Raw genomic sequence first — 1,153,433 nt, forward strand, 5'->3', positions numbered from 1 at the left:
CTCCAGCCTTTGGACTAGTAAAATTCATGCCAAACTCCTGAGCTATGGAATCTCTCCCTCAGATTCCCTAAAACTAGATCAAATCACTGCTCAAAGACTGATCCGTCAAAGACTGGATGACATCGACTTACAGCGAAATTATACGCTGGGGGGAGGTGTTTGTTCGCCCCAGAACATTGGTATCACTTTAACTTACTGCGTTCCATCATACCTCTCCTCCCTTTCGACTGTTGCCCATAGACTGGCCTTCACCAAAGCGAGGTTCAACGTTTTCCCCTCCAATGTCCTGAGACATAGATTCTCAAAGGGCCAAGTCCCCGCCACGTGCGAATGTGATAAGGTGACGCCGGAGTCGCTCCAGCACATTATGTTCACTTGCCCCCTGTTCAATGTGCCACGGGCAAATTTGTTGGGATCAATCATACAGAAACTAGAGGGTACCCCACCAAAATTCCACCTTGCCCAAATCTTGCAGGATAAGGATTCCCACACGACCCTGAAAGTGGCTAGGTTCCTGGTCGCTGTCCTCTCCCAAAAGCGACGCCAAGGAGCGCTACAAGCTAATTAAGGCGTAGCATGCCTTTCCATCTTATAGTATTTATTGTTATAGTGGTGTTTTAGCGACTGTTTTTTCTTTTCCCCACGGCACAAGCTGTCACTTATGTGTTGTTTTTACCTGTATGGGCCTATGGCCGTAATAAATATTATCTTATCTTATCTTATCTATCGGGGGGAGGGGGAGCCAGGTGGATGCCATGTGAACTCAGCGATGTGTCAAGTGATGGATACATACTACCTCCAGGTTCAGAGGCGGCATATTTCTGCATATCCGTTCCTGAGAATCACGAGGGCTGTTGTGGTCACCTCCACAAATTTGCTTTAGGTACAGTAAGGGGGGTGATTTTAGTAACAATTTTAACATACTGTGGAGGAGTCATATGTAGTGGCTGCATTGAAATGAGCACTATTGTGCTCATGCCCAACTTGTGGGCTTCCCATAGGCATCTAGGTGGCCGTTGTTGAAACAGAATGCTGAACCAGATCGGTCTCTAGTCTGATCAGGCAGGGATCTTTTCTTATGTTTTGTAAATCATCATATTATTGCTGTCAAAATGTAACCAACAAGGCGCAACCCTGTTATGGAGAAGCATCATTTGAACTCTTTGGGCATCTTTTCTTCATGAGAATAGGGAAACTGTTGTTGGAACTCACTCTAAAGTGTGCATTATGTCAGTGTAAAGCAGCCTAACTGGCTTCAGTGCCAGCCCATTGCTTTACTTTGAGCCATGTCTTACCAACAATCTCTTTCCAGGAATTGTGCTTGTCCCCATAAAGTCAAAGAATTCAAGAGAAGCAAAGAAGGGGGTGCTGGATACTGCCGCTTCTGTTGGAAAAGGGGTGTGGTTTAAACAGCCTGGTCACCACGCCCCTTCCCATTGTGCCCTGCCCCTTTCCCTGCAAGGGTTCAGGTGAGTGCAAAACGCCTTGGGGTGCAGGAAGCTTTGGGGAGGGGCTGGGAGGAGGATGCAATGCTAGGGATGCAATTCCTAGGGAAAGAAAGTGGTCACGTGTTCAGTTATGGAAAACTTAATAAATATTTCATACAAAAATAAATAAATAAAATAAATACTCAATGACCTGCCTTTCAAGTAAGTGGAAATGAAGCAGCTGGTTGCCATGGTGAAATTATGATGACACTATTACTCTGTAGTGGCAGTGCTGAAGTCCTAAGTCAGATTCAAGGGGGGATTTCCCCCCCAAGGCCAGGCCTACCAGCTAACAGTGACCTTAAGTTTTCCAGTAAAACATGAAATGGTGCACACGCCACATCTTGTTTGTGCGCTTATCAGGCATGTCCAAAGTCCGTTTTGGGGGCCTAATCCAGCCCACCGGTCAGTTTAATTTCCTGTGGCAGTTTATTTCCTGGGGTAAAATCCTAAAAAAACAAACCCTCCACAAATCCAACCCTAAAAAAAGGTTAACAACTTGGGTTGGCTGTTTCGGCGGCCCTCACGGCCCTTCACTTCATCTTTTTTTTTTTATAAATAATTTTTATTGCTTTACATCAAAGAAAAAGCAAACAAACAAACAAACAAAAACATATTAGTTTCACATCACATAACTTAATCGCTTTTCAGACTTCCTCCAGCTTGTCCGTAAATCATTCGTAGTAGTTATTAAGATTACGCATTTGTTAATTTTATATTGACCTTATTTATATCTTTCTTTCTGACCCCTTTAGACAATATCTCTTAGTCTTTTACAGTGCTCCTTTAAATCCCATTAGTGTTATCTGTCCCTCACTTATATGTTCCAGGTAATCCACAAATTGCCCCCAGTCCTTAGTAAACTTTTGGTCTCTTAAATATCTAATCTTTCCTGTTAATTTGTCCAGCTCCGCATAATCTAATAGTTTCATTCTCCACTCCTCTACAGATTAGGGGTAGGATTAGGGGTAGGGGTGGGGGTAGGGTTCCCTTCTAGTAGCTCTAGTTAAGGGTTAAGGGTTAGAGTTAGGGTTAGGGTTAGCGTCAGGGGCAGGGGTAGGGTTGGGGTTCCCTTGTTAGGGAACTCTGGGAATTGTAGCTCTAGTTAGGGGACAGGGTTAGGGTTAGGGTTCCCTTTTTGCCAGGGAACTCTGGGAATTGTAGCTCTAGTTAGGGGGTAGGGTTAGGGTTAGGGTTCCCTTTTTGCCAGGGAACTCTGGGAATTGTAGCTCTAGTTAGGGGGTAGGGTTAGGGTTAGGGTTCCCTTTTTGCCAGGGAACTCTGGGAATTGTAGCTGTAGTTAGGGAGCAGGGTTAGGGTTAGGGTTCCCTTTTTGCCAGGGAACTCTGGGAATTGTAGCTGTAGTTAGGGGGCAGGGTTAGGGTTAGGGTTCCCTTTTTGCCAGGGAACTCTGGAAATTGTAGCTCTAGTTAGGGGGTAGGGTTAGGGTTAGGGTTCCCTTTTTGCCAGGGAACTCTGGGAATTGTAGCTCTAGTTAGGGGGTAGGGTTAGGGTTAGGGTTCCCTTTTTGCCAGGGAACTCTGGGAATTGTAGCTGTAGTTAGGGGGCAGGGTTAGGGTTAGGGTTCCCTTTTTGCCAGGGAACTCTGGGAATTGTAGCTGTAGTTAGGGGGCAGGGTTAGGGTTAGGGTTCCCTTTTTGCCAGGGAACTCTGGGAATTGTAGCTCTAGTTAGGGGGCAGGGTTAGGGTTAGGGTTCCCTTTTTGCCAGGGAACTCTGGGAATTGTAGCTGTAGTTAAGGGGCAGGGTTAGGGTTAGGGTTCCCTTTTTGCCAGGGAACTCTGGGAATTGTAGCTCTAGTTAGGGAGCAGGGTTAGGGTTAGGGTCCCCTTTTTGCCAGGGAACTCTGGGAATTGTAGCTCTAGTTAGGGGGCAGGGTTAGGGTTCCCTTCTTGCCAGGGAACTCTGGGAATTGTAGCTCTAGTTAAGGCTCAAGGGTTAGCGTTAGGGTTAGAGTTAGGGTTAGCGTCAGGGGTGGGGGTAGGGGTAGGGGTAGAGGTAGGGTTCCCTTCTTGGCAGGGAACGGGGTCCCCTAACAACTCTTGGCACCCTTTTCCAACTATAGCTCCCAGAGTCTTTGGGGGTGTTTAAGCCATGAGTGTTTAAAGCGGCTTCATAGCGCGTTAAATGGTGTGAATGTGGCCGTGGCCTCCCTGACCCCACTGCCTCTTATTCATGAAGAATCAAAAGGATTTCCCAATTCAAATCTCTCGGAAACAGGAAAGAGAAAGAAGAAAGACTTTGTATCTCAAGCCATTTTGGAAGGTCTTAACTTGAAATGCCAATAAAGGTATTTTTATTGTATTGTGTTGTATAGTGTTGTGATTAACATGGGAAGTAGGGTGGTATAGTAGGCATTTTGCACTCACCTGAACCCTTGCAGGGAAAGGGGCAAGGCACAATGGGAAAGGGTGGGGCAACCGGGCTGCTTAAACCACACCCCTTTTCCAACGGAAGCACCATGGGGGGTGGGCCGTCTGAGAGAGAACAACAGAACAGAACATAGAAGAAAGAAGACGGAAGTGGCGCACAGTTCCTTCTGTTCCCTCGCTTCCAAAGAATGGAATGTCAACACACAGAGCATGTGGTCCAGTAGTCACACACACTCTGCAGCATGGGGGAGAATGAAACTCCTTAGGGGCCCCACTCCCGGGCCAGGACAAATAGGGAGCCCCCCCCCCCCCCGCCGTTAGTCTCCACTATTAAAACCATCTCAAAGGATACACGCTCTGATTTTACCATCGACTTAATTAATCAGGAAACCAAAGACACTGTTTTACCTGGTGAAATCGTGCTCATGCCTTCCCAATTGAAAGCTCTGAAACCATTGCATACATCTAACCCTGTGTGCTGAAAATCCACCTCAATCTGTGGGGACGAGATTTATTGCAACAATTACAAGCTACCATTCAATTTAATGAGTAAGCTTGCACTTCCCCTCAACTGGAAATCTTCTGGTCGTGTCCTGGCTATACGTTTAATTACATTCCAGCATACATCAGCCATGGCACACCTTGCTGTTTAAGCCGTTTGTCCATCATTTTACCCAAGAAGCATCATTTATCCCGCCCTCGATATCGCCGCTCTGGAAAATTGACTAGCGATTGTGATGCTTTTGTTTCTTTTCTCAGTAGGTCTGAATATATCTTTTTAGCTGTTTCTCTCTTAGGAGTCTCTTAGAAGTCCCTGGATTGGCTGTACGGAATCGTATGAACATTAATTCTTTAGCTCATTCTGCAGAAAAAGCCCTGAATTTTACTTCACAAGTTCTTCACCTTTTGAATAAAGAACAGAGTGGACTATATAATGGACTTTTAAAAAATCGTGCTATCAATTATTTGTTCATGTTTCATCACTACGGCTGTGAACAAGTGGACAACGTGTGTTGTTTTAATATCACAGATAATTCTAAAGCCATTCAAAGCAGATCTCTCATTTGCAAAATCTTACACATCACATTAAACAGGACGTTGGTTTTCCTGGCCTCTGGGGTTCTTTCACCCAGTGGCTTACTGCTTGGCTACCTAATCTTACTTGGCTTCGTAATCTCTTTCAATATGCCCTTGTCATTATATGCATCTTAATTTTGTTATGTTGCTTCCTCCAATGCGTTCCTGGCCTCATAAGTCTTTTCTCCCGGCTTCTCTCTCCCCCTCAACCACCTAATAAACTCCTTGCTGCCTACTTTGCGAAATGGCAACACCAACAGTAAACCTAAGGTGAGATGTGGATGGACTTATTTTGGGCATGCGCTGGCAAACCACGTATCCTGAAATATTTCTGTCCCATCGACCCTGGCGAACTTATTTTGGGCATTTGTTGGCACACCACTAATCCTGAAATATTTTTGCCTTATTTACCCAGAATGCCTCGCAAACAAGAAAAGAAAGGGGGAGATAAAGGGAAGTCCTCTTTCTGCATATAACTGCTAGTTCTCCTTCTGCACAAAACTGCACAAAACTGCTGCATTTTGGGGAAGCCTTGCACCTTTTCTCTTGCATTCTGGGAAGTCTTGCTTATAATCTTTTCCCTGCTTTTGCACACACTGTACAGATCTGTTCTAAACACCAGGACATTCTTTTCCTTGTTCAGTCATCCTAAGCTCATGGAAAACAACATGACCCGCTCTTCATGCCTAGCTGACCACATCTACAGAACTTGATTGTTATATTGTTTCATGCCATGATCCATCATTACAATTTAATTAGGAGGTTTCATGCCTGTCTAGTTCTACCTTCGATTCCCAGCCGATTCCCAGCCTTTAATCCACCGATAATAAATGATCATACGTAACCCCCATTTCTCACATGTAATTCCCGCCTTATGCTTATGTTAACCAATCAGCAACAAGTTTCTTTGTGTATGTATGTATCAACCAATCAGCGACAAGCACACCTGTGGCAATGCTTGTAATATTCAATAAAACAGGCTCCCAGGGTCCGCCCTGGCCAGACGCCTCATGTTGCACCTGCCTCTCTCGTCTCCTGTGATCTTTCATTCCTACAGTTTGCCACATTTTAAACAATACATTTTGTTTAACAAATGTATACCCCACAGTTCTCACTTTTTCCTCAAAGCAGCTTACAAAGAAAAAATAAAGAGTACAGTGTAAAAGATTTGAAACATAGATTAAAACATCATAAAATAAATCTCCTATGAAACTTCTTTGGAACTCCTGGTGCCTGATAAAAGCATTTTTGTTTAGGAAAGTCTATCCAGATGTGTAGAATACCGACATATGTTTTAATCTGATTTTTGGTTTATTGCTGATTTTAATTAATTTTTGAATGGTTTAAATTGTTATTTTTTAACTTTTTATGGATTCTATTGTTCTGTTGTTTTTGTAAAACACTTTGAGGCTTTTTAAAATTATCAGGCAGTATATGAATCTTCTGAAATAAATAAATATTTATAAAAAGAAAGAGGTATTTATATTTTCAGAGAGCGAGAGTGAGATACCATCAGGAATGCAAAAGGTTTATACAGTGTAAATGAAGGGAAAGCTGTATAAGTATGCAGTAAAAATAGAGGAGATGAATCTATATGCAGTTCTGCTAAAGAAAGAGGAAAGAATAGCAAGTGACAGAGGGGGGAAAACATGCCCCTTCCCTTCACCAGGCACTAAAAACAGGTCAAAGAAGAGTGACATAGACATTTGGGCAAATAAATCAACTGAGGAGAAAATGGAAGATTGGAAATAGGAAAGTAGAAGAAAAAGTCAACTGTATTGGCATACAAACAATCAAGATAAATAACCATGTAGAAACTTTTTGCTCAGGATAAACTGAGGCCCTGTTTGCACAATGCATTGAAAGCAGTATCATTCCACTTTAAACAGCCATAAAAAGGTAAAAGGTAAAGGTACCCCTGCCCGTACGGGCCAGTCTTGACAGACTCTGGGGTTGTGCGCCCATCTCACTCAAGAGGCCGGGAGCCAGCGCTGTCCGGAGACACTTCCGGGTCACGTGGCCAGCGTGACAAGCTGCATCTGGCGAGCCAGCGCAGCACACGGAAACGCCGTTTACCTTCCCGCCAGTACGTGGTCCCTATTTATCTACTTGCACCTGGGGGTGCTTTCGAACTGCTAGGTTGGCAGGCACTGGGACCGAGCAGCGGGAGCGCACCCCGCTGCGGGGATTCGAACCACCAACCTTTCGATCGGCAGCCCTAGGCGCTGAGGCTTTTACCCACAGCGCCACCCGCATCCCAAACAGCCATAGCTGTTCCCAAAGAATTCTGGGAACTGTGCAAAGCTGTAGAATGGTTTAACAATCAATTCCTCTTCCCTGGGCTCGCTGGGAAATGTAGTTCTTAGAGGGGGATAGGGGATTTCCTAACAACTCTCAGCACCCTTAACAAACCACATTGGGAAGCCATAATTATTTGAAGTGGCATGGTGCTGCTTTCAATGTGTAGTGCAGATGGGGCCTGGAAGAATTAAGATGGCTTTGATCCAGGAAGCTGAGCAGGAAGATACCAAATGTCCCAAGTACGTATGTGGGCTGGCACACCTGAATGAACAAGGCAGAATAGAGGAAGTCTTTGTGAAAGAAATAAAAGATTTTGGAGAACCAATTTTTAAAAATATAAAGGGGGGGGGGGAGCTGACGTGTTCCATTGAGCAGAATGTAAGAAACAACAAAATAGAAAATAGCAGTGTGACAGAGGTCGTTGAGAGTGCTGTCAGAATGTGCCTCTCAGTGTTAACATGAATAATGAGAAGAAACGAAGTTCTTCAGAGAGCAAAGCACACCATCCACTTTGATAGAGGAAATTTGATGTATTTCTCTCATTCTTACTCAGTGAAACACTTCAAGAACTAGAAAAGAGTGGTGACCTTTACACAACTCATTTGAATGCAAAACCTCTGAACTGGTGAACATTTTCTTTAGCAGCATTTTTTAGATCAGGGCAGAAGTGTGGGGACCCATTCCAGGCCAAGGGCCACATTTCCTTTGGGTACACCCATCAACATCAGCAAAATGCAGGTGAAGCAACAGGTATGATATTTTACCTGTGTACAGTAGAATCATAGAACCATAGAACTGTCAAGCTGGAAGATACCCACAAGAAGAATCTAGTCCAACCCCCTGCAGTGCAAGAATATCAACTAAAGGATCCAATCTTTGCTTAAAAACCTGAATGGAATATGGCAATATGAGATGGGAGGAGAGTTACAGAAACCTTTTGCATAGTTGGAATGTAACCTGCATTCGATAGGGACAAGCAGTGCCAGATTTATGTATAAGCTAAACAAGCTAGAGCTTAGGGCCCCGCTCACTTGGGCCCCCCCAAAAAAAATTAAAGGAAAAAAAACAACTGGATGTACATTTCCACAATATAAGATAAAAAACAAATAAAATAAAACCTACATACAGCAACAGTGTTTTGTGTTGTGTAGGCTCTTATGATGTAAGTAATGAGCCGTACCTGCTAGCCTGCTCCCTAAAATATCACTGGTTTGTTCATTTCTATATATATTGTGCCTATATTCTGCATGACCTGTTTGCATGGCAACATGTGCAAATGGCTTTAAATACCTATTAGGTCCATAAATTACCATATAGCATATATTCAACACAAAAACCAGCAGCAATTTGTTGTTCACAAAGGACAGCTGGACATATAATGGGCCCCATTACCTTCAGTAGCTTAGGGCTCATCAAACCTAAATCCGGCCCTGGGTACAAATGTAAGGTTCTGCACTTAGGAAGAACCAAATGCACAAATATAGGATGGGGTATGCCTGGCTTGGCAGTAGTACACGTGAAAAGGTTCTAGGGGTCTTAGTGGACGACAAATTTAATGTGAGTCAGCAGTGTGATGGAGCAGCAAAAAAGCTAGGTCTAACTTAGGCTGCATCAACAGACATATGGTGTCCAGATCAAGGGAAGTAATAGTACCACTCTATTCTGCCTTAGTCGGACCCCACCTGGAGTTCTGTGTCAAGTTCTGGGTGCCACAATTTAAGAAGGATATTGAAAAGCTGGATTGTGTGCAGAGGAGGGCAACCAAGATTATCATGAGTCTGGAAACCAAGCCTGATGAGGAACGGTTGAAGGAGCTGGGTATGTTTGGCCTGGAAAAGAGGAGACTTAGAGGAGATATGATAGCCATCTTCAAATATCTGAAAGGCTGTCACATGGAAGATGGAGCAGGTTTGTTTTCTCCTGCTCCGGAGGGTAGGACTTGAACCAATGGCTTCAAGTTACCACAAGAAAGGATACAACCTGAAGTGACAAAGTATGTTTACCAATGGGTCACGACCAAACCCATTGATGGGGAATACTTAGCTTGAACTACTGTAGCTTTCTTGGTTTCCTCTTCCAGTGGTGCCACACCTTTGTTCAGATCAAAGCCAAAATAAACACATATTTTTAGGGCATGTGCAGAGTTCTAGCAGAACTGAGCTTCTTCGTAATGACTCCTCATCCCAATATTTCCACATTTACTCTGACTCATTCAGTAAAGAAATTAATGAACATGACTAATTTACACCCATTAATTTCAGTGGGTTGCTTGCATTCAACTAAGTTCTACTTCTAATAAACCCATTGAAGTTAATGGATCCAAGCCAGCCATGTCTATTAATTTCCATAAGTCTATTCGGAATAGAACTAACATTGGATACAATCCATTGGGTCTACTCTGAGAAAATTGTAGCTGTATGCAACCCTTCATCTTGAAATGAAGCAAAGGTGAGGACTTAATACAGAGGGTTTTTATTTTTTTAAAAAAAGAATAATCCATTTTTGGTAGTGAGTCTCTCATTTCATGCATAATGTAGCTGTCTCTTACGGCAAAGTATAATCACAGAGGTATTTCTGATTTATTAGAAAAAGCTTAAAGTTTGCCTAATGATAGTGCTTTATCAGGTCATTTAAAATTAAAATATAAATCAAAGGTATCATTAAGTATAATTTCACTTTGCTGTATATTTTTGAACTTCCAGGGGATGTTCTATGCTGGTACCTCTAATAGCTTAATTCAGCTAAAAAGTGGCTTTTCGCAAGCGACTTGATACATAATTTAAAGCAAGTCACTTCAATGCCATAATCGTGCAAGGAGAAATGAACGCCCAGCTCCAGTGTCAAATATTATACATGGTTACTAAAACTGCCAGTATTCTGGTATAGAAAGAGAGAGAGAGAGAGAGAAAACTGATCATATGAAGATAGCCACCTCACAAGGCCTTTCTAATTAGTTGAAAGATTTATACAGATACTAAACATTGGCTGTTTTATTGATTTTCTTCTGACTCACTCTGGTTCTACAATATTTTTTGCTCATTTGTTGTATACAGGAGAATCTTTCTGTGATCACCAATGTGACACTCCTGGAATTGCTAAAGTGCTCTTTTAAAAAAAGATCTATATTTTTCATGTTCTTCAACTTGTCCGAATTTAAAAGGCTCCCTGTTACATGGAGGACTGGACTCACACATTGCGGCTCGTATCCCAACTAAGAGCAGACCCATTGAAATTCAGGATTAATGTCGGTACATTAATTTCAGCTTGGGTAAAAATAGACCTGCTTTTATTTTTCTATTTGTTTCTATTTAGAATAGTCACATATTCACAGGAGAAGAGGGCAACAGTTAATTAACAGATCTCAGTTCTAAAGTTTCTACCAGAGTTTCATCTGCACTTCTATCTTTTTTCCATTGTTTTGGCTCAGGGAGAATTTATGAAACACAAGACTCAGTTACATTAGTAACAGCGTTTTGAATGTGTTATAAATATGCAACACTAGATGGCGCAAGAGAACACAAAAAAATTCTAAAAGATTTTTCCATAGTGCCTCCCCCCTTTATTATAACGATTTAATTTCTGGCTTATTTATAGAAACCCCCCCCCCTGTAGATCCACCCACAGACTTCAGGGACTCTTGATTCGTGAGTGGTCTCTTTTACTGGATCGAATGCATGTTTACTTGGGAATACATACCACCAGCAGATCCTTACTTTCAAATATGTATGCATAAGGACTACTTTGTAATGCTGCAGTGTAATTGTGCCCTGGATTCAGCTGAGGTCAGAGTGCTGTACCAAAGATCTGAGGGGATTTAGTCATTGGTCGAGCTGGGTTCAGTCACCCCTGGATTGCTGCAGGCTGGTTGGATGGGACAGAGGGATCTGGGGGTGATGGGTGGTGGTGGTGGTGGGGAAGGAGATAAAGACATCAGATACTTTGGATCCCAGTAAGTTTCCGAGCACAATTCAAAGTGTTGGTGCTGACCTTTCAAGCCCTAAACGGCTTCGGCCTAGTATACCTGAAGGAGTGTCTCCACCCCTGTTGTTCAGCCCACTGAGATCCAGCGTCGAGGGCCTTCTGGCGGTTCCCTCCCTGCGAGAAGTGAGGTTACAGGGAACCAGACACAGGGCCTTCTTGGTAGTAGTGCCTACCCTGTGGAACACCCTCCCTTCAGATGTCAAGGAAATAAGCAGCTGTCTGACTTTCAGAAGACATCTGAAGGCAGCCCTGTTTAGGGAAGCTTTTAATATTTGATGAATTATTGTATTTTAATATTTTGCTGGAAGCCGCCCAGAGTGGCTAGGAAACCCAGTCAGATGGGCGGGGTATAAATAATAAATTATTATTATTATTATTATTATTATTATTATTATTATTATTATAAATGTGAACAGACTGAAAGGGATCTACCTGAGTGGCTGTGATTTCCTGGGACAAGGTAGAAGTTCCCACCTGCCTGCTTTCTGCTGGACCTCTCATTCCTGCCTGATGCCCCAAGCCCCGAAGCTGCGCCATGCAGAGTGGAATGCTTGGCTTTCCACAAGGGGCTTCCTTGCAGGGAACTGTTGAATGAGTAGCATCCTGCAGAATTAAACCCTACAGCTCTCATCGCAAGGGGTACAAGTGCCAGGCTATTTTGCACCCTAGGCTACTTGTACCCCAGGCCCCAAATGACTAGCTTCGATTTTCAAACATAGATATATTGGTGTGTGTGTGTGTGTGTGTGTGAAAAGCACAAAACTTGAAACTGCAAAATTTATTTTAAATAGCAATAATAAGTAATAGAACAATCTTTGGTTCTCCCCCCCCAATACAAAATAAAAAACTGAAAAAGAAATATTCAAATCATTTTGAATAGTCTTGTGAACTGTGATATTTAAAATCAAATCTCTTAAAAATTTCAGTTTCAGGCACATCATGCCTCTTCCTATGCAAATTCTTGTCACACCTGCAGCCTGCAAGGTAATTCTTGGTCACTTGTAGATGAATTTAAATCAGCTTCCTTAGTCTGTGGTAGCTTGCTTGCAAGACTGACTTAAAAAAGATGTTGTTTAATATGACTAACAGTGCCCAGTCCAGAATAATTTAGTTGTATTTGGCTGAGTTTGCATGTGCTAAAAATGTCTATAGCAGAATCTGTGTAAATTCATTTGGCTAGAAACTGTATAAGCTCATTTTTGGATATCTTTTCCTAGGTAGTGAACCAGTGTTCCTTGATCTTTAAATTTGTGCAAATGTTCAGTGTAGTATAGTGGTTAAGAGCGGTGGACTCATAATCTGGTGAACCGAGTTCGCGTCTCCGCTCCTCCACCTGCAGCTGCTGGGTGACCTTGGGCCAGTCCCACTTCTTTGAAGTCCCTCATCCCCACTCACCTCACAGAGTGTTTGTTGTGGGGGAGGAAGGGAAAGGAGAATGTTGGCTGCTTTGAGACTCCTTCAGGTAGCGATAAAGCGGGATATCAAATCCAAACTCTTCTCTTCTTCTTCTTCTGCATTCATGACAGGATAAAAAGGGGCTATAATATTCTACAAACTTTTTAAAAAAAGTTCCATTGCTAGCACTGTACGATTTTTCAGTTGTACCTGGAATGCCAAGCTTTGCATGCCAAGAACTCTGACCAAAGCAAACAAGTCTTCCAAGATTTGTCATCGGCATTGTTCCTTAGATAAGCACAATTCAAGTTCTTTCCAGGTCTGATAGTTTTCTAAATGATCAGCATTCCTCTCATTTGAATACAGAATTGTTCCAATGTTCTTCCAGACTTTTGAACCTGTTTCTTGTAGGGATCATGCATTATTATTATTTTTTAGTGAACATCTTGCCACACAAAGAAAACATCTTTTGAAGTTTAATATATCAACCACTGACAGCACACTTCTTCACCATTTGCTAGTCTCCTCTTGTAATGTACAGGAGAATTTATTTATTTATTTAGTCTTTGGGGAAGCCATGCGATACATCCTGCTGTGGTCCATGTTGCATTACAAGCTATTGCAGTCATTGCAATAGTTCGGCTAGCTAGCAGAGTCACTGTAATTCAAGTCAGGCACAATGCCATCTTCTTTTGCAAGACTTTGCGGTGCTCTCAGTTTTCTTGACATCCTCTTTTTTCCTCTCTGTGTTTTCTAGAAACGTCTCCGGTTTGTGAAACTTCTGTCTTTGAGTTTATATCATTTGTAGTAGGAGCACCATGTTCAGCTCCCTCATTGCTAGTTTCAGCAAGAGTGTAGCCCTAGTCTTGTTCTTCAGTTGTTTTCTGTGTACAAAGGTATTTCAGGAAGAACCCCTCTGGCTTTGCTTGCTCCTTAGTTTTTTTTCTGCCTTTCGTTTGCGGTACTGAGCTCCAGATGGTCATTTTTTTAATCAGCCATAGCTCACTAGTAAAATGAATACCATTTTCTAAATAAGAGTAAGATGTGATCATAAGATTTAAAATTAGGTGCATTTTCACTATGTGTGTGTGTGTGTGGCATGGTTAAGGAAAATTAAACGTGGCATGGTTAAGGAAAATCTAGAGAAGCCAAGAAGCCTGCATCCAATTGGCCTTAGTGCCTGAGGTTCCTGGCCCTTGTACTCTAGTCTTAACAAAGCTTTACCAACTGAATGTGGTGATGATATAAGCTGGAGCTTGGCCACAGCTCTGTAGGGGGAAATAAGTAAAAACATTATGGTCCCAGGTGGTGTTCCAGCAAATGGAAACTTTAAAAAATGCCTCTTTAGAACACTGGGCTCTCCAAGGGCTGGAAATCAACTAAAGAAGAAGTAAAGCAGCAGGAGGAGGAGGAGTAGGAGTAGGAAGAAATACCACTTCACCTTAACTTTCACCCACCTGAACAATACAAAGGGGTGCAGCAGTATCCATTGCATGTTTAAAGGTCAAGGGACCCCTGACTATTAGTTCCAGTTGTGGCTGACTCTGGGGTTGCGGCGCTCACCTCACTTTACTGGCCGAGGGAGCCGGCGTACAGCTTCCGGGTCATGTGGCCAGCATGACTAAGCCGCTTCTGGTGAACCAGAGCAGCGCATGGAAACATTGTTTACCTTCCTGCCTATTTATCTACTTGCACTTTGACGTGCTTTCGAACTGCTAGGTTGGCAGGAGCAGGGACTGAGCAACGGGAGCTCACCCCGTTGGCAAGTCCTAGGCTCTGTGGTTTAACCCACAGCACCACCTGCGTCCCTTGCATGTTTACTTGGAAGTAAAAAGATAAAGGACCCCTGGACAATTGAGTCCAGTCAAAGGCAACTATGGGGTGCAGTGCTCGTCTTGCTTTTCAGGCTGAGGGAGCCGGTGTTTGTCCACAGACAGATTTTCCAGGTCATGTGGCCAGCATGACTAAACCAGAGGACCGGGCCAAGTGCCAGACTGCATGGAATAGCCACAGTGGTACCTATTTATCCACTTGCACTGGCATGCTTCCGAACTGCTAGGTTGGCAGGAGCTGGGACAGAGCAACAGGACCTCATCCCATTGCGGGGATTCGAACCGCTGACCTTCTGATTGGCAAGCCCAAGAGGCTCAGTGGTTTAGACCACAGCACCACCCATGTCCCTAGACTTGTAAGTACATGCCAATGAACTCAGTGGATCCTTACTTCCAAGTATGTATGCTTAGGATTGGTCTGCAAAGCTGCATACCCAGACATGTTTACTTGGGAGTGCAGCAAATTTCATTCAAAGGACCTAACTTCTGTTTAAATCAGCATAGGGGTTGGGGTGGCTACAGGGGTGGCCATAGCTGGTTCTCCACTATGCCAGGAAGGGTAGAAAGGAAGGAAAGTCATCAGTAGATGGAGCCAAAGCCAGAGACAGGCAGGCCCAATGAATTCTAGTTTTGATCTCTTCCTCCTCTCTGATGGGTCCTACAACGGTCAACACTAAGGAGGTGGAAGCTGACAGGCAATGCTTGGTCTGTATGTAAGGGAGAAGGCAGGCAGGTGGGGGCTGGCTGGGGGGCAGTGGCCCATTTGCTTTAACGGACCTGTCTTCACCAGCCAACTGTGTATCAAAAGCAGAACTTACAGAACCAAAATACTTGGACATATGCAAAGGTGGACAGGGCTTTTGCGTTTTTAATAGGTGTGTGGAAGAGGAAAGTTCAACAGGCATGACAAACTACACCTGCCAAAACGTCCCTCTTCTACACATCTATTAAAAGTGCAAAAGCATACCTGGTTGCCCCACTTTGACATTCAACCTAAATGTTACTGTCTGATAGTCGCTCTTACCAAAAAAAAGGGGGGGGGAGGAGAGAAAAGGGTGGTTGCATTGGGGAAGAGAGTAGGGGAATTTCCCTTTTTGATTGCTATCCAAGCTCTGGATTTGCACAAGCTACAGTACTAAGGCAACGTGGGCGCAAAACGCTTAGGTGTACGAAATCTTGGAAGCGGAATATCTCTACTCTGCCCACCAGGCGGCGGTGCAGCGACGCAGCTCTTTTGCTGATCCCTCCGAAAGGTAAGTAAGCGAAATGACATTTTGCCTTGTGAATGGAGGGGGCGGGTGGAGAGCGGGTTTTCTTTAAAAACAAACAAACAAAATAAAAAAAGCCAGAACCTCTAGGAGGGACGATTTCCTCCCCCACCCCTCGGTCTCTCTAATGAAAAGGGGACAGACTTGCTCGCAGCTATTTCGTTTCTCCATCTCCCCTACAATACCCTTGTCTGGGGAGAGGTAGTTCAAGAGTTTGCGGGAGCAGTTGGATAGGATTTTTGGGAGCACTTCTGAATAGGAATCTGATATGCCCAGTAGCACTTGGGACAGAGAGAGAGAGAGAGAGAGAGAGAGAGAGAGAGAGAGAGAGAACGCGAACTGAACTCTTTATTATATTCTGCGCCTACTAATAGGATTTTTCTAAAGCTCCCTTCTTTCTTGGGGGCAACTTTCCCCCTCTAGGTGTCTTCGTCGTTTGCCAAAAAAATAAAACACAAAAAGCAAACAAGCAAAAGCAAAAACCCAAATAAACCTGAGGACCTAAACGTGTAGACAGCAAACCTTCCTATTTCGATTCTGCGAAGCGCGGCGGGGGGCGGCGGCGGGGGCAGGGGAGGGGGTTGGAGAGAAGAGACGGATCCAGGGCTCCTGAGTCCTGCTAGATTGACAGATACCCAGGGAAGGTGAAGCAAGTTTCCTTCCACCCGTGGATGTGTCGTCAAGCCAATCGCGTGACCAGAGCCTGTTCAGGTGAAGGGAGAAGACAAGGCAAAGAAGGGAGGACTCCGCGTGGTTTCAGAGGCACTTCTGGGGTTTGCTGAGTCCGGAGGTGTCTCCTTTCCTTTCCCCGGCTAGCTCGAGCCACTGAAGAAGGGGGAACAACAACAACACGCTGCTTCAACCCAGCCTCCAGAGAGGACTCCTCTCTTTCTCTCTCTCTCTCCTGGCATGCTAGGGATGTGAGCCTGTGTTTCCTTAGGGAGCGGGGACATCCGGATACTACTTCTAGTGGATTGTTGCAAAGAGTACGGGGATGGAGCGCCACTACCTGTGAGGTCCCCGCTGTGTGGGTTGTAGGTAAGATGCGTTGCATGGCTTTCGTCTCCCTCTCCCTCTCTCTCTCTGTGTGTTTTATGGGCTTTTCTGCATGTGGCTCATTCTCTCTGGGCTTCCCAAACTCTTCTTCAGACACAAGGCGCAAAGGTGGAACTAAGCCCTCTGGGAACTGTGAGCTTTGCCTCCCTTCCCGGCCCCCCTTTTCCACCCTAGGGCTCAGCCTGTGTGGAAAAAAATCACAAACCTCAGCACCCCTGAGGATGCGCAGAGTGCTTTCCTTTTACTCCGGAGTCCTCCAGACGTGCCTCTTAAACCTGACAGCAAGAGTATATGTGGTTACAAAGCAGGCTAGATACTGCCTGTCACATTCTCTCTCTCTCTCTTTTTGTAGGGAGGTTATTAACTGCACCCTCATCTGTTGTTGGGAAGTCGATTGAATCACTGCACGACCAAATGCCGTATACTTTTGCTCTTGCCTCCGTTGGTCAGTTGTAGCGTTAAGTGGCCCAAACGTGCTTTGGTTTCCGGCTGCCTGGCAGCAGGGGTTGGTGGTGGTGGTCCTGTGCTTTGGACAGCTGTGTCGCAAGCAGATGGTTAATTATTGGAGCTTGTTCCAGGACCATACCGGAATGCTGTGGAGAGCTTCACCTGCTGAATTTCTGCTTGATACACAGGTGTTGAAAAGGAGCAGGAACCCTGTTGCAGGGCCGGGGGGGGGGGGAGACTTGGCAGTCCTAGTGGCCGTGAATGATCACCTGGAAAGCCCCCTGATGTTCACCACCATATATTTAAGTAGTTCACTTTTGGAGTGTGACCCTCTGTCTCGCTTAGCAATTTCCTTCCACTGCGCTCTTCTGTGTTGCATGGACTAAATGCAGGGTGAATTTTTTTAAAGCATGCCACATGTGTTTTGTGCAGCCTCAGCTCACCCTTAATATTACTGGAAGTCTGTTGAATGTTTCCTAGATTCCAAAGTGCATATATATATTCCTCTCTATTCCCCGCCCCCCCCCACTTGAAATTTTGAACTTGCTAAGGCAGATTTTCTGTACACGCTCAAGCTCCCCTGGGGATGTATTTTATGGGTTTATCCTACTGCTTAAGGGAATGGAGAGTGGTGAGAGTGACCTCTGTGGACATATAGTTCACTCCTTTTGACCAGACTTAGCCTGTATCGTCTTGGACAACATTCTCCCAGCTGATTTCATAGATCCTACCAGTCCCCCCCCCCCCGCCCCACGGAGATACATAGATGCTGCACATGAAATAATAATCTAATTCTACACACACACACACCCTCAACATTTATCCAAACATGGCTTCCAGGATACTGTAAATAATAATTCCAGACATTAATGCAATATTAAAATAATAATGATCAAAATGAGATCAATACCAGATCTGTCCAGCCTACTAAAACATTGCAGGGAATCTGAAAACCTGGGCATTTTAGACCTATTGAGCCCTAAAATGCTTATGTTTCTGGTTTGTTTTTGTTTTTTTTGCAGGGCAGGGTGGGTGGGGGAATAAATGGCTTTTATATTGATCTGTGATTCTTTGGCTCCAGTAGGATGGTTGCAGACAAACTGTATTGTAGTGGGGTAGTAGTCTGGGTCCATTCCGATAGACCCAGAAACTCCCTCCCTGTAAAAAAGAAGAAGGAGAGTTTGTCAACAGAGAAGTTAAGTAAACCAGCAACTGGCACTGTCAATGAGTCTCTTGCCCAGGGGATGGCAGGCTGGTGCGAGAACATTGATTTCTGCCTTGCGATAACTTCTTTGATTAGGAGCCTGCCTGGCTGCAGACTCTGGTGTTTGAAAACACCAGTTCTAACTTTTGCTGCTGGCTGATCCACCTGAGAGGTAAGTGGAGGTAGGAAGCAAAACTTGGGAGAGAATCTGTAGAGAGTGTGAATCTCCTGGCAGAAGAGGAGGGGAAGGACTTGTCGATTTCTGATCCGTATCAAAGCCAGGTGAAGGAATTGGAAGTGTACGTAGTTGTGAGGGTGGCATAGTTGTGAAGAGAGCAGGGCTGGGGAACCTGTGGCCTGTCACTGGGGCTCCCAACTCTCACTAGCCTGTCAGCTGATTGCTCGTGGTCCATCTGGGGTGCGGGGAGTTGAACTACAACATATGGATGGTCAAAGGTTCCCCATCCATGAGTGTCAAGGTTTGGACTGGGAAGACTTCAGCAGCATTCAGACCCCCATTTTCTGTGCCCTCACCATGTTCCCAATGCTGGATTTTTAACCCATGTTAATCCAGCACTTTTTTTTTAAATAAAGTGCTACTGTTTGATGTGTTGTTGCTCAAACTAGCTTAGATTCAGTTGGAATCCTTAAGCCATTCTTAATTCACATCTAGCCAAGTTGCAGACACACTTTGCACAGGGTAAAGACATCCCCAATGTGTCAACGCCCCTGGTGTGTCTGCAAGCAGAAAAGGACTCTGACTCCAATGAAGCTGTGCTGATGTGAACAGCTTTATGTGTGTGTGTGTGGGAAGAGTTGCGAAATGTACTGGGGAAAGAAACCTACAGCTTCACTGCCCTCTAAGGTGGTGATGTGAACACACCCTTTGCTTCAAAATTCCTGAAGCTGATGAGAGCCTTGTCCTACCTTGCAGGCTTGGTTATGAATAAATTGGGTGGCGGGGAGAGGTGCATATGCCACATTGAGTAAGGATGGGATAAAATGAAGTGTGCTGTGATGTGTTGAAAGGCAGGTTTGTGTGAAAAGTGAAACTAAAGATTGCAATGCAATTAGCCCAAAAGAACTGGTTAGTTTAGTGGTAAGAGAGAAAACCGCTAGTTCAAGATTACACCTCCTCATTCATGAGGTGACTTCAAGCAATCCTTTCTTACTGGGTTGTGGTGCATTACTGTAATATCATTGCTGTAATAAATGATGTGAAGTGCTTGGAAACAGTATATGGGCTTCTGCTATATAAATACAAGTGTGCCTATATAGCACAAATGCTTGCAAAAGTACTCGTTACAGTTTTAGTCCTTTCCACTGTCTATAAGATTTGCAGAAGATCTTCACACTTCAATATGGAGATATCATTATGATTTCTGTAAACTGCTAAGCATAACCAATGCCTGACCACTTCAGCCGGATCTGTCTAATGGTTTGGAAGCTGAATTACGGTATTCTTACGGCATGAACTAAAATAAGGTTACCAGATTTTTTTCAATGTATCCAGGGGCACTTTTCAACTTCAATTGATTTTGTATGTGGACTGATTTGTAAATCTGGGGACTGTCCCCGGGAAACGGGGATGACTGGTAACCTTAAACTAAAAATGGCTGGAGGGATATAATCCTCCTCCTTTGTTTCCCCTTCTAACTGAAGCTGCTTCCCAAGTCAGGGGTGGCACCTTCCAGATGTTGTTGATGACAACTCTGATCATACTTGACCATTGGCCATACTGACTAGGGCTGATGGGAGTCCACAATATTTGGAGAAAACCACACTGACTACCTCTCTCTTTCATAGATATCCTTTCAAATCCCATCAGCTCTTTGAATTGTACAGTGCAACTCTATACATGTCCAATCAGATGTAAGTCCTACTGAGTTCAATGAGATGTACTCCCAGGTAACTGCAGATGGGATTGCAGCTGTAATCTTTTAAATCCAAAGCTATAAATGGAATGAAGCTTAATTTCATGGAACCATAGAATATAAATATTTCTTTTGCCTGCAGTACTCTGCAAAGTGCTAGGAGCAGTGCTAGGTCTGTGTAGAGGACATTGTATTTGTGTCTCCTTTTGAATTCTATATTATTGCATCCCTTTCAATCACTGACACCCCATTTTGAAGCTGAAAGTGTATCAATCTTTCCACCTTGGACTACTACTTAGAGCCACAGAGGGTCATGGTGAAGGGGCATTTTGCTAAAACGGTCTCTCTTCCTTCAGTCGAAGGCTTTCCTTTAGAAGGAAAATATTAAAAATCCTATGTGCAAAACATGTCACTAGCTCAGTGCTTGGCGGGGGGTGGGGGGGTGGGTTAGTATGAAAATGGCATTAATCATATATAGGGTTCCCCCCCCCCTTCAGTGGAATATATTTGGGCTTTGAGTAACGTCCCTGAAGTTTTTATGTTTTAAAATGTCATGGGATGCTAAATCTTTAACGTTTGCTAAACTCCCTTTTAAAAGCAGTAATGGAAAGCCATGCCTGGTACCCTTAGCGGGGTGTGGGTGTGGGTAGGCAGATCTGTAGTGACACAGGGATTCCTTTTTTCTCTTCCACATTAGTTTGCATTCTTTCCTTGGGGGGCGGGGGGAGATCAGTATGAAAACTCACCATCAATTTCTCCTAACAGACATGCTTGTCTGTAATTTTGTTTAATATTCACATTTTGGACCAGCTGCTTAATGTAATGCATTCCCCCCCCCCCATGTTTTCAGTAATATGTGTACCTCTGTACACACTTTGTCCTAGGCTGTATTTTTTTGTACATGTTTTGTATATGCTGCTTGGCTGGAGAATAGCGTCACAGAAGGATGGCCGTGTTTCAGTTTTCGGAGCATTTTGGAAAGTGTGAATTGTTTTCACCTATTCAATTTCTATACTTCATTTGAGGATCACAGAGAGGTTTACAATATAAAAACACATAAAACTATAAAACATAGGAACAATCAAAATGACACCTGTCAGCTGGGGGGGGGGGAGAGGGCGGCTGTGGTGTGGCGTAGGCTGCGGTGGTGGGTACCCATCCAGCTTTGGCCTGTCTGGGGGAGAAGAAGAAGAAGAAGAAGGGTTTGGATTTGATATCCTGCTTTATCACTACCCTAAGGAGCCTCAAAGCGGCTAATATTCTCCTTTCCCTTCCTCCCCCACCACAAACACTCTGTGAGGTGAGTGAGGCTGAGAGACTTCAGAGAAGCATGACTAGCCCAAGGTCACCCAGCAGCTGCATGTGGAGGAGCGGGGAAGCGAACCCGATTCACCAGATTACGAGTCCACTTCTCTTAACCACTACACCACTGTGGCTCCATCTGGGGTTCTTGCCTACCTCGAAGCAACCATCACAACTTGGTGGTGATGGGGTGGATCCTTATAGTTTAGTTGGATGGTGGAATTGGAATCTCCACCAGTCCAATGAATTAGAGTATCCTCTTAAAGGGATCCAAGCTGCAGGTGCTTCTGTCCACCAAGCTGATCTCAGGCATGGTTGCCCTGCTTTAGTGTGTGTCACAGGGTGATCTGCAACCTTGGTTAACCCCGCCAAGATAGTGAACCAGCAGACGGCTTGGTTGATTGAGGATACACACGCAGTATCCTGTGCCAAGACTTGCTGACATCTGTAATCAATAAAGTTGTGGCCTGTTTAAATCCCAACTGGTTGTTCTGTGTTTATTGCAGTATTTGACACTGTTTCACTGAAAAATGGTGTCACAAGACCAGCCATGTGGTGCTTTCTTGGATACTGTCTTCCCCCATTCACCCCTGCAGGTCAACTTTGACCTGTAGGCAGACCCACCCACCTGCCAGTCACCTGATGTCATGGTGTGGTGTGTGGGGAGATATAAAGATCTGAACCACTGGGCCAAAAATATCCCCTGCACCTTGATCTGGAAAGCTGTTCATTTCTCCACCCCTTGATCTAGGCTATCTTATATTGATTGGCACCAGCATTCCAAGGTATTTGCGAACCTTAAAACAAAGCTGAGGATAACTTGGGACTGTTCTTTCTGTGTGTGCATGTGCAAAGCATGTGCTATTTTTCTGAGCTACAATCCTGTGATATTGCTTGCAGCTATCTCAATTTTCTGTGAGCAGCTGAGGTGTCTGTTCGATGAGGTGGCTGAGAATACAAGGACGACAGCTTGCTTCTTTTTCTATTTTTTTTTTTTTTTTGTTAATAGTGGAACAGACTAGTCTCTTATGTTTTCCTGTAATAAATCTGTGTGTGTGTTTTCAAGAAGAAGCCAGACAGCTGGTGTGTTGGGATTCACACTGACAAGGCTTGCTTGAGGAGGGTGGGGGGAGGTGCTGGGTGACGAAAGCCACGTGGTCCCGGGAAAGATCACAGATCAACACTCTTGAGGCTGAACCATATTTTTGTTGACGTACATGAGCAAAAGGCAAGAAGCCTGCATCTCCAATTGTACATTCCTCCGTGAATTCATATATCACTCTTTCTTTCTTTCTTTCTTTCTTTCTTTCTTTCTTTCTTTCTTTCTTTCTTTCTTATTTGATGGGGGAAAGTACGTATGTAATAAGCAAGTGGGTTCTCTCTTGCTCTCTGCATCGCACTGAGATTAACAGGCTAGACACATAGCAACTGTGGGGGCCAGGTGAAAACTTGTCCTCTGAATAGGACTATTGTGCAGGAATAATCTTACAATTAACAAAAATAAATGTTCACACACAGATGGAAGATTGTAGCTTTTGACCTGATCTTGTAAGGTTCTGAGAGTATTTTCTTCTAATTTAAAGAACCACTGTTTATTAACACTCTAACAACATAAGAACAAAATGACAGTGGATTTGAGCACTACATGATGAGGTTAACCATTGATGTATACCGTGGATAGGACGTCTTTCCCCCACACATAAGGGCCTTGTTCTAGGTCTCAGAGCTGCTGCCTCTCTTACTCTCCCTCTGGCCCACCCCATTTAAAAAACCTTTATTGCAAGGCTGCCGGCTATGTTACTAAGTGCATTATTGGTGAGACCCTAGCGACACACCATCTTAATTTGCTTAAAGGCCTACACATAAATTAGCATGTGCACATTTACATAATTTTATTTATTTAGACAATTTATACACCACTTAATTTTTCAAAGAAAATCTCTAAGCAGTTTTACAACCTCCTAAAAATACCGCAATAATAATAAAAACTGCAGTCAACATTCCACATTTTCGAGAATTGCGGGCAGCCATTAGCCAAGAGAGCCTCTTAAACATCAGATATAAACCGCAATAGCTAACATAATACCCACAAGCCGATCCAAAATATGTATAGCAGAGACCAACCAAACATGCAAATATACAAGCATGCATGTAACAGCAGCTCTCTCACATCTGCAGCTATCAGGAACCTGAGCTCTTGAGATAATGCTTGAGTGTCCAGCAATGCCATTGGCCAGGGCAGGAAAACAGTGTCCTGCAGTTGCCCCATGTGGCGAACTGTTGGAACTGAAGCTTGGAACTTGAAACTTTTCCAGCTCTGTCTCCTTTTCTTTTGCTCCCAGCTCACCTCCTGTCATCTGTTTGCCGTCAAGCCTTGGAGCTGGGTTTCCTTTCCCAGGGGTTTTCCAGGCTGCAGCTCCAATTCCACACAAGTGAATGGAGAAATGGGAAGAGGGGCTGCAATGAAGGCAACCATGGGCTTTTACTAGGGCTTTAACGATTGATCTTATTTTTTAAAATAATAATCTGTATATGAATGAAACATTCTAAAGAACCATAGAGTTGGAAGGGAACCAAAGGGTCCTCTAGTCTAACCCTCTGCAATGCATGAATCTCAACTAAAGCATCCATGACAGATGGCCACCCAGCCTCTGCTTACAAACCTCCAAGGAAGGAGAGTCCACCACCTCTTGTGGGAGTCTGTTCCACTGCCAAACAGCTCTGACTGTCAGAAAATTTTTCCTTTTCTTTTTTAGTGATGCACGAGTTGAAGCTGGCACCAGCTGTTGGGAACTGCTGGCCACAACCTCATGTGGCAAGCAGTGTTACTACAGATTCTCAGGCAAGAATTTTATGGACTGGGTCCACCCAGGCTGCCCAGTGGCTCCTCTTGGGCAGGAAGGAGTATAAGAAGACTTCGTGTCCCAGGGGTACTTTGCTCTAGTTCCCCTTTGCATGTTCAGGCCCAGAGACCTCCCTCCTAAATAAATTCACATTTGACTCAAATTTTAGTTTTGGTTTTTGGCAGAATTTAGGCCACAACTTTATCGTTTACAGAAAAGTGAGTAGTTGCATAGGCTCTGGTTTGATTAGCTCCCTGCACTCTTGCAGATAGCGCTGACCCAGAGCTCTATCATAGGTCAGCCAAGGGTGAACACCTGAGGCAGGTGAAAAGCCTGGGAACAGACTCTGTTCACTCCCCAGATGCTTCCCTGGACTCAGGCATGGGCACTAAACCAAGCTGAGTCCCTGGATTCCTTTAACGGAATACCCTTCACATAGGGATGGCAAAACCGTTCTCCCATCCCAGTGCCTATCTGCAACCTGCAATGTGGCAGGCGAAACCCAAATGGCAACAGCCAATCAGCCAAGCGGGGAAAATTCCTGCTGTACCCCTGTCCCAACGACAGACGACACACGATGGCATAGCAAGGACAATCGCAAAATGCCCTAAAAGTAGGGAGAGGTGGGCAGTTGTTCCGAATGCACACGCCGAAAGAGGAAGCTCTAGGTTATGTGCATGGGCATAAATAGGTCCCTCGAACTGTTTGGACTACGTCCCATTGGCCAGATTGCACCCAGCTACGAGGGACCTACCAATCTGGTGTTGTGGTTATCCAATAGACCCACCCACAACCAGGAGGCCAGTCTCCAGGTCTCACCATAACACATGCCCTCTTTTAGGGAGGACACAATTTGCTTGCTTTCCCTCTGATCCTAGTTTTTCTTCAGTACTGACTTTTCTTATGCCTCTTAGCTCCCAGCTCCTGACTCACCTTCGACCTCTGCCCATGGCCCAACTCTACCACCAACCTGGAAGAAGCATGCCTTCCTGTGGCAGGAGGGAAAAGTGCTTTTTCTAAGACTGCCTTTGCCACTTGTGGTTTTTGGCAGTTCATTTTCAGTCAAAAGGGTTTTCATTGGTTAATTTTTTTAAATAAATCGCTTGGACACCTTCTGTTGAGTAAGCAGCATATAAATCATTAACTTAAAATTTAAAATGGATTATTCTGTTGGAACTGCATTCATGCATAAGAGCTGCATTGTTAATTAAGAGCATGGACTGTTCTAAATAAATATATACAGAATTGTGCGGTAAATATGGCAGTTTGTGGGAGGAAAACAACCCTATTTCATCAGAGCTTATGGGTCATTGGGGTTTAGGGATGGGGGCAGAAATTTGATTCAGTTAGCACTTAAAGTGAGAGCTGCCTAATCCACACTTTCAGAAACAATATGTGAACCAAAGTACAGCCATTCTTCAAAATTTGCCCTCCACAGAATTCTACAGTGCAGTTCTCTAGCCAAATAATGTATACAAAAATGCATATACTAGAGTAAAGCATGCATAAAAATGGATTTGTTGGTGAAAATAGCAATGCTTAGGAAAATTGCTTCATGAAAATGTGCATGTTGGGTGAAACTGAATACAAAAATGCATATATTTGACTAAATCAACATTAAAATTCTGCTGATTTTCCCAGACTTAAAATCACAAACTGGTGTGAGGTTGTGCTAAGGTTGAAAAAATGAGATCCCAAATGGGAGACCAAATGTTTGGTCTCTGCTACATTTATTGAACTATGAGCAGCAGAAATAATTAGGGATTGTTGTATTATGGTTATGTTATAACAGAGTGAAGATAGGATGCAGCAATGAGATAGAATTTAAACAAAACACTGCAGAAAACGAGATGGGAAGTCGATAAAACAAAATAAAAATTTATTATGCATTGGAATTTTATGTGAAAATTGTGGAAATTTAATAAAATAGATTTATTTTTTTAAGAAAATAAGGTTGGAAAAATGAGAAACTGGGAGAAACTGAAATTGACACAACCACCCATTCCTAATGAAGTCAGAGACGGAGAAGGTGGGGGCTACCAAAGGGAATAAATGAGTGGGGGGAGAGAAGAGGGTGGGCAGTGACTTTGCTGAAAATGTTTGTCTAATTACCTTGGTGACCCAAAGTCGCACAGCGAATTAATCCAAAATAAATTCTTACTTGCCAATGTGCAAAGAAAGTGCCATGTCTCTTGGAGGAAGCCAAGCTCGATGCTCTGCTGGTGAAAGGCACAGACGTTCTTTTCCTTTGATCTTTTGGGTTGCTTTTTATGCTGTCAAGCTTCAGGTGTTTGTTAAACAGGGCCTGTGATCTGTAAGTCTGTAACGTGACATTTCAGAAGCGTGTGTGTGACACTAGAAACACAGCTGCCGGGGGGGGGGGGGGATGGCGTTGGGATTTATTTTTTAAAAATGGTGTCTTGGTGCACCTGAGATGTCTGTGGAGCAGAGGAGCTGATGAAAGGGAGATCCTCGTTAAATAGCAGAGTTAGTGTGCTAAGAATAAACAGAACAGAAATTGCTATCTATGGTATTTGCAAACTGTTGAAAGCATTTGGGGGAAAGACCCTCAATTTAGAAAAAAATAAATAAATAGCACTGTCTTCCCCCTAAGTTCAAGGAGGCAAGACCACCTCCCCCTGCCCCCAAGACTGGTTGTAAGTAAGATGGCAGGCAGGTGAGGGATGGCTGGCAGCATACAGGGGTTGGTGGAGCAGTGTCCCAGTGGATCAGCTGCCACTGGGTCTACTTTGAATATGACTTGGTCCAATGCAACCCATTAGAATTGCTTTGCTATAACAGAGCAAGGTATATGTTTGCCCAGCATCTTGCGTATCTGGATTAGAGTGTCTGTGGTCCAGCATTCTTCTTCAGAGGCCAACTGGAAACCTCTTGCAAGCAGGGTATGAAAGCCATGCCCATATTTTTAGTTTGCTATATCTGCTGTTTGCCCAGTAACTTAGGACTCCAGTTCTCTGGATGCTGTGTAACAAAAAATAGTCTAAAACAGAAGATTAATCTTATGCCATCAAAGACGCACTGAAATCCCATAAAACAAAGACAAGGAAGGAAAGCAATTCCGTGAGTTGAGAATGGAGAATTAAAGCAACCTTGTCAGACCAGACACGGGGCTGTAGCTAACACAACTGCTTTGCATGCAGATTCCCAGCGGCATCTCTAGGTAGGGCTGGGACTGACTCCTGGCTGAACCCCTAGGGATCCACAGCCAGTCAGGGTAGACAATACTACTGAGCTAGATGGACCAATTGCCTGACTCAGTAAAAGTCAGCTCCCTATCCTGACTGCCATAAAAGCAGTTATTAAAATGCTGGCTTCAGTATTTAAATATTGTTTGCTAAAAGGCGTAGGAGAACAAAGAATAGAATTTACCAGGCACTGGAAAAGCATTCATGTGGCTGTAAGCATTTGGAATAAAGGCTGTACAGAGGGCTATTCAGAGTAGACACATTGCAGCCCATGGACATGTAATGTAAGTTTCTTAATTTCAGTCAGGCTACTCTGAGTAGGACTTGGATGAATATTACCCACAACCTCTGGACATGGAGGCTCAATGTGACAATCATATCTAATAGACATTGATAGAACATCTGTTCCATGAACTTGTGGGAAATGTAAACCAGTGCTGTTGCTGCAGTGTGTGCACTTGTAGTGTAATGGCTAATGCCATTTTACAGCCTAAGGCATAAGTCCCACTGAGCCATTGGTAGTGTGGGAAGCAGGGTTGGCTCAAGCTGACTTGGAGCTGAGATTGTGGGTAAGGCTAGCATGGAGCGGAAGGGTGATAATCTGCTAGGTCCCGCCCCTGAGTCAGATTTCTCAGCTGTGACACTCTTTCGGGCGGCTCTGATGTTTCTGTGGGAAATTACAGTCAAGCATAACTAGCAAGCACAGGGATAGTTAATGCATGATAATGGACTCAGCTAGGTCACGCCCCTCACCTGAAAGAAAATGAGTTTCCTTCTTTTTGTTCTCTTTCACAATGTAAGCTCATGGAAATAGGACATGCAGTTTCACAGAAGCCTGCTACGGCCTTTCCCAGCCTGCTGCGTCCCATAGCTGTCAACATTTTCCCCTTTTTAAAAGGGAAATTCCCTTATTCCGAATAGGATTCCTTGCAAGAAAAGGGAAAAGTTGACAGCTTTGCTGGGTCCATGCCTGGGATTGTCAGCCAGCAACTCTTTCACCTCCTTCCACTCCTCATCCTAATCCAACCAAACTCTTCTAGGCATCTCCTCAGAGCTCATGACTTGGCTAAGTATTGTAAGACTTGGCTAAGTGTTTTGGGAGCTTCTTAAGCTGCACTTTGCAGAGCCAGGCCAGTGGCTAATCTTGTTCTCACAGTGGCCAACCAGAGGCCCATGGGAAAGTTGAGAGTAAGGTCCAAGCAAGAGTGCACTCTCCCTCCTGTGGTTTCCAGCCACTGGTGTTCAGAGGCATGACTGTGTTTGACTGTGGCTAATAGTCACTGATAGACTTTACTTCCATTACTTTGCCTAATTCTCCTTTAAAGCCACCTAAGCTGGTAGCCATCACTGCCTTCTGCGGGAGGGAGTTCCAACGTTGAACTATGTGCTTTCTTTTGTCTCTCCTGAGCTTCATTGGATGTCCCTGAGTTCTCTGTCCACTTCCTTCATGCCATGCATAAGCTTATAAGCTCCCATCACATTATCATTTGCCTTTTCCTTAAATTAAAATGTCCCAAATGTTGTAACCTTTCCTGATAGGGGGATTGCTCCTTCCCCTTGATCATTTGGGTTGCTCTTCTCTGAACTCTACAATTTCCAACTCTACAATATCCTGTTTAAGTTAATTGGCTGAAGAACTGTATTGCAAAATCTGGAGAATTATGAATTTCCTAGGATGGTTGTGTTTCAGTTGGCGTCTTCAAGAAATTGTGAATTAGGTAGGTTTGCCTATAAATGCAAATTGAATCAAATTTCCCCTCTGCCCCTACCCACTGATGTTCCATACAGTTGTATGGAAGGAAGGCTACTGTGCTTTACACATTTCTGTGGCTAATACCTTCACTAATTGGAGCAACTTTCTGACATCTCACACTTCCAGTCGGTATCGGGTTTATGAATGCATGAAGTTAAAATAATTGAAAACTGTGTAGGGGCTTGTACTGCTATTTTTTTAAAAAATATTAATATCATACAGCACTGTGACTTAAATGGTTTCTCTCTCCCCCTCTTCCAATTTGTAAATGCACTAAAAATGGGCCCATAACTGTTCTCTGTCCAACATTACATAGAAATATCTAGGATAAAACCAGACTTTGCATTTTTGCAATGATATTAAATGTGCTGTTAACATCAGGAACAAGACTGTCAAAAATAGCAATAATTTTAATGGGATTTTAAAAAATATTTTAAGGAACACTTGAAATATTCCCTAATAAGGCTTGAACAGGGCTTTACCCTGATAAAAGAAATTCTGTCGTACTGTTGTACTATAGCACTGTTCCATATATGTACCATTTTTTATATTGAGGTTTCACATTATTTTTTGAGGTGGAACTGTAATTGGATTTAGCAATGAAATACGGATCTCTTTGCCATTTCCAGGAGTGAAGAACCAACTCCCTTCATCCCTGACCATAGGAGCTAATTTCAAGGGGCCATAACATAATTGTGGGAGCTGGACACCCATAATGCCAATCAGCAAAGCCAGAGAGAGCCAGCCTCTGTAGCGCTGCCTCTGAGAAAGATGCAGTTCAGCTCCACCCTCTGTCTCTCTGCCTCCAAGTCTGAGCCCCTCCCCACAGAAAAGGGTGCCTTGCTGGCTGTGGAGAGGAGGAGGAAGAGGAGCTGGCGGCGCCAGCCACCGCACACAACACGGACGTGATACGTCACACACACAAACCTGCATGTAGTGTGTGTGACATCCCAAGCACAATATGCAACATCACATCACATTTTTGGGGGAGTCCCAAAACGTGATGTTGTGTGTTGTGCATGTGGTATGATACGCACAACGTCCAGGTGTGTGCATGTGATGTCGCACGTCTGCATTATGGAGGTGGGTACCCACAATCCTGAAGGCAGGATGATGCCCCTGCCCCTGACTATTGACTCTGCTTGTTGGGAGTGATGGGAGTGCAGGGGAATCTGGAAGACCACAGGATCAGGGAGTCAAATGTTCTTTTTTATAGTAATTTTTATTAAATTTTCTGTTTTACAATTTCAGATAAACATTTTACAAACTTTAAAATATCCAATAACTTCCCTTCTTCTCTTTCCACGGTTCATTTTACATATCCTACATCCCTGCATTTTCTACTATAACCATTCAAATCAATTTTCCACTTTTAAACCCAAAAATTATTTACTCTCTTGAATTTATCTTAACGCTGCCAGCATTTTCAACTGTACACAGTTATTTTCCACGTACTCAATAAATGTTTTCCAATCTTCTTTAAATGTATGTTCTTCTTGCTCTCTTATTCTATCAGTGGCAGAGCTTCATGCTCTGGCACTAGGGGGCGGAGAGCAGGCAGAGGTGTGGCTGGTGTGCATCCTGGGGGGCATGGCGCACTGCCTGTGGGGGCATGGCGCCCAGCATGGGTGGGGGCGCAGCAGCGATGACACCCCACCGGGATCATGCTGCTGGGGCCGGTGCGCTCCCCCTGCCCCCATCTTCCTCCACCACTGTATTCTATGTGTTAATTCTGCAAGTTGTGCATATTCTGTCAATTTAAGTTGCCAATCCTCTTTAGTTGGGACCTTGCTCGTGTTCCTTTTTGGGCTAACAAAAAACGGGCCACAGTTGTTGCATACATATATAAGCTTTTCTGACATCTGGGATAGCAGTCTTGGTGATCCCCAGTTAAAAGGGCTCTGTTTTTTGGGGAAAGTAATTTTGAACATTTGTTTCACTTCATTATAAATCATTTTCCAATATACTTTTACTTTTTTAAAGGTCCATCACATGTGAAAGAACATTCCCTCCACCTCTTTACATTTCCAACACTTATCTGATTCTGTCTTGTAAATCTTAGCCAACCTACTCGGTGTTAAGTACCATCTATGAATCATTTTCAAATAGTTTTCTTTCAAGACTGTAAGGATACACTGGGCACAAGACATAGTGTATAACATACCATTTGAATCATGGGAAAAACTGTGGAAAGAGAATTTAAAATTTATGGCATGCAGTTCACTAAAAGAAAATTATATGAAAATTATGTATAGATGGTATTTAATGCCGTTAAAACTTACTAGGATGTATAAAAATTCATCTAACCTATGTTGGAAAAGTAAAGATAAAGAAGGTACGTTTTTTCATATGTGGTGGACATGTAAAAAGGCGAGGAGTTTCTGGGAAATGATATACAATGAAATGAAAAAAATGTTTAAAAATACATTTGTTAAAAAACCAGAGGCCTTTTTACTAGGAACACTAGGAGATGTTTAAAGTGCCAAAGAAGCAAAATAGACTATTTATGTATGCAACCACAGCTGCCAGAATGCTATTTCCCCAGAAATGGAAAGAAGAGAATGTCCCAACGAAAGAAGAATGGAAGAATAAGATGATAGACTATGCAGAAATGGCTAAATTAACCATGAAGGTCAGGCACCAAGATGAAGGAAAACTTAATCAATAATGGATTTTTTAAAATAGATTACTTTAAAGAGCACTGTAAAAACGTGGAAACACTAGCAGGATTGTTGTAACATTTATGAACTGAAGGTAAAATTAGGATGTGAAAAAGAATTTGAAATTAAGTGAAGAAAAATAATTAGATGCAAAGAAAATAAAAGGGGGAAAGGGGAAATTGGGGGGTCAATCAATGTAAATTTGGAAATGATATGTTAAGAAAAATTGTTATTAGAAAAATCGAAAATAAAATATATATTTTTAAAAAATCAAATATTCTTTCAATGAATAACATGCTGTAAATTTCAAGTCACTTTTCCAAAGTTTCTCCCAGAGGTTAAGATCTATACTGTGTCCTATATCTATTGCCCAGTGTGTCATTGAAGCTTTAACAACCTCTCTTTGTTTCCCATTCTAATAATAATCGTTTCCCATTCCCATTCTAATTATACATTTTAGACAAAAGTTTTTCTTTGTTTTGCAATTGAATTGTGAGCTTTGGTTCAAAAAGCCATTCTGTCTATCTAATTTAAACATATCATGTATATGGTGATATTGCAACCAGTCCGTAACTTGGCTCCTTTGGTTTTCCATTGGTTTCAGTTTGGGACCCCCCCCCCCCAATGTAAAATCCAGCAGTTCCCTGTAAGTCGACCATTGTCTGTCCATATTAACGCTTTTAATTGTAATTGCTTCAATGGGAGATAGCCATAAAGGTGTTTTTCTTTCCAGCAGATTTTTATATTTCTCCGAAACTCCATGCAGACTCTTCCTAAGAATGGGGTTCATAAAACTCTTACATATTTTTTGCCTTCCCATACCAAAGGCATGTGTGCCAGCCGAATTTTAAATCATGACCCTCTAAATCAGCCTTTCTCAACCAGTGGGTCCCCATATGTTGTTGGACTGCAACTCCCATCACCCCTAGCTAGCAAGGCCAACTCCCATCACCCCTAGCTAGCAAGGCCTAGCTAGCAAGGCTCAGGGATGATGGGAGTTGTAGTCCAACAACATCTGGGGACCCACAGGTTGAGAACCGCTGCTCTAAATCTAGGATGTCTGCATCCATTGCAATCCATTCTGGGGAGTCGAATGTTCAGATTGAAATAGCTCTGCTTTCCCTTGTACAATCAACCCCATTTGTTGCTTTTTGTTTCTGGCCAGAAAGGGCCCAGGGATTACTCAATCTGCCTGATGTTAAAGTAGCTGGAAGCAGAAGAGGACATGACTCCTGTTAGGGCTGTGCACCAAGTTCTGCTGAAGTCCAATCTGAGCCAGGCCAAATCTGGGTGGTTTTGAGATCCACCCAACTTGTTTGGAGACAGTTTTGGATTAGGTCAGCTGAGGTCTGGGTGTCTTGGAGTGTGGCAAAGCCCTAACGGGCTGCCACATCTGATAGAGAAAGAAACAAGAGCACAGAATGGTGTGGGTGTGCACCCCCAGCACTTACCCTACCAGTATAGGGGAAAAGGCACCTACTTCAGTTACAGAGAGAAGCTCTTTGCACCTCTCCTTTGTTTAGAACAGAAAGGAAGTTGGATGTCCAATCCCGGCATTCAATGACATCCTGACATCACTGTGAACAATGTCATTTAGCGGCAACACACTGCCCCCTTTTTTTGTTTGCAGAGGTCATGTGTATTTATTCAGGTTGAGTGAATGAACTGCAATGGCTCTTTAAGTGATGCCCATGCATTAGGAGAAAGCCTGCCGCAGGTCTGTGCTAAGAGTCCTGTTGTAGACTTGCGTATAACCCTGTTCAGTTAATCTGCTGCATTATAAACACCTAGGTGCACCCTGAATCTGCCGTGAAGGTTCCCTGGATAGTGCATGTTAAAATGTGATCATATAATGTAATGTATATTCATAGCTATGCTTTCATGGCAGAGAGGAGGGGGATCCTGACACTGGGCTGACTTCCTCAGCAGCAGGCACATACTTGTCACCTCTAGTTCAGCTTTCGCTTTCTCACTTTCCCTTCTAAAGTCAGGGGCAAGGCTTTCATTGAGTGTAATGCAGCTGGATTGCACCCTAAAGCCACATAACACAAAGCCTTGAGATATACTCTGCTTAGCTGTGATTCTGTTGTCACGTGAATTTTATTTTTTTTTATTTTTTTTTGCAATTCCTTAACTGCAGGAAACCAACAGTGAAATCTGTTGCATCCAATAAATTAATCTCCATCACATTATAATGTGTAGCCTTAATTACAGGTACGTGTCAGTGTTGCTAAGCGTCAGCCCCCAGTATTTGTTAATGTTATTACAACATATATATGTAAATGTCAGGCTTGCTGGAGGCGAAAGAGGAACGTAGGTGTCAAACCATTCCAAAATCAAACTCTTTTTTACCCAGGGATAGCAGCATCATGGGATTCTTAGTGCATTTATTGACTGGCGGAGGGAGGGAATCATTCAAAATCACAGTGACATTTTGAGAACTGAAACCAGGCAGGGTTAAATTATTTTCATTTATTTCTGACAAGTACTTTTTTTAAAAAAATGACTAATTTGCAAGAAATTTTGCTAACCTCATTCTGAGATGTGTGCTTTAAAAGACTGTTTAGAAATTGTTTTTGCAGACTTCCTTGTAAAGTTTTTATTTCTGGTGTGTGTGAGAGACATTGCCCCAATTTTTTATTTCACTTCTGAAAAATGCACACCTCATTTTAAAGACAGAGGATCATTATTTTCCGAATTTGAGGTTCTGGAGTTTAACAGCACTGGGATAGTGTGGTGGACAGAGTGTTGGACAAAGACCTCACCAGCCATGATACTGAGATGTTGACTCTGGGCCACTCACTAACTCCCACTCTAACTGTCCTTACACAATAAAAGTTTTATTGCTTAGATTAAATTCTAACACTTGCTGGATCCAGGGATTGGAGGGTTCTGGCACCCACAAACTCATACCATTATACTGCAGACTTATTTCTACAAATAAGAATGTGTGTGTGTGCGTAGTGTGTCATAATGCTTATTCTAGAATCCACAAGAAGGAATACCTGGACAATGGCACTCTTCCTCTCTTTTGGCTGAACTACTACTAGGGTCTTGAAAGTGGCCACCTTTAGCTTTAAGAAACATTATCCTTGGGGCCCCAGTCCACATTCTGGATCAAGGCACCATACCAGTTTTCTGTTAAAAATTACTCCCACCCCAACTTCTTTGCACCAACTGAAGCCCTTTGGCTCCTTGTTGAATACACATTGTTTCTAAGCAAATGCTCATAGGATTTTATTTGTAGGCACACATTCCTATGAACGCTTGCTTTGGAGTATGAAAGCCATATGTTCCACTTAACAGAGAACAGCCCTCTATTTGAAGGACAGCTCAGTCCAAGTCTAGTTTAACATTAAAGAACCCTAAGAAGGGGGAACAGGAGGGGCTTTGAAGTTGCCCATCAACAGCGGCAACAACTCTGGGCAGCAGAGTAACCTGACACACAGGTCACCTGCTCACATTAAATGATACTACTCTGCCCAAAAGCTTAGCATATGCAAATCTCTTTTGGTGAAGTATAAGGGGCTGCCCTTTTGTTCCAGAATATAGGATCATCTTGCATCATGTGCCTGGCGAAAAGCGATTCTGTAACGATGCTTAATGGGTACTTGTATTTTGGTGGGTAGCTTGCCTTTCCTTCTACCTACAGTACCATTTGAAATGTCCCCACTGAGTGTGCCTTTCTAGTAGTAGAAGGTGGGATTCTGGGATGGCTACTGATATACCTTTCTAGCTAGGATGGGGATTACAGGAGCTTTGGGGTGGAGCTCCTTTTTAAACAAGCATGCTTTCTGCACATTTAGGTACTTGGTGGTGGGGCGACAGGAAGAGAAGACGAGGTCGCATTCCTAACCCATTTTCCTGCATTTCTAACCCCATTTAACAAATGTGGTAGCAATGACTTCTAAGTAGATCTAAGTACATGTCCAACATGGTGTAGACCCATTGATATTAATTGGCTTTTACTATTAATTGATTGATTGATTGATTATATTTTATCCGACTTTTTCTCTCTCCAAGGAGCTCCTCATTTAATCTGTACAACAACTCTATGATGTAGGTTAGGCTGAGAGGCAGCGACTGGCCTAAGGTCACAGGCTTTATGGCTGAGTGGGGATTGGAGTCCCAGTTTCCTATGTCCTAGTTTGACACTGTACACCACACTTACTCTCCAAGGACTAAATTTCAGTGGGTCTACTTAGAGTATGCTGGATACAACCCTAACTTAGTCCATTTGAACTCAATAGGACTCAATTCTGATCAGACATTTATATGATCGTGCTGTAATGCACCATGGAAGTTACCTGTCTCTATCTGAAGAGAGCAAAGCGGGGAAAGTAATTTGCAAAGCTACACTTGAAAATCATCCTAGCATAACATCATCATTACAATTATCTGTCATAAGATTTAGTTCAATTACTTTAAGAGAAAAAAACCCGCTCTCTTGTCAAGATGGCCCTTCTTGTACTGGGATTTGATACTCCGAGGAAAGGTTAAGAACTCCCCCCCCCCCCAGCATACTAATTCCTTCATTAACCATTGTCGGACAGCTTTCACATCTCATAATTTTCCCAGTTTCCTTTTGGTTCTCTAGTGCTCTAACCCCAGGGAACCAGAAAGCATTGAGTGCTCAAGGGAACAAAAACTTCAGGAATACGAAGCGCTGCATATTTATAGCCCATAATATGGAAGGGAAGAAAGAATCTTTAAAATGTACATGGTAATTTTGAAATAATTGAATAAGCAGAGTAATCGCTATCATGTAAGTGATTATACACAGCCTTTTACATTCGCTTTGCAGAGTGGTATGCTGGTACTAAGATGCTCAGGGTGGGGAAGAGGGGGGTGGAGTGGAAGTTGTCTTATAATAAAGCTTCCATTTGAAATGTTGATGGGGAGTGGGAAGAAAAATGCAGCAGACATCCCTCTTTTCTGGGAACACTGCATTCTTTCTAGGTGGTTACCCATGTTCTCATTCTTTGAGTCCAGTGGGATGCCCAGGGGGCAGAGGAATCAGCTTTAGACCAAGTCAGACCAATGGTCCATCCAGCTCAGTATTATCCACACCAGGCGTGGGAAATATATGGCCTTCCAGATCTTGACGAACAACAACTCCCCTCACCCTTGGCCATTGGCAATGCTCAGGGGTGTAGACTTGGGCCCCAGATCATGGGTGCCCAGTGTCGTCAACATAACGTAACATCACCCCCGGAAGTGATGTCAGAGGCCCTGTGAGGTCTAGGATGCCAATTTCAAGGCTCTTGGACATCGTGTCCAAGGCCCCCTGAGGCCCCAGACAGGACCTGGAAGTCACATCCAAAGCCCCACACAGCAGGTACTGAACACCCACCACAAAATTTTGTGGGTGCCCAGGCCCCCAGGGCTCCCTGGAGTTGGTGCCTGTGGCCATTCTCCGGTCAGCCTTTGCAAGCACAGCCAGTGGCCATAGGTGATTGATCTATTTTTTATTTATTGAATTTATATACCGCCCTATACCTGGAGGTCTCAGGGTGGTTGTAGTTCAGCAACATCTGGAGGACCAAAGTTTCTCACACATGGTCTGCACTGACTGGTAGTGGCTCTCCAGAATTTCAGTTAAGCCTTACCTGGAAATTTCGTCAAGCCTTACCTGGAGATACCTGGTATTCAACCTGGAACCTTCTGCATGCATAGCCAATTGTCCGCTACTGAACTACAGCCCTTCCCCTCTAGCCTTATATCAGGGAACAACCTGTGGTGTTCCAGATGTTGTTGGACTCCAAATCCCATCATCCCTGGGTCCATGTTGGCTGGGGGTGGCTTCTGGAGTCCAACAACATCTGGAGGGCTCACAGTCCTTGCTCAACAGCATGGGGAGGAGTCACATCTCTGGTCCCTTGGTCTAAAGATACACAGGACCTCCACCTTGCTTAAGCAGGTCTGGGCAGTGCCTGGAAAGGTGGCTGTCATGCTCAACCCAGCTGGTTACAGACATGGCATACTCAATGATGAGTCAGATACTCCACAGGTTGAAGACTGTGAAGAACTGAAGAGCCTCTGCAGCCTTCAGATGAGAAGCTGAAGCCATCCCACAGCCCCTGAGAATACTGGTGCACAAAGATTCCGGTCCTGACTAAAGAACATCAACATAGCATTATATCTAAGTATCCAAAGTCATGATGCTACTCAGGAGTAAAGGGTGTACTTGTGAATAATGGGTCCATTTATGACTAAGCAATCACTGGAACTCATTTACTCCCAACAACTGTGATCCAGGAGGCCTGATTATACAAGATTATACAAGATTATACAAGAGTCATCCACTTGCTGGGGAAAAAACCCCAGGTCTTTGGCTCCTTGCACCTGATTCCTAGTTTTGGTCCTTTGTTGTGTTGTAATCTGCCGAGTCCCCTATTGACTGTGGACTATTGCCTGGTTCTGTTGCATCACCAGTGCTGAAGTAGCATTGTGAGAGGCGTCTTCTTGTCATTCACTTCAAGCATCCAAATGCCTTGGGCAATTGGATGTTATGCAGAATCAGATGCCTGTGACTAGCTTCTGAGTCTGCACTGTCAGTTGCATGATGGCGACTTCTTCTGGACTATAGGAACTATTCATCTTGTTGAAAAGTGGGTATCCTCAAGTTGGGCCCAGGGGCGGAGGAAGGCGGGTGCAGTCCACCCCGGGTGTCACCACTGAGGTGGGTGACAAAATGCCGGGCAGCACTCACTGCGGGGCCTGCAGCATGCCCAAGCCACGTGTCTCTCTTGGGAGAGACGCAGTGGCTTGGGCACATGCAGGCTCCGCGCTGCCCAAACGGTCCATCCACTGCCTCCCCCCCATCTGTAGGGTGGCTGTAGGGAGGAGGCAGGCAGACTCCGGAGGCCCCAAGGTGTGCCCTGCCCCATGGGTGGCTCGCCCCATCCCTGGGTGCGCCGCCCCAGGTGCCCGAGCGGCTTCCTCCGCCGCTGGTTGGGCCAACCTGAAATTTCTGGAAACAAATCTTCCATTGTTTACTTGTCTCTCTCATTTCTTCCGTTTCTGCTGTGGAGAAGTTTAGGTTGTACACTCATGCATTGCAAAGTACCATGGGCGTCAATAGTGCAATATAAGTAATGATGCTTCCTGAAGCCAGTTCTATTTCTGTCCCTTGTTGTTCAGAAAACTATTTTTTCCCCTTTTTCTTTTTAAGAAGAGGTGTGTTTGGTGATTACCCCTACATCTGTGAAACTCCTTCTCAGTTGTCTCATCTAAGTGCAAAGCACCGTGTTTTGAGGTAGGATCTCATAGACATGATTAAGGAGGCGTTGGGATAATTTTAACTCTATAGACATGATGGGTATACAATTTATGCTGTTCATTTTTGTAGGCTGCAGTGTTGGTGTTGTTAACAAGCAGAGGCAGTTTAGAAGCCGAAATGAGCAAACCCAAGAGAGTGGCTAACTGCAGGCGTTAAAATCCTGAGTAAGATATTGAAGGTGTCCTGACCCAATCCAAATATGCCCTTTTCCAGAGGATTTGCAAAATAGGGGATCTAAAAGAAATACTGTATATTGATTGCATGCACAACTGGAAGGCAGGAAAGCACTGTGGTGAGTGAGCAGTGGTGAAGTGTGGGAAGACAGAGTTGCTATGTGCCAAAGGGATAGGGGAGAAATTTGGTCTAGTTCACATTTTAATGTGAAACCCTCTAATTTGCACTTCCTGGAACAATGTGTGAACTAAAAGGCAGCTACTCTTCTGAATTCACTCTTCTCTGAATTTTGCAGTGAGGTTCTCCAACCAAGCAATGTTTTTAGAAACGTATTTATTGTGGGAATGCATGCTTAAAAATGCATATATTCGTGAAAGTAACATAGAAAAATGCATTATATTGCAGAAAACTGCTTGCAAATTTGTGTTTATTAGGGAAAATTGCATACAATAATTTGTATAGTAGGAGAAATTTGCACTACTGTACCAATTTATTTTCATGAAGATTTTTTTCCATTGCACATTAATATGGAAATGTGGAGAACTGAATTTAAGTCCGGGGAAAAAAAAGAGAAACAGAGAGAATGGGCTGAGTCACTACCGAAGGGCTACTGATGTAAAAGCAAAGTGAGGGAGGGATCGCTCCATCTTTCACTTGAGCAGAGATTCAGACTTGTAACAGTGCGATCCTAACTATGCCTACTCAGAAGTAAGTCCTGCTGAATTCCTTGGGGTTTATCTCAAGTGAGTAGGGTTAGCGTGGCTGCTTAAATAACTAGTTTGAGCCATTGTACCAGAGAGGAAGCTTTAGTGGACATATTCAAATATTTTAATAGTTTTAGTTTCAATGTGATTTTTTGGGGGTACTTTACACCACTTAGAGATCTTTGAAATATTAATCATAGAATTGGAAGGGACCACAAACATCATCTAGTCCAATGCCCTGCAATGCAGGAATCAACCTGGGGCTCAAACCCATGTCTCTGAGATTAAGAGTCTCATGCTCTCCTGCTAAGTGGATTTAAGTAATAATAGAGAGGAATAAATGTATTGACTAGATGTGTGTGTGTGTGTGTGTGTGTGTGTGTGTGTGTGTGTGTGTCTTTGGGTGGTTACAAAAGAGAAAAATATAATCACTTGAAAGGAAACAAAGGCACCAATTTGCATATTCTAATAGCTATAGATGTCAATTTAAGAGTAACTATAATTTAAATGAAGGGACACGGGTGGCGCTGTGGGTTAAACCACAGAGCCTAGGACTTGCCGATCAGAAGATCACCGGTTTGAATCCCAGCGACGGGGTGAGCTCCCGTTGCTCAGTCCCTGCTCCTGCCAACCTAGCAGTTTGAAAGCACGTCAAAGTGCAAGTAGATAAATAGCTACCGCTCTGGTGGGAAGGTAAACGGCGTTTCCGTGCGCTGCTCTGGTTCACCAGATGCGGTTTAGTTATGCTGGCTACATGACCCAGAAGCTGTACGCCGGCTCCCTCAGCCAATAAAGCGAGATGAGCGTCGCAACCCCAGAGTCGGTCACGACTGGACCTAATGGTCAGGGGTCCCTTTACCTTTATAATTTAAATAAAAATGCATCCTGTTGTAGTGGGTAAGGCTTCGAGAAGATCTGTTGTCTCAAGTGGTCATCTAATTGCGAACTGCAGACAGGAAACTTCAAAGACTCAAGTCTGCTCTCTTTACTTAGTTTTTCGTTTTTTTAAATAATAAAAACATGGCAACCAGATTTGGACCCAAACAGCCCTTCAAGCATGAGGCTGCCCTCTGCAAAACTGATCACATGGACACTCAGTATGTGTGGTGCTTGGATAAGGACCTTATATATCATGTTTGTATTTCAGCTGCCAAAGGGACTCCAAGATGAAGCCGTCCATCTTCTTGTTCCTTGTGAGTTGCACTGTATTCAGCGCTGATGTGAAGCTGGTGTCGAAGAGAAATTCGGGTAAGTTCCAGAAAGGTGCTTTCAGTAACCTTGTTGAGCCATTCTGCTGTGCATTCTTTAGCTGTATAGTATGGGTTTGCTGAGGCTTGCCTATGCACATGAATGACAAAATTCAGCAAAGAGTGGTTCTTTAAAATATAGTCAGTGTTCTGCTATAAGTATTAGGTTTAAAAAGAAGGTGTTATTTTAAAAGTCTTAAATGGTGACAACTAATAGAGGCGCTGTTATTTCAGTGTCCTCAATACTAACAATAACTGAATGACTGATTCATTGAATTTTATATTCCTTTTGGAAGAAATGCTAAAGAGCTTTGTTAAGTGGGGCTCTTTGCAAAGTGCTTCTTTTTCTTCAAAAAGCACCTTCGTTTCTTTGCAAAAAGGTGTTTTGTAAAATAGCTCACATCTAAGCAGATGTAGTTCCACAGCAGCTGCTAAGAATGCACTTTTAGATATAGTGTATCAGTTGCAAATGTTAATGTCAGATATAGAATGCTTTGGACCAAGGGATTTTTGAGTGTTCGAAATAATCAGGGTTATTGTTTGTTTTATTTATAGAAAAATAATTGTATACTGCTATGTCATTTAGAAAAAAATTATTGAAGTGTTTTAAAGTAATGAAATATAAAACCACACAATAAAACTATTTAAAAGTTATTTTAAAAAGTCAAAGACAGACATAAGTGACAAGCCTGTGTCATTTGTTGATAAAATGAAAGAGCAGAATCTGCATCAAATCTGGCACAGAAACATTTCGTAACCCCAAATAACTATGCTATTATTTTAAAATACTTAAAGTACTATGGAAATTTTAATTCATTTTTGAACACCACTATTGCTGGGAAAATGTTCTTTCTAGAACAGGGGTCACCAATCCTTTTCAACTAGTGGGCACATTTTGAATCTTGAGTGAGTACTGGGGTTGCTAGTCACAAGATGGCTGCCACAGAGGGAGCATAGCATAACACAAAATGGCTGCAAAGGGGAATGTCGTATAACATGGAAAAAGAAGAAGAGAGAACCACCCCCCAATAAGCTTCTGCTTTTCATAGGAAGCCAGCTAGGTCCTGCTGGGCCTTATCATAGAGATCACACACATGAGCACTGATGCTATTGGTGTTGCTTTCTGTCAGGGACTGACGGGACGCTGATGAGCATGCTCTGGGGGATGGAGGGCTGGAGTCTGACTCAGGAGAGGGGGTCAGTGGTTTCTGGGGACCTGTACCAGCCAGGAGGCAAGAATCAGAGGCAGGGGAAGCTTCAGAGCTGAAGGGTGGAGCACAGGATGGGTCAGAAGAGGAAGAGGAAGAGGCAGGTCAGGCAAGTGAAAGGTCAGTGCTTCCTCACCCTCTCTTGCACCACTGCCTCCCAGAATCAAGAGGGGGTTGAAAAGGGAGTTTTTGCGCAGACACAGTCTCTGGCTGCATGCATGCAATCCGTTGGGGGAAGGTACATGAACTGGTGCAGGGGGAGTGGCCCCCTGCTGCTGCAACTGCTCCATAGAGCATGGATCTGTGAATTGCTGCCTATGATGCTAGGTTGGTGTGCGTAAATATCCAGAACTGTAGAAGCGACTGTATTATCTTTGTCAATAAATACTTACCTATCTGCATTCCTTTGGCTGGGAAGCGCCCTTGACACTATCATAGAATTGTAGAGTTGCAAGGGACCATGAGGGTCATCTAGTCCAACACCCTGCAATGCAGGAATCTTTTTGCCCAATGTGAGACTCAAACCCACAACCTGCTCTACCAACTGAGCTATATCTAACAACAAGAGGAAGCATTCCTCCATACTAGGAAAAATATTCCTCCATACCAGGAAAAGCACTACTCTCATTTTACATAAATTGCTTAGAAGGTACCGGCACATTTTGCTTCATAACTTTCTTTTGTTCGTTCTAGAAGGGCTAGGCACTTACTTTTTTTTTTTTTTTAAAAAAAATGCAAGTTCAGAGTCTAGGGCACTTGCCCAGGAGAAACCTTCATGGGCAACATGCTCTCCACAGGCACTGGGTTGGTGACCTCTGTTCTAGGAAGACACCTCGGCAACGGACCCCAATGTTTTCTGGAAGGCTTCTCCACATAAAGGCCTACACAGAGCCTTAGATCATCGGAGGCCCTTCTCTGTGTGCTTTCTCTGAGGGAGTGTTGGAGGATGAAGGGGGAAGGCCTTTTCAGTTGTGGCTTCCTGTTTGTGGAATGTCATCCCTAGCGAGGTCCATCTAGCACCTTTACTGACATTTTGTTTGGTGCCCGATTAGAACTTTTCTTTTCATGGACTATGATGGTGATTATGTCTGCTCTTAGTGTGCTGCTGAAGCTTTCTGCTGCTGCTATTGGGGTGGGTGTTACTTTCTGAATCTTTCATGAAATGGCATGTTTTATGTGAATGTGTTTTACTTGCGTCTATGTCTAAAATATGTTGCGAGTTATTTGAAGATCTTCTACGTAATTAACAAGTGACTAACAAGCTTAATCATAATAATATACTTTTTTGCCAATGTATTTTTCTATAACAATAGTTTGACGGCCAAGGAAATGCAACAACCATTTTTAAGCATCCCTTGTGAAATTTGCCCATGTGTAATATAATGGTTTGCTAGAATACAAGTGATTTCTTGTTTGGGATTCTTCTTTCTCCAGTATTAAAGGCTTGATCTTGCCAACCTCTATAGAAAATATTTGGTGCTAAGATAGTTGTGCTTTGTTTAACACAGGAGTAAGATAGTTACATATTGTACAATGCTAAAGTAAGCAAATTATGAAAGTAGTTCAAACCCTTTTCTTTAATGCTGCTTAGAAGTGTGTGGGGTGCTTCTTTTGTTGCAATTGTACAAGTGTAAGTGTGTGTGTGTGTGCTACTTGGTATTGAATTCATGTTGCCTATGAGTAGCAATATAGCAAGTAACATATGGCACAGTCAGAGCTCTGATGTCGGCCTTAATGATATGCAAGTACCCCAAAATCAGTTCCACCAAGCATTTCTGTGCAATGCTTGAAAATCTCAAGGATTTTTTTTTTGAGTGTATAACAGAAAAGCCCACTTGCTCTGAATCCCACTTTTGCTGCTAGTCCTTTCACTTTCCCCAATGGGAAAAAAGCCTTATCTTATTAGATGGTAGACGTTTACAAATGTGCAGTGTCCTTTCTTATAAGGATTATGGAACTGGTTGATTTCTACTTACAGAAGGGAGAGGACTAGCCAATGCAAGGTGTGTATCCCACCTTGAGACATACTCAGATCAAAAGGCGGATGGACCTAACTTTAAATAGGACAATACTTTTTGAGTGTGTGCATTTCAAGTTTCTTTCATTTTACAATCTTGCCCCATGCTTCATGGGCGTGTCCCGGAAGACTTGTCTCCCATCCTCTTGAAATGGAATTCCTCTCCTAACTTGATCCTTACTAAGGGTTCAGTTGTGTTGGCAAAACCTGAACTCTGTATGATGTGCAACTTGGCTAGAGTTGTATCTCTATATAAGTACTGACCTTAATTCAAGGTGCCTTACAGAAGAGTAAATAATGTCTTTTCTCCCTGGTGGTGCAGACTGAAAGGAACCCCCACCCCTTTATGTAACTCTAACACTGCATTTCACAAGCAAATACATGCTTTCGTTACTATCTCTGAGCCCAAGCTTTGCATATAGGAAAGTTTCATATGTGTAATAGGTGACATCTTGGATCTACTGATCAATGCAGACTTCCTAGCAACTTTTTTTTAAAGAGTTGCCACCTGAAGCAAAGCTATTGATGTTTCTTTCGATAATGTCATGTGCTAAATGGATTTTCTATGTTTCTCAGATTTTAAGGCTGCTCCTTGAAGCATAACTAGTGACTGTGTCCTTTTCAAAAGAAGGATGTCGCACATAGAGCCTTGTCTCCAAATTGCTCAGTGGCACGCACTGGGAGGATTTGCTTTAATTTGCCATGTTGAGGCTTGTATTGGGGAGAAACGAACACCTAGGAAAACTGTTCAGAGGATACAATTTTGCAACAAGCTAAGAGGATGGAATCAATCATCTTCCCCAGTAAAGGAATACACTTATCAAGCCACATTTGTGTTCTTCAGTCTGAAGCTTAAAGGGTGACATTCAACTAAATTTTACTGGGGGATAGAACCATCACAATTAATGAATATAACTATGTTAGATCCATTAATTTCAGTAGGCCTATTCTGAGTTAAGCTTAGCTGAATGCCACCTAATATATATTTACATGCAAATGTTTGTAAATATTTTTAACCTATAGTTAAAAGTTACAGGATTTCAGCAGGAAGCTATGGGACATGCACCAATGCACAGCCTGAAACTTTTGCAGGTGCAAACAGTATTGGATTGTGGAGACTTCCGGGGGAGGAAATGGCGGATTGGCTGTCTTTCTATCGGCTCTCCACTGACAGAAGATAATTACGTGGTGATCGATGGTAATCAGGCTGAAGTTCTGACTATCAAATCACTCTGTGATAAAGAGTGATCGAGTGAGTAACCTCAAATGCTCTGATCAAAGCCGTTTTCTGCTGTTGGCACCTGGGGGGGATTAGAGGGGGCCTAAAATGAGCTGGCGAGCCGAGGGACTGACATTGCATCCAAATGCCACATAAGATCCCTTTGATTTGCACCCTCTCCTCTTAAACACTTTTGAGACAAGATAACTCTGTGACGTAGAGAGAAATGAAATTTCACAATCAGAAATCTTACTGTTCTCTGCTGTCTGCACCTAGGGGCTTCAAAAGGGGTTGGAATGAGCTGGCAAGCAGAGGACCTGACATGGTGCCCAAGCACTATAAGAAAAAACTGTCTTAGAGAGATTTATCTGTCTGCTGGTGAAAATCTATAATTGGAAATCCTGCAAAAACTACCTTTTGTCGCTAAGAATAATAAAGGAAAATTGGTTGTTAAAGTGTCTAAGCAAGAGCAGAAAACTGGATTTAGGGTTGGCAATAAAGATTAAATAGGTGAGGTGACCCCTTGTGTGAAAAAAATATTTATTTCTTCTTATTCTTTTTGGGGGGGGGGAAATGGCGCTGATAAACTGAAAGGAAATTACTCTCTATTATGCCAATAAAGGCTGAATGAATGAATTACTTTCTGTTGGAAAAAAATATCTTACTTTGACCGTGACTATATTCTTCAAGCGGAACAATAGAAACTCTCAGTATGGCAAAGGTATTTTGAATCTTTCGGTGACTATTGGGATTGTTCAGCAGTTGAAGGCTGAACAATGAAAAGTGATCAGATCAACATTTGATAAATCAGAGAGAGATGAAATGGAAAATGGAGATGGAGACTATCTAGAGACTTCAGACCAAATTGATGAAAAACTGGCAGAATTGGATGGGGAACAGTAAAATGGGAGAAAGCAGACGGTGAAATGGAAGTGCCTTCCATTCAAGAATTTAGAAGAGAAGGAGAGGATGGAATCATAGATGCATAACAAGAAAGAATGATGGAAATGATAGGGGCGAAAACTTTGGAAAAACTTCAAATGCAGCAGTCTGCATATGATTTGGAGTGAATTCAGAGAACAATGCTATTAAATTCATGAAACTACCACTGGAAAAAGACTGGGGGGAAACAAAAGTGGGAGGTCCTAGAGGAGGAGATCAGGGTACTATCGTAAACACAACAGAAAATGAAAAAACAAAAGGAAGTGGATTTTGAGCATATAGAAGTGAGCTCATATAATGAGAAGAATGATCTCTCCCCCACTCAATATGTGATCACAGTGGAGAGATTTTAACATGAATGAAAGAATTTATTATTACCCAGTATGGATCAATGGCGGTGGGAATTAATGAAGGCAAAGTTAATTACCAATAATAATAACAATTTGGGAATCCCTCTTGGACTTTTTGTGGGGAAAGAGAAATTAATGATTCTGGGACACTGACTCAAAAGAAATGTTGTTTAACAGAAAGTGGAGAAGGTAGCTATTAACATGGACTGAATGTCTTAAATAATCTTTTTTTTTAATGTAACCGCAGATGGAAAACTGGAAGTCTTTTGTTATCTATCTCTAATGTTTCTTTTCCTCTTGTCTTTTTGCCTATCTTCTTCTTTTCTTTTTTTGTTCCCCCTCTCTCTCTCTCTCTTTCTCTCTTTTTTTTTTGTTTTTTGGAGCCCTGTGTTTGTTAAGGTCCATGGATTAAGGTCCATGGATTAAGTATTCATGAGAATGGTGGATGGAGGGCCCTGAGTGGGAGACAGGAAGTGTTGTCTCCTAGGGTGAGATGCTGGGAGGGGCTGCTACCCTCTGTATGTGGTGGGGGCTGAAAATTGCCTCCAGAAGAGGACTCTGTATTCTACTTGTTCTGCTTGTAGTTTTTGTAGCTGGTACCTTATTGTAGGGTGAAAATCTTTAATAATAATAAAAAGTTATTAAAACAAAAACAAACAAAAAATTCTGGAATTCTGTAGCTGTTTTTTAAATTTACATTATTTTTCTGTATCTTACTGTAATATTAAAAAACTTTAATAAAAATCTTAACATACAAAAGAAAGAAAGAAAGAAAGAAAGAAAGAAAGAAAGAAAGAAAGAAACTGGAATTGCGTCTATCACCCAATACTAGCATGAGCAGGGCTGCCCCAAGACATTTTGACACCTGAGGCAAACCACAAAATTGTGTTTCCCCCACCAGGGAAGAAAGGGTGAATGGAAATCTACATCAGGAACAAGGTGGGGAATAAAGATATACATGGTGAACAAGAGGGTAAATGAAAACCTACATTGGGAACGAGTGGGAGGAGTCAAATCAACCTTGCTCAATGGTTGAACTGGGGGATCAGAGGCTGTTTGGGGTGGGGGTGGGGCCCACTGTGAACCATGACAAGTGGGTGCAGACCCCAAGTGACCCCTCTGCCGGGGGTGGGGAGAGGAGGCTGGCAGCACGGCCTGTATGCTGAGAGGTCACTGAGATGGAGGCACTGGGATGGGGGCTGCAAGGAGGTGATAGATCCAGCCTCCAAGGAATGTGCCACAGCTGTTGCTGCTACTTGGACAATAGTAGTAGTGGGCATTGCATTCCTTGGAGACCAGATCTGCTGCCCTGAATATCCTGCCACCCGAGCTGGTTGCCTCACTCTGCCTCCTGAGTGGGCCAGCCTTGCTCATGAGTACAAATGAATGCACAATATAAAATATGTCTGGAAGGTCCCAGAATTGGCTAGCTTGCCCCAAGCGGTTGCCTGTACACTGTGGCCAGTTGTCACTCGGTAAAGGATCCTTAACATTTATCCAGTATCATGTAACCCACAGGTAACTAAAGAGGCGCCTTCAAGAGGCTGTTATATTACAGTTTCCTTAATCCGTGACCATGGATCATGCTGTTGGGGCTGATGGTAGTTGGAGTCAAACAGCATCTGGAGTTAAACACTGCCTACACTCTCTGTAACCCATGTGTTGACAAAAAATATCTGTAGAGTGGTTAGCAGCCGTGGTATTTCTGGCAGATTCAACAGCCTCTGGCTGGCTATGGAAAATAAATGGATGACTTCACCGGAACACAACAGGGTGCTTTCCTACTGCTTTGTCACGAGAAGGATGAACAGTGTAAAGGCGGTCTTTGTTGACCAATGACAAAATTGGGAAACAGGGCAGTCTTTATTGGGTGGCGATGTGTTAAGCAGGCCAGAATGGGTTTCTGTTTTCCCTCATGATGTATGGTGTGGCTGAGATTAATTAATTTGATGAACTCCTAAATACTTAGCGTCAGTTTATAAAATTGCCATGGGCATTGGTGCTTCCATTGCCAAAATTGCACCACCTGTGCACAGGAGAGCATATCATTAGAATGAGAGCAGGATGGACCCCCAAGGCTTGCAGGTGTACAAAAGCACTTTTTAATAATGACCAAAAAAAGAAAAAAAGAAAAAAGAGGAGCAGGGAATCCCCCCTCCCAAATAGCTCAGTGAGGGCTGAGTGTGCTCAATTGCCACTGAACGTTAACCGACTCCTTGGGAGCTGGGCGGGGAAAAGGGGAAGGGGGACGAAAAGAAGCAGCTGGAATTCAGGGCACTCTGTACTGCAACATTTTGTTGCTGCTCCCATTTGTTTCTATAACAATGCACATGAGTAAAACAGAATTCATAAGCCACCCTGTGGGTCTCTAAGTGGCCTAGGCATGGACAACTTTTCCCTCTTTTCTTTTGCTTCTTATGTTGCTTCTTATGAAGAAAAACAACACCCAGGAACATACTGTGAGGAACTGGTTTTCCAAGCTGGTGGCTTGGAAGTTTGAGTCTTATCACCACAGGGACCACCAACCTCTTGAGGCCTGCGGGCCCATTAGTACACCAAGAAAGCTGTCGTGGGCAATGCATGCACGCACAAGCACACACACCCAGCAGCTAAGCACACACTGCAACCTATTCTAGTGGCTACAATGGAATGTTTCTTACAAGCCTATTCTTGATGTATATGGAGGAAATTCTGTGGCTAGTAGGGAAGGCACCTGATGACCACACTGATGACCACTGTACTTCCAGGTCACAGCCTGACCTATGGCATGTGGTGCCTCCATACAAATACGTGGCAAACCCCCCCCCCCCACTAAATCAGCATGACAGTATCTATGCTTTGGAACTCTCTGCTTATTGACATCAAACTGTCCTGTTTTCAGTGCTGTCCTGGACTGGTTGGATGCAGGGGAATGGTGGGAGGAACCAGCTGGGGAACCCCCATGGGAAGAAGGCTCAGAGTCCAGGGAGTGGTGGTGGGGACAACGAACAGTGGTCACAGGGAGAAGAGGGAGAAGGTGAGGAAGAGGAGGTGTCGGTAATAGAGGTAAACAGTTTAGTGACAGAAGTGGGGGCTGGAGAGGGGTGGGGCCAGGAGACAGAGAGGCAGGCTGCTGAAGAATCCAGGGAGTCTTGCTCCTGCTGCGGCATTATCATGTGACTGAGGGAACAGCAATGTGTTTGGTTTGGAGAAGGCATGGTGGGGCAGGAGAGGCTGCAATGCAGCCCTCTGGGCAGTTGGCTTTTCTTAGGCTTTCACACACAAATACACCCCAAACCTACATTGATTTGTGTGTGTGTCCTGTTTAACTATGCACTTTATTTGGATGTGTAAGAGGATTCTTGAGTACAGATGAAGGGGACAAATGCACTGTTGCCATTTGCAGGTGCTTTTAAACTTCTGCTTCAAGAAATGAATGTCATATATGCAACGGTCACAGTTTGACAATATCTCAGTAATTATTCCTGCTTGGCATGTTAACTCTGAGTGTTTTTGAAATGATTGAGATCCTCCAATGAGTGGTTTGGCCTGTGAGCAATTTTCACCAGGAAAAGTAGAGTTCTGATTTATCTAGGGTAGGGAAAATTGGCCTTTCACACGCTAGCTTAATTTTTTTTTAAAATAAAAAAAGTATTTTACTGTGAATGCTTTATGCACCGGCCGTAATAATATTTAAAGCTAATCTGGGATTTAAGCAGTGGGAGACATGAAACCCTTTCTTTTTAAGATTTATGTAATTCTTCAAAGCCACTCTGGGTTCTTGAACAAATAATTAAATATGTTTATAGGAATGTTAACAATACCTCCCCAAGATCCTAGGCAGAAATCTCTGTAGTCAATAAAGTGGAACAACTCAGTTTAAGCTCTTGCTGATTAAATGTGGTGGTGGACCTTTATTTCTCTGCAGAAAGTAAACACTGCTTCCACTTTCCACTTGGCTCATTGCTAGCACAATTCTGTCTTGGTTGCATTTGAAGCCTCAGGGTACACTTGTACTACAAATAAAACACACATGCACTCAGTCCCTGAGATCCCATCTTTAGTGTGTAAACCCTTGCAAAGGTTTGACAAATGTCACCTGTCCTATTTAGGTTAGGGTTGAGTTTCCAGTCAGCACTGAACCAGTGATCTTTGGAGCTTAAAACACAAGGTCTCTCTCAAGAGGCATAAGGTCAGGTAGCTGCATCTTCATCAGGCTCTTGGGTCTACTGAGCAGCAAAGTGAACTCATTATTAAATCAGAAGGGTGTCATCTTAATGCGTCACCCCAAAAAGAAAATGCATTCGTTAAAAGAAGAACAGAAGAGGATGCAGATTTACATATGCTAATTTATAGATGCAAATTAAGAAATAATTTCTGTAATTTAAAGAGAAATAGGGCACCTCTCGCTGTCACTGTCAGACCCTCTAAGTGTCACTATTTGCCAGGGACAGTCCTGGATTTACAGAAGCCGTCCTGGTTTCTGATTTGATCCCAGAATGTCCCACTTTTCCTTAGGACACCCCTGTTTTCATTGGAGAAATGTTGGAGGGTGTGGAGATATTCAACCCCCCAAGCCATCTGAAGCCAGCCCTGTATAGGGAAGGTTTTTTGATGTTTAATGTTTTAGTATGTTTTTATAATATGTTGGAAGCTGCCCAGAGTGCCTGAAGCAACCCAGTCAGATGGGTGGGGTATAAATGTTGTAATAATAATAATAATAATAATAATAATAATAATAATAATAATAATAATAATAATGGAATAGGATGACTCTATTTTCATTGGAGAAATGCTGGAAGGTATGCACTGTTGATGAGCAGCTTCAGGGCCTCTCCTATTCTGCCTTCTTTGAGCTTTCCCCCTTTGAACTGGATTAGGACTGGACTGCAATAGAGGGCTGTCCACTTTAAAGCAGGAACACGTGGCTGCCCTGTAAGCCAGTCTTTCCTTACAATGCAGCCTCCAGAACATTCAATTGCCACATGATAGTCCAGTTTGCATTTCAATGTAACCTAACATGTTGTGCAATTAAGCTTCTTTCCCTGCAGATCTTCAGACCTTGGGAAATGCTTTGTCCTGATTTGATGGGCCAGAGAAGACTGAGACTGAGACTGAGACAATTCATGTTTGTTTTAAGGGATGCAGTGGGTTGGTCTGCAGATGTAACTGGACTACAAGCCCCAGCGAGTGTGCTCAGTGGGAGGGATGATAGGAGTTTTAGTCCAGCAAAATCTGGAGGGCCGAAGGTCTCCCACTCCTGCAAATTAGGAAGGTGTCTTATATTGTAGCTCTCTAGGGTTACAGACAGGGGTATTCTCAACTCTACCTTAGGATGCTGAGTATTGAACCATGGACCTTAATGGGATGAACATGGAAGAACAGTGCAGTTATTGGACTATAATATTTCTATTCAAAATGACATCTGTAATTTTTAGGCAAATCTGAGGCCTGCAGTGAAAAAATGTAACTTCTATGTAGGTCAACGCAACTCTTATTAACAGTGACTCAGCAACCCATTACTTACAGACTTTCGCTCTTCCTTTAGGAGTGATCAAATCTGCTCATTACTGCTCTGCTTTACTTTTTGTCGGGAAATGTTTTGGCCCAACATTAAACAGTTCTCTGCATTTGGCAAACCAGAGCACAGCCACCAGATTCACTAGAACCAGTGGATGGCTCAAGAAGACCTGGGATTAATTCATTTGTTTTCTTTAATAGAATTAGATTAGTTTGGGAGTGGGGAACCCGCGGCCATCCAAATGTTGCACTCCAACTCCTATCAGTCCAAACCATTGACCCTTTGGAGTTGGAGTCCAGCAACATCTGGAGGGCCACAGGTTCTCCATCCCAGAATTTTGTATCCCACTTTTGTTCCACCATGAAACTCAAATAAGGATTATCCACACTTACTTTTGCCCCACTCTTACCTGGCACTGGTCTTTGCTTTAAAGCTCCATGTCTATTCTCTTTTTTTGCCCCAGAGCTTCTCCCACAAAAACCCACTCTTTAAATCTGAAATGCAACAAATGGCAATAGGGGTTATCTGCAGATTTCTGTTTTTTCTGATTGAGCTTTAAAGAGCGGGTTTTTGTGGGGGAAGTGTGCTTGGACACACGTGGACACAGAGCTTTAAAGCATGCACTATGCCTTGAAAGTATGGAGGAGAGGTAAGTGTTGTTAAACCCTAAGTGTATTGGGGTTTCTCAGGTGGTCACCCATCCAGTCACTAACCACCCCTAGACCTGCTTAGGTCCAGCATAACCTGATTTCAGACCCTGGTGCAATCTTTGGGTTTGAGACACAAAGAAACCCACCACTACACATGACTGCAGTATAAGACTGCTCACCTTTCGTGGTTGCGGCTGGGCATCTGGGCTCTCACATTGATCCAGCTCAAGGGTGGGGGGTTGACGTCCCCCTCATGCCAACCACTGGCTGTGTCTGGCCCACCTGGCCAATCTATGCCGGCGTGGGGTGTGGCCGTGGGTGTTTTAAACCATGGCACAGCCGGGGGGCTACCCTCTCCCAACCCACCTGCCTTCTTTTTAAGCTTTGGTATGACACAACCTTGCTATGGACAAATGTTGGCCGCCTTATTGGGACTGGGTAGGAGTTTTTCCACTTGGTGAATTGGTTTTCACCTACCTTGTAGCAATTGTCACAACTTTGTAAGGTTAGGCATTGGGTAAGCTTTTGTTTAAGGGAGGGGAGGTTGTAGCCTCTGCCTGCCCCTCCTCGTTAAGGGTATCCTGTTAAAGGGATTGGGGTGTGTGGATCCTGCCTGGAGTCCAAACATGGGCTAGGGCCATGCCATGACCCCAATGGGGACGGCTTGGGGTGCCCCTATTTGATGTAAGTCTTAGGGCTTCCCCTAAGAGCCAGTGTGGTGTAGTGGTTAAGAGCGGTAGTCTCGTAATCTGGGGAACCGGGTTCGCATCTCCGCTCCTCCACATGCAGCTGCTGGGTGACCTTGGGCCAGTCACACTTCTCTGAAGTCTCTCAGCCCCACTCACCTCACAGAGTGTTTGTTGTGGGGGAGGAAGGGAAAGGAGAATGTTAGCCGCTTTGAGACGCCTGAAGGGGAGTGAAAGGTGGGATATCAAATCCAAACTCTTCTTCTTCTTCTTCTGGTGGTTTACCCTTAATTCGACTCCCTGCAGACAGGCGGGAGTCAAGATATAGGCTTGCTTCAACCAGTGCCTAAGCCAAACTGCTCACATCTGTAACCAATAAAGTTGTGGCCTATTTTAGCCCATTAATCTAAATACTTGCATTTCTGTGTTATTAATCAATAAGAAACTGCGGGGCCTTGGGCCTTGGCATGCAATATATAGTTTATGGCCCCTGCTTATAGCTGTGTCTTGGACCAGTTAAAGGGGGTATGTACATATTAGACCTGAAGAGAGCAGCTTATTTTGACATTGATTTTATTATTTAAGTTGGCATCCCTCAACCTAATTCCCTTCAGACACTGTTGCAACTTCAGCTTCCATCTGCCCTAGGCACCATGGCCAATGGTTATTGAAGAGGATGGGAATTGTAGTCCTAAAAGAACTGGATGGCATCAGGTTGGGGAATGACCGCTCCCCACATAAAATGGGGGGCGCCCTTTGCGTGGACGCGCGCAGCCCCTGGATCTGGAGTGGCTCCATCAGCATAGGCTTGGCTTCACCTTCCCTCAGGTGGGATACCTGGAGGTCACCGCCTACCTCAGTCAGCTGTCCAATCCCACCTGGGGAAAGTGTTGCCAAGGAGACCAGGCCAGGTAGGGAAGGGACTACCCGCCCACACAATAGAGGGAGGATCTTACTTGGGAATCCTCACTTGGCTCCAGAGCTTCTCCCACCCTACCCACCCTCAGTTAATGTCTTGTTTTGCAGGTTAACCTTTCTTCACAGGTATGCGGGCGCTGCTACGTCAAGGTCGCTGTTAAAGGGCTGGAAAGGAATTTCCCTGCATTGGCAGGTTTCGCCTTTCCCGTAGCAAAACGTCACAACTTTAGTGGTATCAGGCCTTGGGCGGAATCCTTTAGTCTATCTTCCTCTTTGCGGCGGCGATACCAGGGTTCCCTGTTAAAGGGGTTTCTGAAGGGAGGCTTTGACCGTACGCCAAAAGGTCGTCATTGCTCTCCCCTGCGGCGGCGGCGTAACGGGGGCGGCTATCTCTGCTTGAACATATGTTCTCCATAGCCGGCCCATCCCCCCCCCACACTAGATAACCCTGATGCTCCCTAGGTCCCCGGCTGGGGACTGGGGAGGGATGACGCCCAATGCCCGAGCCAAGGTCTACCCACATTTGAAATTTAATAAAGTTGTGGCCAATTTAATCCCATAGCACGTTGTCTTCAGTCGTTATTCCACATGACGGGGGGACCGCTCGGGATCTGGGGGACTCCGCCTGTCCACGCAATGGGGAACAAGGTCATGGCTGCTTTGCTAGAGGTGACCTTAAAACAAGGTGTGTACTTCAACTGTTCTTTTGCAGATTTTTTTTTTTTTAAAGCTAAGGAGTAAACTACACAAATCAAGAGTGGAGTCCCCAAGGCAATTGGATGGCGCCATGTACGTCTCCTTCCAGCAACTCCTGCGGCCAAGCTAGTGCCAAATGTATTGCTCTGCTTTCCTCTGGATCACATCCATGAGGCTGAGAGGGTGTCTTGTAGTCTGGGCAGCCCAGGACCTCCAGACACACTGCCCAGGCTTTTGCCCTGGGGGAGGTCACGTTGGTGCTGCTAACACAGCAGTTTGACCCCGGAGTTGCACTCCACTGTCTCTTAAAACAGATGGATGCCAACAGCATCTGAAGAACATGGATGCTCTAGAAATTTTGTAGCAATTTTTTAAGTTCATCCTCTTGTACTTGTTCCCTTTGTTTCATTCTTCTGCTGTGTGTCACAGCCCCCCAGTTCATAGGAAGACATCATTCCTTCCCTAGCAACTCTTTATTCCTCCATGGAGATGCCAATGTGACATTTTGAGAACAGTGAATCTATACACAACTTCTCCCCCTTCTCTCCTCCTCTCAACAAATATTTCCTCTTTTTTTTCAGATGGTTTCTTTGTGTAAAGTAGCCTTGTTCGTTCAGGGTTTGGCTTATACTGGGCAATGAATGTTCTTGCTTGAGATTCTGGTCACGAAATCTAATAACCCTCTAAATTAGTCACCATTAAACAGAATCATGGCTTAGTTTGCTTTCTTTTTGCATCATCCCATACCAGATTGATGATGTTTTTAAGAGCACATCCTTAAGGGGCTATTAGTTTATGCAAAAATAAAATTCCCTCTTCTAGATCTAAAAATATTTCCTAACAACCTAAACAAAATTTAAGGAGTTGAAAATTACCTTTTAGAGCTCCCTGTTGGAAGGCACAGCACGAGTACTAAATTATCCCCATAATTACACCAGTAATAATGCACAACCTTCATGCACACAATAAGACCCTTAAAGGAGATCTGACTTTTACAAGTATATTATACCTTAGTGTGCCTAATGCAAGACAACCCCAACAACTGGAATGAGATGCTCTTTCACTGCAAAACAGAAAAATATATTTAAGTAAATATCTTTCTGATTATATATATATATATATATATATGAATGAGAGACACCTGGTTCCTTCTGCTCCTTTTACCTGTAAACTATTTTAGACAGCAGCTAGGTTCCAATATTGTACGGAAGTGGCAGTTTTTGTGGGAGCAACATCTGGGTGTGTGTTTAGTTGGTTTGATCAAACGGCTGGCTTGTTGTGATTCTGTTGTGAATGCAACCTTGCATTCTGAAGAGGTGGTTGGATTTTCACAGTGCTGTGTCCTGACTGGGGTTCTAGGAGAGGCCTGTGCTTCAGAGGAAGTACTTCAGTAGCAAATAGGAATGATGGAGAAATTCAACTCATTTCATATTTAAAGGCAAACTTTAAATGGGAAGGTGAACTTACCCAAATCGTACAGACGTCCTTCAGAATTTGCATTCCTTTGAATTTTGCAATGCAGTTCCCAAGCTAGGTTGTTGGCATCCAACTGCCTCTAGAAGCAATGGAGTGTGCCTCCAGGGGTGAAGCCAAACTGCTGTGTTAGCAGCACCAAAGTGACCTCCCTGGGGCACAAGCCTGGGCAGATGTGCATGGGGGTCCTGAGCTGCCCAGATGACAAGACCCCCTCTCAGACTCACAGATGTGGACCAAATGAAAGCAGAGCAATACATTTGGCACCAGCATGGCTGCAGGAGTTGCTGGAAGGAGGCGTACAAGGTGCCATCCAACTGCCTTAGGGACTCCACTCTGGATTTTGTGTAGGGTTTACTCCTTAGACTTTTCTTCTCCTGAAGATGTCCCGCAAGGCAGAGGAGGTTTAGGATCAGAGTTTTTCTTCTCCTAGACGGGCTACCTACCCAGGTTGATGAGACCCATCTGCCCCAGCCAAGTAATGTGCAAACAAATGCATATTATCAATGCAAAGTGTGCATATAAATGCATATATTAGTGAAACTAACATCAGTAATGCACTAGGCTGGGGGAAATTACTTGCAAATAGTTTATATAAGCAGAACGACATACAGAAATGTGTTTATTGGGAGAAATTTGTTATAAAATGCTGATGAAAGAAGATCACAAATTGCTGCAGTAATGTGGAGAACTGAATTTAAGCCTGAACAAATGGGAAACACAGAGAAGTGAAACTGACAGATTTGTCCATCTCTAGTAGTAGCAAATGTAGGTTTAGCACAACCTGGGGTAAGGCTGCACTGGGTGGTGTTGGGCTGGTCTTCTGGGGCTAATGGGCACTGCTTCCCCAAGTTCAGCCTGCCTCCAGCCTGCCAGCCATCTTACTTATAAGCAGTCCAGGAGATGGACCTAGCTCTCCTCCTCTTCCATAGACTTAATGTTGCCTTTCTAGGACTCTGCAGGGGGAAGAATATGAACAAAACTAAAATTAGTTGGCTCTGTCTGTCATTAGCTCTGTCTCCACCTACCATTGACCTCAGTGTCTTCTGCCCTACCAACTCCAGTAGAAGAAGCTGCTCTATTAGCTTTCTGGCAGGTGGGTCACTGCTTACTGGGAGGAGAGGTGGCAGGGACTTTGGTGCAGTGCAAGCACATCAGCAGGAGTGCCAAATTGGTTCCACCAGAGCTGACCTCTGGGCCACCTTGTTCTTGCCCTCGGTTAAGCAACAGTGTCCCTCCTGTTGGGAGCCTAACATAACAGCTCCACCCCAACCAGCAAGTTGCTATTGCTTCCTGATATACATTGTGCTCTTGCCACCCACTTTGTAAAAAGCGAACTCCTGCCAACTTCTGTCTCAAATAGGTATGTGGGCTGAGAACACCGGAAAGTTTCTAGGTTTCAGTTAACGAAACATTGTTAAAACATGCAATTATAATTGGTGCTTAAGCATTTTATAATATGGCTTCTTAATACCACTTGCTAGCAAAGGCTGTATATAAACCAACGCAATCCATGGTTTAACATGCCTGAAGATTAACATCATTAAAAGCAGTGGCTAATTTGACATCAGAGAATTTCTTTAGTAATTATGGGCTTGCTTGTATTTTACTGAACTTGGCTACTGTTCAGTAAATTTGAATGTCCAAAACTACAGCTGATTCCAATTATTCAGCAGTTAATTGCTGTGTAACTCACACTGTCCTATGGCAGAGCTTAATTCCCTTCTTAATACTTTTTTGTAAGAGGTATTACTCTTTTCTAATTGTGGCTCCTTGCTTGGCTTCTCTGGTTTACCTTAGCCCCCCCCCCCCTCGTGAATTGATGCTGGAATTAAATTCCTTTTTATATAGGCACCCTCATTTGGTGGTAGCCATAGAAGGAACAGTAGTTTTGAGAAAGTAATAATGACTTAAGGGGTATTTGCAACCTGTGGATTAAAATGCTGCAGAAATGTGCCTGGTTAGAGAGTAAATTAATATATGGAATATCAAGCAAGGATATATAGGCTGCAAATATATCTGAACTGAGCTTACTTAAAAACAATTATTTGCTTAGCTTTCCGCTTTCCAAGTCTTGGCTGCTACAGAGAACAAAGTTAAATCCAAGATCGGAAAGTCCTCTCCCGTCTACATCCCAGTTTAATTGCTTTTTCCTGTAAGGAAATTACATCTTTGTGGAATCTTGTGACTTTTGTGTCTTTGAATATGAGGCAAGATTTCTGACTTTTTGTAGAGCAAGTTCATCTTGTGGTTCTGTTTTATGAAGTTGTGGAGGGTGTAACACAGTTTCCTCCAACCTGGAGGGTTTTCCAGCTTCCGATTAGCCCTAATCAGCATGGACAATATTTGTAGTGATGGGAATTGGTACAAAGGAAAAAAAAGGACACCAGGGCCACACCTGCACTATAGATTTAAAGCAATATCATATCACTTTAAACACTCATGGATTCACCCAAAGAATCCTGGGAGCTGTACTTTGCTAAGTGTGGCTGAGAACTGTTAGGAGACGCCCCCCCCCCCATTCTGCTCATAGAGCTACAATTCTCAAGTAGTTTAACAGACAATTTATCTTCACATGGAAGTCTGGGGCCCACACTCTGTGAGGGGAATAGGTGTCTCCTAACAACTGTCAGCTGTAACAAACTGCAGCTCCCAGGATTCTTGGGGAGGGGGTTGCCGGTGTAGAATCATGACTGTTAAAGCAGTGTATTGGCTGTTAAAATGTATGATATTGATGTAGCCCAGGTTGTGGCTTTTGACAGTTAAGATAGTCTCTTGAGTGGGGGGCTGGGGGGGGGACCCCACTTCTTTATCCTGCTCAGTTCCATTTGGAACAGGTTTTTATTGTAGCCCTCCCTATGACCTTATTGTGAAGGGCAGCAAGAAGTCTTTTAAATCAGTGAATAAAATAACGCTAAGAAGCTGAAGAAAGTGAAAATTCATGTTGGAGTCCATAGATGATTCTGATCTTTTAACTGTGGTCAGGAAACGTCACATCTGTATTGAAACATTGTTACTACTTAAAAAGACTGCCCACACACCCCTTTTGCTTCACCTGCCCACCTTTTCCCATTCAGAAATGGTTAACTACTTCAGCCAATTCATATCCAATTCAAAAAGGAAGGCTTTTAACTTGTACGGTGAAATTCCATTACAATTTTTCTCTGCCTCTAGCTATACTGGGGGTTGAGCAGCTTTCTAATTTCAGATTTCACAAGTGGCCTCCTAATGTTGTTTTATATATATATATATATATTACACACACCTTACATTTTTAGCTGTGAAGCAATGTTAAATAAAAGTCATTTATGGCAATTTCACCCAGGGCAAAAGTAAAACTCAGGAGTGCCCCCCCCCCATACAACTGTTCTGTAGTAATGCATGATAGTTAGTAATCTGTACAGTTAAATATTCATTCATAAGCTGTTACAGTAATTAAATCCTACTGCAAAGGGAAGTGTTAAAGAGTCTCTGGAGGGGATGTATCACACACCAAATGTAATCTTGCAAATTAACAAAGCTTTTCAGTTATTTAGTGGTGTTGCTGTGCTAATCTCCTCCCTGTGTTAATCTTAAGAGCACATTTCTCCTTTTAAGCTGTTGTGAGCTCTTTGAAGAGCAGATGGGAGAAATGAGATGATCCATACTTCTCAGCTGAATTTTAGGATGGCCATGAATATTGCCATCCAGCAAGAGGATGTCAGAGAGAGCAGAAAACACGGGCAGTTTCTCCAAATCCTCACTGGCTCAAAAGTGCAATTAAAAAAACATCCTTTCCTGTCCTTTGCTTTCCAACATAGGATGCTGACTTGTACTGAGCCAGATCAATGATTCACTGTACATACCATCAACATCTCTCCAGGATTTCAGACAAGGGACAATCCCAGCCCTATCTGGAGATACCAGGGATTGAATCTGGGACTTTCTGCATGCAAAGTGGATAACAACAACACAACAACAACAACAACTTATTATGCTTTACCACTGAGCTATGAGCCCTCCCCAACGTTAATCCTTGTGCAGCATTATATCTATGCTTACACTAACAATGGTTACCCTTTGAATCACTGTTCAAAACTGTCTTACAAACACAGTTGTTGTGAAGGGTCATTTGGCTTACTTTTATGCTCTAACTCAGGGGCGTTCAACTTCCAAACATTGTAAGAGTTGTTGAGGCTTTTTTAGGGAGCCAAAGTTGTTGAGGTTTTTTGTGAGTGTTTTGCTGGGGGTTCAAAGATCGCGATCGACCTGTTGGAAAGCCCTGCTCTAACTGGATTGTTGCAGGCTGTGTTTCTTGAATCCTGTTGCCGTTTAGATCTGACCTTCCTTTGCATCCCACCACTCTTTGCACTAGTGTTTGTGTGTGTAATCTGTCTATCAATTATCTATCTATCATCTATCATCTATCATCTATCATCTATCATCTATCATCTATCATCTACCATCTACCATCTATCATCTATCATCTATCTATATCTATCTATCTATCATCTATCTATCTATCTATCTATCTATCTATCTATCTAATCTATCTATCTATCTATCTATCTATCTATCTATCTATCCATCTATCTATCTAATCTATCTATCTATCTATCTATATCTATCATCTATCATCTATCATCTATCATCTATCATCTATCATCTATCATCTATCTATATCTATATCTATCTATCTATATCTATCATCTATCTATCTATCATCTATCATCTATCATCTATCATCTATCATCTATCTATCTATCTATCATCTATCTATCTATCTATCTATCATCTATCATCTATCTATCTATATCTATCTATCTATCTATCTATCTATCTATCTATCTATCTATCTATCATCTATCTATCTATCTGTCTATTATCTATCTATCTATCTATCTATCTATCTATCTATCTATCTATCTATCTATCATCATCTATCTATCATCTATCTATCTATCTATCTATCATCTATCTATCATCTATCATCATCTATCCAGTGCTATTTTTCTAGAAAAAGAGGTGCTGGAACTCACCATGAACCCTTGTTTTCTTAGAATGGCAATGGCGCACACCTGAGAGGTGCCGGAACTAAGTTCCAGTGAGTTCTGGCTGAAAAAAAGCTTTGTATCTATCTATCCATCTATCTGTCCATCCATCCATCCATCCATCCATCCACCTGTCAGTTGAGGACAACATTCTATGCATCTGATGAAATGACTCTAGTCCACAAAAACTGATACTAGAATAAAAACGCGTGGCTGTTGTCCCCCCCCCCTTTGCCTAACATAGAAAGAAATGCTGTAGTTGGCATTTGGCTATATGCCATGTGTCCTTTGAGGGTCTGCTTGGGGTTGGCAGGACAGTTGGTGGTCGTGGGTCTTTGTGAAGGCTTGGGCTATGAGCAGTTGCCTGATGGTGCTGACTCCATGGCACTGAGCCATGTTGCTTATCCCTGGGTAACCAACCCCTAGATATCATGCATGAGGAGAAGCTTCCATTCCAAAGAGTGGCTCAGGATTGCATATTGAGGTGGTGAACCTTCGGCTCTCCAGATTGTGCTGGACTACATTTCCCATCAACCTTAACTATTGGTTACGCTTCCTGGTGTTGATGGGAAATACAGTTAAGAAACATCCGGAGGGCCAAAGTTTCCGCATCCCTTATGAAATATACTCGGAGTTGAGAGTGGATTTCATGCTCCTTATTCAGCTCATAGTGGTGAGGAGGAATGGAAGTTCCCCCAGAATGTCTGCTTTATATACATTATTTACACAATGGGCCCCACGTGATTGGCTAATTCTGGGATTCTCCTGTAGGCCAATCAGGTTGTGGATTCACTTCCACCTGGAGCTGGATTGGGTGGCTCCTGTGGACCAATCAGACTGCTGCATTTTGGATCCTATTGTTCTAGGACCAATCAGACTGCTGCATTCTGAATCCTATTGTGCTAGGACCAATCAGACTGCTGCATTTTGGATCCTATTCAACTCAGTACATAAGACCTTAAATATAGTAAAGAGACCATACCAGAGGTACGCTGATAGCCACTTCCAGTTTTGTATTTTCCTTTTTCATCATCTTATTCCACCAAGAAGATGGTGTTTCAAGAAACAGAACTGTTTCAAGAAATGGAAAATCTGTCTATATTTTATCCAGGAGGCAAGTCATTGTTGTTTCTTTGGCCTGTCCCAAACTGAAGGCTGAATTAGAATTTAATGTGTAGGGGTGTGTGTTGTTTTTTATAATGTAAATCACATCAACTGTAGTGCATGTGTGTGAGAGAGAGAGGAGGATGGAGGGAGGAGGAAGGGAAGAGAAGGGAAGAAAAGGGAAAGGAAGGGAAGGGAGGAAGGGAAGGGAAGGGAAGGGAGGAAGGAAGGAAAAGAAAAATGTTGTACGCAGAAGGTCCTAGATTTAATCCCCAGTTAGGTTTTGGAGAGAACCCTCCCAGAAACCACGGAGAGCTACTGCCAGTCAGTGTAGTCAATTCTGAGCTAGATGGACTGATGGACTGACACAGCATAAGACAGCTACCTAGGTTCCTGTGGAAGGTTGCTTTAACTTTTCCCTCTCCTGGTGTTTTGAGGGAAAATCTTCCTTCAGAAACTGGTACTAGGAGGAAATCTTCTGTTGGTGTTAATAAGCCACACACACACACACCCGGCCACAAGCAGTGGTGATGGGTCCATGTTGGGACTGGCAGGGTGGGAGGCAGAGAGACTAACAGTAAGTGGAGCCAGAGCCAGTGATTTTAGGAGGCAACTACTCCTTGTTTCCTCCTCCTCCTCCTGAGTTCTGAGAGCAAAAGTTTGACTGAAGATAGTCTGGGTTGGTTGAAAGTGAAAAAAAGGCAGTCAGGCAGGTGTGGGCAGGGTGAGGTGGTAGGGCAGCACCCCATACATCTTAAAGGACCTGTGTGCACTGCACGCAAGGCAAATTCAAAAAGGGCATTTTCCTCAGGATTTTAGCACAAAAGGAAAGGGTGAAACCTCCCCCCCTCCCATGCTAGCTGTGATCTAAGTTTCTCACAGGTGATTATGGAAATTTTTATTTTGAAGCCTGCACTTCAAACGCACTTTAAATGCAAAGATGCATCTAACTAGATCCTCAATCAAAAATGGTTCCTTCCATATCTCCTGCGCTGGATAGCTGCATGGTCTGTCATGTAGCTAGAGGAGCCTTTGGATAGAACTTAGAAGCTGGAGGCAAAGGTATGTTCTGCCGTGGAAGGTGCTGTAAAACTTCTGAAATCCAGAGCATGGATAGAGAATTGCAGTCTCTGTGGCCCCCCCAATAGAAAAAACACTGCAATGCCAACCAGCCAGCCAGTGAGGGTAAACAGCTGAAGGCTTGCTAAAGCAGTAGAAAAAGCTGACGGTATGAAAGATCTGACCATGCAGGGAAGGCGCTCTTTGCACTGATGTGTAAAGTGCAAGGGTCATAGAAGCTCCAGAATCTCAGGCTCCCTCTTTCGTTGCAGTTGTCTTTTCAAGCTGTGTTTCATTGCTTGGGCATAGCAATGCTCCTGTAGAGAGCTTGGCCTGTGCTATTTACTGAATGTCTGGAAAAGAGGAGAACCAGAAAGGTGAAATTATATCTCTTTCTGAGTTAACAAAGATACTTAGGGTAGCTAGTAAGCATGCTGGAAGACTTGCTTATTAGCAGTCGTCTGAAGGTCTGATCCCTTATGCCAGTGATGGACAGAGTCAGCAGTAAAAAGAGTGCAGGGCAATGGATGCACCTTTGTACAGGATGCACAGGAGATTTCATTCAAGCCATGCAAAAGGCAGAGATCCATGCAGGACAGCAAGCAGGAAGCATTATCACAGTTCAGGGTGCTTGAAAGGGCTTGGAACAGAGCCTGTTCCATTCTAAGATAAGTTCCAAGCTAAGATTGTAGCTTAGGGAGAAGAGATGTGGCCTTGGAAAGAGGTGTGGGCTCAGAAGTGTGCCAAGGACCAAATTGAGAGGCCTGGGGGACCACGTTTGGCCTATAGGTCTGAGGTCTCCCACTCCCTGATTTAAAGCATCTTATAGATGACTTTCATCTATCAGGAGAAATAAACATCTTTGCCAAAAATCTGGGACAGACAGTTCAGACAGAATGCAAACTGGTCCATCTGCTATTGCTTGATTGGGGGGAAAATGTCATCAATGTGTTGCATATTCCCAGAGAGTGACATGCTGACTGGTCTTCTATCATTTTAAAATGGTTGTGAAAGGGAGCTGGCAGATATTGTGGAACCTGCCAGTCTTGACTGCTTGTAAATTCAATTAGTGTGCAAAACAAGCAGCTTTGGTGGATATACCTAAACTTAATTAGTCAGCAACCTGGGATTGTTAGCACACCCATTCAGATAATGCATTTTTTTAAAAGGAACTTGAAAACAGCATTTGCTAAATATGTGGTCTTAGTGCTGTATATAGTGCTGCACGCCATACCAATCTCTGAATGGTGCGGAATTTCAAGGATTCCCAGGCATAGGTTTCAATTTCCTTAGAATAAGGAACAGCAGAGACTGTGGTGTCTCAATGATCTGTGGTTTATTTAGACATGTATACAACCTGAGCCAACAATGTAGGGGCTCACAGCTTTGGCAATCACTCATAGTCGAGTAAGATTGTCTTCCATGAACATGATCTTAACAGTGAGTATGTAAGTGACTTTGGAGGCCAAATCTGGATCCACCCGCCCTTCCACAGTGGGGACATAGGTTTCTGGGTGGGAGTTGATCACGGTGTGGATTTGCCAAACGTGCCTTCCTCTTAGGTTGTTTCTCCCTTTCATCCCAAGTTCGAGCATCTTCAAAGTCCATGACACCTTTGGTAAAGGCTGTTCTCCAATTGGAGCCTTCGCAGGCTAATGTTTCCTGGTTGTTGGTGTTTATACTACATTTTTTTTAAAGATTTGCCTTGAGAGAGTCTTTAAACCTCTTTTGTTGACCACCAGCATTACATTTTCTATTTTTAAGTTCAAAATAGAGTAGTTGCTTTGGAAGGCGATAATCAGGCATCTGCACAACATGACCAGTCCAACGAAGTTGATGTTGAAGAATCATTGCTTTGACACTGGTGATCTTTGCTTCTCCCAATACACTGGAATTAGTTCGCCTGTCTTCTCAAGTGATGTGTAAAAATTTCCAGAAACACCATTGATGGAGGTTATCCTCTGAGTGTGCACACACTACATTGTCATCAGCATACTGAAGCTCTATGACAGAAGTTACGGTAAACTTACTCTTTGCTTTCAGCCTACTCAGATTAAAGAACTTTTCATCAGTTCAATATATTATTTCTACTCCAGTGGGGAGTTTCCCTTTGACAAAGTGTAGGATCATGGCAATGAAAATAATAAATAGAGTCAGGGCGATAACACAACTGTGTTTAACACCTGATCCCACCGTGAATGGTTCACTTTGAAAGCCATTGTTATCTGCGATTGCTGCTGTCATATCATCATGGAGGAGCCAAAGGATGTTCACAAATTTATCTGGGCAGCCAATTTTCAGAAGGACAGGCCACAGGGCGTTACGATTTACAATTTGGAAGGCCTTATTCAGATCAAAAACGCCATATACAGGGGTTGGTTTTGCTCTCTGCATTTTTCTTGAAGCTGTCGAGTGGTAAAAATCATGTCCTGTAGGTTTATTGTTGCTCAATCAATTGGCTACTCTTTCTTCCCTTTAGCTCTTGTGCTTCTGGATTCTATGCTTCTGCGATACCAGTCTTCAATTTGCCCCACAAAGCTATTCCTGGCCTTAGTTTTAGGCTTTAATTCCAGCTGGACTGACAGCTTTCCCTTCCCTCATACTTGATACCGAGAGCTTTGTTCTATAAGCACCCAGAATGTCTGAAAATTTTGTGCTACTTCAGCAACTCAGGCAATTGGTGTCAAAGGCCTCACTTCTTCTGCAAGCACAAGAAAATATTGATTGCCCACTTGGCATTCTCTTTCAAATGGGTGTGACGTTGGCCACTGTATTAACTGCGGGCAGAAACCTGATTAGAAGCAAGTGTTACCATATGCAAATTGAGATGAATAGCTTGGCAGGTTATTGCTATTCATTGCCTATTACATGAAAAGCAAAGGCAGGACAAGGATAAATGTAACTGTGATAAAGATATCTATGCTCAAATCATTTTAGCGAGCAGCAGCAATTGTAGCAATCCTGGCAAGCATTAAATTATTTTTCCAAGTTTATTTTCTTGCATTACTTGCAATGGTCCAGAGGTACACAATCTGGATGGTTATCATAGGATAGTGAATGCATGACCTTTTTATAAATCAATGCTTGGGAAAGGACTGGGAAGTTGTGGTCCTCTGGATATTGTCAGACTTCACCCCCATCAACCTCAGCAATCATGGCTAATGGTCGGGATGATTGAAGTTGTAGTCCAACTTTATCTGCAGGGCCTCTGCTTCCTTATTGCTATCAGGGCTTTGCTGCTGTCATTTTCCTTGCTTAGTCTGTTTATTTCCTTTTTGATAAGCTCCAAAGACTGAGCATTGCAGCATCTTATGGGCGAATTTGGCTTAGTGGTTGACAGTGGTGACATCACTGACTTGGTGGGAATTTGTGTCCAACAACATCTGGATGCACAACATTGGCTGCACCTGGTTTAGAAGAAGCCAGTGGCTGCAGAAGACGCATGGTCACTTTTGATTCACTAGATGCAGCACTTGGGGAGAGGGCTTTATTCTTACACTACATACATTAGACCACGGGTGTCAAACACAAGGCCCGCGGGCCGAATCCGGCCCGCGAGACCTCGTCATGTGGCCCGTGGCATCAAGGGCGAGGAAGCGAGCTTCTCGTCCTTTTTACTGGTCCCGACCCAAATTTTAGGGTCCGCACTCTGGCGGAGGCTCTCTGCCTTTCTAAAAAGTGACCCACGCGAACAGCCTTCCCTGCCTGCTTGCAGACAGGGCTCCAACCGATGCGCCCCGTCGGCGCTGCCTACCGGCCGGTCCCACAACTTTCGCCTGCCTCGCAGGCCGGGCAAAGAGGCTTTCTGCTTGCTCGGTCCAGTCCGGGGCTCGCTGCGGAGGAGGCGGTCCCGCGAAGCCGAGCTCAGAGCCGGCTGCCTCCGCCCCTCGGAGCCTCCCAGGCGCGGCTGCTCGAGGGGGCGGGTCGCGCGCGCGGCAACGCGTCTGAGAGAGCCGCGGAGGCTGGCAGCGAGGGCAGGGAGCGAGAGCCGCACTTGGGATGCCGCTCACTCACTCGCTCAGGCCGCAAGAAGAGGCCACTGCGGCGCTGCAGCTGGCAAGGAGATGGCTGGGGGCGCAGGCAGCGGGGCCAGGGGCTGGCTGGGGGTCACCCTGGTGGGTAGGTAGCGGGGCCGGCAGGCGGGTAAGGGAACGGCGGAGGCGAGTGGAGAGCGGGGACCCGGCGCAGGTCCTGCCGCAGGCGGCGCGCCCCGGCTGGGCTGGGAGAGGCGAAGCTGCTGCCGGTTCAGCTGCGCAGAGTGGGGTGGAGGGAGCCGGGCGGGCGGGCGTTGTGCCACACCACAAAGCAGGGGCGCCTCCCACCCCGAAGAGGACCACGCCGGCATCTGGGCGGCTGGAGCAAAGTGTGAGCCTGTCAGCAACTTGGCTGCGGGAGCCTGGCTACGAAACACCGCCCCCCTCCCCACGCCAACACATCGGCTTTCTCCGGGCCGGAGGACTTGGCGGATAGCCCCCTCCCCGGGAGCAACTGCAGCAGCTCGGGGCCCCAGCAGGACATCCTGGCCACCTGCGCCCGCAGTGCCGCTGGGGCTCCCTTGCAAGGAAGAAACTACTGCTGTCCAAACTGCAGCTCCGTATCCTCCGACTCCTGAGTGCGGCAGCAGGGTGGGGGGAGGCAACATTTGCTTCTGCTCTGCTCTGTTGGGACAGGCTCCTGTCTCCTCCCCGTTGGAGCTCCAGTCTGCCTGGAAGCCCATCTCGTCATCTTTTTAAAAAATCATTATTATTTCTTCTTCTATTCTTATTTAAAATCGTACTGGAATAGGTATATTAAATAGTGTATAGGTTCAAGACAACACACACCAGTGCCTAAGGAAAAATAACTTTGATAAAGTCCTACAGATACAACCGGCCCTTTGAGGGTGACCAAACTGCTGATGCGGCCCCCCGATGAATTTGAGTTTGACACCCCTGCATTAGACTATAAAGCTCTTTATGTTGCCCCAGGACAGTGCTGTGACAGCGCCTTAGCAGCAAGGCTGCTAACCATGGTCCTGAATCAGTGGCTTTGTCCAGGGTCCTGGTCTTGTCTAGATTTCCCTTCTAATTCAGAACCCTTGGGCCTACCAGTCTCCAACCGGCTTGGGTCACCATCTTCTCCTGTCTTTGGTGGACATCACTATTGTGGCTGTATGGTACAACTCAAATTGTTTTTCAGGATGCAGCAGAACAGTCATGCGTTTTAATTTTAGTTAATGTGCTCCTTTTGCTACCTGCTGCAAGAAAGAGGGAGAGAGAGTGCAGATTCCCTTTAAATCCTGCAAGTGATCTGAGGCAGCCCTTGTCATTTCTCTTGTCAGGGGAAGTTAATCAAACACACTGACCTCGTGCAATGTAAGCTGACTCCTGCCACATTTTGTTATTGGCATTACTGAAAGTCTTTGAGGGGCAGGCAGTTGGGAGTGCTCTGTAGCTTGAGCCCCAACCTCCCCACTAGAAGCAGATGGTGAATGTTCTGCTACAACCTCGTCACTCTCAGCTGTCTTGGTGGTTTGGTTGGTTTGGAGTTAACTGCTGCAGCTACTTGCAGGGAGTTAGGTATACGAGCAAGCAACTCCAGTTCCTCTAGCACAGCTTTTCCCAACTTGATGCCCTTCAGATATAGGTTTTACTAGAACTCGCACCAGTTCTGGCCAGCATGGCCAATGGTCAGGGATAAATTGAGTTGTAATCCAATGACAAATGGAAGTTACCAGGTTGAAAAAGTCTGCTCTAACATTTACAAAGCTGGTTCAGCCAAACACACATTTACATCCCTTGATTTCTCTGTGCTATGATTCCTTTAGCAGCTGATGACTGGCAGTTAAATGTGTAAATGGACTCTGTGGAATAGCATTGTGCTTTGAAGTGATAGGAAGCAATGTGAAAGGTGCAAGATTTGTGATGGCTCAGACCCAGTGTGGTGTGCTGGTTAGAGGTTTTAAGACAGCAAGACCCTGGATCCTCACCTAACTATGAAACTCACTGGCTGACCTTGGGCCACACACTTGCACACCTGTTAAAGGAATCAAAGCACTTGAGGGTAAAAGAGGTTGAGGGAAAGAGAAGAAGTACCAAATACTTTACCTTGTGTGCCTTGGAGGGTAGGTGAAACATAAATATAACAGAGATATTTAAAACCCACACGTTACTTGTATCATTTGATGTTGCAGACATCAAGGTATGATCATGTGCGCTTGAACCAATCTGTTTTCTATTGTTCTGAATGGTGCATCCTCTGATTTGTGGAGGTTCTCAAAACACTGCACTTATCCAGGCATTCTGCATGTGTAGCTTCTATGTACAGAGAAAAGGAGCAGCGGGATCATTCTGATGCTAATGTTGGGGTGTTTGGGGTATTTTGTTTTGGAGGGGGCTGTTGCTTCTTTTGAACCTTATTTTAGATCTTGTTGTGATTTATGTGGAAATTGTTGAGTTTGGCTATGTATTTATTTATGTATTATTTATTGTTTATGACAGCTTTTGCTGTGTTGTAGTTACATGTTTTTTCATGTTGAAAGCCCCCTTGGGCATGGTTTGAACTGTGGAAAGGTGGCATACAAATAAAATTATATATGTATGTATCTAATATTTTCACTGAACATGCCCCTTGGACTTTGCTTATTGGCACAGACACCTGCATTGGAAAGCCTGTACACATTATCTTCCACTTGTAAAAGTGAGCAAGCATGGAGTGCCAACATAATACTGAGAGGGTGCTCTGCGTCGTGATCAGTTATGATAAATTTTGCTTACTTGTGTGTATTCCTATCCCACCCTCCTTCACTCAAATAATCCTAGGGTGGATCACATTATGAAATCAGAGCGCACAATCCACAACAACCAAAACATTGATATGCAGCAATAAGCATCTAATAAGCAAAATTTTTAAGATTTGCGGCAAGAATACCAAACCCTACCCACAACAATGTACCACTACTGGCCTTCCCAGTGTTATGTCTACAACTGTTCTTCTCTTCAGGTTTATGGGCTGCCAAAGCAGTGAACAATAAAATTAAAATGAAACTCAATAAAAACGACAACAAAGTAACCATGGCATAAAACACATACAGATGGGTACAAGACAGTCTAAAGCTTACAAACCCAGAGATTTAAGAGCTTCATTTGTTTTATTACATATTTATATAATCTTTATTTGTAATACATACAACTGAAAATAAAATTAACAGGTAAGTATCCAAGGGGACAGGGACGTGGGTGGAGCTGTGGTCTAAACCACAGAGCCTAGGGCTTGGCGATCAGAAGGTCAGCGGTTCGAATCCCCGTAATGGAGTGAGCGCCCGTTGCTCGATCCCAGCTCCTGCCAACCTAGCACTTCGAAAGCACGTCAAAGTGCAAGTAGATAAATAGGTACCGCTCCGGTGGGAAGGTAAACGGCGTTTCCATGCGCTGCTCTGGTTCGCCAGAAGTGGCTTAGTCATTCTGGCTACATGACCCGGAAGCTGTACGCTGGCTCCCTCGGCCAGGAAAGTGAGATGAACACCGCAACCCCAGAGTCGTCAGTGACTGGACCTAACAGTCAGGGGTCCTTTTACCTTTTACCCAAGGGGGCAATGCAACAGATGGAATCTTAAACAGCAGCTCTGCAACCATTTGTTGCAGATCTCAGGCCTATCTTTTATGGAAATCAAATGTTTGGGTGTTATTTTGCGAGACCAAATCATCCCTTGCCACACACAAAAGCAACCTCTTCATTGCTGCCTGAAGTATTACAGACTGGGCAGGGGTAACAATAACTCATAATTAAGCTGTGATGGTCCATGGCCCTTGCAACTTTACAGCTTGTAGTCACAGTTTTATTAAGTAAACATGTGTCTCCCTCCTCTTTTGTATTCAGGGCACTATTTTTTAATTTGTGATGAATACCTAGAAATGTCACTCATCTTGTTCAGGTGTACTTCCAGGGCTGTGAGTTTTAAATGGTAATGGGATTTGTATCTACCCACTTATGAATGCTTTCCAATTTGTCTCTCTCCTCCTGTTTCACTTTCAAATAGAACTGGCATTATTTCCTATGAGTGCATTCCATTATTTATCATAAAGCTTGCTTGTGCTTTTTTAATTGGTTTTTGGTTTTCTTCAATCTCACTGTAATAATTTGATTTTTGTCTCCAATATTCAGTCAGGCTTACCATATGTTGAACATCGTTTACACTTTTTTCTTTTCTTTTAAAGCTACTTGCTGTGGTTGTGTTTTAAAAAAATAAAAAAATAAAGACAAACTTTCTGGATACTGTTAGAGCTTTCTCAGTAAGGGCTTCCTAACCATCTGCTGCCCTCTGAATCTTGTGCTAATGTAGACATCTGCAGTTCTGACCCCAGGGTTATTAAGCAGCCAGGTCCAGTTGAATGCCCTTGTGCGTGGCTCTCCAGCGTTCAGCATCTCGGACAAGGAATTGCTTTAGCTGCAACAAATGCCATTAGGTTGTACGTGGCCGGAGAATATATGGAAGCATACCGGTCATTCCAGGAATGCTGATTGGGTCATAGCAATCTGGGGGATATAACCCTCTCAATTAGCTGTAAATTCAGACGGACACCGAGTGAGATTGACAGCCTCATTGGCACTCCCTGGAATCCGCCTTGTGGAATGTATCCTCTGTACCAACAAATACTTGATATTTAACAAAATTGTTTGCAATGAACCAGGCTGTCCTTTGAAATTCCAAGGTCGCCCTCCATCTTGTTAGGTTGGCCTGAAGGGGATTGCGCCCAGAAGAATACTTCTGGTTTTCTCATCTTGCTGCAATTACATATAAGTTATATGCAGTAAGAGATGGCTTGCTGAACTTGGAAATCTACCAGGAGCTTGACGGACGGGTGGTGGTGGGGGATGGGACTTTAGTCTCCAGAGTGTAATTCTATGATTCTAACATCTGGAATGGATGCATCTCCATAAAACAGGCTTCCTGCCATCAAACAAATGACAGGACAAGCGCATATTAAGTTACGAGGTTCAGAGAGACATTTTCCAGGAATGCCGGTCTCTCTGTAGCAGGAGAGGCAGGCTGGCATTATGCTTTAAAAGGCATTTTTCAACTTGAAGACAACCCCTGTCTGAAAAGCAAAACACTCAGGGAATCTAGGTTGTTTAGTCATACAGTCTTGGTAACTCTGTCACCCTGACTATGGGCTTTCTTTTATTAAACATGCAGGTTCAATTTAGTCATTGATTGCAGCATCAAGTAGTGACCTGATGGTAGTTGAAATGCAGTGCTTTTGAATGGAGTAAGTTCAGACATTCAGTTTGAAGTAACCAGTTGTCAGGAAATGAAGGGATGTAAGAAGCTACCCTACAATTCTCTGTGGAATGGTGAACTCTACCCAAGATAGAGAAGAAACCTTTCTTTGCTTATATGATCACTTATGATGAATGATGAATGAGGGATAAGCCCAGGGCCCTTAAGTTTCCCATAGTTTGTTGACTTACAGTACATCACCTTCCAGTTCTGCTTTGCCTGTGGAAACAGATTTGAAGCAACTGAAGGGGGGTGGGTATCCGAAGTTAAATTTTAAACAAATCCAATGAGATCAAGCTAGGTGCAACAAGCAGGTCTACTGTGGGCCGTCTCAGTGCTTTGAGGCTTTGGAGCTGTAAGACCATGTTGGATCAGAATAATAGCCCATCTAGTTCAGTCTTCTCACAGTGGTGAACCAGATGCCAGCAGGACCTCAACACAACAGCACTCTCCACTCCTGTGGTTTTCAGTAACTGGTATTCAAAAGCATTGCTGACTGTGGAGCCAGTCAGATTGTGTCAATGTGGAGCTGCAGAAGAAGCATTGGGCTACACCAGAATGTGTACATTAGCCCATTCACTAACGACTGTCTATTACAGAAATCCGTCCTGGCTATCTGCTTTTGCTATGGATATCCTAATAATAGGGAATTGCCCTATTCTGCATCAGACCATTGGTCCATTTAACTCAGTATTGTCTACATTGACTGGCAGCATCTCATTAGGGTTCCAGGCAGGGGCCTCTACCAGTTCTACCTGGAGAAGGTGGGGATTGAACTTGGACCTTCTACATACAAATCTCTTCCACTTAGCTACAACTGTTCCCTATGACAATGTCCACTGAAGCTCAGTGCTTACTCTGTAAGAACTTAAGTACTGTCTGGTACAACAGACAGAGGCCATTCACTCTGGTTTTGCTCCTTTAAATAGGTATTTATAAACTGCCTGGTATTTGAAAAATATTGTGGCTGTGTACTAAGAATAAATGCCAATCAAATCCAAGGTTAAAACAGTAAGTTTTGTGTACTTATATGTCACCTTTCTACAGTGAACTGAACTTAAGTGGCTTACAACATATGCCCACTTAGCATCAAAGTATAAAACCTATTTACATAACATATCAATAAATAATATCCACAATCTTACCCTGAAAAAAGAGCCTGATTGAATAAAAAGGTAATTTAGGAGGTACCTAAAAGAATGAATTGTCAGTACCATCCTAATTTCCAGGGCGAATGTATTCCAAAGTTTGGAACTAGTACAAAACAGCAGCAGCAGCAGCAACAACAACAACAACAACATGCTTCTCATAGAGAGCAAGGAGCAAGATGGGAACTAGAAATATATATGGAAATACTCTCAAGGTCAAGATTTCCAGAAAATCCCAACATTCTTCCTCTCTTGATGATGGCTCTGAGTTTGAGATCAGCGCGTGAGAGATCTGCTTCATCAACCTGGTACACCTTAGTGATTGTTGGAGTACAACTTCCATTGTCCCTGACCAGTGGCTTTGCTGGCTGTGGCTGATGGCAGTCAGAGGGCAGTCAGAGTCCAGAAGATCAGGAGGACACCAAATTGGGGGACGCAGTTCAGGCAATACTTTGGCATGCTTCTTCAATGTTGGAGAGGAATTGGGAAACTGAGGTGCTGGCCTTTTCAGTCAAGGACAAGGTACATTATTCCTGCAGTTGTCCCCCCCCCCCCCAATCTGGACTTCACATGTGGGGTAACTGTAGAGAAAACCATGCAAAGAACAGTAGTTACAGGTAAGTGCATCAAGATACTCTCTACAATAGTCCATTGTCCATAAGGGCAAAAAAAAAAAAGGGGGGGGGGAGGTCTCACCATTGTGGATTTTCATCCTTAAAGTTCAACGCTGGAGATGGTTGTTTGTTGTCCCCCTGAGGTAGGAAAAGTCCCCTGAGTCCATTCTTGGTGCATCTCATGAACTCGGTTGCTCATTTTTCATTAAGCAGTTCCTTGATTAGATAAAAATAAAAGTTGCTTGAGCATTCATTTCTGCTGTGATGCATAACAAATTTATGCAGATTTGGGTAAGACTAATCTACATGTGAAATAGAACAGTGTGATTACTAACCGAAGTGCACCTGTATTGAAGATTCATCGGGCACAGATTAATGGGCAGAACAAAGTTTAACCAAGTGCAGAGCTCTGTGAAGTTTGACTGAATTAATGAGAAGGATCAGAATGAAATGCTTCTTGAAAGCAGTGGTGCAGCCTCCCCAGATGTTCTGACATATTGCATGAGCAAAACTTCCTCTCCTGTTGTTCATCATGATTTGTTACGAGTCTTTTATTTTCATGTTCCGGAAGTACTCCCAGCAAATAGGTTGGTCAGTTAGCCATGAAGCAGGCTATTTGTCCTGCCAAGTGTGCTCCCACACCCCCAAAATTAAAGTGCCAATAGTTTATATCCAATGCAGTGCTAGGTTAAAGTCACTTAGATTTAAAGAATTGTAGAGTTGGGTCATGTAGTCCAACCCTCTGCAATGCAGGAATCTTCTCCCCAACAGCCAGCCAACGTTCTGTGGCCACTGAGCATGCTCAGTCTTAATTGGGCAGTTTTTGTGGTTCCATTTATTTCCCCCCACCCGCACTTTAATGCTTGTACTTCTGCAAACCTTGGTGTGACTCAGCTGATATCTCCCACTTGAGCACACACGATGTGTGTGTTGGCAACAACAACAAAACTGATAGCTTGAGCAGCAGGCATACAGGGGGAAATTGGTATATACAATCTCCAGCCACCATTTTGTGTGCGCAGTAGCTGTCAGTTCCCTGCCACAATTCCCTGAAAAGGTCTTAGGCAATGTAGGGGATGTCAGATGGGGGGCCAGGCTGCTAACACAGTTGCAACTGCTGCCACTTGAAGTGCCAACATGGGAACAACACTTAGGGGAAAAGAAAGAAGCTGTGGTATTGAAGGAAATGAGTTTGGAATGGGCATTCAGGAAGTGTGAAGACTGTTGGATATAACTAAGTTTCGTTCTGCACAGCCTTCACTAACCTGGTGCCTTCCAGATATCTGTGCCAAAACAGAAAAAAAATACCCTCCTGCAAGTCCTCTTCCTTTTTTCATCTATAGATGTAAATTTTCTTTCCCCCCTTTCCCTTTTTTTAAAAAAACACACCAGTATAAATACAGCCCTACATTTCATGCTTAAAGAGCTGCAAAAATAGCAAGAGGTTGACAAGATCTATGAGAGTGGGAAGGGGCTGGGATCTTGCACTCAACACCCAACCTGGCAGCATCCATTTTGCAAATTGTAATGAGCAGGACATGTCAGCACCCTCATTTTGACATTCTTGGATGCTGTCACTTGGCGCCGTAGTGTTAAGTGGTTTTGATTATTTGATGTCAGCTTGTTTTAGGTAACAAGTGACTCTGGCATTTACATTTAGTTATTTAAATGTGCAGAGCCAGGCTCTGAACAATACCTATTAGCACATTTTTGCCATTGACCAGTTGCTGGTATGCCTCAGTAGCAATGGTACGATGGGCAAAATGGCATGAAATTGGAGGTCGGTCCCACTTCCCAAGAACTGGTGGGCACTGAAGAGAAAACTATCACTCCAATCATTCTCAGTTAGGGAGGAATGTCCATCACAAGTCTTAATTTGCAGGGTCTGCTATTCTGAATAATTCATAGATAACAATTTTATGTCATTTTGAGTGGAACCCAGTCCATTAGGGTGAGTGGGGCAAAGGCCCACCAAACTCAGTCTGTCCTCAGCAAGCCCCCACCTGTGGAAAGGGCCACAGCTTAGTGGAAGAGCATCTGCTTTGGACTCAGAAGGTCCCAAGTTCTACCCCTAGTACTTCAGATAGGTTGGGGATTATCCTCTACCCAAAACCCTGCAGAACCACTCCTAGTCAGAATAGACGATACTGAGCTGGTCCAACTTGATATAAGGCAGCTTCCTCCTACTTATTATCAGTATTGCCATTGTACAGCTCTGCAGAGAGGCAGGTGGGGTTGAAACTAGACAGCCCCTGTCTGTCATTGGCTCTGCCTCTATCCACTACTGAGCTCTCCGCCTTCTGCCTTACCATTCCTAAGAGGCACCCGCCACCGCCATTTTTTTCATATTGTTCTCAACATCGCTTAATATTTTTCATTAGACCATTATAAAAACCCTGCTCCCTTAAGGCACGACACCGTCTTTGTCTACATAGAAATTAATTCCTATTGAGTTCAGTGTACTTAGTCCCAATTGGGCACAGGATAATAATTCTATGCATACTGTACTCCCTAGGTGCTCCTCATGCAAGAAACTTCCTTTCCAAATATGTAAGCCCTTCTTCATTAAGTCCTTCAAACCTTACTTTTTCTATGCAGCCTAGCAGAGTGGCTAGGGAAACTCAGCCACATGGGTGGGGTATAAATAATAAAAATATTATTATTATTAATTATTATTATACCCCATAAAGCTCACCCTTGAAACTAAACGATCCATTCTGCATGACATAGGAATCAGGTCTTTAGTGTGGTGGCACCTGCTCACTGGATTGCCCTTCTAGTGCATATCAGACAGGGGTTGTCCATGTTGCTTTTTCAGTGCCTATCCTTCCCACCCCCTCTCCCCGCAAGCCTTTTAAGTGGAGATCTTTCTCCCAGTCCACATCTATATTGGATTTGGAATTAGTTTTCCATGCAACATGGCTTCTGTTCTTATATATAAATATTATTAATAACAACAACAACAACAGATCCCATTCTACCTAACATAAAGACAATATTTTAGTTTTCCATAGGTTCTAGATATGTGTTACAGTTGTTGACAGAGGGTGTTGCATTTCTGTATTATTAGCATGCCACACTGCACAGAAATTGCTTGCTTCTCCTACATCTCTCACCCGTCTAATTTCATGTGTTAGCTTTTTTACTATCACCATCTTCCAGACATTCATGGGCCATAAAGTCAAGTTCAGATTTTCCAGAGATTTCCGTGTTTGAGCTGTGGACAGTGTATCTGCCCTAATAAGAAAGGGTATTAAATCAAAGGTTTTAATAGTGAGATTAGAAGCTTTCAATAAGGACAATCATATCAGTCTAGATGTGGGCATTATCTGTCATTCAAAATCACAAGAACTTCCTTCTGTATTGTTTCCCAAAATTTTACAGCCATAGGTCTGGTACACCATAAATGAAAATAGGTTCTGCTTTGTCCACAGTTATGCCATCAAAATGAGAAGGTGCCCTGCCCAAAGTAGGTGTTGTTCAAATAAGTTATACTCAGGGCAGACCCATTACAATTCATGGACATTACACAATTAGGTCTATTAATTTCAACAGGTTTTCTTTGAGTAAGACTTAGCTGAATACCACCAAATACTTTAAAAAATCATTATATTTGCTTCTTGTTGTGAAATTCCTTTGAAATATTTTATGGGAAGTGAATGATAAATGTCATTAAATAAATATACTTTTTGTTTTCTTACATCCATCCTTTCCTATATTTGTCTCTCCACTCCTTTCCCTTCGACTTTGATCTTCCTCACTGCTATGTTGATTGTTCTACCGAGGCCAGTGTTCCAGCTTGCCAGACAGAATGGTCCCTCCTTTCTTCTGGGGTGTCTCCCAAGCATTTCGAACCAATTTGGGAGGGTGCCAAGGGCAGGAGAGTGGGGAAAGCCCTGTGGTATGAGCAGAAGTCCATGTTTGGGCTTCCACTGACTTGACTTATTAGTTGAATCCCACCTTAAGAGTGCAAGCTCCTTGTGTGCAGGGACTTGTCTTTTTTTGCACATAAGACTCTGCATAGTGCCATGCATGTTATGTCATTGTATAAATATTATATATTTCCAGTACTATTCCTCTACCATATGTGCTCCAGTAACTAATAAAGAAGGAAAACATTTATTCAATAATTCAACTGGAACATGTAGAGCTCTTTTCTCCCTATAAAGCCCATCTGCTTGCCAATTTTATCCATTTCAGCAATTTCTAGGGCTTCCTTCAAATAAATCTGAAGCAGCTGGCCTTTTTTCCCAGTGTTTGGCTAAGAAGGGTCCTCACCACCACCAATACATTCCTTGCTGCCATAGGATAGAAAACTTAGGCTGCAAGCCAATAGCTGTTTCAAACATTGCTTTATGTGTGCACTTGACTCTGCAAACCAAGCACACTGTCACATGAGTTACCAGAAGACTGGAGAGAACAGTTATATTGGTTAGCTGCAGCTGCTGATCTCTAAGGTCATGAACTGTGGATGTTCACTAAAGAAGTAATGCACTTGCCTGAGCATTATTCTTATGGGAAGAATAAGAAATCAGGATAACAAACTTTTTAATAAAGGAATGGAAATGGCATATTGAATATTTACAAATAATTTGCAAACAGATAAAACATTGGCAGGACCAGTGGTGGAGCTTCATGCTCCGGCACTGGGGGGGGGGGGGGCAGAGAGCAGGTGGGGCTGGGGCTGGCATGTGTCCTGGGGGCACGCTGCCTGCATGGTGCCCAGCACAGGTGGAGGCGCAGCCGCAATGGCACCCCACTTGGATCGCGCTGCTGGGGGTGGTGCACTCCCCCCGCACTCCTCTTCCTCCGCCACTGGGCAGAACTATTGTAATAACCTCCAGTTACTATAAAATATTGTAAACATTGGCATTGGCTGGACTATTGTAATAACCTCCAGGTCTATAAAATATAGATATATGAAAATAGATGAAGAAAAGAATGATTTAATATAAGTAGGATATGCAGAGAATGGTGATAAAAAATTTAATGAACTGCGGAAAGAGGGGGAAGGAAGTTGGATTTTGAAATGTTTGATTTACTGCTAAACTACCACTGAAATGTATATAAATGAAAATCATAAATAAAGTATATAAAAAAACCCATGTTGAAGCCATCTTGGTTCCATTTGCATCCACAGGACTATCATTCCATGCTAAGCTAGGGCTGCTTGAGGAATATAGGACTGGTGCACACCTCCCACATCATTCTTTGCCAGCCTGATGCCAAGTGGTATAACATGGGTTCCCAGCGCCCAGGACCATGTGGAGCGGGTGGGAGGGAAACAGATGGAGTGGGCATGCACTTTCAACTTTCTGATGGTGTCCACATCACCCAGGAGATAATATCCACAGAGATAAGAAAAGAAGAGTTCTTCTGCTGTCTGGAGAGGTCACTTCCTGTTTGGTATGGAGAAGCTGTTTTCAATGGAGCCCAGTGGTGGAAGTGTGCAGCTGTATTGAGGCAGCACTGGCTGTTGAAATTTTGTGCCTCTAACAATTTTACACCTGGGGCAACTGCCCCTCATGCTATACCCCTGCTGATGCCCTCCATATGCTTTGTACTCCAGCTACAGCCAGCACAGCATTGTTGGCTGGACGCTTGAGGAAATAATATAACCTACCGTTAAGTGACGGACTTCTGTCCATTTGGTGTCATGGATGTTATCGGTTTATGTTTGGCAGTCATACAGTTTTGTCCTACTGATCTTCGGTAAGCCAAAGACAAGGCAGCTATATCTTCCCAAGGTTCTTGAAGACAACACGAAGATTGATTTCTAAGCTGACGGGTCTTGCTGTTGTTGGAGGAAGACAAATGGCCTCCTTTTGTGTAGTACTGCATCGGATGCTGTGCCTTATAGGATCCAGCATATCCAGAATGTGCCTTCATTTGTTAATGAATAAAAAAAGAAATGAAATGAATGGCTCCTGTTGTTTCATTCATTATTCAATAAGAAATGGGTGACATTGAAGCAAATGAGTTTGGAATGGGCATCTATGAATTTCTTAAGTTTATTTTAATTTATCCTAGCAGCAGCCAGGTCAGTTGTGAGGTTATGGGGGGTGGGAGAGAGAGAGAGAGAGAGAGAGAGAGAGAGAGAGAGAGACATTAAAGTTACAGGCAGCAGAAGAGCCACCTAATTTTCCATTTAAAAATACAGTCATACCTCGGGTTACAGACGCTTCAGGTTGTGTTTTTTTCGGGTTGCGGACCGCCTAAATCTGGAAGTACTGGAACCGGTTACTTTCAGCAGTTTCAGCAGTCGCGCATGCACAGAAGCGCTAAATTGCACTTTGCGCATGCTCAGAAGTGCTGAGTCACAACCCACATGTGCGCAGATGTGCCGTTGTGGGTTGCAGACACTGCAGGTTGCGAACCTGCATCCCACATGGATTACATTTGCAAGCCGAGCGTCCACTGTAAATGGGAAATGAAAATGAAAGGGAATAATCAAAAATGGGTGAATGTTATTTGATGGTGTACTGTAGTGAATTGAGCCAGAACATGGACTGGGGAGCCCTGGGTTCAAACCCTTGTTTGCTGGTGACTCCCTCTAGACCTCACAGGATGCTTGTGTAGAAAAATAAGAAGGTGCATTATCATTTGGTCCATCTAGCTCAGGACTGTCTACACTGGCAGCAGCTCTCCAGGTTTTCAAATATGGGGTATTCCTAATGCTACCTGCAGATGCTGGGGATTGAAACTTGGAGCTTCTAAATGCAAAGCAGATTATTATTATTATTATTATTATTATTATTATTATTATTATTATAGTGTTATTAATTTTACTACTACTGCTACTACTGTTTATTGATTTTGTATACTGCCCTTCATCTGAAGATCACAGGGCAGTTCACAACATAAAAACTCAAGATGAGAACACAAAATACATGACCAACAAAGTAAAACAATAACCCCCTCCCACAAACTCATTTAAAAAGCTATAGAATGATAATCAGCCAAAAGCCTGCTTATAGAGAAATGTTTTCGCCTGGCACCTAAAGATCTACAGTAATACCTCCGCAAATGTCCGCCCCATCTAGCATCCATTCCAGCGAACGTGCACGGCAAAACTGGAAGTACCGGCATGGGTAATTTCCAGGTTTGCCGCTCGCACATGCGCAGAAGCGCTAAATTGTGCTTCACGCATGCGCAGAAGTGCAAACCACTCCACGTGCATGCACAGACATGACGCTTTGCCCTGCATCCTTTTCAGCTAGTGGCCGGGGCTCCGGATTGGATCCCGGTCGCAAAACAAGGTACGACTGTATAATGAAGTTGCCAGGTGAGCCTCACTGGGAGAGCATTCCACAAATGGGGACCCACCACAGAAAAGTCCTATCCTCGTGTTACCACCCTTTGTGCCTCTTGTGGAAGAAGAAGGGCCTCCAATGGTGATCACAGAGTTCAGGTCGGTTTATATGGGCAGAAGCGGTCCTTGTGGTATTGTGGTCCCATTTAAGGCTTTACAGATCAAAACCAGCACTTTGAATTGGGCCTGGAAACTTCGGCAGCCAGTGCAGTCGGGCCAAGACTGCCATTATATGCTCAAGCCATCTTGTCCCAGTGAGCAAACTACCTGCTGAATTCTGCACCAGCTGAAGTTTTTGAACCATCTGTAGAAGCAGCCCCATGTATAGCACCCAATGGCATTCTGGCTATTTAGCCACTTCCCCAGGTGCATTCTGTTGTGACATATAGGAAGAGTACTCAGACCAGCTAATACACAGATCAATCAAAACACAGCGTCATAACAGCTGAAGCTGATTTTCTTCCGCCGCAACGGATGCAGCTTCATGTCTTGCATTTAGATCCTGGCATGGCACGGCAATGAATTGTGTATTGGAAGATTGCTAAAGAACATGTCACAGTGAATTATGAAGACAAGCATTTGAAATGGAGTATTTGGGGAACAGATTTCCCAGCAGAAATGCAAATATCAATTTTGTGGGCTTGATATTTGATCCCTGAAATTGGTGTCTGACCTCTGAAATCTGATATCAAGGTGTTTAAAAAACAAAACAAAACAAAAAAGTCCCCATGGAGAAATACATTATTGGAAGACTCACCTATTACCCCCATGTATTTACTTTCCTTATTCAGATGGTTCTGTGGAGTTTCATCAATCCAAATGTTGCCTTTCTCCAAGTTTTTAAAGTTTTGCCTTGATAAATGGAGTTATATATATAAAAAAATGCATCCTATTTTATAACACCATAGCTGGCCTCTGAACTGGATGATCTGTGTTCTCCCCATCTTTCAACAAGTACAATAATATATATATGGGGATTTCCCAGAGGAAGGACTCTAGCTCAGTGGTAGAACCTGGTGGGACAACTTTGCTCTCGGAAGTAGCAGCAGCCAGAGACCATCAGTGGAGGAGGGGAGCTGTTCTTCGGCCCTCCTCCATAGCTGCTGGAGTCCATCCTCCTCTTTTTACACCTTTGTTTAGCAAGGGTAAGCCTGCCCAACCACACCCTGCTGACTGACTGAGAGTGCACCTGGGCTCAATCTACCAGGGGTTGTCTTCCATCTGTTTTGGGAGGCAGTGGAAGAGGGTGCATTTGGTCAAGCTGTTGGAAGGTTGCAGCAGCTTCCAACAGCTTGACCTCACGCCCAAAGGGATTAGGGGCTATTTCAATACCTGGGCTGATGAGGGTGCCATGGCCATCCCCATAACATAATTTATCTGGGGATGGCCTTGCCCTTATTGTTTAAAATGTTTTATAACTTTTTAACTTGTGTGTTTTTAAATTTGGGGTTTGTGTTGCTTTTTAAATTAAAGGACATAAGCGAGTAGCCAGGGATATCAGCGGGACCACAATCTCAGTGGTCCTGGGCAAGTATAGTTTGGAGGGTGGGGCAGGTGGCACATGCAATTAGTGATTGTGCCATGTTCCAGCTCTCCCAAGGAATTGTGGTTGTCCTATCAGCCAGTCCTTGGGTCTGTGGCTGTTGCTTCTGAATGCCAGGTCAATTTTGAGTAAGTCCATCTTCATCCATGATCTGATTGTGGGTGGGGAAGCTGATCTGATCTATATCACTTTGACTTTAGTGGTTGAGCGGGGCAGAGTTGGTCTCCTTTGGCAGGAAGAGCAGGATACAAATTTAATAATTAAATACATAAATAAGTGTCATTGGTATACTCACTGAAGCTGGTTTCCACTACCTGTTTTGTTTAGCTTAGGTACAGTATACCTATATTTTTCCTCCAAAAAAAAATCACCTTTTCAATTCATGGAATTAGTGAGAGTATTAGATGGGTGACCTGAGGCCCACCTTCTTGGACTTGGCACCAGGGTTAAGTGGAGGTACACTTTGAAAGCCTGCAGTGACTGTTGGACTATCCCAGATGCATGTCAATGGAGATGGCTGGCTTTGGTGTTTTCATTCAAAGTTGAAGTGTTGCTGGAAGTTCACCTCAAAAGGGAGGCACAACAAGGTGGTAAGACATTTGCTTTCACAAAAGGCAGCACAGGTAGTAATTTAACAGAGTAATTTAAAGCTAATTGCCAAGTGGCCTCTTGGCTGGATAATTGAAGGAGCAAAGAAATTTATACACAACCAATACTTTTGCCTCATTATGCATGCTAATTGTGACACCAGCATTGTGGCCCAAGTGATCGTAATAAGTGTATACAGGCCTTCAACATCCCAAGGTCTCAACTCTTTTTGAAGGTGGTTCTGCCAGCTTTCCTGCCCCCCCTCCCCCTGCAAATTGCTTTATTAGAATTTGAGTTTATCTCTTGAGCACTAGAAGTGCATTCAAAAAATAGAGGGTTGCAGAATATGTTCCTAGTCTTTCTTGATATCCTGACATGTCCTCATTTTTTAAAAATTTAAAATATATGCTGTATATCATTGGGCAAAGTATATTCAGAATTGGCTGTGTAAAACAGGCATCACCCCTGTGGTGCTTCTGGTCACCACACTCTCTGCCAGCCCCTGCAAAAGGTCTTAGTAAGTATCCTCTGAAAAAGCAACCACACAATGCACAAAAATCTGTTTCCATTGTCTGCTCTGTTCCAGTTTATGCTGGAGCAGCCTTTCCTGTATTGAACATGCCCCCTGAAACATGTCCATATTTCACTGAATGTCAGGACTGGAAAGAGGAAGGATGCCTCTGTGAGCCGCTGTGGAAGTGGCTGATGTAGATGTCTTTTCTCAGTTGGTGGCATAGCTGATGGGCAGGCAAACCCACACTATTTTGTGGTCTTGTTTCTTTTTCTACTCTGTTAGATGTGGCAGCCATTTTGTGTTACAGCATACACGCCCCATGGCAGCCATTTTGTGACTGGTGCCCACAGTAAAGGTAAAGGGACCCCTGACCATTAGGTCCAGTCGTGACCAACTCTGGGGTTGCAGCGCTCATCTCGCTTTATTGGCCGAGGGAGCCGGCGTTTGTCCACAGACGGGTCATGTGGCCAGCACAGTACTTTCTCCAAATTGCTTATGTGCCTACCACTCCCAAAGTGCTGGTAATCCCTGGTGTGAGGTATCTCAAAACCCACCTTTTTCATAAGACCTTTGGCTCAATTCCTAGTCTTCAATCACCAGTGCTTTATAATATGTGCCTTTTGTATGATGCCTGCTGGCTCACAGTCAGTAGCTCTGAGCACTTCTGCAGGTGATTTGTGCAGGGGTGGATGAGCACCCGGACTGGACTAAATATTACACAAGAAGAATCAGCCACAGAAGGACTATCATGTAACAGGAAAACAAGCCGCAGAGCAGATCTGGTTCTGTCTAGCCTTGTATACTCCAGAACTACATACCCTCCAACTGCCCCCAAAGTAACGGGATCTTCATGAAAACTCTTAAGCCATCACAGCTCCTCACGTTGTCATGCAGAGTCCTGAATTTCCAAGGCCTTCCCTTCAGTACCATGTTTCAAGGTGTTACTGGAAGTTCAGATCCATGTGTCCCGTTAGCACATTTCTTAGATCTATACCTCCCATTCCACCCCTTCAATATGGCACCACTTCCTGTTTTTATGGAGGCGGGGAAATGTCTGGGTCACTTGAATGCCCCTAAGGAAGTTTTCCATCATTTTCCTGCTCATCAGTTGGTTGGTCTGCCATAAAGAAAGTGGTGAGTGGGGGAACAAAGAGGGTAGGGCCTGCCCGTGAGGGGTGTCAAGGGGTCTTGGGTGCTAAAGAGTGACTGTTATGTTCGCTTGGCTCCATCTTGCTTTGTTCAGCCACTGCTTCTGAGTCCTTGCCCCCAGCCTCTGAGGAGGAGGAGGAGGCATGGGGCGGGCTGTAGAACATGCCCCTATTTTCATATGAGGAATGTGGGAGGGTACACAACAGATTTTTCCACTTGGAAGCATGTCTCTTTGATAGTGGGGATATGATAGGGGTGAAGGGGAAATTCATTTCGTTTGCATTTAAAGTGAACCAGCTTAATTCACCAGCCCTAGACCTGAATGCAGACCAGAATGCAGCTATCAATCGCATTGCACTTTACTCTAAGTTTTGTGGTGCACTTATGGTTCCAAAAGCAAAATGCATGCTTTAGGGGGAAATGCATTGAAAACCATACAAAATGCATAGTTAAGGGGAAAGCATATATGGTTTTAATACAAACCTTTCATTTCATTTTATTTTTTAAAATAATGGGCCTATGATTCATTGCACATATGAATACGTCATGGAATGAAAATAGGCCAAATATGTAGGCTCTTAGCACATGCTGTGGATTTTTGACATGGATCAGTGTGGGGACAAAACAAGATTTTGAACAAAAGCAGGGGCAATTAAAAAACAAATGAAAAAAAACATTCTTAGCATCTCAAGAAGTTTGTAGTGGAATGGTACAAGCATTGATTAAGAATGATGAGTTAAATGTGGAGAGAGGATATTTATGTAGTGAGAGAGAATGGGACATTTCCCCGTTGCCAGAAATGCTTAATGGTATGCTAATGAATTGAGTCGGCCGGAGGGTATGGAAAGGGCAAAATGGGAGATGATTGCTCGCATTATGAGGCAGCAGGTAGGTCAGTGGGCATTTGAAGTCACAGTCAGGATTTCCATTCAAATAGCTGAATAAATGAGGCACTTGTGGAAAAGGCAAATGAGGCACTCTCGGAAGGCAAATTGTTTCTGCGGTTCTAATGAAAATCTGAGGTGCAGAGGCCTTTTTTCAGGGAGAATCAGAGGCTTGCTCTTGAAGAATGCAAGGATTCAAATAAAGGCAAAGGGGGGTTGGAAATCTGGGAAGAAATTAGGCAGCTTGTTATGTTCCTGTTGGGTTCCTGATGGGGCACTTCACAGGGCCCTTGTTAAAAGTCCCTGGAAGAGTGCAAAGAAGATGTTGCATTGATAATCCCTGGGAGAAAGTTGTGCACTCACTGCTGCCTCCATCCAAGAAGAGATTGCCAGTTCAAGTGATTAAAAATAATGACTCGGGTCTTTGAAGAGAGAAAGAAAGGTGTGATTGACTTCACAAACCCGTGGTTGTTTTTTTTTTTAAGTTAGTTGTTTAAATGCATTTTCAGACTTCTGGATATGTTGAGTGATCTTTTGTTTTGCGGGGGGCTGTGAGGATGTAGGTTGTGATCTTTTGCTGGGTGCTGCGGGGTATAAATTGGGGGATGCTGCAGGTAAGGCATGGCTTACTGGCTCCTTATATCTTAAGGGGGTTAGGTTGGAGGAGAGATCTTCAGGAAGGATGAGCAGGGATAGCACGATAGTCCAGAATCCTTCTCATCTTGGTCACCATGTGACACCTGAGTCAATCTTGGGCCACTGCCCATGCCCAGATTTGCTGCCTTCATTCAGTGAGGGTAACTTGTTGGATAGTGAGGCCACTGCTCCAGTATTTTGCTACCAGAAATGAAAGAGTACAGTGGTACCTTGGGTTAAGTACTTAATACGTTCCAGAGGTCTGTTCTTAACCTGAAACTGTTCTTAGCCTGAGGTACCACTTTACCTAATGGGGCCTCCCGCTGCCGGCCCACCGCCAGAGCACAATTTCTGTTCTCATCCTGAAGCAAAGTTCTTAACCTGAGGTACTATTTCTGGGTTAGCGGAGTCTGTAACCTGAAGCGTATGCGACCTGAGGTACCAGTGTAGATTGAAGTTTCCCATCTCATGTATCAGGACTGCAAAAGCTTTTCCATCTGGTGTGACGCATCCTTAGGCCACTCAATGGATCCAAAGGCCATTTGGAGAGGTGGGTGTGGATCCAAAGGCTGCCTAACCTGTCAATCACCTGTCAATCACTGTGATGCCAGGTCACATGCTTACCTCTACACTTGCTATCTTAAATCATACTGTGTGAGCACAGGTATTGGGCTTTGCAGGTATTTACTATGCAAATATTATTCAGGCAAGGAGAAACATCTTATCTGCCCCATCTGTCCTGGCATGAGGTGTAGGGCAGATCAATGTGGCTTGGGGAAATTTCGTTGCGGGCCTAGTTAGGATCCCTGCTGGGCCTGATTGGGCTCATGGGATGGATTGATTAAACGTCAAGAGATATGGTGGGATATGACCAAAACTGAAACCTTGCTGTAGACCTACAGGCCTGGATGCTTTTTAAAATTGTTAACATATGTAAGATGCCAACACATAAACATACAGCAGAATGGAAGAAGGACTTGAATAGAGAGATTCCAAGAGTAGTTTGGCAGTTTTCACTTCACAAGAGTTCCAAGAGTGACCCCCCCCCCAGTACATGGTGATCCTGTAAAAAAAAAGGGGCAGATATTTTGGAAAATGGTAAAAGACATGTTAAAATCCAAGCAGTCTTTTATCTGCTGTTATCCTTACTGAATATGGGACGCGGGTGGCGCTGTGGGTAAAAGCCTCAGTGCCTAGGGCTTGCCGATTGAAAGGTCAGTGGTTCGAATCCCATTGCTCGGTCCCAGCGCCTGCCAACCTAGCAGTTCGAAAGCACCCCCGGGTGCAAGTAGATAAATAGGGACTGCTTTCTAGCGGGAAGGTAAACGGCGTTTCCGTGTGCGGCTCTGGCTCGCCAGAGCAGCGATGTCACGCTGGCCACATGACCCGGAAGTGTCTCCGGACAGCGCTGGCCTCCGGCCTATAGAGTGAGATGGGCGCACAACCCCAGAGTCTGGCAAGACTGGCCTGTACGGGCAGGGGTACCTTTACCTTTTATCCTTACTGAATAATGTATGAGGGCAATAGCTGAAGGAGGCTCCCTTGGACTGGTCCACTCCCTGAGCATAAAAGGGGAACTTCAAATGCTTTCTTACCTTAATTGTCAAGGGCTTCCCCATCCGCCCCTTTTTATACATATTCTTTTTTTTTTAATTCAGTTGGTTCTCTTGATGGAAAGGGAATTTTTAATGGTCATCAGTCAGCTGCTGGTTCTCAGGGGCAGAGAGAAACTTTTTACCTGCTGCCTGATTGGCCTTGGTTTTGTAGGCGCAGCGGGTTGTCATCGCAAACTGGATGTGTTCTAATTGTCTCCTTTCTCATTACAACTTGTGATGGTGGGAGAGGCATTGGGCTCAGTTCTTAAATGGGAGGGGTAAGGGAGGGGCAGCCTGCGTCATCGTAAGGAGAGATCCCCTTAAGGGATCTTGGAGGGCAGAGGCAGACAGGCCTGCCAGTGGGGCTCAGCAGCAGTGGTTTATGCCACCACAGACCCCAACATTAGGCAATTGCACTGTGGGCTGACAGTGCATTGACCAGCACTTAGGGCGCTCAATCAATAGATCCATACTCCATGCCTGTGCCAAACATTGTTTGTAATCAGTTGCCTTCTTTTACACTAACAACTTACGAGAATTTGCATATGATGGATGCAGAGGAATAAGTGTAAAATCTGCTGTTGCATTCTTCACAGGTGTAGGCAATTCTTCCATGAATTGTGTTATTCAGTTGAATGAGAGATCTATCTACACGGTGCAATTGTTAATGCATATTTGAACCACAGCCAACACATATCAAGGTCTTGCTTTCAATAAGAGGAGACACTTTGGTATTGGAATTTGACTATTTCCACTTGTTTTGTTCCCCTTCATTTCCTCCTCACACCAAAAGAGAATAGTGATTTATGATTTAACATCTAAATGTCTTGTGACTGTTCGTTCAATTATTGTGAAGACATTGAATGAGCTATGCGTTACGATATGAGCAAACAAGAATCATGCAGATGAACACTTATTTTAGTCTGCTTCCTTTGATCTTTATCAAACCCCTGGCGTATGCACTTTTTGCCACCGACCCTGGCCCTGGGAGTAACTTTATTGCTCATCCTACAATAATATCAAGAGCTTTAACTAGAGAAAGTTCTGTTCCACCTGGATCGATCCAGACGGACCACTAATTGCAATATACTATATACTGCTAATATTTTGTTACTGACATTGGCAAATATTTTTCATAGGTTTCCCAATGAAAAGAAAATCATAGTGAGCAGTATTTCTGTAACACGTCTGGTCATGTATGGTGAGTTGGTGTCACCTCTGTGGAGACCAGACCTGGAAAACACTTGCAATCAAGAAACAAGTTAATTCTTCTTTTATTATTTTGCAGCCATCAATGTGCCCCAAATGGATACCATTGGGACAAACTAGAAACCATGCAAGTGATCTGAAACTGGATATCACCTGTGTCTTTTATATTGCTTGGAACTAAACTGCAGTGGTGATTTTATGCTTTTAAAAACTGATTTAAATTGTTCTCTTGAGGTTGGTACATGTGGGCAGTGGGGGCATGTAAACGTCACTTTAGGCTACTAACTTTACCATGCAATTTTATACCCTTCCACCTGAGAGGAAGTTCTAACTGAGTAGGGTGGCACTGTAAGTAGACTTATTTGTGAGGTTGCCCCTCTAAGAGATTTAAAATCTTGGTGACATTGGGGCATTGTTATTAGCAACTCATGCCATTGCTATCTTCTTTATTAGAAAGAAGAGTGAAGTGTGGTTTAATGGGAAAGCTTTTCCATTGCAGAAACTTGATTGAAACCCCGAGTTAGTCACAGATTTGTAACTTTAGTATTCCTTCCCAATGTGATAGGTGAATGCTAAAGAGGCAGAGTGAATGAGTGAGGCTTCAAGTTAGTTTTCACAGCCAAAGTTCTATGCAAACGATGCTAAAAGTTGTGTGTAGGAAGGCTGTGTTAAAATTACCTTTGCACAAATGCTATTGAATAACAAATTGAGCTTATTTTCTTTAGAATGGATTGAAGGCATCTCTTAAGTAAAAGGATGGGGAGTGGATCTTGTAAAACCTTGCAGTGAATTTTGAAATATATTGATGCTCCCTCAGATATGGAATTACAGATAAAGTCACTTTCAGGAAGTTTAACAGCTGTGGATGCAGATTTCAGAAGGGGAAAGGTTTCAGAAAAGAGAAGGCAAGAATCTTAACAAAGGTTCACAGATATATTTATGATGTAAAGTGCAAGAAAGTTGTATTTTAAGAATCTCCTTTGTGGTTAATCACAATAATAGTAGCAGTAAATAAATACAGGGCAGTCACTCCCCTCTTTTAAGGAAATACATTTTGCTTTTAATATGCCCACTTAGCACACAGGTCATGTAACTGTTTAAAATAATAGTCACTCAGTCTGCAGTTCTAAACACAATTACTGTATGGTCCTAACCATGCCACTCAGAAGTAAGTCATAATGAATTCAATAGGGCTTACTCCCCAGTAAGGGAGGTTAGGACTGCATTTAATTTGCGTTAAGTTTTTCCATTTTATTTGACAAAACTACTAATATAAGCTGTTGGCTCTTCAGTTAATGATATTGTAGGCTTGATTCACACATGGATACATATCAATTGGTTGACAGCTGGTAACCAGCACCTGGCTGTGTAAATGGGCTTTGTTGGAAACAAGGGAAGAGTGTGGGGTTGGTATTGCCAGTCTCCTGTTGCTTTTGCTTATCTGCTGCCTACAAGGAGTAGGAGCAATTGGGGAGGAGGCTTGGCACCCTTGGTTCTCTTCCTCTGAGAAGTGAGGGGGGGTTGGCTTCAGAGGGACAGACAAGCAAATGGGCAATAGTGGTGAGGAAGAGGTAAGTGTAAAGAGGAAGGGGGGCACACTGAGGTTATCTGTCAGCTACTAGTCATGTTGGCTAATTTCTACCTCCAATGTTGGAGGCAGCATGCCTTTGAATGCCTGTTACTGGGCATTGCAAGTGGATATAACTCAGTAAGCAGAGCATGAGATTCTTAATCTCAGGGTTGTGAGTTTGAGCCCTTCATTGGGCAAAAAGATATTTGCATTGCAGGTGGGAGTTTGGACTAAATGACCATTGTGGTCCCTTCCAATTATACAGTTCTATGATTCTGTAAATCTATGATTTCATACATTGATTTTCATCACTGGGTGCATGAGTCACTAAGTGATTAACAATCTGTGATTAATCAGCCTTTAGTTATTGGCAGAAGCCATGCGATGTTGCTTAGATATCATTTTTAGCAGTCTTTATAATACGTTAAATATTGTTATAATACAATGAACACTGGTAACAACTAGACACACTCTCAGTGCTAATTAGCTAGATCAGTTGTGTATGTTACACAAATTAGCTAGCCTACAAATTAGTTGGTGTGCAGTAGCACTGAATTGCATTATTTCCATTTTGAAAGTAATAGTCACAATTTGCAATTTGAAAGAGTTGCAGCACAAGCGGTCTAGGTTGACAAAATGTTTGCATAATTTGAGTAATGAATAAATTAGAGAACAGTATGATCTGTGTGTAAACATTAGGCAAACAGAAAAATTAATCAACTCCATTTGTTAGGAGTTACTCACTCTATACCAGGGAAAGCAGGGAAGGAATCCTGTGAACTGTTGTGTTTTTCTGAGCCATTTTAAATAGTTGCCATGCTGAATTCATGACTGGTTGCCACCTTAAGATGTGTGGCAGAGTTTTAATCTGGTGTCCTCCAGAGCTTTTGGACTACAGTTCTCATCATCCAGGACCTTGGTCATCCCAACTGGAACTGCTGGGAAATGTAGTCCAAAATATCTGGAGGGCATATCCCTAAACAGCATGTCCTTCTGTTGTTCAGAAACCTGTGTCTTCTGCGGAGGGGAGTAATGAATAGATTAAGGGTGAGATTCATTTGGAGTTTGGAGCAATAGTCGTGATGTATTAGGTGCATTTTGGAAAAGATGGACTTGTGCAGAATTAGATGTTCTAATCATGAGATTAGATCAAATGTTGGATTTTGGGGACATTGCAAATGCCAGAGGATGAAACAAATCTGTGCTCTTATCCAGCTCCTTTGTCATTGCAATGGGGCTTCTGCTGATTCCAGTGAACTGTATGTTGTCTTGACCTTCAAAGCCCTTCATGGCTTGGACCCTCAGAACCTGAAAGATTGTCTTTTCACACAAATACCTACCTGTGCCTTTGAGATAATCATCGAAGGCTCTTTTCTGTGTACCTCTGCCACATGGGTTCTGTTGGGCAGCCACATGCGAAACAGTATTTCAATAGCCCCCTCCCAACTTTAATGCATTTCTAGCACAAAGCAAAGGGCTTAAAAAAACAAACAACTTACCTATATTTATGTATTTATTATGGTGGCTTAGTACTGTATTAGTTTTGTGATTATTTTTTTTTTATGCACGAGCACTGTGTGTGTGTGTGTGTGTGTGCGCGCGCGTGCTTTAAATTTGATTTACCATAATGCTGCAGAACTCGGTAACTGCTTTCTGTTTTTGAAGTCGTCTTTTTGGATTTAGAAATGTGTTTATTTGCTGCATTTTATTGTATTTTTATGGTAATTGGGATGGTTTTAACGTGGGTCTTATTTCTGCAAGCCACCCAGAAAACTTCTGTTATAGAGTAGCCTGTAAAAAAATATGTATAAATAAATAAAATAAAAATTGCGTTCTGCTAGTTTGCATGGGTGTGTTGTGATGCCATTTGGATACAAAATTGCTTTACACCAACTCTGCTTAGGATCAGAAGTTTCCTTGCAAAAGGGACAAAGATTTTTAAAAGTTTCCAAGCTTTGCTTTGTAGAAATGAGAGAGATGAGTTGAAATCCTCCTGAGGAATGTTGCTAATCTTATTGAAATTATTTAAACTTTTCTTTCAAACAAACAGGAACGTCCTCGCCCCTTGAGGTTTAGCTGGTACCATCAGTGTCAGACTTTTGATGCTGGTTCTTCTCCAAGACTTTTAGTCAGGAGTTGTGACCTTGATGCATCCGTTTTAAACTGGTTACGGTTACTGCTGTATTTTAATAATGGGTGTGTGTTGTGTTTGATAATTGTAACTGAGTATTTTAATTTAAGTTTTTTTGCGTGTATTACAAATGTCTTGCATTGTTGCCTCTTCTGGGATCTGATGAAAGGCAGGGTACAAAGTCAATTATTAAATGCCACCTGATAGCTGCAAACTCACTTTTTGGGCCTTGCACAAGCTCTTGGCCTCAGCACTCCCATCTGCATAGTCAGGATTTCAGAACTCAGGTGATGTGTATAAAGTAATTTACTGATTGCTTGCTATTCATACTCAGTTATATGAATTTGTCCTATACCTAGTCAGATCACTGGCATTGTTTCTTCTGTCTAGCAGTGGATCACCAAGACTCAGGCAGAGGTCATTCTCCCAGCTCTGCTACCTGGGATCCTTGACCTGGAGATGCTGGAGATTGAAACAGAGGCTTTTCTTCATGCAGAGCATGTGTTCTGCCATGCCCCCTCTATCTGCTTGCCACCAGGGATTGATCAGCTTTTTTTTAGCTGCAGAGGTTACTTAGCCAGCGATGTCAAAGTGTAATGACAGAAAGTCTTGAAATCAATGTTCTCTTATTTAGCAAATTGATCTCTGAACCACTACAAAAATATATTGAGGATTAATAGCCATAGGGTCATCTGCTGCTTATCTCTTAAAGATAAACTCTGTTTTATTGCCACCTTCACACTTTGGGGAAATGGCTGCTTAAGCCTTGTTTGGGCAATTCATCTAAGCCAGTGTTCCTCAAATGTCTGATAAGTGAGGGCCATTTTTTTTCTGAATTAAAGTTGGAAGTACACTTCTTTCTTAGATCCTGAAAGATTTACTTTAAGTTTTATGAAATAGCAAGAAGGCCTACTGTTCTGATTTGTCTGTAGCTTGTATTCACAATTCAGGGATGCAATGCAGGCATGGCAGAGAAGACCTGCAAAACAGACCATTGGATTCAGCACTATGGACAGCTCCCAGCAAGCCATTTGCACACCTTCCTTGACCAACTACATTCTTTCTGTGGCTCCCCTGTGGGGAAACATGCTTTGAGACTCAAAAGTCCAGTTATGTCACCCCTTGCCTGCAGAACTGGCAGCCTCTCACCCCTTCTCAAACACCTTCCCTTGTAGAGTATTCCCTCAGCCGCCTATCCTCTCTCCTCTCCCCTCTCCTTGGGAGTCCTCGGGGGCAGCTGCTGAAGTCACCCCTGGTCTCTGAACCACCACCCCAAAGAGAGGATGTGCCTCCTCACACTGCCCCACAGGTGCCTGGGGGGAGGATGCCCCCAGCCTTAGTGGCCTAACAGAGACTGACAAAAGGTGGACAAAATAGATGCCAGCACCTTCCTCACCTTGGGAGGCAGGAGTGGCAGCAGCGGGTGCCACCAGGCCTGCAAGGCAGAAAGGCTCCCCTTCAATGCTGGGCATTCAGTTCTCAAGCAGGCATTGCACACAGCAAGCACAAGAAAGACCAGTGCGGCGCCTGCTTCCCTGCCTGGCCTCCCACTTGTCCATCCATTTCCAACAGTGAGGGCTGGTGGACCACCTGGCTGGGCTCCCTCATCCACTTGTTTGCTTACTCTAAGGGCACCTCAGCTCCCGGCAGCCAGCATCTCCAGGCTAGCGCCAGAGGCACTATTTGCCACAAACAGCCAGGAAAGCTTTGGGAGACAGAGACATTTCAAAGCGGAACTGTGTTTCAGTCTGTGCATTAGTTCAGAAACTATGAATCTGGAATGTTCTTCTTAAAATGGTGACTAAAACAAACCCTCCCTTCACATCTCTAGTGCTCCCTGTGGTGTTCAGTGGTTGTAGTAATATAGGAAGTACTAAATTCCTCAAGCTCTTAGAAAAGTCCCCAAGGGTTATCTAGTTCTGCTGTCTTCCAGGGTTAGAGTGAGGAGCCTAGTCCAGTTTCCCAGTCAGTTACACAGCAGCCTTGGATTTGGCTGACTTATCTTCCTTCTTTGAGTTTGAAGTTTGGGCCATTACACCCACCTTCAACAGGGCTTGCCCTCCATACATCTGCCTGAGTTACCATTTTGAGCCCTGACCCACTTCTCTGCATACCCACTTCTCTGCAGGTAGCTAATTCTTCTGCATGACCTTGTACTTAGAGTTGTTGAATGATCTACTGCTGCATGATGTAGAGATGCTGCAGAATCATTTATGAGCAAGAACGCAAGGCCAGAACAGTGGGTGGGTGAATCACACAGAGAGGCAACAGATGACCTCCTCTGTTGCACAGGATTTACAAGGAGCCCTTAATTATATAATGACTGTATTCCTCATGGTGTGCAATTTGGGAATTAATTGTTTTAAGCTTTGCTGAAACCGTGCCTACAGTAGCTGTCAGTGATACAAAGTTATCCTCTCCTTTGATGCCTTTTGATAAAAGTGTCCTAATTATCCCCTGTGTACTTTTTTTTTGGAAACTCTGTATGATTTTTCTCTTTTGCTTTTCATAAAAACATTTGTTTTGTATTGATTTGATTTGTTTTTGTTTGCTAACTCCCCTGCTGTTTTGGTGGACATGTTGACTGCAGCTTCCCATTGTGTGAAACTAACCATGCAGCCAGTTGGCTGAGGCACCACTAGAAGCAAACCCACCTCCCCTGCAACTGGGTATCTGATTGCTGCAGTCCATCAAACGTGTGTGATAATTGGTTTCTTCTATAGTCTTTTGAGGATAGCAAAACTCAATTAACATGTTTGCATGTTTAGGGGTCTCACCTCTCAAATAGGCAGTTGAATCTGAAAATGACTTAAACACAAAGCAAGGGATTTAATGAAACAATGGGTGCACATTTTTGGCAAAGCATTTGTGTCTCATTATGATTAGAATAAATCCTTTCATGCCTACTGCAGTAATACATTTGGATGGGGTTTCCCCCCTAAAATACCAGATATAGTGATGACATTCTTGGCTGAAAACGGGTAACTTGCTTTTCTTCTTCTTCTTCTTAGAAAATGGAAGTTGAGATTCCTGAGTATTTTTATTCTCTGCCTTGTACCAAATTATATACCTGCAAGTCCAGCCCCATCATTAGGCAGGGTAAGGCAGCTGCCTCAGGCAGCACACGTTGGGTGTCATGAAACTCAGCAAATTGATAGTTATTTAATTTGACAAGATTAAATTCGATAAGATTAAACAGGCACTTGTGGGATTTGTAGCCTCAGGTTTTATGCACCTTGATTTGTTGTGGGGACAGGGTGAATTTTCCCCTCTGCTTCGCCTCAGGCAGCAAAATGCCTTGGACTGGCCCTGTCCACTTGATTGATACAGAATAATCCTGACCACCCAATCCAGGGATCTACCCACAATATACATATAAAACACACTTACACCACTTTAATCAGTTATAGCTCCCTCAAAAGGGAACTGTAGTTTGTTAAGAGTGATGAGAGTTCCTTGAGACTCTCATTTCCCCCACAGAGCTACAATTTCCAGGGTTCCCAAGGAAGAAGAATTTACTTTTACATTCTGGGAATTGTAGCTCTGTGAGAAGAATAGCTTTTCCCTTCAGCTGATCTACTGAGTCCAACCTTTCCTTTAAGATATTCATTGCCACCATCTACTACCACCACCCAGTTCTTCCTCCTGGGTCAACACTAGCATTCTGGGGTATTTATCTTGCCATATGAAATTGTCAAGCAGGTTCTGCCAACTTTTTAGTTTGTGAAGGGACATAAATGAGGAGAGAGCCTTTTGAACCTGGATTTTGAAGAACCATTTCAACCTGAGGACCTTCTTGGCAAACTTGCAGGGCCCTGTAGGAGTTCAAACACACTTTCCAGCTAGACAGAGACTCTCAGTGAATGAGTGGAGCTGGGGAGTGGGGGTGAGGTATGGGGAGAGCATCTTGACTAGGGGCCAGAGAGAGAAATACCTGGAGAACCATATCTTGCCCCTGGGGCTGGGTTCCTCTCCTCTGCTGTAACCCAGTTGTTGCTCTGGCAGCCTTAAAACACTTATGGAATTTTAAGTCTTAATTCAGTGGCGTTGTTCTGCATGTGACAGTTCTAAAAGCTTTGCCGGTTATTCAATTTCATATTCTTATTAGAAGACAAGAATAGGTTTTTTTTATTTAAAAATTGCATTTGAAGATACTAAGAATAAACCACTCTGTGGCTCTTTTCAAATCTGTTGTCCTGAAAGGGTTATTGCGAGTGAAGTTTCTTTTAGAATGAACTCAGGAGGCTTGCCTTCTGCCTGCTCTTTCCCTTTTATCTCCGCAGCTCGTATGTCTGTGGTACATAGCCATTAATTTACCAATTTTGAAAGGATTTTTATCTAATAAAAAGAGCAGCACCTAAGAGCCCACACTTCATTTCAGACACAAAGATGTAGTTATGACAACATAATCTCAAGCGCCTGTAATAGAGCTTAGAGGTTCACTCGAGAGGAACTGAAAGGAAGCCTCTCTGTAGAGATGGTGAAACCTGGAAGCTCTTTTGCGTATTCCTTGCTGCAATATATCACCAACCCGTTTGCTTCTTTGGAAGATGGAGAGGCATTTGAAAAGATTCTCCCCCCGCCCTCTCTCTCACACTCTTTCTGTCAGCTTCTGAGGGATTAATGTTGCAGACATTCTATATCTGTTCAGGGGAAAAGCAGAATCCTCCTGTCTTGCCTCACAATGCTGAATACAGGATGATGTAAACCAAGGGACAGAATCAGCGGTAGCTGGTGCACATGGGGACTGATAGGGCAGAAGGCTGGGAGGCCAACAGTAGGTGGAGCCAGAGCCAATAATATGTGGAGATGGAGCCAATGGCAGGTGGAACCAACTAATTGACATCCCCCTGCCTGCTGATTTCTACAAAATAGACTAAAGAGGAAGCTGAGAGTCAGGGCCACACCCTAGACTAGTAAACAGAAACGCAGGTGGGTGAGGGCTTGCTGGAGACTGATGGAGTTTGATGAGGCAGTGCTCCATTCACCCTAATGAACTAGCGTCCACCGGACAGAATACACATCCTGGGCAAGACAATATAACATAAGCAGAAACCCTTGACACTCTATTGCAAATCACCCAAATACCTTCCTTCTCTGCACCCCTGCAGTGGGGTTCTAAAAAAAGTCCCTGATGTAGAATATAAACAATTGGCCCATTTAGTCTGGCATTCTGTTCTTACAGTGGCCAGACAGATGTCTCATGGGAAGCTGGCAAGCAAGACCTTGAGCACAACAGCACTCTTACCACTTGTGATTCTCAGCAACCAAAATTCAGAGGCATACTGCCTCCAACTCTGGAAGTAGAACATGGTTAGTTGCCGCAGACGGCTAGAATAAATTAGCTTCCATTAAGGATTATCTGTTTTGGTTATGAATATTCTCTTTCTGTGTGTGTTCACACTAATGGTGTTGCGGGGGCTGGAGTCTTCCTCAAGTTCAGCCAAACAACAAGCAGTATAATCAGCTAAGTGGCATTATACAGAGATAACAACAAAATAATAGAAATTCTGGAGAAAGCTGTATTTCTCTCTGTGTGTTTATGTATGCACATCTTTTGAAATATGACAGGGTGGTAGCTGAATGTGTTTGACAGCTTACACTTGCTCATCTTTTGAAATTAGCTGAGTGTTCCGTTTCAAGCTAGATCTCTTTGCCCATTCATCAGGCCTAGTAGGGGTTGCCAATTAGCACCTCTGCTAATTCTGACACAATGACACCATGTGCCAGAAGTGCTGCAGGCAGGCTTGCCAATGCCTCAGCACTCATCTTTCTGTACTTCTCACAGGAGTTTGTCACTCTGATGTCTCTGCATGCCAGAGACAATACCCTGCAGACCGAGCTTGGTGAGCCATTAACAAACATTATGAGTGCTTCTGCTTGCAGCCTCAGGTTCTTCCACTGTATCATTTTGATTATATGTATGCCTTGCAGTTAAGCATATTCTGTTACTTATGCGTGTGGGTCTACCTCCCCCACCCACCGCTGGTTTGGTAGTGTGGGACTTTTGGTCCCCTGGAATAGAGTTATATAAAGAATGGTGCATTGGCTATTCAAGTTTCTGCTCAGCCGTGAACCTTCCATGGTAGCCTTTCTGGAAGTGCTCAGCAGGGCTAAAGGATAAGGCATGCCCCAAAGAGGCTGCTGGTTGGGTTCTGATTGAATCCATGAAGTGCTGTTCTCAGTCAGCGTAGATTGAAGTAGCCAACATGATACCTTCCAGATGTTAATGAACCCCAAATCCCTTCCATCCCAGCTAGTATGGTTAATGGTCAAGGAGGATGGGAGTCCTAGTCCAGTAACATTTTGAAGCCTCCATGTTGGCTAATTCTGCTATACACAATACTGAGGTCAACTGATCAATGCTCTACCTTAGTATGATATGGTATAATAGTCCATGACAGTCAGATGCCATCTCTGTTTTATTTTCAGGGGCTATCAAATAGCTTCCTTTTTAAAAAACGAAGCCTTCCAAGTGGATAGTTTTATTCTAGTCTGTACTTCTATTGATTTTGAAGGAGTTTAAAACAAATCAAACCAAATGAAGTTGTTTTGTATAGGTTCCTATCAGCTGCAATCCTAATATTCTTTACCTGGGAGCCTACCCCATTGAATTCAAGAGGATTTACTTCTAAGTGTAACATGCCTCAAATTCCATTGCTAGTATTTTAAAGCAGTTCTGAAGTACGTTGATCTCCCCCTCACCCCTTCTCCATACATTTGGACAACACAGCCATTGTGCAATAGAGAAATTGCAGTCCCCACTGACTAGATCTTTGGAGGCTGTGCATTGTACCAGTTTTCCCAGAATCTGCACTGACTTTCTTCTGTGGAAAGAAAGGGTTTCATCTAGAGTCTTGTCCTGCTGAAATAGTGTGGGTGGATCACCCCTGAGGTGCCAAATAGTAATCAAAAGACAGTCTCTCATAGAGCACATTGCAGTAGTCTAGCCTGGAGGTTCACAAAGGCCTTAGTGGTTAATTTTCTCTCTCCTGGATTTTCTCTTTGTACACCGAATCTAGCTGAGGGGAATGTTAGTGCTTTATATATCAGAGCTCTTTGCATCTTCAATAATTTATGATGTTCTATTATTTCTGGTCTTGTGTGTTCAGAAACGATCACTATCATTTCATATGTGTGTGTGTGTGTGTGTGTGTGTGTGTGTGTGTATTCATATGTAATATATAGAGTGAGAAGAGGAAGGATTGGGATGAGGCAATGGAAAAGGAGTTCAAACATAATACCGAGAAAGTTAAAATAAGATAAATTGTGCACTCCTGATGTCTTGTAGTCAAAGCTTGGCAGTAGTATTGTATCTTGTGTGTAGTCTTCAATGGTGGTTATATGCTCGGCAAGGGAATTGTGCTTGCTGTAGATATGCTATTAGGGAATTGTGTCTCCTGCAAGTGAGCACATTGGATGGTGAAGGAATCAATTTGAAATGGACTTTTACAAGGAATTTGCAGGTTCTGACCTGACTGAATTTTGCCCACATTGGACCACATTGCAAATACCCTCTTATGTGCAAATTCATAGCCATTACTTTTAAGAAACAAAGCAATAAAAAAATCACATGGGAGCAAAGGAAGCTGCCTTATATAGACTCTGATGTTTGGTCCATCTAACTCAGATTTGTATAAATTGATTGGCGGCTACGCTCCAGGATTTTTCAGATGCCATAGCTCAATGGTAGAACATTTCCTGTGAATGCAGAAAGCTCCAGGTTCAATCCCTAGCATCTCCAGATAGGGCTAAGAGCAGCGTTCGAAACTCCCATTGTTCTAGGCACATCTTGCGACAGAGAATTTCAGTAATGTGAGCAGTTTCTGAGCTCTGGGAGAAGTACTGCCCCTAAGATTTCAGATTAAAGCTGCCATTGCTGGAACAAAAGGAGGACCTTTTTCTGCCTCCCCACTTGCAGTCAATCTCTGAGGACTGCAGAAGGGACCCTCTTAGGAATATTAGGGGGGTGGACAGGGGAAGTATGGCTTTGTTTTTTTCAGTCTTCAGATGAGGGCTAGACCATGTGAAAAATGAACATAAGATTTTAGCTGCAGTTCATTCATTTTCAGCTTGTTATAAAAAAGCACACCTAGACATTCCGTTTCAGCGCCCAGAACCCAGGTTTAAGGTGCCATTTAGCTCCTGGCTTTCATACCTCAGTTTCTAACACTGGCTAAGAGCGTCCCCCTTTCTGAAACCTTGGAGAGCCACTGACCAATTGTTTGATTCAGTATAAGGCTATGTTCCTATGGCCCTCTGCCATAGGAAGATGACTGGCTTGGCAGTTGAATCTGATTTCAACACTGGAAACAGGGTAGCATCATCTAGTACACTTGACAGCAGCAGGTCACTTTAGGGTAGTTTGCATGGCACACAAACAGCTGTCTTCCAACAGAGGGAGATGGCGGGGGATACCCCTAATGGTGGAGTCAGCCCTGCCCAGCAGAAAAAAAGAGATGCTACCATTATCAGCATCTTCATTTTACAGAGTTAGGGGGAAAAGCAGACCAGTGGACCTCTTTCACTACTGAGGAAGCTACATCCACTGGCCAGCTAAACTGTCCTGAATTCAAGGTGAATGTTTTCCCCTTTGTGGATGAGGCAGCATGCAGCACTGAGCCCTTTCAAGCATTCAAGTATATTCCATGAGAAGTTTCAAAGGTCTGATTAATTTTCAAAACAGGCCTAAGGCTGCTGTTCTACCTTAGCCTATGGCAACAATGGGGAACCTCAGGCTCTCCAGGTGTTGCTGGCCTTCAACTCCCATCAGCTGCAGCCAGCATGGCCTGTGGTTGGGGATGATGGGAGCTCTTATCCAAAAACAGCTGGGGAGGCTCACCGCTTTCCTATCTCTGACCATGAGAAGTTGCGGGGGGGGGGGCAGTTGCAGATTCAAGACCAAAGATGCTTCCAGGAACAGAATGGTTTGTGACAAAGTGAGCCCTTTGTTACATTGGATGAAAATGAAATTTTAGGCCAGCAGTTTCTGAATGGCTGGTAATAATGTCTCCGGAAAGCTTTCTGCATGTGTGAAATTTTACAATGCCAACCACTTTCACCCCATCTTGCCTTTTTAATACCTCACGATCCCTATTCAGCATGGAACTTCTGGTTGCTCTTGTGTCACAGTCTAATCTGACTTTCTTTCCTTTTTTGTTGAAACCCAGCCTTTTCTTCTTCTTTTTATTCTCACTTTACCATGGCCAGATGATATATTATCGGGACTGGGATGGCAACTCTTCATTGTGCTGGGTATCTCCAATATGACAGCTCTGCATCTTCAATGTCAGCTTCACTGCTTCTGAGTTGTAGTAGATTTACAGATTCTATTATACCTCTATTGAACAGCTCTTAATCTGGTCAGAGGAAGGAGGAGGGGGAGGATCATGCTACAAGCAGCACATTTTATCCCTCACCTTTAATATTGGAATGGATTTTTGGCAAGGTTGTACAATTGCATTAGAAATATTTGAATACTGGGCATTTTCTTCTTTAAAAATATATATAAGAGTTTGGAGTGTCAACACTGCAAATTCTAGACAGGATTCGTTCTTTTCACACTTCATGTTTTGTTTTTGATGGTCAGGTGGAAAAAGAGCTCAGAGCTTGTCACCTTTAAGCATTGTGCAGAAGACAGAATTTCAGCAGGGGTAGCAGCTTCAAGGTGGAGGACTGTTCCCTGTAAAGTAGGCCACGAGGTCACCCTACTGGAGCTAATGAACATGCCCTTATTGGACTCCTAAGTTTTTGCATTCTTCTTCTTATTTTTAATAGCTTTGTACTTCTGCAAATATTGGGGTTCTCCTGAGAATGTCAATATCTCTCTCTTGTTTGTCAGCAGTCCCATTTTGGCTCCCTTTCTGCTGGCACTCACCCACCTGATTTTGCAAATGGAAAGGGTGGTGCTATTTGCTTGCCACACTTTCCTAAGTGCTTGAAATGTTATGCATACTATGTGTCTCAGTAATTCTTACAAGAGGCCTGCAAAGCGAGCTGGTGTCCAGTCCCCTGCTCTGATGTACCATATTTTTCGCTCTATAAGACACACTTTAAAAAGTAAGGGGAAATGTGTGTGTGTCTTATGGAGCGAATGCAGGTGGGAGGCTCTGCTCAGCGTTCCCTTTAAAGAGTCGCGTGGAGCGTGTGTACGGCTCTTGGGGGCTTTTCCTCGAGGAGGGAGAAGGGCTGCCCTTCTCCCTCCTCGGGGAAAAGCCCCCAAGAGCTGCACACGCACTCTGCATTCTTTTTAAAGGGAGCGCATCTCTTAGGGGAGCTTTAGGCTCCCCTTGCCCAGGAGAGGCTGCGTGCAGCTATCCCATAAGCCAGGACAATTGCTGCGCTGCAATCCCGCTGGCTGTCCTGGCTTCTGGGATTCAGAATATTTTTTTTCTTGTTTTCCCCTTCCAAAAACTAGGTGCGTCTTATGGTCTGGTGTGTCTTATAGAGCGAAAAATATGGTAATTTCAGCACCAGCCAAAAAACCTTTAAAAGATCCCCAGGCTATTTAAATGTGAACTTCAAAGGCCTGACAATTGGGAACTGCAACAGAATGTTGCAGAATGTTGCAGTGCGGAGTACTCCTCTTTATGTTTCTGGGCACTCCATTGTATAACTCCTCCCACCTCCAGTAGCTAGCCAGCATTATATTCTCACCAACACCAACCCCCTTTTCGCTGTTTTCACTGTGTTAGGACCAGCACTTGGAGAACTGAATTTGCTGTTAATATATATGACAATAGGTTTTTTATGCTGCTGTTTTTTACCAGCTGCTTTTAATTTTAATTTTATTGTGCTTTCACTGCATTATTGTGTTTTTATTGCTCCCTTTTTGCTAGTCACCCTGGTAAAGCATGCGTGTAAAAGGCAAGGTGTAAATGCTGAAAACGAGAATATAAATATGAATAAATAAATGAACACAGGAAGCAGCCTTATACTGAGTCAGGCCATTGGTTTGTCTAGCACAGTATTGGCTACACAAGTGTTTCTCAAACCTGGGTCCCCAGCTGCTGTTGGACTACAACTCCCATCATCCCTGACCACTGGTCCTGCTAGCTAGGGATGATGGGAGTGGTAGTCCAACAACAGTTGGTAACACTGGGCTACACAGCAAGAGCAGCTCTCAAGGGTTTCAGGGGATTGAACCTGGGCCCTTCTGCATGCAAAGCAGATGGTCTACTACTGGGCATCTTTGTTTTCTACCAGGGGATCCTATTGGACTCCACACCCCATCATCTCTAGCCAACAAGGTCAATTAGGAAGGATAAGGACTGTAGTCCAACAACATCTGGAGAGCCCCATCCAACCAAGTCAAACCATTGGTCCATCTACCCCACTATTAACTACTCTATTTGACAGCAAATATCCGAGTTCTGAGGCAGATCTTTCCCATCACCTATTACCATCGGATTCCCGGTCCCCCTAAATTTGAGGTGGTAGGGATTGAACCTGAGAACTTCTGCATGCAAAGCATGAGCTCCACTACTAAGCTATGGTTCTTCTCAAGTTATGGCTTGCTCAAGGCCACCTGGTAATTCAAGACTGGGATTAGATGTGAACTATAGGCTTCCTGGCTCACAGCTAGTTCTCTTAAAAGAGCAGCTTAATGATGCTCTCAACTCAATGAACTTTTCATTATCTCTTCATTATAAAGATGTATAATGTTCTTTTAATTTTCTCTTCCTTCTCCCTGTCTCAACGCTTCCTACCCTATTGCCTTGTCTAAATTAATTTGCGGGCCTGTGGGGGGTGGGGGGTGGAGAACGTCATCCTACCCTATATTTGAATAATTGCAGCAACCTACTCTGAGCCCTAGGGATAGCGTGGGCTATAAATCAACATAAATATTTTTTTGGCAACCTTCTACAATTCCGCACTAGTCTTTATCACTGTGTCCTTTTTTAAAACAACAACAAAAACATCCCCATTCACTTGTACAACGTAGGTTTCCTTTTTCTTTCTTTTTTTAAAGAAGCCAACTCGGACAATTAGTTTACAATATACAAAGGAAGTATACTTGATATATAGATTTGCATGTGTTTTATTTCCTAGTCAAGAATCCATGCTTTGTTGTTATATAACACGGTTGTGATTTTTGTGTTGGCATGCCAGGACTAGTTAGCATAGTGCAGAGGGTAGGTTTCTTGGCTGCGAGGAGGCGGAGGCATTATAGAGGGTAGCAAGAGGGCAGGCTAGAATCATAGCAACCTTTGCTGCATGGATGATGTGCTCTGAATGTGAAAGGGTTGGTTTTGTTCTGCTACTCCGATTCCTCTCCCCTCCCCACCTGCCATTCTGACCTTGTATCTCCCTCCAGATTCACACTTTTGACTACCTTCCTTTCTCTTCCCCCTCATCTCCTCAATTGATCCCCTGCTGTTAGTGCTTTGAATGCCATTGACTTTACATTGTGGCTCTTCCTACAGCTCAGCAATTCTAGCTAGAAGCTGTTTTGGCCCCCCTCCTGCCTCTTATCTGGTCTCCTGTAAATGTTTTGTAGATTTATTTGCTTGGATATTTTAAGGGTGCCTTTCAGGGCAAGGAAGCCTACTGGTGCATGTGTGTTGTATACATATTTCAAGAAAATCCCACAATTCAGAACAATAAGTAACGTAAACTCAACATCCAGCCAAGCAGTCCCTAAAACTAATCAAGCCAGTAAGAGCACAATTTGAAACCAGCTAGAAAACAAATGTACACCCATTATAATAATGCAAGACTGGCCCATGTGAACTAAATGAAAACATCTCGTCTGAAAGACCCTTTGGAAGCCAATAGGTCTTTGAACCCCATTTAAAAGCCAGAATGAATGGGGCTCGCTCTATATTTCCTGGGAGGCCATTTCACAAATGTGGGGCCACCACAGAAAAATACCCTGTCTCTTTTGCCTGCTAGTGTAACATAATTTATTGGTGGGTTGGAGAGCAGGACTTACGGTGATGATCTTAGGGCTTGGGCAAATTCAAATGGGTGCAGGTAATTTGTAAGAAAAATGCCAAGAAAACCCTAAAAGGCAAAACAGGTTCTGCGAGCCAATGGGGAGAAGTATTAGAAAATCAAGCTTGCTGCTGGGAAATCCAGGTAACAGGTGGGATGAACAGCAAAATGTTACAGGGTATTTTTGCTTCACAAGGAAGGGGTCATATTTAGAATTTCAACCAGTTATTCCCTCTAAGCAAACATCTCACACACACACACACACACACCATTTCCAGATTCCCCACTCACCAATACACTCAGTACTCTATGGCAGAGGTTTTCAACCTTTTTGTGTCCACGGCTCCCTTGACCAACTGCGTTCTTTCTGTGGCACTCGTGTGGACTAAATTCTAAACACTTTAAAACACTTAATTATAAAAGCAGCATAAAATACAGTATAAAAACATGAGTAACAATAAAATTCAATAATCAATTAGATAATCCCCAGGGCTAGCTGGCTGAACTGGTCCTACTTGGGCCAGAGGAGAATTAGCTGTGGGGTCTCAGAGCGGGTGATCTTCATAAAAGAGGAGGGGGAGGGAAGAGAAGGGAAATAAAAGATCAGGCTGAATTCAAATTAAAGGCCATGTAAAAAGAAAAGCATGTAAACTGGGAGAAACTTGCGTGAAAATGCTGATGAACTTTGATGAGGACCTGGAAAAAAACAAAAAGTTTGCAAACCAGTGTGGAAATGAGGAGAACTACATTTAAGAATGGTAAAATGAGAAACTGAGAGAAACTGAAATTGACAGATTCGTTCATCCTTACACTCCACCACTGCTTCTGGGTACATGCACACTGTTGGAGCACATTATCTTTTTTTTCCAGAAGAGAGAGAGGAGGGGGAATGGGACCAGAAGAGCGCAGATGCAGAATAAGAAACTATCCAAATTGGTTTTGTAATCTTTGGAAGGAAGGTGGTGGTGGAATGACAAAAATACGGTTGCTCTTCTTCATGTACAGATGTAGGTCATGAAATTCCTAATCAGCTTACATTTTGTATCCACACATTGCAGGAAAGTAATCCTACTTAGCTGCAGCCCTTTATGGGGTTTGGAGGCCTTTCAGAAAACAACAATCCCTCCTGACCTTTAAATACAACATGAGGATTGCTGATTTGTTTAATGTGTGTAGAAAGGACCCATATGTGTATATATTTATGTATACATTGACAGGCAAAGTAGCTTTCCTTAGCTCACAAAAGGGGCCTAAACTCTCACTTCAAAGCCTGTGAAACAGCTTTTCTAATTATGCACCATTTTCTCAGTGAGGCTATTTCTACACAATTTTAGGGTTCTTATTGCAGAAAGCCTATATATATGTAACCCTAGAATGTGCAGTTTTACCATTTTTAATATAGCTAATAGCTTCACCACTTGTGTGTGTCGAGAGGGATAAGAATTCAAAGTTAGAGTGAGAAAACAAGTTTCAGAGGTGTTTCCCCCGCCTTCAACAAATGTTGTATTTCATCCTGGATAAAGGGAACAAGTCTTCAACCCTATGCACAGTTTTCTAAAAGAAAGCCCCGCTGAATTCAATGAAGCCTCATTGAATTCAATGGGATTGCCTTTTGTATAAGATCATTTAAAATTTATCTACGACGTTGAGAAAGCCTCTCTGTTGGATACAGAGGACCCTTTAGGGGAGGAATATGTGGCCCTGTAGGGACGCGGGTGGCACTGTGGGTAAAAGCCTCAGTGCCTAGGGCTTGCCGATCGCATGGTCGGCGGTTCGAATCCCCACCGCGGGGTGCGCTCCCGTTGTTCGGTCCCAGCGCCTGCCAACCTAGCAGTTCGAAAGCACTCCCGGGTGCAAGTAGATAAATAGGGACCGCTTACTAGCGGGAAGGTAAACGGCGTTTCCATGTGCGGCTCTGGCTCGCCAGATGCAGCTTTGTCATGCTGGCCACGTGACCTGGAAGTGTCTCTGGACAGCGCTGGCCCCCGGCCTCTTGAGTGAGATGGGCGCACAACCCTAGAGTCTGTCAAGACTGGCCCGTACGGGCAGGGGTACCTTTACCTTTTTATGTGGCCCTGTAGAAGTTACTGGGCTCCAGTTCCCATCAGACCCAGCCAACATCACCAGTGGACAGGGACTATGGGAATTGTAGCCTGGGAACATCCAGAGGATCACTATTTCAGTGTCTAATAGCTATGATAGCTAAGTTCTACTTCTGAATGCTGCCTCTGAGAGTGGAGGTAAAATATGGCCATCATGGCCTTTGGATGTTCCTTGAGCCCATGTCCTATGTTTGCTGCATGTGCCTTCTGTGGTTCCTTTGCTGTGTTCAGTGCCCCCTATCTTACATATTATCTTCTGTGATTTAAATGTTGTAAGAGGATCCATGTAGCTTGAGGATGTAACTGCAAAGAATGAAGGCTGTTGGGTTGGCTTTCAAATGCTCCATGTGCTGAGGACTACTTCAAGTCTATTCTTTTAACACTGCAAGGGTTGCTCATCCATCCTTTTGTGATGTACAACTCTTCATCTAACCCTCCCTTTACCTTTCATCAGTCCAGTCCCCCATCCATCTAACCAGCTATGCGCTCCAAAGCACAATCATCTAGCTATCAATTCACTCTGCCATCCCCCTCCATCCACCCATTATCTCCAATGCATGCAAGTGTCTATGGTTTGCTCATTCATCTCTGCACAGCCCTCTGTCCATCTTCCCCTTCCCCTTCCTTTATGCATTAATCCTCCTATTCCTTTCACACAAAGTGAAAGATGACCGTTACTTTTGCCCTGGCACATTTTTCATGCTAAGTTATGAACTGTTGGCCTTTGTAGGCACCAGCTTTAGACAGCTTGGCCCTTTGAAAGAAACTTTGGGCCCTTGGTCAAGGAAGCAAATAGGGATTCTTCCTTCCATTAGTTCTTGCCTGCCATAATAGGATTCTTGGAACAAGATCTATCAGAGTTGTCTGACACCTGTTTTACTTCTTCATTTCCCTTTACAACTTGAATTTCTGCTTTTAAAAGCAAGGGCTGTTAGCTGATGAGCTGCTTGTGTGTGTATCTTCCAAAGGTAGAAGCAATGCTGAGGAAGGTGCCCATAGAATTTTGTCACCCACAAGACAAAATGTGCCTTTATGGCTGGATCACAGTTCATCTCTACAGCTGGGTGAGTCCTGCTCATGACAATACTTGGAGGTGGGAAATTCTGAGACTCTACCTCTCTTTCAAATCAGAACCAGTGAAGGCGGTGAAGGTCCTGTGTGAGTGTCTGGAGGTGGTTGGAGGATGGATGGCAGCTAACAGAGTGAGGTTGAATCCTGACAAGATAGAAGTATTGTTTTTGGGGGGGCAGTAGGCGGGCAGGTGTGGAGGACTCCCTGGTCCTGAATGGAGTAACTGTGCCTCTGAAGGACCAGGTGCGCAGCTTGGAAGTCATTTTGGACTTGCAGCTGTCCATGGAGGCACAGGTCAATTTTGTGTCCTGGGCAGCTGTTTACCAGCTCCATCTGGTATGCACGCTGAGACCCTATCTGCCCACAGACTGTCTTGCCAGAGTGGTGCATGCTCTGTTTATCTCCCGCTTGGACTACTGCAATGCGCTCTATGTGGGGCTACCTTTGAAGGTGACATGGAAACTAAAACTAATCCAGAATGTGGCAGGTGGACTGGTGACTGGGAGTGGCCGCCGAGACCACATAACAATGGTCTTGAAAGACGTACATTGGCACCCAGTATGTTTCCAAGCACAATTCAAAGTGTTGGTGCTGACCTTTAAAGCTGTAAACGGCCTCGGTCCTGTATACCTTAAGGAGCGTCTCCACCCCCATTGTTCAGACTGTACACTGAGGTCCAGCGCCGAGGGCCTTCTGGTGGTTCCCTCACTGCGAGAAGCAAAGTTACAGGGAACCAGGCAGAGGTTCTTCTCGGTAGTGGCGCCCGCCCTGTGGAACGCCCTCCCACCAGATGTCAAAGGAAAGAACAACTACCAGACTTTTAGAAGACATCTGAAGGCAGCCTTCTTTAGGGAAGCTTTTAATATCTGAAGGACTATTGTATTTTAATATTTTGTTGGTAGCCGCCTAGAGTGGCTAGAGAAACCCAGCCAGATGGGCGGAGTATAAATATAATGTTGTTGTTGTTGTTGTTGTTGTTGTTGTTGTTGTTGTTGTTGTTGTTATATAGTGACTGGCGCAAGGCTACGCAATGAAATTCATGGAACACAGTTCTTCTTCAGCTGTGGAAATTCTAAGCACTATGTACCTTGCAGCACTGCAAGAGGTTTTTCAGTCTTGGGCAACCATTGCGTATGGGTCAGCTCTGGCTTGTGGATATGATTGCAAGGTGAATCACAACCCACCTTCTAATTGTTTGATTTATTTTATTCTTCATTCATTGGCATTATAATAAATTCATTCATGCTTCAGTCGTAGTAAATTCATTTTTGCCACCCATCATTTCCTCCCTTTTGTTTTCATTTATATTATGAGCAACTCCGTTGGTCTTCCAGTGCCTGCAAGTTCAGTATTTCCTATCAACATAGGATATAATTTTCTAGCATTCCCAATACTTCAGGTGTGCCAGATGGCAAAGCGAGGAAGAGGAAAGGAGGGCAGTCTGTCCATTTATGCACAACCAAAGAAGGCTCTTTTGTTTATTCATATGACTAAAGGTGGATTTAGGGCAGCGTGACCAGTTCTACCACACTGGGCACTGAGTCTTGGGGGAACGTCAGGGTGTCCCAACTTTGACATAGTAAATTGAGCAGGACAGAAGGCCAGAGGTGGGTGGGGCGCTGAAATTTGGCTTCGCGCAGGGAGCTGCAGAAATTTGAAAGACCAAAGGTAAGGTGTAAGATGGTGCAAGATTCCTCTAACTCTAACACCCCCTTTGACACAATCATTACATGTGAAAGGAGGAAATCTGTGATGGACCTAATGTGGTGGCTGCCATTTTGTTTAAATATATTTACCCTTTTACAACAACCTTTTCTGGTGACAGACCAGTTCTGATGCCATTATTGGAGCCATTCAGGAATGTTTTTGCAGCAGTCTTTTGTTGAAATCAGTATTGTGTGCAATAAGAAGAGGCTTATCTCCACTTAAGAGTCCCACTTTCAAACACTGAGTGTTTGAGATTAGAGTAAGTTCCAGGAAATGGTACCATTATGAATACATATTTAAAAGTCATTTCCACAGACTTGGGGGAAAAAATCATTATTGCAATCACACTGCTTCTATTCTTAATAATAACTGGGGGAAATTGAATGACGAAAATGCCAACTGATATTTAAACCACCTCTTATTATTAAATCAGAGTTCCCTGAGATAAAAATCACTTAATTAAGCAGCTTTCTGTTTGCTAAGCCTCCAGATCAGTATTCAATAGAAGGGAGGTAAATAATAATGCTCTTGTGGATTCAAATACCAGCCATTGTATTCATCTTATGGAATATATTACAGTAACTATCACTTTTTAATATAGTGCTTCTTGGCGTCTGTAAATTGATCTATTTCACAATTGTAGGGTGGGCTGTTTGCCTAAGCAAAAGCTGTAAGTAACGGAGGGAAGGTGGAAAACCTGAAATGTATTCATTAGTAATTTTTTTAGTTTCCATGTTGTAGGGTTGCCATACGTCTGGAATTCCCCAGACATGTCCAGAATACCGCAGTCAGAAGTAGTGGCTGGGCAGTAATCGGTGGGGGGGGGGGGGTGCCTGGGGAAATCCAGACGTATGGCAGCCTATGTCAGCAGTGACGTTTTTGTTGAATTTCCATAAAAACAGCCCCAAAAGGGCATTTTTAAAATAGCTAAAGGTAAAGGTACCCCTGCCCGTACGGGCCAGTCTTGACAGACTCTGGGGTTGTGCGCCCATCTCACTCTATAGGCTGGGAGCCAGTGCTGTCCGGAGACACTTCCGGGTCACGTGGCCAGCGTGACAAAGCTGCATCTGGCGAGCCAGAGCCGCACACGGAAACGCCGTTTACCTTCCCGCCAGTAAGCGGTCCCTATTTATCTACTTGCACCTGGGAGTGCTTTCGAACTGCTAGGTTGGCAGGCGCTGGGACCGAGCAACGGGAGCACACCCCGCCGTGGGGATTCGAACCGCCGACCATGCGATCGGCAAGTCCTAGGCGCTGAGGTTTTACCCACAGCGCCACCCGCGTCCCTTAAAATAGCTATTTTGCCCAAAAAGTTCTGTCTGGATTTTCACTGTTTGAAATATGGCAACCCTGCTATGTTGTCTCTTTTAAGTTGTTTGATATAGGTATTTGAGAATTTAAAACAGGTGCGAGGAACCTGTGGGAGGGCTGGATCAGGCTGGATTCCAAACTGAATTAGACTTATTCAGACTGACCTGGGATTTGACTGGATTGGGGCAGTCCTGGATTGCCCCAGGGCAGTTTGGGTCTACCTGGATTGATCCAGGATGTTCAGAAATGGGGATAGTCTGAAAATAATAAGACTAAATGCACCATGGTAATTGAGAAACGGGTGCCACTGTGGCAGAGAGCCAATTATTTGTACCCAAGCTGTGAAATAAACTGAGCATTATTATTTATTTATTCCGGCTCACACCTGCATATTGCTTCCTCTGTATCTGACAAATACATGGACTGTGTCCCATGAAAAGAATCCTATTTTATGTATGGGGGTATAAAAGGGTTTCTGTTGTTGTGTGAATGGGCACCATCACAAAAAACAACCGTTGCTTGCAGTTGCAGGCATCAAATAACTAAACCAGCTCTATGCCCCCTCTTACCCAGGCTTTGGATAGGGCTGTAGGAGAGAATAGCTGCAACCACCCAGATGCATTATCACCTGGAAAGGACAGTGAGACTTTTTGTGGGGTCAGTTTTTAATCTACCACAAACAATAAGTGATTGTCAATTTCCAAATTAAACAATAAGCAAGGCAGGGGTTCAAAAACTTTTCTGTCTCACACTGCATTCATCCAGGAGTAATCTGTTACTAGTAGTGGGTGGCACCAAAGCCAGTGGTGTGGCATATTCAGGGCCAAAAAGGGATGTGTCACTTTTCTTTTCTTTTTTACTTAAGAATGTAAGAGGAGCTTGATTGGCAAAAGGCCATTGAAACTGGCATCCTTTTCCCAGAATGGCCAACCAGATGCTCATGGAAATCTTGCAAACCATTCTTGAGTGTAGGGGTGCCAGAAGGTTCTGATGAAATTGGAAACAGGAGCAGAAATTGCTGGTGTTTGCTTATTCATCTTGTGTCTGGAACAGAAACCAATCCAGCTGGAACAGAAACCAATCCAGCAAATATGATCAGTATTCACTGCTGTTATTGTTGCTTTCAGTCCGCAAATAATATATAATTGATTTCTTCCTCCCCGCCCCACTTCATTTGCATTGTGTTTCCTTCGCACTGAAATAAATAGGGTGGAATAATCTAATGACAACAAAATGACATGATTTCTTTATTTAATTAATTAGACGAAATACATGTTAAGCAATTTTGCCACAGCAGATAATGAGATGAATAGCATAGCTTTTGACAGAAGCTGAACTGCAGTGCAACAGAAACAATGCTGCATACAATGAAAAAACCTATGCCTTCTTACATATCAACTTGAGTGAAAAGGTGCTATCACCACTGTTGATTCTCAGCAGCACTTTGTCCCTTCCTTGCACCCCTTTCATTCATTTCTCTCATCATTCTCATGATATTAGGCCAGATGTCATGGTTGCCTCAATTCCATCAAGATTGCATGTGGTTTGGCAATCCCAGATGGAAAAGGAGGAAGGAGAAGAAGTGGAGAGGGCTTGAAGGCTAGCACCCAGACATGGAGGATGTGGGATGGAGAATGCAGGATGGAGGATCTCCTCTTGTGACTCTAGATTTTGCAGAGTCTCATTGGAGAGTGGGGGTGGGGAGTGTTGAACCAAAGGTGAGCTGTTCTGGAAGCTCTGCAAACATCATCTTGGTAGTCCAGATAACCCCACAATTAACTGGTAGTTGTAGCAATGAGCTCATATATTAGCTTGCTTTGATATAGGCTAATTGGCTTGCTTCAATGTTGCCCTTATTTGTGGGCTTGGGAGCTGGGCTCTGAGCCCAAAATGGGGAACTATTTGTAAGATTTGGGTATTGGCCACATATGCACTCATCTGGTCAGGTGAAGTGACATATGCTGCTTTGTGTTTAAAGAATGTACCGGTATGAATGTTTGTGTTGGCATGGACAAGCTACCTCCTTCCTGCAGTATCTACCTTTCTTTAATAAAGCACTAGAACTGATCTCTCTGGCATTTTTGAGATCCTTCTTTGGTATCCTTGCACCCAACCACTCTCATGAGTCCTCCTTTGGACCTGTGGTTCAGAACACATGGACATCAACCAGCTAGTGGGAAGGGAGGAGGAGGAGGAGCTAGTGGCAGAGATGGATCAGAAGGGCAGGACACAGTGTTGCCAGTCAGAACCAGTTGCTTCCTCTGGAGGTACAATCAGATGCACCAGCCCTGATGGAGTGGACATCTGAATAGTCTTGTGAGTGAGCTTGTCCTCCCTTGTCTTTGAAAGCATGGGAGGAAGGGTTTGGTGGCTGTTAAGGCATCTACGCGGGACGCGGGTGGCGCTCTGGGTAAAAGCCTCAGCGCCTAGGGCTTGCCGATCGAAAGGTTGGCGGTTCGAATCCCCGCGGCGGGGTGCACTCCCGTTGCTCGGTCCCAGCGCCTGCCAACCTAGCAGTTCGAAAGCACCCCTAAGTGCAAGTAGATAAATAGGGACCGCTTACTGGTGGGAAGGTAAATGGCGTTTCCGTGTGCTGCGCTGGCTCGCCAGATGCAGCTTTGTCACGCTGGCCACGTGATCCGGAAGTGTCTCCGGACAGCACTGGCCCCCGGCCTCTTGAGTGAGATGGGCGCACAACCCTAGAGTCTGTCAAGACTGGCCCATACGGGCAGGGGTACCTTTACCTTTTTAAGGCATCTTCACTGCTTCTGTCCAGTTCTGGGTATCCTGCCCTACTGCCTTGAAACCATGTCTTTTGGATCCTGTGCTGGCTGCTGACCCATTACTACCCAGAACAAAGAACTCTTCCTTATACTCCTGAGTAATTCCCACTATCATTGACTTGTGGGATGGAGGCCTGGCACCAAAGATCACACATGAGCTGGACTGTTGGCCACCAGTTGCCCACCTCTCAAGTCAGGGAACCTCCTCATTTGTGCTGGAAGTTTGGAAGGTGGCATGTAGAGACTTGGGCTCAGAGATTTTCTTATGAACTGAGATAGTTTAAGAGGGGATAACTTGACAGAAAAAAGAATGCATTCCTCCCACCTACTCTGCACAGCTGTTTCATGTGCCAAATAATAGCAATTAAGCAACTGAGAGGAAGCGAGGTATACATTCTCCTACAAGTGAATCGTCTTTGTTATGCTGCCCCCCCCAGCTCTTCTTTTCACGGTCAAGGCAACAAAGAAACGACTGATACTGGCAGAGCTGAACAAATACATCAAGAGGTGCCTATGCCAAGGGCACAGTGATGAGCTGTTTTTATTCCCATCTCTACGATGCCTTCCCTGTAATAGATAGTGTGTCAGAAGCTTCCTCAAACGCTGTACTGAATGAGAAATAAATTAGACGTAAGATCAGAAGGAAACATGTCTTCTGTTGCCTTTGCTAGTTCCAAGATCATGGCTCTTGTCTTTCTGTGTTCTTGCCTAGGCTGTATCACTGAGAGTGAAGAGGGCCAACTAATATATTCAGTAAAATTAATGTCCTAGCTCAGTGGTAGAAGAACTGCTTTACATGCAGAAGTACCCAGGTTGAAACCCCAGCATCTCCAGGTTGGGAATGCCCCCTGGGCAGCTGTGTGGACAATGAAGTAGGTTGACCAAAGGCCTGACTCAGTATAAAATAGCTTTCTATATTCCTGCTATACTATTTCATACCGGAGGCTGAATTGCATATTTTAATGTACACAAAGCAGAAACAAACACCCCTCCCTTGTGCATTAGAGAGAGGCCATAGCTCAGTGAGTAGAGCACATGCATTACATGCATAGGTTTCAGTCCCCATGAAAAGGATCTTGTGTAGCAGCTGATGTGAGAGGAGCCTTCCTACCTGACATCCTGGAAAGTCACTGACAGTCAGTATGCTAGGTAGACCAACAGTCTGACTTGGTGTATGGCAGCCTCCTGTGTTTCTGGAGGAATAGGCAGGATCTTTATTCCTTAAACCCTAGTTTTCCATAAGCAGGGAGGCTTAAAACAGGCTGTACTGAAGCCTCTGCCTTTAAACCCCTGACAATCTAATTCCTTTCTCTGGCTTATGAGATTTCACCAAGGCAGTGTTGGGAGAAGTGAGGAGGACATGAAGTTATTTCAAGCATATTTTCACAACCATAAGTGCCAGGAACTTGAAGCTAAATTCTGCACCGATTCTGCTGTTTTTCCTGTGCCTCTATGGAACAGTGGTGCATATGCACACTCCTGTTTTGGCACTCCAATCCATTGGCTTCATGTAGCAATTATTTAAGGAAGGCGACCAAAGCCCTTCAGATGTTATACATCTGCTTTGGGTGGATGGTAGCAGAAGAACTGGCAAAGCTCCTCTTTTCCCTCTGAATCATATCAAAAGTTATTTGGGAGGTTTTTTTTTCCTTTTTTCTTTTGTGCATGGTTGGCCACATAGCTTAAGATAATAAAATAGATATTTGGTGCTCATGTGATTGGAGTGGATGTTTGTGCATTATTTATTTTTTTCACAGACAATGTGCAACTTAATAGAAGGGTGGTGGATATTTGTGCATCCTTAAGGGACCATTTGCTTTCTGGAGATGAACACTGCTCATAGTGCACTTGTGATGTCAGATGATGCAGAGACAGTAGGGACACATAAAAGCTGCAGTTGTTGGCTTTATTGGATTACTGAACATTTTGCGTGTGTCCTTTTGTAGGCTTTTTTTTTTTTTTTGCAGGGAGTCAGATGTTCTGGTACTGCAAATCGCTTCTTTTGAAAACAACACCAGTCTTGCAGGTCTACATGAATACATTTGTACATTGTCCACTAAGACTCTGAACCAGTGGCGTGCATTCCATGGACCAGAGGGACTAGCCTAGCTTCCTCCAAGCTCCCTCCTCCCTCCGCCTTCTTTCTCCTCCTCCAGCCCTCCTTGAACCATACTTGCTTAGTGTCTTTCTTCCTTTAGCCACTCTACTCTACTTTCCCACTTTGCCTGCATCTTGAAAAACACAGCTCTTGTGGCCACATTCGGACCTTCTAGATTTTAAAGTCCTTCAGTTCCAATTGCGTTCGGAGGACAGAGTGATGCAGCTGGAACCTCTTCCCCACACAAAAGCAGGTTGAAGGAGGAGATATCCTTGCAACCGTTGCAAAGCACAGCAGATTGGAGTGGGCAGCTGAACTTGCAGCCCAATACTCTTTATGTTTACCCCTTGGGTTCAATAGCACTCCCCTCCCTCTAGGTTGCAGCCTGGATCAATGGGGAGCAGATCCTTGGCTTTATGGCTTCTGTTTATTTTATTTTATTTCCAAAGAAAATAACATGTAGGCATGTTTCTACTGCACAGTGAGTCATGTGTCCTCATGGTGGCTTAAACATTAAATCCTATACAATACAAATTCACAGTCATGAGCACGAGAAAGAAAAAAAGCAAACAAACCACTTGATCTGTATATAAAATTATATACAGAAAACATCCCAGCACACCCACCCATGGGGCTCTGCCAATGGAGTGAGGAAGCTGCTTGTTTTGGGAATATTTTCCCCGCACTGCCTTTTGTCCTAGTCTGCAAGGTGAGGTAGCCATGGCAGCTGGAAATGCAGTGCTGTAAAGACTGGTCTACTAGGGTGAACGCGGCATTGCCCCACAAATCTTGGCTGGCTCTCCAATAGCCCTGACCTGCCAGCCTTCTTTACTTGCACCCAGCCCAGCGGGTCACACTCTGGCTGCCAGTTTCCTCCTCCTTAGTCTCAGTGTTGCCTCTTGTAAAGAGGAGGATGGGGGCAAAGCTAGAATTATTGAGCTCTGACTGTCACTGGCTGTGGCTATGCCAACAGATGGACTCTCTGCCTTCTGCTCCACCAGTCCCAATGAGGACCAGCCACCAGTGACTGAAAGGATTGTGCCTTGTTCTCTCTGTGCCACAGCAACAACAAAAAAGAATACTGCATTTTAGCACAAAAATGTGGAGCTCAGAATGCAAGCAGCTGCCATCTGTTCACACCCATATCAGGTTACAATAAAAAGGGATCATTGCTCTGAACAGCTGTCATCTGCCTGGTCACAAATCTGCGTGTCTTCCTATCTGCTGCCCCCATCTTAGAGTTTTCCACAACGTTTACCTCCATTGCCCAGCACTGTCATGCTAACCTAGTTTCGTTGCACTTTTAGCAACAAATGCCGCCCCCCTCTTGCTGCCTTTTCACTGAGCTTTGTTCAAAATGAATGTTGCCCCCTCTGAATTGCAGCATCACCATGCCCCACCCCTGCCCCATTTTACAGAATGGTGACCTGTGTTCTGAGGCCCAACCAATTAATTGGGCAGGGGGAAGTTTAGCGCTTGGGAAGTTGTGCTGCCTCCTGCAATTACGGTTGGGGGGAGAAATTAAGTCAAATCAGATTTCAATGCAAATCTACCTCATTTGCATTTCTGGAAACTATATGCAGACTGAACCATGGTTATACTTCATAACGTGCAGTTCTCTGAATTTTGTGATGTAGTTATCCACCCCCCCTGGAAGAAATGCCCCAAACTGCATATATTAGGAGAAAGTGTACATTGAGAATACATATATTAGTGGAAAATATTCTTGAAAAAATGTGTTTATCGGGACAAATGTATGCCAAAGTGCCAACAATTTTCTTTTTTGAAAAATTGCAAACTGATGCAGAACTTAATTTCAGATTCCAAAAATGAGAAACTGAAAAGAAACCAAAAAGGACAGATTTGTCCCTCTCTCCTTGCCATATCCAGAGGTTGGGGCAGAGAGTACTGGTGCACTTTCCATAGCAATGGATTGGTCATGTGATTCCTTCCTCCTGTGAGCTATTATAAGAAGGGGAAGATGATATTTTGTAGACCCAAAGGTGGCTAACATGTGACCCTCCAGAGACCCTCTTAGGCTCTAGCTCCAGTTGGCCTTGAGTGCTGGTCACTCTAACTGGGGCTGATGGACGATGGATCCCAATGACACGTGGAGACTCACAGGTCAGCCACCCCTGCCATAGCCAAGCATTGACAAGCAGGATAGAACTGTCCTTCTGAACCATGGCTGAAGCCCAGCCCATAGATCATTGCCACTCATTCACAGCAATTGTTGAATAACACATGAATTAGCCTTTAATCGATCTGCAGCTTCTTTCTTCTGCTGCCCGTTCCTACTTACAGGAAGGGCTGTCAGCTATTGATAACCTTGTTTTGTCAATACTAGCAATTTAGCAACAGAGCGGCTGCCTTGTTTCTTCCCCATAAGCTGACGGCCCTTCCCTTGCCCTCAAGTACATCTCTTTATGCCGAGTTGAGCTTTCTAGTTACTATGTGTATACATAGAGGGCAAGTGAAGAGATAGCAAGAGCAAGGAGGAAGATGATGACATTGGCCAGAAGCTCCAGGCAGGAGACGCTTGCCTAGAGTGCAATGCCAGCTTTCTGGCAGCACGGTCTTTGCTGCTTACCAAGGGGAGGTTGGTACCAGCAAGAGCACCAGATTGGCTCAGCTGGCGCACCCACACTGCGCTGACCTGCCTGCTACCTAGCTCCTTCCCCTGTCTCTCCCAGTCAGCAGCAGCAACCCCAATACCAGGGAGCTGGCATTTTGGCTCCACCCTGCTGGGCAAGTTGCTTCTAGGTGTGTGTACATCCTCAAATGGGATGTAACCCTCAGCAGGTGCCTGATGCTGATGCACAGTTAGCTTCCTTGACATGCTGCATTTTTAGTGTTTTAGTGGAGAAGAGTTGAGCACATTTTCCATGACCCAGGTCTTGCTTCCCTATCCAACAGGTATACTTCATCCATAGGGTCATAGGAAGCTGCCTTATATTGAGCCAGAGCATTAATCCATCGAGCTCAGTATTGTCTATGCTGACTAGCAGTGGCTCTCTAGGATGTGAGGCAGGAGCCTCTCCCTGATCTACCTAGAGATGCTGAGGATTAACTTGGGGCTCTCTATGTGGGAAGCAGATGCTGTGGCCTAGCAGGATGGTAATATTTTCAGCGGCACAGGTTAGAACTGGAGTTAACAGGAGAAGCAGAGAAAGATTGGGGAAACCAAGAAAACGCGAGATGAAGTGGAAGATAAAAGGAATCATGGAAGTAGAGGAAGGGAAGTCCGCCAATAACTGTATTTTTAAAATGTAATATAATAAGTAATAAGTAATATGTAATATTCTTTTTCCTATTTCCTATTACATTCGGGGTGTGTGTGTGTGTGTGTGTTTTCTTGTGTCGAAATATATCAGAAATGTAATATATATATATATATATATATATATATATGGAAAGTCGATGATCTGCCACTGAGTTATGGCCCGTAGCAAAGATTAACCCTTGCAATGCATTAAATCTATTTATATTCTAACTACAGTTGGCTTCAAAATCAGGGTTCAAAGCTGTGTTGCAAACTATCACTTAAAGCTAACCACGGTTGCTGCAAAGAGTCACTGGGCATACATTTATGCTCAAATTGAACTGTCACAGGCTTTGTTCCTTGAATTCCGTTGCCATTTAGCTCTGACCTTTACATCCCACCCACCTTTGTACTGGTGTGTGTGTGTGTGTACACGTGTGTACACACACACACCCCAGTCAATTGAGTATTGCACTCCATGCATCTGATGAAATGGATTCTGGCAGAAGAAGGATTGAGTGCACAGATGAGTCAGGATTTCCCAGGAGGAAGAAGCAGAGGGCTGGGGATTGACAAGAGAACATTTTGACCAGAGTGGCAATTGAAGAGTGATGCCATTTCTGCGTTAGTCTTTGTTCTATCTCCTTTTTAGGTTTCAAGATGTTAAATTAGGGGTGTGAGCATTGCCTTAGATCCTGAGATAAAGCTCACTTAAATGGAAGTTCATGGAAGGAACTCGTGCTCTCCCCACACCCTGCTCCACAGCCATCTGTGCCCTTGAAAACCCACTGTAGAGGTTCTGGTGGCCAATTTAGTATGGGACACAGAGGTTTCCTGAGGAATGGGGAATTGCTCCAAATCATGTTTTGGTCCTAGTATAAGTTTACTTAAGGAAGATCTACGAAAGAAAAGTTTATCACTCCTTTGTCTTCTGTGTCCCATTCAGCATGTTTTGAGAGCCCAACTTACCTCCCAGAAAGGATTCTCAGGGGACTGTAGAAGGGAGGGGCCAACAACTTTACTTCTGTAAGCTAACCAATTGTAGGATTTATTTTTACAATGTTGTGCACTGTTGTACCTTTTATATATATAGATAAAAAAATGGTGAATTGACTTTTTGTAATTCTTTTTGTAATGATGATTTGTAATTCTTAGGGTTTTTTCCTGAATTGTTGTTGCTGTTCATTAGATATACTGTGAGCTGCTTTGGACACAAACCTTGTGGGAAAGCGCCAGGCAAATAAAAAAGAAATGAAATGAATGGACATATGAGTTTGTGTGGAATTTCGGAAAGAGGCCAAAAAAAAAAAAGGCTCAAGCACACTAGAGATGAGAAAATGACACACTGGAGATTCAGATTCCAGTTTTCCACTATCTTAACTCTTGACAGTGACCCAAAATTTAAATTCAGCCTGGCTAGCTGTGGCCAAGTTGTCCACTGCCTCATTGCTCTTTATCTGTTTGGTTTTTAAAAAATGAAAGCCGTGTTGCTGCTGCTGCTCTTTCCCTTCTTCCGGGCTGCAGATGCTCTAGGAATGTTTCTGTCACTGTGGCTTCTGTAGACCCGAAGGGGGAAAAGGCTCCAGCAGCTGTGACTGCATCTTCTCAGTCTGACTGGGTCTGCTTCTTTTTGGCTACTGCTAAATCTGAAACCAAGAGATTCCTTTCCTACAGCTGCCTCCCTGGACTGTCTCTATACCAAATTTCCTCTCCCCCCCCCCATCACAACTTACTTCCACAGTTCACACACCACTCAGTTTCCCCCCCTCCTTCACATGTTATTATTATTATTAAATTTACATGCCAGAATGGCTTTTACATGGTGTGCAAGTATTAAAAATCAATCATACAATATCAACACATAATTAAAATACACAATAAAGCAAGCCCGTTAAAAAGCGTAACAATCAAAAGAACAATTCAAACAATTCAATCATGAAGTTCTGGTGAATGATTGCCTGGCAAATAATACACTGTGTATTTCTCTCTCTCCATTAAATGCATTTTTATTCACACTTTACGCAAGTAAATTTTGGTAGAAAACAATAGTTAGCTAAAGAACTGCAATGTAAAAAGAAGTCTGACGGATGGCAGTAGTATGAATTTGGGGTGGTGTACCTGCGTGAAGTTGCTTCCTGCATTTTCATGATTGAATCATGAGGGGGGGGGAGACGAAAGCATGCATGTGCAGAAAGGGTAGGGGAGTAGAGACAGTCACTGTTGTGTCACACCACACCTACTGGTGTGAACGAAATATAGCACTGCATGCTGGTATATCAGTCAAAAAGCCATGGTTCCATAACACAGCAGGTACTGCAGTATGAAAGGGACGTTGAGATACTGGTACAGAAACACTAGCATAATATTCAGGAAAACAAATGCAATATCTACCACGTGTGAATGCACCCTAAGTCCTGCTCAGAGCAGACCTGCTGAAGTTCATGGACCAAAGATTCAGGAAGGTAGCCGTGTTGGTCTGACATGGTCGAAATAAATAAATAAAAATTAAGAAATTGTCCTTAGAGACCAACTAAGTTAGTTCTTGGTATAAGCTTTTGTGTCCATACCAAAGTTATTGGTATCTGAAGAAGTGTGCATGCACACGAAAAGTTAGGTCATGCCTGTTAAATGTTTTTATTGATAAATGGTTTGAGGATGCTTTATGGGAAGTGATTGATTGATTGATTGATTACCGAATTTGCTGCCATGAGATGTGGTAATATCCACTGCCACCTTAGGAAATTAATTAATTGATTGATTGATGCCATACGGTGCCAGTGGATATAATCACGTCTCATGGCTGCAAATTATATAAGTTACCTACTATATTTTGTCATTTCATCAGAGGCTGGATCTGGCCCGTAGGCCTCAAGTTAGCCATCCATGGTTTCTCTGGCTTTAGTTCTCCTCAGGACATATTTAGATTCTGTGAACTGCAGATTTTATTTTTTATTTTTTTCAAAGCTGAAAAATTACTTGGTAAGCATGTAAGCATTATCCTATTAGATTTCACACTTCAAGAAGAGGTTCCACCTTCTGAACTGTTTTCCCCTCTGGAGAATTGCTTTTGAACAGTGGCACTTTGATAAGAATTTTGCCTCTAAGGAATATGTGAGCAAAAATTCCCACCTCGACATTTGAGTAGGTGTTTTCAGTCCTATTAATCCTGCCCTGCCTCCCCCCTCCCCGCTTGGAATCTGTCAGTTTCCCTATGAAAGCACTTGTTGTTGTCAATTCTTTTTATTCTTTGAGGTTTCCTCCACTAAACGTGTCTCCTGAAATGATGGCATGGAGCTGGCTCTTTGAGAGAAGTTTAGTAGTTAAAAAGGCAAGCAACTTTTCTGGAAAAGAAAAGATTTTAATAAGGTCCCCAGATCCCCAATTAGCTCTCTTTTAAAAACACACTCATCAGTTCTGACCACCAATTGCATTAGGCCTTCTCTGAAAATAATTAATAGTACAACACCGAAGTCATTTTCCAAGGTAAATAGAAGTTTAAGGCTGGGCAGAATAATTACAAGGAAAGCTGCCACTAACTTCCTTGGTTAGTAAGAAATTAAATGTGGCTTGAAAGCTTGGCCAACTTTTTCAGGGCCATGATTGATGGGGAGCAATGCTGGCACCGCCACTGTGACCACATACGGCGATGATTCCCGGGAGAAAATCAGGAGGAGGACAGGTCAGGGGAGTCCCAAGGGAACAGTGGGGCAGTGAGGCCCATAGAGCAGGAGGGGCCAGCAGGAGAGGCAGAATCAGTAAATACGGAGAGGACCCGCGAGGCCGAAAGGACACCGGAACCAGAACCACGACTGAGCGAGCTGGTTGCGCCAGACCAAACAGCCCCATCACAGCCAGCATCCTTGGAACACGAGCCAGAACCTGAACCCCGGACCAGGGAACACCCCAGGCCACAACGCACACGTAGGCCGCCGGCGTACCTTGAGGACTATGAATGCGACCTCCCAGGCAGGACTGGAACTTAGAGGGGAGGGGTGTTATGTACTGGGTTGGATCCAAACTGCAGCAGTCTGATTGGTCCTAGAACAATAGGATCCAAAATGCAGCAGTCTGATTGGTCCTAGAACAATAGGATTCAGAATGCAGCAGTCTGATTGGTCCTAGAACAATGCAGCAGTATGATTGGTTGGCAGGAACCACCCAATCATGCTCCAGATAGAAGTGAATCCACAACCTGATTGGCTTACAGTAGAATTCCGGAATTAGCCAATCATGTGCAGCCCATTGTGTAAATAATGTATATAAAGCAGATACTTTGAGGGGACTTTCATTCATTCCTCCTCACCACTATGAGCTGAATAAAGAGCATGAAATCACTTTGCGACTCTGAGTATATTTCATGAATGCTGGGAAATTCATGTCAGACAAGAGGACAATCTTCTTTACATAAGACATAAACTATGGACAAGATATGCTGATGGCCACCAATGTGAACAGTGTTAAGGACATTAGACAAATTCATGGAGGATTGGGCCATAAGTGGCTACTAGACATGATGGATAATTATTAGCTCCCTGCTCAGAGGCAGTGTGGTGGGGATCATTACTGGAAGAATACTATTCCACTCATGTAGCATCTAGAGAACTATGCTGAAGAACAGGGTACTTGACGAGACGTTGGACTGCTTTGGACTGATCCAGCAGGGCTCTCCTTATGTGAATAGTAGTATTTGGCGTGCTCTGGTCCATGGGGTCACGAAGAGTCGGACACAACTAAACGACTAAACAACAACAGCAACAAAAGTATTTGGAGAATGTGCTCTTAAGATCCAAGAAGCTGTTGTTCTTTAGCCCTAAGATGTGCATGTAACTCCACAGCTCCTATTGCAGAGATCTCATGTTGAAAAAGACATTATGGGGCTGAACCCCATTGAACCTAGTAGGAAATGCATTACCAAGGGAATTCAGACAAATGCATGAAATTAAAATTCAGATAAGGATTAAGCAGTTTAGGCAGCAATAGTTGTTTCCTATTACAGCATTTATATTGGAGAAGTCTGCAAACCCTTAAGTCAAATTTGTTTTTTCAGAGTTCCTTTCCTGTCTCCAGGCATCAGAAAATCCATCTGCCTCTTTTGACTTTTGGCCGATACCATTTGTTGCAGCTCTTCCTTTGCTGTTGCCAACTAATGCTTACTCCTTTTATAGTCTCCTGGACATCTAGATATATCTGTGCTTTTATCACAGTCACATTGCCTTCTGGGTTTTTTAGTCTCAACGGTAATGTCCAATGTGGCAGAATAAGGTGATGCAGCATTGCTAACTTGGCTTCTCTATATGGAAATCACAATCAGTAACTGAGCTGGAGAAAGGAAAGGCAGTGAAGAGGTCAGCATGGTGTGGCAGCAGCAGCGGAGTTCACCCAAAGCTTCTGCTGCTGCACCCTCACCATGCTGCCCTCCCTGTCCCTGTTCCCTTTTAGATACTGGCAGTGACTTCCATATTGGGAGGCCAGGTGAGCTGTGCTGCCCTACCCTGATCCATCCCAGCTGTTGTTGAGTCTCAAAGCTGGATGAATGGAGGAGAAAGCAAACAGATATTTTAAATGCAAACAGACTTCAAGGCACATTTTAAATAGAGATGCTTATCGCATCATGACAACTACAAAATATGCCTCTTCAAGAAATGTGTATTTTTAGTACTGTGCCATACCTCTCCTTCAGGTTCTCAAATGATTCCTTACCCTGTGGAGAGAAACTTTTATATCTATTTATTTTTTGCCTCATTTTCAGGGCACTTTAGAAATGCTCATTAAAACATCTTATAAAACAATTACAATTAAAAACATACCTCCATCCAATGATCTCAAGGTTGCCAGAAACAGTATTCTTCAGCCACCAGATCCCTGAGTAAATAGGAATGTTTTCAAATACCCCCTGAAAGTTAATTTTCACATGCAATAATGGTTGGGTGAAAGGAAGAGGAAGGAGAATTTTTTGGCAGGCATACGACTAGTTATTTCTGAAAAGAGCTTCCTTCAGGCCAATGTTCTGGAGTTCCTTCTTTTGCACAGCATCCTTGACAGGCCATAACAATTTGAATATCCAGACATTTATAGATGGGTGTCACTCGCAAGAGAGAGGTTTGAATTCCCCAGAACCCTGGCAAAAACTAATGCTAATAATATGATTTGTTTTCAGTCCCCCCCACCCCCCGTTTCCCGCCAGGTCCAAACCATCAGTCTCATCAATCTGCTCTCCCACCCTTACAGGCAGATTTCTTTCACAAAGCCATATGAATAAATAACATGCGGGAGCGCTGTCAACTCTTGGTATACACAAACACTTCATTTTCACCTCTTATTGATTTTGGCCTTGCTGGTTTGTGTAGCTCCATGGACTTCACAACTTCAAATATGCATCTGTCCTGGCAGACTAGTCGTCAATCAAAGAAAGGTTAATTTGACTCCCTTGACATTTTTATCACTGGGACCTTTTTTTAAAAATGCGACTATACAACAATTTTCATTTGGGACTCAAATTTTCAAAGCCTCTGAGAATATCTGGAGGACTTATATATTTTTTTTGTAGTCAAAGGTGTGATGGCACTTAGAATGATGTACTCATTCAAGAGGCATGAAAGAGTTTTGGGGAATTTTGATCTTGCCCAAAGTAATTTATTAGCGCAAAAAATGCTTAGGCTCTCTTTCCCCTCCTCACATATCTGATAATCTATACCGCCTTTTTAAAAAAGTCACCAGAAAGTTCAAGCACAGCACAATCTTTAACACCTTCTGAAAAGGTGAAGGAAATCTCCTGACCTTTGCATTTCCAGTAAGAATTAAGTTACAGAAGAAGATTTACTACAGTTGTGAGTTTTTAAAGCTGCATTTCCACTGTATGATTTCTTCTGTATGTCCCAAACTCGGATTTCGTAGTTTTGCAGCTTCAGGGAGATGCAAATATCTTGAATCGTTTTTTTCAGCACTGTCCTGATTAAACCCATTCTTCCCTTTCTCTAGCTTAACATATGGAGTTAACACATGCACTGATGGCAGCGTCACATGATCTTTGGACATTTGCAGTCTTTTGTCATGTGGTCTCTCACCTGGTTTTTCACTTGTTAGGGGCAGGATCACTTGAAATCTTATTGTAGCTCTCCCCTGCCAAAAGTAAATCCTCCATGAGCACAAAGGGGAGGCCCAAACAGGATGTGACATTCAGTTGTGCATATTCTTCCTTTCCGTTTCTTTCCTGGTAAGCAGCCACACAGGACATTAACATTAAACCTAAACATTAGGAAGAACTTCCTGACAGTAAGAGCTGTTCGACAGTGGAATTTGCTGCCAAGGAGTGTGGTGGAGTCTCCTTCTTTGGAGGTCTTTAAGCAGAGGCTTGACAACCATATGTCAGGAGTGCTCTGATGGTGTTTCCTGCTTGGCAGGGGGTTGGACTCGATGGTCCTTGTGGTCTATTCCAACTCTATGATTCTATGATGTTTTCTTGAGTGGAGGACTGGTGTCTTCCACTCAAGACTGCAGCCTCTGCAACCAAAGCTGGTCTATTAAAGCCAACACAGCTCTGCCCCACCAACTTCCACCTGCCCCTACCTGCCAGCTTTCTTTCTTACAACCAGTACAGGGGCAGTACTGCCTGTCAGCTTCTTCCTCTCCAGCCTCAGTGTTGCCTTTGAAGAACTCAACAGGGAGGCGGATAGGGGAAAATATAGTGGTTCTGGCTGTCATCAACTGTGATGCTGCTTTTGTGAATAAAAAGTATATGGGGAAATATAGAGCAGCCCAGGCTTTTAAGATAAACCTTGGAATTCCTTGCTCACTCTGCCATCATTCTGCACGGTTTGGTGAATGGCCACAAAGATCTGCGCCTTCTCTGTGGTGGCACTGTGGTTCTGAAATATCCTTCAGGTCGAGATTTGGCAGGCTTCCTGTTAGATAGAAATTCAAAACAGTACTCTCTCTCTCTCTCTCTCTCTGTGTGTGTGTGTGTGTGTGCATACATATATATTGCTGCAGCTTGAAACTAGGTTTAAATTGATTTTAAACCTGATTTGCTGCTTTTAAGTTGCATTGTTCTTAATTTTGCATTTCATTACATTTTCTTTTTTGACGGAGGTCATGGTTGGTGCTCTTTGACAAAAGTGCAGGTAAAAGATGAACAAATCATGGTTTATACAACCGGTGAATTGCAAATAACCAACATTACCCAAGGTCAACTGAGATGTTATAATTCTATTTGCTCTATTGCAAATGAAGTACAGCTACAATGCTAGCAGTCCCAAGGAGTGCTAATTGTGGGTAAATAATGACATTTTAATGCTGATTGCTCTCTAATAGACCCTATTATCCCTCCCCCCCCCAAACAAATGCTAGTTTGTGCCAGATGTTCCCTTAGTAATGGAATCTCTTATTTATTTAACATGGCTGTGAGGCAGAACTGATCTTTTTTTTTTTAAGTCTTATCTGTTCTTGCTATTAATTTTAAGTGTTTAAAAATACTTTGCAAAGAGTATTGGAATTCAGTGGGGTGAGACATTTAGATACAGAAGACACCTGCATCTTACTTAGTGATTCTATTCATATGTCATACCAAATCGCATTTTGACATTTCATGAATGGGCCAAGAATGAGCTCCAAGCTTCAGTCTTGTGCTCACTTATCTGTAAGGAAGCCTCACTGAATGAAACTGACTTCCGAGCAGATATGCAGAGGATTGCACCAGCAAATAACGGCTTGTGTATGTCTGCAAACTAAAATCAGATCCTGATTTACCATCCTAGTTTTCAGGGCAACTGCAGGCTGCAGATTGCCTGTTCAGATGTAATGTCAAGCTATAGTTTCCTGCAAACCAGAACGTAACTAATTTATCAGAGAACATGAGGGGAAGGGTCGGGGAAGGAGCTTGCAAACTCAGGGATGATTCGTTCATGTAGTGTCAAGCCTGTAGGATAACCAGCCTCATATAACCAACATGCTTAATGCCATAGAGTAAGCATATAAAACATATAATGCACACAATTTTAAAAACGAATCAGGAAATAAGATTGCTAGAGCAGCATTCATATGTGGAGGGCTCCTGAAGTAGGACTGCTTTGACCTGATGTATGAATTTTTGCAGGGACAGTACCTTCCTTTCTACTGGGAGGGAATTTCCATATGACCGTTAAATCCAGAACCTACATCTGATTTAGCCACTGAGTCATTCATTTGAAAGACCTAAAAAATTGATGGTGTGTGGTATAAGGTGTCCTGAATACTAGTAAAGTCTGAAGGGGAGATAGCTATATGACTCTGCTTACATATTCAGGTTGGGGTGGTGGTGGGGTGGTCATGCATATCTCAAAATGATTAAGGTACTCCCAGACTACCCAGAAATATGGATTTTAATTCCCCACATAATTCCTCACCTGATTCTTAGAAAATTGGAACATGCAGCATTTTTATAGCTAGTTGAACTTTAGCCCATGGATAGGATTTCATTATAGGGGCCAGCACTACAGCACAATCTGAAGAATTGGTGAATTACAGGGATTAGGGACAGATTATGGAATCATAGAATTGTAGAGTTGGAAGGGACCACAAGGGTAATCTAGCCCAGCCTCCTGCAATGCAGGAATCTCTTGCCTGACATGGTGCATGCACCCATGACCCTGAGATTAAGCGTCTTATTCTCCACCGACCAAGATCTATCAATTCTGGATTCTCTCGGTTTCTCATCTTTACAATCTTAAATTTAGTTCTCCACATTCCTGCAGCAATTTGCATTCTTTTAAAGAAAACGTTCCCATAAACATTCTTTGGCACTTTACTGCAAATTTCACATAATATACTATTTTGGGCTATATCCAACATTAGTCTGACTTAGAGTAGATCAGCTGAAATTTGTGGTTGCTACTAATTTAGGCTAATTTCAGTGGGGCTACTTTGAGCAGGACTAGTTAAAATTCCTTGTATGCAGTTTTAACATTGCAAGAAACTTTCCCTAATAACATTACATTATATTATGTGTTGTGTGCATATGTATTTTATTGCACACTTTCCCTCAATATTTGCATTTTTGTACATCTTAATTGGTTGGAAAACTGCATCGGAAAATTCAGTTTGGAATTTCAACAGATAATTGTGTTCTGGTTTGAAAAGAGTGAATTAGATAGTATCTCATTAAATTGCAAACAATATTGAATTTCCTGCTTATCCCTGATGGGGATTCCATTTTTGCTTCATGCACACTTGACTCAGGCTCAGGGCTGGGAGGATGGGACACTCAAGGTGGCAAAATACAAGTTTCATCGATGTGTAAATCAATAAGCTTAGATCTCCGAAAGTTGCTGAGAGCAGTAAATGTTTCATGCTTTTTAAAAACACAAAACAAAACGAAAACCAATTTATACAGCACCCTACAGACAAAGGGCCACAATCCAGGGAGCTACATTAAACACAACCTTTAATGTTGTTGTCCCTTCCTCTCTCAATTTATTTCCCGTCCTGTCAAGCAGACATCTTTCCCAGAATGGCAACAAAATACATCGCTGCACCTTTCCAGAAAATGACTTGCAGTGCTAATCATGTTTACTCAGAAGCAAGGGCCTATTGAATTTCATGGAGTTTACTCTTTGCAAAGTGAAGTTAAGATTGCAGCCCTGCTGGATCTATTTCTGCGGTAGCTCAGAAATGAAAATTGGTCTCCTCTCCACCTCTTGACCTGATCTCATTTACCACTGCAATTGGTCTGATAAAGAAAGAATTTTGCATTCTTCTCAGATGTGTGATCTATTCAGCTTGTGACACTAGATGGTTTGGCTTCTCCTCCTCCTTGCCTTTTAGTCAATTTCATTACTCAGCAGAAAGAGGCTTTGAGCTTGGGAGGATTGTCATACTAATCGCAGTGCAAAAACACACATACATAACAGTGGAGATTCTGTCACAAAGCCCAAGGCTGCATTTGATGAAAGTGTTTGTGGTGCAATCCTGTACAGTCATACCTCTTGTTACATTCAGTTCAGGTTACATCTTTTCAGGTTGTGTCCCGCGCTGACCCGGAAGTACCAGAAAGGGTTACTTCCGGGTTTCGCTGCTCGCGCATGCACAGACACGCAAAATGACGTCACACACATGCGCAGAAGCAGCGAATCGTGACTTGCGCATGCACGGACATGGGTTGCGTTCCTTTCAGGTTGTGAACAGGGCTCCGGAACTCTTGATTCTGAATAGGGATTGGGTAGAAGTTCAATCCAGCTCACATTTAAAAGCAAATCCACCTAACTGGTACTTGCCCAAGCCATGTGCGAACTGAAGCACATACACCCATTGAAAGACACCACCCTTCTTTGGATTTTGCCGTGCAGTGAAGCATGCAAAGTTGCATACACTAGGTATGTGAATAAAAATGCATATGTGGGTGAAAGTAACACACAACAATGCATTATACAGTACTGGGATAAGCTGCCTTAGAAAAATGTGCACTGGGCAAAATTGCATACAGACATGCATGTATATTAAGAGAAATTTGCCCTGAAATGTTGACGAATCTTCTTTTTTTGGAGGGAGTAAGTGGTGATGTAGAAGTGGCTGTGGGGAGGGGGCAGAGAGACTGAGTTGTCTTTAGCGAGAGAGTGAATAGTTGATTTACTATGCCTGCATACATTGCAGTGGGGTGACCCAATTTGCACCAATAAGGGCTGAATGGAGCTGGCTTGGAAGCATCTGGGCTGCCCCAAATAGAATTGTGGCAGATTTGGATTAATTTTGGACTAGGCACATACTCTGGATGTTCTGGTGCCTGATCTACCATGATTTTCTAATCTGACTACAACTCTGGAATTTTAGGTGCTGGTCCTGCAGGGCTAGAAAGATGGTCAGATGGCAACCTTTCCCCAGCAAACCCAACTTTGCAGCAGTACATTGCCGACCTCGAAGGGGCGTATTAAACTTTTGTACATATGTGTTGGGGAGGGGGAAAGAGCTAGCATTTCAAAGAGCAAGAAGTATATTGATGGTGGTTTTTTCAGTGACCTTGTAAGGTCCTGCATTATTAAAGTGTCTCTCATGGAGCACAACCTACATTTCTGAGCTGTGCAATACTGACATGGTGCGAAAAAAAGAGAAACCACATGAACTGTATTCATACAACAATTTCAGGCCAGTTTTTTTAGTGTCATTTAAGGAGGATAGACTTTCCCCATCACTCCCCCAATGCATGAGCACCTTAGCAGATTTTACTGCCCTAATAAGAATAAGCGAGGGGTGTGTTTGTGTGTGTGAGCGGTGAATTCATAATGGAAATAGGTGGTTGCCAGGAGCCTTGTAGAATGTTCACAGATCCTTAAATAATTGAAATATAGTAGTATATGCCCTCCTGAGATTTACAAAGCAATCTAAGCAAAATAGAGTTATGTGTCTGGCTTTAAAATAAAGGTCATGACTAAAGACCAGTCTCCTATTACTTTTGTTACTACCACAGAAATGAATCTCATATGAGGCTGCCCTACAAATTGAGTCAGACCATTGTTCCCTCTAGTCTCCTGCTGTTTACTTTAAACTGGCAGCAGCTTTCCAAAGGCTCAGGTAAAATAAAATAAAATCTTTTCCAGTTCTCTTACCAAAAAATCCTTTGAATTGTCAGTGGCAGGGCTTGAACTTAGAATCACAGATTTGAAGTGGTGGTCCTTGTGGACCAGATTTGGGGAGATTGTGTGTCCATCTTGCAGTGCCAGATTTGGGGCACTATGGGTGGTTCCCCCTGTCAAGGGGGCACAAAACAACCACCACCTATACTTATATGGGTATCTACTGAGAAGATCCATAAAAGACATCTCTACCAAAAGGAATTATTGTGAAAATAATAAATATTGGTTTGGGGGAGGGCGTGCCACATTTTGTCCTTATCCAATCCCAGAATGTCTGTACTTCCCCTGCTAGTGCTGCTGCCGTTGAGCTCAGGAAGGAGGATGAGCTGTCACTTCTCCCAAGTGTTGCCTCTCCAGGGCTTCTCCATGGCTGCTGACTTCCTCCCTTGGGCAGCTCGTGGCAGCTGCTAGGGAGCAGGTGGGCAGCTGTAGAGGCCTGCTAGCTCTGAGGCGCAGGCAGAGGGCAGGGCCACTCTGGGAGGGAAGGAAGCGGGAGTGGAGTCGAGTGCAAGGAGACTTATTTAATTTTTTAAAGTAAAAAAGTATATGCTTTGTACGTCTGTGTCTAATTTTTCCCCTTTCTAAAATTTCCTTTATCAGTGTATGCTTTTCTGTTTTCAAATTTACCAAAGAATGAAATAAAATAAATTTGGGATTAAGGGGTTTTCCCAGGATGGTGGAGGGCTTTTGTGCTGTGTCCCACTGGTATAGTGGTGGCGGCACTCACCCTTCTTCTGATAGGAAATGCTCTAGTGGGGGTGGGGGACAAAAATGGGGAGACGAGGAGGCTCAGTTGGGCAGGGGGAGTGAGAACTGCCCCTGTTTTATCTGAGGAATGTTGGAGAATATGAATGTTGGAGCATATGTGCTGACCTTTAAAGCCCTAAATGGCCTTGGTCCAGTATACCTGAAGGAGCATCTCCACCCCCATCCTTCTGCCCAGACATGAGGTCCAGCTCTGAGGGCCATCTGTGGTTCCCTCACTGCGAGAAGCCAAGTTACAGGGAACCAGGCAGAGGGCCTTCTTGGTAGTGGCACCCACCCTGTGGAACACCCTCCCATCAGATGTCAAAGAGATGAACAACTACCAGACTTTTAGAAGACATCTGAAGGCAGCCCTGTTTAGGGAAGCTTTTAATGTTTAATAGATTATTGTATTTTAATATTCTGTTGGAAACCACCCAGAGTGGCTGGGGAAACCCAGCCAGATGGGCGGGGTATAAATAATAAATTATTATATTATTGTTGTCTAGTTAGGGGGCAAGCAGAAAGTGGGCATGGATCTCCTGGCAGCTGTCTGGGTGAAGACCAGTTTATGACTCCCTGAAGTCTAACAACAGCAATGACTAAATGGCATCCTGTGTTCCACCTGGTGTTTGCCGAATTACAGCCCCAGCAAGCATGGCCAATGACCAGCAATGATTGGAGCTGTAGTTTCGCAACACTTGGTAGTCTAAAGTCTGCCCACATCTGTGGCATTCCACAGATCATGGCAACCTGTCCATAATTATTAGCATATGCCTGCTCTCCTCAGCCACCTGTTTCTCACATACTAGTCCAACCTCCTGCTTGAACACAGAGCTATAGCATGGCACTTAAAGATCTTCAGCTAGGGAGAGCTCACCCTGGCCCACGCCAGCTAATGAGTTCTATTATTAAACTGTTGTTAGCATCAATAGATGTCTCCTAATGCTCAACTAAAATATATCAGAAGCATATTGCACCTCTTCTAGGTTTGTCATGTATATTTGCTCAAGAAGCTCAACAACTTTGTCCAAAAAAAAGCTGAACAATTTTTCTGTCTGGATTTTTGCTGTTTGAAATATGGCAACCCTGACCTATTCCCTCTGGCCTATTCTGTGTGATATTTGAAGAGGGCTATCACGCCCTCCTCACCCCACCCCTGATGTCCACCTGTTTCCTTCAACCTTTACTTAAACCACATTGTTTTTCGCAACCCTGGCGCCTTTTTTGTCGGGGGCCTCCTGTGTTTAAAGTTGGTGCTCTGCAACTGAGCTGCTTTTTCTTTGCTTTTGGAAGGGGGGGGGCATATAAGCATTCAGTCTCTTAAGAGACTGAAAACCTGCAGTCAGTGATGGGGAACCACATTTGGTTTCCTGAGGGCCACATTTCCTTCTTGACAACCTTCCATGGGCCACACTGCCAGTAGTAGGCGGGGACAGAGGCAGAAGTGGGTGGAGCAACAAACGTGGATTTGAGGCTGGTTTCTGCACACACATGTAAACCTCTCTATCCTCCATCCAGCCAAGGAAGAGGCAATATCAGAGTTCCAAGGCACATTCCAAACAGAACCACTCGCCACCTTCCTCATCCTCCTTGCGGGGAAGCTCAGGTAAAGGGAAAGGACACAGCTCCTTTAACCCTTCCAAGCAATGCTCCTTGCTGGAGAGGAGACATGCAAAGAGGGGCTGCATCTCCTGCTGCCTTCTTCCTTTCTCTTTCTCTTTCTCTTACCCCTCCCCCGAAAGTGAGGGAGACCACCACCAGCCATCCAACACTGGAGAGAGTGGCCATGGGGCATGCAGGAGGCTCTGCCAACATAAACAGCTTTGCAGAGCCCATGATCCTCCCTACGTCCTCCCACCGGCTCAGAGGGAGCTTGAGCCCCACGGTGCTCAGTCCCCATCCCTTTTGCGAAGATCTGCTTGGAGAAATGACGGAGCGTATGTTGCCAAACTACCAGTGGGGACAAAACAACCCAGACATTTTGGTAGGATTGCCAAGGTAAAAGGTTGTTGAGCTTTTCTTTTCTTTTTTTGAACACTTTGAACGGTTGCCATACATCCGGGTTTTATGGACATTTTAGCCTGGACACTATTTTCAATAGGTGGATCCCGGACATATGGCAGCCCTCCAGAAACACTTGAGGGGGGTGCAAAAGTGGAGCCATAAAGAGTGTCTGTGAGAGAGTGAAAAGCAGGCTATGTGGCCAGGAGAGAGTCTCAAGCCCATCACAACAACCCTGTGATGTGGGTTAGGCTAAGAGACAGTAACTGGCCTAAGATCAGCTTCATGGCTGAGTGGTGATTTAAACCCAGCCCTTCCAGGTCCTTATCCCAGCACTCTAACTGCTGCAGCACAATGGCTGTCTACTGGTACCATAACACCACACTGGCTCCCCAGATTGTGGGCTACTCCCCCGAGAGTCCCAGGCCTCTTTTTTGTGCCCTTTCGTGTGATTCTTTGTACCCACCTCTCTTAATTATTTTATTTTAGCCGATTTTGGCTTAAGTTCTCTAGATTTTTTACTTTGTTGTGTTAGCTCTCTGCTTTCTGCTTTGTTGTGTCTTGTACTTTGTGTCCTGTATCTTATTGTTACGTTTTAATTATTGCAAGCCACCCCTGGGGCCTGCTTTGGCTGAGAGGTGAGATAAACATCCTCACATAAACAACTACATTCCTGACATTCTTCAGGCAGGTGAGACGCTAGCATTTCTGCGGTTCACATCTGAAAGGCTTCTACTACAATTGTGTTGGCAGCTTTAAAAAAAGATGTCACTACAAAACTGCTGCTTGGAAACAAAACCGAATGACCCCAAGGAAAAGGCAGGAATGCGACAGCTTGAGAGGAAAGTTGTCTGGATTTTCACAAATACAAGACGGGGGGGTGAAAATGATATTGGCAATGGAGAGCGAAGCTATGGTGCAAGGAACCTTATCCTGTACTTGTCAGTAAGTTCCAGTGACTTCAAATTGCGGGAGTAAATGCAGCTCTGAAAAGCCAGGGATTTCCAGAACATGAGGCAGTAGTTTACACTAATCCCTTTTTTTTCAAAGGAAGCATCTTCCCTTTTATTTCTAAGAGATAGACCCATCCCCCCTTTGTCTCTCCCCCCCCCTCGCCCGCCACGAGTTTCTACCCAATCATACTTTTCTTGCAGTTTTCTTTGAAGTGATCTTCACTTTTCTGTGTCTAGCACAAAACATTAGCAAATGGCACACATGTATTTTGCTATGAAAGATACCAGGGGCACTTTCCCTCTTGACCTGAATCTCCTGTTGTAATTGCTGCTCTAACTGTCATGCTGCTTTATCAGGATTGCCTTATTGGGCATTTTAATTATGGTGGTTTATTTTTTTAATGCTTTTTGAGATGGGATTGTTTTATTGTGTACTTTTTTATTTATAAAAAAGTGTATTTTACCAACTGTTGTACAGCAGGCTTTTATGTTTTCTAAACCGCTTAGAAGCCATCTGAGCTGTATCAGTGATCCATGTGACGGTCACCTCCAGGCTTGACTACTGTCATTCGCTCTACGCGGGGCTGCCCTTGAAGCTGTCCCAGAAACTCCAGCGGGTACAGAATGCTGCAGCGAGGCTCCTCACGGGGTCTCTGCCATGGGAGCATATTCACCCAGTGCTTTTCCAGCTGCACTGGCTCCCGGTGGAGTACAGGGTCAGATTTAAGGTGCTGCTTTTGACCTTTACAGCCCTTCACGGCCTAGGACCCTCGTACCTACGGGACCGCCTCTCCCGGTATGCCCCACGGAGAGCCTCAAGGTCCATAAATAGCAACACCCTAGTGGTCCCGGGCCCTAAGGAAGTTAGATTGGCTTCAACCAGAGCCAGGGCCTTTTCAACTCTGGCCCCGGCCTGGTGGAATGCTCTGCCTCATGAGACCAGGGCCCTGCAGGATCTGATTTCTTTCCGCAGGGCCTGGAAGACAGAGTTGTTCCGCCTGGCCTTTGGCTTGGAGCCAATTTTATTCCCTCCCTCCCTCTCTTTCTTTTTTCTTTTCCTTCTCCTCCTGCAATGAGGCTACATTTTAATATTTTAATGTTCCATTATTTTAATGTTGTATTTTATTTTTGTTTTTAAGTTGTAATCATTCTTTTTGTTTTTATTATTGCTTGTAAGCCGCTCTGAGCCCGGCCTTGGCTGGGGAGGGCGGGGTATAAATAAATTATTATTATTATTATTATTATTATTATTATTATTATTATTATTTTAATTCATTAAATAATAATCAAATTTTATTAGGGAAATAATGCTGTGTTCTACATGTCTGCTGAATAAAGATGGCTGCTTGAGGAATCAGCCTGTCAGAGAGCAGATAAGTTTCAGCATCTCAATCTAAGTATCTCCAAATTACAACTCACTGCCTGAAAAACAGAACACTTTATAACGCTGCTAATTTATTGGGAATTACAGTACACTGCCTTAGGAGCACATAATCAATGTGTAAAGGTGGGTTAAGGTTTTATTTGAATAATTAAATAAAAGAGATCAATGCTGCCCTGGCTGGGCTCTGAGCTCTTGGGTAATTAAGTAACCTCTTAACAGGCTGGTTTAGTGACAGAAGCTGTGGAGTCATCCCAATGGAAGGCTGGGCTTGGGTGGAGCCAAGATAGGGCAGGCTTACCGCTGCCCCTTCCAAGTATTTTGGTACCTTGGGAAGTATAGAAATTTATGCTAAAGCGAATTTCCCTCTCTTGGGCATTCTGGGCCACCCAGAGTCAGAAAGAAGGAGAAATTTGATTCCGTTCTCATTTAAAGGTGAGCCTATCTAATCCACACTTTCCTGAACAATATGAAACGGAACATTGTTCAAAATGTGTTCTTCATTGAAACTTGCGATGCAAAATTCTCCAGCTGAGTAATATGTACAAAAATGCCCACACCAGAGTAAAACTGAACGTATTGGTGAAAATGACATACAACAATGCATTATATTAGGGGAAATTGCTTTGAAAAAATGTGTTTATTAGGCAAAATAGCATAGAAAAATGTGCCTGCTATGAGAAATTTGCACTAAAGTGCTGATGAGTTTTCACGAGGACTTTACAAAAATATACATGTCTGATGTGGACATGTGGAGAACTGAATTTAAGACTGGAAAAATGAGAAATGCAAAGAATGTGAAATTGACAGATTCACCCACCCCTTACAGCTAGTGGGGGGGAAATGCCAAAAGTGTTGGCCCAGCACTACCAGAAATATGCCAAATGCTTTGACAATCTCTGAAATGTAGAAGAAAAGTAAAATTTGCAAGAAAAACAAGTTGCAAACTTGTATGCAAAGTTGTTTTCCTTGGTGTGAAATTTTCCTTGGTGTTTTCTTTTTCTTCTTGGTGTTGCATTTTCTTTTTTCTCGCTCTCTCTTTGATATAAAATGACCTTTAGCCCCGAATACAGGATGTCTCTAAAGATTAACAGTTGGTTACTATTCACTGATGGAATTAATCACTTGCAATGTGTTTGCCTCGGTTGTCTGTTCAGTGCAGACAGACTCGGAGGAGGGGATAAAAATAGGATGTTTTTGCCTTCTCGCCATCTGGATTAGATTGCTGTGCTAGATCGTAACCTTTCTGCGAGTGTAAGATGAAGTAACTGCTGCTTATTTTACCCAGTTATATGTTGTGAACATGGCCAATGTGGGATATACACAGTGTTGCATAGACATGGTAGTAATGGTGAAATGACTGGTCTATTTCTGACCTGTGTCAATTTCACATATGTTCCTTTGGTCATATGGAAGGGCCATAGCTCAGTATTAGATATTCTGCTCTGCATGCAAAAGGTTCCAGGTTCAGTTCTTGGCATCTCCAGGTAGGACTGGGAATGTTCCCTGTCTGAAATGCTAAAGAGCCAGTGGTAGTCAGTATGGATTCAGTCAGTAGTCAGTATGGATTCAGTGGTACTTCTGGTTGCAAACGGGATCCGTTCCGGAGGCCTGTTCGCAACATGAAAAGAGCGCAACCCGCAGCGGTGCGTCTGCGCATGCGCGGGTTGTGCTTCGCCACTTCTGCATGTTCACGTGATGTCATTTTGTGCTTCTACGCATGCGCGAGCGGCAAAACCCAGAAGTAACCCTGTCTGGTACTTCCGGGTCACCACGGGACGTAACCTGAAAGAATGTAACATGAAGCGGACGTAACATGAGGTATGACTGTATCTAGATGGATTAAGGGTCTAATGGTCTAAGTTCAAGGCAGCTTCTTAGGTTTCCTTTATAAGTCCATTCCATCCATTACTCAATGGTCTCAAGATCTTACTGTCCTTTCTGCATTTGAATGCATATCTCAGAATTGTTTAACCTGGTTTGGATATCTGTTTGGATATATGGACTGCCTGCGTTAATACATATTATAAATTAGGATTGATGGCTCATGCTTAATGTGGGCTAGCATAGTTTCTTTCTCCCGCCATTGTTGTTGTTGTTGTTGTTATTATTATTATTATTATTATTATTATTATTATTATTTAATGGATCTCTTCAGAGCTCACCCAGGACTGAACAATGGGACCTGACTGAAGAGTCATTTCATAGGTCAGAATATACCTGGAGTGGTTTCTCCATAACATGATAATGATGAGAAAATAATTTTGTGACTAACTAGGAACTGACATGAGTAGATAAATTGAATTTCTGTATATCCCTCTGGTAGCAAATTCCTGTTCTGAAGACATGCTAATAGCTCTTAATGGACTGGCCAGCAGTGGTAGTGCTTTAAGGGTGGTGCAAAGTTTATTGCAAATGAGCTCTCAGAGGACTTCATTCTGGGTGTGTTCTTAGATGATTTGTTCTGAATTAGGCCAAAAGGGAAACATCTACATACCCAGGGTTCTCATGCAGTTATGTGAAGCTGGTGAGAGGTGATCCCGTTGAGGCTAACAGCTATGAGCTTAAGCTTTCTTACTGTGGCCTTTTCTTGCTTTGCCAGGTTTTTCTAGGCAAAGCGAGAACAGCTAGAATTTAAGCACTTAGAGTAGGAAGCTCAAAAGGCCAGCGAGACTGAGTAATTCAATAACAAAGAGGATATTTGAGTAAGTAGTCCATAATGGGCATTCTTGAACTTGGCACCTTAGTTGGTTGCCTGCCATTAAATTCAGCTATCTTCCTTTATTTATTACATTTTTATATCACCCTGAGTTCCCTGGTGGTTTACATACCATTAAAAATACAATTAAAATTTTAAGCTGTAATGAAATATTAAAACCATATATAAATAAATCAAAACAGCTAAAACCAGCAACGATGACAACTGCTGAAAACAATTTAAAACTAGTATAAAACTAGGGGGGGAATAAGTTAGTGCAAAGTTATGAAAACACTAGAGTAAATGAATCAATTGTAAAAAAAGAAAGAAAGAAAAAGGCCTGAGAGAATGGAATATCTGGTGCCTCAAAGACTATACAGCGGTACCTCAGGTTAAGTACTTACCGTAATTCGTTCCGGAAGTCTGTACTTAACCTGAAACTGTTTGTAACCTGAAGCACCACTTTAGCTAATGGGGCCTCCTGCTGCTGCCGCGCCGCCGGAGCACGATTTCTGTTCTCATCCTGAAGCAAAGTTCTTAACCTGAAGCACTATTTCTGGGTTAGCGGAGTATGTAACCTGAAGCGTATGTAACCTGAAGCATATGTAACCTGAGGTACCACTGTAGCATAGGTGTGAAGTGAACCTATCTGGAGAGGGCAATCCATAAGCAAGGTGCCACCACTAAAAAGACCCTTCCTTTGAGTGTTCCCTGCCTCATTTCACTGATAGAGATGAGGGAGAAATTTGAGCCTGACAATATCTTCTTTGGGCTCTGGGTTGGGTCTTCTGAGGGAAGTGCATTCTGGAATCGTGTTTTTTTTTGGGGGGGGGGATGGGATCCCGCAGCCTATGAAACTAGAAAAAAGAACCTTGATTGTCCTATATTTCTGCACATCTTCTTTTAGCTGTAGGTCTCAGCATATTTATTTCAAAAGACACACTAAGGACTTATCCACACATACCTTTCCTCTGTGCTTTCATGGTATAGTCTGCACTTTCAAGGTCCATGCCTAAGTGCCTTCCCCAACCACTCTGGAGCTTTCCCCCCAAAAAACCTGCTCTTTAAAGCGGTATTGGAGCAAAAGGCAAACCATAGAAAACCTGATGCAGCTTTAAAGAACAGATTTTTGTGGGGAAAGCTCCAGAGCAATAACAACAACAACAACAACAACAACAACAACAACAACAACAACAACAACAACAACAACCAAGCTTTAAAGTGCAGAGCTGTACCTGGAAAGAGAAGGGCAAAAGTTAAGTGTGGATAAGCCCTGAGTGCAACAGACAGTAAGAAAATATGTTAGGACTTGACCTCTTGGTTGCAAAATCAAGGCACCAATTTGTATTTAATCTTGATTTGCTTGTGGTGTCTTAGATAGGCACTGGACTGTAAGTAAATTTCAAATGTTTTTTTTTTTTTTAAAGAGACATCTAGTTCGAAAGTCAACATGATGAAGAGTCTGTTTAAGAGAGAATGCTCTCTTCCTATGTTCTGGATCAATAAATTAAACAAATTAATTAAGTCAAGTTATCAAGACTGTTGTGCACAAAAGCCAGCAGAGCCATCCATTTATCAGGGGGTGGAGACTCAATGGGAATATAAAAAAATCTCATAAGGTCTAAAAATGAGCAGGTATGCAGAATGCCTAAGCAATGCCCATCATCTGATCTCAAATGATATAAAGAGTGAGTAGGATAAATTGGTCAGCCCAAATAATTACTTGAGGTTGGAGACTGAGCTTTCTGTTGCAAAGAGTTACCCAATTTATTCCTAAATTCTTCCATTTCTTGGCATAAATTATATTCATATAAACAAACATATGCAGACACTCATGTACATAGTAGGACTGCATGGGTTTTAGTTGATTATAATTGCCTTTAGTTCTTAGATAACTGTAGGAACTGTTTGACAGTGGAGTGGACTGTCTTGGAAGGTTGTGTATTCTCCTTGATTGGCAGTATTTAAGTAGAAGCTGCAGAAATGGTCATCTGGATTACTCCCAAGGAGATAAGACTATAGGGGAAGAGCTGAATGTCTGTACAGTAACTGGAAAGGGAGCTAATTAATCTTTCCCACCCCAAGTCTATCACCAATGAACGGAACCTGTCTAGGTAATGCCATCCATATATGTGGGAACTCTGTGCATATGAAAAGTGCTTCTCCTTAAAATGAACACAAGATCCAGCCAGTGGAGGCTGTTGCATTAGGGTGAATAGGGGCACTGTTTAACCAACCTCAGTCTGCCCTCATCCAATCCACCTGCCTACTTCGCTACTTGCAACCAACCTAAGGAGTGGCACTTTCTGTCAACTCCTTCCACCTTAGTTGAGACGAAGGAGTTGAGACTTTGGGCTCTATCCAGCCTCATATAACCAACATCTTTAATTAATGCATGGAGGGGTTAATACCACAGAGCAGTGGCGTAGCGTGGGGGGGTGCAGGGGGGGCCGGCTGCACCGGGCGCAACATCTGGGGGTTAGGGTTAGGGGGCGCAAATCCACGGGTTAGGGGGCGCAAATTACTTGCCTTGCCCCGGGTGCTGACAACCCACACTACGCCACTGCCATAGAGTATGCTGTCCTGCTAAGCTTAGCTAGATCACACCACCTTACTGTTGGAGGAAGGGTTACCTAATCATGTAAACCCTGCCAGTAAGGATGTCTAAACTTAGATGCTCCAAGCTTAGATCACGTGGCTTTAGCAAGCCATCTTTGTGTTTCTATACAAATGATTCAGAAACACCATGGAACCTAAGTTATGCTGTCGTTCTTTTATTGCTGCTGTATGGAAAAGCACATAAATCTGATCTTTGAAGAGTGTGTAAGTAAACCATTTTTAACTTAGCAAAGGGGTGGTGGCTTTCTATGTTAAGAGAAGTGGGAAGCAACTTAGAAGGGGATATTTTGAAAGTTTGGCAGCCTATTTTCCCACATTTGCTGTATGTTTTGTGATTTTAAATCTCTGATGGAGCACCCTCACCAAAGAGTACTTGCCCAAAACTTGCCCATAGGCATCTATGGAATTCTCGCTCTTTATTATACCTAATATCTATTTTCCCATTTTAACCAAAATACAAAAACCAACAGAGACTAAGGTGTTGCCCTTGTCATACTCAGCAGGGAGGAGGATGGGAACTAAACTACCATCAGCTGGCTCTGCCTGTCATTGGCTTTGGCTCCACCTATTTATGGTTTCTCTGCCTTTCACCATACCAGTCCCAATGGACACCAGTCATCAACGGATCCAGCAATGGGGCACGGGGTATTTGCTTCCCATGCAGCCGCTGGGAGAGATCATCAGGGGGTTTGGGCTGGATGTTCATCAGTATGCAGATGATACCCAGCTCTACCTCTCTTTCAAATCAGAACCAGTGAAGGCGGTGAAGGGCCTGTGTGGGTGCCTGGAGGCAGTTGGAGGATAGATGGCGGCTAACAGATTGAGGCTGAATCCTGACAAGACAGAAGTACTGTTTTGGGGGGACAGGGGGTGGGCAGGTGTGGGGGATTCCCTGGTCCTGAATGGGGTAACTGTGCCCCTGAAGGACCAGGTGCGCAGCCTGGGAGTCATTTTGGACTCACAGCTGTCCATGGAGGCACAGGTTAAATCTGTGTCCAGGGCAGCTGTGTACCAGCTCCATCTGGTACGCAGGCTGAGACCCTATCTGCCTGCAGACTGCCTCGCCAGAGTGGTGCATGCTCTGGTTATCTCCCGCTTGGACTACTGCAATGCGCTCTGCAATGCCGAAGGTGACCCAGAAACTACAACTAATCCAGAACGCAGCAGCCGGACTGGTGACTGGGAGTGGCCGCCGAGACCATATAACACCGGTCTTGAAAGACCTACATTGGCTCCCAGTACGTTTCAGAGCACAATTCAAAGTGTTGGTGCTGAACTTTAAAGCCCTAAACGGCCTCAGTCCAGTATACCTGAAGGAGCATCTCCACCCCCATCGTTCTACCCGGACACTGAGGTCCAGCACCGAGGCCCTTCTGGCGGTTCCCTCACTGTGAGAAGCCAAGTTACAGGGAACCAGGCAGAGGGCCTTCTCGGTAGTGCCGCCCTCCCTGTGGAACGCCCTCCCACCAGATGTCAAAGAGAACAACAACTACCAGACTTTTAGAAGACATCTGAAGGCAGCCCTGTTTAGGGAAGCTTTTAATGTTTGATGTATCACAGTATTTTAATATTCTTTTGGAAGCCGCCCAGAGTGGCTGGGGAAGCCCAGCCAGATGGGCGGGGTATAAATAATACATTATTATTATTATTATTATTATTATTATTATTATTATTATTCTCTCTGATACCAGCTTCTTTCTTTGGCAGCAACCATACACATCCTGCTATATCTAGTTCTCGTCTTCCTTTAAGGCAAGAAAGGGGATGGCAGCGGTAGGGCAGCCACTCGTTAATTCCTGACTTGGAGGACATTTCTCTAAGGGAGATGGCATGTTTACTGCAAACAGCAAACGAAGTGAGAGGAAGGACTAGGTGACCTGCACCACCAAGAGGGGATGTTGCAGCACAGTGCCATGTAGCCACACATAAATATTATTTATCGGCCTTCTTAAGCAGCTACAATGTATTTGCAGCAGCAATAGAGAATTTCCATGCAGCCCTTCGCATACAGAAAAAGCATACTCACTATTAATCTCCATGTGAGGAGAGGTGTTTCTCAGAACGAAGCATCCAGCACAGAAGAAGCCTCCCGACCTTTTTTGGCAAGTGTATTTTGCAACATGTCATTGATGCCATTAATAGTGCATTACTGTTGGGTCTACATTATTCCACTTTATTAGGTGTTCTGTGATGCTTTGCCAATGCTACTGCATTATTGTCATCTGTAGGGGGACCCTACTGCTGTTGTGCAAGAAAAATAAATAAATCAGAACTACACACACACACACACACACACACACACACACATTACAGGATTTCTTATTCCTGCATTGCAGGGCGTTGGACTAGATGACTCCTATGATCCTTTCCAAATCTACAATTCTATTATTTCAATAGGGCATTATGGAACATCCACTGTTCATAAATGAAGCAGCATGTCCACCCCAAATCTTTTGCCTGTGCAGACTGTTTCAGTAGTGGGATAAGGTATAACCACCATCCTGATACCAGCATGAGCACAAATGATCATGAATGCACAATAGACAGGACATCTAGAGGAGCCCTCTGTCTAGGCAATTACAGGTGACCTTCTGTGGTTATGCAAACCACTTACAGTGGTACCTCTGGTTACGAACTTAATTCATTCCAGAGGTCCGTTCTTAAGCCGAAACCGTTCATAACCCAAGGCGTGCTTTCGCTAATGGTGCCTCCCACTGCTGCCACGCCGCTGGGGCATCCCGGAGCAAAGTTCGCAACAAGGGGCATCTACTTCTGGGTTAGCGGAGCTCGTAATTCACAGTGTTTGCAAGGAGGACGGTACATAACATGAGGTTCCACTGTACATTAATTTGGGGGTGGGGATGATGCAGTCTATAAAATTTTGTTGAGCAAATAAATAAAAAGACACATGGATAAATGAATCTGTCAGCTTCTGTTTCTCATTTTTAATGCACACTTTCTCCCCTAATGAATGCATTTTTGTAATAATTTGTTTGAGAGCTTGTATCAGAAAATTTGGAGAAGAGCGAATTAGGAAGGCTCATTGTATTTCTGTTTTCGTGTGTTCTTTGAAAAACTTCAAATTGGGCGGCTTCATATGAAAACATAGTGGTTCCTTCTCTTCCCTATGAGTTGGCAGACAGGCAGCTGTACTCCAGGTTCTCAGGCAGAAGTCTTTCCCACTCTCTGCTCCCTGATCCTTTTAAATAATAAATAAATGAAAAATAAATAAATAGGAGGTGCCAGGGATTCAACCCGGGAACTGCACCTTGCAAAGTTCTGCCACTGGACTGAGGTTGCTGATAGGGTCACCTCATTTTCAGTCCTTCTGCTCCTTTTGGTCTCTTTGTCTCTGGCTCCTGCAGGCCTTGTGGTTAGCATACAGCTGAACTGGAGATATAAGACATGAGTTTTATTTTAATGCAAGTTTCTCCTGGTGTCTCATCTGCATAGGACCAGCAATAAGATTTTGTGTCATCTCGTTCTCCATGCATGGTGGTGGATGGCTGTGCTACAGAGTCTGCAGGTTTTTTGTTTTACAAGGCAGGAGTGTGGTTTAGTTTTTGCCTTCCTGTTTAGCACAAAAGAGCCATCTTATTGCAGTTGGTTTGGTGCAGCTTCTACATTCTCACCGGAAGTGGCATGCCTGGTGGGGCACTGCCACTATACTCATTCCTGGCAGATAAGGTGGGCAGAGGTGCGATGGTGGAGAGGTTAGCACGGTGCAAACACACTGGTGGAGGCATGAAGCCAATCCCTTGCTCCTGCTAGTGTATTTGGACCATGCTACCTGTCATCCCTATGAGGGACGCGGGTGGCGCTGTGGGTAAAAGCCTCAGCGCCTAGGACTTGCCGATCGCATGGTCGGCGGTTCGAATCCCCGCAGCGGGGTGCGCTCCCGTTGCTCAGTCCCAGCGCCTGCCAACCTAGCAGTTCGAAAGCACCCTTGGGTGCAAGTAGATAAATAGGGACCGCTTACCAGCGGGAAGGTAAACGGCGTTTCCGTGTGCGGCTCTGGCTCACCAGAGCAGCTTCGTCACGCTGGCCACGTGACCCGGAAGTGTCTGCGGACAGCGCTGGCTCCCGGCCTATAGAGTGAGATGAGCGCACAACCCTAGAGTCTGTCAAGACTGGCCCGTATGGGCAGGGGTACCTTTACCTTTACCTTTACCTGTCATCCCTGCCTCCCCTCCCCTCCCTTCTCCTTCACAGTAAGCAACAGCAACCCAATTGTTGGAAAGTTATTGTGATTATGCTGCCCCATCTGGCGAGCTGTTTCTGCTTTTTAATTTCACACATGCACAGGGGGGGACAGTCACTTTTCTTCAGGAAAGAGAAGATGACAATTTATCTAGTATATTAGTTTATCTTTTCTTTTTGCAAAGTGTTTCAAAGTGATCTACAAAATATCCAGAACTGCTTATCAAACATTTTAAATCCACAGCATAGTATAAAACATGCTGTTAGCTAAGTCACTTAAATAATGCAGACCAAGTTCAGAGAGAAAAGACATCCTGATAACTCTTTACTGCGGAAACTGAGCAAAAAATGCTGTGTAATTTGAGGAGGAAGAGGTTAATCTCTTAATCTCAGGGTCATGGTTTTGAGCCCCACATTGGGCAAAAGATTCCTGCATTGCAGGAGGTTGGACTAGATGACCCTCGTGGACCCTTCCAACTCTACAATTCTATGATTCTACATCCGGCCTTGTAAATAGCAAGGAGACATTCAACCAAACACAAAAAGGAAAACTCCCTGAGACCTACACAACCAACAGAGCACATGCTCTGATGTCGTAGACATCATGCCACTCTACCTGGTTGCTAAGCAGTACCTCTACACCACCTCTTTGTTAGCTGAGTTGCCAATAACAGAATTAGCCCTTAAATTAGAAAATGAATCATCCCTGCTGTTGCACTTCCAGCAGGCCCAACTCAGGGAACAACTCCTTGATTGAAGAGGTACCACACTGTAGTCCCTAAACCTGTGCATGGCACCCTCACTCTGCCTTGTGGCCCCAATACCTGCAGCCCCAGATCAGATTCTCAGCCGTGGGTCAGACTAGGGACTCCCTGCCCCAACCTGGAACCACCCCCAAAGTAAATGGGGTGGGCAAAAGGTTTTTAAAATCATATTTTTAGCATATGATTGGGAGGGGAGCAGGGGAGGGAGGAGAGACTACATTTCCTTTCCCCTTTCCGGACCTGCAGGATGTTGCTCTTTGCATCTACAGAAGCTGATCTGGAAGCTGTAGCTTCACAGGATAGAATTCTCTGATTACCCACTGGATGTTTCTCTTTCTTGCCCACATGTCTGCCTCTCCTTCCAATGCCCCACCCCCTGACAACCCTAGATTGCACTGGGTTGCAGACCCCAACCTGTGGTGACCTGTGGCTATCTCAGCCTGATTCGAATGATACCTGGATTCCCCCAAACTCAGCCTGAATTCATCCAAGCTTTAGCTGAATTGAATGCACACACAGCCCTAGGATTGGCCACTGCTTGTTATGCTACATGCTCTTAGTCTTAACAAGGGAGAGGAAGGGTGCACTGGGGTCCACTGTGAAGTTAAGCCCATGCCCCACGGCTGTATCTGACGGCCATAAAAACTACTGTTTGTTACAAGTTACTTTGAGTGCCATTGTGTTTGTTGATAGGAACAGGTTGAACAATGAAGTCTTAGATGCCGAGTTTCTCCTAGCTAGCCCTGAGATGACAAGGATATAATAAAGAGTGTAATAGCGCTGTTTTTCAGGGTGCTGATGTAGACCACAGTTTGCATGCACTTCCATTTCTCAGAGGCAATATTTTTTATTTTTAGTTTCCAGTGGCATCATTTTCTACCTTTTTTTATTGCTAGCTAGCATTTCATTTCAGGAAAGGTTATTAACAATCTCTTAAGACTTATAGTGCATTTTCAAGTTTCTGATTCTACCTGACCTGTAATTAATATTGGGGGGTTTTCATTTTGTGATTAATATTTAGCTTTGGCGACAAATCGCAAACAAACTTTTGAAAAAGGGAGATTTATTCCTGCCTTTTGCCTTCTTTCCCTCCCCTTTTACTTCACAAATAAATGGAACGTTCCCTTAATCATTTGTCATTTGAGAATTTTTGCCAGTTTTAATTCAGTAAAAAGTAGCAGTCATTTCTCATATTTATCTGCAAATTGCATTGACTCTGCCTGCAGTCATATTAGGTGGTAATGATTTATAGGTCCTCTAATAATTTATCTGATTATGCAAGTTACGTTCCATTTTTTTAAAAGAGCTATTGAATTAATGCTCATGGGCATGGGGCAAAGAGAAATAAGTCCCAGGGACTCTGCTAGCTTTGTGGTTTAGCTTTGCCTATGCGATACATTAATTTAGTTGTATGTATGAATCAGACTGGCCATTTATTATGGGACTGGAATACAATCTGACTGTGGAAGAAATCAAAGAAACTGTGGATTGGTTCCATATCACCTAATGTTATGCTAAAATCTGTCCTCAAAATTCTTTTAAGGGTTCATCTCCCCCCACCCATTAAATAAGTTTCTGTTTTTCTTTCTCATTCATAGGGCACTTAAGAATTTTAGAATACCCTTATATTTCTGGCATGTGCAAGATTGACATTAGGTGTGAGGTGGCCAAGGGCGATGGTGGTGATTTGTGTTTACATTAAACATTTGTCTGATGGTCTGCAGCCTCCCTGGCTGCCTGTGTTTTCTGATCTGAAAAAGCCCCAGGGGAGGAGTTACCTCATGATATGCTCACCTGGGCTTTAATTGAGGTGCAGTAAGCCAGAGAGGTTGGTTGCTGAATATTTGCAATGGGTATGCTTGCGGATTTTGCTTTTAAGGGAAATCCTTCCTTTTATCTGTCAGGGGCATGGTAGGCAGTCTCCCCAGTTTCCTTCACTTAAGTCCAGTTGAGGATAACATGGGCTTTTCAGGAAGTGCAGGCACCCAGGAAGACTGGGAAGAATGCAAACGACTGGAGGGATTATTTGTAAAATGAAAGTAACAAAAGCACTTAGCCACCTGCGGACATTGAGTAAGCACAACAAACCTCTTTGCACTGATAATTTTTAAATGCAATTTCTAATAATCAATATTATTCATTATTATTTCATTATTATTATTTTTTTAAACCTGCTCTTCATTCTAATATCCCAGGTTGGGTTACAACAATTTAAAACTCAACCTTAAAAACAGTTCAAAATGACTTACAGTCACAAACAATTGGGTGGATCTTAAAAATATACACCTCAGGTGTCAAAGCTAGGGTGAAGAGGTGCATTTAGTGGAGACTGATGAAGAACGGACCCTAAAAATGCTTAACTTACATTGGCTTCTTGTGCATAGGATTGCTCCCTAAGAAACTTAGTTGTGTTCCAAACTGTGCATGCAATGATGCACACATAATAGATGGTGTGAATAATGGAGTTTTTCCATGGCATTGATTCAGCAAGAGCAAGTAATGCAGAATGCCAAAATTCACAGATAAATTTGCCTGGGGATGATTTCAGGAGCATCTCAGAGTATGGTAGTGGTACATGGTGTGGTTGAATTCATTCTTCAGAAATGTGGGACAAAAGGTGGTGCTTATTGAAGTATTGCCCTGCTGTGCTTACTAAGTTCACACTTGATGAAATTTGTTGTGGGCTCCCTATGTTTGGGCATGATCAAGTGCAAGATTCATTGGGTGTGAAATTAGTTTTAGGGGTGAGGGAAGCGTCTTAGTAGTTCTATAATGCCTTGCAGATCTAATGTGGTCTTATTGAATGGATCTGACTCCTGAAATATCACTGAACTAGATTCTCAGTGAATCCTAAGTAACTTTTCTATTTAAAGGTAAAGGGACCCCTGACCATTAGGTCCAGTAGTGGCCGACTCTGGAGTTGTGGCGCTCATCTCACGCTATAGGCCGAGGGAGCCGGCATTTGTTCGCAGACAGATTCCGGGTCATGTGGCCAGCATGACTAAGCCGCTTCTGGCGAACCAGAGCAGCGCATGGAAACGCCGTTTACCTTCCCACCAGAGCGGTACCTATTTATCTACTTGCACTGGCATGCTTTCAAACTGCTAGGTTGGCAGGAGCAGGGACTGAGCAACGGGAGCTCACCCCATAATGGGCATTCAAACCGCCGACCTTCTGATCGGCAAGTCCTAGGCTCTGTGGTTTAACCCACAGCGCCACCCGTGTCCCTAACTTTTCTATTTAACCCCTCCAAAAAAAAAATCAAATAATTTTACAGCTAAAATCGAGATTATAAGGTCTTCTCTTTCAATATTACTATCTCCACTTGTGCTGATGACCACAGAAATGTGGATTCTTTTGCTGCTGAGAGGTATTATTATTGTTTTAGGCAGTTTTAATGACTAGTAACACCTGTTCTTCACGCAGGATATGGGATCCATAAGGTACAATGGGATACATTAGATGCCGATGAAAATGGCCAGTTGTAGAATCAAACATCTGTCAGATTTAAGGACTTTGGGGTCCTGTTGTCCTCTTGTCCTGCTTTGGAGCTTCCCATGGGCATCTGTTTGGCCACTGTGAGAAGAGGATGCTGGGCTAGATGGAACATTTGCATAATCTAAGAGGGCTCTAATGTTCTTAAGGGTTGATGCTGGTGATACTGTTGAAGCAGAGTTAACTGATGTTTTCACTTTTGCAAAAGATGATGCTACCAGCAAATATCCTCATTACTCAGTAGGAATCAACACCTCTGGTTCAGAACCCACACTTGCTCTATGAAGTGGAGATGAGCCTCCCAATGAAGTTTTGAAATCCAGTTGTTGTTGCTTTAATAAAACAACAACTTTGTGCATCAGAGAAATGAAGCCTGTCCCTTTCTTGTTCTGCAGGGATGAAGTCATTCCTAAGTCACTTGAGACATCTTAAGAGCCCTCTTAGGATTGGGCTATAATTGGTAACTGGAGTTGTACCATTGGCACTTCTGTTAGGTCTCCAAGAATTGAAACTAACTAGGGGGCCTCAGATTAATATTGATTCCCAGATTTCATGTTCTTAGTTTCTGCTAATTGTTTAGCAGAGGCTGAGCCCAGCTCTGCTTTTCTTTCCTGCTCCATAGTTTCTATACCATTTCTATACTGAATTCTCAGCTACAATTCCCAGACTGATTCATGATATTGTCTTTTTCTCTTTGCCTCCACTGCATGCATACATGCAAGCAAGCAAGCACACACACATATACCGGTATATAACAGGAGGAATTCAACATAGTGATAAGCAGATCAATCCAGTCTCTGCCTGCCTGATGGAACAATTTGCCCTCTCCTCCCCCCTGCATGCTGTTCTGGGGGATTCTTCTGATACCCACATGAGCCAATTTTGGGGTGTAGTGGAGGGAAAGAGAGGGTGGAAAAAGTCCTGTTGCACTAGTGGAAGTCCTGGCATGTGGGACTAGTTAGTTAAATCCAGAATCTATTGGCAGTTCATTGCTCATCTGACTCTCCTACACTGCACTGTCTTCAGATAGGATGCCTTCAGTCCCAGCTAGTCATTGCAGTACTTGGGCCTGAAAGTGAGTCCTGCAATCTGCAGGTGGGCTTGGGAGGGGATGTTGCCTTTAGCTGAGAGGCATCTGTTTAAATGGAGTAGATCAGGGCTGGGAAACCCAAGGACTTCCTAATGTTTTTGGACTACAAGCTCCCATCACTTCTGACCATAGACCATGTTGGTTGGGGCTGATGAAATATTGAATCCAATAACATCTGGAGAGCTTGCAGGTTATTCACCCTTGTGTTTGTGGTTTGATGGGTTGTTTGTATAATTCAGCAGGGCTTGTACAGTATATCTGTGTTTTAGGGAGTGGGTAAGTGGGAGGTCAATGTGGTGCCACAAACTGAAAAATACATTACGAGGGGCTCAAACTCCTGAGGTCACAACTCTCACTTTCAGTCAGGGCTGGGAAACCTGTGACCTCCAGATGTTACCAGACTCTTGACTACTCTCAACCCCAGCTAGCGTGGCTGATGGTCAGGATGATGGGAGTTGTAGTCCACCAACATATGGAGGGTTACAGCTTCCTTGCCCCTGATTTAAATAATCTCTCCTCTTTCCCCATTCACTCATGGTGCTTGTTTCAGAAGACTCTCGCTTCTTTTGGAAAGATGCCGATGAGACCATTCCTCTGCTCTGTGGAATAATATTTCCCCTCCTTTACCTTTCTTGCAATAGGGATGCTTTTGCTTTTTGATAGATTTACATATTAAAGGCAGATGTGTACTCAGAAACATCTGTCAAAGCTGCTGAAGCACAAAGCCTCTTTTGCATCAATATTTAGTTTACAGTGACGTGATTCCACTTAATTTTTTTTTACATGATACCAGTTTGTGCTCTGGCCAGTGCTATGTAGCACTGCAGAGGCCACTAGCAAATACTGAATGCCCACCTTTCAGTTTTTGCTTTTAAAAAACACTTTATTAGTGTGCAAACTCTGGAATTCACTTCCACAAGATATAGTGATGGCTGCCAGCTATGATGGCTTTAAAAGATATTTTGTGGAGGGTAAGGCAAACAGTAGCTTCCTAGCCATGATGGCTATGTCCCTGGATGCAGGATGATTCTCATTGCCCATTGCTGGGAATCACAAGAAGAGAGAGAGCTGTTCTTTCAGGTCCTGCTTGTAGGTACCCCATCTGGGAAAGTCACCATGAGAAAAGAATGCTGGACTAGATAGGCCTTTGAGCTAATCCGGTAGGGCTATTCTTATGTCCCCATATTATTTTATGGGAACAGGTACACATTCATGTACCATCCAAGTGATTAGCTAAAGTAAGGATGGGGCAGCTTTTCTCTGTTGATTGCCCCATTCCTTCAGGAGCAATGTGTCTCAGATTAGAAATCCCAGTCCCCATCAGAGTAGCTGTAAACCCCACTGTCTGGGTCTGCCATATAAGTCTGCTCACCCCTTTTGGTATGGCTGCAGTGCAGGATGGCAGCGGCTCCACTGGGGCCTCAACGAGGGAGCCATGGCTTCAGTGCCCTTCCTGATAGACCTATCAGGAACCGGATCCTAGCCTGCACACTGCTTTGGCAAATGGGGATGCAGACTGGGGCTTGAGCTGTGCCAGGCAGTGGAGCCATGGAGCAGGAAGGCTTCCATTGGCTCCGCCTCTTGGCCATTTAAGCAGCCAGCACCTGAGGCACTACCTGTTTGTTCCTTTGTTGGGTTTCCCCGCCCATCCACCCTCGGTTTAAGATGATAGTCAATGACTTTGCTGTGGCTACGGTGGTCACCATTATTTAAGGGGCCAGTTAGGAATTTGCTCACTGGGCTAATTGACAGTGACCTAGCGGTTTTTCCTACCTCATAGCAATTGCTACAACTGGTTGGGCATTGGGGCAATCCTTTGTCTTAGATGGAGGGGAGGTTGCAGTCTCCAACTGCCCCTCTAAACGCTGTGGTATCCTGTTAAAGGGATCTGGGGGAAGTGGTCGTGTCCACGTACCCAGGTGGGGACAGGGCCTAAGGCACTCCCCCCAGTCAGTGGTCCCTGTGGGGGTCACCCTATTTGATGTAAGTCTTAGTAACCCCCCCTAAATGGATTGAGCATGCATCACTTCCAGCAGGTGGGCCGAAATTATTTTTTATTGCCCCATGCCCAAGCCAAAACTCTTTCATCTGTATTCAATAAAGTTGTGGCCTGATTTGACCCAAAATGGCCTTATTGGTCTCTTATTTATATGGGTTTGGGTATGGGGAGCACAATGCCTGGGCCTGTAAGAATGCAGAGCACAAAACGTCAACAGGCTTTAGTGTCCTATGCCAACAAGATCTGGCAGGAGGGAAGGATTGAACAGGAAAGAAGAAACTTTGGATTGGATGAAGGAATAAGGCAGCTTCAGAAGGCCACCTAAAAATAGGTCAGGGCTGCATGTTGCCCAGTTGTGAGCTAAAGGCTCCCGTTAACTCAGAGTTACTCACCTTCGACAAAAGCTACCCATTGTGTCTCTTTACAAGCCATGCTTCCTTCCCACCAGGCTCTTCTAAGGCTGGATGATTCAGCCCTTGCCTCTGTCTCAGGTAGGATCAGATCATTCCATTACTACTGATGCAGAGGCACAGCAGAATTACCCACCCTTGGGGGAAGTTTCCCATCATGGTTGTGGCCATGGTCTCCTTCTCATCAGGTGGCATGATCACACAGGCACTCAAGGGGAAAGGAAACTCATTCTCCTACACTTTATAAAATTAAACCTTTAGGGGTGCAGCAGTGGAAATGCACCTCCAGTTTTAATTCAGTAAAAAAAGGGGGGGCTTCTGCTGTTGGACATTTGGGAAATGGTAATCACAGGGTTGCTATGGAGTTGAGGATCTGGTCCTTCAATGATGACTGAGCTGGTTTGAAACATTAAAATAAAAATAAAAATCCCCTCCAATGCTTAAGCAGGTTTTTTCACACTTCTACATAAAATGTGTGCTTTGCCATGACAGCTGACTGAATCTCTGGTGTTTGCATGAACACACAGCAAATAAACATGGCTTTTTTGGTGACTGTAGGGTTGGAAGTAAGATTCGGTATTGGAGGTTTCCCCCCCCCCCATATCTAAATCAAAATGCTATATTCACTCCCTGAATGTGCTTTGGATGGGCTGTTGATTATTCTTGAAAAGTGTTTTTGTGCATCTGTATTTGCTGTTTAATTTGTTGCAACTCTTTTATTTCTCATTTTCTTTCAAATGAGAGAAAATTATTACAAAGGAGAAAATACTTGTTCCTCTCAAATATTTAGTTTCTTTTCTCCTCTGGGGATTCTAAAATAAACACCCAGCAATCTGAATTTAAATAGCAAGGTATCAGTCTGGCTGTTTCAGTTGGCTGTTGTTACTCATGAGGATACGGTTACAGTAGATTATATGGGGATACCCGAGTCTTCTGTTTTACATTTTCAATCAGCGTATTATAGATGAACTGTGAAAATTGGAGATAGCTTTTTATGATAATTGGAAGATGTTTTCCTTGAAGTATGGAAGGCCCTTGAGAGAACTCAAATTGCTTGTCTGTAATTTTGTTATAAGCTCCACTGGTATTTGTTTAACATAGAGCTTGAATAAATTTATTTTATTTATTTTGCATTTCTCCATCCAAAGCAATTTTTTAAAAATATACCTGACAATCAGAAGGTTTGTTTGTTTGCTTGTTTGTTTAAAATAAGGCTAGCTGAAGCCCTTTCATAGAATTGTAGAGCTGGAAGGGACCCTGGGAGCCATCTAGTCCAACCCCTTGCAATGCAGGAATCCTGCACACAGCCACCCTTGGTCTTGAACCACCAACCTTCTAGTTAATAGCCAGACCCACTGACCCACTGTGCCACAGCCGTGGGGTTATCCAACTGAAATGATAAGGGGCAGAGGAGAGAAGCAATGTGATGGCTCAGTCTTGAGATCAGCAAACAAGTTAAGATTGGGGCAAGGCTGTGGCTCAGAGACAGAGTATCTGCTTTTTATGCAGGACAACTTAGGTTCAGTCCCCCAGCACCTCCAGGTACAGTCCACTGTGTGAAACTCTGGAGAACCTCTGGCAGTCAGTGTCGACAGTGCTGACCAATAAGCTGGCTTGTTGTAAGGGAGCTTCCTGTGCTCCTAAGCGTTGCTCCTACTTCATCACTGCCCTTGAATCGTAGAATGGTAGAGATGGAAGGGACCCCAAGGATCTTCTTGTCCAACCCTCTGCAATGCAGGAATCTCAGCTAAACATCTATGACAGACGGCCGTCCAACCTCTGATGTGCAGTGTTTTACCTTTGTCATATAGAGGAATGAATAACAGTCATCATGTTCCTCTGTGAGAGTGCTGATGCAGGCATGTGGCCTCTGGATGGTTACCCTTGTGGGAATCATAGAACTGTAGAGTTGGAAGGGACCACGAGGGTCATCTAGTCCAACCCTCTGCGATGCAGGCAGGAATGTTTTGCCCAATGTGGGGCTCGAACCCACAACCCTGAAATTAAGAGTCTCATGCTCTGCCGCCTGAGCTATGTAGCCCGTGGGCTGCAATAGGTTCCTTATCCCTGCCAGAGCTTATTTCCTATTCCAGCCTCCTTTGCACAACAGTCAGAATCAGGAAGAATATCTCCAAACTTTCCTGTGTTATTTATAATATTTTGTAAAACAACAACAACAATCCTTCCTCCCTTCTCCCTTCCCACACAAGTCTCTGTGGATTTCAATTATTGCTGGTTTTAGTATATTTTCTGTGATAGGAATGTTATATAAACCTCCCTGGATATTAACAGCAGAAAAGTGGGAATTAAGGTTTTAAATAAATGAAGGAATGTTAGCCATGCATCTAACACCACCTGCATTATTTGGTGTGTGCTCTTCATTCCATGGATCCCACAGTGGGCATCGTACAGCATATGTAGCGTAAAGCAGCTCTGTAGATAGATGCACACTTCAGTGAATGTATTTGCTTGTGGGAAAGATGATAGTTGTGAGCAGGGAATGTTGGGTCTTCTTGAAGCCCTGAATTGTGTTTACTATGTAGGGCAGCAGGGAAGCGTGCATAGGGCACAATCTTGTTCTGTGATCCGTACTTTGCTGCTCTTAACCCATTTCCCCAGGCTTCTTCTTCTTCTTCCCCAGCTTGCTTCATCCTGACAGTGAGCCCTTCTCATCACACAGAGAAGTAAGATTCACATAGTGAGTCAGTGCCATACAGAGGAAGTCTGGATGTGAACTTTTGACTTCCTCTCCAGCCCCTTCATTCAAGTCATGCTGGTTTGGGAACAATGAAGGAAAACATTAAAAAAAAATACAACATGATTTCTTGGCCCAGGAAGAACTTTCTGGCCTCAGTTGATGGGGCAATAATTGGAAAAGTTCCCAATCCCTGCTTTTTCACACATTACCCCGGTTAACCTTCAGATTCTATCAAGCAAGACAATTTCTGATTTCTGAGCTTCTGACAGCACTTGTTGCTGGGTAAGTAATAATTTGGTGCATCTGACAGACTGGGTCAAAAGAGCTTTCTCTGCTGCAGAAGTTTTGTTTGGTGGGAAGGGGCCCAGACAACCATATTCTGTAGACTCTTAAGAGTGTTCTCATTGAAACCCTGTGAGGTGTCAGAAGATTAACAATACATTCCACAAACTGAAGATTAGAAATTGATGAAAACGTTTCTTGAGTGAAAGGCAACTAACTAGTTTGCTACCATCTTCCCTGTAACGATCTTCCCTGCAAGTCCAGCAGGTTGTCATAGTGGGGCAGATGGGAATCAGGGCCTGTTCCATCAGCTCTACTTTAAGACCAGCTCCAAAAGAATATAAGATGAGTCCTGCTGGATCAGGACAAAGGACCATCTCGTCCAGCATCCTGATCTCTCAGTGGCCAACCAGATGCCTGTGCAAAGTCCTCAAGCAGAACCTGAGTATCACAACACTCTCCCCATCTGCAGTCCCTAGCAACTGGCATTCAGAGTCACACTGTCTCTAATATTGGAGGTAAAAAAAGGTAAAGGTAACAGTTAAGTCCAGTCACGGATGACTCTGAGGTTGTGGTGCTCATCTCACTTTACTGGCCAAGGGAGCTGACGTTTGTCCACAGACAGTTTTTCCAGGTCATGTGGCCAGCATGACTAAGCCGATTCTGGCGAACCAGAGCAGCACATGGAAATGCTGTCTGCCTTTCTGCCAGAGCAGTACCTATTTATCTACTTGCACTTTGATGTGCTTTTGAACTGCTAGGTTGGCAGGAGCAGGGACCGAGCAACGGGAGCTCACCCCGTCGCAGGGATTCGAACCGCCGACCTTCCGATCGGCAAACCCTAGGCTCAGTGGTTTAGACCACAGCACCACCCGCGTCCCCCAACAGTGGAAGGAGAACATAGTTATTGTGGCTAGTCGCCATTGATGGCTGTATCCTCCATGTATTTGTGATTGTCACTAAATTGGGCAGCTTTGAAAAAGGATTGGATACATTGATGGAGGAAAGGACTATCAATGGCTACCAACCATGACAACCATGCTCTGTGTTCATGGTTGGAAGGAGTAAATTCTTCTGAATACCAGTTGCTGAAAACCATGGAACCAGGGGAGAGTGCTCCTGTGCTTGTAGGTTTCCCACAGGCATCTGGTTGACCACTGTGAAAACAGGATGCTCCACTAGATGGGTCAGTGACCTGATTCAGCAAGCTATGGAACCCCAGCCAGCAACCTAGATGCTAGGTTTTGTACTGGCTGAAGTTTCTAAATCAGCTTCAAAGGCAGCCCCACATAGAGTGCATTGCTGGTGTCCATTCTGGAGGTTACCAGAGCATAAAGTACAGCGACTAAGTAATGGTTACAGGACGGCCAAGGCTGTACATTAAATGCGGGGAACCATCTCGTCACTCAGGCAATAAATGTTGGGTTGACACAGCTTCCAAGTTAGTTTGTGGTTTTTTGCTTTACTTTCAAGGAACTAGTTCTCCACTATATTTTTCTCTAGCATATATTATCTTTTCAGTCTGTCCACTTCAAGCAGATCCCCCCCCCCCCCCGTTATGTGAAAACAAAGCAATGCGGGTGTACGCCCACATCACAACTCTCTGTGCAGATCCTATTGTTGCCAACAGAATCGCTCCCTTGAGTAGTAATTTCCCTTCGGCATCTTGTTCGTAGCAAGTTGATGAGAATGCCGGGAAATATTCTGCCTACTTAAAATTGTAAGAGCCTTCTTGAAAGGCCCTACAGTAAAGTAAAATAAAGCAGTAAAGTCAAGGGCTAAAGTGATGTTTAAAAATTAAACACAAAAATGGGCCTACAGTCTGCATTACCAAAGAGGTTTTAAAAATTAAACTATGTACTGCATTTAATGCTTATGATCAAAGTGGGGGGTGTGCATTGAGGGGAGTGCAATAAGTCTGCATTAAAGAAATCTCAGGTCCCTCTGTAATTAAGTACAGAAAAGCTGTGTGTGCGCTGTTTTTTTTTAAAAAAACAAACCCACCCAGTTTTTCCCTCCTAAGTCAGGGTTAATTAAATTGCTAAAAACACCATGGCACACACAATTTAAAGTTTCTTCTCAATGTGATTTATTTTATGTGCTGCTTAATGGTGTCCTATTAAAAAAACTTAAAACTTGATAAACTTACACAGAATACAATACAAAAAGCAAAACAGTAAGGCATCGTCAGTTATGCAAACACGTGGTTGCCTCACAAGGAAATCCCTGATTGTTACCCCCTTGGGCACTTATGGAGTTAACAGGTTGTTGGGTGTGCCTATGCGAAATTGCATGATTATTAGCAATGAACTAGAAATTTGATTTTGTTTTCATTTTAATGAGAGCTACCCTGTGGGTAAAAGCCTCAGCGCCTAGGGCTTGCCGATCGAAAGGTCGGCGGTTCGAATCCCCGCGGCGGGGTGCGCTCCCGTCGCTTGATCCCAGCGCCTGCCAACCTAGCAGTTCGAAAGCACCCCCGGGTGCAAGTAGATAAATAGGGACCGCTTACCAGCGGGAAGGTAAACGGCGTTTCCGTGTGCGGCTCTGGCTCGCCAGAGCAGCGATGTCACGCTGGCCACGTGACCCGGAAGTGTCTCTGGACAGCGCTGGCCCCCGGCCTCTAGAGTGAGATGGGCGCACAACCCCAGAGTCTGGCAAGACTGGCCCGTACGGGCAGGGGTACCTTTACCTTTACCTTTTACCCATTCCTTGAACCAATATGTGAACTGAAACACAGCTATCCTTTGAATTTTTGCATTGAAGTCTTATACTGAACAAAATGCATGTATCTGGGTAAAAAGTGAAAAAAAAACCAACAACCCCAGATAGCACATATTTTGGGAAATTGTTGGGGGGAAAATGCATATACTGTATTAGGGGAATTGCTTGCATAAATGTGTATATTAGTCAAAACTGCAAAATGTGTTTATTAAGATAAATTCACACTAAAATGCTACTGAATTGCCCGTTGCCGTGGAAATGTGGAGAACGAAATTTGAGATTGGAAAAATGTCCCATAATAATTATAGGACATTTGAGGCGGAAAGTGGATCTTTCTCTACTGAGAACATTTTTGTTTAGGAAGGCTTTCCCCGAGGCAAAACCCAGTCTTTTATGGAAGATCAATTATATATGTGATGAAATTGTTTCAGTTTTAAAAAAGGGTTTGTATGGGTGGAATTTAGAGTTTGTATTTCTGCGTTTTATTCTGTTTTCATAATGTACACAATTTTGATGGCTTTTTATGCTGTGAAGCACTCTAAAAATCTTAGTCGAAGAAGAAGAGCAACAACAACAATGACATTGGCCCATCCACCATCCACTGATTTAGCAGGAGCTGTCCATAGTTTCAAACAGGGGACTTTTCCAGCCACACCTTGAGAGGCCAGAGATTAAATCTGGGACCTTGCACGTACAAATCAATGCTCTCTTTCATTGAGTTGTGGTCCCATTTTAGTATAGGTAACTGAGGACCATACACACACACACACACACACACACACACACACACACACACCCTTCTGCCTAGCTGTGCTGACTTCTAGGCTTACTGGGTGGGCTGGGTGCTTAGAAAAATTACACTCAGCATAGGTCCTTAACCTGAGCAAATGGACAATCTCCTCACACCAGCTCTGACCTTCTTGGGTGCTTTGGGCAAGACTGACTGCTCTTTTGCCAGTCAGAGCCTCAGCAGATGCCCCTGATGCTGGTTCTGCTGAGACACTGGTCAGAAAATAGAGGCCAGAATAATCCAGGCTTTGGAGCACATTCCAAACAATGGAAAGTAAATGTGTGGACCTTTTGAGATCAGAAAAAAATGGTATGGGGTGGGATGGGGGTAGAGAGACATATATAATTAGGCATGACATTGAGAAAGTAAACAAAGAAATTTATATGCCACTTGGACCATACCTGCCCTGTACCATAGGTAGCCAGCTTGGAGCTGTTGGACTACATTTCCCATCAGCTCCAGCTAGCATTGCTAATGGTAAATCATTATACAAACTGTAGCACAACAACATTTGCTGTATCAAAACTTGAGGATAGCCATTTAAAGTTATGACATTAAATTCAGGCCAAACAAAAGAAAGTATTTGTATTTAGGTATTTGGTTGGCCACTTTCAGAGGAAGGATGCCAGATCTTCATTTTTATCCAGCAAGACTATTATTGGGTTTGGGACCTTCTGAGCTGCAGGCATCAAGTCTGTAGCACCTATAAGCAGGACTGGTGCTCATGGCAAATTTCCATCCTTTCTGGTGGAGTGTGGTCTCTGCTCTGCCAGTTTTGGTGCACAATTAAATAGGCTGCTGTGATCAGCTAAAACCCCAAGCATCTTAGCTTTGTCCTGGGCAATGTGGAGTTGCTTTTTCTCACAGCTTTCAAGGAGCTTGGGCGGACACCTAGAATTGGGTGGTTTCCTTGACTTCTTTGCTGAATCAGGTTTCTTTTGTACTGCTGAATATACAGATTTATAAGAGCATTGGAACTTGGTTAATAAAAAAAATATGATGGTGTTAAATGTAATGTCAAGGGCATTTCTAACTGAAATGTAGATCCCTCCCAGTTAGTTAAAAGGGAGGAAATAAGCAGCTTTAAAAGGTTGCAGCCTCTGACAATTCCACCTATAAGCTTCAATAGGGAATCCAATTGTTTGTTGGGTTTTAGTCAGATCTCTCTCTCTCTCTCTCTCTCTCTCTCTCTCTCTCTCTGTGTGTGTGTGTGAGAGAGAGAGAGAGAGAGAGAGAGAGAGAGAGAGAGAACATTACAGAGTTTGCTTGCATAATAGTGTTATTATCCACAGTCTAATTTCTGGTAGAAGAAGGGAAAAACATAATTTATACCTTCCTGTTTAAGGTCTTGCTCCCTTAACACAGTGATTTCAGGAAATAAAGAAAGAGGGAAACACTTTCATTTTAGGATTTCATTCTGCTGTTATAAATCACTGGATTACAGTTCCCATCATTTCTGACTGTTGGTCATGCTATCTGGGACTGACAGGAATTGGAGTCTCAATAAAATCTGGAGGACCACAGCTTCCGTATCCCAGCTTTAATTTTGTTCAAGTTAGAGGTGACATGGCCTCCATGACCCCTATTCTTAATGAAGCTGGGTCAGTAATAACATCTCAACTAGGAGACAGTCCATGTAATAGAACAATGTGTTTTGCATGATACAGTTCCCCCCTTCCCCCTCTCCTTCACCACCACTTGTACCTGTTCAGTTGGTATAGTGCCCATTGTATGTAGCATTATGTGCATTTCAGTTGTTGCTTATGGTTGCATTCAATATTCTCACAGTGTTGTGTGTGAAGTACTGAAACTTATTTTCCAAATTCCCACCAAACTCACCAGGTGACCTTGATCCACTGACACTCTCTCAGCCTAATCCACCACAGAGGATGGTTATGAGAATGGCAAGGTCAGGGGGGCAACCATGTATATTACCTTGAGCAACTTGGAGGAAGGGTGCCATCAAAATGTAGCAAAAAATTAAAAGGCACTCCTATATTGGGGGGGGGGGTATAATAAGTTACCCTGGGAAACTATGGTTGCATTTCTTTGAACATGTTTCTGACAGCAAAGGGTACAACATCTCCATAAGCATTTGAAATTGCACTAATATCCTGGCCACTTATGCCTTTCTTGACACAAATACGATCTGAAACCTTCTTGAATAGCTCATGACCGATTTATGTTGGACGTCATGATTGTGATCAGCGTTGTGGGGAATGGTATTGACGTTATAAAGCTCAGCAGAAATCACAGTATCCTTCTTGGTCGTTTAGTGTGGTTTTCTAGATTGTAAGCAATGATGCTGAAGGAAATGAATCCTTGGTTCCTCCTTAAAAACACAACAAATGCTTTTCGCCCAGCAATGTTCTACCGGCCATTGCTAGCTGTTCTAATGAAAGAAAAATCCTCTATCCTTGCAAACTGAAGCTCTGCCTCAGTTCATGGTCAAATGCTAATGAGCAAGAGCGAATGCATTGCCCTTAAATAGCCGGCTCTGAAATATCTGAGTGCTAAATTGTGCACAAAGTAGCTGCCCTTCTCTTACGGCACTGCAGAATGCATGAGCATGAATCAGTGGCTTGTTTCCCAAAGGAGAGGACGCCACAGAGCATCAACATTCCACAAGCATCAACACTCCACAAGTTCTGAGCCATATCTCACTCCAGATCCTCTGCTTTTGTGTCAATGTTGTGTAGATTGTGACTCTACAGCAGGAATGGAGAAATTGTAGCCACACAGATGTCCCAACTCCATCAACCCTGAATATTGGCTGTGCTGGCTGGGACTGATGGGAGTTGGAGTCTGACAACATCTGGACAGGGGGCAGTTTGGTTTTGTGTATATACAGCACCTAGCATGTATTGGGAGCTTTTGTAAGTAATGCATAATTATGGTGGTTCATAATTTACCCTAGGAATGGGCAGAAGGTAGATTAGGATCTACTGGGTGATTTGCAGTAGATCTGCAAGGATTTATGACTCTGAGCTATTCAACAGCAGCAGCAGCAGCAACAACAAAGCAGCCCGCTAAAATGAAATGAAGAAAGCTTGGAGGTGAAACTTTGGTCGCACCTGCACCAGAGGTGGATTTAGGAGAGCATGATTGGTTCGGTCACAACTTGAGGGTGCTGCAGGGGGCGTCACAACTATGATGTAGAATGGAAAGTGAGTGCTGGGGGGAATTTTAGCACCACACAGGGTGTTGTACCAGAAGGTCCTCCACTGCCTACACTACACATTTAAAGCAGTATCATGGCTCTTTAAAGTTCTCCCAAAGAATCCTGGAAACTGTGGTTTGCCACAAGTGCTGAGAGTTGTTAGGAGATCCCTCTTCCTCTCACAGAGCCACTATTCCCAGAGTACGATTGACTGTTAAGCCCCTCTGAAAACTGTACAAGGTATGTGTGTGGGGGTGGGTGGGTGGGTGGGTGTCTTCTAACAACTTACTCTTAGGTAAATGGGGTTAGAATTGCCATCCAAGTCAGGCCTTTACTTTCTTCCCTAGCTTTTATTTAGAGTATATCTTCATTCCTCCTTGTCAAGGCAATCCCAGAGTGGGCCACGTTAAAATCAATACAAAGCACATATTAATGCAACAGCCTAAAGTCAACAGGATGATCCGCAATTCAGCAGAGGCCTCCAAATGCCTGGGTAAAATAAATGAATCGTCAGTGCAACAGAGCCCAGTGCTGGCCATATCTGTGAGGGGAAGGAATCCCATGATTGGGGCATTGGTTCTGAGAAAGCCCTCTCTCACATTGCCACATACCAAATTTTGGTCAACTGTGGCATAGACAAGAGGGCTTCCCCATAGTCTTGATGCATAGGCTGGGATATATAAGAGGTGGCATTCCATCAGGTAGCTAAGTTCCCAAGCTATATATAGGGTTTTATAAATCGACTACTGGGGAGTGCCAGTAGAAACCCAGAACCCCTGGAATATCACACCACTCAGAGATTGGGACGTGGTATGCAGCAATAGCAACAACAACAAAATGGAATTGCTTTATGGACCAGCTTGATGCTGCCAGCTTTGGACATCCTTACAGTATGTAGTACAACTGAGAGAATATTACCTTCCCTTCCCTTAATCTGTATTTTGAAGGCTGTTCTGTATACTAAACGAAACAGATCCCGGTCTTGCATATTGTTTTCTGGAGGATTAATTACTGGAATAAACTTTCCTGCACATTCTGTTTCATTTTCTTTATGCAACGTTTTGGCAGGAGGCAGATCTTCAGGTGCAGCTTAAGAAGCATCTTCTGAGGACAGGCTTCTGCCATTATGTTTTGGAGCTGCTCCTTCCTTCATGCTCAGTTTGATGTTGCTGTTTCGAAAGAAACGGCTGATTTCAGCTCTTCCAACTCTGGGTGTCACTGCATGCTCTCAAATAGTGACATGAAGGCAGGTCACCAGGTTTTTATATGCACAGGATGAGGAGGAGGGGGGGGGGTGGAAATCAATTTTAATCCCCACAAGTGGGGACTGTCAATGCAGAAGGTCACTACCGATTAGCAATTGCTTTGTTGTGGTCGTGGAGTTTGGATGAGGGATCTAGTGGGGATATAAAAAGACATGAGCTTTGAACAAGACCTGTGCTGCCTCACCGCTTTGGTACATTGTTAAAGGACAGTAATCTATTCTCTCAAAAAAGCTGTGGTGCACAGGTTGATTATCTCTGTGGGTGGGATTTCTTTTGCATTTAAGCTTCTGTAAATACCAGCAGTATGAGGAGGAATAAATGCATGCATGTAGACTGGAAATATGTGCAGTACTGTATTGATTATTGTGTACATGCAAGTAGTGCATCATGTTCACAGTCCATCTTGTATGAGTGAAATCACAGTTGCCAGTTTGGTTGGGAATAAGCCTTAGATTGGTATACATAGTCCACATTCCAGGAGAGAAGGGAAGCTGGCTGAGATGGTTGTTTGGACTGTTACAGAGGAAGCACAGTAGTGTTCGAAGAAGGGTGCAGAATAGCAACACACTGAGTAAGATCTGAGAATATAAGTAGGCAAGGAATTGAAGAAAGGAGGGAATAATTATCAAATAAGGAAGAGCATAGCAAGAGGAGGCAGGAAACTGACCAGGACAGGATAGAGAGAAAGGCAGAGAAGCCAGCAACAAAAAAAGTATGGAAATGCAGAGGGTGGCTTGGCTAGTTGCTTCTCTTTACAACAATCTCAATGGACTAGGAGGGGAGCAGCAAATCTTGATGCCAGGTAGGAGTCAGTGGCATGAGATTTGGTTCCAGAATCTGGAAGATTCTTGAACTGCTGGATCTTTTTCACAGGCTCTTTTTCACTGGTGCAGGGAGTGCAGTGGATGCTGACCTTTTGGGGGCAATTTATTTATTTAAACTATCATGTACTGCATAATTACTAGTGTTTCTAAGTGGTGTGCAGAAAAAATAATTTTAAAAAAACCTCATGGTGGATATGATAATTTAAAAGTAGTAATAAACAGAAAAGGTCCTTGAAGAGATGGCTGAAACAGAAAGGTCTTCATCAAGCGCCTTAAGTTCTACATGGAAGGGACCTCTCTGATCTTAGTTTGGAGGGGGTTCCATGAAATCATTCCAAAATGGCAATAGCACAGCTCCTGGGGCATATGAGCCATTTATCTGAGTCATGTAGGACTATTAAAAGAGACCCCCCCCCCCAGATATTTCAGTGATCCGGCAGTGATATAAGGGATCAGGAGGCCCTTAAAATATCTTGGACCCACATTGTTAAGGGTTTTACAAATTACTACAGGAACCTTGTACTTTGCCCATTAACATATGCACAGGCTGTGCAAGCTTTTAAGCACTGGAGCTATGTGCTGGCGGTCATCTGCCCCCGCCAGCTGTCTAGCCACAGTATTTTCGGACCAGGTCCAAGGGTAGCCCCATGTAGAGCCCTGCATATAGATGCAAATTTAGGTTGACTTTCAGAGGAAGTCAGCTCTAAAAGCCAAAAAGATTTGTTGTGTGTGTGTTAATGTTTTTGAAAGAGGAAGGGGGAAGGAGCAAGAAATCCATGGCTAGGGTGGCAGGTCCCCTGGATCTGCTAGAGAGCAACACCCTTGGTTCTTGTTCTGTGGGTGCCTGAATAAGTGGCTGTGGGTTGAATCTGCTCCTGCAGATATATCACAGCCACTGCATAGCTTAATACATTTAAGTTCAAATGACTGGTGGGTAATTACGTCCCTTTGAGTTGACTGCAGCAAATGGCATCCACTTGCATTGGAACAATCTGTGTTTGGGGGAAATAGATTTGCTTTTTTTTGGTATTGAATCAGGGCTCTTTGCTTTGCTGCAATAGCTTGACCCCACTAATCAACAGTGCCCTTTTCAGCTCCCGCTTGTCTCCTCTATTTAATTTTTGCTTGGAAATCACCCTATTAGGGGGATACTTGCAGCCCTGGAGGAGGAGGGGATGCAGCTGGGGATGGAGGGAGGGAAGAATGATCTATCTAAATAAAACTGTGTGTTTGCCTGCAATATTGACGTTTATAAGATTAATAGTTGTGAAGGACATCTTCAAAAAAATAAATAAATAAATAAATTACCCTGCACTGTTGCTGGAAGTTATATTTTACTTGGGGAATGGACAGATGCTGAGCATTTATATATCAGCGGACATGGAACTGGTATCTGATGGAAGCAGCAGGTAGCAAACTAATTAGTCAGCTCTCATTAGTTAAACGGCTTGATAATTGCTTTTGGAAGTCCAGGGTTGTCTAAAGAGAAACTGAATGGAAGTCATACAAAGCCAAAAATGGCATGTACAAGAACAGTAAGAACTTTATGGTCCTGAGAGTATATTTATGTCCCTAAGAAAAGTTCTACTGGATCAGGGCTACAGGCTCACCTACAACAGGCTATTGCTTTCAACAGTGGGCAGCAAAATCAGGGTTGGTGCCAGGTCCTTGGCATAGCATTGCTGATGGACACAGACCACCCCCTGCCGTGATCTGTGAACTGCTCTCCCAGTAGACCTCTCCCAGTAGACCCAACATGACAGCTATTGCTTCAGATAGGTGGCAGCACTCGGTTGGCTGTCACTCAATCCCATACTTACCTGGCTTTGTGAAGGCAGCACAAAGACTGGGGGGCGGGGGCTGACAAATTTTGGCCTCGTACAGAGTGCTATAGTACCACAGGTCCGCCACTGCCTGGAGGCAGGTGACTCTGGGAAGATCATAAACCCTATGAAGGCAGGAACCCTCTATGGCTGTTTCTCCCCAGCATCTGAGACTCGAAGATATAATCCTTTTAAGATGGAGGTTTCACTGTGCTACCAAGGCTAATGGGTACCAGTAGGCTTAGCAGCCATGAATGGACCCAGATCCCTTCTTAAAAGCCATGTAAACTGGTGGCCATCAATGCAGTCCTGGAAGCAATATTTCATAAGCTAATTACATGCTGTGTGAAGACACACAGCTTATAACTTCCCTGGCGGTCAGTTCCATTGGGTGACCAAGACTCTCCCTTGGAAGCATGAAAGCACACAGCTAATCTGGAGTGGTTAAGTTGTGAAGGACCCCTTGCCTGAAACCCTGACAAGCCCTTCTAGTCAGTGCAGACAACACTGAATAGATGGGCTAATGATCTGACTCTGTTTAAGGCAGCTCTCTGTGCTCCTAAGCAGACAGAAGCATATTATGTCCCTGACAACAATTTGTCAAACCTCCCCGCCCCCAGTAATTCTGACATCTATGCCTCTCTTCAATGTCTTTTGCTGGTCCTGAGCACAGCAAAATGTATTGGGCCATTTTCTTCACACAACACCTATTTAATGTGGCACATTTTGTCTGAAAAAAATAGGGACATGGGATGTTGCCCCAAAAGAGACTGTGATATAAATGGCTCAAGGATGAAGGCGAAGGAGGCAAGGGTTTTTCCTCAAGGGACAAAAATTAAGAAGCCTGGTCTCAAAATACCATTTCCCCCCTCAGGAAGTACATGCTTAATTGGGTGTGTGGGGAGTTGGTGTGTGAACTAAGGATGTCACATCTTCCTCAAACTGATCGATCATTCCCTTAGGAGACTGGACCCTATATCAGCCAATGGATAGCCTAATGTAGATGGAACTCTTTTCATTAAAATGTTACAGCTTCATAATTTCTGAAGTACAGTACCTATTTTTAAAAGGTCAGGTCCTTGGTTGACTAAGACAATCACACACACCCCTACACCTCAGAATGTCCTGTTGAAACCAGTTAGGGTATTGTGGAGGGGATTACTTATGGATAGATGTGTCTAGTGTTGCACGGTTAGACAGTTTAAAGCAAAATAATTCAGAGAAGTTTGCCTGACTGTCCAAAATCAAACATGTTGTGCATACAGTTTAGAAACAGCTCTAGTGTATAGGCTCACATGTTGGTGCGAATCAAGGTGACAAAATCCACCCCAAGAGAACAATTCATTATTGCTTATAAGTTGATGGAAATGTGTTACCCTAGAGCCAAGTTTGATTAGAAAATATTCTTGCACCCAGTTAATCATCTTATCTTATAAATAGTATACTGCAGTTCAGGCCACTCACCTCTTCATTTTGATGGTGGAAGGTCAGTGAGTCATGTATTAAAAAGCTCTTTAAACCACCTGTACTTGAGAATTAAATTATTATTCTAGTTTAAACTCAGCATCGTGTGTGTGTGTGTGTGTGTGTGTGTCTGTCCCGACCCAGTGATTCTACAATAGCTCACAAAGATGATTAGGTTTTAAATGCCAGTTATTTCATGCTCATCCTGGAGGTCTTGGAGAAAACAAGATGGAATAAGCAGGCATGTAAATACACTATCATTTTGGAAATGTTCAAAATGGCTTGGAGATTTGTAGCTATTCAGCTGAGTGTGAGTCGCAATTCTGAGGCCAACATTGGAAATCTATGCATATTCTTGTAGAAGTAGAATTTCACAGCAGTTTTGTAAACTGCTTAGAGGTCTTTTGTTTAAAATTAGTTAAATAAATATCTTTAAAAAAATAAAAGTCCTCATGAAAATTCACCAGCATTTTAGTGTGAATTTTTCCTAATAAAGATATTTTTTGTATGCAGTGTGTGTGTGTGTGTATGATCAGTTTTCTCTAATATAATGCATGATCAGTTTTCTCTAATATAATGGATCCAGTGGACAGCAATATATTTTTCTCCTCTTATAATGCTAAAACATGGGTTTGGAAATTGCATGAATGGAAACTTCATGAAACAAGCTGTTGGAGGCAGTGTGCCTCTGGGGAATCACAAGAGGAAAGTGCTCTTGCACTCAGGGGTCCTGTTTTCGGGCTTCCTGCAGGAATCTGGTTGGTCGCTGTGAAAACAGGATGCCGAGTCTTTGGCTTGTTCCATGATCATCCATACCAAACTTAGGATACAGATAATTTCCCAGATTTGTATGGTACATATTTGAATACATTAGTGCCTCCAAGATCCCTGCTTTCAGTTACCGTATTTTTTGCTCTATAAGACTCACTTTCCCCCTCCTAAAAAGTAAGGGGGGGATGTGTGTGCGTCTTATGGAGCGAATGTAGGCTGCGCAGCTATCCCAGAAGCCAGAACAGGAAGAGGGATCGCTGCTTTCACTGCGCTGCGATCCCTCTTGCTGTTCTGGCTTCTGAGATTCAGAATATTTTTTTCTTGTTTTCCTCCTCCAAAAACTAGGTGCATCTTATGGTCTGGTGCGTCTTATAGAGCAAAAAATACGGCACTTGAAGTTTTCCAACTAATACTTTTGCATCCTGCTCCCTCACCATAAGCAAGAAGCATCTCATTGGAGTTAAATAGTTGACCAGACTATTAAAAGGCTGAAGATTAATCATTGAAAACTGCATTAATTTGGAGGAAGAAACAGTATGCATACAAATTAAAAAAACAACAAGTGTTTATTTTTCTCCATGTGCTTGGGAGTCTCTGCATTCTGGGCACAAAGCAGAGCACTATGGCTGTCTGTTGTAGGTAGTAATAAATGTTGTTTGTGTCCTCATATTGCTGATGAAAGAGCAGTAGTGTGGAAGCTACCATAGGTTCCCTTCCCCACCATTCTCGGATAATAAAGGAAGGTTAAAGGAGGTATTTATCCCTCTCCCTAACCCATGTCTCTTGTGCTTTCAGGGCAAACATTTCTCATTACGATTTTTATTGCTGTTGGTGTTTCACCTTTCTGGGTTCCTTTTTAAAAAAATCTGTCTTGACCACAGGTAAGGAGATATATATATTGCTGGCAGATTAACTGGCAGTTTCTTTGGGCAGCAATTTCCTCACTCATTCTAGTGTCCCTATCAAACATTTTCATCAATTGTCACTAAGACAGAATTGACAGGATCCCTTTTGTAAACGTTTGTAAGCTTGCTGTGCACCTTACTCCTCTGTGCAAATAAGACCACCTTCTAAGTTGCAATTCCCCTCTTTTCTCTCCACCCCAGCCCTTCAGAAGGATTACTGTTTTATTTACTTTTCTCACATGGGCAATTTTTTTGCTCAGTTAAAATAAATAACAGCATTCCTGTCAACTTAATACTTTCCCTCCATCCCATATTCTTTTGGATTGAACCAGAGCAGTGGTTTTCAAATAAAAAAGATGAAGACCCAAATATCTGCTTTAAGATTAGCCAGATTGCTAACAATCTTGTCTGGGTTAATGGAATGCAAAAAGGTCCCCACATCACTTCCATCCTGGACACCTTTGAGCCCAGTGATCACTTGCTATATTTTAAACATTTTAGCTGCTTTGGTAGCTCTTAAAATGAAACCATCTGAGTGTCTGAAGGGGTAGAGAGAGTAGGGGACCTCCCCACCACTTAGAACAGCAAGCAGTTGCTTTGAGAGTCTTAATGAGACTTTATTTTGCTGTAGGCATATAAAAAGCTATAAAGAGGCTCATACTTTCGAGGAACTGGCGTTTGCAAATGCGTTACTGCTTTATCATCATCGCTGCCAACATCTGAAGGGCACTATTACTGCAAAGCAAACTTTAACAGAGTGCCTACTTTTCCTTCCCTCTCTTAATTAGTAAAACATCACATCCTGAAATATTTGTTAATGCCAATTAAGACTTCCGAGTGTGGCAGCTCTCGTGTGCTTGCGCTCCTGAGGTATTGGTCTGTTAATCGCAATGGAATGGCATGGCAGCAGGGGAATGGTGTCTTGTCAGTCAGACCTGGCTTGGGAAACGACTGTAGCTCAGTGGCAGAACAGGTGCTTTGTTTTTCTTTAATTATTTGTAATTTTCAGTTATCTGCATTTCAGTAGTTTTACAGTCATTTTAACAAAACTTGACTCCCTTCCTTCTCTTTCTGTGGTTCCTTAAATTTATATTTATCATTTCCTGCATATTCTAAGTTAACTTAACTTATTCTTTTATTCATCTTCTTTAACTATTTACTCTTATGAAACTTCAGGTTGTTTCAATAATCCTGCCAATGTCCTTATCTGTTTACAATTTATTTGTAAATAAACAATAAACCATTTCCATTCTTTTATAAAAAGTTTGTTGTCTTGATTTCTTACTTTCCAGTAACTTTAGCCATTTCTGCACAGTCCATGAGTTTTTGTATCCAGTCTTCTTTCATTGGGACTCCTTCTTTCCATTTTTGGGCAAATAACATTCTTGCCACTGTAGTCGCATGCATCAATAAATTTCTATACTGTTTAGGTAGTTCTACCCCTATAATTCCCAGAAGGAACATTTTTTTTTACAAATGTTAACATCTTTTTCAATTCATTATATATCATTTCCCAGTAAGCTTTAACCTTACTGCAAGACTACCACATATGATAAAAAGTACCTTCTTTCTCTTTGCATTTCCAACACTTATTCAATTTTGATTTATATTTTTTTGCCAGTTTACTCAGTGTTAGATACCATCTATATAACATTTTCATATAGTTTTCTCTTAAACCATAGCTTGCTGTAAATTTTATATCCATAGTCCACAATCGTTATCATGCTTCCATATCTATATTATAACCAATATCTATTGCCCAATGCATCATTGATTTTACTTGCTCATCCTTTGTTTCCCAGTCCAATAATATCTTACACATTTTAGACAGAACTTTAATATTACATTCTAACAGATCTCTCTCCATTTGTTATATTTGTTCCCCAGACCCTCAGTTCTTATTTTTCTTAAATACTTCATTCAGTTAATGATATTGTATCCATGTTGTTAACTTTCCTGATAAATCCTTAAATTCTTTTAATTTAAACTCTCCTCCCACTGGAATTGATTGAAACAAAAATAACATTCTTGGTAATACATTCATTGTTATAGTAGTCAGCAGAGTAGGTTCGGTCCTTGGAGCCTCCATTCAAAAGGACCATAGAATTATAAAGTTGGAAGGGACCTCAAAAGGTAACCTATCAGGTAACACATCATGGGAAACATCATTACCTGTCACCCTGGAAAACCACTGTGAGCCAGAGCTTTAATTAGCTATTTGTTTAAAATAAATAAATATGCAGCCACAAGGCAGCTTCCATATGGCATTAAACAGAGATTCCAGTTTATCTTTTCTAAATTTCCAAATCTTAAATTCAGTTCTCCACATTTCTATATCAGTTTGCGAATCTGATTTTTAGTGTGAACTTCTCCTAATGTATCTTTGTATGCACATTTGTCTAATATATACACTTCTGTATGCAACTTGAATATTTTTACAAAGCCATTTCCCCCTAATGCAATGCAATTTTGCATGTTATTTTCACAATTATGTGCATTTTCCCTGTTCACTTTGCCCTAGAATGCACTTTTTGTTTTGTTTTGGAAGTAAATATTGTATGTCAAGGTGCTGTAACCCATCCTGGTACCTTGCCGAAGAGTGGGTAATTAATTCTAATAATAGCAACGATTTATGTACATATTACTTGACTAGAGAACTGTATTGCAAAATTCAGGGAACTGCAAGTGTAGAAGTATGGCTGTGTTTCAGCCCATATATTGTTTTGTAAAGTATTAATTAGATAGTTTTGCCTTTAAATGTGAACTGAATCAAATCCGCCCCCTCATTCCTTCTATTAAAACACACTCAGGACCACCCAACAGCGGACATCTTACAAAATTACCATACTATGCCACAGCATAAAAACCATAAAGCTTGCCAGAGTAATAAAAGACAGGACAATACCATTTTAAACCAAGTAAGCCTTAAAACCCTTACAGCCAATTGCAATCCAGTGGGCTACAGCTCCTTTCCTTTAACAAGAAATCCATCTGAAATAGATGAGCCTTCAATGTCCACAGTAAGGCAATTCTGGGGTCCAAAGACAAAGAGTATGACTTTGCAGTTTCCTATCATCTTATGACAATCCCAGTTATCTGGAACCTGCTCCCAGAACAGCAGCAATCCACACTGGACCATTCATTTTGCAACTCTGTGGGCATATTCAATCAATCAAACAATTTATTGCAACCAATGGACTAAAAAATTTAAAAGCACATAGCACATAAGACTAAGGGAAAACCAGATTGTAAGGTGCAAAAGAAGAACAATCATATAAAACAGGCATAGGCAACCTCGGCCCTCCAGATGTTTTGGGACTACAACTCCCATGATCCATAGCTAACAGTACCAGTGGTCAGGGATGATGGGAACTGGAGGGCCGAGGTTGCCTATGCCTGATATAAAACAACAATAATACTGAGTGATTCCCTGAAGCCTGTCCTTCCAGCTTCAGGTGTTGAACTGTTCTCTTGCCCTCACTGCTACCAGAATTAATTCAGCCACTGTGAGAGACACCTTTGCATTTTTACCTTCCATTGAATATAAAATTAAATCAACCTTCTTGGAAGTCTGGTAAGCAAAGGGCCAATCATATGGAGTCCAGCATAGAAATTACAGGAGAGAAAGACATGTTCTATAGACTCTACTTCCTATTATTACAAGTGCATAGCCTGAAGGGAAAAGGGATGGCAGCTTACCTGTCCCAAAGTACTTGGGATGGAAGAACATTAATTCTGGTCAGAATAAGAACTCTGCAGTATTTAACAACATGCAGATTCCTAAAATAGGCAGCTAGCTGGAATGGATCGTCATAAGAGATATCTAAGGAGCAAGGTGAACAGGTTGTACATGAACAAGCCAGAGTGTGCATACTGAAAATTAAGCAGCTGAAATAGTGTATGTGACAGAGTTTGTGATCAGTAATGCTACACCACATGTCAGGCTTCAAGGGGTAAACTACAGTTCCCATGATATATATATATATATTTTTGGGGGGGAGATCTTCTTTGAATTTGCTTTAAATGCATGGTATGTATGCACCCTTACATATGGAAACTGGAAGGAGGAACACCCACCATCAATTATACAATGGGCCAAGGACCTTACTGCCTTTGCTACTTTTGAATGGTCCCCCCCCCCCCGATAAACATCAATTTCATTTGTATATATATCAGAGCATCTGGATGGCAAATATTGACTTACATGTTTAAACCAAGGTGGATATACTAATGGTCATTGTATTATTAATGTGAACTGATGTTTCCCTTGGCTTTTTCTTTTCTTTTTTTTCTTGTCCTTCGTTTGTTTGTTAAACTTGCTATAAAATTGAATAAGAAAAGGTTAAATAGAAATATAACACCTCTTTAGAAGACCTTGTATTCTGTCCTGGTGACACCCCCCCCCCCCATTAATGCACTGTATTATTGTAAGGCCCATCCTACTGTCCCTGTGTTCATTTATATCTTTATTTGCTGTTAAACTAGGCAGACTTTCAAAGAGAGGGCTGTCCTCTGTACAGAAGGACACTGCACCACCCTTGCTATCAATATTAAAAAATGGCAAAGTAGGGATCAAACTGGGGGCAGCAGTGTCTGATGTGGTTTGGCATCAGGCAATGCAAAACATCTCCAGTACATGAGAACAGTTGGCGCGTTGGCAGTTTCTGATGGTATAAATCTAATTCTCTTGACCAACCTGCTTGGCAGATTGTATCTGTATTGCAGTTTGCTTATCTGCTTCCCCACCCCCTTTGATTCCTTGAGTTTCAGCCAGTCGGCTAATTAAGAGCAAATGTTGGTTTCAGTCAGGTAAATAAAGGGATGGCTTCTGAACTGATAATTAAATGGCTTTTTAGAGTGGGCCAAGGGTTTTAATGGGAGACCAGGGAGCTCTTAAGTTTCCTTTGTTTACTTCAGCCAACTGAATAGTATTTTAATGAAAGCAGAGGACAGAGGAGGCTGTTTGATAAAGCCAGGCCTTTTTTAAAAAGAAAAAGAAAAATGTGGTAATGCATGGGCTAAAATCATTTGCCTGTGTGCTGTTATATGTGGTCAAATTGGGTCCCTGACTGTCATTGGTGTAGCATTAGTCCACCACTGTGGCGCTGGCTGAAGCCACAGATCTGTGACATGCTGTCACAGGGCCTGGTTCCAGCATCTCCTGATGTCCAGTTCCTTCTGTCCTACAGAATGGGAATGATGCTGCCATTAGGGTGACTATTTCTTCATCACCAGGGGGAAAAGGACAAACGGAGGCACAGATGTGCATAATAGTTGTATGTCTGGCTGCATACCTTTATATTTTATAATTTAAATTAAAATACAAGCCGTCTCACAATATTGCAGATAATTTGATCCATGTGACTGCTAAATCTGATGTCCGGGTGCAAAATGTTGATTGGGAAATTCAAGGCCTCTTCCCTCCCTTCTTCTTCTGGGTCTTTATTTTTAAAACTGGACTCGGACTGGAATCTCTGCAAGCAAAGAACATTTTCATATAGAGGACTGTAAAGTTTGACACATGGCAACACTAGCTATAAGACTATAGGGTAGCATCATTCTTGGGGGCGTTGTTGAAAGAAAAAAAGTGGACTGGCCCCATTTATGTCAAAGGCCCATGTAATCCAGCATCCTGTTCTCACAGTGGCCCACCAGGTGCCCCGTGGTGCCACAGTGTGGTTTTAGAGCACATACCTTGCATGGAGGTGGTCCCAGATTCAATTCCGAGCATGTCCACTTAAAAAGATCAGGCCACATTATCCAGTTTAGAGAGCTACTGCCCATTAGAGCACTGCACTAGGTGGTATTATCTGGCCTTATGTAAGATGTCTGTTAAGAAAATTACTTGATTACTGGATTCACATTAGCCCTATTCAGGCATTATTCACCAACCTGAGTCCTCTAGATGTTTTTGACTACAACTCCCATTAGGCCCAGTCAGGCTGCAGTCCAAAGTTGTAGTCAAAAATATTTTGAGATCTGTAGGATGGTAATGGATGCAATATGCTACCTGCTTTAAAAGCAACTTGTGTTGGGGACATTGTGATGCATGCCCTCTTAATCCCTGGTGGTTTCAAGTTTGATCTTTGTGTGAAAACACAGGTGTCAGAAGCTGGCTTCTAAGGGTGCATTCAGACATGGGGAATATTGCATTAGTTTCCCTGATAGCAATGCTGGTGCTTCTGTCCTGTTTTCGATGTTCCTTTCATACTGCAGTATCTGCTGCTTTGTGGAATTGTGTGTGTGTGTGTGTGTTGTTGTTGTTTTTTAAAGCAATATACTGGCATGCCAGGCAAAATTTCATTCACAGCAGGGGGTGTGGTCATGTGACACAGCAACAAACATCATTCAACAACAGCACTACTCCCCCACCCCTTCTGCACATGCATGTTTCTGTTCCCCCATGAAAACGGAAAGAAAGAATTGTATGCCAGTATTCCATCCAAGTTTTGTTGCTTTATTCCTGCAATTTTCTGGGTTGTTTGGGTTGCAAACAGGTATTTTTTTTGAAGCGATTAACATGGTAATTAGTTCCGAACGTCAACTATATTCTGCTAGGTTTTGAGAAGTGGCTTTCACATCATGTGACGGATCATATATAAAGTGGAAATCAACAGTTAGATAAATGTCAGGGAAACAGAACAAACTGCCGTGTGAATGCAGCCTGAGTGTGTTCCATGCAGTTTGGAACCTTGATAACCCAAGGTTCCTGACTATGAGTAGGACTGTCAATGCATTCAGCTGGACACATTGAAGAAGCCCCTTTTGGACCATTGCAATTGAAAGCATCCCTGGCAGAGATAGGAACGTTGGGGGCTTGGGCAGGGGGTGGGACTTATAGTTTTAACATGATGCCTAAATAAGTGCTGCAAATCCTTTTTCTTGGCATGAGGTGACATTGTGCTGTTCCCTTGTGGGAGAAATATATCTGCAAACCCAGCATTCTGGATCAATCTGCACTCTGGATGCAAACTGAATTGGTGGAAGTTCAGCAGTCTTGACTTGCTGATTCAGAGTGCCTGGTCTGAATGTATGTGTGTTCACTGCGAGTCTGAGCTAAAACACTTTAACCTAAGCTAAAGGGAGGTGGCTCTGGCATGTTTTCTTTGCATGGAGATGCATAATGCATAGGATCCTGGCTGGTAACCCTTAATACTGTTGGGCCTTGACCTGGTTTTTCTCCAGATGGAACAGCAGCATGAATGTTTAATACAGTAGTGTATGATGGCAGCGGAACAAAGAAAAATGTGAAATGAACTATAGGAATCCAACCACAGCACACAGCTCTGGAATAACATCTGTGTGTGCGTGTGCATATGTGATGATATCTTGCCAGTGCCATGTTTGCATAAAGGGATTTGTGCATGATGTGGTCTATGCCTTAAGGTGGAGAAACAAAGTCTTGGTTGTGGCCGGAAGGATTGGTGACTTCTAAATTCTTATCAGAATTATCCTCCCGTTCTAGGTCTGAGGCACTGCTAATGTTTTCTGAGGCCCCTGAGAATGGAGCATTGAGCCTGACCTTAGTTCACTGCGTCTGGCTGTTAACCACAAGGTTGGTGGTTCGAGCCCACCCAGGGAAGGTTGTGGGCAGAATTCCTACATTGCAAAGGGTTGCATTAGATGGCCTAATGTAGTCGAACTAGATGTGCCTCCTTACAGGTACTGCAAGTGGAAATGAGCATTTGCTGCTTGATTCTCTGGATATTTGTGGCTCTTCAAAAGGTTGCACATTTCTTATTTTTCAATTAATTTGAAAACAATCCCCCCCAACATTATTTTTGTTATGCATTATTGCAGATGCATTGCCACTTATCATTGATCAGAGCCTGGAAAGGAAAATTGTAGAACAGGTCTGAGTGACATTGTTCCATGCCAAGAATTTCCACGATTCTTTCTGGATAATGGAAGGGTCGCCATCTCCCTCCCCCCCACCTCCCCCCCCCCCATAGCAACCCGACTAAACCATAGCAAAGGTGAGAGGAAGCAACTGAACAGTGCCATTGCTGTCCCCTTTTGCATAGGTGGTCTGCTTTGATCCTCTGAACTGTTCTTCTTTCATGTGGAAGGCATTTGTAAATGAAAGGAAAGAAAAGCAAGCCCTGCTTTTGAGCCATGGCTCTTTTTGCTAAAACGTCACCTTAGATCAGAGCTGTTTAGCTTTCCGAAACCTTTGTAGCCTGTGTTTGGAGGCATTGAGACTGCAGCAAAGCCAAGAGGATCTAGATTATTATTAAGCAAGATAAATGTTGTTATGGAGCATGTGTGGAGGAAGGGTCTGAATGTTCCACAGTTTTTGGGAGGGAAGGGGCTGCCATGTATCTCCCTGCATTGATACATTGCACATTTCTGATGAAGTCCTGGCTAGATGCTCTCTATGTTGCAACAGTTAACTGCAGGTCCACTTGTTATCTTGGGCTTATGCACTTTGTGTGCTACTTTATGGCAGGCATGGGTTGATTTCTACCCTGGAAACTCTGCTTATTATTTGCTGGATTCCTTGTGATTCACTGATGTGCGGTAAATTTACAGTTCATGACTGCAGGCTCAGGACTTGAGTTAAATGGTCCTGGGTATTCACTCTTGTTTAGGAACAACAGTGCAATGCCAAATGAAACCACAATTCTCACAATTTCTTTGTGAGAAATTCCAACATCGACTAGACCCATCACTACTGCTTGGCAGTAGGGGGAGCCCATCAGGAGGCTTCCCTGACAGACGGAGGAGGCCTACTTGAGAACACTTTGTCCCTGGAGTTGCCATTGTGGAGAAGAGCAGGTTTTTGAACTAGAACCTGTGACTCTCTAGACATTGCTGAACTACAGCTCTCACCACCCCTGACCACTGACCATGCTGGCTGGGGCTAATGAGAACAAGAGTCCACCAACATGTGGAGGGCCACAACTTCACCACACCTGAACTGGATGTCACTTGTCCCTTCCAGTGTTTACTCATCTCTTCCAGAATATACCATCCACTGGTTCTTATTCCTTCGATATCAGATATCTGCGTGATCAAGACTAGCCAGTGGTTGCACTCCCATGGGTAGCTCTGAGTGGCTTGCTCCAACAAAGATTCAAGATCAACTGAGGTCTTGTGAATCCCTTCTTCCCATCCACATTTCCCATGCCCAAGCTCTTTGGTTGAAAGGGGTCATTCCTGGTGCAAATGATGAGCACTTCGTTGTTTCTCTCTGCCTTCCCATTTGCTGCAACCTCCACCTTTGGGCAGGCATGATAGGGCAAGAGGCACTCCACTCCTCTGGTGCAGTGGCAGACCTTGGGCTCTCAAATTTCAGTGGCACCCTGTGTGGCGCCAAAATTCAGCACCTCTCACCTTCAATTTTACATTACAGTTGCAGCACCTCCAAGTCTCTGCGTCCAGTGTGACCAAACCAGTCACACTTTCCTAAATCCACCTCTGTCTGGTGAGCCAGGCTTCTTTAGAGGCAGCATCTGTGAAGGTCCTCTGCAGACTCCAGGCTACCATTTTTAAGTTCCAAGGGCTCTGAACCATCAGTCTCAGAGCATTCTGAGCTCTGTGAACTACATACTAGAATCAGGAGACTGGCTCAGTTCCCCAGCTGAACTCAGCTGATTTCTCTTCCTTCTCCAAGCTTGAGGCCCGTGCTATGACAGGAGGTCTTCTGCCTCTCAGTGATACTTGTGAAGCACTGATGAGCATTACACTGGGCAGATGTGGGTCCTGTTTTCAATGCAATGGATTTTCCCCCCTTTGAAAGGCTTTGAGGTGTCACTTGCAATCATGTGTAAGCTGGTGCCAGTAGCCTGTGAGTATTGCACCAAATGTAAAAGTACAAGCTATTCTGAATAATGTATTATTTATTGTGCATTAAGTTATTAATAGAGCTAGCTGTCTAACATTGCTGAGGACAAACTTCAGTTGGGGGGCTAACTATTACTATAAAGTGTAGGAGTTGCCAGATTAATGTTTGCTTTCTGTTTCAACCCATTCCTAACCCTCATGTTCTGATTCCCCCGCCCCCAAGATTCTTTTCTCAGTTCTTTTGGGAAATAAAGAGGGGGAAATCAACATTCACATGCTGTATTTGTTCCTGGCAAAGATTGCTTTTCTTTGGATGGGTTCTCCAGGTTGGTGCAATAACATTTATTTATTTATTAGTATTATTACTTTAAATAGAAATACAACCCCTTTCATCATAATGGTGAAAACTGTGACCTGTGAGCTTCCTCATTGCTATCTAGCTGCTAACTGTAGGTGGGCATCTTAAAGCTGCCCCACCCCACCCCACCCCACCCCACCCCACCCTGCTCTCCCTTCTTAGAATGTTTTTCTTAAGCTTTAAGTCAAACATGAACTGGACAGCCTTTCAGATAGAGGACTCACTTATCTGATGGCATGTCTCCCATCCACATCAGCAGGCTACATCAAGCAAACGTTTTCATTTGTGTGGAGAGAAAAAGATTTGATTGCAGAATAAAAAAAATATTGCTTTTTCTGATAAACTTATTTTGACTCGTGTGTGTGTGTGTGTGTGTGTGTGTGTGTTTAAAGCTGCTGCAGAAGAAATACTTTCTCTTGGGTCAGAAAATTGTTGGAATCCGCTGTATGTTTTCTTAGCTATCAATAAAATGTAAAAAGGAGAAGAGCAGAATCCGCTCTTGAGTGCTCAGGATGGGTGAGGTACAAATCTAAATTAAAGAGCAGAATGTTCATGACATTCTCCATTCAGTTGTGTGAATAGAGAAACAAGGCTGCCATTGCCAGTATCTGGAAGCGACCGTATTTTTTGCTCTATAAGACTCACTTTTTCCCTCCTAAAAAGTAAGGGGAAATATGTGTGCGTCTTATGGAGCGAATGCAGGCTGCGCAGCTATCCCAGAAGCCAGAACAGCAAGAGGGATTGCTGCTTTCACTGCGCAGCGATCCCTCTTGCTTTTCTGGCTTCTGAGATTCAGGATATTTTTTTTCTTGTTTTCCTCCTCCAAAAACTATGTGTGTCTTGTGGTCTGGTGTGTCTTATAGAGCGAAAAATACGGTAATTGCTTGTGGATGTGCCTGTGCATTCCTCACAAAACAGCACAGTTTAGTGAATAAAGATAAACAAGAATTGCCTTCCATGTATGCATGTAAATAATACAACCTCAAAAAAGGATATTACAGAGTTGGAAAAGGTTCAGTCAAGAGCAATCAAAATTATCCAGAAGATGGAGCAACTCCCCTATGTGGAAAGGTTGCACCATTTGGGACAGTGTTTAGTTTGCAGAAAAGTCAAGTAGGAGGTTTCATGACGGAAATGTATTGAGCTAAGCACAATATGTAGAAAGTGGGTAAAGTTTACTTCCTCTCTCATTGCTCTTGAACTGATGGGCATCTGATGAAACTCAATGTTGGATGATTTCCGACAGAAGAAAACCATTCTTCATGCAATTTGTTGTTGTTTAGTTGTTTAGTCGTGTCCGACTCTTCGTGACCTCATGGACTAGAGCATGCCAGGCACTCCTGTCTTCCACTGCCTCCTGCAGTTTGGTGATACGCATGTTTGTAGCTTCGAGAACACTGTCCAACCATCTCGTTCTCTGTCATCCCCTTCTCCTTGTGCCCTCAATCTTTCCCAACATCAGAATCTTCTCTTCTCATGAGGTGGCCAAAGTATTGGAGCCTCAGCTTCAGGATCTGTCCTTCCAGTGAGCACTCAGGGCTGATTTCCTTAAGAATGGATGTGTTTGATCTTCTTGCAGTCCATGGGACTCTCAAGAGTCTCCTCCAGCACCATAATTCAAAAGCATCAATTCTTCAGTGATCAGCCTTCTCTATGGTCCAGCTCTCACATCCATACATCACTACAGTGGTACCTCGGGTTACATACACTTCAGGTTACAGACGCTTCAGGTTACAGACTCCGCTAATCCAGAAATATTACCTCGGGTTAAGAACTTTGCTTCAGGATGAGAACAGAAATCACGCGGCAGCAGTGGGAGGCCCCATTAGCTAAAGTGGTGCTTCAGGTTAAGAACACTTTCAGGTTAAGAACGGACCTCCGGAACGAATTAAGTACTTAACCCGAGGTACCACTGTACTGGGAAAACCATAGCTTTAACTATACGGACCTTTGTCGGCAAGGTGATGTCTTTGCTAGCATTAGTTAAATTGTGGAACATACTTCCACAAGAGGCAGTGATTCCCACCAACCTTGCTGGCTTTAAAAGAGGATTGGATTTATGGAGGGCAAGGCTACTGGCCATGCTTGCTAGTTTCCATCTCCACTGCATATGTGCCGGCTCCAGGGGGCTGTGGCTCTTTGGACCCCCTCAATCTTTTATTTTGAGGGGGGTGGGCTCCCCTATGGTTGAGGTTGAATGCAGAGCCAGGCACGGAGTGACGTCAGGTTTTTGTGTTGCACCCCTCAATATTCTTTGGCAGATGACGCCTCTGTTCTACTGTCAGATGTAATATGCATGTGAATACTAGTGGCTGGGAATGGCAGGTAAGCTGAGTGCTTTTGCACTCGTGTCCAGTTTGTAGGCTTCCTACAGGCCTCTGGTTGGCCACTGTGAGAACAGGATGCTGGAGCAGATTGGCAACTGGCCTCATCTCGTGTTCTTAATTATGGTTTTAAATCCACTGCTTTGGCAAGATGTCCTACTCTGCTTTTCTGATTATTTGCTTGCACATCAACAGTACTGGCTTTCAGGTTATATTGATATCAATACAGTGTACACATAACCCTCCCCCCACAATTAATGTCTTACAAGGATTAGATGCTCTGTGAAATTCACAATTCTGTTGCAACAGGGCTTCCTTGTGATGGAGTCATTTCTGTGTTTTTCTGCCCTCTGGGATTCTGATCTTCCAGGCTGCCGTTTAGCTCATTCTAATTACCTTAATAAAGATTCCTCTTCTGTGCTGATTAGTAAGCTGTTTCCTTGTTAAGCAAAGTGATAGTACACAAATGCTATCTGGATGGCTAAGGCCACTCAGCTTGACTGATCATTTCAAGGCAGTGTATCATATTATGTGCTACATCTTTGTACATCAAGATGAAGATTGTAGAACATCTCTATATATGCTTTCTGAGTAGGAAGGTATGATTCATTCATAAGCAAGGCCAACAGTTTTAACAAATTAGTATTAGCTTGCTGTTTGGTGCCAATAGCCAGACCTTCTGCATATCGTAATCACTCAGAATTGGTAGCTTATTTGAGCTAACTGGGAATACTAATAGCAATAACCATAACAACAACAATAATCATAATAAATTTTCTATATAGCCCTCCATCCAAGGATAAGAGGGCAGTTTACAATATAAAATACAAAAGTACATAACATAGTACGTAATGAACAAAAATAATATCTCCCTCCCCCAACAGTTTAAAAGGCCATAGATTGTTCAGTTAGCCAAAGGACTAGAAGAAGAGGGATGCTTTTGTATGGAGCCTAAATATATGTAACAGAGGCTCCAGGTGAGCCTCCCTGGGGAAAGTATTCCTCAAGTGGGGAGCCACTGCAGAAAAAGGCTAGTTCTCACATTGCCCTTCTCTGGACTTCTCATGAAAGGGGTCCATGAAGCCTCAGAGGATGATTGCAGGGTCTGGGTCAATTCATATGTGGAGAGGTGGTCCTTGAGATATTATATGGAAGGGCATCAGTCAGAAGTGTTGACACCAGAGGAAAGAAACTAGTGAATAAGATGAAAAGAAGTTGCTCGTGATAGTGCAGCTGCTTGTTGTTCAGTGGATAGTGATATGGGAGGAAATCTATCAAAAAAGGAAACGAGCGGAAATTTCCACATTTGGCAAGTCAGGAACAGAAATCTTGTAAGTGAATCAGCCTGGTATCAGGTATCATTACTTGTTTTTAGCCCACAAATGTCACACACAAGCCATGTACTATCTGCACTATTTTAGACGTTTCCCTCCCATTGTAATGCATTGACATTTATTTGTTTTGGCCATGGCGGATAGTGAGATGAATAAAACAGATTTTAGCAGAAGCTGAACTATAGCAGAATGGAAACTGTCCTGATAGTGAGGAAGAAAGGACAAGATAGAAATGGCTGCCTCCTTACAGCCTTAGTAGTGGGACACTCAGCTTTACACATATTATGCCAGTGTAGAAAGATCTGCACTGGTTGCTTCATCCACCCACATGAAACATAGGAGCTGCCATTGGTCCATTAGGTGAGTACTGCCTACACTAACAGGCAACGGGTCTTCAGGATATACAGGGGAAACTCGGAAAATTAGAATGTCGTGGAAAAGTTCATTTATTTCAGTAATTCAACTTAAAAGGTGAAACTAATATTTGAGATATGATCATCACAATTATAATAAAGGTTTGACATATCTCGCTTTGCATGTTATGAGTCTATCTCATATATTAGTTTCACTAATATATTGATCATCACAATTATAATAAAGGTTTGACATATCTCGCTTTGCATGTTATGAGTCTATCTCATATATTAGTTTCACCTTTTAAGTTGAATTACTGAAATAAATGAACTTTTCCACGATATTCTAATTTTCCGAGTTTCACCTGTCATATAGTAGTTTTCCCCAGCTCTGCTGTCTGAGATACTTTCACTGGAGATGCCAGGGATTTTGATCCCCTGACCCTTCTGATTGCAAAACACATGCCCTAGCACCGAACTATTTGTCTGGTTCCATCCAAAGGCTCTGTAGTGCAATGAAACAGTTCATGGAGAAAGACCTCTGAATATTGTTTTCACCTTATGTGATGTTTCTATGTGCTGGTTTTTGCGGATGAAAATACAGCGCGTCTGAAATATTTATAAGTGCGATAAACAAATTTAAGGCAGGGAAGCATCCTCCTATTTATGCCCCCTCCCACGCGCTTGTATATCAGTTATGCTAATAAATAGCGCTTGTCTTCACAGAGGTTTTATTAGTTGCTATAAACAGTGCGGCTTGGGGTTTCTTTTTATTTAGTTTTTTGTGTGTTTTTGTTTCGAAGAAAGAGAGAGGCATCCTTGTTATCTTGTTATTGGTGACCTTCCTGCTGCAGCTGATGTGACTGATGACATAATAGGTAATGGGGAGAGATGGTGCATTAATATTTAATCAGGACAGAGAGGTTTATTATGGAAACATGTAAAACGCTCTCACAGCTGTCGTTTGTAATGACTGCTGGAGTCAAAAAGGTATGTGCCCACTTGTCTACGGGATTAAGTTTGGAACACTAGGGAGGATGACAAAAAGTTAAAGCAACTCAGTGGACCAATTTTGTTCTTCTTCTTCTTCTTTGGTGATCACTCATTGCTGAGTAAGATTGTCTTCCATAAACACGGTTTTAACAATGAGTCCGTAAGTGACAGTGGAGGCCAATTCTGGATCCACATGTCTTTCCACAGTGGGGACATTGGTTTCCGGGCGGGAGTTGATCATGGGGAGGGTTTGCCAAGCATGCCTTCCTCTTAGCACATTTCTCCCTTGCGTCCTGAGTTCCTCGCTCTAATATCCCAAATGTTCCACCCACTTAAGAAGAGTAGCCACATAGACCTGTTCATCCATAACTGCAACCAGGTCTGTCACCCACCTCTCACTCCTGGCCAGACAACAGTGTTAGTGGTCATATGGAGAAGGCGGAACAGCAACTCCCATTGCCTGCTTGACCAGTAAGCAGGTGATAGGAATTTTAAGGAAGATGAGTAGCAGAAGCTGGTGAGCTAGAATCATGGAAGGAGAGGAGGCCACGAAAGGCACCGGGGGCGGCGGAGAGGAGAATGCCATCTGCAAAAGTTCTCTTATATTAAGAATCTCCTTCCTATCAGGAAGAAAAGGTCTAGCTCCAAGTGGGACTAGATTTCTACTTTAAAAGACAATATTGCATATACTGGGCCAAGTTCAAGATGTTACCATTGATATATAAAATCCTTAAGAACTTGGGACCAATTTACTTGCAGCATTACTCCATATGTGCTCGCTCAGCCACTTAATGCAGACCCAGGTCACCAGTCCTGAGCTTCCACAGCTGCCGTCTGCCATGAAACACCATTGGAAGAACTCTCAGCAGCAGGAGCAGCAGAAGCAAATATGTTCTATGCTTATGATAATATTTTATTCCCTTGCTAATTATGCTGCTTTAAATATTTGTTTCACATTTTTCTTCCTTTAGTAGTGTTTTCTCTTGAAACATTTCAAGGTTTTGTTTTTTGTTTTTTAAACTTTGCTGTGTTAAATGCACATCCCATACCTGACCTTCTTTGTACCATAATGTTTTATTTCAAAATCTTAAAGATAATATTTTAGTTTCCTGTTGCTTTTGTTGCTTTTGAATGTATACTTTATACTTGACCTTTCTCTGTAATGCTTTATACTGGATTGTTTTATTTTATGTTTCAATGTAGGCTGTCAACCTCTTTTGAGATTTTCTTCTTTAAATTATGAAGTGGTATAGAAATGAATATATAATAGTACAGTGCCAGTGGAGCACCCACCTCCAGAGAGACAAGGTTACTCCCAGTGTCTGACCGCACCACGGCAGAGGGAAGTGTCAGAGAAAGGTTCCAACTGCTATGGGGAGGGAAGTGGGAATGGAGAGGGAGGTGGGGCTCAAGGCTTTCGTTTTGGAGATGGGTGAGGTGAGAGAGCAAGTTGAGGACCCCCACCCCACTATCAGGCTGCCCCGGTTCTAGCAGAATCCTCCACATCCCACTGGAGCCCTCTCTCAGCCCTCTATTCTGCATCATCTTGACTTGGCTATTACATACCCTTCCCCTGTGAGATTTCTGATTGTGATGATTGATCTGTCTACCTATAGATGACATTTCCTAACAGCAGTTCCTGATCTCTCAATAGTATGACCAAGGCTGCCTTCACGTCACAGTTTACTCCATTTCTCCCAACACTTCCCTAACTGTTAGTTTCCAAATCATTTCTGAGCCTTGACACAGTGCGAAAACCACTTTCGTAAAACTAATGAAATATAGTGTTTGTTAAGCACTCATTTCTGCTTTGTTTGATTTTTCTTTTTTTAATCTGTTTCCAGCCCCCTTAAGCTGGAAAATCATAGGAGTAAAGTGGTGAAATTTAGGGCGGTGTACCAGCTCAAGGTTCTTTCCTGCCACTTTCAGGGGGGGACAAAAGTAGGCATGTGCGGAGAGGGTGGTTGACTAGCAATGTTGTCCAGTGATGGTCATTGTGCCACACCACACCCACTGGTGTAAATGAAATGGAGCACAACATGATGGTATATCCATCAGAAAGCCACAGTTCCATAGCACAACTGCAGCATGAAAGAAGCATTAGAAAAATGGGACAGAAGCACTAGCTTAGTAATCCTTCTGGCGATTCCCTCGCTACAAGAAGCCAAGTTACAGGGAACCAGGTAGAGGGCCTTCTCGGTAGTGGCACCGCCCTGTGAAATGCCCTCCCACCAGATGTCAAAGAGAAAAATAACTACCAAACTTTTAGAAGACATCTGAAGGCAGCCCTGTTTAGGGAAGCTTTTAATGTTTAATAGACTATTATATTTTAATATTCTGTTGGAAGCCACCCAGAGTGGCTGGGGAAACCCAGCCAGATGGGCAGGGTATAAATAAAAAATTATTATTATTATTATTATCCGGCAAGCAATATTCCCCACATCTGAATATACCCCACAATATAGAACACAGGGCAGGGCTATGTAAATGAAGGGGTGGGACTATGCAGATTCGGTCTGTATTGGTTCTCACATAAGTTTTGTGAGAGGTGGCAAATTAGCAGGAGCGCCTGAAGTGTACAGGTCCTACGTCTACATTTACCCATCCATGGGTGCAGGATCCGGGGGCCCAAGGCACCATGGGTCCCACTAATTTTTTTATTTTTTTTTAAGGGGCCAGGCCTCCTCAATGTTCAGTGTGCATGGTGTCAGAACGTTGTGCGGCATTGCCCACGAGCTCCCTCAATCCTCCAGAGAAGGTGGCACCTCTGTGCCCATCATGCCAGCTACAAGCATTTTGCTGGTTTCACGCTATGCAGATATGTTAGGGGCAGAGGAGTGTGCTGTGCGCCAGGTTAGACTCTTTGTCCATCTAGTTCATCATTGTCTACTCTGACTGGCAACAGTTTTCTAGGATCTTAAATGGAAGGGATCTTTCCCATCAGCTGCTACCCGATCCTTTTAAGTAGAGAGGCCAGTGTAGTGGCGACTATGCCTATTGGGGCCGGTGGTGCAGAAAGCAGGGAGGCCAATGGCAGGTGGAGTCGGAGCCAATGACAAGCACAGCCAGAGCCAATGAGAAGCAGAACCAACTAATCCTAAATTTTGTCCTCATCCTCCTCTCTGCTGAGCTCTGCAAGGGCAATGCAAGAAGGAGGTAGCCGATACCTCCTAGACTGGATATACCTAGACTGGTATATACCCCCTACACTGGATATAGCCAGGTGGCTGAGGTTGGTGGGGCAGTGCCCCGTTTGCTCTGATTGACCAGCCTTTGCTGACCAGGGACTGAATACCGGATCTTCTGCATGCAAAGCAAATGCTTTTATTACTGAGCTATGGTTACATGTGGCGCAATGGGTCTGTGTCCAGCTGTTAACCAGAAGGTTGGTGGTTTGAGTCCACCCAGGGATGGCTGTGGGTAGGATTTCCCCAGTGCAGGGTCTTCAACTAGATGACCCTTGGGGTCCCTTGCAACTCTACAAGTCTATGAAATTTTCCATATAATAAATAAAACAGCTTTATTCTTCCAAGCTCTTTCCCTGCATCTCCAGGATGTGGTACAGAATGTGAAAAGGAAAAAGACAAAAAAACCTTTATGAAATCCCCCCCCCTCTATGTCCCCTATAGGAAAGGGTTTGTTTTGTGGAGGGGGTGTGGCTTACTCTGATTTGAGTACATGGCTTCTCCAGCTTCTCCTTCCACCATGCTTAGTCTCTCTTTCTCCTTTCACTCCCACCCCTTTGGTTTTTAAAAAGAGGCTTGATGACAAACTATGAGGGATGCTGTTGCGATGAGTTTCCTGCATCAGGGGCCAGACTATTTGATATTTGGACATACCTCTCAACTCCAGGCTATTCCAAGGATTGTCATTCTTTCTGGGCCAGTGGTCACACTTGGAGTTATGTGCAATCACAGTGAGCACCCGTCACTAAATATCTGCCATCCTGTTGTGGCATAACACAAAAGAGCTGCCACACCTAAACAAAGGGGCATGAAAAAGATAGGAACACAACATGGTGTAGCCATGCCCCTCCACATCAGTACCCACAATCCACAGAAAGCACAGGCACTTACATTACACCTATGCCATGTATCTTTGCACCTCTCCTCTGTTCAGACTAGATAGGCTATGCCTCCAGTGCTGACATTCAATGAAACGTGAGCATGCAGCAGGGCGTATGAGAAGCCAAGCCACCACAAACAGGAACTGAGCAGGAACAACAACCAATATCTTGTGCACTGTGAAGTTTTAAATGGATATTTACGGAGGCTTTTGAAGGGCTCGTTTTGGAGGGCATTTGATTGCCTGTGACCCCAGATTCATGACTCCTGATCTGTTCCCTGACCCCAGCTCTGTAGCCATCGTATCACTTTTCTAAAAGCTTGTTTCTTCCTTGCAGTTCGTGCTTACGGTCCCAATGTAGCCTCCCCTTATGTTGCCCCTGAAAGTTCACTCAGGGTTGACTCTGGGGACATGCCAGAAATCATGTCACTCTTGGTTGTGCCTCTGCTGGTTGCAGCTCTCCTTACTGAAGTCTAAGCTCCCAGGGGTGAGTGAATCCTCTTACGCTCCAGTAATGCTGAGTATACAAAATCATTTAGTTTACTACCATTTGCATTTTGCTCATCAAAAAGAAAGTAGCATCCCCCACACACTCCCACCAAAAATAATAATTAAAAAATGCATTATACAAAATAAGTTGGCAGAGATGAGGCAACAGTACATCTGATTCCAGAATGGTTCTTCTGCCCTCTGGAAACCTAGTCAGGTATATTTATGCATGCATGACAAGGGTTAATCAGTTTCCCACAGTTTGGTTATTAAAAAGGGTTCTCCCTGACCACTAGCCATCTGCTAGGGTGCAGAATTCTTTCCTTCAGGGAAGTGTGCCTTAACGAATTTTTGACATCACCGTCGCATCGGCTCAGCGTTTTCCTGTCATCTCTCGGTTCCGATTAACTTTTTCTGAATTGACAGCTGCCATCAAAATTGCTGAGGTGGCAATCTGGAGTGTGTGCTCAATGGAGCAAGGTTAAAGCTTTTCCCCCCTTGTTTGCCACATGGCAGAAAAGCAGGGGCAGAGAGAGAGTGGCAGGCTGAGCTTTTGCCAAACCATCTCCTGCTCCACAAGGAAAACTGATGTATACTCCTTTGGGTGTTAGTATTTACAAATTAAGTAGCATTTCCCTCCAATGTGTTCTTTTTAAAAATTACATGAAATGCTTCACTGCTTTCTAAAACTTAAGTCTTAGTTTATTGGCAGAAGCGGACAAAAACTGTACGTACGCTGTGCTAAAAAGTAATAATAATTGGTCAAAATTCTGCATCAGTGTTGGCCATCTTTTGTAAGTATGTAAATGTGCATGTTGTTTCCTGTCTTGTATAACCTATTATGTGTGTTTTTATTTAAAGGAAAACTGTTTTGCATAATTTATTTCACTTCTAGTAGTCATAGAGAGGTTCAAAGGTCTTCACTGCCTCCCCACAGTGATGTATAAACTCACTGAGGTGCTGAGATCTGAGATTTGTTTGGTATTGTTTGGTATTGCCCACTGCAATCATAAAGACTAGATTTATTAAAGGCTTAATTTTTTAGAAACGAAAGCAGCAGCAGCAAGCTGAGATATTTAGGAAACTGGTTTCTGCAACTAATACCACATTCTGCAGTGTTCCATGCTTCAGGAGGACCATATTGTACACACAGTCCTGGGTCCTGTCTGTGTAGAAAGGACTGAGAATGAAATTCCAGCCCCTTTAGAAATTCACTGAACTCAAGCTGAAGCACAATGGGCTAGCTCCTCCATTGCATTGTTGTAACCCACCCTGAGACCTGTTGGAGAATAATAGGTAATTAATTAATTAATTAATTAATTACTAACAAGAAATAAATTGTGGTTTTGCTTTGAATACAGTGTGGACATATCTGAACTTTCCTCGGGAGAAGAAACCAGTTTATAGCAAAACTGTAAAAGAACTACGGGTATCTGTCTTGCAGGGGATTGGACAAAATGACCCCCAGGGCTCCTTCCAGCTCTACAATTCTATGAAAGCTGGCACCTAGTCTGAAACTAGGATCTGTAGGGTTGGATGAATAGGAAAAAAAACATAGCAGGATGGCAGCAGGCAGGTATTTGGGCATGAACATATGAACTGGATGGGTGGAGAGATATAGGCAGTCACTACAGGAGACCTGCAGGAAGGCTGGCAAGCAGCCTTTGGCTCAAAGCCAAAGCCATGAGCTTTTCTGTGCTGTGGCAGAGCTCAAGTAGGGAAGGAAAGTGTTTTCTGCTCAAGGCAACCTTATGGGGGCACAGCATGCTAGTTGTGGACAGGGCAGGGGCAAAAGTGTGTTACGTAACAGATGTGGCAATTGCACTTACTTTAGTTCTGTAGGCTGAATTACAATTAAGCAAAAGCCATTGGGAAGCAGGAACCTGATTTGGACCATTGGTCCACCTTGCTCAGCATTGTCTACACTGACTTAAAGTGACTCTCCAGAGATTCAGCCCTGCCTGGAGATGCTGAGGACTGAACCTGGAGTCTTCTGCATGCTTGTGCATAAATTCCCCCCACCCACCCCTTGCATCTACAGCATATAGGTGCACACCCAACCTCCATTCAGGCAAGCAAGAGGAAGCATCACATATCAATGACGCGTTCCAGTCATGCAAAATCACTTGAGGAGGGTGTGGAGCAGGGATAATAAGGGGCGTGGCTTGGGGAAAGAGGGTGTGGCTTGTGAAGAGCCTTGAGGACTCGCTAGAGAGGGATGAGGGCTACATTCAACCCCTAGGTCTGATCTCCCTTAAGAGTTTCAATAGCAGGATGTGGATCCTGAGTGGTCCTCCACTGTCACTTCCAGGCTCAAGCTGAAGCTCTGCTTCTACAGATCCTAGTTTCAGACTAGGTGCCAGCTTTCATAGAACCATAGAATTGTAGAGTTGGAAGGAACCCCAAGGGTGAGTAGAACTCTTTAACTGGGCAGTAGTACTAGCAGTATGGTGAATGATATACCTGGCTGTCCAGGCTTAATGTATTTGAGATACTTTTCAGTCATTTCCATCATACTTGATTCATTCCTGTTGATTCTCTACCTCACCACCACACAAATGATTTATGGTACTGGCAATAGTAGGGGAATGGTTTGGCTTGAGTTTTCCCTCAGGCATCATGCTTTACAAGGGCTTTTCCCACATGAGGCACGAGGCTTGCCTAAACCTCAGTGTTAACAATACGGCAGAAGCAGAATGCAAAGGTGAAACAGTTTTCAAATTGGCATGCTTTCGCAATGGCATTTGTGACACATGGCCTCCATTATTAGAAGCCATTTTCCTCCTGCAGTTTGTGCATTTTTGGAAAGCACTTAGCCCAAAGGTGAAAAATGCTCCATTATGCAGTTTTGGGAAACTATCAAGGAATCCTAAAATGAAATAAAGCACATTGAAAAGTACCCCCCTCCCAGGTTCCTGACCTAGTTTGTTAGATACACTGTTTCCTACAAAATTTACTAGATAACAGCTGAATTCACATCATTATAGTTAAAAGCTGTATCAGCATATCCTTTATAAAGTATCCCTTTCTCTCAACCTTCCCCAGACAGGTCTCAAGTTATTTCCCCCTATAATGATCCTCTGACATTCCCTAAGCCTTTGTGAACAGTGACCTGTTTACTGCTGCTTAGAGACACTAAGACGACTTCTTTTTCTTTGGGACCAATTCTCAGTTCTGATCTGCTTCTTTTTATCACATATAGGGCAGAGCTTTCCAAACTGTGTGTCGTGACATGTTAGTGTGTCGGCTGCAGTGTGTAGGTGTGTCGCGCAAATGCTTCCTGCCTTCCTCCCGGGACTGAAAAGGGGTTAGTTTGACCTCCAGTTTGCTAGTAAAACTGAATTAATGTGTTGTGAAATGATGCATGCCAAAAAGTCTGTCACCAACATGAGAAGTTTGAAAAGCTCTAGCATAGGGAATGAAAAGCAGTCAAAAGTGTAATATTTCCATTTTTAGTGATTTTGTGAATGTTTGAGAAAAGGTGCTTGACAAAGCCAACCCTACTATTAGGCAAGGTGAGAAAGCTACATAAGGCAGCAGATATGGAGGGGTGCTAGACATAGCTGCATGTGCCAAATGGTTGCCTTGTGCCTTCTAAGCTAGCCCGCTTAGGACATAGTGTGATAGAATGGCAGCACTCGGCTGACCTCCCGACAGCTGAGTTGCTTCTGCTTCCTGAGAGGGAAATGGGGAGAGGCAAAGTGGTGGGGAGGTCAGCATGGTGCAAATCCAGTGCTCTTGCCACTGTGTTTGCAGTGCACCATCCTCCCCACTGCATTGCCTTCCCCTTCTCCTTCTTGGAAAGCAGCATGGACTCAACCATTAGGAAGTCAGGTGAGCCCCACCAGCCCAGCTTGCTGTCCACTAGAAGGTGAAATGGAGGATGCCGCCAATGCTGAAGTAAGGATTAAATGCCAATCTAGTTCGTGTTTGCACATGGGATGGAGGGGGAGGTTGTCAGAGTGAAAGATGCCTCTGTTGCAGGCATTGATGTCTTCGGCATTGTCCACTAAGTAGGTAGTCATGGCGATGTTGCTCATTATTTCGTGTGAATAATTATGGTTTGCTGTTGACTTTCCTAATAGCCCTGAGTAACGCATTGATTTATTTGATTGATTAAATCAATGGCTAAGAAAGCTTGGGTTATAGTATTTTGGACTCCTCTGTGTGCTTCTGAAATTAATTGAGCTGAAGCCTGTGGCTGGACTGCAGGAGGCAATTTACTGACCCACTCACTGTAGTGTTTGTGTGTGCCTCTGATTGTTCTTGCTTTTTCAGATATAGTCTTCTGTGAGCTTGTGGGAAATGCATTCTGTCCCTTTGCTCCAGTATAACTCTATTCCCATCACCAGGAGCACTGTCAGTGGGACATCCAGGAAGCTTGAGCCCCATAATGCCCCCCCCCCCCCCGATTCTGATTGGGCACCGTGAGAGCAGGAGGCTGGGCTAGATGGACCCTTGGCATAACCAAGCAAGGCTCTTTTTAGGTTCTTAACATTAGCTATCTGTTTACCTTCAGTATTCAAGATGTTTTCTTATTGTAGTCTGATTATTGTGCCTTGGCTGGTGGTGCTTGTTTCTTGCCAAGCCAGACAAAGTGTTCTCTTGCCAGCTTCTTTTTCTGTCCAATGTGTGCTTGCTATTGAATGTACAGATGTTTTTAAATCACATTTCAGCATGTTGTCTAATTTTTATGGCACGTCATTACAGTAACTATCCTGATGAAAATGAAAGAGGAAATTGGTTTGGCTTCAAAAATCAATGAGCCATTAAATAGGGGACAGTAGTTGGAATAGGAATTTAGGATATTTAATTAGCTCGGCAGTGCAGTTGCCTATTCCCTGTTTCCTTCAAAATATCAAGCATGTGTACTGATATTTTTGTGGGATTTGGACATGACACCTTCATTTTTATTTTTATAAGGGGTCATCCATCACTGGAGCATGGGAAGATATAAAGATGCCACGCTCTGAGGGCCTAGCCACACTTCCATTTCTCTCACATCTCCCCCCTCCCACTTGAAGATCAGTAGTGCCATAAGTTTTGTCCAGGATTCCTGTTCCTCATGCCACACTGCAATGTTTTAAGGAGGCATCCCTGAAAACATTTGATATTCCATCCACTGCTGTTCCACTGTTCCTCTTTCTCTGCCCCCTTGTGGCTCAGCTTAGCTGCACATGCCCTCCTTTTCTGTTGTTCTTTTCCGGGGGATTCTTGCAGTTCACTGTGTTCCTGCACACAAGCACTTAATATCATGTTGTCACTTCTCCGGAAACCCCAAGAGGGGAGTCCAACAAGGTAAAGGTAAAGGGACCCCTGACCGACTCACTTTATTGGCCGAGGGAGCTGGCATACAGATTCCGGGTCATGTGGCCAGCATGACTAAGCCGCTTCTGGCAAACCAGAGCAGTGCACGGAAACGCTGTTTACCTTCCCACCAGAGCGGTACCTATTTATCTACTTGCACTTTGACGTGCTTTCGAACTGCTAGGTTAGCAGGAGCTGGGACAGAGCAACAGGAGCTCACCCCATCCTGGGGATTCAAACAGCTGACCTTCCGATCGGCAAGTCCTAGGCTCTGTGGTTTAACCCACAACGCCACCCATGTCCCTTATAGCCAAGGGACGAGGGTGCAATTTGGACAGTGTACATTCATCCGAAGTCATTCCTAACTTTTGCATTGTGGTCGCACATCTGACACACACTGGGCACTGGAAAGGAAAAGTGCTTTCACTCACATGTATGTGGTTGATCACAATGCCTATATGACTGCTAAAGGGGGACACATTAAAAAATAGTGTGGGGCAGAGGACTGGGAGTGCACAGCAACGTGCTCTGGAGACAACTGGCAAATTTTACTCATGGCGTGGGCAGAAAGGAACAAATTTCTATTTGGGATTTAAGGGGTTTTTCATTTGTTCTGATACAGCGGTAAAAAGCGTGTGTGTGTGTGTGTGTTTTAAAAAAAATGTTTCTTTGTTGGGATATAAATGAAAAGCTTTCGGGCTAGTGTTGCTGATCCAGTGCAAGTTCTAAGAAAGCACAGTACAACCGAAAGTGTGTGTCAGACTACTGTTCCAGCTAGACTCACTGGCAATGCCTCTATAGGGTTTCAGACAAAGGATAGTCCCAGTTCTACCTGGAGATTGAACCCGGGAACCTCCGCATGCGGATCAGATGCTTTGCCACTGAGCTAAGACAAAGGGCATGGTCCCCTGCATTGTACTGGCTACTCAGTTTGTCTATAGACTGTAAGGTTCTTTGTTCTGCACATAACTTTTAATCATTTAAGTGACATATGAATTTTACTGAAAGTCAGTTGGGCTTGTCTACCATTGTTGCTCTTAAAAATCCCACCAACTGAGTTCAGTGCAATTATGCAATGGAAACACATTAGTATCTCCTGCTGCAATTATTAAGTGTGATTACCCTGGCTTGCCTTGGGTTGCTGTGTAGTTTACTTTTTATTTTTCACCCAGGGCATGTCTTTCTGAATCTAGGTGATTCTCTTTGTATGCTTTTTGCATGATGACAGCTGCATAATGGAGGCAGGAGAAGAGCAGGAGCCTGAATTGAAGGGTTATTTTCTAGTCTAGAAAAGAAAATTGCGATAGAAAATTGCATATGTTGTAGAACTACTCTGTATCCTTGCCAAATCAAGGCTTCTTGCTTTCCCTCATTTGTCATGGTGTATTTTTTTGGGTTTTCCCCCCAGCATGGATTCAGCTGGCCCAGACTCTGCTGGACTTCCCAGTAGGATGATGTAGGCATTTTCAGCCTGAAGCAATCCCATTGTCAGGACAGCTTTGGCTGATACTCATTGTGAAATTCTTTTCTGTTAATTTAATCAGGAGCACTGGAAAGAAATCAGTGCCTCAGGCATGATCTCACAGTGGCCTCTAATACCAATTTAAGTCATTTCCAACTGGTAGATGAAAGAGGCTACTGACATACAGCTTTTCCTCCCCCTTCCCATTTATTAAACTGTTCTCTTAAACTTCAAAGTGAGGTCAATTCTGCAGCTCTTGTGCATTTACACTGATGTGCCAGCTTCTGTGCAATTCAGATACCTGCCCACAGCCTACACATATATGGATATAACTAGAGGCTGTTGCCCCTGCTCATGTTGCTCATCAGCTTCATGCTGCTCTGAGACTTCATGCAAACCCAGGACTGTGATGCAGTAGTACATATCCTCCAATGGGAGCTGAGTGGAGACAGCCTTACATTTTTATGTATATTGGAAGACACAGTGCTTTTTTCTGGGGGTACACAGGGGTACGTACAGTGGTACCTCAGGTTAAGTACTTAATTCGTTCCAGAGGTCTGTACTTAACTGTACCTGAAACTGTTCTTAACCTGAAGCACCACTTTAGTTAATGGGGCCTCCTGCTGCTGCGCCGCCGCCGGAGCCCAATTTCTGTTCTCATCCTGAAGCAAAGTTCTTAACCTGAAGCACTATTTCTGGGTTAGCGGAGTCTGTAACCTGAAGCATATGTAACCTGAAGCGTATGTAACCTGAGGTACCACTGTATACACATTTTGTGAATCTTTGTACTTTTGTCCATTTACTGTATTTATTTTTCCTGATTTGAACTATAAAATGATGATTTCCTTGAGTCAAAATGAGAGGACCCCTAAACATATATATATATATATATATATATATATATATATATATATATGTGTGTGTGTGTGTGTATATCTGCATTGGCTCCCAGTACGTTTCCAAGCACAATTCAAAGTGTTGGTGCTGCCCTTTAAAGCCCTAAACGGCCTCGGTCCTGTATACCTGAAGGAGCGTCTCCACCCCCATCGTTCAGCCCGGACACTGAGATCCAGCGCCGAGGGCCTTCTGGTGGTTCCCTCATTGCGAGAAGTGAGGTTACAGGGGGCCAGACAGAGGGCCTTCTCGGTAGTGGCGCCTGCCCCGTGGAACGCCCTCCCAGTAGATGTCAAGGCAATAAACAACTATTTTACTTTTAAAAGACAACTGAAGGCAGCCCTCTTTAGGGAAGTTTTTAATGTCTGATGCTGTACTGTTTTTAATATTCAGTTGGAAGCCGCCCAGAGTGGCTGGGGAAACCCAGCCAGATGGGCGGGGTATAAATAATAAATTATTATTATGACGATATAGATAGATATAGATATAGATATAGATATAGATGATATAGATATAGATATAGATATAGATATAGATATAGATGATATAGATATAGATATAGATATAGATATAGATATAGATATAGATATAGATATAGATGATATAGATATAGATATAGATGATATAGATATAGATATAGATATAGATGATATAGATATAGATATATAGCACTGGGAAGACATAATAATTACTTTGCTGGATCAAACCAAGATGCATCTAGATCAAAATCATTTTGCCTTTATATACATATCTAATTCACACTTTTTGAAAGAAGATGCAAACTGAAATAAAGCCATCCTTGAAAATTCACTCTCCTTCAGATTTTGCAGTATAGTCATGTATAAAAAGTATAACATGTATAAAAAGGAATAGTGCAAAGTGTGCATATTCATATGTTATTGGAAATGCCGTACAAAATTGCATTATATTAGCAAAAATTGCTTTGTAGAAATGTGATGATTAGACAAAATTGCATACAAAAAATGTGTTATGTGTTAGGAGATGTAGCAGGAGAAATTCACACTAAAATGCTATTGAACTTTCATAAGGACTTTCTTTTTCTTTTTTGAATGCAAACTTATGTGAAAATGTGGAGAAGTGAAGGTAAGATTAGGAAAAGCAGAAACTGAGAGCAACCAACATTGACATTTTTGGCCATCCCTATTGTAGGCAAACTTTCCATTTCCAGCAGTGGCCCAGCCAGATGGAATTTTCTGCCACAAGAATCTGCCTTATAATGATTCAAATCATTGGTTTACCTAGCTCAGTACTGCTGACGCTGACTGGCAGCATCTCTCCAGCGTTTCAGACAGGGACTCTTCCAGCCTTACCTCTAGGTTGAAACTGCAACCTGCTGAATGCAAAGTAGTTGCTCTGCCACTGATCTAGGACTGTTATCTGAGGGGCCATAGCTCCATGGCAAAAAGTCTGATGTGCAGGCAGAAAATTGCTTGCATATTTTTATATATTATTTTCACTAATATATACATTTTATACACAGCTCTTTTACCCTAGTATATGCATTTTTCTTCACATTACTTGCCCAGAGAATTAAACTGCCCTGCATTGCTTGCACTGCAAAACGTGGGAAAATGTTAATTTTGAAGGATGGTCCATGTATTGTTCTGGAAAGTGTAGATTAGATTGGTTCACTTTTAAATGCAATCTGAATCTAACACCTCCCCCATCCCTATTGTTATGATCCAGCGGGGCTCTGTTTATTCCCTTGTGATTTCTCAGTGGGCTTTAGTGGTTGCCTAGATGGAATCTGATGCAGATTCTTTTTTGGGTTGGGGTGCCTCATGGACATGTTGGCTTTTGCAACTTTCGGGCAACCCATCTCACCTCCTGATGCTGCAGGAAGCCTCGTGTCTCGCTGTGAGTGGAGTGTGTGATTTAGCCAAGCATTCTTAACTTTGGAGACTGTGAAAGCAAAAAGAAAAGGATTTTGGTAGCTTTTAGTGTGCTTGAAATGTTTTCCTTTTTTGTACAGCGGTACCTCGGGTTACAGACGCTTTGGGTTACAAACTCCACTAACCAGGAAGTGGTTGCTCCAGGTTAAGGACTTTGCCCCAGGATAAGAACGGAAATCACGCGCCAGCGGTGCAGCAGCAGCGGGAGGCCCCATTAGCGAAAGCACGCCTCAGGTTAAGAACTGGAATGAATTAAGTTCTTAACCCGAGGTACCACTGTAAATGGAAATGATATTGCAATAAAGAAACACTGAGAAACTTTTTCTTATGGAACTGGAGAATCAGTCACTCTTTTTTGTTGTTGTTGTTTTTTACAAAGTGCTCAGTGTCTCTGTAGCCTCCTTTGATTTCAGCTGAATTTGTGAGTAAGCAGCACTTCCAAAAGATTAGGCCATTTGCCTGTTTCCATCAGCCTGTTAAAATGCATATTAGATCTCCCTTTAAATTATTTAAAGGAAAGGTGAATCAGAGGATGAATTCAACAAGTAGTACCCATTCCTCACTGTGCAAAGGAAGAACTATTTTTGGGCATTTTTGCCAAAGTTTCAGGAGGACGGAAAAGCAAAACATGTTCAAGTAGCAGAAACTAATGGCTGAATCACCCCAAGAATTTTGAGCGGAGAATTTATAAACTGTGTGCCTCAAAGAGAAAATAAATTCAGTGGACCATCCACCCACAGAAGAGGCTGCATGATTCCACGTAGCACCCACTCACTGGGTGGGGAATTCTACCTTGAGATACCACTGGAGTAGTCAGTCACTCCTAAAGTGGAGGCTAGTCCATCAGCATCAATGTCACCCCTTAACTGCCTGTTTTCTGAGTAATCCACAGGATGACAATGGTGGTCAGCCTCCTGTTCCTTGGTTTCGGTGTGGCGTTTTTAGGACTCAGCAGTGAGGAGGATAGGGACAAAACTAGAAATAGTTGGCTCTGCCTGGTATTGGTTCTAGCGCCATCGGCCGTTCATCTACTTCATTTGTAGGCCAACTCTAGTGGCCCCAGCCAGCATTGGTGATGATCTAACAGAATTGCCACTCCCAGAAGAGGGTGATCATTGAATCTCTTTAGGTTTGTGCACACGTTACAATGAACACAAGCACAAGCTTGTGCGCATGCCCCAAGTGTTTGTACAGAGGTGTGGATAATTGTACAGCATAATTGTTGTCAGCTATTGTGTGCGCACATTCAAGACTGCACGCTTGTTGGATGTTACATGTGGATAACTGCGAGTGTACAGCTTAGCTATTTGGGTGCACAGATGCACACTCATTTAAACACCCTTTTTGTGATTCTGGGTTCTAAAGCTGCCTCTTTCCAGTTGAGAGATGTGTCCACAGAAGAGTGACTCTTTCAGAATATAAGGAGTGGGCTCTACCCACAAAGGGTAATTCTTATTCTTAAGAAGCCTTTAAGCAAATTTCCAGGGAAGGGAGTGTATATATGGTGAGGAACCTAGGTTTTAGTTGCAAGGAGGTGGCAACTTTGCTCTGAAATGTTTGAGAAACATTGATTTTGGATTTACTGAAGGTTTATGGATGTATTTATTTAAAGCATTTTCAGCTTCCCTTTTATATAAACAGCTCTAGAGGGCTAACAACACTCATTCATAGCCCAAGGAAACCAAAGAACATTGCAGGTGAAGTTCTATGGCATGTCCTAATTGGTATTCTATGTGAAGGAATCCATCCATAAGCATACTTATTAAGATGAAAATAGAGTTAAGTACTGCTTTTTGGTATTTAACGAATCACAGCACTCCTAAGCAAGCCTTCTGCTTTGTTGTTGTGTGCAAATGGGAAACATACCTTTAGGGACTCTTCCTCAATTTGAACAAAGGGCCGGGAGTGACACAAACACTCAGGCTGCTACAAGTGCTGGCACAAAGTATTCCCATGAGGGCTGCCTTATGAGTCAGCACCCCATGGCAGGTGCCCAAGGCAGCACTTTTGCTGTAGCAGCAGATGGAAGTGTCTTCCCCCTCTTGCGAAAAATCTCAGTGTGTATGTGTGCCTCTATTGCTCAAAGATAGCAGAGCAGAGGGATGGAAGGACAGAAGTATTTGCTATAAGGAAGGATCAAGCAAGGGACAAGGGGTGGTAGAAGGAGAAGGAGAGATGTGTGGAATGTAACTAGAGGAAGGTGACCAAGATGATGAAGCTGGGCTCTGGAGACCAAGTCTTAGGAAGGAAGACTGAAGGAACTGGATATGTTTTTAGCTTTGGAAAAGAGGCACTAAATGGATATTGAGAAGCATCTTCAAATATTTCAATAATATTTAGCATCATTTATGTTGTATGTAATGTGCTTGTGTGTTAGACACACACAGTCTCACTCATTCACACACATTTATCTATTGTAAACTGCTTCCAGATCTCCAGTTAGTCTATAAATGGCAATAATGATGCTGCTGCTCTTTGGATGAAGGACGGTACACAAATTCAACTAACAACAACAACAACAATTCAAAAACCATTTAGTCCTATGCAGAGGCAATAAAGCACTGCATTTGCAGGCAGCATTGAAGTGGTGGAAATTCCAGAAATATATATATATTCAGCTCGCTGCTGTCCACTTGACGCTGTTAAGCTGGCCATCAACAATTAAAAATCATTTAATAACCACTTTGATACATGCTCTTTAGAGTGATTCATTTCACCTTCATTTCACTTTCACAATTCTTTTCCTCCCCACCTCTCCCTCTCCTCTCTTTTTAATAATCTCTAAATGGAATCGTAGGAAACTGATTGAAGATAAATGTCAGAAAAGATATAATGAGCTCCTAACAAGTGTGTGGCTCTATTTGCTGTGCACTCAAAAGTCTATTGGAGCAAAGTTTTCTTAAAAGCTTTGAGTCAAATTGAACTTGCTTCCATTTTTAGAACGCTCTTAACTTTTTCTTTAGGAGAGAGGGAGGTAGATGTTAATGGATAACAGGATTTTATTTTTATACAATAGTTTTCAGAGTGGGCTCGCTTATGGGCATTTGTGAGCATTGTCAAACTTTAATTATTTGACTTTTCTGGCCAGCAAGACCTTGTATTGGTGGTGCAAATAGATCCCTAGGGAACGGAGTGAAGAAAGGGATGGACCATGGAATGTAGTCCAGTTAGCGGCTTTCGCAGTTACTGGCTGGGATGCACCAAGTCAGAGTGGGTTCTTTCCACATGAAGAAGGATGTGAAGGACCACCCCACTACTCTCCGTGCATCCGTCCTCGGTGGGTATAGGATCAGCAACCCAGTTAGCAGGGCTTGCTGGTGGAGAATGATTGGGAGACAAGCCTGCAGCCAGACAAGACTTGCCAATTCTCCTCCCTGCAGTGTGGCCTGATAAAACAGATAAGGAACATCTGGCGAGAGATTCACTGGTTGACAGTGTGGCTTCAGAGTTCCTTATAACTGAGGAGGAAGGGAATGGATAGGGCAGAAAGGACCTACCAGAAGTTCTGATTGACCCAAAGCTCAGCATGAGAGAGGGCCTAGAAGGAATTTGAGGGACTGACAGGCCACAGGGGAAAGTGGCACCCCAACAATTTGCTGCTGAAGTATATGAGGTAGTGTGTGATGTAACATCCTGTCCCCAACAAAGAACTATAATCTGAACAACCCGGTAGTTATGGCTGTGCAGGAAGAGAGGCTCTGGGGACATGCACACAAACATGTTTTTTGTGTAAGTATTTCTTTACATATCTAAGTCTTGAAGCAGCAGTTACAGTAGCAAAATGAAGGCAGGTTTATAAAAGCAGTCTAAGTTACAAAAGCACAAAAATCTAATTTCAAAATGGTGTCTGAGCTGCAGAGCTCAGACACGCATATGTGGTCAGCTTGGAGGCATGATGAAGAAAGTGAGACCTAGATAGGAAGAAAGTACAGTAGTAACTCTGGATGCGAACGGGATCCGTTCCAGAGCCCCATTCGCATCCTGAAGCGAACGTAACACGCGTCTGCACGTGCGCGGGCCGCGTTTCGCTGCTTCCGCGCATGCGCGTGACATCATTTTGAGCATCTGCGCATGCGCAAGTGGCAAAACCCAGAAGTAATGTGCTCTGTTACTTCCAGGTCGCCACTGAGCACAACCCAAAAATGTTTAACCTGAAGTGTATTCATCCCAAGGTATGACTGTATGTACTATTACAGCTTTCTGCCAAGGCAGATAAAGGAAGTGATCTCACAGAGTTCTCTCTAGAGTCTAGCAAATTTTACAAGGAAAGCTCTTTGAGCCTCAGCCTCTTCATGTGCCTATCTAGCAAAACATGAATTGTTGGCTTTGACTGTAATAATGCCCCACACTGATGAGGGTGTGAGGCCTGGGCAGGTTCTCAAGGGCCTGATAGAGAGGTCTGGAGGGCCAGATTTGGTTCTCTAACTCTGGTGCTAACTGTTCATCTGTTTCACTGGCTGCTAGCCCACTATTGCCTCTTCCAGCTTCCAGACTCCTTGCTAGCCAAGTGCATCACCTTCTGGCTACCTGCAGCCTCTCTAGCTGCTGCAACCTTTCCCTGCCAGTGCTCAGCATATCTTTAAGTTTTATGGAAAGTCTTGCTGTTTCCATTGAACTTGGCTGGCCTTTTAGCATGGCCCCATCCTACTTTACACCAGCTGAGGATCGGCCACAGGAGCCCTTTTCCCCAAACAGTCGCTGTCATCGTTTTTGTCATTGTTCTGCCTTCGATGATGTTTTTCTGCAGTGACATTAAAAAACAACAAGAAGAAGATTTTGCCAATTTATTTACTCACTGTGTCTGGTGGGGATTATATAAGATACTTTCAGCCGGGATGTTGTCTTTTCCCTTACTATCTCCAAAACAGGATGGCTTTTGATCTTTCTTGATTGTTACTTGTGTTCAGTGAAGCAAATGGAACTGTCTGGTGGTTATGTGCCGAGCAGGGGAGTTAAATAGAAATATTTAGATGGGGGTAGGTAGAATTGAAAAACAGCTTGGAAGAAAAGTTGCGGGCTGTTTACAGTTGAAGAAGCAAAACATCTCATTGTTTGTATGTGTGCTTGATAGGTGGCATAACTTAAGGCCGCCTTGATAAGTGTCATATCACAGTATGTCTAATATGGCCATTGCAATATCATAACACCCACATTATTCAAAAAGCACACTCATAAATGCTGAGAGGTTGTGGCAGGAAATGAAATCCAGAAAAGTACGGTAGATTAAACACCATGTGAACTGCCCTGAAATTAAAAGATAAAGGGCAATATACTTATTTAATAAAATTTAATAACATTATTGTATATTCCCAAGAGTACTAAGTTTGCCTGTAATTGTTCTGATGGCCTGTGAGCCTTCAACATCTCTTACCTGGCAGCCACTGTGGAGCTTCTTTCTTTGTTTCACTCTCCCTTTTCCTTACTCCCTGACATGTGAAACTGTGCTATGATACCTTTCCAGGCACCAACACCCAGTGGTGGCTGGGACTGATGTTGTGTAAGGTAGGAGGCCAACAGTAGGTGGGGCTAGAGCCAATGTGCTCCATCCTCCTTCTAAGTTCTACAAAGACAACACAGGGACTGAGGAGGAGCATGTTGGCAGCCAGTGCCACCCCTTGGACTAGTAAGGAGGCAAGTGGGGGCTTCCTGAAAATAGACTAAGGTTGGTGGGCCAGCGGTTATGGCTGTGTTCTCTCCACACTGTTGGAGAGAGTATCAGCCCTAGAGTCAGAGCATTTTTTGTGTGGGGGAGGCACAAAGTGCCAACCAATTCTCCGTTCTCCAGAGGGAGAAGATGCAAAGGCCAACCCAAGGAAAGGCAAAGACAAGAGCCTGTCCCACCCCCATACAGAAAGTGTGTTAACTTGACATTTACTAGGACTGCCACACGTATGGAATTTCCCAAACATTACTGGGATTTCAAAGGTGGAATTGATGTCCAGGGAGAATTTCCGAAAGGCGGCGCTTTCTCTTGGATCTTAGGCAAGTCAATAGAAAAATCACGGGTTGGGGGAGCAATTTTGTAAAGGAAAAGCTCAACAACTTTGGGGTGTCCTGGTTTTTACTTATTGAAATATGGCAACCTTACGTTTACATTGCCCTTTATATAAGTTAACAGAAGAATAAGTATATATGTATGATAGGAATGAAATGACTGGCATTTTTTTGTTTCCTAAGAAAAGAATGTTAAGGATACAGCAAACAAGGCAATACCAAAACATGCAGCAAAAGTTTCTTTTTCATGCCACGTAAACATTACTGAAACATGAACCATGTTTGTGAAACCCTCTTGATTTTTCAAATGCCTTCTTCTAGTCTTTGAAACCTCTCGAAGTAAAGACATCTTATTTTTACATATTTGGCTGGAGATTTAGACAAGCATAGACAGAAACTGTATCAGCTGGTAGAGAATATTCTAACCATTCATAATTCTGAAACCATTCTTGTTGGAAATTACAACCCCACACTGTTTTCTGGGTATGAATGAAGTTAAATCTGTTGAATTGTCTCACCCCTTATGGGAGATCCTCAGGAATACCAGTCTCAAAAGTTTAACTTTGCCTTTAGCTCCAGTTCTCTTTCACCTGTGGTCTGTCCCTGCATTCTGATTCATCACGAACTGAATTACTTTGGTAATGACAGTGAGCTTCTGAGGTTGGCTTTGATGCTGGGTTAGTTACCTCAGGTTTAAATTCCACTTGAAAAACAAACTCGTCTATATTCCAAGTTTAGGGAAGGACATGTGGATAGCAACTGCAATTTTTTAAACTGGTTGCTGAGTCGATTTTTATGTCTAGAAACCCTAAAAAGGTCTCATGTTGAGCTGCAAAGATGCAAAGATTAGGAAAATAAAAAATAGGCCTTTGTTACAGCCTAGGTTTCTAGTCTGTCAGCTATCCATAGTGTGCACAGCAGTGTTTCTGTTCCCCTACAGCTGTTTTCATCTTTCCCCATCAAGTACTTAAGAAAGAGAAGAAAAATAGCCACTATAATTTGAATGTAGTGAGTGTTTCAAAAGAGTAACGGGTAAATAGTAGGGTTATTCCCCCCCCCCCCAGATCACTTTAACTCTTTATCTCACCTTTTAGCAGTAACCCCACAATGCTGCTCTGCTAATTGTAATAACTGCAGAATAAACAAACTCTTCTCGCTGCAGGCAAACAAGCAGGCATCTTGATTGCAGGCTGCATTGAGAGCAAAAACTGAAACTGAAAAGCAGAGCAAAGGAAGGTTGAATGGGTGGAGTCTTAACTCTAGCCCATAATACAAAGTTCTAACATTTAACTCTACAGGCTGTGTTTTTTGTTTTTCCCCCAGGATCACTAAATTATTAGAGGGTGATTGTGATCCCGAAAAATCCACCCTCTGTCAGGGAAAGTATTGAGTGAGCAGACTTTTGGAGGATCTCCCAGATGAAGTTTTGTAGGGCCCTATTCTAAAATTGTCCCCCCCCCCCATACATATTTGTTGTTGTTTAGTCATGTCCGATTCTTCGTGATCTTCCACTGCCTCCCGCAGCTTGGTCAAACTCATGTTGTTAGCTTCGAGAACACTGTCCCACCATCTCGTCCTCCGTCATCCCCTTCTCCTTGTGCCCTCCATCTTTCCCAACATCAGGGTCTTTTCCAGGGAGTCTTCTCTTCTCATGAGGTGGCCAAAGTATTGGAGCCTCAGCTTCACAATCTGTCCATATATATATATATATATATATATATATATATATATATATATTTGCTTTCGTAGATTTTCACGGGTACAGGAATGCAGGTTTTGGTGTCCTCGGGTGTCTTCCCGTGTAAAAGTTGGGGTGTCTAGGCGACGTTTCGACGAGGTCTCACTCGCCATCTTCAGGCTGGTGCTTTCGGCTTCTTGTTACTGGAACAGAGCAGGATCTCAGTGTTTGAGTTCCTATAAATACTGTTGAGGAGGTGTGGCCTCTAATGTTCTGGGCAGAGAGGAAGTTCCCAGGCTAGTGTGCCTTTTCTTCTTTTGTTTCTTAATTACTTGAGGGATATCTTGAGTGATTTCTTGAGTTGTATCCTGAGTACCACTTAGGTGGGTCATTAGGTGTGGATTAGTTGCTAAAGCCTTTGTGTCTTGACCTCTTGAACTTTGTGAAGAGTTTTTCTGAGAAGATGGTTGTACTGCATTTTGTTGTGCTCTGGCTTGGCTTCGTGTATAGGGGCGAGCTGTGGTTTTGTGGTCTGTGCCAGCCAGATCTGTGTAGGGATTGCAGGGGGGTGCAGCATCCGGAGGTGCCACCATGGTTTGGCTACTGGATGGTATCTGTAATTCATCTGTGGAGAGGGTCTGGGTTTGGGTCTGGTGTGGTTGATTGGTGATGGCGTTCTGTGTGCCTCTGGCTCTGGTGTCAGTTTTTGTGGGGAGGGCTAATTTCCAGATGTCTGGCAAGCGGGATGTGTCGTCACGCTTGTTCATGTTGTGAGGGTGTTTCTCTATCTCGATGGCTTCCATGATTATTCTCTTGTGGTGATGTTCCATGTTAAAGAGCAATTTGGAATCTGCAAAATTAATTTCGTGTCCTGTTTCTTTCATGTGTTGGAAAAGAGAGGAAGTTTTTTCTTCTTTTTTGACGGCATTCTTGTGTTCTGCGATACGTGCATTTATTCGTCTGTTAGTTTGTCCAATGTACGTGGCTGGGCAGACTTTGCAGGGTATTTCATAGACCCCTTGGTTTTCCAACTGGATTTTATCCTTGGGGTTTCTGAGGATATTGGCTATTTTTTGGTTGGTGCAAAAGGCTGTTTTGATATTGTGTTTATGGAGGATTTTGCTAATTTTATCTGTAGTGCCCTTGATATAAGGAAGGAGGGCCATGCCATTGTTTTCTTCTGTGTCTTGGTTTTTGGGGGGTGTTTCTTTTTGGATTACGAAGGGTTACGAAGCTAATCCAAAAAGAAACACATTAGAGGCCACACCTCCTCAACAGTATTTATAGGAACTCAAACACTGAGATCCTGCTCTGTTCCAGTAACAAGAAGCCGAAAGCACCAGCCTGAAGATGGCGAGTGAGACCTCGTCGAAACGTCGCCTAGACACCCCAACTTTTACACGGGAAGACACCCGAAGACACCAAAACCTGCATATATATAACAGGAACAATTTTAGAATGCACACACACACATATAGACACTGGGCAAAGTCTAGGAGCTTGCAGTATTCCTCTGAATACCAGCTGCTGGCAGTCCAAGGTGGGGGCAGAACTGTTGCACTGAGGTCCTCTTTGTGGACTTCCCATAGGCATCTGGTTGACCACTGCAAGAAGAGGATGCTGGTCTGGGGCCCCCTTTGGCCTAATCCAGCAGGGGTCTTCTTATGTTGTTGCTGTTTTTACAATTATTATTACACTTTTTCCCCTGACACGACTCAAGGCATCTTACCTATACAAATAAAGGTACCTCTGCCTGTACGGGCCAGTCTTGCCAGACTCTAGGGTTGTGCGCTCATCTCACTCTAGAGGCCGGGAGCCAGCGCTGTCCGCAGACACTTCCGGGTCACGTGGCCAGCGTGACGAAGCTGCTCTGGCGAACCGGCACCAGAGCAGCACACGGAACGCCGTTTACCTTCCCGCTATAAAGCGGTACCTATTTATCTACTTGCACTTAAGGGTGCTTTCGAACTGCTAGGTGGGCAGGAGCTGGGACCAAATGACGGGAGCTCACCCCGCCGCGGGGATTCGAACCGCTGACCATGCGATCAGCAAGTCCTAGGCACTGAGGTTTTACCCACAGCGCCACGCGCGTCCCACCTATACAAATAAGAACCGCTAAAAGCATAGAAAAAACAACCATTGAAAATCATTATGTTGTTATGAATGAGGAGCAAGATGCCATAAGTAAGTTGTTTAACAGACATGCAGTTCCAAAAGCAACATATGCGTATCTTCTTTTGCATCTAAGAATCCTGAATGTGCAATACCATGTGAGGGAACACATACAAATCAGATAGTTATACTCAGTGCTATTTTTCTAGAAAAAGAGGTGCCGGAACTCACCATGAACTCACCCTTGTTCTCTTAGAATGGTAATGGCGCCCACCTGAGGTGCTGGAACAGAGTTCCAGTGAGTTCCGACTGGGGAAAAAAGTATTGGCTATGCTGAGATATCTTTAGCACATTCCCAGATTGATTTTGCATTCTTGGGGAAGTATTATTTGGTACCCTTGTTTCACACACATGCGCTGCCACCAAACTGAAATTTCATTGCAATGACATTGAGATATAAATAAAATGGGGTCATAGGGACTGGAACGACCTTCCCAAGTGTAGCCTGTGGGCTTTTCTGCATGAGATCTTGAGTACTTAAAAGCATGACCTTTTGGCACTTGAACTCAAAGGACAAAGGGCTGGTTATCATCAAGGCTTCCTACATAATAATGAGCCCAGGCACAGAATGCTTCTGCTCTCATTGGCAGAAAGACCCTGAAGTAGGAGAGAATCATAGAATTGTAGAGCTAGAAGGCACCCTGAGGGTCATCTTGTCCAACCCCCCGCAATGCAGGAATTCTGCCCACAGCCCATCCTTGGGTGGGCTTGAACCGCCAACCTTCTGGCTAATAGCCAGGCACACTGACCCATTGTGCCACAGCTGTGAGTGTGCGAAGTGGAGCAAAAGGCCTTTGCAAATGTAAAACCAGAACAAGGTATTTGTGCAGATGTCTTTTTTCTGCTTTAGGATGGTTGGGCCTTCAGACGGTCATTTCCAAAATAAGATCTGGAGTAGGAGTTCTTGAGCCCCAAATCCACTGTAGTCACTGGCGGAGGAAGAGGAGTGTGGGGGGAGCGCACCACCCCCGGCAGCACGATCCCCAGGGTGCCATTGCAGCTGCCCTCCACCTGCGTTGGGTGCCCCACCCCCAGAACACGCACCCCACCACAGCCCTGCCCCACCTGTTCTCCGCCACCTGGTGCTGGAGCATGAAGCTCCGCCACTGACTGTAGTCTGTGGCTAGAACCATATCTGGGATCGGTAATGCTGTAAGCAGGAATCCCTGCTCTGCTAATTAGGCAAACACAGGAGGAGAAAGGCTACAGACGCAGGAGGAGAAAGGATGCATACCTGGCCTGACCAGCCCGAAGCCTTGTCCTGCTTGCTAAGCAAATGAGGACTGGCACCAGTACATGCCATCCTTGAGTAGTTGCAGGACCCCAATGCTGATGCCTGTCATGGACCCTTAATTCCCTGCATCACCGGCACTCTGCAGAGTGCCAATTGCCTAGGCCTAGTCATCATTTTAACTCACCACAATGCTCCAATCTAGTATAAATTTACAGCATGGCTAGACCCAGTACTACTCTGCCACCAGAACCGGGAACAGTCACCAGGCTACCAGAGTACACTTTGCCCAGAGCCACCTCAACATGGATAAGGCAAGAACATATGCAACTGCCTTGCACCAAGTTAGACCATCGATCCACTTAACTCACTATTATCTGAGGTGCCTGGCCGAGGCTCTCCATATTTCAGGCGGATGTCTCTCCCACATAGGGATGGAAGCTTGGTGCTTCTGCGTGCAAAGTAGATGCTCTGCTGACTGAGCTGTAGCCCTTTCCCGAGGTGCATGAAGAGGTTCTGAAGTCTAAGCACTGTCAGTCCTAAGCAGTAGGCTTAGTCCTTGAGATGCCTAGTTCAACATGGCAAATCCTGGTAACTTCCACAGAAGCCCCTTTCTCTGGGGAAGGTCCATAGCTTAGTGCCAGAGAATCTGCTTTACATGTAGACTATCCCACGTTCAATCCCTGCTGTCTCCCTGCTGGGACAGACCCCTGTCTGAAACCCCAAGGAGCTGTCTTATACCGAGTCAGACTATTGGTCTATCTAGCTCAGTATTTTCTACCTTATCTGTCAGTTGTTTTCCAGGGCTTCAGACAGGGGCTTATCCAGTCCTACCTAGAGATGTTGGAGGTGGCATCTGGGACCTTCTTCATGCAAAGCAGATATTCTGCCACTGAGCTGCACCCCTTCCTTGAAAGCAGTTTCTCAGCAGTGAAAGCAACCACATAGACATCTCCATGATGGCAATGCTAAGATGAAGTAGCAAAAGAAAAATAAACCACCCCTTTAATTGTAGATGAGTTATGCATGATCTAATAGAGCAGTGGTTCTCTTCTGGGTTGCAGACCACTTTGAGAATCTAATGAAAGCTATGGGGCCCCCTTCCTTGAAAAATATACACAAACATTTGTCTACAATTTTTTTTATTGCATTGGAAAAATCTTTTATATTTCCACCTGGTTCATGATCCTTCTGAGGCCCACAGGTTAAGAACCCCAGTAGTATTAGATATGTGGTTATGTAGGAGATGTTTTCTTCTGTACCAGTACAACTCAATCAATTTCTTGGAAAGTGAACTGGAAGTTACTCAACTTTTCTGTTTCATCACATCAACAACTTTCCACATCATATCCTATTAGAATCAGGTTGAATTAGTGTTAGTTGTCATCATTAAGGTATGAAAGACTGATCACATTAGAAAGTGTCAGACTGCATTAGTTGAAGCAAATGCTGAAACAATAAGATTGAGGGAGGGGGTGTATCACTCATTGCTGTGTTGAGCCTCATTAGTTCAAGACACCAGCATAATAAGATGGGAATAGTTGAGAGGGGAGATCACTCTTTTCACTGGAAGCAGAAGTCCTCCTTTTGAATGTAGGAATGAGATCTTCGGGTCTGGTCAAGATCAGGACAGTATGCCAGAGTATGAGAGAGGGAGAGCGAGAATTGATCTCCTGAACCTCAAGGATCTGGATCCCTCTCCCACTCACTGAAAAAGTGGGTCCAACAATCAAGAAGGTGGTTTCTGCACGTGCTGTAGAAGGAAGCGAGGGGCAGATGGGGCTTGTCAACCTGGGAAGGGAACCCATCTATGAGAAGGAAAACTCTGATCCTAAACCTGTGGTCTTTGTTGGAAGCCTCCCAGAGTGGCTGGGGAAACCCAGCCAAATGGGCGGGGTACAAATAATAAATTATTGTTATTATTATACTCATTCAGGAGAAAGGCTTTGGGATCAAACCCAGAGGAAAAATGCATACCCGCTGCTTTACAGAACATCTTCGGGAGCAGAAAGGACAAAGCAGTAAACCCTACACAAATCCAGAGTGGAGTCCCTAAAATGGTTGGATAGCATCTTATAAGCCTCCTGCAGCCCACTTGGTGTCAAATGTACACGGTATATTGCTCTGCTTTCTTTTCGACCACATTAGCGAGGCTGAGACTTGCTGTCTGGGCAACCCAGGGATCTCCTTACACACTGCCCAGGCTTGCGTCACAGAGAAGTCACTTCGGTGCTGCTAACGCAGCAAAAACAATACAGGAAGCAGCGGTTACAAGTTACTGGTCTCTGTAGATGCAACATGTGCTGTGATTCTCCAGTGGTTTGACTTCATCTCAAGAGGTGCACTCCATTTCTCTTGAGATAGAGAGATGACAACAATGCAGTACATTGGAAGCAGGAGTCCTTACTTCAAATTTTGGAAACTGTGCAGTTGGTGTTGGAACTGGAACTGTGTGGATCATTCAATTTGTAACTTTAACTTAAGGGTTAATTCTGTTGGTGTTACAGTCAGCCAGTTGTGTGTGTGGGTGTTGCTTAGGAACCAGGCAGAGGGGCATGATATTCAGTGAGGTAGCATGTGCTCTGGCTGTGTAGTTCTGAAGGAGTTCTTCCTCTGTATGCTTAGTTGAATGTCTCCCTGCTATGTACAAGGCCTGAACTAAGAAATACAAAACCTCTCTGTTCCTTTCTGCTCAGATTATACACTGTGTTTTGTTCAGCCTCCCAAGTAGAATGGCACAAATACTTTTCTCTCTGGACTCCATCCATAATCTTTAAGTGATTTTGCCAGCAGTAGAAACAAATTTTCAAGGAAGGCCTGGTCAATATCAGAAGAAAAGGCCAGAGCATGGGAGCATTGATCTCCTATGCTTCTAGGATCTGGGTTCCTCTTCCAATGATTGGAAGCAGGATTCCTGATTTCAAATTTAGGATGGGGATTTGGGCAGTAGAAATGAGATCTTGGGACCTTATCAAAACCGGGACAGTATGCCAGAATATGGAGTTGTTGATCTCTTGAACCTCAAGGATCTAGATCTTTCTCCCATTCCTCATTTATAAATCCAATTCTTTGGTAATCAGTAACAGTAGAGAGTTGGAAAGCAAAATGCCTGAAGACTGGTTCACATTTGTAGACATATCACTCACCGTTTCCATAGGTGAATGTTGCAACTGAAAAGTGAGATAATGTGAAAGTTCTGTTGACCTGTGTGGTGGCCTGTCCAAGTCACCATTAGATGCTGCATCCTCAACAGAGAAACTTGCATGTGTTACCTTGCCCAGAGGTAATCCTGGATTAGGTGGACAGCATACTTCACAGTTTTGAGGTTTTTGTCAGATGGGGTTAGAACAAGAATGGGGAAACTGTAGCATTCTATATATGCTGGATTCTGAATCCCATCGTCCTTGAATATTGGGCTATGCTGGCTGGGGCTGATGGGAGTATATATGGAGAACCCCCAGCTCCCCATCCCCAAGCACATTAACCATGGTTGGCTGGAATCTGAAACAGAGAAGAAAAGGCCACCTGTAAAAGGTGGGTAGGGGGGCGGGTTGTGCAAGCAGTACTAAACTGCATTAAAAAGGTAAAGGGGATTTCAAGGGGATTTCCTTCCATGGAAAAACTTCTTCCGAACTGAACATGGAGAGCTTTTGCATCTGGAGTCTAGCAACATCTGGAGGGCGCAGTTTCTCCATCCCTGGGTTAGAAAGAAGGAATCTGAAGCTGTGGTGGGAAAAGGAGACTAGCTTAGGAACCTTTGCTTCACAAAGGCTATGTAGTTTAGTGGGTGGATAGAAAATTGTCATTGGGAGATAGGGACAAGTGAACATTTTAAAAAATGTATGTGGTGTGTTACGGGAGCTGTCACGAACCCTACAATTATGTGTGATGATCTTGCCTTTCAGAAGATCAGGATGGAACAGTGACAATTGAATAGTTAATGGCTATTTAATAATGAAACCCTTTTGTTAATCTTCAGTAAATGCAGCACACACACGTAAGCAGATTATGTAAAAAAAATAATGCTTTTTTTAAACCACTAAATCCCACTTTAGGGAGGAAAAGCTTTTAATACGCTGGTTAAAGAGTCTAGTCATGCTAGATTAGCATTGTTATACATGAATAATAAAAATAGCCGGGCCTGATTAATGTCACTTAAAGTTTCTTAAAATGAGCGATATAACTCTTTGAATTAAGCAGCTTGAACTGCAGCTAAGGATTCCTGGGGAATGATTTGTATTAAAAAGTTAAGACCTTCACTTCTTTTTCTAAAGGGAAATCTATCATCCATGCAGGAATTGCATACCATTCACTTGAAAGCATGAAAGGGAAGGCACTTCACAGGCCATAAAGCGTAATAAAAGAAGATCTAAAATTGACTTTCATGTTAAACAGATTACTTACGTTTTTTTCCTTCCAGAAAGGGACAGGTATAGGGAAGCTTCCTTGACTCTTTATCACCATCCAGACCTATAGTTACCTCTTTCAACCGATAGCTTCATTTTCTACCAAGTGTTCATAAACCAATCACTGTGTCTCAGAATTCCCTATCTTATTGGTGGGCAAAGAAATGAGAAGACCATTTCATTATATTTCTTAAGAATCCCACCCCCTGCCATTTATCTTGAGTATGGGACTCACCATTGGCAGTGGCACAGCTTCTTACTGTTTCACACTACTCCCCAGGTTGTGTGTGTGTGTGTGTGTGTGTGTGTGTTGCAAGTAATTGCAGCAGCAACTGTGTCAGCAGCTTTCCCCCTTTCTTCATCTTCCACAATGTCCAGGACATGGCATCGTTCTGGGGTACCCATAACAAATATCTGAAAATATTTGGAGAAAACTATGCAAAGCAGTCGTCTTTTTCAAGATGCATGAGGCACAGGAAAATCTCTGTTGTTTTCTCAGAAAAATCTCCATGGAGAAATTTTGGTTCAGCTCTACTGCAAATGCAGCTCTGCTTGGTTGTAGGTAGATACCAGGTAGAAGAACCATACCATCAGCCAGGAAACAGGTCAAAGAGATCAAGCAAGGGAAAGTGCCATGAGTGGGAACAAGCTAGAGCTGGGAAAGACTATCATTGCCCAGGCAAAAGGCCCAGCTTAAACTGGTAGCCTTCACAGCCCTTCATGCTGAGGGATAACACAAGACACTTATGCATCTGGGAAACTGTCTGATTCCCACCCCTGCTGCTGTGTGGATGATATTCACTGTTTACTGACAAGTTCAGGGAGGTGTTCAATAAACCAAGGACTGCACGTTAGCACGGGAGCTGTTCCACCATGAAATCATTAAAAACTGAACTGGATGACATTAAAATACTGGAAATAATGAGGCAAGACACAAGGTATGGGGCAAAACTAGGACCACTTTATTAAATATAGCATCAGAACATAATGACATATGCAACTGCATGGGGGAAATGAAAACTGTGAGTAGAAAATATCCCCAATTGTTTATATTTTGTTGTTTAATCTTTTAGTCGTGTCCGACTCTTTGTGACCCCATGGACCAGAGCACGCCAGGCACTCCTGTCTTCCACTGCCTCCTGCAGCTTGGTCAAACTCATGTTCGTAGCTTCAAGAACACTGTCAAACCATCTCGTCCTCTGTCGTCCCCTTCTCCTTGTGCCCTCCATCTTTCCCAACATCAGGGTCTTTTCCAGGGAGTCTTCTCATGAGGTGGCCAAAGTATTGGAGCCTCAGCTTCAGGATCTGTCCTTCCAGTGAGCCCTCAGGGCTGATTTCCTTAAGAATGGGTAGGTTTGATCTTCTTGCAGTCCATGGGCCTCTCAAGAGTCTCCTCCAGCACCATAATTCAAAAGCATCAATTCTTCGGCAATCAGCCTTCTTTATGGTCCAGCTCTCACTTCCATACATCACTACTGGGAAAACCATAGCTTTAACTATACGGACCTTTGTCGGCAAGGTGATGTCTCTGCTTTTTAAGTTGATATTAATATCCCCTTAAGTTGAAGAGGGAGGTATTCCTGATTCACACCCTCTAGGGCGTGGGTAGGCAGACTAAGGCCCGGGGGCCAGATCCAGCCTAATCGCCTTCTAAATCCAGCCCGCAGACGGTCCAGGAATCAGAGTAGAATGTGTCCTTTTATATAAAATGCATCTCTGGGTTATTTGTGGGGCATAAGAATTCATTCATCCCCCCCCCAATATAGTCTGGTCCCCCACAAGGTCTGAGGGACAGTGGACCAGCCCTCTGCTGAAAAAGTTTGCTGACCCCTGCTCTAGGGGCTGCAAAATCCCAAGTCAGTGACACATGTTAACCTCAAAAGTGATCCATACCCTGCCCCATTGGTCACAAAGCCTAATGTGCAAGTTTCTGGCACCACTGTTGACCTCAAACATGCTGCAGGGTAGCCACCATCTGTTTGAACCTCTTTCCTTCCCTGCACACCTTCCAAGGGACCCAGGGGAATTAAACAAAGCTACCTAATTATCCAGCATCCACTCATAACTGCTCCTACTCCAGTGTGGAACAGGCAAAAGAATTCCCTTCTGTAGACCAGTAATAGAAAAATACAAAAATAAGCCTACTGTTACTTGGTCCAAACTGTGGCAACCAGTTAAACTCATACTGCATACTGACTGAGTGCTCAGAAAGAAGGAGGAGGTGGGTGACCTGGCCTTAAATACCCTCTCTCCACCTCTCTCCTATGCTGGAACTTGCCAGCTTCATAGACCAGAAGTGGCTTCATGCCAGTTTCCCAGGCCCCACACAAAGGCACTCTTACCTAAGCCCTTTTTGAAGCTGGACACAGGAGCAATATTGGCATCAGTGACTGCTAGTTATCAAAGACTTCTTCTGGTGTTTTCCTGAAAAAGCAAAAGTTAAACGTCTAAAGGTGCAACAAGCCCTTCCCCCATCTGTGTGAGCTTAAGATGAAGGGGGCTTCTTCATGCATTCTACTAAACATGTATCAAGGGTTCCTGAACACTTGGTGGCTTCTAAATCTCATCCAGTTCTTGACTTGTCACTGCTAGAGAACTTGCTAGCAGTGCTAGGAACCAACTCCCTACAATATGAGATTAAAGGCAAGGGTCAAGGGTCATCACTGAGATGGGGAACCTGTGGCCAACAACAGCTCCTGGGCAGCCATAGGTTTCCCATCTCTGGGATAAGGGTTAAACGTGTACCCTGCCTCTCACAACAAATTCAGTGTCTAGAGGTAGAAGCAAGTTTTGCCCATGACCCAGATCAGAGCATTTACTAAGCTAGTCTACCTAGATCTGCTTGGGGTGCAGAAAGAGTTTGTATCATGATCAATCTAGAGTGTGAAGGGACGTTGCAAGAGTGGGGCAGGATGTTGACAACTGTCTTCAGTCAATAATGATTATGGAACCATTATTTCCAACACAATTGTGTACAAGTATTTTTATTTTTTAGAATAGAGCCTTTAATCTACCCATTTACTTTCACTCCCACTACTGCACTGAATTAGCTTTATTCTCATGAGAATTCTGCAAGCAATCTATTGGGTTAAGCTTATATTGGGTGTTTGTGCTTTTGGCCAGGACTTAGAGCAGAAAATAGGAAAATGAGGTAATTCTTCACTGTATTTCCATGCTTGCCAAACCCATTAAGTATTTATAATCTCTTACACAGAATTCCTTCTTAGTCAATCTGCAGTTCTGGTTGTGGGCTGGGGAGACTTGGGGAGATTTAGGAACAAACTGAGGAAGAAGACGGAGCCAGTTTATACAATCAGCTTGCATAAACTGTCTCTTGGGCACATCAGATGCTGCCTCCTGCTGAACTGGACCACTGGTCCTTCTAACTCAGTATCGTCTACAGTGACTGGCACTAGCTCTCCATGAATTCAGACAGCCCTACCTGGAGTTGTTGGGGAGCAACCCTGTGACTTCCTTCATGCAAAAGCTCTACCACTGAATTTCGGCCTCTCTCATGGCTGCATCACTTTAGTATGTAGCTGGAGAGATCTCAAGATCATATGCTCCCACATATATGTCTGTGTTTTAATAAAGCTCCCTGCCAATGGGAAGCATAATGTGTTCAGGTCAGCCCAGAATGTTGTTTTTGTAGGTGAAGACTTATTTTCATGCTCCCCGATGGAATCCTCCAAGTGTTACATTTCACTTGAGTCTGGGGCATATTATGAACTGGCCCTCCACGAGCCATGCTTTGGAGCCCCTTCCTACAGACACAATCTGTCCTGTTGTGGTAGGTCAGCAGAAGACCCAGAACAACTCCCTCTCAAACTTCCATTATATGCATTACATAAAGCAATAGCTACTCCCATGGACAGTTAAGAGCAGGGAACTTCTGGCCCTCCAGATGCTGTAGGACTTGCTTGACAATTGGTCACAGTGGCTGGGACTGATGGGGGGGGGGCGCACAGGTTCCTAATCTCTGGTTTAGGGAGGAAAATCTCCACAGTGTGTTTCACTTACATTTTCAGGAAGTAGTGACATCTGAACAATCCTGAAAGCTCTCACAGCTGCACTTGAAAATATAGCTTGGGGCACTGGATAAGGCTTCCCGAGCTGGGAGTTAGCTACCTCTGCTTTCATATGAGTTGATGCTGTTGCTAATTCTGAATTCCTCTGCTGGTTATTTTATTTGTTGATGTGTTAAAAGCTTGCCTTTGCTTTTCTGAAAGGAAACAACCTCTGACAGTCACCCCCCCCCCCCAAATGTCTTGGAACATTTTTAAAAAAGGAAGTTAGTTGCAAATTGTCCAATCCCAGAAGTCTTACTGTCCAGCTCTGTTTTCCTGATATTATTGATTCTAAAGCTTTGGAAGCAAGAGAGAGAGTCTTGTCTGAAAGTCTTTGCTGACCAAATGCCTAACAGCTTGAAATAGTTTCCTATGGGGATCTTAAATTGGAAAGTCGGCTCAGACTTGGATGCAGTAGGTGGCCCTGGGCAAGTCACTGCCTTTCTGCTTCATTGTCCTTGCCCCTAAAATGGGTATAGTTGCCGTCTTTCTTGCCCAAGAAAGTTTAACATCTACATGAAGCAGCTAAGTGGGGTCATCTGGAATTTTGGAGTAAGTTGTCAGCAATATGCTGGTGACATGCTGGACTGATGTCTTGCCTCCATAAGATACTGGATAAGAGCCAACAAAATGAAGGATTTGATGGTAAAGAAATGTGGAAGCTTTCATTCTGTGTGCAACTCTAAATCCAACAAAGCTTTTAGAAGGCATTCAAACTTAAGGTGAAAAAGCACAGTTTTTTTTAGCACAGATGGCAACACAAATGGTTATAATCAATGGTAATAAGCTATGGCTTAGAATGCAGTTTCCCAGCTGCTGTAGTGTGGAGCTGGTGTGGTGTAATAGTGCAGAGACTGAGTTGTCAACTGGAAATCTTACCTTTGCCATTAGGTGACTTAAGAGAAGCCATCACGTCTCAGCCTCAGTCTCCTGCCTGCAATATCAGGATTAATAAACTGACTTAGGCCAATACATTCTATCTGAGAAATTGAACATGACTAGGAATTTATAGAGCAGGAAGTGGTATGTGATTGGTTCCCTGTATCCAACTGGCAGTGACACAGCACATCAGGGTTGGGAACTTGTATCCCTCCAGATGTTGCTTGAGTCCTTCAGCTCCCAACACCTCCAGCAGTCAGAATGGCTAGTGGTAAGGGATGATGGGAGTTGTAATCCAGCAACATTTGGGGAAGGGGCACAGGTTTCCCATTCCTGCCCTAGAACGTTGGCATTCCTAAAAAAAACCTGCTGCCCCATATGGGTCTTCATTACTTGGGCCAGCCTTTAAACCAAAGGATCCTAATAACCAGACAGTTCCATCACCTATCAGATGTCTAGGAACCAGCCTAGCTGATAAGATGCTTGCCTGAAACACTGTGTGTTGCCTGATGGTGGAATGTCTTATTTTAAAAGACAGGTACTTGTACCCTTGGTGACATGTCTGCATATGCCCCTCTTTCACATTTCCAAACACTCAGATGCATTTTGGCCTTCCAGCCCTTTCCCCATTCTCTCAGCACTTTTGTATGAAATGAGTGTGCTTCATATAGTGTCAGAGTGAATACAAGAAAATCAATAAGCAATTTGTGTGATAATTAATTAGGGTGCCAGAGTGAATTATGGCTCCTTCCCCTCCTGATTTGGGTCAGAGTCCCATTTGATTTAGGAAGTTGTCCATTTTTCAATTATAGTTTGCTGGGTACTTTTTTGGGGAGGGAAAGAAAATATGACCAGAGAAGAAGACTGGCAGGTGGAAAATCATGTTATACAAAATGCATGACATGGTAAGCTGACCATGTCAGCTACAACGTCCTGGATTAATTCTATGCCACAGGAAATTCACTGTATCAGTGCATATCAGAGATCAAAAGGCTAGGGCTGCCATCCAGCAAAGCTGTTGTGCGTGAATAAAACTGGATGTGTACATGGAAATCGTTATCTGCTGTGCCCTTGGTTGGCTTGATCCAGGGATTGGAAAATCTTGTGTTTCTGGGGGAGGAACTATGTTGCTGAAATGCTGACATTTTTCATGGTGACTGAGCTGAAATGCATCTAATTTTTTATTCTTTTTTTGAGGGGAGGAGAATATAAAAATGCTTCCCATTTTCTCTAGTCAGGTGCATTTTGGTTGTTTTGATGCCATTTCTGTGTTCCTCTTACTGTTCTAGGCACTATAGGAAGAAGCCTTATCTATTATCAGATCATTGGCCCCTCTAGCTCTGTATTATCTGCTCTCATGACAGCATCTTCCAGGGATGACAGACATCAATTTTTCCCAGCCCTGGAATTGAACCCAGCACCTTTTCCCATGGAAAATGATGGCCCTTCCTTGTCTTTGCACTAATTTGTCTTCATGATGTCTGTGTTCTGTCTCAGATACATTATGCCTCTGAGTATCAGTTACTGGGAATATCGGATGGGCTGATTGCATCTGGGCAGCTATTGTGAGACCTGGATGTTGGACTATACGAGCCATTGGTCTTAAAGACAGGCGCCAGGATGAGGCCAGTGAGATGCATAGTTTGCACAACAACATCCGCATCGGTATATAAGGAGATTTCTTGTCCTGGGCGTGAGAATGATAGAGGGTTGGTGGCCCAATCACTATTATTTGCATTGGAATCTGGGTGAATGCTGTTGCAACATTTCACATGTTGAGAAGCCTGCATGCCCATATTGGAATCAGAATTCATTCTGAATCTGAAAGGCAATAGTAACAACAAAGGAGAAATGGAACCTACTAGTTCTGGCCATAATGATATCACCATACCTCTTCGGTTAAGTATGGTGTGTATGTGGACTCAATAAATTGTCTCAACTGCTATGTGCCATACCCTAGCATGGCTTTTGCTCCTCCTTGCTTTCATTAGTCCTTAGGTGGTGCAGTGGGTTAGTGTGTCTTGTCATTAATCAGAAGGCTGGTGGTTCAAGCCTACCCAGGGTCCTTTCCAACTCTACAGTTCTATCATTCTATTATCTACCTATAGGCATAAACAGGTCTCCACAGGGAACAGGAGTAGAAGCGGCTCTGCTGTGAATATGGTGGATGATTGCCTGTGTTATTTTGGACGAAAACCAACATTGCTGAATTACATTTACACTCAGACCTGCCAGTTCTGCTGTTTTACACATGTACTACCTCCCTGCCATATATTGTTAACCATCCAGAGGACATCATTAATTTGGCAGTGTACGAATGATGTAAATTAATATAATGCCAAATTGCAATAAGGGAACCTGCTTTTAGCTTTTCCTCTTGCAAGCTTAGTTCCCAGGGATGGCTGGTACCCACTGGAACTGGCAGAGAATAAGTCAGGGAGACCAATTACAGTCAGAATCAAGGAAATCTAGATTTGCCGCCGTCTTCCTCTCATAAGAGTTCTGCAAGGGCCAAACTGCAAGGGCCAAACAGACTAAAGAGGAGGAAGCTGACAGCCCGTGCTGCTTGCTGTACTGTGAATAAGAAGGCAAGCAAGTGGAGGCAGACTGAAGTTGATGGAAGGCTAGGCCCCAGTGGCCTAGCCTCCACTATCAGTGCCTCATAAAAGAAACAACCATATTTTTTTTGTGGTCCTTTGCAATGTCTTTTTGTGGAGAAAAGTAATTAGCAAGAGATAAAAAGGGTGGAGCTTAAGAACCAATGCAGCTTGCTGTCGAAGGAAGCTAGAGTTGCTCTCACACTGTTACATGATATTTTGGCTGTGTGGTTCATGGAAACAGTGACTTGACCTTATACCAGTGCCTTGTCAAATGAGTACATAAATTGTTAGCTCAGTCTCTCTTGGGGGTAGACAGCTTGAGAAACTGTCTCTTTCCTTGCAATCTTTGAATCTGATTTGCTGCTATTAGTTCATGTATGTATTTGAGCAGTTTCCCGATAGTGCAAAATCTCATCACAATAACAGGATTTGCCATAGCCCAAGCAGACATGTAGTTTCTCTTCTAACCTTCTATACTCCCACAACATTAGAATTCCAGAATATTAGGCACTTAAAAAAAAAAAAAGGAAAGAAAGTGCTATCCCTGTGCAGGTGCTCATAACTCTGACATTTGCAGACCAGAGGAACACAAGGGTATGTAAGGTGTGTGAGAATAGTCACATAACTTCTCTCAGTTCTGGCACAACCTATCATGAGGTCAGAAAGGAAAACCTTGCACTCAGTCTTGGATAACAGCAGCGTGTGACCAAAGGTGCAGACAATCAGCAGCAAATTCACTCTTGAAAACATCAGATTGAAGTGGTAAGAGCAGAAAGGCCATAATTATTTTACATCCCATCTCTGCATTAATCTATGAATTCTTTTTTTTTTTTAAAAGAAAACCTGTATTTATACATATTTTTTCGCAGTGTAAGCATTTCAAAATGTATTTGGTTCTAAAATATGCACAGGATTCATAGGGTGAGACGGGCCCAGTGCTGTTTTCCTAAGAGAGATGGCACATCAAGAAAAACAAGGAGAGGTGATGTCTTAGTCAGAGCGGGCAGGAATTCCTGTAGGGATTCTTGTATGTATTCTTTGCCTCTACTTAAAAGCTTGGTGGGTAGGCAGGAAAACCCATGGGAACAAGTTTGCAGTGCCTAGGCATTCTTGGAACTCCTGTTACTAACCTCAGGCTTGTGAATCTCAGCCCTTGGTCCAGGACTAGATTTTTTGCTGCTACTCCTTTTTCTTGTAAGGGACCTGGATGAACTTGGGCCTTGAACCCAATAAGAGCCTACTGAATCACACCAGTGGCCCATCCAGTCCAATATCCTGTTCTCACAGTGGCCTGTTGGATCACATGTGCAGCGAAAGTGATGCCGGACCCAGTTCCATCTAAATCATCCATCAGAGATGGATTGATCCAACATGGCCAACCAGATTCCTGTGGGAAACCAGCAAGCAGGGTTCAAGTACAAGAGCATTCTCCCCTCCTGTTCTTTCCAGCAACTGGTATTCAGAAGAATTGCTGCCTCTAGTTGTGGTGGCAGAGCATTTATTTCCTTTCATCTAAGTGCACTTGTCATTGGTTTGGGGCAAGTGCCAGGACAGGAGAGCCACTGCCAGTCAGTGTAGAGAATAATGTAGACCATAATGGGCTAGATGAACCAGAAGCAGCTTCTTATGTTTGCTTGTGGCTCTTTATCGAGCATGGCGGCATGGACCAACTTATTGACTTTATTATGTACTCATTCTGTGCTGTACAGCTACTGTCCTATCACTATTAGTAATGGCAAGAATTAGCAGATTCTACTGGAGGTTCTTCAGCTCCTTCTCCAAGAAATGATACCAAGGTCTTCTGTCTGCATCAGCTATGAAAACATTGCCTTTCTGTGTCCCTCTGCAAAACTTGGTGGTGTTGCATCAAAGAGCTAAATACACCCTGCTAGTCTTCTAAAGATAACGGTCTGCCCTTTTAACCTGAGAGTAGGCAAGACAGAAGCACTGTAGTGTTAGCTACTTGTGTTTAATGAAGAATGCCGGTTGCGATACAAAAAAAATCTCTGTGTGTGTGTGTTCAGTGATGACCTGGGAATGTAAGAGCCCAGGGCACTGCAACAACGTGTTGCTATTTTTAAGGATGGCTGGGTGACAGGTAAAACCCATTAATTTGCACTCCTATAGGGGTTGATGGAAGATTAGATTATTTTTCGATGCTTTTTCCTCCCTAAAGGATTTTAGTAAGGCGAGGGAGAGAAACCAGGGTGGCTTTTTTATTATTGATTCAAAAATGCTTTAGCAGACTCTTTTTCAAACTGGAGAACTGTGGGGATCTTTTCAATGTGGAGGTTAAAGAGATGGTGTACAAAAAATATGTTTAAATGAGGGCTTATCTATGCCACCATGAACTTAGCTTGCTGTTGCACCAGTTTGACTGTTATGGCTTCTTCTAAAGAACCTTGGCAATTATAGTCTGGCTAGTATTCCTTGCTGATGATCCCCAAAACTACAAATGAAAATGCTTCCCAACCAAATAATTCAGGTTAAACCCATTTTAACTCTGTAGTGGTGATGCAGCCTAAGTAAACGCTACTATAGGTCTTGCAGCTCTGCTTGGGAAAGCATGCTATAAGGGACTTTGGGGGGAGCCTCTTGAGCAGGACCGGCCCACACAGGAAGCAAGGTGAGGGAACTGCCTTGGGTGGCAGGATCCACAGGGGCAGCAGATCCAGCCTCCAAGGAATGCATTGCCCATGGCTGCTGCTGCTGTCACAGTTGTTGTTTACTCATTTAGTCGTGTCCGACTCCTTGAGACCCCATGGACTAGAGTATGCCAGGCACTCCTGTCTTCCGCAGTGACAAATACATCATGCTCTTTGGTTCAGCAGCTCCCACCCACCCCCATACCACTTCTGCAGTGGCCTCTTGATGTCTAGGAGGCACTTCTGGTCTGCTCCCAATGCTAAGGAGGAAATGGCAGGGGCTCCCTTCTTGGATCTCCTGGGGTCTGCACCTTAAAGGCATGAGTCAGAGTGCCCCCCCCAAAAAAACCCCAGCCTTTGATTCCCACTTTAACCATTGAATAAGGTTGATTTGAATACACTTGTTCCCAGTGTATATCTTCACTCCCTGTTTCTTCCCTGGTATTGGAGAGCACCATGTTGTAGTTAGCCTCAGGTGCCAAATTTCTTGAGCTGGACCTGCTCTTGAGCAGCAGCCACACCTCACCCCCCACCCCCACCCCATGCTGCACGACAACCTGCTTGTGAAACAGAAGGTGGCCCAAACAGCTGTTAGTGATAAAGAAGGGCCTGGTATTGATAGAAAGAAAGAAAAATCCCTACAGCTATGACCAATCCCTTGGAAGCACACAATGAAGGAGTCTTTGGACCTTGGCCAAGTTATGTCCGAAAGAAGTCCTTCTGTTCTTCTGTATTTAGGATGGGGGATGAATTCTATTCAGTTTGCATTTGAAGGCAAATCTATCAAATTTACACTTTCCTAAACAATGTGGAACCAAAACACAGCCATCCTTTGAAATTTGTTCTTGTCTTGAATTTGTGATATAGTTCTCCAACCAAACAACATTTACAAAAATGCATGTTAGGGTAAATTGTGCATAAAAATAATTATATTCAAGGGGAGAAACATACAAAATACATTATGTTCAGGAAAACTTTGCAAAATAATAATAATACAGTAGTATTCAAAAAATTGTTTATTAGGATGAATTCACACCAAAGTGCTGATTAATTTTGATAAGGATTTTTTTAAAAAAAATAAAATAAAATACATAGTGCTGAAGAAATGTGGGGAGCTGAATTTAAGATTGGAAAAATGAGAAACCAAGATGTCTGAAATCATCAGATCTTTTCAGCCCTGATAGTTATATGGTGTCTCAATCCAGAGGTTCCTCTGTTCTTTTTGTCTTCCATGCTGTCCTTTTCCATTGGATAGCCATACTCCTCTTTTCCTCTAAGGCTCAGCTCCTCAAACAGTGGCTCATCTTGTAGTCATCCTTCCTGACTCCAGCCTTCATTAACAAAACCTCTTACAATTTCCATGTCTTATGGTCTTTGAAGGTAGCTTTGATGGTGCTGAGGTTGTGCTTTTGTAGTGCATTTTCTTCTGCAGCAGCCAGATGTTTAAAAATACAATGCAAACATGCTAGCCATTTTTAAAGAACCTTTCAAGACAAGCATCTCTTGCGATCCACATTAGACAGGTTCAGCAGGTTTTGTTTTCTGAAAGCAAATTGTGTTTGGCAGGAATTGGCTTGGAGCCACTAAGAATTTGAGTGACGCGGTAACCTGATTTTCAGAACCATTCGAGGAAAATGCTTCTGAGCCTCCAGTAAATAAATAAAAGTGAAGGATCTTCTTGTATAAGTCAAAAATTCTGTGGCTTTTGTGAAAACACAGCATTTCATCAGTTTAAGGCAGGAGTGGGAAGACTTCTTTTCCATCAAGGGACCTTATGACAGAGGTGGGTGAGGCTAGAGGAATAAATGGGCAGGGCAATTTAAAAAGAAGGCAGATTCCTCCTACTTTCTCTGCCGCACACTTTCTGCCCACTTCCCTCCAGTGCTTATAATGAACTTTTTTGGTTTAATGAGCTTCACTGAATTAGGGTTTTTAAAAAAAATAAAATCTCTGATCTGCACCCAAAAGTTGCTCCCAAAGTTACCTGGTAAACTGAATGTGAATGAAGTTCTTTTGGGGGTAGAACTTTGAATGATTTTCTTAAAGGAGTCTTTGAAATATAGGCTTTGCCCATAAAAATCCCAATCCAGATTTCATTTCTGCAAAGTTTCATGTGACCAGTTGTTGATGGGATTGTGCATGTGTGTGTTTATACCACTGAGAGATAGCCATGCTCATGTATCCAATCTGAATTGCATGCAGCCTGTGTTTCTCCTTCTCTGCCAAACCTCCATATTCAGTCATTGATTTCCCTCCTTTACAGAAAATAAATTGTATGGAATCAGACACAATGAAAGTTCAAAATAATTGCCCACACCAATGGAGCAGCAGTTTCTGCATCAGATTACAGTGGTATCTATTGTTTAAGGTCAGATAGAGTCAGCAGACAGACCATCCAAAGCTCCTCCATTATACATTTTCCTTCGCTCAGTTGCAACACAGTCAGTTCAAGTTAATGCAACATGAATTGTGCACTGCAACTATTTCAGCAAGAACATTTCAAATGTCAAAGGTACTCCTTTAAAGTTATCTTGAGTACACTGTGCTTCAGTGGCATATTTTGTGAAACATACATAGAACTTTAGCAAAATGCTTTAAAAATAACATTTAGAATAAATAAATTGGGGAAGTTCTTGCTGGGCTTTATCACATCAGGCTTCAAATGGTGGTAGAGGATTGCACCCCAAGTAGATTTTCTACATGTGGGGATATGCATGCATGTGAATGTGATCCTTGTTTTAGGGAAGTTGGATAATTCCATTGAAAGCAGAAGCAGGAATAGCTTTCACTTATTTGTCCCATGTCCAGTATGGAAAACCATCCAGTAAATATGATCAGTATTTATTCCTTTTGGTGTCGTTACTTTTTTCAGTTTGCAGTTGATTGGTATCTGATCACCCACCCACACAATTTGCATTGCATTTTCTTTTAATTGAAATAAATGGGGTAGAATAATGTAATGACAAGGTATCTGCACCACAGTGGACAGTGAGATAAATAATGTAGGCTTTTTGTCAGAAGTCAAACCACAGCAGAACAGAAAATGTGGCAAATACAGGGCAGAATAGAAAATTGCACCTTCTTCCATCCCTTTGGTGCAAATGGGTCAGTTCGTCTGGCTGTTAACCAGAAGGTGGGTGGTTCAAGCCCACCCAGGAACAACTGTGGGCAGGATTCCTGCATTCCAGGGAGTTGGACTAGTCTTCCAACTCTGCATGATTCTGTGATTCTACTCACCACCACCACATCCTGCAGACATGTTCTAAAGCAGAGATGAGGAACCTCAGAGATGAGGTCCAAAGGTTCCCACCAGGCTTCCCTATTCATCCTTCAGGACTTTCCACAGACCCTCCTCAGGCCATGCCTCTCACTGACGCTGGATTCCCCTGAGTACTTTTGCCTGGCTGGATTGTGTTTTTGAACTGGGATAATGCCTCTTGCTTGCCTGCATGGAGGATGCAGAGAGATGCACTTGTGTATAGAAACCTCTTTCATGGCTTACTGATGCCACTTCTGTTGCTCCACCCTCTCTTGCTTCTGGCCACACCCACTTTTGCCGCTGTTCCCCCCCACTCTTGGAAAGTTGACCAAGAGGGATTATGGCCCCTGGGCTGAAAAAGGTTTCACACACATGCCCCAAATATTCAATGGCTGTCAAGGAACCATCTTCTGGATTGCTTGATAATGATGGGGGCAAGATCTTTCTGCAACAACGAGCCTTCATGGTTGGTGTCTGGACCACACACCATGGCCTCGGTCCTGTATACCTGAAGGAGCGTCTCCACCCCCATCATTCAGCCCGGACACTGAGATCCAGCGCCGAGGGCCTTCTGGCGGTTCCCTCATTGCGAGAAGTGAGGCTACAGGGAACCAGACAGAGGGCCTTCTCGGTAGTGGCGCCCGCCCTGTGGAACGCCCTCCCATTAGATGTCAAAGAGATAAATAATTACCTGATATTCAGAAGACATCTTAAGGCAGCCCTGTTCAGGGAAGTTTTTAATATGTAACGCTGTACTGTTTTAACACTGATTGGGAGCCGCCCAGAGTGGCTGGGGAAACTCAGCCAGATGGGCGGGGTATAAATAATAAAATTATTATTATTATTATTATTATTATTATTATTATTATTATTATTATAAAACATGCCTCCATGAGGACTGAAGCAGCTGTTAAAGATAACCAGCAAGAAAGACGGGTGAAGAGGCTGCTTGTTTGGGGGAGGAACTGGTGCTGCTTTGCACCACTGGCCTTCAGCTGGAGGGTCAGGATCCACTATTGGGTCACAGCCGGATCTTAGGTGGGCTGCAACAGTAGCACTACCACTATACAAATACATGGTAAAAATTATGAAATGGGCCAGTAAATGCATGTTCAGGCTAAAGGTGGGCCTTTAACCCAAACAAGTCTGAAAAGGAAGGAGATTACCAATGTATACCATGTATATTTCTTACATAAGCCAAGTATTGCTTAGAAAGACCATAAACTAGTGGACATTTTCATCACTTGTTGGAAGTGACTAGGAATATGTCAATTTCGATTTTTCAATCCCCCGCGCCCCCCAGTCTTCAATTTGGTGGTTCAGGAACTGCAAATGACAGAGGTTCAAATTAAAATGCAAACTTAACCAATTTCCCCCACATCTCTAGAAGCATGTAGCAATATAATCTCTCTTGCCCTTTCCAAAGTCTATTTGAAATCAGACTATTCCCCCAATGATGGCAGCAGCAGCAGCTCCTTGTTGACAAATGCACTTTAAGGAAAACTGCCTTCAACCTCCTCCTTTTTGAGAGAGAGTAATTGCCAAGGAATTTCAGAAACTGTTCACTTTCAAGATTGCATTTGTCTCTGGAGAGTAATTGTGTACAGTTGTATATTCTTGAAGCAGTATTTACAATCCTTTTTAGAACTTGCTGTTCAGTGAAGGCTTACGTCTGTCACATTTCATTATTGTGCAGGCACGTGCTTAACACCTTTTTTCACATCAAAACATCACTATGCCGAAGCATCCGCTAGCACAGTGCTACTGCATGATGGAAACTTTGGCTGGATCTAGAAACATCAAAGAAGCGTTTCAGTTAAAAGCATTGTAAATTTAAACAGGGAAAACAAGTAGAGAAAAACAGGACTCCACGTAGCCATCTGGAGGCACAATATTATATTGCACATACAATGCATATAAATCACTATTTCTTTACCAGTCTAGCTCAGTCCTTTGTCTTTGTTTAATAAAAACACAACAAAAAACAGTTGATTCAAATCTAGTTACTTTCTTGAGTTTTGACATATCTATGTTGTGTCAAACAATTGATTTGAAGAATTGTTTAATACTGATAAAGTGACCAAGCAGCTCTTTTTTTTGTTAAGGACATAGCTTCCTAGTATGTCTAAACTAGCTGTTGCAACTGCCTTTTGGGGGGTCATTTAGGAACCCTTGGGTTGAAGGAGATCTGGACCTCATCTTAGTAGTCTAATCTTAGGCTCAAGTTGTGCTCAAACATTCCACATTTCTGAGTCATTCCTTGTTCTCCAGTATGGTGTGTACCAGATTTTGAGTAAAGTCAGGCAGCCCTTAGAGATTTTTATTTTATTTTATAGAAAATGGATTTAAGGTAAAAGTATTTTATTGTATTAAAAAAGAACACTTTGAAATTAGTTTAGAATACACGACTTTCTTATTGCTGCTGATCAAATGCACAATGACTTCTCTATATTTTTTTAACTTGAAAGAGGCATGGATTCCTTCAAAACTAGAGAGAACAAGCTTCCCCCTTTCCCCAGCCTTTCAAAACAGAGCATTGTTGTATCGCTAAACCAGCCTGCCTCTGTGCAATCATCTGTCTGCTCCTGGGACCTGACACAATTACTGCTGAGAACAAGGAAGCTGGAAGGACGCTGGTAGTTTTGTTGGTGAGGAGGGGATGGATGAAGTTTGTTCGAAAATATATTTCTAAAAACTTTCCTTGTGATGCGGTGCAACTTTTGAGTCTGAATTCAGAAGTGTGCTCCATGTATGGATGGGGGAGAAATCCATTTCAGGTCACACTTGAAAACAAACCTGTTAAGTTCACACTTTTTATAACAATATGTGAACCAAAGCACATCCACGGTTAAAAAATTACACTTATCTAAATTTTACAGTGCAGTTCTCTGACCTGGTAATGTGCACAAAAACACATACCAGGGTAACAGCTGCATAAAATAATAGTGTAAGTAATGTGCAAAACGGCATTACTTTTAGAAAAATTGCTTTGCAAAAAGGGATATATTAGCCAAAATTGCATACATAAAAGAGTTTGTGCTGGGAGGAATTCGCACTAAAGTGACAATGAATTTTCACGAGGACTTAAAAAGAAATCCACAAGCAGATGTGCAGATGTGGAGAATGCAAAAAATGAGAAACTGCAAGAATAAAAAAAAATGACAGATTTGCTTATACCTAGTATGCAACTTCCAGGAGATGCTGATGTACTATTGATAACAGAGTGGTTTTATTTTTTTAATTGCAACAGTCCCTAAAGGACTATAAAATGTCTTCCACCTAAGATGTGCTTGTACATCACTAAGGATCCAGCTATTTCACAGTCCATGGTGTTTTGTACTTTGCTGTTTTGCGTGGGTGCCAACTTGAATAAAATACTGGGGGGAGGGGTAAGCCCCACCCCACATAATTGATCAGAAGGCGCAGTACATGCACACCATTTGAATGCAATGCCCATCAACTTTGGAGGGGCCCAGCATCCTCAAATATTTTATTGGGGGAGGCGAAGGGACCTCAGCTGCTAGGAGCTGGTTCTTACACTGTTGTATTTTTTAATTTGGGGGTTTTCACTAATGAAAATATCACCAGGGATCAGTTCGACCCCAATTAAAGTAAATAGGAGTGAAACACTATGCTTCTGAGGTATTAGGGCTCTAACTGACCCCAACAAACTCAATATTTCATTTATTTTGATGCATAGAGATAAAGAGGGTTACCCACTCAGTATTCCCCCCACCTCGCTTAATTCATAAACTCAGCTGTTTAGAAAGTATGACAGCCTGCTTCTACTGAGCCAGGGTAGCTCAGTGCTGTTTTTAACTGACTGGCAGCAGGTCTTGTGGGTTGAAGGCAGGGATATTTCCAGACCTCCTCTTTATATGCAAGGGGATTTGCCTTTCACAAGCAAAGTGTGCTTTGCTTTGTGCTACAGCCCTGCTGCCTTTCAGTTAAATTGTGTGGGTAAAGGGATCTGGGGCCTCTGAGACTCTATGACAGCATTCCCTTAGTTGGCTCTCCAGATGTTGGTGGTCTCTAACTCCCATCAGCTCAATGCAGTGTTGTCAAAGGATGATGGGCTCTGTAGTCCAATAATATCTGGAGGGCATATGACTGGAGAAAGCTGCCTAGTAGGAAAGAACATAGTGGAGAACACTGGACACCATCGTTATATAGATGTAGCCCTGCACTGTAAACCATAATTCTTAACAGAATGTCATATATAATATTATTTTATTCATAAACCTATATATGTGGGTTGCATTTTAGGACACTGTCCTCACAAGGCAGCTTATAATTTGTCTTTCTCTCCCACCTCACCACCCCAAAAAAGCAGCCAACTTTTCATTACAGTAAAGACTACAGACAATATTCAATTACAACTTCATTTTCTCATTTCATATCACAAAATATTGAAGTGAGTGTCAGAGGTTCCCTTGTAGAGGTAAAATGGTAAGAAACGGTCACCACCTTTGAAGAAAATCACCAATGTAAGAGAAATCACTTGCCTCTCAAAATCTTGTTCATAAGTAAAATTTCCAAGAACTTGTTAAACTGTTCTTTAATGGGTGGTGAGGGGCGGGGAACTATTGCAGACTCAAGAGGAGCAACTCACCCTGTGATTCCTTTGCCCTCTGGATGCTGTTAGACTGCAGCTCCCTTCATCCCTGGCCTTGTTAACTAGGACTAATGGGAGGTGGAGTCCAACAGCATCTGGAGGGTATCGTGTTAGCTACCCCTGCATTGAAAGAGTCCCGGCCAACCTTAGTACATGTGCACCCTAAGTGGTAGTAAGTTCCTTTCTCCCCACATTGTTTGCAGCAATGTAAACTACTGATTTTCAGTATTTGATTAGTAAAGTGTTTTTTCTTTCTTTAGTAGGATTAGGGCAATTAAAAAGACTGAGTAGCAGTTAAATGAAGTGTCACAGTCAATACCTAGGATTCTAACATGAGTGAACAAAAGGAAGTTCATGAAAGGCAAGTTTCTCATTTTTCCTTCTCCACTGTACCATCTACGCAGTTTTCACCAGAGGGATCTTCCTGAATCATGTTGGATGGGGCATACATGGCCCCTGGGGAAGGAGGTATCTCCCAAATTGAGGTTGGAGGTACCTTTTCCTTTTTGATTGATTATACCCTTGCAACCCAGCCCTGAACACATGGAGAGGTATTTCAGAGTACTTAACAAGGGTAAGGGAATGGAAACTTTTCCTTCTTTCACTTCCTCAGGATCCGAACCCATGATCAAAATTGTGATGACGGCTGACATTCACATACAGATGCTGATTGGGATTATGATTGTCAGTCATATATCCCCACTTGTTGGGCAAATACCAGTGAATGATGACAGTCACACTTAGATGACTGTCAAAACCCATTGGTTTATTTCTACTTGTGGGGCATTCATACAGGGAAGATTGCAAAGATATGAATTCTGGCATTCACTAATTTGGGGATATTTGCCATAATGTAAATGTTCAAGAATGAGCAAGATTCCTGATGCTGGATTTATCCATAAACAAAGCTTCCTTTGATAAATCCTCTTGCACATTCCAAGTCCATATGCTGTCCTGGTAATGCTATAATTAAGCCAAAGAGTCATGTCAAAACGGCCTTTTCCATCTGTTGTGTGATCTGCTCAGGGACCAATTCAGAAAGAGTGACAACTGACCTGAAAAAAGAGAGAGACACTTCATTCATTTTACAAGAGTTGTTGTTTAGGCCCACCTCTTCTTTTTCAAATGAACAGGAGAAGCATTCCAAGTCAATAAAATAACTGTTGTCCCCCCATCTGACCGACACATTCTGAAATCTGCTGTGTTGTTCCTTGAAAATGTTGTGGCTTAGAGAGAAGGCACAAAGGTCCACTCATGCACAACATACAAACACATTATGAAATATTTTAATTTTCCCCTTACGTAAAGTACAAAAACCATGGGAAGAATCAGCAGCAGACTGTCTGTACTCCCCCCCAAAACCCCCCACTCTCTTTCATTACTAAGATCACATCCCAAATCTGCTTGCTGTTCTCTGCTAAGTCTGAGAATGTTTGGTCTAAAGAACTGACGTGCAGGACACCAAGAACTCGGCCTGTATTTATAATACTAATTGATTTCATTTATTTTCCCTCCCCGGAGCATTTTTCACTGTCAGCCTTGCCATTATCTTAATGTTGTTGTTTCCAATAAACACTCTGAAAAGTCGTTTTAAAGGCAGGGGGTCTTTGAGCACAGATGTGTCAGGTGTATCGGCCCGCTCTCCTCCGAGACGGTGAGATTGGCTAGAGGAAACCCCATGGAATGTTGCTTCTGAAAGAGCCATGGTTTAGCCATCTGTTTGAATCTCTGCTACCTGGAGGAAGTCTGTCTCATGCTTGGTCCCATGACGGCATGGAGTCATATAGCAACGGCGCTTACCGTTGGGTAATGTGAAACACGAGAGTGTTTGAAACCAGAGGCAATCTTTCGAAGGTCATTATCTTTTAACAGGGAGATAACAAGGTTTTTCTGTTGCTGTGTACATTGGAGGGGCTGAGTTTCTGCACCAAAATATTTGCAAGCAGATGGGGCTCCTATGGGCAGCAGGATAGTGCTGCTGTTGAGTTTCACCTAAAGGGCAATCAGATTTCAGGTGAGTTTAGAAGTGCCAGCATCATCTGATGGAGTTGAGGAGGTGATAAAAGTGGGTGGATAATTGTGTGATTCTAAGCACATTAACATGGAAGCATGTCCTAATGATTCCCTGGAGCTTAGTCCCAAGGAAATGCATATAGTATTGCAGCTGAAAATGAGCTGAATATACTGTGGAGTGGAGGAGAGCACATTTTGAATATTGCAGGGGTGATACTGGAATCCATTTGGACAAATAGGGTTGAAATTGGAGGTCACCGGCTGGTGAACTTCTAAGGAACGTTGGAGAAGTTCAATTTGGCTGTAATGACATATGTCAGACTTTAGGGAGGTTTACACAACCCCCCACCACACACACATTGATAGCATCTGTGTCAGAGGTTGCCAAGTTTGGCTTCCACGCCACAGTCACACACGGTGAAAACATTTTCCAGCAACCTTCACATTCAGTGTGGGAAAGAGTGCTCCATGCATATGTAGAACATGTTGGTTGTGGGGGGTGAGATATATAAAAGGAGAATTCTTGGATGCCAAGTTCCAGGTTTGGGGCAAGTACCAAAGATAACCCAGCAGAAATTCAAAATCACAAAATAAGCAGCAAAGTAAATATGCCCTTGTGAGTTCCTTCCAAAGTTCTTCTCCCAGCATAGAAAAAGACAAAACTCAAGAGTGGCTTGTAAGAGCCATGCAGTCTGAATTCGAAGCAACCAGCTCAGACCTCACACATTGAGCTTCCCTAGTGAACTGGGCAAAATATTTTTTCCTATTGGAGATTTTTGAGAACAATGTATTATTTTTGGCATTTTTCCTTGCCACCAACCAAGAGCATCTCTAGGTCGTCATTGAGCCATAGTCTCTCCCCCCCGCCCATACATCACTGTGCTCAAGAAGACCTTATCCGTGTGAACAGTGGAGAAGCATTCCTAATATATTTGGCTGCTGTATGGACTCTTTCAACATGAATGGGTGTGCATGTGTGAATTGCCAAACATGCATGTGTGAATTGCCAAATTAAGTTCTCAGCAAGACTTAGGCCCGACTCATACATAACTGGGAAATTGTTGTTTGTGCTCTGACTACAACTCTGGTTTGCAAACCAGGATGAAACCATAGTTTACCAGCTTTGTTTCTAGTCAGAGCTTGAATCACAGCTTCCTGGTAAGGGAACTTCAGTTTAACAAACCTTAGATGGATTGCATTAAGGGGTGAGACTGGTGGGAGGGCACTTTTTCTTGATCTTGGGTGTATTCACACCTGGGGTCTAATTAGTTTCACTGATTATAATGGTAGTACTTCTAATAGAGTAGTGTTCTGATAGAGTTGCTTGCTGTTCTGTCTGCAGAACTTATATAGGCAGAGTGGTCCAGTGCAAGAATGCCTTCGATTTTTGCTAGGGATTTTATTTGATCTAGTGCCAGAACTTTTTTTGTCCTCAAATCCTTTGAGGATATGTAACAATAGTAGTATAAATGGCTATCCCTTCTCCCTCTTCTGGTGGTAGGCTACTTGCATAATTATCTTCTGCCATGCAACCTTAGATTGTGACCTGCTGCTTCTCATTCTGTTATACATATGACTAGTTTCATGGAAAGCAGAATCCTTTGACATTTCCCCAGCAAATTTGTCATCATCTTTTGCTAGACACACGTTGAAATAAAGCAAGATAAACATGTTGTCTTGGAGCCAATTGTGGTTGGGATTGTACAATGCAACTCTGTTACTGAACCTCGAAATGTGATAAAGTCAGTGGTGATGATGGTTCTTTTTTTTCCATTTTGCTTCAACATGTTTGTGAAGTTGATATGAATCTCTACACCAATATTAAAATAAGTCATGCAGTAGGGTTGGCCATACTTTTAGCATGGGGTCAGTGGCTTAAGATATCCGACCCATAAATGTTGCTGGAGACTTAAGGCCACTACTTTAAAATACATATTCTTGTTGAGTTTTCTCTCAGGCTACAGTCTTATACTAGCCACATTGAACTCAATAGGACTTACTTCTGAGTAGACTTGTTATCTATCTATATCTATCTATCATCTATCTATCTATCATCTATCTATCTATCTATCTATCTATCTATCATCTATCATCTATCATCTATCATCTATCTATCATCTATCTATCTATCTATCATCTATCTATCTATCTATCTATCATCTATCTATCTATCTATCAATCATCTATCATCTATCTATCTATCTATCTATCTATCTATCTATCTATCTATCTATCTATATCTATCATCTATCTATCTATCTATCTATCTATCTATCTATCTATCTATCATCTATCTATCTATCTATCATCTATCTATCATCTATCTATCTATCATCATCTAATCTATCTATCATCTATCTATCTATCTATCATCTATAATCTAGCTATCTATCTATCATCTATCTATCTATCATCTATCTATCTATCATCTATCTATCTATCTATCTATCTATCTATCTATCATCTATCTATATCTATCTATCTATCTATATCTATCTATCTATCTATCTATCTATCATCTATCTATCTATCTATCTATCTATCTATCTATCTATCTATATCTATCTATCTATCTATCTATCTATCTATCTATCATCTATCATCTATCATCTATCATCTATCATCTATCATCTATCTATCATCTATCTATCATCTATCATCTAACTATCATCTATCTATATCTATCTATCATCTATCATCTATCATCTATCTATCTATCTATCTATCTATCTATCTATCATCTATCTATCTATCTCTATCTATCTATCTATCTATCATCTATCTATCATCTATCTATATCTATCTACATATCTATCTATCATCTATCATCTATCTATCTATCTATCTCTATCTTCTATCTATCTATCATCTATCTATCTATCATCTATCTATCTATCTATCTATCTATCTATCATCATCTATCTATCTATCTATCTATCTATCTCTATAATCTATCTATCATCTATCTATCTATCTATCTATCTATCTATCTATCTATATCTATCATCTATCTATCTATCATCTATCTATCATCTATCTATCTATCATCTATCTATCATCATCTATCTATCTATCTATCTATCTATCTATCTATCTATCATCTATCTATCTATCATCTATCTATATCTATCTATCATCACCTTCCAAATCAATGTACAAAACACAATAACAACAGCTGGAGTCAGTTACAAGCAGCACAGAAAAATAAAAGCAGAGTGGTTTTAAGAAACAATGCAAACTAGTCACCCATGGCAGAGACCTATTCATCCAACTAGGGAAAAAATGTCAGAACAAAAATGTCATGGTTTCCAGAAAGTGCAGCTTGTGGTTGCCTTTTGTATCTTGACAGGGACCGAGTCAGACCTACTATAAGCCTTGCTCCAAGGTACTGTGGAATGGGCTTCTGAGACCCTTGCAGGGTGGTGCTGTTAATTGTCAAGCAATACAGCACCATGTGATGCGGTTTAATCATAGCATACATTTCCCTCTTCCTGCCCTTGAAAGGCATTGGTGGAGAAATGCATATTGTGATGGTGTCACTGATCTGGCGGATTGAGTGGATGAGACCAATAGTGGGTCCAATGGTCAAGAAGGCAGTTTCTGCGCATTCTGTAAAGGGAAGTGAAGGTCAGATGGGGCTCGTTAGCTTGGGAAGGTAGCCCATCTATCTTATCCTAAACCTCCGTTGTCTTGTGGGATATCTACACAAATCCGGAGTGGAGTCCCTAAGGCAGTTGGATGGCACCTTGTATGATATTGTCCGGCAACTCCTGCAGCCAAGCTAGTGCCAAACATCTTGCTCTGCTTTCCTTTTGACTACATCAGCAAGGCCAAGAGGGGGGTCATTATCTGGGCTGCCAAGGATCTCCATACATGCTGCCCAAGCTTGCACTTTGGTACTGCTAATGCAGCAGTTTTACTTCACCCTAGGGGGCTCACTCCATTGTCTCTCGACTGAAGGATTCCATTTGTGCCAGCATCCTTCTGTATAGTTTCAGCCTTGGCCAAAGAGCTATTAAACTGTAGTAGATTGGGGTACTTTAGCCTCTTTATTTTAGGTTTTGGATATTATTGAAATAGCAGCCGATGCCACATAATCTACCTCCTTCAGCAATCTAGACTCCAGTGTGCAATCTCCTTTGTATTCATGACACCTGCCCTTTCATGGTGTCAGCATTTTCCCACTCTCTACAAAGACAGTCTTTCTTTAGGTCATTTAAAACCAAATTGAAAAGCCGCAACACCACCAGCTCTGACCCAGACTGTATCTGACCTCTTTTCTGCCCCCCTTCCCCTCCACCACATTCACAGAGAGCCATTTTTGCTGACTTGCTGCATAAGCTCTTTGCAATGATTTTCACCGTCCCTTAAATGTGCATTGCTTGGCTAGGTTTTTGTCCGTACAGCAATGCACAAGAAGAAAATTCAGACCATTCACAAGTGGCCCACCTTTGTCCACCCCAACTATTGTGTCATGCCATTATACAACTCAATCTTCTCCCTTCCTTTCTCTCTCAATTACAGATTCTCTCAGTTCTCATTTTCCCAATGTTAAGTTCCTGTTTTCTACATCAGTGTCCTTTAAAAAAAACCACCCACAACTTGTGAAAATTCATTAGCATCTTAGTGCGAATCTTCTCTAGTACACACATTTTTGTATACAATTTTGTCTAATGTACACATAGTTGCAGAACAGTTTTCCTGAATATAATTCACTGACACACAGGGACTTCAAGACTGCTTGGTCACCATTTCCCCACATGCCTGAAGGCAAGACCACCCACCTGTCAGTCACCCAGCAGCATGAAGCCATCAGATGGTTGACAGGTGGGTAATCCTACCTACTTGTCAAAGTTTGCTCCTGGAGTGAGCATGGAGATCTGGTCTGCTGGGGCAAAAAGGTTTCTCACCCATGCTGTAAATGCTTTAGAAATCCAAAGTGAATAACTGGGTCATTGTCTACTGACTCCTGCCCTTTGTGGAGTGAAGTGAAGTGCACAACTATAGCTTCTTATTGAGGGTCCTTCTTGGTTCTGGTGAAGCTTGGCTTTATCCATGAAGATGGAAATTTGATCCTTTTGGGCAGGAAGGGAGTATAAAAGGGCTTCTTGTCTCCATGGTGAGCAAACAAGTTCTACTTCAGCTGTGGCATGTCTAGTATTCTTGGTCTTGCACCCTAATCCTGACGGCTCCTTTAACCTTGATTATTGGCTCCTGGCTCCTGGCCTGCTCCAGTCTGTTGCCCAGCCCAGACACATGCCATGATATAAAACAGGGATAATGAACCTTTTTTCAGACTGAGGGCAACTGAGGGCAACATTTCCATTGGGCAGTCTTCTAGTCTGGGCAACCATGCCAGTGTCAGGCAAGGCCAGAGGCAAAGTGGGTGGAACAATGAATGTACATTTTCAATTTTGTACTAGTTTCTACACACCACCCCCATCCTCCATCCAGGCAACCAAGGGGCATAAGCAGTGTTTAAAGACACTTTTCAGCGAGGCAAAAAACCCAGGGAGGGTGTGAAGAAGGGTTTTTGAGTGGAGTGGCTGAGAAGGGGGGTGGCCTGGGGAAAGTCCTGAGCACCAGATTCAGAGGTCTGAGATTATCCTACCCCTAATCTAAATCAATAACTGATGTAACATTAAGGACTAGGCTTCTCTCACACACACTTCTGTAAATCCGTTTCTTTTTGACTGAAACCATGGACAAGTTTTCAATGAATGCCATGAAGATGATGTCAAACCTCCAGGGGGCAGCTAAAATTGGTTCAGGCCCTCATTTGCCTCAGGTTACTATCTCCCCACAGCCATCCCCCAATGGCTGTTATGCAAGAGACTTGTTTTTTGGACCTATCGCTAGCTTCTCTCTCGGCTCCATAACACTTCACTCAGGCCCTGTTACTTAAGCTCTGCCTACCTAGAGAAAGTGGTAGGCTGCTTCCCTCCCTTTCCACTCCACCAATATGGAAGACCTTTGCCAGGGGTAATACGGCAATGCCCCGCTACTTCAATGAAGTATTAAACAGAATTGTTTCCACATCATGACGACCTGCCAGAAAGCTTTAGTTCAACTTTCAGAGCAGGATTTTTGAATCCTGAGTCACTTGACCTTCAGGATGTTGTGGAAAGGATGCTTGTGCTTTTATTATCAAAGCAGTTTTGCCCAGCGGAATCAGGCAAGGATTAGTAGTAGGCAGGAAAGATACGTTCCTCCCTTAAAAAGAAACGGGTGTGTGTGTATGTCAGGGATAGCCAAAGTGGGGCCCAGTAAATGTTGCTGAACTTCCATCAGCCAACATCGCCAATGGTCAAGGATGATGGAAATCAAGCAACATCTGCAGGGCACCATGTCCATCGTCACCATCATGAGTTTATTTGTATGCCTCTTTTTCATGTTAGAGCCACGTAGACTACCCCTGTTGGATGTGGTGCAGAGGGAAGAGGCAGCTGGGTACACTTGCACTGGTCCTCAGAGGGCTAAGTTGGCTAGGGGGCCCTGCCAGGGACTGGCTGCTTTTCTGTTTGAGTTTATAACTTTATTCTAACAAAACTCCCATCCTGAGCCTCAGACAAGCTCTGCACAGGCCTGGTACAGACACACTATCAGGGACTGGGCAGAGGAGGAAGACACTGGAGACAGGGCTGGTCAGGAGAGGAGAAGTGGTGGAGACTGCCTCCCCATCTTGACCCTTCCAGGGAGGAGGAAGACAGTACAGTGGACGCTTGGGTTGCGAACGTGATCCGTGCAGGATGCACGTTTGCAACCCACAGCATTTGCAACCCGCAGCGGTGCATCTGCACATATGTGGGTTGCAATTTGGCGCTTCCGCGCATGCACAAAGCACAGTTTAGCGCTTCTGCGCATGCGTGACCACCAAAACCTGGAAGTAACCCGTTCCGGTACTTCCGGGTTTCGGCAGTCCGTAACCCGAAAAAACACAACCTGAAGCGTCTGTAACCCGAGGTATGTCTGTATAGATTTACAACAGTGGTTTGTGGGAAGTCACAGCTCAGAGGCAGATGAGGGGAAAAGTTGGGAAATAATGGGAGAGGAGGAGCAGGCAGAGCCGGAGCAGCAGCTGGCTGACACGTTGTCACTAGAAAGCATTCCAGACCCACCATCTCCCAGAACCTGGCAAGCCTTGAAAGTAGGAGAGAAAAGGGGTCAAAGACAGAGGACACTTTGAGGCACCCGTAGAGGAGGTGATGATGATGATGAATGAGGAAGTAGAGATAGGGGAGTGGAGATTCACTTGGGACAACGCCATTATCCAAGAGCCTGGGTTCTATATCCTCTCTCTGTAAAGTTTGAAATTTAAAAAGAACAGCAAGAAACTTTTTCTTGTCTTTATACTTTCCTGGGCAACCAGCAGGGAGGCGCTGACAGCATTCTGACACACACCTAATAAGAGTGTAGGAGTCAGGAAATGTAACAAACCTTGATATCCTGGAGCCTGGCCCCACTGGGTCCTGACAGGTTATCCCATTTGATCTTCAGAGAGGGAGACAAAAAGAGACTTGCCCAAGCCCCCTTCGTTGCGTGGGTGCTGACTTGGGCCCCACATTGTGGGTGCCCAGCACACGCACATTGCGCCGCAATGTGATGACATCACAACATGATGTGACGACATCATGTGACATTGTCTTGATGCCGTGGTGCGCAGTGCTCCAGTACTGCGGCAGCGATTGGACCGGGGCCTGAGCCTCCACCATGGGGCCTTGTTCTTTTCTTTATGCTTGACTGGTTGATAACCTCAGCATTGGTTCCCTCATGGCTTTAAATGGTAAAGGGACCCCTGACCGTTAGGTCCAGTCATGGACGACTCTGGGGTTGCGGCGCTCATCTCGCTTTATTGGCCGAGGGAGCCGGCGTACAGCTTCCAGGTCATGTGGCCAGCATGACTAAGCCGCTTCTGGCGAACCAGAGCAGCGCATGGAAACGCCGTTTACCTTCCCGCCAGAGAGGTACCTATTTATCTACTTGCACTTTGACGTGCTTTTGAACTGCTAGGTGGGCAGGAGCTGGGGCAGAGCAACGGGAGCTCACCCCGCCACGGGGATTCGAACCGCCAACCTTCCAATCGGCAAGAGCTAGGCTCTGTGGTTTAACCCACAGCACCACCCACGTCCTTTAGTGAGTGTTTATTTGTGTGTTTTGGATTGTATATTTGTGGGAGATGTAACCAAATTACAGAATCATAGAATTGTAGAGTCAGAAGTCACCACGAGGGTAATCTATTCCAACCCCCTGCAATGCAGGAATATTTTGCCCAATGCAGGGATTGAACACATGGCCCTGAGATTAAGAGTCTTGTACTCTACCAACGGTGCTACCCCAGAGTGCGTATAGGTGTAAATGCTCTTGATGTTGCTTTGTGTGATTTTCTTTGATATGGGAGGTCTTCATGAACTGTTTTTGGAAAGCAGTTTTTGTGCACTACAACTTTAGGACTGAGCTGAAATGGGAGGAGTGTATTTTCATGCCCCCATAAAAAAAGGCCCATTCATTTTGGTGAAATTTTGTGGAGTGAAACTAGCAGGGGTGGGGTGGGGTGGTAATCTTAGGAACAGGAGGAGTGCATTGTGCTTTGCATAGCTCTGGAGGTCACCATTCTTAAAGTGACTCCCACAGCCGCTTTAAGAATGGTAGACTGTTTGGTGGAGACCCTCTGTCATTCAGAACAGACAACACCGAGGTAGATAGGCCAATGTTCTGACCTGGTATAAGGTTGCTAACTGTGATCCGAAGCAGTGGGCATAGCTCCGAAGTGCAAGCCAGCAGCTTTCCTCGAATTAGCCAGTGATCAGGCTTTGGCTGAACTGCAGGGGTGAATCCTCTTTTGTGAAAGTTTAAGTGCTGCATGCTTAAATGGGAGCTGCTTCGAAAAATCTAGGAATAACAAATAAACCCGTTAGGGGCAAGTCCTTTCTATTGGCTTCCAGCAATGCTTAATGGCTATTGTGGGATTTAACGGAGCCGAGGCAAGCAGAAGTCAATTAAACTTTAATCAGTCACGACTGGTGTCTTATTTATTTTTTTCCTGTGCAATGACATTGAAACAGCCCTTTGGCAAGCAGCCTATGGCAATGGTTCTTTCAGTCTTTTCTCTCCATCTTGCAGAACATCAAGTTCGCCTTTTAAAAAAGAAAAGAAAAGAAAGAAAACTCCATTTCCTGCCCGTGCCCTTCAATATCACTTATCCTCTTCACAAATCTTCCCCTGTTCTCAAATCAAAGCATCCTGTTTATTCTTCCTGACCAAAGGAGGGCTGCCTACTCATTAGTAATTTTTTGTCTTTTCTGCTAGATAGTCCTAGAAATTCAGCGGGACAGTTTTCTTATTGTGCAAACCTCCTCTGAGGAAAATCAGTGGAGGAGTTTGCCCCTTCTTCCACATCACATCCTATGATGTAGCATTAGGAGGAAGGAAGCTTGACCAATTCTAACACTGAGTGGAAAACCCTCCCCAATTATTTCATGGGTCTATTAGAAGGAAGTGAAGAAGGGCATTTTTGGTGATTTCATAGTGGAATAGGATAGGTTTCCCTGACCTATAAAGTGTTGTGTCAAAGAGGTACAGCACCTGCTTTGCACAAGAAAGTTTTCTGGTTGGAGAACCCTAGAATGGAGAACCCCAGGAATGGAGAACCCCAGGAATGGAGAACCCTGCCTGGTATCCTGGAAAGTCACCGCCAGACCTTGCAGACAATGCTTAGCAAGATGGACCAATGACCTGAGTCAAAAGAAAGCAGTTTCCTATATTCCTACGTGTAGCTTTACATACAGCTGTTGGCAGGGCATGCATGTAAGGCTGTCATTTTCTTCCCACAGTGCTTTGGAAGATCGTTAGGTCCAGGGCATTATGTGGGGTTCAAAACTATTATTATTATTTCTTTAATTTGTATGCCACCCTTCATCTGAAGATCACAGAGCTGTTCGCAACAAGTGGCTGCCAGGCTGGGGGAAGGGAAAGGAAAGGAAAGGAAAGGAAAAGAAAGGAAAGGAACAGTGCTACAATCGGTGCCAATGGCAAGCACCACCCATGATAAGTTCTTGGATAATTTTTCCTCCCCCTGGAGATATTTGGTGGGTTCCTGATCCATTTCACCACCTAGCAATAGGGTGGATAATTTTAAGTGGTCCTTGGTGCCTGTCTCTAATCTAAACCCTTACTAATTTCATCAGCTAATGTTTAAGCAGAAGTTGAATCGTGCAGCTCAGAACTTGCTCTGCTGTTGCCAATATGACCAATTTTTTCTGTGGACATTATAAAGGTCAGCCAAAAGTGTTCAGCCACAGAAAAAGAACTCTCAATGAAACACTAACGGGAGGAATTTAGTTCCGCTTCTCTTCTATGAAGTTACCGTAGCTGACACAAATGACTGCAGGATGCGATTATAATAGGGCAGTAAAACCAATTTGATGAGGCTTATTAATTTCTTGTTACCAAGACACACACACACACAAACTTTTGATTTTTTTGTAAAATGGCATATACAGATTGGGCCTGGTATCCTCTGCATGGCTGTGAAAGGTGAGAAAATGTGGTAGATCGCTCAGGAAAAAAAGGATCAGATTGAATGTTGATTGGCATGCTGTACACTTTATATTCCATGAGATGTTTGTCCCATTGGGCAAGGGTATCAGAGTTAGAGTGCAAACACAGCAAATTCTACCTAGAGCAGCTGGCAATTATTTCTGTTGTCATTAAAATTTTACGTTACTTCTGCTCCTTTAGAGAAATGTGAAAGTTCAGATATAGATAGACAGACATAGTTTTTAAAATTGTTGGTTTTTTTAACAGAGCAAGACCTATAGCTCAGTCAGTGGCGGAGCAAGCTGATCAGGCACCTGGGGTGGCACGTGTGCCCTGTGCCCAGGGGAAGGGCAAGCTGCCTGCGGGGGCGGAGTCAGCTGCCCATGGGGCAGAGCCAGCCAGGGCAGGCGCTCGACGGGGTCTCCAAGGAGTCTGCCTGCCTCCTCCCACATAGCCGCCCTACAGCTAGCGGGGAGGCAGTGGGCACCCAAGCCACCGCGTCACTCCCAGGAGAGATGCGTGGCTCGGATGCGCTGCAGGCCCTGCAGTGAGTGCTGCCCGGCATTTTGTCACCCCCCTCAGTGGTGACACCCAGAGCAACCCACCCCATCACACCCCCTTCTTCTGCCCCTGAGCTCAGTGATAGAGCATTTGTTTTGTATGCAGAATATCTCCAGGCAGGGCAGAAAGAGACACATTCCTGAAATCCTGGTATGTCTGTGAAGCACAGTTAAATTTTGAATCTTTTAGAATTCAAATTCTAATGCAATAAAATGCAACATAAGAAATAAAAGAAGCAGTAAAAATACAATTAAAAACCATACAACAATACTAGATAGCTCTGTTGGTTAGAGCAGAGGTTTTCAACCTTTCTGAGTCCATGGCCCCCTTGACCAACAACATTACTTCTGCATCACCACTGTGGGGCTCAGGAACCCAGTTATGTCACCCCTTGCCTGCAGAGATAGAAGCCTCTCACTCTTTTTTGAAATCCTTCCTTGTGGAAGGTTCCCTCAGACTCCTCTCCTCTCCCCTCTTTGTGGGAGTCCTCCGGGCAGCTGCCGCTGCTGCCTCTGGTTCTTGAGCTACCCCACCCCCAGCCCCAAAGAGAGGTGCCTCCTCACACTGCCCCATAGGGGCCTGGGAAGAGGATGCTTGCAGTCTTAGCGGCCCAATGAAGACTGGTCAAAGGTCTTACTGACCAGCACCTTACCTTGGGAGGCAGCAGTGGCAGCAGTGGGCACTGCCAAGGCAGACTGGCTCCCCTTCGGCACCAGGCACTCGACTCCCAGGCAGGCCTTGCACACAGCAAGCACAAGAAAGGCCAGCACAGTGCCTGCCTGCCTGCCTGGTCTCCCACTTGTCTGTCTATTCCCAAAAGCAAGGGTTGGTGGACTAGCTGGCTGGGCTCTCTTACCCACTTGCTTGATTACTCTGAGGCTGCCTCAGGAAAAAAGGGACAGAGGCCAGTGTTGCCTGTGGCTCCCCTGAGTATCCTTCAAGGTGCCCCAGGGTACCATGGCACACTGGTTGAAATCCAGTGGGTTAGAGCATGGTGCTGATAATGCCAAGGTTGCAGGTTTGATCCCCATATGAGACAGCTCCATCTTCCTGCATTGTATGGGGTTGGAATAGATGATCCTCAGGGTCCCTTCCAACTCTATAATTCTATTATTACAGTTGCTACAACAGGTGGAAAAAAACCCCATGTTGTGTTTCTGCCAAACACTTTAGCAATTTTTAAGTGGTTCATGGGGGCAGGCAATTTGGGGACCACTGCTCTGGGCAGTTGTGTTAAATAATATGATTTATTTAATGGGAAAATAAAGCCCTGGGTTGCGGGTGGCGCTGTGGTCTAAACCACTGAGCCTCTTGGGTTTGCTGATTGGAAGGTTGGCGGTTCGAATCCCCGCAAAGGGGTGAGCTCCCATTGCTCGGTTCCAGCTCCTGCCAACCTAGCAGTTCGAAAGCATGTCAAAGTGCAAGTAGATAAATAGGTACCTCTCCAGCGGGAAGGTAAACAGTGTTTCCATGCGCTGCTCTGGTTTCACCAGAAGCGGCTTAGTTATACTGGCCACATGACCCGGAAAAACTGTCTGCGGACAACGCTGGCTCCCTTGGTCTGTAAAGCGAGATGAGCACCACAACCCCAGAGTCGTCTGCAACTGGACTTAACTGTCACGGGTCCTTTAACTTTACCTTTTTAAAGCCCTGGTGCCATATGCTGCTTGAGGAAGCCAACATTCTGTTACAAAGGGCATCACAACCTTCATGCAGCTGACTCCTGTCCAGATGACACTCTTTGTGTTGAACACCAAAGGCCAGGCATGTTCTCCGCTTGGTATGTTAAAAGACAGCAAAGGCAGCTGACAGTGACATTACACTAGTCAGAATAGTCCAATACTCAGGGCTTGTAGGGTACCTGTCACAGCACATTGTTTGGAGGATGGAGAAATGTCATATTAGCATAGCTGGTTCCCCTTCTTCCCCCCCCGCCCTTCCGGTGTGTCTGTGTTAACCAAGCTCAGTTGACAACACCTTCAGTGGATTGCTTTTATCTAACAAAAGGAAAGCACAGCTGAAATTGCACCCTTAACAGACGTGGAGTTTCATTAGCATGTTAATCTTGCTACCTACAAATAGCATATGTATTTCATCTCCCTTGAAGTAAGTGACATAATCTTTTCCACTTGGATGTTACAAATATCTTATTTAAAGGGAGAGAAAAAAAGAAATAGATCCAAGAAGAAGAGATTACTTGTTCATGTAGCGTGCTAACAATAAGTGGAGTTTCTGCTTTGAGCATTCAAAGAACAAAAGGGAATTGGGCTTGGCCATGAGCACATTATTTGACTGCTTACAGCAGAACGTGTATTCTGCTCAGGGCTGAGGGGGGTGTTGACAAAGTACAGTGTAGTGAGCCCTATTTCAGCAATGGTGGTCCTCCTGAGGTTTGTGGGAGGCCTATGTAGGATTGACTTGGTGGGGCTGGCAGCTCCAAGTAGCAACCATTTCTTCCTTCTGCAAAGCTTTGGGAGTTCTGGGACATTTTCAGAAACAAAGATAGTGGCTACTTGAAACTGACAGGAGTGGGAAGGAGGAGGAGGAGGAGGAGGAGGAGGAGGAGGAGGAGGAGGAGGAGGAGGTGGAGGACTCTACTAGGGTCCTTCTTCCTCAGCAGCTGCCCAAGGATGACACCTGCTGTTTCTGGGTCTGACCCTGTCTCTGTTGAATTCCATTGTCTTTGGGGCAAGGTGAAATGATAGAAATAACCTGTGATAGATCATGCACATATATAACACACTTGAGTCATAAGGTGGTGTAAGTGCATGTGTGAACAAGCCGATGGGGAATGAATCAAACAAGGTCACATCTACAACACACAACACATTTAAAACACATTTATACCACTTTAACCATCACGGTTTCCTCCAAAGAATACTGAGAACAGTAGTTTGCCCCTCACAGAGTTACAAACAGAAGTTCTTAGCAAACAGATGTTCTTAGGATTCTTTGGGGGAAACCAACTGCTTCAGGTGTGGATGTGACCTAAGTCAAACCAATCCAGTAGAAGATTTAATGCAGATGATTCTCCCTCCCTCCCCCCCCCTCTCTCTCTCTCTCTCTCTCTCTCCTCTCTCTCCCTTTTCCAACCGAGTGACCAAATATTTTGGACTATAGCCCCCAACAACCCCAGATAGTTTGACAGTTCCAGGCTCTGAGTCAGGCCCAGTGGTCATCATGAGTGGCTTGAGTTTGGATCTAGCATCTCTGCCTCTGGCCCTGACTGATCCAGCTGACTTCTTATTGTCCAGTTTAGGGTCAGAGTCCATCATGCTTCCTGGGCTTGGGGTCATGTCAACCCAAAACCTCCATGTCTTGTCTAGAAACAGCATAGATTCCCATTGACTCTGCCATGTTTGGCACCCATAATGAAGTGTGGTCATGACGCTCATTTCTGTTGCCCTGGGAAACAACAAGCTTGGATGAAGTGGAAATAATGGAATGAAAATTGCATTCTCAAGGAATGAATCTTAATTGTGATGTATAGATTGCATTTATGAGGCCAAGAACTGCAACTGGTGGAGTGCAGTAGAGATGGGAGGAAGAACAGTTGGAGGAAATATCACTTACCCATTGACATTTTCCTCTTAGTGCCAACTTATCAATTCAACTATTTTTTTTAGTGGCCATGGGTTCAAATTCTGGCTTTGGTCCCATGTAATCACATTTGCTGCAGGTTTTTGCTAGGCAGGGAATCATATCTGTGCTCAGTCAGGCTCTGGCATCTAATTTACTGTCTCTGCTTAATGCAACCAGGCAGATATTTATCAAACTAAGGAGTACGGTTTGGTTTCCCATGTTTATGAGTCCCAGGGCTGAGTGGAAAGTGAGCCATTAACTTCAAGAAAGAAGCTATATGTTGTACGGAGTGTTGCATTGCAGTAGCTTTTCTGGTCTTAGATTTCATTTGTGCCCAAAATCCAATTAAGAAAACGGTTCCTGGGTGATTAGGCACTTTAAGAACGTGCAGTTAAATGGTCCGAAATATGTAAATAACTTCTGCGTATTTTGTTGTGATGCATATCCTTATTTAAAATTAATCGCTAATACAGTTCATGCAAAATCTGGACGAATCTCATTCTTTTTCATTAAATTGCCCTTTTAAAATCGATAATGTTTTCTTTAAAGGAAAGCTTTGGCTGTTACCAATTTAAATCTCATTAACTTTTGGCTTTACAGTCCAGGGTTCAGTTTGAGTTGTGTTGTTTGTGGAGATCTGAAGCAGCACACCACACACAATTCTATTGAACAAGATGCAGGAATACTGCTGCTAAGTAAATATTAGTTTGCACTGCAATCCTCTGCCGGTCTACTCAAAGAGACTTACTCCCAGGCAAGGGAACTTGGCAAGGATTTCTTATGAGTGGACATGCATAAGATTGCACTGCTGGAGTGTTAGAAAGTAGGGTTTTGAAGGGCTTCCTTTTAACCTACGGTAGTTTGACATCTTAAGCTGGCTGAAAACTTAAGTCCAAACCATAAAATCCAGTTCAAAATCTTCATGGATGCTTAGAGAGGCACATCCAAGAAAGGAGAGTACTGGAGATAAGAGAATGGTTGGTTCTACCACTGCTGTCACATGCTGACAGCTTCTAGGAGCCACAGGTGAGAGCTGAGTGCCGGGTGAGGACCAAAGGTGGACAAACTACCCCAGAAGGAGCACAAGGTGTCCCCCACAAAAAGTACTACCTCCCCTAACACCCCATACACCCCAGTTTCCAATATTACAGGTTAATTATTTAGCAAAACACACATATCAATTAATGAAAAACAATATCTAAGCAGTTTACCAGGTGAAGGTAGCCAATGGGTCTCTAACCCTTGGTGAGTTAGGGACTTGTCTATCCTCTGCATACAAAAACAGGCTCTGGCAGATTGAGCGGATGAGACCAATAGTGGGTCCAAGGGTCAAGAGGGTGGTTTTTCCACATGCTGTAGAGGGAAGTGAGGGGCAGATGGGGCTCGTCAACCTGGGAAGGGAGCCCAGCTAGGAGAAGGAAAACAATGATCCTAAACCTCCAGTGCCTTTGTGGGATATCTTTGGGAACCTACACAAATCTGGAATGGAGTCTCTAAGACAGTCGGATGGCACATTGTGTGCCTCCTTCTGGCAACTTCTGCAGCTAAGCTGGTGCCAAACATATTGCTCTACTTTCCTTTGGACCACCTCAGTGAGGCCAAGAAGGGAGGAAGTGTCTCGTCATCTGCGCAGCCCAGGGCCTCCATACTCTAGGCTTACACTCTGGGAAGGTCACTGCTAATACAACAGTTTGACTTCACCTTCAGAGGCGCAATCCATTGTCTCTCAAGATAGACAGATGCCAACCGGTCCTACCATTAGTCAGAATGAGACAACTGTATCAGGCTTCAAGTTCTTGGGGGCGTACCTGTGGGGATGCAGCAGTGGCAGCTCCCATGGCCATTATTCCTAAGACCCACCCCCTCCATTTGCAGACTTTTTCACTGGTGTTTCAAATATACACAATTTCACTGGTGTGGTGCCCTGGAATGCAACCCCCATGTAAATTGAGAGTTGCCTGTATATCATGGATTGAACATGTGACCTTCCCATAGCTGTCAACTTTTCCCTTTTCTTGCAAGGAATCCTATTCGGAATAAGAGAATTTCCCTTAAAAAAAATGGGAAACGTTGACAGCTATGGACCTTCCGTATGCAGAGCAGATGTTTTTTCACTAAGCTAGGGCCCTGGGGGAATTTGGGTTTGAATGTATAAACGCCCCACCCCATCACATAAGGGGCAAGGAACAACCCCTTCTCTGAAGGGGTCTTGTAACAGAACCCAGTGTAAGTGGCTCACACAAGGGAGCCACAAAAACAATGTGGTTGGAGCCATGGACTCAAAAAAGGTTGAAAATCACTGACATAAGGGACAGGGTAATGTTTTAAATCTTTAAAATGTTGGCCTCCCCAATGAAAATTCTAGCAACTAGTCAAGAAGCATCACTATTGCTCCAGAATGAAAAATTGGCATCGTTAGCTGCTGATTGGCAATGCTAGGCCTATGAAACTAAACCCACATCTGCTACAAACTTTTCTTGGCCCCTTAGTCCCCCACAAGTTCTTTACAGTCTCTGAACTTTTTTTGTTTGTTTTGACAGGATAGCTGTCATGAAATTGGCATATTTACTTTTAACGGCACATGCACACATGCACAGATGTGTGTGTGAGAGTGAGTGTGTAAAAATTGCTATTTTAAGCTCTCATCTCTTTACAAATGAGCTTATATTTCCTGACATTGATTACTTTAGGCATACTGATCCATCTGAAAGAAAGAAAGAAAGAAAGAAAGAAAGAAAGAGGAAAGCTTCAGTTCTTATCACCTTTGATGACATTTTAAAAAAAGTTTTTGGCCTTAAAGTAGCAAAATATTACATTGTAATGGGCTACGGTGCCTTAGGCGGGCTGTCATGGAGACTGAAGATTTAGCAAGGCTTTTCAAAAAAGTTGGCTGGAGGGGGAGTTTTGCCACTCTATTATTTGCCTTGCATAAACATTAAGACACCACAACTGCTGGTTGCTTTCAATTACATGGACTCCTGTGCCTCTTAAAAGAGATTAAGATGAGATTTGGGGAAGCATCAGAGAATTCTTAAAACTGACAGCCCTGACACAGCTTGATTTCAGATTAGGCAGGATCTGACATAAGTACATTTGCAAAGGGAATTCTTTTCAAAGTCATCATGTTGGAGGCATTTTGCAATGAAGACATCATAATAATGGCTTTAATATGTAAATCGTAATAATTGCATTTATTACACTGTCAAGACCAAGCTGAAATATCCATTTCTTTCATAAGAGGCAGAGGAGAAATAAAGTGGTGCTGGCTTTCATGTCTCTCTTAATTTGGTTGAAAAATAATAATTTTGATAATACAGTGGTACCCCGGGTTAAGAACTTAATTCATTCCGGAGGTCCTTCCTTAACCTGAAACTGTTCTTAACCTGAGGTACCACTTTAGCTAATGGGGCCTCCCGCTGCAGCCGCCGCACGATTTCTGTTCTCATCCTGAAGCAAAGTTCCTAACCCGAGGTACTATTTCTGGGTTAGTGGAGTCTGTAACCTGAAGTGTCTGTAACCTGAAGCGTCTGTAACCCGAGGTACCACTGTATCGGGGTCAGCAGTGGGTTTTTAAAACTAGAACCATGAAGTTGTTTTGTGTCTCCTAGATCAGAATTACATTGACAGACCAATCCTCCATGATGGGGCAAACTGTCTCATGATGATAGCTTTGGGTCGGAGGTCGGGAACTTTTTTTCAGCCAAAGGACTATATTTGCATCTGGGCCATCTTTTGGGGGCCACATGCCATAGGATTTCTGGATCCAGATGCAAAATTGTGTGGAGCAATCCTTAATTTTGTAGAGTAAAATACACTAGTTTCATCACACACACACACTACCCCCACTCTATCACCCATCCAGACATGAAAGAGGGATGGTCACAGTTCAAAGACACATTGAGGACTGGAGGGTCGGGGCTGAGATTAAGAAGCATGACCTGGAGATTTTGGCTCGGGAGCAGGTGTGGCTTGGGAAGAGTTCAGAGGACCAAGCAGAGAGACATGGAGGGCCTTGCTTTAGGAATACCAAGAAGAAAGTGAAGTTGTTTCTGGGGAATAACAGGGTTGTTTCCCTTAAACCCTGCTCATGAGCTTTCTGCAGACCTCTGGATAGCCAGCCACTGTGGGAACAGAGTGCTACTGTATGTATTTACACTGGCCCACTGTCAACAGTGTTCCCAGAATCAAAGGATGCTATGCAGTTACCCTGTCACAAGTGGCTACCCTGCCACTTTTGGAATGAACCTGTCTGCAGCACAGGGAGGGAAGCAATTCAGTGACTCTCTGGACCAATTTTGTTTTTTGTTTTTATAATAATTTTTATTAAGTTTACATTATTTTTACCATAATCACAATCCGTTAACACCATAACATCACCTCTAGTCTTGCTCAAACTGAGCCTCGACTTCCCCCCTCCCATTACTTGGCTTTCATAAATATTCACTTACAACTTAGCATTTCTACATCAACCTATTTACCTTCTTTCATGCTTATAAAATTTACCTTATTAATTGTAAAGAGATTCCAAAAATTAGCATTACAAAATATTTAAACTCAAACCTGCAAGCATTTTCAAATGTTTATAATGTTCTCTCATATATTGTATAAATTTACTCCCCTCTCTGGACCAATTTTGGGGAGGACGGGGTGTCCTTGCTAGCTGGGGCAGGCGGAAGAAGAATTGCCCTAAATCACTCCTTTCCTTCTCATATATGCCTTGTGTCACTTCTCTCGCTATTATGGTGACTGCTACTGGTGCTACTGGCCAGCCAACCAGTCACTGCCCTGTCCTCTCCCCATCCAACATCTGTTCCCTGGAACTGTAGGAGTACCACCAGGGTATTGGAGGGGCAGCATTATTCCTAAAGAACTGTCTGGACTGCTTATCTGTGCCTTTGTCTGAAGAAGGGCCCTTCCTCAAAGGATCAAACTGTGGTTGATGTGGTCCTGAAGAGCCCCTTAGGCTGGTATTCACCAACCAGATGAATGGACTGCAGATGTTTTGGACTGCGGCTCTGATCAGCCCCCACCAGCACAGCCCCATGTTGGTTGGTTGTTGATGATAGTTGCAGTCCAACAGTATCCGGAGGGCACGCAGACTGGGGAAGGCTGTATTAAGGGTCTGGGGCAGCCTTTGCCAACCCAATGGCCTCAAGTTGTTGTAGATTACAGCTCCCATCAGCCCCAGCTAGCTAACTGGGATAACTGGGGCTGTAGTCTAAAACACCAGGAAGGTCCCAGATTGCCAAAGGCTGGCTTAGGCCTTTAAAAGTCAACAGCTACACTTTAAAATTGAGCCCAGACATGAACTGGTAAGAGATGTAGTTGATGTAGTATTAGTATAATCTGTTTTGGTATTCTTGCTCATGTCAGAATTCTGGGCAAATACATTTAGAACCAGAGAGCAGTTACAGAGTTTTCTGTAGGGTATTTTGGAACAATATTTCTTTTCCAATCCTTTCATTGCTATTTTCAAAATAGAATCAATGTGAATTAATATACCCATGACTGACGCTTGCTGATCAAACAATAATCATGCTTCCTTTTCTTTTCTTTTTAAACCAAACAAACACTGAAGTTCCTTTTTTATTTGAAAGTGTCTTTTCTGGTGTAATGAAATGCGTACTTATATGTTCTCATCACAGAAGCCATTTATATTCTCCAGTGTGCATGCAGCTAATGAATTGAAATGAGAGAAGAAATGACAAACCTTAGTCTCAAGAAAGGGTCAACACCTTTTCAAGCAAAGGTCCTCCAGTCATTTGAGTGGAAATGTTAATTGGCTCACTGCAGTTGAAATTAGCTCTACCAGATGTTGGGATGGGATGGCATAAAACAGAGAGGGAAAGAAACTGTTCAGTGAGTAATGGCTGGCAGTAAAGAAGAGGGACTGTGATCTTGTGTGCAACTGAGTTGCTTCAATCCCACTGATATCAATGGAGCTTTAGCAACATTGTACATGGCCTATCAACCTCTGTTTTGTGATAGATGAATATGTGGATTTTGATCTTTCTTCATATCTTATTTTCCCGATCTTAAATTTAGCTTGGCTAATTTCTGCATTGTTTTGGTTTTCTCCGTTATAAAGGCTGCATGGAAATCTGCATGTTCATGCACATTGCCCCTATTTTATACACACTTTTGTAAGTAGTAATTTCAATCAATACAATGTATTGGATGCACACTATTTTCACCAACATATACATTTTTATGCACTATTTCACTTAATATATGCATTTTGGTTGGAGAATTGAATCCCAAATTTTGGAGAAGTGCTAATTTTGAAGGCTAGCTGCATTATGGGTTGGGTATGTGTGTAATTGGATAGGTTTCATTAAAATATGAACCAGATGCATTTCCCCCTTCCATTTCTTCCTCTAAGAAATACTGTCAGTGGTCCTTGACTTAAGAATTGTGCTTGATGGGACCAAACAGCCACCTAGTAATTCAGCATCCTGTTTCCATGAATCTCCCATTTCAGGAGAGACCACTGGTCCATCTAGCTCAGTCTTGTCTACACTGACTGGCAGTGACTTCCTAGGGTTTCAGATGGGGAGTCTCTTCCAGCTCAATCTGCAGATTCCATGGATTGAACCTGGGACATTGTGCATGCAAAGCAGATGCTCTACTGCTGAACCATGGGTCTTTCCCTGTAAAATAATACATTTAACAGTTGCTCCATCACTGAACTATGTCTCTTCTCCTATCCTCCAAAGAAGCCCACAGTCAGGGCAATAGCTCTCTATAGTTGTAGTCCCCTAGGAACTGGTATTCCATGACATATTGTGTCTGAACAACATAGGCTCTGTTTTGCCACTATAGCTTTGGAATGATCTAGCAGAGCTCTAGTCTTCTTACAGTTTAGCCAACTGTAGTCCTGCAGTGGTGCAGGTCTGCAAGAATTGAGACTTCCCATATTCATCTGTTTCTTCTCTTTGCCCTGTGAAAATAGAACTTGTGCGTTGTAGTCTCATCTGTTCCTGAATGTCAGCTATCCTAGGCCACCCACCCATACACATTAATAATTGTGCTACCTGTACATCTTCCCTGATGTGTTGAGAGAAAGAAATAATATTTTCCTCGCTCAGAATGGCTGTAAGATACAGTATATATATATTTTTAAAGCCTATTGTTTTCTGCCAGAATAAATATTTGATTCTGAGGTTTGCAGTGTGTGCCAGGTGTGGAAAATACATTCCTTTCAGGTGGCAAACCTTGTGCTGAGAAGGTTCATTTGGGGGTAATAATAAATAATAATAATAATAAAAATTATTTATATCCTGCCCTCCCCAGCCGAAGCCGGACTCAGGGTGGCTAACAACAATAAAACAGTACAAAAGTACAGCATAAACAACATTCTAAAATCATTCATTATAGAATTAATTAATTCAAGCCACTGGCAACCATTGGGCCAGAACTCCGCGAAGATTGCCGAGGGAGGGAGTCAGGCTGTGCCCTGGCCAAAGGCCTGGTGGAACAGCTCTGTCTTGCAGGCCCTGCGGAAAGATGTCAAGTCCCGCAGGGCCCTGGTCTCTTGTGACAGAGTGTTCCACCAGATCGGAGCCACAGCTGAAAAAGCCCTGGCTCTAGTTGAGGCCAGCCTAACTTCTCTGTGGCCTGGGACCTTCAAGATGTTTTTATTTGAAGACCGTAAGTTTCTCTGTGGGGCATACCAGGAGAGGCGGTCCCGTAGGTATGAGGGTCCTAAGCCGTATAGGGCTTTAAAGGTTAAAACCAGCACCTTAAACCTGATCCTGTACTCCACTGGGAGCCAGTGCAGCTGGTATAGCACCGGGTGAATGTGATCTCGCTGTGAAGACCTTGTAAGGAGTCTCGCTGCAGCATTCTGCACCTGCTGGAGTTTTTGGGTCAGTCTCAAGGGCAGCCCCACGTAGAGCGAGTTACAATAATCCAGTCTGGAGGTGACCGCCGCGTGGATCACAGTGGCTAGGTCAGGGCGAGAGAGGTAAGGAGCCTGTATCTGGGAACATATTTTGGTTAGCACATGGAAAAGATGGCAGAAAGCACACTAGATGGTGCATTCTCATCTCGGGCAATCTTTAACCTGCCAGTTTTCATTTGCTTTTCTCTCCATCAGTTGAATCTTTTTGGACATCCCTCCCCACTCCCACCCCTGGTAAAAAGCTGTCATCGGAACTGTCAGGTTGCCTGGCAGACATGCTGGGTTCTACTTTTTGTTGGAGCCCTGTCTAGTAGAACTCAGTGAAGTCTCCTGCTGCAGCTTTTATTTCTGAACTGAAAGGTCTACATGTGTAGTGGCATAAAAATGTGGAATGCTCAACCCAGAGAGGCTTGCCTGGCGCCTTCATTACTTATCTTTAGGTGGCAGGCACAAACTTTCTTCTTCTCTCAGGCTTCTGACTAATTATACAATCTATGACCTTTTAAACTGGGGGTGGGGGGAGAAGGATTGGTTTTGTTCATTATTATGTTGTGTATTTTTGTGTTTTTATATTGTAAACCCACCCTGTTATCCTCAGATAAAGGATGGTATGGAAATTAAATTAAGGTAAACAGATAAATAAGAAGCCACATCGAAAATTCAGTTTCTCTCACTCTGAATTGTCTATGTCAACCTTCTCCAATGTGGTGCCCTCCCAGTGTTTTGGACCACACCTCCCATAATTTCTAGCCTACATAGCCAATGGTCAAGGTTGATAGGAATGCTGGCCAAAAAAAATCTGGAAAACACTAGGTTGGAGAAGGCTGGTCCACATTGACCACGTGTGGTTTTACAGGGGTTTTAAAAGAAGGCATTTCCTACCCAAGGATGCTGATGATTGAGCCTGGGACCATCTAAATGTGCAGTATGTGGTCTGCAGCTGAGATATGTCCTGTGCATCTTCAAGACCATTTAGCTCATCTGGTCAAAACCCATCAATCTTCCGTTGAAATTCTTCAAGTTATCATTGTCCTTATTAATTGACCTGCAATTCAGGGTTGCACATGCTGGGGCACGTGGCACAGAACTTCTCTCCATCTTGTGAAGACCACATGCCCAGAACTCTGGGAGAGCGCCCCCCCCCCCCCTCCGTGTGTGTGGTCAAGTCTCTCTCAACACAAATACAAATGGAATCAGAATTTGAGCTCAGTTTCTGAGCTAGGACTAAGCTCATCCATAGCTGAGGAGAGGTGCATGCTCACTAGGTTGCTGTTGTCTCCACCCCCTGATTTGCCCACTCTGCAGATTTGTTGCAGATTTCCTGTGTACAAAATTAATGCATTTATCATTTGTTGTTGTTTGGTTGTTTAGTCGTGTCCGACTCTTCGTGACCCCATAGACCCGAGCACACCAGGCACTCCTGTCTTCCACTGCCTCCCGCAGTTCGGTCAAACTCATGTTAGTAGCTTCGAGAACCCAACTATCTTGTCCTCTGTCGTCCCCTTCTCCTTGTGATCTTTCCCAACATCAGTGTCTTCCAGGGTCTTTTATCACAGAATCATTAAATTGTAGAGTTGAAGGGGCGATCTAGCCCAAACCCCTGCAATGCAGGAATCTTTTACCCAATGGGGGGCTTGAATCCACAACTCTGAGATTAAGAGTCCCATGCTCTAGTGACTGAGCTAGATTGGTTCAGTGCGATACATCTTGCCTGTTATTTCAGGTGTGGGCACAAATGTCCACAGTATTAATTTTTGTATTTACTATCTGTTCGAACTTGCTATTTTAGGGCTCTGTAGCCTTTGGAAAACCCAAAAGCAGTTTCCAGCTTTTATGTGAGAGATGTGCATGCATTGTGGTGCAAAAGTCATGGGTCATGATGGACACTTCCTCTATCAGAGGAGATTTGGAACTATTTTAGAAGTATTTGCAATACTCTTGCAAAGCATTTAGAAGGACTAGTCTTCCTTGGATCCATGCCACTGAAGAATATTGATTTCTTTCAGTGTTTCTTTGCTCAATAAGGACTAAAATTTACTGCAGTAGAAGCCGCTTGCTGTGGCCTGGTCCAGTCAATTTCACAGCACATGTATGAGAGTAGAAAAAGCAGCTGCAATTAGTAACTAGGTAACAGAGGGCGGGGAATCAAATGCACAAGCTTTTCTTTCAGATGTTACAAGCTCTCTTATCCTCTAATACCAAACTGCAGCTTGTCATGATAATCCTAAAAGGGACACATTAGGGATCAGTCTAGTTGAATGGGTTTTTTCAAAGTATGGCAAGCTTGCTTGACCACTTGCCTAGCAGCCTCTTCACAGAGCCCTTGATTTAAACAAAAGCACAATTCTCATCTGCTGCTGTGTCCTTCTAGACACACTGAGCACTACATCCTAACAGGGTATTTCTGGGTCCAGCTGGGTCACTGTCAAGTAGGCAGTGTGGGGTATATTTTCTGCTTTGTATGTGACCAAATAATGCACTTCTAAAGGTAAACGGTGTTTCCGTGCGCTGCTCTGGTTTGCCACATGACCCGGAAGCTGTACGCTGGCTCCCTTGGCCAATAAAATGAGATGAGCGCCGCAACCCCAGAGTCGGTCATGACTTGACCTAATGGTCAGGGGTCCCTTTACCTTTTAAATCACACCACTCCAACAACATGGGTTATTTGGGCAATATGGTGCTATAAAACCACTATGGTGTGCTTGCTTTACTTATCCTCTCACTCAAGACAAACTTTCTGACAGTTTACATGTGCTCTTTTCATCCAACTCTAATCACAAAAAAGTCATTTTGCTTGATAACAGCAGAGAGGCCAATGTGCTTCAGTCTTTTTCCTCAGAATTATTGTCTGCTTAATGCAATTTAAAATGAGAAGAGGGTCAGAATCATGGGCAGCTTTTAATTGATCAAAATATGAAATATTATCAAATGGTACCTTATTAAAACATGTCTAGTGGATGAGAGTCAGAAAGGAATATACATTTTCTGTTCTCCCCCCCCTCCCCCTTTCATCTGTTCCTTTTCACTGGCAAGATAGTTTGGCTATGTTAATGCTTCTCCAGATGGAATATGCCAGACTAATGTACAGAATTGCTGCTTAGGTGGCCTTTTAATATATATGTTCCTTTTCTCTGCTTTCCGCCATATCCTTGGAGGAGCAACATAACAATTGACTGCTCTCCCCTCATTTTCATTGATGACTATCTAACTACAGTAGAATCCAAAGTGTGGAGCTGTTTTTCATCATCACCCATCACAAAATGCACAGATTCCTCTGTACAGATGCACTTTTCACTCAGAAGAGCTGAGTGCTGGAACAAGAGTGCTCCACATAGAGTAACCTTTTTTCAGCCTGAGGGTCATGGACTGATTGATGGGAGGAACCAGTTGGGGAACCAACAAGGGAAGAAGCCCAGGGAGTGGTAGTCGGACAACAGTGAGTGGCCACAGGGAGTAGAGGGGAAAGACCGGGAAAAGGAGGTGTTGGAAGTTGAAGGGGTAACAGGGCTCAGTGAGCGGGAAGAGTCTGTGGTAGAGAGAAGTCCAGAATCAGAGGCAGAAGCTGAAGTGGGGGGTGGAGGGAGGCCAAGAGGCAGAGAGGAGTCGGGCTGGTGAAGAGTCATAGGTGTCTCCCCTTTCTGCTGAAACAAGCTCTCTCCCCTCCCCCTTGTCTCCCAAAACCAGAAGAGGCATGAAAAGGGCAGAAAAGAGATTGGCTGCATGTCTCTGATTGCTTAGGAAAAGCCCTGGAGAGAGAAGGTCTTAGACAACTGTGGGGAGGCAGGAGCTTTCAGTCTTGGGAACTGATACATGGGGCAAGACCTACCGGAGATGAACTGCTCTGCTCATTAGACCTGGCACTCCACCAAGTCTGTGGAGACAGTATTTTTTGCTAATAAAGAGTTAACTCCAACTTTGAAAGGTGTGATTTACTGCCAGCTCAGTGTTTGACACTGAGGGCCACAGTTGCTTCTGCAAAGCTTCCAGGGGCTATGAGCCAGAGGCAAAAGTGAGCAAGGTACTGGACGTAAAATTTACCTTTCTATAGTAGGGAGCATCCTTGAAGTCACTCACAAATAGCCAACACCTGTACTGAGCAGGCAGGCACACAGGTCACCTGGTCGCAGTCCTCCCCACCACAGTGAGCTGCATTATATTTCTATTTAAATTAAAATAACATATGCAGATGAATTAGCATATACAAATTGTATGCAGATCTGTGTCTTCTCTCTCTCTCTCTCTCTCTCTCTCTCTCTCTCTCTCTCTCTCTCTGATGCCATAAGTGACCCCCCCCCCCTAGTTTGTAAATCAGCATTGGTACCTAAAAGGAACAGGGTACATTGGGAGCCCTGCAAAATTTTGCTTTCAAGCTGGGTGCAAAAAATAAATAAAAAATTGCTTAAATTACAACTAAACCACTCTTTCTTTCTTCTACATGGTGCAGAACACTAATTTCTTCCCTACCTAGGCTGATTGTAGGTTTATCATAGGCCCCAACCTTAATAGGCTGCCAGTGAGCAATCAGCTAGAAAGTAGTGTTTGTTTCATAGCCTTTACAATATTGTGCGTTTGAAATCAGAACTGGGTGTTCTAAAGGTATTGCCCTTGATGCTTACTGAAATCTTGGGGTGAGCTTTTTTCCTTTGGTATAGTTAATTATATGCAACATATGCAATCATTTGCACTATACTTTGCAACAAAGGTTGGGACGCGGGTGGCACTGTGGGTTAAACCACAGAGCCTTGGGCTGGCCGATCAGAAGGTTGGCGGTTCAAATCCCCGTGACGGGGTGAGCTCCCGTTGCTCAGTCCCTGCTCCTGCCAACCTAGCAGTTCGAAAGCACGTCAAAAGTGCAATTACAGTGGTACCTCGGGTTACACACGCTTCAGGTTACATACGCTTCAGGTTACACACTCTGCTAACCCAGAAATAGCCCTTGGTAAGCAGCAGCAATGCAGGCAACCAGAGTTTTGGTGGGCAGTGGTGCCCCACCTCACTGTCTGTTACAGGCACTCAAATCACATTGTGGGCTTCCCATAGGCAAATTGTGGACTAGAGGGGCCTTTGATCAGAATTCAGTGGAGCTTTTCTTAGGATCTTGTGCTGTAGGATCCAAGCTGCTATTTCAGGTTTGGGCATACCAAACAACATTGTTTACATTTTGTCATTTGAACCACAGACTGCCCCACCTTCTCTGCAATTGCAGAAATTGTCATTGAAACTTTCTTTGGTTTCTAAAGAGGTTCTTCCTGTGGTGTGAAGGGCTGTTTTTTGAGAAACCTGAGCCCAAAGATTCCTTGGGTCTTTTGAATTAGTCCTGTAGTTTTGGGACATATGTGTGTAGGTGTATGAATACACTCATATGTGCCCGTGTATAATCCTTGTCCCCTTGATTATATTTATTAAATTTGTATCCCTCTTTCCTCTGAAAATCTCAAGGCAGTGTAGCCCACCTATCCTGGCTTTTCCTATCAACAACCCTGTGAGGTAGGTTAGATTGAGAGTTCACACAGTGAGCTTCGTGGCTGAGTGGCAATTTGAACCTGGATCTTCTCAGCTGGAGTGTAACAAGCTAACCACTATACCCCATACTGGCTCTCATCTTTTGTAATAGCTCAGTCAGTGGAGCATGAAACACTTAATCTCGGAGTCATGGTTTTGAGCCCCATGTTGGGCAAAGGATACATGCATTGCAAGGAGGTTGGACCACATGCCCCCACCCGGTCCCTTCCAACTCTGCAGTTCCATGTTTAAGTCTGTAGACTTGTACAGCAAAATTCCTACTCAGCTGGTGCCCATTTGGATGGGTGGGGTAGAAAGCAGAGAAGTCAATGATAGATGGGAGCTGAAGCCAATGTCAGGCACAGTGTCCAGCATGAGGTTGTGCTGTTGAGGCACTATTGGTCTCCTGGCTTCCCTACACAGCTGGTAGCTGGCACTTACAAAGAGTGTGAAGGGAGTGGTAACAAGCAGAGGGCTTGGCCCAGTGCAAAACATAGTGGTTAGAGTGTTGGATTGGTTCCACCACCGGATGCTGCACCAGATCAAGCTCCTTGCACCTCTGCCTTCTCCTCTTAGTAATCCACTGGGTTGGGAAGCCAGGAGAACCTTACCAGCTGTTCCTGGTTTTGTCTCCATTCTCCATTCTCCAAACTTCTCAGGGAGCAGGCTGAGGTTGGTGGAGCAGTGCCCCGTTTCCCCAATTGAACCAGATTCAACTGTTCCTACTGGAAACAAGGAACAGCATGAAGTGATTTGATGGGGCATGCTTGCAATATACTGGAGCATATGCAAGAGTAAAATAGCATGAGTTGTGTAACTTTTTTTCATTTTCATTTTTGCGTTGAGCTTAAAAATTCTGACACGTCTAACAGTCCCACAATTATGAATTGCTTCGGGTGACAGTTGCTTACAAAAAGTGTTACAGGCAGATTTGGAATGTAAAGATTATTCATATGACAGCAAGCAGAGAGACAAATTACTTAGTGATTGTGTACACGCTCTCTTATAATTGCTCATAAATTATTATGGTTCATGCTAAAATGCACCCAGAATCCCTAGACCACTGGATTTATTTAAAATATGAACCACAGCAAATCATTTGAAATGTGGCGTACTGCAGTACATGTTGTACAATTATTGCAGATAGAGAAATATATACTCTGGCTTGCCAGCAGTGAAGTTCATTGACAATCCATTGTCGGATTTCAAGATTTCCTTTTCATCTATTCCTGAAACTCGGAGCATGATTAGTTGCTTGATATAAGGGCTATATTCTGAGGGCTTCTGCACATTAACAGCAGGATCTGATGCATGTCTACTTCCAAGTTCCATTGAGTTCAATGGAATTTACTCTCAAGTAAGTGTGTATAAGAAGAATGTGTGATCCTAAGGGCCCTTTCAGAGAACTTCATTGTGTTCAGTGTGGCTGGCCAACGTTGCTGCACTGCTCCCATCTGCCTGTGCTGCTGCTGCTGCTGCTGACCACCTCTCTGCTCTCTCCCTCCTTCCCTTTCATGCCTGCCTGAAGGAGGCAATGTAGGAAGAGGAAGTGAGCAGTTGGAGGTGAGTAGCTGTGGAGGCAAGACAACTCCTGCCTACCCACCTCAGGCAATGCAATGCCTTGTGCCGGTCCTGATGCACACCAGATTGGAGGACCTGTGGCCCTCGAAAGCAAATGCCATTGACACAGGCTTTACATACAAGTATTGCCTACTTGGGTATGTGACCTCCTGCATACAAATCCTGTGCTATACCACCCTCTGAGTTTGGCAGCCAGTCACTACACCCTGTAACAGTGTGCTGCATTATTTACTTCCCTTTATTTATTTATTGCATTCTATGTTAGTCTTCTTCCTGGTACATGGGGTTCCCGAGGCAAGTCTCCCTTCACTGACCAGACCAAGGCTCCATATGCACTAACCTGTTTGTAGCAAAAAAAAAAATGTAGTTTTTCTCAATGCAGAATCATGCTCATCCTCAACATGCTGTTTTCAGTCTGGGTTGATTCTAGATCCTGAAACCAGAGTGGATTGTGGTTGCTTGGTATGCATTTAAAACGACTCCTTCTGATTGGTATCAAGGGGGCTTCCCAGCCAAAGGAATGCACATGGCAGATAGTTAAGTATTTATTGTCAAAGGTAACACTCACGGTCGCTTCTACAGCTCTGGATATCTACGCACACCAATCCAACTGCTAGGCAGCTTTCCGAGATCTGTGTTCTATGGGACAGTTGCAGCAATTGGGGACCATTCCCCTTCCAATGGTTTATGTATCTTCTCCCAACGGGCTGTGTACATGTAGCCAGAGACTGTTTCTGTGTGGAAAGTTCCTCTGCTCCTCCCTTTTCAATCCCCTCCTGGTTCTAGGAAGGTAGTGGTGCAGGAGAGGGTGGGGAAGCACCAGTCTCTTCACTTGCCTGACTTGACTCTTCGTCTTCTCCACCCTCCAGCTCTGAAACTTCCCCTGCTTCTGATTCTTGCCTCCTGGCTGGTACGGGTCCCCAGAAAGTACTACATGTCTCTCCTGAGTCGGACTCCAGCCCCGCTGCCCCCTGGGGCACACTCATCAGCATCCTGGCAGTTCCTGACAATTAGGTTATCTACACCTTTTCCTCCTTGCACATGCCCCAGGAGAATGAATAAGAAAGTAGCGGTTGTTATTGGGCAGGTGTGGATCAACTCCCATTGTTGGAACTGCCCTCATCTGTTTTCATATGTCCCCACTGCAAGGTAATGCAGAATTAATCTGCAAAGAGCTATTATTTTAACCAATGAAACCAATTTCTCAAGAAGCACTTTTTGGTGGCAAAAAGGCAGTAGATCTAGGCTGTGTGTGCACTACCTAGAAGAAACAATTTCCAATGATTCTGGAATAAAATGTCACGGGCACACATCCCAGGAGTTGGCTTGTATGGAAATAGGTTGGTATAGACATAATCTGAAACAAGCTGTATGTTGTAATTATTAATGTATCTAATAAGAACTAGGTTGACCCAAACTCAAATGGCTTTGGGACAGTCTCAACCCAACCTACTTCATAGGATTGTTGTGAGAAAAAAACAATGGGGGAAAGAAACAAGACAGACCATCCTTAAAGGAAGGCAGGATAAAATGATGGCAAGATTACCATTAACACATCTATGTCGCATAGCTATTGTGAGGATGAAATGCTGCATAGGAACATGGAAAGTTGCCTTACATTGGGCCATCTAGCTTAGTATTGTCTACACTGACTGACAGCAGCTCCCTAGAGTTTCAGACTTGGACTCTTTCCAAGCCTTACTTGGAGATGTCCAACATTGGACCTGGGACCTTCTAGATGAAAAGCAAATGGTGCCCCCCTGAGCTAAGGACTTTGGGATATACTACTCTTACCTCCTTGAAAGAAGGGCAGGAGAAAAATGATGGTAAGCTTGCTTTGATGCACCAACCTTACTGGGTTGTGAGAATAAAATTGTGGGGAGGGGAGATCCAGCTATACCACCCTTACCTCTTTGAAGGAAGGGTGAGATAGAATGATAGTAGCATATGAAACCCCATTTTTGTAGCCCCCATCATGTTTAAAACAATAGCATGGGGAATTTTCCAGATAAAGCTTGCGGTTTTTGTGCTCCAATGACTGGTAGTTCAGTTACTATCTTGGGTGGGAGGGAATCTTACTTTACAGCATAAGCTTTAGAGAGCTTGACCTAGATTTGAGCCCATGCACAGCTACGAAAAGAAGAAACATTCTTGATGTGGCTTTCAATGAGAGAAAATGACACGGGCGGGGGGGGGGGAGTCATCTTCTGTTTGATTAGCCTCTCTTCAATGATTATGATTTAGTCCAAGCTCATTTCAAGTCCCCCCACCCTTCCCCTAAATGTCATCAAATGTTACGTACCCTGTTATAAATAGTCTTCAGTCAGTTTCTCAGAACATGTTGCTCTTTGTAATTATCTCCTTGGAGCTCGTTGAAGACTTAGCCAGGCAACAAATGAAAGAGCTCCAAGCCAGGCAGAAACAATGAAGAATCATGGCTTACATACATCGCTCCCTTTCAGCAGAGGCATCCACATCCTTTCATTATTCCCATCATTAACTGCTGTGCTTGGTACAAAATTGTAATAATATTTGGACCCAGCTGAAGAAAAAGACAGACTTGTCAATGTGGAAATGTATTATGTCACTTTTTTTAAAAGAAAAAGAAAAAAAAGATCCCAATTTGCCCCAGCCCCAGGATGTCTCTGGAGTTGTTACATATTCAGTAACATGGTATAATTCTGGGTTAGCCAATGTGGCTCCCTCCAGATGTTGAGGTTATGTCACCTTCCACATATGTCTCTGGGCAATGTGCACAATATAATAAAAACAGTTTAAAACAGCACAGGAAATAACAGCAAATGAATGTAAAAATCAATGCAAAGTGGGCACCCATGGCAGAGAAATATCTATCCAACTGGGAAAGCTTATTGAAACAAAAATGCCTTCTCCTGTCATATCTAACCGGAACACTGCTCCACAGAGCAGGAGCAGCCACACTAAAAGACCTGCTCCAACTTATGGTACTTCAGATCTCTTTGGGACTGCTAGGAAAAAGACTCCTGCATACTGCAGTAATCTGCTGGGTATATAAGGGATAAGGCAGTTCTTCAAGTAATTCTTTGGACTATGACTCCCATTAGCCCCAACCAGCATTACCAGTGGCCAGGGATGAAGGGAATTGTAGTCCAAAACATCTGGAGGGCAACACAGTGGCTTACCTTGATGATGAAAATTCTCCAGTGTGAAGTACTTGTGGTACCTGTTTTTCTATCGTTGTGGTCTGGCAACTCCTGCAGCCCAGCGAGCACCAAACATATTGCTCTGCTTTCCTCTGGACCACATCAGTGAAGCCGAGAGGTGGGTCTTGTCGTCTGGGAAACCCAGAACCTCCATACACACTGTCCAGGCTTGCACCCCAGGGAGGTCACTTTGATGCTGCTAATGCAGCAAAAACAACATGGGAAGCAGCAGTTATGAGTTACCAGTCTCTGCAGCCACAGCAGGCGCTGTGATTCTCCAGCAGTTTAGATTCACCCCAGGATCCACACTCTATTGTCTCTTGAGTCAGACAGATGCCAAGAACAAATTGGTCCTGATGTAAAGCACACACACCTTGAAGCCATATTCATGTGCATATAAGCAGCTGCCTTATACTAGTTCGGACCATTGATCTACCTAGTGCATTATATCTACAATGACTGGCAGTAGATCTTCAATGATCTACATACAGGGGTCTTATGCAGCTATACCTGGGGATGCATAGGGATTGAACCCAAGACCTTCTACATATATGACATGGGCTCTACCTCTGAATTTTGGTCCTTCCTTACAATGCCAAATTCCATCCCAGGGGAAATAACAGCTTGAGGTAGCGAGAGAGATTTCCATTGGAGCCATAGCATGGCAGGGAATATATTAAACTTTCTTTATTGTACAGAATGCTCTTGGTCTTGATTGCCACTACGCTGCCCCCCACATGCCTGCTGTTTTCAAAAAATAAAACCCCAAACTCAGAAAATGCAATCTTCCGTTTTATGTATTGGCTAGTTGGCCCTGTCTGAAAGAGGCTCTTTAGATTCTCAAGCAGAGAGCATGCTTTTCTAGCTCTGCTCCCTAAGATACTAGCCAGTGTGGTATAGTGAATCGGGTGTTAGACCAAGATCTGGGAAACCAGGGTTCAAATCCCCACCAATAGCAGGGCCAGGGGGGCAGGGGGGCACTGTGTGGCACATGTGCTGCGAGGCCCTGGAGTCACTGCCCCTTCCAGGTCCTCAGCTTGTGCAGGGCTATCTCTGAAAAAAAGCTCAGCAATTGTGGGTGCCTTAGGGGGGGCTGGCGGGAGTTGCCGGTGGTCCCCACTCAGCTATGAAGCTCTCTGGGTGACCTTGTGCCAATCACTCACTCTCAGCCTAACCTACAGTGTTGTTGTGATGATAAAAAGGAGAGGAAGAGGACAATATTGAACTCCTTGAAGGAAAGGTGGGATAGAAATGTAAACTAGATTCTGGATCCCCCTCGTGCAGAGTATGTCTTTTACCATTGAGCTCTGCCATCTCCCTATTGGAGGGGTGAATCTTGGTATGTCATCTCTGTCCTTGCCCATTGCTGTGCACCTGGCATGGCTGGGAAGAGGTAGAAAGGGCATAGCTGCCCATTATGGCTATGTGAAGCCCCTCTTCATCTGCTCTTTTTGAGCAGATGGTTACAATCATGGCTTTTGTCCTATGCCTACCCAAGAGTCTAAGCTTGATGAGGATTGCGGAAGAAGTCCATTATCATGACAATCAAGCCTATGAATGGTGAAATAACATGAAAACGATGGATTGTTCTTGATCTCTCACTTTGAAAGCAACAACAAGGATGCTTTCAGTACAAGCACTGCCCTAAATGTCAAATCAAGCAGACTTTGTTTACACAAACCAAAGCCACGTGTACCATTCAACCAAGGACAGGGATGAATATAGACTGCCTGTTTTCTTGGTCTAAAGGGTTAGCTGTATTTGATTTCTTAGGGCAACCTTAAGATCCACTTTTAATAAGCTGTTCAAACAAGCAACCTCTAAGCAATGAAAGATAAATGTTCAGCCCTTGTTAAGGTCACTCTGAGGTCCTTTTTTTATTTAATCTAATTTGCTTCATATCTATGCTTATTCACCATCTTATGATGCCATGAAACAAGTTGTGATTGTTTAACCATCAGATGCATAATGCAGAGAATATTCAGAAAGGTTATTCCCTGAGGAAGCAGGGTTAAGCTCCATGCAAATTGTTCTGCTGATACAGTTTGCAGTTGTAACATAGGAATCTGCCCTACACAGAGTATTGGTCTATATTCAGTGTTTCCCAAACTTGAGGTCTCTAGCTGTTTTTGGACTACAGTTCCCTGACCAGCAGTCCTGCTAGCCAGGGATAATGGGAGTTGTAGTCCAAAAACAGCTGGAGATGCAAGTTTGGGAAGCACTGATCTGGTCTAATACTGACCACACAATGAATAGCGGCATGACTCCAGTATTTCAGACTGGAATCTTTCCCAATCCTAGCCTGATATGCCAGAGATTGACCTGTGAACTCTGGCCTTAGCTCCACTCATTCATATCCAGGAGCATCCATGTTTTTGTCTGTGCAATAGGACAGACACAGTGGCTAGGTTTTTCAGGCTCTTTTTCAGTTACATTTTCTGAAAAAGAGGATTTGGTGTGACATTAACACCAAGAACATTTTATTTTATTTATTTTACATATGACTCTTACGTTAGTTTTCAGATCATGCCTGCTGTCTCTTGAACTTAACCTGTCTTGAAACCTTACATGACAAAGGTTTACAAATGGAAATTTAGCTGAACCATGCAAAATGCATTTGAAATATGGTTCACTTGCTCAGTTCAAGTGACCACACTGTAATTAAATTTGAGATGCTGTGATTTGGAAATTAGTCTTCTAAGCCTGGATTTGAAGGGATTTGAGAGGAGCTTAAAGTAACTAAAGAAAAATAATTAAGAGCTAGAGAGAACTGTCAAAGAGGGCTGGGATTTTGGTAAGTGATGGATTTAGGAGAGATCTTTGTACGCCAACAGTGCGATCATAACCAGTGGTACTGGCCACCCCAATTTCTGCTGAGTGGGGCATGAGATTCCAAGGCGTCTCAGGGCTCAACCAGGGTCGATGTTCCTTTGGGGAAGATAAGGCACAGAGGAGTCTGCAGTGTCTTTGAGATATTATTTATTTAGACACATTTACAGCAAAATCTTCAGTGGAGAGAGATTTCTTCAAAGCAGCCCAGCACTGGATTCCAGACATCTCCATGTCTCTCTCCCAGCCTGCCTTCAGCCAGTCTGCCAAGAAGGCTTTGGCTTTCACAGCAGTTCATCAAGCCCATCTCTAAATTTGAAAGGGATACATTTTTACTTTGTGACATCACACCCGCTGTTACTTCCATCTCCCAACTCTGCTATTTACCCAGGGCTCAGGCAGTGCATCATTGACTGGCCACTATCCAGCAATTACACCTTGATGGCCTTTCTCCTTAGGCCAGGCATGTCCAACTCCCAAGAGACTGTGATCTACTCCCACTATCATCATCATCATCATTTATTATGGTCAAAGACCAGCTCGCAAAGCACAACTGGAACACCTTTCACAAGAATAAAATATACATTTAAAGCAGTGTACAACAACAGCTTAAAGATTAAAATCTAAGATAAACTGGCAATGATCTACCCATTGGATTGATCAAAGTTGTTGAGCTTTTTTGGGGGAGCCTGATGCAATTAGCTAGTTTTGACTACTCATCTTTTCCCATTACAATAATTTATAATAATAATTTATTATTTATACCCCACTCATCTGGCTGGGTCTCCCCAGCCACTCACCATTATGAGCTGGGGTTTTTTGGGGGGGGAGGTATGATAGAAAGACAGAGGGAGGAAGTCAGCCTGCTGGTGAGGGAAGCAAGGAGTTCTTGCCTTTTGCTCAGAAGAATCCAGAAGCTCATGATGCTTGGCATGCTCTTAGATGCAAGTGAGCTACTGCTACATTCATGAAGCCATAATTCACCCAAGGTGATTGTAGATCACACACTTGCATTGCAGGGATGAGGGAAACTGTGGGCTTCCAGAGGTGGTGGACTCCATCCTCTGATAGCCAAGCATGGCTAGTGGTCAGGGATGATGCAGCAGCTCAGCAGTATCAGAAGGGTCCCTGGTGCTTCATCCCTGGAGAAGGGTAGGAAACTTGGGCTGCAGTGACTTGGGCTGCAACTCTCTCTCTCTCTCTGCCTCAACTATTTTTTATCTCCGCTTTTAAAGAAGGGAACGAACGGGCTGTTAAATGTAGCAATATCGCTTGCACTGAGTAGTGCTGCAATGAAACATTCTACCCTAAAACACTACGGGGGGAGGGGATGTTGTAAGAAACCAGAATGGCTTTTGCCCAGTTGTTGGCACCTATCTACAATGGAGTATGCCTCAGGGGGGTGGGGGGCATGAAGTGAAACTGCTGGAAAAATCACAACACCTTTTGTGACTGTGGAGACTGGTAACTTGTAACTGCTGCCTCTCACATTGTTCCTGACCTCCCCAGGGCACAAGCCTGGGCAGTGTGTATGGACATCCTAGGCTGCCCAGATGACAAGACCCACTTCTTGGCCTCGCTGATGCAGTCCAAAGGAAAGCAGATGTTTGGCACCAGCTTAGTTGCAGGAGTTGCCAGATCACAATGGTAGAAAAATGGCTTCCACAAGTACTTCACACTGGAGAACTCTTATCATCAAAAACTATTCCAGGGTAAGCCAATGAGCTGCCCTCCAGATGTTTTGAACTAAAATTCCCATAATACCTGGCCACTGCTAATGCTGGTTGGAGCTGATGGGAATGACCTCACTCCCTTCATCCCCCCTTTCTATATGGGAGACCAACTGACTGAGGGAGCAGGGTTAAGTTCCATGCAAACTACAGTATACAGTTGTAACATAGGAATCTGCCCTACACAGAGTATTGATCTATCTTGGTGTTTTCCAATCTTGGATCTCCAGCTATTTTTGGACTATAGCTCCCAGGACCATGGTCAGGTGATGGGAACCATAGTCCAAAAACAGCTGGAGATCTAAGTTTGGGAAACACAGGTGACCCAGATCTTGTTTTCATAAAAACAGGAAGTGGCACCATATTGAGTAGAGGGAGGGAAGGGAGGGATAGATCTAAGAAATGTGTTAGAGAGCTACATGGATCTGAGCTTCCAGTAACACATTGAAACACTGTACTGAAGGGAAGGCCCTTTGGGAATTTGGGACTGTGTTGAAAAAGTGAGAAGCTTTGAGGGCTTAATGGTTTTTTGTGACGATCCTGGTGTTTTGGGGGGCAGTTGGAGGGTATGAAATGACCTTTCACTTTCACTGAGCTGTAGCCCTGCCCCAAGGAGTTCCTCCCACATTGCCTGGAATTTCCCGGGTGGGCCTGGGAAAGAGCCATATTGCAGTGGTACCCATGTCACCATGAAAGCATAAGAAGGGGCCTTGGGGTGGGAACGAAAACTAGCTAAATGACTAGGGTATTGCATGAAACACAAAAAGTTAGCCTCTTCCTCTTTTCTGTCAAAATTATAAATGTTTTCTGTGGAATCTCTCAAGTCCTTGTACACTCAAGTACATATCTTAATTGGTTTCTAATAAATGCCTTGCGGGGTGGCCTTCAAGTCAAAATTAAACATGGTGTGGATTTTGTCTCCACCACTAATCAGTATTTTACACAAAACATAGCTCACTAGAAAGAGGAAAAGGAAAGTGGAAGAGGTGGTTTTGAGAACAGATGCCATTCTAGGTGTGTGTTTTTTCTATTGGAAGAAAATTGCAATCACTAAACTGGTCAATTGGGTCAAGTGGTTGAGGTGAAAGCTCTAGAATTATTAATTAAGGATGGTGCATCTTGGCAGCAGGAATGAAAGAAACATAGAAAAGGGAATGGGGACATGTGAAGCCACCAATGCCCTCTAATAATTACCTAGAGTGTTTATGTCAAAATGGGTAATGTAAACCATCACTTTTTAATTAGTCTCATGTCTTATCATGGAGTGGTAAATAGCATTGTTTCAATTGTTATTTCTTTAGGGATGAGATTAATTTATATCAGTTTCCTAAGTTGTTTTGTGTTTCCATTTTCCATGTTTTACCGTAGGACTGCCAACAGGTAGGGAACAATGGTTTGGATCCAATGTTAGTCCTACTCAGAGCAGACCCACTGAAATTAATGGGCATATATCTAACTTAGATATATTAATTTCAATGGGTTCTGCCCTATTAGAGACTTTGAAACTTTCACACACTCACACTCACACTCACACACAAACTCACACACACTCACACACACACATACTGTATATATACTTATTCTTTTTGTTTGCAGTGGATGGTTGCATCGACTGGTTAGTGGATCTCAAGAAATACATGGCTTTGGCAGGTGAGCCCGTTCGAGTGAAATGCGCCCTTTTCTACAGCTACATCAGGACCAACTACAGCATGGCTCAAAGCACAGGCCTTCGTCTTATGTGGTACAAAAACAAAGGAGACTTGGAAGAACCCATTATCTTCTCTGAAGTCAGAATGAGCAAAGACGAAGACTCCATATGGTTTCATGCAGCAGAGGTTCAAGACAGTGGTTTCTACACCTGCGTGCTAAGGTGTGTATCATGCTAAACTATAATTGCAGGTTTAATGCATTTTGAAATGGTGCTTTGATTTAAGATTCAGAGCTGTGGGGAATTTGAACCACATTTTCTGAAGCACAGTGCAATAGCTTCACCAGTTTGGTTCCAGATGTTTCAAACTCCAACTTTCAAGCCCGAGCCTAATAATAATAATAATAATAATAATAATAATAATAATAATTCACTTATTAATCACCTTCCATGGAAGCATCTCTAGACAATGTACAATAGAAATAGATAAAACAGCAGAAATATTTAAAAAGCAAAGCAATGTAGACATTCATGGCAGAGACCCACTCTTCTAGCTGGGAAAGCGTGTAAGAACAGAAATTTCTTCAGTTGTTTCTGGAAAGTGCAGATAGCCAGGATCTCAACAATAGTGCAATTTCATAGAACAGGGGCAGTCATACTAAAAGTCCTGCTCTGAGTTGATGTCAAGTGGGTTTCTGTTGCCCATATAAAACTGCTTATGTATGCATCATAGAAACAGCTAATCTGTATTGCTTCTCATTTTCCTTTCTTTCTTCGGGAATCCTGATTAATTTTATATTTATGATAGCATTGTCAATGTAGCAAAAAAGAAGAAGGGGATAAAGGGTCTCTGCTGCAAGGATCTTACAATTACAATCTAAATTTTAATGGGTGGGAAGGAGGAGTTGGAGCCATGCAAAACAAATAGCAGAGAGCAGAGGAATGGGAGAGAACCATGAGGGATAGGTTTGAACAAGTGCTGTACATGGTGTATTTACAAATAATCACACCCGGTACTATTCATACCATTCATAATAATTACGCCCACTTCTGTTGGATACCTACTTTAGGTAGCACAACTGAGTAAAGCAAGCCCTACAAAATAGCAGATTCAACAAAACTAGCTCTCAGAGTAAACTTCTTTGCAGATTGATTGGCACCAGGATAAGGAATATGTTGCAGCTCCCAACATCCCTGACCATTGACCGTGATGGCTAGTGATGATGGGAACTGGAGTTGAACAACCTCTGGAGCACTGGAGGTTCCCCATCATTGAATTAGACATACAGTCCTTTCCTTTTCTGCTGTTCAGGCATGACCAACATTTCTTATGTAGCTAAAATAGCACCATTCTATGGCAACTACAGAGGAAACATAGAATTGGGAAACCCATTATATTAGCTGCAAGTGGGGGTGGGACAGGTGACAGTGGTAGACATTTCCCTGTCTTTCTGCAAAGCCAGGAGGTGAGGGGAATATCTCTGTGGCAGGAGGTGAATCTCAAGTGGTTACAGAGATGTCCCCTCACACCTCTGACAAAGCTTGCCTGAGCACCGGCCAAAAAAAAAGTCATTCTAGACTTGGTTTGTGTGTGTGTGGATACATTTTGAAATACATCATTGATGCAATGGTAATGTATTAGTGATGGTTGCGGGCCCAGGTGCGGTGAGGCTGCCAGCGGCGCCAGGGGTGTGGGGTAAACAAGACACAAAGGATGAAATAATCATGGGACAAACTTCTTTGGATTAAAGAGGCCAAGACTTTATTGGTTACAGATGTCCGTAGGCTTTGGCGTAGGCATTGGGTGTGTATCCTGAATCATCTAGCCCGACTGCTGGTTGATGGTTGATTGATCAGAAGGGTCAATCCTGGATTGAGGATCACCCTATCAAATCAGGCCATTTTGTGTGTGTGTGTGTGTGTGTGTGTGTGTGTGTGTGTGTGTGTGTGAAAGGGGGTTGCTATGGCCCTTCAGTCCCTGTCTGGGTGACTGGGCAGAAACATGGCCACCTGGACCCCTTTAATGGAGTATGCAGGTCCCCTGGAGTGGGAGTGGGGTGGGTTTCCCGATTCCCACCCTCCAACCCAATGCCTTAACCACCAACAAGCTGTGACAATTGCTATGAGGGATGTGCCAGCCAAAATACCCTCACAAGAAAAGCAAACAAATGGCATGCAGACCCAGGGTGGAAAGACTGTCAGCTGTCACAAAGGGGAGAAAAGCTGTGACATTCATACATGGGGACCATGCATATGGCTCTGAGGTGGGTGGGTGGGGATTTCAGAAGAGACATACTTCTGCATAACTCTGGATATTCTCTGTGACTGTCACAACACTATGAACACTTGCTGTTAGATTAAAGTTTGTTTTCTGACTCCAAGAGGGCTTTCTCTTCCTGTATGCACACTGCTGGTTGTTGTTTTTTCATAGTGTGTCTGGTCTACAAAATGTTGTGGCCTGTAAGGATATGTGTGCAGTGTGTTGCTAGGTACTACCACTGAAGATCTGTCCTACTGCACACATGCGCCAGCTATGCTCCTTGGGCCTGCCTTATGTTCTGTGCATGAAGAACAGCTTTCTTTTCCTCATTCTTGCTTGGGTGAAAAATGAAGTTTTGGAAGTACAGAATCAGGCAGGCTTTTGCACATACACAGTCTGTTGTAAAAGTCTCCTCCCCCATCCTTTCAAGTTGCTTCAAGGCAATGGTGACCAGCACTTATGGATGGGGGAAAATTGAATTCAGTTTGCATTTAACAGGAAACCTACTTAATCCACACTTTCTGAAACAAGGTGTGAATAGCCAGACAACCATCCTTTGAAATTTGCAGTACTCCAAAATTTGCAATACATTACTCCAAGTAATGTGTATCAAAAATGCATATGAAAGGGCAAATAGAGTGCATAAAACTGCATATATTAACATGCTAAACTGGGGTATAAAGGTAAAGGGACCCCTGACCATTAGGTCCAGTCGTGACCGACTCTGGGGTTGCGGCGCTCATCTCGCTTTATTGGCCGAGGGAGCCGGCGTACAGCTTCCGGGTCATGTGGCCAGCATGACTAAGCCGCTTCTGGCAAACCAGAGCAGTGCACAGAAACGCCGTTTACCTTCCCGCCAGAGTGGTACCTATTTATCTACTTGCACTTTGACGTGCTTTTGAACTGCTAGGTTGGCAGGAGCTGGGACCGAGCAACAGGAGCTCACCTCATCGCAGGGATTCGAACCGCCAACCTTCTGATCAACAAGTCCTAGACTCTGTGGTTTAACCCACAGTGCCACCCGCTGGGGTATAGTGCTTGGTAAAAATCTGTCTGTTTTGCATATAAAAATGTGTATATTTGAAGAAATTAGCACCAAAGTGCTGATTGGTTTTTTATGTAAGGCTTTTTTAAAACGGCAAACTGATGTGGAAATGTTGAGAACTGAGCTTAAGTTTGGAAAAATGAGAAATCAAGAGAAGGATAAACTGAGTCAGCTATCCCTACCTCTTGTGCATGCACTGCCACTGCCGGTCTCAAATCAGTCCAACATTGCTGTGTGACTTCAAGTCGATGGGTTTGATCTCACACTCAAAATGATGTATTTCAGAGCTTTGCTGAATAGGGGCCATTTAACAAGCAGAGGAGTACCTCTCCTAAACACACATTTACATTGGGGACCAAGGAGGTCATGCGATCTTCTTTTAAAATGAATGAGTTTGCCTTTAAGTTCACCCAGGAGAACTTTAAAATGCAAAGAGGTCTGAACGTGCTTCCAGCCCAAACTGCCTCTGCTCCAAGGGCAGAGAGACTGACAAGCAAACAAATGGAACAGTCTGGGTCATGACTCTGATATGCCATTGCGTGACCTGTGTCCATTACTGCATCTCCCATGGCCCCCTGATGGGATAGCATTTAATAGGATTGGCTATTGTATTAAAATGTTAAACTTGAAGTGCTATAAGCAGTGGATTTGATGCATAATTGAGTATTTCAGTGATTGTAAAATAGTTCCCTCCCATTACATTTGTGGAGCTTAGGTACCTCACTGCTTCCTGCACCAAAATGGCAGCTTGCTGCAAGTGGGTTACTTTATGTAACTGGCTTTATTTGACAGCCCTGCAGCATTGATGCTAAAGGATGGCTGGTGAGTGGTACTTCAGGTTCCCACCGAACCAGAATCAGGTGACATTAAAAGCCAATAGGGCAACTTTCCCTACCCTAGTGCCCACCAGATGTTTTGAACTACTACTCCTACCATCCCCAACCATTGGCCAAGTTGTCTAAGGCTCATGGGAGCTGTAGTTCAAAACTTTTGGAGGGCATCAACTACAAAGCTGATGACTTGTATGTCTTCTCAGGTTGGGGCAGTTTTTGGACACTTGCCTTTTGCAGGTGAATGGAGACTTGCAAACCACATGGCTGTATGCGACATTGAGTAAGAGAGCCATGTCATGAAATCTAGAGGGCTACAGTTGTCTCCCAGCATCTGAGGCCTTGAGCTCTGAGGAATCTGTGTTTCCCGCTAGGAATTTTTCTGATTATCCTGGAGTTCCTGCCACCTATACAAACTGTTTGAGCACAACAGTGACCTTACCTGAAAACTTCCATTATTCAGGATCTGTATGGATAACATCATCATTATCATCATCTTCATCATTACGTACAATTATATAATTGATCATTAATAATAATTTTGTTCAAGCCAGTACTTTTTATACAGGGAGGAATTTTTTATTCTTTCCCTTTTCCCATTTTTTAAAAAAAGAAATGTCTGAGTACTCCATTTCTTGGCATTATTTCTTGTAATTATACATAAGACCACATTTCTTGCTTCAATGCATTTATCTATCTCTTTTTTTGTCCCCTTTCCAGAATTTGGCAATGTGCTCTTATTTTCTTTGTTTATCAAATTGCAGGTGGCTTGAAATAGTGGAGGATTCAGTTAACAGTAATTCATTTTCATTTTGTTAAATGTGTGTGTTGGGGGGGTTAATAATGTAGTAGCCCCTGGATGCCCACGCCACTGATCTCGTAATTCCAGACAGATATAGATATGTAGATATATGCACACAACATACTTCTCTTCTGAGTAAGCAGATGTTTACATTTGTACTTAATAGACTGCTCTTGTCTGCAGGCTTTCTTCACAGCAGAGAGGGCTATATTGCCAGGTACCCAGGTCCAAATGCTGGTGAAATTAACCCCCTACAGCTAGAATATTTGGAGCAAATGGAGCCAGTTACAAAGAAGGGATGTAGCCCAGTATTACAGCACATGTGTGTGCCTGTCAGTAATCACACATTTCAGAGTTGGCATTAACTCTTTATTAGCAAAATCATGATCTCCACAGACTTGGTTGAGTGTCAGGCTTATTGAGCAGAGCAGCTCATTCCCAGTGGACTTACTCCATGAAAAGCAGTTGCCGAGAATGGAAGTCCCTGACTCCTCACAGCTGTCTAGGTCTCCTTGTCTCCAGGGTTTTTTCCACGCAATCAGGGTCTACGCCTACGTGAAGCCAACCTCTCCTCCACCTTTTTCATGCCTCTTCTGGTTCTTGGAGACAGGAGGAGGGGAGCTTGTTGCAGCAGGAGGGGGAGATACCAGTGACTCTTCACCAGCCAGAACTCTTCATCTCTGCCTCTTGGCCTCCTTCATCCCACTTTCCTGCTTCAGTTTCTACCTTGATTCTAGGCTTCTCTCTGCTACAGACTCCCATAGCTAACTAAGCCCTATTACATATTCAGGTTCTAACACCTCCTCTTCCCAGTTTTTCCCCTTCTCCCCCTGATCACTCATTTTTGTCCGACCACCAATCCCCAGGCTCAGAGCCTTCTTCCCATGATGGTTCCCCAGATGGTTCCTCCCACCATTCCTCTGTGCCCAACCAGTCCATGACATCATGTTTCGCATGCAAAAGGTCTCAGGACTAACACAGGACGCACAACCACTCTAACACAACCTAAAGATCCTCACTAGCCCAGGTTCCAGCCACCATAGCTGAAATCCTAATGACCCTGACAGTGATTCGTTTCTGTCATGATGCTAGAAGGAAGCGTGACGATTGTGATCTGAACATAATTCACCCTGGCTTCCAATTCATGTCTCCCAACCATCCGCGTGATGTTGTGTCGCCCAACACGAACCACAGTTAAGAGACACAGCTTGGGTACCTTGACATTTCTGAGCAGAGTATAGAAAGTAATGCATTCTGCAGCGTGTCGGTATGCCATTAATCTTCCTCTGCCTGCTGATGCTACCGTAGTTTAAGACTGTCAGCGTTTCCATTACAAGGCCTCATTTTTCAAGAACTTAACAAATCAGCTGCAAATATTCCGCTCTGGATTGAAACATTTCAGGCAAAAGCACCAGGAAATAAACTATCTGCCACCATAATTGGTTGAAATAAAACATAAATCCAAAATCCGTGATGGCTAAAACTCATCAGCACAAATTGTCTGTGGATGCATGTTCTGGCAACTTCATAGTAGCCCGGAGATTTCCAGGCACTTTTAGTATTATTAATAATAAATAATTTTGTAAAATTCTTTATATAAATTTTGCATATTAAACCAATTTTACACATATTGATCAGCTGATGAAGCCACATGATTTGCAAATTCAGCATTAGCAAACCACAGGCTGTTGTATTACCACACAACTCAACTGTAGGACTTCGGAATTCACTAGGGATGAAAGAATCTGCTAATTTCTGTTTCTTTCAGTTTCTCATTTTTATAATGTTAAATTCAGTTCTCCACATTAGGTTGTGATTTTTTTAAAAAAGAAATAAAGATTGCACCTTTGCCTAAAATACGGATTCTGCTATTTTTATTAGCAGATATAAAAGTTCAGTTTATGCTGGTCGGCGTTGATCACCATCCAGAGTCCTGAGTGAATCCGCTTAGGGGACAAAAACAAAGATGTAAAATTTGCTCTCCTGAAAGGAAGGAAAACCACAGCTTCAGCTAAGAACAAAGCTGATTTGCTGCTAACCTCAGCCCCAGAGGGAGTTGCTAGATAGTACTCCTTGCAGTTTGTAATAACATCACACTTCATTGCCATTGGGTGCAGACTGTGGGGAAAACAACCACCACCACCACTGATTCTTTTGCCATGCCTTGTGATTCTCACACCTGGTTTGCGTTTGCAGCAAAGGCTGCTGTGCACGGTGATTGCTTCCTGACACATTTGCAAATATGGCTGCCAATTTTTATGCTAGGTAAGACATTAGAAGTCAGGGACCCTCCCTCCGTTGCTGGGGGTGGGGGGAGAGAGAGGCCAAAAGAGAGCACCAATCTGCACAGAATTTTTGTATGCCAATTTATAGATGAGTTTGGAAATCATGACTTTAATTGGGATGGAGATCCAGAGGCCCTCTGGATGTTGTTGGGACCCCAACCCCTGTGAATCCCTGGCAACATGGACAGGGATGATGGGTACTGTAGATCAGCAATGTCTGGAGGACCACAGGTTTCCTATCCCTGGGCCATATTTAATAGGAACACAATAGTGTGGCCAGGCTGTCTGGGTGCCTGTTTATTATGTGGGGAAAGCAGGGACTCTCACAGACCCTCTTCCTTGCCCAACTGCTGTGCTACAGCCCTGCAGTGCTGCCAGTTGGCTCTTATTAATTTTGGAAATTAAACCAGTTACACACATATCGGTCAGCTGATGAATTCACATGATTTCCCCAGCAACTTAATTATATAGCTTTGGGCAGTGCGAGAGCCTCAAATGTTGCTGAGGGCTGCAAAAAAAAAAAAAAAGTGCATATATGTTGCGTCATACGCAAATTTGCACCCTCTTTCACTGGAGTGAACTAGCTGGAATTGACTAGCTGGATTTCTGCCATGCTTGCAGGTAGAAGAGCTCCGTTTTCCCCTCAATGGCAACCCCAAACAATACAAAGGTATTGAGTTTTATGAGTTGTTAACCAGTTTTATTACTGTGGATCTTTCACCAGTTGATTTTAGGCTGGTAATGCTACATTTGGTGCAACAGAAGGTATGGCAATTTATTGTGGAGGATGAGGGAAGGATTTAAGATTTGCAACAACCAAAATTCAGGTGTGCATACTTGGGTAAAGAGGTCATTAAATTGTTCAAAACTTTAAAAGTGTGAGCAGGTAGATGCACGGGGTCTGGAAACAATAGAGCAGTGCTCTTTCTGCCCCCCTCTCAGCATGAGCTGATGTGGTAGAGTGTCCTCCTTAACATTTTTTTATTCCCTTTAAACAACAAAGACAGGCTTAAAGCAGTAATTGAGTTCCAGCTGGCAGCCCTTTTGCTACCTTTGTACTCTAAATGCCTGAATGAGTGTGACTCTTGTGACGTGACACAGAATATTTCCCAGGAGCACTATCAGGTGTTTTTGTTTTGTTTTTAAGTGTGTTTTGGGGATGGGGGCAGGAAATGCCAGCCTCAGTCACCAGCCATGATTAGGGGTTGGCAAGAAATTCATTTCTTTTTTCTTTCTTTTTTTATTAACATATAAAACACATACATATACATTTACACAATACACGTACACAACACACTACCTAATTTTCATAACACAAAACATACCTACATTACTCTATATAATACCTACCTATACTATACATATCAACATACCTACACACCTACCCCATACGGACACCCACCAAGTGACTTGACTTCCAGCTGTTCTTGTTACGCTACTTTATTTTTCCAACTAGCTTAAACGCATTTCATTATTTATTTAATCTCTTCTTGTATCTTAAATTTACTCTCCTTTCACTCTAATCATTTTCTGGATTCACTCAGTATCTGTCAGAAATTCTACTTTTTCCACATAATTTTTGATGTACAGTAGTACCTCTGGATATGAACGGGATCCGTTCCGGAGCCCTGTTTGCATCCTGAAGTAAACATAAGACACGACTGTGCGGGTTGCATTTCGCCGCTTCCGTGCATGCGTTTGATGTCATTTTGAACGTCTGCGCATGTGCGAGCAGTGAAACCCAGAAATAACACGCTCTGTTACTTCTGGGTCGCCACAGAGCGCAACCTGAAAATATTCATCCTGAAGCTACTTCAACCCGAGGTATGACTGTATTCCTTAAAGCTAGCCCACTCCTTATTCACTTTTTGTACCATATCTCCTCTTATCCTCCCTGTTAGTTCGGCAATATGGAAGTATTCCATCACTTTAGATAACCAGTCTGTTTTAGTTGGGAGGCTGCTGCTTTTCCAATTTTGGGCAATCAATAACCTTGCCGCCATAGTTGCATACATAAATATTGGCAAGAAATTCATTTCAGTTCACATCTTCATATGAACTAACTTCATATGTGCTTTCTGAAGTAATACACAAACCAGAATGCAGTGATCAATTGAAATGCACACTTCTTCAAGTTTTGTGGTGCACTTCCCTGTCCAAACAAAATGTGTGCAAAAATGCATGTATTAGGGGACAGTGGGCACACTAAGATGCTGATAAATTTGCACAAGGCCTTTTCAAAAATGCAAACTGATGCATGAATGTGGCGAACTGAGCTTAAGATCGGAAAAAACAAGAAACTTGGGTGTTCTTCCCTATAGTGGATTTGTTAGGGTTCCTCCCACCATATTACTTACTTTGAGGCTCCCATGTACATACAGATGCCTCCTTTTTTGTGGAGTGGGTCTACATTAACTGCAAAGCTATCAAGCATATCTTGCCCAAGTTCAGTATTAGAGCAGATCCTCTGAGTCCCTATTTTCCAAGGACAGTCCTGGATTTACAGAAGCTGTCCTGGTTTCTGATTTGATCCCAGAATGGTCTACTGTTCCTTAAGTAAAGGTAAAGGAACCCCTGACCATTAGGTCCAGCCACGGACGACTCTGAGGTTGCGGTGCTTATCTCGCTTTGTTGGCTGAGGGAGCCGGCGTACAGCTTCCGGGTCATGTGGCCAGCATGACTAAGCCGCTTCTGGCGAACCAGCGCAGCGCATGGAAACGCCGTTTACCTTCCCGCCAGAGCGGTTCCTATTTATCTACTTGCACTTTGACATGCTTTTGAACTGCTAGGTTGGCAGGAGCAGGGACCGAGCAACGGGAGCTCACCCGTTGCGGGAATTCGAACCACCGACTTTCTGATCGGCAAGCCCTAGGCTCTGTGGTTTAGACCACAGCACCACCCACATCCCTCTTAGGCTGTCCCTATTTTCATCAGAGAAATATTGGAAGGCATGGAGTTATCTTACCCCCAAGCCATCTGAATGTAGCCCTGTATATGGAAGTTTTTTTATGTTTTATAATGTTTTTGTGTCAGACCCTCCAAGTGTCCCTATTTTCCAGAGACAGTCCCAGATTTACAGAAGCCGGTTTCTGATATGATCCCAGAATATCCTGCTTTTCCTTAGGATGTCCCTATTTTCATCAGAGAAATGTTGGAACATATGGGGCCATCTCTATTTTCATCAAAGAAATTTTGGAGGGTTTGTTAGAGGGAGGGCCTATTAACCTGTTCAGGCCCTCACAATATCAAGGGGATGTGAGAGCCCTGCTGGATCAGCCAAGGGTTCATTTCATCCAGTGTGTTGCTTCCCATAGCGATCAGCTCCAGGAATTCCACGCAGAAGGTTTGAAGGCTATAGCCCTCCTGTACCTGGTATTCAGAGGCAAATATTCTAATATCAGGATCCAAATTTATCTAGCATTTTATTAAAGCTTAGGCACTGCAGTGTATGTGTGTGAGTGTGCGTGTGTGTATTTTTATATAAAAATCCATTTCATCAAAGATAGAAAACCAACAAGGAATCCTCCCCTGTCCTTTCTGTTGCCTTGGTAAGAATTATATTCCTGATAACTGAACCATGGAAATGCCTCTGGGGGATCCGATGTCAGAACCAACATTCATGCTAAACTTTTATATTCGCCTGTAGTGACATTTCTCTGATTACATTTAACCTGATTGGTCAGTGGGAGATTTCCTTAGGATTCTAGAGCATGCACCCCAGTGATTGTGTTGGCAATTTGAGTCCCCCCCCCCGCCCCCGCCTCCATGATAAACTTGAATTCCAACAATGGGAGGCAGAGAGTCTAACAGAACCATATGTTGCGGTAAGTGAAGAGTGCACAAAACCCTGTCGAGAAAGAGGGACCAATGCCAAAGGATTAAGGTGGGTTGCAATAAAGGCATCAAAAATATATGTGCTATTTTGCTGTTCTATAAGACGGGGAATTTACATGCTGACTCATCTGGATTATTGGTGCAGGGGGAGGAATTGGAGGTGTTGCACAGAAGAACACTAGTGATTGCACTAAAACGTGGTAGCTCAATGAGCAGAATCATATCAGAAAGATAATAAGCAATGGCAGTTGTGGTGGCTACCCATTGCAACCGGTGAAGTGGAAGGCAGAGAGGCTAAGCATAAGTGGAGTTTAGCAACAATTCATGCTGAACTTGTATATTTGCAGTAGTGGCAGTTTTTGCAATAGGCAGCACCAACTAATTTGAGTTCAGTCCCCATCCTCCTTCCTGCTCAGACAATACAGAACGAAGGAGGAGGAATCTAACCGTCACTTAAGATAAACAGTGGTCATAGCTGTCAACCTTCCCCTTTTTTGCGGGAAATTCCCTTATTCCAGCACCATTTCCTGCTGCTTCCTGCTGCTATCCCGGATTGTTAGATATCCCGTAGACTGTCCCCAGGACAGGTGAGGCTGCTGATCCCTTATTTTCAAATCTGAAAGTTGACAGCTATGATCCCGGATTGTTAGCTATCCCGTAGACTGTCCCCAGGGCAGGTGAGGCTGCTGATCCCTTATTTTCAAGGCTGCTGATCCTTATTTTCAAATCTGAAAGTTGACAGCTATGACAGTGGTACCTCTGGTTAAGAACTTAATTCTTTCTGGAGGTCCGTTCTTAACCTGAAACTGTTCTTAACCTGAAGCACCCCTTTAGCTAATAGGGCCTCCTGCTGCTCCTGTGCCACCGGAGCACAATTTCTGTTCTCATCCTGAAGCAAAGTTCTTAACCCGAGGTACTATTTTTGGGTTAGCGGAGTCTGTAACCTGAAGCGTCTGTAACCCGAGGTACCACTGTATTGTGAACACAGGAATAATATAACACTTGAACAGAACTAGTCATGGATCAGAGACTTAGGCTGCATCTGCACTACGCATTTAAAGCATTATCATACCACTTTGAACAGATGTGGCTTCTCCCAAAGAATTATGGGTGCTGTAGTTTGCTAAGGGTGCAGAGAGTGGATAGGAGATCCCCCATTCCCACAACAGAGCTGCAGTTACCAGAGTTCCCTGGGAAGAAAGATTGTCTGTGAAACTACTCTGTAAATGGCAACTCTACGAGGGGCCTCTGAACAATTTTTAGCACCCTTAATAAACTACAGCTCCCAGAATTCTTTTGACTTTTTAAAAGTGGTATGATAGTGCTCTAAATGTATGGTGTGAATGTGGTAATGACCAGCCTTCAAAACCATATAAACTGATAGTGAGGTATATAAAGTTGTGGTTTTGATAGTTTATGAGCTCCTGCATTAATGCCTCCACCAAGGGGCTTAGGCAATAAGGAGCTGAAGATTATTTTCCAGATGCTAACATGTTATATACTTTTTGTTCAATATTAATCATGGTCATTATCACAGCATTACCACAATGCTGGGTTAGATGACCCCATGGGCTGGGCAAGTAAATTTATTCTGAAGTTCTAATTGCAATTTTTTGAAGATGATAAACTAAAAAATGAAAATGGATTGTGTTTGATCCTTCCACCCACAAACCAAAACTTTCAGAATTGCACACACATTTTCAGCTAATGCACATCCTTTTTGTGCAGACAAGTGTCAGCCTTTGGAAGGCAACACAATGGGAATCAGGATAGTTGGCAGAATGACACGTTGGAATAACCAAAAGCTCCTTTATAAGATCAACCTTCAAGTACTTTGTCTGATTTCTTAGCAGAGACTAGGATAGTCGTGCGCCTTCAAAATCTGATAGTCATGAACCTCATTCTTTCAAGCAGAATTGGGTGTTCTCTAATGTGTTTAGGTCTTCATTTATTTGAGCTGAAGTTCCCTACCTCCACTTTGGAACAACCTTCCAAAGTACAGTGGTGCCTCGCAAGACGAAATTAATTCGTTCCACGAGTTTTGTCGTCTTGCGATTTTTTTCGTCTTGCGAAGCACGGTGTCGGAAAAGTTTTGGAAAAGCTTCAAAAATCACCAAAGTCTTCAAAAACCTCAAAAAAGGCTACCACACCGTGTGCTATGAGTTGCTCCTCGAAGTCAAGTCGCAACTGTATTAACGGTGTTAAGAAAAAGGAAACAAACTTGCAAGACGTTTCCGTCTTGCAAAGCAAGCCCATAGGGGAAATCGTCTTGCGAAGCAGCTCAAAAAACAAAAAACCCTTTCGTCTTGCGAGTTTTCCATCTTGCGAGGCATTCGTCTTGCGAGGTACCACTGTATAGTGTCTGTTCTTACTGAGGTCATTTCTTCACACCTTCACCTTATAATAAAGGAGATTGGGGTCCTTTTTTTGTCAGCCACCCACATAAGTGAACACATTAGCCATGCAAGAACATCTTCTTCCCCCCTTTTTTTCTGTGAGTGCAAATCCTTGACCCCAGACCACTGCAAATAACACCCAGCAAAAGCTATGAGAGTCTAATGAAAACAAATATAAAGCAATGATTCCTTTCCCCAAGAGAACAAATAAAATAACCTTTTATTTAAGCAAAATGAGGAGAGAGGTTGTAATAATAAGGATAACAGCAGCCACCCAACACGTACTTTCAAGGAAATCCATTGGTTCCAAAACGAAAAGTAACTGGAGCAGGGGGAGAAAACCATGCCTTTTGAGAGGCATCATCTTATTTATTTATTTTTAGAAAAGCAGTGAGAGAACAATAATAAGACAAGGTTTAGAAGCACACAGTAGAATCCTAGGGTTGGGAGGGACCTCAGTGATCTTCTAGTCCAAACCCCTACTGATGTAGGAGGTTCACTACTGTAGCACTTGCTATAAACCATGTGGTGGTGTCCTGGAGGGATTGGTCAGATCAGGAAGAAAGATAGGAGGAGCTCAGGAAGTTAGAACTAGATGACCCAGGGGAGGGTCCCAGTAGGCTTGGGAAGGCAACACTGGAGCCTCAAGAAACATCAAAGCTGGAGTTACTAATGTGTTAAGCAGTCACCATTAGCCAGACCCCACCAACTGCATTTTTAGTTTCAGAGTTTGAGACAGAACCTCAGACAGGTTTTTCCCAGCCCTACCTAGAGATGCCCAGAATTTGACCTGGAACTTCTCCCTGCAAAGCAAGTTCTGTACCACTGAGCTATTGCCCTTTCCTGCTTAAAAAAAAAATCCAGGCGACCTGGATGTTAGGACTTAGGAGGGTCTGGTGGATTCCAATTGGCTTGTAGGAAGTTGCCTTGCACTGTCAGGCCATTGGTCCTTCGTCCTTCCCAATATCCGACCAACTGGTGGGCTACGTTGGTTATATTGATGCATCCGTTCCTCCACCCCCACCTGCCCTATTCATACTTTTGCATGTCAAAACTCATCCCAGCAATCCTCTGTCTTGAGCCAGAATGGGATGCCCTTGAGAATTGTACTCATGGGAATGCCCAAGCACATTCCCATTTGGTTACTTTGCTGATCATGGGTAATAGCACATATACTGGACACTTCCTATTTCTGAAGTGTGTGCCCTATTAATCCCCTCTTGTCACCCCCCTGGCCGTGTACACAGTGTTTTGCTAATCAGACAGTCAGTTTTCTCAACCTTGCCCACCCTTAATTGTAACTAATGAGGGGAGTTGTGCGTTTTTAGGTCCTTGTTCCACAGAGCACTTTAAATAGAAACTGCCATGGGCAGTGTTGAAAATATGAGCTAAATAATGCAAGATTGTTAGCAGAAAAATATGGCGCTATTAAATTAGACCAAATGCTCATTTTTTTTTAAAAAAACCAACCCTCTCATGAACTCCTTATTTACTCAGACTTCCAATCTGTTTGACCTTTCTTTTTGTAATCAGAAAGATCCATAATCATCCAGGTAAGTTAATTGTTATCAAATGCTCCAAGTCTGCTGATTATATAAATAATGAATTTGAATTATGACACATGGGCAGCTGGAAAACGTGGATTTTCCTCCGAAAGACTTCTGAAAGTATCTCTCTGGGGCATGTTCTGGGGAAAACTGACTTCTAGCCAAGTATGGCCAATAGCAGGATGCCTAGGAGACCTGAGATAGTTCTCAAGGATAGCAGGAGTTAATCCAACACAGGCTGAGACTCCACCTGCACTTCAGTTTTAAAGTAGGATCATACCCCTATAAAGTGTCATGGCTTTCCTGAAAGAAAATTGGGAAATGCAGCAGACCCTCCAAGTTCTCCAAATTTTCAAATTTTCCAGGGACAGTCCTGGTTTCTGACTTGATCCTGGGACATCCCACTTTTACTTAAAGGTAAAGGGACCCCTGACCATTAGGTCCAGTCGTGACCGACTCTGGGGTTGCGGTGCTCATCTCGCTTTATTGGCCGAGGGAGCCGGCGTACAGCTTCCGGGTCATGTGGCCAGCATGACTAAGGCGCTTCTGGTGAACCAGAGCAGCGCACGGAAAAGTGGTTTACCTTCCCGCCGGAGCGGTACCTATTTATCTACTTGCACGACTTGCTTTTGAACTGCTAGGTTGGCAGGAGCAGGGACCGAGCAACGGGAGCTCACCCTTTTGCGGGGATTCGAACCGGCGACCTTCTGATCGGCAAGTCCTAGGGTCTGTGGTTTAACCCACAGCGCCACCCGCGTCCCCACTTTTCCTTAGAACGTCCCTATTTCCATCAGAGAAATATTGGACAGTATGTTAGGACATCCCAGTTTTCATCAGATAAATGTATGGTGTAGTTTGTTAAGAGTGCTGAGAGTTGTTAGGGGGGCTCCATTTCCCTCACAGTGGCCCCTAGCAAGAGAGATTGTGTGTGGAAACCCCTCTGAGAACTGTTGTCATGAAAACAAAATTCAGCAGCATGAAAATAGCATAGAGTTGAGCCAGCAGAAAACACCAAATTAACTAACGGCCTGTTAAAAATTCCAAGTCTTTATCAACTGCCCAAAGCATTGTTGTGATGGGGCATGGCAGCCTTGCTCAGCAAGGAATTCCATAGGGGAGGTGTAATAATGGTAGGGGCTCCACCCCTTTTTATTAGCCTCTCCTCTTGTGGTTGAAGAATTTGGAGCAATGCCCCAGCTGTCAATCAGAACATGTGAGGAGGAGAATATAGGAAAAAGTGGTTCCTGAGATAACTGGGCCCCAAGACCTCAAGGGCTTTAAATCTTAAGACCTCCACTCTGGATTAGCCCAGAAACAAATCAGCAGCAAGGAGAATTGTTTTAGGCAGGAAGTTCTGAGTGGGAGGATGGGGGCACAGCATTTGTGCTGTGGTGTTGCTCCACCTGTACTATGGATAGAAGGATCTGGCAGTTTCAGTTTTCTCAACTTCTCATTTTTCTGACCATAAATTCAGTTCGCTGTACTTCTGAAGCAATTAGATTTTTTTAAAAAAAATCCTTATGAAAATGCTTTAGCATTTAGTGGGTATTTTTTCCCTGATAAGTACGGTTTTGTATGTGGTTTTGACTAATGTACAGTCTTTGCAAGCAGTTTCTTCTCATATAATTCACTTTTGTATGCTGTTTTTACTAACATGGTCACTTTTAGTTACACTTTCACCTAATAGATGCATGTTTGTAAACACTGGTTGGTTGGAAAACTGCATTGCAAAATTTGGAGAAATGCATATTTGGAAGGATGGCAGTTTTGGTCCTCAGGTTGCTTTGGAAAAGTATGAATTGCCTGGATTTGCCTTTAAATCCAGACTGAATTGAATTTTTCCTCCATCCCTAACCCCCTACTTAGACTCTGAAGTGATAGAATCCTATCTACCACCTCAGGATATCTTTGATTTCATTCTGCTGTGAGTGTAAGGCTGCACCAAACTCCTAATAAATTCAGTGAGACTTAGCAGTGAGACTTAGCAGTTCAATTACACATGCCTATGATTGAGTTTTTGGTGACCAGCCTTCTCTTCCAAAGATTCAGTGACAATTTTGCGTTCTTTTAGGGATGTATATTTATTCCTACGTCCTACAACATAGTAAAGAAAGTTGTTGTAAATAAGACACATTAAAGCTTGAAATTATAAATAGGCAGGCTAGTTGTGATCTACCAGCCCAGGAAAACCCCTCGCCTCCAGCTCAACTGCCGGATCCCGGGGGGGGGGGGGGGAGGGGGCGTTGTTGCCATCCTGCAACAGCGTTCAACCTGGAGGTAAGCATCATTTTTCAAAATTGCACCTGAGGCTCCTACTACTCCCCTGTGTCATCCCAGTGCCCCCCAGTGCCACTTTGGGAAATGCTGAGTGGAATTCACTCCAGCAAGTGATGGTCAAAAAAACTGGGTAGCTTTAAAAGAGGATTAGACAAATTCATGGGGTGGGGTGGGGTGGGGTGGGGTGTGTGTTAAAGCTATAAATGGCTACAGCTGTAATGGCGATGCTCCACTTCCACTGTCAGAAGCAGTGAATACCAGTTGCTGACAGTCCCAAGTAACAGCTGTTGCACTCAAGTCCTCTTTGTGGTCTTCCTTATAGACATTTAGTTGGCCACTGTGAGAGCAGGATGTTGGCCTTTTGGCGCAATCCAACAGGTCTCTTCTCCTGTTTTTATATTGTCTTTTATAAGCCCTCTTCCTTTGGCTATAGAAATAATTTTGAAACACTGATTCGTGTGTGTGTGTGTGAATATATAGTTGCAACATGGTGTACCGATCATCAGGATCTGGCATCTCCTATTGTGGCAAATTCCTCCCAAGGGTTTCTCTTTGATGGTTTGTAACCATCCAACATGTCAGTCTTATTCCAAACCCCTTTGGCTTTGGTGTAGCCAATTAAAGTGACAAAAAGAGGCATGATGGGGAAATACAGTCCTCATTAAGAGATCTGTCATCCTTTGTACTCTGCTCTTAAAGGGCTGTGTTTCCTATCATGCCTAATGAAACTCAGAATGTGACAGATTGGGTTGCAACATTCCTGTGCGGTCTGTAAATACTTGATGATAACACCATAATAAGTAGCAGTGTGAGCTGTTTTAACGGTGTTTGTCTAGCGCAGTGAAAGGTGAGCATTTTAAACCCACTTTCCCACCCTTAATATTTCATCTTACGATTTCAAACAGCGGTGGCTAGCTTGTGCCTCTTGAGATGCTGCTGGACACCAAATAAAATCAGGTCCAGCCAGCATAGCCAATGGCCAGGGATGATGGGAGTTGTAGTCCAACAACATCAGGGAGGGGGTTGTCATCTTGATGGGGTGGGTGTGAATAATTATGGAAGGCTAAAAAAGAAAACAGCTGGTTTTTATGGGCATGGGTTTCTGAGGAAGCAAAACAGCACCCAAGGCTTAGACTGTGTTATTTCATTTTTTTTGTTCTAGTCTATAATGACTGTATATAATATGGATAGCACAACATGGGTTGGATCTAAACTAAGGCTATGTATACATCATAGTGGTTTTTCAAGTCACATGTGTACACTTCTGTACACACCTGAGAGGGGGTGGGGATGTCTTCACCCAATGCCCATTTCCTGATTTTGTGCCCCACACTGAACTCTAGTTCACTGAAGCTGTCATCTGCGCATACGTAATGGCTGTGTGAAATGTACACGCCTCTGCTTAAGCATGCTTCCATTTTCATATTGGATGGCAGCTGGTTTGAAGGAATGTGCATCAAACAGGAGTATTTCTCAAGAAGCTACAGGATACCCATGGGTTGTGGCTGATGTCCTGTGCATTTGACTTCAGACACCAGCAGAGGGTGCATGCTGGGGCAGGAATATAATGGGTAATGTGTACACAGCCCAAGTTACTTGAACATGGGTTCCATTGAAATAAATGGTATAAATTAGTCATAACTTTATAGTTTCAATGAACATGAAGTTTGTTCAACCTGGTCTGTATCTACCGCACAATATTTCTTGGTAATAGTATTGCTGGATATCATATATCCTAGTAATTAGTCACTCCCCCTCAAGCATAGGTGATAACATCTGAATGCTAGAGAGTTTGTCCATTTACATCGGTATTGCCTTCCCCAGCTTGGAGCCATTCATATGTTTTTGGACAACAACTCCCATCAGCCCCAGCCATCATTACCAATGGTCAGAGAAGAAGGGAATTGTTGTCCAAAACATCTAGAGGGCACCAGGTTGAGGAAGCTTGTCTCCTTTGAGCGGCAGCAGTTCTCCAGGGTCTCAGGAATGGTCTTTCCGATCACCTACCTACTGGATCTTTGTAAATTTCTTCGGAGTAGAAATGTGTACGATTATATCAATGTGTTCCAAGATGTCATAAGCTCTGTAGATATATCCTAGAGGAGGTAGTCAGACCAAGAGGAAGTTGTAGGAAGAGCTCAGAGAGCCTTTCTCAACCTTGGGTCCCTAGATGTTGTTGGACTATAACTCCCATCATTCCTAGCCAGCATGGCCAATGGTCAGGAATGATGGGAGTTTTAGTTCAAGAACATATGGGGACCCAAAGTTGAGAAAGGCTAAGCTAGAGCCTGATGATCCCAGAGTGGTTCTTGTTATCCACTTGAAATGAATTATTTGTTCTGTTGTAATCCTTTGTTTTCTTCTGAACCCTCTAGCCTTTGGCATAATTTATACAACAGTTCATATCCCAATGAAATTATAGTGGAAGACCTGTCAAAGTGGTGGTGTTTTTATCTCCTCCTCACCTTGTTTCTCATATGTTTTAATTTCTGAATGCTGCTAGGATTTTTAAAGTATTTTTATCTGTGTTTTTAAAGAAGGTATATCACCTTTATATTGTAGTCAATTTTAACATCCTGATTTTCCTTCATTGCTTTGTGTGAATGAAGCAGCAAAGCATCTAAAAATTCTCTATTATTATTAAAATGATTATTATTATAGCATTACTAACGTTACCCTTTGTTGTTTCTCTGCAGAAATTCAACATATTGCATGAAGGTGTCGATGTCCTTGACAGTTGCAGAAAATGAATCTGGGCTTTGCTACAACAGCACAATTCGCTACTTAGAAAAATCAGAAATCACTAGAACAAAGATAATTTCCTGCCCAGATATTGAGGATTATAAAACAGGAAACCAAGAACCAGATGTAATATGGTACAAGGTAATACAGCAATAGGTTTTGTCTTTTTGTTAATGCACTCCAATTTACAGCGAATTTCTTCACCATGACCAGGCTGGAAAGACTTTTGTAGTGCAGAGGGAATAAAGAAATTCCATTAATGCTAGTTGGATCCATGCTGGGTTATGTCTAGTCCTTGTGGTCACTTTCTAAATGTGGCATTTTATGGGTTCAAGAGCATCTTTAGTAGCAAATAAGTTTACTTCCAGTCCTGGAAGCTTCACCATTCTCCTGCAACTGAGCTGCAAGGAAGAGGGAATTCTGGAGGTCAGTGTGCGAGAAGAAAAACCTAGCAATATTTATATATATATTTGAAGACTTCTATGTTGCTTTTCATTTGCAAATGGAAATAGCAAAGCCATTCACACAATAATATAATACAATGATTTCCAACAGAATCATCAGTAATATCATCACAATGACCACAGACATTGAGTATTAATAATAATTAAGGGTGAAGGAAAGCTTGGGTAGACATGAATGGCTTCAATTTATTTGATTAGTAGCGGTTTTTTTGGTCTATAACCTACCTTTCCTGGCAGTCAAAGGTGGCAAAGGGAAAGGAAAAAAAAACCTCATGCACATACAGAATGCATAAAACACCATGTGCTCAACATAAAATGCAAAGAGTTTTAAATATGAACGAGGCTTGTTAAAAGCAAAGGCAGAACATACTCACAGTAAAGGTGGTTGCAGAGTAAAAGCTAAAGGTAAATGACCCCTGGGTGGTTAAGTCCAGTCAAAGGCAACTATGGGGTTGCGGTGCTGATCTCGCTTTCAGGCCAAGGGAGCCCGCGTCTGTCCACAGACGCCTTTCCATGTGGCCAGTAGGACTAAACCGCTTCTGGCACAACGGGAAACCGTGACGGAAGCCAGAGCGCACAGATACATCGTTTACCTCCCCGCCACCTATTTATCTACTTGCACTGGCATGCTTTCGAACTGCTAGGTTGGCAGGAGCTGGGACAGAGCAACAGGAGCTCACTCCATCATGGGGATTCGAGCCGCCGACCTTCTGATCGGCAAGCCCAAGAGGCTCAGTGGTTTAGACCACAGCACCACCCACGACCCTTTAGTTGCAGAGTAAAAGCACAAGGAGACAGATGGTAAAAGTTAAAAGCCTTTCTTAAAAAGAATAAAAAGGGAGTTTGCCACACAGTGGACTACCAGTAAAGTGGGGGCAAGGTGGGTCCTGTTTAGGAGGGAGGCCCACAAAGCAGTGAAACTCCTGAAATTTGCGCTCTTAATTGGCAGACATTGGTGTGCTAACCACCTTATTAATGCTGTTGTCCTAACCCCATTTTCCCCACTGAAATCAATAGGATTTAGACCCTATCTGCCCTGTACTTTTAAAGCAGCATCATACCACTTTTAACAGTCACAGACTTCCTCAAAGAATCCTGGGAGCTGTAATTTTATTTTATTTTACTTTATTTATATATATACTGCCCTATACCTGCAGGTCTCACCGTGGTTCACAAGATAAAATTACAATATAAAAACAGAAAACAGATACAGTGGTACCTCGGGTTACATATGCTTCAGTTTACATACACTTCAGGTTACAGACTCCGCTAACCCAGAAATAGTGCTTCAGGTTAAGAACTTTGCTTCAGGATGAGAACAGAAATCGTGCTCCGGCGGCGCAACGGCAGCAGGAGGCCCCAGTAGCTAAAGTGGTGCTTCAGGTTAAGAACTGTTTCAGATTAAGACCGGTCCTCCAGAACAAATTAAGTACTTAACCCGAGGTACCACTGTAATCAAAATATAAACAAAAACAGCTGGATAACCTCCCACCCCAACACATAAAAAGTTCAAAACAATTAAAACAGTTTTAAAAAGTAAAATAAAAAACCACAATTAAAAAGCAGTTTAAAATAATGTAAACAGTACTCTCTGTTGGGCAGCAATAGCCCTTTTGTAGTCTGTCAGGCCCCACCCTAGGCCTGGCGGAGAGAGGCAGGAGTAGGACCCTCAGGATCTCTGCAGGTATACAGTGGTACCTCGGGTTACATACGCTTCAGGTTACATACGCTTCAGGTTACAGACTCCGCTAACCCAGAAATAGTGCTTCAGGTTAAGAACTTTGCTTCAGGATGAGAACAGAAATTGGGCTCTGGTGGCGCGGCGGCAGCAGGAGGCCCCATTAGCTAAAGTGGTGCTTCAGGTTAAGAACAGTTTCAGGTTAAGTACGGACCTCCGGAACGAATTAAGTACTTAACCTGAGGTACCACTGTAGTTTGTTGAGGGCACTGAGAATTGTTAGGAGATCCCTATTCCTCCCCACAGAGCTACAATTCTCAGAATTCCCTGGGAAGAGGGATTGATTGTTGAACCACTCTGGGAATTGTAGCACTGTGAGTGAGGGACATTGGGGTCCCCTAACAACAAAAAAGCACATTTTGGTATGCAAGCTTTGACAGCTCTACCCATTTTTGAAAGTAATTTCCCGTAATATAATACATTTTTATGCTGCTTTCACTAACATAATCATTTTTATGCACACTTTCTCATAGGATATTTTATTTTGTAAACATTAGTCAGTTGAAGAACTTCATCACAAAATTCGGGTAACCGCAAACTTCAAAGCATGACTGTATTTCAATTCTCATATTGTTTCAGATAATAAGATATTTACATCATTGTTATTTGTACTAGATAGGCACCTATACCTACTAGATTGGAATTTCATGATAAGCTTGAAGTACTGCAGCTTGTGAATTTCCTTTAGTCATGGGCTGATCCACCTCCTTTCTTCATTTTCCTTCTTTCTCATTAATTTCATCTAGCCTTCTTTCTTTCTTTCTTTCCTTCCTCCCTCCCTCCCTCCCTCCCTCCCTCCTGGTTAGGATTAGCCAGCAAAGTGCCCTTCAGAGACTGTTAGACTACAACTCCCATCAGCCCCAGTGATTTGTCAGAGATATGAGTATTGTAGTCAAACAATATCTGGAGGCCACCAAGCACTTTTCTAGTTCTTGGGGTGAGGGAGTTATTGCAAAAAATTAAAAGTAATACAAATCTGCATTTATATATATTTATAAAAATAATGGAATGCCACACAAGGCAAGAAATTTCTTTACTAGACATAAATTGGAATGTCAAGCAGGGAGTTTCCATCAGTCCAGCACCACTTTGTTTGAGTACAGCTGCCAATGTGAAATTGGGCAATTTGAGTTCCATCTCATCAGCCTCACTGTGTTCGGTTTGTGCACAAATAATTTATTTGGAACTGGGATGACATGCAGGGAGCCATGATATGTCAGAAGAGAGCAGGGAGCCCAGTGATGCTCTGTCAGTCTGTTTTTTCATTCACAAGATCCCTGCATATTTCAACGAAGGCTGACAAAAGCATGCACTGTGACATGGGGCAAGGATAAACGAGATCTTCTTCTTCTCTTGTATCTTGTCAGCTATTAAGGCAGCTTTGCCCCCAAACGTCTGGAGAAATTTATACAAGCTGGTCCAGTTAAAGAGGAAACTGTAAGACGGAGCAACCATCTCCCTGTGCATTAAAGGGGAAGAAGAGTTCCATCCATGGACTGTGGTGTAGTCAGTGGAGGCTGGGGTCTATTGGGGGTAGAAGGGCAGAAAGCAGGGAGAGCCAACCACTTCTGGTTTTGCTCCCAAACTCTTCCCTACTGAGTTTTATTTTAAAAAAATGCTGAGGCAAAGGAGGGAGATGAGTAGGAAAGTTGGGGGCTAGCTGAGGACAGGATGAGCTTGGTGGGAGCAATGCCTCATTCATCCTAATGAACCAGCCTCCACTGGTTGTGGCTATGTAGGGCTGTATTTAATTAAGTAACCCCACTGAAATTAATGGACCTAAGTTACAGGTGAAATTCGGAAAATTAGAATATCATGGAAAAGTTCATTTATTTCAGTAATTCAACTTAAAAGGTGAAACTAATATATGAGATATGATCATCACAATTAAAACAAATAAAGGCTTGACATATCTCGCTTTGCATGTCATGAGTCTACCTCATATATTAGTTTCACCTTTTAAGTTGAATTACTGGAAAAAATGAACTTTTCCACGATATTCTAATTTTCCGAGTTTCACCTGTAGTCATTTTCATTCATTCATTCCAATGAGGCTAACATTGGCTGCAGCTCATGATTTTAAAGGTTTTAGGAGAAGGTCCCCTTGTTAGACTTCTATTCATTACAGGGGTGAGGAACTTCAAGCTCACGGCCAAACATGTCCCCAGCTTCTCTATCTGGCCCTTGGGACCCTTCCCAGGTCAAGCTCCCCTGAATCCCTCCTTGTGTGTTTCTGTCTGGCTGCAATGTACGCTTGAACACTGATAATGCCTTTTATTTGCATTGATGAAAGGCAGAGAGGGGTGTGTGTAGAAACTAGTCTGCTGTACAAAGGTAAATTTGCAAATCATGGAATCTTAGAGTTGGAAGGGACCCCTAGAGTCATCTAGTCCAACCCCCTGCGATGTAGGAATTTGTTGCTCTTCCAACGTTTGTCTCCAGATCTACCCACTATTGCCAAGAAGGGAATGTGGTTCCCAGGCTGGAAAAGGTTCTGCATCCTTGGTGTATTACTTCACTTAAAAATTAGTTGTGTTTCTGTCTGCTGTGTGAGCCCCTGAGCTACTGCTCCAATGATGTGCCTTGACGGTGCCATTGTGGTTCATCATACCAAATGCCCAAGCCAGTCATAGACTACAGCTGAGTACATTTTGGAAATATAAGAGCAGTGGGGCTTTGAGTTGGATAAGGTCTTCAAAAACACTTGTATACCGCAATTTCATTTTAAAAAGTCAAAGTGATTTTTCAATCAATTCTTTACTCACCAACCCCAGCTATATGCAGGGTTGCCCTTAAGTGTAGTCTGTAAGCTCCAGCTGGTGCAGAATAGACCAGACAGACTGTTGGTGGGGGTATCTGGTCAACAACCTGTGATACCATTGTGCAAAGCATCGGTACTGACTGTCCACTTACTGCTGAGCCAGCTTCAAGGTCCTTGTGCTAATTTATAAAGCCATGAAAAGCGGAGGTCCAGAGTGCCTTAGGGACTATCCAAACACTTAAATTCCAGCTTGACCACCAAGATAATCTATAGGAGCATCACTAGTTGTCTCCTGAGTTGGTGAGGCTCATCTGACATTGATAGGAAATCAGGTCTCTAGTGTAATTGGTCCACTCCAATAGATTTTCAGCGCATGTCTTCTTGAAAAATTGCTGGAAATTGCTCTATGCTGCCTGCCTTACACAGTCAATTAATAATAATAAAAATCCTATAATAGTTAGCTGGTGATCTATGCTTTTAAAACTTCATGTGGTTTTAATTGTTGTAAACTACTTTTATGTTTTTTATGTTTGTTTGTTTTTTCAAAATTGCGATGTACAAGTATCTTTATACAAAAATACTAAGTAAATATTGTTAACCTACATAGTGCAGATGGGGAGACTGAAGCTAACAGAGAATGGCTTACCTGAAGCAGTGCCCTTTAACCTTGAATCCCCAGTTGCTGTCAGACTACAACTCCCATCAGACCCAACCAGCTGAGCCAATGGTCAGGAACAAGAAGTATTGTAGTCTGACAACATATGGTGACCCCAGGGTTAAGAACCACTGGCCTAAGGGAGTTCATGGCAGAGGCCAGATTCAAACCAGCAGCTTTCTTATTTGTAGGTTGGTCGCTTTGCCACTGCACTACACCAGCTCTCCGAACTCTTTCCTCTTTCATTATTAGTGTGCCCCACATAAGTTATACCACATCTGCCTGATGGGTGACAGCTAACTATTAAGCTGTCACATTGATTAAATTGAGCAGAATTGATATTGTACATCAAAAAGAGCAATGTGGCAACAAGACATTAAAAAAAGAGAAGGAGGGAGAAAACGATTGCTGTGTGGGGAAGGGAACACATCAGACTATCCCCTGGGTTCCTATATTTTATGCATGTTGAAATTGTGAATTTACCCCAGTGGGTCTCGCAGTGGCAGAACAAACCCTGCAGTTTGGGTTCTTTGACAGGGGCAAGCAAAACTCTTGAGGTTCACAGCAACACATGAAGTTATCTTGCACAGTGTTGAACCACTGGTCTCAGTACTGTCTACACCAGGAATTCACAGACATACTACCCCCAGGTCCCACTTGTGATAGGTGGGAAATACTGAGGCCTGCCAGTCACAAAATGGTGACACATGGAGGCAGAGTTTGGCATAATCGACTGGAAATTACTGGCATCACTAACAGTGTTTTCCTTGTTGTAAAGAGTTCCATAGCTCAGTTTTCCTCAGGCTAAGTGCAGACATTTGCTCTGGAGGTATCATGACTAAGCCTCCACATTTTAGACAAAAGGTGCTGATCCAATGGTTCGAAGTGGGGAAGGCCTTTCCTTTTATATTTTCCCCTTCCCACTCCTGCATTAATCTCAAAGTGTTTTTTATTTTACCCATCTCCTGTACAGTGGTACCTCGCAAGACGAATGCCTCGCAAGACGAAAGGGTTTTTGGTTTTTTGAGTTGCTTGAATTTCCCTATGGGCTTGCTTCGCAAGACGAAAACGTCTTGCAAGTTTGTTTCCTTTTTCTTAAAACCGTTAATACCCAGGGTGCATTGCTTGAAGAGGTGCAGTTGTGACTTGACTTCGAGGAGCAACTCATTACACGTGGTGTGGTAGCCTTTTTTGAGGTTTTTGAAGACTTTGGTGATTTTTGAAACCGTGCTTCGCAAGACGAAAAATTCGCAAGATGAAAAAACTCGCAGAACGAATTAATTTCGTCTTGCGAGGCACCACTGTAATATCTTCTGCCATTCTTCTTTCATACTCGGCTTGTACTTTATTTGCAGAAGTCCACACCAAATGACCAGTTTCTTTCATTCTTCTTTCCTGGTCCTTTTGCGTTCACCTTCTCCTTCTACAACAGCTTTCCTTTCTTATCTCTTTATTTATATCCCCAGATTATTTAACACTATAATAATTCTGCTGCTGATAAATATTTACTTTTTACCTCTCTGTCTAATTTCTTTCAACACATAACCCCTGGCCCTTTCTCTCAGAGAAAGGAGACCTTCTGAAATTGGATGACTATCTGCTATGGATGCTTTCATTGAGATTCCTGCATTGCAGGGGGATGGACTAGATTCCAACTCTACAATTCTCTGATTCTAAGATCTGTATGTTGAATCAATCCATCAACCTCTGATGGATGATTTAGTAGGATCAGGTCCAGCATCACTTTCTCTGTACTTGTGTGCCAGTATCCATACTCAGCAGAGTTACAACTCAATGCAGCTCCTTCTTTGGAAGCATCTTTGGGGTTGAAGGTACACACAGTAGGCGATAAACATTCATGGATGCCATAAAGATTCAGTAGAGGTTTACTTGACAGGCAGAAAAGCATATTGGTAGGAAATATATACAGGCATTCGTCACTGCCATGCTTAGAGACTGTCTCAAGGCAAATCTAAAAAAAATGTAGTATAAACACTGACAACTGGGAAACACTGGCCTGCGAGCGCTCCAGTTAGAGAACAGCCTTTACCAAAGGTGTCATGGGCTTTGAAGACACTTGAACTCAGGACGCAAGGGAGAAACATGCTAAGAGGAAGGCACGCTTGGCAAATCCACACCGTGATCAACTCCAGTGTCCCCACTGTGGAAGGACATGTGGATCCAGAATTGGCCTCCACAGTCACTTACGGACTTATTGTTAAAACCGTGTTTATGGAAGACAATCTTACTTGGCTACGAGTGATCACCAAAGAAGAAGAAGAAACTTAGAGTCCAACAAGAGTCCAAGACTCTCTCTCTGCTTCTCTCACTGCAAGATGCAAGCAAGAGACTCACAAGAAGCAACACAGAACCATTGTTATCAGTGCTTCCTGTTGCACTGTGCATTTCCAAAGAACAGTTCCCACAGAAAATGTCCTAACATAGGCAAAACCTTCTCAGCCTTCTGTTGCTTCTTGAAACTTCTCTGTTTCTGGAACAAATGATTCTCTCACACAAGAATATCTAACACTCTATCTCCAGACCACCTTTGCTCGGCATGCAAGGAGTTGCTAGTTCTGTTGTTGGTGGAGAAAGCAACTGAAGAGACACTAGGCATGGGCAGACCCACCTGAAAATAGCTCAAGACCCATTGGTGGTTCTTGTCCCAAACAGTGAAACACTGGTCTACACTGACTGGCAATGGCTCACTAGGCTTTCAGGGGTCATTTCCAGCCCTACCTAGAGATGAACAGGATTGAACTTGGAACCTTCTGCATTCAAAACAAATGCTTTGCCACTGAGCCATGGACTTTCCCCAATATCTGTATTCGTTTTATGCAGAGATGACTTCCTGCCATTTGAAGTATCAGTCTAGAAGGGGAAAAGCCCAGTCCACAGTACTTAACACATGATTGTGTTTATACATCCAAACATTTGCTCCAGGCGGAATACTTTCCATCAAAACCCTTATATTTAACCATAGTGTAAGTTTTCTTTATTATGGAAATGTTGCCCATGAAATGGCTCTCTTAAGGATTTGCACAATTATGTTCTTTGTTACTGTTTCCGTAGTGCCATTAGGCCTAAAGGATTGTTGTGACAACATGGATTGAGTGCAGGAGTCAAGATGTAATTGAATGAGCAAGGCTTAAACAGAAAAGCTGTTCTCCTCTGAGGGGTGGGGGGATGAGAGATGGGAAGTGGGGGTGGAATTTAGGCAGCAATATGTGATCTGTCTTTCGGCTCTTCTCTTATTATTGAAGATGGACAAGAAAATTTGAAAGAAAACCTATCAGACTGGCAGGTGAAGGGCAGGGAGTCATTAACGTGACTTTTGTGAGACAAGAATAGAAGAGGTATTAGCAATTCCAAGGCAGAGAAGGTGTAGCTACAATAACAAACATACCAATTATTCAAAAAGTTTGATGTTGGGTTTGCCAGCTGGTCCATAATTGATGGGCCCAAATGATAAAACTAAGTGCTTTGAAAGGTAACCAGATTGTGGGTCTGAAAAGCTGATAAACTACAGGCGACGACCATTTTAGGTGTTTCCAATTGACATCCGGCCACCAATGCGCGAGTCCATTTGGAGCCAGATGGAGGCAAAGCAGGGGAGGAACCAGGGGCGGGGTGTAATGGGGCATAGCAGGATGGGGCACACTTATAAGTGCTTTGCCAACACATGTGGGAGGCTGGGAATGGAACCCTATACAGATACAAAAAAGAAAAGAAAAGAAGTGCCCATAAGGCCTGCCAATGTCAGGGCAATTTAGGGGATGAACCTAAGAGCCTTCTGGATCAGGTCAATGACCCAACTAGTCCAGCATCCTCTTCTCACAGTGAACAACCAGGTGCTTCCAGAATCATAGAATTATATATATATATATATATATATATATATATATATATATATATATATATATATTTGCTTTCGTAATTATATATATATAATTTAATAATAGAATAATAGAATTGTGCAGTTAGAAGGGATCTCAAGGGTCATGTAGTCCAACCCCCTGCAATGCAGGAATCACAGCTAAGGAGTCCCTGACAGATGGCCATCTAACTTTGTTTAAAAACCTTCAGTGATGGAGAGTCCACTACCTTCTGCCTATTCCGTCCATTCTTACTGTCACAGAGTTCTTCCTAAGGTTAAGTTGGAATCTCCTTTCTTGTAACTTGAAGCCATTGGTTTCAGTCCTCCCCTCTAGAGCAGCAAAAAGCAAGCTGCCATGTGACAGCCCTTCAGATATTTTAATAGGATTTATCATATCTCCTCTCAGTCTCCTATTTTTCAGGCTAAACTTACCCAACTCCCCCAACTGTTCCTCATAAGGCTTGGTTTCCAGACCCTTGATCGTCTTGGTCATCATCCTCTGTACACATTCCAGGTTGTCGTTATCTTTATTAAACTATGGTGCCCAAAGCAGGGCATAGTACTCCAGGTGGGATCTGAGCAAGGCAGAATAGAGTGCTCACTATTACTTTCCTTGATCTGGACGCTCTATTTCATGCAACATTACTTTACCATGCCAAGAGTTAAGACTCTGTTTGTTTGTTTTTTGTTTTGTTTTTTGCAGGAGTGTAAGCAAAAAATGTGGAGAAATCTAGTAGTTCAGAAAGAGAACACTCTACTAATACAAGATGTTCAGGAAGAAGATGGTGGGAATTATACTTGTGAGCTAAAATTTGAAGGAAAGCTGATACGACGAACAACTGAGTTCAAAGTTACAGGTAAGAATCTTTTGGGGTGAAATTGAAGGGAAAGAGCATGAAATGTAGGAGGTCAGAAAAATTGATGCATAGAATGATGTTTTAGAACTTTTTTTTTTTTAATGCTGCCTTATCTTACAGGGACGCGGGTGGCGCTGTGGGTAAAAGCCTCAGCGCCTAGGACTTGCCGATCGAAAGGTCAGCGGTTCAAATCCCCGCGGCGGGGTGCGCTCCCGTCGTTCGGTCCCAGCGCCTGCCAACCTAGCAGTTCGAAACCACCCCCGGGTGCAAGTAGATAAATAGGGACCGCTTACTGGCGGGAAGGTAAACGGCGTTCTGTGTGCTGCGCTGGCTCGCCAGTTGCAGCTTGTCACGCTGGCCACGTGACCCGGAAGTGTCTCCGGACAGCGCTGGCCCCCGGCCTATAGAGTGAGATGGGCGCACAACCCTAGAGTCTGTCAAGACTGGCCCGTATGGGCAGGGGTACCTTTACCTTTTACCTTATCTTACATTCTAAAGTGGCACTACAGACATCAACAGAACATCAAACAAACAGACATCAACAGAACATCGTACAATATATTTGCAGCCCATCTGTGCAAATCACCTGTGCAAAAGTACAAGGTAACTCAAAAGTCAGCTAGTAGAAAATTTAGTTAGATAACCTCTCTGAAAGAGGTAGAGCTCACCAGGGCACCTTTCCCATAAAAATGCAGCCTGGGAATCCATGCTCCTACCATTTGCAAATATTTTATCAACATAAGAACATAGCAAGAGCCGTGCTGGATAAGGCCAAAGGACCACCTAGTCCATAAGAACTAGCACTGGTGCATGCCCATATTTCAAAGGTGCTGATGTTGAAATTAAAAGTTCTCACTACTCATAAGGATTCCTGTTCAGCAAAACCCCTTCACTGTTGCTGCCCAATACTGCATGTATCTGGGGTTTCTTTGTTTTTTGTTTGGCTCTCACAAGCAGTCTGATGTTGAATGTGGCTAATTACGGAGCTAACTCCAGATTTTGGTGGAGCTTCGAGCACCAAGATCCCATTGTGTTTTGGTGGGATCTCTGGCACTTGAATTCCCTATTCATTGATCCTTGTGTAAACAATCAGTGAGCCCTGAAAGACAGGAACGTGCAGGAAGCTGCCTTGTACCAAGTCTGAGGACTCCATTTCCAGAACTGCTGTTGCACCATTTTTTTGCAGTTGGAAGAGACTGTACAGCATTTTGAGCTTGTTAAAGCATGTGCATAAAGCTAATAAAACCATATGTGTTCATATGCAGTTTGGGGTGTCTCGTTGATGAGAAGTATTCAAATATTGCACTTGGCTCTTCATATCCAACCTACTGTGTTAGACTTAGGACCAATGAGAATGGTTCAAGTTTGCCTGAGCAGCTTCCCTCGGTAAACCACTGAGCAAGATCCTGTTTTTTCACCTGTCTTTTTGGGGGTGTGGGTTGTGTGGGTGATGCATGTGTGATCTGAAGGCATGTGACACACCCACCTTCCTATGTCTAGAGCAGGTGTTCCAATGATCCACCTTGGTTACATTATTGAAATGCATAGCTTGTTTTCCCATCTACCTTCAGAAAACTACAAATGGAATACTTGTTTTCATAAATTCTCACACTGAATTCTTATGACATTGCTGCTGGGCAGGAAGTGGTTCCCTTTGCCGAAGACAGTGGTTCCCACTTGCAGAAGACAGTGTCCCATCTCCATTGTTGGTCTTCTTTCAAATGCCAATTTAGACTGCCCGGTTACTTCTGAAATTTGTGTGTGCAACAATCAGTTGCTCTGGCCATGACAAATTATTCCACTCAATTACATCAATTGAATGCTTCTGCTTGAACTCCCTGTTCACTTAATCTCTCTTAAATCTCATTAATTCCCTAATTTTCAAATTGTGCCTGCTGTTATTGGGAGGGAATTTGCCGTGGTAGTTGTTCCGTATTGGATGCCCTTCTCAACTGGAGCAATCTGCCTGAATTTCATTTCAGCCAAAGACAAATGGTGTGGAAGTGCCACTTTCCAGTTTGGATGACAAACCAAAGCAAGCATATCTCCTTCAACCTCAGCATCTTTCTCATGCTGTAATATCAAAGTAAACTCCCCAGTCAGACTTAGATCAAAAGTAGGTACCTCCAGAATGGAGACCAGTGGACCCCATGAAGATTCTCATTAGCAGATAGCACCTAGACAAGGGGTCAGCAAACTTTTTCAGCAGGGGGCCGGTCCACCGTCCCTCAGACTATGTGGTGGTCAGGACTTTTTTTTTAATGAACGAATTCCTATGCCCCACAAATAACCCAGAGATGCATTTTAAATAAAAGGACACATTCTACTCATGTAAAAACATGCTGATTTCCAGACCATTCGTGGGCCAGATTGAGAAGGCAGTTGGGCCGCATCCGGCCCCTGGGCCTTAGGTTGCCTACCCCTGACCTAGACAGATGAGGCACACAGATCATCTAGTCAGACTCTTCCATACTGAGATGCAAGGTATTATAGGTAAAGGTACCCCTGCCCGTACGGGCCAGTCTTGACAGACTCTGGGGTTGTGCGCCCATCTCACTCAAGAGGCCGGGGGCCAGCGCTGTCCGCAGACACTTCCAGGTCACGTGGCCAGCGTGACAAGCTGCATCTGGCGAGCCAGCGCAGCACACGGAAATGCCATTTACCTTCCCGCTATAAAGCGGTCTCTATTTATCTACTTGCCCCCGGGGGTGCTTTCGAACTGCTAGGTTGGCAGGCTCTGGGACCGAACGACGGGAGCACACCCCGCCGCGGGGATTTGAACCGCCGACCATGCGATCGGCAAGTCCTAGGCACTGAGGTTTTACCCACAGCGCCACCCGCATCCCTGCAAGGTATTATATATCCATTTAAATTATACTTCTTCCTGAGGGAGCCTAGGTCAGCAAATACACCAGTAATAAAGAGCACATTTTAGAAAGCATTCTAAAAACAGTCACAAACATTCTAAAAACAGTTTTAAAACATTCTCTTGAGCAGTAATTTGAGGAAAACACCCATCAGGCGCCACCTCATGAACCTGACTCACCCCAGCTTTCACCCACAGGACGCTGGCAGCCCTATGAGTTGACAGGATGTAATTGCAAGCCTTTGCTCTACCATATTTCTTATAAAGGTGCAAAATGCTTACCATTTTGATTTTTCTGAAAGAAAGCTGCTTCCATTACCAACAGTGAAATAGGTCAAGTGATGACACAGATGGCAGAGAAACGACCATGGCATTGTTTGCAGCTGGGATTTGCACCATCCATATCTTATTCTCCCTACATTTCTCAAAAAAAAGGGGGACATAGAGATTGTGATTTAGGACTAGTGCCAGAAACTAGAGACTGGTCCTGGTAAATATGGAGAGTTGGGATACGTGGTTTTATAGAGGAGTGATCATGTGAAATATTCAGTGCTTTTTGCGTTTAGATATGTTGTGGCGTTTCTCAGGTAGATTTTTTTTAAAATATAGTGCTGCTATTGTATATTATGATCTTGCACAAGAACCAATGGGTTGGATCAAAATATTAAGGCTGCCTTCTCTGTGCCTGGGATTAAATGCCATTGAACTCGGTGGGATTCCAGTGTGTGAATGCCACAGGTGTCTAAGGCAGGGTCAATTGCCTATACAGTGGTACCTCGGGTTAAGAACTTAATTTGTTCCAGAGGTCCGTTTTTAACCTGAAACTGTTCTTAACCTGAAGCACCACTTTAGCTAATGGGGCCTCCCGCTGCTACTGTGCCGCCATTGTGCGATTTCTGTTATCAACCTGAAGCAAAGTTCTTAACCCAAGTACTATTACTGGGTTAGTGGAGTTTGTAACCTGAAGCATCTGTAACCTGAGGCGTCTTTAACCGTAGGTACCACTGTATTTTCCTCAAGTATGGGTAGTGCCTTCTGAACTGAAGTGCACATGTGCTGCAGCTGCATGCAATCACATCAAGTGGTTGTGAGTATGTGAAGAAGAGATGCCTGGTGAATTGTAGTCTTCTAAATATGTGAAGCAACTCCATTGAGAAACAATGTGAAATTGTGCAAGGCTATTTACAGTTCTCTTTCTGGTATCAGAACTGTGACAATATCACTTTTACTACCACTATTACTTCCTGCCTTTCCTGCAAGGAGCTCAAGGAGGCATCCATGCATCTCTCCCTCTCCATGATATCCTCCCAACAACATAGGTTAGATGGGAGATGGCAACTGATCCAAAATCTCCCAGTGAGCTTCAAGGCTGAATGGGGATTTGAAGCCTGGTCTCCCAGATCGTAGTTCAGCATTCTAGCCACTACACCACACCAACTTTGCTTGATCTCACAGTCACTGTTTGGCGCTGAGTATGCCTAGGAGATGCGGGTGGTGCTGTGGGTTAAACCACAGAGCCTAGGGCTTGCTGATCAGAAGGTCAGTGGTTCGAATCCCTGCAATGGGGTGAGCTCCCATTGCTCGGTCCCTGCTCCTGCCCACCTAGCAGTTCGAAAGCACGTCAAGGTGCAAGTAGATAAATAGGTACCGTTCCAGCGGGAAGGTAAACGGCGTTTCCGTGCGCTGCTCTGGTTCGCCAGAAGTGGCTTAGTCATGCTGGCCACATGACCCGGAAGCTGTACGCCGGCTCCCTCGGACTGGACCTAATGGTCAGGGGTCCCTTTACCTTATGCCCAGGTGAACCAGTCCCATAGAACTGGGATAGGGGAAACCTGTGGCTCTCTGGGTGCTGTTGAATCACATCTCCCATCATGCCTGATCATTGGCCATGCTGGTTGGGGCTGATGGGAGATGGAGTCCAACAACCTCTGGGGGTTCTCAGGTTCCCCATCCCTGCTGTAGCAGGAGAAATGGAACCACTCTGCCATTCCCTATGCAACAGGTAGGTAGGTAGGCAAAGTTACCCATCTTCATCAAGATAATATACTGCCTGCAAGATGGGCAGGTAAATTAGCAGGGTAAGCAGTTGTGTTCATTTGCAGGTAATGATGGACTTCAAAACGGAGAGAGAGAAATATACAACCTCAGCATATCAAAGTTATTGAGAAGAAAATGTGTCAGTGTTCTGGATGATTCAATAAAAGCTGCTCTTTAATTTTTGATACCCAAGTCAATAAAGATAAGAGATGTGCCTGTTGACTGAGTAGGAGCTGTTTGTATGCTCGTTGATGTGAAATGATTCCAAAAGACAAATGGAGGGGGGTATTATGCCAGATTTCCCTTAGAAGTACTGTAAAAGACGCAATGAGAAATGTAGCAATATGCTGCAGTCTATGAATTATATATCACCCAGCTACTCCGAGTGCTTTGCTTTACAGCTTCCCAAGCTGCCTGCCTGTATTGTGAACATGCAAAGTAATTAGAATGGCAAATAATGTTCTCTTTTATCATACTGTGATGGGTTCCTCCATCACTTTCTTTAGTCAACTTAATTCCCTTTCTCTCATGTCTTAAATCAGCAGATGATAGAGCTTTGCACAAATGGACTCTTGCACAAATTCTCCGCCCCGTTTGTGGGAAGGGTAAATTGGGGGGAGGTGTTCACTGAATTTCTCTAGGGCAAGGACAAAAGGTATAAATGATTCCTATGTTCTACCTCTAGTTGCTGGAAAAGTGAGGAGAATGATGTTGTGCTTGTGGGCTTCCTAGGGGAATTGGGTTGACTACTGTAAGTATAGGATGGATCCAGCAGCTTCTTCTTTTTTCCTCTGAGAAGTTCTTGGAGCTGAGGCTCACCATTACTGTTGCCAGTGGCACAGTATTATTTCTTTTGCCCTAATTTCTTCTTCAGTGGTGGCAGCCCAAGTGACATCTTTGTTAGAAAACCAGCCACCATTCTGCATCCTCCACAGCACCCCAGACCTACTATTGTTCTGGGTCAGTGTGGGTGGAAAATAGCAGTGCCCGCCCACGCCAATAATGGTGGAGAATAGTGGAACCAGTGGCGTAGCGTGGGGGGTGCAGGGGGGGCCGGCCGCACCGGGCGCAACATCTGGGGTTAGGGCAAATCCACAGGTTAGGGGGCGCAAATCCACGGGTTAGGGGGCGCAAATTACTTGCCTTGCCCCGGGTGCTGACAACCCACGCTACACCACTGAGTGGAACAAAATTCTGCAAAAGTTATTTTCCTACTAGGGTGGGGGAAAGAAAATTTCGGGGGGGGGGGGAATGGACTTCTGAAAAAATGCCATATCAGATGTAGTTTGTAACTTGGGTGGAATCTACACACATATAAAACGTTTTGAAAATACAGTGAGTTTTCCATAAGGCTCACCATCAAGTGTCGCATTGTATAGTGCACTTAAAAGACACTTAAAACATTTTATTTGCAGCTGTATAGCTGAGTCCTTGGTGACTTAGTCACACACACAGCTTCAGCAGCTACTGACAATGCAGCAGGTCAGACTTCCAGTTCAGCTCCTAAGACCTAATTTTCAGTGATATGATCAATCTCTAAGCAGAGCCTGAGCGGCATAGCAGCAATACCTCTGTGTAGTAGTGGGTGCCCTGCATGGACAGGACATTGGACTAGATGACCTTTGAGGTTCCTCCCAATTCTATGTTTCTAGGCTGCTCCACTGCAGACTACAGATAATTATGACTGAAAGTTGGATGCTCCTCAATATAAAGAAAAGCTCTGTACATAGCATGTCAGGAAAAATTGGCTGGATAGGAACTCTTCTCTATGGCTTGCTAGTTTTCGGTCTGCAGGGATGGCGATGATTTTGTATAAAGAGTATCCAGTCGTGATAACCTCCCCCTGCAGTCTGAAGTATTATAGCCCAGAGCCAGGTTTACCATTTCAGTGAGAAGTAGATCTCACTTAGCCTGAACCTGGAGTCTGGCATATGAGATGTGACAGGATCAGAGCACTAGTTGGTATCGCTGCAGGCAACTGTTGTTTCCCCATGATCCTCCCCAACATGCTGATGCTAATAAATTACAGATGCTGGCTTTGTCCTTTGCAATTTTAAAGATGAAAGGACAGGTGAAAAACACACAAGCACATTTAATCTCCTTGAGTTGCAGGCATTTCTCAGGTGCTTTGCAGATATGCTTGGTTGACATACGGATATGCTTTGTTTGTTCTGTATTTGCATGCTGGCGATGAATCCCATCTATGTTTCTTGGGACATAGGAATGTGCCTTGAACAGAGCCAGGGTTTTGGGTGCATCTAGTTTAGTACTGTCTACACTGCCTGGCAGAAGCTCTCTGGGACTGCAGGCAGGGAAATAGCATGGGATCAAAACTGGAACCTTGTGCATGCAAAGCAGTGCAGATGACCTTTTGCTATCTGACAGATGTGATCTGTAAGTTGCAGTTTGGTGCAAATTCTGCAGCACCGATGGGACCTGATGGGAGGCTAAGCCCCACCTGGAAGGGCTCAGATTCCCCAACCCTGGACTACGATATCCGCCACCCCATAGGTGATGTCTTAATTGTTATACCTACTAAACGAGAAGGGATGGAAGCTAAAGGGAGTTGCAGGATGGGTCCTGGGTATGAACCAGGTAGCCAAGGAACTAGGAGAAGCTCAAGTGGCAAAAAAATAATCACATTCGTCATTATCAACATCATCAGTGAATGTGAAATTGTGGATCATGAAGTGTTTTATAAGCATGAAGGAATTGGGTTGGCTCTCCCCTCGCCCCTCAGATTATGCTCTTCATCTCACAGATTCAATAATTCATGCCCCAGGCCATTAAGATGATTGATTCTATAAGCTGATAGTACTTTGTATTTCCGCTGGAAAAGAAGAATTTGATATAGGGTTGTGGGACTGCACAGGTACTTTAAAAAAGCTGGCAGGGCATGGAAGCTCCCCCATTCTACTGGCCAACCCTGTTCCCCCAACCCCCTTACTAAATTTCTTTAACCAAGGCTTGCCCAGTCAAAGGGTTCTGAATTAATAGTATCCTCCTTCCTATCTCTCATTTGTTCCAGTGGCTTAACCATTATGGCTGTTTTACCTCTATTGTTGGAGGTAGTAAATGCCTCTAAACACCAGTTGCTGTGAATCACAGGTGGGGAGAGTGCTCTTGCACTCAGCTCCTGCATCTGGATGGCCACTGTCAGAACAGGACTAGGTGGGCCTTTGCTCAGATCCAGCAGGGGTCTTCTTCGGTTCATTGCCCGTAAATGCATCTGGGTCTGGCTCAAGGAAACTTTGGAGACTCTGCAGATAAATCCATTTCAATTAAGCGAGGTCTAGAAATATTGTAAATTGTTTTGTTGTTGTTGTTTAGTCATTTAGTCATGTCCGACTCTTCGTGACCCCATGGACCAGAGCACACCAGGCACTCCTGTCTTCCACTGCCTCCCGCAGTTTGGTCAGACTCATGTTGGTAGCTTCGAGAACACTGTCCAACCATCTCGTCCTCAGTCGTCCCCTTCTCCTTGTGCCCTCCATCTTTCTCAACATCAGGGTCTTTTCCAGGGAGTCTTCTCCTCTCATGAGGTGGCCAAAGTATTGGAGCCTCAGCTTCAGGATCTGTCCTTCCAGTGAGCACTCAGGGCTGATTTCCTTCAGAATGGATAGGTTTGATCTTCTTGCAGTCCACGGGAGTCCAAGAGTCTCCTCCAGCACCATAATTCAAAAGCATCAGTTCTTTGGTGATCAGCCTTTATGGTCCAGCTCTCACTTCCATACATCACTACTGGGAAAACCATAACTTTAACTATACGGACCTTTGAAAATTTTGCTCCCCCCCCCCTCACGGAAATGGGTGGACATGTGATGAGGAAGAGAGGAAGGGAAATGAAAGAAAACATTTGATCTTCGACGCCCTCTGAAGTTTCTGACTGGCTGCCATTTTTTTTTATACCCCTATCAGCTCAGGATAGACTACTTAATATTTAAAACTATGCTACTTTCTCCAAACCTCTAAATAGCTTTATTTGCTTCCTTGCTCTGCCTGTGTTCTAGCTGCTACAGATGTTGCTGTCACATTTAATAAAGAGTTTGTAAGGCTTAAATATTATACTGCTGTAGTGCGCGAGGTCCCCCCCCCCCCCCGGCAGTATGTCTTTGGCATAGGAAAAAAGAAGGCTTTGCTTATTAGGATGAGGCGTCTCTACTGCTAGGGCCACTGACACTGGTGTTTCATCTCTAGATGACAAAGAAGCCACAATAATTCATCTCCTTACATCTCAAGGTCATCAGGAGGGGAACCTTCACATGCTCCAGTCTCTGCATAGTACAGTAATGAAGCATTGGCAGCTTGTCATCCTGTTCAAATATCCCAATGTGGTTGGTGAGAATCCTGAGATCCTAGACCAGTCTTTTCCCAACCTGGTCCAATGCCCAGACATTTTAGGACAATGGGGCCTATAAGCGCCAATCAATCTGGTGATTACATGCATGATGTTGTGGGTATTGAATAATAATTAATAGGAAAAGGATTCAAGTCCAACTTGATTTTTACTAACCAATATTTGCCTTTAGGTATTGTTCTTACATAGATATCTTGTCATGTTGTAAGCTGCCTTGAGCATTGTTTTAACTATGGAAAGGTGGCATATAAATAAAATGATGATGATGATGAGATGGGGGAGAAATTCCATTCAGTTTTCGTTTAAATGCAAACCTATCAAGCCTGCTGTCATAGGTGCAGCAAGGGCCAGAAAGACACAGAAATAAACACAGGAGATTGGTATTTTGAGTTGAAATAGGCCACAAATTTTATTGGTTACACATGCAAGTAGGGTTTGGCCAATGCAGTGGGTATGAACCTGGTATGAAGCAACCTGCCTGGGCCCCCATAAGGAAGGGTGAGCATGAGCTGGGCTGGGAACTGAGCAGCAGGCTCTGCTCCCTTGGAGCCCCAAGTGAGTGGGAACGTCCACTTTATAAAAACAATGCACAAGCTGAAACATATCCATCCATCAAAATCCACACTTCTCTGAATTTTGAATTTCAATTCTCCAGCTAAGTAATGTGTACAAATATTAGGGTAAAGTGTTCAGGAAAAAGGAATATATTGGCAGAAGTAATAAACATTGCATGATAGGGGATTGCTTTGCAAAAGAAGTGTCTATCTGGCAATATTGAATACAAAAAAATATGCATATTAGGAGAAATCTGCACTAAAATAAACTGATGTGGAAATGTGGAGAACAGAACTGAAGACTGGGAAAGTGTGAAACGAAGGGAAACTGAAATTGACAGGTTTGCCCATCCTTGTTGAGACTTGTGAGCATTGCTTCTTTTCTCTATGCTTGATTATTGTACAGTAATGACTGACAGCACAATGTGTTATGAACAAAACATAGGGGAAACACAGGCTTTTGGAATACGATTTACTTGTGAGTTTTCATTGGCTGCAATTGCCTCTGTGCTTTATGGTTTTGCTAGGGATGTATTTTAAAATTGTTGTTTAACTTAGAACCACAGTGGAATCCATCTTTTATGAAGGGTGGTATATAAATATTTTAAATGAATAAATGCAGCCAGGCCCATTGAAGAGTAGCCTTGCATTTGAGCCTGTGTGAGATCTTCTTCTTATCTCTGGTACCTTAAGCATCCAAATGAAAAGTGATGAAATATTATAAGGGAAAGGCTGGCTAAAGCATGTTTTGAGGGCATGGATCAATAAGACACCTTACTAGAAATAAAAAAGGTTGATTTAAACAAAGAAAGAGGTCACATTATGTATCACATTTATTTTCTGTTAACTGCAATGGGTTGTCCTTTTGCCCAAATCATATTCCGAGTTGCAGAGAGAAGAAAATGTAGCTACTTCCATTTTGACAAAATGACTGCATTTCAAGAATATTATCAATCTCACTTTCAGACACTTTGCAGAACATGACCATGTTTTAAATTGGTTCATTCCAGGCTTTTTTTTCTTGGAGGTCATGGCAATTACTGTTTCTTCATGTTCACCCTTTGATGGCAAGCTTGGCTAAGACCTGCCTGATAGATTGGTATTATGAGAGTAAAGGAAATGAATTCAGGATGTTATATAGAGTTCACAGATGCCGAGAATTAAAGCTTCTATCAAGGAACCGTTTGGGAAGTGTTTGCGTCAGTTTTCACCCTGAACATGAAGTCTTAGTCAGATCACATGGGAATGGGGTCTGTAAGGGGGCCGCTTCCCCTAGGCCCCCCACAGTTTCCCACTCAGGTTTTAAGGTCAAGTGGAAATGCACTGGTCCACGTTCCATCCACTTATGCTTCTTTGAATGTTGTTGAACTACAGCTTCCATCATCCCTGACCATTGACCATGCTGGGTGGTGCTGATGGGAGCTGTGAGTCCAACAAAATCTGGAGGGCCATAGATTCCACACCCTTGACAGATTCATCTATGAGATTATTCCTTAATAGCATGGAGCAGGGTCTTTTTAGTGTTGACACCACAATAATAGAATTCCTTCCCAAGAATTTCTAGCAGAACTCATGCCTTTATATTTTTAGGAATTAGGCAAAGACAAAGTTGTTTAAGTAGACAGGGGCAGGTAAACTGTTCTTGGACTCTTGATTCCCATCAGCCCCAGTCATCATGGCCCGTGGTCATGCATCATGGAGGATGTAGTCCATGCTTTTAAAATCATTAGAATCTTAATGCAATTAATGGATTGAAGCGGTAACTGGTAGATTTTGACCAGTGGTTCTCGTGTTCAGTCTTTCGTCCTAATGTGGCTATAATCCTTTTCTGAGCTTTTTGCCAAAGTGGAGAAGTTGCATGAGCATCATTATCATTTAATTTATGCACCGTTTATATGCCAAAATGACATCTAAGCAGTTTACAGTTATAAAATCAATTATAAAAACCATACATAATTAAATTGCACAATAAATCAATTCCACTCAAACATCCATAATTAAAATTCACCATAGAACAATATGGTTAGCATAATAAACGTAATATCACAATTCATTTCAACCTCATCTTCCATTTTATAGCATGCAAGATATGCTCAGTAAGGTCCTCCTTGGCCCCCAAGGCAGCCATTAATGCCCCACAGATCAGGAAAAGGGCAATAAATGCTTCAGCCACTTGGTATTCAGCCCAGAAAATGCTGGGCTACAGCTCTCATTGTCTCTGACTATTGGCCATACTGGCTGGGGCTGATGGGATTTTATACTCCAAAACATCTGGAGTGCAGCTGTTTGGGCAGTTTGGAGAAGGCTGAAATTTGTGGGCTACCAATGTGTGTTGGTGCTGCAGAATTTTTTCCCTGCCATGATTTCTTCCAAAGAATCCTGGAATTTCTTTGGAATGCTGAGGATTCTCTGTTCCAGTTTCCTAGCCCAGTTGATAGGCCATAAGGTTCCTTTGAAAGAGGTAACAGTGGTGTAGCACCTTGGGCTGAGACAAGAGGAAATCCTGCTTCATCCATGAAGCTCACTGGGTAACCCTGGGCTAGTCAATGGCTCAGTTCAGGCATATGCATGAACACACAAGCATGTGAGTACAGTACTTACAGTGGAAACTGAAACTCTTTCAGTCCTCCCCTAGCCATCTTCGTGTTGTGCTAACTGTAGCTAAGCCTTAGTGCTATGCCTTAAACTCGGCTGACAATTTGTCTTCCCCAGAAAAACCATGGGTGGCAAGCCAAGAACAAACATTGGCTGAAAGTGGGGCAAATCGTGTGTATGGGTTCTGGTGAAATGCTAAGACAAACCATGGCTTTGCTTTTGGATATTTCAGCAGCAGGATGACCAGCCACAAAGCAGTCACAATTTTATACTGCTGTGTACCCTTAGTGTTATGTGTGAATTGCATCCATCTCTCTCAACCTAACCTACCTCATAGGGTTGTTGTGGGGAGAGAACATGGTATGTATTGGGGCGTGGGGAGAACCAATGCACATTACCCTGAGATAAGTGTAATTAAGAAATACATTAAACCTGTAGTGTTTACAGGTTTAACATCACCTCGTTGAAGTAATATATGAAATAAGCTGCTTCTAATTTAGCTTTAACTTCCATTTTGCATGATTCTGCTGTCACTGTAGAATAAGAAAAGAAGAGCAAAAAAATCAGAGAACAAATACTTCTTGTCGTCTCCATGGACCTTTCTTGCTAATTATTAACAACATCAAATGCTGTTTTGTCAAAAAAAACCTGCTCAGTGCATAGGGCTTTGGAGAAGGGTTGTACTTAGCTGATGAATTATAGAAGGTAAATAGCCATCCTAAAAATATTTTGCTACATGTGGGGATTGGTGTTTCTCTTTCATTACACTAACAGAGCCGTTGTTGCCATTTTCAGGAGGCTCTGAGGTCACACAGGGTTTTTTTTTTTGCTGTCAGTGGCTCCAAAATAATCTAACAGAGAAGGGAGAACAATGGGTAACAGGGACATTTGTCAGAACCACATCACTAGAACGGCCAGTGAAATTGAGTCCCATGCCTTGAAACAGAATCAGTTTGCAAGCTGTTCCAGTTAGGGCCCCTCCAGACTGGTGGGTTTTTTTTGGGGGGGGGGGGAAGGGAGTGTATTCTGCACTATGTCACGATAATAAGGCATTAGTAGAAGAAGAAGAAGAGTTTGGATTTGATATCCCGCCTTTCACTCCCTTTAAGGAGTCTCAAAGCGCCTAACATTCTCCTTTCCCTTCCTCCCCCACAACAAACACTCTGTGAGGTGAGTGGGGCTGAGAGACTTCAGAGAAGTGTGACTGGCCCAAGGTCACCCAGCAGCTGCATGTGGAGGAGCGGAGACGCGAACCCGGTTCCCCAGATTAGGAGTCTACCGCTCTTAACCACTACACCACACTGGCTGGTGAATTTACACTGGTCTTCCACAAACCATTCCACTTTATTAGCTGTTCTGCAATGCTTATCCAAGAGCGCTATACCACGGCAAAAGTGGGACAATCCTCCCCAGCCCCAGAACATTTGAGGGATGAAAAGCTAAAGGACTGGAAACAAAGCAACATGATCTCCCTAAAACTCTAGCAGGCTCAAACAGTGTTGAAACTGGGATTGTTTATAACCGCCCCAGCCAATACCATCATGAGCACAAACCACAATGAATCTACGACTACAAATTTTTAGAAAGTTGTTGGTTTTTCTGTTTACTATGAATTTGGGCACCTCTTAAGATACCGCTTTTTAAAATATTGAAATTTTGAAATATCAATGAGATCGTCTAGGTTTGAAGACATTTGGACACCATTTTGAATCAAGATGGCAGACTGAACCTTTTGAAACTGCACTGATTTAAACTTTAAAGTTTTGCATGATAGTTGCTGAGACCAAGGAGAAGATTTCATCTGTGTTTGGATGCAAATGGATGCCCCACAGTTGGCTCCAGACAATCCATTGGAGCAATGTCCTTTGCTTGCTGCTCAAAGCTGCCTTGCATCCAGTCTCCACAGGGAGCTGGACAGGGTCCTGATCTCCTGTAGTGTCCCAGCTTTCTGGCAACTACAATAATTATGAAGGATACATCTGAGTGGTGGATGAGTCATAGCACTGGAGATCAGTCTGGAACTGCTGATATGTGTGTAGGACTGTCCCCTGTGGTGAACCACTGAACTTCAGGTGTTAGCATCCTTACTGAAGAACCTTCTAGAATCACTCTGGGAGGTTCTTCAGACTGAACATTGGATCTTTCTAGGCACGAAGGAGTAGATAAGAACTTCCTTTTGCAGGCGAGCCTTGCTTAAGTGGCGAAGCCTTCCTAACCTAGGGTGTTTTTCTGTATTCTGTATTCTGATTTGCTCTTTGGTAAGAACAACAGGTTGACCTCTATTCAATGTCCCTCTGTTTACAATCCTAAACATGGGTTGTATCAGCTAAGTTCTACTCAGAGTAGAGCAGATGTAAGTTAGTAAGTTAAATGGAAGTAAGTTAGTCACATCCAATAATAGTGCAATCGTGTTGGATTTATACTGGACCATCCACACATCATTCCGCTTTATTACTTAGTATACTCTGAGTAGGAGTGGCATTGGATTCAGTGTTTACAATCCTAACCATGTCAGTGCAATCCTAACCATGTCTACTCAGAATAAGGTCCTATCGAATTCCGTGGGGCTTACGGCTGCGTAAGTAGGGTTAGGACTGCACCCTAATTAGTTACAGTGTAGGACATTGCTTTTCCATGGTAGTCCTTACTCTCTGGAAAAGCCTGCCAAAAGGGATCTGCTAAGCAGCCTCTGTGTATAACTCAGTTTTTGCACATTGATCAAGCAACTAATTCTGTATATATGGAAAAGAAGCAAATACATGCTGAAAATAAACTTTAGAGTGCAAGTGAAAGCATTTGGAGGGGGGAGGGAGTACATTATAGCAAGTGTGTATACCAAGATGGCTGATTCTGTTGACATCTCAGTAAGTGTTTCCACGTACCACTGGCTTCCACATCTGACCCAGTGGACCAAATCATATTTAAAGTAGAACCAAGCAAATTGCCATCTTGTTAATCCTGGGGTTGCCACTGATATTTTGGTGGCTGATCTTCAGGCAAAACATCCGAGAAATTTGATTAAAGCAGGGGCATTTTTCAGCTTGAGGGCCACATCCCCTTCCGTGCAACCTTGGGGGGGGGGCACATGCCAGGGGCAGACATGGTTAGAGGCAAAAATTGATGGGGAAATGAGTTCAAATCGTACTTTTGTGCAGTAGATTAGCTTTTGCACACATTCTCTATCCTCCATCCAGGAATGCAAAAGGCATTATGGGAGTTTAAGGACACATTCCAGCCGGGCAAAAAAGTCTCAAGGAGGATGCAAAGTGGGGCCAGTCAGATGTGTGGCCTAGGAAGAAAGGGAGTGACTGCGTAGCCTAGGTCAAGTCCTTAGAGCGAGGTAGGAAGACCAGGAGAACCACATTTGACCTGAGTTTCCCCAACCAAGTTTAAAGGAAACTAGAAGTCTGGTACAAATGTTAAGTTGTCTGTGCAACCTGAAAAAGAACATGGGATATGTAGGGTTACCAGCACATTTTGGTGCTTAGAAGCACCTTGGGTAGTTGCTCTCATTTGGGGACATTCAGGAGTGCTTGCCACTAGTCCATAAATGGTCTAGTTTACTTGCATAACACTGTGCCAGTCCTCCCAAAATTGAGACAGCCTAGCCTGAATTTCCCCTTCCTGATTACAGATTTCAGTCGTCAGGAGTTACTAACTCTCCCTCTTCAAGGTCCGTGGCATAGTCTACCCAAGTGTGAAGTCTTAAAACAGATCTGCTTTAGAGCTAACCAAGCATTATAAAAAGTTCCTGAAAAATTGAAGAGATGAGGGGGGTGGGGAACAGCTCGCGTGTTGCTGGCTGGATTTTTTTTGTTTTTGTTTGCTAGTTTGTTTGGGTGTTGTTGTTAGATAAAGATTGTTAAAATACAACACAAAATCCCTCATATCCTTTCGTTCCGCAGGAAAGAAAGAGCTGTGCCTGCAATAAATGAAACATGGCAATAAGTCTAGTCAAAGTTCTGCAAAGCAATTGGTTTCTGGGGTCTCTGTGGGTGCTTGCACCTTGCTTGATGCTTGTGAGCTGACTTTGTCAAAAAGCATTGTTGCTAAGGTGAGATGTGAGCCGTGTTATTGACATGTGTGGCGAGGGGCTCATTTGCGCATGCAAGTAATGTATGCTAGATAGGATGGCCAGCCTAAGATGCCTACATAAAGTGGCCATTCTAAGAAACACACATCCTGTCAGCATCCTCCTCACCTGCACGTATTGGAGGTCTGCAGTGGGGGAAGCTTTTTATACTCATTTAGGCTCCTCATGCAATTTAGAAAACTAAGAGATAAGGATTCCATGCTGTGAGGGGAATCTACACGAGTCGCAAAAGGTGACTCACTTATTCTTTTAAGTTCATTGACTGATTTATAAACTGCTTCACAGCCTGAAGCCATAGAAGTGGTGTGCATCAAGAATTGAATGAGTTGAAGTCATCCCTCCCAACTCATGGAGAGTCCTTGTCTATTTCCCCACTTCAGGGACACTTTGCACTGGAGCTCAGCATTCTAAAGGAGCTGTTGCTTCAACAATAAGATAGCTCAGGCAGAGCGCTTACGTAGGAGCTGGAAGCCTCACCCTTACCTGGCATTCAAGTGCTCCCATGAAGTTCCCCCTACTTCCAAAAAGCCTCAAGTGCATCAGCTGGGGGTCTGCTTGACTCACCAACTCCTCTGCTGCTTGGTGGCTCTGGGGGTGTCTAGGTACAGAGTGGCTCCTTAGGCTCACTGGTGGTGGGGAACTTTCCTGGTGGGCCCTGCTTCTCCTCTGAAAAGGCCCAGGTTTGAGGACTGAACACTGCTGGAGATGGCTATGGGGGTGGAACTAGCACCCTCTACTCTGCATCCTCTATTAGGATGCCTAAACTGGGCTATCCTTAAAAGTATTCCTTGGTAACAGAATGGCACAGAGCCCAGTGGATTCCAATTAGCTAAGTACTGCAGACCCCCTCTTTTCCAAAAGCCAAGCCATGTACCCCCCTACTTTTGAAAAATTTGATATCTCTATGTTACTTTTTGTTATTTGAATTGTGCTGCGGACCCCCTGGGTGGGTTATGCAGAACCCCTGGGGTCCACAGACCACCAATTGGGAACCAAGGTCTAGAGAACTCATGATGCCTTGTTCCCAGATGTAGATTGGGAATGTGGCACTAGTACCATAAATATTATTTTTTTATTTTTCTTACGGATGTAGTATTGCTGGATGGAAGGGGGTTTAGAGGAATCACATAGAAGAGGAAAATAGGAAATGACAACAGTCCCTGATCTTTCAAATATAAACTGAAGAAGTAATCATAATGTGAGGGATATCCTATAAAAAGCTAGAAATAACCAAGACCGATCTGTATTCAAAACAGGCTTGTCTGGTTATATTTTGGTATTGTTTTGACGGTGCTCTGCAATTCCTTGTGTGGGTATTTTAAACCTGTGCTGAAGGGAGCAGTTTATGGGCAGGAAAGAAGACAACACTTTGGAATAAGAAGAATAGCAGCTGAGACCCAAACAGTAAAATGGTAGGGTGAGACTGTTCAAGTCTTCAGCTTTTATCTGTGTGCCTGGTTTCAGATGAAAAAACTTCAGACCTCTCATCTCAGTGAAAGTCAGATGTTGGATCTGCCAATTTGGGTGAGGTTGGGGAATGCACATGTCTCCAGGGATACAAATCAGGTGAAGTTGGGTATTGGTATAGTAAGGCAATGGTCTTCTCCAACCTAGTGACCTTTGGGTGTCTTTGACTACAAATCTGGTCATGCTGGCTGGGGCTGATGAGAGTGCTGTTTCTGATGGGAGTTGTAGTCCAAAACATCCAAAAGCTGGCTGGGGGTGGATTTCTGTGGCTGCCTTTGTGAACTGGCAGGAGGAAGAGCTGCTGAAGTGTCATGAACTCATTGTACCATCTGTGTTGTTTTATCCAAGATCAGGTTTGTATACATGGGCATAGGAATCATTGCTAGAAAATTTTAAAAGATGGTAAGATTGGGGTGTGAATGCTGGGTAGGGGAGGGTAAATGGAGCCAAAAGAATTTTGGAGGATTGCCTTAATGATTCTTGGAAGGTGAACAACTACGTTCTTTCTTAGGGAAACTACAGGTAAGTGACTCACAGTGACTAGGGAATAGTTGGAGACTACTCTGATAAGTGAATGCCATCCTCCCTCTTTCCCTCCCTCTCCCTCTCTCTGACATAAGAACATAAGAAGAGCCTTCTGGATCAGCCCAGTACCTCATCTAATCCAGTATCCTGTTCTCATGGTGGTCACCAGATACAGTGGTACCTCGCAAGACGAATGCCTCGCAAGACGAAAAACTTGCAAGACAAAAGGGTTTTTGGTTTTTTGATTTGCTTCACAAGACGATTTCCCCTATGGGCTTGCTTCGCAAGACGGAAACGTCTTGCAAGTTTGTTTCCTTTTTCTTAACACCGTTAATACAGTTGCGACTTGACTTCGAGGAGCAACTCATAGCACGCGGTGTGGTAGCCTTTTTTGAGGTTTTTGAAGACTTTGGTGATTTTTGAAGCTTTTCCAAAACTTTTCCGAAACCGTGCTTCGCAAGACGAAAAATTCACAAGACGAAAAAACTCGCGGAACGAATTAATTTTGTCTTGCGAGGCACCACTGTACCTATAAGCAGGACCTGAGTACAGGAGCCATCTCCCCTCCTGTGGCTTCCAGTGATTGGTATTCAGAAGCATCACTGCTTCCAGCCATGAGGCAGAGCACAGACATCATGGCTGGTAACATGCACACACAAACTTCAGCTAAAGATAGTGTAATCTACAAGTCTGTGAAGAAAGCAAAACACGGACCACAGAAGGAGACAAAGAGTGTTGAGTTTTGACTCTGTAACTGGCAATCTTTGGGAGCTAGCTGTCTCTGTCCTCTGGAGATCTGATATGGCAGCTGTGGGCCTTGGACTGTCAACTGGAGGGTGTAAGACAGTCTTGTTTTACCTGTTGGTCACCAAATTCTCATTGGGCTACAATCCCCATAATCCTTGTCCAAGTACCTTGGAAGGCACCAGACTTGGAAAAGCAGGTTTAAGGTGTTCATCCACCTATGTTCAACCTGTGTATCTGTAATTTCTTTATTTATTATGTTTAGATGGCTGACTGCATAACAAGGTCACAAAGCAAAACACAACATTCAAATGCAGTATAAAGCAGCAGAAACTATAGCTAGTCTCACATATAGCTAGAATCTGGTCTCATTACACTAGAACTTGTATGGACATCCAGTGAAGGTGATTTCTGGAAGATTCAAGATAGATAAAAGAAAGTATTTATTCACATAGTGCAAGGAAAAACTGTGAAAATTGCTGCCACAGGAGGCAGTGATGGCCATCAACTTAGAAGAGGCCTGGGTACCTTGAAAGGCCTTAATGACCAGTGATCATGTGGGCACCATTGTGGTAGCCCCCAGCTTAGATCAAAGTATGCATAATGGAGGTGGTACAGTCTAGCTCAAATTTCACATGGAAAAAGTTTGTGCAATGAGCTCTTGCATGGAAGCACAATCATGCCAAACCAGCACATATGTGTCACATGGTTATTATTATTATTACCAATGATTATGTATGTTTTATGTTGTAAACTACCCAATGATCTTTGCATGAAGGGTGGTATATAATAATTTGTTGCTTTGTTGGCATCGGTCTGTCTTATGCACCTCCAGGGGTAAAGCCAGACTGTTGCATTAGCAGCACTGAAGTGACCTCCCTGGGCCAACTTAGTCATGTTCATTAATTTAAATGGGGCTACTCCAAGGAGGAGGGACGCGGTTGGCACTGTGGGTTACACCACAGAGCCTAGGACTTGCCAATCAGAAGGTCAGCAGTTTGAATCCCCACGACGGAGTGAGCTCCCATTGCTCGGTCCCTGCTCCTGCCAACCTAGCAGTTCAAAAGCACATCAAAGTGCAAATAAATAAATAGGTACCCCTCCGGCGGGAAGGTAAACGGCCTTTCCGTGCGCTGCTCTGGTTCACCAGAAGTGGCTTAGTCATGCTGGCCACATGACCCAGAAGCTGTACACCAGCTCCCTTGGCCAATAAAGCGAGATGAGCGCCGCAACCCCAGAGTCGTCCGCAATTGGACCTAACAGTCAGGGGTCCCTTTACCTTTACCTTTAGTCCTACCCCTAGTATCCATTTTTTGAAATGTCATTAACCCTCCATGGACCTCCTTCCAAAGGGAGCCTTCCAGTGGTAGGTGATTCACCACTGGAACTTCTCACTGCTCAGAGAAGTGCAATGGTATTTACTTTTCCTGTGGATGTCTGCATATTTATTTATTTTTAAACTGCTTTGGTTTGCAAATTCGGGCACTGAACACAAACGAAGCAGTGTTTCCCATTTCCATAGCAAAATCATGCTCCCCCACACATCGTGCTGCCTCCCTAGAATCCCTGTCTTATTAACAATGTGGCTTCTCAGAGTAGGCTGTGCCGAAGGTGACATCTGCACAGTTCAACAACGTAAGGGATTTTGAGCAGAGAAAGAAAAGGTACTGGTGAGAGATAACACCAAGGTTACAAAAGGATGCATTAATGGTCTGACTATAAAGGAACTTCATCCTCATGCAGAGTAAAGCAAAAAAAAGGGGGGGTGGGGTGGAGAAAAGGTAGCTGCAGTTTATGCACCTGAACCTAAGGTGAGCAGTTTCCGAAATGACAATGGAATCCTCTGACAACCATCAGTGTTTTGTATCACTGGCCAAATGGCTTAGGCGTGGTTTTTTCAATGGGGCGTGGGGGGTTGTGAAACAGTGGCTTTTCATCTTTTGCTAGAAAAGAATCCAGGATCAGTACTAATGAACCTGACCTGGATTTCTGAGTTATTATTAGATGATCCCTGATCTTGAAGAAACCCAGTACCTTGATGAAGCTGTGCAGTCTGGAGGTGGAATAGGGCCCTGGATTTAAGTCCCCATGGGGCAGACTGGAGCGAAACCTGTTGGTTCAATCCTACCTGCCCCAGGGGCAGGGGCAGCACTCCAACTGGCCTGCCTTTGGCCAATTGCACAGACTGGTCCACTCCCTGAGCCCAGGTGAAGCTAAAGAGGATTCACCCAAGCCTGAAAAATACCCTCGCCTCAAGCACGGCAGCCGAATCCAGGGATGGCGTTGTCACTGTCCTGCAAATTATAACACACAATAATTAAATTTAACAATAAAAAACAATTTTTTTCATTGTTTACTTGCTTATTATATGTACATTGCCACCCATCTATAAATGCTCCTCAAACTGCTCACAAACAAGGCAATATTTAAAGAATCATACATAATGATGTACATAACCATACAATTATAGAAGTGTAGAGTAGTAAGGGACCCAAGGGTCATCTAGTCCAACCCCCTGCAATGCAGGAATCTCAGCATAGACAACTTGCCTTGCAACAGTGATAACCTAAATTGTTTACTGCTTGAGTTTAAAACACAATTAGAAAACTTTGGTGGGGGGGGGGACATAGAGAAGGTGCTAGGCAAGACTCTCTGGGGAGGCTATTCCATAGCAAGGGTGCCTTTACTGAAAAGGCCCTGTCTTTGGGTAGTCAGCTACCTTACTTCATTCACTTGGACAGAGTCCTAGAATCCAGGCCTCTGGAGAATATCTTAATGCTTGGGGAGGCAAATTCCCAATTCTTTTTTTGCCAGTAGTTGTGTGAATTCTTTTGCCAGCAGTTGTGTGAATCTGCTGACTTCACAAGGATTATTCCTGACATGGCAGGAGAAATGGAAGAAGGCAAATGTTTGCTTGTATCAATTGGAAAAATGGAAATGATTATGCAACAATACCTATCATTTTTGTCTGAAGAATTTATCTTAAATGGTATGCATGTTCCTTCTATAATTAACATACACACACAGCTTTTACTGAAGATGTAATTACTTTTCAGACTTACAAGTTTTATTTTCTTTCTTTTTTTAAAAAAAGTCATCTGCTGACTTTCTTTTAACACTAGACACATAATCATCTGTTCAAAACAATTATGCCAGATTCCAGTTGATCTGACAAATGTCTTCTAGCCTTTCAGCATATAATTAGCATGTACAACTTATCTGCCTTGCTTTTGTATGGGGGAAATAGACCTATTGTCTGCTGTGGCACTTTTCGCTTTTGTTAGGCCTTCATTACAAACAGCAGGAAAAGTTAAGATGGATTAATCTAATCTGGGCTGCAATACACTTGAGGGGGGAAAGTAGGCAGGGGGAGCCTGATGCAAAAGGACCCAGAAGGATAAGGGCCTACTTTAACATTGCTGTCCTATAGCAATGTAAAGGTAAAGCTAAAGGACCCCTGGATGGTTAAGTCCAGTCAAAGGCAACTATGGGGTTGCGGCGCTCATCTCGCTTTCAGGCCGAGGGAGCCAGTGTTTGTGCACAGACAGCTTTCTGGGTCATATGGCCAGCATGACTAAACCGCTTCTGGCGCAATGGAACACCATGATGGAAGCCAGAGCACACAGAAATGCGGTTTACCTTCCCGTCACAGTGGTACCTGTTTATCTACTTGCACTGGAGTGCTTTCGAACTGCTAGGTTAGCAAGAGCTGGGACAGAGCAACGGGAGCTCAATCCATCTCGGAGATTTGAACCGCCAACCTTCTGATCGGCAAGCCCAAGAGGCTCAGTTGTTTAGACACCAGCACCACCTGTGTCCCTTCCTATACCATGGGGAACCTGAGGTCTACATTCCCTTGTGGGCACCCTCCAGGGGTTGCATGTATGGAGGGAAGCCAGAGGCAAAAGTGAGTGGAGCAACAAATGTAAACCTTACATTTGTTCACCAGCTAGGCCATACCTTTCTCTGATGAAAACAGGGATGCCCTATTCTATTATTATTATTATTATTATTAATTATTATTATTATTATTATTATTATATATACCCCACCCATCAGACTGGGTTTCCCCAGCTACTCTGGGCAGCTTCTAACATATATAAAAACATAATAAAACATTAAAAATTAAAGAAAAGCACTTCCCTATACAGGGCTGCCTTCAGATGTCTTCTCAAGGTTGTATAGTTACTTACCTCCTTAGCTCAGGGGTTGCATAACTCCATACCCTCCAACAGTTCTCCAGTGAAAACAGGGACATCCTAAGGAAAAGTGGGACATTCCAGGGTCAAATCAGGCAGCTGGTTCACTGAGAACTAGATGGGCCACTGATTTAATTCAGCAAGACTCTTTATTTCCTTAACTGTGACTTTTGACCATGATAGAATACAAATTTAGCCCAGATTTATCCTTCAGGATGACCCAAAAGCCACAGTTGATGCTCACTTAGTCCACTAGACCAAGCTAGTCTAGCATTATTTCCCAACAGTATCAAGAGGTGATGTTCCTGCCCTGTTGTCTTCAGGGCCTGGTATCCAGAGTTGACAGGACTATTTTATATTTTTATTTTACAGAAAAAGAGGTGTTGAAACTCACAATGAACGCTTCCCTTATTGTCTTAGAATGGCAATGGTGCCATTGCCTGAGAGGTGCCAGAACTGAGTTCCAGAGAGTTCTGGCTAAAAAAATAAATCCCTGGCTGTTGCAGTATTTCTTAATCCACATAAGACTGTGATTTCAGCCCTCACAAAAGAGGGGGAAGAGAGAAATAGGGTGGTTGTTGCCACTAGGGATGTCAGAGAATTCTGATGAAAAAAGGAAATGTGAGTGGAAATTGCTGATGTTCACTTATTCATCTCACGCTTGGAATACAAATTAATACAGTGAATATGATCGGTATTTGCTGCTGTTCTTGCTTTCAGCCTGCAAACGATACATAATTGGTTGCTATGTTTCCTTTGCACTGAAATAAATGGGCTGGAATAATGTAATGGCAATGTAAGTTCTGTCATATTGACATGGTTTTGGGCAGAAGACAAACTGCAGTGGAATGGAAACAGTGTTGTATGTGACAAAAACAAAGTGCTATGGAAAGCAATGGCTTCTTGCATCTCTAGTTACCACTGATCTAAAGTGCAAGGAGAACCACTATATCCATCAACATTTCACAAACAAAAATAGGGGCATGCTTGCAGCATCCCCATTCTTGTACCAAGGATCTCAAGCTGAAAGCCCTGCTCTGTTTAATGTTCTATTCATTTAGGCAACAAAATCCGACAGCTTCAATTGAAAAAGCCTAGAGGATATTCGTTATTTTGGCTAAAAGGTTTGCTAGGGGAAAATAATGGTTGTCCTGCACCTTGTGAAATTGCAAGTTGTGGGGGCTTGGCATTCCTTAGTTTAAATAAAATATAATGTGCAGCACCAGAAGCAAAGTCCACATCTCTGGCAGGCTGTGTAGGTAAATAAATACAGTCAAGGAAAGTATTAGGGAGAAATCTCAAGCAAATGGGTAACATGGGTGAACTGTTAAGGAGAGTCATCATTCTCCTGATTTATAGCCCAGTGCTGTGCTTTTTACATTAGCTCTGGCAGAAAAGCACAGGTGCTTGTTTGGCTGAAATAGTGTTCTGTCCTTGGTGAAGAGGGCAGAATTAAACATCTGGTAGGCTTGGGCCCCAGAAATTGCCATGTTCAGACATTTTGCCTGTGACGTCAATTCTGGGTATGCGTGCATGGCTGAGGAGGAGAATCTGAATGGAGAACAGCATGCATGTAGACAGTAAGCGTAGGAAACCTTCCAAGGACCACATTCCCTTCTGGGCAAATTTCTAGGCACTACATGTGAGTGATGGGGACGCGGGTGGCGCTGTGGGTAAAAGCCTCAGCGCCTAGGGCTTGCCGATCGAAAGGTCGGCGGTTCGAATCCCTGCGGCGGGGTGCGCTCCCGTTGTTCGGTCCCAGCGCCTGCCAACCTAGCAGTTCGAAAGCACCCCCGGGTGCAAGTAGATAAATAGGGACCGCTTACTAGTGGGAAGGTAAACGGCGTTTCCCTGTGCTGTGCTGGCTCGCCGGAGCAGCGATGTCACGCTGGCCACGTGACCCGGAAGTGTCTCCGGACAGCGCTGGCCCCCGGCCTCTAGAGTGAGATGGGCGCACAACCCCAGAGTCTGGCAAGACTGGCCCGTACGGGCAGGGGTACCTTTACCTTTACCTTACATGTGAGTGATGAGTAGGACTAGAAGCAAAAATAAGAAAAGCACCAAAGGTGAAATGTACCTTTCTTTTACCTAGGCTACTTTCCTTACACTCAGACATTCTTATCTATCGTCTACCTGGACACCTCCTCAGGGAGGTGTGTCACCTGAGGAGAGTCCTGAGCACCAAAGGGCTAGGCCTGAAGAGCCACATTTGGCCCCGGTCCAAAAGTTCCCCGTCCCTAAGTCAGAGAGCCATAATTTGATACACTGTAAGATTTCCACTACACCAAATTGCTGCTTTTGAATCATGTTTTAAAATGTGTTGCTGAATTAATCAATATGCTTTTTAGTTCATTAAAAGGGTTATTTTAGGCTGGAATCCTGACTCCACTTACCTGGGAGTAAGCCCCACTGAATTCAATAGGACTTAGACATGGTTAGGACTGCACTCTTAAGAGATTTAACTGATCTGGCTTTGCAAGCAGACCTGCAAGCAAACTCTGGATCAGACCAGGATTGTTGTTGTTTAGTTGTTTAGTCGTGTCCAACTCTTCATGACCCCATGGACCAGAGCACACCAGGCACTCCTGTCTTCCACTGCCTCCTGAAGCTTGGTCAAACTCGAGTTCATAGCTTCGAGAACACTGTCCCACCATCTCGTCCTCTGTCGTCCCCTTCTCCTTGTGCCCTCCATCTTTCCCAACATCAGGGTCTTTTCCAGGGAGTCTTCTCTTCTCATGAGGTGGCCAAAGTATTGGAGCCTCAGCTTCAGGATCTGTCCTTCCAGTGAGCACTCAGGGCTGATTTCCTTCAGAATGGATAGGTTTGATCTTCTTGCAGTCTATGGGACTCTCAAAAGTCTCCTCCAGCACCATAATTCAAAAGCATCAGCCTTCTTTATGGTCCAGCTCTCACTTCCATACATCACTACTGGGAAAGAAACAGCCGTCTTTTAATTTCGTGACTGCTGTCACCGCCTGCAGTGATCATGGAACCCAAGAAAGTAAAATCTCTCACTGCCTCCATTTCTTCCCCTTCAGGACCGAGCACCAGGAGCTCACCCCATCGTGGGGATTCGAACCGCCCACCTTCTGATCGGCAAGTCCTAGGCTCTGTGGTTTAACCCACAGCGCCACCCGCGTCCCTTCTACTGTGATGTTAAAAGGTCTCCCTTGGATTCATATCGAGATCATTCTATCATTTTTGAGATTGCATCCCAGTACAGCTTTCGCCACTCTTTTGTTGACTATGAGGGCCACACAATTTCTTCTATGGGATTCTTGCCCACAGTACAGTGGTACCTCAGGTTAAGTACTTAATTTGTTCCGGAGGTCCGTTCTTAACCTGAAACTGTTCTTAACCTGAAGCACCACTTTAGCTAATGGGGCCTCCTTCTGCTGCCGCGCCGCCGTAGCACGATTTCTGTTCTCATCTTGAAGCAAAGTTCTTAACCCGAAGTACTATTTCTGGGTTAGCGGAGTCTGTAACCTGAAGTGTATGTAACCTGAAGCTTATGTAACCCAAGGTACCACTGTAGTAGATATGATGGTCATCCGAACTGAATTCGCCCATTCCCATCCATTTTAGTTCACTGATGCCCAGGATGTCAATATTTATTCTTGCCATCTCATTTTTGACTACACCCAGCTTACCAAGGTTCATGGTTCTTACATTCCAGGTTCCTATGCAATATTTTTCTTTACAGCATTGGACTTTCCTTTCGATTCCAGGCATGTCCGCAACTGAGCGACCTTTTGGCTTTGGCCCAGCCGCTTCATCAGCTCTGAATCTACTTGTACTTGTCCTCCGTTCTTCCTCAGTAGCATGTTGGACACCTTCCAACCTGAGGGGCTCATCTTCCAGCATCATAACTTTTATATGTTGTCTTTGTCTATGGAGTTTTCTTGGCAGGGATACTGGAGTGGCTTGCCGGTTCCTGCTCCAGGTAGATCATGTTTGGTCAAAACTCTCCAATATGACCTGTCCATCTTGGGTGGCCCTGCAGGGATTAGAACCTGGCAGTGCAGATAATGCTGCTTAGAAGACTGGATATCACCAACCTGTCCACTGGCTGGCCCCTCCCTACTGCAGTGCATTATCAAACCAATGCAATTACTCATGTGATCCAATTGAGAACTCCCTCTTAAAAGGAGCAGGAAGTTACAGGGCAGGCTAGAAACACCATCAACTCCTTTCTGAGCTCATAACACCCAAGCATTCAAGAAGTGAAAAGTAAATGGAGGCTCAAGGTAAGCATGCGTCAAGATCTAATAATGCTGCATGCTTAATATGCAGCTCAGTAACTACAGCAAATCTTCCAACACTTTTAATCTTGCTTGCTGTACTGGTTTGGAAGGATGATCCAGAATGTGAAGCAGCTCCTTAATTAGGGGGAACATTCAGTTTCCTTGTAGCAATGTGATGTGTGTTTGCAAGGAGGGGTGTGTGTTAAAAAATCATTTTGCTTACTGCAGCTTCCTCCCAGCCCTTCATTGCTATTTTGCTGTCTTTAATACCTCCTGATTGCATCTTGTTATCATCTTGTCCTGATTTGCTTTGTAGCTTGTTACATAAAACAGGCTCTAATCTTTCAGCAATTAGTTTCTTATTAAAGTCAATTGAGATTTCTACCAATTGAGAAAGGGAGCTTCTGTTTGTGATTAGAAATCAGTCACGGCAGAAGTGTGTGTGTGTGTGTCAAGATGACACTTTCATGGAGGATAGGACTATCAATGGCTACTCGTCTTGATTACCATGTTCCAACTCCACTGTCAGATCCAGTACGTCTCTGTATACCAGTTGCTGGCAATCACAATTGGGGAGAATGCTTCTGGGCTTCCTATAGTCTTCTAGTAGGCCACTGTGAGACCAGAATGCTGGACTGGATGGGCTTATTGTGTGTTCTTATGATAATTGAGGCTACTTTAGCATTTCTCCATACACTCAGCTTGGCCTCAGCTGCTTATGGAAGCTAACCACTATAGCAGGACGAAGACACATGGACAAAGAGATGTATAGCTGAGGAACATTTGCAGCATGGCAGAATATGGTGTTTGAGCTATAGCTCTGTGGCAGAGCCAGTTGTTTTGCGTGTAGAAGGTCCCAGGATCGATCTCCACTTAAAAAACCCCCAAAGAGCTAGCCTGGGAACTTTGAGGACTGCTACCAGTAGGGATTTCATTAGTTAGTGCATTCCTTAACCAGCTGATAAACTAATACATAGGCAATTAGTGATTTGTATTTCTTAAATCATAATCTAATCTCGAGGTAATTACGCTAAACAGTTTAAAACAAAATAGGATATAATAAAATAGATACAACACGCCAAAACAATGCATGAAATAAAGCAGCCAGAAAATCAGAATGAAGGGTGCAAGGAACCCCAACCACCATCATTTGAGAACATAGGAAGGGTCTGTTGGATCAGGCCTAAATCCAGCCTCACCCTGCAGCCTATTTGCATGGTGACTGACCAGATGCCCATTATGGGAAGCCCACAAGCTGGACCCAAGTGCAACAGCAGCTCTCCCCTCATGTGGTTTCCAGCAAGTGGTGTTCAGAAGCATGCAGTCTCTGACCATGGAGGCAGAGCATTGCTTCTGCCATGGATAGCAGCCACTGATACACAGAGGAATTCTGTCTTTATGGGTTATGATCGGAACAGTGTTTCTCCAAAGGATGCAGCACAGTTCTTGGCTAAAAAAAAATATGTCAAAATGTGTTCTTAAATCCTTATGATGATTATTAAATTTCTATCCTGCCCTTCCTTCCGGAGGAGTCCAGGGCGGCAAACACCAAAACGGTGAAGTGATGCAATTTAAAATAAGATAAAAACAATTAAAAATATTACAAGCACCTAAAATGTGTAAATCTCAAAAAAACTGCATATAAAAATGACATGTAAAAATGCATATTCTGAAAAAAATCACTTTTAGGAAATGATATGTTTTTAAAGAGAAAATATATTTTAAAATATGTATTATAATGTGGATTTTCAGGCCTAAAAAAAACAAAAATGCATGAGTGCATGGAAAAGTAAAACAGACTAGAAGTGGCCTGATTTGTCTATACCCAGCTGCCGGGCAAAGTGAACAATGCTGAACTAGATGGATCATTACCTAACTGTATGAGGCTGAAATTCACAACCCCACTTTTGTAGCAGGCAGCTCCATTGATATGAATGGGAGTTGCTCCTTTCTGAGCAGCCATGCAATTATCTTCGTATTTTCTTTCACGCTGTGGTTAAGGTATCCTTTTGTACATGGTCAGCTGCATTTACTCAGAGTAATGCCTATACTCACAACCTTAGGGGATGTAAGCACTTCCTTCAGATGTGATTTAGCAATTTTCCCAGTGAACAAAAGCAGTAGCAGAGGGGGCTGTACTTAGGAGAGCTATGGCATCACCATTATTGCAGCTGGAACACACTGGGTTTAAATCACAAGCCATTTGAGCAATCTAAAAAAAAATATGCTAGTCCATTTAGGCATATATGTGTAAGGCAATAGGCATTTATCGAAAGAAACTTTCAGCTTTAATCATGGGGATCAAATTATGTTCTCAAAGGCTACCCAGGGTAAAATATATAGCATTACATCCCACTTTATCTAGTTATCCATCCATCCATCCATCTCTTTAATCTGTGCATTGTATTGTAGGTCTAATGGTCTGGAACTGTGGCAGAGTCATTCAGCTTTTAAATCAAACTTCTTGTAAAGCATTAACCATTTCTTATCAGCAATATCAGTTGCCCAACAGCTGGCTAAAAACTGAAATGCATATGAATGGACACACACACACCTTTACCCATTTTGTTTGTGCTGTGATAGCTTGAATATGACAAAGCGAAAGCATGACAAAAGCTTCGAAGCATTTCATTACTTGGATTATCAAGGAAATGCTGTATCTGGATAATGCGTGAGATAATATGTATTATCACACATAATTTTTACATTGGAGCCTCAGAGTGATCTGTGATGCAGATGTAAAGAGACCAGGAGGTAGTTTAACAGTGAAATATTTTAAAAGGCATAAATTACATGTTAGTGCGTTATGAGTCTTATCCTCTATAGTTGAGATAATATATTTATTTCCATTAGCAAAACAGCATCCATAAATCAGCATTGGCAAGCCATGGTATTCTCAGACTCATAGATTTAATACTTGTAGTTACGCGCTGTGTGTGTGTGTGTGTGTTTGTTTCACAGCATTGTTGCTTGCCCTGAAAACTTTTGCTGCCAAGGAGTCTTGGAATTTACAAATATCTCAGTACCGTGAATGTGAGAACTTTGAAACATTTCTAAATATGGGGTGGGGGGAATTCACTTCTTCTAGGTACCAGCAATGCTCATGTGCACTCAGGGCCAGCCCTACCATTAAGCAAAGGGAGGCAGCTGCTTCAGGCACTGATTGGTCAATGCATGGGGAAAACAGAGCTTGCCATTCCCTGTGTTGGAGAATAGAGCTATTTGTGCTATGTTCACTGCTCTGTGACCTTAACGCTAGCTTGCTGTCCTCAGATGCTGTGGAAGACACTGTCTGCCCCATCACCAGTGTTGAATTCAGTCCAGTAAGCTTCTGTTTATGGAATGATTTTTGAACTTTTTGAATTTTGAATTGTGTGATTAGTTTTTTCCTGTTGTAAGCAGTCTTGAGCATGGTTTTAACTGTGGAAAGGTAGCATACAGATAAAATGATGTATGAATGGGAGGGGGCTCTGTTTTCCCCTTCACCTTGAGCTGACCTTGCATGCACTTCTTGTTTCTTGTGATGGGACACCAGCAAAAACTACTGCCTGACTCTAGACATCAGTACCAAAGGGTTTAGAAATACAGTGGAGTCTGTTAGGGTGATTTGCATGTGCTTGTAATAAGTTTGTAAATTGTGGAGGAGTCAGTCTTTTGCAGCCAACTGAATGGTGTATCCATCAGCTTTTTTTGTAAACTGCATAGAAGTCTTCTTGCGATCATGTGATATATAACTTTTGTTAAATAAATACCTAAATTTAAGTTTAACAAAATGTTTGTGACACATCACCAATGAGGTGGCCTCCAAGGGTTGCTGGACTCCAACTCCCCAGCCAGTGGCGGAGGAACCCTCTCCATCACCCAGGGTGGGATGGCGAGGAGTGGGGCGAACTGCCCGGTGATGCATGCATGACATCTGTACAGACTGCGCACATGCAGAAGCCTGTATGGTTGCCATTCAAGTGGCAGCCCATACAGACACCCATACGGATGCCGTGTGCAAGCGGCAGCCTGTACAGATGTCTGCACAGACGCTGTGCGCAAGCAGCAGCCCGTATGGGTGCTGTGTGGATGTAGTGCGAGCGGTGCCCACACTAACTGCGTGTGCACCCTCTGCTGCTCTACAGCTGGGGGGGAGGCAGCGGGCCATCTTGTCATCCCCCAGGGCGGTGACTGGGGTGGACCACCCCCTCCGCGCGCTCCTTCGTATGCCCCTGTTCCCAGCTAGCGGGGTCCATCATCAAACATGGTAGGGCTTGGATTCCAGCAGCAACTAGAGGGCAACACACTGGCTATCCCTGAACTATAGCTTCAGTGCCTTAATAACAGCAGCAGCAGCAGCAGCAGCAGCAGCAAACAAATCAAGGCTGTTTGCAGAAAGAATCCTGGCTAATCAGACAGAATGTAAGCAGCATATGATGATGTCACATTGACTGAATGAGAACTAGAACTGGCTTGTAACATCACAAAGACAAGTCGGTGAAAGAGCAGTTCATAACATCATGCTAGAAAACAAATGAATAATATTCTAATCAGAAGAGTTTTTCATTTTTCTCCTTCTAGTCCTGATGAGACTGCAAAAGATGTTTTTTAAAGCTATTTTCTAGAACAATTTTTTGGGAGGGGTGTTGCATTTATTGACAGCATTCCTATCGTAACAGCTGGTGTTTAATTATAATGTCTAAAAATAATTAACATCATTTCTGTAAGCAGAGGGTAGATGGTGACCCCCATACCATGTCTATTGGGTTTGATTATTATTATTTTTTGCAGAATTTATTCCAGAGCCTATATTTATCTACCATATTGTGCCCCCTATTAATGCCTTTGCAGTGTTGTATGCTCACAGATTAAATCAAGTCATGATGTGCTTATGTGAAATATATAGATTAATAAAGAATATGTGGTGTTTACTACTCCCCAGGAAATAAATGGTTTCAACAGCTTTCACATCTCACTTCAATTCTCCATAATTTAACGTATTTTGCAGACTCTGTGGGATAATATTTCTAGCGGAGTTTATTTATTTCCTTGTTATTTTTTCCCAACACAGAGATTTCTTTCAAATATAGAGGGCTTCCCTCAGGTTTTAAGTGGAGTTTCATGAATGAATGAAAATGCATCAAGAAATCTGTCTGTAAATAGCATGTGCCACACATTCACACTGAGATACGACTTCCCATCTTAGCATGAGTTGATACGTTAATATTAAGTGAAAATAAGGGGTAAAAAGAAAGGCATGTTTACTTCCTTTGAAATTCATAAGACTTTTGCCTAAGAATGCACATCACAAATTCCTTTTCACTCCCCCCCCCCCATGAAATTTCAGTGGCAACTTGATGGAACACTCTGCCATGCTGGAGTATTCTTCCATTAAAATTGGCCCTTCTCTCAAAATACTGTTCAGTTTAGGAGACGTTCATTAAACATGGCTTGTATCCCATGTTGGTCATACACTGAGTAGACACACCGGAATTAAAGGACATGTTTTTCAGTTGGTCTACTCTAAGAACATATGAAGAGCCTGCTGGATCAGGCCAATGGCCCATTTAGTGCAGTACCCCATCCTCACAGTGGCCAACCAGACACCTGCAGGAAACATGCAAGCAGGGCTGGAGCCCAGGAATCCTCTCCCCTCCTGTGGTTTCCAGCAACTGGTATTCAGACTGCTGTCTTCGACTGTGGAAGGCAGAGCATAGCTATTGTGACTCTCCAAATGTGGTCACTCCATAGATTTGTATATCAGCAGTTTTATTTTCAGTTCCATTCCTAATGATCCCGAGCATGGAATTCACCTTTTTTTCACAGCTGCCACTCACTGGGTCAACTCAAGCCTATCCACTACAAATCCAAGACCTTGGTCCTAGTCAGTTACTGCCAGTCTGAACCCCATGAGTGTCTAGGGGAAAGTAGTTTGGCAGTAATCCTGTGGTTATCTAGGACTTAACCACGAACTTCAACTTTAGCAAGTGCCTGGATGCTTTGACATAGTAGGCTGAAGTGCCATTTCAAAACTAGTTATGGTTAGTGAAAGTATCCTAGTTTCCTGGGAAGAGGGTTTGTCATGGCTTTCCCCTCTGTGAGAGGAAATAGGGGCATCCTAACAACTCTTAAGACACTTCCCATAATCCTTTAAGGAAAGCCATGACTGTTTAAAGTGGCACAATTATTTTAAAAGTATGGTGGATTAAAAAACATTGGCTTTGGTTGGCTTCTGTCCCCCTCCCAATAACTTGTTTACAAGCAGAATTATTCTAAAATATTAAGAAATTGCTATAATGTTTCCATTGTAAAAACAAAAACAAAAAGCAGGAATTATGGGGCATCCACGCTCTGTTTATTAAAGGGATTCGACAATATTATTATACTGGTCTCTCATGCAAGCAAATGACATTTTGAGATATTATGTTTTGAAATGTAGGACGCTTACCTCCTCGTTTCCCCTTCAATTCTGTTAAAATCAATAATATCTTTATGTTAATCATGTCTTATTCTGGGTTCAGTGAAACCTGTTTTATGAGGTTTGCGATGATACCCTACTCTTAGAGACAAGCTTGATTTATATAAAAGTACACAGAATCCGACAGTTTATGGAACGATTTGGGATGAGCACCGAAAGTAAGTGCGTCCCACTACAGATGGATGATCCATTAATCATCTTTTTTTTAGTATTGTTCAGTGATTATGCTTAGGGCAATCTCTGAGGACACGTTTTGCTTTCTCTAAGTGTCAATAATGGATTTATTTGTTCTGTTTGCACTGCAGTCCATGGGAACATGATTAAGGCATTCTGTTACTTGCTTTTAAATCTTACCTTGCTAAGTGAGGCTGGTTTCACACTGAAGTGGGGAACCTTTTGCCCTTCAGATGATGCTACCTACAACTCTCATCATCCCTGACCACCGGCCATGCTGGCTGGGACTTGTAGTCCAACAACATCTGAAGATGCAAGGGCTTGTCTTTGGGAGCTGAGTGGGGCCATGGGCCCTGTGGTGCTGGAGCAGGATTGGTAGGGTTTGTCAGAGAAGGAGCAGAAGGACCCTGAGATGGGAGATGGGGAAAGTTCAGGTAGTGACATGAACTGCAGCCTGGGCCACCTATTGCTAGACATCCTTACAAGGGAGGAGGATGTTTGCATTGATATTTGTGTGCTTATCCACATTCACTGTACAAATCCAGGGTTTGAGGCAAACTCAAACAACTGTCTAAAATGAAGGGGTGGTGGAAAATTTATGCCCTTCTGGGTCACTTGCTCCCCTAGTTTCTGGCCTTCATTATAATTACTCCCAACACCACCCATCACCACCTCTGGCAAGGTTACCAGCCCTCCGCCCCTTGCTGCTGAGGAGGTCATTCCTCAGAGACAAGCCATTATGTGGCCAGGAAAGTGTCCGTGCTGCTGCTACAGTTTTCCACAGTGGGTAGAAACGCTGTTTTACACAGTCATTGTACCTGTGGTGGCACTGCAGGCACTCCCCAGTCACCTCACAGAATGCCTTGCTCTGAGGAAGGACCTTCTCCCTTGGTCCTTCAGAGTGAGGCAGGGAGAAGGGGAAGGGAGAAAAAGTGGGTTGAAGGGGAATAGGAAGGTGGGAGGGGGCGATGAAGAGCAGGAGTGGGGTGGGGAAGTCAGAGCCACTCTTAAATCCAGCCTGTGTGACCCTATGGCAGGGGTGAATAACCAAAGTTCCCTGCAGATGGTCTATCCAAAATGTTCCAGGTTCCAAGTTCCATCAGCCCTAGCTAGCATGGCTAACAGGTAATGAATGATGGAAGCTGTAGTCCAACAACAGTTTCCCTTTCTCTATCTTAGGGTGTCAGCACCTGTCTTCTGCAAGTTTATAAGCATAACATTATTTTCTTCAATAATCATAAGCTATAGATACTCATCAGGAACAATGGTACCATCTGAATGGCCACAATTCCCCACCTATGTATTAAAGTGATGTTAGCAGGTTCACCATCCTCAAATTTTATTGCAGCTTTGAAGCAGCCATTGCAACAACCCTTCACTAGTTAAGTAGCAGAGAGCTTCTGAGCTTTTCTCACAAGTTTTGATGTTCAAGGGTTAAATGTAAATGCAGACTCACCTTTATGTTGGAAGTGCCTCTCTGTTTATAATTAAGCATAAAGCCCCCAGCCCCATCTGTCAACTAGAAGGCTTGTTTGCATATCATCTTAATGGGCAAGAAGGCCTGTTATGTAAATTGGTTGATATCTCAAAGGCACAAGGTTAAAATTCATAGAAGGAGTGTATTAACTACAGCTATGGATGGGGCTCTTGAATTAAAAAGAAATGATATAAATTGAAACAATCATTCACTTGAGCTGAACAAATCTTAATTCTGGCATATAGAGAGGATGTTGGAGTCTCTGTTCACCAAAACTGTGGTTCATGGTTCCTGATATGAGAGAGGAAGAAAATCCTCTATGTTCCTCTCCACTTTTTCCAAGTCCACAGTACAGTGGTACCTCGGGTTAAGAACTTAGTTCTGGAGGTCCGTTCTTAACCTGAAACTGTTCTTAACCTGAAGCACCACTTTAGCTAATGGCGCCTCCTGCTGCCGCTGCACCATTGGAGCCTGATTTCTGTTCTTATCCTGAAGCAAAGTTCTTAACCTGAAGCACTATTTCTGGGTTAGCAGAGTCTGTAACCTGAAGCATATGTAACCTGAAGTGTATGTAACCTGAGGTACCACTGTATTCAAATTATTGACCGTCACAGGGTCTGTGGACTTTGCAATGGACTTTGACCTGGAAAATTGGAGTTTGTTGATGGAGCATTGAAATTCTGGAATGTGCAAACATTTGAAATGGGCAATCAAGCTTCACACCAACTTTTTTATTTTTAAAAAGGCACGTTCATATACAGTACTGTAACTACTTAAAAGGCACCAGATTCCATCTTTGTGTGCCAGAAGCAGTTTCCGAAGAGCCATGCTAAGTGTGATAGTAGCAGGCAAAATGTGCCAACGATTCCTTACTGGGTAACAACTTTACAAATCTGATGTTACTGCAGATTCAGCTGCTTTGGAGCAGTAACATTTCCAACTGAAGGGGAAATGCTGGATCAGTAAATGAAATCTTTAAAAAGGAACAAAAGCATATGTTTCATGTTATCAGATTGGATTTTCCTCCTGCTGCCTGTTCATAACTAGTCTTTCACTTGCATCAGGATTAAATTCCTTTTGTTGCACTGGATGCCTGTCCAAGAGGATTTGGCCAAGGAGAAAATACTTGCAAGTAGATGTTTAATTCTGATAAATCATTTTGTTGGAGATGATACATCAGATCCCCCCAATCGGCTTTTCTTTGCATCACACAGAAGCAAAAGATGTTATCCTACTGAGAATGACAGCAAGAGAAGTTTTGCATTTCCTGAGCGGTCCCCCTCCCCCAATCATCTCTCATTTGATTTTTCTTTTCTTTTCCTGTGCCAGATGTTGCATTAAGGGCTGTTAAAGCCAAGAGTGTTGAAAGAATGTAGCACATTTAAAGAAATTGCGGTAATGTACTGACTGAAACGGGCTTTGTGCTTTTTCCGTTCTTCAGTTCCTGGTATCAGCGTATTTGGGGGAGATAATGTGGAACCTTCCTTGCATTAAAAGATTGGCATTCACAAGGCAACATGTAACTGTTAGATTATAAAAGATGAAGAAGGGAGAAAACTTGAGCAATTCAAAAGAACTTTCTTGCTTGGTCAGGCAAACGTCCATCTACACCCAAATTCCCTGAGATGTAAGCAAGGCACAAAGACCCTTCTCCTGTTGTCCAGAAGGAGAATGGGGGGGGTCATTCCCATAGGGATATAGCCCTAGACAAGGTGACATTGACATTCTCAGGTCTATTTTATTTTATTTATTTTATTTTATTATTAACAACATTTTGCATGCTGTCCTGTCACATGACGATCTCTGGGCAGCTTATTGGAAATTTAAGTATTGAACCAATTCAAAATACAGAGCAAGACATAAACCCAAGAAATGGATGTGTTGCTTAGCAACCAGGCAGAGTAACATGATCTTTCATGAGGCAGCATGTGCTCTGATTGGCTGTGTTGTTTAGAGGAAGTTTTCCTATGTATGTTTAGCTGAATATGTCCCTCCCTGCTATGCACAAAGCATGACTCAAGAAAGACAAAACCACTCTATTTCGCCTTCCTAAAATCCTACATAGTTTCTTTTCAGTTTTCTATTTTCACTCTGGATTCCAACTACATTATTTAAGCGATATTCCTAAAAATCTGGTCCCAAATTGTTTAGCACTTTAAAATTAGCACTTTACATTGGACCTAGAAACAGACTAAGAGCTAGTGCATGTATGCACTGTTCCTCTAATGATTTTGTTAAAATAAATAAATAATAAAAAAAATGGTGGCCTTCTGTAAAGTTCCATGTTGTTTGATCACATTTTTTTATTTTGGAGGGGAACAATATATGACGAAAACAAGACATTTCCAGCTGTCTACATTTTGGAGTTTTAGTTCATTTTATATTTTTTCCTTTCTACTATTTCTTCTCCTCCAGATTTACTATGGTGGCAAAAAGGTTAATTTCTTTTCTGTTCCTGGATCTGATGATGGATTGTTGCAAAGCACACTTGGAACCAGTTTCCATTCTAAATAATAGGCCCTGGTAGTTCTCAAAAATGGACAATGTACTTTTTGTTATCTCTCGTGAGGGACGTAAAATTAATGAAGAAGTCAACAGAGAGGTGCTGTTTTGCTCTGTTTCCACCAAACTGCACCAGAGCCTGTTAGAAATAATATAATCCATTTTCTGCATCTATATGGTGTTATTTTGACAATTAAATCTGCCTAAAATCTGAACCAAGTGCTTCTCTACAAACTTGCCTCAGCAAATTAAACAGAACTCAGATTACTGGTACGGTTTCAATTTTAGGATTAAAATATCAATTTTGATAGTTTGGAAATATTTTTACCAAAGCATTTTTGATACTGTGGATATTCATCTCCTGTATACATCTACATTGTTGTTTCTGTTGCTTGCTTTTGTGTGGTATACTGTATTTTTCGCCCCATAGGACGCACCGGCCCATAGGACGCATCAAGTTTTTTGGGGGGGAAATAAAGGGAAAAAAACTATTTCCCCCCCCAGGCGCTTGTGGGGCCGGCAGCAGGGAGAAGCGCTCTTCTCCCCGCAGCCCGCCTTCAGACCAGGTCCGGGGACAGCGGGAAGACGCGCTGCGCCTCCCAGCTGTCCCCGGAGCTTGCGGGGCAGGCAGTGGGAAGAAGCGCTCTTCTCCCCGCCGCCCGCCTTGAGATCAGGTCCGGGGACAGCGGGGAGACATGCTGCACCTCCCAGCTGTCCCCAGAGCTTGCGGGGCAGGCAGCGGGGAGAAGCGCTCTTTTCCCCGCCGCCCGCCTTCAGATCAGATCCGGGGACAGCAGGAAGACGCGCTGCGTCTCCCAGCTGTCCCCGGAGCTTGTGGGGCAGGCAGCGGGGAGAAGCGCTCTTTTCCCCACCGCCCGCCTTCAGATCAGATCCAGGGACAGTAGGAAGACGCGCTGCGTCTCCCCGCTGTCCCCGGAGCTTGTGGGGCAGGCAGCGGGGAGAAGCGCTCTTCTCCCTGCCGCCCGCCTTGAGATCAGGTCCGGGGACAGCAGGAAAACGCGCTGCCCCTCCCCACTGTCCCCGGAGCTTGCGGGGCTGGTGACGGGGTCTCCCCGCCGTCAGCCTCCAAACCACTTGGGAGACAGCGGGATGGCGGCGTTCCGCCTCCCTCTGTCCCCCGACCTTGTGGGGCTGGCGCTGGGGCTCTCCTGAAGCCTGGAGAGCGAGAGGGGTCGGTGCGCACTGACCCCTCTCACTCTCCAGGCTTCAGCGAAAGCCTGCATTCGCCCCATGGGACGCACACACATTTCCCCTTCATTTTTGGAGGGGGAAAAGTGCGTCCTATAGGGCGAAAAATACGGTAAATCTTTCTCCCATGTTTCCCCCATGTTTCCTGAACCAGTCATGTGGGTGATCCAACACAATCAGGGCTGAGAGTTGTTAGGAAACCCCGTTCCCTGACAGATATACAATTCCCCGAGTTCCCTGGGAAGAGGAATTGATTGTTAAACCACTTGGGGAGCTGAGGGGAATAGAGGTCTCCTTGCAACTTTCAGCCACGGTTGTTCAAAGTGCTATGATACTGCTTTAAATGTATTGTGCAGGTGGGGCCTTAGATGGCATATGCCAGCCAGCCAGCTAGCTTTCAGTCTGATTTCTCAGCTGATCCACCTTCAAATATTTCAGAGGTTAGCAAGTATGAATAAATTCACTGCATTAAAAGAGGGCAGATGTACAGTCTGGGAAGCTTTCCAAATCTGGGGTTATCATTATGCATTTAAAACAAAAGCAAAAACCTGAGGGAACTCTAGTGTAAGGGGCAGGTGGAAAGATGTGCATTTAAAAAGTGTATCCACCTACACGAAGGTAACCATACCACCAAGTTGTAAAAGTGTGATCGCACATCTTTTATGATGAAAGCACATTATATTCAGCTTCAAAAGTGGGGAAAGAACTCAAATCAACCCTTTGCCCTATGTCTTCCTTTCATGCATGACAGAGCAGCCTCTTTGATCTTTTCACCTTCGCTGGTGAACTTCCTCTTCTGTCGTTCCCACCTGCTCAGTTGTGCCCTAGCTGAGCTTCTCAGCTATTCTTTAGGAGGCCCGTGTTGACCTACCTGGGTTCTTCCACCCAACTTTGAGAACATAAGATCCCTGGTGGATGAGGCCAAATGTTCACCTAGTCCATCATCACCCTGTTCTCACAGTGGCCAACCAGATGCAAGCAGGACCTGAGTGAGACAACCTACCTCTGGTTCCCAGCAACTGACATTAGAGGCATCCTACTTAACCATCATAGTTGTAGCTACAGATAGCCTTATTCTTCATGACTGCCTGTTTCAGGCAGGAATCCCTTGGACGTGGTCTCATTATTTTTTTTAAAGCTTCATCCAGTGGAATACTCTAGCTCCCCATGGTGACCTATATGCCAGACACTCAGCATGACCTCTTTAAGTCCTTGGTTCTACTGTAGCAGCATCCACCTTTTCTCTAACAATACTCCATTTGGGCCACTCTATAGCAAATCAGGGAGTGCTGCCAGGCAGCTGATGGCAACTTCACTGCGCTTTGGTGCAATTGCACAGCTTTTGTTCTGTTGGGGAATCTGTGGCCCTCCAGTTGATGATGGACTCCAAGTCCAATCTTCCCCAGGTGGGATGGTGGGAGTTGAACCCTGGCAACATCTGGAGGGCCACTAGTTCCCTATCCCTATTATTTTGTATAATCAGCAAGCTTGGCCACCTCATTGCTTGCTCCTAACCCTAGGTTGTTTATGAACAAGCTAAAAAACAGAAGTCCCAGTATCCTTGAGGGACTCCATTTTTTTACATCCCTCCATCTGGAGAACTGTCCATTTATTCCTGCTCTCCACTTCCTGCAACTTAATCAGCTCCTGATCCACAAAACAACCTCTCCTCTGATTCCTTGACTGTTAAGCTTACTCAGTAGTCTTTGGTGAGTTACTTTGTCAATGCTTTTTGAAAGTCCAAGTATACTATGTTAACCAAACCACCTCTCCCTATATGCTTGTTGACACTCTGAAATAACTCTTAAGATTTGTGAGGCAGGACTTGTCCTTGCAGAAGCCATTCTGTAAGTTGTTCTTCTGTATGCTTATTTTACCTTACTCAAACTCACCAGTAACAATATCTAAGTTTAGAATAGTGTAAAGGCTAAAGGACTTCTGCCACTACCCTACTTGTCCACCCCCTTTCTCTTCCTATAATTTCAGTCCATTTCCCACTGTGGGCCTGCTGGCACAGTATTGCATATTTAAAATGGATTGTTTAGCATGTAGTGATTGTAGGCCCTTTATAAATAAACTAGAGGAAGATGGTGGTCTCACTATAGAGTTTCTCCCTCTCCCCCTTTCCCCACCCACCGTTTCTGGCACAGACTTTGGCCAAGATGCTGTTGGGATGAGAAAACATTGAGGGCAGTTTACGGCCTCAAGTGCCTCTTGGAAGGCGCAAGAGTTGAGAGAGCTCTTCCTCATCACTAGGCAAACAGGCCCTGTACTGTAGGGTACCTTGGGGGAATGAAAAGCATCTTAAAAATGTATAGACCAATGTACAGACAGGGATTGCAATCTGGGTTATAATTAATGACTTCAATGCCTATCCAAGCAAAGACAACCGTATTTCATGCTTCAAGGCTCAAGCTGGTTGCCTGTGAGATATTGGGGGCAGGGGATTTGGAAAGAAGACAACACACACACCCTTCCCATCTCTCCTTGCTGAGCCAGGTGCAGATGTGTTGTGTTAGAGAATCAGTTTTGCCATCCTGAGCACTTCAGAGATTGGCCAGTTTTGCTCAGAGGAGGGAATTCTTGGCTGCATGGATCACTGGTGCTGCACTTGGCAAATTCGGCATTACTTAACAAACACTTGGCTTTTCTGCTCTGTCCATGACTTTGCTAAATGAGGTCCTTTTAATCTAACCTCTGGGAGCAGACTAATTCTGCCTCCTTCACTTGAAGTTGAAGTAAACAGGAATACCCATGCCAAGTAATTTATCCGGATGCTGTAGGCATTGTTGTGTTACTGGAGCCTCGTTTCCAAGCTGGAGTGCTTAAGTTTTGGAATGTTGCTCCAACTTTGATTAAAATAAGCTTCAAACAAGGGAAAGGAGTAGACAGGAGAGGGGTGGCTTTCTTTCGATGGAAGACTATGTGCATGACTGATATTTAAAATAAACTTTAAAAGAGAGGAACCTATTGCTTGGCTAAAATGTATAGAGAAGAGTAGCTCAATGTCATGCAGGAAAAAGGGCACTGCAGCTAGGATGTGCCACATTAACGAATTTCATTGCAGGAAAGTCTGACAGTGTGTCTGGACACAGTTTACAAGTCTCTGAACAGATGAGTTATCAAATATGTAAGTTGGCCTTGCAGCTGAACTTTGCAGCTCAGGATGCTCCTACTCAAGGCTCCAGCCAGTCATGTTCCCTTTCAGCTCCATTTTGTTCCCATGGTTTTCCATTCCACACAAACGCTCCCATCAAGTGATCATCTTCAGTTTTCAAGAAGAAGAAGAAGAGTTTGGATTTGATATCCCGCTTTATCACTACCCGAAGGAGTCTCAAAGCGGCTAACATTCTCCTTTCCCTTCCTCCCCCACAACAAACACTCTGTGAGGTGAGTGGGGCTGAGAGACTTCAAAGAAGTGTGACTGGCCCAAGGTCACCCAGCAGCTGCATGTGGAGGAGCGGGGAATCGAACCCGGTTCACCAGATTACGAGTCTATCGCTCTTAACCACTACACCACACTGGCTCTCGGGCTGTTTTGGAATGTACCCTTTCTCATGTCTCCACTTTAAAGTCTGCCTGCTGATATCTCTTCTGCATGGGTGGCGCTGTTATGACCACATAAGTATCCACACTCCGGGAGGGTGGTTTTGCTATTGGCATACAGTGTAATGCATATTACATGTATTCACACTGTGGGAAATAAACAGAAATTGTCAGTTGCCATAGATGAAGATCAGGTTAAGTTTGCTTCGGTGTGTGTGGACCCAATGAATTCCTCATACACAGATCATGTAAACCCCCAAAATCAGCTGACCCCAGGCTGATGTCCTCAAGTGTTTCTTGATGACAACTTACATAAGCCCAGGGGCATAACATGGGGAGGGCCAGGGGGGCTGTGGCCTTGGGCACAGATTTTTGAAGGAGCACAAGGGTGCACAACCAGCTGCCCCCATAACAGGCTCCCTCACCAAGGCTGGAGATGCAAGCGGGCAAGCCAACACATGCCTGGCCTGGGCCAGACCTTCAGGGTGTCATCTCCTTCCCCAGCGAAGGGGTCTCAAAGGCACCCCATCCTTGGGCCACTCAAGAGGGGGGGGAGGGCACCACAGCAGCTGCCACTGCCCACCAAAGAGAGGCAAGAGGCTCTGTCAGCCTCCTCCTCCTTTACGAATGGGGCAGCACAGCCCTCAGATCTGCCCTTCTCATGGGGTGGCTTCAAGCCTCTTTCTCCCTCCCTTCATTTTGCCTCATTCTGCACATGCTTCCCGGTCTCCTTCATCTCCTGTCAGACAGCTACAACTCAGTGGTGAGGTCTTGATCTGGCACAGCCACCCTCCCTCTGGCACCCTGACCCTGGCAACCTGTGCTACTCCACTGCATTAGCCCCAGCCAGCATGGCCAATGGTCAGGGACAGTGGGAGTTGTGACCCAATAACATCTCGATGGTGCCATGTTAGGGAAGGCTGCTTTGGAAGGGTGCAATGCTGATTGGTTGGGTGTAGGAAGGAATCTGGTTATGAATCGTGCATATCACAGACCTTGAAAATCTTGAGTTGTTGCTCCGGTTGACAAATAGAGACATTTGATGCAATGACAGGTGATATAGTGTGCCATATTTCTCTTTCTATTGCTGCTTAAATTGTATATTTAGTGAATTATTTTTGATTGATGATAGCTTTGGAGGTACTCACCAGGGGGAGAAAAAAGATGGCATATTTTAACTATATTAATGGTTTGAGACCTAAGCCGAGCACCATATATTTTTGTAATCCGTCAGGAGCAAAGCTGCAATTTATACAAATGGATTCTGTCTATCTTTAGCCTCAGCAAGTCTGACAAAGAGATGTCACTGGGAGTAATGTTTCTCATCATTCATAGATGCAGAAGCCAGAGGCTACATTTCTTTGATATGAAATCGCTTTGGCGTTTCTTGATTCCTAGAATAATAAAAATAATGTTGATAATAACAATAACAACAATATCAGTATTTGTTGCCATCAGTTGCCTACGTTGTTTTTCAACAGCAAAGCAAAACCCCACCGCCTGTTTTTCAAAAGAGTAAGAAAATCCCCAACCACGTCAATTTGCAAACAGCAGGGGCTGTGCCAATTAAAGGCTGAAAAGCAGGGCAAGGCTTTTGCCTGCAAAGGTTCTGAACTCCTCAGCCTAAAACCTGCAACACTGAAATGACGGCCTGACAGTCCCGTCAAAGGGAGAGATACTTGTGGCACTTAGCCGTATGGTGTGTTAGTTCAGTTCCCTTTATGGTACTTTGGTAATGAGGTGTGAAAACTCTACAGAGAAGTGCTGAAGATGAGGCTTGGGTTTTGTTTTTGTTTTTACTTTGCAGAAATGATAAAATAAAATTCTTCTCATTTGCTTCAGTCTGAGAAGTGCTCAGCCCCAAGGATCACTGGAGTTTGCACCCGTCAGAAATTAGGGCACAACTGACCCAGCAGCAGAATACGTTTCACACTGCTGCATATAAGAGTCTATGTTTGTGCATGCCCAGCAACCAGATATCTTTCACTGCCAGCTTGGTAGGTGCCAGTTGCAGAAAGAAGGGACCCAGATTCTGCTTGTACATTATGCTTGCTGACAGATGTAATATGAATAGATCCTGTTTGTGTGTGTGTGTGTGTGTGTGTGTGTGTGTGTGTGTGTGTGACTTCATGGATAGTATGTTGTCTTGGCTATAAACAATAACATCTGCAGGGAGGGGGCATAGCTGAGGGGTAGGGCATACACTTTGCATACAGAACCACCCATATTTAAGGTTCCCAAAATTTACGTAGACAACTCCCCCACTTGTCCGCGGTCCAGTCACATGCAACCATTTATATGTGCAGCACCAGGAAATGGCAGTTGCAGGTGGTGGAGTGGCGCTGCAGTGCTAACCTGGCCCCCCAGCAGCAGAGTTGCTACTGCTTACCAGGAGGGAGAGTTGAAGGGGCAAGGCAGTCAGGAGACTGGCACCATGCAAATGCACCAGCAGAAGCCGTGACAATTAAACTGCCCTGAAACTGGTCAAAGTTTGTAGTGTACCTATTCAGTTCTTCAGTGTCTCTCCAGCATCCTCCCCCCCCCCCCCCCCGGCTTGGTTTTACAAGGGGCAGCACTCTTGAGATACTGGTTAGCTCAGTTGGTTAGAGTGTGGTACAGATATTGCCAAGGCCGTTGGTTCGATCCCCATTGAGGTCCCTTCCAACTCTACTATTCTATGATTTTATGAGACAAAAGAGAAGGAAAGTGATAGCCAGTTCCACCCACTGAATTGGCTGTAAGCAAGAAGGAAGGCTGGCTGAGGGGAAACTGAGGTTGCTGAGGCAGTGCCCTCATGGGCCACCCTCCACTATAAGCATGCATTGATTTCTAGAACATTATAGCAATGTGTTGTGGTGCTTTCTCTCCCCCCGCCCTCCGTCTTGTTATAAAATACCACATTCCTACTGGGGGAAATTTTTTGAGTCTTGTTTAAGAGAGTAGCATTGCCCCGATACCTGTTGAGATGCAGATTAGAGACAAGCTTACTCAGACATCGCACACTCTATCTGGAAGAAACCAACCAAGCCCGCAAGCAGCTTTCTTTGAACAGAAAGCCTTAGCTGGATGTTCTTTGATTAAAATAACTCTTGACACTGCGAGGAAGGCAGAAGACAGGGGTGAGCACACTCCTCCTCCAAGAGCACCAGCCCTGCCCTTAAGGAGAAGCCCAAGTGGCAGATCATGTATTCTGCTTGATCCCAGGAATCCTCAAGGATTTCATATGGTCTACATGTTTAAGTTACTTGATCTAATTTGCAGTTCCTGGGCTAAATACATAGACCAGAACAAGGTAATCCTTCTCTAAATTTTCGTGCTTCTTTTTTGTTGTTGTTGTTGTTGCAAAAAATAAATAAATCAGTTTTAGGTTAATATGCATGGGGGGTGAGGAAATAAATACATACTAGGGGACAAAATGCATGTGTGTGTGTTGTGTATGTGAACATACATACATACACACAATTTTTTGACAAAGTTGCAGATTGATGCAGACACTGCGTTGGGACAGACTTATGAATGAAGATATGTGAAAGGGAAAGGAACTTAAAATAGACCAGTCTTTCCATCACTGCTCGATATAGTAAGGTTTCTTGGGCCAACCCTCCCTCCCAAAAAAAAACCTCCTCATGGCGGGTATGCTATTTAAAATCTACCATTATCAGTGCACCCAAGCTGTATAGGAGTTTTTGTACATTTTTATTGGGTCATAAATAGGAGTCACAGTTGTCACCTATTCAGCCTTTTAAAGAAGCCCACAAAAGTTATAGTCACAGGTGGGGAGAGCAATGCTAGCCTACTGAAGACAAGAAGAGGTAGAGTGGAGTGCTCCATCTTTCAATCAGCAGCCCACTGAATTTTACATTGAACTTGCCTAAGGGTTTCTGTCCTCTGGTAGATTTTTGGCTCCTATGCTGGGCACACAGGTAGGTTAGATCTATCTATCCCTGCTCTGCCATTCCTTTCAGTCACCTTCATGGAATTCCTTGTTGCCAATGGCTGGGCAGCACTATGTTGCTTCATCTTCTATGTGCAAAGCTGGTAATCATCTACATCTACTCCAGTGTTTCACAGGTGGAAACAGAGACCTGCTTGTAACTAATGGTGAACAAATCTGTTAATTCCGGTTTCTCCTGGTTTCTCATTTTTAAAACTCTTGAATCCATTTCTCCTCATTCCACACCAATTTTCAGTTCAGCTAACATACACATTTCTGTAGGCAAATTTGCCTAATATTTCTGCAAACAATTTCCCTTGAGATAATGCATCTTTGTGTGTTTTCTCTAAGGTATGCATTCTTATGCACACTTCCAGCTAATATGTGCACATTATTTGGCTGGAGAACTGCATTGCAAAATTCAGAGAAGTGCAAATCTGAAAGGGTATCTGTGTTCCAGGAAGTGAGCATTAGGTAGATTTCCCCTCAAATGTGAACTGAACTGAATTTCTCCCCCATCCATAATTGCAACACCCATATTCTCATACGAAATAACACCATCTGATTCCCCAGCCCAGCCCTGACAAACATTAGTTACATCCATGTTTATGGGCTGCAGTGTGTTTATTTTATTATGCAGTCTGTTTATTTATTAAAAAGTTCATCCTAAAGAAAAAGGGTGGATTTTCTTGCTTTGCTGGAGGTCCCCCTCCCTGCAAAGTACCTTCATCTGGTTTGGCATGTACAAAGAATTGCTCTCTGAAGGCTTAAGCCCTAATGAGAAGTGCCTATGGGAGTGTTTAATCTGACTTAGAGAGTGAGCATCCTGCTGCTTTGGCAGAGCTGAGCTGAGCTTATCCAAAGAATGCAACATGGAGGTGATATAACTTATCAAGTGCCCAAGTCTCAACTTTCTGGTTTTTGTTGGCTCTAGCCTAAAACACACCTGCAGAGCGCAGAGAGCATGAATAACAGCAGCTGCAAATTTGGAATGGTATTCTAATCTAAATGTGCTTTCAGGAAGCCTTAGACCAGAATTATGGATAGATGGGAGTGTTGGTCATTGCAGAGTTGGTTTCAGAAGTTGACTTTCTGGGAACCTGCTGCAGCTCCAAAGGGGGGGCTCATTCTGTCTCTAGAGCACTGTCCTTCTGGCTGCTGTACAGAGGAAGGTGCCTTATACAGAGTGAGGTCATTGGTTCATTTAGCTCACCACTGTCTACTTTGCCTAGCAGTGGTTCTCCAGGGTTTCAGGTAGAGGGCATTTCCAACCCTACTTGGAGATGTCAGGGATTGAACCTGAGACCTTCTGCTTGAATAGCAGGTACCGTACTACTGAGCTACAGCTCATCGTTACAAAAGTCTGCTATACAGACAAGTGTGAGAGGGCTTTCTCCTGTGTCATTCCTATATTGTGGAATGCATTCCCTGTGGAGCTATAGTCCAGTTCCCACCCTCTTTTTCTCAGCTTTTAGAAGAGGTGTCATAACACACACACACACTTAAAGACCTTTAAAATAAGCATAGTGCTATTGCTGCTGGTGCTAATGTTTCTAACCATGCTTTATTGCCTTGATGTTTATAGGACACCCTTTTTTTAGTGTTGTGATGCATACTTTCTTGATTGGTTTGCAGAAAGTTGGTATCAAAGTTTCAATGCATGCATAAATGCATAATGTATGGGCAGGCGAAAAGCTCAGAAACAGGGGGTTGTGGAGAGAGGGAGGGGCTTAATCAGCCAGGGATCCATTGGCTCATGAGACAACTGCACTGCCATCACGTGATGGCATGGGGCGCAATTCAAGCTGGTGCAGTGATCAGCCTGCACTTCCCCACAAGTGCAGCTGTGCCCTCCCCCTGCTCTGTTAAGCCCCAGCAGGCAACAACTGGGGTTAAGATTGCACACTAAGACTTCAAAATCCACTCATAATTGTCATTTCTGTACGAGGTGTCTGTAAGGAGTGGTCTTATTGGTCATAGAGTGTTAATTGAATGCAGATTTTCCATGCTCTAGTTGTCAGGTTGGCGTGAATGATAGTCTTCATTTGCATGCAAAGTCTCCTGCTCTCCCTTCAAGATGGATGGTGGACCCTTGCTTCATCTGTCACCACTTTGCTTTGTTTCCCCCCTTTTTAGTAAGATGAAAAGAATTTGGGGAGGGGGGAATTAAGAATATATATCCTTGAAATGAAGGATAACATCAAAACAGGTTGCTCAACACAAAGTCCAAAGTGTTTAGAGTAGAGATGAAATGGTGCGTCTACTGTGTAAAACATCTTTTTAGTTCATTAACTGAAGTGAAATTTTGATTCTGACATCAATGAATCATTTTTACAGTGAAAAAGTAGAATGTACTCTCGTGTGTGTGTGTGTGTGTGTGTGTGTGTGTGTGTGTGTACAACAGTTTAGGAGAACTTAATCATGTCTAATGTAAGCTTCCTGTATGATTTTTTTTTTTTGCCAGATAAGATCAGAACCTAAGCTAATCTTTACAATTAAGCCCATGTTTAAATATTTTTAATTCCCTTTGGTTTCACTGCGAAAGAAGCTGCAATCCTTAAAACAATAATTACTTCATAGGAATGTACTGCATGCATCACGCCTCAAAAAAGAAAAGAAAAAAGAATCATAAAAAATATTGTTGATCGCTTCAGGATGCCTCATGGAAGCTGAACCAGGGAGGTGATTAAGGCCTCCTTGCTGGAGGAGGTGGTCCATGCCTGCTTGAAAGAGGCAGTGGTAAGGCCACTCCTTAAGAAACCTTCCCTGGACTCAGAATACCGAAGTAACTACCAGCCAGTTTCTAATCTCCCCTTCTAGGGCAAGGTTCTTGAGCTGGTGGTCATGGACCAGATCCAAGTGCTCTTGGAGGAAACAAATTTTCTAGATACATTTCAACTGGGGTTTAGGCCCAGTTTTGGCATGGAAACTGCTCTAGTCACCCTGTATGATGACTTCTTTCAGGAGAGAGACAGAGGAAATGCGTCCCTGTTAATTCTTCTTGATCTCTCATTGGCCTTTGATTCTTTCAACCATGGTATCCTTCTGCAGCAGTCTGAGTTAGGGGTTGGTGTTACCACTTTGTGGTGGTTCCAGTCCTCCTTGGATAGTCGTTTTCAGAGGATGATGGTTAGAGAGTCAGCCCTGTGGAGCCTTCAATGTGGGGTTCAGTTCTATCCCCCATGCTGTTTAGCATCTATATGAAACCATTAAGCGGGTCACCCAGAGTTTTGGAGTACATTGACAGCAATATGCTGATGACACACAGCTCTGCTTCCCCATGACAACTGCACATGTGTCACTAGAACTGCTGGACTGATCTGCTGGTCTTGCTTCAGTAATGGACTGAATAAGAGCCAGTAAACTTAAGCTCAATCCAGATAAGATTGGAGCACTGTTAGTGGGTGGTTCCCTAAACCGGATGGAAGTGAAGTTGCCTGCTTTTGATGGGGTTACATTCCTTCCGAAGAAGCTAGTGGGTACTTCTGGAGCCACTGCTGTTGCTTGAGGCTCAGGTGGCCTCGGTGGGAGTGCCTTCCATCAACTTTGGCTGGTGGCCCAAGCACACCCCTATCTGGACAGGGATAAGCTAATTTCTGTTGTCTGCACTCCAGCAACCTTCAGCATGTTGTGTGGAGGGCTGACTTTGAAGGTAGTTTGGAAACATCAGCTAGGGTGGAATTCAGCAGCCAGGTCCCTGGGGCAAGATGGTCCCTGGGGCAAGATGGTTTGAGCATATAACACTAATATTACACTGTCCCTGAAGAGGAGAGATGGGGGATGGGGGATAAAAAGGAAGAACATGAGTGAAAAGGATCCCAGAGCAGCTTTACCTCAATGGCAATACAGAGGGATTTTGAGGGGAAATTTAAGCTTGACTTCACCAATTACGTCAGGGGCAGGAAACCTTCCCCCCCTCCCCCAATCCAAGGGCTGCATTCTACTGTGTGCAACCTACTGGAGACCACATGCAAGTAATAGGCACAGCCAGAGACAGAGCGTTAGAGGCTGCATACCAGCCATGCAAAAGTAAGTGGTTTTTACACACATACACCCTTTCATCCATGCAGGCAAGAGGCATTATCATAATTTAAGAATACAATCTAGCCAGCCAGAAACACACTGAGACCACAAACAAGACTGGAGAGGGGTACAGGCTGGGGAGGTGGAACTTTGGAGGGCTGGTGGTGGAGAGTATGGCTTGGAGACAGTCCCAAGGGCCTTATAGTGGTCTGGAAGGGGGCATTTGAGCCTTTGGCCTGGGGCTCCCCTTCCTGACCTACATGCAAGCCACAGGAAAGGGTGAAAAATGTTTGTCCTCAAATGATTGCATTTCCCCCCCTGCATGAGTCAATAGAAATATGCAATTCTATGCAATTAAGCCAAGAGGAGCAGGCTGTTCACCCCTCCACCCCACATTGTTCTAAACCAAAGATGAGGAGTATTGCAAACCCAATGTAGCAGTGAAAGCTAAGAAAGATGCAAGTTTTGCTTCAAGTTACAACAATAAAATATAGTGGTTTCTGGAAAGCACATGAGAGGACAGTGCTGTTGTGCTCCTGTCTGGATTGCAGGCTTTTCATAGGTATCTAGAGGGCTACTTCTTACAATCTTATGTTCATAAGAAGCAGAATCAGTCTAGGAATCCCTTACTGACAAACTGATGCGTAGCTAATAACATAAGAAGAGCCTATTGTTCTCGGGGCATTAGTCCGTCTAGTTCAGCATCCTGTTCTTACAGTAGCCAACCAGATGCCTGATGTGTGTACCCATCCCCACAAAGGGAAGGGGAAAAACATAGCCAATCTAGGAGATCCCCTGCATTTATTTATTTGCCCAGCGACATAGCAGGAGATTTTCAGCCAAGCTGCCTCTCCAACACAAGGAGAAGAAACTGAAAGTTTAATGCAAAGTTAGCAAGACGTGCTGGAACAGGGAATCTAAAATCGAGAATCATTATGCTCTCCGGTTGTTGCCGACAAGTGATGGATTTCCTACTTGAATAAAAAAATTCAAATAGAACAGAACTATGTCACAGGATAATGATGTCTCCCTTGCTCCCAGCTGAATGCTGAGACATTTTATGGAAAATAAGTGTGAGATGTTTATTTTCAAAGCCGGAGACATTTATCCTCTGACAGCACTGTGTTATAGTGACTTTATTTCAGCTCTTTCAAATGACGGATGCAGGCGTAATCATTTTGTCAGGTTGATATTGCTGTGTTAGTAAAGGAAAGGCAGTTCAATCTCCTGAATGCCAAATTGCTACCAGATTAGTCAGAAATGCAACAATGGTGTCTTTTTGTTTTTTGTTTTTTTTGTGTGTGTTTCCCAAATGAACCACTTTGGATGACTCTTACCTTTTTCCATATTAATTTTCATGCATGAGTCTCAAATTTAAAAATAAATTTAAATGTCAAAGTTGTGTTGAGGTTCCAGGGGTTCAGGCGCATATCCTTTGAATGAGGTGACCGGGGCGGGGGGGGGGGAATTGTAGAGTTTGTGTGATATATGGTTTCACTGATGTCTATCATCTATCAGGGTCCAAAATTTGCAGGGGGCCAGGTGCATTTTGCGCCTAAAGATTCTCCATTTGCGAGCACCTTAAAAAGTCTGGGTGCCATTTTTTAATTTTATTTTTTGCACCTGGCTGACACTCAAGGACCACTGAAATGAATGTGCTTTGAAGCCTTGAAGTACATCATAAGGATAGCCAATATGTTAAGAAGTTTAACAATAAAGAGAAGAGTGTTTTGAAAACTGAAGCATGGTACCAATATTTTTATTGTAAACACCAAATTAAACATGTATGAATAATTTCTGCTTAAAATGTGATATTAATAACGTGTCATGTGAATTGCATATTAATTCATGCCTATCAAAATAATAAATTAAAAGTGTTACTGACCCCCCCCCAATTGGTGACTAGACATTCTGTTTTGGGGCCCATAACCCAGGTCCCAGGGGCCATTTGGCTCCTAATTTTTCTATCCCACCTTTCTAACTCTTCTATCATCTATCTATCATCTATCTATATCTATCTATCATCTATCATCTATCATTTATCTATCTATATCTATCATCTATCTCTATCATCTATCTCTATCATCTATCTATATCTATCATCTATCTATCATCTATATCTATCATCTATCTATCTATCTATCTATCTATCATCTATCTATCTATCTATATCATCTATCTATATCATCTATCTATATCATCTACCTATCTACCTATATCAATCTATCTATCTTTATCATCTATCTATATCTATCATCTATCTATTATCTATATCTATCATCTATATCTATCATCTATCTATCTATCATCTATCTATCTATCATCTATCTATCTATCTATCTATCTATCTATATCTATCTATCTATCATCTATCTGTCTATCTATCATCTATCTATCTATCTATCATCTATATCTATCATCTATATCTATCTATCATCTATCTATCTATCTATCTATCTATCTATCTATCTATCTATCTATCTATCTATCATCTATCTATCTATCTATCATCGATCTATCTATCATCTATCTATCTATCATCTATCTATCTATCTATCTATCTATCTATCATCTATCTATCTATCTATCATCTATCTATCTATCATCTATCTATCTATCATCTATCTATCTATCTATCTATCTATCATCTATCTATCTATCTATCTGTCTATCTGTCTATCTATCCATCTACCATCTATCTATCTATTATCTATCTATCATCTATCTATCTATCATCTATCTATCTATCTATCTATCTATCTATCTATCTATCTATCTATATCTATATCTATCTATCTCTATCTATCTATCTATCTATCTATCTATCTATCTATCATCTATCTATCTATCATCTATCTATCTATCATCTATCTATCTATCTATCTATCTATCTATCTATCTATCATCTAATCTAATCATCTATCATCTATCTGTCTACCTATCTACCTCTCTACCTATCTATCTAATCTAATCATCTATCTTCTATTGATTGAACACAGATGGAGACACAGCATAGTTCCAAATTAACTGCTCCTGGTCAGATTCATGTTGTACCACGGAGAGGGAGTGTTGTGTGTCTATATTTGTTGCTTTATGTATGATAACATCCCATCAACATGTAATTAATGCATTATTTTTTCTGCTAGTGCTAAACTCCACTTATGTTTACACCAGAGTCCAAGTTGCAAGTCCCGTTATGTTTTCCATTTTGCAGCCACCAGTATCCATGTCAAGAGTTCTTGAGAGTTGAACCTTTTCGGTTGATTATTCCATAGTAAGCAAATCTGTGAGAAAGTTGGAATAGGCTACTTGAGTATTTCTTGACAAACCACGGTCCAAAATTAAAATAAGGTAAAGGTAAAGGGTGCTGGGTAAAAGCCTCAGCGCCTAGGGCTTGCCGATTGAAAGGTCGGCGGTTCGAATCCCCGCGGCGGGGTGCGCTCCCGTTGCTCGGTCCCAGCGCCTGCCAACCTAGCAGTTCGAAAGCACCTCCGAGTGCAAGTAGATAAATAGGGACCGCTTACTAGCGGGAAGGTAAACGGCGTTTCCGTGTGCGGCTCTGGCTTGCCAGAGCAGCGATGTCACGCTGGCCACGTGACCCGGAAGTGTCTCCGGACAGCGCTGGCCCCTGGCCTCTTGAGTGAGATGGGCGCACAACCCTAGAGTCTGTCAAGACTGGCCCGTACGGGCAGGGGTACCTTTACCTTTAAAGGTAAAGGACCCCTGGATGGCTAAGTCCAGTCAAAGGCAACTATGGGGTTGTGGCACTCATCTCGCTTTCAGGCCGAGGGAGCCGCCATTTGTCCACAGACAGCTTTCCGGGTCATGTGGCCAGCAGGACTAAACCACTTTTGTGCAACGGAACACCATGACAGAAACCAGAGCACATGGAAAAACCATTTACCTTCCCGCCACAGCGGTACCTATTTATCACCAGGGCAAGGCAGTCTGAGCATATTACACCAATCCTGGCCCAGCTGTACTGGCTGCCAAGCAGTTTCCAGGCCCAATTCAAAAATAAGAAGAAGAAGAAGAAGAAGAAGAAGAAGAGTTTGGATTTGATATCCCGCTTTATCACTACCTGAAGGAGTCTCAAAGCGGCTAACATTCTCCTTTCCCTTCCTCCCCCACAACAAACACTCTGTGAGGTGAGTGAGGCTGACAGACTTCAGAGAAGTGTGACTGGCTCAAGGTCACCCAGCAGCTGCATGTGGAGGAGCGGAGACGCAAACCCGGTTCCCCAGATTACGAGACTACCGCTCTTAACCACTGCACCACACTGGCTCTCAACAAGTGGAATAAATCGTGCTTAACAATAACAAGGACACCACGCTAAAAATCAACTAACTTCAGCAAACCTGACAGGTTCTCCTACAATCAAGTGGTGTATAGAAGTTGTTGAATAACTCCGTAAAAATAAATAGAAGCCATTGGACCTCCCCTAAAAGAATCAGGGTGCAGATATGCTTCATACATCAACACTGATACATGCTCAGCTGTTGAGCAGAATCAATGTGTCAGTAGTATGTGCCCCCCTTGGATGAAGAAGGTTCCCCTCCCCTGCTCTTAACTGAGGATGCAAGAGGCTGAACTTAGGTCTTCCTACATGCAGTTCTATTCTGTCATTGTACTATATGATTTTTTTAACTGAAGAGTATTTTAACCAAGGCAAACTTTTGCTCTGCCACTGTAGCACAGTCTCTCTCTGAGTCTGATACAAGCTGTAGTATGGCTGGCTTTCCACTGTTTATATGGGAATGCCTCTTGGCAGTGGGGAGACCTACCTGGCTTTTCCCCAGAATAATTCCCCCGGATACAGTGCAGACTGCTCATTAGAGGGCATAGGCTTGTGCAAAAGTGCCCTGATTTGGAATTAGGCTGAGTCCTGTGCACACAATTTCAGATCTAAGAGTGACAATGAATGCTGCAAGTCTCTTTCTTGTCACACGAGGCTGGTGGGAGCATCTGGGGCAGACTCAGCCTAAGGCTGAATGCTACATATCTGTTCTTAATGCTTTACTTGCCCTGGGCAGTACACCTGCCTGGTGCAACTTGTCAGAGCTTATTTTATGCAAGCAGTAAAGAAGCCCTTGCCTGAGCATTAGGCACAGATAGTCTACCTTAGGTCATCTTTATCCTTGCAGAGTAGAAAGAAAGGGCATCACTTTTTCCAAGGCCTCATCTGCACTATACATTTAAAGCACTATAGTTCCCCTTTAGCCATAGCTTCACCCAAATCATAATGGGAACTGTAGTTTGTTTTGGGTACTGAGCTTGGTTATGAAACCTCCATTCCCCTCACCAAGCCAAAATTCCCAGAGTAGTTAACAGTCAATTACTCCACCCAAGGAATTCTGAAAATTGTATCTGTGAGGTGAACAGGGCCCCCCAAAAGGTTACATAAATAGTTGTGTTCTTTTCTGCATTGTTTTTGGCATTTCCCTTCCATTGCAATGCATTGAAATTGATTGTGTAGTTCATTACAGTGGTACCTCGGGTTCCATACACTTCAGGTTCCAAACGCTTCAGGTTATAGACTCTGCTAACCCAGAAATAGTACCTCGGGTTAAGAACTTTGCTTCAGGATGAGAACAGAAATCGTGCTCTGGCGGTGCGGCAGCAGCGGGAGGCCCCATTAGCTAAAGTGGTGCTTCAGGTTAAGAACAGTTTCAGGTTAAGAACGGACCTCCGGAATGAATTAAGTACTTAATCCGAGGTACCACTGTACTTAATTAATTATGTTCGCTTCAGCCATAACAAATAATGAGACAAGCAAAGTAGGTTTTAGCAGAAGCCGAACTGCAGCAGGACAGAAACAGGGCTGGTTGCACCTGCTTACCAGGCCCATGCAGAGCTTGTCTGAGGCCTGAGGTGGGAGTCTTGTTCTTGGCATGACTGTGTAAGTCCAGCAGGATCCTGACAGGGCTCTCCAGCTAGTTTGGCAATCCAAGGCCGGGGCCAGTGCACTTGGCTGCCCCTTCCATGCCTTCTCCTTACATCCCTATTCCCAAGCAATATCTGCTATGAAATTCCTGTGTATTGAAGAGGATTATGGGAAGTGCTCTAAGGTGCACACTCACTTCATGCAGAACATTATAGAGGTCTTTTAGGCCCCAATGCCACGTTATGCAAACTGAGGATGTGTCAGAGGAATACTTTCATGCAGTTGCAGTTTTCATGAAAGCTTGCAGATTGACGATGAAGTTGCCTTTCAGGGAAGTTTACCCGGCATGACTAATTGAAGTAAGCTTCTGGAAAACAAAAATGCTCCCAACATCACATTTTAAAACACTGCTCTAATTCAAGGAATCCAAAAGACATACTTAGATCTTGACTAGCCATCAGCACCACCACCACTTCCTCTACAGTAGCAAACTTAGTTCACTGAGTACTGATTCGGACAAGACTAGAGCAGAAATGGGGCCACCATTTTTCACATGTACTACTGGTAAACCAGGTGTCCCACATCTTATGTTTGTGCAGCCGGTTCTTCTTGCCTAAATGCAGGAAAACATTTGTCCCTATTGAAATTCATTCTGTTAGTTTGGGCCCAGTTCTCCAATCTACCAAGGTCACATTGAATCCCAATTCTGTCTTCGGCAGCATTAGTTTCCTTTCCCAGTGGATTATCTAATTCCCAAGGGCTTCCCCTCACCCCCAAACCAGTAACATGCATAAAATTATTACTCCCCCTCTGTGTTCTGTTCGGTTAGTTTGCTTCCCTTGTCAGTCACAAGAGTATCGTACTGCATAAGATTCGTACTGAAATGTTATCTGGGAGGTTGTGTATTTGAGCTGGACATGAACATAGAATTAACTTCAGAGATGAATTAATTTCTGCAAAAAAATCTTGGCATGCCATGATTTTGCCCCCAGCGGATGCTATTCAAATGTACAAGATCTGCTGTCAAGATGGATGCCAGCCTCCTGAATAACTAGTAGGAGAAGCCTTCTGCTGATTAATGGGGAGACAGTGCCAGAGTTTTTGGTTAGAGGAAGGAAGTTGGCATTTCTTTGTAAAGATGGAAGGAAATGAAACATTTTCTTCAGCTCACCCACCCACCCCATGCTGCTGCTGATCCTCATAATTTAGCAATCCTTCATTTTCAATGCTTGCCGTGAGGCCCAGCTCAATTTTCAACAGCAAAACGACAATCTATTTTTATTTATTCTATTTAACCAGATTTATATATCACTTAATAAAAATAAATCTCAAAGTGCTTTGCATAAAATAATATAAAATATTCATAAGAAAATACCAATAAAATCAAGAGACATTAAAAAGAAGTAGACATAGTAAAGTTATCAAAATATAGAAACTATCAGCAGTTTTTTTAAAAAACAACAACAGCAAATATCCAAAATAAATCTACTCGCAGTACCTACAGATATCAATTATTCATTACAGCTTGCGTTGCCAGTTGTTATCACAATAAGCAGAGTATTGGAAATTAAGTTTTACCTCTCCCTCAGAAAGAAATTAACTGTTTTGCCAAGGGTTCAAAGTTGTGCTAATTAGTGTGTATTTTGCCACACACTGAAAATACATGAGCCCAAGGACTGCAATTTGACTCAGCTGAACTCAGTGGGAGCCTTACGGCCTGATGCATAATGTGCAAATTATTCCATATTTCTCCTTCCTACAAAAAACTGCAGATCCCATTTTGTATTATGGATTACTTATGGGTGAGCTCTCCTTTGCTTACACAACAAGTACAGGCGTTCCCCTACTTATGCAGGGGTTGTGTTATCAGGCTTCACATCTATACATGAGATGATGTAAAGTAAGGAGGGCACTCTTGACAGAGGCTGGGAAGTGCCTTTTTCTCTGCGAATCCTGTCCGTTCCAGTCCCTTTCCCCAAGCAGCAAGGCACTTTGTGCATGCACATGCACCCTGCCTACCTCCAGTGACTGGAAAATTGAGCTGGGGGTGGTGGTCAGTGGGTCAGTGGCTGGGTAGCTCCCAGCGCCCAGTGCTGCTGCAAGACCTCTCAGTGCTCTCCCTGCTAGTCTTGGAAGTTGCTTGAGATGGTTTATTTTTATCCAGTTTCTCCCCCACCCACCAGAAATAATGCTGCTCCCTGCTTGTGGGGAGGCCGGTGGCAATTGGAGAGTAGAAGGACCCTAGGAACAAAATTGACAGGTAGGTGGGTGGAAGGATGGAGCAACCCCCCCCATGCAATGTTTCTGCTGGCCAGGAAGAAGAAACCCATGGAGGGTGATTGAATGGGGGTGGTGAGACACTTGGAGCAGCTGTACAAGCTGTTTTCCCCTGCTCTCCAGCTCTCTCCAGCTCCTTTGTGCCATTTGGTGCCATTTCTTGGTTCAAATCATTTATTTATTTCACAGTGATGCATGTAAATGCAGTCACATGTAAATGGGATACACATTAATTGAGGGGGGGATGCCTGTAGTAAATTTTCAACCTTTCTTGGAGATTTTTTTGCAGGAAAAACTTGAATCCTTTACAGTGGTACCTCTGGTTACAGATGCTTCAGGTTACAGATGCTTCAGGTTACAGACTCTGCTAACCCAGAAATAGTACCTTGGGTTAAGAACTTTGCTTCAGGATGAGAACAGAAATTGTGCGGCGGCAGTGCAGCAGCAGGAGGAGGCCCCATTAGCTAAAGTGGTACTTCAGGTTAAGAACAGTTTCAGGTTAAGAACAGATCTCCAGAATGAATTAAGTTCTTAACCCGAGGTACCACTGTATAATATTTCTTACCACCGCTTCAGCAGAAACACCTATGGAGAGTTAAGGTAAAGTTAAGGAGAGTTAAGGAACTGCTAGGTTGGCAGGAGCAGGGACCGAGCAACGGGAGCTCACCCCGTCGCGGGGATTTGAACCACCAATGTTCTGATCAGCAAGTCCTAGGCTCTGTGGTTTAACCCACAGCGCCACCCACGTCCCTTTATGTAGAGTTACCACAACAGAATATGCACAATTTTAACAAATAAAACCATTGGGTGGGTTCATCTAATGAGCCCCATTGATGGAAACCTTGTGAAAGGGTTTCCACTTGTGTAATGAAGCTTTCTCACACCCCCAATCCTCTCCTGCACATCCCCCAATGCTCCCAAAATTGGCTGGGGGGAGGGTGTTGGTAGAAACCCCAGAACATCATGCAAGGGGATGAGAGATGGGATTGTTCTGCCTGACAAGCTGCAATACATGCTCAGATGGAATGTTTGTCATAGTGCAATTCTACCCATTACAATTATTACAGAGCAAGTCATGGAATGCAGCACTGTAAATTCAGCAAGATGTGGGATCTTACAAAACAAAATACCTTAACTGTCATAGGGCAGGGGAATGAGGTGCCTCTTCAGCATATGGCAAAAGGTAGCTGCAGCTCTAGGAATAATTACTAGCCATGGTGTTTTGACTTAGGGTCCAACAACACCTTAAGTTCCACAGGTCCCCCCACACACACCTTTGTTTGAAGGACACCATAAGCATGCCCATTACCCCCCAGAGACAGCACATTGCAGAAGATCAATAACGGCTGCTAAATTGCCTTTTAGGGAATCTGATCCACCATTACCAATCAGCACAAAGATAAAGCCCCCTCATAAGCTGTTAGGACGAAACAGCTAACCTTTGTGTGCTATTTCCAACCTTGAAAATAGTCTCTGAATTCATTCAGCCATGGGTTACTTATTTCACGTATCTGTTTGGTTCAGTGACCACTTGCTCCCTGAAAGTGTTTTATGCCGTTCATGAAAGCAATGTTTAAAATGCCTAAAGAGATCAGTGTGAATTCCAGCAGGCCGTGTATAGCAAAGCGGTTTTCCGAGTCCCAAGCCTACAAATGCTATTCAACAGGACCATGCAACTCCTTCCTTGCCTAATATTTATATCTATTTTTCTGGCTCAATCATATCACTACCGGGCCAACTGAGAAAGCTTGACATTTTTTGGCAAACATCCACCACTAATTCATTTCCAGAGCCAGAAAATGCATTTGGGTCTCCTGATAGCCGTCTTTGGATTTTGCTGCCAGATAAACTCTGCTGTACAGTTTCCCCCAAGAAAATAGTTGAAAGCAAAATGAAAATGATGCTAAGTTTAAGAGACTGGGATTCATCTTGTGTGTGTGTTTTCCCTTCTAAAGTGAGATATCATGATCCATATTTCACTATACTCTATGTATTGTCTCCATACTAAGGAAGAGAGGGAATCAGGCATTTCCAGTCAAGCGCTATTGAAATAATATTTATCTATTTATAAAACTATCCGTACATCACCCAGAGTATAAAGGTAAAGGGGCCCCTGACCATTAAGTCCAGTTGTGACCAACTCTGGGGTTGCGGCGCTCATCTCGCTTTATTGGCCGAGGGAGCTGGCATACAGCTTCCGGGTCATGTGGCCAGCAGGACTAAGCCGCTTCTGGCGAACCAGAGCAGTGCATGGAAATGCCATTTACCTTCCCACCAGAGCGGTACCTATTTATCTACTTGCACTTGCTTTCGAACTGCTAGGTTGGCAAGAGCAGGGACCGAAGCAACAGGAGCTCACCCCGTCGTGGGGATTCGAACTGCCGACCTTCTGATCGGCAAGTCCTAGGCTTTGTGGTTTAAGCCACAGCACCACCCGCATCCCCATCACTCAGAGTATAAAACACAGCAAATACAAAACTGTTATTAAAATGTCTGGGCACTCCAAAAAAATTAAATAAATAAATTAAGCAGCTCCATATGAGCTGTTGGCATAATGAAGTATTTCACCTAAAGGTGAAAAGGAAGGGTATCTGCCCAATCTCTGTTCCACAGGTTGTGTCTAGCAGCAGCCCTCCGGGTGATGTGGTATCAACCTGGGATATAAGGGTTCAGGTGGGACTCCGAGTTGTTCAAGGCTCAGAGGAGGCCATTTTGGTGATTTTTGGGGGGCGAAGGGAAGTAAAATGGAAATAGTAACAGTGGATTAACAATCTTAAAATGAACACACACATCCTCTTTAATATTTGCCATGTTCTGCCTGGCAAAAGGCAGGTCTCTTTGCCTCTGCATGTTTTTTTGCATTTGGGAAATAGGTCTACAATTCTTTTAATAGTCCCAGCATTACTGCAATTGCTCTGAGCACACCTGAGGGGGTGGAGGTTGTCACCTGCTATTCATCTGAATTGCAGATAGAGAAATAATATTTCCACATCATTTTATAGTGATACCTAATGCATTTCCTCCTTTGGGTCCTCATGAGCACCAGGAGTAGTTGCTTGTTTAATGATGGGGCTTCTGTGTAGCCTGCTCATAATTGGCTTCTCTAAATTGCTTGTGGGGAATGATTTTATTTTTTTTAAGAACCAGGGGAAAAACAATATAATAACTTTTAGTTTATCAAAGCCTCGCCACATATTTTAACTGTACGGACTTTTAGTTGCCCCTGTCAATAGGTGCAGAAAAATGGGACCAGTTTATTCTATGAGGTTATGCAGAGAATTACAGAAACTGCTGTTGTGCATTCCTGCTAAATAATAGATGTTTCTTAAGGGAGCAGACAAATACCAGTTTAGGAGTTTTCCCCCTACTTCTTTTTTAAAAAAATAAAAACAGAAAACCTTTGAGGTTTTTTGCTCTGCCAGCAGAGTAGCAATAAGACATCCATAGGCCAAGCTTGAAGTGGACACAAAAGGATTCCTTCCAAAATTAAATGCCTGTGTCATTTTGGCAAATCAGTGTTGAAGTTAACCATTTGGTATAAAATAAGGAGTGTTAAAGGGATGTGGGTGGCACTGTGGGTTAAACCACTGAGCATAGTACTTGCTGATCAGAAGGTCAGTGGTTCGAATCCCCGTGATGAGGTGAGCTCCCGTTGCACGGTCCCAGCTCCTGCCCACCTAGCAGTTCAAAACCACGTCAAAGTGCACATCAAAGTGCAAGTAGATAAATAGGCACCACTCTGGTGGGAAGGTAAACGCCGTTTCCGTGCGCTGCTCTGGTTCACCAGAAGCGGCTTAGTCATGCTGGCCACATGACCCGGAAGCTGTACGCCAGCTACCTTGGCCAGTAAAGCAAGATGAGCGCCGCATCCCCAGAATTAGCCACGACTGGACCTAATGGTCAGGGGTCCCTTTACCTTTAAGGAGTGTTAAAAGGGTATAATTAATAACGCCTCTCCTGAGTCTGGGGGGAAGCTGTTTTGGGCTTACCCAGGATCCTAACCGGGCTCTCAGGTTTCAAATATGTTTTGAACAATGCTGTTCAGGATTTCAGACAGGGGACAGCCCTGCCCAGAGCTGTCAGCAATTGAACCTGGGATTTTCTGCCTGTTAAACTCTTCCCTTCCCCTCGTGCCACCGTATTAAAGTGTGGACCTCCATTTTGTCAAATTCTCTCACCTCACTGTACCCAGGCCTGAAGGTTGCACTGAAAAGAAAACACAACAATCACACTGCCCTGTGATACTACCTCATATCTAAGTCCAATTCAAAGATATCTAAGTCCAATTCAAAGATGAGGAACCCTAAGAAAGGGACCTTTATTTCCCCTTTCACCATTTCTCCAGTTTCACACCCCATTGCATGTCCTGTTGAGAAGGTGACGCAGAGAACCTGTGTTACATCTATTAGCAGATATTCTGCCTTAGATGTTGCATGCAATGTTCTGTCATCACATATGTGGGAAGGTGGCCCTTTGAGGAACTCAGATCCCAGATACACAGATCATGGCTGGTATGAGCAACAGGGTTTCACCTGCCTAAGATCTCATTCCCTCCTAGACCTTCAGACCTTGTCCATGTGTCCTGTAGCCAGTGGAGGCTGCTCCATTAGGGTGGATGGGCTACTGCCCTATCAACCTCAGTCTGCCCTCATCCAACCCCCCACCTATCTGCTTGCTTTCCTTACAACCAGTGAGAGGGTGGCCCTGTTTGCCATTGGCTCCGGCTAAATCCTGCTGTTGGTCTCCCTGCCTTCTACCCCACCAGTCCCAGTGAGCACAGCCACCACTGCCTTTGCCTAAAGAGAGTATCCCAAGTCTGAGGTTTATAACTCTTAAGGTTTCATTCACACAGGCATATATATACACAGCAGGTTCTGGAGCTACTTCATGTATGAGTTCAGTCTTTTAATGGAGCTACTTTTCTTCAGAATGGAGCATACTAGGATTCGAGACTTTCTAGCATAGGTCAGGACCTCGATATCAGAATGAGGGATAACGGCTCCTTCTGCCCATTGCAGAACGACAGCTCATTACATTCTTTAGGATGGATGTCAATGGTCCTTGTGTCTTCTGCTGTCCTTTCACAATAGCACCCTACTGTTTCACCATGTTGCAGATTGCCTCTTCTCCAAGAATTCCTGCCAAAGGAAAAAGCTGTACAAAAATTACAGGGGAGGGTGGGAAACACCGTGCAAACTTATCAGGAATTGGTTGCCTTTAGCAGTAAGCCGTACCCCAGCTTCAAGTGCTCAAGAAAGGAAAATAAGTAGACATAGAATCTTTGCAGTCAGCCAAAACCAAACAGCAAATGATTTCTCCCGAAGTGTTTGCATTAGATAAAATGGTTGCTATTAGGTTATACATAATTTTATGTACTTCTGTTTCAAAGGTACTTGACTTTTATGCCCCAGGTTTTCAGGAGAAGAATGATTGTGTAAGGGGAAGTGAAATTCAAGCAATATCAAATGAATGCACACACACACATATGCACACAAAGATATACACATGCACATATATATGTACATGCATGTTTTGCTTCTGCTTGTGTTGCTTACCACCTACAGCAAACCTCACCCCTTTATCAACCCACCGACTCCTAGACTTTGTGAAACCTTACACGCTAATCCAAAGTGAGGAACCTTTTTAGCTCCCACCCTGTGGTCCAGCTTCAACTGGTGGGCACAGCAACCCACAAATAAATTGCAAAAAAAAAAGTCAAAACTACATACAAAAATGCATTTATTAGGAGAAATTTGCCCCCCAAATGCTGATGAATTTTCCTGAGGATTTTTTTTAAAAAAAAGAATTGTAAATTATCCTGGAAAATTAGAGAATGGAATATAAGATGGGGGGGGGGAGCATAAGAAACTCTGAGAACCAAAATTGACCGATTTGTCCAGGTACTTCTATCTCCTAAGCTCCTTCATTTTATACTAGATTGAAGGATTCCCCCTTATTTCCACCCTAAACTTTAAATAATAAGTCAGGCCTTGAGCTCAGGCTTTCAGTCTAAAAGGCACAGCACAGAAGGAAAAAGGGTTAGGAGAGAGGAGTATGGAAAGAAAACTCTTGCTACCCATTGTTGCTCCCACTGTAGGTGGGACACAGAGCAGGGTCTCAGCATCAGATCTTAGGGAGCAGCCAAGTTGATATGGGAGTTGGCAGTGCTGGTCCTAAGCCATTCAGGGCTTTAAAACCATTTACCAGTATCTTGAATTGTGCCCTAGATTGAACTCTCCGGCCAGAGCCAATTTTAAGTCACACAAATTAGTCCTTAGTATCTATACTGAAGCAAATTAGGATTTGAGAATTGTGCTATGATCCATCCCACAGCTTTTGAAAATTCTCAGCAGAGATAGCACCATATATGATTAGGTAGCAATGACAGCTCTTCCTTCTTCCTCTAATAGCATTCAGAGGTCCTGAGTGCGTTAGCAAAAGAAATTGATTATTAGGTTCCTGCCATCAACTTTCTGCTCCTCAGCTATTCCAAAAGTAATTTAATTGTTTCAGTGGGCTGGATGTTTCCTAGGGGCCCACTGTCACTTTTGAGTTTGGAATGAGGTGCCTTGCGCCAATTCCATTCTTACAAATGGAATTTCCCATTTTGCTCTAATAAAATTGTACGTGTAAGCAACATAAGTCTTAGGAGATCCACCCATGATTATTCTGCCTGGGTAAACAGAACTTTTCATCCGAATGTATCCTGCTTATATGTAAGGAAGGAGATAACTGAAAATCTGCTCTGAAAGTCTGATATGAATACTGGAATGTTATTTTATTAGAAGTGGATTGGGGAAGGTAGAGCTTCTATAGGTCTGCACCTTAGCTTGGTGAGGTGATTATAATTCCAAGAGTCTAGATCTGCCACTTGAATTTTCTGGGTTCAGGTAGGGGCTGTGGGCAGAGATTGCACAGAATGTTTATCACTGGAATCTCCAGGTAGGACTGGCAAAGCACCCTCTTTGAAACCCTGTAAAGCCACTGTTATTCAGCAGGGGTTGATCTCTTACCTGTTTTTGGAAGCAGGTATCTATGCTAGCCATGGGACGCAGGTGGCGCTGTGGGTAAAAGCCTCAGCGCCTAGGGCTTGCCGATCGAAAGGTCGGCGGTTCGAATCCCCATGGTGGGGTGCGCTCCCGTTGCTCGGTCCCAGCGCCTGCCAACCTAGCAGTTCGAAAGCACCCCCCAGGTGCAAGTAGATAAATAGGGACCGCTTACTGGCGGGAAGGTAAACGGCGTTTCCGTGTGCTGTGCTGGCTCGCCAGATGCAGCTTCGTCACGCTGGCCACATGACCTGGAAGTGTCTGCTGACAGCGCTGGCTCCCGGCCTATAGAGTGAGATGAGCGCACAACCCCAGAGTCTGTCAAGACTGGCCCGTACGGGCAGGGGTACCTTTACCTTTACCTTTATCTATGCTAGCCAAATACCTTCCCTTTAATTTAGAGAAAAGGCAAGCAAGAGGAGGCATGATAGACATTTATGGAATTATACATGGCATGGAGAAAGTGGAAAGTTCTTCTCCCTCTCACATAACACTAGAACTCATGAACGTCCAATGAAGTTGAATGTTGGAAGATTTATGTCAGATAAAAGAAAGCATTTCTCCATGCAGCACATAGTTAAACTATGGAGCTAGTTTCCCCAGGAGGCAGTGATGGTCAACAACTTGGATGGCTTTAAAAGAAGATTAGACAAATACCTAAAGGAGAGGGCTATCAATAACCACTAGCCATGATGACTATGCTCTACCCCCACAGCTGGAAGCAAAAAAGCTTTTGAATACAGTGGTGCCCCGCAAGACGAATGCCTCGCAAGACGAAAAACCCGCAAGACGAAAGGGTTTTCCGTTTCAGAGGCGCTTCGCAAGACGAAGTTCCCTATGGGCTTGCTTCGCAAGACGAAAACGTCTTGCGAGTCGCCATTTCCCCCCACTTTCCCCCCCCTTTTTCAAAGCGGCTAAGCTGTTAATAGCCTTTTAACAGCTTAGCCGCTAAGCCGCTAATAGCACTAAATCGCTAATAGCGCTAATCCGCTTAGCCGCCAATGGGGTTGCTTCGCAAGACGAAAAAACCGCTAAAAGAAAAGAATCGCAGAACGGATTCTTTTCGTCTTGCGAGGCACCACTGTACCAGCTGCTGGAAACCACAGTAGGGGAGAGGGCTCCTGCAGTCATATGAGAGCCAGCATGTTGTAGTGGTTAAGAGCGGTGGACTTGTAATCTGGTGAACCAGGTTTGTTTCTCCGCTCCTCCACATGCAGCTGTTGGGTGACCTTGGGCCAGTCACACTTCTTTGAAGTCTCTCAGCCTCACTCACCTCACAGAGTGTTTGTTGCAAGGGAGAAAGGGAAAGGAGAATGTTAGCCGCTTTGAGACTCCTGAAGGGGAGTGATAAAGTGGGATATCAAATCTTCCTTTTCTCTTCTCCAGGAGGCTATCTTTATGTTCCCATTTCATCCCTTCAGGCTGATTGGCTCCTAGGGAGACAGAGAGCAAGGAAGTGGGGAGACCAGAAAAAATGGGGGAAGGAAAGGAGTTTTGAGAAGGTGTAATAATAGTAATAATAATACACCCATCTGGCCGGGTTGCCCCAGCTACTCTGGGCAGCTTGCTATGTGAAAACATAGTAAAACATCAAACATTAAAAACTTCCTGATACAGGGCTGCCTTCAGGTGTCTTCTAAAAGTTATGTAGTTCTTTATCTCCTTGACATCTGAAGGGAGGGCGTTCCACAGGGCGGGCGCCACTACCAAGAAGGCCCTCTGCCTGGTTCCCTGTAACTTTGCTTCTCGCAGTGAGGGAACCAGCAGAAGAACCTCAGAGGAGGACCTCAGTGTCCGGGCTGAGCAATGGGGATGGAGACACTTCTTCAGGTATACTGGGCCGAGGCCATTTAGAAATGATGGAAGCAGATGGAAGGAGATAGTAAGGGAAGAGGAGAACTTGGGCTGAAGGGTATACAAAATAGCAAAATGCTTTATTTGGGGAAATTGCTGGGGGGGGGTAGTATATGCCATTCTAAACTCTACAGAGGGTGGTGAATACAGCCCATGATATGGGCTGTCCCTTGAGTCCGCTAGATGACAACGCAAGGGATCGTTGCCTTAGGAGAGCGAGAAAAATTCTCAGGGATGACTCACACCCCGGCCATCACCTCTTTAATCTTCTACCCTCAGGCAGGAGTTATAGAAGTATAATCAGCCGTACCAACAGGCTAAAAAATAGCTTCTATCCGTGGGCTGTTAGGCTCTTGAATGGAAAATAACATAGTAAAATTGACTTGTGAGGTGGTGTGTTGTTTGATAAGAGATTGAGTGTTGGGGGGGGAGGGGGAGGCTTGTTTAATTTCATTGTACACAGGTTGTACAATGACAATAAAGGTGTTGTTGTTGTTATACAGAAATACAATTGGGGGGAAATTGTACTAAACTGCTGGCAAATTTTCATGAGGATTTTTTAAAAGCAAATTGTTGCACAAATGTGAAGAACTGGATTTAAGATAATAATAAAAAAAAGAAACTTGAAGAAGTTAAATTAACAGGTTTGTCCAATCTTAGCTGCCCACATGGGCTTATTTAGGGGGAAGGGCCATAGCTCAGTGGTTGGGCATCTACTTCCCATGCCAAAGGTCTCAGCTTCAATTGCCAGCATCTCTGGCCAAGGTTGGGAGAAGCTCCTATCTGAAATCCTGGGGAGCAATTGCCAGGCAGTGTCAGAAATACTAAGCTGGGTCTGACTCAGCATGAGGCAGATTTCTATGTCCCTATATTCCTACTGCAGTCTGACACTACCAAAACAATAAATATAATAAATGTTTGTTGCAGCAAGACTACAAAAATGCAGCCATTTGTGACAGCTGTTTTCCTTATTCTGCCATTTGTCTGAAGTTTCCTTCATCCCTCTTTTGTCTCATTTTTCTCTTCTAGCCTTAGTCACTAAGAGGCCTCCTCAGCCTATGTACCCTATGGAGAACCAGACGAGCATGATAGATGTCCAGCTGGGTAAGTTGCATTTTGGGGGGGATAACAGTCTGGAGAAAATGAATAAAGCCAGAAAAGTTTATTGCCAGCGTTACTACATGCAAGTCAATTTGCAGTGCTCTCGTTTATAAGGGTGGGATTTATTGCCACAACAGCTGCAGAAAATGGGTTTGCGTAGTGTCAAGGAACTCTGCTAACTGGCTATTTAAGACAACGGGCCTGTGGGTCCTTGGAGTAGATGATGGATGGTGCCACAGGTGTCTGAAATGGCACATGCAACAGCCAGCTCTTACTGTGCATGGAGCAAACATGCTTGTAAAATAATGTATTCTTAACTGTACTCAGGGTAGGGGCATGATAGACAATTATTCAGTTATGGAAAAAGTGGAAAGAGAGAAAGATGGGTTTTCCTTTCTCTCCCATATTACTAGTAAGTAAGTAAGTAAGTAAGTAAGTAAGTCATCTAATGAAAATATTTTGCAGGAGAACCAGGACAGACAAAAGAATGGGCTTCTTCATACAATGCACAGTGGAGTTAATGACAGGAGAAGGGAACTTTTCCCAACCCAACATTCCACGGGTCACATACTGGGGTTGGGTGAAGCCAGGGGCCAAAGTTGGTGGGTAACAGGGCAAAAGTGGGCAGCCCTTGAGGATGTGAAGCAATGTAGCCCAGGAGGAGGCTGAACCCCTAGTGCTCTGTTGCATAAAACTCCCTCAGAATGACACAACCAATCAGGGCACACCCTACATCAGCTAACATCATGTCACTCTGTCAGGTTGCTAAGCAACACCTCCACCCGTCTTCCTCTTGGTAGGCTTCAACACTAACAGAAGTAACTCTTGAGTTAGGAACAGAATGATCCCTGCTGCTGTACTTGGAACAAGGAACATACAAAATAAATGGAATCTAAGCAGGCTCTTCAGTAAGTCCAACTAGTTATGTGACCTAATTGCAGTCTCTAGGCTTCAGATAATACCTAAAGTTGGCTTTGTTCTTACTAAGAAGCATTTTCTTCCATTCCTTTATATGATGACAAAGATCAAAACAATCCTGTCAAACTGAGACAGAAACTGAAAGCTGGAGTTGCTTTCCACATATTTTCTCTCCCCAGCTCCCATTATACGGTGCTCGAAATTTAGAATAAGATTTCAAGAGAGCTACAAAATGAAGAAGATTCTCCAAATCATATTAATTTCCTTTTGACATGCTAAGGCAGACAATAAGTTAATCCCAAGAGGACAGCCAATCTCACATTCATAAGTTCTGTCTCACAGTTATTTTAGAAAGATCACATAGTCCTTTGACAAAAGACACATTACTGCAGACTCATTTTGCCTTGGTAAGACAGGAAAGAGTATTAGCAGATGTGTGGTTGTCAGGGTGCTCCATCCTACAGGATCTCAGTGGGTGTAACAATATGAAAAGTATTACTAGGCAGACTTCTCAACAGGTGGCAACTGTGGGCAGTTGTTGGGGCCAGTTGAGGCAGATTTATTAGAGTAAATGGGACATTGCCCCACCAATTTCAGTCTGCTTTCCACCTGTATTTATATTCAGTCCAGAGGGCGGCACTGGCTGTCAACTAACTCTTCAAGAATTCAGCAGGGAGGATGATGGAGACAAACTCGAATTGGCTCTGCCTGTCATTGGCTCTGGCTCCACTTACCACTGGATTCCTCTGTATGCCCAATCAGTCTCAAAGGACAAAATCTATCACTGGTTGGGGACCCAGCAAAGATGCACTCTTCCATTGACTCCTGAGACAGACGGATGCCAAGCAACCAGCCTTGGCGACACTCTGTGTACAAGCTAAACTACCCTTTCCTTTTCTTCTATGCTTGAGCTAACCTAAGACAATGAGTGGCTTTATACCATCAGGCCATTGGTCCATATAGCTCAGTGCTGAGCACAATGACTGCCCAGCAGCTCACCTGGGTTTCAGGCAGAGATGTCTCCCAGCCCTTCTTGAGGATGCTGGGGATTGAACCTGGAATCTTCCATGTGAAAAGCAGATGCTCTGCCACTGGAACAGCTTTTCTGTTCCTGGTGGCTTCTGCCCAACCATTTCACCTGTTCCTCTGCTTTTCATTACTGTAACTATATTTGTGGGTTTTTGTTTTTGTTTAGTCTTGTCTATGATTTTATTGCCACTGCCATCACTTTTGATGATAAATTTGATTGATTAAAAGAGTGTTCCTCTATGTACCATTTGAACTTATTTTACTTTGTAAAGCATCTTAGTCTTATCTGAAGTAAACACCCTTCTCTCCTGCATTTGTTAACACTTTCACATTCTTAGGATTGAGGTTTTTTAAAAATTCAGCCTTTGTTTCATTGACCAGCATTTGGTCTGACATAGTGAACAATTCCCAGAATTTTATTCACTCATTTGTTCCATTTATTAATGACTTCCTGCAAAACATATCAGAAAACTTAACGCTAAAAACATAAACTAATTTTTTAAAATAAAAGAATTTCCAATATAAGAACAATTCTGCAAACTTGCCCAAGCCATTTTCCTATAGATAAAATATTTAGATAGTCCATTATTCATTTGGAAAGTTCCTTAAAGTGTGCTTAAATCAAAGCATCAGCCTTGATTGCTTTGCTCAAAGCTTTCAGTCCTAAAGATCTGATTCCATTATGGACATGGCTGGGCTCTCCAACACTTTGATAAGGAGGTGAAAGATTTCCTTTGGAGCCTAGTTGGAGCCAGGGAAAATTCATTGCTGAGTGTAGCAGCATTGGGATCAATCCTGCTCTTACCAATTCATTAGTATTTGTTCCCACTAAAAATGTAAAAACAGCTCTGTTGGCTCAGATCAAAGGTAACCCGGAAGGAGGGTACCTTAAACTCCCCAGTATCTATTGTCGCACTTCAAAGAGGACTATGGGGTTTGCTAACAATTAAATATACCCAGTGCTTTTTTCTAAAAAAGAAAAAAATGTTTAGGGGTACTCTCATTTTCCTACTCATATTGAAATATGGCCCCTCAATGAGACCAAACATAGATTCACAAAATGTTTAGGGGTATGCATACCCCTGCAACACCCCAGAAAAAAAGCACTGAATATATTTATTTCAGTAACATTCAGGATCACTTATAGACCAGTTTCTTGGTCCCAACCTGTTCACAGAAAACTGTAACTTCACCACTACCTTCTTTCAGGGTACGGGGCTGTAGTCCAAGTTCTCTATTCCAAGAGAACTTGCGTGTGTAGTGGTTAGAACAGCCTTTCTCAACCTTGGGTCCCCAACATCCCTAGCTAGCAGGACCAGTGGTCAGGGATCATGGGAGCTGTAGTCCAACAACATCTGGGGACCCAAGGTTGAGAAAGGCTGGGTTAGAGTGTTGGACTATAGGGAAATGAGGGTTCAAATCCTCACTCAGCCCAAATATGACTTTGGGCCAGTCACTGCCCTTGAGTCTAACCTACCTCATATGGTTTTTGTGAGGATAATATGGAGAAAGGGAGAACCATGTATGTCACCTTAATCAAATGGGTAATGGTGATGATTATTGATGCTGGTGGTGATAGGTGGTTCTCCTCTGACTGGGGCACAGCCCCAGAGAATGATTCCTCAAGGTCTCTACTCCTGGTATTTCTCCAGAATATCCACCTATTGCTTCTCCCTCAACAGTTCCAGATTCATGTAGGCATGCTTCCCAGGTCAGGACAACTGACATTCATTAACTAGGTTTCTCCAGAAAGAAGGGCACCTTCTTCTGCCAGGGGAAAAACCTGGAACAAGCTCCCTTCCTGGCAAACAAGGGAGCTCTGCAGAAGTGAGAGAGGAAAATTGCTTCAGTTTGCATTTCAATGTGAACATACCTGTCTTCACACCTCCCAAAATAGTACATGAACTGATACACAAGCATCCTTCAAAAGTGCAGTGCAAGTCTCCAGTCAGAAAATGTGCATGTAGATACATATATTGAGGGGAAGTCTGCATGAAAATCCACATAATACTGCATGACGTTAGGAGACCCTGATTGCAAAAATGTGTATATCGATGAGACAAAACTTCAAAATCCAAAAGCAAGCAGCAGGCCAGGGGGAGGGGGAGGGCAGTTGCATGCACTTGTCTCAGGCCTTGGAGGACCAGGGGCCCCCATTAGGGACTGTCTGCTTTTTCTGTTTGTGTTTATAACTTTATTATAGCAAGACTCCCACCCTGGGCCTCGAACAAGCTCTGCATAGGCCTGGTAAACCCCCATTGTGGCAGTTGAGCTCTGCTGGGTCATCAGACTAAAGGCCCTTCTAATCCCACACTCAATCCAGGGTACATTGCTACTGAGAAATGCTTGTCTTTCCCCCACACAACTTTGAAGTAGAACCTGGAATGTGGTTATATCAGTATCACAGCCCCTATTGTATAGAACCAGTGGTGTCAATGATGGTGAGAAACATGTATCCTTTCTGCCTAAAGTCATTTAAAGGTTAGCACACACAGGTCCCTTGGAAGCTCCCAGAAAACTGGCAGACTTACCGGTAACTTGATTATGGGGGTGGAGGGGAGAGAAGTCTATTGGTGGAAAAGTTTTCCCATTGCCAACGCAATAGGTTTTCTGTTTTACATTAATGAATGCACTTGAACGATTTGCAATTCAACCTGTTTTCAGAAAACAACAAATAGAAAATGATATCGGCTGAAATGTATTTCTTGCTCATGGTTAGGCTTTGAGAACTTGCCAACATTCGTTTTTATGAGGTGTTATTTGAGGCATTGCTGCGGGTGGGGTGGAGGTTTGCATTTAGGTGCTAGAGGGAGGAACAGAAATTAAAACTGGGTTAAGTTTGCATCCCATTCTCACCCTTATTAGGAAAAAAAAGAAAAGAAAAGATCAAACTTTTGAAATGGATTCACACTGTGACTTTTATGGTCTTTTTGCTGGGCTTGTCATGAGAATGAGTTATTAGAATGTGAATGGCTCATATACTCTGTAAATTACAGGATAGTAACATTCTGCTGTGCTATTTTGACCTTTTCAACATTCTGCAATTTGCTAGGCTGTGCCATTCAGCATTTTCCCTTGTTTACAGCTTTGCTAAATGGACGAGAAGTGGCAGAACAGGCAGCCAATCAAAATATACAGTATTGGTAAAGGTCAAGATCGTGCATCATGCTACTTTCCCCACAGTTGGCTATCAAAGATTAGGGCATCTAGATTAGCTTAATGGGCTTCTTTTTATGAGAGTGGAAGGGAGGGGGGAAATGGGATTTCCTAATTGGTTTCAATAGGGCAACAATAGAGCATTAATAATGAGAAAGTGTTAATTAAATTCCCCTAGAGTATAACAATATGATGTTGGGTTCCTTAGGCAGAAAAGTCACATGGTTGGGTGCTGCCAGCAGGTGATCTAACTTGGGTAACTTGGTCATCTTTGCCACCCTGTCAGTTTTACCATACATCGAGGGCATCGATGCACTTAAATGGTAATCTACATTGGCACTTTGTGTAGCACAAGGATTGTGAACCAGAGTTGGCACATTTGGAATTCTGAGAAAGTGCCGTGGGTGCCCTATGGCCTAGCTTCAGTTTTAGTCAGCAGCAGTTGACACAAATCCACATGCCCTTCTCTATCCTCCATCCAGGCAAGTGAGCTTTATCAGAGTTCAAGGGCGCATTCCAGCCAAACAAAAACACTCAAGGAAGATGTCAAGGAAGTCAGGTGAGGGGTATGACTGAATAGGTGTGCAGCCTAAAGAGATTTTCTTGAGGGCCAGACAGAGAGGGCCTGGGCCTGAGGTCCACCACCTGCATCAGAGCAATGCAGCCAGAGCACTGTGAGAAATTACAGCTGGCAGCATTGCTTGAACATAGTGATGGGATGGAAACTTGATTCATTTTGCATTATTTATTTATTTAGAAACATTTACATACTGATAAATACTTCCAAAAAGCTCTGAGCAGGAAACCTACCCAAAGTCACACTTCCTGTAACAAATACACAAACGGAAACATAGCCACCTTTCGACATCTGCACTTCTCCAAATTTTGCACTGCAGTTTTTCCAGCCAAGTAATGTACAAAAAATGCATGTGCATAACTAGGGCAAAATGTTCATAAAAATGCATATGTTAGTGAAAATAACATGCAAAAAAATGGATTCTATTGGGGAACATTGCTTTGCAAAAAAAATGTGCACTTTAGGCAAAAGTGTGTGTATTAGGAGCAATCTGCACTAAATGTTGTTGAAATTTCGTGAGGACTTGCATACTTATCTAGAAATATAGAGAACGGAACATAAGACTGGAAAAATGAGAAACTGAAAGAAACCAGGATTGACAGATAGGAATGGTTATTCCTACCTGCTCAGTGCAAAACAGAGGGCTTGGGGGCAGTGCTGGAGCATTGTGTGCTAACAGCTTTGTGCTAATGTCATGTGCTGATGTTGGGCATGGACAGGAACTGTGGGCAGAGAGGTCACAATGCATCTCTATGTACAAAGTTCATAGATGTCCATTGTGGCTTTGGAGGGAATCCTTGTAAAGTACTGACCCTCATTTTGCTCCCCCCTCCAATAGAGATCTATTTGGCCAGCATGTAAATAAATATCAGTTTAATTTTAGCAGCGCTCCAGCCTAACAGTTTACTTCAAGGGACTCCAATTATGTGGCTCGCAAATGTTGCTGCATGCTTTACTGCTCAAGCTTCCTCCGATTCTCTGCTAACTCAAAGCATTTTCCATCCTTCACTGCCCAAGCTGAATAGTTTATGGGTACGGAATTTACATATATTACAGCCATCCATGATTAAGCTACAAATTATAGTTCACTGATCCGGAGACAATGACTAGAGCTGGGTGAATAATTAATTAACAACAGGTAATTTATTCAGTGGATTTCAGCCTTCTTCTCTGTTCGCGAATTGGACATGTAGAGACAGAACTGGGTTTTCTGCAGTGTATTCAAATGATTTTGGTAAATAAGTCTGCCTATCCAGCCCAGCCCTCGCCTGACTCCTGGCAAACATTCATTATATCTAATCCAGAAATTGGATGTTCTGATGGGAACTTTCAGCCTTCCTCTAAGGTCTGCTTCCCTTTCATGATTGATGGGTCTAGGCCCTTAAAAACAGAGACATGTTTTATATAAGGTGTTCTAATGAATTTGCTCATTCAGCTTTAGATTCTACAAATACAGGGGTGGGGCTACCCGCTTCTAGGCAGGACTTGTTGCTGTGTTTGCGTTTGGACAGGAACAGTAACATGATGATGCTATTGGTCCTTAGGCTCTATATCAGGGTAGGGAAGTTCAGACTTCTGGAGGATACCCAGGCCTATCCTTCTGGACCCCTGGAGTCATCCTAGGCCATACAGGATACAACTCCCATGTATTTTTTAATTCTTTTTTTCAGGCTGTTTGGATACTATGCAAAGCATACACTCAAACTTTTTTTACATCTTTTAAGTTTCATTCTGGTGGGTACCTTATGCCCAGGCTGGGCCAACCCACCCATGAAGCAAGGTGAGGCTGCTGCCTCGGGTGGCGAGAGGCACAGGGACAGCAGATCTGGCCTCCAGGCTTCAAGTTAGAAGAAAGGAGATTCTGGCTAAACACCAGGAAGAGCTTTCTGATGGTCAGAGCCATTTGACAGTGGAACAGACTCCCTCAGAAGGTGGTGGACTCTCCTTCCTTGGAGGGTTTTAAGCAGAGGTTGGGTAATCAACGATGCTTTAGCTGAGATTCCTTCATAGCAAGGGGTTGTACTAGATGACTCTTGGGGTCCCTTCCAGCTCTACAGTTCTACGATTCTATGAATGCATCACCTACTGTTGCTATTGCTGCCACAGTGGCAGCAACGGCTGTGGTGCACTCCCTGGAGGCTGGATCTGTCTCCTCTTTGGCACACACACCCAATCCCTCCTCCCAACTCCAGGGAAGAAATGGTGGGAGCTCCCCTTTAATTCCCACTTGATTTGATTCCCTCCTTGTTCCCGTAGATCTTTATTGCCTCCATTGTTCCAGATGTAGATATTCACTCACTCCCTTCTTCTCTGGTGGGGAAGCACCCATTTTGTGTTTCTCAGGTGCCAAAATGTATCATGTCCCAGGCTATTTTCTGCCTTTTGCCATCTCTTGTGGGGGCTGGTATTCTCATTGCCAAATGGTCTTGATTAGCAGTAGACAGTATGGAAACTGACAAGAGCATTCTCCCTGGGCATGCTATTTTTTCATTAGATGACTACATTTGCAAAGAGATGCTAGGATGACAGATGTGTTGATTTGTGCCCCGAATCCACATGCTTAATTTACATGATAACTGATACCTGGAGAGGGTGGTGGTAGTGGGGAAAGCAGGCACTTGACAAGAGATAGCCAATATGTGATTGGCTTATCATCACCTCCCAGCTTGACTCTTGTTGGTAGTTAATCGTTTGGCGTGATAAGAGGAAATGATCAGTGATTACTGATAGGCTATAATAGCAGCTTCTTTCTAAAAGATAAGGATGGAAAACTATGGCAACTGGAAATGGAAGTGGAATATTGTTATATTATATAAACACCGCAAAGAAATTCATGGGGGGGGGGGATTAGCCTGGAAGTTGTGAGGTTGGACTGGACCAATATTATGGCTGACACTTATTTATAATTAAAATTGGGGGATCTCTATTAGACTTCTTGGATGGGAAGGAAAATAATGAATCTGTGCTGCCTGGACTGAGCATTGGGAAAACATCAGCAGAGGGAGGAATAAATGGATATTAACCTGGATTGAATATCGGGCTGTTATGAGGAATGTTTGCTGGCACAACTGATGGATGGATAGTTAGAGAACACATCTTTTTCTGGATGGGGCAAAATTTAAAGACACATCTGTGAGAGAGGACCTTGTATTCTTCTATCTCTCTTCTCTTTATTATTCTTTGTGTAGATTAGCTTGTCTAATAGCAGGTTAGGCTATTAGGCAACCTTTAGGCTGTCAAATTAACCAGATGCTTGGAAGCTGTGGCTGGATGGTTTCGTGGGAGCCGATTGAAACTAAATCCTTCGAAGACAGGGGTCCTATGGGTGGGTTGGGATGGCATGGGGATGAGGGACCAACTCCCTTCTCTTGTGGGGTCCCAATTAGTGCCATTGCCTTCCGTTAAGAGTTTGGGTGTAATCCTTGACGCCTCCCTTTCCATGGAGGCGCAAGTTACAGCAACAGCCAAGGCGACATTTTTCCACCTTCGCCGCATCAAGCAGTTGGTCCCTTACCTTTCCCGCACCGACCTGGCCACAGTGATCCATGCGACGGTCATCTCCAGGCTTGACTACTGTAATTCGCTCTACGCGGGGCTGCCCTTGAAGCTGTCCCAGAAACTCCAGCGGGTGCAGAATGCTGCAGCGAGGCTCCTCACGGGGTCTCTGCCATGGGAGCATATTCACCCAGTGCTTTTCAAGCTGCACTGGCTCCCGGTGGAGTACAGGGTCAGATTTAAGGTGCTGCTTTTGACCTTTAAAGCCCTTCACGGCCTAGGACCCTCATACCTACGGGACCGCCTCTCCCGGTATGGCCCACGGAGAGCCTCAAGGTCCATAAATAGCAACACCCTAGTGGTCCTGAGCCCTAAGGAAGTTAGATTGGCTTCAACCAGAGCCAGGGCCTTTTCAACACTGGCTCCGGCCTGGTGGAACGCTCTGTCTCATGAGACCAGGGCCCTGCAGGATCTGATTTCTTTCCGCGGGGCCTGTAAGACAGAGTTGTTCTGCCTGGCCTTTGGCTTGGAGCCAATTTGATTCCCTCCCTCTCTTTCTTTTTTCTTTTCCTTCTCCTTCTGCGATGAGGCTGCATTTTAACATTTTAATGTTTCAATATTTTAATGTTGTATTTTTTAATTTTGTTTTTAAGTTGTAATCATTTAACTTGTTTTTATTATTGCTTGTAAGCCGCTCTGAGCCCGGCCTTGGCTGGGGAGGGCGGGGTATAAATAAAAATTATTATTATTATTATTATTATTATTATTATTATTATTAAATGATAAGTGCTTCTAGGTGTTCTGCTACTTCTGCTCTGTAAGCCTGCAGGTGGTTAACATCACACATCTCGTAGTAGCAATGCTGCTGAAAGTAGTGATATAAGAAACATTTCCCTTCCCTCCTGTTCCCCTCCCTCCAAAATAAACAGATCTTACTGTGGAACACCACATTTTTTAATGGGACATTGGTGAATGCCACTTATTTCTGAGCACTGTAAATGCAACAGGGTCTCCTTTTTTATGAAATTTTGATCCAGGAACCTTACACTCTGTTCATGGCACTGTTGACAACATATACTTTGTTGGGGGGGGGGTTGGGGTTGTTTTGTTTTTTTGGAAATCATAGATGATCTTTTTTAAAAAAAAAAGGAAAGAAAAGAAAATCAAAAGCATCTGACTTTTTAGAAGACAATAATGGGTGATTATGAGATTAAAAAAGGGAGAAATAGAACAGCTGGCTAAGTCTATCATTTTTATTTGTTTTACTTCTTTCCACTACATTCTTGATTGAAATCACCAGTTTTCAGCACTAACGCTGATTGTTTTGAACCTAATTTAGATCCTGATTCAAATCAGAATGAGACACAAGGGTAACTGTAGTGGATGCCCCCTGTAATTCGAACAGCTCAGCAGAAAACTATGTCTCTGGTCTCAGCGCACCTGTTTTGTACAGAAACGGGCAAATCTGGCCAACCCTTGGTTTGTGCCTAAGAATAGCTTGGGTCGCTGGACAGTTTTAACTTTTTGGCATCAGCTCCAGCGATTCCTCCCTAGTTTTAAAAATCTTAGCTTCACCAACAAAATGCCTCTTTGCATTTCCCCTCCCCAGTTTGTTCTGAAAGGAGACTAAAGTCTGGCTAACACATGTGTGTCCATTGCTGATTTACTCAACATCTGATGACTGTTGTCCATACAGTGGTACCTCAGGTTAAGAACTTAATTTGTTCCGGAGGTCCGTTCTTAACCTGAAACTGTTCTTAACCTGAAGCACCATTTAGTTAATGGGGCCTCCCGCTGCCGCCGCACTGCTGGCACGCGATTTCTGTTCTCATCCTGAAGCAAAGTTCTTAACCTGAGGTACTATTTCTGGGTTAGCGGAGTCTGTAACCTGAAGCGTCTGTAACCTGAAGCGTCTGTAACCCGAGGTACCACTGTATATGTAAAGTAAAGGTAAAGGTAAAGGTACCCCTGCCCGTACGGGCCAGTCTTGACAGACTCTAGGGTTGTGCGCCCATCTCACTCAAGAGGCCGGGGGCCAGCGCTGTCCGGAGACACTTCCGGGTCACGTGGCCAGCATGACATCGCTGCTCTGGCGAGCCAGAGCCGCACACGGAACGCCGTTTACCTTCCCGCTAGTAAGCGGTCCCTATTTATCTACTTGCACCCGGGGGTGCTTTCGAACTGCTAGGTTGGCAGGCGCTGGGACCGAACAACGGGAGCGCACCCCGCCGCGGGGATTCGAACCGCCGACCTTTCGATCAGCAAGCCCTAGGCACTGAGGCTTTTACCCACAGCGCCACCCGCGTCCCTTATATGTAAAGTATCTTTGTTCAAAATTATTATTTATGGGTTGACATATCTGTCTCTAGTGATGTCTATGTGTTGGCTTATCCAGACATTCAATTTTTTTGTGGATTGGCACAGAGTCCTGATTAAAAATGGTATGATACTTTGGAAGATTCAATTTCTGATCTGAAAATTAACCAGAAACCACCAATTCTATCTGGCTAGCTTTCCCCAAGGGCTTTCTTTTTTGGGGGGGGGGGGAGAAATGATAAAAAGCTAGAAATGTGATGCACCCCAGTGAAAGCAAGTGACAACACCTGTATTTAGATGTGTACTTTGACATGCATCCCAGAAGTAATGGATAGCAGCCATGCTTCAATCTGCATGTTGATGCACATCCCACGGAAAGTCAATGGAGAGACTCTCCATTGAAATATGTATCCTACTGAAAATAATCCCACATTAGGATGCACATCCAATTTCCAGGGATTTCTAAGATTTTCTATAACATGGATGTGGATATCCAAGACTATGGGGTAGAAAAGTGGGAACCTCTGTGGAAGTAAAGGGCCAGATTTCACACCTCGTATTTGTTTCTGATTGTACTCATTGCAGAAAAGACTGTCTTGTTGATCTGTTGTTTATGTAATGGTATGAAAACTCATAAACATCTCCTGGCTTACTTTTCAAGTGCTCTTAATCTTTTTCCAAAAGCAAACTGTAGCCTACAGTTTGATCCTTGTGCACATAATGCCTCTGTAGCTAGTAAGGTCACCAAAATAGGCAGAGAATAGCAAGGAAAGCACATTAATAAATGATGCAGAAGTATCAGAGGGGAAAACTACATTTAAATATTCCCTCTTTTTTCTTTTTTGAAAAGGTAGGGCTTGCTGGGGATTCGGGGGGATGTGTCTCGCACGAAGACACATATCAAGTGTCTAGATAATAAGTGACACAGCAGAGAAGGGATTTGGCGAGCGTCGCCTCTACTCTCTGTGCACTGAGCAAAGATTTTTCATTTCATCCATCATTCACAGCTCACTGCAGTGCTTCCAAAAGTCACTTAAACTTATCCTGCCTAGGAAACTATGGGATGGAGAGAAGCCAAGAAATCCGTACTGTGTTCCCTCTTATCACACTAAGTCTGTTACAAGCTGGCTTGGAGTCATGATTGTTAGCAGGATTGATACGTATTGACGAATGAATGCCGTGTTCCAAGTCTAGGCAACGTCTGCTGCGTTTTCCCTTATCCCTGAAATAAATGGTGTTGCATTTCCCCCTGAAAGTTCCAGCTGTAGCCTTTTATAAAAAGAGACTTTGTAAGCACTGACAACTTGATGCTAGACATTGAACAAAAGAAAACTGGACGGGTGTTTCTTTTTTTAAAAAAAGTGTCTTCCTGGACGCCTTCCTAAACTCTGAGGAAATGGAAAAGTTTATGTATGGGGGGGTTTAAATTAAAAACCCCCTCAAAGTTTCTGTCAATCAACTATATAGAAAGTAGGAGGCTGGACTGACACTTGCTGTCCTCCTTTCCCCACTGTTCCATGTATCCATTGGGTCAATACAACACCATGGACAGCTCCACACAAGCAACTTGCTTCTCTTCCTCCTCCTTGACAAGCTCCTCCCCCTTGGTCTGGATACCATGGTTCATAAAGGTCCAGCCATGGCCTGAAGATGAGCTTTTATTTACCTTTCTCTGGACTTCCACCTGGTGAGCTCCCTGCATAATTGGGCAGGCATAGCAATACATGATGCCCTCCATTCATCTCCTGAGTAAGGCTGGGAGGATGGCATCTGTCAGAGTCCTGGTTTGGGATCTTCATGTTCCAAAACACCAGGCTCAAGATCTCTCAGCTTTGAACCATCAGCATTAGGGACCTAGTTCACTTATGCAGCTGGTGGTTTAGCAGCCTTGTGCTCAGCTGGCTCTTCTTCCTCCTCATCTCAGCTCAAGGCCAGGACCATGAAGCCACCTTCCAGCTAGTTCATTATCTTCTCCAAATGGCAGTAGGTCACCAGAGTTTCAGATATGGGACTTTTCCAGCCTTACCTGGAGATGTTAGGATCGAAGCTTGGACCTTCTGTGTGCTCTAACATGAAGCTACCTGATTGTCAGGGCTTGTTCATTGTTGTTGTTTTATGGCGTGACAGATGCATAAGTATGTATTACTATGAATCCCTAGAGCCAGGAAGGAGCATAAGTCTGCTTTCATTGCCGGTGAAGACTAAGGTCACCCATCATAGATATGACAGCTGTTCATACTGATATGCAGTGGTCCAAGTGGTCGCAGTACTAGACCAGTGTTAGTCAATGGTCAGGGATGATGGGAGCTGTACTCCAGCAACATCGGGCAACTTGAGGTTGAAGAGCTCTGCACTAAACAGCATTCCCAATAGGCTGTGGGTTGGCATCTCTTTTCAGAAGCCCACCTCCAACCTCTGCATCTCCAAATGTATATCTCAATCATTTGGTCAGAGGATACAGAAGCTGGGTGCCTGGTGCCCATATTTATCACATTCTACACAACCTGAAATACTGCACCTCCCTCCCCATCCTCAAAAAAGCATTCTTGCAATGACAGGACCATCACTGTTGACCAGTGGTGAATGCAGAAAATCTTTGCATCCATGAAGCAATTACAAGCAGATTCTTTTTTCAAAACAAACAAGCAAGCAAAACAAAAAACAAAGCCATTTCAAGGCAAGATATTGTAAAGTAAGACAAGAACAAACAAGAGAAAAGTGCCATAGTGCGGGTGGGAAGGGAAGAACTCTATGCGATCCTTCCTTTGAAAATAAGGATGTTATATAACACCGCCTCTATTTTGTTTTGTAAAATATTGGTGGTTACATAATTTCATTCTCAGTTTCTATACTTTGTGAACAAATTCCTTTACAGACAGCTGAAGCAAACACGTGCAAATGCTTGGGGTGGGGTGGGAAATCCTGAAGTGGCAACACAGAAGCCCCCCCCCCCCAGCAGCCTTTGTTTCAGCAAGGCAGCAAGAGCAGCCAATATGGTGTGGCCAAGTTCAATGATTATATTTCATATAATTGCTGTTGCGCATCTGATGAATCCTGTTGCAGTGAAGAAAGTCAGTCCTTGGGGACCTATTATTCTTGGCATGGACCAGATGTCTGGAACTAATCCTCCTGTTTGCTGTTTCATTATCCTGTAACATAGATTGATCCTTACTGAATTACCTAAAGAGCGATAGAGTTGAAGGAGCAAAGTTCACAGCTAGAGCTATAATGGGAAATATGGACCATCCCAGTTTTCTCTTCTTATTTCTGTTTCGTATGCTTGCCTATGACTTTCAGATCCCTTAACACTCACAACTAGTCAAATATCTCCTGCTTCCTTAAGCAACTACATACCTCATTGTCCCTCATGCTTGGAACTCTCTCCCTGAGGAGTTTGGTGGTTCCACCTCATTCTTGTCCTTCAAGGCCCTCCTCAAAATTCAGGAAATGCATAATCCTTTAGTTTTCCATTTCCAACCAGAATGAAACTTGAATATTGATTATTTGTTTTTAATGTTATTTCCTTGAGTTTGTATCTCAGATTTCTTCAGTCATGGAACCTAAGATGGCATACAAGTAGTTTGAAGGCACATGTGATCACTCATCCAGGCACTGAGCAGGCTCAGACCTGCTTGGCTTTGGCAAGTTGGTGGCCTAGTGTGCCTTCAGACCATACCCTGAATGTGTTGACTTACATTCAAACATTGTTACATTTCATCTCTCCTTCCTTCCCTCCTTCCTTCCTCCCTCCCTCCCTCTCTCCCTCCCTCCCTTGCAAACATTTAGACTTTAGACATCAACCTACCATCTTTCTTTCTGTCTATGCTACTCTATAAAACTCATATTCTGTTCCCTTTTTCACATGATTGGAAATCATGTGGGCTGAACACTTGGAAGCTGTGGAGGTTGGTCCATTAGGGCAGTGTTCCCCAACCTTGGGCCTCCAGCTGTTTTTGGACTACAATTCCCATCATCCTTGACCACTGGTCTTGCTAGCGAGGGATGATGGGAGTTGTAGTCCAAAAACAGCTGGAGGCCCAAGGTTGGGGAACACTGCATTAGGGCATCCAAAGCACTGCTCCACCAGCATCCAGTTTTCTTCAACCAGCTCTGACCTACTTGCCTTCTTACTATCAGTCATGGGGTTGGTCCTAGCCATTTGCTGCCTTCTCTTCAATCTCAGGGCAGATACACACCATGCATTCAATGCACATTTAAAGCACATAACTTTTCCTAAAGAAATACTTAGAACTGCAGATTCCCATTCACAGATTCCTATGTCCCAGGTCCCTTAACAAACTACAGTTCCCAGGATTCTTTGAGGAGGCCATGTGCTTTAAATGTGTGTTGAATGTACTTGAAAAGTGTGGTGTGGGTGCGCCCACAGCTTTGGTTTTGTATAACTTAGCAGGAAGGAGCATGGGGAAAAACCTGGGGACAAATGGCTCTGCCTGCTTTAGCACCTCCTGCTATTGATCTCCCCATTTTCCTCTCAGCCAGTCCCAACTGGCACCAGCCACCACTGCACCGAAGGTCCAGGAGATTGCACGTTCTGTCCCTGCCCTCAGTGTCCACACATTCATCGTTTCTGTGTCATAGCCTACAGATGTGTGGTGATTAGATGTGGGAGCAGTGGGTGCAATTCCCCTACCCTCCAAGCTTTCAGCCTATGTGGTTGTTGACCATGTGAAAAGGGCTAGCAATGGTGAGAAATAAAACAATCAATAATCATACTATCAACTTTCTTTCTTTTTTATAACATTTTTATTAGGGTTTTTACATTGCAAAATAGAAAAAGAAAAAAGAAAAAATACAAAATAAAAATAAAAATAGTTAAAAACAATCAATCTTTTCATCACATTATTTCTCATTTACTTGTTTCCCAGACCGCCTCATACCTCCCTTTTTTGTATTCCAATTCAATTTATTAGCTCAGCAGTTTCTTTCCCTCTTTATTCTACCCTAATCTTTAATCTTAAATTATTATAACCTTGAATTTTTACTTATAAAAAACCCATTTTTTCATATTCTTTTATACCATTACAGCTAGAAACCATTTAATTTCAATCCAACATCATTCTAACATTCATTAATTTTGCAATATCTCTGTAGATAGTCTTTAAATTTCTTCCAATCTTCTTCCACCGACTCTTCTCCCTGGTCTCGGATTCTGCCAGTCATTTCCGCCAATTCCATGTAGTCCATCACCTTCATCTGCCATTCTTCCAGAGTGGGTATATCTTGTGTCTTCCAATACTTTGCAATCATACTATCAACTTTCATCATATCTTCCATGTTATGCAGCCCATGTGATTAGACCAATAATGCAGAAACCTATATACGCACACTCAGATGTAAGCCCTGTTGGGTACTGTGGGACTTATTTCAGTTAGGTGAGTGTGTGTACCAAAGATGGGGAACCTGTGACCTTCCCAATCATGTTGGCCTCCAACTCCCAATAGCCAACATGCCAATGGTCAGGGATAATGGGAGTTGAAGTCTAGCAACAACTAGAGGCACACAAGTTCCTTATCCTTGAGATTGGGTGGCATTTGATGCTAGCTCTGTTCATGCTAGTAGAACCAGTGAAGTTAATGGACATGAATAACTTAGGTTCATTAATTTCAATGGGTAGAACTACTCTGAGTAGAACTTAGTTTAATACAACCCATTATTTCCAAAATGCCCAAGGTGAAAACTGCTTAAGCTAGTTTCATGCTAACCAGAAAGCTGGAATTTGGTACACATGTAACTGAAGGTATCTTGAAACTTAGGGTTAGAGTGGACTTCCCCAAATGGCTATAGCTGCCCTTTGGGGTTGACTGCTACTCAAACAGCTTGGATTGCCTCTAAATGAAAGACCAGCATGGGGTTGGAATGTTGGGCCATGGGATAAATGTGTCCAGAAACATCTGGAAGGCCACAGTTCTGCATCCCTGGTGTATAGGATCTCAGGATAAATGTGCAAAACAGTGGCCAAATATATACCATGCATGAATCATTGCTGATGAGAGCATGGCCTTCCATTGTAGTGTAGCAATGTGAACTCTGGCCAGCTGCCTGTTATTTCTACAAACAGGACAAGCAAAGTTTTAGCATCTCACCCAACCTCAGTGGCACTTCCTCCGGCAGGACCCAAAGGAGTCTTAAACTGCGTATTAATCATTATCAGCCAGGCTCAGCATAACACTTACTCAGCATGAGCCTCAGGTATGGATTATTACATAAATATAAACACTTTTCACAGTTGGGAAGGGGAAGAAATGCTAGCAAGTGCATGAAACAGATAATTTTACCTAAAATGGAACCTAGCACGAGCACACACACACACACACACACACGGCTATACCATTAAACAGGGCTGGGGAACCTTTGGCTCTCCAAAGGTTGCTGGATTTCCAATTCCCATCTGCCCCAACCAGTGTGGCCAATGATCAGGGATGATGGGAGTTGTAGTCCAGAGTTGTAGTCCAGCCCAGCATTTTACAGAGTGTGTCCCCTGCTTCTGGCGGCAGGTGTTGGGAAAAGCTGCAGCAGCCCCCTGGCTATTTATTCTTCCTAAGCCCCTTGGCTCTATACTTCTGTTGGAGGGTCAGAGCTATGTGTGCCAGGTAAGTTGTCTTGCACCCCACAATTAGACTGTTGCCCCTGGATGCAGTGGAGAACATCCCATTAGCAATATTGAAATTATATTCAACTGCCCCTCCAGTCATAGAATCATAGAGATTGAATAGACCACAAGGGCCATCGAGTCCAACCCCCTGCCAAGCAGGAAACACCATCAGAGCACTCCTGACATATGGTTGTCAAGCCTCTGCTTAAAGAAATAGACTCCACCACACTCCTTGGCAGCAAATTCCACTGTCGAACAGCTCTTACTGTCAGGAAGTTCCTCCTAATGTTTAGGTGGAATCTTCTTTCTTGTAGTTTGGATCCATTGCTCCGTGTCCGCTTCTCTGGAGCAGCAGAAAACAACCTTTCTCCCTCCTCTATATGACATCCTTTTATATATTTGAACATGGCTATCATATCACCCCTTAACCTCCTCTTCTCCAGGCTAAACATGCCCAGCTCCCTTGACCGTTCCTCATAAGGCATCGTTTCCAGGTCTTTGACCATTTTGGTTGCCCTCCTCTGGGCACGTTCCAGTTTGTCAGTGTCCTTCTTGAACTGTGGTGCCCAGAACTGGACACAGTACTCCAGGTGAGGTCTGACCAGACCAGAATACAGTGGCACTATTACTTCCCTTGATCTAGATGCTATACTCCTATTGATGCAGCCCAGAATTGCATTGGCTTTTTTAGCTGCCGCGTCACACTGTTGGCTCATGTCAAGTTTGTGGTCAACCAAGACTCCTAGATCCTTTTCACATGTACTGCTCTCAAGCCAGGTGTCACCCATCTTGTATTTGTGCCTCTCATTTTTTTTTGCCCAAGTGCAATACTTTACATTTCTCCCTGTTAAAGTTCATCTTGTTTGTTTTGGCCCAGTTCTCTAATCTGTCAAGGTCGTTTTGAAGTGTGATCCTGCCCTCTGGGGTGTTAGCCACCCCTCCCAGTTTGGTGTCATCTGCAAATTTGATCAGGATGCCCTTGAGTCCATCATCCAAATCGTTGATAAAGATGTTGAATAAGACCGGGCCCAAGACAGAAGCCTGTGGCACCCCACTAGTCACTCTTCTCCAGGATGAAGAGGAACCATTGATGAGCACCCTTTGGGTTCGGTCAGTCAGCCAGTTACAAATCCACTGAGTGGTAGCATAGTCAAGACCGCATTTTACCAGCTTCTTTACAAGAATATCATGGGGCACCTTGTCGAATGCCTTGCTGAAATCAAGGTAGGCTACATCCACTGCGTTCCCTTCATCTACCAGGCTTGTAATTCTGTCAAAAAACGAGATCAGGTTAGTCTGACATGACTTATTTTTCAGAAATCCATGCTGACTATTGGTGATCACAGCATTCCTTTCTAGGTGCTCACAGACTGTTTGCTTAATGATCTGCTCCGGAATCTTCCCTGGTATTGATGTCAGACTGACTGGGCGATAATTATTTGGGTCCTCTCTTTTCCCCTTTTTGAAAATAGGGACAACATTTGCCCTCCTCCAGTCTGCCGGGACTTCACCTGTTCTCCAGGAATTCTCAAAGATGACTGCCAGTGGTTCTGAGATCACATCTGCCAGTTCTTTTAATACTCTTGGATGCAGTTCATCTGGCCATGGAGACTTGAATACATCTAAACTAGCCAAGTATTCTTGTACTATCTCCTTAGTTATTCTGGGCTGTGTTTCCTCTGCTGAATCATTTGCTCCAAATTCTTCAGGTCGGGCATTGTTTTCTTTATCGGAGAAGACTGAGGCAAAGAAGGCATTGAGGAGTTCAGCCCTTTCTGTGTCCCCTGTTTGCATTTCACCATCTTCTCCTCTGAGTGACCCCACTGTTTCTTTGTTCTTCCTTTTGCTATGGACATACCCATAAAAGCCTTTTTTGTTGCTTTTAACCTCTCTAGCAAGCCTGAGTTCATTCTGTGCTTTAGCTTTTCTGACTTTGTGTCTACATGTGCTGGCTATTTGTTTGAATTCCTCTTTGGTGGTTTCCCCCCTTTTCCATTTTTTGTACACATCCTTTTTTAATCTTAACTCAGTTAAAAGTTCTTTAGATAGCCACCCTGGCTTCTTTAGGCACCTTCCATGTTTCTGTCTCATTGTTATTGCCTGAAGTTGTGCTTTTACTATCTCCCTCTTAACAAACTCCCAGCCATCATGAACTCCCTTTCCTTTTAGTATTACTGTCCATGGGATCTCACCCAGCACTTCCCTAAGTTTTATGAAGTCAGATTTCTTAAAGTCAAGAAATTGAGTCCTAGTATGCTTGGCTGCTCCTTTCCTTCAGAAGAGCGTGATCACTCGCGCCTAATGATCCTTCCACTTCTACCCCACTAACCAGGTCATCAACATTGGTTAGGACCAGATCTAAAATGGCTGTTCCTCTTGTTGCTTCTCCCACTTTCTGGACAATGAAGTTGTCTGCAAGTCCAGTGAGGAATCTGTTTGACCTTATGCTCTTGGCTGAGTTTGACATCCAACAAATATCCGGGTAACTGAAGTCCCCCATTACTACTATCTCCCTTCCTTTTGCATGCTTGGCCATCTGTTCCAGGAAGGCATCATCTATGTCCTCCGTTTGGCTTGGGGATCTATAGTAAACTCCCACAATGAGGTCTCAGTTATTCTTCTCTCCGTTAATTTTGACCTAGGGGTGGGGGAAGAAAATTGATTCAACTCATTTTTAAAGGCAAACCTAGGCTACAACCAAAACAGTACGAGAACTAAAACCTAGCTATTCTTCAAAATTGAGTTTTGCAGGGCAGTTCTCCTGCCAAAAAAGAAGAAGCAGCATATGCTGGGGTAAAATGTCCACAAAAGTGCATAAAATTAGTGAAAACAACATAGAAAACCATGTTATATTTAAGTAAACTGGTTCATCAGAATGTGTATATCAGACAAATGAAAATTTGTATACTAGGAGAAATACTAAAATGCATGCGGGTTTTCATGAGAAATACACACACACATACCTATTTCTCTTTTTCTCTCATCTTGAACTGCTTTAGGGCTTGCTCACATCCTGTGCAGCCATTGCCCAAGTAGTTTTCTCAGATTGTTTGTGTTAGAGTCTCTGCAAAAAGCCTCCTGAAAGATTCATGGCCACCTACATGTCTAAACAAAAGCAGATAAAGTTCTGTCTTACTGATGCTATATTAATTCCTGTCGCAAGATATAGTTTTCGTTCCATTTCCCTTCTCCAGATAAAGGGTTAGCCGCAATTGCTTTCAAAATGCTTCCTTTGGGGTCAATTCCATGGCTGCCCCTGAGTGTCTGTAAGCATTTGCACATGCAATCTGAAACACCACTATACTGCAGTAGTAAAAATATTTCTCTGTAGTGCTCTCTGTGTGCTAACCCCTATTATCAGGAGCTACCAGAGATGAAGCTGAAAGCCACCAGCTTGGTTCATGGCTGACCAATGTGGTAAACTATGAGAGCTAAGCTGCAGGATCTCCGCAGACAATAGAAGAAGAAGAAGCGTTTGGATTTGATATCCCGCTTTATCACTACCCAAAGGAGTCTCAAGGCGGCTAACATTCTCCTTTCCCCTCCTCCCCCACAACAAACACTCTGTGAGGTGAGTGGGGCTGAGAGACTTTAGAGAAGTGTGACTGGCCCAAGGTCACCCAGCAGCTGCATGTGGAGGAGTGGAGCCGCGAACCCGGTTCACCAGATTACGAGTCTACTGTTCTTAACCACTACACCAAACCACAGAATGTTCCCAGTTATTGGATTCATTCTTCCTGTACAGGCTTTCTGCAACAGGAGGGAGGGAAGTTTGCCTGGGCAATGATAGCTTTTCAAAGCTCTGGTTTATTCTGACTCTAGGTGTGTTCCTCAGCTCAACCCCTTAGCTTTAATGGCTGACTTTTGACCCCAACCTCCTGGTTCTGAGCTTCTGACTCCCACTGAACAGTTGTGTGTGGTTTAACTCTGCCACCTGTTCCCTTTGCTGTAAGGGCATTGCTGGGTACTTCAGGGCATGGGCCCATGTCATAAATTTGCACTGAATTTGCATATGATTATTTATGTGCACAGACAAATTTAGGCTTCTTAAAGCACAAGAGCACTCTCCTCATCTGAGGTTTCCCAAAGCTGGTATTTAGGAGCATTTTTGTCTCTGACCATAGAGGCAGAGCATAGCCATATAGTATTTCCCTCTTCCTGTTGATTTAGAGACCAACAGCCCTTAAGAGTAGAGCCTTTGCCTTAAAATATTTATTTTTTTTTTCATACAGAAAATTAAGCAGATAATGAGTAAGCAATTCCACACTGTGTGATTTTGGCAGACAGTGGATAAAAGTTGCATTATATTTGCGTGACAGCTGAGAAATTGGCTTTATCAGTTGTCAATAGCCCCCCCCCCCCCAGTGGAAAGTGAAGCAACTTGGTTCTGATTCAAAGGCTGAGCTGGTTGTCTTTGATATCCTAGATAAATGCTTGGATAGTTACTTTTTAATTGCTTCATTGCCAGAAGTTTTCAATGAAGCCATAAAGGGGGGGGGGAGGGAGATCAGCCTAATTGCCTCAAGATGGATATGTAACGCATAAATTTCTTGTTTAATGGAACTGGTAATAGACCACCTGTTTTAGTTGCCTTTTCCCCATTCAGCGCATGAATTAATAGTTCTCTCATATGTGCACTGAGCAAAATTGCAATTGCACACTTGAAAATTCAGTGAATTTCTACCACCCCCTATATATATTTTTCTACACTTCATCTAGGGACATTCAATCTTATTCCCGGATTGGTTCCAAACTCATTACACTTGCTTCTAAAAAAAAATCAATTCATGCATGGTGCTTATTCCATTTCCATGGTCAGTCAGTTTGCATACACTAAGCCTTGTTTTTGGACCACGGTGAAAATATGAACATGCTCAGTAGATAATTTGCATAGTGAGTAAACAGATAGATAGGTGTGAATGCAAACAGGGACAGTTCCCATCAATGGACGTGGGCTGACATGGAAGGCTGGAAGGCTGGAAGCTGAGTTTCTAGGGATGAAATAATGCCTTATATTGAGCTACAGAGCCATGAAACCTTGTTGTCTAAGGCTTGGCTTAATTTTGTGAGCTAGCTGGATGGATCTGTGTATGTTCAGGCCTGGGAGTCCTCTTCAGACACCACAGAGAACTGGTATGTGTAGTATGGCTTTCTGCCAGGGTTGGGCAAAAATAGACACCATTTTATAACCCAGTATGCGAGCCATAGGGATGCGGGTGGCGCTGTGAGTTAAACCACAGAGCCTAGGACTTGCCAATCAGAAGGTTGGTGGTTTGAATCCCTGTGATGGGGTGAGCTCCCATTGCTCGGTCCCTGCTCCTGCCAACCTAGCAGTTCAAAAGCATGTCAAAGTGCAAGTAGATAAATAGGTACCGCTCTGGCGGGAAGGTAAACGGCATTTCCATGCGCTGTTTTGGTTCACCAGAAGTGGCTTAGTCATGCTGGCCACATGACCCGGAAGCTGTACGCCGGCTCCCTCGGCCAATAAAGTGAGATGAGCACCACAACCCCAGAGTCGTCTGCGACTGGACCTGATGGTCAGGGGTCCCTTTACCCTTTACCTTTAACAACTGCCAGCACCCTTAACAAACTACAATTCCCAGGATTCTTTGGGAGAAGCCATGACTATTTGAAGTGGCATAGTACTGTTCTGAATGTATAGTGCAGATGGAGCCCAAGTCATGTCTGTTGATTTCAGTGGGTCTACTCTGATTATGACCAACACACATTTGATACAATACACTGTTTTGGGGGAAGTTGGGCTCCCTGCTGCCCTATATTGCAGTGTGTTTGCTGCAGCTTCATATGCGCGTGCCTCCTATGGATTATTTTGCTCCAAGAGCTTAGGGGTCTGCTTGCATGTGTACACAGGCACATATGCATGCCATAAATGGCACAATAAAGATTTTGGTATACTTTGATTATATAACCGCCTTTTATAATGGGTGCCGATAATCTGTCAGCTTTGCAGTGCGCAACATTATAGTTGATGATCATCTACGAAGCTGAGCATATGGTCCTAAAAGGGTTCCAAATGATTTTTACGTTTTCAGCTTTATGATGATCCATTTGATACTTAGAAGCCGGCAGCATAAGGCACTTAATTCTCCTCCCCGTTCCCTTGTGAGCAATATTAAAACAATTCAGAGCAGCGCATATTTCAGCTGTCTTTTAAGGATGAGTTATGGCTGGGCTTGCCTCACAGGGAGGAGGCTTTTGAGGGGATTTCTGAGCCAAATGTGCTTTGTGAGTGGGGATTTGGAAAATACATATATAAATAGTTAAAGTTTATGAGGGTTTTAGATATAACTCGCACACCATTTGTTTAATCTTGAAATGCATCTTTAATTATGGGATCAGTAATGAATCCGTAGGGAGGGAGTTCCTGGGAATTACTGGCTGCCAAGCGGAAAGGGGTGCAGTGCACGCTAGTATCAAGGGAATTACCAGTACTAGAGGGTGTTAGTAGCAAGGGAAGTAATAGCTACCTGGGGAAGGGAATGGAGGAAACTCTTAATTTCTGTTCTCTCAATTTTTTCCAGTATTAAACTGCATTCTCCACCTTTCTGCAGCAATTTGTGCATTTTAGTTAAAATAATCCCCATGAAAATGCATCAGCTTTTTAGTTTGGATTTCTCTGAATAAACACGTTTTTGTATGTTTCTCCCACTAATATGTGCATTTATATGCACACTTTAAACAGACACACACACAAACATATGAGATCTGCACTGCAAAATTCAGAGAAAGGGATTTATGGAAGATACATCTTTTCTCTCTCTGGCGTAACAATCTGTCCAGGCCAAAACTCTCCTCTTATTTATTTAATTAGAAGTCTTTTTTAGTGCTGGGCTGAAAACGTTGCTCCCCCACTCTAAACACACACACACACATTTATGAGATATGTGCCCCCACCCCCTGCAAAGGATTTTCAGCCACTTTCACAGAATGGGAGAAATAAATAATATACAATATTTGACAATATTTTTATAACACTATACTGTATCATAATTCATAAACAGAAGACATATAATATGTGCATGGAGTCACAAACTAATCAGAATCAGATATGAACCAGAATGGCTAAATATGAGGCAATCTGGTTCAGATCATTTGAGATCTGTAACATGACATACAGAAATGTATGCTATTAGATAGAAATTGTTCAAAAAATGCATAAGCTGGTCAAAACTGCATATAAAAATATTAGTAGATGGTCACACAAAAATGTGCATGAGTTTTCCTGCAGACTTTTAAAAAAGAAAATGTCAAATGGAGCAAACCAGACATAACACTGGGAACATGAGAACCTGAGAGCATTGAAGATCGACAGAGTCATTCACCCCTAGTGGGAAGCTTAAATAATGTTCCTTGTGTTGTGAAGAAAGGTGTGCAGCTTTGGGGTAAGGAGGTGTACTTTCAGACCACCAAAATACTACTCTAAAATTGCTAACATTCCTCTTTCATGTGCTATATCAATCATCAGACTTTCTGGGCCCTGTGACCAGTTTGCTTTCTCAGTTTTTAGATGCCAACAGCCTCTAAAACCCAAGAATTACCCGTGAACATTCTAGTGCAAGCTAATTCCCAATGCATTTCAAAAATGCCAGTGTTTCCTCAGGGCAAAAAATTAAAATGCAGAAGCAATCTTCTCATCTGATTTGTCATTTTCCATGTATTACACCAAGGTAAATAAATTAATTAATGCACTAATCCAGTAAGTATGAAAATAATAGAGCTGCTTAAAAAAAAAAACATATTCAAGATGCATTGGGAATTAGCCCAGCAATAAATGATTTCTGCAATAAATGATTGCCTGCATCTCTCGCTTCCTGCTTCTCTCTCCCTCTCCCTCCCTCTGATGTGAAGCGCTCCCAGTTTTCTTTAGTTTTCCAGTTTTTAGGTTGTAACATTTTGGCTGCCAGTAATAGGTTCTCAGCCAATGTTTGATGTTCTTTGACAACTGAATCTTTAAAGAAGCCAGGCTAAAAATATTTCTGGCTCAAACAGAATTCTATATCCCAAAGTCTTCCCCCCACCCACCCACAATCAAACATGAGAAGGTTGGTGACTCATTTTGCTTGTAGTGGAAAGCCCAGCATCTCATACAAAGAATTTTCCCTGCTCCTGTCTTGGTAGAGACAGGCAGGCTTTCAGTAGTCTGATGTCTGGGCAGTATCAACACAGGAGAAAGTTTGCTATCATGGTGGGTGGATTAATATAATCACAGACCGAGGTGAGGCTTAGTCATTCAAAAACAAAGATTACACACACCTAACCTATCATTTCTTATGAACATTATTCATTTTATGATGCATTACAGTTCGGAGGGTGGGAATGAGCAAATTCTCCCAAGCCAGGAATTGCTGGAGCAGTTTGCAAAAGCAACCCTCAGTGCTCCAGCACATATAGCTAAGTCCCAATGTATCATGGCCAACCAAATGTTACTCAGAGTAGGCCCATTGGAATTAATGGACCAAAGTGAGTAATGCTTGCTAATTTGAGTGGGTCTTCTCTAAGTATGACAAACAATGGATACAAGCCATTGATTTCAATGAAACGTGCTTCCAGCTGTGGAGGAGACCAGGAAGGGGGGGGAACACATGAAGAGGCCTGCTGAATAAGGTCAAGGGCCCATATGGTCCAGCACTCTGTTCTCACAGTGGCCAACCATACCTGTGGGAAGCTAGAATGCAGAACCTGAGCACATCATTCTCTGCCCTTGTGATTCCCAGCAACAATTCAGAGGAAAGCATTCCTGTATCTAAAGATAGCTGTCACAGCATCTTCTAACCTTCTCCTAACTCCTTCATGAAGCCATGACTGTTTAAAGTGGCACAACACAGCAAAGGCTGGATGGCCACCTGCCATGGATACTTTAGTTGAGATTCCTTCATTGCAGGGGGTTGGACTAGATGACCCTCAGGCTACCTTCCAGCTCTACAATTCTAGGATTCTGTGACCTGCTTTAAATACCGTATTTTTCGTCTCATAGGACGCTCCGTCCCATAGGGCGCACCTAGTTTTTTTGGGGGGGGATAAAGGAAATTCCCCCCCTTTATTTCCCCCCCCCCAAAACCAGGTCGGGAAACCAAACCAGGTCGGGAAACAGCGGGATGGTGGCGCTGTCCCCCAAGCTTGTGGGGCTGGCCGATGTCTGCCCGAAGCGCGGGGCGCTCTGCTTCAGCATGCCCCGCGCTCCATGCAGCAGGCTGCTATTCGCAGCCTAGGGAGCCCTGCGGGAACTCCCGCAGGCCTCCCCAGGCTGCGGATGTCTGCCTGGCGCATGGGGCACTCTGCTTCAGGGCGCCCACGCGCCGGACAGCAGGCTGCTATCCACAGCCTAGGGAGCCCTGCGGGAACTCCCGCGGGCTCCCGAGGCTTGCTGATAGCTTCCTGAAGCCTGGAGAGCGAGAGAGGTCGGTGCACACCGACCCCTCTCGCTCTCCAAGCTTCAGCGAAAGCCTGTATTCACCCCATAGGACGCACACAGATTTCCCCCTCATTTTTGGAGGGGGAAAAGTGTGTCCTATAGGGCGAAAAATACGGTATATAGTGTGGATGGGTTCTGAGTATTATCTTGGTGCCTGAGAAGTGACCAGCTCAACTGGCCTTGTTGACTGGCTAGACTTTCTTACTGAGATACTAACTTGTACTAGACAGCATCTTAAAAAGCAAAAACAAAAACAAAAAAAATAACCCCAGAGACATCACCCTGTCAACAAAGGTCATTATAGTTAAAGCCATGGTTTTCCAGTAGTGATGTATGGAAATGAGAGCTGGACCATAAAGAAGGCTGATCGCCAAAGAATTGATGCTTTTGAATTATGGTGCTGGAGGAGACTCTTGGGAGTCCCATGGACTGCAAGAAGATCAAACGCATCCATTCTTAAGGAAATTAGCCCTGAGTGCTCACTGGAAGGACAGATCGTGAAGCTGAGGCTCCAATACATTGGCCACCTCATGAGAAGAGAAGACTCCCTGGAGAAGACACTGATGCTGGGAAAGATGGAGGGCACAAGGAGAAGGGGACGACAGAGGACGAGATGGCTGGACAGTGTTCTCTAAGCTACCAACATGAGTCTGACCAAACTGCAGGAGTCAGTGGAAGACAGGAGTGCCTGGCATGCTCTGGTCCATGGGGTCACGAAGAGTCGGACACGACTAAACGACTAAACAACAACCTCAAGATCTTTATGCAGGCTGGTTGAGAGCAAGAGGAGAATGATTTAGACTGGAGGAGGAAATGGATAAGACATGTGTGGCAGTGCTTTGTAGATTTTCCTTCTTTAAGATTAAAATGCTTAAGCAGCAAAGCGAAATGAATCACTTATATTTGTATGGACTATTGCCTGTTAACCCATCATTGCTTTTTTTAGCCCTCCTGTTTTTATTAAGGTATGAAAATATATATTTCATAACAAAATGCTAAAATGAGGATTTTTTTAAAAAAATTTAATTATTATTTAATTGTCCTGGCAGTGCTCTTTATAGAACCAGCCTTATTTGTGAAGACAGCTGTGAGGCCTGCATAACTAGAAGCAACTTCTCACTTTCCAGGGGCAAAGTTATCACCCAGGTAGGATGTACTGATCTCTGGCAGTAGCAGTGGTTTTGGGTCCTGATGGGTGCCCAACATTTTTCCAAATATGCTGTGTGCTAACCGCAGACCTGATCAGTCCTGGCTCAGTATACTTGGGCTAGTTTCAGGCAAGAGTCTTTCACGGCCCTGCCTGCAGATGCTGGGGATTGAACCTGAGATCTTCTGCAAGCAAAAGCTCTGCTCTTCCACTGAGCTACAATCTTTCCCCATGAGAACAGCCCCAAACAGAATGAATTATAGCAGTGGTATAATTAGAGTTCAGTGGTAGGTCTAAAAACTGGTGGCAAAGCCTTTCTTTGTCCAGGAGAGGATAAATATGGAGCATCAGGCATAGCTTCTCCCTTCCTCCTCCTCAGAGAATGTGGTTAATGTGAGTGAAAATGCATAGAGTTGAATGATTTGCTTACTGATATTCACACACAGAAATGCATTTGTAGAAGTGGCCTGTATATTTCTAGACTGTTCAAGCTTATTTGCCCCCCTGCCCGCCGCCTGCCTGCCTGCCTGCAGTACCCAACTGTTTTTATCTCCGGTGGCACTGAATCTTATTTCCATCTACAGTTTGGGTACTGTGAGCAACAGCTGCAGCAGTGGCGGCATTAATGCAGCCCAGAAGGCTTTGGTGCTGTCACTACTAATGGGATCTGTGATAGAAGCCACCTTGGCTTCATCAGAATGGCAGGAGCTCCTGCTGCTGGCAGGACCCTTGCAAATAATAAATAGGGCCATAGTCACAGGGAAGAAGGTAACCCTGGAGTTAAGAAAAGGCATGGCAGAGGGAGAGGAGGGTGATTCTGCCTGGGTAGAGATACTAGGAAATATTTCCTTCTTAAACAGGGACATTTCTTCACCTTAAGCTTGATTCACACATTGCTTTTCACTAAGTTTTGCAACTGAAGAAGTCATTTGGGTTTTTGCTTTACTTATGTAAGTGGGGAAATGGCATGTGAAATAGAAATGTCATTGCTCAAATTTGCTCAGAGGGCCCATACCTTTACCTTCTGTGATGTCACCTGTAGCTACTGTTTTTGTGAAAACTACAGGTGGGTGGTAAAGTTGGGTAATATTGCAGGACGTTGGGGTGGGAGTTGTGAGTTTCATTAAATGTCCACCATTAAATGTATCCCACGCATAATTTAAGGATCGCACAATGCATGCAGCAGAGATGACCTGCCTTCAGTTTTGTGTACAATGAGCCTGCAATTTACACGGGGGGTTACATTCTGGGGATTGCATATAAAGCCAAAACATATAGTAGACGAGTCTAAAAAGCCCAGGGCACAAATTTTCACTGCCCTATAGTAGCTATGGTAGCTCATTTACCAGAAGTAATGGATTTAGCATTAACTCTGGAAATGTACACTCAACTCTGATAAAACTAAGCCTCCTAAGTATTTAAAGGTAAAGGGACCCCTGACCATTAGGTCCAGTCAAGGACAACTCTGGGGTTGAGGCGCTCATCTCGCTTTATTGTCTGAGGGAGCCGGCGTACAGCTTCTGGGTCACGTGGCCAGCATGACTAAGCCGCTTCTGGCAAACCAGAGCAGTGCACGGAAACACTGTTTACTTTCCCACCGTAGTGATACCTACTTGCACTTTGACGTGCTTTTGAGGTGCTAGGTTGGCAGGAGCAGGGACCGAGCTAAGTAAATACTCGTAAGTAAAGACATTACTTCTGGTAAATGTGTCACCATAGCCGCTAGGCTAGAGGGAAGTTAAAATTTGTGTCCCAGGCTTTTTAGACTCATCTGAAACCCAAGGGGTGCGGTGATTGCCAGATGTGATATTTTTCCCCCCAGGCAGCTTTCCCACCCCACTAACAGCTCTCAGAAGTTTCTCTGTGTTGGGAATAAAAGCAACAAGACTTGTCGTTAGTCACCTGAACCAGTAGGGGGCAATAGACCAAAAGGCAACCTCCTTAATGATGCCTTCTCTTTTAGTATTACTTGTTGGCACAGTGTATTATTATTATTTTTTCTGGCTTTTACTTTCCTCCTTAGTTACAGTGTGAGCTAGCTGTAGGAGCTTGTGTGTTCTAGTGCCTCCACTTTGGCCACGCTAAATGCCTGTATTCAGAATAGCTTTGCTTGCTGTGGGTAATAGACCTGTAAGTTTTCTTTGTCTTTCAACTAGCAGTCTTATCAGACTGTTTCTTTCTGCACTATATTTGCCATATTTGCTATATTTAACAGTCCAAAAGGAAGCACAGTCCTTGGAATGGTAAGGTTTCCTCACGTAGGCAGAAGTGAGTTTAGAAAGGCTCCCCAAATTCATATAAACTTAGGAATATCAGCAGCTGGTATGTAACATAATCAACACATCCTTCTGCCAGTAGAGCTTCCATTACCAGGCCCTAGCAAACAGCAATTACCTTAATCCCAGGAGCATTAGTGCAGGGGAAATGGGCTCCAGTGTAGCCCAGGAAAGACTAAGTTCTCTAGGGATGGCTGACAGTGAATCCAAGAAAACTTGCTATTGCTGGCACAGCCCGAGTCAAGTCAGGAAGGATGGAAATCTCACTTTCTTACTCCATTATTATAAAGTGCAAGGGGGGAGGGAGGAATGTTAGCAGTGATTTTCAGCTCTTGCTTTTGTACAGATTGTCCCAGTTAGACTTTGTCTGAAATTCTTTGGCATTCACTTACACTATGTGCCTGTCACATTTCTAATTGGATAAGGCGCCATGTCATCTAACCCTATTACATGGCATAAAAGAAGTTAGAGCTTCTCCATATAACCCTAAGCACCACCATCTGCCTTCTAAGCCCTTTAGAAATTGGAGTTACATTATCAGATATGAATAGTGACAAATTATGACAGAAGGAAAAAGGAAATGAAGCAGTTGCTCACTCGGAGGTAAACTACAATGCATATATCAGAGAAGAATAAATTGCAAGCCAGGCCTGAACCACTCTTAAGATGCTCAGCCAAAGGTAGGAGGGGTGGCAATGAAGATGAAGAGGAACAGCAAGCAGAAGGACCAGGAGGAAAATAGGGAAGGGGGCAGGCAAGGAGGAAGCCAGAGAGCCTGGTTGTTGCCCAAGCAAAGACCAAGGCGGGGCCTGGAAGGATTAGTCACAAGGCCAAGTCAACTGGAATCAACAGGTGACCAGGATGGCCTCAGAAGGGCCACAGATCAAATTACAGAGTAGGGGTGTTTGCAAAGGTACCCTAGGCCCCTTTCTTTTCTGATGCCTCTCCTAGTTACTGTTGTAAAAAGGATATAGTGGCCATGATTCGAATAAACCTGAGAGAACGTTAAAACTGTCCTGCTGTGTTAGACCAGAGGCTCATTTAGTCCAGCATCCTATTCTCACAGTGACCAACCAGAAGCCCACAAGCAGAACCTGAACACAGCAGTACCCTTCCCACATGTGGCTCCCAGCAAGTGGCCCAAGTGCCTCCAGCAGTAGAGGGAGAAACATAGCCACTATATCTAATAGAAGGTGAGAACTGTGGATTTCTTAAAGGGGCCCAGGACTCTCCCTCCATAATTCAAACACCGGGTGGGACCTTGCTGAGACTTGTTAGGGCAATATGTTGTGGAGACTTCCTTTGGATGGCAGGGTAGTAGGAGGGGGAGGAGGAGGAGGAGGAGGAGGAGGAGGAGGAAGAAGAAGAAGAAGAAGAAGAAGAATCTAATGCTAGTCCCACGCACAGCAAATTCATTGAAATTAATGAACCTAGGTTTGTTGTATCTATTAGTTTCAACGGGACTAATGTTGGCTACAACCCAATAGTAATAATAATAGGTTGACTCTGCAGCCTTGAGTAGCATGCAAACCACAAGCTTCCCAGTTCAGTCTTTCTCCATCTATCCCTCTTGGTCTCTCTCCATCTGCCTCAAAAATGTTCATTTTTCATGGTTCCAAGCCAGTGGCTTTGGAATGGCATTTAGAAGCAAGTTGGGCAGTTTTCTTCAATTAAATGCTTCTCTGAAAGTCATTTACTGACTCCACTAAAACGTGTAGCTGCAATGGAGAATACTGAGGGTGCTCTAGGTCATTTGCTCTTCAAATGGTGGGTCTGGACCCAATATCAGGTCATGTCCTTATCTAAGGTTGCACAAATAGATGGCAAAAAAGCTGAGAGATGGGTCTCCAAATGCGTGATACTGTGAAAGGTATGTCCCAGGTCTGAATTGGTTGAAGACTGCTGTACTAGGGTGTGCCCTCCATTCATACATAATAACAGTGTGTGACCCAATCCCTGCCCCCTCAACAGAGAGAATGCATCTTGGAACATTTCCCAGAATCCTCAGTGATGAGCAGCTCTTCAGCAGAGGCTTCAGACATCCCATACATTAAAAACACATTGTTCCCCCCCCCCATATAATCCTGGGAACTCTACCCATAAATGAGCTGCAATTCCATGCACCCTTAAAAACTACAGTTCCCAGGATTTGAAGGAGGGCATGTGCTTCAAGTGTGTGTTATGTATGCAGCCTGAGGTGGTTCAAAATCCCTGTTGTAAGAAGATGAGAATCATTCAAACAATCTCACTTAGCTCTTTTCCAATATAATTCATAATGAATTCATTAGGACTCAGACTGAAAATGTTATTCCCCTTGGCATCGCTTTTTAAAAACTGAAATATCTTTGGGGCATGAATATAGTGTGTCTGTCTGTGCCTTCTTGGTTCTCTGGCTTTCAAGTAATGAGTGCTATAAAGGGGCTTTTGTGTTGATCTGGATCTGTTAGGAATAGACTGTGACACTGGTATAAATAGTTGTTAGACTTTCAAAGAAAATTGCTGCACTATTTCATTCCAAGTGTTGAGTTTCTAATAATTGATGCCAGGGGAAAAAAATTGAAGAGACATCTTGAGAGGGGAAGAGGCAGATCCTGTCACATATCGAAAGCTGTTCTTCTCTATTTAACAAGATTCTAAAATTGCAACCTGTCCAATGGATTGTGACAATGAATGAGAAACAAAGCCCATGAAACTGATAACTCCTTACAGCTGCAATCCGATACCCACTTTCCTGGGAGTAAGCCCCATTAAACTAAGTGGAACTTACCTATGAGTAAACATGCACGTAGATGGTCCTGACAGATTCCATATAGAGCTTCTCCTGGGCCAGGCCAGATCTCCTGGGCAACATCAGTCCTGGTCCCCCTCCTTGGTATTAATTACAAACCAATAACACCAGAGAATTAATCTGTGGAAAACTTAAGTGCATGGAGGTACTGGTTATTCTGAGGCAAGGTTCACTCACAAAGTTGTTACCCTTTATGATGAATAGCGTACATTAGCCTTTCCCCACCTAGTGGACAACTAGTCCCATCAGCTCCAGCCACCATGGCTCATAATAAGGAATTATGAGAATTGTAGTCCAACGATTTGTGGATGACATCCTGTTAGGGAAGACTTGCTTACACTGCTTAACTCCACTTGTGTTCATGGCATACCTTCATAGGGACACTCCCAGAATTACAAATGCCATCCCAGCTTCTGATTTGATCCCAATTTGTCCCTATTTCCCTCACCAAGCTCTGGGAAGAGGATGAGCTGGCACTTGTCCCAAGCAGTGGCAGTGAGGAAGCATCCCTTTGCCTCTCCATGACCACTCCTGCTGGCCTTCTCCCTTGGGCAGCTTTTAGCAGCTGCTGGAGAATGGGCCAAGAGGAGGAAGAGTCTACAGCTGCCAAGGCACAGCCCTGTGTGATGCACTGGCTCTGAGGTGAAGGTGGAAGGCTGGGGACCAGAGTGCAAGGAGTATTGATTTTTTGTGTGTGAAAAAAAAAATGCTTTGAGCACCCGCATCTAATCTTGCCCCTTTCTATAAAAAAATAATAATAATTGGTGTGTTTTTTCTATTTCTAAATATACCAAAGAATAAAATAAAATAAAATCAGGATGAAGGGGTTTTCTCAGAACGGTGGAGGATGTGTGTGCTGTGTTCCATTGGTGTGGTAGTGTGGCACTTGCCCTTCTTATAGGGAATGCTAAGGAAGGGCAGAATCTCCAAGTCTCACTATTTTCCAGGGATGTCCCTGATGTAGAGAAGCCATCTCAGTTTCTGATTTGATCCCAGAATGTCCCACTTTTCCTTAAGATGTCCCTATTTTCATCAGAGAAATGTTGGAGGTTATGGAGTTATCTGACTCACGAGCCGTCTGAAGACAATCCTGCATAAGGAAGTGTTTTTTAAAAAAACGTTTAATGTTTTATTATGTTTTTATATATGTTGGAGGCTGCCCTGTGTGTTGGGGGGCAACCCAGTAAGATGTGTTGGGTACAAATAGTAAAATTATCATTATGTAATGGGACGTCCCTGTTTTCACCGGAGAAATGTTGGAGGGTATGACAAAAAATGGGGAACTGAGGAGGGTCAGTTTGGTGGGGTGGGGGTGAGAAATGTCCCTGTTTTCATCTGAGGATGTCATGGAGCAGGGGGAATGGAAGCAAAGGAGGATTCAGATGGAAACATTACTACTTTTCAAAGAAGAATTGTCATATATCTACATATGGTAGTTGCTGGAGTCACATTGCCCAAGCCGGGACCTATCACAGAGTCCTCTCCCTCTTCCTCTCCCTCTTCCTCTCTCTCTCTCTCTTTTTAAGCCAGGTGGCAGAATCTGGGAGTTGGCATTTTATTTTTATTTTATTTGACAAGATTTAGGTAAAGGTAAAGGTACCCCTGCCCGTATGGGCCAGTCTTGACAGACTCTGGGGTTGTGCGCCCATCTCACTTAAGAGGCCGGGGGCCAGCGCTGGCCGGAGACACTTCCGGGTCACGTGGCCAGCGTGACAAAGCTGCATCTGGCGAGCCAGCGCAGCACACGGAAACGCCGTTTACCTTCCCGCCAGTAAGCGGTCCCTATTTATCTACTTGCACCTGGGGGTGCTTTCGAACTGCTAGGTTGGCAGGCACTGGGACCGAGCAACGGGAGCGCACCCCGCCGCGGGGATTCGAACCGCCGACCTTTCGATCGGCAACCCCTAGGCGCTGAGGCTTTTACCCACAGCGCCACCCACGTCCCTTGACAAGATTTAGATGCTGCTTAAAGATAATTTAAAATATCTCTCAGAGCAACTTACATATAATAGTATAAAATGGTCATACAACCAACAGACCTTAAAAACATGTAAATGCTCTCAAAATGTAGATATAGGCAGCCATTCAACATCACATTCTTCCCATTGCTCCATCAGCACAAGCATTTCAGATTGCCTGATGGAACAGTCTCATTGGAAGAACCCCTGAGCCAATTGGGTGTGGGGGTGGTGCACGAATGAAAAGGATGTGGGGAGTCCTGTTGTGCTAGTGGGCGCCTACTTTGTTGAAAGTAGACCAAAGTCAACAGTTTTAAAAACCAAGATATGCAAGGTTGGGTAGGCTTGCCTAAACAAAATGTTTCTTTTTAGTTTCCCACAATGCCACAGAGTGGCACTAAGCTGGAGGCATTGCATTGTAGGAATTTATGTAGAATTTCCTTTGAAGAAACACCTGTGGGTTTTGCACCCATTATATGTGCTGAACAGTGTGAATGCTGACTATCTGCACTTGATTTTTTAAAAAACCCACCACAATTCCATTTGCCTTTGTTCAATGACCTTGAAATAGCTGAAAAGCAAATTAACTGTATCATGTCTTATTCCACTTCTTCAAACTCCCCTTATTTCCATCTATCCACCTACTTAACTAGCAAGAACAGGAAAGCCAGCTTGCAACAGTAATATCTATGGGGAAAATGATTGAAAAGGGAGAATAATTCAAGGCCTGCTTCCAAGATAATTCATGTTACTTATTTTCCCCAGAGTGCCTGGGAAAATGCAGCCAGATGGGCGGGATATAAATAATAAAATTGTTTTTGTTGTTGTTGTTTTAATAGAAGGCCTCTTGCCTCTCTGCATACATCAGGGCTGGGGAGCATTGGCCCTCCAGATATTGCTGGACTCCAATTCCCATCAGTCCCAGCCAGCATGGCCAATGATCAGGGATGATGGGGATTATAGTCCAACAACATCTGGAAGGGAAAAGATCCCACAGCCTTACCATACACTGACAACTGTAAGGAGATAAGTGGTTGCAGGCAGGTTTCATGTACACTCATATCAATATAATCTGGAACATATTTTTAGTATATGGATCAGACGGTTGAATCATTCAATCTGCTGTCCAAATTAAGTACAGGAAATCTTTGACCCTCCAGAAGCTGATGAACTGCAGCTCCTATCAGCCCCTGCAATGGCCAGGGATGATGGGAGTTGTAGTTCAGCAGTGTTTGGAAGGTGTGGATTAATGCAAGAAAGGTCCCTTTAAATATGTGGACTGAGAACTATCATCTCTTAATACAGCAGTCAGAGATAATTATTACAAAGTAATGGCAAGATGGTATATAACCATGGTTGTGAAAAAATATACATAAGGGCTCCTCCTAAATTGTAGGAAGTGCAAGATCCAAACTGGGGATCCGTAGTGTATCTACTAGGAGAGCACAGTAGCAGACACCCCCAACCTGGTGTCCTGAACATGCTGTCTGTTGTTGATGGGAGTTGTAGTCCAAGATATCTGTAGGGAACCAGGTTGGGGAAGGCTTCTGAACAGCAAGATAATGGAGCATAGTCATATCAATATCACTGAGAAAATACCAAGGGGTGAAATTCTGCTAGACTCTCATACCTGCCTCTTAAAGTATGGCAATTCCTATAAAGCAGGGGTGGCTAAGTTTCCCCTCCCCAAATCTGGGGTTCTGATCTCCTCAAGCAATATTTTCTGGTCCCTCCAAGACCTTAGGAAGTTTAACAATGCAGGCAAGAAAAGAAAAGAAAATTAGATATTGTGCTGGAATTTCTTGTTGTGTGTGCCCTGTGTGCTTGAATGTGAGAATGTGTGTGCAAGAGTGTCAAGAGTGCCACTCCCAATGTTTGGCTGTACTCACTTGCTGCCTAATGTTAGGGCCGGCCTCAACCATAGCAGATAAAGCTATCAATGGCTCCTGTCTAGGATGGCATTGTTCTGAAAATGTTCTATGCCTCTGAATACGAGTTGCAGGGAACCACCAATTGGAGAGGGCGCTGTTGCACTCAGGTCCTGCTTGTAGACTTCCCATGGGCATCTGGTTGGGTACTGTGAGCACACAGAGTGCTGTACTAAATGGGCATGGCCTGATCCACTAGGGATCTTCTTACATTCTTATGTACATACTTTCAGTACATCACCCTGTGACTGTCCATGCCAGACTTACTCTCAGTGACTAATAAACATGACCCCATGCGTGCCTACTCAGAATAAATTTCCATTGTTCTTGATGGGACTCTCTTCCATGTGAGTATGGCTAGGATTGCAGCCTCAGGGCAATTGCTAGACCACTGTCCTAGTCAATTAAAGGCAAATAAGGTTAAAATGAGAGTACCTCTAACCCCAATAAGTACTCAAGTGATAAAGCAAGGGAAGACATTTACATAATAGATTAGAGAAACAATTGCCAGGAATGTTTAATCAGCATGATTGGTCCTACTCAAATGAGACCTGAATGGCATTTCAAGGTACCTTCAAGTCCTAAAAATGCCATGATTGAATTAATTATCTCTTGAGTGCATTTGTTTAATTATTTTTTTAAAAACTCGTTTTGTTAACTGAGAGCCAAAGGCAAAATATCCTGGACATTCGGCAAAATATAGAACTGTAGGTCGTGTTCGACAGTTTGGAATAATGAAGATTATCGTGCTAAGTGTCTGAATGATATGCTGATTGATTAATCTTGGGGCAAGTAATCTTTTTCACCCCAAGGGTCACATGATATTCCGGGCAAGCTTTCAGGGGCCACATGCCAGCGGTGGGCAGAGTTACAGGCCAAATGGGCAGGGCAATAAATGTGAAGGCTATCTTTGTTGAATAGGTTAATTTCTATACATACTCACACACCTCTATGTATCCTCTATCCATGCAACCAAGAAGCATGGTTATGCTTCAAGTAAATATTGCAGCCAGGCAGAATCATTTAGGATGTGGTGCAGGGCCATTGAGGGGTGTGGTCTGAAAAAGAGCTTCAAGGGCCAGATAGTGACATCTGGAGAGCTAAATTTGGTCCCCAGACCTGAGAATCCCCATTCGAGTTAATCAAACACAGTGCAACAAGAGTGGACTTCTTGTAGTTTTATTTCTTCAGAACCCTTTCTGAGCTTGCAGACTATATGATCAAACTGCTACTAAAAATTCCATTGGTCCCAAAAGAAAGCAGCTATTAAACAGAGCTAGTCTGCATTAGCAGTAGCAATACAGATAAGGCTGGAGTTCAACTCCACTCATTCCTGGCTATCGGCTATGCTGACTGTGACTGATGAGAGTTGTAGTGCAAGAACATCTGGGGGAGCATCACATTAACTACCCTTGGTTTACATGATTAAATAAACATTCCCTGGCTCTGGAGTGGCTTGGGACTTCATGGCTGCCACGGCAACCATGGGGCTGTCCTAACATGTCATCAGCCCAACGAATGTGGCAGGCCACACTCTGGACCTGGTGCAGAATTCAACAGCCACATTGCTCACTGGTGCAAGATGGTTTGAGCATGTTACACCGATCCTGGCCCAACTGCACTAACTGCCAGTCAGTTTCCTGGCCCAGATCAAAGTGTTGGTTTTGACCCATAAAGCCTTAAACAGCTGAGGACTGCAATCCCACCTCTTTCCATATGAACTGGCCTGGACCCTGTGATCATCTGAGTGCTTCTTTGAGTGCCTCCTCCACAAGAGGTTGGGAGAGTAGCAACATGAGAACAGGCCTTTTCTGTGGTGGCTCCCTATTTGTGGATGGCTCCCCCATCCACAGGCAGAAACATTCCTCTATAACCAGGCCTTTGGCTCCTTAATTGTGTTTGTAGGAGGGGACTTATTCATTTGTTTTTGTTTTTTGGTCGTGTATTTTGTGTTCTCATTTTGTATTTTTATGTTGCACACTGCCCTGTAATCTTTGGATACTTTGCAGTATACAAATGTTTATTATTATTATTATTATTATTATTATTATTATTATTATTATTATTATTATTATTATTCAGGAGGAGTGAAACATAACCTAGGCAATGCTTGGTGAAGTGTGCCCTCTCTTCTTCAAAAAATTGGTACAATTTGTACTTAAAGGCAAACATACCTAATTTGCACCTTCCAAAACAATTTGTGAACCAAAACACAGCAATCTGTCGAAATGTTCCCTTCTCCAAATTTTGGATTGCAGTTTTCTAGCCAAGTAATCGACACAAAAATGCATCTATTAGGGAGAAGTGTGCATGAGGATGCAAATATTGATGAAAATAATGTACCAAAATGTGTTATGCTTTGTAAGATGTGGAAATTGCTTTGTAAAGCTGTTTATAATATGCAGAATTGCATAGAAACATGTACATAGTTGGAGAAAGTTGCACTAAAACACTGATTTTTTTTATTGAGGGCCTTTAAAAAATAAACTGATGTGGACATGTGGAGAACTGAACTTTAGAATGGAAAAATAAGAAACTGAGAGAAATCAAAACTGGCATATTCACCCATCCCTTAATTTACATTTTAACCATGGATCAAGGTTTTATTCCATAATGATAAGCCAAGTTTGCTTCTTGGGTTCACATCCCTGGTTTGTTCAAGTGAACTATGAATGGTAAACCATTATGTGTTGTTTTCTGTGACCTGCAAATACATGAACTGTGTGACTCCACTGAAAAGCATTGTTTTTGAGATACCGTAAACCTGCAGTGTGATGGTGAATCATCCTTCACATTGCAGTAGTTCAGTCCTTGATATTATAGTCATCATGTTGTGGACGTGCATTTCTGAGCCACTCCTTAGGGAGCTAGGTTGCAAGGATATTGCACAGCCGACAGTCAGACCAAATGTATATTTTTATGCTTGTATCTTTCAGCAATACTGAAGTTGTTCCAGGGGTTATGAAATCTGGTGGGGAGGGTTTCTTGGGTTAAGCACAGAGATTTCCAAGGTGTTTAGTCACCCTTGTTTGCTTGTTATATTGGGTCACCATCTTTTCTCTTTTTGTGTTTGTGATTGCCGGTTAAGCCCATTTTACCTGTGTTAGCTGGATAGCTAAGTCCAGAAGCTCATCTTCCAATGAGCTCTTGTGCCAAAATGGCACAAAACCAGGACTGAGGGCGGGCTGCGGCTTCGTGGTCATTTAAACAAACTCCACAACTCTGTGTTGGAGTTAATCCTAAACTGGATTTATCTGCCTTTACAAAAGCACAATTTTCCTCCCATGGATGCACAACACCATTTCTCTGGCCTGCCTCCAACTTCGGTATCATTGTGATCCAGACCACATTTGTCTAAAAGAACTTTTTGGAATAGGTAGGCTGACTGTTGCATGCCACAGATAAGAATGCCCCATATTCCTTCTATCCTCAGCACAGTGTAATGTAGACAACATTTCTTTTCCTTTTCTCCCTTTCTCTCCTTCTGTCCCTCCCTCCTCAAACACATTCGCCCACAGACGTCGTGCACAGGTCGTAATTCAGCTGCAGTTGGGCATCAAAAAATTGTTAATGTGTGATGACTAGTTGGTGCAAGCTTGTGGTTGCCTTTCATCCTGCTCATAAGAATGCATTGTAGAAACGAATATTTGAGAATGAGGTGAACATTCTTAGGTACATAATAACTAGCAGATCTGTGATTTGTACCCAAATCCAAGAGGCAATATGCAGGACATTTGGGGAAGCAGGGTCCTATTCTCCAAGCAAGCAATTGGGGAAGGGTTCTGTCCCAGACATCTCCAGTTTTAAAGGTTCTGGTAGCAGTTGACTAGGAAGGCATTTCTCTGTTTGAGGCTTTGGAGAGCTGCTGCCAGAGTAGACAATACCCCACAAAGAATACAGAGAATTGTAGTATGTTAAGGGTGCTGAGAGTTGTTAGGAGGTCATTAATAAATGACAGTTCCCATGATTCTTGGGGGAAGCCATGATGCTTAAAGTAGTGTATGAGTGCTTTAAATTTATGGAGCGGATGTGGCATAATAGCCTGGCCTAATATAATGCATTTTCCCATGCTCCTAACCTTCCTAAAACCCTCTCTGCCAATCCTGCTCATTATTCAAGGTCTCACCTGATCCAAAGTCACTTTTCCATACATCTCCTCAATTTAGTGGACATCTCTTTTAGTCCATTCATAGTGGATTCATTTGTTAAACTTTAATGCAATGCAATGTACAGTACTCTTGTAAAGTAGACTTGTCAGATTCTTCTGCATGGCTACGACAACTTCACTTTATTGTCTTAATAAATGAAATAATGAAATCTAATTAACTGATTCTTGAGGACAGTTTCTTAAGAATCGCACACCTGATTACATGCCCCAAAGGCTGCAACCTCTGCAACCCTGATTTCCTATCTGTTTAAAGAGGCCCTTGAACGGGAGGTCAAATCTTTGCTGCCCATGAGCCTGTCTTGAAAATTATGACTTCATGGGTCCATAAGCTTGGGATGTGGTTTGATTTCTTCTGCATTCAGTTACCAGCTATACTAACAAGGAGAGCTTCCATTTGAAAGTGAAATAAGGTTTTGTGTTGGCTGTTACCAATCTTTGTGATGAAGGATATTTTGATTGGTATTAGCAGGTTAATAGCAGCAGCAGTATTAGTATTAATATAGAAGGCTGCCTTATACTGAGTCAGACCCATTGATTGATCTAGCTTAGTATTGTCTGCACTGGCTGGCAGCTACTCTGCAGGTTTTTAGGCAGGAGACGTCCCCAGCCTTACCTTCATTTCCAGTAATAAGCACTTGGGAGGGAAACAGGATGAGGAATAAAATTTTATTTTATTTATTTCACATTCATTTTATACTACTTAATCACTGTAAATAAAACCTCTAAGCGGTTTACAATCAAAATAGCAATTACATTGGTGACAGCAATGCCAAACAGCTGGGTCTCCCTTGGCCTGGGAGCAAACCAAAGAGAAAAAGGCTCTCCCTCACATCTGTTCCTCTGCACCTTCTGAGAGCTGATTGGCTCCCAGGGGAGGACTTAGTCACAGCACGGCACCAGGAGGCTATCAGTCGCATCCGAACTGAACACATTTCCTTCACCCCTGCACATACAACAAATTGGGCCGCCCAGTTAAATAGGGACCACAGTACTGGGTTGTAAATTTTAATATGCATGCAGATAAGAATTTGGCACCCTGTTGTAGCAGCTCTCTTCTCTTTTCTTGCTGGAAAAGAGAAATGAGTGGATGACCCACTCCTGCTACAGGTAAGCCACAACAGAAATGCTACAGACACTTAACAAGCAGAGACCAGAACACATTTCTTCTATTTGTAATGCTAGCTTTAAAATCCTTGGTTTGGTAATAACTGAGCAAATCAGATGACCTCCTGGTTTAGTCAGCATGACTTTTCTGTGCTTTTCCCCCTCCCCCAAAAGGCCCCCTGTGTGGTTTTAGAAAAAAATAAGTATGATTCAGCCACTTTTTCTGGGGTAAATTATAAAAAGCAGTTTTTATTATTTATTCTGCTGCATCTAACATTTTTGTATCCATCTCCATTATATACTGGTGTTATTAGGATATCTGTCTGGCTGCATCACACAAATAGTTTCGGGAGGGGAAAAAACCTGAGCCCTCCGACTTTTGCAGTGAAAATGAGCAGGATCACAGCCATCTCTGTATATAGATGTGTTATTCTGAACGGGGTTTTCAAATGGAAATCAGTGTAGCAAATCCCAATGCACTTTGTGTCAAATAGTGTTTTCTGGTTAGGTCAAGTCAGGCAAAGACTGGTCAATTTACAATCAAGGAAGAAGTCAGGACCATGGACAGCTAATGTTGTCTCACCAGGGAGCTGAGCATGAGCAGTAGCTATCAATAGTCTTGTCCTCCATGAATATGTGTAATCCCTTTTCAAAGCCATCTATGTTGAAGACCGTCACCACCTTGTGTAGTAATGAATTTATCTATGTTTTGCGTGAAGAAATACTTGCTTTCGTCTGCTTGGAATCTCCTCTTATTGGTGGCCTAGTATTGTTTGCTCTCTCACTAGGAGCTGATCTCCAAACTCCCTGGTGGAAGTCTTTTTCAGCTCTACTGACTAATATCTCCTTTAAAGTGGGGATGTTAGGGATTGAACCTGAGACCTTCTGCATGCAAAGCTATGACCTTTCCCAAAGAAAAGGGCACCCACATAAAACCATCTCCGGCAGAGGCAAGATCTGAGCAAGGGATTGATTGGTTCACAGCTCAGCCTCTTAGCTACTTCTCTCCAGTAGCTCATCAAAGAAGCTGACTTGACCACAGACAATGCTCAGTGCTCCAGGAAGAAGCAAATGTCTATGTGAATGTTTGAAGCGACTTTTTGATCCAAGCTTGAATTTAATGAGCATCAGCTTTCAATGTGTTATAAATCTGAGACACGTTATAAACCCCTTGGAAAATTGTCATTTTTACCTGAGATGTTTTGCAGCCCGCTAAACTCCTAAGCTGGAGATTACAGGCTGACCCTGAAGGACAAGATAACACATCAAAGAACAACTGATCTTTATAGCTGTCTGGCAGCATCCCACAGCTAGAGTGGCACCTATGCTCCCCTTGAAAGTGTTGTCAGATGTCAAGCAAGGAAGAGAGACGTCCAGAAAAAAACAGCAGAGGCTTGAAAGGGGCACAGGTTATTTGATTTTTAGAATGTACTGATCCCCAATATTTCTCTTTGCCCCCCCTTGCCCCCCTCACAAAAGGGCATTATAGATTTACTTAAGAACCATGTCAATACAAAAGGCTGAATGTCATTCATTTTAACCTGACCCTTTCTGATAATGAGAGCAGCCCAGAAGGATTTAAGAACCCCTTGGAGACAGGAGTTCCCTAAGAAACCACATCTGTTAGGCGTACTTCTCACAGGGTTTTAGCCTGCCACCCATCCCCATTTCCAGAACACTCCATTCTCCCCTTCCTGCCTCCCCTTCCCCACCAGCAAATTATTGGCTACTGAATATGCTCAGTCCTCACTGAGCTGTTTGAGGACAGGGAAGGTTGCCCAATGCAATCAATCAATCAATCAATCAATCAATCAATATTCTTGTGCCTTTGCAAACTTTGGATTTCCCTCAAGCATAACAATACCCTCCCTTGTTTTTTACTTGCCACACTGTGGCAACAATCCTATTGGCATTCAGCAGCTGAGTTTGCTAATAGAAGGAGTGATTTATTTAGGCATTTCTTCAACCCTGCTATGCACACATATCAGTTTTCTTAATAGCCGTTACCTCCTGTTTAAAGTTCCGGGTGGCGATAAAGGAGCATTTTCCTTCAGTGCTTCTAGTTTCCATAAGGCAGCTCTTGAAACACATGATTGCCACTGTTCTGACTGAGATCGCAGGAGAGTTTGATCTTCCTGTTTCTTTGAATGGAGTTGCAAGGTTATCCGCCAATTTCTGGTCCCGCATCACAACTGGCCTGTGGCTTTCTTGACCCAGAGTGTTGCCGAGAGCTGCCAGCAGCATGTATAATTCATGGCACAAGGACTCCAACAATGGCACCTTTCCCGCTCACACACGCAAACAGATGGAGCAGTGCATGGGGCCGAGAAGCCGCCACTAGTGTGCGCCAAGGCTGCGGTGCTGTTGCCAGATAGCACCAGAAGCAGAACAGATGAGAGAAAGAATAAAGGAACAGAATTCTTGTGTGCGAAGGTTATTGCATTTGTCAACTCCAGGGCTACTGAGGTGCATTGAGAGCCAGAGAAAGATTAAAGTCTCTTGAACACCTCAACGTTTTATTATTGTTTGCCCTTTCCTGGAAATGTATTGGAACATGAGGAATCTGCCTTATGCTGAGGCAGACCCCTAGCCCATCTCACATAGCATTCAAATTCTCTGGTCTTGCCGTGGGTCTCTAAGGTTTCAGACTGCCCTAACCAGAGATGGTGGTGATTTATTTATATGCTGCCCATCTGACTGGGTTACCTCCACCATTCAGGGTAGCTCCCAACAAAAACCAGTAAAAACACAATACAACATCAACTACTAAAATTTTCCCTGGACAGGGCCGCCTTCAGATTCTTTTTAAAAATCACATAGTTGTTTATCTGTTTGACATCTGCTTGGGGGGCATTTTGTGGGGTGGGCACGACCACCAAAAAGGCCCTCTCACTGGTTCCCTGTAGCTTTGCTTCTCGCAGTAATGGAACCAGCAAAAGATCCAGTGTGGTGACTGTGGAGAGCCAGTGTGGTGTAGTGGTTAAGAGCGGTAGTCTCGTAATCTGGGGAACCGAGTTCGCATCTCCGCTCCTCCACATGCAGCTGCTGGGTGACCTTGGGCCAGTCACACTTCTCTGAAGTCTCTCAGCCCCACTCACCTCACAGAGTGTTTGTTGTGGGGGAGGAAGGGAAAGGAGAATGTTAGCCGCTTTGAGACTCCTTAAAGGGAGTGAAAGGCGGGATATCAAATCCAAACTTATTCTTCTTCTTCTTCATCCTCAGAGCTGGGCCTCAGTGTCCAGGCTAGGCAAAGGGGGTGGAGACGCTCCTTCAGGTATACAGGGCCAAAGCTGTTTAGGGCTTTAAAGTTCAGCACCAACACTTTGAATTGTGCTTGGAAACATACTGGGAGCTAGTGTAGAGATCCACCAGTCGTGTTATATGGTCCTGGCAGCTGCTTCCAGTCACCAGTCCAGCTGCCACATTCTAGATTAGTTGTAGTTTCCAGGTCACCTTGAAAGGTAGCCCCACATACAGTGCATTGCAGTAGTCCAAGCAGGAGGTAACCAGGGCATGCACCACCCTGATGAAACAATGCACATGCAGGTATGATCTGAGCCAGCATACCAAGGATTGAATCCAGACGCTTCTGCATGCAGAGAATATGCTTCACTGCTGATCTACCTGCTGTCGTCATCACCTAAGAGCATAGGATGTGCTGGCTGGATCAGGCCAGTGGCCCATCTAATCCAGCATCCTGTTGTCACACTGGCCAAGCAGGTTCCTATGGACAAGAAAGAGAGGTTTTATCTATGGGAGATGTTGTTGTCGTCGTCGTTATTGTCATTGCGTGGCGAGTTCCCGCCCCCGCTCCCAGTGGAAATAAAGACACATGATACAATTATTTAAGGTTAATGGGCTAAATATGCCCACAGCTTTATTGGTTACAGGTGATGAGCGGTATTGGCTTTGGCATTGGTCCTAACAGACTATCCGGCTTCAGCATGTCCACTTGAAGTCCGGGAAGGGTTAACCATCAGTCCTGCTGATGCACATTAACTAGGAACTCCCCCGGGGTCACCACTCGGGGGCGTGCCTTAGGCCGTCACCTCCATAGGCTTCAGACGGGGCCACTCCCTGGTTTATCAGTCTACCCTTCAATATGCGGGGCAGGTGATGGGGCTTCCTCCCCTCTTCCATCTACAAAACAATACCAATACCAATGCCTAACCGCCAATACTAAGAAAGTTGTGATGATTTGCTACGAGGTAGGTGAAAACCAAGTCAAGGAATGAAAAGCTTAAAGCGCGGGAGGGTAGGAAGCAGGAACAGCTGGTATGCGGGAAAAGAGGGAGATTCCCAGCCATGCCTGCGTTTAAATCGGGCGGGCCATGCCCCCAAAGCCAGCCAATTGGCTGGCCAGGGGGTGACACAGCCGGAGATTCTCCCAATCGCACGGGGGCTGGGCTCCAGCCATGGCGCGCGTAGTGGGGCCATGACGCCCGCAATCCCACCTCCTCTGCAGGGCGGAAGTGGCTTTAGCATTATTATTGATATACAGTGGTACCTCTGGATGTGAACCCCTCTGGTTCCGGAGCCCCCTTCACATCCTGAAGCGAACATAACCCACGTCTGCATGTGCGTGGGTCACGATCCGCGTGATGTCATTTTGAGCGTCTGCTCATGCGCGAGCGGCAAAACCCGGAAGTAACGCGTTCCGTTACTTGCGGGTCGCCATGGAACGTAACCTGAAAACGCTCAACCCGAAGCTACTTCAACCTGAGGTATGACTGTATATTTATTTATACCCTGACTTTTTCCCTGATGGAACTCCAGGCAGCTTCTAGATAAAAACAAGAATCACTGAAAACATAGAAAAACCCATCATTTAAAAAGCAGCTGAACATTAATAGAAATAATGCTATATGCATCTATAAAATCTGTTTAATTCATACCAATTATTACCATAAAGACAGCACGGCACCAGCCCTTTCATTAAAAGCAGTTAGTTCCCAAAAGCCTGTTGGAACATGAAAGTCTTCAGCTGCTGCCAGAAGGACAGGAAGGAGGGAGCCAGTCTAGCTCTTCTAGAGATGGAGTTCCAGAGCCTGGGAGCAGCAGCCATGCAAGCAAAAACATACAAATGAAAGCTCCCTCAGAACTACACAGCCAATCAGAGCACGTAGTGTATCATTGAAACTCATGCCACTCTGCCTCTTGGCTAGTTGACTTTAACACTAACAGAATTAACCCTTATGTTGCAAATGGAATGATCCCTGCTGTTGCATTTCCAGCTTGCTGTACTACACTATGCTCTGCAAAGAGGTGGTGGTGGTGGCAGGGACACAAAGCAACCTTCAGGATTCGCTAGCCCAAGTTTGCCTATACTTGCATGTTCAGTCATAAAGGAATGCAATATCAGAATATTTCAAGACTGAGGCATTCTTTGGACATGCTTCGAGGAGCAGGGGAGCCGCTTTTGCGCAGGCATTTGTGCATATAATACTATCAAATGGACATACTGTGCAGGTCTTTCTCATGCATTCTGCATCCCACTGAGGCAAAGAGCACTGATCCGATTAGAAAGATCCATGCAATTGGCACCACCCACATGGTCATAGTGTTCTCATGCACACACCCCTGGAGCATGAAATCACACTGCATGGAAGTGGCTCCCTCATGCTGCTCCGAGCAGGTGCGAAGAAGGCCTAATTGCCCATGGAATTGACTTTGAAAGCTGGATCAGTTTGCACAAAAAAAGGGCCTGAAGTTCAATAGGGTAACAAGACAAATTGAAAGAATTCTGGACTAACTTCCCTGCTATTGTCCAGCAGTGAATTGCCCCCTTTGATGTGTATAATTTAGAAGTCCTGTGTGTTGTAGCAAGGCAATTGTTGCTCAAAATGACTGCCTTTTAATCATACAATTTTCTCAGTCGCTTTTTTGGAGCTTGCTCGTAATTCATTGCAATTTGCGCTTGGCACAGTGCTCCAGAGCTGTGTTTCTAAATTGGAAAGAGCTTTGAAATTCACCCTCAGCCTATTTGTCTATTTGATTTGCATCATTAGATTTGTTTGTGTTAACATTTGGGCTAAATTCTCCCCTCTGATCAATGAATGCATGTCTCTGATAAGGAGCAGGAATGAAACATTCGCTCAGCTACGCCGTGTGTGCAAACTCCCTTTGCTTTGAGCAGAGACCTCTTTCCTGATGCAAAATAATATTAATAAAAACTAAATTCCACAGGGATGACCGAAAGAATCGCATATCCATTGCTCAGAAACCATAGCAGATTCCCAGTAAGAGTTATATATGTTCTGCAGTTACCTTTAAATTGTACATCAGATGGGTTGTATTCACTGCTCTTGAAGAGCTGGCGATGGAGCTGCTTCTGATGATACATCTGTGGAAGAAAGGATATAAGAAATAAATGCCTGAGGAGGTACATTTCTCACCTGGTTTGCACACTTGGTAGTGACAGCATCCAGCAGTATCTCAGAGAAGCAACATGGCTCAATGGTAGAGCGTCTGTTTTTCATACAGAAGGTCCCAGGTTCAATCCCCAGCCTATCCAGGCAGGACTGGGAAAGAACCTGGTTTGAAATCCTGGAAAGTTGCTACCAGTCAGTGTAGACAATACTGAGCTTGATGGACCAATGATCTGACACTGTATAAGGCATCTTACTAGGTTCCTGTGCTCCTATATCTGAAAATTCTCCCCAGATTACTCCCCACTGATAGCTTGCCCTCTCAACTTGTCACAGATGACAATAGCAACATACTTGTCACATCTCTCTTCATATGCCAAAAGTCCTCCCAGGGCCAGCATCAGCAGCTGGCATCCTTTGAGCAGCTGGCTGTGTCCACTGCCATCTCTAGCCCTGATCCTCAAACCAATGGCTTGGTCAAGAAGGTCACCTGCCATTTTAATGGAAAGATGACCTATGTGGGCCGCTCCATCTCCACTGTGCTGTCATATCCCTAGTCTTCTCCAACCTTCCTATCCATTGCTCAGCAGCCAGTCAGTGAACTGTCCCATACACAGGTGCTGAAGACAAGAATATATGGGAAACAGGTTCAGTAAGTGACAATAGCCCCCAGATCTAAAGCATAAGAAGAGCCTCCTGCATCTAGTCTAGGTTTACCAGACATCCCCGGTTCCTGGGGACAGTCCCCAGATTTGCAAATCTGTCCCCAAACAAATTCTGTCCCCGGAATGCCCCCAGATTTTCAAATCTGTCCCCGGGAAATGTGGCAGCGGCAGCCTCAGCAGCCCAGAGTCAGCCTGTTAGCGCAGTTGGCTCTGGCTGGCTTCAGGAGCTGCTTGCTGCCCACTGCCTTGGCGCCTGCCATTTTTCCTGCGCTATGGCAGCGAGCAGCTCCTGAAGCCAGCCAGAGCCAACTGCACTATCAGGCCGGCCCCTCCTGGGCAACGGCCGCCTGCCCATGACTCCAGAACCTCCCCTGATCTGTCAAAACAAAGGGGAGAGGGGGAAGGAGATCGGGGAAGGTTCAGGAGTTGCAGGCGGGCAGCGCGCTGTTGCCCAGTTTTTTTAAAAAAAGCTCTGCGGATTTATGTTTCACAGGGTGCGAAAGAAGGGCTTTGCTTGGGCCCAGGGTCTTTTGCCTCACCGTCCCCACTACTGACTCCCTGTTGCTACTCAGCTTTTTTAAAAAAAGTGTCCCCGGATTCATTGGAAAAAATCTGGTAACCATAATCTAGTCCCTCTAGTTGTATCTACCCTAGCATCCTGTTTTCACAGATACCAACCATATTCCCCAAGAGGAAGCCCACAAGCAGGTTCTCAGTGCACTCTCCCTGCTTGTGATTCCCAGCAACTGGTATTCAAAGGTATACTGCCTCTGATAGTGGAGGTAGGACTTGGTCATCATAGAAGCCATCAGTAGTCTTATCCACTATGAATTTGTTGAATCCTCTTTTAAAGCCATGTAAGTTTGTGGCCATTGCTACTTGAAAAAGCAGCAGACCCAAAGGTATATTCATTTTAGAACTTATTTATAGCTGCCACGGTCCAAGAGAGTGTTAATGCTAGCATCATATTGGAAGAAAGCCAGGATATTAAAAACAAAACAAACAAACTGTCTGAACATAGTATGGCATTTTTAATTGACTCTAATGTTTGTGGGTAGATGACATATAAACCTCTGAGCCTCACAAAGCTCTTTGTCAAGCTGAAAAGTACGAAGAGCATCATGTTATTAAAACAAGCAATATATAGAGAAGTGAAGTTAATAAGGGAAGCATTCTAATATCTGGAAAAGACTGCTCCTCAGTTCTGACCAAATGAATCTATGAAGCATTCAGTTAAACATAAAGTATGCTGGTTTGCATCATTCCTTGACTAAGAACTAAAGTAAGACAATATTTTCTGTCCCCAATCTGCATTCAGATGTAAAGATGCTGCCCTTATTAACTTCATTTCTCCATAAATTTTGAAAGCGGTATTGCTTCCATGACCTTGTTATAATTAGCTTGTTAATGAGCTATTGCCTGCTAATCCATATAATTCTTCTGACAGGCAGACAGCCCAAGAGATTAACAAAGTTTGACCAATATCTCAGACTCACTGGTAAAGCTTCTTCAGCTTCTGACAGCAATATAAAGATCTCTGTCTTTGATTAATGCAATCTATTATGTGCATAAACCTCAAATGTAGAGCTGAAATGCAATTCCATCGTTTGTGTCCTTTTTGTAAAGAGGGGATTGCCACCTTCTTTCATTCAGCCCCAGTTTCGATCTGACATTGTAGTACAGTGCTAGTAAATCTGGAATTTATTAGTACGGGCAACTCCTGATTTAGATGTGTCTGGATGACACGTGATTGTGCACATACACTCGGCAGTGAAACTGGAAGTGGCCCCAAAAAGTCACAGAGAAGGGTGTGGTGGGGCAGAGCAGGCTTATGCTTGCTCCAGTGACGCACACAAGGGGTCCAGAATGGAACCCCCGCACAAAATGAGGATTGCCTGTAGTGAGTAAATAGAATACTGGAAGATCCTGCAGTCACAAACATATGTTCCTTGCAGCGGGAATTTATATATATAAACATTTATAAACCACACAGGCGGTAAATATCTTTAAAAATGTAATACTATAATAAAATGGAAATAAAGTCAGACACATCACTAAAAGCTGGTTGGGAAAAGAAATCTCAGGTTCTAAAGGCTTGTCTGAATAGTACAGTTTTCAGAAGATCTTTAAAGCCAGGTATGACTCCTGCCAAACCTCTATCGGCAGAAGTTGTGTCCACTAAAGGCTTGGTCCCTGGTAAATGCCTGTCAAACCTCAGATGTGTGGAATACCAGTAGAAGTGGCCCATCAGAAAACCTCAGTGATCCTGTTTGAGCATCAGAAAGCAGGCAGTCTTTAAGGTAGTTTGGACCAGAGTTGTTTAGGTGCTTTGTGAACTAACATAAGAACCTCAGGAAAGGTGGATTCAGATATGTGAACTGCAGTGTCAAGAGAACTGAGATTGGTATTGGATGCCACCAAGCTGAACCCTTTTCTCGGTGCAGGATCTAGAATGCCACATTATCCTCAATAGGTGGTCACTTAACCTCTGTTCAATGTCTCCAGCAAAGCAGAACCTACCACCTTCCAAGGCACTGCCATCCTTGACCCACTGTCAAACAGCTCTTAAAATTAGGAAATTCCTCCTAATGTTTGCCAAGATTTGCTTCCCCCCAAATTCCCACCCACTGGTTCTAGTACTCTGGAGCAACAGAGAACAAGTCTACTCATCTTCTGCACAACAGCACTCTGATATATTGAGCACAGCTATCAAATCTTTCCTTAAATCTTCTCCAGATTAAATATGCCAAGTTCTTTCAACTGTTTCTGATAGGCCTTGGTTTCCAAATGTGAATACAGTGGTACCTCAGGTTAAGTACTTAATTCATTCCAGAGGTCCGTACTTAACCTGAAAATGTTCTTAACCTGAAGCACCACTGTAGCTAATGGGGCCTCCCGCTGCCGCCGCCGCACGATTTCTGTTCTCATCCTGAAGCAAAGTTCTTAACCTGAAGCACTATTTCTGGGTTAGCGAAGTCTGTAACCTGAAGCGTATGTAAACTGAGGTACCACTATAACTGAATTTAGACTGGAAATATTAGAAACTGAGAGGACCAAAATTGACAAATCCTTGGTTACTCTAATATAAAAGTAGCTCAACAAATTTTTGATCTTTGACATTTTGGAAATAGAGGATTCTGAATACCCTATTTCAGGGTTGTGGAACCTCCTCCTCTCCAAGTTGTTGTAGGACTACAACTCCTATCTTCTCTGGCCATTGGTCATGCTGGCTGGGACTGATGGGAGTTGGACTCCAATAACATCAGGAGGGCCACAGGTCCTCCAGGTTCTGGGTGCTCGCAGACTGGGTGGTCTGAGAGCGTCCTCTAAATATTCAGAGTGTACAATGAACTGCTGAGTAGAGCTGGATGAAACGCTATTGGCTGTTTTTTGTCACCTGATCCCTCCTGGGTAGGGACCTGCGGTTCCACTCTCTGGCCATCTCCAGTGGTGGTACTGCAGAGCAAACAAATCAGCTTTGCAGAAGGAACCATGTACAAACGCCACATGGACAAACTAGGGCTTAGTTAGTCCTTGACGCAGGTGGACTCTGGTGTGTGGGGAGGCAGACAATTCACCATGTTCTCTGGTGCCTGTGAAACAGCTCACTGCATGTGGCAACTGCCACATGGACACAGCATTTAACAGCTGGCCACTAGTGGCTGAGCTCCATGAAGAGACCTTACAAGAGGAGCACCCAGGGGGGAAAAGAGTTCTCTGTGGAGCGCTGGGACGCAGCTGAGAGACCAGTTTGAGAAAGTGATGCTAAGCACATAGCAGCTGTCAGATGGCAGGCAGATCAGCAGGAGTGTGTATCCCTGCTGGAAGCAGTTTGTCATCACCCATTTAGGTGCTGAATATTTTAAACGACATGCAGATTTCCTTGAATGCTAGATAGCAGCATTCCTTCACCAGATAGAGGTAAGGGCAACAAACGTGAATTCGCTAATGGCATCCAGTAGGTAAACTACGTTTTCCTAATGCAATTACACTATCAGACCTGAGCACGGGATAAATGAACTTCCTTGTCTCCCCGGTGGGGACAGCTTGATGAATGTGAGGTTCACTCCAGATGGCCGCTGGAATCCAAAGTGCACCTCTTGGATAAATATGCCATTAATCTTACCGCAAACTACTTCTCTGCTGGAAATATCAGTACCCAAAGAAGCTGCAAAACCCAGAACTGTGAGAAGTCTAGGAGATGAGCACATTGGCGCTGGATGCATCACGTTCACCTTTGCTACTCTTTGTTTAACCAATTGTTGTGATGATACTCATAAGGAGCAATTCACATACAATTTGCATCTTCATCTGACAAAAGTGACTGTTGGAAATTTGGGTGCAACTTAGTTTGCAGAAGAATTTTTTTGTGTGTGGGTTAAAACAGGGATGTCCAGATTCCCTGACTATCCCTGCATCTTTAATTTCTTGAGGTAACCTCTCTGTCTCTTTGATGTTTAGACTGATAGATCTCAGGTGTATTCCTAGCAATTTCAACCTGCTCCATGTAACAGGAGGTGCAAGGGGTTGAATGTGGTTTGTGCTATATTTCTAGCAATGCCTGAGGGATTCAGTTTCTGTGCAATCTGCTACAAGCTCTCCTGATAAGTTCTGATTCGCACATTATTCCAGGAGAACAATAGCTGTCCTTTGGGTTTTACACTTGTCTAAAATTTGCTATTGGTAGTAGTAGTAGTAGTAGTAGTGTGTGTGTGTGTGTGTGTGTGTGTGTGTGTGTGTGTGTGTGTTTATTATTTATTTCATTGATGAACTGCTTTTCCTATGAGGCATGTCAAGGTAATTTACTATATATATAGATATATACACAGTAAAACTATTGAATATGTAAAAACAAAAACAAGAAATACATATAAAGCAATTGAAAACCACAACATCTGTTACATTTATAAAATCAATTTCAAATCTAACGCGGATACCAACCAAGATAGCACTTGTTGAAAGAGGAAAGTCTTCAAAATGCACCTGAAAGGCAATAGAGACAGTGCTTGTTTGATATGTAACAGAGGGGAGTTCCAAAGATAGGCATCACCACACTAAAGGCCATGTTCCAATATTGTGTGGAATTGACCTTTTTACTGGATGGTATATGCAAGATGCCCTCTCCTGCAGAACGCAGTGATCAGTTTGGTATATAGGGGGTGAGATGCTATTTTACATACACAGTTTATCAATAGAGTTCTTACTTCCCCAAACATACCAAAATACATATTTTAATGTTTGTTTGTTTGTTTGTTTAGATAGATAGATGATAGATGATAGATAGATAGATAGATAGATAGAGATAGAGATACACACACACACACACACACACACACACACACACACACCCTCTATCTGAAGATCACAGTGTGATTTATAGCATAAAAATACAAAACAAACAAACAAACAGAAAAAACAGTATCTCCTTCCCACATTTAAAAGGTCCCAGATTCTTTAATCAGACAAAGGCCTGGTTATAGAGAAATGTTTTTCATTTGGCACCTAAAGATATGTAATGAAGGCACCTGGTGAGCCTCCTTGGGGAGAGCATTCCACAAGTGGGGGGCCACCCCAGAAAAGACCCATTCTTGTGTTGAAAGCCTCTGGACCTCTAGTGTAGGAGGCACATGGAAGAAGGCCTCATATGATGATCACAGGGTCCAGGTCAGTTCATACTGAGAGAGGCGGTCCTTGATGTATTGCAGTCCTGAGCCATTTACAGCTTTACAGGTCAAAACCAGCACTTTGAATCGGGCCCAGAAACTAATTGGCACCTGGTCCAGGATTGATATTGTATACTCAAACTGCCTTGCCCCAGTGGGCAACCTGGCTGCTGAATTTTGCACGAGCTGAAGTTTATGAACTGTCTTCAGAGGGAGCTCCATGTATAGCACATTAATCTAACCTAGAGAATACCAGAGTACAGACAACAGAAGTTAGGTTATCCCTGTCGAGATACAAGTCCAGCTGGGCTACCAGCTAAAGTTGATCATATATTTTAGGCATGCATACAGTGAGAGGAACTACATAATTGAACACACATTTTGTGATAAATTATTTTCCAGGCAGATTATATTGTTGTTTTAAAAGGCAGATTAATGCAGTAACGGGATGAAACACAATTATGAATGGAGAATTTTTTTAAAAAATAAATGGCGAGAAATAGATTGATCCCTTCAGATCTACCTACCACTGATTTATGGCCACTTTGACGTCTCTGACTTCATGCGATTCCTATGCAGCCATTTTATACTGAAATCCACACCAAGAACAGCCTAGTGAATGTTACTTATTTTTTCCCATAGATTTATACCCTGCGCTTTCTCCCAGTGGGAGCCCAGAACAGCTAACCATATAAGTTTCAGTAATAACAAGAAAACCACACTAAAAATACCAATAAAAGCATACGAACCAGCCATAATTAGTACTGAATTTATGGACACAACAAGGATATGCATTGCATTTCACTGCAAATCCACAGAAGTTGAGAATTATAGAGTGGATCAGAAGAATCTGGGAAATTGCTCTCTCTCTGGAATAAAACATATTTTGGTAGTAGTCAGCTACAATTCTCAAGCCAATACGTTTCTAGAAAAATGGTCTCTCTTCATCAGTTTATGGGGCACTATTAATTACAAGATAAAAACCAGCCATGTATTTAATCCTCATTGTTATAAACCACCTACTTTGTATTAATAATGTACTATACCTTCACAGTGTTAGTTATGGTTGTTGTAAGTTACAAATTATGTATTGTGTACTGTACATTATCATGACTGTTGTTTATCATCAATTTGTTGTTAAAAATGTTTCCAAGGTGGCCAGGGGACATCGGTGTGGCGGGAGAGAGAGAAAGCAAAAAGCAAAACAACAACAACATTTAAAACTACACAGCACCAACTAGTTTACCACTGAACAAGTGAAAAAGACATAAATATATGATTGTATATAATCTAAGAACCTGCAGAAAGAATAAAACCAATCATTATGAATGTCTGATGGAATAATAAGAGTTTTAAGGCCCGTCTAAAAATGATGATGAGGGCCAGGCTTAATGTATTTCCCCCGGGAAATGGTACCACAATAATGGGTGGGATCTAAACACTTATTTTTTTAAAATGCTTTTTTAAAAAGCATTTTTTTAAAATACATTGAATTTTCCATAAAGCTCACTATTGCCATCTAGTGTCACATTGTATATTGCCCATAAAACACACTTAAAGCATTTTATTTGCAGCTGTACAGCTGAGTGTGATGTCACCAGTGAATACCCTAACATTGGCACCTGTCAATCTGATCTTAACTAATGGCAGGCTAGAAAACAGGACCTCTAACATTGATCCTGCAATTTTGTACTTGCTTAACCAAGTGTAATTTCTACTGAACTCAGTGGGGCTTACTTTTGAGCAGACTGTAGATGAAAAATGCGGGCTTTCTTGAAGAGGCTTCTGTTGGCCCAATGAGCTCTCCCTGGTCCTGAAATCCAAGAAACTATCTGAAACTGGCTTGAGATTGATACCCTGCTCTTTGTTTCCTGCTATTTTCCTGCCGTTTACTCCCATCGTAAGACCTTGCCTAGTTTTCAACCTGGGCAAAAGGCAAACAGACAGAATTATTAGTTAGGTTTTTTTTATTTTCACATTGGTTTGTGATGAGCAGGCAGTACTGTTAGAAAGAGGTGAGGAATTCACCCATTTGCGTGGACAGGCAGAGTCCCCCTGACCCCAGGCGACCCTGAGCGGAATAATGACTCAAGACAACATGCTGTGGGATTAAAATTGGCCACAACTTTATTAGGTTTCATATGTAGGGAGACCTTGGCTCAGCCATTGGGCGTTTATCCTTCCCAGTCCCCAGCCGGGGATCTGGGAGACATCAGGGTTATCCAGAATGTGTGGGGATTGGGCTGGCTCTGGAGGGCATATGTTCAAGCAGAGAGCCTACCCTCCGTTTCACCGCCATTTGGGGGGAGAGCAATGACAACCTCTTGGCGTATGGCCAATGCCTCCCCTCAAGACCCTTTTAATGGGGAACCCTGGTATCACCACCGCAAGGGGGGCGTGGGTCACCGCTCCACACACACACACCCACTTAGGAAGATAGACTAAAGGATTCTTCCCAAGGCCTGAAACCGCCAAAGTTGTGACGTTTTGCTACAGGAAAGGCAAAACCTGCCAATGCAGGGAAATTCCTTTCAGGCCCTTCAACAGCGACCCTGATGTAGCAGCGCCCGCGTACCTGTGGAGAAGAGGTTAACCTGCAAAAGAAGGCTTAACTGAGGGAGGGGAGGGTGGGAGAAGCTCTGGAGCCAATTGCCACTTCACAGGTAAGATTCACCTTCTGTTGTGTGGGCAGGATGGTCTCTCCCCTTACCTGGCCAATCCCCTGGCAACGCTTCCCCAGGCGGGATTGGGCGATTGGCTGAGGTAGGCGGAGACCTCCAGGTATCCAGCCTGGGGAGAGTGAAGCCAGCCCGAACTACCAGGAGTCACATTGGGATCCGGGGGGCTGTGCACGACCATGCAAAGGGTGCCCCCCATTTGATGTGGGGAGCGGTCATTGCTGTTAATCCCGAAAGACCTTGAAGTTAAGTCTCCTTCATGTGAGATGCTAATGTTTAGGAACCACTGCACTTGAAAAAAATGGGGTAATTTCCTTTTAAAAAAAAGTTTTCTCAAAGGCTGAGAGGTGCAGGCCCTGTTGCTTGTTAGCACAACGGTACATGCAATGTCAGTTTAGTTCCCCCTAAGATCTTGATGTTGAAGTAAGAAGCGGCTTTTAAAAGGCATTAATGAGGTGGAAGCAGGTCAGCATAGCTCATTAAACGTGCTCTTCTGGTCAGGAACAATTGCCGGTGCGACTTGCAATGATGGTTTCAGCATACTTTTATGAACTGAGGAATTGCAAATGAGTCACAAAATTGTAGTGAATGGAAAGGGGAATGTTTACCTTTAATTTTTGAAATTATCTATGAATATTAAATGGATTTTATTTTTTCTATAGATTGCCTTGTATAAGGCAGTATTTCGTTATACATGGTTTTGGTTGTGCTTTTCAGCACTTATAGCAGAGGTGGGGAACTTCTGGCCTGTGAGCTGATTTTGGCCCACAGAACCATTTTCCCCAAATGACACCTGCCCACCCATCAGCTGATTGGCAGAAGGGCAGGGTTTCATTCTGCAATGGCTGTGTGTCTTAATCTCAGCAGGGCACTGGATCGCACAGCCAAGGCAGCAGGATTGAACCTTTGTCCAACTGATGAGCAAGTATTACAGCACTCCTCAATGGAGTTGTTTGAAGCCCCTCATGCAATTTGTCTGTGAATGTTAAGAGCCACCACCACCCACCAACTTGCAGGAGCTGTTGAACACAAGCTGTTTGAAACACCTGCCTCCACACCTCTCCTTTAAGTGAGTGGGCAGTGGCAGCAACAACTTGGGGGTCTTCCCCTGCATATCTATCGAGATTTCAAACAGAGGCAGAAAAAGCTAATTTATTTGTAAGAATCTCTGTCCCCGAGGGAAAACCTGAATGATGGTGAGCACTCTTTCGGGGTGTTTGTGTGTCTCCTTCTTCTCTTGATGCACCATCTCCCTGGGAGACATCACTAGCCATACCACCTCCTGTGAACTCTCCCTTGCTGTCCTGGCAAGCTGGGCTGCTGGGATGCCCTCCACCGCATCCTCCATAGGCTGGGGGTTTCCCACCAGGCACATCCAGGAGCAGAGTGGGGCGTTGCTTCATAGTTCTCATCTCTGTTGCCCCCTCTGTTGCCAGGTCCTCATCATCAGATACCTCCCATTCCTGGTCTGAATCAGGGCTCAGAGGGAGTCATGACACATGGGATATTCACATGGGTTGAACATACTCCTTAGCCACCCCTAACCATATGGTGGGTGAAGAGGAGCCATGGAGCTTCATGATGGGGCTAAATGTGTGGCCCCAAATGTGCCCTCCCAAATGTGCTAGTAACCCCTTTGTGTCCTCCCAAATGTGCTAGTAACAGCTGAAATGAGACTATGACAGGATTAACAAAGGACCCTACTGGGGCCTTCTTACTGTACTACTATACACAGCAAGAGCTCTGCCATTAAAACCAACAGCTTCTAGGCCATTCCCTTTGTTCAGAACACAACTTTCTGCCTGAAGAAAATATATTGTTAAGCATGAGTGCATGCCAGGAAGATCAGTCTGGTTCCCTGCAGTCTGCCAGTCTGTGATCGGCACCTCGAGAAATCTGCACACAACTTTCTGAAATGTACTCACCGAGTCACATCACTGAGTGCTTAATCTCTAGGAAAGTTAACTTTCCCAGCACAGGCAGGAGTCTTGCAACAAGATTCTTGCCTGGTGTATCCCCCAGGTGCTTATTATGCCTTCTGCTCCTGTTGTAAGCAGGGCTAAGGAAGGGGCTCTTTCCACTGGGAGCCCTTTTGATGTCAGGTGCTGTTGCTTTCTCCAAATGGATCAGAAGTGCAAAGGCACAGCTTGCTTAGCACAGCTCAACAAAGATGTTGGTAGGCTTCAATCAAAGAGCTTGCCAATCCTAACACAGGGATGCATGAACTCTGTTATTAGACAGTTCTTTTTGGCCTTTGAAATCCTGTATCAACAAGAGGGTATGGTGCTGGTTGGTGTAGAAACAACAAAATGAAGACAAAGAATTAAACAGCCAAAAGTTGTGGGTACACGATTTATTGCACCATTAAAATTAGAACAATCCACCAGTGCTCCAGCACTGCAATAATATGTTTCCTACATGCAATTAGCAAATTAGCATACTAGATTTTCAGTGTAAGCCAGTGGCCAGGATATGGCCACATTTAAGTCATGGTTATGGATTTATTTGCCCAGTGAATTGTGCCTGCCAATTAATGACTAGGCCACCTGATTCCAAAAAATAGTCTTTAAAAGTGGGTTTTGACCAGGGACTTCTTCAATGATGGTGTCCCAGTTATGGAACTTTCTCCTCCAAGGAAGCATGTCAGGCATTCATCCTGCTCTCATTTAAATACCAGACTAAAACCTGGGTATTTGCTCATACTTTTAAACTACTTCTGAAATACTGGTAAGACACTGGTAGTTGTCCTGGGTGATTTCACTCGGGGGCATTTGGAGCACCTTTCATGTTGCTTGTGTTTTGTTTTGCTATGGTCAACTGCCCTAGGATATGTGTCCCAAAGGACACCACACAAATGTTCTCAATAAATAAATAGTTCCAAACCAATCCAGCCCAAAGCCCAATATCTTGCCTCAAGAATAAAAGCTCCATGCATGCTTCTGAAATGCAGGCTCAGAGTGTGGCTCAGGTCCCAATTGGGTGGGGGGTGGAGAGTTCCAACTCTCTAGAACTCACCTCCTCCCTCAGTTGCAGACTCTGGGCTCATGTGAAGCCTTTCTTGTTTAGGCAAGATTTTGAGCTATAGTACAGTGTTGTTTTTATACCATTTGTTTGGAGATGGAGAAAGTGCAAGGAACATCCCAGCGACCTAACATTTCTGAGCTAACGTTATGCAGAGTCAAGCAACCTCAACTGACTTTAATGATTTGGGAGGTCCCTGGGGGAGGTTTTCAGTATGGAGGGTAGATTGCAGAACAGAAAAATGACACAATTGGAGACATGACACAGTCTGGGAGGAGCCTAGCAACACAATTATGCCTGAAGATTTGTGAAGAAGGAAGGGCAGGAGGACCACCACAACCACAAGGCCAGGGGATAAGAAGAGTTCAAAATAGGTGGGAACTGGTAGGTAGATTTCTAGGGAGCTGTGGGATCAAGAAGGGCTAGAAGAGCCAGTGTGGTGTAGTGGTTAAGAGTGGTAGTCTGCTAATCTGGGGAACCGGGTTCGTATCTCCGCTCCTCCACATGCAGCTGCTGGATGACCATGGGCCAGTCACACCTTCCTTGAAGTCTCTCAGCCCCACTCACCTCACAGAGTGTTTGTTGTGGGGGAGGAAGGGAAAGGAGAATGTTAGCCGCTTTGAGACTCCTTAAAGGGAGTGAAAGGCGGGATATCAAATCCAAACTCTTCTTCTTCTTCTTCTAGAACGGGTCAGCATGATCAATGGTTAGGGATAATGGGAGCTACAATATAACATCTGGAAGGCATAACATTGGCTGCCACTGGGCTAGAATCTATAAGAACAGATGAAGTGTAGGCTGTTGATTAGCCTTTTGGAACTCCAGTGCTAACTCTTTGGGCACATGGAAGCACTGGAGTAAGGACAAATCAGCCCCCAGGTCCAGGGCTGTCATGGAGTGAAGGTACTACTCCATCCCACCAACTCTGAGGTTGTCAGCAAGCATTGCTTCAGCACATCTGGCAGCATGGAAGCAATTTGGTAATTTCATTGACAGTATCCCACAACAACCACCAAAACACTGAGAAATGTAGAATTCTTTTTATTATTTTTAAAAACCGTTCAATGCTTCAAATGTAGTGGCTGGGATTAGTTGAGACACCAAGAAACACGGAATATGTCTTGCTGGCAGTTATACATGGGTTGTGTGCTTAATTTCTATGCACCTGACACCATGCACCTTTCACTACATCAAAGGACGCTGTCAGGATACTTGTGGCTTCAGAGGGATATTGATCCTGATTTCTGCAGTGGCGGATAATTACTGCATTGCTTTCCCAACTTCTTAAACATCCTTTCAAACTATTCCTTTCCTGGCATTGAGACCTTGATCAGACATTGAGTTTTGAAGCTGCCAGCTGTTCAGAACAATGAGAAGAAAACATCTGAAAAGAACAGTGGTCGGCACTTGAAGGAAAGGTTGTTCGCCGCATGGGACGTCTGGCAGGTCCAATAAAATAAGCATTTCCACTGTGCCATGTCAGTGTTGCCTCTAAAGCTACAGTGTGCATTTTCTAAGCGGTTCAGGGAAATATGCTCATGTTCCATGAATAAAAAATGGAAGGGAGAGAAACTGTCCTGCAATGCTGAGGAATTGTGCATTCCCCCCAAATTTCCAGGCATCTTTCCCAAAACTCTTTTGTTAATATGCAGATGTCTCTGTGTGTGCTGTGTGCTGTCAAAAGTCACTGCTGCAGATGCCAATTCAAAGAAGAATTGAAAAGAGTGGAATGGGAGTCTTGTACAATTCAGTATTCAACTTCAGAGAGAAAAAGGTGTTGCAAGTACTAACCAGCAGGAATCAAGGAGAGATTTGGTTTGGTTTTCATGTTAAAATGAACCTATTTAATTCATAAATGTGGGTGGGGCTGTGGTCTAAACCACTGAGCCTCTTGGGCTTGCCAATCAGAAGGTCGGCAGTTCAAATCCCTACGAAGGAGTGAGCTCCCACTGTTCTGTCCCAGTTCCTACCAACCTAGAAGTTCAAAAGCACGCCAGTGCAAGTAGATAAATAGGTATCACTGCGGCAGGAAGGTAAATGGCATTTCCATTCACTTTGGTTTCTGTCACGGTGTTCCGTTGCGACAGAAGCAGTTTAGTTATGCTGGCCACGTGACCCAGAAAGCTGTCTGTGGACAAACAGGCTCCCTCAGCCTGAAAACGAGATGAGCGCCGCAACCCCATAGTCACCATTTAATTCACACCTCCTGAAGCAATATGCAAACACAGTTGTCCTTCAAAATGAGCATATCTCTAAATTTTTATGGTGCAGTCCTCCAGCCAAAATAATGTGTACAAGACTGCAGATATAAAACAAAATGCATGCATAACATGCAGAAATGCATTGTATTAGGCGAAATGGTTTGCAAGAATGTGTATATTAGGACAGATAGCATACAAAAATGTACATATATTCAGATGAATGCATACTAAAATCCTAATGATTTTTTGTGTGTGATAACTTTTCAAGAAATATTTGCAAACTGATGTGGAAATCTGGAAAATTGAATTTAAGATTGGAAAAGTGAAAAACCAAAATAATGAGCTACCCTCAAATAATTATGTTACTTGTTAAGGCTGCTGGAAGTTGCTACAAGGCTGCTGGAAGTTGCTACGAGGCCTCTAATCCCCTCCCACAGAACTCACGGAGTTCTCTGGAAAAATGGATTGATTGTTAAAAAACTCCTGGAATTGTAGCTCTGGGGGGAGAATAGGGGGTCTCCTAACAACTCTCAGGAGCCTTACCAAACTACAGCTCCCAGAATTCTTTGGGTATCACAGTGCTTTAAATGTATGTTGTGAATAAGGCTATCGTCTATTTTTACAGTTTAATGATAGGCTTATTGATCTTACATAAGCCGCTCTGGGAGCCTTGTCAGCTGAAGAGTGGAGTAAAAAAATGTCTCAAACAAACAAATGTTCATAATAACACTGGCACTGCCTTTTAAAATTTAAACAGCTTATTGATTCATTTACATAGAAAAGACACACACACACAACCAGAAGAAAGCCTTCACAGTAAGAAAAAAAATTCAATAAACCAAATTTCATAACACTGCAATGATTAAGATAAATACTGAGATATAAAAGATAATATTGAATTAGATTAAGGAGGAGAAGCATCTAACGGATTCTTTACAGTGCAATTCATCACACTGAACAAAGGGAAGCTAATAAAGTTCAAAACAATCACTTACCTTGGGCAGATTGTCTTTGTTTCATACATAGTATGTTAATTTAATTATTTTTGTCACACCATACTTTCCTGAGCCACTCATCTATCAGGAAAATCAATGGACCTCACCGGTGTCGAGCAATAATTCATTTTGCGGTAATAATTAAATTCATTAGCAGCACTATACAGCAGTCAGGGCTTCCCAGTTATGGAGCACATTTGCTCAGGTGCAGCATTATCTGCAAACACATATATTATGCACATTGCATCCACATCCGAAAGAGAGGTGCAACATTTAAAGGGTGGGGTTCCTGCTCTTTACAACTGGAAAACATTTTAATTAGGCCATCAACAGCCCAGGAAGAGGGGGGGGGTGTCCATGCTGCTGAGTGCAAGCCTCCAATTGCCCATCTGCCACGATGTAAGCCATCTAGTCTTCAACTGACACCACCAATGGCTATTCACCATGAGCAGAACACAACTCGCAGCTGTGCATGCACGGGCCGTGATTCGCCGTTTCTGCGCATGCGCGTGACATCATTTTGCACATCTGTGCATGCGCGAGCGGCGAAACCCGGAAGAAACCCTTTCCGGAACTTCCAGGTCACCGCAGGATGCAACCTGAAAAAACATATCATGAAGCAAACACAACACAAGGTATGACTGTATTAGATAACTTGCTCAGAACCGCAATACTGTACCTCACAGACTAGCTCTGCCCATATGAACCAACCCAGACCATGCAGTAATCACCTCCTCCACAAAAGGCCTGAAACATAGCAACACGAGAACGGGCCTTTCTGCAGTGGCTCTCCGTCTGAGGAATGCTGTCCCTAGTCAGGCTCACCTGTCACCTTCATTGCATACCTTTAGGTGCCAGGCAAAAATGTTTTCCTATAACCAGGTCTTTGGCTGATTTAACACTCTATGGACTTTTACATGTGGGTGTGGGTGTGGGTATAGGAGTGTTTTTGATTTGTTTGTTTTTGTTGGTTTGTTGTTATGCATTTTGTCAGTCGGTAGAGCATGGGTTGTGGGTTCGTGTCAAAAAGATTCCTGCATTGCAGGGGGTTGGACTAGATGACCCACATGGTCCCTTCCAACTCTACAATTTTATGATTCTATGAAAGCGCCCTGTGACCTTCAAATGAAGGGTGGTATATCAATTTAACTAACTAACTAACTAACTAACTAACTAACAAATAAATAATGATGATGTTTAAACAATTATCAAATTAGGGGGAAGGAAGCTTCTCTGTGCCAACCCAGGAGCATGTCTCTGCATGCAGAAGGCAAACTGTAAGTTAAAGGTAAAGGGACCCCTGACCATTAGGTCCAGTCGTGACCAACTCTGGGGTTGCGGTACTCATCTCACTTTATTGGCCGAGGGAGCCGGCGTCATGTGGCCAGCATGACTAAGCCGCTTCTGGCGAACCAGAGCAGCGCATGGAAACGCCGTTTACCTTCCCGCCAGAGCGGTACCTATTTATCTACTTGCACTTTGACATGTTTTCTAACTGCTAGGTTGGCAGGAGTAGAGACCGAGCAATGGGAGCTCACCCCATTGCAGGGATTTGAACCGCCAACCTTCTGATCAGCAAGTCCTAGGCTCTGTGGTTTAACCCACAGCGCCACCCGCATCCAAGGCAAACTGTATTTACTAGTAAATAAACAGGGTTGGTAAGGGCTAAAGATCCTGGATAGCTGCAGGACCATCTGATAGTAGGTATGCGCGCATCATGCCTTCAACACTTTGCACTGATGCCACCCAAAATAGTGTTTTAAGCATGGGGGAAACCTTGAGAAAATACATACAAAGCAGTTTTTTGAAAAAGAAAAAGAAAAGAGTCATTGGAAATGCTTAGTAAAACAGAAAAGATTCAACAGCAGTGAAAATGGCTCAATTTTCCATTTGAATCATATTGGTGTACAGGGGGCCGTATCCTGCGGTGTAGCCACCTACTGCTTTATACATTTCTAAGCCCTATTCCCCGCCTCAAATTGGCCATCAAATTGGCTCCGGCATGCCCTTTTATCCCCTTCTGCATTATACCATTTTGACAACCAGTGCAACTTCGTGGGGCTTCGCTCACATCCATTTCTGTTATGCTGCTTGGTGTGGATGTGGGTCTGCATGAAAGAGAACTATCAAGCCCTGTGCTTGCAGAAGAGAGGCATTTCTCTGCTATTCCACCAACACGAATGCTTCTGCCTCATCACTCTTGCTTTGTGTTAACAGCCCAGCATCCTACAGAGCATCTCTCGAATACAGAAATCAAATGTACTCCTGGAAGCTCAGGTCTCTCTCATCTATGAAAAATAGACATAGAAGGGAGGGAAGATGTTTTCATGGAGGGTACAGATCACTGAAAACAAGGTGGCAGAATCCCTGCCCTCAGGCTTACAACGTGAAAGGCTCGACATGAAAGGAAAATGGATTGGCGGGGGGGGGGGGGGAGAAACAAACTCAGGAACCAGTTCCTCATTGCAAGTTGGCATGGAAGAGAAATACAATTCAGTTCGCAGGCGAACCTATCTAATGTGTACTTTCCAAAACAGTATATGTGAACTGAAACAGAGCCATCCTTTGAAGTTCACACTTTTCTGAATTTTGGAGAAAGTGTTCGTTCAAATGCATGTACAGTGGTACCTCAGGTTAAGTACTTAATTAATTCTGGAGGTCCGTTCTTAACCTGAAACTGTTCTTAACCTGAAGCACCACTTTAGCTAATGGGGCCTCCCGCTGCCGCTGTGCTGATAGGGAACTGTGTAGAACTTAATTTAAGACTGTTGAAAAGACAAACCAATGCTGATAGATTTTTCCATCCATGCTTGCAAGCTGTGATGGGAATATTCCAAGGAGAGGAGGAGCCAGAAGTTGCTGATCTATCAGGAGAGCTGATACAGTGACCCTGCTTCCTTTCTTACAGCCTGATGGAACGGCTACTATCAGGAGGCAGTTGACTTCTGGCAAACTCCTTTTTCCTTCCCCTGAGTCTCCTGGAGATCAACAATACTTTTTAAGGGACTCGAATTAGTATGATGCCTAACTGGAACTTGCGTGTTCAGGAATAGTATGCTGTTGAATGTCAGGTCTCAAGGTAGCAACATAAAGATTGATCTATTGCCTTCAATCCTTGCCTGTGGGACATAGGAAGCTGCCTTATATCCACACCCACACCAATTGTGCTTCCTTTGCACTGAAAGGTATTGGGTTGAAAAACATAATAACGATATAGATTCAGGTAGGTAGCCGTGTTGCTCTGACACAATAAATAAATAAATAAATAAATAAATAAATAAATAAATAAATTGTCCAGTAGCACCTTAGAGACCAACTAAGTTTGTTCTGGGTATAAGCTTTTGTGTGTGCATCTGAAGAAGTGTGCATGCACACAAAAGCTTATACCCAGAACAAACTTAGTCGGTCTCTAAGGTACTACTAGACAATTTCTTAATTTTAAAATTTATAATAACAATGTAGTTTGTGTAATTAATTACCTAAGTTATGTAACTTCACCACAACAGGCAGCGAGACTAATAATGTAGGTTTTGGCAAAAGGCAAACTGCAGTGGAATAGAAACAGTGCTGCATGCAATGAGCACAGGACAGAATGGAAAGTTATGCCTTCTGACAGATATTACCTGCTCTGGGGAGATGGGAGTGCAGAAATGAGCACTCACACTATATTGTGGGTTCCTTTTGCGGGATCGCGTGTGGTGCTACAGTTCCGAGGGAACTTGCTAGTAGAAGGGGGCTGGCCTGCTTCTCAGTGTATTATTCAGAGGTTCAAGCCCAGCCTCAGCTTTAAGTTTCGTTTCCTGGGAAGTGGGGCCAGAACCATTATAAATAGGGGGAGGAGCCGGTATTAGCCAGGTAGTCGGCTCTGGAGATTCACCCTCCCTACCCTCCCTTTGTTAATGTTTTTTGTTTACAGGTTAACTTTTTCTTCCTGTTTAGCAGGTGCTGCTATGGTCTTTTACTAGTTGCTGTTGAAGAACCAGGAAGAAATTTTCCTGCATTGGCAGGTTTTGTCTTCCCTGTAGCAAATTGTCACAACTTTGGCAGTTATGGCCTTGGGTGGAATCCTTTAGTCTCTTCTTCCCTATAATGGGGGGGGGGCGGTTTGAAGTGGTGACACACACCCCTGCGGTGGCGATTCCAAGGTCCCCTCTTAAAGGGGTTACATAAATGGGTGTCATTGGCCCAGCTGAAAGGTTGTCAGTGAACTACCCTGGGTGTGGGGATATGGGCTCGACTGCCTGCCTGCCTACACTTACGTCTCGCAGAGCACCCCCATATCCCATTTACCCTGATGTGCCCCAGTTCCCTGGCTGGGGGGCTGAGAGGGATACAGACCCAAGGCCTAAGCCAAGGTCTTCCTGCATTCAGAAGTTTAATGAAGTTGTGGCCTAATTTTAATTCCATAATGTTGTCAGAGTCTTTATTTCCTTTCCCACGTTCCCTGGGGGCTGGGGCTGTCTCTCCTGGTCACGCCATGGTAGCAGAATCTTCATGATTCCCTCTTCCTTCCATGTTTGCAGATGACCCTTCTGATGCTCTTGAGATGCAGATTTCCTCCCCTCACCCCACTTCTGTTATGTTTGAAATGGATAAGCTGATTTGTTCTGTGCGAGTAGCCTGTGGTAGTCAGTTGCTGAGATAACATCGCTTGGAGACACAGGTTGAGAGAAGAAGAAAAATGCATTTCAGAAACTGAAACGGCAAGGTTACATTGGTTACTTGTGGTCTAGAGAAAAGAAACCTGCACCTCTGTACGCATGCATCCTTTAAGAATGTGCAGAGGGCATTAAAAGGCTACACTGCCCATATCCCTTTTGGAAAGTGAGGTCTGTGCACACAAGCTTTTCATCTTTGTGTGTCTTAGCAGAGGAGGGTGCCATGATCCACAGGAGAGAAATCCAAGCCTTAAAGAGCAGGTGACCCTTAGCCTGTGACCTTTATGGTATGCCCATGCAACAGTTCCCTTTCGCTCAGTTAGAACACGAGTTAAAATGAAAGAGTGAGTAGCCTTCCTTTATAAAAACAGTTCATGGACTCAGGGCTAGATGGCTAGAGATGCCTGGTTAACCTCAAAATTGGAGTGCCTGGAAATAACATCAAATCCATGAACCACTTCCTTATTTTAACACAGGGTGTTTGCCAACCTCACTATTCTCTCCTCAGGAGTATTACATCCAAGTAGTTTAGGATCAAGTAACAATAAGGTTCACACTGACAAGCCAGAGGTTTTTTTTTAATATCCCATGGCAAAACAGAAACATAATCTTAAGCAATGGGGGGGGGAGGTTTATTTGAGGAAAGCAGGTCATAATATGAGGAAGATAAAAGAGAGAGAGAGTATGTAACATAGCTTAAAATGCTGCTGTAAAACTCTGTTTGAGTTATCACAGGAAACTTCAAATTACTGCAGAGTTGCCACTACTGAAAGTAGGTAGACATTGCTGCACTTTGTCAGATAGTATATCTGAATTCTGCTCTCTTTTAAACTGATGCCACAAGATTGTAAATAGCAGCTATTTTATAGTGTACTTAATCAGTTACAGACCTCTGTAGCTATTGCACATTTGCTCACAATGAATAGAATGGTTGTTTGACTGTAGGCACAAAATTATACTGAAAGCTTGCAGGGTGGTCCCACTACATTATGTAAAGTTATCCTCCTGATTGTTCCAATTTAGCCCTTATTGGTTTCTTTATGGCACTTGGATTACATTTGTGCTTCAGCTTTTCCCCTCTCCATTAGTATTCCCCACTTATTAGAAATATTTGAATACAACTCATGCCTGATGCTCAAGCCCAGTATTAAGCTTTCATATTGTTTTTTCCATCTCCATATTACAATTCCTTCCCCATAAATAATGAGACTCATACTAGTGAAATTTTGAAGAGTGGTTTTGCTGCGAGAAGGGATGGGGGTCATCCAAAATGCAAAAACCTTGTGCAGCATAATGCTACCTAAAAATGGCATGCATGAATGCTGGATAATATTAATATTTGGACTCATGGGTGCAGCAGACACACACAGAGAGAGTATTAAATCCATTTTTTTATTATTCTGCATTTTTCACAGAGGCCTGGTGCTGTTTGCTCTTCCTCTTCTTTGAAACGACACCTTGCTATCACCTCTGTCAGCAGCCAGGGGCACACGTACCCACACACCAGCCTGCTTGCTAAGAGATCCCTGGCCTCTGTGAAAACTATTCAAGTCTGCTTCTGAACAGGAATGTGAGGTGGGGGAGAGCGACAACACACTAGCTGAATTTTTGCCTGTCTTACACAGAAGCCTGGACAGAAAAACAAAGAACAGTAGGTCCTGCACGCACAGAGGCATATCTCGGCTCCCTTGCACCCTTGGCAAGGAGCTGTATCAGTGCCCAAAGCAGCAGAATGGAGGGGCACATTTTTTGCACCCCCTCCAGGCCTACGCCCTTGGCAGGGGCCAACTTAACCAACCCCTAGGTAAAGGTACCTCTGGATGGTTAAGTCCAGTCAAAGGCGACTATGGGGTTGTGGTCTCATCTCACTTTCAGGCCGAGGGAGCTGCCGTTTGTCCACAGACAGCTTTCTGGTTCATGTGGCCAGCATGACTAAACCGCTTCTGGCACAACGGAACACCATGAAGGAAGCCAGAGTGCATGGAAACGCCGTTTACCTTCCTGCCACAGCAGTACCTATTTATCTACTTACGCTGGTATGCTTTCAAACTGCTAGGTTGGCAGAAGCTGGGGCAGAGCAAGGGAGCTCACCCCATCATGCAGATTCAATCTGCCACTCTTCCAATCAGCAAGCCCAAGAGGCTCAGTGGTTTAAAACAGTGTTTCCCAACCTTGGGCCTCCAGATGTTTTTGATCTACAATTCCCATCATCCCTGACCACTGGTCTTGCCAGCTAGGGATGATGGGAGTTGTAGTCCAAAAACAGCTGGAGGCCCGAGGTTGGGAAACACTGGTTTAAAATTCAGCGCCACCCACGTCCCGTCAACCCCTAGATACGCCCCTATGCACACATTGCCAAGCAGTGATAAAGAGATACTTGCTTTTATTTCTGGCTTGTTCTGCAATCTCAGAATTGTACAAAGAGGGAAATTTCAGCCTTCGTCAACTCTGCCTGACAAGCTGTGACCACTGAAATTCCTTCTTCCTCATAAGAAGAAAGAAGACTTGTCATTCTGTTCTTCCTTATATCCAGCCATTCCCCAGCCACCATCACTGCCCATTTTGCACACTACAATTCTGGGGCTGTTGTGCCTTTTAAAAAACATGGTTCAAGTGTAAATTTCCTCAGAAATCTCAAGCCTGAGGGTTAGTTTTGGGGGAAGGGTTTTTGGCTCTGTGGTAGAGCCAATGCTTTACATTGTAAAGGTTTGTAATAATAATAATAATAATAATAATAATAATAATAATAATAATAATAATAATAATTTGTATTTATACCCCGCCCTCCCCAGCCAACAAGCAATAATAAAAACAAGTTGAATGAATACAACTTAAAAACAAGATTAAAATACAACATTAAAATATTGAAACATTAAAATATTAAATGTAGACACAACCCCCAGCATCTTCAAGTAGGAATGGAGAAGACCCTGCCTGAAATATTGGAGAGTCACTGCCAATCATTGTAGAAAATGCTGAACTTGATGGACCAAATGGTCTGACATTGCCATCAGTAGACATGGCTAACCTAGGTCCATTAATTTCAGTGGGTCTACTCTGAGTGCATTGGGTGCAACATTATTATTGTTGTTGATGATGATAATTATAGTCGTTTGTTACCTAAAAGTTTTCCAAGCAACTTACATTTACAAACATAAATATATTACACCACAGGGTGCAATGTAGCATAACACTGTTTCCTACTTATTTTTGTTTCATAAAATTTATACACTGCTTTATTGTAAATAAAATAAAATAAAACCCTGAAGCAGTTTACAAAAGATGAAACAGTAAAATCAATAGAAATTACAACTTAAAACATACAAAACTTAAAATTCTAAAACAGATTATCTCTACTTTCTAAGCATCTGGATGGGCTTGCCTAAACAGGGATGTTTTTATCAGGCACCAAAAAGAGTACTTTTTTTTTTTTTTTTAGGACTTGCCGATCGCATGGTCGGCGGTTCGAATCCCCGCGGTGGGGTGCACTCCTGTCGTTCGGTCCCAGCGCCTGCCAACCTAGCAGTTCGAAAGCACCTCCGGGTGCAAGTAGATAAATATGGACCGCTTACTGGCGGGAAGGTAAACGGCGTTTCCGTGTGTGGCGCTGGCTTGCCAGAGCAGCGATGTCACGCTGGCCACGTGACCCGGAAGTGTCTCTGGACAGCGCTGGCTCCCGGCCTATAGAGTGAGATGAGCGCACAACCCTAGAGTCTGGCAAGACTGGCCCAAACAGGCAGGGGTACCTTTACCTTTACCTAAAAAGAGTACAGTGAAGGTGCCTGCTTGATCTTAATAGGCAGGGAGTTCCAAAGTGCAAGTGATACCACACTAAACGATGGAGTTCTTACAAATGCAGAACAGGAATGATGTGGCATCTGTAGCAGTTCCAATTCCACTGATTGAAGCGGTCAAGTGGGCACATGTGAGGTAAGGTGATCTTGTAGGCAAACTGGTCCCAAGTTGTTAAAAGTTTTATATACTAATAGTAACACCTTGAAGCTGGCACCATAGCAATTTGGTAACCAGTACAGATTTCTTGAGCACAGATGTTATGTGCTGACAAGGCCTCACTCATGTGTTGACATCATGCTGCAGTGACTAACTGCAGCTTCCAGATTAAGCACAAGGGAAGCCCCACATAGAACACAATGCAGTAATCCAGCCTTGGAGAAACCAGTGCATGGACTACTGTGGCAAAGCTTTTCCACTCCAAGAATGGCCAAAGCTGTCAAACCAACAACAGTTAGTAAACGTGAGTTCTAACCAGAGAGGCTACCTGGGCCTCCAGTGACACAGCTGGATCTGGGAGACCTCAGTCTGTGAACCTGATCCTTCAGGGGGAGTGCAACCCCACCCAGGGTAGGTGAATGACCAATTTCTTAGACACAGGAGCTATTCACTCAAAGTGCCTCTGTCATGGCAGCCTTTCCCCCCCTCATCCATTTTACCACTTCGTCCAGGCAGCAACCCAGGGACTGCACAGCCTCTCCTGATTCAGGTGTGATGGAGAAATAGAATCGAGTGTCCTCAGCATGCTGATGGCACCCCACTCCGAAACTCCTAATAACCACTCCCATGGCTTCATGTATGTTATTCTATCTTCTCTGCCAGCATCTCTTGCCTAGCTTTGCACCTGTCTTTTCCCTTCATCCTCTACTCTGGAGAGGAGGGATCTGTAGCCCTCAAGATGTTGCTGGACAAAACTCCCAATATCCCAGACTACCATATATGCTGACTGAGGCTGATGGGGCTTGGAAGTCCATCAACATCTGGAAGCCATGTGTTCTGCATACTTGCACTATTGTTTCCGAAGAACACCATCGGTCCCTTGGGAGGCTCCTTCTGTCCCTTTTTAATGCAAAGCATTTATGAGTTATGTGGCTCAGCACAATGTGTGTTATTGTTCACAACCCTTCCCTACCCCCTTTACTATTTTTTTTAAAAGCCAGTTCTTTGCTAACATCCCTTCCCTTAATGTACACTACCCAATGGCCTATGTTCCCAAAGCACAGGCAGATCAATTTAGACATTGCCATCAGACAGCACCTGTTTTAATGGATCAAATGGCTTTCCGAAATGGAACCAAGGGTTCGCACAGAGGTCTCTGCAACAAAGGGTGGGGTGGGGGTGGGTAATACCACATTGCCTTTGTGCTCTGCCTCGGGTTCTTGCTTTCCTTTCAGATTCTTAACTCTTTTATGCTGATATTTGAGTTGCTGGCACTCGATGCTGAACTAAAGACAAAGGCTGCATAGCAGGGAGATTTGCAAGTTTGGATACTCTGGCTTTGTCCGTTGGCTCTTGTGGTGCAATGTTGGGTTGAGTCAGGGCTAGGGCAATAGAAGGCCATGGCCAGGTTTGTTCTGCAGACATTAGCAGGTGTTGCTTCTTGTCTTCATGTCACCAGCTGATTGCTGAAGACTGATGGTAACCCTACTGTGGAAGCAGAACTCTTGGTGAGGGAAATGAAGGTTACAGTGAACATGCAGGGACAGGCCAGGGTGAAACTAAATAGCACTGGTGGAATAGAAATGTACTGGTACTTGGTCAAGAGAGGATCAAGGGCTGTCTTTGTTGGATGAGTTAGCAGCTGTAGATGAGTATGTGCGTGTTCTATACTCAACTGATAAGATGTGCTAAGTACTCTCCTGATAAAGCCCCTCCTGAATAAGCTGGGGGTGGTCTGTGCCACATTACTACAGAAGCCGATTTTGGGCAGCATGACTGGCTCTGTCCCACAGGGCACAGAGCCTAGGGGATGCTGCAGGGCTTCACACCTATGACATAGTGAATTGAGCAGAAAGGTAGGCAAGAGGCTGAATGTTGGGCTTGCACAGGGTGCAACTGGAAGTTGAAAGGCCAAAGTCTGGCCTTTCATTGCTATACAGGCTGTGACCATTTCACACAGCGGTTCTGTCCCTGGTCCCCTGCATGCATCAGCAGGGCATGCATAAGTGCACCCTCCCTATCGCTACTATGCCCCCATTCTGCATTCTTCCAGGTCCAGAAGGACCCAAACATCAGCAATCATGCATCAATTGGACGCACCTAAAATAGTTGCCACCCGTTTAACAAAAACACTAGCCCTATATAGGCAACCAGTCAATATAGAATTGTAGAGCTGGAAGGGACCATGAGGGTCATCTGCAATGATGGGGGGGATTGATTAGAACTCTACCTATTCTCCCCACCTGTCCTGACCTCAAGTCATGCAGCTGAATATCTGAACACACAAGCACAACTTGTCCATTCATAGGCTCTCTCTGTACAGTTGGGAACAGGCATGGTGCTTGATAGGGATTTCAAGCCATGTTCATGTATCTGCTTCGTTCACATTATTATGCTTGGTGTGGAGAAAGTGGATAGAGAAACGCTTTTTTCTCCCTCATTAGAACCCAGGACTATCAACGATAAGGTGTGGGAAGGAGGTTAGTTAGTTAGTTAGTTAGTTAGTTAGTTAGTTAGTTAGTTAGTTAGTTAGTTGCTTTTTCTTGTTTTTATCATGTATTTGTGGTTTTATATTGTATTTTTATGCTGGGAACTGCCCTGAGATCTGCAGATGAAGGGTGGTATACAAATTTTGATGATGATGATGATGGTGATGATGATAAAAAGCTGAGTGTTGGGAGGTTTGGGACAGGCAAAGGAACGAACTCCTTTGCACAATGCATAATTAAACTATGGAACATCGCTCCCACAATGCATAATTAAACTATGGAACTCGCTCCCACTTTCTTGGATGGATTTAAAAAAAGGATTTGATGAATTCATAGAGGATAAGGCTATAAAGGACTATTAACCACAATGGTTATGTTCTACCTTTGCTGTCTGAGGTAGTATGCTCTGAATACCAGTTGCTGGAAGGATGGGAGGCAGAATAGCAGGCATGATTCCAGTCTCTCTCTCTCTCTCTCTCTCTCTCTCTCTCTCTCTCTCTCTCTCTCTCTCACACACACACACACACACACACACACACACACACGAAGATTTATACAAGGCTGCATTGACGCATCAGCCATTGTTGTTGAAGTTGCTTGTGGCTTCTTCTCCCCTTCTGCCTTCAACAATCACCAACTGTGGCTCCAACTATACTTGATGCTTCTGCATTGATTACTTTCACTTTAAGCCAATTCTGAGTCAAATCCCTCTCTGCGGTGACCTTCTAGGCATGCTGAGATGAAGGGCCAGGCTGACAACTTAATTGAAGCAAAAGACTGCCTGAGACACAAGGATCTCAGATGGGTTTTCTTTTCTTCTTCTTTTTCTTGCCTGAGATATGCCTGGCATCATTCCATCAACAGATTTTCCAGAGAGAAAGAAGATTCCTGCACACATTCTTAGGAATAGAGGAAGATGCTTTGTCAGACCATTGGTTCATCTAGCTCAGTGCCGTCTACTCTGACCGGCAGCAGCTCAGCAAGATTTCAGACAGAAGACATTCCTAGTTCTACCTGGAAATGCTGGGTGTTGAAATTTGTGAAACAGATGCTCTACCGCTGTGCTACAGTCCTTGTGCTGGTTCAATACTTTCTGCTACCTGAGGTGAACAAGGAGACGGTGTCTTCCTTCCCATTCTACATAAAATAAAATAAAAGGGCAACCAGACATAACTAGAAAACCTGCCTTTAAGAGAGAGGCATGTTTGTTACTTGAAACCCAGAAGATGGAAGAAGGTAGCACAATGAATGCAATAGAAGAAACCAGGCAAGGAGAAAACAATCTCCCAGCCAGTCTCCTGCCATTACACTCCATCCCAGCCATTAGCCAAGTCTCAGATGCACCATCTTGGGTTGTGACTAGTCAACAATAGTAATAATAATAATAATAATAATATAATAATAATAATAATAATAATAATAATAATAATAATAATAATAATTTATTTATATCCCACCCTCCCCAGCCAAAGCCGGGCTCAGAGCAGCTGACAACAGTAAAATGATAAAACATTCTAAAATCATTTCATTCTAAAATTGATTCCAATCAAATTAATGGCAACGATTGGCCTAGAAGTTCTGTGAGGAGGGAGGGAGTCAGGCTGTGCCCTGGCCAAAGGCCTGGTGGAACAGCTCTGTCTTGCAGGCCCTGCAGAAAGATGTCAAGTCCCGCAGGGCCCTAGTCTCTTGTGACAGAGCGTTCCACCAGATCGGAGCTACAGCCGAAAAAGCCCTGGCTCTGGTTGAGGCCAGCCTAACCTCTCTGTGGCCTGGGACCTTCAAGATGTTTTTGTTTGAAGACCATAAGTTCCTCTGTGGGACATACCAGGAGAGGCGGTCCCGTAGGTATGAGGGTCCTAGGCCGTATAGGGCTTTGAAGGTTAAAACCAGCACCTTGAACCTGATCCTGTACTCCACCGGGAGCCAGTGCAGCTGGTATAACACTGGGTGAATGTGATCTCGCAGCGAGGACCCCGTAAGGAATCTCACTGCGGCATTCTGCACCTACTGGGTTCAAGTGCAGACCATCTGATCAGAAACAATCTGTTAACATAATTGTCTGGCTGCTTGGCAGAAGCAAATGGCAGCCTTAACTTGGCGGTATGATTATTTGATTGGCTGGAGCATGTCAGGGCATGAGGATGAAATTTCTCCCTTTGCACATCTCATTCTGAAGGGCTTGTTACTGCTTCGAAAATCAGTGCTCCCTCCCATGCTCCAAGTGGCACTCATAGTAAATATCACACACAGAGACACACACACATGTGCACATACACACAGATACACACTTCTGGGTGAAAGGCAGCCTTACATATGTCTACATCTCCCTGGGCTGCAAGTAGAGTTGAGCTGAAAATTTCTGAGAATTTCCTCCCCCACCCCTCACAAAAATACAATAATTTTTCCACCGTTTTCGGTAGGGTAGTCACCATTCTTCCTCTATGACACCCAGGAGTGTGCTGGGCATTGTGGGGGTTGCAGAACATAATTGCTGCTAATATCGCAGCTACAGGGAGGGGGGGGAGTTTTTTAAAAAGGCAGCATGCTTCAAAATAGCAGTGGCTGGAAATTGCAGGTGAGCTGGTGACTGGCCCAGAGGAATTTGAACCCTGGTCTCCAGGTCTTAGTCCAACAGAGGAAGAGCCTTACTGAATCAGGTCAGTAGCCCAGTTAGTCCAGCATCCTGTTCTCACACTAGCCAGCCATATTCCAATGGGAAGCTGACATGCAGGACCTGAGTGCAATAGCATGTTCCTGAACTGCTATGCTACACTGGCTCTCTTCTCTGAGACAGTTGGTAGAGCAGAAGACTCTTAATCTCAGGATTGTGTGTTCAAGACCCACATTAGGCAAAAGATTCCTGCACTGTTGCAGGGGATGGCACTAGATAACCCTCACGGTCCTTTCTAAATCTACAGTTGCATCTCACACAAGATTTATTTTATGGCCCGGGAGCTTTTAAAGGCTCCCCTCCCCACTGTATGCACACGAAGTAACGTGTTGCTAAGCCACCAAGCAGTGCAGGTCAAAGCAGGACAAGCAAGCACAAGCTATTTTGCATTTTCTTTCTCCTGCCAAGAACTTGCGCATGCCTATTGTTAGAGCTGATGCTTTAAAGTGTGTGCATGTGTGTGTGTAAATTAACATGCAAGCAAATGTACAGGTTTATAACTTAATAACCCATTATATACTGGCAGGTTATTCTTCATGCTCATTGACACAACTGCCAAAAGTACCATTTGCATGGTGTTAACTCAAATGTCGTTTGAACTACGGACTAGCTTTCAGTGGCTGCTTTTATAGTACTGCTTGGCTGAGTTTGGGGAGAGGAATGGAGCCACTGAACATCTTGCAGAAATATTCTTAAGTGTTGCTAAACTGATTTAACAAGGCTGGAAGGCAGAGGAGCAAAACAATTTCATATGAAAGTGCCTTTATTAGGACCAGTTGGTACGGCTGTGTGGAACTGGCCTCTTCAGTTCATCAGTTTTCAGGGAAATTCCTTCTCCACACCTTGTGGCAGAGAAAAGTTGGATCACATGCCCACAGGAGAAATCTCACTCCATGGCACTGTGTGGAGTTGGACGAAGTAGCCTTAGCCCCTACACCCTGGTCTGCAATATGGGGGGGGGGCAATAATATTGCCCTACCTTACCTTATGGAGAAGGAACCGGAAATCCACTCCAGTATCCCTGCCAAGAAAGCTCCATGGACAATAACAACAGCCATATAAAAGTCGAGTGCCTGGTGTGCTCTGGTCCATAGGGTCACGAAGAGTCGGACACGACTAATCGACTAAACAACAACACCTTACCTTACTTCTTGTAAAGCAGATATTCTCAACCTTTTTGAGTCCACAGCCCCCTTGACCAACTACCGTACATTCTTCCTGCAACATCTCTGTAGGGCTCAGGAGCCCAGCTATGTCACCCCTTGCCTGTAGATCTGGCAGCCTCTCAACCTTCTTTGAACACCCTCCCTTGTGGAAGGTTCCCTCAGCCTCCTCTCCTCTCCTTGGGAGTCTTCCGGGCAGCCACTGCCCCTGGTCACTGAGCTGCTGCCCCTGCACCAAAGAGAGGTGCTTTATTGTTCTGCCCCACAGGGGTCTGGGAAGAGAACGCCTTCAGCCTTAGTAGCCTGACAGAGAATGACAGTGAGGCTAGCACCTTACTCACCTTGGGAGGCAGCAGTGGCAGCAGTGGGCATTGCCTGGCCTGCATGGTGGAAAGACTCCCCTTCAGCACCAGGCACTAAGCTCCCAAGCAGGCCTTGCACACAGCAAGTACAAGAAAAGCCAACTATGTGCCTGCCTCCCATTTGTCTGTCCATTCCCAACAGCAAGGGTTGGTGGACTAGCTGGCTGAGCTCCCTCACCCTCTTGCTTGCTTAGTCCAAGACCACCTCATCTTCTGGCAACCAGCACCCCCTGGCCAGCCCTAGAGGCACCATTCACCTGGGGAGCTTGTAGCCAGGGCTGCTGCACCAAACAGCTGTGCAAGCTTTTGGGAGGCAGAGATGCAAGAGGGCATCAGATGAGGGAGGGAGGGAAAGAGAGGCAGAGGCCAGTGTTGTCCGAAGAACCCATGACCATCTTTCAGGGGTTTCACAGCACACTGGTTGAAAACCACTGTCTTGCCTTAGAAAGCTGCTGTATATAATTATAGCCATTATATGTGCTAATTATAAATTATTAAACTACCACTTCTCATCTGCTGTTGTGCTTCAAATCATGCGTTTTAACATTTTAACATAACCATGACTTTTTTTCAAATATTCTGAAAAATATTTCCATTCTTCAAGAAATTTTTCTTCATTCTGTTCTTTAACTCTCACAGTTAGTCTAGCCATCTATTCCATCATCTTCATGAGCCATTCTTCTTTTTTCATTGGGATGTCCTCTTCTTTCCCAGAACTATTGTTATCTCTATGCAAATATATGGTGATTTAATCCATTTATTAACTGACAAAAATGTGTACAATTAATTGACTAGCATTTCTATACAGCAATAAAACAACAGCAGCAATAATGTGTGTGTGTTTTAATGGCAATAGCAAAAAAACATTTTTGTATAGCTAAATAACATCTATTTTGCAGAGCAGAAATCACCTGTCTACACTTGTGATTAGTGGGGTCCCTTTTACATGCAGCTCTCTAAACCTGCTGAGCAGAGAAGCAGCTTTCACATCCTTTCTCTCAGCATCTAGGATGTTCTTAGATTGCAAGGGCACCCTCTAGTGTTAAATATATGCCACACTTTATCGTTCTAAACTCAAGTGGATCTTTAGCAAAAAAATATATATATCTATATGTGCTCATGGTGCAGTGCAGAGTGAAATAAGCAAGAGGCAGGTTCTTAGCTCCTGGGGGCTTGCAGCCTAAATTAGACTGGGTGGCAGGGAGGAAGGTTAATCAAAGAAGTGGAACTATGATAAGGTAAGAGTTGCAAGCTCTGAATGTAAGCAAAGGTCATTTCCAGCTGATCTGGTTTTTGGCCATTCATCCTAATCTGTTTGCACAAAGCTTGCAGGGAGGTTATATGATGTCACATCAAGCAATTGTTATCCCACACTTTCCAGTGCTTTTTCTTGTTGCTTTACCTATTGATTACAAAAAAAGTCGGGGGGAGGGGAGCTGTTTGTTGCAGAGGAGCACCAGACCAATTTTAAATGTACAATGTGAATTTGCTGATATGTGATTGAATCCAACTTCAAAATTAGTATCCACCTGGAAGCACCATTAATTTCAGAATGCAAGGAATTAGAACTAAGTGGTTTTTTCAGTGTGTATTGTGGTGAAAGGATATGTTGACCTGCAAATGTCAAAATTTTACCATACCTCACTTTTGGCAAATGTTGAATTATGGCATCCTTGGTTTCATTTGCTTTGCTTCCTTAGTTGCTGAGTTCCATGGCTTATATTTTGAAATATACTGTCTTTTGCTTAAGGATCAGCAGCTTTTGGCTGACTTATTGCGCCCATAGTTTATCGTTTGAAATGAGCTGCATGGAAATTGATATTCAGCATAGAACCCAAAAGTTTAACTGTAGGACAATTCCTTTATTAGGACCAAGTAAATAAAAATGTTTCTCAAGTAAAAAGCCACAAGAGCGTGAGAAAGCATTTGAAACCTCATCTGCACTAGACATTTAAAGCAGTATCATACCACTTTAAACAGTCATGACTTCCCTAAAATATCTTGGGAATTGTGGTTCATCAAGGGTGCTGAGAGTTCTTAGCAGATCCCTATTTCCCTCTCAGAGCTCCAATCCCAAGTTCCCTAAGAAAAGGGATTGACTGTTTAAAAAATTCTGGCAATTGTAGCTATGTAGAGGGGAATAGGGGTCTCCTAACAACTCCCAGTGCATTTAATTTTTTGGCTGGATATTGAGCAAAAATAAATGGGGATGCAGTGGGGGAGGGAAGGTATTGCTGCACTAGGTGGGGGAAATTCCTCATTTGCAGATTGTTGTAAAAAGGGATGGGGCAGGGGGCATAGCTGTAGGGCACAGCACAAATTCAAACCTTGCTATATTCCTCAGGCCTGAAGTTCTCCACCCCTATCTGTGCCAAATGCTTAAATATTTGAAAATTACCTGGCATCACTTGTCAAAAGGATGACAATAGAAAAGAATACCTGGTCAGCCTTCCAGAGATTGTCGCCTTTTTTAATGGGTGATGTCAGTTAGCAATAGTTAAGCTACAGATGTGATAAGTGGTATAATATTTATAGGATCATTTCAAACTCTGCTTTGAGCCTTAGCAAAGACTGTTACGAAATCAGCAGAGGTTATTTTGCCTGCATCCAAGACCTGTCAATTCGATGGCACTCCTTTTTTCTTCCTGTTTCTTTATGAACGATGTCATCATGCGCTGTGCAAAATGTCGCACAAACTCACCGAGCAAGTGCCCCAGCAAAGCACGCATAATGCAATCAAGTTATCAGAAGTCATTTTAGCCAGTGAGGAGGCCCTTCATGATCTTATCAGCAGGGAGTTTGAAACAAACAGGCCTGATTGACAGAACAGAAGAAGGAAAGCTAAAGAAGACTTTTCCAGCTTGGGAACTGAGGGCCTTTCATGTAACAAGGTGACCCCACTTTAAAGTGGAGAATTAATGACGTTCTAACACTCTTCTCAGCCCACCTTTCCTTTTTGCCACTTGAAATATCCTATTAAATGTTAATGCGTCAGGAATGTGCCGACTCTGCTCCCATTTTTCCTCCAGTGCATCTTTAAACTATTGGACTACACTTCTGATGGCCAAAAGGGACATCGATCTGAGACAAAGATGCTGTATGCATTCTGCAGGCCTTTGATGCTTAATTAGATAAACCAAGGGAGATATTAAAAGGAAAGTAATTAAAACCAGAGTGCTGCGAAGTGCTTTCCTCTAATACACAATGCAATTAAACTGCATGTGAAACCTTGGACAGTGCCCCAAGAGCCAGGGAAGAGGACCTTTGTCGAAGCAGCATTTCCCAATTTTCAAATTGCCCCCATGGGGCACACACCAAAGACTGTGCATGATGTATGTGCTTCCCCCCCCCCCATCTCCACCCCTGTTGAGCACAGAGGCAGAAGCTACTCTGCACAGGAAGTCATCTTCTTGCATAGCAACAAAGAAAAGAAAAGAGCTTCCTCTCTTGTTCTGTTCAATCCTAAGCACCAGCAGCAGCTTCCTGTCTGAAGCATGGAGTTGCTTTGATTTAACCCTGTTGAAAGTGCAACAGCAGGGATCATTATGTTTGTAATTTAAGGGTTACAGAACATCAGCTAACCTAGGGTGGGATTAAAGGTGGTTTTAGGGTAGTGCGACTGGTGCAATCACATTGGGTGCCACCCTTCAGGGGGTGCCCAAACATAGGGTGCTTTGAGAGCACAAAGGCCACCACTGGTGGGGTACTGCTTAGCAACCAGGCAATTCCATGATATTTGCCGAGTAAGCACATGCCCTGATTGACTGTACAGTTCTGAGGGAGTCTCCTTCTGTTTATTTGGTTAAATGTCACTCTGCTATGTACAAGGACTGGCTTAAGAAAGGCAAAGGTTCTCTGTCTCTCCAGATACTATACACCAGGTTTTGTTCAGTTTTGATCTGTAAAGTGTTATCAGGATTTATTTTCTCTCTGGATTTCAGCTGCATTATTTAAGTGCTTTTGCCAGCAAATCCCTGTCTTTGTTTGAGGTGTAATGAAAAATTCACAGAAAACTGGGAAGTCTTGGATGAACCCTACTAGACCTAGTAATCAGCTAATTCCACCTCCCTTCCAACCTGTTCCCTCTTCCAGCTTTCAACTGATAAAATTCCATCCACCAGCCCATTCCAGGTTCATTCCAGGTTCCCCAAAATTTTCAACATTCCTTACTCCAATAAATTTCATCCCCAATTTCCTCCACTCACAAACCCCAAGCCTGGTTCAGCACACAAGTATTAAAAACTTGATAGGTTTTCTTATAAAGTATTTTCAATGCAGTTTACAGCTGAACCAGAAAGTCCATTAGAAACCAGCAATATCAACTCCAAATGAAGATGAGTAGGATTCGTCTGCTCACTCCCCTTGCCCTAAACACTTTAAATTCAGCACTTAATAAACATTTCAGGGAGTGAATTTCCATGCCGGATTGCAAATCTGTCTGCTTAGCAAATGGGACGAATTATTCCTACAGCATTTTGGTTTTAAACATTATTATTATTATTATTATTATTATTATTATTATTATTATTATTATTTTATTTCTTCTAACAGTGTGAATCCCTTCAGGAAATGTTCTCTGCTTTTGTAGAAATTAGACATCTCTTTGGAATATTTCCATTTCCTCTCATTGAATTCTTGGTTTAAAAAAAGAAACCTTGGTGGGTCAGTTAATAGGAAACATGCAGCCCAAGCTGTTTGACTAGTACCTCCCAGTGTGATATACTGTAGAAAGGGCAGATGCTGTCAATATTGATTGACCACAACTCAGGGCTTTTCTTCCCTTCCCCTTTCTCACATTGCTATAAGTGCCTCTCCCTATTAAAATCAAAGAAGAGCTGTGCATATACTCATGAGCACATGTTAAACATTTCTAAAAAGCATGTTAATTGGCACAGCTCCATACAAAATTACTCAGAAGGAAATTGCACCATGTTCAGGGGAGCTTTCAGCCAAGTAGTTGTGCACAAAACTGCAACCTTATAGAGATGCCCTCTGTTGCTTCAAGGCAGACTGTGGAACAAAAACTTAGGGTTCACCAGCACTTACGTTTGCTCTGCATTTCTAGGAACAGGTCCAGGCTTCCCAGGTCAAGGTCCGACAGCATCCACACCCCTCCATCAAAAATTTGCTCTTTATCACTAAATTGGAGCAATTGGCAATCTGCAGGAAACTCAGTATGTCATTTACTCCAATTCAACAGTAATGATTGAGTTTTCCTGGGGAAAGCAATGAGGCAAAAAAAACAAAAATGCTTGGATACAGACTGGGAAAGTGTGGACCTCTGCCTAGAAAGCATGGGGCAAAAGAATGGGGCATGCATGAGCCAATTGATAGGGTTAATGTTGTGGAGAAGTGTCACAAAATTTCTATCCTCAGGCCACACACACACACACACACACAGCTATATCAAATGCAGCCCTCCGAGCTTCTCTGTCGGATCCTCCGGACTCTCCTCAGGTCGCAGCCTCTCCCTAGTCCCACTGGCCCTGTTTCATACATTCCTTGAGTGGTTTTGCCTGGCTGGAATGTGTCCTTGAACTCTGGTAATGCCTCTTGTTTCCCTGGATGGAAGACAGTGAGGGATGTGTATTTGTAGAAGTCTGCTGTACAAAGGCCCCATCCATCATTTACATTCAGCCCCCAGAAGGCTGCTGAGAAAGGAATGCAGCCCTCAAACCTCTCCCTCCAGATGTTTGGGGACTACAACTCTCATCATCCCTGACCACTGGTCCTGTCAGCTAGGGATGATGGGAGTTGTAGTCCCCACACATCTGGAGGGCCGAGTTTGCCTATGCCTGCCTCAGGCTAAAATAAAGTTTCATTGGTTTAAGGAAAACTCATCAGCGCTCAATCCCAAAACGGTTTTTTTTTTATTTAAAAAAACCTCTTTGACAAAGAAATGTATAGACCATTGTGCTCTCATCCTTACAACCATCCATCTAACTTTCCTTGTTCTGTATCTTTTCTCAGGTCAACCACTAACAGTTGCCTGCAAAGCATTTTTTGGGTTCAGCGGAGAGTCTGGTCCAATGATCTACTGGACACGAGGAGAGAGATTTATTGAAGAGCTCGAAAATCACATTAAAGAAGGGGAAATCAGGTACATGGCACCACTCCAAAATTAAGAACAACAACAACAAAACCATGTATCTCAAAATTGTGTACTTAGCAGGCTGCTTGTGTTGAACAGAGAACCATTCCCTAGTCTAGCTGTTGGTTGATGGCTAACTCCTTGGCATCATTTGGGCTTGTGCTTCCTTCTTGTTCCTGAAGAAACTGTAGAGATTCTGCAAATATGTCTCTGGAGTCCCTTGTACCGTCAGTGACAGGCTGCCCTTCTCCCTCCTCGGGGAAAAGCCTGCAAGCGCCGCACACACGCTCCATGTGGCTCATGAAATGGAGCCCTGAGCAGAGCCTGGGATGCACACAGGCTCTGCTCAGCGCTCCCTTTAAAGAATTTTTTTTTCTTGCATTCCCCCTCTAAAAACTAGGTGTGTCTTATGGTCAGGTGCATCTTATGGAGCAAACAAATACGGTGAATATATTGCAGCAGTGTACAGGGGGTGGGGGTGGAATAGTCTGGTAAGACCGCTGGTTGAAAGAAATAAAGAAAACTTCAGGCCTTGAGTATAGGTCTTGCATGCTGCCAAGATGGAGTCAAGAAGTTAAAAACAGCACACGCTGGCACATACATACTGACTTGAACAAACTGAACTTGGAGAAGAAGCAGGAAGCAAAGCCTTAAAGGAAGTGATCTACTTTACCAGTTACTGAAAGAGAAGGAATCAGGGAAGAGGCGGAAGAGGTTGCCTTTCTGTCTATTAGCTCCCACTGGTACAGGTAACTTACTACAAGCCTTGTTGTAAGGAGCGCTTATTCACTCTTAGATGGAGGAAGTGAAGGAATGCTAAGAAGGAAGAGAGCAGTCTGTAGGGGACTGCCCCCTATCCCAAGCTGTGTTGAGAGCCTGGGGGTGCCTGAGAAGTGCTATGGGCACCAGAATTATGCTTTCCCCCAGTTGAATCATCTGCTCCTTGAAGAAAGCCCCAGACCCAGTGTAATACCCCTTCTTTTTAGCCACACCCTCTTTCTTTCTTTGGCTTCCTAACTGTTAAAGTAACAGTAAAAACCAGCAACCTGTCTTACCTGTAGCATAGAGGCAAAAAGTCTGACTCTTTAAGAGAAGAGCCCTGCCTATATTGCCATCATTCAGCAGATGTGGGATCAACTCTGAGGTCTTTCCCTGATATGGTGGGGTCCACCTGATCCACGGCTGAAAGGAATGGCTGATTGGGAGGGGTGGGGGGAGCATGGAAGAGGGAAGAATGAAATCTCCTTGCCAGGTGGGTTTTTAAGAGCTGTAATAAAAACATTGTGTAAATCGAACTGGTCCTCTTAAACAAGGAATAATAGTCTTTAAGCCTGCCTGGAGGGTTGTGAATTGTGTCTGATTGGGAAGCAACCCGCAATGAATTTCAATACTGCCGCTTCTGCTGTAACAGAGGAAAATTGTTCAGTTTTGAATTTTACTGCATATAAATCACCCTATCAGTTGCTAATTTTTCTCTTTCTTTGGTTGAGCCCATAAAACAGTGTACGCATTTCTCAAGAGGCTTTCCCAGAAACTATTAAATTGTCTATCCATCTCTGGTCCCCTACCCACCCCCTCGCACACCATGTTTCCTGTTTATTTTATTTTAAGATAAGAAAAAATGAGATTCATACTGGGTTGCATGAAGAGTGAGGATGAAGGCACATTGAATTAAACCCTTATTTTACCCCTCCTTGATTAATTTACCTCTTTGCACTCTCACCCACATGAGATAATGAGGGGGATAGTGAAACCTCCAACAGCGTGAGGAATTATAGGAAGGAGCAAAGCGACAAAGTGAGAACACTTATCACTGCTGTTACATAGATGGTTTGTTAGATTCTGAGAAGAGGCCACACTTCCACGGGAAGCTTTCAGGTGCAAGAAAATAATCTGCAGTGTACCAAAATCTGTATGACTCAGTCGTGGGGTGGGGGGAGGTATCAAAGTTGTTAAAGGCCTTGAGCTTAAATTTGATACAGATGTAAATGTGGCACTCTGTCGTTGCTAGTCATATATGAAACCAGGTCTCCTCAACATCTTCATAACTGGCTTGGATACAAAGAACGTGTTCCCAAGCAGGGGCGGAGGAAGGGGGTGGTGGGGGCGAGTTGCCCCAGGTGTCACCACTGAGGGGGGGTGACAAAATGCTGAGCGGAACTCACCACAGGGCCTGCAGAGTGTCCGAGCCACACATCTCTCCTGGGAGTGACACGGTGGCTTGGGCACCCGCAGGCTCCGGGCTGCCCCAAATGGTCCGCCCACTGTCTCCCCCCCCCCCAGCTGTAGGGCGGCTGAGTGGGAGGAGGCAGGCAGACTTCTCGGAGGCCCCGCAGAGCGTCATACCCCAGCTGGCCCCGCCCCACGGGTGGGTGGCCCCGCCCCTGGTGTGGGTGGGTGGGTGGGTGGCCCCGCACACACACGGCCCAGGCACTGTTCCCAAGGCTTGTGTTTCAAGGGCTGGCCCTACCATTCATGCATTTGTAAACTCAAGACCTGATTAAGGGCCACATTGCAGCAGGCCAGTGTTACCAAGGGAGGAGATTGACAACTGTGTATTGCAGTAAGAAAGACATCAGCTTGGGATCAAAGTGGCCAAAGCTTTATTGATTGCAGATGTAAGCTGGATTTTGGAATAGGCACAGGGCAAGCATCCTGAATCAGCCAAATCTTTTGCCTGTGGATATCTCCATCAGGGGCAATCCTGGCAAATGGACACCATCCATTGATGCATATCTAATGGGGAAAGCCCACCAGGATGCCATTCAGGGATGTTCTATGGGCCAGCAGCCCACTTCTGGGCTTTCAGACAGAACCCTATCCGTGGACCCCTCTACTGGGGTACCCAAGTAGTCTGGGGTACCAGATTAAGGATACAACCCCATGTCTTTTTCTGCCAAATGTTGTGTCAAGAAGCACAACAGTTTTGTGTGAAATGTTGTCGTAATTTATGATTTAACTCCAAGAGGAATTCAGCATAGGATTACAGCAATCCTTCCTTTAGTACAAGCATTTCTGATTGCCAGACAGAATGATCTCCTCTCTTCTCTCCCCACTGTTTTTTGGGGTTCTACCTATCTCCCAGCGCTGGGTAGGGCATATGGAGGGAGGCGGAAAGCCCTACTGCTCAAACAGACGTTATTGTGGGGCTTCCACAAGTGGGACTCATTAGTTGAATCTGGCCAACTGTGTTTTCCAATTCCACAATCATAATTCAGGATATACATGGGAGTTGATGTTCTGAAGATTACATTCTTAGTTCATTGCAGTTTCCCCCAGCATATTTGTGGGAAAGGGTCACTGCATAACTAAAAGAGGAAGCTGCCTTATATCAGGTCAGACTATATCTTCTCCTATCCCAGTATCATCTACTCTGACTGGGAGCAGCTGTCCAGGATCTGAAACAGTCATCACTCCCACCAGATGTTGCCAGGCTCCAACTCCCATAAGCCCAAGCCAGCATGACCCATGGACAGGGGTGATAGGAATTATACTTCAGAAACATCTGGTGGGCCACAGGCCTGTTTTAACCGGAAATGGCAAGGACTGAACCTTCTGCATGAAAGCATGTTATTGCCCTTCTTTTTCATCTACCTCTTTTCCTTGACCCACTTTCGCCTCCACCACAAGATAATTTTTGCACTCATACTATAATGCAATCCAAAGGAAGTTGGGGGGGGGGAGGGAGAGAGAGAGAGAGATGCTTTGTGAATAAATCCAATCCATCTTCAGTTTCCCTGCCAATGTGAGCCTGACAATCTTCTAAAAACGATTCTTTCTCTTAGGCTTCTCAAAGAGCATCTAGGAGAAAAAATAGTGGAGTTGGCATTAATCTTTGACGTTGTGAAGGAGCCAGATCTGGCCAATTATACATGCCACGTGGAAAACAGAAATGGACGGAAACGTGCAAGCATCATTCTGCGTAAAAGAGGTATTGGGGGGGGGGGTTTACTCCTTTTTCTGTTTTGTGGCCACACCATGATTTTGGAAGAAACTAAGCTGGTGACTCCCCCACCACAGTATTTGCAAACTAATATCTCCAGTGATTTCTTCCGGAGCTCTATTGCCCGACAAATAAAATACACAAATTTATTTTCTACTCTTGAGCCATTATATACTCCTTTCCCATCTTGCTTACCTCCCAGTCTTCTCCATCTCATTTTCTCAACATTCGCAGCTACTCCTTAAGCAGAAATAGGGAAGACATTTGACCCACTTCTTATTTTGATGAAAACCTGCTTCCCCACCACCACCTTTTCATCTTATTCCACCAGTAGAACTCACCATCATGGCACAGTGGTCTTTCCTACTGCCAAGGTACCTGTATGTCTCTGGGCATTGACCAAGCTACAGAATCCCTACACATTACTGTGGTACCTTGGGTTAAGAACTTAATTCGTACCAGACGTCCGTTCTTAACCTGAAACTGTTCTTAACCTGAAGCACCACTTTAGCTAATGGGGTCTCCTGCTGGCGTGCAATTTCCGTTCTTGTCCTGGGGCAAAGTGCTTAACCTGGAGCAACCACTTCCTAGTTAGCAGAGTTTGTAACCCAAAGCGTCTGTAACCCGAGGTACCACTGTACAAAGAATTTTGAATAACTATAGCAAATGAGAATACAGGGACCTCTAAAATGTGCAAGAAGCTTAACCAGCTGTCAACCCATCAAAATTTAGCAGTGTTAAAAGTGCATCAAGCCCCTTATAAAATCATTCACATACTTATCAGGTCATCTTCAGAGGCCCTTCTCTGAGTACCCTGGACTTTACACTTCCACACACAGCACAGCCTCCCAACATGCCAGACTTTCCTTTAACCATTCCCAGGTCACTCACACTTGTTAATATCATTTATCCAACGGGGTGGAAGGAGGAGGCTCAGAAGGTGTCTGTTTCTGAGTGATAAGCTTTGATTTACAAAGGCAACTGGCATGTTCACAAGCATCTAAGTAAACAGGCTGCCTCTACTAAGGTAGCTGCTTATAGGCTGCCAAATAAAAAGGAAATGCATCACCCAAACAGAGGATTAAAGAGGACAGAGATTTGCATAAATTGTGCATATGCTAACTTACATGTAGAGATGCAAATTGGCCATTGTGTCTGCTCAACAACTGTATTGCAATCTTACTGTTTGTGGGCCACTTCACAGCCCCTTATGTTTTTTTCTTAAGTCTTAAACTGGACTTGGATAGAGGACTCTGTATATTGTCCTCTAAATAGTGAAGCATATGGGCACTCTAATCTCACAGGGTGGGGTGGAGAGAACAGACCTCAGTAATATGGATCAAGTGAAGCATATTCTAAAGCAGGGGGGAGGAACTTGTGGCCCTCCAGCTGTTACTGCACTACAGAGCCCATCATCCCTCATTATTGGCCATGCTAGTTGGGTTGATGGGTGTTGGAGTCCTACAGCATCAAGGGAGCAACAGGTTTCCCCCACCCCTGTTTGGAATATAGATGGGTGAGTTGTTGGCATATGTCTTGAGAGACAATGGAGTGTGCTTCTGAGGGTGAAGCCAAACCACTACATGCAGTCTGGGATTTGCAATAATTAAGGATATGGAAATACCAGATTATGGTTGTGTGTAGGTATTTGACTGAGGCTACAATGCAACGTAGTTTGTGTGATTTTTATATTGTTGAACCACTGAATCAATATTTTACCTAGACCATACATGCATTTTAAAATTGCCGTGAGAACTTTGGAATTTGCTGGTAGCTCTAGCTAAGATCGTACCTCAAAGAGGGCCACAAATGCTAGCCAGCTAAGGTGATGCTGATGTTTCTTTTCCAGGTACAGACCTTCCCCGGACTCTGAGGATTTCAGAGTTCCTCCCAGCAATTCAGCCACCTGTTTGTGACTCATTGCACTCAGTGCTGGGTGATCGCACACATCCAGCACTTGCTCCCCAAAGACTTGCAGTCATAATAAACCAAATGATTGTATCATGGTGTTCATATTCTATACCCCATGGTCAGCAACCCTTCTAGCACCTTTCACAGGACTTGGTTGTTGTTGTTTTTAAAAAACTGGTTTTGTCAATTTATAAAAATGATTTTTCTACCTAGTCTCTGCTTCCATGCTGCCTGAACATACTTTTTTGCTGGGGTCATGCAGAGCAGCCACTTCTGCTGTTGCCCATCTACCTAGTCACAGTTCCACTCCATACAGAACAAGGAAATTGGTTAAGACTTCCATGGGGAGAAGGAGAAAATAATCTTAGGAGCTAGCTGCATGATATATGCCTATAGATGTAACTGAGCCCCAACATTATTGTTGTTGTTAAAATTAAAAGCTGTTTCAGGGGAGAATTTAGAGTGGCGAAATAGTGAAGGGAAGGAGTGCTTAACCCTTTGCCAAGCCACCCATTCTGCCAATTGCTGTCCCCCCCCCCCCAATTGTCTTACCACGACTGCTACAAGATTTCAAAACCATGTCTGCTCCAGGAAATATATGCAGGGTGTAGTTAGCCTCTTATGAACATTTTCTCCCTAATGCAGAGGAAAAAAATCTAACTACTCTATAAACATCTTACAAGAGGAACAACTTGTCTTTCAGTTCAAGAGTACAGACTGATTTGCTCCGCCAGTTCCTGACAAGTTACACATTGCAGATTAAAAGGAAGTAAGACATCAGTGTCAGTTTAGCACTTGCGCTTGAGAATGTCTGCTTCATGCAAGACAAGAGTGAAGTGTTTTTTGGGGGACTTCATATTCTAAGCAGGAATCTACCTTTTGCATTTTAATCATCTGGTGTTCGGCTCAGTGCTTATCCTGTACACTAAAATATTGAAACCACCTTAGTGTTCCAAATAATATATTACTTCTAGAAGTCTGCTGGCAAAAGAACTGTTGGTGATTCAAATCAGTGTTTAGAATTCATTGTGAACCTCTCAGCTTTTGAAAATGTAGTTGCTCCCCACAAGAGGGCTAAAGGAAGCAGTTGCTCTGTCTGCAGTGTCTTCCAGATGTGTCGGACCATCATCCTTGACCATTAGCTGTGTTGGGTAGGGATGATGGGAGTTGTATTCCATCTAGAGCAGACTTTCTCAAACTTGGGATCCACCGATGTTATTGAACTACAACTCCTGTCATCCCTGACCGCTGGCCATGATGGCTAGGAATGATGGGAGTAGTAGTCCAACAAGATCTAAGGACCCAAGGTTGAGAAAGGCTGATCAAGAGGGTTCTAGGTTAGTCACCTCTGGCCTAAAGTATAAGGCCAAAGCTCCCTTGGGTGAGAGTTAATGCTGTTACTGTCCACTCAATAAGTATTGCATTGTTCACCCATATCCCAAAGAACTGGAAATACAGTGTCAGAAGTGCCATGGCTCCATGGTAGAACATCTGGCCTGCATGCAGAATGTCCCTGGTTTAATCCCCAGCATCTCTAGGTAGGCTTTCCTGTTCTGAAAGCTTGGATAGCTACTGCCAGTCAGTGTATACAGTACTGAGCTAGAGGGACCAATGGTTTGACTCAATATAAGGAAACTTTTTGTGTTACTTTTTACTACTTAGAAATAAGATGAAAGAATATGGGATTACTCCATGATTTTTATCCTAGGGACATATTTTCTTTTCTTCTTTTTCTGATTCAAAACAAAACAATTTATCAGTGTTTTGGTTTGTTGTTTTTTTTGTAACAACTTGAGCAGATACAATAACCTCTCCCCACAAAAAACCCGCTTTCCTCACTTCCCCATGACCACAAAGCAGTCTTTTATAACAGCTGTATCTTTTCAATGTTTTGCTCAAGTTGCTGAAAGCAGCAAGGCATCTTTTACATGCTGGAAGAGTGTCTGACTCAACTGCTCCAGGAAGGTTTATACAAGGCTCCTAGCTGGTTTTAGGCAGTGGCGTAGCGTGGGGGGTGCAGCGGGTGCCGGCCGCACCGGGCGCAACATCTGGGGTTAGGGCAAATCCATGGGTTAGGGGGCGCAAATCCACAGGTTAGGGGGCGCAAATCCATGGGTTAGGGGGCGCAAATTACTTGCCTTGCCCCGGGTGCTGACAACCCACGCTACGCCACTGGTTTTAGGGATGCTTGTACACCATTAGCTTCTTATTGACCATCAGACATCAAGAACGTAGGAAGAGCCCTGGTGGATCAGGGCAAGGTCCCATCTAATCCAGTCCCCTGTTCTCACAGTGGCCGACTGTATGGGAAGTTCAAAAGCAGGACTTGAGCACAGTAGTGCTCTCCCAGCATGCAAATTCCAGCAACTGGTATTTAGAGAGCAGGGGATGGGAGTACAATTTGAAGAGTAGTTCCAAACCGCAGGGCTCAAAGGAGGGCTTGTGGGGGTGGTTGGGTGCAGGGATGCCAAAGAAAGGTGTGAGAAACACCAGAGAGATCAGTTCTAGTGCTTAATTAAAGAAAGGTGTAGATTTGCAGCATATCAGCCTGCCAGGTATCCCAGCCTTTATGGGATGGACATCACAGAGATGGCTTATCCATGCCCAAACATTCTTTATACACAAAGCAGCATATGTCACTTTGACCTGGACTTCCCATCACTTCACCTGACCAGATGAGAGCATAGGTGGCAAATGGCCAAATCTTACAGATTTGCTTTCTTTGCTCAGAGCCCAGCACCCCACAGATAAGGGTAACATCAAAGCAAGCCAATTAACCTATATCAAAGCAAGTGAGCATATATGAGCTCATTGTTACAGCAACTGCTAATTAATTGTGGGGTTATCTGGACTACCTTTGGTTCATCACAAGGATCAAAGCAGGTCATGGGTTGGAACTGCTGGACTTTCCCACTGCCTGCACTTTCATACCCTTCAACATTTCTCCAATGAAAATAGGGACATCCCATTCTATAATGGTAATTTTACTATTTATACCCCACACATCTTGCTGGGTTGCCCCTGTCACTCTGGGCAACTTGCAACATATATAAAAACATAATTAAACATTAAACATAAAAACCATCCCTATACAGGATTGCCTTCAGATGGCTCAGAGGTCAGATAACTCCATACCCTCCAGCCTTTCTCCAGTGAAAATAGGAACATCCTAAGGAAAAGTGGGATCAAATCAGATTCTGGGATCAAATCAGAAAATGGGACAGCTTCCCTAAATCAGGGACATCCCAGGAAAATAGGAATACTTGGAGGGTCTGCACTATTGCTCTTATCCCAGTTTCAATAGCAGACATGAACCCAGCTGACAGGAAAGATGTCTAGTGTCTAGACATGGCTAAATGGAGGTTCAGCACACACAATTCACCCATGTGTCCCTGTGGTCTTTAAACTACAAGCTCTGCTCCATTTTAAACATGAATGGCATCTACTACTGTCACAGGGCCCATATTAACTGTACATTTCAAGCAGTATCATACCACTTTAAACAGCCATGGCTTCCCTCAAGGAATACTGGGAATTGTTTGTCAAGAGTACTCAGAGTTCAGAAACCCCTAGTACCCACACACACCTACGATTTCCAGAGTGGTTTAATAGTCTATCCCTCTCCCCAAGGAACTCTAGAAATTGCCCTGTTCCAGAATATTCTATTCCCTTTCTCCCCTGAGGAATCCCTCAAGTCTGCTTGATATTGCCATTTTGGCAAGAGAATGAGTCCACTATTTGTTTGCTTGCTTTTCTCTTCCTTCTCCATTCCCTTTTTCCTTTTATATCATGCTTTATAAGCCTGTCTGTGTTGCTTTTATTGGCAAATGAGCTGCTCTGGGATCCCTTTGGCTGAAGAGCAAGCTGTAGATACTTTAAATGAATGAATGAATTAAATATATTGGGCTGGCCAACATACAGATGTTGTTGGACTTTAACTCTGATATCATACCAATAGTCAGAAATGCTTCAAGTTTTAATTCAATGACATTTGGAGAACACCATGTTGGCTGCCCCTAATATATATGAAGCTGCCAGGTTCCTTATAGCCTTTCTGATAAACCTACCTGCCAAGTACTAATTCCCTTTTAATGCCATTTAAGCTAATGTCCAACACTGCATCTTGTGGCAGCAGGTTCCATGGATTAATAACACATTGCATGTTGTCCTTTCTTTAATTTGAAATTGCCCAGTCACATCAGAAAACTTTAGGGGGGGAATATAGCCAGTGGGCTAGATCCATGGCTGGGCTCCAGAAACAATTACCATGAGGAAGGCTTTCTATCTCTTTGTTCTGCTGTTCTCTGATACCGTGATATAAACAAATACTTTCAGACATAAATTACAGAAGCAGGATAAGTTGCAAGGGGAAAAGTTGACTCCTGAACTTTCTGGGTAAACTTTAAGGCGACGTTGATGGTGTATAAACCGATTGCATCGCCTGTGCTTTTGGAAAGCTTCACGTTGCCTCTTTTCATTCGTTACATCGCCAGAGTTTTATGCCTTTTCCAATGCTTATTTATCATAGCAATAAATATCTGCACTGACAGAGGGTGTAAATTAATACATCTTCTTGGAAGTATCTCTCATAGTATTAGACAGGCTCCTCGTGATTTTTAATGGCTGGGTGAACTGAAAAGCAAGGTTAAGAGCATTGGGTGCCTGTGCTATATTTGAAACGGCATCTCAGTCCGTTAAGAAGTGCTTCTCAGTGCCATTCAGATATGGTCATAGTGAATCATGTTGATGTTTGACAATTGGTGTTGGAAACTAGAGGTGGACTGGCCTTAAAAATCTACTTTTTATGGTTTCTTTTAGGGGCTAGTTTGAAGATGTCATCTGCCTTTTGGAATAGTCATCCCACCCTGGGTACTGTCTTTAGGCACTGGTTTTAGTAGTATTGTGTACTATAATGAAATGTCTCATCTGCTTTTGCATTATTGTTATTTTTTGGTGTGCATTGGGGTGCATCTGGTTTGTAGTGCTAATTTAAAAGTCATTGGGTGGGATACTTTCTCTACTGGCAAAATGTTTTGACCCAGCAGGATGCTGTTGCGCAAGAGAATGCATAATAAGCAGGTTGCTGGTAACTTTGTAGCAAAGCAAATCGTGCCATCTGTTGCACAACAAATTTCCACCAGCATAATGTTTGTGCTTCATTCCTCTGGAGGGCAGTGTCGTGGACATTTTCATGAATAACCAGATGCACAAATAACCGGATGCACAAATACACAACACCTGGCTTGCCAGCAGTACATGTGAAAATAGGATTTCTTAGCAGACCACAAGCTGAACCTGAGTCAACAGTGTGATGCAGCAGCAAAAAATCCTAATGCTATTCTAGGCTGCATCAACAGAAGCATAGTGACCAGAGCAAGGAAGTAACAGTACCACTTTATTCTGCCTTGGTAGACCAGACCTGGAATACGGTGTCCAGTTTTGGGGAGGAGGTGTGAGGGCTCTGACAGAGTCCTCCTGCCCATTTCCCAAGGCCAGGAAAGTGATTTCCCACCTTTGGGAAGGAGATAGGAGGGCTCTAGGATCCCGCCAGAGCCTTGCACCTCCTCAAATCCTGGAATAAGGCCAGCCCTGCAAGGGCTGGTGGGAAGGCATCAAATGGACTTGCACAGGACAGCATATTACCAAGGTCCACCCCTGAGGGTAACCAAGATGATGATGGGTCTGGAAACCAAGTGGGATGGGGTGTTAAACAGCTGTAGAATGTTGAAATAGGGGTGGAATGGATCAGTGACCGGGACATGTGTGAAACAAAATGGAATGCTCGGGTTGCGAACGTGATCCGTGCAGGAGGCACGTTTGCAACCTGCAGCGTTCACAACCCGCAGCACCGAGTCTGCACACATGTGGGTTGCGATTCGGTGCTTCTGCGCATGCGTGACCACCGAAACCCGGAAGTAACCTGTTCTGGTACTTCCAGGTTATGGTGAGTCCGTAACCTGAAAAAAATGCAACCTGAAGCGTCTGTAACCTGAGGTATGACTGTATACTTATTCACACATCCCTATTGGCTCAGCATAATGAGCTGACACTGTGCAGCAATAAAACCGCCGCAAAAAGTAGAGGCTGTCAACCAGGATATGCACAGGAATGTGTAACCAAAAGTGGAAATGGGGTTGTTGTTGTTGTTATGGCCATCTGCATATATACTAAGGAATGTACATTTAGAATGCATCCTATTGCTCTCAATGGGATTTATGCTTGAAAATCACATTCTGATGCAACAAGGCTGATCCTAGAGAGGCAAGGGCAATGCGGCTTCATTTGCCCTCACTGTTGTCGCCACATGTCCAAATCATCATTGGTTCCATGATGTCGTCACATTCACCAGTTGATCCCTGATTGACTAAGGTTGAAGTTACAAAGAATGGTGCTGAGGCGGCAGCCATTGAGCAGAACTATCACTGCAAATGGGTGTGAGAAAAAACAGCAGCTCAAAAAGCAGAAGGTAGAGACTGGTGGGGTTTGAGGGTCCAACAAGAGCACCCCTTTTGCCTCAGAAATATGCAGGGGGGAAAAATAGATACAGCTCTACTTAAAACTTGCATTTTCCTCAGGTCACGATGTACATGTGCTATGATGTGAAGAACTGACTTCAGATTACTCAAGAAATGTGTACTTGCAATGACTTAAATTTATTTAAAGCTTAATAGCCTAAACCTGGCTTAGCTTAAAGACCACCTTTTCTGATGTGTCCAGTTGTGATTACTAAGATCCACCAGGAGCCCCCACTTCATGATATAATCCTTGTGTCAGATGCAGACCATAAAGGCACAAAGACAGGTATTCTTGGTGGCTTCCCTCAGTTATGGAACTCCTTTCTCCTGTAGACTCACTCATGTCTAAGCCTGAGCACCTTTCATAAGCATTGCAACACTTCCTTGTCTGGACTGACCTTTGGAGACTATGGTTAAGTTAGGAAAGGAGTGGGGGATTTCAGCTGAATTGTATTCCATTGTGCTAGGGATCCCCCACCCTCCCAGAAGCTTTAGGGCAGGGGTTGGCAACCTAAGGCTCGTGGGCCAGATGTGGCCTTCTCAATCCGGCCCATGGACAGTCCGGGAATCAGGGTGTTTTTACATGAGTAGAATATGTGCTTTTATTTAAAATGCATCTCTAGGTTATTTGTGGGGCACAGGAATTCGTTCATCCCCCCCCCCCAAAAAAATATAGTCCAGCCCACCACATGGTCTGAGGGATGGTGGACCGGCCCACAGCTGAAAAAGGTTGCTGACCCCTGCTTTAGGGATTTGGTGGGTTATAAATCAAATAAACAAAGACTATGAATGCTGCCCTAGGCTGCTTGGAGGAAGGGCATGATAGAAAGCTAAACAACAGCAGCAGAAACAACCTTCCATTTTCTAGCCCATCCATCTTTTCCCTGCTTTATTCTAGATCTGATATCAAAAATCGAACTTGCCGGAGGTTTGGGAGCCATCCTTCTCGTGCTGGTTTTACTTATAACGATCTACAAATGCTACAACATAGAACTGATGCTATGTTACCGACAGATGTTTGGAGGTGACGAAGCAATGGATGGTAAGTGCACTTCCCAAAAACTATGACAAATGTTGTTGTTTTCTGTTGAGCATCCAGAATGCTGAATAGCTACTGTCTCCTTTGGAATGGAGAATAGATGTGAAATGTACTAGGGGCTTTGGGGGAGATTGATTAACAACAACAACAACAACAACAACAACAACAGGCAGGCACAATCCGCTGGGAAGTTTGTCTGCAGACGCACCATTGACATTAACAGGAGTTGTGAAAATCACGGTATTAGCAATCAAATAATAATCATAATTTATTTAGTTAAACTACTTATGTACCACTTAACTGCAGTGGTCTCTATTGCAAAGGTACAATACAAAAAATGAAAATCAGTTAAAACTATGACATCAAACTTAAATAAAAAGGCCTGCTGGAATAATTTTTTTTAAAATGCATACAATAGGTGTTGGAACTTCAGCAGGGGGAGGGGACATCAACCGGCAGGGAGTTCCACAAGACTGGACCCACAATACTGAGCACACAGCTCTTGGTAGATATGAGGTGTGCATTAGAGCCATTGGGGGGCACTAACAGTAACTTCCCTGAATACCGCAGTGATAGGGTTGGGATGAAAGATGTCCCTCAAGGTATATTGCTTAGATAGGTCCCTTAGGTATATCACTTAGATAGAATATAAACAAGAATAATTTAAATGCACAACAGAATAGTTCCATCAAAATATTCTGCAATTAAGATGTGCAGTGAAACAAGCTCATTAAAACAGCACACAGCAATTGAAACAGGAGGTTCAGGTCAGGAAATCAGTGGGAACAGGTGTTTGTTTGGATGCGGCCAGTAATCCTTGGGGGAAACTCCATTGTCTCGAACTCCTTCGGGAAAATTGGTGTCTGACATGCTGCATAGCAGCAGCCACACACTAAGCAGGGGCAGCAGCAGCAACTAAGTAAGTGGATGGGAGGGGAAAGGTGATGGGTTCTGTTGGTTTGAGGTTGGCTGGACAGGCAAAAGGGAAGAGGATTGGAAACTGACTGGCCCAGCCTGTCATCTGCCTCTTCCTTAGTCTCTCTGTTGCCCTTGTAGAACTCAGCAGGGAGGAGGATGGGGGCAAGGGATAGCTCAGTTGGTTAGAGTGTGGTGCTGATAACACCAAGGTCATGGATTTTATCCCCATAAGGGGCAGCTGCATATTACTGCATTGCAGGGGGTTGGACTAGAGGCCCCCTTACAACTCTATGACAAAACTAGAATTAGTTGGCACTGTGTACCCTTGACTTTGGCTCCCTTCCTTCTGCTCTACTAGTCCCAAGGGGCACAAGCTACTACTGGTAAAAAGGTAAAGGGACCCCTGACCATTAGGTCCAGTCGCAGACGACTCTGGGGTTGTGGCACTCATCTCACTTTACTGGCTGAGGGAGCCGGCCTACAGCTTCCGGGTCAGGTGGCCAGCATGACTAAGCCGCTTCTGGTGAACCAGAGCAGCGCACGGAAACACTGTTTACCTTTCCGCCAGAGCGGTACCTATTTATCTACTTGCACTTTGATGTGCTTTCGAACTGCTAGATTTGAACCGCCAACCTTTTGATCGGCAAGCCCTAGGCTCTGTGCTTTACACCACAGCGCCACCCACTATTGGTACCATGCATCTAATTGCACGACAGGGTGGGATATTCTTTCTATAAACCAGAGTTTCCATCATCCAGTTGCTGCGTCACACTCCATTGTTTACCAGGAAAGCAAAAGACTTTCACGCTCCTTGGGGGTTTAAAAGCTGATTTCCTTTTGCTAAGCGAACCATGCCAGGATCCAACCTCGGCCCATCCATCATCTAGCCTTGCTCTCATATTGAAATATGCCAACCCTGCTAGAACCAGTAACAGCTCACTGGAACACCTTGTTTTCTTCAATAGGAAGAGCAGGGGAATCAATTCTCTAGCTGAGAAAAGAAATGCCTGCACTTTCCCTGATTCTCCTCACAAGTCTCAGCCAGATCCACCTGATGAAAATTTGGGTAATTACCATACTTTGGGGAACACATATGAGTGGCTATTTAGCCTCCCTTTTTTAATACAAAGCATTCTTTTAGATTTGCTGCTAATGATTTCTTATCCTCCATCCCCAGTTGCTGTTGTTGATGATTGTTAATAATAATAATAATAATAATAATAATAATAATAATAATAATAATATTTATTTATACCCCATCCTCCCTGGCCAGAACCAGGCTCAGGGCAGCTAACACCAGTAAAATTACAGTAAAATCATAATAGGGGGGAAAACCCAATTTAAAATACAGGTTAAAATGCAATTTAAAATGCAGCCTCATTTTAAAAGTAGCCCATAGATCAAAACCATAAGGGAAGGGAAAACATAAGGGTCAGACTGAGTCCAAACCAAAGGTCAGGTGGAACAGCTCTGTCTTGCAGGCCTTCGGAAAGATGTCAAGTCCCACAGGGCCCTGGTCTCTTGGGTCAGAGTGTTCCACCAAGTCGGGGCCAGTACTGAAAAGACCCTGGCCCTAGCTGAGACCAATCTAACCACTTTGCCACTTGGGACCTCCAAAATGTTGTCTTTTGTGGACTTTAAGGTCCTCCGCGGGGCATACCAGGAGAGGCAGTCCCATAGGTATGTGGGTCCTAGGCCGCATTCTGAGCATTCTGTACTTTTATCTTCACTGCATTAACTGTTCGATTTTTCATTTTCTGTTAATAATGGTAGCTTCTCACAAACACTTATCAGAACTACCTGTCTCAGCCATGTCTTTGCCCCCAGCAGACCTTAGAAGTGATATAAAGATTTGTGCCTCTGCATTAAAAGCTCCAGTAAATAAATGCATTCAATATATAAGGTAAAGGTAAAGGTACCCCTGCCCGTACAGGCCAGTCTTGACAGACTCTAGGGTTGTGCGCTCATCTCACTCTATAGGCCGGGAGCCAGCGCTGTCCGCAGACACTTCCGGGTCACGTGGCCAGCGTGACAAGCTGCATCTGGCGAGCCAGCGCAGCACACGGAACACCATTTACCTTCCCGCTGGTAAGCGGTCCCTATTCAATATATACATTAAGCCAATTGCACGTACAATGTAAAGTAAACGTAAAGGTACCCCTGCCCGTACGGGCCAGTCATGACCGACTCTGGGGTTGCATGCTCATCTCACTTAAGAGGCCGGGAGCCAGCGCTGTCCGAAGACACTTCCGGGTCACGTGGCCAGTGTGACGAAGCTGCTCTGGCGAGCCTGCACCAGAGCAGCACACGGAAACGCTGTTTACCTTCCCGTTGGTAAGCGGTCCCTATTTATCTACTTGCACCCGGGGCTGCTTTCGAACTGCTAGGTTGGCAGGAGCTGGGACCGAACGACGGGAGCTCACCCCGCCGCAGGGATTTGAACTGCCGACCATACGATCGGCAAGTCCTAGGCACTGAGGTTTTACCCACAGTGCCACCCGCGTCCCTACACATTGCATGTACAATGTAATTGTGCGTTAATACAGGCAATGAAATTGCTTAGGTCTGCTGGTTTCATTTACCAAGTTCCCAGTCCTTTGAAACTTGCTACGAATGTTGGATGTAGAAGTACAGGGGTGGAGAAGAAATACATGTTGATGCTTGACATTCATTGACAACTTATCAATATTTAATATATTTAATACAAACTGACAGTACATAATATGTGAACAGTTCCAGGTTCATTCTCCAGCAGCATCTCCAGGGAGGGCTGGGAGAGACCCCTGTCTGAAACCCAGAAGAGCTGCTGGCAGTCAGTGTGGGGAATGCTGAGCTAGGTGGACCAGTGAGCTAGGTGGACTTGGCACGAGGCAGCTGCCTATATTGCTAGCTAGCACTGGACCCAGGCATTCTTCATTATCTCACCGGTACAAGGACATAACTCACCAGTACAAGGGTATTTCTTCTTTCTTTTTCTTTCTTAAAAGTGATTTGTGGTTTTATTTACAGACAACAAGGAATATGATGCCTATCTCTCTTACACAAAAGTGGATCCAGACACACTGGACTGCGACAACAGTGAAGAGGAACAATTTGCCCTTGAAATCTTGCCAGATGTTCTGGAGAAGCATTACGGTTACAAACTCTTCATTCCGGACAGGGACCTGATCCCTACTGGGAGTAAGTACCTGTCACCTTGGGGTATGAGACTACCTGTGCAATTCTGCTAAGCAGGGCTGGCCCAAGACATTTTGCTGCTGCAGACAAAACTACTGGCTCCCCACCACTGCCAGTTCCACTGTGTGCCTGCCCTTGTGTGCCCCCCACCAGTGGTAGAAGGAGGAGGCCAACAAGTGCAGGGCACGCTCCAGGGAGGTCAGATCTGCAGCTGCTCCCAGCTGTCTGGAGTCTGCCACCCTGAGGCAACTGCTCACCTCAGGCATAGGCCAGCCATGCTACAAAAAAAGTGCATGCTGATTCATAAGCTTCCGCTTCCTTTTTCTACGGCCCTCTCCAAAATGAAATACAAAGGCCCAACAACAATGAGGCATGACTGATGAGCTTTACAAAAGGGGTAGCTGCTGAGCACAGCTTTAAACCAAGGCCAGGGAATCTGTGGCTCTCAGAAGTTGCTGGACTGCAACTCCCATCGCCCCTGCTCATTCATTGGCCATGCTAGCTAGGGTTGATGGGAGCTGGAAGCCAACAACACTTGGAAAGGCATGGGTTCTAGACAACCTGCTGTCAAAGCTAAAAGGTAGAGACTCTGGGTCAGAAAAAGGCTACTTGGTAAGGAAGGAAATTCTGGAGAAGACAATCTCCTGGTGACTGGCCATGCCAGCTCTAGGTTTTGGAGGGCCCTGTGGAACGAGGTAACCCATAAGCTTATCTCCACTTCATTGGTGTCCTCACTGCCTTCAGGCCCAGGCTGCACAACTGCCCAGTGAAAAAGTGCAAAGTCTGCCACTCCTTGCTGTACCTGCCTCTTCACCTGCCCTCTCTCTGCATGCAAGCTTGGTTGGTGAGCAGCACAGCAAAGAGGAGAAGCAGAGCCTGGAGACTCTGTGAGTTGACAGTGGGCCCTTTGCAAAGGTGTGGATCTTGGAAGGTGCCCAATGATGTCAACCTCTGAAATCAGTTTTGTCAATTACAGTGCCAAGGTCTAGCAAAAATGCAGCTCTTATTTGCTTTTGCTTTTACATTTGTCACATTCACTTCTTTGTTTGTTTGTGGCATTTATACCCTGTCCTTTGGCCGAGGAAGCACCTTCTAAATATCAATAGTAAGATGGTCCCTGCCTCTGGCTCACAATCTAAAAAAGCCACGGCACACAGGGAAGGAGGAATGAGAGGGAGGGAGAAGCTCAGACACAAGTTCTTAAGAGTTTTAGTCCTGATAACACAGAGCAGGTGCAACGTCCAGGCCATTACATTTTCTACAATCATGTTACACCAGAAAGAAAAAGCAGGCAATTAGACCCTGTGAATTTCTGTGGTATCAGAATGGCTTCCATCCACTAACCCTTCTACTGTGCAAATAAATGTCCCTTTCCTTTACATCTTTTGCATTTAATTTCCACTGACACTAAGACATAGTGATCAGGTTTTCCCCTCAGGATGAAAGTTTTAAACTAGGATTTAAAGTGTGTTTTCAAGGGGATCTGGTTAGTGCTGTTGCAGAAGTAATATGCACCATTGTTCGTTTTAATACTGGAAACTGTGGAGGATTTGCATGAAGGAAAATATGTGAGGGGCTTATAGCAAACTTCCTAACCATAGTTAGGCAATTGAGAATATTCTATCTGCACTCTGCCTGTGATAACAATTATAAAATGCAAACAGACATTAAAAAGAATTAACAACAGGAGAAATCACCCCCAAACATTTGTTAGTATTAAAGGGTATGTTTTAACAGCTTAGCCAAAGATTTTATTACTTTATTATTTGCAAATACCCTTTCTCTAAATTTCATTGGGTAGATTAATTTGATGAAGGTAGTAGTAGCAGCACTGATCCTAATTAACCCCAGATGAATAGGAAGTCGAGCTGTTTGTCCCTGGAACTTAGCAACCGATGGATTTTGGCACAAATAGCATGCAGAAAACAGGTTGTCTTTCTGCCTTTTCTATAGCATTCAAATTAAGTTAACAACATGATTTTGGGAGCCAAGGGAAGAGAAGTGTTACAACCTGTTCTGCCATTGTTCAAGTGAACACTGGTGTGCATGCCATTGTGCAAGACTAGCCCATTACCTGCTTGGGAAATGCTACTAAATTCATTCAGGACTAGAGTTCTCATGGCCTATGGACCACATTCAGGCCTCCAGAGTAATTTCATTTGGCTCTTGGTGGCTCTGCCAAATCAGGTTGCATTTTTTAAAAAAAAAAATTTTGCAGACATGTTTTCTTGTAAGGGGGTGGAACCAGGCACCATATGTATTGCATACCAGGGGCTGCCACCCCTGCTCACTCCATTAGCCAACTCTGCCTACCCCTTTGCCCTTCCCACACACCTGATCAAAACCTCCTCCCTTTACACTTCATCCACCCCTCAGATATCCCCAACGGCTTGTCCCAAGCTCCTCCTGCCCCAGGCACCACGCCCATTTAAAGGAGCAGAGTGGTGCTTCACACAGCAGCTTGCTAAACCACTGTGTGAAGCACCTCGTGCCCCTCCCACCTTGCTGCAGAAACATTTAATGAAGGGAAGTAGACTGTATGTATGTACATTTTTATTGTATTGGTATCCCATTCATATTTTGGAATGGTGAAAGGCCATTGCCCCTGTGCCTATGTAGCAGGTCTTTCAAACTCATCCTCTATCCCTGTCACATACTATGACAGGGATGAGAAATCTGGTGCCTCCCAGGATGGTAGGACTCCAATTCCCATCAGCCCCAGTCAGCATGGCCCAATGGCAAAAAGGTGGTAGGAATTGTGGTCAAGCAATGATGTGATCCAGAAGACAGTTGGACAGATCTCTTTTGGTCCCCTCAGTTTCTCATTTTTCCAATTGTAAATTCAATTCTCCACATTTCTACTGCAATTTGCAGTTTTTCTTAGGGGAAAAAACTCCTTGTGCAAATTTATCAGCATTTTAGTGAATTGTCTCCTAATATACACATTTGCATATGCACTTAAACTAATGTACACACTGCCCCCTAAGAAGTGCGTCACAAAATTTAGAGGCATGCGACTTCAGAGGATGCCCATGGTTCAGTTCTCAAATCGTGTTCGAAAAGGTGGATTAGTAGGTCCACCTTTAAATACAAACTGAATCAAATTTCTTCCCCAAATCTACCATGTGTCCTTCAGATGTTTCTGAACTTCACCTCCCATCTTCACCTGCCAGCATCCAGGATAGTCCAGGATAATGGGAGATGTAGTGCAATAGCATCTGGAGAGCCAGCAGTTACCTGTCCCTGATGTAGCCCAACAGCCCTATCCTGCATGGCCAATGATCAAGGATGAGGAGAATTGTAGTCTAGCAACATCCAGAGAGGCACTTGTTCCTCATTATTGGTGTACTGCTGTTCTGAACCACAGGACCAAAGGAGGACTTGTCAGAAAGCTTGGCTGCAGGGATACCAAAGAAGGATGTTGAAAACTCCAGATTGATCAGTTCTAGTGCTTTATTAAAAGAAGGTGTAGACTTACAGCAGATCAGCTTGCCAGGTCTCCCAGCCTTTACAGACACGGGACAGACACTGCAGCAAGGAGATGGCTTGTTCTCATCGAAGCAAACATGGACACATCCTTTATGAACAAAGCAACATACGCCACTTTGGCCTAGACTTTCCATCACTTCACCTGACCAGATGAGGGCATAGGTGGCAAACACCCAAATCTTACAGATAGTTTCCCCTTCTTGGGTTCAGAGCCCAGCACCTCAAGCCCACAGATAAGATTAACATCAAAGCAAGCCAATTAGTCTATATCAAAGCAAGTGAATATAAACATATCTGAGCTCATTGTTACAGCAACTACCAATTAATTGTGGGGTTATTTTGAGTAGCACGATGGTGGTTGCAGAGCCTCCAGAACAGTTCACCTTTGGTTCATCACAACTGCTTATCTACACGCAGACACATAACAAGTTAAAACACACGTGAGGTATAACTATGCGCTCCATGAAGCCTATTATGGGAACAATTATTTTTTGTTTCATGTACAGCTGCTGTTTTTCCCAGGCGTAATTTGTTTTTGTTTTTTAAGGAGTGAGCAGAATCAAAGTATTTTAAGTCACAATTATTATTATTTTCTATGAAGAGAACAAATGCTTCAAATGAATCGGCATCCTTGCAGGTGCCTCTCTCTAGACGGGATGGCATTTTCCTTTGTGTCCACCTGTCATTCAGGCACTGCAGCAAAGACTCATCAGCATAATTTCAGAGAGTCATTAACCATCATCAGAAATATACACTACCTGAGGACGTCAGCTCTCATTGCTAAGCATTGAGTGATATATCCTGTCACTTCCATCCCTTGCAACTGGGACGATTCATGGTTTTTGAAAGGATTTTGATTCTTTCATGCAGAACGGAAGGAATGCTTAATCTCCACCAAATGATGACAATGCAGAATATGAATTTGAAAGCAGGCAGCTTGGGGTTTCTTTTTAAAAAAATTTTTAAAGGAAAACCCTGAGTTTGCAGTAAATAGACCCCTTATTTCTAGTGGGGAAATAAAACTTCCTTTCTAAGTCAATACCTGAGGTGCCTACACCGTTATTCATGGAGGACAGGCCAATGATTAGGTAAGTAGAACCTCCACATTCAGAGCAGTATACCTTCTGATACCTGATGCTGAGGGCAAACAATGCTACTCCAAACTCTCTCTATTAAAAAAGACTTGCCCACTAAGATGAAAGACAGGAAACGGCTGGTGCACTGGTCCTTTTCTAAAGCTGCCGTGATCTGTAAAAACAGGCATTGCCATCTTGCTCACACCAATGACTTAATTCTTTCTCACAAAGGAAAGGTTAAGCTTGTTGGATTGTGCCTTTAGGTCTGGCCTCACAAGCCAGCCGGAGCTTCCCCCTGTTGCTCTTTGCAAGCCTGTGGATTTGGCCAGGGTGACAAAAGACAGGGCATTGGGTTCCACCTGCTACCCTTGAGGAAAGATGCTCAGCAAGAAGGGGAAGAGCCGTGAAAGTAAGCTATCAGTTCTGACTGCAGTGCCAGCCCTGGGGAAAGGCATGCTGAGCCTAAGCCTTTAATGCCTTGGTTGTCTCAGTGTCCAGTAACATTTTTCTTGTTTGCATAGATGTGTACACAGTGGAAGCAAACTGCATGGCTGTAGCCACCACAGCACAAAATCTTGAGCTGCAGAATGTGCTGGTGGTGAATCTACACCTTCAGGGCTTGCACGGGACACTGTGCCACCTGAGGTGCTTCACTGATGCCCTCTTATTTATATTGCATTTTTGTTCTGCCTTTTCCTCTAAGAAGTTCCTAGTGGGTGAGGTGCATGTGTCACTCCTCCCCATTTTATCCTCACAACAACCCTGTGAGGCTGAGCCTCATGGTTGAGTAGGGATCTGAGCCCCTGTCTCACAGGTCCTCTTAACACCAGTTCTCTCTCTCCACCTGCTGCCACCATCTTCTGCCACTGCTTCCCCACCACCAACCAGCTGCCACTCACCCACCAATTGCCACCTCCCAGGACCCCCAGGACCACACTTTCCTATCAGGGCTGCACTCTGAGGAAGGCATTGTGAGTCAGGTGGCCTCAGACAGCACCTGTGCCACAGCTGTCCGCAGGAACAGCAACTAGCAGATGTGGTGGTGATGAGAAAAGGCAGCTTTGCAGGTGGGAAATTGGGTTGGGGAGATGCTATCCACACACCCTTTTGCTCTGCCACCTGAGCCACACAGTTCATTCTGGCTCACTATGGGGCTGCTCCTGATCCCTACCAAAGATGAATCTCAGTGCTGTCAAATAATTGGTCATAATTTCACTTAAGGGTCAAAGTCGGTCTTATTTATTTTATTTTATTTTATTTTATTTGGTATGTTTATAGACTACCCTCTTCAGTATAAAGTATTCTTGCATCTTTTTTAATAGTACAGATAATAAACTGGTGGTCCTCCAGATCCTGTTGTATTCCAACTCCCATGAGACCCAGTAAGCATGGCCAATGACCAGTTATGGTGGGAGTTGTAGCCCAGCATCTACTGGAATGGCAAAACTTCCTGAGAACTGCCATAAATTTTATGCCATGGCGAGGAATAGCCTTTCCATTTTCTTTATCCCCAGCACCTGGTATTCAGAGGTATCCCATTTCTGAATATGGAGGTTCTGTTTAACTGTCATGGTTTAACTGATGGACACCCATGATCATACATAACCATTTTGGAAGACACACACTGGAAAGAAAATTCTTTGAGGAAAGAGGCACGGTGGTTGTTCGCCATTTAATTTTTTGAGCCTTCTGGACAAGTGACCATTTCCACATCTCACAGCAACAAATTACTAATGGTTTTGTTTTGTTTTGTTTTTTATAAAGGTGAAGAAAATGTTAAAATGGCTTATGGCCTTCATAAATTTAGGAAAGTGTAAGCATGTGTTGTGTTTTTATACTGCTGATGGTACTAACATACCTTTTGTCAAATTGTTCTTTAGGGCAACATATATCCCAGCATAGGCACTGAATTCAAGGGGCCGAGGAACTGTGGGCCTCCTCAATGGGGGTTTGGGGGGGCAGGGCCCCCCATTGTTGGAGCCAGGCACAGAGTGATGTCAGGACGATGTGTGACATTGCACACGTAACGTCAGGATGTTATACATGTGATGTCAGGACGTTGCGTTGGGCGCCTTCAGTGTGCTTCAGAAGATGGCGCCTCTGAATCCCAGTCCATTTATTAGCTACATTCAGCAATTAATCTGTTTGTATCTGATCTGGAAAGGGGTTAGCACATGAAAAAATTGCTTACATGGAGTCCAAATCTCCATGCCAATATCTTCAGTTTTAACAACATTCTACTCCCACTCCTATTTGCAGTGTTTGTTCGGAACCTGGTGGAGTACAATACTCTCCAAAGTGATAATTGTGCTCCCAAGAGCTTGTTCATACTGTCCCCCTTGCACCCATAAGAACAGAGTGGTCCATTGCAGCCCACTTGATTTTGCTTACTACAAAGCAGCTCGAGATACACTTGTGCTTTAGCATCAGACACATTGCTGGAGGTGTTTTCCCTCTGCACAGCTTCATAAATATGTGATAGAACACCAATGTAGCTGAGTTTTCCTATTTACTTCAACTGAGGAGCCAGTTCCATTGAAGTGAGTGGGAAACTTTGTCACACAGGTTTTCCAAGTACAGGTTGGAGCAGCTGCAAGAAATACTGTATAGGCATTTCCACCTGTGCAATAGTGGTGGCTCTTCAAAGTCCACCAAGATCACAGAGATGGAAAATAAAGGATCTAGGCTGTTCTGAACTTTAGCAAGCAGTCTAATGGAAATTTGCCTAAGCGACTAGAATTCCACTTTCAATTTGCACCAGAAAAGATGCATATATATCACAGATGAAACTGTGGCTCATCTATATCCAAAGCTAACCCCATAAGTGTGGACAAGCTTTCAACCATGATGTGGATTTTTAGTATTGATTGATGATTGATTGATTGATTGATTGATTGATTGATTGCATTTATATCCCAATGAGCTTAGGGTGATGTATATTGTTCTCCTCCTCCTCATTTAATCCCCACAGCAACCCGTGAGATAGGCTAGGCTAAGAGGCAATAACAAGCCCGTGGTCACCCAGTGAGTTTCATGGCAAGTGGGGATTTGAAACCTGGTCTCCCAGATCCTAATCCAACACTCTAACCACTACACCATATTAATTCTGATTGATCCATTTGTGATCAACCCATCACCCCCCCCCCCACACACTTTGTTCACCTATGTTTATTTCTGTGCCTTTGCTAAGAAAATAGGCCCTGTTTCTGTGCTGCAGTTTGTCCAGTACCCTGGGAAGGTGTCAGGGAAGGGGGTGGTCAGTAAGGGTGAGAATTTATCCTTAATCTCTTGTGTCACAGTGAGGCATTGAATAAGGCTTGCAAGCTTCCAGCACCATGTTGTTCTTCTGGGGAGGAAAGCAAAGCAGATGCACATGAATCTATGTGGGCAATTTGTGCTGCATCTTAGCATGTGGTTGTGTTACTCTCCACTTCATACAAAGTGTATATAATGCAGTTTGAGGACAGTGCTTCAATGGCAAACTGATATTTGCACTGGAATGGACCCTAAAATTCAGTGGAATCATTAGGGCTTTCACCAGAGTTTTGATAGGCTCGCTGGTTCCCTCTCCCATCCTTCTTTGTGATAAGAATCTAATAAAAAGAATTGAATATTGATGTACATTTGATCCTATGAATCAAGATGATGGTGCAGCAGTTAAGAGTCTTCTACACCAATAATTTGGCAAAACAGTGGTATGAAGCAGGAGTGGGGAACCTTTGTCCTTCCAGATGTGGTTGGACTATAACTCCCATCACCCTGTGTCATTGGCCATGTGGAATGTGGCTGATGGGAGCCACAACATCTTGAAGCCCACAGGTATCCCTGAGGCTTGCACCTACTAGCCCATAAAACCACCAAACCATTTATTATCATTACCATTATTTGCTGAACCGCACAACCAAAACTGTATGTGGGATGAGTTCCACCTGGAACAACCCCTACAATGTGCTCTTTCTTCTGCAGGCTCTTCTTCCAACTGGTGCCCCTATCTTCCAATGGAAGGAGAGTTGAAAGAAGTAAGTAGAGAAGGACTTTGGCTAGTCCTCCTCTCCACCAGGGGGCATGGGTGAAATGGGAGGGGATTGTCTGCCCAGCTCTTCTTGTCTGCCCTCCTGCCAAAGAGGTATCTATGGGGACAGCAAGTCACTATTACAGTGAAGCTGTCTGGATCATGGCGGGGGGAATTATTTGACATTTGGAAAATATATTTGCCATGTGCTTTATAATAATAATAATATCATGGAACAAAACTGGTTCAATATGTTGGCTCTAAGGATCCATTTCCTGTCATATTTACAATCCAATGGAGGGCAACAATCAGGCTGGGCAATGGCTGGCTCTTAATTCATACATAACCCAACTTTGTTTCCATGCAGTTTTATTGCTATTATGAAAACCTAAATGGATGCAGGAGAACTTTTGAGGCCTTATTTTGAATAAGTTTCACAATATATGGAAATAATATAGGGTGCAATTTTATTTTATTTTAAAACCCCACTTGTTTTTCGTCCCTCCTCTGGCCTGGGAACCAAGTCCTACTCAGAGTAATTCTTGTTATTATTCATTTATTACATTTGTAGACTGCCGTTCATCCAAAGATCACAGGGTGGTTTACAACATAAAAATACAAAATGAAATCCCAAGGTATATAATCAAAACAAAAACAAACCAGTAACCCACAAACAGATTTAAAAGACCAGACAAAACTCTGGTTATAGAGAACTGTTTTCACCTGGTGCCTAAAGATATGTAGTGAAAGCATCGGGCAAGCCTCCCTGGGAGGAGAATTCCACAGACAGGGAGCCACTGCAGAGAAGGCCCCGTTCTCGTGTTGCCACCCTCTGGACCTCTCATGAAGAACGGCCTCGGATGATGTTTTCAGGGTCTATGTTGGTTTATATTGAGAAAGGTGGTCTTTGATGTATAGCATCCCTAAGACATTTAAGGCTTTGTAGGGCAAATCCATCACTTTGAATTGGGACACTTTGATTGGCAGCTAGTGCAATGGGGCTAGGATTGGTGTCATGTGCTCAGACTTTCTCGTCTCAGTGAGCAACCTAGCCACTGAATTCTGATCCAGCTGAAGTTTCTGAACCATCTTCAGAGGCAGCCTCACATATAACACAATGCAGTTATCTAATCTAGAGGTTACCAGAGTATAGACAACAGAAGTTAGGCTATCCCTGTCTAGATAAGGACATAGCTGGGCCACCAGCCAAAGCTGATGGAAGGCCACCGAGGTCACCTGAACCTCATGCAGTTGCAAAGGATCCAGCAGTATCCCCAAGCTATGTACTTGCACAGAGGGAATGTATCTCCATCAAGAATAGGACACCTCCCACCCATCCTGTCTAGGGAACAGTGTTACCTGGAATGAACTTGTTGGCTTTCATATAGTCCATATGTGGCAAGACAACAGCCTGACAACAGTAAGGTTACCAGATTTTTTCCAATGAATCCAGGGACACTTATTGTTCGCTATGTACATGTGAACACTGAAAAGGCAGTAAATCCGGGGACTGTCCCCAGGAAACGGGGACGTCTGGTGACCTTAGAAAACAGTCCATATGTGGCAAGACTCACCAATTCTTATATGCTTGCCTCTTAACTGCTGAGCCCAATTCAAACTGCTGATGTTTACCTTTAAAGCCCTGAAAAGCTTGGGACCAAAGTAGCTGGAGTACAGTGCATGTTCCCATACTGTCCTTCACCATTAGTACCTTAAGATCTTAATTAAGGCCCTTCCCTGAGTGGTGTGGCTTGCTTGGAAGTGCTCTTCCTTTAGAGCTTTAGCTGGCCTTGCTGTGACAAGCTCTTCAACACCAGGTTAATACTTTGTTTGCTTACACAAGTGGGCTGTGTTTATCTTTCTCCCAACATATGTCATCAAACAAGATGGCCCAAGCAGTTTCTGTGTCAAAATCAGGCCTATTGAAATCAAACCCATTGAAATTAAAGGGACCTAAGTTAGTAATGTCCATTAATTTCAGTGGGTGTACTCTTGAGTATGACTGGCATCACGAACCAGCCGATACTTTTGTGGGGTAGGGCTAGGAATCTCTAATAAAATTCTCTGCCCACCAAACTGCAATGCCTGTGATTCTTTGGGGGAATATATCTGCAGTTTAAATATAGGAACAGAAACATTGGAAGACATTGTTCCACTTTGCTTAGTGTTGTCTACACTGACTGGCAGCAGCTCTCCAGGGTTTCAGCCTGCAATCTCCCCGAGCCCCACCTGAAAATGTTGAGAATTGAACCTGGGACCCTCTGTGTGAAAGGCAGGTGCTTTACCACTGAGCTATGGCCCTTCCCCGATATGACCTGAGTCTATAAGTCTGAGTTCCAAAACTCTGTGCAGTGGAAGGGAGTGATTGTCTTGTCAATAGTAATCGGGGAGGAAAATTTAATATTTTGTGTATTTGGTTAACTGGCTCTCTCTTTGTCCTTCAATCTCTTTCTTATTGAAAAGAATAGATTTGGACAGTATCACTGGATCATCATAAACAGCAAATTCCCCATTGTGGCCTATCCTAGGCAAGAGCAGTTCATAAAATATCTATAAAACGCCACCTGCATTTGTATTGCCAGATAATTCCTCCCTGAACCCATCTCCAGTGTAAATGCACACACCTTAAAACATTCTTATCTTATGTGTCAGAAGCATTTTCAAAAATGGTTGCCTGAGCTGGCATTCCAAAATTCTCATTTGACTTACAATAAATATGCTTTACCAGCATTATATTGATATGTCAGCAAAGCAATGTGTACTCCTGTGCTTTTTCTTAAAAAAGCAAATTAAATTGAAACTGTGCACCAAGAAAAACTAGAAAAAATAAACTTTATATTTCCAAACAAATAAATTTTGCAAATGTATATATTTTTCCTTTGTTTGCATAATTTATTCTGTAGTTCCTGGTCATGCAGGGAGAAGCAATGAAACAGAAGTGGTGTCATGATCCTGAGCTTGTAGGAAGACTAGAAAATGGAAAGGGGTGGACCTTTTTCAACCTGAGGGCCACATTCCCTACTGATTGATCTTCCAGGGGCCACAAGCCAGTGGTGGGTGGGGCTAGAAATGAAAGTGAGCAGGGCAATTAATGTAAATTTTATTTTCAGCAGTCAGCTAGTTTCTACACACACACCTTTATCATCTATCCAGACAAGCAATTCTAGCCAGGTAAAACACTCAAGGTGTGTTACCTGGAAAGGAAACAGAGCAGGGTCAGTAGTGTGACTGGGGAAAGTTGTGGTCTAAGGAGAGTTCGGAGGGCAAGCAGGCTTATAGAGCCACATTTGAATTTGAGGCACAGCTGGCTACGGAGCCAGAGGCCTAAATTCCTGGGACCCATATCTTAGGGGAAGCTAGCAGATGTTGGAATAAGTGCCAGAGATGGGGTACCAACATTCAGCCAAAGCCCAGAGCTAACATGGAACATTTTAGAGCCTTCCCAAGCCAAAGGAGACAAACCCGCCGCCTGGGGGTGGGCGTGGGGGTGGGAGAGGAAGGCATCCTCTTCCAGGCTGTTCTTCAGTCTGCAGCCCTGATCAGCTCAGTGCAAGAGGCAGCAGGTTGAAAGCTTCCTGATTATAATCATGGTGGCTCTCAACTTGTGCTCAGCTCTCCAAACTGGGCCCCAGAAAACTGCCAAGAGATTGCCAGGAAGAAGGACTCAGAAGTGACAATCCAGGGATTAGACCCAGTAAATACCTTGCTGTGGTTGAAGCAAAAGCAGAGGAGTCTGGTCTATTTGCATAAATGGGGCACTGCCCTACCAGCCTGTTCTCTGCCAGCCCTCCTCCTTATGGATGGCCCTGGGGTGGTGGTGCTTGTCAGCTTCTTCCTCCTTAATCCACGTAGAACTCAGCAGGGAGGAAGGTGGTGTCAAAAGTAGAATTAGTTGTTTCATGCACTAATTGTGCAGGAGTCTTAATGCTGTGCAACAGAGGAATCCAATTCAACAGCTGTGCTAGTGGAAACTTCTTGTGAAACACATTGCACAGTCTATTGTGGAACAAAGTTACCAGCAATCTGCTTGTGTATTTCATTGCACAACAGCATTCCACTGGCTCAAAATGTTTCTCCATCAGAACAAGTATACCACTACGTGACATCACCTCATTGGATACAACACAAAGTACATGCACTAGTAAATTATGATTTTCTGTGACTCCCATGCACATGTCCATGGCCTGTTTGGAGATGTGCATTTGCTCTTCGCATTTGAGGCGTTTTACTGCAACAAATACATGTAAACCACTAGGATATCTGTGAAGCAAGAGATGACTGATCTACCTGGGCAGAAGCTCATGCCTTCTTCACAGGGTATGTGAAAACAGAGAATGCTTAAGACATAGAGAAGGCACAGTCATCTCCTGAGATGTGCTCTTGAATAATCTAGAAAGACTGTAGAGCTGACCAAGGTATAAGGGAGCGGTTACCCCCTACTTAAATTGCAAGGCTAGTTTTTTCATTGTTACTTTGGTGCAGTGTATATTTTTCTCTATTTTACTGTCTTTCTGCTCTTCCTGTTTACAGCATACCTTGACGATCTCTCCAGATGCATAGAACAAAGCCGAAGACTCATTATCATCCTAACTCCGGATTACGTTCTCAGGAGAGGGTGGAGTATTTTTGAGATGGAAAACAGACTGCATAACATGCTTGTCAGTGGAGATATCAAAGTGATTTTCATTGAATGCCCTGAATTAAAAAGCAAAGTGAATTACCAGGAAGTGGAATCTTTAAAGCACACTATTAAACTTTCCTCAGTCATCAAGTGGAATGGTCCAAAAAGCAACAAACTGAATTCAAAGTTTTGGAAGACCTTGCTCTATGAAATGCCTGCAAAGAAAAAAGAGGTTTTATCTCGGCGCCAGGTCCTAGATTCTGCTGAACAGGGACTCTTTGGGGATCTTCAGGGGGTGCCTTCCATTGCTGTGACGGATACCTCTGCTTCCTTGGTTGCATCTCAGGCCGACTTGACCGATTACCAACAACCGGATCCAGTGCAAACCAGACATTACTGCAGAGGATATGAGTATGACATGCAGTCTGCAACCTTGCCGTTAGCCGCCATAAGCAGTAATCACCACACTTACTGTAACATACCCCTGACGCTATTCAATGGACAGCTGCCTCTTAATAGCAGCATGAAAGAAACACAGGAATTTCATAGGAACAACCCCCTGCTACCATTGTCAACAAGGGAGCTTAGCTTCACCAGCGATATATGGTAGCAAAGATATAAGCATTTTGAAACTGATTTATCAAGCATCAGTGAGACAAATTATTAAAAGGACCTTGAACCCATATAACATCAGGTGCCAAAATATTTTGCCAAGTCACAAGTAACACACTTTTTGTACTTGAACCTCTTTGTTTACATTTCAAAAATTATTAGCAAGTGGTGGAGGAACCTACTTTTGTAGTTCACAAATAAGTTCATATCTTTTAATGTACAGTTTTAATGCTTCTTTATATGAAATAGATATATATGAGGGCATTGGAGAGTATTTTGAAGTAGAGTTTACAGCCTGACAATGGAGTGACATTTAATGCTATATGTGATAGTCTGTATTTATATATTAGTAATTCAGAGATATAAATGGATTTTTTTTTTAATAGAAAGAGCATAGGTAGGTAAGAACAACAACACAGTTTGAAAATTTGAAACATAACAAGCTACAATGAATTATTGTATTTTCAAATCATGCCTGGAGGACACATTCCTGTAAAGGAAATATTTTAGGACATCTTTCTTATAAGATAATCACCAATACGTTTTGGAAGGTGGTCCAGGTGAATGAACATTTGCAGGTGTTGGCCTCTAGTTTTCATTCAGCAAATCCTACGCTTGGAGAACACGTTGTCCACTTCACTTCCTCCATCATTTCATTCTCAAGATATTTCTCGATTCAACTCAGTGGCTGCCATTGTGTTTTTCTTAAAGAAATTAGGACATTTAACAACAGTTTTCTTTCTGTAGGGTTTTTTCTTTTAAACTTGTTTAAACTGGCTTTGCAGGTTTTTAAGAACTTTCTCCCTTTTGCATTTTATGTACCAATGGTATTGTCTTGTTAACCAGCTGCCGATTGGAACATTTCTTAGACTTCTTGACCTTGTAAAATTTGTATTAATGGTAATGTAAGTTTTGCACAGGAATATTATTATTCCCCCCTCCCTCTGTTTTCCAGATTTAAAGGTGTAACAGCTTACAAATTGGCATTTGACAGAGAATGTCAGCAATAGAAAGAAAATAATACAGCAATACTCACAAACAAAAGTGCTGCATTGTTCGGGTTACCAGTGGTATAACTTCAGTCATATTGATAATCATCTGAAACAGAAGGAGAATTTGCATCCCTTGGGTACAACGCTGTAAAAGATTCGTTCTGAGCAAGTCCCATTGCATTGCTTTCAGTGGGCTACTTAGGATCAGTGGTGGCTGGTGCCCATTGAGATTGTTGGGGTGGAAGAAAAGAAGATGGATTGCAAGTGAAACCAGAGCCAGTGACTGGCATGGCCACCTCCTGACTGGGTGCCTGTAAAAAGGCAGGCAGGTGCTAGCTGAGGGCAGGCAGGTTGGTGAAGCAATGCCCCTTTTGCCCCAATGGACCAGTCACCACTGGTTCTTTTTTTACAAGAGCAACGTGGTTGCTGTTCCATTGTGGCTCCATCCCATGCCACTTCAATAATGTTATGAGGAGTTTCATCACAGGGGAAGGACCAACAATATGGCTGCATCCTGCAACGGTAGTGCCTGTTCTCGGCAGTGTGCAGACTCAGAGTGTCCTCATGCTAGGAACCCTGTGGCCTGTCCTTAGGAGTGGGTGGAGCTGACAGTTTCAGTTTCTCTCAGCTTCAGATTTTTCCAATCATAAGTTCAATTCTCCACACTTTTACAAGTTTCTTTTTTAAATCTTCCTGAAAACCCATCAGCTGCTTAGTGCAATTTTGCATTAGTATACACATTTTTGCAGAACACCCCGCCGCCGCCGCTCCCACCGCCAATATGTATGCTTCTCCTTTTTGTATGTTATTTTATTAATATATGTGTTTCTACCCACATTTTATCCTGGTATGTGTGTTTTTGTACAAATCAAATCTTGGCTGGAAAACTGCATTGCAAAACACAAGAGAAGTGCCCATTTCAAAGGATGGTAGTGTATTAGGTTCACATATTGTTTCAGAAAGTGCGAATTAGGTCGGTTCACCTGTAAATACAAACTGAATAAACTTTTGTCCCCCATTCCTACCTGTCCCACGTGATTTCTCCCACTGTCACAAGATAGGCTCTAGAGGGCAGTGATATAAGTATTCCAAGACTGGATAATTTCCCCCAACACCATCTTGCTTTGCACTGAGCACTTAAGAATCTCAGAGCTGGCATGGGAGAATTATCCATCTCTCTTCACTTCTGGTTATCCGAGTTAACATGTTGCCCAACCAAAGACTGAACACCTTTTTCTTTTTCTTTTAATTTGGCCCTTGTAAACCACTATTTTGTCCCTGTTTCCTGCACTGTGGGACGTCTTGTTCCAATAAGCTCGTGTGAGTCACTAACATGATCACTCTTGAGGATTTAGAAGTTCTCTAGAAGTTCAGCCTTTAAATGAGTGCTTGTGGTGGATGTACCCTGATTCTAGCCTGCATGCAAAGAAATACATATGTACGAATACTAAGGCATAGTTACATCAGCAGAGTATGTGCTGCAGCAGCGGAGGTATGTTTTGAATGGTTGATATAACATATTTAGTATAGGACGTTGGGTAGGGCAGTGGTGCTTACCTGACCAAGCAGGTGGGTCACTGCTGCTTACGAGGAGGGAGAGGGACAACACGGTAGGGAGGTCAGCACTGTGCAACGTAATTGTTCTCTTCAGTATGATTGCACAACGCTAACTTCTCTACCACCTTGCCCCTCCCACTTTCCTAGTAAGCAGCAATGAATTTGCTGCCAGGATAGGAAAGTGCTGCTGCCCCACCCTCTGCTACTGCTACTGCTAAGCCAAACATACACCTCATTGGACAGGGCTACTGTAGGGTTAAGTAACACAGCAGACCAGAACCTTTAGCAATGTGTGGAAAAAACAGCAGAGCAGCCTACAAAGCAATTGCTAGCATAAGAATTAGGATATTTCAGATGTGTCGCTATTTTCATCTGAGAAGTGTTGGAGGATATGAATTATGTATTAATTTAATACATTTATGAATCAAAACAATACGAATTAATTTCCCTTACCTTGCCTGAAGGTGGGGCTCAGCAGATCTTGGCTTGCCTTGGTAGCCGGTCAAACTTTGTTCTCACCATGACCCTGATGTGTCTCCAAAGCAAGGAGACAGGGTCTTCTGACACTGACCTGAGCTCTACTCCCAGCACAACTGTAGTGGGATGGGTGCTCATCACCATTACACTAACCTTTAGGCCAGAGGTGGGGAAGCTTGAGAGCCTGAGGACGGCATTCCCTTCTGGAAAATCTTCCAGAGCACCTGTGCCAGTGGCAAAAGTGGGCAGAGCAATGAATGTGAATTTAACTTTTGTATAGCAGGATAACTTACACACACACACACACACACACACACACACACACACCTCTGTCCTTCTTCCATGGAAGCAGCCAAGCAAAAACTTTTGTGCGAAGTTGTGGAGCAGAGCCACATACCCTGCAACATTACTTTAATGAAAATTGGCATGAGTGTCTCTTGGCGCTGCAGCGCAAATCAGCTTGCGTGGAGGAACAGCTCTTTTGCTCCATTAATGTAAGAGCTGGCATTTACCAGATACTAACTTTGTGTCCTGTATGTTTAATGCACCATCTTGTATGCATCTCCTAGTTGGCAAAAGTAGAGCTTATATTAATGTCCTTGGTTGGGTGGTGTGCATATGCTGCAATGAATTCCATGCTCATCGTGCATGCTTAGTTTCTGCAGAGAACTATCAATACTTACCAGAAAGAACTGCTGTCACATTGAAAACTGGGAGTCTCTTATGTACTTGTAATTCCCCTGTGTTGACAGAATGGTTTGCATTCTGAGATCCCCCTCCCCTGTGCAAGTATGTGCCAACTTTGCAAAGCCAGCTGGGGAGTTTCCTGTTTGGAAAGGAAGTAACAATGGGATGCAAACCTGGCATTTTTGGTCAATGTGTGCACTTTTACATACATGTACACAGGAACATAGGGAACTGGCCAATATTGAATCACAATGTACAGCTCAGTATTGTCTACACTATAAGTGACTCTCCAATGCTTCCTCTTACAGAGCTAAAATTTTCCAGAGTGTCTTAACAATAATTCTCTCTCCTCAGGGAACTCTCAGATCTGTAGCTCTCTGTGGGGAATAGGGGTCTCATAACCACTCTCAGCACCCTTAGCAAACTACAGCTCCCAGAAGTTTTTGGGGAGAACCATAACTGTTGAAAGTGGTATCATAGTGCAGATGGGGCCAAGCAATAGATTCAGTTGATAGCTTCCATATAACTATAGAATGGCATAGAAAGCACTTGAGGCATCTACTTAGGGACAAGAGAGAAGTTTGATTACAACGTAAAGAGAGCTCACCAAACACTTTCTGAAAATATTCTCTAACCACAAGAATGCCAAAAATAAATAATTAGTGAAAATAACATACAAAAGGCATCCTATGGAAGGGGAAATTGTGCCTGCTAATTGTTTTTGCCAGGCATTATTGTGTACAAAAATGAATATAAACAGAGAAATGTGCATGAAATTGCAAAATGAAAATGCACAATAATATGCATGCAAGTTGTTGTGGTGTTTGGGGGTGGGGGTGTAAGGCCGAGCATTTAAGCATAGGATGACCTGAACTTAAGGTTGGGGAAATGAAACATGAAGAGAAACCAAAAGGGACAGATTTATCCAGCTCAGCATCTCTTACTTGGTTTAGGAAACATAACTGTGCTGCCTATATCCAAACACATATCAGGCATGCAAAAGCTTGGAAATGCATGCCTGGAGCTGCAGAAGACAGCCCTCCATGGCATTCCAGATGTTTTCACACTTTTTTGCTTTGGATAAGACATTTGCTTCTTGCCAATTTACTGGGGAAGTTTATCACCTTGTTAAGCTGCCTCTGTAAGAGTTGGCATGGGCAGCAGTCACAAAATGGATGGCCCAGCATAACACAAAATCACTGGTGGAGGAAGAGGCGTGCGGGGGGGAGCGCACCGCCCCTGGCAGCGCACTCCCGGTGGGGTGCCATTGCGGCTGCCCCCCATCTGCGCTGGGTGCCATGCCCCTATGGGTGGTGCACCATGCCCCCATGATGCGCACCACACCCCTATGGGCAGAACACCATGCCCACAGGACACGCACCAGCCCCGCCCCTGCCTGCTCTCCGCCCCCCCCCCAAGTGCTGGAGCATGAAGCTCCACCACTGCACAAAATGACTGCCATGTCTAAAAGAGCAGTAAATGAGATTGAAGCACAAACTGCTGGGGTACGTCCACCACCACCATCAACAGTGGTGAAGAAACACTTCACCAGTCACTGCTTACAGGGAGAAGCTCTTTGTCCCTCTCCTCACACCAGAACAGAGACAATGGTGGGTGTCCAGTCCTGGAATTATCCAATGAAATTTGGTCATGTTTAATCAGGGGGATTCAAACAGGAAGAGCAAGCAGTCACATGTGCTCTGTGGATTTTTAAGGGGATAGTTAGTAAGACCTTTCAAAGGCATCATAGGCTGTACTGGGAGGCAAACTGGCACCCTTGGGTGCATGTTGTCTACCCCATCCTAGGTTACGAAGCTGGCCTTGTGACACTGGCCAGCAGACCAGTGAGCCAAGGTGCACATGATACAGAATGGCCAGTCAGAGTTCGCCCATCACTCGCTTGAGAGGGAGAGGGAGATTTGTGGTGGCAGCCAGAAACCTGCCTGAAGATGGAACATGGCAGATGGGCTTCAAATGGGACATCTCCCTTCATGTGCTTTAGCAATCCTAGGATTAGGGGAGAGGCAGCTTCCAGGTGCCAAGTTCCCTCTGCTGAAACTCTTCTACTCAACTGCAAAAGGTACAGGGGCCCAGCCCTCTCTTGCATCTGGTCTCAGATGCTTGTATTTTGCAGGCTGTTTTGACGAGTAAATGTATGTCACTGCCACCAAGTAAACAGCCGTCTGAACTCCCTTTGAAATGGTCTCAAGTGGCTTTTTCCATCACCCACCTATTAAAATATTAAACAAGTGCCAGTGTGTGCTGTGAAGAGCAAATCAATCTGCTGTCCCAAGATACATAAGAACTGACCCCAATAATCCATCCACTCAAGTCCTGTGCTCCTCTGTAGCTACTTTCCCAGGGCTTATCCTGTAATCCTTAAAATATGTTTTCAAGTGCTATTCACTTCTCCTGTTGCTAGAATTGTTGGAAGTTTCCCCCTCCACTCCCTGTTTCCTGTCTGCTATGCATTCATTTTATCCCAACACAAAACTATGAAATTAATTTTAATTTATTACACAGCACAGAACTCTTAACCTTTGTAGTCTAACTCCCAAGGCACGCTAGGTTGCATAATATATTTTTCTATGGAGTGTCAAAGAGATCATTATGCCATTATTACCCCTATATCACAAGGGAGAAATGAGATTTTCAAAAATTTCACTGTTGTGGGTTGTTGTTTTTTAAGAATCCTACTTCCCAAAATGTATTTACACTGGTTTATGTTCTTGTAAATGGGAAAATGTGCAGCTTATAATGACTGGGAGAGATGAGGAACTCTCTATGAAAAGAGCTGTATATGGTTAAATGAAACTGTGTTTTTCATTCATTTTCATTTCCGCACTGTTTAAGCTCTGGTTCATTCACAAGGAACATGGAGCACTATATTGAGCATGAAAATAGATGCAAGGACTTCTGCTTTGTTGATCAATTATTTTATTCTATTTTGCAATGATCAGAATGTGAGCATCCTGTATTTCAGGAGCCGTGGCCATGATCCATTAAGTTGACCTTCAATCGCAAAATATATTTTGCCACTGTTTGGTAGAGTTGGGGGAGAAATTCTGTTCAGTTTCCATTTAAAGGTGGCTCTATCAAATTCACGCTTTTTGAAACGGGATGAGAACCGAAACACAGCCATCCTTCAAAATTTGCATTATGTGGCGTTTGCGATGCAGTCTGCCAACCAATAAATGTTTATGAAAAAGAAATGCATTTATTGGAGAAAGTGTGCACAAAATGGAATGTTTTCATGAAAAAAAAATACAAAAATTGCTCGTGAAAAATGTGCACATTGGTCAAAACTGCAGATAAACGTGTGTATATTAGGAGCAATTCAGACTAAAATGCTGATGGGTTTTCATGACGATTCTTCTTTTTTAATCAGAAATTGCTCTAGAAATGTGAAGAGCTGAATTTATGATGGGAAAATGAGAAATGGAAAGAACTGAAATTGACAGATCCATCCATTTCCTACTGTACAGTGATCTCTTTGAATATAGTTTTCCTTTACCATTTTCACTAAGTGTTATGATTGTCTTCTGTACCTCTGTATCTCTATACCTTAGATCTAGATAACATCAGAGACTTTGAAGTTGTGTATTCCGTAATTCAACAATGTACAGTGGTACCTCTGGTTACGAACTTAATTCGTTCTGGAGGTCCGTTTTTATCCCAAAACCGTTCTTAACCTGAAGCACCACTTTAGCTAATGGGGCCTCCTGCTGCCGCCACGCCGCCGGTGCATGATTTCTGCTCTCATCCTGGGGCACAGTTCTTAACCCGAGGTAATATTTCCAGGTTAGCAGAGTCTTTAACCCGAGGTGTTTGTAACCTGAGGTACCAGTGTATACATAACTTGGAATCTTGGCATGACGAAATGGCTCCTTGACATTCACTTGACAAGGACTCTCTCAACCAAATGGAAGGTTATGGGCATGACTTACCAGCCATTTAAACTAAAATATGATTACATCTTTCCCTTCACACCCAATTGGTAGAGACATAGCACAGAGGCTTTGCATACTCTAGGATCCTGCAAGAGAATCTCGGGTTAAAAGGCTTGCATAGCAACTGGTGAGGAAAAGACACTACAACTCAGGTCACATTCACCTATGGGCAATCTCCAGAAACCACATTCTAGCAGTGGGCAAGGCTAGAGGCAAAAGTCGGCAAAGAACCACATGTCAATTCTACCTTTGTACAATAGCCAAGTTTCTACACTCACTAACACACCTTTCCCTTTCTAGGCTTATCAATCCAATGCCATAGTCAAGCCAGGCAAAAACACTTGAGAAGGGTGCTAAACAGAAATGGTGAGGGTTGTAGCCTGGGCAAAGTCCTGAGAGCCAGCTAGAGAGGCTTAGCCTCCCAGCCTGAGGTCTCATGTTCCCTCCCGGGCCTGTGCAGAGTGGGCTGGGAGACAGCTGGGTACACTTGCTCCAGGCCTCAGAGGGGTTAACCAACTGGGGGACCCCACCAGGGACTGGCCATTTTTTTCTTTTTAGTTCATAGTTTCATTCTAACAAGATTCCTGCCCTGGGCCTTAGACAAGCCCTCATGAGGCAAATACTATGACGTGGTGTGAAGCAATTTCGTATGCATTTGAGAACCTATGGGTGATATCCAACTAAGTCATACTCAGTGTAGACACGCCGTAATCAGTGCACCTACTGTAACACTGAATGTCACCCATTGTTTTCAAGGTTGATTTATACAGCTGTACAGTGGTACCTCAGGTTAAGTATTTAATTCATTCTGGAGGTCCGTTCTTAACCTGAAACTGTTCTTAACCTGAAGCACCACTTTAGCTAATGGGGCCTCCTGCAGCTGCTGCGCCACAGGAGCACGATTTCTGTTCTCATCCTGAAGCAAAGTTCTTAACCTGAAGCACTATTTCTGGGTTAGCGGAGTATGTAACCTGAAGCGTATGTAACCTGAAGCGTATGTAACCTGAGGTACCACTGTATATTCAATTCCTTGTCATGCTGATTTATTTATTTTTTTCATTTTCATTTGCTTTAAGCTTTAAACCCCACCACAGGTAATCCTGTTAATTATCCTCATAATATTTCCAGGTTCCTTTGGGTGCAAGACAGATAGATATTTTATTATTCATAGAAGGTGGATTCTAAAATTCACCAAAAACAGAAGTGTGCAGAAATACACTGTAAACAAAAAAAAATCCCTCACAAGAGGGATTGGGATTTCAGTGTTCTTCAGCTGTCCTGGGAGAGTTGCACTGTTGCCCACTTCACAGAATTCATTTAATGAACAATTGTCTCAGAAATGTTAGCTCCCATAGATTTTCAAACATGGCATTGCCAGAGCCAATCACTAAAATGAATGGTGAGAATACAGGGCTTTTGAATATTTTATAAGTGATGGAGAAAATTGCACAATACTTTACAGAGGAAACAAGAAAAGAGATGGGAGAGTGCAGTAATTCATTGTGTTCCTACAAACAAGTGAGGAATGTTGATTCTGTTTTTCTTGCTGTTGAGGAACACTTAACCTTCCGTCCCTTTCTTCATTAAGCGTTGGGCTGAAGTACCAATTTGAGTCCAATGTTTAGACGACAGTGAAAAATGCCAGGTTTCTCATGCACACATAATTACAAGAAAGGAGCATTTAATATTCACAAAGACGGTGATGTAACATGCATTCAACCTGCTTGAAGACAATTAAAGCAGAGTTTAATGGGATCACTTTGAAGGGAAAACTCAAAATATTTGAAGCCAATCAGAAGTTCCCTCCTTCTCTCTCTCTCTTTCTCTCCCCTCAAGCCATTTATGATTTAAATTGTAAAGTGGGAAACCTGCCAATAAAAGCAGGTAACAAGCTGCCAGCATTTTATTGCATTGCAGTATAGCCGAGCTGGAATATAAATAAGTGTTTTACAAAGGTAGTGGGATCAGGAGATAATCAGATTAGGAAATTTAGGTGGTGAAAGGTTACCACAATTTAAAACAGAGCCTAGTGCTTGCACCAATATTTAGCATATAAAGATTTATGTGACTTAGAAATAAAAATATGAGGAAATATGGGGAACTGCTTTTGCATCCAGTTGTTGTAAGTGAGTAGGCCAGCTAATAAAACAAGGGCATTTTTATCAAGTGGTTTGGGCAAGTCATGCTCTCTTAGCTTAATAACCACCTCAGAGGGGCTCTCTGAGGCTAAACCGTTCCTGTGAATTCTATGGAGGAAGGAATGAACTACAGCCAAGGATGTCTCCAAGTTCAATGACACTCTAGGAAAAGTACTCTCTGACAGTTGCTTTGGATAAGCTTTGGGTAGGTAGCACATCTCAGTGGTACAGCATGCACTTTTGCATGCAGCTGATCCCCAGGTCAGTTCCACGAATTTCCAGGTAAGTCTGGGAGAGAACCCAGTCTGAAACCCTGGAGAACTGCCGCCAGTCAATGGAATTGGTGTAAGGCATGTTTCCCTTGGATATACCTGGTGGCAGCAGTTCACCAAGGTTGACTAGAAGGTGCTGTTTTAATTTATCACTATGACCTGGACTGGGGTTTTTTTTAAAGGAAATTGTGGTTCTCACACCCAGCCACCTGGAGAGCAGGGAATCATCAGGGCTCGTGAGTTCTCCTATACCCCCGGCAGCCAGTAGTGCTACCGGGGAAGAATTTGGGGGTAGAAGTCATAAGCCCCCACAGAAGAAGAAGCAATGCTCTGTCTCCAGGCTTGAAGGCAGCATGCTTCCAAATACCAGTTGCTGGAAACCACAGAAGGGAAAAGCTACTGACTCACATGTGTGCATGAAAGGGTTAAACTGAGCTCTGAGCCCAAGTTACCATGGATGGAGCATAGCAGGCTCTCAGCAACCTTTGATTCTCTCCTCCCCCACTCTATTGTGCTTTCTCCAAGAAGCTGAAGCCAAACACGGCTCCCAGCTCATGTAGAAAAGCAAGTGAATGAATCTCTCTAAAATGAGATTTCTACTGCCTGCATCTTTGCAAAAACACAAAGACTGCATGATTCTTTTGTAAGGAAACCCAAGTTATTTCTTGTTATGTCGATTGGAACCTTTTCCTTCTTTATTTTACTGCCAATGGATGGAGATTTGTTTGCTGTAACTTCTGAAATTCTGTGAGTAAAATCTTCACTTATTTGAACAGCTAAGTGTCTGTAATTTACTCTAATATTTTCATGGGGAACATTTCTTTAAAAGTGGGTGGTGGCAGATGTAAATCTAACCAAGTTTTAGTATGCTTGGAGCAATTGCCACTGTATTAACTCTGCTATGAAAGAGTAAGAATATCTTTTCCAAATCACTCTCTCTAACATCAGGTTAGGGGCCCAGGCAGTATGTAGATTGTTGAGAAAAATGGTTTGCCTTTCGAGTTTTGAGTTTTGTTTTGAGACTTCTTTTTGCTCTTTTGTTCTTGCTAAGGAGGTTAGAGACCCATCCCCCCCTTTCTCTTTTCTTTTCCCCATCCACCAGCTTTGTGTCCCAATTTAGGCTAATCTAGTCTCTATACACTTTTTAAATATATATTTTCAGCATTGTTTTTTGTTTTTTCAGTTTTGGTTGGATTTTTGTGTGCATTGTGGGGTAACTTGTATTTTTACCAAAGCATCCCAGAATCCAATGAGCAGGCAAAGCTTCACCCCTGCAAAGCTTACTAACTCCACATATGCCCAATGGAAAATGAGATTGGAGATCCTGTTAAAGGGGCATTAAAATGCATTAAGAATTCCCAGACCCACATATGATGAGGAAGCATGCAAATATGTTAGGGAAAGTTATTTTGCCATGAGGATCATTGCACAAAGCTTAGAGCAGGGTTTCCCAAACTTGGGTCTCCTTCTGCTTATGGACTACAAATCCCACCATCCCTGGCCACTGGTCTTGCTAGCTAGGGATGATGGGAGTTGTAATCCAAAAACAGGTGGACACCCAAGCTTTGGAAACCCTGGCTTAGAGAATCCATGCAGATCCATGTTGTTGTTGTGGCTGCTGTTGCTATTATTAATTAATTATCTATATCCCACCTTTTTCCCTGTTGGGACTAAACATTGTGAATCCACAGATGAGGCTTTAAGGAAGCTGGAATTTGCATTTGGCTTTTTTAGGAAGCAGTCTCAGCCCAGATAGGTGAAGGAACTTCTTGGGCCAAGACTAAATTCCAAAACAGAATGTGGCAGTCTTTAACAGTCTAGAACTCACAAATGGGAACACTGTGATTGCTAAAGGTGATGCAGTGAAGATCCAAGACAAGAGATCCAGCACTTTAAGATGCAGAGTAAGGATGCAGATCCAAGAGGCAATAATGTGGTTGATGTTTTACATGTTCCAAGTCTGATCTGCAATAGCCTTAGTGTTTCTGCATTGAACAAGAAAGGGTTTGCAGTGCACTTTGAGAAGGGCAAATGCCAAGTTGAAGATGATGCTTCATATGCTGAAACAAACTTAACTACAGTGGTACCTCGGGTTAAGTACTTAATTCGTTCCGGAGGTCCGTTCTTAACCTGAAACTGTTCTTAACCAGAAGCACCTCTTTAGCTAATGGGGCTTCCTGCTGCTGCCGTGCCACCGGAGCACGATTTCTGTTCTCATCCTGAAGCAAAGTTCTTAACCCGAGGTACTATTTCTGGGTTAGCAGAGTCTGGAACCTAAAGCGTATGTAACCCAAGGTACCACTGTAATGGCATCTATGAAGCAAATCGCTTGACAAGGTAGCAGGTGTTTCTCATACCCAGCAGAAGGATGAAGCCACCCTGGAGCTCTGGCACAGCATGGAGTGGGAATTCTGTAAAGGAACTCCAGAGCAACTGGCAAATGGTCTTCAGGTAACACCTGGCTCATATGACACAGCTAATTGCGAAAATTACATTTTACAGAAAAGTTGCAAGCCAAGCTTTTACCCATGCACTGAGAAGAGAAGCACGTGTGTGCTTGCAATGAAATATAGTGAAGTGTGTGGCCCATTCCATGTCCTTTCACTGGGACGAATTAAGTATGCTCTAATCTTTCTGCATGATCGTTTAAGTTATCGCACAGCCTACATCCTAAAAGGGAAACTTTTGACAAGCTCAGTGACTGTTGCAAAGGTGAGCAACAAGTTTGAGAAGAAACTGAATGCCCTTCCGATGCTTCTAATGAAATGCAAGGGTATCTGAATCAGCAAGGGGTCACACACATAAGGACTGTTGTTCATCAACCCTAACAGAACTCGATAGCTAAGAGGAAGTTTAGGTCTCTCATAGAAATGACTGACTGCATGCTAAGACACATGTGGTGTGATCCACTTGATGTAAAAGTATATCTGCAGAACAGACAGCCAATCAATGGATGAACACACACACACACACACACACACACACACACACACACACACACCATATTAACTGTGGCATATGCATATGTGGAAGCATTTCCTATGCTTCTATACCTCACCAAAATAGACGCAAGCTTGATCCCAGAGCAGAAAGGACTATAATGATGGGGTATGGAAAAGGCAATAAAGGCTTCAAGGACTTGAATACAGGCAAGGTCAGCATAAGACATGTACATAGTGTTTCAAAGAACTAAACAAAGCTGGCAGAGCTGGAACTATCCTAGACTGTCCCAGTAGTCCAGAGAAAGAATATCAGATGCAAATAGACTTGTCCAAGACCCATTCCAAGAGAATGCAACTTAAACACAAAGACATTAAGACTGCATTTCTCAAAGGAGATCTACATGCTACAGCCAAAAGATTTTACCAAACCAAATCAAGCCTATCTAGGATACAAACTGCAAAAGGGACCATATAGACTGAAACAAGCTGCTAGAGCTTGGAATGACAAATTGAGTGGCATGATCGAGCAGCTACGTTACACACAAAGCAATGGAGACAAATGCCTATACACTAGAAAGAAAAATGGACATCTTTGCTACATTCTGTGTTACATTGACAACCTGATTTGTGCATGTGTTTGAAAAGATTACACAGAACTTGTGAACTATTTAAATAAACAAGTGGAAATCAAATAGTTAGGGAATGTGAATTTCTACTTTGAGGTTCACATAGAAAAGAAGTGAGATGGATCTTCTCTTCTGAACCACAGACAGAAGATCATAGATCTATCAAACACCCTTGGTCTGAAAGACACTGACCCAGTACATACACCCATGACCACAGACTTTGTAAAGGGGAAGGATGAATCCACATTGTTGCCAGACAACACTAAGTACAGATCAGCCCTAGGGAAGCTCCTGTACTTAACTACAACTGTAGACCAAGCATTGCAGAGACAGTGGGAATCTTATACGCAGAAAGACAGATTCTCTCAGTGAAAGAGATTGGACAGCCAGCACACTGGCCAAACCTCTACCTAGAGACAGCTTTGAGAACCTGCAGGTCAAAGATTTTAAAGATTTTCTTCATTTCTTCAAAAACCAAACCCCTTGATTTTTTTTTTCACATTGTGGGGAAAAAACAGAAGACTTCCTGCTGGGAATAATTGATACAGATATATCTAAAGATGATAAAAAATATTTTTGTATGCTGTGGCAGTAGCTAGAACCCTGATCGCAAAAAAAAAGGAAAAAAGAGACAATTCCAACCAAAAAAGAGTGGCAAGATAAGCTATTTAGTTATGCTGAATTAACAAGAATGACCACAGCAAGCAAAAATTTCAAAAAGATTGGGGAAAATACAATGAATATTTGAAAAAGCAATGCCCACATATTACTGCTTGGATTTATTTCAATTAACTTCTGCAAATTGATATATGATTAGAAAAAAGATAATTGCAAAGAATTACAAAGAGAGATAATAAGTAGACAAATGGAAACAGATTACTAAAGGTGATATTAGACCCTCATAGAGGACGAAGGAAGTCAACAAAGAAAATGGATATGAAATTTGGTTACATATATCGCTTATTTTTAAGATATGTGTTTATTTTAATCATTATTTTCTTTTTCTTCTTTTTTCTTTTTTCTTTTTGTTAATATTGTTAAGATTGGTTTTTTCTGTTTTGTGTATTAACATATTTTTATTATGATTTTTTCACTTTTTATGTTTAATTGTTATATGTTTGTATGTTAAGTTTATCTGTCAGCATATAAATAAAAAAATTAAAGACAGAAAAAAGAAAAAAAGAGGTCAAGATGGGATTTGGGGGTTCTTAACATGTTATATTTTGTATATCTATGCATGTGCTCATCAGAGAAGGGCAATTATTGTAATATACAGTTATTGGCTTACACTTGTGTGCATGAAATGGTTAACCTGAGCCCTGAGCTCAAGTGACCATGGGTGTGACATAGCAGGCTCCCAGCAGCCTTTGATCCCTCTCTCTCTCTCTCTCCTGTTTCCTTGAAGCTACAGCCAAACATAGCTCCCAGCTCATGTAGAAAACCAAGTGCATGAATCTCTCTTAAAGGAGATTTTTACAGCCTGTTTCTTTGCTAACACAAAAACTGCATGATTCTTTTGTAAGGAAACCAAGTCATTTGGAACATTTTCTTCTTTGTTTACTGCCAGCCAATGGAGACTTGTTTGCTGTAACTTCTGAAACTCTGTGAGTAAAGCGTACACTTATTTGCAAAGTCAAGTGTCTGATTTATTCTAGCCTAAGTATTTTCATGGGGAACAATTGCTTAAAGGTGAATGAGGGCAGATGTACATCTAACAAAGTTTTAATGTGCTTGGAGCAATATCCATTGAGCTAACTGTGCTACAAGAGAGTAAGACTCTCTCTTCCAAACCTCTCTCTCCAACAAAGTGCTCTTGGAGTTCTGTATGCAGGCTTTCCATAGGCATTTTGCTGGCTGCTGTAACAGTAGGATGCTGGACTAGATGGGCTATTAGTCTGATCCAGCAGGTTGCTATTCTGTTCTTAAGCAGGAGGGTCCCTAGATACAGCAGGCAGAGACCTTTCCAATAGGTAGAGTGAAGTCTGCCTCAAGCAGCAGATCCAGGAGAATGGCAAGACATTGGAGGACAGAGCTGGGAGTGGCCTGCCCTGTGCTATGCATGGCTCTCAGGTACAGTAGAAGATGCTGCCCAGTGTTGAAGGTCCATCAGCCAGTTCAATTGGCTTCTGTACATGGAATGGGAGGCAGTGCCATCTTGTCCTTTGAGGCAGCGCAGTGTCTTTGGCTGCCTGTCTCAGGAGGTTTGGGTTACAACATCTTTGTTTAAGTGAAGTAATGCACATCACCATCTAAAGATAATAATAATAATAATAATAATAATAATAATAATAATAATAATAATTTCTATTTATACCCCGCCCTCCCCAGCCAAGGCCGGCCTCAGGGCAGCTAACAAGCAATAATAAAAACAAGTTGAATGAATACAACTTAAAAACAAAATTAAAATACAACATTAAAATATGGAAACATTAAAATATTAAAATGTAGCCTCATCGCAGGAGGAGAAAGGAAAAGAAAAAAGAAAGAGGGGGGGGGGGAATCAATTTGGCTCCAAGCCAAAGGCCAGGTGGAACAACTCTGTCTTACAGGCCCTGCGGAAAGAAATCAGATCCTGCAGGGCCCTGGTCTCATGAGGCAGAGCGTTGCACCAGACCGGAGCCAGTGTTGAAAAGGCCCTGGCTCTGGTTGAAGCCAATCTGACTTCCTTAGGGCCTGGGACCTCTAGGGTGTTGCTATTTATGGACCTTGAGGCTCTCCGTGGGGCATACCAGGAGAGGCGTTCCCGTAGGTACGAGGGTCCTAGGCCATGATGACCATGGGTCTAAAATTTATCCAGGGTCTAAAATTACCTGCAATGCTCCCTCATCTCTCTCAAGGCCGTGGATGGGGAACATTCAAGCTGCCAGGTGTTGAACTCCTGCTCCCATCAGCACCGGCCTGCATGGCCAATGGTCAGGTATGATTGGAGAGATATATGTGACTCTTCCTTTCCATCTACTAGCATCCTTCTTATATTAACCCATTCATCCATTTCTCACTTATTTGCTGGGCTGTGTGTGGTTATTTTGGAAAAACTTTTTAGCTCATATCATGGCCTGTAACTGTTGCTATCTCTGTGGGCCTTCCTCAGGAGTCTTCCCCAGGCCCAGTCCTTTATAGACTTGTAGCTGTGATAGAGAGGCCCTGAGGTAATGCCATTTTTCTTTTGTCCCAAAGCTGCCGCTGGTCAAGCAGGTTTGGTGTATTTTTGAAAGAGCACCAAATACCCCGCCCACACACACAACTGCAAAATCTGTTTTCCAGATGTGAAGGTGTGATGCCCACAACACCATGAACTCTCTCTTTCAAACTCTCTTCAGGGAAAGGGGAACAGCCGGCCCCCATGCAGTTCATATAAAGTATTGTGGCATTGTCACGAATTAAAGGTAAAGGTGTAAAGGTAAAGGGACCCCTGACCATTAGGTCCAGTCGTGACCGACTCTGGGGTTGCGGCACTCATCTCGCTTTATTGGCCGAGGGAGCCGGCATACAGCTTCCAGGTCATGTGGCCAGAGTGATTAAGCCACTTCTGGTGAACCAGAGCAGCTCACGGAAACGCCATTTACCTTCCTGCCGGAGCGGTACCTATTTATCTACTTGCACTTTGACGTGCTTTCGAACTGCTAGGTTGGCAGGAGCAGGGACCAAGCAACGGGAGCTCACCCCGTTGCGGGGATTTGAACCACCGACCTTCTGATTGGCAAGTCCTAGGCTCTGTGGTTTAACCCACAGCGCCACCCACGTCCTGTCACGAATTACTTCAATATTATTTAATGTTTAACTGCTACCCTTGACAGCCAACATATTCTGCCATTCTTTGGAAGTCTGGTGTGCTAACGTTGCAGGAGATTTTCCAAGACACAAAACAGCAGCTGTTGTTGTTTTTTATTTTCCTTCAGTTCAGGGCATTGTCACATTGTTAAGCAAAAGACTGAGGTCTTCAAAGTTGCATCAAGGACTGAGTTGCCTGTTGTTATTTTGCACATCCAGATGGCTGCGAAACACCTTCAGCCACAAACTATTGGACAGGGAAAGTGGAGAAAATAGAATATTGTTACAACAGCGTCTCCTGACACACAACGCTGGCACAGACCAGAGTCATATGGTACAACTGGGTGTGGGAATGTTACCAAAAATCTGCAAGAATCAGCAATATAAGCAGCAAAAGACATAACTGTTGCAAAAGCCTGCTCAAATAACCTTTGGGCTCACTTGTCATTTCCCTACTGGGCAGTCAAAACGATGTGTTTCAGAAAGAATATATGCTCTCTGTCCCTTCTCACCTCCAGAGAGCAAAGAGAAGTCTATAGATCAGATCCAGAGATCTTGCTGAACCCAGCAAAGTCAGTTTCCTTTTCCAAATGGGCAGGTGAGTTACAGGCACTGAAGGGAGCCTAGGACTTGCCTTTCTTGGAGGAATAAGGTTACAAGCATAGGCCAAGTGGCCACTGGAGTCATTATACCACAGCAGAGAGAGAAAACATGATTTTGGGAGGCAGGTTCTAGGTACAGTATATATAAAGGTAAAAGGACACCTGACCATTAGGTCCAGTAGTGACCAACTCTGGGGTTGTGGGGCTCATCTCGCTTTATTGGCCGAGGGAGCCGGCATACAGCTTCCAGGTCATGTGGCCAGCATGACTAAGCCGCTTCTGGCGAACCAGAGCAGTGCATGGAAACGCCGTTTACCTTCCTGCTGGAGCGGTACCTATTTATCTACTTGCACTGTGTTGCTTTCGAACTGCTAGGTGGGCAGGAGCAGGGACCAAGCAATAGGAACTCACCCCATTGCGGGGATTCGAACTGCCGGACCTTCTGAGTCCTAGGCTCTGTGGTTTAACCCACAGCACCACCCGCGCCCCTATATATATATGGTATATATATGGAATCATAAAACTATATATGTGGAATATTTCAGACCACATATCAGCCATCAAAACTTGGGAGGGTTTACTGAGATGGCAACTGTGCCCATGTACATGGGATTCCTCCAGACAACCCATTTATTAAGCATTCGTCCTGATTTGCTTGCACAAAACTTGCATGGAAGTTTGATTATATTCCACCTTTATCAGAATCAAAGAAACCTTCCCAAAGATCTTTAGGTGAGTTGGAGGACTGTTTACTTGTCTTTGGGAGGACCACGCAAGAGCTCCAGTAAGTGAAGCTCTTTCCATGGCAGGTTTCCCCCACTCTCCATTTATTTATTTTCCTACCCCCACCCCCAATGCAAAGCTGTAAAGTGAGAATAAGTTGCGGCCCCACCATACAGGTCATTTGCAATTAGTGTGCATTCAGCTTTATGCATTTTACTGAAAAAAATAAGGTCAAGGTCAAGGTCAAGGTACCCCTGCCCGTACGGGCCAGTCTTGCCAGACTCTAGGGTTGTGCGCTCATCTCACTCAAGAGGCTGGGGGCCAGCGCTGTCCGGAGACACTTCCGGGTCACGTGGCCAGCGTGACAAGCTGCATCTGGCGAGCCAGAGCCGCACATGGAAACGCCGTTTACCTTCCCGCTAGTAAGCGGTCCCTATTTATCTACTTGCACTTAAGGGTGCTTTCAAACTGCTAGGTTGGCAGGCGCTGGGACCGAGCAACGGGAGCTCACCCCGCCGCTGGGATTTGAACTGCCGACCTTTCGATCGGCAAGCCCTAAGCGCTGAGGCTTTTACCCACAGCGCCAGCCGCGTCCCCTACTGAAAAAATAGAAAACTATAAAATGGGGGCCGTGTCCAGCGGGGCAGATAACATGGACAATCTCATCTGCCATTGCACCTACATTGGGAGAGCATTTGGAGATGCAGGGAGAGTGTGTTATGACTGTACAAGATTTTGACATTATGTACTTTCCCCAGAATGCAAGCCCTGTATAAGTTGAGAATCGACTGCATTTACAACAGATATTTTAATCGGTGCCATAACATGGCAGAGCATGCATTCACATGTTTAAAGAGCCACAGGTGACACTTGGCCTGCTGTTTGCCCACATGTTATTCTACATAACATGTGTGAGACTACGAAAGGGGCCCTGAATGGCAAGACTGGAAGTGCATGCGCTTTGGAGCCTGCCTTCTGTGGGGAGCCCTTCAGGATTTGTGAGCATCTGGGAGCATGCAGTGGGGAGGAGGTGTGTTCAGCTATCATGTGCCACCTGTGCAGGAGCAACATGCAGGCCCTTTTGCTTGCTTGCTTGCTTTTGTAAAGAAGAAAGTCTCCCCTTGTGTTCAATGAATGGTCGCTTCTGCTTTTGGGGGCTGCAAAGAACAACCCAATTTAAATAGAAATCTCCCTAGCTCTAAGGCACTTCTGGGTTGTTGCATTGGTTCCTGCAACTTTCCAGCTGTTTCCTGTCACCTCCCTTGTGCCCCAACAGTTCTGCACCTTCTCATGTCCCTAGCCACCATTTTCTGTGTGTTTTCCAGTTGGTCACAATGGTTGGCATTGCTGTCCTGGCATTGCTAGCCCATAAACAGTTTCCCCTTACCCTTCAGGGTTTTGCCTTCCACTGCACTTGTGGTAAGGCCAGAAGTCCTGGGTCTACAGGAAGGTGCCTACACTTCACACTTGTGCTGTGTTTGGATCACTTGCTACATTCAAAGGCTGAGAGAGGGATTCTGTCTTCATACCAAGTGCAGAGAGTGGTGTATAGACAAACCCTTACGCTAGATAAGCCAAGCCCCCTAGTGCAGTTAAAAAATAATAGTGCACCCACTAGTGGCACCCTGCCTTATGGTTCTACATTCAACCCAGTGGCGTAGCGTGGGGGGTGCAGGGGGGGCCGGCCGCACTGGGCGTAACATCTGGGGGTTAGGGTTAGGGGGCGCAAATCCACGGGTTAGGGGGCGCAAATTACTTGCCTTGCCCTGGGTGCTGACAACCCACGCTACGCCACTGATTCAACCAACCCTTTCCCACCACCACCACCACTCCCCACCCCCAAAAAATTAAGCTTCCGCTTTCAAACCTCCAGGAAGAGTGCCAAGAATGGTTACTGTTGCTTTTGCTGTTTGGGGACTGGAAATAACAACCTGGATAGGTACTTTGTTTTTGCCTTCTTGCAATTGTTTTCAGCCAGCACTCTGAGCTCTGAGTCAGCTAACAACAGTTCTTTTGATTTAGAGCCCACAGATCAGCACGTCCAACGTGATCTACTGGTATATCACTGACTCCCCCAAAGAAGCTCAACAACTTTGGCTCCCCTAAAAAAGGCAAAAGACCTGAACCCCTGAAAAACAGACCTTCCTCCTCCCTAACAAAAGCCTAACAACTTTGACCTGGATCCCTAAGAAATGGGTCTTCCTCCTTCCTAAAAAAAACAACTCAACAACTTTTACCTGAACCCCCCAAAAGGGGGTAGATCACTGCCAGTTTTTAACTCTGTGAGATCACAGTCTCTTGGGAGTTGGCCACCCCTGCGATAGATGAAGTGGTGTGAAGCAGCCACTTCCTTGAGGATAAGCCCTTGTGGAGTTTGTTCTTTTCCACTCTGGGCCCTTGAGAGAAAGCCCTTGCAGAGCCTCACACCTCTTGCATCATGGGGTGGTAGCAGGGCATTTCACCTCAGGCACCAAAACACCTTGAGCTGTCTCCATTTAGATGCCAGTAGTACCTTATGCCAGTGTTTCCCAACCTTTTTTGGGCAAAGGCACACTTGTTTCATGAAAAAAATCTCGAGGCACACCACCATGCCAGATGGGGAAAGGTCACTTTTTACTTATGTAAAAAAAAATAAAAAAATAGTAACAGCATAGAAGGTAATGGTTAGGCTAGCATCCCTCTTCCAAATATGCTAGGTTTTTATTTGCAGGGACTGTTCTACATGGGAAAGCATTCAGCACTGTCATTCTCCCATCTGCCATCTGAATTGGTACTATTCTGGGTCAACTTACTCTGCTGCATGTGTAGATGAAAATGGCACCAAGTGTGGGGGAGGGGGCAGAACAGGTTTCAGATACAGGATATTAAGCATACACGTACTTCAGATTGAACTGGTTGCTTGCTTTGCAAGTTTTCATTTCCCAAATGACTGCCTTGGCAAGCGCAATACCTACCAGGCTCAACGCCGGTCTCACGCTGCCGCTTCCCGCGCTCTCAAGGACCCGGGAGGAGGAAGGCGTGAAGGGAATCCCGAAGGCGCGAAAACCTCGCGCATGTGCAGGCCTTCCGCCTGCGACAGCCCAGTAGGCCAGCCGAAGCGAGCGGCGATGGGATGTGGGAGGGAGCTCGCTCGCCGCCCCGCGTGTGCCTATGTGGGGCACGTTACAGCCCCGTGACGTCAGCGCCACGCAGGCAGCCAGGCAGGCAGACGGCGAGAGCCCCGCGCTGGGCGGCCTCTCCTCACCGCCGCCGCCCCGCCTCTCGCCGCCCGACTCGCCCGCCTCCCTCCAGGCAACATCTCGCGGCACACCAGGCAACGTCTCGCGGCACACTAGTGTGCCGCGGAACACCGGTTGGGAAACACTGCCTTATGCAGCTGTGCCCCACAGTTGTTACACCCACTGCAATTTTGCCTTCCATTGCATTTGTTGCGAGGCCAGAAGCACCTGCAGATCCAGCTTCTGGAACAGCAGTGTCGTTGGTCTTCTGCTTGGTTTGAGCCATGCAAATAACAAGAGATGTCTTCAAAACAAACAAGCATAAAATCAGAAGAAACAATAAACTGCAAAGTCAGCAGACTTGTGCTTTTGTGCACATATCATACGATCAAAGGTTTCATATGAGCACTAAAATAAAGGGGAAATCTTTAAATAATAATTTTTAAAAATCCTTAGATCACATCAGCAACACTGAGAACTGGAAGTGCACTTTCCAGAAGCTGGAAAGACAACTGAAAAAAATTATCTTTGAGGGATAGGCCATTTGTGGCATCCATCTGTCTCAAGAGACAATGGAAGAATGTGCCTTCAAAGCCAAAAGGAATCCCATTCTGGAGCTATTTTTGGAAGGGTTTAGGAAGTGGGGCAAATCTCTCTACAGGTTTTCCCTGGGACTCATAAAACCTGATTCAGCTGCTGGCATCCAGGTTTAATCAGAGAGAAAAACAGCAGAGGGGATAGGGGGGCACATTTCACACCTGAAATAAGAAAAGATGTTGGGAAGTGTGGATGAGCCCTAAAATAAACAGCTAAGAAAATGGTAGGATTCCTCTGGCTACAAAGAGGAAATGAGTGATTAAAGGGCTGATCTCGATCATGCCAGTGGTTTGTAGGGAATGGGTTCAGGAAATGACTAACTAAAGGGCTAGTGTCAGTAAGGCCAACGGCTGGGACAAACTGAAGTCATTTTAATCCTCTCCAAATGGGGGAAACTTTTATTGATCAAAAGCTTCAATCCCAAGCATTTTCAAGGGCTGAATGGGGCTTACTTTTGAGCAAACACACCCCAGGAGCTGCCCAGGAGCCCAAAAAACCAGGTCCCATGGTGGAATTTCAGGGGTGCTGGCAGTGTACTTGATACACCCAGGGTCCAAGTTCCAAGTGTGGGAAGGGCCGAACTGACAGGTTTATCAAAAAATGCTGGAAAAAGGAAGAAGCACTTGCTAAACTCTCAACTTTACTCTTGTTTCTCTGCTTTTATAAATGTCACTGGAGGGGCTAATGTCAGCTGGCACCTTTCTGGGTGTCTCTCCTCCTGAGATCAAACTCCCTGAATTGCAGACTGCCAGTGCTGCCTTCTCCACCCACTCTGGAATTCTATTAAGGAGCTTCCCTTTAGACTCCTTTAGACTGATAGTTCCTAAGACCAGTCTCCAAAGTCTTGCAGGTAAGTTCAATCCACAGTAAAGTCAGGAAATGCAGGGCAAGCGATGCAGAGCAGCAGAGCATCACCAGCCTAGACCACTCCTCCCGCCAAGTGCATCAATAGCACATGATCAGTCCACAGTGGGCAAACTGGCACTACAATTGCATTCATCTTGCCAATTTTAGGATATGTGCTGCTGAAGTGAGCACACTGCAATTGTATTCATAGTCAGAAAAATTGCCACAGACTGGATCTTTGAAAAGATCGGAACACAGAAAGGAAATAATAGGCATGCAATAATTTAGCAGCAGTGATGTCCGGATTCTTTGCAACAACTGAATGAATGGATGGATGAATGAATGATGTCAATTCCAAAGCAAATAGCTAAGTTGGCAATAGACCTAGTCAATCTCTGAGATGTTTTGTGATAGAAACGCCACATGGGTGAATCATCCATTGTCTTCACAATGTGACATGATAAAGCTACCCTGAGTCATTATGATCCAACAGAATGGGAATGCCACCCCCCCCCCCAATAGTTGGGTGTGAAGGAGGGATGAAGCAGCTCCCCTATGAAAAAAGGATACATCTGGGGCTTATTTTTCTAGTTCAGAGTTAAGGAAAGGAATATGAGACATTATAGAGGCATACAGAATCACACATAATGTGGAGAAAGTGGAGAAAGAAAAGTTTTTATTCTCTCATAACACTAGACTAGATCGCGGGTGGTGCTGTGGGTTAAACCACAGAGCCTAGGACTTGCCGATCAGAAGGTCGGCGGTTCGAATCCCCGCGACGGGGTGAGCTCCCATTGCTTGGTCCCTGCTCTTGCCAACCTAGCAGTTCGAAAGCACATCAAAGTGCAAGTAGATAAATAGGTACCGCTCCGGCAGGAAGGTAAATGGCGTTTCCGTGTGCTGCTCTGGTTCGCCAGAAGCGGCTTAATCACTCTGGCCACATGACCCGGAAGCTGTACGCCGGCTCCCTCGGCCAATAAAGCGAGATGAGCGCCGCAACCCCAGAGTCAGTCACGACTGGACCTAATGGTCAGGGGTCCCTTTACCTTTTTAACACTAGAACTTGGGGACAGTCCATGAAGTTGAATGTTGAAAAAATAGGAGAGGCAAAAGTTCAGACAACACATAGTTAAACTGTGGAAATGGCTCTGACAAGAGATAAAGATGGCCAACTTGGATGGCTTAAAAAAAAGAATTAGACAATTTCATGGAGGATAAGGCTAACAATGGCTCATGGTCACAAAGGCTATCTTCTATCTCCACTGTTGGGGGCAGTATGCCTCTGAATACCATTTGCAGAGAGTCCCAAGTAGGGTGAGTGCTGTTGTGCTCAGGTCCTCCTTACTGGCTTCCCATAGGTGTCTGGTTGGCCGGATGCTGCATTAGATGAACCTCTGGCCTGATCCTGCAGGCTCTTCTTGTGTGAAGACCTCCACCGCAGTCCTTTTCAGCTCTAAAATTCCTTATGATCCAACAACCTTTGTATCCAAATATATGCCGCTGGCATTTCAGATTTGCATCAAATAACTCAAACTGCGCATTGATTCGCAGCTGGGCTGTGGTTTGTTTTTCTCCAGCAGGCCTCACTGCTGGCCTCTGTTCTGAAAGCAAAAGTGATTTGTAATGGATTGTAATAGAAAACATCAAGCTGAGACAGCCAAGAAAGAGGTCAGAGAGGACTCAAACAACCATACCTCCCAGGGGCTTAGTAACAACTGGCAAAATTCATTTCATTAAGTCTATCCAGTGGGGACTTGGCTCAAGTCAGCCCTAATAGGATTTTTTAATTTTTAAAAAAAAGAAAAATGTGCACAGGCCTTTTGCCTCCAAATCAGTGGTTTCTTCCATCCTGCCAAGCAGAACAATGGAATAAGTGCCCAAAGTAATTACAATCTAATGGTTTTGGGGGGAAAGGAGTTGTTGATCTCAGTTCAGTCCCTGGTGGAAAGGTGTGTGAATCCTTTCCACTTGCCTTGCCAATGAAAGAGTGGCTAGATCTGGCACATGAACTGGAGCATCATTGGCTATTTGTAGGTTGGAATGCGGGAGAATTATTAGTAATTATTAGGATGCCAGAGGAATCTCATTTGTTTGATTTACTCATTCACTTGCCTACTTATTTTTACATTTGTATCTCATCTTTCCCCCCAAAGGAGCAGAGGGCGGCAAACACCAAAATGTTTAAGCAATGCTGAAATTTGAAAACATATTTAAAACATTTAAAACATTTTTTAAAAAAAACATAGTTAAAACCATTTAGAATAACTAAAAACATTTGAAAGCACCTAATCTTAATGTCCACAGTATATACCTTTTATTGCTGTTATGGTTGGGTGGAACTTTCTTAATCTGGTTCATGTCCCTTTCCTGCACATGAGTAGTTCATTCAATCAAATACTATACTGGCCTGAATATAAGCCTCACTTTTTTTTTCAAAATTCTGACAGTGAAAAGTTAAAATGCAGCTTAAATTTGTGACCTTACAAAAATTGGCTTTTACGGCATCACTGTTGAAAGAGACATACAGTAAAATGAAACAGGTGTGAGTGCCTGCAGAATTTTATGGCAGCGGCTTATATTCGGGTACGGTGGTGCCTCGCAAGATGAAATTAATTCGTTCCATGAGTTTTTTTGTCTTGCGCTTTTTTTGTCTTGCGAAGCACGGTTTCGGAAAAGTTTTGGAAAAGCTTCAAAAATCACCAAAGTCTTCAAAAACCTCCAAAAAGGCTACCACACTGCGTGCTATGAGTTGCTCCTCGAAGTCAAGTCGCAACGGTATTAACGGTTTTAAGAAAAAGGAAACAAACTTGCAAGACGTTTTCGTCTTGCGAAGCAAGCCCATAGGTAAATCGTCTTGCGAAGCAACTCAAAAAACCAAAAACCCTTTCGTCTTGCGAGTTTTTTGTCTTGCGAGGCATTCGTCTTGCGAGGTACCACTGTATTGTCTTTTTCTCTCTTTTTTTTTCTTGAATTTTAAAGGTGTGGCTTATATTCGGGTGCGGCTTATATTTGGGCCAATACAGTACTTAAAATCTTAGTATACCAAGGGCGTTGTACAGGGAAAGAGATAGCTTCACTCATAGCTATACAAAAGCAGCAACAAAACAGTAAATAGGAGCTGACCATACTCAGAAAGGTATGTAGACATGTAAACTGATCTCTGTGTCTGTGTTCTGATCTGGGCACAATTTCAGATGTAGTCTGGGGAGGTTAACTCCGAATTCTTGTGTGATTCTCCCCATCCCTAAATTAATTCTTATATCCTTCCCTCCCAAAAACTCTGGGAAGTGTAGGTTTCTGACAGGGCCAACCAAAGACATTTTGGAACTTGAGGCAAAACCTGAAAAGGTTTCTTCCCCACATTTCACATACAGATGCCAAGCAGATTGGTACTTGAATTTTACTTAAGTATTGGCAATGGGACTGGGGACCTCCATTGCATAGTGGAGCAGCAGTCTAGCTTAGAGGATGCAGAGCAGATCGTGTGGTCCCTACAGTTCTATCCTCTTATTCCTCCATTTATTTCTATACTGCTTTCTATTTATTTATTTCTGCTTTCTATTTATTTATTTCTAAGACACCCTCCTGCTCTGAAACCCTCAGCATCAACAGCCTGAGGCAGTTGCCTCACTCTGCCTAATGATAGAAATGGCACTGTTTGCTGGGAATTCTCTGTTAGAGATATCTAGACCACTTCACAAACCCCAGGATCATTGGAGAGCAGAAATTGCTGTTAAGCAGATGTTAAGGTTGTGTGGTGTAGATATGACCTTGAGAGTTGTCCCTGCATCCCTGGTTGCCCTTGAGCTCAGTGGAGGCTAGTGAAAATCCATGAGAATTGGGGAAGTGGTGGTAGTGGTGGGGAGAGGGAATGATTGCTAAACAAGCCACTGAACTTTCTTCACAGCAGTGTAAAGGGAAAACCCACAGCTGCTTATATACTGTAAGTGAAGCAGAATATCATCTGTCCAAGCAGGCATGCCATTGCAAAACAATAATCAGTCTCTGTAGGGTAAACCTCAAACCAACTCCCTAAAAAGTAAAAGGTAACTATTTCAGAGCTAACCCAAGTGGTGTTTCTGCACTGGCCTCCATTTCATCATTTTTTAAAAGTGGGAAGTGTCTCAGAAGTAACCACCACAGAATCAGAAGAAAGAGAAATGAAATAGATATTGTGTGAGTGAGAAAGTGGGGGAGGGGGCAGTCATGCACATTTAGTAAATGGAATATCTTGACCATTTCAAGATGGATTGAGGTATAGGTACCCCTCTGGCGGGAAGGTAAACGGCGTTTCCGTGCGCTGCTCTGGTTCGCCAGAGGTGGCTTAGTCATGCTGGCCACATGACCAGGAAGCTGTACGCCAGCTCCCTCAGCCAATAAAGTGAGATGAGCACCACAACCCCAGAGTCGGTCACGACTGGACCTAATGGTCACGGGTCCCTTTACCTTTACCTGTGGAATCTTTATCCTTTAAAGTTTCCAAGGACCCGCAAGAAAAGTCAATCAGTCTGTAGCTGATTGTGGACAGAGGCAGATCCAGTGATGAGCAGTATGATCAGCAAGCCAAGTCGGTATGCAGAGGATTGAAGCTTTCCAACATCTGGAGGGCAGCATGTTGACTACTTATGGATAGCTATCAATGGCTATTAGCCAGGAAATGTAACTGGAACCTCAGTGTATACCTCTGAACTGTTAGGGAAGAACTGTAGGAGAGGTAAGAGAAACTTTGGCCCTCTGGATGCTGTTGGACTACAACTCCCATCTGCCCTAGCCAGCATGGCCAATGGTCAGGAATGATGGGATTCAAAGTTCAATAACGTCTGGAGGACCACAGGGTCCTCATCCCTGCATAGGGTCTGCAACAAAACACAGGAAACAGAAATAAGCCTAATTATTGAGTAAAGTCATCTGAGATCATATGCGTGCCTCTTACACCAGCGCTAAGCATGCTTGCTCAAAAACACTTCTGCTGAGCTCCATTGGCAGGTTTTCCCTTTACTGTATGTTTTTTTTAAAAAAAATTCCACTTAGTAATGTGCTTCTTGGAAAGTTATCCTGCTTCAAGGAAGACAGAATTCAAATTAAACTGAAATGTCATTTAGATGGTCATGGGCAAATCCAAACAGGCCTAAAACCCATAGAAACATAGAATGGTAGAGTTGGAAGGGATGCAAAGGGTCATCTAGTCTAATGTCCTGCAATGCAGGAATCTCAGCTAACATCTAAAATAAGAGAAAGAGATGGGAAAATCTGTCAATTTCCATTTCTCCCCATTTCTCATTTTCTAATTGTAAGTTGAGTTCTCCACATCAGTTTGCAATCCTTTTTCCTAGGTCAACATGAAAATTAACCAGCATTTATGTGTATGTTTCTCCTAATAGGTACATTTTGGTATGCAGTCTTGCCTAATATGTGCATATTTATAAAGCAATTTCCCTAATATAATGCATTTGTTGGCATTATTTTTACTTACGTACATATGAATTTCTATGCATGCTTAAGTATATGCATTTTTGTACACAATACTTGGCTGGAGACTTGCACTGCAAAATTCAGTGAAGTGCAAATGTCAAAGGATGGCTGTGTGTATTATTTTGGAAAGCACAAATCAAGTAGGTCCACCTTTAAACGTGACCTGCATCCAGTTTCCCACCCATCCCTAATAGTTATAGGTAATGCTGCAAACAACCTCAGACTGATATTTGCTGTACTGGAGGGGAAGTCCTGTAGAGTCACCAGACATGCATTTCAATCATTAACTTGCTGAGGAGCAGCTCTTCCTGCCTTGTCTGGCCATTCAGGAACTGGAGAGAAAGGAAGTTGCTCATTTATCATCTCCTTTTGGATATCCTGTGTATCCTTACATCCAGGATCTAGCAGAAGAAAAATATGTTTGTTTTTTAAACAGCTTGCTCAACAATTATTACTGAATCAGTGGTTGTGCTATTTCTCACTCTAAGATATGTTCTAAGATGCAGGAAATTCTAGAATCACATGTGGTTTTGAAGTTCAGGTGGTATACACCCTATTAAAGCACATTTGAAACACATTCTTTTCCTCAAAGAATTTTGGACAGTGTAGTTTACCCTGCAGAGTCACAATCCCAAGCAACCTTTACCAAACTTTGTTGTTTAGTCATTTAGTCATATCCGACTCTTTGTGACTCCATGGACCAGAGCATGCCAGGCACTCCTGTCTTCCACTGCCTCCCACAGTGGTCATGTTTGTAGCTTCGAGAACTCATGTTTGTAGCTTCGAGAACACTGTCCAACCATCTCGTCCACTGTCGTCCCCTTCTCCTTGTGCCCTCCATCTTTCCCAACATCAGGGTTTTTTCCAGGGAGTCTTCTCTTCTCATGAGGTGTCCAAAGTATTGGAGCCTCAGCTTCAGGATCTGTCCTTCCAGTGAGCACTCAGGGCTGATTTCTTTCAGAATGGAGAGGTTTGATCTTCTTGCAGTACATGGGACTCTCAAGAGTCTCCTCCAGCACTATAATTTAAAAGCATCATTTCTTCAGCGATCAGCCTTCTTTATGGTCCAGCTCTCACTTCCATACATCACTACTGGGGAAACCATAGCTTTAACCATACGGACCTTTGTTGACAAGGTGATGTCTCTGCTTTTTAAGATGCTGTCTAGGTTTGTCATTGCTTTTCTCCCAAGAAGCAGACGTCTTTTAATTTCGTGGCTGCTGTCACCATCTGCAGTGAGCATGGAGCCCAAGAAAGTAAAATTTCTCACTGCCTCCATTTCTTCCCCTTCTATTTGCCAGGAGGTGATGGGCCCAGTGGCCATGATCTTAGTTTTTTACCAAACTACAGTGCCCCAATTTCTTTGAGGGAAAGAAAGTGCTTTGAATGTGCTTTAGAGGAATAGGCTGTACACATTTTTGTACCTGTGTACAGTCTTTACCTGTGTACTTTCTGCTTGAATTCTCTGTGAACCGAATATATTAAAGGCCACTGCACCTGTTCCATTTTTAGATGCACACACAAGAACTGGCAAGAAAAGCATAAACACAACATATTGTTGCTATTATATCTCATAGAGCTGTGGCTGACAGCACATGGTTCCCCATGTGCTCTCGAATTGCTTTATGTGCACGTAAGAACATACCTTGTGGTATATGGTGTGTAAAGGGTTAAAAGGAGACTGACTGCAAACATTGGTTCTCCCAGTGGGTGGGATTTATGTTGTGTGCACATGTGTTTTTCAGCCCTCTGCCAGTTCAATTCTGAGCAAGCAGGCCTTAGTGCTAGTCCTGTTTAATTACCTGTCTAATGAAGCAACTGTTCCACGGGTCTCCTGGAGTCTGCAGAAGTGCATGGTTTAAGGAAGGTGTGCAACTGTGTGGGTGGATGCACAATAGGGACACACTTAAGAATATTACACACTTAACATCCAGCTCTTAAGCCAGGGATGTGGAACCAGTGGCCTCCCAGATGCCTCGGTCCTGTTTACCTGAAGGAGCGTCTCCACCCCCACTGAGGTCCAGCACCGAGGGCCTTCTGGTGGTTCCCTCATTGCAAGAAGTGAGGTTACAGGGAACCAGACAGAGGGCCTTCTCGGTAGTGGCGCCCGCCCTGTGGAACACCCTCCCTTCAGATGTGAAGGAAATAAGCAGCTATCCTATCTTTAAAAGACATCTGAAGGCAGCCCTGTTTAGGGAAGTTTTTAATATTTAATGCTGTATTGTTTTTAACACTTGATTGGAAGCCGCCCAAAGTGGCTGGGGAGACTCAGCCAGATGGGCGGGGTATAAATAAGGATGTTGTTGTTGTTGTTGTTGTTGTTGTTGTTGTTGTTGTTGTTGTTGGATTCCAACTTCTGTAAGACCCAGCCAGCATGGCCTATGGTCAGGGATGAAGGGAGTTATAGAGCCACAGATTCCCCAGCTCTTAAACACTGGTTTAAAAATTCTGAATGGTTTCCACCCCCCTATTCTTGGGGTTTTACACTAAGCATTTTGGAGCTTCAAGGTGCACATGCCTGCAGATCTACACAGGACTGGCACTGTTATTGCAAATCCAGCCACTCCAAAACCACTGTGAGATCATGAGAATTATGATGGGTGCTTCTAACAATCATGGTGGGGTCTTCATTCTGTTTCAGGCAGGAGAGAATTAATCAAGCAGCTCTTTTAAGTCTGTAGAGACAGAAATATTTGGTTACATGCCAGCTGGCATGACACACTCTGTGCCTGTGTGACCAATATGTGAGAACGTGCCTGCAGGAACTACATATGGAGATGACAATCCACCTAACAGAAGAGGACTTTAATGTAACTAGCACCACAATAGTTCCTTTTAGATTGCCTAATGTTTCTAGCAGCTGATTGAACTTGTGTGTGAATTACAGAACTGTGGGTGGCAGCTTCTCAGTGAAGAATTTTCTGGGCCGACTCCGCCCACCCAAGCTGACCATTGGATCCTTATACCCCAGAAGGGAGGAAATAGTCTTCCTTTCCTAGTGAAGCTTTGTCTGAGCAGCAAGGTATATTAGAGCTGTCTGGGTTTTGGCTCTTTCTTCTGGTTTGTCCATTCATCCATCCATCCAGTCTTAAGCAGGGCTGGTTTGTTCTCACTAGGTATAGGAAGGTGGAAGGCAGAGAGACCGAGCCTGGAGCCAATGGCAGGCAGAGCCAGCAGCAGAGAGAGCAATGCCCTTACTGGTTTTAAGAAAAAAGACAGGCAGGTAGAGACTGGCTGAGGACAGACTGGGCAATGGGGCAGTTGCACTAATGGACCAGGCTGCACTTGTATTAGGGCTTTACTTGTTCTAGCCTACAGCCCATGTTCCAACCCACCTGGATGAGTTAAGGATGGATGTGAATTGGGGCTGAAGTTCCAAGAAAAGCCTCATTGGGTAAACCTTCAGTAAGGAGAAGCTGTAGTGGGGTGATTCTGCCTAGCCACTGTTTTAATTACACTATTTTAAATTGTGTTTTATTAAAATAAATAAAACACTTTTTCAAAATTAAAAATGAAACTCCCTGTCCATAGATATTAGGCATTTGTGTTCATTGCAGTTTGTGATGCCCACTAAAAAGTTTTCTTTAAGGCAAACCCACCCAAACATGTAACTCTTTTTGTACATTTTTTATTGGTTTTATTTACATCTGTTGGTTTTATTTACATTTTGATCACTTTATTGATTACACTTTTTGGGCCTGCTTTCATTGCTGTTTTAATCAGCATTCTACACTGTTTTATGTTAACTGATTAGAGATTTAAAAAATAATTATTAGGTGGTATCTAAAGCTTGTTAAATTAATAAATACAATAATAACCTGTTGGTATATTAATATTATGAGTGACTTTTGTACCCTTTTTCCAGGCATATTTTGGGATGGAAGACTCCCATAAATCCTTAAGACTTTTCTCATGCTCAGTGGTGTGTGTGCATGGATGAAGAGAGACTACCCATGACTACTAGCCATGATGGCTGTACTTTGTCTCCATAGCCAGAGGCAGAAATGCTTCTGAATACCACTTGCTTTAAACCACAGGAAGGAAAAGTGCTCATGTGCTCAGGTTCTGCTTTGGGGCTCCTCATAGGCATCTGTTTGGCCACTGTAGGAGCAGGAACCTGAACTACGTGGACCATTTGCCTGACCCAACAGGCTCTTTTTCACGTTCTTACTGCAGGGTAGCGAGGGGCAAATATATTCCTGCCTTAATAGTGGCAACAACATTCCACATCAGTTGGATTTTTTGAAACCCCTTCCCCAAAACTCATCATGAAAATTTGTCAGCATTTTATTGCAAATTTGTCCCAGTATACACGTTTTGTACACAGCTTTGTTCAATATACCCATTTTTGGAAAGCAATGTTCTCTAACACAATGCGTGTTTACCCTAGTCTCGTCATCATTATCATCACTTACCTGTCCTTCACCCTAAGGTCCTAGGGCAGGTTACAACATTAAAAACAACAGCAACAAAATTTGCAATTAAAAACAATTTAAAACAGCATTTTTGTACACATTAGTTGGCTGGTTAACTTCATTGCTACATTCAAAGAAGTTCAGATTTCAAAAGGATGGCTATGTTTGCTCTTCACATTGTTTTGGAAACTCTGAATTGGGTAGTTTTGCCTTTAAGTACAAACTGAACTGGATTTCTCTTCCTTCTCTACCACCAACCACCACCACCCCTGCCAATCCTTGGGCAAAATCACATTTCCTCTGCTGAACGAAGCAAAGTTCCTCTTCTCACTTCCCTTTTCCATGCAAGCATCCTTTAGCTTTAAAGTAGGGCTTATTGAATTCTCCCCCCCCCCCCCGCTTTTTTTTTTTACCAGCCGTCATGCAATGGGGGTTGGCAAATCTATTTCCAGCATTCTGCATTTCTGTAAAAAATGATTCATCATGGGTTTTGCCTACTTGTTTTTGACTGCCCCTGCTCTTAACCTTTAACAGAGGCTGGAGAAACAGAAATTCAATGTGGGCCAAGTTCTGGCTATTACTTTAACAACTTTTGGGGTAGGAGGGGCATCTTTGCTTGCTAAATTTTTGCATTGGCTGAGCCCTGTCCAACACAGGCAAGCAAGAGATACGGCAACAGTTCAAGGGCACAGCTCCAGCGTTGCAAAAGGTATTCATGGAGGGTGTAGAATAGGGACAGTGGGAGGCTGCCTGGGGAGTTTCCTGAAGTCCTGGAGGGGTTCAGTCAGCCCCCAGGCTTGTGGTTCACTGTCCCTAAGTCAAAACTACCTGCATGGTAAAGGTAAAGTGACCCCTGACCATTAGGTCCAGTTGTGACCGACTCTGGGGTTGTGATGCTCATCTCGCTTTATTGGCCAAGGGAGCCAGTGTACAGCTTCCGGGTCCTGTGGCCAGCATGACTAAGCTGCTTCTGGCAAACCAGAGCCGCACACGGAAACGCCGTTTACCTTCCCGCCGGAGTGGTACCTATTTATCTACTTGCACTTTGACGTGCTTTCGAACTGCTAGGTTGGCAGGAGCAGGGACCGAGCAACAGAGCTCACCCCGTCACGGGGATTCGAACTGCCGACCCTCTGATCGGCAACTCCTAGGCTCTGTGGCAAAGAGAACATGTATCAAAAATTGGCCTTGCCATAGGAACCTAGGAAGCTACCAGGACAGATGATTTTTCCATATACCCCAGTATTATTTTATTTTTATTCTGACTGGAAGCAGTTCTCCAGGGTCTCAGGTAGAAGACAACCATTCCCATGACGTGCTTTACTACAGTGACTTTCCTATGTATATATTGTTATTGTTTATTACAGTTCTGGCTGCAATCCTATGCACACTTACTTGGCAGCAAGTCCCTTTGGCCTCAGTGGTATTTACTTTTATGGGCCCCTGAACACTGTTGTTTTTTTCCTTTTTGTTTTTGTTTGCAGCAGGAGTGTATACTGTAACATGTCTTTGACACAGTAATAGTGCATTCGTCATGGATTTATACTAGACCATCCACACATCAGTTGACTTTATTAGTTGTTACATTGATGCTTCCCCAATGTTGTTGCATTACTGCTGTCTATGGGAAGGGGACGCGGGTGGCGCTGTGGGTAAAAGCCTCAGTGCCTAGGGCTTGCCGATCGAAAGGTCGGCGGTTCGAATCCCCGCAGCAGGGTGCGCTCCCGTTGTTCGGTCCCAGCGCCTGTCAACCTAGCAGTTCGAAAGCACCCTCGGGTGCAAGTAGATAAATAGGGACCGCTTACTGGCGGGAAGGTAAACGGCGTTTCCGTGTGCGGCTCTGGCTCGCCAGATGCAGCTTTGTCACGCTGGCCACGTGACCCGGAAAGTGTCTCCGGACAGCGCTGGCCCCCGGCCTCTTAAGTGAGATGGGCGCACAACCCTAGAGTCTGGCAAGACTGGCCTGTACGGGCAGGGGTACCTTTACCTTTTTATGGGAAGGGGAGTCTCAGTGGCGTAGCGTGGGTTGTCAGCACCCGAGGCAAGGCAAGTAATTTGCGCCCCCTAACCCGTGGATTTGCGCCCCCTAACCTGTGGATTTGCCCTAACCCCAGATGTTGCGCCCGGTGCGGCCGGCCCCCCCTGCACCCCCCATGCTACGCCACTGGGGAGTCTTGCACTATAGGGCAACAAAAGCAAGACACGAACTTAAGCTGAACATTAGTGGTATGTCAAATCACCGGATTTCAGCAGAAAGTTAGGGGACATGCCCCGACTGGGAATGAACCAGTATGCTAGACTCAAAGGTTTCACAGGAATGAATCCCATATAACCACCCTGATACACATCATGAATGCAAATAATCACGGTGTCAGGAAGAGCCCTGAGTAAAACTTGATTGCATGTTCCCATATCGGAAGAAAATCTGAACCAAGATCAGGTGTGCCAACTTCAATAAAATATTTTTGGGGGAGGGTGGCAGGTAAGCCCCACCTGGCATAATCAATCAAAAGACACAGCACACACACACCATTTGAATGGCAATGCCCATCAACTTTGAAGGGGGGACTCCCTCAAATATTTTATTGGAGGGGCCAAAGGGACCTCAGCTTTCCTGGAAGGTGCCCTGGCGATCCTCAAAAGGAAGCACCAAGGTGCATTCTTCTGAGGATTGCCACGAAATGGGGCGGGGGGGGGGCGCGCGCCAGCGGCTCCTTGCTTCCTCTCTGTCTCTTTCCTTTAAAAAAACACACAACCAAGTATTATTATTATTATTATTATTTATTTATTATTATCTCAGTGAATACCTTGGAAAATAAATACAACCCAGGTGGTTAAGAAAGCCCAACAGAGACGCTAACTCCTCAGCGTATTGCGGAAGAACGATGTCAATCAACCTCTGATGATCTCCTTCTACTGGTCAACAATAGAAAGTGTCCTTTCATACTGCATCACGGTGTGGTACGCTGGTTTGACATCATCTGATAGGAAGTGCCTACAGAGGGTGGTGAATACAGCACAAGATATTATGGGCTGTCCCGTGAATCTGCTGGATGAAATAGAGGAAGAACGTTGCCTCAGGAGAGTAAGGAAAATTCTCAGGGATGATTCACACCCTGGCCGGCACTTTCTTGATCTCCTGCCCTCAGGCAGAAGATATAGAAACATGTAAGGAAAAGGAGGGAACATTTTATCATATGTGGTGGGATTGTAAAGCAATTTAAAAAATTTGGGAAATGATATACAATGAATTGAAGAAAATGTTCCATTTAACATTTGTTAAAAAACCTGAGGCATTTTTGTTGGGGATTGTAGGGAAAGACCTGCCAAAAAAGTTGAAAAACATCTTCATGTACGTGACAACGGCCGCGAGAGTTCTGGTAGCACAAGGATGGAAGACTGAAGAAACCCCAACTAAAGAATCATGGCAAGAAAAATTGATGGACTATGCAGAACTGGCAAAATTGACATATAAGTTACGGGTCAAGGATAACTGTGACTTTAAGGATGAATGGGAACCTTTCACAAAGTATTTGAAGACACAACAAAGCGAACTGGACTCCTTGGCAGGTTTTGAATAAACATTCACAATTTTTTTACTGATAATAATTAGCTAAACAGTTTGAAGATCTACACAACTCTGTAACATGCAGAAAATAGCGTTATTGGAGAAACCAAAGACTGGAACTGAGGGAAGTCGGGGGGTGGGTTGGGAGGATGGGTTCTGTGGGGGTGAGGGGAGGGAGGGAAAATGGGGGATATGTTTTTGGAAAATATGTTTTGTTATAACTTTGAATAAAAAAAATAGAAACATGATTAGTCGCACCAACAGGGTAAAGAACAGCTTTTATCCGTGGGCTGTTAGGCTGCTGAATGAAAAGATAACAACAGGGCAACTGACTTTTGGGTTTGGTGGGTGTGCGTCAGTAAACGAGGGGAATTAAGACTAAGAGAGCTGAGTGGGGGGTGCTCGTGTAATCTCACTGTATACAAGTTGTACAAGTGACAATAAAGTATTTCAATTTCAATTATTATACATACAGTAAAAAAATGAACATTAACAACAACAAAAACCGGAACAGAAACACAGTAAAGCAGAGCTTTCCAAACTGTGTGTTGTGACACATTAGTGTGTCAGCTGCAGTGTGTAGGTCTGTCACGAGAACTCTCTCTGTGCTCCTCCTGGGGCTGGAAAGGGGTAAGTTTAATCTCCGGTTTGCTAGTAAAACTGAATTAAAGGTAAAGGTACCCCTGCCCATACGGGCCAGTCTTGACAGACTCTAGGGTTGTGCGCCCATCTCACTTAAGAGGCCGGGGGCCAGCGCTGTCCGAAGACACTTCCGGGTCACGTGGCCAGCGTGACAAAGCTGCATCTGGCGAGCCAGCGCAGCACACGGAACGCCGTTTACCTTCCCGCTAGTAAGCGGTCCCTATTTATCTACTTGCACCCATGGGTGCTTTCGAACTGCTAGGTTGGCAGGCGCTGGGACCGAGCAACGGGAGCGCACCCCGCCACGGGGATTCGAACCGCTGACCTTTCGATCGGCAAGCCCTAGGCGCTGAGGCTTTTACCCACAGCGCCACCCGCGTCCCTTAAAACTGAATTACTGTGTCACAAAATGATGCATGTCTAAAAAGTGTGTCACCAACATGAAAAGTTTGGAAAGCTCTGCAGTAAAGCATAACACAGATAAAGCATAAACCAGCCACAGCAGGAGAGAGAAACCAAAATTAGCATTCAAAGACCTGACCGTAGAGAAGAGCTGTGAAACAAGGGAGCCGCTACAGACAAGGCCCTTCCTTATGTAGTCACTCTCCAGCACCTTGTTTGGAAAGAAATTGAGCTTAAATAAGAACCTCTGAAGATGGCCGGAAGGTCCAGCCACATCTAATGAGACATTTGCAGAGGAATTATCTTCCACTGAATTCCAGTAAGGAAGAGATGGGGAATCTTTTTTCAGTCCTAGGGCTGCAGTCCTCAAGGCTAACTTTCCATGTGTCACCTGCCAAAGGTTGATGGGCCAAAGGCAAAAGTATGTGGGCAGAGCGTGACCCTCTTTGAAGTCCCACCTCTTGGTAGCTCAGGTGGTGGTAGTGGCCTAGGTGGCCACTTGGCGGCTCTGAAATTGTAAAATTCCCTCCCCTGCACCTGACTTCTTCACTGTACAGCTTTTGTATAGTGAAGACAAACTTCTTTTATCCTGCCCTTTGAGACCTGAGAAGTATGTTTTCAGTACCCACTCTTATTACTGTGATTATAATCTGCTTCATTTATAATTTTAAACTGTAAGTTGTTGTAACTCATCCTGGGACCCGCTGGTGAAGGATGAGGAAATAATAATAATAATAATAATAATAATAATAATAATAATAATAATTCCAATGACCTCCCTGTTTTATGATTACAGCTTCAATTCTCAATTTGCTTCTCCTTTTAGCATCTTCTTTTAATATTTATAACTTTTCTTGCTATAGTTTTGAACATGGGGCTTCTTATCATTTCTCTCCTTCTCTTCTAAATAAGTCTGGAGTTGTTGTTTTTCTTTTCTTTTTTTAAAGTGGGTTTCTTCTTTTGCTGGTTCATCTGTGGTGCTACTTGCTAGAGCAAAGATGGGGTGGGGGGGCTATGAAAACCCACCCTGACCAGTGCTGCTGCTTTTTTTAAAAAAAATATATATATTTATTAAACTTTTATTGGTTTACAAAGGTATGCACAATGTCTCTTTTTTCAAGTTACATTTTCCATAGGTCAGTTTCATTTGTTGAGACATTAGGGTTACATTAGGAAGAAAAAAGGGGGGTGGAGTGGGCCGTGGTGGGTGAGGGTGGGGTCGGGAGGCCATATTTCTATTTTGCTTAATATATGTGTGGGTTTTTGTGTCAGTGTCATTTGTGCAGGGTTTTTTTGAGCACGCTGTGTGTGTCTGTGTGCGCGCGCAGGGTGAGAGTGTGGGATTTCTTTGAAGTCCGGAGAAGCCTCTTGGAATCTCTTTTAAGGAAATTGCTTCATGATTTATTGCAGCATTCTGTCCCACAGCTGTTTGGATCCGCAGCCACAACCATGTGTGTTAATAGAGAGCTGACACACACTTTGTGACTCAGGCTCAAGCCTCTCGCTAAAATCACAACATGCAAGAAAAACTGTGGCTTGCAGGGGATCTGATGTGCTGAGTCAGTTCATACAGACTGAACCCAAAGGCACTGTGCAGGCATGCCTCAACAAGTAGTTGTCTCCTTCAGGCCATCCAAACCTATGGTGGTTGCTATCTTAGGAGAGGCAGCCTCAGTCACAGAGCAGAGAATGCCTCTTCTCAGCCTTGTAAGAGACATGCTGAGGCTACATGCCCACCATAATATGTAAAGCACCTTCCCTCCCACCCACCCACAAGGAATAATGGGAATTATAGTTTGTTAAGGGTGCTGGGAATTGTAGCTCAATGAGACAAACTATTTCCCAGGATTCTCTGGTGGGGTGTCATGTGCTTTCAATGTATGGTGTGTATGCAACCCCTAGTGATGGCCACCAATTTAGATGGCTTTAAAAGAGGACGAGACAAACGCGTGGAAGCTAAGGGCACCCAATATCACAGAATCTTAGAATTGTAGAGTTGGAAGGGTCCCTGGGGGTCATCTAGCCCAACCCCGTGCAATGCAGGAATATGCAGCTGTCCCATATGGGGATTGAACCTGCAACCTTGGAATTATTAGCACCACACTCTAACCAACTGAGCTATCCAGGTCCCTGGAGCGGTGAGTGAGTGCTGTGTGAAATGCACTCTGTGCTTCCTCAGGGGGCAATTTTGTGGGTTCTCGTTCTGTAAGTTCCAAGGCTAAGCCCCTGCAGTGGAAACATCTGAGGAACCCTACTGTAAAAAGCCCTGTAGTAGGAAAATTGTAGGTTTTTGAAAAAGGGGGTGAAGCTATGGTGCTTGCGTCAGCTTTGCCTGTTGTATACATTTGAGTGCTATGTAGAAACAGGCCAAGCAGAACCTCCACTGGTTACAGTCTTCTTTGTAGGCTTTAGTGGTTAGCATGCTGAAATTATGGCAGGGCGAGCTGAGTCACTGGGTGGCTGTGAGCCTGCAGCTTCTTCTTACCCTGCCTCACAAAGTGCTTGTGAAGACAGAAGGTAAGAACAGCCTTGCTATCTTTAGAATAAACTTGGGCAATAAAACTGCAATTAACAACAACAACTAATCTGTCAAACAGGGAGGACACTTTATACATTTAGTCCACTGCAAATCTCCTGCTAGACCAAATCTGCCAGTCCTTAAGGCATGGGTTGGGCACCTGGGGCATGTATATCCCAACTTTCCCCCAAATGAGCTCAATGTGGTGTACATGGTTTGTCCTCTCCTCACTGAATCCTGACAGCAATCTTGTGAGGCTGAGTGGCAGTGGCTGATCTAAAGTCACTCCCAATGGGCTTTATGGCAGAGTAGGGATTTGAACTCTGGTTCTCCCAGGTCCTAGTCTGGCACTTCAATACCTGGCTAGGGTGTGTTTCGTTTTTTCAGTTTTCACATTCCAAAGATGTGGGGTGCTAAAAAGTTGTGACATGACTTGGAAAAGTTATTTTGGTTAAATTAATATAATTTAGTTTTGCTTGGTAAGAAAAAAAAGTGTGCAAAGTTGCATAGAAATCATTAAAAACGATTGCCAAGGACTTGCAGCTATATTATATATTAATTTTTTTATTATTATTATTACTATTAATCATTACCTGACATTTTCAGAAGGCAAAATTTTAGTTTTTTTGGTTTTCCAAAAGCCAATATGCTTCTTCCATCAAACGCAGACCTACCAAGCTAAATGTTGTCCAATCACAAAAATAATAGCAGATTTGAATTGCATACATCTAAATTTGCAAATTTTCAAAAAATAAGTTTCACCCGCTAAAATGACGGCCCTTGATACATGGTTCATCCTTCACCCTTGCTCTTCTTTGCTTTAGGGCTCAACAACAGCTGGATTAGGGCTCCCCCATCCCCCAACTATCTGGTTCTGGGTGTCAGTGGGTATGGGAAAATGCACTCTTTCTGTCCCCTTTGGGCAGTAGCAGAAGGAGCCAGAATACCCGACCTGTTTCCTGCAGCACGGACACCCCTTGTGCCCCCTCTTCCCGCCAGATCCAGCTGTTGCATCAATCTCTCCACTATCACCCGCCTTCAACTCTCCAGCTCAGTCCGGCTGAGCCCATCCTCCGTGGCACGTCACTTCCTTGCAAACTTTCCCGAGAATATGCCCGTGCAAAAGTTGTTTGTCTTCAAAGGCTGGAGGCTGTGGGGCTGTTTCCTCGCCCTCTGACTGCGGGGGGCGGGGGAAGAGAAGGACCTTTCTCTCTCTCAACCCCCTTTCCTTTCCATTCTCGCTTTTCCCCCTCGGATTTGCATGTCAGGTTTCCTGTGTTTGTCACCAAGAGACGAACGGCTAGTATGGACAGGCTGCCTGGCAAGGGCTGAGCCACCGGGACCGTTAGACTGGCAAGGGGAGGAGGAGAGAAATAAATAGAAGAAGAAGAAGAAGAAGAAGAAGAAGAAGAAGAAGAAGAAGAAGAAGAAGAAGAAGAAGAAGAAGAAGAGAGGAGGAGGAGGAGGAGGAGGAGGAGGAGGAGGAGGAGGAGGAGGAGGAGGAGGAGGAGGAGGAGATTGCGAGCCGATCAAGTCCTCAACCCCAGCAAGCATCCCGTGCCCGGGGACTTTCTCTACAACCCTCTCTTTTTCTTAGCAACTGCAGCTGCGTCCCCAACGGCTCTCCGTGCCCCAGGAGCGCTTGGCAAGCGCAGCGCAGAGACCCGCCGCTACCGCATCGTTAAGAAGTCATGGCCAGCGACTACACGGCGAGGAGCCTGGACAGCATCGACCTGTCTGCGCTCAGGGTAAGTGCCTATGTCCTGGCTGGGAAGGGAGAGACGAGCTGGAACGTGGGAGGCATGGGGAGAGACATGGCACAGCTCAGCGGCAGACCTTGCATGCGGAAAGTCCTGGGTGCCTACCCCGCATGGCATCTCTAGGTAGGGACCCCTTGCCTGAAACCCTGAAGAGCCCGCTGCCTGTCAGTGCGGACACTAATGAACTAGATGGACCCAACGGTCTGAGATTTCTGTGTTCTCAGAGGGCTTACAGCTGGCTCCTTCATAAGCCTCCAGAGGGGGCTGGCGGCAGCAAAAAGATGTCACTTCCCAGATGTCACTTTTGCTCTTCAAGGAGAAGTGGTCTTGCAAGGACCTCTCGGTGTAATCTGGCAGCTCAGCTCCTACAAAGCATGCTTTGGGTCTCTTAGTTTGCAGCATGGCGCTGGATGCAGGCTAAGTTGGGTGAACTGTTGAAACAAACAAGTTAACCATGACTTAAGACCTCAATGAGAACTACGTGTAACTAACTTAGTCTCAATCCAGTTTGTTGGTATTATCAGTTCTATTTTTCCCTTGCTCTCTTAGAATGGTAATGGCGCCCACATGAAAGGTGCTGGAACTGAGATCTCGTGAGTTCTGGCTGAATAAAATAAAAATAATTGGGTATTATTATTCTTATTATTATTAGGGCTTGAAGAGCTTTGCATGCATTGGACTGGATATTAACAGCAGCATACGCCTATATATAAGTCTACTCCGAAGTAATACCTGTTGAGTTCAGTGGAGCTGACTCCCTGGTGAATGGTTTCTGGACTGCAACCTGTTGCAAGTTGTTGTTGTTTATTCAGCTTATCAGTTGCGTTACATTAAATTCTCAAAGCAGTCTACAAAATGAAATAAGTTATACACCGGTATATATGTATTAAAGTAATAAAACAATGAAAACAATGCCTCCATAACCTACCCCTCAACATAGACTAGTTCAGCACAGCAATGAAATTTATATACAAAGGCCTGGGAGAAGCAGAATGTCTTTGCCTGCTGGTAGAAAGATTTTGACATTGGTATCACAAGCCTTCATTGATGGGGGTGGGGTGGGGGGACCACTGAGAAGACCCATTTTCTTGTCAAGATTCTCCTAGCAATTCATGGAGGGAACCACACAGAAACCGGCACAGAGGGAGAGCACAAAGATGACCTCAGGCTCCAAGTTGTACCCAGTTTATATTGAAATCAGTGGGATTTGAGCTAAGACGTGGTTGAGTTTCTCTCGGTATGAATTCAGCCCCTCATCTCAGCCTTGGAAAGCAAGGATTCTTGCTCAGGGTCCAGTCACTTGCATCTCCAGTTAAAAGGTGCAGGTGGCAGGAGACTGAACCCTGTACTCTGACAACCTGAACCTCCTTACACCCTGGCAAGCAGCTGCCAGTCAGAGTAGACAATACTAAGTTTGATGGGCTTATGGTGTGACCTGGTTTAAGGAAGCCAGCTTCCTGCCACCTTATTGCAAATGAGCTGAGCATGCTCTAAGAGGGGCTGAATGGACCTGTGCGGAGGCATCTGCAGTTAAGCTGACTGCATGTTTTATATGCTTTTTCTTGAAAAACTTCACAACAGCCCTGAAAGGTAGGGCTCTATGTTTGTGATTATTTCTCATGCTGTATCTGGGATGGAGTGGGGAGTAGGGAGAGGAAACTTGGATAAAGCGCCTGTGATAAACTCAGAAGAGGCAAAACGAGCTATGAGAATTCTTTGCCCTTTCACACAAACGTTATCTCAGTAATCTGTACAACAGCCCTGAAATGTAGCTTGTGTGGTTATCTCGATAGGCAACTGGAGCAGGTGCAGTATGTAGACTGGGAAATCCAAGACATTGACTTTCCTGGGTGCAGTTAGAGTGCTGGTACGTGCCATTGGGCTCTTGACCAGTTTGGGGAACCCAAGCAATTGCCCAACCTTGCTCCCTTCTTGAGCCCATTCTGCAGATTCAGGGGGCTGAGGCAACATTAGCATGCCATATCCCATCTGATGTAACAATAGCTGGGGTCAGACATGAATCTGGAACATTCCAGTTCTCATCATGGCTCAATGCAAATATATTTAATTATATTTTTAAAAGCTTTCAGCCATAGATTCTAGAATTCATGTGGTCAAAGCAGCTCATGCATGTGTTGCTTTTCTAATGCTTTCAAGTACAGTGGTGCCCTGCAAGACGAATGCCTCGCAAGACGAAAAACCCGCTAGACGAAAGGGTTTTCCATTTTTGAGTTGCTTCGCAAGACGATTTTCCCTATGGGCTTGCTTCGCAAGACAAAAACGTCTTGCAAGTCTTGCGATTTTCCCCCGCTTTCCCCCCCCTTTTTCTAAGCCGCTAAGCCGCTAATAGCCTTTTAGCCGCTAAGCCGCTAAGCCTTTAATAGCCGCTAAGCCGCTAAGCCGCTAATAGCGCTAATCCGCTAAGCCGCTAATAGGGTTGCTTCGCAAGACGAAAAAACCGCTAGACGAAGAGACTCGCGGAATGGATTATTTTCGTCTTGCGAGACACCACTGTACAGTATCTTATAAATTAGTCCAAAACTTTTATCCTCTTGTCACAGATGTTGGTGGGGGTGGGACTGAGGTTGACAAGTAGTGACTTGCTGGTAAGACATAATAGACGCTTCCGATTGTGCACCCCAGGACTCCTTCTCCGGTTCTTGGGGTGCTCCAGAGGCCACACCCAATATCCAGGCCATGGCCCTCACTGCCATGCACCATGCCCTCCCCCAATTGTTTTTGCTCAACTGGAATATGTCCTGGGACGATGCCACTAGTTTGCCAGGTTGGCGGATGGAGATGTTTGTGTGTATATGGAAGCCTTTGGTGTATGCGTGGCTGGAATGCCACCTACTGTACAAAGGCAAGAGGCACAACAGTTGCTCCTCCTACTTTTGCCTCTAGCGCCACTCACTTTTTGCCGAAGCCCCACCACCAGCACTGCTTGCAGGCAAGCCTTTCACCACCTCTTCTCCGAAGCTTTGAACTCTCAAAGTTAAGCAGACTTAGCCAACACATTTTGGTGTGTATGTCTTTAAAAGCTTTGGGCTACCTCTAACTAAGTTCCACACCATGTAGACCCTTCAAAAGTATGCTATTATTATTTATTGTTTATTTGGTTTACATACCACCCTTTATCAAAAGATCCCAGGGCAGTGTACAACATTGAAAACATACTTTGTGGACCATAATAAAAATAAAAAAAACAGAATGCAAAGCATAATAGTAGACAGCATAATAAGAAAATAATCACAATAGCAGCCTTGCCACCACCTTTAACAGGCCATAGATTATTTCATGGCCAAAGGCCTGGGTAAAGAGGAATGTTTTTTGCCTGGTGCCTAAAGACATATAAAGCCTCTCTGGGGAGAGCGTTCACAGATGGGGAGCCACCACAGAAATGGTCTGTTCTCGTGTTGCCACCCTCCAGACCTCTTGGGGATGGAGGACATAGAGAAGGGCCTCAGATGACAAGTGCAAAATAGGCTTAAGCTAGTTGTGTTAATAATTTCAATAGCTCTCCTCTGAGAATGAGGAACACAGGATAGGTTCTTGCTCTTCAGTTGTGTGAGGGGAAATCTCTGGCCCTCCAGATGAGCCTGAACTACAACTTCCATTAAACACACCAAGCCAGGAGCCAGGGGTGACAGCAACATCTGTAGTTGGGCAACCAATCTCCCCCATACCTGCTGTGTTTTTGAAAGATATTCAGGGGTCCTGTTATATTGAATGTGAGCCTTGCCAGTATGTTTGAAGAGCTCATCGGCCCTCCCCACCCCTGATCTTTTGGCAGGAGAATAGCGACTTTGTATTTGCTTTAAAAAAAACACACCAGAAAACAGACTTCAGTTGCTCTGCAGCTCCAGAGCAGTTTCTAGATGGGGTCCACCCAAAGTTTAGTCCTTCCCTTTATTCATTCAACCAATCCCTGGCCAAAAGCACTGAGAAGGGTGGTGGCCAGGGAACCGTTGGGTTTGTAAGAGAGGTTTGCTTTCCCTCCTTATCATCAGCAAACATGAGTTTGGCAGAGTTTTGTTTTGTGTTTTTTTAATATATATATAAAAAGAAAACCTGGCTGAAGTTCTGCTTAGTCCTGTGATTTCAATGCATATTGAGCCGTTCCCAAGACTGGGATGGGCAAGGGGTTTCCGTCATAAAGGGATTCCAATAAGCATCACCCCATGGGTGAAAAGAAAAAAAACTGGTCATATGAATGCACACTGCAATGTGGAACCACCATAACTCTTGCTGTGTTTTGTTCATCATGTTAAATAAAAAGATTCCATCACACATCTTGCAGACTTTTCTAGCCAGGAAGAAACATCTGGTACATCTAGTACAAAGTCCATCACTTCAGTTAAACTTTGTTGGAGATGTGTGTGTGTGTGTGTGTGTATGTATGTATGTATGTATGTATGTATATACATACGGTGTGTGGTGCTGTGGTCTAAACCACAGAGCCTAGGGCTTGCCAATCAGGTCAGCGGTTCGAATCCCCGCAACAGGGTGAGCTCCCGTTGCTCGGTCCCTGCTCCTGCCCACCTAGCAGTTCGAAAGCACGTCAAAGTGCAAGTAGATAAATAGGGACCGCTCCGGCAGGAAGGTAAACAGCGTTTCCGTTTGCTGCTCTGGTTCACCAGAAGCGGCTTAGTCATGCTGGCCACATGACCTGGAAGCTGTCTGCGGACAAACGCTGGCTCCCTTGGCCTATAGAGCGAGATGAGTGTGCAACCCCAGAGTCGTCCACAAATGGACCTAATGGTCAGGGGTACCTTTACCTTATGTATATATTTATAACCTCCAGAGTCCAATTCCTTGATTTCTGGCTATGTAATTTATCACTCTTGTTAATTTCTTCTGGAGAAGATCGCTGGAGGTTTCTGTGACATAGGATTAATTTTGCAGGTTGTTTTTCCAGCACCTGTCCTTGCAATCTGTATGTTTGCAGCTGATCCCCTTGAAGCTTTTTTTGCACAATCTGTCCAAGTTTGATTCCACTGCTGTTTCGCTTTTTGCACAGTATTTCTACCCGTCTCTTCCACGTGGCTTCAGTCCAGCTAGAGTTTGCTGCAAAACTAATGACATCAGTTCTTTAGTCATATGCTTGCTAAAAAGTCCCATTAACCCAATAGGGCTTACTTCTGAAAAGACCCATATAGGTGTGCATGGCATGACTGCAATCTTAAGGATGCTTAACTAGGGCAGGGATAGGGAACCTCGGGTCCCAGCCCTCTCTACCTGGTCCTCAGGACTCTCCCCTTCTCCCCAGGCCATCCACATCCCCAGTTTTGCTTTGCAGCCTCCTTGAATGTGTTTGCAAGGCTGGAAATGTGTCCTGGAACTCTAATTATGTTTCTTTGCTTGCCTTTATGAAGAATTTTCCACTTCATCTGTATCATCCACAGCATCTGGAGGGAAGCAGGCTAGCTTAGGAGGGCACACACACCTCTGTTCTGCAGGACTTTGCCCCTGCTCCCCAGTTAAACTTTCGGCTATGTGTGAGCATACTTCACCCATGTACTGGTGAGGGTGTGGGGAGAGGCAGCTATAGGTACTTGTGGTGGACGTGCCTGAAGGTGGCCAATTTTTGGGAGTGAGTGTTTAAAGAGATAAGTACAATTACACATCAGCATGTCACGAAGACCTCAGAACTTGCATTACTGAATCTGTAATTAAACAAGAATCAGGACTTGGTGGATGAGCTACTAATTGGATTTCTCTTAACTGTTGCATGTATGGTTATACCCACATTTTGGAAGGACTTAAAAGGTGTAAACTTAAATGCTTGATGCAATAGAGTATGGCATATTGCCTTCACTGCTAAATTGACTCACAAATTAAGATTGGCAAGTGCATCAAAGTACAAAGATAACTTTGCAGGAGAATGGCGAAGCTTCATTTGGTTTACACATTCCCCAGGAAACTGAAGACCACTTCCCACGGCTTAGACTAATTTGTGGATCATTTAATAAGTGTGTGTTTTATAGATGTGTACTATTATACAGGTATGTGGTGCATACAGGAACACGGATTTGCATAATGTGTTTTGTGGGTCTCTGGGGAGCAAGGTCTCTGAAACAAGGTTGTTGTGAGGATAATATGGAGAAGGAGAGAATCGTGGATGCCAATTTGAGGTTCTTGGAGAAAAGGTGGCTTTTAAGTGTAAATAGCAAGTGGATGCTTGAGTGCCATTCTCTTGAACCATTCCCATCCTCCTGTGCCAGCACCTGAAAATGGCGATGCTTCATTTTTGCTGACCTAGGCTATCTAGCTGTCTTGGGTAGTCAAGACAGTGTTGGGAAAGGTTCCTGGCCAGCATAGCAGTAAAGCACACACTGGTCTGTCCATGTGACACATGCTGGCAGAATTTGTCTGAGCAGGCAGAAGGTGGAGCAATGTGAGAAGGAGCAAGGTGCTGGAGGTAAGCGATCCTTTTGCACTCAGGTGAAAGATGCTGTCCTATTTCCAGTGCTGAAGTAAGATTGAACTGTCAGTCTAATTCAGGGGTCAGCAAACTTTTTCAGTAGGGGGACGGTCCACTGTCCCTCAGCCGTTGGAGGGGCAGACTATATTTTTTGGGGGGGGATGAATGAATTCCTATGCCCCACAAAGAGGTGAATTTTAAATAAAAGGACACATTCTACTCATGTAAAAACATGCTGATTTCCAGACCATCCACGCGCCGGATTGAGAAGGCAATTGGGCCGGATCTGACCCCCGGGCCTTAGTTTGCTTACTCATGGTCTAATTGGCTTCAGTATGGAAGGGGTGTCCTTTTACCCATCATGGAAGGACCCATCCTAACTTGGGCCTTCTGTTTATGTTCTACCACTTGGACATACAGTGGTACCTCGGGTTAAGTACTTAATTCGTTCCGGAGGTCCGTGCTTAACCTGAAACTGTTCTTAACCTGAAGCACCACTTTAGCTAATGAGGTCTCCTGCTGCTGCCGCACCGCCGGAGCATGATTTCTGTTCTCATCCTGAAGCAAAGTTCTTTAACCTGAAGCACTATTTCTGGGTTAGCGGAGTCTGTAACCTGAAGCGTATGTAACCTGAAGCATATGTAACCTGAGGTACCACTGTAGTTTCTTCACTAAGAAAGGCACCAAAGTTCTCACAGTACACAGGAATTCCATCACCTGTTTGCAAAGAGGCCAGCTCTCACTCATCATAAGCAAGTCACTGCACACAAGCCTGCTTGAAAATGGAGATGACTTTTTGCCATCCGTTGGCCCTTGTGTTACAGACGGCAGACACCTTATGCTGGGCTCTGACTTTAGTCCTTGGATCTGTCCTTGTTCTGATTGGAGCGCTCTGTGGTCTATTACAGCTTAGCCTTCCAACCAGGCCAAGTTCCTAATTGTCTCAGAGCTGGACGTGTCTTTGATATAGAGCTTCCTCTCCAACAGCATTTGGTATTCCAGGGTCTGTATGGCCCCTTGCTATCCAGCTACTGCCAAGTTTGCTACATTTCCTTTGACAGATGCCAAAATCCTGACCCAAACATTAATCACTTTGAGGTTAATTACTGTAATGCACTGTACCATATGCTGCTCTTCTTGCTTCGTCTTTATCATTGGATGAGGAGTCCAAAAGGCTGTAGCAAGGCAGCTGACCTGGATGCCACGAAAGCTAACTTGCCATATTCATGCTCCTCTGTAAAACTGTGAGACAGAAACCTGTACAGGAAACCAGAGCATACTGTGTTTCCTTTATATTTAAACCAGGTGGAAGCCAAGACTTTGCAGTTTTGCTTTTGTTTTCTTTATGCTTGAAAGCATGAGAAGTTGATTTTAAAAATAAATAAATAAAATCCTATTATTAGCTTGTTTGTTTTTGGATTGTCCAATTTGTCCATCGGATCTTAGGGGGCTTACAAGAAAATGCAAATAAACTCAACAACATTAAAAGGGAAAACAACACACTTTCTCTTTTGTAAAGAGTACCCTGCACCTCCCAAATAATCTGTCAAAAACCTAAATTAAATAATTAGAGGTAATCAGGATGCTCTTATTTCTTAGGATAAAACAGCTAAGTATTTTCCCTCTGACTTGAAGGTTATTGCTGTTTCAGAACTCTTTCACAGGTAAACTTTCTTGTATATAAAATGAATGATGGAACATCAAGGGTTTCTTGCACATTAGTTTAGACCAGGGGTCAGCAAACTTTTTCAGCAGGGGGCCAGTCCACTGTCCCTCAAACCTTGTTGGAGGCCAGACAATTTTTTTTTGGGGGGGGGGGGAGAATGAGGCAAGAGCACCACAAGCCCAGGTGGCTGCTTACCTGTGTCTTGCAAGCGGCAGGAGCTGAGGGCGGGAGGATGATGAGCGGTGCGCGAAAGTGCTCTGGAGAGGGGCTGCTTAAAATGGCGGCCACTCAAGCGCTGCTGCTCCTGGCACCAACAAAGCCCAGCCCCCTTCCTCCTCTAGGCAGGGCAGGGAGAAGCCAGGAGGAGGGAGGGAGGAGGTGCCGCCATTGCCGCCGCCATGGGAGGGAGAGGGAAAGAACATGCGTGCGCTGGTGATCCATGCGGCAATTCCTGGACCGTCCGTGGGTCGGATCCAGAAGGCAATTGGGTCCGATCCAGCCTTAGTTTGCCTACGCATGGTTTAGACTTTGCAAGATAATAGCTGGAAATCAACCACATCAGGACAAAAGCAGATTTTTAGTTATCAAGATTGTCCTTTTGGCTTTGCTGTCTTGCTGAAATATAAGCATTCAAGTACCCAAACTGTTTTTGGATAGTTTTCTTTTACTTTCAAGCTGGTGACCTTGACAGAAGCAGCAGGTAGATCCAACTTCTAAATTCAGGAGGTGATATTTAAACTAAGGTTACCAGATGTCTCTGTTTCCAATGGCCTGAGCGCAGGCCCCATACAAAATCCATTGAAGTTGAAAAGTGTCCCCGGATTCATTGAAGAAAAATCTGGTAACCTTAATTTAAACAATCCTCTTTTGCAGTCTCAAATGAAGCAACATTTGCTGGTCAAGTTTTTAGGCACTGCCCTTTGAAACCCCAGAGTATTTGTACTGCAACAATTTGGCACTGGCTCCTCTGTGATTTTGGACAGGCTTCCCCGTGATCTTCCTTCCAGACTTTTTGTTTTTAGAAAACTGGGTTGCCTGCCTTTGGCTTGGGTGAGGTTGAGCACAGTTTAATTTTCTGTTCTCTCCATGCTTTACAAGAATAGCTGTGGCTCCCTTACACTGGCATTTCCACATTCCAGGACCTGCTTTGGCCCACATGGCTTTTAACATGTCTATGCCATTAACTCTTTGGAGGAAATTCTTCCTTCACCCCAATGAATTTGAAAAAGGCAGGCTTCCCCAACCTGTCACCCTCCAGATGTTGCTGGACTACAACTCCCATCACCCCTGACCATAGGCCATGCCAGCATCTGGATGGCACCAGATTGGGTAGGGCTGCAATAGGACTGCAATAGGACACATCTACCGTGTGTGCATGTGTGCCCAACTGGCTGTGGTGCAGGTCCCATTCATTTCAAATAAGCTTGTGCAGGAGACCTTCCAAATGAGTTGTACCCCTAATTCTTCATAATGGGATTCCAAGAGATGGAATCATATAGGAGAAAATAGCTTGGTTCTTTAAGTAAAATTAATCAACGTGTTTCTTTATTGTTATTTTTTTCAGGATCCAGCAGGGATATTTGAACTAGTGCAAGTTGTTGGGAATGGGACGTACGGGCAAGTCTATAAGGTAATGAACAAAACTCAATATATTTCATGGCATACTGACAAAACTGAAATCCTGGACATAATGGCTATACTCAGACATTACACCAAACCTTGGTCTGGCAAGCCAGCCTGCTTACAAGCCATAGTTCATGAGGGCTTCCCTAGTCCAGATCTGAAACCATGTTTCAAAGCTGGTTTTAAAGCCATTTGTGCTAGGGGTGGTTTGCTTATCTTTCTGAATTCACAGACACACCACTGCTGTCCTTCAAGAGCTGCCGCACCATGGGGACAGGAGTGAACTTATGAAGATGAGCTCTGATCAGAGGAAAAATTTAATTAAACAGATACCTCAAAGCCATGGTTTGCCTGCTGTATGTTTGTAAACTCAAACCATGGTGTGGGTTCTAAATATCACAAACCACAGTTTGGAGTAAAGTCTGAATTGAGTCAATGGCCCTTGGGACCTGTCATAGTAAACCCTATTTAATGGTGGCCTGTGGATGTGGCACTCACTCTTGCTGCACTCCTCCTTTCTCACCAGCGAGAGCAACAAACCATGACCTTGGGCTTAGCATTCCTTATGAACCAGATGTCATGATTGGCTTTGCATGATTGGTAAGCCAAGACCAAACTTTGGCTTAGCATTATGTCTGAACTGGGGATTGTGGCTTCTTTTACTCCAAACAAGCCATAGTCCCCAGTTCAGTCATAATGCCAAGCTAGAGATTATGGTTTGTTATGCCTGCTGGCTAGAAGGAAGGAGCAAAGCAGGAACATTCTGTGCATTCATGGTAAACTGTTAACTGTGTTTTCCTGCAAGGTGTCATGTAACTGATTTCCATCTGACCCACAACAAAGCTGTTGTGTGCACTGCTGGTTTCATTGTCATTTCCTCCCCGCTTCTTTGATTGGTAGGTGATCTTTCACCCTGGCTGTTTGGTTGTTCATTCTCTGCTAGTCCTGGTCTCGTGACTATCCTTCCAGGCTCCTTTACAGTTGGGAGACAAATCAAGTGAGCAGGCATGTCATGATGAGAATGCATTTTTATCCCTGATAGACGCTTGCCAGTGGACTAAAAAACCCCACAACAACTTGGAACATTGTCTTTTGAGGGTGTGGTGTTGTTGCTGCTGTTGACATTGCATTGTTTTCTCTCTGTTTCTGTTATGAACTGTGAGCAATTTAAAATTAATTGCAGATTAGCTTGGCCGCACAACAACACCAGACAAACCCTCCTTTGGGCAGAAAGAAGCGGCTTAGACTGGACAGCTCTTCAACTAGAGGGTGCCTTCAAATAGAGGAATGTCCTGTTTGAAGCAGGCACCCTTTTACAGTTAGTATGGCAAGACCCGTCCTTTGATCCTGGGAAGGAAAGACTTGAGCTCTTGGTTTTTGGTTTTGGAAAGGACTTTCTTTCCCCCACTTATGGTGTTTCTGGGTCTGTGTAAAAGCAGCCAACTGAGAGACTAGCCTTTCTCTGGAGCAGAGAAATAAATAAATAAAACTACCGTATCTTTTATGTTTGGGCAGCGGGACGGGTGGGGGAGAGAAATATGGGCAGAGTGCAATGGATCGCATGGCCTTGTTAAATTATGAAGTGTGAAAGCAGCTTGTGTGCCGTGCAGAAAGCCTGAGCAGATTGGAGCACCGGAGGCAATTACTGGAAGGCTAAATTTAAGAAACATGTACGCCCAAGAGCAAAAAGAATGGGGGGGGAGCAGGCTGGAAGGACAAATGCATTGGGCTGTGGCCTTGAGCCTTAAACTTCTTGCATGCCTCCCCTAGATACAGTTACCAACTGCCAGGTATATTTTCCACCCGTTTTGCATTTTGACCTTCAGTGTTGAGTATTTTCTTGAATAAATCCAGTATTTCGAGGGCTTAGAAAATGGTTTCATTTGACCTTGTGCTGTGATGGAATCATTAGGCTCCGCCCTTTTGACTTGGCATCCTCTCTAAGCCCCTCCCATATATTCATTCACTCAGGAGAGGGCTGTGGCTCAGTGGTAAAGCATCTGTCTTGCATGCAGAAGGTCCTCAAGTCAATCTCTGACATATCAGGTTCGGGTTGGGAAAGATTCTACATCTGAAACCCCCAAGAGCTGCTGTCATTCAATTCAGATAATACTGAACTAGATGGACTAATGGTCTGATTCAGCATATGACAGAGTTGTATGTTCCTTTGCCTGATCTCCTGCTTTTACTCATGAGCCAGGTATTTTTTAAAGGATGCAGGTGGCACTGAGGTCTAAACCACCCAGCCTCTTTGGCTTTCTGATTGGAAAGTCAGCAATTCGAATCCACGCAATGCAGTGAGCTCCCATTGCTCTGTCCTAGCTCCTGCCAACCTAGCAGTTCAAAAGCACACAAGTGCAAGTAGATCAATAGGTACCGCTGTGGTACCTTCCCCCTCCCCACTCCATCCTTCTCTCCACTGCTGCCTCCACTCCTCTCTTTTCCTGCCTATTGATCTCATATGGTCTCAGCTTTGGTTTTTTGGAAAGCGTTTGATCTCAGGGTTAAGTCCTGTGGGTGAGGTAGCTCAGAGAGTGCCTACACCACCACCACTGTGGCCCCTCCAGACACCATTTTCAATGCACATTCATGATGGTTCCTGCTCATGGTGCTATTGGGGCAGTCATACACGATTTTTACTGTATTTTTGGTTTTTATGGAAGCCGCCCAGAGTGGCTGGGGAGGCCCAGCCAGATGGGCGGGGTATAAATAATAAATTATTATTATTATTATTATTATTATTATTATTATTATTATTATTATTATGTGGTGGGAAGGTAAACGCCATTTCCATGTGCTCTGGTTTCCATCACAGTGTTCTGTTGCACCAGAAGCGGTTTAATCCTGCTGGTCACATGAGCCAGAAAGCTGTTTGTGGACAAACACCGGCTACCTCGGCCTGAAGCGAGATGAGCGCCACACCCTATGGTTGCCTTTGACTGGACTTAATTGTCCAGGAGTCTTTTACTTTTTTATTTTTTAAAACTGCAGTTGGCTACTCTGTCCCAAGTCAGAGTATCTTCCTCTCCAAAGTAGTTGTTCTTTACCATGACTGAAGAAAGCTTTCCCAAGCTCACAATGGAAAAAACAGCTTTGTTTCCTATTAAAGTGTGGTGGCGTATGGAGAGGAATCCATTTTATGCGAATGAAAGGGGTGGGGCTATGCAAATAGAACAGGCTACTTTTAATAGTCACTGTAGTCCCCAAGGGCAGAGAGAAGGTTTAGCTTGCACCCTTGTGTCTGTGAGGGTGCCCCTTTGCTCTTGCACAGAGAAACATTAAATACTGCACTTGTGACTATTGTTTTGGGGAGGGCAAAATGTTTTGTCCAACCTTGACCACAAGGGGCAGAAATATATGTCTTGCTGCACAGAGACTTATTATAATCCCTGAAATCTTTGCAATAAACAAATACTTATTCAGGGCTGGTGCAATACCACTTCCTCCTTCTACCTCTCCCACCACCACATCCTTCAGTCTCCTTCCCCCTCCCCACTCCATCCTTCTCTCCACTGCTGCCTCCACTCCTCTCTTTTCCTGCCTATTGATCTCATATGGTCTCAGCTTTGGTTTTTTGGAAAGTGTTTGATCTCAGGGTTAAGTCCTGTGGGTGAGGTGGCTCAGAGAGTGCCTACACCACCACCACTGTGGCCCCTCCAGACACCATTTTCAATGCACATTCATGATGGTTCCTGCTCATGGTGCTATTGGGGCAGTCATACACGATCATGCTTTGAATACCGTTTGCACCAGCTTACCAAGAATGTTTCTGATTTATTTTTGCCCTGCTTTTGTTGTGCAGCAATAATTACCACATTCACACCATGCATTTAAAGTACTGTGATAGCATTTGTCATGCCTTCCCCCAAGGAACCCTGGGAACTGTAGTTTGTTAAGGGTGCTGAGAGTTGTTAGGAAGTCCCTGTTCCTTTCGCAGACTACAATTCTCAGAGTGGTCTAACAACCAATCCCTCTTCATGAGGAACTCTGTGAATTGTAGCTCTGTGAGGGGAATATGGGACTCCTAACAACTCCCAGCACTCTTAATAAACTACTTCTCTGGCGATCACTCATAGCCGAGTACGGTTGTCTTCCATGAACATGGTTGGTGTGTCTATACATGACTGTGGTATTCTGTATTCTGGATCAGTATTCTGGATCCACATGTCCTTCCACAGTGGGGACGTAGGTTTCCGGGCAGGAGTTGATCCCGGTGAGGGTTTGCCAAATGTGCCTTCCTCTTAGCACGTTTGTCCCATGATGTCTTTGGTGAAGGCTACAATTTGGAGCACTTGCAGGCCATGATGATTGTTTGGAGTGGTATCATAGTGCTTTATTTTTTTTTTATAATATTTTTATTGATTTTCCAACATAGATTAAACACAATACAATACACACTACATAAACAAACAAACATAGAAACACATATAATTTCAAAACCTTTTTTTCATAAATCTTGCTTCCCCGACTTCCCCATACCTCCCCTTTCTGCATCCCTGTTTTACATTTCCTTCAGCAACTCCTCACTTAATTAAACTAATTATTCATTTTCCTTTTTCCCCCCTCCTCTCTCTCCGTCATTTACAGCTGTAATCCTCTTTTTTCATTACCCTTGACGTTTTAGCACTCATTAATTTTATAACAGTTCTTTAGATATACTTTAAATTTCTTCCATAGTGTAAATGTGGCTAATGCAGTAGCTTTGGGGAAGCACCGCAGAACAGCTATTCTATCAGAATAGACCCATCATGGTTGTGTCAAGAACCTTTTGCCCAATATACCTGTAATAAAACACCTGCATGGAGGGGCCCTAAGTAGCATGTCAATGTCAGTCCATCTTTCCAGCCCTGCCTTCTGGGTCCCTTCAGCTTTCCAAAAACTTTATCAGGTATGTTACCTGAGATCTGCTTTAAAGTGGAGATGTCAGGGATCAAACCAGGAACTCCCTTGCAAACAAAGTGTAGGTTTGGCCACAGAGCTGCAAGCACTCCTGCAACTGAGCACTCCAACTGAGGACAGCTGTGGAGTTACCAAGAGGGACAGTAGGAGACGACTGGCTGATTTATGCCACTCAGTGACCTCTAGGAGAAAACAAAAATTAGATGGCTCCTTTACATTGCTTTGGTCAAAAAACCCCGTCAACCATCCAATCGGTGTTTTAAAAGTTTTAGACCATTGTCTGCTAGTGTGAAAATGGTTCCCAAAACAACAATTCAAATAAACCTCCTAATGATCCTGGAGAAAAAGGGGGGCGGGTTTCTCATATGGAGTTGAAGTAAGGGGTTCTTATTTTGGACATCCAGTGAAGCTCAATGTTGTAAGATTCAGAACAGACAAAAGGAAGCAGCACAGAGCTGAACTATGGAATTTGCTCATACACAAGAGCTACTCGTAATGCCACCAACTTGAATGGCTTTAGAGGATTAGACAAATTCATGAAGGCCAAGAGCACCTGTGGATTCTAGCCACAACGGCAGCTCAAAGAAAGTCATGGTTGATTGTCTCCTTCCCTCCCAAACCCAGTAGTAGGTAAAATGTTTGCCCAACCCTGATTGATTTATTTTTTAGCGTTTGTTTGTTTCCCCCCATAGACATTCATGCAATGTAAAAAATGGTACATCACAGTTTTAGGTCTTCCTTTGCAGATGGCCACACTAATTGTCCTAGCATGTGTCAAACCCTGAATACAAGGGCTTTCCTCTTCAAGCATAGTTATTAACAGCTTTTAAAGACTGTGTGTGTGTGTGTGTGTGTGTGTGTGTGTGTCTTTCCTTTCCTTTCCTTTCCCAACAATGTCTAGGACCAGTAGACGGAAACAACTTAGAGGAAACCGCATACACACACACACACACACACACACACACACACACAGAGGAAATCATGTAGCATTTCCTCTCCTTTGGTTTGCTGGAAGTGGTTCTTACTCTTTCCTTGCCAACACATCCAGAAACTATATAATCAGAAGGCCCTTTATGTGGCCTATTAATGGCACATATCCTATTGCACCAGAGGGTCTCAATCTCACCCCAGTCACTGGGGCAAGATCAGCATAGGGCTCTTAGGGCTCCCACAGAGTCCTATGGATACAGCCACTTTACCATTTGGCATCCTTTTGTGGTGGAAGAGGACAGCTTTATTTTCCATCAAATCCACAGAACCCTGTTTATTCCACAAGCCAGAAAAGAAACCGTTACACACAGGGAGAGCAGTATAAGATAGCTTTGTGGGCGGGACCCAATGCACTCATTCCATTAGCACAAGGATTCATGCTTGTGCATTGGAACTCTCCCCCCCCCCCTGCATGTACAATGCATCCTCCCCGAATCTGGAGCTTTTCGGGAGTTCCCAGGGAGGAGGCAGAAGTTCCATAATTGTACAGGGACGAAATCCTTGCCCTAACGGAATGAGTCACTTAAAACTACCCCGTGTGTGATCCAACCAAAGCCACAGGACACTCCTCTGCAGGTTCACTCAGACGCAAGTCCTGATTTAAATGGAGGTTACTCCTCCCAGGTAAGTTTGAGTTAAGTACTGCAGCTTGTAGTGCCTTTAACCAAAATTAATTAAACCCATTGCAAATGGTGGGACTTAGAATCATAGAGTTGGAAGGGACCCCAAGGGCCATCAAGTCCAACCCCCTGCAATGCAGGAATCTCAGCTAAAGCAACCAAGACAGGTGGCCACCCAGCCTCTGCTTTAAAAAGGAAGGAAATCTTGTTCTTCATCTTAATCTTGTTTTGCCTGTGCCTGTTTGCTCTTCAGCATGCCCACATGCTTAGTTTTCTCCATCTACCTTAGTTATGTCTACACTGACTGGCAGCAGAGTTTCAGGCAGGAGTCTTCCCTACTTCTCCTTGGAAATGCTGTTGATTGATTGAGGGATCTTCTACAGGCAAAGCAGATGCAATGTTCTTTTCCAACATAGGACTCAGGCTGAGACCCTGGAAACTGCAACTGCTCCCCACTGGTTATCTGCGGCATCATGCTAGATGCCACCTGTTCTGGCTGAAGATGCACTTTTTTCATAGTAACCTAACAAGACCTTGCTGGGTCAGGCCAACGGCTCATCTAGTCTAGCATCCTATTCTCAACAGTGGCCAACCATATGCCTCTGAGAAGCCTGCAAGGAGGACCAGACCGCAACAGCATTCTTCCCCACCTGCAATCTCCAGCATCTGGTATTCAGAAGCATACTGTCTCTTGTGGAAAACGTAGAACAGTGCCATGCCAATCTCACTATAAATTGGTCCCTGGCTCCATGCTTTATGACCAAAGCCACACACAAGATATATGTTCAAGTTTAATCAGCCCTTCATTGACTTCTGCTTGGCTTGCAAAATAACAACACGTTATTTTGCCCTGGGGGGGTGGGGGTAGGGAGGGAATCCACATATATTGCTTATATCATCACTCAGGAACTTGATTTGTTCCTTACAAATGCATCTTGAGTAGCACTTAAGTAATTTAGTCAGAGAGGGGGTAGTTCTTTTTGGAGAAAATCATATGATAAAATACTTTTTTCTTTCTAGTTTCTTTTCTTTTTTCTTTTTTTAAAAAAGCAATGCATTCTTTTGATGCCAGAAAGCTTCTGGCTCTGTTGAGTAAAATTTTATGAGGGTTTCTCTTCTGTTGTTTTCTTTAAAAGAAACTTGGGATTTTAAATGGAAAAAACAACAACGAATAAACAATTTACAGATCATTTCTGCTACGCTGCATTTGCTCAGACATCTTGCTTTTATAACTTTGTTCTTGAGAACATTCACCCCAAAATGTATAAGGAAAGCCACATTTATAAAATAAATTTACTGTTAATTTAGATAACAGACTTTGTGATTTATTTACGTGCAGTGTCCACACATGTAGTTTGCAGTGAGCCTGACAATTTTTTTAAAAAGAAGCTGAAAGAGAAATAACATTCCTTTAATGTTTGCCCTTTCCATCTTAATATAAAAGATTTATTAAATCTGTTCAAGCAGTCCATTTGCAAAAAAGAAAGGCCAAATTGCTTCTGCAGATAAGTGATCACAAAAATGCAATTATTTAAGGTAGAGATTTGGGGGGGGCGGGATTGCAGTTCACATCTGGATAGCAAGGTAGGAAAGTAGATGGAAGATGTCACAAACCTACCTTCATATTTCCCCATTCAGTGGGTGCTTTTAAAGCCAAGGTGGGGAATTTTTGACCCAAGTCCAGGTGGGAGTTGCAGCTCAGCAATGTCTCAATGGCCAAGGATCCCCCAACTCAATTCAAAGCAACATTTCCCAGCCTGGCACCCTCCAGATGTTTTGGGCTACAACTCTCATCAGTCCCCAGAGTGCTGGGCAGAGCTGGTGGGAGTTGTAGTTCAAAACAGAAGGCAGCAGGTTGGTGAAGATTGGCTTCTGAATCTTCAAATCAGTCTCCAGGCTGCAAGTTTTACTTTCGCCTTGCAAAATCTGGGGAAGTCATTTTGTTGTTTGGACCAAGAAACATGCATCCCAAGTATGTGATTTATTGTCTCGGCAAAGCTTGTGTTCCTTGTTTGTGTTCCTTTCATGCTGCCAGAAAGAGCAGCATTCTCCCTCTTTCCCTCTCTCTTTCTCTTCTTGTTTAGTCATTAGGTCAGGCTGCTGCCATTGTATATTTAGCTGTTTTCTTGGAACTGCCCAGTCAGCTGTTTTTCCTCTTGAGAATTCTAATTGCCTTATGCAGAAGTTGCTGGGGTGGGTGCATGGCTGAGTGGCAGGCAGTGGCAGCCAAACCACTCCACTCATTTCATTTCAGCTGCTCATCTATTTCTTTCTGCTGGAAATTAGAGCTGTGTGTACCATGTCCTCTGCCTTGCTAATCTCTGAAGGATCCTGCTGCCCCCAGGTGCAGTGGTGTATACTGTCCTGCAACCATTGTTAGAGCAAGGTTCAGTTCTCAGTATAGTATTCTTCTGTACGGACGTGTCCACATCATACATTTAAAACACATTTAACACACTCTTTGGGGGCAGGAACAGAGAATCATAGGATTGTGGAGTTGGAAGGGTCTAGCCCAGTGTTTCCCAAACTTGGGTCTCCAGCTGTTTATGAACTACAGTTCCCATCATCTCTGACCACTGGTCCTGCTAGTTAGGGATGATTGGAGTTGTAGTCCAACAGTAGCTGGAGACACAAGCTTGGGAAACACTGGTCTAGTCCAACCCCCTGCAATGCAGGAATCTCAACTAGATCATACATGACAGATGACCATCCAACCTCTGCTTAAAAACCTCCAAGGAAGGAGAGTCCACCATCTTCTGAGGGAGTCTGCTCTCCTATCAAAAAGCTCTTGCTGCCACAAAGTTCTTACCAATGTTTAGTCAGAATCTCCTTTCTTGTAACTTGAAGCCTCTGGGGCAGGAGAAAACAAGCTTCCTCCATCCTCCATGTGACAGCCCTCCGCTCAGATATCTCATATAAACATACCCAACTCCCTCAATCGTTCCTCATAAGACTTGGTTTCTAAACGCCTTGATCATATATTTTAATTTATATTATATTATATAATAATATAAAAATTATTATAATTATATTATAAATTAGCCACCCATCTGGGTAGGTTTCCCAAGCCACTCTGGGCGGCTTCCAACAGAATATTAAAATACAATAACCTATTAAACATTAAAAGCTTCCCTAAACAGGGCTTCCTTCAGATGTCTTCTAAAAGTCTGGTAGTTGTTTTTCTCTTTGACATCTTGTGGGAGGGCGTTCCACAAGGCGGGCGCCACTACCGAGAAGGCCCTCTGCCTGGTTCCCTGTGACTTGGCTTCTCGCAGTGAGGGAACCACCAGAAGGCCCTTGGCACATTGAACACACTTTTGAAGTACATGGTCCTCCCCCAAAGAATCCCAGTAAGTGTAGTTTACCTGTTTGGGTCTATTACTGCATAATGAAGAGAGTTACAATTCCTAGCCAACTACAGCTCCCAGGATTCCCTTGGGAAAGCCAAGTGCTTTGAAAGGGCTTTAAATTTATGATGTGGATAAGCCCTGCTGCTGCTGCTTAGCTTTAGCAGGGCAGTGGAATTACAACCTTTGTGCCAGGACCGTTTCAAAAAAGCTTGTTTGGGAGAACTTCCAACTGGGTTATGCTCCACATTCAGTTTATAGATGGGTTTTCCATCAGAGACAGCGAAATGTCATGGGCTGTCCCTATTTAATCATTATCGGAATTAAAACACCACTGATTTTAGTGGGTGTGGCTATTTAACAGCCTCTCTTCTGCCTTTAAAAAAACAGCCTTTTAAAACTGAAATGCTAAATCAAATATATTGACAGATGTATAGTTGATGTGGCAGCAAGCACATGATAGAGGCTGTCCCCCACTGCCACCCCATGCAAAGTGTCGTTATGTGCATTTTGGTGCTGGTGATGTTTTGAATCTTCTATTCATTCCACTCCTTCCTCTTCATACTTCCTTCTGCTTGTGGTCCCCCCCCCCTTTTCAAGAAACCTTAAGCAAAGGACACATTCTGCATTTCCACTTCTACAATGGAAGGAAATGCTTTGGGGCCCAGATGTTGCAGCCCTAGACGCTGTTAAGTTGCTTAAAAACTTCACCAAAGGTCAATACAAGTTATGCATCTCACACACAGAAAGAGCAGCACAGGGATTGCCACCTTCCCCACAGGTCTCTCCTCTGTGCCAGAACACACTGCTAGGCACGTAGCTTCATGGCCAGGCTGCCCTTTTAGCTGGGACTATCCTCTTTCCATGGGATGCGGGTGGTGCTGGGGGTTAAACCACAGAGCCTAAGACTTGCCGATCAGAAGGTCGGCGGTTCAAATCCCCACGACGGGGTGAGCTCCTGTTGCTCAGTCCCTGCTCCTGCCAACCTAGCACTTCGAAAGCACGTCAAAGTGCAAGTAGATAAATAGGTACCGCTCTGGCGGGAAGGTAAACCGCTTTTCCGTGCGCTGCTCTGGTTCACCAGAAGCGGCTTAGTCATGCTGGCCACATGACCCGGAATCTGTACACCGGCTCCCTCGGCCAATAAAGCGAGATGAGCACCGCAACCCCAGAGTCAGTCATGACTGGACCTAATGGTCAGGGCTCCCTTTACCTTTTTATCCTCTTTCCATAGGGCAAGGCAGACCAGGGGGCAAATGCAGCCATCCCAAGGAGAAGGGGGTGGAGTGTGAAGAAAGCAGCCTGGTGTAACCTGGTAAAATTTGCATTGATTGCTCCACCCACTTTTGCCTCTGGCCCCACCCACTACTGGCATGTGGCCCCTGGAAAGTTGCCCTTAACGGAATGTGGTCTTCCTGCCCCTAGAGCATCCAGCACCCCTTTCTTTAAGGTTAAACATTCTCAGGCAAGCACAAGAGGCAAGAGGAAAGCCCTCATAAGCCAGTGTTTGTTGCTGCCTTCGGATTCTTATTTGGGAAATGCTTATTTGGGAAATGCTGGCTATTTTAATATGTTAGAGTGAAATGTGTTGTAATCCCTGAATGTTAAAATGTGTGAGAGAGGAGAGAGAGAGAGAGAGAGAGAGAGAGAGAGAGAGAGAGAGAGAGAGAGAGAGAATTTAGCATTCAGGGGAATATTTTATGACACTAGGCCACCTGGTAGTCCCTCTTTATACAATGTCATTACAAAGATGCAAACTGCAACACCTAATGTAAAACAAGTTTCGTGGTTCCTCTGCCTATTGTTGGGGGAGGCGGATACAGCATCACCAAAAGCAATTCCTCTAATTTCATGGTATAAGTCTCCTCTGTCAACTCTTTCCATCTTCAGTTGTGGTCATATGTACTGTCTCATACAGTGTGTGGGGGGAAACCAAAATCATAGTTGGGGAGAATTCCTTCCTGTGTCCTATTAAAATGCCATGGCATTCTTAATACTTAGCCAAGCTTGGTGGTAGGTTCCCTCTTCTTCGGGTTTGGTTGCTTACCCTACTGCGTACTCCTGACCAAGTCATTTTTTTTACACCCCTCCACAATTTGTTCCATGCTGCATCTGCTCCTGCCTTGCCTAAATGCACTCAGTCTTCACAAACCTGTAAAGTTCTGAATACTGACGTGCTTCTGACACGATGGCAATGTAAGAAAAGCAGCCCTAGTTGACTTGTAGGATGGGTGACTCATGTTAATTGTTGAGAAGCAGGCCAGAATCTGCTTTGAAACAGTTTGTAGCAGCTTGAGCTTTGCTGTGCTCATTTGCTAAATTTAAACCAGATTACCTCTTTGGGATACAACTGTGTCAGACTTTGGCTTCTTACAGTTTTGAGACTGACATTTTCAGTCTCTCCACAGTTCGTGATTTACAATGTCTATTATGGATCACTCAGTTCTATAGTAATAGCATAGTAAGATTATGAAGGACGGCACTGTGGTCTAGACCACTGAGCCTCTTGGGCTTGCTGATTGGAAAGTTGGCGGTTTGAATCCCCGTGACAGGGTGAACTCCCATTGTTCTGTCTCAGCTCCTGCCAACCTAGCAGTTCGAAAGCATGCCAATGCAAGTAGATAAATAGGTACTGCTGTGGTGGGAAAGTAAACAGCGTTTCCATGCGCTCTGGTTTCCGTCACAGTGTTCTGTTGCACCAGAAGTGATTTAGTCCTGCTGGCCACATGACCCAGAAAGCTGTCTGTGGACAAATGCCGACCCTCTCAGCCTGAAGTGAGATGAGCACCGCACCCTATGATCACCTTTGACTGGACTTAACCATCCAGGGGTCCTTTAAGATTATGAATATAGGAAGCAGCCTTATGATTGTCACACCACTGGTCCATCTATCTTGGTATTGTTAGTGTTAGAAACTGAGATATGAAAGCTAGAAGCTAAATGGCACCTTAAACCTAGGTTATGGGCGCAACAATGGAATGTCTAAGCACGCTTTTTTATAACAAGAATACAAAGCTGAAAATGAATGACCTGCAGCTGAAATATTATGTTCATTATTCACATGGTCTATTCCTTCCCCTGCCCACCCACCTAATATTCATAAGAGGGTCTCTTCTCCAGTCTTCAGAGAATAGCTGGAAGCGGGGAGGCAGAAATAGCTCCTTCTTTCCTCACTCTGCAGTTTTAATCTGATATCTTAGGTGCGGTACTGTTCCCAGAGCTCAGAAGCTGCTCGTGCTAATGAAATTCCCTGTCGCAAAATGCACCCAAACAATGAGAATTTTGAACACTATTGTCCACACTGGCTAGCAGCAGCTCTCCAGGATGCCAGATGGGGAGTTTTCTCCAGTCCTACCTGGATCTGCCAGGGATTGAACCCTGGCAGAACATCACTGAGCTAAGGCCCTTTCCCTAACTGAAACCACCTGTTATAATTACAAACTTTACCTGTTCTTTGCATCCGTGAAGTGATGGTATAAACACAATCTCTCTGTTCTGATTTGATTATGCTGAATCAAGAAAGCAAAGAACACACAAACAATAGGAGCCTGCCATTGGGAGTATATAATACCAGCATATCTCTTTCTCTCTCTCCCTCCTTCCCAGGCTCTCTTAGGAGGTGATTAAAACAAAAGGGACAGTCCTTCATCAGAACTGCATAAACCCATCAAGGACTCATCTGGGTACTTTATGGTGAAAGATCCTTGCTAATTAACTGCCACGGAGTGATGGATTTTCACCCCCAGCCCAGCTGTCACAATGGGCGATGTGAATCATTTGCTCTGGGTTTAAAATGGTGCGATCCTTGAGAAATGGGCCATTTATTGCAATGGAAGCCTGGTGTGTGTGTGTGTGTGTGTGTGTGTGTGTGTGTGTGTGTGTTTTCAAAGAAAAAGAATATTAACCATTTAAAGTTCCAGGGAAAATAGCCAGGGAAAGTTTGGGTTTTAAATGAGGGTGCCAGCCTGTCTGGAAGGGCTTCGTACTATACTGTGAAGTTTTCAATGCCTGGAAACATTTGCAAACAATGGCTTTCCACAAAGGAGCAGGAGCTGTGGTAGGAAGCAATGTGGAGGTGAGTGGCATTGGCTGGGTACAAAATAAACGCAGATCTCCTCTGTCTCAGACAGCAGCCAACTCTGCAAAACTGCAGTTTGCTGCTTGTGGCAAACGTATGGTGCTGTCCATTTCCCATTCTAGATACAGAAGTCATACATACAGGATGGCAGTGGAATCTCAGGTCACATGCACACCTCACATTGAAATCACTGTTATACCACTTTAAAAGTCATGGCCCCACACCCCACAAAAAAACCAACAACCCATGGCGACTGTAGCTTGCTAGGGGTGCTGTGAATTGTAGTTCTGAGAGGTATTTAACTAATCACCCTTAGAAGTGGCCGTTCCCATGACTTTCAAAATGGTACCTTAGTGCTTTAAATCTATGGTGTTGATGTGTCCATTACACAGCACTAGTGAAGTGTTAGCATCTTCCCCTGCACCTGAAGTAGAAGTCTAGTTTAGGGTGGCCAGGACAGGTCATGGGAACTTAAAAAGAGCAAGGGGTCTACTGCCATGCACCCCACCCCACCCCCCAGCATCTGCTGCCCGAGGCAGTCACCTCACTTAGCCCAATGGTAGGAGTGGCTCTGCTACAGACAGCCACACTGGTAAGTATGTGCGTGTGAGGAGATTCATAGAAATAATGTTTCCCATCTCCTCTTTCTCTCTGCATCCCCCAGGAAGCCTCTCCAAAGCATTACAATGAGGAATGGGGCATGGAGGGTTGCTGGTGGAAGGGCGTTAGCACCCAAAATCAGGCAGAAGCTTTGGTGGTGGTGTCAAGGTGCTGAGCCCCTTTTGGGTGTTGGAATTCTAGGAAACATTCAGTCTCACTCGCAATGGAAGCTTGTTCTGTGCGGTCTGTCAGCCTGTGGGATGCAGTATTTACGTGGACCTGGTATTCCATCTTTGCCATTGCTGGGGACCCAGGGTTGTAAAGATAGTGCTGTACTGCAGCTCCCAACTCTACTGCAGCCACAGACTCTATTGCCCTGGACAGCTGCTGCCTGTCAGAACAGACAACACTGCGCTAGATGAACAAAGTAGATTGACCTGGTATCAGGCAGTTTCCTGAGTTCTTGGAATTTGGAATATACTGGTTTTTCAGACTCCTTACTTATCTGAACAATCTGCCAATCAGAGCATTGTCTGCTACTCTGACTTAGAGGTGGTTCCAGAAATCCTGCTTTGAAGGCAAAGAGACCATTATTATGGGAGCAAGGGGAGTGGGGTGGGCAAGGGAGGCTGTGTTTTTATTCATTTATAAATATATTCATATACTGCTCTGTCATGAAAAATATATCACAGCTGTTTACAACAATATAAAAGTGTGAAACCAGACAATGAAATCATAAAAGGTTAAAAACTAGATAAAAGGAAATTAGAAACAAACATCAGTACAGTGGTACCTTGGGTTAAGAACTTAATTCGTTCTGGAGGTCCGTTCTTAACCTGAAACTGTTCTTAACCTGAAGCACCACTTTAGCTAATGGGGCCTCCTGCTGCCGCTGCGCCACCGCCATGCGATTTCTGTTCTCATCCTGAAGCAAAGTTCTTAACCTGAGGTACTATTTCTGGGTTAGCAGAGTCTGTAACCTAAAGTGTATGTAACCTGAAGCGTCTGTAACCCGAGGTACCACTGTAGATCCATTGTGGGGGGTGCATTCTTAACAAGCTGCATAGTCCTGGAGGAATAGAAACATTTTCAGCAGGCTTTTAAAAGTTGGCACAGAAGGTGCCCACTGAATCTCTATTGGCAGGGAGTTCCACAGGGCTGGGCCAATGACACTAAAAGCTTGATTTCTCAATGTTGTCAAATGAGCCTTGCCAACTTGGGGGATGACCAATGACACTCCTGCAAATGAACTCAGTGATATATAAGGTTTCAGGCAATCCCTGAGGTATCCTGGACCCAAGTTGTCAGGGCTTTATAAATCAATACAAGAACCTTGAACCCAGCTCATGCAAGCAAGACCTGATTGCAACAACAGCTCTCCCCTCCAGTGGTTTCCAGCAGCTGTCATTCAGAAGCATAACTGATTATGGAGGCAGATCATAGGCATCATGGCTGGTCCCCTTTGACAGCCTTTACCTCCAGAAATCTGTCTAATCTTCTTTCAGTGTCACCCAAAGGACAGGACGTAGGCAGATGTAGGGTGAGGGTTTCACATCCTCACTTTCAGCTTCTGCTAGCCACGTCATGGACTATCATCCTAGAAGTTTTTGTGTCCACTGTCAGGTGCTGTACAAATGACTTTCGCTCAGCTGAGCAGTTTTAAAATTGTGTCTGCTGACGAATTGGTGCTTTGATTCAGTGGCTTACACAGGTCATTAATCTGCATAATTATTCCAGCATTGTGTGCTTATTTGCCTGTATTGTGTTCTTCTCGCCTTCCCAGGGTCGCCATGTGAAGACTGGGCAGCTTGCAGCAATCAAGGTTATGAATGTGACAGAGGTGAGCAGAGAGATCACCAGGCTTTGTTGGAAGTGGTGAGGGGGTTCTATAGAAAAGAAGCAGTTTCTAGCTTTCTGACACACTCTAGTTTGAAGAAGAAATGGAACGGAAGGTTGGTTAGGGGTGGCAACATCTGGCAACTTCAGTTTCTCTTGGTTCCTCCAGCCTTGGTTTACCAGCCTTAAATTTAGTTTAACAGCTTATGGGTTGGTTGGTTGGTTGGTTGGTTGGTTGGTTGGTTGGTTGGTTGGTTTGTTTGTTTGTTTGTTTGTTTGTTTGTTTGTTTGTTTGCTGGCTTGCTGGCTTGCTGCCTTGTTTTTAAGTTTTCATGAAAATTCCTAAGATTTTAGTTTAAGTTCTGCAAAGCAATCTTTTCCTAATATAATGCATCTCTGTTTGCCATTTTCACAAATATATGCATTTATATGCATGCTTATAACTCTAGCATAGCCATTTTTTCTACATTTTAACTGCCCGGAGAACTGAGAGTTCTTAGGAGTTTGCTGGCTAATACTACAAGTTACAAGAGGGGCGTTGTAAGGGACCCGTCCCTGAGTGTTAAAATTATGGCTTCTTTATGGGAGAAAATGATCTGCTTGTATAAATACAGTTCTTTGCACCACACATCCCTTTTCCAAAGGCAACTGAGGATGGTTATATAGGCAGCTGGTCCCGTTTTCAATCATGCTTGTGCAATTGGGGCATGGCAATGGATGATGCTTAGTTGTGTATATTTTTCTGGTCTATAATAATGAAGCAATGGAGCCTCTCCCTACTTATTTCTGGGTGATTATCTGTTTCCAGAGATAGCAAATAGAAGATTTCCTGTCGGTTCACTGCAGCCCCTGCTGCGTTTTCATAACATCACTGCCCCCTGCATATACCAGCCGTTTGCTCTGTGAAATCTAGGCCACTGTAGACAGGCCGGCAACCCACAAGTTGTTGATGCAAATATGTCTTTCAATTCCCCACCCCACCAGTTGTTTAAAAAAAGAAAGAGGTGGGGGGGGGGGACAGTTTTTATTTGCTGCCGCCCAGCTTGCAAATTGGTGTGGCAGGACTACAAATCTGAGTGGATACGTTGGGCTCCCTACTACCAGCTAGACGGTTCACCCAGTGTTGGCTTCTCTGACTGGTGGTAGCTGTCAAAGGTTTTGTACTGAAGTCTTTTTCAAAAAAAAAAAAAGGAATAAAACATGGACTATGAATCACCATGATTGACCTGGAAGGGAGAAATCTGACCATTTGGGACCCCCTGCTTCATCAGTGGTTCCCTGCTCAGGGACCTTTTGCATTGGTTTGCCAAAACAAGTTATACTCTCACCCTTGATTAGGCGACACGGCTGCTTTTCTAATCATAATGCCAAGGTCTCTGTGAGCCATTATCAAAAGCAGCAGAAATGCAAACTGATCAGCTTGTACAGGGGAGACAGACATTGCACAGAGTCATCCGTTTCGAGCCATCACAGCTCTTCTACTGTGTGCACAAAACATACCATAACTGCTGAGTGTGGTCCACCTTGCAGGCCTAGCAGGACCCAGATCAACACCTGGGATCTCCTGGGTACAAGGCTTTGTCACGGAGGTGCTGCCATTGAAAAGGCTTTTCCTTTCCTTTCCTTTTTTTTTTGCACCCTCGGCTTTTAAAGTGGCTGTGAAGTGTAGTTTGCTCTGTTTGAAGGACTCTGGCAGCTTAGTGGCTCTGGGTCCCCCTTCATTTTTAAGCTTTGATCTTGAGCCACTTCATTGTAAACTGCTCAGGCAGCAGGATGCTGTGGTGATCACCCTGGGACGATTTGCCCATCTGTCAGGAAGAGCTGCTTCAGTGTCGAGCTTTTGGGAGGGGCCTGGGAACTTTCAGTCTGCTGCATTGGATATGAGAGTCAGTGTGGTTTTTGCAAGCATCTCCCCAGCGCCCGCACTTCCTGTTATCTGACAGAATTAACTGGGCAGGGCGCTTTTTCGACAAGATCAAAGTCTCGGTTGCATTCTTCTTTTTGAGGGGAAACGGATATAACGAAGGCAGCTGCCAGACACTCTAGTTCATTCGGCTCTTATTCCTTTGTGTTCCTCCATTCATAATGCCAGATAAGTACTGCAAACTAATCATAAATTCACACAGTGGGTTTCAAGGCTGTTATTCAACTGATGGCTGGGACCCACCAGTGGATCGTAGCCTGATTGCAAGGTGGGTTGCAACAGGAGCACTCCCACCATCCAAATGTATGGTAGAAGATTAAGAGATGGGTCTTCAAACGTATATTTGGACCCTAAATGGGTCTGGGGCCTGAAAAGATTTAAGGTGCCTGCTTTTTATTGTATGCATTATGGCAAAATCTGTAAGATACCCAAGATTAGTAGCCCTAAAGTGTAGTTGGAGGTTGCCTTTGAGATAACGGTGTCACCAGTGGCGTAGCGTGGGGGTGCAGGGGGGGCCGGCCGCACCGGGCGCAACATCTGCGGTTAGGGCAAATCCACAGGTTAGGGGGCGCAAATCCACAGGTTACAGGGCGCAAATCCACGGGTTAGGGGGCGCAAATTACTTGCCTTGCCCCGGGTGCTGACAACCCACGCTACGCCACTGGGTGGCACAATAGCTCAGTTGTTCAGTACACGCTTTCCGTGTGAAAGACCCCAGGTTCAGTTTCCAGCAACTCCATGTAGGAATGGAAAAGCAGCCATCACATGTTGTAGAACATCCTTCCTCAATCTTGGGTCATCAGATGTTGTTGGGCCACACATCCCACCACCCTTGACCACTCTGGCAATGAAGGATGGGGGTGTTAGGGGTTGAAGTCTGGCAGTATCTGGAGACCCAAGATTGCTGACTCCTGGTGTAAACGATACCAAGCAAGATGGAACTATGGTCTGCCTCCAAATAGCTTCATATGGGTGTCTTTTGGGGGGGGCATTTTAATGCTGCTACTGTAGTCCATTTCACAACACTGATGCACAATTTGCATGCACAGGTTATCCCTTCCATATAAATGTGCAAGCACCTAAGTAGGATCAGCTACATTGTTTGTTGAATCTGTGGTAGATTTTCACGCCTTTTTTTTTTACAAGAACGTTAACACAGCAATGGCTCCTCAGTGAATGGGTGCCAGGTTTTCAAGTGAAGACCAGCTGCTTTGTACTATTTTGCAGAAAGCTGAGCTGATAGCCTGTGACAGGTACCCCTCTGAGCCCTGTGCTCCAGGTGGTTGTTGGGTAGCCTTCTTCCAAATCTAAATCCAGCCCACCTAGTGCGTTTATGGTGGATGCGAAGCACAGCTTTTGCTTTTCGAAAAATTGGGGAAAGATTTATAATGCTTTGTAATACCTTTGAAAAGTGCTTGGAAACTTCAGCTTTGGGAGCATGCAGCTCTCTTTTTACAACAGCTCTACTGGCTGGCTACTTGTCTGTTTCTGAACACAACTCAAAGTGCCATTTATGACCTATAAAGCCCTATATAACTTACCGGTAAGTCAAAAGTGTCTGAAAGTCCAAGCTGTCTGAAAGACTGTACAGTCCTACCTTGGGTTGAATATGCTTCATGTTGAGCGCGTTCGAGTTGCGCTCTGTGGCAACCCAGAAGTAACGGAGCGCGTTACTTTCAGGTTTCACCGCTCGCGCATGCGCAGACGCTCAAAAATGACATCACGCACATGCGCAGAAGCGGCGAAAAGTGACGCGCACAGTTGCATCCCGAGGTACCACTGTACTGTATTCCCTCATATGCACCTGCCCAGGTTCTAATACCTTCAGGGGAGGCCCTCCTCTCAGTTCCGCCACCCACAGCCACACTGTGGAGAGGGCCTTCTCGGTGGCTGCTCTCAGACTTTGGAACTCCCTCCCTAGAGAAGCTAGATTGGTTCCCTCATTGTTGTCCTGCTATCAGGTTAAGACCTTCTTGTTCCAACGTGGCTTTAAGTACTGACTGTTTTAAGACTCTCCAAGTGTCCCTGTTTTCCAGGGACTTCCCTGATTTAGAGAAATCGTCCCGGTTTCTGATTTGATCCCAGAATGTCCCACTTTTCCTTAAGACGTCCCTATTTTCATTGGAGAAATATTGGAGGGTAAGGAGTTATCTCACCTCTGAGCTGTCTGAACACAATCCTCTATAGAGAAGTTGTTTTTTTTAATTGTTTAATGTTTTATTATGTTTTTATGTATGTTGGAAGCTGCCCAGAATGGCTGGGGCAACCCAGTAAGATGTGTGGTGTAGAAATAGTAAAATTATCATTATGGAATGGGACGCCCCTATTTTCAGTGGAAAAATGTTGAAGGGTATGTGCTTTTAATGAGGGGTCTGGTGCTATGCTGTTTTTGTGGTGATTTTATTTTTTAACAGTATATTCTGAGTTGGCACCTGTCTGTCTCAGGAGACAATGTGTTCTGAACTGCAGGCCCAAAGGAAGGTCCGTGGGAATGGCTGGGTGCAGGTATACCAAAAAAAGGCTCTCAAAAAAGTAGCACCTACACAAAGGTGTAGACTTACAGGAAATTACTCTGCCAGGTTTACAGAAGGGACACTGTAGTAAGGAGATAGCTTGTCCAAACCCAAGCAACATTTATAACTTCTTTAGAAAACAAAGCAGCACCTGACCAGATGAGGGCATATGGCAAATACCCAAATCTTGCACATTGTTCCCTGTTCTGGGCTCAGAGCCCAACACCTCAAGCCCCCAAATAAGGATAACTTCAAAGCAGGCCAATTAGCTTGTCTCAAAGCAAGCACATATAAACACATATGAGCTCATTGCTACAACAGATACCAATTAATTGTGGGGTTATCTTGACTACCAAGATGGCGGTTGCAGAGCTTCCAGAACAGTTCACCTTTGGTTCAACACACAATGGAAGAATGTACCTTTGGGGGTAAAGTCAAACATTTGGAGAGTTACAGCACCTGCTGTAGTTTTTGAAACCAATATGGGTGAGACATGTTTTGTTGCAGCTGGGGCAGACGAAGGTGTCTGGTTGTGCTACTGCAGATGCACCATGGTGCGTCTTCTCTCTGTGCTCCTCCCAGCGGTCATTCCTCCTCTGGTCCCTGCTGTGGATACATAACTTAAATGTCTGTCTTTAGGCACTGTGATCGTCTGCAAGGGCTTTCCACATGGCGGAGTTAATGTTGCCAGTTTATGTTGTCATGTGATAGATAGATGATAGATAGATAGATAGATAGATAGATAGATAGATAGATAGATGATAGATAGATAGATAGATAGATAGATAGATAGATAGATAGATAGATGATAGATAGATAGATAGATAGATAGATGATAGATAGATAGATAGATAGATAGATAGATAGATAGATAGATAGATAGATAGACAGATAGATAGATAGATAGATAGATAGATAGATAGATAGATAGATGATAGATAGATATGTTTAATTGCTTTTAATGATTTGGAGGTTTTTTGGTCTTTTTTTAGCTGTCTTACTTTATCTGTAAGATGCCTTGTGTCCCTGCCAGGGGAAAAGGTGGGGTATGAATAAATATATACCAATAATAATACTTATAGAGGAGGTCATCGGAAATGACGTTAGCCATAATGTGAATGTCTTTCTTTTGAGGTTAAAGGCGTGTGCTTCGCACCTTAGGTCTGGGTGGGTTTCAGATTGGTTTCTGAATGTAAACATCAACCCGAGAAATAGCACATGTCAAGCAAGCAACATCTCCTTCGCATGTCAGAGCTGCTTTGAACAACAGTTTGTTCAAAGCCGGCTCTGCCGTAGGGCAAAATGAGGCAGTGGCCTCAGAAAACTGATTCTGAAAGAGCAGAGAGCATACAATTCAGATTTATGGACCTAAGTGAGGCATATCCATTAATGGGTGTAATTTGAGAAGGACCATTATTGAAAAGAGCCTAGTATTTCTTACTGCCAGGGAGGTGGTAAGGTGCTTGTAGGATTTTCTGCTTCAAGGTTACAGAGTAACTTGGCTAGCCTTGGGCAATATGTACCACCATGATGTGTGAGGTGTAAGATACCATTTGGTTCTCTCCCTCAGACAGCAAAATGCCTTGGACTGGTCCTGCTGTTGTTTACAGGCCAGATACTACCTAAGCAAATTCTGGGTGCTTTGATCCTCATTGCATTGGAGAGCAATTTCCATCAGCATCATGACATATGGAAGTAGTGCATTTAACGTCATTGAAATATACTCGGAGTTGAGAGTGGATTTCATGCTCTTTATTCAGCTCATAGTAGTGAGAAGGAATGGAAGTTCCCCCAGAATGTCTGCTTTATATACATTACTTACACAATGGGCCCCACGTGATTGGCTAATTCTGGGATTCTCCTGTAGGCCAATCAGGTTGCGGATTCACTTCCACCTGGAGCTGGATTGGGTGGCTCCTGTGGACGAATCAGACTGCTGCATTTTGGATCCTATTCAACTCAGTACATAACAGTCATGTGCACCTAAGCCCTTAGCAGTTGGTGGACCTGTTTGCCAAGCACTTGTCCAGTCTCGTTTTAAAGCTCCAAGCTTGTGGCAGTGAGTTCCACAAACACTGCCTTGAGTAGTCTTTCTTCACTGAGCTCAGCTCAGGCTCCTGAGAACTCTCTCTGTATATTGATGCCCCTGTAATCTCCCCACCCTTCTTTTTGCCCTAGGATGAAGAAGAGGAAATCAAACTGGAAATAAACATGTTGAAGAAATATTCCCATCACAGGAACATTGCAACATATTATGGAGCATTTGTAAAGAAAAGTCCTGTGGGTCAGGATGACCAGCTGTGGGTAGGTATCCAGTTTTCTCTTTCTGCAACTTTAAAGGTCCCTGTTTAATCAGTTACTCTCGGTGCCCATTTAGGGAATAGAGGTTTCCCCCCATTCAGCTCCTTTATATCCTCTCTTTTTCTCTCTCCCTCTCCCCTCTTCATTCCTTGCTTCCTGAACTAAGGGAGTAATTCGGTGTCACACTTTCCCCAACATTCTGTCAGGGCAAGCATTTCAGAACAATTCCCTTCCCCTTCCATTGCACTGGTAGAAGCTTCCACTACTGGGACCAGTTAGTAGAATCAGGGTGTAGAAGAATTTCTGAAAATTCCTTTACAGTGGTACCTCAGGTTACGTACTTAATTCGTTCCGGAGGTCTGTTCTTAACCTGAAACTGTTCTTCACCTGAAGCACCACTTTAGCTAATGGGGCCTCCTGCTGCCACCACGCTACCAGAGCCCAATTTCTGTTCTCATCCTGAAGCAAAGTTCTTAACCCGAGGTACTATTTCTGGGTTAGTGGAGTCTGTAACCTGAAGCGTCTGTAACCTGAAGCGTCTGTAACCCCAGGTACCACTATACAGTACATACCCAGCTGCTCATTGCACTCTGCATATATCATCTTATCAGGAAGTCTGTTCCGCATGAAATGAGAACCAGGCCTTTAGTGTGGTGTCACCTACCATTTGAAACTCTCATTACATATCATATAGGAACCATTTTTATTATTTTTGGCACCCATTGAAGACTTTCCTCTTTCAACAAGCCTTCTAAGTGGAGATTGTTATCCTATTATTTATTTTTATTTCTCTTTATTGCATTTATATATCACGTTTATCTTCAAAGGAACTCAAGGTGTTGAGCATGGCTCTCTCTCCCCCCCCCCCATTTCACCCTCACAACAACCCTGTGAGGTAGGATAGGCTCAGAGATGGTGACTGGCCCAAGGTCACCCAGAGAGCATCATGGTTTGAGTACAGGTTCGAACCCTGCTCTCCCAGGTTAGAGAACTATTAGGCCACACTGGCTTGCACTGCACCAACCTCCCCATTGGCTGACCTTTCCTTTCCACCTCCCAGGAAGCAGCAGCAATGTGGCCAAGCAGCAGTCACAGGTGAGCAGAGGCACTCCACATTTTCCGCCACTGCTTGTAACTAATCTAGGTCAGAAGGAAGGAAAGGAGAATGAGGAGTGGATGAACCATGCTTGTCCTGGGAAGGCAAACACTTCCCTTTTTCCTCTGTTCACAAGGGACACCAGTGCATAGATCAGGAAGCTATTTGGCTTATCCTGCCTGCAGTTTAGTATCTGGGAGACATGGGCTAATATTTTGTTAGGGAGGATCATACATTAGTGCAGAACATGGGACTCATTGGCCTTCAGGTCTTCTCCATGCCTGTAACTTTGTGGCTGCATAGGGAGATCAGTCATGGTTATCGACCATCTGGAAGCCGACTGATGGCCACTGTAATTGCCGTTTTGCACAGTTGTCCATGAAATTAGCAGTTGTGACCAGAGCAAAGGAATCTAATAGATGCAAATGTTGACTGTGGCATTAGAAGGTGCTTTAGTTATATATACATATTTTAAAAGGTTATTACAGGCAAGATGGAAACAACGGGAACATTAGCAACTTAATGCAGTGTGTGTCTGCATGAGTATGTTTGTTTTTAATATCGCTGACCAGCAGCCATTCCATCAGGCTGTAGTAGAGAGAGAGGCAAGGCAATTTCAATGGCTCTCCCAAGGCGCCTGCTCCATCTGGTTCTTTCTGTCCTCAGCTGTCATCTAGCAACAGCCATTTCTTCAGGCAGATGGAAAGCAAGATCTCACCATCAGCTTGGCTGAGAGACCAGCTTCATTTGGTCCCTCCTCTTCTCGCTGAACATTTTCCATTCCAGATGGTCTTTATAAGAGCTGCTATGTAGCTTTTACAAACTGGGGTCTGAATTTGTGTGTTTTCCTCTTCCCTCCTCATCCTTTCTTCTTTATGTGTTGTGTCTTTTAGATTGCAAGCAGGAACTGGCTTGTGTTTGTTTCTTTTAACTGATACAAGTCACTTTGGGAGGTCTTGTGGCTAAAAGGCATGGTAAAAAAATTGCTGCTGATAAATAAATAAACCTGGTAAATGTGCTGAAAATAATTGCTAATTAGTTTACAGGGTTTGTTTTGTGTGCTTGATTGGTACCTGTGGCAAAAGTGATACCTAAAGACACCCCAAAATTAAGAACTGGTCAAATCCTAGTATTAACAGGAGCTTGAAGATGCTCTTCTTCCATCCTTGAACAGTCACTTTCTAAAGCGGATCCAGCCCATTCATTATTTGAGATGGCATGGAATAACAACATAGTGGTCCCCACCCTTTTGCCAGCCATTAGATTCACTTGGCAAGTGCTAGGAACACAGTAATTATTCAGCTATACATGCACAGGAAGCCTACATGCACTCAGTTCAGATGGCATGCCCAAACCACAATTTGTCTCCCAGGGGCAGTGATTGTTTATTTTCTAAATGTATTAGACACTCAGTAGCTTTTGCTCTCTGGGCATCATATGAGAAAACAGTAAAAAACAGGATAAAACCACAAAACCCAGCAGCGTACAATATTGAAGCCACAGCAGGTAAACCAATTGACACTGGTCAAACCTTAATCAAATCGCTTTAAATTAAAGTAATGACCGCTCCCCACATTAAATGGGGGGCGCCCTTTGTGTGGTCACGCACAGCCCCCTGGACCCTATGTGGCACCATTAGCACAGTCTTGGCTTCACCTCCCCCCAGGTGGGATACCTGGAGGTCTCCGCCTACCTGAGCCAGTTGCCCAATCCCGCCTGGGGAGGCATTGCCAAGGTGATCAGGCCAGGTAGGGGGAGGGACTACCTGCCCACACAATAGGGGGAGGATCTTACCAATAAATAAATAAAATGTTGTGTTTAACTCCAGCCAGGCAAATAATAATAATAATGTACCTGTTCCTTACATTTCTTCTTTTCAGCAATAAATAACTGTGCTTTTGCTCTTCCCCAGCTGGTGATGGAATATTGTGGAGCTGGTTCTGTGACAGATTTGGTGAAGAAGACAAAAGGAAACTGTTTCAAAGAAGACTGGATTGCGTATATATGCAGAGAAGTTCTCAGGGTAGGAGTCACCTCCATGAAAGCAAACATTAATTTTTCTTTGAGTCAGACTTGGGATGGCATGCATCTGACACCATCATATGTACTAAGTGTAAACTCAAGAGCTTTGCTATGATGACTTCACCTATGGCAGGGGTCTGCAACCCGCGGCTCCGGAGCCGCATGTGGCTCTTTTACACCTTTGCCATGGCTCCGGGGCGGATACTAGCGAGGGGAGGAGGCGCATTGTGCACCCCGACACTCCCCACTGTGGCGGGCGCTGTATGGCTGTGACGTCGCATGGGGGCAGTGCGTGCGTTAGTCACGCACCGTCCCGACGTCACCTTCCCGGTTTTGCGGCTCCCAGTTTTTTCCCCCTTCAGAAACGGGTCCAAGTGGCTCTTTTTGTCTTAAAGGTTGCAGACCCCTGGCCTATGGAGCTACTGGAAAATGAGGAAGTTATCAGCAACACTTCAGGGGAATTCTGGTGTTTTCGGAAGTAGGAAAGAGAGGAGAAAGCGGGGATTCCATGTAGCCCAGTGAGCTTGCTCTGTGGCAATGGAATGGCAGTCTGTGAGGAGGGGAGGCAGAAGCCAGACAGTACTGTTAGAAGAGCAGCTGGCACCATGCATGGAGGTAGCACCCTTTCTTAAAATTAAACCTCAGAGAACTGCAACATCTTACCTAGCAACCTAAATTTTGCTTCTAGAATCTGTATTTTTCAACGTAAGTAGTGCCAGCATGTGCCATGGGTGCAGTCATCTCCCTGAGTTATTGGTCCTCTTGCTGAGGATTGTGGGCTTCCCATCAGAGCATCTGGTGCTGGACACTGTAAGAACAGGATCCTGGACTAAATGGGCCTTGGCTTGATCCAGCAGGGCTGTTCTTATGTTTTTAGGTCTTATGTTTTTAGGTCTAGCCTATCTAGACAGCGCACAATGTCAACACTATTGGGCAAGTCACCATACAGTCAACTGCATTGCAATATGTTCTTTATTTCAAGGACCTCCCTCCCACTACCCACCACAGATGATTATCTTTAGATGCTGAATGAATGAGGCAGTGAGAGAGGTCATTTCCTCACCCAAGATACAAGCTTTGTTGTCTAGTTTGAATAGAAGCAGGAAGGGACAAGATAGCTCAGTGTGGTTTTTTTATCTTCCAGGGATTAGCACACTTACATGCTCATCATGTTATCCACCGAGACATTAAAGGGCAGAATGTGCTCCTGACAGAAAATGCTGAAGTGAAGCTAGGTATGTGTTCCTTGTCTTTTTTTGATGGGGACTGTTATGTGCTACTGAATGCATCCCTTGCTGCTACAACGCACAACAAGTAGCGAAGCTTCAGAGGTAACTGTAGTGTTGTAAATAGGGACACTTGAAGGATTTCACATTTGTGAATTTTGAGGCAAACAGACCCTGATCCACAGCCCCCAGACTAATGTGGGGTTCAGAATGTAATCAGGTTCCTCACATCTCTGAATTCTGTAGTGCAGTTCTCAGCTCGAAAAGCCTTTTTAAAAGCACTAAGGTGCATACATTAAGAAATGCATACATTGAAATAAAATACATATACAGTGGTACCTCTGGTTAAGTACTTAATTTGTAGGTCCGTTCTTAACCTGAAACTGTTCTTAGCCTGAAGCACCACTTTAGCTAATGGGACCTCCCGCTGCTGCCGTGCAAAGTTCTTAACCCGGGGTACTATTTCTGGGTTAGCGGAGTCTGTAACCTGAAGCGTATGTAACCTGAAGCGTATGTAACCCGAGGTACCACTGTATAAATATGACTTTGCATATCCACTCATTGAAATTTGTGAATATAAGATTAACTAAGAAAAACAGGACAGAATGGATTTGTGAATGAATGCCAGCAAAATGGCTGTGGCCTGGAAAGAGGCAGATCCACCCATCCCTTGTCACGAAGATACAGAATTATTGAGAATTATATTTTTTTGGGGGGTGGCACCTTTCCCTTTAATTTTTCTTTCTTTCTTTGTAATACACACTTGGAAGCATATAGTTAAGTTTTCTCATCAAGTGAAGAAAATCACCTGTAGCTCCTTCAGTGAGACGAGAGATGGAGTCTGAAGAGTGATTTAAGGAGTTGTTAAACCTTTGTCCTCAGGGTTTGCTCACATATGCATGCCCATAATTTGATGACATAATTTGACAGCTTGACTATAATTTGACACCCACAGTATCAAGTGTTGTAGGCAGCGCGAGTGATCAAAGCAGCTCAAACACCACAGATAGAATATTTAGTCTTAGCTGAGATGGAGTGCATGTTGCACGGACTCAGCTCAGGGACAACAGGAACCCATGGCTTCCCATGGTGAGAATAATATGTGGCAGCACTTGCAACATATGAACGGATTGCTTGTAGCACAGACTTTGTATAGATAAATATATTTATATTTGGAATAAGTTTATACAGAATATAGTAAGTTATTAATAATCATATATGTATTAGCATTTATAAGAACCGTGTATAAATTAGCACATATTGAACTTGGTTCTTCTTTTTTCACTTTATTTTGTAAACACACACACACACACACACACACATGGCGAACCTTCAGCTTACATGCTTCCCTCTCTGCCTTGTTTGTGCCTGTGAGGAGATTGGAAGCATCCATTTACAGTTTTAACCAAGCCACAGTTCCTTGTGATGCCCTAAATCAAAGGACTGTTTGATTTAATTATAGCTAGGGAGAACAAGCCAGGATCACACCATGGTTTCTAATCCTGACTTGCTCTCGAACTTTAAGCAAGCCATAGTTCCCCAAGGTTGCACATTACAGGGAACTTTGGTTAACTTAAAATCAGAAGCTCCTCTTCCTTGATAGTACAAATCAGGAGAGAGGGAATGCATTAGCTTCAGGCTTGCCATTGTTTCTTGCCATAGTGGGAAACCATGGCTTTCCATTACATCTAACTGAAGCCTATATCTGCATATGTTCAGCCATTGTCTGTCCTTCTAACTGATTAATTAGATGTATTATATATACATAAATGTATAGGCAAGAAAAGCATTAGTTTTGAAGGGGGGAAATGCATTTTCACTTTTCACAATGATGCCTACACATGCATAGCACGCACCATCTCTAAAGAGATACTCCCTCATGTTCAAAAGAAGAATGCCTCTTCAAAGAAGGGCATTTGAAGAGGAATTCTCACCCTTCAAAAACATGCAAGAAGCATCACTGTGTGATGAAGAACTAGGAATGTCCATTCTAAGAGGGTATTTGAAAAGTGATTCCCTCCTGCCTAAGAGAAGAGGAATGACTCTTCTTAGAATGTGGAGTTGTAAGTACTTACATTTCTAAAAAGCGTTAACATTTTTTTAAAAAAACCAACACCTTCCTGATTCACTTGGACCAAGTTTTTAATCAGTCTCGATTAAATGGGCTATACCCAATGTTCATTTTCAGCTAATGCAAGTTTTACTGTTGTGCAAGAGCAGAACCCAATGCAATAGCTGCATTGCAATAGCTGCACTATCAGAAACTGGTGCAACAGATTGTGCAATCTATTTCACAACAAAGTTACCAGCAACCTGCTTAGGTTGGTTGTGCAACGGTGTTTTGCTAGTGCAAAACATTTCACCAGCAGAACAAGCATATCGCTGAATGACTTTTAACTTAGCAGTACATTGGACATGACACAATGTAATTGCTTGATCAACTGAGCATTTTATCCCTCCTCATCACCTCAAGCACAATGTTTTGACTGGATTCAGTTCATGCATTCAGCTGCACGTCACCAAGAGCATATGAGGGCCCTTCCCTGTGGTCATGCTCTGCTTTTTTGCAACCAGCTGTGTGGTTCCACGCACCCCTCGCTTGCTTCATTGCTTGTGCCTGCTTGGCTTTTGCAGTGGATTTTGGAGTGAGTGCCCAACTAGACAGGACAATTGGCAGAAGGAACACATTCATTGGGACCCCCTACTGGATGGCACCAGAGGTCATTGCTTGTGATGAAAACCCAGAGTCAACATATGACTACAGAGTAAGTCCTGTTGCTGCTGGCTGACCTCCTGCCCACCTCCTCTCCAAGCACTTTGGCCAAAACATGCTTTGTTCTCACTTCTTTCTTTGCTCTGGAAACAAATATGTTTGGTTTTTTCCTCCACTTCTTTAAATCAACCACTGTGATCTGCACCACAACAGTCTTCCACCTCATAAATATTGCCTTATGTACTCTTCTGTATCCAGCCCTCCTTTGTCCCCTACGCCGCCTTCCAGTCCACGGCTATTTCTTCCACAGCATCCCTTCTGTATCTAAAGTCAGCTCCCTGTTTTTTGTTTTGATCACATCACACCTTCACTGTTGTTTTCTCCCTCTGTTTTCTTGCTCAGTTCTGATTCCCCTCGGTCACTTTGCTCTCACTTAAAACCTTGGCCAATGAACAGAATAAGCAGGTGTTTTGTTGCTGTAATAGAGTTTGGATGAGAGGGAAAAGGAAGGAGAAGAGCCCTTGGAGTATAACGTTTTAAGACTTTCCAGAGTTGGGAAGTGACAGTTGACAACTGGGAGAGGATGGAAGTGGTTTGGTTGGGTGGGAATGGGTTTAGGAAATTAGTAGCTCTGATCCTGTTCATCAGAGATTTCAGTTTACCTGAGAATTTATTTTTATTGTTTCTTAATTAAACACTCTGTCTGGGGTTAACTCTAAGTACCGTATTTTTCGCCCTATAGGACGCACTTTTTCCCCTTCAAAAATGAAGGGGAAATGTGTGTGCGTCCTATGGGGCAAATGCAGGCTTTCGCTGAAGCCTGGAGAGCGAGAGGAGTCGGTGCGCACCGGCCCCTCTCGCTCTCCAGGCTTCAGGAAGCTATCCGCAAGCCTTGGGAGCCTGTGGGAGTTCCCGCCAGGCTCCTACGGCTTGCGCAGAGCTGCCTCCACACCTGAAGCCCGGGCGCGCTGAGCAGTCGCGCCCGGTCTTCGGGTAGCTCTGCGCAAGCCGCGGGAGGGCTCCCACGGCTTGCGGAGAGCAGCCTGTTCTGGGGGCTGGGGAAGCTCGGGCTTCCCCCGCCCCAGCCCCGCGCCTGGTGGGGGGAATAATTTTTTCCCCTTTATTTCCCCCCAAAAAAACTAGGTGCATCCTATGGGCCGGTGCGTCCTATGGGGCGAAAAATACGGTAATTGCCAGTGAAAGTAGGCTTAAAAGGATTGAACACCTATTCCTATATCTGAAGAAGTGTGCATGCACACGAAAGCTTATACCCAGAGCAAACTTAGTTGGTCTCTAAGGTGCTACTGGACATGTGCATACATGAATGAAAATAACATAGATAGATGCATTGTATTAGGAAACTGCTCTGCCAAAAATGTGCATATTAGGCAAAATTGCATTCATAAATGTATTTATTAGAAGAAATTTGCACTAAAATGCTGATAATTTTCATGAGGACCTTTGAAAAAAATGCAAACTGATGTGTAAATGTTGTTAATTTAACTTAAGATTAGAAAGATGAGAAAAAGAGAAAGTGCAATCAGCACATTTGCCCGTCCCTATGCAATGGTTGAGTTGCATTCCACTTGGTAGGCCCTAAGTGGTGCCAACCTGCTCTCTACTGTCCCTTTATGTTTATGCATTGTCTGTTTTCCTTTAGAGTGACTTGTGGTCACTGGGAATCACAGCTATCGAGATGGCCGAAGGGGCTCCTCGTAAGTTTAGTTTTGTTTTGCCTTCTATAACATGTTCAGTCTTAATGTCAGTGCCCTTGTTGAATGTAGAACATTGGCTGAATATGTGTATTTCCAAGTTTACATAGCCTCCAGTAAATTGTCCTTGTGGTTACTAAACCGAATAATAGATTTATTTGTAACTAGAGGTAAACACACACATAGCAGCAGCAGCAGCAGCACTGTTGCTCAAAGCAAGGAACTTTTTGCTACTCATTCATGCAGCCAATTTCCACCCAACCCTTTTGAAGCCATTGTGTGATGGAAAACCAATGCAACACCAGTGGTGGACTAGGGTACTATGGCACCCTATGCAAGGCCAAGACTCCCCCTCCCACCGGCAGCCCTAACACTGCCATCCCAAAGATGGGTAAGGAGGTGTCTGGCTTTGGGAGGGAGGCACAAAGGCTCTAGCAGGGTCCTATAGTCCTCCTACCTCCTTCCCCAAGCTGGGAAAGTGCTAACTAGACTTTGGGAATGAGATGGAAGGACTCTAAACCCCTTTTAGAGCCTCACACCTCCTTCCCAAAGCCCAGCACACAGCCCTAAATCCACCCCTGGCAACATACTTGCCTGTTCCACAAATCCCATTATCCCACCCACCCCTCCCAGAGCTGTGAAGGCTGTGGTTTTCCATGATAAATGATACAGAGAATCTTACAAAATAACAAGACTCCAGCCAATGGAGTAAAATGCAGAAAGTAAGAACTGGAAATGCATTTGGCTTGCTAGAAGAGCCAAGCATGTAGCAAGAGGAAGGACTGGCTCACATATGCATGTTCATCACATGATAGCTATAACATCTAGTGAACACTTGGGACAACATGGATCAAGCACCACAGTGACGATTTTCACATCATGTCACACAGTCAGAAATTCAAGCCTTATAAGTGGAGCCAGTTTATACATTCATCTTGCTGCCATCAATGGCTAGTTAAGGCATGCAAGTTGCTCATGAAATGTTGTGTGCTGTTTGTTAACTCACAAGGAACTTGCATTTGTCTGAAGGTGACATCACAGCTAGAACAACATAGATAGCATTTTCAGATTGCCTTGTACACAATAGACCACACTTAGTCATACCTAAAGCAAGCCCATTGAAATCAATGGGACTTGTGAGTCATGACTACCTAAATCCCGTTGGTGCTGTTGCAAGTACGATTAAGTCTGGATGCAACCCAGTGCTTTTAAGCAAAGTCTGTTCACATGTTCTCATCAAGCATGAAATGCAATCAAATATAGAGAAATCAAATGATGGCAGGATTGGGAGAGCCAGGCTGAAGGTATCCATTTTAACAGATTGCATATGTGTGCTTGTTCTTCCTCTTCTTCTTGCAGCATTATGTGACATGCATCCCATGAGGGCTCTGTTTCTCATTCCACGGAACCCTCCCCCAAAACTGAAATCCAGAAAATGGTAAGAGGCGTCCCTTAAATGGCAATAAATGCTAACTTGTTAAGAACATAAGAAGAGCCTGCTGAATCAGGCCAATGGTCTATCTAGTCTAGCTTCCTGTTTACACAGGGACCAACCTGCATCGTGGACATGAGCAGCACTCTGCCCACCTGTGGTTTCCATCAACATATTGCCTCTGATAGCAGAGGTATTGTATAGCCATCATGGCTAGTAGTCATTGATATGCTGGCTTGGAGCACAATTTTGGCAGCTGTTTCGATTCAGACTATTGAAAGCTTTCTACGCATCCCAGATATTGTGATCGTATTGATTCCTTCCAAGCTCTTATCTGCACTGGAAGTTTTGTCCCTTGTTGCAACAGCCTCTGTGCAGACATGGTTTACATTAAAGCAGTGCAAGGGAGTGACTCAGGGGTATAGTACAGGACTGCCAGTGTAGATGACCCTTTGCATGCAGAAGGCCCCAAGGTCAATCCCTGACATCTCCTGAGCAGGTAACATGGAATGTAGTAGCAGACACCAATCTGATGCGCATGCCTGAGCTCAGAAGTGAGATAGCTCCATGATAGGGGCACTTTCTGGTTGCCGCCAAATGAACTTCCAAAGGTTACAGTGCAACCAAGAGGGCCTCATCAGTTATCATTGCAATAGTGCAAGGCAGTAAGGAGGGAGAGTTCTTATTTAGGGATCCTGGTCCCAAACTGTTTAGGACTTTGTAGGTCAAAACCAAAGCCTTAAAATTAGCCCATCAGTTTATGGGCTGCCAATGCAACTCCTTTAGGAGCTGTGTAATGCGCACATGATGGGAGATGCAATAGAATAGTCCAGTTGCTGCATTTTGCACTAGCTGCAGCTTCTGGACAGTCTCAAGGGCAGCCCCGCATAGAGTGCCTTGCAGTAGTTTAGACTTGCTGAGATATTCTTCTAAACTGTTTGAGGAATTGCAAGGGAGAAGTCCTGAGTGAAAAGAAGTCTTTAGGTTGTTGTTGTGTTTTTAGGTCAAAGAAATTTCTGAACTTTGTGGACACCTGTTTGGTTAAGAATTACGTGCATCGCCCAGCAACAGATACCCTGCTCAAACATTCCTTTATCAGAGACATGCAGAATGAACGACAGGTGCGCATCTTGCTAAAAGACCACCTAGATAGGACCAGGAAGAAGAAGGGAGAGAAAGGTAAGGACTAAAGCTTAATAACCTGGGACCAGATTACCTATGGGATCGCTTTAGCGAACCTGTGCCAATTCAACCACTTCAGTTGAGAGAATTGGCACTGCTGCAGAGACTACATAATACCTGTTCCACATTTGTTAGAATGAGATTTTAGTGTGGTACTTTGGAACCCCCTGCCTCTTGAGATCAAGCAAGTGCCTAGTAAAAACATTCTTGTTTAGACAAGCCTACCCAGGTGCTTAGGAAGTTGAGGTAATTTTTATTTGTTTTGGTATTGTAGCTTTTGTATGTTTTAAAGCAGGGTTTTAATTTTTTTCTTGACTTATCTACTGATTTATCTTTTGTAAAATGCTTTGAGGCTTTTTACAATCAAGAGGTGTGTCGATTTCATGAAATTAATTAATTGAATTGCTGCCAGCTTCCTCCCTGTTAACCTTAGCATGGAAGAGAACAAAGAACATAAGAAGCAGCTTTATACTGAGAAGATCATTGGTCCATCTAGCTTAGTATTGTCTGCACTGAACGGCAGCAGCTCTCTGGAATTTCAGACAGGATTCTGTCCCAGCTTTACCTTCACACATTATGCTTTGACCAACTTGGGTTTGCCCCTGAACGTACATTCAGAAGGGAGCCTCAGTCAACTCTGGCTCCCTGATTAGCACACGACCTGATAGACAGTTTTGCAAATGTGATGGTTGTATTCAAAGCATTCACCTACTGCATTTTTAGCTGTGTACCTGAAATAGCTTGTGTGTGAAGCTGTGTTTTTTTAACTGAAGTAGGACTTCACTGAGAGCTGACTATAGCTACATATTAGTAAAAGATTGATTAGGCAATTAGGCGTTGACAAGACTTCATCATCATTACAGATCAGTAAGATAAAAAAATCAGATAATATTGCATTTAAGCAGAAAACAAGTGAATGTCAGGCTGCTCGTATGTTTAAAATGTCTGACAGTTTCCAGTGTTCGTTGCAATAAATGTGGGGGCAGATTGTAACACACAAAGCAGTCAAGTTTCCTAGCTAGATTTGGTTTTCCTTCTTCTTTCAGATGAAACAGAATATGAATACAGTGGAAGTGAGGAAGAAGCCGATGAGCTGAATGAAGATGAAGGAGAACCAAGGTTACATTTTGCATTTGTAGATAAGATCTGGGTTGCACCCAAGAGAGAGGTGACTCCAAAGTTTGATCTGCACACTTCCAGAGCAATTTTTGGAGTCATTTGCCTTGTGATGCATTCCTTTTAGAGCGGCAGAATTAAGTTGCTCTTTCCTGTGCACGATTGCCTGCACAGGGGGCCTGGAAACTCTTCCCCTGGAAGAAGGAGCCACATAGGGCCAGTATCAGGAGTTGGCATGTTTGGGCACTCACTGAGGCCCATTGATAAGGCTACCATCTCAGGTGTAAGGCTCTGGTCCACTCCTGCCACCACCCACAGTGCGCCGCTGCCACTGGGAAGAGGAGAAAGGCAGCTGGCTGAAAAGGCACTCAGACCTGTCAACCACATCTGGTCACTATTTCTCCCTCTTCCCTGAAGGATACAGATGCAGTGAGCAGGGTTGGTTCACAGCAACAGTATCTATCTCACTCAGAGAAGAGGGAGCTACAGCTTCTCTTCTTCCTGAGAAAGGAAGACACAGAGTTTGTGAGCCAACCAACCCCATGAGCCAAATAAGCCTACTCAGAAGTAAGCCCCAATGATTTGCCATGTCGAGGGAATTGCAGAAGACTTGAGGAGGCTGGGGTTGTGCTTGCCAGAATTTAAAAGCTCACAGTGCAACTATGCCTACTTTGAAGTAAATCCCATTGAGTTCAATTACATTTACTACCAGGTAAGCAGTTTTAGGGTTGTATGGAAATAAAGGAAGCAGCTCTTACTCCTAATAAACAAAGTAATCATGCCAGACGTCTTACTTACTTCAGCTGCTAAAATCTGAGGGAAACTCCACTAGACTTTGAAGCACTGACCTGTTGCTCGCCCTGTCCCTTGCCATCAAAATGGGATTCCATGAAAACTCAAATATATATATCTCTCTGAATTGTCTCTTGTTCCCATTCAGTGTTTGCTGATGAATATAAAGTGTGAACAGATGCTAAAATTTGTTTTGGGAAGGCAACAGTGAAGTAAAATCTCCAGTGAACAAACAGATAATCAGCTTTAGCCTGGATTCTGAAGTGTTGTTAAAACAGAGGCATTGTAAATATAGAGGAGGGCTGGTGGGGGAGAGAGATTCTGTGATTATTTTTTTTCCTGGAACATTCTTCTTCTGTAAGCTAGGACAGCAAGCTTTCCCCCAGTGGCACTGTGTTTGCTCTGTCGCCTTAATATTATGGTTAGTCAAACAGATATTTCCTCTCTTTTTTTTGAAAAAAAATTAAGCTCCATTGTTAATCTCCCTGGTGAATCCACCCTGCGCCGTGAATTCCTGAGGCTTCAGCAAGAGAACAAAAGCCATTCCGAACCTCAGCGACAGCAGCAGATCCAGAAGCAGCAGCTTAAAGACCAGGAAAAGTACAAAAAGCAGCTCTCGGAAGAGAGGCAGAAACGGATTGTGGAACAAAAGCTGCAGAGGAAAAAGTTGGAGGATGTACGATTTGGATTCAGATTTGTTTGTTTTTTTCCTGCATGACAGTAGTACTGCATTACAAATATCAAATAAGAAAGGAAGCCATGTTTCTTGTGTCCCCATCTGCACTCCATCTCAAAGATCATCATGATGCTTTAAACAGCCCTGGCTTCCCCTAAGGAATCCTGGGAACTGTAAACCAGAGTGGTTTAACAATTAGCCCCTCTTCCCAGGGAACCTGGGAATTGTAGTTCTGTGAAGGGGGAAAGAGGGATCTCCTAACAACTTCCTGCACCTTTAAAAACTGCAGTTCCCATGATCCTTTGGAGGAAGCTGTGGCCATTTTGAGAGGTACGATGCCTCTTTAAATGTACAGTGCAGATGTTTTTAAACAGATTCCTGCTATTATTTAGTGTTGGCAGTGCACATACACAGAGTGGCTTAAGTGTAACCCTATGCAAATCATAGCAAAAAGGCCAGGCCCTGGACCCCAAGGTGCTTATGGTCTACATTTTGATATTGGAAAGGCAGCAGGTGGAGGGGAGAAAGACAGAGGCAGGGGTGGCAGATCTGTGGCCCTCCAGATTCCAAGTAGAATCCCATCAGCCCCAGCCAGTATGGCTAATAATCAAGTGTGATGGAAGTTCTAGTCCAACAATATCTGGAGGCCCGCAGGTTATCCACTGCTGGACAGAAGTAGCAGGGAATGCTGTTTTATGTGTTATAAACTTTGTCTCAGTTTGGAGGGATGTGTGCAGAGCCATCCAAAATATAGGAAGCAAGAGCAGGTTACACCAGAGTAAATGACGCTGGTGTAATTTGCCCCTATTCCAAACTCTGTTCTAGAGCAAGGCTACTGAAGACTGAGGTAGGTCACTTACAGAACTGAACTCCTATCTTTATAAATGTTATTGTTAGTGCTCACACTTTTTGATGAGTGACAATGAACTAGTTTAAACTATCACATCTCGGTTTAACCAGCCAATGTATGAATGAATCTTGTGGCCACAAATGCAGCCTACTTTGTGACGGAAGCAAATGAGCTAGGATTACTTCAGCTGACTACAGTTCACCAGAACTGGGAAACTTTGGTTAATGAAGGTTATGAAGCCAACTTCAACCCAACACCTCCATATCCCAGCTTATGTTGGAGCCAATAACCCTAGTTTCCCAGATCAGATGAATCAGAAAACTTTGGTTGATGGAAGGCTTACTGGTGTATTTGCTCCCACCACAAAGGCAAGAGCAAAGGGGCTGTGTGAACAGCCGAAGGGTTCATTGGCATCTTGATGTTCCCAGCAAAGCTGTTCTCTTTTGGGATACTTCAGGGCAATTTCTTTCAGACCACTTACTAGTTAGCTTGTCAACACAAGTTAATAAAGATGAGAAGACATTTCCAGCTTTTGTAGATTAGTAGCTATTGTAGAGCATGGGCTTCAAAGCCATGTGTGCACAGAATTAGCCATAGCAGCAGTATGACTTTAATAGCAATTCCTTTTATGAGCAATCTATGATGGGAGATGAAATGAAACCAATATTATTTCCTGGCATGTGTTTAGCACCAGAAGAGAGAAGAGCTTCGGAAGCATTTGGACTTCGAAAGGAGATGCCCGGAGATCAAGGCAGCTCAAAACAAAACAGAGAAGGATAAAGATGTCCTGCAAAGTTGTGAAGATGAGTGGAGCAAAGTGGAAGGAGACAAGAAACTGGAAAATTATCAGGTGTGGATGTAGTTTTGCAGAAAAGAAAATCTCCACATTTTCTGTGGCAAATGTGAGATGTAAAGCCTGGAAGAAAAATGGAAAAACAAAACCCTGTTCGTCTCCCAAGCGTTCAGAAGCAAATAGGGTGAACAGGAAAAAAAGAGGAACCCAGGTGGTGGTGGTTTTCCAGGTTATTCCATACGTTTCAGTCACAGAGGGTAGCAAGACAGTTAGCATAAGTTTTAACTGAAGCTGAACTGTAGTGGAATGGAAGCAATGCTGATTGCAACAAACCCAGGGAAGGACAGAAATTGCTGCTTCCTCATATCCCTAGTTGTGGGTCCCACTTATTTCAATTCTACTAGGCACATGTCCTCACTATGTCTACTCTGAGTCACCATGTTCCCATGGTTCCAAATGCCTGAATCAGACCCTGCACCTGATTTAGGCATTTGCATTCATCATTAGAGGGAAGAGATGGTCCACCCGACCTAGCCAAAAGTCCATAGGGTTTATAAATTTTTCCTCTTTCCTCACAGTGTTTTCTTGCTTCTTTCCCACCCTAGAAAAAAGTTGAAGAAGTGCATCATGGCAAGAAGCTTCATCGGACTCTTCCCAAAGATCAAACACAGCTGCTTTCTCTCCAACATGACCACAAGCAGAAGAATAAAGATCCCCCGAAGCTCCTCAGCCCCCAAACCCGTCTCCCATCGAACAGTGCAAGCAAAGAGGTACATTGCAGCTCTCTGGGAATGGGTTGTTCTCTGGATTGAAAATGATCTGCTTGGGCAGGTGGGGTTTTTAAAACATGCTCAAAATTTCACTTGGAGAAAAAGGAAGCCATTAGATTCTCTGTTTATCTAAGCCAGGAATGGGGAACCTCAAGCACAGGGGCAAAATATGGCCCTTGCTGTTTTTCTGTATGGCCTTTGGGATTCTCCCCAAGCCCTAGGCATCTCTAGCTCTCCTCTGCACCTTCCTCACGTACTTTTAGCTTGAGCCATTATAATGCCTCTTGCATGTCAGTTTGGAGAATGTGTGTATGTGCACATTTGCAGCAACCTCTGACTTGGCTGGGACATAGCCTGTACAAAGGTAAGAATCACATCCCTTACAGCAGTGCTCCCCAACCTTCCTTTTCCATTTATGTTGTGTTTTTTATATTAGGGACTGGTGGCAGGGCCCATGTTATTATTGATAATTGTTAGGTGCTCTGGAAGCCTTTCTTCAGCTGAAGAGTGGGATTTTTTTTTAAAAAAAATGTTTTAAATAAGTAAACAAACATCAGCCCTGCCCATCCCATGTAGTCTGAATTTTACAGCTGAGACAGAAATTTACCGCTTCAGTGAGAACTAAGTGAACAATCTTATTGTACTCCCAGTTAGGGTAATGAATTTTTTAAAGTATACTTTCAATGCATACTGAAAGGTGGGTTGTGGGTTTTAATCATTGTTGATGTTTGTCAGTACGCATCCAGGGTGTGTGTTCAAGTGAATGAGTGCAGAATATATAAAGACGGGCATCTTGTCTAGATAATACAGCTGAATGAGAGACACCATTCTTAGCCAGCAATAGGATTGAGAATGGCGAAACTCCTCTTTCATTAGATACTACAGATAGGTGGGGACTGAATTTGATGAATGGCTTGGCTTCCTTGCAGAAGTCATCTGGGTAGATGATGCTCAGGAATTTTGTGCACCTCCGGTTTGCTAATAAACCTGAATGACTTTGGTGTGTCGTGCAGACACTCCCCGTGCTCCTCCCGGGGCTGGAAAGAGGTTAGTTTAACCTCCGGTTTACTAGTAAAACTGAATTACTTCGTCACGAAATGATGCATGTCAAGAAAAGGGTCACCGACATGAAAAGTTTGGAAAGCTCTGACCTACTCTCTGGTTAAAGGCCACTGATGGTCTCTAGTTTGGGGGCTCCCCAAAATCATGGGTTCAGCAAAAAGTCAGTATAAATGACTTATTAGAGGTTGGTTGGCTAGTTGGGTAGTTCTAAGCCAGGCATAGGCAAACTCCGACCCTCCAGATGTTTGGGACTACAATTCCCATCTTCCTTGACCACTGCTCCTGTTAGCTAAGGTTGATGGGAATTGTAGTTCCAAACATCTGGAGGGTCGGAGTTTGCCTATGCCTGTTCTAAGCTTTAGGGCAGGAGTGGCTAATCTTTGGCCCTTTAGATATTGCTGGATTGCAGTCCCCACAATCCCCCAGTCTGCAAGGCCAATGGGCAGTGATAGTAAGAGTTGGAAATCCAGGCATAGCTTGAGGACTACAGGTTAGCCAATCCTGCTTTAAGGGATGGGAAATGCTGCTCTGCTTCATTGCTTCAACTTTCTCCTCTAATTTTTTTTTTTAAAAAAAATCTGTAGCCCGAGGGGAGGGAAACACACATCGCAAAATGCCAGCTCCAATATTCATCTGCGTCGCTGACATGTATTCCATAAATGACCTCTTTGTACTGGAATGAAACGCATTGTAAAATTTAGTCCATGCCATTACTGTTAAATTTTAATCGAAATGTACTGTTGTGGATTTCTGACATTAGCAGTTGTAGGCAGTGAGTCTCTGTTGGAAGTGTGCGGCATTAAAAGGAAGCAAATTGGGCCTGACATAAATACGCAGTTTCTCTTGCAAGTGCTGATTGTGCCTTGTGTGTTTCCAACGCTATGCCGCCGCCGTTGTGGTTCTGCCTGTTCAGTTCCTTTAATCCCATTTGGCACCATGTCGATTTTGCTCGGGGAGGGAGGGGAGTTGTTAGGATTCACAGGGACAAAATCATTGACTCAAACCATTTCCCCCCAGTGAAATAATAATTACTTCTTATCAAGATGGTTGTCATTTAGGTGAATCTCCTGCCGTTATATTAACAAGGAAGCTGTCGCCATCTGCTTGGAGGAATGCATGGCAGCCTGCATGTCGAAAAATAAAATAAAATGAGGGCCTGCATTTTTCTGAGAGAGAAGTTATTCAGTGACTATTTATATCATCTTTCTCCAGATGCATGGATGCATTCTCGTCTGGGCAACATTCTGGGGGGTCAGAGGCAAAAGTGGGTGTATGAACTAATGCAATTTTTTTCTTTTGCACAGGAGGCTAGGTTCTGTGCACACTCACACATCACTTTCTGTCCTCCATCCATACAAGCTAGGGGCTTTATCAGAGTCCCTGGATACATTCCAGCTAGGTGAAAACGTTCAGGGGGCAAAGCAGAGCCATTGGGGATTTGGGAAAGAAGGGGTGTGGAAAATCACAAGGGCCACATAGAGAAACCTTAAAGGCCACAGTCTGGCTTCAGGCCTTGTTTTTCAGGCTTCTCTGTCTAGCTCTTGGGCATATTATTATTATTATTATTATTATTATTATTATTATTATTATTCTCCACCCGTCTGGCCGAGTTTCCCCAGCCACTCTGGGTGGCTCCCAACAGAATATTAAAACATGATAAAACATTAAACATTAAAAACTGGCTGCCTTCAGATGTCTTTTAAAAGTAGGATACTTGCTTATTTCCTTGACATCTGATGGGAGGGCATTCCACGGGGCGGGTGCCACTACCGAGAAGGCCCTCTGCCTGGTTCCCTGTAACCTCACTTCTCTCAGTGAGGGAACCACCAGAAGGCCCCCGGCGCTGGACCTCACTGTCTGGGCTGAACGATGGGGTGGAGACTCTCCTTCAGGTATACAGGACCAAGGCCATTTAGGGCTATAAAGGTCAGCACCAATTGTGCTCAGAAATCTGCATCTCCTCCAAGCCACTTCTTCTTCTTGGAGGCTAGACCCTCCAAGTGCCCCTATTTTCCAGGGACAGTCCTGGATTTACAAAGTCCTGGATTTACAAAGTTCATCATGGTTTCTGATTTGATCCTGGAATGTCCCTGACCATTAGGTCCAGTCGTGGCCGACTCTGGGGTTGCGGCGCTCATCTCGCTTTATTGGCCGAGGGAGCCAGTGCACAGCTTCCGGGTCATGTGGCCAGCATGACTAAGCCGCTTCTGTTTTTTTGTTTTTTTAAAAGATATTTATTAAAGTTTCAAAATGTTACAAAAATAAGAAAAAGAAAAAAAAAGAAAATACAAAGTACAGAAAAATAAAAACAGTTAAGCCGCTTCTGGTGAACAAGAGCAGCGCATGGAAACGCCGTTTACCTTCCCGCCAGAGCGGTACCTATTTATCTACTTGCACTTTGACGTGCTTTCGAACTGCTAGGTTGGCAGGAGCAGGGACCGAGCAATGGGAGCTCACCCCGTCATGGGAATTCGAACCGTCGACCTTCTGATTGGCAAGTCCTAGGCTCTGTGGTTTAACCCACAGCGCCACCTGCATCCCTTTCTGGTTTCTGGTTTCTGATTTGATCCTGGATTGTCCCACTTTTCCTTAGGGCCTCCCTATTTTCTTTGGAGAAATTCTGGGGGATATGCAGTTTTGCAGCCCTTGAGCCAAGGAGATAAGAATTATACAACCTTTAGAATACATCAGAAGGCAGCCCTGTATAGTGTTTTTATAGATGCTGGAAGTTGGCCAGAGTGCCTGGGGCAACCCAGCGAGATGGGTGGGGTATACGTAATGAAGGGATGGTGATGGCAAAGACATCCCTATTTTCATCAGAGAAATGTTGGAGGGTATGTGCGGAGAACACACCCACCCTGAGTGCTTTTGGGTGGCTGAAATGTGTCCTTGAACAGCAATAAAGCCTCTTGCTGTGTACAAGGTGTGTACAAGTGTAGAAACAGATGGCATTTGACTGGCTGGAATGAAGCCTACTGTACAAAAGTAGGAATCACACCCATTGCCCTGCTTCACCCATCAATGCCATGCAGCCTTCAGAAAGCTGAACATAAGAGAATGAGGTGCTTGGACAGCAAAAGCTTTTCTACCCCTGTCTTAGCCTAGCCAAGGGCAGAAGCAAAGGTTATTCACCAGTTCCTGGATTCCCAACCCCATGTTTCACCCTTTAAGATGAGCATGGAGAAGCCTTTCAAGATGACTGCAAGGGAGAATCAGCAAGTGGAAGGAATATATCACTTTCCCCTGCCTGATGCTTCTCCGCCTCATACCCCTCATTCTTAGACATTTCCCCATTACGAACACACACACCAGTCAGCAGCAACACCAGAAGGGAAGGGTTATGCACAATGTCCTGCCTTCCACTTCCTCTCCAAACAGCTCCGCCTCCAATCATGGTAGGTGCAGATACAGAACTGGGAATCCCATGATTGCTACATTACTTCTAGTGCTGATCTAGCAGTCCCTTTTTAATTGGCATCATTATAAAATAGGAGGAGGAGGAGTTGTCGTAACTATTGAAGAATGAATTTAAAACTGGGTTGAGGGGATGAAGCCAGAAGAAAATGCACAGGGCAGTCTAGCTGAAGAAAGTAGGGCTTTGTATCTGACAGGCATATGTCATAGCTGCAATATCAGAAGTAAGTAGATTTATTGGTTTGGCCTTAAGCCATAACAACAGTACTGAGCTACCAGGGCAAAATAAAATCCAAGAATGGCAGGGGCCTGCACAGGTACATCATATATGGATTTGTCTGAACCATAGGTCGTCGCGAAAACCATAATTTGATAAAATGGGTACAGGATGTCAAAACCCATACGGTCATCGATCATTAGAACAATTCACGACATGCCCATGGTGCAGGGGAGTCTTTGCTGTGAAGGCAAACAAAGCCACCATTTCATTTACATGCCCATTGCTGTCGGATAGCCCTTGGAATTTTAACGTCGTTGATTTAACAGCAAATATAGAAAACGCAAGCAAGAAAATGTTGCAGATGTCTGCACCTTATCTCCTTATACACAGGGCAACTCAACAACAACAGGGGTAAACAGACACCCATCTCATTGCTGAATTTGTTGAATATGTCTGTCTCTGTTGGTTTGTTTCCAGACTGAGAGCAAGCGTGAGAAGAGTGATAGTATCCAAACTGATCTCAACTGGGCAGCCGTTCTTGGGCATGATGCCACCTCACATGGTCGACTAGGTTCTGGAAGCAACTCCAGCCCATGTACTCCAGCTTTGCAAAGAGCAGTGGTGGCTCAGGTAGGAGATCCTCTATTTACAGTTGTAGAGGTCTATGAGATGAGATGATCTGTCAATTTTGGTTTCTCTCACATTTCCACATCAGTTTCTGACACACACACACACACACACACACACACGTATAAAATCTTCAGGATAATTCATTTACATTTTAGTGTGAATTTATTCTACATTTTTCCAGGCATTGTTGCCTAATGTATACATTTTTGCAAAGCTATTTTTTCCAAATATAATGCATTTTTCTACCTTGTTTTCAATAGTCTATTAATTTAAATGCACACTTTATATGCATATGCTACTGTATGCATTTTTGTACATATTACTTGGCTGGGGAATTGCGCTGTAAAAATTGAAGAATGTTGTGGTTTGTTTTGCTTCTTGTTTTGGAAATAATTAGGTAAGTCTCCTTTAAATGTAAATGGAATCAAATTTCTCCCCTCTTCCTAGAGACGGTTTAGGCAAGATGAGAAACCTTGGTTTGTTACCCTGTCCAAACAATATTTCTTCCCCAAACATGTGTTTCAATTCTTCTTCTTTTTAAAAGGTCCTCTTTTCAATGGCGCGGTCCAGGTTCTCTGTCTTTTATGTTTTCTGTGCTACAGAGAAGGAAATAAATCAGGTGATACAGGAGCACAGGAAGCCGCCTTGCACTGAATCAGATCATCTAGCTCACTATAGTCTATATCAATTTCAGCTCTCTGGGATTTCAAACTAGGAGTCTTTCCTGCATGTAGATGCCAGATATTGAACCAGCGACCTTCTGCATGCAAAGCAGATGTTGTTCCACTAAATCCCTTTCCAGAAATACAGTTGCCCTCTCCTGCAATTCATGTCAGCTTCTGCAGTGGCCAAATGGACAAGAAACCCTTCTATATTTTTCTTTTTCTCTCCCCACTTTTGGCCTAGAACTCAGACAGAATTGGGCTGTGACAATCAATTGTTTGTTAATACTTCCATTTCCTGCTGAACGATAAGCGAGAGATGCAAGGCAGGCCTAGCAAGGTCTGCTTAGATGACTGTTATTTGTGATGACATTAATGCCTGACTGGATAAATTCCAGGATATTATTCTTGCATGTTGCACAAAAAGCCTTGGCCCACTATATCTGCTGTATTTCCATTGGAAATATTTTATTGTGCATAATTCATTGTGCACAATAAATGTATCTTTGTGTTTGGCAGAGCAAGAACAAAGGAAGGTTCTCTTCCCAGAGGGCCAAGTTACAGAGGTCATTGTGAGGGAGGTTGGGTAGGAGGGTCTGTCTCTGTTTGCTTGGGCTGTGGCTTCCCTGTGTCAGACTCTGCTCTCCATAAAGTTGGGGTTAGAAAACAGACAAGCAGCACTCATCAGTGAGCTGAGAAGCAGAAGAAGGGTTGTAGCTCAGTGCTGGAGCATCTGTTTGCATGCAGGAGGCCCCAGGTTGGGCTTAGAGAGACTCCATCCTGAAACCCTGGACAGCTGCTGCCACTCAGTGTAAGCAATATTGAACTAGCTAGACCAATGCTCTGTCTCCATATAAGCTTGCTAATTGCACCTCAGACTGGTAAACTACCTGACTTGGGAGCATAAGAAGGTGTTGAGGTTCCACCTGAGTCCATCAAAATTAAGAGGTATCTTTGCTAGCATGGCTAAACCCTCATTTTTGGCCTGAGGTGGGTGGTGGCAGGCAAGTTGGCCTGATTAACTCCTGGGCCACCAGTTCAAGAACCATTGTGGGCTTGTCTCCTGAAAATGGGATCTCAGCTTTTCTCAAGACACAGCCTCCCAGCGGAGCAAGCAAAGCACCCAAATACTCATCCCAAGGAAGAGCCTTTTGGGGTTCTTTCAGTGCTGTGAAGTGCTTTGAACACTTGAAGGTGCTAAAGCTTATGAACCAGTCCCTTGCATCTTTCATCCAAAGGACAGGATGATATTGTGAGGATGCTATACAAAACATGCATGCACAAGCAGTCCACAGGAAGTTGCTATGTGGACGCGCTCTTCATTATCCTGCTGTGTCATTCATTGGAAGCAATGGCAATTGTCAGCCTCCTGAACTTCCCTCCTGGCTAAGTTTTATCTGCCATCCCAATAAAGGTCCGTATAGTTAAAGCTATGGTTTTCCCAGTAGTGATGTATGGAAGTGAGAGCTGGACCGTAAAGAAGGCTGATCGCCGAAGAATGGATGCTTTTGAATTCTGGTGCTGGAGGAGACTCTTGAGTCTGCAAGAAGATCAAACCTATCCATTCTTAAGGAAATCAGCCCTGAGTGCTCACTGGAAGGACAGATCCTGAAGCTGAGGCTCCAATACTTTGGCCACCTCATGAGAAGAGAAGACTCCCTGGAAAAGACCCTGATGTTGGGAAAGATGGAGGGCACAAGGAGAAGGGGACGACAGAGGACAAGATGGCTGGACAGTGTTCTCAAAGCTACCAGCATGAGTTTGACCAAACTGCGGGAGGCAGTGGAAGACAGGAGTGCCTGGCGTGCTCTGGTCCATGGGGTCACGAAGAGTCGGACACGACTAAACAACAACCCCCTTGAATTGCTGGAAGGCTCCCCCATTACACTACCTGCAAGTGGGGCAGTGAAACTGACAGCAATTTTCACTCAGCCCTTGTTTCATAACTCATCAAATTGCTGCATGCTGGATGCTTCATGGGCTGTTCCCAGATGCCACTCAACTTGCCCATCCAGGTCACCAAGGTAGTTATTGGCAGCACGAACTTTCAAGCATGCAAGCAGCTCCTTCTGCTGATTTCAGTTGTTCCTTTGGAACGGCTTACAGTTCGGAAAATGCTTTAAGCCTTTTGCTGACTCAGGCTCTGGGAAAATGACAGGCATCTTGATAACAGGCTTGATAACGCCTACCTTCTCATACCAGGGTTAGCTGCTTTTTGAGAACAGCTTGACACTACAAACTAGTCTGGTTAAATAAATACTATCATTAGTTGCAATCATATTGGACAAAAAAAGAGGAAAACAAGTCTTTTTAAGTACCATATTATTAGATGCCATTCCTGCTGAAAAAGCTGTTTGCTGGAAAAAGGTAAAATATTTGCCAAGAACTGAGATAAAACAGCTGAACACCTTGCTGGATGAGGAGGCAAGAGCAGAAGTCTGTAGTAACAGATCTCTCTCTCCCCCCTCCTGCCCCACTTAGCATTGCAGCAAGTGCAGGGAAGTAAAGACTTATGTTTCTACCGTCAGCACTCTGCTATGTTCCTTCTGGAACACAGGTGAAGGAACGACTTCAAAGACCTCCAGTACTTTCATGAGCACACATGGAATCTTTTCCTGAAAAAACACCACAAGGGCAAAGGACACTTCGCCCTTGTGCTATTTTTCCAGGGACAGACGCCTCCCCCAGCTCTTTGCTGGAGGAAAGGCACAGGATGCTTCCAGTCCGTCTCTATTTTCTGGTAAGAATTCAATCACATACTGGCAAATTCAGGGTACCCTGTTCAAGTTGATTTGCAGCTCTTGTGCGGTGAGCCCAGTTCTCCCCACCCCAAACCAGAGGGGGGGTTTTGCAATAAGGAAACTGGCACTAGAAAGTGTGGGGCAACTTTTGCTTGACACAAGGTCACCTAGCCTCCAAACAAACAAATCAGAATTAATGCCCAGTAAATAGCTGGCATTGTCCAGCCACCCAGCAAACAAAACAGGATGAACTCACAACGAGCCGGTAGTTTGGAAGTTTGGAAGTGGCCAGAAATACTCCCATCATTTCCCCAGGAGGGGGTAAATGTCTCGGGGAAGGGGGAGAGAATTTCAAGAGCTATACAGTCTGAACAAAAATGGGCTTTAGAAGCCCTTCTACCTTCCCAACAGTGTTCCACTTAAAAGCAGAGCGAACTTCCCCAAAGAACTGTGGGGCTACATGCAATTTGTAGTTTTGTCTTCACTTCCCTATGGACGTCTAGCAGCCACACAGCACATTTTCTCAAAAATGAATCCCTTTGGAGTCCCAGCAGAACTTACTCCAAATTAAACGTACATTGCATTGCAGACTTTGAAATCCCTAGTTACTTTGTCTGTTTGTTTGTTTCCAAATTGGTTTAGTTGTGTGATTCCTTGCAAGGTTACCGTGGGAGGATGGAGACAGACGCTGCATATTGAAACCGGAATGTCTTGAGTGTGCTTAGGACTCTAGCTTCTGCCAAATTATTCACACAGGTGTTTTCTTTTTAAAAAAGAAGAAGAAGAAGAACACACACCCCACAGAAGGGCTTTTTATTTTTTGTTAGTAGCATTATCATTCATTTAAACTCTTTTTTTATTCTTGCAAAAAATTGCCAGGGTATCTTTAAGAGCTACAGGGGATCAGGGGGGTGGGGGCATCTTCATAAAAAAATATTTTATTCTTTTGCATTTGAAGGAGTGAGTTTGAAGCACAGCAGTTATCAGCGCATTGTGACCCTGAATCGGTTGTGACTCAGAGGAGGGAAATGTCTGCTAATGAATAAAGAATACCCCTTTTGAGAGCTCCGCTCCTTCTCAGCATGTGATATCTGACAGAATAGCAGAACAAGATGGTATAGCTCTGGGCATCCCTCTCCATATTTCTGTCAGGGCCACATCAGGATATAGGAACTGTATGAACCAAGCTCACAGCAGCAGTGGCAGAGGAACATAAAGGCAGCACTGGGTCTCCTGGAGTGAAGCAGCAGAAGGGGGCCTTTAGAGATTCAGATCTTGGACTTCCCTGAGTTGTGGGGTTGTGCTGTTCCGAGGGCTGTGGTGTCTGTCAGAGACTTGGGTTTCAGCCCATCACATGAGCATAAGAAAAGCTATGCAGGGTCAGGGCCGTGGCCCATCTAGTCCTGCAGCCTTTTTCTCAGCACTCTCCTGTACTGCAGTTTCCAACTGGAGTATACCATACCTTCTACCATTCCTCAGACAAAAATAGGGACATGTCTCACTCCCCACCGACTGACCCTCCTCGACCCCCCCCCCCATTTTTGCCCCCCAGAGAGCATTTCCTATCAAAATAAGGGTGAGTGCCACCAATGGGACACAGTGAACATACCCTCCACCATCCTGAGATGGATCCCAATTTTATTTTATTCTTTGGTATATTTCCAAAAAGAAAAACATACACAAATAAATAAATTTATTATTTAATTTATAATCAAATTTAATTTATAATCGCCGAAGAATTGATGCTTTTGAATTATGGTGCTGGAGGAGACTCCTGAGAGTCCCATGGACTGCAAGAAGATCAAACCTCTCCATTCTTAAGGAAATCAGCCCTGAGTGCTCACTGGAAGGACAGATTCCGAAGCTGAGGCTCCAGTACTTTGGCCACCTCATGAGAAGAGAAGACTCCCTGGAAGAGACCCTGATGTTGGGAAAGTTGGAGGGCACAAGGAGAAGGAGACGACAGAGGACGAGATGGTGGGACAGTGTTCTCGGAGCTACGAACATGAGTCTGACCAAACTGCCGGAGGCAGTGGAAGACAGGAGTGCCTGGCGTGCTCTGGTCCATAGGATCATGAGGAGTCGGACACGACTAAACAACAACAACAACAATAAATAAATCTTAGAAAGAGCTGGCACATAGTGTGGGGTTGGGCTGTGGCGATGGCAGCCTTTTCTCCTCCCCACCCCCTGCTCTCTAGCAACTGCTATGAGCTGTCCTATAAGCTCCTATATTCAAGCTAAAGTCATTCACTTCCATGGGTTTGAACTGGAGAAGACATTCTGGCTTTTGGTACACACACACACACACACACACAGCCCCTGTATATCACCCCACTCAAGAGGGCTGTCCTAGCAGCACATACCATCAAAAAATGCAGCCAGACCATGGCCCTCATATTACCATTCATTTCTGGAATCCAGGAATGTTGATCGACATCTCTTGAACAGATTCTTTTTTGCTCTTCTCCTTTGAAGTATCTAAATCATGTACATAACCCCATCACCCGATGGATGCATGGATTTCAAAGTGGTCCTGTTTCATGCTGAGCCAGAAGCTTGGCCTCTCAAGCCCTGCTTGAGGGTGTGTTGTATAAAAGGCTTCTATGTGGTAGGAAGACAAGACTTCTCTTGGTGTTGTTTTGCAATTGCATGCCATATTTTCCCCACCCTACCCCTGACTGTATTTAAGTATAAAGTAGTTTTTAAACCAAGGCTGCGGAATAAGCTGTAAGTTGTAAGGTACAGGTAGTTTCAGGATGCTGTCAGTGGCTCCTGGCTGGTTGCCCAAGAAAGTATAAAGACAAGGAAAAGTTTCTTACTGTCCTTTTTTATTTCAATCTTTACAGAGAGAGGCTGTAGAACCCAGCCTCTTGGATAATGGCATTGTCCTGAGTGAATCTCCACACCCCGTCGCTCCCACTTCCTCATTCATTATCATCATCACCTCCTCTATGGGTGCTCCTAAGTGCCCTCTGTCTTTGAGCTCTTTGCTCTCCTACTTTAAGGCTTACTGGGTTCTGGGAGATGGAGGGTCTGAAATGCTTTCTAATGGCAACTTGTCAGCTGAGTGTTGTTCCAACTCTCCCATGATTTCCCAGCTTGTCCCCTCATCTGCCTCTGCGCTGCTACCTCCCTCAAACCCCTATTGTAAATCTATACTCTCTTCCTCCTCCTCCTCCCTGGAAGGGTCAGGATGGGGAGGTGGTCTCCACCAGTCCTCCTCTGCCCAGTTCCTGACAGGTAAGGAGGTTACTTTCTCACTGTTGGACTGGCAGGCAGTCTTGAGACCATATTTTCAGTGTCACCACATCTGCTGACCTGTCCCCTGGTGACCAGGGATCACCAACCCTTTCAGACCAGAGGACACATTTTGAATTTTGAGAGAGTGTTGGTGGTGCCGGTCACAAAATGGCTGCCATAGAATGGGGAGTGGCATAACAAAAAAAATCAGAGAGACAGCTACCAACAACAGCCTTATGCTTACCTTGGGAAGTAAGCTACAGCCCAGTATCCCTGACTGTGGAGATCACACAATATTCATTACACAGAGAGAGATGTGCTATTAGGAGAGGAAAAAATATACAAGGAAGCCAAATCACACTCGCTCACATTTCATGAAATCACTTAGAAGGTACCTCCACATTTTGCACCATAACTTTCTTCCTTGGGCGCCTGCCCAATGGCACCAGTCAAACGTTTTCATGGGTGCTATGACCCATGAAATCTGGCAATTTCAGTTCTCTTTTCTCCAGCATTAAGTTCAGTTCTCCACATTTTCATATCAGTTTGTGATTAAAAAAGAAAGTCATAAAAATTCATTATCATTTTACCGCAAATTCTTCCTAATATTTGTGTTTGTGTGCAATTTTGCATAATACACAATTTGGCAAGGCAATCACCTCTAATACACTGCTTTTTTCCTGTTATTTTCAGTGCACATTTTTATGGACACTTCATGCATTTTTGTAGAACTGGGGAACTAGGTTGAAAAATTCAGATAGCTGTGACTTTTGAAACATGGCTGGGTTTTGTTTCTCACCCTACCAAGTGTGAATTAAGTGGATTCACCTTTCATTCTGATCTGAATCTAATTTCTTCCCCCATCCCTAGTTATAAGGTAGTTTAAAGCGGCTAATAAGAGTCTTACCGGCTCCATAAAGCCTCCAACTGTGGCCCATTTCCTCAGTTTGAGCAATGTATTGCCGCCTGCAAGCTATCCAGGCCTGCTCTGCGCTTGCTTTGTCCCTAAACTATCAGAAACAACCTTACAGTATTGCTCTGCAAAATGCTGTATTTGCTCTGTCAAAACTCCATCCTTTACCTATTAATGGTTAAGCATAAGTGAGAGATTTCAGCAGTTGACGTATTGTGACAAATTGCACCTGCCCAAATCTCCCTAACTGCACCAATGTACAAAGCAGAGAAAGCCCAGTATGGAAAGGTTCACCCTCTCAAGTCATTCGGTGCAAAAAGACTGGCAAAGAAGGCATGTTCTGGCTCTAAGAATTGAGCTGCCTTCAGAACACCAACGCGTAGCTCTTTTCCTTCAAATCTCCCCCATCATGTGAAGCTTTTTGTCTAAATCAGCCACAGCACAATCATGAATGTTGGTTTAGTATATGCCAGAGCCTCCCAACAATGAGAACACCTACTACTTCTTGAACCCTGCATTCCGGTCCCTGAGGGATTGGCACTCCCGGCTACCATTTTTATTTTCCTGAAACCCATGTTTTGGTGAGATGGTGGCCATGGTTGTTTTTAAACCCACAATGATTAAAAAAAAAAAACCCCACAACCAATCAGGCATTATACTGTACTGCATTTCAGGGAACCTCCAACACAACCTTCTTGACTAAGGAGGTCTTCCACTCAGATGCTTAGCTAGCAAGGGACGCTAGACTACATCCTACTTAGTCTCTTCCAAACCCTGGTGCCTGCCCTGAAAGTAACCCCCTCAGGGATGGGGGACCTTTGGTGCTCTGGTTGATGCTGGGCCATCATTCAGTCTACACTGAGTAAAAACTATTTGGGTGCAACCCATGACAAATGAACTTGATGTATGTTTCGTTTGTTTGAAGAGTGAAAACCTACGGGCCAGTCGAGATATGTATCACAGCAGTTCATTGTCTGATGTGGCTGGCACCCCAGCAGGCCCCAGTCAGGACGATGTCTTCTGGAGTATATGTCAAAGTGAGGAGCAACCTCCAAAGGTATTGGGAAATTCTTCGGATTGTCCATAGATTAATAAGAGTTTAAAAATATAAAACTTCTTTTCCCAAGTAAACCCAGTCCTTTGTCAGCTGTGGCTAACCTGTGACCTTCCAGATGTTGCTAGACTCCAGCTCCCATCAGCCCCAGCCAACATGGCCAATGGTCAGAGATTATGGGAACTGAATTTTCATTTGTTGTGACTTTCCCTGGGATTGTATGCTGAAGGGTGGGCATTAAAACAAATTAATCATCTCCGTTGTCACCCAGCAACATCTTGAGGACCACCAGTTGGCCAAAACTGTTCTATATGAAGAAATTGTAAAGTTCATGAAGGTGATTTGCTTATTCTATGTCGTTTACTTTTTGTACACTAGCCAAGGCAAGGCACAAGCCTGTTTGTAGGATTACCATAGGCATCAGGCTTGTGACTATGAGAACAGGTTTTTGGGACAGATGGTCCTTTGGTTTAATCCAGTTGAGATCTTCTTATGGAACCTTGAATTCCTACTCATTGCCCACTAGAAGTCCCTGTGCTCCCCCCCCCTTTTCACTTTTAAATAAAACCAAACATTGCTCACATATTTTCCATTGGGGTCTTGGGGACTAGGTTTTCTGAATATCAGTAAAATGATTGTGATGGGCTACATTTTTATTACTCTGTGCCAATACTGACTATAGGCAGGTGGCTATGCACTGTTTTATGCATGTGTGTATATAAGAACAGTGAACAGGCATATTTCCTTTGATCCTTAAGGTTCCAGAAAGGACAACCTCAAAAATTTATACCAGAGATCATATTGGTCACCAGAGTTACCCATCAAGGTAAGCTCCTTGGTGATTCCTCCTTAAACTTACTTTGATATATATCTGTACAAATTCATTGCCGTGTAGCAGGCAGATGCCATCTATGAGCCATTTCCCCCAAATAATCAGGGAACAGTGTGGCATAACTGGCATTCTGCTTTGCTTTCTGAGGCCATCCCACCTGATCACTCCCCAGTGATCCTTTAAATAAATAAATGCATGGATAAGCCTCCTACATTGCTCCACCCTTGTGCACAGGTGTTGCTGCTGATCCAATAATGGTAGCTGCCAGTGGGAGTGGGAGAGGTAGAAAGCATCAGTGTCCCTAAACCACTTGATAGAGACAGAAAGAGTTGAGAGGATTTCGATAGGGACTGGGTAGGTGGAAGAGAGTGGATTCCCTCCCCCCCCCCCCAATTCAGATTGCAATCCAAGCCAGAGAAGAATTGAGGGGTCATGAAGCTCGTCTAATATTTGAGTCAAACATTACATGTCCCCAAGAGGCCTATTTCCATGTCTGGGGAGTGGGGAAGTGTCCCTAATATTGTTGCATATTTTAAACGTGAATGCCATTCCAGGAATGCTAAGTTTCCACCTGGATATTATAATAGCTACCGCCTAAGGATATTGTGAGCATTGGTTGGGCTGTTTTTAGAAGTGGCTTTGAGACCCTGGAACAATGTGCAGTGGGAGTTCTCATCGTCTGTTGTTGCTCCCCACACACACACTTTTCTGGTCTTTGTTCTCTACAGCACACAGCAACCATCCCTGGGGGGACCCGCAACGAAAACCAACAACAGCTGCTGCAACTCCAGCAGCAGCAGACAAAGGGAGTCGGCATCTCATCAGAACAAGCGATCGACTTCAGGTAATCCACAGGTCACACTTTTCTCTGTCCACACAAGCAATTATTGTGAGGCACTTCCATTCCCAGTGGGACAGGGTATGATAGCAAGGCCATTCTATTCATAATATAATTTTGCTAAGCACCTCTTGTTTGTTGATACAGGTTTTCTTCTTTGGGATTTTTTAAATATATAATTCTATATGTAGTTTCAGCAACCTGCTATTTCTTTCTAGTATGGGGTGGTGGTGGAAATATGTAAGGGAGGACATGATAAAGGTGTATAAAATTATGCTAAGGAGAAAGAACTTTTGTGATACCAGAACTTGGGGCCATCCAATGGAAGTGACTGTTAAGGGACAAAATGAAGCACTTCTTCACGCAGTGCATAGTCAAACAGCAGACTCAGCTCTCGCAAGATGCAGCAGTGGCCACTGGGCCAGCCCTCCCTTGCATGCCTTGAGATTGGATCCTCTTATTTACATGTTTGATATGATTGATGAACTAATCTCTCTCTCTCTCTCTCTCTCTCTCTCTCTCTCTCTCTCTCTCTCTCTCTCTCTGAAATTTTCTTTTTGGGACATCCAGGGTCATCCAGGCTAAACAGCCACCACCAGTCATACACGAAACCTGGAAATGCATCTCACCAGTTTCATATTTCAGTAGGTTTTATTTTTACTGTAAGCATATTTTTCAACTATTGCAATTCTTCTTCATCTTCATCTCCTTGTTGCCCTTTAAAGTAAAACACACCCATAATTGATTGTATGGATTTTTTTGTCTTTTTAATAGATCAGTCAATGGGGCAGTGTGTGTGTGTGTGTGTGTGTGTGTGTGTGTGTGTGTGTGTGTGGTGTGGTGTGGTGTGTGTGTGTGTAAGTGTGTAACACAGATCAAAAGCAAGCAGCATACTTCATTTGTTTTTTGCCTCTCAGTTGGTGTTTTGAATATTCCAAGATTTAGATCATGAGGCTTCGACTACCATGCAGAGCAAATTAGATTTTATTTTTATTGCTGCAGTGACAAATTATCTTCAAAGAGAGGATTGCAGACAAGGGAACCTTTGATCTATGTGCTTAAAATAAATATCTTGATAAGAATTAGCCACTCTCCCCTTCTAGAGGAAGCCAATCATGTGGACGTGTAGAGCTGCCTTACACCAAGTTAGCTCTGTGGTGTCTATGATTATTTGCACCAGGTCTCCAGAGTTTCCCAGACCCTTCTTGAGATGCCAAGGATTGAGCCCAGGCACTTGATAATGCAAAGCATGTTTTCTACCATTGTGCCATTTTAATTTAGGGTCACCCTACACATGGAAGGGGACGCGGGAGGCGCTGTGGGTTAAACCACAGAGCCTAGGACTTGCCGATCAGAAGGTCGGTGGTTCGAATCCCCACGAGGGGGTGAGCTCCTGTTGCTCGGTCCTTGCTCCTGCCAACCTAGCAGTTTGAAAGCACATTAAAGTGCAAGTAGATAAATAGGTACTGCTCCGGCGGGAAGGTAAACGGCATTTCCGTGCACTGCTCTGGTTTCACCAGAAGCGGCTTAGTCATGCTGGCCACATGACCCGGAAGCTGTACGCCGGCTCCCTCAGCCAATAAAGCGAGATGAGCGCCGCAACCCCAGAGTCGGCCACAACTGGACCTAATGGTCAGGGGTCCCTTTACCTTTACCTTACACATGGAAGCAACAGACCTATTTGTTTAAATATGGATCTTCTCCAATCGCCTATAAAGCAGGGGTGGGGGCAACTTGGTATTGATGTTTTTTGAGCAAAAAAGGTGCCAAGCTCTTCATCCATAGCTGACCTCCCTGCAGCCCAATATTATTCCCTCTGCCTTGGTGGCCTCTAGTATTGTAAGGGAACCTGTCTGGAGGGGGACAACGAGGGTGTGGGGAAGGCAGTGGGGTGATAAGCAGTGGGAACAGTGATGGTTTGGCTAACCTAACCTGTGCATTCATTTTGTTTAAAAACTGGGGAGGCACAAGCTATTTATACGTGATTGGCACAAGCTGAGTTTTAATAGGTCTACCACCATCATGTGTAGCTTGAGCCACTGTGACTTTGCTCAGAATTAGTAAATGGTAAAGGGACCCCTGACCATTTGTCAGCATGACTAAGCCACTTCTGGCGAACCAGAGCAGCGCACGGAAACGCCGTTTACCTTCCTGCCGGAGTGGTACCTATTTACCTACTTGCACTTTGATGTGCTTTCGAACTGCTAGGTTGGCAGGAGCAGGGACCGAGCAACAGGAGCTCACCCCATCACGGGGATTTGAACCGCCAACCTTCTGATTGGCAAGTCCTAGGCTCTGTGGTTTAACCCACAGCACCACCCATGTCCCAGAATTGCTCAAAATTACACCCCACTTAATCCAGTGGGGCTTTCTGCCCTGGGTTCAAAACTTCCTCCTGAGTGGATTATTCCCTGAGAAGCATCTGGTTCCGCTATGGCAGCCTTCCCTGACTTGGTGCTCATGCTGGTGGGAATTATAGCCCAATTATGAGGGCACCTGGTCGCGGAATGTTGCAGTACAATTCTAGAATAATCGCCCTTATTCTAGGACAACCTGAAAGAAAAATTAAACTTGGCTCCTCATATGATGTGAGTTCCAGTGTGGACAGAAGCAATCATTCAAGTTCTTCTTCTTTTTCCAGAGTCCACCCTTTTTTGGCAAGGGGAGAGATGGTGGCAACTTGCTCCAGAAATCATCAGAATATTCATCCTCCAGTGATGAGGTGTGCAGCAGTGACGACGATGACAACGATGGCAATCAGATACGGTTGGCTTTTCTACTCTTTCCTCTGTCCATGCATTATAAATTGAAGATTAGTTAGATTTTCTGTCTCCCTCCATTGTTGTATCAGAGCATAATGCAAGCATGAAGCATAAAGAAACATCCCACAGGTGTTTATATGCATACAGTATGTATAAAAACATAAACACAAACACACTTCCATAATCCAGCAAAAGGTCAGAGACTTCATTAAAAAATACTATTTCATATTGTGTTTCCAGCAGTACAAATGGGCAGATATTTTCTTACATCTTGTTTTACCTATGCATTTTTTTAAAAATCTATTTTTACTTTAAAAAATTATCAAGTTGCCTGCCTTCCCTTATTCTGACCATGTTGCTTAATTTTACCTTATGTGCAAACCCCAGCACCCTTTATATTCAGCCCGGGGTTTACAACATACGGTAAGTGCCCATGATTTTTTAAGGTTATTGGATATTGCTACTGGAGCAACAGTTAGAATATGTATAGTTAACTCATCCACTGGTGGGACCAGACCCTTTATATGGACAAATAATACATTTAATGCATCAACCAGAAGTTAATGCACTCTTATAATTTTAATTTCATTTATTATATACCCCTGGAGCATGAAAAAAAAAGATACGAACTGTCTCCATAATGGTTGGTTGGAGTTAGTCTCATATTGCACTAGGAGAATCGACAAACTTCCATAAAAATTGGGTAGTTAAGGAGGGTAGTTAAGATGCACTTGTTGTAATAATAATAATAATAATAATAATAATAATAATAATAATAATAATAATAAATTTATTTATACCCTGCCCTCCCCGGCCATAGCCAGGATCAGGGCAGCTAACACCAGTAAAATAAAAACATAATGGGGGGGGCAATTTAAAATACAGGTTAAAATGCAATTTAAAATGCAGCCTCATTTTAAAAGTAGCCCATAGATCAAAACCGTAAGGGGAGAGGAAAACATAAGGATATAAAGGTCAGACTGAGTCCAAACCAAAGGCCAGGCGGAACAGCTCTGTCTTGCAGGCCCTACAGAAAGATGTCAAGTCCCGCAGGGCCCTAGTCTCTTGTGACAGAGTGTTCCACCAAGTCGGGGCCAGTACTGAAAAGGCCCTGGCCCTAGTTGAGACCAATCTAACCACCTTGCGACCTGGGACCTCCAAAATGTTGCCATTTGTGGACCTTAAAGTCCTCTGCGGGGCATACCAGGGGCATATCTCTGCAGGGTATTGTAGTTCCAATGTGCCCCATTCCAGTCTAAAGGCTTCTAGTTCTTTCAGTTTAGTGTTCCTGCAAAAACAAGGTGTTATATCATACCAGGAGGGTCCGTGTGACTTTTATTCACATACCGTCTGTCAACACTGACACCAACACTCATTCCTAGCACAATTTTCGCATGACTGTTGGTCTCAGTGGGCTGCATCAAAAAACTAGAAAGCCCTAGGAAGAAACAATCCATATATTTGTGCTTCCCAGTAAAATGCCTGTTCACAACTGAAATGGTGAAAGAATGAGTGACACCATCTGTGGTACATGGTAAACAAACACTTCCCAGCAACAAACATGGAAGGACCTGTCCTTATATGACCATGTTCATACATATTGCAGCCAGAGATTTGAGAGCATGCGTGTCAGTTGCAATTGATAACACCACCTGTGTCTTTTGCCATTTAAGTTAAATGCTAGATTCTGCTTCCCCACCATGGGATCATTTCCTGTTGGGTGCATAGGGCTAATACATGCACGGGAAACCTCCAGCCTATGGGCTGGAATAAGCTTGCTAAGGGTCCTGATTTGGCTCACAGTATTGTTTTTCGTCTGGCCAAACCCACCTGTCCCACACTTGCTCCACAAATGCAAAGGGAAGCAATTGGGAACCTTAAAGCATGTTCATGGTTATACTTCGGCAAGCAGAGCTTGCTTTTAAATTTGGCACTGAATGCCAGCCTCAGTGGGACTGCTTCCACTCAAGACCTCCTGCAGAAGGCTGTGTTTGCAGTCAGTGCTGGGTTTAAATTCATGCTGAGACCAATGCCCCACTTTCAGTGGGAATCTTTGCAGCCCTAGCTTGAATTCAAGCCCACAGCTGTAAAGTTTCTTCCTTTGCATTCCCAATGTAAACAAAAGCTGGGGTTCATGGAATAATTGGGGGCAGTTTTGAGTACATTCCCAATTCTTCCTTCCAAAGTCTTATTCACCTGATTCCCTATGATGCCAGGTGATTGAGTGGTCACATCTTTCTGGATCCAGTTTCCGACCCCTGGACCAAGAGAAACAAAAGATAATAACATTGTTCCGGTTCCTTGAAAGCCACTTTTGGTTGATAGGACTGTATATCTTTGGAGCAAATCCTGTTTAACTGCCATTGATCGCTGCCCAAATTGCCATGATTGTTTGAAAGCAGGCAGAGCCACTCCAGACTCCATGGGACTCAGGACGTCCTCGATACCTGATTTCACATCTCAACCATCCAAGATCAGAGGCGATTCATATAGCATTTTTTAACCTAGTGGTTTTATCCAACCTAAGTTAGCCATGTCTTTCAGTATGTCTACTCTGAGAATATATTTGATTTTATATATATATAAAAAATCATGAATAGTGGTATACAAATATTTGTATAAATCAATAAAAAATTTAAAAGTAAAATGTGAATTTTACTCTTGATGGGCTTGGTGCTGTAGGGAAAGAAAGAAAGGCAAGACACTTGTTCCTATTGCGTAACTTTACTTTATTTTTGTTTAGAATGCATGTGGATTTTTCCTTTTGAGTTTTCCTTTCTTTCTTGCCTGCCCTACCCTATCTCTGTTCACTAATTGGCATTTGTTACTAGGCAACTACCCAGCAATGGAGTGATGGGTTTCTCAAGGGCAAGAGTTCCAGATGAGACTGAACCGAACCCTCGGAGTTCTGTAGTGGAGCAGAAGGTAATTCAACGCCCCGTTTCAAAGGGGCATCCTCTGTACATAGAACTAGAGAGATCAAATTCTGATTGCTAATATTGCAGCCATGCTTGTTGGCATCCATCTGTCTTTGGAGACAATGGAGGGTGAAGTCAAACTGTCAGAAGGTTATAGCACCTGCACAGTAGCTGTAGACACTGATACAGGAGAGACATGTTTTGTTGCAGCTGGGGCAAATGAAGGCGTCTGGTTGTGCTGCTGCAGATGTGCCATGGCATTTCTTCTCTCTACACTCCTCGCAGTGGTCATTCCTCCTCTGGTCACTACAAGGGGTGCACAACTTTCCTGTCTCCAGGCACTGTGTTCATCTGCAAGGGATTCCCACATGGCGGGATTGAAGTTGCCAGCTTTAATGTCACATTTGCAGACATCTTTGTAATGCAGAGTCGGTCTGCCAATGGACCTAGTGCCTGAAGCCAGCACCCCATAGAGCACGCCCTTGGGGATCCTGCCATCTTCTGTGGTAATATTGCTAATATTACCCTTTGCAAGCATCATACATGGATGGGGTGCTATAGAAACTGGCCCTGGGAAAGTACTAAGGCAGAAAGATAGTGGCTGACCCAAGACAAATTCATTTGACCCATTCTGAATTCCCACAGACTCCCGTGTAGTTTCTACTGACCCCTAATGTTCCAGGCGAGCTTTGCATCCCATAATAATTTGTAGTTGCTGTCCTCATTGGCTGGAAAGCAGGAAGTGATACAGTCATACCTCGGGTTACAGACGCTTCGGCTTGCGTGATTTTGGGTTGTGCACTGCACCAAACCTGGAAGTACCGGAACGGGTTACTTCCAGGTTTCGGCGCTTGCACATGTGCAGAAGCGCTAAATCGTGCTATGTGCATGCGCAGAAGCACCGAATCACAACCCATGCATGTGCAGACGTGGCGCTGCGGGTTGCGGACACTGCAGGTTGCGAACATGCTTCCCGCATTGATCACGTTCGCAACCTGAGCATCCACTGTACTTCCAGTTTCCTGCATGCTAGTCTGTACATTTGGATTCTACCCCTAATTACTCATACTTTGGAATGAACGTGCTAAACGTGCTAGCCATATTTTATCCTTACATTTTATGAGAATTAGAGTAATCAGGTTAAGGGAGGGAATTATGAAAGGTTATTAAACCAGATTAAATGTCTATTAGATCAATGCTTCATCTACACTTCCGTGGCACAGCAAAGCATCCTGAATTTAAAATGGAGCTGCTTTAAACCTTGTGTGAGCATGTAGAGAAACTAGCCTTCTGAACTTTTGCTGTTGCTCCACTCGCTTTTGACCCTGGCCCCTCAGACCACTGGCATGTGGCCCTCAGAAGGAAGTGTGTCCGTCAGGCTGAAATGTGTTCTCATCCCTGACTTGTGAAAACTGGAGTAATCAGATTGAAAAGGTATTTTAAAAATTCATTGAATTGTAGAGTGGGAAGGGACCACAACGGTCATCTAGTCCAACCTCCTGCAATGCAGAAATCTTTTTGCCCAACATGGGACTCAAACCCATGATCCTGTGCCTAAGAGTCTCAGAGGCAGATGTTCCAATGAAAACAGAGCAGCAGCCAGTTAATCCCTACAAGACAACCTAGGAAAGTATTAAGCCCACAGACCTATATAAATAGGAATTTGCCAGCCAGCAGAATGCCATTGTTGTGTTCCCTGGCTGATTCTGGGTCCCATGGAAAAGAAGGCAAGGCAGGTCAGAAGTTGTAGGACCACAGATAAGTCCAAGTGAGCAACTTGTTCCAGGAAATCCCAATCTGCTAGGAGCAGACTGAGGCCTTTTCGACCAGACTTACATCCTCCCCTTGTGGTGAAATCCAGAGTCTGACTCCAGGACTTCAAAGCACCCCACCCCCTGACATTATTAGTGGCATCAGGTGACAGGCAGGTGTGTGGCCTCACTCACCTGTCAAATTTGGCCTGTGGAGGGCGGGGGAGTTCCCCACCCATGGTCTAAATGTATGCTGTGGATGTGACCTAGGTCATAACCACTTATTGCAGAAGATCTCAATTCTTCTAGAAGCACCAGTTTCTGAAACAAATTTTGTGGTTGTCAAGAAACCAGCGCTCCTCTGTAGCTATCACTTAAGCTTGCTCTTCTGTTTAGCTGTTGAGAGCGAGGTGGCTCTGCGACATTTGATGATGGGTTATGGACCCCACAAAGCTGAGTTTGTACCTACTTTGTAAATTTAAGGGGATGGTATTATCTCCTCAAAGAGTTGTAGGATTGGAGCTTGGTCAGCATGCCGAGAATTTGGTTAGTGATACTTTCCTTCCCCATCACAGGTCTACAATTTCCAGGGTTTCGAGAATGGCTATTAAGCCAATTTGGCTGTGATGTAGATAGGGCCTAAAGTCGGGGTGCGCGAAGATTGCCCAAGCCTTCAAAAGGCACCAGTGCATTGAAGCAGAGTTGGGAGCATGGCAAGGGGGTGAGGATAGGAGAACGCATACAAACCTTCTTCCCTTTCTTCTTCTTCTTCCTCCTCCCTGCTCCTATTCCAAGAGCTGAATCTGTAAGAAGGTTTGCAGAACTCAAAAGAGAGAAAGAATTGCAATTCATGTTTTACTTTTGTGGTTTCTTAAGCTAAGCAGGAGGCAAAATGCTTCCTGGTCTCCTTCTCATTTCCACATTTTCCAATTAGCGATTTGGCTTTTGAAACATCAGGCTGTTCCTACTTAAGATTCACGGTTTGCCTGCAAACATACAGGCTGGCACCCGCAGATGCTTAGCTCCAGTCCATTGTTTATCTCTTGTAGCAAACCACACAGAAGACAGGTTTCTATCTTTGGTGCCAGCCATAAAATACATCTCTGTGGGTTATTGCTTCAGCAGAGCTTAGAGAGGGAATGGCTGCGCAAAGGCTATCAGCATCCATCTTGGTTCTTAATGAGAGCCTCATCCTTCCCAGAACTGTCAGGCATTCAAACACTGCAGCCTTCACATGCATCTGGAGCATTCCAGCTGTCATGGGACCAGAGGACTGAAAGAGGTCAGAGATCACCTACTGGCAGCCAGGTCCATAGCCAGTCATTTCATGGCATGCACTCGCAATCCATGTGACAGAGCATTGCAGTTCAGAACATAAGAAGAAGCCTGCTCCTATTGCACATCTTAATTTTAAAAAAGGGCTTTTTAATTAAAATAAGCTTGCGCATTGTACATCCTCACAGGTGGCAGTAGGTTAATTACCTACCAGCTGTGCAATTGGCTCCGCATTTGTGCTCAGGCACCCACACAGGGTTCTGCCCAACTTGGGGGCCATGGGGAGGCTCACTGGGGCCTACCCTGCAAGGCCTGCCACAGCCACAGGTAGGCCTGGGGGGGCATTGTAGTCGCAGGAAGGCCTGGCGGGTCCTGCCATATGATGATGATGATGATGATGATGATTAAGGTAAAGGTAAAGGGACCCCTGACCATTAGGTCCAGTTGTGGCCGACTCTGGGGTTGCGGTGCTCATCTCACTTTATTGGCCGAGGGAGCCGGCGTACAGCTTCCGGGTCATGTGGCCAGCATGACTAAGCCGCTCAGAGAGAACAGACACGCTGATGGAGGCTCTGTGTACAGACACAGAGCCTGGAAGCCAATGAAGGTCTTTCAGGACCGGTGTTATATGGTCTTGGCGGCCGCTCCCAGTCCCCAGTCTAGCTGCTGCATTCTGGATTAGTTGTAGTTTCCGGGTCACCTTCAAAGGTAGCCCCACATGGAGCGCATGGCAGTAGTCCAAGCGGGAGATAACCAGAGCATGCACCACCTTGGCATGCACCACTACGGGCAGGGAGGGTCTCATCCTGCGTATCAGATGGAGCTGATAAACAGTGGGGTGACAAAATGCAACTCAACGCTGCCTGTGGAACAGAGGAGGGTTGAGCTGCATTACGACGCGTCCCCTTCCCGGCGATAGGCCAGGCTCTCTCCGCCCATGTCCCGCCCTTGGGGGGGGGCTTCCTTGCCTCATGAGCAGCAGCACATCTTCGAGCACAGCCACACGCACACACTGAGGGGGCAACATTTGGCGACTCCCAAGTCTATCCCAAGCCATCAGGATAAGGAGGCAAGCTGTGCTGCTTTGCCAGCGGTCTTCCCCCCTTCTCCCTTCATTTTGACAGCTCAGTGGAGTCTCCCCAGAGGCTCGCCTTGGCACCATCATTACATGTTTCTTTGCTGACGCCTTTGGCCATTAAATAATCACCAGTGGCCAACAGGCAGGTGCAAAATGTGCCTGGCTAATTTCAAATACTAGCATGTAGCTTCTGCCCACAAATCAGTTTTGCAAAATGCACAGTGACAACCAAGACAGGACTCTTTGTCAGCCACAAGAGAACACTTTTAATATAGACATCGACTTCATACAAGACATGTGGTTTTGGTTTGACTCGTGGTCTAGTTGTACATTTTCCAAGAAAAAACCTCAAAAAAACTTTTCAGAAATTCACTGAAGTTTCCAGGTGGAATATTTCCTATAGGAGAAACAGAGAGTTATCAGCACTACTTGCTTTCTTCAGAGAGTCTTTCCAAAGATGGATACATGACGTGGCCTGTGGGAGAAGAAGATTCGTTTTAGCCCAGGTCTGTCCTCCTTTGCCAAACCTTGAGCACTGCATTCCTTATCAGCTATAGCTCTGCCTTATCCATTTCTGTACTGCTTCCATGTGATTTTTTGATACTGGCTCTCGTAGGAACGCCTCGGTTTTAAGTCAGAGAGTTGGTCTAGAAGTCTGGAGCAGGGTGTTCTCCCCGCTCCATGCCTCTTACCTATTTTATTTGTGGGGAGGGGGCTTCAGCAGCAGCCACAGCAGTGCAGAAGCCATACCCTGCAAGAAAGAAGGAATCCCTGAATGTGTGAATGGTCTGTCACAGACCAAACAACCAGGGACGGGGCTTCAAGAAGCCGTTGCAGGAAGTCCCAGGTGAACAGAGGGCTCTTGGGCTCAAATCCTGTTTGTGGCCAGGGGCGTCCTGATGGGGGGCAGGGGGCGGCTGCCCCAGGTGCCATCCTGAAGGGGAGTGACATTCCGACGCGCCCCCTGCCTGCACCCCCCCAAACCCACAAATCGCGAGCGGCAAAGCATAGAGTGGCAAAGCAATGAAATCCCCCTGTCCCCTTACCTGTGAGGCGAGAGGCCGTTGTCTCGGCTCCAGTCCCTCCCGGGATGCGGCAGCTCCCAGGCTGAACCTTCTCCTCGCTGCAAAACAAAGGGAGACATCAGCCGGCGCCTGGCTCCCAGCCGCGTGAGCCCCAGTCTGGGGCAGGAGGGTGGGGACCTGGGAAGGGGGCATTTCATCCTACCTGATCTTACAAGCTGCCCCACTCTGAACTCCTCTGTGCAGGCCTCTGGGCTCCATCCCAACTGGCCTGGCACAGAGGCAGCAGCCAAAGTCACCTCTGGAATAACTCTTGAGGTGTTCTTTATGGGGGAAAACCTTGGCTGCTGCTTCTGTGCCAGGTACGGCCAGGAAGGAGCCATGCCCGCACGGGGAACAGATGGAGGGTGAGGCAGGCGAGGATCAGGGGCCAAGAACCACCATGATGGTCTCTTGTTCTTCGTCCAGGGGCTGGAGCCTCATCCCTGGAGGTGTGGTCCTGTGGAGGAAGCAGGAAGCATCTGATGAGAAGGGGCTGGGGTGGATGAAAAATTACTGTCCCATTTTTGATGACCCCCCAAAAGAAGTTCCACAAGGGCCCCTTCCTTCTGTCCCAGTACCTGATGTTCGCCACGTCCCTCCAGGGATTTCGCCAGAATGAAGTAGACGTTGGGGAAAGGCTCCCTCCCTGCAAAGGAAATGAAGGAATCAGCAAGTGCCTGCATCCCAGATGATAGCACCACTCTGGAACATGAGGGAGGGGGGACACGGGAAGGAAACATTCCTAAAATATGGGGCACTCAGTTGGCATTTCCACTTACCTAAAGTAGGAGCCTTTCCCCCCTCATTCTGGTGGGCCTCTCGCCTAAGGAAGAAACAAGCTCTGTTAGTCTGATTGCTTGGTGGATTTGGAACCAGATAAATATATAGATAATAATATTTATTATTATCATCTATGTATTTAGATATATTTATGAGCCAATTTTGTGCGCCCACCCCTCACCTGCACCCCTGGCGGGGGTCCACCTCACCACCCCCTGGCTAGGGCCCTGCCTGGACCACAGAGAAACCCTCTCCATAAAACTATAGGGATCTCTAAATCAGGCCTTCCTCCTCCACCCCCAAGATCACTGGGAAACACTTCCCCTGCCACACAAGGTCACAACATACCTCCGGATTTTGCTGGGTTTCCCTCCACCACAGGGCTGCTGCTGGTTCCACAAACCACGGCCCTGCAAAGGAAGAAGGACATTGTATTCTCTAGGGGGGCAGAACAAGCACCCTGCCAGGTTGCCCATGCCCACATCACCACAGGCTGCCAACCAGCTCCTGCCTGGGCACCTGACCCCTGGCTTGGAAGGAGGGGGGCAAGGGGCTGGGGCGAGGTGGGACTGCAACCCCCAACCCAGCCCTGTTTCACTCAGGTCAGCACCATGACCTCCCTGCACATGTGGGGAATGGATTCCCCATGGAATTTACCTACCACAATCTCCAATGGTTCATTCACTTTTTGTGCCCCTCCTGCCTCCTTCATGGTTTGCCTCTGCAGCAGCCTATTATGTCCTAGGAGACAGAAAGGAAAAATAAAAAACAGAGGAAGAGGTTACAGGTGGGAAATATAAAAGTTATGATGCTGGAAGATGAGCTCCTCAGGTCGGAAGGCATCCAACAAGCTACTGAGGAAGAGCGGAGGACAAGTACAAGTAGATTCAGAGCTGATGAAGCGGCTGGGCCAAAGCCGAAAGGTCGCTCTGTTGTGGATACGTCTGGAAGCGAAAGGAAAGTCCAGTGCTGTAAAGAAAAATATTGCATAGGAACCTGGAATGTAAGAACCATGAACCCTGGTAAGCTGGATGTGGTCAAAAATGAGGTGGCAAGAATAAATATTGACATCCTGGGCACCAGTGAACTAAAATGGATGGGAATGGGCGAATTCAGTTCGGATGACCATCATATCTACTACTGTGGGCAAGAATCCCGCAAAAGAAATGGAGTGGCCCTCATAGTCAACAAAAGAGTGGTGAAAGCTGTACTGGGATGCAATCTCAAAAATGATAGAATGATCTCGATACAAATCCAAGGCAGACCAATTCTATGAAGACTTACAACACCTTATAGAAATAGGGGATTGGAATGCTAAAGTAGGGAGTCAAGACATAAAAGGAACAACTGGCAAGTTTGGCCTTGGAGTTCAGAACGAAGCAGGGCCAATCACATCACACTCATTTAACCCTTTCCTTATGACCCACCTAGGAGGCAAACGCCACATAAATCTAAATCAAATCCCTTATGAATACACAGTGGAAGGGAGGAACAGGTTTAAGGATTTAGATTTGATGGACAGAGTGCCTGAAGAACTATGAGTGGAGGCTCGTAAAATTTTAAAAGATGATGCTGTTAAGGTGCTTCACTCAATATGACAGTAAGTTTGGAAAACTCAGCAGTGGCCAGAGGATTGGAGAAGATCAGTCTACATCCCAGTCCCAAAGAAGGGCAGTGCCAAAGAATGCTCCAACTACCACACAATTGCACTCATTTCACACGCTAGCAAAGTTATGCTTAAAATTCTACAAGACAGGCTTAAGCTATATGTGGACCAAGAACAAAAACAAAAATCATTCCAATGAAAAGGAAATGCAAGAAGGGGAAGAAATGAAGGTAGTGAGAGATTTTACTTTCTTGGGCTTGGGATTTTACTTTCTTGATCACTGCAGATGGTGACAGCAGTCACGAAATTAAAAGACGCCTGCTTCTTGGGAGAAAAGCAAAGACAAACCTAGACAGCATCTTAAAAAGCAGAGACATCACCTTGCTGACAAAGGTCCGTATAGTTAAGCCATGGTTTTCCCAGTAGTGATGTGTGGAAGTGAGAGCTGGACCATAAAGAAGGCTGATCGCTGAAGAATGGATGCTTTTGAATTATGGTGCTGGAGGAGACTCTTGAGAGTCCCATGGACTGCAAGAAGATCAGACCTCTCCATTCTGAAGGAATGGTCACTGGAAGGACAGATCCTGAAGCTGAGGCTCCAGTACTTTGGCCACCTCATGAGAAGACTCCCTGGAAAAGACCCTGGTGCTGGGAAAGATGGAGGGCACAAGGAGAAGGGGGCGACAGAGGACGAGATGGTGGGACAGTATTCTCAAAGCTACCAACATGAGTTTGACCAAACCGCGGGAGACAATGGAAGATAGGAGTGCCTGGAGTCCATGGGGTCACGAAGAGGCGGACACGACTAAACAACAACAAGTTGCTTTGGGAGACGATAATCAGGCATAGCCCAGTTCTGTGAAGCTTGGAGGGGGGGTGAGGCATCTGGGTTTTAGCAATGCAGTGGTACCTCGGGTTAAGAACTTAATTCGTTCTGGATGTCCGTTCTTAACCTGAAACTGTTCTTAACCTGAGGTACCACTTTAGCTAATGGGGCCTCCCGCTGCCGCCGCGCAATTTCTGTCCTCATCCTGAAGCAAAGTTCTTAACCTGAGGTACTATTTCTGTACAAGCCAAGCCCTGGCTCCATGGCTCACCTGAGTTAAGAAATCCTCTTGCCTCCAAGTTGGGAGAGACCCCCTTTTTTCAGCACTGAACGGCCACATGCTGAGAGCAATGGCGGCTGTGCTGCTGCTTCTAAGTCCAGCTCAGCTTCAGCCCCTCCCCCCATGCCCCCTTCTAGAACCAACCGCTCTCAACCGACTCTCACCTGCCCCGCTTTCAAACTTCCTTTCCAAGCCTCCTTCCATCTTCCGTCTCCACCAGAATTCCACTCTCTCTCTTCCCCTCCCTCCCTGCTTGACATTCCCTTTGGAATTGTAATAGCATCACCTCACAATAATAATATTGCCACTCATCTCCTCTAGGCCTCCTACCTTGAGAATCCATCTTTCTCTACCAACTCTCACTGTCATCTGACAGGCATCCCCCTTGCAGGGCACTATAAGGCTTGCTTGCAAAGCAGCACTTGCATCAGCGGGCAAACAGGGGCCAGGCTGCTGGGTTGTCTGGCAGCTGAATGAAGAAAAATAAAACCAGGGGGGTCAAAGTGTGCTGGGATGAGGCCACTGTGGGTAAGGCCAGAAGGGGCTGCTGGGGGGGGGTTGTGCCTCCCCTTCTTCTGCATCTTGCTCCCCCGCCCGTTCCTTCAGCTGCTTGAGAGAATCATAGCATGGTCGAGTTGGAAGGGATGCCAAAGGTCGTCTAGTCCAACCCCCGGCAGTGCAAGGATCCTGCCCATTGCCAGCCCCTGGCTAGGCTCCACACTCCCACCACCTTCTTACCTGCCGGATGCACAGACCCCTTGCCATTCTGCATGGGGTGGGGAAAGGGGAGAGAGAGATGTTTTGCTCCCTGTCCCTCCGGACATGGATATGAGAGCCCTGTCAATATCTCAAGGGCGTCACAGGGAGGAAACTTGTTTTCTCCTGCTCCAGAGGCCCTCAGGACCTGAAGCCATGGCTTCAAGTGACCAGAAAGGAGATTCCGACTCCAGGAAGAACTTTCTGACAGCAAGAGCTGTTTGACAGGGGGAGGAAATCCCTCGGAAGGCGGTAAGACTCTCCTTCCTTGGAGGTTTTTCAGCAGAGCTTGGACGGCCATCTGCCATGGGTTCTTGAGCTGAGATTCCTGCATTGCAGGGGGTTGGACTAGATGACCCTCGGGGTCCCTCGCAACTCGACAATTCTAGGATCCTCTGATTTAAAGTGCATCCAGTGAGCGTTTAAAGCGCATGACGTCCCCCAAATGATCCTGGGCATTGCAGATTCCCTCTCAGAGAGGCCAGTGTGGTGTAGTGCTTAAGAGCGGTGGACTCGTAATCTGGTGAACCGGGTTCGATTCCCCGCTCCTCCACATGCAGCTGCTGGGTGACCTTGGGCTAGTCACACTTCTCTGAAGTCTCTCAGCCTCACTCACCTCACAGAGTGTTTGTTGTGGGGGAGGAAGGGAAAGGAGAATGTTATCCCCTTTGAGACTCCTTAAGGGGGAGTGAAAGGTGGGATATCAAATCCAAACTCTTCTTTTTCTTTTTCTTCTCCTCCTCCTCCTCCTCATAGACCTGCAAATCCCAGAAGCCCTAACAAACTACAATTCCCAGGATCCTTTGGGGGAAGACACCTGCTTTTTAGAACAGAGAGGAGAACCTGCAGCTGACTTCCCCCAATTTCCTAGGAACCAGGAACGGGAAGTTCAAGTGCTTCTAAGAGGATGACTTCACAGAGCAGGGGGGATAAAATATTGCTCCAAAAGTTGGCTGCCTCCCCTGGATGTACATTTCCAAAATAGAAGATGAAAAACAAAATACAGCAAGAGTGTTGTGCAGGCTCCTATTTGTTATGTGCAAACAGCTTTAGATACCTATGAGGTCCATAAATTACCATGTAGCATATATTCAACACAAAAAGCAGTGGCAATTTGTTGTTGACAAAGGACAGCTGGACATATAAAGGGCCCCATTACCTTCAGTATCTTAGGGCCTCATCAAACCTAAATCCGGCTCTGCAATGGACGTTCGGCTTCCAAAGAACGTTCGCAAACCAGAACACTCACTTCTGGGGTTGCGGCAATTGGGAGCCAAAACGTTCGAGTGGCAAGGCGTTTGAGATCCAAGTTACAACTGTATGTTCTTCTAAAGTTTTTTTTAAAAATGCTTTCAGCTTTAGGTCTTTGCTGAATGAAATGGTCTTAAATAGATGCCGTGAGCTATCTTGAGCAGTTGTGGAAAGATTTTGAGTATTTCAAATAAACAAACGGCAGTGAGTGAAGCCATCAGTACGATCAGTCCTGAGACCAAAAGACTCTGCAATACTCCCAAATTTATGTCAGGATAATACTTCCTAGGGCTGAGCCTTCAAATCTGCTCACATGTTGCAGTGCTAAACACATTGGCAATGAAATGTATTTTTTACCAATTCTATGCAGGAAAACCCCCAGTAGTGAGCCCACCTACTCCTACCATCTAGAACTAAAGACCTGGGTTTTCAGATCAGAGGATAGGACTTCAGGTCTGGTTTCTACTTCTGCTCCTTTCCTTTCTTCTTGTTGAAAACAGCATCTTCCAGTATTCCAGTTGCTGGTTGTGGTCCTACCCTGTCTTTTCTCCCCCACCTTTAGCACATATATTCTCAGTGGAGGAACCAGCTTCATGAGTCACGGTTATAAGCCGGTTTATTACAAAACTGACTAAGAATTTGTTTTTAAACAAAGATCTCTGCTTGGAATGTAGGGATAAGGAGAGACGCTTTCAAAGTGAAGCAAAACTCAGCCGTTCTCCCAGCACTGAGGCTCAGCCACATGGAGACTAATCCTGTACATAAGATTAATGTTGTCGGCTTCATGTTGCATTTGTGATGTTCTATCATGTCATTGTTATTTATTGTTTGTAAGCCGAACTGTCAGGGGTCCTTTACCAAGCCTCAGCACCACTGCCAAATAAAAAGGTCCTCCTCCTCCCAGCCACCTTTCTGGCTTCGCCTGGAAGAAAGGGGTTGTGGGTAGAGCTTCCCAAGGAGAAGATCATAAGAGGCGCTCTTGCAAGGTGAAGCAATCTCTGAGATTCACCCTTCTTCTAGTTTTGATGCTGGCTTCTTAAAGAGACTCCACCCCATTACCCTGCTGCTGGAATGCTAATGCTTCTTTGGCTCTGTGTCATGGGGGCCTGAGAGGATGGATTAGATATCATTTGCGAAGTGCTTTGAAGATGAACTCCACTGTATAAACATGGAGCATTACTAGTCTCCTTTAAGCAGCTCCCATCCATCAGAATCCCATTTCCAGTGTCGTTTTATTTTATTACATTTTTTCCTGATGCGCTGACATTCCTGCCATAATCTGATTTTCATTAGCTGTGATGTACTACAGAGATTTGGACTTCCAACATTCACCAGCATTTGTTACCATAAGTGTTACCACAAGTGAGCAGTGCTGCATGCTGGGAGGAAGGGAGGGGAGAATAGCTTGACTTCTGGTCACAGAACAGCTCTTAAAAAGTTGTCGTTGTGTGCAGGGTTATGTTGCAGGAAAGCTCAGCTGCAGTTCTCAGGAACGATTCTGGGGGATGAGCAACCAAAACTATCTTCTCCCAGACCTGTTGCAACAGAGCCAGGTTTCGAATTGTTCAGCAAACCAGCTGAAAGTTGCTCAGAACCACTTTCCGGAACCTCAGAGCAAGCCTATTCCCAACAAGGTAAATGCCACATATTATGACAATAAACAAACTGAAATGCAATCCTTCCTTTGAGATTCAAACTTCTCTGAATTATATGATGCAGTTCTCCAATCAAAAAAGCATACACACAAAAAATGCACATTGTAATGAAAATAACATACAAAACTACTAGGGGAAATGCCTTGCAAAAATGTGTAATAGGAGAGGTTGTGTGCAAAAATTCATATCTCAGGACAGTTGCGCTGGCTTGACCCTGTGATTGAGAGGGACTAGCACCACCAATGTGCTGACGTCATGTGCAACATGCTCATGCTGTGTGTATATTCCGCATGACTTGCTGACATCATTTGCGCATGCCGCCTGGCATATTATGCACATGCTGCGCAAGTTATGTGAGCATGTCGCACAACGTGACTATTGAGTTGTTGATGTTTTTGTTAGTTTTAGATGTCCAGCAATGTCTAAAATGTCATATATTTTGAAGCCCTGTAGTAACTCTGTTTTATCCTGAGGGGTGATAGATATTGGCCATTAGCATTCCATTGCATCTTGCCAGAAGTTTTGGTCTGCATTGCTATGGATCTGCAGGGAGGCTGTGCCAGTTACTTGAGGTTGTTATACGTTCCAAATTAAAGGAAAGCATTTATGTTCATTTACTTCAGTCTTCTCCTTTCAGCTGTTTTGGAAGGGAGATTTAATGGTGAATCATGTGTGTCTGTGTGGTGGTGAAGAGAAATAACCTGCCCAACACATGTTATTGCTGTATAATTTTTATAGATGTGAAAGAACTAGATGTATCTACCCTTTGTTTTTGTTTTCCTTTCCAATGAAGCTTTAGAGTACAATCCACTGCTAATCATCCAGATTTCTAATAGTTAGATCCACTTCCACCTTCTAGAATCAGAGAGTCATAGAAATGTAGAGTTAGAAAGCACCACAATGATCATCTAGTCTAAATGCAGGAATCTATTTGCCCAACATGGGGCTTGAACCCATCAACCTGAAATTAAGAGCCACATGCTCTACCAACAGAGCTACCCCAGCTGGAACTTCTACACACCTTCCATTCCAGACCCCTGATAAGTACCCAGTCTTACTGGATGTCTGGAAGGGGTTTCAGAGCAGTGGGCCAGACTCTACTACTCACTCAACTAGGGCTCTGGTCAGATCTACTGCTCCTTCCCATATTACCCCACTTTCTTCTTCACAGCCTAGGTGGCTTTCTAGTAGCATTGGCCGCAGAGTATCTTAGTGCAGCAACCCAGCAGAATGCAATGTACATAAGCTCTGCAGTGGTACCTCGGTTTACGAACAGCCCTGTTTGGGTTACAAACTTCCGCAAAACCAGAAGTCTATGAACTTTACCTCGGTCTAGGAACGGAATCCGAATGGTGGAAGGGCACCGGCGGTGGGAGACCTCATTAGGGAAAGCGCAGCTTCAGTTTAAGAACGGGCTTCTGGAACAGATTAAGTTCGTAAACCGAGGTACCACTGTAATTAAGTTGTGGTATCACTTTCAAAGCAAGGTTTTAGCTTCGTTTGGGGTTTTTTTAAGGAGGGTGTTGAAGTAGAACCATCCATCCCAGAGACATCAGCCTGTCCCAACCCTGGGCCTCCAGATCTTGTTGGACTACAACTCCCATCATCCCTGACCACCGGTTCTGCTGTCTTAAGAATTATGGGAGTTGTAGTCCATCAGCATCTGGGGGTCCAAGGCTGGGAAAGGTCACTGTATAGTATACATGTAGCACCATCAATGCAGTCGGTTGTGATTAAGTTCCTTTGTTTCATCTTAATTTCCCCCCCCCCATTTTAGGCACCGAGCACTAACAACACCCCCTCAAAAAATAGTTCCTCATCTACGACATCATTCACATCATTCATAGATCCTAGGCTTCTACAAATGTCACCTCCTTCAAGTCCAACTGGACCAAACTGTGGTTCTCGTGAGTACAGTTTCTTTTATTGCAGAACATGCCATATTTGCCTCTTTTGGAGGGGAGGAGTGAAATCGTGTCCTCCCTTAAAGAGGGCACGTGTTGCGGTGAGACCTGGAGACTGGCCACCTGTGTTGTGGGTGGGTAAGATTGGTCAGCCACAACACCCGATTGGTAGGTCCCTCGTTGCTGGGTGTAATCTGGCCAATGGGGTGCAGTCCAAATGGATCGAGGGACCTATATATGCCCATGCACGTGACCCAGAGCTTCCTCTTTCGGCTCGTGCATTCGGAACACCCACCCACCTCTCCCTACTTTTCGGGCTGTGCGCTTGACCTTGCTATGCCGTCGTGTGTCGTCTGTCGTTGGGACAGGGGCACGGCAGGAATTTTCCCCACTTGGCTGATTGGCTGTTGCCATTTGGGTTTCACCTGCTGCATAGCAAATCGTCACAACTTTTAAGGTTGTGGATAGGCTCTGGTTCAGGTGATAGGGATGGGAGAACGCTCTCGCCATCCCTATGTGAAGTGTATTCCATTAAAGGAATCCAGGGACTCAACTTGGTTTGGTCAGCCCCCGAGAGGGGGTTGTCCCCATGCCAGAGTCCAGGGGGACATACAGGTGGCAGAGATAGCCTGTTTCCGGCTTTCCGCTTATCCAGGTGTTCAGCCTTGGCTGACCTATGCTTGTGCCCTGGGTCAGCGCTACCTGCATGGCAGGGAGCTAGTCCTCAATGGTAGCATTCGCTTGTAAATGATGGCTTTCCATAATCAGGTGACTCTTACTTTGCTTCTCCCCTGGCACTAGTGGAATAAACCACAATTCCTGAGTAGGGATAAGGGAGAAATTCAGTTTGGTTGCACATCTAAAGATGAACTTACCTAATTTGCACTTTCTGAAACAATGCAAAGGCATCCTTCATAATGTGCCCTTCTCCAAATTTTACAAAGCAGGACTCCAGTCAAGCAATGTGTACAAAAATACACATATGAACAACAAAAGTGTGCATATAAATGCATATATTAGTGAAAACGACATACAAAAATGCACTACATATGGTGGAGGTTGCTTTGAAAAAATATGTACATTAGGCAAAAATGCATACAAAAAGGTGTATATCAGGACTAAACTGAAATGTTGTCTTTTAAATCACAAACTGATGTGGAAATGTAGAGAACTGAACTTAAGATTAGAAAGATGAGAAACTGGGAGAAACTGAAATTGACATAGTCACCCATCCGAATCCCGGTCTCAGTCTTACAAGGATCATGGCTTGCTCCACTCCAAGCAAGGGTGGACTTGGGTCTTTCAAATTTATGCATCACCAATATTTGATGCCCCCTGCACCTCCTGCCTACTGTACTGCTCAGTTCACTACATCATAGTTGCAACACCCTGGAGAACTCCCTAGGCCCAGTGCCCAGTGCAGCAGAACTGGTCGCACTACTCTAATCCACCTCTGCTCCAAGCCAAATGTTGTTTTTGGCTTCCCATTCATGGTTTATTCAAGTGAACCACGGATGGTAAACCATTATGTATGGTTTTCCGTGACCTACAAATTCGCCTGGTAGAAGGTGGACTCCCAGCAGGCAAGCACCTTATTTACTTAGATAATTCTTTGTTCTTTGGGCTGAATACACTGGTCTGTCACATTTTCTGGTGCCAATATGGAATGTCAGTGCATAGGGAATACCATGCAAATAGCTGCTTCAAAGGAATGACTTTTGTCAAGACTGACAAAACTCCCTGTACCCCACCTGCTCTGATCCTAAACATTATCAGGCTCCTTCCAGTAGTTGCTATTTGCATGTTTAAAATGTGCACATTAAATGCAAATGAATAGCATCACTTGTGGTCTGGCCCTTAGGTCACATCTACACCATAAATTTAAAGCAAATGCTCTCTCACAAAGCTATAGTTCGCAGCATCATTAACAAGCCACGGCTCCCTGGATTCCTTGGAGGAAGCAATGTGCTTTAAATGTATATTGTGGATGTGACATATTAGATGTCATTCAAAAAGAGAGTAGGAATCCTGCTTTCATGAGGGGCACACTTAGAGCGTGGGGCACAGTTGCCTCACAAGCCATGTGTTGTGCAAGAAAACATAACAATCGTTTTATAAAAACTCTCTGCTTCTCTTCCCCAGCATCCAGTGCAAAACCAGAGCCCACCAGCAGGCAAAATGCAAGGAAAGGCTCAGTGGTCAACGTGAACCCCACCAATATCCGGCCACAGAGTGACAGCCCAGAAATCCGCAAATACAAAAAGAAGTTCAACTCTGAGATCTTGTGTTCCGCATTGTGGGGTAAGAAAGTTTATCTGAAGCAGAAATAGATGGCTTGCGATTCTGAGGTTCTTGGAGGCTTGTTCAGATCTTTAAAAATATAGGGGGAAGGGCCAAAGCACCCTGGAAGAGCACTTACTTTGCGTGATCGTGGGTTCAATCCCCAGCATCTCCAGGTAGGAGTGGGAAAGACTTTCACCTGGAACCCTGGAGAGCTGCTGCCAGTCAGTGTAGCCAATATTGCAGCAAGATGGACCAATAGCCTAACTCATTGCAAGGCAGCTTCCTATGTTGCTATTGTTACTTGTGAGATTTATATACTGCTCTTTATCAAAGGGCCACAGGGTGGTTCACAGAATAAAGTACCGGATAAAAACAAGTAAATACTTAAAACACAACAGCAAAGCCATAGCCTCCCCCTTCCCACAGACACATTTAAAATATTCATCAACCCAAGGCCTGGTTAAAAAGGAACGTTTTCGCCTGGCAACTAAAATATATATAATGAAGGTGCCTGGTGAACCTCCCTGGGGAGAGCATCCCACAAACAGGGAGCCACCACAGAAAAGGCCATGTTTTGCCACCTTCTGGACCTCTCTTGGAAGAGGCACACGAAGAAGGGTGAACACAGAGTCCAGAATGGTTTATATGGGAGAGAGGCGGTCCTTGAGGTATTGCAGTCCTGTTTCCGTTCCCATTCAGTAAATTGCCCCGTTCCTGCTCACCCTGATTGTTGAGTTGAAGTGTCCTGGAATGCAGCTGGAGCACTTACTAGCAAGGCAAGATCGGCAGTAAAGCATCAGAGGAGCTGTCCAAAAGGAGATGTTGCTTGAGCAACAGCTAGGTAGCAGCTGAGTTTTTGTAACCCAGTCTTACCCTTTTCTGGAGCATCAGTAGGGACCTGGTCTAGAGCATGTGTCAGTTTTTTGCTTCTTTCTGCCTCTCAAGTCATGCCCAGAGATGGGAGGTCTTGTGATACCAGTACATTTTCTGTCCTGGGCAGTAACTTGAGCCCATCACTTTCTGAAGTGGAGAACATTCTGCAACAGAAATCCTGGAAGGGGTGTTGGAAGGTTTGCAGGATTGCAGTCTTGTGGCATCCACCAGTGCGTCTCAGCTACCATTGGTCTTAGAATGTACTATGATCCTCAGTGCAATTCTCTGCCTCTGAGCTGGCCTCGACATGAAGCCCAGTTTCCTTCATCTGAGTGTGATATACCGAAATGCTGGATGGACTGCACCACCTGTCATTTAAAGATCCATCCTCATTATTGATGCCTTAGCTCCCCATCAGCTTTAATTTTCCATCTTCCTGACACCAGGCAGCACGACGACAAGCTCCATGGAGCTGATACAATATTTTACCCACACCTCCTGCCTTGATTCGAGCCTTAAATGAGAAACAAAATAAATGAATGAAATGCCGGAAGAAATTATCCCAGGAAATGTAGATTTACAGTTTACAGCTCTCTGGGTTTCATGTGATGTATGTTTGGAGGAGGCCAAGATTTTAAATTAAGAACAGAGCACCATAGCAAAGCTGGTAATGATATGTGTGCTGAGCTGGAGAGCGCTATGTTCTTACCAGCCCATTGCTAGCATTCCGCTGCTTTTTCTCTCTTTTTTTTGTGCTGCGTAATGCCTTATGCCATCTCATTATTTCCGCCAGGAACACTTCGATAAGAAACCTTATCAAACATGGCAACCAAATGGAAGCCTCGCCCGTTGAGTGTCAGCCCGAATCCGCAGTCCCCTCAGCACTTCTGCTGGCTTGAAAACAATTTAGCTGTAGACACATACTTGAGGGTCTCACCCAGAGAAATTTTGCAAGTCTTGTTTAACTTCTTAGGATGTTTCTCGAGAGTGGGTATCCCACTCCAAGTGACATTTCATGACAAATCTATGGGAACTCAAAAATTGTTACCTTGCAATGGTCCCTTCTCTCCCCACAAAAGCTAACTGGCAGAGCAATCCTAACCATGCCTACTCAGAAGTAAGTCCTATTGAAGTCAGTGGTACTTAATCCTAGGTACATGGGTTGGGATGACAGATATAAGCCTTAAATGCCACATATTGGCTGTTCCCCCAAGGTCTTGACTTAGGCCATCACTCTGTGGATTATCACTGAGCGGTGACCCAAAAATTGGAATTTTATGTCGTTGTCTCTGCTCTGTGGAATGTCATTCATGAAGCATCGTCCATCAGTTGCTTCAGACATCTTGTGAAGGCATCACTTTCTGCCTAGACTGTTCCTGACCCATGAAATTGAACCCTGCTATTTCCAAAATCATCTTTTTACTTTTTAAAATCTGTTTTCATAGTGCCGTTTTGCAGCTTTTATGACACTTTGATTGTTTCATATCATTTTTACTTGCCATTTGGAAATGTTTAGATATTAAGTTGTTTGTTTGTTAACAAAATTTACACACTGCTTGACTGTAAAAAAAAAAAAGAACACCCTCAAAGATAAAACTATAAAATCAGGAAAAATGGCAAATGCATTAAAACATGCAAGAAGTTAAAATACTAAAACAGATTAAAATTCACACCAGTGTTTCTAAGAATTTGGGTAGGCTTATCTAAACATGAATATATATTTTTAGCAGGCGCCAAAAAGAGTACAGTGAAGGCACCAGCTTGGTCTCAATAGGCAGGGAGTTCCAAAGTGCAAGTGATGCCACACTAAATGAGTTCTTACAAATGCAGAAACGGTATCATTTGGCACCTGCAATGCCAATTCCACTGATCTGTCATTTGGGTGCATATGGAGTAAGGCAGTCTTGTAGGTAAACTATTACCTATTAAATGTTTTTTGTTGTTGTTTAGTTGTTTAGTCGTGTCCGACTCTTTGTGACCCCATGGACCAGAGCACGCCAGGCACTCCTGTCTTCCACTGCCTCCCGCAGTTTAGTCAGACTCATGTTTGTAGCTTCGAGAACACTATCCAACCATCTCATCCTCTGTCGTCCTCTTCTCCTTGTGCCCTCCATCTTTCCCAACATCAGGGTCTTTTCCAGGGAGTCTTCTCTTCTCATGAGGTGGCCAAAGTATTGGAGCCTCAGCTTCACGATCTGTCCTTCCAGTGAGCACTCAGGGCTGATTTCCTTAAGAATGGAGAGGTTTGGTCTTCTTGCAGTCCATGGGACTCTCCAGAGTCTCCTCCAACACCATAATTCAAAAGCATCCATTCTTTGGCGATCAGCCTTCTTCATGGTCCAGCTCTCACTTCCATACATCACTACTGGGAAAACCATAGCTTTAACTATACGGACCTTTGTCGGCAAGGTGATGTCTCTGCTTTTTAAGATGCTGTCTAGGTTTGTCATTGCTTTTCTCCCAAGACGCAGGCGTCTTTTAATTTCGTGACTGCTGTCACCATCTGCGGTGATCATGGAGCCCAAGAAAGTAAAATCTCTCACTGCCTCCATTTCTTCCCCTTCTATTTGCCAGGAGGTGATGGGACCAGTGGCCATGATCTTCGTTTTTTTGATGTTGAGCTTCAGACCATATTTCGCGCTCTCCTCTTTCACCCTCAATAAAAGAATGCTTTTAAATGCTTTTAGAGAAATGCAAATAACCCCCCCCCCCCAAAAAAAAAACACAACCCACCCAAATTAATTAAATATAAACAAAAAACAAACATAGACCCCTGCAGGATCAGAGCAGCAAACAATCTAGTCCAGGACCCCGATTCTAGTAGTGGGCCAACCAGATGCCCTCAAAGCAGGACTTGAGGGCAGATTGCTCCACCCCACATCTGCCCCACACCAGGGGTTATTCCCTGGCACGCTACTTCTGAATGAAACTTTCACTAAATATACTTAAATTACCAAAACCAGAATGCCCATGCACAATAGTGGGGCACCAGCAGGCTCAGGGGAACCCCAAGGTTCTAAATACTTTAGGAGAGGGATCAAGGCTCGAACCTCTGTAGAGGTCTCAAAGAATCAGTAGGGTAGCACTATTGTTTGCGGCAGCAGATACTGAGTTGGCAAGTCACCGGAAAACAGGATTTATGGCCAAAGGGTAGCTAGATAATATCCAAGTCTTGGCCTTCTTTGAAAGGCTGACGTACCACAATAGTATGATTAGAGGGATGGCAGAAAAATAGCAAACAGTAATTGGTGGCAGAAAAATCACTAATCTGATGTGATTTGGATGCCTTTTCTGGCATATGTCAATAAGAATCGGAATTTACTAGAACCTCCAACAACTTGAGTCGTCAATCTGTGGACGGGTTATATTTTAAAAGTGCCCTCTTCCTGGTGGACAAATGAGAGATTTACTAAGGGGAGGAAATGACTCAAATTGACAAAGAGTAGTTTGACTCACAATATGTGCATTGTAAGACCCATATGATAAGATGCCTCCGCTAGCTTAGTTCAGTTTTTGTTAACACTGCTTTTCTTGTTGTTATCGAAACCCAATCAAAATCATTTGGGGTCGGAGTGGAACAGCCCCCAAACAGTCTAATGGGGACTGAGCGTACCCAGTGACCATGGAATGCTCTCTATTGAGATGGCAAGAAGGGGGGAAGAGAATGGAGCTTTCTGGGAAAGGTTACAGCTGGCTGGCTGGCTGGCACCCTGAACAGGAACAGGCCACACTGCAACATTATGGCCATGCACACACTCCCATTGAATCTGCATCCAGTGCACTCTCACTGCTGGTTTGGGAAGTGGCATGCACACAACATTAGCTGCATCCATATCTGTCCTGCCATTTCAAGTTACAAGAAGGGAGATTCTGACAAGACATCAGGAAGTAAGAGCTTTTCAGCAGTGGAACGGACTCCCTCGGGAGGTTGTGGACACTCCTTCCTTGGAGGTTTTATAGCAGAGGTTGGATGGCCATCTGTCTTGGATGCTTTAGTTGAGATCTTAGTTGTTTAGGGAAGCTTTTAATGTTTGATGCATTACTGTATTTTAATATTTTGTTGGAAGCCGCCCAGAGTGGATGGGGAAACCCAGCCAGATGGGCAGGGTATAAATAAATTATTATTATTATTATTATTATTATTATTATTATTATTATTATTATTATTATCCCTGCATTGCAGGGGGTTGGACTAGATGACCCTCAGGGACCCCTTCCAACGATTCTCTGATTAAGTATTAAATGCTGTGTTGTGATGGACTTCCCCACCAAAACCAGCTTCCACAGGAACTGAGAAAACCAACAGCCTTGCTGTGCTTAAAGGCAGTAATGTGTGCACAGGCTACGTTGCAGGTCCCACCTGTCTTGAGTAAGAGCTGTTGAATACCAATATAGTAACCAAAGTGCTGTTCCATCCATTCACTCTCCAGTGAGGAAGTGGTCCAAATTGCCTTTAGATGGTTTATATTGTCAGGATTACTTGCGCTGATTTTGGTGTTCTTCCATATTTTAACAGGGGTGAATTTGCTTGTGGGGACTGAGAATGGATTGTGGCTTCTAGACAGAAGCGGCCAAGGAAGAGTTTACTCACTGATAACCAGGAGGCGGTTCCAACAGATGGATGTGCTCGAAGGACTCAATGTGCTAATTACCATCTCAGGTTTGTTTGGTGCCTAGAACCATCTGACCTACAGTAGGACCAGAAGCAATTACAAAGAAGATTAGACTGCAAATTGAGTTGTAAAAACTCGTCGGCTCCTCCTGGTGCTTACAATCCTTGTATCTAGGGCAGATGTGATTCAGGGTGTTTCATTGCCTGCTTAGTATGCAAAGTGGTTTGCAAGATTTATAGAGTACACCAGATACTTAAAACTAGTTTAAAGCTGGCTTCTGAGTCTAACAGCATCAATCTCTCTGTGTTTGTTTCTCTAATGTGGCTTCCATCCCTGCCCTGGAAGCTGATGGCAGCAGCCATTAAATTATTCCTCCCTGAGCACAGGCTGGGCATGTATATGTCTGATATCAGTGTTCTGAAATTATGGGTCACAGCCACCTCACCCTGGACATCCCTATTCAATCACTGGTACCATCTGAGGGAGTCCTGTTAGCACAACTCTCACCAATAAGATGAGATGCCTTCAGTCTTATGAGTCTTACTCTGTGGAATTCCTTGCCACTAGAAATCAGACAAGCACCATCACTGCTGAATTTTGGACACCTGATTAAAACTGTTTTATTTCAGGAGGGTTTTGCCTCATGAGTGCTTCTCCGATGCTTTAGAATCTTTTTGTTTGTTTGCATTTCTGAGGTTTTAAGTTTCTGAGGCTGTAAATTTTTGAAAGTTCATTTATGTTTTAAAATTTGCATCTTGTACCTGTACAAGCTGCTTTGACACCTGGGCCCTGGGAAGCAGGGTATACATTTTTAACATTAATAGTAATGATCATGATGGTGGTAGGTGTGGCTTAGGGTGGATGTGCACTCATGGTTTTTGATGCTAAAAATGAATTTCAAAAATGGTTCTGATGACCATATTTCCACACGAAGTTCTTTTCAAACGTTAGTGATGTGTTGTTTAAATGTGGCACCAGAGGGCGCTGCAGACCTATCCCTGTCCCAAAAAATACCTGGTAAACCTTGTGGGAAACGAAGCGAAGGAAGAAACCAAATGCTTTGACGTTTCAGAATGATGTTTTTAATATTGTTCTAATAATGTTTAAAAGGTGGGTTTCGATCCAGCCCTAGACTCTCCACTAAAGTTTGCAAATTATATACAGTACTAACTTTTATGGGAACAAACTGTTAGTTACAGAGTGTTCAGACTTCCACGTTACAAACTGCTCTTTGTCAAAAGCATGGAAAGACAGGTATTAACCCCATCCAGGTGGTTTTTCATGATAAGACCCATAACTCTCCCGTGCGAAGTTATCTCCTATAGCTACAGGAGTGGCCATATTTTTTGTTGTTCTGAACAATGCTGATGCACCACACACAGAGAGATTATGGCTTACGACGAAAAAAGGGGGGGGGGGACGACGACTCGCTAAAACAGAATGCCCTCAACCTTTAGGACATGTTTTGAACCGACAAAATCAAAACAGAGTAAATAAGACTTGTTGAAAGATGAAGTAATGGGGCTTTCCACACACACACACACACACACACACACACACACACACACACACACAATGAGGGCCCATGCTCAATGCTTGCCAACTGAGGGCTACCAAGCACACTCTCATGTATGCATGCACGCACACACAACCCCACACGTGCAGCAGACACACTCAGCACACAGGTAGACCACACAGCAACCGTTTACAACACCTTGGAAATAAATACATAGCAACACACCCTCTTTCTGCCCTGCCCTCACATGATATAGGCCAATATACTATAAAAGGTAAAGGGACCCCTGACCATTAGGTCCAGTCGTGACCGACTCTGGGGTTGTGGTGCTCATCTCACTTTATTGGCCGAGGGAGCCGGCGTACAGCTTCCGGGTCATGTGGCCAGCATGACTAAGCTGCTTCTGGTGAACCAGAGCAGCACACGGAAACGCCGTTTACCTTCCCGCCGGAGCAGTACCTATTTATCTACTTGCACTTTGAGGTGCTTGCGAACTGCTAGATTGGCAGGAGCAGGGACCGAGCAACGGGAGCTCACCCTGTCTTGGGGATTCGAAACGCTGACCTTCTGATCGGCAAGTCCTAGGCTCTGTGGTTTAACCCACAGTTAACCACACATGCACACAGACACATAGATGCACCACACATTACAGTTTAAACCACTCCACCCTGCCCAGTGCTGAGATGGGGCAATTTTAATCTCCGCCACAGCACTGGGCTGCACATGAATACAAATCTGGGCTGAAGGTTCACCACCCCTCGCCTTACAGGGTGTCGAGTGAAGGAGCTACTACGAAGTAAACAAAGGAGATCCAACAAACAGATCTGGGGTGCAAAACAGATTGTTTGGAACGTCACCCTGAACTGCAGTTGTACTAGTGATACTAAGGAATGGTGCCTTTCATAAGGCTCGGCTTGCACAACGAAAGCTTAACTGAACTAGGATCACGTCTGAGGGCACAGATACACAAGTATTGGTTTATTTTTTTATATACGTTCTCACCACAAGGTGGTGCTATTGCTTTACTGTCTGACTGCGATGATCCAAGAACATATATCCATCACTGAGCGTGAGCTTTGCACACAGAAAAACTCTGGCTTCGCTGCCTGACATCTCTGCTAAAAATGATATTAGTCAAGTAGATATCAGAAAGACCTCTGCCCGAGTCTTTGCGGAAACAGCTGCAAGACAGAGGTTTGGTATGCACACCACAGATTTAAAGCACTCGGCTTCCGCTCCCCCTGCCCCCAAAAAACCCTGGAGACCGTACTTTGGGAATTGCAACTCTGTGAGGGGCAAACCACAGTTCCCAGGATTTTGGGGCAAAGGAAGCTATGTGTTTTAAATGTATCCTAATGGAATGGTGTTTACGCAGCCAGAATAGGCAATATAGTGGTACCTTGGGTTACATACGCTTCAGGTTACAAACTCCACTAACCCAGAAATAGTACCTCGGGTTAAGAACTTTGCTTCAGGATGAGAACAGAAATTGTGCTCCGGCGACATGGCGGCAGCAGGAGGCCTCATTAGCTAAAATGGTGCTTCAGGTTAAGAACAGTTTCGGGTTAAGTACGGACCTCCGGAACAAATTAAGTTCTTAACCCGAGGTACCACTGTACTGGCTTGATATTAGGCATCTTTCCTCTTAGTTTAAGATATTACCAACCTCAAAACGACTTCCAGCCAAGTTGGTGGTGTGATACAGCCTAGCACTCCACAGTCATGTAGAGAAGTTAAGTTTTCAAACAGAATTCCTTTTCTATTTCTGCTCCAATAAATTGGCAGGCAAAAAGAACAAGCTACGTGTCTACTATCTATCCTGGCTCAGGAATAAGATCTTGCGGAATGATCCGGATGTGGAAAAGCGACAAGGCTGGGTATCTGTGGGTGACCTAGAAGGCTGCATACACTACAAAGTTGGTGAGTTTTCCCCTTGTGGGCTGCTAATAGCCAATTTTAGCACAATATTTCTGTTGTTCTTGTTCACTCTGTTTCACTTCAAGATCATTAAAATAATGTTTTAGTTTCCTGTTAATAAGAGAATAAGCTATGGAGTAAACCCTGTGCAAATCTAGAGTGGTTGGGTGGCGTCTTGTACACCTCCTTCCAGCAAAATGGGCCTGCAGGATGGAGATTCCTCACCCCTTCTTTGAGGGCTTATTTGAACACACCAGATTCAGAGGTTGAAACCACTGCGGTAATATAGCTATTGTCTACATGAGCAAGATTTCCAAGGCCTTTTATTCAGATCCACATGCTGAAATAGGTCATTTGCGTGTGGAACAACATATACTGCAGACACTGTCAACTAGGAGCAATATCCCATCAAGATTTTGCATTATCACTTCTTACCAGTTTTGATCCTAAATGGTTACATACAGAGGAAATGTTCTTTCATGTGCGGTGGACTTGTAAAAGGGTAAAAGAGTATTGGGAAATGATCCATAAAGAATTGGGGGGGGGGATGTTTAAAAGTACGGCGGTTTTTATTTATATATTTTTATTTTATTTTATTTTTGTTTGTGGTGGGATAAATGTTGAGTTGGGGTGGGGATGAGTTTTATTTTAGTATAATTGTTTTTGGCTTTGCTTTTACTTTTATTATTTTGTTAGGCTATTGTATAGTTTGTATTTTGCTTTTTAAGGGGAAAGGGTCATGGCTGCCTGGGAGTGAGCCTCAGCCAACAGAATGGCTGGGGGAGGTTCCACAGGGGGGGATGTATTGGGACACCCGATCTCGGTGATCACGGGCAGGAAGAGGAGTTACGCTAAGACCAGACCATGTCATTACCGAGGAGGCAGGTTTAGTCCTTGTTTGAGGACTATCCCTGCCTCCAGGTCTGGTCCTGACCGGAAGGATACTGGAATCAGCAAGGGAAACCCACATGACCTGAAAGTGTTGCTGTGCAATGCCAGGTCAATGATGAATAAAACCACTGCCATCCACGACCTGATTGTGGATGGAGGATTTGACCTGGCATGTGTGACAGAGACCTGGTTGGATGAAGCAGATGGGCCTGTCCTTGCCGCTTCTTGCCCACCAGGTTTCTCTTATGCACAGCAACCCAGGTCATGTGGGCGGGGAGGGGGGGTTGCAGTGATTTTTAGGAAGTCATTAGTCTGCACCAGGCGTCCTATTGGGAAGACCCAGTTCTCTGAGTGCATGTTCTGGAAGTTGGGCAATAGGGGCAGTACAGGATTCCTATTGGTGTACCGACCTCCCCGCTGCACCAAGGATTCCCTGCCCGAGCTGCTTCAGGTTGTGGCAGATGTTCTCCTGGAGACACCTAGTTTGGTTGTCCTAGGGGATTTTAACATCCATGCCGACACGACCTTACAAGGGGTCGCTCGGGACTTTGTGGAAAGCATGGCCTCCATGGGGCTGTCTCTGAATAAGTTTGGCCCAACTCATAGCTGTGGACATGCCTTAGACTTGGTGTTTACCTCTATGGATGTTTGTGATCTGACACTAAGTAAAAGCGAAACAAAAGAAGTGCCATGGTCAGATCACTTCTTGGTGCAACTGGACTTCTCCGCGACCCTTCCCCTCTGCGGGGAGGTGGGACCGATTCGGATGGTCCGCCCCCACCACTTAATGGATCCAAATGGTTTCCAGAGAGTGGTAGGGGATGTTGATGGCCTTTCAGCTGTACCCTCTTCGATTGCATGGAGCCCAGACAGCCCCATGGTTTTCCATGGATCTGAGGGCAATGAAACAATCACTGAGATGGCTAGAGCACTGGTGGTGGATAACCCATTCTGAAGCTGACAGGACACAGGTTAGAGCTTAACGTCGAGCCTACCAAGTGGTGATGGTAACGGCGAATACAAGAATACTTCGCCGCCTCTATTGCATCTGCAGAAAACAGCAGCAGGAGACTTTTTCAGGTGGTTCACAATCTATCAGAACCACCTTCATCATCGGGGCCAGGTAGGGACCCCAAGATCTCCTGCAATGCTTTTGCAAAGTTTTTTGCAGATAAAGTCGCTCAGATTCGGAAGGAGGTAGACTCCACCGTGGCAGCAGGGCCAGGGCGGGAGAGTGCTAGAGTCCTGTCTAGTCATGTTATATGGGATCAATTTCAATCTGTTACCTCCGAGGATATGGACAGGCTGCTTGGACAAGTGAAACCTGTCTCCTTGATCCTTGTCCATCCTGGCTTATAAAAGCAAGCTGGGAAGGGCTGGGCAATGGGCTCTGTAGGGTGGTGAATGCTTCCCTCTGTGAGGGAGCCTTCCCAGACCCGCTGAAAGAGGCGGTCATTAAACCGCTTCTTAAAAAAAACATCTTTAGACCCAGCCAATATGGCCAACTATCACCCAGTCTCAAATCTTCCATTCTTGGGAAAGAATGGGTGATTGAGTGGGTGGTTGCTGAACAACTCCAAGCATGCCTGGAGGATGTGGACCATTTGGATCCTTTCCAATCGTGATTCAGGCCTCATCATGGGACTGAAACTGCCTTGGTCTCACTGGTTGATGATCTCTGGCGGGCTAGGGACAAAGGTGAGAGCTGTTTCCTAGTTCTGCTGGATCTCCCAGCGGCTTTTGATACCATCGACCATAACATCCTTCCGGAACGTCTAGAGGGGTTGGGAGCTGGGGACACTGTTATATAGTGGTTTCGCTCCTTCCTCCTGGGCTATGTCCAGAAAGTGTGGGGGGTGAGTGTTCAGACCCCTGGGCTCTCACTTGTGGGGTGCCTCAGGGTTCTGTCCTCTCCCCCATGCTTTTTAATATCTTTATGAAGCCACTGGGAGAGATCATCAGGGGCTTTGGGTTGGGTGTTCATCAATATGCGGATGATACCCAGTTCTACCTCTCTTTTAAATCAGAACCAGTGAAGGCGGTGAAGGTCCTGTGTGAGTGTTTGGAGGCAGTTGGAGGATGGATGGCAGCTAACGGATTGAGGTTGAATCCTCAGAAGTACTGTTCTTGGGGGACAGACTGGTGTGGAGGACTCCCTGACCCTGAATGGGGTAATTGTGCCCCTGAAGGACCAGGTGCGCAGCCTGGGAGTCATTTTGGACTCACAGCTGTCCATGGAGGCGCAGGTTAATTCTGTGTCCAGGGCAGCTGTTTACCCAGTGGCGTAGCGTGGGTTGTCAGCACCCGGGGCAAGGCAAGTAATTTGCACCCCCTAACCCGTGGATTTGCGCCCCCTAACCTGTGGATTTGCCCTAACCCCAGATGTTGCGCCCGGTGCGGCCGGCCCCCCCTGCACCCCCCACGCTACGCCACTGTGTTTACCAGCTCCATCTGGTACACAAGCTAAGACCCTACCTGCCCACAGACTGTCTTGCCAGAGTGGTGCATGCTGTAGTTATCTCCCGCTTGGACTACTGCAACGCGCTCTACGTGGGGCTACCTTTGAAGGTGACTTGGAAACTGCAATTAATCCAGAATGCAGCAGCTAGACTGGTGACTGGGAGTGCCCGCAGAGACCATATAACACCGGTCCTGAAAGATCTTCATTGGATCCCAGTACGTTTCCAAGCATAATTCAAAGTTTTGGTGCTGACCTTTAAAGCCCTAAATGGTCTCGGTCCTTTATACCTGAGCATCTCCACCCCCATCATCCAGCCCGGACACTGAGGTCCAGCACCGAGGGCCTTCGGGCATTTCCCTCACTGCGAGAAGTGAGGTTACAGGGAACCAGGCAGAGGGCCTTTTTGGTAGTGGCGCCTACCCTGTGGAACGCCCTCCCTGCAGATGTCTCGGCAATAAACAACTATTTTACTTTTAAAAGACAACTGAAGGCGGCCCTGTTTAGTGAAGTTTTTAATGTCTGACACTGTATGGTTTTTAATATTTAGTTGGAAGCCATCCAGAGTTGCTGGGGAATCCCAGTCAGATTGGCAGGGTATAAATAATAGATGATTATTATTATTATTATTATTATTATTATTATTATTATTATTATTATTACTTTCCCAAAAAATCCAGAGTCCTTTCTGTTGGGGATAATTGAGACTGAAATTCCCAAGTGTCTAAAAAGGTTGTTTATGTATGCTGCTACTGCAGCCTGTGTTTTGTTAGCCCAAAAATGGAAAACAAGTGAGGTCCCAACTAAAGAAGAATGGCAACTTAAGTTTTAAATTGTATGACAGAAAACTTAATAAAATTATATACTAATTGGTTACATAACAATTCTGGTAGAGGGTTCATGACTGTCGTCTCATTCCAACCTCTGATATGAACCTGAGTGTATGGATAAATCGAAGAGTGTGATTGGTCTCAGGATTGAAATATCAGGATAGATAACTATGTAAACATATGAATTCAAGCCACGTAAGAATATTGTAAGCCAAATTCATTATGTTCAGTATGATATACGGACTTCTTATACAGGTCTACTTGCTTAAATGTCTGGGCTCTGGGTTTGTCGTGACCACCCCTCCCCCTCCCTCTTAGAACACATTGTCTTAATTAATTTTTATTTAGCTTGTATCATTTGAATAGTGGTTGCTGTTGTTGTTGGAAAATTGAGTTTTTTAAAACTTGTTCTTCGCACTTTCGCTGTACAAAGAATGATTTAGAGAACCTTTCCCGATTTCTGCGCCTAGTTCATTAAAAAAAGAAAACTATTACTTTTCAGTGAAATACGAGAGGATCAAATTTCTTGTGATCGCTGTGAAAAACTCAGTTGAAGTCTACGCCTGGGCTCCTAAACCATATCACAAATTTATGGCATTCAAGGTAAGTAAATATGAAGAGATTCATACTTGCTTTTCCATAGTATTCTCTACACATGCGCACCCAAAACACACACATGAACAGAGTTCTAATCATGTTCCTGTTTCATCCTGTAATGATAAAAGATCATTGCCTGACAGTTATTGGACTCCCAGTGGCAAATAACCTATGGGATGGCACCCAAATATTTATGTTTGCTTATATTAGTTTTAATAACCTAATTGAATTGAAGTTGCATAAATTTGCATATGAAAGGGAACATGTCTGTATCACAAGGCAATGTAATGGAAGGCAGGGGAAGGCGTGCCCAATCCAGGCTTTTGTTCCCTTCCTTATATAACTGCTAAACCCAGGTAAGCCAAACATGGCAGAAACTAGTTTAGCACCTAGTCTCTGGCATGTCTTGTGCTGCCTTTAATGCTGGACAAGAGTGCTTTCTTGAGGATTCAAGCCAAATACTTAGAATCATAGAACTGAAGAGTCGGAAGACCCTTCTCTGCCTGAAATCCTGGAACTCAGCTACATTTAGTAAAGAAATAGTGATTTGAATGCGCTATAAACATGCAACACAAGATGGCGCCAGACAGCAAAAAAAATTAAAACGCGATTTTCCATAGAGATCTTTTTTCTTTTTTTATAACTATCCTGTGTCTAGATCTACCTCCTGAGAGCCACTGCCATCGGTTTAGATAGGAAAACAGACTAGCCTGGTAAAAACGCAGATATGTACTGGTGCATTAAAGTTCTTTAAAAAATCAGAATCTGCTGCCTTCTTCATTGACCAGAATGATTTATAATCTCATAATCTCATTGATTAATCAGGCAAAGGTTGCGGCACTACTGCCTAATTTGCACCACGGTATTAAACTGATTTCACTGCCCATTCCCTCTTTCCAGAGAAACTTGAGAACCATAGTTCTGTGAAGGTAGGCTAGAGATTTCAAACAAGAGGCTTTTCAGCATTTTACCAAATTACAGTCTTGGGGATTGTTTGGGAGAAGCCATGACAGGAAAGTGGTCTAAGGCTGCTATAAATATTTGTAGTGTAGAATGTGTTTGCCCAAACTCACTATTTCTCTCATTCATTTATTTTGATGTGGGGTTAGATAGGGAGCTTTATGGGAACATGAATTCAGCTCACACAACTTGGGCTATCTCATAGATATGTCATAGAATCATAGAGTTGGAAGGGACCCTGAGGATCATCTAGTCCAACCCTCTGCAATGCACAAATATGTAGCTTTCCCTTATGGGGATCAAACCTCCAACCTTGGCATTGTAAGCACCGTGTTCTAACCAACTGAGCTATTCCCCGTATCCTGTTCTCATAACCCATAGTCCATGACTGCAGTCATTTTTTGTGAAAAGGGATGCAAGTGGCGCTGTGGTCTAAACCACTGAGCCTCTTGGGCTTGCCAATCGGAAGGTCAGCGGTTCAAATCCCCATGACGGAGTGAGCTGCTGTTGCTCTGTCCCAGCTCCTGCCAACCTGGCAGTTCAAAAGCACGCCAGTTCAAGTAGATAAATAGGTACCACTGTGGCAGGAAGGTAAACGGCATTTCTGTGTGCTCTGGTTTCTGTCACGGTGTCCCGTTGCACCAGGAGCAGTTTAGTCATGAACCAGAAAGCTGTCTGTGGACATACGCCGGCTTCCTTGGCCTGAAAGTGAGATGAGGACCGCAACCCCATAGCCTCCTTTGACTGGACTTAACCATCCAAAGGTCCTTTACCTTTATCTTACCTTTGTGGAAAGACAACGGAAAATGCTAATCAGGACTCTTTTTGGTTACATGTTTAATTAACAGTAAGATGCACAGTGTCTGGTTCTTCTTTTTGCAGTCCTTCACTTCACTTCACCACAAACCACTGTTGGTTGACTTGACGGTTGAGAATGGACAGAGGTTAAAAGTGATCTACGGCTCACCAGTTGGATTTCATGCTATTGATGTGGACTCTGGCTCAGTGTATGACCTGTACCTTCCCACACATGTAAGATACATCATTCTTTAGGAATCATGACAGTTTGCAGGGGGGGGGGTCTTCTTCTTCAGCCTATGCAGTTAAAGAGGGTCTCATTGCTATTAATGCCATGATTATTATCATTATTTGAAATTTTTTTCTAATCTACATTTCCATCCACATGGGTCCCTAGAAGCAAGAAATTCTCAGTTGTTTAACAAGATTTATTGCAATAAATGTAACGAAATCTCCAAGTCGTTTGCAATAAATATTAAAGCCATCAACAAGAAACAGTTAAGAACGAGACATTTTAAAACATTTTAAAAGATAATTAAAATTAGCAGAAAAAGTTTAAAAGAAGGTAATGTCTACGTGTCTGGATAGAAAAATATTTTAACATCTAGTTTCCCTGTTGATTGTGGCACCATTCAAGATATAAAGAGCTTTATAAATCTAAGTTGGTCCTCTCTGTGCATGCAGTTTGGGTATTGTTGTTGTTTAATTATTTGATTCATTTATTTATTTATTGGCCATTGCTTTTCTTCCAATATATTGGGGGCAGCACACATGATTCTCCCCTTCCCACTGACGCAGTTTTCTCCTCTCAACAACCCTGTGAAAGCTTAGGCTAAGAGATAGTGTCTGGCCCAAGTTCAGAGATTTGGGTAGAGATTTGAGCCTAAGCTCCTCTGATATTAGTACACCTACTCCGTTTAATTAATAGAGTGCTATGAGCAAATAATGCTAATGATTTTGCATAGGAAAAATAGAACAGGGAACGGCCCAAAAGGACCTTGTACTCTAAGGCGGCCTGTTATCTTTTTCCCCCTCATTCTTCTTTGGCGATCACTCGTAGCCGAGTAAGATTGTCTTCCATGAACACGGTTTTAACAGTGTGTCTGTAAGTAACTGTGGAGGCCAATTCTGGATCCACACGTCCTTCCACAGTGGGGGCATTGGTTTATGGGCAGGAGCTGATCACGGTGAGGGTTTGCTAAACATGCCTTCCTCTTAGCATGTTTCTCCCTTTCATCCTGAGTTTGAGCGTCTTCAAAGTCCATGACACTGTTCTCCAATTGGAGCGCTTGTAGGCCAGTGTTTCCCAGTTGTTGGTGTTTATACTACATTTTTTTAGATGTGCCTTGAGAGAGTCTTTAAACCTCTTTTGTTGACCAACAGTATTACGCTTTCCATTTTTAAGTTCGGAATAGAGTAGTTGCTTGGAAGATGATAATCAGGCATCTAAACACCATGACCAGTCCAAGTTGATGTTGAAGACACTGGTGATCATAATGATGTTGAAGAATAATTGCTTCGACACTGGTGATCGTAATGATGTTGAAAAATAATTGCTTCAACACTGGTGATCTTTGCTGCTTCCAGTACACTGGCATTAGTTTGCCTATCTTCCCAAGTGATGTGTACATTTTTTCGGAGACACCGTTGATGGAATCTTTCAAGGAGTTGGAGATGGCGTTTATAAGTAGTCCATGTTTCACAAGCGTGCAGTAGAGTTGGTAGTACAGTAGCTTTGTAAACAAGCATTATGGTTTCCTTCAAATGTCCTGGTCCTCAAACACTCTGCACTTCAATCAGGAGAAAGCTGCACTCGCAAAGCTCAGGTGATGCTGGATCTTGGCATCAATATCAGCCCTTCTGGAAAGATAACTGCCCAGGTAGGAGAAGTGACCGACACTTTCCAACGTTACACCATCGAGTTGGATTTGTGGTGCTGCAGAGGGGTTGTTTTGTGCTTGTTGGTGCAGCACTTTGGTTTTTGGGATGTTGAGAGATAGGCCAAGCTTTTCGTAAGCTTCTGCAAAGATATTTAGGATGGTTTGGAGGTCATCCTCTGAGTGTGTACACTATATTGTCGTCAGCATACTAAAGCTCTCTGACAGAAGTTATGGTAACCTTACTCAGATTGAAGAGCTTTCCATCTGTTCAATATATGATTTCTACTCTGGTGGGGAGTTTCCATTTGACAATGTGTGGAATCATGGCAATGAAAATAATGAATAGAGTTGGGATGCTAACACAACCCTGTTAAACACCTGATCCTAATGTTAATGGTTCACATTGAGAGCCATTGTTATCTGCGATTATTGCTGTTGTCAGCACTTGTCGTAGCTCTGGTAAGGAGCACATCACGGCGATCTTCAGCTCGGACAATTACATAGTCTAAGAGATGCCAGTGGTTCAACCGAGGGTGCCTCCATGATGTTTTAAATTTATTATTTTGTCAAAAGGGTGTGTTAATAAAAACAAGGTTGTGCATTGCGCATATAGTTAATCCCCTGGTAAACCCAAGACATCCTGTTTTGTCTTCTTGTGATCTTGCACAATTTTGCACTGAGATTCCCCCCCCCCCAAAAAAAAAGTTTTGGGGAGGGGCACAATCTCACATGGGTCACCTTTTTTGAGGGGGCACAATCTCGCATAGGTCACGTGACTTACATGAAGATGGTGTCCTGGTTTTTTGTTGCAACCTGTAGGAGGGTATGGCATGAGTTTTGAGAAGAGTTTGTAAAGAGAGGATGAGAGGTGACACCACATTTTGAGCAGAAGGTGTACAATGGCAAAGGGAAAATGCCAGAGCCTCAGAAAAAATAAAGGATGCTGGCTGCAGCAGCCCCCAATTTAATTAGATACATAGAGAAGCAATATTTCCCAGCTCAATGCCCTCAATATGAGAGCTCCCCATGGATGGTTGTGACTATTCTGCTCACTCGTCCACCATGAGACAGAGTGCACTAAAAATATACTTTACCCCCAAGAGTGCAGGAACTTAAATAAGTGTGTCATTCCTGCAGCTGCTGGGACTTGTTCCAGGAAGGGTCCGAATGTGAGAGGTTTGCTATATAATTTTCTTCAAGGAGGTTTCTGGAATCAGCATCCTAGGCTTCTTTTAAAGGCAACACACTAGGTGTATACACATCTGCGTCTGGCTCCCACTTTCTCTCTCTCTCTCTCTCTCTCTCTCTCTCTCTCTCTCTCTGTCTGTCTTCCGCATCAATTGGTCATGCAAGTAATACCAAGGCAACGCATCAAAATTGCTCTCCGGCTCTGGATACCTGTCCTGGTACTACGGATAGTGGCTGCAGAGACACCAGACTGCATGGCTGGAATGGGTATACTCACTTTGGCAAGTAAAGCATCTGTGGTTCCTTTATGGGTCAAACGTGGCATTGATGTGGCACAGAAATGGATGTCCTCTGAGTTGCATGTGCCTTTGCACTTGATGAAAAGCAATAGGGGAGTTCTGGTGTTTGTTCTCCTTGTGAAAATGCTAATTGCATGGATCTTTCATAATTGAGTTAGATAGTCAGGTTAATCCTATTCCTGGTACCATAGACGGGTTAGGACTGTTTTCAGTATGCGTTTTTATCTCAAGGTTTCTTAAAGCAAAGCACAGCCCTCTTTCATGGGCATGTACTACAAATCATTTCTCTCTCTCTCTCTCTCTCTCTCTCTCTCTCTCTCTCTCTCTGTCTCTGTCTCAGGAAGTGGGCTGGGGGTTTGAGATTTTGAGATATTCTAAATTGCTTAAAGTTATTTGAATATTTTACAGTATGAATCACAAGGTTTTTCTGAGAGTGAGTTGAATGCGTATATTTTCTTCAATGCTGCTTGCTTTTCCTCTGTATCTGTTTGTTTGTGTGTACGTGTGTGTGTGTGTTTGACATGCTTTGAACATAAACTTCTGAATGACCTTTGAGCAATATGTCTGTGCAGCCTCCCCCAACCTAGTGCCCCCCAAGATGTTGTTGGGACTCCAGCTCCCATCAGCCCCATCTGCGTGGACAATAGTCAGGGGTGATGGAATTTGTAACCAACATCTGGAGCAGACCCAAACAAACAGCACAGATAGAGGGGAATGTAAACATGGCTCTTTCTCTTGTTAACAGACCTCTGATTTGCATGAGGGCCTTGATGCTGAGAAAAGGAGATTAACTGTACCCCAACCACCCTTTTATATTTTCCTCATTTAAGTGCTTCTTATCTGAACACTGCTATTTGCTTCAGGTGTGTGTAGGAGGCTGCTTGATTTCTCCTTCCTTCCCAAGGCGATTGAGAGAGTTTTCCCATGCAGTAGCCAACTTGACTCGCAGATATATCGACCTTTGTGCAGTGCATCTTTTAAAGTTAGCACAGAATTTTTTTGAGATAAAAGCTATCAGGGCCAAAGGCTAACATGAAACGGGAGCTGGCAATCTCTCCCTCCAAAGTGGAAAAAGAGGCTGAATAATAGGAAATGGTGCTTAGAATAAAATAAATAGTGCTACACTGTGTATTGAGCTCGTGCTAAATATGACACCCAGACTAGTAAACTGTTCTGTAACAAATCCGCTCCACTTCCCAGTGGGGAGGAGTTGCGGTGGACCGCATGGCCACCCACTCCCCACGGGGGGCGGGGGACACTGTCCCCCATCGCCTGGGGGATCCCGGCCACATCAGAGCCCGGCCAGCCCCTGCCCCTCCATGCTTAAGGGTATTCCGTTAAAGGAATCTGGGGGTGTTGATCTAGTCTGAAGCCCGGCTAGGGGGCTAAGGCCTTGACACAACCCCGACAGGTACACCAGGGGGAGCTTGAGTTGGTTCGCATAAACAGGGCTCCCCCTACCGGTGGCTTACCCTTACTGGGGACTTCCTGCACAATGGGCAGGAGTCAGATATAGTCAGGTCCAATCAGTGCCTAAGCCAATACCGCTCACATTCTTTAATTTCAATAAAGTTGTGGCCAAAATTTGCCCAATAACATAAACCTAATATCCGTGTCCTTGTGTGAGTTATTCCCAACACGGGGGTGGCTGCGGGGTCTCGACACACAATGGGAGCTTTGCTGTGTTATTGCACTGTCTGCATATTTGCAAGTTTATTTTTTTTTATAATAATATTTATTAGTTTTCCAACAAATTGAACACAACACTACAAAAAACCGAAAAAGAAAAAACATACAATAATACAATACAATAAAAAACCACTGCAAAACACTAATATACAACTAACAAAACAAAACAAAAAACCATTTAAAACACAGTCCAATTTCAGTATTTTATCCTCCTTTCACTAATTTCCACGACCTCCTCACACCTCCCTTTTCGTATTCCACTTCTATTAATTGTTTCAGCAATTCCTTTCCATCTTCCTCTATTTTCTATCCTATAATTGTCTTAACACATTCTAACCTTATTTTTCCCTTTAATGCTCTAATAATCTATTTATACTTAATTCCTTATAACATTTCTACTAAAGCCATATAACTTCATTCCAACATTTTTCTAACATTCATTAATTTTATAATATTTCTGTAAATAGTCTTTAAACTTTTTCCAGTCTTCTTCCACCGACTCTTCTCCCTGGTCTCGGATTCATATTTGCAAGTTTAGATGCTGAATTCTTTTAATATATGCAGACTATCCAGAGCTCTCTTGCAAAGCTTTAATGCACCAATTTTTTTATCTTTGTTGTGCCTCTAGCTCATAGATGAGTAAATGCAATGCACACAGAATTTTATTTAAACAGGGAAGCCAAGTGAGTCGACTCTCCAAATCCTCCTTAGATCACTGTCACCACCCAAGTGGTTAGTTCTGGAAAGGAAACAATGTTGGTCAGATAATGTGAAATCCGCACACTGCCTAACAAATTCTAATCCAAGTTTTCCCCTCACTTTTTGTAAAGCAGGAAGTATGTCTGCTATGCTGGTGAAAAACACTAAGAGAAAAGAAAAACTAAAGTTTATTCTTTGTCCATTCATATCTATATTTGTCTGTATCTGTCTATATAGCTTTAATATTACTTTGTCAACTTAGACTTTGTTTTATGTGGTTTAGTGTTTGGTTTCTAAAATTTTGCTTGCAAATATTTTAAAGAAGGCAATCACTAAGTTGAAGTATAATGCATAATCTTTTTCTATAATGCCTTTGTTAGTCTTACTGCGTTGAAATCGCTCTTTGCTCACAAGACACAGAATACAAAGTGAAATATTGGACTTGGACAGTGACTATTGTATGCTTTTTGATAGTTAAATATTTTCCCCCTTTAAATACTGGTAGTGGAGGTAGAAGATAGCCAGCGTGGTTAGTCGCCATTAATAGTCTTACCCTCAATAAATTTTCTTATTCTCTTTTGAAGCCATCCATGTTGGCTTTTCACTTGGTAGCTCAGTATTTCTTGCTATTTCTGTGCTCTCTAGATCACCAAATGGCAGCAGGAGGCATAGAGACCTTTTTCAAGCAATTTTTATTATTATTGTGGTTTCCCAGAATCTTCATTGGTTTTAATGCTCGGCCAGGATTGGTGGACTGCGGTTGCTAAAATGACAGTGTTTTCCATGATATAAATTTCAATAAAATGTTGTTTCAGATCCAAGGGAATATCCACCCTCATGCTGTTATCATACTCCCTAATACCAGCGGAATGGAACTACTTCTTACCTACGAAGATGAAGGGGTCTACATCAACATATATGGACGTTTCTCAAAGGAAAATGTTTTGCAGTGGGGAGAAATGCCAGCATCTGTAGGTAAGTATGAAAAGAACACAGCTGCTGGGAGGGAGGGAAAATGAAAACTAAGCAGGATCAGGCCCAAAGCCCATCTAATTCTGCGTCTTGCTCTCACAGTGGCCAGCTGAGTCATATGCCACTTGATCCTTAAACAACAACTACCTCAAAAAGAACAAAACAATGAAGTTATCAGCAAAAGCAATTATCTAAAACAGTCAAAACATAATAATTAAATCCAACAATAAGCTGAAACCAGATTAAAACACATGTCAACATTCTGCATAACTGGAAAGACTTGCCTAAATGAAAATGTTTTTAGCTGGTTCCCAAAAGAGGACAGTGAAGGTGTATGCCTATTATTATTATTATTATTATTATTATTATTATTATTAAAATTTGCATACCGCCCTTCAGCTGTCGATCTCAGGCTGGTTCACAACATATAGATGACTCTGACTTCCAGTATTACAACAGAGGGAGAAAAATATGGCTTTGTTTTCTCCACTCCATGCACAGTTCAATAAACCTCTGTTATGCTTCCTGTAAGTCACTGTTTTTCTAAACTAACAAAACAGAAAATTGAAAGGTGCCCCAGATCATCCTGCTCCTGTTGTCCGTACACCGGCTTTTCTGCTTGGGGAAAATGCACACTGCACCTGGTTGGAGAGCATTTATCTCCCTCTCATGTGAGAACTCGGGGACAACCAAAGAAGCTGAATGCTGGGACACTCCGGGTGGGCAAAAGAAACTCCTTCTTCACACAGTGCGCAGTTAAACTGTGGAACTCACTCCCACAAGATATGATGGTGGCCACCAACTTGGATGGTTTTAAAAGAGGATTAAACAAATTCACTTATAATGATTTTAAAATAAAATAAAGAACATTCCCCAAGAAACCAGAAGCCTTTCTTTTGGGAATGGTAACAACATAAATCCCTTTTAAAAAATCTGACAGGTATGAGACTTAAGGCATGTAAAGTCATGGTTGGCTACTGTGGGAATAGCATGCTGGACTAAATAGAGCAATTGGACTGTGCACATAAAAGCCCAGTCATGCTCTGAAATAGCATCAGTCATCTGCACCAGGGCTGGATACTTGCTTGCAGGCATTGATAAGTCTCTCCCCCACCCTCAGGGGCCTACTATCACCAAGCCCCCATTAAAAATCCAATGCCAGAGTCATGTGGGAAATTCATGTAAGAGCCAGGGGTGTCTGCACTGAGGCCTGGTCCTGAAGAGCTGAGACGGGGAACCTGTGGCACTATGGATGTTGTTGTTTTTGAACTCCATTTTCCATTATTCCTGACTTAAGGGACAAGCTGACTTGAGCTAGTGGAAGCTGAGCTATGTATATGCTACACATTTAAAGCTCAGGCCTTATCCCCAAAGAATTCTGGGAGCTGTAGTTTGTTAAGGGTGCTGGGAATTGTAGTTTTGAGAGGGGGTAAACCCACAGTTCCCATAACACTTTAAATATACTTTAAATACACAGGCCACAGGTTCTGTGTCCTTGCCATTCCGCTCTTTCTATTTCTGCCTCCCTTTCAGAGGGAGATGCCGCCTCTCCTGGTATGTCCCACGGAGGACCTTACAGTCTTCGAACAAAAACATCTTGGAGGTCCCAGGCCACAGAGAGGTTAGGCTGGCCTCAACTAGAGCCAGGGCTTTTTCGGTCGTGGCCCCAATCTGCTGGAACACTCTGTCACAAGAGACTAGGGCCCTGCGGGACTTGACATCTTTCCGCAGGGCCTGCAAGACAGAGCTGTTCCACCAGGCCTTTGGTCAGGGCGCAGCCTGACCCCCTCCTTTAGCAATCCTCACAGAACCTCTAGCCCAATGGTTGCCATTAATTTGATTGGAATTAATTTTATAATGAAATGATTTTAGTATGTTTTATCGTTTTACTGTTGTTAGCCGCTCTGAGCCCGGCTTCGGCTGGGGAGGGCAGGATATAATTTTTTTAAAAAAAAAACCCATGCAAATGTGATTTCCTAAGGTTCAGGCATTAGCTTCCAAGCCCTGTCTCATACATGTTGCTTCCTCCACAAAGCTGCAGCCGCATTGCATCAGGGGCATTTTAATTTTTTTTTAATCCCTATGAACCAGAGTAGCTCAGAGTCTCATTTAGTATGCCATCATTGCTTTAATGTTGCAAATTCTAGGGAAAATACCAAAGTTCTCATCTACTGGATCATACTAAAGGTAAAGGTAAAGGTACCCCTGCCCGTACGGGCCAGTCTTGACAGACTCTGGGGTTGTGCGCCCATCTCACTTAAGAGGCCGGGGGCCAGCGCTGTCCGAAGACACTTCTGGGTCACGTGGCCAGCGTGACAAAGGCGCATCTGGCGAGCCAGCGCAGCACACGGAAACGCCGTTTACCTTCCCGCCAGTAAGCGGTCCCTATTTATCTACTTGCACCCGGGGGTGCTTTCGAACTGCTAGGTTGGCAGGCGCTGGGACCGAGCAACGGGAGCGCACTCCGCCACGGGGATTCGAACCGCCGACCTTTCGATCGGCAAGCCCTAGGCGCTGAGGCTTTTACCCACAGCGCCACCCGTGTCCCCACTGGATCATACTGGTGGCTCCCGAATCCATGCCAAGATCACTCTATTGCTCCCCACCCAATGCTCTAAGGAGATTCTGTCAGTATTCTTGGAACTGTTTCCCAAACGAAATGGACCAATCTGCAGGCTGTGATCCACTTTCCAAAGGTTTCCCAAACTGGTTTCTCCCCCAGCCCCATGCCACGGCCGACATTTCTAAGCAAACTCTGTGCTGTGGCATCTTTCTCTAATTCACATTGGCCTAAATTAGGAATATATGACAGTGTTTGAGGTGCAGCAGAGAAGAAAGGGAGGAAAACATAAAGACCTGGGAACTGTAGTTTGTCAAGGGTGCTGAGAGCTTTTAGGAGACATCTAGTTCCCTCCCAGAGCTACAATTCCCAGGGTTAAACCACTCTGGTAGGAATTGTTGCTTTGTGAGGGGAATAGAAGTGGTGTCTCCTAACAACTCTCAGCATCCTTTGAAGACTCTTTGAAGGACTCTTTAAAGTAGAAAGAAAAAACAAGAAGGTATTTTATTCCAGAAGTGTTTCAGACAGCATATTTTCCCCTATAAGGAACATTTCCCAATTCAGTCCATCCTACATTGCTGACACTACCTGATGATAATGACTGAGAAAACAAACTTGTTTTTCAGACAGATGGCCTTTGTTTCTGAAGTTATTTTACTCTAGTATCTGTTCCCACATAAAACACCCTCAAACTGATATGATGCAGCTGTGGTGTTCTAGTAGCAACATCCAATTAACTCACTCTGTGACCTTCTAGTACAATTAAAGAAGCATTTCCTTCATTTCCAACTGAGTCTTCTGCTTAAATTGGTATGTTGCTTTAGTGGAACTAGGATGCTTACTATGGTTTACTTCATAAACTCCTTAGAAGTCTAGGTTGGCATTAAGCTGCTAATTTATGATGATGGTGGTGGTCAGGGTGAATAAGAATAATAAATTTACCTATGCCCTTGGTATCACAGCATCATAAGTTTCCCCTTTCCTGCCTGGTACCGGTAGCCAACCGGCACTGAGGGGTCAGAATGGTCAGCCCACAACTGAGAGCTCCCTGAACCTCCTTTCTCTTACCAATGCCATATGCATTGTTCACCAGCCGGTCTCAGTCTGTCCCAGAAGGGGTTGGTGATAAACTAATGGCAGATGTGAGGACGAATGTGGTCCAATGCTTGCTTGCTCATCCCCACCTGATGACCATCTTCTGCCATATTGGTGGCTTCCCCCCACCCCCAAATCACAAAACAAAAAAAATCTGGGTAGGCCCTAGTAGGCTTCAATATCACATGAAACAATATCTTTGAGGTTACTGTGGTTCTAAAGTATAGCCAAGGTTTTCCTGGAATTGATTTTGATATAAAGAATGCAGGCCTTCCAAGGTCACTATTTTCCAGGGACAGGCCCAGATTTGCAGAGGCCATTCCGGTTTCTGGTTTGATCCTGGAATGTCCAGCTTTTCCTTAGGATGCCCCTATTTTCATTGGAGGGTATGGAGTTATGCGACCCCCAAGCCAAGGAGATAAGTAACTACTGTATACAACCTTTAGAAGACATCTGAAGGCAGCCCTGCATAGGGAAGGGTTGTTGCTTTTTTCATGCTTAATGTTTTATTGTGTGTTTTTTAATAAGTTGGAAGCTGCCCAGAGTGGCAATTCAGTCAGATGGGTAGAGTAGAAATAATAACATCATCATCATCATCATCATCATCATTATTAATTGAATTGGACATCCCTATGTTCATTGGAGAAATGTTGGAGGGTGTCATGGATCAACCAAATTCACTAGAATGTTGTGAGAATTAGTTCATTGTTGATTTTAACAGAGGGTTAAGACAAGACCATGGAGATAAGGTTGCCGATAGCAACTAATCATGAACCACAGCTGTGGACCACCTCCCATATTGGAAGTGGTACTCCTCTGAATACCAGTTTCTGGGAAATCACATTGCACTTTACTCCCATTTGCAGGCTTCCTGTAGATATAACAATAACATAATAACATCAGGTTGGCCAATGTGAGAAGAAGATAGACAAGATGGGCTTCGGTCTTACCCAGCAGGTCTCTTCTTAAGTTCCTTTGTTAAAAAAACAACAACAATGCAAAATGATGTGTTGTAAATTTTCTTAATAAATAAAACAAATGCACCATTGACATTATTTAATGGGGTTTACTAGGCTTGACTAGGTTCCAACAAGAGAAATCTTTCTTTCCTTGTTTATTTGTGGTTAAGTTTCTCAATTGCTTTGTCTTGCCCAGAGCCACTCAAAGTGACTTATAACCAAAGGGACAGACAATAAACCCTGTATAATAATGATAATAAATAATAATAATATTTTTATTATTTATACCCCGTCCACCGATCTGGCTGGGTTTCCTACTCTGGGCGGCTTACAGGATATAGAAAACATGGTAAAGTATCAAACATTAAAAATTTCCAGATACAGGGCTGCCTTCAGATGTCTTCTAAAAGTTGTGTAATACTTTATCTCCTTAACATCTGATGGGAGGGCATTCCACAGGGAGGGTGCCACTGCCAAGAGGGCCTTCTGCTTGGTTCCGTGTAACTTCACTTCTCGCAGTGAGGGAACCAGCAGAAGACCCACAGAGGAGGGACCTCGTGTCCAGGTTGGACAATGGGGGTGGAGACGCTCCTTCAGGCATACATATGGGAAGAGGCAGTCTTTGAGATGTTGCCGCCCTGAGCCATTTAAAGGCTAAATTGTTCTTTTTGACAGATCCCCATAGCCGCCCAATTGTCTTGAAGTTTGTAGGAATACGGGCTAGCTCTGAATTGCAACTAACTGCTACTTACACAATGTTAGGAATAAAAGGAAATGTCCAGGCCTTTGCAAAAATTAGTAAGGGATGAAATATAATTTATAGATGCAGGTCAAGGAAAACCCATCTTACTCATTTTAAGCTGACAGAAGGTATGTAGCCAATTTAGTAATTGGAATGAGGAAACTTGACTCCATAGGGAAATTAAAATTATAGAACTCCAGTATTTAATTTATTGACTATTCTAGAGGTGTACGACTAAAAGACAGGGCTTTGTCGGACAGGAAGAGAGGATGATATTTTAGAAACACAACATCCCCTCTCAAATGGAAACAGAAGCTGAAAGTTTGAAATTTACCTTATCCAAAAGTGGGACCTCCCCAAATCTACACTACAAGCATATATCCGTTTTATTCTAGTTATCGTAGTTAACTGTCATGGCTTCTATAACGTCTCTGGAATCCGTGGGAGAGTTTTTACTTCTCATTATCCTGGTTTGAGTCCTACTCTTCAGAGCAGGAGAAAACAAGCTTCCTCCACCCTCCATGTAACAACCCTCTAGATTTTTGAAGGTGGCTGTCATATCTCCTCTCGGTCTCCTCTTCTTACTATCAGGAATAGCGGCATTTGTTAAGAAATCAAAACTGGTAATGAGTTTTAACAGTTAGAGCCAGTATAATATTGTAGTTAAAGGCATTGGATTAGGGTGGGGAAACTTGAAACTCACTGGGAAATCTTGGGACATTCACTGTCTCCCACCCACCTCACAGGATTGTAGCAAAGATAAAATAGTGGGAAGGGATATGATCATAGAATTGTAGAGTTGGAAGGGACCCCTAGGGTCATCTAGTCTAACCTTGTACAATGCAGGAATCTCAATGCATGGTTCCCCCCTCCAGTTTGAAACCATGCTTAGTTTTGCATATCCCTCTTATATTTTCTTAGCAATGTGGCTGAAAATACAAGTGGGCAGATAAATTTGGTTAAAATGTTCCATATTATTTTCTTGCAAAAAGAATGGAATGCACAGATTTACTTTAAGAAGAAATTTACAAATGCACAAAGGAAATAGAATTGTCCTAACAGGGTCATCACTGGGACGCGGGTGGCGCTGTGGATAAAAGCCTCAGCGCCTAGGGCTTGCCGATCGAAAGGTCGGCGGTTCGAATCCCCGCAGCGGGGTGCGCTCCCGTTGTTCGGTCCCAGCGCCTGCCAACCTAGCAGTTTGAAAGCACCCCCCGGTGCACGTAGATAAATAGGGACCGCTTACTAGCGGGAAGGTAAACGGTGTTTCCGTGTGCAGCTCTGGCTCGCCAGAGCAGTGATGTCACGCTGGCCACATGACCCGGAAGTGTCTGCGGACAGCGCTGGCCCCCGGCCTCTTGAGTGAGATGGGCGCACAACCCTAGAGTCTGTCAAGACTGGCCCGCACGGGCAGGGGTACCTTTACCTTTACCTTAACAGGGTCATGACTGAGAAAGGCCATGGTTCAGTGGTAGCACATCTGCCTTGCATACAGAAGATTCCAGGTTCAGTCCTTGGCATCTGCTAGTAGAGCTAGGAATGTCCCCTGTCTGAAATGAAGAAGAAGAAGAAGAAGAAGAAGAAGAAGAAGAAGAAGAAGAAGAAGAAGAAGAAGAAGAAGAAGAAGAAGAAGAATGGGAGTTTGGATTTGATATCCTGCTTTATCACTACCCGAAGGAGTCTCAAAGAGCTAACAATCTCCTTTCCCATCCTCCCCCACAACACTCTGTGAAGTGAGTGGGGCTGAGAAACTTCAGATAAGTGTGACTGGCCCAAGGTCACCCAGCAGCTGCATGTGGAGGAGCGGAGACGCGAACCCGGTTCATCAGATTATGAGTCCACCGCTCTTAACCACTGCACCATACAGTTTCTGCCAGTCAATGTAGGCGCTTCTGAGCTGCACAGCCATTTGTCAGACCCAGTGTAAGGTGGTTTCCTGTGCTCCAAATGTCCAGAATTTTGTATCAGCAAAAACTGGAGTAATAGGCAACTAGATTGCATCTCACTTCATTGCAGGAGAATTGTAGTAAAAAACAAACCCACCCAGAAGTTTCTGGGTTAGAAATCCAGAATCTCTTGGTACAGAGACTGATTCTCAAGCATCTAACAACAGAGTTAGCTATATATTTATAGGAAGACCAAGCTACAACATGATCCTTTAACAATAGATCAGGCAAGTTCAGACTTGCCCTGGAGGAAACACACATCCCGTGTTCTCTGGTTGCCAGCACACTTCTGAGGATGCTTTGTGGCTCTCTAGAAATGTCAGCTAACTATAGCCTTGTTCTGTAGAAATGGAAGAAACCTGGCCCAAACTGTTGCAGCCTCCCTGAGAATTATATTTAACCTGGAAAATTTAGTGTAACACTGTGACACCTTTGCTCAAAGAATCCTGAGAGTTCTACTTGGTGAAGGCAATGAGAATTCAGTTAAAGATAGAAGGGCTCCTCCACAATACCAATGCAAACACATTTACTGTTCCCTTGGGAGATGTTGTTACTGTACCACTAAACCAGTTTCAAGTGTCCTGCCTAGGGCAAGGAAGCAGGAGGTGAACCATGATTCATAATAGTTTCTCCACACACATGGGAGATGGGTAAGGAGAGGAATCTTGACCAACCCAAAATTCTGTTTGTTAGCATATAAAGCTCTGGCTGCATATTAAGGAAGGAAGCAATGCAAACGCCAACTCTTAGTGAGCTGAGACATCCTCTAGACTCTCTTATTGGGAAAGTGCGATGCAGAGATAAATTCTGACAGACAGTCCATAGCCACACCCCTTCTAAGACTAGACATCAAGAACAAACCTTTGATCAATGCAGACATTATGGCTTCAATTCCAAGGCAGCTTCCTTGTCATACTTGCATACTGCTTTGCTTAACACTGGACCTAACGAAGAGTTCTGGCAAACTCAAATGTTTGAGGACCATTTTGAGATGTTTTGATTGGTCAGAATAAAGGCATTCTGGAAAATGAAGACATCAGTTATGTCTTATAAAGGCACCCGATGGTGCAGGCTCATTCTATGCAACTTGGCATTATTATTATTATTTTACATTAATCTCTGCTCACCTGGGGCTCCGGGGAGTGATGTTTGCCCCCCAGCCATAGCCCAGTTCCACTGCCATCTTCTTCTCGCATGACCATGCTGTGAGCGGATGCCTGGCAACTCCTACTTTAGCCACAGTGGCCTGGCAGGATGGCCTAATTTCAACGGGTCAATCAGCTTGTAGGTGGAGGGAACTAAACCAAGCTTGCAAATTTCCTCTGTTGTTGTTTTTTATGGTTTGCCCCTCGCCACACTGCTGGCATCATGCAGCTGTGAGAGCAATGATAAAACAGAATAATTGCATGGCCAGCACAGTATGCCTGTTTTTGGACACTATAAGCTACAATAACTGCATATCCCAGTATCGGGACAGACCTGGGCTTTTGGGTTGACATCAATGGACTCTGTGCTCCCATGAGCACTGTGAACCAATCAGAACCATGATTAATCTTAATTTCTCAGGTAACTTTTCATCCTCCACCCTGTCTGAACTTTCACTGGTCTACATAATTCATAATTTCATATTCAACACATAATTCACTATTTGTACAGTTTATAGTTATTTGTTTTATATTGTTTACGGGGGGGGGGGGGACCCAACCACACAACATTCCCAGATCCTTGACAAACCCCCTTTTTTAAAAAAAACCCTAAGAACGGTCTTTTTTTTTGTCCCTCCCTGTCCTTGCCACTGTCCGTGCCACTGCCACACACCTGCCTTCCTTGTTTCTTCGTTTTACTCTACTAACATCCGCTCCTTTGTGTGTTTTTTAAGCCTACCTTCAATCGAACCAAGTTATGGGCTGGGGAGAGAAAGCTATTGAACTGCGCTCGGTGGAGACGGGTAGCCTGGAAGGTGTGTTTATGCACAAGAAAGCGCAGAAGCTGAAGTTTCTTTGTGAAAGGAATGATAAGGTACGTGTGCTAAACACTGCAAGATCACACGCCAACGTAAGAAAAACAATTAGTTGTGTTGGTTCTCTTCTTCATGTGAGGCAGGGCTCTACATCAGATTGGGGAGGGGGCTTGGGAGAGGATCAGCAAGCTGCCAGTTGTTTACAGCTGCTGAGGGAGGGAGCTCTGCTCTCAGAAGGTATTGTTGGAGTACCTCTGCCTGCCTGAAAAATCCCTGCAAAAGGGAACCTATCGTTGGGCACAGGGCTGTCTTAAGCATATGTGGCACCGGGGTGCAAAGATCTACCCGGTGACCGCCCCCTGGTTGCCCAGTCCCAGGTGCGCAGGAGGGCAGAGCCGACCAGCCACCTCAGTGTCTCGCTGGCTCAGTCGCCCCCAAACTCACAGCGCAGAGCCGCCCGCAGCACAAGAGCCCACCACGGCACTCCAACCAACGGGTGGGCTCTTCCCCGGACTCAACTCTCGGGCCCCAGACTCTCGGCCTGGCACCCGGGTGCCCCACACCTCTAGCACCTATGGGTAAGACAGCCCTAGTTGGGCACTTTCCACTTTTCCATGCACTGAGATGTTGCCTGAGTTTGGCTTCTTTAGAAAGCCAAGATCACTGCCAACCTCTAGGTGTTTTGTAATGTTTGGATTTATTCACACATGTACAGGCAGAACACGAATAACTTAAGCACTCCTGCAAGTAGCAGATCCACTGCTTTTTGTGATCATATCCCCAGATGTTTTCAGCTTATACCTCCCAACTCAGCTCTCTCTGAATCTCTCTCAAACTGCAGTTTTGTTTTGTCTTCTGTTTTGTTTTGTCTTGTTTTAATATCCAAAAACCTGTTTCTGTTATTTTACACAGATACACTCAGGCTTGGGAAAGGCACCAAATTTCCTTTCCCTTTTTTAAAAAAATAAATAAAAATCAGAACATTCTTGAGAAATTTCCCAATTTTAATGGGGTGTTGTTTGGTGGTGGTGTCATGTTATTTTAATTTATTATTTGCCCTTCTTTTCCCCCATGGTCCCAGGGGGGAACATCCATACGCAAATGAATTGTAGGAGTGTTGTGTGTGCCTGATTATGGTATAATTTGTCTTTGCTTATGTTTAAATGTGCTGTGAATTGCATGGAGACCTTTGGGTAACAAGCAGCTAATAAGTCCAATCAATAAATCGGTCAATAATATTCTTCTAGCCCTTTGATCTATTGAAAAGCCATCAACCACCATTAACACTCATTTGTCAATTGCTGAATCACAGCATTGGTCCATCAAGTCTAGCAGGGTCTAAGCCAGCTTTCTAGAAGCTAATGCCATAAGCTGTTGGGCTTCCAATTCCTATCAGGCCCAGACAGCCCTGTGGTCTGGGCAGACTACTCTGTTGCTGAAGATCCAGAAGTTGAACTTCAGAGCTATCTGTGCACATAACCATTTACTCCTACCAGTGGCTTTTGAATCCATCCTGTGCACACATGACGTTAGCCACACTCCATATCTATCCTGTAGTTTCTTGAGAAAATTGCTGTTTCTTTTAAAACTAAGCCTACCGCCCACTTGAAGCCATTGATAAATGGTTCTAAGTATCTTCTTTTCTGATGCGTGTGAATGGAGAATACATCATGCAGTGACAATTAATGTAGCCCTTTTAATAATAATCAGCATGACAAACAAAAGGAAGTGCTTCTGTGTAATTAACTTATGAGATTCATTACTTTGACGCCTTTAAAAAATGAATGAGGGGAAAAATAATAATTACAAAGATGCCTAGGACCAGTATTGGTCACTGAGTTGAATCTCCTTTTGCCGCAGCGCACATCTTTGTGCCAGATCCTTAGGACAAACTTTCATGTATTGCTTGTAAACACCAAGGTTCATTGGGCTTGCTGCTGTTAGATGCAGAAGATTGGAGCTGGTGAAATTTGGTCTGATTCAACTAGACAGTTTTTGTATTTTTAAAACAGTAAAAGAAATTAATATCTCTTTGAATTAACATGAAGTGTGTGTGTGTGTGTGTGTGTGTGTGTGTGTGTGTGTGTGTAGATGTATATGCCACATTCTCAGATATGGCTAAAATGTTCTTATCAACATAAAATAACATTAGCTCCCCCCCCCCCCAATTTCTTCTCAAGGTGTTCTTTGCATCTGTTCAGTCTGGAGGCAGCAGTCAAATATACTTTATGACACTTGGCCAGAACATACTATTCAACTGGTAAATCACATCAGGATGAAATATCGTTTGATCTTTCCCACTGGGTGTAAAAAGGAAGCCGGTTGCAGACGTTTCCATATTTTTCCACAAGGAGTAACAAGAACCCTACCATCATTATACCATCCTTCAGCTGTGGAAAAGTTTGGTTTTCTTTTCTTTTCACATAAATATTATAATGTTGTTTTGCTAAGTGTTTTATCTTTTCATTCTGGACAACAATAGGTAGATACATGTCTTGCTGTGAGCTGGAAATCCACTTGATCTTAAATTGGTTCTGTATCCTTTTGCTCTTCTTGAAAAATCTTAGCCAGAAGTATTCATCTTCATCTCAGAACTTACAAGGGATAACTTTTACTTCTCTGCAAAAATGACTTATTGGATTCTTTTTTCAGTCGGGGCAAGTCCGGGAGAAGACCCCAGTGATCTGTTACCCGTAAGTCATTTGGGGCTGCAGGGTTCTCCTGGAGACATCCTGATTTTTATCAGGTTTTGAAACCTTGTATACATAATGACAGTACACTGCTATATACACTATTACTGTATAATGTATTTCTAATGATATTTTAAACAGCAATGTATTGCTTTCAGACATGGGGTGTTTGTAGATGGATCCTACAAATTTTGCTTGCACTAGTGGCCCTTACTTCAAGTGCAGCATCCAAGCTCCTTCTAGTTTTTTTGGTGACATAATCTGGTCTCAATAGAAATTGCTATTTATGTATAAGTCTGTAAATATGTTCTTTTCTCAACCCAAAGGAACAAGGGCCACAGTTCACTGGGGACTTCTTGCTGAAATGGGGGCGGTTCCTGCTCATTTCAGTGGGAGCTTAACACAGCAGAATTTGCCAGCTGATTAGCCTTTAAAAACAAGAAAACTCCTGATACGCATTGTGTATGAATTATGTCTGAGCAATAGTGACACACTGGTGTTTTTCCACCATGAAATTATATTCTCAGGGGTTTATATTTTGGGCTACTCTAGACTTCAGCTTTCAGGTTTACATGTGCAATTGTGACTTAGCTAAAGTTCATGCAATACTTTGAAAAATGCAAAGCACTATAAAAAGTACTACATACTATGATTATATAATAACTGAAAACTTGATACAAAATATTTTTTATCCAAGATAGATATACAGCAGTCTTTATTGGGGTGGGGGGTGGAGGGGAATAGGTTGGGGAAATTAAGTATTTTAAAATTAATATAGAGATGTGCCAGAACAGAAGTTGCAAGGTCACATAAGATGACCTTCAGATGATGTTCAGACAGATGTATTTTCAAAGGACACTGTAACCCGGTAACACATTTTTTGTTTGCGGGTGGTTTCAGATTCCGTCCTTGGCATTATCTCAGCAGTATGACTGGAAAAAACTGGAGAGATAATGCTTGTCAAAACCATAAAATACTGCACTAGCTAGCCTGACTAAGGCAACTCCCTATGTACCTATGCAAAGCTATAACGATTTTAGTTAATTGCTAAAATATGCAGAACAGATATTGGAGTGCTCTGATCAGGTTGACTTCAGGTGCCTGAGAAAGTTCTTTGATTTTATTCTACAAGCTGAAGCTTTGTCTGAGTATGGCTAACTACACCAGATTAAGCAACTGCAAGGAAGCCAATGCTGAAGCAATATCCATTGTTAGAGTCTCCACCTTAAAGCGATGCCCCTTTTATTTCTTCCATCGTGTTTTACAAGAAGCGGAAACCTCCCGCTGTGATCTTTGCTTCGTGAAATTACACGTTTGTTTGCTTTTTGCATCTGCTCCTATTGCACAATTTCACACTGTATCTTCCTCCCAGAATTTGATGGAGGAGATAGCCATTTTGAGGCCCTTGATGGAATGGCTAGGATAGTCAAAGGTTCACCCATCAGTTGGTTGGTTGGCCTTCTTGCTATTTGTGTCAGATTTGTATCAAGTCATTCTCTTTCTTGATCAGGAACTCATCTGAGCATTACTGAATGACCAGAAGTGGTTTGTGAGCTTATCTAATGATTTAAAATCTAATTATTTAAAAGGGTTCTTTGGTTTGCTACAGGATCCCACCCCTTGATGTGTCCCCTAGTCAACTGATTGCCAGCGAGTGGTAATTTCAAGCTGGGTAGCTGTCTGTGTGCTGACAATGGTATTCCCTCAACTGCTTTTCTCAGTATTCCCAAGGACGGGCTGTAGGTCACTTGTAAAGTTGTGATTTGCTTCAGTACCTTTAACTTGCAGAAGGGGAGTCCAGTTGTGTTGTCACATAGTTTGTGTTCCTGCCTTTTGTGATTTCATAGAATTGTAGAATTGGAAGCGACCATGAGGGCCATCTAGTCTGACCCTCTGCAAGGCAGGACTCTTGTGCCCAACGTGGGGCTTGAACCCTTGACCGTGAGGTTAAGAGTCTCATGCTCTACTGACTGAGTTAACTGAGTCAGTCAGTCCACTATTCTAACTCAGTTGCTGAGACTCAAGAAAGGAGTTTATCCAAGATCATCCAGGTATTTTCCAGGACATTTGGATGCAAACAGATGCGAAAAGATGTCTCGGAACTGTCGGGGGAACTGCCTCAGGCAATTGTACACACACACACACACACACACACACGTGAACTTCGGGAGACAGATCATCAAATGCCAAAAACCTCTAACTTCCTAAGATATTTAGCTGAACTTGCTTGCAATGGCCCTTGTTTGGTTGAAACTATCATCTGCAAATAAACTGCATGGAAATCAGTGTGGAACTTCGTGAAGAAAGGGCTTGAAATCTGTTAGCATTTTGTCAATTTCAGTCAAAGGACCAGCAGAGCTGCAAGTCACCCTGACATTCTGAAACCATCTTTTGCTTTCTCTTTTAGAAAACTACTTTAAGTTAACAAATGGTCATCACTGAAAGCCAAGGACTTCACCAGGACTTATCCAACTTGTTTTTATAATGCTTTTTTTAAAAAATGTGTTAAAATGAAAAGGGGAAATTTCAGTTGATTTAATATCATCAGTTGTAATTGGTATATAAAAGTTTCAGAGGCTTCAGGTATACATAATGAGATAAATGATTCCTCCACTTTGAGCTACGTGGCTGGGAAAGGGCCTTAGCTCTGTAGTTGGGCAATCGCTTTGCATACAAAAGGTTCTAGGTTCAATCTGCGAATTCTCCAGGTATGTTTAGGGCAAGACCCTTGTCTGTAACCCTGGAGAGCCATTCCCAGCCAGTGTTGACTAGCAGATGAACCACTGGTCTGACTTGATTTAAGGCAGCTTCCTATGTAGCTCAGTCCATTGGTTTGCTAACTTTTTTCTTTTCTTTTCTCATAAGAGTGTATCTATGGGATGGGCAAAGAGCAACAGCAGAATTTCCCTCCTGAGTTACAGAACTATCAGTAGACAAAACAGGATGGTATGGGGATGTGTGGCAAAGGTTATGTAGGGTATGTAGGGATGAAGGCTTTTCTCTCCCAAGTCTCTGATGGTTCAAAGTTCGCACAAAAAACAGCAGATATACAGGCTGCGATAGGAGCTAATTCCTACAGGCAAAGGTCCCTTCAGCTCCCTCCATAAATTATTTGAGGGGGCCAGTCCTCCCCCCTCCCAGTTGATGGGCATTGCCATTCAAATGGTATGTGTGTGCTGTGTTCCGTGATTGATTTTGTGGGGTGGGGCTTACCTGCCACATGCCACCCAATATTTTATTTAAGTTGCCACTTCTCCATGTTGCATTCACGTGTCACTGTAAGTTTTGGTTAATGGTTCATTGAGAACATGCAGATTGCTCGTGTTTTGCTCCCCTCCTTTTTGCAAGTGGGAAGGGGAAAAACTCCACAACCCTTGGCTGCGATTGCATCTGAACTAGGTATTGTGGTTGTTTGGCTCCAAGCAAACTACAGTGGTTATGCCAAGAGCAAACCTTGGCTTGCATATCAGGTTTTGCTTTAGGGAAAGCAAACCGTGAGCCCTGGCTCGATTGCCAAACTAAGCCAAGAATCATGGTTTTTTGCTCCCATGCACTAGCAAGACAGGAGCAATCTGTACACTCATGATAAATAGTTAATGATGGTTTATTGCAGGGATAGCCAGCATGGCACCCTACAGATGTTATTAGACTAAATATCTGACTGAATGCTGGCTGTGGCTGATGGGAACTGTAGTCTGTGAGGTCTTGCAGAGAACACAAACTGGACATTATGGCTGCATCCCTACACACACTTACCAAGGAGGAAGCCCCACTGACCACAGCAGGACCAATGCCTGAGAAAACACATAGAACTGCAGTGTAAGAATATGTACTGTTATCTTTATTATTAGTTTGCCGTGGGATAAGCAGTCTTTAGACATTATTCTTTTGCTATGGGATTAACAAAAGCTAGTTGATAGGGATCTGTTATTCCTAAGCATGGTGGATCAAAAAGCCGAGGTTTTTTCATAGTTCACACTTAATGCAACAGTTAGGAAGAGCAACGCTGTGAGAGTCAATCAATGCCAGTAGGGAGAAATGAATACCGTATTTTTTGCTCTATAAGACTCACTTTTTCCCTCCTAAAAAGTAAGGGGAAATGTGTGTGCGTCTTATGGAGCGAATGCAGGCTGTGCAGCTATCCCAGACGCCAGAACAGCAAGAGGGATCGCTGCTTTCACTGCACAGAGATCCCTCTTGCTGTTCTGGCTTCTGGGATTCAGAATTTTTTCCCCTCTTGTTTCCCCCCTCCCAAAATTAGGTGCGCCTTGTGGTCTGGTGCGTCTTATAGAGCGAAAAATACGGTAAATGGTCAGGAAGGGTATGTGAAATGTCACTAAGAAGAAGAAAATAGAAAGGCAAATGTTGGTGAATTATCAGGTTGCTGAGTGATCCCATACCCAATTTCTTGCAAGCAAGTTTCAACTCCATTAGAGTTACTTTTGAGTAAAATTGCACACAAAAGGAATACAGGAAGCTACCTTAAACTGAGTTGGACCAGTATGAGCTGCACTGACAGCTGGCAGCATTTCAGGATTTCCGAGACACAACATTCCCTGTCCTTGCCCAACAATTTTACCTTTTAACAGGAAGACTTATGAAGACTTAAGGTCAATGGGAAGATTACAAGCAAGTGAAGCAGGATAACTGTTGATTATCATTATAACCTCCCAGCTACCAAATCAGAATGAATGTTCAATAGATACCAGGCATAATCTAGCCGCTGTGTAAGCAAGTCAGGTAGGATACATGCACAGGGAGCCTTGAGAAGAGTAACACAATCCTAACTCAGAACTAAACCCTATTTAATTCAATGGGGCTTATTTTCAGGCCACCAGAGTTGGGATTGCAGCCTTAAAAACTCTGCTCTTGTTCGTATGTTTGTTTGTTTGTTTGTTTGTTTGTTTGCTTGCTTGCTTGCTTGCTTGCTTGCTTGCTTTTTGAAAACAAAATTCAAGTGAAATAATTATTCAGGATAAAATGCTCTAGGGAGAGAATATAATTATTATTAAGAATCCAGCAACACTGATGTCCTAGTCATTCCCACAACTGCTTTTTTTAAAAGAATTCTCCATATTTGTAATTTACTGTTGTAAAAAAAGTAATGAAAGCAATAAATTGTGCACTTACATTTATTTTGCAAGTTGCATTGTTCTAGCCCAAACCTGTGAATCCAGAAAGTGAAAACAATAAATGCTATGTACTGTATGTCATTGGGAATTTTTTATTTTATACTAATTGTTCTTTAATGTCCAAATTGTATATTTGTAACAGCAAAAATAAAGCAATATTCTGAGCAGAAAACTGGATTTCTTTTAACCCTTACATTCTGGTGATAACTAATATAATGTCAAGTATAATTAGAGCAGCACAGAGCTTAGCACACCTAATTCAATTTTATTTCTGTTGGAAGAGCACAGTATTCAACATGAGCCAGTGCTTTGAAAAAACAATACAGAAATCACTCCCATTCTCCGAGTTGTACCAACTATCTCCAAGATTTAAAGGTCATTTCCTCCTCCTCAAAAGAATATGGGGAACGGTAGTTTACACTTCACAAATATGCAGTTCCCAGCACCCTTAACAAACCACTGCTCCAAGGATTCTTGGGGGGAAGCTATGTGCTTAAATGTATAAAATGTATAAAACCATTAAAATTAAGAGTCTTAAATTAGTAATGTCCAGCTGCTGCAGAATCCAGCAGCCAGGTTGTTCACCAGGGCAAGATGGTTTGAGCACATTACAGCAATCCTGGCCTGACTGCACTAAACAATGTGTTGTATGTAGAGCTTGCACTGAACACAGTTGGAAACACCAGCTGGTGCAGAATCCAGCAACCAGGTTGTTCACCAGGGCAAAGTGGTTTGAGCACATTACATCAATCCTGGCCTGACTTCACTGGATGACAGTTACTTTCCATGCCCAATTCAAAGTGCTGGTTTGACCTGCAAAGACTTAACTGGTTCAGGTCTGCAGTACCTCAAAGACCACCTTTCTCCATGTGAACCTTTCTGCCTGGACCCTGCTTTCATCCTCTGAGGACCTTCTTCATGTGCCTTCTTCATGAGAGGTCCAGAGGGTGGCAACATGAGAACAGGGCCTTCTCTGCAGTGGCTACACGCTTGTGGAATGCTCTCCTCCAGGAAGTTTGCCTGGCACCTTCCTTATTCACCTTTAGGTGCCAGGAAAAATCATTCCTCTTTAACCATAGCCTTTGGCTGATTAACATCCTATGTCTTTTAAAATGTGTTTGTGGGGTGGGGTATTGGTTTCTTTTTGTTTTGTATTTGGGTGAAGGGCAGCATACAAATTAAATAAACCCTTAGCAAAGCAAATTTAAGAAGATTTAAGCAGGGGAAGGTCATATTCCCTCCCAGGCATTCAAAGAACATGCATCAAGATCCTCCACGAGAATGGATCCTGCATCTTCTCCTATGTTCCACTTACTATGCCAGTGGAATAGGTCTCCTACTATTACTACCAATAGTAATTGAGAATAGTCGCTCTGCTTACCCTGTACACACTGGGACTGTACACAGATACCGTAGATCACAAAATGGCTCTCTTGCATGTAATAGCCTTTTTGTTCCCGGTGTCTAGCATTTCCCCGTTTTTCTACTCACAAATACATATAATACATATATCCAAATGAGGCAAAACACACCTGACTGGGCACCAAATCACCAAAACATATGCCACAATGAACCTGTAAAAAGATAGCTGCAGAAAACATGCTTTGGTGTTATTTTGAAAAAAAAATAACTCGGTTCATTTGTTTGTGGAGTGGCCAGTATAGGGAAAATTTGCGGGGGGAAATAGTTTCAAGGCAATGTAAGGATACAAATGCCAGCTATGTAATAGTCTTTATTTTTAATGTTGTGGATAGAATAAAGTCTTGGATTTTTATTTTTAAAACATGCTTTTCTGTTTTTCTTATCAACGGCCGTTTAATATTTTGTACATAGTGTTCAAATTTGCTTAACTGACTTCAACGAAACGAAAAATTTTGTGCCACCTTTCAGAAATGATTCTAGAGCAGTTTGCAAAACTAAGATGAAACGCGAGGACGAAGTGCAAGAAGCAACATCGTGTTTGGTTTGTGTGGTTTTTTTAAAAAATAAAAATATTAAAGACACCTCCGTATAACTAAAAATTTGCCTTTAAAAACTAGTCAGTAGTTCAAGGACACCGAAACGGTTTTAAGCTCTTTCTCTTTTAAATCAGTGATCCCACGCGCTTCATGCTGTTGTGTCTAAAACATCCCTTTCTCATATTCCAGAGGAGACAGCTGAGCTAAGCAAAAAGGCAAAAAGCGAAAGAACCTCGTGGAAACTGATTCGGGGCCAAGTTCCACCGAACTCCAGAAGGCTTACTTCTGATAAGATGCGAGCAAAAACAACTCAGAAGCAAGTCCCATAGTGTTCAGTGCTACTTACTCCCCAGTAACAGCACACTGCTGCCTTCTTGTGTGCGGTTTTATTTTATTTTAATTTTTTTAGAATCATAGAACTGTAACAGAAGAACAAACGCGCCCGGGTTTTTTTCTTTTTCTGATAAAGCGCAACAGGCGCTCTCCACCGCGAATCCCCGCCTTCCCCCCGCCCCTCATCCCCTTCAGCATCATAGAAACTCCGCCTCGAGCCCGCTCATTGGACAGATTTGTTCGTTTTTTTTCCTCTCGATCCCGCTCGCTCTCAAAATCGGCAAGAAGTTCTCTCCTTGCGCTCTTGGTCCTGCAGATAGACCGACAGCTACCTTCTCCGCCTTACTCGCCTAAAGTTGACTGGGCAGCTGTTGTAGGTCTGTGTGTGGCGGGCCAGAGAGTCTGATCATGGGGACATACAGCCCCGAAAGGGAAGAGCTGGATGCCATTGCAAGTGATGAAGAAGAAGATGTGCTGGAGCTATGGCTTGAAGACGCTTATTCCGAAACACACGAACGGAGGAGGAACATGGAAAACGGGACGGGTCGGCTCTCCTGGATACTCGTGGCGTGCTGCCGAGCTGCCGTGGTTCACGACTATGTCACCCCCTTCGTAGCCGCTCCGCCGGTGACCGTGCTATCTCTCGAGAGGTATCTGAAGGATGCCACCCAGAAGACACGCGTCAGCTACATTCCTGCTAGCAATGTATCCACGCGTGCCTCTTCCTCTAGAGAAGTGGCCGCTCCTGCTGACACTCCTGGTCCTTCCACCGAGCAGCCCGATCCTTTCGCCAGGCATGTGCGCCTTCGTCCCTCGTCCCTCACCAAGGCACCCAAGCGTACTGGCTTCCAATACCTCTATGATATGACTATTTCCGACGGCGTGTACCGGGAGAGATGCTTTCTGGCCCCCGAGTTGAACCGCTTGGTGCAGACAAATGCCCTTCGCTGTGGCCTGCGGGTGCAAATCACAGAGCTTTCGTGCGCTTTCGTTCAGAAGTATGATAGCTGGGTTATGTGCATTGAACAGCTCGAAGTTCTTGGCGCGGCCAGTAGAAGTGATGCTGTCCGGGGTCAACAGCTTCCCGAACGCAGAAGGAAGCCGCCCGTGCCGCTGATGGGGAGGTGGAAGTATTATCTTCCACTGTGGAATAATGAAGATCCGTATGGGGACAGATGGCGGGGGAAAAAGGATCCAGAAGATGACTTTGCGGATGGTGAGTTGACTGTTGCAGGGTGGGTCATCAATAGTGGGTTGTTGGACGCATGGGACTAATGGGTAGGATAGTCTGGGATATACCGCTGTTGTTACTGGGTTCAATAAATTTGTCTCTTAGACTTAAGCACTGACAATCTATAGTCTGGCTTAATGTGAACAGTCAGATTCTGGGTTGAGAGCCTGGTTTGCAGGAGAAGCCCAGAAGCTGAATTTGAGGGAATATGTTTCGTGTCGTGTATTGTCTTATTCAGGTATATTTTGGTCCAACATGGTGGCTATTTAGGTGTGTTTTTGTGTTGTGTGTCACTGCACCGGGACCCAAACTTGATAGAGTGTGCTTTTAATAATTTTATTATAATTTTATTATTTATACCCTAACGATCTGGCAGGGTTTCCCCAGCCACTCCGTGCGGCTTACAGTACAGCTTTTCGGTTCTAGGCTTTGAATAGGTACGGAATACGCATATTCTGGATGTTAGGGTCATTAAGAGTCAAGATGCTCTCCTGCACAATTTTAGACGTGTGGTTTATGTACTTGTGCATTTCTGTTCACCTTGTGCACTTCATTCGTTTTATTTATGACACCTTGGAATTCTTGGGCTGTTTTCTTCTGAGACAGCACCAGAGCAACCTTTAGGAATAGCCAACTTGGCAGGACCAGTTTTTAAGATCAGCAGTGCTTGGTTATTTGTAACTTATCCATTTGCGGCAATATGTTTTGTAGTGGTGGCAGTGCTGATGAAATCACCTATGTCACCTATACACTTTTGAATCTCTTTTTGTTTTCCTAGACTCTGCAGTTAAAACTCTGCGAGATTTGCAGAGAGACTTTGGCCACAAAATAGGCAATAAGGTTAAAACTGGCACCCATCCTATTATCATTAAAATAACCCACAGGGGGCGACTTCAATACTACGGAAAGCCCAGTCTGGCTGTTGATAAGCCGTACCAGGTAGGCTATCTACCGATCTTAACATGCTTACAATTGTAAATGGTAATATAATTATATTTTGTTATGACTGTTATTTAGAGTTCAGGCTTTCTTTTTGGTTTTTTAAAGTAAAAATGAACTGAGTTAAATGTATCTCCTTGTTTATTTCATTGACTGTATCTTGAGAGTATCTTGTTGCTTTGATATAGGTAGAAATGGAAACAGTTCTATTGATGAATATACCACTATGCTAATACATATTGTACTAATTTACAATTTACCTGTGAAATAACGGCTTGATTTTTGTGGAGCCTTACTCTGATTAGACTTTCTTCAATATCCTGAGCACACAAAAACAGCTTTCAAAGGCTTTTCAAAATTTCATAATGCTGAATCATGATGCCACTGCTAATGGAAGTTTTTAAAAGTGTTCTTAATTCTGTTGAAACAACATGCAGACTGCAGAACACACTGCCCTACATGGCTCCCCATGAATCACTTACGTTATTTATTTGTAACCCCTTTTAATGATGGTTTTTCCCATGGACAAAAGATTCCTGCATTGCAGGGGGTTGGACTAGATGACCCTTGTGATCTCTTCCAACTCCTCAGTTCTATGATTCTGTGATTTTACATTACTCTTGTCTATAGCGCACACAAACCCATCTTTCACAGGCCCTTTTTCCTTGCTCCCCCCCCCCCTTGCTGTTTCTAGTGGCTGGAAGAAAACCTCACTTCCTATGTGTTGCCTTTCTTTTCACCTTCCAATTGCTAATCAGCAAGGTTTTTTATTTATTTATTACTTTTTAATTTTTAATTTTTAATTTTTAATTTTTAATTTTTAATTTTTAATTTTTAATTTTTAATTTTTAATTTTTAATTTTTAATTTTTAATTTTTAATTTTTAATTTTTAATTTTTAATTTTTAATTTTTAATTTTATTTTACTTTTACCAAGCCATATGTTAAGCTTTTCTGCTACCACTTTTACACACCACTTTCTTTGCTACAACTTTATGAAGCCATAACTCTCTCTAACCTGTTTTCCCTTCCTATTTTCACTTCTTAGCCTTAACTTATATACCATTTCTGCATTGGAATAGGTGACCCTTTGGTTCTCTTCCCACTCTACAATTCTATGGTGGTTTTAAAAAAAATGTTTTTATTAAATATTTTCTTGGGTTACAGAAGTACATACAGCGTCTCTGCTTTCAGTTCAAAGAGTTCTTTCACACAGTTTGTTCATACTCAGTGTGGGACACTGATGTTATATAGACAGTATAAATGGGGGCGAGGGAGGGAAGAAGAGGGGGTAGTAAACTTTCATTCCTCTACATAATGTATGTACAAGGTTTTTGTGTCATTATTTGGGTAGGTTCTATTTCTATCCATTTATTGGTTTTTGTTGGCAGTGAAAGATTTATCTATAGATAAGTTTCAATGTGAGTTCCCTTCTTTTTGCTGAGATGAATTTAAAGGGTGGTTTAGACCACAGTTTAGTCCATTGGGTAGGTTTATTTTGTAACCTATGCCATGCTCCCATTGTTTTTTTGATTGAGATGGGGGGTGTTGTAGGATTATGGAGCAGTATTTTATATATTGTGGGTACCATGCCCTTGCCATGTCCCTCTGCTGTCAGGAGAAGGTTTTCAGAAGTGGTCAAAGGCCTAATCGCTGCCGCCATTTCTGCTGGGTTGTTTAGGAAGGCGTGCAGTTGGTGGTGTGTTGGCCAGGGTATTTGGGTGTCCCCTAGTTTGTCTTGCCTTTCTTGTGCAGGTTTGGGTTTGTTATTTTTGTAGAAGTCGGTATAACAATTCTCTGATTCTGTTATACTGACCCAAAAGTATAACAAAAAAGTAGTTTCTGTGTAACTTCCATGTTTAGATTTGCAGTGCTGCCTCCCAGCTCTGTTGTTCAGAATGTGCCATTCTCAGCTTACTCAGAGAGGTCTCTGCAGCTTGGTGCAGGTGGGTGGGGGGGCTGCTTCTGGCTCCTTTGGCATGACGCAGACCCAGGCTGGAAAGTGGGCAGGGTCTACCTGGAGAGCTGGGGATGAATTATTGCTGGCCTCCTGGGGTGTGGGAGGGAGGAGAGAGACTCCAGAGATGGCTGGAAGTGAATACTTCCAAATCCGTTCTGCTTCATATAACTGTAGAGTTGTAAGAGACACTTTAGGAGCATCTAAGGCAGGCTTTCCCAACCTCCCCTCTATAGTCTTTGCCTGAATTTTCTTTTTTTTTTATGATATTTATTAAAAGTTTAACAGTTACAGAAAAAAGAAAAAAAGACAATAAAAACATTTACAATACTTCAAAAATAAAAAGCACAATAAAAAAACAATACAACAAAACAATAAGAAAAACAAAAACATTTGAAAACAAAAACATTTAAAAACATATCCAGTATTTCCATATCTTTATCTTTCATTTACTTGTTTCATCGACCTCCTCACACCTCCCTTTTTTGTATTCTAATTCAAATAGCTATTTCAGCAAATCCTTTCCATCTTTCTCAATTTTTGTTCTATAATTTATCTTAACACAATTTGGCCTTAAATTCTACACTTTGACCCATTAACAGTCCACTTTTACTTAGTTCTTTATAACCTTTCTACTAAAACCATGTAACAATTTTCCACCCATGCATATAATATGCATTCTCACCATTTGTGTTGTTCTCACACTGTTTGAATTTTTTTGGTGTAAGTGCATTGCTATAGATGGAGGTCAGTCGCTGGATGCAGGCCCCAAGGAGGAATTTCACCTGCACATTTATTGGCTGGGTCCTATGGGCTTTCTCCTACCTCATAGCAACTGTCACAACTTTCACGTGGTGGATGAGGCATTGGGCTGGATCCTTAGTAGAGAGGGGCACCCTGCCTCAGCCCAGTGGAGGACCCCCATATTGGAGTGTGGTGCTTTCTGTTCAGAAGCCTAGTCGAGGGCTGATAGGCCATGATGTCCCCTGCCAGGGACTAGATGAGCTCTTCCAGAAACAGTTCACACTATGGTGGACCTCAATAATGGTTTGCCCAAGCTGTCCAATGACAGCTTGTTGAGCCAGCCAGCATGCTGGCTGACCATGTGCCAAACCTGGTGCAATAAAGTTGCAGCCTAATTTAATCCAACTCCACTTTGTGTATGCCATTATTTTGACCACTTCCGCACTACTGCACAGAACTTGGGCCCACATACAAGTCCCACTGAATGGGGTTTGCTACCACGCAGATGTCCACAGGGTTGCCACCTTAGACTTTAAGCCTTCTGAATGGGGGAAGCATGGCTTCTGTTCCTATGCAGCACCTTATACACAGCTGATAAACTGAGGAGGAGCATGCCATCAGAAAAGTACAGATTAGCCACAGGCATTTTGAAAGATCAGTTCAACAATACTTTTCACTCTTCCACAGTGTTGCTGAGATCTTGTGGCTCATATCCTTAATCTCTTTTAGGCAACTTTCATTGTGGCTGATCGTTCCGGTTCTATGACCATGGTGCTGTGGAACGACTTGTGTTTTGAATGGTACAAGAGTATGAACGTTGGCACTGTGTTGCTTCTCGAAAACTATGGTGTTAAAAGAAGCTGTCTTTTTAAAACACAGCAAACTCTTGGATCCATTGGCGAGAAGAAATTGTTCTCAATGGGTTAAGTATTTTGAATATTAATTGTTGTTCAACAATGTGTTTTTTGTTTTGTATGGCTCTTCATTGATTATAACTGTATTAAGGCACATTGAATTCTATACCTAGTTCATGAAGGGGATACATTGACCACTTTGAGGGGAAAATAGCACTATCGTTTTTTAAAAAATCAACTGCCCCTAGAACAGAAAGTAAAAATTTACTGCCTTGGCTGCAGAACTAAGGTGTAAAAAAATATGGGCTTCTTAATCATTTTGGTGTCCCCCCAAAAAAGTGTTAAAAGATGGAATTCCTTATTGTCCCAAGTCAACCACACTTTTCATCTGCTGTGTAATAGTAACTTTCAGTTGTTGTTCCTTAAATCCACAAAAGTCTTTGATACCCCCATCACGCCTTCCGTAACCAGTATGATTACCTTCAAATTATTTTGCTTTACATATGTATATATAATGCATTGGGGAGAAAGCGAGATGTTTCTTCAGGCTAGGAAGAAAGAGAAGTGGAAGTCACAATTTGTCAATTTAAGGCATTTATTATTATTATTTACAAACATATTCTCAGTGGACTGATGAAACAAAGTTTCTTCTTTTCACACTTCTTAAATAAGTCTGTGTAATCATGAAGAGATAACAAATAATATAGGGGAGAGGGAGAATGGCCATATGAAATTAACAAGGAACAATGTAAATTAAATAATGAAAATTTCTGACAGAAGAATTGATCTTCCTACAGCATTCATGGAAAGCTCATGAAATAATCTCCTAGATTTATAGTTCTTTTTTGGAATGTAATTAGCATGTAATTTTGTTTCAAAGTTCACTTTAAAATGTCATTATTTTATAACACCAGATAAACAACAGATCAACAAATCTGGAGAGCCACAGGTGTCCCTCTCCTGTTGTGAGATCACACACAACTCTCTTTGTGTAACTTGAGAAGCACTGCTTCGCTCACTTGTTTAAAGAGTAATACTGAAAGTGAAACCTTGCTTGTGCCTTGGTACCGTGTTGCTAAGACTAAGCGAAGTTTATGCATAGCTATTTCAGCTGATATTTCAGATATCTGTATTGATTCAGAAATAGATATTAGGGCTTTGCAGCTCATGATGGGAAGACCCCCATTTTGTAAAAGACACTAGGTCGGTAGCCCTGACACTGGCTTTTCAAATACCTGTTGTTAAGTCCCATGAGCTACATAAAACAAAACACTTGGTCCCTCCTCTTAATCTAGAGAACTCCATAAACATTTACAGTACGGAGCCATTCTTGGGTGTTAGCTAGATTCTTAACGTTCTGTTACTCCATTGAAGGGAGGGGGAAAACCATTTTTAACATTGAAGCTCTTTTGAAGAAATTCCAGTCTAACATTTCTCGATCTTCAATCTTCAAACGCTATTCAGCCTGTATTTTGAATTTCTGCCATTAAGGATTCAGGCTTCTTCCCTTTGATATAACCACTCACATTATTTATTTATGGTTGATCTTGGAAGGCAAAACCGAGGGAGGCAGTTGTTAAATAGTTTCTTAGTGAGAAGACTGTCCAGAAAAGCTCCAAACATAGTGGCACTCTATCTGATTTTAAATCCCTTCTGCTACCCAAAGAATTGATTCTGGGGGATAACAGTGTTTGTTATGCATACAGGAGTAGCAGAACTACTTAGGCAGCCAGGATCTCAGTTGTTCAATGTGTGTTCTCACGGTTAATTTCTTTTTCTCCTAGAACTAACACTAAACGCTGGGCAAGGACCTATAATTACCATCATTCCAAAAGACGACATTAAAGTGGAATGGAGATTGCCCAACATTCAGTATGAGTTTATCACAAGGTTAGGCTTTTTATGTTCTCTTTTTTGGAGACAGTGTGTTGTAGCAATATACAAGGCAGGAATCAATAATGTAACAAAAGTGGGAAGGAGGAGGGAGGGGAAAAGTAACAGAGGAAAAAAAGCTTTGTTATTAAGCATTATCTATTTATTATTGCATTTCTATCCTGCTTTTGCTACCAAAGTAGCAGCAGACGAGGCAGAAGAGCAATACAATTGGAAGTGAAATGCCGTATTTTCCTGTGTATAAGACTTTTTTTTTTTGCTAAAATTTTGTAGGCAAAAATGGGGGGGTCATCTTATACACGGGTAGTGAATGCAGTGGGGGGTGATTGGATGTGGCGAGCAGGTGGGCGAGTGAGGGATTGGCAGCTCAACAGCTCAAGAAATATTTATTTCTTAATTCAGGGTTCAAAAAAATAGGGGTCGTCTTGTACATGGGGATGTCTTATACACAGAAAAATATGGTAAATAAAAACATTTAAAAGTTTTAACAGCATTTTAAAAGTTCAACTTGATCCTTATGGCTATTCACTTCAGGCTTCTCATGACATCAAATGCCTTGTTTAATAGGATTTTTAAAAAATAAAAAATAAAATTGAATGCCATTAATGAAGGAGACTCAAATAGGGAAGGCATTCAATAAATGGGGAACTGTCACCAAGAAGGCCCTGTTGTGGGACAGTATTAACCATGTGTAACCCACTGGCAACAGGGGTGGCATTTTTCCAGGTACTTTGATCCCAAGCTGGTTAGGGCATTGCATGCTAGTACTGACACTGTGAGTTGGGCACAGTAGCTCACTGTTAGCTAGTGCATCACCCGCAGGACTACTTACACTTGGCCTTGTCAGGCTGCAGCAATCTCGGTGCTGCTCTCTGCACCAGCTGCAGCTTCCAGGATGTCTTAAAGGACAGACCCCTGAGCTGGAGGCACAAGAACTCTCAAGACTAGACCAAAGCCCTCATGCCTTTCAGGAAAGATAAAACTAATCATGCTTGTGTGCCTCTTCCACGAATGGTCCGGAGGGTGGCAACATGAGAATGGGTCTTTTCTGTAGTGGCTCCCTTTTTGTGGGATGCTCTCCCCAGGAAGGCTCATGTGGCACCTTCATTACATACATTTAGGCACCAGGAGAAAGCATCTCTCTCCATCAGGCCTTTGGCATTCAATGTTTTTGTGGAAGCGGGGGTTATTGGTTCATTTTTGTTTTATTATGATGTATTTTGTGTTCCCAATTTGCATGTTTATGATGTGAACCACCCTGTGATCTTTGGATGAACAGCGTTATAAATATTTAAATAAATTAATGGGGATTATAATAATCCAGGTGGGAGGTCACTCAAGCACGGGCAACTGAGGCCAGGCTTTGCCAGTCTAGGAAAAGTCATAGCTGATGAAGCAACTTACATATATTGGTCATCATCACTCCTTAATGCTTGGGAATCTGGTGAGCCATTGGAATCTGGAGCACTTCCAGACTATGAACCTGTTCCTCTAGAAGGAGTGCAGCCATGTTGTTCACCTTATTCCTAGATACGGGAACTGCTTACTCACAGCACTTCTGTCTTATCACGATTTAGGCTCAGTTTATTGGCTCCCATGAAGCCATTGTTTTCGGATACCAGTCCAACAACTTCAGCAACCTGTCCAGATTCAGGTTAACTGGAGAGATGGAGCACTGTGTTCATAAACATGGAGAGATTACTGTGTGCTGCAAATATCACTTGTACTTTTCTGTATTACAGATCCAAGCTGCTTGTCACACCATACATTGAACACTGTGATGTAGTTGGGCTTGTGAAATTTGTGGGGAGGACTCAGCGCACAAGGAAGACAGGTTATTTTTAAATATTTGTGCTAATGAACAATTGTGCTAATGAACAATTGTGCTAATGAACAATTAATTCAAAAATACTTTCTGAAAATGTTCAACATTTCTGTTGTCCTTACAGAGCATGGAGAAGACTTCTTGATCTATCGTTGGGTGCTGGTTGCTGATGGAACTTCAGATAAGAATCTCATCCTGCAATTGTTTTCTTCATCTCAGCCTGAAATATTTGAGAAAATTCACCCAAGTATTTGTTTTTTTAAAAAATATCTCTGAATTTCTCCCACCCCAAATCTTGTAATACCTTTTTTCTTAAAAGTTTGCTTTAATTTTGGGTATTGGCAGACAATACCATTGCAGCTCCTTCTAAAGCCCCTGACAGAATAGTAGAAATGAGGAACTGAAACTTGCGCATCTTTGCGTGTGATCGTGCTCAGGCAGGTTTATATATATATATATATTCTCCCTTGTTTCTGAAGGGAGAACTACCATATTTTTCGCTCTATAAGACACACTTTTTCCCTCCCAAAAAGTAAGGGGAAATGTGTGTGCATCTTATGGAACGAATGCAGGCTGCGCAGCTATCGCTGAAGCCAGGAGAGCAAGAGGGATCGGTGCGCACCGATCCCTCTTGCTCTTCTGGCTTCAGCAATAGCCACACAAAGCCTCCTGAGCGCAGCGGGAGCACTCCTCCCACTGTGCTCAGGAGGCTTTGTGTTGCTTTTGCTGAAGAGGCAATGCGCAGGGAGGGAGAGCTGCGCAGCGCCCCTTCAGCGAAGCGGGAGGAGAAACGGAGCCCCTTCCGTTTCTCCTCTCTCTTTGCTGGAGATGTGCTGAGCAGAGAGGGAGAGAATATTTTTTTTCTTGTTCTCCTCCTCTAAAACTAGGTGCGTCTTATGGTCGGTGCGTCTTATGGTGCGAAAAATACGGTATATATGTAGTACTCTCTAGCATTTATCTATGAGTGGCTTAAACCTTTGGTGTAAATTTCATGGCCTTAAATCATAATCCAAAGAGTTATGTTTAGGTGTGTAGCAGGATCTGGGAATTTAGCAAGACTTTTGACCTTTTAAAAAATAAATAGCAAGTTAAAAGTCGGAGATGATGTGTAGGCTTGGGCCTGAGCAATATTGCAACAGACCAAGGGTCCATGTAGTCCAACAACATTCTGGGCCAATTAAATTCTATTCAGAGTAGATCCATTGAAATTAATGGACCTATGTCAGTCATGTTTCTTCATTTCACTGCCTGCTCTGAGTAGGCTGAGTACTGGATATGGCTCCCTACAGAGGACAGATAAATGCTTCTGCAAAGCCTACAATTAATCTGTAATCTTCCACCTCAGCTACCTAGTTCTCTCCAAGCAGAAAATGTAATAAACTAGGATCTGGTGAGTACTATTTGAAACTGCAGGTGAGGGCTCATGTGCTGGAATACTATCTCTGCAGATACTATTGCTACACAAAAACACTCTTGCATCCACAAGATGCTTAGACTAGAACATCTCTGACATTTGATTTTCTATACAGAGAGCTATTTTCAACACAAAGGAGGCATGCATGCCATCTAAAGTGATGCAAACCAGTAACTGGTTTTTCTCCTCATCTGCTGTTTGTGAGAATGACAACCAAGTCACATAGTTTTAACTGCTTGGTAGAACAAAAGTTTTTGTTTGGTTGAGCTAGGAATTGTAGGTAAAGGCAAAGGTACCCCTGCCCGTACGGGCCAGTCTTGACAGACTCTAGGGTTGTGCGCTCATCTCACTCTATAGGCCGGGAGCCAGCGCTGTCCGTAGACACTTCCGGGTCACATGGCCAGCGTGACATCGCTGCTCTGGCGAGCCAGAGCCGCACACGGAAACGCCGTTTACCTTCCCGCTAGTAAGCGGTCCCTATTTATCTACTTGCACCCGGGGGTGCTTTCGAACTGCTAGGTTGGCAGGCACTGGGACCGAGCAACGGGAGCGCACCCCGCCACGGGGATTCGAACCGCCAACCTTTCGATCGGCAAGCCCTAGGCGCTGAGGCTTTTACCCACAGCGCCACCCGCGTCCGAGGAATTGTAGGAAGTGCAATAATAATATAATAATAATAAATAACAATAAAAATGCTGCCATTTGTATCTTTTGCTTTAAAACCTGATAGTTCCGAACATACATAAATACTGAATAGTGTGTGTGAAATAAATAAATGAAATGAAATAACATTTATGGGGGGAAATGATGCATTCTTTCTACATCTCCAGGGTCACTTTTCGTATGTACACACCTGAAGGTGATCCGAGAGATTGCAGGGAATGGCTCCTTTCCATCTTACCTGAGAACTACTGATGAAAGTCAAATGTTTATTTGCGGTAAATAAACCCTAATTTCATATTTAATACATGCAATTTGTAACATACACCTTCAAGTGCTCATGTACATCTTAACCACATTTTTTTGTTCCCCTTTTACCTTTGGGCTTCAGCCATTTTGTTTTTCATTTTTGATTGTAATTTATTTTATTTTATTTGTTTTAAAGGCTTCCTCAGCCTCAGCCCTCCAGATGTTTCGAGACTACAATTCCCGTCATCCCTGACCACTGGTCCTGCTAACTAGGGATCATGGGAGTTGTAGGCCAAAAACATCTGGGGGGCTGAGGTTGAGGAAGCCTGGTCTTGTGTTAGGTCTGTATCTGTGGGATTCTAGCAAGAGTACTGCATCTCTGGTGTTGGAAATAAAGCCAGGGTCACAGAGAAGTTGCAGAAGAATATTAAATATCTGGTGAAAGGGTACACTACGATAACTTCATAGAATCATAGAACTGTAGAGTTGGAAGGGACCACAAGGGTCATCTAGTCCAACCCCTTTCAGTGCAGGAATCTTTTGCCTAAAGTGGGGCTTGAAGCCACAACCTTAAGATTAAGAGTCTCATGCTCTACTGACTGAGCTATCCCACAGACTGGTCTGCATGCAATGAGCCTCTTAGGCAGCTTAGAAACTGCTGCAATTCTTTCCTATCCCTACACGGTTTCTAGAATCCTCATCACCAACATTCCCAATACCATTTATTAATTCTATAAAGTTCACCACCTGTTGAGTTCCCTTCCTGTTCTGCGATTCTATAATTCTATTGGCACAGTCACGTATAAAAAGTTGTTGCTTTAATATTTTTATACTTTTATTAGGCTTTTCACAGCCTTTTTTTGTTTGTTTGTTTGTTTTTCTTAACAGAGTGGCACAGAGGCCAGCCATATGAAAATGAAGTCAGAGTAAGAAGCATTGCTCATTGGAGGAGAACTCAGGAGGGAACTTCTCATGCGAAGGAAACTTTCATTGGCGGATATTATCCTTTGCCACCAGCCCCAGACACTTTTCTGAAGTGCTGTGAAACTACCGGAGGTGATGTGTTTTATTCTGCATTTTCATTCAGTCATGCTTGCCACTTGGCAATAGTCATGTTATTAAACGAAATATTTCTGTGCAGCTTTATTCACTTATTTGTACTTTTTAGTAAATGATCACAATGCTAAACAACAAACTATACCAGTAACAGTCATAAAAAGGTAAAGGGCCCCCTGACCATTAGGTCCAGTCCTGACCGACTCTAGGGTTGCGGCGCTCATCTCGCTTTATTGGCCGAGGGAGCCTGCGTACAGCTTCCGGGTCATGTGGCCAGCATGACTAAGCCACTTCTGGCGAACCAGAGGAGCACACGGAAACGCCATTTACCTTCCCGCCGGAGTGGTACCTATTTATCTACTTGCACTTTGACGTGCTTTCGAACTGCTAGGTTGGCAGGAGCAGGGACCGAGCAACAGGAGCTCACCCCGTCGCGGGGATTCAAACCGTTGACCTTCTGATCAGCAAGCCCTAGGCTCGGTGGTTTAACCCACAGCGCCACCCGCATCCCAGTAACAGTCATACACTAAACCAAAAGGTAGGGGAGGAATGGGGGATTTGTTTGGGAGGTTTATTGACGAAGAAGAAAAATATTAAACTATCAGAGCAAGTCAGTTAGCAGGGTTTTTAGACAAAGATTTCCATATAGTTTCCCCAGCTCTTTACATATATGTGTGTGCACCTGAACGTCCCCACAATGTGGGGTAGAATTCAATAATATATATGTGAGTCAGTAAAATGAAATTATTCCAGTGCAAGATTAAGATGAACACACACTTCTGACCCCAAGGCCCCCCACATATCACATGTACCAAGGACTTGCAGTGCTGAAATAGTGGGTGAGCAGTGGGGACTTTTATTTCCTGTTTGTAGTCTAAGGGTGGCCAGTAATGAAAATCAATCAGAGGTTTATCTGTACCAATTTAAAAGTAATAATTTAACATTAAGTGCTTTTCCATTTGAATCTTTTGAATCCTACATTCATAATTTTTGGTAGTATTGTTTCTTTAAAATTAAGTATACTTTTAGCCAAATTATAACAATTTCAATTATTTCCCAATTAATACAATTATTCAAATCAACTTCCAGTTAATACATTTTAGTTATAGTGGTTCACTGTGTGGTGGATTGGATGCATTTCTGTTCAAAGCTAAGTTTTGGGGGATTATTATTATTATTATTATTTTGCAGTTGATCCAGTGTTGAAAACCATCAATGAAATTGGGGAGGAGATTGGAAAACTGCACTACAGGGAGCACAAACGCATTGCTATTCGGGGGATAATTGGTGCTGTAAAATATGTCGACTGCGCCAACATATCTCCTGATGCAGTTGAGGCACCAGTTCAGGCACCAGTTGAGGCTCCAGTTGAGGCGCCAGTTCAGGCGCCAGTTCAGGCACCAGTTGAGGCTCCAGTTGAGGCACCGGTTGAGGCACCAGAACAGGTATGGTGCTTGAGAATTAACAGTATAAGTATTTGGATACTATGTTTTACATTTTTTTTACATTTTTAAAGAAGAAATAGAGTTTGAAAGGCTTAGGTTTTTAAAAGTTTAATATGGATGTTCCATTTTTTAAGAAAAAGAGTATTCAAACTGATATTTAAAACTTTCTACATGTGGAGAAAAAGGTGGAAATGAATCGAGAAACTAAATGGGGGGGTAGGCAGAACAATTTATTTAGTAGATCATATTTGAAAGACTGTAGATATCCTATAAACTAATCCCTATGGTTCCGATACTGGAGTTGAATCCAGATTAGGGTTTAAAATATAGTGGTACCTTGGGTTACAGACACTTCAGGTTACAGATGCTTAGCGTTACAGACTCCACTAACCCAGAAATAGTGCTTCAGGTTAAGAACTTTGCTTCAGGATGAGAACAGAAATCATGCGGCAGCAGTGCGGTGGCAGCAGGAGGCCCCATTAGCTAAAGTGGTGCTTCAGGTTAAGAGCAGTTTCAGGTTAAGTACGGACCTCCAGAACGAATTAAGTACTTAACCTGAGGTACCACTGTACTATTAAGAGAGTTAATATGGATGGACAATGGGCGACCTACAGGGAATTGCTGCATTTCACAGGGGGGGGGGACACAAATTGAAATCAATGGAAAACCTAAGGAGCCAAGTTACGGACTGTTTGCAATATAATCAGTTACATGGTATGTTTAAATTAGATAGACAGAATAGTCTAAAATGACTTGTTATTAGAACGCGAAACAAAAGACGAACTAGTTAAAGCCTCAGTGACACACTGGGCAGTAGATGTAGGGCACAACATAGATTTCTAACCTCTGGGAGAAACTTTGGGAAAGTGACTTGAAATTTACAGCATGTTACTCTTTGAAAGAGAACTATTTGAAAATGATTCATAGTTGGTCTCTAACTCCAAGTAGGCTTGCTAAGATGTACAAGACAGAATCAGATAAGTGCTGGAAGTGTAAAGAGGTTGAGAGAATGTTCTTTCATATTTGGTGGACATTTTAAAAAGGTAAAAGGGCATTGGGAAATGATTTATAATGAACTGAAAAAACATGTTCAAAATAACTTTCCTTTCTGTTGGGGATGACTTGGACTGAAATCCCTAGGTGTCAGAAAAGGTTATTTATGTATGCAACAACTTCATATATATTTTCGTGTATATGTGAAGAATGGCTACCTAGAAGTTGCTGAATTCTTTGTTTTTGAATAATAAGGCAAGATATCTCCCGTTGTTCATTTTCTACAGGTCAGCCAGGAACCTGCAGCAGGCACTTCTGCACAAACCTCCCAGCCACCCGAACAGCAACCTACAGGACCCAGAAAGTGTAAAGCGAAGAGAAAGAATAGGATTGTGGAGTAAGCTATTTCTCTAGAATGGAATTCCCTTTCCGTTTTTGTTGGCATTTGTCTACGTTAGGCCACAATCCTGGTTCTGTTGACTTCCCTCTGAGCAGGATTAGGCACACATAGCATGGGAATTGTGTACTTTTCAAATGAGCTGCATCAATGTTCTAAAATGCCTTAGGTTATCATTTGCAAAGGAAATCACTTTTGCATTGCAATACCATGGCTGGCCTCCCCCTGTCTTGGGAGACGCTGGAGGTGTGTTTTCCTTTGGGGGTGAAATCAAACCACTGGAGAGTTACAGTGATTGCTTTGGCTGTGGAGACCGATACGGTTGTTGCAGCTGGGACAGAGGAAGGCGTCTGGTTGTGCTGTTGCAAATGCACCATGTCAGATGCACCATGTTCCCACTGGTTAGATGTGAATAGATATTTGGGAAAGACCTTGCTAAATGAGGTAGTTAGATCTGGGCTGGAATAGGTTCAAAGCATCAGGATTGCAATACCAAAGAGACCATTTAAATGATTGATTGATTGATTGATTGATTGATTGATTCGAAATAATTTATTTCACCTCTTTTTAGATGGCGCTTAACAATGAGTTAAATTTTTAATGTTTTGTGGGTGCATGTGAATATGTGCAGAATCCAATATAGCTTCTAGATAGGACTGTGGCTCCAGAAAGTGACCTTGTGTGTCATACGATGCTCCTTATCAATAAGTAGCTGCCTACTAAATAAAATGTTGCCTGACTGATTATTCATACTTCACTAGTGCAGCAAGCAAGAAAATAGCACAAGTGGCAGATTCTCAGTAACTTCTTGATTTCATTGGATTTTTCTCGTTGCTTGGTCCCTGCTCCTGCCCACCTAGCAGTTCGAAAGCACATCAAAGTGCAAGTAGATAAATAGGTACCACTCTGGCGGGAAGGTAAACGGTGTTTCCGTGCGCTGCTCTGGTTCGCCAGAAGCAGCTTAGTCATGCTGGCCACATGACCCAGAAGCTGTCTGCGGACAAATGCCGGCTCCCTCAGCCTATAAAGCGAGATGAGTGCCGCAACCCCATAGTCGTCTGCGACTGGACCTAACGGTCAGCAGTACCTTTACCTTTTACGCCTAATGCCAGTTGCAATGTAGTAGCACAAACATGCTATCACAGCTGCTTTGAAGTTAAGAAAAAGGAGGTGGCGTCATGTCTGCTTTGGCCCTGATCATAAGACCTAAGTGACTGCTTTAGTCAGTAAAACTAAAATGCCGCAACCTGAGAGTTCTATGTGTCGAAATGGTGATTACTGGCAATATGGCCAAGCAGCCCTATAATCCCCCAATGGCAACTCTACTCTTGGTTTTTATAGGTCGGATGAAGATGAGCAGGATGCATCGACTCCAGCGCAAAAGAAGTGCAAGAGAAGTATGTGTCTTATTCCTTGAAACCTATCTGAGTGCCGGCCTTTTACATTGAAATAAGCAGCACCAGCAGCCTTAACAAACTTAATATGCCTTCCTAACTGTTTATAGTAACGATATATGTTGTTTAGTTAGTAAAATTCTAGCTAAAGTGTTGGTTTTTAATCCTGGCTTAGTTCCCTAATGCCAAACGGAGATGATGGAGGAGAGATAACCTTGCTGCTTCAACCAAACCTTTCATTTTAATTTCAGTGAATCTTCCTATCTTCCTTCCGGAGGCCCATATGCTACAAGGTCTTATGTTACAAGGTCTTACCTTGTTATTGTGTATAGCAAGGTGATTTCAGTTAGCTAAATTGCATACGTGAATTATCTAGCTTGCATCTTCTACATTTCCTGCTGGCCAGTGCTGCTGCCCCATTATGGAACCCTAGATTTTAATTCTAGAGTACAAGGCAGCTGATTTAGTGCTTCTGCGCATGCGCGACCACCAAAACCCAGAAGTAACCCGTTCTGGTACATCTGGGTTTCGGCGGGTTCATAACCCAAAACAACCGCAACCTGAAGTGGTTGTAAACCGAGGTATGATTGTACTTATTTTAAAGAAAAAACAAAATGAAGAAGCCTACATTAAAAAAATAAATTAAATGAAATAGGATTCCCATTTATTATACATGTAAACTCAGCAAATGCAGTGCATGGAAGAGAGTGAAATAAAATGACTGAAATAAACAAAAAATCCATTCTGGAATAGTAATCATTTTGCTGAACTTGGATTTTCTGAAAGTTTACAACTTGAAAAGTGCAGGAAACACTAGCTAATGCTACTTTGTATTTATTTTCTTTTGAAAATATATAATAAAAGCCTATATCTACTGTGCTGCTGTACTAATTCCACATGCACACAATTTGGGGAGGGTTTTTTTCTGGTTTATTGAAAATCTAGAATAATATTATAGAAGTAAATGGAGATTAACAACACACTTACTATCTTCATATTAGGAGCTTCCAAAAAGAAGCACAGTTGGTTTGCAAAACGTTCACCAGGTTCCTGGGAAAGTAGCCTCTGGGATAAAATAAAAGACCGCTTGGAGCAGCACCTGCATTGCAGCAGAGTTTTCCCCGAAAGCTTTCCATCAAAATTTAATTATGAAACTGGAGATTTTCTCATGCATCTGTGCAATCTCCAAGCATCCAAATACAGATATGTGCCAAATAAAGAAGATGAAACTGAGTATGCCTGTCCTTATGAATACTATCAAGTGACTATTGTCGGTAAGTAACCACCATCTCTGCAAAACAAAATTCAGCACCCCATTGGGAAGTGCAGACGCACGCAGGCTCAACAACTCTGGCTCCCCCCAAAAATATGAAATAAAGTCAAACCATTTTTGCAGGCAAAAAAAAAAAAAAAAAAAATTCAATGTGGGGGGAGGGGTGACAAGAAATTTTCCGTACCGGGTACCACCTGACCTTGCTATGCCACTGGGGAAATGTTAACAGTTTGGTCTGGGTGTTGAAGGAATAATGGTTGTTGCACAGAGCTAAGAGGGAATGGATAATGTATCTAATGGTGTGGCTGGTTTTTTGTTAGAGAGAGCAAGAGGTCAGAGTTTGCGGGTATCTGGGTTCAAAGGCAACTTGGCAGTTTTGGACTGGTGTTTATCTCACAGTGTGACATACTCCACAGGTTCGCTTGGGGGATAAAATGGACAGAGCAGGGAGAAAAGATGGGATATAAAAACATAGTTAATGAAGAATAAATAGAGCAACTGTAAGGGGAATAGTCTAGGATCCAAAGAACCTGCTTTTACTTCTACACATTCGAGGGGGGGGGTGGATTTGTGTTCTTCAAACAGCAGGCCTCTCATACTGTATATGGTAAGTAATTGCTGAAACTCAGGAGATTTCCCCCCGCCCCCCCCCCAAAATAACTCTTTGGACAGCAGCCATAGTATGCCTTTCTCAAACTTGCAGCACATGCTTCTTGAATACATACGGTAAATAATGTCCTCTGCATTTCCAAAGAAACCAGCCCTGCATTTTAGTGGAATGATTTTAGATAGATTGCAATTTCAAAATCATAGCAAATGCAGAACGGTGCAAAGATGTGGGGAGGAAACTGAACAAGGACACATTCATTTATATGCTTGTAAGAGGGTCCAAATGTGGAAGAACAAGAAGGTAGAATATCTGATTAGATGGCAGCATTTTCAATACAGGTGTTGAGCTTAAATTGAGTATTAAGGTGTGTGTGTGTTTAAAGAGCTTGGAATATGGATAGGGTGGGGTGGGGTGGGGTGGAAGGGCAATGCTTTCTTGCCCTATATTAACAAGAGCACAATTTCCAAGTCTTGAAGCAGGGGGCAGGGCGAGAGAGATTATCACTTTGCTTGATATCAGTAGTATATCATTCAGGGAACTTTGTTTGGTCCCAGAAGGATATTGTTGGAAACGTGTGAGGGTATTAAAGTATGTAAATGGCAGAGCATACTGATGAAACTTTGTGTGCATAGTCAGTATGTTGGGTCATCAGCTGTTGGGGCATGAGCCAGAATTAAGTCACATCTCAACCTAAATTGGACTTGTTTAAGAGACAACTATGGGGGAGATGAACAGATCGACCTATATCTGTCTGTCTATCTATCATCTATCTATCATCTATCTATCTGCAGTATCTACCTGCACAATGATTAGTGTTGTATGTTGGGGGGAATCAAATATACAGCTAAACAGTAGATTACTGAGGAATGCAATAGGTGGTTTTTTATATGTTTTCAGGGAAATGTCTGGGCCATTGCGAATCAAGATTCTGATGTTTAAGTTTGAAGTCTTTGGTTCAACTCTTTGTCAGGTTGCCATTAAAAGAGTAAACACTAGTATTTGGATGAGCGATTTCCCTGTGCTGAAAGGATTGTTAAAGACAACGAAATAGTTCATTATGCTAGCTGATGGTAACAAAATATATCCATCTTTTGTACAGGAATGAATCGCAACACAGCTATAGATGTTGCCCTCCTGCCTGTGTCTTACGCTGAAAATTCAGGTTTACTTCAAGCAGCGGGCATGGAGTGTGCTACGGTGGATTTGCCTAACACAAGTGGGACCTCAAGTCAGAAGAAGATTGCCCAGGCACTTTCTCGTAAGAACTTCTAGATGATATTGATGGTTTGCTTAAAGGTAAAGGTAAAGGTACCCCTGCCCGTACGGGCCAGTCTTGACAGACTCTAGGGTTGTGCGCCCATCTCACTTAAGAGGCCGGGGGCCAGCGCTGTCCGGAGACACTTCCGGGTCACGTGGCCAGTGTGACAAAGCTGCATCTGGCGAGCCAGAGCCGCACACGGAAACGCCGTTTACCTTCCCGCTGGTAAGTGGTCCCTATTTATCTACTTGCACCCGAGGGTGCTTTCGAACTGCTAGGTTGGCAGGCGCTGGGACCGAGCAACGGGAGCGCACCCCGCCGCAGGGATTCGAACCACCGACCTTTCGATCAGCAAGCCCTAGGCGCTGAGGCTTTTACCCACAGCGCCACCTGCGTCCCTGATGGTTTGCTTACATGCCCCCAAATAAGCAAGCGTAGTTGTAAATGAAGGTTTGCCACGTAACAGACCTTAATACAAAACCTTTATTTTAGAATTGCCTCCTGGATTGCTTGTTATCTAGTACGGTTTGCCTAGCCTTGTTGCAGTGTTAAACAGTATATGTCTAAATGCATAGCTTCTTCCCTGAAGAGATAGCAACACTGTTAAATGGTGGCTCTTCTGAATTCCAAACATTTGCTAATTGGCAACTGTAAATAATTACAGTAAGCAATAAAGTGCACGAATGCTTCAATGAGCATATTTCTTTGCATGTGTTTGCCTGCATAATTGTGTCTGCAAAGGAACTGGTTTTGAATATTTGACCCGCAACCTAATAGAAGATCGCAAATTATGCTTTTCTGTTTATTAGTGCCAGCTTTCCTTGTGTCGTGCTGTCTTCCTGGATATGTGAAACAAGAAGGAACTGGAAGCATTCTTTATTGTGTCAATCTTAGAATTTTTATTTCAGAAACTAGAAGCCTACAGATATGCTGGGTGTCTGTTAGATAAAACCCTAAACTCCAGTGTTAAAGTAATCTTCTGAAATGGAAGCAGTTGCTATTTATTTATTTATTTATTTATTTATTTATTTATTTAGCTAGCTTCATGCTGAGTTAATAATTCCAAACAAGAGTGAAATTTCCCCCTTTTCTTCCTATTTGTTTATTTATTTATTGGCCAAACACTGAAATGAGCTGAAATTCTGAAGACTTTATCCATGCTGTTGAGTAACCTGGATGAGGAGGATTCATCCAGATGTTTTTGTTCCCTGCTTTAGGCACAGGGAATTGGTTTTCTGTAGAGTATTTTCCTTTGCCATCATGTTGGAAGCAAGAGGGATTGATTCTCTGCCTTCTCCACTCTGCTTTATTACCTGTTCTGGGTGTAACATTGATGATACTCCTGGGAACGTAACAACAAAGCAACTGTTAAGCATTTGTTTTTTAGTACTAACGTCCATATCTTTGTGTTTGCATACTAGGTGGTGGGCTGCTGAGAAAACCTCTGATCTGCATCCTGGATATCTGCTCTTTGGGAGAAGGCAAAGTTGAAGTCTTTCTTAACAAAGTGTATCTGGCCACAGAGTAATTTAACAAGACAGGTGGAACGTTCAACTTTGGGCCTTGGGAGAGCACAGTTTTCCATGTTGCTACACTTTGTTTTGCAAATCTATATTGCATTTTACTGACAAGTGCAATGTCGTACTGAAATATACTCAGAGTCGAGAGTGGATTTCATGCTCTTTATTCAGCTCATAGTGGTGAGGAGGGAATGAAAGTCCCCTCAAAGTATCTGGTTTATATACATTATTTACACAATGGGCTGCACGTGATTGGCTAATTCCGGAATTCTCCTGTAGGCCAATCAGGTTGTGGATTCACTTCTATCTGGAGTTGGATTGGGTGGCTCCTGCCGACCAATCATACTGCTGCATTGTTCTAGGACCAATCAGACTGCTGCATTTTGGATCCTATTGTTCTAGGACCAATCAGACTGCTGCAGTTTGGATCCTATTCAACTCAGTACATAACACGTACGAATACATTTACTTCAGAACTGCACATATGGTGGTGGGTTTTTCCTTGTATTAAGATTTTTTAGTAGTTTGCAGTAAGTGAGAGAAAACTAATTTAAATTTAAAGAAAACAGCTGGGAGGGTTCACAAATTAGTTTAATTATACAATGTATTAATTCTTAACACTGGTTCCCCCCCCCCTTTAGTATTAAGGTTTTCACTTTTCATAGAAATATAAGATAGTTAAGGTAGATATAAGATAGTTAAGTCTTTATTGTTTCTTTTCTCAAATTGAAAATTTCAAATTATTAAATGATATATAATACTTTCGATATTCATCTTTTCTGGACTTATCTGTATCTTCTATCTTTAATAAAATAAAAGTTAGCATTAAATGCAGCAGTTTTGTTGTTATTGGCTTCCTTCTGTCTTGGGAGACAATGGAGGAGTGGGCCTTTGGGAGTGAAGTCAAACTGATGGAGAGTTACAGCGCCTGCTGTGGCTGTAGAGACCGACGTGGGAGAGACATGGTTTGTTGCAGCTGGAGCAGGTGAAGGCATCTGGTCGTGCTGATGCAGATGCACCATGGCGTTCCTTCTCTCTGTGCTCCTCCCAGTGCTCATTCCTCCTCTGGTCACTGCTGTCTGGTCACTGATTGACTGTCTCCACTGAGATCATCTGCAAAGGATTCCCATACATCAGGGTTAATGGAGGAAATAACGGTGTGAGGTGGGGACCAGGAGCATGGTACAATGCAAATGCAAATTATGTGCACTTTGGCTTGTTTCAGTTGGAATGAGGATTTAAAGGGCTAGGGGAGGGAATGCATGACAGAAATTGTTATTTTTGAAGCAGGGCTATCTTCCCACATTTCAAAATATGGGAAGTAATGCACATTAGCATCTAAGGCACACACAAATCTCCCCCCCCCCCAAAAAAAAATATAGATTCAGAGTCTAGAGTTACCTAACAGAACCATGGGGGGGGGTGGAGGGTGGACCCAAGTCTTGTTAACCTTCCTAAATACAGTGATACCTCGGGTTACATACACTTCAGGTTACATACACTTCAGGTTACAGTCTCCGCTAGCCCAGTAATAGTGCTTCAGGTTAAGAACTTTGCTTCAAGATGAGAACAGAAATTGTGCAGTGGCGATGTGGCGGCAGCTGGAGGCCCCATTAGCTAAAGTGGTGCTTCAGGTTAAGAAGAGTTTCAGGTTAAGAACGGACCTCCGGAATGAATTAAGTACTTAACCCGAGGTACCACTGTACTGCATAAGGTGCATTCACCTTGTTTTGTGCTTGCTAGACCATAAGGCTATATACCGTATTTTTTTGCTCCATGAGACACACCTGACCATAAGATGCACCAAGTTTTTAGAGGAGGAAAGCAAGAAAAAAGCTCCCCATCCCAATTTGGCAGAATGTGCGAGGGAGAAAGATCTTCCTCTGCGCTGGCTCCTGGCTGCTCTCATGCAAGTCACAGAGCCCCTCAGACGGAGGGAACTCTAAAGAGTGTTCTAAAGCCCTCTTCCCCTGCCTCACCTCTCCCCACCCCCTTGTGCAGGTGCCGCCATTAAGATGCTCACATGGGCAATGTGCCACACCCCCGCCACTCCAGTAACCAAAGTCCCCAGTTCCACCACTGCCAGGGACCACACATTCGCTCCATAAGATGCACATACATTTCCCCTTACTTTTTAGGAGGGGGAAAGTGCATCTTATGCAGCGAAAAATACAGTAGTTTATTCCGAATGGTTTATCTTAGGCTTAATCTACCTCGACCTCCACCTAAAATTCAACCTGGTGGTCTTCTTTCAGTTGTAGCCACTTGATTTGTCGCTTGCTGGCAATTCCCCGAAGAAAAGCGGACGTTTCTGTCTCATTTGGAGTAGAGACTAGGCAGGATGTAAAAGCCAAACCACTTTATAGGAAGCCCCTTTCTATGCAATGAAGGGGGGTGGGGAGGGATGTGATTCAGTGTAGAGGATAACTGTGTCAGAAATATAGGTGTGTGTGTGCATGTGTGTGAAGGCTACCGACACAGGTTTCTGCACTATGGCTCCAGCATCAGGCAGCTTATTCCCCTGAGATAAGTACAGTACACTGAAATGGAGATGACGCAATGAAAGATCTAATGAAGCTGGAAGGAGTGGTGTTGCTTACCTGCCTCGGATTGAAATTTCAGACCGCTTGGAGAAGCAGCAGACTGACAACAACGGAAAGTACCTGCAAATGCTTTAAGGATCAAGCAATGAAGGAAGTGGGGGAAATCAGCTCTGCCTGCTTCCTGGTTCTCACTGGCCTGTTGGGCGCCGCACATGCTGTTGGGGTCAAAGCCAATGTGAGCTTGCTTTATTTCAACGCCTTTAACAACACCTCAGAGAGTGACAGGTGTGAATGCGGTCAGTTTGGGGTGGACTCTCCTGTGGCAGATGCCAGGGGGTTGGTGGTCATTGCCAATTCCACCAACCACCAAGCCTGCACTTGGAACACTGAGTTTGCTGCCGCCGCATCGCCATGGGTTGCCCTGATCGCAAGAGGCAACTGCACTTTTTCAGAGAAGATCAACCGTGCAGCTGCGCAGGGTGCAGAAGCTGTTGTAATCTACAACTCCCCTTCGCGTGGTAACCGCACAGCTTCCATGGCACATCCTGGTAAGTCCCGTTATGATCGGTTCTCCATGCAGGAAATATTCTGTCTCGATAAACACATGCTTTCCATTTAGGAAAGTGAGGCTTTATCATCTCAGCATCTGTAACAGGAGCACATAAATTAGCAGCTCCCAAATCAATCTGAAATGATCGCTTCAGATCATAATTTAAAGCAGAAGACCCCCCTTTATCTGGGGTCCGACAGATGGATCCCAAATAAGATTCAGCCAATGGATTCTGATTGGGGGTGGCAGAGAGATAACCTTCTGTTCTTGACCGTGTCTGCTTGAGCAACTCTGAGTGGATTCATAGATCACTGTGATTATTAACCATTTTTATGGCACTTGTAGTATGCAAGAGAAGTGGCCCCAATGTACACTTTCTTAGAGAAGTCCATTTGAACTCAGCAGGACTTCCAAACAAATATGTATTCCTATTGAGATTGAAGTATTCTGCATTCTACCCCATTGCTCCTTACACTTTCAACGACCATGTGAAATTAGAACCCATTCTTACAGATGGGGAATTGAGGCTGAGACAGAACAGTCCCCAGGCTCACCCATTATGGAGCTGCCATAAGAGCTCAGCTCCCTGCAGACCGAGTTTAACATTGTGTTTGCCTTCTGTCCTCTAAAAATAATAATACAGTAACCCCAGTATAATATGAATGTTTTTGGTGGAAAGGCTGTGGCTTGGTGGTAGATTCTGCACACAGAAGGTGCTAGTTTCATTCCTCAACATTTTCAGCTAGGGCTGGGGGAGAACCCTGCCTGAAACCCGGGAGAGAGCTGCTGTCAATCAGTGTGGACAGTATTGGGCTGGAGTAAAAGGCAGTTTCCTATGTCCTGAGTTCCACAGAGAACTAGATACTGTGAGTAACCCGGTATACCGGTACCTTTGCACCCACAACTACAGAGGCACACCTCTCTCTCTCTCTCTTTGGGTGGTAGCCAGCAATGTGCATTTGGATCCCACTGAAATATATCTTAGCATAAATCCTTCTGTTGTCCAGGCTATGAGTGTTTATGTAGCTAAAATGGCATCACCCAGTTAATCCCCCATCCCACGCCAAACATATACATAAACAAATGATAAATCCACATGATGCTGACAAAAAGCCCTACACTATGCAACAGAATGAAAGAACAACAACCCCCATATACCGGTAGATATATATCTCTCCTCTCTTTTCCCCCATCCGCAAGATGTCTATTAGAAAAGTTTCTCTCACTATATGTAAGCGAACTGTGAAAAAGACTCTATGAATTGAAAGTGGAGACAAATGGTGTACTTTCCCCCGTTTGTTTGTTTTGTAGCACAAGAAAATATTTAATGAAAACTATAAAAAAAGCATCACCCACACATAAGAGGGAGGGTGGGTATGAGCAGACCTGGGCAGCTAAGGTTTGCAGAAGTAAAGGTAAAGGGAGCCCTGACCATTAGGTCCAGTCGCAGACGACTCTGGGGTTGCGTGCTCATCTCGCTTTATTGGCCGAGGGAGCCGGCGTACAGCTTCCGGGTCATGTGACCAGCATGACTAAGCCGCTTCTGGTGAACCAGAGCAGCGCACGGAAACGCCGTTTACCTTCCCGCCAGAGTGGTACCTATTTATCTACTTGCACTTTGATGTGCTTTTGAACTGCTAGGTTGGCAGGAGCAGGTTTGCAGAATTACACACACACACCCAAAAAGGGGGGGGGGGGAAATAACCTTAAGGGTAGGGAGACCCAAAAGCAGTCCAATGGGGACTGCGTATCCTCAGCTGCGATAGAATGTTGACACACTGTTGGGAGCGGGGGAGGGCAGAAAATTGGCAAAGGGTGGGTGACAGGAAGAGGAAGCACTCCCATGTTGCAACATTTTGTTGCAGATTCAACTCGTTTCTCTCGGATAATCAAAAATTACAGACTGGAAATTCAGAAGCAACCCCGTGAGATGAAAACACTGGAGACTCAGAGAGAGCTGAACGGCCTTTAAAAATAGAACACCTGTGTAGTGCTGCACAGGATTAGTTCAAGGTTTGATGAAGCCTCCAAATTCCCAGTAACCTTCAGCGATAAAACATCAAGGGATTAACTGTATATAAAAGCACATATTGTTATGTGCGCCTGCTGTCCATTTAATTTATTTTTCTGATAGCAAAGGAGTCAGCTTGACACCTCCTGATGCTCAGGAACATGAGATGAAGGTTGTAGATAAATCCCTTGTTGTTGATGAAAAGCACCTGCTCACCACCTCCATAGGTTTCTGTTAAAGATGACTAGTCACAGATAGATCTACTTTTCATTAATCCATCTGTTCCTCTCCCAAGCCTGTTGAGCTGAAATCCGGTCCGTTTTCATTCTGATGTAACTTTCAGTGGCGATTACTCTCAGATAAGCATATAGGGGGTTGCTGCCAAAATCAGCAGCCGCCACTCAGGACGGATCAGGTTGTCAATTTCCCCCCCTTATTTTGGCAAGCAATTTCTCCTAAAATAATACATTTTGTGTGTGTTCTTTTCACCGATATATTGTTATGAGTTAAGACTCCCTTAAATTTCTTGGTCCAGTAGGCGCTATAATTTGATTAAGGCTTGGAGTGCCAAAAGCTAATTAAGCTCGGCTTGTCTCTTGTGTGAGGTGACAACTTACCACATATTTTTTTTCCTGGTGAGGCAAAAAGTTACCTAGGTCCTTGCTTTGGTCTGAACTGATGGCACACAGTGGTTTGAATGTTGCATCAGGAGTGTACAGACCAGCAACAAATTTTTAGTCATCCATGAAGTTTACTTCATGACTTTGAATCAGTCACATTTCTCTTAGCCTTGGCCTACCTCACAGTGTTGTTGTAAGGATAAAATGGAGGGAAGGTGTTGTTTGCCACCTTAAACCCCTTGAAGAAAACATTTGTTTATCTATTTAAAGCATTTATATCATGGGTCTGGGGGCCAGACCTGGCCCAATCGCCTTCTCAATCCGGCCTGCAGACAGTCCGAGAAGCAGCATGTTTTTACATGAATAGAATGTGTCCTTTTATTTAAAATGCATCTCTGGGTTATTTGTGGGGCATAGGGATTCGTTCATTTTCCCCAAAAAAATATAGTCCGGCCCACCACATGGTCTGAGGGACGCTGGACCAGCCCGCTGCTGAAAAAGTTTGCTGAACCCTGATTTATATCATGCTGTTCAGCTGAAAAAAGCCTTCCAGAGCTGCTTTCATCCCTGCCTTTCATGCTTATAGTCCAAAAGGCATGAGACAAAAGGAAAAAATTAGGGGAAAGAACAGGAAAAGAAGCTGGAATGACCAGCTGTTAAAAAAGGAGAGGAAGATGTTTCGGCAGAGGTGATGGAGAGGGTCTGTATTCCCATCTCTCCCCCTCACCAGATACAATATACATCTAACTATCTTTAGTTCGCAGCCTGGGTGGCTGAATTTTATCAAAATGAAAAAGGCCAAGGACATTAAATGGCAGCTGCAGCTTGACCACTGAAGCTTCCAACCGCTGCTCTTGTTTTTATTTATTTTGCAAATGATGGCTTCCTGCGTAAATGTTCCTTTATGACCTTGTGAAGTTGAACTATTTCTCCTTCCTTCCCCCCACCATCAGCTGCTATTCTGGCATCAGGGATCCTTGAGTTTTGTTTGTGTGTATATACATGCCTGAATAATTTTCATCCGTTGGCTCTGACCCTCATGCCCCTGTTTCTTGTCCATGCAAAACACAACCTCCCATTATGTGACCTGTCCAGCACAGAAAAAATTATGTTGCTGGAGTTTCATCCATCCATCCATTCATTTAAATAAAAAATAAAAACACTGGGTGGCAAAGGTACTGATTTTATATATATATATATATATATATATATATATATATATATATATATATTGCAGAAGAGCATTTCCACACTGCTCTGCTATTGGTCAGTTCTGAGGAAGGGGGCTGGAAAAGAAAAAAGCCATTGAGCTCCACCTGGCTCTCTTAAATAAAGTTTTGACTTTCTCTTCCTTTGGTTTATATCCTGGTGCAATAGCGCCCTCAAGTGGCCACCTTTAGTTATGCAAATTAAACATGCTTGCTAAAACCAAATAGGCCACAGTAATTGCATCCCAGTAATGAACATGCTATGGTGCTGGAGGAGACTCTTGAGAGTCCCATGGACTGCAAGAAGATCAAACCTCTCCATTCTGAAGGAAATCAGCCCCGAGTGCTCACTGGAAGGACAGATCGTGAAGTTGAGGCTCCAATACTTTGGCCACCTCATGAGAAGAGAAGACTCCCTGGAAAAGACCCTGATGTTGGGAAAGATGGAGGGCACAAGGAGAAGGGGACGACAGAGGACGAAATGGTTGGACAGTGTTCTCGAAGCTACCAGCATGAGTTTGACCAAACTGCGGGAGGCGGTGGAAGACAGGAGTGCCTGGCGTGCTCTGGTCCATGGGGTCACGAAGAGTCGGACACGACTAAACGACTAAACAACAACAATGAACATGCAAATAAGCATCGCATTTGATCAGTCTTTTACGCTTGTGTATGTGGTTCAACAGAGGTAGAAGAAAAGAAAAAGTTCTGCAATGGTTTTCCTCCACTCGTCTCTCTTCTCTGCTCCTCCACATCTGCTTAAGATCCTGGTAACTTTTACAAGATCACAATCCATCCGCCTGGATAGCTCAGTTGGTTAGACCATGGTGCTGATAACACCAAGGTTGCAGGTTCAATACCTGTATGGACCAGCTGCATATTCCTGCATTGCAGGGGGTTGGACTAGATGATCCCCAGGGTCCCTTCCAACTCTACAGTTCTGTGATTCTGTGATTCTGCTTGTCTTTTGCATCAAGATCCCACCATGCGGTGGGACACGGGTGGCGATGTGGGTTAAACCACAGAGCCTAGGACTTGCCGATCAGAAGGTTGGCGGTTCGAATCCCCGCGACGGGGATTCAAAAGCATGTCAAAGTGCAAGTAGATAAATAGGTACCGCTCCGGCAGGAAGGTAAACGGTGTTTCCGTGCGCTGCTCTGGTTCGCCAGAAGCAGCTTAGTCATGCTGGCCACATGACCCGGAAGCTTTACGCCGGCTCCCTCGGCCAATAAAGCGAGATGAGCGCCGCAAGCCCAGAGTTGGTCATGACTGGATCTAATGGTCAGGGGCCCCTTTACCTTTTTTACCCACCAAGCTGAGTATGAATACTCTTGCTCCAAAAGTTCCTTCCTTGAATATTCAATGTCTTAGCCAATTTGAATTTGGAGGTGGGGAGGGGATGCTGGCAGGCTCTTTTCAATGCAGGGCATCGGGAGCAATGGCCCTGGGCCCTGGGGGCCCCACATGGAGAGGACTGCATCAACATGGGCACTGCTGGATTGTTGGCAACTTCTTTGCCCCCAGAATCCTACCAACCTGAGCTTCATCATTCAGATCACTGTATTTTTCCATGTATAAGACTAGGGTTTTTTAACCACAAAATTAGGTTTAAAATTGGGGCTCGTCTTATACATGGGTAGTGCTGAGGGATGTTTCCTTAATTTGGAGTCCTCGAAAATAGGGGGCATCTTATACATGTCTTATAGATGGAAAAATAGGGTAGGTAGATGGCGTTCCTTTCCCATTACAGCATGAGCAGCTGATGGCAGCAGGCAAAGGCATCACTGATAGCAGCAGCCAATGGTTTTCTTCTAGAAAAGATATGCTGGTACTGTGTACCCTTCAGTACCCCCAGAAAGAATGAAAAAGCACTGGGAGCAGCCCAGCCAAACAATAGGTCTACCTAGTGCTCTCCTGGCCTACTGCTCCCTTCACTGCCACGTTCTGACTAGCAAGTAGAAAGTAGAAGAATACTGAGAGGAGAGAAGAATTGTATGCTACAAGCAGAGGAAAGAGAGACTGATTGGAACTCTCTGTGGTAAAGTGTGCCTCATTCTGACAGGAGAAAGGGCATTCTCCACTGCTACTCTCCACAGAGTGTTCAACAATGTTTACAAGGACAGCGGTGCCAAAAAATGTCCTGTATGATGTATGTAACATATTGCTGTATTGAGTTGCTGTACACCTGTGGTTTTCCTCTTGTGCTTTTATATCCCCCCCCCCATTCCAAATGAAGTTTTGCTCAGTTCACGATGTCTCTTTGGTGAAAGTTGACCGTAACAACTTTTCTGCATAGTGCTGCCAAACTCCCAGCCCTGAGGATTTTCTGCTACACTTGAGCCAGGGATGGACTTCACAAATTCAGGGTGGAGTCCCTAAGGCGGTTGGATGGCACCTTGTATGCCTCCTTCCGGCAACTCCTGCAGCCAAGCTGGTGCCAGATATTTTGCTCTGCTTTCCTTTGGACTACACCAGCAAGGTGGGGTGGGGGCCTTGTTGTCTGGGCAAGACCTCCAAATACACTGCCCAGCCTTGCACCCTGGGGAGGCTACTTTGGGGCTGCTGGCACAGCTTTTTGGAGAGGTGCACTCCGTTGTCTCTCGAGACAGACGGATGCCAACAACAACTTGGGTGTTGTAAGACTTATGCTGATCCAGCAAATTACAAGCAGAACTTTGCTTTGCACAGATCTGATGCATAGGGTAAAAGGAACCGACCGTTCCAGGTTGCCAGGCCAGCCTAGTGTGCCATTGAAGGTAGCCCGAGATAGAGGGAGAGGCAAACAGAAACCCCAGCTGGATCTACACTGACCCTTTTAATTCTATTAGAACGATATGCCTAAAACGTCATAGGGCATACTGGTAAATAAAAATGTTCCTTACCTGTTTCCTCTGCAACAATGCAGGTTCCCTTAGTGCTGGTTCCTGGTTGCTCTGCAGCGCTCTCTGGCATCACATTTTAATAATGTGTTATTAACGTTACAAGCAAAATGTAATACAGTCGTACCTTGGTTTGCAAATGCCTTGTGAGTCAAATGTTTTGGCCCCTGAATGTCGCAAACCCGGAAGTGAGTGCTCCGGTTTGCGAATGTTCTTTGGAACCCGAACATCCAATGTGGCTTCTGCAGCTTCCGATTAGCTGTATGAGCTTCCTGCAGCCAATCGGAAGCCACGCCTAGGTTTCTGAATGTTTTGGAAGTCGAATGGACTTCCAGAACAGATTACGTTCAACTTCCTGGGTACCACTGTATGTCCAAATACCGTATTTTTTGCTCTATAAGGCTCACTTTTTCCCTCCTAAAAAGTAAGGGGAAATGTGTGTGCGTCTTATGGAGCGAATGCAGGCTGCGCAGCTATCCCAGAAGCCAGAACAGCAAGAGGGATTGCTGCTTTCACTGCGCAGCGATCTTTCTTGCTGTTCTTGCTTCTGAGATTCAGAATATTTTTTTTCTTGTTTTCCTCCTCCAAAAACTAGGTGCGTCTTGTGGTCTGGTGTGTCTTATAGAGCGAAAAATACGGTACGTTGTGGTAACCATTTCTTAACCCTTCCTTAATGTTATAAACTACAAGCATAGTTCTGCCCCTACTTGCTTAGAGTCATGAAGTTTGGCTCATTGGTTCAAGGGGCTGATAGGGTATCTGGTTGCCTTGTAACTGAGTGGAACAGACTGACTACCTGCCTGACAATCCCTTGGTTTTGGACCCCACTATAGCTGAGCCCCAAACCTTAGGGTATAAGCTGCTTGAAATAGGAATTCCCCTTTGCAATATACAGTGGTACCTTGGGTTACAGATGCTTCAGGTTACAGATGCTTCAGGTTACAGACTCCGCTTACCCATAAATAGTACCTCGGGTTAAGAACTTTGCTTCAGGATGAGAACAGAAATCGTGTGGCGGCGCAGCGGCAGTGGGAGGCCCCATTAGCTAAAGTGGTGCATCAGGTTAAGAACAGTTTCAAGTTAAGAAAGGAACTCCAGAACGAATTAAGTACTTAACCCAAGGTACCACTGTAACTCCATAGGAGCAGATCCACACATGGAATGCTACATCTGCATTGCAGAACGCATTGCTGCAGGGACATCAGCCACTAACACACTTCTGAGTTTAAAAAAAAAGAGGAAAAATCCTGCAAAAAACTGGGGAGTAAAAACTCAGTACAGTGCATCCATTAGTTACAAGGGAGAACTGGTACTGAATCTTTAAATTGTGCTTCAGGCCATCTGCCTTATCTCAACCTTTTTCGAGATAGGCCCTTATTAGTTTGCTACAACGGTGCAGGGGCTGCATTTGTGCACTGCTCGTCTTTGACGTTATCTTTTGTTTTGAAGACAGATGGCAAACTTTGCTCTGTTGTCCTGAGAAGTTCTGTTTCTAATTATTTTATATTCCATTTTTTTAAAAAAAATCTTCCAGATTATCAGATATATTTATGGCTGCTGTTATTTCCTGGGTTGCGTATTCTGACCTCATCTTCCTCAGCAATCTCAACTGCTTAGTCTGATATTGCACCATAATAAATACCAATGTCCTGTGCTCTGTTTTTCAAAGTGCAGTTTGATCCTGTGTGGAAAAACAGAACTTTAAAGCTGAGCCAATACAATCACACAGTGGACTTGCAGCAGACTGATAGATTTTTTCTTGAATCCTGGTATCATTTCAGAGCCAACGCCTTCACAAATGGAAAAACAATAAATTTAGAGTTGATCATCAACACTTTTCAAATCTATCTATCTGCTAAGACCTCTGGGTCCTTTTCACATATCAAACTGATAAGCCAGGTGTCCCCCATCTTATATCTGTGCATCTGGTTATGATCCTGAACACATACTCGATTGCCCTGGATTTCATAATGTCATAGGGGTAAGCATTAATAAGAACCAAAGGGCAGCGAGTCCCAGCTGTTGGAAGAATTCTGCTGTCTCATTTCTCCCTTGAATGCATCCTAGTAGATTGGCCAATGGCAGAGACATTTGTGAGAAGGAACAAAAAGGCAGGGAGTGTCTCATCTCTTATCTCTCAGCTGAAGCCAGGTCCATTGTTCCATTCATACAAGCTTCTTCCAGGGACAGGAAATCTGCTCACCATGGACTGAATTAAAAAATAAACTCTTGCACTAAGCACTCTTCTAAGTCACTCAGAGAACAGACGTATATTATTCAGTGGCCGATACAAATACAGTAAAGAAACCACCAGTTTGTGGCTCAGTGCATCATCCAAACTCAGGATTGGTCCTGTCTAATATAATCTGCTCTGGTAAAATGACTTTGGGGTAGGGAAAGGTTATGCTGCTCAGTAATTCCCCACCCCCACCCAAGCAACACACTGAACTGCTTTGCAGCTTGTCACTTACTTTTGTTTAAAGCTCTCTTATCAGATTGTACTCAGCTTGGAACCAGTTGGTTCTGCTCTCAAAACACAAGTGCTCTTTCCTCTTTACAAAGCATGCATGGTACTGCAAGTCACCAGTTGTTAAGACCTTATTGTGAAGAGTGCTCAAGAGAAAGCATGCGCCCCTCTTTCTGCGCTTGCTCTCCTGTTTTCTACTTACTTTACCCCCAGCAGCTTATTGAAAATACAGTACTTTTAAAATCGAGGATTTCTGAGTGGAGCTGCACTAGGTAAGAACATGAGGTATCACAGAGTAGAGTTCTCAAGCCCCCGTTTATTTTATACTCTCTCCCCTCATCCATTTTATACTCATCTCCCCTCTCTCTCCAGCTATTGCAAACAACAACAATTTATTACTTGTAACCCACCCATCTGACTGTGTTGCCCCAGCCACTCTGGGCAGCTTACAATAAAGTATTCACACACACACACACACACACACACACACACACACACACACCAGACATTAAAAGCTTCCCAATACAGGGTTGCCTTTAGGTGTCTTCTAAAAGTTATGTAGGTTTTTCTTTTATCTCCTTGACATCTGACAGGAGGGCATTTTCACAGGGCAGGCGCCACTACCAAGAAGATCCTCTGTCTCGTTCCCTGAAACTTCACTTTTCACAATGAGGGAACCGCCAGAAGGACCTAGTATCTTATAAACTTCAAACCTTGTCTTGACCCCTTCGTACTTTAGGGAATAAAGGGAGATGGGGAAACCCGACATTGCAGACCCAGAATGTTGCATGCAAATATTACAAAATGGTGAATATATATCTAAAGTGCATCCCTGGAATTTGGGTGATTTCCTCCCCAGTGTGGATTGCCTTTGTATCACACGCCCGTATTTAGTCAATTGCATTGCATATTGTGTGTGTGTGCATATTGTATATAGCCCCATATTGACATGTCCAGACATGCCCCCCTCCCATTTGCAAACTTTCAGTTACTTGATGCTTCTGAGCTGTCCAGTCTACTGTGTCATTTCTTTGATCATGTGGGAGACCTAGAGCTCCACTCTTGTGTAATCGGCTCCCCAAAGGGGGAAGAGGGGAGGGAAACAAGACTTTCTGATTCAGCCCCAGCGAACGGAAACTCTACCAGACTTGAGTGAAAGACCCTGATGAATCAACACATCCAGTCTTTCCATCCAAACATGTTTGGACATATATCCTCTGGTAGTAAATCATAAATATCTCATCTCTCTGCAGAAATTCCTCTCATTCTTGAACATTGCATTTTAATATAGTGTTATAGATGTACACAGTTCCTTGCAACCTAAGCAAAATAAACTCCCATCGCCACCCCAAACTTTGACACTGGGGAGAGGAAAGGGAATTTGAAAGCAATGATAATGAGGGGTGAGTGGAAAACCAATTGAGCATACAGAAGGGTATGGTCACATTGCCATTTACTCCCCATCCAGTGGGCTCCCACTGCTAATTTTTGAAACTGCATTCATAATGATAGCCACAATCCAAATCAATCCTGTAGCTTCTGTTGGATGGTTTTTCCTCTCAAAACAGCTTCAGTTTCGATGTGTAGTAAGAGGTAATGTGAACAGGTCCTAACAGCCATGACACATGCTGTTGTTGGCATCTGTCTGTCTTGAGAGACAATGTAGTGCACAGTCAAACTAGCAGCCTCTCAGCAACCTCCCTGGGATGCAAGCCTTGGCAGTGTGTCTGGAGGTCCTGGGCTGCCCAGACTACAAGGCCCCACTCTCGGCCTCACTGCTGTGGTCCAAAGGAAAGCAGAGCAATATGTTTGGCACCAGCTTGGCTGCAGGAGTTGCTGGAAGGAGACGTACAAGGCGTCATCCAACCGTCTTAGGGACTCCACTCTGGATTTGTGTAGGGTTTACCCCTTTTCTTCTCTGGAAGATATCCTGCAAGGCAGCAGAGGTTTAGGATCAGAGTTTTCCTTCTCCTAGACAGGCTACTTTCTCAGGTTGACGAGCCCCATCTGCAGAAACCACCTTCTTGACCATTGGACCCACTACTGGTAAATATTGTGGGGATCAGCAACAGCTTCATGTTATAGTTGTGTGTTGCAAAGTCTGCTTCCTCTAACTGCACATCATCATCGCACCACCAATCCTTTGGCTCTGAGCCTTCTACCCAGGGGTTTCCCTCAGGGGGGTTCCCCAGCTGATGCCTCCCACCTCTGCACCCAGCCAGTCTGTGACAAGTAAGTATTGTAATGAGTCAGCAAAATTACCACTGGGTACTGCACTACATCTGCACAACTGAGAGTGCGGGGGTGGGAAGAGGCCATCTGCTATATAAGTCGATCAGGGAGCTTTTGATTGGTGCCAGGCTAAAGGAGAAGAGGAAGTGGTTCCTTTAACATAACAGCTGCAGTGGCTGCACCTTTCCCCATACAAAATTTGAGCTGTGTGCCTCTGTCCACCTCCACACCTTAAAAAGATATGCATGGCTATGCTTTTCACAGGACATAAGTCCTTGGGAATTGCCTTGAAACTCCTGTCCAGCCACTGTGCAGGTCACAGTGCTGTATTTTGGGGCTACAACCATGGGGCATAGAATTGTTTGTGCATTGTGCGCAGGGTGCACGATTTTGCCAGGCTAACTTAGATCAGAGGATGGGACTATCGGGGCACTCGTTGTTCTGTTCTGTTCTATTTCTACTTGAAAGGGATTGGACTATGCTTCCTATTTCTTAAAGTGTGTGTGTGTATGTGTGTGTGTGTGAGAGAGAGAGAGAGAGAGAGAGAGAGAGAGAGAGAGAGAGGAGTCAAACCATTAACCATAACGTAGGGCAGTGTTTCCCAACCGGTGTTCCGCGGCACACTAGTGTGCCGCGAGACGTTCCCTGGTGTGCCGTGGGAGGGAGGCGGGCGAGTCGGGCGGCGAGAGGCGGGGCGGCGGCGGCGAGGATCCGCGTCGAGCCGGGGGCGGCTCCGTGGTGGTGGTGCCGAGGTTTCTCTCTCCATTCTCCCCTCACACACACACACAGGAAATAACACAGGATCAGCTGACAGGACCCGGCCAATGGGGCGGCGGCGGGGCAGCGCGCGCAAAAGGGAGGAGCGCGAGATAGCGGACGAGGAGGAGGCCGGCATGTCCGGGCAGCAGCAGCAACAACAGCAGCAGCAACTCCCGGCGACGGCTCCTCAAGCCCCGGGCAACCCTACTCCCTCACCGGCCTTGGCCGCCCTCCTGCTCCACCCGCCGCCGCCTCCCCCGCCGCCGCCGGCCACCTCGGCCCCGCCGCCGCCCCCTCCTCCGCCCGCTATCGCCGCCACCACCACAACAGCCGCCACCGCCTCAGCTGGGCCCATGCCTGCCGGGAGCGGCGGCGGCAGCAGCAGCAGCAGCGCCCCGGCGCCCTTCCCTCCCGGCGTGACGCTGCGCGCTGACGTCATGGGGCTGTAATGGTGGTGTGCCTCAAGATTTTTTTCATCAAACAAGTGTGCCTTTGCCCAAAAAAGGTTGGGAAACACTGACGTAGGGCTTGTCCACACCAGAGTTTACTGTGTGTTTGCAGATGCTTGCATCCCGATTTAATTTGCATGGTCCACATGACTTTACCCTCAAACAACACCAGTCTTGATGCTGTCCCCCTTTAAATTCAGGTTTAAATAAATATAAATAAATAAATAAATTTTTATTTATACCCCTCTCTCCCCGGCCAGGGCTGGGCTCAGGGTGGCTAACACCGAACATGAATTACAATAAAACATAATAGAGAGAGAAAAGAAAAACAACAACAAACAAACAGTTAATTAAAATACAGCTTAAAATGCAGCCGCATTTTAGTAGTAGCCCATAAATCAAGACCATAAAGGGAGGAAACATCAGATATTCACCTGAGGCAGCTATCCATGCTGGTCCTACATCGGCCAGCAAAAAAGCCAAGGGAAAATTTATATACCAAATCCCATATAAGGGGTCAGAGTGAGTCTAAGCTGAAGGCCAGGCGGAACAGCTCCGTCTTGCAGGTCCTGCGGAAAGATGTCAAATCCCGCAGGGCCCTAGTCTCTTGTGACAGAGCACATCGGGGCCAGTGCTGAAAAGGCCCTGGCCCTAGTTGAAACCAATCTAACCTCCTTATCCAACACAGGGATAATCTAATAAAATGGGAAAGATTGGGGTCCAAATATCACCACTCCGGATCACAGACTAATAGTTACAGGGGTGTTTTTTTTTTGAATGGGTAGATCATCCCTCACTTTCTGCTACTCCCCTTTCCACTCACTTATTCCTTAGTGCTTTCATTTCTTTACCAGCTGTGTTTGTAAGTATTTCCAGTGTGCTCCTGAGCAAAAGTGGCTATTGCTTCCTCTTTTGATCCCATAGTTTTGCACAAAAACCAGGGAATTGCATGAGCAAACCACATTTTAAAAATTCCTACGCCAAACATTGGCAGGAATCTGGAAACTGAATTCTGATCATTTGCAATTGCTTTCATTTCTTTTTCTAGATTTGCTCCTAAATTCGGGAGGTGTCTGCATGAATGGAGAAGATTCTTTTGATTCATCAGATTTGCCTAAAAACTTGCTGAGAATTTGCAGTTCCCTGGCTGTGTGCTTTTGCAGAATTCTTTTTTAAAATCAAGGGGTGAGCAGCTCTCTGCCCACATGTCTTGTCAGGACTTAATTGGCAATATAGAAACTGCATGTTACAAGGAAGGGCCAGCTGTTACAAATGGGAAAGATTAAAGTTCCTCCTCTTATGTGCAGGTGTGGACTATCAGGTCTAATTTGAAGAGAAAGGGAAAAAGACTAGCAGCTAATTAATGTTCAAAAGCGAACAATCTCTTCCCACGATCTTTTCCTCAATGCTAATAACTTTGCTCTTTGAAGCTGACTGAAAACTGAGATTATTTTTTATTCAGTGAGGAATGGGTTCCTGTATAATTAACTCTAAAGACACTGTTGGGTTACCTACAAATAGTAATTTATGGCACTTTTACTCCCTCCTTTGCCAAAGGAAAACTACACAAATCAATTTCATTTATATAACCTCTTGCAATGTCAAACAAATTGAGAGCAAACTCTTCCATAGCATGCCTCCTTAAGAGGTTAACCACCACTCAACTGGTTTGCAGTGGATATGTCTTTGTATCCATTGTGGAAAAAATCCTGCTGTTATTTTTTCAACCCTGTTTTAATTAATTAGTGACATGCTCATCTACAGTGCCTTGCTCACAAACATTTCTTGGGCTTTCAAATCGAGATTCTCAGTAAAGCCATTATTACTAAATGTACCTGGAAATACAATTAGACCAGCTGTACAAGGACAGTAAATTACTTTGTGGAAGTGGATTGTATAAGCCAGCCAAGGTCATTCATTGCAGTTTGATGCACAGCACCTAAATTAACAGATAAAAGCTGGAAATTAACTGCCAAGCGTTCAGAAACAGCGAAAAGGAGACACATTAGCAAGGAACACATCTAATTGTTTTCTAGAAGCATTAATTTGACTTGATAATAGCTTGAGCCAAAGGCTTCTTCCAAATAGTTTCTTAGCCCAAACCAGCTCTAAGTCAGCGCCAGCCCATACCCTCCAATGTTTCTCCGATGAAAATAGGGACACCTCATTCCGTAATGATAATTTTACTATTTATACCCCACACATCTGACTGGGTTCCCCCAGCCACTCTGGGCAGCTTCCAACATTTATAAAAACATAATAAAACATTAAATGTTTGTTTAAAAACTTCCCTAGACAGGATTTCTATTAGATGGCTCAGGGGTCAGATAACTCCATCCCCTCCAACATTTCTCCAATGAAAATGGGGACATCCTAAGGAAAAGTGAGACATTCTGGGATCACATCAGAAACCGGGATGGCTTCTCTAAACCAGGGACATCGTTGGAAAATAGGGACACTTGGAGGGTCTGCCACCCCATCCATTAGGGTCAGTGAGCTCAGGCAGCTGGCTTAAGGACATTTGGAAGAGGGGGCAGATCAGGGGCCTCCAAGAGTGTGCTGCTCACTGCCTCCTGCTCCTCTCCTACCCCCCCCCCCCGGCCACCTTAGTTTGGATCCAACCCATTATTCTTAGGCAGCAATTTTGCCATTAAAATGGTCAAAAGAATCACCAGGCTTTTCCTCCCCACAATCCCATGTGCATTCCCAGGACCAGTGATGGACCCTGAGGTTTCACATTTCAGTAGTAGCGCCCTGTGCAGTGCCCAAATTTGGTGTGCTCCCTGCCTCTTGCCTTCCATTCTGCCTCATAGTTGTGGTGCCCATTGCAACCCAGCCAGTCGTGTGCCCCAAAATCCGCCTCTGCCAGATCAGCGTTAAGCCTTAAGAGTGAAGAAACCTGCATTGAAATGGGAGTGCTCAGTTTGGTGCTGTGGGTGGGAAGCCCAGTTTCAAATCCAGCCCCCAAAATATACTGGTTATCCTATACGTCAAGTCACTGTATTTCAGCCTAACATGCCCCTCAGAGTTGATATGGTGCTTGAATCACCAGGGGTTATATTCAGCATTAGTCATATGCAGAGTAAGGTAAAGATAAAGGGACCCCTGACCATTAGGTCCAGTCATGGCTGACTCTGGGGTTGCGGCACTCATCTCGCTTTATTGGCCGAGGGAGCTGGAGTACAACTTCCGGGTCATGTGGCCAGCATGACTAAGCCACTTCCGGCGAACCAGAGCAGCACACGGAAACGCTGTTTACCTTCCCGCTAGTAAGCGCTCCCTATTTATCTACTTGCACTTTGAGGTGCTTTCGAACTGCTAGGTTGGCAGGAGCAGGGACCGAGCAATGGGATCTCACCCATCGTGGGGATTTGAACCACCAACCTTCTGATCGGCAAGTCCTAGGCTCTGTGGTTTAACCCACAGCGCCACCCGCATCCCCCATATGCAGAGTAGACCCATTTAAATTAATGGGCATGACTGTCTTAGACCCAATAACTTCAATGGGCCTACTGTTAGAATTTAGTTGGGTACAGCCCTGTGTGAGAGGCTGGCTTGATCTCACTCCCTGTGGGGACAGTCTCCTTAGCTGTTGTTCTTTTTTTAAAGCTAGGAAAGGGGTGCTTTTACTTAGCAGATTTATATCCTGCTTTTCTTCTATTGTGGCAGACAAGTTGGTTTTACAGGGATTTTTGGCAGTCTCTCATCTACGCACCAACCCGACTCAGCCTTGCTTAGCAAAAGCAAAGTGTGTGCAGGCAAGTCTTTAGCATATGCGCTGCCGGGGTACAAAGATCCGCCCAGCGCCCCCAAATTTAGTTGTTGAGTCTGACAAGTGCCGCTTTGTGAATGACAAGTGCCGTCGTTGAGTCAAGCGCCGCCGTTGTGAACGACAAGCGCTGTTGCTGGTGCGGCGCGTCTTTGGTAAATGAGCACACAAAGTCAAAAGTCCTTCAGTGAAACAGTAGGTATACATTTCGGTAATACCTAGGTATATATGTATTTTGTTTTTCTAGCCTGATCAAAATTATTTATTATTTCATAACAGGTAGATAGTTAAGAGCTTAGGCGGCTTCAGTGGCGGGTGCCCCGCGCCCCCCAGAAATCAACACCCAGGTGCCTTGCACCCCCGGGTAAAGACGCCCCTGAATGTGTACATCCTTTGAGGAAAATTTGAAAGGAGTTGGGGTTCAGGGATTGTTGATTTTATTAAGGCTGCTCCCTACTTTTGTCCTGCATATAATTTGTGCCCTAGGTTGATGTATAAGTAGTTGTAGTAAAATGCATACTGCCTGTGCAACTGCTGCAGAAATGATTGATTACTGGTGGGTGGCAAAGTCCCCATCTGCTTGCTTCCTCGAGCACCAAGCTCCCTGTCCTGCTTGTGACCTGCTTAGTAAATATGTTTTCATGAATAGCTGGACACACGAGGAAGTGAGCTGACAATTCTTCCATTGCACAAGCCTTGCCCACATCTCTGTGCAAGAAACAGGTCACGTCAATCAGTTTTCCTCTCATGCTCAGAGGTTCTCGATTCCCATTCATCTTATTGCAACAGGCAGGCAGTTTCAGTAGCAATTGGTTTACTTAAGTGTAACATAAGGAAGAAGATCTAGTCATGATTGCGTGGGGGGTTTGGACTAGGTCACTGGGAGTTAGAACTGTTGTCAAATAGAGCCTGGAGCAACATAAGTTATCTGCCAGCAAATATAATTTCATGCTGGAATGAATGTTATCGGTTGGAATTTCCCTACCCCGTTTTTCCAGCACCATTAATGCAGCTCATCTTTGACTTTACCAAACAATCAGAGCAAACTTTCCAACAGTTTTTTCTTTTGAAGGCGGTGAGATTTCAGCCACAGGTCTCCATGACTTAAACGTTTGTGGGATATCTGTTTGTCACCATAAAGTCTTTATAGCATGTGGCAGTCTTGATCTGTGGTATGGTAGGGTAGACAGCATTTATATTCTGATACTGGAACTCTTGGTTGTTCCTGATATTGTATTTTATTTATTCGGCTAATTTAAAAGGTTATAGCAGGGGTGTCAAACTCAAATTCATTGGGGGCCGCATCAGCAGTTTGGTCACCCTCAAAGGGCCGGTTGTATCTGTAGGATGGCATGCGCTCAATATAAAAACAAGTGGAGGTTTCCTGAATGCATGTAAAGTGGAGGTTTCCTGTGTAGAACGGCCGGCGCCGCTAGAGGGCAGACGTTCTCTGGCTTGTAGGCTGCCGCGCATGCGCTGAAGAGGCGGCTTTCTTGTGTCAAAAAAAAAAGCAAGAATAAAAGGTGAAGGCTGGTGGCCGGCGGCGGCTACATGGGCCACATGACGAGGTCTGGCGGGCCGGATTCAGCCCGCGGGCCTTGTGTTTGACACCCATGGGTTATAGAGTTTCCAGTGTGGTTTATAAAAACAAGAAAGAAAACATCCAAGCTGTGCAATAAATCACAGCAAGGTTTTAAAAGCACCCGAATATATTAAAAGGACTGGGATTATTAAAAGGATAGCAATATTAGTGCCAAGCAAGCCTCCTTGGGGCAGGAATTCCACAAAGAGGGAACCACCATTGAGAAGGCTCTCTCTCTCTCTGGTCCCTATCCTGAGGAGAGCCTCCAAATATTATATTAACATCCTGTGAGGTTGGTATGGTAGCAGATATTCCCCTAGGTTCTTGAGTCCTCCTAAGCACTTGGAATTGTGCTCAGAAATGGACTGGAAGGCAGTGAAGGTCATTCAATATCCATAATATACGTCCCACTAATTGGCGCCAGTCAATAGCCTAGCAGCTGTACTTTGATCTAACTGCAGTTTCTGAGCAGTCTTTGACATATACATGGCATCAGTCAATTCTAGATGTCACCAAAACATGGATAAGTATGACTATGAAGTGTAGCATAGTCCACAAACGCCTATCCCAAACAACATACGTATTAGTCTTTAAGCTACCAGATGACTCTTTGTTGGTTTTCCTGCAATACAAACACAACTGTTGTTGTTGTTTAGTCGTTTAGTCGTGTCCGACTCTTCGTGACCCCATGGACCAGAGCACACCAGGCACTCCTGTCTTCCACTGCCTCCCGCAGTTTGGTCAAACTCATGCTGGTAGCTTCGAGAACACTGTCCAACCATCTCGTCCTCTGTCATCCCCTTCTCCCTGTGCCCTCAATCTTTCCCAGAACCAGGGTCTTTTCCAGGGAGTCTTCTCTTCTCATGAGGTGGTCGAAGTATTGGAGCCACAGCTTCAGGATCTGCCCTTCCAGTGAGCACTCAGGGCTGATTTCCTTCAGAATGGATAGGTTTGATCTTCTTGCAGTCCATGGGACTCTCAAGAGTCTCTTCCAGCACCAGAATTCAAAAGCATCCATTCTCTGGCAATCAGCCTTCTTTATGGTCCAGCTCTCACTTCCATACATCACTACTGGGAAAACCATAGTTTTAACTATGCGGACCTTTGTTCCCTTTCATGGATCACTGCCTTGCCGTGGCGAAGGGGCTCGAATAACTCAGAGAAGCTATGAGCTATGCCATGCAGGGCCACCCAAGATGGACAGGTCATAGTAGAGAGTTTTGACTAACGTGATCCACCTGGAGCAGGAACCGGCAAGCCACTCCAGTATCCCTGCCAAGAAAACTCCATGGGCAAGGACAACAGGCATACAAACACAACTACCCTACTAGAAATTATTACTTTTTAATGTTATGCACATATTTTGTTTTCTGTTGAACTTTCAACAGTGCTTCATTGTGAATAGACAGCCACGCCACTGCGGTTCTCTCAAAATGTAATCTACAACCCATTTACCGCAGAGCACATTTTCTAAAGCCAATGAGACTGAGAAAGATGTAGGAGAACAAACGTTTTAATGCATTGTGAAGTCTGCTACTGCACTGACAGTGAACACAAGTGAGCAGCTGCCATATTTCTCGAGCTCTTTGCCAGCTTAGCATTGACTGGATCATATAAGTATCATCATATTTCAAGGACCACAGCATCGAGAAGTGACTGGCACGTGTGTGAGCGAGCCATCATAGCAGATCAGGCTGTAGTGCATGCTGCTTCCACAACAACACTTTGTCCAGTTTACAAGTGTTCACTTGGGTCCAAAATGGTTGGTGAGCAAATGATGCCCATGCATGTATAAACTGACTCTGTGCCATGTGTGGTGCAATAGTGAGCCACATCATCTGGGCACAGAGTAGACAGTTGTATGGTAACTTTGCACCAGCTTCAGCCAGTAATGTATATCTTGCATTTACAGCCCACCTCTCTAAGGAGCTCAATGTAGTATACATGGTTCTCATCCTCTTCATTTAATGCCTGCAACCCTTGAAGAAGGTTAGGCTGGGAGGCACTGACATGCCCAGGACACTCTAATCCAGCATTTCTCAAATTTGGGTCCCTGGATGTTGTTGGACTACAACTCCCATCATCCCTAGTTAGCAGGACCAGTGGACAGGGATGGTGGTCACTGTAGTCCAACAACAAGATTGAGAAAGGCTGCTGAATCACTACACCACACTTGCTTTCATGAATTGTCTCAGTGCTTGTGGCCGGAGACAATAACAGGATGCTAGGTGTGCTGTTTTGTGCAAACCATCAGTCTACAGCCGTTTGTTTGTTTTTTCCCTTCACAAATGTTTGCTGGGCTAAACTTGTACAGAAATTCTTCAATAAAATATCTAGAACAGGGTTTCCCCAAACTTGGTAGCCATCTTTTTTTGGATTACAAATCCCATCATCCCTAGCTTGCAGGACAAGTGGTCATGGGTGATGGGGTGATGGAAACTGTAGCCCCAAAACACTGGAGACCCAAGTTTGGGGAAGCCTGATCTAGACGAAATGTGGTCAACCCCTAGCCCAAGGAGCCTGGTGTGGCCTCTCAAGCAATTTTTTTCTTCTCTGCCCCCCTCACAAAAAAGAATTCACTGATTTTGGCAGTGGTAGCAAAACCAAAATGCATTCAAGGTAGGCACAGCACTGGAGCAGACAGAGAGGTTTATAGCTGATGGGGATACAAATTGTCCCTTCCCAAGTCAATCATTTGATAAGGGGGCGGGGAAGGAAATCTCTCAGATGATACACACTGATCAGCTGCAAAAAGCCTCAATAATAAGGAAGTTAGTTGCACTTTCATTCCCTTAAAAATAAGTGGAACTAAAGCTATGATTAGTTTCACCAGCTGATTTTACAGAAGAAGTAGGTGCATTCAAGATTAGTAAATCATTGGAGATTCCTTCTGAGTACACACTTGAGATGTTGGCATAGCTACAATGCAGTTCTATGTATTTCCCCCCTTACCTGCGAGTAAGTAGGACTAACCCCCATACTTACTCCACTATTTACAAGAACTTAAGAGCAGCTTTGTTCACAGGTATAAATCTCCAGTTGGGAGATTGATTGGGTATCTAATTAATTTTTCATTAGGCGACAGGTCCCCCTACACTTCTGAAAAAGTGGCCTGTTTAGTAATTTGAGAGTAGCAATTTTAAGGAGGAACGTTTTTGGGGATGATAGGTTAAATTCTTCAGGGTAGCAAACTATTACAGTGGTACCTCTAGATGCGAACGGGATCCATTCTGGAGCCCCGTTCGCATCTAGAAGCAAACGTAACCCGTGTCTGCGCGTGTCTGCGCGTGTGCGGGTCATGTTTCGGCGCTTCTGTGCATGTGCGTGACATCATTTTGAGCGTCTGTGCATGCGCAAGCAGTGAAACCCGGACACACACACAATTTTGTAATGGCTTTGGCCAGACAAATGAATAAACAAACAAACAAGCAAGCAATAACATGAAACAGTGACAATGCAATTCTATTCCCCTCCCCCTTACCTGGGTAAGTGGAGCTAACTCCCAAACCAAGTGAGCAAAGCACTGCAAGGCAACAAACATCTAACATAAATCAATGGGGCTTACTCTTGAGTAAATTGCTAAAACTTGGGCTGCTAGGACTGCAATCCTAGCCCCCACCCCCACCCTAGCTGTCAACGTTAACCTTTTTAAAAGGGACATTCCCTTATTCCGAATAGGATTCCTCGCAAGAAAAGGGAAAAGTTGACAGCTATGACCCCCACCCTCATGCTGAAGCATGTCGTCATCCCCCCCCCCGTCCCCCCACTTGCCATTGGAACATCTTAAGAGCACACAGTTTATTATAATATTTTGTGTTATTGTAAATTCCTTAATTGTGTTATTGTAAATTCCTTAACCTTGTACAGTGGTACCTCAGGTTACATACGCTTCAGGTTACATACGCTTCAGGTTACAGACTCCGGTAACCCAGAAATAGTGCTTCAGGTTAAGAACTTTGCTTCAGGATGAGAACAGGATGAGAAACAGGCAGCAGCAGCAGGAGGCCCCATTAGCTAAAGTGGTGCTTCAGGTTAAGAGCAGACCTCCGGAACGAAGTAAGTACTTAACCTGAGGTACCACTGCACAATGTTTATTGCTTTCATTTTATGGATCAACCCTCTTGTTAGATAGTAAAATTCATGTTAAATTGCTGTTTTAGGGGTTGTTTTTAAAAGTCTGGAATGCATTAATCCGTTTTGCATTACTTTCTATGGGAAAGCGCACCTTGGTTTTGGAACGCTTTGGTTTTGGAACGGACACTGTGACAGCTTTTACTAGTAGGCTCTTGTAGGACAGATCAGTCCATACAGCATGAGGCTACTAATCTTTTGTTGGGGGGGGGTGTGGGTGTGTGCGGAAAGGCAATTTTTATTGAGTTCTACCGATCCCAACCGCGCGCTTCGATCCCGGGACAAAGGTTCGGAACGCGGCGGCGGCGCCAGCGCTCGAACCCGGCGGCGCGCCTGCGCGCACGTGGGCCTCCCTGGCCGGCCGCGGAGGAGGAGGAGGAGTCTGGAGGGGCGTGTCTCTCTCTCTCCCCTCCCGTCCACCGTGCCCCGCCCCTCCCCTCGAGTCCCCGCCCTCCAGAAATGGGCGGGGAATGGGCTCAGGTAAAGAGCGCGGCAGTCCGGCCAGTCGCTCGCCTGAGGCAAACGGCGGCGGCAGCAGCAGCAGCGTTGTTGTTCCCCCCCGCGTCGTCTCTTTCTCCGTGGTGCGCGGCGGGTCTCCTCTGAGGCGATGTGGCGGCATTCCTCGTGGGCCTTCTTCGCGCTGCTCCTGGCCGGTGGCGGCGGCGGCGGCCCCGGCAGCCTCCGCCACGGGGCTTCTGCCCAGTCGGTGTGGACGGCGTGGCTGAACGTGTCGTGGAGGATGCCCGGCAGCAACGAGAGCTACTGGAACGTGGGCGAGAGCGGCATCTTCGGGCAGGACTCCCCCCTGCGCCGGGCGGCCGGGCTGGTGGTGGCCCCCGAAGGGCCCGGGGCGGCCAACGCCTGCAGCCCGCACACCAACTTCAGCAGCCCGCCGCCGCCCACCCCGTGGGTCGCCCTCATCCAGCGCGGAGGCGGCTGCACCTTCGCCGAGAAGATTGCCGTGGCCGCCGCCAGGGAGGCCTCCGCCGCCGTCATCTACAACTACGCTGGGGGGTCCGGGAACGACGTCCACCCCATGACCCACCCGGGTGAGGAAAATGGGGGCTCTATGGGGGTGGGGGGCGGAGGGAGGGAGGGAGACGGGCAGTTTCCGGGATGCGCCCCTCGCTTGGGCATCGGGTCCCTCTGAGTCGAGATTGAAAACCTGGCTTAAAAAAAAAAATGCATTGTATTGTATTGCACAGAGTTGCGGGAGAGGGAACCCCGAGGGTCGTCTAGTCCAGCCCGCAAGAATAAGCCCGCTGCCCCCATAAGGGGATGGAAAGTGCCACCTTGGCGTCCGTCAGCACCGCGCTCTAACCAACAGAGCTACCCTGAGAGATATAGATATGATTGCGTGTTTGTGTGTAGATATGCAGCTTGTTTAACGCGTTTATATAACACCTTTATATGTCGGGGGAGGTGGGTGGGGGGCTCCCTGGGGGTGGGGGGCGGAGGGAGGGAGGGAGCCGGACAGTTTCCAGCATCTGGTCCCTCTGAGTCGAGATTGAAAACCTGGCTTTTTTTGTTTAATGCATTGTATTGTATTGCACAGTATTGGTGGAGTTTGGGGAAAGGGGTTCCCCGAGGGTCATCTAGTCTAGCCCGCAAGAGTAAGCCCGCTGCCCCCATAAGGGGATGGAAAGTGCCACCTTGGCGTTCATCAGCACCGTGCTCTAACCAATAGAGCTACCCTGGGAGATATAGATATGATTGCATATGTGTGTGTAGATATGCAGCTTGTTTAATGCATTTATATAACACCTTTATATTTCGAGGGAGGGTCGGGGGAGGTGGGGGGGGGAACATGGCTCTCCTCCTCCCCGTTTCATCCTTAATGACAACCCTGGGAGGTAGGCTAAGAGATGGGAACTGGCCCAGAGTGAGCTTCAGAGGGTGTCAGAAGGGACACCGAGGGTCATCTATTCTAGCCCAACCCCTTGCAGTGCAGGAATCTTTCATATGAAGAGTCTCCTGCTCTGCTTGACTCAGAAGATATGATCCATCCATGGTATTCTACAACCTCTTTGTGGCGTTGGCTGTTTTCAGTTGCAATAATCAGATAAGAAAATTGCTCATTTTTGCGCTTGGTGTACATGCACTTGTCTGATGCGTGGTTGCTTTGTAAAGTGTGTCTTATTTGGGCCTTGCATATATCTGTGGGTCCTTAATGTATTGCTTCCATCTTAGGATGCATACGATTGCAGCCTCGATACTTTTCTGCTGTCGTATATGAAATTTATATCTTGCTTTTTAGCCGAGATTAGCTCTCAGGGCTGCTTTTAGTTAAAATCTGTTGGAAGGTGTGATATGAGGGAAAAGGCAGAGAAGGGGGTATTGTATTCTTGTGGACCATGGCAGTTGGTGACATCATAGTCCAAGTCTCTAGAGAAAGGTGCAGCAAGAGGGTTAAAGGGACCACTGATGTTGAAGATGGCAACCCACAGAAGTATTTCTCCAATTCGGCTGCAGAGACTTTTGTCCTTGGCTATTGAAAATTGAGGGCAGGCGTACACCACACACTTGATCCACATGACTTTCCCCAAAGAATCCAGGGAACTGTAGCTTCCCCCTAATACATTCATAGCACCCATAAGAAGCTGGGCAAAGTTGTGGGTTTTAAGTGTGCAATGGGTGTGCTATCTTAATAAGTGGATAGTTTCTAGGCTTTCTCCTCCAGAGGCAGAAGTTGCTGTAAAACAGCTCCAGGAGTTGCTTGACTATTAAAGATGCTAGTCCACAGGATCAGACTGTCTACTGCAAAGGCTTCTCTTGGCCATGGCTGTTGCTATATTACTGTTGTGAATCACTCCACTTACTCCTTCCTCCCCGTGGTATGGGAAGCACCACCAGGTTCTCACTGCGATCACATGCATACACAGAAGTGTCCCAGTAAGTTGAGTGGAGCACACCACCTAGCATCTAGGGTTAGACTTCAGTCATAAATACACTTTGCAAGTAACTAACTAAATGTTGGAAGATTCAGGGCGGACAAAAGGAAATCCTTTTAATCCTGAAACTCGCTCCCTCAAAAAGTAGTGATGGCTTCCAACTTTAAAAGAGGTGGGCCATTGTGAGAATAGGGTGGTGGACTAGTGGCCTGATCTAGCATGCTCTTCTTATGTTCTTTGGTACTTCTAGTAGGCAGAAGATCCTAAGAACAATTTGGGCAGCTCCTGAGGTTATAATCCCTGAAAGAACATAGTGCACATGCTATCTCTTCAAAAGTACTAATGCTGTTCCTCCATTGTCCACACTACTTCACTTCAGCTGGCACAAAATTATCTTCTGCATAGCATATAGATCCAAAATGCAGGTATCTTAACTCTGGAGATACTCTCCCAAGTTTTGGTTCCTACTGAACTCAACTCACCATCCTGAATAAAGCAATTGTCTTGCCACTATATACAAGTTGAAAAGACTCCAAAGCAGTTGCAAAAGGGCAGCAAACAATTCCTTGCTTTATTGCTTGCAGTGAGTAAAAGCCATCTAAGAAGCTTCTGTATCATTTATTTGTTTAGGCAATTTATATACTGCATCATATGTTGGTGAAATCTGCAAACAGTTTGTGACATTCTAAAAATATATTAACAAATACAAAAAAGATAGTAGAAATTTAAATCATCATTTTGGAGCTGCACAGATAAAAATTGGATAAGATATCCTCTGAAACCAGGCATGTGTAAAGTCCATTTTGGGGGCCTAATCTGGCCTGCCAGTCGGTTTAATCCGGCCCCTGTGGCAGTTTATTTCCTGGAGTTAAATCCTAAAAAAAAACCCTCAACAACTGCAGTAAAATTACTGGGGTAAAATTATTTAAAAAAGCTCAACATCTTCAATTCTTTGATTGGCCCTCACAGCCCTTCACTTCATCAAATCTTGGCCCTCTTTGAAAAAAGTTTGGACACCACTGTACATTCTGATGATTGTACTGGCCACTAATGATTCTGTTTTAGTATCTTAACTGCTTGCCAGATGAAGAAAATTTAAAGTCTGAAAGGTGCTCTGCACATGTTCAAGAGCATTCAGTCCAAGGTGAGAGTTCTTGTAAAACAGGTTCACATTGGCTGTGGTTGAAATTCTACACAATGTGCATCTACCTAAAGCATAAGAGTCCTTCCAGAAAATTTGTGGTAACCCTTGTTGCTCATGTGTCATATGCAATATTAATGTAGTAAATTATTCTTCTAGCCCATGTTTGCATGAGAAGCGTGTGGTTTGAGAGATGGTAGTAACTTGGGGATGACCCTGGTATCACCTGCACCACGTCTACAAGGCAGCTCAACCTTTAGTACTCTGTTTTAATCAAGTTGCAATGGCTTATCTCATTTGTATGTTAACATTACAAATATGGATTACAATAATTTGCATTTATGCAGTGCATTTTAATTATAGGCAGTGCTCTTCATAGATTTTCACTGACAAGCTCTGGAAGGATTTCATCACTTGTTTGAACAAGGAAAATAATTCTAATTTTCTAGTTCTCTGGATTGCCTTGTATATTGGTAGGAATGATTAGGAATCACAGAAGTATGAAGATTCTGACCATCCTTCCTTCTGAGTTTGCTAAGCTAGTGTGCTAATGCCATGCTGTTGCCTCATGTTTTTTGTGTGAATGAGTTAGTTGTCTTAGTTACATGCTTACTGTGCTGCTATTTGTTGCAGTGACGGGGATATGCATAAAAGCAATATACGAACAATTTCCACTTAAGAATTCCAGGGACACCAATAGTCTTGCGTAGCAATGTTTTCCTTTGAGAAAAGAAAGCAACACACTTGGCCTCACTTCCCTCTGTAGCATGTCCCTCACGGCTATGAAACAATACTGAAAAGATGCCTATTATCTTCTGGGAGTTATTAAACATGCACTGATTTATTTATTTATTTAGTGTTTCCATGTTATCATTGTGGAGGGGCATTAAAACATGTGCCATGGGATTATTGTACTCTAGTTAACATGAACCTCCAATGTGGGTGGAGATTACAAATGTGGGTAATTGATGTGGCTTTTAGTGGACTAAAAAAAAAATCTTTTGTGTTTGCTGCTGCATGCCTTTGACGTCTCTGCATCCCCCCCCCCCCCCCGCCCTGGTCCTTGCGAACTGAATAAACCAGATCCCCTAATGCAGTGTTTCCCAACCTTTTTTGGGCAAAGGCACACTTGTTTGATGAAAAAAATCTCGAGGCACACCACCATTACAGCCCCGTGACGTCAGCGCGCAGCGTCACGCCGGGAGGGACGCACGAAAGTGTAACTTTCAATTTTTTTCCCTCCCCCTTGCCGGGGAACCTCCAAGCTTTGGGGGTGGGGGGGGAGGAGGCAGCAAAGCGAGGGACTGAGGGACTCCTCCAACGACAAGGGTTGGGGAAGAAGAGAAAGGGCTATTCCGCTCCAGTCACGGGAGGGGAATATGTACTGGCCCAACTGGTGTGCGGTCTTCGGAAAGCGGGGTGCGGGAAGGAAGCCTAGGCTCGGGGTCATAGAATCATAGAATCATAGAATCATAGAGTTGGAAGAGACCACAAGGGCCATCGAGTCCAACCCCCTGCCAAGCAGGAAACACCATCAGAGCACTCCTGACATATGGTTGTCAAGCCTCTGCTTAAAGACCTCCAAAGAAGGAGACTCCACCACACTCCTTGGCAGCAAATTCCACTGTCGAACAGCTCTTACTGTCAGGAAGTTCTTCCTAATGTTTAGGTGGAATCTTCTTTCTTGTAGTTTGGATCCATTGCTCCGTGTCCGCTTCTCTGGAGCAGCAGAAAACAACCTTTCTCCCTCCTCTATGTGACATCCTTTTATATATTTGAACATGGCTATCATATCACCCCTTAACCTCCTCTTCTCCAGGCTAAACATGCCCAGCTCCCTTAGCCGTTCCTCATAAGGCATCGTTTCCAGGCCTTTGATCATTTTGGTTGCCCTCCTCTGGACACGTTCCAGTTTGTCAGTGTCCTTCTTGAACTATGGTGCCCAGAACTGGACACAGTACTCCAGGTGAGGTCTGACCAGAGCAGAATACAGTGGCACTATTACTTCCCTTGATCTAGATGCTATACTCCTATTGATGCAGCCCAGAATTGCATTGGCTTTTTTAGCTGCCGCGTCACACTGTTGGCTCATGTCCACCGGGCGCAAGGTCCACCGACCTCGGCGGAGAAAGGCAACAACCGGAGCCGATGACCAGTGGCGTAGCGTGGGTTGTCAGCACCCGGGGCAAGGCAAGTAATTTGCGCCCCCTAACCCCTTACCATGGTCATTAATACTGACGGCTCTACTCTGGGGCAAACTTCGTGGTGACTACTGCCCTCCGTGGTGTTGTTTTTGCAATTAAAGGACCCCTGCCTCAAATAAAGCATCTTGGGGATTGGGGACTGGGATTTGCCAAGGGAGCTGGGAATTGCAGTTCAGTGGCGGGTCAGGGGGAGAGGGTCCCTTCCGCGCCTGGGTGCCGCGGGCCCCTTTGCGCCAAGACGCGCGTCTTTGGGCGTCGCGGCGCAGCCTTCTCGGTCTCCCTCCCCGGCCCGGCTAGCCCCGACGCGGCTTCTTTCTGGTACGGGGAGGGGGCTTCTTTCTGGCGCTGGGGCCAGTGCGTTGGCCGGCCTCCGGCGCGGGTGGGCGGGCCCTGTCGGGGCGGGTGGGCGGTCTTGGCGCGCAGGCACTAGAGCGCAGGTGGCTCCGGCTGGGCGCTTCATTCGCCGCCGGTGGCACGTTTGGCGGGCTGCGCGCGTCCACACAGCGACCCGAGCCTGGGCGGCATGGCGCTTGGTGCCGGAGCCTCCGCCCGCAGCGCCCCGTCGGGAGACCCGGCCGGAAGGAGCCTCGAGCCGGCTGTCGGACGCGGCTGAAGCAGCCAGGGCGGCATGGCAGGCGGCGGCGGCTCTTCGGCGACTCCGGAGGCAGCGAGCGCGCCCCCCCCCCCCAGAAGTTGCTCCCGGTGCTGCCGGCCCCCCCTGCACCCCCCACGCTACGCCACTGCTCCTCAGAGTCTTTTCCCGCCGCCCCCTCGCAAGACAGCCCTGAAGCCGAGCGCAGAGTGAGGGGCGGGGCCCGGCAGAGTCTCGCTGCCCCCCAACGCCTCTCGAGGCGGCATGAGGGGCGCCGCGTCAAGGGCGCCGGCGGGCGCAGCAGCAGCTCCTGTCAGGGCACGAGGCGGGCCCGGCGCCTCTCCCCCACCCACCCCGTCCGCCCACCCATATCCCGCTCAGGAGGGGCCGGTGGGCTGGCAAGTGCCTCACAGCAGCAGCACCAGAGAGGGAGAGAACTCCGCCTCCCGCTGCCGCCGCCTCTTCATCCCCAGCAGCAACTTCCCTGCCCGGCTCCCCGCCGCCGCCGCCGCCTCCTTCTCTCCCTGCTTTGCAGTAGCAGCCGCCGCCGCCGCGGCACACAAGGCAACATCTCGCGGAACACTAGTGTGCCGCGGAACACCGGTTGGGAAACACTGCCCTAATGTAGTACAAGTGCTTCAGCTAATGAATAGCTTAGTCAGAAAATCAGTTTCCCTTGATATCATTTAGAGGGCCTACATAGTACAAGAAATTGATTGGCTGTACAGATGCTAAATAAATTGATTGGCTTTGGCTGAGACAAAAAGTCATCGTAGGGCAGAACTGTTAAATTGCCTTGAAAGGAGAAAGTAATTGATTGTATTGTGTGTTAATGTTACGGTACTTACACTGCTTTCATCTATCCTAGACTCTGATCTATGTGTATGGGTGCAGGCCCCAACCCTATCCACTTGTGGGAGTAAGCTCCACTGAATACAACAGGGGCACTTCTGAATAAAACATACATAGAATTGATCTATAAAGCCACTGAGATTTCAGATTGAGTTCTGGAGGTTTATGGGGTTCATTTGAAGCATTTCTACCTGAAAAGATCAGTAGTGGCAGGCAGCCTTCCTTGAAAGGGCCTCTCCAGGGCAAAGCCAAATGCTTTTTTCTTATCTTATCAAATGTACTTTGACATGCAATTAAACCAAGATAAGCATCAAATATCAATCCACTGTATCTTAGAGTTGATGAGGAGGAGTGGGGACTATGGCAGAGAACTCGTCTCCTGAATTGAAGGGACCATAGCAAGCCTTCTCCTAATGCTAAAGTGATTCAGCATGCACAGAAAAATACTGTTTCTGAAGCATGCAGGACTTGGGCTATTTAGAATGACTATTAGTGTGGTACCATCATAACAACTCTGAGGAAACATTTGCATCCTCTCCTATAAAACAATGCTACATAGTTGAAATGGAATCTTGAACTTTGGGAAAGGCCAGTGAATAGTCAGTGAACTAAGGGGGGGATAGCCAGAAGGGAAGAATTGAGGCTAATGGTGGAGGCATGGGGTTTTTAGGGGTTTTTGAATTCTTTATGTACCGTATTTTGCGCCCCATAGGATGCACAGGCCCATAGGACGCACCTAGTGTTTTTTTTGGGGGGGGGGAGAATAAAGAAAAAAAAATTATTTCCCCCCCAGGTGCGGGGCTGGAAGAACCAGGTCAGGGAACAGCGGGAAGGCGCGCTCCGCCTCCCCGCTGTCCCCCGAGCTTGTGGGGCTGCCGATGGGGAGAAGTGCGCTGAGCCCGGGACTGCAGGCAGCTCTGCACAACCCTCGGAGCCGGCCTCCCGAGGGTTGCGCAGAGCTTCCTGAAGCCTGGAGAGCGAGAGGGGTCGGTGCGCACCGACCCTTCTCGCTCTCCAGGCTTCAGCGAAAGCCTGCATTCGCCCCATAGGACGCACACACATTTCCCCTTCATTTTTGGAGGGGGAAAAGTGCGTCCTATAGGGCGAAAAATACGGTAGTTTTTATGTAGTTTAGTTTTTATGCAGTTTTATGTAGTTTTATGTAGTTTTTCAATTTCATTGTCCTGCATGGGACAATGACAATAAAGATATCGTATCATATCGAAAAGTGCAGCAACAGGGAATCTCTGAAGAAACTGCATCATTCTTAAGGTCAGGAATGGCTGTATGCTGTTATGGGGAGGAGGGGCAAAGGAGTGCTAAGAAACCTGGTCAAGTGGCAAGTGAGTAAAGGAATGGGGCAAAGGAAGCAGGAGCCTGAAAAGCAGTGTTGAGAGATTGTTTGTAGTTATTGAGCTGAAGAAAAGGAGGACCAGAGCAGGGTCCCACAGACCCTGCCATATCATAGCATTGTAGAGTTGGAGGGGCAGATGACGCTCACCCATGCAATGCAGGAATCGTTTGCCCAACATGGGACTTGAACCCATGATGCTGAGATTAAGAGTCTTGTACTCAAGGAGTGGGGAAAGGCAATATCATGTTTAGAAATGCGTCAATAAATAGAAATTTTTTGAAAGATTGACAGAGAAACTGAGGGAAGTCAAAAATTGAAGCATGAGTGTAAAATAATTTGTTGACTGTATAAAACTTGTTTGGAAAATGAATAAAAATTATTTTTTTAAAAAAAGAGTCTTGTACTCTACCAAATGAACTATCTCAGACTTAAATCCCTCCTCCCTATAAATTTCAGAGAACCTTGGGACAGGTTAGGGGCTGCATGCTGGAAGAAGCAGTAGGAGAGTCGCCCTACTCCCTTTATGCAAAATTAAGAACACCTAGCCCCCCTTCCCCAATTGTGCAAATGAATTGTTGCTGGTGGTGACAAAAGCAAGGAAACGTTACCCAGAGAGCCAAACCAACATTTGTGGACTCCAGACTGGAGCTTTGCGTGTTTAGCAGGAAGCAAGAGACCTTGGAAGTCCACTAAGCCCAGGAGGCATACATAGGCTATGAGTGTCAGGGGTAGATGGGGAAATCTGAAAGGTAGGTAAATGTGATCACATGTTCACTGAGTGTTAGCATATCCAGAACTGAACATTTTTTTTAAGACAACCATGCATACATTTGCTGAAGGAGGTAGCAGATGCATATGTATGTTTGAGGGTTTGTTTCGCCCTCTTTAGTTGGAGAGCTGGAGCATGGTGAGTAGGAAATAACACTTGTGTTTTGCAAAAAAACCTTCTAAATCGTATTGGTGTGGCTGTTCTGATTGACTGGGTGTTTCAGAGGGACAGGCTTTTAAAAGAACAGCATTGGGGTGCTAGCAGTTGGGTACTTGCTATACAGTTATACCTCGGGTTGAATGCGCTTTGGGTTGAGCACTTTTGAGTTGCGCTCCGCGGCAACCTGGAAGTAACGGAGCACGTTACTTCTGGGTTTCGCCGCATGCGCAGACGCTCAAAATGACATCACACGCATGTGCGGAAGCATCGAAACGTGACACGCGTAGACGCACGCACACAGGTTACATTTGCTTCTAGATGTGAACGGGGCTCCGGAATGGATCCCGTTCGCATCTAGAGGTACCACTGTAAATTAAATACTGGAGTTCTATAATTTTAATTTCCCTACGGAGTGAAGTTTCCCTATGACGTCATTCGCAGAAGCAGCAAAAAGCGACGCACGCGCGCACAGACGTGCCGTCACTAGTTACGTTTGCTTCTGGATGCAAACGGGGCTCCAGAATAGATCCCGTTCGTATCCAGAGGTACCACTGTATTATAAACCAAACTACCGTATTTTTCGCTCTATAGGACGCACTTTTTCCCCTCCAAAAATTAAGGGGAAATGTGTGTGCGTCCTATAGAGCAAATGCAGGCTGCACGGCTAAGCCCAAAGCCAGAACAGGGAGACGGAGCGCTGTGGAACGCTCCATCTCACTCTTCTAGCTTGGGGTTAGCTGCACAAAGCCTTCACCCCGCTGCCCTGCAGAGGCTAGAAAGGCTGTCCCCGAAGCCAGAACAGCGAGACGGAGCGCTCCGTCTCGCTGTTCTAGCTTGAGGATGGCTGCGCAAAGCCTCCGCCTTCACCCCGCTGCCCTCCGGAGGTTCCAAAGGCTGTCCCGGAAGCCTCAAGCCTTTGGAGTGCAGCGGGAACTCGCGCTGCGCTCCAAAGGCTTTGGGTCAGTGAAAGGAACCCAAAGCCTTTGGAGCACAAGGCGAGGTCCCACTGCGCTCCAAAGGCTTCAGGGATCTTTGAGGCTGGCGGTGGGGGGCTTTGTGCTGCTCCCTGACCTGGTTTTGAGGCTGGCAGTGGGGCAAAGCAGCGCTTCCCCCCACTGCCAGCCCCACAAGCTGGGGGGCAGCAGGAAGGCGACGCGCCGCCTTTGCGCTGCTCCCCGACCTCTTTGAGGCTTTTCCCCAAGGAGGGAGAAGGGACTGACTGGCCATGTCAGTTCCTTCTCCCTCCTGGTCGAAAAGCCCGCAGGAGCCGTGCGCTCCTTAAAGGGTGTGTGGCTCCTGTGGGCTTTTGCGGGAGATGGGGGAATTCCATCACCTCCCGCAAAAGCAGGGAAAAGGTCTGGGAGGAGCGCACAGGCTGCACGCAGCCTGTCCGCTGCTCCCAGAGATGGGGGGGGGGGAGAGAATCATATTTCCCCCCTTGATTTCCCCCTCTGAAAACTAGGTGCGCCCTATGGTCAGTGGCGCCCTATGGATCGAAAAATACGGTAGGTTCCAGATGGAGAGGTAACATGCAGACTCCTTGTTAATGGTGTTGCATACTGCTGCCCGGGAGGTGTTGCATACTGCTACTCCTCCCATGTCAGGAGAGGAGTTGCTTGTGCTGCAAAACTCAGCAGGTAACTTCTAGTGCCTCTCAAATTATAAACCACACTGAGCAAACAAAATCAACCATAAGGCGAAAATGAAATTAAGGAGAAATGTGTTTCATTTGCCTAGGTCACAATGTGAACCTCTGAATTCTGCAGACTTTTCAGCAAGCTTATGTGCCAGTGTTGCTGGTGCCTGGTGGGCAACTGTGTTTTCATTGCACGTCAGATGTCTAATGACTGTGGGAAAATTACACAGGTTCCTATTTGCATTGGGGGTGGAGGAAGAGGCTAGCACTGGCTGAGCCAGCTGTTGGTGGCTCAAAGATCAGGAGGCTAGTGTATGGATAGCCTAAAGGCATTCTCATGTGGGGGCGGAACTTGTTTCTCAGCTAATGTACATAGTCTTGCTGTGTCAACAGAAACTTGACGATCGGGTCCCCCTTTAAGGTGGCAGCTACGCTATAAACCTCTTTTGAGTCTGGGATTTGTGTTAAGCAGGTTGTTGTCAAAGCACAAGGCAGAGTTTATAAAATCCTATGCGACTCTCAAGAGCAACTGTTTGCAGCACTTGCTACTGGGCTAAATGGTGAATAACTGGATATTCTTAGAAGGTAAGGTAGAAACCAAAGCAACTGCTTTCCTTTAGGAATACAAAAAAAAATCATTTTTTCCAAGTTCCATTAACTTTCATTTTTCAGGGCCAGGGGGGAGCAATGGGTGAATTTGTCAAGGTAAGATGCGAAAGAGGGAACACGGCATTTCCTTAGTAGCCTGGTAGGCTAGGCTTTTCTCTTCCCCTACCCTGATGGGCCATGTATGATGGGTGGAGCTGCTCACTTGTCAGTCACCTGACATTATAATGACACCGGACTACCTTTCTGCATCACTTTGAACTGGACTTCTGAGGATCAAGCTCCCCTCAAAGTGATATATTGCCCTATGATTTGCAAACACTATTGATCAGCTGCAAACACTGTTTTAACAAAGCCCTGCAGTTACCTTCCCTACATCTGATGTCGTACATGATGTCTGATATAGATCAGGTGGGTGTGGCCTGGTCAAAATGGTCTCATGGGCCAAATCGGGAGGACTGGTGGGCCTAATTAGGTTCCCCACCCCTCACTTAAACAGTTGGATAATACAGTGGTACCCCGGGTTACAGACACTTCAGGTTAGACTCTGCTAACCCAGAAATAGTGCCTCAGATTAAGAACTTTGCTTCAGGATGAGAACAGAAATCGCACGGCGGCTGCAGCGGGAGGCCCCATTAGCTAAAGTGTTACGTCAGGTTAAGAACAGTTTCAGGTTAAGAACGGACCTCCAGAATGAATTAAGTTCTTAACCCGAGGTACCACTGTATTTATTATGGTTTTGATATCAGGAGGTGTTGACATTTGAAGCAACGATCTATTCACAGAATAGACTATCAGTTCACAGTTAGAAAATCACCATCTTCTAAATTGAAGTACAGTAGTCCCTCACCTTACACAGCAGTTTTGTTCTAAGGCAGTGTTCAAAATTAGTCAGGTGCATTTTGCACCTGGCTTTGGACCACTTTTGACCAGGTGAAAATGCCTGAGCGCCAGGATGGTGCCTCACCTCCATTATCGGGAGGTGCATGCCTGGTGATCATTGGATCTGGACTGTTTTCACACACTAGTACCCCATTCTGTAGAATTCTATCAGTTATAGTTTATCTGCACAATTGGAATGAATTTCTGGAACCAAAATGCCTTTTCTGTGCAGCAGGAACAGTCACTTTTAAGAAAAGGAGATCAGAAAAAGCCAGTATATATGTGGACTGTCACTGGATCAAGTGACTTTTCTTTAAGTTCTCATAGTTCTTAACCTAGCTCAGGGTTGTCATATGAACTAGTCAGATGTTTAACTGATAATCAATCATAGTCAATTCATCATTTGCTAAATAAGACTTTAGAGCCAAAAACGGCAACTAGACATTCTGTTTTGGCAACTGTAACCTTGGTTTAAGAAGCCATTTGTCACCTAGATTATATATATAAGGGTTACATATATACATGAAAATAACATATATTCAAAACCTTGGTTTAAGAAGCCATTTGTCACCTAGATTATATATATAAGGGTTACATATATACATGAAAATAACATATATTCAAACCCTTGGAGCCACCCCATAGCTGAGACATAGCATCCCTGAGCCTTCCAGATCTAAAGAGCTAAACCCAAGTGAACCCAGAAGAAAAAGAACTTTTAAGTTCTCTGCCTTGTTTGGGATTTGAGTTGCGCAATTTCAACCATATATGGGTGAAATTGTGCCAGTAAATTGGGGGGTTTATAATACATAGATTTGTTTATAATGGAGCACCAGCAGCCTGCTGTAATTTAGCATTTCCCTTTTTCCCTCTTCCAAACCCTTCTTTATATGCCAGAGATAGCTTTGCTACAATGGGGTTTTGGAGCAAGCAGAAACAGCATGAATCTCTCTCGCTGCTTCTTCCTGCTTCAAAGCCCAGGTCAGCATCTCTAGAGTTCTGGGAGATTTCTTGTGTCATGCTCAGCAGGGGCCCTCACCCCAAGCAAGTTGGTAAGTGGATATAGCTACACGCAGCACCCATTTCAGAAGGAGTGTTGCTCATTTCAGGCCAAATGAAGTCATAATAATGAGAACTTTTGTCTTGGGATAGTAACTTGGCTTGCTAACCTACTACAATAGTTAGATTATTAATACAGTTTGTTTTGAGTAGAGTGTCTGGAAGCAGCATAACTTGTCCAGCCTGATACTTAAAATCTCTAACATAAAAAAAAATGCTATTAAATGTTGGCTGATAATGATAATACATTTTTTTTCAGGGCAAGATGCCCAGGATTTAGCAAATTCAGAATAAATATTTGCTTTGTGAACTTGTAAGGGCAGAATCTTATCAGCTGCTTACTGAGGGAAGATGGTACCTTTCTACGGCAGGTCTCCAAGTATATAACTATGATAATTGCCCTTCTTGTGTAATCTGTATTGACCTTCAAAAGCAAGCTGTTGTATTGGTAAGGATTAAATACAGTCCCACAGAACAAAGTGTGTTTTTTTTCTAAGGCACTTTCCCCATTAGCTATATATACTTGAGCATTTTGATTATAATGAGCAGTAGATGATTACTCATTTTAACCCCGGAAGTGAAGCCATATTGGTGTGAGAGAGAAGAAATGGGTTGGTTGCAAAAAGCTGTGTGCAAATTTCCCACATGGCTCTAAAACTTTGCTTGAGAGCAGTTTCTTTCTAGACTTGGATTGGGGGGGAAAGGGGATGGGGTCATGCTTGCAGGCCACAGGTAGTCCACTCATATTCCCAACATTGCATCTACTTTGTCTAATGAAGTATAATTGGTTTTAAAACTGTTTTTGAAGTTATATTCAAATTCAAAACTTTATTGCAGTCCAAAGACCCACAAAACAATTTCAAAACTAGATACAGTTAAAACGACCAGACAGACAGATGGAAGAAACCAAGGCAGTCATTTTGTTTTATCTAGGGCATAATGATCTTTGTTTCTTATAACCTCAGAAAGAAACTTTGCCACGGCCAGTGTAATACCATTTCACCTGTCTTCCAAAAGATATTTAATATGGGAGGCTTTGGATTTTCCTGGCAAATTTGCCAGTAAGAGTTTGATCAGTTGATCCCTTGCTTGCTCATATTGCCCACAATGCAGTAGGATATGCTTCAAGTTGTATTTTGAAATGGTTGTAACCCATCCTGGGATCTTAGGGTGAAGGGCGGTAATAAATTAAGATGAGGAGAAGGAGGATAATAGTGGTGGCACAGTTGAAATGGGTATAACCAAAATTACTTTGAGCTGCAAAATTATGAGGTGAACATTCCCCCCCCCCCCATCATGCCTAATTGCTCTCTGTTCTTGTCTTCTCTTCAAAGAAAGCCTGTCTACCTTTAAGAGTTAAGTATTTCCGGAAACTTATAGCTTGGTTTTTAGCAATTAATTAAATAAATGTTTGTGAGGACTCATTGTAGAGATGAGGCAGGAGTTGGTTAGAAAGATTTTTCCAGAGACCCTGGAAAGCTGCTACGAAAGTGGACACTATGGGCATGAAGTCTAACCTGGAATAAGTCTGCTTCCTATGTTCCTTCCATACTGAAATACAGCACAGAATATTCATTTTCAGTGTACCAGAAAATTTTCCTTGTGAGTTCAGGATAAACCAAATTCACTATCAAAGGATGCTCTGAAAGCCCAGTTGACTTTCAAGTGTTTTAACTTTCCTTTGCATGAGTATGCACAAAGCAGATGGCTGACTACAGCTGGAGACTGGGATAAATGGATTTTTAGCTTGCCCATATGTGATAATTCTAATGTTCAACTTTGTTACAGAACTTATGAGTGTCCAGACTAACAGTTTAGATATTCCTCTGTGATAATCTGATTTCAATACTAGAGCTAAGAAACCAGGATTTTAATTTGAGTGGTGCTATTATCCTGACTGCAGACATCTATGCTATGTAACTATTCCTGTTATCTTTTTATGTATACTGGGGCTCACCAAGATTAGGCTAAAAATCCAAATAAATCAATACAATTATGTTCTGTATTTGACATTAAATTATTTATAGATATATTTCTAAACCACTGTTCACCCCCAGCAAAGGCCCCATTAAAGCAAGATTTATTTCTGATAAACTTCCGCGATTGGCCCTTTACTCTAATTCACTTAATTTTGAATTAGGAGGCAAAAGTTTACCTTTATAATCAGAAAACCAAAATAGTTGTTTCAGCTTAGCAACGATGTGGTAAACATCAGTTGCTTGATTAAAATTGCTATTGCTCAGCAGAGCTCTATAAATTAATCTTCCTTCTTCTTTCTGGCAGGCACTGGGTTGTTGTTTTTTAAAAGCAGCTGCCTTGTACTCTAGAATTAAAATCTAGGGTTCCATAATGGGGCAGCAGCACTGGCCAGCAGGAAATGTAGAAGATCCAAGCTAGATAATTCACGTATGCAATTTAGCTAACTGAAATCACCTTGCTATTCACAATAACAAGGTAAGACCTTGTAACATAAGACCTTGTATCATATGGGCCTCCGGAAGGAAGATAGGAAGATTCACTGAAATTAAAATGAAAGGTTTGGTTGAAGCAGCAAGGTTATCTCTCCTCCATCATCTCCGTTTGGCATTAGGGAACTAAGCCAGGATTAAAAACCAACACTTTAGCTAGAATTTTACTAACTAAACAAATATAACGTTACTATAAACAGTTAGGAAGGCATATTAAGTTTGCTACGGCTGCTGGTGCTGCTTATTTCAATGTAAAAGGCCAGCACTCAGATAGGTTTCAAGGAATAAGACACATACTACTTCTTTTTTTAAAAGATATTTATTAAAAGTTTAGTAGTTACAGAAAAAAGAAGAAGAAAGAATAAAAAGTTCGCAATACATCAAAAATAAAAAGAAAAAAGAAAAAAAACAATACAACAAAACAACAAGAAAAGCAAAAACATTTAAAAAACACATCCAATATCTCTATATCTCTACCTTTCATTTACTTGCATCATCGACCTCCTCACACCTCCCTTTTTTGTATTCTTGTTCAATTAGCTATTTCAGCAAATCCTTTCCATCTTTCTTAGTTTTTTGTTCTATAATTTATCTTAACACAATCTAACCTTAAATTTCCACTTTGACCCATTAACAATCTATTTTTACTTAATTCTTTATAACATTTCTGCTAATGCCATTTAACTTCATTCCAGCATCTTTCTAACATTCATTAATTTTACAATATTTCTGTAAATAAATTTTAAATTTTTTCCAATCTTCTTCCACCGACTCTTCTCCCTGGTCTCGGATTCTGCCAGTCATTTCCGCCAACTCCATGTAGTCCATCAGCTTCATCTGCCATTCTTCCCTGGTGGGTAAATCTTGTGTCTTCCAATATTTCACGATGAGTATTCTTGCTGCTGTTGTAGCATACATAAAAAAGTTCTATCCTTCTTTGGCACCAATTGGCCGACCATGCCAAGGAGAAAGGCCTCTGGTTTCTTGAGGAAGGTATATTTAAATACCTTTTTCATTTCATTATAAATCATCTCCCAGAAGTTCTTAATCCTTGGGCATGTCCACCAAAGGTGAAAGAATGTACCTTCAGTCTCATTACATTTCCAACATTTATTATCAGGCAAATGGTAAATTTTTGCAAGCTTGACACATACTTCTCTTGTGCTTCTTTTGCGCTGGAGCCGATGCATCCTGCTCATCTTCATCCGACCTATAAAAACCAAGAGTAGAGTTGCCATTGGGGGATTATAGGGCTGTTTGGCCATGTTGCCAGTAATCACCATTTCAACACATAGAACTCTCAGGTTGCGGCATTTTAGTTTTACTGACTAAAGCAGTCACTTAGGTCTTATGATCAGGGCCAAAGCAGACATGACACCACCTCCTTTTTCTTAACTTCAAAGCAGCTGTGATAGCATGTTTGTGCTACTACATTGATAGGGCAACTGGAATTAGGCGTAAAAGGTAAAGGTATCGCTGACCGTTAGGTCCAGTCGCGGACGACTCTGGGGTTGTGGTGCTCATCTTGCTCTATAGACTGAGGGAGCCGGCATTTGTCCGCAGACAGCTTCCGGGTCTTGTGGCCAGCATGACTAAGCTGCTTCTGGCGAACCAGAGCAGCGCACGGAAACACCATTTACTTAAAGGTAAAGGGACCCCTGACCATTAGGTCCAGTCACTCTGGGGTTGCAGCGCTCATCTCGCTTTATTGGCCAAGGGAGCTGGCGTTTGTCATCAGACAGCTTCCAGGTCATGTGGCCAGCATGACTAAGCCGCTTCTGGCGAACCAGAGCAGCACACAGAAACGCCGTTTACCTTCCCGCCAGAGCGGTACCTATTTATCTACTTGCACTTTGACGTGCTTTTGCGCTGCTAGGCTGGCAGGAGCAGGGACCGAGCAACGGGAGCTCACCCCGTCGCGAGGATTCGAACCGCCGACCTAGCTCTGTGGTTTAACCCACGGCGCCACCCGTGTCCCTACCGTTTACTTACTTAATGGTTAAATGAACCATTTTTATAATTTGGTTTTGGCTAGATATCTCTGTTGAACAACTTCACACTGCTGCTGGGGGTTTGCATGTCTGAATGCTCCTTGGTTAAAAAAAAAACAGCAACCCTAAACCTTCAATTAGAAAGCTAACATTTTGGAGCAGGCTCATTTGCATGACATCGGGCTTTATATGTGCAATAGTGTGTGAGCCTCATCTGCCATCTGAAGTAGCAAAGCCTAAACACAAGTTTACCTCTGCAGTATTCAGCAGAGACTGGCTACTCTACATTTTTCAAGTATGTACAGTAGCTGTAATAAAAAATGATGAGGTTTGATTCTCCTCTTAACTTCTTGAGAGAATTTACCAGAGAGGTTAGGTTAGATTATGGGGTGGGTGATTGGTTTTGAGTGGTGGGTGATAAATTTTTGCTGAGGCTATGGAAAAACTATTCAATGGCTTAATTACTAGGAATATTTAGGTTTAATGATCAGCTGTTTAATCTAGTTTCAACAATGTCTAAGAAGAGGCTCTGAGTGCTGTTAGAATAGAGACCTGTGAAGTCAGAGCTGCTGGTACTTGTTCAATAAATATGTGATGGGAGCCAACTATATCGTTGTGCATATGGAACAACCTTTCAGTTTTTACTTCAAGGTGGTTAAAGTAGAGGTTTTCAACATTTTTGAGTCCACGGCCCCCTTGACCAACTACATTCTTTCTGTGGCATCCCTGTGGGGCTCAGGAGCCCAGTTATGTCACCCCTTGCTTGCAGAACTGGCAGCCTCTCACCCTCCCTTGTAGGGTCCCCCCAGTCTCCCCTCCCCTCTCATTGGGAGTCCTCCGGGCAGCAGCCGCTGCTGCCCCGATCTCTGAGCTTCCTGCCCCCACCCCACCCCTAAGAGAGGTGCCTCCTCACACTGCCCCACAAGGGCCTGGGACTTGTCTATCCATTCCCAACAGCAAGGACTGGCTGGCTGGGTTCCCTCACCTGTTTGCTTGCTCCCCTTGGCCAGCCTGGGGAGTTTGTAGTTAGGGCTGCTGCAACATCCACACAAGCCTTTGGGAGGCAGGGATGCGAGAGGGCATCAGAGGAGGGAGAGAAGGAAGGAAAGAGGGACAGAGGCCAGTGTTGCCCCTGGCACCCCTGATTATTATTCAAGCTACGCCAGGGTGCCAGGACACACTGGTTGAAAACCATGGGGTTAAAGGAATAATTTGTGGTTCAGCTGGATAGTTTTAAGACACTTTCATAGCAATGCAGACTCATTGAATCCAAAGTGAGTTCTGCAAGGTATCACTTTTAGTCCCAAGCTCTTCTTAGGTATACAGTGGTACCTCGGGTTACATATGCTTCAGGTTACAGACTCTGCTAACCCTGAAATAGTGCTTCAGGTTAAGAACTTTGCTTCAGGATGAGAACAGAAATCGTGCTCCGCCGGCGCGGTGGCAGCAGGAGGCCCCATTAGCTAAAGTGGTGCTTCAGGTTAAGAACAGTTTCAGGTTATGAACGGACCTCCGGAACGAATTAAGTACTTAACCTGCGGTACCACTGTACTGAATGCAATAAAGTCGTACCTTGGTTGCTGAGCGCCTTGGAACTCACACATTTCAGCTCCTGAACAGTCAAAAACCTGCAGCCAATCAGAAGCCGCTCGTTGGTTTTCAAACTTTTTGGAAGTCAAACGGACTTCTGGAATGGATGCCATTCGACTTCTAACGTATGGCCATATTTACATCAGATAATAACGATACCATTTAAGTTGGCAGTACAATGCAGTGCTATGAAAATTGGTATTTACTTGGAAGTTTAGGAGGTTACAAGTGTGAAATGCACATTTTGTAGTGGTAGCATGGCCCCTTCTAAAAATTAAGTGAATACTCCTAGGTAAGGCATCATATATATTTTATTTTATTTTACTTAAAAAAATTCTATACAGTACCACCATTCGTCCAAGGATCACAGGGCATTTTACAAAGGTGTCTTTGCATGATGCTTCTCCCTGCCCTGCCTAGAGGAGGAAGGGGGCTGGGCTTTGTTGGTGGCAGCAGCAGAAGCAGCAGTGCTCGAGCGGCTGCCATTTTAAGCAGCCCCTCTCTGGAGCCCTTTCGTGCTATGCTCATCGTCCCTCCACTGCCGCCAGCCCCTGATGCTCGCAAGGCACAGGTAAGCAGCCACTGGGGCTTGTGTTGCTCTTGCACCACCCCCCACAAATATAGTCTGCCCCCCCCAAAGGTCTGAGGGACAGTGGACCGACCCCCTGCTGAAAAAGTTTGCTGACCCCTGCCTGCCCTAGAGCGCTGAAGTGCCTGGGTGGGAAAGGGTGCTTATTCTGACTCTTTCTGTGTACCTCTCCCCTGCTGCCAATTTCAAACATTTTTGCTGCAAAGCAGTTGGAAATGGCTAAAAGAAGGGGCTTGCAAGGGGGAATGGTAGCTCTTCTGCTGCAAATTATTTCCTCCCTACTGCTTTACAGAGGGACACAGGTGGCGCTGTGGGTTAAAGCCTCAGTGCCTAGGGCTTGCCGATCGAAAGATTGGCGGTTCGAATCCCCGCGGCGGGGTGCGCTCCCGCTGCTCAGTCCCAGTGCCTGCCAACCTAGCAGTTTGAAAGCACCCCCGGGTGCAAGTAGATAAATAGGGACCGCTTACCAGCGGGAAGGTAAACGGCGTTCCGTGTGCTGCGCTGGCTCGCCAGATGCAGCTTGTCACGCTGGCCACGTGACCCAGAAGTGTCTGCGGACAGCGCTGGCCCCTGGCCTCTTGAGTGAGATGGGCGCACAACCCTAGAGTCTGTCAAGACTGGCCTGTACGGGCAGGGGTACCTTTACCTTTACTGCTTTACAGCTGTTCAGTGAGAAAATGAGTTTCTGGAATTGCTTCCCAGATACATTCTGCTGTGAAGTGTTCAGGAACCCTTAGTGGCAAGTTTCCCCCAAAAGAACTTCCTATTAGAGTAGACTTGATGCCTCCAGGTTTGTTCACCTTGTGCAAATTGTTAACTGAATAATAGGTGATTGTCTAAGTACAACTTGGAGCACCTTATTTTTTGCTCTACAAGACGCACCAGACCATAAGACGCACCTAGTTTTTGGAGGAGGAAAACAAGAAAAAAAATATTCTGAATCCCAGAAGCCAGGACAGCAAGCGGGATCGCAGCTCCACGATCCTGCTTGCTGTCCTGGCTTCTGGGATAGCCGCGTGCAGCCTCTCCCAGGCAGTGCATGAATTCTTCCCCTGCCTGGGAGAGTCGGCTAAGGCTCCCCCAAGAGCCGCACTCCCTTTAAAGAGCCACGTGGAGCGTGTGTGCGGCTCTTGGGGGCTTTTCCCCGAGGAGGGGAGGGCTGCTCTTTAAAGGGAGCGCTGAGCAGAGCCTCCTGTCTACATTCGCTCCATAAGACGCCCACACATTTCCTCTTACTTTTTAGGAGGGGAAAGGTGCGTCTTATAGAGCGAAAAATACGGTAGGTCCATTGCTTTCAATGCGTCTGCTCAAAGTATGACTACTATTGGGCATCATCCATTATAGCGTACTTAGCATTGGAACTTGAAATAAGAGTGAGTCTAGATTTTGTGCCCCTTCTTGAGCTATCTTTCGTGTATTATCTTCTAATGTATGAAGTGCTCTAAAATATTCACTGTCAGTAAAGCCTGGGCATATCCACCCTTCAGATGTCAGCCAAACATTATTAGACTTCTCCCAAAGCTACAATTCTAGGAATTACAGAAAGTCATCTGATACCTTAAATGATTGGGATTTGATTAAGTTCAGTAAACAAAACTAACCCTCCCCAACCTATTTTACATTTATTCTGGGTTTTTCCCCAATAGCCAACCCCCACCCCACCCCCACCCCAAAACAAATTGCTATAATGTTTTAAGATAAAAATCAAGCCAGGCAGACTTTATTGCTTATAAGCAAAGGCCACCATTCTTGATGCGGTTTAAATGCTACGTTTAAACAAATGCAAAGTTTTACTAGGATAGTCAATACAGTATTTTAAAACACAGCAACTCAACTTTCAGTAGCGTATGTCTTACATTGTTAAAATTAGAGAGGCAAAAAATGCTGAATTTTAATATATTAATCTTAGCTTTCCCCAGGAAATATACATTTATATTGTCTAGTAAATTATACCTTGCTTGCAGACTTCCATGTGGAAAGAAAAGGTTAAAACTTGCATATTTGACCGGTATTCACTCTGTTACTAATTTTTTATGAAACAATGCATTTTTATAAATCATATTTTTCCTTAGAAAAATACAGCAGCAGATGTTAGTGGTTTAATATATGCTAACACTACAAAACTGGATTTGAAAGAACAATTCAAAAAAGCCCTCCCCCCCCCCCTTAATAAGAAACAACTCTTTTCCTTAATAAGAAACTGATCAGAGGTTCTGTTACAAACAATTCTGCTTGCTGAAGAGATTGGGGCAGACTTTTATGTCAGAATGAAATGTTTGTAGCCATGGCAATGCTTAAGGGAAGCATGCCTGAGAAAGATGAATATATAATCTCACAAAAGAGATGGTGGTAGTCAAAGCAGGAAAAAGTAATACTTGAGAACAGTAACACCTTGTTTGAAAGTATTGGCAGCTTCCTGGCTGCTTGCTTTTGCACTTGAGTGTTAAAGGCCTTAGAACATAAAACTGTCCTAGAGCAATGTTTCCAAAAGTGTACAGTAATGCTTCTTTCTCGTTTTAAAAAGAGAGTCCATGTCTAGAAATGCACCTATGAGTTCATATTGCCAGCTTGAGGGTACTGGAGCCTCCTAATGATATATTGGCATGAGTTTACTGTGGCATGTGCACACACACACACAATATGTTGACTATTGGGCCTCAATTGGGCTCTGGGTCATTTGTAAATGCATTGGTTTGTAATTTGATCTGATCCTGGAAAGTAATGGGAAACCTGAGTCAGCCAAGTGGTTTCTGTGCACTTGTGGGCTAGAACAAACTACTTTGCTGGTGTATTGTTTAGATCATCCATTGCTGAAAATTGCCAGTAGCTGCACTCTGTCCCATAGCACATGACGGTGCATCTTTGATTAATATAAAATCATTATAGAACAATTCACCTACATTTCTCCACAAAGAAGGAAGTGAGAAAGCCAAGCCTTTATAATTTTATATTCTGTTTCTCAGGATGGCATGCTATAGAATTACAACAATGCATTCTAAACAGTGCAGTTGTAATTACAATAAGAGCAAAATAACTGCAACTGCTCAACAGCAACCATAAATTCCATTCCAGCTGTACTTTTTATTTTGTACCGTGTTGATTTTGTGCACTGTGTTGATTTTGCAGAAAGCTAGGTACAGATTCATCATCATGAATCATGATAACATTAAAAGGACTTACCTCCTTAGGAAGGAAGGAAAGATATAAATGTAATTACTAAGTAAAATGCCTAAGATAAAAAAACTAAAATAAAAAACCAATTTCCTAGTGCCTGAAAGATACCAGTGCAGGTGCCAGGCAAACCTCCCACAGGAGGATGCCCTAAAGGTAGGAGTTTGGGGCTGTTGTGCCTTTTATGAGATGGACAGTTGCCAGGGAGGCTCACTTTTGCTATTGAGTCATGATTTATTGTATACCCCAATTAGTTAGGATTTGACCCGGTGCACATCTGCTGGAGAGATAACGTGCTCTGCAAGATGGCATGTTATGGCTAGTTCTGTGGGAAGGTAGCGATAATGTAGCTGGCTTTCCTGATTCCTCCTCCACGCTGATTATTACAGGCACAAGACTACATGGCCCTGCTTTGCTGCCTCTGCCCTTTGTTCTATATCTGGGCTGAATACAAAAGCGGATGCTGTTGTACATAATTACAGGTGCTGTCTCACATACGCTTGGCGAGATTGCTTTGTTTTTATCCAGGTAGGCTGTATGCCTGCCAGTCTGGCCACATTTTCTCGTTGAGAGTTGGAGAATGAGATTCAAGGTTATATATTTCTTGTAGGTAGAAGTGTTCAAGCATCAGTGGTGGCAATACTTGTGCATTCTTATAGTCCAATATTTAATTGATATTCCTAGGGTTGTTTTTGTTTTGTGGTTGAACAGGTGTTCGGGAATATCCAGCAGTCTCAAAGTTCTGTATCAAACATACCATTTAATATTTCATTTGAATGTTCTTTTGCATGAGTAGAACGCTGATTGCAGATTGATTGATTGATTGATTGATTTAATATCCTGCTTTTCTCCTGAACCAGGACTTGCTTACAAATAAAAATAGAAGACACAGATAAAATGGAAAAGCCCAAACCTAAAAGGATTAAAACAATATAAAAACAGAGCCATTAAAAATACATAGAATCGTGGAATTATACAGTCGGAAGGGACTTGGAGCATTATTTAGTCCAACCCTCTGAAATGCAGGAATCCTTTGCCCCATAGTAAGGACCAAATCTTCAACCCTCAGATTGCTCTATTGACTGAGCTATCCCAACAATAAAAACATCACAGCACCATCCCTTTCTTTAGGAACAGTCAGTTCCTAAAGACTTGTTTAGGAATAACAAGGTCTTCACCTGCTGGCAGAAAGAGAACCCGAGGGAAGAAGTCTAGCTTCTCTAGGGAGGGAGTTCCAGAGTATGGGAGCAGCCACCAAAAAGGCCCTCTCCTGCATCCCCACTGAGTGTGCCTATGAGGCGGGTGGGATTGAGAGAAGGGCCTCTCCCAGGCAAGTTCGTGTGGGAGATAATGTCCTTTCACATAGCCTTAACTTGGTTGCAGCGCATCAGCAGCCCCTCCCAGCCACTCTTTGCTGCCATAATTGCAGTTCTCATTAGAGTTTGGAGGCAGGTTGAGGCTTGGACTTGGTGCATGAAGGAACTGGTGCTCCAGTTTGAAACAAGAAAATGTTGATAGGTAGACAATGCAGGGCAGCTCAGCTCAACTGGTGGTGGTAATCAACAGAAGGAAGAGACCTTCCCGGTAGGCTGTTGCCTGCTGTCCCTCTCAATCTGAGACAATAGTGTTTATTTCATTTACAAAATGTATATACAGTGGTACCTCGGGTTAAGTACTTAATTCGTTCTGGAGGTCCGTACTTAACCTGAAACTGTTCTTAACCTGAAGCACCACTTTAGCTAATGGGGCCTCCCACTGCCGCCGCGCCGCAGGAGCACGATTTCTGTTCTCATCCTGAAGCAAAGTTCTTAACCCGAGGTACTATTTCTGGGTTAGTGGAGTCTATAACCTGAAGCGTATGTAACACGAGGTACCACTATATTGCTTTCTTATAGCCATAAGAAAAGCTCTTAAGTTTACATATAAATTATCAGTGAAAAACAGTTAGAAATTGATATTTTAAAACAGTCAAAAGATTTTTAAAGTCAACCAGTAGCTAAAAAGAGAGAAAATACATGTAGGTGCTTCTACATGTCTGGATAGACTTGCCTGAACAAAAATGTTTTAAACAGGCACCTTTGCTGTATTCTGAATTATACTTAATAATATTCCTGAAATAATACTTTTAAAGGGCCTGACATTTTTAGGATGGAAGAAAGTAAAAAGCACAGAAAGTTTGTCCCAAACATTGAACTTGTCTGGTCTTTTATCATGCTACTATGTTAATAATAAATTTATTTATGTCCTGCCCTCCCCAGCCGAAGCCGGGCGCAGGGCGGCTAACAACAATAAAATAGTACAACATTCTAAAAACATTTCATCATAAAAATTAATTAAAATCAAATTGATGGCAACCATTAAGCTAAAGTTCTGTGGAGATTGCCAAAGGAGGGAGTCAGGCTGCGCCCTGGCCAAAGGCCTGGTGGAACAGCTCTGTCTTGCAGGTCCTGCGGAAAGATGTCAAGTCCCACAGGGCCCTAGTCTCTTGTGACAGAGCGTTCTTCCTGGGAGAAGCGATGTGCAGCCCCTCATGATAGCTGTTTGTTCTTTGGCTGATAGTGGTAGAGTAAGCTTCTGTTGCGCTCTGTATCTCAGTGCAAGCAACATTTGGGAGCCAAGTATTCTTGTGGGCAAAGACAGGGGAAGCCAGTCAGCTGCTGCTGCTTCTGGGTGAGGCCCGGCAGGTCTCTCCCTTGCAATGACATTTATTACTGGGAGGCAAGAGTGGATCTCCGAGTGGTTCCTTAGTTTGCTTCCTTACAGCTTTGCAGTCCCAGGAAATGTTAAATGTCCTTTTTTCAGTCCCCAGCTGACCAATGCTTAAATCAAATTTATTGCTTTTCTGTTCAAAACATATACCAAAACTCATAGTTTAGCCCTCATGCTGTATAATTTAATCAGTGATTAGTGTATAGAGTTTAAATGGGGTATACAAGGAAATGTTTTATCAAATTGTCATGTTGGGCTAACCTACTTTCCTACATTCACATGGAAGCGGTTACCTTAGCTGCTTTTGTGGGGCTTTTCTTTTGTTTAATTCTGAATAGCTGTTCTATACTTGCAGATAAAATTGAGCTGCTTAGGTCTAGTCTCTTAATAATCTAATAAAACAATATTGGTCAAAGATTATATTAACACAGCTGCACTTTTAAAGAACTTCTTTGAACTTAAAATGGTGGTTCAATTATCACAAATTGGTAATACATATTCAGTCTCTATTAACAAATATGCAGCAATATGAAAAGAGATATACAGTGGTACCTTGGGTTACATACACTTCAGGTTACAGACTCCGCTAACCCAGAAATAGTACCTCGGGTTAAGAACTTTGCTTCAGGATGAGAACAGAAATCGTGCTACGGCAGCAGCAGGAGGCCCCATTAGCTAAAGTGGTTCTTCAGGTTAAGAACAGTTTCAGGTTAAGTACAGACCTCCGGAACGAACTAAGTACTTAACCCGAGGTACCACTGTATTGAAACCCTTTTGACGCCTTTGACTTTGACTGTCGTAAGAGGAACTGTAATGTTTTGTGGTTCTATTGTGACACTGCTGGGTTTACTTGCTGTCATAATTGTGCAGTAAATTATGCTCCCGTGAAGTGTTTGTCCTTGTTAGATGTTGCTATTGTATATTTTCTCTGTACGTATCAGAGAAGAGCCCCTTTCTGTATTCTGTTGAGTTTAAGCTTAGTTCTAAGCAGCTAGAGCAGGGGTCTGCAACCTTTAAGACAAAAAGAGCCACTTGGACCCGTTTCCAAAGGAAAAAAAACCTGGGAGCCGCAAAACCATTGCGACATTTAAAGCATGTGCGCCGCTGCCCTCCGATCTGACAGCGGGCAGGAAGGTGACATCGGGATGGTGCGTGACTAAGTCACGCACCGCCCCCATGCGACGTCACAGCCAGTACAGCGCCCGCCACAGTGGGGAGTGTCGGGGCGCACAATGCGCCTCCTCCCCTCGCTAGTATCCGCCCCGGAGCCGCGACAAAGGTGTAAAAGAGCCACATGCGGCTCCGGAGCCGCGGGTTGCAGACCTCTGAGCTAGAGATACGTTGTAATTCGGTCACTATTTCAGACAGTCTGTGCTTCTATTGATCCACAGTGGGATTTTATTTTTTTAAAGTCATCTCGCTCTTTCATTACATCCTCAGGTCTGTGGCTTGACTTTCATAACAATAGCTGACCTTTGCAATTGTAATAATGTTCTTAAGTAAAACAGTACTCAGCACTGTGTAGGAAGTAATCCCACGCCAACATGGCAGAGTAAATAAATAAAAGGCATCAGCATGTACCTTGATTGTGCACAGACTAAATAGTGATATATTAGAAAGAGCACACTTTTTCTCAATTGAGTAGACAAGACTGTCTTCTGTTTAGAGAGATCCATGGCTGCAGCTCTCCAAGGTCCCCAGCAGATACTGTTAGTTGGCCATTGTTTTGAACTGCTGCTTTGCTATGTTCTTTTCCAATGTGAGCAACCTTGCACAAAAATAGATGTTGAGTCTTGTGCTGAAGGAAGGTTTTTCTACCCTGGACTAAACTATCAGACATCCTGGCCCTCCAATCAATAGCCTCAGTGCAAAAATATGCCAAGAGTCAGTAACATGCCACCTTGGCTTTTGACAACCAACCCCCCACCCCCCAAAAAACCATGTGCACCCTCCAACAAATCCAGGAGCAGATCCCATAAAAATGCCCTAAGGTTTTTTTTGGCAGAGGAGGAGGAGGGTATAGTTGTTCCCATAGTTCAGGGGTGTCCAACAGGTCAATCACAATCTTATGGGGGGGGGGATCCTGTGGTTGATCGTGGTCAATTGTGGGATCCTGCCACACACCCCACCAAAAAATACCCTCAACAACTTTGGTCAATTTAATGGATATACCACTGCCAGTTTTTTAATAGTGGGAGTAGATTGCAGTCTCTTGAAAGTTGGACATGCCTGCCATAGTTTTTCATTCAAGGCAACTGTCCTGACTTACGTATATTGCCTAAAATTAAAGGAGAACAAGATATAGAATACTAAATGGGTTTTTATAGGTTAATACTCAACTTTGGTAGGGAAATCTAACTCTCAGACCTCTGTCTTTTTCTCACAGGTACAGGAAACACTGTGGCCATTATGATTAGCCATGCAAAAGGCATTGAAATCCTCCGTAGGCTGGAACAAGGCTACCAAGTGACCATGGTTATTGAAGTGGGGAAAAAACACGGATCATGGATGAATAACTACTCCATCTTCTTTGTTTCTGTGTCTTTCTTCATCGTCACAGCAGCCACTGTCGGGTACTTTATATTTTATTCTGCAAGGAGGCTTAGACTTGCAAGGGCTCAGAACAGGAGACAGGTGAGTTTCTCATATGCATTCTTCACTGGAGAGTCTGGATGTGCCAATTTACATAGCAAAATCAACACTGGCCTTCTGATGTAACACTGACATAACATATGCTAAGTGCTCCAGCATGCTATAGTTGATCTTGCTTTAGCAGCTGAGGCCCTACAGGCAATGTTCTGGACTTATGGATGCCTCAGTAATAGTCCCTCGCAGGATGGCAGAAGGATGCCTCTGAATTCCACTTGCTGGGAATCTCTGATGCACACATGTCATCGGCCTTTGGTTCAATACTGAGAACAGCATGCTAGACTAGATGGGCCTTTCGTTTGACCCAACAGGGCATTTTCTGGGCTTTATTGTCCCAGTATTTTTGCTCTAACTTGCCTCTGCTTGTTAGTAGACACTGGTTCTCTCACAGCCTCATGTTTATGGCGAAATGTACACCCCTACTCCTCAAGGCATGTGAAGACATTTGCTAAAGCTTACTTTTCTCAGGTGTGTAGAAAATGCTGGATTCAGGGGGTCAGTTGCTGCTGTTTATCACAACTCACTTCTGCCAGCATGCTACATAAAATCTGTGTTAAGATTAATCATGGTTCCATGAGTCTTAAATGGTGGATTCACCTCTTTATATGCAACTTAAGAAGGAGGCTTGAATCTCATTAACTAAACAAGTTAGCTCTGTTCTGTGATGTTTACACATTGAGAGTGTTGTCTTGGATTTTCAAAGTCTATGCAGGGAATTGCTAATTAGTCTAGTAGTCTCTCTAGAGCTCTTTATCACCCATGCAAAGCCCAGTAAGCAGTGTCCCCAGTTTCCCAATGAGCTGTGCTTCTAATAAATAGATGGTTTAAATACTTGATTGAAGTTCCTTATATGAAAAGTGAATTCTTCATGTAATGTGATTCTGGGTGCTCCAAGGGGCAAAGGTAAAGGGTCAAGGGACCCCTGACAGTTAAGTCCAGTCGCGGACGACTCTGGGGTTGCGGCGTTTATCTCGCTTTACTGGCTGAGGGAGCCGGCCTACAGCTTTCAGGTCGTGTGGCCAGCGTGACTAAGCCGCTTCTGGCAAACCAGAGCAGCGCAAGGAAACACCATTTGCCTTCCCGCTGGAGCGGTGACTATTTATCTACTTGCACTTTGATGTGCTTTCAAACTGCTAGGTTGGCAGGAGCTGGGACCGAACAACGGGAGCTCACCCCCTTGCGGGGATTTGAACCGCCGACCTTCTGATTGGCAAGCCCTAGGCTCAGTGGTTTAGACCACAGCTCCACCCGCATCCCGCTACAAGGGGTAGGATGTGACAACCGGGAATGCCTATTGTAGTCTTATAGCTACTTGACCATAGCAAGTAAGGACTGCCGCTGGGCATGGGAACATATGGAAAGTTTATTTGGGGGCATCAATAAAGACTAGCAATTATTGCAATACACTTTAATTTATATGCAAAAAGTTCCAGGGAAGATAGGGGAAGGAAAATTGATTAGACATCAATCCTAATCCAGAGGTACCCACAGGCCCCCAAAAGCTGACAAGCCCAGTCGTTTATCTTGGACAAGGGAGGTTAGCTTGATCACTGAGAGGTGATAGGGATGTGAAGTACTTAGACTCCCCTCCTACTAATTTTTGGACTCCTTTGCCTGTAAAGGCACCAGTATAGGAAATGTACTAGTGGTTCCATTTGGCTTTTCTTTCTGCATCTCCACACCTCTATTCTACTGAAATCTGAATGCTTATGGTAGATTTCACTGCTACAACTGCATAACAGTTTCTTTTGTATGCCTAGCATTATCATGATGAGAGGCTGAAAGGGATAAAATATTCCCACTTATTTTGTGTTTCTTTAGTATTTCCTGGCTAGTCAGCTTTGCGTATTCTGTGTTGGTAATTAAGTTCCCCTCTCAAGCATTCTATTCAAGCAATATCTAATGTGGGAAATAGAAACCACAACAGGGACTAGAGTGCTTGCTTGGCAGATGAAATTTACACTGTTCAGGCTTCCTGATTTTTAGACAGAGAAGGGTATTTGCCTTGTGATAAATTTTTTAACTGATCAGTTTGGTCTGGCTGAAAATAACCTTGTTGTAATAAGCTCCTCTCTTGAAAATCAATTACCTTCTAACTTATGTTCTTTTTTTTATATATGTAGGTATCAAGCAGTCACCTACTTTTCAAGGACTGTTAATGAATGCCTGGTGTTCTTTGATGTGTTTTTTGCCAGGAAATGCTCAAACAGTATCTTTTGAGTTACTGCAGGAGTAAGAGCAGCTGTTCCTGGTACCACATCTTTCCAATGATAGGAGCCAAGGCCAAGTGTCCAATTTGTAGTGCCCTCCCCATCCTAAATGGGTTTGACTCCTCTTTGAGAGACAGCAGTGTGACTGACTGCAGGCATCTAGCTACCATTCAGGTTCTTCTAGTGCATAATTACAGCCTTTCCCTTGCTTCTTACCAACCTAGCTGAAATTACGAGTTGTGATGATAAATGAGTCGTATTTGTGCAAAAATGTATTCATTGTGGCTCATCAGTATTTATAGCCTCCTAAAAGGATGTGAATCTTTAGGGCTCATTATGACAATTAATCTCTAAGTAAATGAGAGACAATTTCCATTCTGCCACATGCCACTGAAAGACTCTTCTTGTATCAGGGAAGGACCTCATCTTGTATAGTCAGTTAATGTTAGTGGCAAATTTAAGCAGTGAACCCATAGGTGGTTTGTTGCCTTTGTGTTTGCTTGTTGGCTTTCGGTTTTAGGAGAGGTGCTAGAAACCAAGAAGCAACTTGCGGGGAAAACTGCATCAGCATTCATATAGGAATTTATTTTGCAAATATCCTGAACACCTCAGCGCCTGCATGTTTTGGAAACCTGTTGCCAGCAGATCTTGTAGGCTTCCAAAAGCTCCTAATATCATGCTCTTTCAAATATTGCTTACTATTTCCTTGAAGTTTTTGGAGCATCAGATTAATGAGGCTTGAGAACAACTTCCTTGTTCTTTTAGCTTCTTTTCCTGTACTATGGATTGTGTCCGATCAGAGCAGATCTGGGAGTGGTTTGTGTCAGCTTTGATAAAAGACCGGTGAGTGTGGCTGTAAGGCTGTAGCATTCCTGGCAATTAAGCAGAGCTTTGATTGGAGCTGGCCTACTGAATACAAAAATTGAGGACAATAGGAGTTACTTGATTAGCTTGCCTGTGCTCATCTGCCAGTCTCTGTTGGCTGAGGAGGAGAATGCCACCTATCCAGTTTCATTTCTGACATTGTGGCAGCAACTGTGACCCAGCCTATTCCTCTGAGTGTAATCTGCTTTAACTGTTTTAAATTTTTACACTGTTGTAAACATCCTAGTACTGTACCTGCTGGTGAAGGGTGGGGCCATAAATTTAGTAACAATTGCCTTATCAGCTAAATGGAAGAGAGTCACAATATTCCAGTTGATTGGTAGCTAGGATGCATTCGTGCATTTCAAACCAGACTCCATGATACTTGAGTATTCCTGTCGTTAAGAGAATAGAAAAGCCTGCAGCTTTCCTGATTAGATCAAATGCACACGTTTTCCCTTTCCAATTAGAAATTGCTTCAAACAAGCTAAAGGCGGTGGGTGACTTTGTTTAACTGATATACAGGCTTAGTTCAACACACAGTAGAGACTTGCAAGAGTGTGATTGCAAGCTAATGACTGGAACAAAAAGATAATGTTTGCATCTGTTTTGTGTATAGCCAACATGAGGTCAATGCAAGGAATATTAGAGATTCTGAAACAAGTGGGGGGGGGGAATGTTCAGTCTCTGCAGGACTTTTTAATACTTTAATGAGAAGTACTTTCTGAAAACATTGGAATTGTGTTTGAGAACTTTGATGTCCTTTAGTCTTTAGTGGCAAGCAAGCGTTGCCTCCTAAATAAACTCCAGTGTTCTTTAGGAATGCTAAATAAACACTTCAGTTAAACTTCCATGCATATCTTGGCTCATAATTATCTTCCGGTTGCCACTGTTAGGCAAGAGTTATCCATCTGCCTATGGAAACACCTCATTCAACGTTAATGAATTGTGTAGCAGTTGGTGTTTATAGATTTTTATGGGAGAGCAAGTTTCGTGTTGACCTAGTGCTTGTCTGTTACAGAGACGGCTGAAAGCAGATGCCAAAAAAGCCATTGGACAGCTTCAGTTACGTACACTGAAGCAGGGAGACAAGGTAATGTAACTGAGAGAAAGTGGTTCATGGTGCTCTGGGTGGGGTTGTGCTTCTACTGATGGAACAATTAGGCGGGTTCTCGGGCCTATCACCTTCTTTGAGTGCTTGGCTGTTGGCAGTGGCCTGTAGACCCTTTTACCAACTCTGTACTGCTATGCTGCTTTTTGCCTCTCCTAGTGAAGACAGACTAACTTACCTCTGTTAACCACACTTTAGTTTCTTCCAGAACAGACAGCTTCAATGCTTTCCATATAAGGCAACCTTTAAAAACAGCCCAACCTTCAGCTACTCCAAAATATAGCAGCCAGACTTGTGCCTCTCTCCCCGCCCCACCAAGATTTTTATTAAAGTTTTCACAATACAATAAAATAGTACAGTCATACCTTAGTTTACAGACGCTTCGGGTTGTGCTGTTTTGGGTTGCTCACCGTGCCGAACCTGGAAGTACTGGAACAGGTTACTTCCGGCTTTCGGCACATTCGCAGAAGTGTTTTGCTCATGCGCAGAAGCGCTGAATTGCAACCTGCGCAGACGCGGCGCTGTGGGTTGCGAACGTGCTTCCTGCACAGATCACGTTCGCAACCCAAGCGTCCACTGTACCTGGAACAAATAGAATCAAAAAGACAAGAAAGAAAGGAGAAAGAGAAGAACAGAAAAAGAAAAGGGGGGCGGACAGAACAGAGAGATAAGAAACATATAGACAACACCGGTAATGATAGTAGTAGTAATAATACACAAAATTATATGTATATAGCCCTCTGTCAAAATTATACCTTAATCCACATACAAAGAAGTGAATTGTGTCTGGCACCATCAATTGGATTATATAGTTCCAGTCCCATATTAAGTTTGAAGGTTTCCTGTTTTTAAAGTGCTTGTCTTGGCCTTTAAAGCCCCTAAATTGTCTTATTAGGGCCTGGATATCTTAAGGACCCTCTGCTCCCATGCAGACCTGCTAGGCAAGGTGTAGAGAACCTTTGGTCCCTCCAAATGTTACTCACTACAATGCCTCCCATCAGCCCCAGCAAGCATTGTTAATGGCTAGAGATAATGGGAGCTATATTCAGCAACATCTGAGAGCCAAAGGTTCCCCACGTACCAGATCTTAAGATCAACTTTGAGTTTCTGTCTCCTTGTCCCATCATATTAGGATGTCTGTTGGGAGAACATGAAAGACAAAAACTTTCAGTGGTGATGCCACAGTTCTCTTCAACCTAGGATAGCCAGATGTTGCTGGGCTAAAACTAATCATCCCTGACCTATTAGCTAAACTGACTGGGGATGTTGGGAGTTGTAGTTCGAACATCTGGAGACTCAAGCTTGAACATGCTCTAGAATATCCTGCTGAAAATCTGTGCACATTCTCTGACCTACCTTCACAGTAATTTGGAAACTTCAGCAAGTAGCTAGTGTTTAATATTCTCCTGTTGCCACGTTTGCATTTTAGGTTGCTGCTTTTTAGTTATGGTAACATTTTAAATCTCTTGGGGTTTTTTTTTTAAAATAATTTTTGTTCTACTTTTCTTATTCTGTGAAGCTCCTCTGAGTGCCGCATAGGTATAAAACTGCTTACTTAGAACTCCCCTTGGTCTTAAAATATTTTGTTAATCCTAATGACATTCCTAATATAATCATGCAGAAATTGTTTCTTTTATAATACAGAAAGATTAATATTACACTAGGTCAGTTTGTGACCCCTCTTTACCCGCAGCAAAGAGATGTTTTTGTAGCCATTTCCCAAATAGGTATAAAAGGATAAGAGCCTGTTAAAACTGCTTTGCACATTTTTAAACGCCATTGAATAGTCCTTACTTAAAGGTTGGGTGGAAATGATAGACAACATTTATAGTTTGTTTCGAGGAGGAACACTGAAAGGCCATGCTTCAGTTTTAGAACCAACTTTGGCTTTTTGCAGTATTTTTATACTAGACTGAATTCTACAAGACTGCAAAAGTAAAATAACTTTTTATTACATATATTTTGATCTTCCTTTTTGCTAAAGCACGTCTTGTAGATATTGTTACCCTTAACGCTCTGGAGATAAAAAGCAAAAATGTATTCTTAAAACTCACCACAACTGTAGAATACTATTTTGGAATACTGCAAGTCTAGTGTTCCACTCCCTGTTCTGTGACTACCACACTTGCTAAATGCTATCATGCTTGTTTAAAACAAAGGTCTCTAACAAGGATGTGTTTTTTTCCCATTACTTTAGGAAACCGGTGCTGATGCTGATACCTGTGCTGTGTGCATTGAAGTGTACAAGCCAAATGATGTTGTGCGAATTTTAACGTGCAAGTAGGTTAATTCCCCACCCCCCCAGTTACATTCTCATGCTAAAACATTCTGACCATTTTGTCATGTCTGTCTTCATCCCTCTTTATATACACTGAAGTTGTAAAGGCTTTTATTTATTTTATTCCACTCTTCAGATGAGCAGGGTTAGTGTTAACTTTCCAAAGCTGTAGGTCAGTGGGTGCTGCCAACATGTTGTTTTCTAGATGTTGTGGACTACGACTCTTACTCTTCAGTGAAGATAGTTGGAACCCACAACATCTGGAAAGCATCGCATGGGCCTCCCCTGCTCTCAATCGTGTTCTTCTGCCAGGAGAGCCAGGAAGTAAATGCAAAAAGGTAGGATTGTGAGGGCTTTTTATTTCATATTTCTACAGCTCTCAAGCTGGGTTTGCACAGGAGTCCAGTTATTTGCTGGCATCATTGGGTGTCTCCCAAAGAAGGATTCTTATAGGTGTGATGTTTATGGCAGTTCAGGAACTTCCTTTATTGTATCTCCTGTTGAAACCTAGCTTCTAAAACACAGTGATGAAAATTTCTAGCCCAAATAATCTTTCAGGCAAGCCAGATAGCTTTGCTGCCAGAGGCATTTATACTACCTAGCAGCTTGTCCGTAGCTCAAGGCATACCTTCATTTTATGAGTAGCACAGGGTTGCTGACTCAGGGATGCACATTGTGGAAAAAGTAGTAAAAGTTCACCTGAACCCCTGTTAATCTTCTTTTTCCCATTTGCTGCTGGCAGTTTGTGAGCAGGGAAGGAAAAGCATGATGGTGGTGGTGATGACTTCATAACTTTAGACACCAGATGAAAACATTTCCCTTTACCCAGGCCTTCGGCTGTTAAACAATCTATGGTCTTTTAAAAGGGACTGTTAAAATTTTTTCTATGATTTTAAAAAATTATTATTATGCTATGTAAATTATTACCTGGGATCTTCAGATAAAGGGTGGTATATAAACTGAATAAACAACAAACACAACAACTTTTATTGCACTTTACAGATGGAACCTATTTTAGCTAACTTGACAATTTACCTGCTAGCTTTGCTCTAGCTACTTTCAGATTTGGTTTACAGCTGCCTGATTTACTATCATGCTTTAATTCCAAGACCTTAAATGTTTTCAAAGGATTAAGGCTTTAAGCTTTTAAAAGGAACCAAGGATTATATGAGCAGTTGGCTTTGAGCAATGATGTTGCATCTCTGGTGTATCGCAGCAACAATTTGATGCAGCGATAGGGCGCAAGGCCTTGGTTGAGTATGTTTAAAAGAACTGGCAGATGTGACATTGATGGGGGTGAGAATTAAGGCAGCAGATTGGTGGTTATACCAAAACAAGAATCAAAAAACCTTGAGTGCACTCAAGAATGGTAAATATTTTAGCTGCATAAAAGAAAACTTGCTTCAATTGTTTGGTAATTTTTAAGAGTGGCTGGGGAAACTCAGCCAGATGGGTGGGGTATAAATAATAAATTATTATTATTATTATTATTATTATTATTATTATTATTATTATTATTTAATATTAAGTAAAATTTTCACTAACAAAATTACCATATGTAGAAAAGAGAGCTTTTAAATAGTGACAGATACTATTTGTTTCCTAGAATTTGTAAACCTGCCCCTGTAGCTACTGGCCAACTCAGTAACTTCCAAACTCTGTTGAGCACACTAGCCTGCCACAAGAGTGTTGTAGCATTCTCTTCCTTCCAGTCAGCCAAGGTAATTCTACTATGTGACTGCATTGGATGCCACTCAATCATTCTGTCACTCCCTGTGCAGTGATGTGGCAGTATTGCCCACCCTGAGAAGGAGGCATGCCTAGAAAATGAGTAATGCAGACACAGAAGGACTGAACTTGTTCTTTCTCTTGCACATTCCACAAGTAAAAGTTTTTGGGTGTTAGTGTGCCTCTGCTATCAAAAGTTCAGGAGTACCATGTTACTCACTGAGACGAACCATGTCAGCAAAACCATACCCTGTGGCAAAGTGTATGACTTGTTGCACATGTCTTGAATGACATCTGCACTCCCCTTAATCAGGTGCATGCATATAAACGAAATCTGAAAGAAACAATGTTTTTAACAGATTAGCAGTTCATGTGTAGTATTTGTAAAAAAAGTAGCTATACATTAAGGCTGCATTACACTTTTCAGTGCTTAGAAAATGACCATGGCTTCACATCTTAACAACATGTGGATAGCTCAGTGGAAGCCTCTGACAGGTGGAGAAATTGTTCAGATGCTCTGATGCAAGTCAGCCCATTTGCATATTACTGAAGTCCATTTTCTCCTAGCATTCTGCATGTGCTATTTTAGTCCTGCTCCGAAAGTGGGGACTAAAGACAGATTAACCACCTTAAATGGCAGACAGATTAATATCAAAACTGAAATGGAAACCTGCAAACTCATGAACACTCCCGCGCGCACGCACAGGACTAATTTTCAAAAGCAAAACCATTTTCTTCAGGCGCATGGAATGCCATAAAGAGGAACCAGAGAAGAGGAGCCTGCAATGGCATTCTGTAGCTCTGTGGTGTCAACCGAGAGTCTACAAGGGTGGGAAGGTGAATAGGGAAGCAGAATGTAAAAGTAGTCCTCTGTAGTTCCCTAGTGGTGGGCTGCCCTACATCTTTGTCTCTGCTGTCTCTGGGTCAGGAGTGGCTCTCCCAAGTGCTGCTGAACTACAGCTCCCATCAGCCCTAGCAAGCATGGTGCGTGGCCAGGGAGAATGGGAGTTGAAGTTCAGCATCATTTGGAGGGTCAGAGGTCCCTTATACTTGTTCTAGGTCTTGTCATACAGACATGCAGACACTCAAAACACCCTCCTGTGAGCACACCCTCCATGTGAGCACACAGAGCCCTTTCCCTACTCGGAGCCAAAGTTTCCCATCAAGGTTCTGTATCAACAGGTTTGCATCCTAGCTACGCGTGTTTCCCCACTTCCCCCAAATTCCACAAAGCTTGTGCAGTTTCTTTTCTCCCAATAAGATGCTGCTGTACCACTAAAAGGCAAATGCTTCATGGTTTAGTGTTTGTGTGTCTTAGGGTATTTACCTGAGGTTCTGGGCCACTCCTGAACAATGTCATTTGTTTCAAACTTCTTCTTTTTCAGCAAGCACTGTTTTACTGTAACCTGCTGAGTCACATTACAAATATTTGTTTTCCTTTCCAGTCATCTCTTCCACAAGATCTGCATTGATCCTTGGCTGCTGGAGCACAGGACATGCCCCATGTGTAAATGTGACATACTCAAGGCGCTGGGAATTGAGGTACCTCTGCAGTTCCTGCTTAAGAATCATGTGGCTTGCTGCTGCTTCTAGACAGGAGGCGGCAGCTTAACTGAACATTTGGCTGCTGTAGTAAGTTTGTGGAGGCATTTGGGCCCAATGAAAGGTGCAGTGAGACACATTCCTCCACTACCAATTTACTAAACAAAATATGCATATTTCATATGCATCTCCTCACTGTGTTCCAGGCTGGCTTGTCAGCACTGAGCAACTTTGCATTATTTCTTTATATACTGCCCAAAACAGTTTCTAAATCATTTACAGCCATAAAATCTATATATAATTAATACATTTGCAGCTACATTGTGGGGCATTAAAACATCCCAACTTTTGCAAAGCGCTTAACAGCAGCGATACATGAAAAGGGTGGGAGGATAGCTGGCAGTTAGAAATAGTGGCATCTTTACAGTAGAGGCTCCCTGACATTAAGTCTGTTTGATGCAGGTGGATGAAGAGGAGAGAGCGGAGTCTCTCCCAGCCACTGTCTCCAACGAACCCTCTAACATGCCTTCGCACACCGATGAGGAGAATCCTAGTGAGACTGGATCATCTGGATATGCTTCTGTCCAGGGGAATGACGAGCCGGTTCAAGAGGAAGTGGCCCCTTCAGAAAGTAAGTATTTTAATGGCTGTGCAGTAGCACTTCTGAGTCTTATGTTTTTATGGTAACATTAAACAACAGTACAAAGTACAATGCAATGCAGAGCAATTGTGCACTTCATATCACTAGTAATTGCATACTTCACTGTTCCAATCATAAAGGACATGATTTATTTATTTATTTTTAAATTATCTGCACTGGAGGGTGAACCCTAAGCTTTTGCAGGCATGCGATAAAAATGATGAAGAAATACTAGTGTTTGCTGCCACCTTCTGGAGGTTCACATCCAGTAAACTCCAGTGTATTCTCTTCAGTCCTCCAACATGAGCCTTGGAGCTCTTCCCTTTTTTAGCAGATTGTGCCCACTTAAAATACTTCATTGCTGACAAATACTGCATTAAGGTGGCAGGGTTACAGCTAATGGTGGGACTACTCAAAAAGTTGCCTGGTTATATATGCATCTGGGAAAATGATTAAATACTGATTCTACATCGCAAGTACAGTGGTACCTCTGGTTACGAACTTAATTCGTTCCGGAGGTCTGTTCTTAACCTGAAACTGTTCTTAACCTGAGGTACCACTTTAGCTAATGGGGCCTCCCACTGCCACCGCACCGCCAGCGCACGATTTCTGTTCTCATCCTGGTGCAAAGTTCTTAACCCGAGCTACTACTTCCAGGTTAGTGGAGTCTGTAACTCAAAGTGTTTGTAACCCGAGCTACCACTGTACATAAAAACAGTCAGGTGTCAAGTTTCTTTGATTGTTAGTTAACTTTGTCATACTCATGGACTCAATGGACACAGATGCTACATGTGAAATATCTCATAGGGTTTCCAAGCTGGTGCCAAACATATTGCTCTGCTTTCCTTTGGACCACATCAGCGAGGCCAAGACGGGGGTATTGTTGGCTGGGCAGCCCAGGACCTCCAGACATACTGCCCAGACTTGCACCCCGGAGAGATCACTTTGGTGCTGCAGTTTGACTTCACCCCCAGGAGCACATTCCATTGTCTCTAGAGGCAACAATTCTAATATTAGCTTCCATTTAGTTTTGTATTGCTTTAAAGCTTCACATAGCTAAGTATTTTTTTATTAAAAAAAACAACACCTTGTACTCGATACAGTATATCCGTTGTTAATTGGCTTGCCTCAGGCCCCTCTGGTGAAATTTCAATAGTGCTTGCAGCTCCTTCTCTGTGACAGCGGGCTTGTAACTTGTAGGGTGGAAAAGTGACATGTTGCCAAAACAGAGCCCAAATTGAAAGCTTCAGAAAAGAGCCAATTTAGTATAACCTCTTAGAACCGACTTTCCAAAGGCATAGATATGTCATAAAACTATAAACTTGATCAGTTGTGATTGGGTGGGATTTTTTTTCTAAACTTGTTCCCCCCTCCCTTTCTTTGTAAAAGGTGATAATCTGCATCTTGTGAACAACGCAACTGAACCTCCACCTGTAGATGTCCTTCCACACCTGGACAATCCAGGTTTTGAGGCTGATGAAGGAGAAGTACGTGAAGAGAAAGCCTAAGCAGCTCTTGCAGCATCTGCTATCTACTTGACATAACCAGCATCAAACAATGACAGAACCGATAAGACTGTTGTAGCAGCAATTTTGCTTTGATATTGAGATAAATTTTAAGGTTGCAATTAAATTGAGTGACCTGACCATTTACTTATTTTCTTGTGGGATTAGTTTTAGTACTCTCAAGTACAGATTTGTGAGGAGGTTTTTTTTAGTGCAAACAAGGAAGACAGAATCTTAACACAAAGCCATTTGAGCTCAGCTACTTTTGATACAGTAGAATTTCATTTGTTTCATTTTGGTTTTGAATTAGCTTGTTTTAAGTCTCATAGTTAGCTTTCTTATGAACTTATGTTTTTAGTTAACTAGTAGGGCGTGTTCTTTTCATTTTAATGAGCCTAGGTTAAGTATTTTTTATATATAAAACCACAAGAGTGGCCTTATAGTCAGTGCAGCATCTCTTGATTTATTAAATTACTGGGACCAGTCAGATGTACCTATAAAATATATCAGGAATTTTCTGCACCTACTCTATGAGATTTGAGGGTTAAAATTTGAGAAAATGCTTGAGCTGTCCTTGACTAAAAAGTTAAGATGCCTTTAATCTGCACGTTCTACAGAAAAAAAATAGCTACATACAGTCGTACACTTCACCAAAGGTTACTGTGGACTACAATTAACTGGTGCAAACACACGGGCATCGCCCATAAATCTGTCCACTTTGGATATTGCTGCTTTTAGCCTTTATGAAGGCTGAAGATTTCTAACTCAGAGGGAATTTTTGTTGCCATTGTTCTGAAGGAACAGTTAAATGAATGTTCCCAAATGGTGTTGGTCAGGTGAGAACATGGCTAAGATGGCAATTACTGAATGGGTGAACTTTTTGTTATTATTTTTTTCTAATTTGTGAGACAGCAATTTGGATATGAAGCTAAGTGGGGGGGTACTCAGGGTGCCTTAGGATGGAGCGTGGAACTTCACCCACTCATCCACTAAAGTGAATAATGCACTTTATTGTTTATTTTGCATCTCCTGTGGTTCTGTTTCTAATGGCTAGCACTAGCAGAAGTGGCCTTTTTTGTGTTTTTTTCCTCGTTTGTGTTTTTTTAACGTTTTGATTTTTAACAGGAGAAAACAGTACGTTTCCCCTCATTTTTGCATCATGTTGAATAAAGTTGTAAATATTTGATTTCTATTAAAAACAAGAACACTGCGTTGGATACAAAATGTAAATGACGCTGTTCTAATGCCCATTTAGGATGTTCCCTTATTTTTGATAAATAAAAGCAGTTGTGTTATAAGCAGTTTTGTCTCAGAGTCTTTCATTGAATGACATCAGCACCACCACCACCATCATCATCATGGGAAACCTCAGAAGGTTAAGAGTGTTAAATAACCTCCATCTTGTTAACTTAATGTGTAATAATCTCAAGTATACAAGACTTGTGTGCCTTCAGCAATGGAGAGAGACTAACTATATATATTTTAATGATATTGGATGGGAGAAGGCTCAGTTGCCTAACCACTTGTACTTGATCCTGAAGGGACAGCTGTTATGGACCTGAGTTGTTGCATCCAGGAGATAGCCTCTTTTGGACAGGGTTGCGTTCCCTTGGAAGGAGCAGCTTGGGAGCTTGAGATACTCCTAAATTCAACACCCACTGCTGGCCTGGGTAGGCTTTGTGGCCAGCAGTGCCTTTTTCCAGTTCTGGTCCACCACCTCTGGCCCCTTTGGGACAGAAATGTCTGTACCCCATGCTAACATGCGAGAGTTATTCAGGAAAATCCACCTGGGAGATGCAGCCCCTTATGTAGTAGCCCCTGAAAATCAGTCCAAAGACAGATGTAAAGAGATTACTTCATATGATGGACATTAACTTGTTTTGCTGGAGATTATATCCCTGTGTTATGCATCTTTAGGATGGTGTAGGCTGTAAATCTAACAAATTACTAATTTTGGTGCTTGAATTGGAATTGCTCTTTTTTATAAATCATGTTGCTGCAAACTGATTAACTTTCTCTGTAATTACTGGGCCTTGAAACACTATATAGTGTCAAGAAAAAAGTTTAGCTAACATAACGGTTCATGTGGGGAAATCCACAGCACCATCCAGGCCTAATGGTCCATTAGTTTAAAAGGTTGGAGAAATCTAACTCTGCTAGTAAAGGGAGTTGCTAAATGGTTGCTTGGTGGGGGGGGGGGAGATGCAGCTTGTTGCAAAATTGCTAGCTTCACTTGCAAAAGGAGGGCATGTCTGGCTTGCTGTTGCCATAAGATCACTGATGCTGCTTTCGCTTTAAAAAAAACAACCACTGGGCTCCTCCTATTGCACTTAGGATGCCACAAGCATGGATGAAAGAGGAAGTAGCTGGTATGTTTCAAAAGAAGGATTAGTGAAATGGGACTTCCCAGTAGATTGTGAAAGCAGGTATTAAATTACCTTCCAAATAAACCATGCCAAGGTTTAGAGACCTGCTCAGCAGCAGCTTGATGCAAAAACTTGTTTGTTTTTTTTTTGTTTTTTTTTGTTTTTTTTTTTTTGTTTTTTTTTGAGGCATTGGTGTTGGTGGTTTCTTGTTTTGGTGGGTGTGGTGGTGCTGTTTTAATGGTCAGATATACCCCAGGACTTTTACCTTGCATGTTAAGTTTTCACTGTTCTTATTTTAAAAGACTCTCTTCCTTTGGGGTGTGAGGGGAGGAAAATGTATGTTCTTCTTAGTTGCCTAGGTAAGCTGTTCTGCCTTCCAGTGTTTCTGCCAGTGACCCTAAAAGTATTTAGACAACTCACAAGCTCTTAGGTTTCGTTTTTTAAAGTACAGAATTTTGCACTGCGTCAATATTTAATATGATTAAGCGTGTACAGTGGTACCTCGGTTCTCAAACATAATCCATTCTGGAAGACAGTTCAATTTCCAAAACGTTTGACAACCGAGGCGCAAAGGGCTGGCTGCAAGTTCAATTGGAAAAACTGAAAAACACTCAACAGAAGCTGTTCGACTTCCGAGGCGCGTTCAAAAACGGAAGCAATTCTGGGTTTTTGGTGTTCGAAAACTGAAACGTTTGGCTTCTGAGACACTCGAAAACCGAGGTACCATTATTATATGTCAGCATATATATTGTGCAGGTTTCAATTCTACCTGTATCTAGGTTCTGGCTTTTCTGCATTAGTTCTCCCTTACAACTATGGGCAATTAGTTTTCTAAAAATAAAACCTCACACCTTAGCCTTGCAGGAACACTTAGCTGCTTTTCTAATACCCTTCTTTCATTAGGCTCGGGATAAAGTGGAATAAACCCTGTCCTAGAAAGATTTCCTCTGAGGTAGGTTAAGTTGAGAGAGAGCGACATGGCCAAGGTCTGATGCTAAACCCCACTGAGCCTCTGGGTGGTTGAACAAGGTTTTGAACTCTTCTGTCCACACTTTCCCAATGTGCTCTGGCCTTTTCTTCCCCCAAAGGAAATAAGGTGCCCAAGTTGTTTTCTGGCAGGATGCTTCTGCCTTAAAATAACTAAGCAAGAAGCTTCAGGACACGAGGCCTTCGCACGCACACAAAGGCTATGGAATTTGTTGCCACCCATGGCTGATGCCTTCTTAAAAGGTAAAGGGACCCCTGACCATTAGGTCCAGTCGTGGCCGACTCTGGGGTTGCGGCGCTCATCTCGCTTTACTGGCCAAGGGAGCTGGCATACAGCTTCCGGGTCATGTGGCCAGCATGACTAAGCCGCTTCTTGCAAACCAGAGCAGCGCATGGAAACGCCGTTTACCTTCCTGCCTATTTATCTACTTGCACTTTGACGTGCTTTCGAACTGCTAGGTTGGCAGGAGCAGGGACCAAGCAACGGGAGCTCACCCCGTCGTGGGGATTTGAACCGCTGACCTTCTGATTGGCAAGCTCTAGGCTCTGGTTTAACCTACGGCGCCACCCATGTCCCTTGATGCCTTCTTAGATGGTTTTAAAAGGGATTATTTACTTACTAATACATTCGTATCACACTTTTACAACAAGGAGTTGTACATGGTTCTCTCCATCCTCATCTAGGTAGGTTAAGCTGTGGAACAGCGACTGGCCCCAACATCATGCAGTGAGCATTTTGTCTGAGTCAGGACTTGAACTCTGGTCTCCTAGGCCTAATCCAGAGTTCTAGCCTAGGGGTGGGGGAACATCACATCTGGGAGCCAAATATGGCGATATACTGGGGTAGGAGAGCTGGAAAGAACAATTCACACCTGGCAACCAATGTGCCCTTTTGGTTTCAGATAGTACATGGGTTGTTGTTGTTGTTTAGTCGTTTAGTCGTGTCCGACTCTTCGTGACCCCATGGACCAGAGCACGCCAGGCACTCCTGTCTTCCACTGCCTCCCGCAGTTTGGTCAGACTCATGTTTGTAGCTTCAAGAACACTGTCCAACCATCTCATCCTCTGTCGTCCTCTTCTCCTTGTGCCCTCCATCTTTCCCAACATCAGGGTCTTTTCCAGGGAGTCTTCTCTTCTCATGAGGTGGCCAAAGTATTGGAGCCTCAGCTTCACGATCTGTCCTTCCAGTGAGTACTCAGGGCTGATTTCCTTAAGAATGGAGAGGTTTGTTCTTCTTGCAGTCCATGGGACTCTCAAGAGTCTCCTCCAGCACCATAGTTCAAAAGCATCAATTCTTCGGCGATCAGCCTTCTTGATGGTCCAGCTCTCACTTCCATACATCACTACTGGGAAAACCATGGCTTTAACTATACAGACCTTTGTTGGTAAGGTGATGTCTCTACTTTTTAAGATGCTGTCTAGGTTTGCCATCGCCTTTCTCCCAAGGTGCAGGCGTCTTTTAATTTCGTGACTGCTGTCACCATCTGTAGTGATCATGGAGCCCAAGAAGGTAAAATCTCTCACTGCCTCCATTTCTTCCCCTTCTATTTGCCATGAGGTGATGGGACCAGTGGCCATGATCTTTGTTTTTTTGATGTTGAGCTTCAAACCATATTTTGCGCTCTCCTCTTTCACCCTCATTAAAAGGTTCTTTAAATCCTCCTCACTTTCTGCCATCAATGTTGTGTCATCTGCATATCTGAGGTTGTTGATATTTCTTCCGGCAATCTTAATTCCGGCTTGGGATTCATCCAGCCCAGCCTTTCGCATGATGAGTTCTGCATATAAGTTAAATAAGCAGGGGGACAATATACAGCCTTGCCGTACTCCTTTCCCAATTATGAACCAATCAGTTGTTCCATATCCAGTTCTAACTGTAGCTTCTTGTCCCACATAGAGATTTCTCAGGAGACAGATGAGGTGATCAGGCACTCCCATTTCTTTAAGAACTTGCCATAGTTTGCTGTGTTCGACACAGTCAAAGGCTTTTGCATAGTCAATGAAGCAGAAGTAGATGTCTTTCTGGAACTCTCTAGCTTTCTCCATAATCCAGCGCATGTTTGCAATTTGGTCTCTGCTTCCTCTGCCTCTTCTAAATCCAGCTTGCACTTCTGGGAGTTCTCGGTCCATATACTGCTTGAGCCTTCCTTGTAGAATTTTAAACATAACCTTGCTAGCGTGTGAAATGAGTGCAATTGTGTTGGAGCATTCTTAGGCACTGCCCTTCTTTGGGATTGGGATGTAGACTGATCTTCTCCAATCCTCTGGCCACTGCTGAGTTTTCCAAATTTGCTGGCATATTGAGTGTAGCACCTTAACAGCATCATCTTTTAAAATTTTAAATCGTTCAGCTGGAATATCATTACTTCCACTGGCCTTGTTATTAGCAGTGCTTTCTAAGGCCCATTTGACTTCACTCTTCAGGATGTCTGGCTCAAGGTCAGCAACCACACTACCTGGGGTATACGAGACATTCATTTCTTTCTGGTATAGTTCCTCTATGTATTCTTGCCATCTCTTCTTGATGTCTTCTGCTTCTGTTAGGTCTTTTCCACTTTTGTCTTTTATTATGGAAATCTTTGAATGAAACGTTCCTTTCATATCTCCAATTTTCTTGAACAGATCTCTGGTTTTTCCCATTCTATTCCCATTCTATTCCCATTCTATTCCTCTATTTCTTTGCATTGCTCGTTTAAGAAGGCCTTCTTGTCTCTCCTTGCTATTTTTTGGAAGTCTGCATTCAATTTCCTGTATCTTTCACTATCTCCTTCGCATTTTGCTTGCCTTCTCTCCCCCGCTATTTGTAAGGCCTTGTTGGACAGCCACTTTGCTTTCTTGCGTTTCCTTTTCATTGGGATGGTTTTAGTTGCTGCCTCCTGTATAATGTTGCGAGCCTCCATCCATAGTTCTTCAGGCACTCTGTCCACCAAATCTAAATCCTTAAACATGTTCCTCACTTCCACTGTGTATTCATAAGGGATTTGACTTAGATTGTATCTTACCGGCCCAGTGGTTTTTCCTACTTTCTTCCATTTAAGCTTGAATTTTGCTATAAGAAGCTGATGATCTGAGCCACAGTCAGCTCCAGGTCTTGTTTTTGCTGACTGTATAGAGCTTCTCCATCTTTGGCTGCAGAGAATATAACCAATCTGATTTCGATGCTGCCCATCTGGTGATGTCCATGTGTAGAGTCGTCTCTTGTGTTGTTGGAAAAGAGTGTTTGTGATGACCAGCTTGTTCTCTTGGCAGAACTCTATTAGCCTTTGCCCTGCTTCGTTTTGAACTCCAAGGCCAAACTTGCCAGTTGTTCCTTTTATCTCTTGGCTCCCTACTTTAGCATTCCAATCCCCTATAATGAGAAGAACATCCTTCTTTGGTGTCATTTCTATAAGGTGTTGTAAGTCTTCATAGAATTGGTCAATTTCAGTTTCTTCAGCACCAGTGGTTGGTGCATAAACTTGGATTACTGTGATGTTGAAAGGTCTGCCTTGGATTCGTATCGAGATCATTCTATCATTTTTGAGATTGCATCCCAGTACAGCTTTTGCCACTCTTGTTGACTATGAGGGCCACTCCATTTCTTTTACGGGATTCTTGCCCACAGTAGTAGATGTGATGGTCATCCGAACTGAATTTGCCCATTCCCGTCCATTTTAGTTCACTGATGCCCAGGATGTCAATATTTATTCTTGCCATCTCATTTTTGACCACATCTAACTTACCCAGGTTCATGGTTCTTACATTCCAGGTTCCTATGCAATATTTTTCTTTACAGCATTGGACTTTCCTTTTGCTTCCAGGCATATCCGCAACTGAGCGTCCTTTCGGCTTTGGCCCAGCCGCTTCATCAGCTCTGAATCTACTTGTACTTGTCCTCCGCTCTTCCTCAGTAGCATGTTGGACGCCTTCCGACCTGAGGGGCTCATCTTCCAGCGTCATAACTTTTATATGCCTGTTGTCTTTGTCCATGGAGTTTTCTTGGCAGGGATACTGGAGCAGCTTGCTGGTTCCTGCTCCAGGTGGATCACGTTTGGTCAAAACTCTCCACTATGACCTGTCCATCTTGGGTGGCCCTGCACGGCATAGCTCATAGCTTCTCTGAGTTATTCAAGCCCCTTCACCACGGCAAGGCAGTGATCCATGAAGGGGAGTACATGGGTAGAGGGGTCTAAAAAGCTGAGACACAAATTTTCACTGCCCTCTAGCGGCTATGGTGGCTCATTTACCAGAAATGGTGTACAGTGGTACCTCTGGTTACGTACTTATTTCATTCCAAAGGTCCATTTTTTAACCTGAAACTGTTCTTAACCTGAAGAACCACTTTAGCTAATGGGGCCTCCAGGTGCCACCATGCCGCCGCTGCGCGATATCTGTTCTCATCCTGAAGCAAAGTTCTTAACCCGAGGTACTATTTCTGGGTTAGCGGAGTCTAACCTGTAGCGTATGTAACCTGAGGTACCACTGTATTTATCGTGTATATTTGATTCAGACCAAACTAAGCCCTCCCACCCATGTATATTTTGCTCTAGGAGGCTTAGTTTGGTCAGAATTGAGTATATACTTCCAGAATTAACACTAAATACATTAATTCTGGTAAATGAGCCACCATAGCCACTAGAGGGCATTGAAAATTTGTGTTTTTGGCTTTTTAGACTCTGCTTACCACGTACTATCTGAAACCAAAGGGGGGCACATTGGTTGCCAGAAGTGAAATATATTGATTTGTTGGGCCTCTGGGGAAAAAAAAAGTTTGATTGATTGATTGAAATATATTGGCATTATTTTCAGCTCTCCTGCCCCACTAATATGGGCCTCTTTGGCCCTTGAGACTCTCCCCAGCATGCAACCTTCAGTGGGCATGCTCCATGCTCTCAAGTGCTGTGGCTAAACCTGGTGGCATGGGTCTCTGGCTGGAGGGTAGTCTAAATGCAGGTATCTTCAACCTTCTCAGACCCAGTACAGTGGTACCTTGGGTTAAGAATTCATTCCGGAGGTCCGTTCTTAACCTGAAACTGTTCTTAACCTGAAGCACCACTTTAGCTAATGGGTCCTCCCGCTGCCACCGCGCTGCTCCTGCGTGATTTCTGTTCTCATCCTGAAGCAAAGTTCTTAACCTGAGGTACTTTTTCTGGCTTAGCGGAGTCTAACCTGAAGCATCTATAACCTGAGGTACCACTGTACCTGCTCTCAAACATGCACTTGGGAACCAATTTATTGATATTTTACTGTATATTGAATGGCAGTCTGGAATACTGAATAGCAGATCCGGAATCACCAGTCAGAAGACCAATGGGCAGAGGTTGCATTTGCTGGCACTGTCCATCATTGCTGTGTGGCCCCCTCAGAAGATTATCCGTGAGAAAATGTGGCCCTCCAATGAAATATCATGGAGGACAGCCACAAGCAGGGAAAGCACTGTTGGGGGGGGGGGGAGAATGCTAAACGAGGTGGGCCTTTGCTCTTAAGTCAGCAGGGTTATTATCACTGGCAGCAGACATCCTTCAATGGTGTGGGTTGGACTAGATTCCTTATGACTAGAATGTGTAGCCTACTTTACATGCTGTTGTGAGCATAGGAGCCAACTCCTAGGGGCCAAGGGGTCTTCAACTGCCCCCCCCCCCGAAAATTGATGGGCACTGCCCTTCAAATAGTGTGCATGTACTGCGTCATGCACCCCTGGTTGGGAGGGACAAAATGGGGGGGGGGATATATCACCTTGATCTCCTTGGAATAAAGGTGGGATATAAAGGCAATAATAATAATAAAGACATAAAAGTGTGGGCTAATTTTTAATAGTCATACCTTCAGATGAATATGCTTCAGCTTAAATATTTTCGGGTTGCGCTCCGCAGCGATCCAGAAGTGAAGGAGCGCGTTACTTCTGGGTTTCACAGCTTGCGCATGCGCAGACGCTCAAAATGACATGCGCATGCGTGGAAGCGGTGAAATGTGACCGGCGCATGCGCAGACGCGGGTTGCGTTCGCTTCAGGATGCTAATGGGGCTCCGGAATGGATCCTGTTCGCATCCAGAGGTACCATTGTATAATTATTGGGTTTTTGCAAGTGAACAATACCACATTTTACAAGTAATAACAAAAAAGAGAACAAGACAGGTGACCATCCAACCTCTGTTTAAAAACCTCCAAGGAAGGAGACCCCACCACCTGTCATGGGAGTCTGTTCCACCGCGGAACAGCTCTTGCTGTCAGAAAGTTATTCCTATTGTTTCGTCGGAATCTCCTTTCTTGCATCCTGAAGCCATTGGTTCAAGTCCTACCCTCCAGAACAGGAGAAAACAAGCATGCTCCCTCCTGCATGTGACAGCCCTTAAGATATTTCAAGGTGGCTATCATGATCTCCTCTCAGTCTCCTCTTATCCAGGCTAAACACACCCAGCTCCTTCAACCATTCCTCATCAGGCTTGGTATCCACACCCTTGACCATCTTGGGCTCCCTCCTCTGCACACGATCCAGCCCTGCCAATGTCGTGGGACGTGCATGGTGGGGGGCAAACTTAACCACCTCAACGGAGTTGGCCAACACTCCCCGGAAGGCTTCAGCCAAGAAACAAACCGCAGAAGCCGGCCACTTTTTGAAAACAAACAGAAGCAGCAGGGAGGGAGCTGGGGTGCGGTGGCGAGGGGAACCTTCCCTCCCCAACTCTCCAGCTGTCAAAGCAAAGGCGGCCAGCCCCTTAGAGGAGAGGCAGCAGCCGGGGGGGGGGGAGCTGGCTGCGCAAGGCTTGCCGGGGCTTGTAGTGCGCCACGGAGGCGCACGGCGTGGAGAAGAGCAGCCCTTGGAACTACAGTCCCCAGCGGGCAGCTGGCGCGCGCCTGCCCGCCCCCTCGCTCTGCCTCTCCCGGGGAGCCTCTGGCCGGCTGTCTGCGTACGTGGGAGCCCGGGAGGAGCAGCGCGCAGCGCGGGAGGCGGGCATGGAAGGCTGAGCGGAGCTGCCTCTGCAAGCAGCAATAATGTGGCTGACTCCCGAGGAGGTGCTGCTAAAGAACGCGCTGAAGCTGTGGGTCTTGGAGCGCTCCAACCGGTACTTCGTCCTGCAGAGGAGGAGAGGTTGTGGGGAGGAAGGCGGAGGAGGGCTCACCGGTAAGGCAGCGGCTCCCTCCCTCTCCCTCTTTTCCGCCCCTCCCGGTTAGATTCCTCCCTTGCATTCTCACAACAACCCTGCGAGGGAGCCCGGGCTAGACTGAGAGTTATTGCTTTGCGCTTACAAGGGCAAGTTGGGATTTCAACTTGGGTCTTCTCCCTCCCTTTCCCCTTCCCCCTCCCCACGCGCGCTGTGTCCTCACAACAGCCCTGAGAGGTAGGTTAGGCTGAGAGCTAAGGCCGCACACCAGGTGAGCTCTAGGGTGAGATCCGGGTATGGGTCTTTCCCTCCACACCTGATTTGATTCCAAAAAGCACCTTGGAGAGGCAGGTAGATTAATGCTGAAAGATACTTGGACATGCAGGGGGGATTCGAACCCGTGTCCCCCTTCTTGGCCCCGAGGTGCCCTAGTCCGCTTCTCCACACCAGTTGTTTTTGCACCCTGGCTGTGGTGGGGTTCTGAGTGCAGACGAAGTGGTCAGCTGTCCAGGAAGGCAAAAACAGTCCCACCTATGAATCTGCCCAAAGGACCAGTCTAGGGCATATGCGGGGTGAGGGTGGGGGGTTCTTTCATCTTCCAGATGTTGCTGAACTTCAACTTACAGCAGCCCCAGCAAATAAGGGCAGCAGCCAGGAATGGTGGGAGCTGTAGTTCATTGACATCTGGAAGACCAAAGGTTCCCCTACACATGGCCTAATGCAACACCTCGTTATGCCCTGCATATTGTTTCCAGCAGTAGCCATTCAGATATTTTTAGGAAAAGCCCAGAAGCAGGGTTCAAAGCCATCATCTGGTAGTTGCGAGGGGTTACTGACTACTCCTGAACAGGGAAGCTCTATGCAACTGTTGTGGCTAATGGTTTTCTATATAGTATGTCTCAAGCACTTGCTGTTCAAGAGGTATACTGCTGCCGAAGCTGGAGGCTCCATGGGACCACCTCTGAATTAATCTACTAATGTGGGGGGAACAGTATAATTTATTGGCTATATGCAGTGTTTTGTGGCAGTCAGTTCCATAGGTTTGAACTAGCTTGGTGTGAAGCCGTGTTTTATTCTGCCTCTTGTCCACTCTGAGCCTGGTACCGCCTTTTTGCCCTTGAAGTGAAGAGACCAGCAGGTGAAGCTTTTGGACTGTGGGATAAAAGCTTGCTTACCTGCTAATGTCTTGAGAAGCAGGTGCATTTGAAAGCACAGGAGGGAGCAAATTAGCAAACCTTTGCAAAAGAGAACACTTTCTAGTGCTCAGCTTGGTATGGTGTTGCTGCTGCCGTCATTTTTAACTGGCGGTGTTCTGGTGTGCTTAAAAGTTCTAGCTTGCTAAGATGACCACAGGGTGTCGCCACCTTCTTAATAATAGTAATAATAATAATAATGGGCAGGCAACTGGTTTCTTGCAGAGATGTGTGAAAGGTCGCAGTGGGCAGCCCAAGTTTCCCCCATTTCTGCATTTCCGGGTCAGGAATAGATTCTGTTGCTGGCGTTTTCCCTAGCATGGCAGCTCTTAAAACACCTAGGAAGCAAAGCAAACAAATGAACGAAATAAAAGAATACCTGGTAACCCCTGATTCTAAGTGAGGACAAGGGTTCCTATTCTTTTATTCATTCATTTATTAAATGTATACCCCACTCTCTCTCCCCAGGGTGGTAAACAAACAAGCGATAAAACAATAGAAACATCTAAAAACATCTGCATTACAGATGCGGTCTGGGGAGGGAACTCTGCTATTAAAAGGCTTGTTGGAAGAGGAAGGTCTTCAGCAGGTGCCAAAAAGGCAGTGTCCGCTGAATAGCCAAGGGAAGAAAATTCATAGAATTGTTGAGTTGAAAGGGACCATAAGGGTCATCTAGTTCAACCCCCTGCAATTCAGGAATCTTTCACCTAACATGGGGCTTGAACCCATGGCCATGAAATTAAGAGTCTTCTGCTCTACCAACCGAGTAGGAGCTACCACACTAAAGACCCTGCTGCTACATTTTGTGGAATGGATCCCCTGATAAGACCTGGTGTCTGCAGGAGACCCTCACCTACAGAACATGGTGGTTGATGAGTATATAAGGGGTGAGACAATTTTTCATAATAGCTGTGTAGAATAAATTGCTTCTCTTGGTCAGGCGAAATTCTACTTAATTGTTGTTCGTTCTGTTTGATTGTTGCTGTTCCTGTCATTACGCTTTCCTCGCTTTTCCAAATGAGCTCAAGGCAACATTTAAAGCTCCTGTTATAACTACTCATAAGTGTATCTTCAATCTGCATGGCAATTTCACAAAGCACAAGAGGGCAGGCCCCTGCCCCAAGGCATTTACAATCTGAACGTTTGCTGTAGGACAAACCACAGAGAAAGGAGAGCCAAATGGAGGCAGGGAAAGCAATTTTCCAGTTGCATCTTTTTTTCAATTGTGTGTACTGAGGATTAGTTACAGTGTGGAACAGGGACTGAAGAATAACAAAAACTAAGGGCAGAGAATCCTTGTCCAGCCTGCAGGCCTCATACCCTTCTGAAACATCCTTCAAGGGCCACATGCAGGTGTGGAGAAGTTGAGTGCATTTTAACTTTGCATGGTAGGCTAGTTTTTTCACGCACTACATCATCCATCCTGGGAAGCAAGAAGCTTAGACTCTTAATCTTAGCCCCACGTTGGTAAAAGTTTTTCCTGCATTGCACGGGGTTGGATTCGATGACTCTCGTGGTCCCTTCCCATCCTGTGATTCCAGCCAGGCAAAAAAGCACTTGTGGTGTGAAGCAAGACCAGTCAGGGTCTTGAGATTGATCTAAGGATACAAATGGAGATGGATGGAGAGCCTCCACCAGCCCCCAGGCTTCACATTCCCTGCCCTGATTAAAAAAAACCCGCCCGCATCTAATTCAGTGTTCTGTTCCCGTGTTCTGGACATGACGTTGATGACTGTCCATGTTCTTCCCCAGCACCTGGTGAGTTCAGAGATACATGGCCACTGAATGTGAAGGTTCAATTAAGCTAACAAAGCAAAGAGCCTTTAATAATTGAATCCCCGCCGCCCACCTTCAGTTTGATGAACACTTTAAAAAAGCACACACAAAAGAGTTACTGGCCATCTAAGTTGGTGCTGGTGAAATTCCATGAGCTGATTATGCATTGTGTGTGGGGGAAATGTGTTTCTTTTGTCAATCTTCTTGGCTGCTTGCCTGCCACCCATTAGTTTTGTTGCATGGACCAGTAGGGTCAGCAGCTGCAGCGGCTCATCACGCGTGGAGGAGAATGAACTTGGAGCTTCCTCTGCGGAAATGCCTCTGCTTCTGTGCTGAGCTGTAGCTCAGGCTCAGCATGCAGAAGATCCCAGGTTCAGTTTGCAGGTAAGGCTGAGAGAGACTCCCTCCTGAGACCCTGGAGATCAGCTGCCGGTCAGTGTAGGTGATGCTCAGCTAGGTTGGCCCAATGGTCTTACTCAGCATAAGGTAGTATGTTACCTATGTTTGGGGTATAGCCCTGCGCAATGGAAAGCCTGCAGGTGAAATAACTACCTAAATACCTGTGCCCTGGTTCAGTTGCTTCCTAGGGATTGCATCTGCAACAGAAACAGCATGTTGAGAAGCAAAAGCAGCATATAGACTCAGGATGGCCTGACTGTGGTGCTAAAAGTAAGTTACATCGCACACACCCCAGCACACACTTGCTAAACATGCTTGTTCAGAAGAAATGCCAGCCCCATTCAGTACATTGCAAAGGTTTATTTGTTTGTTTGTTTATTCATAATTCATTTTTATACCACTGCCTTACACCCCAGGCAAGTGTGCAAACTTATCTCCTTAAGGCCAGTACAGTAAAACCAGAAAATGCAAATTATCCACAGTAGATGAACAGTGGCATCAAATACTTGAGTAAATAAGTATTGAACAAGCATCTAAACCACAGATGGGGAACCTGCACTACTCTGGATGCTGTTGAACTCCAACTCCCATCAGTCCCAGCCTGCCTGGCCAGTAGTTGGGAATGATGGGACTTGGAGTCTGGAGAGGCACATGTTCCCCATCCTGAGTCGAAGCCCAAGCAAGGTCGCCTTGGGACTTTATTCCAAAAGGTGGGTGCCAACATGGGGGGGGGGGGGGACCTTTCTCCTAGTTGTCTCCAGATGGATCTGCACAGGCTGCAGGACAGTTAGAAGGCCTGATCTAACAATTGTAGTGAACCAAACATCTATACTGGGGAAAGGGATTCCCCCAAACAATGTGGTCCAAGGTTGTTACAGGAATTCGTTTACCTTCAACAGTATTGGAACTTGGCATGTTAGCAAATTGGCAGCCTGTGCAATGTTTTAAGCAACATGCTTATGACCAATTGTTCCAGTCGCCATTGTTCTTCTCCAGCTACAGCTTCTGGTTCAAACCCAAAGAACCATTAGTCATAGGTTAAAGAGAAAGCTGCTCTATATTAGGGCTAACTATCTGTACATTGGACGTGGGTGGCGCTGTAGTCTAAACCACTGAGCCTTGGGCTTGCCGTTCAGAAGGTCGGTGGTTTGAATCCCCGCGACGGGTTGAGCTCCCGTTGCTTGGTCCCTGCTCCTGCCAACCTAGCAGTTCGAAAGCACGTCAAAGTGCAAGTAGATAAATAGGTACCGCTCTGGCGGGAAGAGAAACGGCGTTTCCGCGCGCTGCTCTGGTTCGCCAGAAGTGGCTTAGTCGGCTCCCTTGGCCAGTAAAGCGAGATGAGCACTGCAACCCCAGAGTCAGCTACGAGTGGACCTAATGGTCAGGGGTCTCTTTACCTTTACCTTTACCTGTACATCTCAAAAAAAAAAAATCAACTTGTTGTTTTAAAAGAAAAGATCAGGTTGCAGGTGATGTGGAAAACCGCCCTCTGCCTGCAGTCCTGGAGAGCTACTGCCAATCTTGGGGTACAACCTGAGCTACCTGCACAAAGAGCCTTACCTGGTCTGAGGCAGTTTCCAGTAAGCCAATATTGCCTTCTCTGTTTGTTGGGGGGGGGGGGATGCACCCTGAAGCTGTCACAGAGTTTGCAACTAATGGCCCAGTTCTTCCTGGCTTTCAACCTTAATCCACTGCACAACACCTGCTCTCAAAGCAGGTGGTTGTTTGAGTGAGGCAGCAGCAGCAGCATGCTTTGTCAGAAAAAAATGGCTTGCTTCTGCTGCTGATGCAACCCCCAGGAGGCTGTTGAACTGGGCCACATGCATCTTGCTTGTGTGCTGTGCTTCCTATAAGCAGTGGAGAGTGTTGCCCCGTTTTTGTCCTTGCAATTGCCACGTGCATAGGGTTATGCCTGCTATGCGGATCCATTCAAAGGCGTCACCAACCTACGCTTGCGTTAGTCATCTGTAGCAGATTGATGGCCTGTAATAGGGCGTGGGTTGGGGAGGGGTAGGAACCTGTCCTTTTCTAATGGACAACCTCTCTTCTATGCCTGGAAGCGATTGGTACCCACCACAGGCTGCCAGGCAAGTGGGCATTTGCAAGGCTGATGAGACTCACCCAGAGCATGAACCTTAATAAAGCAACCGTTTATCTCAGGTAACATAATGATCACAAATGCATTATACACATACATATGCACACGTACAGACACACTTGCTAGCGTCGCTTTTTGGCTTTGGGGGATGCCTAGCGATGATATTTTACTCCGCACTTTTGAAACTTTAATGAGCTTGCCTGTTGGTGTGAGGCCAGGATCTTGGAGTTTGCAGTTTGTTTTATATTGAATAGTGCCAAAGGGGATGTAGAAAGAATAATTTAGCTGGAAGCACTGTAGCTAGCTTTGAGTCACGGAGATTCCCCCCCCCCTTTGCTTTATGACTAATATTGCAGTTAGAAACTGTGTTTTTATCTGGTGAAAGGCGGTAATCCAGTAATCAGTGCAAATGCTTTCTGCCAAAATTCATACCCTCTATATTAATATAGGATCTTCACTTCTGGGACTTAAATAAAATAACATCTCATCTTTTAATTATTTCCTCTGCACATTTTTTTCATTGATAAGTATTGATAAGGAGTACTGTGTCCAGTTCTGGGCACCACAGTTCAAGAAGGACACTGACAAACTGGAACGTGTCCAGAGGAGGGCAACCAAAATGGTCAAAGGCCTGGAAACGATGCCTTATGAGGAACGGCTAAGGGAGCTGGGCATGTTTAGCCTGGAGAAGAGGAGGTTAAGGGGTGATATGATAGCCATGTTCAAATATATAAAAGGATGTCATATAGAGGAGGGAGAAAGGTTGTTTTCTGCTGCTCCAGAGAAGCGGACACGGAGCAATGGATCCAAACTACAAGAAAGAAGATTCCACCTAAACATTAGGAAGAACTTCCTGACAGTAAGAGCTGTTTGACAGTGGAATTTGCTGCCAAGGAGTGTGGTGGAGTCTCCTTCTTTGGAGGTCTTTAAGCAGAGGCTTGACAACCATATGTCAGGAGTGCTCTGATGGTGTTTCCTGCTTGGCAGGGGGTTGGACTCGATGGCCCTTGTGGTCTCTTCCAACTCTATGATTCTATTCTATTCTAAGTATGTTGTGTGAGACAGAGTCAGTGTATAGGCCTGAGGTTGTGGGGGGTACCGTTGGAATCCCATTATTCCTGAGCTTGCTGTCTCGGGGCTGATGGGAGTTGGGATCCAAAATCTGGAGGCTCACATTTTCCCCCACCTCTGATTCAGGCAAAAGTTGAATACAGTGGTACCCCGCAAGATGAACGCCTCGCAAGACGGAAAACCCGCTAGACGAAAGGGTTTTCCGTTTTGGAGGCGCTTTGCAAGACGAAGTTCCCTATGGGCTTCCTTCGCAAGACGAAAGCCCATAGGGAAATCTCCGGGACAGCGGGGAAGCGCCTCCGCTGTCGCCCGCCAGCATTTTAAAAAGCCCCGGGACAGCGGGGGACTTCTCCGCTGTCGGGGCGATCTTAAAATGCTGGCGTGCGGGAGCGAAGCCTCCGCTGTCGCCCGCCAGCATTTTAAAAAGCCCCGGGACAGCGGGGAACTTCTCCGCTGTCGGGGCGATCTTAAAATGCTGGCGGGCGGGAGCGAAGCCTCCACTGTCGCCCGCCAGCATTTTAAAAAGCCCCGGGACAGCGGGGAACTTCTCCGCTGTCGGGGCGATCTTAAAATGCTGGCGGGCGGGAGCGAAGCCTCCGCTGTCGCCCGCCAGCATTTTAAAAAGCCCCGGGACAGCGGGGAACTTCTCCGCTGTCGGGGCGATCTTAAAATGCTGGCGGGCGGGAGCGAAGCCTCCGCTGTCGCCCGCCAGCATTTTAAAAAGCCCCGGGACAGCGGGGAACTTCTCCGCTGTCGGGGCGATCTTAAAATGCTGGCGGGCGGGAGCGAAGCCTCCGCTGTCGCCCGCCAGCATTTTAAAAAGCCCCGGGACAGCGGGGAACTTCTCCGCTGTCGGGGCGATCTTAAAATGCTGGCGGGCGGGAGCGAAGCCTCCGCTGTCGCCCGCCAGCATTTTAAAAAGCCCCGGGACAGCGGGGAACTTCTCCGCTGTCGGGACGATCTTAAAATGCTGGCGGGCGGGAGCGAAGCCTCCGCTGTCGCCCGCCAGCATTTTAAAAAGCCCCGGGACAGCGGGGGACTTCTCCGCTGTCCGGGGCGATCTTAAAATGCTGGCGTGCGGGAGCGAAGCCTCCGCTGTCGCCCGCCAGCATTTTAAAAAGCCCCGGGACAGCGGGGGACTTCTCCGCTGTCCGGGGCGATCTTAAAATGCTGGCGTGCGGGAGCGAAGCCTCCGCTGTCGCCCGCCAGCATTTTAAAAAGCCCCGGGACAGCGGGGGACTTCTCCGCTGTCCGGGGCGATCTTAAAATGCTGGCGTGCGGGAGCGAAGCCTCCGCTGTCGCCCGCCAGCATTTTAAAAAGCCCCGGGACAGCGGGGGATTTCTCCGCTCTTCCGGGGCAATTTAAAAGCCCCGGACCATGCCCCGATGCCGGGCGGCGGACGGGAACGCCTCCCCCCGCCGCCCGCCATCGGGACCATGCCCTGATGCCGGTGGACGGGCGGGAACGCCTCCCCCCGCCGCCCACCATCGGGACCATGCCCCGATGCCGGGGGCGGGGCCGCGAAGCCTGGGCGCGCTGATCTCAGCGCGCCCAGGCTTCGGCATGCCGGCAACTCTCCGCAAGCTGCGGCAGCGCTGCCGCTGCTTGCGGAGAGGTCCGCGAACCCTGGGCGGACATCTTTTGAAGGCAGGGGGGGAGCAAAGACTTTTGCCCCCCGCCAGCCTTCAGAAGAGGTCCTGGACCTCTTCTGAAGGCCAGCGGGGGGCAAAAGTCTTTGCTCCCCCCTGCCTGCCTTCCCGGGAGAGCGGAGAAACGCAGCACGTTTCTCCGCTGTCCCGGAGGGCTTTTGAATGCAGGCGGGGGGAGCAAAGACTTTCGCCCCGCCCCAGCCTTCAGAAGAGGTCGGGGGACAGACTGTCCCCGGACCTGGTCTGAAGGCGGTTTCCCTAGGAACGCATTAATTGATTTTCAATGCATTCCTATGGGAAACCGTGCATCGCAAGACGAAAAACTCGCAAGACGAAGAGACTTGCGGAACGAATTAATTTCGTCTTGCGAGGCACCACTGTAGTCTTCATTTGGCACCCACAGAAGTTATTTCAATTTCACTTCGGGGTGATGGGCATTGTAGTCCCAACAATCGCTAGCGACCCAAATTTGAGAAACACTGACTTAGGGTTATATCCTCTACTTACTCAATGGATTGATCTATTGAAAACATTCTGCAATTGATTTTTAAAAGGTTCCCCAAATCAGATCTAATCTATTAAAAGTTTTTTAAAGGAAGATGTGAGGGGAAATAGAATTACCTTTTTCCAAAATTATGGCTTCTGCATTCGCATGTGCGCAAAATATGCTTTCCCCACCCCCCCACCCTTTCCCCCCCTCACATGCAGTTTTAATCAAACTATTGGTTGGTTGAGTGAAAGTCTTATGATTAGTTGACTTGCCCACACACACAAAGCGATGAGCTAGCAGAATGTACTGTCTTCTGATGGCAAGTGGTCAGGAATGATGGGAGTTGTAGTCCCAACAACATCTTAGAGGACAACCTGATGATTACTCTTACAAACCATAGGTTAAAAGCAAACATGGACTACCACTTAGAACTTACTATAATGGGCATGTAGCCACTTGGACAGCCTCCAGATTGCTGTGGGAAGCCAGCAAGCACGACACGACCGCAAGAGCACTTTCCCCTCCTGCCATTTCCAAGCAGTTGGTGTTCAGAAACGTCTATACCTCTGACAGTGGAGGCAGAACAGAGACATTGTGACTGGTAACCATTCTCCTCCATGAATAATTTTCTGAGAGGGATTCAGTCGGATTCCAGAAATTTTAAAAGGTAAAGGGACCCCTGACCATTAGGTCCAGTTGTGGCCGACTCTGGGGTTGTGGCGCTCATCTCGCTTTACTGGCCGAGGGAGCCGGCGTACAGCTTCTGGGTCATGTGGCCAGCATGACTAAGCCACTTCTGGTGAACCAGAGCAGCGCATGGAAACGCCATTTATCTTCCCGCTGGAGCGGTACCTATTTATCTACTTGCACTTTGATGTGCTTTCGAACTGCTAGGTTGGCAGGAGCCAGGGACCGAGCAACGGGAGCTCACCCCGTCATGGGGATTTTTATTTTAATATTATCCTTCGTTACCTTAATTTTCTGTGTGCAATGCAAATGTTACTATGATTAGATTTTAATTTTTTAAAAAATGTATAATTTCAAGTTTCAAGGTGTCGTATTTACAACATCTTTCTCTACTAGGACATAGGTAGAAATATCGGTAGATAAAAAGAACGCTGCATCTTTCTTTTTGTTTACTTAAAGAAGGTAGATTTCCAGGAGGGCACTGAGTAATTTCTTTCTTTCTTTCTGAAAAAGGGGTGGTAGACCAAATAAGTTTGGGAGCCTCTGGGGTAAATTAAAGAGTACAGGATAAACTATTGATTGATGTGGACAAGTCTGACCTCTGCACCAGCAAATCAGGATAGATTGCTCAATGAACAGCTTTCCTGGCAAACCCACCACCATGCCATTTTCAATCATTCGTTGCCCAGGCAAACAGGAAAGTTTCTGTCAACTTTAATTGGTTTTCCTCCCCTTGCTGAAGCAGGCATGTGTGAGGGAAAGAGGCAGTGTGTAAGTTTGCGAGGTAATTTGCAAGCCGCCTTTTCATGCTGACGAAATGTCGCCCCGCTTGATTTGATACGGAGCATGTTTTGATTTTTCAAGAACACTTCCTTTTCCAGAGACGTTGCCGTAAGAAGCTGCCTTTGGGAGTTCTGCATTCTGGGAAACATGGACTAGTACCACTGCCCTATAGTATGATCATTATGGGAACTGGGCAACGGGAATAGATCAGAAGGTGTTCTGATAAAAGAAGTCTCTGCGAAGATGGAGGCAGCTGCAAAACGCGCCTGGCGAGATGAATAATTCAGCAAGGAAGCGTTCTTCCAATGAATCTAGATGTAATCCGTAATGTCGCGGTTAAGGGCTCTGAAGTGGAGGGGAAGATTAGATTACACATGCAGGAAAAGCAATAGTTCTAGTTTTCGGACTGCAAGCATTATCTCTCTCCCTCCCTGAAATGAAATTCAAATCTGGTTCTGTGTTTGAGGAGCGCCTTCCTCTGATGCTGGGCCCCCTCACCTGCTGCTGGGCCCCCCCAGGTTTATCTGGCACCAACAGATTTGAGCAATGCAACAAGCCAAGCTAGTAGATTTCATTAGAGCCAGAGTTGGCACCTGGCTTGCTGGGCAACCTCCAATGCCCCCTCCACAACCTACTGCTGATGAATACCTAGCATTCTGAGCAGTGCTGGGACGAATTTCCCACAATCCCCTGGAGTGATGCTATGTCAGGTCACTTGGAGAGTCAGCTGGCTGGAGCCCTGGCAACCCCGTCCAGCGATACGGAGTTCTGACGCCGTCCCGGATGAGGTCTGTCTGCTTGACTCAACTTATTGATCCCTCTGTGTGGGTGTTTCATCCCTTATCAAACGTTTAAGAGAGCCGCAGATTCGTTTTAGCAACTAATGGCTATTCTAAAATGTTAAGGAATTGATCTGTGGTTCCTGTGCATCGTTGTGGGGTGAGGGGGTGGGGAGTTCATTTTGCAGCTCCCTCCTCTTAGCAAGCCAGTTTTGGGCTTCATTGTGTGCTGCATGCATCTTGGCATGAGCAGCAGGAACATGGTAAGTGGTGGGGGAGAGTCGGTTGAGAGAAGATGCTCCCGCCCATAACCACCTTGCACTAAGAGTTCGGGCTCATCCAGTGAACATGGTCATTGGTTAGAATTCTGCAGAATTCGATGCCACAAGGGTAGGTCACTCCAGATCTGTTAGTCATGTTGACTACATGCAACCTCCCTTTTCTTTTTCTTTTTCTAATTTTTTAATTGATTTTAACATATAAATTATAAAATGTACCACAAAACTTATCACTTATACAATCTTTTTAGACTTCCGTCAGCACCTCCGATGATCCACCGTTTTAACCACTTCTTATGCATTTCTTAACTTTATCTTGCCTTTACATCTCTTAACAAATCATCCTCCCCCTTGTCCATTTTTACAATGCTTCCAATAATACTCCTCACAAAACTTCTTGCAAACCTACAAACGTCGTCTGATCTTCACAAATACTTTTCAAATAGTCCGTAGATTTACTCCAGTCTTCCGTGAATTTCTGGTCCCGCCGGTTTTGAATCCTTCCTGTTAGTTTATCTAGTTCTGCATAGTCCATTAACTCCATCCTCCATTCTTCAATCGGCAACCTCCCTTTTCAGAGACGGACGGTGAACTTCTGCTTACTAGATGGTTAGGACTGAGTACGAGAAGCTAGTTGCTTATAGGCTTCCTAGAGGCACCTGGTTGGGAACTGTTGGACAGGAACCATGGACTGAATAGGCTTTTGATCCAGCACAGGAGGAGGGTTTTTTTTCTTCTTCTTACGTTCCTGTGATCTGTAATTTGAAGGCCAACTATGTGGCAACAAAATGTAGGGAACAATCCATGCTGGCTGGTTAAGCAACAGTCGGTTCCTGATTTGCATTTCAGCAGACTCATGGTGTTGTCGAGTTGAACACTTGGGGTTTTAGGATTTCCTCTTGTGTAACGCACCATGGAAGCTGGTCCATTAATAGGGTACTGCCCCACCAATCTCAGCCTGCTCTCAGCCAGACTCACTTGCCTTCCTTCTTACATCCAACCAGTAAGGGGGTGGCTCTGCCCATCATGAGCTATGGCTGTACCTAGGGTTGGTCTCCCTGCTTTCCACTCTAGAAGTCCTAATGGGCCCCAGCTGCCAGTAGTAATTCAACACTGCCCTTGGTATCCAGAGAAACAATGGAGTGTGCCTCTGAGGGGTGAATTCAAATTGCTGCATTTGCAGCACCGAAATGACCCCTCTGGGACGCAAGCCTGGGCAGTGTGTGTGGACATCCTGGGCTGCCCAGACAACAAGACCCCCCTTTTGGTCTCACTGATGTGGTCCAAAGGAAAGCAGAGCAAGGTGTTTGTCTGGAAGAGTTGCCAGAAGGAGGTGTACAAAGCACCATTGGTAATACACACATGGAATCATGCAATGCAATGCAATGTTGCCCATCCTGAAAAGGCCTCTTAAAAAACTTGAATGCATTTTGGGAGAGTTGGTTGCAGGTGGGTTTTCGTGAATTTCACAAGTTGGAAAAATGGCAACATGGGGGGCAAAATGCCATTAACTTTTTTGTTTATGGACCCATTTTTAAAATGTAAACTATTCAGTAATCTTTGTGAAGGTGGCTACAAAAGGTGATATGACAACCTATGGCAGTGTTTCCCAACCTTGGGCCTCCAGCTGTTTTTGGACTACAACTCCCATCATCCCTAGCTAGCAAGACCAGTGGTCAGGGATGATGGGAATTGTAGTTCAAAAACAGCTGGAGGCCGACGGTTGGGAAACACTGACCTATGGGTCTCCAGCTGTTTTGGGACTACAACTCCCATCATCCCTAGCTAGCAGGACCCAGTGGTCAAGGATGATGGGGATTGTAGTCCCCAAACAGCTGGAGATCCATTTGTGGAAACCCTGTTCTACTCTATACTCCAGTCCTTGAAAGCCAGGGAATGCAAATACAGCCAGGACACCCATGATTCCCACCCTCTGGTGCAGGATGCGAAAAGGGGCAACTCTTGACGTAGAGTCCAAAACTGCATCCAGGGTCCCCACCAGCTATAGCTGTATATGTATCTATAGATAATACCTACCTTGCTGTTTAACCTTCTTCCAGTACTGTTGTTCCCTAGCCCAGCCCCAAAGCTGGCCCTATGTACCACTCAGCTTCCATCTTCCTTGCTCCAGAGTATACATCATTCTCTGGACCATATGGAAGGCAAAACCCGGCCTCTAACAGACGCTGCAAACCATACCTTGTACAGTGGTACCTTTGGTTGCGAACGGGATCTGTTCCGGAGGCCCGTTCGCAACATGAAAAGCCCGCAACCTGAAGTGCTGTATCTGCGCAGGTGCGCGGTGCGATTTGGCGCTTGTGCGCATGCGCGAGTGGCAAAACCCGGAAGTAACCCTTTCCGGTACTTCCGGGTCGTCGCGGGACACAACCTTAAAAAAGGTAACATGAAGCAAACGTAACATGAGGTACGACTGTATATATTGTGCTCTCAAGCTTTGTCCTATATCCCACAGGCATCCTGGTGGGGACCCTGGATGCAGTTTTGGACTCTACGTCAAGAGTTGCCCCTTTTCGCATCCTGCACCAGACACCAGATTCTCAAGTCTACTGGTCTATTGCATGTGGTGAGTACATACAATTCAGAACTGAGCCAAGCTCAGGACGATGGCAGTGATAACTTGGGGTGCCTTGTCATTGTGGGGAAGAAATGCTGCCTGATACAGAAGAAAGACTTCACTTTTAGTTTAGCGTGCGGGGGGTGGGGTGGGGGGAGGTAGGGGGACATCAAACCTTTGGGTCAGATCAGGGTTCCCATCACTTCCCCCCGGTTCTTTGGGAAGGAGGGTTGTTCAGTGGTAGAGAACACGCTTTGCATGCAGAAGGACCCAGGATCAGTCCCTGGCCTCACCAGTTAAAAGGGTCAGGAGGCAAATGATGTGGAAAGGCCTCTTCCTGAGACTGTGGAGAGCTACTGCCAGCCAGAACAGGCAGTATGGACCAAATAATCTAAGGCTCTATTTGTGCTATTATGTTTAAAGCACCACTATACCACGTTTTAAACAGTCGTAGCTTCCCCCCAAAGAATTCTGGGAACTGTAATTTGCTAAGGTAGTCTGAGAGTTGTGAGAAGACACCCCCCCCCCAATTCACCTCACAGAGCTACAGTTCCCAGGGAAGAAGGCTTGGCTGTTAAACCGCTCTGGGAATTGTAGCTCTGTGAGGCATAGCTGTCAACTTTCCCCTTTTCTTGCGAGGAATCCTATTCAGAATAAGGGAATTTCCCTTTAAAAAAGGGAAAAAGTTGACAGCTATGCTGTGAGGGGAACTCTTAGCACGCTGGACAAACTACATCTGCATGGATTGTTTGTGGAACGCATGGCCGTTTGAAGCGATATCATGGCGCTTTAAATCTGTAGTGCAAATGGGGCTAAAGGCAGCTTCCTATGTTCCCTTTACAACTGTTTGCATGTGCTTCTCTTGGATTCAGTGTGAAGCTATGGATAGGGTCCTCCAAGCCATCCATGCCCCAGCCCATGTATCCCTTCCATAACAAAACCAGCTGCTATTATATTAAGTGCAATGCTTGCCTTGCTAACACTTGAATCTTGTGTGCTCTGGAACCTCATGCAGATAATTGTTCAGTGACTCCAAGAAAGCGCACACAAAGGAGAGAGAGTGAGAAATCCTTCTTATTGTTTTTTTTTGTTCAGAAGCACGGCGAGGATCATGTTTGTCTTCCTGCACTACCGGGGAGCTGTTTACCAAAGGACGTGTCACCCTAAAGCCAATGAGAAATTGTTTTCTGAAGCTCATCCTCAAGTCCTCTTAATAGGTTCTCCATCCCTGATGTAAGGCCCGCTTGCACTATACATTTAAAGCAGCATCATACCAGTTTTAGCAGTCATGGCTTCTGCTAAAGAATTATGGGAGCTGTAGTGCTGAGAGGTGCTAAGAGACCCACCCCACCCCAAATTCATTTCTCAGAGTTCCAATCCCCAGAGTTCCTTGGGAAGAGGGAATGACTGTGAAACCACTTTGGGAATTGTCACTCTGTGAGGGGTATAGGTGGTCTCCTAACAACTCTCAGCACCCTCAGGAAACTATATCTCCCAGAATTAATTTAGGGAAGCCATGACTGCTGAAAGTTATATGATACTGCTTTAAATGCATAGTACAGATGGGGCCCTCGATGGTACTCAGCGAGACAAACAAAATATTTGATTTGCTGTAAGGCAGCCCCCTGTGATCATAAGCCTATTTTCAACTCAATTTCAATTACTTCTGATTCTCCCCCAAGTCCCTTTTCTTGGGGCAACTGCACTAAAAAAGACAGAGAAGGGCTAACAGAGAATAATATCAGCAGAATACTCAGTGCTCTTTTTTCTGACTTTGCAACAAGATAGGAGATGGTCGCTGGGGAAAAAAAGGGGGAACTCTTGTTTACCCAGCTGGTGTAGGAGCTTCTAGTGTACCCAGTGAAGTTTATTTAATACTAGTTAATGTTTCCTATCAGGAGCCAGCAGAGAAGAAATAACAGCGCACTGGGACTGGCTAGAGCAGAATGTGATGGCGACTCTCTCTGTGTTCGATTCCAGTGAGGACATCACCAGCTTTGTGCATGGGAAGATCAGAGTACGTTAGAAGCTGGTTTGAAGCAACTTTGGGACTCTTGCACCCAGTATTAGGGCTGGGCGATATATTGTCCAAAACCACTTTAAAATCCACATCGTGATAATAGTTTTATAATTTTTGACTGGGCAATATATTTCAAATCATGATGTGTGTGCATGTGTGCTATGCAAAAATCACAGTGTGGGGAAAACCATGAAGCCAGCCAATGCTTCTCTTGAGTCCTGCAACACCTGTTAACTCTGCTGGCTTAGCTCTCCCCTGCCTCATGGAGGGGGCAGCGACACCAGCAAAAATCACAATATGGGGGCGGGGGACAGTGAAGCCAAACAGTGCCTCTACATAGCTCCCTCCTTATTCCAGACATTGTAATATATTGGTACATCACGATGTTTTGTTGGTGATATATCAAGATGTTGAAAACCAGATGTCTACCCAGCATCCAGGAGCCATGGTGGAATGCAGAAAAGTTGCAGAGGGGAGGGTGTTGAAAGGCTCTGGGACTGAATGTGGACCTCTAGGCCTCGCTACCTGGCCCTCAAAAACCTCCCTAGGCTGCACCCCTAACTGGACCTGAGCTTTTCTGCTCTGACAACACTTCTGGGTACAGGATACAGAAGCTATACAAGGGGGGGGTACTGAAATAAGCCTACTGCCCATACTTGTTGCTCTGCCTGCTGTTGCCTCTGGCCCCACCGCAAAGCAGTGGCCCGAGGCTCTTGGCTTCAGGGGAGTGACTTGGGTAGATTACCTGGCGTTCAGCACCTCATTCACCTTTTTTTTCTAGGGTTTGATTGCCGAAGAAGGGAAAGGGTCCTTAATAAGAGAGGAGGATCCTGAGAGGTTCCGTGAGGCTCACCTGAAGTTCGGGAAGTGTTTCGGGCTACCGGAACAAGAGAAGCTGGTGACGTACTACTCATGCAGCTACTGGAGAGGCCGGGTGCCCTGCCAAGGATGGCTGTATCTCAGCACCAACTTTCTGAGCTTTTATTCCTTCCTACTGGGAGCTGAAAGTAAGTGGAGTCCTGCCGTTCGCTGTGATTCCCTTGCACAGTGGTGGGTTTTGAAATGAGCTTTATGTCTGAAGCTACAAGTGGATTAATTAATAGATATCTTTGAAAGACAATTGTCTATCGAAAAACATAACATAAAGATAAAGGGAAGTACAGTGGTACCTTGGTTCTCAAACTTAATCTGTTTCGGAAGTCCATTCCAAAACCAAAGCGTTCCAAAACCAAGGCACACTTTCCCATGGAAAGTAATGCAAAATGGATTAATCTGTTCCAGGCTTTTAAAAACAACCCCTAAAACAGCAATTTAACATGGATTTTACTATGTAACAAGACCATTGATCCATAAAATGAAAGCAATAATCAATGTTCTGTACTATAAAATAAATAAGACAGCATTATAGATGATAAAAATTAAAATTAATTTTTTTCTTACCTGCACTGATTATAGTAAAAAACGCAAAAAATAGCAAAAAGAAAAGCACCAAATATAACCTCAGAACACTGCAATCAGAAATGGAATGCTTTAATTACTATGGGAGGTGGGATTAAAATTTGCTTCTTAAGGGTAAAACGGGAGTAAAAAAGCCTTAATTTCTATGCGGGGGACTCAAATTTGCTGTGCAACAGTAAAAACGGAAGCTCAGGAGCACATTTGGCTTCCAGGGCAAAGTTCGAAAACCAGAACACCTACTTCTGGATTTGCAGCATTCGGGTTCTGAGTTTTTCGGGAACTAAGCTGTTTGAAAACCGAGTTACCACTGTAACTGCTTTCTTAAGCAGAAGCGCAGCTTGTAAACCTTGTACCACAAAACAGATCAGTATAAATACAACATAAACAATAAAAAAGAATGAGCATATTCCATTTTAGAATTCTAATCTGTACCAAGATCCTCTCTGCATTAGCATCTGAGCACATGCAGAAACCACCTTCTTGACCATGGGACCCGCTATTGTAACTCGCCAAGGGTTTGAGACCCATTGGATATACCCTCATCTGGGTTAGCTAACCAGTCAAAGCTGTTTCCATATGCCCATTAGGTCTCTGCATTTGGAGCAGAGCTTTTCATTGTGGTTGCCCCTTCTTGTGGGACAGCCTCCCTGTTGAGATACAACAGGTACCCCACTCCTTGTAGTTTCTGGTAACATATAGAGACATATTTGTCCTGACAACCTTCTCCAGCTGCTGAATCTATGTCCTGGATATTTGTGCTGTCCTTAAATCTGTTTTCTAGAAGCTATTTTGAAATCTCATCAACGATGAGAGTGAATGCTGTCCATAGAAAACAATGGAGAAATCAAAATTGAAGAAATCAGTATGTCCACCCCCCAAACTCCTAAAAACAGCCCAATGAGGATTGGGCATTTTCAGTGAGACTGGAATGCTGAAGGAACATTGATGAGGAAGAGGGATTGATCTGTGAATTGTAGCTTTGGGAAGGGAATAGAGGGTTACCTGACAATTCAGCACCCTTGAGAAACTACAGCTTCCAGAATTCTTTGGGAGAAACTATGACTGTTCAAAGTGGCATCATCGTCCTTCAAATGTACAGTCCGAATGTGGCCAGAAATACCAGGTTGTCAAAGCTGGACGTGTAGCGCTTAAAAGAGGAGATTTAATGCTGTTATGTTTTAAGGTTAATGCGAAGCAGTGGTATCTTTCCGTGGAAACGCAAAATATTTCATGGGATGCTCCCTTTAGGGTCAAAGGAAAATAGCTGGCCACCGTGAAGCCGAAAGGCATGAACATATTTCTTTTGTTCCCACCTGCAGTAAAACTTGTCATATCCTGGGATGAAATCTCAGTGCTCGAAAAGTCGTCCAACGTCATCCTGACAGAGAGCATCCACGTCTGCTCCCGGGGGGAGGATCACTATTTTTCCATGTTCCTGCACATCACTGAAACATTCCTTCTCATGGAGCAGCTGGCCCTGTATGCTGTTCGAAGACTCTTTGACAAGGAGACGTTCGATAATGACCCCGTCCTCCATGATCCCCTGCAAATCACTAAGAGGTAGTGTGTGTGTGTGTGTGTGTGTGTGTGTGTGTGTGTGTGTGTGTGTGTATTATAATAATGAAAAAGACCTTCTGCTTCTGCTCGCTTCTAAAGCTGAGCTGGGGATGATATCCTAGTAAGGGGCTGCAACTCATTGGCAGAACATCTGCTTTGTGAGCAGAAGGTGTTGGGTTCAATCCCCAGCATCTCCAGGTAGGTCTGGGATAGACGCCCTGCCTGAAACCCTACACTGCCAGCCTGTGTAGACCATATCAGCTATTTCCCAAACTTGGGTCTCCAGCTGTTTTTGGACTACAACTCCCATCATCCCTATCTAACAGCACCAGTGGTCAAGGGTGGTGGGAATTGTAGTCCAAAAAAACAGACCCAAGTTTGGGAAATACTGAGCAGTCTGACACTGTATAAAACAGCGTCCTGTGATCTTCCTATGATGGTGATTTTATATTATTTTTGTACACGACCTAGAGATTTCCAGGCATTCCACACACACACACACACACACAGACACACACACACACTGGCATGAGTTCTATTCAAGTGCAACCACATATATGTGTAGCGGGGTAATAAATGGAATCATACCAGGGTATGGCAGGAGAGCTGGAGAGCCCTTGAGGCTCATGAGGAGACCGTCCCTGGAGCTCAGAAGAGGACTTCATTGAGGGCAAAGGAAGGCCTGAAGAGCCCAGAGGGGCTTTGTTTAGGCCGCTCAGCCTCCCCACCTAACTTAATTCTGTCCAGATGTGTAATTTTATTATGTAGGAATGTTAGTTTTTAAAAACCTGGCCCCCTGCCCTTGTTTTTTGATCATTTTATTAGGCCTATTGTTTTTGCATAGCCTGTTTTTGGTGTTTCTTTTTTTAAAATTAATATTTTACAGCATTTTAAAATGTAAACAGCTTATAAGTTTGTTTATATTTTTGATTGAACGGTGCTTAAATCTTGCTAAACGAAAGCAAAATAAACACAGGTAACTTGGAAAGAGCTGTGTTTTCCTCCTGCCTCTGTTTTGCAAGACAAACATAATTAACCCACCACACTTCTTTCCTTACCCCCCCCTTGTTTTTTTCCTTCCCCAGAGGGCTTGAAAGCAGAGCCCACAGTGAGCAGTTTAATGCCTTCTTCAGGCTACCGAAGGAGGAGTGTCTGCGGGAAGTGCACGAGTGTTTCTTATGGGTGCCTTTCAGCCACTACAATACTCTGGGGAAAATGTGCATCTCGGAGAACTACGTCTGCTTTGCCAGCCAGGATGGTTGCCTGTGCTGCGTAATCATCCCTCTGAGAGAGGTGAGTCAGGTGGGAGCCAAGGCTAAGCCGCCGCCACCTGCCACTCTGTTGTTAAGTCTGCCTCCCCTTCTAGAATCAAAGCAACTGCAGTCTAGCGAACATCCAAGTCGAGGGGCTTGTTACTGGGTTTAACTGCTTTTTTTCACCTTATTGTTTTACCAGAAGTTGTGATAGTATTATTTTAATGCTAGGATCTTAACAACACTTTTACAGTCCTTTTAAAATCGTTGACAGGGCAGGGTGGAGACGCACTCAGTAAATCAGACTGGTACTTTCTGGCTCTGGGTGCATTAACCAGCCAGCCCCATCCTGGTGCCCCTCCAAAAGACAAAAGAATAGTAGAATTGCAATGAACTACAAGAGCCTAACCCCTTACAGTGCAGGACTCTTTTGCCCAACGTGGGGCTTGAACCCACAACCATGGGATTAAGAGTCTCATGCTCTACTGACTGAGCTATGTTCAAGCAGCAAGCCAGCAACTTACATGAGGGTTATGTTCCGGGGATCGTGTCTAAAGCCAAATCCACGTATTATCAAAACATTGGATTCAATGGCGGGTGGGATTGCCAAAGTCTTTTTCCCAGTCTCCTTTCTGCTCCCTATTTATTTTATTTTAATATTTTTGCCAAGCACGTAAAGCTAAATGTGCACAAGTCAAATATGCTTGTGAGTTGTGGGTTTAGACTCTATACATTTAAAGCATATCTCGCCCCTGGCAAAGACTCCTGGGAGGTGTAGTTCACCCCACAGAGAGAGAGCTACAGCAACTTAACAAACTACATCTCCCAGGATTCATTGGGGGAAGCCATGATTGTTTAAAGCGGTATGATTCTGCTTTGAAAGCAAAATTAAAAGAGGGTGAACCTCCTGGCCTCAGCTGTAGTGTAAGCCCTAGCTGTCCTCGGAGTGAATCAAACGTTTGAAGCCTTAACCTCTTGACCAAATTTAGTGAGAACGAGCCTTGTAAGAGTGGAATCTTACTGCCATCTTTGTGCATGCAAACACTTGCAGGTTGTATCAGTCGAGGTGTCTGATCCTGGTAGCAAAGCTGTCAGCATCGCTACCAGAGGGAAGAGAGCCTTCCGTTTCTCCGAAGTGCGGGATTTTGAACAAGTGGTGGCGACGCTGAAGAGGAAATGTGATACCACAGCAAGCCAACAGCACAGCATGAGCACAGAGGTAAAGGCTCTGTTTGTCTAATTCATTGCTGGACTCTAGGGTGGGGAGGGCGGTCTTTTATGACGGCTGTGTTCATTGGAGACACTATGCTTTCGAACTCCAGTTGCTGGAAAATGAAGGGGAGGAGAGTTTCTCAGGCCTTGCTTGTGGGCCTCCCAAAAAATGGGCACCTGGGTTGGCCACTGTTAGAAGAAGACGCTGGGCTAGTTGGGCCATTGAGCTGATCCAACAGAGTTCTCCTTATGTTCCTTTGAGTCAGGGGAGATCAGAAGGTCGGCGGTTCGAATCCCCGTGATGGGGTGAGCTCCCGTTGCTCGGTCCCTGCTCCTGCCAACCTAGCAGTTCGAAAGCACGAAGTGAAAGTAGATAAATAGGTACCACTCCGGTGGGAAGGTAAACGCCATTTCCTTGCGCTGCTCTGATTCGCCATGAGCGGCTTAATCATGCTGGCCACATGACCCGGAAGCTGTACGCCGGCTACCTCGGCTAGTAAAGTGAGATGAGCGCCGCAACCCCAGAGTTGTCCATGACTGGACCTAATGGTCAGGGGTCCCTTTACCTTTACCTTTAGCAAACTTTGGGGGACCAGGCACATGTTTGCAAACTGAAAGAGCTTGTGGTTAGTTCATATACCACCTAATGCCAGAACAGGGGGACTTTTCAGAAGGTTTAGGAGGTTACTCGGAAGTGCGCCTGCTTTTTCTACTTCTCTTAAAACACAGCTCCTGTTGTAAATGCGTTTTTTGCAGGTTGCTGCTGGCTCGAACGCTGAGCCTCTCGCGGACTATTTTGAGGGGCAGCTGATGGCAAGCCACAAAGACAACAGCAAGATGGTTAGTACCGAAGCCCTCATGACCGTCTTTCACCCTCAGGATGCGGAGAATCTGGACGCTAAAATGGTAAGAAGGAAAAGCAGCTCCTCTTGTTGGAAATACATCTATTTTATCCCCCCGCACCCCAACTTGTCATCTTTTGCTTACTTCGCATTTGGTTTTGTTTTATGCACCTAGAGTTCATCGTTCTTGTGCACATTCCACCCCCTCCCCCCAAATGGGATCTGCAACAAAATGTTGCAGTTGTGGTGTGTTCCTGTTCAGGGAGGCAGCCAGGCAACATCTTCTAGGAGACTCCATTCCATCCCACCAAGTTTCCCATCCCTTTCTCCATCCAAGCTGTTCTGTTCCCCCTGAATGTGCTCATGACAGAAGATGCTCCAGGACCGATAGCCACCAAATCTCTGTTTAAAAACCTCCAGAGAAGGAGAGTCCACCACCTCTCGTGGGAGTCTGTTCCACTGCCAAACAGCTCTGACCGTCAGAAAGTTTTTCTGAATGTTTAGTCGGAATCTCCTTTCTTGCAGCTTGAAGCCATTGGTCCAGAGCAGTAGAAAACAAGCATTCTCCCTCCTCCACGTGACAGCCTTTAAGATATTTGAAGATAGCTCTCATATCGCCTCTCAGTCTCCTCTTTTCCAGGCTAAACATACCCAGCTCCTTCAAGCGCTCCTCATAAGGCTTAGTTTCCGGACCCTTGACCATCTTGGTTGCCTTCCTCTGCACACATTCCAGTTTGTCAACATCCTTCTTAAATTGTGGTGCCCAGAATTGGACACAGCATTCCAAGTGTGGTCTGACTAAGGCAGAATAAAGTGGGACTATAATTCCCTTCATCTGGCCACTCTACTTCTGTCGATGCAGCCTAGAATAGCATTAGCCCTTTTTGCTGCTTCATCACACTGATGACTCAACGTTAACCTTGTGGTCCGCTAAGACCCCTAGATCTTTTTCACATGTACTGCTAGTACATGATACCTTGCTTTTCTAGTTGAAAGAAAAAATGAAGGAGCAGTCCTGGAACATCCTTTTCGTAGAATGTGGGCGTGGTGTAAGTATGTTTCGGACGAGGAGGACGAGGGACCTGATTGTCAAAGGGATACCCGAGGTGTTACGAGGAGACCTTTGGCTTCTTTTCTCAGGTACTATCGGTTATGTTCTCATGGCAATGCGTTGTTGCTGTTGTTATATTGCAGTGTTGTTTTATTTATTCAGGTCGTATTCCACCCTTCCTCCCAAAGGAGCCCAGGACAGCAGACATCAAAATGTTAAAACAATACAATTAAAAATAAAACAAGGCGATTAAAACTATCTAAAACCTTTTAAAAGCAACCCCGTACCATAATTTCAAGGTTGCCATCTATGGGCCCATCAAAAGTCTGGAGTTTATGGGGTTGCCTTTCAATTTCCCCCGAAAGTCAGTAGTGAGGGAGACAGAGTCGCCTCGCCGGGGGGCGGGGGCATCCCACAAATGGGGAACCTACATCAATATCAATAAATATTTCCTGGGCAGCTTACAAACAAAATAGTATTGAAAATACAACATACAAGGTTGCCTCCAAAATTAAAGAATCAAGCGTTCTTAATACAGTTGTACCTTGGATCCCTTGGTACTCGAACGTTTTGGCTCCCGAATGCCGCAAACCTGAAAGTGAGTGTTCCGGTTTGCGAACGTTCTTTGGCACCCAAATGTCCAACGGGGCTTCCAAGGCTTCCGATTGGCTGCAGGACCTTCTTGCAGCCAATTGGAAGCCACGCTTTGGTTTCTGAATGTTTTGGAAGTTGAACGGACTTCCAGAACAGATTCCGTTCGACTTCCAAGGTACTACTGTATTTTTCTTGCTTTTCGGAAGGTTTTCAGTTATGTTATGTTTATCTACATACAGTATTCATTTAAAAAAAAAACCACAATGCAGCGAGATTCAGGTAGGTAGCTGTTTTGTTCTGACACAGTCAAAATAAAAAATAAAAATTAAAAATTGTCCAGTTGCAGTTTGCAACAATTGTCTGTAAAACTGTCCGATAAAAACCATGTAACATACTAAACATTAAGGTGTATGTGTGTGTGTGTATATATAGGCAATATGTATTTAGACAGAATTTAAGCTTGGCATGGGAGAGAATGATGCTGTCTTCTAAAGGCAGTGGAGGGGGTCGAGGTGGGGGCACAGAATGGGCAAAGTATATTTTTAGGTGAGCGAGAAATAAAAATATCAGCATATGCTGATGACAGGAATCCAGGAATTGAGGGGCGGGGCAAATAGAGGGCGAGCCCCTTGTTTTGGAGGGATGCTCCCCCCCCCGAGGTACACCAGCCCCCCTGGCGCTGCCTGTGTCTCGAGGGGCTGCAGAGCAGCTAATAGTTTGGTGCTAGCCCAGTTAAAGAGGAGGGTTGGAATGATGGGGAAAGAAAAATTGTGTGACCCACGCAGGAGCACTGCATGTCAGGATCCCAGTTTGAGTAGCACTGGCCTGGGTGGTTTATTCCTCGAAGGCTGCTTAAAATGGTCTCTGCTGGTGAGCTTTTGCCAACCTAGTGCTGGCCTGTGCTGGCTGGAGCTGATGGGAGTTGTAGTTTGGAACGCCTGGAAGGCTTTCCAGGTAGGCAAAGGCTGCATCAAAGTTGGGGAGCAAATCTGTGGGTGCAAATCAGCCTTGAGCCCTTATTCAGACATGGTGGCCAGAATAAGCACACTCGCAGCTTGTTGCAGGGGAAATGCAAATGTCCTCTTCCTGGTTGTTCTGTAACAGTGTGACCCTAAACACCTTGGCAGGCGCTGTAAATGACATGGCTACCAACCCGGGCTATTACACCGACATGGTGGAGAGGTCCTTCGGCACCTGCACTTTGGCAACGGATGAAATCGAACGTGATCTGCGCCGCTCTTTGCCCGAGCATCCAGCTTTCCAGAGTGACACGGGCATTTCAGCCCTGAGGAGGGTTCTCACGGCATATGCCTACAGGAACCCCAAGATTGGATATTGCCAGGTGAGACTTGCCTGTGGCCCTGGCCATCCTTGTATAGTCTGCAAACTGCTAACTTTTCTTTTTCTTCTTCTTCTTTTTAAATTGTTTTGTTTCTTCATAGTCTATGTACACGTGGGACCTGGAGAAAAAAGGCTGGCAGCAGAGGTTTTGTTTTGTTTAACAAAAAAAGTATATACTATTTGATTGTGCGGTTTTTTAAAAACGTTCTAAGGGGGTTGCAAAAAGATAAAACAGAGCATTAAAATTCCTGGGTGTTCAGGGGAGAAACAGTAGAAAGGTGTATTTGAAGCATTCTAAAGATTATTAAAATCAGCTTAAAAAATAAAACACATGTAACTTCTATATGTCTGGGTAGACTTGCCTAAACAAAAATGTTTCAAGTAGGTGCAGAAAAGACTACAGAGAATGCGCCTGCCTGGTATCAATCGGCAGGGAGTTCCAGAGTGTGGGCACCACCGCACAAAGGAAAGGTCAATCTCTTGCAAGTGCAGGAGGAGTATTTTGTGGCACTTGTAATGGTACCAGTTCCACACTGGTTGCACCTGTCCAGGGATGCTATGCCCCTTTCCATTTCATCCTCCTTCCCCCTCGTTTTCTGTTCTCCTCTCTTAACCAGTTACTTAGCATTCTGTGCCAAAAAAGCATGCTCAGTCCCCACCAAGCTGTTTGGGGTACAAAGCACTTTTTTATTTTTATTTTTTGCAAACCTTAGAGTTCCCTTAATCCTGTTAGGGATTGTGCTTAGGTTCTTGCTGCTTTTGGCCACATAAGGAGAATGATTTTTGACACACCCACCTGTCAATCACCTGACATCGCAGTGATGTCGGAATGTAGACACCTGTCAAAGTTGGCCAGTAGTGGGTTGTTGGGAGATAACCTGCTCAGCCCTGCGCACAGTGGGAGGCAGTTGGCGCTGTGGTCTAAACCACTGAGCCTCTTGGGCTTGCAGATCGTAAGGTCAGCAGTTTGAATCCCTGCGATGGGGTGAGTTCCTGTTGCTCTGTTCCAGCTCCTGCCAACCTAGCAGTTCAAAAGCATACCAACACAAGTAGATAAATAGGGACCGCTGTGGTGGGAAGGTAAACGGCGTTTCCATGCGCTCTGGCACTCGTCACAGTGTCCCGTTGTGCCAGAAGCGGTTTAGTCCTGCTGGCCACATGACCTGGAAAGCTGTCTGTGGACAAACGCTGGCTCCCTCGGCCTGAAAGCAAGATGAGCGCCACAACCCCAGAGTCGCCTTTGACTGGACTTAACCGTCCAGGGGTCCCTTTACCTTTACCTACCTTTACAGTGCTTCTCAAACGCTCAAGAATCAGGTGGTTGTTGTGCATTCGGGAAGTGGCACACTCAGGGCTAAGCAGGCTTTGCAAGGAGCAGAACGAGTCCTTGATTTCTTTTTTACGAAATGACGTACATCTCTCTCCCTCCTAACACTACTTACTGTGCTCGATAGGCAATGAACATTCTGACATCAGTGCTGCTCCTTTACGCCAAGGAGGAAGAAGCTTTCTGGCTCCTGGTTGCTGTGTGCGAAAGGATGCTGCCCGATTATTTCAACCGCCGAATCATTGGTACTGCTTCACTTTAATGATCGCTTTCGCACATGAAAGGAATAGGCAGGAGAACCTGCTGTGCAGTAAGAGTAGATGCCAGCATTTGATTCCCAGCGCATAAGTCCCAATGGCAATAGAGCCTTCCTCTTGGAACGGGCGGTGCTGCAGGCAGTTCATATGGAACAGGTTGCAGAGATAGCAGGGGTGCCTGCTTAGGGAAGGGGACCCATGGAGCACTCTGTGTCCAAGGGGCCTCTCAACATCTGGAGCCAGAACTTCATGTTTGGGTTATAGGAATCTGCCCAATATTGAGCTAAGGCCACTGGCCCCATCCAGATAAGTGCTGCTTCCATAGAGTAGCAGTGACTCTCTGGGCATTCGGACAGTCCCAGTCCTTCCCACCCTCCCTTTCTTCCTTTCTCCCTCCCTTCTTTCCTTCCATTTATAGTGATGCCTTAATTCAAGGGCACCCCAGGCAGTTCACAAATAAATAAAATGTACGGTTGGTCCTGTGTTTTGATGGGGAAGAGGACATTCAAACCGGAGCTGGTTCTGTTGTTGAGTTTACCTGCCTGCCTCCCATGCTTCTTCCTTCTTACAGGGAAGATTGTGCACATTGGCCGTGTGCGTGAGGGGAAAAGATCAGCTGAAGCAGGCCCTGATGTCGATTCTGCTTTCTTCTCTTGCAGGGCTATCATTTTATTGTAGGGTGTTTCCAAAGAAAATTTAAGTTGATCTTTCAGTCACCTTTCCCGAACACAACCCAGTCATTCCCCTTCTCTTAGAATCATAGAATTGGATGGGACCCTGAGAGTCATCTAGTCCAACCCCCTGCAATGCAGGAATCTCAGCTAAAGCATCCATGACAGATGGCCATCCAACCTCTGCTTACAAATCTCCAAGGAAGGAGAGTCCATCAACTCCTGAGGAACTTGCTGTCAAGCAGCTTTTACTGTCAGAAAGTTCTTCCTGATGTTTAGTCATAGAATCATAGAGTTGGAATAGACCACAAGGGCCATCAAGTCCAACCCCCTGCCAAGCAGGAAACACCATCAGAGCACTCCTAGTCAGAATCTCCTTCCTTCTAATTTGAATCCATTGCAGGGGAGGAATTTCATAATATGGTTCCCTGTGCAAGGCCAAAATTTGATGCCCCACCAACCCAGCCCTCACACCACTTTCCCAAAGCCAGCTAAGGGAGGCACCAGGCTTTGGGAAGAAGGTGTGAGGCTCTGGCGGGGTCCTACCTCCTTCCTAAAGCTGGACAAGTGCTATCTAGGCTTTGGCAAAGAGGCAGAAAAACTCTAGGACTTCTTTTCTGAACTAAGCGCTTACTAGGCTTTGGGAAGGAGGCAGGAAGGCCCCCTCTGGTCTCAGTGCCCTGTGCAGGTGTCTTGCCCAATGCAAGGTGGTTCTTTTAAAACGAGATTCAGAAGTCATACAAAACACAAGTGCGTGAGAAGATTAAAGATTTTATTCTAAACAGCAAGCAATATATACATACCAAGCAAGCACTTCAATCTGCCACTTGGAAGCCCTCAAGAAGCAGCAAAGTGACTCCCTCAGGTAGCCTCAGTTTGCATGGCCCCATGGCCATCAGTCCGTGCACGAGCTTCTCCAAAACTCTGCCCACAACCATCCAATTTATAGCTAGCTAGCTAAACCACAGAACCTAGGGTTTGCTGATCAGAAGGTTGGCAGTTCGAATCCCCACGACGGGGTGAGCTCCCGTTGCTCAGTCCCTCCTCCTGCCAACCTAGCAGTTCGAAAGTACGTCAAAGTGCAAGTAGATAAATAGGTACTACTCCGGCGGGAAGGTAAACGGCGTTTCCGTGCACTGCTCTGGTTCACCAGAAGCGGCTTAGTCATGCTGGCCACATGACCCGGAAGCTGTATGCCGGCTCCCTCAGCCAATAAAGCGAGATGAGCGCCGCATCCCCAGAGCCGTCCGCGACTGGACCTAATGGTCAGGGGTCCCTTTACCTTTTTATCATATCTTGCAGGTGCCTTGGTAGACCAAGCAGTGTTTGAGGAGCTGATCAGGAACTATCTGCCGCAGCTGACGGAGCACATGACAGACATGACGTTCTTCTCCTCCGTCTCCCTGTCCTGGTTCCTCACTCTGTTCATCAGCGTGCTGCCCATCGAGAGCGCGGTCAATGTGGTTGACTGCTTCTTCTACGACGGGATCAAGGCCGTTCTGCAGCTGGGCCTGGCTGTGCTAGATTACAACATGGACAGGCTGCTGACTTGTAAGGATGATGCAGAAGCTGTGACTGTCCTCAACAGGTAACAGAGCCTTTTTTTAAAAAAACCGAAGATGCTTCACCTGACAGTGCAATTCTGTTCATATTGACTCAGAAATAAGTGCTGTTTGGTTCAACTTGTTGCTATTACTACCAATAATAATTTATTTATATGCTGCCCATCTGACTGGGTTACCCAAGCCACTCTGAGCAGCTTCCAACAAATTAAACACAATACATCAAACATTAAAAACTTCCCAATACAGTGGTACATTGGTTCTCGAACTTAATCCATTCCAGGAGTCCTTTCAAATCCCGAAACTATTTGAAAACCAAGGCACGGCTTCCAATTGGCTGCATCAGCTTCCTGCACTAAAGTGGAAGCCGCAGAAGCCTCAACGGATGTTCAGCATCCAAAAACGTTTGCAAACTGGAACACTTACTTTCAGGTTTGCGGCATTCGGTAGCCGATTTGTTCGGCAACGAAACCATTCGGGAACCAAGGTACCACTGTTCGGGGCTGCCTTCAGATGTCTTCTAAAAGTCTGGTAGTTGTTCATCTCTTTGACATCTGGTGGGAGGGCATTCCACAGGGCGGGTGCCACTACCGAGAAGGCCCTCTGCCTGGTTCCCTGTAACTTGGCTTCTCACAGCGAGGGAACCGCCAAAAGGCCCTCGGAGCTGGACCTCAGTGTCTGGGCTGAATTTATTTACGATTACATTCATAGTCCACCTTCTTCCAAAGAGTTCAGGGTAGCATAGAGGTTCCCTGCTCACCATTTTATCCTTGTGAGGTTAGGTTAGGCTGAGAGATGGTGACTGGTCCAAGGTCATCCAGTGAGCTTTGTGGCTGAGTGAGGATTCAAACCCTTGACTTCCAGGTCCTAGTCCAACATTCTTACCCCCAAAACAACAACAATTGCTATTATTATTATTATTATTATTATTATTATTATTATTATTATTATTATTGAAATTTGTAAACCACCCTTCATCTGAAGATCACAGAGTGGCTCACTGCCACCTTAGAAACGACACCACAGTGGAATCCAGTGATATAGGATTGTAACTTGAATACAACTAGAGTAATGTGAATATTTTTCTCCTTTACAGATTAGGCCTCTGTCTACGATCCCCACCCACACCCCGCCAGAATTTATAATAACCTTTTGCTTTCTGTTTTAATTGATGAGCAGCACAATGCAGCTTCCAGTCAAAAGCAGCAAAACACAATAAAAACAGGGTGAAATACATTGTGAAAAAAATGTAGCTCCAGCAGCAGCAAGGCAGTGGAGTTTTGGGGAAATGCTGTGGGCGCCAGTCACAAAATGGCTGACACAAGACACATTATGTGTTGTGCTTGGGGTATTTGTGTGTGTGGTGTAACACAAAATGGCTGCCATATCTAAAAAGAACAGAAAGAGAGATTGGACTACTAAATGTGCTTTATGGTGGGGCTTGGGGGGAAGGGCACCTACAGTCACAATTATCATTGTTAAAATTTGTGTACCACCCTTCATCCAAAGATCACAGGGTGGTTCACAACATAAAAATGCAGAATAAAGAGACAAAAATCACTCGCTTACAGGCAAAAACTCTTTACTCCTCTGTTCTGAACAAAAGCATGGGCGAGTTTTCCCTCCTGGCGTCCAGTGAAAAGTGGCCAAACAGGAACTGTGGGAAGGAAGAACAAACCGTCTTTCAGGCACTATCCATTTTTGAGGAGGTGCTTACTGAGGAATTTCATGGGCGCTATAGGCAGTATTGGCTTGCCCACCTCCTGGCGCTGTGCTGATGACCCCTCCTCAACAAAAAATATAAAATAGCCACAGCTGCACTACTCAACACTAATAAATAAAATAGCAGGTTGGCACATTTATAGTATTGTTATTATTTTTCATGCACAACAAGGTTTTTCTTTGCGGTCTTTTTTTTTTTAAAAAAATACTCATTTCTACTCACTTTTAATTCACTATGTTTTGTACATCCCCCCTTTTTTATTTCAATTGAAGGTTTTTTGACAGTGTTACCAACAAGGACAGTCCTCTGCCTCCAGCAGTGCAGCAGGCCTCGGGTACAAATGAAGCCAAGAGCCATCACCCCAAAGTGGACGTCACAGACTTGATTCTAGAGTCAAACGAGGTTCGTAAAGCCAATTGGCTTCAGAGGGGTGGGTGCTGTTTTTTTCTCTTTCCTGCATTGCAACTGCCTGTTCAACAAGCCACCTCTTGTGGGTAAAATTGTTTTCTCCTTCAAGACATCTAATAATAGAATGAAAGGGGCCTTAGAGATCTGCATTGGCTCCCAGTAAGTTTCCGAGCACAATTCAAAGTGTTGGTGCTAACCTTTAAAGCCCTAAATGGCCTTGGTCCTGTATACCTGAAGGAGCGTCTCCACCCCCATCGTCCAGCCCAGACACTGAGATCCAGCGCAGAGGGCCTTCTGGCGGTTCCCTCATTGCGAGAAGTGAGGTTACAGGGAACCAGACAGAGGGCCTTCTCGGTAGTGGCGCCCACCCTGTGGAACACCCTCCCTTCAGATGTGAAGGAAATAAGCAGCTATCCTATCTTTAAAAGACATCTGAAGGCAGCCCTGTTTAGGGAAGTTTTTAACGTTCAACGCTGTACTTTTTAACACTTGATTGGGAGCCGCCCAGAGTGGCTGGGGAAACTCAGCCAGATGGGCAGGGTATAATTAATAAATTAGTAGTAGTAGTAGTAGTAGTAGTAGTAGTAGTAGTAGTAGTAATCTAGCTCCACTGCTCAGTGCAGGCTCTAGGATGCATTCCTAATGGGATAGCCTTCCAGATTCTGCTTAAATACCTCCAGAGAAAGACTCTTCTACCTCCTGGGGCAGAACCTCAGGACTATTTTATTTTACTGCATTTATATCCCAACTTCCCCCCCAAGAAACTCAGGGTGGAACACATGCTCCTGCCCCTTATTTAATCCCCACAAGAAACCTGTGATGGGTCAATGTATGGAACATTTGCTTTATCTGAACATCTGTTCAGATCAGCCTTTCTCAACCTGTGGGTCCCCAGATGTTGTTGGACTACAACTCCCATCACCCCTAGCTAGCAAGGCCAGAGCTCAGGGATGATGGGAGTTGTAGTCCAACAACATCTGGGGACCCACAGGTTGAGAACCGCTGGTTCAGATGTAGATGGGTAGTCTGGGGTGAAGCCAAAAGGGTCTCCATTTTTGGATTATATAAATAGGGAGAGTCAAATAAGTACTCATCCCATGACTCCTCGTTGTGGTTGGGCTATATAGACACATCTTTAAAACTTGGCAATGTATTTAACTGCATTTCAATAATTTGCTTTTTATGCTGAATATGCTATGTATATGGCTCTGTTGTTGTTTGTATGGCTATCTGTCAGTTTGTACATATGTTTTATGATAAATCAATTAAAAAACAACCCTGTGAGGTAGGATAGGCTGAGAGGCGGTGACTGATCCAATGAGCTTCATAGTTGAGTAGGGATTTGAACCCTGGTCTCTCAAGTCCTAGGGACACGGGTGGCACTGTGGGTTAAACCACAGAGCCTAAAACCTGCCAATCAGAAGGTTGGCGGTTCGAATCCCCACAACGGGGTGAGCTCCCATTGCTCGGTCCGTGCTCCTGCCAACCTAGCAGTTCGAAAGCACGTCAAAGTACAAGTAGATAAATAGGTACCACTCCGGCGGGAAGGTAAACGGCGTTTCCGTGCGCTGCTCTGGATCCCCAGAAGTGGCTTAGTCATGCTGGCCACATGACACGGATGCTGTACGCCGGCTCCCTCGGCCAATAAAGCAAGATGAGCGCCGCAACCCCAGAGTCGGCCAGGGGTCCCTTTACCTCTCAAGTCCTAGTTAGACACTCTAGCCCCAAAAGTAAACCAGGCTTTATGAGAGCTGGGGGTTCCCTCCCATATTATAAACTGCTTCCTGATAGTACAATTGCTTAAATAACGCAGACATAATCCGGAGAGAAAAGAAATTCTGAGAGCATTTTACTGAGGAAAACTGAACAAAACCTTTACATAATTTGAGGGGAAAGGAACAGAGTGGTTTTGTCTTTCTGACATTAAAGGTAAAGGTACCCCTGCCCATACGGGCCAGTCTTGACAGACTCTAGGGTTGTGCGCCCATCTCACTCAAGAGGCCGGGGGCCAGCGCTGTCCGGAGACACTTCCGGGTCACGTGGCCAGCGTGACATCGCTGCTCTGGCGAGCCAGAGCCGCACACGGAAACGCTGTTTACCTTCCCGCTAGTAAGCGGTCCCTATTTATCTACTTGCACCCAGGGGTGCTTTCGAACTGCTAGGTTGGCAGGCGCTGGGACCGAGCAACGGGAGCGCACCCCGCCGCGGGGATTCGAACCGCCGACCTTTCGATCGGCAAGCCCTAGGCGCTGAGGCTTTTACCCACAGCGCCACCCGCGTTCCCACTTTCTGACATTAGGCAGTGTACAAAGCTGGGAGACATTTAACCAAACATACAGAGGAAAAGCTCCCGCAGAACTGCACAGCCATTCAGGGCACCTACCTCAAGTAAACATCAAGGCACTTTGTCTGGTTGCTAAGCAACACCCACGCGCGCCCCCTGGTTAGCCTTCTTACAGATAACAGAATTTACCCTTTAGTTCCAAACAGAATGATCCCTGCTATTGCACTTCGAATGCTTCCCTTGTAGGAGAGGCTTACCAGTAGGAGAGGCTTACTATTGCGGGTCTTGCATCCTGCTATTCAGGTAGCCAGAATCTTACAGCATCCCAATCCAGTTAGCTCTGCCCCTGGAAGCAGCCTGATGGATTCCTGCTCTTCTCCTAGAAATATGGTGACATCCGGTTTGAGGAAGTAGAAAGCATGCGGCGCCGTAACAGGCTGTATGTCATTCAGACCCTGGAGGTCACTACGAAGCAAAATGTGGTGAGTGAACTGCATGCTCAGATACCTTAAGCTGTGTGGAACAAGAACATTAGCCACCCTGTTCATTGTATGGTAACTTCACAATGTGTTTGTCGTAGTTGTCGTCATTTTATTTGCTGGCTGTGCATTATTGCTATAATAATTTGCTTTTTTATTTTAAGAGTGCAAGTGGATAGATCTCTGCCTCAAGGGGCTTACAGTCAGAAATCCAAGAAGGGAAGCAGAGGCCAACTATGTGGTTATTTCAGCTGCACATGCTTAGACTTAAATCTCATCCGCACTATACATTTAAAGCAGTATCGTACCAGTTTAAACAGTCATGGCCTCCTCCAAAGAAGGCTGGGAACTGTAGCTTGTTAAGGTGCAGAGAATTGTTAGGACACCTCCCTGTTTCCCTCACAGAGCCACGGTTCCCTGGGAAGAGGGGTTGACTGTGAAACCACTGTGGGAATTGCAGCTCTGTGAGAGGAACAGGGGTCTCCTAACAACTCTCAGCACCTTTAACACCCTAGGATTCTTTGGGGAAGCCTCTTCTTTGGGGGTGGCTATTTAAAGTGGCTTGACACTGCTTTAAATGACTCAGGACTGCAATACCTCAAGGACCGCCTCTCTCCATATGAACCGAACCAGACCCTGAGACTCTGAGATCATCATCTGAGGCCCTTCTTTGTGTGCCTCTTCCACATGAGGTCCACAAGGTGGCAACACAAGAACGGGGCCTTCTCTGCAGTGGCTCCCCGTCTGTGGAATGCTCTCCCCAGGGAGATTCGCCTGGTGCCTTCATTATACACCTTTAGGCACCTGGCAAAAACCTTCCTCTTCTCCCAGGCCTTTGGCTGATTCAGCTATTGTGGTGGAAGGTTATTGGTTTGTTTCTGTTCTTAAGGGAGTAGGGAACCTTTTTCATGTTGAGGGGCACATTCCCAAGGGCTACAGGCCACAAAGGAGAATTTTCCTTTTCTTCAGAGAGTGTGAAGCAGGGTCTGTGAGGGACATTGCCTGAAGACAGGTGTAGTGATATACAGGGCCAGACAGAGAGGCATGGGAACTTGGGGTTCCTAATGAACACAGATGCACCTTGTCTTCACCCTAAAATGGCTTTGCTCAGAAATTTGAGGCAGTTGCGTTCAGCGCTTGAAGGGGACATGGAAGAGTTAAGTTAAAAGTGTTTCGAGCCAAGTGCACAAGAGGTTCTCAGCTTTTTGCTTCTGTGCCTGATGAAATCAGCCTCTTCTTTTACGAGCTGAAAATCAGCTAATGTCAAAGCACAAAGAACTGAGGGGGAAATGAGATTTACATCCTCCTAACTTGGTTGCTCTCATTCTGTCCTCTGTAGCTTCGTGTTATCTCCCAGGATGTGAAAATAAGTCCTAGCAACCTGGAAGAGCTGTATGAATTATTCAAGGTGAGAAGCTGTTTTGCCTAATGCGCTTGTTTCCCAAAATTTCTTTGTTTCCCCCTTGAGTATCCTACTGTGACACACCTCCGACAGAACAGAGGAGAATTGATTAACTCCTAGAAACTGGCTAGCTCTTCTTGATCTTCTTTTTAAAATAATAATAATAATAATAATAATAAATATCATTTATTTATTTGTACAGTATTGCCCCCAAAGCAGTTATTAGTTTACAGTGCTAAGTAACCAATCTGTCAGTGAAAGGATTTGTGCTTGTACAGAAGGACTCCCCCCCGCCCCCCCCCCCCGCAAAAACACTCTTCTCATCCCTCATGCACTCCATGTTCTCCCCAAATCTCTGGGCAGTTTGGGAAACCCTAGAACAAGTTTGGGGTGTGTGCAGAAGGGAGGAGAGGCAACAGAAGTCCAGTTGTGCAAGTGTAAATCCTTGTATCGACCGGCTGGTGACGTAGTGCTACGTTGGATACAAACCGCAAACCATAGTTTCCCAAAGGGGCTGATAATCAATACAGTGGTACCTTGGTAGTTGAACGGATTGGCTCCCAAACAAATTGGCCCCCAAACGCCGCAAACCTGGAAGTGAGTGCTCCGGTTTGCGAACATTTTTTGGAAGCCGAACGTCCAACACGGCTTCCGCAGCTTCTGATTGAGTGCAGGAAGCTCCTGCAGCCAATCAGAAGCTGCGCCTTGGTTTTTGAACCATCGAACAGACTCCCGGAACGGATTAAATTTGAGAACCAAGGTACCACTGTGTAAAGACACTGAGAGCGGATGATACAGGCCCTGCCAAGGGCTTGGAAACTGAAAAGACAAGGGACACAAGAAGAAGTAGAGAAGTGGAATTAGTGCTTCAAGGCTGGAACAAAGTGAGGAGCTGTGAATGCACATTTATTTCCAGTTTGCTTGAATAGCAACCAGCAGCTTTTTGTTCTTTCTCCCCTTTTGCTTCTGCAGTCCCTGAGCAAAAGGCAGTGCTACTTATTTTAAAGCATTTATCAAGTCACTTCATATTTTTATAATTTCTAGGCGATGTACTCTCTCTCCTCCCCCACACACAGTTTAGGCACTAGGCATTCAGCTGGTAGCATGCCACCTGAAATCACAGGTCAGGGTTTGTGGGGAGTGCATCTTTAAAATGATATTTTTTTTGTGTGTGTGTATACGTGCAATATCATTTTAAAGATGCACTCCCCACAAACTACGACCTGTGATTTCAGGCAGAACGCTACTAGTGGAATGCACAGCTAGTGTTTCTACTGACCATCAGACATTTTCAGTGTTATCTCTGATCCTTTACTATGTTGAGCATGGTTCACAAATGTCTGGAACATCGGTTTGCCAGGGTGCTTGACCACTGAACACAGATGGATGCTGGAGAGAGACTCAATCTGACAATTTCAGGGCATATTTGTTTTCCTCCTTTGACTATATTAACAGGGCAGGATACCCCCATATCCCCCAAGCTTCTCATTCTTCATTATGGTTAATAAATACCACCAGATATTCAGTGAAGTCAGATTGTAATTTTGTATGCTGGTTTTCAGTTGTAAAAATAAATTTAAAAAGTCATTCCTGTGTTCCTTTTCTTTCTTTCTCTCTGCTTTATTTTTTAAAAAATATATATTTAATTTTCAAATTTACAAGCAATCATCAAGCAACCAAAACAAATAAAAATGAATTCCATAAATTCCCATGAACTTCCTTCCTCCCTTTTGTGGGTCCTTATGTTAACTTTTTTTCCCTACTGCATCTTCTCTGTTGATCCAGTTCTATTAAATCTCCATTGCAACCATAGTCCAACGTTCAAGTCCTACTAATAATTTTAATTGCTTACAACGATTTTCAATATAAATTACATATTTTCCCCATTCCTTATTAAAATTTTGGTCTTCCTGATTCCTAATTCTTCCGCTCGTTTTTTGCCATTTCTTCATAGTCATCATCATCATCATCACCATAATTATTTATTTATACCCCACCCATCTGGCTGGGTTTCCCCAGCCACTCTGGGGGGGTTCCAACAGAATATTAAAATACAATAGTCTATTAAACATTAAAAGCTTCCCTAAAGAGGGCTGCCTCCAGATGTCTTCTAAAAATCTGGTAGTTGTTTTTCTCTTTGACATCTGGTGTGAAGGTGCCACTACCGGGCGGGTGCCACTACCGAGAATCAGTATAATCTGCCATTCTTGTGGAGCGGGGGGATGGGAATGGCTACATGTTTTTGTATGCAGCCAAAGACATCAACAAAAAGTTGTAGGTATGGGAAATGTTACCTCTGAGCGACAACACAGAAGCCATGTGTTCTTATCCTTGTTCTTTCTCCCCCGAAGGTATTGCTCTTATTTAACACATGGGCTTTTGTGCATATTTTGCAGAAGGAGCATTTTCTCTCTTGCTACTGGAGCATGGACAGCCCAGCCCTGAAGCACCATGACCCCAGCCTCCCCTACCTGGACCAGTATCGCATCGACTGCCAGCAGTTCCGCGTCCTCTACCATCTCCTGAGCCCTTGGGCGCATTGTGCAAACAGGGACTCCCTCGCTCTGTGGACATTCCGGTTGCTGGATGAGAACCTAGATGGGCTTATAAACTTCAAAGAATTTGCCTCTGCTCTGGGTACACTACTGAATGCATGCCATAGGGTCATGTGCTCCTCAGTCTTGGGCTGGGTTGATTATATTTGACAATAGACTCACTGTCCATTTGGGGTGGCAAGAAGGGCAGTGGAAGCAGCCTCAACAGGTTATGTTTGGTACTATTTTTGCCATTCAATCCACTAAAATGCCAGTGATTTAATTTTATTTGCATTTTAATGAGCTAGGCCTGTATGATTCTGGATTTTTACCTGGTTTTAGTATCACAACAGTTGTAGACTCTTTCCATGACTTAGGCACTATCTTGCCAGCTAATACACTGTTAAACAATCTTTGCATATGGGGCAATAACATCTCGGATCATTTTTTATAGAAATATCTAGGTATACCATCCATGCCTGGCCCTTTACGTGGCTTAAATTTCTTTATTGCTTTAGTTATATCTTTATAACATCTCAGATCATTTTTTTATAGAAATATCTAGATATACCATCCATACCTGGCCCTTTACGTGGCTTAAATTTCTTTATTGCTTTAGTTATATCTTATTGGTGCTACTAAGGATGGTTTTTGTTCATCTGTAATTTTCTCTGACCTTTTAGTTTCTAAGTATTTTCAGCTTGAATTCCCCTAGGTTTAAGTTTTACTTTGTATATATTTTTTTGTAAAATGATTTGAATTTATTTCTATTCTATTTGGAACCAAATATTTGTGACCCACTGTTCGTTTTTTAGAGAACTGGTTCTATATACACTAATAATCTTAGCAGTCTATACTATTTGTCCATAATGCCCATTATTGTCCACTTAAGAACCTGGGAAACTGCCTTATCCTGAGCCAGACTCATAAGCCCATGTACCTAGTACTGTCCGCACTGACTGGCAGCAGCTCTTCGGGGTCTTGGACAGTGGCCAGTTCCCAGGGCTCCCTGGAGATGCGGGGATTGAACCTTCTACATGCAAAGCAGATGCTTACCATCAGTTTCATTACACCCAGGCAGCAAGAGTTGGGGATGATGCTCCCCTGTACACCTGAGACTTCTGAATATGAATAATCTTTCTCTCTCCCCCCCCCCCATCCTTCTCTGTTTGTTAGATGTCATGTACCATGGGAGCTTTACCCAAAAGCTGAAGCTGCTTTTCAAATTGCACATACCTCCGGGTGAGTCACTTTCGGGAGATCATGTATTACAGTGGTACCTCACAAGACGAATGCCTCGCAAGACGGAAAACTCGCAAGACGAAAGGGTTTTTTGTTTTTTGAGCTGCTTCGCAAGACGATTTTCCCTATGGGCTTACTTCGCAAGACGGAAACGTCTTGCAAGTTTGTTTCCTTTTTCTTAACACTGTTAATACAGTTGCGACTTGACTTCGAGGAGCAACTCATAGCACGCGGTGTGGTAGCCTTTTTTGAGGTTTTTGAAGACTTTGGTGATTTTTGAAGCTTTTCCAAAACTTTCCCGACACCGTGCTTCGCAAGACGAAAAAAATCGCAAGACGACAAAACTCGCGGAAGGAATTAATTTCGTCTTGCGAGGCACCACTGTAGTTGTTCCATTGCCTGCCTGGGATTGTGAAAGATCTCGCTTGCATTTTCTGTGTTTATTAAATGCAATTTTATTAGCTTCATTGCTTTCCTCCAAGGAGCTCAGAGTGGCATACGTGGTTCCCCTTCTCTCTCATTTTATCTGCTCAGCAACCTTGCAAGGTAGACTGAGAGACAGTGACAGGCCCAAGATCAGCTAGGGAACTTCATGGCTGAATCTGGATTTGAAACTTGGTCTCGTCCCCTCCCCCCAGCCCCAGGTCCTAGCCTATCACGGCTGGCTATCATGCTGTTTTAATATTTCAGTTATTTTATTGTTTTATGTTTATACATAAACCCAATGGGTGCCATCAATTTGATTTTAATTAATTTTAGAATGAAATGATTTTAGAATGTTGTATTATTTTATTGTTGTTAGCCGCCCTGAGCCTGGCTTCGGCTGGGGAGGGCGGGATATTATTATTATTATTACTACTACTACTACTATTATTATTATATCTTATTAGCTGCTTTGACTATTTTGTGTAGAAAAGTAGGTTGCTTTCATTAAGAAATTACCTCTCAGGGCTGTTGTGAAAATGAGAGTGGCGGGGGGGGGGGGAGATATATCCCCGGGCTCTTTCGAGGAAGAACAGGATAACAATTTTGCTGCTTACTATATGGCGGGGTGGCCTGAGGCAGGAATGATCTTTTTCAGGCACAGTTCTCCATCTGTATAATGGGAATAATGGGCTGCAAGGATAAACTATGGTAAACAAAAGTTTTGTGTGTGGAACACCCTTTGCAAATGCAAAGTTCTAGCGACAGTGCTTCTCTGCTATCCTCAAAATTCTGTTTCCTTTTTTGCAGCTTTCACTGAAGTGGAATCCCTAAGCCCTTCCAAAGGGACTCAGCTATCTAAAGAAGAGTTGATCCACTTTAGCCAATTAAATGGTAAGCCTCAAGCATGCTCTGTTTATAGAACCAGGCGGAGATTAATCCCCACCACCCATTCCGCTGGGAAGAGGACGGGCAGTAGAACTCCAACTTGAAGTGCCAATAAATGAATTTTAGGTTCCAACTTCTGAGAGACAAAAAAAGCAGGATTTTCAGGTCTGTAGTTTCATACAGAAGCTGCCCTCCACACTGCACCCTGCCATTTAAAGATACCGAAACCAGAATTGACTGAAGTGAGACTGTTAGAGCTGCACCAGACTGCCTGATGAGCATTTGTCATGATCTACTTGTGCGGGAAGCGGGTGGCGCTATGGGTTAAACCACTGAGCCTCTTGGGCTTGCCGATCAGAAGGTCGGCGGTTCAAATCCCTTCAACGGGGTAAGCTCCCGTTGTTCGGTCCCTGCTCCTGCCCACCTAGCAGTTCAAAAGCATGCAGTGCAAGTAGATAAATAGGTACTGCTCCAGTGGGAAGGTAAACGGCATTTCCTTGCGCTGCTCTGGTTTGCCAGAAGCGGCTTAGTCATGTTGGCCACATGACCAGCTGTCTGCAGACAAATGCTGGCTCCCTCAGTCAGTAAAGCCAGATGAGCGCCGCAACCCCAGAGTCGTCCGTGACTGGACTTAATGATCAGGGGTCCCTTTACCTTTACCTTACTTGTGCAAAGCTCACATAGTGTTTAGACTTTGGGACCCTCCAGGTGTCCTTATTTAAAATCATGCATTCATTATGATTTGTGTTCATGACAGTATCAGGGTCGGTTTATATGAGCCTGCTTCAATACCTTTTATTCTCTTTTATCAGGACTTGTTATATCCTGCTCTATCTCTCTCTCTCTCTCCTCGCTCCCTCTGTTATTTTAAGCAGAATTGGGAGAAAGGGGTAATTTAAAGTGGCAAGGGTGCTCCATTTTTGAAAAAGTGGCTCAGAACCACTAATAAACTTTAGGTTAAAAAAAAATGCAGCAAATCTTATTTGCCAATAGCTAAACTATTTGCAACCTTTTTCCTGTCCATTGAGGGAGGAAATGAGAATTTTAAAAGTGTGCATCTCATATCTTTCTAAGCAATAGACAGCTGAGGATATGAAAAAGACACCAGAAAAATAGAGTGGACTGCAACTGAGACCCCTTTTCTTTAGCTGCCTTTCAGAACTTAAAGGCATTTGAAGCATCACAGCTGGGGGGGGGACCCTATAGTTTTCCTGTGCTTCTCTTTTCTATTAAAAATTCAGGTTGCTAAAAATTCAGACATTACAGCGAAAGTTCATTGGGCAGACCGTATGCTCTCAATGCAGTGGGTCCCTGGTTCAAAAGCTGGCATCTCTTCTTTAAAAAGATTTAAGGAGCACCTGCTATGAAATATCTCTGGCTGAGGCTTTGAAGAACCCTGTCAGCACAGGCAGTGCTGAGCTAGGTGGATGAATAGAAGTTATTCACACATAACACTAAACCATGGCTTGAGAAGGAGCTTGGAAGCTTCCACTTCAATTTAAGTTAAGTGTAACATCTGAACTCCAAACTGTAGTTCATCTGAAGCCAGTGGTTTTCAACCAGTGTGCTTTAGCACCCTGGGGTGACTTGAGGGATGGTCAGGGGTGCCGTGGGCAACACTGGCCTCTGTTCCTCTTTGCTTCCCTCCCTTCCTCCGATGGCCTCTTGCATCTCTGCCTCCGAAAGGCTTGCACAACCGTTTGTTGCAGCAACTCTGGCTACAGGCGCCCCAGGTGAATGATGCCTCTGGGGCTGGCCAGGGGGTGCTTCCTAGGCCCCTGTGGGGCAGTGTGAGGAGGCACCTCTGTTTGGGGCAGAGGGGGCAACTCAGAGACCAGGGGTGGCAGCAGCAGCTGCCCAGAGGACTCCCAAGGAGAGGGGAGAGGAGGCTGAGGGAACCCTCCCCAAGGGAGGGTGTTTGAAAAAGGGTGAGAGGCTGCCAGCTCTGCTTGCAAGGGGTGACATAACTGGGCTCCTGAGCCCCACAGGGGTGCTACAGAAAGAATGTAGTTGGTCAAGGGGGCCATGGACTCAAAAATGTTGAAAACCTCTGTCTTAACCAAGTGGCTTGTTGAAACAAGCCAGCTTCTTAAACTATGGTTTGATATTGGCCTGTTTCAGCAAACCATTGTCAAAATTAAGAACAGATTTATTATCAGGTTAGGAAAAAATTGAATAACAATAAATAAAATATGTATGAAAAAATACTGTAATTAAAAGATGGAAGCAAAAGTGGCCATGTTGCAGGGAGGGTGGGAAAGTTATGAGCCCAGTGTTCATTGCAGCTCTTTCTTGTCCAAACCAACCCATAAACTCTGTGGTTTGAGGCAGCTTCCTATGTCCAATTTTATCCTCCTCTTCTATCCTAGTTTCTTCTCCTGAGGACCGTGAAGGTGCTGATGCTTTAAACAGGAGCCCAGAAAAAGGTTGGTGAACTTGTTTAATATCCAGAAAACTTGCGTCAGTCTATACATATCATGCAGGGAAGATGCTGTAATATTTAAGTTAGGATAATATATATATTCAAGTTGGAAGGGTCCCAAGGATCCTCTAGTCTAACCCTTCTGCAATGCAGGAATCTCACCTAGTGCACACATTAGAAATGGCCATCCAACCTCTGCTTTAAACCTCCAAGGAAGGAGAGTCCACAGCCGCCTTCCAAGGGAGTTTTGTCAGCTCTTACTGATGCGCGTGGCACTATGGGTTAAACCACAGAGCCTAGTACTTGCTGATCAGAAGGTTGGCAGTTCGAATCCCCGCGACTGGGTGAGCTCCCGTTGCTTGGTCCCTGCTCCTGCCAACCAAGCAGTTCAAAAGCACATCAAATTGCAAGTAGATAAATAGGTCTACCTCCCACCTCCAGTGGGAAGGTAAACGGTGTTTCCGTGCACTGCTCTGATTTGCCAGAAGCGGCTTAGACATGCTGGCCACATGACCCGGAAGCTGTACGCCGGCTCCGTCGGCCAATAAAGCGAGATGAGCGCCGCAACCCCAGAGTTGTCCGCGACTGGACCTAATGGTCAGGAGTCCCTTTACCTTACTAACAGAACGTTCTTCCTCCTATTGAGTTAGAATCTTCTCTCAACCGTTCCTCATAAGACTTGGTTTCCAGACCCTTGATCTTGGGAGCAGCTAACATGCTGCACTCCAGTTTTGGGAAACTCAGCTTCCATTTCCCTCCAGCCAGCACGCTGTCGTGAAATTTGAATGCCCTCCTGAACCGCCAAATTCCTCTTCCAGATGTTGCAGCTGACAATATAGAAAGCATGGGAGAGCAGAGAAATTGGGTTGTTTTATTGATCTACCTAGCCTTCTTCCTCTGTTTGAGTCCTGCCTGTCCTCTGGAGATCTTAGGGTAGCATGTGTGATGGGGGCAGTCCATATGCTGCCCACCAAAGGTCAAGTTCTCCAGGAGGCAAAGGCAGTGAGGGTGGGGAAGTTCTGCACCTCCTGGGGGGGAGGGGAGACAGAAATCCCACTGCTCTGTGGAAGACCAAAGTCTGTACAGTAGCAGCAATCAGGCAGTGGTTCTCAACCTGTGGGTCCCCAGATGTTGTTGGACTACAACTCCCATCATCCCTGAGCTCTGGCCTTGCTAGCTAGGGGTGATGGGAGTTGTAGTTCAGCAACATCTGGGGACCCAGATGCTGAGAATTCTAGGCACTCCATGGAGTGAAGGGTATTTTACCTGCATGCAGAGGGTCCCAGGTTCAATCCCTGTTATCGCCAGGTGGGGCTGGGAGACCGGCTACCAGTCGGTGTGGACAGTATTGTGCTTGGTGGACCAATAACCTGACTTTGATAAGGCAGGTTCCTATGTCCCATTGAGTTCCATTCCCCTATTCACCTTTTTGCCTGTTGCAAAACAGCATTTCATAGCCACCGACCATACTCAGTCTTCATTGGGACACTTTTGTCTCTTCCCCACCCCAGAATTTTAAACCTAAACATTTTATTTTTGTACTTCTGTAAACCTTGGGTCTCCCTCGAAGCTGTTGGATAACCCCTGAGTGGTGCTGCTTTGGCTATGTAAAGGATGGCCCCCAGAGAACTATGTTCATGCCAACATGATGTCCTCCAGATATCTTTGAACTGCAGCTCCCACCATCCCTGGTGATGGTTTTGGGAGTCCTCATCCCTGCTGCAAAGCCCCAGTGTGATCCGGCAAGAGCAACTACTCCATAGAGACTGCTGTGGATAGAGTGAGGATTTCACTATTCATTTGTGTCTTTTTGCCTTCCAATTAGGTAGAGGAAAGGTTGACATCCAGGCCTATTTGAAGCAGTGGCAGGATGAATTGCTAAAAAAAGAAGAAAGCATTAAGGATTTGCCCCGCATGGACCAGGTAAAACTCACCTATGGGAGAACTTGCAAGGGGGCTGTTATCTGGGGTTTGGTTGGTTGGTAGCAGCAAACAATGACCCCTGAGCCTGACACATGCTAACAGGGTAACAGGTCATTAAAATAAAGAAGGAATTATAGAGTAGGAAGGTGGGGGCATCTAGTCTAATTCCTTTCTTAATGCAGGAAATTCAGAGTTCAGGCACCCCTGGCAGAAGGCTGTGCCCATTCACTTTTCGAAGGTGTCCAGCCATGGAAAGCCCAGTATAGTTGTACTTCTCCCCCTCCCGGCTACGCCCATCTGTGTGTGTACTTGTACATACGTGTGTAGGTGGGGCTTGGGCATGAATCCTTGGAATATGATTGGGTGCAATTCTCTACTCACCTGGGAAGGTGGAATTCATTGGGGCATATTTCTGGATAAACATGGATTGTGCTGCTTGGCCATTTCCCTGTTTTCATATATCTGTACAGTGGTACCTCGGGTTAAGTACTTATTTCGTTCCGGAGGTCCGTTCTTAACCTGAAACTGTTCTTAACCTGAAGCACCACTTTAGCTAATGGGGCCTCCTGCTGCTGCCATGCCACCAGAGCACGATTTCTGTTCTCATCCTGAAGCAAAGTTCTTAACCCGAGGTACTATTTCTGGGTTAGCAGAGCCTGTAATCTGAAGCATATGTAACCTGAAGCGTATGTAACCCAAGGTACCACTTTATTTCCTCCTAATAGGGAAATGCACCCTAATTTTCATATATTGTACTATTGCCCAAACTAGTCCTAGTCAAGGCGTTCCAAGACTGTGGCAAATGGACCACTAGTAGTCTGTGAGCTTTGTTCATGCAGTCCACCTTAAATATCCATATCATTTTTTAATTGTACTTGTATTGCTTCTTTTAATCCATCCTATTTTATTGTACAGTTGTACCTTGGTTCTCGAATGGAATCCGTTCTGGAAGTCCCTTCGACTTCTGAAAACGTTTGAAAACCAAGGCTTCCAAAAAATATTTGCAAACCGGAACACTCACTTCCGGGTTTGTGGCTTTTGGGAGCCAAAACGCTTGAGTCGCATCCTACAACTTTAGCTCTAGATCAGGAGAGAGAACACGTCCTCATTGTGAAAGCCATTCAGTTATTGGCACTCTATTTATTTTACAGCTCCATTTTTAAAGTATTTTTAATGCCGTGGCAAAAAAATCTTTGCAAGGCAGTTTGCAAAATAAAAACATGAAAAATGGTTTAAGTGTTTGTGCAGTATGTACAAACATAGAGACACTTGAATGCCCACAGAGACGCACAGTTAACTAAAACTGCATTAGCATAATCTTCCGAATCAAGTAAAAGCATCAGTAGCTGGTAAAAGAAAAAAGTAACTGTAAAATATAAAACCAGCAGCAATTTAAAGCAGCTTGAAACATCTAGACCAGGGTGGTCCAACACTTGGCTCGAGGGCTGCATGTGGTCCTTAAGGCCTTGTTTGGCAGCCAAACTTAGCTGAATATGGCTACAATTCTGGTACCTGCCAACCTGTCATATCATGCTAGCATGTCCCACTTAGAAGCACTCTTTGTAAATATGTTAAGAGGCTTTTAGAAAAAGAAACAGGAGGTTGTAAAATATGCCTTTTTATTTCTCCCGTCTCCACCCACCCCAGTCCCAGTTCATCCAGTTTTCAAAGACTTTGTATAACTTGTTTCACGGAGACCCAGAAGAGGAGCTGCTCTATCGCGCCATTGCCACTGTCACCAGCCTCTTGCTGAAGATGGAGGAGGTTGGCCGAAGACTCCAGAGCCCCACTTTGCCAGCCAAGAGCATGGCCCCTTCCACCTCCAACTTGGGCGCAGAAGATACCCGGAAGCCCCCAGAGGCTCAGCCTACCCCACAGATTGAAAGAGGTGGGCCTCAGAGCCCACGCAGACCTGACGAATGGTCGTTCGCCTTTGAGCAGCTGCTGGCGTCTTTACTAAATGAACCTGCTTTGGTGAGATTTTTCGAGAAGCCAGTAGATGTCACAGCCAAGTTGGAAAACGCTAAAGTTTCTCAGTTGAAAGCAAAGGCCAGAGTATAGCACCTGCCTGACGCTCCGCACAGAGGCACTTGGAAGGATGGAGGGCTGTTTGTGAGCTCAGCATCTTGAGTTTGTCAGGAGTTGGGGGGGGGGTTGAAGATTTGACCCCCCTCTACGCCATAGGCAGGGTTGTTTGTGTTTTTGCAAAGTTAAAATAAGCATAGCTTGAAGGACAATTTGCACCTAAATTTTGCATTTTTAGTACACTCGGGAGACTTAAACCACATCAGCCAACACAAGCCAACTTGGAAGGGAATAGCAAGCTGGTCTGCCAGGGGCAAAGTTGGGGGTGGTTCGTGGTTGTTGTTTTCCCAAACCACTGTTTCGTGTTAATAGTTCTCATGCTGAATGTAATGTCTGCCACTTTTGCTGCAGAGTGGTGTTGGCCTTTACCTATTCTGTTGTAACTGTTGGTTGGATTTCCAAAGAATTGCTTCTTAAGCTCTGAATGTAGAATTTGTTTCCTGCTTTGGGAGAGATATTTTTTGATGGTCAGTTGAGTGTGGCTGTTTAAAAGGGCGGGGGGGGGGAGCTGTGTTGTTTCTGTGAATGGGACCAAGTGCTGCTTTTGATCATTACTGCTGTTGTTGTTTTTTAAAAAGTGGCTAGTTGATACAATCCTGGGGAACTTCCAAACCCAGTTCACCTCCCCACTGTTTTAATTTCTGGCCCCTTTTACTTGTGGGAGGTCCTGTGGTTCCCTGACTATGCTTACCCTAGATTAGCCCAGTTCACAGCGGCATGGAGACCACATTGCGATGGCGGCTTCCTTCCCAAATCCACTCTGGTAAAGGGAAGATGTCATGGCTTCTTTCCATGTCAACATCATCTAGTGAAGGTGGCGCTAGAATAGACATGAACTGCAGCCTGGTGTCTCCACTCAGGTGCCCCCAGGAAGAACGGAGGAGACTTGCTCCTGTGATGCAGCGCTAGTGTGTGGATTTGGCTTTAGATCAGGGGCATTTAACATTTTAGTTTATCTTTTTTCTCAGGGGCCACATTCACCCTTGGACAGTGCTCCAGGGACCAAATCCCACTGCGTAGCCCAAAGTGTAGGCACCCCACACTCTAAAATGTTCACACACACACAGCCTCTCCTTCATGTTGATCAGTTGAGGGTGGGAGGGTGGGGTGGCGGTTACTGTCCACTCAACAAATGATGCATCTCATGACCAAGAATTGGGTGATTTGCGTCCACATCATGGTGCTGGACCGTATGGAGGGGTTTAAACGTCTCTGCCCACCCTGGCTAACATGTCTGCAGTGTGTATTTCTTTTTGCTGCCACTGCCACTGGTGTGGTCTTGGCGTGTGCCACTGGTGTGGTCTTGGCGTGGGGAGTGGGGGGTGCTATGCTTGGGACGAAGGTTGCATCAGGTCCCTGGGGCTGCAGCCTTCCTTTAAATCATCTGCTTCCTTTTTGAGGTAGAAATAAGGCCAGCATAAAGCAGTTTTGTAATACAGATTGCATGATACTTGAAGGATTATTGTGAAGTTAAGGTGAACACTGTTGTGGAGAACTGTTCCCTGCTGGTGTCTTGTATATCTCTGTAGGCTTTTAGGACTAAGCCAGTTTCTAGTACCTGTTTAATTGAAACACACATGCACGTGCGCACACATGGGGCTTATGGTCTCTTTCTTCACTTGTCTTCTCTTTTGTTGACATTGCTGATGTCATAATGGTTATAGGAAGCACTAAGATTTCAACATGCGCCTTCTTCCCAAATAATCTCCAGTGTCCCTGCAGGGTTTTTCTCAGCCAAAGGGAGCTAGCTGATGCTAGAAGAAGAATTGGCAGTTCCAGTTCAGAACTATGTTCATAGTGCAGGTTGAGTGATGAGAAAGCCTGGCGAATCCATAACTCTCCATGGCTCAGGTGAACCAATTTCTTTTGATTTCCAAAGCATGTCATCCAATAGATCTGTTTACAAATTGTAAGGAAATTATCTTCCAGAACCTTGTAGGTACAATCTTTTATATGCAGAATGACCAGCATACATATTATAGGTACTAATCAGATTTTGATTACCAGTGACAGAGGTACTGTGTTTAGGGTTCTTTCTCTCTGTGTGTTTGTGTCTCCCCTCAGGTCTTTTTTTTTTTTTAAAAAAAAGCATTTGAAATGTGCAGACTTCTTATCTAACCAAACAGCCTCTGGTGATATGTGCAAAGTAGATATTTGCTAGCAATGGGCATATTTGCTCAAGACAAGGAAGAATGAGCTTTCCAGCTCTGAAGGAAAAAGCTTTAACAATTGGCAAGGCAGAGGAGGAGAAATCAGTCCACTTTCTCTTAGCCTCTTTGGACCTTTCTATCTGCATCCCCGACAAGGCTTAATCTTAATTATGAGTATTTTGAAACAGGTCCAAAGTTTTCCACTAAAAGAACCTTCGGTCTAAATTCTATGCAAATAAACCAGCACTGTGGAAGGCGTATGTTGCCTTTTAAAAGGGACTGATTTCTGTTTGTCTCTGTTGCCCAGGGAGGTGGGCCTTTAGGTCACAACCCACACACCTTGCCAATGAATGCAGCTTGGATTTTGGGAGCAGATGATTCTTTACAAGCTTGTTTTCCACGCTTACGTGTCTTCCCCTTATCTCTTTCCCATTCTTTAAGGATGGAATCTTGAGTTCTCATCCACAGGGATGAGAACAAAACAGAAAGATCCATTTTCTTAATATTATTCTGGATTTATTTTTCCAAACAGTTGCTCAGTTCAATATGGGCAAACCATGCGGCCTGATTCCTCCCTACACCCCTTTCAAAATACTCCATTTTTAAGTTCCTACAGGAAACTCTTATTTACCGAAATCCAGTTGTTTTCCTCTTGGCTGCCTGAAATGAAACCTTCAATCGATGTTTTCCAGGAAGCAACAGAAGTCCTGACCTGGCAATTAAACAGGACCTCACAGCTGTTGTTTACCAGGCAGCATAATACCTATGCATATCTATTTCAGCTTTATGCATGCAAGCTGGGAAGTGACATTTTTGAATGCTTATCTTTATGAAAGACTCCTTATTAACATGAAGCTTAGCAGGAAAAAAAATTAAAAAGCTTCACTCTGATGCATTAGTTTTCTGCTTGCAGGTTTTCCTCCCCCCCCCCCCAAAAAAAACAGAAAGTGGGAGAACTTGCAGAAATGATATCACCCTGTTGCCATCTTAAGTGAGGAAGTCTATTCTACTGCCACAGTCTGCTTCATGCACCTAGCCTTGGAGAGACTGTTTCTAACTTAGGGACTCCAGTCCCTTTACTCTGGTAAAAAAACAAGCATTTTGGCTTTGTGTTGGATGGGATTGCTGTAGTCTCTCCTTCACCACATAAAAATAAGTTTATTAAGACAGAACTTTAAAGCAATCCCTAGGGCTCTGAATGGCCAAGTTGGGATCAACACCTTCCATGAAAAGCATTTTTCTTTTCTTTTAAACCTACCCTAGGGATTGAATTCCTTGGCACTAGTTTTGATCGAAGCCTACTATCCATTTCTTAGTGTGCTTAGATGGTGGAAGGCCACTGGGTCTGGGTTTCATGTTTGTGCCATGCTGTTGTTGTTTTTTCCAGTGGTACTTGCTGCAATCCAAATACCTGAATGATATCTTCCCGAGAGTCGCCTCTGCAGTTACCAGAGCATGCATGCACTCTCTCTTTCTCATCACACACAGGTGCTCTAGGCATTCTATGCAGCTGAATATAGAACATTTGTAGCTGAGGGGCAGCAGAACAGAGCAATGAAGCTTTAGATCCATGGTGGCTAAGTTGCATAATAATAAGGTCATTTGGCACATAACTCTAGGGATGATGGGATGCATAGAGGGTTAGATTATCAGCTGCCATTTACTGTTCAGAGCAGGTTACTGAGCAAATACCTGTCAAAGTGAGGACTTCTCACACTATTGCAAACTCCAGCAAAGTTTTTGGGAGTGGGGGGATTCTACCTGTTGCGCAGGTAGAAAAGTCTGGTGGGCAGAGAGCCTTTTTGGTAAGATCTGATTGCACAGGGACTTCACTAAAGGGTGGGGGTGACGTCACTGTAGGTCACCTGATCAAATTTTCACTAACAACTGCAGTGATTGTTCATTGCTGTAGTGTGTAGCCATGCTGTTGCCTCACAAGTTGCAACTTTTATAATACAGTTTGCCAAAGATGCAGCTGTAATTTCTTAGGGAGAACAACAACAACAACAACAAAGATGTATTTATCTGCCTTCTTCAAAGTTCCTCATCTTATTGGCTGTCTAACAAACAACTAATGGAGAGAAATATTGAAATAAGCTTACAGAAAAATACACGTGTAATTGTCTTTAAGAAGAAATTTCTAAATAAGATGAATATGGTATGTTTCCCAGAGGAACTGGCTTATTTTATCCTTTTTGCTACCAAGGAAATAAAATATGTTTATGTGCTGGCGTTTTGTATTTTGATGACCATGTTCTGTACACAGCAAATTCACTGTATCTTTAATGAGAGGAGATGAATAAACGATCATTTCATGGAAGTAGCACAGGTGGAAACCTGGCTCACAATATGCCTCTGACTGTCCATGGTTAAAATGTTGATGGTAGGATTTTCAATAGTGTTTTCTTGGGGAGGGAGGCAGAGGGGAGATGTTCAGAGTAGACCCTCTTCACATTGTAAAGGAGTAGGTGCTGGGACTGTGAGAGAACTGGGTGGTGGTTAGGGGGCAGGTGTTGTTAGAGAAAAGGGAGATGGCCCATCTCCTCTCTCCCACAAGCCTTTTTATTTTTTTAAAAACCTAGTGCCCTACAGAGGTTCCTGGGCTACAACTCCCACAATCCCTGACTACTGGCCATGTTAGCTGGGGCTGATGGGATTTGGAGTCCAGAAAGAACTCTCAAAATGCTGCTCTGGACTTGCAGCACAGCGCCTCCAGTTCCCATTCCACAGATGTGGTCCTGGAAAAGGGATATGGTCAATGGTACTGGAAGCCACAGAGAGGTCAAGAAGCAGAGGCAAGGTTGTGTCCCCCCCCCCCTTTACCACTCCCTGTTAAGGTAATCAGGGGTCCCGGATCCCAGCCAAGGCCGTGGGAGGCTGGGACACGGGAGAGGCAGCAGTGCCAACGGAAGGAAGAGCCCGAGAGAGACGCCACTGAGAGGCCACTTGGGGGATTTGGGAGGCCAGGGTAGACAGTGATAAAAGGGCTGCCCGCACTCCAACAGCACCGAAGAGGTTGAACTGCAAGGATGGCGCTGAGCGGAGTCAACCAGAGCCACATGCAGCCCGTTTGGGTTGAGATCCTGTCCCATTCTGCTGACATCGGCGTCCAGGCTGTGCCCAGGCTGTTCGCGGCCAGCCCCACCAACAACATCGCCAGCGCCATTCTGAGCGCCCTGCCCACCCAGAACTTGCTTGCAGACCCCGTCAATCTCAGGCTGCCGAACCAATGCCTCCTGGCGGCAATGGACGTCAATGGTCCGGGCGTCAGCGTCTCCATCGACAGCCGCTGCATCGGCGTTGTGCTGACCTCCAAGTACTGCTAGGCCAGAGAAGCAGTCAGTGCCAGCGTGGTGTAGTGGTTAAGAGCGGTGGACTCGTAACCTGGTGAACTGGGTTCGCATCTCCGCTCCCCCGTATGCAGCTGCTGGGTGACCTTGGGCCAGTCACACTTCTTTGAAGACTCTCAGCCCCACTCACCTCACAGAGTGTTTGTTGTGGGGGAGGAAGGGAAAGGAGAATGTTAGCCACTTTGAGACTCCTTCGGGTAGTGAAAAAGCGGGATATCAAATCCTAACTCATCTCTTCTTCTCCGCAGAGGTGCTGCCTGGACATGGCAGCCTCGACCACGTCTGTCCCCCAATAAACCTGCTTTTAACTCTCTCTCTCTCTCTCTCTCTCTCTCTCTCTCTCTCTCTCTCTCTCTCTCTCCCTCCCTCCCTCCCTCTCAAAAAAAAAAAGGTAATCAGGGCAACCATCACTGAGCTAAGCGCAAGTAACAAACTCTGAAAACTGACAAGAATGTAAGCAGAATGGGGTAGAAATAATCTGTCTATAGTACCGTAATATGCTAGAAATCCTGAATTGGCCTTTTTTGTTGACTTCTGTTCAGCGGTCAGCCGGCTTGCTCTGTTCTCATGAATGGGGGAAACTCTGCGCATTTCACCAAGTACAAAAGAGTAGACACCCAGTAAGAGTTCATAAAAGTACATTTTTATTTTTCTTTCAAAATACTATGTACAAATCTGTTAAAGCACATGGGAGACATGTTGATTCTTGGCCAATGGACCTTCACAACAGCGTGAGTATTCCCGGCTAGAATTCTTAAATGCCCCCATAAGACACTTCCTCACCCCCTCCCTGCCCATTTTACAAAATACTTTTATGAATAGGAACATTTATAAATGTATCTATCTTTGACATCATATAAAATAAACTAAATATTCAATTCTAAGGCTTTTGCTGCTTTTTAAAAATCTTTTCATTTCTGTCCTTTCTTGTCGTGTGGTTTTTTGTTTTTTTTACATAGTTAATATGCCACGATATAGACAACGTACGTTAGAAGAATCTGTATCTGTCAAACCAAACCTGGCCAGATCAACCAGCCGTTAGCTTATATATATTTATATCTATGTACAAAATGCATTTAAAAGTGCAAGGCTTCAGAAATGTGCCTGTGTTTTCTGAAGCCTGTAATTGCGTTAACAAATCCTCTTTATACATCAAAATGAGGCTATAGCCTTCTCACATTTGTATTTTGAGGCGCCATGGGAAACTCTTGAGCCAGAGTTTTAAATAAACACCAGCAAAGAGTCCATGGGCCCATTATATCTAATATGGAACTGTTAACCAGTAGAACTGTCCCCTTGGATTCTCCAGGCTAATTAACTCTATCCAATTCCAAATTCTTCTCTCCCATAACACAGAGGTAAACCATTGGATAGCATCAGTTTCTTAAAAAATATATCTGTTTTGGGATGGGGAGAAAGAAAACAAGCTTGAAGGTTGGTGGCAGCTAAATCTAAAGTCCCCAATGCAGAGCTGACCTAGGCAATTGCCTAAGCAAGGCACTGCAGAAACACTGAAGGGGAGGTGCCGGATCATGGCCCCTCTCTCTCTTGTCAGGGGATGGGGAGAACTGGTTCAAACTTCACAATAAAATGGAACATGCATTTTGGCATAACGTTTCTTCCTCCCCTGAACAGTGCATGCGATGAATCAACACCGGGCAGTGACTGTCCCACCTCGTGCAACGTTTTATGAAGGAAGAAGTTCCTTACTAATAAAGTGCATGGTTTTACCTTTCCCCCAGTGTAAAACAATATCTCTTCCCCAGTGCACGTGGTTGCCATACTAAGGGCTTGATTTCTAAAGCACAGCCCACCACAAACTGTAGTCTCATATAGGTCTGTATCGCTGTGGGGAAATGGGCATAACTCAGGCTCAAAAAGAGGGGGGAAATCCAAATGCCCTGCAAGTCTGTAAGATGATCCGTGAATTACCCCTCCTTAGACATGCCAAACCATGTTGGTTCTGTTTGACTGGGGTGTTTTCCAAAACTAATTTTGTTCACCAACATGCCCAATTTTCTCCACAAAATCCGGATTTAAAGTTTTGAGTGCAGATAGCTAAAATAAGACAGTCAAGCTCTCCCACTTACTGGGTTTGCATGAGGAGCTCCCTCTTGTCCCTCAAATTCCAAAGTGCCTTGCGAGAGAGACAAAGAGCCAGCTCTAGATGCCAGAGAGGGCATACAGCACTCTTCTCCACAGCCTCTGCTGAGTCTGTCACATAAAAAAAAACAATGGAAGTGGGGAAGGATGTCACGTTGACAACTTGCTGCAAAAACTTATTAAGGTTGACCCCCCCCCCCAGGTGTTCTAAAGTGCATGAAGATAGGGGATGGGAGGGGGAGAAAGGTAACATTGGTGTGATTCTATGAAAGAGGCTGTGTACCCCCAACTATTGGCTGTGTTGACTAGGGATGATGGGAGCTAGAGTCAACAGCCTCTGCAGGGTTTCCCAAAGGATTGCTATCCCTGTGCTCAAAGTGACAACGGAACAAAGGACCTAAGAGCGACAGAGGATGTTCCTTCACTCGCACCAAAAGTGTTGATACCACTACTATTGGGAGTGGATTCATCCTGCTGGGGGACTAGACGATTGCTGTGGCCTTGACATCACTATTGATACAAGTACACAGCAGAACTGGGTGTGCAGCTAATGTGCACCCTTTCCCTCTTAAAAGCGGTCCTACTGATGTCTCCTGTCTCAGCTGGATAGCTAAGTTGGTTAGAGCATGGTGCTGATAATGCTAAGGCTGCAGGTTTGATCCAGCTGCAAATTCCTAGATGACCCTCAAGGTCGCTTCCACCTCTATGATTCAGTGATTCAAGCAGATGCCCACTGCCTTGTGCCTGGCACCGGAAACTTTCTCCCCTGCATAAGATGATTTCAGTAGCATTTTCTGAAGGGAGAGCTAGCACTACCAAAAGCCAGTTACTTACAGGAGCAAAGTGACCCTATTCCAGGTTAGAGAGGGGAGAGAACCCTCAACTTGAAATGGCAGTGGTGCCCATTTAGAACTAGACACAGCTTTACATAATGGGTGGCTAACCTTTGACTCCCAACTGCAACTCCCTTCATGCATGATTGTTGGCTGGGGCTAATGAGAGCTGGAATCAGACATCAGCTGGAGGGCCACTGTGTTCCAAACCCTGGCCTAATAATGCCTTAGTTCCATTGCATCTGTAGTTGTAACAAATGAGCGTCAGTGCTGAGCTCGTTAGCAGAGACCGGCACAACATTACAGCACCCACATGTGAAACCCTTTTCAGACAGCTGCTGTTGTTTAATAATGCCTTCCTACGCCTTTTTTCCAAGAAATGGCAGACAAGCTGACATTGTTGGTGCTTAGTGTGTTTTCATTTAGGTTTCTTGCATTTGGTTAATACATTTATTATTTCAAAAAAATAAAAGCCACAAATCCGAACATTTGAAACAGGCTCTCTGTAAGCCTCAACATTTTGCTGGGGTGGCGGAGCAGCTATCAGTGAAATACAGACATGCCTAGAGTTGCTCCAGCTTTTCTTCCTGCAGTTACCAAGGGGATAAAGAAAACCATATTCTACATTCTTTGAAATGCTGTTTGTTTGTTTTCTAAACTGGCATTTTGGCCCAGGTGCCTACTGTGCCCTGGGCCTGCCAAGGACTAAATAGAGGAGCTGGTTCCAGATTTATTGTGTTTTCCGTTCTCACACATACACCTTGGTGGAGAAGAGAGGGCCACTAAAAACTGGGAAGTACCAGCCAGAGGAAGGTCCGGCAACTGCTCTGCCTTTCCTTCCTTAGACTGACTGGGGGAAATGAACTGGAGAGAGATATAAGCTCTCCTTTATGTACCCACCCATCTTTTCCTAATGCAAAGCAATACATTGTGCATTACACTTGAAAGCAAGATGGTTCCAAGCTCCTCTTAAATGCCTTACATTCTCCTCTTAAAAGACACGGGACAAGCTGAGAAGGCCACTGCCCCCCAGTAGACTCTCTGCAGGTTTGGACTATGTATTGCAATTAAAGCAAGCAAAGTACACCTGTACACTTTCGAAGGGCTTGTGAAATTTTAGTTGTGTGCGTTTGCACATCAGTAGTAGAGAATTAACAATACAGTGGTACCTCAGGTTAAGAACTTAATTCGTTCCGGAGGTCTGTTCTTAACCTGAAGCACCACTTTAGTGAAGGGGGCCTCCCACTGCTGCTGTGCTGCCGCCATATGATTTTTGTTCTCATCCTGAAGCAAAGTTCTTAACCCGAGGTACTATTTATGGCTTAGCAGAGTCTGTAACCTGAAGCATCTGTAACCTGAAGTGTCTGTAACCCGAGGTACCACTGTATAGTCATACCTCATGTTACGTTTGCTTCATTTTACATTTTTTCAGGTTGCGTCCCATGGCAACCCGGAAGTACCAGAAAGGGTTACTTCCGGGTTTCGCCACTCGCACATGCGCATAAACTCTAAATTGCGCTTCATGCATGCGTACAAGCGCCAAATTGCACCATGCACCTGCGCAGATACGGCGCTTCAGGTTGCGGGCTTTTCATGTTGCGAACGAGCCTCCAGAACGGATCCTGTTCGCAACCAGAGGTACCACTATACTGGTAAGTAAAGGGGAAAAGAAGACCCTTTGTACACAGTGATTGATCTCTAGTGCTGCCTGAGAATCTTCAGAATACAGAGCTACTATGCTTCAAACGATTGTAGCTTTGTTTTTCATTGAAGTTATGGCCCTGAACTTTTACTAAATGAATCTACTCTGATGTTGCAGGTAGAAAAACCCTCTTTCTAACAGCCAGCAACAGGTGGATGTTGTTGTTGTTGTTAACCAGATCCCTAAATGCAACCTCATTTCTTCTTTTCTTTAAAGAAGTTTTAGTGAAAGTTGCCTTCTGCACCCAGCATATAAAAAATGTACAAGTCGAGCACACTTACATTTGCAAAAACAAAACAAAACAAAAAATGCCCCTAACAATTAATTAAGTATTAATTTTCCTTTGGAAACACACAAACCAGTAGGGGACACTTTGGTATACACACCCACTGAAGAATATATTCTTTTTTTTTAAGAAAACGTTCATAAATATATAAACACACTTAAAGTGACCATTTAAAAAAATACAATTTATTGCTAACGCTACTGACTTGTAACATCGTAGGTATCCTTGTTTAGGTAGAAACTCCACTTTGCCAAATTCTACCTACTAAGTAGCAAAACCACAAAGTTTGCTTTTGTCTTTGGGCATCAAGATACTTCCCCCACAGAAAGGTTCATTGGATAGACACAGAGAGAAAGAAAGGGAAGGATCTCTTTCTTGCACCTCCTGAAAAATATATATATTTGGCTAAATGGGCAGTAGAAATAGGTAGGTTTATATATCTGGACTTTGCAACAAAATAGGAGAAACTCTTAGACACATCATAACTCTCATAACTCTTTAACAGTGAAAGGGGCTGGTGCAAAAAGAAGAAATTCAGGCAAGAGTGGTGTCATAAACAGCAGCAGCAGCAGCATTACCCAATTATCCAAAGAAACTATGGGATTCACATATAGGGAAATGGTTGGGTAATGGGATAGAGTGCTGGGGAATATGTTCAGTAATCCACACATGAACTACTACACAAAAATTAAATCTGTATATACACAAATACATCCACAAAAGAAAAAAAGTTATATGGTCGTGAGTTGATGCTTACAGTTCCATCTGTGTTCACAGTGATTCACAGTGAATTTCAGCAACGATTGTTTTAGAAAAAGGAAAAAATAAGACTTGGCTGCCTCCTGCACAGGTGTGTGGTTTTCTGCCGCATAACGCATCAGCGTGTAAACTTTACTAATATTTTTTTAAAAAACAAAAAACCTGCAGGCTAGAATTCCATCTACCATATTTATAAATATAACTAATATTCATATATATGGCTTTGCAGCACACAAAGGCGGCTGCTCTCCTGAAAAATAATCCTCTCCCCCTCACTTGGGCAAGTTAAGCTCATTTTTGTTTTAATTATTGCAGGTGAGCAATGAACCCTATCTGCCAGCGAACCTTTCCTGGCAGACAGAAGCATCCAAAAATGAATCAGCCTTGCCCCCGGGCTCCATTCACCCCCCCCAATCTCTAGCCAAAGGATGTACAGACGAGATGCTCTAGCTGCACACAGTTTAAGCGGTTAAGAAATGCCAAGCTTGGCTTTTGATCCCACTTTGCTGGAGTAGTGTTGCTCCTGGGTGGTTCCTTTGTTTGTTTTCCTTCCAAGTAAGTGCAAGAAACTCCCAACCTGCTCTCCACTCCAGCCAGGGCCCTTCCCCGGTTCTGGCATGTTCCTCACCTTCCAGGCGTACCAGGAAGGAAGGACCTTCATCTCCTCTGTGCTTTGCCCCTCCATCCACTCACTTCTGCTCAGCACAGCCGCTACCCCGAAGACTGCCGCCACCACCAAGGCTTCAAGGCAGCTGCATTTCAGGCAGGTCTTGTAAACTGCAAGGCTGGCCTTGCAGGTGCTGGCTCTGTGGCTGCGGGTGGTGAAAATATCCCATGGTGGCATTCTGCGGCGGTACATGAGGTTGCTGGAACAGGCGCTGGTTCTGGCCCGGCTCAGCCGCACCTTGCATCTGCGGGATAACACAACAGCCTTTAGCACTGGGAACGCCCAGCCCTCCCACATATGTACCCCTCCTCTTGTAATACTGGAAGACAGTGTCACCCAGTAAAGCCGAGCCTTGAGGACTAGCAAAAGGAAGCAATCTTTCACACAGTGCATAGTTAAAGCTATAGACCTTGCCTCCCACCTTGGCATTCCTATCAGTCATCACGCCTTCCACAATCTCGCTGGAAACTAGTAGCTTGTTACCTGAAGGTAGAGGTGATGCTGTTGAACTGGCTGCGGTTGCCACTGGTGGAGGGTGTTGGGAGGAGGGTGGCTCTGCTGCGGGGCAATGTTGGCGCGTGGAATCATCACAGAGGAGGTGAAGACAGGTGACGGAGTGGCGGCGCATGTGATTGGCTGCATCTGTATTGCAGCAGGCAGCCCTTGCTGCTCCGGAGCAAATCTGCAACACAGGTAGCAGGTAACAGATCAAAAACCACAGCAGTGGTGGCTGACCGGTGCCCCGTCCAGATGTCCTGAACTAGATCTGGTGCTGATGGAGCCAGGAGCCTGGGAACATCTGGGTGCCCACTGGTTAACCACCCCCTGATGCAACATTTTCCAGCTCTCACTGCTGTGACAATCTGCTTGAAAGATGTGGCAATGCTCTCTGAACCCTCGGAAGCAGGAGTGATGGCAGGACAAGGGTTTAATGTGGCTAGCAAGCAAAGGCTCAGTGCGCTTCCCCTTTTTTCCTTCCCCTTTTTTTGTAGTCACCAAACCACAGAATAAAATCAGCTATAGCCATTCTAAAAATGCAGAATACTTTAGGCAAAGTCAGAAATGGGAGCTCTCCTGCATAATGTATGCTGCTGGCAGAATCCAGCTTTTCATGGCAGAGAGTTTAGGTTGCCTGGGTGCATAATCTTTTGTTCAGCATGTAGGGCACATAGCCCAGGCTGCATTCATATCTTAACTACTATGGAAGTTGAAAATGGAAGTCTAGGGTCAGCTTTGCCCATTTAGAGGTACTAGCCTGCCTTTTTGTGTTGTACTTCTGACAGGAAGGCAGCCCAGCCTATGCGCCCTCTACATGCTTCCCATGATATCCGCTCTTTGCTTTGGTTTTGTTCAAGAGTTGAACAGAGCAGAGCGATCTTGGGAGCTGGTGGAAGTAGCTATGAAGATGCTGTGCAGCCACATATCAGGGAATCCTAGTTTAAAAGATTCCTGTGCCAGGCAGGGGAAAGGACTAGACAGCCTCTAATATAGAGGCTTCTTACCCTGAAATTGTTTGGTTTTAATTGTGAGAAGGCTTTTTTTGCCTGCTGTCTGCCAGTATTGATCTGTGAAGACTTATTGCTCCCATGCACCTCAGATGTTGCAGGCTGCACAGGCTGACCTAAAAACGTGGCAATGAGCAGGTTCGATAACCTCTTGCCAGCACAGTTTCAGAGCCGTTGCTTGCCTCTTCAGAGACCAGGGACCAAACACTGGTGGCTGGTGCACACTGGGACTGATAGGGAGGAAGACAGGAAGACCAACACCAGGTGGCACCAGAGCCAATGACAGGCAGAGCCAACTCACTCTAATTTTGCCTGCATCCTCCTCCCTTGTAAGTTCTTCAAGGGTGCAGCACTGAGGCAGGGAAGGAGGGAGCTGGCAGCCAGAGTCACTTTTGTAAGTAAGAAGGCAGGCAAATTGGGGCTAGCTCAGGACAGGCTGAAGTTGATGGAGCAGGGCCCCATTTGCCCTCCACTGGGACCAAACCAGCACTGAAGTGCTTGTTGTTGTTGTTTTGCATTAAACCCTTCCTCCCCTGCTGAGGCTGAACAGGAAAATCCCTGCTAAAACAAAAAATAAAAAATGGTGCTAGGTAAAGGTAAAAGGACTCCTGACCATTAAGTCCAGTCGTGACCAACTCTGGGGTTGCGGTGCTCATCTCGCTTTACTGGCGAGGTCAGGTGGCCAGCATGACTAAGCCGCTTCTGGCGAACCAGAGCAGCGCACGGAAAGGCCGTTTACCTTCCCGCCAGAGCAGTACCTATTTATCTACTTGCACTTTGACATGCTTTCGAACTAGTAGGTGGGCAGGAGCTGGGACTGAGCAACGGGAGCTCACCCCGTCGTGGGGATTAGAACCGCTGACCTTCTGATCAGCAAGTCCTAGGCTCTGTGGTTTAACCCACAGCACCACCCAAAAAATGGTGCTGCATGGTGTCAAAAAGGGATTTCCTCCCAATGCAAATACCAGCTTCCAGGAGGGATTTTCATCTGGGCTTCTGCAGGGGCAGAAAAGGTTGCCCCTTCCCCACAATCACACCTCACTGTTGATATTACATGCCTTGGGTGAGGGCAGGGAAACAGTGCAGGACGTACCTAACACTTCACAATCTGGCTTGGAAAGTTGGCTATTGGAAGGACCACTCATACAAATGAGCCCAGGAGAAGCAAAGCAATGGAGCCCTCTCCATCCTGTGGCCCTCTAGATGTCAACTCCCATCAACGCCACAGCCAAGGGAAGATGGGAGTTGTAGTTAAGCAACATGTGGAGAGCCACAGTAGGGGAAGGCTGCCAGAACGAACTGCAAAGGGAAGTGGAATCAGCTCATCGCCAGGAGAGAGCAAAAACAATAATAATACCATCAGTAACGTCCCCTACTTACACTTCTCAGCATACATATACCTGCATCCGTACCTTAGAGTCCGATCTTGGGTGTAATTGGACTGCTGTTGCCTTTCACCAATTTCAGCTGACATTGGAGTAGAGGCAGTGATAGGGTGCGCCTGAGAGAACACCATTGGGTTGTTGTACAGCGGCATCGCAATGCTCATCTGCATTGGCAAGCAGGCCTGCTGGACCTGCTTTCCTCTCATGGCCTGCTTTTGCTGCTGCTGTTGTTGTTGTTGTTGTTGTTGCTGCTGCTGCTGTACCTGATACATAAATGCACACACCCCTTTGTCAGAATGAGCACATTGTTTGTTTGGCATGTTCACATCCTTCTCTTCCGCTACACAGAGGGTTCAGAGTAGCTTGCAACCATGCAAATTGGTATACAAATAGGAAAGCCATTCTCCTGAGTGTTGAGCCTGATGCAGCCAAAATACCATCTCCAATGCAGGGAGGGGCGCACACAGGCTCCCTTGCACCCTTGGCAAGGAATAGTATTGACAGTCCATCCCCACCCCCCAATCCCTTGGATCCTTGGCAAGGAGCTGTATTGGTATGCCTCCCACGCCAACCATGGATCAGAAACTCAAAAAGTTCCACACACCGCCAGTGACTTCCTCCACGGCCCAGAGTAGTAGAGGGAAGACCCAGGGAGGGTGTGGACGGATGAGCAGGCTCCCAGCCACTCTGAGCCACACACCAGGCCTGTGCCATTGGCAGGGGCTAGCCTGGCCAACTCCCAGCACAAGGTATTGACAGATCTGGGGGAATCCCAAAGTTTATAAAAGTACGAAGAGCAAAAGAGCAAAAACCAACAGCCCAGTGAGGACTGTGCATGCAAGGTGTACACAGAATGCTGACTGACAGTTGGGGGCATGGAACAGGGAAATGGATTTATTATTATTATTATTTTATTTGTACCCAAGGAAGGCATGTTTTCCTGCATGGAACACTGAACAGCTGCACGTTCACACTGCAACATTACCTGGGTAAGTGTGCCTAGAACCTCCTGGAATCTTACAGAGCTCAGAAATTGGGGTGGCATGCAACAATATAATAATCATTACAAAAACCAACTTGCAGAAGTAAGTCTCAATGGGGCTTACTTCCACATATGTGGATATAGAATAGCAGCCTTAAGGCTGCATCAAGTCTGGATCCAACTACACAATCCTAACCACGCCTACTCAAAAAATAGATTCAGGTAGGTAGCCATGTTGGTCTGATGTAGTCAAAATAAAAAAAATTGTCCAGTAGCACCTTATAGACCAACTAAGTTTGTTCTGGTATAAGAAGTGTGCATGAACACAAAAACTTATACCAGAACAGTTGGTCTATAAAGGTGCTACTGGACAATTAATATTTTTTACTCAAAAAATAATTCCTATCAAACTCAATGGGGCTCAAGCAGGGTTTGGATTGCACCCTAAATTGGCTGAATTTATGCACAATTAATATCAACGGGACAAGTTAGTCATGACTTAAGTCTCACTGACTTAATTGTGAACTAAGTTCAACTATCAGCCTCTAAACCCTGTAATCAGCTAGAATCAAAAGCACCATCAAATACAGCAATCAATATAATATCCAGAACTGCCTAATTACAAAGGCTGCTAGAATAAAAACACTTTAAACTTTTTATCTAAGAGACAGGAACAAGGATCGCCACAATGGGGGTGGATTCCAGAGCTGCAGTATCACCCCTGAGAAGACCCTGCAAGTCTTGTGAAGGCCCTGTAAAATCAGGGTAGTGGGTGTATAGGGGAGCAGGCAGTAATCAGGGACTCAGCTATATTAGTAAAAAAAACCAGTGTTTTGAATGTGTTATGAACATGCAACACCAGATGGTGTTGGATAGCAAGACAGATAAATAAAATTCTAAGCGGAATCCCATAGCATTTTTTTCTGTTGTTATAACTATTTAATTTCTGACTTATTCATAGCGTTACCCGCCCCTGTGTGTAGATCCACCCCAGGTTATACAGCTTTAAAATGGTGATGCATTTAGCACGACGCTGAACAAAAGCCACCACCTGGGATGATGTGACACAAGGGTCCCTGAGGAATTGCTGAGGCGATGGCAGGTGTGTGCCGCAGAACTGCTTTGATCCCATAAGGCCTTGCTGCTGGGATTTCTTTGAGGCGGCTGGTCTGCTCGCAACTGCTGCTGCTTGTTGCTGGGAAGGCCTCCTTGGGTTCTGGTGTTGCACCCCACTGAAGACCATGGGCATAGGCTGTTGCATCAGCATCTATCGGAAAAGTGGGAGTGGGGAGAGACATTGGGGGTTGTCACTAGCAATGCACACACGGGAACGCCTACAAAGATGATGGCTTGAAATTTGGCGTGCACAAAATAAAGAGGGCCCACAGAAGTTGATAAAGTAATCTCTGTAGATGGTGGCCAACCAGACATCATTTTTATTGTGCACTTGTGATGATTTGTGCTCCTGATGCTACTGCGGCAGTCACATTCAATTCTGCTTTCAATACTGTTGTTTCGGGGCTGTCACACTGTTTCGTTTCCAAGCAGTGCACATCCCGTAACTTCCAGCTGGATTCCTGTAACATTCTATGCAACAAATGTTTTGGTTTAGTTTTGTCCAACTCTTGCCCCTCTGGCAGAATAAACCCACCCCTACTGCACTATTTTTGTGCCTATGTTGCAGAAAACACGTTAGGGGCTGTTAAGCTTGTAGCAAGCCCAGTGCTGTGAAAAGAATTCGCCAAGTTGCAGCAACATCCAGAACAGCCATTAGATGTCACCCAAGCATCAAACATATTCTCATGTTAACCTATCAGTGATTAAAACTGAGAGTTGGCACACCAGGGGAAAAAATGGTTATATTTTAACACAAATATGCATTTTTAAACTTCTTTTAAAAACACATCCAGAACTGTTGCTTTTAAGGAAATTCCCTTTTCTCTACTTGTCAAGCAATAACCACTTTTCCTCGACGCTCATGGGGCATTGGGCATCTATATAAGCAGGATGCTGCTTGTATCAGCAGAGGTTGGTGGAAAAAAGGTCTCTGGTAGTTTCAGTCTAACAGACAGCGAGTCTTGCTCATGCTGAAATGAAAGGGCTAAAGCAAACTGTAGCTCCTACACGACATATGATGAATAAGGAAGGCTTATGCCACATTAAATTCATCAGTCTTTAAGGTGTCATGGGACTCTATTCTTATAACCCCTAATTTCCAAATGGCTGCAGGTCGTTGTTTTCCCTACACCAACACACTCTGAATAGAAAATGTAAGGCTTTTTGGGAAGAAATAACTTGAGCAATCGGAGGTTATTTTGCACATAATTAGCAACACTGCAAGGTCAGGTGAATGAATTGCTGTGTAGCCTTATGCAACAGTGACTCCTGCTGAAGCAAAGAGGGATCCGGCATACCTGATTGCAGAGCGTTGCCAGTATATTTATTTACTTGTTTGAAATACTTGTATACAGTGCTGCTTTCCCATTAAAATTCTTTAAAACTTTTTTTTATGATATTACAGTCTGGTTTGATTGTTTTTATATTGGAAGCTTTTATATCGCTGTGATATATTGTTGTGACGCAGAAGTACATAAATATTTTAATAAAGAAATAAAAGGCAGATTTCTATATTCCAACATGGAAAAGGCCCTCTCTCTTGGCTGTGACCCAAGCAATTTATAAAAGAGGGGTGCAACTCTATGTGATTTAAGCATATTTATTCAGTACACTCAGGTTTGTAATGTGGGCCATTCAGCAGTTACACCTATAGCAAGTCAGGGAAGCTTTATAAAAGTTGATATCCCCACCACTTTTTTTTTTTACAATAAATGACTGGCATGAACACATGTGGACAGATGGACTTGCAAAATATCTGCGGACCACATTCCCACCCCACCCCCCATGCCTGAGGTTCCCTATATAGGAAATACCTGCAAATTGGAGTCCTGCACCAGTTGAAGCTGCTCTTTGATCACATGCAGTTCCTCTTGTTGCGTCTTGATGTCAGCCTGCAATATGCGCGTTCTCTCCTCAAGCTGTTCCTTCAAATGATGCATCATCCCTATCTGAGTTGGGAAGTGATACACTGGCTGGAAGCATAGAGGAGAAAGGAGCATTACCCAATCTGCAACTTTTACATGCAGTTATTATTTCTGCCTTCAGAGAAACTGGGCTATATGGATCGATGTAGTGTAAAGGGAGCTTCCTATGTTCCTAAAAATCTGCAATGCAACAGGTAACTACAGCATCGCTGACCCAGGCAGCCTCAGCCTAAATAACGCCAGTGAAGAGGAAACCACCAGTCTGTTCCATCATCAAGCAGCTCTTACACCTAACGACATTCAGCCGAAATCTGCTTCTCCTGCAATTTTCAACCCACTGGGTTCTGGTCCTGCTTTCTGCAGTAATGAAGTCTGCCCCATCGTTTGTGTGTCCACAGCTCTTCAGATATTAAGACAACCACTGTCCTGTCTCCCTTTAACCTCCTCTTCTCCATGCTAAAAACATAACTTATTGTTCCAGGCATTCCTCAAAGGACCTGTGGTCTCCTCTATAAGACACTGCAGATCTGTCACCTGCTGAGCTTTAGCAACTTCGGAGTGTCAGGTGATCCCAGACCACTCATTGGGCTCATTGTGATTGTTTTTAAAACTTTGCTTTAAGGATTTGTTTTCCAGTTCTGTTGAACAACAAACCAGTAACCAACATTTTACTGGGCTATAAATAATACCAAAGACAAAAAAACCACAAAATGGTCTCCAAACTAATCGTTGCAACGTTCAAAATCAAATGCAAAAACATGTCAAGGTCAGAATCTTCTGTCTGCAGCAGGCAGGATTAAGCAATCTCTATCACACCATGATCACTGCAGCCCTCCAGTCGCCTATGGGGCTCACCTGGTATTGCTGGGTTGTTGGTGTTTTGTTTCTTTTTAAGTATTTTTATTGCATTTTTGTTTTATTTTAAGCAATGCAAACCTAACAACAGCAGGGAGCTAAGATATGAGGAGAGCAAATTATAGATCAGAAGGGAAATGGGACTGCTGTGAGGAGATGAATGGAGATACATGCAAATTGATTGGTGTTTAAGGAATATATGTCAACCTATGCAGCCGTATGTCGGGTGTGTGTGTGTGGAATGCTTGGGAACTGTTTCAGATAGTAAGCTGTACATTCATGTGTAGAAAGGACAATATAATCTCTTGCAGATCATCTATTTATTGAGCATTCGTCTTCATTTACTTGCACAAGCCTCATGCAGAGGTCTAGCATGCATTCGGATTTGCTTGTGGGGAAGTTAAATTACAACAAGCATTCATCCCGAATCACTTCCATGGTGTAACATGCCTTCCTGTCAATCATTCATCCAAGCTATGCTTTTTATATTATTATTATATTATATTATATTATATTATATTATATTATATTATATTATTTCTTTTTATATACAGTGGTACCTCGGGTTACATACGCTTCAGGTTACATACACTTCAGGTTACATACGCTTCAGGTTACAGACTCTGCTAACCCAGGAATAGTACCTCGGGTTAAGAACTTTGCTTCAGGATGAGAACAGAAATCATGCTGCAGCGGCACGGCAGCAGCAGGAGGCCCCATTAGCTAAAGTGGTGCTTCAGTTTAAGAACAGTTTCAGGTTAAGAACAGACCTCCGGAACGAATCAAGTACTTAACCCGAGGTGCCACTGTATATAAAAAAGTGGATGTGTTACACTAGGCAAGCCGACTCCCTTTAATTCACTTCAGTTGGGCAAACCTGAAGTTTTGGTATGCACCTGAATCCCTCTTACAAAATACTGACACTCTGAAGGGAACATGACACTATGTGTGGGGCAGGTGAAGTCCTAGTTCATCTAAAAGGGGATGCTGACTGGAAGCACCTACAAAGAACTCCCAAAGACCCATATTATTTTTGCACGCATTGGTTGGAGAAAATGTGAACTGCAAAGGATAGCTGCATTTCAGTTAGCACATTGTTCTGCAAAGTGTGAATTAGGTAGGGCTTGCATTAAATTGCGAACCAAATTGCGGAGTTTCTCCCCCATCCCAACATACCATAACTGCTTGCTGGGCCGGGACACTTGTCTGTGCCATATGGTGCTGTGCGAGATGTTCAGCGAGATGTTCAGTGGGCGTCTGAGGAGTTATAATACCCTGCAAAGGGGGGGGGGGGATAGGGGACCATAATGCACCCAGTGCAAGGATGAATATGATTATCTAGCCACAACATTTGCCACAGTATTTCCTTGTTAATCAAAGCTCTAGTTCTTACTAAGGCAATAAAGATGCACATGACTGGACAGTCCTCCATGCAAAGGTTGAGTCAGCATGTCAGGAAGAAGTTTCAATCCTAGGCTTCTATACACAGGGAAATTGTTTTATGGAACAGCATTCAATTATGGAAGCAGAAACCTGCAGCCGACCATTGTTCAGTCCACAGCTTCACCATGTTAGTTGAGAACTAAGCAAAAGATTCCCTTCTTACTTGGCATCTGATAAGCAAAAGACCTTAGAATAGATGCCCATCTCCTTCCTAACCTGTTTAAAGTGTTGACTAAACTTCTGCACCCAGCCCAGGCCAATATTCATTACAGAACTTGTGGTGGCTGCAGCTTAGTGGTATAACATCTCTCCCAAGCTTGATCTCCAGCATCTTGCGGTACAGCTGGAAGAAACCCCAAGAGAACTACTGCCAGCCAGAGATAGATTGACCAATTCATGCTAATTTTTATTTTTTATCTTTATTCACTCACTCACTCACTCACTCACTCACTCAGCATAAGGCAATTCCCAATGTTCCTATAAACCCCCCCCCCTTCAGTCCCTTTATATAGCCCTTAAAACTCCCAAAACCTACCTGTGTGAGAGACTTCTGCAGGTCAGCTGACCACTAGGCCAGGTCAAAAAGAGTACTGTAGCCAATAAAAAGGTAAAGGTACCCCTGCCCGTACAGGCCAGTCTTGCCAGACTCTAGGGTTGTGCGCTCATCTCACTCAAGAGGCCGGGGGCCAGCGCTGTCCGGAGACACTTCTGGGTCACGTGGCCAGCGTGACAAAGCTGCATCTGGCGAGCCAGCGCAGCACACGGAAACGCCGTTTACCTTCCCACCAGTAAGCGGTCCCTATTTATCTACTTGCACCCGGGGGTGCTTTCGAACTGCTAGGTTGGCAGGTGCTGGGACCGAGCAGCGGGAGCGCACCCCGCCGCGGGGATTCGAACCGCTGACCTTTTGATCGGCAAGTCCTAGGCACTGAGGCTTTAACCCACAGCGCCACCCGTGTCCCTCCACTGTAGCCAATACTTGACAGTTATTATTATTTCTTACCAGCCTCTCTCTCTCTCCTCGTGTGCTTTTCAACAGCAGCTTATTCTATAGGCAATAATGCCTGCTTTAACTTTGTCAGAAATGCTGCTGCTGATTTCTGAATATCAAGCTGCTTGTTAAAGGCACATATTCAGACTAGAATCATAGAATAACAGAAGAGTTGGATGGGACCGTGAGGGTCATTTAGTCCAACCCCCTGCAATACAGGAATATTTTGCCCAGAGTGGGGCTCAAACCCACAACCCTAAGAGTCTTGTGTACTACTGATTGAGCAATCCCAACTCCTGGGATCTAGGTCATTTCCCCCTCACTCTCTGGATAACCTGTAGGTAACCTGCCCACTAACTACCTGAATGCCAGGATAGGTACTGTAGCCGACTGCTCAGATACACTCTACCAATTCAGATTAGAAGTTTTGAAAACATTGCTGCTTTCCTCCTCGTGTTCTAAAGATCTGCACTCTTGTTCTTTGGGTGAATCCCCTCCCTGGCTTCCTTTCTCGGGAGCAATGCTGCTGCTGCTTCCTTACCTGTGTGCTGCTACTTGAGGCAAGTCTTAGAGGTGCTTTGTCCGACTGGCCCATCGGTAACGACTGCCTAGTAGGGGTGCTGGCATCCGTGTGCCGTACAGATGACGTGGCTGGAAAAAAGAAGCATCTTTCAAGGATGCATGGAAGGCAGCATCCGAAAACCCCTTCCCGAGGAACTAAGAAATTAGCCTCTCCGTCCAGTGTAGGTGGGAAACATGGGAGAGAGCTGTTGCCAGTGCCTCTCCTTCCAACCTAGCAGGGGGAGAGTGGACGTGCAAATGAGCCCAAGGCGCAAAGCTATCATGCTGCCAAGGGATACTCTGAAGTGGTTGGGAGAAACAACTGGATTAATCCAAGGCTCCTGACCCATCTGATCCAGACCCAATTGCCAGCCTCCATCCTGTTATAGAGGATGGAGAGTGGCAAAGGAAAACAGAATCAGGGAAGGATGGGCTGACTCCAGTGCTGCTCTTGAACACTGGACCAGCTGCATTAGAACCACAACCACCCCTTGGTATCACAGCTGTCCCACGTGATACCTACATGCAGAGTCAGAGAGCGCCGTGTGAGAAGATCGCCGAGAGCTATGAGATGACACCGACACCCTTTCCCGACTGGCTTCTTGGTTGGTTACACATTGCCGGATATCAATGTAGCTACCGTGACTCTGGAAAGAGGCAAGCCCAGGAGGAAAAAAAGCATTGTATCATTAGCAGCGGAGATCAGCACATGCTTAACAAACAAGAACAGCAAAAGCAGCAAAGCACTGCTCTTCCAACGCGGAGGTAGATAGCCCTCTTTGGAGCAAATGATTTTTCAATTCCTCTTTCCACCTTCTCCCAAGTGTGTCTCTGGGATACAACTCCCATCATTCCCATCCTCTGCCATACTGGGTGATGGTGATGGGAGTTGGGAATCTAACAACATCTGGAGGGCCACAGGTTCCTCACTCCAGTCTTAGGTTTATCTAAGTGCTATTTTTCTAGGAAATTAAAGAGGTGCCGGAACTATGAAGGCCTCCCTTGTTCTCTTATAATGGCAACGGTGTGCACCTGAGAGCTGCCGGACCTGAGCTGCAGTGAGTTCCAGCTTGGGGTGGGGGAGCGCCCTGGGTTTATGTTTTACTTGACACATAGGCATCTCTCGGAAATATAACCCCAATGGTAAAGCGACAAAGCTCTCTGTGAATCCATGGCAATGCAGTATATCTGCAAGAATAGAAACCTGCTACATGCAGGTGAACTGGTTCATATCACTGCTTTAGGAAATAGGTGGAAAGGCTGTCTGTTGCCAAGCACCAGGTGCTTTTTCCATGCTACAACATTGTGGCTTTTCTGTCCTTCTGCTCCTCTATCGCTTTTACCCATCACTGCCGTATGACGACAGAGTCGCGCATAAAAATAGAAACGCTCTTTTATAATTAGCTCCCTTCTGCCCACTTTCTCTCAACATGTCACAGGCTTTCAACAGTATATGCAGAATTAATGAATAAATGGCCAAATTAGGGAGGCTGACTAGAAAAGTAGGGTTGCTGAGGACTCATATTACGGAGAGTGGAATGAGTACGGAAGGTGAAAAAGGAATCGGTCAGTTTACTGGCAATATCCTTCGTGAGCTTCATTAGCCCCTTAATTGGTAGCTCCCATCAGATGTAGCAGCAAAATGGCCTCGCTGTATTTAGGCCAATTCTAGTTAGCCCTCCATTTAAGTTAATGTATAGGATTCGAACATCATGTTGCCCGTACAATCACATTCAACAACCTCCCACGTAGCAAACACAATATTGATTCCACTACCTTGGGGAAATGCAATTACCTCGCAAGTACAAAACATTTAAGTCAGCTCTCCACAACAAAAGTACAACTTTGAGGGGTTCTGTAGACAACACAGGGGTGGGTGGTGTCTGTGTTTAACCACTGAACAAAACAGAATAAAAGATGAATGATCCTGATCACACAGAGACCTGTGATGGTGCCAGCCGGCAGTGTGAATTCTGTGGGTCGGCTGTATGTTAGTGTGACGCAGCGCAGGAACTGCCATGACTGTGAAGGTCCCCCTATCCTAATGCATGCCTCTGTGATGATATGGGGCAAAGGGGCAGCCACAGAGCCAATTCGAACAGGCAAGCACATCACCTGACAACTTGGTAGTTGGACGCGTGGATCCATTTCGCTGGATTTTATTTCTGGTGCGCTTCGGCATCTCATTATGAAAACCCTGGCGAGGTTTATTTTTAAAATGTTAACTGAGTTGACCCTATTAACTGGCCAGGCTATGACGATGCCCGATTGATTTCTTTTCTTTAAAAAAAAAAAAGGCAATGGAAACTGTTGTCATGACCACAGCTCTGCCCACCCTCTGGACAGCATTCTGCCTAGCCTTTAAATACACAGCAGCAATCCAGAGAGAAAACAGATCAATAAATCATTCCTTCGCTTCCAATCTTTGTCTGGCTAGAACAGGTGATTCAGCATAAAAGTCCTACAGATGTAGCTTCTGGAAATGCTGTCAACTGGCCTCCAGTCATCTCATTCCACGTATGGGTAGCATGGGATTGTACACATTATATGCTATCCGTAGCTCAGAGGCAGAAAACAGATCCTGTTTGTGGGTTTCCTCCAGGCATGTGGCTGGCCACCGTGAGAACAGGATGCTAGGCTGGGTGAGGCATGGATCTGACCCAGAGGGGCTTTTCCTGTGCCCTTAAAACATTCCCGGCACAAAGGTCCCCGTCCCACCTTCGACAAATCTTTCTTTTCAACAGTAGGAGTAGGAAAATCAGCAACATTCACGGGGGTGAGGGAGGGGAGAAAGTTTCCTTCTTCTTCTGTTTTTTAAAAAAATAGTATTAAACTATTGATGGCACCTGGTCAAGTCTCCGCTGAGTCTCTGCTGTGTGAGTAGGAGCTCTAATTATCAAATTACTCTGATAAAAAGGCTCAACCTATGAAAATAACTGCCAACTTTTATCAGTAACAGACTCCAGGAGCTGTCAGGTAGACTTTAAAATCTCCCCTCCCTTTTGAAGCTACTTAAATCAACTTTGAACTCCCCCGTTGCAAAGCCCTTAAAACTGTGGGCTGGATAAAGTAGCCCTATTGATTTCCGATTCAGAGTATGGTACTTACAAGACAATGTTGCAAAGAACTGGGGATTTCACCCACACAACCTGTAAAAACTCCCCCAATGAGGAAACAGGCCAAAATTTCAACCTACTTTCAACCCAAGGCTGATGAAGCAAATAATCCAGGAAACCTCCATTCTCATGAGTGGTCTGTTGACCACACCTGGATTGGAAGGGAGGAAAAAACCAACGACGGAGGTGAGGGAGTGGACCTAAAGACTAATTGCATCCTAACAAAACCTGGAAGAGCTGCTGCCAAGATGGGAAGCCTGTCACCCTCCAGAAGTTGCTAGTCTACAACTCCCAGCATCCTTGACTGGGTGGGAGCGATGGAGTCCAATAACACCTGGAGGAACTAATGATGTTGATCCTGACGATGGTTCTCATGTCCCCAAAATGCCATCTTGCCACCAGGAGCAAAAACACATTTCTAACAGCTCTTACTTGATCATCCCAGCACACAATACCTTCAAAGACGAAGATGCTAGTTCAATGGATGACTCTTCAAGGCCAAGATCTCTTCTTCTTTCAGCTCGAACCTCAGCATAACTATATATGTGTGTGTGTGATATATATGTATATATCGCATAGGAAAGGAAAAGAATAGAGAAGTTGGGTTAGGGTTTCCACAATTGGGACACCACCTCAGAGACAAACCTCTTGCATGATGCCAACCATATCTTGGAATGCAATGGCACACTCAATGGTCATAAAGGCTGAATGGATCCACACAGGAGGAGTGGTTGTCATGAACCTGTGGCACTCCAGATGTTGCTGGCTACAATTCTCATTTTCCCTGACCACTGGGGATGCAAGGAACTATGATGGGAACTGTAGTCCATAATATCTAGAGGCAGCAGGTTTGGAAATGATGTTCTAGAGTGCACACTCAGTTCGTCATATAGGATTCTCACCAAAACTCACCCATCACCCTCAGTGACTATACATTTCAGCTGAAGATCAGACAAAGAGGTAGGCAAAGTTGCCTTTTGCAGAAGCTCGTATGCCATTAATGATTCCACCCAGTTTCACCACTAGCACAGTACTTTCCTATGGCGAACGCTGACTTTGGATTAGAGCAATGGGTCTATGTGACAGCTGTCTCATAAGAAGTTAGATCGATGGTCCATCAAGCCCAGCAGTTTGACTGGCAGCGGCTCTCTTAGGTAATCTAAAATCTTTAACCGGAGTGACTTACAGGGCTTTAAGAAACCCCCCTTTTTATATATATCCCACGCATTCACTGTAAGAACATTGCTCAGAGTGACTTAAAACAATCTGCAATTATAAAACATGTCTGAAAAACCAATGCTATAAAAGCAAATGTAAGAGCAAAGGGAGATCAGGCAAAATCTACCCAAAACTCATCAAATGCCTGCTGTAACAACATCATAGTTTGGTAGCAGAAGGGAAGTGGGAGATGGGTTAGGTGGGTTCCCTGTTAGGTGTTCCTGAACATAGGCTCAAACACAATTTGAAAACTACAGTTGAAGAGCTGGGCTGCCAATTATTGCCCCAATTTGCACATAACGCTAAACCATGGTTTACCATAGCCAGTTTGTGCTGTGGCAAGCACTGGCCTTACACAGTTTCCCATTCTGGTGAAGTCACGAGGAAGATATCAGAAGCTTCCACTTCCATTATAGATTGTGTCTAAATCCTAAACTATAGTGAATCTTAACAATGGTTACAGGGCGGGAGGGAGCCTGCTTTGTAAACTATGGTTGAAGCCCGTTTGTTTCCACTTATCACAGCTAAGCCTAACCACAGTCTGCATGGCTTCAGGCATCAGAATAAATTGTGACTAGCCTAAACTGGAAGCAAAAGCTTCAGATCTCCTCCTCACTCATGAGGAGGAGAGTATATCAGCTGCTGCTGCTGCTCATTGTCATAATGTTTATTAAATTTATAATTCTTTACAACTCTTCAAGCAGCACAACACTAAATCACATTCTACCTTTGCATTTGAATGCAGCCATCATTAATATATAATACGATGACAGACAGGGAGAAATGATTTTATTCTAAAGAACCATTTGCTTTAAAAGTCGCTAAATGTGCTGCTGCCTGTTATCAGTTATTCTCATTTACCCATTAAATTGCTTGGGAGAGGGGACCCTCTAGAACAGAGTAAAACTGGCAGCTGATACTGTTTCTAGGCTTCTCTCTCGGCTGCCAAAAATAAAAGAGTAATAAAAATACAGTGACATTCTCCCCCACTTCCCAACCCTAATCATTTTATATAACGAAGCGCCTTATCGAGCCAATACACATAGCCAAATATTTGAACAGACATAGCTGGAGACGCAGATAAACGGCAGCAGAAATTGTGTGCCGTTTCTTACCTAACAACCGTGTGGGTGCACACGATAAACTCAGGCTTGGAGTTCCACTGATGATAAGTGACGTAGTACTGTGTTTGTAACCATATCCATTGCTGGCCTTTGGTTAAGAACCTGTAGTAGCAGGACTTGCCTTTTCCAAACTGCATCACTGCATATGAAAACAACCACTTAGTTAACATCACCAACGTATTAGGCATTTTGTCATCTTTGATCTAGAGAAACATTAATGCTCTTCTGGGCATGTGCTTAAAAAGCTGTGCATAATCCCTGTGCATGTCAAAATAACACCCATTGTAAAAGCCAAAATTCATATAGAGTGAATAAGAGGCCTGTCTAAAAGAGTTTGAGCATGTCAGGTGGGATTCTGACTCCTCCGTACCTTCAAATATCTCCTGGCTCCACTTCTATTCCTGCCCTGCCATATCTGGGGCCACTTTTGCACTCTGCTCTGACTTTTAAGCTTGTTTTTGAGCCAGGGGCGGGGGCGGGCTGTTCTGTCAGATATTCACTGCCTCCTTTTCAAACCATCTAAGTACACCTCTGTCTATTTTCAGAGCTGGAAAATGGAAAGAGGCAGAAATTTGATCTGAAAAGCAAAAGCATAGCTGCTAATTCAAAATGTTCACAGCTTTCGCACTTCGAAAATTGTAAACAGGCCTGCCCCCCTCACCTCCCACACCAGCTGAAAGACAGGAGCACAGTTGCTAGACTGCACACTGGCAAGTTGCTCTGTCCTTCCATAAGGGGCTTGTGCATTTTGTGACCCACCAAGCTCAAATAATTCCAAGGTTTCAAGAAAAATCAAGTCTGGTGTATGCTTGTTTGTTTGTTTGAAAAAAACAAGGCTAGTAGGACTTCTCAAGAACCTGAAAAACAAATAGCTGTTTGGTGCTTCTTCCCTGAGCACTGCAACATTATTATTGTCTCTGTGTTGTACACTCTTTTCCCCCTTTTACTGCCGGGAAGGGTTGAGGATTCCAAGTCCCATCACCTGTGATCATTGGCAACGCTGATGGGAGTTGGAGTCCAACACACATGGAGAACCATAGGTTCCACTTCTTTGAAACGATGGGGGCCCAACTCACTCCAGCAGTCCTAATTAACTAGCACAGTGGTACCTCGGGTTAAGAACCTAATTCGTTCTAGAGGTCCGTTCTTAACCTGAAACTGTTCTTAACCTGAGGTACCACTTCAGCTAATGGGGCCTCCCGCTGCTGCCGCGCGATTTCTGTTCTCATCCTGAAGCAAAGTTCTTAACCTGAGGTACTATTTCTGGGTTAGCGGAGTCTGTAACCTGAAGCGTCTGTACCCTGAAGCATCTGTAACCCGAGGCAACACTGTACTTCTAAAGCTTCAGCACGAATCTTTGTGTTGCAACCAGACAACTCTACACAGAGTTGATCAGGAAGAATCCTGTGTTAGCAGTGCAGGGATTTGCACTTGAGGAAACAATTCCCCAATACACTGGCAAAGTGAAGAACCCTGAGAGAAGCAGCTGAAATCTGAAGCTCCTAAATGCTGCAAGTACCCCACACCCTGATACAAACAAACAAACAAACAAACAAACAAACATATCAAAAAGCTTCCTAACAACGACAAGTAACCAAATGCAAGATGTTCATATATTTCTATCTCCTCCAGCTTCAACCCCAAAGTGAGAGCTGCCCCTTTCTCCTTTTGTATGTTAATAGCAGCTTGGCATACACAAAAGTCTGGCATCCTGGGGTTTGGGTGGCATCTAGTTCCACTTGTTAAATTCACATGCATTGGGCTGCTGTTAGAGGCATGGTAGCAGCACTAATGGTGGGGGGATCAGCCACTCCACCCCAAAGTATTAGCAAGCAGCCGAGAACCTCTGCAGTTACAGAGAGACAGCCAGGGTCTGCGAAGGCCTGAGGAGACCTAAAAGAGAAGCGAACAACAAAACTTGGCAGGGAGTTAAGTACGCCTCTTAATCTGGTTAACGAGAACATCCAGCACACTCTGTAACAGGTCATGCAATCCAGACACTGCCAGGAGTTAGGGTGAGCACTGCGGCAGAGATCAGTTTAATTTTTCTCCCTTCAGTCCCTGCAGCAAAAATTGCATCTATTGGTCTGCTGGAGATTTCATGTGGAAACCAAATGCTGCCATGGCTTGGTGGGACTTTTTGGGTCCATCGTTACAAGATCCAAGAGAAATCATCCTATGCATGAAGAGTGTGTGTGTGTGTGTGTATATATATATATATATATATATGAGCATGTGCCTTGCAAACCACTGAGCAAAGTAAGGTATTAATAATAAAGGCTATGTCTCTTCAATTTGGTCCTCTGAAACAGCTTCAAAAGCACAGGTGGTAGAGAGGTAACATAAGAAGGCTGAGTCCCAAACTAGATTTGACGTTAAATACATATTTGCTTTTAGCATGCACGCTTTAAAAAATGCAAATATTAATTTGTTTGTATGTTTTTATTTTCTTTCTTTTTTTTTACATGATTTCTTTCTTGCTTCTCACAATTTTGTACACATCCCTCACCGTAAGGTCCCAGGGCAGGTTACAACAGAATAGGCAATTTTAAAACAAATAAACCCATTACAATTATAATAGCAGCTCCATCTGGGGGTTTAGGCTGATAATGATATGGATTTCCATCCGTCCTTTGAAACTGCTATTTGTGTTTGAGTGAGTGAGAGGTTTTCTCCCAATTCCAGAAAAACCCAATGGCGGCAAGGGAGGGATATTTCCTCCCAGTGAAGATACTAACTTCAAATAAGGCATTTTACTTGGTATCACAGCAGAGTAAATTCCCTTTCTGCCTGTTCTAATTCCATTCATTATCAGTACTCCCAGCTAATACAATCTGCATTTTAAAAAACAACAACAGCCAAACAACCCTGCATGCTAAATGCAAATATAGGTTTAATGTCCAGTCTAATTTGGCTCTGGGTTGACATCATTTTACAGTTAAGTTTTCCATCACAAATGGTTTTCATATGGCTGCAGTGATTTGCACTGGTGTTCTAAGCTTAGGGTGGAGAGAGAGAACAAGAAATGCAATTAAAATACACACATCTGCCAGTCCATTGCACGTAGTGAACAGAGACACTTACAGTGTTCGTGGCACCGAGCAAGAAGTTCCAGGTCGTCTGCATGGTAATAGTCGTAACCTGAAGTCCCAAGCACCTCAAAGGGTAAATAACCTATAATAGGTGGGGCCCTAGAACAAGAGGGGAGGAAAGCTGTGAGTACAAAGTTTGCCATTTTGAGAGCTCTTTAGCGGGGGGGGGGGGAGCGGGAGCATTATCCTAAAATTATTTTTTCTTGTTTTGCAAGAAAGATATGTTGGTTGCAATCTTATCTGCAATATGCTTGGAAACAAGTCCTACTGAATTCAATGGAGCTTACTCCTGGATAGACAGCATAGGATTGCACCATATCTTAGCTAGCGCTAAAGAGAGATTGCTTAAGAGGATGAATGGCAATGTAAATAATTATTGTTGTTAAAAGTAACCCGCCTTAAGCCTTGAGAGAGCCAATCAGAACTCACCTTACTGGTCTAAATGGACCAATGGCCTGAGCCGATGTTAAGTCAGCTTCCTACGTATGTCGTTAAGGAGTTTACTCACTTCTTGGGATTTAAGCAGCAAATGGGGAGAGGGAAGTGAGTCATTCGTTACCAAATGCCTGGGAAGTTTTATAAGTTGACAGACGCTCAGGGTATCCAGATAGGGAACCAAAAAATTTGTGCGCTATGGTTAGTGCTGTGTGTACACGCCATGATTATAGAAGCTGCTTCCTAAGACTCCCAACCCTTTTGTTTAAACAAAGAATCATATTTCTACCCATTATGAGCACATAGTCTTGAAAGCACATGGCCAAAACCAGGGGATTAGCTGTGGGCAGAAGTCAGGGGCTTCCGTTTCCTCCCTAGCTCCTCGTCCGCCAGCCCCCCATGAAAAGCAGAGAAGGAACAATTTATGTGAAGTTGTTTTTTAATAATAATAATAATAATAATATGGAAGAAACTGTGCAAAGTAAGGGTAAATCATGATAACAGGTGATATTTGTTTTTAACCATCTTTTAATTTTTAAGTTTCATTTTAATAAATTAAATTAATTATGATTACTGTTTCTGAATTTAAATGTCCCTTACAGTCATCATGGCTGGCAGCCATTTATAGAGGTTCCCTCCATCAATTAATCTAACAATCATCTTTTAACACAGCAGTGGGGGTACAGTGGCCCTCCAAATGCTGTTGGACTACAAGTCCCAGAAGCCCCAGCTGTTCATAGAATCTTGTAATTGTAGAGTTGGAAGGGACCCTGAGGGTCATCTAGTCCAACCCCCTGCATATGCAGGAATATGCAGTTGGCCCATATGGGGATGGAACCAGCGCTAGTGGAGCTTTAGTGGAGATTTGTCCCTGCCTGGAGAAGCTTCATCTATGGCTACCTATCAAATCAACCTGCTGTTAAGGGCATACTAGACTAGTAGGCTGGGTTGTTTCTCCACTTCCCACACCAACCCCAATCTCAACAAACCACAGCAAACTTGTCTGTGAGCACAGCCACCACCACTGGGGAAAGCTTGTCATTAAGCCAAGTCTCCTATGTTCAGGGAATAATCTTCGAACAGCTGTGTGACAAAATGTATACAATGACTCCTGCATAATTGTTCTGATTACACCTAAGAACAGGCCAATATATAAGTAAGTCACAAGCAGAACAACATATCCTTCCCTTCCACATAAGGCATAATTTGGCAATCTACACATTCATGCCCTCAGTCCTGCCTTTCAGCACAAGCCGAAACTTGTTTGCTAAAACCTGAGTCTTGCTTTGCACTCCCAGGTAAGTAAAAACATGCACAGGACTGCAAACACTCTTTCAACAAAGAGCTTGTGTCGGCTCTCAGAAGGAACAGTTAACAGCAAATTCTGCACAATTTTGGGCAAACAATTCAGGGTAGAGATGTGTGCGTATGCGCTGAGGAAATAGTTAATGCTCTTAGAAATTATGGCATTCACAAGAACAAGCTGGAGGCTTTTTATTGCATAACAGAATAACATCTTCCTTCCTTTTAGTCACTCTCAGTATGCTTTTTGCAAGAGGAAAGGCAAGTGTCACAAAGCAACCTACAAATAGGTTATAAAAACCAGCGAGATTGAATTCAGCTGGGGGGCGGGGGTGTTGCAAAGTGTGCTATGTATTGGGGCAATGGGAACCAACCCAAAGCGAATACTTCCCTCTGCCGCAAAAATGGTACAAGAAATATGAAGGCATGTTATGTGTGTTTCTTAGGTTTATGCCTAATATTTTCAAAAATTTCACACAGATATGCTCATTGGAAACCCACGATTGGATGAGTGGGTTGTCTTTGAATAACAGGACTGCCTAACCTGTGGCCCTCCAGATTTTCCTAGCATGGCCAATTGTGAGAAATGATGGAAACTGTGGCTCACAACATGTGAGCCATCCTATTGTATGTGTGAAGCTCTGCTTCACGCAGGAAAGAAAGGTCTATCAGTAGCTGCTAGACATTGACAAGCAAAATCTGAACACAACGTTGCAGTATAAACTGTTCCTGCTCAGGTTTCCAGCCAAACATGCCCTTTTCCAGGTTGTTCCATTCCACCTGCCTTACTTTCCCATCTTCAGCATTCAGCTAGACATTCAATGGCTATTTAGCATGGTCAGTCCTCACTGCGCTGATGTTAAGATTTCCCTCCATTAGGGCCCTTAAACTTTTTATTTGTACTTCTGAAAGTCTTGGGACTCCCTTGTGTGTGGATGGTCTGTTTCAGCTACAGAAGGGATCCACTCTTGGGACAATAAGCTCACTACCGGAATACATGCGTAGGTTGACTAAATGGAATATTCAGGTTGAGAGGCAGCATGACCTCAACCTCAGTGAGTATTAGTTGCTTGCCTCCATTGTGATTTTGGGCTTCACAAATCTAGCAGGACTCTTCTTATGTTGGCAATGGAATGCATACTGATAGATGTTTGTGGCACACCAGAGCAAAACTACTGAGTGTTTCCATATTTGCCTGAGGGACTATCACACTAACCGTGCAATCCTATGCATCTTTGCATAAAGAGGCACTGTGTTATAGTGGTTTGTATTGGATTAAAACCTGGGAGATGTGGGTTCAAACCCCCACTCAGTCATAAAGCTTTGAATGGTGGGGTGTGTACATAGCTGTAGTCTAAAAAACCAGGAAGGCACCAGGTTGCAGAAAGTTGCTCTGATGCAAAGCCAATTATTTCCCATAGAGAAGTTTATCAAGGCTGCAGTCCTAAGAAAACTCAAAGAGGTTTTTGAGTATGCATGCACAGGATCACAAATTACAAGTGTCTTTGATTACACTTTGTTTAAGTAATATTATCAGGTTCCCAAATTTTGTAGCATTTCTTTTACTTCACTAAAAATCTCTCCCCCCCCCCCCAAAGCCTAATTCACTGCAAAAGTCAAACTTTTTTTTTTTGGTCCAGCACTTATAAATACAAGGGCCATGTTGTTAACAAAAATGCTGTGGAGAGATCGTAAAGTGATTTCAGAACTGTCTGTACTGTTGAAGGAGAACAGATCCTTCAAGTAATAACAAAAGTATTACTTGTGATCTGCTAATGAGTTGGCATATTAGCAGTACAAGCTGAAAAGCACACCCCCTCATTTTTAGGTTATTCATTGCTTAGGATATTTGTAACTTCCTGTGCTGCTTGGAATTTGGACATTCTTCTTAGGATTTCCGAATAGGAAACTGGTGACTCAGCATGGTATGAAATGCAAGAATAAGTAACACAGAAATTGCAGTGTCCTATTGTACTATTGGGAAAATGGAACATAAGGACAAGTAATGCAAATAAAACAGCAAAAGGAGGATATTGCACATCCATGCACACACATGCACAAGTCTGCAAAGACACTGTATTAACCTGCCCCATCCCATGCAAAACGCATGTTCACCTAATCAAATCTAGCTTTATAAGTCAGGCTGTATGTCTGCATGCAGTTCCTTTGCTGAAACTTTGCTCCTTCTTCCACATGAGTTATCAAAACAAACTAGGAACCACAGTGAACCATAACTTCCCATTGCACATGAACTGGAAACTATGGCTTCAAAGTGAGCTTTAAAGAGCCACAGCCCTTTGACAGTATCTTCTATTCTGGAGGATTAGGTTTGGTATATGTCCGGAATTTCCTGGACATAACTGGAATATGGCAGTTGGAAGCAGTGTTGGAAATCGCTGAAATGCCCAGGAAGTCCATTATTTTGCCGAATTTCCTTAAAAAGCTCAACAACTTTTGTGTCTAGATTTTCATTTTTTGGAAATATGGCAATCCTATTTCTGAATGTTTTGGAAGTTGAACGGACTTCTGGAACGGATTCTGTTCGACTTCCAAGGTACAACTGTACTTTGAAATATACACAACCTTTTTCTGTGGATTCTGAAAGCTAGGATAGCCATGCCTGGATAGCATGAATAATATGAATCCAATTGGGAGAGGCTGAGTACAGTGGTACCTCGGGTTAAGAACTTAATTCGTTCTGGAGGTCTGTTCTTAACCTGAAACTGTTCTTAACCTGAAGCACCACTTTAGCTAATGGGGCCTCCTGCTGCCGCTGCTGCGCGATTTCTGTTCTCATCCTGAAGCAAAGTTCTTAACCCAAGGTAATATTTCTGGGTTAGTGGAGTCTGTAACCTGAAGCGTATGTAACCTGAGCTACCACTGTATATGAGTGGTTTCACACCGCTGCCTCAAGGTAGGATTTCCTGTGACTTTTTTTGTTTAAAATAGTAACACAGTTTCCCATAATACTCCCCCCCCCCCCTCAGAGCACTGTATACAATCCATATCTTGTCTTTGTAATTCTCTCCTTTCCATGTAAATTATTTAAGGTTGCCCGTGTCTGGTTTATTACTTTATTGCAAATTAATTGCTTGTATTGTCTTGGCAGATTTGACCTTTTAATAGAAAAACATACTAAGAGGTCTATAAATCGACTAGATCTTTTTAATAAGAATATAAAAAAATTCTGGCCCAGTTTCATACCACATCAATTTCATTAGCTAAGAATCTCCAGTCTCCACTCTCCTCCTCCCATGTGGTCAAGAGGAAGATTTTAGCAGGTTTTTCTCATTTTCCCTTGGCTTGTTTTGCACAGAGATGGGATGCAGTTAGTAACAAACCCTGGACAGTTTCAACAGAAGCTAACTTCAAAACATGGTTTCTTCAGCTTGTTTTAAACAGAAGCCAAAACCCATGTTCTACTTCTGGCTGTGTGGGAGGCAGAACTATGCACTCTCAAGACTCTCATTTTCTCTTTTCCTGCTCCGGCATGTCTCATCAAACCATGGTTTAGTGGGTGTGAAGTACAAGTGCAGCCGCGAGTGGTAACTACACTTGCTTTCCCACATATTGTAGAATGATGGTTGTGCAATTCATCTGCCGCAGCTGCAACAAAACATGTCTCTCCCATATTGGTCTACAGTAGGTGCTGTAGCTCTCCCATGGTCTGGCTTCACCCCAAGGCACATTCATTAGTCAAACAACAGGTTGTGCATATAAACCACAAGGTGAAACCTTAACCAGAGTTGTCTTCAAATGCTTTGCCAGAATACACAAGCGTTAAAAATGTGTAGAGGAGCAAGGAGGCTTATTTCTACTGCATGCACAGGGCTTCTCTCAGGCCTTTGTGCATTAGGCACAAATCCTGAAAAGTCAGAGTTCTCAAGTGCTTGGAAATTTCTAAGTGTGTTCAGTTAAATGTGCTCAAGAAGCCCCACCCCCCTTCAGACCTTTCTGCCGAACTTGGTCATTGTTTCCTTTACAAAAACGGGTACATTTATTTACCGAGCGTGCAATTTACCTATGGAACTCATAGCCACAAGATGCTGCAAAGGTCATGCACACATTCACACAGTGTTTTTAAAATGCTAAGATAAGCATGTGAAGCATAGCTCTGTGTTTGCTAGGCTGTGAGCAATGGTAGTCACAAATGCAACCTCCATACTCCGCGACAAAATAAGGTAGATTTTTAAAAAATACATTCCTTGGGTTACGGAAGCCCTTCTATTATAAAAAGGGAATCTTTTGAACCAATTCTTAACATCTGAGTATTATAACTTGGGGATCAATAGCAGATGTTGTGAAAGGAGAGAGTGCTGAACTAATAAACATTTGACCCAATGTGTCAATTTTAATGCTCTCAAATTTACTTAATTCGACTATGAATCCAAAACCTGGTTAGGAATTAAGATTAGTTTGTCTTCTCCAACTCTCCCCCCCCCCCACTTCCACCTTGAGGTGGTTTCTCCTCTCCCCTTAAAAATGCATTAATTTAAAACAAACATATCCATCTCACCTGTGGTCTAAAAACAAAAATTTCCATTCCAGGCTGTGCCTCGATGTGAATTCTTCACACGGTTCTTCCACATTGCAAAGTTCCTGCAGAAACAGATGGCAGGACAAGGTTTTTTCCTCCTCTTTCTCTCCCCCCCCCTTTTTATAAATGCAGCTCTTGGAAAACAAATACGTCTTTCTGACAAACACATGGGCCATATGGTGAATGAGGCTGCTGGGTTTGCAGGCCTTTGAAAAAACCTGATGAAAATTGCTCCCAACTACATTCCTCTACGTTCCTTGCTTATTTTATTTTTCTATGGGTGCAGACCAAAAGGCTGCATTAACTTAGCCAAGGCTGTTAAATGAGCCAGTGTCAGAGAGAGCATTACAACCTATTGGCCCAAAGCTGCTGAACAACAAGGATGAGAAATCTCAAGTGAACATGATAATGGAGAAGGTTTGCAGGCTCACTTGGCAAAGGACATGGCTATTCTGTCACAAACATCATGCAACCTGATGCTTCTGCGCCAGCATTGGAAATCCCACATTCACTGTGTAGCCATGTGTTGGCCCTTACCCACAGCCTTGCAAATAAGCCTACAAATTCCACTAGCCTGCCAAAACCTTTACTAGCCAGATGAGCAAGGGATGGAGAACTATGTCTTTTCTGCAACAGTCTGCTGTATTCCTGTGCTGGCCATTTAGGAGAGATAGAGTGCTCTCTCTCTCTCTCTCTCTCTCTCTCTCTCCTACCTGCATGGAATTCCTTCTCACCTCTTGCTACCAGGCTTGAGCCTAAATACCAGGCTGCTGTATATAGCTAAGGAAGCGAATAGCATGGCCCTATGAGTGAACTCTAGCTGACAGAAGACAGAAGGGCATGTCTGATACTCCTGGGAAGAAGGGCCTCAGTTACACAGCAGGCCTTGCACTAAGCAATTATATATTTTTTTTATAACTAAGCCCCAGTTTCTAGTGTGGGGATTGAATCCATGATGTATGAAAATTCAGTCAAGTTCCCATGATTCTACAGTCAAAACCAACTTTCAGCAGATAAGGTATCTGGTATCTGGACTATTCCACTTCAGGCTACAGGTGTGGCTCATATGAAGTGGGGTTCAATAATCCCCCCCCCCAAAGTAAAATAGCAGATCAGGCAGATGGCTAGGATAGAGCTCTTCTCGTTTACATGTATGTTTTCTATGTATAGGGGATTTTGCTTGTGTGCCTGTTTATTTAGATGAGCATTCAGTCATGCAAGTCCATGAGTGCTAATGGTTTTGCTCATCTGCTGCTTGTGAGAATTGGCTTCAAGTGTTAAGTACCTTCTTTGGGCTTATAACTGGACTATGCATTCATAAAAAGTCATATGTAAGAGTCATTCTGGGATGCTACCACTTCTGGAGTACTGCCCCATGCTAAAAAAAACACCTTCCTGCTCATGTGGAAAACCAGGATATCAGGGGAAGTTTGGTTTTTGCCAGTTGTTATATGAAAAATGCATGTGCATTCTGAAGCAGCAGAGTTCCACAGCTTCTCATATGACTTTTGAGATGTTTCAGTAATTTTTTTATGTACACTGGGTTAGGAGCCTTGGTAATTAAGCAGTATAAAAGGTAAAGGGACCCCTGACCATTAGGTCCAGTCGTGGCCAACTCTGGGGTTGCGGCGCTCATCTTGCTTTACTGGCCGAGGGAGCTGGTGTACAGCTTCCGGGTCACGTGGCCAGCATGACTAAGCCGCTTCTGGCGAACCAGAACAGCGCACGGAAATGCTGTTTACCTTCCCGCTGGAGCAGTACCTATTTATCTACTTGCACTTTGACGTGATTTTGAGCTGCTAGGTTGGCAGGAGCAAATAGCTTGAATAAAATTAACAAACAGATGCTGATCTTGTGAAACTCATTAGAAGCTCTCTTCTTCTGCCCCTCTCACCCACTGAGCCTGCCCCCTTTAAGACAGTGGTGGGGGTCCTCAGGCTCCAGCAGGCCAATGTGGCCCTCTGGGGCTCCCTGTCAGGCCCTCAGAAGCCTTCCCTGGCTATGCTGCTCACTTCCCCTGATTCACACCTTGAGTGACTTTGCCTGGCTGGAATAGTGCCTACTGCTTTGCCTGCATGGAGGTCAGAGAGGAGTGTGCAACTGTGTGAAGAAACCAGCCTAAAAATGCGAAGGTATAGCTCACATTTGTTGCCCCAACCCACTTTTCCCATTTGCCCTGCCCACCACTAAGTGGCCCAGGAAAAAAATGCAGCCCCCCACCCCAACCAGTTCCCTACCCTGGTTTATGACAAAACTGCACTAATCAGAGAGACTGCATACCTTCAAGAACTGTGGAGTGACGAGACGAACTGTTGCTACTAGGCAGACCTGCTCTTCGTTGGCCGATCGGAACGCTCGCGCGATGGCAGACTCAAAGCCATTGTAAGAAGATGTAGGCACTGAAAGCAAAAGCACAAAACGATCATTCAGAAACTGAGTTTTCATTGTTGTTTGAGACAAATTCATGGAGGGTAAGGCTTGCCATGATTGCTATGTTCCACCTCCACTGTCAGACAGTGGGTGCTAGGAATCAGAGCTGAGGGGAATGCTGTTGGGCTTCCCATAGACTACAGTGGGACAGATGGGGAAGGCAGAAGACATGGAAAACTCTGACCCTATAGCTTCGCTGCCTTGCAGGACATCTTTGGGAGAAGAAAAGGCTAAGGAGTAAACCTTACACAAATCCAGAGTGGAGTCCCTCAGACGGCAACTTGTACGCCTCCTTCCAGCTGGTGCCAAACACCTTGCTCTGCTTTCCATCAGCGCGGTTGAGAGGGGGATCTTGTCATCTGGGCAGCCCAGAACCTCCATGCACACTGCTGGCCAGGCTTGCGCCCCAGAGAGGTCTACTTTGATTCTGCTAATGCAGTCATTTGACTTCACCCTGGGAGGCACACTCCATTGTCTCTCGAGACAGAAGGGTGCCAAACATCTGGTTGGCCCCTGTGAGAACACTCAACTATTTGCACCTTTGATGTTATTCACTGGGGCTCTTTTGTTAGGTTCTTAAGTAAAGACAGCATTTCCAAAACTTTCTTGTCTACTTTTGGTTGTCATCCCCCTCAATATTCACCCAGTGCCAATAAAACCAAGCCAGCTAAACTTTCTTCTTTATGAACATCCAGCATAACAAGACTTCTTTTATTTGAGAGATTATTTCAGAAATGTTGGCGTAGCATTGTTATACTGGAAAAGATTGTGAAACGGAGCTGCAAAAAGGTCACGAAGACCTTGGACAGGGAAAAGAAAACAACTCTATTCAGTACTGAAATAGGGACCTCCCCCCACCCCGACTGGATTCTTTGGGGCAGGGGCAAGGGCTCTATGTCCCTGATGCAATCATAGAGCATTAGTAGCTAATTTACTTTGGATTCTCCACACATCATTCTGCTTTATTAGTTGTTTTGAAATGCTTTCCCAAAATTACTCCATTATTACTCCATTAAAATTATTACCGTCTGGAAGGGAACTCTTGCCTGACACAGTGCAACACAACCTCCCACAAAAGCAAAAATTTGACCTTTTGCTGTTAGGCAAAGATCAGAAGAAGACCTGGATGGTCGCCAGATTCTGTGTACAAATCTGTAGGCGCAGACCATCGCCCAACTCAAAATAGTCCGGCCTGAAAATCCCCAAACTCGGTTCCATGGGTGACTCTGCGTCAACCCCCTGGGGTAGTTTATTGTTGCACATTGTTTTAATTGTCTGTTTTAACCATATTTGCACATCAGTTTCTAATGTTGCGAGTGTCCTCTGTTTCTGAGGATTCTACTCTGCAGCCTCTTATAGTTGTTTTAACTGCGAGTCTTTTAGTTCTTACGCTCTTACAGTTGTTTTAACTGCATGTTTTTATTTGTTTTTAGTTCTTATCTGTTTTAATTAACAGTTTTTATCCATCCATTATCCGTGTTTAATCTTGTATTTTATTCAGATGTTTTATCCTATGCTTGTTTCTTTGTTCTTATTTGCTCCAACATTTATCAGTTAAAAAAAATAATCCTAACTGCTCTTTTATTTATATGTTGTTGTTTTTTTTTCCTGGTCTGTGACCATAATAAAGTTCATTCATTCAGTGCAACACAAGTTGGGGGCAATAAACTAGAACATCAGTGATACAGAATGTAAAAAGATTTCAGCAGGAAACTATGAAGCATAAACTGAATGCGAATGAAGCGGTAGGTCCACTGGGAAACCTCTAAAGGTGCAAACAGTATTGATACCATCATCATGAGCACAAACCATCATGAAGGCTCAATAATAATAAAAACATTTGGAAGACTTAAAACGATCTGGTAGAAAACAGAAGGAAAGTGGGGAAAGATTTTGTGAAGTCCATAACAGGATGTCCACTGTGATGCTATGCCCTGGCTTTATTCCACAATGCAAAAATGATGATCCCCACATGCACTAAAAATAATAATATCCCGATTAACATACTGTGTCTGCACCAGAAACTTTAGAGGTTCAACAGGTTTAAGGCAACTCTATGAGCAGGGGGGAGAGGGACAGTGATAATACAATGGCTTACCATTAGTAAAATATTTAAATTCCACTACAAATTTCACATATTCATATGTAATGGGTTCATTTGGATCTAAATTTCCTCGGGCTAAATGACAACAAAATTCTATCTGTTTTTCAGCTGAAAGAGAAAGAGAGAGAAAATGTCTTAGAAATTTCAATACTAACTTCATCCCTTCAGAAAACTCTGGATATCCAACCCCAAAATAAAATATTTTAGAAGAAATGTAAGGACATGGGCCCAAAATGACAGCACTCTATGGCAAGAAAAAGCCACTTCTTTGCAACACATTTTAATTGTGTAAACTGCTCTTGAACCAATTTTAGGAAAGATCATTGCAGAAACGTTTTAAGTAAAAATAAATAAATACAATAAATAGCATATTAGCATTAATAACAACAGCAGCAATTAATGTAGCTTGGCACTGTACAAACTAGAACCCAAATACCCTCCAGTCACTACAACCAGTTTGTTCTATTCAGATGTTTTGCACTATGGAAAAAAACTTCAACCGTGCTTTTGCCTTCAGGTTTAGAACCCATCCTGAACTCTGACTTCTGACAATTGGATGCAATGCTTAATAACGGCCAACAAAAACAAACCATAGTTAAGTGACACATCTCCACAAGTTTAAAATCTGATCATTTTGCCTGTGTAGCTTCTTCCTTTGATTGCCATAGGACTAAAAGTTATATTGAGAACTACTGGTCTGCATTTGCCAACACCTTTGTCCAAAGCACATTCACAATAATAACAGCACGCTGCAGGAATTAAATAAGACTTCTAGATTAACCCTGCACCTGAATCATTCAATCATGCAACCTTCTTCAAGGCTGAAATAGGGCAGAGGGCACAAGATATAAGAAGCCCTGTGTGCCTCTTAAGTCCCAGTGACGGCTTATTTTGCCAGCTTAATCAGTACTTACATGACAATTAAGCTGTCTGTAGAATCACTGGACAGAGATTCGGTTCTTTCAGCAAGGATAGGAAAACCTAATAGAGGTTCTTACATTGCCCTGGCAGAATTAAAGCCATTGCATAGTGTTCTGTCCTACTTACGGGGCTAGGGTAACACAAGAGAAGCGGACACAGAGCAATGGATGCAAACTACAAGAAAGAAGATTCCACCTAAACATTAGGAAGAACTTCCTGACAGTAAGAGCTGTTCGGCAGTGGAATTTGCTGCCAAGGAGTGTGGTGGAGTCTCCTTCTTTGGAGGTCTTTAAGCAGAGGCTTGACAACCATATGTCAGGAGTGCTCTGATGGTGTTTCCTGCTTGGCAGGGGGTTGGACTCGATGGTCCTTGTGGTCTATTCCAACTCTATGATTCTATGATTCTAAGAAGTGATGGCCACAAACTTGGATGGCTTTAAAAGAGGATTAGACAAATTCATGGCAGATGAAAACTATTGAACTTGCAGATATGATCTGTCCATTTTATTTTATTTCAGTTTCCCGTTTTTCCAATTTTAAATTCAGTTCTTCACATGTCCACATCAATTTGTGATTATTTATTTTTAAAGAGAAATAGTCATCATGAAAATTCAACAGGATTTTAGTATACATTCATCCTAACATACATATGTTTCTGGGAAATTTTGCCCAATGTATGCATTTTTGCAAAGTAAATTTCCCTAAAAGAATGGATTTTTGTATGTTGTTTTCGCTCTTATGTGTATTCGTATGCAAATTTTACACCATTATCTCTGTAGTTTTGTATTCTTTTCTTGCACTGCAAGAACTGCACTGCAAAATTCAGAGACCTGTGAATTTCAGAGGCTGGCTGTTAAAGTGGTATCACAGTGCTTAACATTTATGCTGTGGATGCGCCCTTGCTGTGGAGGTCTTCTCTTTCCTATCAAAGAGACAATAAACAAAATGCTACTTACCATTCAGGAAATCTGTCGCCACAGCGTTCGTCATGAGCATGTGTGGAGAAAGCAGCTTGTACACATCACTCTGTTCACGTTCAGGCAGAAAGTTTAATATATTTTGGTCCACCAAATCTGACTGATACAAAAGAACACTTTGTCATGTTCGATGGCAGAGTGTTTAAATGATCACAACAGATGAAAGGGCTGGTTCACACTTAAAAACAGCACTGAATAGTCACTCAACACTTGAAGACCCTCAGCCAAATATGGGAACTGCTTCTGTTGTAAGCAATTTGGATTCATGTTGACATCAAGTGACATAAATGATTTGCTGGTGTTGTTAGATCTCTGGTGTGTGTTCACATATGCAAGCCATCCAATAATGCTACAGGAAGATGATGGGAACACACATACACACACATGAGCTGGTTCAGAGGCAGACATGTACACACAAGTTTTTTGAAAAAAGATTTAGAAGACAGAGGAAGATTATTAATTACTACAGTAACAGTTTTGGGATGCTATAACCTCTGTGCCAATAAATCTTGTTTGCGTACGTTGTGAGTACGTAGGGAAAGGGTTTTAACCCTAATAAGGTGCCAACAACCATATTGTATTCTTTTTTCCTATCATCCTCACAACAACTTACTCGGGGTACTACTATTGCCGAATTACATATGGAAAACTGAGGCCGAATGCTCATGAACAGCACCTGAGGTAGTAAACCATTGTCCAGGTGATATTATTTGATGTCATCTTGCACACCTCCTTCCAGCAACTCCTGAAGCCAAGCTGGTGCCAAATATATTGCTCTGATTTCCTTTGGACCACATCAAGGGGTCCAAGGAGGCCGGGGGGGGGGGGAATCTTGTCCTCATGGTAGACTAGAACCTCCATCAGCACTGCCCAGGCTTGTGCCCAGGGGAGGTCACTTCAGTGCTGCTAACACAGCAAAAACAGCATCAGAGGCAGCGGTTATGAGTTAACTGGTCTCTGCAGCCACAGGGGGTGCTGTGATTCTCCAACAGTTTGACTTCAACCCCAGAGGTACACTCTATTTTTCTAGAGACAGACCGATGCCAACAAAGTGCATGACGGAATGTCTCTCCCATTAGGGGGGAAAACATTCAAGCATTTAGAAAACAAGATGTCAGGGAGAAGGCTGCGCAATACATCCCAATTTCTATCTTTCGTTCTTGGGGGAATTGTTTGTATGGAGCAGCATTCAGTCACTTGAGACACAGTCAGTACCGTCATCCTTCCATGCAAGGCTTATGACCTGTTAATTATAACCTTGGGAAAGGGTAACCTCCCCAAGAATATCTAGGAAAAGGCTGGAGTAAAAGTAAGCAGAACTATTCAACTGGCTCTTCAGAGACCAGGTGCCTTTGGCTCTCACTCAACTATCCACCATAGTTGCACCATTCCATCAGGCTGCAAAGCAGAAGGGGAGAAATAAAGCAGAGGAAATGCTATCCACTCTGCTGAGAGACCTATTTTCTTTGGCTGTTCGTCAGTTGTCACCTAGCAGCAGCTATTCCATCAGGCTGCCAGACCAGTTTCCATCCTAAATGGCTGTATAATAGCTGCAACTTAAAGTAGTGGCTCTGCAGCCCTTTTTTCCCTTTGGTGTTGTGAATTTTAGACTGTTAAGCTGGAGAAGAGGGTCTGTCTTGTTTTTACTGACTCTCTTGGAGCCTTTTTTTGACTAAAGAGTGAAGTGATAACATTTTAAATGGGGGGAGAACACCCTTGAAAAAAATGCGTCTCTCAGCCAAGAACCCAGATCTATTTCAAGCCAATGTGCTGTCAACTGAACCATGGTAGAAAACGCTTCAGCACAGGGCAGGACAGAACACAGGAAGTGTGGGAGTTGGTAGGCCAGAGGTGAAAAGGGCAAGTTAGAATGTGCCGACTGCATTTTGACTCTGCCGATAGTGAGGGAAAGCTGTTCTAAAGCAAAGAGAACAAGAGGCAAAGAAGAACCCAACTGAATATCACCAGCAAAAAAAAAAAAAGGTGGGCCTTCGGCTGCACAACGTTAATGATGCTGCTGCTGCTGATGATGATGATGATGGTGTTAATGTGATGGCCTTAAAAAGCACCCATAGAAAACAGACAGTTGTGCCTAAAGCCGCAAAAGATAGCCAAGCCATCTGCACTCCTTATGGAAAAGAGAATAGTCTACAGCACAGCTAATTAGAGAAATGTCTCCCATACACTCAAGGAAAGAGAGAAACAAACAAAACGCCTACTTAAGAGAGGTGGCGTCAAGCACATGAGCACTCTCTCTAAGGAGTATCTTGCCTTACTATCTGGTGGGCATTTCAGACACTAACATCTGGTATCTGGACTACCTTTTGGCAGGTTCAAACAATTAACAGAGACTGTAGCTAGATTTCTCTTTCTGGCAGCAAAAACACAAAAGGAAGCCTCTCCTGGTTAAACCTAACCTGTCTAGCTGCTGTTCTCTCATATATTACAATTCTTAATCTGGTTATTTTTCTTCAACTCTCTCTTAACTTCCACATTTTAAAGTATCATGTTGTATTTCTTATTATAGGCATAGTTTACATGTTCCAGATATTTTATATCATTTATGTATTACAACCCACGTTATGAGCTTGTGGGTACCAGACTCCCCTAAATTCCTGGATCCAGTGGGAGTCAGGTTTTAGTCAAGGCAAATGTTAAAATATAAGCCAGGCCAGTTTCCTGAGGGGTTAATCGCATGGGAAATGAACCATTAAGAAAATAAAGGAAAGGCAATGGCTTATCAAGAAAGCCATGGAGAGGGGCTCTGTGCCTAATGGCAAGTGGGTGGGGGCCCCCCTCTGGCTCTGAGAAGGAAAAGGTCAGTTGGCTGGGATGTGACCTGGAGTGAAAAGGTTGCAGTTTGGAAAAGGCGGCAAGCTGGAGAGAGGGTCAGAGCCATGGCTGATTTCTGCTGGCTATGGGAGAAATGAGACCATCTTGGGGCATCAATGCTATGAACTCTTCTACCATAGGGTCAGGTTGTATATATGTGTAATAAACCATATGTCCTAAAAGATACCAATTTTGCCTAACGTACCCATATGAGGGAATGTACCTGAAAATGCACACAAACTGTCATGTGGACTTTTAAGAAAAAACAATGCACACTCCTCATGAGGAATTCAAGCAAAGTGTACTTAAGAATGGGAAAATGAGAGACCAAGAGAGACCAAAATCAATCGATTTGTCTATTCCCTAGACCACACTATGGCAGTTCTACGTGCAGAATCTCAGAACATCACTGTACGTATTGGGATGAGGATGACAGTATTTCTACAGACTTAAAGACAGCATGCGGTAAGAACCCATTATTATCCCCTGCAATTTCTGACCAAACAAGTTTTTGTCTGCAAGTTTTTGTCATGCCTCTAGAAAGCCATGGGTTAGAAAAGACAACAACATCCAAATATCTCTACTTAGGGACAACAACAGTTGTATTAACCTTAATCCAAGTCTCTGAAAAATTACTTTGCATACATGGTTGTCGCATTTCATCCATACTGACATTCCTAAGGAAAACAGTAAGATTTTCAGACATTATGTTGTGAGAACTTACCGGTAAATGCCCAAGAAGAGAAGAGACACTATCAGATACATAAATAATAATCCCATCAGTGGTAAGTGCAATGAGAAAACCATCTAATGCCTATATGGAAAAAGAAGAAATAATTTAGATTAAAAACCCTGCTTCCATCCTGTGTGTGAGAGAAATAATATTATTGAGTGACATTCAACGTTAGTTTTATTCAAAGTAGACTAATTGGAATCAATGAACATAAGCAATTTAAATCCATTTATTTAAATAGGTCTACTCTGAATATGATTTATTTGGGTATGGATTTTTAAAAATAATAATATAATAATCAAAATATATAAATTAGAAACAAATGCAATTGTTATTTTTATTCTGCAATTCTTTCCCCAAGTTGTCTGTTGCTGCCATGAACATTTTCTATTTATATATATGTTGCTTTATTCATAGATTCCCCCCCCCCCCGGGTCTTCTAAATACTTCAAGATCTTTTTCAAAAGCTATTTTTGATTTATTGTGAGATTGTTGGGATTTCAGTCATTTCTACATATAAATACTGTCAGTGTTCTTCTGGTTTCTGCCTTATTTCCATTAAAAATAATAGTTATACCATACTTCAGAAAGGATGTCTTATTTGTCCTTTATCTAACTGTAGTTTTTGTGTTACCTTTTCTGCTAGTTCAGTAAATTGTAATTTAGAATACCATTTATATATGCTTATAGATAAATGTCATTAATGAACTAGATGGATGGGATAGAAAGGACTGACTAAACCAGGAGGAAGAGACGTTGGATGAAGATTGGAAGAAAGTTTTTTTAAAAAAAATAAAAATTATTTAGGATTGTTCTGGAAAATTAATGAATATTAGAAAAATGTTGGAATGAAATTATTTGGCTTTAGCAGAAATGTTAAAAAGAGTTTTGCAAGAATATGTTAAGGTTAGGAGAAACTGGTATGAATAAGACTTAAGCTTTAAATTTTCGGGTTTTTTATGTAATATAGGTTAAAATAGATCAAGGTAATTTAATGACAGGATATTATGAAAAATGGAAAGGATTTGCTGTTATAATTAATAACTAGAATACAAAAAAGGGAGGTGTGAGGAGGTCGGTGAAATAAGGTCATGGCAGTTAAGGATTTGGGAATATTGGATTTGTTTTTAATTTTTTGTGGTTTATTTTTGTTTTGTGATTTTGATGTGTTATGTGTTTTGCTTTTGTTTTTTGATTTTGACCTTTATCGATTTGTATTGTTTGACTGCTGTTTGTTTTTCTATTGTTTTTATTTATTTATTTATTTCCCCCTCTCTTTTTCTCTTTATCTCTTTTGTAATTTTAAAATTCTTAATAAATATCATTTAAAAAAAAGATAAATGTCATTAGCAGTCAGTAATATATAACTAATATAATCTTTAATCTGGGTTTATCATGCTGTTCTTAGTATATATAATAAAGCTAAAGATGCAATTAAAACACTTTGATCTGTGATCCTCGCCCCCCCCCCCATTACATGAAAAGCATTGTTCCAGAAAGTTAAAACTGTGGGGCAACTCCACCATATGTGACAATGTGTACCTTTTACAAAGAGGCTCACTAGCAATTAAATGGTTCTGTTCCTTTAACATGAGGTATTTTAAATGTCATGCAAAACCATCTGTGCACTGATTTCAAAAAGTTTTGTGAGCACATTTATTTAAAAGTAAGTCTTCAATGGAAGACTAGCAAGTATGTCTAATACTGCAGCTATGCAGCTTGATCCTATGTACATTTACTCAGAGGTAAGTCCTTGCGATAATTGCTGCAATCTTATTTACACGTTCTTGGGAGTAAAGGCTATTGTGTGCATGTTAAGTCTAGTTGCGAACGACTCTGGGGTTGCAATGCTCATCTCGCTTTACAGGCCGAGGGAGCCAGCGTTTGTTCACTCCGCAGACAGTTTTTCTGGGTTATATGGCCACTGGCAGAGGAAGAGGGGGAGAGGGGAGCGCCCCGCCCCCGGCAGCGTGATCCCAGTGGAGTTCCATCATGGCTGTCCCCCCGCCCGCACTGGGCACCACGCCCCCAGGACGCACACCACACCCCTTTGGGTGGCGCGTCCCACCCCCGGGATGCGTGCCAGCCCCGCCCCCCTGCTCTCTGCCCCCGGTGCTGAAGCATGAAGCTCCGCCACTGTATGTGGCCAGCATGACTAAGCCGCTTCTGGCACAAAGAAACACCAACACCAGAGCAGCGCACAGAAATGCATTTACCTTCCGGCCAGAGTGGTACCTATTAATCTACTTGCACTTTTGGCGTGCTTTCGAACTGATAGGTTGGCAGGAGCTGGGACCGAGCAATGGGAGCTCACCCCCGTCGCGGGGATTCGAACCGCGACCTTCTGATCGGCAAGCCCAAGTGTGGTTTAGACCACTCCCTCATTTTGTGCATAGGGATGGTTTAGACCCACGTCCCTCATTGTGTGCATAGGGATGTGTAAACAACTGCACAGTTACATATTATTTCAAGCACACTTAAGAGTACAATCCCAAACAGATCTATTCAGACATAATTCCCAATGAAATGTATGGGGCTTAGTTGACTGCATATCTAATTAAAAAAATATATATGGTTAAAAATGAAAATAAACAATTTCCTTAAATGACACCAAATTCTGAGCTGTTAAGTAATTATTTTTTAATTCCATGTAACGTTTGGATAATTATAACATTGAGTGAACTTCTGTAATACGAAGTAATAAATTATTGTTAGCTTTCCCTAACTCAGCGTTCCACAATAATTAACCAACATAATGCACACTATACACTGCATGACATCATGTGTCCCCCACACCTTATGGAAATGAGTATAATTAGATTTTTTGAGAAACATACACTGTGTACATAACATTACAGTCTATGCTAGCATTCCCCAATAGCTGCCCTCCAGATATTTTGGACTAACTCCCTTTATAGTCCCATCCGGCATGGTCAATGGGCAGGGGTGATGGGAGTTGTAGTTCAGCAACATCTAGAGAGCACCAGGTTGAGGGAGACTGGTGATGCAATGCCATTTTTGAACAATCATTAGGGAGGGCAGTACAAACTACAAACTCAAAGGCTTCGGCATATTTCGAAGCAAGTCCCATTGAGCTCAGAGGTTAATCTCAGGTAAGTCTTGCCATTAAGAAGGATTCTTCAGTGCCACTTGACATTTTAGAATCAAAGCCATGAAGGCGAATAAAGAGTTCAGGTGGGATAATAACTACCTTTCAGCAGTTTATTCCTGAACTACTTCAGAGGCTATTTGGTGAGAACTTTAGTGAACTCAATAACCTTTGTTCCTTTTTACCTTCATCCATGTATCTGTTTCCCCCAGAACATCACTGTATTTTAAAAATTAAAAAACGCCAGGTTTTCACAAGCCACATGGAAAAGTCCCAGCCATATTATTTGAAACAGCAACACAGAGACCTGGGAGTCCACAGAAGCAAAATTTTTCTGTTCCCTTTATTCTGACTTAATTCATTCCATTTCATTATTTCTCTCCCTAGTCAATGTTTCTTATTTATGTCAGTGCGGTAAAAGGCTTGGAGTTTTGATGAGTGCTGCACACATGGCAACAAGCTCTTGAGATCACAACTGTGTTGTTGTTGTCAGGTCAGCAGGGAGCCAAGACGAGCAGCTTGGACGGGGATCCAGTACCCTTCCTTCCCACTCCCCAATTTATTCTGCTCCCTCACATTCATGGGGAAATCATTAAAATAATGTCAAAAATAAAGAACCCTCAGCACAGAGAAGGTTCATTAAATAGTCCTCTATCTGCAAATGAAGCCTGCGAAGAGCTTGTCTCATCTCAGGCAAGAGCCTGTTTTGATTGAACTGCAATGGACTGACTCGCTCATCAAGAGGCATTTGCAGATGGAGATAAACATACCTTCTTTTCCAAAGAAGGTGAGTCATCACATCTCTATGAGAAGGAAATAATCAAGACACTGCAATTCTAGGGCAGTGCACACCCTTAAACATTGGCAGGGGAAACAAAAGCAGAGAACTGTCTGAAAACCATGGGAAACCTTGCTTTAACAGACAATTAAAAGCAAGATGGGTCGGTAAGTTGGTAGGCAGATAGATGGACTCTTTTATATATAAAAATGTGCAGAATGGTTATTTCCCACTAAGCCTGATTGAGAATGGAAACCCAAATAGGGTGATTCACAGAACACGTAAAAAAATCATTTGGCGAATGTCCAAATATATCTGTAGTTAGGGTGCTTCAAGTGTAAGGTTTATGAACTTCCCAATTCCCACAGTAAACATGGGAAATAGTTGGGAATATATGATTAAACAAACTGCAGAAGGGCTGTTAGGCATTTTATTCACTGCCAAAACAACTGGATGCCAGGCTTTGGAAACCAGAAAGATGCTTCAAATCTTAATTCTTCATATCGCCAGCCAAGTTGTTTGTGAAAAGTGAAATTCACAGCCAGACTGTCACATGTATAAAGCTGTTGGAAGATGGCATTCCGTATTACGCTGGGTGTGGTTTTTCTAGCACCTTTCAGAAGGACAGCAGGTTAATGACCTGGTGACAAAGAGAACTGAACATCAGCACCCCCACCCCCATATTCTGTACGATTTGAATTCTATCCTACCTCTAACATCAACTGAGTGAACTCCTCGTTGCTAAGAAATGAAGGTTTCCAGTCTTGCCTAATCTCACAGGCCTCAGTCTGTGCTGTGATTTCTAAAAGAGAAAACAAGGAGGGCAGGCAAGTTATGATTTTGAGCAGCACAGGAGTATCAAACACTGTGAAACATGAAGCCCATTTAAAGGGAGCAATATCAGAAAATTAGACATATTATATATCACCCCTTCAGCCCTGTACTAGAAGATACTATAGACAAAACAGTGAGGAAAAACCTGACGATCATCTCTAATGACTAGAAATAATTATTGATCTGATAAGGAAACAGGAGAATGCAGATAATGCCACGGCCCAAATCCAGTTTTAGTTGGCATGGGACCAAATGCACAAGACCGCTGAGGCAAACATGCATTTGAACACACATCCCATAAATATACTCAATCCTCAATCGTGTTCATGTCTTACTGGTGTCCATGATTCCCAGTCCAGAAACCTCTTTAGTTGCATGCAGTGCTTTTTTTCTGGGGGGGGGGGGACGCAGGGGTTCGCATACCCCTAAACATTTTGTGAATCTAAGTTTGGCCTCATTGAGGCAGTATTTCAATATGAGTAGGAAAATGAGAGTACCCCTAAACATTTTTTTAGAAGAAAAGCACTGGTTACATGACATTTTTGACAATGAAATAATCTCCCTCTCTTCAGCGCCCTTATAGTTTTGGAACAGTTTCTAAGGAGTTGCATGCAGAAGGTCCCAGGTTCAGTCCTGGACATTTCCAGGTAAGAAAGACCACGTAACAGATGTTCTGTAAGACCTCTGACTCAGGCTCTGTAGGCTCTGTCTGAGGCTTCCCCAATCTGAAGCCTGCCAAATGTTCTGGACTACAGCTCCTATCAGCCCCAGACAGCATAGCCAATTGTCAGGAATGATGGGAGTGGAAGTCCAAACATATGGAGGGCAACATGTTTTGGAGTACTACAGTTCCATCTTTGCCAAACAGAATAGGCACAAAGGGCTAGGAATCAGCATAAGGCAGCTCCATGTGTTCATACAAGGGTTTTACAAAGTTTGTAAGGGGGGGAAATGCAAAAGGTTGAGTGTTAATTTGCATAAGTACTCACGCAGCTCTTTTTAAAGTATTTATTTTAAAAGCTCAAGGCTCTCCCTTTTTTATGCCTTACCATGTTAAGAGCCACATCCTTGTCATTTCAAAAGCTTCTTATAAAATATATTTGCCTTGGGAATACATGCCCTCTTCCCTCTTTCCCCAAACTAGAGATTATATATCCTGTTTGTTTGTGCTCTTTAAAGAGAGGCTAACTGGGTGGGGTGGGTTATCGCAAGGCATTGCACACCTTTTAAAGCTTGTGATATGCATTTTAAGATGTCTGTAGTGCAATATACTTCAGTAACAGTAAAAATAGCAATGGCACTACTAAGAAGGGAGGCAGAGAAAAGGAGCCTGCAGGCAGTTCAGGTACCTTTCTGTTTCTGTAAGAAGTCGATGGTCCTCTGCAGTATTGTGGATTTGTCCATCTTGAGTGGATGCCCATGGCCTTGCAGCATGGTACATAGTTCCTTAATAAGGATGTTGAATTGGTCTCTTCTTTTCTTTTCTGACTTGTTGCGCGATGCCCTAGTCAATCGAAACACAAAAGTGCGTTGAAAATAATGAAGGGATAATGAAAGAACTGTGAAATCGAGGTTTAGGTCGTGATCATTTCAACATTTTTAAAACAGCCACAAAGACCTGTTTTCTTACCATAGCCTTTCACAGCTAGATTCCAGACTATGGTTATTTTTATGTGGGATTCAATTAGATACCGGCATATTCAGATGGTTCAATTAAAGTTGATTCAGCATTCTTCTGCACAAACCCACTCCCCCCCAACACAAAAGCGAGTTTCTTGCAATAAGGAAACAGATGGGAAAATGAAGTAACAATTGCTTGATGCAACATTATATGACCTCCCTTAAAATAAGTAACAATAAGTAATCGGTGTCATCTAACCTCTCTGCAAACTTTGCAAAAACAAATCAGGGTAAGTGCTCAAGAAACAGGTCATCTGGAAGCAACCTACCTGTGACTGGGTTACATATATACAATACTGTTCTCTGGCTCTGGAATATTAGATCTATGCTGGTAAGTATTATTGAACACTGTTTTAATGTTTGAAATAGTTTTAATATTATATTTCATTGTGTATGAGTTGGTGTATGGTTTGTAAACCACTTTGGGAGGCAACTCCCTGCATTTGGGTGGAAGTCTACAGGTGCAATCTCCAGGAAACCTAATATGAAATAAGTGCTAAACAGTGCCTCATTTTTTAAACTGATAAGAACAGATACTACACTTGACCTTAGGCACTGCACAGCTGGATACTAAATGTTAGGGGGAAGCCTATTGCAGTCATTTGGCTTTCCCCTGTTGGAAACACAATGTTGGCCAATCATGCTTGCATGAACCCAACAGGATTGTGAAGATCTTACATCCTTAGGAAAGAGTTATTTCCAGCCCAGTGTCCTGACTCCAGCAGAACCAAATTCTAGGGGAAAGTGTGGGTGGAATAATTATGACATGGATCCACATTTCAGTTATTCACTCACAGTTTCTAAAACATCAAAGAGATGCATGTAGAAACTTTTGGAGCTAATGAACTTTGACAGTTTTATCCTTTAATAAACTTTGATAATTTTGATAATTTCACCCATTAGTTGTGATGAAAACGGATGCCATCTTGCACGGTACACAAATCTGTACCACTACAGAATAATAAACAAGAGTGAGAAACGACCCTCCATTTTGGGTCTTTGGGCTTTGAGTCATTGTTATCAGAAGTGGTATAGTTAACTGTTGTTGAATTTTCAGATAAGGACAGGTGAGCTTGGAGAATGACATGCGCCTATATCCATACCTCTTTGCCCTGTCCTTCTCATCTTCGTCCATCAGCTCGTTTACACAATACAGAGTTCTGGAACACAAGGAGAATACGAGAGGCATGAGAAACATTGCCCAATGCTATGAAGGTGGCAGCTTCATCAACCAATAATTGTTGATGCTGCTGTATTTGTTGGCTGATTCATTTAGATAAATAACCTGTCTGACCCAAGCTCAGGATAGATAAAAACAAAACAAAACACCCAACTACACCATTTTCAATATTTTATCTACTTATATACATCTGCATATAACTTACATTTTAAAATACCAAAGCAGTAAACAATATGACAACTTAAATCATAAAATAACATAAACATATAATAAAACATCAGAGTAACTACCTCAGAATGGTTGGGTCACCTTTCAATGAAGCCCTTGAAAACAAAGAAGTTTTACTTCAGTGTTGAAAACTCTGTACAGCTGATGAGGATTACAGAGATCATAAGATGGCCCTCAGGTGTATAAAAAGGTAAAGGTAAAGGACCCCTGACAGTTAAGGTCAGCAAGCCCTAGGCTCAGTGATTTAGACCACAGCCCCACCCACGGCCCATCATCAGGTGGATAAAAGGTAAAGGGACCCCTGACCATAGGTCCAGTCGTGACCGACTCTAGGGTTGCGGCGCTCATCTTGCTTTACTGGCCGAGGGAGCCGGTGTACTGGCCGAGGGAGCCGGTCATGTGGCCAGCATGACTAAGGCGCTTCTGGCGAACCAGAGCAGCGCATGGAAATACCGTTTACCTTCCTGCCGGAGCGGTACCTATTTATCTACTTGCACTCTGACATGCTTTCGAACTTCTAGGTTGGCAGGAGCAGGGACCGAGCAACGGGAGCTCACCCCGTCATGGGGATTCAAACCGCCAACCTTCTGATCGGCAAGTCCTAGGCTCTGTGGTTTAACCCACAGCGCCACCCACACCTCAGGTGTATAGGGAACCATTAAAAATGTCTCTCCTAAAGGAAAACACAGCAACCTGGTTCATACATCATGATAGGCCTGAGCTTGCAAGTGCATTGCCCTCTCTGCGATTTTTATGTTAGCATTGCACAGCTGTTGAACCAAGGTCTGGCTGAACATGTCATATGAACTGGGGGTACCGGTTAGCCATACAACAAGCCTTGGCTACAGATCATGGTTAGCCAAGACCCAGGGTTCACAGCTTTGCTTATTGCGGTACCACATTGATTTAAAGCACAGGGGAGAGCAAAGCAGATGAGAACTCTTACTCAGCAGCTGGTACATTTACACTAGTCATTGGTTTGGTTTAGTATGGCAGGTGAGTGCAACCCATGTCAGATAGAAGTTTGCTTTTCTATATCAGAAAGCTAAATCTGTGTGCAAATCTCGAACATGGTTTACATGTTCAAAACCACAGAAAAAAAATGGGGGTGAAATCACATCTTCAACGCAATGGAACTCACTGAAAACAGCTATGGAACAAATTGTTTCTCGGCTGACGACTTGCATTAAATCCACCGGTTCAGAGTGATTATGAGAAATCACATCCCAGTTTTGACAGATGGGCTGTGGCAGGCAAACCAAGCCACAATCTGTCTCCACACCCTTTTGATTTCACCAGCGTTTACACTGCTGGGAATGATCCTCCCTTTTGAAAAAATCCCAACCAGAACTAATCACAGCCATGCCATCAGAATCATCCTCCATCAGTGACTGTAATGAACCAATCACAACCCCAGGAACTCACAAGCCACTTTCAGTGGTGCGTCCAGAGGACCACACCTAGTGCCCCAGGAATTTTTTTTGGTGGGTACAACAAAATATTTTTTGCTGCATGGCAACCGCCACCTCAAGTGATTTAACAGCTACATAATTTTTAACACTTCAGGAGAACAATATGGAAGAAAAGCAGGTCTCTTTTTTCCCCCAGCCAGAACTTGCCAGAACTCAGTTCCGGCACCTCTCAGGTGGGCCTTGTTGCCATTTTAAGAGAACATGGTGAGTTCCAGCATTCCTTTTTTAATTTTTTTTTAAAGAAAAATAGCAGTGAAGAAAAGGCTCCGCTGTTGTTTATTATGACTTTAGAAATACTGCTTCAGAATGTAAGGAAAACAGGGAAATTAAAGGTATTGAGGTGGGACCTAGTCTATAAATTAAGGGCATTTGCTGACGATGTGCTGTTGACTCTAGAACAAACCTTGGAGAGTGTTCCCAAAGCATGAGAAGAAATTAAAAGATTTGGAGAAGTGGCAGGTTTCAAAATAAATTCAGATAAAACCAAAATGTTGGTTAAAAACGTGGATGAGCAGTCAAAATTTTTTTTAGAAAGGATGCCTGGTTTAAAAATAGGCAAAAAAAAAAAAAAAGGTAAATATTTGAGAATGGCTGACAGTAAGAAATCTCAACCTATTTGAAAATAATTATTATTTAAAAAAAAAAATTGCATGCAAACGCTGCATTAGATTAGGTTAGCATAGACAGGGCTGACATTAGTACCTGGCATTCTTAAGCAACTTCCAGGGTTCTAGCAAGAAGCTCAGGCAACTAGCCTCCATGTCAGTTCCCCCCAGGGAGGATAAAAAGCAATGATTTTTTTTAAAAAAAATTATGGATTTTTAAAATATAAATTGGATTTTTTTATTTAAATCATTTTTTTATTTAAATTGGATTTTTTTAAAATAAAATGCTTTTGGAGGAAAAAATCTTTCTAAAGATAGTTTTCTATTTAGGTTACATTATAGGCCAAAGGCTATAAGGCTACATTATAGTCCATAAAGAAGGCTGATCGCCGAAGAATTGATGCTTTTGAATTATGGTGCTGGAGGAGACTCTTGAGAGTCCCATGGACTGCAAGAAGATCAAACCTCTCCATTCTTAAGGAAATCAGCCCTGGGTGCTCACAGGAAGGACAGATCGTGAAGCTGAGGCTCCAATACTTTGGCCACCTCATGAGAAGAGAAGACTCCCTGGAAAAGACCCTGATGTTGGGAAAGATTGAGGGCACAAGGAGAAGGGGACGACAGAGGACGAGATGGTTGGACAGTGTTCTCGAAGCTACTGCAGGAGGCAGTGGAAGACAGGAGTGCCTGGCGTGCTCTGGTCCATGGGGTCACGAAGAGTCGGACACGACTAAACGACTAAACAACAACAACATAGTCCAAAGGCAATAAGAATTTGTTTTTAATTATGTAGCATGAGGCTTTATATGCCATGTTTAAATTTTTTGGTAAATGAATTCCATTAATCCATTCACAATGTCATGCTCTTCCAGAGGTTTCTGTAAGATTATTTAAGGCAGTTTTTCTAACAAGAAGATATTTCACAGATGCTTGTTTTTACAGTTCTCAAAAGTGTGAAACAGTGTCTGCAGAGGTAACATGCCTTTTCTTCACAGGAAAAATGTTATAAAATAAACATACAGAGTTGTGGGGGGAAACCTTAATCCCATTTTGTTCCTTTGCAAATTTATATACACAGAATCGACCCCTTACCTCTTAACTGCTAAGTTCCAAGAGGTTCAATGAATAGATTGTTTGGAGTGGAATAGATCTGCGCAAGTAGCTAAGTGTGAAGCAGTAAAAATGAAAGTGCAGCCTTGTGAGCAGAATACTCCACAAGTCTTGGGATCTTTGTGTAATAATTGTGCATGTCTGTGCAACTCAGACTTGAGGCAAGTGCAACCTTTTCCCAATCCCACTGGGTTCCAACAACTGTACTAACACGTAACTGTACAGAATAGGCACCTGAATGTAGAAGCAAATCCAAAGGTGTGTGTGTGTGTGTGTGTGTGTGTGGAAATAGTAACTGGGATCTGTAAGTCCCTGGTGAGACCTTGAAGTGCTTGCCAGTCAACTAATAAAAGAGTTCACTGCTTCCAGGCCCTTCTTCCCAGGGCTCGCCTGGCATTGTCCAAACAATAAAGTCTCTACCCGGAACTTCAGTCCTGCAGCAGGAATCCCTGAAGTTCTCTGCTCCAGTTCCTAGTTTCCCTTTTCCAGCTTTCCACCAGCCTGGTTCTCCTCCTCCTTGTTCTTTCTGCAAGCCTATTGCAGCCTAGCCAACTGTATCTCTCCTCCCCGCTAGAAAAAGGATGGCCAGCCTCTCCAAACTCAGTCTAAGTTTTTTAAAAATAATAATAATAATAACTGTTTAACCACATCAGTTAACAAACATGGATACATATGCTCAGTACTTTTTTCCTAAAAAATATTTAGGGGTACTCTCATTTTCCTACTCATATTGAAATACCGCCCCCCCTTAATGAAGCCAAACTTGGATTCAGAAAATGTTTAAGGGTATGTGTACCCCCAGGAAAAAAGCACTGCATGTGCTATGTTGTTACTGTTTTAGTTAAATAAATTGTTTAAATTGTTATTAAGGAAATGGTTATTTTTCTCCTTCCAATAAAGTACAGCAGAAAAGTTGTCCAAATATAAAGAGTTAACTTATTAAACCTCACAATAATTTCATAATTATCTGTCTATGTATTTCTAATAGTAGAACCAAATCAGTAATTTTTGATAGAACTGTAAAAACTACTCTGAAAATTTATTATTCCAAAAATGAAACCTTCCTCTGATTGTCAATACTAAGAGGACGCCAGCAAGGTTGAACCTTTCTGTAAAAAAGGAAATTTAAATTGAGTTGATTTAAATCAAATCCACTCTGGTCCCCCCCCCCCCCCGCTTCTATGATGTAATGTTCCTCTCAGGCACTATGGCAGCTATACTTTGCCATTCAGTGCTGCTACAATGCTACTTTTGTTGCCCCCCCCCCCGACTGCTAGGTTGCAGCCATAAAAAAGCATTATTCAGAATAGTGGTTTGTACAACCCTCTAAGGAAAATAACAGCACAGTAGAATTCAAAGCCGTAACAACTAATTGCACATGTATTCAATGTCCAATTAAAACTATTTAGCTGAATTAAGTAAGTCAACAAAACTGATTAACTTGTTTCAGTGTCACCAGTTTTTCAAAGCCTGGACGTCACTTACCACCCCCAGTCCCCACCTCCCACCGCTCCTTGCCCCCCAGCTAATCCCACTGCCCCTCAGGGGGCAGTACCACCCACTGATCTATAAGATTCTCCATGTTACATCAAATCTTTAATTGCTTTAATTTGCCAGGACCTTTCTTTGCCCCGAATCATTTTATTGTCTATCTGTAAGACGTATCATTTCTCTGAAGCAGTTGCTTAATTAGCCAATTTTGTTGCATCCTCTACTCATGTTGAAAACGCCCACACTTTAAAATTATTAAGACGGGAGACGGGAGTGGGGGTTTTTTTTGGGGGGGGAGTTGCAGGAAAAGCAGAGGACAGGGACATATAGGCACATCTGGAGTCTCAATGATTTAGCTAGGTATCACTGAGGTCAGTGTCAATCTTGATCGCCGTGAAAATAATTAGGAATTGCATGCTCCTGAGAGGAACGTCCTCTCTGACCCATTGAGCAGATTGTGGAGGGAGCAAATTCCATAATTTAATGGCACTGCGATATAAGGGAGATAATTTGTTCTCTATCCGCTTGTGTACACTTAGGCTGGAAAAGGTAATAGGTAAAGGTAAAGGACCCCTGGACGGTTAAGTCCAGTCAAAGGCGGCCATGGGGTTGCGGCGCTCATCTCGCTTTCAGGCCGAGGGAGACTACATTTGTCCACAGACAGCTTTCTGGAGAGCCAATGTGGTGTAGTGGTTAAGAGCAGTTGTCTCGTAATCTGGTGAACCAGGTTCGAGTCTCCATGCAGCTGCTGGGTGACCTTGGGCTAGTCACACTTCTTTGAAGTCTCTCAGCCCCACTTACCTTACAGCGTGTTTGTTGTGGAGGAGGAAGGGAAAGGAGAATGTTAGCCGCTTTGAGACTCCTTCAGATAGTGATAAAGCAGGATATCAAATTCAAACTCTTCTTCTTCTTCTGGTTCATGTGGCCAGCAGGACTAAACCACTTCTGGCACAACAGAACACCATGACGGAAACCAGAGAGCATGGAAGTGCCATTTACCTTCCCACTGCAGCGGTACCTATTTATCTACTTGCACTGGCATGCTTTCAAACTGCTAGATGGGCAAGAGCTGGGACAGAGCAACGGGAGCTCACTCCATCACGGGGATTCACACTGCTGACCTGATGATCAGCAAGCCCAAGAGGCTCAGTGGTTTAGACCTCCGCGCCACCCACATCCCCTTTGGCTGGAAGAACCAGCTGCACAAATATAAGTTGGGGGATACTTAGCTTGCTAGTAGTACATGTGACAAGGATCTAGAGGTCATAGTAGACCGCAGTCTTAACACGGGTCAACAATGTGAGTCAACAGAGGGTAGGACCTGAACCAATGGCTTCAAGTCACAAGAAAGGAGATTCTGACTAAACATCAGGAAGAACTTTCTGACAGTAAGAGCTGTTCAGCAATGGAATGGACTCCCTCAGGAGATTGTGGACTCTCCTTCGCTGGATGTTTTAGTTGAGATTCCTAAATTGCAGGGGCTTGGACTAGATGTCCCTCAGTGTCCCATCCAACTCTACAATTCTATGTTTATGCTCTACACAATGTATGATTTTATACATGCCTGTGATGTCATCTTTAATCTAAACTAAAAAGCCACATATGTTATATGTTTCTATACCACCCTTCATTCCAGGGTCACAGGGCGGTTTACAATTTAAAAGCACAAAAATACATAGAATTATCACATACACACACACACACCCCAGTTTAAAAGGCCATAAAAGGTAAAGGTACCCCTGACAGTCACGGATGATTCTGGGGTTGCGCACTCATCTCGCTCTATGGGCCGAGGGAGCTGACGTTTGTCCGCAAACAGTTTTTCCAGGTCATGTGGCCAGCATGACTAAGCCGCTTCTGGCAAACCAGAGCAGCGCACAGAAACGCCATTTACCTTCCCGCCGGAGCAGTACCTATTTATCTACTTGCACTTTGAAATGCTTTTGAACTGCTTGGTGTGTAGGAGCTGGGACTATACAATGGGAGCTCACCCCATTGCAGGGATTTGAACCGCCAACCTTCTGATCGGCAAGCCCTATGTTCTGTGGTTTAGACCACAGTGCCACCAGCGTCCCTTACAAGGCCATAGATCATTTAATTAGCCGATGGCTAACTGCAATTTTTACATGTTCGCAGAGGTACTTTTACACATAACAGAAAGTGGAGAAGACACTAAAGCAAGAAATGCAAGACCAAAATAGCATATCAAAAAAGCTGAATGAATATCTATTTATTTATTGCATGTATTTATTGCTTTTCATCCAAAGAACTCATGGAAGTGTTTTGGTCGTCGTCCCCCCACCTCCAACCCACTTTCTCTTCACAACATCCCCATGAGGTAGGCTAGGCTGAGAGAGTGTAAGTGTCCCAAGGACCTATAGTAAGTTTTGCTGCAGTAGGGGAGGTTTAAGTAAGTTTGACGCTTTGACCACACTGACACTTTTTTTATAAAACACTGGATCTCTGGGTATGCCTTATGTGAGCTCCAGCACAGCCTCCCTCAACCTTGTGCACCTCAGATGATGCCCAATTATGGAAGTTGTAGTCTAAAACATCTGGAGGGCACAGAATTTGAGAACGTCTCGGAGCAGACCCCAGTGCAGGGATAGGGAAACCATGGCTCTCTAAGTGTGGGGCACCAATTCCAAACTTGAGGGCTACAGGTTGATAGAGGCTTTTTATGGCAAAGCAATGCTCCTTGAGTCCATCAGCACCAGGAAGTTAGGACTGCATCCTTAATTTTTAAGGCTTCAGTGCTAACAACAATGATAATCTACGGGACCGCCTCTCCTGGTATGCCCCACAGAGAAACCTACGGTCTGTAAATAAAAACATCCTCAAGGTCCCAGGCCTCAGAGAGGTTAGGCTGGCCTCAACTAGAGCCAGGGCCTTCTCGGCTGCGGCTCCAATCTGGTGGAATGCTCTGTCACAAGAGACTAGGGCCCTGCGGGACCTGACATCTTTCCGCAGGGCCTGCAAGACAGAGTTGTTCCACCAGGCCTTTGGTCAGGGCGCAGCCTGACTCCCTCCTCTGGCAACCTGCACAGTATTTTGGTTGCCATCAATTTGATTTTAATTAATTTTTATAATGAAATATTTTAGAATGTGTGATTATTCAACTATTTAGTTATTTGATTGTTGTTAGCCGCCCTGAGCCCAGCTTCGGCTGGGGAGGGCGGGATATAAATAAAATTTATTATTATTATTATTATTATTATTATTATTATTATTAATCAGCATATATATATATATATATATATATATATATATATATATATTAGAGCTCATTTCAAGTGTTCAAACTACTTTGCACTGTCTGAATGCCAGAGCAAAACAGCTAAATAAATGAGAAAGCTGAAGTTAACATTTACTTGGCTGGAAGTTGGGGGAAATGGCTTTGCATGTAAAAATGTTTGCCAAAACACGCGCAGCCTTTTCTGCCATGATGCAGCAGAATGTTGAGCTGTAAAAAGAATCGGCCTAGATGGTACAAATAAGGTCAAAATATTCTTAACTGGATTAAACAGTTTAGGGCTACATTGAGTGCAAAGTGTTCGCAGTCTTGTTTTAAGCTGGATCTTTAAATAGAATCGATTCAAGATACGTCAGAAAAGTTTCATAAGATGTGGTCAAACTTGTAACTGTGTGATTCTATCCGCCTGCCCATCTACCTGTGCTGTGCCCATTTAAAGTCCAGGTGAAAGGATTAGATCAAAGATAAGCTACCCTTGCCATGGGGGGGGGGGGATAATCCCAATGAATGACATGTCTGTCCTCCCATTGACTTTACTCTTGGGTGACTGTGCCTAAAATTGCACGTTAAGTTATACCTCTGAGCAGTGCTTTTTTCTGGGGGGGGTGCAGGGGGACGCATACACCTATACATTTTGTGAATCTAAGTTTGGCCTCATTGAGGGGCAGTATTTCAATATGTGTAGGAAAATAGGAGTACAGTGGTACCTCGGGTTACAGACACTTCAGGTTACGTGTTTTCAGGTCGCACACCGCAACGAACCCGGAAGTACCGGAATGGGTTACTTCTGGGTTTCGATACTTGTGCATGCACAGAAGCACTAAATTGTGCTTTGCGCATGCACAGGCGCGGTGCTGCGGGTTGCGAACGTGCCTCCTGCACGGATCACGTTCGCAACCCGATGTTCCACTGTACCCCTAAACATTTTTTTAAGAGAAAAAGAACTACGAGCTATACTGTTCGCTAATTATTATTTTTAAAAGCAATCAGTGAAATTCAAATGATTAGTTTTCTTTTCGTATTACCTATCTTGGTCATAATTTCTTTATGGCTTGACTGTAATTAGAACCTCCAACTGAATAGCAGATATGAAACAAATATTTAAAATGTCAAATAATAGGCAATTAAAAACCTATACGGTGGTACCTTGGTTTACAAACGTAATCCGTTCCAGAAGTCCATTCTTAAACCGAAACCATTCTTAAACCAAGGCTCACTTTCCCTAATGAGGCCTCCCGCCGCCAATGCCCTTTCACCGTTTGGATTCCGTTCATAGACCGAGGTAAAGTTCTCAAACCGGAACACTATTTCCAGTTTTGCAGAGTTTGTAAACCGGACTGTTCTTAAACCGGACTGTTCTTAAACTGAGGTACCACTGTATATTTTAAATTTGAACTACCATTAAAAGCAGCAGATTTGAGCAGGTTTTTGACAACAGGCTGACATATAGGTCAATACAGTGGTACCTCGGGTTACATACGCTTCAGGTTACATACGCTTCAGGTTACAGATTCTGCTAACCCAGAAATAGTACCTCGGGTTAAGAACTTTGCTTCAGAATGAGAACAGAAATCGTGCTCCGGCGGCGCGGCAGCAGTGGGAGGCCCCATTAGCTAAAGTGGTGCTTCAGATTAAGAACAGTTTCAGGTTAAGAACAGATCTCCGGAACGAATTAAGTACTTAACCTGAGGTACCACTGTACTTGGTTTTCCTTGAAAGGGCTGAGGCCAATAGGCAGGAGGGGAATATTTGAGAAAGAAGAGAGGGCAAAAGCACCCACAGATTCCCAGTGTCCCAGGGCTCCCCAAAACCTGGGGATGGTCCTGCACCCTAACCCTCCAATATTTCTCCAATTAAAATAGGGATGTCCTGTACAACAACAACAACAACACTTTTGTTATTTATACCCCTCCCCATCTCACTGGGTTGCCCCAGCCATTCTAGGCAGCTTACAACAAATATAAAAACACAATAAAACTTTAAACATTAAAAAATACTTTCTGATACAGGGCTGCCTTCCGGTCTTCTATAGGTTGTATCGTTACTTATCTCCTTGGCTTGGGGGTCACATAACTGCATACCCTCCAACGTTTCTCAGGTGAAAACAGGGACGTCCGAAGGAAAAGCAGGACATTCCAGGATCAAATTAGAAACCAGTAGTTTCTGTAAATATGGGACTGCCCCTGGGAAACAGGGATAACCTCTCAGGTGGGCACCATTGCCATTACAGTGGTACCTCTGGTTGCGAATGGGATCCGTTCCGGAGGCCCATTCGCAACCTGAAGAGAACGCAACCCGCGCCTGCACATGCACGAGTCATGATTCACCACTTCTGCGCATGCGTGTGGCATCTTTTTGCACATCTGCGCATGCGCGAGCGGCGAAACCCGGAAGTAAACCTTTCCGGTACTTCCGGGTTGCCGTGGGATGCAAACTGAAAAGGGGCAACCTGAAGCAAACGTAACATGAGGTATGACTGTATAAGAAAACAAGGGACCTCTTTTTCTAGAAAAATAGTGCTGCTTTTATTGCTCTGCATAATCAACAGAAGTCAAACAATCAACAACCCAGTCAAAATTAAGCCCTTGAAAAGGAAGTGTCTTCATAGTTGTGGCTACGATTCTCTGGAGTGCCCTTCCTACAGAGAGGCTTTTCAATGCTCCTTCCTGCTTGCTTTTCAGAAAGTGGGAAAAGGCGCTTTAATTTAGGAAAGCTTTCGGTCCTCCCAGCCTTATTTTTCCATTCTTGTTGATACTGGCTTTTGTTGGGATTGCTTCCATCTTGCTGTGCTGATTTATTCAGGATGCTTCATAAATTAACAAATTAATTAAGACTATATTGTAAACCCCATTGTTGCAACTTCTGGATATAAAGCAGTATACAATTCTGCAAATTAATAAATAAGAGCATGTTGACTGGCTACTGTAATTCTCCCAAAAGAAAAAATTGCAATATGGAGCAAAATATTGCAGTGTAAGATCTGTAATTTCCTGCATTTTGTCCTAAAGTCACAGGCTTACTAATGACTGCTTAGAGTTTGGCTGATTAACATTCTATGGCTTTTCAAATGTGTTTGGGAGGTTATTGTTTTGGTTTGGTTTTATTATGTATTTTGTATTTTAATTTTGTATTTTTCTGTTGTGAACCGCCCTGGGATTTTCAGACGAAGGGTGGTATACAAATTAATAATAAAAAAGAATACTAATTACCAAATTATTCAGAGAAGCATTTCTATGTAGATATTAGCATTTTTACCTAGTTCCAGGGGAATTAACATGTTCCGTGCATATAGGTCATAGGGTGATAGCCTCTCTGTTTGTAAACTGCAGATTGCAGGTGTAACAAACGTTTACTATGTGCAAAATGAGAAGCTACTTTGGCAACCATTGGCACGCTTGCAGAATTGCAACATGCTGCAATTAGTAATGAAAGACCCACCCACATCCAGTTTGGAATGGGGCTGTTTAAATGGAAAACAATTTGGATGGCATCGTCTGGATAACTTAAATGCCTCTGATTTCAAAACTGGACTTCTGCTGAATCAGCCACGACTTGCACCACTGATGATGTCATGATGGGCACAAGAGAGACTAACGCCCTCCCTTTGCTGTCCCCTAACTTTTCCAAACTTGCCAAAGGAAGCAACTGCAACAGACATTTTAACAGAAGCAAAGTGCAGTAATATAATTTCCCTCTTACCAAGAGAAGTGGGTAGGGTTCTGAATATTTCTGTGAACTGCCTCCCTTTAAAGTTGCTGTATAAACTAACTTAGGAGTGTCGAACTATGCCAACAGCTAAGCTCAGTGGCATAGCTTCCTTCCTCTTGGCAAGGCTTTGCCAACGAGGGCGGGATGTTCTAATTTCACAGCAAAGGCTGATCTTTGTGCCCTTTGGATGAACCTGAGAAAACCTCATGCTTCCCCCAAAACAATGTTTCATGGCTAAATGCAACATTCGACAAAAATCTGACTCAGTCCTATATATCATTAACCCTTGACCTTTTGCCTCCTGACTGCAAAGTAGAAGTAGCATCAACCAGATTAGAGGGTTACTGTGATGGCAAATATATGATAAAAAAGATTGTGGTGCACTTTGTAAATTGTCAGCAGCATGTATGCGCTAAATAGTAGGAGCAATGTTTGCTTCTCAATCTAATTCACACCATCCATCAAAGCGATGTCCACAGAGGAAGAAGGTACTCATCCTAGCCCTATAAAAACATACACAAGCAGAGAGGGGAGGGCATGAATACTCAGGAAAGTGCTCATACCTTAGTAACAGCTAGGAGGAGACCTCTGAATGAAGGTTATTTCCTGAGCAAAGTACTATATTTTCCCCACATAGCTCTTTCCAATCCACAGAATTTTAGGCAAAGCTTAACTCTCATTCTGATGGGTCCTTAACAAAAACCCATTTTCATGACTTTCTTTCAAAGCAATTTGAGGTTTCCTGGTCTTTGGGTGGCTTCCAGTGATGGAACCATAAAGCCGAGTATGAGCTTATGCAACAGAGCACATACGGGATTGCCACAATTCCTTTACAATAAGCATACCGTTATAACTACATTTGGGGAGGGAGGACAGCTCTCTGAACCGCTATGGCTGCACACATCTATGGTATCAATCAGGGTCTGCCATTCAAGCCCAACTATAGGCAGAAAGAAACAGCTTGCGTCTGACATCTGAACGCACAATGACTTTAAAAGAAAAGTGTGAGTTTAACCTTTCCAGTAAAGTGTTACTGATTCAATTATGCCTCATTTTTATAGATGACATTTCAACAGCAGGCAGGGCTTCCATATTCCTTATGGCTGGTTTAAGCACTGAGAATGCGGTAATTAAGGAGTCTATACATGCAGCATTAAAATTTGCCTCCTGCTGTTGGCAGACTGTTGCAAACTCAGAATGACATTTAGCTAGCCAAAGTAAAGCATGCACACTCACAGACACTTTTGGAGGGTGGCCAGAGTTGCCATGTATCCATGTCAAAGAGGAATGAAGATGTACAGTTTTGCCTCTTCTCTTCTGGGACGGAGAGGTAGACAGGAATTCTCCTGCCCCAGTAACACATTTCCTTAACTTGTTGCATGCACAAGCCTGTTTCATTAACCTAGATACAAGCAGCAGCAGAGTAAAGAATCTTCAAGAGAGTCTGCTGCACTTCAGTCCTCTCTTCCTTGCTCTAGAAAACTCGAAAGACTTTGCAGAAACATAACCATGTAAGAACTACTACATTACTGGATTGGAACATACTACATTTCCTGACTGTACATAGTATAAGGACTTAAAATATATATCTCAGGCAACCAGAGCAATAGGTAAGGGTATGCGTTGGATCAGTATTTGCTAGGTAAGCTCAAAAGAACGCAATACAGTACAGTATTCCACAACAATATGCAAACTGAACACAGCCATCTTTCAAAACTCACACAGCTGCAAAATCTGCAGTGCAGTTCTCCAGCCAAATGCACAAAAATGCACAAACCTGGGTAAAGTGTGTGTAGTAAAACATATGCTGGTAAAAACAACATACAAAAATGCATTGTACTAGGGAAAATTTTCTCTCCAAAAAAGGTGTGCATTGGGTGAAATTGCGTAGAAAAATAATTCTGTTCTGCGCTGACAGCTGTACATGTGTACCAAATACAAGTAACTTAATTTAAGGGCTTACTTTTACTGATTGCTTTTATTTGACATTTCTCGGCCTGCAGGCTCCTTTAATTGTTCTGTTGTTTTCTTTCACTGGCGCTGGTTGTTCAGCGCTACTCTGAAGGGCCGTTTGGGTTATTTCCCACTCCTACTCAGTGGGTTGGAGTGTTGTCGATGATGCCGAGGTTGAAGGTTTCACTCCTATATGGGTCATTTGATCCTCAGAGTCGCAATGCTATAGTTCTGAGGTTCTGTGGGCATGGCAGAGGCTGTGCCAATGAGCTTTAAGTGCAGAATTTAAATCACATGATAAATATTTGGTGTAAACAAATAGATGAATAATAGCCACCATTTGGGTGATCTTGTGGCTTTAGCCTGCCCACTGTGGTTCTCCCTTCCGTCAGCCTAGAATCAATTAATCAAACTAACTAAATAAATAGTTTATATAAATTTATGCACAATTATATATATACTTATATTTTCTTGGGGGTCAGTGCTACAACTGGCCTTTCAGTAGAAGTGCTGCTCTAAAATTTTTATTACCCCGCAGGCTATAATTGCAATTATAATTGATTGATCCTGCTGTCAGTGCAGAAAGTAGTTGTTTATTTTCAACTAGTCCTTCTTATAACTGCAACCTTTCAAGTACCGCAACTTGTTTGGTTTTCTGGAAATTGACATAGCATTATTTATTGGGATCTATTTTCCTTCTTGTACTGCCCGCTGCAAGCGCACACCTTGGGTCAAATTAACGAGTAAATTTATAGCAATCAGCTCCTGGTTTAATTGCATTGGCCTGACCAGGCGTGTTTAGCATAATCAATTTGGGTTGCTTCCATTGCATGGAATTTACATCATCATCATCATCATCATCATTAGTACTGATAATAGGTTTGATACATATATTCATGAAAATAACTCAACAGGTGAATAATAGTTTGTACATACACACTATCACTCGCACACGCACACGTGTTTTCATCTGTCAGGCTTTAAGGGCATCGCTTTGGAGCTTTACTGCGGTCTATTGAAAGGAGTGGTTCTATCTCCTTCTGTTCCCTTATATGTGTTCTATATTTACAATTTATCCAGTATGGTAAAGTGCTTTGTTTGGGCTTTGCTACAACATCACTCCTGGGCACATACTGCCATGGGAATGGGCACCGGCGTCTGCTTGCCTGTGCAGACAATATTTGAGCCAAGTGAGAGGGCAGTGGAGGTGCCTGGTGGGGAACATTGCTGTCACCTTACAGACTTCCTGCAAAGCGGGCAGGAGTCAGATACAGTCTTGCCAATGCCTAAGCCAATACCACTCTCATTCCTGTAATCAATAAAGTTGTGGCCAAAATTTTGCCCAAAACTTTAAACAAAATATCCGTGTCTGTGTGAATTTCTTTATTCTAATGGGGGGTCGGCTTGGGGGTCTTGCCATGCAATAATGCAAACTCATATGGAAACATGGAGATCTGAACTTAAGATTGCAAAAATGGGAAACTGAATAAAACTGAAATGGACAGATTCACCCATCCCCACAATGGGCTCCTTTGAATGGCAGTTGCAGTGCCCATGTGCTAATGAGTCCTATAGGGCCCAGCCGGACCTTGTTTTTTCCCCATTTCCCCATCAACACCAGCACATGATCAATCACTCACACAGAGACAGCGTCATGGGTATTGCAAATAATGGAAAGCTTGGATATGCCTGCCATATCCTCACCAAGCAGGCTGGAGAATTCTTGCCACACCAATGTTGAAGCAATTATTTATGAAGAAGGTTTCTTGGATTACATAACAGAAGAAATATTTATGAAATTAATTCTTCCGCTGATTTGTTTTGATAGAATTCTGGGGGTGCAACAAAAATGAAGACGTCAAGATTATTAACCGATCTAAAAGGAGCAGTAGTAATTTCAGGGTTGTTCTTTTGCTTGGGTATTTTCACACGATAAGGGTGGGGGTCGGGAATCAGAACTGGACTAATAAATATAAATAGTACCCGCAGCAAAATGTTGCAGTATTGTCCCACCCCAGAGTGAGTGATTTCCAGAAATGTCGCTGTGCAAATTAGACTTGTTTTCACAGGAGAATTTGCATCAGAAAATGTTCTGATGCCCTAGAAAGTGATCTAATTTAGCATGTTTACTTCTCCTGTATTTAGTAAACAGAGCTAAAAACTCTGAAACAGCCAAGCTTGCGTAATACAGCAATTGTATTTGCAAATAGCATACATTCATTGCTACTTAATGAACTTATGGAATGGGAAAAAAGTGCTTCCTTGGAAATATTTTCCATCTCACAACACTGTTCCTAGTTCATGACTCCAGACATGAGAAATGAGAAACTGGAAATGAGAAACTGGAACAGGAATCTTAAGAGTGCTATTGTTCAGACACCAGAGAAAGAGTGAAGGACATAATTTCCTTCCTGCTGTCCCCTGAGGCCTTTTCCCCCTGCAGTGCTGTCTCCACTACTGGACTCCTGATTCAGACTGTTTAATAGGTAGAAAGTGGTTTAGAGATAGGAAATGCATCCTTGGAAGTCCCAATTCTAACTGTCCCTCCTGAGGGAAACTCAGTACAGTCATACCTCGGGATAAATACGCTTCAGAATAAGTATTTTCGGGTTGCGCTCCACGGCGACCCGGAAGTAACGGAGCGTTTTACTTCCGGGCATAGCTGTCAACTTTCAGATTTGAAAATAAGGGATCAGCAGCCTCACCTGTCCCGGGGACAGTCTACGGGATATCTAACAATCCGGGGCAGCAGCGGGAAGCAGCAGGAAACGGTGATGGAATAAGGGAATTTCCCGCAAAAAAGGGGAAGGTTGACAGCTATGCTTCCGGGTTTCACCGCTTGCACATGCGCAGATGCTCAAAATGATGTCATGTGTGGAAGCTGTTCAGGATGCGAACGGGGCTCGAGAACAGATCCCGTTCGTATCCCGAGGTACCACTGTATAAGCTGGCACTGAGATCTAGTCTGTCTCTTCCAATACCCTGCTATTCCTTGCAGTGGGGTTTCCTTTCCACTTACAGATGCAAAGCATTTTGTTTGCATTCCAATATGGCATGCCCTTGCGAAACAAATGCTCGGCTCTCGGAGTTTCAAAGCACTTCATATGCCTTGTTTCAGCAATCTTTTCAAACCTGTAGGTAGGTCAGTATTATTATTCTATTTGTTTTAATTTAAAGCAGTTTCACTTTATTACTGCTCTCCATCCCTCCAGAATTCAGAATAGTCTACTGCATAAAACAGATACAAGAAACATTGACTGCATATGCACCACACAATAAAAGCACATTTAAAGCCCATAGGCCAGTTGCTGGAAACCACAGGCGAGAGTGAGTGCTGGGTGCTAAGATCCTGCCTGTGGGCTACAATTCCCACAGCACCTTTAGCAAACTACAGTTCCTAGGATTCTTTGAGGGTAAATGTATTGAGTGTACACAACCAGTCAAAAGAAAATTTGCCTGTAACAATACCAAAGAAATACCAAAGAAAACTTGCCTGTAACAATACCAAGTGGAAGAAATGGCTATATATCTTTTCACAGGGGAAACCATATATAATAGTTTGCCACAAGGATAACTTTAAGCAGTGTGTTTTCCTTTATAACCATATTGAACAGGTTTGTTTGCTTACAAATAATAATGAAATCCATATCCCAATTTCCCCCTCCAATCGGGAGATTCCCTAAGCAGTCAGAACATAAAAACCACAGCAAACACAAATCAGACAGCAGTAACACCAAAATATTGTTACGGATTTGTGGGTGCCCTGTCTCCTCTGGGTTTCTAGGTGCCCTGCCTCCCCCTAGATGCTAGGGTTTAATCAATGTTACGATAATTATGGTGAGCTGACATGTGTTGGGTTCAGCAGTGTGAAAATACAGACTATACCGATTTTTCTATTCAGGAGATTGGCTGATAGAGGTGCCATTAAGAAACCACAGAGCACCAGGCCATTAAGAGTCATTGGCAATGCAAATACTGTTCTTTTCTCCTGGCCCTGAGTAGTAAAAGTAAAGGTAAAGGTACCCCTGCCCGTACAGGCCAGTCTTGGCAGACTCTGGGGTTGTGCGCCCATCTCACTCTGTAGGCCGGGGGCCAGCGCTGTCCGGAGACACTTCCGGGTCACGTGGCCAGCGTGACAAGCTGCATCTGGCGAGCCAGCGCAGCACACGGAACGCCGTTTACCTTCCCGCTAGTAAGCGGTCCCTATTTATCTACTTGCACCCGGGGGTGCTTTCGAACTGCTAGGTTGGCAGGCGCTGGGACCGAGCAACGGAAGCGCACCCCGCCGCGGGGATTCGAACCGCCGACCTTTCGATCGGCAAGTCCTAGGCGCTGAGGCTTTAACCCACAGCGCCACCCGCATCCCACTCTGAGTAGTAGGTAGCAACTAGCAAGTAGTAGGTATGCCCTGAGTAGTAGGTAGCAACAAAAGAGTGGGGAGGGGAGGGGGAGGTTGCCTGGGTTAGGGAATGTGATGTCACTACAGGAAAAAGTGTCCTTTGGCAAGAGGTTTTTGAAAAGAGCAAGAAGGAAGCGAGGGCAGAATCCATGTGGGCTGGCTGTAAGAAGCTGAACCCAGAGACTGGCTGGCTTCTGCTCTGGACCCAAGCTTGCTGAAGCTATGGGAGAAGCAACAAATAACATCCTGGTGGTGTAATGATCCACAATCCCTCCATCAAGGCTCAGGTGTGTGTGTGTGTGTGTGTGTGTGTGTGTGTGTGTGTATACACAGTGGTGCCTCGCAAGACGAAATTAATCCGTTCCGCGAGTCTCTTCGTCTTGCGGTTTTTTCGTCTTGCGAAGCACGGCTATTAGCGGCTTAGCGGCTATTAGTGGCTTAGCGGCTATTAACGGCTTAGCGGCTATTAACGGCTTAGCGACTTAGCGGCTATTAGCGACTTAGCGGCTATTAGCGGCTTAGCGGCTATTAGCGGCTTAGCGGCTTTAAGAAAAAGGAAACAAACTCACAAGAACTCGCAAGAAGTTTCATCTTGCGAAGCAAGCCCATAGGGAAATTCATCTTGCGGAACGACTCAAAAAACGGAAAACCCTTTCGTCTAGCGAGTTTTTCGTCTTGCGAGGCATTCGTCTTGCGGGGCACCACTGTAAAACCATATATCTTAAAGACACTACAGTCTCAGACACTCCAAGTGTCCCTATTTTCCAGGTACAGTCCCAGATATGCATAAGAGATCCCGGTTTCTGAACTAATCCTCGAATGTCCCACTTTTTCTTAGGACGTCCCTATTTTGGTTGGAGGGTCTGGAGTTATGCGACCCCTGAAGCCAAGAAGATAACTATAGAACCTTCATAAGACATCTGAAGGCAGTTTAATATTTTATTATGTTTTTCTATATGTTAGTAGCCACCCGCAGTGCCTGGGGAAGGCCAGTCAGATGGGCGGTGTATAAATAATAAAATTACCATTATTATGGAATAGGATGTCCCCGTTTTTACTGGATAACTGTTGGAGGGTATGCAGTCTCTGTTATGCCTCATCCCAAAGGAAATATGCAGCAAGAGTTGCACTGCTCATCAAAGATTGTGGTGGCCCGTAGCAATATTAACCAACAGAGAGCCAGACTAAAATAATTGTGTATACACTGTTCATATGTAACTGGTTTTTTGTCCTATGGTCAGTACAATAAATATATTTTGATTTAGGACAGAATAAAATACTTGGGGAAGAGGGAGACAATTCTAATGCCTTAGTAATCTCCAAAAGCTGAACAACTTACTCAACAATTACTTTTTTGCTATCTGATCTTCATGTGCATGTATTAGCGGTGGAATGCCTGGAACTCCTGACAACCAGGAAGTCATTCACTGACTTCTAAGCTTATCTTAAATAATATTTAAAGCCTGGCAAGTAGCCATACAGAGAAAGTGGGGGGGGGGGAGAATGAACTTAGTGCAAACATGCATCTGGATCCTTACACTAGCGAAGCAAGCAGAAGGAGGTGATCAGAAGGAGCCGCCACAAAACCATAAAAACTCAAAGGATTAAAATTTAGATACTCCCCACAGATTTTTATCAGCTTGCCAAAAGAAGTCACAGCAGGGATGAATTAACTGGCTTCATCTTCTATTTTTAAGCTCTGTGCATATTAATTCAAGCCAAATAAAAGCACACATAGCACTGCATTATCCTGACCCAGGTACAACAAATGAGCCCAGAAGCCCGAAAGAATATAAAGCCTTACAGCTCACAATTCTTTGTTAACCTCATTTGGCTCAGAGATCCTGAAATGATCCGGTTCACATCTGTTCTGCAGCTGAGCTCCCCATTCATGGCCCAGCGACCTTACTGATGCCACAGAAATAATCTTAAAGCTGATGGTGAGATGGCAGGGATGGAGTGTCAGAAGGCAGAGGAAGGAAATGGATAGCTTAAGGACACTGCCATGCCATCCTTTCTATAGGCGGGCCGTTCTTATCTTGCGGAGTCATTCCATGATACTCATGAAAGAACTTAGCATGCAAAGGGGATGAGAGAGAGAGAGAAAGGGACACAGGCAGCCCTGAGTGGTGAAAAAGCCAACGTAGCAGATCCAAGATATTATAAACACAGAGGAAAACTAGTATTATGCCTTCACTACAAACTTTTATCAGACCCTCCAAGTGTCCCTATTTTCCAGCGACAGTCTTGGATTTACAGAAGCTGTCCTGGTTTCTGATTTGATCCTGAAATGTCCCACATTTCCTTAGGATGCCCTGATTTTCATCAGAGAAATGTCATGTGAACACCGAGCCAAGGAGATAAGTAACTATGCAACCTTTAGAAGACATCTGAAGGCAGCCCTGAATAGAGAAGCTTTAATTTTAAATTACTGGTTTTTTTATATGTTGGAAGTCACCCAGAGTGGCTGGGGCAACCAAGTTAGATGGATGAGGTATTAATTAAATAATAATAATAGACATCTCTATTTTCACTAGAGAAATGTTGGAGGGTATATCTTAATTGGTTTCATCGTATCACTTTCCAAGCTTATCTTAACTATAAGAATCCCAGCAGATAACCACAAACGAAGAATCAACAACGCAAGTCTGCAGCTGGACCCTGGCACATGTTTAACTGTCATGGATCCTCCAAAGAATCATTTGTTCATTTTATTTATTTCAGCCGCTGATTGACTGTAAACCTCAAAGCGGTTTACAAATGTGGTAAGTGTAGTGTGATGAGGTACCAAGTGTTCTCTGTTAGAGGCTCCTCTACAGCAAGGGTTAAATGTGGCACTCCAAGCATCTCTCCCTGGCCACAACCACTCTTACTAAGCCACATCCCTCGCCAGCCTTGCTCAGTATTTTTGCCTGCCTGGAATGTGTCTTGGACGGCGATGATGCCCCTTGCTTGCCTGGAGGACCATGGAGAGATGTGTGCGCGTGCGTATGCACGCATGTAGGGACACCTGACTTGTGTGTGGCTGGAATGCAGCCTACTCCACACAAAAAAAGAGCCAGCTCCATTTGCCTCTGGCAAATGTGGCCCCTGAAAAGCTGCCCATGAAGCAATGTGGCCCTCAGGATGGAAAAGTTTTCCCCTTCCCCGGGAGAGTGGAGGCCATGGCATTAATGCGCTCCGTCACTCACAAGCTTCGAAAACACATACACACATCCTAGAAGGAAATCAAAACACTCGCATCAAGAAGAAACTCACCCACGTATGTTGCTTTGGGTTCTGTGGGCATGCATGCAGCAATTTGCCTGGAGGATTTGACGCTGTATTCCTCAGGCATGCTTGCATGCAAGAACTTGTTCCCAACCACTGTTTTCTTGCCACATTTGCTCTGCCACGGTGGGAAAGGGGAAGGTACATACTGGTGGGAGAGAAGCCACGAGGTGGCCACCAAAGCTGGATCAGAAATATTGGCATGAGATCGGTAAACAGCCAAAGCTGTTTCCAGAGAAGTGTTGAGGGTATAAAGAGGCCAAACCATCAGCAACTCTTATCAGCTGTTGGCTGTGCAAACAGGCATGCACCAGAGTTAAAGAGTCAATAACCGTACAAGGGGCTGGTTGTTTCAGAGGCAGCATGGGAAATGCTGGATGTTCATTTGATAACGTGGCTGGCTGCTGTTAGAGGTTCTGGGCTTCGAGTCTCACGGTTAGAGGCTCTAGGCCTTGATTGATTGATATCCAGATAAAAGGATGTGTTGTTCTTGTTTTATGTCTGTGCTTATTGGAAGCCTGAGGACATCTTTGGTTGTCTATCGCAGCTGTGGCCAGATGAAAAAAAATGGACAGAGTTTATCCTCCTTTAATAGTTGTTGCAAAAGGGATAATTTCAGTAGGTGTTGATTGCTATGCAAGCTACACATGTTGAAATTCTCTCTACTGTGTAACTATTAAAAGTGCAAGAGGCCCAGAGCCTCTTCTTGCCTCCTTTTACAAAGGCTGCTGAGAAGTTGAAATGAGAGCAGAAAAATCAGCTGGCTTTGGTTCCCAGGTAGTGCGGGGCTGAAGAACAAATCCCAACCATAGCTGGACTGTTTTGAGAGACAGGTCCTCTGCTACACCATCGAAGATCCAAACCCTGTAGCTGTCAGTCCTCCTAGTCTGGAATATATTGAACACATTTACTTGATTCTACTTAGTGCTATTTTTATTCAGCCCTGACTAATCTGATCAAGCCTCTTCTTGGCTTACGATTTAAATCTCAATAAGTAATTTCACACACACCCACCCAACATTTTGGGCCCACTTATTTGAAGTGTAATGATTGAGTGCTGGCGGCTAACACTATTATTAGGAAGCTCATTGCTCAGAATTGTTTCAGCAATCGAATACACATCTTCAATGACAGCAAGACCCCTCATATCAGCCCGGTGGGGGAAACTGCTGTCCTTTGGCTCCTCCCCTCCCAAATCTCCTTCCATTGGCACTTTTCCACCTGGGACCAAGAGCTATTTGGCTCCTCCCCTCCTAAAACTAGCTCTCATCAGCTGTCATTTCCACCTGGGTGCCTCTGAGAGGTGATAGCAAGGCCCCACTCCCTTGGCTTGTGGCTAGAACCAGTTGCTATTTGAGTTCCCCTCTCCTGAAAACATCCCCTGCACTGCTTATCAGTGGTGTGGATTTTGCAGAAATTTTTGATTTGGAAAATTGTACTATGAAAACTAGGCCATGCCACTCCAGATGCAAACTGATAATATTGTGATTCGCATTACCCTATGCAAACTAGCTGTGCGCATGCATCACAAAAAATTCAGATTGCGTCAGGAATGTTTCTAATGCTCGAGAGTGATCTAATGTAGAATGTTTATTTTACTTGCTTTGATCAAACAAAGGTAAAAGTGTTGCAACAGCCAAGCTTGCCTAATATTTATTTGCGATTGGCATTGAAATTGTTCTCGCTAATGAATTTGTGAGACAGAAGTTTTCCTGCAGAAAAATTAAGCACTGAGGGGAAACGGGGTGGGGGTGGGGGGTGAATTCTTCAAGACTCCTGTCCATTCCACCTGGACATTTTGCAACTGGATTACATGGCAGAATGCAATTCCCTTCCACACTGCCTTTCCTCAGCTTTTATATCATGCCTCTTTAATTGTAAATCATTATGATAAATGTAAGAACTGTACGGAGTGTTTTGAAAGAAAGTATGTGCGTGTGGCCAGCTCAAATATACATCAAAATGGGCATAGCCACACTTAACCTTTCTTCCACTCTTTCCAGGCTTGTTTCATGTTTTAAAGCTGTGGGTCCAAATGTATTTTCTTTTCTTTTTTGCTCCTCGTGAAAACCTGCCCTTTAGTGCTCAATCACATAAGTGGAAAACTCCAATTGAGCGCTAAAGAGCAGCTTTTCATGGAGGCAGACACAGAGCTTTTAAGTATGAATCTATGCCTGGAAAGAGAGGAGCAGAGGGCGTTCTTAGCAGTGCCACCCTCCCTCTGGAACGCCCTCCCATCAGATGCCAAAGGGTTAAACAATTATATGGCCTTTCAGAGAGATCTGAAGGCAGGCTTGTTTCAGGAAGCTTTTAATGTTTAATGTGTTATTATATTTCTATATGTGTTGGAAGCCACCCTGGGTGGCTGGGTCAACCCAGCCAGATGGGTGGGGTGTAAATTAAGGTTACCAGACGTCCCCATTTCCCGGGGACAGTCCCCGGATTTACAAATCAGTCCCCATACAAAATCAATTTCAATTGATTTTGAAAAGTGTCCCTGGATTCATTGAAAAAAATCTGGTAACCCTAGCGTACATAATAAAATTAGTATTAAGTGTGGATATGCCCTAAGTCCTTTGGTGATGAAATGTCAAGTGATGCCTCAAGGGGCAAGACCATAGCTCAGTGGCAGAGCATAGGGTCTTGTGTGCAAAAGGTGCCATGTTCAGTCTCTGGCATGTCCAGGTATAGGTGGGGAAGACTCCTGCCTGGAACCCTGGAGAACCACTGCCTGCCAGTGCAGGCATCATCAAGGGAGGTGAACCAATGTTCTGACAAGGCATAACACAGCTTCCTATGTTGTGAACCAACTTTCCTAAGTGATGTGGCACACGTTGTCTCCCCTCGGTGTTTCAAGTACAGTGGTACCTCGGGTTACATGCGCTTCAGGTTACATATGCTTCAGGTTACAGACTCTGCTAACCCAGAAATAGTGCTTCGGGTTAAGAACTTTGCTTCAGGATAAGAACAGAAATTGTGCTCCGGCGGCGCAGCAGCAGCAGGAGGCCCCATTAGCTAAAGTGGTACTCCAGGTTAAGAACAGTTTCAGGTTAAGTACGGACCTCTGGAACAAATTAAGTACTTAACCCGAGGTACCACTGTATAAGTTTGGAAATGTAAAGTGTGAATGACACACGTGGATAAACTTCCACACTTGCAATTATGCACGCATCATAAACCCAGAGTTGACTCTCAACTTATGCATGGTGTTGGGTCCCAGGGATAGCACGTAAAGCTGAAATATTAAAAAGTCAAGACAACCCCTTGGAACCACCCCCCACGTAAGCAATCTTTACCTTCAGGAGCCAGTACATCAAATGAATCTTACCTTCCAAGCAAGGCAGAAACTTTTTCAACTCTCTGCCTTTCTTACCAGGCTCTGGAATATTCTTGCCAGATCTCACAGGCCTATCCAATATCTCACAAGAGCCTTTCAGAGCCCAGTAAACAAGGGAGCTTAAAAGCTCTTTCTGTGATGGGAAAACTCTATGCAAAAAGAGCTTTTAAGCTCTCTGCCTTCTCAGCATTTACAGTAATTTGTGTAGTTCAACTGGCCAGCCTTCAACCAGGTAATGTTGCTATCACATATGTTAAACACACGTAAGTCGTAAATCAACTTTATCATGATCTCCGTGAGTTTCTGCACTCCAGCTTTCATCTGCCCCAGTCAGCATGGCAATAGTTAGGGATAATGGGAGCTGCTCTTCAATCACACTTGGAGGACCACAGATTTCCTACCCTTGATCTGCAATAAGAAATAGTGTTTTCCCCCCATTGGTTTTCCTGTGGCCACCAGGTCCTGGAAGATTCATTTTCTTATTTACCAGGAAAAAGACTTGACAAATGCATGTGACAAATATAGCAAATGAAAATGTCACAGTCAAAATAAACCTTATCTGTAATATGTGGGTCATATAAGTGGAGCAGCCTCAAAAAGCTGAATAAGACATTAGCCCAGGGCTTAATCCAAGAACTGAGCTTTAGCTCAACCAGCCCTAAAAAATGTTAAGTAATAGTTAAGAATTGAGCCTTTTTGTCCCACAAGGCTACAAAGGATATAGTGATTTTACCTTTCCCCTTAATTAGCGATCTTGCTGTATTGTCATGCAGCATTATTCTTGTTTGTTCTTATAATGTTATTTTTTTTTTAGTTTTTAATGGTGTGATTTTATTTTGAAATAGAATTAAAGATTCAGGCACACAGAGAGCAATACAATAAAGTCACTAAAGGAGTAAATACAGTGGTACCTCGGTTTACGAACTTAATCTGTACCGGAAGTTCATTCTTTTCTTTCCTTTTCTTTTTTTAATTAAAGATTTTCTTGTTTTACAGAAGTATGTGTAATGTCTCTCGTATTTTTTCCAGGTAATATTTTTACAAATCAGTTTCATTTGTTGAGACATTGGGGGGGGGGAGGGGGGAAGATGGGGGGGGTCAGGTGGCGATGTTTCTATTTTGCTTAATGTATGTAGGGTTTGGTGTCAGTGTTGCTCTTGCGGGTTCTCTGCTGTTCATTTGTGTTTCTTTGGTGGTGAAAGAGGTTGAAAGCCGAAGCCATTCTTAAACTGAGGCACACTTTCCCTAGTGAGGTCTCCCATCGCCATTGCCCTTCCACCATTCGGATTCCATTCTTAGACCGAGGTAAAGTTCATAGACTTCTGGTTTTGCGGAAGTTCGTAACCCGAATAGTTCATAATCAGGGCTGTTCATAAACCGAGGTACCACTGTATGACAATCCTTAATATACCATGCTTGTGGTACAACAAGTTTACTGACCAGGCCATATATAATTTATAGATGACATATGCCACAAACTCAGAAAAATATAGTTAACTGTACTTGACTAGAATTTGATTGGAAGCTCAATTGGCCTCCATACAGGAAATAAACAGAGACCACGGTGCATATATATATATGTGTGTGTGTGTTGATTTTTTTACTTACTGCATTTGCTAATTAATTAGGTTTGATCATAAGTCAGGTTGTGTTTTTTGTTTTAATGCATATACATTTGCTTTTTGATACACTGCTTCGATACTTTTTGAAATATTAAATGGGATTTAAATGCAGATGATAGATAGATAGATAGAGTGCTTTTTCTGTGGGGTACGCAGGGGGATGCATACCCCTAAACATTTTATGAATCTAAGTTTGGCAAGGGGCAGTATCTCAATATGAGTAGGAAAATGAAAGTACCCCTAAACATATTTTTTTAGAAAAAAAAAGCACTGGAAAGAAAGAAAGAAAGAAAGAAAGAAAGAAAGAAAACAGTTGCCTGCATTTTTAATAGTATTTCAAAAATAAGATTCCATGGCAATGAATGTAAGGAGCAGGATAACTTATGCATGACATGCATGTTCACTATGGTGTCTCAATAGGCACCCCTGCCTCACTTTTCAAACACAATTCAAATAATTCTGCAAAGGAGAATGTTTTGCAAAAGCAAATAATGCTTTTTGCTCACCGCTGATTAATGACAACCAGCCATCATGTCCTACATGGGGTAAGCGTTCGGGGCTTCAAAGACACAAAGACCACTGATTTACTTGTCCCCTGATGCCTCTAGCTTTAATTGTAACCCAATTAAATTCAGAGGCACACATACACACACACGTTTACAGTAATCTAGTTTTAGGCTGCAGTCTTAAGGATAACTATAAAGTCCCACTGAACCCAGAGGGATTTACTTCTGAGTAAACATGCGCAGGACTGCATGGTTAAAAGTGTGTGAGAAATAAAAGAATTCCCCTCCTCTGAGCTCATGCACCCAGTAATCTCTGCTCATGAGGTGGATTTATTTGAAGTTACTTCAAAAACTCCTGTGGGTAGGGTATTCAATTATATATAAAGTATTTGCATTATTAACAAGGCCTGTCTCTACCTATATAGAGCTATACAAATAAAAAAAATTAAACTTATTTATTACAAAGATTCCTCACCATTCTATACGTCTTGATAGTCAAGGTGGTAACCATTATCATCTCTTTAGATAATCAAACAAAACAAATGATAAAACAAGTATATGAAAGAAAACATGAGATATAAATGGAGATTCTAGAAGCGTTTCAATCATATCCCCAAATAAGGCTTGTCTACCTAAGAGGCAGGTGGCGCTGTGGGTTAAACCACAGAGCCTAGGGCTTGCCAATCAGAAGGTTGGCGGTTCGAATCCCCGTGATGGGGTGAGCTCTCATTGTTTGGTCCCTGCTCCTGCCCACCTAGCAGTTCGAAAGCACATCAAAGTGCAAGTAGATAAATAGGTACCACTCTGGAGGGAAGGTAAACAGCGTTTCTGTGCGCTGCTCTGGTTCACCAGAAGCGGCTTGGTCATGCTGGCCACATGACCCGGAAGCTGTACGCCGGCTCCCTCGGCCAATAAAGCTAGATGAGCACTGCAACCCCAGAGTCGGTCACGACTGGATCTAATGGTTAGGGGTCCCTTTACCTTTACCTAAGAGGCAAGGCAAGGTGGCAGCCTTGAATTTATTTAGGGGTGGCTTGGGGACCTCGACACACAAAATATAGATAGTGGGTAGAGCAGCTGTACTAGCTTAGCAGTAAAGCTACTGTTTTCCATGCAAAATTAAATCTATGCCTGTGTTGCTGCCTGTCAGATTATGCAGTGCTGAGCTGGATGGCAGTTTACTGCACTTCTAAACAAGGCAGATTCGGCCATCTTGGGATTGGGGAGAGCATATACAACTGAGGTGTAGTGATTGAGAAAGCCTTGTCTTATGTGCTGAATCTCATATTGAAAAAGGAAATGGCCTCCAAAGCTGAAAGGTGCATGCAGGCAATAGCTCAGTTGGTCAAGCATTAGACTTTGAATCTCTGGGGCATGGGTTTGAGTCCCATGTTGGATGAAAGATTCCTTCATGGTAGGGGGTTGGTGCGCGTGCGTGCGTACACACACACACACACACACACACACACACAAGCTATTTAGAATTTTAAAGGTAAGAACCTGAATTTTGAATTAGGCTTGGAAATGAATCAATAACCAGTTTAAATAATATGTGAGTTCTAAGCTCCACCTGCCTGTATGATTAACGTATGTCAGATCAAAGGCAGAACAGTTTTATCTCAAAAATTTGTAAAAAACCCCAAAAAACATCTATATTGAAAAGCTGCATTGTCTTAAAAGCATCTGTAAACTCAACTTAAGCTAACCTTTTGGAATAATGACCACTCATTATGGCTAATTGTTATCATAAATACTATATAAGAAAGACCTTGGGCTTTGATGAGCCTTATTTAAATTATACATGTCTTTCTTCCTACAGCTCTTTTGCATGGCTGGGTGGTTAATCAGACCATTGAACTAACAAAATGTATGACTCAGCATGGGAGCAGCATCAACAGGAACTTCTGATTTATTTATTTATTTATTTAAAAGACTATTTTAAAAACGTTTTTAATGTTTGATGTTTTATTACGTTTTTATATGTGCTGGAAGCCACCCAAAGTGGCTGGGGAAACCCAGCCAGATGGGCAGGGTATAAATAATGTTGTTGTTGTTGTTATTGTTAACCATAATTGGCATGCATTTATGGTTTATAACCATATCCCCCAAAGTACAAAACTGCAGCTTTTAACAAGGAGCCCATAAAGGGAGAAGAAAGAAATAGGGTACCATCATCATGGATGGCTCCAAAGTTAACAAGCATATCTTGACATTACATTTGTTCATTGAAAAACATTTCAAGCTGGAAATTTTTAAAAAATAATGATGTAAATTAAGCACATGTTTTGTAAAGCACAACTCATGTTTTATAAACCAGTGTTGCCTTGTTTAGGACTTAGAAAATGCTTGGGGAGGTAAGAATTGTGTCAGCCACAACCTAATGATATGACCACACCCTAGCTTGTGCCATGCAAAAGTTTACCAGGTCCTCCTCCTTAAATGAATATACTTTTTTTTGTGAAAGTGCCTTTTACTGATTAAACTTCTCTAGTCCATCACTCCCTCTATTTGCATCCAAAGCTAAGTCAAAAATAAGCAGTAAAATATACACAAGCTGTGTTCAGATACTCAAGAACTCCTTCACAGCCACTTGACTGCTTCCTTTGCATGAGTGGCTGAACAAGCCAGAAATCAGTACTTAACCATAGCTTCCCAGTGTTCCCGTTTGCATGCCATGATTAACCATAATTAATGGTTTACAGTGAATGCAGAGATTGCTCCTGCTTCGTTCTTCCCTTCATGAACAAACATGAAACCACAATCCCTGGCTCAGAGTTATATCTCCAAGTTGGGATTCCTGCTTAGCTTCACTCAAGCAAACCATGTTTGGTAAACCTTGGCTTCACATCATGGTTCATTTTAGAGCAAAGCAAACGTTGATCTCCATTATGGAAATCATGCTAAGTCAGGGGTCATGGCCTGTTGCTCCTGCTTGGGAGAGAGCTATCCACATATTCTTGGGATCTGCAAATGCAGCCATTATATGTGAGCCCAGGAACTATAGTTAGAGACTGAAAACAACCTAGGATAGTGGGTCATCTCTAAACTGTGGCTTGCTTCGAAGCCATTGACCATGGTTTCTGGGTTCCCAGAAGATGGGACCCTAGGATCTCAGCTTATTAGCCACTAACTTATTGGAGGCACATAGCAGCTACAAAGGCCCTGTGTGCCATGGCACACTGCTTGTGCATGTAGTCCACCTAGTGTTCTGTGCAAACACAACCAGTGTCTAATTCAGGAGTATTTCTCCAAGGTCTTAGGGCAGGGTGTTCCCCAGCCCTGCTCCCCAAGAGGTTGAACCTGGGATCTTCTGCATGCTGAGCATGCAGTTGCGACTGAGCTATGGCCCTTTTTCATGCAATGAATGCATGCGGCTTGAGAAACGGTTCAGAAAGAGTTCATTTGTGTGAAAATATAACCGCATAGCACTGTCAAGGTCAATGAGATAGTGGACAATCATATGCATAGCAAGGAGCCAGAAGCAGTAGTTAAAAATGTCTGTGACCTTTAACTAAAGAGTCCTGGTTTCTACAAGATTCCACAGTGCCAGGGAAGAGAATGTAACTTAGAACCTTCTCCTCCACCCCTCTAAATCATCTCTCCCTAAATTGTATGTGTTTATTTATTGCCTTTGCAAAGAAAAAGAAAAGAAACCTGTGCAAAGTTCAGAGTATAAAAAGAATCATAGAATCTTAGAATTGGAAGAGACCCCAAGGGTCCTCTAGTCCAACCCCCTGCAATGCAGGAATCTGAGCTAAAGCATCCATGATAGATGGCCATCCAACCTCTGCTTAAAAACCTCCAAGGAAGGAGAGTCCACCACCTCTTGTGGGAGTCTGTTCCACTGCCAAACAGCTCTATCAGAAAGTTTTTCCAAATGTTTAGTCAGAATCTCCTTTCTTGCAACTGGTTCAAGTCCTACCCTCCAGAATAGGAGAAAACAAGTGTGCTCCCTCTTCCATGTGACAGCCCTTAAGATATTTGAAAATGGCTATCATATCTCCTCTCAGTCTTCTCTTTTCCAGGCTAAACACACCCAGCTCCTTCAAGTCCTCCTTTAAGGTATTTACTATTAAGCATTTATGTACTGCCTTTACCAAAGAAACCTAGGAGACTTGCACATTGCTCTCAAAATATGCATAGCCCTTGAAACCTAGCTAGAGGAGAAGGAACAGTTAAAATGTCCAGAGAGTATGAATTCGTCAGTGTGCAGTCACAAATTCCTGAAGATCCAGTTCACATCACTGACCAATGTGGCCACATAGTTTGCTGTGGATCTTTAGGGGCAAGACAGAACTTGGCAGGTTGGTTGACTGAACCCCATTCATCATGATCACAAGTTGGGAATCAATAACTCATAGGAAGCTGCCTTGCACAAGTTTGGATCATTAGTGCATTTGGTTTAGTATTGTCTGCACTGATTGGCAGCAATCCTCCAAACATCTGACAGAGGTTTTTTCCTCAGTCCTGCCAGGAGATGCATAGGATAGAATTTGGACTTTCTATGAGCAGAACATGAGCTCTGCCTCTAAGCTGAAGTCCCTCCCTAGTCTTTAGGAACATAGGATGGCATTATATTCAGTGAGAGCTTCCTCCATCCAGCTTAAGTCCATAAATATATTTCCTGATAGCCAAATATGAAATGAAATAACAGAAAGTGCACAACTTTGTTGAAAGTGAACCATTATAACTCCATTTCAACCAAACCATTTCAATAGTACTACATTACTTCAAAATCGGGACACGGGTGGCGCTGTGGGTTAAACTACAGAGCCTAGGACTTGCCGATCAGAAGGTCGGCGGTTCGAATCCCCGCAACGGGGTGAGCTCCCATTGCTCGGTCCCTGCTCCTGCCAACCTAGCAGTTCGAAAGCACATCAAAGTGCAAGTAGATAAATAGGTACCGCTCTGGCGGGAAGGTAAACGGCATTTCCGCGTGCTGCTCTGGTTCACCAGAAGCGGCTTAGTCATGCTGGCCACATGACCCGGAAGCTGTACGACGGCTCCCTCGGCCAATAAAGCGAGATGAGCGCCGCAACCCCAGAGTCGGCCACAACTGGACCTAATGGTCAGGGGTCCCTTTACCTTTTACTTCAAAATCACACATAGATCCTGACCTTTCAGTGATGCCAAAGAAGAGGTTTATTGTGAGGGAGGTGTAAACAGCCCTGTTTAGGGAAGTTTTTAATGTTTGAAGTTTTATTCTGTTTTTAGTGTTCTGTTGGGAGCTGCCCAGTGTGGCTGGGGAAACCCAGCCAGATGGGTGTGGTATAAATATCATCATCATCATCATCATCATCATCTTAATCTCAATGCCCAAAAAGCATTCTTCTTGTCTGGCCCTGAAATGTTTCCCATTCACAAATCCTCAAGTAACCTCTGGGATGGGGCAGGACTCAGAACATACAAAGATTATCCGATTCATCTCAACAAAGCAGAGCAAAATTTATAGAGATGATGGTGTGATTAATTACAATTATTCATTTATAGCAAGCTGATTGTTAAACCAACAAGAAAGCCATATGAATTATAACGAGATCAATTAAACAACAACATTAAACCACCCATGAAGTGTGAAGCGAAACAAAAAAATATCGGCCAGCATGTGAACAGCATTTCAATTTGTTAAACGCATGTCAGGAAAATATATCTATAATCGTTTGCAGTTCCTAGCAACTGTCATTCAGAGGTGCATTGCCCCCCAGCAATGCAGGTACAGAGCAGCTATCATGGCAAAAGATTAGATGGCCCTGCAGCTGAGGATTCAGGATAAAAAGTCATATTGGGCACAGAAAATCAAACAGTGGAAATAATGCGGAGAAATAAAACAATCCTGGGCAGCCTTTGGAAAACACAGCTTTATAATGAAAACTAAAAATATTTCATTAGACTTGAAAGCTAAAGTGGTCAATACGTGTGCATTACCTGTGATGCATTATGGAGCAGAAAACAAGATCATGATGCAGAGAAACACGACAGAGTACCACCATATGCCATGGGACATGCAGTGTTAGGAATAACATTAAAGGATAGAAAAACAAATAACTGGATATGACAGAGAACGAAAGTTACGGATACAGTGGGAAAGGCCATGAAAAGTTAAAATGGACATATGAAGACAGGGGCTTAGCATGGGGGTGCCGGGGGGGCGTGGCACTGGGCGCGAACCAAGCACCCCCAGCACAGCCTAGCCTGGTGCTCCTCTTCCTCCATCAAGGGCCATTTTGGCAAAGTTGGGCTCCCCTCTGCGCGAGTGGGCAGGCTAGCTCAACGTGGCCCTGCTTTGCTCTAGTGGGGGTGAGGTCGCTTTGGCAGCATTGATGGTGAGGGCTGGGCTCTCACACACCCCATCTGGCACATTCCCACCTGTCCCGGGCACCTGCAACCAATGCTACGCTGCTGTATGAAGCACATGTGACAAGAGACAGTTCAGACCAATGGAATAAAGCAGTGTCAGTATGGAGACCCTAAAATTGCAAAAGACTAAGGGGGTGGAGACCTATGTGATGGGTGGATGATCTAAAACTGACAGCAAGGCTTATGTGGATGCAGGAAGCAAACAACAGAGAATGGACAATTGGACATGGTAACTGAGACTGATGGGACTTCCAACAACATTTGGAAGTTCACCTACTCCTGCTTTAACACGTGAGATTTTAAAAAATATTGTATTTGATTTCTACTTGCAATGTTTTTGATGTTTAAGGGGGTATTCTATTTTGCTGCTAAGACGCCAGTGGCGCTGTTGGTTAAACCACAGAGTCTAGGACTTGCTGATCAGAAGGTTGGCGGTTCGAATCTCTGCGATGGGGTGAGCTCTCGTTTCTCGGTCCCTGCTCCTGCCAACCTAGCAGTTCGAAAGCATGTCAAAGTGCAAGTAGATAAATAGGTACCGCTCTGGTGGGAAGGTAAACGGCGTTTCCGTGCGCTGCTCTGGTTCACCAGAAGCGGCTTAGTCATGCTGGCCACATGACCCGGAAGCTGTACGCCGCCTCGGCCAATAAAGCGAGATGAGTGCCGCAACCCCAGAGTCGGTCACGACTGGACCTAATGGTCAGGGGTACCTTTACCTTTACATGCTGCATTAAATGTGATGGTGGGGTTTTGGACTTGATTTTCATTTGTAATGTTCTGATATTTTACGATGTAATATTTGTTGTGTTTTAAGACATGTTATAAGCTGCTTACAGGCCCCCCCCCCCAAAAGTGTAAAACGGAATAGAATTGAACTAAACTAACTAAATAAAGATGAATGGATGATTAGGGTAAAAGCCTCAGCGCCTAGGGCTTGCTGATCGAAAGGTCAGCGGTTCGAATCCCCGCGGCGGGGTGCGCTCCCGTTGCTCGGTCCCAGCGCCTGCCAACTTAGCAGTTCGAAAGCACCCCCAGGTGCAAGTAGATAAATAGGGACCGCTTACTAGCGGGAAGGTAAACGGACTTCTGTGTGCGGCTCTGGCTCGCCACAGCAGCGATGTCACGCTGGCCAAGTGACCCAGAAGTGTCTCTGGACAGCGCTGGCCCCCAGCCTCTTGAGTGAGATGGGCGCACAACCCTAGAGTCTGTCAAGACTGGCCCGTACGGGCAGGGGTACCTTTACCTTTACCTTTAAAAATCCCAAAGTGTTACACCGCTGTACAGTAAAAGGCATACACTGAAATAAAGCAGCATAAAATACAAGTTATACGTCACACCGCGGTGCCATCCTGGTACAGGTACATTACCTAAATAGGGTTGCCAACTTCTGACGTGAAATGAGAATTCTTGCATCAGGGTGGAGCTCACAAAATGTTCTCTGCATGCCCTTACAAGTGTATGGTTCATTGCATGTTCTTCCCATCTTTGGGAACATTATTTTTTTAAAAAGAAGCAGCAGCAAACACACAAACCTACTTGCCTTGCATGAAGGCCCAGAAGACATTCAACAAACCTTTCCTATTTCCTTCCTGTCTGCAAGTGGAAAGCTAGGAAGGTTCTCGGGTTCCTGGCAGCGTTTTGAGAACGGCAAAATAATCTGAACACCCTGGTGCGTAACGAAGAACAATTTGTTGTTACAAAGTGTCTGGAAAATCGGCGGCAAAACTGAAGAGTGATACAATCAGCTAATTAAAGCACTTAACCACATTCCAACTTGTCTTTGGGCAAATCTTACATGTCCCTGAGATGGCGAAGATACTGGCATTGACAACTGCCTGGTAGCAATATGTATAAATCATAGTGCCGCAAAACTGCCTGAACCCAATACCAATGGCATCACGCATTACGCTCTAATAACATACTACAGCTGCTGAGGGAAAAAATGCATTAAGACATGGTGCCTGGCAAACCACTGTATGTAAATTGTGACTCTGGAAGTTGAGCAGAGCTTTTCTAATAGCTTGAATGGAGCCCCATGGTGATGACACAAGCTTGAAATCTGCCATCCTCAAGGAGCTTACTCCCAGGGCTTACAGTGCTTACGCATGCACACACAGTTAAAGAAAAGCAGACTGACTTCAAAGAATGCACATGTGTCTTTTCAGCTTCAGAAGAAGCAAGAATTGTCTCCTGGGGTGGTAAGGAAGCCTGCCCTATGTAGTCATCAATAAAATCCAGCCACACTCCATTATTGTGGAACATCATTCCCAGTGTTTTACATGTGAAATTGGAAAACAGTAATGAAACAGGTACTTTATTTATGTTATCTCCTTGCATTAGCACTTGCATTGCATTTATGTTATCTCCTTGCATTACATTAAGACTTGGCAGTAAAAATAAAAATAAAAAGATTTGCACAGGGATCAGTATATCTGAATGACACCCATGTTTTAAATGTTTATTTTGCAAGGGCTTTGCACCTTTCTCTCTGCTTAATTGCAGAAAGTGGAATTTGGTTAGATATTCGCTATTCAAACAGAGCTGGGCAGCAAGCCACCCCCAGAATCACTAAGACAAAACTAGATGGCCTTCTTAACAGTTAGCAACATCTGCATGGAAAGAAAATATGTGGACTAAAGCATCAATTTTGGTAGTGGCTCGGGGGCCTCTTGTCTTTGCTAACGACTTTAAAAAGGCAAAGGACCCCTGACAGTTAAGTCCAGTCACGAACAACTCAGGGGTTGCGGCGCTCATCTCGTTTTAATGGCCAAGGGAGCCAATGTTTGTCCACAGACAGTTTTTCCAGCTCATATGCCAGCATGACTAAGCCGCTTCTGGCAAACCAGAACAGCTCATGGAAACGCCGTTTACCTTCCCGCCAGAGCGGTACCTATTTATCTACTTGCACTTTGACGTGCTTTTGAACTGCTAGGTTGGCAGGAACTGGGACCGAGCAACGGGAGCTCACCCCGTCACAGGGATTCAAACCGCTGACCTTTTGATCGGCAAGCCCTAGACTCAGTGGTTTAGACCACAGCGCCACCCGCATCCCCTAACAACATTACATCTGGCAAAAGGCTGCTAAGCCACATAGCACAACAAGGATTTTGACAACTGGCCACTTTATGGAGGGGCTAACAGGTGGTTGGCCAAAGCGTTCTTAACCCCCTCTTCCTCCTTCTCTGAGTTGTCAAGGTTAGGAGAAGGTGGCACCTTTGTTGTCTGTTGTTCCCCATTAAGTAAATATAATGGGTTTATTTAAAGGGTTATGCACAGTTCCCTGGCAGGTCTGAAGCAAGGTTTATTCTAATCAACAGAATGTAGCTCAGTGCTAGAGCACCTGCTTGGTGTTCAGAAAGACCCACATTCACTTCCTAGCATTTCCAGGTAAGACTGTCTGAAACCCAGGAGAGCTACTTTCAGGCACCAAAGACCCATGGCTCTCAAAGGTTGTGCCACGCCACATTGGTTGGCAGGAGGGGATTGCAAGTGTGGCAGGAAGATTCAGGGACAAACAAAGAAACATTTCAGTGTAGCGTGGTATCGCATCAAAATGTTATTTTATTTGCATAATATGGATAGATATCTTTTCAAAATCAAGCACTGCTAGAAGTTGTTTCTTTTTTTGCTTTCTAATGTACTTCTTATCAATAAGAAATGCAGTGTGGCATGAGCAAATTTTTATTCTAAAAATGTGAGCCGGGGGGGGGGGGGAGGAGTCTGAGAACCAATGCTGTAGGCAGTGCAGAGCTATTTGGACCATTGGTGTGACTTGTTATAAGGCAGCTTTCTAAGGGAAGAAAAATAAATGGGGAATGGGGTTTGCTTTTAAAGGGACATTGTACAGTGTACAGTAGAGGGACGCGGGTGGCGCTGTGGGTAAAAGCCTCAGCGCCTAGGGCTTGCCGATGGAAGGTCGGCGGTTCGAATCCCCGCGGCGGGGTGCACTCCCGTTGCTCGGTCCCAGCGCCTGCCAACCTAGCAGTTCGAAAGCACCCCCGGGTGCAAGTAGATAAATAGGGACCGCTTACTGGCGGGAAGGTAAACGGTGTTTCCATGTGCTGTGCTGGCTCGCAAGATGCAGCTTCGTCACGCTGGCCACGTGACCCGGAAGTGTCTCTGGACAGCGTAGGCCCCTGGCCTCTTGAGTGAGATGGGCGCACAACCCTAGAGTCTGTCAAGACTGGCCCGTACGGGCAGGGGTACCTTTACCTTTACCTTGTACAGTGGTACCTCGCAAGATGAATGCCTCGCAAGACAAAAAACTTGCTAGACGAAAGGGTTTTTTGAGCTGCTTCGCAAGACGATTTTCCCTATGGGCTTGCTTCGCAAGATGGAAACATCTTGCAAGTTTGTTTCCTTTTTCTTAACACCGTTAATACAGTTGCGACTTGACTTCGAGGAGCAACTCATAGAACGCGGTGTCGTAGCCTTTTTTGAGGTTTTTAAAGACTTTGGTGATTTTTGAAGCTTTTCCAAAACTTTCCCGACACCGTGCTTCGCAAGACGAAAAAAATCGCAAGACGACAAAACTCGCGGAACGAATTAATTTCGTTTTGCGAGGCACCACTGTACATACAAAAATAGAAAGCTATGTTATACAGTATCAGGTCACTGGTGTAGTACCACAAGTAAAATCTTCCCCAAATAAGATCTCTAACAATCTTGCAGGTCTGTACAGGGGCAGCCGGTCCTTCAGGAAACATTATTGTTGTTCAGAGCTTTGTATGTTAGTAACAAGATATTGAGCATTGCTGGGTAGCTAATTGGCTGCCAACACAGTTCTCTTAGCACAGATGAAAAATGTGGCACTCCAGGTTCACCACTGAATAACCTGGCTGAAGTATTCTGCACCAGCTTTCAAGGTGCAGGGAAGACCCACAGAGTGCTTTACTGCAGACTAATTGCAAGGTTACAAATGCATAACTCACAGTGGTCAAGCTATTCCTGTCCGGGAAGAAATCACAGTTGGTGTACCAACTTATATTGATAATTGGCATTCCTCACCATTGAGGTTAATGAGCATCCAGTGATGAAGGCAGATCTAGGACTACTCCCAAACTACCTATCTGTTCTTTCAGAGGGAGTGCTCCAGAACTGAGAAACTCCCCAACTTCTGGTCCTGAGAACTGTTCACACATGAAGTCTTACCAGGATTCAGTCTCAGTTTATTGGTTCTCATCCAGTCACTGCATCCAGGTACCAGCTCAGAACAGTTGCAGCGTCTGCTGAATGAGATCTAACAGAGAAACAGAGTTGGGTGTCATCAGCATACTGATGACACCATGCCCCAAATCTCATAATGACCATTGTCACCAGCTTTATTTATTTTATATTGGGTACAAAATAATGCCCTGCTACATCCCACAGCACAACTGCCAGGGGGCAAACCAATAATCACCCATCACTATTTTCTGAGTCAGCCCCTTAAGTAGAAGTGAAGCCATTGAAAACAGTGCCACCAACTCCCAGCTTCAAGAGGAAACCATGGTCAACAGTACTGAAAGTCACTGAGATGCAAAGCAAGAGCAACAGGATTGCACTCCCCATGTCCCTCTCCTGAAGAGTCATCTATCATGAGGACCAAGGACAATTCAGTCTAAAAACTGGTCCTGAACCATTGCGCTCACTCATTCACAAACTTTTTGCCTCTGGCTAAACCCAGTTTCTGCCTCTGCCCACCACTGGCATGCAGCCTCCAAAAAGTTGAACTTGTCCATAGAAGAATGCAGCTCTCAGAATGACAGGGGTTCCCTGCTCTTGCCTTAAGGAATTGGACACATGGTAAAAATACAAACAAAACAGTTGGGGGAACCTGTCAAGAACATGGAGAAAGAGCTGTGAAGGAGATAAATAAATGCAAACACAAGGTATAGTCAGGTAACCAAAGAAGAAAGTACGGTATATCTGCCCTCCATAGGTGTGCTATTTTGTCCGCTCAGTGGTGGCACCAACTTGAGCTCTACTGAGAATTCTAGAAGATGCACTAAATATTTTTGACCCAACTAGCTGAAGAACCACCTTCACCCATATTATTAATTGCAGTCAACTACATTCCTGAAGTACTGTACAAAGTTAAGTTGGCAAGCTTATACCACAGGCTTGAATTCAAAGATCCCGTTGCATATATATTTGCCTATCCCATAGCAGAAATCCCTTGGTCAGTTCACAAAGCAAAATCAAATCAATGTCAAGACACACACACACACACACACACACATCAGAAAAATATAATATAAGCAAATAAGAACTATAACAAATTAATTAAAAAACAAACCACAATTTAAAATTCAATTTTAATTTCATAGAATCATAGATGTGTAGAGTTGGAAGGGCCGCTGAGGGTCATCTAGTCCAACCCCCTGTCTTGCACAGTTTCAACCATTTGGTTTTCCAAATTTCAGCAGCACCCTGTGCAAGGCCAAAATTTGGTGCTCCCCATCCCACCTCTTGCCTTCCGTTCTGCACTTACCACTACATCATAGTTGCAAAGCCCTGCAGCACCTCCCTCGGCGAGACACCCACTGTGGGGGAACCAGTCGTGCCGCCTCTGACAATGCGGTTGAGGGTGGGCTGGTTGAATTTGTGCAAGTCATATGCTAAGCAAGGCAGAGAGCTTAAAGGCTATTTTCATGGGGTCCACTTGGGTTACCCAGCACAAATGCAAGGCCCCCCTCAGTGTACTGGCTCTGGGATGCTCTCATGAGATTTTGCAGGGCAATCCAGGTGAGACCTCTCATGAGCATCCCTAGCCTTCCAAGAGTCAGCATGCTGTGCGGACGAGGCAAAGAGTTTAAAAGCTCTTTTTGCACTGGGTAACACCAAGCGAGAACTTTTAAGCTCTCCACCTTGCCTGCTGGCCAAGGCTGGCTCAGCACACTGGCTGGGAGTGTTAAAGATGTTCTGTTTCTTCCCCTCAACAGATAGCCATGGGGCAGCTCCAAAAGTTTCAGTATACTATACATGATTTTTGTGTATACTGTATGTGGAACTCTTGGAACAAAACCCCTGCCGAAGAAGAGAGATTACTGTATCAAAACAATCACTTGTAATAATAATAGCCTTGTGGTTTTTGCAAAATTAAGTGCCTCATTATTCAGTTAGTAGAGAACTCCTAAATTAAGATGTCCAGCAATCTTCCAGTATTAACAAATGTGACTTGTTCAATACAAACATCAATCAGCAGCCAGCAGTCATAAATTACTATTTTTGGCAACTCAATTTGCCCATTGACTCCCTGTCATTAAATCAATATAGAAAACAGGAAATATCTACCACAGTCTCTAAACTGCTGTCTGCTGCTAAAGAGAAGATCAGATTTACTGTTTTAAAAAAATGCTGACTCATGCAAGTCGTCGTGGTAACTGAAGAGTTAATAACACGTGTTGCATCTGCTGAGAGAGGCACATAGTAAAAATGTAAACTTGGAAGCCATGCCCCTGACTTCAAGAGTAAGAGAAGCAAAATAAGATCAGATAACTTACCAGAGGGAGGTAAATCAGACTTCCTCTTTTATTACTTTCTGAGAGTGCACTGCTATTTCAAATTCTAGGAAGAGGACAGCTTATCAGCTGTCAAATCTATGCTCCAGGCTAAGAATCTTAAATTGTTTTCAGTTCCTAGCAGAAAGAGGAGGCGGTGTATATTTTACATCCACAATTCCTTTGAAAAAACAGTTGTTCCTCTGGAGGGAGAACATCCAAGACTTCACACCCTAGTGCAGTTTTATGTGCTGTGTGCTTCCCTTTGCCCATTTTTTAAAGGACCTGATGTGCACTAGAAGAGGAATAACACATTCACCTCTGGTCTGACAGAAGCATCTCACACACAGGCAAAACAAGCCCAAACAATTAACATGCACCCCCACCTTTACTTTCTGCAGATATTTACAGCCTTGTTATGGGGGTCAGAAGATGCATCGGTACATGGTGGACTGAGATGGAGGGGGTGAGGGGGTGTATTAAACATCTCCCTTATGCAAATGGAAATAACAAGTCTGTGCAGCTGGTTCATGATCAGAAATAAGTGGACGAGAGCCATCTCTGGGCAAACTGCACACGAGTTGCAGAGGGCAGGAAGAACCAGTCATTAAATGAGTCTAACATGCAGGGTTTTCTTTAAAACAAAAAAGAAGAAATTGCATCAGCTGGGTATGTGTGTGATGATTTATGGCTGAGGTCCTGTAGAAACCCCTCTCTTGAAGATGGAATTTGCTTTAAGGGAAGGGGGGGTGCTGATGGGACTACAAAAACTGGTGTGGCAACTGCAAATTACATTTTTTTATTTACTCCCACCCAGTCTACAGAACTGGCTTCCAGGATATGCATGCCTGGCTCCAGATCCTTTGGGTTTTAGACACCAATGCAAAACAATTTCATTTGCCTTTAATGAACGGTGATTTCTGCATTTTTATTACCGCCAATGCTATTTTATGGACTGTATTTTCACAACATTCTTTCCTGTGTTTTTAATTGCAATCTATGTGTGGTTTTAATGCTGGAAGGTAACTTGAACAGCTTAAAACTGATAGGAAGGATAGAAATACGTGAAATGAATGAATGAGCACTCAAGTGATCGCTTACGGTGAATAAGCCTTCTTCTTCTTCAGCAAATGAAAGCAATGAAGCTTATCTAAACCAGAACAGAGTTGGTTCCAGGCCACTGATGTGCTACAATGACACATGTGGGCATGCAAATGAGAAAAGGGGGTTGTAGATTTTCATGATGAGTAATTTATGTATACACATTGACAAAGATATAGGCTGTGTACACATTATCATTAACTTTGGCTCCAGTGTGCTGCTACTGCTGGTGACTTTGGGTACGCATGATGTTAGCTACAATCCATATGCAGTTTCTTGAGAAACACTCTTGTTTGCTATGCTTTCCCTCAAACCAGCTTCCATCTGATTCATGTAAGCTGTGGTTAGGCTGAGGTGTGTACATTTGAGACAGCCTTTGCACATGTGCAGATAGCAGCTTCTATGAAAAGGAGTTCAGGAGGGCTGCAAGCATGGGGAAACCAAAGAAGTAATGTGCGTCTGTTGAAGACTTCCCTGCCCCCCCTCTGGTGTGTGCAAAAACATAAAAATGTGTCTTGAAACACAGTGGGAAGAAACAACCCCACTGCATTTTAATGTGTACAATAGCCTTACTATTCAGATCCTTAAGACACACATGCATATATATACACATGCACACACAATGATTGGCCACAGCACTAAATTAAAAAAGAATAGTAGAGCCACTTGAATCCAAGTCCAGTCCCATACGGAACTGGAAATGAGTGGCAAAGGTGGTGGTGAGCAGGGGGGCAGCCAACCAATAAGACAGAGTAATAGATCAGTGGTATGAAAAGGTTCGCTTGCATGCAGAAAGCTCTATATTTAACCCCAGGAATCTCAGAGATTGTCAACCTTTTTGAGTCCACGGCCCCCTTGACCAACTGCATTCTTTCTACGGCACCCCTTTGGGGTTCAGGAGCCCAGCTAAGTCACCCCTTGCCTGCAGAGCTGGCAACTCCTTACCCCTTTTTGAGCACCCTCCCATGTGGAGTGTTCCCTCAGCCTTCTCTCCTCTCTCCTCTCCTTGGGAGTCCTCTGGGCAGTCGTTGCTGCTGCCCTTGGTCTCTAAGCTGGCCCCAGCCCAGCCCCAAAGAGAGGTGTCTCCTCACACTGCCCCACAGGGGCTTGGGAAGCATCCCTTGGTCAGCCCCAGAGGCACCATTCACTTGTAGCGAGGGCTGCTGCAACAAACAACTGTGCAAGTCTTTGGGAGGCAGAGACACAAGAGGGCATCAGAGGAGGGAGGGAAGGAAAGAGGGACAGAGGCCAGTGTTGCCCGCGGCACCCCTGACCATCATTCAAGGCATCCACTGGGTTAGCACATGATGGGGAAGATCTCTTTCTGAAACCCAGCAGAGCAGACACAGTCTGATCAGATAAAAGGTCACTCTCCATGTTCTTAAAAGTCCAAAATTATGTACATCTAAGAAGAAGTAAGTCCCAGTGATTCAGATTGTAATCTTGGCTGCAGACGCTTACTTAAACATGATCAGAATTCATTTGGCATTAGATTTGGGGTTGTGCTTAACTAAATTAGAGTAGACCCCTTGAAACTGATATGTCCATGTAAATTATGTTCATTAGTTTCAGTGGGTTTTACTCTGACTAGACTACAACCCACTGAGTGTAAAAAACAGGGGAGGAAACACAGCTATAGCAATAGAACAGAGGTAAATGTTCTCTAGTTCCATGTCCCTAACAGCATTCTGAACATATCAACAGTTGTAAGAGAGCTGATGGGTTTAGGATACGGTTCAGGACATTATTAGTCACTGAAGTAAACAAGAAAACTTTGTTAAATTCAATGAACTTTCATTTCCTCCTTAAAGTGCTTTTGCAAAGAGCAATACTTGTAACAGCATGCTTCTGTCTCCGAGGCTGGCAGTACAGCTGTGATACAGAATGGTGAGTCTTCTCCAACATCGATGGTACAAGCCTGGATGTTACTGGAAAACTGAAATCCATTGGGGCAGATCCTGCTGGTGTTTACACCACCATAAATACATACAAAGGGCAGTAAATTAAGAGCAATGCATATGGGGAGAAGATTTTTGGTTCAATAACACTTCAATATTTGCCGGCACTTGTCAGGTAAAAAAGGGGGGGGGGCTTAAAGTAGAAAGCTACCACTGAAAACCATAGATTGTTATTACTACGCAGTAGAAGAAGGAAAAAAATCACTGTGCAACTTCCGACTGCAACTAGAACCAAGATGCCCAAATACTCCCGCATGGAAGGATGGAAAAGTCCTCCAACGCAGAAAACTGGCTAGTTAGGGAGAAACCTAAAATAGTGTTGCATACCACTGCAATCTCCAAGTGGTGCAATATTCCAGGTTTAAAAGTTAAAGGTAAAGGGACCCCTGACCATTAGGTCCGGTTGTAACTGACTCTGGGGCTGCGGCGCTCATCTCACTTTATTGGCCGAGGGAGCTGGCGTACAGCTTCCAGGTCACGGGGCCAGCATGACTAAGCTGCTTCTGACGAACCAGAGCAGCACACGGAATCGCCATTTACCTTCCCGCCGGAGCGGTACCTATTTATCTACTTGCACTTTGACGTGCTTTCAAACTGCTAGGTTGGCAGGAGCAGGGACCGAGCAACGGGAGCTCACCCCGTCGCGGGGATTCGAACCGCTGACCTTCTGATCGGCAAGTCCTAGGCTCTGTGGTTTAACCCACAGTGCCACCCGCGTCCCCTATTCCAGGTTTAGGATGAGTATAATAACAATCTTGTAAGTTTATAAGTTTTCTTTCCCCCTTTTCTTCTTCTTTCGTCTTATAATTCTTTTTTATTTTTAATAAAGAATATAAATAAAGAATATAAAAGACACCGGAGTGGTCATCAGGCCTACTTGCTAGGACAACTCCTAGAAGCCGAGGTCCTTTCATCCTAACCCACTCCCCAAAAGAAAACCCCAAAGTCGATAGGCATGGCTATTCAAATGGTGTGAATGCCACATCTTGTGATCAATTATGTGGGGTGGGGCTTACCTGCCCCCCTCCTGTATTTTATTTCTGTTGAATCCCTGCCTCCAACTCCACCCAAAAGGCTTTCTGATTCAAGCTGTCTTCACCAAAATAAAAATAAAAATGGCTGCAATCTTAGTCCCACTTATCTGGGAGTAAGACCCATTGAATTCAATAGGTTTCACATCTGAGTACATATGGTTAGGATTGCACCCCAAACTGCCGTAATGTACTTTAAATGGAGTGGTCTGGATCAGGAAGGGTAACATTTATTTATTTTCTTTTAATTATTCATTCATTCATTCATTCCTCTAGGAACCCATTCCATAGTGGGCAGAGACAGAGCTAATGATGGATGGAGTGAGAAGCAACCCTGCTTTAGTTTTCTCTATGACTAACTGAGAATCTCAATCCTACGAAGTTCTACTCAGAGGTAAGCCCCACTGGGGTTGAAGCAGTTACTCTCAAATATGTATACTGCTTTTCAAGTGAAAGTAGTTTCTCACACATGTATGGTAGAAGCCTATGCACTTTTTTTCTCAGACAGCTGGTGAATAAAACATATACAAGCCACACAAGCAATAATTTAATCGAAAACCGTCTACTTTCATGGTGCGAAAAACTGCCCCTTCCAACTGATCTAAAACTGCACAGAAAGAGTGAGGGAGAGCTTTTAAAAGTCCAGGAAAATAAGGAGGCAAACGGGAAGGAAGCTGCCCTGATGGGATGTAGGAATAGGAAAAGATCAGAACATCTACTATTCCTGCAAAAGGTACAAAGTTCAGTCCCTGGCATCTTCAGGTATAGCTGGGAATGCCTCCTGCCTAAAACCCTGGAGACCCAGTCAGTGTACAGTGCACAAAGACAAATGTTCTCCCCCCCCCCATTTTTTTAAATTTGCATTTTCCAAAACAGGAACAAAGAGCATCTTTAAGCCCCCTCCTCTCCCCCTGTCCCACTTACATCTTCATACCAAATACGGTATGTATACATGTACCGTATGACTTCCCTTCCACACTTTTCCTGGTTCCTTTGCTTTTCTGCTACTCCATGTAATCCACACCTTTTTAATCATCCAATTTGTTATCTGTTAAAAATATATGTTTCAACTCTGCTGGATTTACTCGAGACCTGCTAAGCTGTGTATTTGTCTATACTGGTGCCTGAAATAGTCAATAAACATTATCTATTCCTCCTTGTATTCGTTATCTTCATTTTCTCTTATCCTGTTCATCAGACCAGACAGTTCAGCATACTCGAGCATTTTACACTGCCATTCTTCCTTAGTGGGTACTAGAGTTGTTCTCCACCTTTGTGCCAATAAGGTTCTAGCTGTGGCAATGGTGTATAGTAATAAACTCTTTTGTGTGTTTTTTTTTTTGGGGGGGGGGAGACATCCGTTGTTACCACTCCCAAGAGGAAAATCTCAGGTGTCTTTGGGAAAAGTTTTTTTAAAAAATACATTTTTAAATTCATTATATATAGTTTTCCAATATTCTTTAATTACTTTACAGGACCACCAAATGTGGCAAAGGGATCCTTCATTTTCTTCACACTTCCAACTTAATACCTCTTTTTACTTTTTTAAGACATTTTCACCAATCTGGTGGGTGTTAAATACCGTCTGTGGACGAATGTTCTAACTTGGTACATGACAAGCCTTCTATGGTCCTAAGAAGACCACATAAAATGACATCAGGGATGCATGCAGCCTTTGGGTGGCAAAGTTGCCTACCTGTGCTTTTTTATATTTATTTTTTATACAGTGGTACCTCTGGTTACGTACTTAATTCGTTCCGCAGGTCCGTTCTTAACCGGAAACTGTTCTTAACCTGAAGCACCACTTTAGCTAATGGGGCCTCCTGCTGCTGCTGCACTGCCGGAGCCCCATTTCGGTTCTCATCCTGGAGCAAAGTTCTTAACCCAAGGTACTATTTCTGGGTTAGCGGAGTCTGTAACCTGAAGCGTATGTAACCTGAAGCATATGTAACCCGAGGTACCACTGTATCCCACTTTTCTCTCGCCAAGGAGCCCAATGTGGTGGACGTGATTCACCTCATCATTTGATTCCCACAACAACCCTGGGAGGTAAGTTAGGCTGGGAGGTATTGACTAGTCCAAAGTCCCCTTCTGAACTTGAAGCACTAACTCTAACCACTACCCCACACAGGCCACAGCATCTGATGAATATAGTAGCTCAAATCCTGATGGCTACGGGTCTCTGGAACCACTCTGCACCAGTGTCCAAGCATCTGAACATGCCAACGCCTTCATTTTCTATCAATAAATCACTTATGAGCCTTTGAAATGCACAGGAAGGGGTGGAGGAAGGGGTGGGTGGTGGGTGCGGGTCACCCCAGGTGGGGTGACAAAATGCCGGGTGGCACTAGCGGGGCCTGCAGCGTGCCTGAGCCACGCGTCTCTCCTGCCCAAACTGTACACCTGCTGCCGCCCTCCCAGCCATAGGGCGGCGGAGTGGGAGGAGGCAGGCAGACTCCAGAGGCCCCGTGGTGTGCCCTGCCCCTACGGGCAACTTGCCCTGCCCTTATGGATGGCTCACCCCGCCCCTATGGGCAGCTCACCCCAGGCACCCGAGCGGGTTCCTCTGCCGCTGTGCACAGGTTGAGAATCTAAGGAAACAAGGATGTTCATAGCTCATGGGCTGTATAGAGGGGTTGTTGTTTTTTACACCACACACATCTTTTCATAGTCTCCCTTAGAGTCACACTGTTTTTTCTACCTAGGCAAGCAAGAGGCATTATTACATTTCACTGATACACTCCAGACCAGGCTTCCTCAACCTCAGCCCTCCAGATGCTTTTGGCCTACAACTCCCATGATCCCTAGCTAGCAGGACCAGTGGTCGGGGGGATGGGAATTGTAGTCTCAAAACATCTGGAGGGCCGAGGTTGAGGAAGCCTGCTCCAGTCAGTCAAAATGACTTGAGAGTGCAGGGCGGGGCGGGTTGAGAGAGGGGTGTGGCCTGACATGACAAGGGCATGACCTTGTAAAAGGGGGTGGCCTGGAGCAAATCTCCAGGGCCAAATAGAGTGACTTTGGGGGGCTGAATTTGGCGCCTCAGATTTCCCCACACCTATTATACTGTACAAAAGGGATGCGGGTGGCGCTGTGGGTAAAAGCCTCAGCGCCTAGGGCTTGCCGATCGAAAGGTCGGCGGTTCGAATCCCCGCGGCGGGGTGCGCTCCCGTCATTCGGTCCCAGCGCCTGCCAACCTAGCAGTTCGAAAGCACCCCCGGGTGCAAGTAGATAAATAGGGACCGCTTTCTAGCGGGAAGGTAAACGGCGTTTCTGTGTGCGGCTCTGGCTCGCCAGAGCAGCGATGTCACGCTGGCCACGTGACCCGGAAGTGTCTCTGGACAGTGCTGGCCCCCGGCCTCTTGAGTGAGATGGGCGCACAACCCCAGAGTCTGGCAAGACTGGCCCGTACAGGCAGGGGTACCTTTACCTTTTATTATACTGTACAAGTGCTTTTCCTCCCCCCCCCCATAAGATGGTACACTGTTTGCATCAAACTTGTCCATACCAATTTTGATATTGGATCTTAAAAGCTGCTTAGTAGTCCAAAACTAGAGCTGTAACATTTGTAAGTAAATTACACTGAGTTCAATGGGCTTTATTTTTGAGGAACACAGCATGCCTTTACTTTGAGCATAGATGTGCACTATTAGGCCATTAAATGGTTTAACATTAATCAGTGTTTTGTTTTTTTGTTTTGTTAAAAAAACACCACTTGATTTACTAAAAATATGTTAACGCTGATTAACAGCAGACTTTTTTGAAAAAAAAGTGTTACAAGGGCTTACAAAAAACTATGTATTGCAAAACACTCTATGCACAGTTTTTGTATTAAAATATCTATTTTTTAAAAAATCTGCTATTAGATACCACATTATTCTGCTTCATACAGGAGCTAATCCCTCTTTTTAAGTAAATCATTTTACTTACTTTCTTTTCAGCAGTATTGATTTCCTTGCATGTGCGTTTTTGCAGATTCGTCTGCCTTTAATTAATTGGTGAATCAATTAAAATTCATACAACCAATCAGCTAAGATATATTTCATCAGGTGATGGACCTATCCAAAGCCCCAGGTATTAGCAGAAAAGAATCCCATAAATTAGGGTAGGCAACTACAGGTGAATTAGCAGTATGGGTTTTTGTTGTTGTCTTTAAGAAACAGAATGACTCCTGACATTTCAGAGTCTGAACAAATGGAACATTTTGTCTCACTAATTAGATCAACACTGCTTTTACTGGGCAAGGTAAAATAATCTCCCTGTAATAAATCTCTTCCCTCTTAGCATATTCCTACTGCACCCTTTTTAAGGATGTCTGTGGATAATGATGTCTGTTTTCAAGTGCACCTTGCTAAAAAGGTTTGCTAATACCAACCCCATCCCCCTAAAATCTCTCCTGAAACAGGAGGATGTTTGTTCAATTGTTTAAAGTTGTAGTTTTCAGTCCACTTGTTCTTGACTATTCCCACTAAAGCTCATGGCACTATTCCCAAGTATGTTTTGAAGATCACAGCCCAACTAATTATCATGTCATCTCAACTGCCCCTCTCCTCCTCCTCCTCCTCCTTCTCCTCCTCCTCCTTCTCCAATTCATTGCAGGGCTGCTTCTCTAAATCTACTTACGGTGGATCTAAGGTAGACTGGTAAAACGGGATATCTGGTGGCTCAGATCTGACATTTGGGATTGTGTAATTTTACAAAGGCCAGGCATTCTGTAAGATGGTTATGACACTGCCTGAGTCACCTGGGCACGGCTTAGCTGTACATTTCTAATACAAACCACTCACAAGAGTAATCAATTTACAGTTTTTGTCGGCTGATAAGCAGTTTTCCACAATTCCCTGTTTATAATCAGTCTGCAAAGTCAGACAGGGAGTAACTTTTTGACCTAGCATCAAACATCTATATACCATAATATGACTTAGCTTTCCCCCTTTGCTGTTGGACCATTCTAATAGACTTCTGCAATGAAAGACTGAGAAAGCTGGCAACATCCATCACAACCACATTCATCTGTACTTAGGATAAATCACTCTCTTTTACAGCAAACGGGGCACACTATGGAACAGCCTTCTTCCTTATATGATACCTTATATGATACCTTAGTAACTCAAACTATGCATAGAATTTTTAATTAATTATGCTATTTGTTCACCAAAATCTACTCAGACACAGGTAAGCCTTGATGACTTTAAATTAAAGATGCTTCTCCATTTGTTTCCATGGTTCTGATTTGATTCAAAGTTATAATACACACCTAGCAAGACCATTTCAATCTGCCCTGGTCTAGCTAAAGATTCCCTGGATGTCAAAACCTGTCACATTCCACTGGTTTATGAAAGAAAGAAAGAAAGAAAGAAAGAAAGAAAGAAGGAAGGAAAATTACTTTTCAGGCTGAAACACATTGCTGCGAGTTTTAAAAAGGTCCTACCAACAGGACTTTAGCGCGATTTGGGAGATCAGGAAACGAGGACGGACCGGGAATCTTCCAACACATCCATTTCCTTCACCTTGCAGGCATCTTCATTAAAGGGAAAGGCAGTTGCAAAACAAAGCAATTGCCTTGCAACCAAGGGGAGCAAATAAACCCCGACAACCCACAGAACCCAAAACTTTTATGCCGCACAGAGTAAGTTGCCACCCACATCGGGTACCTAGACTGCCTGCACATGCCAGGCAAATATGCAAAACAAACATACCGCGCTGTGGTGGGGTGGTGGGGTGGGGGAGAACCCCGGTTTGAAAGAAAGTCGAACTGCCCCCAGTGCAAGAACTTACCCAGCTTCTCTTCTAAGAAGATGCCCGACCAAGAGCAGCGAGGGTCCTCAGTTCTGGTGCCAGCCTCCAGGAGAAGGAACCACATATCATCTTTTCGATTCTCGCCTTCCCAAGCAGAATAACAACAACAGCCGTAATAAAAACGAAAACTGTTTAAGGGAGGGCGGAGGGAAACGTCTCCAGAAAGTGGTAACAGTGAGGGCACTTGAAGGGGCGCCCAAAAAAATTAAAAATAAAAACAAGAAGACGGGGTTGGTCCAAGTAAGAGGTGGAGAAAGATAGACGGGAGCTTTGGCTTACTTGGGGAAAACTCACATTTGCAGCACGCAATCTGCCCTGACTGGTTGTGTAACTCCCCAACACACTCACACACACACATACATGCACGGCTTGCTGGGGTTAGCCCGTCCTCCCTTGGCATCATCGCCCGGGCTGCGGGCGCGCTCCCGCCGCTCCTCCTGGGTCAGTAGGACCCGGGAGCGCGTGCGCGCGCCTCTAGCTCGCGGAGAAGTCCAGTCAGTTTAGTCAGCCAGCCACATCTTTTGAAGGGAGGGCCGTGGCGGAGGACGGGACTGGAGGAAAGGAAGGAAGAGACACACACAGAGAGAGAGAGCGCGCTTTGCCAAGAGCTGTGTCAAAAGCGAGTAGGGCGGCGGCGGCGGCGCGCTTCGGGGAAGCGAACCTCTGCTGTGCTGTGGGACGCGCATAACGAAGAGCTCCCTTACTTTAGAGGAGGGGAGATTTAGGTAGATAGGCTAAGAGACCTACTCGTGCACGTGAAGGAGAGGAGGAGCGCATCCTCAGGCACCGGCAAAAGGAACTCGCTAGGCATGAGGGGGAAATGTTCCCACGGAGCGCGCCTTGATGGGAATCTCTGACAGAAGAGAGCCGGACCACCAGCCCACCACCCCGTCCAGATATTGGATAGTAATGGAAGCTGGGTTGCTGTGAGGGGGGTGGGGGGGTGGAGGCGGGGAAGGGTTCAACTGAAGCCATCCCAATCATGCCCAGCCAGGCGGAGGTGGCTAGAAAGTGCCACCCACGTTGAAAGAGAGCCTTGGTATAAGTGTGGGTGCACGCGCGCTATTTATTTATCTGTCTCGCTCGGCACAGCCAAGGAGGAGGGAGAACACATTTCAGGAACATCCCTCCTGAAGTGGTGATGGCAGCCAAACTCCAAAGGACCGAGATGCGGTGGCAGCAGCATCAAGCAGGCAGCGCAGCGTAGCAAGGCGTCCCATCCGAGGATGAGCTGCCGCCACGGAGAGTTGACAAGCAAGGGCTCCCAGTGCTCTCTCTGTCGCGCTCCTGCGCGCTCCTGTGCTGCGCGCTCCCCAGGTTGGCACGCTGGGAATCTGGCGTGGAAAGTAGGTCAGCCCGAGAGCTGAGCGTCGGTGGCAACAGCTACATGGGCAGAGAGGAAGAGAGAGCCCAAGCGCTCCAGGGCCGCTCGGGAAGGGAGCGCGCGCGCGAACGAGGCGAACAAACGGGCTGCTCCTTTCCCGCCGTTTTGGATCTGTGTATTTGTGATGGCTTCATTAGATGGTCCTGTGGATGTGTGTATTTGTGATGGCTTCATTAGAACCCACACAGAATTTGTTTCTCATTCTCTTGCTTTTGGCACACCCAGGAGGAGGGAAAACTGATTTTATTCAGCTTAATATACTGAGCCCCAACTAAGCAGATGCCAAGGATTGAACCTGAGGCCTTCTGCATGCCAAGCAGGTGCTTCGCCACTGAGCTACGAAGCCTTCCCTTCAAACTGCACAGCTTCACAACATTGCTGGGCTAACAGTTTCTCCAAGCATGTACAAAGTGTGTCCAGGCTTCACTTGTATATATGCAATACAATTATATATACGTAATATATATAGTTTGCATCTTTTCTGTTTAAAAGCAGCTTGCAAACATTAAAGCACTGAAATGGGCGAATTAGCAAAATAATAAAATAGGAGAATAATATCACAAAAATAAGCAAATAACTTAAGCAGAGGCACACACCGTTTTATTGAGGGAGTGGTTTAACACTCCCATTCTAAGCAAGGGGAAAAAAGAACAACAGTATTTTTTCGTCTTGACATTGCAGTAAGATGTAAATCATTTTCAGTTTCATTCAGACATGTTCCAGTTTTGTGACCCACTCCTTTAATGCTGGATTACTTTTTCTTTGAAGTTGTTTGCTCATTTCCAGTACTTTGCATATATTAGCCTAGCAGACACAATCACATGAAATCTTTTTGAACTTAAATATTGTTAAAAGGTAAATATTAGGATAAGTTGTTAATGCCACTTCTCAAACCTGGAACACGATACAAGAACTGGGGGGGGGGGAGGGGGGAGGAATGCCCTGCAGTGGACGGAAAGTGCCATTTCTCTTAACAAACAGTCCGTCTTTCACAGGAAGAAAAGATTCCAGAGCAGGGAAAGACTGAGTTAAGCCCTATCTATTTTTGTGAACCAGGGGGACGCGGGTGGCGCTGTGGGTTAAAGCCTCAGCACCTAGGACTTGCCGATCAAAGGTCGGCGGTTTGAATCCCCGCGGCGGCGTGCGCTCCCGTCGTTCGGTCCCAGCGCCTGCCAACCTAGCAGTTCGAAAGCACCCTCGGGTGCAAGTAGATAAATAGGGACCGCTTACTAGCGGGAAGGTAAACGGCGTTCCGTGTGCTGCGCTGGCTCGCCAGATGCAGCTTGTCACGCTGGCCACGTGACCCGGAAGTGTCTTCGGACAGCGCTGGCTCCCGGCCTTTAGAGTGAGATGAGTGCACAACCCTAGAGTCGGACACGACTGGCCCGTACCAGCAGGGGTACCTTTACCTTTACCTTTATTTTTGTGAACATTCAGAGACAGCAATTTCCCCTTTCCTTCATTGCTAGGGATGCCACCTTAATTTATTTTTCTTTCTAGCACTGGCTTTAAAACTCCCAACAGAAAGAAATTTGACCAGTGAGGTATTGCTCTGTGTGTAGGCATGGTAGCTAATCGTAATTAACTCATCCAAGGTGTTCAAACCATTTCAAATACACTCCATTATAATCTATACTGTACAACAAACCCTGAAGGTCAGTAAGTACGATTTATTTATTTATTTAAAATGTTTCTAGTAAACAAGGAAAATTAAAATATTAGTATACAAGGCAGCTAACACCCTGTTTGATTTGTATTATTAATAATACAACAACACATTAAACAATGCAACCAAAGAATGCAGTAATTAAGAAGATACATCAGCGCATAACTTCAAAAAGGGTTAGAATGAAGCCTTGGGGAAAAAGAGAGAGCTTGAAATAGCTATGCTTTAACAATTAGCAGAAAAGCGAGGGAAGGTGGAACCAGGTAGGCTTCCCTAGAGAGGTCATAAAAAAACATTTAAAGTGGTTTCCCTCTGAAACTGAGGCATCATTCGGTATTCTGCCAAGGCTATATAATACAGTGGTGCCCCGCAAGACGAATGCCTCGCAAGACGGAAAACCCGCTAGACAAAAGGGTTTTCTGTTTTGGAGGTGCTTCGCAAAACGAATTTCCTATGGGCTTGCTTCGCAAGACGAAAATGTCTTGCGAGTTCCTGCAGGGTTTTTTTCCTCCCCCCCCCTTTTCCCAAGCCGCTAAGCCGCTTATCAGCTGATCCGCTAAGCCGCTTAACATCTGATCACCTAAGCCGCTAAGCCGCTTATCAGCTGATCCGCTAAGCCGCTTAACATCTGATCACCTAAGCCGCTAAGCCGCTTATCAGCTGATCCGCTAAGCCGCTTAACAGCTAAGCCGCTAATAGCGCTAATCCGCTAATCCGCTAATGGGCTTGCTTCGCAAGACGAAAAAACCGCAAGACGAAGAGAATCGCGGAACGGATTCTTTTCGTCTTACGAGGCACCACTGTAACTTTATTTTTCACCAAAACTTTGAGGAGGGAGAGGGAGGTATATTGGGATGCCACAGGTGCAGGGCAATAGGTGATTTCCCTCAGATTCAAACTGAGCCACTCTGAAAACTAGCAGAACTGGTATTTCAGAGTTTGAACCAAGAAAGAAAGAGGTGTGTTCTTACTGAATGTGGAGGAAGTCACCCAAGAAACAGCATTTTATGTCTGTCATCTATGCTCTAAGATCAGTGTTTTGCGTGTTCAGACCCAGAAACCTCCCCCCTAAATGAATTCACACATGGCTCAAATTTTTGGTTTGTTTTTGGCAGAATTTAGGCCACAACTTTATTGATTACACAAAGTGAATGGTTGCATAGACTCTGGTTCAACTAGCTGCCTGCCATGCAGGTAGCGCTGACCCAGGGTTCCAGCATAGGTCAGCCAAGGGTGAACACCTGGATAAGAGGAAAGCCGGAAACAGAAGAATGCAAAAGAAGCAAGCATTCCTCTGAATTGGCTGCAGAATTTAATAAAAAATCATCAAGGTAATGGGTCACACCCCTAAAACCTGTTTTGGTACACAAAGCCCAGTCCCAAAAATGTACTGAAGGCCTCAAAAGCTGCACAGGATATAGAGCAGCCCATAGGCATAGCCTTATCCACATAATAAGCTCCATCCAATTAGAACCCCAGCAACTTAAAATCGTGGATGAACAGGAAGTAAGCGGAAGGCAGCTTCTATGTCGCACTTTGCCAGAACTGTATCCTTCCCGAAACTCCTGATCAACTTGACCACTTGGTCAAAGACGGCAGACTTAACAGAACACAACTCAGGAGGGATAGCATCATTTACTGATGAACCCTGTGGGTAAGATAAGTTGGGAATTAAGCGAAAATCACCTGGGGCCTTTTCAGGTACTACACCCAAAGGAGAAAGATGCAAATCTGGGTAGGGAGGGCACGCAAATGGGCCAGCCATCCTACCCAAAGCCAGTTCTTTCCTGATATTTCTCCTAGAGACAACAGGCAACTCTCTGACAGATTTCTGATTTTCAACTTCGGTAGCCCTAGGCGGGAACACCACTGGGATATGAAAGCCTTGAGAAAATCCAAGCCACAAATAGGAAGCAGCAGCTGTATCAGGGTACCTGCCCCCATAAGGCGGGCGACTTAATGGGAGTATGAGCTAGGGCCAATAAGATCTCACTTAACATTGTGGACTGCTGGAGGAGAGGATCCTTTCTGATCCCACTGAGAACCTCTACTTGCCCCACGAAAGGGCTGCTTGACTCCACAGGAAGCAGCAGAATGGCTCCCAAAACATTTATCACAAATGTGGGAAAACCTGCAACCTTGACGCTAGCAGGATCCTTTATTACCGTATTTTTCGCCCTATAGGACGCACCGTCCCATAAGGTGCACCCAGTTTTTTTGGGGGGAAATAAAGGGGGGGAATTATTTTCCCCCCCCAGGCATGGGGCTGGGGCGGGGGAAGCCTGAGCTTCTCCCGACCCCAGCCCCCAGAACAGGCAACTCTTCGCAAGCCGTGGGAGCCCGGTGCTGGGCTCCCGCGCCTTGCGGAGAGCTGCGCGAAGCCTGGGCACGCTGAGCTCAGTGCGCCCAGCCTTCAGCATGCAGGCAACTCTCCGCAAGCCGTGGGAGCCCAGCGCCGGGCTCCCACAGCTTGCGGAGATCTGCGCGAAGCCTGGAGAGCGAGAGGGGTTGGTGCGCACCGACCCCTCTCACTCTCCAGGCTTCAGCAAAAGCCTGCATTCGCCCCATAGGACGCACACACATTTCCTCTTCATTTTTGGAGGGGGAAAAGTGCGTCCTATGGGGCGAAAAATACGGTATATTCCCAACAAATAAGGCACCTTTCTGGCTTCTTAACCTCTTGCTTGGATTTTGATTGCTCAGTGGACTTGCTCTCAAAATTCGGAGAGAAATAAGTAGTCCACACATTGAGGTCTTTTTGATCCCATTGAGCAGAAGGGATCCTGGCGGCACGACATCTAAAACTCTTCTTATGGCTGCCGCCTGACCAGCCAATGCAAAATCCTTACTCACCAACGACTGGTAAATCCACAGGTGCAAACTTTTTTGGGGATACACTGCAGAAATAACTCCAGCAAATACCTGAAAGGCATTGAGCCATTTCTCAAAAGAGCTCTTAGCCTTAAGGGAGCCGGCCTTAACTTTCCCTACCACCTGCTCCTCCTTATCCGGACATTCCTCAGGGGTAAGGAGTTTGAAAATGTCAACATACTGGCCATTGAGAATCCTTTTCTGGATCCTAGATGGCAAGTGCGCACCAGGAATAATATCCCTGACTGCTTTGGTTGAGACTTTAACATCCTTGAGTGGTTTGCCATCTAAACATTCGAGGGGAAGGCTGTACCTAGCCCTGTGGGAATTGGCTCTACGCTGCCACGCCCACCTGGGAAGGCCCGAAGCCCCTTTGCCATGGCCCCAATAAAGACCAAGGAACACATCTGACTCATCGTCAGATGTCTCAGAAGACGTACCTGTAGAAGAGGAGGTAACACCATCTTTGCACCTCTTGGCCCTGCGCTTGGAGCGACGTCTCTTCCGCCGCTTGCCACTGGATGAAGGGACCCTGGGCACTGGAAGATCCTCCTCAGAAGAGTGGATGCTGAGAACCTCCCTCGAATGAACCAGCTGCACCTGAACAGAAGCAAAAACATGTGCGGTGCTTGGCTGAGAAGAAGTTCCTCTCCCCATAAGCTGCGCTGCTGGAAGCCCTGAACTCCCAGAACCCGGGGGTGCCAACTGCGAGCGTGGCAGTCCAGACCAAAAGGCCTGCTGAACCATGGCACCCATACTCCTGGGACGACCCCTGGGACTAGCTGGGACTGGAATCCCGGAAAACTGCAATTGGGAAAACAGCCCCAGAGGCATCAAAAGCTTCTCTCCCTTCACTTGCATCAGAGGGACCATGGGCTTCATAAACAGTAGAAGAAGAGGAGAGGCCAGGCTGGGAATCAGGCTGCCTCCCAAACTGCTGAGCCAATGACTCAAGCTCCGAATTCAACCTTGTCAAGGCTGCAGGGTCCGAGCCAATATTGGCCATGATAGCACCCAGATGATCTAGCATTGGCTGAGGCACTGCTGGGGCTTGCACTGAACGCAGCGACTGAGACAGGCCTTTTCGAAGGGAGAGCAGGACTAGGGTTCATTTCAACAGGCATCTCAATAAGCTGTCACAAAATACAAAATATATAAATAAAGTCTTAAGCCGTTAAAATGGCACTACCATCAAAACAAGATGGCAGCACAAGATGGCGCTCCCGCCAAAATAAGCTGGGGAAAATGGTTGCTGGCCCCAGAAATTTCCCCAACCATCCTTAAGCCAATTGGGAGGGGGGTACAGAATTCACCAAGCTTACAGAGAGGGAACTCTCAAAAGCCGGAACAGCAAACAAAACAATCACTATAACTCAAAATCTTTGCCCCACTAAAAGTGAAGTCAAGGCTCTTTAAAAGAGACGCGACTATAACTGTTCAAAATTGCTGCTCCCAGAGCCCAGGGAAATGGAGGAAACTCCGCAGCCAGAAGCGCTAAAGGCCAAAACCCTGTGGGCAAAATCTCCTCCAAAAAGAAATAAGACGTGCTGCTGAGCAGAGGTTTTTTCCATGCTGCAGCAACACCACACACCGGGAGCCCCCAGATCAACCAGCTCGAGAGCTAAAGCCCTTTAAGATAATAGCAATCGCTACACAAGCCACAAATACAGAATCGGAAAAGGGAGCGCTCAGGGGACACCCCAAAGACAAACGTAGAAAAATTAAAGGAACGAAAAGCTCTGAAACGGAGCGCTAAGGGGCCGCAAGCCCCGTGGGACGAAAGCCCCTCTTAGTAAGGGAAGGGCAAGGATGGGGAAGATTAAATCAAAATCAAAATAAGGGAAAAGGAAGAGGGTGAAAGGAATTAAAAGAAGGGATAATGGAAAGCTATCACCGGGACGGTCCGTCAAAGGTAAATCGCTCGCTCGCTCTTGGCTCGCAGAGGGCATGCTGTTGGTGTTCCGAATGCACGCGCCAAAAGAGGAAGCTCTGGATCATGTGCATGGGTATAAATAGGTCCCTCGAACCATTTGGACTCCGTCCCATTGGCCAGATTGCAGCTAGCTACGAGGGACCTACCAATCGGGTGTTGTGGCTGACCGATCGTACCCACCTACAACACAGGGTGTCGGTTTTCCAGGTCTCACTGCAATATGTGCCCTCTTTAAGGGAGGACCCGATTTTCCACTATTAAGGCCTTGTTTTAAAAACAACAACAACCCTTATGAGAGCTAGGAGAGTTCAAAAAGAGGTTGGTTGTGTGATTTTATCTATTTTATTATTTATTTAAGGCTGCAATTCAGTCCACACTTAACTTGGGAGCAAGACTCCCTACTGAGGTCAAATAGGCCTTATCCCTGGTTGAACTTACAGCTCTTGGTGAAGACTATATTATCATTATCGTCATCATAATTATTTCAGCAAGAATTTCAAGTGAGCCTTTCTGCTTCATTTTATGGTGTTCCACTATTGCAACACCCCCCCCCCCCATTGTACACTGCTTTGAAACTATGGCACTAAGCAGTATATATATTAGTTAACTAATCAGCTAACTAAAACTAACTTAGTAGCAGTTACTTCTGAGTAGGCATGCCTAGGTTAGTTCTGTAGAGGATTTATATCTTACTTCCTCAAGAGGTTCCCAGGGCAGAAATGACCAATAAAACAAATCAAAACGGAAATGTTTCAGCACCACAATGGGAAATAATAAAAATGTCTCCTGTCATTGAAATCACATCAAGGTAGGTGACTATCCCACAGGAAAGTAATTCATAATCAGTGTATCCTTTCCCTTGTAAGCCACACACCTGAACTGGGCAGACCTAAAGATTGCATTCTTGGGTTGCAGTCCTAAACATTTAAAAAAAACTAAAAATTTTCCAGTAGACTTTATAGACCAACTAAGTTTGTTCTAGTATAAGCTTTCATGTGCATGCACAATTCTTCAGATACACTGAAACAGAAGTCACCAGACCCTTATATATAGTGGGAGGATGGGGTGGGGTATTTCTCAGAAGGGTAGTAGGAGATGGGTGATTGACTCAAAGGGTATGGTAAACCTGTTGATGACTGTTAACGACTGCAATTAGTCCAACAGGAAAAAGCAAGGGATAGTATGCAGATGAGCAAAAATAGCTTTAGCATATCACCCTCCCACTATACATAAGGGTCTGGTAACTTCTGTTTCAGACTATCTGAAGAAGTGTGCATGCACACGAAAGCTTATACCAGAACAAACTTTAGTTGGTCTATAAGGTGCTACTGGACATTTTTTAAAAAAACTAAATTTTTATTTTGACTGCGTCAGACCAACACGGCTACCTACCTGAGTCCTAAACATGTGACCTACTATGAAGTAAACTCCCACTAAACACAATGGGTCTCACCTCCAACTAAACACGAACAGGATGGAACTGCACATCAATTTAGCAACATTATTCTAAGCATTTCTTTGTTTCCCTTCTGGCTGGAAAACTGCATCCCCCAAAGATTATGTGTGTGTGATGTCATTACTGAAAAATCTGCTCAAATGAACCCAGGAGGACTCTGGCATAGAAAAGGAAACAGTGTCCTTCACGGTCAATGGCGCATGGGGACTCTTTGCCCAAGCTGAACCCACACATCAGTTCCTATAACCTCTCAGCTTCTTCAGCAAGATATTTTCTACAGATCCCACCCTTGAAACAAGCTGTTCTAGGTTATTAGTCACACAGCGTTATGAGTCACTAACTTAACATTTTCTCCTTCCTTCTTCATAGCGCCCTTTTTTACTCTCTCCCCCTCCCATTGTCATGATTTCTCCCCCTGCAGCACATACATTCCTCTGTGCATCTTTCTGCTATGCATAATGTTAGCCTTTGTTGTTTAGAGAGCTCTGTTTCTCAAATAGATGAGTAGATGGGCAAACAGGTGGAATAAAGAAGAATGTGGCAGCTTGATTCTTTTCAACTAGGAAGTACTTCGGGAAGGAACACGGACAGCCAACCTATCCCTCCAAAAAATGATGGCACCATCCTTTACAAAAATAAATGCATTATATACTATGAACAAAGAACATATTTATCAGTTTGTTTTATTTTGAATTCTTTCCCTTAGGCAAAAAGATTACCAGGCAAAAACTGGTTCAGGATCATGGTGCCTCAATCCTGACCTCAGTTGTAATTGTGGGAGGAAGCCCCACTGATTTCAATGCAACTTACGTACTTCTGAGCAGACATGGTTAGATTTGTGCTGCATGGTTGCGACATCAAGCACATGGACATGGGAGTAAGTCCCATTGAAACATGGTTGGAACAGTGCTATATGGGAAGTCTCAACTGTGAACTCTCTTGGCTGCTTCTCTGTGAGTGTTTACTGTGGGGTCCGTGTTCTTCATTCATACATACAAGTTTTTCAAACCATCCCTTAGCGATCAGAATGCCAGCTCATATTCCCTACAACCACCATGTAATCTTTTCCCACAGGAAAATCTAATATGTAAGTGTTGTGGCACTGCTGCCAATTACTCGCTCGTAATATCTGACGGATCTGTTTGCAGTATGAAGCCCCAATTTTTAAGCACCTTTGCTGGCAAAGTGCTATCTCTCAATTTGTTTTCTTGCATCTTCAATGCAGTGATAAGTGCGATGAAATTTTGAAGCATGGAGTGCTCCTGTTAAAAGTTCTAGCCATCCTGTCTCCCCAAATGCTTTATTCTCTCCCCTCTAATTCCACCCCATTTCCCCATTCCCCATCCATAAACAGGCATTGTGCATGTTCGCTCCTCATCTGACTGTTTCAGAAGGGGTTCCTATCTTACTTATTATTTTCTGCAGTTTTCTTTTTTCAACTTCATATCTTGGGGCTCTTCAAGCCTGATGATACTTCTCTTTTGTGTATTGATGGTAACATTTTGGCTACATAATGATCCATACGTGAATAATGAGTTTACTATGAGCATATATCTGCTAACAAGGATGAAGTGGGGAGGAGAAGAACCATGTACACCACCTTGAGATCTTTGGAAGATAAAGGTGGTCAAAAATTGGCTCAGTGCAGATCCTGGGAGCTTGTGACTAGACCTCTCAAACAGGGACAAGGATTGCTGGAGGAGATAGAAGAGGGTGAGCTTGTCTTTTGGAGTAAGGCTGCTTGCTTGCTTTTTCTGAGCTGTTTAAAAGTTTGATAGATTGATAGCAGGACTCAGGGAGTGGCTGAGTGCTCTGCCAGAGGCTTGATTACTTTTCCTGATTACTTTCCTTTCCTTGCAGGCCTGAGGGTGTGTGTGGCTGATTGCCCTGTGGGAACACAGGATCTGAGGGGGAGGAATTAGCAACAAGCAGCAGTCAAACTTAGCTCAGTGCAGATCTGGGAGCTTGTGATCAAGGGGATCATCTATCTTGGACCTGGTTCTCACCAATAGGGAGGAAGCGATTCATGAGGTGGAAGTGCTTGGAAACTTGGGAGGAAGTGATCATGTTCTCCTGGGTTTCAGGATAAAGAGGCAAGGGAAAACTGAGTGTAGTCAGACACACATTCTGGACTTTAAGAAGGTCAGTTTCGAAAAGCTGAAGGAGCTACTGAGTGTGTGTCCATGGTCAGAAATACTCAATGAGAAGGGAGTCCAAGAAGGATGGGAGTTTCTAAATGGAGAAATATTGAAGGCCCAAATGCAGACAAAACCAACAAGAAAGAAAAGTGGAAGGCATCTAAGGAAACTGGTGTGGCTGCATAAGGAGCTTACAGATGAGCTGAGAGTTAAGAAGGGCATGTATAAGAAATGGAAGAAAGGGAGAATCACAAAGGAGGGGTATACACAAGTAGCCAACAGTTGCAGGGGGAAGTCAGGCTGGCTAAAGCTCAGTGAGCTCAAGTTTGCAAGAGAGGTTAAAAATAAAAAGATTTCTTTGACTATGTCTGAAGTAAGAGGAAGAACAAGTAAGTGGTTGGTGCTCTGCGTGGGGAAGATGGAGAAATGCTATTGGGTGACAGAGAAAAGGCAGAACTACTCAACAGCTACTTTGCCTCTGTCTTCACCCAAAAGGAAAGTGATGCCCAACCTGGTGATAACAAAATAAATGATGTAAGAAGGGAGCTGCAGCCCAGTATAGGGAAAGAGGTAGAAAGGGAACACCCAGCTACTTTAAATGAATTAAAATCTCCAGGGCCTGATGAGATGCATCCAAGGGCACTAAAGGAGCTTGCAGATGTATTTTCAGAGCCTTTGTCTATTAACTTTGACAATTCTTGGAGAACAGGTGAGGTCCCTATAGACTGGAGGTGGGCAATTGTTGTCCCCATTTTGAAAGGGGGGGGGGAGAGAAAGACCCAGGTAACTACCGACCAATGAGCTTGACATCAATACCAGGGAAGGTCCTAGAACAGATAATTCAACAGTCAGTCTGTGAGCATTTAGAAAAAGATGCTGTGATTACTAAGACCCAGCATGGGTTTCTCAAAACTAAGTCATGCCAGACCATTCTGATTTCTTTCTTTCTTTTTTTTGTTGGAATTACAAACTTGGTGGATCAGGGAAATGCTGTGGACACAGTGTATCTTGATTTCAGTAAGGCCTTTGACAAAGTCCCCTATGATATTCTAGCAAGGAAGCTGGTAAAATGCGGGTTGAACGAGGTAACTGTTAAGTAGATTTGTAGCTGCTTGATTGACTGAACCAGCTACAAATTCCTCATCGTCCTGGAATAAAGTGACAAGTGGGGTGCCACAAGGTTCTGTCCTGGGCCCGTTGTTGTTCAATGTCTTTATAAATTACTAGGATGAAGGAAATGAGGGGATGCTCATCGAATTTGCAGATGACACCAAACTGGGAGAGGTAGCTAAATGCCGCAGAAGACAGAATCAGAATTTAAAATGACCTTAACAGATTGGAGAACTGGGCGCAAGTTAACAAAATGAATTTCAATATGGACAAATGTAAGGTTCTGTACTTAGGCAGGAAAAACCAGATGCACAAATATAGGATGGGGGACACCTGGATACTTAGCAGTACATGTGAAAAGGACCTTGGGGTCTTGGTGGACTACAAGCTTAACATGAGTCAACAGTGAGATGCAGCAGCAAAAAAAGCAAATGCTATTCTAGGCTGCATCAACAGAAGTATAGCGTCCAGATCAAGGGAAGTAATAGTCCCACTTTATTCTGCCTTAGTCAGACCACACTTGGAATGCTGTGTCCAATTCTGGGCAACACAATTTAAGAAGGATGTTGACAAACTGGAATGTGTGCAGAGGAAGGCAACCAAGATGATCAAGGGTCTGGAAACTAAGCCTTATGATGAGTGCTTGAAGGAACTGGGCATGTTTAGCCTGGAAAAGAGGAGATATGATTGCCATCTTCAAATATCCATAGGCGCCGAGTCCATGGGGCCTGAGGGGGCCCGAGCCCCCTCAAAAATTCGTTTGGGGGGGGCTCTGCCCCCCCCCAATAATTTAAGAAAATTATTAGTTCGGCCTCATTACGCCTCCCCCCCCCCCCCGGCGATTCTCTGCCAGCCGCTTCATTCCGCTTCCACGCGCCTCGGATAGAAGGTGACGCGCGCCGCTACCTTCTGTCGCCTCCGTCACTTCCCGGCTTCGTCTCCCTTCGTCCCCGCCCACTCTTGGTTCTTCGGCGCTCCTGCTCGGCCGGCAACAGCGGAGACTGCGACCCGCTCCGAACCGGCGCTCTCCAGGCGTGAAAAACCCGCGAGGGGGTCTTCCCATCCGCCGCCCAGAGCTGCGCGCAGCTTCTCTGCTGGAAGCGCGAAGTTGCCGAGGGGACTTTAAAACTCACTAATTTTCATCTAAAATTTAGAAAACTAAATTGGGCCCCCCCCCAATATTTTTTATAAGTCGGCGCCCCTGCAAATATCTGAAGGGCTGTCACATGGAAGAGGGAGAATGCTTGTTTTCTCCTGCTCTGGAGGGTAGGACTCAAACCAGTGGCTTCAACTGCAAGAAAGGAGATTCCGACTAAATATTCGGAAAAACTCTCTGACAGTCAGAGCTGTTCAGCAGTGGAACAGACTCTCCTTCCTTGGAGGTTGGGTGGCCATCTGTCATGGATGCTTTAGCTGAGATTCCTGCGTTGCAGGGGGTTGGACTACAGGACCCTTGGGGTCCCTTCCAATTCTATGATTCTATGGCAAGCAGATTCATTGTGAAACAGGAAATGAAGGTTTTGATACCAGAATATAGTTGCAGGTTCAGGGTGGGGGGGGGGGATATTTTCATCACTGTGCACTGTAGTCTTAATAGAATTCAGCTCTCCAACATGTATTTTTTTATTAAAAAAAAGTCTGAGATGAATGCAAGTGACACTTTTAGCATAATTTCTAGTTTGCCCCTTAGATAATCTGGAACAGCCTTTGTCAAATTGGTGCTGTTCAGATACTATGGACTGCTATGTCTATCTGCCCCAGCCAGCACATCTGAGAAGGCTGGTCCTAACTGTTTTAAACTAGCAAACACTGTTGTCACTTCTTCTCCAGTGACTTAATATTTCTTGTGTTCTATTTGCTAGAATAACCTCTCCGACCCCCCACATCTTCATTTAGTGTACAAATAGCTGTTGAACAAATAGCTTTATCTCCTTTGCTTGCAACTTGCATGCAATGAGTCAGCTCCAATTTGAATTGCCACTTCTATTTACTTTAGTCTTCGAAAGCAAAGTTTTATACATGATGACAGATCCATCTGGTGATGCATCCAATTGCAGGCAATTTCCCTTCCCTGGGGAAGTCGAGGTCTGAAGGGATGCTGCCCAAGCACTGGGATTTGGTGTAACATTGAGTTCCAAAATCACAAAGCTCTTTTTCAAATCACAGCAGCAAGCTGCAGTATATACAGTCCAGTCCACTCTTATTATGCCATTGTCTCAGTACGAATGTGCCATAGAGTGGTACCTCTGGTTACGTACTTAATTCGTTCCAGAGGTCCGTTCTTAACCTGAAGCACCAGTTTAGCTAATGGGGCCTCCCACTACCACCGCCGCGTGATTTCTGTTCTCATCCTGAAGCAAAGTTCTTAACCTGAGGTACTATTTCTGGGTTAGTGGAGTCTGTAACCTGAAGCGTATGTAACCTGAAGCGTATGTAACCTGAAGCGTATGTAAGCCGAGGTACCACTGTATTATTCAGCTAAGCATACATCTCCTCCTGGGGGGGGGGGGGGAGAAGCCCTTTGTGCAGGTGGCTGCCTATTCAGACCTTCACTTTCTCTCCATGTCCCAGTTCTACAGTCATAACATTTAGATCAGTTATGGGGAACCTGTGACCCTCCTGATTTTGTTGTTCTCCGAGTTCTATCTTCTCCAGCCATTCTGGCCCATGGTTAGGGATGATGGGAATTACAATCCAGCAACACCTGGAGGACCGCAGGCTCCCCAGCTTTATGTTTCAGATGGAGGAACTGCTTGGATGTGGTGAATTATCTGGTTTCTCACATGATCTGGAAGAAGGAAAACAGCCAATGCAAAAAAGAACCACATGGTTGTGACAATTGATTTTGTTAATTTCTCCTCCAATGTTTTTCAACCAGATGACAAGGCTGCCTTGTTTTCTCCACCTAACTCAGGCGTTATTACTGGAGTGTTATGAAACCTGCCCATAAGGGAGTGTCTTCCATGATGCAACTACAGAATATGGGCTGGGACTGTCCTAATGAAACCAATGGGCACAAGGCCTTGACTATAAACTTGCAGGTGCTGTAGAGATGTTGCCCCAGTAGACAGTACTTGACTAGATGACCTTGTTGCTTGACTCAGCATACTTTCAGACAACCTGCTTACTGAGAATTCATCCTGATTTATTTGTGGGGAGACTAGACGGCATTGCATCAAAGCAAGCATTACCTCACATTTTACACTGCAGTTCCCTGTTATTTGCCTAATCACCAAAAGCCTGATCTTCTGGGGAAGTGGCTTTGTTAAAAGACACCCCCCCCCCAATCAACTATAATTGCAAGATCTGAATTTACTGGCATGCTGTTGAATTCCACCTGAAAATGTTGAGAGGTTGGAAGCCTTCTCTGTACAGAACAGCTTTCCTCATTTGGCATTGCCTATGCAGGTATTTTAGCCAACACAAGCTAGGTAAGGTATGGTAAGGTAAGGTAACAAAAACAAGAGGCAAACGTACCTTTGGCTTCTTTAAAAATGAGAGTGTGCTTCCTCAGAAACAATGACTGCAAATGCAAAGTTCAAGTGCGTACACCCATGAAAGGGAATCCATAGTGGATCTTCTAGAACTTACATGCAAGTGTTTTGTAAGTTGAGCATGGGAGCAGCTGCTGGAAATCAACTCTGTCATTGCTGTGGAACCAAAATACTAAAGCCTTGACATTAAGTTGTGTAAACTATGTGTTATGGTATTCTCTTCCTGTTTTTGCATCCCCTCCTGCTGATATATTGCAGAACATTTGCCCTGCTTTTTTAAGGTCTAAGTTTTTGCTTCATTCCTCAGCTAAATCTCATGAGATACTGCATTTTAGGGGTGGTCAGACTTTGGTTCCTACTGGAGCTCTGTGGTCTGCCAATCAGAGCAAGAGGCATTCAGTTAGAATTAAAGAACATGGTGCCTCTGAACCAATGCCTCTGAACCAGAACTGAACTGAGTTCACAACCTTTCTACATAAAATTCTACTCCTGGTTCTACCTTTCTGCATTTCACGGCAGCCTAATTTGGGTGGAAAACATAATTTTGTAGTTCAGCAATTCAAGAACTAGAAACCTTTGTTCATCTTCTGCAAATCACCCAGTAGATCCCAAACTATGTTTTGGGCACTCCTGCTATAATTCATATCTCCCTCCCTGTTATTTATTTATTTAGTTAGTTAGTTAGTTAGTTAGTACATGCAATTTATTATTAATGGGTTTTTACTGCGGCAATGTATGCTTCTAGTACAGTAACATTTTAAAAAAAAAAAACATTAACAAGGTGTAATGGTTCTAGGGGTTGCTCGTGCGTAAGCCTGTGCCCACACCTGGCTGGGTTGCCTGAGTGAACCTTTCCTGTCCGGACAGCCACTCACCCATGGCTGTCTCAATCGCTGGCAGAATCCGTCAGTGGGCGTTTCTTAAACTTCTTCCAGCAAAGAAGTTCTTTGACGCCCAGTCTCCTCCTACTCTCCCTGCGCGGAAGCCTTCTGCGCAAGGAGGGCATAGGCAGCGGAGGACCCTTCCTCTCCCCGCTGGTCCCCGGCAAGGAGTCATGTGACCCCCTCTCAGATTCCCCCATCTGCCCCCCTTCTCCACTGGAGCTAAGCTGATTCCCTTCCCCAGAAGATGGGCTGCCTCTCCCAATCCCGGGACGCTCTCTGGGATCCCGCTGGAGCTTGCTCTCTCCCTCCGGCACTGATGGCAGTTCCCTGACACAAGGTTTCTGTCCCACCTTTCTGAGGCCTGTTGAAGACAACGTACATAAATTCAAAAAGCCATCACAATAAAACATCTTGGTGAAGCACAAAAATAAAAAGACAAGCGTGGCAGGTAACAAACAATCCTACAGGCAAAGCTTAACCTAAGTGGCGGCGGACATTTCAGCAGCATCCTGTTTGATGCTAAAATTAGGTGTGTGTCCCCCCCTCTCGCTCCATTCCACAGCATTGTTATGGTGCCCCTGCAGCTAATGCCCAGTGCCACAGCACCAGCTGTGCCACCCTAAAACCACTTCTTATGTAAGGCAATGAAGCAAAAATCCACTGGCACAGAAAAGTATTTGATGACTGGTGGGAAATGGCAAGGGCGTGTGCTTATTTTAGATGACATCATGAGTAGATCACAAGTGTGGAGACACCAGGAACATTTTATATGGTGTTTGCTTAGCAATTTATACCCTGCTTCACCAGTTTGTTCAGATAAGTCCTTCATATTTCAGCAACCACAGTCCACACGGTGCATGCCTCTCTAGCAAAAGTGCTTGCTGGAAGAGGGTGGGATGGCTATAGAGACATTTCACAAGTAGCCCAATGTTATGTTGTTTGTTTGTTTATTTATTGCATTAATGCAGGGATGGGAGCCTTCAGGCCCATTAGGCCCCGGGCCTCCCTATCTGGCTCCCGGATCTGTCCCCAAACCACATCCCTTATTGGCTCTACTTCACACCCTAAATGTTATTTCCTGGCTGGAATGTGTCATTGAATTCTGATAAAGCCTCATGCTTGTCTAGCAAAGAAGCAAGCCTACTGTAGAAAAGCCCTACCTGTCATTGACATGTTCCTCTTGAAAGCATGCCCAGAAGGGAATGTGGCCTTTGGAATGAAGAAAGGTTTCCTACCCTTGTATTAAGGAAAAGCCTCTCTGGGTGTCATACAAAATAAAAACAAAGCAACAAACATAAGAAATGACCAGTGCAGGAAGCCCTCTGTGTCCAGGGGTGCATGTGGTGGAGGGGGATTGTGCAGCCATTCAGAAACACAAAAGAGCACGTCATTCCCATGTGATCAGAGGAGGTAAGAACAAAAGAGCCCTTCTGGATTAGGCCAGTGGTCCATCTAGCCTATCAGCCTGTTCTCAGATGCCTGTAGAAAACCCACATTCAATAAACCCACAAGACGTAACCGGCTGTACGTTTGAAAAAATAATATATACTATTCATTGTATTGAATTGTAGATTTCAACAGAAGTAGCTCATAAAGTTCAACAAAAAAAAGCAGAAGACCCAATGGATCAGTACATTCTCTAATCAGTTTGTGCATAAGGTCCATATATGTGAAAGTGTCTATTCCACCTGTCTGTTCATAGAGTCCAACAATCCACACGAAAGGTTGTTGCAGTTCCACAGAATCCTTTCACAGAGTCTAAGACAAGGATTTCTGGAATGCTAGCCTTGTTTCACCGTCTTGGGCTTCATCAGCAGTACAAGCTCATATATGATATCACAGGACAGTGGATCTTATAGTATAGTAGTAGCTGCTGTTCTGTTGAAATCTACAGTTCAACACAATGAATCGTATATATTATTTTTTCAACCAGAGGTTTGTTGTTGTTTTGCGCATGTAGGAAGCCCACAAGCAAGACCCGAGCACAAGAGACCTCTCCCCTCCTGAGGTTTCCAGCAAATCGTGTCCTCCAAATCATGGAGAGCCACATGTTGTGGTGAGATCACCCAACTGCCTTCTTGTTGCTGGGGCGGGCCCGTTTGGAGACCTCCGCACCTCATTGGTTGCCTCTTTGTTACTGGGGAAAAATTTCTGTGGGCTGGGGTTTGATTGGCAACTAAGGGCCTATTTAAGGGGCTGCACGAGGTGAAGTACTTGCTCTTTCGCATCGTGCAGCGGATCTCCCTCCCTCCCTGTAATTTAAGGTTGTGTTTTTGACCTTGCTATGCCTGTTTAGGGGTTGTCTGTTCTTGGAGCAGGGGCCCGGTAGGAATTTTGCCACTTGGCTGATTGGCTGGTGCCATTTGGTTTTTTGCCTACCATGTAGTAGATAGTCACAAATTTGTAAGTTTGGTGGTTAGGCATTGGTTCATTCTTTGGTGGAGGGGATTATGGATTGGCTGTGCCTGCCCCTCATTTTTGTTGCTGCTGCTAGGGAATTTCGTTAAAGGAATCCAGGGGCTCCATTTGCTCTGTCCAATCCCCTCTCAGGGGTAGGGCCAGGCCAGAGTTCCTGGGAGCATCTGGGGTGAACTAAGAGGGTGAAATCTGCCTCTGTGCTCCCCCAGTCAGTTTTCCTTTACTGACCTCTGGAGGTTCCAGTTGTCAGTCCTGTTCCTGCTGGTGCAGCTTCAGGTAGTCCGAACCAATGCCTAAGCAACCACTCCCATGCTGTAATCGATAAAGTTGTGGCCAAATTAATGCCAAAAAATATTAAACAAATATTCTGTGTCCGGTGTGATTTATTTTGGAGGGGGTTTGGGGGTCTTCACACGCAACTGATATTCAGAAGCATCAGTCCCTCCAACCTTGGAGGCAGAGCCGAGCCATCATGGCTAGCATAAAGCCATTAATAACTTCATCCTCCGTGAATTTCTCCAATTCTCCAATATGTGAGCGAGTTCTATAGTTTAGCTATGTGCTACATGAAGTACTTTTCCTTATCTGTTTTGATACTTTCAGCTTCATTGAATGCCCACAAGTCCTAGTCTTATAAGAGACGGAGAAAAACCTTTCTCTATCCATATTCTCCATGCCAGGCATAATTTTATAAACTTCTATCTTGTCACCTCTAACGCGCTTTTTTCTGTAAACTAAGAAGTCCTAAATGCTGCAACCTTGGTGCTGAAAGCCATTTATGAATGAAGCAGAATTTTCTTCAGTAGTCAGATGGCATTTCACTGCTAATGTCAACAAAGGTACAGTGGTACCTCAGGTTACATACGCTTCAGGTTACAGACTCCACTAACCCAGAAATATTACCTCAGGTTAAGAAGTTTGCTTCAGGATGAGAACAGAAATCATGCTCTGGCGGCGCGGCGGTAGCGGGAGGCCCCATTAGCTAAAGTGGTGCTTCAAGTTAAGAACAGTTTCAGGTTAAGAACGGACCTCCGGAACGAATTAATTTCTTAACCCAAGGTACCACTGTGCTGTGTTCATAAGAATTAGCAGATTCACACCAAAACATTGGCACAATTAGTCCACTTTGTGCTGTGCAAACAAAGAGTCCTTACATTTCTATGAATATTTATTTTGTTTCTAACCAAGCAGGGAATTTCTGAGAAAGTTTTATAGGCATATCCCCACCTAAACAGGAATTTCAGGATCAGCAGTGTTGGTCAAGAGCTAATTAAGGCAGGGCTAGGGTTGAAATAGGATTGTGGTTAATTTGCATGGTTATAATTACGTGCTCTTATAACCTCATTGCACACACACAAAAACCAAAGGTAAATAGATTCAGGGTTTATTTTTTCCTCTGCTTCAAAACTTAGAAATATATTTTTTTAAAGAGTTGGTTCTATTTTAGCGCATATATTTTGGTGCAGTGTTCCTTTCCTTCATTTGTTCTTTGTCCCAGCTGCTTTATTGGTCCTAAATAAAAACTGTCTATCTGCATACTTCTGGGTGCCACCAGCTACAGGAATTTACTCCACCCTTCGACACAAGTGGCACAGAGGAACAAGCAGGAAACTGTGGCAAATACTTGTGCACTGAACGAGTCCTTGCCAACCTGGCAGTCTCCAAATGCTTTGGCAAACAACTCCCATCTGCCCCCGGCCAACACTGGAGCTGTTGGGAGTCGTAATTCAAAATGTCAGGAGGTCACTAGGTTTATGAAGGTTGTACTGGACAACTAACTTCCTTGGACCTCTTGCAATGGACAGTGGTGGTGGTGGTGTCTATTGGAACTGGTGAGGCAGAAGGTTAGGAAGGCAACAAAAGCCAGAGCCAAAGCCAATGGCAGCTAATTCCAGTTTTGCCCCCATCCTCTTTTTAGACAAGTTCTGAAAGGGCAACACTAAGGCTGTGTACACATTGCAGCTTACTGCAGCTCCAGCACACTCCCACCTCTTGCATTTGAAGCCAAGCACACATAATGTTACTGGCTATGGGGAAGCCCATGCAGAACACCCACACACTTACACACTCACACCCACATCACAATTATGGCGGCAGCAGCAAGGCGTTTTGCCTCAGGTACCAAAACATATTGGGCTGCCCTTGGTTGCCTGTTCAACAGTCCTCTCTATATAAGCACGCAGTGATCAACAGGAGAATGGAAAAGGGGCGGCACCCTTTGTTCACTTCGTCCTCCCTCCCCATTGGCTGCCACAAGGATTGGTCCCAGAGGAAGAAAGTGAATGAAAGGAGCAGTGATGTCAGTGGTGAGGAGGAGATGGACCCTGCTTGTGGAGGGGACCCAATAAGGCTGGGTGGGGAACCGCAGGAGGGCAAATGTGGCCCTCCAGGTCATTCTGTCTGGTGCTCAGAACTGTCCCCATGTTGTGCCACTCCCTGGCTCTGCGTTGCAACCTGAGTGTTTTTGATTGGCTGGTAAAAGTCCTTGAGCCCCCCAAAATGCCTCTTGCTTCTCTGGAGAAATAGAGAGTGTGTGTAGAAAGTAGTGCTTTGCAGTAAGGTACAAATTTACATTTGTTGTCCTGTCCATTTTGGCCTTTGGTTCCACCCACCACTAGCTTGTGGCCCTTGGCAGCTTGCCAGAAAGGGAATGTGGCCCTCAGGTTCTAAAAGCTTCTCCATCCTGCAATAAGGGTATCTAGTCCAAGGTCCTTCAGCAGCAGCACCCATTAAAACGGAAACAAAAGAATCCAGCATAAAAATGGAGCATGGGTCTTTGGATCACAGGAATCAGAGTTGGAGGCAACTATTTCATGCATCCATGCACGCATGGCACAAGCACATAAACCCTAGTGGATGCCCAGGGAAAAAAGAAAGAGTGGGGGGAACACAACATTTACAAAAGTGTGTGCTTTGGTGGGGCAGGGGGGTGTTGAGCAGCAATTGTAGAGCAATGGCAGCTCCATGTGGCAACCTCTCTAGGCTTGGCTGCCACTTCATGAATTATACTGGAAATGTAAAACAACAGTTTTGCAGCACAATATCGAGAAAAGATGGATTTCTTTTAGAAAAGCAAAGTTGTAAAAATGCCAAGGGATGTCCTGTGAGAATTGGCTGGAGCACTTTTCTCCTGCTGTTTAGCACTGCAGTTGCTAAGGGAAATTCAAATGCTTGCCATGACAACTGCATTATTCTGGGGACTGTGCAGTGTGGAGTTCGAGTACGTCAAACAGGTTGCCCTCTGACGGTTGCATCTCCACTGATCGCAGTGAACTTTCCCCATTGCTCTCGTCTCTGCAGACCAGTTTCATGCTTCCCAGTGCTGAAACTGTGTGAGAGTTCCCAGGATTCTTTTGGGAAAGCTTAAATGTGCCTTAAATGTACAGTGTGGATGTGACCACTGGATCAGGATGCTGAACAAGGTGGTTCTCATCTAAAGGGGCTCTTGTGCTATTTTCATCTACAGCTCTCAAAAAAACCAATTGCATGTCTCCTTTTTCTGCTAGCTCAATTAACTTTTCAGGAAAGTACAACATCTCCAAGAAGGAGAGAGTGATGGCTGACGGGGTTTGGGGATGGTTGAAAGTGTCATGCATAACCATCCCTTAATAAACAGGGACTACAAAAAATTGGGGCTCATCAATGTCCTGATAGGTCACAATTGATAGCTGGTGGCTTCTTTTGGATGGCTTAGTTGCATGTTGCAAAAGCAGCCTTAGAAAATTTGGGATGGACAGATTGAAGCAGTCCTGGAATACATGAGGGAATAAGAAGGAAGAGTATCCTCTTTTCCCTTGCTGCAGCTGGTTCATGCTCTTAGGACAGCTAGGAGATATTACAAGGAAGAGGCATCAGGATTCCAAGTACAGTTGTGCTCTGTCACACAAGTGTAATGTCAACATTTTACCCAGCAATGTTGGTAATACAGGGCTTTGGAATAATAATAATTTATTTGTACCCCGCCCATCTGGCTGGGTTTCCCCAGCCACTCTGGGTGGCTTCCAACAAAGATTAAAAATACATCAAAATGTCACACATTAAAAACTTCCCTGAACAGGGCTGCCTTCAGATGTCTTCTAAATGTCAGGTAGTTGTTTATCTCTTTGACATCTGATGGGAGGGCGTTCCACAGGGCGTTCCACCACTGCCCTCTGCCTGGTTCCCTGTAGCTTTGCTTCTCACAGTGAGGAAACCACCAGAAGGCCCTCGGCGCTGGACCTCAGTGTCAGGGCAGAATGATGGGGGTGGAGACGCTCCTTCAGGTATACTGGGCCGAGGCGGTTTAGGGCTTTAAAGTTCAACACCAACAATTTGAATTGTGCTCAGAAATGTACTGGGAGCCAATGTAGGTCTTTCAAGACCGGTGTTATGTGGTCTGGGTTGCTGCTCCCAGTCACTAATCTAGCTGCTGCATTCTGGATTAGTTCTAGTTTCTGGGTCACCTTCAAAGGAATGGATCTTCCAGCTCATTCCAACCACATACTCAGCTAAAGGAGGAAGGTTGACTGTGATAAGCAGGTTTTATTGAATCATAGAATCATAGAGTTGGAAGGGATCCCTCAGGATCAGCTAGTCTAACCATCTGCACTGCAGGAATATATAGTTGTCCTGTATGGGGATTGAACCCACAACATTGGCATTATCAGCACCACTCTCTTGGCATTATCAGCACCACTCTCTAATCAACTGAGCTGTGTGAGGTCAGTATGCATGCTGCAAAACCACCAGTGCAGGGGAAAAGAAAATGCAGAATGCAATAACCTGTGCAGAACTGATCTCCTGGAGAATCTCAGCTTTCATTTCATTTTAAATGAAAGCAAGCCCCTTATGCTTGCTGACATACACCTGAAGAGATGTGCAGACTATTTTTGGTACTATCACAGAAGCCATGTGAGAGGTGACCAAAGATGAACCTGATCAACACATGCAGAAGAATGAAGTAGTCAGAAGCTGAGGTGGTAGAATGGATTACTTCAGACAGCTAATGTTCTGAATGGTTCCTTTTTTAATGTCCCTATGTGTGTGTGAGCAACTCCCTTCTGTTAGAAGGCCAGCAGAGCAGGCAAAATGATGGTCAAGAACCTTTCTCTCTGACATGCTAGTTTGCAGGGGGTTCTTTAAAATGATGCGCAAGAGTTAAAAATGGCACTTCACACCTGTAGTCTGATGTGGTGAGTCTATTCTACCACCTTGTCCTGCTCCATCATGTGTAAAAGGTAAAGGTAAAGGTACCCCTGCCCGTACGGGCCAGTCTTGACAGACTCTAGGGTTGTGCGCCCATCTCACTTAAGAGGCCGGGGGCCAGCGCTGTCCGGAGACACTTCCGGGTCACGTGGCCAGCGTGACAAAGCCGCATCTGGCGAGCCAGCGCAGCACACGGAAATGCTGTTTACCTTCCCACCAGTAAGCAGTTCCTATTTATCTACTTGCACCCGGGGGTGCTTTCGAACTGCTAGGTTGGCAGGCGCTGGGACCGAGCAACGGGAGCACCCATCAATTTTCCTAGGCTCTGCATAGGCTCTAACATTGATGTCCCATGACCTGCAAAAGCAACATTTATTCAAAGTTACAGAAGCATATCTTAGTAGCATTATCTATCCTGATAGCAGAAATTGGCTTTTCTTGGCACAGAACCTCTTTGTTTATTACCTGGATCAATCCACTGTCTGGAGTATATATATATATAATCTCATCACAACTACCTCCAGCCAGTTCAACGACAGTGCAAGAGCCATTGACTTCAATCCTCTGTGGAGTACACAGTGGAGCCAATACGGTACTTTTCTCTTAATGAAAGCTACAAGCAGACTGCTTTGTTCCCCAGAGCAATGCCTCTGTTTATTGCGAGAGATGCAGCTAGCAAGTCTCTTCTGACTCAGAATGAGATGTCAGGTCATTAACCTAGCCCACTGACAAGCTTATTCATCTCCAGAAACACAATTCCGCCTCTGGTGAAGAAAGTAGGAACCGCTGTGATTAACCGCAGCTAATATTAAAACCAAAAGTTGATGTTGATTTGATATAGGCCTATTAGCCAGAAATGACTGACTGTGTTGGGTGGTATTCAATGTTAGTCCTAATCGGAGTAGGTCCAACAAAGTTAATGGGCATGACTAAGGTTCAATGCTCCCAGTGGGTCTACTCTGAGTAGGACTTAGTTAAATACAACCCAACAATAATGGTAATAATAACACTTACATGCCAAGATGCCATGCAATGATCAACTGTAAAATATCCACATATAATTAAAACACAGAATAAAGCAGTTGAATCAAAAGATGAAAAACATCCATAATTAAAATATACAATGAAACAAGCCTGTCATAACAACTAAAACAGTTTTAAAAAGCAATTAAAACCATTCAGAATGGTCGTGATTGGGATTTTTTTAGGTGGATTGGAAAAATGAGAGTATGACTCTCCTTCAGATACACAGCAGGTATTCTATATGGCAAACTTTTACATCCTGGTACCTCCCCAGTCCGCCTCCTATCCTGGGACATTCAGTGTTCCATGGCTACTGAGCATGCTCAGCCTTCACCTGGTGGTCTGGGGTTGCCCCAAGACTGAGTGCTGACACTTCCCTCTCTCTTGTGTGTGTAGCCAGTGCTGCTTTTGCTACATAAGGTAAAGGTAAAGGGACCCCTGACCATTAGGTCCAGTCATGGCCAACTCTGGGGTTGTGGCGCTCATCTCGCTTTACTGGCCGAGGGAGCCGGCGTACAGCTTCCGGGTCATGTGGCCAGCATGACTAAGCTGCTTCTGGAGAACCAAAGCAGTGCATGGAAACGCCGTTTACCTTCCCGCCGGAGCGGTACCTATTTATCTACTTGCACTTTGACGTGCTTTCGAACTGCTAGGTTGGCAGTTCCATTACCTTCCGTTACCTACAACTAATTGTATTTCTTTTGGCCTCAGAAATGTTTTCCTAATTTTAACAAGTAATAATTACATCTCTCTCTCTCTCTCTCTCAATGTGAATCTTCCAGGTACCATTTGTAATGCTATTTATTTATTTTAACACGCGCATGCGCACGCACACACATACATATACAGACTATTTAAATTATTATTTTTCTCAATGGTTTACACCATCTTAGTAAATAGAAATGTTTCATTGCACTATTAAAATATCATCCATATTCATGTGCATTTTGCAACTTCTTTTTTTCATAACTACATTTTTCTGACGAATGGAATGCAATCAAATGTTTACTGTGTGTAAAAAATATGGCCAAAGTCTGCCCAAAGGAAAGTGCTATTCAGTCCAACTAAATATGATAATAATAATAATAATAATAATAATAATAATAATAATCTGTCAATTTCAGTTCTCCCAGATTTTCATTTCTCCAATCTCACATTCAGTTCTCTACATTTCTTCAATTTGTGATTTTTATAATAATAATAATAATAATAATAATAATAATAATAATAATAATAATAATTTATTTGTACCCCGCCCATCTGGCTGGGTTTCCCCAGCCACTCTGGGCGGCTTCCATAGAAACCAAAAAACACTAAAATATCATACATTAAAAACTTCCCTGAACAGGGCTGCCTTAAGATGTCTTCTGAATGTCAGGTAGTTGTTTATCGTTTTGACATCTGATGGGAGGGCGTTCCACAGGGCGGGCGCCACTACCGAAAAGGCCCTCTGCCTGGTTCTCTGTAGCTTTGCTTCTCGCAATGAGGGAACCGCCAGAAGGCCCTCGGAACTGGACCTCAGCGTCCGGGCAGAACAATGGGGGTGGAGACGCTCCTTCAGGTATACTGGGCCGAGTCCGTTTAGGGCTTTAAAGGTCAGCACCAACACTTTGAATTGTGCTCGGAAACGTACTGGGAGCCAATGTAGGTCTTTCATGACCGGTGTTATGTGGTCTCTGTGGCCACTCCCAGTCACCAGTCTAGCTGCCGCATTCTGGATTAGTTGTAGTTTCCGAGTCACCTTCAAAGGTAGCCCCACGTAGAGCGCATTGCAGTAGTCCAAGCGGGAGATAGAAAGAGAGTGAAGCACATAGAATAATGCTTAACTTTGGCTGCATTCAGACAGCACTTTATTCAGTCTTCCTTGTTCCTTATCTGTTATTTTTTGTGTTTTAAGTGATTTTTCATGTATAAGCAGTTCTGGAATCTAGTGGAATCTAGCAGAAGTTTAGTGCTCATATTGGAAACTGCCCTATGAACATTGGATGAAGGGAGGTATAAAAAATAAATATAATATAAATAAATTTCCACGTTAATAGTTTCAAGAGAGAGAAAATGGTTAACTCAGAAAATTGTAGAAGTTCTGCACTGTAATTTTCCCACAGTTTTCATGATCACACCACTGCTGCTCCCATAAGGAAATTTGCAGCACTATTCTGGCACAGGAATACTAATACATTGAAAACAATGGGATTTCAAAGTTTTACAATCTTGTCCTATACAGATTGACTGAAAGACCACTCTAGAAATGGCCTCAAACCAGGATTATCTGCCTTTTGGGGGGAGCTCTCCAAGGTTCTGCAGAATCTGTCCCAGGAATTCATTCACACAGAAGAGGCCCAATGCAGGCATCATTCTGCTTAACCATGGTTCTGCAGTTTAAAAACACCCAATGGGTTTGCAGAGTCCTTCCTCCTCCCTTCTTGAGGGGACATTCCTGCATCACTTTCAGTATTGCAGCCAATTACTGTGAGTGTAACACTGTCATCAGTGTTTTTGCTAACCTTAGTTAGCTGAAAGTATGGCTTGTGGATTTGCACCTAATCAAACAGTTTGGAGGTAACCATGGTTAACAAAACCCACCCAACCCAAAAGGAAATGTGCTTATAAGCCAAAGCTAGCCCTGAAGCTAAAAGGAAGTAGGGATTTCTATGAGAAAGGAGAAGAGAAGGAAAGGAAAGGAAAGGAAAGGAAAGGAAAGGAAAGGAAAGGGGAGGAGCACATGAATCACTCCTACTTAGCTAACCATGGTTAGGCAAGCAAGGTGCACTGGGCTGTTATGAGAAAGACAGCCCCTTTTCTGTTACTTCCCCAAGCTAACCACATGCAAATCACTTCCAGGAGCTCACGGTGCAAAGTTTAGTTTCTTAACACCATGTGATTAGCTACCAGTTGATTAGCTACCAGGCCATAGATTATGATGATTATTGTATAGTAGGTTGAAGACTTGACTTTCTAGAATTTCAAGACTGACACAGAAAGTGAAATGAGCAGGTTTCATCCCTTACTAGAACACACCTATTTAACTTTTGGCACATGCAACTGTGAGGCATGCACAAGTCAGACTCCAGCAATTCACAGAGAAGGAGACATTTGTCCTCCTGATCTTTCAAAGAAAACAAATCCAAGAAGCAACAGCCACAATCCAACAAAGACTTAAGGATACTTAATTCTCCATTGGATTGTGGCCATTTTAATTTTATAAGACTTGCCATGACTTCTAAACATGTAACTTGTACTTTTCCTTTTTTTCTCTCATAAACTTTGAGAGTAAACACACAACTTTGTGAACAAAGTCTAATCAGATAACACAGTCCTTCTCAGAGGCATCTGATGTGTGAGAACTGGAACCCCAAATGCAAACAATGGAACACTTTTATAGCTACAAACTAAACCCATAAATTCATATATGACCTTGTGGTAAAATGATTTCAGTTTCATTTGCTTCTGGATAACTTGTGAGCAGCCATCATTTTGCTTCCTGAAGCAAAGGACAAGATGGTGCCCCCTGTATTTCCCAAGTACAGAATCCACCTGGGCTGGAAGGTTATTCTTTCTTTAATGCAAACAGTAGCAGGATACCTAAGTGGGTGCAAAACAGGATCTGTGATACACACACACCTCTTCCCTCCAACAGAGGTGAATAGCTAGGGAGTTCAGGAAGAATGCTGCTACCTCCCCAAGCATCTATAATCAGAGGCGCTATTATGGCTGATTGTCCTGATCCGCTAAGCCCAAAGAAGGGCTTGTGGGAGCGCTTGGTTGCAGGGATACTAAAAAAGGATGTCAAAAGCACCAGAGCAATCAGTTCTAGTGCTTTATTAAAAGAAAAAATGTAGGCTTACAGTAAAGCAGCCTGCCAGGTCTCACAGCTTTTACAGATGTGGGATGGATACCGCAGCAAGGAGATGGCTTGTTCGCACTGAAGCAAACATGTGCACATCCTTTATGCACAAGCAACAAGTGTCAGTTTGGCCTGGACTCCCATCGCACCTGCCGAGTGAGGCCATAGGTGGCAACTGTCCAGAGCTTCTCCCCTCTCTGGGCCTAGAGCCCAGCATCCCAAGGTCCAGAACATTCCTATTCTCCTCAGATCTAGGCTGAGGGAACCATAGGTTGTTAAGGGTGTTGAGAGTTGTTAGAAGATGCTCTGTTCCCCTCAGAGAGCTACAGTTCCCAGAGTTCCCTGAGAAGAGGGATTGACCATTAAACCACTCTGGGAATTGTAGATCTGAATAACGACGACTCCAACAACTCTCAGCCCATTTAACAAAACACCGTTCTTGGGATTCTTTGGGGGAAGCCATGACTGTCTAAAGTGGTAGGATACTGCATGAAAAGTATGGTGTGGATTTGGCCTCAGTGTTAGCACCCTGACACCAGCAGGCATCAGCCCTGCCTTTCTTTTAGACTATCTGGATAGGGAAGCCACCATTTTAATTTTCCACAACACTCCTGGCTTAGCATTGTTCAGGCCCAGAGGCCAAATGCAACCCTCCAGGCCTCTCTGCTTGGTTCTTGGGATTCCATCAGGCCACACAGCTTCTTGGAATGTGTCATTAAACTGGGATAATGCCTCTTGCTTGCTCAAAAGGTGCATGGAGGCATGTCTGAGTGTAGAAATCTCTGCCTTTTGGATGGCTGAATGTAACCTTCTGTATAAAGGAAAGAGTCGCATACAATGTTCTGCCTACCATTCCAGGCAGCACCTTCCCCCTCACCCCACTGGTTTGTAGGCCCTGGAAGGGAACGCAGTCCTTGGGCCGAAAAATACCTCCCACCCCTACTCTAGGGCAGTGGTCCTCAACTGATCCAGGCCCAAGACCACCCACTTAACTCAATGCTGAAACATGGGACCCATTTCCACATTTGATTCACATTTAATAGTGTTAATAAGGCACACTCGTGGGTGGCGCTGTGGGTAAAAGTCTCAGTGTCTAGGGCTTGCCGATCGAAAGGTTGGCGGTTCGAATCCCCGCGGCGGGGTGAGCTCCCGTTGCTCGGTCCCAGCGCCTGCCAACCTAGCAGTTCGAAAGCACCCCCGGGTGCAAGTAGATAAATAGGAACCGCTTACTGGTGGGAAGGTAAACAGCATTTCCGTGTGCTGCGCTGGCTCGCCAGATGCGGCTTTGTCACGCTGGCCACGTGACCCGGAAGTGTCTCCGGACAGCGCTGGCCCCCGGCCTCTTAAGTGAGATGGGCGCACAACCCTAGAGTCTGTCAAGACTGGCCCGTACGGGCAGGGGTACCTTATTAACCCTAAAATGGATATTAACATAGCAATATCCATAGTGTTGATTCAACACTACTACTGAATTATATATATTGAATATACTGAATTATATATACGGCTTGTGCCTTTCCTTCTGCCATGGAAACTGGTAAAATAAACATCTCACCAGAATAACATGTCCTAGTCCAGGCATGCATGCAATGTTCCTTTGGTCTGGGTCAGTCTAAGTGTGGCCTTGCAAACCACCTGGGGGCCCTGTGTGTAATTTAAATTGTTTCCAGCAGCCTGGTACTGTTTCAGAGCACTGCTGCTGTCCCTGGCAGCAGGGAAGTTTGTCAGGATCCATCAAGGTAGGAGGGGACCCAAAGGAAAGGAATGTGCCCACAATCCTGCTCCAAACCTGCATACAGCCTGTTCCAAACAACTTCAATTACTCTTGCCTTCATTTGCTTGGGGAGGCAGCTGCCCCTTCTTCATCCCAATGCTTATTCAGCACAGCTGCCAAGTCCAGACCTGGATTAAGTTCCAGTGTCTTTAAGTGTTGCATAGGCATGAGAAGGTTGTTGGGCGTTTTAAATGCTTAAGTGGTGTAGTGGGTGGAGAAGCCACACCCTGTGGAATTTTCCATTCTGTACCATTCTTAAAGTTGCAGGAGGCACCTCCAGATCTGGACCTCAGTTCTATTTATGCACACAATATATATTCACCAATTGCCTCATGACACTGCAGGGCAACCCTTGCATTAAAAGTAGGGCTACAGTGTTCATTCACTTAAAATGGTGAGATTCATTGATGGAAAGTTTTCAGTTGATTAAGCAAGCACTCCTTAGGCAGGAGACAAAGAGATGGAGGTGTTGAAAGACTTGCAGAAGGCCCCAGGTCTAATTTCTAGCATCCCCAGACACTGGAAGATGGTACATGCTTTGAATGTGGAAAGTCCAAGGCTCAAACCCAAGAATCTTCAGGTAGGGTGGGAGAGACTCCTGAATGAAACTGTGGTGAGCCATTGCAAGTCAATTTGTACAGTAGTGAGGTAGATGGACCATTGGTGGGACTCACTTTAAGGCAGCTTCCTATGTCCGTATGGACTGCTACTACCAGTCAGCGTAGACAACAGTGGGCTAGGTGGACAAATCGTCTTTGGTGGAACCTCTCTCCCCATCCTCCCAGCTACTTCCATTTGGCGTCCAAAGCAGAGGGGCTCCCATCACTATGACCTCCTCTATCTAGTCTCCATTGGCCAGATTATTGACATATAGAATTTGGAACCAATAACTAATAATCTTACAGGGTCATTATTTCATCTTTTCCATTTTTTAAAAAAGTTAAATGCCTGTATACTCCAATTTCCTTTTAATATCAGAATATGGGCCTAGGGTGAGTCCATACTCAGCCATACTAAGCATTATGTACATGAAGCAAATGGGTTTGAAATATTCCCAACCAACAAGTAAGGTGTTATTCTAAGTGTTTTGGGTTCTCTATAAGTAATGGGATCTCCTTATACTAGGATTTCCCAAACTTGAAACTCCAGCTGGTTTTGGACTACAACCCCCATCATCCCTAGCTAGCAGGACCAGTGGTCAGGGATGATGGAAATTGTAGCTGGATACCCAAGTTTTGGAAAGCCTTTCCAATGAGAGGCATCTCAGCAGCCTGAAATGTTATGCAGTTGAGGGTAATAACACTTTATTATTTTTTAGAGACATCTAACCAAGTCATTCTCAGAGTAGATCCACTGAAATTAATTATTTAAGTTATTGCAGCCCATTGTTTCTCATCTAGTCTGAGTATGACTAACATTGGATATCATCCTTTGTTTTGTGCCCTTAAAAGATAACTTGGGATTCCTTTAACTCTAAGTCATCCAACCCCTCTGCATGATTTGGTGCCGGGGCTGGGCAGCAAAGTAAAAAACTGAAAGGTGGAACAGGCCAGTTTCTCACAAAAGAAGGAGAAGAATAGTAGATGTACATTTTTCCTGATATCTCAGGTGGCCCCTTCATGGATCACTGCCTTGTCGTGGCGAAGGGGCTTGAATAACTCAGAGAAGCTATGAACTATGCCGAGCAGGGCACCCAAGATGGACAGGTCATAGTGGAGAGTTTTGACCAAACGTGATCCACCTGGAGGAGGAACCGGCAAGCCACTCCAGTATCCCTGCCAAGAAAACTCCATGGACAAAGGCAACAGGCATATAAAAGTTATGACGCTGGAAGATGAGCCCCTCAGGTCGGAAGGTGTCCAACATGCTACTGAGGAAGAGCGGAGGACAAGTACAAGTAGATTCGGAACTGATGAAGCGGCTGGGCCAAAGCCGAAAGGTCGCTCAGTTGCGGATATGCCTGGAAGCGAAAGGAAAGTCCAATGCTGTAAAGAAAAATATTGCATAGGATGAGTTTGACCAAACTGCAGGAGGCAGTGGAAGACAGGAGTGCCTGGCGTGCTCTGGTCCATGGGGTCACGAAGAGTCAGACATGACTAAACGACTAAACAACAAGAACAACAACAAATTTTTGGAACATACTCTTTGTAAAATGAAAGCTGGCAATTTGGGGTTGTGGTTTGCTTGTGGGGGGCGGCTTCCCCCCCCCCCCACCAGTGGACTGGCTAGGGACCATATTGTGTCTTTTAAGAAATTCTCGCAGTGTATGCAACAAGAGGGAATACGCTGAAGTGTGGCATTCCAAGGCTACCCCTTAAAATAAATCTCACAGGAAGAAAAAGTAAACAAGACGATAACGGCACCTGATTTTTGCAGATTTAACAGTTTGAGAAGTGTGAATAAAGGTATTCGCCAAATGAGTTTAAGTTTTACAACAGTGCGCATATATATATATACACACACACACACACACACACACACACGCATGCATTTCAGATTGCCCCATTTCAACACACTTTACAAACAAATGAGCTCACACAACCATAAAAGAGGTAGCTGTGAGTTTTATTAAGCTCTGTTTAGAGAAGTTAGAAAGTGTGACTGGGAAAATATAGGCAATAGAAATAAAGAAAAAGATAAAAGGACACTTTGAGTGACTCTTGCTGTTTTAGTTCTTTATTTAGATTTGGAGGTTTTTTGCTCCATGTCCACATATTGGGAAGTGAAACGCTGCTGTGGCCTCCTATTGAGTGTGCCCTGGATGGAAGAAGAAACTTGTCCAGCTATTCATAGATTAGAATGGAATTGCGAGTGTTCCAATGGGAGAACAGCCTTTACCGAAGGTGGTCATTGACTTTGAAGACGCTCAAACTCAGGATGAAAGGGAGAAACATGCTAAGAGGAAAGCACATTTGGCAAGCCCTCACTATGATCAACTCCCGCCCAGAAACCAATGTCCCCACTGTGGAAGGACGTGTGGATCCAGAATTGGCCTCCACAGTCACTTATGGACTCATTGTTAAAACCGTGTTCATGGAAGACAATCTTACTCAGCTATGAGTGATCGCCTAAGAAGAAGAAGAAGAAGAAGATACACATACACTACAGGCTTGCCCTTGCTTGTTCCTTGCTGCTGCTGTGAGTGCTGGAAGAAAGACCTACTCCCTGCTGCAAGACCCATTTCCACCTGGTCTAGGGGGTGGGGCCCAGACTCACCCTGGACAGCTAAAAGAGGCTCCCGGAAGGCCACTGGGACATTGCTGGAGCAACTCTTGGGCTGGGGCAACTGGCTGTTTTAAAATGTTTTAAACGATGCTATTTTAGGTTCCTCTGTTTCATTTTCGTTGGGTTCTTGTTGGTTGAATGTTTAGTTGGGGTTACAGAATATAACTGTAAACTGTTTATTATTGTTGTTGTTATTGTCATTTCTTGATTTATTGGTTTGTTTGTTGCTTGTATAGGATATTTTATTTTTTAATGTTTGATGTTTCGTTGTGTTTTATATGTTGTAAGCCGCCCGGAGTGGCTGGGGAAATCCAGCCAGATGGGAGGTATATAAATTTATAACAACAACAACAACAACAACGACAATTCCACTTGGCAACTCCCTTGTCATCCCCTCCCCCCACTAACCCCTTAGAGCAGAGCCTTCCAAACTTTTCATGTTGGTGACACACTTTTTAGACATGCATCATTTCGTGACACAGTAATTCAGCTTTACTTGCAAACAGGAGGTTAAACTAACCCCTTTTCAGCCCCGGGAGGAGCACGGGGAGCGTTCGTACAATACACCTACACACTGCAGCCGACACACTAATGTGTTGTGACACAGAGTTTGGAAAATTCTGCCTTAGAACTTTTACTTCCTACTCTGTGCAACTCCTTGCCACCTTCCCAACCACATTTCTGAAGCTGCCTCTCTAGTCTGTTCAGCCGCCTCACTTGGCACTCTTGTTTCCACTTTCACCCCAGTGTCTGTGCCTCCTTTTTCTTTCTTTTGTGCAACCCTCCATTCCCTACAAAGCACCCCTATGGTAACCTCCTGCATCCTCCTCCTCCCACACATCACAACTGCTAAACACCTTTTTCATATTTTGTCCAGTTATGAAGGCACAGACCCTTCCTATTCTCCAGACCCTCTTATGCCCTTGCTTTCATTTTTCACCCCAAACTACTTAGTCCTTTTTGTAACCCACTTTGCACCTCCCGTTTTCACCTTCACCCCCTTTACCTTGTCCCCTCCTCCTTACCTTTCTCAGCTGTCCTTTGCACACAGGGTACCCCGATTTTCCATGCCTCACCCTCTCTTCTATTCTGCAGTTTTCTTTAACACCCCATGCTGATATATGCTGCTGCATCTTTAAGATGAATAGAATCTTTAACAGCAAGCCTGTCAGCTTGTTCAGTTGATGGATGTTACACATATATGGGTGTTGCTTGTTAATAAAATATCTCTTCTGAATCACTACACTGAATCTGGAACTCCATATCGAAAACAACACATGGTGCCAGGAGTGAAATACATTCTGTGAAGGTACTGTATAATATTTGAGGCTTCAGCCTCCTTTATCTCTCTCATACAAGGCAACTGAGGAATGGAAGAGGGAGACATATGAGTACAGCAAGAAAGGAGAAACACTGAGAGGAAAGAAGTGTTTGGTTTGTATGGGCTTTATTAGGTAGGTGAGGAAATATAATTAACTATGTTTTATTCCTCCACAGACGCACATGTGTGGGTGAACAGACAAAAGGATCAGTTTTAAAAGCGTCGGGCCAAGCAGAGTTTAAATTCCATCTTCTGCAGTTTAATTTTGGGAAGCTTTTAATGTTTAATAGACTATTGTATTTTAATATTCTGTTGGAAGCCGTCCAGAGTGGCTGGGGAAACCCAGCCAGATGGGCGGGGTATAAATAATAATTACTATTATTATTATTATTATTATTATTATTATTATTATTATTAATTGAAGGCATAGGAATTAGCCATTAAGGCTGATCTCCCCCTTTTTTTAGCCTGTTTATCAAAGAAACAGGCTACAGACTGAAAAGTACGGTAAGTTCAAACATATAGTTTACTTACAGCCAAGTATTTGTCCTTAGCAGCAACAGCAGTACAAATAAGTGCAGGAAAAATACTTGTGTTTACAGCAAAAACCATTTCAGGCATGTGCCTGATGTTACTGGAGCAAGTGGACAGACATTCGTTTCTATGGCCGGTTGAAAAGAGAGAAATAAAAGGAACAGGAAATACTTCTTTTGCTTCTTCCCTCTCAGAAGCAGAGGGGAAAGGACATCACACAGAGCCTTCTCTACCAATTTCATTTCTATGGTCTGAATTTGCCTATCAACAATACATCTCTATGGTGTTAACCCTTCCACATGTAACTAGCAAGAACATGCATTGTTAGATTGGACTGCTTATCTCCCACAGTTTTTAACAGCAGCAGAGGTTTGAGTAAAGCAGGGGTGAAGAAACACTAAGGTTTTGACAAATAGGCTACCAAAAACACGTGAGGCAAACAGTGGAAGTCTTTTAAAAATATTTTAATTAAGATAGATAAGGATATGATGAAAATACATAACTGAACATAAATATAGATTGGAAATGGCTGTGTATAGTGAATACTTATCTACTTTTAAAATTCTCATTCTTGATCTTATTTCTTCCTTTTCTTTATCTTCTTCTTGTTCTTTTCTTTTATATTTTACCTTTCATTTCTTTTCTTTATTGTGAATATTGTTTTGTAGAGGTGCAAATAATTGTAAATATGAGAAGAGGTAAAATGTTTTCTAATTTTTATTGGTTACATGTATTTTCCTTTTTTTGTATATTTGTATTTTTTTCTAATTTGTATTAATAATAAATAAATAAATAAAGCTCATCACGTGTCCATCTCCTTGTCCCATTTGGCGGCGTTAGGCAGCTTCATGTTTTGCCACATGAAATCAAGGAACATGGAGGCCTGCAGTAACCGGCCCAGCCTCTGGAACTGCCGTGTATGGTAGGAGAGACTCCACAGCTGCTTTGATCCCTTCATATTGCAAGAGGCTCTCTGGCGTCTCATGCTTGAGGAGGGTTTCCACCACTGCCTGAGCCTCGAGGTAGTTCCGCCAGTTTGTGTTCCACGTGATGGAAAACTTCAACACAGCCTCTGGAAGAAGGGGTTTGGGGAAGACACGTCAGGAAGGAGTGCAAGTTGCAGGCAGCGTGGCCACCTTGAACCAACACACCTCTCTTGCGAAGCATGGGCAGGTCTGGGCACACATCTGACCTGCGCCTTTCTTCAAGGCAGGGAAGCAGATCCAACACCCCTCCCCACCTAGTAGAAACAATTAATGATGGGAGGGGTGACTGAGTTTATTCCAGACTACATGGCTTGCAGGAATGGGTTTTATAATATTTATAAAAGTACAACAACAAGAACAATATGCATTATAATCTTTGCTCAAGTATTGCAGAGCTGGTGGAGCTAATTTGAGGCTGTGTACACACCATACATTAAAAGCATTATCGCTTCTCCCCTGTAAGAATCCTGGGAACTGTAGATTACCCTTCTACCACATAGCTACAATTTGTAGCACCCTTTACAAACTGCAATTCCCAGGATTCTTTGGGAGAAATGTGCTTTTAATGCCTGTTTTCCCTGCAGCAGGCATGCTCAGCTACCCCTCTGGAAGCTCAATCCCACAGAAAGCTGTGATGGCCACCAACTTGGATGGTTTTATGCAGGAAAGGCTATCAATGGCCACTAGGCACGATGGCTATGCTCTACCTCCACAGTCAGTGGCAGTAACCGTTGTGAATAGTCATTGCTGGAAGATGCAGGAAGGGAATACAGAAAGCTCTTGTTTCCACAGGCCTCTGGTTGGCCACTGTGAGAACAGGATGCTGGACTAGACAGGCCAATGTGGCCTCATCCAGCAGGCACTTCTTATGTCCTTACGTGGTTCAAGGGTAGAGATTGTGAGAAGGCATCTTCCAAAGCAATCCCACCCCGCAAATAGCTTTGGAGCCTTCTTGCCTCTAGCCTAGTCCTCACCCCTTTTCCTGTTCCCGCTGGAGTCTTCTTTTGCTTGCCACCCCTGCGGGCTCTCTTTCGGCCAACGCTGCCAATGACAGATCTTAAAAACTTGGGGTCGGTGAGATTCGGCAATCGCAGCACCTTGCGCCTGCTGGACCTCCTGAGCGGAGCGGGTTGTGTCTTGCTCCTCGTGAAGTAGGGTGAAATGTGAGGAGTGTTGCAAGCCGGTGCAGAGGCAGAAGGTCTGGCCGAGATGGTAGAGCACGGCTTCTCTGTCAGGGGCTTCTTCCTAACCCAGTGGAACACCAGTATCATACGCCTCTTAGATGGGTTGGACATGCTGAAGAAGGTGCTGGAGGCCCAAAGACCAGGGTGACTTCAAAGCGGAGGACGCAGCAGGCAGTTCCCTATCAATGGTGCCAAATCCAAGCAAATGTTAGCTCCAGTCCTGTTAAATCGATCTAGCAATTATGGATGTTAAATAAGGGATTAATTCCTCAGGCAGGCTGAAAAGACTTTTTGTGGCTTTTTCATAGATGGGAGCCCCCAACTACTGCCACTGTTGACAGCCTGTTGCCCCTTCACTCTGCTTGAATGGGTTATGTCACAATGGTTCCTTCATCAGGTGTTTGTGAGCATGAAAATGCTGTTGGGAGTTTCAGCAATGAAGGCTCAGGCATAACATACTGTTTGAAAGTCTGAACATTTCCTCTTTTTTATTTAACAAAATTTATATACCACTTTTATAATTTATATACAAATTGTTAGGAGAGTAAGTTAAAAATATACTGTAGTTTATTCACTTATAGGCTAGTTTACACACTTTATTCCTTCTTATGCTTCTAGCCCACCTTTCCTCCACAGAGCATACACACTTCAGCCTCCACCTTCTTCATTTTATCCTGACAGCAATATTGTGAGCTAGGGCCATAGCTCAGTGGTAGAACAACTGCTTAGAATGCAGAAGGCATCAGGTTCAGTCCCCAGCATCTCCTGGTGGGACTGGGAGCGCTCCCTCTGCGCTTTGGAGGCTTTGCGTTGCTATCGCTGAAGCCAAGGAGCCTGCATTCGCTCCATAGGACGCACACACATTTCCCCTTAATTTTGGAGGGGAAAAGGTGCATCCTATAGAGCGAAAAATACGGTAAGTTTGTTATTGGTATGAGCTTTCGTGTGCATGCACACTTCATCCCATACCAATAACAAACTTAGTTGGTCTCTAAGGTGCTACTGGAAGGATTTTTTTTATTTTGTTTCGACTATGGCAGACCAACATGGCTACCTACCTGTAACTAGAACTAAGGGATTGCTAGTAAAGGATGACATCACAGAAACTAAAACCAGAAAGCCAACGCAACAGTTTTTTCCAAACTCCCTTCTCACTGTACTCAAACCTGCCACTTCCTTCCTCCACCAGTGTTACTTCCTGCTCACTCTACTCAAACGTCTGCCAATGTTTAAAATCACCACTGTTTTCCTCTCAGCTTTTTCGAATGGGAAATATAGACTACAACCCAAACCTACTATTGTTCATGATTGTGCAGTGGAGGAACTATTGGTGTTTTGGTACAATGCATTTTCCCTGATCGAAATAGGATGCCTGCTATATTTTTCCTACTTCTAAGCATGCCTTATTTTGTGTCAGGGGTGAAATCTGTTTCCACTTCCATTTTGTTGTGAATGGGTGGTAGGGCATGTTCCTCCCATTGTTGGTTCTACTGGTTTTAGAAAGGCAGGTCTATAACACAGGTCTATAAAAAAATGTTGCAGTGTGAAGCACCAAGTGTCCAAGATACCAGCCACTCCATTCCTCTTCACCCATTTTTCTATTCCAACCCCACTCTTGACAGTCACTCAGCATTCCATAGCTTCTTCATTGGGCTGTGTTATGGCCATGGGTGGGAACATTTGAAATATTTGTTTGTACTTCTGCAAACCTTGAAGCTTCCGCGAGGTAGCTGATACCTTCTCCTACTATGTGGGTGGTGCCACTTTGGTGATATAATCATTGGAATTTATCAATTGAATATCAAAAATAGAGAAAATTGTATCCTCCCCCCTCTCTTTTATGAACTTGAGGGCAGCATCCATAGGAGTTATCCAGCGATCTACCTTCCAGACAGAACCAGAACCAGACCTGCTTTGGTTCAGCAAACTTTCTACATCATCTGCCTCAGGCCAGATCTTGGGATAGATACTGTGTCTGCATAAGAAGGGGGAACCCCTTCTTTTCTGGATGGAAATTGGTTTAAAATGGAATGCTGTTGAATGGAAAATTCAGTCCAGTACTGTGGTGAAGAGTGAAACAAGCGAATATACTATTGTATTTCACAGGCTCTCTATTTTATATAACCTGGTAATACACAAATAGACTTTTCATTAACTGATAATAGGTCCAGATGTAGAACAGCATTCAGTCTGTTCTACATCTGTAACTGTGAGTAACACCCCAGAAGAGCATTGACATATGTAGGTCAGGAAGGCCACAATGACCTACATCATTATCACCTCTGCATTTTGGCAGTGAGAGGAGGTGGCAACCCAACTACAGAACACTCGAAAGCTCTTTCACAGCAGATGCAGGAGGAGAAATTGCACATGCTGTTTTTGAAAAGGATGTGCTAAGCTCCTCCAAAATGAGAGATTTGCAAGTAATCATAAAGCTGACAGAACCAAAGCTTTGGGTGCAGAAGGTTCAATCCCCAGCATCTCCAGGTAGAGCTTGGGAAAATACTTTCTGTCTGAAACCCTGGAAAGCTACTGCCAGTCAGTGCATGCAGTACTGAGCTAGATGTAGCAATGGTCTGACTCTGTGTAAAGCAGCTTCCTAAACGTTCAAATGGTGTTCATAAAAGTTAAAGATGTTTTCAGTGTGCGATATAAGCCAGTCTGGTTTATGTAGGTTGCAGTTCTGGCATTAGACATTTTGGCCCCTGAAGATCAAAGGCAAAGAGCTCCAGGGATAGGAACTTTTGATCCCTAGAGCTTACTAAACAATGGATGATATGCAGTCCAAGGGCTGATTCACACAACATTTTTGCTTTGAATCTCTGTCTCTCATGTTTTGAGCCTGACACTCTTAAGCACTTTCACCACACTGCCTGTGATTTTATTCACATTTTCCCCCCGTTGCTCAGATACTTTCATTATTTAACTGCATTATTTTATTTTGGCCATTTTCTGTTATTGTAATTTTAAATTTTGTTGTATGCTACTTTGACGTTCTTCTATTTTGGTGGAGAAAGCAGCAGATTCATTTTAACATGAACCAAACATCAAAGCAAGAAATGGCAGTTTGAAGAGGAGAGGGCACTAAAAGAGGAGAGGGCTCTAAAAGTTATTTTATTTAATTGTTTGGTTTATGTCATTTGTATAATGCACTTTCTACATGCACATTTGTACATGTGTTTTTTTGTTATGGATTACTTGACTGGAAAACTGCACTGCAACATTCGCAGAAGAGCGGATTTCAGGTCTCAGATGTTTTCATAATGTGTGAATTAGGTAAGCACAGCACTAAATGGGAATCCACTTTCTAAGCCATTCCTAATCAAGCAGTACATAATCTAACCTAAACAAATCATAATGAATACTCAATAAACAAGTCATATGGTGGAGCCCAAGGAATATCCATACATAAAAACTTAAGGTACCCCTGCCCGTACGGGCCAGTCGTGTCCGACTCTAGGGTTGTGCGCTCATCTCACTTAAGAGGCCGGGAGCCAGCGCTGTCCGAAGACACTTCCGGGTCACGTGGCCAGCGTGACGAAGCTGCTCTGGTGAGCCAGCACCAGCGCAGCACACGGAAACGCCGTTTACCTTCCCGCTATAAAGCGGTACCTATTTATCTACTTGCACTTAGGGGTGCTTTCGAACTGCTAGGTGGGCAGGAGCTGGGACTGAAAGACGGGAGCTCACTCCGCCGCGGGGATTCGAACCGCCGACCATACGATCGGCAAGTCCTAGGCACTGAGGTTTTACCCACAGCGCCACCCGCGTCCCATTCCTACATAAAAACTTATCTTACGGTAAAGGTCAAGGGACCCGTGACCGTTAGGTCCAGTTGCGGACAACTCTGGGTTGCGGTGCTCATCTGGCTTTACTGGCTGAGGGAGGTGGTGTACAGCTTCTGGGTCATGTGGCCAGCATGACTAAGCCACTTCTGGCAAACCAGAGCAGTGCATGGAAACGCCGTTACCTTCCCGCCGGAGCAGTACCTATTTATCTACTTGCACTTTTTGGGGTGCTTTTGAACTGCTAGGTTGGCAGGAGCAGGGACCGAGCAACGGGAGCTCACCCCGTTGCAGGGATTCGAACTGCCGACCTTCTGATTGGCAAGCCCAAGAGGCTCAGTGGTTTAGACCACAGTGCCACCCATGTCCATTTCAATTCCACATGCCACTTACAACAGAAGAGCAATGATTGGTCAGTGGTAGAATTGGACAGCCTGGAAGCTGCTCTTTTCTAAAGCAGATCCACATTAAGAAAAGACCCTAAACTTATTGAACCGTATAAAACTTGAATGGTTTCACATCAGTGCACCCAAATCCCTATATGTGGATCATGACTAGATTCCAAGAAAACACAGCCCACACGCAGATCAAAGCAGTAATTCATGCACATAACTATACTGATGAAGAAAGCACTGCCCCACTTCTAAAGACTGACAGCAGAGCACAGTTAAACTCCAGGGTGCTCTAATAGGCTGCTAGAGAGAATTAACAGGAAGCAGTCTTTAATTAAGATCTTTGGAGGGGAAAGAAAGAAAAAGCTAACGACCCACTGGGATTGTGGAGAGCGTAGCAAATGTTCCCGATTCACAGTCATTCAGTTTTACAGCACTGACGTTGAGGCAACTAAACATGGTGTCAGGCTTATTAGGAGGAAGCAAATGCCCCAGGCAAGCTGGTCTAAATGGCTGAGAAGTCTATCACACCTACAGAAAGTGGCCGAGTTGCTTGCTTATAAAATCACAACAACACCTCTATCAGTCGCAACTTTGCTAGGGATGAACATAAGGGAGAAGACTGAACTTTGCATGCAGACGGTCCCAGAATCAAAATCTTGGGTGTCATCCACACAAAATACATTTAGCATGCTCTCATACCACTAACTGTCAAGGCTTCTGCCAAAGAATCCAGGGATCTGTTGCTTGTTAAGGAAAGTAATGTGGTGGCAAATTCAGAAGCACATGTCCCTTCATGGTAGTTATAGCCATGCCCCTTTCTAAGGTTTTAATCTTATACTTATATAGTAATAGTAGTAGTAGTAGTAATTGCATTACAATGATGAATGCAGTTCTCCATGTGCTGCCTTTCAGCTAGATCTACTGTTTTCTGTGCATGTATATAGGCTAATGATTTGGAGAGCTCCAATATCTTATTTTTGAATGACTTCAGTTGTGTTTTCCTTGATGTTCCATTGTACATAAGAAAATGTACATACTATTCTCTGGAAACTGAAGCACCTTGTGTTTTCAATGTTCCTAAATTCTTAGTTTTGGGGGGTGCAGGAAAATTGTCCCTTGATGTGAGGTAAGGTAAGGGACCCCTGGCAGTTAAGTCCAGTCGCAGACAATTCTGGGGTTGTGACGCTCATCTCACTTTACAGGCCGAGGGAGTTGGCATTTGTCCACAGACAGTTTTTTCCGGGTCATGTGGCCAGCATGACTAAGCCGCTTCTGGCAAACCAGAGCAGCGCACAGAAACGCTGTTTACCTTCCCGCCGGAGCGGTACCTATTTATAAATTTGCACTGGTGTGCTTTCGAACTGCTAGGTTGGCTGGAGCTGGGACCAAACAACGGGAGCTCACCCCATCACAGGGATTCGGACCACCAACCTTCTGATCAGCAAGCCCAAAAGGCTCAGAGCTCAGAGGCCACAGCACCACCTGCGTCCCTTGATGTAGGGTTGCCATGTTTCAAACAATGGAAATACAGAATGAAAAGTTGTTGAATTTTTGGGGGGGCAAAATCACAAAAAGGCCGTTTTTAAGTTGTTGTTTTTTATGGGAGATTGGCAAAAACAGCACTGCCAACATGGGCTAGGAGCCAATCCCAAGGGGATGAGTCACCTTATTTCACTGTGAATAGCTCCAATCGGCACAAAGGGAGAGAAGACTCAGTAGCCATAAATTTCCCTTTCATGCTGACTGGGTGGTTCCATATACCCTCTTCTCCCCAGGACATTCCCCTCACTTTGCACTCTCCTTGCCTGGCTGGAATATGTCACTGGGTGAAACATGGGAGCAAGGTGAGAGAGTATGTGCAGAAAACAGCCTACTGTGCAAAGGTTTTAAAAATTGCAGACTTTGCTCCGCCCTGTTTTTTAACCTCTGTCCCTGCCCACCGGTGGCATGTGGCTGCTGGAAGGTTGCTCACAATGGAATGTGCCCCTCAGGCTCTATGCTTCCATGACAAGCTCGAACAGCACAGAAGGATTATTCGTCACGTATGCAAAGTTTATGTTCTGCATCTTGTAGAATTCTGCATGTTTTGGCACAAAATACCAACTTGGTTTATTCATTGGGAACCCTCTGCCCTCCAGGTCTTAGCTCAGTCAGTAGAGCATGGGACTCTTAATCTCAAGGTCGTGGGTTCAAGCCCCGAGTTGGGCAAAAAGATTACTGCCTTGAAGAGGGTTGAACCAGATACCGCTGTGGTCCCATCCAACTCTACAGTTCTATGATTCTAACTCCCTTTTTCCTAACCATTTGGCTGAAGCTGGTGAGAACTGGAGTCCAGCAACATCTGGGGTGCCACAGGATCCCCAGCCCTGGTCCAGCCATCCCCACACAAAATCACCAGAACAATTCTGTTCCACCAACATACTGGGGTGGGGTATGCCATCACTTCCTGGCTCAATCATTGGTCCTCTGAGATGCCCTAGGTTAGTTTTATGGAATTATGCAAGCAACATTTCCTCAGCTATTCTGCTTCCTTTGCTCTCTTGCTTTCCTATTTAAATGACACACTTTTATTCTAGTCACACTGACCTCTTTTTTATTTTATTCTTCCTTAAGGGAGCAACACATTTTCTTCTCCCTCCCTGCCTAGACTAAAGCCTCTTATGCTTAGTAACCTGACACATTTCCTATGTGGGAGCCTAGTTAGAATGTGGAATTCTTTTCTTTAGAACCAACATAAACGTTAGCAAGAAAACCTCATCACAGAAGGGGGGTGGGAGGGAGGGAGGGAGAAAGAGAGAGCAATATTCCGCAGTGCCTAATGCAACTTGAGAAAACTGGTATCAGTAGATGCTCCAGGCAGGAATCCTGCTGACCTCTCTCTCTTTTGCATGAAAAAATACGTGAGCATATTGCAGGAGCGTTTAAAAGCATCCAGTCTCAGTGGTGAGCTGTAATCTTCAAGAGGCTTGTCTCATACAGACTTCTGCACCTTTGTGGTAATGTAATTAAAAATGCACTTGAGTCTGGTGGAATTGGAATTAGGCTATCGCCTTTCTAATAAACCTGTGCATCTGCTGATTCCCAAGCAGAGTTGCAGGTCCAATGTTCTGAGGCTCAGTGGACCCCGTTTCCCTGGGAGAAGTGAGGCAAAGCAAGAAAACAGTCGCACTACATTATTATTAGCCTGTATCCAATGCTAACCCTACTTGGAACAGACCCACTGAAATTAGTAGACATGACTTAAAAGGTAAAGGTAAAGGTACCCGTGACGTTAGGTCTAGTCGCGGACGACTCTGGGGTTGCGGCACTCATCTCGCATTATTGGCCGAGGGAGCCAGTGTACAGCTTCCGGGTCTTGTGACTAGCATGACTAAGCTGCTTCTGGCGAACCAGAGCAGCGCACGGAAACACCGTTTACCTTCCCACCGGAGCAGTACCTATTTATCTACTTGCATTTTGACATGCTTTTGAACTGCTAGGTTGGCAGGAGCTGGGACAGAGCAACGGGAGCTCACCCCATCACGGGGACTCGAACCGCCAACCTTCTGATCAGCAAGTCCTAGGCTCTGTGGTTTAACCTGGTCCTAAACCAGTTAATTACTGCTGTGTGAATAAGTGGCTCCTTTCAATCTCAAACTAGTGCATTTTTATTTTTATTTTAATCTTTATTGAGTTTATAAACAAAAATAATAATAAGAAGAAAGAATATACAAATAGCAAAGAATTTCCCATAAAGGAAAAAGGTAGCATTTAAGTTTACAAACTGCTGAAATCTATGTTCGAGTTCAATTAATCGTAGCTGCCTACATATAATTGAATATGCCTATATACAATGTAACAAACAGAAATAAAAAGAAATGTGAATAATTTTGATTAAGTCCATAATACTCTTCCTGCTGTAACCATTAGATCCAAACATCGCCTTCCTACGTACCGTATATCCAGTATTTAATTTCGTCATTATTGTTTTTTGTATTAATACCATATGTTGTTATTCTGTAATGTCAGAATCAAACTAGTGCATTAAATGACCTTGTAGTTCTGGTGTTCAGGGATTGTAGCACATCAGTGCCCAATTATTCAAGGGACATCCTCGATGACTAGGTAATCAGTAGAATGCAAAAATTGGAGTGATATTTCCATATGGTTACACAGATACACCTGGGTAATGATCAGGCTATGTTTGAAGAGGAAATAGGAAGTTTTGAGTATTCGAGTTAGCACAGCACATACATTCCTGGCAAAATTTTGGTATGGAAAGAAGGGAGGAGACAAATTCTTCCTGATTTTGTAACATGCAAATTGTCTTCAAAGTACAAAACAATGGCCTCAACTGGATCCATTTAACCCCCACCATTTTGCTGCAAGTGTTTGTGCCTTTAAAAAACCCCACAATTCCCCATTGCGTTAAATAACTGTCCATCACTTAAGCTCTGCCCCCCTTGCTGCGTAGGAGGTGAACGTTTCTCTGAAGGGGATTTAACACAGTTATATAAAATAACAGAAAGCCATCCCAAATTGCTGCAGATAGATTATAGCTGCAGCTTTTGAGCTTCTGCTAGTGTCAGTGGAATATTCCTGGAAATGATTATAATTATGAGACACATAAATAAATGTAAATACTGGCAGTTATTAAGTCAGCATACAGAAACATAAGCAAACCCTGAAACAAAAGAACAGCAGGAAGCAATGGAGTGAAAGTGTTCTAGTTAGACCATCCAACCTAAGCAATGGAAGATGTCAAGAAATCCTTGAAGTATGGATCCTCAGGACTGAATCTTGAGGGCTCAATCACATGAGAGCTCACTCCCACCGCCTCCACAGATCCTGCAAGACGAACCAATAAATATATGTGAAGACGTCACCTCGTGCCCTCTCCCAAAGCCTTTGAAATGCTGGGGTCAGCTGTAAAGCCAAAGTCCATGTTGCTTGGTAAACCAGACGAAGCAGAACCATTTTGACTAAAAATCCCTAGTGCCTCTTGCAGATTATGCATCAGATTGCGTGTCAGTTTATTTTCCAGCCACAGTGATCTGCCTAAGTCCAGCACACCAATTCTCTAATATAATCAGGACTCTCCCCCCAGCTGGAACTTGCTGGAACTCAGTTCCTGCACCGCTCAGGAGGGTGCCATCGCCATTCTAAGAGAACAAGGGAGGTGTTCATGGTGAGTTCCGGCACCTCTTTTTTCTAGAAAAATTGCACTGAATATAATGATGATAATAATTTGCTAGTTCTAATGATTCTGCCCACTCCCTGCTTGTGCAAGAGATTGCCCCCAGCCATCTGGAGCAGACTGGAGGTGGGGGCAGCAGAGACTGAAGCAGGGCAAGGAAGGAGAAGCCCTGCTAGGTGAGCAGACATCGCCTCATGCAGTGGCAGAGCTTCATGCTCTGGCAACGGGGGGGGGGCGTGATGGAGAGCAGGCAGGGGCGTGACTGGCGTGCATCCTGGGGGCGTGGCATGCTCCCTGCAGGGGTGTGGCAACCAGCGCGGGCAGGGGGGGACAGCTGTGATGGCACCCCACCGGGATCGCGCTGCCAGGGGCGGGGTGCTCCCACTCCCCTTCCTCTGCAAGTGGCCTCATGTTACATTGGATCCCTCTCATTATTTGTTGGTGTTTTAATTGTGGTGTTTTGTATTTTAAACATTTGCTTGCTTTGTAAGCTATGTAGATCATTTTTAATGTGTGTGTGTGTGTGTGTGTGATCCAAATAAGTTCTGATCTAAGTAGAGCCACTGAAATTAATGTGCTCTAAGTAAGTCATGTCTAGACACGGGTGCCGCTGTGGTCTAAGGCTTGCCGATCAGAAGGTCGGCGGTTCGAATCCCCGCAACGGGGTGAGCTCCCATTGCTCGGTCCCTGCTCCTGCCAACCTAGCAGTTCGAAAGCGCGTCAAAGTGCAAGTAGATAAATAGGTACCGCTCCGGCGGTACCTGAAGGATGGCCAGCTCCTGCATGAACCTGCCCAGAAGCCAAGAGCATGGTTGGAAGGCCTTCTCCAGATGCCCTCATCAGCGGCCAGGAGATGCCAGGGCTCTAATTCACAGCTGTTGGGTTTGCATGCAGCTGAACTGCGTGTTACAGTATCTGCCCAGCCACATTGTGGGTGGGTGTATACCAATATCTCCACTTCCTTGTTCACTCACCTGGGGCATGTGTGGGGAGGAAACCTAACTAAGGGGAGGGTTTTCAAGAGGGTTATCAAGTACCCACACCCAGCAGCCTCTAGAATCAATCTGGATAAAAACAGCATCTTGAGGACAACCGTGCACAATTCTATACTGGGAGACCTGCTGTACATCTTTGTGCTACCAACGGTAAAGTGTGAACACAGCCTCAGTCACAACAAACACTCCAGCACACACAGTCAATGTATGTCAAACCAAAGGGAAATTAACAGTCCTAATTACAGGAGAAGGAGATTGCACTCTCCTGCTGGCAGGGTATCTGGAGTACCTTCCTTGAGTGCCAAGTGGGTTATTCCCCCCTCCTTTTTTAAATTCTAAAACACAAACACAGGTAATTTACATTTGAAAAGACATCATGTCCTTTTTCATTTAAAGCCTGCTGCTGCCCTGGAGGATAGAGTTACCTAAGGAGAAAACAAGCAGCTTTGCAGCTCAAACGCCCATAGAAAGTTCCTTGCCCATCTAGATGAAGCAGGCCTTTGGTGTTCTGTAACACATAATGGAGCAGGTATTGTTATCCATTGTAGTGAAAAAATAATAGAGCCTGGGGACATACAAGGCAACTGAAGAACAAAGGTGTGAAAGGAAATGTCCAGAAGGGAACTTTTTAAAAATCTAATTAGTGTGTGTGTGTGTGTGTGTGTGTGTGTGTGTGTGTGTGTGCTTAAAAAAAGCGAAAGGCTGCTCTCCCTGAAATAAACCACTAATTCTGAAAGCAAAGCCACACAAGCACACTTTGGCTGCAAATCAGGAATTCTTCCAAAACAAGATTTCAGAAACTTTCCAAACATCAGGTCAAGGTCAATGAGCAGATTTTAAGTTCGCCAACTTTTATGCCAAAGACTTATGAGCTCAGAGAATCTGGCTGCAGGAACAAAATAACACCCTTTGACTCAAGAAGAACGCTTTTGTTTTGATTTCAGTTAAATAAAAACAAAAAAGACTCCCAGGAAAAATAAAACCAATCTCACTGATTGAGTGCTAAAACCCAAACTTCCAGATGAGTTGTATCTTTCTAAATCTAGTTGAGTGGATTGTGGGAATGCCATGGACATAATTTATCTTGATTTCAGAAAAGCATTTGACAAAGTTACAGATTTTGGTTTGAAAATTGATTAAATGTGGGCTTAATCATACTACCAGGTAGGTTCACAACTTAAAGGAAAACCATATTCAAAGAGTGCTTATCAGTCGTTCCTCATAATGAGTAGCACTGTTCAAATAGAATAGGGTTTGTTCTCTGCTACTCAGAGAGCTAGGACTATGGAGACAGCCATAGTTCAATGGCACGGCACATGATCTCTGTGCAGAATGTCGCAAATTCAATCCCTTGTGTCTCCAGACTAGGTTACAAAGGGCTCCTATATGCAACCCTGGAGTGTTGCAGCTAGTCAGTAAAGACCAGGGATGAGGGTTGAGAATTGTGCTCAGTACAATATTGTGGATGGGGAACTTGTGGCACTCCAAACCTGTGGGATGGAAACTCCCATTGCCCCTGACCACTGGTTGAACTTGAGCTGCCTTTGACTAGTGGGAGTTGGACTCTTAACAACATCTGGAGGGACATGGCTCCCCATTGATGATGCTGAGCTACTTAGAACAGTGTAGTCTGATTTGGCATAAAGGAGTTGCTTCCTTATGTTAAAGTGCATGGACACAGAGAGAAAAGATGTCCCAAGTATGGTGGAAAACATTTTACTTCTAAAACTGGCATGGAGGAGGTCTTACATGGACCTAATTAGGTTTGACTTTGCCAGATGCAAACTCCCCCCTTACACACACACCAAAAAATAATAATAAATAAAATAACACCAAGGTTGCACCAGAGGCTAATAGGATAGATATATACATACACTCTCCCTTTGATTCTATAAAGGTAAAGGTAAAGGGACCCCTGACCATTAGGTTCAGTCGTGGCCGACTCTGGGGTTGCGGTGCTCATCTCGCTTTGTTGGCTGAGGGAGCCAGAGTACAGCTTCTGGGTCATGTGGCCAGCATGACTAAGCCGCTTCTGGCAAACCAGAGCAGCAAACGGAATCGCCATTTACCTTCCCACCAGAGTGGTGCCTATTTATCTACTTGCACTTTGACGTGCTTTCAAACTGCTAGGTTGGCAGGAGCAGGGACCGAGCAATGGGAGCTCACCCCATTGCGGGGATTCGAACCGCTGACCTTCTGATCGGCAAGTCCTAGGCTCTGTGGTTTAAACCTTGCCATTATTTGGATCTCTCACTAGTAAGGAAAAAAAGTCATTTTCACTTACTGAACACTGATGCTCAGCTCCCCATTATCACATTCCAAACTATTTTTGCAAGGCAGCCGCGCAGAAACACATCCTGCACTTATTTTGGCACAAGTTTCAAAAGAAAGGGCAAGTTCAATCAGATATGCCTCGGCTTTCTTCATCTTCTTTTCACAGCACTGCCCAAAATCATTTATGGGGTGTGTGTTTTTTGTGTTGTGTGTTTTTTTTTTTTAAAAAAGACCCATTTCAGCCCTACAGGTCACAGTAGCATAAACATGATCAAGGGAGGAGGGAGAGGAAGGAGGGGAAGGGCAGCCTGGCAAACAGTCAGAACTTGTTGTTCCTGACCCAGTAACCTACTTTCCAGAGCACCACGTAACCGCAAAAGCAACTCCAGCTCCCAACAGAGATATATCAACTCTTATTTAACTTCTGCATGGGCAGAGGCGGGAGTAGATGGGAGGGAGGGGAGAGACTGGGGAGCGAAGAGCTGGGGGGGGGGGGGAGCTTGTTGGGATGCGGTCATCGTCACTGACTTCACTCTGGCCACAAAAGCCATTTCGAAGACTAGACAGGAACAGCAGAGGACTTTTCCAGTCTGACATCATTCAGAACTACTGTCTGGCTCTGCAGTTCCAACTGTCAGCAAATGGTCATTCTAGCAACAGGCAGAAGCGGTTAGGATTCTTATCCCTTCAAGTCACCATGAATTCCTTGCCAGATTTTATTCCTTGGCTTTGTTCTAGACAAACAGCAGGAATCTTTGGGGTGTGGGGAGGTGTGAGAGAGAAAGAAAGAAAGAAAGAAAGAAAGAAAGAAAGAAAGAAAGAAAGAAAGAAAGAAAGGGCTTTGCAGTGCTCAAGCTATGGGGTGGTGGTGGAAGAGGGTTGTTGTAAGTTCAGTGCACAGGCCTCATCCCCTGATGCCTGCTTCCTCCTCCTCCTCCGCAGAGCTGGACTATTAGGACAATTGGGCCACTATCCCCAACAACTTCAGTCTGCTTTATATGCCAGGACCCACATGCCTGCCTTCTTCCTTACACCCAGTCCAAGGGTTGGCACTTAGAATCATAGAACTGTAGAGCTGGAAGGGACCCTGAGGGTCATCTAGTCCAACCCCCTGCCATGCAGGAATCCTGCCCATAGCTGTCCCTGGGTGGGCTCGAATCACCAACCTTCTGGATAACAGCCGGACGCACTGACCCATTGTGCCACACATGAATCCTCCTTCTTAGTCTCTGTGTTGCCCCTTGTACAACTCAGCAGGGGGCTGAACTAGAATTAGTTGGCTCTGCCTGTCAATGGCTCTTATTGGTGCTAGCTCCACCTACCATTGATCTTTTGCCTCTGGCCCTGCCCAGTACTGGCACGTGACCCCTGGAAAGTTGCCCTTGTTCCAACTGTCCCCCCTGCACTAATTTCCTTATTGAAATCCTAGCTTAGTCAGTACAACATGATATTTTTTAATCTCAAGGTAATGGGTTCAAGCCCCATGTTGGGCAAAAGATTCCTGCGTTGTTTCATTGCTTGTTTTATTTATTGCATTTATGTAATGCCTTTATCTTCCAAGGAGGTCACGGAGCAGCACGTGGTTCTCCTCTTCTCCATTTCATGCCCACCACAACCCTGCGAGGTAGGCTAGGCTAAGAGATGTCCCAAGGTTACCCAGGGAGCTTCATAACTGAGTGGGGATTTGAACCCTGGTCTCTCACAGGTCATAGCCCAACCCTCTTAACCACATTGTCGTAGGTTGGACTAGTTGACACTCGTGGTCCCTTCCAACTTTGATTCCATACCAACTGTTAATGTGGGTGGAGTGTGGGAGAGAAGCAGCAATCTAGTATCCATACGGTGCCTGTTCTCCTTCCTAGGGAGGAGACCTTTTGATAAAGGTAATCAGGAAAACAACACAGAGCAAATCGACAGGAGAGGAGCCTCCAACTTGGGCAAGGGAGCAAATGTGGCCCTCCATCTCTATTGGGCCCTTGGAGCTTTCCCAGGGCAACACATCCTTTTATTCAGGCCACACCACTCAATGGCCCTGCTTCAGATCTGCACTGTTTTTGCCTGGGTGGAATGTGCCCTTGAATGGGTGTGTTCATACTGCTGCGGGAAAACACTTCAGCCTTTCAAATTTCAACGGCGCCCTGCACAAGGCCAAAATTTGGCACCCTCCACCATCACCTCATGGGGACGCGGGTGGCGCTGTGGGTAAAAGCCTCAGCGCCTAGGGCTTGCCGACCGAAAGGTCGGCGGTTCGAATCCCCGCGGCGGGGTGCGCTCCCGTTGCTCGGTCCCAGCGCCTGCCAACCTAGCAGTTCGAAAGCACCCCCGGGTGCAAGTAGATAAATAGGGACCGCTTACCAGCGGGAAGGTAAATGGCGTTTCCGTGTGCGGCTCTGGCTCACCAGAGCAGCGATGTCACGCTGGCCACGTGACCCGGAAGTGTCTCCGGACAGCGCTGGCCCCTGGCCTCTTGAGTGAGATGGGCGCACAACCCTAGAGTCTGTCAAGACTGGCCCGTACGGGCAGGGGTACCTTTACCTTTACCTTTACCATCACCTCTTGCCTTCTGTTCTGCTCGATTCACAATGTCATAGTTGTGTCTGCCCTGCGATGTCACTTAGGCTTCCTGCTGCCACTGTCACTGCCACTTGCTGTTCACATCAGCACAGCTTCATTAGTGTCAGATTGGTTTGTGTGTGTGTGTACACATCAGGGGGGCGTTGGCAGTGCAATAATGTCTTTACCCCCAATGATGAACGGCTTAAGGACTTCAACTGGAGTGGAGCTGAGTTAAGGAAAAATGCATCCAACAGTAGTGACTTATAGCAAAAGTACAGGATGCTTATTGCATTGTAGGTAATGTTGCATGATCCTGGATTAAAAACCCAGCACTGGAAACGCAGCGAGTTCACAGTAAACAGTGGTGGAAACACAGCTAGTGTTTCTTTCTTGCTTGGATGAATGGAGGAATGGGCATAGCCGAGGGGGGGCAATAAAAATCAACAAAAATACATAGCAAACTGAGGTTCTGCCCCCCACAACAAAAGGCCTCTCTCCCCCTAATAAAAGCCAACCCCCCCCCCAAAAAAAACCTGGCTACGCCCATGGATGGAGGATGCAGTGGGTTGAGAGAGTGTGTGTAGAAACTCGCCTACTGCACAAAGGTAGAATTAGTCATTCATTGCTCTCCCCACTTCTGCTTCTGGACCTGCCCACCTCTGGGGTAAAGGATTAAACAGCCCCTTTCCCAGTGCCATTGCTACAATAAAAATAATGGTGTTAATTAAAACCCCTCAACAGTCCCACACACTCTTGAAAAGTAATGTCAACAAAGCCATGACAGGGGTCCTGCGCCATCCCGGTGTCTGTTTTGGCTCTTATCTTGGAAACAATTGCTCTTTTTTTAAAAAAAACAAAGTAAAAAGTTGCCCCTTTGGTTCATTTCCTCTCTTCCTCCTGCTTAGGAAAAACAAACAGCTTGAATTATCTGGTGGCAAGAAAAAGGCAATAAAACTGAACTGGAGCATGTTTGCAGGGCAAAAGTTTCAATGAATCATTCAAGAAAGATACGGGCGTGCTTTTTATCCGCCTCCTCCTCCGCTGCTGACTGCATACCACTCTGCAGCGCCCTTCCATAAATTTCCAGTGGTTTGGATCTAGGCGCAGAGAATGAAAGGCAAAGAAATAACAGCAGCTAAATATAGGCTTCTTTTTCTTCTTCTTAAGTTTCCAAGTGGTACAGCTAACACTGTTTTTTTGCTCCTGCAGTACACTTATCTCTTGTGCCGGGCCTTAGCTCTACAAATTGATTTTCCGTTTGCTGGGAGCCAGCCCTGATGAGGTCATCGGTTTCAGTTTTTGAAGCTAAACCCAAACTACCATGTACTGAATAATTGTTCGATGATCAAACACTACTTTGTGGTTAAGCCAGAATGCCAGCTCTGCCTTTTGCTTGCAGCTTCATCTAGCTGTGGTGGAGACAACATGAAACATTGCTGATATTTAGCAAACTGGTTTCCAGGAAAAGTCATGGGGAAGGCCCTAGGAAGATGCACCTACTCTGAGCCCAATTCCCCAGCCCTTTCTGCTGCAAAGGACCGGACTCCCTCACTGCAAATAAGCAGCTTTCTCCATGACAATGCTGTCTGTTACATTTAGTGCCTGCCTTTGCTCCAAGGAAAGTACAGTATAGGGAAGCCTGGGGCCATCCAGACATCACTTGCTAGGACTGATGGGAGTTGTAGTTCAACAACATCTGGGGAGCCAAAAGCTTCCCATTTCTGCTCTATGGATAAGGGGTCACTTATGCGCCACAAAAATTGGGGAAAAAAATATATTTCCTGCAAAAAAACAACAAAAACCAGGACAGATTTGCATGAAATTCACATGCACTAAGTCAGAGGTTTTCAACTTTTTTGAATCCATGACTCCCTTGACCAACTATCTTCTTTCTGTGGCATGCCTGTGGGACTCAGGAGCCCAGTTATGTCACCCCTTGCCTGCAGAGCTGGCAGCTTCTCACCCTCTCTCGAACACCCTGCCTTGTGGAGTGTTCCCTCAGCCTCCTCTCCCATCTCTTTGGGAATTCTCTGGGCAGCCTCTGAGATGCCTCCCACCCCCACCCCCCAGACCCAAAGAGAAGTACCTCCTCACACTGCCGCACAGGAGCCTGGGAACCACCCCCTGGCCAGCCCCGGAGGCACCATTCGCCTGGGGAGCTTGTAGCCAGGGCTGCTGCAACAAACAGCTGTGCAAGCTGGGGGGGGGGGGGGCAGAGACCTGAGAGGGCATCAGAGGAGGGAGTGAAAGAGGGACAGAGGCCAGTGTTGCCCGTGACACCCATGACCATCATTCAAGGCACCCCAAGGTGCCACAGCACGCTGGTTGAAACCACTGGGTTAAAGCATCGTGCTGATAATGCCAAGGTTGCAAGTTAGATCCCAGTATGGAACAGCTGCATTGCAGGGGGTACGACTAGATCAGCCTTTCTCAACCTGTGGGTCCCCAGATGTTGTTGAACTACAACTCCCATCACCCCTAGCTAGCAAGGCCAGAGCTCAGGGATGATGGGAGTTGTAGTCCAACAACATCTGGACTAGATGGTGCTCAAAGTCCCTTCCAACTTTACAATTCTTTGATTCAAGTAGAGAACTGTCCAATGCAAAGCAGGACACATGGCCACCCTTTCTACAGAGACAAAGGTGCAATACATCATTCCCCCTTTCCTAATTTTTCCTTGCAACAACTCTGTGGAGTAGGTTTGGTTCCATCATTCTTAACTGCTGAAGCCCTCAGTCTTTCACACAGCCTAGCTGCAGTGCCCAAACATACAAGGATCTCCCCCTGGCACCCATACAACCCTTGACAGCCGCTCATTTTAGGATTTTGGGAGAGGAGACAAGGTGTGGTTCAAAAACTCCACCTTTGCTGTTATTCTGCAAGGGTATAAGAGCTCTACCATTGGTTGATTGGGACATCACTCCTTCTCAGCCTCTCCCCCCACTTTGGCAATACAGTGGTACCTCGGGATACATACGCTTCAGGTTACATACGCTTCAGGTTACAGACTCCGCTAACCCAGAAATAGTACCTCAGGTTAAGAACTTTGCTTCAGGATGAGAACAGAAATTGTGCGGCAGCGGGAGGCCCCATTAGCTAAAGTGGTGCTTCAGGTTAAGAACGGTTTCAGTTTAAGAACGGACCTCCGGAACGAATTAAGTACTTAACCCGAGGTACCGCTGTATAGGAAATTTTTGTTCCATAAAGCTAAATATACACATTTAGAATATGGAATGTACCAAGTGGGTTGCTGGTAAATAAAAGCCCCCGCCCCTGCTCTCAAAGGAGCTAAATGCCCCCCCCTTTTTAAATCATATTTATTTTATTTAAATAAAGAGGTATGTATGTATGAGTTCCAGTCATGTTAACCCAGCTCTCAGAGGGGCTTCCAAAAACCAGTTATAAGGCAGACCAGGCCCTTAGGCTTAGAATCTGAAACACACAGCACAGAAGGAAGAAGTGCTGAGAGAGGGGAGGAAGAAGCAAACTTGGGTCCTAGTTCTTGAAGTTCTTTCAACAACAGTAGAGTGGAAACTGTTCTGGGAAAGGATGAGTTGCTAAATCTCTCAGCAAAGCCAATGGAGTAGCCCTGCTTCCCTTCTCTTCCTCTGCTTGCATTTCAAAAATTGGCCCGGGGTAGGCAATGCAGTGCCCTCCAGAAACAGAGGGGAAAGGAGATAAAAGAGAGAAAATATAGAAATGTGAGACCAATTACACAGACCTGCTCTGCATAAACATGCTCTTTTGTGTATTGTTCAAACAAGGTAGGTAACACTTAGGTGTGTTAATTCCTGCAGCAACAGGCACCCACAAGGTATAGCCAGAGTGTGCCATGCTCATGAACAAAACGCAAAACTGGCTTGTTTTCAAAACATTAATCAGTCCAGTATTTATTTCAACATTTCTGAGAACTAGCTTTAGCTTTAGTTTCATCAGGCATCTTGATCCACCTTCATTGTTCAGCTAGGTTTACATTTCTCAGTTCCCACAACACATTTGAGACAAGTTTCTAAACTATAAATGTTTCTTTGTTTCATTTAGGGACCTTTTGAGAATGAAATGGAGTCTCTTCTCTAGGAGGAGGGAGATGCTGATCTCTTCCTCTTAGAGATCACATCCATTCTTCAGAAACTAGAGCATGGGTTGACAAACTAAGGTCTGCGGGCCAGATCAGGCCCAATTGCCTTCTGGATCCAGCCCACGGATGGTCCAGGAATCACCATGTGGATCGCCAGCACACGCATTCTTTCCCTTTCCCTCACATGGCGGTGGTGGCAGAAACGTCTCCCCCCTCCTGGCTTCTCCCTGCCCTGCCTAGAGGAGGAAGGGTAAGTAGTAACCAAATAAACCCCTGTGTTGCAAAGAGAACGTCAGCAATGTCTAGGCAACACGATGACCATGGACATACACAATAGACAATCTTTCTAGAATTCCTTCAAACCATAACAAGTACAAAATGAAATCTTTAGTCTCAAAGTCTCTGAAACTCTTTTAATGAAGTGAGGTACCAGACTGTGTATGATGAAAGACAAGATGTGAAGCTTTGTGTATTCAGCAAATATGATGTCCAACACTGAACAGTGATTCTGGATATTGACTACTGTTTCGTAGAATTCTTTGTCAGCGTGGTGGGAGGATATAGAATTGCTTCATAAACCCATCTTATTTCGAATGAATGTATGTAAATGAAAATATTAAATGCTGTGGAACAGTGCTCATGTTCCCCATGACTACATTATTACATGAGCACTGTTCCACAGCATTTAATATTTTCATTTACATACATTCATTCAAAATAAGATGGGTTTATGAAGCAATTCTATATCCTCCCACCATGCTGACAAAGAATTCTACGAAACAGTAGTCAATAACCAGAATCACTGTTCAGTGTTGGGCATCATATTTGCTGAATACACAAAGATTCACAGCTTCTTTCATTGTACACAGTCTGGTACCTCGCTTCATTTAAAGATTTTCAGAGATTTTGAGTCTAAAGATTTCATTTTGTACTAGTTATGGTTTGAAGGAATTCTATAAAGATTGTCTATTGCGTATGTACATGGTCATCATGTTGCCTAGAGAAGGAAGGGGGCTGGGCTTTGTTGGTGCCAACAGCAGCAAGTGCTTGAGCGGCCGCCATTTTAAGCAGCCCCCTCTCTGGAGCCCTTTCGCGCTCTGCTCATTGTCCCTCCACTGCCGCCAGCCCCTGATGCTCGCAAGGTACAGGTAAGCAGCTACCGGGGCTTGTGGTGCTCTTGCATCACCCCCCCTCCAAAAATATAGTCTGTGTCCCCCCCCAGGTCTGAGGGACAGTGGACCGACCCCCTGCTGAAAATGTTTGCTGACCCCTGAACTAGAATATTCATTGCTTGGTCATACTAGGATGTACAACAAAGGCGAAACCCATTTGATTCAACTTTTATTTAGATGCTCTCAAAGTACTATCATTTTAAAATCATTGGCACCATACACCTATGGAATGACAAGAACAATACCATAAATGAAGAATCTCAGGCTGGGGATCAAATGTTGACCTCCAGGACTCTCCCTCCAGCCCTTAGGACTCCTAACCCAGACCTCTCACCAGCCCTAACCTGTGGGATGTTCCCTTCTTTAAGATGCAACCCCCATCATTCCTGACCATAAGGCATGTTGCCTAGGGCTGAGGGAAGCTGTAGTCCAACACATCTGGAAGGTGCTATGCTGCTGTTTTAGGATTTCTTACTGAGAATCAACCTACTGAGGAACGGCTGCTGCTGGGTTCTCAGCACACCTCTTGGAAGCCATGCAGAAGTGGAGACAGAGCCTTTTATTTGAAAGCATACATCTTCTGAACCACTTTTGAAATTAGGTAGCGGGTGCTTCAGATGGATTGGTCAAAGTTGGAATATTGGCACATCAAGCTCAATATTGCCCATTCCAATCGGTACCCTGGCACCTCAGCTCTCTATCCTAAAGTTTTCGAGACCTGGATAGGGCTGACAAAAGTTGGAGTCCGATGACATCTGGAGGGACACATATTCCCCATCCCTGGTTTACTGAAACAAGTCATTGCCAATGTCCACGGTTTATGAAGCTGCTCTGTTTCAACAAAGAAATAAAGCATAGGAATAACCACAGTTTAGGGTTCAGATGCAAAACTAGGCTGTGGTACATGGAGGCAAAAGCTTGCCATTTCTTCCTTGCAGCCACACCAGAGTGGAGAGAGTGCCAGAGCTTTCTCTAGACACATCCTAGAGTTGGTTTCCTCCACCTTGGGTGTGTGACCCGAGACCAGAAAACCACAGGCCTTCTGCATGCAGTGCGCCTGTCCCTGAGCTATGTTTTACCTCTGACATGGTTAACTGTTGTCTTTGATAAATTGATGCACAAGAGGGCAAGAATTTTAAAAACCAAGCACCACATAGGGCAAAGCTCAGTGTGAACTTGTTTATCAATGCTTCCAAAAAAAGAATGTTTTCTTTGATGTCAGCTGCTTGCTTGGGTGTCAAAAAGGAAATGAGACAAGGGGAGGTAGAGGCAGGGGGGCTGGGCTGTGGAAGTGTTTTCATTCTATATTCTGGCTTCTGGCTCCCCGCCCCCCCCCCAAACAAAGAGATCTCCTGGGAAAGAGCACAGAACAAAGAGAAACACACAGTCAAATGTTTAATTCATACCCAAGATCATCGGAAGACACCTATGTATTGGTAAAGGCCTTTGAATCAAAATAAGCTATGTTGGTGATACTCATATGTGCCTTCCCTGCTCCTGCCAACCTAGCAGTTCGAAAGCACGTCAAAGTGCAAGTAGATAAATAGGTACCACTCCGGTGGGAAGGTAAACGGCGTTTCCGTGTACTGCTCTGGTTCGCCACATGACCCAGAAGCTGTACGCCGGCTCCCTCGGCCAATAAAGCAAGATGAGAGCCGCAACCCCAGAGTCGGTCACGACTGGACCTAATGGTCAGGGGTCCCTTTACCTTTAGTTATATCTGAGCACTGAAGCTGGGCCAGTGGGTTATAATCAGGCCCTTTTTTCAGGCAGAACTCACTGGAACTCAATTCTGGCACCTCTCAGGTGGGCGCCATTGCCATAATAAGAGAACAAGGGAGTCGTTTATGGTGAGTTTCAGCACCTCTTTTTCTAGCAATGTAGCATTGATTATACCATGTTTGGGATGCGATGATCTTCTAGCTGTGCTGTTTGGCTGAAGAATGTTGGACTGACTGTCTGAAGCTGCTTTTGCCAAGAAAGCTCATTGAGATGTGGGGCAAGGTGGTGGTGGTGGGGACAGGGAGAGAAGAAAACCACTTTATACATTTGGAAGACATTTATTAGTACTACTAAATTAGCTGGTGGGAAGAGAGGCATAAAACACAGCAAACTGTTTCAGTTTGAGATGAAATGTGCAAAAAATGCCTCAAAGCTCTAAATTTTTGCAGACCTGCAATTTTTTAATTTATTTTTTAAATTTGCAGATGGTTTTGGTAAGTATTTTTTTCCGTGCTGCTTTAGGGCATATTAGTAGCTTCCTGACTAATGAGTCATTGCAGTTCAGTTAAATCATAGTGGGCTGTAAAATTGTAAGGGATCCATCACTTTTTATAGCACTCTGGTTCTTAAAATAAAAAACAAGAGCAGGCCAGAAATTATATTTCTCTACTTTTACCTTTGGATAGCCTTGTGCCCCATATTCAGTGAAACATTTAAATTGAGTAAGAAGATCTGTGGAAAGTTAGCAATGAGAGAGAGAGAGAGAGAGAGAGAGAGAGAGAGCGAGCGAGCTGTTAGGATTTTTCAGCTCCAAACACACTATACAGACTATACACACCATAGATTTAAAGACATTTAACCACCCACAAAGAATCCTGGGAACTGTAGTTTCTTAAGGGTGCTGGGAATTGTAGCTATGTGAAGCATAAGGAATTTTTTGGGGGGGTGGAGTGCTTAAATTTATTATATATACAGTATGCTAAGCATGCAACTGCTGTAAATTATGGTTGAATAGTTTAGCTCTCTCCTCCATAGCTAACACTCCTGCTTTTTCCAAACTGGTATTCCCCAGGTGTTTTGGACCATAAGTTCTCTAAGCACCACCCATTGTGCTGCTATACAAAATAAATGACCACAAATCTGGCATCAATAATGGCAATGGTGAAAGACAAGTAGGAAAACATTTTAGCCTCCTGGAACACTCTACAAGCACACTTATACCACTTGGAACAGTCATGGATAATCCTGGGAACTGTAGTTTGCTAAGGGTGCTGGGAATTGTAGCTCTGTGAGCTAGGCACCCTTAACAAACGGCAGTTCCCAGGATTGGGGAAGCCATGATTCCCACCCCACCCACCCCCTGCTTTCAAAGACCCCCCAAATGTGTTCTCTTTCAAGTGAATGTTAACAACTTTAATATTCCAGTTACCTTTCTAAAAACAATAATTTTAGATGCTGCTGTTTCAACTCCCAACTTGCTGATCTTGTTTTTAATGTTTTATTTCTCGCTGTTTTGCTGTGAGCCACCTTACAATGGGTTTGCTTTAAAAGGCAGGGTATAAATACTACACTGAGTGCACAAACCTATACATGTGTACTCAGGAGTAAGTAAATCCCATTGAGTTTGGGGATTTACTCCCAGGTAAGTGGGTGTAGGATTGCACCATAAATAAAGAAATGATCTTTTAAAAATGTCCAAATATGAACTATAGCTGCTCATCTGTATACAAACACACCTGCTACTTAATACACTCCCTTAACTGAGAGCAGCTGCCTAAGAATACATCAAAGCCCTCCCTCAAAATAACACCTGGGTCAAATAGTTTTTTATTCCTAACTGTCCAGTGAAAGTTTATAACTCTGGCGGTTATAGTGGAGGGTGTCAGAGGGCAGGGGAAATAAAGGGGTGCATTTAATTGCATGACACCAAATAGAAATCCAATCTAACACCCTCACTCTCTCCGTGATGGTCTTATGAACTTGTTGCTTACTGAAATGAACTGAAAGTCAGCCCCAGCAAATTCTTGTTTTCACTCTTGGTGGGTGGAGGCGGGGGGAGGAAAGGAATCCATAAGTGTTGCAAACAATTTGTTTCAGTTCCTGCCCGAGTCCAATGCCAATTTGCGAGACGTAGTACAAATGAATCCTGAACCTTCAGCACAGACATTAAAACTCTTATGCAAGGCGTAATCCTCTCACTGACTCCTTTATTCGCTGATTTTAAGGTCTGTGGCACAGCAACCAGTCTCAGTTTGCACATGCATGTGTGTGTTTTAAAGAAAGAAGTAAGATTCTATCTGCCAGGTAATTTTCTCATTGACACCTGCGGTTGTCTTTGTGAAGAAAGTCTGGTACCTGGCCGATTAGCAACAACAGAGAAGTGCTTCTGGGTACTAATATTTTGTTGCAGCTTCTGAGTCTCGTGCTGTCTTCATCTACTGCCAACTAAATCACTGCCCTTAAGTCGTCTGCCGAGGCAAAGGATAATCATGTTAAATTTACACTGCACAGCCGCAGTTTAATTAGACACCGTTATACAACTCACATTAACCATCCTGTAAATGCCCTTTACGAAATGAGGATTGTTTTTGGAGGGGTTACTCTTTGTTCTTTTCTCTCTCTTTTTGACATCACAAAAGGAAATTAAAGCCATAAATCTCATAAAAAGGAGAACTAGAGCTCTTAACAAAAAACACCAAGACTGTGTTGACTTTAAAAAATGCTCCTGCATGTGGTCACTTTGCAACAGAGGCAGAGAAAACAAACATGACGTGAAGAAATAAGATGTTCTGCAAACAAAAAACTGCAAAATGTTTTATAAAAAAGGTATTTCCTGGTTACCAAAGCATGTAGTGGTAACATATAATAATATGATCCAGCCAAAGTTGAGCATTTTGAAGTCCAAAGGATATTGAAGAGAGACTTAAGACACAAAACTGATGCCAGGTGACCAGGGCAGGAAGTTTTTGCAAAAAGGAAGCATGTTGGATTTCACATGCCCCCCCCCCCCTTTTGGGGTATTGATGTGGCACAAATGACTTACCTGATATGTCTGGCCAAGTGAGCTACTAACTCTGTAGGCTTACAAAGCTGCGTGAAGCACATACTTAAATATCTTACATTTAAATCAATGGGACTTTGAAGGACCGAACTCCCTCATTCAAAAACCTTCAGGCGTGGTAAGATAGGGAGGGAACAAGGGATAAAAATCATTTCATAATAAATGGCTGGCCAGGTACCTAAGAGATGCAGCTGAAGCAATGCAAGTTAATTTGGATAATTAATCCTTTGCAATTTAGCAAATGAAAAACAAGCTAATACGGAGGCATCTCCTCCACACTCCGCCCCCCCCCCCCCCGGATTTCTTGTACAGTATGTACTTGTTGGGTAGGACCATAGCTCAGTGGTAGAGCAGCTGGCCTTTTCATGCAGAAGGTGTCAGGTTCAAGCCCTGGAGACCTGCAGTGGGGATGGTCAAAGGTCCTGCCTGAAAACCTGAAGAGCTTCTGCCAGTACTGCCTTTGTCCAAGACAAATTCCTGTGTTCCTAGGGTTCACTTTCCCCTCATTTCGGTCTCCTACAGAGCTTGTATGAGGATGGCCTGAATGCTTTTCTCGTCTTTGCTGCCCTTCAGAAAGCAAATAGCCAGTGCAGAATTCATGGGCCAGGCTGCTCATTGGGGCAAGAATGTTTGAGCATGTTACACTGATCCAGGCCCAACTGCACTGGCTGCCCATCAGTTTCTGGGCCCAATTCAAAGTGCTGGTTTTAACCTGTAAAGCCTTAAACGGTTTAGGCAGGGGTCAGCAAACTTTTTCAGCAGGGGGCTGGTCCACTGACCCTCAGACCTTGTGGGGGGCCAGACTATATTTGGAGGGGGGGGGAATGAACAAATTCCTATGCCCCACAAATAACCCAGAGATGCATTTTAAATAAAAGGCCACATTCTCCTCATGTAAAAACACCAGGCAGGCCCCACAAATAACCCAGAGATGCATTTTAAATAAAAGGACACATTCTACTCATGTAAAAAAAACACTGATTCCTGGACCGTCCACAGGCTGGATTGAGAAGGCGATTGGGTCAGATCCGGCCCCCGGGCCTTAGTTTGTCTACCCATGGGTTTAGGACTGCCTTACCTGAAGGACTGCCTCTCCCCATATGAACTGATCAAAACCTTGTGATCACAATCTGAGGCCTTTCTTCAAGACCCTCCAAGTGTCCCGATTTTCCAGGGACAGTCCCAGATTTACAGAAGCTGTCCCTGTTTCTGATTTGATCCAGAAATTTGACCCCACTTTTCCTTAGGACATCCCTATTTTCATCAGAGAAATGTTGGAGGGTGTGGAGTTATCTGACCCCTGAGCCATGTGAAGGCAGCCCTGCATAGGGAAGTTTTTTTAAAAAAATGTTTATTATGTTTTTATATATGTTGGAAGCCTCCCAGAGTGGCTGGGGCAACCCAGTCAGATAGGAGGGGTATTTATTATTATTATTATTATTATTATTATTATTATTATTATTATTAAATAGGACATCCCTATTTTCATCAGAGAAATGTTGGAAGATAAGCTCCTCCACAAGAGGTCTGGAAGGTGGCAACACAAGAAACGGGCCTTTTCTGTAGTGGCTTCAGATTTGTGGAATGCTCTCCCCAAGGAGATTCACCTTGTGCCTTCATTACGTATAATTAGGCACCAGGCAAAAACGTTTCTCTGTAACCAGGCCCTGGGCTGACTAAACAATCTGTAGCCTTTGAAATGTGTTTGTAGGAGGGGGTTATTGGTTTTGCTTTGGTTTTTGTTTATTATGTATTTTGTATTCTCATTGGCAAATAAATAAATAAATAAATAAATAAATAAATAAATAAACAACAACAACAACAACAACAACAACAACAAACAACAACAACAACAACAACAACAACAACAATTTTATTTATACCCTGCCCTCCCCAGCCAAGACCGGGCTCAGGGCAGCTAACACCAAATATAAAACAGATTGCTTGAAATACAACTTTAAAACAAGATTAAAATACAACATCAAAATGCAGCCTCATTTCAGCAGAAACTCAAAAACTTTTTTGGGGGATGAAAACGTCAAGTCTTCATCAAGGCCAGCTATCCAGACTGGTCCTACGTGGCCCAGAAAAAAGCCAGGGAAGTCCCCAAGTAGGAGTTCTATCACAGAAGGAAAAAGGAAAAAAGAAAGAGGGGGAGGGAATCAAATTGGCTCCAAGCCCAAGGCCAGGCGGAACAACTCTCTCTTACAGGCCCTGCGGAAAGAAATCAGATCCTGCAGGGCCCTGGTCTCATGAGGCAGAGCGTTCCACCAGGCCGGGGCCAGAGTTGAAAAGGCCCTGGCTCTGGTTGAAGCCAATCTAACTTCCTTAGGGCCCGGGACCACTAGGGTGTTGCTATTTATGGACCTTGAGGCTCTCCGTGGGGCATACCGGGAGAGGCGGTCCCGTAGGTACGAGGGTCCTAGGCCGTGAAGGGCTTTAAAGGTCAAAAGCAGCACCTTAAATCTGACCCTGTACTCCACCGGGAGCCAGTGCAGCTTGAAAAGCACTGGGTGAATATGCTCCCATGGCAAAGACCCCGTGAGGAGCCTCGCTGCAGCATTCTGCACCCGCTGGAGTTTCTGGTACAGCTTCAAGGGCAGCCCCGTGTAGAGTGAATTACAGTAGTCAAGCCTGGAGGTGACCGTCGCATGGATCACTATGGCCAGGTCGGAGCGGGAAAGGTAAGGGAAAGGTAATATTATTATAAAATAATAATAATAATATAATTAGTCTATTGTGATGTGAAGCAATCTTGTGAGCTTCATTCACAGGAAAAAAGAGCATATTCAAACTTCTTTGGCAAGCCAAAAAAAGAAGCAGGCTGAGCTAGTTCCCTTCTTGCTCAAGAGATGTGCTTCATTGCTTCATGACGTGCACAGATTGCAGGTCACTGTGCCTTTGCAAATTGTCAGGAAAGTGGATTAGAAAAGGTTGTCGTGACCTGCCAATCAAATCTGTAGCCTGCATCACTCCTGTGTCTACTTTGGAAGGTTCACATCACAACCCAGAAGGGGACAAAGCAAATATAGCCAAACAAATATAGTTTATACAGACTATATTCCACACCCTGCTTCTTTATGGGAGTGGATAGCACATTGACATGCTATGTCCTTTTAAAATGTGGGTTTGGGTTTTTTGTGGTGGTGGGGTTATTGGGGTTGTTTTTATTTTGATTAGGTATTTTGTGGTTTTATATTTTGATTTTATTCTGTGAACCATCCTGAGACCTCCAGGTATAGGGTGGTATATAAATAATAGTAGTAGTAGTAGCAGTAGTAGTAGTAGTAATAATAATAATAATAATAATAATAATAATAATAATAATAATAATAATATTCCCTTGCAAAGCCATCCTAAAAATTAAGCATCACAGAACTGAGTGGGGTTTTGGGGAAGGGCTGTAACTCAACACCTGAGGTCCCAGGTTCAATCCTTGGTGTCTCTAGGTAGGGCTGGGAATGGCCCCTGAAATCCTGGAGAACTGCTGCCAGTCAGTGTAAGCAAAACTGAACTAGAGGGATCTTGCATGCTGGTATGCTGTGCCCAGCCAGAATCCAGGTGCACTTCTCTTGGAGCAAGGTTCATTTCCCCCTCCCTCTTAAATTTAAAATAAATTTTAAAAAGACTGTGTGGGTGGTAGATTGCTGCAATTGACGAGCACTTTTATAGCCTCTGCAACCAAAACCATATGCAGCCTTTTAATCATTTGTATCCTCACCATCCCTTTGTGAAAACAAAAGAACCTTACCTTTTATTTGCACTCATTTGCCTTTGCAGCCATGGGCTGACACACGCAACCGGGAGGCAATATAGCATAATAATTATATTGCAACATTTCTCCTCTCTGTACCCAGAGATTGTTGTTTTATACAGCATTGTGCTGGAAAATAATTGCTGGTTTCCTATTGCTCTCATCGCCACCCGCCACCCTGCTCCATAGCAACTTAAATTCGCAATCAGAATCACTGGGCACTTTCAGGGTGAGCTCACGATGAGATAAGATGTGGGTGATAGTGACACATCAGACATGGAACCAATGCACATCACCTTCAGTGATGCACCCGCTGGTGCATTTGCCATTGGTTGCATTGGAATACTAAAGCCTTTTCACAACTTATTTTCCTCCAGGAGGGTGGAATGCTGGTTGGCGAGACCTTTCTGTGCATCTCTCCCCCTTCAGAGCACAGACAGGTGAACGGGTCTTTTCTGTTGGGGACCCAGGATGTGGAACTCCCTGCTGCAGGAGATTCACATGCACACGTTGCTCTGATGGCTTTAAAAGAGGATGGAACAAGTTCACGGAAGATAAAGTTATATCAATGGCTACTGAGCCTGATGGCTAGGTTCTAATCTCCACTTGAAGAGGCAGTGTGAATGCCAGTGGTTGCTGGAAACCACAGGTGAGAACCCTTTTGTGCTCAGCTGCTGCTTTTGGGTTTCCCACACACATCTGGTTGGCCACTGTGAGATGCTGGACTAGGTAGGCCACAGTTCCAGGCAAGGTCTAAAAGAAGGCAAGGGTGATTCCTGCTGAACCTCTACCGGTAGGTAAATGCACAGGGCAGGGCCTTCCACACTAAAGGCGGACCAAACATGAGGGTATGGGGAGCCACCAGAAGTGCCCCATCAGAGAATCTTAGTGATCAAGTTGTTTAGGGCTTTGTGAATTAACACAAGAACCCTCATTTTGGCTTAGGGGCCAAGTGTAGCCCTCCCAGTCTACCAGTTTACACCCCTCACCAACCTTACTTCTCACCTGCTCTTGAGCATTTCTGCCCCTCTGGAATGTGCCTTTGAACTTGTATAATGCCTCTTGCTTGCCTGCCTGAAGCACAGAGAGTGGTGGTTGAGTGTGTGCAGACACTAGCCTACTGTAGAGCTAATATGCTTTGCTCCACCCGCTTTGCCTCTGGCCCTACCCACCACCGGCATGTGACCCTCAGAAGGTGGCCCTTGGGTTGAGAAAGGCTCAACATCCCTGTGACAGGAGTGAGCCAGCAGTAAATCACACTGAGCAACCTGGAGTTAACTCTTTATTAGCAAAATGGGATCTGCACAGCAACTCAGGTCTTGCCCCCATGAAGCAATTGGTCCCTGCCTCCCCATAGCTGGCTATGTCTCCTCTTCTCCAGGGTGTTTTCCAAGCGCCTGAGTGTCTGCTTTTGCTCCTCCTGCTTCATGCCTCTCCTGGTTCTTGGAGACCTGGGGGAAGGGAAGCTTGCTGCAGCAGGAGGGACAGACACCTGTGACTCTTCACCTGCCAGACTCCTCTCTGCCTCTTGGCCTTCCTCCTCCTACTCGCTTTCTTCTGCCTCTGATTCTGGACTTCTCTCTGCCACAGACTCTCCTTTCTCACTAAGCCCCGTTACCTCTTCAGTTTCTGCACCTCCTCTTCCTCACCTTCTCCCCCTTCTCCCTCTGACCACTCATCTTTGCCCCACCACCACTCCCGGGCTCTGAGCTTTCTTCCCTTGGGGGTTCCCCAGCTGGTTCCTCCCACCATTCCTCTGGGTCCAACCAGTCCATGACACCTTACTGCAGAATAGCCCTCCCCAACTTAGAACCCTCCAGGTGCTTTGGGCTACAGCTCCAATTAACCCCAGACAGGGAGTTGTAGCTCAAAACATCTGGAGGGCCCCAGAGAGAGGCTCTGAGGCCCTGTAGCTCCAAGTGCTCTAGACTATGCATCTACAAGCCAATGCTGATGCCAACCTAGTGACACATCTGCCACATCAAAGCTACTCTCAGTACTGAATCCTATGCAGCCGTAGTGCCTTGTAGCACTGGGTGGGCCAGTTCAGTTTGGTTCCTCCCACACTGGGTTCCTCACCACGGTGGCTGATGATAGCTTAGGAAGTACAGCGTAATGGCAAAGAGCATTAGCTAGAATTTCCTACCACCAGCCCCCCGAAAACTAGAGCTTCTCCTAAATCACTCTGGTTCATACTTTCCCCTAGTGACAAATTTGCAAGGCAAGCTGCTATCATTACAGCTGCCCACAGGATAAGAAAGATCGTGTGTTGCTCACCCTACCAGGTGTTGTAAGTCTTGCCAAGATCTCAAATGCATAGCCCTCCTCAGTGCCCCCAAACTGCTAGGAACGTATTATTCATTACTGTTTATCTGATTTCTTTACTGGCCCTTCACCATCAGGTTCCAAGGTGAGTGACAGAAATTTAAAGTTCGCTATTAAAAACAGTTTATAACAAATTACAGTCACAGGAATAGGAGTGGCAATGGAGCTTGTGTCATAGTGCTAGAAAACGTTCTTTGAGAGAAATGGCAGTGAGCTAGATGTGAAAATGGCCTGACATAGGACATGGCAGTTTCACTGATTATTGTCAAAAGCCATCTTCAGAGGCAGCCCCACATTTAATGTGTTGCAGTAATCTAACCTACGGGTCACCAGAGCATAGACTACAGAAGTTAGGCTATCCCTGTCCAGACAGGGGAGCAGCTGCAGCTGATGGAAGGGACTCTGTGCCACTGAGGCCACCTGGGCCACAAGTGACAGCAAAGGATCCCCCAAACTGCATACCCTCTCCTTGAGAAGGAGTGTATCTCCCCCCACATCCATCCATCCAGAGGAAGCGCCTACTAGCAGTATCCTCTGTCTTTTCTGGATTGAGCCTCAGTTTGTTGGCCCGCATCCAGTCCATTACTAAGGCAAGGCAGGGTCCAACACATTCCCTGCCCACCTGTAAAGGAGAAGTAGAGTTGTGTGCCAACAGCATATTGCTGACAATGTACTCCAAAACTCCAGATAACCCCACTCAGTGGTTTCATGCAGATGTTAAACAGTGTAGGGCATAAAATCAAACCCTGAGGAACCCCACAATGAAGTCTCCATGGGGCTGAAGAGCACTCCCCAAGCATCATCCTCTGGAAATGACCATCCAAGTAGGACCAGAACCACCACAAAGTGGTGCCACCCACCATGAGCTCAGACAGCTGTTGCTGCAGGATACCATAGTCCAGGCATAGGCAAACTTGGCCCTCCAGATGTTTTGAAACTACAATTCTCATCATCCCTGACCACTGGTCCTGTTAGCTAGGGATGATGGGAGTTGTAGTCCTAAAAAACATCTGAAGGGTCGAGTTTGCCTATGCCTGCCACAGTTGATAGCACTGAAGTCCATTGAGAGCTTGATGAGAATTAACAGGGACACATTTCCCCTGCATCTCTCCTGGCAGAGGTCATCATACAGGGTGGACAAAGCAGTTTCCATGCCAGCACTGGGCCTAAACCCCTATTTTAATCGATCTAGAAAATCAGTTTCCTCCAAGAGTCCTTGGATCTGGCATGACCTCCCACACAAGAACCTTGCCCAAGAAAGGGAGATTGGCAGCTGGCTGGTAGTTACCGTACTTAGATTAGAATTCATTGCATCTTCCTGTCCCTGAATCTGGCTCTGCCTCCTCTTGACCTCACTGCCTTCTGCGCTGCCAGTCCCAGTGGGCACCAGCCACTGATGCCCTTTCCTGAGCTGGAATAGGCACCACCTCAGTGGTTGCACTACAAGGGATGCTGTGCTCTGATCCAGGAGGACAGCTTATATTTTCTTCCTCTTGCTGGTGTAGTGACCTGGTTTTGTCAAGTTTATTTTCCTCCCTTCATCTCTGATGTCTTTTCATGAAGAAGATTTCCATGGCCTTCTCCAAGGCTCAAAGTCTGATTAAAACAAAGCCAAACACATAACAATAATGAACAAAGCAGAGAAGAAGAATCTCCCCTTTACAGATTACATCCACAGGATTCAGCAGGTATATACTGTGCCCTATTTAATTTAGTTTGTGATCCAGTTGTTCAAAGTGTCTTGCTCCTATATAAGACGTGCATATCCCCAGGGAATTGTAGTTCTGCATATCCTCAAGGTAACGTATTCTGCTGATGAACACAATTTACATAGCAGTGATGTACCAGGCAAAACACAGCTCCTGGATATATATTTTTCCAGAGCAAGAATGGTGATGTGAACTCCCCTTGCTCAGGCAAGTGAATGAGGTAATAGTGACGGATTCCAGGTTCCTTTGTAGCGGATTAGCATAGAGCAGGTGTGGAGAACTTTGGGGATGTTACTGAACTACAACTCCCATCATCCCTAGTCATGGGCCATGCTTGCTGGAGCTAATGGGAGTTGTAGTCCAGCAATCCCTGGAGGGCCAAAAGTTCGTCAATCCCTGCGTTATATGAAACTATTTACCTGCTTGGTATCCATTATTTGAGAAGTGGCAACAAATTGGCAATCTTAGACTTCAGACTTAATGGTCATTGGGGGCAGCTTTAGATGGCCATGTGCGTTATGTCAGTTGTGAAGCACACAATTAGCATTTCTCTTTTTCTCTCTCTCTCATGCTCCCCAACCATTCTGTTTCATCCCATGCTTTGGCATCCCCCTCAACTGCCCCAGTAAAACCAGGCCTCTCCTTCCTTGGGGGTTTTTAAGCAGAGGTTGGATGGCCATCTGTCAGGGATGCTTTAGTTAAGATTCCTGCATTGCAAGGGGTTGGACTAGATGACCCTTGGGGTCCCTTCCAACTCTACAATGCTATGATTCTATGATGTGTGGGAGGGGAGAGGATTAAACACCTCCACTACAGCATTGTGATCCCAATTCATATGGCCCATAAGCCATAGCTTAATAGTGGAGCACATGCTGTCCATGCAAAAAAATCCCAAGTTCAGCCCCCAACATCTCCATTTAAGGTTTCAGGAATAGGACCTGCCTGGAACTATAAAGCACCGCTTCCAGTCTTGCATAGTTAATATTGTCTTGGGCGGAGCCAACCATCTGGCTCCTTAAAAGGCAGCTTCTTAAGTTCATTAAAAAGGTGTGGGCAATCACAATCATAGATCTCCCATCATGTCATGCTTCATGGTGCCAGAAGGGAATGCTCCCTAAAGGAAAAGCTTTTTTTTTTTTTTTTTTTTATGATGACGCTTTGAATCTGCTGCGGGTGAGCTTCTTATGTGACACCTAGTGGCCAGAAGGAGAAATGGAAGAAACAACATCTATCCCTTAGGTTGCATACACCTGTACAACTGCCATCTTGCACAGGGTTTACTTTCTGGAGATGGCATGCTTGCACAAAAACATGCATACTTGAACTGCACCCTTGGAACCACCCCTGCACAACAATCCGTACCTTTCAGGGCTGGCATGCCAAGCGGCCCTTACAGGGCTCTGGTATGCTCTCTTGCTAGATCTCATGGAGCTGTCCAAGTTCTCTTCAGATTTCATCAGAGCATCCAAGAGTCTGGTAAGCAAGGTAAAGGGACCCCTGACAGTTAAGTCCAGTTGCAAATGACTGGGGTTGCGGTGTTCATCTCGCTTTACTGGCCGAGGGAGCCAGTGTTTGTCAACAGTTTTTCCAGGTCATGTGGCCAGCATGACTAAGCCGCTTCTGGTGAAACCAGAGCAGCACACAGAAACGCCGTTTACCTTCCTGCCGGAGCGGTACCTATTTATCTACTTGCACTTTGACGTGCTTTCGACTGCTAGGTGAGCAGGAGCTGGGACCGAGCAACAGGAGCTCACCCCGTCGCGGGGATTTGAACCGCCGACCTGATCAACAAACCCTAGGCTCAGTGGTTTAGACCACAGTGCCACCCGCGTCCCGGTAAGCAAGGAGGAGAGTTTAAAAGCCAAGAGAACCCAATGCAAAAGGAGCTTTTAATCTTCCCACTTGGCATGCAATTAATTTGTGCCATTTCAACTGGCTAGCTTTCAACCATGCAAGGTTGAAATTGCGCAAGTTAACTGCAAGTGAAATGCATATTTAAAGCACATGACTTTCCCCAAAGAATCTTGGAAACTGTAGTTTATCCCTTGCAGAGCTGCAATTCCCAGTTTTCCTTGGTAAGAGGGATTTATTGTTAAAGCACTCTGGGAAGTGTAGCTTAGTGCAGGGAATAGGAATATCTGAACAGCTCTCAGCACCCTTAACAACTACATCTCCCAGGATTCTTTTGAGAAAGCCGTGATGGTTTGAAGTGGAATGATACTGCTTTAAATGTCTAGAGCAGGTAGGGCAAGTTGGTCTGATCTAGCAGGACTCTTCTTAAGAAGACTAAACCTCTGCTGATTCACCTTTCAACAGAAGAAGAGTTAAAAGAACAGATTCAGCTCTTTTCTAGGCACACCATAGCACAGGAGTGGGGAATGTTTCTCTGCATGAGGGCCACATAAACTTCTGCGAACTGAATGCTAGTTGTGGATTTGACCAGAGGGAAAATAGGAGGAGCAATGAATTATTATTTTTTAACCTTTATACAGGTGGATAGTTTTCACACACGCTCACACACAGCAGTCTGTCTTCCACATCCAGGCAAAAACAGTCAAGGAGGGTGAGAAGCAGGCTCTGGTAAGAGTCCTGAAGGCCAGATACAGAGGCCTGGAAAGCCACTCCCCATCCCCAGTTTTGGGATTCCCCCGCAGAACTATAGGGACGCCTATGTACATACTGAGCTCATACTGAGCAAGGGGTACTTGCTGCTCCTTAAGTCAGAAATTGTCAAGATAGACACAAGAGCACTGAAGTAGCATTACTGGATCAGGAGAAAGTCCATATAGCCTGCTTTGTGTTTGCAAGACTCCATCACAGCAAGGTTGATCCCCCCCCCCCCGTCATGTTAGGGCAGGGATAGTCCTAGACATTTTGCTGCCTGAGGCAAATTGACAAGATGGTGCCCTCCCCTCGTGGTGTGTCCAGAAACTGATTAGATTGGTTGTTGACTCTTTGCCCTGAGGGAGAGCAGGCAAGTTTAAGACTTGCATGACAAGGCACTGCGGAACACGTAGCTTTGACTTCCATCAGAAATGGATTGGTCAAGGGGGTCAAGGGAACAGCTAGGGCTATATGTATCTGCTACCCAAGGTGATTGCCTCAATCGGCCTAATATTGGTAGGGCTGGCTCTGTGCATTGGTAATATTATTGGCAGACTAGAAATGAAGGAGACAAAAGCTATGGTGAACTGTGCATGCAGCGTGCACTGTACACGATCTGGAAATAAATAAAAATGGGGGATTCCTAATGCATTGGTTCCACTTCTGAATGGAAGCCATGGTGATTTGGAACTTCAAAAACTAAGAAATCTGGATGAAAAATATTTCGGAAGCATCATCACAAATCCAGTAACTAGATCCTTCTCTCTCCTCCCCCAGCTTTATGCCACGAAATTAAAAGACGCCTGCTTCTTGGGAGAAGGGCAATGACAGGCCTAGACAGCATCTTGAGAAGTAGAGACGTCACCTTGCCAACAAAGGTCCGTATAGTTAAAGCCATGGTTTTCCCAGTAGTGATGTATGGAAGTGAGAGCTGGACCATAAAGAAGGCTGATCGCCAGAGAATTGATGCTTTTGAATTATGGTGCTGGAGAAGACTCTTGAGAGTCCCATGGACTGCAAGAAGATCAAACGCATCCATTCTGAAGGAAATCAGCCCTGAGTGCTCACTGGAAGGACAGATCCTGAAGCTGAGGCTCCAGTACTTTGGCCACCTCATGAGAAGAGAAGACTCCCTGGAGAAGACACTGATGCTGGGAAAGATAGAGGGCACAAGGAGAAGGGGGCGACAGAGGACGAGATGGTTGGATAGTGTTTTCGAGGTTACCAGCATGAGTTTGACCAAACTGTGGGAGGTAGTGGAGGACAGAGGTGCCTGGCGTGCTCTGGGCCATGGGGTCACGAAGAGTCGGACACGACTAAATGACTAAACAACAACAACAACAACTATTTCCAGTGTTCAGGCAGTGAGTGCTATTGATGACACAGGCAAAATGGTGCCACCTGCACGCATAAGACAGAGGGATGCATTAGCAGACTTGGAGAAAGTCCAAGCTTTTTGCAGCACCACTATACGGGGGGGGGGGGGGGCTGGAGAGACCCCAACCCCCCAAAAATAACAACGGTGAGGACAGAGTATGATTAGTGGCTACAGAAGGTTCATCATTTGGGAAGGGGGCTGGAAAATGAAAGGGATGTAAATGGAATATTCTATAAAATGGCAGAGTTGTCCTGAAGCCTCAACAAGAGCACTCCACACCACAGCTCTCTGTAACTGTGTAAGAAACTAAAGTGCACTTTACTTACTGCAAATAGCGAAGTGGTTGCCTTCCTCTGACACAGGCACAAACACATATCGATTTCCACTGAGATAGGAAATTCTGAATTTTCTTATCCTGAGAACTCAGTATGCCAAGAACCTCAATGACTGGGCAAGTCAGCTTTTATTTTTTTTAAAGAAGAAGTCACATCTCACTTCTAACTTGTTAGCTGGGGGTGGAATAGAGATAAGTTTTGGCTTTAACATGTGAGTCACTGCTGTAAGAGGATATGAAGTTCAGGCTTGTGTCTCAGAATCAATTGATTGCTTCTGCTGTACATTTCAGAGAGGTTCTTGAGGATGAAAGAGACTGGATGGGGTGGCAGAATGTTCCACCAGTTGTTCAGCGAAAACTGGACAGTGGAGAGGAACTTTTAGGGTTGTAGATGGGAATGCATCTTTATTATTAAAGAACATAGGGGGAAACATCCCAATATAATGAAGAAAATATCAGCAGAATGTGAGCCTGTTTGGGGATTTATTTCTTTTCAAAGAGGGTTTTTGGGGACAACTGCCTCATCGGGTGCACACTGAGGAGTAGCTGAGAGACGTAAGACTGATGGATATGTCTTTTCCCGTACTTTTGACAACAGCACCGTTGCCTTGGGATAGATATGGGATCAGGAAGCTTCAGCTCTCCAGCTGTTGTTGAGCTCCAGCTATCACAGCCAACACACAGGGATGATGTGAGTTGGGCCTATGTGGAAGGTCAAAGGTTCTCCACACCCCGCTCTCTAGGACACTCAGCCTCTTAATTTCTATTCCCTACTGCAGGGATGGGGAAATTCTGGCCCTCTAGATCAGGGGTTGGCAAGGTTTACCTCGCCTGGGCTGGTTCACTCCAGCGGAAATCTCTCTGTGGGCCGGATTGCGCGCATGTGAGCCCATGCATGATTTCTGGCACCAGAGTCCCCAACTCGCCGAGTAGGCGGCTCAGTTTGGGGGTGGCTCATGGGTTCGTTAAATGACCCCGTGGGCCGCTTGTGGCCCATGGGCCTTAGGTTGCCTACCCCTGCTCTATATGCTTTTGGGGCTCAAACTCTCATTAGTCTCAAGTTAGCATAGCCAGTGGGCAAGGATGATAGGAGCTGTGGTCCAACAATGTCTGGAAGACCACTAGTTTCTCATCCCTGCACTAGAAACTCCCCACCCCCCACCAAATCTCATTTTCAAGACACAGCCTTCTGGTATAGGCACCTGATTGGACCACAAACAAGCATACAAAGCCCATTTGTCTTTAGGATGCACAAGGCATACATGTCCTCCAGGAGAATTGCCCTCAGTTGAGGAGCCTGTATTCCCACTGTTGTTCCACTGGAACATGATGAAGAGAAAGGTCGCCGTTCTCATTCATGACGTCTTCCTTTTAGAAAAGTCTAAGAGCTGCTTAATGAAAATTGTGCTTAAACATCTGCTCTCCCTTCCTGCTGAGCGTCGCTGCTGCCAAGCATGCTCGGAACAGTGGTGGAGCACTTCAGTACAGCAGCTCCACTCATTTCTTTCCTTGTACAAGCTGCTGCTCTCCCATTGAAAACATGGAGAGAGGATAAATTCAGAGCTCAATCAGCAGCCATTGACCAGAAGTCACAAAATAGGAAAAAGTGAATGCAGGCAGGAATTTATCGTATATCCAGGCTTGTTTTTTAACAGAAGGTGCCAGGTGCCGGTCTTTATCACTAATCAATCCCTATGTTCACTGGGCAATAGTCTGAGTCAATTAGGTTCTCTGTGGTTCCATACTTTTTGTCCCTACCGTTGCCTTTGTACCTCTTTAAATTCTGCACTTTTAACTTTTGTTTTACTTGTAAGCTGCTGTGTACAGAAATTTGCCCATAAGAGAGACGTCAACAAGTCATAAATGAATACATAAATAAAAATAACAAATAAAGAGAGAAAATGGTAGAGAAAAGGCAGCATTTTTACAGAAAATGTTTTGGTAGGGGGAACAGGTGGGTGAGCTCTCACCACCTCAGGCCAAGATGCATTGGAGGAAGTTGCTTGCACGACTAAAAAAATGTTGTGAACATACGAAGCTACTTGATACAGAGTCAGACCACTGGTCTATCTAGCTCAGTATCGTCCACACCAACTGTTTCCCAGCCCTACAAGGAAATGCTGGGCATTGAACCTGGGACCTTCAGTACGCAAGAAGGAATATAGGAAGCTGCCCTATACCAAGTGATAAATTTGGCCCATTTAGCTCAGTAGTATTGGACTGGCAGCAGCTCTCCAGGCTTCCAAGTGGGGTTCTCTCGCAGCCCTACCAGGAGATGCCAGGGATTGAACATGGGACCTTCTGCATGTAAAGCAGGTGCTCCAGCACTGAGCTATGACTGTCTAGTCACACATAAGAGACTGCTGGAAAGGAGTACAGGAGCCAATTACTGAAAAAAGAAAAATCACGTAAGACTCACTGTAAGAGAAAAGCATTCATTCTCCCAGACAGTATGCTGAGTACATATTAGGAACTTGACAACATGGCTATGCTGAAAGAAGTTTTCTCACTTGAAGGATGCCTATTCTGGTGGACAGGGCTTAATGCAGGCATGCACCAAGGATCCTCACCCGGTGTGTCATAAGAGCCAATGTATAGAAAGTAATCAGGAAAACTACAGAACTGAAGGTAAGATATTACTTTGCAAACATGCTGGCTAGCAAGTGATGATTCAACAGCAACCGTTTCATTTTTTGCATTTACTTTTGAGTCCACAATTAATTTATGCTATATGCTTATGTTTTATTACAAAGGTTCATAATACATCAATTCCATAGATAAGGGAAGGAAAGAGAAATTTCAACACAATATACTATAAAATAATTTTGCAATTCAGATGAACCAGCAGCATGTTGCCCAACATTAGATTCCTCCTCCTTTAAAAAGGATACATCTTATTTACAGACTCCCTTAAGACACTGTCACTATTCTACATCCTTACGTTTTAAAATATTCCTAGTGATTTATAGTAACACAAGTAGGAGGTTCTCATTTGTAAACATTTTCAATCCCAGGATTTATCTCTTAGGTTAGGATTTAAAAACAGAGTATATAAAACTTGGAAGGGTAATGATAAAATATTCAAGATTCAGGAAAGTTGTGGAAGTTAATTTCACCTTAAGGAAAAACTTGTCCTTAAGCAGCACTTCACATTAGCTACTGAAACAGGTACAATTCCCAGCTGCACATTGGTGCATTTCAGCTGTGCTTGTGTGCTGAATCCTGTGTAGCAGGTTCCAGTGAAATCAAGAAGTGATTTTGGATCAGTGCTGCCACCAGTCTAATCAATAAAAGTGGCAATTTGTTCAAAAGATTTGTGCATTTGTCCATGATTACACATGCATTCGTAGCTATACTAAGAAACTCGACAAAGACACAGGTTGAGGAAAAAGAGCAATGGCTATCTGGCAAGATTATGGAAAAGGTGACAGTATGAAATGTTAAAGATATTTAAAAGTATCAGTTGTGAGAGGGCAACACAAATCAGGTACATTTATTAAAACAAACTGTGCGGTTGTTATCCAATCAAGTTTTAGTCAGAGCAGAGCCACTGAAATTAACGGGTCTAAGTTAATCATGTCCACTAAATCCAATGGCCCTACTCCAAGTAGAACTAACAAACAGATACATTCCTGGGTCTCAACAAATAATGCACAAACATTTTTAGGACTGCCTAACGCTATTACCGAAATCAATGGTAACGCTGTCAGTGGTAATTCTACCACAGTTCTTGGAAATTAGGCAAAACATTCCATTGTTGAGGAAAAGCATTTATTGGAAGGGGTTAACTGAATTAAGAGTCAAGATTAGGGTAGACTCTATACTTTGCGGGGAAAGGTATCCTACATTAAAAGCCACCATGCAAAAATGTGCTAACAGGTGGACTGAAGTTACAAGCTCCTGGACAGGACTCAATGAATCCTTCCTTCTCCATCAAAAAGTATACGGAGCCACTTTTTCAAGCACCTGGTGTTCTGTTTAACCATGAAGTGTAGCCAGCATACTGTCAGTCAAGGCTCCTGAAGTTGAACCCCACCCCCATCTAAAAGACACAGGAATAAAATATATTTCAAAGAACTTCAACCATTTTTGATCCAGACTCTGTTGGCGAAGCTCTGAAATTCTTCATGTTCAACTTTACGAATTATCTAGATGTTCATTTCAAAGCAGTTCTAGGCAGGTTACTAAGCAAGCAATTGTTTCCCAGGAGCTCTCTGCAGACAGATTGTGAAAATTGATTCCAGGGTACTCCTGTTGAGGCTCCCTTCTAGTTTTCCCAACTCTGCCAGGTCTTGAGGCTCATGAAGTCAGAGATGTAATTTAAAAACAAAAAACGCTACTGGAATGGGGGAATGATGCAACCCCATCTTGTCCCATTTCAAACACCGACTATTAGACTTTACACTCTGGGGCTTCGCTCCACCTGGAAACGTCCCCTCCTTGCCTGCCACGCTGCAGCGGCGACTTTTAGTCCTGCTTCCCTTCCCGCCATTGCCGTGAACCTTCGTTCCATGCCACGTAGACAAAAAGAGCGAGCACGACGTGAACGGCTACCACAGCAACTATTGCGGCATAAAAATAGCTGTCTCTGCTTGACATTCCAAAGGAACCTAAAAGAACAAAGGGGGTGGGAGAGAGAAGAAGCATTAAAACTTACAGGAAGCCAGTAAAAAAAAAAAAATCAGCCAATGCCTTCATATTTTCTAGTGACCAAATTATTTAAATGATAAAAAGATTGTATGATTAGGGCAGAAGTGGCTAAAGTAAAACTATGTCTTCCTTTTAAGGCCCTCAGCTTCTATAAAACCCTTCCAGTGTCATAAATATGTCCTTGATTTGAGGGTTTTCTATGGTTCACACAACAGCTGCAACCTAGAGAAGATTATCAGTGCTTGAGTCTTGAATCCTATCCTCATTTACAAGACAGTAAGCCTAAATGAAACTTACTTCTGAGTAGACATGCAAAATCTGTGCTGCAAGAATGTTTTTAGTTATGATAAGTTTCACTTATGAAGAAAGCAACACACAGAGGTAAATCATGTATATTGACATTCTTCCATGATCAACATATGCAAACAAAATGAACTTCTTTACTCCATGCCAGCCTTCACTAACTTGGTGTCCCCAAGTGTTCTAGACTACAACTCCCATTGGCTGATGCAAGTTGTAATCCAAACCATCTGGAGGGCACTAGGTTGGTGAAGGCTGCCATACACCACCTCAGTTATATTCAATACCTTTTTCTGCCCATTAATAGCAGCGAACAGAAGCTCTGAAGTTAAGCTATGCACATTTTAAAATTATTACTACTGGGAAGGGAGAGAGGGTACAACTTAGCAGCCCTACCAAAACATACACAAATATATCAGCCACGCCCTTATTTTCAGTGTTTATGCTCCGAACATTCAAGATGGGTTACAATAAATTTTAAAAAATGAACACAAGTTTTTGACACCAGCAAGATCACAGGCCAAGAGCCTGTGGGCTGCTGCTGAGTGGCAGGGCACCTTAGCAGTGGGTACCAGCCGTGGGAAAAAGCAGCCCCCGATAATTCGTGTGCCAAGGAACAACAGTCTGCCAATGGCACTACGCCAGCCAGGCAGAGAGGGAATCTCCTTGGGTGAAGTTATGCATGTTTTGTTAAAATGTTTTTGCTTGCAGTTAAATTGTTTTTAGTACACATTGGGAGTACTTGCACTGAAGGTGTGGGATATAAATAATATAAAGAAAGAAATGTAGAGAACAGATTTTGCAGTGCTGTTTGGAAAACATACATAAAAAGGAGAGACCACATATATTCCAAGAAAACAGATGTTACATTTCTGGGTACATTTTCGTGAGTATGTTTTTCCATTTCCAGAGTCTAAACCAGAGGATGACTCAGAGGACGGAGAAAATTTGTAAGCTGCTTCTGTTCAGCTATGTAATGACAACTGCCCTTTCATCCAATAAATTGTATTTGGAAATTTCCAAAACTCACTTTAGTAATTTAGGAGGAGCTCTGCTTGTCTCAATTTTCTAACTGAAAGGATAAGATAACTTCTGGTTTCTACGAGAAGCACTGCTCTATCTCCAACACAAAATATATATCTAGACACCACCAAAAAAGTGGTTTTCCAACTTTTCCCCCTGTGGAGCACTGGAACATTGTTGAGGATCATAGAATCATAGAATTTTAGAGTTGGAAGAGACCCTGAGGGTCATCTAGTCCAAATCCCTACAATGCAATGCAATGCAGGAATCTTTGGAGCTCGAACACACAATCCCAAGATTAAGAGTCTCAGGTTCTATTGACTGAGCTATAAGAAGCCACTTGGATTTTTCAGCCCACAGTCCCAATTGTAATGCACTGTGCTAGATGCTTTTAATTGCATTTTTATTATTTCTTTTATTTTGTTAACATTGTAATATCATAAAAATACAATATAAGAAATGAAAGAAGCAATAAAAACACAATGAAAAATCAATATGAATATTTAATGCAATGGATGTCCTGTCTTCCAACTTCAGCCACAAATCCATTGACAAGTCACAGACAATTTTATGGGAGACACTGCCATAAATTGTTTTCAAAACAAGTTTTACGAAGAATTTGGTTTCTACATTGCACAATAATTTAGAATGGCACAGAAAAGCCTCTTCCTTCAGTGTTTTGATACTTTAACCTCTTGACAAATGCTTCAACAAAATATTCAGTGATCGTTGCTATTATTCAAATCCTGAGAATACAAAACCCAAAGAAATGCTGCTTACCATATAACAATATGTAATTTTTAAAAATAATCAAAATAATTGATTTACCTTTAAGATAAAAAAGCAAAGATAACAAAAAGAAGCAGGTAGTAATAAAGAAAATTACCTTCAAATACGTATACCTTTGATGAGAAATACAGCCCAATGGGTAACATAATCATTAAAGTAGTGAAGAACAGGAGCGTTCTTAGGGTCGAAGCTAATGAAGTTTCATTTCTGCAAGAAACAAATCACAGTGTGAGAAACTTGAGCAGGGCCAGGCCCGACATATGGAACGTCCAATGTTCATTTAACCTGGCATTTGTAGGATGGATGAGGTGCAAGGAAGACAGTTAAGAAAGTAAGGAGGCAAAACAGTGTTTGCTGAAAAAGCATGTTAGGAGTGTAACAACTGATAAGTGAAAATGAATAACTAAGCAGGCTCATACTGCAGTAATCTGAATGCTAAGAAGAAGGTAATACAGTGGTGCCTCGCAAGACGAAATTAATTCGTTCCGCGAGTTTTGTCGTCTTGCGATTTTTTTCGTCTTTCGAAGCACGGTGTCGGGAAAGTTTTGGAAAAGCTTCAAAAACCACCAAAGTCTTAAAAAACCTCAAAAAAGGCTACCACACCGCGTGCTATGAGTTGCTCCTCGAAGTCAAGTCGCAACTGTATTAACGGTGTTAAGAAAAAGGAAACAAACTTGCAAGACGTTTCCGTCTTGCGAAGCAAGCCCATAGGGAAAATCGTCTTGCGAAGCAGCTCAGAAAACAAAAAACCCTTTCGTCTTGCGAGTTTTCCATCTTGCGAGGCATTCGTCTTGCGAGGTACCACTGTAATACAATGTCTTAGTACTGTGCCATGAGGCATCTCTTGATCCCACCACACCCTGGGTGGACAGGGGATCCTGCTGCAGTAGTAATGAAGATGTTTTTGCTTTAGAGTTAGGACTCTATTTGTATTAGTCCCACCCAGAAACAGACTAGGCAGCACCGGATCCGCTGGATCCTTAGCTGGCCCCACTGCCCTCACTTGATGGTAACGGGCCCAATCCAGGCTTCTTTGCGGTATCAGCCCTGCTGCTGCTGTAGTGAAGGGGCATTTTCCTGTTTCTGCTGTCATGACCAACATGAATAGCTGGGCTGCTCTGTGAAGCCCTGCCACTGCAAGACAGGGGTTAGGATTGTAGCCTACTTTTAGTTGTTCTGAAATCAACCAATAAATGATGGATTTACTTGTGGAATTACACTTCTCAGAACTGCTGAACAAGTCTACTACTGGTAATTAATACTGTCTATGGGAAACAATTAAGGCTATTGTTTTTGACAGACACTATGAAGATGCGCCAATATGTATGCCATATTGTTCAATTTAATGACTATTGATAGGAATTTAAAAATTCTCAAAGTCTACAAACAAGATAACATTTACTCTAATGCTAATACTAAAGTTTTCTATCGAGTGAAAGCTGCATTCCTGGCAAGTATTACAACCAGAATTAACAAGCAATCAAATGCCTCTCAATGGATTAACAAGTGATCAAACAGCTCCCTCTGGATACCAGCTGCGTACATATTGAGGAAGGAAAATATGTACCGTATTTTTCGCTCTATAGGATGCACTTTTTCCCCTCCAAAAATGAAGGGGAAATGTGTGTGCGTCCTATGGAGTGAATGCAGGCTTTCGCTGAAGCCTGGAGAGCGAGAGGGGTCAGTGCGCACCGACCCCTCTCGCTCTCCAGGCTTCAGGTAACTATCCGCAAGCCTTGGGAGCCCGGCAGGAGTTCCCGCCGGGCTCAGAAGGCTTGCAGATAGCAGCAAGCTCCGGGAGCGAAGGCGAGGTTGCACGCAACCTTGCCGCCGCTCCTGGACCCCTTCTGGGGACTGGGGTTGGGGGAAGCTCAGGCTTCCCCCGCCCCAGCCCCAGGACTAAAGAAGCAGCCAAGACAGCCAGCGGGATGGATAATTCCCCCCCCCTTTATTTCCTGCCCCCCTATGGTCCGGTGCGCCCTATAGAGCGAAAAATACGGTAATTTAAACATAGATCACCTGCATTTTAAAGGGCGTGTTTTCACAGAAGCAAGTGCTATTTCAGATGCTGCTGTGAGAATGAATCTCACAACCAATTTAACACAACTGCACAACTGGTGACCCACCACAGAGATCCATTTGTGCAGAAAAATACCAGCACCTCTCTTTTCCACACAGGAATCTCCATTCAATTTGATGGAGGAGCCAACCTGCATGCGCAGATGAGTATGGGTTGTATCCAGTGCTGGTCCTGCTCAGAGTTAAACCCACTGAAATGAATGAACATGACTAACTTAGGTCCATTAATTTCAGTAATTCTACACTGAGTATAACTTAGTTGTGTGGAACCCTATGTGGCATTTTACACTAAGCATCTTTATTTTAGGCATGATAGATTTACAGGCATACTGGAGTAACTGGGCTTGCTTCCAAATTTGCTGGATGAGGCAAATGGCTGGGAATTGTGTGCATCCAATTTTTCACTTTAGTCTTTAAAGACCTAAATGACTGAGGACCCAAATATATGAAAGTTTCCTTACCTACATACCCTCTCAGCTATTAAGAATAGCACTCTTGGTACTTCCCCCACTTTTTGAAATGTGGGGAATGGCAGCCTAGAGGAGGTTTTCTCCGCAGCAGCCCCTAAACTGTGGAATGCTGTTCCCACTCTGGCACCTTTCATCATACACTGAAGATGAATTTATTTACTCTGGCCTCTTGACCAGAGTGGTGGTGTTGTATTTATTTACTTATATTCTGCCTTTTTCCCTAACAGGGACTCCAAGTGGCTTATAGATAAAATAAGAACAGCTAAAAGGGAGGGGGTCCATTAAATTCTTCTTCTGATTGCATATTGTTTTAACAGATTTTGATCTTTTGTTTCTATATTGTTGTAGTCCTCTCTGGGACCTTATGGAGAAGGGTTGGTAAGAAATCCAATACATTTTAACCATTCACAAGTTCTTTGGAGCCAGTATAATGGAGTGAGACTCTGTATAGAAACATTGTTCTATATTTTTGTTTGCTTTCAGCCCCTTGCATTCTGACACAAAAGGGCCAAGTTCTATAGAAGTCTTTGTTAACCAAAAACAACTGAAAAATATAAAATAAAGATACTGTTTTAATAAGATTTTGCTTCAGCATTGAAATGCCTATGATGCAACACTGCAACCTAGTGGAAACTGGAAATTTCTTAGCTGCTACTGTGAATCACAAATGCAAGCACATTTTAGTAGTACTTTAGGCTCCATAAGCAAATACAGCATTTGGTTTATTATGTTAGATTTTACATTCAATCTGATACACGAATCACAGCTTATTTTTATGTGCGCTTCCACTAGTCAATGCTTGCTTTGTTGAGTTAGTTGTTTATACCAAAATAAAGTGACCTGGCCAAATCTAAATGTCAAAAACAGGTGCATTTAGATAATGTAAACTGGCTTATACTGGTCACCTCCTGCTTACATACAGAGGTACTCTGGGCTGACTTGTCTGAACAGCATTTGCTCCTTGAGATCTAAGTAACGAGCCAGAATGGTGTGGTTAGAGCTTCAGACTTTGGCTGGAAAGATCTGGATTCAAACATCAACTCAGCTACAAACCTTACTGGGTGACCTTGCCCAGTATATCCATAAGGTATACTGTTTAAAGAGCTATAGGCTGCCACCATGAATAAGAGGTAATATGAATTCCAGTCATGATCAGCTGTCAAGGTTAAAACTGACAAGAAATTTTGTTTTGTCATAAACTACATGTGGCAATAGGAACACTTGTTTTTGTTTTAAATAACAGTGTTTTGATAATTTTAATTTCAGTAATGAACATATTTAAAAGATAACTTTGAAAAAGGCCTTCTGGTTTTTTGATTATCATATCCAACCCCCCACCAGGACAATTTTCAATCCAACCCTCTTTCTCCTCATGCTTTCCAGAGGCCTGCATGATCAAACTGAAGTACAACACACACACCCTGCCAAAACCAAACCACATGCTATCCCAAAATGAAGACAATACCCTATCCCACTGTTCCACCGCCCCTACTGTGGTATTCAGCAGCATACTGCCTCCAATTCTCCAGGATGTTCATTTATTTATTAAATCCATCATCTCAGCTTTCCACTAAATGGGCGTTCCGTACAGCCAATCATCAGGTAGCTGCTGATAAAGACGTTTCCTCCAGGTTTGCCTAAATCACCCTTTAAATCCACCATAGCTAGTGACTATCCCCACTTATGCCTATGGGCTGCACCAAAAAGCTAGCATGGTAAGTCAAATAGCTCAGTTGGTAGGGCATGAGACTCTTAATCTCAGGGCTGTTGGCTTGAACCCCACATTGGGCAAAGATTCCTGCATTGCAGGGGGTTGCACAAGATGACCCTCCCAACTCTTATGAGAGAACATTCCACTCCATCCCTCTCCCCTTGACAGGAAGTCTCTGCAGCAATCCCTGACACCTCTAGGTAGGGCTGAGGAGGCCCCACACCTGAAATCCCAAAGAGCTGTTGCCAGCCAGTACAGAAACCAAGCGTTCAGGTATCTGAATGAACAACCTCCCGCCAGTAGAGATTCAGAGGGCACCTTCTTGTACCAATCTCTGCTATTCCGCCAGGCAATCCAAGAGAGCTTCCCCTACCCACCCCCTAATAACGGCCTTTTGGGTGTTGTTTTTAAAAAGAAAATCCTTCCCACCCACCCACGCCTTTAACTTTTTATTGCAAATAAATCGATAACACTGAGCCACATAGACCAGTGGCCTGGCTCGGTATTAAGGCAGCTTCCTATGTCCGTTTCGTTTCCTCATTTTGACGTGCAGGGAACTCCCACCCCCCCCCATATCAGTCACTGGAAAGACACGCACGTCGCCCCCCCCCCCGGTCAAAGCAAGCGAAGGCCACAATCCTACATTCACTTACCTGGGAGTAAACCTCATCGAAGCCAACGGGGCTTACCTCTGAGTAATACCCAGCACTCTCCCCCTCCATTCCCACCCGCTTCCCTCCCCACCTCCATTTTATGTTATTTGTTTTAATTTATAACCTGGGATCGGGAGGCGAGAGCGCGTTCAGGGCGGCCTTGTCGTAGCGCTCCATGACAGGGACGGTATGAGCCTTTTTACCCCCTGGGTAGGAAGGGAACAGGAAAAGCTGCGCGCGCCGAGAGAATCCTGGTCAGCTGACGCCTTCCCTTCCCATCCTCCACCGCGGCCGCCGGTCACGTGACGGCGGGCAAAAAAAAAAAAAAGGCTCGCCGGCGTCGCTTTGCAGAAGGGAGGAGAGCGAGAGAGGTGCCTAGACTGTCTCTCACGGTTTTGGGAAATGCCTAGACCGTCTCCCAGAGCGCCCTCTTGGGAGCCCCAGAGGTAGAGGTAGAAATGATAAATGAAAAGCCTTCGGATGTGAATAGGGCTGTGAGGGACTGGGGGCGACAAGCGGATGTAACCGGTTTTAGTCCTACTCGGAGCAGATCCGCCTAAAGAATCCTTTAATATCGGGGTGGGGGTTCTTTAATATCGGGGTGGAGGGGGGTGGGGTGGGCTAGTCTAGGCTGAGTGCGCACGCGTTCGAAGCGCAGCCTCTTCCGCAAAGTATTATGGGAAATGTTGTTTGCACCTCATATTTCAAAGTGCGCTTCTTTCCTTCAAAGGATTCTGGGAAATGTAGTTTGTCCCTCAGAATTCTCAACAGCAATTAATGCATTACAGTGCCCAGAGTTCTTGTGTGTGTGTTTGTTCGTTTCAGTTGTGCTTTTGAGATACAGTGGTGTACTGTATTAGTTGGTTATAACCCATTTTTTTTTAATTTTTAATTAATTTTTAATTACTTTGTGGCCAGTGCAGCCTGTTTCATACAGGTTCATCTGCAGATATCATTTGTACTTTAAAAGTACAAATTCACTGGGAAAATATTAATACACTATATCTTAAACAGCAATTAAGATATTGTAAAAAAAAAAAAAAATCTGTGTCAAGAATGACTGATTGATTAATACATATAAAGATTTATATACAGAACTGCTTTAAAACAATCTCATAAGTGGGTGATATGAAATGGTATAAGATGCCTTTTTAAAACAGCAATAAAAACAGATTTTTAAATGGTAGATATAACAGACTGGCCAAAATGTAGGTGAAAACAGTGCATAAAAAAATTAGATGTCTGAGCAGGCTTGCCACTTTTCAACCTGGGGTTCCCAGAGCAGGTAACAATTAAAATCAAGCTCTTAAAACATCCAATTAGCAGCAACAATTATTACTAAAACAGTGGATGTTAGGAAGAGTTAGAAGTTAACACTGCATAAAATCAAAGCCATAAGATTAAAAAGTAATCACAACAACTGTATTATTTATTTAAGACATTTATGTCTCACATTTCTTCCAAGAAACTCATAAGTAGCATATATTGTTCCCTAGCCCCTTTTATCCTTATAGCAACCCTGTGATGTAGGCTGACAGCTAATTACTGGCCTAATATCACATTGGCTATGTTTGTGCAACACTCTACTATGCAATACGATATAATAAGCATTAATAGAACACTCTATGGTGGCTATTAACAATATCAGCCTTGCATATAACTGTCAGGCTGTATCTCTTTTCATAGCCTTTTGGCTCCCATGTTTACAATCTCTCTCTCTCTCTCTCTCTCTCTCTCTCTGTGTGTGTGTGTGTGTGTGTGTGTGTGTAACATACCTAGGCTTGCCAGAACTGAATTCTCCAGGTTTGCCTGGCCACTCCCAGGTGGCAGGAGGAGAGCTTGTATATCCTGGTAGGTGAGAGCGCCTTACATTTTAATTATATTATTATTAAGAAGACTGTGCAAGCTTCAACCCGGCAAGAGCCTGCTGCAAATTATTGCACAGACCCTCAGAGGGGGGTTGCAGCGGTGTCTGCCTACAGAGGGATGTGGTCCTTGTGCTGAAATGATCCCCTAAAACCATTTAGTGGTGCACACCCCCCCATGGTATCTGTAGAGATGAAGGTTGGTCTATATTTTTTAATATTAAACAAGCACATGAATACAACCCTGCTGAGGTGCACGCACCATTGTGAAACCTCAGGAGATTATGGTGATGCAGCTCCAGGGTTGCCGTCAGTTGCAGACTACCTGTGACATCATAATTGTACATGGCAACTGAGTGGATATAAAGGTGGGCCTTTTTCTCTTCTCCAACAGAACATAGCAGAAACAGTTGTAAGATTCAGGGTTGCCCAGTCTTCTTCCACTTGGATAAGGTGAATTGGCAGGTGGATGGAGGCAATCATCTGGTTGTGGGATGCTGTGGAACAATAATAAGGCAAGTTCACTTGCTGAGCAGGATCACGTCTTGAAGGCATCTGATAATCCATGGTCATAAGCTGGTTGATGTCTAATGATGGACCTAGCAGATGTTAGTGGGTGGAAGCTGGTAAAGTCAGCATTCAAAAACAGGTACGTAGATGCCTCAAGGCTGAAGCAGGCTGATGTTTGTGAATGTCAGTTGGTTGGCATTTAGGTCTGGAAGCCAATCAACAAAAACGGGTGGATATTGAAGTTGGGGCATGATTGTGAATGGAGAACAAAAGATGAGCACTGGCCCCTGCACCATTAGGGAGGGGGGTACCATCACGGCCGCCACCGCCCCCGGACGTGCGCCGGGCACCCCCCCCCACAGTGCTGGGTGCCATGCCCCTGGGACGCACACCACACCCCCGGTGCCAGAGCCTGCAGCCACTGAAGGTGAGTGAAGGTGTCTGTTATTGTTATACATTTACAGTGGTACCTTGGGTTACAGACGCTTCAGGTTATAGACTGTTAAATGTTTGGAAAAAGTCAGAAGCCCAAGGCAGTATAAGTTCCTCAACTACGTTTATTCAACATTTGTCAGTGACAACAGCTTACTCATAGGAAAACAAGAACCGAACTGACTGGATAATACAATAATAATGAGCATGAACTGACAGTTGACAGTTGAAAGTGCATGCACTTGTCATTAGAACTTTCATCTACCAATGCTTATACGATTGGTTAGAATGCGCCTTGTAACATAAAAACATAGTCATCAAGGTGTGCTGGCCTTTTCTGCTCCCGCTGGGACCGTCGTGCTTCCTGTGCCCGAGTGGGTGATCCAGGAGGTTCCTCCGGTACCCGCGGTCTAAGTGCGTCGGCTCCGAAGGGGTCACTGCTGATGGAGCCAATGAGGATTCCAGCCTGAAGTCGCTCTGCTGGGGTAACTCAGTCACTGGCAACCTGTCTGGTTCCCACCCTGGCCTGGGCACAGAATCTCCCGAAGTACCCATTTCTCTGTCCTCTGGTTCCGCTTGAAGTTCTGTGTTCGGAGGTGCCCTGACTCTGATTTGGTCGAGGTGTCTCTTCCAAACCAATCCCCCCTCCAACCCTACCTCGTAGGAAACCGGACCTGTACAGCAGGGAATGATACCAGGGACCCAACCCTGTTCAGGCCTGTAGTTTCGGACATACACAGTGTCCCCCAGGGAGAACCCTCTTGGAGCCCCCCGCACCACAGTGGAATGGCCGTTGCTCAAGAGTGCAACAGGGTGCATATGATCAAGGAGGGTAGTGAGCCTCCTCCCCCTAAGCAACTCTGCAGGGCTCCGGCCGGTCACTGCACTTGGGGTGATGTGTTGGGCCAGTAAGAACTCCGCTAACCAGAGAGTCCAGTCTCCATGCACTATGCGCCTAAGCGCATCTTTGGTAGTACGGACCATGCATTCAGCTTGGCCGTTAGTGGCCGAGTGAAAAGGAGTAGAACGAATGTGGCGGATTCCATTCTTGGTTACAAATTCTTTGAATTCCACCGAAGTAAAAGCGGTCCCATTACCACTCACCAGTGTGTCTGGCTTGGCTGTGTGTCGCAAATAGCTTCCATAGCGTGTTTATAGTTGCTCTAGCAGACACGGTTGAGATCGGCACCACCTTGAGCCACTTGGACTGAGAGTCAACCACTATTAGGAAGTGTTGGCACTGAAAAGGCCCTGCGAAATCCACGTGCGCCCGGAACCATGGGGACTGTGTGGACTCCCAGGACTGTACTGGTGCCTTGGGTGGAACTGGCCAGGAGACATGGCAGGACTTGCAACGTTTCACCCAGCCCTCTATCTCCTCATCTATGCCTGGCCACCACACATAGCTATGGGCCAATGCCTTCAGCCCTTCTAAGACAGTGCTGTAGCAAGTATTGATAACCGGCCAGGAAAATGGATCAGCGCAATACTTGTGGCAAAAGCATCTGGGGTGTCTGGTGGTTGGGCGCAAAGAGTCCCAGGAGTGGCTTGTGGTCGGTAACAATAGTGAAAGGCTGACCATAAAGGAAGTCATGAAACTTTTTGACTCCCTTAACTATTGTTATTGTATTCCTTGTCGATCTGGGAGTAGTTGCGCTCCGCCGATGTCAAAGTTTAGGAGAAGTAAGCCACTGGGACTTCCCTCCCATCTGGAAGCTGGTGGCCCAGTACTGCACCTACTCCATAAGGGGAAGCGTCGCAAGCCAGCGCCACTGGGAGCATTTCATCAAAGTGTGCCAACACTGGGTTGGGCACAAGCAAGTCTTTGACCCCTCGGAACGCCTTGGCCAGTCGAGGGCCCCAGACCCACTGCACTTTTTTGTTCAGGAGCCTGTGCAAAGGCTCAGCTACGGCTACCTTGTGTGGCAGGAACATGTGGTAAAAAATAAGAAGTCCCAAGAAGGCTTGTAACTCTGCCTTGCTCTTTGGGTCTGGGGCGTCGCAAATGGTGCACACTTTGTCCTCTGCTGGATGGAGGCCGTCCGTGTCAACCCAGAACTCCAGGAAATCCACACTGCTCACTCCCAACAGGCACTTTTTCTGTTTTACCTCAACTCCTGCCGCCTGGAACCGTTGGAGCACTATCCGTAATCCGGCGGCAAATTCCTCTCTCAACTGTGTGGCTATCAGTACATCGTCGAAAAACGGCGTGATTCCGTGGATGCCTTTATGGAGACGGTCCATTAGGCTCTGAAATAACCCTGGGGCCATGCTAACTCCAAACTGTAGGTGTTTGACCCTGAAAGCACCCCCATGAGTCATGATTGTCTGGGCGTCTGTGGTGGCCTCGTCAACAGTTAGCTGCTGATAAGCTTGCGCTAAATCCAGCTTCCCAAAGATCTTTGCTCCAGCCAGGGTTGCTAACATGTGGCTCACCACCAGAACCGGGTACGTGTGGTCCTGTAAGACCCGGTTCAGGGTGCATTTGTAATTGCCACAGATATGGACTGAGCCGTCCGGCTTAACCAGTGTGATGATTGGAGTTTCCCAGGTTCCTGAAGCTACCAGCTCTAAGACCCCTTGGGAGACTAAGTGATCAGGCTCCTCATCAATCTTGGGTTTAAGCACAGACGGGACTCTACAGGCCTTGACCCGAATGGGTTGCACTGTGGGGTTGAACCATAGGGAAATCAGGGGTTCCGTCGAAGACTGATGGGAAACTCCTTGCAGATCGATTTGAAATCTGCCCCTGGGGAAATCTGATTAAGCCCTGAAATACCTAAGCCTAACGGTCCAAACCATTCTAGGCCTAGAAGGCTAGTGAGTGAGCCTTCAGTTACGATGAGGTTCAAATTCTTAGTGTACTTCTTAAATTGGACCTTGAAGGTCCAATTTCATCCCCTTTAGCTGGATTCTTTTTCTCTGGAAGTCCCGCAGCACTACGGGGGCCGGGCGGAGAGGAGGGTCACCCTTTAGGGCAAAGCTCTTTCAGAGCCTTAGCAGATATTATGGAGTAGGATGAGCCAGTATCCAACTCCATAGTACACCGGGTTCCCTCTATTTTGAGTTGTACCCTAAGCTTATTGGACCCTGGGGACGGAAATTGAAGTACCCTAGCTGGAGAGGTGGACTGTAACTCCTCCTCTAAGAAGGCCTTGTGGACACGTTGCTTGGGTCATGCTCCGGAGGTCTTGGAGTGGGCAGACTCGACCAATGTGCCCAGTCTTCCCACAGCAGTGACGTGGCATCCCGAAACCTGCATGTCCAACGCTCCTGGTTTTCTCCACATCTGGCGTGTGTCAGACACACAGTCAGGTGCATCAGATGATCGCTGGTTCAACAATGCTCTCGTAGCTTGGTAGCGGTGGTGTCGGTCGGATTGGTCCGAAGCTCAGTGGACATCCTCATTGTAGGAATCTGTGGAAGATGACCGGTCTCGCTGGATGCGGTGAGTTCTCTTTTCAGTACGTGGGCTCTTGGCAGGAAAGGGGGTGAGGGGGTTTTCAGAGTGTTCCCGCTGTTTCATTCTTGTGCTTTGGCATGGTTCCCGGAGAGAAAGCAAGTTGCAATGTGGTTCTGAGAAAGGCCTGAGAAGACAATAGGCTCTGTTCTCTACCTTGTTGCAATCTTTTTAGTTACAGCAAGCGGAATGTTTCTGATGCTTAGCTGCTGAGAAAATGATTTTGAAAAGCTTTGAGAAGCTTTGAGCCTGCTTGGGGGGGGGGGTGACTTCGGGCCTAGGTGAGGTCACCTGTCCTCACCTTCCTTCAAACGGACCTCCAGAACGAATTAAGTTCTTAACTCGAGGTACCACTGTATACCCTGCCGTTTTCACTGAAAGGACTCAAGGAAGCTTACAGACAAAAATGAGAACCACTGAAAACTCAGAAACAACCAACCATTAAAGACATTGATAGAATAACAAATGTATTCATATCTAAAAGGTAAAGGTGAAGGACCCATAGACGATTAAATCCAGTCGAATTTGACTATGGGGTATGGCACTCAGGCTGAGGGAGCTGGCGTTTGTCCACAGAAAGCTTTCCGGGTCATGTGGCCAGCATGACTAAACCACTTCTGGCGCAACGGGACACCGCGACGAGTGCCAGAGTGCACGGAAATGCCGTTTGCCTTCCCGCAGTGGTGGTATGTATTTATCTACTTGCACAGGTGTGCTTTCGAACTGCTAAGTTAGCATATAGTATACATATCTAAAATCTATTAAAAACATACAAATAATTACAATAAGAATAGCCACAGTACAAGATGTTCTTCATGGCTGTCAGCTGGTGTGTGCTTGTCGGTGTCAAGGGTACGTTTCGAATGTGATCAAAATGGGCTCCAGTGGAGGGAGCCATGAGTGCTAATAGGCACCTGGTGTGAAGTGAGAGGAGCGCATAAGGAGCAAGAGCTGTGCTGCCTCTGCCGCCCACAGCAACTCCTGGATGGCCTTTTGTTTTTATCAACTGAGCTGGAGGAAGCAAGCGGAAAGATTGATCAGGGGAGACCAGAATGCTGAGAGACCATGGAAACTGAGGTCTGGACTGGAGGAGGTATTGATTATTTATTTTCATTTGGAGTGGAGTGGAGTGGGGATGAGGTGAATCATTTAAGGGAGAAAACAGGCGAGGTGTGGGCTGCCTCTGAGGCAGAAGAAAATAAAACTCTGGGTTGGGAAGTTCTGGCATAAGTTTTGGTGAGGAGGGTATAGTTAGTCAGGTAAATGCATAAGGCACTGACTGCCAATTGCATCATTAGCACCAGCTGTTCGCAAGCACCGTTCACGGCAAGCATAGGCTCTATAAGTGTCTCAGAAGGAATGATCCCCTCACTTCAGCTGGACCTGGGAACATCCATTTTTGCTATGGATCTTAATTTCCAGGCTGTGACATATCTGCTCATTTGTATTTGATTTTGTGTTTCTTATTGGAATGGCATGCTATCAGAGACTGTGATTAATACTTAGTATAATCATGCTTGATGGCATCACTGGGGCCTGACTCTAGGTCTCAGGTTTGGGCCATGAAATCTCAGGGTCTGGGATGCTCCTGACCTGGCAACCCAAAATGCACCCATCATCCCAATGTGAATGATATAATACGTTATGCATATACCGTAGTTCTGCCACAGCGAACCCATACCTTAGCACACTTACTAGTTAGAAAGGTTGTAGTCCTATGTCTTCTCAGAAATAAGTTGCATTTAATTCAGTGAGGCTTACTGTGTGGTAAGTGGGGTGAGGATTGCAACGCAAGACCCGTTACACTCAATGAGATTTCTCGGCAAAAATGCTTAGAATATGCAATGAATTCAGAAGTCACTGTGTTGAAGAGGGGTGACTCCCAAGTAAGTGTGTACAGGATTGCAGCCTAACAGTGGAAGCCCAATTGTACAGAATGTAACTTACTTCTGTGTGGATGGCATTACAATTCTCCTGCAAGTCTGTTAAGGTGCTCTTTTAGGCTTCAGTCCTAAACCACTTCCTCTGGAGTAAGCTCTCATTGAACTCAATGGGGTTTACTTCTGAATAAACATTTTTTAGGATTGCTTTTATTATTTGTACCCTGTGCATCTGGCTGGGTCTCCCCAGCCACTCTGGGTGGGTTCCAACAAAGATTAAAAATACATTAAAATGTCACACATTAAAAACTTCCCTGAACAGGGCTGCCTTTAGATGTCTTCTAAATGTCAGGTAGCTGTTTATCTCTTTGACATCTGATGGAAGGGCGTTCCACAGGGCGGACACCACTAAATAATTGTATGCATGTGTTTTAATGGAGTAATTAATGTATAGGTAAGTATATTAGAGGAAGTAAGGAAAATGTTAGGCAGAGAACGAGAGAGGGTGGGTTTGGAATGTTGTGAATGGTGCTTGGATTGGAGTTTAAAAAGCAAGTCTGACTACTGATGGCAATACAGTGGAGGCTCAGTTTAGCTGAGTTTGGAGTCATTTGAGCTGGAGTTGAGTTTGGGAGTGGGTGGTTGATAGCATGAGAGTTGGTGGTGGATGGGGAGCAAAATTCTTTTATCTAAAATAGGGTTAGTAGTGTATTAGCCATTTTGTATAAACAACAAGGTACCGTATTTTTCGCTCTATAAGACGCACCAGACCACAAGACGCACCTAGTTTTTGGAAGAGGAAAACAAGGAAAAAAATATTCTGAATCTCAGAAGCCAGAACAGCAAGAGGGATCGCTGCGCAGTGAAAGTAGCAATCCCTCTGGCTGTTCTGGCTTCTAGGATAGCTGCGCAGCCTGCATTCGCTCCATAAGACGCGCACACATTTCCCCTTACTTTTTAGGAGGGAAAAAGTGAGTCTTATAGAGCAAAAAATACGGTAATAAGATAAACTGAAAACATATGCTTTACATCAGTGTTTCCCAAAGTGGGCCATACCATCCCCGGGGGCGCTGGAACGATTCAGGGGGGCGGTAGTATCCTCAGGTGCAATCAGGAGGCGTTGAATAAAAATAAGGGGGCTATGGAAGCATAAAGAAAGGAGAGAAGAGAAATTAGAAAAACATGTTTCATCTGTTGTGTAATGACACTTACTGCCAGGTCGGGCATCTGTTGTGGAATGATGACAACACCTCTCATGGAACTAGCGGTCATGCTGGCGTGTGTGTTTCCCAGCCTAGGGTGAATTCTTTTTGCCTTCATTCAAGCTCGGGAATTGGATTGCAGCTTGCCTGCCTATTTGGCCCCTGGGTGGTGGGCTGCGGTGCCAGCCCTGCCCCTGGAGCAGATAAGACTGAACCAGCAGACTTCACTCCTGTCCACCCCATGAATTTTTCTATCTTCAGGGTGTCTTATTTACAACAACATCTTTCTTTGCTATGTGTAGGACATAGGTAGAAATATAGTTACCTAAAGGAAGTGCAAATTTGTTGCCGCATCTTTTTATTTTTTTGCTTAAAGAAGGTAAATTTCCAAGAGGGTGCTGAAGTTTGTTTTCTAAAAAGGGGGCGGTAGGCCAAATAAGTTTGGGAACCTCTGCTTTACACCAAGTAATTATAAAACCCTTTTAATTATTGATGTTTAACAAATGATTGCGTTATACCACATGTCTCATATTTGGCTATGCTGTGAGTGGAATATTAAGATAAATAGAATCTGTGGTGGCAGCAGGAATAAAGGGAGGGTATAGAAATATCTGTTGAAACCCAGATCTGAACTGTACATTTTGTTAAGAGTGGGAGGACTATACAGGGGAGCTTGGTGCAGTCCCAGAGCACCACATACGCTGGCAGAGGCTTCCATATACCCTAGCAGTTTTTACATATATATGTGGGGGGGGGGTGTTAACAGTGAGGCCAAAAGGTCATGAGATGCAAGAGGTACAGACTGTGACATTTCTCTGCAAATGTTTGTGACATTTTAACAGGCATGCCTGCCAGCAGGGATTGTCTTCTATTTTGGTTTTGTGCTGCGTGCCAAGTGCCTTTAGAAATAATAATTCATTTGTAATTAGGATTAGAGTGCAATATTATACAGTAATTATATTTCATAAGAATGTGACCTTTTTGCAAAGCCCCTTGCCAGAAGACAGCAAGTAAGTGGCATAGATAAGTGTATGTGTCAAGTGGGTTGCTTTGTTCCTGAAAGAATTGCAACCAGTCCACATGTTGTTCAAGTAGCATTTCATTCAACAGGGAATGCTTGGTCTAGATGCATAGCAGAATACACACACCCATGAAGAGGCTCTTCAGGCAAAATGGCTCTAGCCCAGGTCCCATCTGCATTATGCATTTAAAGTAGAGTTAGCAGCCAAGACTCCCCCTACCCCAGGAGTTTAAGGGTATTGAGAGGAGTTAGGAGACTAGATAGACCAATGATCTGACTCAGTATAAAGCAGCAAGTGAAGCATTTCCTGGCATGGAGCTCAAGCATGCCCTCCAACATTTGGGGAAGTGCCTTAGCTCAGTGATAGAGCATCTGGTTTGCAGGTGTAAGGTCCCATCATCTCCAGACAATGCTAGGATGGACAGTTCAGAAATCCCAGAGAGCTGCTGTCAGTCTGTGTGGACAGGACTGAGCTAGATGGGCCAGTGGTCTAATTCAGTAGTGTTATAGATTTGGGAGGGGGATCCCCCCCAAAGCAACCCAAGAAATTAATCAGTGGTGGATTTTTGATGATTTGTAACGTGAAGGGAGAAATACAAACTTCAGAGGAATTCTTGGGCTAGTCTATGCAAAACGACCTGGCCAGGCTGGGGCCATTAAGAAACAAAGAGGGCCATTGGCAATGCAAGAGCACTGTCCTTCCCCTCCTGCCCTGAGGTGCGAACAGATACAGGGGTTTGGAAGGTTGCCCCGGTAACACTGTGTTTGAGATGACAAGAAAAGGGAGAGTGGTAGCAAGGGGTTATGAGAAAGAAGAAGAGACTGGGATCCATTTTGGTGCAGGCTGGCTGAAGGCGGGGTGCACTGCTACAGGGACAAGTCCCTCTTGAAATGACCATGCTGTAAGATCTGGACTCCCTCCATGCAGACTGCAGGTGTAAATAGGTGAACAAGCCATGTTTCTTAAAGCTACTACAGTCTCCTCTATATCTTAATTCTCCAAACGACCACAGACCCTGGGGGAGTTCTTAGAGCACCATAGGCTCTTGCCACCACTCAGCAGAGAGAGCGGGAGGGACCCAACTTTTGTAACAGTATATGTAGCTTCCTATATTCACATACATTGGTACCTCGCAAGACGAATGCCTCGCAAGACGAAAAACTCGCAAAACGAAAGGGTTTTTGGTTTTTTGAGTTGCTTCGCAAGACAATTTTCCCTATGGGCTTGCTTTGCAAGACGAAAACGTCTTGTAAGTTTGTTTCCTTTTTCTTAAAACCGTTAATACAGTTGCGACTTGACTTCGAGGAGCAACTCATAGCATGCGGTGTGGTACCTTTTTTGAGGTTTTTGAAGACTTTGGTGATTTTTGAAGCTTTTCCAAAACTTTTCCGGAACCGTGCTTCGCAAGACGAAAAAATCGCAAGACGAAAAAACTCGCGGAATGAATTAATTTCGTCTTGCGAGGCATCACTGTATAAGCTTCTAACATGAGTTTGACGCAACTGCAGGAGGCAGTGGAAGACAGGAGTGCCTGGCATGCTCTGATCCATGGAGTCACGAAGAGTCGGACATGACTAAACAACAAATATTCACATACTCCTGATCTTTACAAAAGAGGATTTTAGCTTTTGGTCGTAATGTAGAAATGCACAGGCAACTCGTCTTAAGACTCTGCTAGTAACTTGCTTGTGAATGTTATTTACAAAGCTGGTGATGAGCAACCACTTTTCCGAGTTGCTAAGAAGCACTCTTCTTTAGTAAAAATTGAGAGGAGGAAGTTACTTAACATCCTTTAAAAGCAGTTCCATCAGGGCTGAGATTCTTCAGCCTCTTCTCTGCTTGTCTTTAGGCATAACAAAATGTTCTGTTGCCAAATAAAAGAGCCATCAGTACATGAAATGCTAAGACAACAATCAATAGTGTTCTTATTAATCATACAAGTGGATGCAGTTCAAGTTGTGGAAGTAATCTGCATTACCCTCTTCATTGTGAATGAGCCTGCTTTGATGGAAAGCTTTTAGGTTCCCAGTCATTTTAGAACTCTCTTAATTCCTTTATGGATCCCGGCCCATAAACGTCTCTCGAGCTGTTGCTCTTGGCATGTTTTTCCCCCCAAAAAATTAATGTAGTGATACCCATTACTGTGCAGGTGAAATTATAACAGTTACTCTTTCAAAGCCCAGAAGCTGGAATGCAGATTCTACTCACTGAACATTGTCTGATAATGTACTAAATAAAACAATTGCTTAAATGGCCCTGCTTCTGAGTGGGGTGGAGGGTGGAAACACACCAATGCAATTGACAGCATGGCTCTTTCGAACCTTGGAGGCACATTTGGAAACCTAAGAAACTGTAGTAAATACATATTTCACAGAATAAAACCTAAGAATCCTCAACATCCCCCCCCCAAAAAAACCCCCAGGCAAAACACCTACACCCCCACAAAGACAAAAACACTGAAAGAGAAACTGGCAATATCTTCCCCAAAACAGGCAACTTCCCAAGCAAGCAAAGGCAGTGTACTCATTTAAAGGTAATTGGGAGCATGGCCTTGGAGGTGTGCCTAGGTCCTAGGAGGATGCCCGAGGGTGCTCCATTAAGCACCCTAGCTTTAGAGGAAAGGTTAAGCAGCTAGGTGGTTGGATGCAAAAGAGGGCAGGGCTTCGACACCTTGAATAGTTATGCAAAAGAGGGAGTTTTGGCAACACTTACTGAAATTGCATCTTCTACCATGACAAGATAACAGTTATTGACCATAAAATCACAATATTAACAACACAACCCAATTTAAGCTCACAGAATTATAACTATGTGATGTTTTGAAACAAATATTTATTGGGTTTTTAAAAAATAATAATACAAGAACCATTAAACACTTATCCAGCAGTACATCTTATGGTGTTTGTTCTATCCATTGACTTTAGACACAAGCTCAGTGTTCAAATCTATTAGTTAACGTAACCTCTCCACTGAGAAGACTGAGTGGTTTGTATAACAAGATCTTGGTTTTGGTCATTAACATAGTTAAAGAAAGGGGTCCACATTTCTTGGAAGGTGAAATATACTTGGAGTTGAGTGTGACTTTAATGCTCTTTATTCTGCTCATAGTAGCAATGAGTGAATCTTTCCCCAAAACGTCTAGCTATACAGTATATACATTATATACAGTATATACATTTACACAATGGGCCCTGTGTGATTGGCTAATTCCAGGCTGCTCCTTTAGGCCAATCAAGTTGCAGATTCACCTCCTCCAGAAGTCTGATTGGCTGCTCCTGTAGGCCAGTCAGGTTGCTGATTCACTTCATCCAGGAGCCTGATTGGCTGCTCCTGCAGGCCAATCAGGTCACTGATTCACTTGGTTGATTCACTTGATCCACCTGGAGCTGGATTGGGTGGCTCCTGCGGACTAATCAGACTGCTGCATTCTGGATTCTATTCTAGGATTCAGCTCAGTACATAACAGAAGGTGTTTCTCTTCATTATCCCTTCAGTTGCCTTCCTGTGTCTGGTGAGATGTTCGGACACTGCTGTATCCCAGATATTATTTTCCCATATCTTCAGGGGTATCAAAAAGAAGCAGCAGTGCAAAAGGCACTGAGGGCTGGTGTGGTCTAGTATTTAGAGGGTCAGACTCAGTCCTGGGACACCAGAGTTCCAATTCCCATTCAGCCATGGAATTCACTGGGTGGAGATGGGCCAGTCACAGTCTCTCACCTTAACCTCATTGTTGTGAGGAGAAAATGCAGGGAGGGATGAACTCTGTCATCTTAAGCTCCTTGGACAAAAGGTGGGATATAAATGCCATATGAAATGAAATCAAAACACAGCTTAAGCCAAAGCCAATAAACCAGCGACATAATCAGTCAAATTATCCCCGTTTAAAAGCCATTATGTTTATTTATTGTGGCACAGTGTATAGAAATTACTGCGTTATCAGGGTGATTCTTTTACTTAGCTGAAATACATGGCACACATGTAGTAACAACCTGATCCATGTCCCCTCCTCTGCTCTAAAGCTATTAATCATTGTGGCGACAGGTCAGTTATTTACACTTGCCAATTTTTATTTTTATTTTTTTTAAAAAATAATATCTTCAGAGCGATCTGGAATTACAAGGAATTAAATGTATGCAAGCTAGATTAGCAGTGTACATTTAGTTTGCTAATTGGGCCTGGGTTTTAATTGCACTCTTCATAATGATTTGAAGACTCCATCTGAAATAATTTACTTTAGCAGCAAGTGTTTTACTGCCAACAGAGTAAATAATATACTGAAAATAAGGGTTGCATGCTTTTCAAAGATCAATTCTGACCAGCAAGAAAAGCATTGGGATGAGAGATTTCTTGTACATCAGTCTTAACAGAAACAACCTAACTGGAAATAGGAAAATAATTACGGTAGCAATTATTTTCATATTTTAGTAAGATTGCTTCTCCATACAGACGGTTGTGTATGCGATGGTTATCCAAATAGCATATTGTATATCAGAACTGAAAACAGAAGCCTGTGAGCCGTTTTCTGAAGCTGTCATCTTCTGTAATGGCAGTAGAAAAAAAATAAAAATGCTAAGAATTGTTTCCCTTTTCATAAAATTTCCTTGATATTACTACTGTAATAACCCTGCCTAGAAAGTGCTTTTTCATCAGAGACAACACAGGAAAAAAGGCAGAGAGGTATGTTCTTTCACTTCCACACTGCCCTGCATTTAGGGAGAACAAATCAAAGGCATATGTATAGGATGGGAGAGAGATGCTTTTCGCAGTGGTATGATTACCTTGAATATAACCCAGCAGTGTTATGCAGCTGCAAATAAAGCTAATGCAATCTCAGGTGCCCTCCAGATGTCCTTGTTATCCATGCATTCATGATTATTTGTGCTCATGATGGTATTGGGACAGTTACCTGCCATCACACTTTCAATACTGTTTGGACGTGCAAAGGTTTTGGGATGGACACACTACTTTCTTTCCAATTAGCGTAACTTGTTTCAGTCCTGTAACTTCCAGTAAAAAAAGTCCAGTTTTTATACCACAGAAGATCTATCTATCTGTCTGTCTATCTATTTACAGTGGACCCTCTGGATACGAATTTAATTTGTTCTGGGAGTCCGTGTGCACCCCATAAAATCCGTATCCAGAGGCGCCGCTTCTGTGCATGAGCGAGTGGTGAAACCCGGAAAAATACTTCCGGGTTTGCCACTTTCGCAACCCGAAGTTTACGTTACTCGAGAGTAACATAACCCAAGGGTCTTCTGTATTTATTTTGTCCTGCTTCTGCTGTGCCGTAGTGCAAAAATAACCCTCCCAGTGGCAATAATACAATAACAATGGGGAAGTATCACAGACCAACTTATAAAGAGGAATGATGTGTGGATGTCCCAGTATAAACCCACCACTAAAGTACTATTACTGCATCAATGACATGTAGCAGAATATACCAGCCAAAAAACTTCCACCAGACTGCATTAACAGAAGCATAATGACCACATCATGAGATGTAATAAGCCCTTTTGAGGCATTCCCCTGCATGTGATTACAGTGGCGCGAAGAGGACACTTACCCTGTACCTCTCTTGCATCTGTTGGTTTATGGTAAAAGGAAAAGAATAAATATGGTAAAATAAAACAAGAATTCTCTGGTTTACCTAGATCCAGGTTTGGAGCAAGCACTATTTGGTTAGAAAGCCCCAGCAGAGATTTAAAATCACAAAACGTAGCAAAGTAAAGTGTGGAAATGTAGGCTGTTAGACCTTTAAAATATGCCCTTCTGAGTTACTTCCAAAGTTTCCCACTTCCCTAGTACAGAAAAAGACCACACGCTTGGTGAGTTAAAAATGGTTTACTTAGAAACTCTCCAAAGGTCAGATTTATGTGTATTTCCATATATCAGTCGGAAAACAAAGGCAGTAAAACTTATAACGGTTGAGTAGAGCCTTCTCTCTCTCTCTCTCTCTCTCTCTCTCTCTCTCTCTGTGTGTGTGTGTGTGTATGTGTGTGTTTGTGTGTGCATGAGCATAGCCAGTATTTCTGTTGGGGGGGGGCAGAACCAGCGTGATTGGTCAGCTAAGTATTTCTATTGTTTTACTCCCTCCCCGGCTACACCCATCTGTCTGTGTGCTTGTACATACGTGTGTATGTGGGGCTTGGGCATGAATCCTTGGAATATGATTGGGTGCAATTCTCTACTCACCTGGGAAGTGGAATTCATTGGGGCATATTTCTGGATAAACATGGATTGTGCTGCTTGGGTGTTGCAAGCATTTTCCTGTTTTCATATATCTGTATTTCCCCTTAATAGGGAAAAACACCCTAATTTTCATATATTGTACTATTGCCCAAACTAGTCCTAGTCAAGGTGTTCCAAGACTGTGGTAAATGGACCACCAGTAGTCCATGAGCTTTGTTCATGCAGTCCACAGCATGTCAACCTTAAATATCAATATCAATTTTTAATTGTACTTGTATTGCTTCTTTTAATCCATCCTATTTTATTGTACAGTTGTACCTTGGTTCTCAAACGGAATCAGTTCGAAAACCAAGGCACAGCTTCCGATTGACTGCAGGGGCTTTTTGCACTCAAGCGGAAGCCGCGTCGGGCATTCGGCTTCCAACAAATGTTTGCAAACCGGAACACTCACTTCCGGGTTTGTGGCGTTTGGGAGCCAAAACATTCGAGTCGCAAGGCATTCGACAACCAAGGTCCGACTGTATTACGGTTTGAATTCTGTTGAATGTAAATTGTAGTACAATGAACAAAGGAAGCAATTTAAATACATTTTAAACCATACAGAATATAGCACAAGACACTGCAATTGCTGCAACAGGTATTTTGTGCTCTGAGAAGGCCATGAGTAGTTTTCAAGTGCCGTGGGGTGGGGTGTTTGGCAACTGCTTGTCTTATCCTGGTTGTAGTCTTGCCTCTAAGGTCCTCTAGATGGAGCTGCTAAGAAGGAAATGAAGGCCAGCTTGTTTGAAATGGCAGGAATCTCCATTGCTCCCTCAGTATCTCAAGAGAGGTAGCAAGCCATGTGTTGATGTTTGCAAAGAGTTTTTAAAAGGAGTGAAAATTAGAAAATTCTAACGAAGCCACAGACTTTCTTCCTCCTCTTGCAATGTATTTTGCAGGCTGCCCAAATCAGGTTTGTTTGTTTTGCAAGAAGGTTGCTCCAATAAATGTCAATCATCCCACCTGGCAATTCATCCCAGTTCCTAAGAAGACATAGTTGGAGTCAAGCAGCAGTTTCCAAAACCCTAGGGAGAAGGTGGATCATGACCTTATAGAGGAATGGGCTGCACAAGCCAGTGTATTATAAACACCAACCATTGGTGTCAAGTCTTGATGTGTTTATTGGTTTCTAAAAGGGCAAATATGGCAGGAGACTTTTCACACAGCCACTGGGAGCATCGGAGCTGCAATGCAAGGGGTGCATTTGGCAGCTTTATTTGGAGAAATAGCAGGTCTTAAAATTAATAAAGATAAAACCAAACTCCTGGTAAAAAATATGAAGGTTGAGAGTAAAAATAAATTACAAAGTTTATCATGCTTAAAGATCGAAAACAATATTAAATATTTGCGTATGTGGTTAACAGCAAAGAATATAAATTTGTATAAAGATAATTACAGTGGTACCTCTGGTTGCGGATGGGATCTGTTCCGGAGCTCCGGTCAGATCCCAAGGTTTCTGCAACTAGAAGTGCCTGTTCTGAGCATATGTGTAGCGCGATAGACAGTGGCTGCGCATGCACACGATGCATAGAACACTTTTGTGCTGCGTGTAGAGCACCTCTGTGCATATGCGAGCTGTGAAACCTGGAAAAATACTTCTGGGTTTGCCACTTTGCAACCCGAAGTTTATGTTACCCAAGGGTAACATAAGCTGAGGTTCTACTGTACTTGAAAACTTGGGAGGATATTAAAAGGAATTTGCAAATAGGGAGTAGAATGAAACTTTCATTATTGGGTAGAGTGTTGACCATTAAAATGAATGTACAGTGGTACCTTTGGTTACATACGCTTCAGGTTACAGACTCCGCTAACCCAGAAATATTACCTCGGGTTAAGAACTTTGCTTCAGGACGAGAACAGAAATCGTGCAGCGGTGGTGCAGCGGCAGCAGGCAGCCCCATTAACTAAAGTGGTGTTTCAGGTTAAGAACAGTTTCAGGTTAAGAACAGACCTCCAGAACGAATTAAATTCTCAACCCGAGGTACCACTGTATTGCCACGGATGTTATTTTTGTTTCAGTCAATACCAGAGATATTAGCAACATGGTTACAATATCATCATCTGAATAAAGTATTTAAAAAGGATATAAAGCAGGGGTTTGGGGAACAAACATCACAACTAGAGACCTGTCAAACTGAAATGTTAAAGGTCTGTCTAAACTGTATAAGAAGTTATTGGAATGAGAGACAAAGGATGAACAAGTGAAATCTTCAGTGATACCCTGGGCAATAGATATTGGTTATAATATAGAAATGGATGCATGGGAACATTTATTGAACATGGATTTAAAATTTACAGCATGTTATAGTTTAAGAGAAAATTATATGAAAATGTTATATAGATGATACCTAACACCTAGTAGATTGGCAAAAATGTATAAATCCAAATTTAATATGTGCTGGGAAAGACGGTACCTTTTTTCATGTGTGGTGGTCTTGTAGTAAGGTTAAATCTTACTGAGAAATTATATATAATGAACTTTAAAAGATGTTTGAAATAATATTTATTTAAAAAACAGAAGCTTTTCTTTTGGGAATTATGGGTTCAAAACCACCGAAACAGTATAGAAATTTATTTATGTATGCAGCCACAGCTGCAAGAAAGTTATTTGCCAAAAAAAGGAAGGAAGAAGAGGTATCAACAAGAGAAGAATGGATACAGAAGTTAATGGTCTACGCAGAAATAGTGAAACTTACCAGGAGAATAAGAAATTGAGATAACAATTTTTTGTAGAAAGGAATGGAAATGGTTTATTGAGTATTTACAAACAAACTGTAAACAGATCAAGAAATTGGCAGGATTAATGTAAAAACCTGCAGTTTCAAAATATATAAAAGAATATGTTAATATAATTTGAGTATGCAGGAAGATGAAAAGAAATGTAAAGAAACACAGAAAGAGGGGTAAGGGAGTCGGAGTGTGAAATGTTAAAATTATGATTGAATAATTGTTGTCATATATATATGATTGAATAATTGTTGTAATGTATATATAAATGTTGTTGTTGTTGTTGTTGTTGAGTACTTTTCTGTTGCATGCTAAATCTGTCTCTCTTTACCCCAGCCCTCTTTACCGGAACACCTGGGAGATGTTTTAGTACCCACCCTATTCTTGTTTGTTTTACATCTTTATCATCATTACTTTACTGTATATATACTGATTAATTGCAATTGTCTCTAAGTGGTGTACAATTAGTTAAAAAATGAGGGGTACAGTTAAAACTTATAAAATCAGAATTCAGTTAAGATGCCTACTGGAATAGAAAAAGTCTTCATTAACATCACATTTTTAAATTACTGTAATTTGCTCTGGAGCCTTATGGAGAAGGGGAGGTAAAAATCACTGTTGTCATCATCATCTGCTGGAGAACTATCCATTTTTCAAAGCATTATTATGCCACTTTGACTGTCTTGGCTGTCCCCTCTACAATATATATATAAAAAAATCCTGGGATGTGTATGTTGTTAAGGACTCAGAGTTATTAGGAGATTCAATTTCTCTTTCCAGAATTTCAATTTTCAGAGCAATTTAACAACCGGTCCCTCTTCCAGGATTCTTTGGCAGAAGCCATGACTATTAAAGTGGCAGAATCATGCTTTAAACGTGTGGTGCAGATGTTGAAAAATTGGTTCTAGAACCTGTAGAGCAATCCTAACCATGCCTACTCAGACGTAAATCACATTGAATTCAGGTAAGAGCAGGAGGGAAATTCAGTTCAGTTCAGTTTGCATTTAAAGGCAGACTTGCCTAACTCACACTTTATGAAAATTAAAATAAATACACAAACTGAAACAGCGCTCCATTGATACTTACACTTCTATGAATTTTGCAGTGCAGTTCTCCAGCCATGAAATGTGTTCAAAATGTGCACACATTCATGAAACAAACATACAAAATGCATTATATTTGGATAAATGGCACTGTGAAAATGGGCACACGAGGCAAAATTGCACACAAATGTGCATACAGTCATACCTCGGGTTGAGCTTCAGGATAAGTATTTTCTGGTTGCGCGCCGCAGCAACCAGGAGCGCGTTACTTCCGGGTTTTGCCACTTGCACATGCGCAGACGGTCAAAATGACGTCATGCACAGAAGCAGCGAATTGCGGCACACGCAGGCGCGGGTTGTGTTCGCTTCTGGATGCGACCAGGGCTCTGGAATGGATCCCTTTCACATCCAGAGATACCAGTGTATTAGGAGAACTTCACACTAATGTGAATTTAACATACAGTATATAAAATGGAAAACTGGCATAAACTGAAATTGGCAGATTCTCCCTTCCCTGCTTCCAGGTAAATGAGGTTAGGATCACCCAAATCAGCCTAAGTCCCACCTTGAAAGGCCACTGAATTTTGCCTCTCTATTTTCTCTCTATTATCTCCAGCTTTACTTTCCCCATTCTATTCACTATTCTTTAACTTTGCATCAAGCCTGGCACGCGCAGGAAAGTTTATTACGCCCCATCTGCACCAGTCTAGTTACATGCCCAGTGAATTATTTCTGGAAAGAATCAGTCCAGCACAAGTAATTTCAATAAAACAACCTTTATACTTTAGGAAATATAGATGTAATATTGCTGCAGTTTAATAACAAAGACTAGGGCCTCTGTGATAATATATTTAAAGTGTGATTTTTATGACAGGCCTTTTCATTGCAAATGGGAAATACATTGTTGCATGCTGCCCCAGTCTCTGAGTGGTGCGAAATTCCAGAGGTTCCAGGTGCTTACCCAGGGTTCGGTTTCTTTGGAATAAGAGACAACAGAGGTGTCTTTAGGATATATAGTTTGTTTATGCATAGATACAACCTGAGCCTAGGATGGAAGGGCTCACAGCATTAACACCGCAAGAGGGTCTTGCTTCTCCCATGGCCTGTTTCAGAATACCTGGGGGAACAAACCCACCAGTCTGGATACATTATGTTTCTAAATGGCAGCTTCTGAAAATCACAGAAAGGGAGGTCAGGAATGCCTTCAGGTCCTGCCTGTGGGCATCTGGCTGGCCACTGTGAGAACAGGACATTGAAATAGATAAACCACTAGCTTGATCTAGCAGGGCTTAATCTGAGCATGATCCACTCTGCCGCTTGAATGCTTACAGCACAAAGCAGATATTGAGAATTGTGTGGGAAGGAGCCACTCTAAATTTGCCCTAGTTTTGGCTGTGGCTGGAGTTAAGTGGTTGTCTGTTCATTTCTCAGAAACTAGCCGAGCAACCAAGCGTTCAAAAGCTCAGACAAGATATAGTTTTAATATGTTTTCTCTTTTTAAAATTATAGCTAAGTAACACGCTGAAGCAACCTGGTGGATTAAATTGTAATTCTGAGAAAGAAAGAGAAACCAGCATCTATCCCATTTACATTCATTCTAATGCCAGCTCATAAATTACTCCCCTTTCAGGTAGGGAACATTCAGCCACATCCGTAAATTAAACGAAATGTGGAATTGAATGTTCTTTGGAGATGCATTTAGTTCTCTATAAAGTCCAGTTTACATTTACTTGATGTAACAGGTTGAGTGCAATGGTTTTGTGGGGTAATAAAAATGAAGTGATTCATAGTATTTGCTAGTAGGGGTGTCAAAACAAAAATAACAGCCCCAGACTGAAAGACAGAAATTATGTTGATTGGCTTTTTCTGGTATGGTGGGTATTAATGGCACTGGAACAGGGTCAGGGGAAATAAGATGGTATCGCAAGGGACAGCACAAGTAGGGGGTCAAGTGAGCATTAAATGTCTCTGTTAGGATATCCATATGTCTTACTTTCCAGAAGAAGTTACAGATAGGTAGCCGTGTTGGTCTGCCATAGTCAAAACAAAAAAAATTCCTTCCAGTAGCACCTTAAAGACCAACTAAGTTAGTTCTTGGTATGAGCTTTCGTATGCATGCACACTTCTTCAGATACACAGCTCATACCAAGAACTAACTTAGTTGGTCTTTAAGGTGCTACTGGAAGGAATTTTTTTTGTTTTGACTATGGCAGACCAACACGGCTACCTATCTGTAACTCAGTGTATCTGAAGAAGTGTGCATGCACACGAAAGCTCATACCAAGAACTAACTTAGTTGGTCTTTAAGGTGCTACTGGAAGGAATTTTTTTTGTTTTCCAGAAGAAAGTATTGTTGTATGCATCCAAATCTCCAAGCAGTGAGATACTCCATGTTTTCCACAGCTTATCCAGTGTTTGGTTTCATTTGAATGGAGGTCTGTGGAGACTGTGATGTCTTTAGAATATACCGTATTTTACCGTGTACAAGACAATATTTTATCCTTAGAGATAATAGTCAGAAATTGTGTTTTGTCTTATACACAGATAGCAGAGGGAGGATGAGCAATTGGTGGCAGCAGTCAGCAGGAGATTTTCAGCGCTGATTGGGGGTGTGATTGGTTGCTGTGGCAAGGCCTGCTGACAATTGGGTGTGGCTGCATCAATTGGGCGGGCTATTTACGGCATCGGCGAGGCATGCGTGCAATCGGCTGTTGTTGCATTGAGTGTGCAGGTTGGCTTTGGGTGGCAAGAATTCATACGATTGGCAGCTGCGGTGATGCATGCGATTTGCATTGGTGGGCAGGTTGTAGAGTGACTGGCTCAACAACTTTGGGCAATTTCCTCCCCAATTTTTTTTGTTGCGGTCCAAAAAAATAGGGGTCGTCTTATACATGGGGGTGTATAATATACACGGAAAAATATGGTACTGTTTTATTTACACACATATATAACCTGAGCATATAACGGAAGGAAGTGCCCACAGCATTAACACTCCAATAGATCTTGATTTCCCATTAGGTTCCCACAGAGTTCCCCAGATCATTGCTTTGGGTCAAGCACAGAGCAGAAGAATCCTCCTTTTCCTTTCCACTCCCAAGCTTCAGTCAAACTCACCACCACACAAACTGTGGCTATTATTCTTCTACCTTACAAGGTGATGCCACTTCCAACTTCCATTTGTCTCTATGGCAACAGGGCAGACTCTTTGGACACGTAAATGGTGGTTCTTCACTGGCCAGCTAAAAGAATTATTTTTACAAAGAAACTGGTCTGACTGGTTTAGTATGTTTCCTCTTATAGATTCTAACCCCGCAGATACAAGAACATAGATCTGGAAGGGACCCTTAGAAATCATCCAGTCTGATCCACCAATCCTATAACTGTGGGAATTAGACTCTAGTTCCCATTTGCAAAGTATGCGGAAAATAGCCCTGGTTCATTTCACCCTTTAATTAGTTCTCTTTCCCCCTCCTTAAAAAACTACACAAGACACTCTCTTTTAAAGTTTAAAAGAACATGCAACTTTTACTTTCTGTACCGTATGGACAGGGGTACCTTTACCTTTACTTTTACCTTTACTTGCAGTTGCAGATTAATTATACTGTGCAGGTGGATGTTTCTTAAAATGCTAATACGTCTTTCGTAGATTAAACTGTTGCAGACTAACTAACTGAGGCAGACAGCAGCACATCAGAACATACCTGCTGCTCTAACTGCTAAGACTGTTTATACCAACTGGCATAACTGCCTCAGGTGAATGACAGCACAGAATTCTACAGCTCTTGCGATTAACCCTTTACATATGCATTTTGGATGCTAACATCCCACATCCTATAATAGTATGTTTCTGGGGTATGCAGAAGGTAGATCTTTTGATTCTGCACAAATAACACCACAACATTCATTAAACTCTCCCCTGAGCATGCATAGTGGCTATCTCAAGTGTACGTACCATTCTTAGGGTGAGCGCTGCTTTAAAAGCTAGCAATGGGAATGTGCATTCTAAGCTTTTGGTTGCTGTTGTTGCTAAATTAAGCTGCTGAGATGAAGAAAGTTTTGTGTGATGGGTCTGAACTCGGTTTTGGTACTGAAAACAAAATCGTCGGCTGAGCATTTGCTCAGAGGCACCCTGTACTTTAATAATTTGCCCACATCTGCTCTCCTGCACCTATTTTTTTTTATTATTTTTTTGCACCTGGCTCCAGTTGCGGTTTTCCAGTTAAAAAACCCCAGGTTGATTCAACAACCTTGCTGTCTGCCCGCTCCTGCTCCTCTCTCTGAAGGGCTGTCTAGTCAAGATAAAGAGTAATCTGAGGCACTGAGTTCCACACAACATTGGGGAATAACACTGGCTGCTTGTTTGTGTGTATGATGTCACACGTGACACCATGCATGTCGGGAGGAGGCCACGAGGCCCGGGGCAGACCTCTGCTGCTGTGGGAAGGCACGACAGGGCTCTCCACCACCACCATGGACAGGGCCTGGCCACTCAAGATTGGGGAGGCTCAGTTCTATCTCCACATACTTTGGGGGGGGGGGGGTGAGCTGTCCTCAACCCCCATAGAGTTGGTACCTATGGTAGGGAGAGCAGCAGCAGTTGTCCATCAACTGTTACTCTCAGGACAGAGGACTGAGAGTTGTATCCTGTAGCGCTAAGTTAAAGTCGCTCAGCAGTATGCTTGTTACAGTGGTGAAATGTATTGTACCAGCTGCACAAGAGAATGCATAAGCAGATTGCAATCTCTGCGCAGTTTATTGGGCAATGAGCTTCCATGGGCACAACTCTTGCATTGGATTCCTGTGTTGTGCAATGTTCTAATTCCCCTAGTGGACAGAGAAAGCTGAATACAGCTCTCAGCAGGCAGACAGGTAATCTGACCACAGTCCCTTTTTTGCTATGGTGAGATGTAATCTGTTTCTTGTTAAATTTCAGCCATTGTTTCTAAGTTTGCATATATAAAATTAATTAGCATATACTATTTTATGCAAGGGACGCGGGTGGCGCTGTGGGTAAAACCTCAGTGCCTAGGACTTGCCGATCGCATGGTCGGCGGTTCGAATCCCTGCGGCGGGGTGCGCTCCCGTCGTTCGGTCCCAGCACCTGCCAACCTAGCAGTTCGAAAGCACCCCCGGGTGCAAGTAGATAAATAGGGACCGCTTACCAGCGGGAAGGTAAACGGCGTTCCGTGTGCTGCGCTGGCTCACCAGATGCAGCTTGTCACGCTGGCCACGTGACCCGGAAGCGTCTGCGGACAGCGCTGGCTCCCAGCCTATAGAGTGAGATGAGCGCACAACCCTAGAGTCTGGCAAGAAAGGCCCGAACGGGCAGGGGTACCTTTACCTTTACCTTATTTTTATGCAAGTTTGTGTCCTCTTCTTTTGGTGATACATATGTGGTCACCTTGGTCTCTAAATTGGACTGATAGTAAAATGTGATGGACAGTAAGAATGCTGTATTGCATATTAAAGGAAACATAAGAAAGCAAGTATATGGTACATGAAAATGCAGTTGATGAAAAAAAAATTGGGGTCCAAACCTTGAGAATTCTCTGGAACCTTTAAGGGTTGCACAATCTGATAGATAGCTCCATGTTTTCCTGCTATCGCGGCACATGGTGCCAAGAAAAAAATGCATTTAGCAAAAGCCACCCTTTTATACAACTTGTTAAAGTGCAGCAGCCCATTAAGGACCTGCACTTGGCAACAAAGTAAATGTGATTTGAGCTAGTTGGAAATGCCAGCTGGGTTTCAGCCCTAGGGCAGAATAGATAATAGGAAACAGGTCTTCATATAAATATAAACCTGCCGTGTCCTTTAGCAAAAATGGCAAACCACTCTACCAGCAATTCCGACCATGTTTGACCTAAATGACACTTGCAAGCAAGTAGCTAACCTCCTGTTGTTGACTTGTCTTCAGAACATAACTAAAAGCTTTGGCGATGTCTCCCACCCACCTGTAAGCTTTCTATAGCCCAGATTTCCAGAAGAGCAGGTGGGAGGCAACAACTGCAAAGTAAACATAATTTGTGTATAATGACTGCGCACTTAAGCCATGTTTTCCTGCAGCCTTGTTTTGAGCAATGGTTTGCTGTTGCCTATAAAGCTGGGGAAGATGAAGCCTCATGGGCAGAGAGATAATGTACTGCTGCATGCCACTCCAATCTCTGTGTGGTGTGCGATTGCAGGGGTTCCAGATACTTACGCTGGGTTCGGTTTCCTTGGAGTGAAGGACAGCGGACATGGTGATGTCTATGTGATATGGTTCATTTACATATATACAACCTGATTCTAAGATAGAGGGGCTCACAGCATTAACACCCCAGAAGGTATTGCTTCTCCCATAGTCATAGCATTAGATTTAAGCAGAAATCATGCATGGCTCTCACTCTCTGGCTTCTACCAGCTTCTGCCTGCTTCTAGCTCAGCTCTGTGTCACAAACCTGCGGGAGACTGCAGGAGGAGGAGAAGGAGCCAGCCACTGGAGCTGCACCACCTTCTGCTCTGTGCTTCACCTCTGCTCTTTTTGGACATGGGGGGCAGCCCCAACTCCCAAAATATAGAAGGGGGACAAAGGAGCTGGAGCTCGTGCCCTTGAAGATGGGTTAGGTCCATAGCTCGATTGTAGAGCATCTGTGTTGCATGCAAAAGGTCCCAATTTCAATCCCCAGCATCTCTGGGTAAGGCTGTAAAAACTCCCTGCCCCAAACCCATGGGAGTGATGCTTCCAGTCAATATAGATAATAGTGAACTAGGCGGAACAATGATCTGATAGTTCCACTAAGGCAGTTTCCTATGTTCCTTTAGTGGGGAAGATCCATAGGTGATAAATCATCCCCATAGCGTTCAGAAAAGTTCACATGAAGCCAACCGTTTATTTCTCTGGTGCTGAGAATGCTGGGGCAGCTTCTGCTGAATGAAACTCTGTTAAGGGTTCAGAATAGCTCTTTTGTTCCATTTTTAGTTACTGGAACCTGGTTATCCTATGCCATCAGCTGCTTATTATAGATCTCAAAAATTTTCCACATGACCCCTGTTTAGGCATCTACCTGGCTGACGTAACAGAGCTCGTTTGGGAACAAAGGTGAATTTATTTTGAACAGAGACAGGAACAAAGAGGCAGGATCACTGCTGACACTCTGTTACGGAGTGTTTCTAGAGCTTGGTTGGTGTATCTGTGCTTTTGGCAGCTCCCCTAATTTCTTCTGGCACAAATTAATTTTTTGTTTGGCCAAATGTCAATGTGGCTCTGAGATCTGAGTTGCATTGACATTTGTCAAACAGAGATTAAATCAGTGATGTGATTTTTTGGCAGATAGCTCAGTGGGTAGAGCATGAGACTCTTCATCTCAGGGCTGTGGGTTTGAGTCTCATGTTGGGCAAAATATCCCTGCATTGCAGGGGGTTGGACTAGACCAGTGTTTCCCAACCTTGTGCCTCCAGATGTTTTTGGCCTACAACTCCCATCATCCCTGACTAGCAAGACCAGTGGCAAGGGATGATGGGAATTGTAGGCCAAAAACAGCTGGAGGCACAAGGTTGGGAAACACTGGACTAGACGACCCTCACTGACCTCTTCCAACCCTACAATTCTATGATTCTATGACCCTTCTCTTTGCTGCTATTGATTTTCCTGATTACATTTGTGACAGATGTTAGACAGAGGTCTCATCAAACAATCTGGAATTTCATGCAGGTGGTTTACAAGAGGATGGAGTTCATCTTGGCATTCCACTTGAAGGAGCACATCTAAAGGGGAGAGAAAGAGAGCCAAGTTAAGATAGCCCCTTCCAAGCAAGGATGGGGAACCTGTGACCCTCCAAGTGTTGTTGGGCTCCAGCTCCCATCAGCCTCAGCTGTCATGCTCAGGGATGATGGGAGTTGCTGTCCAACAATATCTTGAGGTCTACAGGTCCCCTCCACCCAACGAAGACTAAGGGCACTAAAAGCATTACACATCAAAGGGTTAGTTAATGTGATATAGTTAGACTACAACTTCCGTTGTCTTTGGCCATTGGCCATGCTGACTGGAGCTGATGGGAGTTTGAGTTTCAGTCCAACCACATCTGGTTGGCAACAGGTTCACACCCCTGGGCTGAAGGCACTGTGTGAGCACCTGCAAAAGCCACAAGTTAGGAGTGGAGGCAGAGCAGAATATTTAAAGGTGAACGGGCCTGTTTTTCTAGAGAAAAGGTATTTAACGTGCAATCTGTAACATTCTTTTCAAAGCAGCAAGGAAGCTGGGGTATTGCTTACAGCTACTTGCAATGTGCAAACAGTCATCAGATTTTATATACAGTGGTACCTCGGGTTACATACGCTTCAGGTTACAGACTCCGCTAACCCAGAAATAGTGCTCCAGGTTAAGAACTTTGCTTCAGGATGAGAACAGAAATCGTGCTCCGGTGGCGCGGCAGCAGCAGGAGGCCCCATTAGCTAAAGTGGTGCTTCAGGTTAAGAACAGTTTCAGGTTAAGAACGGACCTCCAGAACGAATTAAGTACTTAACCTGAGGTACCACTGTATAGAAAAGATTAACCTAACAAAATTTTAATAAAGAAAAAAAAAGTCAAGGACATTTCATTTTTAAAAGTATCCTGAATAAACCTCAGTGTTCTTAACTTGTGTTCCTCAGGCTGCACTCCTGAACACACTTAGCTAGGAAAAAGTCCCATTCAACACAATGGATGTTACTTTTGAGTAGGCATGTATGATATTGCAGTGTATATCTATATATAAACACATTTATTTAGGAATCATTCCCGTTGAGCTCAGTGGAACTTTCTTTCAAGTAAACAAACATAGCATCAGGCTGAAAATCTTGTTTAAAAAATAAGGAACAGCCAAAGTTTAAAAAGTATCAATGTTATTAGCATCTTCAAGCAAAAGCTCTTCTGTCTGAGGAATGCTAATGCAACCGAATTTGAAGAAGTAGTAGTACCGTTGTTTCCAATTACAGAGATATTTGTGGGAGTACTTCCCTAAGCTGTGTTTGGTAGAAAGTGACCCTGAGCTCTAAATGCAGACAGCTCTTTGTATCTACTTCATCTGTCCAATATAGTCTCAAATGGGGTTGCAAATGACATCTCACCTGCAGCACTTGAATCCTCATCTGTTCGACAAACTAATTTCCTACAAGGCTGAACTTCAGAGTGCCAAAGAGGGTAGCAGATTATCTCTGTACAAAATAGGATCGCCCAGCAGACATTAATAATAAACCATTAAATCCTTTCATTGCAGATTATAGGAATAAGAGATTTGAAACTAGCCACAACACTGAACAACAACTTGTTTTGCTGCAGAACATGTCTTAAGAGGCAAACAGATTTCAAAACCCACTTTAGAAAATGACCCACTGTTCTGTATTACAGAGAAGCTTTTGAAGTCAATTAGACCCTGATTATTTGTACACTGTAGACAAATATTTAAAAAAAAACAAAATGATTTTTATTTTATTTTTTTTGCTGTGGTCATCCACTTGTCAGCTTCCAACTTAAAAAGGAGGGATATGAAAATAAACAAGCACATTTTCTATCCCTGTGAAGAGAGCCCTTCCTTAAAGCATTTTAATCAAATCAGGGTTTGTACATATTAGTGGCAAAAATACAGTGGGGTTGTTTCCACTCATGCTGCTATTTAAGTTGCATTTTCATATTGCTGTACACATCAGAGAGAGGCAGGGGTGTCTTCATCAAATGTGCATTACCTGATTTGTTTCCCCACGTCTGCAACCCCCTGAACTATTTTTCAACAAAGTTGTTGGCTGCACATGTGCAATGGTATCTCAAATATTCACACCATAGCTGTCAACTTTCAGATTTGAAAATAAGGGATCAGCAGCCTCACCTGTCCCGGGGACAGTCTATGGGATATCTAACAATCCGGGATAGCAGCGGGAAGCAGCAGGAAACGGCGCTGGAATAAGGGAATTTCCCGCAAAAAAAAGGGGAAGATTGACAGCTATGGTTCACAGCTCAGCTTAACTGCAGTTTATGTTGGATGGAAGCTAGTTTGAGGGATAATGCACCAAGCAGCAGTATTTCTCAAGAAACTACAGAATACCTGTGGCTTGTGGCTAATGTAATTTGTACAAAGGCCAGGGTAAAGAGGTGTGTCTTAAGGTAGCGTTGGGGAAAACTCCTGCTTCAAGCCATGGAGAATCATTGCCAGCCACTATAGACAATACAAAGCTAGATCAATCAATGAGTTTGACTCAGGCCACATTTATACCATACTTTTAAAGCACTATGGCGCCACTTCAAACATGGGACTCAGCTACATTAGTAAAGAAAAAGTGTTTTATACGCATTATAACACTGTGACACCAGATGGCACTGTGGAGTCCTGTCTTTTGCCAACGTGATTTCCCAATATGAGGTTTACAACGTGTTTAACTGAATTTCTATTTTGATGTGTCTAGATCCAGCCAAGCACAGCTTCCCCCAAAGAATTCTGGGTGCTTCATTTTGATAAGAGTGCTGAGCGTTCTTAGGAGGCCCTATTCTCCTCAGAGAACCACAATCCCCCAAATTTCCTGGGAAGAGGGCTTGCCTATTAAACCACTTTGGGAGTTGTAGTTGGGAGGGAAATAAGGGTCTCCTAACCACTGCTCCCAGAAATCTTCAGCTGAAGTGGTAACATAGAGCTTTAGATATATGGTGTGACTGTGGCCACAGTATAAGGCAAGGCAACTTTCTTTATTTCTTTTTCCCAGCCATCCATTCATTACAGACTGACACTAAACTTCTATCCTGATCAATGAAACTATTTCTGCTCAGCAGAGAACATTGTTGGCTTTTCAAGAAGATTTCTTCTGCTTATTGGCTCTGATGGTGAGTCAAGGCGATCCACTCATTTCCTTCACTTTATATGACTTCCTTGACTGACTTTCTCCTCGAGGAGCTGGGCATGTTTGTCAACGGCAGTCATGTTGCACCGATGTTTCATCGTGCTGCTAGCCAGGACAAAATCAGAAGGAAGAATCGAAGGTGGTATAAAAAGAATTATTTTCCCCGCTGCTGGAAGTTAACAGTCCTGTCTATTATTTTCCGATGGCAGCAGAAGATTTGTTTAGTTCCTGAAACAGCCTTGGGCAAGGGAATGGAACATTTATGCAATAATGAGCTAAATGACTTAAGAAGAGTCCCTCTGGATTAAGCTGAATGCACACCGTGAGCCGTCCAACATCTTGCTTCCAACAGCAGTGAGCCATGTGTTTTTTTGCCAAGCCTACAAGCAGGACAGGGCAATAGCCCTGTGCCACAGTTTGTCTTCTAGAATCTATCATTCGGAGGTATCATCTGACATAGAGATCCCTTTTTATTACCCCTCCCTTTAATAGCAAGCTCAAGCATTGAGTGCCAATGCCCAGTGGTTCTCAAAAGGGTGTGGCATGCTGCATTACTGTGGCAGTGAAGGATGGCAAGTGTGGCGATAAGATTCAAGGACAATTAAAGAAACATTAAAAAATTTCAATGTAGTATAGTATAGCATAAAAAAAAAATGCTTTATTTGCCGAATATAGATAGGTATCTTTTCAAAGTGAAAGCAAGAGTATCTCACCGCTCGTTGAGTTTGTATACATACTGAGGGTACATTTGTAAGATGCTCGTTTGTAACTACATTTTGGGAATGAATCTTGTAGCTGCATTGTTTCATACTTTCTGGATTTCTCATGATCCTATCATATAGTCGTTGTGTTCCATGTTATAAATCAAGCACTGCTAGGAGTTGTTTGTGATTTTCCCCTTCAATGCATTTCTTATCAATTTAAGAATTGGTTTTGTGTGAGCAGATTTTTATTCTGAAAGTGTGGCCCAGAGGAATCATCATCATCAACCTTTTATTCGACCGTCAGTCAGAAAAAAGTACATTTGTCAATACACAGTTAAAACATCCAGGAAGATTTTAGAACTTAGCCAACACTAAAATGGGCTAAACAGATAGCCCCATATCAATACAGTCAATTATAGTCTTGCGACGCTTAAAAGCTAAAAAAAGAAATTTGGCCACCAAGGAAGGTATAGCTCTAGTGACATTATTCAGCAAGTGTAAAGCCTGGTTTTCTCCGGGTAGGAAGCTAAATTGACATAGGAGTGGGTCTATAAAATTTTGTCTAAGCTCTGCATAAGAAGGGCAAGTCAAGAGAATGTGTTCGGTGGACTCAACCACACCCATGGCACAATGACAGGTTCTCTGGGTGTATGGTACTCCCCTGTACCTTCCCCACAATATCGCAGAGTCAAGGACATTTAATCTAGCCGCTGTAAGAAGTCTGCGGTGGATTTCTGCAAGGTAGGGGGCTGGTATGGTCCGATAAATCTGGTCCCCTAGGAACATCCCTGGTTTTACCTGGGCTATGTCCTCTTGTCTGGCAATGTCACTCAGTCTCCGTGAGATCACAGCTCTAGCTTGATTGTACATCATTGACTCAAGGTGAAGGTGAGACAATCCGCAGGATTGAACCTCGTTAATGACCTCCTTTTCCCACGATGATTGAAAATCGTCCCTCAATATCAAGGGGGCAATACCCACTGGTTTAAAACAAAGCTTGAGCCATAGCCAGAGCTTCGTCTTCAAGGCCACATACCGTAGAGCTTGCCAGCTGACCTCTAATCTCATAACCGCACCCGCTACCGAGGGGGGAATCCTAAGGATGGCTCTAAGGAATCGCGTTTGAATAGAATCCAGTTTCGAAAAATTCCTATGGGAGCCTAAAGAGATGCCCACCAAAAGAAGGGGGAGGACTTTCATTTGAAAGAGTCTCAAAGCTATCTTCACTGATTGAGCCTGATTCTTAGCATATAGAGATCTAATCTGGATGGCTGCTTTAGATGCATTAGTTGTTATATAGTCTCTATGGGCCAGAAAAGACCTATTTGACCGTATTACTTGTCCCAGATATTTAAAGCAGTTAACCTGCTCTAGGGGGATCCCGTTCATCGACCATCAATGGAGTCTCGGTCGGGCAGAGAAGACCATGATCTTGGTCTTAGCATAGTTGGGTTGGAGCTCATGCTGATCACAGTATTCATGTAGAGCTTGCAACATTCTTCTCAGTCCAATAGGGGATCTGGCAAGAAGTGCAGCGTCATCCACATACAGAAGAACATTCAGAGATCGGCCTGCTAATTTGGGGGGGTGGAATGCATCATTGGCCATGTGAGTCACCAGTGAGTTAATGTAAAAGCTAAACAATGCTGGGGCCAATAGACAACCCTGTCTTACCCCTCTAGTGGTGGTAACAGGGTTGGAGACTAGGCCTTTATTGTCTAGTCTGATTCTCAGAAAGGTGTTTGTATGGAGGCTGATAATCAGATGAAGGAGACGACGATCGATCTTTGTAGCAGCCAGTTTTGTCCATAGCTGCTTTCTAGAGATTCGATCAAATGGCTGCTTAAGGTCAATAAAAGCCACATGAAGAACCTTTGGGGCTTTGCCGGCATACTTTTCCCCCAGGTGATTCAAGGTTAATATTTGGTCTGTGGTAGATCTTCCAGGGCGAAAACCCACCTGTTCATCGGCAATGATATTGTCGTCCTCCATCCATTTCGATAGTTTGCTTAGCAGGTACCCCGAGTAAATCTTCCCAATGACATTTAGCAAGCTGATTGGTCTAAAGTTGCTCGGCTCTGTACGTGGGCCTTTCTTATGTATTAATACAATCAACGCAGAGCTCCAGCTTGAGGGAAATTTTGCTGTTTTGTTTATATGCGTGTAAAGTGCTGCTAAAAGTGGGATCCACCAATCTTTATTTGCTTTGATGGCATCAATGGATATAAGGTCATCACCGGGGGCCTTGCCTGCTTTAAATCGATCTATGAGAGTTTCAACTTCAGGGCATGTAACTGGGTCCCAATCGGGCAGTGCTTCCGGCTTCACCGTATCTCCGCAGGCCCAGAGGAAAAAGGTTTGAGAACCACAGGGTTTGACAGTCAAAATGGAGACTCTGGGAAACAAAAGAGAGGTGTCTGCAAGGTCAGGGAAAACCCAAATTTTATGTAAGTGCCAAAATCCTTCCACAAGGTCACTCCCTCCCTCCCAGCAACAGTACAAAGGGGTCTGAGTATGTTCATGTGTCCCAGTATACTCTCTGCCTGTTAGAGGGGAGAATGGAAATAATGCAAGGAACATAATCCTGGAACACGGCATTGTGGAGGGCCTGCAACTCTGAAGAGGAGCACTTTATGCTGCAACACTGGGTTGCAGGTCCCATGTGTAAATGCCAGTGGGCATTCATAGATGATTCTCCATTAATTTGACTACTTCCCATTTTAAAGCTAAGTATGACAAAGAAGCCCTAACCTAAGGACAGCATATTTTGGAAGACCAGTAAATGAAGATACATGCGTATGTTTCTTTCTAATGATATATACTGGTGTATATATAAATATCAGAATATTTCAATATCCAAACTACCCTCATTCTTAAAAGTAATTATGCAGGCTGCAATCCTGCTGCTTAAACTCTATCTGCATATAAGCAAAATTTCAGCAGCCCAAGAGTCACAAATCTGACCAATCATTTCCAAAATTGGTGACGTTCCATGGTGATGTTTAAGGGTTGCATCCAACTACTTTCTACTCAGAGTAAATTCATTGGAATTAATGGACCTGAGATAGTCTATTAATTTCAGTGGGTCTATTTTTTTGGATAATATTTTTATTGATTTTTTACATAACAAATTTAAATTCACATACATCCATCACCTCCTCATTTAGGATTCTCTGAATCCCTTGACTTCCCTCAGTTCTTCCATGGTTATCATTATCAATCCAATTTTCTATCTGCTTATCTTATTTTCTCTAATTTATTAAAAGCATATTGTCCATTTTCCTCCTTTTTTTGTACATTACAAGCATTACTCAAATCCTGCCAAAGTTTTTTAGTTGTTTACACTGTTCTCTTAAGTACATTATAATTTTTTCCCATTCCTTCTTAAAAATTTCCTCATCCTGGTTTCTGATTTTCCCAGACATTTTCGCCATTTCAGCATAGTCCATCATCTTCATCAGCTATTCATCTCTGGTTGGAACTTCATCTTCTTTCCATCTCTGGGCCAGTAGTATTCTCGCTGCTGTCGCTGCATACATGAATAATCTTTTTTGCTCTCTCAGAATCTCTGTACCTGAAATGCCTTACAAAAATGCCTCTGGTTTCCCCCCACAAATGTTATTTTAAATACAGTGGTGCCCCGCAAGACGAATGCCTCGCAAGACGGAAAATCCGCTAGACGAAAGGGTTTTCCGTTTCTGAGTTGCTTCGCAAGATGATTTTCCCTATGGGCTTGCTTCGCAAGACGAAACGTCTTGCTAGTCTTGCGTCCCCCCCCGCTCCCCCCCCTTTTTCTAAGCCGCTAAGCCGCTAATAGCCTTTTAGCAGCTTCGCTAATCCTTTAATAGCCGCTAAGCCGCTAAACCGCTAATAGCGCTAATCCGCTTAGCCGCTAATAGGGTTGCTTCGCAAGACAAAAAAACCGCTAGACGAAGAGAATCGTGGAACGGATTCTTTTCGTCTTGCGAGGCACCACTGTATTTTTTTCAAGTCATTATAAATAATTTCCCAGAATGCTTTAGTTATCTTGCGCGTCCACCATATATGGTCGAATGTGCCTTCTTTCTCCTTACATTTCCGGCAAACATTAGAAGCACTTCTATACATTTTCACTAATTTTATTGGTGTTAAATACCACCTATACATCATTTTGAGCATTGGATAGAACCCTCAGGATTAATAGATTCAACCACACACAAAAACACATTTGGAAGAACAACCCCCCCCCCACTATACAAAAAAAGTAAAAATGTGAAATCTAAAGCAAGTACCGGTACCCAGGAAAGCAGAGTTCGTGAGTCCCTGGATGTTCTTTTCCTACTGCTAACTGCTTCCCCCTGAAAATCGAAGCAGCTTGTGACATATAGCGCAAAGTACTCAAAGTGAAGTCCCAGCTCCTAATATTGTATTTTCTTTTTGGAAGACAGACAGTTCTCTTACCACATACACAAATATTGATCTGTTCTTCTTGGCAGCCTACTGTGACATTGCAGCCTTGCTGCTTTTTACACCAACAGAAGGTGTTTTGTGATTTGTACGGTTGCCATCCTTTTACAATAATATTACTGAGGCATAAGATTTGGTTCCAGGAATTTTCTGCATCTGGCATATCCAAGCTGAAACATTTCTTGAAGCAACCCAGGAGGAAGAAGAGATGAGGACTGGCATGGATTTTTCTTGCAAAAGGAAGAAAGCTGTTAAAACAAACACCGCAAATATATCCCAGACCTTAAAACAATACAATATCTTCACCCTGTAATTAAATCAAAATATTTGCTCTACAAATGGGGGAAGACTTCGTAAATCCATGGTTTCAGACGAGAGTGGTCTTTTTGAAACTCAGATATATAATAGATCAAAAGGCATTAAATTCCCAGTATACCTAAAATGTCATATTCTCCAAGGTACGTAACAGCCTTTCCAAATAAAATCTTAAGTAAGCTTTATGAAAATAACCGTCGTAAAGGGGAGAAATGTATAGGTTTTATGTAATGTGCTGTTTCTCAGTTGTTGACCTCAGTACACTTGAACTTGTAGTGTGGATCTTCTGTAGCTTTTAAATAAAGTCACTCCCTCCTTAAGGTACTCTGGCCATTGTAGCTCTGTGAGCATGAGAACAAAGGCAGTAGGGACCAGAGTTAATGTATCTTATTTCCTCAAGTACCTTAAGAGTCCCACTGTGTCTAGTATGTTCAAAGCCAACTGGTTATTCAAGATTATGGTCCTTTTCATCCCCAGCCACACTTTTAGGTTTACTTATATTTCTGCCACTTAGCTCCTCACTGAAGTATGCTGCCCCAGAACCCCTCTTCTCGGTGTCCTTCTCCCTTAATGCATGCCATCCCTTCTTATTCAGAGGCATTCCTGCATTGCAGGGGGTTGGACTCGATGGCCCTTGTGGTCCCTTCCAACTCAACAGTTCTGTGAGTCAAAGATTATAATTAATCTGTCGGTATCATCGGCCCCTGGAAGCTGTCATCATGCCACAGCAGCCACACCCTGGGAACAGCTTCAACTGGCCGACTAAACCAGTTGACCGTAGCCAATGGGCCTTGGTGAGTTAAAGACTTCTCCTGCATGGAAAGACAGGCTCTGGTAGATTGAGTAAACAAGACCAATATTGGGTCCAGTGGTCAAGAAGGCAATTTCTGCACATTGGTGAAGATGGGGCTCATCCACCTGGGAAGGTAGCCCATCTAGGAAAAGGAAAACTCTTATCCTAAACCTCTGCTGCCTTGCAGAATATCTTCAGAAGAAGAAAAAGCTAAGGAGTGAACTGTACACAAATCTGGTGTGGAGTCCCTAAGGCAGTCGGATGGTGCCTTGTACGCATCCTTCCGGCAACAACTGCAGCTAAATTGGTGCCAAACATATTGTTCTGCTTTTCTTTGGACCATATCTTTGGAGAGGGGGGACTTGTCATCTGGGCAGCCCAGGACCACCAGACAAATTGCCCAGTCCTGCATCCTGGGAATGTCACCTTGGTGCTACTAAGGCAGCAGTGTGCCTTTAACCCCACTGTCTCTCAAGACAGATGGATGCCAACAGCATCATAGGCCCCATCTGCACTGTACGTGCAATGTGGTATCATACTGCTTTCAACAGTTATGGCTTCCCCAGGGAGTTGTAGATGGTTGATTTTGAGACCCCACACAATAAAACAAACCCTGCCCCCCAATATGATTTTTGCAGTAGGGAAAGTGACAGGAGGGTGCAGTAGAAAGTGTGACATAACATTATATAACCTCCCCACAAACAAATCAGAATGAATCCTCAATAGCCTGGAGAAGAGGAGACTGACAGGAGATATGAAAACCATCCTTGAATATATTAATGGCCGTCACATAGAAGAGGAAGCATGCTTGTTTTCTCCTGCTCTGGAAGGTACCAATGGACTCGAACCAATGGCTTCAAGTTACAAGAAAGGAGATTCCAACTAAACATTTGGAAAAGCTTTCTGACAGTCAGAGCTGTTCGGCAGTGGAATAGACTCCCATGAGAGGTGGTGGACTCTCTTTCCTTGGAGGTTTGTAAGCAGAGGTTGGGTGGCCATCTGTCATGGATGCTTTAGCTGAGATTCCTGCATTGCAGCAGGTTAGACTAGATGATCCTTGGCTCCCTTCCAATTCTAAGATTCTATGATTCTTTGATTCTGAACAGGTGGTGTGGAAGTATGGGTGAGGGAGAGATTGATTCAGTTTGCATTTAATGGTGAATCTACAAAAAAAATCTCAATGAATAATACATGAACACAGCTATCCTTTAGAATTCTCTGTAACCCGAATTTTGTGATGTAGTTGTCCGGTCAAACTATGGGTACAAAAATATTAGGGGAAAGTATGCATTAAACTAGGACGCGGGTGGCGCTGTGGGTAAAACCTCAGCGCCTAGGACTTGCCAATCGTATGGTCGGCGGTTCGAATCCCCGCGGCGGGGTGAGCTCCCGTCATTCGGTCCCAGCTCCTGCCCACCTAGCAGTTCGAAAGCACCCTTAAGTGCAAGTAGATAAATAGGTACCGCTTTATAGCGGGAAGGTAAAAGGCGTTCCATGTGCTGCTCTGGTGCCGGTTCACCAGAGCAGCGATGACACGCTGGCCACGTGACCCGGAAGTGTCTGCGGACAGCGCTGGCTCCCAGCCTCTAGAGTGAGATGAGCACACAACCCTAGAGTCCGTCAAGACTGGCCCGTACGGGCAGGGGTACCTTTATCTTTACCTTTTATGCATTAAACAACGTATTATGGAAAATGGCATAACAAAATGCATTGTATATGGGGAAACAGCTTGCAAAAATGTGTACATGAGTTAAAACTATATGAAAATGAGAATGGCGGGTGAGGTGTCACAAATTGCAGAGAACCACATCTAAGTCTGGAAAAATGAGAAACGGATAGGATCTAAATGGACAGATTACTTTTATCTCTGTTTGAAAGCAATCTCAGAGAGAATGTTTGCTATTTAGTACAGGCTAGAACCTGCTCTGCACTTGTCCCTCTGCGGATGTTAGAAATAGGATGCTTTTGATCCTTCTGCTCTTTTGAATTTGTCCATCTGGAATGTGGCTGATCCCTACTCTCATTTTCATTATCTGAGTTGATCTAGGAATGTTGTGTGGGGAAGAATGAACCTGCCTTTGTTACTGTACCTATCAAAACCAGCCCGGTCATTTCCAGCCACACAATTTTATGATCCTAGAAAATAAATTTAAAAATTCCCCCAGAAACATGAAAAGCAGAATACTAGGTTTTGTGACTCATTTCATAAGCGGACGTAAAAGAAAATATGTTGTGTTTCTTATCACTGTAATATAAAAGGGAAGGAGCTATCATTCTGGTAAATCGATAGAAGAAACAGATGTCCCAGGAAGTGATGGTTGATTTTCTTTGAAGGATATTTACTGCTTGTTTATCTCACCTTTGCTTAAGTGCCATACACACTTTCCCCTCCAGTCCTTTAATCTTCACAACAATCAAGTAAGATGGGTTTGTCTCGAAGAAAGTAACCGACCCATGATCACCCAGTGAGCTCCATGGCTGAGTGGAGACTTAAACTCAGGTCCCTCTCTTCCTAGTCTTCAGATATGTATGCACCATACATTTAAAGGACATCAAAGGCATGTCACACCCACTCAAAAGAATCCTGAGAACTGTAGGTGATTAAGGATGCTGGGAATGGTAGCTCTCCAAGTAGTAAACTACAGTTATCAGGATTCTTAGTGGTTTCGATGTGCTTTAAATGTATGGCATGTATGCAACCTGACACTAATTCCTAAAGAGAAGTCTGGCTTGGAAAAAGACTGAAGTCTTTAATCAAAGCTCCTGTTTATGTTTGCTGTAAGAAGGACAAGCAACAACAACTGATGCTTAAGCAATTGCTTGTCACCTGCTAGATGCGAAAATCCATCTGATTGTTATTAAGGCTGATTAAATTTGCAATGCTGATAGATCTGTAGCAAGTCTCCCCCTCTACCTTCCCATGGCTTGAGGTGATGTCATCAAAGTGTGTGGCAATAACATTGGCAGGGCTGGAACTGGGGTCGAAAGAGTCCTGACTTTCTGGGAGATTTCTCATTCACTCTAGAATAAATTCTATGTTACATTTTAATTACAATTCTGAGTCATGGGGCTTCCATACTCAGCTTGCTACCTGTATGCCTAGGCTCCTCGGGGCAGTTGGGGAAATGTATAATGACAGCTCATAACTGTCCAGACCCTCCAAGTGTTCCTATTCTCCAGGGATATTTTTGATTTAGAGATTTGATCTTGGAATGTCCCGCTTTCCCTAGGACGTCCCTATTTTCATTGGAGAAACGTATGGAATTACCCAACCCCTGAGCCACCTGAAGGCAATCCTGTATAGGGAAGTTTTTGGTTTTTTTTAACATTTAATATTTTATTATGTTATTATATATGTTGGCAGCTGCCCAGAGTGGCTGGGGCAACCCAGTAAAGTGTGTGGGGTATAAATAGTAAAATTATCATTATGGAATGGGACATCCCTATTTTCATCAGAGAAATGTTGGAGGGTATGAACTGTCTGCTACCTGGAGTGGGAACCCCAGAATTGGCATCGGCACCACTGGGATCTTCCAGGAGCCCTGGAGCCCTTGCAGGTGCCTGCTAGTGACAGGAGGTGCTGACGCCAGGCCTGGATAGCTGCATCATATACCCTCAGATCTTATCCCATGCAGAGATTTCTTCCTGATTTACTTACCACACCACATTTGTTTTCCAATGTGTTTGTGTAGCAACGGGGACGGTACGTTGTCACAAATGATTCAAGGTAATTCTTATCGTAGCAGTGTTTTCCCTTTCTGATTAAATGTCTGCAGGCTCCTCATACCTCAGCCAGACATTTATTTACATACCCCTCTCTTGCCCTGCTTCCTCCGTGCGCCGGCTACATTTCTCATCATTAGTTTTGCTTTTGCAGCCACAATTTTATTTGTTAATCTTGCAAACTGAGTGCAGGTCAAGATGGCTGCATGCCAGCATTATAGGTTGCGGGGAGCAAAACAAAAAATGAAAAACAAGCAGCACGTGTCAAGATGAGATGGGAATTACAGGAAGGTCCTGGTACCTTGCCAAATAGCAATGCATAATGCCTACTCTGTTGTCAGAGAAACGTGGCCTGACTCCCATACCTTTTGGGACGTTCCCCATTAGTACTGCTCTCAGAAGGCTACAGGAAGAGGGTGTTTGTTTGTTTGTTTGTTTGTTTGTTTGTTTGTTTGTTTTACCAAGGTTGTTGTTGTCGTTTAGTCGTTTAGTCATGTCCGACTCTTCGTAACCCCATGGACCAGAGCATGCCAGGCATTCCTGTCTTCCACTGCCTCCCATACTTTGGTCAAACTCATGTTGGTAGCTTCGAGAACACTGTCTAACCATCTCGTCCTCTGTTGTCCCCTTCTCCTTGTGCCCTCAATCTTTCCCAACATCAGGGTCTTTTCTAGGGAGTCTTCTCTTCTCATGAGGTGGCCAAAGTATTGGCGCCTCAGCTTCAGGATCTGTCCTTCCAGTGAGCACTCAGGGCTGATTTCCTTCAGAATGGATAGGTTTGATCTTCTTGCAGTCCATGGGACTCTCAAGAGTCTCCTCCAGCACCATAATTCAAAAGCATCAATTCTTCGGCGATCAGCCTTTTTTATGGTCCAGCTCTCACTTCCATACATCGCTACTGGGAAAACCATAGCTTGAACTATACGGACCTTTGTTGGCAGGGTGATTAACTCAAAGCAAACCTGGAAAGCCACTACCAGTCAGTGAAAACAATATTGAGCTAAATAACCCAATGGAGTGGAGTGCGCTTATCTAGACAGGGATAGCCTAACATCTGTTGTCTATGCTCTGGAAACCTCTAGGTTAGATTACCAGTACTATCTGAAGACGGGTTTGGAAACTGTAGCTGGTGCAAAATTCAGTGGCCAGATTGCTTACTGGGGCAAAACGGTTTGAACATATCACACAGATCCCGGCCCGGCTGCACTGACTGCCAGTTAGCTTCCTGGACCAATTCAAAGTGCTGGTTTTGCATTATTAAAGCCTTAAACAGCTCAGGACCGCAGTACCTCCAGGACTACGTCTCTCCACATGAACCTACCTGGACCCTGCAAATAATCATCTGAGGCCCAGGGGTGGGGCAACACAAAAATGGGCCTTTTCTGCAGTGGCTCCCCATATGTGGAATGCTCTGCCCAGAGAGGCTCGTCTGGCTCCTTCATTAAATATATTTAGGTGCCAGGCTCAAACGTTTCTCTTCCACTAAGCCTTTGGCTGATTAACATTCTATGTCCTTTTAAATGTGTTTCTGGCAGGGAGGTTAATGGTTTGGTTTGGTTTTATTATGTTGTTTTGTATTTTGTGTTCTCATTTTGTATTTTTATGTTGTGAACTGCCCTGTGATCTTTGAATGAAAGATGGTATACAGAATGAACGAATGAATGTGCTTCCTATCTTCCAGTTTTGCTGCTAGTAGCTGGGGCCCACCAACTGCGTTAAAATTAGCCAATTGGGACCGGGGGCATGGAGGTAATCTTTAACATTTTGCAATATATGTTTTTTCCTCCTAAAAGAAAACCTGCAGCTGGAGGCATTATGGATGCACAACTTCCTGCAAAGCAATTAGAAATATGATGAAATGAAACCTGGGTACACAGACACAAAAAGACTTATGAATATCAATACTGGAGAGACCTACTCAACTATAACAGGAGCAGTATTTCAAAATGCACCTTCTGCTTCCAAGCGTGTCTTTTCTTTCAGAAAGAAAAAAGGGAAAGGAAAGAAAGGAGAAATTTTCAGCACCCTCTTGATAGCATTCAAGACTTTCCACTTCTGTTGCTCTCTTTTAAAAAGCAATTCTGACTTTTGTTAAAAAGCAATTCTGAGTGATAATAATAATAATAATAATAATAATAATAATAATAATTATTTTGCAATCACTTTTAACTGCTGGGCTTTGCCCTCATTCTTTGCTAGTTTGAGGAGTAACTGGTAGTTTAGTAATAATTCTCAGACACTGGATCTGGGGTTACTGGGCCAGCAATGGGCAGCTCCCAGCAGTGGTAGCTGGTGATCACTAGGACCAGTGGGTTGGAAGGCAGAGGAACCAACAGGAGCTGCAGCCAGAGTCAATGCCAGGCATAATCCAACTATGATACCACGTTAAGCAGTCATGGTTTCCCTCAGAGAATTATAGGAGCTGTAGTTCATTAAGGGTTCTAAGTACCGTAGTTTTCCGTGTCTAAGACAATGGTTTTTTTATTGTAAATGAATGTTAAAAATTGGGGGTGAGCAATTTTCGGCAATCCCCCCCAAAAGCTCAACAACTCTGGGCAATCTCCCCCTATTTTCTTAATTTGGAGTCCCCCAAAATAGGGGTCGTCTTATACATGGGGGCGTGTTATACATGGAAAAATATGGTATATTGTAGTGTGATTTACAGAGGTACTGCAATGTACACATTAGGGCCTAAGGAGACCTGGGTTCAAAACCTCACTCAGCCTTTAAGCCCACTCTATGACCCTGGAGCAATTGCTATGATTTCTACTTTGCTGAATGATGTCTGCTGCCTGCAATCATCTGTCTACTTGCATGAGAGTAAGTTGCATCAAGCTCCTTTCTTAATTCAACTGGGAAACAAGTCAGTGTGGTTGATGCAGTATTAAAGCAGCATTACTCACAAAGGAAGAGGATGGTGTCCTAGGTGCCACACCAGGTCAAGGTCCCACTGTTCAGGCCCCACCTTTGGCATACTGATTTGAAAGTCCCACCTAGGGCCGCAGTTATGAACTGCTCTCCTATAGCTTACCGTCTCCCTTTGGACCCAACCCATACACCAACCAGAGCACACTTTAGGCGGACATCACAATTCTAACTCTTTACTCCTGTTATTGCTTGCTCAGAGATGACATTGCTGGAACTCAAAGAGACTTCTCGGTGCTCTGGGGAGTGTGTTAATAGTGCCTTAGAACTGGATTCAAAAGAAATTGGCTGGACCTCCAGGTCAAGTTATCAGCCTGTACATCAGGAACTTGGGGTTTATGGTGCCTCAAACACCACATAGCTTGATGTCCGGTACACGTTGCATAGCATCTACTTCCTCTTGTGTACAATCTAAAAAGAGTAGGTTGGGGAGGAATGAGATGGGGAAAGGAGGGTGGGGGTGGGATAAAAAGAAAGGAAAGAAGGGAGACCAGATCGTGTCTCCGCTTTTCTCTTTTATTGAAGAAGAACAGGATATTTTAATGCCACCATCATCACAGAGCTGTCTGTGGAGGGGAATGTATTGCTTGAAAATGTATTGTGTTGTTACTTTTGAATAAATCTTTTTTGAATAACCTATTTTTTTTTTAAAAAAGGAAAGAGAACAAATAGTGGAGGTTGGTCCATTAGGCCAATGCCCCACTAATCTCAGCCTGCCCTTGGCCAGCCCCCTAGCTATGGGAAGGGTTGTAGCTCAGTAATAAGAGCATCTGCTTTGCATGCAGAAGGTCTCAGGTTCAACCCCAACCCCAGCCTGAAAACCTGGAAATCGACTGCCAGTTAGAGTAGACATTCCTGAGCTGGATGAACCAGTGGTCTGGCTTGGTATAAGGCAGCTTCCTGTATTCCTGTCCTGGGGTTCATCCTCCCCCACCCCTATCCAATCTCTGTCTTTTGCAATAGGGGGACCAGCCATCACTGACCAAGGGATCTAACAAGCAGTACTGGCTACTACTGGCTTTCTCAAGGTCAAGCCAGTCGTCATGCTCATCATGTAGTGCTGTCCTGTGTACCTGCTTGCTGGTTGGTATGTAGCCAGCATGGAAAAGTGGGGAGGGGAAGCTGGATCAGGACTGTGGCTGGGTATACCATACCTTTGAAGCACATTCCCCCACCTCAAAGAATTCAGGACATTGCCATTTATTAAGGGTAGCGAGGAATTGCAACTCTGAGGAGTAATCTGTAGTGCAGAACCCTAGGGACAGGGGACTCAGCTACACTGGCAAAGAAAAAGCGCTTCATATGCACTGCATATACATTATAACACTCTGACACCAGATGGGGCTATGGGAGTTCTGTTTTTGCCAATTTCTCGTACAAAGTTTACAATGCGTTTAACTGAAACGCTTCTTTGATGTGTCTAGAATCTATGGAGAGAAAGCCTTATAAGTGAATCCACCCTGCTTCATTGTTAAAGGCTGGGAGGGAAAGGGGTTGTCTACTGTAGGGACAACTTTGTAGCTTCCATTTGGTTCTGAACTTCTTGCCTTGTTCATGTGCCTTGGAATCTTGACTTTCCACGCTTGCTGCTGAGCTTGTGCTGCCATTCACCTGAATAAATATTCCTTCCTTATTTTCAAGTGAGAGTTGCTGTCATATTTTGGGACAGGAACCTGGCAACCACAGGTGTATGATGGGAGGAATGAGCCATTGCCGCCAGCAGCACTTTATTCCCACTGCAAATAGATGGGGTGGATTCTGATCAGGATCACAGTGGGGCCCAAGGCATTTTTGAAATCAAATAATGCAGCCAAAAAATACAATAAAAATTATGTCATCAGGTGATTGACAAACTTTGCTTTTAAGCAGTAACCGTAATAGTAATGTTGTCCTTGTGAAGTATGCTTACTTTTTAAAAGTCCCCCTTCCCCCGAGTACTGCAAATTGCTTTTTGTTTGTTTGTTTGCAGAAGGCACAACCTGTTTTTTGTGTTTGTTCAGCTTGTGGTTCCTTTGAAGGCTGTAGACAGCTAGGAAGCATTTTTACAATGGCCATCACCTCCCATAAATATATGTCATTGCTTGGGCACTGAGTTAGCAGTTGTGCGGAAACCTCTCTTTCCCCCCCAAAAACTATGTGATGTAAGACTAGAAAATAAAGGCATCACATGACCAAGAACCAATTTATTGGTGCTGTGCTTCACAAAACAACACTTTCAATTTCAGTACAGGTTTTTGGTGACAGCATGTTGCTTAACCAATCCGAGTTTTAAATCTTTTTCGACCCAGTTTTCCTGCCAGCTTATAAGTTTTGTCAAAGAGGGAAAATTATAAAATAACTTGCATGTAGAATTTGAAGCCTATGTAGTAATGAACATAACTTTGTGATTGGACAGAAAATAAAGGAAACATACTCAGGGTCCCTTCCCACTCCATTATTCCATCCCTATTCCTATGTTCAAGAGAAAGCAGGGGAAGGGAATTTCCAGCCTGGGTGTGGATGTGGCCCTCCAGGCCCCTCTATCTGGTGCTCAAATCTCTTCCTAGGTAACAGCCTCCACTTCTTCACACCTCAAGTATTATTTTGTTTATTCTGCTTGGGTGAAATCTGTTCTTCAGCTATGAAAACAACTCTTTCTTGTCTGGGTGGAGAACAGGGAAAGGTGTGTTAGTGTACCTAGGAATCAGCCTACTTCAAAAAGGTAAAATTAACAGTGTGTCCGTTGCCCACTTTTGGCTCTCGCTCCACCCACCACTGTGTCCCTCTGAAGGCTGCTTAGGAAGGCATGTCACCCTTGGGTTAAAAAGCATTCCCCAGTCCTGCAGTAAAACCTCAAAGAGTTGTTGAGGGATTTTATTAGCCCACCTTGGAGCTAATAGCATCCTAAGGTGGAAGGGAACATCAGACAAGTGCAGAGCAGTAGGGCGCTGCTCTTGGCCCTGCTCCCAGTGCTGGGCACATTGTCTGGCCCCACAATTAGACACCCAGGAGTTACCCTGATTGTCTGTAAGAGAATGTCCATGCACCTGCTTGTGCCTATGCCAAGGCTCCTCGACTTTTTAGGTCTGGGGGCATATTAGGAAATCTAAGAACCACAAGACAGACAAAAAACTGGCAGAACCTAGTAAACAGGCAAAGCACCAATATACACTGCAAAACAAATAAAATGCAGACAAAAACGGACAGTGGGTCTTGCTGGGCACCACCAGGGTGTCTAAGGGTGCCATACTGGTGATCTCAGGGCTAAGCTTTCACTCCTCCATTGTCTCCTGAGACAGATGGATGCCAGCAAAAGGAGTAGCCTTGACAAAGCAATGTCAGTGTAGCCACCCATTTCCCATAGCTGGTTAGATAGATGCTTGCTGAGAAGCTTTTCCACAGAGCATAAAGTCATTGCCCTCCCTGCTGTTGCCACCTCCAGTCACTTACTCAGTGGCATACCGCTCCTGATGTTGGACGCTCCATGCAACTATCATGGCTAACAGCTATTTAATGCCATGATCCTTCACAAACTTGTCTCATCTTTCTTTAAAGCCACCATTTCTACTAAATTTAATGGTCACAAAAGCCTCTTGCGATTTATTTGAGAGAGAGCAAGATGGAACATTTGTGCGATGCTTTTCTTTGGGAACACTCATTCCAAAACGCTTTGCTGATGTTCCTTCCTGTATCACGTCAAGCTTTCCTTGCCCAAGCTATGCAGCTACCCTTCCCATACCCATATCACCACAGATGAAAACTGTTTATCTCTATGATCATATAGGACCAGAATGGCATGGAAGAGTCTATTATTATGACACAGTGCTATCCATGGTGCTGATCACCACATAACGCTATTTAAAACAGCCTTTCTCGACCTTGGGTCCCCAGCGGTTGTTGGACTACAACTCCCAGCATCCCTGACCACTTGTCCAGTTAGCTAGGGATGATGGGGTTTGTAGTCCAACAACATGTGGAGACCTAAGATTGAGAAAGGCTTATTTAAAACAAACATGGCATTGCATTTGGATTTTGGACATTCAGAATATAATGTAAAAGAACACAACAACTGGGAACATACAGCCCAATCCTACCCATGATCATGCAGAAATAAGACCCATTAAGTTCAAAGTGATTTATTATTAGGTAAGACTGCATAAGATTGCAGGCATAACATTGGAAATAACTGAGGTGATAGATCAGTTCCAAATCCCCAGCCTGTGTAAAGGAAATCTCTTATAATCCTCTCTGTATTCAGAGGCTTTCTTGTTGACAGCATTGATTTAGCTTCCCTGGAATACTGCAGCCCATTATCAGTTTGGATTATAAAATGGATTCCTTGAATATCAAGGAATGCAACACTGTAGATTCAGCATCACACTAGTATTCAAAGGTCATTAGGGCCATTCCCTTCTGCTTATGTTAGCAAAACTGTGGCTGTTAGATTTGCCTTTGAAGACTCTTTGGAGAACTCAGTATGCGGCTGCCTGATTAGTAACTGGGATTGGGCGTTGCTATCGTATTAAATTTGGCACTTGAGAAGTTAAGTAGAGCTCTACTGGATCAGGCCAAAGGACAATTAGTTCAGCATCCTGGTCACATAGTGATCAACCAGATGCCCAAACAGGCCCTGAGGGCAACCGGGCCCTGATGATTTTCAGCAAAGGGTATTCAGGAGCATTCTGCTTCCAGCAGTGGAGGCAGAAATGGCTAGCAACCAAAGTTAGCCTTATTCTCAATCTAATCCTCTTTTAAAGCCATCAGGCACCTACCTGGTCATCTTTCCATCACCCAGCAAAGACCTGTTTATTTCCCAAGTTCTTTACACAGAATTTTAATCTTCTTTATTGATTTACACTGGTCTTGGTGCTACTGGTTGTACCCTAGTGCAGGGTTTCCCAAACTTGGGGTCTCCTGCTGTTTTCAGACTACAATTCCCATCATCCATGACCTCTGGACCTGCTAGCTGGGGATGATGGGAGTTGTAGTCCAAAAACAACTGGAGACCCACATTTGGGAAACCCTACCCTAGTGAGCCTCCTTCATGGATCACTGCCTTGCCATGGCGAAGGGGCTTGAATAACTCGGAGAAGCTATGAGCTATGCCGTGCAGGGCCACCCAAGATGGACAGGTCATAGTGGAGAGTTTTGACCAAACGTGATCCACCTGGAGCAGGAACTGGCAAGCCACTCCAGTATCCCTGCCAAGAAAACTCCATGGACAAAGACAACAGGCATATAAAAGTTATGACGCTGGAAGATGAGCCCCTCAGGTCGGAAGGTGTCCAACATGCTACTGGGGGAGGACAAGTACAAGTAGATCCAGAGCTGATGAAGCGGCTGGGCCAAAGCCGAAAGGACGCTCAGTTGTGGATATGCATGGAAGCGAAAGGAAAGTCCAATGCTGTAAAGAAAAATATTGCATAGGAACCTGGAATGTAAGAACCATGAACCTGGGTAAGTTGGATGTGGTCAAAAATGAGATGGCAAGAATAAACATTGACATCTTGGGCATCAGTGAACTAAAATGGACGGGAATAGGCGAATTCAGTTCGGATGACTATCATATCTACTACTGTGGACAAGAAACCCGTAAAAGAAATGGAGTGGCCCTCATAGTCAACAAAAGAGTGGTGAAAGCTGTACTGGGATGCAATCTCAAAAATGATAGAATGATCTCGATATGAATCCAAGGCAGACCTTTTAACATCACAGTAATCCAAGTTTATGCACCAACTACTGGTGCTGAAGAAACTGAAATTGACCAATTCTATGAAGACTTACAAGACCTTATAGAAATGACACCAAAGAAGGATGTTCTTCTCATTATAGGGTATTGGAATGCTAAAGTAGGGAATCAAGAGATAAAAGGAACAACTGGCAAGTTTGGTCTTAGAGTTCAAAACGAAGCAGGGCAAAGGCTAATAGAGTTCTGCCAAGAGAACAAGCTGGTCATCACAAACACTCTTTTCCAACAACACAAGAGACGACTCTACACATGGACATCACCAGATGGGCAGCATCGAAATCAGATTGGTTATATTCTCTGCAGCCAAAGATGGAGAAGCTCTATACAGTCAGCAAAAACAAGACCTGGAGCTGACTGTGGCTCAGATCATCAGCTTCTTATAGCAAAATTCAAGCTTAAACTGAAGAAAGTAGGAAAAACCACTGGGCCGGTAAGATACAATCTAAGTCAAATCCCTTATGAATACACAGTGGAAGTGAGGAACAGGTTTAAGGATTTAGATTTGGTGGACAGAGTGCCTGAAGAACTATGGATGGAGGCTCGTAACATTGTACAGGAGGCAGCAACGAAAACCATCCCAATGAAAAGGAAATGCAAGAAAGCAAAGTGGCTGTCCAACGAGGCCTTACAAATAGCGGGGGAGAGAAGGCAAGCAAAATGCGAGGGAGATAGTGAAAGATACAGGAAATTGAATGCAGATTTCCAAAAAATAGCAAGGAGAGACAAGAAGGCCTTCTTAAATGAGCAATGCAAAGAAATAGAGGAAAACAATAGAATGGGAAGAACCAGAGATCTGTTCAAGAAAATTGGAGATATGAAAGGAACATTTTGTACAAAGATTTCCATAATAAAAGACAAAAGTGGAAAGGACCTAACAGAAGCAGAAGACATCAAGAAGAGGTGGCAAGAATACACAGAGGAACTATACCAGAAAGAAATTGATGTCTCGTATACCCCAGGTAGTGTGGTTGCTGACCTTGAGCCAGACATCCTGGAAAGTGAAGTCAAATGGGCCTTAGAAAGCATTGCTAATAACAAGGCCAGTGGAAGTGATGATATTCCAGCTGAATTATTTAAAATTTTAAAAGATGATGCTGTTAAGGTGCTACACTCAATATGCCAGCAAATTTGGAAAACTCAGCAGTTGCCAGAAGATTGGAGAAGATCAGTCTACATCCCAATCCCAAAGAAGGGAAGTGCCAAAGAATGCTCCAACTACCGCACAATTGCACTTATTTCACATGCTAGCAAGGTTATGCTTAAAATTCTACAAGGCAGGCTTAAGCAGTATGTGGACCGAGAACTCCCAGAAGTGCAAGCTGGATTTAGAAGAGGCAGAGGAACCAGAGACCAAATTGCAAACATGCGCTGGATTATGGAGAAAGCTAGAGAGTTCCAGAAAGACATCTACTTCTGCTTCATTGACTATGCAAAAGCCTTTGACTGTGTGGACCACAGCAAACTATGGCAAGTTCTTAAAGAAATGGGAGTGCCTGATCACCTCATCTGTCTCCTGAGAAATCTCTATGTGGGACAAGAAGCTACAGTTAGAACTGGATATGGAACAACTGATTGGTTCAAAATTGGGAAAGGAGTACGACAAGGCTGTATATTGTCCCCCTGCTTATTTAACTTATATGCAGAATTCATCATGCGAAAGGCTGGGCTGGATGAATCCCAAGCCGGAATTAAGATCGCCGGAAGAAATATCAACAACCTCAGATATGCAGATGACACAACCTTGATGGCAGAAAGTGAGGAGGAATTAAAGAACCTTTTAATGAGGGTGAAAGAGGTGAGCGCAAAATATGGTCTGAAGCTCAACATCAAAAAAACGAAGATCATGGCCACTGGTCCCATCACCTCCTGGCAAATAGAAGGGGAAGAAATGGAGGCAGTGAGAGATTTTATTTTCTTGGGCTCCATGATCACTGCAGATGGTGACAGCAGTCACAAAATTAAAAGACGCCTGCTCCTTGGGAGAAAGGCGATGGCAAATCTAGACAACATCTTAAAAAGTAGAGACATCACCTTACCAACAAAGGTCCGTATAGTTAAAGCCATGGTTTTCCCAGTAGTGATGTATGGAAGTGAGAGCTGGACCATAAAGAAGGCTGATCGCCGAAGAATTTATGCTTTTGAATTATGGTGCTGGAGGAGACTGTTGAGAGTCCCATGGACTGCAAGAAGAACAAACCTCTCCATTCTTAAGGAAATCAGACCTGAGTGCTCACTGGAAGGACAGATCGTGAAGTTGAGGCTCCAATACTTTGGCCACCTCATGAGAAGAGAAGACTCCCTGGAAAAGACCCTGATGTTGGGAAAGATGGAGGGCACAAGGAGAAGGGGACGACAGAGGATGAGATGGTTGGATAGTGTTCTCGAAGCTACAAACATGAGCCTGACCAAACTGCGGGAGGCGGTGGAAGACAGGAGTGCCTGGCGTGCTCTGGTCCATGGGGTCACGAAGAGTCGGACACGACTAAACGACTAAACAACAACAACAACAACAACAACACCCTAGTGAGCCTGTTCCTGTTATTGGTGGGTGAAGGTTAGTGCTTGACTTATTGCTTTTCTTTCCTGCTTGCTGTAGCACAGGAGTTCATGTTTAGTATGCAGAAGACCGCAAGTTAAATCACTGGCATCTGCAGGTATGAGTAAGAAAGACCCCAGTCTGAGATCATTGGCGAGCCACTGCCAGTCAGTGAAGAGAGCACTGAACAGTTTCATAGACACATACATTTAGAAGAGGTCATAGCTTAGCTTATGCAATTCAAGAAATGCAGAAGAAAGCTGAGGTGCAAGAGGCTAGCAGTTACATGGTCTGGTTTCTCCATAAAAAGTGAGAGAATGGAGGATGCCATTTCCAGATTAAATAAGAGTGGAAGCCTAGGTGGAAAACTAGAGAAAAGAAAAAGTAAAGGCACTGAGAATCCCATGTATTATCAGAGAACCCCACGTGCAGGTAGTATCAAGATACAGGGAACCTGGCAGAGGGCCTTCTCGCTAGTGACGCCCGCCCTGTGGGACACCCTCTTGCCAGATGTCAAAGAGATAAATAATTTTACAACCTTCCACAGACATCTGAAGGCAGCCCTGTATCAGGAAGATTTTAATATGTGGTGTATCATGTGTTCTTTTATATTCTGTTGGAAGCCACCCAGAGTGGCTGGGGCCACCCAGTCAGATGGGCAGGTACAAAAAATAAATTATTTTTACTATTGTCTCATTATCTTCAAGTACAGTGGTACCTCGGGTTAAGAACTTAATTCGTTCTGGAGGTCCATTCTTAACCTGAAACTGTTCTTAACCTGAAGCACTACTTTAGCTAATGGGGCCTCCCGCTGCTGCCGTGCCACCAGAGCACAATTTCTGTTCTCATCCTGAAGCAAAGTTCTTAACCCAAGGTAATATTTCTGGGTTAGCGGAGTCTGTAACCTGAAGCGTCTGTAACCTGAAGCATATGTAACCTGAGGTACCACGGTATTCTGTTTTTACTCTATGAATGTTGCTGCTCAGTATCACAGTCTGAAATCTGACTTCCCAAGCTCATTGAAAGGGGATGAAATCCCCTACAGAGTAATGCATACAATCTATGTCAAGCTCAAACAACAATTGCAGTAGAGTTTGACTTTGAGAGGGTTTAAAAAAAACACACCAGGAAAAAACCCCACAATCTCTTTCTGTAATGAAATTACCATGGGGAATTTCTCAGGGGAGAACACATAGCTCAATCTCATTTAGTCCAGGGGAATTTCCTTCAAGGTGAATTGACTTTCCTTCATTAAAATCGAGAAATGCTATTAACTATCCATGCTCCCCAACCCCCTTTCTCCATTCACAGAGTATAGATTCAATAATAAACACAGCGGCATATTTTCAAATGGAAGAGATGATGAAATATTTGGGCAGGCAGCATAAGACCAACTTGCAACATTTGTATCATTAGCCAGCCTGCAAGCAGGTTTTGCTTCTGGGCTTTTATTGCTTTCATACGCAACATTTTCTTTTTTTAAAAAAATCCTTATTTTTTCCCCTGTTTTAGTAAACTTTAGAACTTGTTCCATAAACCTGGCATAGCCTCTTTGTATCTTAACACCCTCATGCTTGATCTGCTTCACTACCTAAAGAGACCCCAGGAAAATTTGGCAGCTAATTGATAATGGGTGGGTATATTATTCATCCTTTGTCTAGTAGCAGCTGTGGATTTTAAAGGGAGAGAATAGGCATGAGTAGAGGATTCACTCTGTGCTAGCCAGGAACACTATCCCTCTCAGATAGCATGGAACCCAGCAGGGACGGCCAACCCATAAGGCAAGGCGAGGTGACAGGTTGATCGCCCCCCTCCCCCCGCTTTCTCCTGATGTAGATCTCCCCTCACACTTTCTTCCCTGGAGGGGGTGTGCCATTTTGGGACCACCTCAGGTGTTAAAATGTCTTGGGTTAGCTTTGCGACCCAGGGTCACTGGGAGTTGGTCACTAAGGGAGGCCAGAAAAATATGGAAGACTGCAGGTTTCCCTGGTACAGATTCAGCCACAATCATTTGCCCCTCTGCCCCCCCCCCTTTTCTTTAAAAATGTTGTTTGTTTGTTTTCCAGATATCGAGCATGTCTATACACTTAGCATTGTGGGGGGGGGGAGGTTTGCCTGGTGCACCTTTGTACATAGTTATTTGAGATCGTGCACACATTTGTACGATAACATCACCAAAGTGACAGGAGCTATCTGTGTACACACAGGTAGACATGCTTTCAAACTAGTTCACAACAAAAATTGTGTTCTCTATTCTGCTCAGTTAGTGTTTCTACAGGCACTAAGATGGAATCTACACACATATAAAAACCGTTATGAAAATGCTCTTTAAAAAAAGCGTTTTTAAATATGCATTTAATTTTCCATAAGGCTCACCATCGCAATCTGTGCCACATTGTATATTGCACTTAAAACACACTTAAAATGTTTTATTTGCAGCTGTATAGTTGAGTCCTTTGTGTTACACACACACACACACACACACACAGTTGTGTTAATATACTGATATACAGAAGATATGGGATGCAGATGGCGCTGTGGTCTAAACCACTGAGCCTTGTGGGCTTACTGATCGGAAGGTTGGTGGTTGGAATCTGCACAACTGAAGAAACCAGAGGCCTTTCTCCTGGGCATGGTCGGCCAATTGGTGCTAAAGAAGGATAGAACTTTCTTTATGTATGCCACAACAGCAGCAAGAATACTTATTGGAAGACACAAGATCTACCCACCCTGGAAGAACGGCAGATGAAGGTGATGGACTATATGGAATTGGCGGAAATGACCGGCAGAATCTGAGACCAGGGAGAAGAGTCGGTGGAAGAAGATTGGAAGAAATTTAAAGATTATTTACAGAAATATTGTAAAATTAATGAATGTTAGAACGATGTTGGATTGAAGCTAAGTGGTTTTCAGCAGTAATGTTATAAAGATGTGTAAAAGTGGACTGTTAATAGGGGATAATTTAAAGTTATAATATATTAAGATTAAAGATTAGGATAAAAATAAAGAGGGAAAGGATTTGCTGAACCAACCAATTGAACTGGATACAAAAAAGGGAGGTGTGAGGAGGTCTGGGGAACAAGCGAATGAAAGATAAGACACGAAAAGATTGAATTGTTTTTAACTGTTTTGTATTTTTTCTTTTTCTTTTTTTCTTTTTGTAATACTTTGAAAACTTTAATAGAAATCTTAAAAAAAAAAAAAAAGGAATCTGCACAACAGAGTGAGCACCCGTTGCTCTGTCCCAGCTCCTGCCAACCTAGCAGTTCAAAAGCATGCCAGTGCAAGTACAGTGGTACCTCGGGTTACATACGCTTCAGGTTACAGACTCCGCTAACCCAAAAATAATGCTTCAGGTTAAGAACTTTGCTTCAGGATGAGAACAGAAATCGTGCTCTGGCAGCGCAGCAGCAGCGGGAGGCCCCATTAGCTAAAGTGGTGCTTCAGGTTAAGAACAGTTTCAGGTTAAGAACGGACCTCCAGAACGAATTAAGTTCTTAACTTGAGGTACCACTGTAGATAAATAGGTACCACTGCAGCGGGAAGGCAAATGGCATTTCTGTGCACTCTAATTTCTGTCACGGTGTCCAGTTGCGCCAGAAGTGGTTTAGTCCTGCTGGCTACATGACCTGGGAAGCTGTCTGTGGACAAACGCCTGCTCCCTTGGCCTGAAAGTGAGATGAGTGCTACAACCCCATTGTCGCCTTTGACTGGACTTAACCATCCAGGGGGTCTTTATCTTTATACAGAAGATACATAATGGGATACGGAGGCAGCTAAGTTACTATGCCGCTTCCTGTTTTGCCTGTTTTGTTCACAGACAAGTTAAACATGATAAGAGGGAGTGGCCTCAATAGGAAGTCCTTTCTGTGTACACATGTACATAGCAAATGCTTGAGAAGTCCAGGGCTTTTTGTTTTTTCAGCCAGAACTCACTGGTACTCAGTTCCTGCAGCTCTCAGGTGAGAGTCATTGCCATTATTACAGAAGAAGGTAGAGGGTGTTCATGGTGAGTTCTGACACCTTTCTTTCTAGAAAAAGAAGTCTATTCTCGGCAGACAATGAATTATAACAATTCCCACAGGATGTGTTTCAGATTGTGTTTCTTTTTCCTTTCTCCTCCTGTGATGAGGCTGCATTTTAATATTTCAATGTTTCAGTATTTTAATTGTTGTATTTTAATCTTGTTTTTAAGTTGTATTCATTCAACTTGTTTTTATTATTGCTTGTTAGCTGTCCTGAGCCTGGCCTTGGTTGGGGAGTGCGGGGTATAAATAAAAATTATTATTATTATTATTATTATTATTATTATTATTGACAAATAGTGTGGGATGGGAATGATGCAATGTGCAGGAAAATTCAATGTGCACAGCACCTCAAAAAGGCATTTGATTAATCAAAACCACACTTTTGATTAAGCAGGGTAACAGCTCAGAAGAGTGAAACAGAACCCAGCAAATGTCCTTTAAATGTCTCTGGTCTTGTTTCCCTGCCTCACTGGCTCTGATGTTGCCTCAGACTAAGCTGAATGCCTAGATATTTCAGATTCATGTCAGAAGAGGCTCAGGCGGGAGAGCCTGACAAGAGAGAGCAGACTTCTTGTCTCCAGGCCCCTGCTAGGGTGAGGAGGAAAAGTTCAGAAGGTAATTCAAAACGGAGAATTGGCAATTTAGTAGAACATGATGGTTCTTTTGTGTGTGTGACAGCTTCCCTGTAGAGCACAGCACAGGTCTTCATAGAGGCTAAGTGCCCTGTGTTGTAAAATCTAGGTTTGCAGCAGGTTTGGGTAGAGGAGAAATAATATAGTATGATAGTAATAGTGCTCAGTGCTATAGTACTACTCAGAATGCATACACACCATGCATTTATAGCGCACGCACGCACACACACACACAAAAGAATCCTGGGAACTGTAGTTTACTTCTGGTACAGGACTGCAATTCCCAGCACCCTTGAAAAAATAAAATCCCCAATCCTTGTGGGTGGGGGATGTGCTTTAAATGTACTTTAAATGTATGGTGCTAATGCGGCAATAATAGCTAGTAACTGCAATAGTTGCTAGAGAATCTTACTGGGATGCAAGTCCTCCATTCCTTTCCATTCACAGTTCTGGGGTAGCAAAATATACATGCCAACCCATCATTAGCTAATGGCATGGTTATAATTTAGAGCTGCATACTGTAAGAGGCAGGCAGTGGTGGCCACTTGCTACTCAAGAGCAGTTATGGCTCACCCTTAAAGACCAATGGACTTCACGGTCATTCGCTTTATGGTCAAGAGATGTCAAACTAGCCCTCCAAATAACTTCCCCCGTTATTTGTTATTGCTTCTGTTTGCATGTTTATTTCATGCCTTCTGCAGGCCTGCTTGCCTCAGGATGGTTTGCCTCAAAGGAACAACCTTATTATTACTATGTCAAGGTTACCCCACAGTGTTTCATGGGCACGCCGACATTCAGACCTGGATCTGACCCACCTAAGAACTTGTCTACACTTCTGCTTGTCCTGTGCCTAGAAAGGTCCGAGCAGTTTCCCATTTCCCCCGTGCTTTCTAGGCAAGAGTCTGAGCAGTTTTACCTTTGCCGCATCATTTCCCCTGGAAAACCCACTCTTTAGTGCTAAATCTTCAGTCCGGGGAATACCCAATTGATATTTGCTCCAATTCAGCAGTAAACAGTGGGTTTCCCCCAAAGGGAAAGTGACAGGGCAAATGGAAGTGAGGATGAGTCTGTAGTGAAACATTCTATTGACTGCACAACACCAGCTCTCAGACCTCATCACAGTACACACAAATGCACAGAGTCATAGAATCATATAATTGTAAAGTTGGAAGGGACCACAAGGGTCATCTAGTACCAAGATCTTTTTGACCAATATGGGGCTTGAACCCACGACCCTGAAGTTAAGAGTCTCATGCTCTACCAAAGTGCCTGCAGAACAGACACAGCCATTGCCTCCCATTTTTCAGTTGCTTTATCATTCTTGAGTGTATAACAGACTCATAGTTCTGAATCTGATGTCTGGTCTGCTTTTCCAGAAAGCCTTCTATGTACCATGTCCACATCACCAAACAAATCAGACAAAGGCTTTGGGGTCAAAGACAATCAGCCAGCATGCTAAGTCAACAGCTGACCTTTCTCTGCAGAACCTTTCCATCTCTATTTTATCCCCCCCCCCCCACACACACACCTCTGGCTCAGATTGCTAAGCCCTGTAGGGATGTTAAGAAGCGTTTTTCTGTGTGTCACTGGGGGGGTGGGGGGGAGAAGGCAATTGGGCTGAAACTGATTCATTTTCCTTCTGCTGGAAAACAGCCAGGTCTTATAAATGGCCAAAGGTCTTATAAATGGCCAAAGGATGGTTTTAGGATTGCCTACACAATATCACTGTGAAGCTTTCCTGTTGTAAGTCTGCATGGAGAAGGAGTGTCTGTGTGATGTTACCATAATCAGTACAGAGCAAAGTCACACCCCAAACCCAAAGCATGTGTGGAAAACCTACATTGCAGTATTATTAGAATTACTAATCCAATTAATTCATATAACACCTTTTTCTCACCCAAAATCTCCCCCAAATGCTGAACAGCAGGGCTTTTTTTCAGCCAGAATTTGCCAGAACTCAGTTCCTGCACCTCTCAGGTGGGCACCATTGCCATTATAAGAGAACAAGGAAGGTGTTCATGGTGAGTTCCGACACCTCTTTCTCTAGAAAAACAGCTCTGCTGAACAGCGTATTAAAATTACCATAGAGTACAATAAAATGTCCATAGCAAGCAAAAACATGTAACTGATGAATCCTAACTATAGGAAGTCAGCAAAGTCTAGTCTGGGATTACCGTAGATACTCTATTTCAAATTCCAACCATGAGTCCCTGACTGAGCAATCAGATTAGTGTGGGTCCGAGTTTTAAGGATTTGACCACATAGCTGTAATGAACAGAGTTTGGAATTAGTCTAACCATTACCTTGGCCCCACACCAACACGGGCCTTTTGGGAGACCTATGCTGCTGTATGTTTTGTTAACTGAGTCAAGAGGGACTCAGTATCTCTGCCTCAGTGAGCATGAGGAATTTACACCAGTGTAGGTATAACTGAACCCTGGCTGATCTAGGAAGGCCCAAGATTTGCCAAATCCAAACTCTCTTATCCCAGCGGATCTTGGATTTCAATTGTGCTGCAAATCAGCAAAATCTCATCGCAGGGCGAGAGCCAAAGGAAAAGTTTCAGAAGCTAGGGGATTAAAGGGTGCTCTCACCAACTTTCCATCCCCCCCTCCCCAATTATCAAACAAATGAAACAAACAGTCTGGGGGTGGGGATAATTTCGGACGCCTGCTGGTCTGGCTTTCCAGGACGGGAGGCAAATGATACAAAATAAACATTAGCTGAGCGAATTAGGGATGCAGGCTTTAGGCGGCCATCCTCAGCACACTACTAGGGAGTAAGTCCCACAGCACACACTACTTCTTGGTCCCTACTTTTTAGTACCATTTATCACACAATCCCTCCCTTCCCACAGCATGCAATCACTTCAGTGCACTCTTGGATCCCCCGCTCCCTCAACCCATATCATGCACTACCCGACTGCTTGGTAAAGGTAAAGGGACCCCTGACCATTAGGTCCAGTCGTGACCGACTCTGGGGTTGCGGCGCTCATCTCGCTTTACTGGCCAAGGGAGCCGGTGTACAGCTTCCGGGTCATGTGGAAGGTACCGTTTACCTTCCCGCTGGAACGGTACCTATTTATCTACTTGCATGTTGATGTGCTTTTGAACTGCTAGGTTGGCAGGAGCTGGGACCGAGCAATGGGAGCTCACCCTGTCACGGGGATTCGAACCGCCGACCTTCTGATCGGCAAATCCTAGGCTCTGTGGTTTAACCCACATCGCCACCCACGTCCCAACTGCTTGGTACCAGCCAACAAATCATCAACAAATTGTCAGTGGATAGAGAAAAGTTTTTCTCCCTCTCTCATAACGCTAGACCTCATTAACTTCCAGTGAAGCTGTAGGATTCAGAACAGGCAAAAGGGGGGGGGGACCCTTATTCATGCAGTACACAAACTGTGGAACTCACTTCCACAAGACGCAGGGATGGTCACCAACTTGGATGGCTTTAGAAGACAATTGGACAAATCCACGGAGGAGAAGGTCATCAATAGCTACTAGCCTGGATGTCTGTGCTCTGCCTCTACAGTCAGAGGTAGCAATGCTTCTGAATACCAGTTGCTGGAAGCCACTGGAGCAGAGAGAGCCAGTGTGGTGTAGTGGTTAAGAGCGGTGGACTTGTAATCTGGTGAACTGGGTTCGTGTCTCCGTCCTCCACATGCAGCTGCTGGGTGACCTTGGACTAGTCACACTTCTTTGAAGTCTCTCAGCCCCACTCACCTCACAGAGTGTTTGTTGTGGGGGAGGAAGGGAAAGGAGAATGTTAGCCGCTTTGAGACTCCTTCGGGTAGTGATAAAGCGGGATATCAAATCCAAACTCCTCTTCTTGTTGTTCTTGTTCTTGTTCTTCTTCTGCTCAGATCCTGCTAGAGGGTTTTCCAGAGGCATCTAGTTGGTCATTGTGTGAGCAGAATTCTGGAGCAAGCCATTGGCCTTTTCCTAACTGAAGATCCAAACAAACTGAGGTAAGAATGATGCCATCCAGGGCTCTAGGCACTAAATCATAACAAACACCCTCACCAACACATCTATCTCCTCTCACTTAGGGCCACAATGACTCCACTCCTAACTTCTCCTCAGGACAGAACTCTTTAGCACCAAACTTAACTTTACTCACTCCATACACCTGGCTGTCACCTGGGAGCACTATCTCTCCAACCCTTGGGCTCTCAGCTATCACCTGGGAGCTCATATTTTACAACTGATACTTGTGCATCCAGTGCAGAGGTTTCTCCTCCCCCAGATGACTTGTGTATATTTTTAAAAGTTCCCAGCGTTTAAATAAAGCTATTGCTATTTACAACTGCCTGCAGAATTTACAAGTGTGCACCCTGAATCTCTTAAAAGGCTACTTCTGCAGCAGCTGAGCAAGAAATATTTTGCCCTTGATTGATATGCAAATTTCAGCTAAACTAATTGGATTTCACAGCTGCCTCCCAGGATCCCATGTATTATTCATAGAGTTTGATTCTGCGCTATGGAGGATGTTAGAGCTAATAAGCTGGAACCCTGGCAAAATTCAAAACAAAAGAGTCATCACAATCTATATGGCCACACTTGAGTCAGATGACTCTTAATTTCCTACTGGATCAATGCAAAATAACCCATTCCCAATGCATCCAAAATCACAGTCATAGTAACCTAGATTTGGAAGGGACTTACGGTAGGTAGTTTAACCCCTGCTCAATGAGGAATCTGTAATGTAGTATGAAATGACAGCATTCTAACAGCTAACCAGGCTCTGCTTAAAGTGCCTTCATCAAAGGGAGCCCAGAACCTTCTAAGGCAGTTGGTTTCACTGTTGAACTGTTCTTTAGTGTTTGGAAGTTTCATCAATGTTTCATCAAAGTCAGCTTTCTTGCTATTTCCACCTGTTGGCAGTAGTTCTGCCTTCTGGAAAAACAGAGTAGAAGCCTGCTCTATCTTTTGTGTAACAGCCCTTCAGATACTTGAAGGTAGCTTTCATGTGTCTACTTTAATCTTCTCCAAAGGCTAAATAATGGTTGTGTCCTGGTTCCTCTGTCCCAAAACAGGCAGACAGAGACTCTTACTTGGAAGTAAGGAAGAGATCATTATTCAGGCAAGTAGCCATGCAGCAGACATAGAGCTCAGGAGTCATGATTCAGGAGGTTAGGAGCAAAGCAAGGCGGATAAGGATTGGACAGAAGAATCAAATGTCCATAAGGTACTTGTGTTTCACCCACAACCTCAATTTTTCTTGAGTTAAAAAATGCATACACATTTGTGGGCGCACATAAAAGCTCTGTGCAAGCAGGGAACTTATACAGGGGCATGTCGACCTAACCTACCTCACAGGGTTATCGTGAAGATAAAATAGGATGAGCTCCGTTCAGAAAGGAGGCTTTTTTAAAATAGAAAAAAAAGTAATTGATAAATATAGTCCAGATCAAACAAAGATCCTCAAGGCTGAGTGAAGCACAGAAATCATCCATCATGGATACCTGCTGAGCCACTAGAAGACAAACAGCATTGTCGTTAATGGAAATCGCTCAAATAATAGCACACATATCAACATAGCTGGCATATTATATCAGACCATAATACTTTAGAGACAGGGAACTGTATCTTCATATTGTATATTACGTAAGCTGAGCTCTGAGGAAAGCTGGGTGATGAATCCAAGTAAAAAATGGTCCAAGGAGAGGATACATCACCTGTCCTAAAAGCAGGGATGCAGACAATTTTTATCATTCAAGAGCCTCAGAATTTTTTTTTAACATAGACAGACAGACAGACATATTTGGTGGTGTTAACAACTGCTGAATAATACATAACATCACCTCCTTCTGTTTGATTTCACTATCTTTTCCTTTTCCTATTCAATTTAAGCGCATTCAAGCGCATTCATTCTCTTAGCAGCTCCTGCTTATCTTTCATCTCTGATTCTTCTCTATGTTCCCTTCTTTGGTCTCTACTGTGGGTTATTTCTTTCTTGTTAACCCCCCACCCACCCCAAGTATTTCCCTAGATATCACATCTTTATTCTTTTCCTCCCCCTTATCACTCCCTGTCTATTGCTAGTAAAAAAAAAAAAGTCGCTAAACTTATTCTCCTCCTTTCTCTTTTAAGTGTCCCATTTATTTTGGTGATAGATTTTGTCCTCCTCCAGTTTGTAATTTTATTATACAGACCTTGGGAGTCATAGTGGATAACTTGATGAAGGTGTTGACCCAGTGTGTGGCAGCTATGAAGAAGGCAAATTCCATGCTAGGGATCATTAGGAAAGGAATTGAAAATAAAACCTTCTGCTATCATAATACTGTTGCACCAGTTTATGGCGTGCCTGTGTTTGGTATACTGTGTACAGTTTGGGCCTCCAGGCGGATATTTGCAGGGTTGGAAAAGGTTCAGAAAAGGGCAACCAATGATGATCAAGGGGATGGAATGACTCCCCTCTGAGGAAAGGCTACAGCATTTGAGACTTTTTTTTGGTTTAGGGGGGGGGGTGGGAATGAGTAGCAGATGGCATGATATAAGTTTGCAAAATTACACATGGCATGGAGAAAGTTGGTAGAGAAAAGTTGTTCTCCCCTCACTTAGCACATCCAATGGATCTGAACGTTGGAAGACTCAGGACGGATGAAAGAAAGTCATCCTTCATAATTTAAACTATAGAACTTGCTCCCAGTGGAGGCAGTGATGGTCAACAACTTGTATGGGTTTAAAAGAGGACTGGACAAATTAATGGAGGACAAGGCTATCAATGGCCACGAGCTCTGCCTTCATGGTGATGCTCCTGACTACCAGTTGCTGATCAAGTCCTGCTTGGGGATTTCTCGCAGGCCTCTGGTTGGCTATTGTGAGAACAGGAAGCTGGACTAGATGAAGCATTGGCCTGATCCAGAAGGCTTTTCTCATGTTCTTTTTCCTAGTTTTGTATCTGTTTGAAATTAGGGTGCAGCTGCCCTTTGGCCTCCTGTCCCAAATAAACTGCCCGTTTCAGCAAGCATCCCACGTGGCAATGGTGAGAAAGCATCTCCCCCTCCACTGGCTTGGCCAAATAGCTTGCCTCAACTACATGCCCAATAGGTTGCAACAGGGAGGTGAGGCAGAGGAGCCCCCTCCATCAGCCTGGCAGCAGCTAACTGCCACTTGGAGCTTCTCTCTCAATGGTCATTCAGCTGCATTGTTTCAGAGGTCAAGGACAAACAGCCCTGCCCAATGGCCTGTCAGAGATCCAGTGCTACTTGGCTTCTCCCTTAGGCAGAGGGAAGTGACTGGCCAAAGCCAGAGTTTCATGGCTGAGTGGAGATTTGAACTCAGATCTCCCATGCACTCTAACCACTACACCACACTCCTTTCCTTTCCTCCCTAATGCATTTTATGTCTATCTTTATGTTGTAAGCCTGTGGGAAGGGCAGCTCTTGTTTGAAACGTATATACAATGCCTCAGTTTGTAAGTGCTTTATACTACTCTGGAATACAGGACCTAATATATCCTGCATATCCTTTGCCCATTGCTCCGGGGGCATCATTCCCCAAATGGTACCTCCTCGTCTGTTCTGCTGTGGGAAATTACTGGAAGAGAAATCGTATGATCCATTGCCACTTTCTGTCCCTGGCTACTAAGAATTCAAATGTACATGCCAGAAAATGCATTTGAATTCCCATCACCAACCCAGCTGTACAAAAGAGAAATGAAAATTGGGATTCACTTATACATTGCTAGAAAACAAGAAGAAGATGTATTAAGACATAGGAAGGTCCACAGCCTGGCATACGAGCCTTGGAGTTAATTTAGTGCCATTTAATCACAGTCCCTGGCCTTAATGGGATAAAAATGGAAAGTATAAACGCAGCACAATTAAGCGTGGTGCATAGGCCATCGCGAAATCTTAATCGCGCTTAATGATATATATTTGTCATCCAGACTGAAACAGGTTTAGAAAGTTGGGGGTTTTTTAAAACAAAGATGTTTTATAGCACTGAGCTTTAGTGCCAACCTCTTAACTGCTGCTGTAATTTCTAAATTTCCCATGGGAAAGAAGTAGTGTATGAAAGAAGCCATTAGCATGGAAAAGAAACTCATTCACATTTTGCCACAGGTGGAGATGGCAGTGCTTATAATAGGAGACACACTGATTTCCGTATGGGGGAGGTGCTTAGCCAATTACAGGTATGAAAGTAAGAATAGCCTGCTGGTTTGGGCCAATTCTAGTTCAGAATCCTGTCCTCACAGGAGCCAACCAGACACCTGCAGGAAACCTGTAAACAAGTACTTTTAAACATTTTGTTGGGGATAATTCAGACTAAAAATTCCCTGGTGTCAAAAGGTCATTTATGTATGCCATTCCTGCGGCCCGTGTTTAGCCCCAAAATGGAAAATGAGCAAGGTCCCAACTAAAGAAGAATGGCAGCTTAAGCTGATGGAATATGCGCAGCTTGCAGACTTAACATATAAAATAAGAGAACAAGAAGAGCATACGTTTAGAGAAGAGTGGAAAACGTTTATTGAATATATGGGGGGGAATTGTGTATACCTGAAAAGTTGGCAGCATTAAGATAAATTCAACAGTGTAAATAAGTTTTGATGGATGCAATAATGGAATACTGAATGGTTTAGTTTTTGTAAAATATGCAGGGATTTATGATATGCAAAAAGAATCATGGAAAGAGAAGAAGAGAAGTCATTGATATTTTAAGGATGTTTAAATGAGTATTTTAAATTGTAAAACAGAAAATTTAAATATTAAATCTTTTGATCACCAAGAGTCGCCATGTCACTTTCATTTTATTCTTCACCTCCTCCACACACAAAATGCAAAGCAGGGATGGGGTTACTGCCAAATACTGTTGAACTCCATCAACCCTAGGCAGCATACCTACTGGTCAGAAATGCTAGGAGCTGTAGTCCAGTAACATAAGGAGGGATGGGTTTTGTGGGAAGGAAACCCAAATTTATCATGTATTTTCAGAAGGCCCAGCCTTAAGCTGTGCATGTTAACTTTCCTTTCCTATCTCAAGTTCTCCTTTCCTTTCTGAAGACCCATCTGGCAAGGCCTAGCTGGGAAAGGGGGCAAGTAGGCCTTCACTGGGACCTGGGCAGTGAGAGAAAACCAGGCTTCTAGTGTTATGTATATGTCATCACCAGTCGCCCCATACAGTTGCTGCTCCAGACAGTTTTTATATGGGGGGGGGGGCGCTAGAAAATTGTCCTTACAAAAAGGATAATGAAATCTTTGGATTAGCAAAGATGCAGGCTATAAAATCTCCTTTCAGAGAGATTCGGTTCACTTACAGCATTTGCTGAACTGAGAGCCAAGCCACATGGCTCTTTCTTCACTTGTTCCAGGATGCACAATGAAAAAAGCCTGAGAAAGGGCAGGGAACAGAGCCTGCTGAGAGTCATGGGTTCCCTCAAAGGATCCTGGGAACTGCAGTGTGCTAAAGGTGCTGAGAGTTGTTAGGAGACTCCTGTTCTCCTTCCAGTTCCCAAAGGGGTTTAGCAAACTTTCTTCCCAGGGAACTCCAGCAAATTTAGCTCTGAGAGGCAAATGGGTTTGCTAACAACTCCGTAGACAGCACCCTTAACTGTGTGTTGTGAATGTGGCCTTTTTGGTTGTTCCATGACAAGCAGATTGTCACTTGGTGACAACAACACAGAAGTGGAGCTCCTTGGTGATAGCATATCCTTTGGATAATTTGTGAAGAAGAAACAGTAATCACCATTAATTGCTTCTCAAAAATGTAAATGTTTACCCAAGTTGCATTGGACACTCTTAATTTTTTTATTTTTGTTTTGTATTTTGCTCAGCTGTATTGCTGGCACATGTCTGTGTTTCAATCTTGCTTTATAGCCTGTTTTTTAAAAATGGTTTTATTTAATATTGTTTGCGTTTCCACTGTCATTATGGTATTTTCATTGCACACTGCTCTGAGATTTAAAAATAATTATATTTAGTGAAATAAATTGTTAATACACAAACAAACACACCCACACACACTTAAGCTGCTGTTCCACCTGTGATGCAAAAGCTATTGGTGCTGTCTATATTCCTCTGTGGGTGGAAAAGCAACTGAGGAAGGGAAATTTTCAGATCCAAAATAATCAGGGGGAAAGGGTTGTGCATTCAGTCCCTTCTTCCACTTCCAATTGGAGTTTTTCTTACTTTTTAGCCATTGAGAGATTGCTACCTATGTCTGTTAACATCTAGTTTAACCCTCACCCACTGCACTAATTCGTGTTGCTTAACTCTGATGGAGGGTGCAACTGTTGTGATTTAACCAAGGGGCCATAATTCAGTAGTAGAACATCTGCTTTGCATGTGGAAGTCCCCAGATTTGATCCCTGGCATCCTCAGACCGGGCTGGAATATAATTCTGTCTGAAATCCTGGTGGGCTGCTGCCACTCACTGTAGACAATACTGACTTTGGTGGACCCAAGGTCTGACCTGCGATAAAGCAACTTCTTTGGATTATCTTTTGTACTTGTTACCTTTTGCTCCCATTCTGGCTCTGGTTCTTAGAGACAACAGCCACTCTCTTAGTCTGACGCTATTTCAAAACCTGCAATGGGAAGGAAATGACCCTGATAAAACTTTTATGTTGCTCATTACCTTCAAAACTCATTTAGAGAATTGAACAGTCCGTGTGAATCCTCTGTCACAAGCCCAAAGTGGCAACTGCAGCTTTATCCATCACAAAGACATTATCTGGCCAAGAGCCAAGCCCATCAGAAGTGATGTCACACATAAATTCTACACCAAACAGATGCAACTTAGAAAGGTAGCATATATTGTCTTAACTCCAGAAAGCATTCAAACTCCCAGCTGAGAAGCCCTTCACCTTCTTTCACTAAAACCAGAGGGGAGAGGATACTTGTGGCCCTCTAAGTCTTGCTGAAGTACAACTCCAATTATCCCTGATCCCTGGCCAGTTATGCTGGGTGCTAGAGTCCAGTAGCATCTAGAGGGTCACTGGTTCCATATCCATGCCACACAAGCAAAGGTGCAGTGGTCTGGGGTTGCAAGCATTCAAAGATGCATTACTATTTCTGCAGCATGGTCTCCAATGCCCCGGAGCCACCCAGTCAGCTTGAGAGAGGAAGCTTACCACGGTACGTTTTGTACTGATTGGAGCCAATCAGAGTGAAAGGAAGTGAGTCAGCCACTGAGGATTGGTTCCTAGGGTCCCTCTGGAGAAGGTGTGCAGCATGAAGGAGCAGTTGTTCTATATGCTCCGAAGAATTTTAAAACCACTGGCAACACAAGGTGCTTCAGTTTCCAGGGAATGGCGTGCAAGTTCTGTTCTGTACAACGGAACTTCAAGGAAAACACAACTGAAGCCACCCCAAAATAAGATATTAGAGCACTCCAAATCATTTACCCTTGCATGAACACAGAAAATAGATCTAGCCGAGAGGCAGCACATGGAGAGACACACTGATCGTTGCAATACATCCCTAACTGTTGTTGTATAATTATAAAATAATCAAGAAGGGTGTGTGACTGAGGTGGCATGGTTGTGATTATCATGGGCACAGGCAAACTCCGGCCCTCCAGATGTTTGGGACTACAATTCCCATCATCCCTGACCACTGGTCCTGTTAGAGATGATGGGAATTGTAGTCCCAAACATCTGGAGGGCTGGAGTTTGCCTGTGCCTGGGCTAGAATGACCCTCAGGGTCCCTTCCAACTCTTATGATTCTATGATGGGGGCCTTCATAGAGCCTGAATTTGGTGCTGCGCTATGTGGTGCATAAAGGAGCATTTTCTTCTTGGTCAATCCTGAATCTGTTGTCAGTTCCTTTTGCTGGGTGTCCCTAGCCCTGACTAAAATTCTGTTGCTCAGCTTTTAGGAAATTGTAAATGCTAGAGGTGTTCAGAGTTGGATTAACCAAGAAGTCAAATCATCTAGAGCAGCAGTCTTAAACATTTTCACACCTGGGTCATGCCTTTACCCTAAACATGCATTATGGGACCCGATTCTTGATTTCTGTGCAGGGTGGTAGTGCTGCTGGACCTTACAAGTTGAAAACCAGCTCTCCAGAATAACTGTCTATTTACACCCAGGAAGACACTTTCATTGTATTTTATTAATTGCCACACATCTTCTCTTTTTCTGCACTCTTCTTCCTACTCTGAACATGTATTCATCGCTTCACACACCCAAGTGTATGCCAAAGCATTTCACAGTAATAAATTCAAAATGCATTAAGAAGTTCAATAAAACAATGCAAAGTACTAAAAGTGTTCATCAAAGGGGGGCGGGAATCAGCACCTCAGTCAGCACAAAACATACATTCCTTCCACACAGCCTAAACCTCAACAGCCTGACCACCAGGGCTATCCAAATACCTGAGAGAATAATATGCCTCTGCTTGGCACTGCAAGATTGGCAAAGTTAATGCCAGTCCAGCTTCCTAGGGAGGTCATTCTGCAAGTTGGAGGGGGGGTGTTGCTACCACAGAAAAGGCCAATTTTCATGTTACCACCCTCTGAGCACCCTTGGAAGGGGACTCACAGAGAGGGTCAGATGCCAATCCCAGGGTCTGAGTATGTTTGTACGTGGAACGGCAATGGCCTGTGCAGAAAGGTCTTCCTCCAAATGGTGGTTGTACCAGTGGCAAAGTGTGGGTTGCCAGCGCACGGGGGTGGGGGTGGGAGGGAGGAAAACGGGCAGAGTACACATGCGCATTCAACTGCCTAATAGTGTCTGTGTCACCCAGGAGATTGCAGCCACAGAAACAAGAAAAGAGGAGTTGTTCTGTTGTCTGGAGATGTCACGTACTGCTTCGCCTGGAGAAGCTTTTTTCAGTAGAGACCAGCTACAGAAGCACGCAGCTGTATTGAGGCAGCACAGGGTGTTCAAGTTTTGCTAAGAATGTTGTGTCCAAGGCAACCACTCCTCTGCTTTCCCCATCCTATGCCAATGGTTGATATCTCTGGTATGAAACCACCTTAAAAACCCATCCTTCTCCTTATGCAAGAACTATGGAAAGATTTACACTATGCATTTAAAGCACACTCTGTGCATTCTCGAAGCACATGGCTTCCCCCGCAAAGAATCCTGGGGACCGGACCATAATTTTCCCCTCACAGGGGCTACCATTTCCCTTGCCTACTGTTCCCATGATTCATTTTGGTGATGCCATCTGCTTTAGACGTGTGTTGAATGGGCATTCAATGTTTGGTGTTCTTCTGCTCTATCTTTCCCATTGATTTCAGTATTTTGCAGAGCAGACGTCTTGGAGAATGCTGCTTCTAAACTGCTCTACTAATTAAAATGTGTCATTTTCTGCCCTGGCGCAAGGCAATTTTATTTGTAATTAGTATGGCTCAGCCCTCAAGCAACAGTTCTCTGCAACTCACTTAACAAACTCTTTGGAACAGCAAAAAAGAAAAAGAAAAAGCAGAGAAATATTTGATGGCTTTGGTCGAAGCAATGCTCATATAAGGAGTCAGCGAAATCAAAGCTGACGTTGTCTTAGGAATGAGGTTTCACCTTTGGCTGTCTGAAACATTAGCTGCTGACACATCAGAAGAAAAAAGTGATGGTAGACCTTTAAGGTCATCCTTCATAGGAAGAGGAGGAGAGCGAGGGGGAAAGAATTACGCTTTTTAAATATGACAGATGCATAACTCAAGGAACAGCAAAAGCATTGCAGCTCGGCCATTGGATCTTTTTGGGGGGGTGGGGTGGGGGGGATATTCATATAGTTCCAACAAACGCCATGAATTACAAAGGAAAGAAATGAGCCTACAATCTCCACTCTGATCTCTGATCCCTTCTGGAAGGGATCTTATGGAAGAGATATTGTTCCAAATATGTGAATAGGAAATGAGATAGCAAATGGTTCAATACCACATTCTGACCATGGTAAAGAACATACAAAGCACAGGAATAGTTACAGTGGCCTTTAGCCAGCCTGGAGGGGTGGGGAGGAATCAGCCTAATTTAGTAATTATTTAACTCTGCACTTTCTATGAACTGTAATAAATGTTGTGCGTATACACAATGAATCACTGAGAGCTGGTGCAGAGTAGTAGCTAAGAATGTGAGGTTTGAAGTTCCTAGCTCAAAAATAATCTCAGCTGTGGATACAGTGGTTGGACTTCAGCAAGCAACTATCTTGATCCTATGCCTATTGATTTGTAAATATGTCACACTGTGTTCAGCTGGACGTACTCTCAAGAAATTGGTCACCTGCGGATAATAACACTGACCTACCATACAGGGCTGCTGTAAGGGGAAGGGCTGTAGTTCAGTGGCAGAGCATCTGGCTGGCATACACAAGGTCCCAGGTTCAATCCCTGGTGTCTCCAGGTAAGGCTGGAATGTCCACTGCCTGAAATACTGGAGAGCTGCTGCCAGTGTGGACAGTACTGAACTAGATGGACTGATGGTATGAACTGATAGAAGGCAGTTTCCTATGTGCCCAAGGAGCCCTGAAATAATGTTAGTGCAAGATGGCTTAGCAGTGTAAAAATGAAGGCTAAGCTGGTTTTTCCAGATGAGGTATCTGCTGGGAGAGACGCTGTTAAGAAGAACAAAGGTGTTGATGACCAATCATCAGCTGCAACCCTAAATCTGAGTAACCTGATGATATGGCATGAATGTCACTGCACTAGTGGAGACAGAGATACACCTGTGGTACACAATGCTTACACTCTCAACAGCTCCCCCAGGGCAAGGGCAGCCCAGCCCATTCTGCCACCTGAGGCGAAACAGGAAGGTGTTGCCTTGTGAGTTGCCACCCCGCCAAAGCACTGAGGTCTCACAGCAGCTCCTTCCAGGGTCTGGTGAGTGCAACCTTCCTGAGACCCAAGCAGCGGCAGAACTACATTTTGGGGGCCCTGAAACTTGAACTGTCCTGGGGACCCCTTTGCAAGCAGTAGTGAGGCCTGGGCAACCACTGTTGTCTTCTTCAATGGGGTTGTTCCATGGCTGATCACCACACTTTGCCATATCTGTGCTACTGACTGTCAAACTTTGGGATTGTTGAAATATATACAACACAAAATGGATCAGTTTCACTCAATTCAGTGTGACTCCAGTTGGGTCTACTAGACCCAAAAATGTTAAGCAGGGGCTTCTGGGGCCCCTCTGAGATCAGAGGCCCGGAAGCTTAAGCTTTCATTAGTTTCAAAGATCTGCCCCAGACACATGTGAGGCACTCCCATGAAATTTTGCAGGGCTCTCAGGAAATCTCACTGGAACCCAACCCAACCACTTTTCCTTGCTTCTTTGGAAATGCTACTTGGATTCCACTGCTTGAAGTGGCTGCGTCAGTCTACCTCCTGGAAGTGCCAGCAACTTGAACATTTTGCTTAGAGTAAAGCCTTTTGCCTAGCCGTACAGTTGTGCTAAGAGCAGGCCCCTTGTTACAGTAAAGCAAGTGTGAGGGACCTTTGGCCTTCCAGATATTGCTGAACTACAACCTCCACCATCCCTGGCCATTGGCCATTCTTGCTGGGGCTGATGGGAGTTGTAGTTCAGCAACATCTGATGGGCCAAAGGTCCCCCAAAGAGCAGTTGGGGGGGAGAAAGTGATATGATAAAGCCACGGGTGCCCAGTGAAGAAAGTGAATAAGGCACAACGTTCAGCCTCATATATGTGTCCAGCTGGGCTGCTGCCAGCATCTAAATTCATCACCATACCACAACTGAGCCCATTTTCATTCATCAAGCTCTCTCTTGTCTCTTCATATCATTGTTGAAATGGCTTCCATAGCAAGCCATCTGCAATACTTTTGTTTTTCTCTAATTACCTTTGGATTATTAAATCATCCTTTGCTTCCAATATCTGTTGACAGGCATTGATACTGCCCGCGAGCTTGCTTTTAATAATAATTAAACCTCTCACAGAATTGAGTGTAAGTGCACACTTTCTGTGTTTTGTATCCCTTCCTAGATAAGCCAGCTTTCATTAAAAAGTATATATTAAACATCATTTTTATCTTAGGAACATGTATTCTTATAATTCTATCTTTTTAAAAATGTATTTTTATTAAAGATTTTCTTGATTTACAAAGGTATGTGCAATGTCTCTCCTATTTTTTCCCCATGTAACTTTTTTTTTTTTTTTTTTTTGCAAATCGGTTTCATTTGTTTAGGAAGAATAGGAGGAAAGAGGTGGAGGGGGGGAAAGCTGAGTGGGGGTGGGGTCAGGTGGTGATGTTTCTATTTTACTTAATATATGTGGGGTTTTGTGTCAGCGTTGCTTGTGCAGGTTCTCAGCTGCTATGTACTCTTATAATTGAACAGTTTGACATCTAGCATAACCATAGAACAATTTTGGATTTCTTAAAAGGTAGTAAATAGGTAAAATTAATATTGTATTAAAGGCAAGTGATTAAATAATGTAATAATTGCTACTGTTTATCCTGCAGTAATACACAAAGGAAAATTACAAAAGTGGGGAAGACAAATGAAGGTTTGGAATCCAAACTTAAGTATTCATCATTCCTATATCTATAACATGTGACACCTCCAGGCTGTCAGTATTTTGTGCGAAGGATTCGACCACACGTTGGGGAATTTTGGTTTGTGCAATTAAAGCAGATTAAGGTGTTCAGTCATGCTACTGCAACACACACACACCCCTTTTAAAGCAACAGGTTTTTGCAGGTAGGAAAGTGATGGGGAAATGCTTTGAAAGATGTGGCATGAATTAATGATTAACAGGAAGACGTATAACCACCTCCATAAGCAAATCAAGATGAGTGCAGTTTTGCATAACCTGCCTGAAGACAAATCTATAAAGATCTGATATAGCCTGTCTTTCATGTAAGCTTTGTGCAAATGGGGATGAAGATGTAATACAGAGGTCATCTGAAGATCATCAGGACAGCAAAACTGGGCAAAACTGACAGACAGGGTTGTGATTTCTGCAGACTTAAGAGTGGTGACTCCTCATGTATTCAGAGTGCTCGTTCATTTGCAAAAATTTTTAAAAAAACAACAGCCTGAGAAGGATTGAGCTTGATCCTAGATCTCAAGTAAGCATGGAATGTTGAGGAAGGACACCCGTTAGGAACTTCCAAGCCTACAGATGTTGTTGAATGACAACTCCCATCATCTCTGACCATTGGCCATGCTGGCTGGGGCTGATGGGGTTTGTAGATGAGCAACATCTGGAATGCTCCAGATAGAAGGCTGACCTAACTGGTATTCAAACAACTGGATAGACATGAATAATATTTTCTTGATCTGCTGTGTTTTTAAAACTCTGTATAATTTGGTGAGTGGTCGGAGTGCAATGTTTGAAGTGCAGTTTAAATCTCCACCTTTATGTTTATTGTTCTTCGCAGTGCAGTTTATCAACAGAATATATTCGCAAGAACTAAAGCAAACTCCATGATCATTAAAACATTCAACATTCACACCCAAATAGCTACATAATGCCATCAGCCATAAATATTCATAAATGCTAATGGCTACAATCCCTTTTTAATTGCTCAAGACAACTTTAATGAGGTTCTAGCTGGCAGCCAGCCAGATATGAGGACCTGCCTTGTGTGTGAGAGTGCAGAAACAATCCATTTAACTAGCAGCAAAAAGACCAAGGGTGCAATCCTTGGGAATAAGCCCCACTGAACATAATGGAACAGTAAAATTAAAAGTGCCACCTGGAGACAGCATTAGGGAATCACAGTTCTTGAGTAAACAGAGCTGCTTTAAAATCCCTTGTAAATGTCCTCTGAACGTACAGAGAGGGAAGTGTGGGATTGAGGTTTTTGCTCCTGTCTCTTACTTCCATATGTACATTGTAAGGTCAGAATGTTCTGCATGTCTGGTGTGCTACCAGGTCATAGGTGCCTGCTCCCTGGGGCCCTGGGTGCCCGAGTACCCACAAAATTCCCCCTGAAGGGGCTGGGCACCCACAAATTTTGGTGCCAGGGCCATCCATGCTGCCCCAGGCACCCACGGTCGTGGGGCTAGGCTGGCACTCCTATACCAGGTCTACTGGCCTCACTCTTTCCATGCTTTCTGAAGTCCCAAATAAACTGAGGAATCAAAAGAGCCTCATTATAGGAGACAAGACTGCACCTTTCTGTCCAGGCTCCTGTTCCACCTCACCCTTCACCTGATCATCCCCCTCCTCCCATGATGCTCCACTGGGGCTCTCCAATCCACATGAAGGTGGGTGGGGAGAGCTGGCATCCCTGCTCCCCACCTCCAAAGCAACTGAAGTTGGGGTGGGAAGGGGAGATTTCCCCACCTCCAACCCAGGTTCCCACCACTTAGCCCCTTTCTCTACTCCCTTCTCCTGTGTCAACTCAAACCAGATCCCTACAGGCTTCATGACTTGATATAAGAAGATATAGATTTCTGCTCTGGACCATATTCTTGCAGAGCTGTCTCTATTCTGCTGCAGTTCAGCCTCTGAGAATTTTTTTACATGATTAATTATCATTACGCTATTCAGCACAAGAAAAACAGTGGGACATGTCCACAATTATGCATTGTTCTTTTCTGTTTCTCTTTTTATTGTGTTAAATTTTAATTGATTTCCTGATGAGTTGTGTGTTACAGCACTCATAATATTTTATATATTTTGCAGTTGTTTTTTAAAAATGTATTTTTATTAAAGATTTCTTGGTTTACAAAAGTATGTGCAATGTCTCTTTTTTCAAGTTACATTTTCTTCAGATCAGTTTCATTTGTTGAGACATTAGTGTTAAATTTGGAAGAAAAGGGGGAAGAGGTGGAGGGGGGATGGTGAGTGGGGGTGAGGTCAGGTGGTGATGTTTCTATTTTACTTAATGTATGTGTGGGGTTTTGTGTCAGTGTTGCTTGTGCAGGTTCTCTTTACTATTTGCTTGTGTTCCTTTGATGGTGAGAGAGGTTGGGGTTGGCCATGGGTGTGGTTGTTTGTTTGTGATTGGCTGTGGTGAACTTTGTTTTCATGTATGTGTGGGGTGGGCGGGCGTTTTGGAGCAGGTCAGCCATATTGATTTGTATGCTGTTAGTGGATTCTTGTCGTCTTGTTGGGCTGTGTATGTGATAAAGGGGAGCCATACCAGGGTGAAGGCATCTTCTATTTGTCCCCATGTCAGTTTCAGTTTATTGATTAATTTTTCTAGTAAGGCTGTTTCCCATACTATTTGGTACCATTGGTCCATGCTTACACCTGACAAGTCTTTCCAGTGTCTGGCTATGATGTTTCTGGCTGCTGAGAGTAGGTGGGTTATGAGTTCTTTGTTATGTGAGTGGGCATTATTATCTTGGAAGATGTTTAGTAGGGCCAGTTCTGGGGTTATTTCTAATACTTGCTTAGTTATTTTACATATTTCTTTTATGGCTGTTGTCCAGAATAGTTGGATTTTGGGACACTCCCACCACATGTGGAGGTATGTGCCTGTGGAGGTGCACCCTCTCCAGCATTTTGGTGAGGTTCCTGGGTGTATTAGCACTAATTTCCTTGGTGTTAGGTACCACCTGTAGGTGAGTTTTAGATTGAGTTCTTTCCTTTTCGTTAATATGGATTTAAAAGGGGGGGGGGGGTTAGACCACATTCTGGTCCACTCAGTGTGGTTAATCTCATAGCATTGTTTGTGAACTAAAGCAGGAGCAGCAGCAAACAAAGATCCCTGCAGGATTGATTTCCATTCTAGAGATGGGACAAATAAGCAATAACTGGCAATTTCTGTTCCTGCTTCAGTTTCCAAAGTAATTCGGAAACATCTCTATTGTAACTCTAGATTCCTCATCCTGAAAGGACTATGGTACCAGTTCAGATTTGGGAGTCTGTCCACTCTCTTTGGGATCTTTGTAAGAAATCAGAAAACTTCTTGGCATGTTATTGTCTTATGCGGAGGGTATTGTTCTGCAGAGAGGTATATTAGGCTAGCCCCCATCTGCAGTCTGGGGTGCTATTGTCTATACGCAGGCTAAGAACTGGAAATGAACTAGCCTTTACTATAAAATTTCTTTTTAAGGACAGAAATCCACAAATAGGATTGGAATCATCCATTGAAAAATGAAGTGTTATGTACCTGCTCCCCCACCCCCTGTTTCTTGGGGAGGAGGGAGGAGGAATATGAGAAGCATTTGCTCAAAAACCCAGAACTTGCCTATGATCCTAAAGAGGATGACGACCCCCTGATTTAAAATCAAATGGCTCTTTCCCCTGTATCAATGCAGCAGTAATCCCAAAGGCACAAAATACAGGCAACAGACACACGCTAGGTAAAAGGAATAAATATATCTTTATTAACAAAGCCACCAATCACACTTTGAAGGCAACAATCTGTATTCAGGTAGACACAACATCAATATATAATTTCATTTTCCCAATTTTTTTCACAGTGCAGATCAATATATAGTTCTCCCCTGTTTCATTTTTTAAAATCTTCTAAATAACAGTCATCAGCATCCTCTAAGAAAAAGTGTGATACAATTACCTTCACCCTGTGACATATTTGTTCTTTCTCATTTGTAACTCTAATTTAAAAATAGATAAAATTTTGAGCAGTTTTACGCAAAGGGCATTTATGGACCATTTCACACATGTTAGCCCTGCTTATTTGTTCCATGTAATTGTTTATCAGTAAAGAGATAAGTGCCGGGATCAATGGTGTCTCTGTGGCTGTCTCCCTGTACCAGTCCAGATCACCACAAATCTGCCTACCTCTGAGCACACCAACCATGTGGAGAAAATAAAGGTGACCTGTGCATGAGAACCAGTGCTAAGGAAAATCAGGTTTCTTGGTATACAAGCAATAAGCAAGAACTGATTCCAAACTGCAGTCCTAGCTATAAATTAACCTGAAATCACTAGGCTCTTTGGAGTCTAATTAACAATTAAGGCTTACTGGGAGCTCTTGTGCAAAAAGCACTGGATGGACCTGTGCAAATCTCTCCAGAGATGTCAACAGAGTTTGAGGTTAAGTCAACACAAATTTATTCTCACCAGCTTTGGCCGACATTAACTGCAAGATATTCACCCCACCACCCTTTTTTGAGGGTGCTTCCGCATCAGGGGTGGGGAATCCTTTTTGCCCAAGAGGCCAGATATTTATGTCCCCCGCCCCTTTCGGCCAACTTTTAACAAATGGGTGGGATGCCCTGCTGGTCAGTCATCTGACATCATAACAACATCAGATCACCAACACAAGTCAAAGCAGAGTGCTTCCCAGTTGCCTGACAGCCTGTGGATTGTTGGGTGCTTTGGAAGCACTGAGTTCAAAGAGCTTTGCAAGCCCTGTGCTCTGGGCCTTGCAAGTGCTGAGCACTGGTCTTGCAAAGGGCTTTCTGCAGCGCTTCCTGAATGCCAGACAACCAGCTGTTCAAGGGGCTTACCCTATACTTGGTGCTTTGAGAGGGCTCCCTAATGTTGATTCCATGCATCCACACGGCAACTGGGCCAAGAGTCACTCTGATCCCCATTCAGAAAAGTTGTGCAGGCATGACCACCCAAACTTCAAGGCGGGAAGGTCCAAGGACCTGGGGTAGACTTTGGACTCCCTGGGGATTAGAAATTAAATCTTCTTGTTTTGAGCAATCACAATCGGATTTTGAAATTAAGAAATGCATTCTGCAGCCCCTTTGTAGACTGGTAGAGCTGCAATCAAAATAATCCAAGGCCATTTTGCCACTGTGTCGCACTGAGATAAGCCATGGCTTGGTTCAGCATGTCATCTGAATCTCATGGTTCATCTGTCTCCAGACAAACCACAAGCCTAATGTTTTTTTCTGGGAGAGCTAAACTATGAACCCAGGTTCGGATGACATGCTAAAGCCAACCATGGTTTAGCGCACCACTGCAGCAAAATGACCAGGGAGGAGCAAAGCAACTGGAATCTCATCTCCTGAACAAATGAGGGCAGTGTGTCTTATGCTGTAGAGCTTTTACTCTGATCCAGTTTAGCACCTTACCCTCTGCTTTGATGGGAGATACTAATGCATTCCTTACAACCAATGTGTCTGGTCTTAGTCAATCGTGCATTGAAACAGTTGTGCACGTGTTATTATACTGTTCATATTAATGTGGACAATCACTCCTTATATATTATACCCAGTGCTTTTTTTCTTTAAAAAATGTTTAGGGGTACTCTCATTTTGACTCCAGAAAATCACCATTTTATAGTTCAAATCGGAGAAAATAAATACAGTAAATGGACAAAAGTACAAAGATTCACAAAATGTTTAGGGTTATGTGTACCCCTGCGTCCCCCCAGAAAAAAGCACTGATAATACCTGTTTAAACCAAACCTCCAGGCAGATCTGATAATTTTAACCCTTCCCTCTTTCTGTCAAACTCCACTAATTAAATCACCACCAAAGTGGCAAACTTCTGTGCATCTGCACGTGCTACTAGAAACCAGATGCTTAAATCTCCTTGCCAACTGCACGAGCGCTTAGCAACCCATTCTAGTGTGACTGAATGTGCAACAACACAAAGACACACTTCCTAGCACTTTGCTGCGCTGTTAATTCTACATAGTCTTTTGCTGGCCTGTAAGCTGTAAAACTGTATTTGTTGATTGTAACTTAGTGGCTGATCTGTGATCCTAATAATAAAGATTCACTGGTTTATTGTGCCTTGCACCAACCATTTCCAACTCCCAGATGCTTCTGGCACAAAACTATGTATATTATCTTACTACTGTGATACTTCAGAATAGTTTTTCTCAGAATAGACCCATTGAAATTAATGAGCATGACTAAGTTAGGCCCGTTAATTTTAATAGGCGCACTCTGAATAAAAATCAATTGGTTACTACTTGATGTGTCCTGAGATGTATGCTGTTCAGACCACTTAGTGGTGACCAGCTCCTGAGATGCTGCACTTGTTTGGCACGATTCCTAGAAAAGGTGGGTGCTAGAGATGAATTAAAGATCGCATTTACTTGGAGGAGCACAGTGCTCAGAACAAACAAGCACTGGTTCTTATAGATGCAGCAAAAAACCTGCATTGTCATATTGTGCATTCCACTTTGTAACTAATGGGTATGATATACAGAAGCCCTGCTCCAGCAGCTACTGGATACACAGAAGAGGCTACTTCAAATATGTTGAGGGGAAATCAACTTTGGAGAAAACAGACCACTTGTTTTCTCCTGCTCTGGAGGTAGGTCTCGAACCAATGGCTTCAATCTCCAAGAAAGGAGATTCCAACTAAACATCAGGAAAAAACCTTCTGACAGTAAGAGCTGTCTGACAGTGGCAAGAGGTTGTAGACTCTCCCTCCTCTGAAGTTTTTGAGCAGAGGTTGGGTGGCAACCTGTCAAGGATGCTTTTTCTGAGATTCCTGCATTGCAGAGGGTTGGGCTAGATGACCCTTGCGGTCCCTTTCAACTCTGCAGTTCTATGATTCTATGATTGTGCCCCATGGAACTCTGGCTTGTAGCAATAACCTTTCCAGCTTTTGGCTCGGTTTGACCTCACACCTAGAGGAAGCTATTGAGCGAAATGAGGGCTCTTATATCTCAGCCTCTGATGGGTTTGGGGAGCTGCCAAAGAGTCATTTGGCAATTCACTTCTGATTCAAACAAGCTGCAGTGCTCTTCAAAAGGCCCAAACATCAGTTGCTTCTAAATGAGACTTTGCATTTAATAATCCCTTTTCTTTCTTTTACGTAGCTGGCAGGTGGAACATCAAAAGTTTTCTTTTTGTATCTTTCTCTAAAATTTCTTTTGCCTTCTCTCTCTTTATTTAGGGTATTATTTCTTCTTCTTCTTCTTCTTCTTCTTCTTCTTCTTCTTCTTCTTCTTCTTCTTCTTCTTCTTCTGGAGTTCCATGTCTGGGGCCTTTTATTAAAGTCTATAAACTGTATACTCATGGAGGTGGTGGATGATTTATGGAGGACCCTGGGTGAGAGACAGGGAAAGGTAGGTTTCCCGGGATGAAAGGCTGGGAGGAGCTACAGTCTGTAAGGGATAATAATTACTTTTAAGAGAGGATCCATATTCCACTTATCTGATTTGTATTTCTGTAGTCACTATTTTACTGTGTTATGGAATTTTTAAATTACAAATCTCATTCGAACCTGCCTGGTTAAAAAAACCACAACCAAAACAAAGCTAGATTGCATCAGCCCGGAGGGCTGTAGTTATCAGACCAGGGGTAGAGAAAGAATCTAACTCTTTCCTTTCTTAGCTCTACTGAAGCCCTTAGGAGAACTCTTCTAAAATTGGCATTGACTTTGGGGGGAAATCCTGCATAGGCATTCTCTCCCCTCTGCACAAATACTAGCTTAAAAGGAGGTGTTTTCTAACTCAGTGCAATCTGGTTTCTATCTGCCTGGTTGCTCAGTCAACTTCTCTAAATGAACCATTTAAAAAATAAATTTAGGACCTAAAATTCAAAAATTAATTTATGATATGTCTAAAATGACAACATGTGCCAAATCAATCAAATATTTATCAATTCACACATGCATACATTATTTCACATGAACTATAATCCAATTACGAACATATAATAAAAATGTGGAAAACCAAAAATCTCTCAACTTTGGGTAGAGCAGCTACAATTCAAAAGGTGTTTTTAACCTTGCTTTCTATTTTTATTCCAAACCTTATAAATGATTGAAAACACGGCAACTTACAATGATGACTTTTATTTTCCAAAACCGGAAACCTAGACCAAGGTAAATCCTTTTTTTATTAAGCAGAGCTAAATCCAATGAATGGAGTACACCTAATTTATATTTCTACTGCTCTGCATTTCAACTGAGACAATTATTATATATAATAAAAGGGGAACTGAATCAACACAGAATAGACACTGAAATTAAACTTTCCAAACATCTCTCATTAACAAGCTCTTGCATTTAAGGATCTTAAACCAAATCAATTGAACTCTTTAACAAATACATTTACTAATTGTACTATCCAAATATGGACAATCTGACAATGTAAATTTGCACCTATTATGTCTCCATTAATCCTATTATCGTACCACCCAGATTTTTTTCCAGCAAGGCAATCTGAACACTGGGAATCCAAAGGTTTAGACACATTACAAGATTTATATACGAATAATCAACCAATATCTATTAACCTGGTAACATTAACTTTGTCAAACATTTACACAAACTAGATTTTAATCAAATTCATACTTTTAGTACAAAAGAACATTTAAAAATACAAGCTTTGAGACTCTTAAGGCAATTTTAAAATTTATTAAGCACAATGGAGGTGGAATGATTAGTTTCTAAATTGTACTCTAGCTTATGGATCTATGGATATGGGAACTAGATACTGGCACACAAATTACAGTGGTACCTCTGGATGTGAACGGGGTCCGTTCTGGAGCCCCGTCCACATTCAGAAGCGAATGCAACCGACATCTGCGCATGCGCGGTTTGCGACTCGCCGCTTCTGTGCATGATGTCATTTAGACCATCTGCACATGCGCAAGCAGCGAAACCCAGAAGTAACACGCTCCGTTACTTCCGGGTCGCCGCAGCGCGCAACCCGAAAATACTTATCCCAAAGCTACTTCAACCCGAGGTATGACTGTATTCCCAAGGACTGGAATAAAATTTGGGAATTGTGACCCTTAAAATCTGTTTCCGTTTTTTCTTAAAATTATTACACAGATGGTATCACACTCCTTTGCAAAGTTAAAAAAATGTTTTCTTCTATATCACCTAATTGTTGGAGGGGTTGCAATAAACTTTGTACATATTTTCATTTAGGGTAGGAATGTCCATTTGTGAAAGATTTTTGGAATTTGATTTTGACAGAAATAATAGATGTTACTAAAGAAACTATTGTTTGTTGCCAAAATCTAATGTTATTGAATATTTTTGTGGATACCAATGTAAATATATTGTCAGAAAGAATGGGTCTTATATATTATCTTGGCAGCACAAATAGTAATTGCAACTCAGTGGAAACCAGCCCAAAATCTGACACTGGGCGTTTGATGCCACTCACTCTGGAATATAGATGTAGTGGAGAAGATCACACGTAATTTGAGATTTTAACAAGGTCTAGGTTCTCCAGGGACATGGGTGGCGCTGTGGTCTAAACTCTTGGGCTTGCCGATCAGATGGTTGGCGGTTTGAATCCCCACGACGGGGTGAGCTCCCGTTGCTTGGTCCCATCTCCTGCCAACCTAGCAGTTTGAAAGCATGCCCCAAAGTGCAAGTAGATAAATAGGTACAGCTCCGGCGGGAAGGTAAACGACGTTTCTGTGCGCTGCTCTGGTTTCAGCATTCCGTTGCGCCAGAAGCGGCTTAGTCATGCTGGCTACATGACCCGGAAAAACTGTCTGCAGACAAAACGTTGGCTCCCTCGGCCTGTAAAGCGAGATGAGCGCCGCAACCCCAGAGTCGTCTGCGACTGGACTTAACTGTCGGGGGTCCTTTACCTTTACCTTTAGGTTCTCCAGACACCTTTTATAAGATTTGAAATTCTTTACAACATATACAACATTGCTTTCTTTTTTTTTTTTTTTTAGAATAAATGTTTATTAGCTTTGTAAGAAAAAAGTAAAAAAAAAAAGAGAAAATAAAAAGAAGAAAAGAAAAACAGCAATAATGTATTATTATTGATGTATTATTATTATAACATATACAACATTGCTTTCAATACAATCCTTGTCACAAGCCTGTCAAATCCGGAACTAGGCTTGATAATCTGATGAAGTTGACAGTCTTTACTTAGACTTTGCTATTCTTTTTTTTTTTTTAATAATCTTTATTAATTTTCCAAAAAGGTTACATAAAGTAAAAAACAAACAAACAAGAAATCAAAACTCAAGAACATAAAAACATACAACACACAGGAAAAAGGAAAAAGAAAAAGATATTCACCTTTTCACGCTTATTTTCAATAACTTCTTTTCACAACTTCCCCACATCTCCTCCTATTGTTTTCCAACTCCAATTTATTTATTCTAGCAAGTTTTTCCCCTAAACATCCTGTACCTTATTTTATTAAAATTACTTAACCCTAATTTAATTAGATTCATTTTAGTTATGAAGTTATACTTTAGTTCATTATTGTACTTTAACATTTTATTAGCGTATATACCTTAACCCTCTATATAGAAATGAAAGAACAAACAAAGATATAAGCATAGATCTAAAAAAGAGATACCTTTCCTAAGATTGCCACTATTTCCCTCCCACGGATTCCCCATTCTTATAATGCTAATCTTTATTCTATAGAAAATAAAAAAAAAGAAAATTCCAAGCCCCCTTCGGACTGTTAAATCCCACCCTTCTCCCCCCGGTTTCAATCCTTAATCAAAGTACATTTAGTCCATCTTTTTAGCCTGGTGATCTCACGTCCGAGGCACGCAAATCTCTCACAATTCCTTTCAGCCGATTTCTTTGGAAGTCTCTCATACTTAGCTCCCAGGATCGAAGAATTATTTTCTCAATGCTGGCCGTGGTTCTTTCAGCTGGGCCTGCTTGCTTGTAACCAGTATTCCAACGCTGTTTCATAAGTCTATATGTCCCAAATAGTCCTGTTTTCACCTTGGTCAGTTTAGGTTTCTTCTTAGCAGGTCTCAGTCTCTCTTCTCTCTTATGTAATGTCTCGGCCTTCGCTTCCTTCAGCTCCTCTTGCTTGGCAGGTGTCTTTTCCTCCTCAATCTTAGGTTCTTTTCCTTGTCCAGCTGCCTGTGTTTTGAACAGCGAGTCCCTTTCCAAGTCAGTTAGTGTATTTTCAGATAGCTTCGGGTTTGGTGGGCTCGTAGACAAAACAAGGCCTTTCTCATTCATCTGTAACAATTTTCCCACGAGGGAGGTCAGCTTCTCCAAGCCAGCACGTATTTCCTGTATTCCTTGTTTTAGTTCCATTCTTGCAATGTCCAAGAATCCCCTCTAGAGGGATTCTGGTTACTTAGTAATCTTTCCCTCTCCGATCCAAAAGTCAAATTTGTTTGTAACAATCTTTCCTTATTTGCAATATTTTGTAACGATTTAGTCGGTTAAAGTTTCAATTTTCAGTTCTTTCAGCTTTGACAGCTAGTTTGACAGCTGTCAAAAGTATCTATGTCTCAGCAGGCTCTTAACTCGGGTTGCTCCCGGGCTCGAGTAGGGTGGTACTTTATTCAAACAAAGTATTCTCTTGTCCTCCAGCACCTTAGCTTAGTTCTTTTTAATCCGTGAGGTTTATATCTTTTATCCAATCACACAAGTTTTTCCCGCAACTTTAGTTGACAGGTCCTTGCTTTGCACTGTTAACAATATGGAGGAGACGGACTTCCCTTTTTTTTCGGCTCCCCCGTTCGTACCAAATCCAAACCGAAAAATTTATAATCCAGTTTTCAAATTACTCACGGGTTGTTGCTCTTGCTTTTAAGTCCAAATTTAGCAGGAAGAAGTCAGCGCTGACTGAAGAATGGCATGCGGCTTCGCTCAGCAGGGGGAGCGGAGGACTCACAGCACCACGCCGCTCCCTGGCACCCGATCCGTAGCCTTTAAAAAGGCTCTTTCACGAGTCGGGGGGCGCTTACGGTGCCCGCCGAGTCACCATGTCCACGGCCTCCGTGTCCGTGGTTTTTGAGGGTCCCCGTGTCGCTGGCACGGTAAGACCCGATCCCCTGCTGAGCCGATTCCCTCCGGAGCTCGGAGGGAATCCGCCATTAGCCAGTCGCGCCAACCCGGAAGTCTGCTTAGACTTTGCTATTCTAACTCATGTGCAACTACTCATTCTGCATGCCTATTTTATGGTTTTGTTTTCATATTTTAATTTTTGTCTGTTGTTATAAATGTCCTTTCTGTTTGAATTACATTGGGGAGGGTTCAGTCTCCCCTTCATTCAGCCTCTGGTTCCATTAATTATCACCCCTTGCTGAGGCAAATTGCATTTTTTAAAGAAACAAAAAACAAATACACCATTTTGCAGGCTAGATAAGACGTATTTAATATCACCTGCAGTTTGCCCTTGTGTGTGTGGCTGTAAACCAGTTCAAAATTCAAGTTTTAGTAAGACTGCTGTATTGCAGATTATATATCTATATGGACAAAGGGGAGGCTGGTCGGGCAAAAGATTCCTGCACTGTAGGGAGTTGGGCCAGGGGGGTCTTGTGGTCCCTTCTAACTCTACAGTTCTATAAGTCTAAGGTGAGGTAGAGCCCTACCGTTATTTTTTCTGCACTCTAAAAATCCAAACCTCTGTAGCAATGCCATATTCATAAATTTCCTATAACTGAGGGTAGAGTGCCAGCAAATTTGTCAATTTGAGTTTCACTCTGTTCTTCAGTTCTGCAGCCTCGTTCAAGTTTCCACATTTTCAAATCAGCTTCAGCTGCTTTAAAAGAAAAGTCCTCATGAGAATTCATCAGCCTTTTTTGTGTGTGAGCTTCTCCTAATATACATTTCTTCCTATGGGAAAATAACTGCTCTCCAATTGTACAGCAATTTCTCCCCAATTTCTGATTTTTGTCAATCAGAATTGATCTCAACTGATTAATTCAACCAATTTGTTGATTAAACATTGGAGAGCTATCTAGACTTCTGGTCTTTCCCAAATGATAGGATTTCCCATACCTGGGCTTGCAGAGAGAGGGCACAGTGTTGCTTAGGAGAAAGACACACATCACAGAAAGCAAGACAAATGACCTCCAGATGTTGCCAGGACTACAGCATCCTAGAAATTCATTGTCCTGGCTGGTGCTGATGGGAGTTGGAGTCCAGCAACACCTGCAGATTCCTCGCCCTGGATATAAAGAGAGAACCCACAGCATAACCCTCAGCTGCCAGTGAACCTCAATTATTCTGGAACTTGTCGTGCTAGGTATTCATACCAGCAAATCATATGCCAGCCCAGTCACTGGTCTTCCCTTTCCCAGCATTCCTCTGGTGGGAGGGCTGGCTGGCTTTCTTTATATTTACATGCAGTGCATGGGCAATCATGCAGATATGCATTCATCCATCTGTGGCTTTATTTTGTTCTCCAAGTGCAAACTCCACTCCCACCCCAATGCAAACATGGTCCAAGGATTAGGGGAAGGGCCAGCCAATCTGTGCCACACAAAGCTGCTTTTTGTTTCAAACTTTCTAAATTGACTCTTCCCTCCCCTGCTGGGGCTGAATTAGACACTTGAGGAATAGGTACATTCTGATGGACCGCCACAGGTCCTGCTGTTCTAAACATGTCACTGCTGTATTCACATTTAAATAGCAACCCATCAACCGCAGGTTAAAAACTGATTTGCTTTGCTTTTTGCCCTGCTTTTTGGTTAAGACACTTTAATTTTTAACAGCACAGGCATACCTTTTTTTGTTTTTTTGCTATTTCCTTAAAAAATAGGCACACTTAAATAATACATTGCAAAAGGTTTGTTCTTAAGAGCATATATAATAAAACAGCCTTTCTACAGGTGAGCTCATCCTCACTGTTTTACTGTACAAGCCACTGTTCTGTGCATACCTCTGTATTGGAAAAGCTGAGAACAGTGGCTCATACAGAAGCCCAATGGGCAGCCTCCTTCCAGGATGATTGCTGTGAGGTTACATGAGCCCTTAATGGTCTGTAATTCACCTTGCATGCCACATTAGCAGCCATCTCATGGCACACTAATGTATCCAGCCTGGCAAGGACACAGCTCTTTGTTGCTAAGCTTTAAAGAAGAATTGCTGGAGATATATCATCAGGTTGGTGGCAAAACACTGGTTAACACATACAGTAATCTAATATAGCGCAAAGTTGGTCATGCGGCCTAGAGCTTTTGCACACTCCAGCAGAGGCACATCAGAAGGAGCAGAGCGTGGCACATCTGTCGGTAGAACACTACAGAGAAGGACAATGCACAAAGTAGCATATTCTCAAGGCTGTATGCACCCTTCTAGGAATGCTTCTTGTCTTAGGGAGTCATCGCATATGTGCAGCACACGCATCCCAGATCGATCAGGCACACTGTGGAAAGCAGCATTGAAGAGAACAACAAGACAGGCAAGCACCATCCTGCAAATCTTTACACAAATCCATGACTTCAGTGGGAATGTGAATGAGGTGTGTGTGTGTGCATGCACGCACATGTGTGTGTGCACTAATGCTGAGAGAGGATAAACCCACAGGTCAGTGGCAGAGCACATGCATTGCACGCAGAAGGTTCAATCCCAGGCATTGTTCGCTGAAAGGGTGGGATAGACCTCTTGGCCCCAGATGCTGAAGAGTTTGGTCAGCCAGAGCAGAGAGTCCTGGCCTGGATAAAAGGGTGCAGTTGAGCTTAAGGCAGTTGCCCCAAGGCAACCTTGTAAGCTGGTGGCCAAAGAAGGCTTCTTGCTTCAAAAGTGTATGCTCTTTCTCAGCAGAACCTAGGAAACCATAAGCCGACTCTCACAAAGCATAATAACAAGCCCATTGTTTGAAGAGAGAGAGAATGAGACAGAAGGTGGTGGAATCATTTGTACGAGTCAAATTTGGCCCTTGTGATAGCATGTAGAAGATGAGCTTTACATAGTGCATATGGACAGAGCGGAATAAATAGTCCTTCTATTTACAATACTATTTCAGCCTGGTTGTTGTTTGTTCCGGCCGGGGATGGCTTGCTTTTAACCCCCTCCGTCCCACCTTTCGAGGCATCGAGAAAGAGCAGGCGTGGACTCCAGAGGCCAAGGAGGATTCTCTTGTACTCCTTCCGGAAATTCTGGTTGAGAATGCCGTATATCACGGCATTGAGGCAGCTGTTAAAGTAAGCCATGAAGTAGCTCACCACAAAAAGCCACTCTGGAATCTGCGGGATGATCTTCGAAGGGTTGATGGAGACCGCCAGGCCAATGAAGTTTAATGGCCCCCAGCACACTGCAAACAGGACAAAGACCACAAACATGGTCAGGAAGTTCCGCACGTCAGCCGTACGCACTTTCTGCTTGCAGTCATGCCTCACCCGGTGCTTGACCTGGATCACGAGGATCCAGATCCGAAGGTAGCAGAAGGTCACGATGGAGAGAGGGATGATGAAATGGACCACCACCACAGTGATGGTGTACGACATGCTCACCGTCTGAGCAAAAGTGCATGAATAAATCCTCTGGTCATACTGCAGGGAGCCCACAAAAAGGTTTGGCAGGATAGCCACCAGGGTCAGCAGCCACGTCAGGCAAAGGTAGCCGCAGGTGTTCTTCAGGTTGAAGAGCTTGTCATACTGGAGGCTGTGGCAAATGTAGCAGTACCTGTTGATGGCGATGGCTGTGATGTTGAAGATGGAGCCAATCACGCTGAGGCCCATGAAGAAGCCGCTGATCTGGCAGTGGATGTCGCCCATGGTCCATTCATTGTGGAAGATGGCGGTCAATATAAGAGGGTAGGGATAGACAGCCACCACCAGGTCTGCCACAGACAGGCTGACCACAAAGATATTGCCTGGGTGGGGGTGGGGAGAGAGATGAAGAAATAGTTAAACCCCTGGCTTGTGTAAATATTAATATCCAAAGAACATCTGACCCGGCTTTCAGGGCACACCACCAGCTTACAGAAGAGTTCTGAAGCATAAAATTGCACCAGATTTAAACTTCAGCCACTGGTTTAAAACTGGTAGCAGCTAATAAAAATTGTACGGTATTTGTTTCTCTGACTTTCAAGTTGTGGAATGAAGAGGCCAGACGAGAAATGCACTGTTATGGGAATATAGCTCTGTAGTGGTAATCTTGGGCAGGAGTAGGGAAGAATTCTATTCAATACAAAGTGATCAATTCAATCAACTGCAAATTCCTCCACTCCCTTGGGCACCCAGATCACTCCAGTTGGGTATTTCTGATTCCTTCCATTGGCTTGCCAAATGGATCCATTCCAAGAATCTGAAAATATAAGTTCTGAGTTGAAATTGTTATTTAGAAGCCACACTGGTTTTGTAAACACACACACACACACAGGTTTTGAAAAATGCGGGCCAAGAACTAATAAAAATATATAGAAAGGTCAACTGAGTTTAAGAAAGCAAAGGGGTAAAAGCTAAGAAAGTGGAAAAGTAAATATTTAGCGTGGTTGGGGAGGCAATAAAAGTGTTCTGCAAACAGATAATAGAATTTGGCATACAGACAGAAATAAGCCTGCCATATGCTCCTGTAGCCCCAGAAAGATAAACACGAGAATCTTGTTGTGGACTATAACTTTGAAAAATTTACAGAAAACATATTTATCTCCAGATCCTTCCCATCACTGATCTTCACTTTCCTGCTACCCACACATTTCAAGTATTCAGCTGGGAAAGAACTATAAAGTTCCTTCCGTTGTTTGGGAACACAACAACAAGGAAGCCACAACAGTTCCGATCTTGTGCTGTTGGGTGTGCAGATGGATAAGGACGTAGGAAGCTGCCTTATACTGAGACTACGGGGCCCTTCTAGCTCAAGCAAGTCTACCCTGATCATCAGCTCTCCAGGGTTCCAGGCAGCGGCCTCTCCCATCCCTACCTGGAGGTGTCACAGACTGGGCCAGGGACCTTCTCAATGCAAAGAAGATGCTCTACCACTGAGCTATGGTGCTTCCCAGGGTGTGTATGTGAGAGAAGAAGTAGCCCAGCTCAGGAGGAGATAAGTTCGGGAGAGTGTAGAGAGAATTAGGCTTTTCCAGGGCAGACCCAACATATTGTGCCGTCTGAAGCAATAAAGAAGTCAGGCTTGCTACACTAGCAGGCCCTCCCACTCATTCCGTTGAGTGGAGCTGTAGACTTCTGCCCTAAAGTCCTCCTGCTCAGATGAGCAGGTGACAACAAAGGCTGCAAGGTTTTTTAGCTGGGGCAATCAGAATAAGATCCACTATTTGACTATTGATTCAAAACCCTAAAGTGTATTTTATATAACTGACATTTTGATTTCTACTCTTTGTATATCGTATTGTTGTTTTATTGCTTTGGCCGATGGCTGAACACAAATAAAGATTCATTCATTCATTCCTGCTCAATGCCCTGGGAGGTGGCACGTGAGGACTTTCTAGGGCTCTGGTCTATGTCACTATCAAAAGGATAGGCAAATCTGTCAAATTTTTCCAATCTGGTAGCCAGAAGTAGAGAAGGCACAAGATACTGTTCTGTTGCAGAGGCAGAATACAATTCTTCAAGTATTTATCCTAGGCCTAACCAATCTAGAGGCTTCATTCAGCCTCCCAATCAATCACAGAGGCTGTTCCACAATGATGAGTTACACAGAGGTCTTAGCCTTTGGCAGAACTCACCAAACAAAGGCCTCAACCTCGGACCTCACAGTTCCCTGTTCAAGGCAGAGGAAACCCCTGACTGCATCTAGTGTAACACTGCAAATGTTTAACCTGGCAGAGGGCAAACGAGAAGCAGAGATTCACAACCACTTGAAGATAATGCTCTTTCTTATTCAAACACTGCAATCTGTCAATGGACACTGAGAAAAGTGAGACTGGCATGTGGGATTTCCTAGTACATAGCGCTGAAGTGAAACACGAACGGGCACTGAGGAAGTACTTGTCACTTGAGAGGCAACCAACCATTAAATTCATGGGATCACATGCCATTCATCACCATCAGAATGACTGAAGGCAGCATACAAGGAGCATTCGCAAGAAGCTGACATAACGATGAAGGTTTGCTACAGCAATCCATTTGGCACTGACAACACTCTCTATAAATTCTGCTCAAATGAGAGTCTGGAATGACCATGTGGTTATGAATGTTCTGCACCACCTGCAATCTCTGGCAAGCAGTAGCAAGATTCCAGGGGTTCCATGCATTCACCCAGGGTTGTGTTTCTACTGGGAAAATCAAGGCACAGCAAAATCTAATGCCTTTAAGAAATATAGGGTTTATTTTACACATATTTAACACCTGAAGTCTTCCATGGAGGGGGTGCAGAACATTATGCCCCAATAGTGTCTCTTGTTGCCCCTCCCATAACTTCAGCAAGCTTAACTTCAAACCAGCAGTCAGTGACGGTTTCTGGTCTTCTGTAAGAAGCTGGTAATGCCATAGATCTAGAGTACCAGAGTCTGTTAATGAAAAATTGAAATTAATAAACAGCAGTCTAAATCACAGAGCCTAGGGCTTGCCGATCAGAAGGTCGGTGGTGTGAATCCCCGCGACGGGGTGAGCTCCCGTTGCTCGGTCCCTGCTCCTGCCAACCTAGCAGTTCAAAAGCACGTCAAAGTGCAAGTAGATAAATAGGTACCACTCCAGCGGGAAGGTAAACGTCGTTTCCGTTATCTGCTCTGGTTCGCCAGAAGCGGCTTAGTCATGCTGGCCACATGACCCGGAAGCTGTCTGCAGACAGACGCTGGCTCCCTCGGCCTATAGAGCAAGATGAGCACCGCAACCCCAGAGTCGTCTGCGACTGGACCTAATGGTCAGGGGTACATTTAACTTTACCTTTTAGTATTTAGATAACATTTGGCACATGGGGGGGGGGGGGGAATGCAAGCTGCAGAACTGTGCCAGACTAGGAATTCCTGGGTTAGTTTATGCAAACCAGCCTGGCCAGGCTAGCTAAGTGCAAAGCCTTTGAGAAACAGTGGGCCATTAAAAGGGCATTTGGCAATGCAGAAAGCTACCATTCTGAGGAGTGGACAAAACCAGGAGATCTGGGAGGTTGCCAAGGTGACAGGGGTCATGATGTCACAAAAACAGGTGTCCTTTTTGAAATCTAAAGATGTTCTGAGAACAAGGAGGAGGAAGTGGGCAAAAGTAGCTCTAGCTGGAGAGGCTGCACCGAGAGACCAGGTGCCATGACTGACTGCAGCTCTGGAGCCAAGCTTGCTGAAGCTATGAGAGGGACAATGAGAGACATTATTGGGGTATAATGTTCTGCGCCCCCTCTACTGAAGACTTTAGGTGCAAATACGTTTAAAATAAGCCCCATATTTCTTAAAGGAACTAGCCTCCACTGTGACTCAGTTTCCCCAATGGAAACGACAACCCTGGCTGAGTGCATGGAACCCCTGGAATCTTGCTGCTGCTTGGCAGAGATTGCGGGTGACAAGAAACCTTCGTAACAATATGGGAGAAAACCCCATTGACGTTTGCTCTGATTCAGCGGTAAATATTGTGTTTCCCTGGGAGAAAGCAACAAGACTGGATGAGCCCTAAGTCAGGTTGCTGGTGGATCTTGCCCACTGCTGGGTACCCCCCAAGTGGCAGAAGCTCTCTCTCTAGAAGCAAGGACTAGAAAATACTTCTGCTGCATAACTTATGGCAGCCTTGCCCAGGAACACCACAATGTGTCTTATGTGCCTCATGATGGACTGATAGGGCAGGCAGACCTGCAGAGGCTGCAGACAATGAAAGGGAATGTAATTTTCTGAACTCTGAAAGTGTTAAAGGTTAGAAATAATGCTGTCACCTGAGTTCACAGTTACATTTCTCAACATATGAACTTTTCCTACTCAGCTGTGTTACAAATCTTGCAGCATTCCCTCCCTCCCCCACCCCAAAAAAGTTCTTGCACTTAGAATTTGGAATCAAAGAATTACAGAATCATAGAGTTGGAAGGGACCCTGAGGACCATCTGGTTCAACCCCTGCAATGCAGGAATATGCAGCTGCCCCATACAGGGAACGAGTCTTTCTTTCTCTGGTGTCTTCAGTGTTGCACTGGTAACATCTTAATGCCAGGGACACTTGGGAATGTTGTTTTATAGGGCTTCTAAGAGCTTAGTACAGGCAAAGGCAAACTCCAGCCCTCCAGATGTTTGGAACTACAATTCTCATCATCCCTGACACTGCTCCTGTTAGCTAGGGATGATGGGAACTGTAGTCCCAAACATCTGGAGGGCTGGAGTTTGTCTATGCCTGGCTTAGTATTTGCAACAGGAATCTTAAGGCTTACCCACACTTCTGCTTCTCCCGTGCCTAGAAGGCATGGGATCAAGCAGTTTCCCACTTGTCCCTGCCACTTCCTTTGGGAAAACTGCTCTGTAGCACCGAATTGGAGTAAGCGTCATCTGGGGGAAATCCGATTGATGCTTGCTCTGATTCAGCCTTAAGGTAGGGGTTTCCTGTTAAATAGAGGGAATGATGGATGAAGGACACAGCTCTGTTAGATTCACAACTCTTTATTACAGCAGTTAGAACTGCTCCTGGAGACAGACAGACTTGCATATGTATATGGCTGTTTTATATAATACTAAGTATTGAGAACTGAGTGAGAACTGCAGCTACTCTTAATACATAACATTTTCCAGGGGAAAGTAGAAATTTGGATGAGCCCTCAGAGACCAGGGCTCATTGTTCCTGAGCATTCACATTACAACATGCAACATGCAAGGAGCCTTGAAACATGTAATTCCCATGGCGCCTGTTGATCAGTGAGCACTCGCAAGCCCTGGGAAGATTGCATTTCCCAACGTCTGTGTGCTTGTGGTTCTACTAGAGCAGCACTGAAGGCATTCAGGGGCAGGGGATGTTGTGAGTATTCCTAGTTACCACTGCCAGATGATAACTGGAAGGGAAAGAGAAAGGGGTGGGGCAATGTAAGTTTGGAACTGGCTAAGAAGTTTTTAGAACTGTTCTCCCAGGGGGTGTGCCCAACAGAAGTTAGATTCAGCACACACACACACACATGAGAAACTTCAGCTCATCACTGCTATGCAAGTTTAATATACTGTATTTTTTGTTCTATAAGACTCACTTTTTCCCTCCTAAAAAGTAAGGGGAAATGTGTGTGCGTCCTATGGAGCGAATGCAGGCTGTGCAGCTATCCCAGAACCCAGAACAGCAAGAGGGATTGCTGCTTTCACTGTGCAGCGATCCCTCTTGCTGTTCTGGCTTCTGAGATTCAGAATATTTTTTTTTCTTGTTTTCCTCCTCCAGAAATTAGGTACGCCTTGTGGTCTGGTGCGTCTTATAGAGCGAAAAATATGGTACTTGAATTCAGGCAAATAACCCCTTTCCTTGCAGGAGATTTCCATTGGGAAACAACCCTTAGAAACATTTCAGGGTTGGGCCATCTCAACTGGAACAGCTCCCTCTAGGAAAAGTCACATGCATTTGGTGTGAAACCTAAGCTTATTTTGATGGAACACAGCTGCCTCCTGGACCAAAACCAGTATCTTCTCAAATCCATTGGAATCACAAGTGTGACATCTGTAACTGAAGACATAGGAGGAGGCAGGTTTTCCCACCAGCATCTTTGGGATCTCTAGGGACCAGCAAGGCATTGCTAGGCTGGTAGCCATGCCCCCCACCACCACCTCTGCCCAGTGGTGAGCAAGGGTCCCTTTATAGGAAGAAGCAAAGCAGCCCTGAGTGGAACTTCCTTTTCCCTATATTGCCTCAGGCCACTGATGTGGTTGGCTCCAGAGGCATTTGGGGGAAATGGAGATGGGAGGCAGCTGTATTTTCAGCCAGCACGTTTCTCTGTGGCATACACATTGCCCTGGTAAAAAAGTTTTTTTAAAAGGGAGGAGGAGGAGATTGATAGGCAGAATCAGCTCCCAGTGACCTCTCCTATGTTCATGGGTCTCGGCACCTGCCTGATCATGTCAGATGCTGGCACCAGGCCCGCGACAGGCCCACTTCTCCTAGCCCTTGGTTCTCCCTGGTATGAACCAGCAGAAGAAAAGATCATTGCGCTTAGACTTTCACGTGTCTCTGGCAGCTCCTTGAGTGGGCAGGGAACTCATGTCATGTGTCTTCTTTTACTAGATGTTATGAAGAATACGTGGGGAGGAGATGTGGGGCTGCTGCTCTCAAGGGCAGCCACGTAATCCTTGTATGGCTGTTACATATCATGTCTTGAACTCATTAGATATTATATATAAGCAGACGAATAGTAAAGATGTGTTACGGAAATTACGGGGGGGGGGGGGCACATCTTTAAAGTTGTTAACAGTTACAAATATTATGCCAGGATGTATCCTTTCAACTTGACAGCTCAGGGGATATACCTAGCTTTATGAATCATATAAAATCAACCCCTTTGCCAAGTTCCTCCATTCCAACACCATTTTGTCCTTGGAAAAAGGACTCTTTCCCTGTATACACACCTCCTACCCCAGGAAATGCCCAGAGGTGACGATTGCTGGGCTCATTGTTCTCCAAGGGAAGCCTAATCCCATCACCAGACCTGCCAAGGGGTCCAGACATGCAAAGGAAGTTCTATTGTACTTTGGGTGATGGGACTTCAGAGGTGTTTGCCTATGCTAATCTTATACCTGGGTCTTGCCCTGACATGTCTGCTTATGCTAATCTTGTACCAAGGACTGGTTTGGACTTATTTGCCAAGGTTAAACTAGTGTAACCCCTGTCTACCCCTCCCCTTTTGTGACATGTCAGTGATGTGGCAATAATGTATCAATGATGCTAAACGAACTGTATTCTGGGATATGGTGGGAAACTTTTTAAAGTCCTTGTCACCCCATCCTCAGGGTTCAAAATCCCTCTTTGAACCTGTTGCGCAATAAACTTTGGTCTACAGATATTTGTTCCGGTTGGTGCCTGGACTCCTTCCTTTATTCTGTAGGGACCTGTGGGCTCTGCCCGACCAGCTGGGTGACTGAGCAGCCTCGCACCTAGATTTTCCCATTACAGATGCATTGCCAATATTTGGCCAAAACATGATGTTCAGATGAACCACTGAGGACTGGGATCATGGGAAGCTGCCATATACAGAGTCAGACTATTAGTCCATCCAACTCATTATTATCTACACTAAATGGAAGCAGCTCTCCAGGGTTTCAGAAGGACATTCCCACCCCTACCTGGCGATACTGGGGATTGAACCAGAGACCTTCTGCATGCAAAACAAATGCTCAACCTGTTTTCCCCAAATTAAAAAAAGGTAAAGGGACCCCTGACCATTAGGTCCAGTCGTGACTGACTCTGGGGTTGCGGCGCTCATCTCGCTTTATTGGCTGAGGGAGCTGGCGTTTGTCCGCAGACAGCTTCCAGGTCATGTGGCCAGCATGACTAAGCCACTTCTGGCGAACCAGAGCAGCGCACAGAAATGCCGTTTACCTTCCCACCAGAACGGTACCTATTTATCTACTTGCACTGGCATGCTTTCGAACTGCTAGGTTGGCAGGAGCAGGGACTGAGCAACAGGAGCTCACCCCATCGCGGGGATTCAAACCGCTGACCACCTTCTGATCGGCAAGTCCTAGGCTCTGTGGTTTAACCCACAGCGCCACCCACTTCCCTCTTCCCCAAATTAACAACCAATTAAATGAATTATCAAACCACTTCTATTATTGTCTGCAGTCCAGCTTCTATCTAGCTTAACCAAGATATCTTTCCTGCTCCACCAAGACCATTTTCCAAACCCCTGCAGAAAGTAGTAAGTCCTGCTCAGTTTTCAGCTGGATTTGTGACATTATGACATTCCAGCAAAGGAAATTGGAGACAGCTGCATCACCTCAAACACCAGGCTGGACTCAGATGAGTGAGCCAGCACATCTCTGCTACTAATTTCTGGCTACTCTCCTGTCAACCAGATTTTTCCAATCTCCAGTTTTGTATTATTTTGACAGCCATAAAATCTGAAAAAGAAATTGTGGTTTTCTAATTAGCTGTCAGTCAAAATAGGCCTTTTTTATTATATGCTGAGCTTTGCCAAAAGGACAGAAGGACCTATTTTGACATTTTATAATAGATTTGCATATTATTTCATTTGCAGAAGTATTCATAACAATTCTGAGGAGTCCTCATAAAAATCGGATTATTTATAGGTTTCCCTTTGCTGCTGAACGGAAAGCTACAACCATCCTTTATACAGAACATAGGAAGCAGCCTGATCCTGAGAACATTGGTCCATCCAGCTTAGTACTGGCAATTCCCCACTTGAGCGGAATCAACTCATGCACTACTGCACACATGCACTGTGGCACAAAATAAATAAATGAATGCATTCAAACACAGAAGTGGTGGGAAAGAGCTGAAAAGTGCTCGTGGTTCGTAAGGAGACCCTCCCCAGAGCCTGAAGAGGATCTCAGCGAGCCAAAATTCAAGAATTAAGGGTTTAAATTCCTTTAAAAAAAAACACTTATGGGCTCCAAAATGGCATGTGGGAGCTCTCACAACTGTGGCAGCTGTTGGGCAGGAAGCTGTATTGCTCAGACACATTGTTCCCTGTCCTTTCTGGTCATCTGAACCAAAGAGCATGGAGAGCAGCTAAAAAAACCAGGTGTTTAGAGGCTTTAGATGGTGCTCATTTTACTTATGCATGCAGAGGCCCACAACATAACCCCAACGAAAGCAGGGGGAGTTGCCTGTGCTGTCTAGACACGTCAGGGTTTCTGTTATATACAGTCATACCTTGGTTTGAAGTGCTTCAGGTTGAGCGCTTTCGGGTTGTGCTCCGCAGTGACCCGGAAGTAACAAAGTGCTTTACTTCCGGGTTTCGCTGCTCGCACATGCGCAGATGGTCAAAATGACATCATGTGCATGCACAGACGTGGCGAATCGTGACCCACACAGACGCACAGACGCGGGTTGCGTTCGCTTCTGGATGCGAACGGGGCTCCGGAACAGATCCTGTTCGTATCCAGAGGTACCACTGTATTAAGATTAGCTGCAGTTCTCACTCAGGGCCACCAGTATGCAAATGAAAGATTGAGAACTGTCACTCACTGATTGGTTAGCTAGTTGGGAGTTGTTACTGTTACAAGTTACTTAGTATTATATAAAGCAGCCAGCGAGGCTGCAGTCAGTCTGATTCCATGAGCAGTTCTAACTGCTGTAATAAAGAGCTGTGAATCCAACAGAGTTGTGTCCTTCATCCATCTTTCCCACAATTTAACAGTTTCAGAAAGGGGTGTCTTCCAATCCTACGTGGATTGAAAGAAGAGGTCTTTTGCATGCAAAGAAGATAATCCACCACAGTTACACCCCATCTGTGCATCCCATCCCATCTCTATTACAATTATTTGTAATAACCATTTTATCTTCAGAACAACTCAATAAATTAGATCTGTAAAAATCAGGGATGGATATGCTAATAGATCCATGAATCAGTCAAACAAAGTCCTCTTTAAATTTATACAAAAAATAATAATACACAAAACATAAGAATAAATATTGTCAGCTCACATTAACAATAAGAATAATCCATCAGCCATCACTGATATATATTAATATACACCATCCATCTGCTCTGTTGATAATAATAATTTTTTTTTCATTGAAAAATTGCTTCCCATGAGGCATTCCAAAGCAATTTACATCTACAAAGATTACATACATAAAAGCAGTTAAAACAATTAAGAGTGGGAAACAGTGGGATGCAATCCCAAATTAATACATGCCTCTAAAGCTGCCTAAACCACCAACAGCATCTGTGGTGGAGCATAAACCACCAAAGTGGCTCATTTCGCATAGAAATCCATTCCTAATCCATCCGCCCAAAACATTTAAGCACCTTTTTGTGTATGTTTGTATTTTAAAGGACTTTTCCCCACTTGGGAATAACTGGGAGGCCAAGGCAACACTATTTAGGATGGCAGGAACCCAACACAAACAAAATGAAGCCATTTTGCTCTGTTGAGTCCAAGAATTATGCAAACCAGACAGAGGTCTTTAATTTTAGCACAAAGCCATCCCAGAGTAGTACTGGGATGCATGTTCCACGTGCTCCTCATTCCCTTTTGGATCAGTTCTGGGATCAAGGGAGGCATCAGTATTGGGTAATGCTGAGCACCTGGAAAATACGCCTTATTAAGCATTAATGGAAGTTAACCCATCGCCCGTGGTGGCTGGTGCCCGTTTGGGGCCAGTGGGGCTGAATGCAGGGAGGCAAAGAGTATGCAGAGCCAGAGCTGACAGCAGGCAGATCCAGATATTTACAACAGAGAGAGGCTGTTCTAGTTTTGTTCCCATCTTCCTCTTGTCTGAGTTCTGCAAGGGCAACACTGAGACTAAAGAAGAAGTAGCAAATGCTATCACCCCTGAACTGGCTGTAAGTCAGGAGGAAGAGAGGTGGAGGCTGACTGAGTTTGTGGGGGCAGTGCCTCATTTGCCCAAATGGACCAAGCCTCCACTGCGTATGGAGAAGCTCTTTAAGTTTAAAAGTCCTTTATGATTGCAGTGCAGAAGGATGTCAAAGACACCAGTCCGTCATCAGTGATGCTGGGGGCTGATGGAGAAGTTTCACAGACATGAACAGAAACATTGGAGAAGCAGGTGAAACTGGGAAGAAGTAGTGATGGACAGTTCTCTATTTACCTCCTCATCCAAGAGGTTTTGGTGACAAGATGAATCACCGGTGCTTTTCATACTGCTTGCTGTCAGGTCCAACTCCAATGCAGTTAAGAATAGAGCTGGCTAAAATTTGGAAAACCAAACATTCCATCCAAATTGGGTTGGGGAGCATGGTGTAAGAATCAGTGGGAGCAACCCCACCCTTTGCTAATTCCAGAGGTTGTGGGAAATGTTTTTTTTTGGGGGGGGGGGCCTTACTGGAGCTCTTCAAAGCTCCATCAAGGTAGCAGCTGCTATCTTAATGCCCCAGAATGCCCTATTTGACAAGGAACTTGCAGGGCTGAGGAGCAGGTGATGGCCTCCACAGAAAAAAGATGGCAGCCCCCAGGCGGTATCACCTGAGCCACTCTGGCCTATCAGCACAGCCTGCAGTTCTCTTCTTTGGTGCTGTTATGTATTCAGACTGGCTGCAGTTCTCACTCTGGGCCACCAGTATGCAAATGAAGGATTGAGAGTTGTTTTCACTGATTGGGTAGTTAATTGGAAATCATTACTGTTACAAGTTATTGAGCATTATATAAGGCAGCCAGCTTCGCTGTTGTTCAGAGACTCAGAGCAGTGCTAACTGCTGTAATAAAGGGCTGTGTCTGTCGCCCATCTTTCTGACTATACAACAGGTGCAAAGGTTAAATTCCAAGTTTACAAGTGGGGCACTGCCCCACCAACCTCAGTCTGTGCTTAGCCAAACCCCATCTGCCTGTTTCTTCCTTAAAGCCACCCCAATGGAGAGAGGAGGGGAGGCTGCTCCAACCAGTCCACCATTTCCACCGGGGGTGCAGAACGGGGTCTGTTTCTAACCAGCAGTTTGCAGGTGGCTGCGCCCCAGCCAGACGAGGAGAGCCAGCCACTCCTGCATGGCGCCGGGATCTGTAAGTGGTTCAACGTGCGGATTGGGTTCGGCTTCCTCTCCATGACCACCAAGGAAGGCTGCCTCAGGATAACGTGCCTTGTGTCAATGGGGGCAAATGCATTGGTTTATATAGTTGCCAGAAGAAAGGGGATGCTTCCTTAGAGTGTGTCCAAAGATTAAAATGCTACCCCTTCTAGTTTTGTATCCGTCTTAAAAATAAAATACAGTAGCATTGTTTCCCCCCATTCCCTTCTTAGATATTTAGTATGTGTAAATATCTTATGTAAATCTTTCTGGCTTATTTCCAGTTTTCCTTTTTGATGATTGTTCACAAACTTGAGGGTGTGGCAAATAGCCAAAGCATGTGGTGGGCATTTGCACCAGAGGGGCATAGAGGGGGGCACCCCCTTTGTACCTTGCCACTTTGCAACTTTGCCACATGAGAGCTGGTTAAGGGGTGGGGGGAATTTCCCCTATGTTCCTACAACCAATGAGCGAATTGGACTTCTGAAACAACAGTGATTTATCTGCAAACCAAGAGGAACAATGTTCTTGGGGGGGGATGTTGATTGCAGCTTCTTCTACCCACTAGTTTGCAGAATTGTTTTGGAAATTCTTTAGGTCAGTCTCCCAGGTCTTTTTTTTAAATGACAAGACGGTTTCTAAAACTCTTCAGCTTGGTCTTGCAAGTAAATCCCTGCTTGGAATTGGCAATATGATTACCATTTTAGACAGTGATGGACACTATGCATTAGGGCAAGCAGTGTGCATTGCAGTCAGCACCAAGTCTGCACTCAGGGTCACTGTGGAATAGGGAGCACTGGATATATTGGGGGTGGGAAGGGTGGGGGGATGATGACGACTTCTTGCGTGGCTACATTATTGTGTACTAGGAGACAAAACGAACGTAACTCCCATGTTTACTGCTAGCGACCAAAGCTTGTTTTGTGTCAAATTCTTTGACTTTTTATGAAGCAGGTGGGTGGATGGGTGAGAGAGGGTGGGGATGAGAGGGTGACTGTGTGGGGTTCTTTTTAAAAGGGGGGAGGGTCATGTCTGAGCTGCAGGACTCTGTTCAAGCAAGCAGCTATCCTGCTGATTATGTCTGGTGGCAACGTCAATAATCCCCACGACTGCATTCCCCTCCCCTTCACTATTTTCATTTTTGTACCAGTTTTGGAAAACGATGGAAACAAATAAAGAATATGGATCATTTTTTAAAAAAACCACCACAAGGCGCAGCCCTTTACTGTCACTTTCCTCCTTCTCCTTAGTCTCTGTTTTGCCCCTGTAGAACACAGCAGGGAGCACAACGGGGGCAAAACTAGAATGAGCCCGTTCCACCTGCCATTGGTCCACCTACCATGGGGCTCCCTGTCTTCTGGCCCTTCAAGTCCCAATACGCACCAGTCAGCAGCCACGGTCTCACACATCACTTGGGATTCCTCTCCGAGGAGCTGCTTGCAGATTTGAGCCTTGGCACCTGCACAGCATTCTAGTGCAAGACCTCATTCCCTGACAACTCCCTTACAGATGGCAGAAGGTCATTCAGCAAATGAAAACCCCCAACATTCCTGCCTCAAAGGTAAAGGGACCCCTGACCATTAGGTCCAGTCATGACCAATTCTGGGGTTGCGGTGCTCACCTCGCTTTATTGGCTGAGGGAGCCGGCATACAGCTTCCGGGTCATGTGGCCGGCATGACTAAGCTGCTTCTGGCGAACCAGAGCAGCACACGAAAACGCCGTTTACCTTCCCACCGGAGCGGTACCTATTTATCTACTTGCACTTTGATGTGCTTTCGAACTGCTAGGTGGGCAGGAGCAGGGACCAAGCAATGGGAGCTCACCCCGCCATGGGGATTCAAACCACCGACCTTCTGATTGGCAAGTCCTAGGCTCTGTGGCCACCCACGTCCCACATTCCTGCCTTAGCTACCAGAAAGTGGTAGTTGTTGGCTTATTAGGGCAGAAGGCAATGGCAGCTTTTCCCACCCAAGCCATTACTAGTGGTCAAAGCCTTCTAGAGCATTTGCTCTCACACACACAACCCAATGTATCTCCATGGCTGGGAATGAGAAGCTTTTGGGTCATTAGGTAGGACAGAAGAATTTCCCACAAGTGAGAGATGGGTTAAGTATTCAGGGGCCCTGTGTTGCCTTTCTGATATCTGTTTCTCATATTACAGTAAGTGTCAAGAGCCATGCCAGTGACACACACACATAGCTTGACTGCTGCTGCTGCTGCACATGTGCTTCGCACATGAAAGATCTACACAGCCTAATTTCAGATGTCTTGCTTCATGTGTTGCAAGGAACAGCAGTGGGTGTGAATGTGGACAATAACAAAGTGGTGGCTGCCAGGGCTCCACGGAAAGTGCTGTGCTCCTGAAATGCTGGTGGGGGTTCCTCTCCTGCTCCACAGAAAGTTGGAAAGTAAATATGCTGGTGGCAATCCAGTGTGTGTGTGAGGCCAGGACCGCCATAGCAAAAAGGAATGGGGGGAGTTCTTCACAACAGTCCCCAAAGCATTTGAAGAAGGAGACCAAGGTCCCTGAGGAGCCAGGATGCAGTGGGATAGGAAAGCGCAGAAGAAAGGCTTGTCCCTTGTCTTCTCATCCTGCAGAAGATGAATCACCTTCTGAAGGTGATCAGATTTGAGATAGCCTTGCCCAGGCATAGGCAAACTCGGCCCTCCAGATGTTTTGAGACTGCAACTCCCATGATCCCTAGCTAACTGGACCGGTGGTCAGGGATGATGGGAATTGTAGTCCCAAAACATCTGGAGGGCCGAGCTTGCCTATGCCTGGCCTTGACTCTTCTTCTGACAGATCTTGCCATGCTCAATGACTGTTCCTCACCAAGTGGTATTCAGATGCATTCATTAGCTGCAATCTTGCTCCTCCTCCATGCATTCAGTCAACCTTTGGGAAGATGGTTTGAAAAGATGTACTGGTGTTTTGCAAACAAGTGAATTTCATTCTGTGCCCTTCTGCATTTGTGAGTTTGCACCGCTTCTCGTTTTCATCATCTACAACTGATCTTGCTTATTTTTGATGTGTGAGAGTTTTTTTAAAGCAGGCTTTAGGGGTTTTTGCTATTTATATATTGATTCTAAATTGCTTGTATGTAATTGATTTAATTACGTGCTACTTTGATAGCACAGCACTGAAAAACAATATATCCATTCTGTAAGCATATTAGAACTGTAGTTACAAGTGAATTAAGTGCAGGCACAGGGTGGGCAGAGGAGTCAATAAAGTTTTTCTCATACCAGTGACTTTGTTAGACTTACTTGCAAGGGCAGGGCAGACAGTATTCTCCACATTTGAAGCACGGGATAAAACAGTCTGTAACAGACCAAGTTATGAGACCAGGTTAGCAAGAGCTTCTCTCTATCTCACTCGGCAAGTGGGAAAGCCCAGTCTAACTCACTTTACCTCCAGCTTGTTTCGAAGCTCACATGAGAAGCTGAGCTTGGGAACATGCCTTCAGGAACTGAGAATGGAATCCTTTTTAGGGATCAGCCAGTCAGTCATGCAGAGTAAGCCCCCGGCTTTGATTCTGGTTTCCCTTTCTGAGTAACTCAATCTTCCGCCAAGGATCTTATTGTCCAGTGAAGAAGAGAAGCAAAGTTTGCTGGGAAAGCTGTATCCTTCCCTTGCTCCTAAGCATCCTCTTTTTTCTTTTCTTTTTTTGAAGTGGCAACAACCATTAAATAAGAAAACTGCCCACCCCCTACTTTCCCTGCACATAAACAGTCCACCCAGAATCTTAGGCTCCCTCTTAAGCCTTTTCTGCCAGTCGTGGATTAATGTTCCTTGGAAGAGAAGGGTTCTCATGTGCTTGGAGCTGTGTTTTGAAGCAAGGAAAGCTGGACAAGGAATGCCACTGTTGCATGCACTCCAATCTCCAAGCAGTGAGATACTTTTGAGGTGCCTGCACAGACCTAGGGTTGGGTTTCCTTGAATGCAGGTTACCGGAGACTACTGTGTCATTGGCGATATATGGTTTTACTTACACACATATGCAGACTGAGTGTATGATGGCTCATGGCATTAACACTCCAGCAGACCCTGCTTCTCTACTGGGTTCCCAGGGGTCCCCAAAGTTATAGCTTTGGTTTTAGCACAGAAAGCAGGTCAAGCCTCTCTGGGCTCCTTCAGACACCATTTGCATTGTGCACTCATCTTCAAACATATGAAGGCTGGCAACTGTGTGGGAATCCCTTGCAAGACAACCACAGTGTCTGAAGACAAGGTAGGTTGTGTATCCACAACAGTGACCAGAAGAGAAATGACTGCTGGGAGGAACGCAGAGAGGAGAAATGCTATGGTGCATCTGCAGCAACACAGCCACACACCTTCATCTGCCCCAGCTGCAGCAAAACATGTCTCTCCTGTATTGGTCTCCACAGGCATAACAGGCACTGTAACCTTCCAACAGTTTGACTTCACACACTCTTCCATTGCCTCCCAAGACAGACAGATGCCAACATCTTGACTTATGCTCATGGTGGTATAAAGGTGGTTACATGCAATCTGGCTTTCAATGCCATTTGCACCTGCAAAAGGTTTGGGCTAGACATACTGCTTTGCTTCCAACTGGTGCACGTCCTCTTGCTGAACTTCTGCAAGAGTTTACACCAGACTGATCCTTGGCCTATTACTTCCCTACACCTTACAGGATTGCATCGCCTCTTGCCATGGAAGGTGGCGGAGAATCCTTTCTCCTTTCTTCTGGAAGCATCTCAAGCAAGTAGTCTCTATGACAACACAGTTTTTCTCGGTCAACTCTTTTTAGTCCCTCAAAGAGGTACATGATAGGCTTGGCTACATCCATTAACTTAACAAAGGCTGCATTTACACAACATTTTTTTTTCTAGAATCAAAGGGGATCAAGTGCTTGTTTTTTCCATGTAATCCACATATAACCAAGATCTATTGCATACTTTTTTGCCCCTGAAAAGTGCTTCTTGAGAAATTGGCTTCATGCCTAAAATAAAAGCTCGCTGCATATTGAGTCTCCTTTACCCTACAGCAGAGGTTTTCAAACCTTTTGACTCTACGGCTTCCTACATTCTTTCTGCACTCAATGTGAGGAGGCACTCCTGTGGGGCTCAGGAGCCCAGTTATATCACCCCTTGCCTGCAGAGCTGGCAGCCTCTCACCCTTATTCGAACACCCTCCCTTGTGGAAGGTTCCCCCAGCCTCCTCTCTCCCTCTTTGGGAGTCCTCCAGGCAGCAGCTGCTGCTGCCCCTGGTCACTGAGTTGCCCCTCCCTGCCCCAAAGAGAGGCCTGGGAAGAAAATGCCCCCAGCCTTAGTGGCCCAACAGAGACTGGCCAAAGATGACTGTGAGGCCAGCACCTTACCTTGGGAAGCAGCAGTGGCAACAGCGGGCACTGCCAGGCCTGCATGGCAGACTGGCTCCCCTTCAGCACCAGGCACTCAGCTCCCAGGCAGGCCTTCCACACAGCAAACATAAGAAAGGCCAGCACAGTGCCTGCCTGCCTGGCCTCCCACTTGTCTGTCCATTCCCAACAGCAAGGGCTGGAGTACTAGCTGGCTGGGCTCCCTCTCCTGGCCACCAGCACCCCCTGGCCAGTCCCAGAGGCATCATTCACCTGGGGAGCTTGTAGCCAGGGCTGCTGCAACAAACAGCTGTGCAAGCCGGGGGGGGGGGGCAGAGATGCAAGAGGGCATCAGAGGAGGGAGGGAGGGAAAGAGGGACAGAGGCCAGTGTTGCTGCAGTACCCATGACTATCATTCAAGGCACCCCAGCACACTGGTTAAAAACCACTGTCCTACCATATGACCATGGAAAAAAACAAGCGAAAACAGATTTAGGCTGTCTTAGCAATGTAGGGGTGTATCTTCAAATACCCATTGACTCCGGGTGTAAACCAAGATTACAATCATGACTTTCTTCTTCATTCACCTGGGCTGTATGTAGGGAGGAAAAGACATGGATAACCTAATCATTGGAGACTGAGTATTTGCTTTTTTCTATGTAGTCTACACACTAGGTTTACTGCATATTTCTTGCCCCTGAAAAGTGCTTCAAGACAAACTAGTTGCATTACAAAAATAAATGTGCACTGCCAATTAATTCTGCATTGCCCTGTACTCAGGGTATTTTCCCTCAGCTGGAGCTCACCAGAGCTCAGCAACAGCACCTCTCAGGTGGGCGCTATTGCCATTCTAAGAGAAGAAGGGAGAAGTTCATGGTGAGCTCCGGCACCTCTTTTTCTAGAAAAGTAGCACTGGCTGTACCATGTCTGTTTGAAAACACATGTGTGCCTACACCTGCCCAATGATGTGGGAGGGCATACCTCAAGACTGCAGTTACCACTTCTTTCTTCATTCACCTGGGCAGGGAGGGAAAGGTATGGGAAACGTAATCAAAGACATATCAAGTAACCACACACAACCTTGTGGATGAACGATTCCAGATTGAAGAAAAACTACATTTTGGTGCTACAGACAGGTTAGTGTGTATGAAGCCCAAGAGACGGGTTTGACCACTTCAACAGTTCCTTCAACATTTTACAGGTATAAAACTACAGAGGGGACCCAAAGGTAACGTCTAAACCAACCAACCTCTCACCCCATCCTATAATGTAATGATATCTTGCTTTCAAAAGAAAAGAAGCTCTCTTCAAAAGAATCAATAGCCAACAAGGCATATGAGGCTGGAGGAAGAGGCAAATAAGCAATAAGCTTCAGGAATGATTCTCCTTGTGCACAAAAAATTGTGCCCAATTTTTTCTCTTGAATAAGAAGATGGTGAGATAAAGCCAACAAGCTCAAATAAAGCTGGCAAGGATGAAGGTGCTTCTAAAGACACCTGTGCTAACAAGGACTCCTAAGTCTGCTAATTCCATACCTTCGCTCTGTTTTCTTTGCTCAGCCAAAGCTGTGTGCTATAAAGAATGGAAGAGTGTTTTCTGCTGCTTCTCTGCAAGGGCCACAGATCTACTTTTGGCTGTGTTGGAGGTGTAGAAGGCAGGTGATTCTGATGCTATCTCTGCACCAGGTGCAACTCCGTCATTTCATTATTCCTCTTGCAGAGATGCTGCAGAGCTGAGGGTGCTTCTTGCACCTCTTTCCCCAACACAAAACTGTCCTGAAACAGGATCCCTGTGTCTTTTCCCCTGCAGAGTGAAAAGCGACCTGGAGATGGTGACTTTGAACAGAAGATAAGCAGGGAAGGAGGATATGCAGCTCATGGCAGTCCACTGAAACAAGGAGCTCCACGCAACTGCTTTTCAAACAACAAAGCATCCCTCCAGGTTTGCCAGGTTCTGGTTTTCAGAATAGGCTGCTTGATTTGAACTGACTATCTATTACCAGATACAGGAAAGTGGGTCCCCACCCCCTCTGCAGGCTTCAATGCATTTCCCTCAAAAAGTTTATAGGGCATATATATACCAAAAATTCCTGCAAACAACACTGTCCTTGTAATAACAGAGAGATGGAATCGGCAGCACTTTAAAAAAAAAAACGGATTTTTTTTATCCTGGGGTGATGAGAGAGGCAGAGAAACTGTGATAATACTCCATCTCACAGACCATCCCAGGCCCGTCTTCAGAGTCTCTGATCGTTTTATTGGAGAGCTCTGGTTTTTTAACAGGTAAGTTGCAAAAATTACCGCTGTTTCCATTAATCTGTTATCGCTTTCTGAGGTTACCCTTTTTCCTCTGTATTTTACATCCTATAACTTTTTATTTCTGGTCAGTTGGCTATAAATTATTAATATTTAGTTTGAGGTTCAGAGGGGCAGGGCTATAGGCAGAGAGAGCATTTCTAAATCTCCCGTGTGTCGTTTATTTTGGTTCTCATCTATCAGAAGTTTGGGAAATCTTTGTTCAAGCCATTCCAGATCATTGGTTATAAAACTGGGTCTTGAACTCTAAAAAAAGGGAGAAAGGGGTGGGGGTGAGGAAGGATATTTTAAAACTCATTTTAACCATGGTAATGGCAACACCATTGCCTGTCCCAAAAGCCTAACTACTTTCCAGTCCTAGGAGAAAACATTTCTCAGAACACAAAGTCTTCATTATAACAGATGAGCATGCATTGGCTGCCAGCGCGAGACAATCCAATTAAGAGTTCTTTACTTTGCAGCGTCACTTGGAAAGTTAACGTGCATTAAGTGTAATTCTGGGGGGCTGCCTGGCACACCAGATTATAGCATTTCATCTTATTTAATGATACTCAGAATTCAGCTAGGCAGACTCCTTCAACACATCCATTAAGTTTTGATGGACCAAGTCCTGTGGTTTCATAAATGGCAACAGGCCCAAACTCTCACTTAAGCAAGCTTGGTTTAATGGTTTTTTTAAAAATAAAATAAATAAGAAAACCACTTCCTTACAAAATGTATAAACCCACCTGGAAGGAATAGCAGTAACTCTCAGTCATTGCCATTGCCAAACTGTTAACAGCTGCCAGCAAACAAATAACACTGCATGCTAACGCCACAGTGTTTACGAAGTCATCTAAAATGGTGTGGGGAACCAGATCCAGTCACCAGGCAAGATCCTTATCTCCACACACCCCACAGGTGGGTGGAGCTTATTGATCATTGGGTCTTGTGTGGCTGTGGCTGGTAGGGCAGAAAACAGGGAGCCCAAACAGTAGCTGGAGCCAAACCCAACAACAGGCAGAGCCAACTAATTCACGTTTTGCCCCATTCTCCTCCCTACTGAGTTTTGCAAGGGACAACAATGAGACTAGAGAGGAGGAAACTGACAGAGTTTCCCAAAAAAACGGGAACTACTCTGGGAACTGTGGTTCAGTGAGGGGAATAGGGAGTCTCCTAACAATGCTCAGCATCTTCAACCAGCTACAGTTCCCATGGTTCTTTGGGAGATGCCATGGCTGTTTAAAGTGGTATGATACTGCTTTAAATGTGTGGTGCAGATGCGATCTAGATTATTCAAGGAAAGAGACCTCAGGCAATTTACTCAATTTACATAACATATAAATTGGTGGCTATAGAACTTCTACATTCATTTAAACTGCCTGGATGTAAAATGTGCTTTCCCCCCTTTCTTTAGCATTGTTTAAATTTCTGCAAGTGCACCCAGTTTAACTTGATAGAGCAAGTTCTGAAACTGATTGCAGTTAAAAAATGTGACACCTTGTTAAAAGCACACAGATATACACGCACACACTTTTCCTCATGCCAAGTCAACTACAGAATTCATAAAATACCAGGTGGCACCAAATAAACTTATCTCACAATAAATCTGTTAAGTATTTAAGGTGCCACAAGACTTCACTGCGGGATTTTTTCCAAAGCACACACACAACCAAAACCTTACTGGACCAAATTTTAATAACTGTTCTCTTACATTCCCTTCTCTTTATGGGATTTTTTCTCAGTTCACAGAGGGACACAGTCATCTGGCTGATATCACTGCCAGTCCAATAAAGGGAAGATATACAACCCACAACAGCAAGAAATATCCCTCTTGATGTTGTTGCTTACATATTTCTGCCCTTCAAATTTGGCTCTTGTCCTTCCATCAACACTGCAATGCTTTCAGCAATTATTACTTAGACATCGTTTTGTTTCTTGAAGTGTTTTGTTTTTTAAATATGCTTAGGAAAAGCACCGGCGCATTCATCCAAGCAAGATGCTGCAGCAGTTGAAAGCAGCAAGCCAACGATCTCTTTGGAACTGGCAACCAAGAAGCTAAAGGCAATGGAACAAACTGTTTTCATTGACACTCAGCCAATGACTTAAACGGAGACACCCCCCCCCCCGAAAAAAGAACAGATACCCACCGGACACTGAAAAGCAAGGCGTGAGACCCAGAGGGCACAGCTTGCCAACATGCTATCATCAAGCTGTGTGTTTTGGCTCTGCTAGAATATAGCCTTTATTAGGACTGCTGCTGAACACTGCCCAAAACATTGATTTGCCAGTAATTAGTTCATCCAGATAATGCAGAACAGGGAACTTGTGGCTCTCCAGATATTGTTGAAGTGCAACTCCCGTTGTTAGAGGGAAGGGCATAGTGGAATGTTGGACTGGGATCAGGGAGATACACACATAAATCCCTCCTTAGCCACAAAGCTTACTGTGTGACTTTGGGCTTGTCGCTCTCTCTTTCTCCATCATAACCTAACGCACAGGGCAGGTGTAAGGATAAAATTAGCAGAGGGAACATGGTTAAAGGCTGCAGCCCATGCTTATTATCTGCATCTTTTGATGGTAATGTAGAAGCACCTTCTAAAGACTTGATTAGGTTTATGCTTGTGGCAACAAATTAAATGATGGTGCAGCAATGGGAAAATGCTTACAGTTCCAAATATCTAGAACTGGTGCCCCAAACTTCGGGATTTAGCAATAAAGGAGAAACTGACATGTCACCTTAGAAACCCAAAGGAAACAGATTCATTTTGAACACCTTGGTATTATTACTTCTTTCATTAATCAGGAAGAGAGTGAGACACAATTCCCAGTCACGTATGTACAGATTTAGGACTCAAAAAGTTCAAATGTGTATCTGCAGTCTGGAGTCAGGAGATGCTACTTTTAAGGACGGTCCCCAACATGACCTAAATGTCAGAGAAATGCAAACTATATATGTGTGTGGGTGTGTCCTCACCAGCAGCTGGGATGTTATCCTAGGATGTTATCCTGCACTGTTATATATGGATTTACATTTTAGGTGTGTTTTATGCTGGATGTGTTATCTTGGAGTATTATTTATCTCTCAGAATAGTTTTTATTTTATTTTATTGAGTAGGGACATGAATACCTTGAACTCATGGGAGGAATCACAGAATTATGACTGTAATAAATAAGTGTGCAAAGTCCAGGTGAGGCTGAGGTCCATGGAAGTGAACAGCAGTCACAGGGGGGCAGGTTGGGTTTCAAATGGCCACAACCTATATGACTACTCTAACTACCGGTTGCTCGCAATGAGTGACCAAGCCTGAAGCAGCAGCTTATATTGAAGGGGAAACTATGGGGAAACTTTCTACATGTAGAACTCCAAACCATAATTTGTGTTCCAAGTAAAGCATGGTTTATGCAGTCTCTCTCTTCACTGACTTCCCTATGAATCTCAGTAACCTGGAACAGCTGGAAGAGCATCTCAAACCATGGTTTTGCTGGTTCGGCTTAATGCCAAACTACAGTTAGCTGACAGTGTGATTTGCAGACAAACCTCAAACAAACCATGGTTTCAGATCCTGATTTGGTGGGCTCTTAACAAACCATGGTTTGTCAGATGATAGCATTCAAGATACCATGGCAAATTATTGTTTGGCATTAAGTCTGAACTGGATTCCGTATTCCACAAAAAGGCAGCACAGCTGTAAACCCTGAAGTCTGAAGAAGCAGCTGTTGCCTGCTATGCATTTATCCAATATGCTACCTTGTAAACTTTCAGCTCATTGCAGATTTTGTCCCCACCCCACCCCAGCCTGCAAGTTGATTCAAACAAATTGATTTATTCATGGGTCAAGCCACCGTTCTGTCTGTTAAAGTACTCCCCATAAATTCTCTTGGTTTATTGTACTGCTAGGTCATCGCTATAAAAGAGCTCATCTCATTTCAGACAGAAGCTTTCAAAACCATGTATTATTCAGAATTAATAAGCTCATTATGCCACTCTCAGTCCATGTGATCACTGGCTAGAAATTTTTTTGGAAGAATGATGGGATCGTCATGGTGCTATTGCAATAGATGGGGATCATTTTACAAGGAAGCATTTCCGTTTCAAAATGACAACCAGGCAGACAGGATGCATGTGTCCCAGATTCTATGCAGGCTCAAGCATCAACGCTTTTTGCATTTAGTAAAACCTAAGCTAAGGACATGATTCTGTTTCCAAACACCCCTTTAACACCCAAAATCCTATGAAGTGGATTCAGCTGAGGGAGTGACTGTTAAGTTGTGGGTGAACATATCAGACGACACAGCGACAGCGATTCTTCAAACAGCTCTTGTTTATTCACAGGCCAGAACAGCACTGAACTGAAGGGTTCAGTCAGCCTGCTTATATAGAGCTCCAGTACAACGTAACTGTAACAATTTTCTAAAACTATCCAATCACTGAACGTCACTTTCGATACCTTATTTGCATAACTACAGTATCCCCCTGCTGGCCCAGGGTGAGAACTTCAGTACATAACAGTGACTGGCTCCTCAATCCTAGACTAACCACTCTGTCGCACTGGGCCTCATATTGACATGTCCTGACACATTCACAAGACCAGCCACCAGGCCAGAAATGCCAGCACAAAATTTAACACATGGTAACATAACACTTCACTGAGGGCAAGTGCAGTCTTATGCTTAGGAGGATGAATATGGATTCAAACCTGTGTTTCCCTAGTTGTAGTTCCAACATTTCTGAGGCTGAACCTATGGCCTCCATCACTGAACCTTGCCCTCTTCCAGATTTTACGGAGCTTTATCTTATATGTGTGCATCCCCTTTCTTATGAGTATCCCAGCACAGAATTTAATTTGCACACAAAGGACTGTGACTTTATTTTTATAGAAAGCAGAGATTTTCCTACGATCACCCACTGAGATTTGTTCTGTGATCCCAAGTGCTGAGAGACAATCAAAACGTCAGTCGCTGGCAATATCATTTTGCATAGGGAATGCCTACTTTCCTAGAACAGCAGTCCAAATCCAGAAGGCCCCTGCAGTTTAAAGGCAATAAATCAAATTGGATTCTGGCCTCATTGAATCCACCATCTATCAGCAATCCTGATAGAGGACAGAGAGCCATCCAGGGTACAATCAAGGTGTGCTTTTTCATCCTGCTACTGGTAGAGAGTTGGGGAGGATTCAACAATGACAACAGAGAAGGCAATTACTAGGAAGATGACTTAAAAGGATTGTGTGTGTGTGTGTGTGTGTGTGTGTGTGTGTGTGTGTGTAGTCTTCCTATTAAGGCATAGTCCTACTTTGGTATTAAGCAATACATGGAAATGATGTGAAACCAAAAATAACCCAACCTCCTGCCTTTCTCCAAACAATAAAATCATAATATTAGTAAAACTGAAGATCTTTATCCATGTGTGAGAGAGAGAAAGAGAGGGAGGGAGAGTGATACTAATAGAATCCTAATCCCCTAATTATATATATACTCGGGGATTTCCACACATTTCTTTGAAAATGCTCAGGCTACTCATGTCTACAGCAGAGTACTCACTCACGTTGTGCTAATTTAAGCACGTTCTGTTTCCACTCACTTGTGGCAGGAAGAATTTTTCAACTTCCATGCCATCAATATTAAGCATTTTGTACAGCCCAGTTCCCAGGAATGGTGATTCATGCTTTGGTAATTTCAAGATTCAATTGTTTCAATGCACTGCTATGTGGGGCTGCCCTTGGACCTGGTCCAGAAGTTCCATCTGGTGCAAAACACGGCAGCTACCGAGACACTATCACCAGTGCTTAAGAGCTTTCACTGGCTGCCCCCGGACCATGCAAGCTAGGGGAGAAACCAATTACACTTGCCCCGGGCCTCAGAGAGCTAAGCAACCAGGGGGCCCTGCCAGGAGCCTGCCAGACTATGCTGTCATGCCAAGAATGCCCCATGCCTCCCAGCTGACCAGAGACTTAATGGGCAAAATGGGCATGGGCAAAATGGCTATGCTTATCCATATGCACTGCAAGCCTTTGATAGTAAAATCTGGACCTGCATTACTGAATACTAGCATGTAGCTCATAGCTTCCAACATTTCTCTGATGGAAATAGGAACATCCTAAGTGTTATGTACTGAGTTGAATAGGATCCAAAATGCAGCAGTCTGATTGGTCCTAGAACAATAGGATTCAGAATGCAGCAGTCTGATTGGTCCTAGAACAAAGCAGCAGTATGATTGGTCGGCAGGACCCACCCAATCCAGCTCCAGGTGGAAGTGAATCCACAACCTGATTGGCCTACAGGAGAATCCCGGAATTAGTCAATCACGTGCAGCCCATTGTGCAAATAACGTATATAAAGCTCTGGTTTCCGTCATGGTGTCCCGTTGCGCCGGAAGCAGTTTAGGCCTACTGGCCACATGACCCAGAAAGCTGTCTGTGGACAAACACTGGCTCCCTCAGCCCGAAAGCGAGATGAGTGCCTCAACCCCATATTTGCGTTTGACTGGACTTCACCGTCCAGGGGTCCTTTACCTTTACTTTAATATATTTCAAAGACTGTAAAGTATTTTTGTACCTTGCTCATATGTGGCCCATCTGTTTTAGGAATACAATATCTGCAGGGTTTTCTGTTTATCTCCCTAACTTAAGAATCTGACCGTACCAAACTATCACCGTCTATTTTCTAAAGCCAGATTAAATGTCTCCATCTGAAGTGCTGGCATACCATACCAAGCTAAGCTGTGCACATGTTCCCAGGATGTTGCATGTATGGAACACATTTTATTACTCTGTCGTCTGTAAAAAAACAGGTTAGACAGCTTCTAATCAAACTGATATTAACAGAACAACCTGGAATTGCTGAATCCTTTTATGAAATAAAAATTAAAGAATTCCTTCCAGTAGCATGCACACTACGAAAGCTCATACCAATAACTAATTTAGTTGGTCTCTAAGGTTCTACTGGAAGGAATTATTATTTTTTTAATTTTATTTTGTTTTGTTTCGACCAAGGCAGACCAACACGGCTACCTAACTGTAACTGAATCCTTTTATGTTAAGGTTCTCCTTGAGGATAAGACTGATACTTTTACTCTGGCTGTTTCAAAATTTCTCTCACAGGCAGTAACGATCAGAAATCAGTATATGTGGACTAAAGCTCCTCTGTTGGTTAGCAAGGCCACTCTTACGCATTAATAACTGTTGATATCATTGTTGTACTGTGTATTTTGGATCTATGGGTCGCAATAAAGCTGTGTGGTTTCTTGCCACTCAGCGATGCCAAGGTGTGCATCTGGTTCTGCACCCAAAGCAGAACATTACAGAATGATTATTTCTGTTATGTGTATAACGAGGACCAATATGCCATGGACCTCTGTGCAAATGGATATGTCTATAAAAAGCCTTTGCTTTGGTTTTGGAATGCAAAAGACTGGAACCTGTTCTTCACGCATTATTAGCCCTAAACAAAAACAGCCGTGCAAAAGCACCAGAGTTTGACTGGCAACCCCGCTAGGCAGAAGTGACTCAGCCAAACTTAACAATTTATCCCATTAAAATTCAATAAAAAGCAATAATCAAGTCTTTGCGCAGATTCCAGTAGCAAGCATAGCATTCTTGAAATGCATTGTCAAAATATTATGACACATAAATATCAAACCCTGATGTTCTTTTGTTTTGCTTTGTGTGCCTTTAGTGTCTGGGATCTCTCCTAGCATGGTAAATCCAGCTGCTATTGTGTTGTCTTCTGGACTGCGGATTATTACACAAGACACGAATGCACGCCACATTTAGCTTGGCGTCTCTTCAGGCATTACCTTTCTGAGTTCGTACACCTAAGGTGGTCTCGGTGTACACATAAACATGCAATCTTTGAATGGAGCAAGTGCATATATCCTATGGTTAGGGTGTGATGAAACTAAAACAAGTATGGTTTCCTGCAGATTTTGGACCAAAGCCACCCAGTTTGGCCAATGCTAAGAGATGCTGGAAACAGTGGTCCAACAAGATCTGGAGGGCAACACATTGGCTACCTTTGCCATAGATCATCCATGAGATGGGGCATTGGACTGATGTCATCTCATCAAATATGCTGAAATGAGAGCTGTGCACGTGATACAAAAGCTTAAAGGGGAACCAGCTTGCTCCCCCAATTCTACTCCTACAGTTAGGTCTGTCAGCCCCCCTGCTGGACTCTCAGCAGACCATAAAAATTCTGCTTGTTCTAGCTCTTCTCTCCACGCCAAGGGGGAAGAGGAACAAAAGAAATCCACTGTGTAGAAAACGGGTTTCCCATGCAGGGAAAAGTCCTTACAGGGCCATCCCCTGGGAAACGAAAAGGAGGCTTCTCTTCCTGAGCGAGTTCTCTGGAGAAGCCGTAAGGACTTGCTGGTGTGCAGCAAACCATTTCAAAGGTCCAGTTAAGAGGGCAAGCATTTGTTCTATTCCTGTAAATTTACTGTTGCATCTTCTCCTTCTCTTCAAAGTAGTTTGATGCATTTTAATGACTGGATATGCTGCTTTGCAAAGTGGGGTGCTTATTATTTATGGAAAGGTCAAGGGACTGGAAAGCTTTTGAAATGAAAAACAACTTTTTTTGCCTTTGTTAACACTCTCTCTCTCTCTCTCTCTCTCTCTCTCTCTCTCACACACACACACACACACACACACACACACACACACACAGAGTGCTCAAGGTTCCTTACAAGCTGCTGACAATCCCAATATTTGTAGCTTTGAAATGTGTTGGTTATCTTCAGAGGATTCCCTTCTCTCAGAAAAGCACTGCTGCTGCCAAACGACCATGACTGGAGGGTGCAAGTAGACCCATGCAGAGTGAGACTGGCTCTGCCCCAACCCAATCTCCCTTTTTTGACATTTGTGAGCCAGGCTTTCATTAGGAAGCATTGTTCAGCAATCCTGGGAAGGACTTGCATGCCTTAGAATATGGTACATAGGATGCTGACTTATACCACTGGTCCATCCAGCTCAGTATTGCCCCCCCCCCCAGGCCTACCTGGAGGAGATGATGGGGATTGAACCTGGAAACTCCTGCATGCACAGCAGTTGCCCTACCACTGAGCCAAAGCCCATCTTTATGCTTCTCTCTAGCGTTGCCTACTGAAAACCTCCTCTCAATGCACCTGAATCCCCCCGGGAACAGTATGTGCCGCTTTGCAGACTGCACATTGATTTGAAATCAAACATCCTCTAATAAAAAGATTACCCATCATGAAAACCGCTGGGCTAGCATGCATTGTTTGATGAGAGCAATTCCAGGGGATTATTGGTAGGCTTTAAATAGCCGCCGTGCCTGCTCATTTGTTTATTTGAGTTATTTATATCCGCTTTTAATGACAGTTCTCAAGGCGGCTGACATGACCCAGGACTCCCAACTCCCCATCCTTAGAGGAAGAGGCTGGGAGTGTATCTCAGACCAGAGATAGTGTACAGAGGAGTGTATCTCAGACCAGGCACAGCCTTTGCCACCCCACCTTCCTCAGGAGTTCCAGCACCAGAGCAGCCCAGAAGCTATGATAGAGTGAGAAGAAATACCATTCCCCACAGGGCTCTGTATCCTGAGGATTTTGGTCTGCCTGGGATGGGTCCTTGATGCTTCTTCCTTCTCTGGATGGAGGATAGAGACAAGGAGGCCACTGAGAAAAGAGGTCTAATCCAGTAAGCTCTTCCTATGTCCTTGTGTAGCAATGGCCTCCAACTTGGATGGCTTTAAAAGAGGATTGGACAAATGCGTGGAGGGTAAGGCAGTCAGTGACTACTGGCCCTGGTGGCTATGCTCTGCCTCCACGGTTAGAGACAGAGATGCTTCTGGACGTCCGCTGCTGAAAAACTTCAGGAGGGGGAAGTGCTTGGGTTCTCCTGACGCCCTCAGAGGGTGATGGGCTCTCCTTCATGGCAGGTTTCTAAACAGAAGTTGGACAGCCATCTGCCAGGGATCCTTTGGCTGTGATTCCTGCATTGAAGGGTGTTGGACTAGAGGGTCCTCGGCAGCCCCTTCCAATTCTGCAATTCTGCGATTCTGTGTATAATTCTGCTGTACAAAGGGGAAGCTTACATTTGTAGCTCTGACCACTTTTGCCTCTGGCCCGCTCAGCACAGGCATGTGGCCCTCAACAGGTTGACCAGAGGAGAATGTGGCCCTTCAGTCCCCCCAGCCTTGCTCCAGATGAAGAAAACAAACATCCATTCTGAATTTTAAGGAGCAGAGAGGCTCTGTGGATGTGCTCTGCATAGGGATTTGTTTTCAGTGCCATAAAGTTAAGCTCACAAAGCTCTTTTGCGTGAAAATCAATTCCTGTTTCCCCTCTAAATTTCCTCTTTTCAGTTATCTAATTTAGGGAAGGGGGAGATGTGCCGCTGTTGCCATTCAGCTGACCTGTGGTGTTTCGATTCAGGCTACCTTCCCCTTCGCAGTAATGGCAGCTGACAACTCTGCTCTTAGGATATCACAAGGGCAAACGGAGATCAGCTTTCACTGCCATCTGGATGGGGCTATTAAAAGAAGCAGGTCCAATTAAAAGGTTATTTGATGCTCCCATCACCATAGAGCCTATACAAAGGGACACTGTGCATTTCAGAGCAGGTAGGTAGATCTGAATTCCTGAGGTCTAGCAGCGTCTTGTTCCCTCCTCTGTTCAGATCTGCTTTATTTTATGCTTTGTCTGAGAACTAAACTTGCCAACACACTGGGCTTTGAAGGAAACCTGCCTCTTAATTCCCATAGTTGCCAACTCATTTCTACAAAATTTTGAATATTTTATATCAGGCATTGTTCAACCATGCTTTCCTCCAAGAATAAAAATATACAAAATGTAATAAAATTAAGTATCTGAATAAATGAAGGATTTTTTTTTTTTAAAAAAAATGGATTCCAAAGTTCTCTGAATTAAAAGAGCTTAGCATCTTCAAGTATTTTGTTGTTGTTACTGTAATGTGATAAACATTGGGATGCATTTAAGTGAGATTTCTGCTAAGGGTCAGCAGCTGGCAGCCTATGTGTTGAACCCGGCCCCCTGAAGAATGCAGCTTGCCTTTCCCCGTCTTTCTATTCAGGGACAGAATATGAAGTACTGAAATGGTCAAGGTAAGGAGAAGTGGGCCTAGCCTTGGCCCTCTTGTGGTTTGTCTCCAAACTCCTTGTTACCAGGATATCCTCTCAGCCAGTCACCAACAATCCAAATCAACATTAAGAAAGTATCTGTCCATGACAAGGAAGTCAAACTGGTTTCCACAGACACTGGCATTTCCCTTCTTCACCTCCAGTTCTACTGTATGACTGTTAACAGCTGCCCGGTTGGTGTGCAGCTCCCCTTTGTGGTGAACCATTGAACTGCAGCACACAGCTTCTCAGAAGAAGACCTTTAGGCTCTGGATTGACTCTCCCCAACCTAGTTGACCGCGGGTGGCGCTGTGGGTAAAACCTCAGAGCCTAGGACTTGCCGATCGTATGGTCGGTGGTTCGAATCCCCGCGGTGGGTGAGCTCCCGTCGTTCGGTCCCAGCTCCTGCCCACCTAGCAGTTCGAAAGCACTCTTAAGTGCAAGTAGATAAATAGGGACCGCTTTATAGCGGGAAGGTAAACGGTGTTTCCATGTGCTGCGCTGGTGCTGGCTCGCCAGCTGCAGCTTCGTCACGCTGGCCACATGACCCAGAAGGGTCTTCGGACGGCGCCGGCTCCCGGCCTCTTGAGCGAGATGAGCACGCAACCCCAGAGTCGGACACGACTGGCCTTTACCTTTTAACCTAGTTGACCACTGGATCTTCCTGCTCAGCCATGCTGGAGCAACAAGGTATTTTTGGTTAGCCATTGGACTTGCCTTGCCCACAACCCCACCTCCTAACTTGTCACCTTCTGGTTTTAACTTGTACAAGGCAAAGGAACAATTCAATGGCAGATGCTACCAGAACAATCTCAAGCTTAGCAGGTGCCTGCAAAAGTCCTGAAAAAATAATGGGATATTCCGACCTTGTGACAGCATGCATTTCAGTTGTTTTAATATTAACTCCAAGAGTGACTATTTCTGAATGTGCTCTAATCCGTTTTCCTTTAGCCCAGCCAAGAAAAGCAACTGAATCTTACTTGGAAAGTTATTACATACACCAATGACACAAAGGGGGAGGGAATATAATTGGCTTTGCCAGTCCAGCTTCAGCTCATGAGCAGAAGGTGTGTTTTCCTTGGCAGAAAACACACAACCACATCCCTTTCCCATGGCCATGGTCAACAATATCCATCATCTAAACCTCTTCCAGGTCAATGCTTCCACCTGCTCTATAATAATCCCCACCTGGAGTGACCAGGTTATCCCCTGGGGATTCCCCCTTTCCCAACTGAGTATCAAGTTTTAAAAGATAGGCATAAAAGCCAAGGCTTTCCCCATCAATCTTCACACACCTGTATCCTTGCTCACCAGACTCACCTGCATAGCTCCCCTGTGTGGTGGGCCACTGAACTGCTACTAACAGCTTCTCAGTGCAAGAGCCACCTCTGGGCTCCCTCTCCCCACCCAGGCCACTGAAACTTGGCAACAGGCAGTATTCTCAGGTAAGGGTCACTGCTGCCCATGCCTGGCCCCTTTTTCCAGTACTCTCATGCACAGCTGTCATTGCAAGTGTCTACAGTGCCCAGGACTGATTGTGTTTCAGAGCACTGCAGGAAATAAGAACTGTGGTTGCCAGGTACATATCAGAGAAGAGCTGCCTTCATCTTCTTCATTGTTACCTGGAGAGCCTATCTGCCTGTGCAGCAGATATACCGTAATTAGGATGTGGAGGAGAAGCTGCCCACTGCCTACTGTTGGGAGTGGCCAACAGAGGGTGACATGCTGAAGACCAACTCAAACAAGGAGTTAGGATGGAGAGCCTCCGAAAGCACCATGGGTGAATAGGCAGCAGGTAGTTGCCTTAACCTCTGGTTTAGTAGTCAGGCCCACTTCAAAGAACAAGAGAAACAAAGCACGTCCAATCTGAGGACTTCACCTATGAATCTTCTCATTGCTCAGTGACTGCCATGTTGAGTGACGAATTGCATGTGGGGCCAGAACTTTCGATCACCTTTCCAACAAAGTTCTTTTGCACAAATGCAAAGTTTCCAAGGGCTGCTCAAGGAGGTTGCGGCAGCCAGTGTTGATTTGTATGTGTGAATGGGCCGTTGCCAGGCCTAGCAGAACTTCCCTCTCGCCTTGCCTTGCAGTCTTGTGTGTGCTGCAGTGGATGGGATCATGAACAATAAAGCCCCAGATTCAAGCCTCACCAGACTCTCTCTCTCAGCCTCAGTCTCCCCATCTGTAATATGGTGATAAGGAAACTCGACTACTTTCCCAGGTAATTATTGCAGGGATTATCTGGATTTTGTCTAAACACATTCAGCAATAGAACAAGGTGAGATGAGATGGGGAGCACAGGTGGAAAGGGTGTGTGTGTTATATTTTCAGATACTCCCCAGTGCAAAAGCCTCCCCATAAAAAGAGAAAACCAGCACAGAAGCCAAAAGGCCAGGAAGCTGGGGGTCCCCCCCCCAGTGTTTTTTCAATTTGCAGGTAGTTGTTTCCTCCCCCAGTTGGGAGAAGGATTCCAAAGCAATATCCAAAGTGGTACAGTCCATTTCTGCTGCACGTGCAGGCCCAACCTAGGACAATGTAGAACTCTGAAACGCACAGTATGAATTTTGGAGTTTGGTGTATATATATACTGCAGCAAAGTGCAGAAACAGTCTGGTAAGACGGCTAACTGAAAGAATAAATAACCTGAAGGCGTGATACTCCTGGCAAACAAAGCCATTCTGAGTACAAGCTGATATGTGGCCATCATGAAGTCATTAGTGTAACCAACTGAAGGCACAGCGCTAACCGACTGAAGGAGGAAGGAAATAATGCCTGAGAAAACAATCTACAGGTAGTCACTTAAGAACGAATCAGCCAGGGAATAGGATACCTTTATGCCTTCCGCCCCCTACTGGTTCTGGTAACTTATTGCAATTACTGTTGCTGTACCCTTGATAATGAACACCGACTGTTTTCAGTGGTTGTTGGTTCACACGCTCCTTTGAAAGTCATCAAGTGCAGCGACAACAAGCGACGGGGTGTGTGGATGTGGGCTATTCAATCCCACGTTTCCCTGGTACTGTAGAGTTTACAGAGGAACTTGTGCTCAGACCTGGATGCAATGGCTAGAACAGAGGAAAAACTGTAAGGGGCCAAGCAAGTTCTAATGCTACAATCACTGGACATGATAGCTGGTGTATAATTAGAGAATACAAGAAACCAGGTGGCACAGTGCAGGGATGGAGGGGTTCTGTGGACCTTCGTATGTCGTTCCACTTCAGCTCTCACCAGTCCCACTTCTTCACCCTTGGCAAAGTGCTAAATTGGGACCTGCTTAGCCATGAAACTAAGTGGGTGATTATGGGCCAGTGACTGCCTAGCCTACCTTGAAGCATAAAATGGAGGTGAGGGAAGAAGCAGGTATACTACTGCAAGCTCCTTGGAGGAAAGGCAGGATATAAATGTTGCCCAGGTGTAGCAGCCCAGATCTTGAAGTCTATATCAGAGGCCCTTCTCTGTGTGCCTCATCGAAGTTAGGTATGGAGGGTGGCTGCATGGCCTTTTCAGTGGTGGCTCCATCTATGGAACACTCTCCCCAGGGAAACACGCCTGCCATTACCATTATCGGGGTTTTAGGCACTAGGCTAAGACTTTTTCCTTCATTCAAGCCTTTGGTAACTAAGACCCCATCTACATTATTTAAAGCAGTGACACACCACTTTAAACAGTCATGGCTTCTACCAGAGAAACCTGGGAAGTGTAGTTTGTAACGGCACTTAGAGAAAGCTAAGATTCTGAGTGGTGCAACCATCAATCCCTCTTTTTAGGCAACTCTGGGGATTCTGAACAGCCAGTTGTTAGATCTCCTAACAACTCTCAGCACCCTTATTTGTGAAAGCCACCATGGTCAAAAGGGGAGTGGCACTGCTTCAAATGTATAGCACAGATACTTCTATGGGAGTCATGGGCATAGCCAGGATTTTTGTTAGGGGGAGAAGGACTGGATTGCAGGGGGGGGGGGCAGAACCGATGTTTTACTTGATCTAGAGGGGAGCTGCCCCCTGCCCCCCCCTTGAGTGGGATGGATAAGACTTGTCATTATTATGTTACTATAAAAAGGTAAAGGTAAAGGTACCCCTGCCCGTACGGGCCAGTCTTGACAGACTCTAGGGTTGTGCACCCATCTCACTCTAGAGGCCGGGGGCCAGCGCTGTCCGGAGACACTTCCGGGTCACGTGGCCAGCGTGACAAGCTGCATCTGGCGAGCCAGCGCAACACACGGAAATGCCATTTACCTTCCCGCCAGTAAGCGGTCCCTATTTATCTACTTGCACCCGGGAGTGCTTTCGAACTGCTAGGTTGGCAGGCGCTGGGACCGAGCAGCGGGAGCGCACCCCGCCACGGGGATTCGAACCGCCGACCTTTCGATCGGCAAGCCCTAGGCGCTGAGGCTTTTACCCACAGCGCCCCCCGCGTCCCAGATTATGTTACTATACCTTGTTTTAAATTTTCTGGCTTTAATTGGTTTTTTATCCACTGTTTAACCTCTTGTTCAGTTAAAGACTTCTTTTTTTCTCTTCTTTTTTGCAAAATGCTCCCAACAAATGTAATAAATAATAGCAATGTTATATACATAGGGATCTAAGGTCCGCACCTCCTGCTCTGTTTTGCTCAATTCTCTTTTGCTTCAGTAAAGGAAAGAAAGAAAGAAAGAAAGAAAGAAAGAAAGAAAGAAAGAAAGAAAGAAAGAAAGAAAGTAAGTTTCACATATAAAGTTCTCAGGAAACAAAACTATACGAAGCAATTAGAGACAGTGCCTTTCAAAGTCTACAAAGCAATGTGAACTTTGTAATTGCCCTTGAGGAAGGATAAGGTACACTGGCACTTCAGTCTGAAATCCCAACCCTGCTCCTAAGAAGTGAGCTGATTATATACCTCTCCAAAGGGTTTTTAAACTGGAGAGGAGTGCCTCATTATTGGATGAACAAATGGGACAATTGCAGCCTTCCATATGCTCTGTTATATATTTTTTTTTAAAAGGAGAAAGGAGAGAGAAGGTGCTGAAGAGAAGAAAAACACAATTTTGCCACAAGCTTGTCCTTTGCCATAAGAAATAAATGCTGGCTGGGAGGAGTCGCTGGAGCAAGATAACAAGCGAGGGCTCTCTGCGCAGAGGCGGAGCTAGCTGCTCCGGCACCTGGAGTGGTGCACATGCTGTGCACTGGGGGTGGCGCTAGCTGCCCGCAGGGGCAGGGCAAGCATCCCAGGGGGCAGGGGGGCGCTGTCACCCCCCCCTCATGGATGACACCCAGGGCAGACTGCCCCCACCGCACCCCCTTTCCTCCTCCAGTGTCTCTGCAGAGAAGTAAAGTTCCCATTTCATCACACTGAGGCTCCTCAACTCAGTGAAACATTCAATAAACCCAAACATCAACTCCCTACAATTCCCCCCCCCATTGTTTTCTTTGCTTTCACTTGATGTCTGTTTTTTCCCCTCTCTCTCCCTCCCTGTCTCTGCCCCGTGTGCTCTGCTTCCCAGTGATTTAAAACACGAAGCATCCAGGAGATTTCAACCTTAGGCACACCTTCTTAGCAGAATGGGCCCTACTCTCCAGTGCTGGGATGCTCAGCTGTGTATTAGAAACACAGGCATGCTGCATGCACAAGTTTCCTTGGTTAGCTATGGGCCTTTCTTCAAATTACTTTGGGGTTAGGGCAAATCCATGGGTTAGGGGGCGCAAATCCACAGGTTAGGGGGCGCAAATCCACGGGTTAGGGGGCGCAAATTACTTGCCTTGCCCCGGGTGCTGACAACCCATGCTACACCACTTCTGCCACACTGCCCAAAATGAGGCTCTTCCTGAAGCCTTGAGAACTGAGAGCAAACGGGACAGAACAAGGGTAGGAACCTTTTCAGATTGAAGAGCACATTCCCCTCCAGCCAACGTGCCATGAGTAGGCAAAAGTGGGCAGAGGAATCAATGCAAAATTTACATTTGGACACTTGGTTAGGTTTCTACAAGCAGGCACACACCTTTTTATCCTCCACCCAGGTACGTACAACTCATCACAGTGGTACCTCAGGTTACAGACGCTTCAGGTTACAGACACTTCAGGTTATAGACTCCGCTAACCCAGAAATAGTACCTCAGGTTAAGAACTTTGCTTCAGGATGAGAACAGAAATCACGCAGCGGTGATGTGGCAGCAGCAGGAGGCCCCATTAGGTAAAGTGGTGCTCCAGGTTAAGAACAGTTTCAGGTTAAGAACGGACCTCTGGAACAAATTGAGTTCTTAGCCCGAGGTACCACTGTATCGGGGGGGAGTGTTTCCAGCCGGGGGGGGGGAACTACTCCAGGAGAGTGAGGGCTGATAATGGGTCTGGTTCTGGAGGGTTTGTGACCCAGGAAGAATCACAAGGGCCACATGATGAGATGGGGAGTATTTGCCCCCCGGGCTGAGATTTCCCCATCCCAGAGACAAAGTAAGACAAACTGGCTTGCTTAGTGTGATCCATAAGCCTTTAAAATGGTCCCCGAAGGCAGAGCTTTCTAAGCTCTTCATGTCAGTGTTTTAATTGTTTATTTCACTCTAATTGTTTAATTTTGGTGGTGGTGTTTCTTTCTCCCCAGTGTCAGTTTGAGTAAAAGTGTTGTTATTATTCTGCCAGACATATGTGTGTGGCATTTTACAGCACACATGCAGGTGTTTCAATCTGTAATTCAACACAAGAAGGAAGAAAGTTTAGACGGCATGAACAGGGGAAGAATATGCAAATTATTTCAATCATCTGTACTTAAGCTTAGTTAAATCAAATAAATACAGACAGAAAAATGAATGAAATAAATTAATATTCTTGGTATTTGCCACCAGTCTGGTTTTCCCTCACACATCTGCACCCAGACAGAGACTTTAAAGCTGTTGTCGACAAGTTCCCTTTCACACCCACTCTGATTTGCCATCCTCAAAGCAATCTCATGGTCAATTTATTATTGGAGGAAAGTTGGAGTCGAGAGACTCTGGTTCCCTCTTAGGGATCTCATCCCTGTCTAAAGATCTGATCAGATGCATTGCACACACACCAGGAAACGTTTCTCTGCATTGCACTGTCTCTGCAATTCATGCTTGTGCGTTACGGCTATTACATTTCCTACAGATCCAGGGTCCTTAGACTGTGCTGAGCCTAAATCTTCTTCTAAAAAGCCCTTTTTTCAGCTCTCTCCCCACATGCAGGCAGGATTTTATTTCTAAAAACCAGAAATGATGTCTGGGCACACAGAGGTTTCTCTCCTCCTCCTCTGAAGACTTCTTTTCCTAATGGTAGTCCAGACAATGAGAGAAACCCTCTGCACAAACTCAGGGGCATGAACTGGAACTGCACAATCTTATACATATACAGTGAGGAATAAATTCCACTGAGTTCGTGAGATGTACTGCCAAGGAAGTGTGTTTGGAAGTGCAGCCCAAATCACTTTCCCTATCAGCTGTAGATTGCTTGCACAGGCTGGGGGTTGGACTAGACCTCTGAGGTTCCTTACAATTCTGCAGCTCTCTGTCCCTCCTCTGCCAAAAGGTTCGTAATTGGGGGTGGAGTAGAAACTTTTGTGGGCTAATTTACAGTGATGCCCTAAGTGAAAGGTGCTTCCCCCCCTACTTTCTTTTGGGAACAAAGAAGGCAACAATAAAGGGAAAGGAGGAACTGGAACGTGCACACTCAAAGAAGCCCCAAAGTGGAACATAAGGAACATAGAAAACTGCCTTACCAAGTCAGATCATTGGTCCATCTAGTTTAATGTTGTCTGCACTGACTGGCAGCAGCTCCCCAGGGTTTCAAACAAGAATCTCTCTGAGCCCCACCTGGTGATGCCAGGGATTGAACCTGGAACCTTCTGCAGGTAAAGCAGGTGCTCCAGGACTGGGCTATGACCCTTCCTGGAACGGGACACGCATCTTTTTTGTGTGGTTAGCACTGAGTACTCCAAGAAGGAGGGCAAACTTCCAGGCCAAGCTAAAAGGAGGGGTCCCTATAGACAAATGGCAACTTAAGACTGATAGCTGCTGCAGCAGCAGCAGCAGCATAGTGCTTCTTTCGTCTTCTTTGCACGGGGATGTTGCATGCACCCTCCTGTACCTTTAAGTCACGTTCTTTCCCTCAAATAATCCTGGACACGGTAGTTTGTGAAAGGCTGCTGGGAAGTGTAACTCCGTGAGGAGTAGACTGCAATGCTCGGGGTTCCTCGAGGGAAGAAGTTGGGTGTTCTTATAAACCGGTACGCGAAAGCAGAGCCCTGTCAGGCTCGGTGGGGTTTTCTTCTGAGTAAACGTGCCTGTAACCTTGAGCAATCGTAAACGCGCTTCCTAGGGCTCAGGCAGCCCCCCATTGAATAAAGTGGGAATTACTTCTCTATAGGCATGCGCTGCCAGCTATGGGTTTTTCGGAAGTCCTTGGTTTGAAAACCGGCTGTATCATAAAACGCACGAGGTGCTCTTCGCTAGGAAATTCCCTCTGAGCTAAGGTTACCAGACGTCCCCGTTTCCCGGGGACAGTCCCCGGATTTGCAAATCAGCCCCCATAAAAGAAATCCACTGAGGTTGAAAAGTGTCCCCGGATTCATTGGGGGGAAAATCTGGCAACCTTACTCTGAGCTTCAACTCTCTTCCCCGCCCCGCCCCATCCCGTAATATGGGAGTGGAGGATAATAAACCTGGGCTGCCTTACAGAATTGCTGTCAAGGATTATAAAGTCAAGTAGGTGTGAATGACTTTAAACACTTTAAAAGCCAACTACTGCAGTAAACATGCAGTAAACAACTATTACCTGACTCCCCTTGATGTACATTATTGTCTTACCAAGAGATGAGACACTTACCATACTTTAGTACAGCTGGCGGTCAGAAATGCAGGGGGCATTTGCCCTAACAGGGCCACACAGGCGGCCCGCGCCCTCCGGCACCTTACCACGTGCTGGCCTTCGAAGTGGTGGTTCCCGCATAATCCCTCCCTGTCCTAGCAAGAGGCGCCTTAATCAGCGGGCCGGAGCCAAGGCTCTCCCTTCCCTCCCACGGGACAAAACTCACCGGCGTTGCGGAGCTTGCGGTTCCTCAGCACGGACATGATCACCAAGACGTTGCCCAGGATGTCCACGACGATCGTGAAGATGAGCACGGCCGCCAGGGAGTGGCGCGCCTCAGGGTGGAAGCGGCATTCCGGGCAGCTCGCGTTGTTGTCCAGCATCTCCCTGCAGCTCCGGCGCCGCAGCCGCCGCTGTGCAGGTCCCGAGTAAGGGAAAGCCCTCCCCGGGACTCCCACCCCATCGGCAAAGAATCCCCCGCGCCTGACTACCCGCCCGCGGCGCGCCCGCAGAGCCTGAGCCGCCCGGTTCCCAACTCCAAAAGTTTAGCTCGCCTGGAAAGAGCGACGGGTCCTCCCCCTTTGTGCCTTCCCCTTCTCTCGGTAAGCGTCTCAAACTGCGCGGGGTAGCATGGAGGCGGGCGTTTCTCCCGTCACCTGCCTTTCCCGAAGCGCCGGGAAGGAGGTACCCAAACGTTGCGCTTTTGTCTATCGCGGGCTGGCAAAAAAGACAAAAAAGCACACAGACGCTCACGCCCCTGTTTCCAGGAGCGTCGAATAAGTCGGGAAACCCTCCAACCTCAGAGGGCGCCTCCTTGGGCTACCCTTCTGGGACAGCGCGGCTGTGCCCTCCCTTCCTATCCTTGAGCCGTGCGTAAAAATGGGGACTTTGGAGAAGCTTGTTGGAATAAGGCAAACGCCAGTTTGCCGTGCGCCTTGCAGGCTTTCCGCGTTGCGCGGAGCTGGGGATGATCTACTGCTCTCTAGCCAGCTGCAAGGATTGCAGGCTCAGATATGCTATCCCACTTCTACCTGTTCCTCCTCTGCCACAGAGAGGAAGGGAGAGAGCCAGGATGGTTAAGAGTGTTGGTCGCTCGCCACTTAGCCATCATGAAGCTCATTGGGTGACCTTGGGCCAGGGACTGCCTCTCAGCCTAACCTGGCCACACAAGGTTGTTCTTAGGGGAAAATGGGCAGTGGGAGGGGACCCATGTGCACACCCCCTTGAGTTCCTTGGAGGAGGGGGCTGGCTATACAATAACAACAGGGATAATAATGTGAAATGTGAATGCTGTCCATAGAGGCAAAGTGCCTTCCATGTTGACTTTTCCATGCCTGCTAAAGACATTCCTCTTCCAACAAGCCTTCTAAAATCTCAGTTGGTATCTGTCTTCGATCTGAATTGATTTTAAGTATGTGCTGATGTTTTAAACTGTTTTTTTTTTTTAATATTTAGAGTTGTGTTTTAATTGTTTTAATATATTTAATATATTTTTATTGCCATGCAACGCTCAGCTGGTAGAGCACAAGACTCTTCATGACAGGGTCCTGGGTTCAAGCCCCACAGTCGGCAAAAGATTCCTGCATTGCAGGGGGTAGGACTAGATGGCCCTCAGGATCCCTTCCGACTCATGAGTCTATGATTCTACCTTATTCTGCAGTTGTTCTTAACCATTTTATATGCAATTCTTTTTAACTTTTTTTGTTTTTGTTTTGTTAATATGGAGTAGAAATCGAAAGGTCTGCTTGCTAGGAGAAATGCAGGATGAGGATCAATAGTGAAGGGGCACATCCAGCACCAGATACAGGAATACTTGCACAGTAAATAGTGACACCCAACGAAGGCGACTGACAGGGCTGTCTTTAGCAGATGTAGCGCCAGGGTGAAAATATCCACCCAACACCCCCAAATTACCATGGATAGTGTTGGGGTGGCTGTAGCTGCACACTGCCAGCCATCCGGGGGGGATGCAACTCTCCCCCATGCCACTGCGGGAGAGTGATCCTCGCAGAGGCTTAGGAGTGAAGTTGCCTCTGCGGGATGAGAGTGCAGCTTCCCTTCCAAGCCTCCTCGGGAGGAGAGCGATCCCCACAGATGCTTGGGAGGCAATCTGTGCGCTCGCCAGCCTTATGGCAGGGCACAGCTGGCAGGTGTGCAGGGAAAGCTGCCAGCAAAGCCGCGCAGCTCCCCCACTTGCTGGGGTGCCCCTGAGAGGCCGGCGCCCTGGCGCAACACACCAGTAAACCTTATGGGAAAGACGGCTCTGGTGACAGAGATCCACAGAAGAAAAGGGAGAAAAGGTTTTTTTCTTTCAAGCTTTCCATCCTTTCAGATTCCAGCAGAACTTCAAGCTTGCGACACAAGCATGCGTTGCAAACCCAAATGCTGCAGCTGTGCCACCCAGTGCAAACCTTGGAGGAGACACTGGAAGGGACACAAGATGGCCTAAGGGAGTAATAAGATCCCTGCTGGGTCCATCTAGGTCCATCTAGTTCAGCCTTCCTCAACTGATGCTTTGGCTCCCATCAGCCAAAGAACCCCACGCATCCACAATGCAGAAGAAGGAAAAATAATTACCACCAACTCTCCCCCCCCCACACACACACCTCTTTCTCCCCACATCTTCCCAATGTCTCACACCAGTGTCTCAACACCAAATGTAACTGACCTATAGACAGGACTCTATGAACTGAAAACAGAGATGTTAGATGTACCTTTGTTATCCGTGGAAAATCTTTCAATGGAAACAATTATATATATTTTAAAAAATGGTTTCAAAAGGTGATGAGATAAATTTCTGGATTGGGTTGGCCCTACTCTACTTGCAGGAGGGGAGAACGCTGCTACATTCAGGTCCTGCTTGCAGGTTTCCCAGAAGCCTCTGTTTTGCCCCTGTGAAAAGCTGGAATGGATGTGGAACTATTCTGGCCTGATCCAGAAGGGCTCTCCCTTTTGTTCTTGTGAGATGGTGAGATGAGACTGGGGTGGCTCAACCAACCAAATTAATTTTAACAGGGGCTGGTCCAAGACATTTTGCTACCTGAAGTGAAGGGCAAGGTATCAGCAAGCCTCTCCACTGCACATACCAAATCCAGTCATATTGGCCCTTGAAACTCTCCTTAGCAATAGGACCATGTTGTCTGCTGCACCTGAGAGCAGTAGGCTAGTTTAGCGGGTGAAGGGAGGCACACACAGGTCTGTCCACTCCTTGAATCTCAGCATTTGCCACCTGAGGCAGATGAATTATTCTGATTCATGCTACCATGATAGGCTACCGGCCTATCAATTATATTTGTAAATCAAACATTCCAAAGTGGGGGGGGGAGCAGCCTTTTTATTTCTAGATACATATGTGTGTGCCATCAGGCATATTTCAGAAGGACTTAGAATCATAGAATCATAGAGTTGGACTAGACCACAAGGGCCATCGAGTCCAACCCCCTGCCAAGCAGGAAACACCATCAGAGCACTCCTGACATATGGTTGTCAAGCCTCTGCTTAAAGACCTCCAAAGAAGGAGACTCCACCACACTCCTTGGCAGCAAATTCCACTGTCGAACAGCTCTTACTGTCAGGAAGAGTTACTTTGTTGTGTGCAAGAAAAAGGGAGACCTCTTTTTTAAGACAGTGTTTTGGCACCTACCATCTTTGTAGATATTTGAATTAAAATTCCATATAAACAAACTTGAGCCCAATTAACCAGGGCAGCCCTCATAATAGCATTTAAGGTTGCCTCCAGATTATCAGTGTTTTGTAGGAGAGAGTCTAGTGCTTTCTGGAATGTTAGGTTTGTGCAATTAAGGTGGATTAAAGACCTCTGTTGTCTTGCTGAAACAAAGCCATTTTTTAAAAAGGACTTTTGCAGTTTGGAAAGTGACAGGGATGAAAAGTGTGCCAATGAATCAGAAGAAATGCCCATATGACTACCCTGTGAACAAATCAGAACAACTGCTCAGTAATGTCCAGATATAAGCTAACCTCTGCCTAAGTTTTGTTCCAGGAAATCAGGATGAATGATCAATAAATATGGTGGTCCTTAGGAAGATAAGGGATGGGCACAATGAATTTGGAGCAACAAGTCTGAATATCACCTGTGTGGTTTAGTCTTTATCTTCACAAGTAGAGGAGGAGTGGGGAACCTCTGGTCATCGGCCAATCTTGGTCCCCAGGGCATCTAAATTTGGCCCGTAAAACCCATGCCCAACTGTCAATCAAGTAGCATCCCTTCGGTAAGCGGGTGAGATTAGCGGATGGGGTGATCAGGGAACTGGTGTGCACAGCCAAAGCAGCAGGCTTCATCTCCACCTTTCAACTGGTTAAATCCTGCTCAGACCACTGCAGAGAGCAGGGCTGAACTCTCCGCTCAGTCCTTATCAGTACTTCATTATGGCATGAGATGATGGACAGGGGTGGTGGTCCTATGCACCAGTCAAAGTTGCCCCACATAAGCCAAAAAGATTCCTCACCCCTCTCTCAGCTGCTGCACCCTGCCTGCTCCCCTCCCCTCCCAGCAATTGTCTGTAGGAAATTTGGCACATTTCACAGCATGCCCTTGAGCACATGCTCCCTCTCTCCTTCTCATGTTGCTGCTTCCACTTCTCTTCCACTCCCAGATACTAATTTGCATTAATTAATCATCAGCTAAAAATACCACCAGTGTTTATCTTCTTCTTCAAAGCACGGGTCACATCACCCAGGATGCTGGCACTTATATTTAGCACCTAGTCCTCCCCTCCCCCTCTCCCAGAAGAGGAAAGTTAGCATTTGTTTCTCGTTTGCAGGTGCTGTTCAGCATAATCTAATATACACTTCTCTTTTAAAAAAACACACCAAAAAACACCCATTGCCTTAATAATTGCTCTAGCACTTGGCCAGAGAGCTGTTTTGTGATGCTGAAAGGGGGAGAGAGGAGAGCAGTGGTGAGAAGACGTGAATGGGAAGAGGTAACCCATAAAACAGATCAGAAAAGAATGATGCAGCTTTCAGAGCCCCTGAGGGAATATACATTTCACCAAGCAAAAGTGCTGGAAGTCTCAGAACACAGGATAGTTTATCCTGGGAAGGAAGGAAGCTGTTTGATGGCGCCACCGTGTGGTCTTTAGCAAATTTGCTCTTAGATTATTGTTATTATTATTCAGCATAAAATTTGTGAGCACCTCTCCCAAGGGGCTTTCGGGCCCTAGGGGATTATATTGCCTTGGGGGGCGGGGGCGGAACCCTGGAGAACTCTTCACTCAGAGCAGTTTAGAGCTCTTCTGAGATCTATTAAAGCAGTTTTCCTTCCCTGATAATATCTCTATCATCAGTTGTGTAATTACCATCCCCCTTAAGTCAATTATTTCACTCCTTGGCTCGCCATTGGGGAAGCCAGCCCCATAAATGCTGTCGTTTCCTTCTTTCCCTAAGTTGCTATGACAAAGGTTTGCCTGCAGGTTAGCTCACTTTCTTCTTTTGTTCTTTATTATTATTATTGATTTTTAATTTCCAGCAACAAAACATACTTGTACGATGAATACAGAGTTTAGTAGGTTACAGAAAAGAAAGAAAAACAGAGGCTGGTGGTTGTAGTTTTCGATGTTTCAAGAAAGGCAATTAAATAAAAGTGTCTCCATCATGTTCCATGAGTCGATGGAGGGTGAAAACCATTTTGATTGTCTTAACAAAGTCAATAAAAGGATACCATGTCGTACAGAAGGTGTGAGTCCTTTCCCCCCCAAGATCGATATTCTTTTTGTGAAATGGTTAATTTGTCCATAAGCACAGCATCCCATGCTTGCAAAACTCATGCTTCAAAAAGATTTGCATTTAAAGTTTTCTAGTTTTCCCAATAACTAATCTAGCTGCAGTTAATAAACAGGTGTGGTCTTTATTGGTTGTGTTCTTAATCTGATGAGTAAAATGAGATATTTGGGCTCTTCTTTATGCTGTTCTTGTTTTAATCCTGTATAGAGAATCATAGAGTCCCTTGAGTCGTGTCCGACTCTTCGTGACCCCATGGACCAGAGCACGCCAGGCACTCCTGTCTTCCACTGCCTCCTGCAGTTTGGTCAAACTCATGTTTGTAGCTTCGAGAACACTATCCAACCATCTCGTCCTCTGCCGTCCCCTTCTCCTTGTGCCCTCAATCTTTCCGAACATGAGGGTCTTTTCCAGGGAGTCTTCTCTTCTCATGAGGTGGCCAAAGTATTGGAGCCTCAGCTTCAGGATCTGTCCTTCCAGTGAGCACGCAGGGCTGATTTCCTTAAGAATGGATAGGTCTGATCTTCTTGCAGTCCATGGGACTCTCAAGAGTCTCCTCCAGCACCATAATTCAAAAGCATCAATTCTTTGGCGATCAGCCTTCTTTATGGTCCAGCTCTCACTTCCATACATCACTACTGGGAAAACCATAGCTTTAACTATACGGGCCTTTGTTGGCAAGGTGATGTCTCTGCTTTTTAAGATGCTGTCTAGGTTTGTCATTGCTTTTCTCCCAAGAAGCAGGCGTCTTTTAATTTCGTGGCTGCTGTCACCATCTGCAGTGATCATGGAGCCCAAGAAAGTAAAATCTCTCACTGCCTCCATTTCTTCCCCTTCTATTTTCCAGGAGGCGATGGGTCCAGTGGCCATGATCTTCGTTTTTTTGATGTTGAGCTTCAGACCATATTTTGCGCTCTCCTCTTTCACCCTCATTAAAAGGTTCTTTAATTCCTCATCACTTTCTGCCATCAAGGTTGTGTCATCTGCATATCTGAGGTTGTTGATATTTCTTCTCCCCCCCCAGTATTTGTAAGGCCTCGTTGGACAGCCACTTTGCTTTCTTGCATTTCCTTTTCATTGGGATGGTTTTCGTTGCTGCCTCCTATATAATGTTACAAGCCTCCATCCATAGTTCTTCAGGCACTCTGTCCACCAAATCTAAATCCTTAAACCTGTTCCTCACTTCCACTGTGTATTCATAAGGGATTTGATTTAGATTGTATCTTCCCGGTCCAGTGGTTTTTCCTACTTTCTTCAGTTTAAGCTGGAATTTTGCTATAAGAAGCTGATGATCTGAGCCACAGTCAGCTCCAGGTCTTGTTTTTGCTGACTGTATAGAGCTTCTCCATCTTTGGCTGCAGAGAATATAATCAATCTGATTTCGATGCTGCCCATCTGGTGATGTCCATGTGTAGAGCCGTCTCTTGTGTTGTTGGAAAAGAGTGTTTGTGATGACCAGCTTGTTCTCTTGGCAGAACTCTATTAGCCTTTGCCCTGATTCATTTTGAACTCTAAGACCAAACTTGCCAGTTGTTCCTTTTATCTCTTGCCTCCCTACTTTAGCATTCCAATACCCTATAATGAGAAGAACATCCTTCTTTGGTGTCATTTCTAGAAGGTGTTGTAAGTCTTTATAGAATCGGTCAATTTCAGTTTCTTCAGCACCAGTAGTGGGTGCATAAACTTGGATTACTGTGATTCTGCTACTTGCTCTTTCTCTGCTGGGAAACCTCTCTAAAACTGCTGCCCCCATGCCTTAAAATCTTCTTGCTCGGTGGTCCCTAAATGTTCAGGCCACTGCCTGTTTGGTTCCATCAATTAACCCCCAGTGTCCCCTACCCTATTCAATGCATTATTCAGAACAGCAGTTTCCACAACCCACTATGGACGATAACAAAACAATAAGGTTCAAAACAGCAACAATTAATTGTACATTCATTCAAAATCCAGTTAATTCAAGAAAATTAATGAATTTATCCAGTGATGCCCACTGTTGAAAGTCAAATAGTCATTGACCCCACTGCTGTCCCTTGCTTCTTAGTATCCCCCTAGGTAAACCCCACCCCCACCTCTCTTCCTCCAACTGGGGCCACCCTGTTCATCCTTTTCTAGCCTCCTTGACTCACCTCTGCACCTGACTGTTGAGATGACAGTGCACCAGTCCGTCCTGGCAGAATTACAAAAAAGAAGTGTTGCTTATGTATCTATTGTCAGCATCATTCCATGAGTGTGTGTGGTGCCTTGCAAAGCACAAGAGGACAGGACCCTGCCCTGGGAGGGATTACAAATAAAACACCACACAGAAGTGCAGACAGCAGAAGAAAATGAAGGAAAAAGAGGTGAAGAACCCCAGCATCCCTCGCAGCGAAGACCTGGTGAAAGTGGGTGTCTCCACAGACAGGATTGGAGGGCCCGGATCTAAATGTAAATGATATGAAATGAATGAAATGAAATAAACAGGTGAATGTTTATTTTACCTGTAAATGAAATAAAATAAACAAGTGAAGAATATAGGGAATGCTCTCCCTGGTGCCTTTGCTAACATCTTTTCGGTGTCAGACAAAGCCTTACCTTTTCCCCTCCAGGTTTTCAATGGGCTGAGCTGATTTCTATATTTATTGGTTTGTTGCATCTCTGTCTCACCTTTCATTCAAGGAGGTATATATAGTTCTCTCCATTTCATCCTCAAAACAACCCTGCAAGGTAGGTTAGGCTGAGAGTGAGTGACTGGCACTGGGTCACCCAGGGAGCTTCATGGTTAAGCAAGGATTTGAACCCTGGTCTCCCAGGTCCTAGTCCAACATTCTAACCACTGCACCACACTGCTGTTGTTGTTGTTGTTGTTGCTGCTGCTGCTGCTAAGCATACCAGAAAAGCTTCCTGAGGGTGTTACATAGTGTGTCTCTGTGTGCATAACTCATAGGCATTCTTATGAGAATGTTAATGTTTTATATGCATTTTTAATACAGTAAGCCTGCAACTTGAACTCAGCTCCTTAGCTTCTTCCTGGATTGCTCAGTTGGTTAGAGCGTGTTTCTGATGACGCCAAGATTGCAGGTTCGATCCCTGTATGGGACAGCTGCATATTCCTGCATTGCAGTGGGTTGGACTAAATGATCCCTAGGGTCTCTTCCAACTCTATGATTCTACACACATTAGCTTCTTCTACACAGTCCAGTGCTGAAGACCCTTTTATGATGGCTATATGTCAAAACTAGTCTTGCTGTTAGTTGTATGGGAGCAATTGATGTGCATTGTTTGCTTGATTTTAATACCTTTTATTCATTTTGCACATACCATATTGGCCAAAATATAAGCCGCACTCCCCTCCACCCCAAATTCCGACTGTGAAAAGTGAAAGTGCAACTTAAATTCGCGACCTTACAAAAATTGGCTTTTACAGTATCACTGCTGAAACAACATATGGCAAGACGGAATGAGAGTGTGAGTGCATGCAGAATTTTAAGGGAGCAGCCTATATTCAAGTATTGTCTTTTCTTCTTCTCTCTCTCCGTCCCCCCCCCCGCCCGAATTTTAAAGGTGAGGCTTATTTGCAGGTGCGGCTTATATTCAGGCCAATACAGTAGTTTAGAAAATAAAGCAAGCAAAATAGGGGAGAAATTGTGAATCACATTTTGATTGATGGAAGATATTTTTAAAAATATAAATTACTAGTGTATCATATACTTCACAGATGGAATACAAATAAAGGAAATCGGCTAATAAGAAGGGGGGAAGGGGAATGCCTTAAAAATATCAATGTAACCCTACACAAATCATACCGTTTGACGTGGACACTTTCTGCCATATAAATAGGGAAACCTTAAGCAGCTCTGAGGGATGTGGGTGGTGTTGTGGGTTAAACCACAGAGCCTAGGACTTGCCAATCAGAAGGTCGGTGGTTCAAATCCCCGTGACAGGGTGAACTCCCATTGCTCAGCCCCTGCTCCTGCCAACCTAGCAGTTCGAAGCACGTCAAAGTGCAAGTAAATAAATAGGTACTGCTCCAGCGGGAAGGTAAACGGCGTTTCCGTGCGCTGCTCTGGTTCACCAGAAGCGGCTTAGTCATGCTGGCCACATGACGCAGAAGCTGTATGCTGGCTCCCTCGGCCAATAAAGCAAGATGAGCGCCGCAACCCCAGAGTCGGCCACGACTGGACCTAATGGTCAGGGGCCCCTTTACCTTTATCTTTAAGCAGCTCTGGGACTATGGGGGCAGGATGAGGAAGGGAAAACTTGAGAAATAATGCTTTCCTATCTTTTCAATATGCTCATTAAAAATGCCTCAGGGTTTTTTTCCTAGAGGAATTTTGAGTATGTTTTAAATTCCTCATGCACACAAATCCTTTATTTTTTTAAACTTCTCCACAACCCCACCATAAGTGTATTATGGTTCCCTCTACCTCCTTGGATTTCCAACAAAGATTGCACCTCGTATATTTTGGCAAGGTTTTGAAGGTGTTATGTGCCACCTGTAAAACATTTTCATAATGTTTTCTTTTATAGAATAACAGGCAGTGAACCTTATATCAGCCTTTAGAAGCCTATCCCACTGTTCTAGGTATATTACCTGTCCGATGTCTTGGGCCCATTTGATCTGTACTTCTTTTACTACACCATCTTTTACATTCCATTCCAATAATAAATCATATACTTTTGGTAATAATTTTTTGTTATTTCCTAGTACAACTTTTTGTAATTTTGATTCTTCCTTCTCAAAGCCTAATTTTTTATCCAAATTAAAGAGGTTGCTTAGTTGATGGTATTGAAGCCAGTCTGTGAAGTGGTGCCTTATATCTTCAAATAATTTCAACTTTTTCTGGTCTTCTTCTTCTTTTAATAGTTGCCTATACAGTGCCCAGTTCCCTGTTGTATTTAGTTTTTTAACCGCGAAAGCCTCTAATAGAGACAGCCACCATGGTGTGTTTGGTTCTAGTAATGGTTGATATGTAGCCCACCCTTTGTATAAAGCACTCCTGATAATATGGTTGTTAAATCCTTTGTGGACTTTTATTTTGTCGTAACTCAGGTAAGCGTGCCACCCATATATGTTATCAAAGTTCTCTAGGTCTAATAGATCTAATTTTCCCAATAAAATCCAATCCTTTATTCAGATTAAACACTCAGCTTCATAATAAAATTTGAAATTTGGCAACGCACATTCTCCTCTCTCTTTCCTACCCATCAATAGTTTGTAACTGATTCGCAGTTTCTTTCCTTGCCAGATCAATTTTGTTAAAACTTTCATCCAATTCTCGAAACAATCTTTTTTTTGTTATGATTGGAATCATCTGAAAGAGGAAAAATGGGCAATATTTTTTATTTTTATTACTGAAATTCTTCCCCAGAATGATAGTTTCGATCTTGACCAGATTTCTAGATCTCTTCATATTTCTTTCCAGGTCTCTTTATAGTTGTCCTCATGCAAATTAATGTTTTTCATTGTAATTTGGATGCCCAAATATTTTGCTTTTTTGACTGTTTCCAATCCTCTTATTTCTCTCAAATCTTTTTTTCCTGCATATTTTTGACCATTAGTTTTGTTTTGGCTTTGTTGAGTCTGAATCCCGACACTTCACCAAATTCTATTATTTTTTTCTAAAGCTTTAGGGATGCCTTGTTTTATCTTCTACTGTTAATATAGCATCGGCAAAAGCCTTCAGCCTGAAGGACCTTTTCCCTAACGTAATCTTCTTGATTTCTTCCTCCTTCCTTGTTATTGAATTTAATATTTCTAATGTTAATATGAACAGTAACAGGGATAAGGGGCAGCCTTGTCGTGTTCCTCTTTCTATAGAAATATAGAAAGTCTCCTACTTGCTAAAATCTGGAAAGGAAACTACATAGCTACAAAGGAAGATTGGCTAAATAAACTTTTAGAATTTATTGAGTTGGCAAAATTAACTGCAATAATAAGATATCAAACAAACCAGAAACTAAGGTCACAATGGAAATGGTTTGAAGAATACATGAGCAAACACTGTTCTAAAGACAACATGCTGATATGTTTAGATTAAGTTTGTAAAGTTGACTCTGAAAACAAAATATTAGTAAAACAACAATACCAAGGATGAGAGATACAAATTGCAATGTAAATAAGAACATTAAAGAAAAGAAATGACAAATAATGATGGAGGGAAGTGACTTAAATGTAGTATTTATGTTGGTATTTCTGCATTGTTTGTATTTGTTGTTGTTTAGTCGTGTCCGACTCTTCGTGACCCCATGGACCAGAGCACGCCAGGCACCTCTGTCCTCCACTACCTCCCGCAGTTTGGTCAAACTCATGCTGGTAACCTCGAAAACACTATCCAACCATCTCGTCCTCTGTCGCCCTCTTCTCCTTGTGCCCTCCATCTTTCCCAGCATCAGTGTCTTCTCTAGGGAGTCTTCTCTTCTCATGAGGTGGCCAAAGTACTGGAGCCTCAGCTTCACGAGCTGTCCTTCCAGTGAGCACTCAGGGCTAATTTCCTTAAGAATGGATGCGTTTGATCTTCTTGCAGTCCATGGGACTCTCAAGAGTCTTCTCCAGCACCATAATTCAAAAGCATCCATTCTTCGGCGATCAGCCTTCTTTATGGTCCAGCTCTCACTTCCATACATCACTACTGGTTATTGTTTGTATTTAAGTTTTGGTATATGTGTGGTTGTATGTGCATGGTAAATAATAATAAAAATAATAAATAAGTAAGTAAAAAGAGGAAGGGAAAACTTAACTTTGCTCTATCCACACCATGGTTGTCACAAGGCCCCATGAAGCTACAATTCCCAGTTTCCTGGGGAGAAGGACTGACTGCTAAACTACTCTGTAGCTCTCAAGACAGATAAACCAGCAGGAGAACACTTCAGTCTCCCAGGACATTCAATACAAGATCTCAAAGCTGCTGTCTTATTACAAGAGAATTTCAGAAATAGACTTGAAAGAGAAGTTGCTGAAGTACATCTTATCACCAAACTGAAAACTATGGAGAGACCTGGTCTGAACAGAGATATTGGATTCTTGTCTCATTACACATGCATCTGCATACTATCCCTTGCTTTTCCCTGTTGGACTAATTGCAGTCGTTAACAAGCGTCAACAGGTTTACCATACCCACTGGGCCAATCACCCATCTCCTACTACCCTTCTGAGAAATACCCCACCCCATCCTCATATACAAGGGTCTGGTGACTTCTGTTTCAGACTATCTGAAGAAGTGTGCATGCACACGAAAGCTTATACCAGAACAAACTTAGTTGGCCTATAAGGTGCTACTGGACAATTTTTAAAAATTTTATTTCGACTGCGTCAGACCAATCTTCCTGAATCTGTAGCTCTGTGAGGAGAACTGAGGTCTCTTAAAGATTCTCAGCCCCTGCATCAAACCACAGTTCCCAGGATTCTTTGAGGGGAAGCCATGACTGTTAAAAGTGGTATAAGAGAACTTTAAATGCTTGGTGCAGGTGTGACCTTCGTTGCAGGTCTCCTCCACTTACCACCTCTAAATTTAGAGTTTGCAGCCACTGAAAAAAATCACTCTACGCTAAGCTTACATTTCAGGGGGAAATCCCTCCGTCAATCAATGTATTGACCAGCAAGAAGAAAGGAAAGCAGATTGTGTGTTTGTTTGCTTCTTTTGTGCTTCTACGTGTGTGTGTGTGTGTGTGTGTGTGTGTGTGTGTGTGTGTTTGTGTTTAAAAGCAGAAAGAGCCCGCAATCTCTGTTGGGGAGCAGAACTATGGATCCTGCAAAAGATTCCTGCATTGCAGGGGGTTGGACTAGATGACACTGGGGTCCCTTAGTGCTATGATTTTATGTCAAGTTGGCAACCTCTGTTCTTTCTCAGCCGCTTGAGTTCTGTGACTATCTTTGAAGTCATGGGAATGAAGCATACAAAGACTATGACTTCCTAATTTAGGTCAGGATTGTCAAACAATCACCAGGGGATTTGAGAGAGGGTGGGGGTGGGATCCATTAAAAGAGGCGTCTGATCATCTCGGCTTCTCATTGGCAGCCTCCACACACACACACACACACACAAACACACACCATGGTGGAAGGGAGGGTGACAGCAGAGACAGGGAGCTTTCTTTTGCTGCTTGGAAGACAAGATACATGCCTACTCAAAGCTTTAAAGAGGACAGTGGTTACGGTAATTTAATTTCCCCTTGCCTTTTAATCCAATGTGAGAACTTGCAAAGTCCCTTTCTACAAAAGCCACAAAGAATCTTATGCCACCTTAAAAAAAGGTAAAGGTGACCGTTAAGTCCAGTCGCAGACGACTCTGGGGTTGCGGTGCTCATCTCACTTTACAGGCCAAGGCTTGTCCGGAGACAGTCTTTCCGGGTCATGTGGCCAGCATGACTAAGCCGCTTCTGGTGAAACCAGAGCAGTGCACGGAAACACCGTTTACCTTCCCGCCAGAGTGGTACCTATTTATCTACTTGCAGTTTTTGGTGTGCTTTTGAACTGCTAGGTTGGCAGGAGCTGGGACAGAGCAATGGGAGCTCACCCCGTTGTGGGGATTCAAACCGCCGACCTTCTGATCAGGAAGCCTGAGAGGCTGAGTGGTTTAGGCCACCCACGTCCCTTAAATGCCACCTTAAAAGCTAGCAAATTTATTATCACATATGCAGTCATAGACCAGAATGCATGAACCTGAGTCACAGGTGCATATATGCATGGTTGGAGTGGAAGTTAGGAAGAAATCAGGTTATGTATCTTGTTAGTTAGTTATTACTCACCTTCCACACATGCAGTTTACAAAATTCAACAACAACAAAAACAGTTAAAAGCAACATTAGATAAAAACCGTGCCCATGGCAGAGGCCACTCATGGAAAAGCCAGTCCAGTATACCTGAAGGAGTGTCTCTACCCCCATCGTTCTGCCCGGACACTGAGGTCCAGCCCTGAGGGCCTTCTGGTGGTTCCCTCGCTGCAAAAAGCCAAGTTACAGTGAACCAGGCAGAGGGCCTTCTTGGTAGTGGCATCCGCCCTGTGGAACGCCCTCCCACCAGATGTCAAAGAGAAAAACAGCTACCAGACTTTTAGAAGACATCTGAAGGCAGCCCTGTTTAGGGAAGCTTTTAATGTTTAATAGACTATTATATTTTAATATTCTGTTGGAAGCTGCCCAGAATGGCTGGGGAAACTGAGCCGGATGGGTGGGGTATAAATAATAAATTATTATTATTATTATTATTATTATTATTATTATTATTATTATTATAACAAAAATATCTCCAGTTGTTTCTGTTAAGTTAAGTTGATGGGCACCTGTCTTATCACAACAATGGCAGCCACACTGAAAGATCTGCTCCAAGTCACTGTGAAAAGGTCTACCGATATCTTTGGGACTTGCAGGAGAAGCTCTCCCACATACTGCAGTGACCCACTAGGCTTATATAAGGGTTGAAAGCGTCTCTCAAGCAGCCTGGTCCTGAGCTGTATAGGGCCTTTCATATTAATACTAACAACACTCTGAACTTGGCCCCGGTAGCAGACTAGCTGCCAGTGCAAATCCCACAAGCAAGGAATTGCATGCTGGCAGTAGTAAGGTAAAGGTAAAGGTAAAGGGAGACCTGACCATTAGGTCCAGTCGTGACCGACTCTGGGGTTGCAGCGCTCATCTTGCTTTATTGGCCGAGGGAGCTGGCGTACAGCATGTGGCCAGCATGACTAAGCCGCTTCTGGCAAACCAGAGCAGCGCACGGAAACACCGTTTTACCTTCCCACTGGAGTGGTACCGATTTATCTACTTGCACTTTGACGTGCTTTCGAACTGCTAGGTGGGAGGAGCTGGGACCAAACAACGGGAGCTCACCCCATTCAAGGGATTTGAACTGCCAACCTTCTGATCAGCAAGTCCTAGGCTCAGTGGTTTAACCCACAGCACTAACCATGTCCCGCTGGCAGTAGTAGCCACAAGCAACCTAGGTACAGCATTCTTGCACCAGCTGAAACTTCCAGATCAACCTCAAGGGTAGCCGCACACATGTAAAAAGAAGCACAACAGATTTTATATATATATATCTGGGTTGCCATATGTCCTCATTTTCCAGGACATGTCCTTTTTTTTCATGGGCAGATTCTTCATAGCGCTAAAAGCAGAAGTCAGCAAATGTGTCCTCTTTTTTGCTCTTCAAAATATGGCAACCCATATCAGCAAAGCAGGAGATAACTTGAGTCGGGAATCTACTGGAATATAAAGAAATCTATTGTAGCAAAATGACATTTTCCAAGATTCAAGCTTCGAACATAATGTTCCACCTGATGTGGAATTAATCCATTTTTTAATGCAAGGCCACAAAATGCAGCAGACTTTTTTTAAAAAAAGTATTAATTAAGGCCAAGTGAATGGAAAATCTGTATCTATCTGTTAACTATTATTTTAAAGAAAAGCAATTTACATCTTATCAAAGGTCTCTTTCCCCCTCCCCCAACAACCCCAGTAAAAGAAACACAGGACACCCACAGCTGCATTAGTCCAACTTGTAGGGCTTTCTGTCTGAATGATTGCAATACCCGCAAAATCTAGATCCATTTAGTAAGCAGCTATTTATACCTCCCTTTGATCCTAAATCCTTATCTAATCAAAGAAAAGTAACGTCTATAAAAATCCAGGTTGAAGGGCAGAGAAAGCAGTTTAGCATACATTAGTACAACTTTTTGGTGTGGGGTGGGAGCAGATAAAAAAAGATGGAAAAGAAATAGGAAAGATATGAAATTATGGGGAGGGGGAGACCAGGAATTCCTCTTTCACAGCTCTCCAATGCCTTTTTGATTTTGTGTACCTATTGCCTAGGCAACCACAACTAAGCATGACCTTTCAGCTGGCTTTTCGTTAGCTGATGGCTGGTGATGTTTTCTCCTTCAGTGCTAATGAGTGAAACTAAAGATGTTCCTTGCTGGTTTGTGATGGCTGGTGCCTACTAGCTATGAGATCTCCCTACCTGCTTGGGTAGGGGCTGAAGAAAAACAGTCTGGGCAGTCATAACGTAGCCAGACAAGGAAATCTTCAGTTTTGGAACTGACTGGGGGGAAAGAGGGAGAAGAATGGATTAAGAAAACAAGTTATGCGTGGGGGGGGGGGGGAGATATTTGCACGCACGCACATGCACGCACACACATGATTTATTTATTTACAGTTATAAATTGCTTCCCAGACTATATCTCAAAACAATTTGGCAATAAAAACATTTACACAATTATGACAATTAAAAAACAATTAAAAACACTTCCATATGTAAAAAATAAACTACATTTCATAGGTAAAAGCAATTTCAAATCCAGCACAGATACAGATTGGGTTGCATCACCCTTCATTGCAAGTGCTGGTAGAGGGGTCAGTCAGCTTCTCCAAGTATTTCCTAGTCTTTCTGGGCCATTTACCTGTAATTTCCCAGGCAAAAGATGTGCCTGGACCACGTACCATTAAGGAACATCAAAGCATTCACCCTAGCAGTCTTAAATCTCTGCTGTCCAAACCCAAATCCTTCACAACAAACATATAAAGAAAGCTTGCCGCAATTTAATCTGCGTCGGGGGGGGGTCTACCTACCCTCGCTTTTTAGAAGCAGGACTGCATCTTGCAATCGTTAGCTGACCTTTGTTTCACCCCTGCCATTATTTGCGCCGTTGCTAAACCTTTTAAACTGCTCCTTGAGCAGATTGTGCCATTGAATCAATTTCAATTAAACTCCTTCCCTGAACATATTGCCCGTGACCTTCCTTCAGATTCCTTGATGTCCCCAGGGAGGTTTCGCAGCAGGTTTAAGGGGCTTTTTTAGCCAGCGAGCCACATTCCCTCACGTGCAACCTTTTGGGGGTGCCACCTGGCAATGGGGAGCAGGGCCAGAGGGCAAAGTGGGAGGGGCTACAGCCAAAAGTGGGTGGAAGAACAGGTGGCACTCTTAGCTTTGTACAATAGGCTAGGTTCCAGCATCATAAAATCTGGAAGTTTTTGAATGACACACAAACACCCCCTCCATATCTGCCATTTAGGCAAGCTAGAAATGCTATCTGAGTGCAAAGACATATTCCACCGAAGCAAAAGCACTCAAAGGGGATGCAGAGCAGAGGTGTTGTGCCGATGGAGAAGGAGTGTGTTCTAGATCTTGGGAGAGTCCCAAAGGCCAGACAGAGAGGCTGGGGAGGGGACACATTCAGCACACTGGCCTGGGGTTCCCCACCCTTACATTGGAACAGTTTCCCCCCTCAAAATTGAGTCCCCTGCTGTTGCTGGACTACAACTCCCACCATCCCAAGCTAGCAGGACCATTGGTCGGGGATGATGGGAGCTGTAGACCAACAACAGCAGGAGGAGACCCAAGGTTGAGAAGCACTGCTTTAGAGAGGCTTCATCCTTACCCAGTACCCTAGTTAACCTTGGCATAAAAAAGCTGAAGAATCAAGATCTGCCTCAACCTTCTGCAGGGGTGAGGGACACCTCTGCCCTTCTTCTCTCACCATCCCATTGGCCATCCTTGGTGGGGCTGCTGGGAGTTGCCAATCAGCAACATCTGGATGGCCAAAAGCTCCCTACCTCAACCTACTGGGTTAATAGAACAGTAGGATTCTTCTGATTAAGGGGGGAGTGGCAGGAGAACTTAGAGAAGAAACGCCCTGGTGCATCTGCAGCAGCACAACTGCATGCCTTCCTCTGCCCCAGCTGCAACAAAGCATATCTCTCCCATATCAGTCTCTACAGCCAAAGCAGGCGCTGCAACCTTCCAACAGCTTGACCTCAGCCCAAAGCTACACTCCTCCTTTGTCTCTCAAGACAGACAGATGCCAACCAGAGAGGACACAGAGAGAGAGAGGTTGATCCAGGGTCTCAAAATATAACCCTGCCAGCTTCCAGTCTCTTAACTGCTTGACACCCTAGAAGGTTTTCAGCAACTTAGCCAGGAAGGCCAAGGGATGAGCAGAACTGCAGAGAGAATCAGGTGGCCGATGCAGAGTTTGAGGCTTGAAGAGATGCTGAACTAGCAAGCAGGTCAGGTCAGAGACGCATGTGCTGAGGCATTGCATGGATACGTGTGTGTCCTCCCTGCAGTAATGCAGACCCCGTACAGTTGAGCCTGCTGCTAGATCCCCACAGCTGAGCACACTCACCACCACCTCGATGCAATGTGGAGCTGGACCGAAACTTACAATGAGCCCCCTCTCTTCCAGTAGACAGTAGCCCTCACATTCCTTTCCCCTAACTGCAGATTTCCCAGGAAAAGAATGTCCCTACATTCATATACAGACACACTGGAGGAACACTTGAGTTCACAAATACAGTATCTCGATGGGGCAATCGCCTGTGAAAATGCGCGGCTTGGCATGTGCATCTCTAAAAGCCCAGCACTGCCTTCGTAGCCAGACTGGGAAGATGTTGGTTCTGCCGCTACAGGCATCTGAGCTAATTAAAAGCCCGGGCAAGCCGACCAGGGCTAGATACAGTAGCTCACAGTGCCGTGCAGTCTTTCCCTAGTTCTAAGTTTGTTTGTTTGTTTCTTTATAAGGTTTCTTACCCACCCAAAGTCCCAGGGCAAGTTGCAAGCAATAGAAAACAACAATGATAAAAACAGATGCAATTGTAAAATGGACAGAGCAACATACATTCAGCAGAAGAAGTGGGTCCATCAAAACAAAAGAGAGAAACTGTCAAAAGGTCAAGGTAAGGAGGTGCATTTTCAGCATGCAACAAAGCTGTACAATGAAGGTGCCAGACTGATACTGATGCACTGGAAAGATAAGTGTACGGCTCCATTTAATCAATGGGTGGAAGCTATGATGACCCTTGCGGCTTATAGATGTGCACCTCATGTGGACAAGTATAATGACATTTGGAACACATTTGTATATAATATCGTCAGTTAGCTCAGTTGGTTGAGGTTGAGGCTCTCAATTCATAGAATCATAGAATCATAGAGTTGGAAGAGACCACAAGGGCCATCGAGTCCAACCCCCTGCCAAGCAGGAAACACCATCAGAGCACTCCTGACATATGGTTGTCAAGCCTCTGCTTAAAGACCTCCAAAGAAGGAGACTCCACCACACTCCTTGGCAGCAAATTCCACTGTCGAACAGCTCTTACTGTCAGGAAGTTCTTCCTAATGTTTAGGTGGAATCTTCTTTCTTGTAGTTTGGATCCATTGCTCCGTGTCCGCTTCTCTGGAGCAGCAGAAAACAACCTTTCTCCCTCCTCTATGTGACATCCTTTTATATATTTGAACATGGCTATCATATCACCCCTTACCCTCTCTTCTCCAGGCTAAACATGCCCAGCTCCCTTAGTCGTTCCTCATAAGGCATCGTTTCCAGGCCTTTGACCATTTTGGTTGCCCTCCTCTGGACACGTTCCAGTTTGTCAGTGTCCTTCTTAAACTGTGGTGCCCAGAACTGGACACAGTACTCCAGGTTATTCAAGGGATGCGGAGCCACATGCTGTTGAATGCCAACTCCCATCAGCTCTAGCCAGCATGGCCAATCGCCAGGGATGATGGGAGCTAGAATTCAACATCATCTGGAGGGCTACAGGTTTGCCCAGTCCTGCCCTAAACAAACCCACTAGAGAAGACATTGTACTTGATTGTATACAAGCATAACATTTCAATGAACAATTCATAATCAAAACAGAAAAATCTGCCATTGTCTCTTCTTCTACTCCAAACATACCACATATAATGAGACTATAAAGGATAAAATATAACTCAGGATTTCTGAAATGATGCATGCCGTTTTAGGGAGAATGGCTTTTGTAAATCATTATTCTGCAGCCACACTCCTCTGTTTGTTCTGCTTGAGGTTTGGGGCTTCTCCAGACCACCTGTTTATCCATTCATCCTGATTGATTTTCCAGGAGACTAGACGAAGTTGCCTATTTAATTAGCATTGCCTTGATTTGTTTGCGGGGAGGTTAGATGGTACTATGTCAAAGCAAGGGCTGCAAATTCCTGTACATTTTCCTGTCACTTTCCTTATCGCATAAAGTCTAATCTTTTGAGGAAGTGAGTTTGTTGCAATAAAGACATTCCCATCAACTATAATTGTGCAACCTGAATTTGCCAGAATCCCATTCGAAAATAGTCTCAGTCCAGAATTGTCCTATGCCTGGTCTTTATTGAGCATTCATTCTTATTTGTTTAAAGTGTGGTTAATGATTAGTATTCATTCTGATTTACTTTGGGGGCATTTATACACCTTCTAATTAACAATTTGTTAATGCCACACTTTTTGGAACATTTCCCTGTTAATTTTCTAACTGCAAAAAGACAGTGTTGTCGTTTTTAAGAGGATTTGTTGTGACAGAGCTACAGAGTGCTGTATTCCACCTTAATTGCAGAAAATAACTATGCACTTGAATGCCACAGAAAGGTGACAGTCTTGAAGCACCCCTGGTCTATGGAGGTGGGTTTGAATTAGCACCATTAGAAATAATTTTTTGGAATGACCCAGATTTAGTTCACTTTAAAAGGGGACGAGTTTACAGGAAGCGACAGCAGCTCTAATGTGAAGTTTTACAAACTGACACACTGAAATCGCAGTGGGCGGCACATTGAGGACAAAATGTTTCAAATTAGTATTTCATTCCAAAAGGTTCTTACTAATTGAGGAGTCGGTAAGGTGATGGCTGAATTATACATAGAGTTTCTCTGATTTCGCTCTGTCAAGGGTCATGCTAGCTGCTAGAGTAACTTCAATATTTAATTCTTCCTGCTAAACAGAGGAATGTTTGCCTCGTTTTCACTTCCCGGACAGAGCTGAGAGCAGCATTTTGAACCTCACAACGACCTTGTAAAGCAGGCCAAGCCAAACATTATGGTGCCTAGTAAACATGCCAGCAGAGCAGAAATTAGAATCCAGATTCTGCACACCCAATTTTCAGACATAGAGGTGGCTAACAGTTGGTCAAGGAGATACTGTTTGTTAAGTTGTGGGTGAACATATCAGACGACACAGAGATTCTTCCAAAGCAGCTCTTTATTTGTAAGATGAAACAGAACTGAACTGAAGGGCTCAGTCAGCCTGCTTATATAGAGCTCCAGTACCTCGTTACTGTAACAACTAAACTATTCTAAAACTATCCAATCACTAAACGTCACT

At 44.1% G+C, this 1,153,433-nt stretch overlaps 8 protein-coding genes and 1 long non-coding RNA gene across 23 annotated transcripts; 6 read left to right on the forward strand and 3 right to left on the reverse strand.

Annotated features, from left to right (window-relative positions):
• The first annotated feature begins 16,341 nt into the window (after positions 1 to 16,341).
• Positions 16,342 to 496,572, forward strand: IL1RAPL2 (interleukin 1 receptor accessory protein like 2). 2 transcript variants are annotated; one of them, XM_028715697.2, is made up of 11 exons: positions 16,342 to 16,771; positions 41,386 to 41,486; positions 277,258 to 277,531; positions 297,282 to 297,468; positions 307,526 to 307,679; positions 376,776 to 376,850; positions 462,609 to 462,738; positions 466,515 to 466,660; positions 475,997 to 476,140; positions 480,065 to 480,235; positions 493,340 to 496,572. In XM_028715697.2, exons 2-11 carry the CDS (start codon positions 41,405 to 41,407, stop codon positions 494,038 to 494,040), a joined length of 2,064 nt encoding a protein of 687 aa, XP_028571530.1. In that variant the 5' UTR covers positions 16,342 to 16,771; positions 41,386 to 41,404; the 3' UTR covers positions 494,041 to 496,572. The 2 variants fall into 2 exon arrangements, with proteins under 2 accessions (XP_028571530.1, XP_028571531.1); XM_028715698.2 differs by lacking the exons at positions 16,342 to 16,771; positions 277,258 to 277,531 and having other exon boundaries at positions 41,384 to 41,486.
• Positions 496,573 to 535,948: 39,376 nt separating this feature from the next.
• On the forward strand, positions 535,949 to 662,652 carry NRK (Nik related kinase). 7 transcript variants are annotated; one of them, XM_077922435.1, is made up of 32 exons: positions 535,949 to 536,205; positions 545,872 to 545,937; positions 562,248 to 562,304; positions 568,916 to 569,041; positions 572,047 to 572,157; positions 573,301 to 573,391; positions 576,017 to 576,147; positions 577,756 to 577,810; positions 579,167 to 579,245; positions 580,243 to 580,418; positions 581,468 to 581,540; positions 582,798 to 583,005; positions 584,544 to 584,705; positions 585,254 to 585,418; positions 590,592 to 590,744; positions 599,229 to 599,360; positions 600,116 to 600,183; positions 600,918 to 601,033; positions 601,598 to 601,689; positions 603,669 to 603,793; positions 606,621 to 606,714; positions 618,829 to 619,008; positions 620,807 to 620,936; positions 623,076 to 623,234; positions 628,606 to 628,749; positions 632,004 to 632,138; positions 636,817 to 636,917; positions 638,754 to 638,903; positions 645,240 to 645,399; positions 650,345 to 650,359; positions 654,578 to 654,717; positions 656,839 to 662,652. In XM_077922435.1, the coding sequence occupies exons 1-32, from the start codon at positions 536,149 to 536,151 to the stop codon at positions 656,920 to 656,922; spliced, it is 3,735 nt and encodes a 1,244-aa protein (XP_077778561.1). In that variant the 5' UTR covers positions 535,949 to 536,148; the 3' UTR covers positions 656,923 to 662,652. The 7 variants fall into 7 exon arrangements, with proteins under 7 accessions (XP_077778561.1, XP_028570697.2, XP_077778562.1 ...); XM_028714864.2 differs by having other exon boundaries at positions 601,598 to 601,671; XM_077922436.1 differs by lacking the exon at positions 650,345 to 650,359.
• Positions 662,653 to 662,774: 122 nt separating this feature from the next.
• Positions 662,775 to 687,319, forward strand: RADX (RPA1 related single stranded DNA binding protein, X-linked). Its single transcript, XM_028715729.2, has 14 exons — positions 662,775 to 665,987; positions 666,781 to 666,941; positions 670,371 to 670,563; positions 672,280 to 672,385; positions 674,131 to 674,222; positions 674,338 to 674,460; positions 676,458 to 676,565; positions 677,425 to 677,592; positions 678,784 to 679,037; positions 680,318 to 680,427; positions 681,769 to 681,824; positions 682,823 to 683,095; positions 684,804 to 684,962; positions 686,384 to 687,319. Exons 1-14 carry the CDS (start codon positions 665,180 to 665,182, stop codon positions 686,488 to 686,490), a joined length of 2,718 nt encoding a protein of 905 aa, XP_028571562.2. The 5' UTR covers positions 662,775 to 665,179; the 3' UTR covers positions 686,491 to 687,319.
• A 24,815-nt stretch (positions 687,320 to 712,134) lies between these two features.
• On the forward strand, positions 712,135 to 754,170 carry RNF128 (ring finger protein 128). Its single transcript, XM_077922441.1, has 7 exons — positions 712,135 to 712,728; positions 740,729 to 740,976; positions 745,087 to 745,158; positions 747,374 to 747,456; positions 750,628 to 750,724; positions 751,187 to 751,355; positions 752,754 to 754,170. Exons 1-7 carry the CDS (start codon positions 712,287 to 712,289, stop codon positions 752,870 to 752,872), a joined length of 1,230 nt encoding a protein of 409 aa, XP_077778567.1. The 5' UTR covers positions 712,135 to 712,286; the 3' UTR covers positions 752,873 to 754,170.
• Positions 754,171 to 763,074: 8,904 nt separating this feature from the next.
• TBC1D8B (TBC1 domain family member 8B) lies at positions 763,075 to 814,511 on the forward strand. 2 transcript variants are annotated; one of them, XM_028715040.2, is made up of 21 exons: positions 763,075 to 763,324; positions 776,982 to 777,092; positions 778,982 to 779,100; positions 779,885 to 780,110; positions 781,881 to 782,121; positions 783,204 to 783,411; positions 784,423 to 784,590; positions 785,340 to 785,489; positions 786,415 to 786,565; positions 788,198 to 788,412; positions 789,866 to 789,983; positions 791,969 to 792,254; positions 794,224 to 794,353; positions 797,027 to 797,125; positions 798,462 to 798,530; positions 800,921 to 801,161; positions 802,235 to 802,300; positions 803,534 to 803,617; positions 805,981 to 806,037; positions 807,859 to 807,956; positions 809,604 to 814,511. In XM_028715040.2, exons 1-21 carry the CDS (start codon positions 763,195 to 763,197, stop codon positions 810,015 to 810,017), a joined length of 3,381 nt encoding a protein of 1,126 aa, XP_028570873.2. In that variant the 5' UTR covers positions 763,075 to 763,194; the 3' UTR covers positions 810,018 to 814,511. The 2 variants fall into 2 exon arrangements, with proteins under 2 accessions (XP_028570873.2, XP_028570874.2); XM_028715041.2 differs by lacking the exon at positions 778,982 to 779,100 and having other exon boundaries at positions 763,188 to 763,324.
• A 1,657-nt stretch (positions 814,512 to 816,168) lies between these two features.
• Positions 816,169 to 916,194, reverse strand: PASD1 (PAS domain containing repressor 1). Of its 3 annotated transcripts, none has more exons than XM_077922245.1 (20): positions 915,711 to 916,194; positions 864,980 to 865,036; positions 863,546 to 863,700; positions 862,073 to 862,164; positions 857,467 to 857,556; positions 853,890 to 854,010; positions 852,007 to 852,120; positions 849,759 to 849,877; positions 847,458 to 847,540; positions 841,197 to 841,303; positions 838,104 to 838,251; positions 836,226 to 836,307; positions 833,178 to 833,301; positions 832,635 to 832,744; positions 830,836 to 830,934; positions 828,694 to 828,852; positions 826,815 to 827,030; positions 824,809 to 825,038; positions 822,375 to 822,573; positions 816,169 to 822,135 (listed from the first exon to the last, which is right to left on the reverse strand). In XM_077922245.1, exons 2-20 carry the CDS (start codon positions 865,009 to 865,011, stop codon positions 821,968 to 821,970), a joined length of 2,448 nt encoding a protein of 815 aa, XP_077778371.1. In that variant the 5' UTR covers positions 865,012 to 865,036; positions 915,711 to 916,194; the 3' UTR covers positions 816,169 to 821,967. The 3 variants fall into 3 exon arrangements, with proteins under 3 accessions (XP_077778371.1, XP_077778372.1, XP_077778373.1); XM_077922246.1 differs by lacking the exon at positions 915,711 to 916,194 and adding an exon at positions 915,364 to 915,556; XM_077922247.1 differs by lacking the exons at positions 863,546 to 863,700; positions 864,980 to 865,036; positions 915,711 to 916,194 and having other exon boundaries at positions 853,890 to 854,006; positions 862,073 to 862,108.
• Positions 916,195 to 994,199: 78,005 nt separating this feature from the next.
• Positions 994,200 to 1,003,434, reverse strand: VMA21 (vacuolar ATPase assembly factor VMA21). Of its 2 annotated transcripts, none has more exons than XM_028714353.2 (3): positions 1,003,278 to 1,003,434; positions 998,338 to 998,447; positions 994,200 to 996,088 (listed from the first exon to the last, which is right to left on the reverse strand). In XM_028714353.2, the coding sequence occupies exons 1-3, from the start codon at positions 1,003,328 to 1,003,330 to the stop codon at positions 995,946 to 995,948; spliced, it is 306 nt and encodes a 101-aa protein (XP_028570186.1). In that variant the 5' UTR covers positions 1,003,331 to 1,003,434; the 3' UTR covers positions 994,200 to 995,945. The 2 variants fall into 2 exon arrangements, with proteins under 2 accessions (XP_028570186.1, XP_028570187.1); XM_028714354.2 differs by lacking the exon at positions 1,003,278 to 1,003,434 and adding an exon at positions 1,003,154 to 1,003,253.
• A 42-nt stretch (positions 1,003,435 to 1,003,476) lies between these two features.
• LOC114588810 (uncharacterized) lies at positions 1,003,477 to 1,120,526 on the forward strand. Of its 4 annotated transcripts, none has more exons than XR_013391448.1 (5): positions 1,003,477 to 1,003,605; positions 1,004,933 to 1,005,004; positions 1,064,063 to 1,064,167; positions 1,111,241 to 1,111,713; positions 1,113,695 to 1,120,526. It is a non-coding gene; the product is annotated as an uncharacterized LOC114588810 (long non-coding RNA). The 4 variants fall into 4 exon arrangements; XR_013391447.1 differs by having other exon boundaries at positions 1,003,477 to 1,003,599; XR_013391450.1 differs by having other exon boundaries at positions 1,003,477 to 1,003,599; positions 1,111,241 to 1,111,372.
• Positions 1,087,623 to 1,132,647, reverse strand: GPR50 (G protein-coupled receptor 50). The gene is made up of 2 exons (XM_028714352.2): positions 1,131,845 to 1,132,647; positions 1,087,623 to 1,092,444 (listed from the first exon to the last, which is right to left on the reverse strand). The coding sequence occupies exons 1-2, from the start codon at positions 1,131,999 to 1,132,001 to the stop codon at positions 1,091,579 to 1,091,581; spliced, it is 1,023 nt and encodes a 340-aa protein (XP_028570185.2). The 5' UTR covers positions 1,132,002 to 1,132,647; the 3' UTR covers positions 1,087,623 to 1,091,578.
• Between the last annotated feature and the right edge of the window lie 20,786 nt (positions 1,132,648 to 1,153,433).

Source organism: Podarcis muralis, chromosome Z (genome assembly GCF_964188315.1).
Source record: "Podarcis muralis chromosome Z, rPodMur119.hap1.1, whole genome shotgun sequence".
In the NCBI taxonomy this organism is placed as follows: Eukaryota; Metazoa; Chordata; class Lepidosauria; order Squamata; family Lacertidae; genus Podarcis; species Podarcis muralis.

Coding starts and splice junctions, on each gene's coding strand:
- IL1RAPL2 (XM_028715697.2), top strand. CDS start 41,405: ATGAAGCCGTCCATCTTCTTGTTCCTTGTGAGTTGCACTGTATTCAGC. Junction 277,532..297,281: donor TTCTACACCTGCGTGCTAAG/GTGTGTATCATG, acceptor GTTTCTCTGCAG/AAATTCAACATATTGCATGA. Junction 476,141..480,064: donor AGGTGACGAAGCAATGGATG/GTAAGTGCACTT, acceptor TTTTATTTACAG/ACAACAAGGAATATGATGCC.
- NRK (XM_077922435.1), top strand. CDS start 536,149: ATGGCCAGCGACTACACGGCGAGGAGCCTGGACAGCATCGACCTGTCT. Junction 579,246..580,242: donor AAACTGAAATCCAGAAAATG/GTAAGAGGCGTC, acceptor TTGTGTTTTTAG/GTCAAAGAAATTTCTGAACT. Junction 654,718..656,838: donor TTTGTGAAAGGAATGATAAG/GTACGTGTGCTA, acceptor TTTCTTCTCAAG/GTGTTCTTTGCATCTGTTCA.
- RADX (XM_028715729.2), top strand. CDS start 665,180: ATGGGGACATACAGCCCCGAAAGGGAAGAGCTGGATGCCATTGCAAGT. Junction 672,386..674,130: donor CAGTATGAGTTTATCACAAG/GTTAGGCTTTTT, acceptor TCTGTATTACAG/ATCCAAGCTGCTTGTCACAC. Junction 681,825..682,822: donor GCAAAAGAAGTGCAAGAGAA/GTATGTGTCTTA, acceptor TCTTCATATTAG/GAGCTTCCAAAAAGAAGCAC.
- RNF128 (XM_077922441.1), top strand. CDS start 712,287: ATGTGGCGGCATTCCTCGTGGGCCTTCTTCGCGCTGCTCCTGGCCGGT. Junction 740,977..745,086: donor GGGCTCAGAACAGGAGACAG/GTGAGTTTCTCA, acceptor TGTCTGTTACAG/AGACGGCTGAAAGCAGATGC. Junction 751,356..752,753: donor GGAAGTGGCCCCTTCAGAAA/GTAAGTATTTTA, acceptor TCTTTGTAAAAG/GTGATAATCTGCATCTTGTG.
- TBC1D8B (XM_028715040.2), top strand. CDS start 763,195: ATGTGGCTGACTCCCGAGGAGGTGCTGCTAAAGAACGCGCTGAAGCTG. Junction 784,591..785,339: donor AGCACAGCATGAGCACAGAG/GTAAAGGCTCTG, acceptor CGTTTTTTGCAG/GTTGCTGCTGGCTCGAACGC. Junction 786,566..788,197: donor CCTTTGGCTTCTTTTCTCAG/GTACTATCGGTT, acceptor ACACCTTGGCAG/GCGCTGTAAATGACATGGCT.
- PASD1 (XM_077922245.1), bottom strand. CDS start 865,011: ATGGACGAAGATGAGAAGGACAGGGCAAAGAG. Junction 830,935..832,634: donor CCTCAAGTAGCAGCACACAG/GTAAGGAAGCAG, acceptor CCCCCTTTGCAG/GGTATTATAACTCCTCAGAC. Junction 822,574..824,808: donor ACCCAAGATCGGACTCTAAG/GTACGGATGCAG, acceptor CCTGTGTTGCAG/ATTTGCTCCGGAGCAGCAAG.
- VMA21 (XM_028714353.2), bottom strand. CDS start 1,003,330: ATGGAGCGCTACGACAAGGCCGCCCTGAACGCGCTCTCGCCTCCCGAT. Junction 998,448..1,003,277: donor CTCTCGCCTCCCGATCCCAG/GTTATAAATTAA, acceptor TGTTTCTTGCAG/AAATGAAACTTCATTAGCTT. Junction 996,089..998,337: donor AAAGGTATACGTATTTGAAG/GTAATTTTCTTT, acceptor TTGTTCTTTTAG/GTTCCTTTGGAATGTCAAGC.
- GPR50 (XM_028714352.2), bottom strand. CDS start 1,132,001: ATGCTGGACAACAACGCGAGCTGCCCGGAATGCCGCTTCCACCCTGAG. Junction 1,092,445..1,131,844: donor CCGCAAGCTCCGCAACGCCG/GTGAGTTTTGTC, acceptor ACCCCCACCCAG/GCAATATCTTTGTGGTCAGC.